At 35.8% G+C, this 884,105-nt stretch overlaps 12 protein-coding genes and 2 long non-coding RNA genes across 25 annotated transcripts; 6 read left to right on the forward strand and 8 right to left on the reverse strand.

Moving 5' to 3' along the window:
* Positions 1 to 10,377: 10,377 nt before the first annotated feature.
* Positions 10,378 to 12,516, reverse strand: LOC117220526 (uncharacterized). Its single transcript, XM_033470550.2, has one exon. The coding sequence runs from the start codon at positions 12,296 to 12,298 to the stop codon at positions 10,952 to 10,954; it is 1,347 nt and encodes a 448-aa protein (XP_033326441.1). The 5' UTR covers positions 12,299 to 12,516; the 3' UTR covers positions 10,378 to 10,951.
* Positions 12,517 to 64,058: 51,542 nt separating this feature from the next.
* Positions 64,059 to 69,507, reverse strand: LOC117220611 (uncharacterized). The gene is made up of 5 exons (XM_076518706.1): positions 69,470 to 69,507; positions 69,340 to 69,391; positions 67,429 to 67,915; positions 66,422 to 66,727; positions 64,059 to 64,918 (listed from the first exon to the last, which is right to left on the reverse strand). The coding sequence occupies exons 3-5, from the start codon at positions 67,912 to 67,914 to the stop codon at positions 64,517 to 64,519; spliced, it is 1,194 nt and encodes a 397-aa protein (XP_076374821.1). The 5' UTR covers position 67,915; positions 69,340 to 69,391; positions 69,470 to 69,507; the 3' UTR covers positions 64,059 to 64,516.
* A 19,891-nt stretch (positions 69,508 to 89,398) lies between these two features.
* Positions 89,399 to 94,370, reverse strand: LOC117220608 (tRNA (cytosine(34)-C(5))-methyltransferase). Of its 4 annotated transcripts, XM_076518712.1 has the most exons (13): positions 93,836 to 94,370; positions 93,339 to 93,573; positions 93,067 to 93,238; positions 92,469 to 92,855; positions 92,323 to 92,401; positions 92,079 to 92,241; positions 91,902 to 92,009; positions 91,650 to 91,837; positions 91,452 to 91,587; positions 90,797 to 91,390; positions 90,165 to 90,529; positions 89,920 to 90,087; positions 89,399 to 89,845 (listed from the first exon to the last, which is right to left on the reverse strand). In XM_076518712.1, the coding sequence occupies exons 3-13, from the start codon at positions 93,085 to 93,087 to the stop codon at positions 89,748 to 89,750; spliced, it is 2,307 nt and encodes a 768-aa protein (XP_076374827.1). In that variant the 5' UTR covers positions 93,088 to 93,238; positions 93,339 to 93,573; positions 93,836 to 94,370; the 3' UTR covers positions 89,399 to 89,747. The 4 variants fall into 4 exon arrangements, with proteins under 4 accessions (XP_076374827.1, XP_076374826.1, XP_076374828.1 ...); XM_076518711.1 differs by lacking the exon at positions 93,339 to 93,573; XM_076518713.1 differs by having other exon boundaries at positions 92,977 to 93,573; positions 93,836 to 94,369.
* A 1,354-nt stretch (positions 94,371 to 95,724) lies between these two features.
* On the forward strand, positions 95,725 to 139,873 carry LOC117220576 (cadherin-88C). 2 transcript variants are annotated; one of them, XM_076518707.1, is made up of 26 exons: positions 95,725 to 96,032; positions 97,370 to 97,672; positions 115,074 to 115,394; positions 117,678 to 117,829; positions 121,256 to 121,636; positions 122,858 to 122,987; positions 123,805 to 124,172; positions 125,216 to 125,354; positions 125,822 to 126,077; positions 126,806 to 127,080; positions 127,716 to 128,041; positions 128,694 to 129,005; positions 130,122 to 130,395; positions 130,602 to 130,902; positions 131,422 to 131,617; positions 131,688 to 131,845; positions 132,741 to 132,922; positions 133,029 to 133,252; positions 133,973 to 134,161; positions 134,875 to 135,168; positions 135,235 to 135,474; positions 135,709 to 135,894; positions 136,051 to 136,187; positions 136,997 to 137,388; positions 138,543 to 138,807; positions 139,373 to 139,873. In XM_076518707.1, exons 3-26 carry the CDS (start codon positions 115,178 to 115,180, stop codon positions 139,485 to 139,487), a joined length of 5,709 nt encoding a protein of 1,902 aa, XP_076374822.1. In that variant the 5' UTR covers positions 95,725 to 96,032; positions 97,370 to 97,672; positions 115,074 to 115,177; the 3' UTR covers positions 139,488 to 139,873. The 2 variants fall into 2 exon arrangements, with proteins under 2 accessions (XP_076374822.1, XP_076374823.1); XM_076518708.1 differs by having other exon boundaries at positions 97,418 to 97,672.
* A 7,999-nt stretch (positions 139,874 to 147,872) lies between these two features.
* Positions 147,873 to 175,846, forward strand: LOC143258904 (cadherin-86C-like). Its single transcript, XM_076519437.1, has 8 exons — positions 147,873 to 148,281; positions 154,389 to 154,594; positions 155,119 to 155,360; positions 156,537 to 156,620; positions 156,699 to 156,824; positions 157,323 to 157,463; positions 158,499 to 158,622; positions 175,539 to 175,846. Exons 2-8 carry the CDS (start codon positions 154,390 to 154,392, stop codon positions 175,844 to 175,846), a joined length of 1,230 nt encoding a protein of 409 aa, XP_076375552.1. The 5' UTR covers positions 147,873 to 148,281; position 154,389.
* Positions 175,644 to 191,801, forward strand: LOC143258807 (uncharacterized). The gene is made up of 10 exons (XM_076518714.1): positions 175,644 to 175,731; positions 176,913 to 177,156; positions 177,507 to 177,665; positions 178,035 to 178,361; positions 178,884 to 179,280; positions 180,230 to 180,452; positions 181,251 to 181,485; positions 182,002 to 182,227; positions 182,778 to 183,117; positions 183,443 to 191,801. The coding sequence occupies exons 2-10, from the start codon at positions 176,923 to 176,925 to the stop codon at positions 190,224 to 190,226; spliced, it is 8,925 nt and encodes a 2,974-aa protein (XP_076374829.1). The 5' UTR covers positions 175,644 to 175,731; positions 176,913 to 176,922; the 3' UTR covers positions 190,227 to 191,801.
* LOC143258808 (uncharacterized) lies at positions 181,756 to 203,386 on the reverse strand. Its single transcript, XR_013032680.1, has 2 exons — positions 203,227 to 203,386; positions 181,756 to 182,212 (listed from the first exon to the last, which is right to left on the reverse strand). It is a non-coding gene; the product is annotated as an uncharacterized LOC143258808 (long non-coding RNA).
* Positions 203,387 to 205,379: 1,993 nt separating this feature from the next.
* Positions 205,380 to 207,846, reverse strand: LOC117220530 (ribosome biogenesis protein WDR12 homolog). Of its 2 annotated transcripts, none has more exons than XM_033470555.2 (9): positions 207,717 to 207,846; positions 207,514 to 207,618; positions 206,826 to 207,393; positions 206,611 to 206,754; positions 206,371 to 206,546; positions 206,241 to 206,293; positions 205,915 to 206,161; positions 205,708 to 205,840; positions 205,380 to 205,625 (listed from the first exon to the last, which is right to left on the reverse strand). In XM_033470555.2, exons 1-9 carry the CDS (start codon positions 207,823 to 207,825, stop codon positions 205,487 to 205,489), a joined length of 1,674 nt encoding a protein of 557 aa, XP_033326446.2. In that variant the 5' UTR covers positions 207,826 to 207,846; the 3' UTR covers positions 205,380 to 205,486. The 2 variants fall into 2 exon arrangements, 1 of the variants encoding a protein (XP_033326446.2); XR_013032681.1 differs by having other exon boundaries at positions 205,427 to 205,625; positions 205,708 to 205,799.
* Positions 207,847 to 208,315: 469 nt separating this feature from the next.
* Positions 208,316 to 647,352, reverse strand: timeout (circadian regulator timeout). Its single transcript, XM_033470632.2, has 28 exons — positions 647,207 to 647,352; positions 646,759 to 646,938; positions 646,499 to 646,652; positions 646,185 to 646,365; positions 645,876 to 646,007; positions 645,716 to 645,811; positions 645,094 to 645,257; positions 641,007 to 641,124; positions 639,096 to 639,355; positions 638,025 to 638,157; positions 637,782 to 637,936; positions 634,021 to 634,154; positions 632,766 to 632,916; positions 632,600 to 632,680; positions 618,688 to 618,785; positions 241,612 to 241,677; positions 241,445 to 241,520; positions 241,022 to 241,220; positions 239,360 to 239,597; positions 234,651 to 234,748; positions 223,357 to 223,456; positions 221,267 to 221,401; positions 214,264 to 214,473; positions 210,947 to 211,231; positions 210,238 to 210,345; positions 209,995 to 210,159; positions 208,768 to 208,890; positions 208,316 to 208,682 (listed from the first exon to the last, which is right to left on the reverse strand). The coding sequence occupies exons 2-28, from the start codon at positions 646,850 to 646,852 to the stop codon at positions 208,459 to 208,461; spliced, it is 3,978 nt and encodes a 1,325-aa protein (XP_033326523.2). The 5' UTR covers positions 646,853 to 646,938; positions 647,207 to 647,352; the 3' UTR covers positions 208,316 to 208,458.
* Positions 352,862 to 357,798, forward strand: LOC117220558 (piggyBac transposable element-derived protein 4). 2 transcript variants are annotated; one of them, XM_033470636.2, is made up of 3 exons: positions 352,862 to 353,420; positions 354,817 to 355,897; positions 356,892 to 357,798. In XM_033470636.2, exons 1-3 carry the CDS (start codon positions 353,091 to 353,093, stop codon positions 357,134 to 357,136), a joined length of 1,656 nt encoding a protein of 551 aa, XP_033326527.2. In that variant the 5' UTR covers positions 352,862 to 353,090; the 3' UTR covers positions 357,137 to 357,798. The 2 variants fall into 2 exon arrangements, with proteins under 2 accessions (XP_033326527.2, XP_076374830.1); XM_076518715.1 differs by having other exon boundaries at positions 354,817 to 355,938; positions 356,892 to 357,133.
* On the forward strand, positions 530,518 to 535,362 carry LOC117220557 (uncharacterized). Its single transcript, XM_033470633.2, has one exon. The coding sequence runs from the start codon at positions 530,832 to 530,834 to the stop codon at positions 533,295 to 533,297; it is 2,466 nt and encodes an 821-aa protein (XP_033326524.2). The 5' UTR covers positions 530,518 to 530,831; the 3' UTR covers positions 533,298 to 535,362.
* Positions 647,353 to 711,488: 64,136 nt separating the features above from the next.
* LOC143258905 (mitochondrial sodium/calcium exchanger protein) lies at positions 711,489 to 733,269 on the reverse strand. Its single transcript, XM_076519438.1, has 9 exons — positions 733,219 to 733,269; positions 731,243 to 731,460; positions 726,893 to 727,245; positions 720,244 to 720,324; positions 717,056 to 717,245; positions 714,510 to 714,871; positions 713,283 to 713,401; positions 713,025 to 713,178; positions 711,489 to 711,859 (listed from the first exon to the last, which is right to left on the reverse strand). The coding sequence occupies exons 1-9, from the start codon at positions 733,267 to 733,269 to the stop codon at positions 711,489 to 711,491; spliced, it is 1,899 nt and encodes a 632-aa protein (XP_076375553.1).
* Positions 733,270 to 735,826: 2,557 nt separating this feature from the next.
* LOC117220614 (UDP-glucosyltransferase 2) lies at positions 735,827 to 817,634 on the reverse strand. 4 transcript variants are annotated; one of them, XM_076518716.1, is made up of 6 exons: positions 817,247 to 817,634; positions 780,421 to 780,574; positions 746,727 to 747,366; positions 743,808 to 744,238; positions 739,411 to 739,630; positions 735,827 to 736,866 (listed from the first exon to the last, which is right to left on the reverse strand). In XM_076518716.1, exons 3-6 carry the CDS (start codon positions 747,347 to 747,349, stop codon positions 736,473 to 736,475), a joined length of 1,668 nt encoding a protein of 555 aa, XP_076374831.1. In that variant the 5' UTR covers positions 747,350 to 747,366; positions 780,421 to 780,574; positions 817,247 to 817,634; the 3' UTR covers positions 735,827 to 736,472. The 4 variants fall into 4 exon arrangements, with proteins under 4 accessions (XP_076374831.1, XP_076374832.1, XP_033326629.2 ...); XM_076518717.1 differs by lacking the exons at positions 780,421 to 780,574; positions 817,247 to 817,634 and adding an exon at positions 768,775 to 769,013; XM_033470738.2 differs by lacking the exons at positions 780,421 to 780,574; positions 817,247 to 817,634 and adding an exon at positions 748,204 to 748,329.
* A 47,971-nt stretch (positions 817,635 to 865,605) lies between these two features.
* Positions 865,606 to 869,672, forward strand: LOC117220573 (uncharacterized). Of its 3 annotated transcripts, none has more exons than XR_013032684.1 (4): positions 865,606 to 865,818; positions 866,107 to 866,179; positions 867,093 to 867,199; positions 867,290 to 869,672. It is a non-coding gene; the product is annotated as an uncharacterized LOC117220573 (long non-coding RNA). The 3 variants fall into 3 exon arrangements; XR_004490302.2 differs by lacking the exons at positions 865,606 to 865,818; positions 866,107 to 866,179 and adding exons at positions 866,567 to 866,760; positions 866,864 to 866,955; XR_004490301.2 differs by lacking the exons at positions 865,606 to 865,818; positions 866,107 to 866,179 and adding an exon at positions 866,573 to 866,760.
* The last annotated feature ends 14,433 nt before the right edge of the window (positions 869,673 to 884,105 follow it).

Raw genomic sequence — 884,105 nt, forward strand, 5'->3', positions numbered from 1 at the left:
AAACTTTATTAATTTACTACACAATAATTAACACACAAAATAGTAGCTGTTTAAAGAACACATAATGATAACATATCACTTGATATGAAGTTTTCGTATGACCATTCCTATTACGTTTCTTTGAGGAACGTTACTCAACTATTTCTTAATCTCTTGCCATATCATTATCTTCACAGTTGCAACGATTAGAACTTTTTCGATTGTAATTATCTAAAAGAAAGAAGAAAACGTTCGTTTATTCAGCGCTTACATTTACTGGAATAATTAAACATTGTAGCCAATAGAATCGAATTTTATTCGGACTTAAGAGAACAGAAGAACATTAACAATTTACGATCAGTCAGACCCGCGAAAGTACGACTTTACCAACCACAGAGAATAATAGTAACATAGTGGAATAAAAATCCCGCAGATATGATGCCCACGTGCTTGCATCATTCCTAACGGAAAGCATAATTTCGGGGGAAGAAGCAAGCAGAATGGGAGGATTTTGATCGCGGAGGACGGATCCCCTTAGATTGAGATGAAGAAACGATCGCAGAGACGTGGCTGGACGAAAAGTGGGCGTCGCATCGAGTAAAGGCGACGCGACTGAAAGCCCGCAAACTGGTTCACTCCAGACGAATAATCGCGAGCTCGTAATTGCTACCAACTATGCGGAGGTGGCGAGAAATATGGCACTGTTGGCGGCCGAGCGTCTTCTTCTCTTTCTCTCTCCTCCGGTAACCCTTCTTCCCCGCTTAAATAAATTAACCGAGTCATCCAGCGACAGCACGTATACGGCTACTTACATAGGTACGCGGCCTTACGTCATGTGCGTGCGCCTGCGTATGAGTGCGTCCGTGTGCGTATCAATGCGTCCGTCGCTTGCCGGTGTTCGCGTGTGCGCGCGTCTTTGCGCGCGTACATGTGCATGGACGATCTACAACGCGTGCAAAGCCTACTCGCTGCTACTCGTGCTATCCTTGAATCTTCCACGAAATTGGCCGCAATCAAAGTGCCACGTCAACATACCCTACGCGCGATTACCGATCGCGACTGTAATATTATAGTTCGAATAACAGAGAGCCGGAGAATTTATCCAAGAACAACGCTGAAGAATGGAAATCGAGTGTCCTACTCGGTGCGACAGGCTTGTGCACATGGCGACGTAGGATCTGAATATCACGCTTTGGAATTGACAATTTCGTTTGAAGCTTGAACGAGGTTGGATGTGAAAATACAGTTTTGATAACGATTTTATATTCCGGAGAAATATGTTGCTCCGTTTTTGATCGCGTATTCGAAGATATCGAAATTTTGCATAATTTTTGTGTAAGTATATCGTGAATTGTGTACCTATGTGCAAAGAACAAAAGAATGTAAACCACGCTCATGATTTTTGAATTGTAGATGTATATAAAATCAGAATAAAAGAATGCATGCTACACTCACTTAAGAATAATTTAGAAAAATGTTATTCCTGTTATTTGATTTAATGTGTGCCATTAATTTATTCTGCTACCATAAGACAACACATAATTAACCATGTATACAACTGATACTATGTATTCAACGTTATCATACGTAATCATTCGACTGCGGATTTTTATGCATTTATGATACAAATAATGAAAATTTGTAAAATATTTATTTTACTCACGATAAAAAGCTTTCTAGTCAACGTAAAACAATTTTCCCTACTTTAGATATTTAAAAAATAATTAATGAATGTGGAAGAACTAAGAATAACTACTAATTTTCTTAAACAATGTCCCGTAAGAATTTAGAAACTAATAGTAAATAAAAGTAAGTAAGTAAGTAAAAAATAATAGTATTATCGAACAACATACATGTAACAATCCTGTATTTGCTTAATAAACCGTCTGGCTTGAAGCGTCGATAAATAAATGAATAAATAAATAGCGGAACTGAGAATTTACATAAAAATGCACTTAGATTTATTGTCAGTCGATTTGATTAAAGTGCGGTTCAGAAATTCGTTTTACTAGACTGATAATTCACCGTCACAATTTACAGTCGTCACAGCCTCGAATTAACGAACAGGTAATTATTTACAACGTGCCACATGAATAATTTCAAACGTTCACTATAATCTCCGTAAAATAGAATCTCCATGAAATAGAAGCTCCATAAAATAGAAGCTCCATAAACTAGAACCTCCATAAAGTAAAATCTCCGGCGAAATAATCCGCCGTAGACTCCTCAGCGACGACACACTTGAGTTTCGCAATTGATCACCACGTTAATACGTTTTATAAATGCACCACGTTTACCATTGTTCCGGAAGAATTCTGTAGAATGAAAGCGAACGTTCGACACGTTCGAACGCGTGTCCCGGAAAGGAAAGGTGCGAACAGCGAAGACAGAAATGTCGGAATGCGCTCAGAATAATAAACCGCAAATCAACCACCATGATACGCTCGGCACGGATCCCCATAGGCCAGAATTTCGCCTGGTACCCACCTCTCCTGCACACCATAAGCGCAGCCACCCTTGCGGTAAGAGGAAACCCTCTGCTCGGTAGCGAAACCAGACTATTCCTTTCTCTCCATAAACGTCCGCGTCCGAGTAGGGGAAGAAACGGAAGAGGGGGGAGATGAAGCTGCATGCAACGGGGCCTGCAACTGCAACGTCTACATGGAGGAGCTCATAGCTATGGTGGAAACGATCGTCCCTTCAGCAAGAATTTCTTACCCAACATTTCTGTTTTAATCGGCAATTTGCGGACGAGAATTCGTGACACTGTTTATTTAAAATTGTGCTTATGGAAAGTGTTAAAAATATAGCAATATTTATACTCTAGGTCGGAATAGTCCCGAGCTCCGTTGTCCGAGAGTTAATACTATTTTTATCGAAGGAGTACAAAGATAGCTTTGAAAACTTTAAAGGTACAAAAACACCTTTGGAAATTTTACTTTAATACTATTTTTATCGAAGGGGACGAAAGACAGCTTGGAAATTAAAAAGTATATTAAATAAGTAAATTATATATAAGATGTAATAAATAAATCGAGAATATTCCAATTTACAATTTACTGTAGATCTATATTTCAAGTATATTTATTTCGTAGTTTGATTCAAATATAAAATCGTAAATGATCAAAGATATCGCTGTTATTAAATAGAAGTACGGACTGCAGGAAATATTGGTGGAATTTTATCAATTGTTTGAACATTTTTCTACAGTTTTCGACAAAGCAGAAATTGTGCGAATTTTATGAAACGGGAATATCAACGGGCGTTTCACAATATTTAAAAAACATATCGAAAAATAATCAACGTTTCTGTTCCTCTACAAAGGTAAAATCGATGGCTCCTGTAAATGAAATGTTCTGAAATGCTTCTGAAATGTTTCAAAAGCAATCCTAAATTATTCTATTTTAGAAATGCGTTCAGTTTGATTCTATTTAACACTAAACGTTTTTCTTCGAAAATACTTGAATAAATTACATTACTGGAGCGGTAGGTTTAGTGGTGCACTATACATCAACATAATACTTTTCCAAACGAAATTTAATGTAATCCTATTGCAGACGAAATTCAATACAATTCTATTGTAATCAAAGCTCGGTATAATTCTATTACACCTAAATTCAATATAATTCTACTGCAACTAAAATTCAATATAATTCTAATTTGATACCGAGTTCTGTATTTTTTTCCAATTCGTTTCATACGGCTCGTTGCCAAATTAGAATTATATTAGATTAATAAAGAAGTCAGAATTGTATCGAATTTTCGTTGAAATAAAATTATATCGAATGCAATTTTGAAATAAAATCGCACTCACATTTCAAATAGCATCGTATTGCAAAAACGTTTCAAATAGAATCACGCAGATTCGTACTGTTAGATATCTTTGAATTAAATATTTCTGCGAAACAGCATTAAATAGATAGAAGTCGTCAAAGTAAATTTTATAAATTGCACAGAAAGTCCGTGTAAACAATGCACAAAGATTTGCGAACAATTTTCGCAGCGAACACGACAATAGACGACGATAAGAAATTTTTTCCGTGAGAAAATTACCGAAAGAGTGACGTCAGAAATGGTCTCAAATGATTTACAAAGGGTTAATATTTGTGTTGACGTTGAATCTCCGAGAGGACAATGGTCGCGACACAAGAACACGACGATTTTAAAGCGTGACCGTTATACATAGATAACGCGGCAATCACGCGGCATTAGTGAAATGGTATTACAAGGGCTCTGAAAGACATCACGGCAACCCTAGTCAGCGACTCTGCGAATAACGCTGACGACATCGACAATAATGTAATAGCGCAAAGTGATTCAGCGAGTTACCGACTACTTACTAAAATGCTAGGAACACTTACGATCTTTACACGTTTCGCAGACCCTGGCCACCGATATCGATAAAACATCGCACTGGCCACCATCATGCTGTTCCTTTAACCTACTGGCCAATACCAAAATCGTCGAGAATTATTTTGAATGATCGCGGCATCGCACAGTGCGACGAGCAGTGACTAAAAGTAGAAAAAAACGTAGTTTTTCAAAGTATTTTCAATATTAATGAATATGTTAATTGTCCTTTAAATATTGAAAGTGGAAATTCATTGTAGATTTTGGCGAATGTTTGTTAAACAGCTGGTATTCTTGGAATATTTGCACATTTTCTTTCATTTTTATAAGTTTTAAGAAAAAACATGCCAGTCCTAGAAGTTGCTGTAAAATATTTTTTAGACAATGAGTAATTTTTTAAAAAAATTTTCACAATTCGAAAGTCCATCGACTTTGAGAAAATTTTTCAGACAAGTACCGAAAAGGACTTCTGGAACTTATATAGCATAGTAATTGGAGGTGTATTAAATTTTGTTATTGAATAAACGTCAGTTTGAACATCACCAAGTTTGTCAAAATGGGAAAAAGAATTAAAACGCTTAGCGTTGCATCACATGCAAACTCTGATACATGTTCTGTTTCAAAGGTATTAAAAGCTTTAAAATTTCAACTGTGTATTTTTTACCTGCCCCACGTGTATCTCATTTTTAGAATAAAAAGCGAATGATTAAATTGACGATCATTGAATCTTTGAAATGGTAATATCCTATGCACAGAATTAATAGTAAATAATGAACAATGATACAAAAATGAAAAAATTCTTCACAACACTGCACTCGAATATTTCTTAACAACATTATCCACCAGTTATCATTTTATAATCTCCGAATGTCTAATTTGCAGTTACAAAGTATTCAATTTTTTAACTGCCAAGTAAATGGTTTGGTGGCACTAACTATTACAATCGGGTATCAACAAATCGACCTTGGTAACATTATCTAATAATTTCGTTTTAGTTTGTTTAGATTTTACGTATCGTTTCTTTCAGCTTCACGAATATAGGACGATTTTTTGATCCTTTGAGCTCAGAGAACTATCTTCAGTCACCTGCTAAAAACATGAACATATTTATTAACAAAGTATTATACATACGAAGCCACACTTTTTTATAAAGAAGATATAATATAATAATATTAAATTTAATATAAAATAAATAGAATTTTAGAAATAAAAATAAAATAATAAAATCTGAGAAAAGATTGTATTGCTACAAATTTTCTGAAACAAAAATTGTTCATTTTGAAAGTAACATGATCATCAGCAGTTTTGTCATGTCACCTGAAAGGGGACATCAGAGTACGAAGAGTCGAAAGGCGAGCAAAGAAAGGCTACTAGAAAAATTGGACGTTGACAGGCTTTCGACAAAATGTTAATTCGGCATGGAAAGTACAGAACGCGCGCGCAATTATAGTTTTGCGAGAGCGTAGCTTTGCGCAAGTTTGGCAAAGCGGCCGAGATGGAATACATCGTTAGTATCTGCGAGGTAAAAAAGGCCAGCAACGAATTCAATTTTCTCGGCATAGCTAGAGAAGAATATTTACCACGCACGGAGAAGTTACACGCACATAGCACCACTTGCCACTTGGAGCAATTGACCACGCAAGTGTTTACCGTCCCCTTCGACTACGTGATGCTATGCAATATTCGTTTAGTTTTGCTTTATGTATCGCTGACAACTGTTATCGGTCCGATGATAACGCGCAGTAGCTGCGGTCTTGACGTATTCGCGCAATTTTCGATTATCGCCGATACTATTGACGCACTTTCGGCACCTGCCGACGACAATTGCATCTTGCACTCGAAATGCGCACTTGGAACACGATATCTGCGACTTTGGAATTATTCGTACGAGGAAATGATTTACTGTAACGACTTTAATCAAAATTGAGACTTCAATGAATACCGGAAAGTTGCAATTTCAAATAAAAGAGAACATTTTCAGGTCTTAAAATTGTTTTGTTTGAACTTTTAAAATTGAATTGTAAAAAGCTGCCACTGCCACAGAGTTGCAACTAAAATTTTAAATAGGAAAGGACATTCGTTGATCTTCCAAGACGTTTATTTAATTGTAAACAAAGAATGTGCAATTTCAAATAGGGAAAAAGACTTACAGATCTCGGAAAGTTTTAAAAATTTTATCTCTTAATGAAGTACCAATGCCACAAAGTTGCAAGTGCAATTTCAAAGAAGAAAAAACGATTATAGATTTTAGACAATACTGAAAATTAAATTGTAAATAAGTATCATTACCACAAAGTGGCAAATAAAATTTCGAATAGGAACGAACATTTGATCTCAGAAATCTTTTACAATCAAATTGTAAAAAATACACCAATGCCACAAAGTTGCACGTATAATTTCAAATAGGGCAGAACACGTGCAGATCTCAGAAGCATTTCAAACTTTTACTTCTGATAAAGTACCGGTGCTACATAGTTGCAAGCGTAATATTAAATAAGAAGGAAAATTTACAGATCTCAGTGTCTGTTGAAAAATTAAATTGTAAAAAAGTACCAGTATCATAAAGTTACACATGCAATTTCAAATAGTAAAAACCCTGTTAGAGTACTCAAACGTCTTTTAAAATTAAATTGCAAACAGAATATCAATGCCACATAATTGCAAGTGCAATTTCAAATAGGAAGATTCAATAGGAATTCCAAAAATGTACCAATTATAAAAAGTTGCAACAGCAAATTCAAATAGTAAAGAAGATTTGAAGATTCCAGAAGTCTTTGAAAATGTAATTATTAAAAATTGATAGTGCCACAAAGTTGCAACCGCAGTTTCAAATTTGAAATATCATATAGTGGTCTCTAAAACCTTTCAAAATTGAACTTCAAAAACATAGCAATATCTACTAAGGTACGTCAGAGTCATCTCAACGAATAAAACGTGGCTTCCTCGACCGAGAGTGGAAACAACGAGGAACAGTTGAAAAAAAAAATAATTACACTCACAGTGCTAGGTTTCCGATTCGCTGCGTTCCGTGGTCCGGCGTTCGAAAGAATATTTTCTGGAGCGCAGCGCGTGTAAGAGGTGTAGTGGCAATTCCGTGTGATTGAAGCGCAGCGTCGATGTTGGTTAAAGATATAAGAATGCAAAACGCGTCTGTCAGTGGAGAGGCTGCGCGGGTCACAATCTCATCTACCGATCCTAATCGGTAGTGGCCTCTCTTTCTCTCTGCCGTGTGCTTCGCTCGGCCCTTCAAACGCTTAAATCCCCCGCTGGACGTACGCGAGCGCACGCTATTATCTTATTTACGCCTCATTGTCTCAATGCATCATACCAATATCGAGCGGCCGCCTCGTACCGAGCAACAACACACACTTTTGTATCTGGCCCACGTGAAACCGCCTCGTCTAGGACTTTCGGCGATACGCCAACTGTGCAAACATTATACACCCCTCGAACGAAATGCCGGACTCTCGATTCGAGGCGGCCAAGATCCGTAGCGGAATCTGATCGAGCTGGACAAATGTGCCAGTTACTGTGCCCATCGAAGTGACCTCCGAAGTTTTCGACAAATTAAATAATGCTTTTTACCTACATCGTGATTCTTAAAATATTTAAATTGTATGCCGATGTTTTTTTTTATAAAATTACAAATATTTTATCATAATTGAAATATACGAAGAACACAAAATATTTACTAAAGTGTACAAAACAGATTTTTACCGAGTTACTGTGCGTTTAAAGCTAGAACTACCAAACCAGTCAAATGATTTTTTTCTTTACAATTTCTGATACCATGAAAATGTTTTCGTTAGAAATTTTTATACGAACTTCTTCATTGGAACACATATTACAATGAAAATCGTAGAAAGTTTAAATAAATCCAATCTTGTTATTGTTCTAAGACAATATTATTCGCGATCAGGGCTCGACAATTACTAATAATTCTCGAGAGAGGCTAGAAAAATGCAGCTAAATATTAATATAAAGACGGACAGAATTTTCGAAATACATATTGAAATACAGTGACGTACGAAAGTGTGTACGCATCGTTTAAACACACAATGACATTAATAAAATCGAATCAAATGATTTGAATTTTCTTTAGATTTCGGACTGACTAGTTTAATTGACAGTGAACAAAAGAATATTTGCGAAGATTATAATTCGTCGGAGTGACGAAACAAAATCAGAAATATTTGAGTAACATTTCGAATGCGTCCCTCGAATAAAGCTTCATTCAACTAATGTTTTGATTAAAATGTTATCTAAATGACGTTCCGAATAAAATGTTATCCAAGTAACGTTTCGAATAAATTCTTCGATTAAACTACAATGCGTTCAACTCCGCGCTCTGCCGAAATTTTTGAGCAAAGCGTTCTTACGGTTAAAGACGAAAGCGACCGCCGAATGATATTCGTCTGGTTTAAAAGACGGAGAGCGAGGTCAGGACGCGCCGATAGTCGGTATTATTCGAGGGATTGGAAAACGGTTGTGTGAAACCAAAGGACGCTGAAACCAGCGAAGGCCGCCGAAAGATGGTTTATGGTTATATTGGAGCAGTAAAGTAATTTCCTATTTCGAAGGGCCCGACCTCGCAGTCGGCCATTATCCATTGACTTCGCCGAGAGAAAACTTTTATTCCAGGCCGTGTTTTGACAGCCGGCGGGTTCTGGCTGTTACTTTTACGATCGCCGTGGACAAGGCTTCGCGCTACGTGTTTCATGAAATTTACTATGTTGTCACCGACTAAATCGAGCTTTCGGGTCATACGATCTGTCTCCGTAAATATTGACGGAGAACGTAAAACCGGAGACTGAGATGCTCTCGCCTCGAATTATCTCGGCAGACGTTCGTCGATCGATCTTCGCGGATGAAGAAAATGGAATGCAAGAGAATGCAGTGAAGTACGAAAATTGAGGGCAGTGGAACGTGAAGATCGTTTTTCGCGATGGAGATATCTGTGAAGATCGAACTTCGATCGATCTTCCATGAAATATATGGATGAAGTCGTATAAAATTATGAACTTGATTCAAACACGTCTCGATTTAAAAATTTAATCAGATAGACTTTGATCGATCTTCGTAGATCAAGAAAAGGGGCCTCGATATTTTTTCAGGGAAATTCTTCGATAAATTCATTGATAGATGTTCTTGAATAAGGGATAGAAACTTGCAGAAACGAAACAGAGGAAATAAGAAATAATGGTTCAAAATTATAGAAATGAGTTGTTCTTCTTTTTATCTCTTGAATAAAGAAAATAAAATGGATAAAATCGCACCAAAAATACTAGAAGACTATATTAAAACAATTCGGAGACAGCAGAGATTTTTAACAAAGTGATCTACTGAAATATTCTTCGGGAAATCTTCTTGAAGGAAAAGGAACTTGGAGAAATCATGCAAGAAAATTCACAAACGATTTTTGAGGTACTCTTTGATCAAAATTCTTTAGCAAAATATTTTGAATGCAAGAAAGTAAGGAGAAACCAGGTGAGAAAATTTGTAAGCAATGAATTGTGTGATACTCTTTGATAGAATTCTCTTGAATGACGAAAAAGTAGAAGAATTTAACCAATAAAATTCAGAAAAAAATTAATTATGAGATATTCTTTGATAGAATTTCTTGAATGAAGGGAAAGCTGAGAGAAATCATATGCAAAAATTCAGAGAAAAATGAACTAAGAAATATGCTTAGATACAATTTTTTGTATGCAAAAGAATGCAGAGAAACGAGTAGGAACCGTGCAAAAATTCGAAAGCCATAAATTACAAGATATTCTTCCGTAGAAATTCTTAAATGAAAAAGAACTGGAAGTAATCATAGAACATACTTAATAAGATTTTAATAAAATTTTCTAAACGCAGAGAAACCAGAAGAAACGATACAAGAATACCCAGCGATGCGAAATCTATCACGAGAAAATTTCTCGAATTAAGAAAAGCCTGAAGAAAAATCGAAAACAAAAAGTTCGCGAAAGTTTGACAGAAAACGATGAAAGGTGTACAGAAAAGGTGGCCGAGGGGATGTTCGCAGAACAAACGACACAGATATTCTATGAAAGATCTGAACATTTATTTGACGGTCGTACACATGTAGCCGCACGCGTTAATTCCACGTCACATTCTCCATATGTGTACATATATACATACGCGACCCATGCTTCTTAGGCTTAACAATCTTTCTTCTATATACAGGAATCGAATAAAAAAAAGCCGACGACGCCGGGCGACGCAGGATCGCCGACCAAAAGAGATCATCTACATGGACAAGACTATTTACAACATTATATTACTCTATCCCGAATTGTCGTGCGACGACGCGCGTAATTTGGTATCCGCTTCGAGCGTAGAAAACACATCAACTGCGCGCGTCGATTTATACATATATAATATTTACAGCACGTAAAATACCACCGGGATTGTGATATACTGCGACTCCTCCCTTCTATTTACTACGATATGTAATGACTAGCAGACATTCTCTCACGCTCTACAAGTTCATAAACCCACTTGTCCAAACGAATCAACCAACAACATTGCTCTCACTCGTCCTCAAACTCCTCCGAACGGCACAGCGAACCGGCTACCAAGCAGATCACTGATCCAGCGTCCACGGCGGCGACGTTCAGCTCTGTCTGCCGGTGAGCACGGTGATGGGTTTCAGAAGCAATTGCGGCGTAGAGTGCTGCATCCTGGGCTGCTGCACGGAGTTGCATATCGAAACCGGTGGCGAATGTGGGGACATTGGCTCGGGGCTGCTACCAGGCGAGGCCCTGGCGGACGTCATCTGACCGAGAACCGACGGCTGATGGTACCTATGCTGCTGGTTGTGAGCGAACACCGTTCCCGTGACCTGATGCTGCTGGTGCGCGGCCAGGGACCTCAGAGTCGAGTAGAAGTCGTAGGGGTTGCCGGAGATAGGGATGCCGGCGGCGATGCTGGCGGCGTAGCCGGGGGATGGATGCAGCAGCCTGTCCATGGCGAAGTGTCCGTGAGCGGGAGGCGCGGCGGCGGCTGGCAGAGGCTGCGGCTTGCATGGGAGGCTGTTGGCGGGGCTGCAGGGGAGGCTACTGGGTAGACTGCTGGGGAGGCTGCTGGGTAGACTGCTAGGAAGGCTGCTGGGGAGGCTGCTGGCGGGGCTGTTGGCGGTGCTGGTGACGGCGCCGGGCAACAAGCTCGCGGGATAACCCGCGGGCGTGGTGTAGGGGCCGGCGGGCGCCGGGTAGCTGGCGGCGCGGTGCAAGTACGGCAGCGTGTACAGGGTTGCTGGCCATGCCGACGGAGCGTAAGGCGTGGGATAGAGGCTTCCCATGACAACGCTCCTTTTGAACGCAGCCAGCCTCGACCTGGAAGCCGCCGTGGTTCTCCTGCGCAACTTGCCCGTGGTGCCTCCGATGAAGACATCCTCGGAGCTGGGGTCCAGCATCCAGTAGTTCCCCTTGCCGGGATCGTCGTAATGTCGCGGCACCTTCACGAAGCACTTGTTCAGCGAGAGATTATGTCGAATCGAGTTCTGCCAGCCCTGCTTGTTGTTCTCGTAGTAAGGGAAATGGCTCATAATAAACTCGTAAATTCCGTTTAGCGTTAGCCGCTTCTCCGGGCTCTGGCGGATCGCCATCATGATCAGCGCGTTATAGCTATACGGCGGCTTCTCGGTCTTCTTCTTCTCGTCGGTCTCCCGGTCCTTCGAGTCCTTCACCTCGGTATTCGCCGCGACCCCGGCGTTTGTCGAGCAATCCAACGGCGGCGTCTCAGTGCCGCCATCACCGGTCACGTCCAAATCACTGGAATCCGAGGTGTCCTCGACGTGGCTCACGTACGGGGACGTTGAACGACTGTCGGCCGGCGCCGGGGTGCCGGCGCAAGCTTCCGGCAAGATGCTGCGGATGCTGAAGCTGCTCTTCAGCGCGGTTCTCGGCGGCGGCGAGGCTGTGACCGTGTGCTGCTCGCAGGAGCCCTCCATATTCACCATCACTTCGATCACTTGGAAGTTTCTGAACAGTCCGCGAAACTTCGGTAATCGATCGGGAGCACTGATCGAACGTTTTCACAGGGGGTGTATGTACAGTTCTGGACACTAAACACTACGAATTCACCGAGATTCTCTCGAAACGTATGCGTTTTAAACCCTAGTTGGACCTTGCGATGTCCCACGAACGACGAGCGAAGTTGCTCTAACGAAGCTCGGACGCGGAGTTAACGTGATCCCCGCCACGGGATCTATATATGGTCGCCGAGGCCACGCCTACTCGGCTACCGGTAGCCTGGGCCGAGGAGGGAGCCGACCAATCGCCAAGCAACCGACTCGCTCTCCAGTGGCTGCGAGCCGGTCCCCCACCACAATGTTTTGCGGCCAATGTTTGACAGTAAACAGTGCAAACAACGCGTGGTTAAGCCGAGGGCAGGGACATCGAAGGTGGCCGATCGGGGACTCGCCGGTAGTGGGGCGCGCAGCCGCAACTATCCCCGGAGAAACTGCGGGCCCGCGTATACAAACAAATCCAAACGTGATTGCTGCGTTTCTACGCCCTCTTACGAATCCGTCTCTCTCTCTCTCTCTCTCTCTCTCTCTCTCTTTCTCTCTCTCTCTCTCGCTTTCTCTGTCTCTTTCTCCGGGTTCGCGTTGTCGTTCCTGAGGAGACGCTCTCTCCGCGGGGACCGATTTGCTCGCTCGCATGTGAACCCGGGGGCTACGAAAGGGGGTAAATGCCCTTTGTTGATGCTCCCGCTGACGGTAGCTGCTGCGCCGCGGCTCTAACCGCTGTTGTTTCGGTGACTTGATCGAACCGTAAAGATTCAGAGGGATCCCGAATTGTTCTAGATTTTACCTGTCTAGCTGCCTTCGGCTCGTTGCGCGATTCCAGTGGCGGCGCACGCTGGAACGGAGCACCTATTTCCTTGGGCATCGTCGGCCATAATTCATTGTCGAAAGTTTCTGTGATAGCTTTGTTAAATCTTTAACACTACAACTACCAAATCAATGCAATTTATTTTATGGATTTATATAAGTTACATCTTTCGGTGGACTCTGGATCTTTGTGCAAAATAAATGTCTCTTAACACAGTCGCAAGAGACAGGTGCCAAACGGAAATTTCTTTCTTCCTTTAATCATTTTAAAAAGCTGGAATTAATAAATTGATGTTCGTAAATTCTTTTTGTCTATTGCTTGAAATTGTACAGACTCATTATTGTCATAAATGCATAAAATCCGCAGTCTATTTAGTCAGTCTCTACCGTGTATTTCTTTTTATTTTTCGCACCTCTTCGAAAGATTTTCTTCGTTATTCTTCTTCTTAAATCGATGGCACAATTGTGAGCAATTATTCAAACAGCGATATTGCAAATATCAATACACGAAGTGCAAAATATTGCAAAATAATAAAATGCATTAAATTTTCTTATTCTCTAATTCATTTCAGTAAAATATCGCTCGCTATACAATTTCCTACAATTCTATTCCATTGTTATTATTTATTCCAGTAGTAATATCGCAAATATCAACTTATTGCAAAATACTATCTCATACATACGGTAGTCAATAAAATACAGAATTCTGCAAAATAATAAAATGCATCAAATATTGATACCCTCTAAATTATTTTACTAAAATATTTTGCTTCGCTATAAAATCTCTCACAGTTTCATTAATTATAAGATACATGTTTGAAAGATTTATACAACAAGTCAGCATTAAGCGACGTTTATTTCTTTGCTATTCATAGGTCGACTCGATATTATACGGTTATAATTTTATGAACACGATTTTGAATTTTGCATCGCATCGTACAATGCAACGTTGACACACACTTTTGTTCACGTATTCTCCCCTGCGAAGCCGCAATCATAACAGAACAAGTTTTGAAGATGCGATTCCTCCTCGTCGAACCTGATTTACAACCACCACCGTAACGAGACTACAATCGAAAAATAATAGACCGATTCTTATTCTAAATTCTAAGCTGAGCCCTTGAACGCGCATGTCGTACACATATCTAAGTGCATACCTAGTTATTTATAAACGCAGTTATGGTATTTGTGTAAACTCAGTTTCATGTAGCGTGCACCGTAAATGCCAGAAATGAATGAATAACCGCTTAAAATCCAGTATGCTCTTGTGTCACAACTGAGATTATTTATATTGTCACTGGATCGTGAATTTCACGCTTTTGTCGTAGATAATAATCTAAACGATGTCGATACCCTATTTTTAACGTATTAGTATCACCACTGTTTTGTAACTTTTTAGTAAAGAATTATTTAGTAACGTAATATAGGTAATTATACATCAAAGAAATTAATTTTTATTTAAACACTTCTTGCGATCAGTCTTCAATAAAGACTTTTTTATTCCGCGATTTTTATTTCATTTAATTATCGAAACTGTAAGGATAGTTTTTTCATTAACTTTTACCGTTCGAAATCCACGCAAAAAACTTTTACATTGCTGGATTAATTATTCAATGACTGAACAAAGGGTAGATTTTCCCTTATCCTTTTCGCTTACAATTCTCGCAGAAAACTTTTTCGTCGCGATTCTAATTATCGAAATATGAGTATAATATAAATATAATATAAATATACAAATGTATATATAACAATAAACTCAAATTTTAATTATCTGACTATCCAGCTGTTTAATGGAGGCTTCGTTAAGGATTAAAATATTTGAGTAGGATAGATTTGCATTTAAATGTGGTTTTCCGAAACAATAGGGTCGTGAACGTAGGTTGTAAAAATGACCAACGGGACGTAGGAAAATGGCGCTTGCGTTTACTTGTAAAATTAAAATGGTCGGGGTTCTAAGTAGTTTTCATGACATTCCCGAAATTAACTTGTAAATTACAGATTTCGTAGGGTCGAGTGGTAATGGTATCCTCGAAACGTTACGACGGCGAAGGGTCGGACTGAGGATGGTGACGGTCGTCGTTTGGTTTATAGCGGCCGGCTTAGTCCGATAAATTTTGCCTACGGCCATTGTTTCCCGCTATTGAGGACAAATAGGATTAAGCGGTTACCGAGCTTTCCGCCACCTGCAAGCACTGCCGGTCCCTCTTCCATCCGTTGTTCCGTTAATATCTGGTATGAACTCTGCTCCCACAAATTAACCGCAATGTGAATACAGAAGAGAACGCCGTTGCAATTCTCAACATCTCGAACCCTAATATTTATTATTAGGGACTGCTTGCAGTAAATGATGGTCATTGTATTTTCGATCCTGGGTCTCTCTATTTCACGTGAAAAGTCAGTAAGTATAGGTATATAATCCCTACACTGCAAATTTTGTGGGTTATATTTACTGCAGAGTATTGAAGACACAAAAAGAATTTACTCTGCATTAAATTTAGCCCATAAAATTTGCAGTGAAGAGATTATATATCTATACTTAGTGACTTTTCATGTGGAATAGAGAGACCCAGGATCGAAAATACGATGGCTATCACTTACTGCAAGCAGTTCCTAATAATAAATATTAGGGTTTGAGATGCTTAGAATTGCAACGGCGTTCTCTTCTGTATTCACATTGCGGTATTTTAAATTCTTTTTGTGTGTCTTCCATAAAGATACTCCAGCGTTACTTTCACTGTATTAACTTCGTTAAAAGAAGAAATAACTTTCTACCTAATTTCTGTTTTATAGAATAGATGAGAACAATTCTTATATAAATAAGTATAAATATACAGGGTTTCCCAAAGTTATGGTGTTTCCGGGAAATGATGGGTTCCTGAGATCATTTGAAGCAACTTTTTCCTTAGCGAAAATATTCTACGAGGCTTCGTTCACGATTTATTAACGAAAAACAGTGACCAATGAGAGGCGAGCTCGATTGGCGAGAGGCGGCCGAGTACCTAGCGCTAGTCGAGCTCGCCTCTCATTGGTCAAGCGTCGTTCGTTAATAACTCGTAAACAAAGCCTCGTAGAACATTTTCGCTAAGGAAAAAATTGCTACAAATGACACCAGGAACCCCTTATTTCACAGAAATACCGTAATTTTTGGACACCCTGTAAATAAATATATTTAAATAATACCGGACTTTGTGTCGAAACTTGGCGACAGAAGTTCCTTCGCTCGTTTTCGTACGAAAAGTAAATAAGTGTAAATAAGTATAAGTAATCACGGACATTTTTATTATTTAACATCATGAATGCGGCGTCGGCCACACATGGATGACATTAACTGTTTAGTGGTTTTCGAAATTCATGTTTGTTATAATATATTGATCAAACTGAATTTTACTGGAATATAGAGAATACAGAAAAGTTGAGATACTATCCACCAGGATAAATATTAACTCTCTAGTTTCAGGTTCATTAATTGAATTACTTTTATTTTGCGGGTATTTTGAAGATTAGTTTTTGATTTTGACAATTAATGTTTTATATAGTCTTTGATTTTGCAATGTGAATTATGTTACAACAATATAAATTCATCCTATTGCATGATACTGTAGTTACTACTACACTGAGAATCTTTTGTATTAGGTGCATTGGAATAACAATTTAAATTTGAATTTAAACAAAAGTTTGAATTAGACTTTGAATTTGAACTTGAGTTTGAGATTCAATTTCAGCTTGAGCTTGGAATTTAATTTGAGCTTGAGATTGAATCTAAATTTGAGTTCCCGAGTTTCGAAATTCGAAGTTGATTTTGAATTTGAATTCGAATTTGAGCTTGAATTTGAATTTGATCTTGAGTTTGAAATTGAGTATGAATTAGAATTTGGTCTTCCGTTCGAGATTGAATGTAAATTCGAATACGAACCTCGCCTTGAATTTGCCTAAATACAAATTCAACCTCTCGTTGAACCAAATACAATCTCAAACACGAATTTGAGAAAGCTTCGAAGAATCATATCGACGACGAAAGGAAACGGCAACCGCGCATTTAATTGACGCATTGCTCGGCGAATAATTAGTGATAAATTAGCGTGTCGCGGAGCGCATGAATGGCGGCGATCCCCAGCACGGCGATCGTTATTGTTTTGTCGTTAGACCGCGACGAGCACCTTAAATTAACATCGCGTTTAAAGCATCAATGTGGTCGCAGACAATCGCTTACGTGGCTCAATTGAATCGTCTGGATGAGATAATAGCCACCTGTGAGTCAAATGCCCAGAGATGCGTTGAACTATAATGGTCGGCGTGTTTGATGTGTACGTGTGTGCGATTTCACGGACGTGGCGGAGCAACACGCACGCTTTCGAGCGGGGTGCTCGTTAGTCCTCGAGAAAAGGTAGCGGCGCGTCCTCTCTTTTCGGGAAAATAGTGTCTCTTAGATCTCATCCGAAAGATGGGAGAGAATCCGGGACCTGAGGAAAACCAGAACACACAAGATGCTTCTCTTTTTCGGAAAATCCGACTCCGCGAGGATTCCATTCCCTCGGGCTAGAACACGATAAATCGTTGAAAAACTGTATCCTGTTGTTCAATGGACTACCTGTTACCGAGGAATTTAAATGATCTTTCTGACAATATGGCGGCAAACAAACAATAGTGACTCCGACACTAAACATCACTCAACGTATTTTAATTGCATAGTAATCGAACTGTGTTGTAATTGCATTTCATAATTCAAATCATTCAATTAACGTAATTACTAATTACTCAGTCTATATTGTAATACGCCACTTTTATTCCCAAAATTCCAACACTGTAACATAATAAAAGCAACACAACAAATTGCGCACGATCTTTGGAACAAAAGATTTTTTAAAAGAATCTCTAAATTTAATTACATCAATTAGAGTGTATCCCAATTGAAGACACAGAAATTTCATAAAGACAATTTCTCCGATGCAAGAAAAATTCAGAATAAAACGCGATCTCAGGAACAGAGGATGTCTTAATTGATTGTTTAAATGAATCTTACTTTAATTGTGTTGTATTTCCATTGAATATCAATTAAATTCTGTCACTTTCTCCGTCGCGCGAAAAATTGAGAACAAGACGCGACCGTGATTTCTTAATTAATTTTTTTAGTGAATCTCACTTTAATTATATTGTATTTAAATTGCATAGTATCTCAATTGCATAATAATTGAATTATGCTGTAATTGCATTAAACAGGAACGAAAACGTCCCACGTTTCACAGAATAAAACCCCACTGTCTCCGTCGCGGGAAAAGTCGAAAAGAAAACGCGGCCGTAGGAACAAAGGATTTGTTTAAACGTTATCTACGGGCAGAATCCGACACTGAGAGGACAGGGCTAGCCGTAACAGGAACTGCCGCATCGAATCGGGGTTTTTCGAGCACTCATTGCATCATTATGGGAAGAGTGCGCCGTGGGTGTGGAGCGTTCTTGTCGCGGGGCACCGGGACCTCGCTTCCAGCCGTGTTCTGGGCCCTGTGGCCCGGGGTCCGGAGCCCCGGCTCCCTTTTTCACGGCTTAGGAAATCGGTTTTCCGGAGCGTTTCTATTATTTCATCCTGTTGTCGCGCAGCCGCCTTTGCCGGGGGACCTCCGGCTCGGCGGTACGCAGGTACCAGGAGTGGACCAACAAACGAGTCTATTTGCTCAACAAAGCGGGGCCCGGCTGCTCGATGCTCTCGCGAGTTACCGGCCTAGCACCCCGACGAATCGACGTCGACGATCCTCCAACACGTGTCGGTCTGTTTCTCTCCGTGTGTCGCGGGAAACCCGCGCGCTCTGATCGATGAAAGTCTCTCTATTGTCGCGCGACGCCTCCCCCTTTACGCAGGGATGCACATCCGAACGCTAACCGCAGTCGTGGCTGCAGTGACAATCCACCGATGGTCGGACGATTGAACAATTTCTTGGAACCCGACGAACGATGTATTGCCTCGATTTTTGAACATTTTAACGGTCCTCGTCACGATTTTATTTGAAATTGAATAGCAAAGAATTATTCGAAATAATCCGATTATTTCGAATATTTTATCGTTTTTATTTCACGGATAATATGAAAAATGAACTTTATTTTGTTTTCTGTTCGAACGAATTGTTTTCGGTTAATTTCTAATTTCAATTATTCGCTCGAATAAAGTAACGAATGATTTCGCTTTGAATTCTTGAATTAACTGGAACCGAAATTAATATATAAGAATTAATAAGTCTACTTGAATTAATTATTTGAAACTATCTGAAAGTTATCGAATTAAATTTATTATGCACTTATTATACTTGGATAAACTCTGATTGTGCTTGAAAGACTTACATTGTTGACGTATTTGATATGAAATATTAGACCTTAGATCTGAGCCTCGCTGTCCGAGTATTAAAGTAATAATTACCTCACGCCATCTCGAATAGAGATATTCACATATGAAACATTTGAGGATGAAAAGTTTCAACGAAGAACATTACCCGTCAAAAGGCAGTGTACTTGAATTGTCTATCGATAACTTCAACTATTCCGTGTCGGTGTGGGTGTACCGATTGTTGAGGAATTCCGGGGAGAGAGCAGGCCCGAGTTTTTGGGACTGCCAGAAAAAAGTCCGGTCTCGTCTTCGAAACTGTGACGAATGCGAATTTTTTCTATGATAATGAAGTAATGAACGTTCTGGGACTACGATTTGATACGCTCGGTCAACCTGTGCCGAACTCCCCGTTCAGCGATGACTTCGAACGAACCTACCCCTGTACAAGACACCAAAATTCTACCAAGCCTATCTTGAAGAAATCTGTTCCGGTCGCAAACATTTCCTTCTTTTTAAATAAATAGTTCATGCATTTCCTTAACAGAAACACCAAAATTGCATCGAACCTTTGGCCACGCGAACCCGTTTGTCTCTTGGCTCATAACATTACATAACCAGGAAAAGCTAGTGAAATGAGAATTTTAGAATTTCGGGTACCCGGAGCGATGGCAAACTCGATCCGAGGATAAGGTACTTGAAATACGGGAACCCGCACACCACTGTACACATTTTTGCAAAAAATCCACTGTCTCGTATCGTTATTTGATTAATGGATATCGATTCTTAAACGTCCATCCCTCTTGAAATTCAAAAGAGTAATGAAATTCAACATAAACTTTAATTAAAACATACAGAGAAAGTTGGACATTTCGAAGATAGCATCTTCCACGCGAAAAGATTGGTTCCTTTCTTCGAGCTATATTCTGAGGACACAGATGAATATTCCTATTTTATTGTTTTTCTAATATAATGGGCATTCATTCGCGATAAAAAGTCATACCTCGCACGAATAATTATCGTACAAAATATATTGAAAAAATAAAATTAAATGCGATGACGAAAATTCTCAACATTCTTTACGTTTTACAAGTATTATCTTTTGAGTGCCAGATAGTCCCAAGTAGTCTCAGATTTTTACAATACACTATTTTTAGCATACTTTACCGTATATAATTGTATAATGATCATTTCTTATGTCATCTTAGTTCCGAAGTTATTATTGTTTAAAGCCGTCCTAAAGCCGTTCTAAAGCCGTGTTTAAAGCATCCGTTGTCATAAAACTCTCTCAACATTGTAACATTTTAACATTTTAACATCCTTTGTAACGAAAATTAGAAGAATAGGCTCGTTTCGTAGGCTCGTAAACTTATATCCACATTGTATCACTGTTTTCCTTAAGATAATTTCATACCTTTCAATAGCTCTCTGTTAGCTTTACAGTTACCCGGAGACATTGCTGCGTTTTTATTCACAACAATATACATATTTACTTATTGCCGTCTATATTTACGACACTTCTGCATTACAGGATATTTCGTTAATGTACACTTTTCCGGTTTATGATAGGATTTCTAACTCGTACCTTGAAATGTACTTGGAATTTACCCTTCGATCAGATTTCACTAATCAGCCAGCGTATAGCTTGCCATTTCTCACCATTACTATACCGTTATTAATACCGCGAAAAAAAATACGTTTATACCGGCATTCAATCTCACTGGAGCTTATATTCTTCTCAACAATACCGGTATTATAGGGGTATATATTTAGGTATGTTTACCGGTATAAAGGTCAAATATAGGTAAAATATATGTATGAAAATACCGGTGCCGACCACAAAAATCGGTATTAAGACCGGTTTAATTAACAACAATTGTATCACATTATATCGGAACAAATGTGCTAGAAGTCGTGTTGAGCGCGTATTGCAATTGTCGCGAAATCGTATCCTAATCTTGCAAATTGCGCTTAAAGCTTTAGGCGGATCTGAAAGTTTTTTCACTAATGCATATTCTTAGCAGCAATTAATTTACGGGATATATTGTGTATAAAACTTATAATATAAACAATATAATAATATAGTCAAGCATATATAATTTATAATATTATAATAATATATGGTATATAATAATATTATCGAACTTATAATCGAAATTATAATATTATATTATATATAATAATATAAATATTATTATTTATATTATATATATTATATGTAACAAATATATATTATAAATAATATATTGATTATATTATATATAATATAATAATATATGGTAATATAATAATAATAACAATAATATAAATATATATATTTTCTCCTGGACATCTCCGACATGTTTTGCTGTATGATTACAATAATTTCTCCCTAATTCGCGCTCAGATTGCGCCTTGCAGCTCTTTCTTATAGTTACCGATTGTCAACAATTACAAAAACGAGACGCAAAGTCCAGTTTTGTGCGCAATCTAAGCGCGAATTACTGTATATCGTAAATGTTTAAATTCTTGTTAACTTGAAATTCCATGGTTGTTAAAAACCACTTATTTAACAACTACAGAGTGTCAAGTTAACAATAACTTAAACATTTACGATTTAATCGTACAGCAAAACATGTCGGAAATGTTCAATTTTGTTACCTTGGCACTCCATAGTTTTCAAAGAATTAATCACTTTATTACTCGCGTGAAACGAATAAGTGAACAATCGCATAACAGGAGAAAATCAAAGCTTTCGTTGGGAAAATACTGATCCAAATTATTCAGGATGATTGTATAATATTTATCGATGTATTTGTAAAATTGATAGAGAAATCACAGAGGTTCTGGTAGAAGATCGACATCTTCGAAATTGCGATGGTCACGAACGAGAAGCGGAGGGTGTTTGTTCGAGTCGTGAGCCGGTCGAAGCCATCGCTGGCAGGACCGCAGAAAGTACGAGAGCGCAGCGAAGGTGGGCGCAAGCAAGGATGCAACTAAATCTATGGTTCGCCACGGGGTGACGACGTCTTCACGATGGGGGTCCGAGCAGCCCGTATAAAGATGTCCCAGCGGCGCGGCGACCCGAAAAACGTACTTTGCCTCTTCCGATACCTCCTTTTGGAAATCCTCGTCCCTTTTTTCACGACTGTCACGTGCCTCTTTCTGCGGCGCGGCACGGCCGTCTTTCGCAGGCACACTCCCATCGTGTCTCAGGCGTCCGATTATGGTCAATGCTCCGTTTTTACAACGAGCTTGCAGTCACTCTCCTGTCACCCTTCGATTCCCACTCCTTTTTAGCGATTAAGCGACTTCAACTTCCACAAGGAAATTATTTTGCAATCGAATATTTTTACATGGTAAGAGAAACAAAAATTCAATACATTGTCTCGTTGCATTATGTTAATCTTAAAGAAACAACGCATTGTTCTCTTACAGGGAAAATGTACCTATTACTCAATGGGTGTGTCCATTACTGTGGAAGTTGTTTCAATTAGGTTGTTCGGAACAATCATGTACGAAAGATATTTCTTTAGTCGATAGTTTAAATCCTTGAACGAAGGATTTTTCGAAATATTGATTTTTTACAACGTGGCAGGCGTTCAATGTGAAAGTTTCGAGTTTTTATGAAAAATAGCTGGTTTCTAGGTTATAAAAACCAAAATGCTGAGCAGAAAAAAAATTCTTCGTTCAAGGACAAGTCTTTGGAAGCAAAAAGGGCTGTAAAAATTTCATCCATGTCGATACAGTAATTTTCTAGATATCCTGACCACCAATATTGAAAATGCATTTCGGAGAAAAACGCGTTTAAAGTTTCAACTTATGTTTACTCTTAAATGTTTATTTTTTGCTCACATGGAATCGTCAATTCCAGGCCCATATTGGTCATCTTCTGCTGAAATACTGGCCTCCAAAACATTTATTTCTTGCTGACTGCAAAGCATTCTACCCTCGTGCGTTGCTTCTTGCGTGCGACGGTCGACAAAGCACAACAATTTTAAATCCAAGTCCATGTGTTCTGTCGGTTTGAAATTTAATTTATTCGTCATACGCTTTACATTTCACGAGTGTTGAGATTGTTGCAAAAACTGTCAGAAAACTGATAATTCTATGTTCCACAGAACTATCTTCCTGCAGTTTAATTTTTTTCGCTGATGTACTGAAACTATTCTCATCACTATTAGTGGTTTTTGGATTAAGAATTCGTTTTCGGCTTTTTTTTCAGTCTAATAAGTTAAATTACATGCTAAACTGAAAATTTCTTAGTCCTCAAACCGTGTATTTGTATGCCTTCACGACAAAGATCGGTAAAAGGAAAGTCGAAATAGGAAACAAATTCAACGAGTCCAAAAATTATGCTGAAGGTTTCACTTTTATTGCACTTCTATTCTTCCTCGCAGAAATCGTTTCACATGGGAAACTTTCTTCTCTAATCGAATGAACCTAAATAGCACCTATTGTTCACCCATAGCGTTCATCAACGAATCATACAACAGTGACATGTGTCTTTGCTCTAAAATATATCGTTGGCGTAAAATTTTACAGCGTTCACTCCGTTCCTTTTATATTACAGGATTTCGAAATCCTGTTGAATTCACAAAGACAATTCGAACGGTGGGGGAAGTCGGATGGTCCGCCGAGTTATTTTGTTCATCTGACTGGGACAGCTCGGGAAAACTGCTGGCTCTATCGCGGTCATCGGTCACACATTTATGGCGGATTTCACTGTGGTTTTGGTGCGGCTGCCGGCAATACCACCCTCTCTCGTAAAGAAGCGAGACTCCGGAACCGAAATTTACGACGTTACTCGTCCGCTCGGAAATGCGAGAAAATGCATAAGCCCATCCTACTCGACGGTCTCGCGGACACTATTGTTTGCAACGACGATGGCCTGAAACAGTTTCTCGAGTTTACCTGTTTTCGGGTAATGGTCCTGCTGGCCGCAGACTGCATCCATCTGTCTAATAACCTTATTCAATTCGACGCGAAAGAAATATTTCGGATGTCTGCGTTCATGTTATTCAATCCTTCGCTCAATGGGATCCGCCATTGTAAAAATGGAACCATCTCCTGCGATGTTCTATTAGCTTGAAATCTAAGGTACTTTCATAAATTTCGAATAGCGTAGAATTGTTTCGGGCACGGGCGATTGGAAGAATTGATTAAATAAAGCGATTTAAGGAATACAAAGAAATAAAGATTTAAGCTTTTCAATTGGGTGACTTGTTCTATTTATTCCACTGTATTTGCAATATTTTAAGTGCCATTCTCGCTGTGAAATTAAAGGTTCATTGTTAATTCTCAGGCGACAGATGCTTTAGAGCTTTCTAGAAAATACCTTGATTCTAGCCAATATTGCTGTTGTACGAATGTTTCAAGAGAAGCTGAGCATTTAATATACGATGTATACTGTATGTTATTATCTAGGCATATATAATTATCTATGTACTGTATGTTTATTATCTAGATCATGAGAAATAGGAGGATATATAAAAGTATAAGGGCAAATAGAAACGAAAGAAGATAAGTAAGGTTAGGATCCAAATAACATAGTGTAATATAGTATAATGTATAGCATAACGTATAGCATAATGTATAGTAAAATGTATAGCATAATATATAGTATAATGTATAGCGCAATTTATAGTACAATGTATAGCATAATATCTAGTATAATGTATAGTATGATTTATGGTATAATGTATAGCATAATGTATAGTATAATGTATAGCATAAAGGTATATTATCATCATTTATTGGATACACATAACTGGAATAAAATCTAAAGGAAATAAGTCTCACTTAATCTCCACAATATTTTACTCAACACATAAATAAATAATTGAAGAAGCAGACATGACCGATGATAACCGAAGAAAAATTTCACATACGATAACTATTTGAAGCTGCAACTAGCAGGTGTAAACGCGGTCTGCGCGAAGAACAAGAAATACAATCAGCAAAAGTGGCTGAAATACATTGGTCCTTGGTCCGACGAAGTTTAGTCTGTGGGCCACACTAGACGCTTAGCCTTGATGAACTCTATTGACAGACAAAGCACTTAAAACGAATCTCGTTGAGGCTATAAAACGATTGATTCTAATGCAGCCAACCGGCTTGACCAAAGAAAGCCAATATTTGCACGCACAAAAGATGGATCATAGAATGTCGTCCGACTAAGTGATTCAATTCGCTCAACGTCCGGCAACATCGTATTTGTCCGTGTTCACTTGCCATTCTTGCGTGTCCCTTTGATTTCAACAATCTGTCGGGTTCATCTGTCGACAGATCGTGCGCGTACGTAACGCGTCCACTTCCGTCGATCAAGCGTAATTAAATTGGTCTACGAACGTATTGAGATTTAAGTAGCGAAACTGCAGATAAGCTGGCCATAGAACTATCCAAGATAGGTTATGTTCTCCATTGAAACTTCTTATCCTCAAATTTTCCACGCGTAAGTATGAAAATTTCAGAAACAAATTTCAGAAATTCTGACTTCGTTCAAAATGCTGTGTGGAGATTCGGATCCATTTGGACCTAGGATAATATTGTTATTCGACGATTTAATTTTTGACATTTCATTTGAATTTTCACAGGTTTCATTGTCCATAGAATCTTAAAAAATACGTTGGAAATAACTCATACATAAAATTTGTAAATATAAACTGAACATGTCCCATGCATACTGATAAGGGATGATCTCTAACCCAGGAATTCAAACAATTCTGAAGCTACATGTACATCATATGTTTTTTGATATGTATTACGCAAAAATTTTTTTTCTTACGTAAATTTACTTTAAGGGGTGGAAATTAACCCCCAAATATTCGACTATTTTTCATTTTATTCTTATAATATAATACAAATTAGAAAAAGGTGTTCAAACAAGAGATACTTCCTTTGTCCAAATCTAATAACAAAGTAAAAAAATATCCCTTATTTGTTTATAATTGTTTTCCCATTCTTTAAACAATTAACAAATCGTATACATGATCGATTTCGACAAAAGAAGTCACTTTTGACACAACCCTGTACAGTTTGCGAATTATAGCAATGAAATAAAAGATAGCCGAATATTTAGGGATTTAATTTGTGCATCCCTTAAGGTAAATTTACGAAAAAAAATTGCGTAATACATACACGCATATCTACAGATGCTCTACATATTGAATTACATTGTAATTGAATTATGCGATTGTATTACAATTGAATTAGCGCGACTCTGCATCTGCATTTACTGATAAAATAGTGAAAAAGAAGAGGAACACTTGTCAGAAGTCCGAAAGTCATAGGAAAGATGGAGCCGCGACTGTGAAAATAATCTCGTGAATGGCTCACTTTCGATCCCAGCCGTCACTTTGATAGTGAAAAGAGGTTGACAAACCTCTGCTGACTCCGGCAGCTTTTTTCGACTCCAACCAGCTTATCCTCGCTGAATGCGTTACAGATTCGTCCCGTAGGCAAGAATCGAAAGGGTTTCGTTTGCACAGGGTTCCCAAGCGCCTCCTCGCGCGTCTCTAAAAACGAGACCGAATATAAAAGTTCTCTAATTCCGTCAAAAGCCTACGCCGCCCCGTGTTTAGGAGAGACGCCGAAGTGACCGGACAACAGACCACCCCCGTGGCATTCAGCAAATTCTTCGTCGCCACCCCCGACTAGCATTATTTTTATAAACCACTCTCGGAGACACCGGCGAACTCCGCTCCACTCGGCCGTACTTAATCCCGATCAGAGCTAGAACCGACTATACTAATCCGGGAGGACCGCCGAATGCATTCACGGTCCTCCGTTTGCCGCCGGAAAGCCGTCACCGTGACCAAATAGCGCTAAACGTGCCTGGATTTTCAGAGAATGTTCACCAACTCGCTATTGAAGTTATGAAAATTCGAGAATTGCCAGAATCATTATAGAGATGCCATGAGAATTGCTAGGTTTTTAATTATGGAAAGCGTCTTGCGACGTTTATATATTTAATAGCGTGCTTAGGGTAGATGTCCCAGTTTCCGGACCCTCTCGAATTAAAAACGCATAGAAAAAGAAAAGTTTTATGCATAAATTGATGATGTTTATTTTGTTATTATGTCTACCTATCAATATGTAAGATTCAGGGAGAGGTATTAATTTATGTATGAAACTTTTCTTTTTTCTATACGATTTTAACCCGGGGGCACGAAAATTGGGACAGGCACGGAAACTGGGACATCTAACCTAGTATTTAAGATGCAGTGTCTTATGGGTATTTGTTTTCAAAAGAAAAATTTGCGAAGTCATAATCGAAATGATAAAAATTCGGAAATCGAAGTTAGCAATGTAAATTATTATATTTTTTATGGTTGACAGTGTTTTCTACGACGTCAACATTCTTATATATTTAGCAACGTTTATCATTTTGAGGATATTCGTTTTTCAAAGAAAACTAGCAAATTCACGATTAAAATTGTATAAATCCAGGAATTATTTTTGTCTTACAACAATCACTATGGTTTTGATAGTGTAGGGAATTTTTAAACTGTATTTTTTTCTAAAGGTATTTTAGAAAATTTCGAAAGTGTGTTGTGGTGAATTTTCTATCTGTATTATAGTGAATTTTCACTGTATTATAGTGTATTATAGCATCAATTGTGTATTATAATAAATTTTTCAAATGTATTTTAATAAATTTGAATTGTGAATTTTCTATCTGAATTATAGTGAATTTTGTAACTGTATCTTAGTAAATTTCCAAACCGTATTTTAATAAATTCCCAAACTATATTAAAGAGAATTTTTATACTGTATTATAGTGAATTTTTACACTGTATTGTAGTGAATTTCCTATCTAACTGTATTTCCTATTCTAACTGTATCTTAATAAATTTCCAAAATGTATTATAGCGAATTTTCTAACTCTATTTTAGTAAATTTTCAAACCGTATTTTAATGAAATCCCAAACTATATTAAAGAGAATTTTCATACTGTATTATGCGTAGTGAATTTTCTAACTGTATTTTTGTAAACTTCCAAACTATGTTGTAACGAATTATTAGACTTTATTATAATGAATTATCAAACTGTATTACAGTAAACTTTCAAAGTTATTCGCGATTCAAAGCAAATTATTGTACCCACGATTTGAATTACAGTAATATATCAAAAATGTGTTCAGCAACTTTGAGAATGATTTTATGCATCCAATATGAAACATGAAACATTTTTCCGAAAAGTACATCTCTCAAAAATTTCACCGAATCATCAGCCGTTGCCAAACATTGGAGATACACTTTCCACCACAGTTGTCAAAGGTATCCGTTACAGTTGGCTATCATAATTTTTGTAGACGTAGATCCGCGATGGATGTCAGCTGATCGGTTTATTTTCGACAGGTTCAGCTTAACTTTGCTTTCGGGGAACCCCGCTCGATTCTGCTTGACTTTTCCGAAAAACACTGCTTGGTCTTGCGGGGTCTGAACCCGTTCGGTGATGGTAGGATCATCTCCATCAGGGGGCTCGTTCTTGGAAATGGTGGAAGATTAGCTGGTTTATGTCATTTCCCTTCTTTATTCTTGAGCCTGGCAGTGCCGTGGCGGCTGGCTTAGGCTCACGAGTCCTGCTCTCGGTGCTTTCCCCGGGTAGATGATCCGTTTGACTTGTCCACTGAAGGATCGAGAAACCGTGGAAACAGTATTTCACGCGGCGATCGAGACTCTAAGCTCGACCTGTCGCGCGAAGGAAGCCTCAACATCCGATAGATTATCCGCTTGACTCTGTGACCTTGAAAAAAGTCTCAGGCACCTTGAAACTTCAGTTTCCATTTTGTTTTATTTCAATTTATTTGTAATCTAAATCTGAAGCAACTTAGTGCTCTTAATTTGACTGGATCATGAGAGACCCTACAAGGTTTTTGTAAAGTTCGATATTATTGAAAATTATAAATATCCAAATTGGATTAAATGTTTCTCATTTTTTCTTAAAATTGCTAATTAACTTTAGCAATTGTAAAATTGATTATTCTAGATATCCTTATTAATTTAACTGGGTCACGAGAGACCCTACGGTGTTCTGGTAAGGTTCAATATTATTGAAAATTACAACGAGCTATGAAAATATCCAAATTACAGTGACCATTTTATTATTTCCTCTAAAATCTGTTAATTAACTTTTACGTAATAACTGATAATTAACTCCTGTGATTGTAAAATTATTTGAATTAGAGGTTCCTGATAATTTTACTGGGTCATGAAGGTCCCTCTCTCCAAGGTCAACTAATAGAAACTTACATCGACCGATAAAAAATATGCAAATTAAATTAATCTACCTATAAAAATAGTAAAATGATCTTGACAATTCGGAAACTGATCTTCCTACATATATAATATGTATGTGTGTTTCATGGGGGAAGACGGAGACGAAACAATCGCGGTCCCCTGAGAAACGAGGTGTAGGGTGGAAAATATATGACACTACAGAAATATTGCGACTGACTTCGACTTTTTGCGCTTAGGACGTGAACATGAATCCGGATCGCGGTGCTCGCGCTATAAGGTTTCGCCTTTCTCTTCTTCGAGGCGTCGATAATTGGCATTCGGTTACATCGATAAAAGTATACCGTGGCACATTTTTCGGGATTTATGGCTATGTACATCGGTGCATTTCTAACTGGTGTCAATATTTATAGCGTGCCATTAATCCTCCCGCGGATCGGCTTCGACTCGACACCGGACACTTTTCCTCAATCCGTAGAGCTTGCTACTGAATTCCCGTGGATCTCCGGGATGAGTCACATAAACTGTTACAAGCTGACATAACCTTCCTTCGATTAATTGGCACGAGAGCCCCCACTTGATTCCCATAAAAAAATTACTGCGAGCATATATTCACGATTTTAGTTTTACTCAGCATTTAAATCAATTTTGGTTTTTTTTTTCAATTGAGAAATAATTAAAGATATCGAAGAACTTCGGAGTTTACTATATTAACGTTTACTCGAAGCAATCGTAGTTTTAGTAAGCAATTTTAATTCAGTGTTTACATCAATATTAGTGTCCATGATCGGAAGAAAATAATAAAAATAACAAAGATCAGTGTGTATCTAATTAACAACTTTAACTCAATGAGCAATTTTAATTCAGCATTCAAATTAATTTTAGTTTAATCGATTGAAAAATAATAAAATTACTGAATGTCATGTTTGGAGTCAGAGGTCATTTCAAGATCACGTCATTATACATGTGTGAATGTATTTTAACTTCAGTTACACGATGCAATAAAAAGAAATATGTATTTATGAGTAAGTGAACATCGATAACCTTGGAAACTCCGGAAAAAAGGGCCTTGAAAGAAAAACTACATTTTGTATTATATTCGTCTCTTAATATCAGTGAAATCTTATGTAAGAAAATTTTTTGTAATATCAGTATTGGATGGAATATTTTTAGATGGACTATTCTGTATAATAATAATAATAAATGAATAAATAAATGAATAAATAAATGAATGAATAAATGAATGAATAAATGAATGAATAAATGAATGAATAAATGAACGAATAAATGAACGAATAAATGAATAAATAAATGAATGAATAAAAATGAATGAATAAAGAAAGAAAGAAGTAAAGAAATAAATAAATGAATGAATGAATGAATAAGTGAATGAATAAATGAATGAATAAAGAAAGAAAGAAATAAAGAAATAAATGAATGAATGAATGAATGAATAAATAAATAAATAAATAATGTTCGTGCTTACATCAACGTGGCCATCGTCCTCCTGGTAGTATAATAACGGCGTAGCGGTGTCAGTTCTACTTAAAAGATGACTTTTGATGGCACAGATCGGTAAAGCGTTTCAGTGTTTGAGCAACGAAATGTCAATCTAATCCTATTAGGGGATTCTTATTAAACGGATTATCTGTTCCATATAATAACGTCGGGGTTTCTTGCCAGCTTAAGTCCAGCGTACTAAAAATTTTGACCTATTCACTCATAATACTCGACCTGGTTCTCGGTATGCGAGCCAGCATTTCGTGCACAGACCGTATACACTCGTTTCCTAATCTTGTTATTGTCGTGGCATTGCTCATCGCGTTGGCTACGATTTTCCAAAATTACTCAGGTCTTTGTGTAATAGGGAGGATGAAATAAACTCAGCATACGTTCTCAATAAACAGAATGCAATAAATAGGGAAACTAATTTTTATAATAATATGTATTTTTGATAATATTATGCCACAAAACTCGCAGGCACTACCTAAACTGAATGAAAAACAATAATTTATATTAAATAAAAAGGTATCCTAATACTTTTTTAGGGAAATGTACGTCTCCATCTACTTCCATTTCTAGATTTTCATTACAGAAGAATCAAATTTTCTTTCGATTTAGAAATAATGATCAACATTCGTATTTGGTGGATCAAAATGTTAAAAATGTTTGATCGAAGTCATGTTATGGGAAGACCCAAGCGTTTAGGATTTAGTATAATAACAAAACTACATATAAATGCCTGGTCTAAAACGTTTAAAAATATAGGAGCGTCTTAAAACCTGCACAGGTACTGTTAACATAATGATCTTAAGGAACAGATTACGCGCATATATAGTTACCAAGGGCTTTCTTCCTTCTGTAGCGTCCTACTGTATCGAATCTGTGTGTAAGGAAATGATCGGATTACAGACAAAGATCCATTGTGCTCCGGATATGGAGAAAAACAGAACTGTATCTTCTGAGACATCATCCGCGCGTTTGTGCACGCGATATCAAATTACGAAACAGCCTGAAGATTACCAGTTGCTACAAAAAGAAAAAAAAGAAGGCCGACTATCTTCTTCGGCAGAGACCACCGATCTGTTTTCACAATAAAAATGCTGCTTACGAACTTCGATACTTTATTAACCTTCTCCCGAATTTGTAAACTGAACTGCGAATCTTTGTGCAGGTAAAATCCTTCTCGATTGATTCAAGATTGTGCAGTAGCTTTCTAGCTTCAGTTTGTTGATTTTTATGGGATATGAACATTTTCTGAATCGATACATGAGTTTGCAGCAGAAAGTTCTTTTCAGTTTCGATTTGCGGATTTATAAGCGACATGAAAAATTTCTGAATTCGGAGAATACTGTGTGATAGTTCTTTTCTTTCAATTCGTGGATTTTTATGGAATATGACAATTTTTTTGAATTAATAGAATGTTGTGTAATAGTTCGTTTCTTTCAATTTGTGGATTTTTATGCAACATGAAAATTGTCTGAATTAGTGGAATCTCGTGTGATAGTTCTTTTCTTTCAATTGATGGATTTTTATGCAACATGAAAATTTTCTAAATGAATAAAATATTCAATAATTCAGAATTTGTAATACCTGCAATCACTTTAATTGGATTTTTTAAAGTAATACGGCAATTTTCTTCGATTCTCTTTTCTCACCTTTTCATTGTTTCATGTTGCATCACTCATGAAAATATTACATTATTCAATTTCTAAATTGCAAAATCTGAAGCTACTCACAGTCTACAAATTTTGAAGTACACTCCGAATTAATAAAACACTGTAAAACATGTATTCGATATTCGACTTCTATAATCTGGAGTTACGCAATTATTGCACAAAGGTCTTCAAATTCTGATGAAATTCGAATGCACGAAAACGTTACTTTAATCAATTTCCAAATTGCAAAACCTAGTGTTCCCCAATTATCCTGCAAAAATCTTCAAACAATGAAGAAATCCGAATAAATCAAAATATTACTTCAATCAAGTTTCAACGTGCGAAATCTGAACTCATCCAGCGTTCGCGCCGCAGTCTTCGATGTTTTGAAGTAAATCCGAATGAATGAAAGTGTTAGAAATTTATAGAACTGTGGAATCGCTGGCTTCCACAGCCGGAAATCAAGGGAGGACTCTGACCGTGTGGCGGCCAGGTAAGTGTCCAGTTACAACGGTTCCGTCGTTCATTCATATAGCATCGCGGCGGTCATTAGGGGGGCGTGCGGCGATAGAGGAAGGCGCTCGCTGACAGAGGCGTGAATACGGGGATGATTGGTTAAAGAGGAAACCTTCGGCACGATTCTCAGCTTCTGAAGTTACCGGGCCCGACCCGCCACAATGACCCACTCTGCGAATACATTGGTGTTACAACTGTACACGTGCATCCTGCTGCGGATACGGCCAAAAAGGGAACGTGGCAGCGCGTCTTTCTCATCTAGAATAGGCCGGATCGCTCTCAATAGCAAACGAATAGCTCTGTGAACGGTAACAGGAATCGCCGAGCAAGATGAAGTCGTTAAAACCGCTGGCTTCGAGACTTTGCCACTGAACACGCGCTGCTAACAGTCATCTTTATACGGAATACGCATCCATCGACAATGACGCTGTCACCGACAATGGGGCCTCTTTGTTGATCTTCTTGTTGGAACTCTTGTATCTTTATTGCACTGTGCTTCGGATCATTCGAAAGTCATCTGGCCACTTTTTACTGCCATTCTCTTCTTCGAAGATGGATAATTTTTGTTTATATCCATTTTATTTTTACAATCTAACAAACATTTTGTAAAATGTATGACATTGTAAAATAATATGGTTCGTGTATAAGAACTTCCACTATGATTAGTACGGAAATATTATTTAATACTATTTAATAGTCTTGCAATTAACGCAGACAATATTGATTTCACTTTGTAAACCCAGTTATAGCGTTCCATCACAAATAACTGATTAACTGAAATACAATTGTCACATATCCATGTGTGAAACTAGTTCATGTAATATTATATATAGACTGCTGATTTTATGCATTTATGGCAAAAATGCATAGCTGACAAATAAGATCAATTTCACAACGTTATTATTATTTTTCAACGCAACAACATTATTGAAGGAAACAATTTGTTTTTGCTTCATTTTTGTTTTTCACAATCGTCCCGGAGAAGCTTTATTTTAATAATTTATATTTTATTTGTTTACATTTTAATAAAGATCCGCAGTCCAATTATACATTTCCGTGCATAAAAGCATATTTTTCAAATGTATTTTGCTAGGAAATCACTGCGAATTACCATGAAATGATGGATAAAACTGAAAATTTGTATAAACAAGGATTCTCATCGTCGGACCAGCTTGCCATTGCGACCGAAGACAACATACGGAGCAGAGTAAAACGCGTAACACACCGGCTACAGCCGTTTCGAGAGTTAATCGGGCAACAGCAACGCTTTACATTCTCTGTTTGTAAACGTGGCCCTGTAATAGAATAATGAATGCCTGAATCAACTAATCTTCCCGTGCGTAATCGACTCATAACATAACTCGGCTTCTAATCTCGTTGAATAAGATCCACGTCCGTCGACTCGTTGCTTCTACGAAATCTGGCTCGACTAACAGTCGGTGACTATCACTTTACCGACTGCGGCCACTTTAGACCAACAACGTGTAAATAAACCATAGACACTGGTTTATTTGATCGGGGCGTGTGCTTACGCGAGCGGTGTTTCTAGTGTTTCCTTGGCCGGTGCTCTGTTCCCTCATTAAGCAACGCTTTCGAATTATTCTAAACCACGCACAAATCGAGTGGCACACGAACTTCGACACTTGTTCATGATTATTTTAAATTTCAACTCCAATTCGCCGAATGTTTCTTAGCTTTTGGCTCTTCCTCGCATCAAATTTGCACGTTCAGCAAACATTTTTGAAATGTTGCGCTCTGTTCCAGATTTACTTGTTCGCGATTTTTCTGTTTACTTCAAACTTATACTTCATTCAAATCAGTACGATTAAAATATAATCATCTGTCTTTTATAATTATTTCTATGTTATATACAAAACTGTCTTTATAACTATTTCTATATTATTCTTAGAGATACTGCATAATTTTCAGATCTTAATTTCTACAATAAAAGATACGATGTTGACACTAAAACTACTCCAAATCAGTCAAAATGACAAGATTAGATGGCAATGTTGTACTTAAAACAAAATTCCAATTTTATACTATAAAATAAAATAACAAAGTTTTTAAAATAAAATGCCAATTTTATATTTTAAGATAAAATGCTAATTATATATTTTAAAATAAAATGTCAATATTTTATGTTAGGATAAAATGCCAATTGTCCGAGGATCGCACAAAAGTCAAGTGGAATGGAAGAATACCAGCCTTTTTGTTCTCAAGTTACAGAAGCGATGATCGAGGACTACCGAAAAGATGTTCCCGCGGATGAAAATGGCGGGAAGGTTTACATTGGTGACTCGCGGTCGGCGGCGGCGCTTCAAAGCAACCGCGTGTTTTGTTAACAACTCCGAAAACAAAGTGTAAACTAACTAGACGTCCATTTACTGTTTACTCAGCACGGTGAAGCCCGCCGCGGGAGATCCGAGTCGTTCCCGATGCAATAACAACAGAGTTCTTGCATCTTTTTATCGCGGAGTCGTGGAACGTTGCAGCCGAACGTCATCGTGTTCCCCTCGCGATGTCTTGGCCTATCGAGTAACAAGCTTCTATTTGTGAGTATGGTGTCGTTTTCGAAAATAACCACAATATCGGACGAAAGTATCGGGCGACGGTATTATATGAACTGAAAGTATAATATAAATAAAATAAAATAAATTATCAGCGAAAAGCGAAACTTGTCTTGTTGCTATTCTTAATGCACTCCAACTTATTTTGACGATTTTCGACGGGAAAAGCTACGTTCTATGACAAAGTATAGTTGCATTTTATCTGGGACTTATTGTTTTTAAGTTACAGATACATAATTACCAATTCATAAAGTTATTCGAAAAATGTATCGTTGTATTTGTTTACAGAATCATTGATATAGCATGTGTGATGGAAGCAGGTCAAATTTTTAAAGCTGACAATGTTTCTTTCAATTCCTTTTCTTCCAATCAAGTAGACTACGCTCGATTCTCATTATTTCTTGATGAAGTACAGCCGTCTCTCAGCTGTACATCTACAGTTATCGATGTACAAAGTAGTACAAAAAATATATCGGTGCATTTGGAACAGTCTACAGAATTATTCTACATAACAATTATTAACTTAGGAGATTTGTTGGTATAAAAATAACATAACATTTTCAAATTATTTCAATGTTATTACTGCTTTGCATTTTTCTTTTCCTTTCTTTGTCATAAATACATAAAATTAAATTTCAATTCATTCCTACAATTTATAAATAACTTTAATTTACCTGTAAATTTTTTATAATTAAATATTTCTTAATACATAAGTAATATATATGTAAATTGAAAATTTAGAAATAAAATTATAGAAATGAATTAAAATTAAATAATGCTTCTATTAAAATTTAAATTTATATATGAATTTATAATAAATTTAAAAATTACATATTAATTTATAATCATATAAAAATGTAAAATCCACATAAACAGTAGGAGAATTGAATTTATTTATACTTTTGTAATGATTTTAAAATTTATATAATAAATAATAATATAACAGAAATCAATTTATGTAATAATATAACAATGTATCAACTTATACAATAGTATAGCAATAAATCAATTTATGTAATAATATAACAATAACTTAATTTATGTAATAATACAACGATAAATCATATTTCGTAGCATAGGTCTAGTAACTCGATGACCCACTGTGTACGCGATAATTAAAATCTGAAAACGGTGGGACCGTGTAACAGATTTACGAGGGAACCTTTAAAAAAAGCCAGGAGAAAAGCTGTCCCGGAAGAGGAGGGCTGGTGCTTGTCAGCCGGCTGAGTGAGGAGACCGGCTCGGTGTGCTTCCAGGAAACAGCTCGAGCAGTTATTGGATCGGATGAATTCTCGCCGCGAGAAAAAAGGGAAATGATCGAGCAGAGCCCGCTACCGCGACGCCGACGATAAACAAACTACGCCGAGGGGGCGACTTCGTCGGATCTTTGAAGCTTCGCCGTTGATTAAATCCAGTAGGCGAGGTCGGCCCAGTCGAATCCGCCGATGTTTCCAGCCGAGGATCACACAATTAGAACGGATTCGATTCCAAGAATAATCGACACCGCCAACATCCGTCGCGAAAATACTTGTGTACGCGGAAATCCAACGATTTCTGAACATTTCTTTGCCGATTGTTCGACTTCGTTGCCAAACACGAAACTCTGGCTGGTGTAAATCGTATCTGGTGCGGTAGGATGGGTCACTGATGATCCAGGAGATAGATCAGATATATATAATCAGTATATAATCTGATTAATGATTAAAGATCATAACTTGTTGGTTATTATAAATAATTTATAACTGGTTAGTTATTATAATTAATTTATAACTCGTTAGTTATTATAACTAATTTATAACTCTTTAGTTATTATTATTATTTAATTCACTAGTTAGTTGTTATAACTAATTTATTACTCGTTAGTTATTATTACTATTTAATTCGCTAGTTATATATATAAATAAATAAATAAATATATATAAATTATTACAAATTAGTTGTAATAAATTAGTCATAATAAATTGTTATAAATTAGTTATAATAAAGTAATCATAAAAAGATTTTTATAAATGGTTTTAATAAGGTAGTTATAATAAATTGGATATTTTTAACTAACAAATTATAAATTAGTTATAATAAATTAGTAAATTATTATTAATTATTCGTTTGCTATTATAACTAATTTATAACTTGATGGTTATTATAACCAATTTATATCTTGTGTGTTAGTTATACTAATTTATAATTCGTTAGTTATTGTAAATAATTTATAACTCATCAGTTATTGTAAATAATTATTGATGAAACGTGGATAAAATGTAACGAAAAAGGATTCATGTATCTTGAAATGTCAAAAAATATGTATGGAAAGTGACGAAAAGTTTCATCAATGGCATACGATCTAAAAAAAATGGCCGAAGTTCGTCTTTATTTTAACGGTTCACTCGAGGCTCGTCCCTTGGGTTGATGAAAGAGATTTTGTTCACACTTCGGAAAATGAAATATCAGGGCGTGAATTGGCCATAAGATCGGCAGCATGCCTACGACTTTTTGGCACGCCATGAAAGAGGATTGTACCGGGTGTTCGGCAACAGAAGAAGAATGCCCAATGCGCAACAAAAGTGGGGCTTCCAGAAGGCAAGTGATTATTTGACTTAATCGGCCATGGTGAGCGTTGAAAATGTAGTCGTGTCCGTTGCGCGTGTTCCGCAGACTATGCTCGAGAGATCCAGACGATTCTGCTCAGCATGATGCTTCGTCCATGCGATCCATGCCCGAAAATTTGTTCCGGAAGAACCTGTCGATGATAAGTTTCAATGGGACTTCCTGAACCTCCGCTGGCGGAACCAATGCACCTCGAATCTTTGCAACTGCGCGACCAACACTTCGACTCACTGTTACAATTGTTTGCCACTGGAAGCGTATCCTTGCTTCATTACAGAGAAGAAGACGATGGAACATGCGTGCACTGCGGACGCCGGGTCGGCTGCGACCCGGAGGTCCTTTTATCGTTGCGACTATTTTCGTGGAGGATTTTCGATCGAAGTTCTCTTTGATGTCTTATTTTCTGCCTGCTGGAAAGTCACTTGAAACCGCTTGTTAATTTTTGGGAGCTTTTCGGATGCAAGAAAATTTGTGTTCAGTTTCACCTGTCAATATAACCGGGTGTGTCGAAATATTTCGTCATAATCGGCAGATTGTCTTTCAACAAGATGACTGTTGGACGAGTTATGAAAAAGGAATTTACTTAACCAGTTAAGTGTGTTTGACGACTATATCCGTCATGGAGATGTGGCAGAATTTTATGTCATCACGATTATATCCGTCATTCGTAAAATTTTGTTACAATTTGATATTTAGATTGTAATTCTGGCGAAAACTAAATTATGATCTAGACAAACTTGTTTCAATTTTTGAATCTCAATTTAGACAACTTTTTTTCATTTTTTAACATTAAACCTATCGCGTCGATCAAAATGACTGGTTGCACATTTTTTATTTAATAATTGTTGAAGTTATAAAAAGCCTTTCATAGAAATGATTGGATAAATTCTTTGATTCAAGTACACGTTATAATAAAAAATGGCAAAATGTTGAAATAAATTTAGTCTTTTCATCGTTATAAAGCTAGACATGCCAGACATGCTCGGTATACCTAAATTTAGACATATTTACCTCAATCTTTAAACCTCAATTTAAACTTTCAATTTGTGAATCTCGATGTAGACGATCCCTTATGCCAAAAATACAGTACGTTTTCTTGAAAAGTGTGAAACTACCATGAATGCCGAAATATTTAACGTGTAACGACAATAAATAAAATTAAAATATAGTAAAACGAATGATTCTCGGCACATTTGCAGCGGCATTCGACGTTGAGGGACAAGGGTTGCGCTTTTATGGTGCACTACCGGTGGAAGGGTCGTGTCCTTGCAACTTTCCGCCTGTTCTCGCAGCAGGACGAGCCGTCAGAGGACGCGCTCTTCGGCTGAAGCGTTTAGGATTGTCATTACGACAGGGCGAGAGACGCTCATATACCCGAAAATTGCGTATAACACGACGCCTGAGGTTGGCCATTCGACTTTGCTCTCTTTGGTCCTGGGCCTTTCGGTTTCTCGGCGCAGCAGGACTCGCGCAGGACGAACGGTTAGGCGTGCGGACAGTGCAGGAACGCCTCTTCCTGCGGACAGCTCGATTATCGCACTTGACATGCGCCTTCGACACCCTTTTCCTCTGATTCTGACCCGATCTGCGACTAAACCAATTCATCGTTAGATTGCACAGCTTCTTGCAGATTACTAGCTTTATAGTTTATTTCCTGAAATATCTGCTGGTACAAAAAGAGTGCCTAGGACATTCTCAATTTTAATCGCGGATGTTCTAAATGCATGAAGACGTACAGTTGATTAGAAAATCTAGGAGAGATTATTTGGTGTTATACCTCGAATACGTTATGATAAATTAATATATTTATGTTGAAAGAAGATTTTTTATCTTTAACGTTATTATTTATCTTACTTTTCATAGGGACAAAGGAAATTATTATTTATTTTATTCAAATATTAATTTCATTTAAGTTAATAAACAGTTTTATATTTATATTATGTTTTCAAAATATATATTTTATCAAGTTCATTAACTAAAATAATGATTTATCTCAGATATAATTTAATACAGGTGAAATGGTATAATATATTAGTGTAAGAAATATATAATTGTAGAGATTATTCTTATTGTGGTATATGGATATTCAATTAATTGCTCTCCTATAATCAAATTAATATAATAAATGAAAGAATTAATATTCAATAAGAACGTTGACTTAATCAATACAATTTTTTTGTTCGCTGTTTTCAAAACACATTGTTCAAGTGAGAAGATTTGAACAGTTTAAAGATACTATTGTACTATGTTCAACTCATCAAGCTTGTTATGACAAGAAACAAATGTCTGCTAAGCTTCTACATCTTGCAGTCGATGCAGGCAATTTTTATTTTGCATAAAGATTCACAGTTTAGTAATTTCATTGACACTATATCAATCATGGTCAAATCATCGTTTTATTATTTTACAACTGAGGGGGTCAAAGTAATAATTGTGTAAGTCGTATTTTCCTTAGTTTAAAAAAACAAGGAGTGTCATTGTTTACTAACGTGTGTATTGTTTACTGATAAAATTTATTATAAAAATAATACATTGTCATTTTAGAATTCGTTTAATCTTTCCACTATTTTAAATTACGACTACTCAATTGCGAATTTTTATGTTTGCAAGTTAATTTTCATTGTGATATATTAACTAATAAACTAGTCAGTCATCAATCATCGATAAATGTCAATTAAATGTTAATTCGTTTCGTATTAATTGAATGGTGTTGTGGTGCGAATGGTAAGAGGTTCTCCGAACGGCTGCAGAGTAATTTGTCTTCGCCATTTTGCACTCGATTATGTTTGTTCAAACGTCTTTAATTATAGTTTTAGTTTCACCGACGATAAACAAGCGAGGTTTCGCGGCAGTCTATTAAAATTGATTCGAACAGCCAATTAAACGAAAATAAATATGTAAACGAAAAGATTGAACCCCGGCACACGTCGCCATTCTATTCGTCGGGGTAGACATGTGTAAACTAATTAGTTTGAGCGAACAGGCTGGTGTATTTATATCGAAATCACGTGTTGCTCAAAGAAGCAACACCCGACGGTCCTTCATCTTTCTAGCCTTTTTGTTTCTTCTTTCTTATTTGATACTCCTCGTGCGAACAAGCATATATTTTTCGAAGTTGATTTGTACGAAATATAATACCATTGATATTTCGATCATGATTATTATGTTACTAAATGTTTTTAAATACTTTTAAATATTTTTCTATACAGAGTTTTTAAACGACAAAAAGTTCCTTTTGGGATTTGATAAGGCTCCTCGGACTTCGGCAATTTTTCTAGACGCGAAATCATTGTTAATTGGAAAATCGTTATATAGATGTCGAAGTATGTAATTTTATCTATATTGTACAAGTTTTATTGAATAATCGATGAAATTGAAGGTTTGATAGAAGTTTTTGTAAACTTCGACCTTTGAAGTAGCTGTGCAAATATATTATAGCAATCTCCTTAGAAGACAAATAATATGATTTAAAGAAATCATTATATACCTTTTCATGTATGTAGTTTTATCTGCGTGTCATGCAAATTTGATTAAGAAATCGATAAAGTTGAGGATTTGACAGAGATTTTTGTAAATTTAGACGACTGAAGCAACTTTGCTACTATAAACTGCGCTACGACAATTTTCTTGGGGCATAATTTTTAATTAGGAAAACCTTATTACAGTACATTGTATGTATACTTCTGTTACAAATTTAACCGAGCATTTAAAATCGTGCAAGTATTGCTGAGAAATTAACAAAATCGGAAATTCGACGGACAATTTAGTCGAACGAGTTACAAAAGCGTCGTATAGGCTCTAATAATAGTCGGAGAGGAATTAGTTGGAAGAGTTAGTAAACGCCGAAGAGGAAAAGTGTATTCGAGCGTTTCTCTCGGAAGGATTAACCTCGTCGGTGTATAATCGGCTCTCGGGAAGTCTATTTGTAAAAACTGCTGTCGAACCGGGCGTCTCGTTTTCCACGCAAGGTGGAAAACGTCGTCCCAGTTACGACTCGCTCGTAGATCTAAGGGATTTGTCGACGTACCGACGAAACGTGAAACACATTTCGGGAGGGTTGATTATATATCGGTTCCGGTTCAGTTTACTTTCAACAATAAGCTCGGCAGAGACAAATTAGTTCTTCTTACTTGCCACGCACGGTAGCTGACGTTCACATGCATATTTTTACAGAAAATTCGGATAATCGAACAGAGAATTAATAAACAAAAATTTTTCCTTCTTTACAGAACTTCCAGCATTCGTTATTTATTTGCTGAACACATTTGTACAGAACAAAAATTGTTTACTCAATAATCGTTTACTGAAATTGTTAATTTCAAGACACGAACTAAAGTATATAATACATTTATTTGTATACAAGTTAAGTAAGTTTTATTTTTTAAAAATCGCTAAAATTGTATTAAATCGCTAATTTATCGAAAATAGAAATTGTAAAAATAAAATTATAAAAATAATTTAAAGTTTCACCACGTTCGACACAAAATTAAATGGCAAATTTATCGACAGTACGAGTTTCATAATAGTAATTTTTCATTAAAAAATAGCTACGCTCATCTTGAGATACAAGTATTATATGTATATGTACTTTTATCTGTATATCTTGCAAGGTGCATTCAAAAAATTGATAAAATTGGATTAAATTGCTGATGTATCGAAAATAGAAGTTAATTATGCGAAGTCGAGCAAGAGGCTCCGAACAAAGTGATTTCTCGAGTTTCTTTCGGCAGAGATGATGGATCATCGAGCGATCTATAGAGAAGGGACACCACGAAGGAAAAAGACGGGCATTGTGAGCGTGATTTGCATGCGAGACTGGCATGAATGCGATATGATTGCCTTTGAATCGAAGAATGTCTCCATCCTGGGAACAATCTCTTGCAACTGGCTGGTTTTTCGGAATATTGTTGTACGTACACGGTGAATCTTTCGTTCCTGATTTTCGAGCCGTTGTCGTCTTCTGTGGGAGAGTTCTACTTCTCCATTCAACTTGCTCTGTGAATCGATTACACAGAGGCTACAACCAACAAAATTTTCCCATAGTAGGTATATCCACGGATCAGTTACTTTAATCTTCATTTGTGTGTTTCCTACTTCAACAGTGAAGCCCACCGAACGGTAACAGGAACTATTACAAAGTAAGCTGTATCTTTTGTTATTTAATTTATTCAATAATTTCAGGGAAATATTCCTAATTTTAATCATAAACTGAATGTAATAATAAATATAATAAAATAATTGTTTGTTGAATCGAAAATCTTTTATAAATATATAATTTATGAAGATTAATGTAGAAGTTGATATTTAAATAAAAAAGTATAAGATGCTTAATTTTTGTTCCTTTTTTATATGAGAATTTAGTACAATTGAGAAAATTATTGAGGAAATTTCTGATAAAATTTATAAAATAAGTAAATTGTTTACATAAATTGTAATATATCCTCTGGCAAATAAAATTAAAATATTAAATATATTAAATAATGAGCATCGAATGTATAATTCAGTATAAATCTTTCTACTGTAATTGCATAATACAAAACTGGAGTTAAAAAACAACGTATTCCTCTTTTTAAATGTGATAATAAGTAACTTACTAAATTGAAAATAATAGATTGAAAACTAATTCTTAATATTAATAAACATTTTTATAATGCAAAGTAGTCACCTTTGGTGGGTGATAGAGTGATACAAGATAAACTAAAAAAAAAAGTGAGACAATTTAAGGTTTAATTAGGATTAATGAAAAATTCATTTACAGGATGCATCGATGTTTGTCAGAAATCTGAATAAATAAATTCTTAATAGTTTTATAAACTAAAGTATCTACTTTTAGTGATCCATACCATGAAATAAAATCAAATGGCATTAGATAATTGAAAGTTCGTTTAAGATTGATTATAATAAATGAAAAATGCATTTATGGATGCATTATATTTATACGATAAAAATTGCCAAAAATCGGAATGAATGGATTCTTGATATTTTTATTTGTTTAATATAAGATAAAGTTAGATCTTAAAATTAATTTCAGGTTCGTTTAAGAATGACACAAAATGTATTTATCGATACATCATGTCCGTAAAATAAAAGTTGTCGAAATCTAAACAAATAGATTCTTGATACTTTTATGATGCAAAAGTAATCGCTTTTGGTGGTTCGTAGCGCGAGCAAGCAATGCGGGACGATGAAACAGGATTTCCAGCTGTGAAAGGAGCGTTCTTAAGAGGAAGCTTCTGAATCGCAGTTTCGAGAAAGCGCCCGATGAGAAGTAACGATTTAGTGGACGTCAGTGTCGCGTGCTCGCATTTCTCGTGGAGGAGAGAGACCACGTGGTGAGCTTACACCCTCGTCGCATAATGTAAGCATCGGTCTCGTTAAGGGGATCAGCTGCAGCGTATTGTCGGTGCTAACAAGCGCTAAATAGAGTGCCGGGTTAGGTGAAATCCTGCGGCGACACTGGATCTCGCAGATACACTGAATTCGTCGACGCACCGACGCAGAATTTAATTAACGAAATTCTTTTTCGTAAACACGGCTTATGGAACAACTGCACATTTATTGACACTAACGAACGAACCAAAATTTATTAAATAATCGGACGATTTTTTAACGTTAATATAGTAAGTAATAATATTCTTGTAAATATTAATATTAATATTAATATTGTAATTATTAAAGTTATTGTAAGTATTATTATTATTATTATAATGATTAATATCATTGCAAGTATTAATAATATCGTAAATATACATTAATCGTATTCGTTACTTTGTATTAATAATTAAATGTATTAATTATCATAAAAAGTTGAATTTTATTTCAATTTAAGGCAAGTATACATATTTAATTTTATGCATTTATTATATATTTTATTTATTTAATTATACTCTCCTCAGTTTATTAAAACGATTAATATAGACTCTAGTCGTTTCAAAAATTTCCTGTTCAACTTTCTGTTTTAAAACTTATTTCAGAAAAAAAAAAGTGATTTTGTACAATAATCGACTAAAGAAATTTTTATTTCACTATTGTCAATAAAAGCTTATTACCCTAATTGTGAACCTCGTAAAATAACCTACGAAAATGCTACTTTGCACAAGGACGCGCTGTGTAGTTTCGACCAATAAAATTTTAAACCCGAAACGTCGCTCGACTTTCATTATCACTGAATTACGAAATTTTTACATTTCTGACGAAAATAACTGCATCAAAAATAAAACTGTAAAGAGGTCAGAAAAATTTGAGAATATTTCTGCGTTAATCACAATTTATTAAAATTATTCGCAAACTTATGCTTCCTACAATTAACTTAAACAATTTTTAATTTGCATAAAAATTCGCAGTCCAGTTATCGCCTATAATTTCGTTCTACTTTCAATGATACCTTATACATTGGTGGATCGGTTGTGAATCGCAGCAGCACGACTCGTTAGCGGAATAATAATATGTATACTAATGCAGTAGCCCTTATTTGTCGGCGACCAGAGAAAAAACGAAAAAGGGAAAAAGGTAAAGAAAGAGCCGCGGGGCGTCTCAAGCGTGTATCACCCTGCAGTGCTACAATATAAAAAGGGGATGGAAAGGAGAGAGTGCTGACAAAGGGAGGGTAGTTGTTAAGTTGTCCGACAGATGCCTCGCCGCGTGAATCCATCATCTAAATACCTAACTTCCCCTCCCCCGTACAGTCGTATTTTCACTCCTACAAATTCGATTTCGCCCTTACACGAATCGACCCTTACTGGCGAGCCGCGTGATACGTACAATTTCACGATAATTGCTCCAAAAGGGAAAACAAAATGTTACTTTGTTAACTTTTCAGACTGGTGCACGTTTCTAGCGTTTTACAAATGTTACTTAACACTAAACCTACTGATATTTTGTATATACCTATGCATTTCTACCGCAGTATATTGGGCAAAATTTTATTCGGATGATGAATAAAAGATGAGGACTAACGAATAAAATGTTATTCGACATTCAATCGATATTCAATCGAATACAAATTTACACAGAGAAACATTTATTCGAATAAAATTTTATTCGACACTGGCGAATAAATATTCAGTCGAATACAAATTTATTTAGAGAAAAATGTATTCGAATAAGGATGCATTCGAGTAAGATTTTATTCGAATAAAAAATTATTCAAGCAGAAATTCATATGAAATAATTTTTCAATTCAATTATTATTGAATTGAGAATAGATCAAAATCGAGATTAGACCACCTAAATCGGCACAAATGGTCGTGCTAACGCGAAAGTAATAGCCAATAGTGGAAGCTCGTGAGTCGCGTTGAAAGCGGCCGGAAAAGCGCATCACCTGGTGCCGTGTATTAAAACATCATTGGCCGGTCGGTGTTAAAAACTGGGCCCAGGATGATCCTGAGCGTTCTGTGTCCCCGATCCCGGGCACGCTTCTTGAAAGAAGTAAAATGGGGAACGAGGAGGCGCGGAGAAGGGCGGGAGACCGGTAAGAATGGACGCGCACGCCCCATTATGCGTTATGCTACTCGGACCAACGCGAATCTCTGTTCGGGGCTTTGAGCGATCTGTAACAAACGGACTTTTACACCATCGTCGCGCCGGTGCGCTGGATGGAACGCAGTTATTTTTTTCACACCTGCCCCGTCCGACAACAATCCTCATCGGCCGACCCGCCGCTAACGAGCCTTTGAGGCAACCGTTTCGTTTCTTCCCCAACACGCTCGGATAAAGTGAATATCATTTTCGGCGAGCCGATCGTACGTGACTTTGCGGACTTACCAGAGGGTTCCTGGTTCGACCTTTTTGTTCCTTTTGGATCTTTTTTTCCCCATTCCAGCGCGCACTTTGTCGCTCGTTTAACTTCCGACTAATTTGCCCGCCCCCGGTGCTCCAATTTTTATTTTGCCGGCCAAGCCGTATGTGCGGACATAATGGATCCGAAAAATGAAATGTACGATGCAGTTTGAATATTTTTCTCGGGGGAATTGAATTTTGTTTTTATTGGCAAGTTGGCACACGCGTCTTGGAGGGTGCGATTTTGGCTGTACTTTGCGAAAGCTCTGTTGGAAAGTTGTGTTTTTCGGTGCACTTTCGCAATTTTTGTAGGGAGTAATTGATTTCTTATAAAACATTGTTATGTACAGCGACTCTACTTTCGTGGGTCACTGTACGTCTCAAAGCATGTATTTACACCTATTTATTCTGTAAATTTCATTGCAAAATTGACAAAATTGTAAATTTGTAGGAATTAGTTTTCTGAAGTAATTTCGTAATACTTGACATTCGTAATACCTTGACATAACCTTAAGGGTGCAGTTTAACAATTTTATTGGAACGTAAATTATTTTTAATTAGAAAATTGTTGTACACGTCCTAAATTACGTATGTTTGTCTGCAAGTCGTATAAGTTTCATTGCAAAATTGATAAAATTGAAGATTTGGTAAACATTTTTTCAAAATCTAATTTCAAGGAGCACCTCTGTAGCTTCAGAGTGCACTTTGACCATTTTTTCAGGGCGTAAATTATTTTTAATGAAGAAATTGTTACATACGTCTTCAACTAAGTACTCAAGTAATCTTGTCTCCATATCGTATAAGTCTCGATAAAATTGAAGATTTCTCAAAGCAAAGAATTTCTTAAAGCTAGTTTCCCGGGTCAGCTTCCAAAAAAGTGTTTTTTTAATTTCGAAATAGTCAGTAGTAAGTATTAACAAATTTTGTGATTCCGACCGAGTTCGGGGAAGAAATTTTAGTGGCAGCCGTGCAGGATTATGTGAGAAACTATAAAATCGAATTTCGTGACACGCACCGAATTTTCGGGGTTTCCGCGAGCATGTCCGTCGTTTTCGAATCTCGGATCAAATTTTACGATCGATTCCCTGCCAGCCGGGAAATAAGTGGAGCGGCGTTGATGTATTGAAACTAGAAGAACGCTTGAAATAACTCGTAAATAACCAAAAAAGTCACGGAAAACACGTCGTAAACGCACGAAGATTAACACATTGTGTGTGCTGTCCCTTAACGACTTCAGTAGCTGTGAACACATTTCGTGTTTTCTTAGTTCTATGGAATAACGTTGCAACGAAAACGATTCTTCAGCAGTGTTTCCATTGCCAACAAATATTTTATCATTCGTTTAGAATATATTGAAACAATTTGATTGATTCACAGTAGAATGAACTGTCAATTGTTTTATAGTTTGTTCCCAAATTGAAAATATATTGTAACTGATTCATAAATTGAAAAGTTTCAAGATTTTGTGGAACTATCAAGTGTGCAAAATATAAAATTTAATTATTTAATTATATGCTTCATTACATTAACAAATGCGTTACTAAATTAATTATTTAAACAACAACGAATAGTTTTAAATTTTATATTGGTCTGAAATATTAGATTTAAATATTATATTAGCATAAATATTGTTACATTTGAAACTAAGTTTCATTTTTTTATGAAGAGATTTGTAAAATTTGATTCAATTAATTTTTATCAAGAGCTTCTTCTTCATCGAATGGCAACAATTTTCTCTTTGCAATCATGTGAAAACAAATTTGAAATTTAATTCACAATTCTGGAATGACAGGTGAGAATTATTGTGCGTTGACGGCTTAATCCAATCCAGTAGAATCTATCATGATTTACAGGTTCTATTAAAAGAGCTTACATCACGTTTTAATTTAAAACCCATAAAAGAGGTATATCACTGGAACCATTAAAAGGAGTCGCAGCCAACTGGAATATAAATGCTCGTTTCACGCTTCTGCCCAGTCAAGAATGTTGTCAAAATTGACCTTTAAAATTCCCATTAAACTGTCTCGAACATTAGAGCGTGGGTGGGCGTAGCGTCGTAAAAGCGATTCGAGAAAATGTATGGGATTTTTAAGGACACTCGAAAGAAATCTAATATAGAAACCCGAGGATAGAGTTACCAGCAGTTACCATCAAGTTTTACTAGATTTTTAATAGAGATTTAATTACAAATTTTAAGTTATAATAAAGTTTTAGCAGAAAATAGAATTTTTATTAGATTCTTAATAGAAATAGAAATATAAATTTCAAGTTATAATATATTTTTAATAGAAACTTGGGTTATAATTAAATCTAAATAGTTGTATGAATTTGTACCCACTTTTCCAGTGGCTGTCCTCAATAATTGGGCCAGCAATAATCTCCCATAAAAATCTAGAATAACTCAGACAGTAAGAAAGAAAACCAAGATAAATATCAATTAGAACAGAAATCACACTGCAGAAATTCGCTACTGAAATGTAATGCAGCACAGTCGTGGTAACTGTCAGCCCCCCACGATAAAGAAAGCTGTGCAAGTAGAGAGAGAGAAGGTGATTTTAATACAAAAATAAGGGGGTACTCGCGAACGTTAACGACTAGGACAAGCACGCACCATTGGTTCGCATCCTCTACTCGTGTCACTTGGCTCGTGTGCCTATTTTAACTGGCGTAAGAGCCGCGTGTCTCTCGTCCATCTTTTTACTGTTTTAACCGCGGGGGACCGGAATATTGTTACGCGGGACACGTGCCCCTTTCTCTACACCAATGTCGTTGCGTGTATCTCTAACCAATTTGCAGCTACGGGGAAACTTTGTCTAGTTACCCCCTTAAAAAACCTCCAGATCGCACTTCGATCCTCCGAGAATTATTTCCAAGTGTCTGTTCGCTGTGTAATCCGTAATCTCCCTCGCGGGCTATTACGGTAATTACTAATCCTTTCGTTTCTTTCAGTAATAATCCGAATTCAGTATCAAGCTCGACAAAATTGTACTAATTGTTAGAGATTGTTTTTAGAGATATTCTCGGCACAATTATTGATGGAAGCCACTGGAAAAATGGGGCAAGTTAAAATGACTATTTAAAATTAATATCATAGTCGTTTATATTAAAAATATATTGTAATTTAAAATTTCTAATGAAGTTTATAATAAAAATGTACTGGGACTTCCATTTCTAGCAAAAGTACATTACAACGTAAAATTTCTGATAAAATAAATAAAATTTCTAACTAAATTTCTGTTAAGAAACTAATAAAACTTAATTTTCTATTAAAAATCTATTATAATTAAAAATCTTATAAATTTCTTATAATCTCTCAGTTTTCTATCAAAAATGTACTAAAATCTAAATTTCTATTAAAAATCTAATAAAGTTCAATTTTCTATTTAAAATCTCATATAATTTGAATTGTCTCATTGAATTCCTTTAAAAAATATATCAAAATCTAAATTTCTATTAAAAATCTATTACAATCAAAAATTTCTAATTATATTATTATTAAAACTGTATTAAAGTTTTAATTTCTACTAAAAATTTACTACTTTGCGAAAAGTGATGATATCGATATGATTGGAAAGTTTCAACGTCATTTTTGACAATTTAGTTAAGTTCACTGACAAGAAAGACAACAACTAAAAGAACAAAGACAACGCTGTATAATAAAATCTTGTGAACAAATTATGAACCAGAAAAGTCTGTGACTCCTGAATGTGAACTCCTCAAAATTTCTTTAAACGTTGCTGATTTAAATATAATAAATAAATAGATGTTAGATTGGTGTCACATATAACATTGAAAATAAAAATGAAAAATATTCTCGATGCCAATACATATTTGCCGAAATCTTCTGAATTCATCTCACTATTCAACCCGCACTAATTATTGTTGTAAAAATTCCTTCACACGTTGCTGATTTAAAAAAAAAAATAAAATAAATACACGTCAGACTAGTGCAACGCGTAACAATGAAAATACGAAAAGAAAAAAGATTTGTGAACCGAATATTTGTCGAAAATCTGCGAAAAAATGTTTGCAGCTGGCTATAATAATCGCGCTCCGTGCTTGTTTCCTCGCTGGAGCATGCATCGAAACAAGAAAAATCTGCATGCGGACCGTTCCTAAGAGCGAGTACATACCATCCGTAAATGTGTTCCGAAAATGAACACACCGTGGCACAGTGGCGGAGGTAAATTTTGTACGTCGATGGACACAGATACATCAAAATAGAGAAGAGAGAGAAACTTTCCCCTGACATTCACGTGTCCGACGTGGACGTCGACGATGTCATTAAACTCCTCGTTACGGGGAGCCGAACCTAAACCAACTCGCGCCGAGTATAACCGAACAACGAGGGTACACGACCCAACACCGACGCTACCAACCTTTAAAACCAGATAGACTCGTCCCCGATGATTGGTTACATTACCGATACGCGCGTCTCTCGTCACGGCGATGCTGTTACAGCAATCGCGGTGAAATTCTCTGTCCTGTCCTTTCCACGACGAAAACAACGCCATGGTAACCGTCTATGGAGGACCTTGCGAATCCGCTGCCTCGTCTTTGTCATTTACTCTGTCATCTACTCCACCATTTTCACCTTATTGGCTCTGCGCAATTATTCTTCTTCTGGTTCGAAATTGATTTGGATTCGTTAGACTCTCATAGTCCATCTTAATTTTAAATACTGCTCTATTTCTTCTCGTTCTGCGAATATTTCTCCTTGTTTCTTTGTCATTTACGCTGCCATTTTCTTTTCCCATCTTCACTTTATTAGCTCCGAGTAATTATTCTTCTTCTGGTTCAAAATTTCTTTTGACAAATTTGACTCTCATAATTAATTTTAAATACTGTTTTATTGGGGCTCATTTTATGAACATTTTTCTTGTCTGTTTATCATTTACGATGTCGTCTTTTTCTCCATTTTCGCTTTATTAGCTCTGAGTAATTATTCTACTCGATCATTTTCACCTTATTAGCTTCGCGCAATTATTCTTTATCTGGCTCGAAATTGATTTGGACATATTAGGCTCTCCTAGTCAAATGTTAATTTTAAATGTTATTTTATTGGTTCTCTCTTTACGAATATTTTTCCGTGTTTCTTCGTCAATTATTCTGTCATCTACTCCTCCATTTTCATTTTATTAGATCTAAGTAATTATTATTTTTCTGTTTCAAACTTGCTTCAAACAGCTTTGATCATCATAGTCAATCTTAATCTGAAATGTTATTTTATTGGTTAGCATTCTGCCAATGTTTCTCTTTGTTATTCACCTTTATCATTTAGTCTGTCATCCTTTTCTCCATTTTCAGCTCTACGTAATTATTTCTCTTCGCGTTCGAAAGTGTCAACAGCGATGAAGGAAACTGTGTATTGCAATCAACACAAAGACATCATTTTCCTTCGAAATTCCAACAAATTGCAGCAATCCAGCAGTTATAATCCAGCAATAACAGAACAAAGTGAAAAAATGTATGAATAAGTGGGGAAGAAAATCGTGTACTGCGATTAAGGCAGAAAAATCAATTTCTTTATAAATTCAATAATCTTTCAGTGATCACTGCAGATTTTTATATTAGTATTACTAATTACTATTAAATAATTTTAATAAATTATAATTAACATATCAACATTTTTAGTTTCTTTTAACTTGTTCATTACCGTGTGTTTCACCTATACATTTTTCCCATAAATGCATAAAAACATTTTCGTTTCATCGAGTTCATAAAAGAGATTTAAAACCTATTTCCCAAACATCTTAATATCTTGCAATTAAGACAGAAAGATTAATTTCCTTGTAAATTCCGTAAACTTTTAGGAATCGCAGATTACTAGAATAATGCGACAATGTGAAAGAATGTGTGAATAAGCGGGGAAGGAAACCGTGTACTCCGATTAAGTCAGAAAAATCAATTTCCCTGTGACAGAGATGAGGTTGCACGGGGAACGGTATGGGGGACAGTGGGCTATCCGATGCTCTCTCTCTCGGAAACCTTGGGAATTGACCGATCCGGATGTCACATTTTGTCTGTGCGGCATGTTCTCACCCTTGTTGTTAGGGTTTCGTGCCCCGTTTGCACTCGATACGGCGCGCAACAGACGCACGTGCGTCAAACGCACATAATTCCCCTCCTTCGTGCGCGCCACCCCGGTTTCTGTCCGATATATTCCCCCATAGCTTTTCTTTACCTCTCTCCTACGTATACAATTCTCCGGCCTCTTTCATCGAATGATTTGTCCCCGCGGCTTCGAAAGCAACTTTGGTTACAACTTCATCCACGTATGATTACTATTCGTCATCCTCGAGCATTGTTCAACGACAATGAAATTAACCATTGCCGAGGGCAATTGCGGTCACGCGCACGCATTATGCTCGATGATAACCAGACCGTCGCCGGATATGCAAATACCGATCTCCGTCGGGCTAATTTACTCGAACCTGAATTATAGAAATACTTGAACACTTTGCCGTGTTTGCATTGCGCTACGTTTTGACCAGGAATACGTTAACTTCTCCCTATTTTCGGAAATCTTCGGAAAGCAAAATCCCGTTGATAAATCAAGTTATTATCATTATTATTGCTATTATTATTACTATTACTATTATTACTATTATTATTATTTCTATTATAATTATTATTGTTATTATCATTATTAAATTTTATGTTTCGTTGATGCGTGTCTGCAACTTGGATAAAAATATTTGAAAAAGTATTGGAAATAGTTAATGAAATACTTTTGTTTCTATGCGATACAATGACGATAGATAGTAACGAATAAGAATTGTAATATACACAATGACTAAATTTAATTAATATAAAATACATTTATGACAGGGAAAAATGTTACAAAATATTAGTAGTTGTAAAGAAAGTTTAAAGGCGCCACATTTAGCCCACATCATAGCTCCATGAACAATATAACGGGTACCGATTGCATATTCCATTAATATGAAATAATAATTAAAGATGTACTGGAAATAATTATTTGAAATAGTATTTCCTGTGTATAAATTTCTATGAATTATTTGAAATTCTGTTTCTTACGATTAATATTTATGAGAGAAAATAAACCTGTAGAAAAAGTGCAAATATACATTATTTTGGAATATAAGATTCTTCTTATATCTCTCTTAATTTATAAATGTAACAAATAATATATATTCATGAAAAACTGCCATCTTCTTCAACTTTTTTAATTGTTTACAGCTCATATCAAGGTGAACCGATTTCGATAAAATATTCAGCATGCATACACAGCATGCATTACCAAAATATGCAAAACGCACTTTTGAAATTTTCGTTATACGTTCATATAAAAAAGTTGTAAAATGGAGTTTTTCATTTGTTTTGTCGTTCCAAATAATAGCAAAATTATATGAAATTATTTTTGTCATTGTCTAATAGACTAGTCCTTCTATCGTTAAAAAAAGCCAAATCATTTGCTCCGGTTTTAAAAACGTTATAACATTTTAATACACTGGTGTTCATAATTATAGACTCAAAGTAACTTCTACATTGTTACTGACATTTAAACGAAAACTTAACAAACTATCGTATTTGTACATATCTATTTTTAATCGTTTCTAATATCGAGGCCACCTACAGTGCTGTGAATAGTCATAACATAAAATAATAACTATAATTATTCACACCACTGTAAGCGTTAACTAAGTTTTGCTGCTCACTGTAGCTACGAAAGGAATCACAATGCAAAGGGTTTAAAAACGAGGTTTGGACCGGTGTTTCCCGTGGAAAAGGAAGTCGCCCGGGACGACCCGGTTTTCCTGGATCGGCGCTTTTGTGAAACAGCTGTTTCTGTCGTCGCCGCGCCTCGTTACCGATCTTTTTTCTCCGTCCTGAAACAAGAAGCTGGCATCAGGACGTCGTTATAACGCGAAGCGTCCACTTTTCCACAGTCCTCTATGGGCTTCACCCTCTTGCCCACCCCTGTATCCCCACCTCTCGCCCCCCACTCGCACCAGTACCGCCACCCCTTGAGCTGCCGCTGTCGTTCGTGGTCCTTGTGTGCTGCAAATAAAGCTCTCCTGGAAACAAACAGGGACAAACTACACTTCCAGTGGACAAATTGACACCCCTAACAGACACGTACGACGACGTCGGCACTGTGACTCGCCTGTTTTCACAATTTCAACATGTTGATCCACTTTTCTCGGTTATTTAAGGACCAAATGGCGCATGGTTTGCGTCGACGTACACACGGACGCTCCGCGTCGGCCAGACTTCGCTGCACGCTGACCAAATACTTGATTGTTTCGCCGGAAATGCGAATTCTGGCGGCGCGGCGATGACATTTTTCTGCAGGATTTTACTTGGTGCAGATTCTGCTGCGAACCATCAATGTAAACTGCGTTTTTGTTTCACTCTCGTTTTGGATCTTTTGGCAATGACATTATAAACCATTTTGCAGTCACCGTTACAAGGTTTATTTACGCGTGTTTCAATAACGTTTAAACAATTTTGGAATCAGAAATAGTTAAAATTGGTGGCTGAAACACAGTTCATAAGGTTTTCAAGACGTACTTTTGAATCCATATTCTCTTCAAGAAAATGTAAAAACTAACCCTTTTAGGACGTTGTCAAGCAATCGGCAGCATAAATGTTAAAAAATACTGGACATTATAGAAAAGGTGACAACACATCAGAAGTGTGTCAAACAATGTTTTTTATACCAATTTATATTTCTAATTGTTTAAATAATTTTTTAAACTCGCTCTACCTTCTATAATAATCTTTATAATAATTATAATGTTTGTACTAATTTTTTATTGTAATTCTAATTCTTTTACAAGATTCTTAATAAATATCTTTTTGCTACCGTTTGAAAAATATTTTTATGAAGATAATCACTCAATAAAAATAAAGAAACGATCGAAGGAAGATGAAATACAAAAGTATGAAGTAATTATTTCAACATGGTGTATCAAAAAAAAGAAAAAAAGATTTAAGAAGTGAATAAGAAACATAGAAAAGTATATTCTAACAATTTCGACTCGAATATGTCAAAATAAAGAAAAGCTCGATGTATAATTAAATAAGAGAACACGAACTGATTATTTCGACTTGCAAGATTCAAAATAATGAAAATATCGAAGTGAGATTAAAAATAAAGTATAAACTAATTATTTCGACTTGCAATATATCAAAATAAAGAAAATCGAATCGAAAGCAGATAAAACATGAAAGAGAAGAAATTCGTTGAAGGCACGTCGGATCGAAGTCTCGTGCTCATGATACTCGTGGGTCACGTCTGATTCAAAAACCGTTCTTCGATACCACCAACCGAGCGTGATACGATATATGTATACTTATAAAGTGATGGTCACGTGGCAGACAGTGATACAATATCAGAACGCGATTTGCCACGTGTCACACGACGTGAGTACTATAACAGCGCTCCCGTTTTGTTATAATTCGCTCACCCTTGTTCATGTCCCTACCGATCATAATCGCATTTGGCTTCTGCCTTTCATAGAAAAATCACGTCCGAGCACACAAATCACGTTACGCCGCTCGTTTCTACGCCGTTCAAACAGCTCGCGGTGGCCAAAAAAAGAAATCGACTCTGCACACGTCGACCATTGTTTATAATTGTCTTCATTATTTTTAGCTTATTTTCACTCTGTCCGTGCGCGATATCGCCACGTTTCGATCCTTGTCGAGCGATCAAATTCTATCAACCGTACGCGAATGCTTTTGCAAATACTGTTCATGCATGTAAAATCATTTACGAAAATCTGTTTTCGTACAGTATAAATAGACTGCGGATTTTCTCCGTTTGCGGCATGCGCAGATTGTTCAAATGCAAGGGAACGTGGAATATTAACAAGATTTAATAGCATCCTTATTATATTTTTACAACGATTAATCTTTTAGTTGACCGAGGAAATTTTTCTTCAATTCTACGTTTTGTAATACAACGTATTTGAACTACAAAAATCTTCTTTTTACAGCTTCTGTGACAGAAGTTAGAATTATAGAATTTTTGGCTTCACTGCGTGTTGGACTGGGACTAGATCCCGTCGTATTTTAAATTTTACTTTAAACTATCTGTTAAGAAATAAATATTCCTTCGAAATGTTTATCAATCGGACACAAAATAATTATAAAATAATACATAATAAACAGCATAATGATAAAAATTGAACCGTTGTAACAAACTGAAAGTGTTAATGTAAAAGTTAACTTAACATTTTGACGACCATTGTCACGTGCACTTGACTTCACGAAAATTTGAATTATAAAAATAGATTCAGCGCTGCTTTTACAAAAATGTGTCATAATTATATTATTGACGAAACTTATTCTATTTATATTATTAATAAAGTTTGTCATATAATTGCACTATTCAAATACTGCATCGTAATTGCACCATTAAAATACATTAAAATCATAATTACACTATTTACACTTCAATTTAATTTTTACGCTGATCCGCTATGATATTTTAATTTTATCAAGATTCGAAAGAGGTAAAGTAATTCATGTCTCGTAACTTTGCTTTGCAATTTTAATTTGATCGATTAAAATACTTTAATTTTATGCAATTTCTGAGATTTACGACGCAACCGTCAGAGGGTCAAAACAGAAGAATAAATAATTCTGAAGTCAAAAGTTTACTAAATAGCTTCTATTTATAAAAGTTCACAGTTAAACGTAAACCCTATTTGAGAAGAATGGCGAGATGTCTTTCGTCCATTGTCTATCAATGGCGCATTCTCTGACCAAACCATATTTTCCTACCGAGAAAGAAAAGGAGAAAGGGAGGGGAGAGAGAGAGAGAGAGAAAGAGAGGAGCAATGGTGGTGCAACTGCACTACCGAGCAATTTGTGCAAGGTCTTCGTGAAAAGTGGTCAAAGGAGCAATGAAAGAGCCAACGACGAAGGAGAAAGCTACGAATAGGCAACTCTACCTTCCCGGCCACACGTAATTGACCCGTAAATCCGTGCGCCATAATTTACTATCCTCTGGGATTCCAGCCTGCAGAAATGTTCGGCACGGATGGCTCGGTTAACTGTCAATGCTACCACGGCCGCAGTTTTCCAAAACATCTTAGAACCGCGGCAATCGCAATACGACCACCAAACATTCGTTTGGGTTGTACTGCGAGTTCAAGTTGTACTGCGGGTCTACCGACGATTCTTATGGCCGCCATAAATTCTTCGGGGATGACTCGGGTTGTCTCATTTGAATGCGGCCAAACAGATGCGTGCGTCGATCTTCCAATTGCGATTTTCAAAGAATTACAGTAACGAACCGGAAGTTCGACATCTGGATGCAGTTTTAAATTGTTAGCTAAAACATGTAATCACCGATGTACGCAATTGAATCGATGTATACAGAGTGTTCCATTCTAATCATTACATGCGACTATTTTCAGAACTATTCGTTATTTCAAGAAAATGTTCATACAGGTAATAAATTAAACTATCTCCCGAAGTAACAGTTTTTCGGCATAAATACATATTTATTTAGACATTTATTTATACATTCTTATTTAGAATTGCAAGGTGCGACGAATCGTGCACAACAAAATTATGTGATTCCATTAAAAACGATAAAGATGACCATCGTGTGTCCTTCAAGCGTACGCTTTCAGACAAACAGAGGCAGTGGATACGCCCCCCTCGAAATAGTAAAAGTTTTGTATGAAACATTTTTTCAAATAACGAATAGTTTTCGAGATAATGATCATGTAGTGATTAAAATGGGACACCTGTATATATTATTTGTTGTACCAAGTTTGTTGCCTTGTGGTGTCGATTATATATATACAAGGATCATAACTGGTATACTAGATATAAAAAAGAGCGTGGTATAACAATTATTATTTTAAATCAAATGGTTTTAGTTATTACCAATACTTATGTGCAGCCAAGATTTTGTTTCCGTTGTTGATATTCATTATCAGTAGAGGAAATTTGTTTGGGTTAGTCATAACTAGACGACAGATTTTATGGTTTTACGATAGAACTGTATACATCATAATGGTAAACTGTAAAGACATTACAAGAATTGAACCCTTGGATGCAAGAATGGCCTGAGTGACAAAAATGAGCCTCGAGGAAAGAGTCTCTAAACATTATGGAGACGAAAATTTATTATACCCAGTGAAGTTGTTTCAAAACTCTTTCGAATATTTAAAACTTCAGTTATTCTCCTTTTCATTTCGTTAGTATAACATGAAATGTATGTATTTTATACGACAATTATTGATTACAGTATCCTCAGGCCTTTCTTGCATAAAATACAAAAATGTATTTATTCTTGTACATTTCTTGTACATTATTCTTTATTGTTCATGATTTTCATATAATATTTGAGAATATGCACATGTTTAATATTAGAAAAATTATAATTTTGTAACAAAAGAATGAAAAAATGAAATGCTTCATCATTCTCAATATCATTTGGTTCATCCACATCAGAATCAAAGTCTACAGATTGTGTATCTCTTGATAAATTGTTCTTAAATTGTTCTCCAAACCAATTTACTTCTTCTTCATTCAAAAAATCGATTGGAATCGATTGGAATCCGCATTGCGAAATCAGTTGGAAATGTGTTGCACCTCGATGAAAACTGAAAATTGTTCATAGTTTGCACTATACAGGTTGTTCCAAAAATGTCTCGTAGTCTGGAAATGGGGGGTTCCTCAGGTCATTTCAAGTAACTTTTTATTAATGAAAAACACTGACCATTGGTCAGTGTCCAGAACAGCTGAATCGTAAAGAAGTAGTCTTGCACCACGGCAACGCTAGACCACACACTTCGCTTAGGACAAGGCGAAAGATACAGCAGCTGGGTTGAGATGTCCCAGCACATCCACCATATTCTCCAGACGTTGTCCCAACAGGTTTTCATTTGTTTCGTTCTTTACAAAATTCGCTAAATGGAAAGAAACTCAATTCTGAAGAGGCTGTTAAAGAGCACTTGGAGCGATCTTTTGCGGGGAAGATGAGGAATTTTATAAAACAGGGACTCATGAATTTGCCCAGAAGATGGGAGACTGTTATGAGAAACAATGGGGAATATGTAATCGAATAAAGATATTTCTTTGTGTACAAAAAATCTCTCCTTATATACGCGTCAAAACCCGCGCGAAGTTATTGGCCAACCAAATGCTAGTGCTCGAATACTTTCGTGAGCCACTGTGTATCAAAAATCACTATTAAATGATCAAGACTGAACGCGACATCGGCGTACGCGCCGCACGAGTATCGCGATACACGTATCGCCGCGTGAAGGCCGAATTGATTTGTCTGGAATCGATTAGGCAGACTCTGTTCCACATTCTAGCATTCGGTGAGGGCCTTTGTGGAAAGATCCCACGACCACCCGAACGAGGCCCGCATCTTGACATCCGCCGGTACACCGTTTAGCAATAATTTACTCGAGGTCGCCACCGAATACCATCGAAAAATTCAGAACGGCGCGGCGCGGCGCGGCTTGCGTGGTCATTGACACCGAAATCGGGCTACAAGAGATCCCACGGGTATATTGTTGTCCAATGACACGTTTGTATTTACACGTCGCGCGCCAAAATTGCATGTCTCGCCGGTGTAAATACGCCCGTATGCACCGCGGGCCCGGAGAATAATATTGATAAGTGGTTCCTCTTTTCTTCTACCGGGACCCGTCCACGTTCCTGCAATACAATTCACGCCGCACGATTTGTATTTCTCGGGTGTCCCGATTGAATTCGATTCGAGATACGAAACAGGTTGACGAAGACCGCGCGACCTTTCGACGAACAAGCAGGGAGCGGTGGTCAGAAGAGCTTTCTCTAGTTGTAGAATTATTGTGAGGTATCTTTCAAATGATTTTTAAATTATTTTCTCATTATTTGTGCCAATTAGCCACCGTTCGTTGCGAAACTGTATGCGAAACGATTTAATTCAGTGGTTGTGCGAAAGTAGCTGCAAGCCAATTTAATTCAATATTTGTGCGAAAATATGTGCAAATTGATTTGAATCAGTGTTTGTGTAAAAATACCAGAAAACTGATTTAACTCAACATTTATGTAAAAATACTTTAAATACCTGCAAATTGATTTAATACAATATTTCTGCAAACGGATTTAGTTTAATATTTGTGCAAAAATATGTGCAACCTGATTTATTTTATATTTGTGTAAAAATATCTATGAACCGATTTATTCAATGTTTGTATAAAAAAGAATCTGCGAACCGATTTAATTCAATATTTGTGCAATTATTTCAGAATTTCGAATAAGTGATTGCTTGAGGAGGAAAATGACTTGTTGAAATTTTTTGCAATGCAATGGTTCGGTGGAAACTTTTTACCTTTTTACTGTGTTAGTAACACAGTGTGGAGTAATTGCACAACAATTCTCAGCTTAAACAAATATCATTTTCGAAAGTTATAAATATTTTAGTAAAGATCCTTTTATTTTAGGCAGTCTCTCTTTTTAATTCATCGTTGAATTGAACTGTTTCTCGAAATTTTCAGAAGGGGTTTTTGTGCAACATAATAATTATTTATTCGCAAGCAATCGAAATTAGATAAACATATATTTTGTTATTCAATAATTTGAATAGGTCAAAAATAGTATAACAATGTTCTTAAATTGGTTTGATCACTTCACAGTTTTGTACTACATCTGTTAATTTTTGCTATAAACGCATAAAATTATTTTAATTTTCGTAAACAAAAAATTCTATCTCCGGATTAATCTAAAAATAACAGCGGCACACTGTGACAAATATTATTTATAATTTGTAATTATTTAGAAGGCCCAAATGCTTTCCAACGACAATGACGTATCGTTGTATTCACATATTAGAAAAATTCTCGATTATTAATAGCGTTTGACGACTCCAGATGAATTTTCTCAGGCCCAAGATCGCCTTTGACGAACCATACAAAGAGTAGGCGTTATTCGAGACCGAGACATTGACGAATTTGTCGTGAAAAATATATTAAACCTGTGTACCTGAAAAATCGTTGGATTAGTTCGTAACCCCCTTCAGAACTTCCAACGATTTATCCTGTCCTTTGGTCCAGGACCATGTCCTTTCATTTCCTGCGTTCCGCTCTGTTATGGAATCTGTAACATGTAAGACAACCATTCTGTTAGAAGTTAATTCTACAAAATAAATCGCTTGAAACTATTTTTGTTTAATGAATTATGGGCACATTTTGTAGACGATTCATAACGTAGCTGGATTCAAGGGGTAATTGTCTGAACGAGGCCAGGTCTCTCGACTTTTAATTGTATACAGTAATTTCTTCTTAATTTACACTCAGATTATGCAAAAGAAAAATAGAAAAAATAAAAAAATAGAAAATTAAGTAACAAAGCGGGACGAGAACTTATGTTACGATCTAATATATTGAAAGCCGCTTACGAATCTGATCGTTATCTAGGACTTTATAAAAGGGGATGATCAGCAAATCGGCCCGAGAACGCTCCAAATTCGCAATAAAGACGCACACTGATACGTACGAAAGGGGACAACCGGCCGAAACTCGGGGTCATCCTCGGAACGCTCGGTTCCCCGCCGGAGATCCCGAGCCCGAGGGGGAGAAAAGAGACGACATCTTCCACGAGCGGATTCGTGACTAATCGCGGTCTGCTACCGGAATTTTCGCTCGCTGACGACCGAGTAATCCCGATGCTTCACGGCCACCGATTTTTTCCATTATCCCTCAGTTTCACCTCGGTCCGTGCCTCTGTTCCGCAGCCGACTTTCTCGAGGCTGGTCGATCCGGCTACCGAATTTTTCGAATTCGCTTTTCTACCGTGATTTACGGATCGTCTCACGGGGGTGCGTGCTCCAGGTCCTCCAGCAGGTCACTGACGAATACAGAGAAAGAGAGGGTGTCGTTAACGGGCGCGTCTCGCAGCGACAGATGAAAAGAGTGAGAAAGCTAGGTCGAGGTGGCTGGAGCAACTCGGGCAACATCTCGAACCGGAACATAGAGTTCCTACCATCTCTCTCCCTCTCTTCCTCTCTCTCTCCCTCTTTTTTTCTCTCTTGTTCCGTTTATCTTACTTCGGGCAAGCTGTCGAGCCGTTTCGTCGTGTTTCTCGTTCGCCAGCGAAGACCCGAAAGGCGCAGGGCAAAGCAGGCCAACGAGGCTTGCCACAACAATTTCTCTGTTCACGATGTAGGTTACCGAGACGACGCTCTTTCAGAGACCTTTTAGCCTAGTGCTTTACTGCCCTACAATAAATCAATTGCTACCGGCAGACCGCCGAATCCGCACGTTCGACCTCGAAGGATCTTTTCGAAAGTTCATCGACTGGGTTAGGTGCCAGTAGTTTTCCTCGACCAGCAGGATGCTGCAGGGTCACGTCGCGAGGCTGACAGGCTCCTGGGGCAGGCACAATGCTCATACGATCCCCTTTTTGTTTCTTCACTGGTCGTTTCTATTTTTTATCTCCGGGAGAGTTGTCCAGATCGGATCATTTAGGCAGTTCGATGGAAAAATGTATTCGGTCGTAACTTCTCATCGTTCCTGACAGCTTCGATGTATAAACAAACGAACGATCACGAAAACGTTTGGGCGGCTGAAAAATACTGGTGTGTTATTTTTCATCTGCTATGGTCGTCAAGAATGCACAATTTGATTTTAGGAAGATTTGATGGATTTCTGGCAAAGGTGAGGGTGCAATCGGAAGAATTTTAACATAATATTGTAGTTCGTTCAGCTGATCGATGAAGGAAATTAATGTCCATTTTACTTCCATTTGTAATAACTGTGATAGAATATATTTCTGTAAAATATGTACCTAAATTATACAAATACTGTGGAAAAAATCTCTTTCGCGATTTAAGCGAAATATTACGGTTAACTATGAACACCGTGCGCTGCCCACAAAATGATAGATCGTTCATTAGAGCAAAGCACGTCAACATTTTTCTTCTAACTTAGCGTATTACATTGATTTTTAACTATGTTTATCATACAAATGATTTTAGCTATTTGTATTAAAAACTTTGATTCCTAACAATTGTGTATTATGAAATTGACTTCTATCTATTTGTGTCACAAAACTGATTTATAACTTCGCGTATCGTGTGATCGATTTCTAACTATTTGCATTACAAAATTGATTTTTATCTGTGTATCCTAAAATTGAATTTTAGCTATACGTCCGATAACGGTTAGTTATTGGAACAAATATGTTCGTTAAGACACTAAGTTCAATCGAAGTAGCCTCTTTCGTCCATCACAGGGATCATTTTCTTCGCCATTTTCACCGCGTTCGGATGTTTGAAAACGTTCATCCTAGTCTCACCGCCGTAAGTCTGTAGCACCAGCGTAAAGTCCTCCGTGTCCTCCTTGTTCGCTATCATGCGCAGTTTAAGCACAAGTCCAGCGAACACTGCGTATGCTCTTCTCTTGTGCATCGACGCTTTTAATTGCTTCAAGCTCGGTGCATTCGTTTTGCAGCCAATTTGCTTCATTGTCTCCTTCAAGGTGTTCAGGTATAGCTCGACAAAGTAATCGTCTTTGTCGTACTTGATCGAGAGCTCCGGGCAAGTGTTTAGGAAATAGATCAAGTCGATGGCTGGGGAGGAATAGCCGGATAGTTGGTAGTCGACCTGAAACAGTATCGTTGTCGGTCAAAAAGTTATGCGATTAACGATCGTCGTTCTCATTTTTTTTATTTTATTTTCTTTGTCGTTGTTTATTAAGTGATTCCTTTTAGATTGAATAAACATTGTCATCTTGTTCGCTCTGTTCACTAAAACAATTACAAAATTTATAACTTTTTGCATGCATTTAGATCCATCTTTCTTCCGGAAAATTAAATTTATGTGTTAACAGAATACTCACGATATGCATTAAATAGTATGTTGAATAAATTGATAAATAAAATTTTTGAAGTATCATAAACATAACCAGTTATATTATTGTTAACGAGGTTAAATAGATCGATCTGATGCGATCTAAATACGGTATTATTTATTGTACAAGTCAATAAAGATTTAATGTAACAGTTTAATTACGTAACTTCGGTTATTCGAATACTTGCGCTTTCTTGATTATCTATATCTGCGACATTTACAGTAAAAGTTGAGATAAAAATTGTTCAAGTGATAAGATATAATTTTATATCTTATCTGTAAATAGTACAAAATATAAAATTGTACCTTGACACTTGAACAATTTTTATTCTGATTTTATATATAGATAGTCGAAAATATAAAATTATATCTTATCGATTGAACAATCTTTATTTTTACTATAAATATCGTAGGTATAGTATAATACAGTAGAACCTCGATTATCCGGTTTAATCGAGAATTCAGATTTGCATAATAAACAGTATTGTATTTAGATCGCATTAAATCGATCTATTTAACCTTTTTTAACAAAAATATAATTGACAAGAGAACCTACCCAAGTATCACACGTCAATTTTAGCGAAGCTTTAGATGAAGGCAGTTATTCAAAAAATAGTCGACAAATATTTGTTTGTATCGGCACTCGTTCACAATGAAGGGGTGAAAACAGCCCCCAAAGTTGGCAGTTGAAATCATATTTGGTCGAATATCTCGCGAACTATTACAGCCAGAAGGGTGGTTGAAATTGCAAAGTTGTGTATTTTTTAACAAGGGATGCAACTGTATAACCCGATTTTCAATACCTTAATTTGTTTAAAAAATATGGTAAAAAATGAAACTGCAAAATATGGATAAAATGGAATTTCGATTGATGCATTTACAGTTAAAAGATGTGTTAACACCTTTTAAAACGAATGACACGAATATTTTTTTTAGACGACAGGACTACCAAACAATTACTAAAATACCTTTCTTTCATTTTGCTATTACTTGGAACGATAAAGAAAATTAGAAATGTAAATTAAAAAAGTTAAGAAACGCGAGCTGTCGTGTTTCTTTTTTCGATGTAAGTAATAGAAAAATTTAAAAAAAAGTATTTAAATCATCGTCTCTAATCTTTCTATGATCCAAAAAAAATCAAATCCTTTTGTCCTATTTTGAAAAAGTTATTGCGTTTTAAAAGCTGTCAGCATATATGAATTTAAATGTTAATTATCCGATTGAAATAATAATTGTAAAGATTAGAGTACAAATTACCATGCGTAGGTCAACAGGTTCGCCTTTCTCATTTTCCTTGAACATAATGTTGTTTATCCAACAGTCGCCGTGATTCACAACGCAAAACTCATCGGGATCGTATTCGTACGCTTCAATGCAATCATTTACAATCGATTCTGCCATTTTGGCGATCTTCGGCGCTGCTTTCACGCATTTCTCATCCGGCCAACTCTTTATTTGCTCGCTTATTCGCAGAAGGCTCACTTCCATTAATCGAAAGAAGGCTTTTATGCACTCCTTTGCCACTATGCCGTTGCCTTTGAACTGTTCCACCAGTTCTGGATTCTAGAAAATTAGAGCACGCTGTTACAACCACGAACTCAACTGTCACATGCATTGGAGCATAGTAGCAAACGGGTTCGGAATCGTAGTTTTTAGTTTTTAACACTTTGCACTTGACTGGTGAACCTGAGGCGCCCTGAATGAAAAATATATTTTACATTATTATTTTATAAAAATATATGTTACAGCATAAAGAAGAGTATGCAAAACTTAAATTTGTATCGCAATATTTTCTTATTTAGAACAATTTAGTATCTTGTTCCCTGAACAATATCTTCGCATCGTTAAAAATGACAGGAACAGTAATTAGCAGCATCTTAATCTGCATAGAAACGATTGACTTTCCTTGAATGAATGTTTGACATTGATCATTAGACTGCAGATGCTATGCAATTACGACAAAAATAACGTAGATTAAAAGCAAACCCATTTGAAGAATTCGAAGCTACTGTTACATTATCTTCAGCTAATTAAAACGATCGTTAAAATCGTGTTATATTTTTCATAAAAATAATCAGCATAGTGATCGTAGACCCAAGAACTGTAATTATCATGACAAAGAATTGATTGGAACTTTACCACGAAACGCTTGCAATAAAATCTACGTTCGATCTTGTACAAATCGTATAGCAAATTTAAGAAAACGATGATTATTTTAGCGCGAAGGTCGTTCGAATAATTAAGAGCAGAAATAAAGTGGAGACCTTTTCATGGATGGCAACCGTGGCTGCGTGATATTTCGCCAGAATTCGCAAAACTAAACAGCAATGTTCGAAAGACAGCCCTTTTTGGCGATCCTGCATTACAAATCGCTGTTCGATTAAATTCTCCATTATCAAGGCCCGAGCGTCCTCACAGTAGTACCATAATCGTGGCCCTATGGGATGATCGATCAGCTGCTTCACTTTTGGAAGAATGTCGCGCAACATCCTCGTTTCCACGAGGATCGTGTTCTGCACATCAACCATTTGTTTCGGAAATTCGTTCGACGGTTCCAATTTGACGATGAAGACCACCGAACCCTCCTTTCCCTCCGGAGTTCTACGGTACTTCACGGTGATTTCCTCAATATCGCTTAGGAAGTTCAATCCCTTTTCGGAGAACGAACGGTCCGTGATGCTCAGTATTTCTACCGGTTCGCATAAGTGATTTTCCACCGCCTTTCGAACGGCATTTTCGGTGGTCCTCATTCTTGAAAAATAAGTCGCGATGAGTTCCACAGGCCAGAGTCAGACATTATTTGAATATTTATCGATGATAATTATCCGAACGAATACCTTTCAGTCGAATATTTTACTCGAATCATTCATTAAACTTCATAAATGATTCGATCTATTTATTCGATTAATTCGAATAGTTCGAAAAATCCTTTACTTGAATAATTAGTAAAATTCTTTATTCGAATAATTCGAAAAGGTAATATGAAAAAGCAATATAAAAAGTATACATATATTATAATAATAAACTGATTTTTATTTTTTCTTTAATATTAATCTAATTATTGCTTAGGTTTTCAATTCACTTACGAAATTTATATATAAAAGTGACATCCTTGTCAATGGGACGTCCCTTTCGTAACTGCTTTTTCAAAAACTTCACTATAATTTTGAATACACACTTATATTGTCTGTCAAAATACTCTTCATTCGAATATCTTTCCCTAGCTTTGTTTAGCTTTCGTGCAGATAAAATACAACATGCAGTAAATAAAATATTTAGAAAGGATGTTCAATAAGGTTAATTGAAAAATCTTGTAATATATATTTACAATTCCATTGTACATTGATTTAAGAAATTGTGTCAACAGTACTCTGTTTTATTACACTGCCCCATTCACGAATATCAATGACCCTTTCAATCCTAATAATTTATGAAATGGGCGATAATAGTACCACGTACCCTTATTACCAGTTGGCCTTCCTAACAGCCAAAATAAAAGAATTTTAGAAAGCCCTTTAGAATTTTTCACGTCGTGTTTGAAACGGAAGTGTCCGTATCATGCAACCTCTCCCCTATACTATTTAGAGCTCGTAGAAATTGTAAAAAGGAAATTACAATTTTTCTTTCTCTTTTGATTTTCGGAATCACCATATTTTGCACGAAATAAATTTACATTACACATCAAACAGCTGAACTTTTTAAGAAAAATATAACCGCGTATGCTCATTTCACGAAATCAAATTTTTGTAGGATATTTAGAATGCTTTACTAATTAATAGATAAATCGAGAAAACATTGTGAGAAATTCGATTGCAATTTAACACTAGATTTACGGGATACTGAAAGCAGCTATTGTATATTAGTTTATAAAAGTAACAATAAGACATTTATTCTGATTTTTAACTTGAGTTACTGCGACATTGAAGAAATATAAATACAATAAAATATATATTTAACATATCGAAGAAATATATTATAATAAAATATATATTCAATGTATTGAACAAATATATTCCTAATATATTGAATAAATAACTCATAAATGTATCTTTGCAATCTGAATGATCGAAAATTAAAAAATTAGTGACCCGCGCGCCGTTTTGACGGGTTTCGTAAATTCTGTGTTGAGGAATTCCTACGGAACATTTCTATAGTAAATCAAAACACGTGCCTACCTGTATTTCGATTTGTCAAACTCCAATTAACTGTACACTGTTATCGTCGAAACTGCAATTCACAGAACAAAGATAATAATATTATTCTCGATTAATGCGACTAACTTGTACACTCTGCAAGGTCTCTTACGACTTTTCCTGGCTCATTCAATGATCACTTATAACTAGAGCTCTGTCGACACTATCAATCTTGAGCGCTGACGTATATATGATGTCAGGCAGGGCTGTATTAAACAGTAGGCATAGAAAGCACGTGCTTGTGGCACCACTGAAATTTTCTGAATTTCAAAATTTTGTACACAGCAGTGGTATTCTTACGATGTTCATAAATTGATCTCCTCGTTTGGAATGTTTTCAAAACCCTTATGCAACGACTATGCAACAATACCATGTAAATAGGAAAAGAAATTTATAATACTAGCTGGAAAGATTCTCGAACCTAAATAAAGTGAAATTGTATAAAAATCAATATTTTTCATTTCATTTGAATTGAATAAAATGCAATTTTACGCGTCTTGACATCGATGCTATAAAACAAAAAATACATATTGTTAATATACGAATGAAATTTAATATTTCAATAAATATACATCTTATTAAATTCAAGGTACATGGTATAGTGAAGCACATAACACGTTATTTACGTTGCAACATTGTTTTATTCAATGGATACGACAAATAAAAAAAAATAATAAAAATAAAGGAAAAAGAAAAAACGTGAAATAAATTTTAAAAATTCAGTACAAAATAGAAAATAAAAAATCATAAGAAAGCAAAATTAATAGTTCCGTTAGCAAAATAGAAATTTGTATTTTATGTTAAGATATTTCACTGCAACACAAGAGTTGCTTTAAAGTGTTGTAGCTTCGGGGGAAAAAATTCCAGCCGAGTTTCCTTTCTCTAAATTAAAGCTGGAGGATCAAACTTCATTCGGCTGCAAACGGCACATCCGAGAAAAATTGTACGAAGTCCGCGTATTTCATCAAATTTGGTAATTTTCAGTATGACAAACATGGCCTCGCACTTAAAGGGTTACAACGGCGAGGGTGCGTCAAATTTAAAATCCAAAAAGACTGTCTTAAAGTAGAGGTTTCAAGCTTTAATTTTTTCTTTAATTAAAAAAGAAAGTCATCATCCTGCGATAAATTTTCGTGGAGTTATCGTCAGTCAGATTTGGCCAATTTTTATCCAATGATAGCTTTACGGTGTAATATTTTTTGAGCGGTGTAGTTTCACGGTGGCGGGGTTATTTCACACTTTGATCGAGACAAACGTGACTGCCTAACTGGGAAGATCAGAAATACCACGAAGAAACCACCGGTCCGATCAAAGGACAGCCACAAATCATCCGAGGACGTGAACATTTTCCGAAAGCAGTGCACGGCGGTCGCAGGGCCCCGTCATATAACTTTTACAGGGGGCCACAAACTGGCTTCCGTGGCTCGACGTCGCCCGGTCGCTTCCTTTTTGTGTTTTTTTTGCTCGGCCGAGCTTTTCGAGCTTCCTCCAAATTTTTGGGAACGTTGGAACGTTTTATGACATATGCGGTAAGCCAAGAATCGTTTCGCCACTCACCGCAGCACCGGACCCTCTACGGTTTTTTTCGGCGGCGAACGAAGGAAATTTGAAAAATCTCCGGGGCCACGACCAATAATAAATCATCTTCGACCGTTCTCGCCGGAACTTTGTTTTTAGTTTTATGACAGACGCTGCTTTATTCCGGCGACCACTGTGATCTAGAATCGTGGTCCGACCTCTGGTTTCACGTCAAAGGAGTTTCACCCTTATTCTTCTTTGTCTCGCGCTTTTTTTTTTATTCTTCTTGACTTTTGTAGACGTTGCATCGCGAACATTGTTCATTCTAGTTTTATGATTGCATGTATTTACAGTGAGAATTATTTTATACATTATGTAAAAGAAGTAGAGTGATGAAGTTATTGTGCGGTGACTATAATTGCGGGCGTTTATGCATTTATGGTACGTGCAGATTTTTAAAATACAGGAAAACGTATATGTTAACAAAGTCGAATAGCATTTTTATTTTTTTTTTGCAATGAGTAATCCTTTAGTTAACGCAACAAACTTTTCCTTAATTCCAATTGTTGTAAAATGAAACTATCGTAGTATGGAGAATGAGAATTTTTATAAAAATCCAATCCGATCTAATTATAAACATGTGAGTGTGATAAATTGGAAGGAATATTTATAAATGATTGATGCTTCTTGTTGCAGATTTCCCAAGGTAATGTAACGGACTTTGAGATGACTCGTTAAATGACTCATCTCTCGTGTTAAGAATATGCATAGATAAAAACACATTACGTGTCGGCATTTATCGATTGACTTGCATGATCCATTGAATTTCAAATGCATAATGTACGTCCCCAAATATCTCATCGGTCGAGGCTGTTGAGTATTACTATAAAAAACTGATGCGAGAAAAATGAACTGATACAGATAAGTGCAATTATATAGAGGATGATAATTAAATTACTTTTAACAGTATTGTTTCTTGTTCATACTAACTATAAATTACTAAATTCAAGGTCATCTGAAGATCACGGTATGGTAGTCGTTGAATTCAGTTTTTCATCAGCAGATGAACGAAGTCAAAGATATTTAATAAAAAATAGGAGGACGTTTTCTGTTAATGTGTATTAATGAAATACAAGGTGTTTCATAGTTCATAAGTCAGGTAGATTCTACGGCTGGAAATAAGGCGAAAATCAAGAATGACAAGATTTCGTGGGAGGCTTCGTTTTCGACAAAATTGAAGCAATATAAAATGCAAGAAAAAGTTAATTTTCACGTAAAAAATCCGCCTTGATAACTCGTGATGTTACAAAAACCATTATATATGTAATTTGGTTTCAAGAATCGAGTACCATTTATAAAATAGCCTTTTTCCAAAGCCACTTCTTCCAGAGTTTTCATGGTCATCGATGTCGATTTCCATAGAAGCGCATATGCGTTTTATTGCATCGTACAGCTGACGCGCGCGCGCGCGTTAAAATACATTCAGACATACATAATAAAACTTGAACTTGAAATAATCTTCAACTTCACACATGACCTTTGTTTCCAAAGATCATTTGAATAGTCAACTCACTATGCGTGCTTGAATGTATTTTAACGTCAGCTACTCGATTCAGTAAAACAAAAGGCAATTATGTGCAAATCAACATCGATGATCTCAAAAACTCCGAAACAATGGCCTTGAAGAGAAAACTGGTTCTTGCATCGTATTCGTCTCTTGACACCAGTCAAATTCCATGCGAAAGATTTTCTGCAACACCAATATGGAAGAAACATAATTTCACGTTTCATGGTTGGAGTCAAAGGTCATTTGAAGGTCAGATAATTGTACATGCCTGAATGTATTTTAACATCAGTTACACGATGCAATGAAGAAAAATATGCACTTATGTGCAAATCGATATAGATGACTTTGAAAACTCCGAAAAAAGTGATCTTGAAAAAAAAGAGCTAGTTTCATCGTATTGGAAGATATATTGGGGTTGCCGGTTCTAAGCGAGACGTCCAGCATAGACGAACGGAAAATTATTCTTAATGTGTCGGTAACTGGAACCCTTACCCCAACTGTAGCTCAAAATCGGGCAACAACATTTTTGTACACAGCAGGCCGGACTGTGTAGCGTCTGCAGGATTGTCGCGGAATTGAAGCCGATCTCAGCCGTAATTGCTGGCAAGTCGGACGACTCAATTTCGGACTTTCTCCTGTGAAACCGGAGAGGTTGTCAGACACGTTGACGTGCGCAGTATGGCAGTGTGGCAGGGTGCACGACGCGGTGTCGCGCGCGCCTCGGAACTACCCCCTGTGGATTGGTGGCACCCCTACCTCGCAAGAGCCGTTTGTTCGGTTCGGTTCGAGTTTACGGCCCTGTTGGGCCACAAAATTTACGGTGCCCTCTTAAAAGCGATCCAAACACGTACCGGTCCATTCGGGAAGCCTAGTTCAGGAGCAGGACAAGCCTCGCCACGCGCTTTGCCTGCGAACCTGGATTCACGCCGATGTCACCCCTCGCCGATCCTGACCAAACACCCCTTCGTCCTTACCTACCCGCCAACTCTGACTTCACCTTTCACTTCCTGCCTGACCGCGCGTCTTTGTTACGCTTTTTAACCCTTCCGAAATGGACATCCATCTTTAGCGCGCAACTTTTCCGACCGGCGGCCTGGCTAAATTGAAACCGGTCGTTCAACCTTTGTCGCACGCCTCCGCAATTTTATGCAATTTTAGAAATTCCGGTTCATTAGGGTACGTTTGGATAATTCAGTTTTGCAGAAATTGATACGGAACAGTGTTGGGCACCGTTCGAATACAATTTTATTCGAACAATATTTCGAATAAATTCTTCGAATAATATTTTGTTCGAATAATATTTCAAATAAAATTGTAATCGTTATTCGTTATTCGGATAAAATATGTCCATCTTTGATTCGGAAGATTTGTTTATGAAAATTATATGATTGTATCTACACTGCGTCATTCAATATCAGAACTATCTGTTAATGAACCCAATCGAAAGCGAACCATGTACAAAACGATTTATTGTACAAATCAATAAAGATGACATCTGGCATTGTAACTAAGGCAATTGACATTTTAACTCTATTATCTGACCATACTTTGCTTAGTCCGGATAATCAAGATTCTACTGCATTGTCACCTGTTTGTCAAAGTACTTATATAAGGTTCGAACCAACCTCGTAGAAGCTCGAGTGTACTTGCAATATATATACTTAATCCCATTTCTAGTTAAAAGAACATTAAATTAATTTTATCTAATAAAAGACATGAATTGACAGACCAGAATATAGAAGAAATAACTGTAACATATTCCAATACAAATTACTGTAAATAATAATAAATACAGTAGTAGTAGTAGTAGTAATAAATAATAGCAAGTAGTGCAGATAATAAAACAATTTCCTTATAATCTTCATATTTATTGCATTTATATTTCATACACCTGAATATATTCACCATTGCATGTATTCAGTCTCATAAGAACATTAAGATTCACATTTTGGAGCAGATGTGCAAACCGAGATATAACTATACTGCGGATTTGATGCATTTACGGCAAAATTGTGTGGCCAAAATATAAAAAATTGTAAAGGCATTAGAAGAAATTAATAACACTGTCACACTGTTTACAAACTGTTATCAACATAATCGAAAGAAACAATTTATTTCTATTTAATCCTTGTTTCTTACAGTCGTCTTGAAAAATTGTTATCTTGCATAAAGATCCGCAGTCTAGACGTAACTGTAAGCACGCGAACAGAAGAGCTGCGAATATAAATAATATAATATAAACATCTCATATATTCGAAGGAGCGGTGTGCGGTAACGGGAGATGCCGCATGTGCAAGCTTCTTGTGTGTAATCAAGTTAAAGATTTCTATAAAACATTGCCGGGATGATCGTGAACGATGCCGGAGCAGGGCGACACGAGCACGGTTACATAAAATAAATGCAGGTACACGCGAACGGGAAGCCCTTCTCGCATCTCTGTAGCCGGACTGCCACAGAGGAAGCCCTTTCGAGAAATCTTTACATATGCATGGACCATCAGCGATGCCATAGAAGATCCTCCATCCCCTACGTCGTACAGCGCAGCCTTTTTTGTCTACACGACGTCATAACACGTAAAGTTAGCCAGAGCACGGAACTCGTTTGCACTGCCATGTCCGACGACAACGACAACTATGCGAAAATACTAAATCTCTTCCGTTGGAACATTAACACCGGGATCTTCATGCAAATTCTCATTTTTATTAATCATTTTACACGTGGCCGAAGAGAGGGCGAGATACGTCGACTGGAACGTTCAATGCGTTTGGGCTACGGATTTTATGTATTTATGAGGAAAACATCGGAGAAATTTAATGCTAGATTTATAGAGTTTGTGATCGACGGACCCGGCCTTTGGAAAACTCTATAAATAATAATTTATATATTTTAATATAATTTTATATAATATATAAAATTATTTTTTATATTTAATATAATTTTAATATAATACGAAACTTTGTGGTCGACGGACCCGACCTTTGGAAAAGTTCCGTATTATATTAAAATTGATCAAAGAAATGCAGCATAGACGTCGGAAGGACTTAACAATTGATTTATGAAATTATCTAAATAGCTCAAGAAAGGACAAGCTACGTCGACTAAAATATTATTTATGATTGGATTGTGGAGAAGAAAAGTTGGAGAAGAAAAGTTTCTAAGAAAAGTTGCTAAAACAATGCAGGATAGTGAATACATCAGAAGAATTGGACGCTGGATTTATGAAATTTTCTAAAATAGCTAAAGAAAGGACAAGTTACGTCAAACTTAGTCAATTTTCCCCACTATGTGCCGACCAAATAAAATCTCGAATACCCCACACGATATAATAAACCGATTTAGGGTAAATGCGTCAATTATTGTGCCCATTGAAATGACGTCCGAAGTTTTCGACAAATTAAATAGCTTTTTTACCTATATTGCACGTTTTAGAACATTTAAGTTATACTATATTAACGTATTTTATGCAAGCATAACTTTTTCATAATTGAAATGTATAAAGAACAGAGATATTGTGCCCTTAAAAAGATGAAAAATTAATTACCGTGTCTTAATTACTGATCCTTTCCTAGTTACCCTGATCTAGTCACTGTGTCATTACTGTGATCAGTTCTAGATAAATAATCGCAAAATGAAAATGTAAAAATTTGAAATATTTCGTACTAAATTATTTTGCATAATTTATTATGTATGTTTCAATATTACGATACTATTCAAAAAAAGGAACGAATACATAAATTTCACGGACCAAGAAAGTAAGGTTAGATATAATGCATTGATGTTTTGCATCAAGAAAGACATGATAACTTATATCTAAGAAGTCAATTACATCAGGTATTATCTTACTGTAATTTAAACGAGTTTTATTATCACAATAGTTTATTAATTTCTTTCGTAAAGCATCATTTCTATATTTCTTTTTCATCTTTACTTGCAACGTGTTTTGAGATCAAGGCAAAAACGTTACAAGCCTTACATAAGAAATTAAAAGAAATAGTATTCGCATTTTACAGATCTTAAGAAGTTGAAGTTTTGATTCGGTTACGAAAATTACAGATCAAATTTTATTGAAAAAATTTCGGTGTATCTGTAAGTTAATAATGTTAATTTTAAATATAAGTAAAATTATTGTAAAGGCACGGTAACCAGAAGTTATACGGCAACACAGTAATTCACACGCTTACCCTATGTGCAAATATTCCGTGAAAAAATATGATATTTTTAGTGGGAAAATGCCGGTAGTCGAAAGGTTAAAGATAAACGGTGGCTCGTGTTTCAAGATTATGAGAGAGATGTTGACGCGATGGCCCGATTGACGAAATATAATATATCCGTAACATCCGGCGGGGAGACCGATAATCCTTCTCGCGAAACTGGTCGGCTACCACGAAACTTTTCAGCCCGTGGCCCTCGGACCCAACTGTTCGTAGGCCAGGGATCCTAGCCGCTACCGAGGCCGAGAAACAGAAATACGACCGTCGACAATAAATTCGAAAGCGGAGGACTTTCACCCTAAAACCCCAGGCCTCGCCAAGTTTTAAGTGATCGACCTCGTGGCCTGCAGTTGTACTGTCCAGGATTTATGGAACCGTGCATTTTCACCGAGATTATGGTGCTTCGTCGTTAGAATATCGGGGAGACCGTAAAATAAAATCGGGGTAGCGACGGACCGCCATTGTCCCATTAACATCGTTTACAAACAATCGTTGTTTCCGGCGGGACTTGCGGAACCGTGACTGGATCACGATCAAAACAGGCCTTGTACCTCATATTTCTCGCAACCTGCCTAATAACCGTCGCCCTAATCGACGTCATAATCGCGAGCTATTCTAGGCTGCAATTGCTGAAAGCAATGGGAAGAACCGACGCGTAATCATTTTTAACTGGGACTTCAAATGGTCGGAATGGAATTCTCTCGAGGTGTCATTGGTACAATCTTCAATTCAGTGATTGATATTGTTAGCGTGATCCTTTTGATACCCTCTGTAATAATTTTGCCGATTTTATCGAAATCGTTTGTTTGCAATGGATTTTTTTAATCTGATTTTGTTGATTTTATGAATTACTTTTTGGCATACTAGTCGTGTGATCTTCATTTTGTATTTAGGATTGGTTAGCTAGAACCTTTTAATACACTGCAGATTAATTTTGTCATTTTTTATGAAGTCTTTTGTTTACAATGCACTTTGTTAATTAATAAGCAAGTGATGTTATTCTTTTAGACACACTAGTTGTGCAGTCTTCACATTTTACTTGTTAGATAGACTCATTTTGTAGACTCTATATTAATTTTGTCAGTTTCTATGAAGTCGTTTGTTTATAAAGCATTTTTTAAATTAATGAGCGAGTTGTGATGTCACAATTTTAATTAAACGACGAATTACGATTATGCTGAGTTTATACATTTCATTCAGGCATATTAGTCATATGATTAATTTTGTCAATTTCGATAAAATTGTCTGTTTACAATGCATTTTTTAAACTAACAAACATTTCATGAAATTGTTTGTCTGCAATACATTTTAGAAGACTAAACTAACAAACTATATAGATCATGCAATTTAAAAATTACTTTTAAGCATGGGATTAAAAGAGAAAATTTCTTGTAGGAAAAGAAAAATTAAAATAGTGTACTTGACCATCTTTATCGTTTGTTTCATATCGCATCAACAAAATTTCGATCAAACTTCTGATTCTTGAATTTACAAATTCATTGATTATTTCGAAATATCAAATTAGAGAAGAAAATCTCTTGTAGCAAAAGTGAAGTTTCTGTTTTTTATTAACAGTTTTTTGTCGCATCATCTAATTTTCGATCAGACTACAGATACTTCAATTAAAAATCATAGATTAATTCTAGATAGCAAACTACAGAAAACAATTCTTTCTGACATAATCAAAATTGAGATACCATAATTTTTCCCTATTTTCATTAATAACTTTTTCTTCTAACATCAAATTTTAGCAAATTGAAGCAGAAAATTTCTTGCGGCATAAGCAAAATTTAGACACTATGATTGTTCATTGTTCGTAGTTTTACACCGCATCGTTAAATTTTGTTAATAAACGAATGAAGCAATGTATGAGGAACAGAACTGTTCGGAGGACGAGTTAACTATACCGTATACAGTATTACGAGTACTATTAGGAAGTTATAGTTGACCGAACGTTTCCAGGAACAGCGGAGCTATGAACGTGTCATCGAAACGACGCAGCACCGTGCGAAACTGTCAATTAGGAATCCGTTGGTCGCTTTCAATATCTGCTGAATCGATCCTTCCGATACCATTCGCGAAATGTCAGACGTAATTGTTACGGAATTGTAACTCGCCTCCACTTACGACAACCGGTATCTTCGAAACAAGCGTATCTTCGTCGTGCAAACAATTTCATTTGCGACTGACTTACTAGTGCTAGACAGAATTATGCATTGATTGCTCGCAGATTAATGTCGGTGTTTTCGTCGAATTCTAAAAATACACTAGGATTTACGCAGAGGAAATCAGTACAACAAATGTACACGACTTGTCATGTTTTGAATTTATTAAAATTGTTACGAAAATGTTAGACCGATGTGAATATCGTTATGTGTTCTCGATATTAATTGTACACTGAATTGGGCCTCATGCTCGTTTTAATGATTATTTGAATAAAAAATTATTTCTTATTTGAAAGTTTAAATGGGAAACGAAAATAATGACTTATTATTTACATAGACCTAAATAAATGATTGAAAATAATGAAATTAAATGATTTCAAATGAGAAAATAATGTCGTTATAAATGCAATTTCAATTGTTACTTACGAATTATCATTTAATTGCTCATTGCTTATTATTTACTCGGGACAATGTATCGAGTACACGTCATAGTCAGAAGATAATAGTCTTTAATCGCTCTAACAATAAGCGGAATCATGTAGTTCGCGAAGAAAGAGGCAAGTTTTTCAATGATAGTGAACGGAAATTAATATTTATTACACGATAAACGAAAAGAAAACTAGAAATTTATAGGAATACTTAATTTCCATTCTCATTGAAGTATAATCCTGAAGACGAAAACTAACAATGTTGTTACATTATTAATTTTCCAAGCGAGTCCAATCTGTAAATAGCTAATCAAGGTCATAGTATTATAATTCCTATTGTTCATATTACCGGAAGGCTGAATCTAAAGACACCACAAGAACATTTATCTCACATGCTAAATAAAAGTATGCGTTCCCTGGCAAAATATGGTCGATGCAAACTATTCCGTTCACCTTGTACAAGACCAGAAGAGATTATGGCAATCCTCTAGCAAGATAGCGATGATATTATTTAACAAACAAGCCGGATGAAGGGCTTACCAGAGTACTGTTACCACTAATCTTTGCAACGACTTTAGCGCGACTGCACGCGAATCTATTCCTTGGTAATTAAGAGATTAAACCCTGTTGCCTGACACTTCTCCACTCCCTCTCCCTTTTCTTCGTGTTTGGCGAGTTCCCTATCTATTACCTTGCTGAAAAATATAGAGACTCGACGGTTGAAACCTTCTGAGGAAGCTCCTCTTTCGTCCACACCAACACCCAGAGCGCAAAAGCTGGTACAACATAGTTTGCAATAACTATTTTATCGTAGCTCGTGTTAATTATTTTCGACATTTTCATTTTGATTTACTCTAATGTAGCAAATTTTCTGCAAAAATATCTTTCTCTCGACAATATACATAGCACTCTTTTATAAATTTTACGAAATGAATTCTGGCCTGGATATTTTAAAAATAGTAGAAATTAATACGCAGAAAACTTGGCAGTCTATGAATCGTTATTAAAATAAAAATTATCTTCTCCAATTGTTGCAAATATGAGTCACACAGAAATCTTTAAGTAACTCGTATAATCATTTCAGTAACTTGAAAATGATACGAAAATGTTAAATTAAGTTCTTTTAATATATTCGTTGTTTTGAATTTCGCCTACTCATTTGTATCATAGATGCATAAAAACCGCAATCTAGTATTAACCGCGAAAATTTTTTGAAATATTGTTTATTCAACAATCCACTTGTTCAGCGGTTAAATCACACTAAAAAAATACTAGAAAATGTCTAGAGTATTAACAAAAATGAATAGTAACTATAAAACATATTTATTATGTTATTAACAGCGAAATATCACGCTGCAATATGTTCGAAAATGTTCAGAATATTAACAAAAAGGTCTAATACATTTCTTCTGGATCTCAGAAACAAAAAATTTCTGTTCGATAAAATAAATTCCATCTTCCACGTCGATATTAAACACATAATACAAAGACGAAATCTGCAGACAAATTCGCGGCCTATAAATCGTTATTAATAGCGAAAACTCTTTGAAGCATTACGGAGATCGTATCACACTAAAATATGTTAAAAAATGTTGAACAAGAAATGAATAAGAAATACTGTTACGTTCCTACTTTAACGATCCGTTATTAACATTTTCCTTTGTAGCAAAACTTATTTAAAGGCGCGCCAGTTGAGCAGAGGTATCGCGCGAAAATGCCAGCCGCGTGCCGGCGTATAATTAATTTTCCGTAAAAGAGAAAAAGTAGAATGGCGTGGGTCGCTTGTTACCGGGACCGGATAATAAGAAATACAGCCGGGGAGCTCTCTGTTGCACGATTGTGCCGCGGATTACGCTACACGAAAGTCGATAATATCATGTTCCATTGTCGCACCGGGTAGCTGGTGTATATATGTATTATAATGTATATATATATATATATATATATATATATATATATATATATATATGTATGTATGTATGTACGTATGTATATCTATATATAAATGTGTGTATATATGTATATCTATATATCTATATATACATGTACATAGATATAACAGTGTAAACGCAGCCAGCCGGGCGCTCTCGTTAAACGTGGCCCGAAGGCTCTAATTAAAATAATAAACGGAAAATTTCTGAGTTTCCTGGGATTTATTGAAAGTGCCGTTCCCAAAGGGCGTATCCGGGCTCACGTACTCGTCGAAACCGCGCGCCCCCGGAACACCCTGCAAAACCGGTAACAACCGTTTCAGTTTGCGCCTCTCTGTATATAAATGTTGCCATATTACATTGTGGAGCCGCCTCGACACAAGAGATCTCTCGACATTCTAATCTCGTTAAAGGAGCGCAATACTCCTCTACCAAGGGGAACCGGAAATATCATGGAAAATGCGCGAATACAGTCGCCAGGAGCCAGCACTATTCAACTATGTCGCACGAAATTGAAAAGTAGATTTTTTTAAACGTACAGCGTAGCGGACATAAATTTAAGACGATGAATTTTAATTTCAGTCGTGTTCTTGTATATTGTAGAATACAGAAATTATAGAAATATTATAATTCCAGCATATTTTATATTTGTTATTCAATTATTATATTATGAACTGTTGGTTTTTGAAGCGATATTGAGGAGATTATTGACTTGTTCGCACGTTGTACTTGTGATCCTATGTTTGAGCACTAGCTATGATGTGTTCTAACACTATTTTTATTGAATGACATGATCAAAATTGCAGTTTGAGTTTTCAGCGTTTCTCAGCATTTTTCAGTTTTACAGCAACGCGTTTTGCTCGATTATGACGATTTAAACAATTTTCATTGGATATTCATGCTTAAATCGATAGAACTTGGTAAGCATTCGAGTTTCCGTCCAAAAAGAGTGATTTTTAGCGCTTTTACAGCGTCTTTCAGTGTTTATTACCGTTCGATGACCACTTTTGATGAAGTTTTGGGGATGTTTTTCATTTTTCTGGCGATTGAAGGTGTTTTGCTTGAATCTACATGTTTAATTCAATGGAACTTGCCAAGAATTAACGTTTTCACTTTTTTGACACGAAAAAAGTATATTTGATACGAAAAGTAACATAATCGTAGAAAATTGGAGAACTTTTAATCATATACCAAAATTCTGATCACTAAAACTTCATTAAATGGAAAAAAAATATATATATACACGTATATTTTTATATGAATAATTTTATATGAAAAATATTTTTATTTTTATTATTTTTGTTGTTAATTTTAATTATTTTTATGTGAAAATAATATATAAAATGTATATTTCAAATAAATATAAAACAATATATGAAATAACATTAAAAATATGTTTTATATAAATACAAAATAATATATATAATAATAATATACATTTTACTTAAAAATTCTAAGTCGCGTTAAAAATTATTACAAATCAACATTCTAAGTAATTATAATGAAATACACAATGAAAAGAGAAAAGTCAAGAGGAAAAAATAGTATCCGCGAATTAAGTGTACCTGGATTATATCGAAATATCACACTATGCGGCCGGATGAAAATAATATTAAGGAGGAAATAAGGCTGTCGTCGAGGGAAAAAGAGAGAGAGACGGCGCGAGAGGGAGTGACGAAAAAGGGATGGAGGGAAGAGGGAGTAACCGCGAAGAGGGGTTGGCGTTTTCATCCGGAAGGAAGGTCGGTTCTGGCGTCTCGTTACAGCGGTTGGTTGCTGAAAGCGTGGATGACGCGGAGGTGGCGTGAGGCGGTAGATGAAAACTCCCGGAGGGTGAAGCGGTCCTGCCGTGTTTTTCGCCGATTGAATCAATTAAAGAGGAAAAACTCCCAGGGTAAAATATTCGAGACGTGTCCTTTCAGTCTTGTGCCGCGGCTACCATACGTGTGTATGTGTGTGCGCGCGCGCGCGCGTGGGTGCCCGCTCGTTCGTACCAATCGAGACGCCCGGCGACGCGATGATGATGGCCGGCTTTCAAAATTGTCGGACTTTGTGGACCCAGGCGAAATTGGTTTTACCTTCGCCCTGCCCCCGGCAGGAAATATTGCAGATAATCCTGCTGCGTGTTGCTAAATTCCTACTAATCGACGGCTCTAGAGATCTCGGAACGGGATTTGCCAAATGCGAGCACTCCGGCAATTTTATTTGACCCAGAACCGTGCATGATTCAGAGAAATTTTGTTGTTTTTAATTCATTGATTTATCGTCGCGCGCGTTTCTGTTGCTGGATGTTTGCTGAATTTCTGGTATGCGAACTAACGCGAGTTTCTCTCGACTAAGGAGGATCTTTGAAAATCGCGTGAAGCAATTAACTCGATACGAGAACTTTGAGAATTTCATTCGATGTGAAATTATTTGTGTTTGGTAAAAATGTTGCGAACATTATTGCTTATTTTTGTAAAATGCCATATGAGAATCTTCATAAAGATACAGTCTATACTGACAGAATCACTGAAATCTGTTTTCGCAGGGATGAAAGAAAAAACGCGTCATATTTCTTTCAAAAATCGAAAAAAATCCACGGATATCCCGAATGCCTTTTTAAAGCTTCTCGACAGTTTTTAAACTGAAAAAACTGTGTTCGAATTTTTACGGAAAAAGGGTTCGTAAACGGACGGTATCGCAGCTTGAAAAATGTTCCGACGAATAGTTTTTCTGGGCCAAAAAACTGTACACCAAGAAAACGTTTGGGCACAGAGTCGGAAAGTCATCTTTTTTGAGTAACGGATTTTTGCCGTTTACAACTGGATCGTCTGTTTTCGAGGAAACACCGGACCTTCTAGCTGTTATTTTCTCGCGTGAATTTTTTCGGCCGAATAATGCACGGACAAAAATTGCCAACCAAAGGGTTCCGTCGTTTTTCTCAGTTCGACTGTGCGCGGAGGGGAAAAAAATAGCGGTAACGTTGTAAATTATTCGCCCGCGGCTTTTTTTAACGGTAACTTTTCTAACGGAAAAAAAACGGTCCCACTAGCGTTGTCACAGTAACGGAAAAACTGTGCGTTTGCGGGGCGTGCACGAGTTTTACGACAGGTTGCCGAAAAAATTCGCGGCAAAAACGATCGGTCGCCTCAAGGCCTTTTTCAGAAGTAAAGGAGAAACGGGGTTTTCGTAAAAATTTAGAGGCTGATCATCGACCGACCGGAGCTTGTTTAAAAAAGTTAAACAATGTCCGAATCAAAATGAATGAAAAGACAATTCCACCGATTTATCAGTTAGTATAGGGTAAATATATCTATTACCACGGATGTATTTCTTCCCAATGAGGTTAAAATACGTAAAAATAAATTTTCTGCCGTCAATGAATTGGAAGACGATTCCATAAAACTATATTCTCGTTCGAGCAAAAAAATTGTCAGTCATTCTTATATTTTTAAGGGTTTGGAAAAACATTCGTGAAAGATAAAAATAGGACCATTTTTCTTCGATTTAGATCACCAAAGAACTGCTGTCGAGATCATTTTACATACTTTATACTGCCTTAAGCTTTTTTTATTTAGGTATCTACTTTGTCACAATAAAAATATTAAAACAACTTTTCTTGTCCTTTTAATGAAAAATAAAAAACGAAGCCCTCAGCATTACATACATTGAAACGAAAGAGAAGCTCGTTACTGTAGCACAAATATCACTAGAACGCAGCATTCTTCAATAAAATGGTCAAACATATTATTATTCCATGATAAATTAGGAGAGATATTGAAATAAATCACGATCGAAGTATGACACCGCAGTAATCAGTACATTTACTTGACTTAGCAGATTTGAATTTGTTTAACTGTTTGATGTTGCGACGTAGAGGAGAATGAGGTAAAAAGAACACTTAACTTTGGAGCGTAATAACTAGATGACGGAAGATCATGCAACATAACATGTAGTCTAATGAGTAGACTGCAGATTTTTATGCAAAATAAAAATTGTCTGCATTCATTATTACATACGAGAGCTAGATATACATTTATTTCTCTTCTTAATCATTTCAACAAGTCCAAAATAATAGAACAATATTATTAAATTCTTGAAATATTTTCACTGTTTTGAGTTTGATCTACTCATTTTATCATAAATGCATAAAATCTACACAATTTATTATATAGTATGTCATAATTAACAATATTAAATTTGGAAAAAAATTAACAAAAAAAGAACAAAAAGAGCATGGAGCAGCAACAGCAATCTTAACACTTTATCTAGGTGACAGCGATTGCATCCATACTTCAATAAATTATTTGCATTCGTATGGTGATATGAATATAAATTTTGCGTTAAAAAGTATTATACAAAGTGTAATTTAAAATAGATAATTATCGAGATATTTCTAAAACAAGTTTTATTTCAAGCGATGTTCAAAGTGCTGTCCATTATTGAATTTATCCAATAAACATAGATAAAAATTCCTAAAAGTTTGAATAAATGTGCGCTTGTTATTTTTATGATTCGATATAAAACGTAGTGCGTCGTAAACCTAGCTTTGAACTACCAAACCATGCAAAATATAAAATTTTGTATAAAAATGCTTCTAATTTATATATATAAATTAATTAGCTATATCAATAAAGTACTGATTTATTTTACATATCGAAGGCATAATTAGACTGTGCGAATCTTCCGACCACTTCATCCATTCACAGATGATTTCGTAGAAAACAGGATAAGCAATTACTAGACAATTTATAAAGAAAGTAAAGGGTACCGTTTATCTTGGTTAACTGATTAGCAATAATGCGTGGTTCGGGAGCAGATTAACCGACACAAGCGCCAGGAAATAATTAGAGAAATTGTAGACGGGGATAATGCGGGGTAAGGCTGTGCGAGGCACAGATGGGGCCAATATTGATAAAATAGCGCGCGGAATATTTTGAAATCGGATATTTTAATTTGTAAATAGAGTATATTATTCCCATTGCGGCGCATTGTGACGCCAGTGTCCGTAGGGTTCAGAGGAACCGCTTTTAATGACCCGGATGCGAATGGTTCCACCTAGCAGTGTCGTATTCAATTCCCTGCCTCTGTATTTTTCGTAATCTCAAGGTAATTCTCCTCCCGATTCTTTGACCCCTTCCTATCCACCCTTAGAAGTCCGTGTCATGTTACCGTACCTTTGAGATCTGGCGCCGATGTCTGCGACTCGCTTTTTTCTCTTTTATTTCCTTCGTTTTCATTCCGGTCTTTTTTTTCAGTTTTTAAATCGTCGAGCGAACGTGAAAACCCTCCGGTAAATTCTACGCAACGATCTGTCCAGGATTTCTATAAATAAAAAGAAAACCTCTATTACGTATTTCATTTTTATCAACATCCATTATGTATCAATTGATATTTTCCATTGCGATGTACTAGAATTTCAATTTTAATTGGTAGCTATCTTGACAACATATCATATTTATTTGCAATATTTATATTTTTCTATTCCCGATTACAGCGTACTATGATGTAGTTGTAAATTATAAATCACATCAAATGTGGAATGATAATTTAGTAATTGATAGTTAGACTGCGGAATTTTATGCAAAATAATCGTTGCCTGCATCTGTTCTAAAAAATGGGGAATAAGTAGAAAGTTGTTTCGTACCTTAATAATTTTAGTACGATAATAATAATATATAGTTGTATATAGTATTCAGACGTCTTACCTGTTTTAAATGTCACCATATTTTAATCATAAATGCATAATATTCGCAGTCTATTGATGATATACTATATTTATTTGCAATTAGTATGTAGCAATTAGGGTGTTATCGGACGAGTAGTACCATCGGGCAGGAGTACGTGATTCTACGTGCGAAAATAAGTCGAAAAAAAGGAATAACATTTTTTTGTTTGAAGCTTCGTTTACAAGAAAATTGAGTTTGAAGATTGTTTAGCCCGCACGTAGCATGATTATGTTCGTTTACACTTTTATATTTCTTGTTCTCTGTAATGTTTACATTCCGTCTTCAGCAGGGCGGCTACCGGCTACTCATATTATTAGTCTATTATATCAGTCGAATTGTAATATCTCTATATATTACTTTCGATCAAGTGAAACGACGAAATGATGTCGCATCGGTCCATCATTCACTGATAAGAAGAGCGAGATTATGTACACTCAGCAAGGTCGACACTTTCAACAGTTCACTTAATGTAGTGTAACTAATAATAAAACTATTATCTACACATTTTCAAACTCGATTTTCTCGTAAACGAAGCTTCAAACAGAAAAATGTTATTCCTTTTTTTTCGACTTATTTTTGCACGTATATGGATAAGTTATTTGGTATAAATGAAATGAAATTGAACTTTTTTTAAATTGTAATATATTTAATATATATACTTGCTTAAAATATGAAGAAATTATATAAAATAAAAATATCAAAAATATAGGATATGTACGTAAAAATAGTATCAAAATATTGTAATTTACGTACGATGGTGCCATCTGTGAGATACTGTTTCGTTACCATTTCCAACGAGTTACTACATTGTCTAGACTTAGTTTAAGTTTGTGCCTATAGTCCATTACCACTTTTACCTCCCACCCTACGTTACCAATGGTTCATAAATTGAAGTTTGTTATACTCAGCAGATTATATTGTATTCTGAATTACCCACACTGATAAAACTACCCTATCGTACAAGAAAAAATCAAAGAATGTTTATGCATGCAAAACATATTTCAAATAAATGGCTATACATTTTCATAAAATATGTTTAAGGCTGTTTTAAATTATATTGTACTTTGGTATAGTTAAATTCTATTCTTTATATGGATCACATAAAGAAAGCCAAAACCCATGAACTTCTTCCAACAAATGCTGATCCACAACATGACTAAAAAGAGAATAATTATAATAAGATTCATTAGATTAGGGCACTGTAAAATAATTAACATCTATATAAAAAAACAAAACCACCCTATTGTAACATGTGTAACCCAGCTCTGATGATCAACCACCTATTACTGGAATGCCGAGGATACTAAAATGAAAGAAGAAAATATAAACTTAACTTCTCATTGAACATTCTAAACTTCTTAATAATTCGCTTTCTTGTAACGATAGCAAAAAAAAAGGATCAGACAAAAGTTGTTTGATTTTGAGGGGCACACAATGTGATGTCAATAGTTTTTTCTAAGTGGAGGCATAGAGGAGATACTCTTCAAGCTTGTGTTTTTAAACGAGATGATATAGTCTTTTAATTTATTTTCTGATAGTGTTTCAAAATGAATACAGTGGGTGTGGTCTCTAAGTGCAGGTCATTAATGCTATACAAGGTCACAAGGTTCATGTATAGAATTGTATTCGTCTTCAAAGGCTTTATCAGAATATAAGTAAACAACTATATCATCCCATTTAAAAAAAGATAAGACTGACCCTTATATATATATTTCCTCTACATCACCATCTACAAAAAAACTATTTTCATCACACTATGTGCCCTATAAAATCAAACAACTTTTGCCTGATCTTTTTTCTTTTGCCATTACAAGTAGGCGAGTTATTTACGTGGCCACTTTTAGATGCGTCACCCTGTATACAGAAACATAATCATTAGTCTAATCAGTTGCTAATGACACAGGCTTGTGATCTATACAGACATTACATTTTACGGATTTTTCTGCCTCAGGTTTCTGAGATCCTACAGACCCCTTTACCATTTCAATATCACACTCAGCGATACCAATGTTCACAAATCTAGGCAAATAGGCAAATATTCTACATATATCAGAGCCTATATGTACATATTTCGTTCCTACTATGGAGGCAATAGAAATAGTATTTATGAAATATGGTACTAGAAATACGACATAATTGAAGATAGTATATAGCAACAGTTTTACACATTATTTTAGACTTAGGATTCTAAAGTGTGTACATTGCATCGAGTGACTCAATTTATATATCCAAGATCACTGTAATACTTCATCAAAATGCTTTAAGAACAAATTCTAATTTCACAACCATTAGCATTCATTTGTGAATGAATGTTTGCTCAATATCCGGCCATATTTATAATAATATTTTATGCTATAAACAATGAGTCAAATAATACCCTAGTGGTCGAAAATGACGAACGGAAGGAAAAGGTATTTGATACTCAAAATAACACGGAATAATATATATAAATTAAAAAATTATTTCATGAAAAATGGATAGTAAACTCGATATTTACCACAAGATCAATGTAACTGTTTGTACCATAGAAGTAATTTATTTTCGTTCTTATTGTAGTGAGTTTAATCATACCATGTTAAACATAACCCGTCTTGACTCTCTTTTTAGACGAGTAGAGCACCATTATACACGAATCAAATAAAATAACAATTTTTACTCTTAAAACATGCTGCCGATATTTATAACCACATTAAAGAAAAAGAAATTTACGTTAAAGAATTGTGTGTTATTCTTTCGATTCGTTTGACAGTTTTCAATTCGTTGTTTCCGAAATATCCTGTATTTCGAATACAAATTTTTAAGTAAGAAAAGTATCATATATAGAATATAGAAGAAGTATTATACATAGAAATTATTTTCCTAATCGGAACTATCTTCATCAATATTTACTTCATCAATCATTTCTGGTTGAATTTCAACTTCTGTTCCTTTGGCGCGATGCTTGTATTTTCTCCTATCTGAAACACACAAAAAAAAAAATTTTTCGAAAAAGAGAAACATTTAGAGTAACACATACTTTATAAATACATACCGAACATTGAACAATCATCTCCCAGCAAACATAAATAATGCTTCACATGATATGCAGGTTTACGAATCTTGGGAGGTATAGTATCCTCGAATCCTATTATATTTAATTTCAATGGATTCTCATAATCAGTCCCCATTTCTTCATAAATTAATATCCTGTTTTCTGATTCTAAATAAAAATGGATTTAATCTTCATATTAAAAATTCCATACACAGTATATATTTTAAGAATGCCAAAATTATTACTGAGAGCTTTTAAATATTCTTCTGTATCTGGATCAAGCGTTACTGTTTCGCCTGCTCTCCTAGCATCCATATTTAGCAATATTGTTACCAAATCTTTCCTATTTATTGGAAATTTTTTGGTATCACTAACATAATTGATAAGAAACTCTAGCCCATTGAACGTAAGTCTATACCGGGGAATGGACTTTTGTTTTTTTTTAAGCATAAATGCTCTCACTCCAATACTTATCAATTTCATCTCATCCTTATTCGAAACAAAAACGTTACGAATTTCGGGTGACATATAGTGAATGCCTCTTTTCCTACCACGCGTATCTCTTACTAATAAATTAGCATCAAATTCGTCAGTTATACCATAGAAATCCCTGAAAAATTGTAACTAATTAATCAGTGAAATTAATAAATAATTTATTACACTTCTTAATAAATAGTAATTTTTAAGAAATAGATTTTTGTCAAATAATACGAATCAATAAAACATTAGGTTTGTACAAGAAGCATTTCTAAACAGTCTAGAGCAACCCAAAATATGAACAATTCATATTCAAAGCACAAAACTCTGTACAAAATGTGTATAGGAAATTGGAAATTCAAGTACATATTGAATGCTGTGTAAAATGTTTACTACTCACTTAATTGATGTCCAGTAGATACCCTCCTGATCATCTTTCAAGAAAACAAATCGATCTTCGCTAAGCTCTTCCTTAGCTCTTTTGAGTTCCATATTCAGATCTGAAGGATCCTGATCATCACTTAATTTTCTTTTCCTACAAACAAATTGGTGATCTTTATCTTCTTCTACCTCTTCATCATCTTCTGCCTCTTCATCCAGATTTAATTCTTCATAATCTGCCTCTTGATCCAGATTTAATTCTTCATAATCTGCCTCTTGATCCAGATTTAATTCTTGACAATCTGCCTCTTCATCCAGTTTTAATTCTTGACAATCTGCCTCTTCATCCAGATTTAATTTTTGATGATCTGCCTCTTCATCCAGATTTAATTTTTGACAATCTGCCTCTTCATCCAGATTTAATTCTTGACAATCTGCCTCTTCATCCAGATTTAATTTTTGATGATCTGCCTCTTCATTCAGATTTAATTCTTCAGAGTTTTCCTTAGCTTCAGACTCATTCTGATTCGATTCCCAAGGTAATGGTTTTACTTTTTCTAAAATGGCCATGAAGAAACCACTCGTATCTTGGTGATGTGGTAATATCCTCATACTAAGCAATTTGGAAAGTAAAAGTAGCATTAATGAGAAAACATCGAATATTTTTTATTTACCATCGCTCAAAATGGAATTTGGCAGCATCCTTTGATTTTGGTGGAAACATGTGTGGTTGCACTTCTGTGGGCAGATCCCGTTCCCATGATAAATAATATTTTAAATCTTTCGATGCCAGAAACCAACGTGACAGACCTATTGGTGAGCAAGTTAGAAATTGTGTGATTTATTCGATGTTTAAGATATATCATATATACCTGGATCACATACTAATCCAGGAACCAAATCCCTGCCATCAACTATACGAACAGAATCTTTAGTCTCAAGGAGAAGTCTATGTAAAACTGCTTCATTTTCAATTGGATTTAATGAGCGAGTGGAATATACCATTCTGCCACCCACTGTTAATAGGACCAAGCCTCTCCTCGCTATCCTATATTGAACTCTGTGGACCCACAGTTTATTTTAAATACAAAATTATATACTGTCCATCAGTAAATGATACTTACTCATGAAGATCGTTACCATCAGCTGGACTCCACGTACGCCACTTAATAAAATTTCCCCTTATTGCACCATCTTCACTGCTGGGTACGTCAGCAAGTATTCTATCAAATCTGTAATAAAATGCATACATTATTTAGATCTATAAACAATTCATGGTTTGTACCACAAATCCTACTAACTTTAAGTCTTCTTTAGCATCATCTGATTTTGCAAGCATTAAATTAGGAAAAATAGAAGCATCGTGATTTGTTATCAAAGTACATGGGCTATTGCGGAACTTCGATTGATCTATAATCCGGTGACAATGACTAATCTTCAAACTATTGGTTACTATAAAACCCTCTGTAAGATGTTTAAAAAAATTAATTTCTATAAAAGAAATAAAAAAATTAAATTTCTCCTAACTAAAAAACTTTCACCTACCTGGCAGACCATTCTCCTCACCTGAATGTAGCATTTCTATAAGCTGAAATGTATTTAATCCAGCACACATATCTAAAACCTATGTTAAATGATTGTAATTTGCATCTGTATAAAAACTACATTGTAGCTACAGAGTATAGTTATACCTTATGTGAAGGTTTCATATCTAATAATAAAGGTGGTATCATGGTAGCCACTTCTTGTCGTATGACGTTTCCACAAAATTCTTCAGTAACTAACAATTTATGTAGCTTTCTCCCAGTCCAATATAACTGCCAAGCTAAGCAATCGGGATAAAATGGCAGACAACGTAATGTCTCTGTTTTTTCTTTGTTTCTACGATTGACATTTAGAATTACATTCAAAAAATCCCTCTGAAGAATCTCAAGTAATTTTTTAGCTTCTATTCTGGATCCATTAATCCTAAAAGATATTGGCAGTTTCCTTTTCATCTTAGTCATAAATAAGTCCCAGTGGTTATCTGGTACAATTCCCTGAGTTTTGTAATATTTTTCAAATGCTGCATTTATGTTCTGTATAAATTATAATAATTTTATGTACTATTATCCAAATTGACTTATAGTGTATATGTATATGTAATTGAAACTAATACGATTGGAATACATTTCCAACAGATCTAAGAAGTATACGCACCATCTTATTTCTCAAATTTGTACCTTTCGTGTATTATTATTTTATAATAAATAAAAGCAGGCGTTGCGTTTATGAATAAGTGTTCCGTACCTGTCTACGTCCTTTCCCCATTTTTAAATGGAATAAATGCCTTTCTAACCAAAAACTTATCAACGAACGCGCGCGTACAGTAAATACCACCGTTGACAGTTCTTAGTTCTTACACTGTCCACCGTGATCTAGCAGAGTGGGAATGCAGAAAGGTGCAGAGGAGTGCTCGTACCTATTGATGGGATCGATATTGAAAATATTTATGATATTCAGTCAATACGATATCAAAGTACTTAATAGCAGATATCGATATATATAGAAATTTTAGATACAATTAGAATCACTTTTCGATATCGAGATTTCTTAAAATGATACCAAAACCAATACTGTATTGAATTGAAGTTTCATTGAAACTTTTCCAAAGTATCGATACTCGTTTGATATTTCACGAATTGACTTTTGTCTGAAGACATTTATGTATAATGGCAACTTCCGTTTCAGTCGAACAAGTTTTTCTAAAGGCCCAAGAATTGATTAGTAAAAGTAGAAATCGTTTAAAAGATAGCACTGTAAATAAAATAATATTTTACGATAAAAAGATTGGAATGGAAAGATGATATACATACACACATGTATACATGTAATATAAATATAAATATGTATATATAATGTTTACAAAACATTCAATTTTTTCTAAGTACTTACAAAGTAAAAGTATTTAAAAATCAGATTTTATTGATTCCTATTATCTTATGTGTTGTATTAGGATTAATACTTTCGTTCTATGTAAATTGATACTTTCATAAAGATATACGAATTTCCAACTTACGTATTTTTGAAGAAAATACAAGAAATCCGACAGACGTGTCCGTTCTTCAATCCGAATCAGTTTCGTAATTTGTCATCGCCGAGTCATGAAATTTGATTTCATTAGATTGAGAAACAAATTACTATTAACTCGTCACATTACGTGTCGTCACTGTAGGATATGTACTAAGAAAAACTAATGGACCAGGAAGAAGTTTTTGAACACATAGAATCGACGATTCTGATTGGTTGAAATTATTGAGTAATTGGAGATATGCGCATTTCTTTTTGCGCATTATTTATGGTGCATTTTTCTGTTGCACGTCGTCCATGTTTAAACAAAAATCATTTGTCCAACAATATGAGACGTTACTTATTTGTAGTACATTAGTTTTCATACTAATGCATACTAATAAACTATTACACTTTAAATGTTAAATGCAAACATTAGTTTAAAATCTTATCAAATCGGTTGATGCATCTTTTAAGGCTAGAGTTTGGTAAAGAGTATTTAGAACTCACTATAGGAATTGCACTTTCTATTGTCACTATTCCACACACATTAGCAAGTCCGATCTATTCAAATAACTCCTAACCGAAGTATAAATGTTTTTGAGAAAGGTTGTATTATGTGTGACTATAATCTTGTAGTAAATGTAAGTATGATTTTGTTCTGAATCATTAATTATTGTTGAAATAATAGATCCTTGTGGTTAATTAAAAATCCTCCAGTGCTATCTTGGTCGACATTCAGATAAATAAATAATCTTACAGCTTTTATTTACTTAAATTTTAGAATTAAATTAATTTATCCTCATTTGTCTTCTTCCACACTTTTTCAATTATTAATGTAACCACTGTCGATAAAACAGCTATACTACAAGATCTAGAGATGCTAAATTGATGCTTTTATTTCATTCCCATTTATTTCTTATTATTCCGTTATTATTCATTTAGTTTTTATTCACTTACGTTTATGCCACTAATATTGCTATAATATCGTTTTATTACAAATTATGAGAAAGCAATTGTCGGCAAGTTTTGTTCGTAGTCGATAACTTCAACAAGTGAGAGAAGAGGGCACGATCGTCAATTTAAGTTCGCGCACATTTCAGTTTTCTTGAAACATTTGCTATGTTATTTAGTTGCAAAGAACTTTTCGTTCCAGGTTTTAATTCAACCTAAAAACTTTGATTTCTGAAAATTTATTTCTATTTCACGAATATAGACCAATTTTTATGAATAGAAGTAATGCCTATTATTGCAAAATATAAACGAGGAACATAGATAACTATCGTTGTTTCATGAAATTTAAATTAATATGTCTACGTAATATTTACTTTAATTTGATGTTTTATTTTCATCAATAAAGTTTTAAACACGACAGCAATTCTCTTCGTGAAAATATCAAACAATTTCACGTGCTCTACAATTCAACTTTATGATTCATTTTACACAATTGAAATTCGAAAGCAGGACATTCAATATCCACTAGGTACCAAAAGTGTGCAATATAAAACAAATTCTCTGCTAACTTTACAATCTGTTCTTGTCAACATGTTACATATATAATTCAACGTTGCTATTGACTATGATACAAATCTTTCCTATCAAGATATCAATTCGAATTAATTCCTCAACTCTATTATTTCATTCTTTTACATTAATTATTTATAGTCGCATCAATCGCTAGCCTAGGTTATTAGCGACTTTCTATCGTTTCACTCGAATTGAAAGTCATTAATTTTTCTATACACACAGCAAGACGAAGAACGTCTATGGTAAAATTGCAAACCAACAGTCCGTCACCTTTTCACAGTTCCGAATTCGCTTGTATCTTCTTCGTAATTTCCAATCGAGAAATTCGTTTTCTGCTAACAACAATGACTCCACTGTCGATGCAGGTCCGTCACCGTCGAACACAGGTGTCCGAGCGCTACGAAGAGGGGAAATCCGCCGGTGCACGCCTCGGGGAACACCATGGGCTGAATTTAACTGCGAACAACCGTACGTTTTGTGGTGTTCTGTGTACGGTTAGTGCTCACGCCGCAGAACGAACACCAGGCACCGATCTCCGCGCGGCTATCTCGGTTTTGCTTGCCTTCAGTTCGCTGTCGTGAGCACACCTGAACAGGTGACTCGCTCCGCCGTTTGATAAACCTCGTAGCCGACACTACTAGCCGGCGGCGCACCGGCTCCAAACGTTTCTATCTCGAACAGTACGTTCTTTTTCGGCTAGATCTATTCGTGACACGATCTCTGAAATTATTCTACATTTTTTTAATTTCCGATACAATCGCAATTTGCTAATAGGGTCAGGTGGTTTTCCAAATTCATGTTGCAAGTGCTCATTCGTTGCGAGAAGTATGAGAGCGTAGTAGTTTCGTTTCTGATTTGGTTCATCTTTTAAATTCTTTAGCGAATTCTTTCGATCTATGATTTATGAAAGCAAATTAATTTTATTTCAGATTTGGATGAATTTTTTGAATTCTTTAGTTAGCGCTTTGCTCCACTGATGTACAGAAGAGCAAAGTTAGGCGTTTCTCCTTTTTTTAAATGTGTGTTTCATGTGCTTGTTCACTGCGAAAAGTATAAGAGCACGTTAATTTTGCTAGATATTTGGGCCAATTTCTTAAATTCTTTGGCTCATGGATTAAATTCATTTGTAGCAAATTCATTGGGAGCGAATTAATTTTGCTCCAGGTTTGGCTGAATCAATTTCAATACTTGAGCACATCATTTAAATCGATATTATATAAAAAGTCGTGTTCTTTTAAATACGTGTTTCGAGTGATTATTTTGTTGTACTGCAAAGGTTCAATATTTTTCATTCTTCAGCTAGTACAAACGAGCGAAGTTAGGTGGTCCTCTAGATTCATGTTTCACGTGCTCATTACTTGTGAAAAACGTAAGAGCAAATTAATTAATTAGCTTGAGATCTGATTGAATTATTCTGATTCTTCCGTTATCGTTCAAAATCATCGATTCGCAAACAGCAATGTCGAGCGATTTTCAACGTTCACGTTTCACGCGTGCATTTGGGCTTCGTAAAACGTACATATGCACGAAACATCATCTTTGATTTTCGAAAGTGTATAGTCAGATGTTTTCTTTTTTAAACTGATCTTTCACATATTCTTCAGTTGTAAAAAGTACAAACACATGCTTTAAATAAAGCAACTCGCTACACGAAAAAAGGAATAATCAATAAAATCATACTGAACAGTAAAAAGCCACGAACGAGCATTTGCGACATTGCTAATCGAATTTGAAGCTCCGTAGAATATAAAACCAAAAGTACTTCGTAAACAAAGTGCGAATAGTGATCAATTACGGCGGGCAAATCGGGATTATCGGTGCGAGCGATGCTCCGTTTAACGCCGGCAGCTCACCTGGTCAGGTGAGCACGGTTCGTGTGCTTCTCGGTTTATCAGTAACGCGCTGACAGTCCGCGCGTCGAAGCCTAATGAAATCCTCGGGTCCCTCGAGCACCGCATCGAGCACCTGACAAATCATTCACACACTCACACACATACGCGCATACCGTCAATTAAAGATCATTCTTCGTTCGAGATCCTACTTTCGGTGCCGGTCGTTTTTCCAGCAAGCCGCCAGTGGAACAATGAAAGATCGTGACTTTCGAACGAAGTGACATGTAACCAGTGAAAGTACGGGGACAATTTGTTACGCAGTGATGTCCGAGAGTAATCCGTTACAGAGACCAAGTAAACTGACAGTATGAGCATCGAAGTGTTCTAATTTCACGGGGGAAAAGGGGGACAGTATATTCCGGTGAACTGGTAACGAAAACGTGACCGTAACGAGGAAGATCGCCGGCTGGGACAGCTTCGTGGAAACCGTGAGTATCAGTCAGTCAGAAGTTTGGCAAGTTTTACGGCTTCTTCAGCGTCGAAAAACTTTCGGGAAGTGGTCGATTTTTCGGAAGTTTAGGGGCTATTTGACAGTGACTAGCAACGCGCGTCTATCATGGGGAACGCGGCTCCGCCAGTTTCTGTTGGTGTTGGATTTCGCGAACTTCCGCGGGAGCAATTAAAAGTTGTCACGCTGCTGGCCCGTGTCGGTGGCGGACGATCGAAATGCAATCTAGCAATCTTTTCGCGAATGCGTTTCTTCGAGTTATATTTGTCTTTCAGAAGTTTTTGTTGATTTGGTTGGAGCAAGCTTGAGCAAATTTATCTATCGTAATTTCTATTTCTATTAGAAATCTATTACAATTTAAATCTCTATTTATAATTGATTACGACCCGAAGCTTTACTAACAATCCATCATAATTTATATTTATATTAAAATTCTGTCATAAATGAAATTTTCATTAAAATTCTATTACAATGAAATCTGTTATTATTCCAGGATAGGTTCTAATATAATTCGACTGGTTTCCATGTGAATTCAATGGTTCCAACACGATACTACAATTCCATTAGTTCTAATATAATTTTAATAATTGTAATACGATTCCATTGATAATTTCAATGACTAAAAGTCGCGTCTCATAGAAAAGCAGAAAACTCCGCAATCATTGCAATCGATAGAAAACAAAGTTTTCCTGATTGATCGTTGTAACTTCCAGATCGATGAAACAGTAATATCACTCGATTAGAGTTGCGTCAATTACAAACAGGATATTACAGATCATACAATACTCTTAGTTAAGGCATTGAATGAAGACGAGAAAATGAATGATTCTATGAAACGATGTTATTGGAGTAACGTTGCTGATTTTTCTATGATTGCAATTGAGCTTTCTAACATTGTTTGTCATTCGACGAAAATTGACGTGGTTCAAAGAACTGAATTACTACGTACCACTACAGTTAATCGACGCCAGAAAAACTTAATTAGATAGAGAAAGCTGTGTCACTTCCTCCTTCTCGAACAAAGCAAAGAAATATTGTTTTGCTTCTGAAATGCATTCGCTCTGATTAGTCAGTGAAGTATACTAAACTACGTGACGTGTAAAAAAATGTAGAAAGTATGTTTTAGAATATTGTTTGAAAAATAAATTCTTGTTTTCTAAATTCTTTGAAATTATTTTCAACGATGTTTAAGAATTTTTTCCCAACAACGTTCGATTAGATAAGTATGAATTTTAATTGAATAATTGCAGTACGTGAAATTGAATTTTAGGTTACTGTTTGAAAAATAAATTTTGATATTCTAAACTCTTTGAAATTATTTTCAATGTCGTTCAACAATCTCGGCTCAGTGATGCTAATTAGATGAAACATTTTTAAATGTTCGTGACTTAAACGCGTCCTTTTACTTCTGAAAACATACATAAGTTATCGTGCATAATCAGTATACCGATGTTGAGGATGCCCACAGCCCGTGTCCTCAATTTTTACGCTGTTCTGCAATTAATAATTAACCACTAATAATCGTGACGCAACCGCGAGTGCAACGTAAGGATATCATCGTAATCACTTTTCGCCTGTGCCACATAACACAATGACATTATGAAATCTCATTTCTCTTTTTCGTTTACGACAGATTATTATGAGGGCACCTACTAATTATCCACGTGAGATTTTTCAGCCGATCCGACATTTTCATCCGACTCGAGAAAAACGAATATCAATTCGAATGCACTGAGACAATGAAAACTTAGCATATTGTCTGAGATACACATGTATTAAATTATCCTTCAATTTTAATTCAATCTTTCAATTTTAATTCGATCGTTGAATTTTAATTCAATCTTTTAATTTTAGATCAATCTTTCAATTTTAATTCAACCTTTTAATTTTAGTTCAATCTTTCAATTTTAACTTATCTCTCCATTTTAATGCAATTTGAATGCAATTCATTAAATTTTAATTCAATCTTCCAATTAAAATTGACAACGCAAATCATTGGTATAGTGTGTATATTTTACACAAATAATTTTTGTAGTTAAAAATATGTTTGCAAAAAACGTGCCATAGATACTAAATTAATTACAGGATAATATTTATAATGAATCCGTAATATAAGGAACGCTAATGTCTAAAATATAAGAAAACGCAACTAATTAATAGCCGTAATTAATAGTTTCATTTCATTTATAGTACATAAAGAATATAATTGTTAACCAATCTAGCAAATATTTCTCTCATTTTAGTACTCATAAAATTGGTAGGAAAATTAACTTTTATGCATCGTTAATTACCGAATGTGAAATTAGTTTAATAAATATTTTTAAGTTCGATGCCATTAGCGACTACGCTATAATTAGACCGAAGTAGTCATTGACTGGAAACGGAAGATGATAGCTTTAATTATAGGCAAAGAGCTATGATTTCGCCATGAAACAACAATCGTTTCGAACTTTGACCAGTGGTTATCTGTTTTTATTGTTGTTTCTGCATGTAAAAGTTATATAGATAGCCGCAAGAATTAACTAAAAAAATATTATTTATGTCGACTTCCAATGCTGTGATCTTTTATTATCGTTCTTTAAAATTAATTTAGCAAATTGCGATTTTCTTATTGGTTGAAATAAGTATGATTATAGAACATTGACTAGTCTTGTAATGAATTGTGAAACGGCCCTGGACATGTTAGTATACGCACAATTGACAGCAAGTAACACGTAGAAGGGTCTTCGGAGGGTGTGTAACACGATAGAGGCTATCGAGATCATGCAATTGATACCTTTGGGAGCATGGATGAATGGACGATACTCGCTCACTTTCAATATGGATCAAGCATTACTATCATTTGCTTATTTCAGTGCCACAATATACCATATCCACACCAGCGTTTGGCATTGTTCGAATTGTTTCTAATAACTATTCATCTAAAATAATTATTCGAATGTATTTTACTTAGTTAAATATTTTATTCGAATAAATTCTTCTTAGTCGAATATTTTATTCGAATGAATTCTTTTTAGTCGAATATTTTATTCGAATAAATAGGTTTTAGGCGAATCTTTTCTTTACTCGAATGACTTCTTTTTAGTCGAACATTTTAGTCGAATAAATTCTTCTTAGTCGAATATTTTATTCGAATGAATTCTTTTTAATCGAATATTTTATTCGAAATTTTTCACTCTATTAACAACGGCGCATTCATAATGCTTATAAATATTCAAAAAGAAAAATTTTTCTCAATTACATTTTGTATAGAAAAACGTGTTTATCGATCCTAGCGATAGTTACTAATTACAGCAATTATGAATTCGTAAAAATCGACAAATTAACAACTACATGAAAATTGTAAATGAAAAGGGTAATGAAACTTCTACATGGAAATTGGCAAGAAATTAAAAAAATGCTACTTATCGCTGTTTAATGATCAAGTAATCTGCTGGATGGTAAAACAAGTTCTTTCAAGTTCTTAATTACTAGCTAACTTAGCTTAAATTACCAAATTACAAATAAAAATTGCCATAATATCAAAGTCATTTGATTCATGAAACCGAAACTAGAAAGTTGAAATGTACCATAGAAAATATTAGCTTAGTTCCTTCGTATTCTAAAAATTCTAATAATATATATATGTGTAATTATATATGTCACCTATTCTGATACTAATTATTTTTCTTCTCTTTTCTTTTCTTTTTATTCTATTTTTATTTTGTCGCACCATTATTTTTAAATCTAACAAAAGTTAATTTTAAGAGATAGAAAGTATTATTTTTCAAACATAAAGGGCAACTTTTAATTTACGTATCATGACTAGAAACATAATACTTGTCACGTAATACTTGTCACAGAAACTTTAATTAATAAAATCTCTATATAGATTACAAAAACAAACCTAAGCGAATTATTTTATACATTGTTTCATTTTATATGAATTCAGTATCTGAATGAAACAACTTCTTGACTTTTGCTATAGTCATCGCAAAACTCATTCGGTAAATTGTATAGTACAAAATATCGGTAAAAATATCGTTAAGGGCACGGTAACTGGCAATAAATATTTTCCATTCGAAGACTGATTCTACGGCGGTAGCAAAAATTTGTGAAGTCAGTTGGTCGTAGTCAGCGCAAATTATTATCACAAAGAACTGCAAGTTCTTGCCGGTGTTGGTAGTGAGCCGTGTAGATACGCTGGTTCGCTTATATGGTAATGTGGAAGGAGTTCGTCACGCAACGATATTCTGTATGGGGTGGGCTGGATGGCAGACGGTTGCATGGGGTGTGTCAATACCCCGTGCGGTGTTATCATTCGGAAGCATGCATGGCAGGTGTAGGAAATGACGTCACGCACCTCGGAGTATCCCCGTTTGAAACACGACCTTACTGTCTATTTTCGTCGGACCACCATGCATAAAAACTTCCTCTGGACTACCCATGTGAAACGTAACAAAGGATATCCTTGCCTTCTGGATTAACGCACGCTGCACAATAATTGCGAGTGCTCCGGTTTTCGCAACGAAAACGAAAATTCCCAAATAATCAGTGTCATTATCATCATTCCACTATTTTATGCCCGATAACTATGAGAATCGCAACTCGATTGCAACTTACAATCCTATTCAATTACATCAAAATCATAAAGCACAGAGTAAGTTATAACGAGCAGAATAGGGATTTTCATACAAAATAAAAATTGCCTGCACTAATTGCACGATGCAGGAAGTGTATACATGTTTATTTAATTTCGTTATCATCTCAATGAGTCGAAAATGGTGCAATAATATTTTTAAACAATTTAAACGTTTTTAATACTCATTCTACAACATTTTACAAAAAGTGGAATTAACTGTTATTTTATATTGTTTTATAACAATGATAAGATTAAATTTATTTAAATATCGTACGATTTTTATTGCAATGAACGCTTAAATAATAATCATTTTCTCATGCGAACGATTTCATAGTACACAGGAACTGTAAAAGAAAAAGAAAAAGTAAACCTTTAATGTCAGAAAAATGTTTGATCTCTTTAAAGAAAAGTTTCGTTCGTCAACTAAAAAATTCCACGTTCTGAACAAAAAATAGAAACGCTATTAAACCTTGTTAATTTATGAATTGTAATTTATATCGTGATTATTGGTATATCGTGATTAGTAAAATTTTAAATCGCAATAATGTATAGAAAATAATGTTGTTGTCGAATATATTCGAACTGCACAATTTGTTCGATTACTTGTTAATTGGAATGTTGAATGGATTTGTGGGACTAGCACGTGGAAAAATGATTCACACCGTCGGAATTCCCAAGTTTCTTTGAAGAACCTTGACGAAATTAGGTCAGTCCTTAGAACTTGACTTATATCGATTAATCAGTTCGATAAACGAAAAGGAAGACTAATTCTTAACATAATTTCGATGCTATAGTCCTCCCTGAGCTGAACTTCAGTGTACTATGAGTCACAGCGATGATATACAATCCTGTCTACTAGTATGTGGACACTCACCACTTTTAACGAATAAGCGATATACAGTGGTCCACAAAAGTGTTCGTAAACATATTAAAACATAATAAATTTTTTAAAATTGGACTAAGTGACTTGAATTTTGTTTAGATTATGGAGGGACTAGTAAACCAGATAATGACCAAAATGTTTTTTTTTAAATTTTGTTAATATTTGTAATGACAAAAAAGAAATAAAAAACTCTCGTTTTTTAAACTCTCGTCTAGTATACTAGTCCCTCTATCGTCTAAAAAAAATTCAGGTCATTTAGTCCAGTTTCAAAAAAGTTATTGCATTGTAAATGGTGTACGAATACTTTTGTGGGCCCCTGTACAATATGAATTAATGATATGAAACTTATGTATGAATCAAGGATTAATAAGGATCAACAAATAAAATGTTATCCGACATTATCGAATAAATGTCTCAATCGAATCAAAATTAAACTAGATCACATTTTATTCGAATCAGATTTTAGTCGAACAAAAATTCGCGTGAAAAAGTTATTTAATTAAAAGATGAGGAATTATTTGAATAAATAAATAGAATAATGCCTTACAAATAATAAATAATTGTGATTCGAATAACATATTCGACTAAAAAAAAAGTCATTCGAATAATTATGCTAGGTAAATACTTGTGTTCAAAACAATTCGAATAATGGCTGGCTCTGGTCTTAGGAAGTCTGAACGAAAGAAAAACGGGTAACTGTAAAGCACGATGCTGCACTATCGCCCCACTTGTTGTGTTACCTTTTTGGGGCAGCCCGAAGACAGAAAACCTTCGGCATGGTCTTCCTTCCTCTGTTTGGTAGTCTTAAAAGTCAAGAGCGTAGCCGACACACTCTGTTGGCAAGAGGAACACCACACGGCATATATTTCCAGGTGTATATACACAGTACCCGAAGTGTCGAACTATCCGAGGGAAGCATCTTCGCACGTGCACCCGAACCTGCTATTATCTCAATCGTCTGTTGCATCGTTTGTAAAAACGTCGATGTTGTCGCGCGTGTCGCGGAAATAATCGTTTGCCGCATCGAATCGGGAAACTGTCTAACCTTGACATAGAATCGCACTCCTGGAAAGTGAACAGTCTTTGTTGCTGCGAATTGAAACAGTCGTTCCCACAAAATTGCTACCTGGTTTCACATTTTCTGGAGTTCATTTCCGAAGAGGAAACTCTTACGACACCGAAATAGCTCACAAAATTACAACTAATTGAATTGTAACGCGTTAAGCCTCTGTAGTTCGAATTGTTTATATAGTTAACAATTTGTGCGATTTGAAACTATTGGACGTCAAAGTGTGGACATAAATCAACAAAAAATTCGAGTTTTTAATAAAAGTGAATTTACTGTGATGTGCGAAGTAAGATCTGAAAAGTTAGATGCAAAATCTTGTTAATATTAAAAGCGAAAGAACAGAAAAGAATAGTTTTGTCACATTGTAGATAAAAGTGAAGTTACATTAAAATAAATGAGTACAAGTGACTTCAAAGTTACACAGAGCTGGGAAAGGTTAATAGACATCTAAAAAAGTAAGAAAATTTAATTCTGTTGCCATTTTGTAAAATATAAATAATGATCGTGATACAAATCAACAACGTGTGGCATCCACATGAAATCTAAACACTGAAATAATCACCCCTTATGACAAGGCGACGTTAATATAAAATGGAAATATTCTCCATCTATAAGTGAAAATCACGTGGTATTATTATGATTATATGTATAATACAATATTTATATGATTGAAAAATAAAAGTACTAATCTTGCTGCAAATGAGCAAAATTCTCACATAAATAATACGATATTCTTATAACTAAATAATAAAGATGTTGATCATGTTGCAAGTAAGCAATTTGTGATATTATTATGACTATAATGCATATAATAAAGTACTCATGTAATGAAATAATTAAAGTACCAGCCATGTTGCAAATGAACAAAATTATAAGCTGTATAATACAGTATTTGCAAAACTAATAAAGAAAAATGTTACAAATAAACAATTTCTAGTATTCACAGTGTTCATATTTAACATGAAAATAGAAATACTGACCATGTTGCAAGTCAATAACTCTTAATATTTACCATATTCAGACAATAAAAAGAAACTGACCATAATACATAATACAAAAGAATAATTATTATACGTAGTGGACAATAATAATAAAAAACTAGTAGAATAATAATTAAAAAAAACTAATAATAATAATAAATAACACAGTATTCCTGCAATAAAAAATAAGAGTACTAACTAACTCTGTCGCAAATTAACAAAATTACAATACAGAAAACACAGTATTCGCGCAATGAAAAAATAAAAGTACCTACTAATCCTGTTGCAAATGGACAAAATTACGATACAGAAAATACAGTATTTATGGACTAAAATAAGCGGAGTACTGACAATGTTGCAAATTAACAAAACTATAATACTGCTATATGGCATACTGCCATATAATACTGCTAATATGGTATCAACAAAATTAAAAAATAATAATACTGATTATGTTACAAATTGTAATACGATTGATAATTTCATTCGGTAATTACGTGAATGCTGTAGATTTGCAACAGAACAAACATTGGGAAAAATATTGTTGGTCTATAAAAGACAATCTGTTAGTTCGCATGTGGTCTCGAGCTCATGGTTGCACGCATGCGTTGCATATATTCTCTACGGTACCTTCGTCGCAATTATCGTTGAACAGTATTTACAGTAAAAAGGTGGTCAAGTGTGAAGCGTTATTTCGAGGAAGATAACTGGTCATCTCGGTCACGACTTCTCCCGCAATCTAGATGCTCCTCAGGAGTGAATTAACGACGTTTCATAATCTTGCCCAACTATCTGGTTTCCGGGCATCGGCCTTGCAGACCACTGACCACGGCCGGATGTTCTTGTCTACAATGAGGGAACGAATGCTGCGCTGGGGAGAAGTCACTGAACGAGGCTTTATCGAATTCGACGAGTTTTCACAATTTGTTGCGAAATTGTAGAGTTCGGGCACCTCTAACCGCAAACTGGAAGTACTACCTTTGCAAAAAATATTCGATCGAAGTCGCGAACATGATCGTTGGGAGAATTATTGTTTTTATGAGGATTAATGTCATTAGAATTATCAGATTTTGATTATGGAGATCCCAGGTGTTTCCCCATGTTTTCTGTTACAATTCGTAAAGTTATAAATTTGATTTCAACGGAAATGTTTGTAATTTTATAATATGTGGTGGGCAATAATAATAAAAAATTAAAAATAACCATGTTACAAATGAACAAAATTGCAATACAGATAACAAAGTATAAAATTAAATAATTAATAAAGACAAAATCGCAATATATATATAACACAATATTGATGCGATAAAAAGAGTGCTAACAATGTTACAAATGAACAAAATTACAATACAGATAACACAGTATTCATGTAATGAAAAAGGGAAAGGACTAACAATATTGCAAACGAAGAAAACTATAATACTGTATAATATCTTTTAGCAAGATCAACACTAAGTGTATAAAACATTATTTATAATTTTAGTGCCCAAAAATATACAGGATAACTTAGACTGAAATTACTTTTGTGTTTGAGAAATAAGTTTGTTAGAATTGTAACATATTTATATTTACAGTGTTTAAAAATATGCATATACAGTGTTAAAAAATTACATTATTGATACTTTCATTGTTTATAAATATACAAGATAGTTTGTCCTGAAAAGATATTCTTATTAAAAAGATGATCACATTTGTTGTTATTGGATCTGTATTAAAAAAAAAACTTGTCAACCAGAATTGCAAAAAAACAGAGTCACACAAATTTTTCTCTTTCTTCAAATTGCATTTACTAATTTGTTACTCGTGAATACATAAAATTCGTAGTTTATTTATTGTCAATATGTGATGCTACGTTTGTTCTGATATCGTAAGATTGTTATAATCACACTGACTAATAAAAAAAGCCCAATAACATTCAATCAAATTTGTTATTTTTTCAAATTTGTTTCGTTTTTTATCCGTCGAGTTAGAACAATCCTCAAAAGTTTATAGAACTTCGGCAATAAATAGTGGACGCTCGGTGTATATAATCTTCGTTTCATCGGTGCCATTCTGTCGGAGCATTCGTCGAAATTGTTACTATTATACATAGGACAAGTGCACACGAGCTAGAACTCAGACTTGCGACGAGGAAATGACATTCCATATGACACCGCATGCAAGGACTATGACGGATTCAAATTACCCATCGAATCAACATCCGAACTTCGCGTGATTTATGTCAGGTCGAGTGTCAAACTACGCTTTGCATCGTGAAATCGCAGAGATTCGCACGAATCGATGCACAGTAGTCCAGAAAGCGATAATTTGTAGCCAAAAGTCAAGATTTTGTCCGAATTTTCAGAGATTTTGTAATTACAAAATCCCCTAATTTTCCTCTAATTAGGAGAAAAGTTCAATTTCAAGATGGCCGGTAACCTAAAATATAATTTATATATCATTTGTATTAATATCACGCAAGATTTTATGACAGATTTTTACTAATCTGCAAAATTGTTTTTCAAAAAAGATTAACCGAGCTTCTTGTACATGCGGTTCACTGAATAAAAAGTCCAATCAAGAATTATTCGAATATATGATTCGTAAATAAATGTTCATAAATAAAGTCATATAGATCATAATTTATAAATAAACAATTATTCGAATAAATCATTCGTGTAACTCTTTATTCATAAATTATTACATATACGACCGTATTTATGAATAATTAGCGACAAATAATGAATTAATCCTTATTCGACCAAAAAGCATTCGTTCGTATAATTATTTTACGTAAATATTTATTTTTGAAATAATTCGAGAATAATGCTCGACTCTGTTTTACGAAACGTTTCATCGAAAAAAGGGCAGCAGATTGTGCTGAGAGAAATTGGACACGACAACGTCGAACAATAAATATTTCATTTTTGACGAGCAACGTGTTTCTTCCTTTTCAATGATTGCGATGCAATTACAGGGGAATCAGTTGCATTCACGGTCCAGTAAGCATAGTAACACGTTCTAGGGAAGTTATTTGCGGTTGCTTCGTTCATACTCGAGGAATAGATCGATCTGTGAATACCCAGATAAAAAATACAATAGCAGTAGTATAAATAATCGCGTCGATCCTGCTAAAGATTAAGTTTCACACGCGCCGAATTGCTGAAGCGCTTCCTTGGCAACTTGGGAAACAGATACGGAATAACCAGGAAGATGTTGATGAGTAGAAATCCTCTCATCTATATTAATAATTACCGTCACAGTTCCATTTATCATCTTATGCGAGAACGTCGTATTCATTTACTAATTGACTTCATAGTTTGTTCGACTTTATGTAACTGTTTCATATTCGAGGCTTATTAAGAAGCGTTTTCTCTGCATCATCGACTAATTGGTATGCCGTAATTGAAGCGCCAATGATCAGACGATAGTTGACGATTATGTATTTATTATTAAAGACACAGAAATACGTTTTCATATTTTCAGGTCATCAACAGGCGTTGTCGCGTCAAATGAAACGAAATGATGTTAATTAATACGAATGCTGTCAACTGACTGTTCTCAATTGCATCAAGTACTTCTTATCATTCTATCAATTAGTCATAATAACAGAAAAAAAGTTCAGTTACCACGCATTGCCGACACAGAGATTGTGAGTCCACAATATTATCGTTCCATTGATTAATACGTATCATTAAAAGATCTGTTTCGTTAGATTCTCACGTTCCCAACAATTATAGTAATACGATTTTACGATCACTAAAAATTAATCACCGTGTGCAGACATGTTTCAGTAATAATAAAAATTTTAATCGAATCGTCTCGATTTACTTTACACGTTATTGTAATTAGAATTATACGATTTTATGAATTCGAAAAATTCATTATTGCATGGAACCACAGTTTGCAAAGACTGAAAGCTTCTTTTCTTAAATTAACTGACCTTTCAGTCTAACTTATATACACGTGTATTAATAATTTATAATGGAGTATTTGCACGATCAATTTCGTTAATGACCATCCCTTTAACAATGCATAAAGTCGTTAAATTCAACGAACATATCTAATAGCGATCTTAATTAATGAAATTTAAGTTATTAAAATCAATATAATTAGCAGTAAAAACAATGTTGATGATATTGTATATATCGTTAAAGAGATCTTCGTAAGTTATTAAACTAAATGTAAACAAATCATTATGATATTGTATTACATAGTAATGTTACAATTCATTATATGGATATTGATTCAAGAAATTAAGCCTACAAAATTCAATTAGAAATACATAATTGAAGGGTTAATGACAGTATGATTCATTAAGGAGAACTTTTCCAAAGAAACTAAACGTAAATAATTAATAAAAAAATTGGTAATCGAAAGATTGCTGACAATGTAATTAACATGTTGTTTCTGAAAAAAACTAAACTTATTAAATTGAATAAAACTAAATAATTGCTAATCAAAATGTTGGCGACAGTATAATTAATGAAAATAACCTCCATTAACGAAATCAATCTTATCAATTCGTTATAAAAATAAATAATCGGTAATCGAAGGGTTAATGACATCATAGATCGTCAAATGGACTCTTGCGTAAGAAATTAAGGTTTCCAAATCAAGCAATAGGAAATAATTAGAGGTCCAAGTGTCGCTGACCCCACGACTCGTTAAAAAGCCCTTCATTAACGAAACTGAGTGCTCGAACGAATCGCTAACGAACACGGCAGTAAAAGGGAGGAGCCTCTCGAACAAATCAGCTGGAGTCGCGCGGAAGATGATACAGAGCTCTCGCGACAGTGAATCAGCATCCCGCGTCGCGAGACCATACTTCGTTTTTCACGCTTGTATTACGGTTTTGTGGTATAACACCGATACCGTGGGAAACGAACTGCGACTTCCGGCGAGCTTTCACTTCGGCTAATTGTCCCTTCCATCGCTCGTGCGCCTCCGACAGTCTTGACATTGAGCGTGGCCGTGCGTCCCGGCACAGAGGAAAGCACCCCTGCCACCTGTTAATCACTTGTCTAATTAAACATAACAGCGACAGACGTAATTCTCTCTCCGGAAAGTCGGTCCCGCTTCTTGAAGCGGTTGATTCCTATTGTAAAAACGAGCCGCCCGACATCGACGTTGCGGCGCTTGTTTTATAACGAGGACATCTTTCTTGACTAACTCACTGTACGGACGGCGCGAGCTTGACGACACCGATGTCGCACGATTGCGCAATTCGCATGATGCTTCTCTCGTTGGATCACGTCGACCGCTAAATTGGAGCGATTACAGACCTTTCATTCCGTCGAGTATGTCGACGACAGATATCGAGCAGTATCATCTCTTGATTTTCATCAATGAAAAAGTCAGTTTTGTAACACATTGTGTGCGAAATGAAATGACGAAATGATCTCCAAAAACAATTTTACTAAAGATTTTTGGTAGTTTCGTGGTATTACGTAATGCTAAATAGATATACATTCGCTTACAAATTTGTTGTATAGTCTATGTGTGAATAAAATCATTTGCCAGTTTTAATTAAATAATTTGTATTAAGTGTACCAGTTTTGATTAAATTGATTGATATCAATTGTACCAATTTTAATTAAATAAATGATATTAATTGTACCAATTTTAATTTAATTAATACATGTAATGTAGCCATTCTATTAAATTAATTTATATAAAGTGTACAAATTTTATTTAAATTAATTAATATTAACCGTACCAATTTTTACGAAACAAAGAAAAGATAAAAATTGCAATGACTATGACAAATCTCAAATTTCTAATTCCTTTTCATTTAGTAACTTCCTTCAATATAGTGCTTTTGTAGCTACTAATAAGGTAGTCCAGTGGTTTACAAATTCATTAGTCAACAGAGCCAAATATCAACAGTACAACGATTGAAATTTCTGTTGAGAGTCAAATTTTTTAAATTTAAACTATATAGGTAGGTATATTGTTATTAACTTAATTAGGATAATCCTAAGCTGGCCTTTGCTAAGAACGTCTTCATTCTGATTGAGGTAGGAAAAGCCAGACTCAAGTGGCCAAAGAGCCGCATATGGCTCGCGAGCCGCGGTTTGCGGAACACTGAATCGCGTTAAACGGTTGGTAATTTCGGTGTTAAGAAATTTAACGAAAGCATATATATTCTTAGGGAGTAGAGAAACAGGAAGGTTCATAAAATTCAAATAACATTATCAGCTGATGTAGAAAATCATAAATTATTCGTCGGCGGCTTTAGCAACTATCATGCGAACGATACGCTGGTTTATCATAAAGGAAAAGATGGTAATCAGCAATTTTATATCTCCGTCCTACCGTAACGTAACAGGAACTGCAATGGAAATTGTGTTTTAAAGCACTCGTCTATCGCGGCTATACCTTCTCTATTGCGCGCATTTAATTTCGTTTCTGTTCAAACGTATTTTATAAGTCTGGCTTGTCACGCTATCACAGTTTTCCGAATAAAATTACACGTATAATAACAAAAGAGAAACGGTTCCATTTCAAATTTCTCGAGCCGAGATTGGTCGTTGCCGTTCGTTCCGAGGAAAACTATCATCGGGTAACCGTTATTGAATCAACAAGTGTTACTTTTCGCATTCAAAGCATCTGAACTTTACGCCACATAGATCGTATTAATTGCACGTTCAAGTACACGAACGACTGAATCGTGCATTAAAAATTCTTCATTTCTCGGGCAAACGAAGCGGCACCATAACGGAATTTTAGAATCGTTATTGTTTCATTAACAGTTCATCGATACTGTGCTATACTTTATTAGGAATATTTTACATAATGACTCCCGTTCACAGTTACTTGCGTTCTAACTACGCACAGTGCTTGCGCCTTCTTACTCTGTAACACTGCACACGAATATTGCGATGCCAACAATTCCTTCTTAATTGTTTATAAGGAAGTTTAAATCTAAGATTAGATTAAATTACTAAATCGAAATTAAATCAAATTAACAAATTGTTCAACCAAAATAAAATTAAATTAATAAATTGTCTAATCGAAATCAAATTAAATTAATAAATTATTTAATCCAATAATCCAATAACGATGATAATATAATCGTAAGAAAAGTTGTGAAATTGTAAAAAAAGAAACGTTTTTAGTACACTTGCTTCTACTCAAACGGACCCCTTTATTGTTGATATGCAAAGTAAGAAGAATTGATTTCGATCTTTTATTTAACACTTTTATGCCGTTAACAGTTTTTGCTACTTAACTAATTTAATTTGAAAACTTGCACAGTACCATTAAATGGTTCTTTCTTCTCAGCATAAAATGAGTAGCATCAGAGGTGATAATAAAACTAGAACGCAGACAGAAGCACCTGTCAAGTGACAGTTTTCACTACATAACTAATTTGATTTGAAAAGTTGCACAGTTTCCCTAAATGGTACTTGCTACCCAAAATAAAATAAATAGAATCACAAAGAAAATATGAAATAAAATGCAGAGGGAAGCAGCCTTGAAAGTCGCATATCCAACTACTCTTCTTGATTTCCAAAATTAGTCATCCTAAATTGGACTTCTTTTCCAAAGTGAAATTAATAATATCGAAAGAGAAAATATCAATTAGAACGTAGACAGCATTTAATTTAACTGTAACTATTAAATAATAACTTAATTTGAAAAATAGTCTCACTAAATGGTACTTGCTTCCCAAAATGAAATAGATAGAATCAAAGAATTGATTTAAAAAATCAATTAAACTGCAAAAAGAGCAGTCATGAAACTAACATATTCCACTGTTCTTTCTAATTTCGAAAATTATTCTCGTTAAACTCGACTTGCTTCCCAGAACAAACCGAATATCATCAAAAGAGAAAATATCAATTAGCAGCGAGGAAGAGTCGCGAGAGCAGAAGCTCGGGACCGGTAATTCCCATTAATTCCCATTAAGCCCGATGACAAGCGCGTGTCTTCCTCGAGGAAGGAAGGAAAGTTATATCGTTTCAAGGTAACCCGAGAAAATCCCATTGAAGCGCTGATGAATTTTCACCGGAGAAATCCGGTCGCGTGCCGCGAGAAAATCCTCGTAAACATTTTTCTTTTCGTAACCGGTTCGCAGGCACTTTCCCCCCCGTATCGTCCGTGGGTTACCATTATGCCCGGGGTTGCAGCTTCTGAAACTTCCCCACGCGTTTTCTCCTGGCAATCAATTACACCGCTGCGAAGACGAGTCTCTCCACTGTTGCACACTCGTACTAATTAATCGCGCGAAGCCGTGTCTCTCGTTGTAGCTTGTGGGTACCGCGAAGACGTTCACGCCGCGGAAAAGAATCGCGGGCCTGCGAATTAATACGTGAAAGTGACAGAAATGGCTCGAGGCCGACGCGTTTCATAGGGCAACTAAACCCTGGAGAACGACAGCGCGCTCGTGACTGAAATGGGATACGGAATACGGCCAGCCACGCTACACCGGGCTAATTGCTTCTAGGATTCTCGTTCGTGGAATACATACATTTATGGGCAATTTGTTCCAGATCCGCAGGCTGGAGCAATGCTTGCGCTCGATGCGACGCAAAAGCGACAGTCGGCTGAACATTCGCTGCCGGCTGTCTTTCAGCGCCAATTCTGAAAATACTTATTCTTTTTGCTATTTTTCGACCATTTTTCTGTGACTTTTGTACCATTGCGTGCCATTCGATACTATAGTGTACCATTTTGTACCGTTTTTGTATGATTTTTGTACAATTTTTGTACAATTTTTGTACTATTGGATACCATTTGGTAATATTTCATGCGATTTTCTTACGACTTTTGTACCAATTTGCAGCATATTTGTACCAGTTTGCATCATCGTGCTATTTATGTAGCATTTTTCCTTAATCGATCATGTCCACTGTTTAAAAAGAACATTTTTTAATAAGACTATCCGATTGTACTTTTACAGTACTTAAGATAAAGAAACATTTTACTGGCTATGTATTAATTAACGGTTCAATGAATTCATTTAACAAATGTTACATTGAAAATTAATTGTTTTTGTACCGTTTCTCCTTAATCGATCATATATTCATAAAGAGAACATTTATTATTGAAATAATGTGATTTTACTTTTGCAGTACCTAAGATAAGAAAACGTTTCGCTCAATGTTAGTTAACGATTGGATAAATTGATTTAATGAAAGTTGTGTACAAAATTGAAATTGACTTAAAGTTGTTATAAAAATAATATTTTCATGAAAATTTGATTCAGTGATCAGATGAAACTTTTAAAACTAAATAAGTACAAATTGTGCGTCATGAAAAATGGCAAACATATAATTACCAAGTTTATGAATGTTCATGGATGGTATAAAAAGTTCCCTAAACCAATATTACCTTATTTTGTTACACTGCACTGCTCAGTACAGCCAATTATGAAACTATGCATTATTATAATAAAAGAGCTGGTCTTTCGAATATTAATTATATAATTCGTTTAGTCTTTTGGTCATTTTGACCTAAATAAAAATGTCTCGTTCACGGCAGTGCTCGCCAATCTTTTTTGTCATAAGTAAACTGCGAATTTTATGCATTTATGACGAAAACCAATAATAGATAAAAAAGAAACGGTAAAAACATTCCAGGCATTTAAAAATACTATTGCATTATTTTCAACTCAACAAAATAATTAAAGAAAGAAAGAAATGTCTATACAGCTTCTGTATCTTATAAATAATGCAGACCGTTTTTATTTTGCCTAAAAATCCGCAGTTCAGTCACGAGTGCATAAAATCCGCGATGTAAGAGCGACTCGAATGATTTTTCTTTCGCACGAAGATTCGCAGCCGATTAATTAATCACGCCGCACAAGCAGGACAAAACTGACACGAGTTTCCTTTGTTTCAGACGACCAAGTTGTTCGTCCCAATTGAACGCGTCTGGGTCCACGGCGTTCGAAATCATTTGAATACGCGGATTCGACGGCGGGAAGTAATCATGACAATTAAAGGATGGTCGCCACCAAGATGACCTTGAGGAAACCGACCACCACATTCACGCGGCTGTTGCGTTCGTACAAGAGGCGCAGATTCAAGCACGAATGGCTCGCGTTCGTATTTATGTGCCTTTTGACTGGTTGTTCGGCCAGGAACAATCCTCCACGGTTTCTCATCGACGGCCAGACGGAAATTATTCTCCGACTAAAGGAAGGCTCTGATACACCTGTCGGTAAGAATATGTGGAAATTCCGTTCCGCTTCGATGCTGCCCGGGGCTCATAGGCATGCGTTTAGGTTGCGCATACCAGCATTGAACCTTAAGGGGTCTAGCTCTGTTACGGCGCTGAAAAAGTCGACGCTGTTCAGGAATCTTTTTACTGGCAGACTGTTACACGCATCGATTCGACACCTTCGCAGTATAACAACAAGCGCTTCAAGAATGTGCAGAATTCTTTTTCCAGTCGAAATGTTCAATCGATGCGTGGTTATGGTAGTCTCATCCCAACGCCTTGAAAAATATTTTCTGTGCTTAACAGGATAATGTCACAAACAAGACGACATACTATAATTTTTTTCAAAGATACTATTCAACTTATTAGATTAATATTGTGCAAATATATTAACGAGTACTCTTGGGGAATACATAGGATTTTTTATGAATTCTTATTCGAATAAAATCTTGTTCGCATGAATTATTATTTCTTATTCGAATAAAGTATCATTCGAATGAATTCTTATTCGAATAAAATCTTATTGGAATGAACTCTTATTCGAATAAGATCTTATTCAATTGAATTCTTATTTGAATAAAATCTTATTCGATTCAATTCTTATTCGAATAAAACCTTATTCGCATGAATTCTTATTTCTTATTCGATTAAAATCTTATTCGACTGAATTCTTATTCGATTAAATTGTTATTTTCTTTATCTCTTATCCGTCATTCGAATAAAATTCTGCCCAACTCTGACTTGAACGATCCAGTGTTTCAACGATCGTGAATGTTGTTACAGTTCCGTAACTTCTTGAATACGTACCCGATCTGTATCGATGTAAATATAGTATGTTTCCGGCAGTTTCACTATTACACAAATTATCGCGCGGAAATGTTGGTTGCTACGAAATATTTAAATACATTCTTCCTTAGTGCGGAGCGTATGTAGATGGTTGCCAGTAATTTCCTATTTGCTTGCCGACATCACTCACCATCTGCAAAATTCAATTAAAGAAGCTTCGCACTAGATCCAGATTAAACCGTGCATCTACTCCGTATCAAAATATTCATGAACGATGCACAGAAGATTTACGTACAACGTAGATCATGAAAACGGATGTGCGCAATGTTTTCATTAAATTCAAAAATCACTTCTCCTGAAACTTTTAGCAATCTTAATATCATCTGGTTAGTCTCCATATAAAATGATTAACAGCCATGCTTCCTCAATAAATCTTCGTTTGAATGATAATGCCATATTAGTTAATGGAGAACTCGAGGAAAGTTCTGAGCACAACGCCATCCTCGATGGAAATTTCGCTTTTGTTTTTACAAGGAGAACCGCCGGTGTTGGAAATCGCTTTTTGAAAAAAGTACGTATATTTCACAGTACAGTAAATTCCCTCTAACTGACGCTCAGCGTGGAAACAAAAATGGACAATTTCGGAAGAGGAGGTGCGATTATTCGAGCCTTGCGTTTTTATAGTTTCTATAATTACCATAAAAATGAGCCGCAAGGCTCGAGTAATGGACTCCTCTTCCCAACTTGTCCATTTTCGTGCACAAGCTGAGGGTCAATTAAAGAGAATTTACTATATGTATGTATCCAGTACAGTAAATGTTCTCAAATTATACAGGGCGTCCCAAAATTATAGTACAAGCGTGAAATGAGGGATTCCTCAGGTGATTTAAAATAACTTTTTCCTTAGCGAAAATTCAATCCGCGGCTTCGTTTACGAGTTATTAACGAAAAACGGTGACCAATGAGAGGCGAGATTAGCTGGCGCGAGGCGGTCGAGCCAACCAGCGATCGAAGCCCGGTTCCGCTCAGTAGCTCGACCGCCTCGCGCCAGCTAATCTCGCGCCTCTCATTGGTCACTGTTTTTCGTTAATAACTCGTAAACGAAGCCGCAGATTGCATTTTCGCTAAGGAAAAAGTTGCTTCAAACGACCTCAGGAACCCTTCATTTCTCATTTGTACAATAATTTTAGGACATCCTGTATGTCCTCCTGCAAACCATGCAACTTTTGTCTGAAACATTTTTTCGTACAACGAATATTTTATGAGTTTTTCGATGTCGTCATATTGCGAGATTCACCCTGTATATGGTCTAAGGTTTTATCAGTGACTCAGTGGTTGTTGTTTCGAATGTCAATTCATTGCAATAATAACATGTTTTATGCTTGCTTACACAATTGTCCCCGGTGTAAGTCATCGTCCGTGTGCATTGAAATTAATTACAGCGTTGATTCGTTGGCGCATCGTGATGGCATTCGTGCCAACTGATTTCTGTTGCAGGCAGTTTAATTTACAGGCTTCGTGGCGTCGATCCTGACGGTGACAGCCTGACGTTCGGTGTTAGAGACCAACCTGGCAGCGACGTGATTCGGGTCGAGAATTTTAACTCAAACGAGGCCAATATTTACCTGAACAAATTACTGGACAGAGAGGTAAGCCATCACGGTGACGATCTGCTCCGTGCCAATGATTCCGCTTGACCACCATGCCAACGACCCTAAGTTGCCAAAGAAGTTCTGAACGCATCCGAAGAACATTAAACAGTAGCTCTGCTGTCACTTACAATATACATTAAAACTTTCCTTTGCACAAAATAAAAATCAAATACATAAGAGCAAATTGAATTGTGTCAATTTAACACGTTTATTACTGGTACACTGCAGATGTTTATGTTAATTTTATATGTCGAAATGTTAAAAATGGGTGCAGATTTTATATAATAAAATATGTATAAAATATATAAAATATAAAATATGTGAAAAATATATATAAAATATAAAAATATATATAAAAAATATATAAAATATATACATAAAATATGTAAAATATAGACAAAATGTATATAACATAACGTACTACAGAATGAATATTTGTCACTATTTGTAATTTGCATTACATATTGCATCACAGTAAGTTTTTTTATATGCTCTTAATTTTTAATTCGTGACAGAGTTTCTATAACAATATATGTTTACATAAAAATCCACAGTCTAGAGATGTAGGAACTACCTAGACATTTATTATTAGTTTTTTAAACAATTTTAGTAAGTTGGCAGTAACGCAACAATATTTATAAATTGTTTAAACGTTTTTGCTATTTTGCTTTTGATGTATTCACTTTCGTCATAAGTGCATAAAATCCGCAGTCTACTTATCTATGTCAGTATCTTCTTTACATTTCGTAAGAGAATGCAGTAAACATTGCATTTAATGAAATGTGCATTACTAAATGTTGCATTTTAGAAAGTGTTTTTTTTCTTTAAACGAGCTACGTAAGGAGCCATATTTTGACATCTTTTTTATTAGCTGAAACGAAAGGCTATCGAAAATGAAGATATAATTTCGTTAACTAGAAATAGATCATTTTGATTAGTGTGATCATAAGAGCAGTAAAAGTAAAATGGCTAAAATGATAATATCATAAAATGAGCTGTTGAAAGCAGAAGTGGTGTAAATCAGAAAAGTTGATTTCCGAATTAAGGATGAATTAAAAGATTTGTAAAATGCAATAATATAAAAAATTGTTACTGCTCTTACGTGTAAACCATTTTCAAATTTTAACTTAAAGTAATAAAAAAAATCAAACAAATTATTAAATCGAATATGATTTAATAATATTAAATCAACTTAGCAAAAGGTTGCCTTACACCATATTACACATATCATAAAAAAAATACATTGATCACAAAAATGAGTAATCACAATCTACAGTAGATTTCTTAGTAATTTAATTAAGTATCAGTTACAACACGTTTGTTTGTAACAAAAGTTCACATTTCTCCAGAAGCGTGAACAATTTACGAAGTAGCAAAACATTAATTACACGAAGAACAGTGCAAGCGAGATTGCGTTGTAACACATCTTCTGTAACACATTTTTGCACGATAGATCATTACTTTCTCTAGGCGATCATGGTATTTTGTTTCTACTACAATATCGAACGGTGTACGGTATACAAATCGTATTTCTGCATACGCGCGCGCGAATCATCTTTATACGGCTTTCCGATTTTTAATCGATCACACTGTATGCAGTTTCTTCCGGCAAGTTGTTCTAAAATTACTCTAAAATGTGCGAGATTTATGAATACTTTTTTTATAAACATTTTAACTTAAATCATAGGAGAAGCATTTTTGTTGCAAAATGTAAAATTACCATTTCCTTGTTACGTTTATACACGTCGTCCGCAACTAAGAGATTAAACCAGATCTCTTGCATTACACGATTTTTCATTTCGTTTCATGGGACGCGCGAAAAATTCTGAATTGCAGTAATCGCGACAGAAAAACAAACGAAACGCGCCGACGCTGTAAACAAAAGTGTGCACAATAATGCGTATCATCGATCGTAATCTAGCCTAAAATGCAAATGCCAGAGCCATTACCTACTTCGAGGCAGAGGAAACAAATAATTCGTACGTTCACTTCTGCGTCGCTGTGTTTTTCTTTCATGACGCACGAGTGATCTTCACTTTTTGCATACCTTTCCACGCATAGTACCCTCGATCGCGGTTTAACAACAGTGTCGAACGCATTAAAGAGAAACTCGGTGACGAGGAGCGCCGGGCAAGAGAAGCGCCGACATAGTGATCTACGAATGATCCGGCCCGGTGTAACTCGTTATTTTGTCGTTATTATCATCCACCTTGTACGTGACTGTTCAAACGCCGGTTAATTTCCTGTTAAAGGATACGACATCTCCTCAAATTGCTACTCTGACGCTCCGTATATCGCGACAATTAGGATGCTTTCAGAAGATCGTCGCATCCGTCCCATTTTACAATGCTATTTTCCATGTAACCCAATTACCCTGATCATCGACGCTCTCGCATCGTGCATTCCTTTTTTTTACGTCGGATGATGATACGGCGAACGTCTCGGCGAACATACGATACGCGATCTTTATTATCAACGTGGATTTTGTGACGTGCAACACGTCCGCTACCAGCGTCGCCGAGGTACATAGTTATATTGGTCGTATTATACACATCGTATGCTCTTATACAATATGACAAAAATATGGTCGAAGAAAAGTTATAAATTCTTTGCACATCATGCCATGTGTTACAATTTTAAATAATTATATTCACAAAGTTCGTTCGATGGTCTTTGCATGAAATACAAAATCGTGGTTGTCACATATGTAGCTGTCTTAATTCAACACACTAAGGCGTTTAAAAAAAAAGGAAAACGTGATTTGGAGATATAGAAATTTTATAGAGAATATTTTAAATGTATAAGGCAAAAGCATCAATCGCCCATATCCCACTGTTCCATTTCTACGTTTTTTGTGTGTATCTGGAGAAATACCGAACTTTCTAATATTTTTGTAACTAGACTGCGGGTCTTGCGAAATAAAAATAATCTTCATCGACTGCAGCAAACACGTGTCAAATAGAAATTTCTTTCTTTTTTTAGATAACTGCATCTCTCGAGTTGAAAATAATACATAGATGTTTTTTTAAATTGCTTTAATATCTCCATTTGAAATTTCACCTACCCATTTTTCTTATAAATGCACAAAATCCGCAGTCTAGTAATTATCATACTCTTCTTGAACATAGCGTCAGACATTTTTTGTTTCCGATATTGTAAAACGTTTTATTGATCTGTGATTGTGACGTACTTTGATGTATTTGTTTAAAATATTGACATGCAAATAACTCACAGTAGGTCATAATTAAAGTATAAAACGAGATTCAACTAAGAATATTATTTTTTTTGGAACTGTTGTTATTGCATAGCAGTTTCTAACATTGTTACAATAATTTCGAATATTGTTGTAACACTTTATAATATTGTTACAACACTTTCGAATATTGTTGCAGCACTTTCTAATATCGTTTGAAAATGTTTCAGGCCAGGGACGAGTACGCATTGGTGCTGACATTGACAGACGGAAGGCTGGGAGAGGGAAACTTCATTACTCAGAGCTTACTGTTGCTCGTGGAAGATGTCAACGACAACGTTCCAATTTTCCGCCCTCATCCAACGTCTCTGACGATTCGGGAGGACTCTGGACCAGGAATTCTGGCCACTGTCGAAGCGACCGACGCTGACTTAGGTGTCCATGGACAGGTGGTTTACTATCTCCAAGAGCTTGATGGTGACAACGACGTGTTCAGCATTGCCACTGTCAATGGGAAGGGCGTCGTGCGACTTGTCGGTCGCTTGGACTACGAGAGGAAGTATTTGTACCAGCTGAGAATCTTAGCTATCGATCGGGCTATTAATGAGAAGGTTAGTTAACCCCTTTTGCTTAGGATTTATTTTCAGAGAAACGTGCGTGTGCACGCAATCGAATTTGGCGCAACTTCAAGCGAGGAGTTGTCACAAAATAAAACTAAAATATTTCTATCTTTATTCTCTTTATTTATATAAACGTGCGTACTATTTCATTTGTAATAGGACAAATTAATAAAGTAATGCTAATACGATTTTGTTCTGCCACTTGTACCGCTAGAATTAAAATGCTGCATTATAGAGAAGTTAAACTAAATGTATAAATCAAGTTTACAAGCTGAAACAAAATGATTGCTAAATAATTATGACTGTGGAAAGATCACAATTGATCTGAAACTGGTAAGGAAAGAGCTTTGACCGTAGTCGGAAGACAATAGACAGTGCGAAACGTGGGAGAATAATTGACTATGAAAATTACCCGCTTCGAGCATACTATTTCCTCTTATCGCAAGTGTCAAGGTATGCTGTTTACATTCTAGTGAAGATAAAACCCCTATAATACTGAAATGAGTGGCCCTTTCGAAGAAGAATCTCTCTTTCTGATATATGTTAAAAATAAAAATAAAAAATACTGCATTGAATTTAATTAGATATTTATCGTAAAAATTACAACATTGAATTTACGTAGATCTTCTGCAATTTTTACATTATATAAAGAATTTCTATAATTTCATGAATCGCAGAATAAAAATTGGTGGTATAATTAGAGTCAATAGACTGCAAATCTATAAGCAAATTAAAAATTGTATTTATTATTTACCACAGTTGCAAGGAACAGGAGCAAAAAAGAAATAATCTATTTTGTCAAATTTATTTATACAATAAATTTCTTACTTCGAATAAATATTAGAATGAAAATGCTAAAATTTCAAATATAAATATGTTATTGTTACTTTCATAAAGCAATATAAAATAGTTGTCTTTAGCGCTCCGTAAACCTATTTTCTGAATAAGCTAAAATTAATGTTAGGCCATTATGCATTTCATATTTAATGATCTAACGCATTGATGTTCCTAAAATCCTTTTATCAATCTACTGCTTTAATTGCATCTACTAATTTTTGCCATAAATACGTAAAATCTGCAGTTTATTTATTGACACTAATCGCGCCTTTTCGCTGTCGGTGATTTTTCAAATAATTTCGAGTAATTTCAAGGCGGTTTCTTTTATAAATGTTTCCCAGTTACACCTGTTGTACTCGATGGTAATTATTCCAGGTAAACACAGGAACAACCGCGATACTCGTTAAGGTTCAAGACGTCGAGGACCAACCACCGGAATTCATAACCATGACGCCTGTTGCTAGGATCAGTGAAAATGCAAGGATAGGAACGTCCGTTCTTCAAGGTCGGTTTACCTCCGTACTGACTTCATTTAAAGCGGCTATAGCAAATGTATTACTTTTAATTTTCTTGTAATCGAAGGACTATTACGTAGAGCGCCTTCCTTATTAGACACTTTCCTGTTTCACATCATCAAGGAAAACCATTATCCACTCTTTTCTTAATTGACATGTTCAATCTTGATGATAGAGTATGAAATACTTCATATATATCTATTACATTGATTAATATATGTGGATGAAGAATGTGGATAAATATGTGTATATGGATGAATATACATATATGGATGAATATATGTGGATGAATAAATATAAATGAATATTTGTGGATGAATATTTGTAGATGAATATATGTTAATGAATATATGTGGATGAACAAATATGAATGAATATTTGTAGATGAACATCTACAATGTAGGTAAGTGGATATATATAAGTGGATAAATGTGGATATTAATGAATTATATGTATAATATATTATGTGTAGATATTAATGAATATACATAGACAAATATATGTGGATATCAATAACTATATGGGATACTAATAAATACATGAAAACAAACTGCACAAGAATATATTTACCTCACAGTTATTACTTATTTGTTGAATCTTATTGTTAGTAATTTCACTTATTAAATGTTTACTCATCGTTCATATTGCTCGTTTCGCATTTAACAAAATTAAAATAAATTGCAAGGCAGATAAACAACAAAACGAGCTCGAAATAATTTATTCATCAAACAAAAAAGAAACGTTCGCCATTTTTTCATGAATTTAATAATCCTCCGCGACAATTCACAAATTATAAATGTTTTGCAGTGCGAGCAGTGGACGGCGACAAAGGCATAAACAACAAAGTGACCTACAGCATCACCAAGGGGCCAAGATACCTATTCGACATTGACGCCACTTCCGGTTTAGTGTTCACCAGGGCGCAGCTCGATAGAGAGGCCGAGGAAAACGCGGAGGGCGCTTTCGTCTTGGAAATTACCGTAAGAGAGGTGTCGAAAATAGTACCCGCGCCATCGGTGTCGACGGAAGTTACCATCATTCTTACGGATGTTAACGACGAGACGCCTAAGTTCCGAAACCCGCGATACCGCGCTGAGATTAATGAAAACGCGCCGTACAATACCCCGGTTAATTTCATCGGAGATGCGATACCGGAAGTCTACGATCATGATCTGGTGAGAAACGGAAGTTATTTTGTATTATAGTCTATTTATAATATGCGTATCTTTGTGCGAATTCATATTTTCATAGAAATTATTTTGAAGTATGTAGAAAGTCGTTTCATAAAATTAGCACGGGAAACTAAATTTTAATTATAAACCGAAAGATTTGTTATGAAAAAAATGCATTCAGCAATGAAAATTTTTATTTTGCATGAACATCTGTCTGATTGTAAATTATATATGCACAAATGATAAAAGTCTAACATAAAAATTATAGATCTTGCATAAGTTATAAATTGAATGTAACACAAGAATTCAAAATCTTGCATAAATTATTAATTTAATATAATATATTTACTATTACATTTACTATATATAATATATTTTACTATATTTAATATTGTAATCATAAATTTTACATAAAATATAAATCAATATAACGTGATAATCATAAATTTTATATTAATTACAAATCAATATAACGTAATAATCGTAAATTTTTGATGGACTGTAAATTTAATATAACCTAATATTTACAAATCTTGTATAAATTATAAATTAATGTAACTAAATAATAATAAATTTTGCATAAATAATAAATTTAATATAACGTAATTACTATAAATTTTACAGAAATTTGTCGAATCATAATCATAAAAAAAATGCAGAATTCTTAGCTAATTGTTGCTGTAACTAGCACTTATTCAATTTACAGATTTTAATTGATGTTTTGATCTAATTATCGATACTTCAAGTGCAGTTATTATTTGCATTGCAAGATCTCTGAATGTGCTTTCTAAATTCTTTTGTTGCACAACATTGTTACATAAATCACTGCATCGTATTATAAATAATTGAACTTAATGACTGTGAAGATTTTGCTATGATTTGTGTTTTGTCGTCACTATTATGTATGTACATACTTTCACTTACAATGTCTACGATAACAGTGATTGAAACATGAATGTAATTTCGCTATGATAAAACATGATGTAGACATCGCAATTACGGCAAGAGTGCTTATAATGTTTCATTTGATATTGTTAATCTTGCAGGGAACGAACGGCACTTTTCGGATATTCGTCGATGGTGATGACGGAATCTTCGACGTTACGCCATCCAGAGGAATTAACGAAGCTCCGTTTCTAATACGTGTTAAGAATTCCAGCAAACTCGATTTCGAGAAGAGATCAGGTATTTTAATTGATTTATCGAGACACGCAATATCCTCGCAAACAATTATCCAATTTATGGAAGCATAACTTGAACACACTAACCGCTGTTTTGGTATTCGCGAGATTTATATGAACTCAAAATAGTTTATTTAATAAGAGAATACCTGAAAATTTAATTTATATTAATTGCACCCAATTTATCGGCGCATAAATGAATTTCTAAAGACAAACAATTTTGCATAAAGGATAGATGAAAGGATTTGTTGTTAACATAACGATCAATCTTGAGAATGAATGTGTGCTTTTTTTCTGTTAAATAATTCTATTATCCAAATATGGGCGATACAATAATCAATGTGTTAAACTGATTTATAAATGGTTCATAAAAATGGTTAAAAATATTATATTTCCCGGAGAAAGAAATTTGTTCGTGATATATGCAAATGTCATGTAATTTTTGATCTCATCTTTTTTTTCACATTTCAGAGGTGAATTTTACATTAATCGCTAAAGAAGTGGTACCGGTGAAACCGAAATACAGTATAGCGCCAGTGACTGTGTTCATAAAAGACCAGAATGATAATTATCCAGAGTTCACTGAGAACATCTACGAAGTGTCGATTCCAGAGAATTGTGCTGTGGGTACTACAGTGGCATGGGTTCAGGCATTGGACGATGACAGCGGCAATTTTGGCACTCGAGGAATTCGATACACGCATTTGGGTGGCAGTATTGCACACGCGTAAGATAAAACATATTAAATATTATAGAACTGGAATTATTTAGAAGGAAAAAGTAATTTCGCTAAGACTCGAGGCTAAATCCTAATATTTATTCAGTAACTTACAATATAAATATTGCGAGATTACAAAACCGCTTTCAAATAATAATTCCAAATTAAATTTGATTAACAATGTTATTTTATTTCATAGTTCTTTTCATGTCTGTGCTCCATTCTGAAACAACATTATTTGAAATATTATTTCAAATAACATGTTATTTTATTTTACAATTATTTCAAACAATTATCACCTTTTCGCTTTAAACAAATTGCTATGACGATTCCATAAAATCAAATTTTTTCGTCGATTACTATTTTTGTGGATAATTTATCTATGAAGAGAGCGTTGCTTTAAACAAGTTCTTCCAAAAATTGCACATAAAATAAAATCTTTCTGTTCATTATTATTGTCAGTACTATTTCTTATAGCCAATTTGACAGAAAGAAATAACGAAATAATTTATTATTTCATATCGCTGTATCTCGAATGAATTGATATTATTTTTATTCTCAAATAACGGTACTGAAAATAACGGGGTCTGAAATCAATTATGTCAAATAGTTATCTTTTATTTTCATTTCAAATAAAATTTGCCACGGTCTAGCTCCCAACTGGTTCATAGAAATGGAGTTCGACCGTAATTTCAAGTGGAACATAGTTTTAATTAATTAATTTCTATTATCGGTAGACTGTCAATGGATCGTCAGACAGGTGTGATCACGGTGACGGAACCAGGTCCGAGTTTCGATCGAGAGTTAATGGCTCGACACTATTTGACCATCGAAGCAAGGGACGATCTTGGAAAGGGAAATCGCAACACAGCGCAGTTAATTGTCAATATCAACGACGTGAACGATAATGCACCTGTATTTTTGCAAAATAAATACGAGGCGGTGCTTTTGGAAAACGAAGGCAACTTTGAGTCACCGTTGGTCGTCGAAGCTTTCGACATCGATTTGAATGGTTCGATTTCATTTATTAATTACTATACTACTCGTAACTATTTTAAAACAATAAGGATATGTTCATTAAAGTATTTGTTACCAATAGAGGTTTCGATCTACAGTGGCGACCATATACTTGAAGGCACCTGGAAAATTGTTAAACTTTTTTAAAACTTGACTAAACGACTTGAATTTTTTGTAGACGTTACACAATGACTATAATAATTCTTTTTAATATTGTTATTACTTAGAATGACGAACAATATTAGAAACTCGTGTTTTTCAACTTATTTATCTGCGTAATAGCAAAACTAAAAAGAAGGTATTGTAATGATCGACAAAAAGTACAAATTAGTCCAGTTTTAAAAACATTATACTATTTTTCAAGTATCCTTAAGTAAGATATGGTCGCCACTGCATGTGGACAATTAGGTTTACGGGATTCGTCAAAATGATGGGTTCCAAAATTTTTAATTTACAAAATTAGGGTTATAAATATACGTTTGTACAGAATTGATTCAATAAATTTTGTCTTCGACTGATGAAAATTGCTAAAAATCTGCATAAATATATTTTTGTTATTTTTATCAAGTGAAATAGGATGGTCGCTTCCAGCATGCTAACTCTGCATAATTTTGTTTCAACACTTTGAAGGTACCAAAAACAGCGAAGTGATTTATGCCCTTGTATCGGGAGAATTTTCACGGAATTTTACGATCGATCCAAAACGTGGCATCATCGTCCCAACATCGCCGCTAGATTATGAGGAATTACCAGTCAATCAAGGACACAAAGCGTCATCGGTGCGGCCATTGAGATTGACAGTGAGGGCGAGGGATGCTGGCACGCCGAGCTTGACTTCGGATGCGCCGTTAATTATTTATTTGAAGGATATTAATGACAACGCGCCTGCTTTTGAGAGGACGATGTACAAGAGAAGCATACCTGAGGATTTGGGCGGAGGCACGAGCGTGGTTCAAGTGTGTATATTTATGTATTTTATTTATTTATTTATTTATGAACGGGTCGAAGAGCCCCTTAATATAACGAAAAACACATGTGTGAGTGTAATAAGTATATGTGAGTATAATATATTATAATATAATTATTATAACATCTTAACAAAGCTTAGTTTAAGCATTTACATCAAATGTGCCTGCCAATTCCTTTTGTAGTTACTATTATCTTTAAAATTGCTAAAACATGTTCATAATGTCGATACGATACATTATTTGCATCCGTGGTAGTGGAAAGGATTAAATGAAAAATGAATAAAATTGAAATCATAGTCATTTAATAATATTATTAATAGTAGTGGTCAGAATATACTGATACCTGTTAATAGGTTTTTATAAAATCTGTACAACTCTTAAATTTTAAATTTAATTAAAAGATTTTTCATGTAATTTTTATTTAAATTTCACGCATGTAATTTTTATTTAAATTTGCAAGCATAAAAGTATTTTAATTAAATATGAATCATTTAATCTTAACTCAAAGTTGAAAAATTCAGCTTTAAATTGAATTATAGAGTTTTGATTCAAAGAAGTATGCAATATTTGTATGAAAGTTTAAGCGAAATATTAAATATGCAATTTTCAATTTATGTACGAATAAAAATATCTGTTACAGGTCAAAGCATGGGACAAGGACCTATCGTCGCCGAACAATAAATTGGTTTATAGAATCCAAAACGGTGCGGGTGATAAATTCGTAATTAGTCCCGAGACAGGCGTGATTAGGGTCGCGCCCGGTTCGAATTTGGATCCTGATCTGACGTCCCCGAAAACAACGAGATACAGCTTAAACGTGCTTGCGATTGACAGCGGCACGGAGATCCAGAGGACAGCCGAGGTGCTCGTTAATATCACAATCGTGGACGTTAATAATAAGCCACCGGTCTTCGTAGATCCCGGCACTGTTACTATTCGAGAAAATACTCAGGCAAGTTTCAAATTATCTCATCCACCCTCGGTATATTCTTTTATAAATTTTTTTGCAAATTACAATTTTTTTGTAATTCATTTCGTGACAATTGGAACGAAGGAAAGATTGGTATTGTTAATTAGTAAAAGAATTTTCTTATAAATGACAATCCCCAAAATAATCAATACACTATTATATAAATAATATCTTTTTCTATAAGAATTTCTTTTTATAAGTAACAATCTTAAAAATAATCAATACATTATTTTACTTGAAATGTTTTGTTGATTTGTGAATGAAATTATTATTGTTACTGAAGAATTTGTTATGATGTCTTCAATTATTAATTTTTTACTTTTCAAAGACTGTTAACTCAACACCAGTAAATAAATCATTAACAAAAAAAATATTATACTTCTTATAATAAATATTGTAGAAATTGTATAATATCTTCAATAAAATTTTATAATAATTTTATAATAATTGTATAATAACTTCATTGGTGAATCAACAAAATGCTTCAAATAACATAATGTATTGATTATTTCTAGGATTGTTACTTACAAAAAAAATTCTTGTAGAAAATAATATTATTTATTTACTAGAATAAGGAGCCAATTTTTTAGTTGTATGTATACAGTACAATTCTTGAATAATTCATTACTAACAATGAGTCTGTACTATGTGAAAACTTAATATCAAGATTTTCTTGTATTTTATTCATTCGTAGATTCTATAAAAATCTGTAGTTTAGTAATTGCTAATTATGAAATAATAATAATAATCCCAAAATTATTGGCACAATCTCACAGTTTTGGCAAAATAGTATCAGCAAATTCTACTTGCAACAATAATATAAAATTATCATATAAACATATGTTTAGAAATATTAAGAAATAATAATAAGAAATTAACAGTAAATAAGAAATTAATAATAAATAATAACAAATTAACAATATGATAGTTTCTCGCTTGATATTTCCTTTTGCTCGTGAATCATGATACCATTTCGCAGAAAATAGCTTGAGACACTGCACAATAAGTGGAATCAAATGGAATTGAATTTTCATCACTGTCATCAGACACCAAATAAAATATAGCAATTGACGTTGAGTGTTTCGTGTCGTTTATTAGGTCGGATCATACGTGCACCGTGTTGTCGCAAACGATCCCGATATCGCGCCGATTTTACGATATCGTATCGATCCGAATTCATCCGAAGCGAGGAACGAAGAGGGGACGCTAATTAAAATCCAAGAATACGATTATCTATCCGCGTTGGAATTAAATTCTCTCGATGGTTTGCTTCGAGTTGTTAAATTGCTGGATAGAGAAAGAGTGGAGACGATCAGGCTGGGTCTTGTAGTTGAGGATCTGGCTGCTGTTAGGGGAGTGCAAACTGCCTTCGGTATAGTATATTTTTATTGTCTACTCACATAGTTATCAATTTTCTTAGCGATTTCAGGAAATTTAAATGTAATAATAAATTTTCCTGATCTATTCGCAGTGAGAATTATTTTTGATGTGCAATATTAAAAATTTGTATTTAGTAAAAATTTGTTTGACAGACAACTCTATAATTTTTGAAATTTGTTTTCCCAATGTGAATTTCAGCAACGTTGAATATAATAATCGAGGACGAAAACGATAACAATCCGAGGTTCCGCCGACCGTTCTATAGAAGATCGGTCACAGAGAACAGTAAAAATGGTGTGAACATTGCTAATATTGTGGCCGACGATGCAGACAAGAATCGCAGCATAACTTATACGTTAGAAAGCCCGCAGGAATTGACGGATTTAGTACATCTTGATTCCGAAACCGGCGAAATGGTCGTCGCGAATAAAATCGATAGAGAACAATATTCCTGGCTCAATCTAACTGTTCGAGCAACCGATTCGGGAATACCGCCAAGGTAAAATTGTGACATGCATATTTTATAGCTCTATATATTTTTATATATTTAAATACAAATGTTCATATGTATTTTATATATTTGAAAATGACATGATTACTTGGAAAACAGCTGTTCACTTAAAATCTTCAGAAAATATACATGCAAATAATATTATTTAACTACGTTAATTTATGTTAATCTTTTCAATGATGGAAATATTTGAAGCAATAATAAACTTCAGAATATAACACTAATTTTATCGATCGTTTGTATTTTTACAAAATTTATTTTATAATGATTATGAAAAAAAGTTGCAAATTCAATTGGGGGGAATGAATTATACTCCGAATATGATTGTCAATTAAAATTTAAAATGTGTCTTTTCATCCCCTTTGAAGTGAAATTTAAATTACCCTTGAAATAAAATTGAGAAAACGTCTTTCGAACACTTTTGTAAAAACAATGTAAAACAAAAATTTGAAACCCTTAACACCTTTGCGAAAAATATGATTAATAGAATGTTCGTAACATTTACAGATCGAGCCTCTCGGAAGTTTATGTTCAGGTGTTGGACGAGAACGATAATAATCCGTACTTCGTGACCGATATTAGTAACTTGACGGTAATGGAGAATGCTAAGATAGGTACCGAGATCGCCGTGATCCAAGCTAACGACCCTGACAGCGGTGATTATGGGAAGATTACTTACCTACTTGATAGAATGTCGTCTCAGGTGAATAATTAGTTCGGAAATGATTAAATTCCTTCGAGAAGAAGGTAATCGATACTGATCTCTTTAATAGGGAACCTTTGCTATTCATCCTGAATATGGCGCACTGACAGTAGTAGATTCTATCGATTGGGAGGCTAAGCAAAGTTATGTCCTTGTAATTGAAGCGTGGGACAATTATCAATTCGGTTACACTGCCGGCGAATCCAGGAATGCTTTTAAGCAGATCCAGTGAGTTGTTGAATTAAGATGTCGCACCTATCGGCGACTATTTAATAATTTCTAAAAATCCATAATTCACAGTAAAAAATTTCTCAATCAATTTTTCAACATAGATAATAATTCTCATCACTTCTTTTGTAATATTATTTAAAACAATTCGTTTGATACAATGTGGTAACTAAAAATGTTCATACTGAATTTGTGTGACAATTTATCATATTTTTGTTATGTTTTTCTTTATTAATGGTAATATTTCTTATATAATATTATAAATTGTTGTAGGTCGAGTAATATAAAGTTTATTTTATTTAGTTTATCTAAATTATCAAGAAAGCAATAGGCGTTTCATATTAATTAATTGCATATGTATACAATGGTGGTTCAGTAAAAATTAGTACTTGAATATCTCTGTAATTTTTGGAAATATTAAGAAACTTTATTAATAGAATTATTTCAGTTTAAAAAGGTTTATAATATAGTGGTAATAATTTTTTCGCAGCTGCAGAAATCTTTTTATATACGTATGTCAATACTTATTTATAGAAAGTGTTAAACTTTATCGACTAATGTATAAAAGAGTATATGATCCTATCTAAAAATCTCTGAAACTTTTCTAAATTTTAAGAAATTATTAGCATCATATTCAGATATCCGTACGCTAATATACTTTTGTTAATAAAATTTTTGTTCGTGTCATCGAAAATAGCGAAAATGTTATATAATATATAATAATAATATATATAATAATATAATATATATAATTATATATATATATATATATGTAATATGTAATATATATAATATTATTATACTTATATTATTTATTATTATATTATTACATACTACAAAGCAAGATTCTGCTTCGTCTGCTGTCAAAAGAATACACAGATTGTCTCTTTTTAAGAGTGACAGTAGCCGATGTCAACGACAATGCTCCGAAAATGGACATTCCATCATCGTGCATCACTATATCGGAGTTCCACGATATGAAAGATTTAATTTTCATCATCAAAGCGAAGGATGCAGACGATCCAACAACGCCAAACGGTCGGGTGAAGATTAGAATCATTTCTGGAAACGAACTAGGTGTGCGCAAACATATTGCAATATTTTTTCCTTCGTAAAGTATCTAACGATTTTATCGTAATAATTGTTAATTCGAGTAAATCTAATTTCTCGTTTTTCGTGTCAGGTTTCTTCATACTGGAGCAGGTAGACTACTGGACGGCAAGCATAAAAGCAGCGCACTCGCTTCGAGGAAAATTTGGCAATTATTCACTGTCACTGGAGGCACGCGATCTTGGCAGTCCCTCCAACAAAGACGCCGCGACTCTGAATATTTGCGTCACCGACTACAATGACAATCCACCGGTGTTTATTAGCCCCCAGCATAACACGACGATCCGTGTACCAGAGGTATAGTTACTCGAAACATCGATTTATCATAAAATTGAGCATTACGGTATTTCATGAATAAATTCATTGGAGTTATTGGTGCAGCAGAGTAAAAAGTATTCGTACACCGAGCTTCAGCTGTTTTTGATAAATCGTCGATATTTGAGTGTTATAATAGCGTAGAAAAGAGTCATGCCATAATAAATCTCCACTTACTTTAAAGCTCGAAGCCCCTACCTTCGCAATTCATCAATCAGCTCTTCCTACCATGTTCTTACAACTCATAGCAAACGGAAAACTGAAGACAGATTTGAGCAAAAAGTGATCGATGGTTAACGATTATAACTCGTTAATTCTTATAACTAATTTATAATAATTCGGCAAAAAGTAATCTGATTAATGATAAACGATTATAATCCCGTTAGTTATTATAACTAATTTATAATAATTTATAACAATTATACATTACTTAATTAATTATGTATTATTATAAATTAGTTATAATAACTAACGAGCTATAATTATTAATTATTTTTAATGCTGAATTTTGACTGAAGACGTAGGTTTACTCGAAAATGTTGCAAATTGAAACGTCTCCAAAATCATCGAAATGTTCTTTTTCACGAGTAAATCGACCACGGATTGAGTATTTAAACAATATATTGTTAATCGATGCGGACAACTTTTATTTTGCATAAAGATCCACATTCGAGTCGTTAACGTAACAATAATTATTTTCAGAATGTGACGATTGGGACACCAATTATTCAAATCGAGGCCAAAGATGCAGACACAGGTCCGAATGGGGATGTTCATTATCGACTTAAACAAGATTTGGCTGGTCATTGGAGGACTTTCGATATTGATGACATAACTGGGGTTGTTTCTCTGAAGCTTCCCTTAGATAGAGAAACTCAAAAATTGTATGAGGTAAGTGCAGTTGTCACAAATTACAATTAGAACTAACTATTTAACATTATTAGAGAAAACAACATAATTCCTCTCTATATAAATCATTTTTTTAAATATGCTCGTAGAAAAGAAAGATGTTTAGCATTGTAATCTATTTATTGGGTGCTCCTTCGATTTTGTAAATGTTGCTAATATCAAATCTTCAATTTTCTAATGTCTCATTTCTATTATATCGCATAAAGAAATATTGCAGTAATATTTTAGTAATATTGTAGCAATAAATATTGTAGCAATATTGTAGTAATATTGTAGTAATAATGTAATAATATTGCACTAATATTGTAGTAATATTTTGGTGATATTATAGTAATATTTTAGTAATATTGTAGCAAAATTGTGCAGTAATATTACAGTAATATTGTAGTAATATTACAGTAATATTGTAGTAATATTGTAGTAATATTGCAGTAATATTGCAATAATATTGCAGCAATATAATATTATTAATAAATAAACATTGTCATATTTTAAAATCTAGACGCAGTGATGTAGTAATATTATAAACAAATAAATATTGTGGTATTTTAAAATTCTGCAGTAGAGATCAATTAATATTGTAATAAGGTAATGACGTAATAATGATTTTTGTCCCCATAGTCTAAACATTAACATAACAAATGAAAACTCGAACGAACGTCCGACGTTATAAAATAATTATCTTTCGTTCGCAGATCAGGATAGAAGCGTTCGATTTAGGCACCCCGACGCCCCTGAGTTCGGATCTAGATCTAATAATCTACGTCCGAAATATCAACGACTACGAGCCACAATTTTTAGTAGACATTTTCAAGACGAACTTCACCGAGCAACAATTCCCTGGCACAGAAACGATCGTGCTACCTCAGACCGTCGACCGTGACGATATCGACGAGCTCGAGGATCCTCCGGCACAAGTTTGCTACTTCATAGTCAGCGGAAACGACGATGGTTTCTTTGTCCTTGACGTGTTCAAACACGAGTTAACCGTAAGTTTCGAATCCGTTCGTCGAACGTGATTCGATTGATGAATATTTAACGAAGAACGATTGCAGACGGCTAAAACGTTGGACAGAGAGCAACAACAGCAACATTTACTGGTTATCAAGGCAACGGAAGACTGCAACACAGTTCCAACAAATGACAGCTTCATCGAGGATGCCACTGATACCACGTTGAAAGTCATTATAGACGTGACTGACGTGAACGACAATCCTCCAAAATTCGTCAGCAAAATATTTACCGGCGGCGTGACCACGGACGCTGATTTTGGTACACAGTTCATGCAAGTCAAGGTGAAACGTCATTAAATTGAAGCGGGAATAATTAGACTATAATGATTAAATAATTTAAATATAACGCTTAGATAATTGAATAGCCAAAATATAATGATTAAATAATACAAATATATTAATTAAATAATTTAAATATAGTAATTAATAAATAAAATATAATAAATAACGAAGTAAAATTAGAAAGCTCGGAATGCAAAGTTCAAATGATTTTAATGTATATTGTATTGTTTAAAGGCGATCGATCTAGATGCTGGAGAAAATGCAGTAATTAGTTACTACCAAGTCGACAAGATTCACATGACGTTGACAGAGGGTCTGGATGACATCGAGATACAGCCTTTCCTCGTTCACAAACACACTGGCGTTGTGAGTCTGAACTTTGATCCACAAAGAGGAATGAAGGGATATTTCGATTTTATGGTAAGTGCGACCCTCAGTTATATATATTTCGAACAATTAAAATTTTAATTATTTATTCGAATCTAGTTATTACTCTCGTGTCTGCAATGTTTTCAACTGTTAAATGAAAGTGTAATCAAAGGACGTGTAACATTAAATATTGTCTTCTTGAAACAGGTCTTAGCTAACGACTCACACGGTCTTCAAGATACAGCCAGAGTGTTCATTTATTTACTAAGAGAAGATCAAAGGGTTCGTTTCGTACTGAGGCAACACCCACCGGAAATCCGGAACAAAATTGACACGTTCAGAGAGTACGTTTTGATAATTGCGCTTTAAATTAGCCAGCAACTGAAACTTCATTTGTCAGTAGTTCGATGAAAAAAGGTGAAAAGACTTGGAGAGAAATTTTGCATCGTAAAACAAGCTTACTCCTTCGTCATAATTTATATTTTTGTCAAGAGGACGTTGCCAGTGAATTAAATAATTCATTTCTTGATTTTAACATCAGAACTACCAAAGCGGTCGAAATGACTAGTTTTTGATGTTTTCTTCTACAGATCCTAATATTTTAGAAATTATTGCTTTGAGAAACGTTTGAATAAACTTCTACATACAACAGAAATCGTACGAAGTTTAAGTAAATCAAATCTTGTCACTGCTATGAAACAATATACATTATATTCAAAATTGACACACTTGTTTAAAAAGAAAATTTGTACTTAAATGTATTGTACGTAGCGTAATTCTTACAATTAGTATAAAACATGTTTTATTTGAGTGCTACCATCCAAACGAAATTAGGAGAAAATGTAAAGTCAAACACAACATAAATAAAATATCGATAATACAAAAATTAAAAATCAAAAGTAGAATTTATGTAGAATCTTCCAAGGGATGTAAAAATATATGAAGTCTTTCAAAACCACAGATGTTAATACGACTATAAACCCTAAATAAAAAAGGGGTTAATAGATCTGGTGTTAAATAGATTTTAATTGAAAATGATTAAATTCAATACTAACTCCAATAACCCAATTGCAATCTCTTAATAATAATTATACAAAATACGTTTGTATAGCTCGAAATGGGCTAAGAAATGAATGAATTTGAAATTGTTTAGGACACTGGGAAACGTGACGGGAGCGATAGTGAACATCGACGAGTATAAAACTCATGAGAACCATGACGGTTCCGTCGACCGTACGAAAACGGACCTCTATTTGCATCTTGTCAATCGCCGTGACAATTCCATCCTGGAGGTGTCCGAGGTTCTCGAGTTGGTCGACAGAAACATTGAAAAGCTCGACGGCCTGTTCAAGGAATTCAATGTTCTCGACACGCAACCAGCCCAGTATCAGCCGATTATACAGTACGAGCAAGCGGGGACGACTTTTTGGCTTTTGACTTTGACCCTGTTTCTAGGCGCACTGCTAATTTTGTGCATAGCTCTGTGCCTTTCACAAAGAGCCTCGTTTCGCCGGCAATTGAAGGCAGCGAACGCGTCGCCTTTCGGTAACTATCAATCCCACTGATCGAACATTTTCTGTACCTACCATGCAATTAGACTGCGGATGTCTCTGCATTTATAGCGAATGCCAGTCGATAACAATGCCAACGAAATTCAACTACCGACATGCACAAATACTGAATTAGTATTCAATATGGGACACTTGGTACAATATTCATTTTTTAAAGCTAATTTAGACAAAATTCAAGTTTGAACACTCGATTAGATTAATATTCTATTTTTAAAATCCAATTTACTCTATATTCTATATATATTTATTAGAAAGACAATATTCAGTTTTATAAGTTCATCAAGCTCGGTATTTCATTTTAAATGCTGATTTTATTCAATATTTAATTTTGAAAACTCAATTCAATTCTAATACAGTGCTTTATTCAACATTCAATTTTGAAAGTGAATTTATTCAATATTCCATGTTTAATGCTTTATTTATTAAATACTCAATATTTAAATCTCAATTTACTCAACCTTGAATTCTAAAAGAGTTCATTATATATTTTTGAAAGCTCAATTTATATATATATTATTGAATATTCAATTTTTCCAGCTTAATAAGCTCAATTTCATTTTACACAAGCTCAATTTTCTATATATAAGACTTTTAAAGTTCAGTTTTCTCAATATTAAATTTTGAAGTCCAATTTATGCAATGTTCAGTTTAAAAAACCCAATTTAGTGAACATTTAGTTTCGAATGCTTAATTTACTCAACATTAAAGCTTTCCAGAATGCATTTACTTAACAATCTACAAGTATACTCTATTTTCTCAGTATTTTATTTCAAAGACTCCGTTTCCTCAACATTCAATATTGAAGTATTAATCATCACAATGTTCAATCTGCAAGATTTAATTATCTCAATATTTATTTCTTGACGATTCCGTTTTGCCAGTATTCAAATTTCAGTCCAAACTGGTACAGCAGTAAAAATTGTTACTTGAAATTAAAAATTATAGAATGAACGTTTCTCAAAATTGTGTCAAATCTGCAATTGAAGAATGTACAAGCGAACCCTTGCATAATTAGCACAATTATTTAATAGTCTTGCACAATCTATAACTTTACTTTTCGAAAGTTGAATACAAAGAAGTACGGAAAGATTTAAATACTAACAAAGTCAAAATACGAATGTTTGGAAGGTACATCGGACGCAGAGTTCATCAGAGGTCCCGGACGAGTACCGAACACTAACAAGCACAGCGTGGAAGGTTCGAACCCAATATGGATGCACGCTTATGAGAACGAATGGTTTAAAAGCGACGAGTCCATTAGTCACACTTCTGAACGGGACTCTCTTGATGAGAATGCACTGAACAACGAAGAGATGATGAACGAAGTGAACACGAACCAAAGAAGCGAAGACAAACCGTATTACATCGAGCCAAGAGTGTCTTCCATTTCGAGGTAATTACACCAAATAATAAATAAACTGTGAAGTTTATTTTATTACAAAACTGACAAGATGCAGTGTAAATTGATCAAATGCAACTGGAAAAAAATAAAATATTGGTGAAAAGGGGTATTATCAGATTATTTTGAAAGTATTATAATTAGACCATGGATCTTTATGCAAATTCTCATTTTCATACAACATTCACAAAAATTGAGGAAAAGTTTCCTTGGTTGAGTAAACAATTACTTACTGCAAAAAGTAAAATAAAATTATATCAGATGTTTTCAATTTATAAGAACAATTAAGAGCCGCAGTCTAATCACAATTACTAAGAAATATATTGATTCATTAAAATATTTTAACGTTCTAATTACGGTATTAATTATATTTTGTATTACATATATCCAAATACGTTTGTTCTGTTTGCGATTAAAGCAGAAAATTTTCATTTTGCATACAGACTCACGACCTTCTCACGAATAAGAATATACAGGGTGTTGCAAAATTAAGTTATTTCCGGAAAATGAGAGAGACTCGTCGTCGTAGTTAATAATAAATCAACGTTTGACCTTCTAGCTTAGAAAGTGTCGCGAATATTCCGAACAACTTCCACCACACTTCGTCGTTGCATCGAGCACACAACACCATTGTCAACCCTCTTGGCAAGAAGATCGAGACAACGGAGCTTTAATTGAACAACGACAGTAATGCTGAACTGACATGATCCTTTCGGCTGTGAAGCCTGCGAGGATACTGTAAATTCCGAAGTGTTCGTGTACATAGTCATACCTCGTACAAAATGGTAGAAATATTTAATATTTATTTTTACGATAATTTTAACTGCGACACCAATAAATGATATTTATTGTCAAGACATTATTACCTGCAAGCTCTACGGAACGCAAAGCAGGCAATTATCTCAACGAATCTAGTTGTTAAAAATACATAAAAACCTGACTTCGTTTAACATGTAAAGGATACACACCGATGATCTCTGCACGTTCACATTCCTTGTTGAAAAGTTTTGTACAAGTTTGTACATTTTCTGAGAAATAAAATTAAGACGATAATAATGAACTCTCCCCATAACAATAACAATAGTTTATGTATAGGTACTGTATAGCTTCAAATTGAATTAAGAAATTATTGGTTATGGTCCAGAGTAATCTGTGACTACTAATAAATATTACAGTGCTTAAGTAATCAATAGATAGCGGATGTTTATGCAAAATACGAATTGTTCGCCTCTGTTGCAGAAAATAGGGGTAACATAAAACTTGCATTCTTTGCTTAACAATTTTAGTAGGTCGAAAGTAATATATTGACATTATTAAATATTTTTAATCTTTCTACTGTTCCACATTAGAAATATTTATTTTTATCGTAAACGCATAAAAAAAAAATCCGCAGTCTAATAATTAGTATCGACTTAATTAGGGAATGCGACATCTACGTAAGAACATAGCAAGCTGATTGAGAAGTTGATAAGGTAGGGAATACACCATACAAGGAATGATACTAAAGTGCAGTATTGTTTACAAGTTACAGATTGTTTATTAAATAAATAAGTCTCTGGGAAGTCTGTCCACAGTAGGTGATATACTTTAGAATTAATCTTGAAATAAAAGACTACGGTTTTCATCCACTCAATATAAATAATAATCATAAAGAAATCTACAACACATCGAATTTTTTATTTCCTCAGTATATGTGTAAAAATATTTAATTTATCATCATTTTGATAATTAGAGTATTAATGACCGAACTGCGATGTCAGTTCGATGACAGTTAAAAATATAATCACCGAAGTGGCTGTAAAAATTTGAAAGTATAAAATGATATTAAAGTACAAAATAAAATTACAATTAACAGTACAAAATTAATTAAGACGCAATTAACTTTTTTTTTATTAGGAGTTCGTTCAATCTGGTTTGTACAGGAAGTTTAGTGCTCCTCGTAGGATCGCTATCAAAAAGAACGATCACTAGGTGGACAACCCATCGAGATAAGATCTCAGCACGAAATGCTACTGAAAGAAGAATCCATTGTTTAAATGTAAATGAGCCGAACGTACAGGTGACCTCAATAGGTTAATCACACATTCAAGCCCCTTTCACCCTCGTAGGATATTGTCGTCGGAGTTTTATGCCAGTTCTCCCCTTAACTATAATTCCGCAATGATTTCCTGTAAAAATCACATAAATTCGGTACTTCTCTCGGGCATAACTAAACTGACTTAACTGCCACAGTACGGAAGCCTTCGGTAAATAGTAGGTCAGCTTCTAAAAATACTGTTATGGTCATGCAAAAGACCATGGAAAATTAATCTAAACTACAGTCGTTTCACTAGCAATTCCTTTATATTCACTTCATAGTTTACATTCTTTAATTTTGAATGTGCATTTAGTTATTAATTTTAAATATATGCATTAATAATAAATTAGTAATTAGTAATTATTGTTAAAATTAATAATAATAACACTAATAATGTTTTAATTTTAAGTATACATTCAGTTTTTGATTTTAATTATGCATTCACTTTTTAATTTTATGTACGCATTCTGTTTTTAATCTTAAATATGCATTCATTTTTTAATTACAGTACAGAAACCTCTACCCCTTTCATTATTCCATTATATACAGGTTTTGCACTAGAAATTCATCCTCTTTTAGGTCATATTTACAATCTTCTTGCACTTTAAATTGATCTTTACGTAGATCATTGACCTTTTTGCAAAACGAAGTAACTCTTTTGCAAACTTTATTAATACTTCTGCAAATTAAATTCACCTTTCTGCAAATAAAATTAACTCCTCCACTGATGAGAATTGGTCGTCTTTTATTACAAATATTCATTACAAATATTTTATTATAGATATTTATTACAGATAATTTTATTACAAATATGTATTACAAATATTTTATTACAAATATTCATGAAATGACATTCAATGTTTAAATTTAATCCGAATGTCGTTATAAATAAGCATGATCTACAAAACGATTAATTTCGAGTGCAGAGCCTGTAAATTCTCAATTAATTTACTGCATGTAACATATCAATTTTTATTGTGACATAGTTTTTCGAACATCTTGCAAGTCATAGAAATTTAAGCAGGGAGTCACTCGTGAAGCATTAAATCTATTGGAATGAAACGAGATGCATAGTATTCTGCAGTGTACGTTATGTGTCCGTAAAAATTAAAAATTGCAACCATATTCATGTATGCATGACGAAAGCCTTATTAATCGGAGTCCATTTTAGGTATCCGCGTTCCACGAGACAGAAAATGAGCGAGTCGGAACAATGATCGAAGCAATACGCACTCTAGGGAGTAGGTTGGGAGGTAAGAAGGCAAGGAAACAGGGCACGTACACTCTTATCGTGTTTCTGAACGTTAGCCTCGCGTGTAACTTTATGCTAATTTCCAGTGGCTATATAAGCAACTGGTCAGTGCTCGAGTCACTCCCTTTGCGCCGCTCCTTCTCAATTCCTCACTGGCCCAGACTGCCTGCAGAATAACCTACTACCGTTTCCAGCAGACCTCAGTAGCGTAGTAACCTTTAATGAACAAAATTCTGCCAATGACTCCTCTCCACACACTTCGTTGAGTCTAGAATTAATGTTCCCACACTTGGAACTGTAATGAAACCTTAGCACCCAACTGTCACGACATTTTTCTAATTTTTGAGAGCTATTTTTTCCGTCGATTTCACTTATGTAATATTTTCTGGTTTTTAATTAATCTGGAAAAATTGAGACAAAATTTTGCATGCTGTATTTTAGCGAAATCGTTCAACAAGAAATTTAGAGTGTTGACAAAAGATCATTCAAGCTATTTTAAACTCCTCCCTACATGTTTTAACTTTGAGGACACTTCTTTAGTAAATGTCCATTAAATAATATTTCGTAGCTTGTAATTGATTTAATAAAATTTGTATCTTACATTTTAGAGAAATAATTTTGTTGAGCAAAAGGTTATTCAAGCTACCTTACCCTCCTCCCTTTATAATTTTGGTGGCACTTTTAAGAGAAAAATTAAGAAATTCAACAAAAGATTATTCACCCTTCTCAATTTTGGTGGCACTCTTCTAGTCATTATTTAATAGAAAAGTATGAATGTAGATCAAATAGTCATTTAAGCTATATGTAAGCTTCACGTAAATATAGCTTCATGTAAGCTATATTTTATGCATTAATTTAGCAAAAGAATTTAGTAGAAAATTAAGCACACTCATCAAGAAGTCATTGAAGCTGCATTGAACCCTACTTCTTAATTTCAGAGATATTTTGTAATGCGACATTTTCTATGTTATATTTTGTCTATAATTTTAACAACTTCTTTGTCAAAAATTTAGTAGATTGATCAAGAAGTTATTTAAACTACTTCAGCTCACCTTTTTAATGATAAAAAAATATTTTCAATCAGCTTACTCCACTGCAATAATATTTTCCACAATTTTATGCAATTCAATTGAAAGAATTGTGAGAACATTTTCTATGTTATATTTTGTCAATAATTTTTAATAGAAAATTAGGAGCTAAATTTTTTTTAAATTTAAAGGAATTACATTAGTTCCTACAAAATCCTTTCTTACTCGCCAATTTCATAATGATTGCACAAGCATAAAATAATTGATGAACAGACTGCGGATCTTTCTGCAAAATAAAAGTGTTCTAGATCGATTGCAATAAGCAGCAATAAAATAAAAATAAATTGTTTCTCACAATAACTCTCTTAACTTGAAAATAGTGTAGCAAATCATTAAATTCTTCTAATGTCTTCACAATTTAATATTTCAATCATTCATTTCGATGCTTAAAATGCATAAAGTCCGCACTCCAGCGATGAACATTTCTGGAGTTCCCCTTCCATAGTAATCGACGAGCACGAGTTGGGTAATGACCGTCGTCGCGAGTATTACAACGGACAGGGTAAGAAGAATGAACTGACACACAGGATCAGAGGGAAATAATCAATTTTCCTTTCCGAATACTCACGTGAGAAATGAAAATTAACCGTTGTTTATGACCAGCGTGCGTGTAGCGTCTGCATTATCTGCCGAATATATGCATCAGGCTCTTAATCCAAACCGCGAAGAATATCCTTGTTTACTGGGGAGTTACAAGCCGGTGATTTTTTTCACGGTAATACGCTCGGCTGCCAGTGATAAATAATCAATAGCCCGTAGGGCTATAGTGTCGCTAGTCCCGATCCTGCAACACGCCCTGCTACTCGTGGCCGATGCATTTATTTTACGCGCGATTTGCATACACGGCCCTTTATGTGTACGTGCCGCAAGCTCGACACGCCATAACAGTTCTACGGGCGTCCTCATTCCGCCGGTATCATTAACTGCAAATTTCTAAAACCGTATCACTTCAAATCTTTCGAATTGTTACACCCGCTATGTACAATGAACACGGTTTTTCGTCGAGAGTCCGGAGTCGAATTTTTCTTGGTCTTCTTTCGGATTTTTTTTATAAGAAATCATAAGGCTATTTTTCTTTGGCCTTTTGCGCATACTTTTAGCAGGACTTGAGGTGAAACATGTGATTTTTCCAATCCAAAATATTCAAAATTGTTGGAGTTGCTCACTTTTGAGCGAGGTCTTTTTTTTGAAATATTTTCTTTCTCGCTGACATGGTTTCAATGATCCTGATCAACTGAAATGAGATCGCATTCCGAAAAGTGTATACACAATTATAAATTTTTAATTCATGTTAACAATGTTAAATAATTGTCTCTTTTTTTCTCCATGAAACGTGGAAGCTATTCACTTCTATGATATGAACTTTTGTAATCATCTGATGCAATTATATTCTATTATATTCTATTTTAAAAATTTATATTTTGTTAAATTATATTATATTTTGTATATTGTACAAAAATTCTGATTCTTCATTCCTGAAACGAAGAATATATAAAAGTACTTAAATTGTCATCATTAAAACGAAGAACACATAAAAGAATTCAAATCGTCATCATTAAAACAAAGAATACATAAGATCAGATTTCTCATCATTGAGACTTGAGAGAGTATTGAGTATTTAATTACTAAACTGTGATTTTTACGTAAAATCAAGATTTTCCGAAAAAAATACAATACCTAGAAATTAAAAATAAATACTCTATTTTAAGAATTTTTGTATACATCAATAATTGTACAAAACAGAAGAATACAACGCTTCGGAACAGTTTGACCAACGATAATTGCACCTAATTAAAAACGCATAGATTTCTGTACAAACCCTCCAGCGTCAAACAGTAATTATACCTGGTCGTTTCTTATGTAACTGTCACGTGTGAAGTTTGACCAACCCTTTTAATCCTGTAGATCTAATCAGATTCGAATCCCGTGATTAGCCGGTCAAAATGGAAAAGAAAGGGGACAATGAAAAAAGGAACACAGAACGTGAGATGTGTATCGTTAAAATTCGTTCACCGTTACGGACAAATCACGCGACCCCTGCTTTGGAGAACCTTTATTAGGGGCTGCGTACGGTCACTAATACCCTGACTTCTCAAGTCCTGACTCATCGACGTTACGGTATTACGTCGATAACTGGCAGATTCTTTGTGCACACATTGCGAAATGTAACCAATTTCTGTAATCGATTCCATTCAATCTACAGTCGTGGACAAATATACACTTATGTACGAAAGTTAAGAAAAATGTTACTCTGATGCATGTTCTTGGGTGTAGTAAACCTTCTTATCTAGGATGAAACATTTTTTTCCAATTTTCTAAGCTTTTATTTTTATTTTATAATTAAGTTTTTTAAATTTGATTTATTTTGTTAAACTTTACCAAATATTTAGAACGCGAGCGTGGTTTACCTCGAATTTTAAGAAAATTATTATTAGATACACAAGAGACTTCATATCACATTCTATACTAATATAATAATAGCTTATACACTAGGTTCGATTTCGTTGCAATTTATTTGTTTGGCTTAGTTTTCTCGCAGTCAAATAATATTACTTAAATACTCAGCAGAAACCTGGGGCTATTTTATTGCTATAATTGGTCTGCACACTTCGTTGATTCTTAACTTTGAGAAATGCGATATTTTTATTTTATACACCATTGAACGGTAGTATATTATAAACCGCAGACGTTTATGCAAATTCCCATTTGCACAGCTAATTTTATGAAAACTAAATCATTAAGTGAAACGTTCCTTAGTTTATTATTATTCACGGTTTCTTATATTGTAGAAAATTGCATGAGCCATGAATGCATAAAGATTCTCTATTATTAGCAAGTGAAATACATTGGTAAAATTAGTAAATTTTGACCTCGACTTAATAAAAGTAGTAAAATTACTTGTCAAAATATTAAATTTGATTATTAGTGTTTCCAATTCAATGCTACCCCTAAACAGATTTAATGTATAAGAATATCGCAACAGTATGCACAAATTCCTGCAGAATCCAGTAATACAATCTTACGTATCACTCGACGTAAATCTCCGCCTTTTTTTTCCCAAAATACCCCGGAGAATTAATTTTGTTTCAAGGTTACATTTTTACGATTAAAACTCACGCATTACAGTAATAAAGCTATACTGATCCAATGAATATGCAACTCTACAGTTTTGCATAAAATCCACTTGAATCATAGGAACAGTCAAGGAGAAAATGCCTAATGGAGGCCGCTGCGTGACGTTTTTAAAAAATGATACTGCTTACTCCGTAATTAACCCCTTGCGCTGCAATAACAAGTCAGACTCGTGATGAAGATTTCATCCATACTCTACTAAATACGAATGTTAACAATTTCTTCTAAATCAAAACATAATCAAATTCATGTGATATCAAAATCTAGGAATGAAAGTAATTGAAAGCATACAATGGTGTGAATAATTATAGATTCAAAGTAACTATTATATTTTTAGCGATATTTATATGTATATTTCTATTTCTTATTATTTCTAATATAGAAATACATAAATATGATGTTTTGTTTAAGTTTTTAATGAATTGTCCCTAAAAAAGTAAATGTTATTTTGAGTCTATAATAACTCACACAACTGTATATGAAACAAAAATTGCCTCGTTCTATTGGGGAAATTATTACGGACAAAGTAATTGTTAAGTGCCAATCAACGTAGCTGTGAAAAAAGAATCGTTGTGCAACGGATTAATAAACTGTGGATTATATGCACTCATGAAAGCAATAGAAGGATTAAAAGAGTTTAAAAATACCTATATAGTATCTTCAACTCATTGAAATTATTTTAGAAGAAAAGAAATATAAACATGCAAGAAAGAAAATTTTATTTTATGTAATTTTCGACCTACTTTCGTAATTGTAATAGCAATGGATAGCTGAGATTTTTCCGATTAAAATGAGTCCAAACACGATGGAAATCAGTCTATGTTTATCGAAGAGCTTATTATTATACAGTGTGTGTCACGTAACATTCACACCTCGAATAACGTTAAATTCGTTGATCTTGAAAACTTGGAAGCCACTCTAGATATAAGAACCTCTACTCATCTTCGAAATCAAGTATTTAACAGTGTTTCATAAAAAGTATAATGTAGTAGCTATTTCAGATGTGCATGTTACGTGAATCACCTTGTAGATTGTATATTAATTAATCCGTGAATAGCTTACACTAATCCGATTTATATCGTGTTTAGACTCATTTTAATCAGAAAAATCTCAGTTATCCATTGATGCTAAAATTACCAAGATAAGACATAATGGAAATATAATAATAAGAAAATAAGTAAGAAATAATGGAAGCGATTCTCCACGATATCGTATAATATATATATATATATTATGTTGTTGGTTTTTAAACGTGTATCTACTTTTGATAAAAGTGCTTTCGAACGGAAATTATGATTTAAGGATTAGATTGGTCTCGCCCCGTCGAGGAGAGGGGCGGAATTGAAGTCTCCGGACGGGGATAAGCGACGTCGCAGGTCGCAGAAAAGGTGGATGCACCTTCGGCAACCTGTGGAGGGGGTGGTTAGTGTGACGCGGCGTGCACGTGACACAAACACGGGGTTGGTGTCAGGGGTTGAACGGTAAACCCCCTCACATGCGCGTTGTTCGCGGCCAAGTGAAGTGTTGCGTTCTTCCACGGCTCTCGAAAATGTCGACCCTCGACTACGGTTAACTTTTCAAGTGGTGTTTATCCTTTCGTCGGCAGTCCCACACAGTGACACGAACCTTCAGCGCCGTGCGTTACACCGACCGGTTAAAAGACAGCGACCGAACATAATGAGAAACAACCGTTGTTCCGATCTTATTGTTTCGATCCCGAGTGTTTTAATAGTCGCCGACGTTTCCTCGGTGAAATTTGGCGAATTTTCGAGGCTGTGGAAATGACTCGTGGAAAGTGTGCATTAGAGCCTTCATGAATCATTCATCCTCGAAGGATGTGCTAAACAGACGATCGATGGATGTCCATGCGAGCATGCTTTGCTTCAAGACTTCACGGTGCTGAATCATTCTGCGATCAGGTAAATCATTTCAGAACATCTTGTAATGTACTGCTTCGCTTTATTCACGACTCACGACTGGCAATTAATGAGCATAGCAATTGAGTTCAAACGTACTCAAATTTCCATTTTTATTTGGTAACAAGCAGAGTGCTGATCTTTCTGCAGATGAAGAACTTTCGACCTCAATGGTATCAAATTAAAGTGAAATAACAATTTATTTCATTTCTTAGTAGGTCCAATGAATCGTAAATAATGTAACACGGTTCTTAAACTATTTTAATCTTTTCACTCTTTTGTGACCTATCTATGCATTGAAAATATTATACAATCTACAATATAAAATCCGCAATCTAGTAATAGGCAAATTGCATTTTTTTATGCAAGCTTCTATTTTTATAGATTATTCTGGTCAGTCATTTCACGCTATTAATTCTCTTTTTATTAATTTACACGTTTTCCTGTTGTTTCTAAATTCGCAGATTTTACAAACGCATAAAGAGCGTGTGCAGAGTATATAAAAGTATATATAAGAGTGTATCAAATATATGTTTCAATGCACACTTCTATCAATGAGTGAAAATCTTATTCTTGCATAGAAAAACAATTAGCAATGCATTCTAAACATGAAAAATATGAAACATTTCCCGTAATAAGATTTTAGTTTGTTGTTCATAATTATTTTGAATTTCGAATTTCGCGAGTTACTGTATTTCCTTTTCTTGCATATTCAATAGATTGAAACTAACGTGACAATATTTTTGTAAACTCATCCAGTGCTTTCGTGCTGTCCCGCACATAATTGCCATCAATGCATAAAATCCGCAGTCTACCTTATCATCTTTAGAAACCGCAATTTCTTCTTGTTCGTTCAATAACCGAGGCGAAAATAAGTCATCTGCGAAACATTGTCGAAAGAAATATTAAGCAAACGTTCACTGTACGTGCAGGTGAAAACGTTCTGAAGACAGCAAAGTGTCTCTAACATCGATGAACAACACCAAATCTCTATCGATCTTCCCGAACACTGTCGCGTGTATTTGAACTTTTCGCATCCTGTCGAATATATGTGCGCCTACAGAATGCATCAAACTAAGTAAGTGCTTCGGTTCACGAGTATCGTGTACGTTAAACCGACGTAACACGCCACCACGACACTACGTTTCTCATTGATGAAGATACTCGATCGTCCCACATTCTCTAATGTGATTAACATTCGAGAGGTTCGCGCGTATCTTTAACAACAAATGTGTATCCAGATTCATTCAGCTCGGCTGTAAATCTCGTTAACAGTTTGATTCGTCGTTCGATTATCAATTTTAATTTGCCGCGCGTGATTCTCGTCGAATTTCAACAGATGAGTCGAACACGAAAATCAATCTTCTGTTTATTATCAACAGACTGCGGGTCTTTATGCAAAATAAAAATGTTCTGTATCAATTATAAGACAAATGAGCCAAGTACAATTTTATTTATTTCTGTATAATAATTATATATATTTTTTTAAACTGAAAATAGTGTATCAACATTCTTAGCTTCTTTTAATCTTCTCGCTGCTTTTAATTATATCTACCCATTTTTGCCATAAATGCATAAAATCTAATTATCAAAATAGGTGTTTATTTACCGCCCGATATGATTCAATCGTTTTGTCTTCACCGACCGGCGTATTGTTTAACCGAATTACAATAATTACTCCCTAACTCGCGCTCAGATTACGCACAAAAAATGGGCAATTTGGGAAGAGGAGATACGATTGTTCGAGCACTTTTATAGTTGCTGACAATCGGTAACTATAAAAACGAGCCGCAACCACCCACACATGGGTGACGCGTCATTGTAACTGTTGAAAGGTGTCCGAATATTACCATTATTCATTGTATAATTTCACACATAATAAAAAGTACCAGTTAAGAATGTTACATTTCGGGTTGTAGAAATTTTTACACAATAATGCAGGTTCGGGTTATCCAGGTATTACCGTACTTTTCTTTTATCGTGCTTGTTCAATCATCGCTGGGTAGGTCTGACGCGGGAGTATTAACCGGGCTTTTATTCCGTTCATAATACATGTAAATATACATATATCGATGGAAACATTTGATAATGCCGGTGCGTGTAAAACGCCACGAGGAAAAGGAATACCAGATCGATCCGTCCAATAGTGGACATTGACCGGCAGTGATACCATTAAACTCTTATGCGCAATCGACGAGTGCAAGTTCGTTTCTGTTCGGCTGCAGGAACCACCGTTTGCATATTAACGGCGATCCTGAAATATTTAAACAGCCGATACACCGGTGCTCGAGAGCAAAGCAAATTCAAGTCTAACTAGTTCTAAATTCTTGATGAACAACTTTTGAGTCCTGTCGGTCGTTACCCTTGCATTAATATTTCCCAGGTAATGCTCCGACGTCTGTCGTGTACAATATTTACCGACCTTTTTAATAATTGTTGCAGTCCGCGCACGAGATTTTTGCTTCGTGATCTCTGTAAAATGGTGATTGACATTTTGTACACTTTGGATAGATTTTCTGTGCTATTATTGCACTCATGGCAAAAAGCGATTCATCAGAATTGCTGACGTGAACTATAACGAAATTATTTGCATTTATATTGAGAGTTAAAAATAATTAACGTCCTTGTGCCTTTTTTAAATGTAGTACGGTCTGTTTGCTCGAATAAAATGAAGCATACGGGGCGAAAAATATTAGAGTAGTTTTGATACTTTAAATAAAGGGATGATAAATTAGGCTGCATAATAAAAATGATCTGCATCATTGTAATATTGATAACTTCAAATTGATGTATCAATATTCTTAGTTTCTTTTGATTTGTTCACTGTTTTAAATTATACCTACACATTTTTGAAAAGTGAATATAAATTTTTAAACAATTTTAATCTTTTTAATATAACAGATGTATAAATGCTTTCTGAGAATACTTTGTGATCATAGTTATTTCTCTTCGTGGCTCAAGAGGTTTGACAGATATTCTATCTACTTGATAAGCATTATTGAAAAAGGAAAAATTTAATATATTGTCAACCTAAATTGCCAATTTATTAAAAGGCTGGTGAACGAACAATCGAATTTTCCATTTAATCCTTTGAAATATTTATCAGCTGTTTCGTAATAGTTATCGATGGCCTACATTTGCGCGAGCTATGCGTGATGTCCTGTATTCCCCATTCGAATATGTTAGCGATGTCATTGGCACGTGGCAGGGGTACGTCTGGGGTAAAACACATAGCTATAGATGGACTCGCTGAAGACAGGTGTATTCACAGATTGTATAGCTCTAGCGCCTGATAGACAGTAAATATTAATTGTAACAAATACATAGACCGCGGATTTTATGCATCGATGACCAAAATTAATAAGTGGAACACAAAACTATGAAGTGATTAGGATTTAAGAATATTTTATCATTATTTCCAACTTATTAAAATTAATAACAGGAGAAGTACATTTTTACTTAATTTACATTTTTTATAAATGACTTGGAGAATTTCTGCTTTTGAAAATTACGCTTCAAAATTATTGTTTTGCATAACGATATCCTAGTTCTTTACAATAACTTCGTTCTCAAATTTAGAAACAATAAATGCCAATTTTCCGTGAATATTTCATGGTCGAAAAAGATACAGTACTTCTTATTTTTCTTACATAATACAAAAATAAAAAATCTATACATAAATGTATATGTAAACAATGCTCCATGTTCCTTGTTCCATTGTTGTATACAATGCCCCATGTTCATTGCCTGTGTACGATATTCCATGTTCCGTTACTCCATAAAATAATCCATGTTCTTATTTCTTATAAAACATTCCACTTTCAATTCTCGTAAACAATAAACCATGTTCCAGTTTTGTATAGAATGTTTCATGTCCGATTCTTGTTTTTATGTTAAACATACCGTGTCTATTATGTTAAACATACTATTCCTTTATACACTGTTTCGTGTTCCATTCTTGTGTACGTTGTTACATGTTCCATTCTTGTATACAATGTTCCACGTGCTGTTCTTCGAAATCTTCACAAAGAATTTATTACAGCGCCGCAATCTGCAAATCCCGATCTCAATCATAAATAAAGGTAACTCGATTACAATCGAGAAGAAAGTAGTTACGCAATAAATCAAGTAGATAAAAGTGAGCTAACGAGTGAGCTATACAGTTGCGCGATGACGAGGTATTTTCTCGTCTATTCTGCTTTCGTTAAATTCATGAAACAAGATCCCATTTCAGATGATCGTGACTCGTTGTGATCAGAAAATCTAACGAAATTTCTGGTTGACCGTTGACTCGGCGAAGACTATTAACCAGAAGCAGTGTTCGCGAACAATGAATGGTCGCGACCTCGTTTCTTGATTGCAAAATCAATATTTGCGATTTTATCCATACTTCGAACCTCTTTGCATAAATTCCCGGCTGGTCACGGTGATTGCGTTACGACATTTCATCGCGACTCCCAGTCGTTTAAAAAATTATCTGCTTACCGACAGCTCCGAAGCAGTACAACGTTTCCGGGAACGTTTCCAGGCGATTAGATGGAACGCCGGTATTTTCGAGTGTTGCGCGAAACTTCACTCGAGAGTATGTACCAATTACGGTGGGGGGCGGATGAATTATGCATCCGGTTGGAACCATCGTGAGCAGATTAAGACTACCGACGACGGAAAAAGTCGATGCGGTATATCGGGAAATGCCTAACGATTTCCGTAAATAATTACTGACCCGATAAGCAGTGGCTGTAAGGCAGTTGAGAGGGTTTGAACTCACTCGTCCATCCCTGCAATATTTACGAAAGAAACAGGGGAAAGTCGTGTAACGAGTTATCGATCATATCGTAGACAAGCATCCGATGCCAGCGTTCGACGATTATCGAGCGAGAAATTGACCGCTGACTTCCTACCAATTTAATTAACACGTACGGCAGTAATAGCTTCATTTCAATGAGGAAATTTAATAGAAAGGAAATTTAAGTTTGCCCGCAAAATTTGATCATTTTTTGCGCACAATGTTCCAGAATTCTGTAGGATATTCAACATTCTATTCTTTTCTAGTAGAATGTTCTATGTGCGAATCTGGTATGCAGTGTTTTATGTATTATAATGCAGATCTTAATAATCCATTCTTGTATATGTACAGTGTTTCATATTATATTCTTGTGTATACAATGTTCTTGTACAATATTCTTGTATAGAATGTTCCATGTTCCATTCTTGTGTGCAATGTTCCATGTACTGTTCTTGTACACAATGTACACGTTCCATTCTTGTATAGAATGCTTCATGTTCCATGTCCATACTTGTATAGAATGCTCTACGTTCCATATTCCATTCCTGTATACAATGCTCTATGGTCCATTCTTGTATACAATGTCTTATATTTTATTTTTGCACGGAATGTTCCACGTACATTTTTTGTACATAATTTCCTATGTTCCATTTTTCTATAAAATATTCCACGTTCCATTCTTGTATAAAATGTCTCAGGTTCTATTCTTGTATACAATGTTTCATGTTCAATTGTTGTATACGATGTCGCATGATCCATTCTTGTATGCTATTTTCCATATTTCATTTTTGTTCACAATATTTCATGTTTCCTTCCCGATGTTCCATGTTTGATTATTATATGTAAAGCTGCATGTTCGATTTTTTTTATGCAATGTCCTGTAGTCAATTCTTGTATACCATGTACCGTATACCTTATACATATATTCATTCATTTTTTATATGTATCTTCACGTCTCATTCTTGCATATAGGGATTCATATTCCAGTTTTCTTTTCTACAAATAATTACTAGATTGTATACGTTCATGTAAAATAAATCTTATCTGTAACAATATCAAATACCAAAAAATAATTCGGGGATGACTTCATCTCATTACAGCATATTTTGCCATAATTGTATGAAATACACAGTCTGATAATTACAAATGTTTTCCTTTTGATTCAATATTGAATAATATATTATTGCACAGTAAATGGTACATCGTAGTAGTACAGTAGATAAGCGTCTTTCTCGTATTTTTACATGTAGTTTGATCTAGAAATTAATTATTGGTAACGAGTGATTGGATGTACTAGATGGGTAACAGTGTCTTCTTCTTGCAGAATGCCCTTTTCAGGAGCATGGTGCAAAGTATGGATTTATTTCGGGTTCGTGTTCGCATGGACAAAAGGGGCTCGTCCCCGTTTCGATACCTCCACGGACATGGGATTAGTTTTAGTGCCAGCAGATGCAGAAGTTGATTCAGTGATTTTTAGGCTACGCGCGACTGACCAGGATGCTGATTTTCCACTTGTCTTTGAAATAACTGGTAATCCTTTCTTAATCAGTAGCAATGTTTACTACTAGCTACTCTAAGCAATGTTTACAATGTTACAAAAAAGTGCCGGTAATCGACCAGTAAACAAACTAGAAAATTAAGCGAAATGTAGATAACTGAGGTACAATTATCCCACGTTGCTACCACTTTAAATTCAAAACATATTTAAACGGATTAAAAACGGACTAAACAATTGAGGAGTACTTTATTTCCATTATTATAATGACAAATAGATTTTGAATTTTGTGTCTTTGTGGTCAAAAATAAAAAAGAATAGGTGAAAAATAGTAATAAATGTGAATGAAAATTAAGAATATCGTCACATTGCTATCGAATGGTTAAAATTGTTAAAAAATGCAATGTATTTCTATTTAATTTCATTCATAGAATGAATACAATTCATAGAATTCATAGAATTCATAGAATTCATAGAATTCACATAGAATATGAAACTGTTTTTCTAAAGAAAAACAGCGCTCGTATCCAAGGTTACAGAATACTATTTGTTTGTCCAGCTACAATCACACCTGTTGTAAGGATCGACAATCTTCCCTGCACCCTGTACAACAAAGTGTGCCAGGCTAATGTGATTCTAACGAAACGACTAGTTCCTGGACGCCTCCACGATTTTGCCGTGAGGGTTAGGGACACGAAGGGTGACTCGAACTCGATGCAAGCCACTATTTCTGTGACGAACGCCACTACCCCACGTGATAAAATATTCCCGCACATACCTTCCCTCATAATGGTGCCCGAGGTAAATTGTTTATCGGCAGAAACAAGGCGATTAACGGGGCTGGGACATTTTACGGCAATTTTAGCACGTTCGCTGCGAAAAAACGAATCACGACTTTTTTTGGGAGAGTTTAATTTACTATTTGTGCCCTTTGCGTCCTGAGTCATGGCATTTTTCATCGCTGCTTTCGTTGTCGATAATTTTGTTATGACCGAATAACGCATGTATTCAAAATAAATAATTAACAAAGTTGTATATTAAATATAATACAAAAGAATTAAGAAAGACATGTGTTAAATACGGAAAATTAAGGAAGACATTATATTAAATACAAACAATTTAACAAAGACATGTATTAAATGCAAACAATTAATAAAGAGATATATTAACCTTTGAATTACGAATAATACATCTCGAAACACTGTAGTGCTTTTTTAATGTAAAAATATTTGTATAGAGTTGTCAAATAAATATTAGAAAATAAAGGAACAATAGAGGAATATAAAAAAGAAAAATTAATGTACATATACATGCAATAAATATACATATTATTGCACATACATTTATTATATTTATTACAATTTTTATGTATAATATTCATATTTGTGCTACTTTTAATAACTTTTATAAATTATTACACCCGGGAATCGTAGACCAAGGATTAAATATTAAAAGCCTTTAACATTCGCCAACAATGCTTTAAACCAAATTCAATTTTTAGAAGATATCAATAAGCTAACTTAGTAATGTTTTTATTTTTGGAAAACTGACAATGAATATTACTATGAGAACATAAAGGGTTAATATTAATAAGAACTCTACCAAACATTCATTATATTTTTCTTTAATTCTTTATAATTACTAGAAACTGTTGCAAAAGCTGTTTAATATTTCTTAAAGATTATAAGTTGCATTTAATAAATTATTTTAACTGAGATACTTTAAAGTTTTTAATCCTTCCACGTACAAAAGTGAAAGAAGCAAATATTAGAAACTATCTCCAACCAAATTATGATTGCTATTTCATTTTCTCTTTCTCTTGCTCGTGTATTAAAACAATTATAATTGGATAATTATAACATAATTAAAAAAATTATGGTAACCAGTGTACCAAGATGAATTAAATTCGTCTTAGAGCTATGATGATAATTGATGCACCATTTTGAATAGTTATTAACAATGTTTTCATTTTTCTAGGACACCAAACCCGGCAAAGAATTGGATTATCTTCTTGCAAGAGCCAATTCGTGGAGCGGAAAACCAGTTTACATCGAACTCTGGGTATATTATAATTATTGGCAACACGATTTTTCTTATTCGCTTCTATGGCCCACAAAAAATTGCAGATTATCTTTACAGCAACCGAAGGAGTTGTTTACTATAAGGCAACGACAAACACCCACGCAGACGCGAGGAGTGATTACTCTGATCGGGGAATTAGATTTCGAAACACAGTCCGTGTACACGCTGACCATGTATGCTACGGTACGAAAAGTTTATACTTTCGGCACAATTACTTTCGTACAACTTTCATATATATTATGTTGGGCTTGTGCAGAAGTTTTAATGGTTTTCATGATATTTCGTAATTATTTCTAAGCTGGTTGGTCACCGCAAATGTAAACTGAGCAAGGAGTTCAATTAATGGCTGCAGATCAAAATCAACCGAAATTTTACAATTAACAAAGTGTTTCGTGTCGGTGGCATTTTCATTTCGAAACAGTCTTTTAGCGAATATTTTAATTAATTGTGGTGAATTAATTTTATGAATGAATGGATGAATTAATTTTATGAATTTTTTAATTGGGAAATAATTGCAATATATTTTTAAACTTCAAACATAAAAATTCAAAACTGTAATTCTAATTGTTATGAAAACAAATATAACTGTCAAATCAAATTAGGTGTATTAATAATAATGTGAAAGGTGTATTAATGCACTGTATTTATTGTACATTATGTCAAGAAAATTCGATTTAATAGGATCCCTATACAGAGCCTGGAAAGGATACCAGAAATATTGCTGGCCTAAATGTGGTTGTTATAGTCACAGATGTACAAGATGTTCCACCAATTTTCACATTAGCGCCACCTCTCACGAGAATTAACAATTCTGTGCAACCTGTAAGTACCTAGAAGCTACTTTATTATTTTTCTATAAATTATTTTCTATTACAAGGTCGACAGTTCAAAGTCTCTTGAAAAAAACAATACAAACAGTCAACTATTTTTATTTAAATAGATTTATATTATGTCGTATTAATTCTATTATATACTAATCGTATAATATGTTCATATAATATAGTAATATTAATAGAATAATATAATTATAATATAATATATTAATGTATTATACAATATAACATATTCTATTCTATTAATTCTGTTGTATTAAATTAATGTATTATATAATTATATAATTATAATACATTACAATATATTATAATATTATTATATTATATTATTATATATATATTATTATATATATATTATTATATATATTATAATATTATTATATTATATAATATATTGTAGTAATATTATATTAATCAGCCTAACCACATTCATCACTCTCACAATTATTATTTTATCTTTTAATCTTAACAATATTATTCTAGTCAATCAATTTTCTAATTTTCACAGCATCTACATCCCAATTGTTCAATATTTTATTACGTGGTTCTTTGAATGAACATTTAATTAATAAAGATATGGAACAAAAGCTAAAATGCGATTTGTTCAATGAGCTATGAACTATTTAACCCTTTCACTGCTGCCTAAAATGAAAAAGTATAGCAGAAGACATTTATTCACTGTTCGTATTATACGAATGTCGTTCAGATCATATTATACTTACATTATATTCATACTACAAATTATATAAAGATCATGGTGGATCAAATTTGTTTATAAATACCACAAATTGAACAAAATAGCTCCCTTTCATGCGCGTACGAACTAACCATTGAAAGGGATAACGTAAAAGGGGAACAATAAGTTCCAAGTCCATGGAAAGCTTTACACGACAAGTTTCTATTAATATTTTTGCATATAATTATAAACAAGTTTCTATTTTATAAAAATTTTCGCATCGGAAAAATATGATGGCATCCGATGCGAGGCTTATCGAGATTGAACATGATCGTGTGTTGATTCTAGGGTGATATAGTGTTACGGGTGCACGCGGAAGACGGGGATAAAGGAGTTCCACGTGAAGTTGTGTACGGTCTCGTGTCGGAGGGCAATCCTTTCACGCTGTTTTTTAACGTTTCGGAAACTAGCGGTAAGAAAGTACATCATCGTTCTTAGAAGCCGTGTCGGAAGAACTAAGGCAATTGTCGCTGCATGACATCGTGTTTCCCTTCTTTTCTGTGTGCATAGAACGCGTCACGGGAATCTTGATTCGATACGTTTCGATCTTTCACCTTGAGTTTGACGAAAAGTGTATACTGAGCCCAGTTGCTTTAGTCCATTCATGTCGTGGAATCTTATTTTAATACGCAGACTGCGGATTTTATGCATTTATGACAAAATTGGGTAGTTGTAATTTTAAACAGTAGAAAAAGATTAAAAGAATTTAAAGATATCAATATATTATTTTTAATCCACTAACGTGACGAGATTGAATAAACTTCTTACTTAGTTTCTATTTCTTGCAGTTTAGCCAGACAATTTTTATTTTGTATAAAAATCCGCAGTCTATTAATAAGTAACATTTAATAGTGTATTCGTGTAGGTACACATATTCAGCTTTAGTTATTATAGTAGTAAATGATAAAAATTAAGCTTTAACTGTTACAGTAGATTCTTGATAAATCTAATTTCAGCTAACAGATAATTATATTCTGCTTATTGGATTTTACTTTGTTAGAGTCACGGTAATATTAATATGGAAAACGTTTTAATGTATACAGGTAGTCCCATAATTATGTTAACACTTGAGAAAGGGTGATTTCTGGGATCATTTAAAGTAACTTTTTCCTTAGCGAAAATGTGTGAGTTATTAACGAAAAACAGTGACCAATGAGAGACGAGCTCAGCTGGCGTAAGGCGGCCCAGCCAACAAGCGCGCGAAGTCCAGTTCCGCTCATTGGCTCGGCCGTCTCAGGAATCACCCCTTTCCGAGTGTTAACATAATTATGGAACACCCTGTATAACATTTAATTAGTGTAATAGACTACATTGTCCGTAATACAATCAAAGAACATTGCAATGGGTGCCCCAGAAGAAACTGATAAATTAATATAATTATATAAATTAAATATCAATTTAAATATAAATTAATATATCAAATAGCAATCTCCTCTATCAATTGAGGTTACATAAAAAAATAAGTTGAAAAAGAACAATAATATTTTTTCATTTAAGGCTCCGTTTTCGTGGAATTTGGATCGAGACTAGATTCTTTAAATTGAATTTTACTTGTTCGTGTAGATTCTATAAATTGAATTTTTGCTATCAGAGAATACAATTCTATAAATCGAATTTCAGATATCAGGCTCGGTTCTATAAATTAAATTTCAGTCATCGGATTCGATTGCATCGATTGAATTTTTCATCTGTCAGGGCAATAATTCTACAAATTGAATTTTAAGAACAATATCTCACTTGTTGGACTTAATACTTCCATCGTCAATGGGACTGTATTCATTGAATGACAGCGCAGTATCTATAAAAATTTCATCGAGCCATCAGTGGCTAGAAACCACAGGGTTTCGCGGAGGCTATAATTACACTTCATAATGCTAGTGTGAGTAAACGAATTAGTCGAATGTAGATAGTCATGGGTATACACTCACAGCGTGGGGTCTCACACATCATGGGGTGACCCGGTTCCCCAGGAATTATCTAGTCAATCACGAACCTTTTAAATTAATTTACCACTTCTTCGATCTTCTTCCCTATTGTTAAAACGTCGGCAGTGATTCACCCAACCTCGCTTCCACTCGCGGCCTAAGTCAATACGAGTGTGAGACAATTACATTTCCAATTTGAACTGAAAATAACTCAACATCATTGCAGCAAAATGCTGATCGCTGGTAAATATTCAACATCGTTTCATGAGATCACGAGTTATGCGAATCGTTCAATTTGGTTATTTATATATTTAAAGTCAATTAATTGCAGCTATTAAATTTTTTCAGTTTCTTTCTTCATAACTCGTGATCTAAAGAAACGATGTTGAATATTTGCCAGCGATCAGCATTTTACTGATATAGTATGTACTTTAAATGTTCAAAAGAAATTGAAAAAATGTAATAGCTGCAATTATATATATATATTTATTATATATATTTATATATTATATTTATATCATTTATACAGGGTGTCCCACAATTATTTTAACAGCCGAAAATGAGGGGTAGCTGAGGTCATTTGAAGTAACTTTTTCCTTTGCGAAAATGCAATCCACGGCTTTGTTTACGAGTTATTAACAAAAAACACTGGCCAATGAGAGGTGACGGTGCGAGAGAGAGGGACCGCGAGAGAGTCCGCAGCACCAGGCTTTGACAGAAGGTCGGGACGGGATCGAGCCGAGTTCGAAGTATTGAACAAGTCACGAAGCGAGAACTTTCCGGATTTTTTTTACTACATAACAGTGATATTTTTAAGAAAAACGCTGTTCACCTTTACTTTAGAACGTCTGAAGAATATTCACTAATTTTCGGACTCGAAATAATATGTAGTTTAACCGTGACAGCCGTTTTAATTTTCTGGTGTGCATGACACCTTATGTGTACCATATGAAATTTTTATGCAAGGTGTACGTAGATCCGACTGAATCGCGTTTTTGAAATGACAATTTTTACGTAGCATATATTTACGACTTATAAACTAACACACACGCTCGCCAGCTAGCTAGCACACACCTACACACTCACTCGTTCGTATATGTCAAGTACTATTGCGGACCAAGTGGATCAAAGAAGTCCCCTGAGGGACCTCCGATCGGAGGAATTACAATTTGTACAATTTTCGAACGAAACATTATTCAGAGCCCCGACTTATAGTATAATTTCACATACTTTTACAATAAATACTTTGTTACAATACAAAGTTTGCAGCTATTTGCTCGGTATCATCCTCGATCCAGAAATTCATTGTAATTCTCAATATTTCCTGAACCGAGGATGATACCGATTGCCCGGGTCTCACCGCGAGGAGGTTGCTGCTTTAGAGACCCGAAAGGGAGTCAGAACGAAGCCGGAATTCGCTATGGCTCCCTTTTTAACAACGACGACTTATAAACTAATACGCTCGCTAGCTAGCTATCACACATTCCCACACACTCACTCGTTCGCATATGTCAAGTACTATCGCGGACCAAAGTGGATCAAAGAAGAAGTCTCTGATCCACGGGGACCGAAATGAATCAGAGCAGAAGGTTCTGATTCTTCGAAACTAAGAAACAAAGGCGTGTCAGTACAGAAGGCACTGACTCGAGGGTGACGCGACGCGTACAATGCTCGCACAAATCAGGAGCCTCGCAGATCACGATGCTCGCCGTTTTCACATGAGGAATAATGATCCAAAGTTGGATCATCCTACAATGAGTCGGATCGCCCTGCGCCCCGCCCCCAAAAGAGAGCTAAGGACGTCTTACATTGCGAATACGCGAAGCGAGAGCCTCCCCAGCAGGATGGTCCGCGTTCGAATCACCATGCCGCATGGTCACTCGTCGAACAACGAGACGTGACCGGACTTACCCAAGAGTTTGCGCAAGCAAGGCCACCACAGCTTTCTGCTGTGGCGGAGTCAAAAACGAGACGCGAAAAAGTAATGCTAAGGCAATACTACTGGACATATGCGAAATTAGCGACTCGGGTACCTCGGGGACGCTACCCCCCGTGCCCCCCACGGGCGCTCCCGTGGGTCGGGGGCCCCTGAGCAATCTTAACCCCTTGCCATACCATTCTCTTTAAATTTTTGATGACTAGAAATTTCCCGGCTGTAATTATTTCTCAGAAGGAGAAGAAAATTTTATTTTATTGTGAGATTACACTTCCTTGAACGAGCAAAAAAGAATAAAAAGAGAGAATTAAATAATGTTCATTCTTAATAAAAATCTTTGTTCAAAGCTAGACCCGTTAAAGTACGGCAAGAAGTTAAGAATCTTAAACTAAGCCACACACACACATATCAACTAACTCGCACGCACTTAATAACTAAGACGAATCCCTCGGCGGATGATAATATCTGTAATGAACCTGAAAAGATTGAATTCTAGTTAGTATGAATACACAAAATAGGAGACAAGTCAAATTAGGAAACCTAAGACCAGCACACGAGTGCCAAGCTAACCCGCACAAGAGTGCCACACTGACCAGCACACGAGTGCCACACTAACCTGCACACGAGTGCAAAGCTAACCAGCACACGAGTGCCACACTGACCAGCACACGAGTGCCACACTAACCAGCACACGAGTGCCACACTAACCAGCACACGAGTGCAAAGCTAACCAGCACACGAGTGCCACACAAACTAGCACACGAGTGCATGTTTTGAGAAAATGAAGGAAACGAAATCTAACAAACTTAAATTAAAAACCCTAACAATCTACAAGCGCCTCGGGTTCCCCGGGGACGCTACCCCCCGTACTCGCTTGCAGGCCCCTCCCGCAAGCGAGCCCCTGAGGACTAAGACTTATCCCTCGGCGGATGAAAATCCCACGACGGATGATAATATCTGTAATAAACCTGAAATGATTGAATTAAAGTTAGTCTCAATTCAAGTCGAAATAGGAAACCTAAGACCAGCACACGAGTGCCATGCTAACCAGCACACGAGTGCCAAGCTAATCCGCACACGAGTGCATGTTTTGAGAGAATGAAGGAAACGAAATTCAGCAAACTTAAATTAAGAATCCTAACAACCTACAAGCGCCTCGGGTACCTCGGGGACGCTACCCCCCGTACTCGCCCACGGGCCCCACCCGCAAGCGAGCCCCTGAGGGACCTCCGATCGGAGGAACACCAATTTCAACACTTATCGAACGAAGCATTATTCAGAGCCCCGACTTATAGTATAAATTCACACACTTTTACAATACATACTTGTTACAATACAAAGTTTGCAGCTATTTGCTCGGTATCATCCTCGATCCAGAAATACATTGCAATTCTCAATATTTCCTGAACCGAGGATGATACCGATTGCCCGGGTCTCACCGCGAGGAGGTTGCTGCTTTAGAGACCCGAAAGGGAGTCAGAACGAAGCCGGAATTCGCTATGGCTCCCTTTCTAACAACGACGACTTATAAACTAATACGCTCGCTAGCTAGCTATCACACATTCCCACACACTCACTCGTTCGCATATGTCAAGTACTATCGCGGACCAAAGTGGATCAAAGAAGAAGTCTCTGATCCACGGGGACCGAAATGAATCAGAGCAGAAGGTTCTGATTCTTCGGAACTAAGAAACAAAGGCGTGTCAGTACAGAAGGCACTGACTCGAGGGTGACGCGACGCGTACAATGCTCGCACAAATCAGGAGCCTCGCAGATCACGATGCTCGCCGTTTTCACATGAGGAATAATGATCCAAAGTTGGATCATCCTACAATGAGTCGGATCGCCCTGCGCCCCGCCCCCAAAAGAGAGCTAAGGACGTCTTACATTGCGAATACGCGAAGCGAGAGCCTCCCCAGCAGGATGGTCCGCGTTCGAATCACCATGCCGCATGGTCACTCGTCGAACAACGAGACGTGTCCGGACTTACCCAAGAGTTTGCGCAAGCAAGGCCACCACAGCTTTCTGCTGTGGCGGAGTCAAAAACGAGACGCGAAAAAGTAATGCTAAGGCAATACTACTGGACATATGCGAAATTAGCGACTCGGGTACCTCGGGGACGCTACCCCCCGTGCCCCCCACGGGCGCTCCCGTGGGTCGGGGGCCTCTGAGCAATCTTAACCCCTTGCCATACCATTCTCTTTAAATTTTTGATGACTAGAAATTTCCCGGCTGTAATTATTTCTCAGAAGGAGAAGAAAATTTTATTTTATTGTGAGATTACACTTCCTTCAACGAGCAAAAAAGAATAAAAAGAGAGAATTAAATAATGTTCATTCTTAATAAAAATCTTTGTTCAAAGCTAGACCCGTTAAAGTACGGCAAGAAGTTAAGAAGCTTAAACTAAGCCACACACACACATATCAACTAACTCGCACGCACTTAATAACTAAGACGAATCCCTCGGCGGATGATAATCCCACGGCGGATGATAATATCTGTAATGAACCTGAAAAGATTGAATTCTAGTTAGTATGAATACACAAAATAGGAGACAAGTCAAATTAGGAAACCTAAGACCAGCACACGAGTGCCAAGCTAACCCGCACAAGAGTGCCACACTGACCAGCACACGAGTACCACACAAACTAGCACACGAGTGCATGTTTTGAGAAAATGAAGGAAACGAAATCTAACAAATTTAAATTAAAAACCCTAACAATCTACAAGCGCCTCGGGTTCCCCGGGGACGCTACCCCCCGTACTCGCTTGCAGGCCCCTCCCGCAAGCGAGCCCCTGAGGGACTAAGACTTATCCCTCGGCGGATGAAAATCCCACGACGGATGATAATATCTGTAATAAACCTGAAATGATTGAATTCAAGTTAGTCTGAATACAAGTCGAAATAGGAAACCTAAGACCAGCACACGAGTGCCATGCTAACCAGCACACGAGTGCCACGCAAACCAGCACACGAGTGCATGTTTTGAGAGAATGAAGGAAACGAAATTCAGCAAACTTAAATTAAGAATCCTAACAACCTACAAGCGCCTCGGGTACCTCGGGGACGCTACCCCCCGTACTCGCCCACGGGCCCCACCCGTAAGCGAGCCCCTGAGGGACCTTCGATCGGAGGAACACCAATTTCAACACTTATCGAACGAAGCATTATTCAGAGCCCCGACTTATAGTATAAATTCACACACTTTTACAATACATACTTGTTACAATACAAAGTTTGCAGCTATTTGCTCGGTATCATCCTCGATCCAGAAATGCATTGCAATTCTCAATATTTCCTGAACCGAGGATGATACCGATTGCCCGGGTCTCACCGCGAGGAGGTTGCTGCTTTAGAGACCCGAAAGGGAGTCAGAACGAAGCCGGAATTCGCTATGGCTCCCTTTCTAACAACGACGACTTATAAACTAATACGCTCGCTAGCTAGCTATCACACATTCCCACACACTCACTCGTTCGCATATGTCAAGTACTATCGCGGACCAAAGTGGATCAAAGAAGAAGTCTCTGATCCACGGGGACCGAAATGAATCAGAGCAGAAGGTTCTGATTCTTCGGAACTAAGAAACAAAGGCGTGTCAGTACAGAAGGCACTGACTCGAGGGTGACGCGACGCGTACAATGCTCGCACAAATCAGGAGCCTCGCAGATCTCGATGCTCGCCGTTTTCACATGAGGAATAATGATCCAAAGTTGGATCATCCTACAATGAGTCGGATCGCCCTGCGCCCCGCCCCCAAAAGAGAGCTAAGGACGTCTTACATTGCGAATACGCGAAGCGAGAGCCTCCCCAGCAGGAGGGTCCGCGTTCGAATCACCATGCCGCATGGTCACTCGTCGAACAACGAGACGTGTCCGGACTTACCCAAGAGTTTGCGCAAGCAAGACCACCACAGCTTTCTGCTGTGGCGGAGTCGAAAACGAGACGAGAAAAAGTAATGCTAAGGCAATACTACTGGACATATGCGAAATTAGCGACTCGGGTATCTCGGGGACGCTACCCCCCGTGCCTCCCACGGACGCTCCCGTGAGTCGGGGGCCACTGAGGGAACTTAACCCCTTGCCATACCATTCTCTTTAAATTTATGATGACTAGAAATTTCTCGATTGTAAGTATTTCTCAGAAGGAGAAAAAAATTTGAGTTTACTGTGAGACTACACTTCTTGAGCAATTAAATATTGTGGTGAAAAGAAGAGAAATTTAGATAAAGTTGTAAGAGCAAAATAATATTCATTCTAAAGAGAAATCTTTATTAAAAGCTGGACCCGTTACAGTACGGCAAGAGGTTAAGAATCTTAAACTAACTCACATACACTTATTAATTAACTCGCACGCACTTAATAACTAAGTCGCACGCACTTATTAGTTAAGACGTATCCCACGACGGATGATAATCCCACGGCGGATGATAATCCCACGGCGGATGATAATCCCACGGCGGATGAAAATCCCACGGCGGATGAAAATCCCACGGCGGATGATAATATCTGTAATAAACCTGAAAAGATTGAATTAAAGTTAGTCTGAATTCAAGTCAAAATAGAAAACCTAAGACCAGCACTGGGGTGCCAAGCTAACCCGCACACGAGTGCAATTTTTGCGAAAATTATGGAAACTAAGACGCATCCCACGACGAATGATAATATCTGTAATGAACCTGAAATAAATGAATTCTAGTTAGGGTGAACACAAAATAGGTGACCAGTCGAATTAGGAAACCTAAGACCAGCACACGAGTGCCAAGCTAACCAGCACGCGAGTGCCAAACTAAACAGCACACGGGTGCATTTTTTGAGAAAATGGACGCAACGAAATCTAAGAAACTTAAATTAAGAACCCTAACAACCTACAAGCGCCTCGGGTACCTCGGGGACGCTACGCCCCGTACTCACTTGCGGGCCCCACCCGCAAGCGAGCCCCTGAGGGACCTCCAATCGGAGGAATACCAATTTCAACAATTTTCGAACGAAACATTATTCAGAGCCCCGACTTATAGTATAATTTCACATACTTTTACAATAAATACTTTGTTACAATACAAAGTTTGCAGCTATTTGCTCGGTATCATCCTCGATCCAGAAATGCATTGCAATTCTCAATATTTCCTGAACCGAGGATGATACCGATTGCCCGGGTCTCACCGCGAGGAGGTTGCTGCTTTAGAGACCCGAAAGGGAGTCAGAACGAAGCCGGAATTCGCTATGGCTCCCTTTCTAACAACGACGACTTATAAACTAATACGCTCGCTAGCTAGCTATCACACATTCCCACACACTCACTCGTTCGCATATGTCAAGTACTATCGCGGACCAAAGTGGATCAAAGAAGAAGTCTCCGATCCACGGGGACCAAAATGAATCAGTGCAGAAGGCAGTGATTCTTTCAAAGTAAGAAACAAGTACGAGTCAGTGCAGAAGGCACTGCTCGAGGGTGACGCGACGCGTACAATGCTCGCACAAGACTGGAGCCTCACAAATCTCGATGTTCGGCGCGATCACATGAGGAGTGACGATCCAAAGTCGGATCCTCCCACACAGTGGGATGCCATTTCTCGCCCTGCGACCTAAAACTAACTTAGGCCGCCTTACCCGTCTGAATCGGCACTAGGAGAGAGCCTACACAGGCAAACCTGTGTGACCATTTCTCTCCCAACACCCCGCCCCTCATAGGAGCTAAGGGCGGATTACTGGCCGAACAGCGACCAGGGAAGAGCATTCACGCCGCATGATCACTCGTCGAACATCGAGAAGTGTTCGTACCTACCCAAGAGATTGCGCAAGCAAGGCCGCCACAGCTTTCTGCTGTGGCGGAGTCAAAGACGAGACGCGAAAAAATAAAGCTAAGGCAATAATACTCGACATATGCGAAATTAGCGAATCGGGTACCTCGGGGACGCTACCCCCCGTGCCCCCCACGGGCGCTCCCGTGGGTCGGGGGCCCCTGAGGAAACTTAACCCCTTGCCGTACCATGCTCTCTAAATTTATGATGACAAGAATTCTCCCAATTGTAATTATTTCTCTGAAGGAGAAGAATATTTCTAATTATTGTGAGACTACGTTTCATTGAACAAGTAAATATTGTATTGAAAAGAAGAGAAATTTAGACGAAATTGGAAGAATAAAATAATGTTCATTCTTAAGATAAATCTTTAGTAAAAGCTAGACCCTTTAAAGTAAGGCAAGAGGTTAAGAATCTTAAACTAAGTCACACACACTTATTAACTAACTCGCACGCACTTATTAACTAAGACGCATCCCTCGGCGGATGATAATCCCACGGTGGATGATAATCTCTCTGTAATGAACCTGAAACCATTGAGTTCAAGTTAGTCTGAATATATAGCGAAATAGGAAACCTAAGACCAGCTCAGGAGTGCCATGTTAACCCACAGACGAATGCAATTTGTGTGAAAATCATTGGAAACGAAATCTAACAAACTTACATTAAAAACACTGCTTGACTAAGACGCAGGCAATTATGAACTAAGACGCGCGCAATTATTAATTAAGTCTCATCTTTCGGCCGATGATCCTCCCTCGCAGATGATAAATCGTCGGCGGATGATAATCTCGGCAGAAGGAGTTCGAAGACTTGGACATAAGTAACGTGTATCGCGATTTTACGCCAACTGCTACGACTTGTAAATTCTCGGATCGAAAAAATGAATTCCTACTGCACGCAGTGGTTTCGCGGGCATTTGCACCACCTGCTCGGTCCTGGTCTAAAAAAGTCCGAAGGTACGAATAAAATATTCTCGCTCCCTGTGATGACGATCGTCCAGTGCTTCGCAAGGATATTGTCTGCGAATATAAGAATTACAATTTAATTTTGGATGTCAGAGAGGAAATCAAAATGAAAGTGGCAAAGAAACGCGGACTCCTTTCTCGCGACGCTAATCCACGAGAATTAGAAGTGGATGTTAATTCGTGCTAATTCGTCTAAATATTAAATCCGATGTTAATTCGTCAGATCCGGAAGCGAAAACACCCGCGAGCTTTGATTTGTTTTCACGCAACTCTAAAGGAAATCGTCGACGATTGCGAGACAATGCTGCGATCCTTGGAACGGCAACTCGCAGTGCGGCATTTATTTCGCGACTCTAACACAACGCGTTGCCAGTTTTCGCAATTCTGACACAACGCATTGGCAATTTTTCGCGACGCTAATACAACGCGTTGTTAATTTCGTCTCGCGACTCTAAGGAAAATCGCGAATGCCTGCACTGCGGAGCGTTGCAACTGCGGCATGGGCTCTGAAAGACGAACGAAGCTACTGCAACGCGATTATTCTCGCAACGCTAACTTCGAAACTAATTCGAAGAAAAAACGCGATAATTCATTTCGCAACGCTAGGATGGAAAAATCGCGACGTGCCCAACCCAGCTGATCGTTGGGACCTCGGTCCATTGTTGCAACTGCGGAATGGGCGCCTGAAAAGACGAACGAAGCTACTGGCAACGCGATTATTTCGACGCTACGCTAATGCATCGAACAGAAATCCGAAAGATTTAACTTTACTTTCTGGAAAGAACGAGTCTGTAGACTTCGAGAAATCTGATAGAATTGCAAAGTTGAAACGCGATTAGTTCGCAACGCTATATTCAAAGCTATTGTGCTTGATAATACAAAGAAAACTCGCGTCTATTTTATTCGCAACGCTATGATTTCTGTTCGAAATTAATTATAGCAACGCGTGAATAATTCGCAACGCTATGGCAAGTCGCGGATGTGCCCATCCGAGTTGTTGTTGGGGCGGCGAGGTCCTTCGTTGCAGCTGCAGCATGGGCGCCTGAAAAGTCGGAAGGTAAACTATTGCAACGCGATTGTATTGTCGCGACGCTAATTCAATGAACAGAGATGCAAAAGCGAGTGGACTTTGATGATCTTCGAAAATTTCAAACTTGAAACGCGAGCGTACTTAGTCGCAACGCTATCTTTGACGCTTCTTGCATGTCGAACCAAATGAAATCGCGAATCTTTCATTCGCGACGCTATACTTTGAATAATTAATTTCGATGCTAATGATAATCGCGATGGTTTTATTCGCGACGCTTATTTTCATCTCTGTTAAAAATGAAGCGAAACAACGCGAGATTATTTCGCAACACTATTGCAAGTCGCGGATGTGCCCATCTGCGCTGATCGTTGGGTTGGCAAAGCCTGCCCGAATACTACTATTGCTATGACAAGAACTACTATTGCTATGACAAGAACTACTATTGCTATTGCAGCGAGTACAGTGACCAATTAACAATACATATACATAATAATATACATGATAATATACACCATAAGTTTTGTCTTACGATAGTATTAACCTGAAAATAAAGAATCTGAAAATAAAGAACCTGAAAATCCTAGCTAAAATGGGGTTATTAGTTTCGAATTATTCGTCAAAATTAATCTGTTTCGATGACTACGCGTGAATTTAATTGCTCGAGAAGTAACGGCAATAGCAATGGCAAAAAAGTAATGGAAGTAACGATGATAGAGGTATTGGCGAGGGTAACGGCAATAGTAATGTCAAAAATTTAATGGAAGTAACAATGACAGAAGTATTGGCAAGGGTAACGGCAATTGAATTCGAACGGAAAACGCAAGTCATTGAAAAGAATACATCCTAACTAAATATACAATAGAATTCGCAACAAGTATGTGGTCACTGTACTCGAAAGAATTGAGAGAACTACTGGTCAAATAAGATCGACTTACATTTCGATGCGATGTTGGTCCTGGAATTTGTAGTAGGAAGAAGTAGAAGAGAGTAGCAGCGTAGAGAGAGTAGCAGCGCAGAGAGAGTAGCAGCGTAGAGAGAGTAGCAGCATAGAGAGAGTAGCAGCGTAGAGAGAGTAGCAGCGTAGAGAGAGTAGCAGCATAGAGAGAGTAGCAGTGTAGAGAGAGTAGCAGTGTAGAGAGAGTAGCAGCATAGAGAGAGTAGCATCATCAAGAAGTGTCCAAGTTTCCATAGCACACGCATTTAAGATTTTAATCGAAAATATTAATTTCGACGATTAATTTTCGACGATCGACATTATTGGAAGAGCTGTCTTGAAACACGTCTGATTCCACCATTAGTCAAGTCCCGACTGATTGAGCTTTGACATTCAGCCGAGCAAGCACGAAGGGTACACCCCCACCCCCCAATGACTTTGACGATCGACATTATTGGAAGAGCTGTCTTGAAACACGTCTGATTCCACCATTAGTCAAGTCCCGACTGATTGAGCTTTGACATTCAGCCGAGCGAGCACGAAGGGTACACCCTCCCCCTCCCCCCCAAATGACTTTGACGATCGACATTATTGGAAGAGCTGTCTTGAAACACGTCTGATTCCACCATTAGTCAAGTCCCGACTGATTGATCTTTGACATTGAGCCGAGCGAGCACGAAGGGTACACCTCCCCCCCTCCCCCCCCCCAATGACTTTGACGATCGATATTATTGGAAGAGCTGTCTTGAAACACGTCTGATTCCACCATTAGTCAAGTCCCGACTGATTGAGCTTTGACATTCAGCCGAGCGAGCACGAAGGGTACTCCCCCCACCCCCCAATGACTTTGACGATCGACATTATTGGAAGAGCTGTCTTGAAACACGTCTGATTCCACCATTAGTCAAGTCCCGACTGATTGAGCTTTGACATTCAGCCGAGCGAGCACGAAGGGTACACCCTCCCCCTCCCCCCCAAATGACTTTGACGATCGACATTATTGGAAGAGCTGTCTTGAAACACGTCTGATTCCACCATTAGTCAAGTCCCGACTGATTGATCTTTGACATTGAGCCGAGCGAGCACGAAGGGTACACCCTCCCCCTCCCCCCCAAATGACTTTGACGATCGACATTATTGGAAGAGCTGTCTTGAAACACGTCTGATTCCACCATTAGTCAAGTCCCGACTGATTGATCTTTGACATTGAGCCGAGCGAGCACGAAGGGTACACCTCCCCCCCTCCCCCCCCCAATGACTTTGACGATCGATATTATTGGAAGAGCTGTCTTGAAACACGTCTGATTCCACCATTAGTCAAGTCCCGACTGATTGAGCTTTGACATTCAGCCGAGCGAGCACGAAGGGTACTCCCCCCACCCCCCAATGACTTTGACGATCGACATTATTGGAAGAGCTGTCTTGAAACACGTCTGATTCCACCATTAGTCAAGTCCCGACTGATTGAGCTTTGACATTCAGCCGAGCGAGCACGAAGGGTACACCCTCCCCCTCCCCCCCAAATGACTTTGACGATCGACATTATTGGAAGAGCTGTCTTGAAACACGTCTGATTCCACCATTAGTCAAGTCCCGACTGATTGATCTTTGACATTGAGCCGAGCGAGCACGAAGGGTACACCCTCCCCCTCCCCCCCAAATGACTTTGACGATCGACATTATTGGAAGAGCTGTCTTGAAACACGTCTGATTCCACCATTAGTCAAGTCCCGACAGATTGATCTTTGACATTCAGCCGAGCGTGCACGAAGGGTACACCCCCCCCCCCCCCAATGACTTTGACGATCGACATTATTGGAAGAGCTGTCTTGAAACACGTCTGATTCCACCATTAGTCAAGTCCCGACTAATTGAGCTTTGACTTTGTGCCGAGCGAGCACGAAGGGTACTAAATGGGTGAGTTTCTTACTGATAATATTTTTCATATCTCTCTAATAAACAAATCCTTTACGTCCCTTATTTATTATTAAATCAGCTTTTATTTATTATTAAATCTTCACTGTACACTTTGCATAAAAATTTCATATGGTACACACGAGGTGTCATGCACACCAGAAAATTAAAACGGCTGTCACGGTTAAACTACATATTATTTCGGGTCCGAAAAATTAGTAAATATTCTTCAGACGATCCAAAGTAAAGGTGAACAGCGTTTTTTTTTTAAATATCACTGTTACGTAGTTAAAAAAAATCCCGAAAGTTCTCACTTCGTGATTTGTTCAATACTTCGAACGCGGCTCGAGTCCGTTCCGACCATCTGTCAAAGCCTCGTGCTGCGGACTCTTTCGCGGACTCTCTCTCTCGCACCGTCACCTCTCATTGGCCAGTGTTTTTCGTTAGTAACTCGTAAACAAAGCCGTGGATTGCATTTTCGCAAAGGAAAAAGTTACTTCAAATGACCTCAGCTACCCCTCATTTTCGGCTGTTAAAATAATTGTGGGACACCCTGTATATAATATTAAAAAATATAAAACAACGTCCCAGAAATGTCGAGACGACTCCAGCATATTCTCGAACGATGTTTTACAAACAACGCTCGCTAATTACGCGTCCCTTAATTAGAGAATAATCTCGCTAATCGAAAACGCGTCTACCAGGTAGCGTTAATTCGGTAATAAAGTTACATTTCGCGGCCGCAATTAGAAAGTTAAGGTCCCCCGGTGAGATCGCGTCTTTTGATTCCGGTCTCGCACGAAATTACAGTGCCCTGTTAATGCCGCGGTACGAATAATACGACTTCGGGTAGACGGTCGGTTTATCTGCCTTATAGCTTCTGGCCCTATTCGTTCCTTTTTACCATTTCTCTCCGGCTACCTACGTTCGCGCGTAGCAAGCGTACGGCACACACCGTGGCGCACGAGGAGGTCGCATGCTTCACGTCACGAAATGATAAGCATCGCGGCTTGAAAAGCAGATACTGACCCCTAAGGACGATCGATACTGCGCCGTGGACTGTCAAGACCTTACCACTGACCACTTCTCCAGGCCTGGCCACTTCCTTGCCTGACTCATTTTCGGTTCCGTGGAAAAATCGGTATCGCCGATCTAAGACCACCGATAAAACGCTACCGTGGCCGCGATCATGCGAAAATAAGCGTAAGGAAGGTTCGCCTGCCGTGCTAACACGGTCTACTCGCTACGTACAGTGTCCTTTTCCAAGGACGCGGAACACTCGCGCCCGTGAAAAACGTTTGCGAATGGCGATTCCGAGATTTGTATTACATGCAAACAAGTACAGAAGACATATATTAAGTACAAAAAATTAATAAAAACATATATTGAATAGAAGGAATTTACAGGGACGTGTATTAAATGGAAACAATTAACAAAAGCATATATGAAATTTCGAGGAATTAACAAGGATGTATATTAAGTAGAAACAATTGACAAAGGCATAGGTTAAATACAAAGATTTAATTAGGGTATACATCAACCCTTTGTACTCGAAGTCATTTTTATTGTAAATCTGAAATAATTTTTCTGACTTATAGTAATTCGATTTTACATAAGAACGTGCATTTTATGCACTTGACTCATACAAGTTGCATTTTTAACAATTTTTTAAATCTATGCTTTGATAATATGAAAATTATCTTGGAACGTGAGATAACGATTTTAGCCTTAAATTTTTGCAAACAAATATAACCTCAGAGTGCTAGAAAGCAAAGGGTTAAATGGAAAATATTAATAAAGATATATATTTAATATAAATAGTTTTCACATTTGCCAGAACATAAATACGTGTAATAATTTAATTTCATTTCATTTATTTGGCATCAACGGGTTAGATGTAGTTTAATTTTTCTACAAAAATTCAACATAATAATGATAATAATAGTAATAGAATAATAATACAAATGAAAATGAAAACAATATAATTACAATATACAAAGCAAACTAAACATCTTAACTTCTGATAACATTGTATAGTTGATTTTTAAATTTATTAAAATCATCAATACATAATCATTAATGTATAAGCGTTAAACAAATTGAGAATTCTATTCAATGGATCACTATAGAGAATTTTGAAGTGAATTAAATTTGAAATAATACTTTAAACTAAATGAAATGTCTAACGTTAAATTCTTTGAGGCTTTATCTACTAATTTTTGCCAGGACTGCGTAGAATTTGCAGTCTACCGATCGTACATAATTTTAAACATTGTAGGAAAAAAGGTTTGACAGAAGCTGTTTTCATTTATTATTTAAAATCATTTTTTTAACTTGCTAAATACATTTATATATTACCGAAGCTAATATTATTATTTATAGTAGAATATTTATAGTAGAATTTGATGTCCATGAACAATGGTAAATATTACATTATTACATAAATTTTTAAGCATCAATAAAGCCCCCAGTAATCAAGAAAACATTTAGTGAAACGGTACTTCAGTAAATGGGTTTTCGCCACAGGATTTGCCGCTTTCGCAGAAACCGATGTCTGGAAAGGTAGCGATTCTAGTTCCTTTCCGTGATGTATTATGCTAAATTCGTAACACCGTCGTGCACAGTTCGCACGTAATACGCAAGAGAGATCATTGACCGGGATGTTTTATTCATAATAAAAGTAATTTAATGGCGCGAGATCCGGAAGAAAATGGACTTATCTTGAAAACGTGCGGCATTCTTTGCAAAATTAATCTGGTCATGCGATACTGGTTACCGCGCGAACGTTCGAATAATCGAAGCTTCTAATTCCATTGCTAGGCGAAATCACGCTTGCCAGACCACTGGAGGAGCTGACGCAGATTACGCACGTCGGTGCGCCCGTAGTCCTCACCGTGGTCGCCGAAGAACTGCGAAGAAGCAGGGACGAGCCACCAGCACAGGCGACAGTTGTCGACGTTGGCTTCCTTCTTGGAGAACCGGGCAACACGCCGCCATATTTCGAAAGTGATAAGTTGGTACCTGAAAATCAAAGCTTGTATTTCGATTCTTGTCGATCGTCTTCTGTGTCGCAACGTATAAATGCATTTTTCGATTCAATTCAATCGAATACGGAAATGCACGGTTAAATTTACACGGATCTGGATGTACCGGATGCCATTTCCTTTCAAGCACTGACTTTAGCGCAGCTCGACAAAATAAATTTTATTTTATTTTATTTTATTTATTCATTATGGTTCAATAAAGAAAATAACATTTTCAGTAGTTGTTTTATGTTTATAATTATATTAATATAATTATATTAAAATGAATCCAAACACGATGTAAATTGGATTAATTCTCAAGCTACTCTTGGAATAAATAATAAATAATACACAGGGTGAGTCACGTAACATGCACATCTGAAGTAGCTTCTAAATTATGATTTTTATGAAATATTGTTAAATATATGATTTCATCATCATGATTTCTAGTGTGGCATCCAAATTATTAAGATCAACTAATTTTAAATTATTTGAGGTTTACCCTGTATAATAATAAGCGTTTTGATAAACCTGGTCCGAATTACATCGTATTTGGACTCATTTTAATCAGAAGAATCTCAGCTATCCTTTAGTGTCACGATTATAAAAGTAAGACGATAATTACTCAGAATAAAATTCTTTCTTGATTGTTTACTTTGTCCAGCCATGGAATCCTATTCATGTACGTCTACCTCCTTTGTTTTCGCTGCAGTAATTCTTTATTCTTATGTACTGATATAAAGCCTCGTAACGCTGAAGGCACTGTTTTCAGAGAAAAGTGGGGTTGGATCATGTAAATTTAACTGTCTAGATTTCGTGTAAATTTAACCGGAGGCCACTGTACGAATTTACAGTTTTTGACAAGTTTAATTTCAAACATTGATTACCAACCTAGAGACCACACAAACTCGATAAAACAAAATCAATTTATTTGGTAAATCAAAGACCGAAAAATTAATATTTACGATACTAATTACTCGCATTTCGCAAAACGCATGCAAAGATGTAAACACTGAATTCGCCAGTTTAAAAATAACTAAAAGACTAAAAAAAAAAAAACAGTCAATATACGAAGTTATAATTCAGAGACAGTCGTATCTTGAAATGAAACATAATTTTGTGCTTGAAGTATAGAAGCAATGTAAATGTCACATTTCTTGTTTTATGGTAGTTATGTTGCTATGATCGATGAGAATCTGGATCCTGGTACTGTGATAAACTTTGGCGAACAATATACGACCAGAGTGAAAGACGAAGATATTGGAAAAGCTGGTGTATTCGCATTGAAGCTGGAGAATAATAATGGCACCTTCGAAATCAATCCAACTGTTGCAGAAAGAACTGCCGATTTTATTGTTATTGTTCGAGATAACACGCTCATTGATTATGAACTGTACAAAGCTCTAACTTTTAAGGTACTTTTCATACATTCTTACCAAATGGCAGCCCTAATGAGTAGTCCTCAACTCTTTTTACTTACTAAATATATATATAGTTATTAGTTACGTAGCAACCGTCATATTGTAAAAATTAAATATCAATATTTATATATGAATAAAAATTTATATATAAAGCTTGAAGGTTTATAATCTATTTTAACTTAAAATTTGTAATGCTTTATATTTATATTGTATTAGTATTAATATTATGCCTAGTAAAAACGAATAAATTGTAAATTTATTTATGAAATTAATTTTCTAATATTATACTAATATTTATGTACTATATATCATAATTATAATTATTATTGTTTTGTCGTACTTAGATTATTGCTCAAGAAGTTGGTCCCGCGACGAATTTATCTGCGTCAGTGCCAGTCACGATACTTTTAAGAGATGTTAATGACAATCCTCCAGTGTTTGATCAGAAAATATACGAGGTAACGCTGTCCGAAAATGTCACCGTGGGGTCTCGCGTAATACAGGTACAATTTATTCTTTGATTGTTAGCTCACGATTTGTGTATTCGAGCTACAATATTTCATACTTAGATACTTCTTTTGTTAAATGAGTTAATACTCATATAACTTTTGTTAATATGAGTTAATACTCATATAACTTTTGTTAAATGAGTTAATACTCATATAACTTTTGTTAAATGAGTTAATACTCATATAACTTTTGTTAATATGAGTTAATGAATTAGTGGCCTAATGAAGCTAATGAGTTAATGAAGTTTTGGGTTAAAGGAATTAATGAGTTACTAAAAATGTAATGTCAACGCCATTCATTTTATAATTTTCAATGCTTCTCTATTTTTTCAAGTTACAAAGTATTAGCATTCCTTGGAACAGGTTCACGCTACAGATATAGACACGGGAACTTATGGTGACATTCGCTATACTGGCATAACCGGTGAAGGTAGCAAAGGCTTTGTCATAGATCCGGGCACAGGATTAATTACAGTCGGCACGGGATCTTACTTGGATCGAGAGGTTGCCGCGAGACTGGAATTATCCGTAGAGGCTCGAGACGCGAATGGCACTGGAAATACTGGAATTGCTCCTCTGATAGTCAATCTGCTGGATGTCAATGATAACCCGCCGATATTCGACAGGAGCATGTACGAGTTTATGCTAAATACGGATTTGACGAACTTCACTTCGCCGGCTTTTGTTAAGGTACATTGTTCTCAATCATAACAAATTATCAAAATAAAGATTGTTTGTATTAATTGTATGAAACAGAAGTTGAGTAAAAATGTATTTCACAATTTTTGAAACTGAGATGTTTATAAATATTCCTAGCTTTATTAATTAATTTTTTCAGAACGTACAGAAAAGATTATTAAAATTGAAATTATAATAATGAAAACAAATATTAAATAAGTCAATTATTTTTTGAGACAATTATCGCGCTTATTTGAATAACACTTATGAACTATAGTTCATAATGTAATAGCAATTCGTTTCGTTGTAAAAAATTGAGTAATTCAGTGACGATTTAAATACACTGGGTCGAAATCAGTCAAGAACTGAAGGATTAATGATTTTTAAACAATTAGGAAAAATGTAACAAGAATACTTAATTCGCAACAACGTCTTCATTGTTAAATATTTCACCACGTCAGTTTTATCTTAAGTAAATAAAATCCGCAGTCGACTAATTATGAGATTGAATAAATAATATTGAAAATGTTGCAGGCTGTTGACGCGGACGCAGAGTCGCCCAACAACATAGTTAGATACGAAATAACTCATGGCAATTACGAGAATAAGTTCTATTTGAACGAAACTAGTGGTGAATTGATTCTTCGATCGCCGATAACGAAGATCAGACGAAAGAAACAAAGCGCCTATGACACGTTCGCTAAGAAAGGTGGTAAGAAGTTAGTGAACAATCAAAATAACCCACCCGGAATTACGCTAACTGACTATTCCGATATGGTCGAAAGCGTGCCGACGGAGAAAAGTCGAAATAAAACTGTTTCAACACTTGTAGACGAAGCGATTGCTATGAAGATGAGGATGAAAATTAGTCGGCGGAAACGTGATCAGATGAATGCATTGTATACTCTCACTGCCAGAGCATATGACTTAGGTACAGTCCCAATGTTCATTAATTAAAAATAGCTATTTCACTACGAGCTGTCATTAAACAATTCTAGATTACTGATGAAACAATACCATTGACAACATTTATGACCATTCCCATTTTTATTCGACAATTTTACAAAACGTACATTAAAAGTTATTGAAACGGAAATTATGATCACGGAAATAAATATTAAATAAATGTATTTTTTTTAATATACTTGAATATACTTATTGGCAACAGTTATTTTATTTAATTTTTTATAACAGCAATTTATTTCATTTAATTCCGAAAATTGAGTAATTAAGCACACAATTTAAATACACTGGATCAAAATGATCCATTCACCGCAATTCGAGGGTCCATTCTATTTAGCTGTACCTATGTTTTCGTTAGTCGTTAATTTTTATGCAAAATAAAAATTGTCAAAGTCAATTGTAACAAGCAAATGTTATACAAATTATACAAATGATATACTAGAATGTTGTCAAAAACATTCTAAAAATAGAAAATGTAACATATTTGATATTATTATAAAATACAGTTTGTAATCAATGTACTTCTTTGATTCAGATTAGTTAATTATACATGCAATTTAATAGAATGTTGTCAAATACATTCTAAAAATAGAAAATATACCATATTTTATATTATTACGAAATATATTTTGTAATCAATACACTTTTCTGATTCAGATTAATTAATCATAAAATAAAAATGTTCTGAAAATATGTTCTAAAAATAGAAAATATACTTCTTTGATTTGGATCAGTTGATCTCCTATAAATCTAGGCGGAGGGAATGAATTTTCATTCAACTCGTAGTGTAAAGTAATACAGACTATTCTAATTTTTGATATTTTAAATTTCGACTTTAAAAGTAATAATTGCAATCGATATTTTATTTTCAAAGTCCAGTGAGACATTTACAAATTGACACTGGTTTAATGTTTCAGGTATCCCCCACCTTTCAAGCGAAACAGAAATTCGCGTCCTCAGCGGAACAGCAATGGAGGCTCGCGTAATGATGTTCGTGGTACCTGGTGAACAGCCAAATTCGACAAAGACTGCCGAGACTTTGTCGACCATCACTGGCGGTCGTGTTACGATATTAGAAATTCGTCCTTTTATTCCACAGAACAATACTGGCAGCACGACTCTACCCGGGGAAGGCAAAAAGTTAGTATAATATTTCATACTACACTGCCTGGAAAAAATATAGCCTACTCTGAAAATTATTTAATTATTTAATTTCTTTACACTGGATAATGTAAAATACATTTTTTGAGTTCATTTTCTTAAAACTGTTTATAGCAAAATCTTTTGATAAAATCAAATTAAATTCTTCCAATTGACTTCATTTTTTATATAAAAAAATAGGAATATTGCATATAATCAAACGGACAGAATGATAGCATGTTTGGTAAAAAAAAAATGGATGATGGAAACAAGTAAAACGATTGTCCATTAATATTTGATACTTTGTAGCACCAGAAATATATTTAATTAGTTCAATTATTTTTCCAGGTAAGGATTAATTTAATTTTAGAATTTTATATGATAGGTTCTTTTTACTATACTCGTTCATAATTATACTCATTCATAACAATCGACTTTTTAAAATTATTGAGATTTACGAATTATCTTACGTTTTGGTCCACTTGAAAAAATGTGCTTAAAAATATCTGATATTCATTATTCAATAAAAATAAATTAGATAATTCCTGATCTATATTTTTGTCAGACAATATATTTCTATGATAATAGTGTGCATATATACACGTAGAGCTTGTACCACGATTTCGGTGACACCCTGTATGTTTCTCAGATTTTATCGATTCGTTTATACATTTCTTCTTTGCACAATTTTCATTGATCATCGGCGTAGCAATAAATACTACACGAATTTGGTAAAAATAAATGGCGAAGAAAATTAATAATTTTTGTGACAAATCAATTTTAATTTTTCTTTTTTAGAAGCATTGTCGTAGCACTCGTCGAGCAAATCGAGCCAGGCACACCGCTGGTGGACGTGGAAAAAATTCGTGAAATTCTAGCAGCTAATGGCGTGGGGATCATTAATGGCACGGACACCGAGACGACGGTGAATACTCCTGACACTAATACACCTGTCAATGGCAACACCCATAGTAATAATGGCCAAACAACCGTCGTTAACAACACCGTTACCAATGTACACAGCGAAGAAGTGGTGAGTATAAATATAAGTATAAAATATATATCAAATCAGGTACAAATTCATATCAAAAGTTATCTATAAAAACGATACTTTTCTCTATTAATTATATCAGTTTCCAACATATTTTGTAAATTTGATCGGATAGAAAATAATAAGATTGACAAAAGAGAATTAGAAGTTCGAAGATTTTTCTGATATAAGAACCTATCAGCAATTCCGTGAAGTCTTCTCCAAAACTGAAATAAAAATCATTATACTGTTGTGAAATTTTATAGGAATTAATAAATAAAAGATTTTGTGTCTTTATTTATGTATTTCATACAATTATCATGAAAATAATAATTTAGTATCGTCGTATATTATTATTAATTTCGCAGTATTTTTATTTTATTAATCATTATCATACTTTAATTTTGATTAATAATTACTATTAATTATTAAATCGTTATTTCACGAATTATTCTATTTTAAATCAATTAATTATTAATTATTTGTCACGATGCATAGTACAAAAGAAATTGTTTTCAGACGGTCTACAAAGCAGAAAACAAGCTCTTGCTATGGCTGTTAATTATTTTGGGCTTGCTCATGCTGTTGGCCATCGCCATCTTGATCACTTGTTGCATTTGCCCCGGCTGTCCGTTTTATATGGCACCAAGGAAAAGACGGGTGCATTCTTCGGAAACTCTAGTTGTCAGATCAGACGGCAGGCCGAAACGTCATCTTCATAGACAACCAGCTGGAACAACAGAAGGTAATTAACAGTAACATATGATCAAAATTATATAATTTTGTAATATTAATTTTTAAATTTAAATATCAGAACAATATATTGTTCTATTATTTTCTATTTTATTTGACCCATATTTTCGGAAATTGTTGTAGACAAATGGTTACGATGCGCAAACATTTGCAATCTAATTGTCATAAAATCTGATACCTATTTGTTCATTATCTATATAGACAAATATTTACTTTCCATAGAAATCTGCAAACAAGTTATAAAACTTGACTCCAATTTTTGGTAATTGTTGCAGACCAATGTTCACGTTGCACAAACATTTGCAACCTAATTGTCATAAAATCTGACACCTATTTTTTCATTATTGATGTAGACAACTGTTTACTTTGCACAAAGATCCGCAATATAATAAGATATCATAAAATTCGATTCCAACTTTTCACAATCGGTGTAGACAAATATCTATTTTGCACAATGTTCCGCAATCTAATAAAATAGAGTGATACCATTAATAGTGTCTAAGGATTGCTTAATACAAAATTTGCCTACCATTAAATTTCAGTATCGTGGAACGGAAGGAAACAAGCATGGAGCGCCGATCCAACGAGACGAAACTGGCAGTTCAACAAAAGAAACGTTAAAAACTGTTCCCTTCCCGGCGACGTTGCTTATATATCCGGTCCACCGAATGACGTTCACTTGAATCACGACGCTCACAGACTAGGGGACGCTGGTTCCTATGATCATTCTAGAAAAATTCGGATGGACGAGCAGGATAGAATGTACATGGAGGAGATGGAAGGACCAAAGCAAAGGGGTTACGACATGCCAGAGATGGATTCTCTGCAACGACACGAAATGGAGAGGGAGTCGGACACACAGCGTCAAGGATACAGGCAAAGGTAAAAAAAGGCATTCAAAGGCATTCAAAAAATTTAAGAATACTGCCATATAATTTTTTACTTATTAGAATTATTAAAACAAGAAGTACATCAATTTTGACATAGACAATTTTTATTTTGCACACGTATATACACTCAACTATCAAACGCAAGTGTTGCATTTTCGCTAAGAAAAAAGTTACACCAAATGACCTCAGGAACCCCCCATTTAGTACGGCAAGGGTTAAGCAAAATTTTATCATCGCAATATACTTGACTAATTATTCAATGTTATGTTACATTTACAATTGGATTACTTTCGGATTCAAGATTAAAATTGATGCAGGTCCGGCCCCCGCTACATGGAACCCCCGATGGGCGAAGAATCAGTAAGGGAACAACATTTCTACCGCGAAGGAAACGCGGAAGTCCTCCGACTGGTGACCAGAGGAGAACTCGACGACTCCGCAACTGGTCATCCCCATCATCGCCACCACGGTCCCACAACACTGATCGTCGACGGGAAAGACATAATCCTGCAGAGATTCATAGAAGATCAAAAAGTCAGGCCGGACCTATCGATGCAAGACGTGGAGGCAGCTCGCATCATGGAGTCCCATCAGCGATCTAAAGAGATATTCCAGCAGCAGCCAGAGATCATCTTGATCCCGGACAGACTGGAACTAGGCCATAGACAGCACATCGAGGAAATAGGACCCACCATTCAGAGACTGGTGATCGATCACGGGGACTACGAGTCGCAGAAGACTGGGAAGGGCTCTCAAATCGGGGAATCCTTGAGGCAGGAGAAGCTGGAGGGCTTGAGCACCGAGGCGATGGGCACTGAGAGGCCTTCGATGCCCAAGGAGCAAGCTAGCAAAACGCAGTACTCTTTCACAGACCTGGAGCTGGCTAGACAGAAAGCACTGCTGGCTCGGTTACTGCTGAAGCGGGACAACCGGCACCTAGATGGCGGGCTACTGGACTCTGCCAGCTACTTGGAGACTCAAAGTCTCCCTGGGCAGGTAGCGATTGCCACTCAGACAGACAGGACAGCAGCAACACAAACGGATCGCCACGTCAGAAGCAGGAGCGACAACGACGAATCGGATGAGGACTCTAGACACCGGAAGAAGCTGAAGTCCAGAAAGAAGTACGGCGACGGAGACTGGAAAAGGACGCGCACCTTGTGGATGAAGTCGCCGATCGATGAGAAGAGCAGTCCTTGCTTCGACAAGCGGCTGAGCATCCTCCAGAAGAAGATGAAGGAGGTGAAGGAGGACAGGAAGACCTCCTTGGAGCCGGACGTGCTGAGAGAGATCTCGGATTCTCTGAACGGCAACGGGACCTCCTACCAACCCGAAGAGGACAAGTCCAAACACCGGAAGTCGGAGCAACCTAGCGTCAGCTACAAAATACTGAACGACACGGAAAACGACTCGTCCTCCTCGATGGAGCTCAGGAAGAAGAAGCAAACTTTCGGCGAGAAAAGCTGCGAAGACCTGAGCGACGACCAGAAGATGAACGGCACCGAATCCTTGTCGTCTCCTGACGTCAAAGTGAAACGGGACAAACGGGCGGAGAAGAGTCCGAAGAAGGAGATGAAGTCGCAGAGCGCGAAGAAGTCGGAGGGCTCGATGAAGCCGAGCTTCAGGATCCTGGAGAAGGAGTTCACCATGCTGACCAAGAAGTTCAGCAAGCTGGGAGAGAAGAAGTTCCAAGAGAGCACCGGCAGTGACAGCACGAGCCAGGAGAAGCCGGAGCCGAAGAAGGAACCGGGGCAGAAAGCCTCGAAGAAGCCTGACGTGGCGAAGCCGAGCGAAACGGCGAAGCCCGAGCAGAAGGTGAAACAGAAGAAGGAGACTGCTATTGCCAAGACCAAGCAGAAGCTGAGGTATCAACAGTCGAACGTTATGAGCACCGGCAGCTCGGAGTTCGACGAGCTTTTCGAGAAGAGCAAGAAGCAGAGCAAGCCTCGGCAGGAAGCTGCGAAGAAGCAAGCCGTTGGCGCGCAGAAAGTGAAGCGTCAAGTGCATGGCAGACTGGAGACCACGAAGCAGGTGGCTGAAGAGGACGTTGAGAAGCGGAAAGAGACGAAGGAGACCTTGAAAGTTGCGAAGGCTACAGTCAGAGCGCCGAAGCTGGCTTCGTTGTCGAAAAAGGATCGCACCGTTGAAGAATCTAGCACGTCGGATCAGATGGATGCTAGGAAGGACAAGCTGAACCTGTCGAGTATGGATAAGAAGAGTAGCTTCGATTCATCAGGGACTAGCAAGTCGATCGTGGAGAAGGTGATTCAGAGGTTCAGCGATGATTTTGTGGATCAGACGAAGGTGGAGAGCACGAAGCAGCAGACTAGTCATCTGGAGAAGGAAGCGAGGGACAGACTTGCTGAGAAAGCTTTTAGTCCTGAGAAGAAGGTGGTAATGAAAAATGGGGCAGTAGTAACGAGACAGTCGACTGAGAAACGGGTAAAGAAGGAGGAAGAGGCAGCTGGGAAAAGGATGACTGAAGATACAGAGAGTTCTCAAGCTCAAGAGGCAAAGAGAGCGTCGAAAATTGCTGATGCGAGTGAGACAAAGCTAAAAGAGACTACCATTGAAGACACGTCTGGTAAAGGCAGAAATGGAGTAGAAGCTGAGAAGTGGACGAAGAAAGAAGAAGACACGGTCGTGAGTAAAATGACAGGGGACTCTGTGATTCTCAAAGATCAGGAATCAATGAAAGAATCCAGGATTGCTGATGTTCACGAAGCGAAAGAGAAACTGAAGGAAGCAGCCATTGCAGCCGAAGTATTTGATAAAGGTATGATGCTGTTGAAAGATGAATCAGTAGAATCGAAACATTCGGTTCAGAAGGACACGAAGGAAGATCACGAGACTGAGGAAAGAATGGTGGGTGACATCGCGACTTTCAAAGATGAGAAATCAATGTCGAAGACTCCTGATCTTCACGAGGCGGAGGAGAAGCTGAAAGAGGCTGCAATTGCAGTTGTGTTTGAGGAAGGTGTGGCGCCGTTTGATGCAGAGTTCCCAGAAAAGCCAAGCGATGGGGAACCTGAAAAGCTAACCGATGTCACGAGCATCGCGGAAGTAAGTAGCAAAGATAGAGTACGAGACGATGAACGGACAAGTGAAGTCAGCGAGAGCAAGGGGATTATAATTCCGGTTGTTACAGATGCGTCGCAAACACACGAAAGCAAGGACGAACCGTCAGAGGAAATGAAGCTGCAAAGTGATGAGAGCACAGTAATGAAGCACGAGGGTGACAGTGATACTGTAGATAAGAGAATTGTTGAAGAAACAGAAGGGGTGGCTGAAGATGTTGGAAAGATTGATGAAGTGTTAGAAGCGTCTAAAGATGAAGAGAAGGTAGATGTAGAAGAAGATACATTGAAGTCAGCGGAACTGGAGATGCAAAGTGATGAGAAATTAGGTTTGGGAACTAAAGAAGATGCTGAAGAGAAGCATGATGCAGAGAAGATGAGAGAGAAGGAACAGATGACGGAAATGCCAACTGTTGGTAAAACTGAGTTGATAGACGCGAGTAAAGGGGTCATGGAAACACACTTTGGATTGTTAGATGACGAAGAGACGAGCGTGAAAGATCATGTAAGTCACGATGCAAAGGAATTTAAAAAAGAGGAATTGATAGAACCTGAAGATGTAGAGAAACATGCAAAAGATATTATAGGTAAAAGCGAAGAAACAGAAAGGAGGGATGAAGTTGAGACTGCAAAAGAGGACTTTAAAATGAAAGATAAAGAAGAAACTTTGGATAAAGAAGAAGAAGAAGGCAAAGAAGAAGTTTCGAAGATTGGAATCGATGACCAATTAACAGTTTCAGACGAAGGGAAAATCTCGGAGGACGAAACGACGGGCCATAAGACAGAGGATCGTCAAGTTGAAAGTGAAAAAGACGCAGCAGAGTCTGCTATTAAAATGGTAGACACTCATTTGACTGATAAAGAAACTGTCTTACCTGATAAGGGAGATGTACCTGATCAGAAGGAGTCTCCCAAAGTTACCGAATCACATGATACCGGTTCGACTGAGAAGGAAACTAAACCTGAAGTTAAAGAAAAGACTGAAGGCGACGAAGAAGAACCTGTTGCACAAGATGAAATCGATGATTACGAGACTACCAAAGAGAAAACAATTTCTCCAAGCAAAGGAGAAGAAACTATTCCTGGTGAGACTAGCAAACATGAAAGTACCGAAGAAGAACGAGCTTTTTTAGAGAAGGCAGCAGCTTCTGATGAAAAGGAAGAAGCTGCTTCAGAAGAGGTCCGGATTGATGAGGTCGGTGAAAAGGAACAGATCATCGCGGATGAGGATAAAGAAAAATACATAAAAGTAGAGAAACCAGATGAAAAACGTGGAGATGAATATGAAACTATTCCTTTAAGGGACAAACCAGAAGTTGATGATGAAGAGAAGGTCAGAGAGGTAAAACCAGCTGCTGATCAAAGTGGTGAAAAAGATGAACATACGGCAGATGTCTCAACAGTTAAATATCAGGAATTGATCAGCGAAGAAAAGAGTGATCTTCCAAAAGGTGCTGATAAAGAGGACGAAGATGCTGCTCTAAAAACGTCCGATGACAAAAGAGCGAGCATAAAACAAGAGGAGGATTCTTCAGAACCTCAACCTGAAGAACAAGTTACCGAAAAATATAGTGTTACAGAAGCACCAATCGCTGTTGAAGAGACTGTGAAAGAAGAAATACCGCAAGGAGAACCACAATTAAAGCATCAGACAAGCAAACCCGAAGGCGTTTTTTTAGAAGTGGTCGAAGCAGTTCACTTGTTAGACCATAAACAAGCGAGTACGAAATTCATCGACCACGAAACAAAATCTATGGCAGCTGAGACACCAGTTCGCACTATCAGTGACACAATGAAAGAAGAAGATGGTACTGCTTCTGGCAGTATAATCGATGGCCACACTGAAGTCCCGTCCACATCGACGGTTGACATCGATAAACCCTTTCATTCGGATGTGCTTAGATCTTTCCAACAGACAGAGGAAGATGACATGAAGAAAGAAGAAAAGAAGGAAACAGACGAGTTCCGTGAACACAGAGATGAAAAAGCTGAAGAAGCAGTTGAGAAGGATTTGAGTGGATCAGATGGGGCAACTACTGAGCCGACTGATTTAAGAAAATCAGAAGAAGATACCAAGGAGAAAGCTTTTACATTGATCGGCGATGTATCAGCAGAGAGAGATGTATCAGACTATGAAAAAGATGCGTTAGATACAAAGCCAGAAAAAGCTAAAGCACTCCAAGAAACCGTGCCTGAAGGACCACCCGAAGAAATATACAGAGAATCCATCGAGAAAAAAGATGAAGAGGAATCTCCAAGTGCAACAAGCAGCGAGTCCCAAACAACTGATCACCAGACAACGTCTGAAGAGGCCAGCAAAGAGAAGTTGCTACTAGAGTCTCCGAAAGATTCTAAGAAGACAACCAAACCCGAAGAGCAGACAGAGCTGGATCGTTTCATCGAGAAGCAAAGTTTCATCGTAGTGGACGAGAGCATCGCGGCATTCTTGGACCAAGAAAGACGAAGACAAGAAACAATGGCTGCTGAAGAACCAGACGAAGAACAGAGAAAAACGGACGAAGAGAAGGATGATACGGCAGAGAGGAAGGGAAGATACGTCGCCGAAGAGTACCCAGAAGTAAGCCTGCCTCTTTTTACCGAAGTAACGCAACAGGACGATTTAGACGACAGTGATTCATCGAGTGATGTTTCCAGGAAGACGACGCTAACCACAAGACCGTATCAGACGCCGAGGCATCGCAGTCGGGAGTCGCTGGAAAGAGAGACCATCCAAGCAATGGAGATCACTGATCGTCAAAGCCTGGACGACGAGGAGGACGCGTTACTGACTATCGAGTTAGTGAGAGACGAGGGTCTTCCAATGTCTCTGATCGGGGCAACGAGGGACGAAGACACCGAGTGCGACGAGGACGCTGCATCTCCCAGTACACAAATGACTGCTAAGCTAGTGGACATGAGGATAGACAAAGAGGAGGCGCAGAAAGGATGCTCGATGTCCGCGTCGGACGAGTCATCTTCCAGCGCAAGAAAGGACAAGTCTCCGATCAAGGAACTGCCACCGGTTCCGAAGAGCGTTAAACCTGGTAGCCCAAAGCCCGAGAGGAAGACGAAAGGAGCAGAGAAGAGAAGGCTTCCAGCCCCGCGAAAAAAGAAGAGTTCTTCCGAAGAGTCCTCCGAGGAGAAAGCTCTGCACTTGCAGGAGCAAATGCTGCAGACTCGCCACCGGCCTCGCAGGAAGTTCGAGAGCGAACAGTCGAAACGTGGTCGGCCAAAGAAGGTGGACGAAGAGCAGCGTCAGAAGCAGCCGGCTGCGAGGCCCAGGGAGAGGAAGGCCAGCGACGAGAAGCACGCGACGCCGTCCAAGGTCCACGAGAAGCACGGTTCCTCGTCCAAGGCCGGCGAGATCGACACGAGCAAGGCGCAGCCGAAGTACATGGCCTGGTACAAGAAGAATCGCGAGGAGATGGAGAAGAGGAGGGCCGAGCTGAAAGCGTCGGACGACGAGAGTCAGCTGCCTAGGTGGCTGAGAAGAAGCATGCGAGTTCAGAGGACGAAAGAGGAGAAGAGGAAGGAGCAAGCCGAGGCGACCTCGTCGCGAGGCAAACGCAGGGTCAAGCCACTGGTGAACGTCGAGTCGGAGCAGCTGAAGGCCATCGTCCGGCAAGGCAGGAGGCTGAGGAAAGCCGAAGGCGGCAAGAACGAGGACCCTCCTGTTCAGATATTCGCGACCTCGCCGCCTGCTGTACCCCCGTCAGATCCCAAGCATCACCTCGTGCAGCATTCCGAGTACAAATACGAGAAACTGCCGGCGCCATTTTATCTTCATCCCCCGCCGGCTCCTCATCCTTCGCCACAACTGTCTCCTGAACACTTCGAAGCTGAACCCGCGCTGGAACATCAACGTGTCGAGGAGGACTTCGACTCTGGGATTGCGATACCACTGCAGGGCGGCGCCAGGTTGAGGCACCAACAGCTTCTAGAGAAGAAGAGCGTTTTTGATATCGCGTACAGCGAGGCTGCGCCTTCGCAGCTTCGGGCTGACAGCACCACTCCTCCTTCTTGAATCCTTGGGCGTTTCGCTGAAGCTGGGACTTCCGATGGAACGTAGAATCACGGTTTCGTTATGGGGATTGATACGGAAGCGGTCATTTTAAGACGTTGAAATTTTTATTTCAGTTGTGGCCATATTACGTATTTATTTAGTTTGCTTCGTTTCAAGATCTACGGTCGCATGTTTCATTTTCTTAATATCAAGCATGAGGCTGCGAAGTTTGAGCGAGACACAGTTCTTACTGATGAGGCTTTCGGATGCAAGCCGTTTCCTTTTGGAAGAGTTATCCCAACGTTTCGCAAGCATTGCAGCTAGCTTCATTAGGAGCAGAGTTCATTTCAGATGATAAATATCGAGTTATAGATTAATAAATAATAATTAAATTAGCATTTAATTAAAGGATATATAATTTGCAAATGATCATAAATTGAAGGATCATTTAAATAATTTCGCAAATAAATTTATTATTTCTTATATGCAGATAGAATGTTATTTTGAATGTTATATTTTATATTAAACTTGATCTGACGATGATCACTTGACGCACAAAACGCAGGGTTGCTGTCTTGAAAGTAGATTTTTGGAATTGTTGAAACCGGTTAGGTGTCACCATAGAATTCTAAATGTAGTATACGGATTTACCGATGACATTAGCGTTTGATTCTCCAATCATTTGCGAGGGAGAAAAGTGTTATGATGTGTACGTGTACTTGGAATTAGCGAAAGCTATGATTCGGCGATATCGTAATTAAATATTACAAATATATCGTATTGCAAACTGCAATATTATCATAACGGAATATTTAAAAGTTCATTTCTTAATCGAACGTATACATAGAGCTATATAACAATAAGAAGCATCGGTATCTTGGGATAAGTTTATTCATCGTACAGGGTGTCTTCGAAATACGGGCTAACAATTGTACATGGAAAAATCATTCGAAAAATGTGGATAACAGTTTTTTGTTCGAGAAAACGTTAATAATTTTTTACAATTGATTTTTGCATGTAGAATCGCCGCTTAATCGATTTTGAAGACACCCCGTACAATTACTGTAGATACCAATAGAAACGTATTTCATTGAAATCGAATAGTAATAGATTATGATTGCAGTTTCATCAAATTATTTCGTCCATAAAAACTGTACACATGTTTAATAGAATCTATTTATATACACTTTGTTCAATTAATTTTGTTACGGATGACGTTGTACGATTTAAGGAAATAGTATAATACTAACAGGCTACTATAGTAATTTATTTCATCGTGTTCCATAGGTCAGGAAATTCGGTTAAAGACGAACTTTACGTGCTGTTACTTTGGGAATACTTTTGTTAATTGTTAACTAGTTTTTCTTACGTGCTAAGAATTAAAATAAGCCATCTTACATGAATTTATGAAAAAATGCGAATCTAGTTAATTTATTCACTGATAAGGGATGACATAGTTTCGAAAACGTTACGACTGCCGTCTGGAAAGGAACGATTAAAAATTATTAATACGACGACCAATTTTTCATTGTGACTGTTAACTCCAGTGCTACGATATTTATAATTATATTGTAAATATATACGTGTAAAATCTGAGACTATACTTCCTTTACCAGATCAACTTTTTCAAACCTTCCTGATATTATTCTTGTCTTTGTTCAATTTACTTTTATATATAAATAAATTATATACTAATATAATAAAATATATAATATTAATATATTATAATAATATAATTATATAATATATATATTATATATGAATTTTCTTGGCAATCTTTATCGTCATTTTCTTTTTTTAACGAATTAATACATATTCATATAATACATATTATGGCACGTGCAAATATTTAAATTGTAAAAAAACATGATTTAACATGATTAACATGATTTCGTTGCATTTTTATCTTCTTTTGACAATGAGTAATCTTTTTCTTGACGAAGGAAACTTTTCTTTCATTCCAATCCTTGTAAAATGATATATGAAAATAAGAATTCTAATAAAAATCCACAATTTATTCATTACAATATTACTGTCATGTTAATAAATGGTATTTTTAATATTTCAAATAATGTTAGCTTATATATATATAAAAGTGATCACAGATGTGCAAATAATTATGAAATAAAATTCCATGTTATTTAAGAGAATATTTCTTATAATGTTATATTAAAAGTGCTCACACACATGGAAATAATTATAAAATACAATAGTATATTATTTAAGTCAATATCCCATATAATGTTATTTCAAAAGTGGTCACTATTATAAAATAAGATAACATGTTATTTCAAATAATATTTCAAATAATATTATTTCAAAAGTGGTCACAGGCATAGAAATAATTATAAAATAAAATACTATGTTATTTCAAATAATATTCCGAATAGTGTCATTTCCCGAGTCTATTACAGAATACCTGTAGAACCGACGCGAAAACGGGTTCCCGTGTCGACCGCTGATTCTCTTCCAGGCTGAGCAATGTAGGCGTATTATACTTTGATCTTTGGTGTATTTACGTGTCACACAGAAGAAACTCAACGATAACTTCTATGACGTGTCACGACGATACGTGACGTTACCGATGCAACTAACCTACCGTAATCAAGACCATAATGGTGCATCAAACATAACCGGAGACTGGTAAATCTTTGGATTGGGAAAACAGGAGTTGCTTGCTGGTTCGCCGACTGCGAATCGCTGACGTGCGAAATGTGCGATAGCAATGGCTGATTCGCGAATCACAATGGCCTCGCGTATACTGATACATTTAATGCTTTTACGAAAATAACGCAGTTTTTTCAGCATACACGAGGATACAAACTGAATATTATAGAAGAATGTAATTGTAATCAATCGTTTCTATTGATATATTACTTAAATAAGTTGAAAATATGTATTGTTCCTTATTTATTAATAATTTTGCAACATTTAATGAGGTATTCTCAGTACGCAAATTGTAAATTATAGAAGAACGTAATTATAGTAAATATCTTTTATTGATATATTAGCTGCAGAACTCAAAAATATATTTTTTTCTTTATTGGCGCTTTTGCAAAATTTAATGCGGATTTTTTAGTATATATGAGGTTGAAAATCTAATATTATAATGGAATATAATTGTGGTAAATTATTTTTAGTAATTTATTAGCTGGAGAATATAAAAGTATGTACTGTTTCTTATTTATTATAAAAATGAATTATCTTAGCTATTAATTTAGACAATTTCAAACTGAAAGATATTTTGAGAGATCGCTACAAATATTATTTTATTTTCATTGGTGAAGAAAAACTTCCAAATGTCTGTTATACAAATAAATTTGTAGATTAGGTTTGCAGTCCATAGAACTATATAAATAATTTATAACAATTTATTGAATACCGAGGTAAATGATAATATTGTAGAATCGCATGAAAAATAAATCGGTATATTAATTTATAATATAATTTGCTTGTAATTGGTTAACGAAAGTTGTCTACCGTATTCTTATTGGACAGAATAAAGAATTGTGGAACTGCAAAAGCATCCGTGCTGCACCTTCTGCGATATAATGAAAATTATAAAATGGTAACTCGCCTCAGCCATTACATGTAACTACAGGGCCGAGACGAGGTACCAATTTTTGTCGATACTCTCCTACTATCGCAGAACCTTATCAACCGGTTATTTTCTGTAAATCGCGTTCGCGAAACTTGCACAACAAACAATTATTCGACACGATATTGAAAACTTTCTGCAAAAGTTTTCATTGATAAAAACATTCGAAACGGAGAACGCAATCCCATCGACAATAAATTTATATAATTCTCTTCGAATTAAATGTGTTAATAAATTGTATTGAGATGAAACAATAAAATTTACAATTTCGCATAATAATCGTTACATGTATATTAAATATTTATAACAATTACGAATTTCCAAGAAAACAATCATTAACTTATGCACGCAGCATATTAATATGCCTGCAGTAATCAACAATGAAATCAAATGAATATTATCGATTTATATTTATAAAATTAATTCAGCAGTCCTTTATAATTATTGCAAAATAAATTATAAACATTCTGTGAAATGTAACGAATGCTGCAATCGCCAATCGCGAGCAAACGTAAGCAACGATGAAACCGAAAGGAACGCTATTCAAGAATTATTATTATTTTATTATTATAACGTAGAATAATATATAAAGACACTCGTGTAACAGAGCTCGAGCATCGTGTTACAATGCCGCGTCCATTTTACAACATTTTTAGTATGTTGCAAATATGCAATAAACAAAATCCGTGGATGTCGGATTTACGACTTGCAGGAATCCACGACGACGATTCGGCAGACGTTCAGACGATCAGCGAGCCAGCCGGCGCCCCATTAAAATGAATAGCTGATGCGATGTATCGGTTTTTAAACAATGGGTAAATGTTAATTGTTGTTAATAAAGAACACACATGTTGCTGATGCAACGGCGAGCAGAGCTGCGGAAGAGGCTGCACCTGTAACACCAGTACACGAAACGCAAACACACCTGGAACCTTTGACCTTTTCATAGACGCTGGGTGCTACCCCTCCCCACGCTGCCACCCCCTTTCCCATTCCCTTTCCCTTCCGCAACGCCCTTTCTCCCGCCCGGCTGCAGTTCGGTGAAAATGTTGCACCGCATGCAACGCTGAACCGTGCAAATCGGATACCACCTCTTGAAGCCGGGAGCATGGGATCCCTTTTGCTACCCTAATGGGACACTTCGAAAAACCGAACGACCTATGCAGAATGATCACCGAAGGGCTTGTATGTCGAACGATTCGGTTTAAGAATGTGCACCGCGAGTGCATTTTTGTTAGTTCGCTGGAACCCAAGGAACCCTGTTAGGAAACTTGTACTTTGTTGGAATGATTTAGAATTAGAGTAATGAGTTGCGAAAAGGGCTTGTTGTAAAAGGGTGGTTTAATATATCGATATTAATAATTATTAAAAGTGAACTTCTTATCTGAATTGTAGATAAATGTTATTTGAAGTGTAAAGCTATTTTATATTACAGAGTTTGGAATTATTATATGTATAAACATTCGATAAATATATACAATATGTATATAAAAATAATATAATATATATAAATATATATATTTATATTGAATATAAATATTCGACTTACATATATAAATATTGAAAATAAATATTCGAGTTATACAAATATTGAATATAAATATTGGAGTTATATAAATATTCGAATTATATAAATATCAAATTATATAAATACTGAATATAAATATTCAAATTATATAAATAGTGAAAATAAGTATTCAAGTTATAAAGACATTGAATAGTAAGAATCTAAATTACTTAAAAATCACATGACCATATATATATATATATAAATAGTAAGTAATATATATAAAGTAAAGTAAAGTAAGTAAAGTAAGTAATATATATATATATATATAATTTTTAAATTTGTACGCACTGTGTGTACTGTTTTTAATGATACCTTTCCTACTTGTATTCTAATATGTAATTTATCTATTATATTGACTGAATAATAGTTTATAATATTGTAATTTAAGCTACGTATTATTATATATATATATGTATATAAGTATAAATAATATAATAATAATAAAATATATAATAATTACAATATAACAAATGTAACTATAAACATGAAACAAAATAATAATATGTAAATTACCATATATTTTATGATACAAATATAAATCATCATTAACAACAACACACAGTACAAATTCCAAAATAATAAATCACAAATCTATACATTCAATAAAATATATAAATTACAGCACGTATTATAACCCAAATATAAAGTATCTTTAAAAACAGTACACAAAAATTTACAATAATATAAAAAGAATTGTTGATACTGACTGGGGCACAGGAAGCTCAGATTCGCTCCTGGTTCACACGAACACACGCTCACACAGAGAAATTAATGCACTGTCGCGAAAGCAAATATAGCTGGCAGTTTTCGCAGTGCAAAATCCGCAGGGATAGAAAGGTTGGCCCGGCGCATCAATAGCCATCAATCATCCCGAAATTTCGGCAACGCGCTGGACAACACGGGCGGCAGGGTACTATCACAAAAGTAGAGTTCTCCGGGACCAGGGTGACGATGGCGAAGGGAGCAAGGGGCCAGGGAGACGGGACCAGGAGGAACCCGTTCGATATCACCGAAAACGCGGGCCAACCGAGTTATGCCTGGATTCCGGCACATGGGCCACGTTGTTGCGGGCATGCTATGCTGTGATGCTCGAACTCGAGGATGTGCGTGAGCCTCACAAGTATGGAAGCAGACATTTGAAATCACATTATCTCAAATAGTATATTACAATTAACAACTCGAAATTAAAATTAACAGATAAGATTGATGTATCGATCATGTAACGTGTTATTTTATTTTATAATTTTATTTCAGAAAAGCAAACATAACGGTTCTCAGCAAAATTTCGACGGAAAGAATTATTAACAGGAACTCGTCTATTGTTCAACTCGTTTAGGAATCACGCATGATTTTAAAAAAATATCGGGTTTTATGGTTTTAATTGTAAATAACAATTATAATATATGGAAATTTTTTTTTTCGTACCAACAACAATTATATTATAGGGAAAATTGTTTTCCTCGCCAGTAATCATTAGTGATGAAGGGAATTTTTTTTCCATACCAATAACTATTACATATTACTGAAGGAAAGTTTCTTTTTTCCTTACTATTAAACATTATTTAAGGAAATTGAATTTCGGTGGCTAATAAAAATGACAAAAAAGAAGAAATATCGCTTAGACAGAAATAATTGTTCAAATGATTTAACTTTGGTCATTTCATAAGGATCATGGAATTAGATGTGTCTTCACCCGACGATGATTTTCAAGATATTAGAGATCCTAAAATGATTAAAGCATATACAGAAATCGAAATCTATAAAGGGAGATCAATTAAAGGCACTTAAGTGTGCTAATAAGAATTAAGAATTTCAAACAACACTCGAGGAATACAGCAGTAAGATAAGTTTCTTGATAGATAAAGAGATAAGCAAGTACGCGTCGATAATGTCAATAAAGAATTGAAGCAATAAATGTAGACTCATCTGCATTGAGTGTCACAGCTGTAGAATAAAGTAAAACCTTGACACTGAAATTAGTAAACCGGTCAAGATGACTGTTTTTTTTTCATTTTTTCTCTTTTACAGTTACTGATATAAAAATATTTTCATAAGAAAATTGTTAAGAATCTTTATCCAAGGAAATTATTAGAGAATGTAAATCGTTATGCGACATATATTATATTATATTATAATTTACCGATTTTTTTCTCATTTTCTTATCTTATCTTTCTTATTGCCATATACATAATTCATTATAGTGCGATGATAACGCATGTCCGTTATTATAGAAAATCTGTTATAATTATATAAACAAGTTTATAAAATGTAAGAAAACGTACATATTACCACGGTTAACACTTCGATTACCGTATCACCCATGGTGATACGTGGGTCGTGGGATGATTTATTCGGGTTTAAAAATTAATTGCTACGCTAATCTGTCATAATTTCTTAACTTTATTAATATTCGCAGAACGTAAGAATATTAAAAGAGTGACTGATGTTACACAGCTCTTCTTTGCAATTTTACTTTGTTTAAATAAGGTACTTTAGTTCTATAACATTTTTTTAATTAGTTACTTTAGAAAAGTTAATAATTGAATAATACGCCCAATATGTATAACATAATCCTTTCTTAGAATAGCTTGTGTAATATTAAACACATTTCTATGTACTTCACATTCCATACAATATTAAAAACATTGATGAAACACAATTTTACGAGCTTCTTCGTATCTACGCAAGTGCATATTTGTCATGAATCGGTACGGGAGAAAGAAAAGAGAAGGTCATTCCACATGAAAAATCCGCATATGCAGACTATACATGTGCAAGAATATGCCAACTGTATGCAATGTACGATTGTCCGTGTGGCATTGTCCTAGCTGCATCAGGCACCACGTGTTCACAGACACACATACAAGCACTCAGTTGTGAGCGGCAGTGCATAAAATCGATGCGGGTAGTGGGAACACGAAAGGGGGGGTTGGCGCGTTAGAGGGGGGAGAAAGAGAGGATGCCATCCGCCTACAACCAAATAAGGAGCCCGCGCTTCCACCAGGAACATATACAGCACAAGGAGCACCGCTTCCACCAACTGGTTTTCCTGAACTCCTGCTACCAAGGCCACGTGTTCTGTCGAGGCGTACTGTCCCGCTGACGGCGACGCGGCCACGCGCGCGCGCGATCAGCCTTCACGCTGATCATGCCAGCCTGCTGCTTGTAAGTTGAGATCAGAATGCACGTGGTCACCCGTCCGGAATCTTGACGTACGGCTAAGTCGACTTATCTGAATTCTGAATGACACAGCTATCCGAACAAGATATCGATAACTTGAGGCTAGTTTTTCTTCCGTATTCACTATGATAATTGCGATGGTTTTCAATTTACGTCGACACCCCCCAAGGTGTTTTAATATCTTTCTTTCTTTCTTTCTTTATTTATTTTTTTCGTTACCAGGTTTGGACTCGTAAAGTTTAGCTTCAAAACTTTGGAGTCATGTCGACGCACAGTCGACAAAATACCGAAAAATGTCATGTTAGAAAATTGATGGAACTTCCTTTTTTTCTTCTTTCGGAATGTTTACTGAGAAGAACTACGCCAGTAGATAATTCAAATGAATTATTATGATGAATGAAATGAATTATTATTATCATCATTAAATAATGACGATACAAGCATAGAGATTAATATTATATTTCTATGCCGCTTATTATTAGTTGACTTTAATGGACCAGAACTAATAATATCAGACAAGATCAGACTTGAAATTTGTATGATATTTGGCAGAGATACTTATTTCACGCATATTTAGTTGCGCGTGCATTAATACATTTTTATTTCATTTCATGTAATCTTTAGAATATCGGTATTAATTTATGGTTCGAGACTATTGCTTTTATTGACATAATGTTTTTCTAAACATATCAAATATGCTTTCAACAAATTGATATCTTTTTGTTAACCTATGATTGTTATTAACGAAATTTATTCGATGAATTCTCTGTTTTGATAGAAAAAACCAATGCCCTAACGTTCTCTGATAACTGTCTCTGATAACAACACTCGACCGGATCAAAGATTGACGTCAATTATTTCCAAGCCATACGTGCTCAGATTTTTCTCTCTGTATTTAGTACAAAAGAAGTCTACTGTTACCAGAAAGTGGTAACATTTTTATACTAACACAGACTTCGCTTTTTTTTATACGAACACAGAGAACTCATTGAATATATTTTGTTAACGAAAATAATGTTTCAATTTATTTATATACTTAAACCTCGATACTTGTGCAACCATAGTTTCGATCCGTATAAATTAATATTGATATTCTAAGAATTATGTTAATTGAAATAAAAATGTATAAATGTACGTGTAACGAAATACGTGCGAATTTAAACATACGTGATATAATTCACGTAATTCACATAACAGTATAACAATGTATTGCGATACCAAATAATCGCAGGATATCTTTTGCCGGTTTTGAGATATGCTAATTTAAAGTTTTTTTTGTGCAAGTAATGAATAAAACGTTGGACATTGATGCAAGAACAAAAATCTACCTTTAGTAAATATAAAAACAGAGTACAATTACCTTCTGGTGTGCATCTTCCATTGTACAGAATTTTAATAAATTCAAAATAAATATTAATCTCGAACAGTAAAACTTAAGATTATTATTGCTTTTTTCGATAGGTATACAAGAAATATTGAAAACTCTTCGAAATGTGCGTAGAATAAAACGTACACTTCGATACTTGTCGTAAGAAACTGACTTTATTTCACGGCACTGCAGGAAGCTCTTTACGGGATGAATCTTCAGCAGCGACTGACTTCGGAATCCTGAAAAGAAAACTGGGATCGCTCGTATCTCTCTGGACTGCTATGGTTAGACCCTACAGTCCGAGCTTCCGAGCCTTGAGACCGAACACTGACACATTGTATACTTTCCTATCTTGGTTTACGAGTTAGTTCTGAGAACATTGATCTGTTTTTGCTCTCGAACAATAAGCCCGTTATGTCGGTTACGTATCGACAATCCAATAAAAACAAATGAAGAGTACATAAAAATTAATGACATTATTATCGTATAATTGTATATTATACATAATATTATATTGCATATTATACATAATTGTACATATAATTGTATATTATACATAACAATAATATTATACATAAGAATTATTCATATACATATTATTGCATAATTCTATTACGCATATAAAACTGATTGATATATGATTATTCATACAATTGCCGTCCTAATAAGCATGTTTCTGGGAAGAAATACAGGGTTCCCCGGAAAGAATCGTCCGATTTGAAAAATTTATATTTTAAAAAATTACACACAGAGAATTATAATTCACACACGAATATAACGGGAAAATGTGTGAGTTTTTGTTTACAAGTGTTCGATTTGACTTCCTTTCGTTACACGTATGATATCATTGCGATATGAAAGTTCTTGCCAAACACGGTGTAATGTATTTCTGGTAATTGTTTGTACAGCATCGCAAATGCGTTTCTTCAGTTCATTTACACTTGCAGGTAAAGGTGGTACAAAGACAAGATCTTTCACAAATCCCCAATGGAAGAAGTCGCATGGGGTTAGGTCGGGTGATCTCGGAGGCCAACTGTGTAGAACCATATTATCGGATGAACCGCGACCAATCCAACGGTTTGGTACATGAGAAAAAAATAATAAAAAGTAAAACTCGCACGTTTTCCCGTTATATTCGTGTTTGAATCGTAATTTTCTGTGTGTAATTTTTTAAAATATAAATTTTTGAAATCGCATGATTCTTTCCGGGGAACCCTGTATATCTCGTATCGCGATGGGACACGCCTAAGTGAATTTCGCCGATGTAGTCCGTGCACTGTCCACGCATGGAACGCGTCAACGGCATTGTAGGCAGAGATTTCCCGGCACCGGTCCCGCCATGTTTCAATTGCCCGACGTGTAAGAGGGGAGTAGACAATAATATACAGTTATGTTTGGTCTTTTTCATAATTCCTGCGGCGATATGATCGCCTGGTGGCAAATCCGCGGCTCGCGGAATCCTTGCGGTGACATTACGCGTCGTTCACGAACGGATCCGCGGTTACCGTCGCCGAAGATGCGTGGAAAAAGGCGAGGACTGGTCTTCGGCCGCGATTATGTTCCGATACACGCGTACGGTATCGTTGACACTCGCCAAGACTCCTCACCTGCCCATCAAAAGACGTAAAGTCATCCACATTGGCCAATCGGGGAGCCGGCTAGCATGTAACGAAAAGAGTAACGTCGACGGGCGCGAGGAGGGCGAAGCGCCACCCGGTCGGCCGCGGTCGAGGCATTATTCTTCGTAGATCATGTTCGCCTGGTAGTTACTTGGCGAAATGTGGACGCCTTTCGGGACTGTTTTTCTTGGCACCAGAAGTGTACCCCGGGTGCGTCCAATTATCTGGAAGGGCATGTCGACGGACAGGAGTAGAAGCTTGCTAGACGATGTACAGGGTGTACCAAGAAAAGTGCGAGGCCTTGGACGAGCTGGTTCCCGAGGTGATTTCAAGCAATTCTTTCCTTTGCGAGAATGTTTTACGCGGCTCCGATAACGAGTTATTAACGAAAAACACTGACCAATCGGAGAGCTCGAATTCTGGCGCTATGGCGTGCTACGCATAGCGGAGTGGTGGATTCGTACCGACCACGAGTCATGTACAAGTTTACGATTAATATGAAATTACTGTATTCGAATAAGTAATAATTATACTAGTAATAACTATACTATTATAATATATTATATTATGTAATTAATGTACACTTTATCGTTAATAACTCCTTAACCACTTAAATGAAACTGACGAGTCGCAAACTCGCCCGCAAACATTTTTTGTATCGAACTTGAATATGACGGGCGACACCTGCTGCATATTTAAATGTTTCAAAATCATCTAAATTCCTTCTAATTGTTAAAAAAACATTATTATGATACATTTATACATTCCTTGTTTTTTTTTCTATCTTTGTGTCATTATAGTTTGTGATGTTGCCTCCTTTTAACCAGTGGCTGGTCATTATTTTGGTAAAAAATTATTTAAATAACGAATCGGATAAAAGATACTTTATCTTCATTCATTGTTCGAACATTCGAATAAGAAAAGAATTTTTATTCGACGAGTGTCGAATAAATAATTTCATTCGACGAGAATTTATCCGATAAGTAAACTTACTTCTTTATTCGAAGTGTCGAACAAAATTTTCGAATAACTTTTGCTACCTCGAATAAACGTATGCTTAGCAATAATAAATAATACAGTGTAAGTAGATGGAGAATCAAGCATTATTGACAATTTTAACTTTTACATTTTTAATACAAATAATATTTTTAATGCGAATAAACTGTAGAGATTATACTGATGAAAATGAGTCCAAACACGACATCATTCGGGCTATCTTCAATAATGCAATGTTTATCATAATATTACGTATCAATAAAAAATGCTCGACTACACTCGAGCTTGGACTCATTTTCCTCGGGAAAAGCTCCACAATTCATTCGTAATTCGCGTTTATTCAAGCTGGCAAAAGTTATTCGAAGATTTGTTCGAAGCCTTCGAATAAAGATGAAGGTATGGATAAATGCGCTTCGAATAAAAAAAGGACCTTTATTCGTCGAACGAAATTATTTATTCGATGCTCGTCGAATAAAAATATTTTGTCTATTCGAACGACCAACGTAATTACGCCTTAATCCAACTCGAAACGGTCCGTCGCTTCCGGTAAAGCGCGGTTCGACGGAGGGCGAGAAGCGCCTCGCCGCCGAATAAAGAGAGACGACACAAAAAGTGATTCGTTCTCATGCTAAATTTTCCGAGCCACCTTACAAAAGGAAAACCATAAAAAATCACAAAGAGCGACTTACCATTCTAACGGTAGATGTACAGCCTGGTCGCAATCCGCAGAACACGCTCACTAACCTAAAACGCAATTGTAGTATCGTTGTTCGCGATTAGAGATGTTCGGTATGCGACTTGAGGTCACTCGGCAGTGATTTGTGGCAGTTTTCGACAGCGATCGCTCTGCCTTTCCGTATCCCCACTCTACTCTATACATATTAGGTCTTAGCCCAATGGGACTGTCGCGCGCTAAACTCAAGTTGCAGGACCGTCTCAAGGATAATTACGAGCCACAGGTCGTATCCGATTTTCATCCCTGATCTTACATTAAAAAATTGTTGTTCACAATAATTTCAATTATGTTAAGAATTTTTTTCTTGATCTCATTGTAACTTAATATAAGATATTTTTCTATTTTTATTTAATATCAGCACTACTTTATTGATCTGTTCTACTACAAATGAAATAATGTCTACACATTCATATAAATATATTAAATGCGAATAGCAATATGTTAGTTTTATTTTGTGATAACTTAAATTGCTTGCACACGCATGTTTCTTTGAAAATAAATTGCAAGGCAAGGGGTTAACAAAGTCGTAGATGACATTTTTGCTAAGGAAAACGTTTCTTCTGTCTCAATTCTGAGACAACCTGAATATATTCTAGAATTCTTATCAATTTTTTAGTGCCAAATAATGGTAACAAATTGTACAGTTAGCATTAGAATGCTTCTGCCACTAGCATGTTCGCGTTCGTATGTATTTTAAAAGCGACTCTTCTAATAATTCATTCAAGCCATACCAAAAATGCTTCACATCTTTTATTCTACATAAATTGAAATAGTAGTATGTGGTTAGAAATTTCTATGCAAATGCAATGAATGTATTCTGTTGCAATCTGGTGCTTGTCGGCAGGAACACGCAGCTATGATCCTACCATAAATTAAGCGAAAGTGAAGTAATGTCAAAACCTTTGGTTTCTTTAAAAAATAAGCTGTCACTAACATGTAAACAGAAAATTGTGTTTTGTTCGCTTATATCATTTTTCACGTATCTACTTCATTTCATAGAAACATATTCCTCTAGAGCCCCGTATACTAAACTATTGGGAGAGAATACTGAAATTTCATATTGATTACTGACTTGTACATAACTCGAGCTCGGCGCGAAGCTAACACTACATCAGGCTCAGCGTACATTCTCCTGTTAGAATTCGTTAATTATATTAGCGTTCTGATTGGCCCGAATTTTTCGTCAATAACTCGTTAACGAAGCCGCTATAAACTTTTTTGCTAAGGGAAAAATTACTTGAAAAGGACTTCGGGGATCATACCTTTCAAGGCCTTACACCTTTTCTGAGACACTCTGTATGAATCGTGGAGGGTCTAGAAGAAATCTACCGTACCTAAACCTCTAGTCGACAAGTTGGTTTTCATTTTTAACCGTTGAAGACATGTTTTAGGGTAAATCACATGTTTTTATTAATCTTTAACTGCGGGCATCCAAATTTGTGACAACAATACAAACACGGAGTCTGTTAAACTCTCACTAAAATATATTGTTTATAATTAATTTTTACATAGAAATTAAATAGAACATGTGTTGCACAATTTTATTGGAAAATACTCCAAAGTTACACACAAAAAACTTACACAGGGAAGGTAACACATTAATAAGCAATAATATTTACAGTAAAGTCTGTCAGACTTTTACTGTAAGACTTTTACACACAGGACGATTACTCCTTATGACAGATGCATTTAGGATTGCAGAAAAGCTATCATAATTAATTTTATCATTCCGAACGCATATAACTAAATTGCGGATTTTATGCATTTATGACAAAAATGGGTAAGAAAAATACAGAGCATTGAAGACACGAGAAGAATTTACGAATATATTGTTATATTAAGATCAGTGCTTCCTGCACTGTGTTGGTGATAGCAATAATATCACAGACGAGATGGCGGTCAGCGTGTAAAACTTCGACAAGTTTAGAAAATGAAAAATAAAAGTCTGTATAAGAAAACTTTAATCTCGTACAAAAATCAGTGACTGTATTTACACGTAACTTTTGGTATTCGCGTTTATTTAAAATACGTCGATGTAACGATGAGCATGAGTAGTCGTTTGTTTTTATCTTATTCTTTTAGCGATTGCACCATACATTCAGTAAATTATATTGTAACAAAATATTAAGCTTTATTTTATTTAAACGATTACATTAAATACATCAAAGTAATAGAAACTTTTATTCCCTCTGATTTGCGTTGTTAATTTGTCGTTAACAATGAACTTGTTTTGATTGAAATATTCTTACGACTTTCTCTTTGCCTCCAAATACCATATATTTTGGATTCAACCAATCGCAGTATGACAATGAGGATTCGTTTCCGAATAGGTCAAATAATGGTGCTTTCGTGCTAGAAAAATCGTTTAAAAATTTTTTAAAACGTTACACATTTTGTTGCACACTTTAATAATGATTTATTTGATTTATCTTACTTTCTGGTGTCCCAAACTTGCATGCTATCACCTGCTGAAATAAATAAATACTCATTCACGGGTGACCACCTAACAGACAGAACTCGTTGCGTCTGAGAAGGAGAAGTGAATAATGTTTTTAAAAGTGTGCCCTCTAAAAGAAATTGCATTCAATTTGTAGAATTTACAATAACTGATAAATAATTTAAATTCAAATTCTGAGCTTACCTGTGTATCTCGGGTCGTACAATCTAATGTGCCTGCCGTACGATGCTGTTATTACAAAGCGGCATAAAGGTGAATAATCTATGTCAAAAAACCTGTCGTGACCAATAAGCTCGTGTTTAATTTCACCTAATTCCGTATCCCATATTATTATCCTGTGGTCACGCGAGCACGTTATAATTTCAGTATCGTCCGACCACACTAAACTGCTGATAATGTCTTCATGACCTTCCATTGTTCTTTTGGGTACCTGTAAAATTACAATAGTAAAAAGTACAACATTCATAGTCTATACTTGCGCTTTTCGCATTTATGCATATTAAATTTACTCTTGTTTCACGTCCCGACGTAGATTCGCCGTCTTCGTTTTCATTTTGACTGGCTAAGAATACCAATACAAGGGTAAATAAGCATACTATGCGCTGCTTAGTCTCTTAGAAGATGTTCGTTTATACTCACATGTAGACCAAAGTTTTACCGTGCGATCCTGTCCTGCTGTAGCCATAATAGTCTTGTTGTAATTAACGCTGACCGTTTCAAGTCCATATTTGTGTCCTCTGCATACAAGTATACACTCCACAGAATTCTCCGTGATATTCCAGGACCATATCCTAGCCGTTTCGTCCACCGACGTACTGAACATTTTTATTATAGATACAAATTATTTTGAAAAGATACATACTACTATTTGTGATTTACCTAACAAAACTAGCAGCGTTTTTAGTCCGCGATATCCACGCTAGAGCCGTTATGAGCGCCGTGTGCAATCCAGGAGTTTTGAAATAATGTGTTCCTTTATATGTCCAAATATGCAATGTATTATCATCACAAGCAGTTACTATCCTATTAAAACCATAATTTTGTATGAATATTATGCAGATTATAGATCTATGTTAATAATTTATAAAAATAACCATTTTTCGCAAACTGCAAAAGCGGATACCCAATCATTATGTACAAGATAGCTGTGAGATTCTGGTTCAACATTCGTTATTTCTTTCGTAGAAACATTTTTATCAACATTTTCAAATTCAATTCCCGTAGGTGGACCAATCCTATCTTTTGCTAGTTCTTGCTCGAGTTCATCAATTTTCTTACATAATATAGTGATCACACGTTCCACATTTGTCTCTGATACAAGACTCAAACTTTTTAGCCGTTTCTTCACCACTGAAGCATATGATTTGACATCTTTTTGAAATTTAGAAATAGGCAAATCATCTAATGTTTTCAATTCCTGTAGTTTCCCTTCTTCTTGGGCTTTAATCATATTTTCTTTGTGTAGGGTAGTATTGCTATGTTTCAATAACTGGCTTCTTCCAGCCACAAGAATTGTACGGCACGCGATGCACTTAGCTTTATAAAAATCTTGATCCACTGGTTGTACCCATGTACCAAGTGCAGCATCACAGAACCATTTACTGTGAAATCTTTGCCTCCTATATGTTTTCTTCAGGGTCGGGTCCATACTGGTAGTATTTCCTATTCATAAAATATTCATTATTCCTTAGATTTTAATATATCAATATAACATCTTCATAAAGATAGAAACGTCCTTTCTTAAATTTAAATCGATGCAAAAGTATTAAGTATATATTTTACCTGATTCGCTACAATTGCCAAAATCTGGATTAGGTGCTTTCTGTTGGAGAGTGCTCGGACCTGGCACTGGAGATGGATCATTCTCCACGGTAGCATAACCGTGATCTGCAAAATATTAATTATTATTTATTTTTGATACTACAATAATGTCTTTATGCATTTCAAAATTAAATGGATATAAAAGTACTAAATACATGGTTTACCTGATTGATTACCTATATCATAAATTATGAAAACGGGATTGTTATTATCTACTATTTGAGCCATTTCAGAACATAATAACGCTAAACAAGTCGTTATGGCACATGGCATTACGTCGTGGTAGTCACATTGCTCTCGGTGGCGTCTCCTGGCGGTGGACTCGCGAGCATCGATAAATTTCGTAGCAACATTATGCTGCAAAAAAATAGTGGACTCTATTTAAATGAAATGGTTAGCTAATTATATACAGTTGAGCTATCTGCCAAAGTGTCCATAAAGATAACTACATTTTATATCGTATTTCTATAGTACGTGTTTTCGTAAATACTATTTCCACCATTTAAATGTTCGTGCCGTATACATTTATCGCCTTCAAATAATATTCAGCACTCGTAGTAGGAATGAAATATATGGGATATTCGCTTCTTGCTAATAACGTGCCTATTTTTCATGAACTGTCGGTAACGCTGAGCACAACACGAAATGGTAAAGGGGCTTTAGAGCTCTTCAAAACAAACAGAAAAGCCCACAAGATGCAATGTTTGTAGGGATCCTAAGTTGGACAGCCTGTACGTTTATCCAAAAAGGAAGTATATCATGATCATTATTAAGAAAAATCTTTTATTCTGCAAAGAAGTACAGTGAAAATAATCACGCAGCACACAAAAACGGAGTAGAAATTATTTAGTTAAGAAAAGAACAGCGTAAAAAATCAGCTTCAGTGGACAACACCGGTGCCTTTCTTTAATCGTCGTCGTCGCTGATAATTGCTCGAGATGATCCCGGTTGATCGCGTTGTTTTTCAGCCGTTTCATCCTCGTCGTCGCTAATTATCAACCTAGCGTGTTTCACCTCGGTGCTCTGAGACGTTAATGGGTCCTCTTCCTCGTCGCTGTCCAACAGACGACGTTTTTTCGTTGTTTCACGCTCATCCTCCGAACTGCTCGACCGATTTCTTTTACCCTCGTCTAACAGAAATGTTCATTTAATGAGCAAGAACTAACTAGTGTCCCTTCTTCTATACTATAGTATACAGTTTCTTTCTCTCTTTACCTCCGACGTTTTCTACGTTGATCTCTGTACCGTGATCCTCCCGCTCGGAATCGGACGAATCGATAAGCAATTTCACGCGGTTTCCACGTTTTCCTTTTCCTTTGGCTGGACTTTCCGTTAATTCTAATGATCAATCAATCCAAATTTATTTCTTAGTGTTCCAACAGTATCATTGTTAACTTTTGACACGTTGACTTTCGCGATGATCGTGATTAAACAGTGTATAAGTCTGTATTCGGAGTAGAAAAACTAATTTTTTCCAATTTTCATGGGTTATTTGGATAAAATCGATTAGAAAAGTTGATTTTGTTAATATTGAAACTACTGAAAACTAAAAGTGACTGATATATGTTGATATATAAGTATCACAAGACTAAATTTATTTTCATTATGTTATATATAGAAATTATATATTATATATTATATAGAAATTTACTCAATCATTTCTTATGAAAAAGATTTCATAATTTGAACAATTCTAAAATAAAAAAGTGTGGAAACGGTTGTTTGCAAAAGTAAAAACATAATGCTGTTAACTGTTGATTATGTTCTGTGATTTAAATGACAATGTGTATGACTCGTTATTATGAAGATTTCGAATATAAAAACGTGAATATTTATTTTTGTTAAATGGAGATAAAATTCGATTCTTCTATTGTCAATGATTGGTAATTATAATTAGCGTAGACATACAGCATAAATTTTCTTTGTCATATTGGAACTTATATTAACGACAAATATTTACTTAATTAACACAACTGTGAAAGAAATTGTAATACAAGGAGTTTATACTTAATAATTGGACTGGGGATCTTTATGCAAAATAAAAATTTAATTCAATTCTGAGAAAAAGGAAACAAATAAAAATTAATTTTTTCTCAATAATTTTCATAAAGTTAACGACGATGCAACAGCACTTTTAAATTCTTCCATCATCTTCTTAGTTCTTTACTGCACCTATTTTACTAATGATAGATGTAGAAAAACTCTCAGTTTATAGATTAGAGTTTAAAAGTGCTGCAATTATAGCTAAAGAATTAATTAAAGAATCGAATTAAATAAATATCATTTTCTCGATTTCTATAACAGTTAATTTTTAATTTTATTAAATAAACTACTGTGATTTTCTTGATTTTTGCAACATATCGACAGTCAACGTGTCAAACGGTTAGTAAACGAGCATCAAGAGGGCGCGAAGCTGTTTTTCTAGAACATTTTGATACCTACCGATCGTCTGGGGGTTAGCTACCCTTTCTTCATCGCGTTCTAGATCCATTTTTCTTCCTGATTTCGTAGGCAACTGGGAGCTTTTCGATGGTTTCGAGACGTTGGTCAATTCGACGTCGGAATCAGAGTCCAGAGAAATAGATGGCACTGCTTCTTCCTCTGGTTCTATCGTAAAACACGCAATAAAACGATTTTGTCAAAGTCTGACAACTGATTTACAGTAATTGGAAACTGGTAACATACCTTTCGAGGCGAAGTATTTTTTAACGGTCTCCAATGCGTCAACGTCGTCCTCGCTTTCACTGTCTTCCACCATTTCCGATCTTATTTTGCGTGGATTTGATGCTGGTTCTGTTCACGCAAATTGAAAAATTAGATGTATGGTATTTGTGTGAGTAATCGTATTCTCATACTGGAATCAGCAGAGAAGTCAAAACGAACCGCTCCAAATTTGTTATTATATGATCACTGAAGCTATAAGGATGCTTTTGCAGAAAATTATTAAGTGATTTAATTAATTTATGCTCATACTGTAACTAGTGTCAGTTTCAATTCTATAATTTTTTTACATTTTAATTGCACTGTTAATCTTCTTTTCTCTGAGCATAATTTTTCGTTTCCGGAAAACGGATGTACAAAAACCGTTTAGACAATTTTAGATAACTTTTTATGAGGTCTGAATTTAAATTCTGTCATTTTTCTGAAACAACTCACAGCCTTTATTATTAAACTTATATAATTCCAGTATTAATCTTGTCTCATTAAACACAATTTTTCATTTCCAACAAAAGAATTTATTACGATGAAAATCATTTTACGAACTGTATTTGTAATAATTTTTAACAGAATTTTGCACATCAATGTTACTCGAAGAATTGCGTTGAGAGAGCAGAAGTTGAGAGGGATCAGAAAATGTATAAGTAAACGGCATCAAGTACAAAAGTGATAATACCTTCGGCAATGAAATTCCCAGCCAATGCGGCATCTAGAAGATCGCAACGCTTTTGCACGGTCGAAGTAAGCATATTAGCCGGTATACGCCAATAAGATTCCTGTTCATCAAACGGAGGTGTGAACCCCATAGCCCGAAGAAGCTTTTGAAAGCTCGGCGAATCCATCGCGGCCGACGAATAATCTGTCAGCGGGACTAAAGGAATACCTTCGGTGCTTTCCTCGTCTCGATCGTCCAGGATATCCTGCAGGGATTCCTTAATCCATTCCAAAGCTTCCTTCATATCTGATTTACGGAAAAATTTGTTATTACATCTTGCCGCGAAAAATTTCATTCAACCGCTCCATATTCACTAAAACTACCCGCAGAATGATGGTCAAAGAAAAAGATATTTTACTCAGCTTACGCAATGAATTATTCATTGCTTTTTGCCTTAAAGAAACTTGCTTGCTTTAAAGTTCTTAAAGATACCCGAAGCTACATAGTAATCGATAGACTGGCTATACTAAAGATTCCAGATCTTAGAAATATTCGGAGAATTTACTTTCGGTTATTTCTTGTTCACGAGTGGAGAATTGAATTCCCTTCTATTATAGTTTCTTTGGAATTGTTTTTACGAATGTTAGTTTGCATGAACAATCGAATGTTTTAGCTTAAATGCTATTTTCTCGAATTTGTGGACAGGTTAATTTTTAAATTGCTGATCGACTGTTAAGAATTTCTTAAAAAATTGTTCAAAAATTAGAATAATCTTGTGCACAATCTATCAAATTATTTAGATTAATATAACGTGACTGGTCTTTCGAAATAAGTATTTAAAAGAAAATTATTGAGCTTCTCTTAGACATAGTTCAGTCAGTAAAAATGAAACAAAATGGAATTGACTTTGAAGAAGAATATCCAATATAGATTTTTAGTATAATTAAGTCTTCTATTTAAGATACAATTAAACTGTGGATCTTTATGCAAAATCACAACTTTCTAAGTTAATTGCGAAATACACAAACGTTTTCTTGGCAATTTTATAAACAGTGTGTGTAATAATTGAACTACTGTTCTTTATGTGCGAAATAAAGATTCTCCGCGCGAATTTCAACGAACAAAATTTGAATAGAAATTAATTGCTTCTCCCTCGATAATTTTAAATGATAATTAGACCGTAGTCTTTTAAATGGAATGAAAATTCTGTTCGCCAATTTTGGGAAAAATGAAACGTTAATAGAAATTCAATTCTTCATATGATAATTTTAAAAGAAGAATACATAATTGCACCAGATCTGCAGAATAAAAATTCACTGCGTCAATTTCAAGAAACAAAACTTCGACAGAGATTCACTCGTTCTCTTAACAACTTTATTCCCGAAGTGCACTTTAATTTCCATGGCCGATAACGACACTATAGAGAGGTAAAACGTGATTATCATTCGCCAATTCTACAAAAGCCAACATGGGACGAGACCCACGGAAAGCTATTACATTCTTAAAATTCACTTTGAAAGTCCGCAGACAAGTGACCAAGAAGAGATTGAATGTTTGATGGTCCGCTCGGTGTTCCATCAACTTTGTCATAAACGCAGGAAATCCGGAATCTGAAATACATTCCGTGAACGAGCCCCCCGTGTTGTGCCCTAGATTCTACCGCGCGGCGAATTTGCTATTCCGCGCGAGCGTGTCAGTTAATACGGGCAAAGGAGTGTAACGTCAGGCTGAAAAAGAAAAATAGGCTGTCCATGACGCGGGCAAACCGCATTTCAAGAACGCTCTGCGAGAACGCGTTCCCTCTTTGACGCGTAACCGAGAGCAAAGGATCTTCCGCCTGATGGGTGACAAGCACATTGGCTTGACACAAAAGGGTGAGCAGATCGTTTTTTAAGGACACGCTTTCGAGGGTCCGTGGGGGATGAACTCCGCATTTGTACCGCAAAGTCTGACGTGCCATTATTTTCTCCGGTTGGTGTACCTTTGATTTCCAAAAATGATATTTTTTCCGGGAACACATTTGTCCTGTTGCGGGAGGGGACCGTGCGGCAAAGGTGTTGCGAATAGATTAGTTCACCGTGGGATCGTCTTTTGGAAATTCATTCACGTTTCAATGTAGCCGATCAAACCACCATTTTTCATTTTTCTGAACGCGAACAATTTGTAAATGTTGTCGAAACGTGTACGGATAAATCGAATAAATGCGACTGCAAAACGTGTTATAGTTTTTGCACACAAAGATTTACAGTAGAAGACCCCTTTAAAGGTACGTAGCGACCAGCAACAAATAAACACACAATAAAGAAGATTTTATTTTCATTGTCGTCTTACCTTTGTAGTTGTAGTATCAATAGATAGTTGAGATTCTTCCGATTAGAATGAGTCCAAACACGATATAAATTGGATTAATTTAAGCTATTCTCCGGTTAATTGATAGGTAATCTAAAGGGTGAGTCACGTAATTTGTACAACTGAAATAACTTCTAAATGATGCTTTTTATGAAATATTGTTAAATACATGATTTCAATGACGAGTGGAGACTCTTATATGTAGAGAGGTTCTTAGCTTTCAAGATTAATTAATGTAAAGTTATTTAAAGTGTGCAAATTACGTATCTCACCCTGTATAATATTAAGCTCTTCGATGAACGTAGTCCGATTGTCATCGTGTTTGGACTCATTTTAATCAGAAGAATCTCAGTTAACCATTGGTGCTATAATTAGAAAAGTAAGACGAAAATGATTGAAAATTATTATTACTCGAATCGTAATCAGAGTTGGGCATTATTCGAATAAAATTTTATTCGAACATGTCGAATCAAGTTTTCTTCGAATAAATTCTTCGACTAAAGTTTTCTTCATATAAATTCTTCGACTAAAGTTTTCTTCGTATAAATTCTTCGACAAAAGTTTTCTTCGAATAAAGTTCTCTTCGAATAAAATTTCTTTCGAACAAAATTTTCTTCGAATAACGTTTCGAATAAAAATTCTTCGGATAAAATTTAATTCGAAATAGCATTTCGAATATATCCTTCGAATAAATGTTTCGAATACAATTTAATTTGAATAATAATAAAATTGTTTACTAGCAATACATCGAATAAATCTTACGAATACAATTTTATTCGTTATTCCAATAAAATATGCCCAACTCAGCCTGTAACTCGCAAGATCGATCATTTCTGGACTCGAAATTCGCGTGCTCGAGTAAATCGAATAACTGGCACACCTCTCCTGTGCAGAATATTCGAAGTTGTTGCCGGGAATCTTCTACCCATAAATCACTGGCGCTGGCCCGGGAAGCCGACAAAAGAAAAGGGCGACACGGTGTTACTCACTTTTTTCGATGACATCCTTCAGGAGTCCAGATAATTGTGCATCCGTGTAGACTATGGCCGGTTCTTTCTTCTTCGTGCTCGTCTTCGTTTTCCTGTTTGCTGGTTTATTGGGAGCCTGGCTGCTGCGTCTCGAGGATTTTCCAGCTTCTTCGTCGCTGCTTTCATTCTCGTCGGAATTACTAGCAGACTGTGTTTCCCACGACGATTTCCCTTTTTACAGAGCACGTGGAAATGGATATAAATTTCGTCGATGCCGCTTCTTTCGATATCATGCGCGCCGAACCGGTGCATTCCGGATTCTAGGAGAACGTTCGCCGGGAATATTTCGATCGCGTGTAATCGTTCATGCAATTATACGAACAGCAGGATTGCACTGAATCTAATCGTCGATCGTTGCGTGATGATGGTCTCAGAAATAATTTCATTGTGACAAAGTGAAGAAACAGTGAATTGTGACGATAAATTATCCAAGTAAAATGAACCAAGTCTTTGAAATTGACCAATACAATCATTGTAGGAGGTTTTTGATTATAATGAAGGTACATACTTTAAAATGCGATATATCGTATTTTACAGGTCAATATACAGGACATTTAGATCATGGTAGAATACCATATATTATTATTATATGTCATTATCTAACATATTATGTACCATAATGTTTTGCCATATGTAATAAATATATATTAATTAAATATATTAATTCTGAGATTAGTATTAACAATTTTATTGTCCTCATATTCATGAGGATAGATTTTAAATATTTTAAACAAGTCTTACAAATTGATAATTGTTGTCGTCACAGAAACTGTTTGATCATAAAGAAGCGATTGCACAATAAACTGTGACGCTTTTTACAGGTGAAATGAAACAATTCTCATGCGAATTGATAATTTTATTCGCCGCAGTGATTCTTTGATTTAAAGAAGTGATGGCACAATACAGTGTGACGTCAAATTTTAGAAGTAAAGCGAAACATGTTTTGTAACTTGATAACTGCAAACGTCACATAAAATCTTTAATTATAAAGAAGTGGTGGTAAAATGAAACGAGTCTTATAAATTAATAATTGTCGTTATCATATAAATTCTTTGATTGGAAAGTGCAGAATAATATGCTTTGCTAAATTATACAGGTAAAAAAATCAAGGTTTGCAAAATATAAATTACGAAGCAGGTCTTGCAAAATATGTGACTTTAAAAATTGCACAGTGCTATAGAGACTCAAACCACCAACTTTATGTTCCATTAACCATTATGGACATTCAGTGCAAAGGTCTAATAAATTATAATAACATAATGCAAGTGTATACATACATATAACGTATATGTATATATACGTATGTATAACGTATATGTATATATACGTATGTATAACGTATATGTATAACGTGTATATATATATAACGTTGTATACAGGATCCCACAAAAGTAACCGAACGGTAGATTATTTGGGAAAGAAAGCATTTTGAGAAAATGTGCTTTAATCCGTAGATTATTGTGGACGCGTAACGGCTTTGAAAATTTGCTTCCGATGTACTATGGACTCTTACAGGCACCAATAAAATTTAATTAATTAATATTAATATTGTTATTATTAATACAATGCTATTGTTATATTATCATATTACCAGATTGTGATATTGTTTTACAATATCAAGGGAATAATGTCTCTTATAACCTCTTTCGTAAAACACGTTTTTCTAAAACATTGTTTCCAAAATTCGGACTTTCTGAGATAATTGACCGTTCTGCGACTTTTAGGGGGTCCTGTATTGTGTGCGGAACAATGCCGCGATATTACAACGCATTGAATGAAAACAAGTCGACGGCGAACAGTTGGGGAAGACGGATAGAAGGAAGGGGAAGAGAAGGACAATGCAACTATAATAAATATGGAATTGGTGGAATACCGTAATAGCGGGGGAGGATCAGTCATATTGGAACCGGGCCCCTGAAAACTACGAGCAGAATTCGAGTCTTCCGATATTAAATAACCAAATTTGTATTCCGTGACGAGCCTGGCCGAGACGGGGCTTTCGTTCGTGCGCACTGTCGAGGTAGAAATGCAAACGTTATTTCAATAGTGTTGTCTATATTCATAACATTCGATGCGCTGCACGGTGCTACGAATCGCCAATCTGACCGGACCAAATTCAAACTGGACGATTTCGCCGTATTTATTAATTGATCGTCTGGCTGCTGCTTCAAATGATAATAGTAGGATTTTAACTACTTTTTCTGTTTCACGAACTCCAATTTATTGCCGCTAAATGCGATCGCACAATAAAATATTGAGACATCTTTTAAACGCTGAACGTACAGAACGCTAAAAGCGACTTGTGAAAAGTGACTTAATCTTATCTTGTAAAAACTGTACGATTTCATTTATTTAGACTTTCTGCAATTTTTATTTTAATACGACGTATGCTCGAATATTAATCATTTTGCATAAAGGCATTTATGTAATTTAAAGGATACTAAAATATAAAATTGAAAACGTTAAAATATAAAATTTGACCAGCGAACAGCATTTGCTGTTCGCTGGTCAAATGACTTCGACATTTTTTTTCGACAATTTTTGAGAAAATGTTTGTGTACATTTTTGAAAATTTGCATCACTTCTTTGAACAGTTTCCAAAGTTTCTGAAGCTGCTACTTCATTTTACTAAATTCTTATGTGTTTGCTACATCGAAAATAGCAGTTACGTTGTCAAATGGTTAATAAAAACGCAAACATACAGTGAAATAAATAAACATTATTGACGTCTGCCGTCGATTATTAGAAATAATATATTATAATTTCTAATATAATAATTATATCAGAAATAAATCGTTTATAGTAAATAAGGATTAAATAAATTATTCTTTGCACCAGAGTGCACTAAAAACTGCTACCTAATTTTCAAAATCACTTTTCCAGCATTAAAATCTATTGTTTAATAAATCGTGCAAAGCGTAATCATTGGAAGATCAAATGAGCTGAATATTATATGCACAAAATGAAAAATAATTACATTAACTGGAAATACTATAAGTTAGAAGTATTGTCTTGCTCGAGGAATTAAACTAAGAGTTAATTCTTGAAGAGGTTACTAACATTAATCTTGAACACATGAACGGCAACAAATCATTTTTATAATTTTGTAAACTGATAAAAATGTCGTACGACGCGTTTATCTCGAATTTCTCGAACGACCCAAGCCATTCAATAACAATCGAATACAATGAAACGCGATAAGAGGGGAACACGACGTTGAGCCCGGAGTGGTGTTTGTTGCCATGATTTTACCTGGCGAATGGGTTATAGCCAAAATAATAATGCAATCTAAAGACAGTTCAGTTGTTGCGCGAACGTTAAGCAGAACGTGCTGACTCTCGTTCGGTCGCAATGGTATGGGTGAAACGGTCCTGAGAAACTCCTGGTTTTTCTCGAACTGTGTATTTGAGGTTTTATCGAAGTGCAAGAGAGTTCGTATTATAGTGATATAATTTTCCTACATTGCGCCACGAAAAGAATCGAATGATAGTATGTAATAGAATCGTCTTTATGTTTCATCTTAAATTCGATTTCAGGATTAGCGAGCACCGAAAGTGATCAGATTCTGTTACTGTCTTGCAAAAATAAAGTCTTGAATTTCTTCTTATTAGGTCGAGTCATAACTTCCGTCTTTTTCTCGTTTTTTTTTTATTTATTTATTCGTATTGTATTTTTATTTTCTTTATTTTGAACCCTTATCCATTTAGTGAAAGCAAAAACTCCTTTGTTCTGGTGATTCTCATAGTGGGTAGATACGAACAATAGATTCTACCTAGCTGCATTGGAAGTTATTTATGACTCGATCGAATATAAACGTGTGAAAACCCGTGTGAAGGTAAAGGAAACGTTTTGAAAAACCGCGTTGAAGTAGAAATTTTGAAAATAGACTTGTGACAGCTGTGTAGAAGTAAACGTATGAACGTATGTGTATAAACAGCGTATAAAAAGTGAATGAAACGGATTGCAAAAGCTGTGCGAAAGTTAGGGGCGCAAAAACTTGCAATATAAAAAGTGACCCAGGCGTACATAAGACTAGCTATTTCGAATCTTGTGCGATCTTTAATGCAATATACATTTGAATAAATAAATTTATTATGTAGACTTATGAAAAGAAAATCGACAAACTTGATAGTTGCAAAAGAATCTCTGAAGCAATTTTTCAAACCATTGGTTCAAAAGTTCTACGCGCTCAAAGTTGATGGATTTCAAAGGTTTTTGACATGTTAGAGCATTTTTGACACAAGTGGCAAAAGCATGAATTTAAAAATCAGTATCCGTTTTGGTTGATCTTTACTTTAAGTGTTACGTCAGAGATAGAACGCGTATAAGAAGACTTTGAACGCGTATAACTTTTGAACTAACGATTTACGCACTTTGGGATTTGAATTTTTGAAGTTTTCTCGACAAAATCTATGGGAATATACAAAAAAGAGCCAGAAATCTCTGGACCCTTAAAATAAAGTTTGACCTAAAACTCTATTAGTACATTATCTACCAACGATGATTTCATAATTTTCGAAAAGTCTACAATTTACAATTAAAAACTGCTTAATAATTGTTTAAAATTAGTTATTGTGCAAAAAAACGATTATATTTTCATCTAGCAACGAAATTATATAATAGAAATAAATAAAATAAATAAATTTAATTAAAGAAACCAGAAATCATTTACTGCAAAATAATAATGAAGCGAGTTAGAGGACTAACAACGAAATGAAAATAGAAATAAAGATAAAGATCGTTTAAGTTAGTTGTAAGAAACATGAGTCAGATAGAAATGTTCCTCCTCTTTTAATAATTCTACTAGGTTGAAAGTAATGCAACGGTATCCTTAAATTCGTTTAATTCCTTTACGATTCGGTATTTCACCTATTCATTTTTGTCATAAATGTACACAGTTCGCAGTCTACTGATCACTAATGTTTCGTACAATTCGATCACGATCCCGAGCAAAATCGTCTGAACAATCGCGACCATGACGGCCCATTAAACCACCGCAAATTGGGTTAACAGAATGAGGTACATATTAACCGTGCCGAATGAACCGAAACACGGCACCAAGAATGGCACCGGTATTTTTCTATTAAATTATCTTTCGGGGCGATCTCGCGGGGATACCCAATTAATTCGACGATTGTGTGTGCTCGATCGTCGGGAGGACAGAGCAGGAAAAAACCCAACCGCCGGTGGGGAGCGCGGGAAACAAAGTCCGTATAACTTGATCTCCAGCGATACAGGCGAAAGGTTTTTTCCTGGATCATAAAGAGGGGTCTACAAGAAGATTCGGTACAAATTGATCTCCCCTTTCATTTCCTTCGCGGCGACGGCCTGCGCGCCACCCCTCTACACACTCTCTCTATCTCTCACTCCATTTCTTTCTCTCTCTCTCTTTCTCTCACTCTCTTGCTATTTAACTCTGCCTCTATTTCTCTGATTCTTTCCCTCCTTGCCCCTTTATTTATCTCTATTCCTCCCTCTCTCGTTCTCCCTTACTTTTTTTCTACCTCCCTTTTTCTCCCTATTTATTTTTCTCCCTATTTATTTCTCTCTCTATTTATGTCTCTCTTTTCTTCTTATTTCTTTCGTCAAATCTCTCTATTTCTTCCTTCCTTTCTTTCTTTATATGTCTCTATCTTTTACTTCATTTATATCTCTCTATTTCTTTCTTCCTTTATATCTGTCTATTTCTTCGCCCCTCTATATCTCTTTCTCTATACGTATACAGCTATTTCTTTATTTCTGTCTTTCCTTCTCTCTTAATTTCTTACTTTCTGTATCATTATTTCTTCTTTATTTCTATCTTTCTTTCTCTCTCAGTTTCATACTCACTGTATCTTCCTGTCTACATATATTTCAGTAGTTTCAATAAATAGGTAGTTCCAAAAAATAGGCGCAGTAAATTCTCCCTAATTGGTCCTCAGCTTGGAAACAAAAATGGACAATTTGGGAAGAGGAGACACGATTATTCGAGCCTGTTCCCAAATTGTCCATTTTTGTTTCCAAGCTGAGGGTCAATTAGGGAGAATTTACTGCAATTTCAAAAAATATATAGTTTCCAAAAAATAGATAGTTTCAAAAAATAGATAGTTCCAAAAAATAGGTAGTTTCAGAAAATGACCCTTTTCCGTATTTTCGGGGCAAATCTCCCAACCGTGCGTCCGTCTCTTTGTCTCTGTCCCTCTATACGCCTGTCGCTACCCTCTGTCTGCGTCTCCTTCGACCGATGCTTTTATCCCCCTCCCGGCCCATGCAGTCGCCGGCAATCGTATTAGCGAAAGACTGATCGAATGGGAATAGTCGCGGAATCTGAGGATAGTAAGAAAGACAGATGCGAATAGAATGGGATGGGATTGGGCAGAACAAGGAGTGCTCTGGAGCCGCTTGAGTCTTGGAGAAAGAGCTGGAAAAATAGAGAGAGAAGGAGAGAGAGAGAGAGAGAGAGAGAGAGAGAAAGAGAGAAAGTGAGAGAGATTGAGAGAGAAAGAGAGAAAGTGAGAGAGATTGAGAGAGCAAGAGATAGGGAAAGAGAAAGAGTGAGAGAGATAGAGAGAGGGAAAGAGAAAGAGAGAGAGAAAGAGAGAGAGAAAGAGAGAGGGAAAGAGAGAGAGAGAGAAAGAGAGAAAGTGAGAGAGATTGAGAGAGAAAGAGAGAAAGTGAGAGAGATTGAGAGAGAAAGAGATAGGGAAAGAGAAAGAGTGAGAGAGATAGAGAGAGGGAAAGAGAAAAAGAGAGAGAAAGAGAGAGAGAAGGAGAGAGGGAAAGAGAGAGAGAGAGAGAGAGAGAGAGGGAAAGAGAGAGAGAGAGAAAGAGAGAGAGAGAGAAAGAGAGAGAGAGAGAAAGGGACAGGAGTAAAGAGAGCCAAACGGCTATAGATCGAGTAGACCAGGGATGGAACAAGAAGGGTGGATGACGGGGTGGTTCGAACAGGGCGGATGAAAGACGGAAAGGGAGAGTGAACGCTTACCGTGGTTGCTTTTTCTGGACCGTTTCTTGCGCAGCTCCTTTCGATCCGCGGCCAATCCTAATTCTAAAAGCTTCTCCTTGATCTTCGGCTTCGACCGCTTTATTATGAGCCCATTGAAGATCATATCCACCGGATCTGTGTTGTACACAACGGAAATCGTATCGGCATTAATTCGACGACGAACGGAACGAAACGTTGATTCAATCCGACCGCGGCGTTCTCCGCGTAATAAGCGGTCGGAATGAAATTAGTGAAAAGGGAATCCATTTTCTGATAAGCGGGCTTGCTCCTGACAACCGATTTCCATCGTCGAACGACTCTATGGAAAATCCGTTGCTTTTCAATTAAACAATTATGCTCGGGAATACGCTTCTCTCAATGCCGTTCTTTGCCTGGCCGATGGATTCTTTTTTGCGGTCCTGTCGGAGCTCGCGACACGTTAAGGGGTCTGTCTTTGTTTCGTGAATTTCGGTGAAATGAAATTGTTGATCTCTGAATTGCCGAGGGAAGGTGGAAGATATTGTTGGCAAACGCGCCTTTTAATTATGCACGAGCTTCTTGTATCAGAGTATGATCAGTTTACGAAAATTCACTTGTTTGTAAAAGAATTTTGTGGTTGTACTAAGAGAAGTAAAATTGTAGATAAAACATAGTGCGCGTACATTTTGGCAAATTATAATGTAGATAAAGTAGCACGTGAATATATGGATAAATGAAACTGTCAGTAAAATAGTGTACGAACATATTGATAAAGTAAATTATAGATCAAATAGTTTACGAGCATTTGGATAAATAAAATTGTAGGTAAAATAGTGTATAATGGATAAAGTAGTGTAGATAAAATAACCTTGACTAAATAAAACTATACATAATATAGTGTACGAACATTGGAGAAATTAGATTATATTACGGATAAAATAATATAGTAATATTTAGATAAATAAAACTGTGAAGAAAATAGTTTCAGCAGTCAAGTGAAAAGACTCTAAATAAAATAGCATGTGAACACTTGGATAAGTGAAACAAAATAAAATACAATAACAACGACAATTATATGTAATACTGTGAAATATATCTTGGAAATTTCTAATTTACAAAACTAGCAACGATTTCAACTAATTTCAGCTAATTTACGTCATTGCAATGACACAATTGAAAGCAATCTTTAAATTACTGATCTTGCGTGTATTTAATGAATTTAAATGTGATATGAGTAGGTGCACTACATATCATCTATGTATATGAAATGAATATTAGGTAAGAAGAAATATTTCTGCTTTGGAGGTTAAACGGTTTACATTAAAAATTTGTATATTATTATCACAGTGCTTAAGAAAAATGCAGATATGAAATGAAAAGTATATAGAAAAATATACAGAAAAGTATATAAAACTATATAGGAAAGTATATAGAAAAGTATACAGAGAAATGAAAACTACATAGAATAAAAATATTAGGTCAAAAGAAATGTCTTCCTTCTGGAATTTAAAAATCTCCAAGAGCAAAGAGTTAATATCGCTGACTTCAATAATATTAACATAGAATTCAAGAAACATTTTGTTGGCAAATGATGTGAAATTCTCAGAGTATGCACATTCGTTTTTACAAATAAACATCAGCAACAGTGAATTTTCGCAAAAATCTGCAGTCTAAGCACGGTTCTGTGGTGTTTACCGAAAGAATGTTTGCCGTTCGCAAAAAGCAACAATCGGCTTAGAGGAGAAATAAAACTTAAGACGGCGTCGCCGCGTCGCGGGGCGAAAATTAGTAGCGTCCTCGAAACTTTTGCGGGGTCAACGGGAAAACAATTTTGCGGAAGACGCGGAAGTCCCCGTACGGAAATGAAGCAAGTTCCTTACAGAACCGCTTGGAAAATCCTATCAGCCGAGGATATTATTCTTCGTGCGAATTATTGGTATAGTCGGCACAGCCAGCCGTTACAGATGTGCCCGGAGCTTAATTAAATCTCGAGAATCGTCGCGGGTGCTAATGAATTCCCGGGTAAGCATTCGTAAAATTCCTCGACCGTTTCAAGGCAGGGTCGAAGTTGTATTGTGGGTGAAAGTTGTTAAAAAAAAAGAAAAAATTACCGTCGTCGTCTTTCCGCAGCTCCCAGAGCTCTGTCAGTTGAGCAACTTCGTCCTCGGACCATTCTTTCGGCAGCCTCTTTTGTATTTCGCTTCGAACCGCCTGCAACAATTTTTGTGATGTTAATTACAACTGTTTTCTTTTCTCGTGGCGTCAATTGTGACTAATTTCTCGTGTTAATTGCGACCAGTTTTCGCGGTGTTCATTATTTTGCTTCGTGGCGTCAACAATTATTTTGTTGTGGTTGTTAACATAATTTAATAACAATTTTTATGGTGTAAAATCGTACAATATTTGTTGTAGCAATTACGGAAAACTGGTCCTCATTTGAACCATTTTCACGTATTTTTATTCCGGAAACGTTTGAAAGTATGCAGTAATTTTAATCTTTCTCGTTCCAAAAAATTGCCGAACGACTTTGAAATGCGTCCACGTAAACCTTGTCAATTCGACTGCAAAAGGTACAACAGTTTCTTTGCAAAAAATTCCCTAACAAAGCTAAAAAAAGAAAAAAAATACGCACTTCACACCAGAATACCCCCTTAAGTGTCCAATTATAAAAGCATCGTGAACGCTACGCTGCGCGAATTCCGTCGCACACCGGAGCGATTCGCGCGCACAAAAAAAAAAGAAGAAAAAATAGAACCATCGAGGTCCTCGCTCACAATTTCGCATGAAAATCCGCAGTCAACCAATTACGTTATATCATGAACATCGAATCACACACGTTCCCGCAACCGTAATTATAAATTCGCAGCAGGGACCGACAACGCGTTGCGAAACGGAAAAGTTTAATGGCTGAGTGAGACCCCGTATCCGGGCGGTCGAAAAATTTTTAATTTCTCGTTATATTATAAATCCGAGCTCGCGCAATTTCTTGTCCCGCGGACTCTCTCCGTGCAGCAATTAATTTCATCCCTATACTTCAGGAGTGCCTGCAGCTGCGTTCCGCACGCATTCAGAAACAACCCCCACGAGAGGGGGTTTTAGAGCGAGCGGGGGGTCTGGTAGCAATTTATTGCGCAAATAAGTCTCCGGGTAGAATGAAAAAAGGCCGAGAGAAAAAAGGATAGAGAACAGTGTAAAATCTAATTCCCGGGGCCTCGTTTCTCCTAATAGAGATAAAAGGGGGAAAAAAATAAGACGCTTGTTTTCCGATGATTACGTTTCACCTCCCCCGAGAGGATTTCGCTCGGTTGTCCTAAATGGCTGTCGCGTAGCGTCGTCGCGCGACTTCGCCGACTAAATGAATGTCAAATGAACACCCCCGGCCCGGTATACTGCCGGCATTCAGTTTAGAGGAATGAAAGGTACCCACGCATGAAATTATTTAAATGAAACGCTTCCGCGACTAAGACCCAGTTTCATGGATTTTCCCCCGGCGAATCGATAATACGCTTCATCCCTTCGCTATCTCTCTCTTTCTCTCGCTCGCACGACCTCTCTCACAATCTCTCCTCACCTCACCCCCTCACTCTCTCCCTCTGTTCTCTGACGTTCATTTGCGTGGCTAAATCTTTAGACGACCGGGGAGAGCAGTTCCATCCCTCTACGGTTCAATAGATTTTACCCAAGCATTGTCAAACTCGACAGACTTAGGGCAGCGGGCGCATTGTTAGAAGTTTGTCCCATTGTTTCTCGAGCTGTGCAAACAGTCGCACGGTGGTCCAGATATATTTTATCCTTTGGGAGACTCTCGGGATTGATTTGAAGAGTGCAACATCCACGGTCTTTATTGCTGATGTATTATAAATAGGAATTGAAGCTTGGAGCACCGACCGACGCGTTGCTTTACGAGAAGAATAAGACTGAACTTATACAGGATGTCCCAAAATTATTGTACAAGCGGGGTGAGTGAGGAGTTCCTGAGGTCATTTGAAGTAACTTTTTCCTTAGCGAAAATGCAAATTTAAAATCCAGGAATATTGCCATAAAGTAAAGGTTTCAAGCTTTGATTTGAAATAAAAGTCATCATCCTATGATGATTTCTCGCGGAGTTATCGTCTGTCAAAGTTGGTCACTTTTTATCCGAAATTTTCTATGCTATAATTTACTTGAGAAGTGTATACTGTAAAAAAATACTAAATGAAATTATAAACGAACCAAAGTATATTCTGTTATATTATTTTTGTCCGCCGTTCGAGCATTGGCGAAGTCACACAGAGACTAAGCTAATAGCTAAATAAATAATAATAAATATTAGCTAAATAATAATAAATAATATATAATAATCCAAAGTATATTCTGTTATATTATTTTTGTCCGCCGTTCGAGCATTGGCGAAGTCACACAGAGACTAAGCTAATAGCTAAATAAATAATAATAAATATTAGCTAAATAATAATAAATAATATATAATAATCCAAAGTATATTCTGTTATATTATTTTTGTCCGCCGTTCGAGCATTGGCAAAGTCACACAGAGACTAAGCTAATAGCTAAATAATAATAAATAATATATAATAATAAATAATATATAATAATAAATATAAAATAATAAATAATAATAAAAATTAGCTAAATAAATAGCTAAATAAATTTCGCTAAGCTAATAACCTTGACATAACCTTGAAATAACCACGTGAATCGTGCTTATCTAGGGCTCGCAATATTTTTGGGACACTCTGTACATCGAACTCGGTTCCAATACCGGTTTCAACGCATGCATTGCGAACGGTGGATAAGTGAACGGGCATATCGGTTCGTTTCAAGTGTCCTGGCAATGAGCGCAGAAAAGATTATTACGAGCGGCAAGGTTGCCAGAGAATTAACGCGGGCGCGCGGCAACCGAGATTTCAACGAGTCTCGTTGCACTGATACTTGTTGTTTCCCTCTTTTCGCGTGTTCGACTAGCTTTTGAATAATCCTCTACGCGACAACTTCCGAAACAAAACCTTTTGAAACAAGTGACTGCCGTTCCATGTATTATGTATCTCACGTATTATGTATTACATAGCGCGAAAGCCGGAATTTCACCGAAAAGTATGAACGCCGTGGAACTTTGACGAACATTTCCACGAAAATCCACGCCGCCGGAATCAGATTGACCATTTGCATGCGCATTAATGCCGCGTCGAATACGTGCGACGATTATCAATCGATTGGAAGACGATGGGAAACAAACGTTCCTATCCGAGTCGGAACGCACTGAGATATACGGATTCATTTCTTCTGCTGAATTCTCATCTCTCCTTTGTGTCCATGCGGTACAGCCAATTTTTATTTTATCATTAACGTAAAGCGTAGCTCGTCGAAATGCGATCAAAGCGAACGCTGAACTCCACCGAAGTCATAATCGAAAAATGAAATGAAAATTCAACGTATTCAACAATCGAATATAACACAGAAAATGTGGGAGACAAAAAAGTGTCCTGTGACATAATTTAAGTACGTACTAGGTGTATTAAATTCTGTAAAAATTATATATTTTCGAACAACAAAATAATTATAAACGACGATATAAATTTAGAAGCCATGTCGATGTGTCCAAAATGAATAAATGGTAAAAAAGATCATAGTAAATAATAAGGTATATATTTAATTGGCTACTAGTGAATAAATCATGCATTATGGGGGTATTTTTCAAAACTGTCTTTGTTCCGCTTTTTGTGCGTCGGAAGAGTGAACCTATTCCACGGAAATAGATATGAAATTTAAAAAATCGGCTCTTTTATTTTCGAACGCCAACCGCGTCGCACAGTACACTTCGGTAAAAATGGTGTCAACCCTTTGCACTCGAGTGACAACTCCGAGACGACGCTAGAAATTGCTCCGCTATTTTCGAAAGTATTTTCACAATATTAACCCTTTGCACTCGAAGCCATTTTAACTACGAATCTAAAATCATTTTTCTGACTTATAGTATTTTCATTTTATATGACGAAGTGCATTTCATGCGTGTGAAATTGAATCTTGTGACTCGTATAACAGTTACGCTTGTAACAATTTTTGAAATCCAAACTTTGATAATATAAAACTTATTTTGGAACGTGATGTAACAATTGTGTGTAATGGTGCCTCAGACTCGAGCCTCGCCACTCGAATACAAAGGGTTAAATCTATCTGTATTCGACGAATTTTGCGAATATTATAATGATTTATGAATGTTTCTTGTTTGCTTATTTACAGTGCTAAATTTGATATTTTTAATCAGTGTATCGAAAGACTTAAAATTCTCTTGACTTGAGATTTATGAATAAGTTTTCTTTAAATTTTATTTGCCAATTTAATATTTTTATTAATATGTAAAAAGGTTTAAAATGTATATGAGTTACGATAATAATGTGAAGATAGGTTTTAATGTATATAATATTTAATTGGAGTCACAACATTGCAATGGATGCTTTGTAATATCAACAAATCCATTGGTGCGGATTGACAATTGGATAATTGGTATTCGCGACGATTTGTAGATATTTAAGTACTTTTTACAAATTTCACAACTGTTTATGAAAAGACATCGTTCTTCCATAAATTTAATAACTATTCGTCAAATAATAGAAGTCTTCCACGAGCAAACGCGTTCAATTTCCTACGCGTCAAATAAAAACGATCGCACCAAATGGAACTACTGTAGGTAGGAAGAAACGTCTTCATTTCGGAATTAAAATAGCCTCGAGTGCGAAGGGTTAACTAATGGAAATAAGAACACGCAGAGAAGTGCAGCGTCCGGTAATAAGGTTCGTCGAAGCGCGAGAGATTTAGAGACGCGCGCGCCGCGAAAACGAATTGTTTCACGCAGCTTAGCAATCCGAATAGTTGTTGAACGTGTTCGAGCCGTTTATTAGGCGATGCATCATGCCGGCGGAACATTCGCTTACGGAATCCCCAAAGGGTAAGAGATTCGGGGTGTAAGAATCCGTCAAGGAATCAATAACACGGGGAACAGCCGAGCTTCGCCCCTCGAATCAGTGGTGTGAGAGCAATCAGCTCCCTTTCCCTGGGCGGCGGGGCGCGGCGCAGCGGGCGCACACCTATGATTAATCGTCAATTTCGAAGTGGGGTAATACCGTTTTAACGGTAGTCAGATATATCGTCGCCTTACCCCATCCATCCCTCTTACTTTCCCTCTATTTCTCTTTGGCGCACGTGCTCGCCGGTACCCCGGTCGCCTTAAAGCAGGTAATGTCTCAAGATTATCGTTACAAGGTGTCCCGCCACGATGTTGTCCGACCGGGTTTTCGACAAACGGAAGGATGCCTCGCTCGGGATAGAGTTAAATTGCCGAGATTCTACCTGGCAACGGAGATAACCGTGCGTACACCGGCGACGTCGACGTTGCTGAACTTCGTCGCACGGGTTTTTCAACCGTAACGTATGGACTTGTCACCAGAGATACAAAGAGAATTGAGGAGTGTTTGTAGGATACGATGTAGCTGCTAAAATTGACAAATTTTGGTTTTGCCATCTTAACTTATTTTATGTGCAAAACTGGCAATACGGTAGTATAGCATTTAAGTACATTTTGCAAATATTATAATGATTTATGAACGTTTTTTGTTTGCTGATTTACAGTGCTAAATTTGATATTTTTAATTAGTGTATCGAAAGACTTAAAATTCTTGACTTGGAATTTATGAATAAGATTTTTTTAAATTTTATTTGTCAATTTAATATTTTTAGTTAATATGTGAAAAGGTTTAAAGTGTATATGAGTTACGATAATAATGTGAAAATGGGTTTTAATGTATATAATATTTAATTGGAGTTACATGATTGGAGTCACAACATTGTAATGGATGCTTTGTAATATTAACAAATTCATTGCTGCGGATTGGCAATTGGATAATTGGTATTCGTGACAATGTTTATGAAAAGATATCGTTCTTTCATAAATTTAATTACTATTTATGGAAAGATATTATACCCTTTATAAAGTTTATAACTATTTATCGGAAGGTATTGTACTTTTCTTAAATTTGATAATATTTTTTAATATTTATAGAAAGATACTGTACTTTTTATATATTTTATTAACTGTTTATAAAAAGATATTAATCTTTTCATAAATCTGTTTATAGGAAGATATTGAACTTTTTATAAATTTTATAATTATTTATAGAAAGATATGAAATTTATGACAAAGTACCATTTATGTACAGTACCTTTTTATAAATAATTATAAATTTTATAAGAAGAACTGCCTTTTTATAAACTGGTATAAAATTTAAGAAAAGTACGATATCTTTTTGTAAATAGTTATAAAATTTGTAAAATGTACAATATTTTTCTACAAATAATTACATCAATTTATGAAAAGTACATTAACTATTTGTAGAAAGATAATGTATTTTTTATAAATCAATACTATTTGTAAAAAGATATTGTGCTTTCCATAAATTTTAAAACTATTTGTAGAAAGATATTGTCTTTTTCATTTTCATAGCTGTTTATAAAAAGATATTGTGCTTTTCATAAGTTTTTTTAACTATTTATAAAAAGCTACTGTACATAAATGGTACGCTACCGTATTCCTGTTAGCACATATATAGAATATTTTCAGAAGGGGAAATAGTATTTTTCAGTTTTGCCTGAAACCGATCCGTCTCCGCGCAGAGAAAACCTTCACCGGCGGAAAAAACGAGGGAAATTATTTGCGGACCGGCGTGCATTTTCACATTCTTAGAACGGTCTCGCTTTGTACAGTTTCGAGGGAACGGTTAAGCTCGCGCGGCGCGTACGGCGCTTTACTTTCACGCTCGATACAAATGTTTAGACGTGTTCCGTAGGGCAAGAGGCAAACAAAGCGATAGCTTCTCAGGCTTGTGAAAAGGACGAGGTACGGGAAGAGAAATAACGCGCTCAAGCGAATAAGCCGCGTCTGGAAACTCGTGAACGGAAATTTTAATATTACCGCCACGATTCCAGGTGAACACCGTCGGGAATGTATCGTTGCGTTTTTGAGACACGTCACACTGTGCGGTCCGTTGTCGAGAAAAACCGAGAAATTCTTCTTCGATTCTTCCACTAATTGTTCAGTGATACGATTAATCGATAAGCAACCTATATATAAATGTAAATATTAATCAATCGAAAAAATCGGCGCACCATTGGTTACAATTAAATATAACTTACAACTTAGTTGCTAGATCATCGACTTATTTGTCGAACGTACATTATTATTTGTTGAGTAATCTTAAAAATCGATAGATCATTAGATATAATTAAATATAATTCACAACTTAGTTACTAAATCATCAGATGATTTCTTCGAGATACACGTTGTTATTTGTTGACTAATCTTAAAAATCGATAGATCATTAGATATAATTAAATATAATTCACAACTTAGTTACTAAATCATCAGATGATTTCTTCGAGATACACGTTGTTATTTGTTGACTAATCTTAAAAATCGATAGATCATTAGATATAATTAAATATAATTCACAACTTAGTTACTAAATCATCAGATGATTTCTTCGAGATACACGTTGTTATTTGTTGACGAATGTTAAAAATCCATACACCATTAGTTTTAATTAAATATTACTCACAACTCAGTTACTTAGTTATTTTTATTTATGGAAACCGAGAAATAAGAAAGTTTAATTTTTTATTGAAATAAAAAACTCGCGCCTGAACCCTCTGTTCCTCTTCCTTTAGCGATTGCTATCCTTCTCTACGTCCGGAATACTATCAAAAAAATGTAGTATCTCTACCATAACTGTCACTCGACTCATCCAAAATGAAGACTTATGAAAGTTATCTTCTACTCTTATCGTACTCTTCTTTATATCACCTATACAAATCTAGATGTTACACTCTTCAAATCAATTTTTGACTGCGAATTATAAGAATAATCATTTCCATTGATCGAAATATTCTGCATTCATTTGGGGCAGAACTACTTTTGCATACGTACCGGATGCCATTTTTTGCACGGTTTTTTCGGGGACGTATCTACCATATGAAAACAGAATTGGATGCTCTCATCTTCGTCGTAAACGCGCATCGATAATCGATATCAACGTTTCTAATCGCAGCAACTATAATCCTAGCAGAATTGAATAAACTCGTCGCCGGCTTGGGAATATTTCACGGGCAACCCACGGAAACGCACACACAGAGCCGATCTTGTCACGGTTCCAATAACTGAGAAATCGAAAGGGCGATGACAGACAATCGCTGCGCACACACGCGTGCAGATGCTTGCGCCTGGAAACCGAGGACGCGCCCGGCTTCCTGTCCAAAATCTTCATACGCTCCTTTGAAAGGAAAACGCAAACAAAGCGATAGCGTTTCACGGGGGTCGGCGGGACGACGGAAAGGAACACTTGACAGGAGAAAATCTTGAGATACTTTCATCCCTTGCGCGAAGCAGGAGCTGTAAAGAGGGACGAAACTCTTGCTGGCACAGCGGAAGTCGTGATCCACGCAAGAGGACAGAGACCTTCTTTCCCTCGAACTGTGTGTAGCTACGGCAAGCACCTCCGAGAAATTGTCTCTCGAGAATTTACAGTTTCTGCAGCAATTCTCCGGCTACGGTTCTCTTTTTTCGCATACGTTCGTCCCGTCACCGACGCCGATCCGAAACCTTATTTTTGGGGGCTGACGCGTCGTCGCACCCTACCGCGTTTCTCGCGCTTCCTTTAAATCATTGATTCCCTCTTGGTTTCGTTGACGGTAGACCAGAACCTACCAGTTCTACGGTGCGCTACGGTATAACGGGTGTAGCGAAAATCGTCACACGAAATACCGGATTTCATGGGATAGTGGAGAGCCGGTTGCTGCGGTGTGACCAATGGCTGTGATTTTGTGGTTTGGTTTCGGAAGTAATTGACTTTAAATTGATCGAATAAGACAGATTACTCTTCTTTTTATTCAAGAATGAACAAAATAGAAGAGTAAAAAATGTTTTTATTTAGGAATAAGCAAAATGAAAGAATAAACAATTCTTTCCTTCAGAAATAAACAGAATGAAAGAATAAAATGTTTGTTTTATTAAAGAATGAACAAAATAAAAGAGTAAATAAATATTTTTCTTCAGAAATAAACAAAATAAGAGAATACAACATTTTTTTGCTGAAAATTAAACAAAATAATAGAGTACAAAAATTTTTCTATTCGATAATAAATAAAATAGAAGAGTAAATAAATTTTGTTATTAAAAGATAAGCATAATACTCTATTTCTGGTTTTGCTAGGAGATTTAAAAATATATGATATGTACATATAAAAAATGTGTAATAAAAAATAAGAAATATAAACATTACTTTGGCTGAATGTATAAAGGTATCTCATCGTCACATTGCATATTGCATCAGCTAATTACGTTGCACATCTACGTATGCACATATTATATCATCCAGTTTTATTGCATACACATGCAAATATTGCACGATCCAATGAAATAGTTAATCCCTGCGTACTATTGACAGTTACAAAAATGAAACTCGATTACTTTCATTTTTCAGATTCTGAGTCGTTACATATTTTGTGCGTGAGACTATTTTACAAATACTCATAAAGATTCGGAATGTTTTTTTTTATGCGTTTTTTATACAGTCCTTATTAACCCCACAAAAACAGGTTTGAGAAAATTACGTGCAAAGTTAGAGGTTGTAAACCTTTAATCCTTAATGATTTTCGAAGTAATAGTTACTATCTATTTGGAATACATTTTTTATACTTTTAGTAGATGACATCAAATTTTTTAAAAAATTTGATGCAGTAGAGCTGCGATGCAGTTACCATTTGCATCTGGTCTTGATCAAATATCTCTTGTTGTAGTCGAGAAAAACGTTTGCAAAGTTGGGGGTTGTAAATCTTCAGTCCTTAATGATTTTCGGAGAAATAGTGAGTATGTATTGAAATACATTGTTTATACGTTTACTAGATGACCTAAAGATTTTTAAAAAATTTGCTACAGTACAGCTGAGATGCAGTTACCAATTGCATTTAGTTTCGTTCTAATATCTTTTGTAACAATCGAGGAAGATAGTTCTAAAGTTAAGGGTTGCAAACTCTCAACCTAATGATTCTGAACGAAATAGTTACTACTTATTTTTTTCAAGTGTAAAAATTTACCTAAAATATTGGTAAAATTTGACGAAGTAGAACAAAGATTTAGTTATCATCTGCATCTGGTTTTGTTCGAATATGTTGTGAAAAAGTCAAGAAAGATGCTCGCAAAGTTAGGGTATTTTGTAATCTCTAAACTGCTGGTATATATATAAACTGGTATTTTCCATTCTTATGCCATCTTTTACTTATTCTGTCTTAAAGGAGTGACCAAAAATCTTGAGAAACAAGACAAAACCTTGACATAACCGCTAAAAATATTAATCTGATGAATCTTCGGTATAGTTTACGTTTAAACAACGTCCGAATTAGAATTTGAGATGAAAATAGAAGAAAATGGCAATATCGTTTCTGGGTTATAAATAATTTATAACAGCTTTGATATAGTATACTTCCAGAAAAACAGGAAAATTTAATAAATACAGTCATATCTCTTGGAAGACTCGAGAATTACACAGTCTCAGGGTATGTCAGCTTCAGACGCCACATAGATCAACTAGGGAATAATGTTGAGCAGATATAGTCGCCATATTTTCGTAGGTCACATTCTTGTGCCTGACTCCGCAATTTCCAGCCATCTTCCGGGCTAATGCAAATAAATATGCTACGAGCCATCACGGTTGGAAACATGCACGCAAAGTGAATCAAATATTAACGGTCCTATCGAATATCTAAATATTAACTACGGGCTCGATTTAGCACGATTAACATTGAACGCGAAGTATTAATAATACAACTTCTGCCAATATTTCATTCCAGTTTTGAAACGTATTTACACATTTATAGATTTTTCTCGTTTGCTCAGAATGATAGAATTTGAAAGGTACAATCGGCACACGTGTTTTGATCTTACAAAGCTTTGACGAATTGAATGCCGGAATTTAATTAATTCGATTTTTCGTGCACGCACGGATATTATTCGCTCGAACCCATCAAACAATAGAGTTTATTATTAAAATTCTTCGCAAATTTATTTTTTCACGTATTTTTCGTTAGCGATAAAAGAATAATAAATAAATATGATTACTAAAATCATCGTATCTAAAAAAAAGTTACTGTTTCTCTGAAATACATCGTCGAATTTTTCATCTTATTAAATTGTCAGATGTTTATGTATGTCTAAATAATTCTTTCAACAATCGTATCCCTGATCTTAATTGAATATTTTCTAGTGAAATTTTAATAACAAATCGAAAGAACTCGTGTTCGAATAAAAATCGAAACGGTGCAAAAGCAAAAGGTACAAAATCAATGTAATGAAAATTGTACTGACCTTGGAGTTCACAATCAAGCACATCTCCTTCAGCTTCTTCATGACACCGTGCCGCGTCCTTTCTTGATTAATATTTTCTAATATCCAATCGACGAGATCTAAACAGACAACAAAACGTCACGAATAGAGTTACATATTTTATTTGTAATAAATAGATCGATCGAGTTTGCTTACGAAATCATTTCAAAGAAACGAAAGGGGTAAGTGTTCGTTGCGATTTCTGAGCGAAACTAGTTTCTCGTTAATTGAAAATGTAACTTGGCATTTCAACGTTTTGTTCCTTCATCAATGTAAATGGGACTCGAATGGATGGTGGCACTGGATTGATAGTGTTTGTACTATTTATAGTCAATCAATATTGCCTGTGAATAGATGCGAAGAAGGGTCGGCTAACTGGATCATCGCTGGGGTACGTGATTCGGTTAGTCGATAAATGAAGACGTTGTTATCAGTAACCTAATATTATCGGTAACTCTCGGCAGCACATAACAATCTAGATGTTAAGCATTTCTCGGTTGCAAATAATAACGAGATCCTTTTAAAGACAGTTAATAAACAAATTAGCGCCGACCTGACTTTGATTAGCAATCGTTACAAGATTAATTGTTAGGCATTCAGGAATTTTATTTTTCGGTTCTAGAGTCGATGCAACGAATAAAAAAAAAAAAATAAAAAACACACTGTTTGTTTATCGTTTATAGTAATCGAGAAAATGAAAGCAAATTAATTAATTCGAGTTCACGTAGAATTGAAGCAACACGGGGGAAACTTTTTAATTGGAGCATATTATCAAAGTATTTATATTCAATTTTAATGGAGTCCCCGATGAAACAAACGAAACGATGTTTTAATTTAATTACGACGGGGGCAAATTTCTTGCCGGTAATTATTTTTCTCTAAACATTTACGGTCGCATCGATTCCCCTGGTCACTAACGACTGTATTTTCTGGACTGCGGCATTTTTCTATTATTAATTATGCTCGCGATTGTAAACATTGCTAATATCGTAAAGTTAAGATGAAATGATCTACGTTGTTGTATCGTCGATTAATCTTCTACATTTATTTAGAAAAATCGGGCACAGAAAAGTTTAAGTATCTTTAGCAAATAATTATCGTAATAATAATTATATCGAGGATTCCTAAAGGAGATTTATGTTCTTCCAGAATGTTCAATTAAAAAGCAATTTTGGCGAAAAAGTCTCCATCGTTTGCTAGAAGATTTGTTCTTTTTACAATAATATGAAATTACTATAAATTTACATTTGCCACAAGTGTAATAATAATTTATACGAATGTAAATAATTGAAATAATTGAATGATGTAAAGATTTCCAGATTTCTTACAGTTATTGGTCAAAAGTCTGAAGGAGAACTGCGAGTTCCACTATCTTTGATTGCATATAGTTCGCATCAACGATAAACAATTTGAATAAAATTTTTAGCGTGCATATAAGTAAACTGAAGATTTTACGAATTTATGACAAAAATGGACAAGTCGAATGTGAAAACGTGTTTAAAGATCATAAAAACACCGTGTCATTATTTTCATCTCACAATCGGTAATATTGTTAACAGACAAGATGATTCTATTAACAATGTTTTTTTTTAACAGACAATTAACAAACAACTGTTAACAGACAATTCTATACGCTGCGTTTGATAGAGACAATTTTTATTTCGCTAGAAAAATCCGCAGTCTACATATAAAAAAGTTCAAGTTATTTGATTTAATTTTGAGAAAATTATTGTCCTGTAAAAAGTGCCCGAATGTCTTAGCGAGTGACTGGATGTCACTTGTTACCTTAACCCGAGAAAGATAACCTACGTCGCAGAGGCGCCTGCGAAGACTGTTGATTTTTGTTAATTTTTCATAGAGGTCTAGTGATTTAAGTTTAAAATTACTTAAAATATAAAAAAATATAATATAAATGCATTTTATTTTTACAATAATGCCAAACCTTTAAAATGACTAGATTAACTTAAATAAATATCCATTGTTAGTATAAAATTGACGCCTTAGAAAAGCATGCGCCTCTGAAGCGTATGGTTATCTTTTACGTACGTTGTCATATGGCTATCTTTCTAGGGTTAAACAGTCTTAAATCATTTCACCATAGCTGCTCAGTAAACTAGCGAAACGGAATTGCGATATTTGGGGACGCGCAACACCAACCATCTCCGGAAGCATTTAAACCTCGCCGTCCACGCTCCAGTGCTCAATAACTTCGAAAATACTACGAATTCCAACTCGAAATTACCCAGAGACCTATATAAAGGGTCAAACTGCAGGACTCCACGAAAGAAAGACGTATCCTTTTCACAAAAAAGAGAAGAAATCGCAATAACACTTTTATTGACTTTCGATAATTTTTTAAATACGAATGCAAAGATATTAAGTGAAGCTGCGCGTTCATTTCGCACAAAATTTACAAATTTGTCTAATATCGACATAATGGCAGTATTCATAAAAATTATCTTATTTAAATAATTACATTTTTTATATTTAAATTCATTAAATGCAATCACCTGTACTAATAATCAAGAACAAAAAAGGTTCCGTAAAGAAACGCAGTTATATAATAAAAATTATTTATTATTTCGGCCACTGTATATATATATGTAGAAGGAAGGTGTTTTCTCTGCGTGAGAGCGACCACAGAGGAATAGCATTAAGAAATAAGTGAGTTATATATGGATCACTGGAATGCGAAGTTGAAGTTGAGATTTTATTTAAAAATATTGCTATGGGAATGCAAGCAGACTGGGCGAAAATATTTCAACTAAGAAATAAGTACAAATATTTGCAAATACTATTTTTTTCTTAACAATGTTACATATGCTTCGTTTGAAATAGTCATTTATTTCTGTATTAAATGAAATACTAGTTGAAATACTTCATTGACTCTACAATCATACAGGGTGGGTGAAAAATCGTGGTACAGGGGATGATTCAATCGGCCAGGAGATGATTCTAAATGGAGAAATAAGTTGAAAAAAACAGTAACATATTTTCATTTAATATTTTCTTTTCGAGATAAATAAGTTTAAAGATTCATCAGGTTTGCATGGCTTGTAGTATGACGAGAAATAGAATTGGCATGTGATGGTCAGATATGCCACTTGATTACTACTCAATAGTATTATTTTTTCAACCTATTTTTTTCTCGAAAACGGAACCTTAAATGAAAAAATGTTATCCGTTTTCTTCGACTTATTTTTGCATGTGAAATCATCCCCTGGCCGGTTGTACGATTTTTCACTTACTTCGTATAATGAGTATTTTAAATATATTGTTTTACAATGTAAACCCGAAATACTCGATTGAAATTAATATTTTCTTTATTGTACGCGAAAAGAAACACTCGAATATTATTTCAAGACAATATTATTGAGATACGTAAATTGTTGAAAGCAAATAAATGTTAAATGTTCCAATTACATTAATTAATAAAGGAAAATTTATGAAAAACCTTATCTTTCAAATCAATACGTGTTTCTACTTTCTCTATATAGGTTTACTTTCTCTCATAAAGGTTAATCGTAAGAAAATATCATTTAAAATAATTAATAGGAACTTCGACACACGAAATAGAATTTCAAATAATTATTTCCGGTAAATCTTAAGAAAATACTACTTCAATTCATAATTTTCTTCACCACAACATACGTAATTATTTTCAACAAATGTACTTACCACTATGACGTCAAATAATTCTTGGAATACTATTTCGTGGAATCAAGTTATTTCATACCATTTCATAAATGATTTCCAATACTTTCCCAAATATTTTTACCCGGGTCAGGAGGCAATCTGTCACACACAGTGAGAAATCGCGAAAAATGCCGGTGTTTCACGTCGAATGGTACAAAGAGTCGCGAATTCTAAAGGTATCGAAAAAGTTGAAAATTGTGGATGATCCTAATTCAACGACAGGGGACCATAAAATTTTTCGAAGACAATACATACCACTCGCTAGTAGATCTCGGTACGTTTAGGGTAAATGTATCAATTACTGTGCCCGTTAAAGTGACGTTCGGAGCTTTCAAATTAAATAGCTTCTTTTTATCCTGCATCGCATTTCTTAAGATACTTCAATTGTATGTTGTACGAATTTTTTCATAAGTGCAATATATAAACAATACAAAAAATTTAAATAAATTCTTCCTTAGAAGACAACACGTGTTAGTCGCTTTAGATCTCGGTAGGTTTAGTGTTAAACAACTAAATATATCTAAGAGGTCAATTGTATTATTGTTCATTTGTAACTTGTTCTAATCTTATCAATATAATAGTTTAAGTTTTTCTATTGTAAAGCTTCGGTTCTGTATTTTTTTCAACTTTATTTGCAACGTGTTTCTCACAAAAGTCGTTCAGCAAGATCAAAACAAGAACACATCAAACCATTATCAGAAATTTAAAAAATTAGTTTTCGGTCATTAAGATTACAGATCAGATTTTATTGGAAGAATTCGATATCTTCAATTTAATAATGTTGTCTCCAAATATAGGGAAAATCATCGACACAGTAACCAGAGAAAGGGGGGGCACAGTAATTGACGCACTCGTCCTAGTGTTAAAGACAGTCGGAAAATGCACGCAGGAGAAGCACGAGTAATCGTTCTCCGGGCAAAGAAAATTATCCGGGATGCTCGTGAGCTGAAGAAGACTCGTAAATCATAGGATTTTGCTGAACACGGGGAACGTACCATGGGAATACTTGTTAGTCTGATGTTCCATAAAGAGCGTGCGTAACTCGTCCTCTTGGGCCTCGGTCCAGAGGCTGCGCGAAACTTTCTTGTTATCCGTTTCCGCGTTGTAACCCTCGACGACCTTCGTAGCGTCGTGAGTGGTCTTCCAGAAGAGCAGCTCCATGTATGCCTTCCGGTTCTTCTGCGCGACTTCGATGAAACGACGGATTATGAAGACGGCGAACTTTTGAAGTTCCTGCAAGGTAGACCGACGGTTTTCAGGGGGTCCAGGGGGGAGGGAGGGGGACCGCCATTAAGCGGACTCCGGAAATGTAAATTCCTTGCTAAAGTAGCCGAAGTTAATAGAAAAACAGAGTACACAGTGCGCGGGAGAAGATCAACATTTCCGGAGTGTTGATAGTGTCTAGACGAACGAACGTGACGGAGGACACTTTATCAAATCATGCCAACCGCTTGCCTTATCATTTATTCGACAGCTACAGCGGTTTCTGTTGCTTTTATGTGTGCGTGAGTGTTGATTTCATTTGTCCCGCAGCGCGGATGAATTTAACGAATGAGAGTCCTTTGGCAGTAAGCGTCGTTACGTAATTTACGGTGCGAATATTAATATTATATCGAGTGTCCTATATAGAGTGTCCAAAAATTATGGTAATTCCGGGAAACGGGGGGTTCCGGAGGTCATTTGAAGTAAATTTTTCCTCAGCGAAAATGCAATCCGCCGCTTCGTTTACAAGTTATTAACGAAACACAGCGAACCAATGAGAGGCGAGATCAACTGACGCGAGGCGGCTGAGCCAATTAAGAGAACTGGGCTTTGCCGCACGTTGGCTCGGGCACATTGTACCAGCCGAGCTCGCCTCTCATTGGTCAGTGTTTTATGTTAATAATTCTAAAACAAGGCCGCGGATTGCATTTTTGTTAAGGAAAAAGTTACTGCAAATGACCTCAGGAATCTCTCTTTTCCTGGAAAGGCCATAATTTTAGGACACTTCATAAAATGATATACAGGGTGGGGTTCATTAGCATGTGGGGTTCATTTCAGAAATATATTCTACACACGAGAACAATAAAAAAAGTTCATACAAACATATCTTCTGTTTGATTTTGTTTTTCAATTATGGCGAGTTTCTTTCTTAATGCGCTGTATTTGCACACAACAACTCGTCTTAACTCGAGAACAATATTAAATAGAACGTATGTTTATATGCATTCTTTTTTATTGTTTCAATAAAACTGGTTGATAAATTACAAATTAAATTATCCGATTGTATTAAAATAGTTGTTAAAATAATTTTAGAAAAATTGTTTTAAAACAATCCTAAATTTTGAAAATACTGTTTTAAAATAACCCTGGATCGCGAAAAAACTGTTTACAAATAATCCGAAATTTAAAAAATCGTTTACAATGAATCCTCGTTAAAAAAAACTGTTTATAAATAAGCATAAATTGAAGAAACTGTTTGAAAATAACCACAAATTAAAAAAGCTGTTTTTAAATAATTGTAAATTGTAAAACTATTTACAGATAACCCGAAATTGGAAAAGAACTGCTGATAAATAACCCTAAATAGAAAAAGCTGTTTAGAAGTAATCCCAAATTGAGAAAAAGGTATTTAAAAATAACTGAAGTAATTAATAAATTGGATCGTGTAATATTACCTTGTGAGCAGGTTGCTTGGATTCGAGAATTCTTTGGAAAACTCTGAACATGGACGCCTGGAACATCATTCCAGGCATTTTGCACTCCCACGCAATCCGATGCAGCATCTTGTTAACGTAATGATTCACTTCATCCGTATTCTTATCGAATTGGCGTAGCAGAATTAGCATCGCTTTGACAATTTTCACGTTTGCAAATCTTGAACATAGAATGATCAAAACATTATAAATTATACTAACAGCAATTACACTAATAGCGGTTATATTCTAACGGAGTTAATTTAATATTGAAGCGGAGTCATGAAATATTATTGAACAATTTATGAGGGAATTCTCGATTATTAAAATTTCGAAATGATCGTTAGATAATAATTGATGATATTAATAAATGAATTATTCAAATAAAATTGGTTGCCGGATTACCTGTGAAGAAACTCAGAGAAATTGAAATTGGATTCAATCCTCGCCACTCTTTCCTGCGCTTCTTCCTCCTCATCTCCTGGAATAATATTTTTTTTTGCACAATGCATTTAACGAATTTCATTCGTGCAGGTGTTACTCTCTGTACGATCTTTTGTTTCATAATTTACCTGCATTGTCATTAAAAGCGTGCTCCGCGTTTTCAGCTTGGCTTTGCGTAACTGGATCGTCTGCGACTGTAACAAACAAGAACAATTGCATTGTTTTCTTTCGTTCTCTGAACACGCTGCTAATAAGTTCAACTTAATAAGAACATGCAAATTCGAAAGCCGTGTAAAAGTGAATCATACGTATTCGAAAAGCTCTGTGAAAATAAATCAGCCGCAGGGTAAAGTTGCCTAATATGATCACTTCTTCTAGTATTTTTACAAATTATTTTTACAAATGTTGCATGGTAATAAGGGATTTCAAAATCAGATTTGTTTTCTGCAAATGGAATGGCTTATTTGTTTTAAGGTAATTAAAAGACGTGTTACAAAAATTGCGCAGAAGTAAATGAGATGGGTGGAAATAAATAAAACGACTTGAAGAAAACCGTATAAAAGGGCATAGAAAGAGTTGAGAAACCATGCAGACACCAGACGTGTACAAGAACAGTGTGTAAATATTGGGCTTTTTCTTTATTAGTGTTATTATATAATAATAGCATAAACTCGTTTATAATAATTTTATCTCACAATAGACGTACGATACCAAAACAAGTAATAATAATAATATCAAACAAAAAAAAGATAATAAATGATAATAATTCGATTTGATGCATTTACGAAAAAATTAGTAGGCGCGATTTAAGGTAAGAGAACAATTTGGGTGACTGAAGAATGTCGATGTACTATTTTCAACTTGTTAAAATTATTAACAATGTATGAAAAAATTATTGGCTAATGTATATTGTTTTAGAACAATGGTAAGTTTGGATTTATTAATGTTACTACGATTTTTATTTTTCAACGCTGTAGATGGCCTCCTTTAGCTGAGACATCCTATACATTCAAAAATAATTCAACAAAATATCATATTTGTATATTTCTAAAAAATGAAAATAATTCTTGAAAATAATTATACAATGGTGTGCGTAAATATAAACTCAAAGTAACTTTTACATTCTTACTGATATCTAAACGGAAACCTAACAAAATATCATATTTCTATATTAGAAATAATATCTAAACAAAAACCTGACAAAATATCATATTTCTATATTTCTATATTTCTATATTACAAATAGGAATAATAATATTTCTATTTTAGAGATAATAGAAAGTAGAAATAATAATGTTCCTACATTAAAAATAACAGAAAATAGAAATAATAATATTCCTGTATTAGAAATGATAGAAAATAGAAATAATAATATTTATATATTATAAATAACAAAAAGTAGAACTAATAATATTCATACATTAAAAATAATAGAAAATAAAAATAATATTTCTATATATTAGAAATGATAGAAAATATAAATAATAATACTTCTAAATATACAAATACGATATTTTGTTAACTTGTCGTTTAGATATCAGTAACAACGTAAACGTTACTTTGAGTCTATAATTATGCACACCACTGTATATCACATAAAATTATTAAACGGGCATTCCACATTTGTCATTTTTCGCATCCTAACTAAATTGTATTCAGTTGTTTGTGTACCCAGTTTTTTAAATCATCATAAACGTGCTCGATTATATTTTAATGGAGATCGACCGCTCGAGTGTCGAGCAAAGCGAAAAAAAGGGCAAACTACAAAATGCATCCGCTGGTAGAACGCGTTTCTAATTCCTCGGCAGTGGACAAAAGGGGCGAGCGCGAAGGGACGCGGACGAAATATCGGAATGCTCGTCACCGTTCCTTCGTCGGTCGAATACGAAAATGCCTGCAAACAATCGGAAGGTTCGTTTCAATGCAGAAAACGAATTCGGGGGAATACAAGCACTCCATTGAAATCCGGTTAGGGAAGAGAATCAATGAATCTCGACTGTCGGTTTGGTGCATCGTCGTGTGCCGCGGCGAAATCGTACGTCGGAGGTCCGGCCGCTCCCGCTCGTTTCGGAATCGGCGACCTCCGAATCGTTCGGCGAAATCCGCAGCGAAAAATCCGGGCCATCGGTAAAAAAGATCGCGGTCGGATTAATTTGCGAGGCTCCGGAAAACGACCGCGGGATCTGCGCGTACACTATCGTCTAGAAATATTTCGACACGGATTTCCAGCACTATGCACTTTACGGACGTTGCAGTATGGGGTAGAAAGCTGCGAAAAATATTTTCTGAATGAAATCGTATAAGGTGAAAGTATCTATTACGGAACGCTTTTCAAGAAATATACGATTGTCATGGATTTTCTTCTTATTAAGCTGTGGAACTCTATTATCATCGATTTAATTACAATTAAAAAGTGTTACTGTTTATATTATTGTTCGACAGATTGACGTTTTTAAATAATATGATGGACGTTGAAATATTCTTTTAATATGAATAAAAAATAACAGGAATAGAATAGTAACGTACGAGCGTGTACCTATTAGGGAACACCGTTTTCGTACCATGTCCTGTGTTCCATGTTCAATATCCCTGTTTTGGGAAGTCCATTTGAAACTACCCGTTCCAAATTGGGGGCGTTTTGAATATAAAACACGGATGCCAACTGTTCCATAAGTCGGGACAATGATATTATTGAAGTACACAATATGGAACAGTATGTTTTTGCGTAAAAACACCCATATTCGAGTGAACATTTTTCTTTATAGCTGATTGTCACAGAACAGTATTTGTGTGAGTGAGTTTATACAATAAAATGTTCAAAAGTATGAGAAAAATTTATACATTCACTTTCGTATGCTCTATCAATTTTTTATTGTATTATTTGTGCTACTGTTTCAAATAGGGGTCAGAAGTGTAAATAAATTACACAAGTGTTACAAATTTTTATTTATAACACATGAATTGAAAGTTATATTTTATTAAAAAAAATTGGTGTTTTTCAATCTCTTCAAGTTAAATTTTGTTTCGTTTAAAAATAATCCAAATGCACAGTAGTCGGTGGAGCACGGTAACTGACGTATCTACCCTATCCGTGTGTTGAATAATCGAATCGCTCATTTGCTGTATTAGCGGCGGAATTTGATGACCAGAATTTTCGAGAAACGAGCTCGATTGTTCCGATTTGTCTATTCCGTTGATTGTATGGTTTTGTTGTAAAAACGAGTAGACAAGACGGAAAATGATAAATAGGTGATCAATTAGCGCCTCCGTTCATCAATCTTTACAATGAATATGAAACTTATATCTTGCTTCACTGTTCGGGTATATAATTATTACACTGCAGATCTTATGCAAGAATTAAATGCTTTCTTGTCTTCTAATTCTACGGATTTATTAGAATTTATAGAAATAAATTATTTCAACAAATTTCGATTATATTCCTATTGTCATTGATTATTTGAAAGGAACTATAGGTGCTTGAAATATTCAATACAGAACGTGAGAACAAAATATAGCACGGGAACCGTTTGATTGGTAACTAAGTTTAATTACCAATCAAGTTTAATACTTAGTAATCGAAGTTTCCTTATTATTACACCATACAGGGTGTCCCAAAAGTTACTCGCTATGCAAGAAATGATCCCAGGAACCCTTCATTTCCTGATTGCGAGTGACTTTTAGGACACCCTGTGGACCTTTATGGAAAATAAAAATTGTCTACAGTCTAATTGTAAGAACCAGAAGCCACTAAGCAATGGGTCTAGTATGTCGAAAGTAATGTATCGATGCTCGTATGCATTATCGATTGCAGCTATGAACTTTTCTCATAAATGCATACTGTCCGCAGTCTATTTGTTATACAGCTTAACGCGTCATTTCTATTATAGAGAACTGTTCTATCTGATTCGAGTCGGGTACAATAGGCATTGTTACGATGGAATGGCTTGATTAGAACATTCGTACGTACGCATAGTCGAATCATATCACGTTACCGTTTTCCATAGTCTCGATTATCTAAGGTTTCGATTGTTCGAAATTCAAATCGATCCGAGGAATACGTCCCGGTTATGTACGGTTTCGATTATTCGGAATTCGGATTGATCCCCGGAATATGTCGGACTTTTACAGCTCCTCGCGGTTATCGAAACGTTTGTACGAACGAAACAGTGATATATTTCTCGAAAAGAATTTCGATCGTAAATTTGTATATAAACCTCCAAAAATCTCAATCTAATCTCAATCTCAAACTTCTTCTGGACAAGTTAGGGATTTTATAGATCTTACTGGGAGGTGTCAAAATTTAAGTTCATTGTTAGAAACTAGACAGTCAAATAACAATATACTCTAGGTCCTAGCAGACAAATAATAATTCGACAAACAGGTTGAATACAAAAATGATAGAATCGTAAAAAGAGAAAATGTATTTTATACCTCCCTTGGTTAATTTTATGATATTTGTAATGATACTTTATATATGTGGTCTTATTAGTCAAGAACACAAATAATAAAATTCATCTTCTAACAAGATTTATAAATACAAATGTAATTATAGAATTCAATAATTAGGAACAGGTGTTTCAAAATCAATTTAACACCGTCAACAGCTAATTTAGAACTGATGCAAATTACGTAATAACTAATTAACAACAATTTAACAACAAATTAACAACCATTTAAAATCTGATACTTAGGCTTTATAATTATATATGATCTTATTAACACGGAATATAATTAATAAAATTATCTTTTGAAGAACATTTATACATTAGAATATGATTGTGAAATATTGTATTATTCCAAATATTCTATATACAAGAACAAATATTCAATGTACGATATAAACGAATTTGGGTAGAATTTAATTCAAGTGGTGCAAACATTTTCGAACGTAATTTCTCTCTGTAACGTACAGTGGCGTGAATAATTATAAAAATCACTCCAGTTGCTCCAATAGCACCTAGTGACAGTTAATTCCTTTGCATGTACAGTTGCGACACCAAAATATGCGACTTTATAGAATTTCACTAAACGTGTCTTAAAAATTAAGAATGAAAACAAAAACATTCGATGACACATAAGTCGACTAAACTTAATACTATTGAAATACAATTTTGCATAATTCAAATACACCCCTAGTACACCTATTTCTATCTTTAATTAGTTCAATTACATAAACACCAGTAATCTTGGTAAATGAGAGGTGTTAATTAAAAGTTAAATAATGAAAAGTGTAATTATTATTTCTGCAACGGAATATAATTTTAATACTAATTAATAAATTAACAGGTTGAATGCCACGGGGGTCACCGGTGACCGGCACTTAACTTGGCGGTGACACCGTGGGGGCCACCGATGACCGGCGCGCCCAAATTGATAGAAACATATATAATTTAAACTTATATGTAACTTATTATGTATATATTATATATAATATTATATAATATATATATAATATATTATATATAAATTATATGATATATATAATATATTATATATAAATTATATGATATATATAATATATTATATATAAATTATATAATATATATAATATATTATATATAAATTATATAATATATATAATATATTATATATAATATTATATAATATATATAGTATATTATATATAAATTATATAATATATATAGTATATTATATATAAATTATATAATATATATAATATATTATATATAAATTATATAACTTATTATAGAATTTAACTTATCTATTATTAACTTATCTAGACAATATTTCAATATTATACGTATCGCATAAAAGAAAATTCATCGTGGCGCCACGCGGACAATTTCTGTAAAACCGGCGTGGCATTGAACGTGTTAATCATTTCCTCGAGTCGTTTCATCACGAAATGTTTTGCAATGCACGTTGCCAATTTCACGTGTGACAACGGTACGAGGAGCCCATGAAGAGTGTCGCAGTCGCCCGATACGTACTTACGGATCGCCAGTGTACGGCGGATCAACGCTCGGCAGCGTTGAATCCGATCGAATTCGATTCCGTAGGTTTCGCGTTACGATGTTTTTTTTCTGCGTAGCTCGCGGACGATCCGACGAGCAGCGAATTAAGCGGCCGTGGAAAGACGATTACATTTTCGACGTGTGTAGACGAGAGAAGAGAGGGGGGCGGGGGTGGCGGAGGGGGGTGCATAGAGTGGCCGATGGCCAGAGAAAAATTGCGGCCGACCGGAACCGACGATTGGATCGTCACAAAGCCTCGTTACGCGGCACATTTTCTAAGGCTTCGGAACGTATCCTTTTTTTTTTTTATTCCGGCCAACCACCGTTTTCAGCCTTTTCAAACTTATGCACGACATTTTTCCCCTATGGCTTTCGAGCGTGGCTGTTAACGCTGCCCGGTCTTGTTAAGGCTGTAGGACACCAATACACTGTTATTACACTCACGAATGTGAAATTTGTCGATCTTGATCGTGAAACAATGTTCGTAATCAGAATGGCGCAGGATTCCAATTTAAATTCTCGAGGAATTCGAATGAAAAAGTTACTCGATTACGTTGTAATTCAATCAGTTTGTAATTCCTAACTCGGATCACCATTCAATTTAATTACAATGTAATTGCGGTTGGTGTGCAATTACAAAATACCGAGTAATTAAATTCTATTAATTACGAATTACCATGTACTTGAGTTAAGATCACGAATTGCGAGGTAATTCAATTAAGATTATGAATTACGATGTACTTGAGTTAAGATTACGAATTGCGAGGTAATTCAATTAAGATTATGAATTACAATGTACTTGAGTTAAGATTACGAATTACGAGGTAATTCAATTAAGATTATGAATGACGAGGTAATTCAATTAAGATTATGAATGACGAGGTAATTCAATTAAGATTATGAATGACGAGGTAATTCAATTAAGATTATGAATGACGAGGTAATTCAATTAAGATTATGAATGACGATGTAACTGAATTAATATTACGAATTATGATTAATTAATTAATATTACGAAATACGATATAATCGAATTAATATTACGAATTACATACTATGTACTTGATGTAAAATTCCAAGAATAGAGAGAAGTTATCATAATATTACAAGTTATAAGAGAAGTAAATACGCAGATGAGTCTAGCAATTAAATAAACGGTACGGTTTAAATTATGTATTCGAATTACAATGTAGTTGAATTACTATGTAGTTGAAACACAGTGTAGTTAAATTGAGAGATTGAATTACAATGCATACAATTGAATTTAGCACAGCTCTGGTTTGTAGGAACCTTGAAAATGAATTTTTATTGCAATCAGTAAACTGAGCTTTGGTTGTAAGTGAACTGAAATTTGATCGAATTATTGCATCCGAATTTATGCTAGTATCGGCATCGATTGATCTTTGATTCAATATTCAGTTTATTTCCGCAAGGTCATTAACAATGGAGTCACCAACGATCATTTATATCGGTGAGTTATAGAATTCATGTTTATCAGTTATTGAATAATATATTGTTATAATAATTTAGATATATAGTTTAGATGTAGATTGGCTACAAAGTATTTAGAAGAATAATTTGAAAATTCTGTGGGACTTGATTGGAAAAGATTGTTAATTTTCTGGAAAGATCGCTTGGATTGGTGACGTAATTTCAGAATGCGATTCAATATATATTTTTTGGTGCTATCAGAGAAACTCCATTGAAACATTGGTGGTGGCGGACTAAATGTCCTTTAAAAAGCAGCTCGGCAAAGTATTTTAAATCATCACATAAAGTTCCGTTTTAAACTACTGTGTTGCCACGGCTAAAGAAAACTTTCCCTGCTGTCCGAGGAATCCAGTTTGCCCAAGTGACGTAGACGGCGATACTATTTCAACCAAAAGTTTTAATTGTTCCTTTCCGCGGTCTCCTGAACTCCGCTGTGAAACTTTCAGATAAAACAGAGCGCGCTGAAATGATCTGACGTTTCTTAAATTTCCAAATTCCACCGTCGCCGAAATACTTCGAATCGGCTGGGGACATTAAACCAACAATCAGCAGGAAACGATTCATCCATTCTCGGATATTAACTTTTTCGATTTAATTATGCTGCTTTTATGAAAATTATAATATCAGCTTTTTTTAAAAAATTTCTATGGAGAAGCAGCTTAAAAAGAAACATTTTTGAAACATGCTTTTACGTTGATAGACATTCGAAGTAAACGAAAATATTAAATAACTGCAAATTTAATTATGCAGTTTTTATAGAAATTATAAAGATCAGTCCTCAAAAAAGTTTCTACGAAGAGGTAGCTTAAATAGAAGCATGCTTTTACGTTAATAAACATTTGAAGTAAACAAAAATCTTAAATACTGCAAATTTAATTATGCAGCTTTTATAGAAATTATAAAGATCAGTCCTCAAAAAAGTTTTTACCAAAAGGTGGCTTAAATAGAAACATTTTTGAAACATGCTTTTACTTTAATGAACATTCAAATTACTAAAAGATTTTTCACTATTACTAAAAGTACGAGACATTTTGTTAGCAACAACATCCATTTGATTTGTCGCAAGAAAGATTAAACAACTTCACAAGTAGTTATTATTTATTTATTTTTAATATTTCCGTTGTTGAGCGGTTAAAGTAAAAAATGATTTTCAGAGATACAGTAAATAATTTTGGAAACGTTGCAAACGAGATAAGCAATACTGCAACGAGATACGATACAACTTTTTAATGCTACATTCATCACAACGTTAACTATGCATAATTACCGTCGCATTTTTAATATTTTACTCACTGGTCTCGTTGCACTCATTAAGTGTTGTTAAAATATACAGTGTTGCTGAAATTTTATTCTTGAAGCACACGATGCTAATTGGATCTTTATTATTACCGTCGTTATTATTACTGTTTTAGCATCCGAAGATAAATTTGCACTGCAGTTGCAGCATGCAGTTCCACATAAAATTTAAGGGAAAAAATCAGCACCTTACTCTAGAAAAATTTAATTAAAATCCCAATTGAGAACAAATGTATAACGCAAACATGTAGAAATGTTATAAACATGAATTTCATAGCCGAGAAAGTTTTATATGAAGTTAATACTTTTAGAATGCAATCAACTATTTTAATTGTTACGATCAATTCCGAAATATTTAATCATATTCCAAACGAGTCGAAATATACGATGTGAATGTAGAAATGTAACAAAAATCAATTTCATAATCGGGAAAGTATCGTATCAAATTAATATCTTTAGAATGTAATTAAATATTTCAATTATTACAATGAATTCCGAAAAATGTAATTAAAATCTCAAATAGGTACACACCTATGATGTGGAATGTAAAAATGTTATAAAAATCAATTTCATAGTTGCGGAAATTTTCCACCAAATTAATACTTTTAGAACACAATTGGTTATTTTGACTCGTGAAATGTATAAATTTCCTAAAAATCGAAATTATAGTCAATCAATTTTAATATTAAATAATTACATTTAGATCACAATTTGCTATATTCATTGTTACAATCAATTACCGTTAATTGTCACTATTACTGAATTAATTAAGTTTTACGATCTTATTTTAGAATCCATTAAATATGTTAACAAATCCAACCGTTTCAAGTCACCATCGAATCATTTTTCCTGTTTATAGTTTTGCAAACATTTTGCAAAATCACAACAAATATGGTCAGCGCAAAGACGCTAACAGATTTGATTTCGCAATCGGGTCAAAAGCATTAATTACGAACAGCATTCATTAGATTACTCGTACAACCGGGAACTTAATGACCGCTCGCCTCTCTCGGATTTCATTTCCGAGAAAGCCCTCCGTTCAAAATTAATGATGTGCATAGAGGAACAAGCTGAAAAATGTATTCGAATCGAACATGTACGGATGGTCGTACGTTAAACGTGATTTCTATTGCCCGAACATTTGCTTCCGCGGATTAGCAGGCTCTGAATTAGCATCGTTTTATCTAGCATTCAGATTTACGCGAATACGAATTATTACGAATTTCGGAATTAATACCTTAAAAAATTGATTGGCTGCGTTTCCAGCGACTCAGCGGGTACGATCCGCGGGATCAAAGTCAAAAATTCATAGTGCCAAATATTAAACCTACCGGGCTTTAAAAGTCTCTCTCACTGACGTGTTATGAAAATGACAAAACTGAATTTATTGAGACCTTTCACCATTTTTATTGAACAATGGCGTGCATAAATTATAGACTTCTATTGTTATTGTTATCTAAACGAAAACTTAACAAACTACCGTATTTATATACTTAGAAATGTTATTATTTCTATTTTCCATTATTTCTAGTATAAAAATATTATTATTTCTATTTTCCATTATTACTAAGATAAAAGTATTATTATTTCTACGTTGTATTGTTTCCAATATAAGAATATTATTATTTCTGTGTGTGTTTTCAATTATTACTAAGATGGAAGTATTATTACTTCTATTTTTTATTATATCTAATATAGAAATATGGAAATATGCTGTTTCCTTAAGTTTTTGTTTAAATATCAGTAACAATGTAAATGTTAATTTGAGTTTATATTTATGGGCATCATGGTATAATTATTTCCAACATTGAAATATACAAAGGTGATGTTTTAGTTTTTTTTTCAAATATACAGGAAGTTTCAATAAAAGGAGGCCATTTTCGGTACGGTGAATAAATATAAACTCAACGTAAATATTAAATTTACATGAAATTGTATAAAAACATTAAATAAATATTAAATTTACAAAGTTATAGGGAGACTATATTTGTATATTAAAGATAAAATTTGGAATTCTTTAAAAATATAAAATTGATAATAAATTCATGACAAGAGGGAGAGAGAGAGAGAGAGAATTAAATTCATACGCAAAATTTATAATAAGAATTACGTTTGTAATAAACTTGTAATAAAAATTGTATATGAATATAGATTATTTAATATGCTCTTTACAGTGTCCTAGATCGAAAATGAATTAATTTAGTAAAAATTAATTTTGTTTCAGAATCCTCTATAGCATTGAACACTGTGCGACTATGCGATCACGAATGGAAAGCATTAAATCGGAAGGGAGTCCTGGTGCTCCAGAAATGGAATAGAAACTTTGCTTAAATTTACATTTTTATCAAATAATTTAAAAATACAAGGATATTCGATATTGCCTTTAGTCAAACACATATGAAGCTGCAGCGTTTCTGAATTTTCGAAGATTTTTGCGCAATCTGAACATCGAAGGTTCATCGTTTATTTAAAATTATTTAATGTGAGAATTGTTAACATTAATAATATTTCAATTTTTCAATCTGCTATATATTTTCGTACGTTTCTAATTTTCTCGTGAACAAATGCAGTTAACATTCTACAAAATGTGTTCGATATTAAACAATAACTGGGTTAAATGTCATTAACACATTTATAAATGTCATAGATGTCATTAAACAATTCCAAATGTTTATGTTACACAATAAATGCATATGAGATTTTTAACAATGCTGTTTTCGATGGTTTTAAACTGTTTAAAAATATCAAGAAACAAAATTAACTTTTATGTCATCCTAGCACATATTTATTTAATTTCCCATAATTGATGCTGCAAGTAATAAATATTATTTAACAACATTTAATCCTTATTTTATCATGAAATATGCTTTTTTTGGATATTATTTGATTTTATTAATATGTATTAATATCATTATAAAACATCCATATATTTTATCAGACACTGTTAATTTTATCTTAATGATATTTATCTGTGAATAATATTATCTGAATGATATTTATTATTTGCTTGCATAATTTTACGAGTTGTCCCGAATGGATGTGAAGAAGTAATTGCATTATTGATATCAATCTTAATTTTAACATTTGTTCCATTAGCAAATTTCAATAAATATTCATCAAATAAATTGTATTCATTAAATCAACGTCCCTATTGAATATTAATTCTATCATTCATCATATTAACATGTCTTGGAGGACAATTCATTGAATTCCGTAATTAGATAAAATTTCACAATGATTTATTTCTTATATTTTATTTTATCGCCTATACTAAATTATACTTGAAATAAATTATCGTTTTAGTCAATGAACTTGATAAAGCATATATTCTGAAAATATAACATAAGCATAAAATTATTTATTAACTCAGATATACAAATAATCAACATATATATAATAAACAAACTTCATTCATACTGTAAAAATATTCGCAGTCTAAGTTAGAAAATTGTGTCACACAAGATAAAAATAAAAATTGCGGAATAAATTTTCTCCGTAGCTCCAAGAATGTTCCACAGTGTTTATAAATATCAGCAGCACATAATGTCCCTAGATTTCTACATATAGTTACTCGATCTAAATTGATGAATGGGGACGTTAAGATCGATGGGAAACTGATAACAGGGTGTCATAGTTTGCAGCGATGGTTGTAAGCGATGGTCAGACAAGCGAGATCGCCATAATAGACAGTGTATGCGATCATACAACGTTTGGATACAACTTTTCCCAAAATTCAACTTCATCGAAATCCAATTTCACAGAATTGCATCAAATTCATCTTCGTGCAATCCCATAAAATTCCTCTTCGTAGAAATCCATAAAATTCGTTTCATTGTATAATTCGATTATACTAATTTAAACATAGTTTCGCTTTTTATTTCGAATGGAATTTTTTCACGTTCAACTTGCGATGACAGTTACGCGCCACTCTCTGTACGAGTATGGCAGCGTATGAATATTTCTGTACGCGGACGTCCACTAGTTTATTTATTTGCTTCTCTGTTTTCGTTTGATCTTACCAGATACGTTCCGCGTATGCAAAACCAACAAAGTATAGCAGATATTTCCCTCCCTTTAAGTAATGCACGGCCCTTGACAAACGTATCTGCGCAATTTGCAAATTTTTAATTAGAATCACACATTTTTTTATAAATTGAATTTGTAAAGAGATGAACATGTTTTGCAGAAGGATGAATTTGAAACGCAGTGTCTGTATTTCACGTCGACGTCCTCGTCTTCAATCCGAGAATTGTAGATGTAATTTGTTAACGTCTAATAGCTCGGTTTTGGGATTCTCTTAAGGGAGCTGTTGTACCATCGGATATAATCCCGGAACGTAATCTTGTCAAGATATAGGAGCGATATAATGTAATTCGTAGATACGAGGAGCCGTAAGACCCTTGAACTGTATCCCGGAATTGTGTATCTATACCGAAGTTTCATGATCGACGATGTTCCGTCAAAGCTTTCAGACATGTTCCAGCCCGGGGTATAGACTCTCTGCATTCAGATTCTATTGCGAGCTGACTAAACTAATAAACATTCGCCTCCCGAACATAGTTTCAAGAATTGTTGACGGTTAACTCGATCAATGTTAATTAACATGGCCTCCCCGACGAGTTTTGTACTGTTTGCTGGATTCTGTGGGTTTGAGTTTCAAGAAGCAGACTCGAAGCAATGCTTCGAATCGATTGAGGCGAACGTAAACATGTAAACTCGACGGTAATATTGACACACTGACTGTCAGCTTAGAAACGTGGAGAAATGAAATTAGAAGAAATGAAAATTCGAAAATCGAAATGTATGTGTGATCTTCCAGTATCGTAGAAGGATTTCCGAGAACCTTCAAGTATCGTAGAAACATCATTGAGTATTATTGAGTATCGTTTGAATATCGTAGAGAAATCATTGACTATCATTGAGTTTGTGGAGTATCATTGAGTATCACAGAAAAATCATTGAGTATCGTTGAATACCATTCGAGTATCATAGATAAACCGTTGAGTATCGTAGAGAAATCATTGACCATTATTGAGTATCATTGAGTTCGTAGAGTATCATTGGGTATCACAGAAAAATCATTGAGTATCGTTGCGTACCATTCGAGTATCATAGATAAACCGTTGAGTATCATAGAGAAATCATTGACCATCATTGAGTATCATTGAGTTCGTAGAGTATCATTGAGTATCATAGAAAAATCATTGAGTATCGTTGCGTACCATTCGAGTATCATAGATAAACCGTTGAGTATCATAGAGAAATAATTGAGTGTCATTGAATATAGTAGAGTATTATAGAGAAATTATTGAGTATCACTAAATGTTGATCGACTATCATACAGAAATCATTGAGTATAATTAAGTATTATAGAAAAATCATCGAGTATCGTTGTGTATCATGGAGTATTGATCGACTATCATACAGAAATCATTGAGTATAATTAAGTATTATAGAAAAATCATCGAGTATCGTTGTGTATCATGGAGTATTGATCGACTATCATACAGAAATCATTGAGTATCATTGACTATTGTACAGTATCATAGCGAAATCATCGAGTATCATTGAAAATCATTGAAATAACGAAGTCATTGTGTACCATTGAATATAGTAGAATATCATTGACTAGCATTGAGTACTATTGAATATCGTGGAGGCATCAACGAGTATCGTAGAAAGATCATTAAGTATCATTGAGTACCATAGAATCATCATTGAATATCATTGAGTATCATAAAGATTAATGATTAAATATTGAATTATTGGATTTCACCGGAAATCTTCACGAATGCGACTAGACGATATAAATGAATGAATATAATAAATAAATAAATATACGGCGAAAGGAAGTTCTATTATTCACTGACTGACTCAATAAACATTACCTCACCTATCCAATTATTTATAAATAGTCATTACTATTACCATAAGCTACTTATAACATGAACAAACACGATCTCCCTGATGAATTCAATACTGCACTGCTATTTTTGGGAATCTTATGAAAGTTGAAGCAGAAAGTACACCAAATCGCCTAACGAAACGACGAAGACATAAAGTACGAGAAATCAGAGAAACGAAGAAGGATTAAAAAACGCGCTCTTCCGGCGACGCAGTATATTTTATTATGCAGCGGGTTACGTGCACGTTGTTCCTATAATACAAGGAATATTGTCGCACAGCGTAGAAGCATTACGTTACCAAAGCTCGGTTCATCTAATGGATTAACCACTTATGTACATGTATGTAGGTAGGTTCTCTCGGATCAACGATTACCAACGGCGCACGGCCAAAGTCTCCCGATAACTCAGGTTATGTCACATTACAGGCTTATCGATCGACTCTAGAATTCTATGGCGACACATAATAGCACACCTGCGTGTGCACAGGTGTGTGGGTATGCTCATACACGTGTACCGGCGATACAAAGGCGATTTGCACGCGATCACACAGTGTCGCTCCTAACGTGTTCATGGTTATAGGGTTTCAACGCTTGATTGGTTTACCTATGTAGACAGCTAATTTTCTTTCGCGTCCGTTTCCGATGCTTCGCGACCTGTCACACGACGATGCAAACTTCCAATGTGGACCGGAGCCGCTTTCTCTTCATTTTTACAAGAAAAAGATTCGCTTGTGTCACGAGTGCTCTGCATTCAATTGTTAGGAAGTTGTCGAAATTCTTTGATATCAGTTTCTGGTGCCGAAAAGGTATTGGTAGTAATAATTGATTAAAATAATTATTGAAAATATAATTTAAGCTAAATACAAAATTGAAACGTAAACACAAATCTTGGGCGCAATATTTTTACTGTGCGCAAATAATGATCTCAATCGTCGCTCACTTCTTATTCTTCATTCGATTACTTATTTAACACATCGACTTCTATTTTTCTCACGTCATTTGATTAATCGGTTATAATAATTTAATGAAAGCAACTTCATGCTTAATACTTTATATTAAATTGTTAAGAAGCTGCACTTTCGAATGCATGAAAGGTAATGAATAATTATTATGAGTTAATATTTAATTATTTAAACGAGTTAACCAGTGTGCAATGAACATATATTTTACGGATTTTGCATTTAAATGGACTTCGGAAGCGTTTTACTTAATGTTCCCAAGTAAATAAAATTGTTGTGACAATACTTCACCTGAAATCATGAGAAAGTCAGCAAAAGTTTTTCGATATGAGTTTCGGAATGCGCAAACGATGATCCTGAAGCGTTTTTGGATCAACAATTTATAATAAACTATATTGTAGGTATTTTACAAGTAATGGGTATTTTCCATTTATAATCGCAAAAATAGTAGTAAAGATTATGTCAAGGTTATTCAGATATTTTACATACGATAATCAGCATATTATATAATAAACTTTACTTTATTAGATAATAAAAGACAAATTCTAATAACAACATTTTATATCAAATCAAAGGAAAGTTTCAAAAATGACAGCGAAGAATTTTTAAGATCCATTTTGAACTATATATATATATATATTTTTTTTTTATCACTTGGCTTATTATTATCACTAATAATCTCCAAATGCTATTTTCAATTTTCCCAAATCAATAAAAAATTCCCATGACAAAAACGGTAATAAAGAATTATTTCATCATATTTTAAACTAAATGAATAACACATAATAAACTAATATTTCAACCACTTGGCAACTAATAGTCTACAAATGGAATTTTCAGTTTTCCCAAATCAATGAAGAATCTCTGTACAGAATGTTTTATATAAAAAAATTGCACATGTAGTAACAAAGAATTATTTTACGATGTCCTAAATAAGTCCGACAGCATATAATAAACTATATTTTAAATGCGCTGTAACTTATGAACCCTGGAGACCACTTTTAATCTCCCCCGGCAATGTTTCGCCAGAAATCACACGAACGGTATCATTTGTAAGCGTGCGGTAACGATCCCAAATTATCGCATGAATTTACAAAGGGAACTCAGCGAGGAGCCATTCCGAAGATTATGTCCCCTTAACGTTCATTTATACACGAGTGAAACGCACGCGAGAATATTTTTCGCAGCTCGCCCCGTGGTCGTTACGGGCTTGTCATGCGCCCGACACGGTCCCGTTGCGTCTTATGTATAAATGGGGGCCATTATGGTGTCGCGAACGGCGCGGCGCACTGTGCGTTCTTTATATGACCGTACAAGACGAAAATCATAACTTCCAAACTAATAAATTCTCAACCTGAACGTGTTAATAATTTTGCAAACAGCACATACGAAGACACATTGATTCGCATAAAATATTATACGATCTCTTAAACAAAATTGTAGCCATTTTTATCTTTTATTGAATCAAAAATTATTATGCAAATATTCATTAACATAATTCAGAGGGATTTGCATGAAAAATTTTATGACTTCATGAAAAGCATTGCAGTCATTTTTATTTTCTATCGAATTTTTCTATCGAACCATTTTCTTTGTTTATTTCTTCGCTATTTGTAACCAAAAACGGTTTTTGTTGTTTATAGTGCTCGTCGATAAGCAAAATTATTTGAAACTCTTCAATATATTCTCTTCAATAACTCTTCAATATAAACTCATAATAATTATTATATATTTTCAATATATAATAAACTCTTCAATATAGTTGCCGTTTCGGTTATACGAGTTAACCATAAATTAACCGGCTCGAGACGGAAGGTTGATTTCTCGACTTTCGTCTATCGGTGCTTTCGTCTATCTGAGCGCTGCGTTCTCGTCCCAGCGAGCTCCTAACAAAATTATGGAACGGCACGTGTTACGCGGAAAAAAAACAGCTGTCACCATCCGACCGTAGCGCATTTGGCACGCGACGCTCTAAATTTCGAGAAAAACCGGTTCTATTGTTTCGCCGGGGAAATGACGAGCGAGGCGCAATTAACACGTGCGCACGGCTTTCGATCCGCTGTAAGTCACGTCAGGGCTCGTGGAACAATTCTGTCATGATTCTAGACGGCCGCGAGACAGGGTCAGCAATCAACGGGATTATGGCTGAATTGTTAAAGCGCGGATGATCGTACACAGGATTGCACGTCAGGACCGTGTCGAGCCCGAAATCTGATGTATTTCATGCTCGTGACACATTATTAAAAATTTCTGGCGCGTTTTGTCAACGTAAATTTTTATTATCATTGTTATTATTCGTAGCCTGAGGATTTACGTAGTTCTGATAAGGCGTGAGTGAAGTATCGAATTTTGAATGTATTAAGAGAATTCGAGGATACTGTGAAAGGAATTTATTTTTATTTTTATTTCATTTCTTAGAAATGATTTCGACTATTTTCTGGACGATGAATAATAAAACATTCAAAATAAAGAAGGAATAGAACATCTAAGATAATGAAATAATAAAACATTTACAATAAAAAAATACTGAAACATTTAAGACATTGAAGTAATAAAATATTTATAATAAAGAGGTAATAAAATAATTGAGACAATGAAATAATAAAATAGTTAGGATAATGAAACAATGAAATATTTAAGATGAAGAAGTAATAAAACATTTATAACAAAGAGGTAGTAAAGCATTTAGAATAATGAAATAATAAAATATTTAGTATAGAAAAGTAATAAAACATTTATAATAAAGAGGTAGTAAAATGTTTAGGATAATGAAATAATAAAACATTTATAAGTAGAAATATTATCAAGTAGAAATCCAAGATGAGCAGATGAAAAAAACATTTAAGATAAAAAAATTTCATACGAGTTGTTCTAGCTTCTACAAATTAGTTTTTGAACATTTATATTTGCTTACAGTGAAAGAATGACTATTGTTGTGTCCGTTCTAATGTGTCTCAAAATTTATAGTGTAGTCAAAATTTTATGTTTGTGCGGATTTTATACAGTTACGGTATTATATTTCGGAGCCATTAAAACTGGGAATAGTAAACTGTTCAAACTAAATTTTATGAGACCTTGAACTGTGAATTAGATCCGATCAAATAATTATATCTTTCATATTTTATTCACGATGCACAGATTACCGGTCTCGCTACATGCATAAAAATTGTTATTACCGTAGCCGGTGTCATTAAATTTTTATTTCAGTGCGCACTTCGCTGCTTGCATTTTCATTATACATATAATTACTATTACATTTTTTAATATTTTGCTCGAGCTGAAAAAAAGTACTCGTAGCATGCATTAAAGCTCTTTAGAAAATGCATACGGTTGCCAAAATTTCGTATTTAGCGTGCACTTTGCTGCTACTATTTTTATTATAATTGGTATTACTTTTTTAATGGCTTGCCGGTAGTAAAAGTATTACTGTTGCATTATGAAACCTTTAATTGCAGTATTGAAATAAATCCACGATAATGGTTAAATAATTTAGGATTCAATTCTGTATTTTCATTTTCGTATTCTTAATATTGTAATTATTATTATTATTATAAATACCACAAACTGTTCCTTTTAATAGCGACGGTGTACACTGTCACTGCAGTAACAGGACAATCTTTTCAGTGAAATATTTATTGTATTTATTCATGGAACGCTTTATTGAATTTGAAATCGCAATGTGCTTTCAAAAGCATTGGAATTTTCTGAACGACCGTGCGCATTAAATAAATGATATTTTAAGATCATTTCGTAAAAAGGTATTTTGTTAGAAATGAATGAATAATATACTATATTAACAAGAAACTATGAATATAGCAAAAGAAAAGTAAAATAAGAACAAAGTAAAATGGCAGTAAATTAAAATGAAACTAAAGTAAATTTAAAGTGAAACAAACTAAAAGAAAAATTGGAATCGAAACAATGTAAAACTAAAATTATGTAAACTCAAAATAGTGTAAAATCAAAGTAATATAAAATCGAAATAAAGTAAAATTTGAAATTCGAATAGAAATAAAGTAGAATAAGCCATTCAAATTAAAATAAAGTAAAATAAGAAATGGTAATAAGAATACAGTATCGTAAAAGTATGGTAAGATCAAAATAAAGTAAATGAAGAAATGAAGAAATGAGAGTAAAAGTAAAATGGGAAATGAAAGTGACATCGATCGTGCATTATGTTTTCGTTGCACTTTACATTTCGATTACACTTTATATCTATGTTCGAGGAGCGTTTCCGCCCCAGTCTTTATGTTCTGACGTTGCCAAACAACCGCAATTAGGACACGAGCAATAAAAGTGATACCGCCGGGGAGAAACCGGGAAATACTAAAATGTATTACGAATAAAGTCCCGTAACGAGGGTTGCAGAATGCGTGCACTATCTGAGAAAGTGAGCTAATTTATACAACGCACGGCGGATGCGCAACACAGCACAATCTGTACCGAGCCCGAGAATTATTGCGCAAATTAAATATACTGCAGCACGGCGTGGTTTACGGTGAAGCACAATTCGCGCGAATCGTTTTTCACGTGCAACTACCGGAACATTATATTATGGTATTTCAAACGGCACGCGTCTCCGTTTAAACTTTACTTTGATGCGCCGCGCAATTATCATTAATTGCGAAAAAATCGTCACACTTTTATCTCATGAGGTCGCGATTAAACGTTGTTTATACGCAAACGAACGTTCGCTTTGCAAATTGCCCAAAGAACTTTTTAACCCGATTAACATTAATTAACATGTGCCCCGTAAATGGATTTCTCCGTTCGCGCCAGTGTCCTTTTCAGTCGAGCATGCAAATGAATTGTAAAAATGCCATTTGAGAAAGGATTTTTAGAGGGAGGATTTGCAGAGGATTTTTAAACTGAGGATGGCATGCATTTGTGACAAAGATGAGTAGGTCGAATGCAACACGGTAAATGCAGGGTGAAAATTTAACGATGCTATTCGATTATTTTCAACTGGTTAGAAATGTCGGAATTGTAGAGTTGCAGTGGAATAATTGTGAGAAAATATTCAGAGAATGTAAAAATAAAATAAATAAAATGAAAATAAATTGCTTCTGTTAATAATTCTGTTAACTCGAAGATAGTGTAACAAAATCATTGAATTCTTCTTATGTTTTCACAATTTTATATTTCAGTTACTACTCATTTTTGTTGTAAATTCATAAAATCCGCAGTTTAATAATGATGAATCGATAAAATGCTAGACTCATGTATAGTCCTCACGCAACAAGAAGGCATTTTTGTGTTCCCCCTCTTACTAGCTGTCCCACTGCCGCAGTTATCGGTCGCTATTGAATGCCATCTATCTGCGGTAGTGGGGGGAGTTAGCAAGAAGGGGAATGTAAACACAAAGGTGCTTTCTTCACGCGTGAGGACTATATGTACATCGACGATACAAACTTCATATTTCGCTGCATTCGAAACTAATCGATTTTATTGGAAAAGTACATATACATATTCAACAAATGTTAATAAAGAAAATGAATTTTGATTTAACTCCTGTTTGTTGCAATCGAGGCAGAGAATTTTTATTTCACATAAATATCCGCTGTCTTAGTTACCATAATTTGATTAATTCCGTTTGAAGGATGCAAGGTTTTTCAGCGGAATGAAATTTTCATTGGCTGAATTTTTAACGTGCGCCAGGATTAAATTATACTGACCTCGGATTAGCGGCAATAGAAATCCTTAAAGGAAGATAATGCGCATTGATAAGGGGAATTTAAAGCATCCTATTTGCATTGTATGTCGGCAGTACGAGAAGTAAGCTGAAAATATGATCGCGAAGTCATTTGGTAAATCCTTCCCTCCTTTAACAGCATTAGTTTTATATAATAAAATGTGCACTATGAGGTTTAATTATTTAATTTTAACGATGATCCATGAGCTATTTTATATTTTCTACGAGATATCATTTTTCTGGAATTAAAGGAATGTTAAAGAGGAAAAAATCGACGAACTTCGTAGACTTGCAACTTTCTGTAAAACAATCTTCTAATGTTCCTGGAGTGCTTATTTTAAAGTACAAAAACTTTACTTTATCATCGAAAAACACTCAATATTTCACGATTTTTCCAGTCGAAGTTACAGCAGTTCAAAAATCAGAAGTTTTTCAATCACAGTTTTGTGTTCCTTTAATTTCGTGGAAAATTGAATATCTGTAACTTCGTGTAAAAAAATCGTACAATGTTCGTCTTGTGCTTGTTTAAAAATTTAAAGTTTCTGCTTTGATATCATAAACGCATTACCTTGTTCGATTCTTTTTACCAAAAGTTACAATTATTGAAATATTATCAAAGTTTTGCCTTACATTATTTTTCAAGAGTATTGAACGTCTGTAACTTCGTGCAAACAAATCATACAATGTTCTTCTTGTGCTCATTCAAAAGAGCCAAGTTTCTAGTTTCACACCCTAAGTATACAATATTTTCATACCTCTTTCTATCCGCAGTTCCATGAGTTTAAAGTCGTCGATTCTTCACGTCACAGTTTACTGTCCCTTTACTTGTCACTAGTATTATGTAAGTTATTATTTATACTGAGTTATTATGTACATTAAGTTGTTATGCGTATCCTATTTGCCAAAGCGATGTTTTATGAAAATACTTCGAAAATGTACGTAATGGTTACACGGTTTCCTTCGTCGCCGCGAAACGTCAATGGCACCGTGGAAATTTAAATTTTAATGCGCGTTCTCCGACATTTCTTTTCATTTTATCGCCGATAAATCTCGACAATGCAATCTGCTCTAATGGCCGCGAAAATATTCAAGAGGATACAGAACAAGCATTCGCCGGAAATTCGACGGCGATTTAAAACTAATACGGAAATGGAAAACGGATTTAAGCGGAACGGTAAATTTCGGAGTTCTGTAACCGACGCAGGCTCAGCCAGATTTTATTCAAAACAGAATTCTTAAAGACACACAAAGCTGGTGGATGAATATTGGCACCTTTTTATTATTTAGTTCACATTGTGTCAGGAATGTATCAGCATCGATTTAATTGTGAACTGTTAGAATATTTTATTTGGCATGCTAATTTGCAGACTAACGGGCTAAGACGTTGTTGGACCTCAAGAGTTTTATGCAAAATAAAAATGTTTCGCATAAATTGTGAGCAACAGGTGTTGAATAAAAACTAATTCCTTCTCTTAACACATTACCCTCCGAATGATTGCTTAAGACATTACATTTCTTGGTCGCTCGTGAAATGTCGGAGAACTAAATATAGACAAAATTTCATTAAAAAAAACTTAATAGCTAAAATATTAATTTTTTGTTTGAAAATTAAAACCCCTCTCTTTTTGTCGATTATGGTTTTTTTAAGTGCGTTTTAAAATACTTTAAAAATTGAAAAGAACGTAAATATATGTTATTTCGATTTTGTATTTCTTTTTTAAATTATAAAAACAATTACCTAGAACATTAGAATATATTCCATTTTTTAAAAAAAGGGCCAGTTTTCTAGTGTATCTAGTACTTTTATATAGAAAGCGACGAGCTGAGTTAATTGCTGCAACAAAGAATATATTATTATATTTAAAAAAATAAAATTGACCTCTATATCTTCTCCTACACATTGACCTAGAAAAATCTTACCGATATCAGATTATTCGACCCCTGAAACCATTCGACTTTCATTTGAACCACTTTTTAGTATGATCAATGGTTCGCAAAATATTTGACTGAATCGATTCAAACGGGTCACCCTGTACATCAATTTGTGACGATCATTTTTGGCATCATTTTAATCCCTGGTCCCAGCTAAAAAATGATTTTGCAACTTTTGTCAAAGGTTTAATACAAGAAAATAAAGAAGGTGGGGGGGAGAGTGGGGGAGAGGGGTTGCGCAATAATACATTATAATTAGCATAGCGGTTGCTCGGGCAGTATCCGATACGAATCTCTGGTTACGCTGGCAATCTTGATCCCCGAAACGGTAAATTAACCAGTATCGTGAGCGCGAACACGAGGGTGGCATTATGCGATTACGTTACTCGGGTAATAAGTGTTGTCTAACGAGTACACGTACTGGCTAGGTAAATAGGCTCGGCAGCGTATAGCCTATCAGAATTTCCATGCCGGGCAAAATAAGAGCCGCGGGACGAGAACGATGGGGGCTGGAAAATAGAAGGGGCTGGGGTGGATAGGGGTGGCGGCGAGCGGTGACTCCGGTTTATCGTCGCAGGGACGAAAACTGGGCGCGACGGCCCGGTGTAATTTGTGAGCAGATAATAACACTAGACTATGGACACAGGTATTGAGAGACAAAGATACAGTGTCGAGAGAAAAAAAAAGAGAGAGAGAGAGAGCAAGAAGCGAGAGTGAAGAAAATAAACGGTGAAAGAGGGTGAGGAAAAGATACAAAGAGGGGGAGAGAGAGAGAACAGAAAGAGAGAGTGAAGAAAAGACACGGTGAAAGAGTGTGAGGAAAAGATACAAAAAGAGAGAGAGAGAGAGAGAGAGAGAGAGAGAGAAGAAAAGACACGGTGAAACAGTGTGAGGAAAAGATACAAAGAGAGAGAGAGAGAGAGGGAGAGAGAGAGAGAGAGAGAACAGAAAGAGAGAGTGAAGAAAAGACACGGTGAAAGGGTGTGAGGAAAAGATACAAAGAGAGAGAGAGAGAGAGAGAGAGAGAGAGAGAGAACAGAAAGAGAGAGTGAAGAAAAGACACGGTGAAAGAGTGTGAGGAAAAGATACAAAGAGAGAGAGAGAGAGAGAGAGAGAGAGAGAACAGAAAGAGAGAGTGAAGAAAAGACACGGTGAAAGAGGGTGAGGAAAAGATACAAAGAGAGAGAGAGAGAGAACAGAAAGAGAGAGTGAAGAAAAGACACGGTGAAAGAGTGTGAGGAAAAGATACAAAGAGAGAGAGAGAGAGAACAGAAAGAGAGAGTGAAGAAAAGACACGGTGAAAGAGTGTGAGGAAAAGATACAAAGAGAGAGAGAGAGAGAGAGAGAGAACAGAAAGAGAGAGTGAAGAAAAGACACGGTGAAAGAGTGTGAGGAAAAGGTAAACAGAAGAAGAGAAGGAGAAAAAGACACACAGAACAAGAGAGAGAAGAAAAGATATACAGGGCGTTACAAAAGTCACTCACAATCGAGAATGAGTGTTTCCTCACAGGTCATTTGAAGTAACTTTTTTCTTAGCGAAAATGCAATCCACGATTTCGTTTACGAGTTAATAACGAAAAACATTGACCAATGAGAGGCGAGCTCAGTTGGCGCGAATCGGCAGAGCCAATGAGCGGAATTAGACTTTGTCCGCTCGTTGGCTGGACCGCGTCAGCCGAGCTCGTTTCTCATTGGTTACTATTTTTTCGTTAATAACTCGTAAACGAAGCCGTGGTTTGCATTTTCAGTTTCTTCTCGTTTTGGTTATAACTAGACTGCGGATTTTATGCATTTATGATACAAATTGGAAGGTGTAACTTGAAACGGTGAGAAGCTTAGAAGAATTTAAGGGTGTTGGTGTATTAAATCGACCATATTGGAATTATTTAAGAAAGAAGGCGATTTCTACACGGTTTTTGTTTTTTAAAATTGATGGAGATCATTTTTAGTTTGCTCCCGAGTCTAATTATAACAGTTATGGTCTGTAAAAAAGGTACACAGTAGATGAGGGAGAGAGAAAAAGGTACAAAGAGAAAGAGGAGAGAAAAGGAAGAGGGATAAAGAGAAAGAAAAATACAGAGAGAGGAAGAGAGCAGAGCAATGAAAGAGAAAGTGCAAGAGAGAGAAAAAGTGAGAGAGCGAGCGGGAGACAATAGAGTGAAAGTGCGAGAGAAAGAGAGAGAGAGAGATAGCGAGAGAAAGAGAGAGAGAGAGAGAGAGAGCGAGAGAAAATAGAGTGAAAGCGAGAGAGAAAGATCAAAGAGAGAGAGGGAGAGACAGAGAGAGAGAGAGAGAGAGAGAGATAGCGAAAGAAAATAGAGTGAAAGCGAGAGAGAAAGATCAAAGAGAGAGAGAGAGAGAGAGAGAGAGAGAGAGAGAGAGAGGTAGAGAACAAAGGGAAAGGGAGAGGAAAATACACAGAGAGTGCACAAAGAGAGAAAAAGAGAGAGGAAGAGGAGAGGAGATTGGCTCGTCCTTTTTATTCGCGCCATGTATTGCATTTAAAGCAGGCAATCTCCGAAATAATTTTTAACGGGCAGCCTAGCCGCATCCCGCGATACCGTGATGAACGCGGTTTCGGCAAGTAACGAGAGGTAAAAAAGGGTGTATCCAGTTCGGCATCCTGGACCAGCCGAAAGAGGTGAGAATGTAACCGCGAGCAATTCCGTTTGCTAAACGGTTCTCTTTTTTGCAGGTTTCCCATTCGTTTTCTTCTTTTTAATTCCTGCTTACGCTTCGATCGGCCGAGGTACACTGGTTTATCGGCGAATGCGGCGAAATATGCGCGTCGATGCAGATATCGGGAGAACTAACATTTAACGCCAAGCCTAGGGTAGTGGAGCCGGTTACTCTGCTTTTGTTTTCTTTTTGGAGCATAATTAACAATACACACTTGTTAAGTACGAAATATTACAATTTTTGCGAACATTTAGAAAACTTCGCAAAAACCTATTTTACCATCGGGAAAAAATTGTTTATAAAGTTGACTTTACAACATTGACATCGAGAGTGGCACTGTTAAACTGCATGTTTAGAAAAGATACGTATATATCCCATTCATGAAGAAATAAACGAATAAAATTACAATAATATATAATAGTTTCTATTTTTTTGGATCTAATCCAGATCTAATATAGATCAGAGTTTTGCTAATTAAATTACATTGTAATTCGATTACATCGTATTTCAATTACAGTGCATTTCAATTACGTTGTAATTCAATTACATTGCAATTTAATTACATAATTGAAGCCATCCGGTTAATTCAACTACTAATTATTCTATAATCACGAGTGTAATTGAAATACAATGTAATTCAATTATAATTCCTTACATAATTCAATGGTAATTCTACACAAATCTGAATATAACATGAATAGAATATAATAGCTTCTTTTTGTCGGACTGGTGCAACGTAAATCTGTGGTGATAAGTCTGGTATATGTCCGAAACGCGAAAGACAATCAAAAACATCCCTTTCAGAATGAATTTTTACAGCACTAAATCTGTCGCTTTAACATCTCTTGCGATTATCTGAAAAACTGAAGATTCTGTTACGTTCATAGGAAAGAAGTTGTTCCGAAAATGCTGACCTTAATAACGCATTTCTAGATCGTTGAAATCGAGAGTGCCTCCCTTGAGCTGCACATTTATCAAGGATAGTTAGCCTAAATAATGCTCGAGGATGCTGCGGAAAATGGAAACCGGTAGAACCGCGCGATACGTTTCCATCCACCGTCGAAGGGTACTAATCCTCATTATTATAATGGTAACGTCGCATCTGGCCGGGCGCAGTTAACCAGCTTATTAACGTAATTAACGCGGAGAGGGCCCTCGAATGGATGGGTTCCGGTGTCGTTCGACGAAGAAAAGAGGCTTCGCTCTCCCCCGGCAATTTGATACGCGCCACAAAGCGGCCAGGAAGATGACATCCTCGGTATAGATCTTCCGCGAGACACGTCCTCGGAGGCCTTTTTTTCAAATCTGCCCTTTGTCTGGCCGCCGAGAGGGTTACCGTTAAAAAAGCTTTGATGTTTTCACTGTCCGACGAACTTTGAATAGAGACGCGGCTCCCGAAAGCTCGTTTGTGCCACGCGATTACGGCTCTGTCGTGACCCCTAACCGGCCACCGCGAATTTTCTTCACGGTGCTGCTCCCCGTCTTTTTAACGCGCTTACGGTCGCGTTAGTCCTGTTGTCACTCGGCTGCAACTGCGACATAATTTAAGGACCGCCGTTAATGCGCTCAAATGCCCGCAATTGTTTCGACTCTGTAATAACTGGACTTGCGAATCTCTTCGTGCAAAGTGAAAGTTATCGGCTATAATAGAAGTTACGTACACAATGATTTCGGTTCTTTAATCATTTGAATGTGTCGTAATTAATGCAACAGTATTTTTAAATTCCTTGGACGAGTGACCGAAAGCATTTGAATCGAAATAATAATTGTTGTGCAACAATTTCTTTTCATATTGATTCTAAGTAAATTGTGGATTTTTATGCGAAATAAAAATTATCAGCAATAGATAATTAATAATAATAAGATATATATATATATATATATATATATATATATATATATAGCTTTTTTGCACTTAATCTACTCATTTTTCTCATGAACGCGCAAAATCCGTAATCTGCTCGTAATTAAAAATGTTCGAATCAAAATAATAATTGTTATGCGACAATGTTTTCATAACGTATCGATTATAATTAAACTGAGGATCTTCTTGCAAAATAAAAATTCTCAACACTAATTACATAAGATTTGAGAGCTGCATAGATTTTGATCTCGTTCTTTGATCATTTTAATCATTCGAATACATTGCAACAGTATTTTTAAATTCTCCAAATGTTTATTGAAATTTTAGAAAAAAGTGTGTTTTGCCAGTGTTTTGTCCAGTAAATTAATGCTTCTATCCTTAAAAAAAACAATTCCAATTGCTTGGTGCAATTTAAAAAAAAATGTATTCCGCTTTAAAAAGTGTCCCAATATTTTTGGGACTGGCCGTGCTTCGGCAAACAAAAATTAGCATTCCGTCGATGCAACAATATCAAACTGTCAAAAATTCGCATGGTCCGTTGTCGATGTTTGCCGGTAAATTGTTAGATGGACGTTTTGGCGAACGTTGCCGTGAAAAATTCATGCAAATGAAAAAATTGGATCACTCGGGCGTCGGCAACCGATTTTGATGAAGTGCCAGATTGAAGTACCGGCGACGAACCATTAAACAAACAAAATAATTTGTTGGTGAATACGTGTGTAGATTAAATTGTAAACCGGCCTCGACATCGACAATGAAAGCCACGTTTTATCAGACTCTTCAAATGGATGAAGTATTTAACTTGTATAATTGAATGCCGAATTTGCAACAATTTGCAAGAATATCGGCGATACGGTTCTCGTGGTAATTGGTGACATTTTATACCTATAATAAATTCGAATAACGCGAGGAATAATGTTTACTTGTGCAATTCATTTCAATTAGTTTTTCGACGCACTCGATCTACATTGACAGGAAAAAATCGTATAAATAATCATCGTTAATGCAACCCTCGATCAAATTAATAATCATTATGTCCTATAATCAATCGCAATAATATGTTTGACAACATTATGGTATCATTTTAGCATTACGGTAATGTAAATATAATTATTGAGTTGTCCCATAAAGTTCGTGTGATTTTAATTTCGATTTCGATTTCCCGCGTAATAATTGTCCAATAGTTATATCATTCGATAGCTCTGGTTTTCTCCTATTATGCGATCGTCTACTTATTCGCCCCGCGTGAATAATAAAGTGATTAATTTTTCGAGAACTATGGAGTGTCCAATTAACAAGAATGAACATTTACGAACTTTCAATAATGATTACAACAATGTAAAAGTCTGTACACTCATTAATTGCTTGTTTAGCAGAAAATATAATAAAATAGCAACATCAAATTATTGACAATTTTTAGGGTGCTCCAAATGGTCTGAAAATAATTTTAATTTCTTGACACGAAGTTTCTGATCGATATTGAAATCAAATTAAAGTAAACATTCAAATCAAACTAAAAATTGTATTGTTGTCTACACAGCCAGTTAATTACAATTAAAGGAGAATCACAACACATTGCATTGCTGTAAAAGTTTGATCCAACATGAAATTCGCAGCAACAAGTTTGACAAATTAAAAATAATGATTTTAAAAAAAGAAATAAATATAGATATAAAAGAACTGAAAAAAACGAGGGTTTTCAATCTTTTTTTTTCCATTCCAAATAATAGCAAAATTAAGAAAAAAAAAGCTTTTCAGCCATCATTAATTCCAGAGCCTGATAATTGCGATAAGAAGCGAATGGCGGCAGCTTTGAAATTACCATAAAATCTCGGCCTGATAATAGATCCGCGGCAGATAAAGCGCGCGCGCGGGATCGTCGATAGACGGGACGAGAGTTTTCAGTTAAAATAACTTCGCTCCGAAATCGATCGATTTCGTAACAATTTCTCGGATCACAAAAGGTTCTGCAGGGTGGCGGGGCTGATCCGTGCGCGATCTTCGGTGAACTGCCGGGTGCCGGATTAAAGCGCGGGCTGATCTTATCCGGCGGCGTGTTAAACCCTCACGTAGCCGCTTCATCGCCGGCGCAGAAGAAGTCGTCGTTATCGAGTTTTCAATGAAACCCATTGTTGGTTAATACCGGGTCGAATCGATTATTCGTCGGCCGTCCCTTTTCGGGAACGGACACGATGAAAGACCGGCAAAACTGCATAGTACACGATTCTCGCATGCGGGTCGGTCTCGTCGGTTTTTCGAACGGATAACCGCTCCGATACTGGGTTACCCACACGTCACGTTTTCTGCGCGCCGCGCTTTTGTTATCGAGCCTCAGAACCTCCGATAAGTTATTCGAATAAAATCTCGAGCGGCGATTATACCGCAAAACCGCGAGCTCTCCCGCGGGGCCCCCTTTTCCGTTTATTTTGCGCCGCGTCGCTTTCAGGTTGTTAACCGCTAACGATCGCACAATGCGTCTCACCTGGCATTACCGCCGCCGTCTTGATTCACGTCATTGTTATTTCACGGAGATTATTATCCTGCCCGGTTCTTCTCTTTCTCCCTGTGTTTCCGACGCGCGCGAATTTATGATGCTCGACGAGGTGTTTACGCTGTTTATACGCGCGGCCTATGATGCTTTTAAACCAGAGAGGATCTTTCGCGTTTCATCGATTTTTCGGTGGGTGATCGTTTAGTACGATTCAATACGTCGAGATTTCATTAACGGAATTACGTGTTCAGAAAATGTATTCTATTCATATTGTTAGCACACGTGGGATCTCTTAATTGATATACAATTCGTATATTCGTTTAAAACGTTTTCCATGTAGCAATTTCTGTGAGAAATTTATACATTAAGGTATTATTTCGGTAATATTTAGGTATTATTTGATACAGTAGCATTCGAACAACCTTCTTTCAATTTTTCTCAATTTTTCAATTTTTCTCAATTCTACATATTTTTTTAAGGTACTTCTCCTCGACACGTTAGTAGTTATTATAGAACTTAACAAGAGATGTATAAAATTAAATTAATTGTTAGAGAATCAAATAAAGAGATGTATAAATTTAAATTAATTGTTAGAGAATCAAATAAAGAGATGTATAAATTTAAATTAATTGTTAGAGAATCAAATAAAGAGATGTATAAATTTAAATTAATTGTTAGAGAATCAAATAAAGAGATGTATAAATTTAAATTAATTGTTAGAGAATCAAATAAAGAGATGTATAAATTTAAATTAATTGTTAGAGAATCAAATAAAGAGATGTATAAATTTAAATTAATTGTTAGAGAATCAAATAAAGAGATGTATAAATTTAAATTAATTGCTAGAGAATCAAATAAAGAGATGTATAAATTTAAATTAATTGTTAGAGAATCAAATAACAATATTAATAGTCGGTATTGCAGTTTTAAACAAAGCTTTAATATTTAACGTAATGAGAATAACATTATTAAGGAGTTTCTCTTGCAATGGCTCTTCTAATCAATGTAACAAATTTTTCTCCAGTTTTAATGCACAAAAAACAATCTATGAAAAAGAAAATTGCATAAAGCTCTAGCGATGTTATTAATTTTCACGTGGACAGAATGTTTCTGAAGAAATTATAAAATATGTGAACAAGTCGATTCTTTTTGCACGTTGGTCATTTGTGAATCCAAAGATCGCTTAAATAGTGTAATCCATCATGTGCCAGGCACGAGGTAATTTTCAAGGTTATCATACTTAAAACCACCCACCTTACACAGTAACACATTCCTCGATATTAAGAACGTTACAGAGCAAATCTTTAACTGACATGCAAAGACGCAATTTTTATTTAGACCTTTGAAGAAATCAAACAACTTCGTTTAACGCGAAATGAACTTTGATGCGGTTTTAATGGATTCAAGATAATCAACGGTCTTTGCACGGAAAACAATTTAATACCTCACCATTGTTCGCGAAAATGTCCGATTACCAAATTTCCCGAAGCCTGTTAAATGCTCTAAGTGAAATTAATACTAATTAGGTCAATTAATAATAATTAGCACGGCATACAAAGCTTATCGAAGTACTACGCGTGCGCCTAATGAAATACCTTTATAATGACTAAATCGTTTAATTGCTTCGGAATGACCGAATTATTCATGAAAAAAGCAGCACCGATTATAAATATAGACCTGTCGTGTTTGAATTAAATGGCCATCGCTGTAACGTTAAGTATATCAATAAATTATAGTCACCAATGTATTAGTAAGTTGTTACCTCACACACGCACGTTATTAGGCTCACACAAGCATACGTAACGACCACACACATAATTCGCGCAGAAGAGTGAAACTAATTTTATGCGAGTCGCTATTACGTTGCACTATAATAACAAAAATTTGCTAATAAAAACACAACTTCAAATTGCAACATTTTCAAAATTTCCTTTAACTCTTTAAATGTTTCATTCACGTATCGTACTAGCAACAGCCATATTGTTTAATTTGTGGTATTTACAGAATGCATAAATTTTTATGCAATACGATTTTTATGCGAAGTAAAAATTTGCCAAGACGATTGTAAGAAACCGAAATTAAATAAAAATTGCTTGTTTCTTTTAATCATTTCGGTAAATGAGAAAAAATAGTGTAACAATATTTTTGAATTATTCCCACGTTTTCACAAATTTATATTTCAACAAAAATGCATAAAATCCAAAGTCTACTGATACAAAATAGAATTTGAAGTAATCTAATGTAAAGAAAACAGGGGTAATATAGTCCGGGTAATATTCGTGTAATACAAATATAACGGTGTGCCAAAATAATATTAATAATAATCTTCTAACAACTAATAATCTTCTACCACACTTTCTCGTTCTAGTCAGCGCATAAAGAGATAAACATCATTGAATAAACTAATCGTTTTACCACGTACAAATCACAACCCTCAAATTCGTAACAAGTTCGAAGTAGTTTCACTCCAGGAAACTCAAACTGCATCAAATTAATTACTTCGTTAATCTTCTTGCTTGATACTGATATGTATATCTAGGACCATTGAAAATTGTGCAACAAACATTTGATCCCAAATCTCTAACCGGAGAATAATATTATCTACCAACATGGTAACCGGTGTATCAGTTTCTCGAAACGAGAAGAAAGTTTGTCCAAACTTTGATAAAGTTGCTCCATTATCAAATGTAAACGTGAACGCGTTGTCCGCTCATGCAACAACCACAAACGATCGATAACATCGAAGCAATCAATTCAATATCAGTTTAACCCTAGAAAGATAACCATATGACAACGTACGTAAAAGATAACCATACGCTTCAGAGGCGCATGCTTTTCTAAGGCGTCAATTTTATACTAACAATGGATATTTATTTAAGTTAATCTAGTCATTTTAAAGGTTTGGCATTATTGTAAAAATAAAATGCATTTATATTATATTTTTTTATATTTTAAGTAATTTTAAACTTAAATCACTAGACCTCTATGAAAAATTAACAAAAATCAACAGTCTTCGCAGGCGCCTCTGCGACGTAGGTTATCTTTCTCGGGTTAAAGACTTACCAGTTAAAATCTATGATATTTAGGCCGCGGATTTTTATGCAAAACAAAAATTGTGTGCACGAGTTGCAAGACTGGAGTTGAATATCTTAATAATTTTAATTAGCTGAAAATAATACAAACTGAGTTCTACTTTACGTTTGTACTTTTAACATGTTTTAAAAAGTTCTTGAAAAGATTAATTCTCAAATTCTTAAATTCTTCGATCCTTTGAAAGCGTTTTTGAATGTATTTTTACATTCTCTTGAACTTTTGAATTCTTGAATTTTAGAATCCTTGAATTCTTGATTCGTCGAATCTTCGGATCCTTGAGTTCTCTTGAACTCTTTAATTCTTGAATTCTAGAATCCTTGAATCCTTGAATCCTTGAATCTTCAAATTGAAATCATCTGCTTTGAAATAATTGAGAAAAGAAACATACAGAATGTCCCATAGCATGTGAGATCCGCAATAAAGAAGTTTATATAAACATATGTCCTCTTTGACTTTGTTTCTGCGTTATGACGAATTTCTCTCTCTCTTCTTTAACCTACTGTATTTGCTCGCATTCACAATAACTCGTCTAAACTCGAAAACAAAATCGAATATAACGTGTGTTTATATGAACTTTTTTTATTTTGTTTATTTTTTTTATTACTTATTAAAGTGGGTCTCATACACTACGGACACCCTGCTGTATGTGTATGTAGCTTTTCTATCTCGCAATAAGTACGAACAATTTTTATTTCCCATCGAAATCCTCAGTCTACTAATCGCTCACAAATAAACATCGAAGTTTGGACAAACAATTCCGTCACTCCATAACACTGAACACTAGATTACCGGAGCGAGTCAATTTGACTCATTTACGATTTTATTGCTATATACATATATATATTTAAGTTTATTTACACTATATATAGTGTATATGTGTATATTTATTATACAGATTATATATTTATTATATTATTATATTATATTATATATATTATACATTTATTATATTATTATATTATATTATATTATATATATATATATATAAGAAATAGTATATACAATATATATAATATAATATAATAATATAATAAATATATAATATATATATAATATGTATTATAAATAGTAATATATAGTAAAATATATATATTTTTTTAATAGAATTATGACCAACATATTGTTTAAAAAATTATTTAAGTTTCTCTATATCAATAAAATCGTAAACGAGTCAAGTTGACTCGCTCCGGCACAATCTAGTGTTAACACGGCAGTCAAAATTTTAATACCGTTTATCCCAAGAGCACATACCGAGCCATACACATCCCAAAAACATAACAATTCGATCTATACATCAATTTTCGGAGCGCTTCTCTGTCAACGCGTTCGACCATCGCCCCCGAAAGGAAAGACAAACCAAAAACCACGCCCCGACGATCCAGGCCGGCGAAATCTCGCAGGACGTTGCCACCCCACCCTCGCATAAACCATAAAACGCGATGATCCCACACCGGCGGACACGGATTTCTCCTCCGCGAGATGACTGGTAGTCTTCCAACGCTTCGAGGAGCCGTCGTGTTTGCGGACGGTTGTTTGACGGTGCATAGGTCAACAAAAAGACATCGGCCGACAAGGCCGACGACCGGTTAAGGGTCGAAAACGCTTTATATCCCGGGGCCGGCTGCATACGAGATAAAGCGGGAAGAAGGAGCGTGATGGGGAGACGGAGAGAGAGAGAGAGAGAGAGAGAGAGAGAGAGAGAGAGAAAGAGGGAGGGAGAGAGAGGGAGAGAGAGAGGGAGAGAGAGAGAGAAAGAGATAGATACATAGAGAGAGAGAGAGAGAGAGAGAGAAATAGAGAGAGAGAGAAAGAAAGAGAGAGAGAGAAAGAGATAGATACATAGAGAGAGAGAGAGAGAGAAAGAAATAGAGAGAGAGAGAAAGAAAGAGAGAGAGAAAGAGATAGATACATAGAGAGAGAGAGAGAAAGAAAGAGAGAGAGAGCGAGAGAGAGAGAGAAAGAGAGCGAGAGAGAGAGAGCGAGAGAGGAGCCGTCGAAGAAAGACCCGAGGTGTTTATGGCCGTTTGACGCTGCTAGTCGACGCGCGCGGCGTGGCGGCGTGGGAGGGCGGCCGTTCGTTTTCCCGCAGGGCTCTCTCCTTCCGAACAATCTGCTCATTCCGCGGCGAGCTACTGGATTCGGTATTCAACGGGCGTCGCGGTCCGGCACTACTATTAGACCGGTAACTACTTATTCAAACCGGATCGCTGGAAACGTCCCCCTTTCTCGGGGCCGGCTGCTTGTCAACGCGGGCACGTCCCGAAGCCCTGGGTCCCCGCTCCCTTTTCACCGAGACCAGATGCGGTACTTCTGCCGGCATCTCGCTATCGACGCCGCCACAGGTATCGGCACCGTTCGCGGATTACACCGGCTCACGGATACAAAGCTGCGTTAAGTAGACGGGGATACCAGCGACCCGCATTAACACACTATGCGCGCGCGGAAGAGGTATTAATAGCTTTTTAAAAAGCATCATTTTTTTTTTTTCATTTCGTTAGATGTTCGAAAGAATCCGTCTGTGAAATCCCAAAAATCCTTGTTGTACAGTGAGGCGCAAAAGTGACCGCGCACCTTTTAACACTTAGCCAACCGAACGGGGAGATCTCCCCGTTTTAAATTCAGTCGACCGACGACCGAATTGATAATTGATGAAAAATTAAAAATGGTTGCTTAATTTGATTAAGATTTGCAAGAGGTACGAATGCTGAAGAAGTAATTGATGGCATATATAGTGAGTTTGCTTCATAATTTTTGTTTAATCGAATGTAATATTTTAATTTTATGAAAATTTTTTAGGTTTCTAGCGCGGTCGTGGAAGCGTTAAAACGGTATAACCTTTTTAAAACTGGTCTAAATGACGACAATTTTTTGTAAATTGTAGAGAAACTAGATCACTGTACACACAATGACTAAAATGCTATTTTTCTAAGTTTATTATTATTTGGAATAATACACTTTTTTTAAACTGAGTCTATAATGAAGATTTAAACAATGCATTTGGTGCTTCTCGGTAACTTATATACATGCTGAAAATTTTATTGAAATCGTTTGATCTTGACGTAAGCTGTGAATGATTAAAAATCACAGTCAAATAACAGCTAAATTAGAAAAAAAGTATTTTAGCCATATTGTACAGTGAACTGGTTCCTTTAACATTTATAAAAAAAGTCGTCATTTGAACCAGTTTGAAAGAAGTTACACCGTTTTAAAAGGTGTGTGGTCACTTTTGCGCCTCACTGTATACTTGTTATCAAAATATTATTGTTTTTTAAAAAGCGGATTTTTTCAAAATTGACTGATTTCCCCCCGTCAGACGTGTGTAAAGCTCGACCTGCGATCCGCAGTAGAGTACACAATTGACTCTCAATAATACATAAACGCTTCTTAAAACAGAATAACTGTTTCAGAAGTGGACGAAATGATTTGTATCTTTCTTTTTCAGATGTTAGAGAGACTTGTTGTCTATGCGAGGCCTAGAAAATCTTTCTCTAAAATTGCTATTTTTTGGAACGAAGAGAAAAGAAACTCGCGTTTTTTTAACTTCAACCCTTCACTGTCACATTAGTTCAAAATTGCTTATATTTTCTTTCGGAAAAGTAAAATTACCAATCAATTGAATATACTTGGAAGTGAGATTATCAAATTCTAACGAAGGAAACGATGTTCGAGAATGTTCGAATTATATTCCCAAATTTGTCGGCCTCGATAGTATCGCTAGTTTTTGAGTGACAGTTGTTTGGAAATTGTGTGACGCGCATGCTCCGCATAGGAAGTGTGACAGTGGAGGGTTAATGATGGAAAATGATTGAGTAGATATTTTTGTTCTAACACTAGAACTGCCGGGCACATAGAATGCAATCGACGTGCATTGTTCCGTAACAATGACGAAATTCCATTTATTCAGACTTCGCGAGACATTTATTACCACGTGTGCTGTAATGGAAAAGTTGGTTCAGAAATTTCGTACGAAAAGATTTCTCTAATTTCGGTAAAATCGTTTATGAAAATATTGGAAACTAGTTACTTCGATCGGTACTTCCAGTGATAAAATTCGTACAACGTATGAATAAAATCAGTGCTTGTTACTTTCGTACGGTCATTATTTTTTCACAAGATTTCGAGTACACCGTTTCTTTCTTAAATGAACCACGTACTTTTTGGTTTGTATTCTCGTAGAGGGTGAAATTACGAATTCAACCACTTGGAAAATGTACCAATGCGTGATGAAACACGAGGATTCGTGAACTTTGATCATCCTATATATCTCATACTCTGAAGTATACAGGGTGTCCCATAATTACGTTAACACTAGGAAAGGGGTGATTCCCCAACCTTTTTGAACTCCTCGTATAGAGGGAGACAGAGTTAGAAATACAAATAGAAATAAAGGGAGAGAGAGAGAGAAAGGGAGAAAGAGAGGAAGAGAAAGAGAAAATGAGAGAGAGAATAAGGGACAGAGAATGAGAGATAAAGAATGAGAGAATAAGAGAGAGAGAGCGAGAATGAGAAAGAGAGAATAAGAGAGAGAGCGAGAATGAGAAAAAGAGAATAAGAGAGAGAGAGCGAGAATGAGAAAGAGAGAATAAGAGAGAGAACGAGAATGAGAAAGAGAGAATAAGAGAGAGAGAGCGAGAATGAGAAAGAGAGAATAAGAGAGAGAGAGAGAGCGAGAATGAGAAAGAGAGAATAAGAGAGAGAGAGCGAGAATGAGAAGGAGAGAATGAGAGCGAGTGAGAGAGTAAAAGAGAGAATGAGAGAGAGGAAGAGAGAATAAGAGAGAGTGCGAGAATGAGAAAAAGAGAATAAGAGAGAGAGAGAGCGAGAATGAGAAAGAGAGAATAAGAGAGAGAACGAGAATGAGAAAGAGAGAATAAGAGAGAGAGAGAGAGAACGAGAATGAGAAAGAGAGAATAAGAGAGAGAGAGAGAGAGCGAGAATGAGAAAGAGAGAATAAGAGAGAGAGAGCGAGAATGAGAAAGAGAGAATGAGAGCGAGTGAGAGAGTAAAAGAGAGAATGAGAGAGAGGAAGAGAGAATAAGAGAGAGTGCGAGAGAGAAAGAGAAAATGAGAGAAAGCACGCGAGAGAGAAAGAGACAATAAGAGCGCGCAAGAGAGAGGGAGAGAGAATAAGAGCGTGCGCGAGAGAGGGAGAGAGAGAGAGAGAGATAGAGAAAGGGATAGGAAGAGGAAGAGAGGGTTCCCTCTATCGTTATCGGCCGGGTAACAATAAGACTAATGCGACTAACGTCACCACTACGGACCTCGGCCACCACGCTAACGACATCATTATGGAACAATCGTTGTCGGTATTGTTAACGGTAAGTTTATTAGCGTGTCGTGAGGACGTTGCGCTTTCCAGTCGATGACGGTGGAATTATACGAGGCGATCGACACCGCAGAACTAGTGATATCCAATCCTGACACGAGCTCGGATAATGGTCCTGGAAATTATGGGGAATTGTTGTGATACGTCGTTGGTATTTATTGGTGATTGCTAAAGTGGGGGTTTTGTTTTTGCAACACTGTAGTACTTTTTGCAGGAATATCACTTGTATTGTCGTGTATTTGTCGTAAATATATATATATATTATAAAATATATATAAATAAATAAATAAATAAATAAATATATATTATTATTATAAATACCAACGACGTATCACAACAATTCCCCATAATTTCCAGGACCATTATCCGAGCTTATATATTGTATTTGTCGTATTAAATACATCGTGTTCTTTTATCAAATATGATAAAAATATTGTCAAAAAGAAGCTGTAAATCCTCTAAATATCATGCTACGTGTTACAACTTTAAATAATTATTAATAGTTAAAAGTAATCCAACGATATTCTTAAATGGTTTGAACATTTCTGCTATTTTGCGTTCGAAGCATTTATCTTTTTTTTCGTAAATACATAAAATCGATAAAATTACTAAATAAAAGTAACGAACGAGTGAATGTCACGCTCGAATTTTAAGCAATTTTCTAGCTACAAACAAATTTAGTATTGCAACAATTGCTTTGATTAGCGTAATGTGACAATTTTTAACGGGGCTTCGGTGTTGTCACGCGAGTCTAAAGATTCATTGCAACAGGACCTCGGTTATCCGAACCAATTAGGGGAACGCGGATATTCCGATAACAGAACAGTTACTTAATTACAGAGCTAGACTATCGCTTCAGTGATTCGTGCAATAAATTACGTTGCATATGGATCGTATTAGAGTGAACCAATTTACATGTGAAATGTATTCGGATAATAGAGAGTTCAGATAACAGAGGCCTGGATAATCGAGAGGTCCGACCGTATTAACCTTTTGCACTCGGATGTCCCCTATTGGGGAACGTAATACGATTTCTGGCAATTATGGCACTTTCAGGACCAAAAATTCCTGTTTGGTAAAACATCTGTGCCGATACAATCTCATGCTGAATCCTATTTAGAGTAATTGTTCCCAACTGTGAATATCATGTTATATTTTATTTGAAGCGATAATTATTAGTTTGTCGAATATGTCTGAAGAATATTTACTAATTTTTCGGACCCGAAATAGTAAGTATTATAATTTAACCGTGACGGCCGTTTTAATTTTCTAGTGTGCATGACAGCTTGTGTGTAACATATGAAATTTTTAAGCAAGGTGTACAGTGAAGATTAACAAAGTACGTAAATGAGATATTTTAATTTAAATAATTCCGTGTCCGAGCACAGTTCAACGAATGAATCGCAAAGCTAATTTACTAAATAATAATCGTGTTAAAGGACGTTTGTTAGAGAAATATGAAGAATATTATCAATAACCTTGACAAAACCTTGACATGACCTTGATGCGACCTTGACATATCAAGGTCATGTCAAGGTTATGTCAAGGTCATGTCAAGGTCATATCAAGGTCATATCAAGGTTATGTCAAGGTCATGTCAAGGTCATATCAAGGTCATGTCAAGGTCATGTCAAGGTGAACATATGAAATTTTTAAGCAAGGTGTACAGTGAAGATTAAAAAGGGATATTTTAATTTAAATAATTCCGTGTCCGAACACGGTTCAACGAATGATTCGCAAAGCTAATTTAATAAATAATAATCGTGTTAAAGGACATAAGGGATATATGTTCGTTAGAGAAATATGAAGAATATTATCAATAAGATACTCACCCATTTGAATTGAAAATATTAATAGAACGTCTTCCATGTCTTGAATATTTACGAAATATTACATTCCATTGTGTAGAGATCGTTTAAGTAGTACAAGCTACCATATGTCAGACACTATGCTATGTACAAGTCAGATATTATCTTCAAACGTTTAAATTTTCAAATTCTTTCTTTCCACAGCAACTCTATGAATTTTTTCAGTGCCAAAATCTTCAACCAACGTGAACTATGGATAATATTGTAATAATAGGTAGTATGAAACAAAATTTTCACCAAGCAGTATGTATATAACATTATTAAATCATGCCAGGATGTGTCTCAACAAACTGTTAAAACTTGAAAGAGCAATGAATTTGTTCAAAAATCATTCTCATTTTAATATAAAAATATAAACAAAAATAATGCGATAAGTAAATAAAAATAAAAAAGGAACTGCAACAATAACTTCCAGAAATAAAACCAAAAACTCATCTATGGTTTCACTCAATACACTAATGTATATTTTGTACGCGATAAATATTATAATATAATTTATATTATCAAAATAATTACATCATCTAAAATAAAAACATAAAAAACAGAATTGTAACAATAACCTCCAGTAACAAAATCAAAAACCTATCGATGGCTTTTTTATTCGCTAATGTATATTTCCTGCGCGATAAATATTATAATAAATTTTATATTATTACAATAAGAATTCTATTTAACGAAAACACAAGAATGAACGACAACGATAACTTCCAGAAACGAGACCGAATCCAAAAGCCCGTCCGACAGTTTCACCCAATGCACTAAAGACCAAGAACAGGCATTTACGATCACCGCGGCGCATCGATGCCGATAGAATCCGAACGATCTCGCCGCGCAACACCGGCCACAAAGTCTAATCTTAACATAGCTCGTTACCCGTAGCGATCATCGTAACGTCTCGGCTCGCGCGTTGGGCTATTATATTATCAGAAACATCTGTGATCGCAGTTATTATTGCCGCGATGAACACACGATGCAACCGGCTACGGCATTCCCGTGGCAATCCTGGCCGCTATCATCAGCTAAGGCCCTCCCAACGGAGCCGAGTGTCCCGGCAGCTACGAGAAACCGTTACTGTCATTGGCTCTACTGGCATTGTCACGGCGACCACACCTGACCCGATCTTTCCCAGGAACGATGCAGAGCTTCGACGTCCTTGTCCTTATGTCCTCGCTCTTCCTTCTCATTCTCTCCCTCTCTCTTCTCTCTTTCTTTCTCTTTCTCTCTCCCCCTCTCTCTTCCAGTCCTTTTTCCTTTCTTTTTTTTCTCTCTCTCTTTTCTCTCTCCCCCTCTCTCTTCCACTCTCCTTTTTTCTTTCTTTTTTCTCTCTCTCTCTTTTCTCTCTTTCTTACTCTTTCCCTCTTCCCCTCTCTCTTCCACTCTCCTTTTTTCTCTCTTTCTCTCTCTCTTTCCTTCCCCTCTCTTTCTCTCTCTTTTCTCTCTCCCCCTCTCTCTTCCACTCCTTTTTCCTTTCTTTTTTCTCTCTCTCTCTCTTTTCTCTCTCCCCCTCTCTCTTCCACTCTCCTTTTTTCTCTCTTTCTCTCTCTCTTTCCTTCCCCTCTCTTTCTCACCCTTTCTCTCTCTCTCTCGCTCTTTACTTCTCTCTCTTTCTGCCTCTCTCTTTTCTCTCTCTCTTTCTCTCCCTCTCTTCCCCCCTCTCTCTTTCTGTCGCCATCTTTTCTCTCCCTTTCTCTATCTCTCTTTCTGTCTCGCTTTCTCTCTCTCTCTTTCTATCTCTCATTTTATCTCTTTTTTTCTCTCTCTCCCTTTCTTTCTCTTCCTATCTCCCTCTTTCTGTTTCTCTCCCTCTCTTTCTTTTTCTCTCTTTTCTCCTCTCCCTCTTTCTCACTCCCTCTTTCTCTTTCTTTCTCTCTCTCTCTCTCTTTCTCGTCATTTCTTCTCCAACTATCGACCGTTGTTTAGCGGCAGTTTTATTGCCCCGGTGGCTCGTCGTCGTCGTCGTCGCAGCCACGGGATGCACGGCGGCGTGCTTCGAGCAATTCCTCGGCCGGAGGAATGGACAACGAGATCGCAAACATGACTTCTCGGCCGCACGTGTCCCCCGTGTACATCGGAACGACCGCGTTATTTCGCCTCGTTCGGCGAACAACCGGTTTCGATCAGAAATCGGCCGCGTCCGGCGTGTGCATTTCCTTCCGAAGCGGTTTGATCGGGACGCGATTCCGACGCAGCCTGCCTTCGTGGCTTGCTTCGAGCGCAAAGACGACCGTCACGGTCTGCCGCGATTGGCAGCTGCGGAATTGGGCCGATTCCTGACACAATGCACGGTGCTTCGTGCAATTGGCAAAAGTCAAAAATTGACGTCGAAGATTTATCGGTTATTATTAATTAGGAAGCAGATACTTAGGCAGAATAAAAATTGTCTACGTCGATTGCAACGAACGGAAGTCGATTAAAAATATATTTCCTCTGTAGTCAAAATTTTCGAAAATGTCACTCCATTACGATTCTTGCAATTCTAATCCACTCACGTATTTCTTGAATTGATAATTTTAACGAATATAAAAGAGAATATAGCAATATTTAAAAATTTTTCTGTTGTATTTATACCTTTTCATTCTATCTAGTCACGTGTTTATATTTACTGATTTGTTTCGTTTTCGACAGTCTACACGTACGAAATACGAAGAAACGATCTTCGATTATATTTTTTACCTTGCAATGTTTAGAGGTGTGGTATGTCCAACGAATTATGTAGCGTTAGGATGTTGCACAGGGGCACTATCGTTCAATATGATAATTGCCTTCGAGGATGGTAGGGAGGAAAATGTCTCGACAAAATTCAGATGACTCTGTGGACCCTTAGGGACTGCGAAAATGTACAACGGAGGCAGTAAAGGTCCTTCCTAAAATACGATACTGTCCAGGTGAGCCGTAACGCGAGCCTAAACGCGTAGCCATAACAATTCCCTTTTATTTTATTACTGCTCTGCAATATGCATTTCTGTATACAATTTCTTAATTCACCTCGTGGCAAACGTCAGTGACGAAAGTGATTCTAATGAATATGTTAGTTTCCTTGAATGCTTCAAACATACGATGCCGCAAATGCATCAAAATGCATCAAAATGCATCAAAAAATATATCTGTCACACTTGCAATCTTGTGTATTATCCTAATAAAATTATATTCACGCGATTGTTGCAAGAATTTATCAGTCTATAATTACTGTAATTTACGAAACATTGTGTTTCTTCCATAAACTTTCCTCAAAATTGTTTAAATAATGATATCTGATAAACAGCAATTGTTAGAATTATAGAAGAAATTTGAATCGAGAGTAAAAAATATTAATGACGATATCCTAAAATTCATCAGAAGTTTTATTGATTTTATATTAAAAGGCATGAATTTTTTTTTTTTATAATAATAAAAAAATTATTAATTATAATAATAAATAAAATCTATAATAATACTTTATCACCAGACTGCGGATTTTATGCACTAATGACAAAAATGACTGAATCAGACACAAAATTGTCAAAACATCAGACGAATTTAAGGGTATTGTTTCATTACTTTCAACTCAATTATAATAATTGTACAATAAAGTAATCTGATTAATGATTGATAATTATAACTCGTTAGTTATTATAACTAATTTATAATAATTTATAATAATTTACAATAACTAATTTATTATAATTTACAAGAACCGATTTATTATAATTTATAACAATTAATTTACAATAATTTATGAGATAACTGATTTATAATAATTTACAGTAACTAATTTGTAATAATTAATAATAATTCATAATAAGTAATTTATAATAATTTGTAATAACTAGTTTACAATAACTAACGAGTTATTAATGTTAATCATTAATCGGATTACTTTTATTACCTAAATATATTTTGATCCAGTGTGCTATTAATCATCACCTAATTACTCAATTTATAGAAATTAAATAAAATAAATTGCTATTATATACTATGTATACACTACATAATAGATCTACAAAAAGAATCTTGAAAATTATATTTTGAAAAATTAATGAATACCATCGAAAATATTTAACATGGTCCATCATTTATCTCCGATGATTTCGAAGCATAGACAGTAACGAAATGATGGGAGAAATATGAAACGAGAAAACGCGGAGGGATAAACAATCGATTAATTAATAGCGACGCATCGGAGGCAATGGGTTCAAGTTTAAATTGAAGTCGAACCAAATTACTAATTCCCCGTCGGAGAGCGGCAACGGGGAGTTCAAATGGGAAAAGTTTTATTAACTTACGAATGTTTTCTAGAAATCGTAAATTTCCCGACCGGTCACTGTCAATGAGCCACGATAACCACCGCTGCACTGGCAGGAAGCGAAAAACTCGCGTAATGCGACGAGTGCTGCATAAGAATTACGATCGCGAAAAGAAGCTCCGCAAAAATTGCTCGTTAAAAGAGATTCAAAATTACATTGTAACATAAATGTACCTACTAGATCTCGACCATATTAGTTCGACAATGTCCCCGATATAATACCCAAAAAACCAAGCTGATAAAAAGACTCCGGCTCCCAACTTTGCAATCCTAACAACAAAAGAAAGAATAATAAGAATGTAACTTATTAATTTAATAAAAAGGAAAGAGAGAGTAATTTATATAGGTGTCTCATGTATCATGTAACTCTAAAAACGATGCAGATAAAAAATTGTAATGACGTCTTCGTACAAACTTCTGAAATATAAAAGATATTGAGATGCGGTTTGAACTGCATAATTTTAAAAAGTTGCAGCTTTTCCATGACCTATTACGTAGTACGATTTATATTTATTGAATTATTTCTCCCTTAATATTTAGAACTCAATCGTTTGGATTAAATCCTAGAAAAAATTCGTATTTCAGACGTTAGTTTACACTTCTCCAGATAATATAAATCGCAAGTTGTAAACATTTAGTTCAACGTAAAATTTGTCTGCAGGTAACGCGACTCATCGTGATCTCTCTATTTGGCACAAAATTGGGGTCAAAATTTGCGGACCCGAAGACGGGCAGAAAATGCATCCGTTTTACGGAGGTTCTTTCGCAGGCGTTTCGCGAGCGTTTCGCGAGAAGTCTTCGAATCGAGTTAGCGGGTAAGAGGACTTTATCTTCCGGCGAGCAGCCCCGCAACAAGATGAATCCCGGCGGCTTTAATATCTCGTATTTCGCCGCGGACTGGAACAATTAGAATCGAATTGTCAGCTGCCACCGAGCAATTATATCGTAATCCCGTTTCACCGCTGAAACTCCCGACGTTGGGATTCTTTCCCGTCGTGAAATTCGAGACACGACCGGCCCATGCCATTAACTCTGCCTCCGAACAGGCTCCTCGAACCCGCGAGTTAAATAGTTTTACTATTTCTACGGTTTCCTGCCTGTGAACAATTCTTTTTATTAACCCGTTCTACCGCAATTTCTTCCACAGTTTACTTGATTAACGCTTGCTCGTCGCTAAATTCCTGCGCAATATACAGCAGACAACAATAGTAATAGGATAACAATTCTTGGATTAATTGATAATGTTTATAATATGAAAAATTAATTTCGCAGAAAATAATATATACTTTGTTACGGAGAAAAACGAAAACGGTGAAAGTTTTATTAGTTAACAATATGTTCGCATGGAAATATGATAATGATTGGTACTAAAAACAAAACTTATATTACAAGAGTAAGCGAGCAAGTTTGTATTTAATTATTTAATAGCCACGATGGTGATGTCGATTATAATAAATTTGTATTATAAATTTAAGGTGTGGCGAATTTTCAATGGGAATTTAAAGATAAATTTTAAATTACGATGGATTTTTCGTATCAGTATCAATCGTAAAGAGTTTTTAATTAAATCATAATGAGTTTTCGATGAAATTGTAAAAGAACATTTCCAATTTTAGTATTTTTCATAGATCTGAATTAATTTTAGATTGGAGAGTATAAAATTAATTGTATATTTCTGTAGAAATTTATGTGTAATGTTTGAAATTATGTAGTGAAGTTTATTACAAAAATTTGGTTTACAGTACATTTTTAACACAACTTTTAATTATAATTCTGTTTTAATGGAAATTTTATATCATTGATTTTAAACGGGGAATTACAATCAATTTATTGTTTTCTTGTTTTCGTTATTCACCGTATATCACGTAGAATTTTCTGTATGTCAACTTTTATTTCAACGTTTCAATATTTATGCAAGATAATAAAACTTGCTTCAGATATCTTCTAATCCATTGATCCTTCGCAATAATTGGCGCATGTCTTCCATGTAGAAAATAACGAGCTGCATCGATTGGTGCAACAAAAAATGTGCGATTCCATTTTCAAACATGAAGTTGGTCTTCGTATCTTCTTTAAACATTGACCTAGAAAAATCTTGCGAGTAAAATCTTATAAGTAAAATCTTACGACTAAAGCTCGACCCTCGCGAAACCTGTTCATTATTTATCAATTGTCTTTTAAAGACAATTTGACATTTAAATGGGTCGCCCTGTCAGAGAATGACAAGTTCTTTTGCCATCTTTACCATCATATAAGCATGTATAAAGGAATTCATTCAATTGTTTACTCAATTAAAAGTCTCCATCCGGTCCAAAGCATAAATAAATCAATAAATGAAACAATATCAATGATTCGAAATTGAAAAATACGAGACCGGTCGTTTTGACCGTTACCGTAGGGTTTAGTGTAAAAGACTGATCAAAAAATCGCGGTAATTCGCGGAGGGTGATGTCTCGAGAGGGCAGATGTGTAGTTTAGGCTCTCGCATGATGGCAGCGGGCTCGAGGGTTCGGGAGAGTTAAGCGAGAGCGATCGTTCTTAACAGCGGTGAGTTTCGGTTACCGCGATCGATTCGCCGTTATTGGCACATAGTTCGTGGTTGTCGGAGTACCTAACGCTGTAATTAGCGCGTGCATCCGGAAGATATTATGGATGGTACCGTATCGGGAGCCGATGATACGCGTTGATCAAGGATTCCACGGTTTATACTTTTAAATGCCCGATATTAACTAGCTCGCGCGCGCGCGCCTCGCGCCGGACCTCCCGCATGTTTTCGACATCTAATTAGGTAATGAATAGGCAATTCCGTTTATAATGCGGCGCGAGAGCGATCACTGTGTCTCGCTGACAGTAATTATCGACGTGAAAATTTATAACGAATTACGCCGGACCTACGGATCGGCACGGTCCGACGCGGCCCGTCGCGGCCCGACGCGCGCCCATTGAAATTTCATGAACCGGCGTATAGCCATAAGTTCAACAAACCCGCTGAATTATTGTGCATTAACGTCGCTGTTTTTCAAACAATACGATACATTCGGGCCGCGGCTGTCGCAAAGTTTCCGATTCCCGGGGCAACGGGGACGTTCGAAGTGTTTCGATTATTTCGGATCGGAGGCTCGCCGAGAGCAATCATCCGTCATTGTGCTCCGATATGAACCGTGGGAACTGGTTCTTGAGGAGAAGGTGATTCCAGTGGAAAAGTTATGGGAACCTGTTTGCGTTCGAACAATTCGCGCGCCGGTTGCATCGGTGGCATCGCTTTTGTCCGGAAAATCAACGTTCCGTTACTTCGAGTGAACATTAAAATGATAAATCACAATCACGTTAAAATGATTTGATCGATTTTGCTGTTTATCGTATATGTATATCAGAATGATATGATAGATTTTATTTGAACGATCACTTCAAAATGATGTTATTAGTTTTGCAATTTGTAGTTACATTATTTGGATAATCATGTCAAAGTAATTATATTAGATTTCTTGTTGACAGTAATTATTAGAACGATGCATTATTTTGATAATCACTTTCAAATAATTTGATCGATTTTGCTATCGACAGTAAATGCTCGAATGGTAAATTTTTTAAATAATCACTTTCACGCGATTTTATTAGCTCTCTGATTTACAGTAAATAATAAAATGATAAATTATTTCAATAATCGCTTTCTCGAACGATTTGATTAGTTTTACGATTTACGGCAAATAATAAAATGATAAATTATTTCAATAATCGCTTTCCAACAATTTGATTGGGTTTGCGATTTAGAAGTAAATATTAAAATAATAAATTGTTTGAATAATCGCTATAAAATCGTTTTACCTATGTTTAGAATAATGCAGTATAATAAGTGCATAGGGCGTGTTTGCTAATATAGCATTCATATTTTAAGCTTGGAGGACTATTAATAATTTCTCTGCGTTCGTTAGGCCTCAAGAATCTCATATAAGCTAAAATTAATTACCTCCTCGTAATTACGAGACGTTATTCCCATAGGAAGCCAGTGCTTTATGAACCCCTTGGAGTTCATTCATAGGTTACCAAGGGATCTATAGATCCGAGGCTGTTGAAAGCCTCTCGGTGATCCTGCACATTTCCTCGAGGACTAACAAAAACGGCACGAACACCGTGACACGAAATATCGTTCGCAGCATAGTAGTCTTCCTCTGTCTACAAGCAATATGAATTTCAGGAAAATTATCATACGCAAAATTTATATTCTGATGTTCTCTAAACTAATAAATTATTTGTTCGTTAAAAATGCAGCACAAGATGAAATCTTCGCAATAATGTACACTGCAATCTATGTTTTTAAATGCATAGGTGTTTTGGCTGGTGCAATTCATCCGGTTTAAAATCGAAGCAATGCAATTATCTGTTTTAATAGCCAAACGCAATTAATGGTTTTGATAGGAGTGCAGTTTTACCAATTACATAAACAACAGCAGCTTTCGTTTTACGATCATGTAATTCGATAATATAAATTGCAATCTATGCAATTCAATAATATAGACTGCAATGTATGCAGTTCAATAATGTGGACTGCAATGTATATAATTTAATAATGTAGACTGCAATGTATGCATTCTAATATATAATACATTAGGGTGTGCAATTTTTCCAATTAAATAATTTAATCAACAGAATCTTTCGTTTTACAATTATGTAATTCAATAATATGAACTGCAATCTATGCAATTCAATAGTATAGACTGTAATGTATGCAATTCAATAATGTGGACTGCAGTGTACATAATTTAATAATGTAGAGTGCAAAGTATGCATTCGAATAGACTTTTGGCTGTGTAATCATTTGCAGTAGGATGAAGACAACATTAGCTTCGTACATGCAATTATGCTATTTAGCCACAATGTATGCAATTCCATAATATGGATTGCAATGTATGCATCTTAATATCCTTTAGGGTGTGCAATTTTTCCAAGTAAATAATTCAAACAACAGCAGCTTTCGTCATGCGACCACTGAAATTTACTAATACAGCGGTAATGTATGCAATTCAATATCCTTTTAGGTGCGTAATTGTTCCAAGTAAATAATTTATTTCGACATGCAACCATGAAATTGAATAATATAGCGGCAATGCATGCAATTCAATAATGTAGTCTGCGATGAATGCAATTCAATAATATGCATAGACAGTAACGTATGTATGTAATTTCATTCTCTAGACTGCAAAATATGTAATTTAATCATGTAAATTGCATAGTATGTAGTTCGACACTGTAAATTGCAAAGTATGCATTCGAATAAAATTTTAAGGTATGGAATTATTTGCAACACGATATATACAACATCAGCCTCTTCCATGCAATGCATGCAATTCAATACTATTTGCAGTATATGCAACTCGATAATATAGACTGCAATTTATCCGTCTGAGCATCAAAATCTGCGAACGATTCTATTTTATCATTTGGAAACCTATAAAATAAAAGCGACTTAATGTAAAATATTTTATTTGCTCCTCAACGTTGCAACATTGCAACATTGCTTCAATTCTATTTAGTCCATTTAAAAAGATTAATTTACCAATACTGATTCAAACATTTCTAAATACATACTGCGAAGCCGATGATTATTATAAAAAGACCGCGATCGAGTATTTTTTTGAACGGGAATCAATTTCATTGATATAATAATCAAACTCGATACCGAGATGATAGATTTCCCGTGCTATCAATGTGAACGTACCGTGCTCGTTTCGCCGGCGTGACACGCAATTAACATTACCGTGCCGGTGCGAATTCAACAGTGCAGAAAATTGAAATAGCTTGGAAGTACACAGCACGCATAGGATCGGACGTTGTCTATTAATTATTTATAGTAATGTGATATTGATCCGTCTGGCTACCTTCCACGGCCACCAACAGACTGACCACCCGTAAACCCCATGCGTATAATTCCACCATCTCTGAAATACGTGTATGAATCGCCGTCATTAGTATCGCTCCGTTACGTCGGGTCATTCGTCGTTAAATTGCACGAACGGATCCAATAGGCGTTGTCGTTTTTTTTTTCGGGGCTTAACAAATATCTCGCTGGCGCGCAACCATAACATTAGGCCGTCCCCATAAAGTCGTATGATTTCTCCAAATGCGCTGAGGCGGCCATCTACTTATCGATCAAATTTTTCATCGTACTGTGGTATTTTCAAGTTTTAAGGGCATTTTCTGATGTAAGAAGTTATTAATTAGAAAATAATATTTCGAATATATATTTGGAAGATTATTATAGTGTTATTATAGTATTATTATCGTATTATCATATTTTATTATCATATTATAGTAGTATCGTATAGTATTATTATAGTATTATTTATTGTTTGAAAAATAATGAATGATTTGCAATGCTTGTGAATAACATCGTTTAAAGATGACACAATAACATGAGAAATAGTATATTAATATGATAAATATTGTATCAATATAACAAATGATACATAAATATGATAAACAACGTATTAATATGACAAATGATATATTAATATGATAAATAATATAATAATATGGAAAATAATATATTAATATGATAAATAATACATAAAATCTGCAGACTAGTTATTATATTATACCAACGCTAATGAAAAATTTGAAAATGAATCTATTATTATATCATTACGAAATATTGCTATACTTGATTTCTTTTTTGACTTAATGCTCTGTTGTATATTATGTCAGAACATTTTGTTGAAATGTCTGAATCAATAAATCATGCAATTAATCGATGCACAATATGTTATATAAGGTGAAAAAGAAATGTTTAAATTTCATTGCAGTCATAACAATTAAACGAAGTAATCAGCCAAAAATTCTTAAATATAACATTCACTAAAAATTTGTAAAAGAATATTAATTTCAAATTATATCGAGCCGTTCGTTCGAGTGCAAAACGTCCTAAAGGCGAAATTAGGGGAATAGTCGAGGTTAATTGTTCTATTTCGGATGAGATCAAAAGGTGGCAGATATATCTATATTATACGTGGTTAGGAACGTATGCCATAGAACGTGATATGATTTATTGTTCTACACGCAGACGTAATGTCTATTTATTAGGTGGCGCCACGTTTAATTGCTCGTTATTATTAAATAAAGATAATTGACGCGGGGCACAACGAAACCGCGGAGTTAAACGGTCGATAATACGCGAAACTGATAGCCGCGGTGCCGCGCGTCGAACTATCCAGAGGGTTTCGAGTTTTTGGTGCAAAACACATTCCGTGCGAACGCATTTCCAAATTCATTAATTTAGTGTCACCAGAGTTATAAACGTTGGCGCGATTCGGACCGTTTCTGAACGGTTTAATGAACTAAATGCGCGACGGTTGTGTGCCGATTCTGTCGAAACTTCGAGGCAGTTCCGAGGCGAACAGTACCAAAACATTAATGAGAAATTCATTAAAACCGTTCGCGCTGTGTACACCGAGCATCGCGCTGGTCTATCAAAGGTTACATTCACGAAAAATTGATTGAAATAACGTGAAATAATCGCTTGAGCAATTATTCTTGAATATTAAGATCTTTCAAGAAGGGCAATATTTATCGTAATTTGTTTACAACGCGACCGAGTATCGTTTTTAACGAATCAATTTTCAACGCAGTGGTGCAGTAAGAAATTTATAGTGCAATACAACAATTTCTTCAATATTTTGTATCATTAATACGATGATTTAGTAGTAAGCAACAACACGTAAAATAAATTAATTAACAATGTCGTATTAATATTTAAAATCTTGTGCACTTTATACAAAAATTGATACTTAGACTGCGGATATTCATGCATAATAAACATATATTTCCTTTCCTCGATATTTTTAATGCATTAACAATGACGTGACAATATTTTAAAATTTTTTTATTGTTTTCACAGTTTCGCATTTCATCTAACCACTTCTGCCGTAAATGCATAAAATCTGCAGTCTTTTAAGATAATGAATTTATTAAATGGAAACATGAAGTCTGATTATAAATGAAACGTTGAATTATAGACAAATGCATTAAGAGATAAGTTGTTCATAAAGCTGCATTCTGATTGCATCTAACCGTATACTGATGCATCCTTTGTTAGTCTCGCTAAAAGAAATATATTATTAGACAATCATTTAATCATCAATAATTCTTCTGAAGATGAGCCAACATAATGTGTATTTTTTTAACATAAAATTCTAATTTTATAATAATTTCACTGAAGGTTAAAAAACATATATTTTTGAAATAGATCGTAGAAAAAAGAAATTTTAACAAATTTATTAATTCAGTTATTGCTAAACGTGTTAAAATAATATATCGTATTTGTTCATCTTCAGTGTAAAATTACTCATTACTAAATTATTATAATTCAATTCGGATTTTATGTATTCATGTCAAAATTAAATAGTTGCAATTAAAAATAGTGAAAAGATTTAAAGAATTTAAAGATGTCATTACTGTTTAATCAGTTATTATTATTCTTAATGAATTAAGATTGCTACAGAAAGAAGAACTTGCTATTTAGTTTCTATTTCTTGCAATTAATACAGACAATTTTTATTTTGCATAAAAATTCAAAGTCTAATTATATATCATATAGAACATATTATACGAAAAATTGTTAGAATACCTGAGCCACAATATTTGGCACAGTCTACAGTATTTGGAGCACATTAATTGGCACAATTACGTCTGCATGATAGATTATCTTTTATCTCGACTAATATCTAAAATTCATTTAAATATTTTTATTCGAAAAAGCTGTTTAATAACTAGAAGAACCTTGAAGTACAAGCTGAATGCTTCGAGAGTTACAATTAAGTCAAAGAAATTGTTTCATTTACCGAAACTTGCGAGAGACTAGTTTAAGGGCGCACAGTAACTGGCACATCCACCCTAGCCTCGCGTCACTCCTGGATCAATGACGCGGCGAAATCGCTGGAAATTAGAGCGAGTGACTTTCGGTAGACTGCGGTCGGAGTTTTATCGCGTTCAAACTATAAGTTGCGTTTTATCGTGGCGTCGCGTTTTGCTTTTATCTGGAATTAAAACGTCGTCCAATGTGTCACAAACCAACGCGGCCGTGCTCAATATCTCTGATCGTCATGACGGTTTTCAACCGTTACCGCGTGATATTCCCAACAAAAATGAACGTCGGCCAAAGCACGTGAAAAAAAACCAAACAAATGACTACAGTAATTTCCTTGGAGTCCATTTCCTGTCCTTTCACTACGTTCCAGAACACTTTTGTTCCTTTTTCGCTTCATTCTATAAACGCTGCCACTTGTCGGTAGATTGCGGATCTACATGCGTCTATGGCGTGTGCAGATCATTCAAATTCAAGAGGACGTAAAACATTAACGAGGTCTACTGGCATATTTACTTTATTTTTACAATTAGTAATCTTCTAATTGAGACGGAGGAAACATGTCTCTAATTCGAATTTTCGTAAAATGATGTATGCGAAATAAAAATTATCTGCATCAATTTGATGATAATTAAATGATAATTACATAGCAAGTTCTGCCTTTGTTTAATCATTTTAATAGATTAACAATAATGCGTTGATATTTTTGAATTCTTTTATTTTAAATTGCAACTGCACAATTTCACGATGTTCTAACAGAGATCTATTAACGCCCTATAGAAAAATTAATTAATTATTAAATTCATTCTGAGAATAAGTTTTTAATATAGCATTGTATCTAACTAACTGTTCTGGTACTGGAACTTTCGGTATATTGTGCAGTATTAAATGTATGAAATTTCTGAATGCCAATAACGCTCCGTGCAATTGAAAGAGAGAGATATTTTGCAATAAATACACCAACGCAATATTCTATTTCAAATCGACCAGGACTTTTCCAACGTATTCAACCATTTCATTTAACATACGCTCCTCGCAATGTTTTTATCAGTATCATTGCCTTACAAAATTGTACAGAAACATCAGGTCAATAAAAATGCTTTATTTTTCCTTAAATTTTCGAATAAATCTTTTACAAACCTATCACTGAATCAGTTTTCTATAATAATTTTACTTTGAAATAGTATCATAATATCAAACAAAAATTCTTTATTTTTCCTTAAATTTTTGAATAAATCTTTTACGAACCTATCACTGAATCAGTTTTCTATAATAATTTTACTTTGAAATAGTGCAGTAATAAAATAAAAATTTTTTATTTTTCTTCCAACTTTTTAGCAGATCTTTTGCAAACCTACGACAGCATCTGTTTTCTATAATAATTTTGCTGATAACATCAAACAAAAATTCCTCGTTCTTCATTCAACTTTCTAATAAATATTTTACTGCACCATTTTTCTACAACAGTTTTGTCTTTAACATTGTGTAGGAAAACGTGGTCACTCGGAACTCTTCATTTTTCTTTCAGAATTTCGACAAATAATTCCTAAATCCACGACAGGCATCATATTCGTGAATATCTTTTCATAAAGCACGCTCCAAAGTAATCTCCATATTTTGTAAAAACAAGAGAATATAAATATTACAAATGATATAAAAAATATCGTAGAAATAACACGAAATAAATTTCGCAAATGTGTCATAAACAATATTGTAGAAAGAGGAAGAAATAAATATCGCAAACGCTATAAAAAATATTGCAGAAAGAAGACCAAATAAATATCGCAAAAGCAATAAAAAAATATTGCAGAAACAAGAAAAAATAAATAAATATCGCAAAACGTTTTTAAAAGTATTGCAAAAACAAGTAATAAATATCTCGAACACTGTAAAAAATATTGTACAGATAAAATAAGATAAGATAAACTATACACAAACGATCCAAAGAATACAGCGTAAATAACGTCAAATAGATTACACGAACGATCCAGAAAAAAATATTCTGAGCAAATAATGTCAAATATATTTGATGAACAGCAAAACAGAGTCCAGCGAGAAATCTGGAATATCCGGCACAACAAAACGGCGAGAATATTTTGCAATAAATAACTGCGTACACAATATTCTATTTGAAGTTCGAACCGTTGTTTCCATGACTCTTCAACAGCATCGAGCAAGCCGCGTTCCTTGCAGTTATTGCGCCGGTTCACAATATAAAATATGAAAAAAAAAATGATAAAATCGAAAACCGTCCACCTATCAGACGAGATACGACGAACAAAAAAAACGGACAGGGCGGAGTCACATGTGACAATTGCTTTCGCGGTGCCGGCCGGCCGCGCGTGCAACGCGCCAAGCTTTATCTATCCGCGGGGAGTTATTTCACTTTTATCTGAAATTAAAACGTCGGTTCGCAATTTTCAGGCGGGTCGCGACATTACGCGCGGTATCTGCGATCTACGCGGCGGTTTTACCCATTAGCGCCGCGTCGCGCCGTTCCCGCGGAGCATAAGCGCGAAACTAGGCAAAAATGGTCCCCGCCGAATGGAAATCCAAATTAAACGCGTCGCGGAGACTCAATTGCGCGGACTAATTACACCGACAACTAATTCCGGCGATACCGCACGCAACAAGTAATTTCGGACACTTTCGTTCCAAGTAATTCTGTTCCGGAATCAATTCGACCTCGTACCAAAGTGTAATCGATTTTACTGCATCGCGTTTATTAATATAATTACAGCCAGACCTGGCCAAGAATAGTTGAAAAAGTAATGGACCACGAAATATATTCATGTTCACGTGAAATGATATTTCAAGATCTATTTATTTATTTATTTTTTAAATCCATTTTATTTATAAAATCTGTCTAATGACGTTTAGTAATATCATTGTATAATAATATAGTTTATGCTTAGGAATTTCCTCTATGGTTAATTATTGAAAATTGGTTATAATAAGTGATTGATTTATAAATTATTATAAATTAGTTACAATAATTGACTGATTTATAATTTATTATAAATTAGTTACGATAGATAACGAGTATATTTATAAATTATTATAAATTACAATAATTTACTGATTTATAATTTATTATAAATTAGTTACAGTAGCTAACGAGTATATTTATAATTTATTATAAATTAGTTACAATAGCTAACGAGTATATTTATAAATTATTATAAATTAGTTACAATAACTAACGATTTATAATCGTTATTCATTAATCAGATTACTTTTTATCCAACTCTGCTTTGGTGCAGCACTAGAAATTGTTACGAAACATTCGAAAATAATTTATACATTATCAACATTGTTCATATTCAAAAAACTGTTAAAAGTACAAATGTTACACGTGTCACAATACGCAATTTCAAATGCATAAAATGCATTAAAGCATATGAAATCTTTACTTGCAAAGAAACATTCATTAAATAATATAAAAATCAGGAACTTCGATTTTTATATATATATTTAAATTTAGTCTATTATTTTTGTTAACTGTGGACACTATAGTTCACCAAAAGACACCATAATACAGAAACGCTGTTTTCGATTTCGAGTTAAAATGGCTTCGAGCACACGCGGAGTTAATTAAAAATTTCACACTTCGGTTACCTTCACAGTCTCATTTTCAACGTCTATTTTCTAAAAATCGGTGGCTCGAATAAGCAACTTCTGTTTCACAATACCAGTTCACTATCGCATAAAGTATTACCTCGCGCTCGTTTCTAGCATACTTTCAGCCGCATTTAGGGCATTCTCGTGCAGCTCGCGATATCCATCGCCAGAGGAGATTGAAATGCAATTTCTATTTAGCACAGCTATTTAATCCAAAGGATTTCCGCGGCGTATTCGCGGGGTATTAGATTGGAGGGAAAATGAATCCGCAACAATGGTCGACGAATTTCGCCTCATCCGGGCCCGTTAGGGTCTATTATGGCCGGCGTTCGTCGCCCGTCGTACGTATTTTCCGGAAGCCTCTTTACGAGTTTTTCGGCGTGTTTACTGCGATACCAACGACACCAGCCCGTGGCCGGCCACGCCGTCGCAGATTAACTTGCCCGCGTTCCCATCATTTTTCTCTATTAGCCGAAGATTTACGAGGCCGTTCGAAACAGCGCCGCAATACGACGTGCAACCGGAACACCGTAATTAGACTTTGCCCCGTAACAGCTGCATTAAAACACTTACGACTCCACGAATTACGCCCGAAAACGGATATCGCTCTGTCTGAATAATTAACCCGCCGCTATTCCGTTTGTCCACGTTTTTGTTCACCCATGGCTGGAGCTGCGGCTGCTAATCTTCGATTTCTTCAAGAATTTATGGCGAAATTGGCTGAGTGCGATTTAAGATGGTGAAAGGATTAAAAGAACTCGAAAATGCCAATGTATTATTTTCAATCCCGACTAAACGAACAATAAGCTTGCTAATCAGTTTTCCATTTCATTCAATTGATGCGGACAATTTTTTATTTCACGTACATATCCGCGGTCTAGTTATAATCAAGATGGAACAAAGTCGTAGCATAATAATTATTTGTTCAATCAAATTCTTTTTAGTTGGACGTATCGATTATAAAGAATTAAACAAAATTGTTGCTTGCCGATAATCACTGGTCATGAGGAAAATTTATTTATTTGTTTTATGCAAAATAAGAATTGTTCCCATTAATTGCATTTATTTCCTTCTCTGGTAATTTTAATAATTTGACGTTTATATGATAATATTTTCAAATCGTTTAAATGATTTTGATATTTTGCCTTTGATTTACACATTTTTGTCATAAATGCATAAAATTGAGCAGGTGTAACATAAAATGGCAAGGGGATTGAATGACGTTCAGAATGCCAAGATACTATTTTCAGCGAATTGGAATTATTGAGGAAAGGAATAGCTTTCTATTTAGTTTGTACTTCTTGCAATTGTTACAGACTTTTTATTTAGAAAGAATCATTTATAAGATGCTGATCACTTATTATATTTATCGACGAGGAAAATTTATTTTCATAGCTCGTGACAGTTATTCATTTATTAATATAATTACTATGTGTTCATATTAATGTACACCGGCATGCTGACCGCTGCCTTTTCTTGTCGACTGCCCCATTTCTATAAAAATGAGCCACGAGGCTCGAAGAATCGCGACTTAGTATTCTCAGATTCTCAGATTCTCAGATTCTCAGATTCTCAGATTCCAATTCCGACCTCCGAACATTTTTCGGAGAAATGACTGTAGCACTGTGTCCGAATATTAACCAATGCAACTATGCGTCGCGAGCTCAATACCGGAACACTCAGTAGCAACAAATAAGTCGCGCATTAATTAGGGTCGGAAACGTCTTATTACCATTCCCAGACGTAGCTGCTAACGCCAGAAATTCGAAGCAGAATATACGCGAAGTTTGTGCTACCAAAAAGAGAGGCTTCCCTCGCAGGGCACCGAGTTCTCCCAGTCGAGCATTGAATTCCGAAGAGGAGGGAGGTACGGTGCCGCGAGTAATTAATGCAATGAAAACCATATTCATAGTTTTTGTCGGTTGCTCTCGAGTCAAGTGAATCGTGTCGCGATAATGTTTCTGCGGCGGCATTATGCGTTACGAAGGTAATTTCATCGGGAGGGCGACACTCGGCCTGACCGGTTTTGGACCGTTTCCAACGGCGGCGGGGGCGGGCCAGCACCGATAATATCGCTTTAGCGACACAAAATGTCCCCATTATCATGCGAAATGAACTTCGGGCCGATTCCAAATGGTATAATAAAGAGCCCGAAGTTTGGCGTGGCTCGTTTTCTTTTTTTTCACCGGTTCACCCTAGAGCGAGCATCTCTTCATCCAGAAGGACGAGCCACCGCGCGCGGAGACCGGACATTTCCGAGGACCCGAACGCGACGAGAGCCAACGATCTCGGCGTCGCTGCCGAGCAGAAAATTGCGGAAAGTGCGCAACTCCGTGGACTATAGGCGACGACATAACCGTACAATTTCGGGGTCAAACGAACATGAACATCGTCGCTGTTGAATAAACTGCCGACCCCTTCGCACACCCTTGACGCCGTCCGCCTCTTTTTCTGCTGACCAAACGGGCATTCGAACTTTTTAATGGAAATACTGCATCGACGATCCGAGGAGGTATGCCGAAAGGCGAACCACTAACTAACGGGTCTTCCAATAAGAGTCGTGGAACTTTAAATGGTCACGACCCCGCCATGTTCTTTATTCTCTTGATCGAGTCACTCTCGTCCTTTATACAGTAATTTCGCCCTAATTCGCGCTCAGATTGCGCACAAGAATGGACGATTTGAGAAGAGGAGATACGATTATACGAGCTTTGCGATTGTAAGTTGAGTTGTTTACCGATTGTCAACAACTATAAAAAACAAGACGCAATGCTCGAATAATCGTATCTCCGCTTTCGAAATTGTTCATTCTTGTGCGCAATCTGAGCGCGAATTAGGGAAGCATCCGATTTAAAATGGCCACTATTCCTGATGTAACGAGAGCAATGTAACAAAGTTGGGTTTAAACTTTCATTTAGATCTTAAATTTTCAGCTTAGTATCAATTAAAAGTGATATCGGTCGAATGGCCACTTCTCACTGCGATACACGATCCAGCTCTTCTTATGGCTTTTTTCCATAAACATGTGCACTGCACGATTGTTCAAACGGAATAGAGAAGCGATAACAAATGGCGGCCATTTCAAATCGGGTACTTTATTATGGCCACCCTTGTAGCAGTGGAATGTTTATTTCAATTGTATTTCAGCAGAGATGGGATCAAGTTCAAACAAACCAAAAATAATTCAAAAATGAACAGAATAAAAAGACAAAAAAATTTGATGTCTTATTCGATAAACATAACGTTACTTATGCCCGAAGAATGTTCGATGACCTTTTAATGTTTTTCCTTAATTTTGTTCTTACTTGGGATGATGATAAACTTTCGTTTTTAAATCTTTTATCTGAGCCTGTAGCAAAAATTTAAGAATTTCCTTTTGCGACTGAATCGACTAGTATAATTAAAAATATATGATTTCATTTGAAAAAATTGACATGTCTTCGACGCGTCCACTTAGAAAAATCGTATGAACCGTTCAAATTTCATTTGAAACATTTTTTAGCATCATCGACGGTTTCGAAGATATTTGACTGGATCGATTTAAACTGATCACTCTGTATAAAGCCACAAAAACTAATATAAAAGGTAGAGCGTATTTCTTCCACGGTACTTTCTGATTTTGGTCGGCACTGCAAGAGTTTTACTGTTTTCTATCATACTGTACTTTAGAACTGCACTCGTAACTCGGCTCGGAAAGCAGCTCGTGCGAATGGATACGAATCTTTTGCATTTGTAAAATGTTGTAAAAGCATCTAATTCTGGCATCTGATATTGTAGAAATATTTTTATACACTTTACTGCGCAAGATCGCGTTTCGTAAGAATCTGTCGAAAAGTATCCGATAAAATCACTCGAACTTGTATTTTTACATAGTTGCTTCAACAGCGTCAAATGGACGTCACGGAACGCCAAAAGCAAAAGCCATTTGCGCGAATCAATAGAGTGAACTGCGGCCTTTACAATGGTCTAACACACGACGTATTCCAATAACAATTTATTTCACAATAGGTGGCAAACATGAAAGCGTTGATAGATTATAAATTGATTTACAGCTGACCGCTATAGTTTCACCATTGTCGCGAAGCCTGTAAAGAAAGGCCGATCAAAAATCGAACAAAATATTATGGTAATATAGTAAACCCATCCGTAGTATATTATCTGCTACACCAGCACCGATTGCAGAAGAAGAACATAATTAGGAATTCATTTGACACGTCTTATTCGATAAATGTAAAATTAATGATGTGCCAAGAACAAACCAAAAATAATTCGAAACTAAACGAAATAAAAAGACAAAAAAATTTGATACGTCGAATAAAGCAAAAATAATTCAAAAATAAATAAATTGAGAAAATACAATAAATTTGATAGACTTATTCGACAAACATGAAGTTAATTTAGCTCGAGAACAAATAAAAAATAATTCAAAAATAAATAAGTTTAAAAAATACAAAAGTCCAATACAACTTATTCGATAAATATAAAGTTAATTTAGCTCGAAAACAAGTCAAAAATAATTCAAAAATAAATAAATTTGATACGTCTTATTCCATCAACGTAAAGTTACTTATGCCCGAAAACAAATGAAAGGCACAGTAATTGATCACCCCACGGTAACCGGCTCTACTAGCTTATCCATTTTCCCTAAAAATATACGCAATCCGGTAATTAAACACATATTATACATAGAGTGTAAATGGTCGATTTCCAAAAAACGATAGCTAACATAGAGTGTTGTAAGCTGGTAAAAGGATACACTGCAGCGATCTCTCGTCGGCCACGACAGACGAGACGGTCTGGCGAAGAAAGCGGCACGTTAAAGACTCGACCATCAATCAAGCTTTAACCGACTAAGTAGGCACGTCCTTGAACTTTGAACGTCTGGTCCCGGTTCCTTGGCACCGAGGAAAGTAGGTGGTCTCCGTCGGCGTTGTTCGCCCGATCGATCGGATACCGTAGAAAACGAGACTTACGGTGTCGCTGGTAATCCTTCGCAAATCCTGACGGCATGATATGTACATGTCTCACGTAGGAGGCGTCCATCTTGATTCGCGCCGCGAATTTTTACGAAAAACCAGATGTCGTAATCCGTAAATACACGACACATCGGTCGTCGCCTGGAATATTTAAGAGAATCCTCGCGGAACGATAATGCCGACGAATGTGTTATACAGGGTGGCTACACTGAGAAACTGAGGGGCTTGGTAAAGCCGCGACTTGTTCATCTTCGATCTGTTTATTGAATAGAGTTTTTAAATAAAATCGATCGGTTCGATTCGCGAATGAAGCGAAATTCGAAGCTTGCATCTATGGAATGAGTCATCGAGTTTTACGCGTCTGTTGTTTATTGATATTTTATTATCGTTAAATCGAATGATCAGTGGACTGCGGATTTTATGCATTCATGATAAAATTGGGTGGTTGCAATTGAAAGTAGAAAAAACGATTAGAAAACGTTTTTAAATGTCAATGTGTTATTTCTATTCTATTAAAATAATGAAAGAAAGAATGAACATATTATTTAGTTTTTACTTCCTGAAACTAATGCAGGCTATCTTTATTTTGCATAAAAAAATCCGCGCAGTAATCTGTTACACAATTTATTATTAAACGTTTGCGTTCTTATTTCTCAATATTGGCGTACAGTTTTTCCACTGCAACTCTACAGTTGTGACACCTTTTTATTTTCTTTCTTTTTATAGGATATAAAGCATCCCTTAGAAATTAACCCTCGAATAGCAGACCATTTTCACAATTGTGTTATTGGCGATGTTTATAACAATTCTGAGCTTTATTCGGCAATTTTTCAAAATACATTTTGTAAGATATTTCTTGCAGACTTATTAGCTTTTCCTTTGTTCCTGAGATATGACAGCAACTTATTTTATTTAACCGTCGAATGTTGAGTATTTAAATTAACGATTTAAATGCTTCGGTCAAAGTTGACCTAGCCACCGCGCCTTGCGAGGGTTAAAACGACTACGAATGATACCCAGCAACGAGTAAAATTCATCTAGTTTTCTATTCCAGTGAAGAATCAATTATTGAAGCTCGGAGAAAATAGCCGATGTCCGACGTTTAGGAAACCTTGCGTTAGGTCATGGAGAATGCTGTAGAAAGAGCCCACGTTTGCGAGCAAGAAAATAGTGGTCTTTTTTGTGATAGTTTTTGCTTTATATCATTCAATAATTCAGTGGTCCCTGTATATAACCCACGGGATTTAGTTCTTCCTATTCACGAAGACATTTCTGCAATTCGGCGGGATATTGAATTTTGATTGTGATCCACGAAGTCAATGCATTTTAAATCGGTAATGGAATATCCATTTCTTCCGGGATTATCTTCGAAATAGTCGAACGTTCTTTCCGCGAAGCGTGTGCTTCTGATGTTTTCAAGCAAAATGTGCAAACTATACTGTCATTTTTTTTTGCTCATGTTTCGATGGTCTCCGAGTTGTCGTTCGTTTAACCCTAGAAAGATAACCATATGACAACGTACGTAAAAGATAACCATACGCTTCAGAGGCGCATGCTATTCTAAGGTCAATTTTATACTAACAATGGATATTTATTTAAGTTAATCTAGTCATTTTAAAGGTTTGGCATTATTGTAAAAATAAAATGCATTTATATTATATTTTTTTATATTTTAAGTAATTTTAAACTTAAATCACTAGACCTCTATGAAAAATTAACAAAAATCAACAGTCTTCGCAGGCGCCTCTGCGACGTAGGTTATCTTTCTCGGGTTAACATTATGAATCTGCAAGATGCGTTTCTCTAAATTTTAAGACGTAAAATTGAATTCGCGAACTCTTTACTGTTTCTTTTATTCGTGTTTTTAACACTTCGGAAACATACAAGATTTTAAAAAACAAAATACACTGAGGACGAGTAATGATTATAAGAAATGCCGAACAAGTCATTCTAACCCCCACCCCCGTGCTAATTCTAGTGGCAATTGACGGCCGGAGTCACGTGTACGTGATTTTGTGAAAATTTGAATTACGTGCAGGTTTTTAAAAAATGTGTCATAATTATATTATTAGCAAAACTTATCCTATTTGTATCATTAATATAGTATATAACATTTCGAGCATTTTCGCTAACGAAAAAGTTACTTCAAATGACCTCAGGAATCACTCACATTTCTGAGTGTTAACATAATTGTGGGACAGCTTGTATAATTAACCACTCGACAACTCTTTAACACTCTCTTAACACTTCCAATGCTCTCGCAGTTCTGATTCTTCTCCCCTCACTCTTTGTGCTCTCATTGGTCAGTGTCTTTCATTACTAAACTTGTAAATAAAGACTCTGATTGCATTTTGGCTAAGGAAATAGTTACATCGAATGACCTCAAGAATCTCAGAAACCCCTCATTTCTCTGACGAAACATAATCTTGGAACACCCTCTATATCATCCGTGTACATATAACGTAAGTTTGGTCCCAGCCTTTCGCGACACCCCGTATAAACGAGGTCCTACCGTATTTCTCAAAAATATTCGAGGTCTCCGAAAAATCCGAAATCCGTAGTTTCTTCGATCGTTCGATGGGGTCGTTGAATTCGCCGTGGCCACCGTGTCCAGCATAATCCCCGGCAAATCCTGGTACTCTATGGTGCAAAAGGGGTCTCTGCGGTGTCGCGGTGAGAGTGAGAGAGAATGCGAGAAAGAGAGAGGAGAGAGGCGAGAGGAGAGAGAGAGAAGTCCGAGAAGGGGTGAAATTGACCGCCGTCGTTGCCACTTGAGGACCAGCCGGCAATTACGAGGTATCCCCATGGCCCATTGCCATTGCCGGTTGGCAGCTTGGATATCACTGGTTGGCCGAACAGTCGGCCGGTTGTCTGCCCCTGGATATACATACCACTCAGCATTGTTCCTGCCGGGAACGCGCATTTACCCGTTTCGTCCTGGCCGTTTCTGCTACACCGGTGTACGGCGCACCGTAGACTCCCGCTTCTCCCCGGCTGTCCTACGTCCAAGTTCTAAATCACGACTATCTCCCGGCTTAACCAACAACAATGTAGACGCCGACGCCGATGCCACGCCGCGCCGGCCAGAGCCGTGCTGCTACCGTCTCCCCTGTCTTTCGTCCTTATTATCGCTCCCGCTTTGTTTCGGCCGCGACGCGACGCCCCGCCGTTCATAAAAGATTCCCCGCCGCAACGCCGCGCCTTCTCGCACAACTTTCTCGAGCATTGAACACCGTGCTACTGCGCAACTTTCTTTCTTTCTTCGACTTTCGCGATCTCGGCTGATACGATTATTCGACCGGCTCGACAAACTCGTTTCTGTCATTGGGAGAACTGCCACGAATGGGGCACTTTGGTTTAGGACGAGATAACGAAATAACCAAACGAGCTACAGGATTCTAGGTCGCGACAGTCGAAAGGTCAGTTCTTTTGCTATGAGAATGCACGGCGTCGATGAAATTCTCCTACGTTTACTTGGTTTGTTCTCGTTTCGAAAGTGCATTTCGCACCAGTCGTCGAGTGATCGTACCGAATGGGACACGGTGTAAATAAAATAATATATTGGTATTAATTTAATATGTTTTGCGGTTTTGTAGAGTTAAGAGCAAAAGTGAACACACTATTAATATATTTAAAAATGAAATACATTTTTATTCGATGTTAGCCTATAGAATACAATGGAAACAAGATAGAATAATTTCTCCCTAATTCGCGTTCAGATTGTGGACAAAAATGGACAATTTCGGAAGAGGAGATACGATTATTCCAGTATCTCATCTTCCCAAATTGTCCATTTTTTTGTTTATGAGTTGAAGGACAATTGGAAAGAATTTACTGTATATAAATTAATATAGTCGATTTTGTTCACCAATAAACAATGGATAGCAGCGTTTATATCGATCACGGAATGGCTAAACGAAATTGTTCAGAGAAAGTTGTTTCTTCTAATGGAACTGTGATAGTTTGTGCGGATCTTTATGCAAAATAAAAATCTTGTCCAGTCATTGTATAAAACAAGAATTAAATAACTATGTATTTTCTTGTTCAACAGTTTTAAACAACTGAAAGTAATGTAAAAAATACCCTTAACTTCTTCTAATTCTTCCCTTATTCTGTATTTTTTTATTATTTTATTTTATAATTTTTGCAACAAATGCATAAAATTCGCAGTCTAATTATGAACAATACGTTGATAACAGAACGATTGGAGAACGTTTGTATAACGAATAGAACGTAGAATTATGGGGTTTAATAATTTCGTGTTTAAATTTAACAGCTTAAAATTAATTTTGTCTGTGATAACAATAAAAATCATTAAATTTATAAAGGAAATTAAGGGCGATAACACCAATTGAATTTAATTGAGTAAATAAGGATTGTTGTATTCAGATAAATGTTCGGATAAGGGAGTCTCCACTGTATCTTGTTAACTTCGCCGCACGTCGAACCTTTCCGAGCAAAGAGATCGGCAAGATCGCGAAACGATATCGCGAAACAATATTGCACGGTGACGGAAATATAAAATTGATGAAAGTACTTAGCGTGGCGTGTCAACGAAACGCGGGCTCGCGAGCTGTTAGCGATTGAAAGGGATTCGTTTCCTAAGAAATACGAGATGGCGAAAGAAAGGGGGCGAAAGGCGAGAAGTTAATTGCAGAAAAATTCATTACGGACGACAAGTCTTTCGTCCAGGAGAGGGGAGACGCGTTTATGAATCGTTCGAACGAGCGGGTTAAATTTCATTAAATCGAATGGTTCGTTACTAGACGCTCGCGCCGCGTCGCGACGCGACACGCGATACTCCTTTTTCATTTTTCCGCCACTTTGCTGTGTCTTACGGGCGTGTTCTAATTCGCGGCACCTTCGGGACATTGCGAGCAGTCACGCTCGCCAATAATAGCGAGCTTCTACCTTTATCCAGGCGCCCCGCAGTGGTCGATTTGACCCGAAAAGGCGGACACAACTACCTTAACCCGAGAAAGATAACCTACGTCGCAGAGGCGCCTGCGAAGACTGTTGATTTTTGTTAATTTTTCATAGAGGTCTAGTGATTTAAGTTTAAAATTACTTAAAATATTAAAAAAATATAATATAAATGCATTTTATTTTTACAATAATGCCAAACCTTTAAAATGACTAGATTAACTTAAATAAATATTCATTGTTAGTATAAAATTGACGCCTTAGAAAAGCATGCGCCTCTGAAGCGTATGGTTATCTTTTACGTACGTTGTCATATGGTTATCTTTCTAGGGTTAAAAGCAGCCCAATCTTTGCCCCTTTGTGCCCGTCGCTTTGTTAATCCTTTGCAGTCGGAGACACTTGAACTCTCGAAATCGAAAATAGGTTTATTAATAATATTTATATATAATACGTATAATATATATAGTTTTTATTTTGTATATAGCTAGACTGCGGGTCTTTATGTAAAATAAAAATTGTCACAAGGTTGATTGCGAGTATCATAAAGTTAGATGAAAATGTGTTTTGTCTTTTAATACTTGAAAATAAATACGTTGAAAATAATGTAGCAATATTCTTAAATGCGTAATAAATAATAATAATAAGTAAGAGAATTTAGAAATATCGATGTATTATTATTATCTTATTGTCAACTTATTAAAGTTATTGAAGAAAGAAAGAACTTGCTGTTTAGTTTATATTTCTTGGGATCGATGGAGACAATTTCTATTTTGCATAAAGATCCGCGATATCGTGGTCACAAAATGAATTCGGAAAATTGTATAATATAAAATATCGGTAAAAATAGTGTTAGTACATTGCGTCTACGGAACTCTACGATATCTTTCCGCCATTCAAAACTCTTCGCGCGAGAGCGTCCCTTATCTGCCGCACTTCCAAAACCTGCTAAGTGAGTTTTCATTTAAGAACCAAGTTCTGGGCAACTGCGAAATCTCTTCGTAGATAGGCTTTCGTGTACGGTATTGTTTGTATTCTCGCAAGTTCTCGCATATTTTTGCAAAAGGAGAGAGTAAAAATTGCGACCGTTTTAAACGATGAAAGTTAAAGTAGTATTCTAGTCTAAAGCGTGGTATTTCAGGTTAACCGCGGGAATTTTTTGCGATGAAACTATACAGTCTTCTAGGTAATGTTTCACGAGAAACCACGAATTTTTACACGGAAATAAGATAAAAATTGAGCTTGGTGTAAACAATGATAATTGAGATAGTGTTCTTGCCTAAAGTGTGGCATTTTAGAACAATTTTGGGATCTTTTTGTAATGAAATTATATAATTTTTTCAACAATGGTTCGACGCGAACCACGAATTTTGTATGTAAAAATAAACTAATAAATGAGCTCGCTGAAAGGAATGAAATTTAAGGTAATATGCTAGTTTGAAGAGTGGTATTTTTTGATAACTTTGACATTTTTTTGATACTGAGCCTGTAACATTTTTTATAGTTGGATTTTCATGTACATTCTCGCATATATTACAATAGTAACCACGAATTTTACGCAAAGATAAGATCAAATTATTTTAGAATAATTTGGGGATTTTTAAAAAAATTCAGGTCGTTTACTCCAGTTTAAAAAAAAAATTATACCGTCTTAAAGGATGTCCACATATATTTGCCCGTGACTGTGCATGCTTGGACTAACCCTCGGATACTATTGACGATGTTTATAACGATCCTAAGCTGTATTCAGTAATTTTTTAAACGATTTTCTTGAAGATATTTATTACAAACTTATCAGTCTTTCTATTGCTCCTAACGTAACACCAATTTATTTGATTTAATTTTTAATAATCGATTAATTAAGAGAACGATTTAAATACTCTGGGTTCAAATTGACACAGCCACCGTCTTGCGAGGGTTAAGAGATTCGTTTAATCATTCCCTACGAAAGAGACCTTGAAGTTTCAACAGCTTTTAAATATAATACGTAAAACCGGATATTTTAATCAATAAAGCCAACGAACAATCTTAGCCATTTTCCAACAGTTCCATTCTCCGAACAAACTGGCTCGCCCTCATAATTCTCGCAACTTTCAAAATCCCCAAAAAATCCTTTCACCTTCATCACCCAAACAAGTCGCATAAATATGAAATCGCCAAAACCGTCGGCGTCTCGATCCCAAGAAAATCTCCCGCGGGAGGTCCATTGTCGATTCGCAGGGGATCCGGGCGTCGCCCTTCGGTTCGCTTTCAACAAATACCCATTAACACCGATTCCCTTTGTCTCGCGACGGTTCTTTCTATCTTTTTTTTTTTCGGCCGCCGACGACCCAGTTCCAAGGGAGTTTCAGACGTTCGATGTAAATTACGACTATCCCAGCGACAATTCCGCCGGTCTATTCGGGAACGCAGCATCGGGCCGAGAGCTTACTATCTTTTTATACGTTTGACCTGGATCCGCGCGTTGAAACCAAAAATTTTCGCCATTTCCTCTGCATTCCATTCGCGGGTGCAGCGGCCCGCCGGTGCCGATTCCGCAACGCGCTCCGGCCCGAGCCACCGATACTTTCGAATATCGCGAACGACGACGCGAATTTTTCCCAGCGGACCGCGCCGAACAGTGGGGCCAGGGGGGCCCCGAAAACCTGGCGGAAACTCGAGATATGGAAATTCAATAATTCACGACTGGTCCCGTCGGTAAGTTACGGTTAAGAACACGCCCGTGTAGAATCGGTAAAATGTAATGATGTTGACAGAGTAAGTTCGGTGTCATCTTGATTCGAACTTGGTTACTATCAGACTGCGGATTTTTGTGCAAAATGAAGATTATTCAAGTTGATTGCAGGCCTGGGAAAAATAGATTTTTGAAATAGTTTGCATCTTCTCGTGTGATACAGAATTTGGCAAATAAACTTTCCTCCATATAATAGTTACATATGGAAATAGCATTTTATATTTATAGAATATAATTTAATATAACAATAATTCATAAAATATTTTATATTTTATATTAATAATAGCAATTATATACTATTTCAATGAAAGTTTATATGCCATTCTGTATTATATGAGAAGATACAAATATTTATAGTCCATTTGATATTTTAAAAATCTACTTTTCCTCAGTCCTGGTTATATTATAAAAATCGTAAGTCTAATGAAAATTGAATGAATCGAGTAATAACTAGACTGCGGATGTTTACGTAAATACATGTTGCAGTTCTAATTCAATACTGAGACGTTTTTTTTTAAATCGTGATTTGGAGGTATTCGAATATTTCATAGCAAATAGTATCTGGAGAATGCAATATTCACATATCTTTAGATGTATGAGGCAAAAGCATTAATCACCATATATCCCACTGTTATACTAAAATTAAAATTATACATTGATATCAAAATATCAATATTTATATAGATTTACGTTTATTATGTTTACTTATATTTATTTTATTTTATTTTTCTCAATATACGTTGGTACAAAATGAGCGTCAATTAAAGAGAATTTACTGCAATCCTACAAAAGGAATCAGTTAAATACAATTAACACCAAACCTACCGAGATTTACAGTGACTAACGTGTGCTGCTTTGTAAGAATAATAACAGTGAATTCATTTAGATTTTTCACCATTTTTACTATAATTTATGCTTGGATAAAGGAATTTATTCAATGGTTTCCTAAGAAACAGTCTTCATAATCTCAACAATCTAAAAATAAAAAAATGTCAGACCGGTCATATCGACCGTCACGGTAGATTTAGTGTTAAATTACATTTTAATTCGAGTCCTGCTTTTATCTATCTTGTTCTGTTTCTCAGGCTTTCTCTCTTTCTCTCTCTCTCTCTCGTCCTCCCTCTTTCTCTCTCTCTCTCTCTCTCTCGTCCTCCCTCTTTCTCTCTCTCTCTCGTCCTTCCTCTTTCTCTCTCTTTCTCTCTCTCTCTGTCGACCTCCTTCTCTCTCTCTCTCTCTCTCGTCCTTCCTCTCTCTCTCTCTCTCTCTCTCTGCCGTCCTCCCTCTCTCTCTCTCTCTCGTCCTTCCTCTTTCTCTCTCTCTCTCTCTCGTCCTTCCTCTCTCTCTCTCTCTCTCTCTCTGCCGTCCTCCCTCTCTCTCTCTCTCTCGTCCTTCCTCTTTCTCTCTTTCTCTCTGTCGTCCTCCTTCTCTCTCTCTCGTCCTTCCTCTCTCTCTCTCTTTCTCTCTCTCTGTCGTCCTCCTCTCTCTCTCGTCCTTCCTCTCTCTCTCTCTCTCTCTCTGTCGTCCTCCTTCTCTCTCTCTCTCTCGTCCTTCCTCTTTCTCTCTTTCTCTCTCTCTGTCGTCCTCCTTCTCTCTCTCTCGTCCTTCCTCTCTCTCTCTCTCTCTCTCTCTCTGTGTGTGTGTCGTCCTCCCTCTCTCTCTCTCTCTCTCTCTCTGTCGTCCTCCCTCTCTCTCTCTCTATGTCGTCCTCCCTCTCACTCTCTCTTTCGTTCTCCCTCTCTCTCTCTCTCTCTCTCTCTCTCTCTCTCTCTCTCTCTATCCCCGTCGTTCGTCGCTCGTTGCTGTACACACCCTCGGCAGAAACGTCGCGATTTTTGCCGGCGAATACCGCGCGAACGTTCCTGTTTACCGGCTCCTCGGTGATTTATGACTGTTTATTCGAACTCGCCGGCACGGCGTGCGGTGGTTTTGCAACGGTTCCGTCGCGGCGCGGCGCGGGGCGGCGCAATCGCAAAGAGGTCGCGGTTGAATAAGCATTTTTTAACACGGCCGACTACAGAATGATCGCCCCTGTTCCGCGAGTGCAAGCCGCGGCACGGCGCGGCGGGGCGCGCCCACTCACGGGAAATATTGCACCCATTTTCTCGGAGCTCATAATGCGAAACTTCTGAATGCACGCGTACGCCACGCGCGCCGGACTGGCAACGATCGTTCGATCCTACGCGGCCGCTTGAAATACGCTTCGCCCGAACGCGACCGCGATTCCCATTCGCGATCCTTTCTCTCGCGAGTACGCTTTTCAATCGCGATGATCAATTCCGCGATCCGATCGAATTCATTTCGCGGAGGATAGCGCTGTTTCTAGGTCTTCGGGGATGGGTTCTAGCTGCGCGGAGTCTGTGGAACTTGCTAACAAGATTCCTTGGATGTCCAATTAGTTTTGGAAAACTAACGATTAGAAGCTATAATAAAGGTAGAACTGCCATGAATGGGGCATTGCCATTATCTTAAAAATTGCGATATTATTATTTTATTATATTATTATATTATTTATTATATTATTTTTTATTATATTATTATATTAGGTTGGCCACAATAGGTTCGTGTGGGTTTTGACAATGTTTATCCTCTTGCAGTCTAGTTCGCAATTAACTTCGCTCCGAATCTTTAATGTGCAACCTCAAGTAATCAGTGAACACTTAATCTGTATTTTCAACTCCAAATTGTTAAGATTGATTTTGATCTTTACAATTAAATATTGTATCGAAGGTGGACGACTTCAAAGAGCGTTTATGTTACATATTGTTGCGAATTACACCATTTCTCTCGCGTCGCGGCATTTTATTTACAATAAAGAATAATAACACAATTCGATACAATAACAGTTCAGATCCTTCAGAAGTAGGATGTTGATCGTTCGACGGTCCGATCTCGACTCTTCGATTGTCCGTTGATAACACACCTCCGTGGCAACCCCTATCTTCTATTATTCTTTAACCCTTTCGCTCCGAACGACGGATATATCCGTCATCCATATGAACACTCGCGGAGCCGAACGCCGGATATATCCGACATCCACATGATCGCCCTCTGGGGACGAACGCCGGATATATCCGACATGCTGGTATTGCGTGAATCTTTTGACGAAACAAACAAACGACAGTCCGAAATAAACGACACACCATTCAAGTTATATTTGTTCTACCTGCATTTCCCATTATTATCGTGTTACATGTCATAAAGGGATAGAAAATCGAAAGTACTAACTTTAGGACTAATTATTATGTATTATGTTTTGTATTATGAATATTATGTTTCATTTTATTGCTGTATATTATATATTATTTCTTCACTTTTTCCATTGTTAATGAAACTTTTTTTACCTATTAAATAACTTTATACCTTATGCAGAAATTATAACTATATTGTTTTAAAGAAAAATCCCTTTTCTTCCCAAATACACTATCCACGCGCAATGCGCACAATTTCGGCGGGTGGTTCCGTTCAGGAGGGGCGCTACGGCGGACTGAACCGCCGTAGCGAAAGGGTTAAGGAGTTGTTCACAACAGGGCATTTTCACGTTACAGCGACTTGATTTGGACAAGTCGCCGTAACAATATTATGCTTCCTTATTATAAAGAAGGGAAAAACGCGACCCGAACGTGCAGAAAACTGTGCGACGTGTATCGGTCGGATACGGTTAAAGAACGTGTACGACAGAAATGGTTTGCAAAGTTTCGTGCTGGAGATTTTTCTCTAAAAGATGCGCCATTTGCTGGTCGACCACAGGAGATGGATGATGATCAACCGAGGAATTTAATTGAGTGTGACGCGCGTTACACAACGCGGGATATTGCTCGGATCCTAAAAATATCAGAGTCAAGTGTAGAAAATCACTTCCGTGAATTTGGCTTCGTCAGCCGACTTGATGTTTGGGTTTCGCACACGTTGACTGAGGCGAATCGCGTAACCCGCGTTTCAATCTGTGATATGCCTGCGAAACGCGAAGAAAGCGTAAATTTAAATCTTCAATTCACCAGTATATAAATTTTTAATTTACTATAAATCTTCAATTTACCAGTATATAAATTTTTAATTTACTATAAATCTTCAATTCACCAGTATATAAATTTTTAATTTACTATAAATCTTCAATTCACCAGTATATAAATTTTTAATTTACTATAAATCTTCAATTTACTAATCATATAAATTTTTAATTTACTATAAATTTTCAATTTACCAGTATATAAATTTTTAATTTACTATAAATCTTCAATTTACTAGGATATACATTTTTAATTTACTATAAATTTTCAATTTACCAGTATATAAATTTTTAATTTACTATAAATTTTTAATTTACTAGGATATAAATTTTTAATTTACTATAAATCTTCAATTTACCATTATATAAATTTTTAATTTACTATAAATCTTCAATTCACTAGGATATAAATTTTTAATTTACTATAAATCTTCAATTCACCAGTATATAAATTTTTAATTTTCTCAAGCGAATGATTACGGCAGATGAAAAGTGGATCGTCTACGATAACGCTGAGCGTAAACGACCGTGGAATCACAGCGATAAATCATCACAAAGGATAGCAAAACCAGACCTTCAGCTGAAAAAAGTTATACCATCAATTCGGTGGGATTCCGAAGGTGTAGCGTTTTATGAATTGCTTCCGAGCAACAGAACTGTTAATTCCGAAGTATACTGCGAGCGGATAGACAAATCACGAAGATCCATTGAGGAAAAGCGGCGGAAGAGAACTGCTGAATCGTGAAGGAGTCGTCTTGCACCATGGCGATGCCAGACCGCGTACTTCGCTTAGGACAAGGCGAAAGATACAGCAGCTGGGCTGGGATGTCCTACCACATCCACCATATTCTCCAGACGTTGCCTCAACAGATTTTCATTTTTGTTTCGTTCTTTACAAAATTCGCTAAATGGAGAGAAACTCAATTCTGAAGAGGCTGTTGAAGAGCACTTGGAGCGATTTTTTGCGGGGAAAGGTGGGGAATTTTATAAAACGGGGATTATGAATTTGTCCAAATGATGGGAGACTGTTATGAAAAACAGTGGAGAATATGTAATTGAATAGAGATACGTCTTTGTATACAAAAAATCTCTTATATATAAGATATATTGTAAAACCTGATGAAAAAAATGCCTTTCAGCGGTTAATAATTTTATATTCAAAAATGATCTCAATGTCTTTACAGATCAGTGTTTTATCTGGTCATTTCTGTTATGAATGCATAAAATCTGTAGTCATATAACATAAAATCACACGTAATTTGAAGCCGTAATTGTTGCATTAATTCGTTGCGTCAAACTGGCGTTGATATGTAATTTAGTACACTATTTTTGCTAATAATTTGCTAAAAATTACTTTGAATCGGTAATTATTCACACTGCTGTATAGATGAACAAGCAATGATGCTGTTAAATTAATATTTATAGTTTCCAGGAATTAATCGAAGGAATCGAAATCGTACAATTATGTTACGAAGCTAGTATTATTTTTATTTTCCAGATATATTTCCCAGATTTGCAAAAAGAGAATATGTTATAACATTTGTAAAAGTGGTAAAACTTGAGTATTTTTTGTAAATGTTATAGAGAGACTAAAAGTCACTGTAAAATGACTAAAATACTTCAATTTCGCTATTACCTGGACTAAAAGAAACGTAAAAAAAGTCCTGTTTCTTCACTTTCTTATCTGAGTCCACAATGAAAATTTAAAAAATACAAAACATCTGCTATTTCTACGAAATTATTTTAACTGTTATTTGAACTAAATTTCAAGTGTTCATAACAACTCAAAAAGTGAGTAGAACATGAGTTTTTTCAGTCATTAGTGAATTATAATTATAATTAGTCAAATATAATTACAGCAAATTAGTCGCTCTAACATTTACAAAAAAATTTAAAACAGTTTAAAAAAAAGTTGAATCGTTTTAAAAGGTGTGTGGACACTTTTGCTCCTCGCTGTGTATTGAATAAATAATTCATAAGTGTATCTTTGCAATCTGAATAATCGTAAATTGAAAAACCGGTCGTTTTTTCGACGTGTTCGGTTAAACCTAATGTTAAACAAATTCTGTCTAATAGTAAAATAAATTTCTGCCGATCTTCCGTATCCGTGGATGCGCAACATTTCATAGATCGTCTCTGCATCATGCGCGCCGTTTAAAGCAGACGGCTGTGCATGCGAATTAGATCCTTAAACGGATCTTGGTCTGATTGTGAGTAATGAGGTAAACATTCCCGGGCGCAGCGATGGAGGATCATTCGCTAGCAGTATCCTGCGAAATCCGATTCGTTTGCTATTGCCGTGGAAGGGGCGTGCATCAAGAATGGCTATAGGATGTGGTACCAGGAATGTCCGGTTTCCATCGGTCACTAATTGACAGCACATATCTTCAGGTAGACAGCACGTACAAGCTGAATTTCAGGCTGGCGCGCATGCAAAGCAAGGCGAGCTATGCAACCGGCCAAAATCCGTACCGCTTGCTACACGGATAATCTTTACGGCAATTAGCGACGTTACAATGCGATTCCAGACAGACAATGTGAACGTCGCGGCTAGATTCGAACGTGACCAACGAAAGTTGTATTCAGTATTTGGCGACGCATGAGTAAATCTTTGTTGAAACGATTATTTAAATAAAACATGATTAGCCATACGGACGTTTAAATTATGGACACAAAAATTACTTATCATGTATATAGATCTGAGTAAATTATTTAAAATAATAGAATTTATTTTTTTTATTTAGAGAAATACAGTTTCAATTGTTATTTATGAGTTATCATTTAATTGCTTATTATATATAATTAATATATATTTAATTATATTTATTTATAATAAATTATATTATATGCGCATGATTTATTTATATTTAATTGCTTATTATTTATTATTTATATTTATTAGTCAGGAAATAACTAGTTGTACTCATTTTTCTCATAAGTGCATATAGAAACTGCAGTTTATAGTAATGATACTTTTACACACAGTAAAAATGACTGATTTAAACATTTTTTTGTATTGTTCTTGACAGTTCCTGATGCTATAAAAATGTTTTTATGAATAAATTTTTGGATACGTTTCTTTATTCAAGTATACATATATTACAACAGAAGTCGTACGAAGTGTAAGTGAATATAAGATTGTCATTGTTATCAAACAGTGTACATTAATTGACGTATATAAAATGATGTATTAAAATGAGAATTTGCATGAAGATGTAAGACATAACTGTTCTTCAGAATGATCACATGTGTTATTGCAGTAAACGAATAATGGCTTAGAAATCAATTATTTTTATTCGTAAAGGAATGTAACCTTTTCTTCGCGAATGAATTATTCTAAAATAAATTGTTCGTGAATAAATCAATCGCGAATAATTTATTCACGAACAAAGTAGTTGTCACTTGTTTAAAATAACAATTGTTCGCAAATAAAATTACTCAATTATTTACTGATTCGAATAACTATCTGAATAAAAAGTTATTCGAACAATGTTCAACCATTCTAATCGAATATTTTCCCTCAGGCTCGGTGCAACAGAGAAGCGTCTGGATTAGGTGTGTCGCATGTTTCTCGAGATTCGGCATTTTCGGAGATGTCTGTAACCGGCCAAGGCGCGCTTGTGATTTACGAGAAGAGGAATGCGTCCCGGACAGATAAAACGGGCTAATATAAATCACGGGAGCTTAAATTGGAGAATTAATTACCTCTGTAGTCGACGTCGTCTAAGCGTGTTACAAGCTTCGCGAAATAAATACTTTTCCGCGAGAAAGGTATGCTCGCCGACCGAAATAGATTGAAGTCGCAATTGTCGCGTCCCGATTGATTCGATTTGCGTCTCGATGCGCTGCTCGCGACGCTCCTCTATTACCAAATCCCTTTAACTCTTGCTCTTTATAATCAATCGGGATGTAATTATTTTCTGCCTCGAGGTTCTCTCGCATTGATCCGCATGAGGCATTATTAGATTACGGAGCGTTCGTCACAAAAATGAGGGACTGCGATTTAAACAGTAAAATTGAAGAGAATTGCATGTTGTTTATAGATTGCTTTGTGTAATACACGAATTTTCTATGTGAAGTAGATTAACGCTAGATTTATCGAAGAAGACAGTAACAAGTCTTTTTATTTATATAATATTATATTTTATTTATTTTTTAGCTTGTTTATTTTATATTTTATTTATTCTGTAGCTTATTTATTTCATATTTTATTTATTTTCTAGCTTATTTATTTTATATTTTATTTATTTCATATTTTATTTATTTTCTAGCTTATTTATTTTATATTTTATTTATTTCATATTTTATTTATTTTCTAGCTTATTTATTTCATATTTTATTTATTTTCTAGCCTATTTATTTTATATTTTATTTATTTTGAAGCTTATTTATTTTATATTTTTCTTCATTTCTAGCTTATTTATTTTACATTTTATTTATTTTCTAGCTTATTTGTTGTACATTTTATTTACTTTGTAGCTCATTTACTTTATATTTTATTTATTCTGTAGCCTATTTGTTCTATATTTTATTTATTACTTTCATTTGTTCATAATTACGTTTTCTAAGGTCAAACACTACAATTAAGGTAATAGGTACATATTAGACACGTTAAGAGAAAGAGAAATAATTTTGGCCGGCTAAATCCAGCGACTATCCCAGAGTGCTGAGAATGAATTATTGATTGTGGTAATCGCAATGCATGTCAACTGCTGGAAGATGTTAATTATGAGATTATTTTATGGACAAATGTAACATGTGAATGAACAATTGATTTTATTGATTGCAACGTATTGTCAACTGTATTGAAACATGTTGTTTCCCATTGTTTATATATTCATAGAGTTTATCGTTATTTGAATTAAATTATTATAAATTCAACAAGTACGACACCTAGCAAAATCGAAGAAAGAATTTCCCTCGAGTTCGTCTAACACAAATCTGACGAGTTCTCTCGGAGCGTCGAATGCAGCGACAACAAGAAATCTAAGTTACGATTGGTTGGCCTCTCAAAGCAACTAACAATAAGTTCGGCCGAGCGAACCGTCGGTTGTCCAATTTAGGAAATTTCGAGGTGTTCCTTTGAGTCGGAGAGACGGCAAAGGTCGGCCGATCGGAGCTGATGCGCCCGGAAAAATGGAATCCTTTCCTGCCGATAACTGGCTCCTTTACGGCGCGGCGGTCCGTCGGATCACGCCGGCCGAAACGGACTCGGCGATCTTCTCGCGTGCTCGTGTTCGGCCGACAGCGTGTGTCTCGCGCAACGTCTGCGGCGATGTCGGAGATCGGAAAGGAACGCGTTCGCAGATTTTCCGCGTTGATCTCTGCGGCCCGGGTGCGCGCCGACTCTCCAACTACTTTCATTTCCCTTTGGGACGGGCCCGTAGGGAAACTCGCTCGCCTGTTATCTCATTTCCGATAGCCGTTCGGTCGAAATTCTTCGAGGAGCGCCGGTTCAAGACGAACGTCTCCGAGCCTGCAGATTTCCCTATCGCGTGGAACGACGCGACCTGATCCATGATAATACCCGGTTTCATTTAATTCTGACGAACGGCTGCGAAAATATCGGGCCGCGACGAATACCGCGATTTTTTCAAATTAGACGGCGAAGTTTTTTCTCGACGCCGGCTGCTTGCGAACCGAAGCTGAATTCGGAGAAGTTAATTTGCCCGGTTAAACTTTGCCGAATGCTTTTGTTCCAGGAATTCTGTGACATTTTCAAGGAAACATAATATATAAGATCGTATTTTAGTCGAATTGAAAATAAGTTTCCTATTTCAAAGTTTTATATATTTCATAGATTATATTTATTCGTGCAGATGTATTATTTAGAAATTGATCATCTTTTTTTTTGTACTGATTATTGCTGAGAACTTTTTGGTTTTTAGTAAGCTACAAGTCCCATTACGGGGACTTACTGAAATAAAGATATAAATGAAATAAGATAAAATGTGAATACAAGAAAAATAATACTTGGTAAAAACAACTGGGTTTTGAGAATTCAATTAATTTCATATTTTTTGGAATGTCATTCTATTAAACATTGAAAGCATTTCGCGATCCATTTTGCCTGGCACTAATGATTTTTATATTTGTCTTAAGAATTATTCCAATTTTTTGTTACTCCAATTAATCAAGCAACTGTATGTAATAAAGCAAGTTAAGTCTGTTCCTCAAAATTAATTTAAAAGTTAGCACTTTACTTCACTTTCAACTTACATCGTTAATTCAGAGACACCCTGTAAAATATAGTATAATATGTGTACACTAAATAAATAATTAATATAGAATACATAATATAATACAACAAATATAAACAATATAATATAATAAATGTACACTAAATAAATAATTAATGTACAGTACATAATATAATACAATAAATATAAACAATATAATATAATGAATGTACGCTAAATAAATAATTAATGTACAGTACATAATAAGATAATATAATAAATGTACACTAAATAAGTAATTAATGTTCAGTATATAATAATATAATATAATGAACACAGAATTTTGGGAAACGAAAATGGAATTCGTAGGAGGATTTATCTCTGCGAAATCTTTCGAATTATATTACTGGCAAAGTGATTAAATATTTCTTGTCGAGCGGTTCGATATCGGGGTATAATAAACGTTCGTGAATTTACGAGCCAACGAGGAAATTATCATGCGACGGCGATGGGTTCTACAAGTGTCGAATCGCTCTGAATTAATTAATTAATTAATTAACGTACGATCGACGAAATCGTGTCCCGCAGAACCGACCATGAAATTCATTCCCCGGCCATGAACGCGTGCGAACTCTTTTCCTGCGATTTGGAAAGATCACTCGATTACGTTTATTATATGGACCGCGTGGGACTACTTGATCGGTGGAATGACTATTCGATCGGCGGAGCCATTCGATTTTATAGGAAGTCATTATAACTATTGCTCCGAGGAGGGTTGACGATCTAATAACGTGAATATATATGTATATTACTGTATGTATAAGGGCCGCGTAAGTTTATTAAAGCATAATCCTATTACGCCCCGAAGATGTTTCCATTTTTCATTCCTAATTGAACCGAGAGAATCGTCCCGATCGGACGTTACAGTCTGATCACGTCTATCGAATTTCAATATACTTCGTGACCAAAAAGTATCGTCACGTTTTTATAGTGATCTCGCACGAAGAAGGTGTGGAGCAACAGAATCTGCACTTCTCGACTTTCGAAAAAATTATGGATATGTAAGCTGTTGCAGCTTCGTGAAAATAAGTCGTACAGCAATAAACTTGTACTTATTTCAAAGATTAAAGACTCTATTTTTATGCTCCGTTATTTATTTTTTTGTTACATTTTTTAAAATGATTCAGCGGGTCTAAAACCGAAGACACGATTCTTCTCGAATGTACATTTTCGACTTTTCAAAAAGTTGTTGATATTTAAGCTGTTGCAATTTTGTAAAAAATGTAGTAGAATAATAAAACTTTGTACTCAATTTGAAGCTTGAAACCTCTATTTTTACACGCAGTAATTCATTTTTTTCTAAGAATTTCTAGCGTAATTTAGCGGACGGAAAACTGAAGACACGTTTTGCCTCGAATTTACATTTTCGATTTTATACAAATTGTTGACAATTAAGCTGTTATAATTTTGTGAAAAATAATCCTATCTTAAAATAATACCTTATCTTCTACCTTATCTTATGTATAAAACTCGCTGTCAGTAAAATTATTTACTTTGTGGTAAACATTTATTCGGTAATATTGTAATAGTCTTTGGGATGATTATATACTGTAATATTAATATGTAAAATAAATCTAGTAAATAACATATAAAATAATACATGTACTCATAGAATATGATACAATCTTCAACTACTTTCTGTCTGCATAAAGCAACAGTGAATGCACATTACATGCTTTTTTGCACCATTATAATGCAATTACTATAATTTCAATTTTTTACCTCCATTTGAAAAATTAACAATTTTAATCGACAATATTATTTACATGACTAATGCATATTGTTTTGTAAAAATGACAAGATCGGATTTGTTTAAACTTCCTACGATTTTTATTACAATATATGCTCGAATGATGAAGTTCTCATAAAAAATTCCGACGAAATCGGTTTTTATAGCATCAGGAATCGTAAAAGAAAAACTCAGAAACCAGTGATTTTGGCCGGATCGGTAATTTTAGTGTAAAGTAAAAGTTATTTCAGAAAATCAAGGACAAAATCGGCTGTACTTGTAAGGAAGTCTATTTTACACCGACGCGATTGCAGAATTCCTTCGAGCAATACCTAATGCGTGACTCAATATCCGCGCGAGCTCGCGTAAATGTAATCCTAAATTTCACGGCCGAATCTAAAAAGCGCAATTCGACACCTGACTTGATATTACCCACCGGGATTTCGTGCCAGCGGATTTCGATATGGAAACCTGTTATATATGCCGCGGATATATGTGTAACGTAGGATTATCGGATGGCTTCAGCGAATCATCAGTAGTATACGCCCAGGTAAATGATCACAGAAAGATATGAAAATCATACCTATGAATTCGCATATTACAGTGGGATGCGCCAACATTCCATAAATAACGGAACGCGCGGAATCGTTGATGTAAAGGCAGCCCGAATCGATAACGTTCGTTAATTGCTTAAATTATGGTGGCATTTTTCGTAAACGAACTTAAATACCTATCCTCGAATCCTTGAAAAATAGTGCAATTTCAATGACTTTTTTAGGTAGCAAAATTATATTTCATTGAAAAATCAAGATTGGTAAGATTAAGTGGTATTCGATAAAAATTTCAGCTAAATATCTCGAAATGGGAACATTGCGGATATTTATGCAAACTAAAAATGTTCTGCATTTATTGCAAAAGCGCAGGTGTCGCTTAGGAATTTTTAATTTTCTTTTTAATAATGTTACATACAGCTGCAAAATTAAAACGTCGCTCATTTTTTACCGGAAGATTGTCGATGTTTGAATAGCTGTAACTTTGTAAAAAGCTACGATAAAATAACAAAGTTTTTTCTTTTAAATTGAAGCTTAAAATCTCTACTTTACGATGCCATATTCTAACTTTTAATATCATGCGTCCCTGCGGCTGTAGTATCACGATAAAGTCGCAATGATTTGACAGCGGATTTTTTCACGAATTCTTATTTTCCTACGGCATTTAACAAAAATTACAATTACAGAAAAGTTCTCCCCGTTAACTGAAAAATTAAAGAAAATACAGATACAATTAGATCATGTTAATTTACGCGCTTTAATGCAATTTAAAAATCTGCATATGCCACAAATACGTAAAACTATTTTATGTAGTAAAAAGCATTTAACAGTAAAGAGTTATGCAGTAAAAGTATTTAAGTAAAACAGTAAAAGCGTTTAAAGAATTTAAAAATGCTGATGTATTATTTCGAACTTAATAAGATAATTTGAGATGCAAAGAAATATCTTTATAACTTTTTTATTTGACAATCAATGTATCAGAACTCTGGAGTTGCAATGAAATAATTGCAGGCCAATATTGAGAAATAATAACAGAAACATTTAATAATAAATTATACAGGGCGTCCCAAAATTATGCTACTTCCGGGAAATAGCAGGTTCCTGAGGTCATTTGAAGTAACTTTTTCCTTAACGAAAATGCAATCTACGGCTTCGTTTACGAGTTATTAACAAAAAACAGTGATCAATGAGAGGCGAGCTCGGCTGCCGAAGCCCAGTTCCATTCAATGGCTCGGCCGCCAAGCGGCAACTGATCTCGCCTCTCATTGGGCACCATTTTTCGTTAATAATTCGTAAACGAAACCGCGAATTGCATTTTCGATAAGGAAAAAGTTACTTCAAATGATCCCAGGAATCCCTCATTTCCTTCATTGATCATAATTTTGTTTTATATAATATAATAATATAATATATAATAATAGTTACGCTATATTTCAGATCATTAAAATGATTAAAAGAAACAATTTATTCTTATTTAATTTCTGTTCCTCACAATCGTCTTGGAAGATTTTTAATTCACATAAAGATCCGCAGAGAGTCTAATAATAACAGATAGATAACAAAAGTCGAACGTATATTTCGTTAGATTCACTTGAAATCGTCCTAATCAATTTTATTTAAAAACTATATTCAACTCTCAACATTTAGATTCGGACAAATTGAATCTGCTTAAAAACTATATTCAACATAATGTAAACAATTTTTAGTTCGCATAAAAATCAGCAGCTCGCTGATAACCTCGTTGTTGCTACGAAAAAATTGCCAATTAGAAAGAAAACATCGTAGGAATCGCCACAAATTAATTAAACATCGATTCGTAAGTGGTGACCGGCAGACAAAACGCGACTAAACCGTTCGAACCGAAGCACTCGACGGAAGTACCCCAGATTCCGGAAGCCGAGTAACCTCGGTAACATGAACATTAGCGAAAATCCCGTCGAAAATCGGATTTAGGTCGTGAATGACCCACGTCAGGACCCGTGCGGCGAGAACAAATAACGACGATTCCATCTTCTCGAGCTCGAGTCAAGCGAGGTTTACCGTGTCAGTAAATGGCTGATGGATAAGACTGCTTAGGCCGCCGTCATACATCAGGAAGACATTTCGTAGCGGGACCTGGATAAGAGGTTCTAGATCAAGGATTTAGACATTGGTCACCTACGCTGCTTTGACAAAGGCGCGTTTTTCGACGCTCCGATTCGCCCCGACACCATTTTCACAAATTCCCTTTAGAAATCTCGGCGAAGTTCGAGCTGTCACGTTGATAAATGGGGATAACGACGATTTTAGAATCATGGTGTAACCTAGGATACTGTTAGAAGGCCGAATTCCATAATTGAGTTTGTTGCAGCACATTTTTCTCGACTCATTTTTAATGATCTTTCGTGTAACTTAATTTCTTCTATCGGATAGTAACATCGTGTAATTGTAGTAACATTGTTTTATTGTAGTACAATTTTTTAATTGTAGTAACATTAGTAAGTAGTAATTTTAGTAACATTGTTTAATTGTAGTAACATAGTGTAATTGTGATAGCACTGTTTAATTTTACAATTATAACAATGTTATTACTAACGTTATTTAATTGTAACAACATAACAATGTTATTGTTTATTTTATTCATTCGCATATTGTTTATTTTTTTTCAAGTACGACGCGTGCTTCAAATACGCTTTTCTTTCACTTTTCGTATGTATTAAATGCTTGAATAATATCATTTTTAATTTGATTAAATTACATAATTTAATTTTTCAATAGGAATGTTTCATATCGACGAACGTTAATAGCGTTTTTCTCTTATTTTTAATATACGGGATCATTTACTATCATTTTGATATCGATAAAATAATAAAATAATATAAAATGTATGTAAAGTAATAAAAAATAAAAAAATAAAAACTGGAATGTAACTATATGCTGCATATCTGGAGAAATAAATGGTGTGAGTGAAATATTATCTGCCATATGAAAATGGCACTGCTGTTATCCTTTTGAAAAAATTATGTTATAACAAAGTAAAAAAATGGTATAAAATAGTATTAACAATGATATTATGAATAAATGTATTGCCTAAGAAAAATATCTTTTAAAAAGTTTTTTTCTTGGAACATTTTTCTGTTTCCTTTGTATTCTAAAAATAATTTTCATGATAAAAGAGTCACAATTTTTGATAAAACAATGATATCACGGATATAACTTATTGCATAAGAAAAATATATTTTAAAAATGTCTTTTTCTGTTTCGGTACATTTATCTGTTTCCCTTGTATTCTAAAAATAATATTTGCGATTTCTGCATAACCAGATAAATCAAGCAAAATAAATCAAATGAAATAAAATGCAACGAGTTTTGAAATAGTAGCAATTTCGAAGATAGAAATAAATTTTTACAATCCGTATCGGACAGGAGTTTTAAAAAAATATGGATGGCAAAAAACTGATGACTTAAACCCGGCCATACCCTTCGTACTATATCATACTTCAATTTCATGGAATTCTGTGACGGTTGTGTCCACAAAATGATTCATTCGATCTGGAATTTCCAGCAGAACCTTACATTCGTATTAAACTGCCACTAAAAATTTCGTAGTAAACCTGAATTCTTTGAAACGCACCAAAAAATAATTTATTCGCATATCTGCGAAATAATTATATTGGGTTTTTTTTCTATTAAAAGATATAATTGTGTAATAATAATATAAAAATTTTTACAATGCTTTATCATGCGCACTAAACACGCAAAACTAGAACGAGCAAGATTATAATTAATGATAACAATTAGCATAGAAACACAGTCATAAATGATTCATTGGTGAAATGGTAAATTGGCAATTAAAGTGGTAAAGTTGATAAAGTGGCCTTTATATTTTCAACAAATTAGCTCTGTCGCGGCTATGAAATATTCGTTTTAAAAGAGAATCATCTTTATCGACGTATTCATAAATCAAAATGAATAACCAAGGGTTAAAGAAGCTCGCAAAAACTTGGCTCGTATCAATTAAAATCTCATCGGGCCGAAACAGCAGTAAAAAGAACAAGCTTGTAGCGATTTTTACGACGGAAACTTTGGCTTCTCGTTTTATCTTACAGCGAGCCGGACGTCCGTACATCAGGGCACTGAACCGAGCAAATTTCGTAGATGAAAAAATGTTTTTACATCCTCGCGCGGCTCTCTGGCAACCCCAGACATTTTTCCGTGGACACACCAATTAATTTAGCTACTTCAATTATGTCTTCCAAATAGAAAAATGTCTTTAAAATCTTTTCTTCTAAATTATTTTTTAAACAATTTCTTCGTACTAAATCGCAAATGAATTTACGCTTTTAAACGTATCGTCGAAAATTCTTTTAAATATGTCTTTGAAAATTTCTTTAAATATATTCTTGAAAATTTCGTCACACACATTTTTGAAAATTTCATCGAATACAATTTTATAAATTTTTTCGAGTACATTTTTGAAAATATCAACAAACATATCTTTAAAAATTTCTTCAACTACACTCTTGAAAAGTTCTTCAAATAAACTTTTAAGAATTTCACAAACATTTAAAATGGTATCACACTATATTATAGTTTCAAAACTGAAAAGTGTGCACATTTCGCTTTATTCATCGAAAACTATTAAATTAGCTTTCCAATGACTAACCAGTATAAAAAAAATAACACGATAATTATCATTTAAACGTTACTTTCAAACTCAGCTGTTACATAATAGTAATTCACATAATGATTCACAAAAATGCGACCACTTTTGTACAATTGTTAAAAAAATTCTCAACCGTGTACCCTAAATTTTTAAATAACTATTAGAGGCCTGCCGGTATCTAAATAGATAACAATAAAATTGCTTAAATTAAAATGAAATTTCAAATTAGCCCCCCCCCCCCTGGTCAAGGGAGTCATCTTAATAGATCGACTTGAATATTTCAACAGTTCATGTAATATTCGTGAAAGGATCGCATCGACGAATATAGTACACGGAGTGGATTCATAAATAATTCGTGGGCCGAAGAGTAACCGTGACGGATGAAATGTTAGGCCGAGCAAAAATGGAACCACGGTTAACAGCTGTGTCGGTTTTGATTTTGCTTCGGCCAGCCGTGATTCAAACGAATCGGTATTAATTGTCACGATTGATCGGCGACGAACCGCAGCAGCCGACACGTCACGCAAACGTAACGAACTATCGATATTCCACAATAGGTAATGGGCTTCGAGGTTATCGTTACTTTTTACACGGTTCTGAGCTGCGACACACGGTTACACGGCCAACCCATTTCCCGCCACCAAATCGATTCCACCTTCCTCCTTTCTGTCCAAATTCTAAAACAATCGGGAACCGTGCTCCCGCTACGCGCTCCGCCACCAGAAATTTTCGAATCACTCCACCAATTGATTGAAACGTAGCTACGCAGGCTGCAAAAAAGATTGCAAATCCCCGGGAACGATGGAAGCAGGATTACAGAATATTTCTCACGCAGGATCGTACAGTTTCGTAAATAATTGCTTGGCTGCGGGACTTTATGGAAAATAAAAATTGTCCATCGTAATAATTGTGATAAACAACAGTTGCATATGAATTGATTCCTGTTATTTACGCTTTTAATCAGTTGAAAATTATCCGAACAGCGTCGCGGAATTTTTTCCCTATATTTGCTGTTGCGAAATCGGTTCGCTTTTGTCGTAAATAATTGTTATTACTGGTCCACGGAATTTTGAGCGAAACAAAATTTCACAGCTTTGTTCGCAGCAAACTCTAGTTTTACAATGATTGATTTTCGTTATTCACGATTTTAATCAGTTGAGATGAATCGAATAGCATTGTTGAATTTGTCTGTTGTATTTGCTATGTTGAGGTCAACTCATTTTTAATCGCTATTATTAGTCTGCAGATTTTTATGGAATACAAAAATCCTCAGCCTCAATTGTAATTTAATAAAATTCTAATTTAATAAAAATTGCTTTCTATTATTTACGTTTCCAATCAGTTGAAAATAATCAAACAGCACGGATGAATTTTTCTTCCGAATTTGCTGCTTCGAAGTCGATTCACTCTCATCAGAAATGCATGAAATAAAAGAATTTAATAATTGTGATTATTAATCTACGGATTTTTATGCATTTATGCTAAAACTGAGTGATTGCAATATAAAACAATAGAAACTTTTGAAGAGTTTAAAAATGTCAGCTGCGTTATGTAATTATTTCACACAGAAGAAACTTGCAGGCGACGCAGACAACGTTTATTTTACATAAAAATCCGCAATCTGGTGATTAAACTGCAAAAAGCCGCACACGTCGGAACAAATTCCAAGACGGCAGAAATTCGTCTCCGTCGGATGGTCCAAAGATAAGCGACCAACCGCAGACGATAAGAACTTTTTAAAGTGATAAGAGAAAATATGCCGTGTTCGCCTTCAAGAGCCTCTCGAAATTGTATGATACAGGAACGAGGCATGTTATTCGCGGAACACAAATAGACGGAATATCTCGGACGGAGAAGTTCAGTTTTCCCGGTGCTAAAGTTTTATGAGAAAGGGATCATCAAAAATAGAAAAGCTGTGAGTGAAAAAGATTACAGGGAAACGTCGCGTCTTTAAACTTTCATGCTGCATCGTCTATTTATCACTGTACCGAAAGAACTTTTCCGAGGCTGCCTTGGGAGTAAATATTTTTCATACACAATGCTCGCCGTGGCTATGCTGCACGACAATTCCTCGAGAGAAATACGTTTCGTCATGAAATGACTGTCATTTAAAGCATAACTCTGGTGGAGGAGAATTATTTGCTTGGTTGATTTAACATTATTAAATTGTATTTAATTTAATGCTTTATTTGGTTGTTTTTTTTTAAATTATTTCGAGCGGAAGTTTGAAGCTGGCTTGCATGAAACAGTTGTAACAATGTTTTATATTAACGCGTTTCACAGAAATCTTAATTCATCCTTCGTTACTCCATAAATTACCTTTCTTTAACTTACATGGACTTGCTCCGTTCCTGCTTTCGACGGCTTAAGTAACTGCACAAGTAGATTTACACTAATTAATGCTCTTAATTTTAATGGCTTTCGATTGTTGAACAAATTTTCGGAAAATATTTGTGAGAATAATTATCCGAATGAATTATTTTAGTCAAATAGTTTCTTCACATAAATTATACTATTTATTTGTCATAAATTATTGTATCTATTTATTCGAATACAGAATTATTAATATTTCATACGAATAATAATTATTCAATATTCGTCATAAATTATTCTCTCTATTTATTCGAATGAAGTATTATATAATTATAATTATTCTATTTATTTGTGTGTTTGAATAAAGAATTATATAATTATAATTATTCTATCTATTTATTTGAATAAATAATTCTTTATTCGAATAATGAATTATACAGTTATAATTATTCGTATAATTCTTTATACGAACAAATTATTTGAATAAAGATTGCAAAATAATTGGAATAATAATGCGAATAAATGTAGTCTGTTTTTAATTTTACATAATTTTATAAAAATATACCTATACGATTAATCAATTCAATCGATATATCAATTCTAATCAAATCTTATTCGGATAAATTTTTATTCGATTTATTCCACACTGATCAATCAAATTTAATTCGTCAGTCTTGTCTCTCGTCCGTCACCCGAACAAAAATGTTGGATGGTGTTGAGATGGCGAAATTAGTCGACACTGCCTATAAATCGAACACTCGCTATTGACTTCGGAAAAATGTCTATCCAGCATAATCTTCGACGATGATGTTGCCGCGTCCTACATTCCCCCGCGTAATGGAGTGTTCTGATAAAATAGAGGCGGCCAGCAATCCCGCAAAAGGATGATAAATAACGAAGGATCTAAAGTTGGTATTTTGCATCGGGCCCCGTTGGCAACCTTCGTAGAAGTGTGCCAATAAATTTTTATTGCTGCTTTACGATGATAACGTTGCGCCGCTACCAGCGCACCGATCCGTTGTCGTATAATGGCGTCATAAATCACATTGCGCGATAACTATGCCGTACTATCGAAGCCAGGCCCCGGGTGTAACTGAGAATCTCCCGTTGATAAATTTCGTCCCCCGAAAACCATTTTCCTAACCTGTTCTTAATCGAAATTCGCGCGGAAAAAAGAAATCCGTCGCCGTAACCAATAATAGCACGGCCGAATGCCCGTTACGAGACATAATTGCTCGCGGAATCACGGGAAAGAAGAAGTAACGAGATCAAAACTTCGTTGCCGATTTTAATCTTTGTTCGCGCACCCCGGAAACTTTGTTTCTTTGAAGTTACCCGACGGACCAAACTTGCTCGCGCAAAAGATGTTTACGTTGCTTTACATAACGCCGCGACCTCCGGCAAAAATTTGCGGAAACCTGGCCGCAAAGCGGGACCGGGTTGGTTTGATTATAAGCCGATGTTCTCCATTGATTTTTTCTCTCTCGTTGTTTAACCAGTTGACATATGAGCCGTTTATTTTGAAAGTGGTATAAGTCACTTTACACTGTAATGAAAAGCGGTGATTTTTTTCATGTTTATACGAAATTATTTATACTGAGAAAAATATCAGTATTCCGAGATAACAAATACAAGTAAATCTTCTCGAAAGTTAGCATCGATATTTTTAAACGTGTTAAAACGCAAACCGTTAAATATATCGACTTAATTAATTAATTGAATTAATAATTAAATATCGACTTAAAAAAAAACTTATGCCACTTTCAAAATAAGCGGCTCATATAGTGAGGAGTTGGGATCGTCATTCATTTCACGTGTCACTGTAGACTTCGACGAGTCTATCTCGCCAAGAGCTGTTTTCGGTGAACGCCGTGCAGTATACAGAGTGTCCCAAAATTATTGCACAAGCGGGAAGTGAGGGGTTCCTGAGATCATTTGAAGTAACTTTTTCCTTGGCGGAAATGCGATCCGCGGTTTCGTTTACGAGTTATTAATGAAAAACAGTGATCAATGAGAGGCGAGCTTGGACCGAGCCAACGAGCGGTCGTTCATTGGCTCGAAAATTCTATAACAGTTCTAGAATTTCTTAAGTTAGTATTAAAATCCTGTCACTACAATGTTTGAAATTATTATTAACATCCTATTACCAGAACTTTCGAAATTATTATTAAAACTTGATTTAATTTAATTTCGAACTATTTGAATCGTTGTTGAAATTTTGTTTCTGAAATGTTTTAAATTATTACTAAATTTCTGGAATTTTAGAAATTACTGTTAACATTCTATTTTCTGCTAATATTCTTATTGATTAATATTTTGTGGTACAGCTGTTCCAAACATTAGCATGAAATCAATGATGCTAGTAATTGCTGTTGTCGACTTTTACGCAAAACAAAAATATTCCGCCTCGTTTGCAGCAAACTTTATTTTAATAAAAATCGATTTTCATTATTCACATTTCTTGTCAATTTCAACGAATTGAACAGCAACGTTGAATTTTTCTTCTGAACTTGCTGTTTCGAAGTCGATTCACTTTTGTCATAAGATCGGTCAGTCTATTAATTATTATTTGATTGCGAATTTTCATGCATAAATTCTCTATCTCGATTGTAGCAAACTGGAGCTCGATAAAAATAGATTTTCATTTTCGACATTTTTCATCAATCGAGACGAATCGTACAGCATTGTTGAATTTTCTTCCCTGAATTTGCTGTCTTAGAATCATAAACAATACGATTGTATTGCATAACATCGGATTCACTAATCACAAGCCTTATTTGTTTATAAATAAAAAAGAAATATAAATCAGTAATAACCTCGTGTAATTACTTGACAGAAAAATGATGCGTTCACTCGCGAGAATAAATACAGTATGATTTATTTTTTTACCTGTCGATAAAGCAAGTTTTCAAGTCGTAATAACATTTGTCGCATTTTGATAAGCAATCGATCACCGTGCGCCATTTTAAGGGGCTGCCAGATAAGCGAAATGGGAGTTGAAGAAAATGTTTAGAAAGCCGAGCCCTGTTCCCAACCCCGTTCACGATTATGGTTACCGCGTTACAGGTTTCCAGCGTAATTAGCAGCTACGGATCACAGCCCTCCCGAGACGGGTTTTCCACGGCTGCTGTTGAAGGAGGAGTCATAGGTAACGCTCGAAGGGGCAAAGGGATACCTGCTCAATTCGAATGTAAAACTTGTAATTAACGGGTGAAATTAGTCGAACCACGGAATGATCAAACTTCGTTGGATCGACTTGGCTACACGTCGGGATAACCGGTTTCCTCCGTTCCTCCGTGAATTATGCAACTCCGATGCAATGGGGCCCGCAAACAACCATTCCTGCACTTATGCAAATTCATCGCACAAACGTGACCGTATTTTAACCATCGAGGTGGATAGTAGTAATTCGTTTTCAAATTTTCATGGCTTCGGTTCCCCGTGTCAAAGTACATCATTACTGCATCAATGAATGAGAAAATTATAGGAATATCGTTATAAGACTTTCTCGATCGAAACATGATGAATTTCAACCGGTTAGCTGTGTTTGACGAGTATACTCGTCATGGAGAAGTATTTAAGCAGTATATAGCAGTACTTTGTCTCATGACGAGTATATTCGTCGTGCGTAAAAAGTAGTGACCATTGGCTGTATTTAAATTGCAATTTCAGTGAAAACAAAAACATATTCTCAAATTCCAAGATGGTTAGAATATTTTTATATAATAAGATTATGTAATATATATTATATAATAATATAATAATAATACATATTATATATTATATAATATATAAAAATATTCTAACCATCTTGGAATTATTATTATTATTATTATTATTAATATTATATTATATAATATATATTATATAATCTTATATTATAAAAATATTCTAACCATCTTGGAATTTGAGAATATGTTATATATATATATATATATATATATATATATTTATAATAAGATTAGAAAAGAATCACGATATTGGTGTTCGCGATGTGCAAAGTGCCATTATGTATCGTTCCTTGCTTTGAATTTTTCGACACTTTTGCGACACTTAGTCTGTGTTTGACGAGTATACTCGTCATCGCTTGATTCTCGCGACACATATAAGTGTGAGCTCTGAAAGGGAGGCGCCACAGCTAACTGGTTAAATATTTGCAATTTGAAATCATCTGTTATTCATAGAGCAGATAGGATATTTTAAGAATAAGGAGGAACAACAACAGTTGAAACAATAGAAGGTCTTTCTAACAATAAGCAGAAGCTTTTAGAAATAGAGGAAACATTTCAAAGCGCAGCTAATAAAAGCGTATGGAAGCTTCGAAATAAAGGCACAAGACCTGTAAAATATCGGCAGAAAATAAGAGCTTTTAAGAAAAGGTAAGACTTTTTGAAAGTAGACACGATGTTCTAGAAACAAGTAGGACCTTTTACATGCGGATAGAATGTTTCGAAACTAGGTGGGCCCGTTTTAAAGTGTTCGCAGAACTTTCTAAAACGGGACAGAACCTTCCGACAACTTATTGGGAGTTTAATTAAATGTGGGAATATCATATAAGATTTTCTCGATGGAAACTTGATGAATTTTGAGCATTATTTTGCAATTTGAAATCATTTGTTATTCGAAGCCAATAACAAAATATGATAAATAAAGTCGTTGAACTGAAAATTCTGTGTTTAGAATTATAATTGATATTGATATTAAAATTTTATATTTTTTACTTACTACTAAAATAGTATTCCAGAATTTCTTAAATTCTTATTCAAATTTGATTTCTCGTATTATTTAAATCGTTATTCAACTTTTATTGCTGACATTTCTTAAATTGTTGTTCGAATTTTATTTCTAAAATGTTTTAAATTATTATGAAAACTCTATTTGTAAAATGTTTTAAATTATTATCAACATTCTGTTTCTAAAATATTGCAAATTGTTATTAAAATTCTATGTTTAAAGTGTTTTAAATTATTATTAAAACTCTATTCCTTAGATTTTATAAAATATCATGAAAATTTTATAATATTTTTAAAATTGTTAAAATAATATGAAGATTTTATAATATTTCTAGAATTTTTGAAATAATATGAAAATCGTATAATATTTCTAGAATGTTTAAAGATATGAAAATTCTATAATAGTTCTACAATTTCTTAAGTTAGTATTAAAATTCTACCACTACAACGTTTGAAATCATTATTAAAATCCTACTGCTAGAACTTTCGAAATTGTTATTAAAACCTGATTTAATTCAATTTCGAAGTATTCAAATTATCGTTAAAATGTTGTCTCTGAAATGTTTTGAATTCCAGAATTTTAGACATTACTGTTAAAATTCTATTTTTAGTTTCTACCGGCGACAGTCTCATATCACTAACATTCTCGCGGAGAAACGCGTGTACCTAACGAATCGCAATAACGCGACAGAATGAAATTGATCGAAATATCTTCGCGGCAAGAAAAGCAATTAAGAGCAAGGGTTCGGTGTTTGCCGAAATCCAGGAGAACGGTGCGCAATGATTAACAGTCGAAGAAAATTGCGGGTAAATTATTTCTCGCGCTGTTGCGTATAGAGCGCGCGGTGGGAGTATCAATTTATCAAATGAAGCAATTAGTACTTGTACATCCGCGTTATCTCGCAAAGTTTGCTCAACTGGATTCCTCAGTACGCGGAAGCCGTTTTTATTACCTTTTGCCCGTGTAACGATAGGAAGTTCCGACATTTTACCGCGGAACTTTCCACGGCTGCTACCTAAGCTACTTCCTCTTTTTTCCTTTTTTTTTTATCGGACAACGGTACGGCGAGTGTTGTAAATATTCAGGTTATCCAATATTAATATTACAAACTCCCTCGTGCAACCGGAACGACAGTCTGCCTGTTATTTAATTTACGCGAGGCCAAACACCGGAGATAAGAAATGATCGTACGTCGAGAACGATTTCATACCTGCTCGAATAACTGTATTCAACGATATTCGCTGCGCTCTCCGCGATATAAAAGATTATTATTATTCATCAAATATTGGTCTTCCTTGACTGAGTGAGTGAAATCGCAATTATAAATTACAGTTACGTTCTACGTTTCATGTAATTTACATTGGAGATTTAACGTTTATTGAAAGATCATCCGTCGAGGAAGACTCGATACTCATCCGCTAAACTTTAACAAAATTTTATTAAAAACCTAACTCTTCGTTACGATGTTTATTGCACAAAGAATAGAATTTATATCAAGTGCTGTCTGTTGTATTTAATTAAACGAAATTTTGAGGTGCGAGCATATGCGATACGAAATTCTAATTACTCGACGAGATAATGTTTATATTGTAGAATTTGATGTTTAATAAAAGATTAGACATCGAGAAAATTTAATGACTTATTCAGCAATCAGATATTTGAAAACGAAGTAGGAAACATTTAATATTTCCTGTCAATATTCATAATAAATTCATCGTGTAGTGTCTTGATTTGTGTAAATATAAGTTTAATGTAGTAGAATTTAATGCATAACAAGAATTTAGTCATAAAGAAAATTTTGAGATATATCCAACACCTAACATTTATAAATAAAATATTCCTCCAAAATTTATCGTATAAAAATTCACAATTAATATGTCGAATACTATTTTTATTTAAGCAGATGTAATTGTAATGGTCGCATGATAATGATACATTGCAGCGACATTTTAGCATAATTTTTGCATGGATTGGTATTGCAACAGTTTCTGAGAAGTAGCAGGAGATTGAAGCAGTTCCCATGGGTGAAGCAAAGTTCCCAGGAGCAGAAAGGTGTAAGCAGGATCTGTCAAGAACAACAAACAGGAATCGGATCATATTGTAAACGTCCAAAATTTCGTATTCGTTGATAATGGTTGGCAGATTATTGGAACGGACGGGGGATGATGGGAACAGCCACAGTTCTCAGAAACTCGTGGAGCACGGTTCAGTACCATGGAATAGACAGCATCGCCCAGGAATATCCAGAAGCAACTGGAGTTTCAAGGATTTGTTTGAAGTTTGCATTTGCTAATTATTGTTTGAAAATCCTCGATGTGTAATCTGGAGCTTCTACAAAAAGTCGCGACTTTTCGAAGCTTGCAGAAATATTTTAAAGGATCGTGGAACATCCTGAAGCATCCAGAAACATTCTGAGACATCGTGAAATATTCAAAGACATCCTGAAACATCCTAAGACATTCTGAAATGTCTTGAAAGATCCTCAAACATTTTGAAAGATTCTCGAATATCTTTAATCATCTTGAAAATTTCTTAAAGATTCTCAAATATCCTGAAACATCTTTGATCATCTTGAAAATTTCTCAAACATTCTCAAATATCCTGAAACATTTTGGAACATCCTGAAATATTCTCGAACATGCTGAAGCATCCTGAAATATTCTAAAACATCCTAGGATATCCTAAAATGTCCTGAAATATGCTGAAAGAACTTCGAACATCCTCAAAAATATTCTTAAACATTCTCAAACATTATGGAACATTCTGAAATACCCTAAAACATTCGAAGATATCTTCAATTGTCCTGAAATATCCTGAAAGATCCTCAAACATTCTCAAATATTCTAGAACATCCTGAAGATTCTCAAACATTCTCAAACATCGTGAAACATTCTCAAACATCCTGAAAAATTCTCAAACATCTTCAAACATTCCGAAACATCACAGAGTAGATAGAATATTATAAAAAAAGATAGGGACCATAACAGTTGAAACAATATCTTGTAATGGTACAGTTATTGTTGCAAAAACTTTGAAACATGTTACAGTGCCCAGGAACAGTTCATTCACTGGACTTTGTAGCATTTTGAAGCTTGTGGAAGTAGCTAGAAATTTCTGCAAGCATACAGAACTTTCTAACAATAAGCAACATTTTAATTCATAAGAAACATTTCAAAACACACGTAATAAAAGTACACAGAAGCTTCGCAATAAAGGCAAGACCAGGCAGAATTTTATAAATAAGAGCTTTTAAGAAAAGGTAAGTCTTTTCGAAAGTAGATACGATGTTCTAGAAACAAGTAGGACCTTTTAAATGCGGACAGAATGTTCCGAAACTAGGTAGGCCTGTTTTAAAGTTTACAGAACTTTCTAAAACGGGACAGGACCTTCTGAGAACTTAATAGGAGTTTCTAAAAGTAGACACGATCTTATAAATAGAAATTTTCAGAAAGCACAAGACCTTTCGAAGGAAAATAGGAATTTTTTAAATTAGATAGGATTTTCTAAATATAGGTTGAATACACTTCAAGAAGCTAGGCCCGTTTTAAAAACAGAAATTTCTAAAATAAGACAGGACCTTCTAAATAACGATTGATTCAAAATATTAATAGATGCTTCTAAAAATTGATTGGAGCTTCTAAAAATCGACATGATCTTATAAATTGCAGTTTCCAAACGCAGAAGGGACTTTGTAAATAGGAGTTTTTGAAAGAAGATCAGAACCTTTCAAAAGTGGACAGGATATTTTTTAAACGAACAATACAATAAATTTTCCCTATCTCTTCTTCAGCTTGGAAAATAAACCGAACAACTTGGGAAGAGGAAATACGATTATTCGACTCTTGCACCTCGTTTTTATAATTGTTGACAATCGGCAAGTATAAAAATGAGCCGCGAATTTACTACACTTTACGAAGTGCTCGGAAACTTTTAAAAGGTGTGACAGGAGTTTCTAAAAATTGATAGGAGAGTTTCTAAATGTAGACCGGACTTCATAAGTGGAACTTTTTTAAAAAAAACGAGATCATCCAAAGTAGATAATCTTATAAATGTACCCCCAGATAGGATATTCTAAAAGAAGATAAAGCTTTTCATAGTGCGCAGACATGTCTAAAAGAAAATTGGATGTTCGAAAAACTGATAGGAGATTCTCCGTGTAGACAGAACTTCATAAATAAGCGTGTCTAAAAAAGAACAAAATCTTCGAAAAGTGGGCAGTACCTTTTAAAATTAGATAGGGTCTTATGAATGTAGATGGAATATGCTAATAAAAGTAGACTCTTTCCAAATTGCACAGAAGCTTTTAAAACGTGACAGTACTTTCGAGAAGTAGCCAAGGTCGAAAATCACATAGGAGCTTTTAAATACTGACGAAGACTCTGCCTAATATTTTAATCATTTTCCTTTTTTTTAATTGACTTAGAGCATTTACAATCAATTCCCTCGTGAAATTGTGAGTAAATTTGTTGACGGTTTACTGCGACACGAGGAATAACTTTTACGGTTACATTAGATCATTGTACATTATAGTATAATATAATAACTTATGTGTGATTATTAAATGATCATTTAAACAAAAAAAAAAAGTCATTTCTAAACTTCTTTTTAACGTATTACAGTCATTATGAAGAATAATCTTCTATAAACCGATTTTATGTTGATATCAACACAGTGCCGACAAGCATTTGTTTCCTATTAATAATATTTTCCATAAAGAACTAGATTATTTATCAAAAACCTAATGGGAGAAATGAACAGTATAATTTGATCTTTTGTCACGCACGTAATTAAATGACATGTTTGCAGCATCTCAAATAAGACATACTCTGCTCACGTTCTCACTATATTGACGTTCCTCTTTAGAGGGTTGATGCATCAGAGAAAACGTTTGCAATGCACGTTTCAACATTCTCTGTTAACACTGCAATCATTTCTTTTGGGAATAATTGCTCAGGAAGAAAATTCTTAATCTGCCTTTTGTGTATCACAATCATTAGGAAGAATAATTATAATCTTTCGTATGAAGATATTTTAGATAGACAAAGTATTAATATCTCAGAGAAACTTCAAGAACTCGCGTCTTCGCATTCTCTTTTAATAATTCAATCATTTCTTTTGGAAATAATTACCCACAAAGAAAATACGTGCCCTTCTTGCAATATATGGTAATAATTAGATAATGTAATGTTTCACAAACGCATTTTAGGTAGACAAAGTATTAATACCTCAGAAAAAACGTTTACAAGACACATTTCAAAACATTCTTTTTTAACAATTTGTTTCTTCTGACGATAATTATTCAAAAAGAAAATATATACAATTCCGGTAATATACATAAACAATCATTACATAAAATAATCTTTCGTAAGTACATTTCCAATAGATAAAGTATTAATACTTCAGAGAAAATATCACCAACACATTTCCACACTCTTCCTTAATACTTTCATCATTTCTTGTCGAATGATGGCACACAAAGAAAATTCGTGATCTCCCTTTAACGTATTACAATTATCAAATAGAATAATAATCTGTAATCACTAGACAGCGGATCTTTGTGCAAAATAAAAATGCTCTTCATCAATTGCAACAAACGATGAGTGAAATAAACGTTGTTGTGTCTTCCGTAAATAATTTCAGACAGTTGAAAATAATACGTAGATGTCCTTAAATTCTTTGAATAGTCTCATTCAAGCGGTACGCTTAAAAATTCATCCATCGCGAAAAGGTACTATTGACGTAACACGACTTCGTTAAATAATTATCAATCGATTCGATAAAATTCCTTGAATCTGACGAAACTGTTGAGGCAGCCAAAGCGTTATTTGCGTCCGAGGAAACGTCAACAATGCACGGCTAAATGCGCGATTTCAACCGAACAGCTGCAGCTAGAACACGATCCGGCCAACATCAACGAGTTTCCATCGGCGTACGATAACGCGGTTTGAAAATATCAATTCCCGAAAAAGATTGCCGCGAAAATGGGCCCCGGATTTTTTCGGGAAATCCCGGGGGAGAAATCGTTCGCGCTGCCAGCGGATCGCCGATCGTTTTATTTCCATTTACAAGTAGCCACTTGTAAATCCCCGCGGAAACTGCCGATAATCTCGTTACTTGTTGAATAATTGCTCTAGGAGCGCGAGGCGTTAATGGCAAATATTACGGCGGCGTCGGCGTCGGCGGCCGGCCGGCGTAATTTTTTCCATGCACGATGGCGATGGAAGGGGCCGGCGTTTTTCAATTCGGCGGCTGCGCGAATTTTAAAATAATCCAGGCAATCATGGCGCATCGACGTATTTCCCAATAAAGTTAAGCCCGGCGCAGGATGGAATTTATTTCGTAGCAATTCGAGCGGGGGCGGGCCACAGCGATTCGGAGCCCGCGAACGGTGCACCCTTTCGACACGCTGCGTCCTGCGTGCACCGATGCAGCTCCGTGACAGCTGTTTCGATATTTGTAATCGCGAGGCGGTAAAGTGCGCGGCCTGCCACCAATTTTTTTTTCAATCCAATTTGTTTACGATATCGTTCTGCGAGACTTTGACTGTTACCCCCTTTTTTCCGTGCCGGTTAACCACTCGCGTTTCCGCCCTCTCTCTCTTTTATTTTTTTACTCTTCAGCCTGAATGACAGAAAATAAAAACACGAAGAACGGTCAAAAGAACGATCGCCACGCGCGCGCGCGCGCTCGTGCGTGTCACCGAACGATTTTTTCGTTACGACGGCCCGGATTTACACGGCGACCAGGCTCTGATTTGTTCAGATAACGGCACTGAATAGTCAGCTTCCGATCCGGCTGCTGTGTTGTTAGTTAACGTCCATTTATACTCAACGACGAGCCGAACGCGAGCCAAGCGAATTGATTGGGTAGTGGAGCCGGTTACTGTGGGATACCGAACCAATTGCTGCGCCTTTGGTTCGTTTTCGGACATAATTGACTTTATATTTATATAATTATCCGATAAAACGTTTTCGATGACATATTCGATAAGACAAATTTCTGTATTGTCACTGTTTTTCGTTAATAACTCATAAACAAACCCGCGGATTGCATTTTTGCTAAGGAATAAGTTACTTCATAAGACCTCAGGAATCACCATTTTCCGCGTGTTGACATAATTATGGGACAGCCTGTATAATTAATCACTCGACACTCTTAACACTCTCACAATACTCTTTTAATACTTTCAATGCTCTCGCAGTTCTGATCGTCCCCCCTCCTCTCTTTGTGCTCTCACTCCTTTTCTCCACTCTTTCACATTGATGCATGATTCACTCTGATTTGCATTCATACAAACCACACCAAATTCTCTAGCATACCGCACAATACATATTTACGTGCATCTACTCTCATCACAAATCCTGACTCTCAAACTCATTCGCACGTCACTCGTAATGTTTCACATTTGTTCACGCTATTTGATTTTGGAAAACCAACTCGATGTATTTCACGGAAAATGATGCTCGCATAAATTACATTATTGGACCAAGTATTATTATTCATTCAAGTATTTTCCGTGAAAGAGTTCCCAAACTTTGCAGAATTGCAAAATAAGGAAATAGTCAATTTAACCGCGGTAGATTTGGCGTTAATTTCGAGCGCAAAATCAGGTACTGTATCAAAAACTATTCTTGACGTTAGGATGCTAGAACATCAGCGCTTTCGTAATAAAACGATGGAACGTATTTCTACGGGAAATCGCATCTTAACAGGCTGAAAGGGTTGTTTTCACCCGGGTAGAAATCAAACGACTGTTTCTACGCGACGCCGCCGTGCGTTCGCATGCACGATCGGACACGCGTGCACATGAATGACATGGAAGTTTGCGCATATGATTATCGCGAGCACATCGATGCCCGGCATGCGTTCCCCGGCCCGTGATATTTCTGCGGAAATTCCGGCTCGATTACCCAGAATTATAGCGGAAATTAACGCGCTCGATGGAGTGATAACGCGTGCGTAATGTTACAATAAACATCGGCCGTCGTGACCCCGGCACGGCCAGTTAGTAATTGCAAATTTCTACCCCGTTATTTCATTAGTTGTTATCGCAGCACGCCGACCCGCCGGGTTAATCGGCGAACGAACGAACCGCCGAAAAATTCCCGCAGTTTTCCGCGCCGCGCTGCCGCCGGTCCCAAAAAGAAACGAAACGTCGACGCGACGCGCAGAGAAATCAAATTTTTATAATTTGCTCGTTCGCGTTCGAACGAAATAAAAGTGTTTGCTGCAGTTTCCGAAGGTAATCAATGGGATTATCGTGATACTGAATATTTGCCTTTGATCAAGGAGATTTCGAAGCAGAAATCGAATTTCAAGGTCTTGCGATGCATCCAGCTGTAATAGTGCAATGAACTAAAGCTGTTTACTGGATTTTACGGTACGATGTCGCCGTTACGCATCAATTGGTGATAATAATATTTTATATATTTATTGTATATGCTATTAAATAGCTACCTTTTGTTTAATTGTGATTTTTGTATATTATTAAATGTACCGTTAGTTTAATTGCTTTAAATAATTTCTCTAAATAATTTCTTTGTTAATTTAATTAATTTCTTCATTCTCTAATTTCTCTTCTTCTCGCCTTCTTGGAGGAAGAAGAAGAAGAATATAATATAGAATAATAATAATAATAATAATAGAATATTTATCGTGTTCCGTTATTTACTCGAATGTTTAAATATCGATGGTACGAGAGAACGGAATTCCGTTCCGACTTGAAAGGACGGAATAACGTTTATACTTGACAGGTTATTGCTCGTCAAAATACGGCGAGGGAGTACATTTTTCGGAGCGAAAGACGTCGCGGAAAAACTCCCCCCGCGGAAACGAACTGACGCGTCCGAGCAATCATTTTGCCAAGTTTATTGGCTCAGATCGTTCGTACAGTGTGCGACAGCCGTGAAAAACAGCGATCGCGATTTACAACGAGGATTCGTCGATCGTGTTGCATTTGCATAGGCCGATGGAAAATATGAAATGACGGCGTACACAGTGGAAAAACCGAGGCTGGCATGCCCTGGGGCGACGGGCCGAGTCGGCAGCGGCGCACGGACACGCAATTAATATGCGCCAAGTGACATGCGAATGCTGTTCGGTATGCGGGACATCAACACCTCTATGATAGTAGGATTGTCGGGCCACTCGTGGCTCAATCTAGTACGCTCTCTCTCTCTCTCCCTCTTTTTCCCTCTCTCTCTCACTCTCTCTCTCTGTCTCCCTCTTTTTCCCTCTCTCACCCTTTCTCTCTCTCTCTCTCTCTCTCTCTCCCTCTTTTTCCCTCTCTCTCTCCCTCTTTTTCCCCCTCTCTCTCCCTCTTTTTCCCTCTCTCTCTCACTCTCTCCCTCTTTTTCCCTCTCTCACCCTTTCTCTCTCTCTCTATCTCCCTCTCTCTCCCTTTCTCTCTCTTCCTCTCTGTCCTGTTCTTTCGTCTCGCGTCCTTTTCTGCAACGCGTCAGTCGAACGCGTGCGACTAATCCCCGAAGGATGCTCCTCCTCTATCTCTCTCTGTCTCTATTTCTCCCTATTTCGCTGCCTCTTTCTATCTCCCTCTATCTTTAGTTCTCTACTTCTCTCGCCCTCTCTCTATCTCCATTTCTGTTCCACGCTGTCTCCAGTCCTCTACTTCTCTCTTTCTCCATTTCCATCTCTCTCTACCTCTTGTTCTCTACTGTGCTCTCTTTCACTACTTTTATCCCTCTCCATCTCTACTTCTCTGCTTCTCTCTGACTATTTTCATCTCTCTTTCTCTCTTTATTTCCATCTCTCTCCCTTTTTCTATCTCCAGTTCTCTTCGTCTCGATCTCTCTTTCTGTCACTCTCTTTCGCTTTAGTTTCCTATTTCCCTCTCTCTTTATTTCCCTCTTTCTCTATTTCTATCTCCCTCTGTCACCAGTTCTCTGCTTCTCTCTCTATTTCTGTCTCTCTCTCTATCTCTAGTTCTCTACTTCTCTCTTTCTCTATCCCTCTTATTCTCTATTTCTCTCTCTCTCTCTCTCTCTCTCTCTCTATTTCTGTCTCTCCCTATCTCTAGTTCTCTACTTCTCTCTTTCTCGTTCCCTCTTATTCTCTATTTCTCTCTATCTCTCTCTCTCTCTCTCTCCAGTTGTCCACTTCTCTCTTTCTCTATCTTTGTCACCCTCTTTCCCCTTCGCCTCTATCTCCATCATTCCGTATCCCCATCTCGCTCTGTCTCCGGTTCTCTTTTCCCCGTCGCTCATCAGTATTCAACGCCTTTAAACTGCTTTTTGACTCGGCCGCCGTGACCTACGGAATTCTATTTCGTAACTCGATTTAGGAATCGCTACTCCGCAAAACGCGTACTGCTGATGCGTTTGAAGGCCGGCCGACGGGAACCCGATCTTTGATTTTTCATAGGATCCAATACGCGATACTCGACGAGCAATATATTTTACGATAATTTGACTTTTACTGTCTGCATCGCGGATAATTTGAATCGATCGGGCCCGGTGTGGATTCAATGGGGAGTTCAGAATTTTTCGCAGGTCGATGGTTGCTGAACGGTAAATGAAATTGTTGGACACTGGAACGAGAAGATAGCGGAAGCATGAGAAATTAGACTATTGATCTTCGCGCAAAATAAACGTTTTGCATAAATAAGCGTCGATTGCAAGGAACGGGAACTTCGTAGACATTGATTTCCGTTCCGAACGAAACTTCTGGCGAGTTAAGAATAATATAATCGCGGTGAACAATTTTTCGGATAGTGTCACTGTTTGGCGTTGGATCGATTCGTTTTTGTCGTAATTGATATCATATTTACAATCTAACGATAATTGTGTTTCTTTCTTGCGATTAGTTGTACGTATATGAGATACGGAATGACGAAGATTGAACGTGAAATATGCAGTCGGTGTACAAAGTATTTGTACACCTTTTAAAACGGAAAAAATTGTTTATACTTGTGCCAAGCGATCTAAATATTTGTCGAACGCTAGAGGGATTAGTTTACTAGACGATAATTAAAACATTGTTTTCAAAAATTCCAATTGGTTGGCATGATAAAAAATTTATTGGTCACTATTTTTCGTTAATAACTCGTAAACAAAGCCGCGGATTGCATTTTCGCTAAGGAAAAAGTTACTTCAAATAATCTCAGGAATCACTCCCTTCCGTGTGTTAACATAATTATGGGACACCCTGTATACTGAGATATTGCTACTAGGAAGGTAGAATTTTATTTCGATTCAAATTTAGATAAACAAAATGTATATCAAGGGACGATCTTTTCAAAATTGATCTGTGTTTGAGGGCAATTCAGTGCCACCAATTACAACCTTCTTGAGTCAAAAAAAATTTCAAATATAATCTCAAACACTTATAAATAAACGAATTTTCAAACGTTACTCAAACACTTATAAATAAACGAATTTCCAAATGTTATTGGAACATTGGAACATTGTAAAATTGACTGCGAAAGGTTTTATAGTTTCTTCGCAAAAGAATCCCAAAGAAAGTTAAACAAAAACGCAGTTTCTGCTAGAATAATTTGTTAAAAATTTATCTCAGTTCGAGACTAGTCAGTGCCACCAATTTTAATCTTCTTTAGCTGAACAAATTTTTAACACTACCTTTAAGCAGCGCCAAAAACAGCTTATTCTGATCTTGAACGAGTATTATTGTCATATTTGCCGCAAGCAACACATACATATATCGAACAAATAATCCATAAACGTATTTTTAGAAACTGTATAAATAGTAAATTAAAAACTTAGTGATCCTAACTCAGTGTTAAATATTATTCAAACACCAATAACTAAACATTGTAAATTTGATCCGCAAAAGGTGTCATAGTTTCTTCGTGAAAAGATCCCAAAGGCAGTGAAACAGAAACGTTGTAAAAAGCGTTGCACAGTGGTATTGAATTATATCCTTTTAATTCGCTTGCTGATAGATCGAGCAAAGCTCCATTTTTCAGAGATAGCGTGCACATGATTCAAAGAATTGCACTACATACGCGAATTTCGTTCTATTCAGCGTTTTGTGATACGGTTTTGGTATTGAAACGGAACGCGGACGACACAGTGGAAGCTTTCTCGTCGCTTACGCTCGTTCTTTTATCCCCAATCTCGTGTACTATAAAATCTCCGGTCCCGATCACAAAAAGACCTTGTGCAAAACATCCGTGTACAATAAATCATGTTAGCTCTTTCCCCCGCGGTTACAATGGCTCCGCTGACTCGGCTATACACAGTGACTCTCAAGTCATTCGATGTTCGTTTCACGTGTATGGACAACGAAGGCACAACATCCCTACCCGCGTGAAATGGAAAAACGAGCACGCTGGGGGACGTCCCTTTTCGCGGGAGAATAATGAAAAATTTCTTTCGGCGTAGAAAAAACTATCGATCGATCCGTTCGTTCAGCTAAAATGATTGCGGAACGATAATGAAGTTCTGTGGAAACGATTCGTTTCGAATTACCAACGTTTGCAGATTTTCTGAACGTGATTTCAAATGATGGAACATTTGCCTTCTCTTTAGGAACGGCTGCGAATTATACATATATGCTTGTGAATTACAAGCACGTGTGGATTGTAAACATTTGTAAATTATATACATGCTCAAATGATAAACATTTGTAAATTAAGCAGTTTTTAATTATGTAAACGTGCAAATGGTAAACAGTTGTGGATTATAAACGTTTGTAAATTACAGACACATGTAAATTGTAAGCAATTATGAATTGTATATGTATATGTGCGAATTGTAAGCAGTTGTGAATTATATACATGCGCAAATGATAAACATTTGTAAATTAAGCAGTTTTGAATCACATAAATATGAAAATGATGAACAGTTGTGAGTTATAAACATTTCTAAATTATAAACACGTGTAAATTATGAGCAGTTGTGAATTGTATAAGCGTGCAATCGATAAATAGTTGTGAATTGTAAACATTTGTAAATTATGAACATGTATAGATTACGAACAATTTGAAATTATAAATAGTTGTGAATTATGAATGTGTGTAGAAATTGTATTTGTATACGCTGCAATTTTTTAAACAATTTCGTCGAAATATTCAGACGATATTTTGTTCAATAAGCCATTTGATTTACACAATTCAAAATAAAGTGATATTTTCACTGACACTTGATGGCGACATTTTATTCGATCGTAATAATTAACAAGCATCGATAATTGTTTCAAAAAAGAGCTACAATTTTATCAAAATATGCAAACAATAGCAATCTGTCCAATGTGCAAATTGATTTATTCAGTCCAAAATAAAATTAAATTTCGACTCAGATTTTCCGGCGATATTTTATTCAATCGTGACAAAAAATGGTCGAAGAATAAAAATTTGTTCAATGCGCCAATAGATTTATTCAGTCCTGAATAAAATTAAACTGCGACTAAAACGTTTTAGCTGCACCGTATTCGGTCGTAATAATCAGTAAGCTTCAACAATTGTTTAGAAAAGTAGGCTACAATTTTACCAAAATATACAGACAACAGGAATCTATTTAATTAGTCGATTAATTTGGTCTGAAATAAGTCAAACTTTGTATGTGACTTTTTGCTGACACGTTACTAAATTGTCAATACTAATTAGTATGTTCCGACAGTTGTTCGCACCTGTGCAAACTTTAAAATGAAATAGCTGATTAATTAAATCACAGAATAATTGTCATAATTGATCGAATTTCCGCTCTCTAAAAATTGTTTCGAATCGTCTGTCCTCTTAATGACAAACAAGTGTCTAACTATTGAAGTAATTTTCAGAAGCTCACGTAAAAATGATATTTAAATCTGTCAACAGAAATTGAATAAATCCCTTGGGTAAATACCACTGCATGGGAACAGCGTTTTAATTGAAATTCGTAATAATTTGAAATTCGTAATCACTATAAAAGTGAAGATATGTTTGCCAACGTATTCAAATATTAAATTATCCTTCCACTTATTAAAATTATTACTTCGTGAAATATAACTCAGGTTAATATCTCCAAAAGATTAAAGCTGGCAAAATCAATGGATTAATTAAGTGTTAACATGTAGAATTACATACTCGCAAGTATTTAATTCTACATGTAATCACTTATATATATTCACAAGTATTTAATCCTGCATGTAATCACTTAATTGATCCATTAATTTTGCCAGCTTTAATCTTTTGGAGACATTAACCTGAATTTTATTATTGCGAGTTTATTGCGAGTTTTCTACGCGAGTGTGTATGTTTGTGCGTTTGACTACGTATATGTGTAAATATGTATATTAAGTAACTATCGTACTAAATTTTAGTTGTCATAACATTATATTATTTTTTAATCGATAAGTATAACTTGTACGAGCTTCGTTTGTAATAGTCATTTATTCCTGTATTAAATGGAATACTAGTTGAAATACTGAATTGATTTTACAAATATATAATAGGTTATATATAACATATACAAATATATATAATATAAAAATATATATTCTAGAATATGAACCTGAAATTCAAATAATTTATTATGCACGAAATGAAATACTTGATACTTATTCTTCAACGCAGCATAAATAACTATTTCATCCCTATGACATAAATTCCGATGAAATAAATCTTGAAATATCATTTCGTACAAACATCATTGCATTAACTATTTCCAATACTTTCCCAAATATTTTAACCCAGATCTGTGTGGCCAACGTTGGTAAAAATTCGGATGCAATAAATTCGATAAAATCGAAGTCGAAGGATCGTGAAACGATAGTGATTTTCGACTGGGGAAAAAAGGACGGCTAGTGGACGGCCAACTAAACAACCGGGACCACACCAGGCCGGGCCTCAATATTACGTTACTCTAATTCACTTAAATGCTCTATTGAGCCGAATATTCTGCGCAGTATGGCGGCTGACAAACCGGGTCATTTATTCCGCAGACCGCGATGGTTCATTCCACGCTATCCCATGGTTCAGTTACTCGCGACCAAATCCAAAACCTCCGCCGCATGTTGCTGCACACGCTACATACTGATGCCGAATGACGATTTGTAATGAACATCCGTGTAAAGACATAAACTGGAAATTCACGCGAAACAAAAACGGGACCCGCGGGCCGCCGTTTGCGGAGAAATTCTGGCAAATGACTCGCCGGCCGGCACCGGACATTGCGAAATAACGTAATCTGATTAAATCGCCGGTCACTATTAAATCGCAAAATTCTCGCCAAGTGTCCTTCGATTGTCCCGCGTTCCTGGCATTACATTCGAACGCGTCGCTGGGAAGTGTTCGTTTGTAACGCGATTCGCTTTTTCAGCGCGGCCGGCAAGCTTTGACGAAATATACAGGGTGTCGCAGCATCGGCGACACCATCGAGAAGGGGATGGTTCTACGTTAAAAAGAAAACAAATAAAAAATAGATCTTTTCATTCGTTACTACGTTATCGAGAAAATCGACTTTAAATTAATAAATTAAATTATATATAAAATTTAAAAATTATATAATATAATATATAAATTATAATATATATATATAATTATATAAATTATATAATAGTTTAAATTAATAAATTTTTCTTGTGCGTTCACGATTTTTTATTTCAACTACACATTTTTGCTATAACTCCATAAAATCCATATGATCGTGTATAACCATAGATCAAAGACTAATACGTATGCATTACGAAAGAAGATATTTATGTAATGTAACAATTTTCCGCATTAGTTGCAGATTTTATGAATTCATGAAAAAAAAAACTGCAAAGATATCAGAAGAATTTGTGAATATATTTGTAGTACAACTTATTCAAATTGTTAATACTAAATCTGGCAAGGCTGATCGAATGACCATTTCATATTTTTCATTTAACAATTATTGAAATAACAAGGATGCTTCAATGGGATAAAATGCAATAAATTCGATGCAATATATTCGAACGTATTTTTCGAACGAAGATCGCACAAAATCTAAATAAATTCGATCACTTTGCAGAGGAAAATCATTCCGTTTACATTTACGCTTTGTAGGTTTAATGTTGATCCCTTGCAGTACCATTATAGATCAGCGTTGTTAAATAAAGAAATACATTTTTATCGAACTTTTGTTTCTTACACTTGACAGAGAAACATTTTATTTTGCACAGAGATCCGCAGACTAGTTACGAGCAATCGAGATACAATAAATTCTCTATATTTTTCTTTCAACTTGTAACCAAAAATGAACAATTTAGGAAGAGGAGATATGATTATTCGAGCCTCGCGGCTCTTGTTTATAGCCGCCGATTGTCAACAATTGAGCCGTTTATTTAGAAAGTGGCATAAGTCACTTTGTTTTTAAGTCGATATAATTAAGGGTTTGCGTTTTAACACGTTTCAAAATATGGATGCTAACTTTCGAGAAGATTTTCTTGTACTTGTTATCTCAGGATACTGATATTTTTCTCAGTATAAATAATTTCGTATAAACATTAAAAAATCACCACTTTTCATCACGGTAAAATGACTCATGCCACTTTCAAAATAAACGGCTCAATTATAAAAACGAGGTGCAAGGCTCGAATCGTATGTATTTCCTCTTCACAAATTGTTCATTTTTGTTTCCAAGCTGAGGGTTAATTCGGGAGATTTTACCGTAAATTGCACGCACGCATAAATATCAGGGGGACAGAATTATAGAATTACAATTTTCGTTTTTTAGTTTTGCAATTTGAAACACCCATTATACATTTGCAAAATCAATAAAGTATTCCGACTAGCATTTCATTTAACGCAGAAATAAATTTCCATTTTAAACGAAGCATACGTAGCACAGCTGGAATGAACAATATTTGCAAATACTTGTATTTATTGTTCGAAATATTTAAGCGACCGAACTAAAGTTTCCCACGTCGACAATCGTTACCGACAATGACAGCGATTTTTCCGTCGCATAAAATCGTTCCTAACGAAAAACATTCTGCTCGAATAAATAATCGTTATCCCAAGCTCGTTTCTCATTTCTGTTGCAACAATTATACCCTGCGATCTTCACGATCAACAATTTTCAAGTCATCGTCTGACACGAATTTTCGCGTTATTTCTCCGGAAACGGATCTCGAGAGCAGAAAATCCCCCCCCAAAAAAAGAAAAAAAATGTCCAGCTCTTCTCGAAAGAGACCAGGGCACGTGTCCGCCCACACCGTCCCTGCTCGGCCGAGGTTAGGTTATCCATCCGTCGGCCATTACATAGTTGGCTGGTCTCACGTTCGCGTGAGTTCAGGTTCGCAGCCGGTCTCACGTGTGCGTCAGTATAGTATCGAGCCCAGAAGCCGGCTAAATCCAATCAATCTCTTCATCCCAGTGCCGTGCGGTCTCCTTCGCAACCGGCTCCGCCGGCATCCACGTCGTCCGACGTAGTTCGCGGAAATCCACGTCTCGTTTAAAACCGCACGACAGCGAATTCGATGCGCGGCAGTGCATCGCGGATGCGGCCGCGATGTCCGGCTCCTCGGATAACTTTTATCTGCTGACGAGCAGCGACGAGGAGGGCTCCTCCGGCAGCGAGAGCGACATCACCTCGAAACGATTCACCAAGTACCGGTTGCCGATCTATAGCGACTCCGAGGAGGACAATAACGATCGTCAGGCCGGCGCCGAGTGGACGGAGATCGATGCGCCGCCGGAAGTGCACTCTTTCCGCGGAGAACCTGGTCCGCGGGGATTAGAGGACGCCGGAAACGTGAAGCAGACGGTGCAGCTGTTCGTCGGGGATGATCTGGTCCAGTCGTTCGTTGACGAGACCAATCGCTACTTCCAGCACGACAAGGTCCCGCGATTAATCATCAGTTTTGGGAATGGCGTGACGCGAAATTTCACGCGGAATCGGGAACAACGCTTTCTCTTTCAAGCAAAAAACTTCTCTTCTTTCTCAACAAACGCTTCTGCTTCGCTGTTGTCGATGAATTCGAACATAGCCGGGTCCAAATCTTTCCATGATTTTAAATTTTTAATAGTAATTTTAATAAGTAATGAATAGTGTGTTAATATTCTTCAATACATTTATTTTTTTCCCATGATTTTAAATTTGCCTTACTCATTTTTAATCATAATGTTAGTAAGTGAAGAATAGGATGTTAATATTCTTCAATACGTTTATTCTCTTTCCATGTTTTAAATTTGTCTTACTCATTTTTAATAATAATCTTAATAAGTAATGGATAGTATGTTAATATTGTTCAATACATTTATTTTTTCCATGATTTTAAATTTGCCTTACTCATTTTTAATAATAATCTTAATAAGTAATGAATAGTATGTTAATATATATATTCTTCAATACGTTTATTCTTTCCATGATTTTAAATTTGCCTTACTCATTTTTAATAATAATCTTAATAAGTAATGAATAGTATGTTAATATTCTTCAACACATTTATTCTTTCCATGATTTTAAATTTGCCTTACTCATTTTTAATAATAATCTTAATAAGTAATGAATAGTATATTAATATTCTTCAATGCAATTATTCTTTCCATGATTTTAAATTTGCCTTACTCATTTTTAATAATAATGTTAGCAAGTAAAGAATAGTATGTTAATATTCATCAATACATTTATTCTTTCCATGATTTTAAATTTGTCTTACACATTTTTAATAACAATCTTAACAAGTTAAAAATAGTTCATTCAATCTTTTCACAATTTTAAATTTCTCTTACACATTCTTAATAATAATTTTGACAATATATATTAATGGATAGATATATTAATATCCTTAACTATTAAATATAAATTAAGTCATCCAATCGATAACTGGTAGAAGTGGTCACTAAATGACTCCATTGTTAATGACCTCTTGGAAATGAACTCAATAATCAATACAAAATGAACTGATGCCAATCGGATCTAAGTAAAAATATTGCAACTAAGAAATACAAATATTTGTGAATTTTTAGCAACAAATGCATAGAATCCCTTAGTCTGACAGTCTTCTTACTATCAACTTCTTATTATAACAATCAAAAAGTCTGTTTCGATTTCGAACAAATGAATAAATTCTCGCACGTAGTTACGATACCATCATCATCGTAATCCTGACACGTGGTAGCAGTGCAATTTGGTCGAACGTCAAAGCTTTAGACGCTGAACATCCGCGCGAGTTCACACCGAAACCGCGCATAATCCGAACCCATAATTCTGAACGGGATGTCTATCACAGCAGAACCTCTTCACCCCGACGACCTCGAAGACCGCGACATGGACCGACGTCACAGTCGCCGAGATGAAGAAGTTCCTGGCACTGATCGTGATCATGGGCCAGGTGGAGAAGGACGACCGCAACGACTACTGGTCGGCCGATCCCCTAATCGCCACCCCCATCTTCTCGCAAACCATGACGAGGAACCGGTTTCGGCAGATCTGGCAGGGTTGGAACTTCGACGGCGACGATATCCCCGAGGAAAACAAATCGATCAGCATCGCGAGCGTCTTGGCGTACTTCATAAGGAAGTTCCAAGGGGTCTACAAGCCTGGCAGAGATCTACGATTGAGCGAGACCGTGATCCCTTGGAGGGGAAAGTTGCCTTTCGGTTCGCATAATTCCGGGAAGAGCGAGAAGCATAGGATCCTGGTGCGCACTGTCTCCGAGGCGCTGACAGGCTACATTTCGAACTTGAAGGTGTACTATGAGCAGGATCAGAAGCTGAACGAGAGTGTTCTGAACATCCTGCAGCCGTACCTAAACCTCTGGCACCACGTCTACGTGGATAACTATTACGACAATATAAGGACCATCGAGAAATTGCTGGAACGCGGGACGAGGGTCTGCGGGATCATCAACCGGAACACCTGCATTCCGGACTGCCTGAAGCATTTTAACCTGCAGAAGTACGAGGCGAGGTTCCGCAGGAAAGGCGACGTGCTGATCCAGGCGTGGAAGCCGAAGCACAAGACCGTCTACGTCATCTCGACGATCCATTCCGCCGATCTGATCGGCACCGGGAAGTCCAGCAAAAGGACCAACGAGGAGATCAAGAAACCAACCTGCGTCGTCGAGTTCAATAAACTGTTGAAGTCCGTGAACAGAGCCGATCAGTATTCGTGCTACTCGATTCTCAGACGATCGAAGCGGTGGCAGAAGAAAGTAGTTCTCTATCTGATCAATTGCGCTCTGTTCAACGCTTTCGTCGTCCACAAACAGAGCTGCAAGAGCGATCTCCACTTTAAGAAGTTCCTGTTGTGCGTCGCTCGCGATTGGATCACCGCCGAGGAAGTCGCCGTGGCTTCCGGGGATCCGCAACCGAGTATGAATTTATTGCTACATTGCACACTGGTCTGGAAAGCGGTAATTCAAATTTCTACAAAACTCGTACGAATATGTTCGCAGAGGAAGAATTTATTCGTACAGGAATTCAGGCGGGAAATAATTTATTTGAATGAAAATGATGGAATGTAATGTGTTTTTCCATAGTTCAGCGACTTATTTCTACCGTGTTTCTTTTTCGAATTATTCGAATAACGAATTATTTGAATAAAGAATTACTCGAATAACGATTTATTCGAATTATTTGAGTAACGGATTATAAGAATTATTTGAATAACGAATTATTCGCACAAAGAATTATTAGAATAACGAATTATTCGAATAATGAATTTTTCGAATAACGAATTATTCGCACAAAGAATTATTCGAATAACGAATTATTCGCACAAAGGATTATTCGAACAATGAATTATTCGAATAACGAATTATTCGCACAAAGAATTATTCGAATAACGAATTATTCGAATAATGAATTTTTCGAATAACGAATTATTCGCACAAAGAATTATTCGAATAACGAATTATTCGCACAAAGGATTATTCGAACAATGAATTATTCGAATAACGAATTATTCGCACAAAGAATTATTCGAATAACGAATTATTCGCACAAAGAATTATTCGAACAATGCATTTTTCGAATAACGAATTATTCGCACAAAGGATTATTCGAACAATGAATTTTTCGAATAACGAATTATTCGCACAAAGAATTATTCGAATAAAGAATCATTCGAACAATGAATTTTTCGAATAAGGAATTATTCGAACAACGAATTATTCGAATAAAGAATCATTCGAATAAATAGACAGATAATTTATGAGGAATAAAATGAATTATTCGTATGAAAACTATTCGATTAGAAGGAATTCATTCGGATAATTAGCTTAGGTAAATCATTCGTTGGACAGACTAATCGATGTAAAAACCTTGTACTTTGCGTAATTAATTAATGGACTGATTTGATGATCAGGTTCGTCGATGCCGAATAAACGAGCTCCGAAGTATGATCCTCCATCGAGGCTGTCCTTGGACATGCGGGAGCACACGATCACCAAAATTGTCGGCAGCGGGAAGATAGAGAACCCTCGGCGGCCGTGCAGAGTGTGCACCGCTGCGAAGAAACGCAGTTCTACCGTGTTCATGTGTTCCACCTGCGGTGTTGCATTGCACGTTGGCAAGTGCTTCGAGAAGTATCACACCTTGGAAAAATATTAGCGCACCGCTTGGCACTTATTAGAGACTTGCTAATTATCCCGTGACATGAGGTGCGAATATTTGCCACAGTACCTCCTTTGTACTCTACTAGTACATACTTCGAACATTGCACTTTGCTTCGCATATGTTTGTATGCGATGGTAAATATTTCTGTACGATAATAAATTGTTATATATACAGTACTATATATTTATATATAATATTATATACATACTTGTATGTAATATTAAATAGTTATATGTAATACCATGTATTTATATATAATATTGGATATTTGTATGTAACATTAAGTATTTATGTACGATATTAAATAGTTATATGTAATACTGTTAATTAACTTGGTAATAGACAATCGTAATATTTGACACGAGAATTTCTGATTGCGCTGCATCACAGAATATTGCAGAGATGTAAGTAGATAAATAGTTATATGTATGTAAGTAATAAATAGTTATATGTATATTTACATATAATATTGCATATTTGTATGTAACATTAAATATTTATGTTATACTATATATTTACATATAGTACCATATGTGTGTATGTATTATTATATAATTATATCTATTGCTATATTTGTATACAGCACTCTATATTTATATCTAATATTATATATTTATATGTAATACCAAATAAATTTTTCAGAAATTGTTTATAGAGCCTGCAGCTGAACAAGAGAACTGATTTCCTGTAGAAATGATTCTATAATAGCACTTTAAGCATAAGGAAACATCATTTACAGCAAATATTCAATTAAACGTCAACGCACTTTTCACTGAAGACGAATTCCGGTAACTCGGGCAACTGGACGACAATGTTAAATGAAACAAAAGGTGCTTGTATAGCAGACAAAACGATCCGCGTGACAGTTGAAGCGTGAACGTGTAAAGTTAGGGTAATAATTCGGAATGCAGAGGATTAGAGAGGATGAAGAAGAAACGCGGGCAATTCGGGCGATTGAAACAAGACGGGCGAGTGTTTCAGCACTCGATACAGAAAACGGAATTCTCGCGCCATTAGCGTAGCAGGTTGAAAGTTAGGGCAATCACGGTAGTCACGAGCGACGAGCAACGCGCGGCATTTCGAGTCCAAACCGATCACGATCGGAACACGCGGGAGGGGCGAGGTTTTATCTTCCCGGAGTTGGATTGTCAAAACGAGTTCGTACTGCTGACTGAACTTTCCACCGGGCCGGAATTGCCACGCAACCACGGAACGTTGTCGCAGCAATTCCGAACGGTCGCCAGTAATGCCGCTGCCCATTCGGCTCGATTACGACGTACGATACTGCCCGGCAAATTGTTCAACCAAAGGGCTCGCCGTACGTTTGATTTCGAATTGTTTAAAAACCACCACCGCCAGCAAGTCCTCTTCGACTGTGTTTGCGTACCCTATCGCGTACCCCAGCGCGAACAATGATGCTTCGAATAGACTTGCACAGAGGAAGCATTTTTATGATTATTATTTTATTGTACGAGTGCTGAATTTTCAGAAGAATTTCATTAATAATTCGTAACAGAGAATTGTTCTTACCGCATTTCACGAGAGGCGAATTTCAATGAGGAATTGTATTAATAATCTACAGTAGATATAATCACTATATGTATAAATTAATGGTATATAATTAATGATATAATAGTGGTATAATATTATAGTATAGTATACTACTATTGTGTACCATTATTGCTATAATAATGTTTATTATAATAAATTATTAATATAATGTTATACCATTAATAATAATGGAATATATAATTATAATGGTATATATAAATTATATTTATCATTATTTTGTATTTTGAATTTTGAAGAATTGAGCAAGGATTGAATTTGAAGGTTCTGAATTTCTGAGAGGATTGATTTTTCTGAGAGAATGATCTTTTTTGTTTCATATTTACCGTTGATTCTACATGAATCGAAATTTAACAATGTTATTGTTAATTTCTGTTTGATAATATTTTTAGTATTTAATATTTAATAATTATATTATATATATTATAATATTTAATATTTATCGTCTTGAGTTAGCAAACATGAAGTAGAACCAGGCAGCCATGATCAGACAAACAAGAGCCAGACGTTAATGAACGTCGTTCAAATTTTGTATTTGCTGAGAATAATCCTCTTTGTATCTTTATAATTCACTTCAAGAAAAATGGTTTGCTGATTACTAGTCTGCAGATTTCCATGCAGAATATATATTGTTAAGATAAGTTACAAGTTGCAAGAATTATGCTTGCTGTATATTTCTGTACTGCATAATTTTAACGAGTTTCCAAATTATCACTACTCTAAACGTTTTTACTGCTTTACAATAAGTTTCCAAATTATCACTACTCTAAACGTTTTTACTGCTTCACAATAACTGATCTTACTCACTTTCACCATAAATGTATATAATATGCATTCTACTTACATCTCTGCAATATTCTGTGATGCAGCGCAATCAGAAATTCTCGTGTCAAATATTACGATTGTCTATTACCAAGTTAATTAACAGACCGTTCCAACATTTGCGTACTTATAAAATATTCAATTGAAACTGTGAATTTCGTGGCACATTCCTTTCGCTTCCAACCACTGTATTACGATTTTTTCACACTAATTCCCGTTTCGTATTGATTTTGGCAAGCGCAAACTTTTTGTTTAAAGTTAGTGATCGATGGGGTTAGCAAACACGGTTTACAGCGACCTGAATGAGTAAACACAGTCGGTGTAAACAGATTAGGTAAATATCGCCAATCTGTTTCTACGCTGCGACCAACGAAAAACCAGTTCTTTGTTATCCCGACCTTTTGTTAAAACTTTTTGACGCAGAGTTCACATGTGTATCTTTGGGAAATATGTTTCACTTAACTGTTACTTGAGTATCGCTTTGAAGTCTGCGACAAGAACGGTATAGATGACGAGGAAACGAAATCACTTATTATTTTCGGAGAGGATTGAATGAAATTTGAACTACATTTATAAAAGAAGTTCGTTGATTTTCTTCCAAATAATGATTTCAAAAGCAGCAATTACATCGTAAAAATTCAAACAAATTGTTCGATCCCGGATGAAATTGTTATCGCTTCTTAACAATCTTTGATAAAATACTAGTATAAATAATAATAATACAAAAAATAATACAAAAATATTGCTAGTAAATGGTTAATATTTTGGTTAATATTTGGTTAATATATATATATTTGATTAATAATATTATTTATTTATAATAAAATTTGATTAATATATATATATATATATATATATATATATATATATATATTTGATTAATATTTGGTTAATATTTTATTTTTTGGTTAATATATATAATTATTAATATATAAATTAATAATTAATATAAATTAATATACATAATTTTTATTTTTTGGGTAATATTTGGTTAATATTTTACATTGACGTAAAATTCAGCCATAAATACCGTAGTTTATTGTTAGCACAGTAAACTCTCTTATTCGACCATATATTTTTGAAACATTCTGGCAATCAAACGTTCCAATACTCAATCACTGTATCAATTAGATACATTATCACCCGGTTGAGAACTTGAATGGGATTTTTCGATAATAAAATGTTTCGGTACCAGGATATTAAAAAAATAAACGTTCATACAAGCACTGCAACAGAATAAAAATCTTATACATTTCTCAAACTGAAATAAACGTAAGATCATGTACATTCTGAGTTTCCCAGTAAAGATCCTTAACAAACAGCTAAATAATATCCTGACAAACGGTTCCACGGTTCAATTTTCCTGCTCGCCGAAGTTTGAAGATGTTTGAACGCACGAAATTGCGACGGGATGCAGCAGATCAGTTTAAGCAATTGTGTAAACAGGCTCTCGCCACTTCTCGAGGAATATTCTCACGGTCCTCCACGTCGTGTTCTTGAGATTGTTTAATAATAAAAAATACGACAGCACGTGCATATACACACCAACACACACGCGCGCGCGCGCTCGCGGGCAAGCAATATGAGCGAGTCATCCCGTGCGTCGCAGTATCCGTTTGTTCGTCTAGAAGCACACGGTTTTGTCCCTCTCCTCATTCCCTATTCATTTCGCCTACTTTCCTTCCTTCTTATTTCCAGCCCCGTCCCGTTGTTTGCGCTGCAGAAACTCGCGAGTACAGGTCGGCCGTGTTTCTACGAGCGCGACATAAATAAATAATTGCGATACGAAGCGTGTCTCGAGCGCGCGGATAGGCGAGCGGGTGTTCTTGGCGCGGACGGTGTCGTTCAGCTTCGAATTTCGTGTTGCGCTTCTAAATATTTCAGGGCGCAGCTGGCGCAACCCACACGCCGGGAACCTTATGGCCAGTCGCCTACCGAAACCGTGTTTAAGCGAGTCCCCTAAGACGAATGCGCGGACACGAGACGGCCCGCGACGGAACCAGCGTTCTAATCCCCGCGACTGCGAATCCGGAAATGCTCGTCTGTTAATTGCATCAACGTTACCGGATGCACGGCGAGTTTTTCACGCTGCGATCGTACGTTCCGTTCGACGAGAGAATCTATGCCGTCCGAAATAGCTCAACTGCGGATTGTTCTGCATTTGTTATCAGACCTGGGTACAAATATTTCGACTGGAAAATAACAATACTTTGCAAATACTTTTTTACTCAACTGTGTCACATATGCTTCGTTGGAAGTAGTAATCTATTTTTGTATTGAATGAAATACTAGTTGAAAAATTCTATTGATTTTATGAATATGTAATAAATATTCAAAATATGTAATAAGTATTTACGATATATGATGAGTATTTTTAAAATATATAATAAGAACTTTAAATATATGTATATAATAAGTACTTTACACGTTTGTGTTTATAATATTATAATATTATTATTTGTGTTAATAATATTAAGGTTTGAGATACGTAATTGAATTACAACGTAGTTGAAATATGATTTAGTTGCATTACAATGTAGTTGTATTACAACTGCAATTGCAATACAATGTATCTGAATGACAATGTAGTTGGATTACAATATAATTGAAATACAATGAAATTGTATCACAGTATACTTGAAATACAATATACTTGAAATACAATGCAATTCAAATACGATGTGTGTGTGTGTGTGGTTTAGAATGTAATTGAAATACAATGTAATTAAATTGCGTCATTGAATTACAATGTAGTTGGATTACAATGTGATTGAACTACAATATAATTGAATTAGCAAAACTCTGCTAGAAACCATGGTAATTAATTAATTTGTCAAAAAATTGAATAAGCAGGTAACGATTTGAATACACTGGATCGAAATGATCCGATGACTGGATTGAAATGGTCATATCGATTTTTTAATGTTAATAAAATATTTCCGACTTCACAAAATCGTAGCTAATGTCGAAAAGATAAATCAACAATCTTACCTTTATGATAAACATAATCCTTAGCACTCAAAAGATTTCTCTGATATACCAACCATCAGCTCGGAATAAATTTAAAAAAAATTAAATCAATAATTTAAGACAAATTAAATCAATAATTTTCAAAACATCAAATCAAAAATTTATAAACAATTAAATCAATAGAAATTATTGTACTGCTGTAAAGTATCCTAGGAATTAATGAGTAAAAGATTTTCTGTTTTTACTTATGTATTTCACATGATTACCTTACAGCATGAAAAACAAAGAATAATTAAGAAGAAATGGAGCTTTGACATGTTCATACAGCGTCGCCGTATCGGTGAACATCCGGGTCCAAAGGGTTAATCGTTGAAATAAGGTCGAAATAATTTCGGACACACAGAGAAGACGGGTTCCCGGGCCACTGTGTGCAACGCAACGAAATGACTAGGTTCCATTGTCACGAACCCAGAACGATTACCCGGTCCGGCGGAACCCGATCGATCCGAAAAGATGAAACTGGCGCACGTTAGTCGGTCCCGAGATAAGAGAATCAGAGCCACGTGGGGATAGAACGAGCGAAGGCGGCAAGAAGCGGCCGAGTGCCTATTACGGTGAAACGAGAATCCTCAAACGTGCTCGGTGCGCAACGAGCATAACACGGTTCACACTCTGAGAATTTTGTGGATTGCCGCGACCGCGGATGTCGACGTTCCGCAAAGCCGAGAGAGAGAGAGAGAGAGAGAGAGAGAGAGAGAGAGAGAGAGAGAAAGAGAGAAAGAGAGAGAGAGAGAGAGAGAGAAAGAGAGAGAGAGAGAAAGAGAGAGAGAGAGAGAGAGAGAGAGAGAGGAGAGCGAGTGAATGAGTGACTGACTGAGTCGTTGAATTTCTTAAGATGCGAGATGCAAAAATCAGTCAGCGTAATTAGACTGTATTATACAATATATTTAATTTAATTACATTGTATTTAAATTACATTGTAATGCAACTACAATGTATTTCAATTACATTGTAACGCAACTACATTGTAATTTACCTACACTGTAATTCAATTATGTATCTCAAACCTTTCAGTCAATTCAATTACTAATTATTACTCAATTACTACTATTCAATTACTAATTATTAATTAATTATTACGAGTGTAAATGACATACAATGGTGATTGAAATTCAATGTAATTGAAATACACTTCTTCAAATTGCTGCCCAGAATTTTGAAGAAGTGTGACGCATTTTTATGTTCTTCAATTAAATGATTTATTTTGTTTGCAAACGATATATTAATTTAATTTATAATTTATTATTTGTAAGAATAACTGTACACCAAATTATTAGGTGAGCAACTAAATAAGTCCTTAAATAAGTATCTTCTATCTAAACTCTCTCCCACTGATATATATTATAAATGATATACTATATACTGTCTGATATAATACATTGTATAATTTTGTTTGTCATTTTATAATTGCATTAGTCACTAATTTCTTTTTAGAAAGCGTAATTTTCATGTATATTTCACTCGTACATAAATCTTCATTTAATGACACATACTTTATTCCCGATATCATGTGAATCGATATTCCAAACATTAATAGATATCGATACTAAAAATATCGATTCATGAGAAAATGCATAATATATTATGCATGCTTTATTACGTTTTGCTCTTATCCAACGTTTACACAAGCTATATTCATAGCAACGAATTGGAGAAATTCTCGGAATGAAAAATGGATTTGAGACTGTTCGAGAAATACCTGATATTTTCGAGCGAGAGCGGAATTCAATGTTGAGACGTGGTAAGGTGTGTGTTGAGGGCACGTCGTAGTTATTTCGAACATTTTCTTTAGTCATTTATAACTCGACAAGTAATGCACGTAGGACACTTGTTGACAGGACATTTTTTAGGTAATTCAGTGCTTAAATTCGGCTTCTCAAATATTGACTTGTATTTCCGCAACAGCCTGCATATCTTTCACAATAATATGGTACAATACGTGAAAGATTATATAAATTGAATTAAAATTATTATTCCCATAACTTCTAATTCTAATTCGAGTGAGTGAGCGAGTGGGATAGAGACAAATAGATAAATAGATAAATAGATAGATAGTGTGAGTGAGAGAGAGAGAGAGAGAGAGAAAGACGAAAAAATAGATAGAGAGAGCGAGCGAGAGAGAGAGAGAGAGAGTGAGAGACGAGAAAATAAATAGAGAGAGCGAGCGAGAGAGAGAGAGACGAGAAGATAGATAGAGAGAGCGAGCGAGAGAGAGAGAGAGAGAGACGAGAGAGAGAGAGACGAGAAAATAAATAGAGAGAGCGAGCGAGAGAGGGAGAGAGAGAGACGAGAAAATAAGTAGAGAGAGCGAGAGAGAGAGAGAGAGAGACGAGAAAATAAATAGAGAGAGCGAGCGAGAGAGAGAGAGAGACGAGAAAATAAATAGAGAGAGCGAGCGAGAGAGAGAGAGAGAGCGCGACAGAGACAGAAAAAGACGAGAAAATAGATAGATATAGGGAGAAAGAGAGTAAGAGAGAGAGGGAGAAAGAGAGAGAGAGAACGGAACGAGAAACGCGAACATTCCTTCATCGTCGCCGAACGTTCGGCATAGTTCACGCACTCGATAATGAGCTTTTAACGGCGGCTTGATCGCTCGCGGACAGCCGGAGGAAAAGTTATCGTAATTAACGGGCGCGTGTGTCTGAGCGCAGTTTAATGAAAAGCAATATCGCTGAAATTCGATAGACTATAAGCCAAAAGGTGGAGTGGATGGGGCTCGGCGATTGGGCAAGTGAGACAGAGAAATACTGGGTGGCGGGGAAATATCGGGTTGTTTCGAACCAGAGGTGTAACTATCGATAAGTATCGATTGCATCGATGCGTTACCAATAGTTCGATGTATCGATGATATTGACGAGATAAACGAAGAGATTGATTGTACATGTAGCTGTATATCAAGATGCAATTTGCATGTTGCAAATTGTAAAGTGTATATTATGAACACAAATGTGTGCACATTTTAATTAAAAGAAAAAAATTCCAAAAACACGTATCCCCGATTTTGTTCCCTACGTTAGTTACATCATTAATTCCATATAATAATAATATATAAAATAATAATATATAAAAATATATATATAATAATAATATATAAAAATAAAAAAAAAAAAATTCCAAATAATAATTTGCATATAAATGAATAAACACACACATAATCAATAAGAAAATTTGAAAAGAATGTGCGTTTTTTAAATATAGCTCAAATAACTTTCTCGGAAATCTTTTCAAGCGACTACATCTGCCGATCAAAAACAAATATTTTTCAACAGACTTTATTATACTAAAATCTTAATAACGCTAGTTTTACGGAATCCATCAAAATGACGGGGACACTAATTTTTGAATTTACGTTTATTCAGATTATAAAGATTCATTTATAAGTTATTTTTTCGATATATGTGTTACTTCCGGCAAAAGGAACAATAACACTCGTTAAATTTCAGAATAAATGTCATGTTGTTACTTTCATAGATTAATGTAAAACAGTTGCTTTTAACGCCCCTTGTTACTGCATTTTATGCATATAGAACTGCGTCTTCCGACTCGTACAACAGTCACACGTTTAACTGTTTTCTAATGTATAAACAAATCCGATAATATATCCGTTTAAGCGTACTATCACTACAATACTTCGTTTAAGCATTAAATGAAATAGTATTTCGTTTAAGCATTAAATGAAATAGTACTTCGTTTAAGCATTAAATGAAATAGTACTTTGTTGAAGTATTAAATGGAATAGTATTTTCAAATTGCATAGTATTTGAAGTATAGTATTTCCAATGTAGTACTTATTCTGGAAATGTGGTATCTCCAGAATATCGTGATCACAAAAATATTCCAATCCCAAGAACCGGACTGGGAAAAATTTGAAATAATTTCATAGAAAATAGTGAACATCGAAATATTTGCATAATACATATATTCTGGAAATAGTATTTCCAGAAAATTTATATCCAGAATAATGACATTCTGGAAATATTATTTCCAGAATATATGTATTATGCAAATATTTCGATGTTCACTATTTTCTATGAAATTATATAAATAGAAATAGTATTTCCAGATTATAGTAATAGTATTTCCAGAATATATGTATTATGCAAATATATTTCGATGTTTACTATTCTCTATGAAATTATATAAATAGAAATAGTATTTCCAGATTATAGTAATAGTATTTCCAGAATATATGTATTATGCAAATATATTTCGATGTTTACTATTCTCTATGAAATTATATAAATAGAAATAGTATTTCCAGATTATAGTAATAGTATTTCCAGAATATATGTATTATGCAAATATATTTCGATGTTCACTATTTTCTATGAAATTATATAAATAGAAATAGTATTTCCAGATTATAGTAATAGTATTTCCAGAATATATGTATTATGCAAATATATTTCGATGTTCACTATTCTCTATGAAATTATATAAATAGAAATAGTATTTCCAGATTATAGTAATAGTATTTCCAGAATATATGTATTATGCAAATATTTCGATGTGTTCACTATTCTCTATGAAATTATATAAATAGAAATAGTATTTCCAGATTATAGTAATAGTATTCCCAGAATATATGTATTATGCAAATATATTTCGATGTTCACTATTTTCTATGAAATTATATAAATAGAAATAGTATTCCCATATTATAGTAATAGTATTTCCAGAATATATGTATTATGCAAATATATTTCGATGTTCACTATTCTCTATGAAATTATTTCAAAATTTCCCCAGTCCGGCTCTTGGGATTGGAATATTTTTGAGACACCCTGTGTAAACAGAGGAAAGCGTGAGGAGGGGATATGACGGCGGTTCTTCTAAGAAGCAAAGCAGGAGAAATATTAATGAAGGGCGGCTACTGAAAGGATTCGTGGAGATGGTTATCAGTTCGCGAGTGCCGCTCGTAATTAATAGAGAGCTTCTGTGATCACGAAGAACCCGGCTGCGCACGGCTTGGAAGGGGTAACGGGCTATTTATACGTATAGAAAAGTTCGTCGGGCGCAACTCGAGTTTCAATCGCGCCACAAACATGCAAATACGCCGACGAAAACGCAAAGCTGTGTGTGCATGTCGCGAGCGGCGGCGGCGGCGACGGGACACGAGGATCGTTAAAGTTTGGTAAACCGCGCGTGATCGATACCCGACGTAAATAAATACGGGTCGTATTACGGAAAATGTTGCACCCCTCCGTCCACCCACCCCCGGCCGCCGCAAGCCGATTTATGAGTGCCGAATTATTTACCGAAAACTTCTTGTTTAGGTCGGTCGGGGCGCGAACCGCGGAATTGTTTTATTCAAGACCCGCTGTTGTCTCGGACTTACCCCCGGATGAGCTTCTTTTCGCGAAGGGTGAGGGTGATTCTTGGTTTGTTATCGCGTGCGAATGATCTGAGATAAGTGGACCGTGGATTTCGTGCGTTTACGGTTAAAAATGAGCAGCTGTAATTTTAACACTTCGATGGCCGTCGCCAACAATCTCGAAAATTGAATAGGATTAAAGTATTTTGTTCAATGAAATTGAAATTGCAAAGTAAAATTACATGACACCGATTACTTCGATGTCGAATTCAACATTTTTACCTCCTGCGAATCTTAATAAAATTAAGAAATTATGACAGATTAGCGATTAGGAATTAAATTTTCAATAATTCTGTCAGTCACATATGGACGATGTGGCAGCCAAAGTGTTAATTGTGTCATTACCATACAGTTTATTAATAGTGCAATTATGATGTTCTTTACCAACAATATAAATAGGATGAATTTGATTAATAATATAATTGTGGTACATTTTTGAAAAAACTGCACTGAATTGATTTTTATATTTAAAATTTTCATGAAGTGTTGAAGAAGAGAGAATGTTATTATAATCATGATTAACAATCGCAGAGTTAACGGAATTTGGTTATTTTTGACGAAAGAATTGAAGTTTTGTCACTCACAGTTTTTCCAATGATTTTGAACGCGATGCTATAATTTTTAACGTTCTTCGGGCGTCTCATGATAGCTCGTTAACCATAAATGTCATCCTTTCATTAGTCACAGTGTCATTGGAAAAACCAAAGTACATCCTTCTTAACAACGCATAGGATTTAAAATTAAATTTCATTATAAGTTTGTATACTTTAATGTTTAGTATAACTTACAATAAAAATGAAATTTATGTACTAAGTTATAATAAAAATTAAAATATACAAACATATAATAAAAATTAGATTTATATACAAACTTAGTATATATAAATTTAGTTTTTACTATATGTTTGTATATAAACTAAATTTATATACTAAGTTTGTACATAAATTTAATTTTTATTACGATTTCAAGCTGAGTGACCAATTCCAGTGCCTTTGGTTTGTTGTCCGGCATAATTAACTTTATATTTATCGAATAAGACATATTCAACTTTTTTTATTAGAAAATAAACGAAATAGAGGTATTAAAAAATTATAAATTAAAAAAGAATAACCAAAATAAAAAGATTGTACATTTAAAACAAAAATAGACAAAAGAAAAGAGAATAAGGAAATTGTAAATTTAAAATAAATAAAATAAGAAAATTTACGATATTTTAATACCACCAGTTTTTTTCTGCATTGTTCCGTTAATAAAAACGATTTGAATCTAATCGTTTTAATAATTTCTAATTGAGCGATGTTCGAATTTCTCTCGCACGTCTGCATTTCACAAAGGAAAACCCATTTCGTTGCGTTTCCGCCGATCCCTCCCCGTTTCCCGAATTCACTTTCATTTCGGCTCTGTCCTATCCTTTTGTAATATCGTTTAATAGATTTAATTGCAACGTGCGCCAATTACCTCGGGATTGTTTGCCGAGATTTCGCAAGCGAATCCGTTCTCTTCTTACAGGATTTCAATAACGACCTAACAATCCGCATTAATGTAAAGAGATGCGATGTCGGCCGTACCTTTCATTATGTATTCTATTTTCACAGAACTTCATCTTACTGCATAATAAACGTGGTTCTCTGCTCCCCCTCGGCGAGACGCGGACTTTTTCACCCTCCACCCCCGCCGCCGGAAAAAAAAGGAGGTGTACACAGGACCCTTTTACGTGGGTGACCTTCGCTAAAAATGAAGCCCTTAATCAGCCTCGCGATGAGGGTCGAGTAACTCCGCGTTTCGTTCCGTCTCGCAAATAACACTCCGCGACACATAGGTTCAGCTTCTAATTTTCAATAGCTGCCCCCACCCCTCTCTCCCTCTGTGTATATTATAAACACGCGCACACGATGCACACAAGCCTCTGCAAACGTATTTTTATCTCCCAAATACTTATATTCGAAATTAATTTCAAATACGAACAAATCAATAATGCAAATTTTGTACTTGCAAGTTATTATTTACTTGAGAAGTCGATTTCGAATTCCAAGAAATTTTTAATATAGAGTTTTCTGCTATGAAATGATTATTTACTTGACAAAACAATTCTAAATTCCAACAAATTTATAATGTAGAGTTTTCTACTTTGACCTCACTGTTACCTTGAGAAATCAATTTTAAATTCTAACGAATTTATAATGCAAAATTTTCTACTTTGAAATAACTATTAACTTCAGAGATCAATTTTAAATTCTAACAAGTTGAAAATGTAAATGTTCTACTCTGAAATGTGACTGTTTACTTGAAAAATCAATTTCAAACTCTGACAAGCTAAAAATGCTAGAAAGTTTTCTACTTTGAAGTTGCTATTTACTTGAGAAATGAATTTCAATTTCTAACAAATTTTTAATACGAAATTTTCTACTTTGAAGTTACTATTAACTTTGAGAAACCAATTTCAAATTCTAAGAACTTAAAACTGCAAGTTTTCTACTTCGAAAAATGACTATTTATTTGAGAAATCAATTTCAAACTCTGACAAGCTAAAAATGCTAGAAAGTTTTCTACTTTGAAGTTGCTATTTACTTGAGAAATGAATTTCAATTTCTAACAAATTTTTAATACGAAATTTTCTACTTTGAAGTTACTATTAACTTTGAGAAACCAATTTCAAATTCTAAGAACTTAAAACTGCAAATTTTCTACTTCGAAAAATGACTATTTATTTGAGAAATACAATTTCAAACTCCAACAAGCTAATAATGCAAAGCTTTCCAATTTGAGGTTACCATTAACTTGAGAAATAAATTTTGAAATTCTAACGGTACCAATTTTTCTACTTCGAAATCCATCACAATTACCGCAGTTAGTTGTGAAATTGTTCTTCGGATAGAAATATTCTGCATACGGCCACTATCCGCCATCCAAGGTTTAAATTGATCCCTCTAACATCTCAGAATAATTTATATCGCTTGGCTCAATAAGAGAAAAATTATTCCGTTTTAAAAAACTTTTAACACACCGACTGTAGGCTCGGGCACCTTCGATCTCCATTAAAAATATGAAACAACTTTCTGGTGAAGAGCGATTCTTCAAAGTGAAACAGTATTCGCAAAATCGCCGGGAACAGAAACTAGTGAGCTGGAAGCAAAAAATTGATTAAACATAATCAAATATCGGCGTTTTCCTCCGCTATGATCCGGTACCTCTATCTTTTCCCGTTCTGACAATAAGTCCCTCCCACGCTTGGCATTCACATCACCGCCAGGCTTTGTGAGATGAAGAAGACACCGTGATCGGGCGCGCGCGCGCGCGGCAGTGGCGAGATTGAAAAATTCTAATAAAAACGATTTCGCCGCGGCGTCTGACTCGAGAACATCGAAATCGATTTCTTCTGCGAGACCGACTACCGAGGGAGAGAAGTCACGAAAGTTTGGTAATGGCAATGTACGATTTTGTTTTCTATTCTCCGTTCGCCGACCTGCGATTTGCATCAAAATCGAAACTCGAGGGAGCCAGATTATTGGCTGGGACCTACATTCTCCGCACTGCCTGTTATCCCGCCAAATTGTATTATATTGTCTAGCGAAACCACTACCTTAGGCAGTGGCAGCGTCCTTTCCCATGTCGATGAATAAAATGCACCATCGATTTCCGTACACAAAGCTGAAGAACTTGGCCCGTTTTTGTCGATACAATTCGTGGAACTTGGTTGAGTATCACGTTTAAATGATACAATCTTCGTCACGCTGTTTATTAACATTGCGAGATGCCACAAACTTTAAACGAAATGAACCACTTGTATCGCTTTTGTCGATGGTAGTTACGATAACTTGGTTAAGCATGACTGTCAGTTATCGCGTATCAGAGTTTGGCATATTTTATTTGAATTACGAATAAAGAATTTATTCGAACATAATTTTGTTCAAAGGATTTAATCGAACGAAATTTTATTCGAACGATTTATTTCAACAAAATTTTATTCAAAATATACAACTTTTGATGTATAAATCGAATAAAATTTGAATCGAAGAATTTATTCGATATATAAGTCGAATACAATTTTGTTCGAAGAATTTATTCGATATATAAGTCGAATACAATTTTAATCGAAGAATTTATTCGATATATAAGTCGAATAAAATTTGAATCGAAGAATTTATTCGATATATAAGTCGAATACAATTTTAATCGAAGAATTTATTCGATATATAAGTCGAATACAATTTTAATCGAAGAATTTATTCGATATATAAGTCGAATACAATTTTAATCGAAGAATTTATTCGATATATAAGTCGAATAAAATTTGAATCGAAGAATTTATTCGATATATAAGTCGAATACAATTTTAATCGAAGAATTTATTCGATATATAAATCGAATACGATTTTAATCGACGAATTTATTCGATATATGAGTGGAATGAAATTTGAATCGAAGAATACGTTCGATACCATAAATTTTACTATTTTGCAGAAACATGAAACTTTTGACCCGTTTTGTCGATGCGGTTGGCGAAACTTGGTCGAGTGTGACGTTCATTTATTGACGCTTAATAAAGTCTTTACCTTGGAATTTGTTATCAAAGCAAGATGTCATAAATTTAACAGGAGGATGAACCTTTTACACAGCTTCTGTCAATGGTAGTTGCGAAACTTGGTCAAGTAGGACTTTTAGCTAACGTTTATTGACGTTTAATGGAGTCAGTACTCTGGGGTTCGTTATCAATGAACGAGAGATGCTGTAAATTACAATATTTCGCCTGAAACCAAACCTCTCGCGTCCGTTTTGTCAATGGTAGTTACGAAACTTAATCGAGTGTGACTTTCAGTTAAACATGTATTAATGGAGTCTTTACCTTGGAATTTGTTATCAATGAAGGGTGCCACAAATTTTAATACTTAGCATAAAGCTAAACCTCTTATCTGTCATTCGTCAGTGATGCAATAAATTCTTTCCAATTGTCTCTCAGCTTGTAAACAAAAATGGACAATTTGAGAAGAGGAGATACGATTATTCGAGCCTCGCGGTTCCATTTTTGTTGACAAGCTCAGGAACAATTGCAAAGAATTTACTGAAGTTACAAAACTTGATCAAGAATTCTAAATTTTTATCTTTATCTAATATAAATATAAATCTTTATCGAAATCTAAAGTTTTAGTTGGCTTGCGTTGACGTTTAATGAGATCAGTATTGTGGAATTCATTAACTATTAATAAAATATATTACAAATTTTAATATTCTTTTATAAATATTGAATATTTTGAAAAGCAGATACTCAAATAAAAAATAAATACTTCTGTTCAGTTAAAGTGAATATCAATTATAGAATTTAATAAATATATTCATTTGCAGTTCTTCTTATGAAACAATGAGAAGTAATAATGAAATTTATTTAGCATTTGTTGATACTTACAGCGAAATCACTATATTGGTTCATTATATTAATAAATAGAAGCAACTTTAATTTTAACATTTTAGAGAAAGTTGAATGCTTATGTATTTTATTATTTATGTGCACAAAGCCTAGAAGTTTAATTATGAATGGATATATATACTGAAAAAAATGACAGAGAAAGTTGTCGAATAAAATGAACAAATACTATACTACACTTCCATAAAGAAAAGCAGTTCTTAGTCGAGACTAACATACTTTTTTGAAGCCAGATCTCATTCGTACACACACCATTGTTATTACATTGCGGTCGCCAAAGTCATCGGCCGATTACATGAGGATTTCAGAAAGGCTATTATGTGATCGATTTATCGTGATCTTTTTTTGACCTGAATTCTATCGCTTTGACAAACGTCCTATTCTCTTCACTTTCTCTTTAGTTTTAGTTTGGTTCCAAAGAATGTAATATAGTAAGCAGAATGCGGATTTTTATGTAAAATAAAAACTGGCTGCACTAACTGCAAGATACAGCTGCTACACATATTCATTTTTCTTATTAATAGTTTGAATAAGTTGATAGAGACATAAGAGTGTTTGTGTGAATTCATTGAATGTCCTTACTATTTCGCGTTTAAACTACTTATTTTTCTCATGAATGCATAAAATCTTACTGTAAAATACACATATTTATTATCAACGAAAGAGTTACGTAGATTGTCTCAGACGTCTCAAAAAATACAACAAAATGTCCGGCACTTATTTATCATTTTCAAGCACAAAATCGATCAAAATATAAATTGAAACAAAATACAAATTTTGAATTAGATTTTGTTACTTATATTAAACACTTCAATAAATTAACAATACTAAAAAAGAACTGAGTTTCTTATTTCATCAGTTTTTAATGTTATATAATTATTCTATAATCAAATGCAAATGAGTTTAATAATATTTTCTGTTTTATATTAACACTAAACATGCCCAGATTTAAAAGTGACTGATATTTGGTATCCTATAAAAATAATGAAATTGAATTTATTTAAAGCTTTTAGAATTTCAATAATATTGTGTGCCTCAACAAAAAATGTATTTAACAATTCGCAATGGAAACAGCTTTATGACTTCAATAACTGTATAATAAGAAATATCAAACCAGTCGTTTAATTAGTTGTGGTACGTTTAGTGTTAATGATTTGAATAAATTACGGACGTTCTAAAAATAATCAAATTCTACCAAAATTACAATTTAATCCCACTTTGAAAAATCTTTGAAGACAGTGTTTCATCGTCCTCGAACTTTATTTTACTGACTGACTTTTGTAGTCATATAAAAACATTTATAAAATAGAATTTTTTTCAGTAATAATTTTAATAACCCACAATCAGACAGAAAAATGTAAAATGTTGCTAAGAATTACATTTTTGACGATCTTTGAAGGCAGTAACCATGCGAAGGAGGTACAGACCAGCGATAAGATTCACAGTCCACTGTTCCAGCACACTCGCCAGCTTTATAACAGTAGTTTTCACATTTGTTATTGCTCGACATTTGCACGCTCACCCGCACCGCACAAATAATTTACAGCGGTTATCTTCCTGACTAATGTCTCGGCTCAGAAGTGATATAACTTAACGTCTCGTACCGCAAACTTCTGTTCCCCTGTATCTTTATGTTTCTTACTTTTGTTCTCGCAGCATGAACTCTATTACTTATTCACTGATTACTTTGGAACCGTAATTCTCATTTTATCGCGACCGGTATAGCAATACCGCTAGATTTTGGTCCGCAACTTTTCCTTCAGGAATTAATCGCAGCGGTGAACTTTTCGAAACGTTCGCGGAATTTGTTTCGCAGCATTCAATGAATTGTTCGGACTTCCTGCTCTGCATTTTTCAAAATTTACGACCACAATGGCCGTAAAAATTGTTCGCCCACTGAATGTTCAACTTTCAACAAATTGACGGTGTTTGAGCTGCTACCGTTTCGTAAAAGTGAATCTCAGAACAATAAACCCGGATTCATTGGAAAGCTTCAACCATCTATTTTTGCTGTGCGACGTTCATTTTGTTCCAAACAGACCTGGAAAAGTTTTATTCGAGATAAAAGTAACTATTCAAAATAATTCATTTCAGACTGTTATTTTTAATAACGTTAATTGAAAATATAGATAAATTCGTTAATAGACAATATAAATTAAACACTTTTCTTTAAGTGAATTGTCAAGAAATCAATTTTCTACGAAATGCCAGCTATCAGAACTCAAGAAAGGATATGAAGCAGAATAATCAATATCTCGAAAGAAGTGAAGTTTTCTTAGGCAAAGTATATGTTATCTCCCGAAGGTTCATCATTAAATATTCATACTAACTAGAATATTTACTTAATTTCACCAGTTTCAGTTGGAAAGGTCCGAACAAGAATTAAATAGTAAATTCACTGTCACCAACTGGACATCATTGATACATTTTTATCCAGATACATTTTTATTCGATACTGTCGAATGCAATTTTATTCGTTAGTCTTTATCTCTTATTCGTCGTTCAAATAGAATTTCGCTCAGTTCTGATAGGTACATAGACGACCTTACGGCCAATAATTATCACTAAAATTGAAGTCTTCGAGCTGAGATTTTTTACTGCAGTTTGTGTACATGACGATGAAGAGAATCGGATATGGATTTTTCAATTCGATTTTTTGTTCACAAAACAAACATTTTTTATTGTCGAACAAATTAGTTGGCAAATTAATTTGCACTTTATTCGAATCAGCGTAAAAGATGCTATGAAAATGCATATTTTCAAAATTTTGTCTGGGAAATGACTGGCAGTTGATTTTTGTGTAAGTGCTTCCCTTAAATTGCTAAAGTTGTTTGCAGTAGCAAAAAACTCCGCCAACGAGGCACAGTAATTGGTTCCTTTAGAATACAACTGTACACAAAATTGGCAGAGGGTTCGGCGATGAAGGGTGCACGAACGATCGATGTCCGCCGAAAGAAGTTCCGGATATAAACGTAACCATAATCATTTCATTAGTTTTTAAAGTTATTTGATGTCGATTATGCTGTAATAAAATGCAAATGATATCGACTGGTATCGAATAACCCTATGAAAATTGTAAGATTGAATTTATTTAAATTTTCCACAATTTTTGTAATATTGTTTGCCTGAACAGGAAACAATTGCAATGGAAAACGGAATCCGTTTCAATAAAACGGAAAACAATTTCCAATGGACTTTAATAATCAATCAATTTCCAATTATTCCATTTTCGAAAATCTTTGAAGACAGCGTTCCATTTTTGAACTTTATTTTAGACTGGCTTTTGTACCTGAATAGAAAACATAAAAAGAAATAGAATTAAAATAGAATTTCCTTTGAATTAATAATTTTAACAAGTAACAAACAGACTGAAAAACGTTGCTAAAAATTATATTCTTGACAATCTCTGAAGGCATTAACCATAACAAACATTATTTTAGACCTACTCTTGCAATCAAATAGGAAAGAAATTTTCTTTCAAATTAATAATTTTAACAAATAACAAACAGACTGAAAAATGTAAAACGTTGCTAAAAATTATATTCTTGACAATGTTTGAAGGCAATAATTATGCGAACATTATTTTCTAATCAAATAGAATTTTCTTTTCCATGAATAATTTCAATCAATTTCAAACAGAGACTGAAAAATATAAAATGTTGCCAAAAAAATGATCTTGACATTCTTTGAACGGAATCTACCAACAGGTCACAGTAACTGGTTCCTCTACCTTGCAACAGTACAGAAGATTGGTAGAGGGTTCGGCGCGGAAGGGTGCACGAAGGATCGATGTCCGCTGAAAGAAGTTCTGAGCATAAACGTAACCATAATCCTAAAGTTGTGCGCGTGTCGACGCAGGCACGTATAGAATGCGTATTAGCGGCATATCTGGAATAATCGATGAGTCGGCATTCCGTATTTAAAGGCATTTCGCGTATTATAAGGAGAGCCTCTATGCATTCCCTCCCTTTCAGGCTCCGGTAGGGCAATCTATTGATAGCAACGGGCCTGTCTGCCGTCCTCATTTCTCTCCTTAAGCCGGTGCCGGTGCCGGCACTGCCGCGTACAACCGAGCATCCTAATCGCTTTATCGTTCCCGTGGAATATAATCGGTTGGCCGAGAGAGGACCGCGCTTCAGGAGGGTGGACGCCCCCGCGATCTTCGCCGCTTCTTACTACCCCTGAGCATCGAAGAATCGGCGCCGGAAGAACCCAGCCGGCGATCCTGTTACCCTCCTAGGTATACGAGCGGAATGCACGGTATTCCAGGCATTTCCGCGTCGGAAAGGTGCAGCGGTCTCTTCGGTTTCATATCGACCGCTGGATACCTGCTCCTTCGGCTCATGCTCCTGCTGCTGATGCTGCTCCCTTGATGCACTTACACCGCCCCGCGAAAAGACAGCACGCACGTGGCAGTCTCATTCTCACTGGTGGGCCAGAAATTGTCCGAATTCTATGAACGATGCCTCCTGACTTCCGGAAGAGCCTAAGATTTTTTCAGGATTTCTTTTTTGTTCGTAATACAACTTGAATGTAAGGTACCCGGGTACCCGAGTACCAGACTTGGGCACATTTTATTAGGATAACGAGTAAAATATTATTCGTAGAATTTATGCGATATATTATTCGGTACAGTATTCGAATTTTATTCGAAGAATTTATTGGATATGATATTATTTTAATATGATTGTATTCGATGTATTACTCGAATAAAATTTAATTCGAAGAATTTTTATTAAATATATTACATTACTCGAATGAAATTTGATTCGAAGTATTTATTCGATATATATAATTCGAACAAAATTTTATTCGAAGAATTTATTCGATATATTACTGGAATAAAATTTTATTCGAAGAATTTATTCGATATATTACTGGAATAAAATGTTATTTCAGGAATTTATTTGATATAGTATTCGAATAAATTGTATTCGATATTATTATAATATAAATATAAAATTATAATCTATTATAATTATTATAATTATAAAATAAAATTTTATTCGGGAAGTTTATTCGAAGGATATATTCGAAATGTTATTCAAACATAAGTTTATTCGAAGAAAAAGTATTCGAAATTTGGAATAACTTTCTGATTCATACATTTATTCAGATCCAATGTTATTCATTATTCAGAAGAGCTCCGGGAGTACAGTCGACCTTTCTGTAACATCAATCGTTCCTTTACTTAACAATTACTACATCTCCGAATGTACATCTGTGGATGTATATATATAGGGTGTTTTCTTAACATTAGTACAGTTTTTTGAGCATGTCTGTTAATCTGACAAAAACATGTTTCCAGCAAAAGTTTATCAGTTTCCTAATACAATTTTATAGAAATCATAAAGGTTTTATACATTTTTGTAGAAATCATATAAGTTTTACACAATTTTATAGAAAACACATAAGTTTTATAGAATTTTTTTGGAGATCATATAAGTTTTATAGAATTTTTTATGGTAATCACAAAGGTTCTATAGAATTTCATAGAGATCATATAAGTCTAATACAATTTTATAGAAATCATATAAATTTCGTGCAATTTTATAGAGATCATATAAGTTTTACATTTAATTTTAACATTTTTATTTAATTTCAAGGCGAACAACGCCCCGCTACACCAGAAAATTAAAGAAACATTATAGCCGAAAAATGTAATAACATTATAACGACTGTAAGAATTGTATAATATTTTGCCGATGCTCATCATAAAGAGTGCAGAACTGTACTTTCACACTTTCGAAGTTGGATCTCTCGAAGTTATAAAACGGGGAGATTTCACATCCTTACTTGCGAAACGAAGCGAGGAACCGAAGTTGGTATCTTTCTTTTGAAAATGTTCAAGTTTGAACGATTCCGCCGAGTTCGAAGAATTTTACTCTACATTCGTTTCAATGTTACCCAGTAAAGAAAAGTCTCTCCTTTACAGTGAGTTCTCGGAAGTTGACCTACGATTTTTTTTTCACGGTTTTATTGTTCTTGCTAAGTATCGAGTGACAATAAAAAACATTCTTGCGAACGTTGCAGTGCGACTGTCTTTAGAACATATCCGATTCTGCGCGTTTAAACTAAGTATTAAGTAATTATTAAACTAATTGCTGTAATTAGACCGTGAATTTTTAAGGAAAATAAAAATAGTTGGAATTAATTGTGAGGAGCATAAGTTAGATGAAAATGTCTTTCCTACTTTAAACATTTACGGTATTATGTTAAATCAGACTCGACATTCACTTTTTTACTAACTATTTTTAACAATCAATCATAAATCGTAATATTAATTTAATTACATCGTAATTCGATATTTTAATTCAAATACATCGTAATTCATCATTTTAATTCGATTACATTGCAATCGTAATTTGAATTCAAACTCATCGCATAATTTGTAATTTTAATTCAATTCCATCGTAATTCGTAATTAACATAACTTAATTACTTAGTATTTCGTGATTGTACTACAATTGCAATTACGAGTCACGTTGTGATTTAATTGAATGAACACCGAATGACGAATTACAATGTAATTTAATTAAAATGAAATTGAGAATCACTTTCTATTTATATTTCCTTGAGTAATTCAATTTTAACTCTGCGCAACTCTGTTCCAAAACGCGAAACTCTGTTCAGGAAAGCATTTTTACGTTTACAAAATTCGAACTGTTGTAATTTCGTAAAAATGAACGATACCGTAGATACAGAATGATTACGAATCTCGTGGCTCGGTGTGATACAATTTGACTATGCAAGTCCTGTTTCATTAAGTAAATTACTTTGTTAGAAACAGCCTAGGCTCTAGATACCAGACTGCGGCTCTGGAATGGATTACCTCTAAACACATATGTATATCTCGACGTATGCTAGAACGAACAGTTACTATAACGAACAGGGTTCTGGAACCAATTAGTTCACTCTAGCATGCTACGATTCAGAGCAGTTACCTGCGTCGGCTCATTCCTGCATATCACGCAGCCCTAGGCAATCTTCTGCCCAAGAAATGTGGAACACCCTATGTAACTCCTTAAATATTGACAAGAAATTTCAAATGTTTATATCTGATTATTAGATCTCGAATTTTACGAGTTTGTAACAAAAATGAGAGTAGCTGTAAATTCAAATAATAGAATATAATTAATAGAATTCATTAAGTATTGTAGTATAGTATTTTTTTATCTGCAGAGTTGGTCAGTAATCAATTATATTGGGATTATTTTTTTCATCGATTGCGGAAAGTAATCATAATCGTAATCATTAACCCTAGAACTCTTACGGGAGGAGGGGAGCTCCCTAACCTCAAAAACCGAAAAATTTAGAATTATATTTATTTCCCGTATGATATTTTCAAATTCCTGTTGCTACACGTTTTGAAAACAGTAAGAACAAGAAAAGCAAAAGACACAGAGACGAAGAAAAAGAAAAGATGCTATCAGTGTGTAATGGAGACAAATAGTAGTACGAATAAAGTATACTAGTTGGTCGAAATCTAAACAGACGTGTTAAAAATGCAACAATCATGTATACAGAAAACATTTGGTAAACAATATATTCTGCAAATCATGTTTAACAACAGAAGAGTTAAGGTCAATAAAAAATTAATATAAATCAATATGAGGGATTCAAATGAAAAATGTCTTCTGTTGAGTCATGAAATGCATGCACATTTCCTGAAAAATATTCAGTATTATTATTAAGAAAATTTTCAATTTATCATGATCAAAAAATATAGTGTGTGCATCCGTCGCGTGCCGCATCACACGCTTGACCGACTTCGTTGATCTTTAGCATCAACGTAGCAATAAATTACATAGACGTAGGACTAGCACAGGGAAATTCATAGCAACCCGAAATTTGGTATTTCCGAGAGAAATTACTGTACAAAGAAAATAGGTTAGGTAAATAAAATTCTTCAGATCTTCCAAGTGAGGTACTAATATAAAGACGTTGTCTCACAAATAAAATATAAAAGTACAGCTTGCCTAATTACCTTCTATTTTAAATTTCCACTAGATCTAGCTACAGTGCAGACACTTCGAGTGGTCTACATACACAGAGCACCGATAAAACGGGCAATTTATAGCCTGGCTAACAATACACAACGGATCGTCAAACAATTAAACACCGCAGTTGCGTTTCCAATTAACTTTCCCCATTAGCTATGGGGAGAAGCAAGCAGTGTCGCCAGACGATAAAAATATCGAAGCAGACGACCCTAGTACGAGCCACCCTCTATTTCGCACAGTACCATGAAACGCGCGTAGCCTATTAAACCGGAAGACTGCCGATACCGTAGCAAATAAATACCTTCCTCGCGGAAATATTAGGTTGTCACATAAGTTCGCGATGCGAACATGTTTATACTTTTTGCTTATCTATGTACACCGGGTGACCGTTCATGAATTGCAAATTCTTCGAAAATGGATTGGAACGCGTTCGTTGTTGTAGATCAGTTCTAATTGTGTGTCATTGTTCTTCAAAAAAGCTTTGATATAACAGATCGACTACTATAACAATCCTTGTTACAGCTTACTTGAAAGTCCTGGATCTTCGAACATTTTTACAGGGCATTCGTTGGTGTACTTTTGTTTTACGTCCTTGTATTTCAAACATTTTTGGAAGGCGTTCGTTGCTATATTTCGTGAGTTTAGCAAAATTTCTTCAGATCTCCAGAAACACCCAAGATGTCCAATTGGTAACAATTGCTAACTCTGACAGAACCGCCTTGTACACTACATTGAACCAGTTATTTCCGTAACATTTGCAATTCCTCCTTAGAATATACCGTACGAAGACATCATCCAGGCTTGATCCCGAATGCCGCCATCTAGGCCAGGTCCCACGGCTCCGGATCACCGTCGCTCCATGGCATTTCCCTGACCGAAGTGTCAGCTGTCGCCAGATTCCCGTAGACGTACGCAACTCCGGCAAGTTTGTCCCGCGCGTCGCGTTACAAATGAAATGATACCTGAAATCGACGTGTTTGCTCCTATCGACGAATCGGCGCGAGGATCTCGTCAGTTCATCGGCAAGTTTCCCGGGGTCTCAGCATTGTCGATAAAGTTATGATTTCGATCCGAGCGGCACCGTCTATTGAAATGTTCCGGATCTTTGAAGCCGGACATGTCCGCGTCCCAGCGAGCTGTTCGCGTTATTGCGATGCCACTTTCATCAGAATCCCCTGCTTTATATTTGATTGCACCGTGGGACGACGGACGAGGATCCTCGTATTTCCCCTGTGACACCGGCCTATCCTCTGTTCCCGACCACTTTTCCAAAATATACCCACGCACTCGGAATTTCACGAAAGTTATCCGGCCGTCAGCCTGTTTACAGAGCAAACTTCATACCGCATCATTCCATTTAGTCCCCTGGACACTGATTCCGCGTACCACTCGGTTGTCTGGAAGTCAGCAGAGGATTCCGGGACACCACACGAACGGTTCGAAAAACTCGATTTTCTTGTCTTTGAGCTTTGTTTTCAAGCGTAGAATGTGTAAAATGTTACGTCGAAGCGATACGGTAGAAGTGCCATTATTTGATCACCCGTTATGTGAGCCTACTATTTTATGAACTTTCTACTGTTTGAACGTGTCACAATTCGTGACAATAAGTGTTTGTAAAATTGTTTTGCATTTTTGGTTAATTTTCCCCTTATTACATCAATATTGGTGGGTAAATGGGTCGAAAGTGCATTCTAATGGTAAAAATTTCGGAAATTACGGAATGTTACAATTTGGCTCAGGAAAAATGCAACATGCAACATGATTTCTATATTTACCTCAATTACGTAATAATAATAATAATAATCTGATCAATCTGTATATAATTATGAAAATTTATGTTTATTTTTCTCATTATTACTAACGTTTACGTTTATATTTATTTTTCTTTTTACCACGAAGATATGAATTTATGTTTGTTTTCATTTCCATTGCTAAGATCTACGTTCATTTTTCTTATATGGACATGATTATCTAATTTTTGATTGCAATTCGGTTCAATAAACATTTTAGTTTGAAACAAACACTGCGTCAGTATATTTAACAAGAACGAAGCAAATTGTACTATCTCGACTGGGAATTGAGCATACTGAAATAACCCATCAGTACATACTCTCTAAAACAGATAAACTATTTTGTAACAACTGTAACACTGAGCTTGCAGTTAAGCAAATCCTAATAGAATGTTCAGCGTACAACAATATCGAAAAAGAAAAAGCGAGAATGCCCAATACCATCAAAGAATGTTTGGACAACTATAAACAAACAGCATAAGTTATGTCGTACTTGGAAGAAACCAAATTGTTTAACGAAATTATATAGTAACTTGCGAAGCCAAGATTAAGAAAATAATGTACAAATTTATATTGCAAAACTGTTGTATATATTATACTACATGTAACTCTATAACTGTTATTCCACAAGCTATGCATTAATTGCTATTAAACAGATACGACATTAAATAATAACAATTAAAATATTGGGTTGGCAACTAAGTAATTGCCGATTTGTTCAATGAAATAAAAATTTTTTTTTACTTGGACTGAAGTTTAATCTGTAATGTATTTTCCATTTTGTTCGATGACCTTTCGCCATCTCTCTGACAACTTGAAAATTCCATGCTCGTAGAAAGTCTGATCCTTTTCGACCAAAAACTGAGTTAAGTGAGATTTTACAGTGTGTCATCATCATTAAAAGTTTTACCACGAAGGGAGTTGTCCAGGGATCGAAATAAGTGGTAATCCGATGGCGCGAGATCAGGGCTATATGGTGGGTGTAACATCAATTTCCAACCAATATCCATCAATTTTTGCCGAGTGGACAAAGACGTGTGCGGCCTAGCATTGTCCTCGTGGAAAATGACACCTTTACGATTGACCAATTCTGGTCGCTTTTCCTTGACCGCTGCATTCAATTTGTCCAGTTGCTAACATTCACGGATCATAAAAAATAACATAATAATATTAATAATAATTTCATAATATAACATTTACGGATATCATAAAAATGGGAGTGAGAGACATCTATAACTGAAATCGGCAATTACTTAGTTGCCAACCCAATATATATTCAACTGAATCGCGATGAAAAAATAAAAGAATCATATTCATACAAGACAAGTAAATCTTCTAAGTAAATCTTAATATTGAAATAAATCTTGGCAATGAAAATAAAAGCATGCATGTGTAAACATAGGTCTAAGCGATAAAAACAAAAACAAATAAAAATCTTCGTGATTACAGCTTGATCAGGCTCATTCAGTTCAAACGCGCTATACAGTTATTGGACTTTCATATACGGGGACGTAAATAGTTTTTGAGAAATCCAATTCCACGACTTTCAGGAAGTTCGTAATATCTCGTTACGCTCACTTTGCTTTCGATAAGTGCCGTAATAAGAACGAATGGGAGCGTGCGCGCAGGTTTATGATACTTGTACACTCCGAAGCCGCGGCCGCATCCTCCGCTTGCACATCGGCAAATTGCCAACGCATTTCCATGTAATCCTAACGTAACGGCCAGAAGATCCCGCGATTCTCGTCGAAGATGGCGAAACAAGGAACCACGACGTCGCACAGTGCGGCGCGGCGCGGGACAAAAATATAAACTCCAAATATTCTCGCATAAGTACATCAGATGTTCCCAAATTATTGTACGCTTATGGAAACATACATGTTATAGAGAATGTCCCAAAAATTATTGTACAAACGAGAAATCAGGGGTTCCTGAGGTTTTGTCCTTAGCGAAAATATAAGCCGCTGCATTCGCATTGCATTAATCATTGAGAATGATTCATTAAATTCCAATCACCTGACAGAAGAACTGAAATATTCCAATCAATTAAAATTTACAAGGAACCAGGAAGCAAAAGACAGACTCACCTTTTGTGCCTAAAAATCCAGAGCCTAATCACGACATCTATTTCACTATTAACACGTTCCGTGCCACGTGTACCATCGATGGTACACGCTTGCATGTTTACTTAGTGAACTGAACAAATTGTTTACAAGAAATTTAGAATCGAAGAATCAATTTCCACCGCAAGAATAGTCGTTGATAAGTTTTTGTTACGTTGTTATGTGTACGAGAATTAATAATTGCACGTAATACATCAAGTTTTAGTAAAATATCAATGTGTGAAGATTCGAGTAAAAAAAGCTCGGCACGGAACGTGTTAACACTGCATTACATGTGGAGAACGATTCAAAACTAAAAAAGCAAGATTAGAATCACCCGGCGCAAAGAACGAAAATTACATGAAATCAGGAAAGAGAAGTTCAGGTCAGTGTCCGTGCATGCGGCGCGTGGTAGAGTAACAACTGGGTACCATCATGAAGACATTAACATACGCTCTCGGCCCGCCCGCACCGGGGATTCGCATGATCCCGGCGTCGGCGTGCTTAAAAAGCTGTTAAAGAAATCCACTCGGTCCGAGAGTAATTACTCGGTCGGCGAATGAAATTGAAGGACCGAAAGTTCCTAAGTTGTCGTCGTGTTCGGCCGGATTGTTTTCAAGAGACACGTTCGCCGTTGCACGCGGCGTTCGGCGCTCATTAGCGTTTCAGTTTAAACGAAGGATCGGCGCGAGGCCCGTGTATGCGGCAACCTATTTTCAGGGAGAATGAGCGCCGCTTTCACGGGCAGGAATTAAGTGAACGCAAAGAAGGAATGTATAGAATAGCCGAGAATCCTCGACAAACGCGACGGGGCACGATTGTTCGATAGTCTTTGCCCGTGGCTCGCTCTCCTTCTCCCGCGCCTCCTTCCGCCGCGTTCTAATTAACACTCTAAAAGTGTTAAAAACCGCGCCGATCTCATCGGGGTACACCGAGCCTCGAAGAGTGCCAATCGAAATGAAAGAGCACGCTGAATGCTGCCGAAGAGGATCACCGTGTCGAGCGTTTCTGCGTGGCTGGTCTGAAAACGTTGGTCGCATCCTTTTCGAACGCGCGTCGCAATTTTTCTGATGCACGAGATTTATGGAACCAACTGAACTAGAATCGTATGGAAATCTTCCCAGGGAAACAGCACGCTGAATGTACGCTTTTTTATAACGTTTCAAGTAACCCAGACCGTGTACCAGGCTCATGGTATCTTTTAATTGCCACGTTATTCGAGTTAATTCGAGTCTTTAGGAATTTTGCTTATTTTTCATTAATACGTTATTGGAATCGTTATTCACTTTGCTCATTTTTCATTAATTTATTATTGGAGTCTTTAGTGACTTTGCTTACTTTTCATCGATACATTATTGGAGTCTTCAGTGACTTTGCCTATTTTTCGATAATATATTATTAGTGTTTATTAACTTTGCTTATTTTTCGTTAATACGTCATTAGAGACTTGATAGACCATACTCACTTGTAATGAATACATTTTTCTTTTCTTTCGGATTTTTATATTAATTAATATATTCTTTCAAATATAGTTCAAAATCATCAGGTTCCTATAGGCAATCTATAATTTCTTTAAATACTTCATTTGTTAACAGAGTGACGAAAACACATTACTTTTTCATTGTCCCCCGAACCGTACTTCTTTTTAAGGTTAAAATATCAGCTTTTATGAGAAATAAAACGAAAAAATAAACAGGTTTAGGGCAAAGCCAATAAAGTATATATTTACCATAACTTCTATTAAAAATTTATTATAAGTAAGTTTATCCTTGTTTAAAACCTATTACAATTGTAACTGCTATTAAAAATTTATTAGAATTAATTTTACCATTATTTAAAACCAATCGTAATCATAACTTCTATTAAAAATATATTACAATTCATTTTACCCTTATTTGAAACCAACTAGAATTATAACTTCTATTAAAGATCTATTACAAATTATATATCTATTAAAAAAATCTATTGCAAATTGTCAAAGAAGTTTATGCATCATTTTAACTGAATTAATAAATCGGAACAAAAGAGGAGTCGTTTATAAAAGAAGTTAGAGAACGAGCTGCTGTTACTTCTATAAAGTAATACGAAATATTTGCTTTGAATACACTAACCCAGTGTTAAATAACGATTTCTGGATGATGATAATAATAAATATGCAACTTAGATGTTGAAAGAAAACAGAAAATAATTTTTATGAAATATGATTAAAATATGTCCTTTAATACTTTCGGTAAAAATAGCGTTAAATAGAAATGATTAAGAGTTGCCGTTTGACACCTTCGGTGGAGATAATGTGAAAGATATTATCGATTTATCGGATTATAGGTAACACATCGACATTTACCGGAAACGGTATCGATGGACACACATCTATATGCATAACTTCGACTTCCGCAGTTCTTGTTGGTTCCATCTCTCGTACAACGGGCGAGATTCGACTATATCTGAATTTTCAAAAAGTTATTAGTTTATAGATGCATGATTGCAGAGTTAATAGTCCATTGATGGGATGAAGTTGAGTCAGTTTCGAACCATTTGCGGCCGGCCTGCATTAGTTCGCCGGGAAATCATTCGGAAATGGAACACGTCCATCAGAACGGTCTTGGAATCGACGATTTCGAACGCTGAAGGTGTTACATTATATATGAAGGTTCAAGTAGATTGAGGTTAAAGTAATTTTATAACATTCTGAACTTCCGTAACCAACGATTACTATATCTCTTTAACCTTGCGGCGATCTTTCGGACATTTTTTACCGAAAGTGAACAAGATACAATTAAATGACAGAAATCAAGCAGCACAGTGAAACATTTCATAACTATGATTTATGATGAAGTCCTTAAAAATAAGCATTCTATTTTATGCTTTATGTTATTAGTATAAAAAATAGTTCACTTTATGTTTTAGATTATCAAAATTAAATATTTATTTTCATACTTGAGCTTTAGGTTATCAAAATTAAATATTTATTTTCATACTTGAGCTTTAGGTTATCAAAATTAAATATTTATTTTCATACTTGAGCTTTAGGTTATCAAAATTAAATATTTTACTGTATGTTTTACATTATCAAAATAAAATATTTTATTTTATGTTTTACATTATCAAAATAAAATATTTATATCATACTTTGGATATGGTCAGTCAAACTAAAATGTTTATTTTATGCTTTAGCTACGATTAGTCAAAATAAAATGTTTATTTCATGCTTTAGCTGTGCGCAATCAAAAAAAATATTTTATTTACTGAAATTTTATCTCCTCTTTGAACCACTACTTTATTTGAATTAAGAATCTATTATTTACAACAGTATTCCAAACATTATCTCTGTAAATATTACCCAGCTCTAACTGTATCTTGCAAATTCCGGCAAAGGAAATTCTAGTCGGCGCATTAAGAGAAGTGCACTCCTGCCGCGCGCGCGAACGTTGTAAATAAAACTCTCGATTCAGTCTCCTATAAGGTGAAATTAGAATGCCAATAAAATTCCGGACGTTTACGACTTGTAATAAACAGGAAACGTTGGTCCCGATTAAATTGCCGGATCTTTCGCCGTGAGCCCGGCGACACGCATATATAAACAAGTTATCGAATATCTAACGTACCGTATCGATTGAATAGAAATGCTGCTACGTCGGTGGCCGTCGCGGAAACTCTCCGAGCCGTTCGTTATCGTCGTTGTCGACCAGCAAAATCTGTTTCGCATCGCTGCCCGCGGAATGCGATACGTGCGGACGCTTCCGATGGCCGTCGTAATTCGCCGACGGAACAGCTCGAATTATTTCCCATAAACCTACTTGACTTCCGGTCGTACCAGAAACTTGGACACACTTCCAGCACTTAAATCGGGAAGTTCGACGAATGAAGAACCGCAGTTTGGAGTTCCCGCCGCTGCTGGTGCAACTCCCCGCTGCTGCCCTATCGTTAAAAAGCAGCGGAACGTATACCGAGCTTATGGAATATGGCATTCAAGCCGTCTATCGGGACTCGTTGAGTCGGAATACGAATTAGTTTCGGGAAGTTCAACATTTCTTCTTGTGCAAATGACGACGGTTATGACGGCTGGTTTTAATGCAACTTATTATGCAACAGGCATCTTTGAGCGCGCGCGATTCATCCGCTTCCAACGGTTTTAGGAAAAGTTAACTGTCGTAGTTTTGTAGAAAATTTTATGCTCTTTCGACTGGTGATAGTCAATTTTCCGAATGTAATTACGATTTCGGCGGTGTTTATGATCTTTAGCGAGGTCCTCGTTGCACGCGTTTGACTGGCGATGCTTCACGACGAATAATTTATGGTCGTAATGGATGCTCGCGCATCCATTTGCAATGCATTTGTAAGAAATTAAATATTCTGGTTTTGTAAGAAATTTCATAATCTTTCGGCTGGTGATAGTCATTTTTCAAATGCAATTAAGATTTTGGAGATATTTATGATTTTTAGCGAGGTCCTCGTTGCATACGCTTGGCTGACGATGCTCGTAATACGAATAATTTATTGACTTCGCGCGCGTGTATTTATCCATTTGCAACGTATTTGTAAGAAATTAAATATTCTGGTTTTGTAAGAAATTTCATAATCTTTCGGCTGGTGATAGTCATTTTTCAATTACAATTAAGATTTTGGAGATATTTATGATTTTTAGCGAGGTCCTCGTTGCATACGTTTGACTGACGATGCTCGTAATACAAATAATTTATTTGCTTCGCGCGCGTGTATTTATCCATTTGCAACGTATTTGTAAGAAATTAAATATTCTGGTTTTGTAAGAAATTTCATAATCTTTCGGCTGGTGATAGTCATTTTTCAAATGCAATTAAGATTTTGGAGATATTTATGATTTTTAGCGAGGTCCTCGTTGCATACGTTTGACTGACGATGCTCGTAATACGAATAATTTATTTGCTTCGCGCGCGTGTATTTATCCATTTGCAACGTATTTGTAAGAAATTAAATATTCTAGTTTTGTAAGAAATTTCACGCTCTTTCAACTGGTAGTAATTTAAATTTTCAATTGTAATTACGGTTTCGGCGATATTCATCATTTTTAATGACGTCCTCGTTGCACACATTCGACCGACGATGCTCGTAACATGAATACTTTATTTGCTTTATGCGCATGGTTTCGTCGAGTTGCAATATTTCTATATCTGCACTGAAATCACAAACTCATTGTTGCCGTCAGGTTTTCCAAGGAAAATGTCATCCGATTGTGTTCGAGGCACAAGCCACGTGCTTGTGCACGATATGTTCCATATTTGCCGACACGCGACGAGTCAATTTCAAATAATAATAGCGTGAAAACTTGCAATTGTGTGCGTGAGATTTGCAGTTGCAAATCAAACTTTAGGCCAAGAAAATTCAACAAAAATTGGAAATAGTAGAATACAACCGGATATCGAGATTCGCATCGACGAGAAACAAAAAGCATAAACATCAACAGATTCCACAACAATTCCTGGAAAACGAAAAAACATGTCCAATTGGACGCGTGCAAACAAAAATAAGACACAAACGTCCGTTGTACATGTAAAAAATATGTTCGTGGAAAATGTTCACCGAACAGTGCCACCGTCTGTAAAAAATGCGGCGCCGTGATAGAATTTCATTTCAATTGGAATAACACAATATCGAAATTACCGAAGTAATGTATAATTTTTTCAATTTCTAGTCTTCTTTCTGAAGAATTTATACCTCCGAAGCGCAAGAAATAAATCTTTTCTAATTATTATTAAGTGAAGGTTACCTTTGCTGAATAACAATTATTACTTGTAATTAACTGGCAAAGCTTATAATTTATTAATTTATTAATTTATTTATTATTTAAATAGCGTTCATTTGACCTATTGACCTAATAGGTGCGCACAAAATGTTGCTAGGTTTACGTTAAAATTTTCGGTCGCACGATGTAACAAATTCTTTTTGTTTCGAACAGCCAAAATGAAAGTCGACCGCAGCCGCATTTGCATTTCGAGCAACCGAACATACCTCCATATTACCTTTCATTTTTACGCTCACAGTGAAATAGCAAAAGTTTTTAATAGATTAGTCTGCATTTTTATCGGCTGATCAGGGATCGCGGAAAACAACGCGACCGGGCGAATCGATTTTTCTCAGCGTTGGACCGGAACGGAATTTCATGCGAGAACACAAACGTCGATATTTAATTGGGCGAAGGGCGTAATGCGAATTTCATTGATCGGTGGTGGAACCAGTTGCCGTCCCGCATCCAGCAAATTGAGAAACTTTGGATGGACCGGTATCTGCCTGTTACGTGGTTGACAGACGGCGTGAATATTTAGCGAACTCCCGAGATTCTATCAAACTTCAATTGATATTTTCAGATCAAGTGTATTTCGGAATGGCTGCGCCCCTCAAATATCTCGGAACTTCTAAACGCGCCACTTGACGTCTGCCACCGAAATCTCGATCATCGCGCGACTCGAAAATCTAACAGGTTGGCTACCTTAATTAGGCATCCCATCGAAAACGTTTACGTTAATTACCTCAACTAATTACATCATTGAAACGTCACTCATTCTCTGCGCAGAGTGATCTGTTCTTCGAGCGCAATTCGGTGGATTTGTAATAACAAATCCAAAATAACCTTGCCTCACGATTTATTTTTAAAGAAATGTGCGTGTGCAGACAATTGAATTTTTTCTGATTTATTTAATATATTTACAGAACAGATTAGTAAGGTAATGTTAATGTTAAATCAAAATTGAAAAATATCCTTTTTGGCTTGAAATAAAATTAAGGAAAAATATTCTTAACATAACTGACATTATTGTGAACAAAATTTACGAACTATTTGAATTCCTTTTTAATGTTATTTATTTTCGAATGAATCTATTAACAGATACCAAATGAACGAATCTAAAACGTAAACCTTCGTAAACCTTCTTAATATAGGATAAAAATCTGTATTGTGTCAACGAAAACATTGATTTTCCTTTCTTTCAATTTTTCACTTTTATTTTATTTTTTGATTTTTTATTTTCTATTTTTTTTTTAGTTATTCAGTTCTTTGTATTTGTCGCATGCACTGAGTAAAACAATATTACAATATAAACAATATGGCGTATATCTATTAATTAGTAAGACGTATATTTTACTCAATGTTAATTTTACCAAATGTTAACGTTATGTTTCTTAACTTTTCTCGGCAAGTGTATAATCAGTATTAACACATTGATTAAACTGCAAATGTCATTATATTTTCAACATATATAATCGTATTGAACAATTTGTTTCAACAAGTTTATGAAGACACGTTAATTTTTTCCATAGATCTTAATGAAACATTAAATTAGTTGGCAAAAATTAGATACAAAAATAATAATATTCGATTCTAAGAATTTTTGTGCCTGAATCTTAATTCCCGTGCATTCATCACGATGAAAATTTATTCGTTTCTAATTTCATAATTTCGTAAAAAGCTTTCCCAGCAGTGCCATAATGTACAATTTTTGAAAATGTGAAATTCGAAATTACACGTTAAACTGTAAAATATGTGAAGAACAAATGTGATTGCTTCTAGTAAGTTCATTTTCGAGAGGAACGTAATTCGTAGATTATGTTTGTTTCCGAACATATCATTTTTTCAAACAAAGTGCTCCAGTGTCTATACATGATTTTGCCATATTAATCTTGGATGGCAAGGAAAATACACGCTTTATTGGATGGTCCGGCAGAACCGTGTCATACGTCGCAAGTACGCTATCAGGCTTCCACGGGCTTGATTTTAACTAATTACCATATGCAATTAGGGTCGTTTATCGAATATGTGGCAATCAGTAATTTTCGAAATGTAATCGTGTCGTTATGGTCAGAGAAAGTGCAACGTATTTGCAATTCCGAGATATGTGAAATGTTACTGACGTTCCCCAATTTGCAATAACACAAACAATAAGCAGAAAATTCTGGTATTTTTGATTTTCAGTATATATTTTGATTTCCAAATAATCATTGTGTGATACCTATTAGTTTATTCTCAATTCTCAATGTTTAACATATTATTGGATATCTTATACACAACATTCTCATTTAATACAAATTTCTCTGTTTAATATCTGTATAAAATAAAAATCCATTACAGTCAATACCATCATAATTCAACTCATAAATTATCGATTAATAAAAAAAATCTAATTCCATTTAAGTTTAGATTGTAAAAAATCTCGTAGACATGTGATAAAAAAAAGAAAACTGACGCGTGCCTAGTTTTTTTAGAGTTCTAGTTTTTTTACTAGCTTTTTAATACGTGGGTGTTTCCAAAGTCATTTCAAGATCATCTTGCTTTTTTTATTTCGGAATCATATGAAACGTAAAAAATGCAGAATATTTGTTTCACAATCTCAACTTAAATGGGACACCCTGTATATGTATGTATATAATATATTCATATTAAATTCATTTTAATAATCGCAGCAATCAGCAGCTAATCTTTTTATTTCTTACAACCTTAGCAACAAAGCAGTAAAATTAGGTATTTTGGACCATGGTCGGTGTTTGTTAATTCTTTTTTAACAAGACCAAGGCAAAAACATGTCAAACCATCGTCAGAAATTTAAGAAATTAGTTTTTCCGCATTTTATAGATTTTAAGAAGTGAAATTTTTCACTCGATCATGAAAATTACAGATCAAATTCAATATCTTTAATTCACTAATATTAGTTTTAAATACAAGTAAAATTATTGCGAGGGCACAGTAACCAGGAAGGGAGCACAGTAGTTTACACGCTCGCCCTTTATTCAAATATTTCAATGAAGAACGAACGATCGTGCGCGTATCGGAACGATATTCGAAAGCGATCCGTGCTGGCGCGTGAACGGTAAAAATACAAAAGCCAAGCAGCTCAACAGAAAATGGTTCCCGAGGGTGACAGGAGCCGAGACGAGGTAGACCCCGGGAGCTTATTTGGAGATCGCGCGCGCGCGCGCGCTCGCGGCGTATGAGCCCGCCTGTTTTTCTTTTGAGACAAAACGAGAGGGAACGGCATGCCAGAACGAAGAAATATGCAGTTATACGAGCGGCCCGGGAGAGGACACTTTATCGGTAGCCGATTTTACATCGGTCAGCCGATATTTTCTTGACAGAAATAGCAAGCTTAAACTGCCTGGGGTGGTACCGGCGGCGGTATGAAAGGCAGAAAGAACTGAAAGGAACAGAACCGAAATATCCTGAGCCGCGGAGACCCGTAACGTGTTTTCGAACGTAGCCGCGTCTGTGCACGTCTGTGCGCATCCCCTTATTTGAGTTTTACGTCGGACGTATCCTTCCCTCTGCTGCGTTTCAATGTGGCCGTGCATTGTTCAGAGGGTGGTTAAGTATTACGCACGGGAACCTATTTATATCCGATGAGAAAGTGGCGTTACGAAAATTCCAAGAGGCATTCTCGTCGAAGACTGTTACGGCAGAGGCGGAGAATTATCCATGGGGCACCATAGTTGGCCGAAATTTTATTCGAAGGACGTATAAAAGATCGAGACTAACGAATACAATTTTATTCGAATCATTATTCGACCGAATGAAAATGTATCTAGATAAAAAGAATAGATTCGACACTAGCGAATAAATATTCAATCGATTAAACATGTATCTAGATAGAAATTTATATAATACAATTTTATTCGACACTATCGAATAAATATTTATCTAGATAAAAATTTATATAATACAATTTTATTCGACACTATCGAATAAACATTTATCTACATAAAAATTTATATAATACAATTTTATTCGACACTATCGAATAAATATTTATCTAGATAAAAATTTATGTAATAGAATTTTATTCGACACTATCGAATAAATATTTATCTAGATAAAAATTTATATAATACAATTTTATTCGACACTATCGAATAAACATTTATCAACATAAAAATTTATGTAATACAATTTTATTCGACACTATCGAATAAATATTTATCTAGATAAAAATTTATATAATACAATTTTATTCGACACTATCGAATAAACATTTATCTACATAAAAATTTATGTAATAGAATTTTATTCGACACTATCGAATAAATATTTATCTAGATAAAAATTGATATAATACAATTTTATTCGACACTATCGAATAAACATTTATCTACATAAAAATTTATGTAATAGAATTTTATTCGACACTATCGAATAAATATTTATCTAGATAAAAATTTATATAATACAATTTTATTCGACACTATCGAATAAACATTTATCTACATAAAAATTTATGTAATAGAATTTTATTCGACACTATCGAATAAATATTTATCTAGATAAAAATTTATATAATACAATTTTATTCGACACTATCGAATAAACATTTATCTACATAAAAATTTATGTAATAGAATTTTATTCGACACTATCGAATAAATATTTATCTAGATAAAAATTTATATAATACAATTTTATTCGACACTATCGAATAAACATTTATCTACATAAAAATTTATGTAATAGAATTTTATTCGACACTATCGAATAAATATTTATCTACATAAAAATTTATATAATACAATTGTATTCGACACTATCGAATAAACATTTATCTACATAAAAATTTATGTAATAGAATTTTATTCGACACTATCGAATAAATATTCATCTAGATAAAAATTTATATAATACAATTGTATTCGACACTATCGAATAAACATTTATCTACATAAAAATTTATGTAATAGAATTTTATTCGACACTATCGAATAAATATTCATCTAGATAAAAATTTATCCCAACAAAATTTTATTCTTTATTATTTTAATTAGAATTTGATTTGAATAAGAATGATAGAATATAAAGTGTTCTTTCATGGTTTGTCGATTTATTTCTTCCATATCACTTTATCGAGTTATTCGAATAAATAGATAGAATAAGTTATGACGAATAAATGAATTATTCGTTGCGTTATCGCCTTCGAAAACTATCGATTGTTTTTCTTACAACATATATTCCGATCAGAGTAGTCAATACAATACATAAATGCGTATGTATGTAAACCGATGATTGATATGTACATGAACATGTAGTAGACTTAGATGTTACACCACACGTGTATACAATGTTGACTCAGGATTATTACATGCATTTACAAACTGAGGATCACGTGCATTCGTGGCAAAAACGTATGGATCATATGGAAGTCGTTAAAACATTGTTGAAGACTTTAAAAATCACCTTTACATTATTTCCAACGAATTAAAATTATTAAGAAAAAAAGATATTTGTGCAGCTTCTTTGTCCTGCAATTACTGCAAATAATTCTGCTCTTTCGCTTACAAGTCTGCATTTCGTACTGCTCCACTGTTCACGAAAAATTATGCAGCTCATTTCCCTTCAGTTTTGCATCCACGATATTTCGCCTGCAAATGCGTATGCACATTTTCGTTTCGACAAACAAATTTCGAAACTGCAGTCAGACATCATTTTGTTTTCAGTGACACTATGCTTCCTGGATCAAAAATAATCATAATCGTACGAAATTAAGTTGAATCGTAGATTTTTCGTGAAACGTTTTATGCAGTTTTGCACTTTATGCAGCAAATGCATACAGATGCACGGAGTCCAGTGTTCCGTTGCATTTCGAGATAAATATACCCTTAAAATAACGGAGCCGGAAAAAAGAAGTTCCGGTGTATCGCAGTTCCAGTGGCGCTCTCCGTAAAATAAGGGATGCACGGGAGCATTCGTAAACAGAAAAATTTCAAATTCCAAACTGCCGAGCTGCGTCCGGGAATAGCTTAACTGGAAACCTATCAGCACCCGGAGTTCCGTAGCAGCGGAACGCTAAAACTTCCGGAACATGTCAAATTCCATTACAAAGTATAAGCTCGTATTATCACCGAGCCGCTAATAACCTTGGCGAGCTGATACGAGCTTAAATAACGAATGAAGGAGGAAGAAAGATAAAACTCGGAGGACGGTCGCTTCGAAGTATGCCGCGAAGGTCGTGAATCTGAAAGACACTTGAAAGGTTATGGCTGGCGGCCTTTATTTATAAAAAGGTTAGGAATTAACTAAGAATTTTATGCATTTATGATGAAATTAAGTACAGTCGTCCAGTAAAATATTCAAAATGGGATAATATTATCTCATATATATATTATTTCTACACTGGAAAACAGAAAATAGCTATAAGATAATATCTGGAAAATAACAGAATAAAACTGTATTCAAACTTGAACAAATAAAAAAGACTGAATTCAATAAATAGAGAATAGTATAAAAATTCCAATAACAGTAATAGTCACACTAATAAATAAACAACAATTTTGTAACTCCTTATTCTAATCGACTAATCCTTTGTTTCAGGTGAGTACCTTTCGTTATTATATATATATATATATATATATATATATATATATATATATATATATATATATATATATATATATATATATCCCATAAATATTCCCATAAATACTTAAAAATGGGGTTATTATGCATTTATGATAAAGTTATTTACAAAATATAGTCACTCAGTGAAATATTTGGACAATTTTTAAAACTTTTGGAAAATTGAATCATGTGACTTGAATTTTGTTGAGATATTAGAGGGACTAGTTTAGTATAGAATGTTGAAACGAATTTTTACAAGAATCACAATTGGATATAATAACGATTAAAATAAAGTGGTAATATTTTTTAAATTTTGTCGCACAGACTAGAACGTAAATTTGAACAATGCGAATTAAATGCATGCTAGAGATATCATCTAGCTCGAACTAGTTTGTTTTATAACCATAAATTTGCAATTGTTTGAAATAACAATAAAAACAAAAAAGTACTGCTTTTTAACTAATTCAACTGAGACTAGATAAAACATTATATTTATAAAATATAAAATATAATTCCAGAATGTATATGTTAATATTTTGAGTTCTCTTCTCATAAAATAGTATATTATGTACGTTTAGATTAGGTCTGCATTAGGTCAGGATTGAAAGAGAGAAAAATAGGTGTTCAGTAAAATTTTATGCTACATTTGATTACTCTGAGGAATATGTTTATCAAAATTAAATAGTCTCTTAAATAAAATGTGTTATTTCAGAAACGTGCAAAATGTCTGAAAATTCGGACTTACGCTAGACCCGAGTCAATTCTATTTTACTGAAAAATGAAAATGAAAATATTTTGTCTGAAATGTGCACAATGTCGACAAATGTACTAGTTTCATTTAATTAGTCTTTATTATAAATAATGACCCGCGGATAAAATCTCCTGGTTGTTACTCAGGAGCATAACGTTGGCAACATATGTCAAAGTCGACCTGATTGGAGCTCGGTCCCCCAAACAAGAGTTTTCTAGGAAGAAATTTGATCGCGGGTCATGTATTACCAGAACGTCGCGCGTCGCACGTATCAGTTGACTCTGCTCGACCTTTCTACGTCCGACGAATAAATAGAAGTGTTAGGTCATCCCGTAAATAACGTGGTTTCATGTGTCGCTTTCGCTAAACCGGGGTGCGATTATTTTACATCTGTGAAATTCTTATTCTTACCGGAGTGCTGCAGGTACGCCTCGTTTCTGATAACAAACGTTCAACGAAAGGTACTCACCTGAAACAAAGGAAAGAGTCGATTAGAATAAGGAGTTACAAAATTGTTGTTTATTTATTAGTGTGACTATTACTGTTATTGGAATTTTTTCACTATTCTCTATTTATTGAATTCAGTCTTTATTTGTTCAAATTTGAATACAGTTTTATTCTGTTATTTTCCAGATATTATCTTATAGCTATTTTCTGTTTTCCAGTGTAGAAATAATATATATATATGTAGAAATAATATAATATATAATAATAAATAACTTTCACTGCATGAAAGTGAAAACACAATGTACATTTTATTGTGATCATTATTACAGTGAATAATGTCTTTTAATAATGTCTCTTCTTCAGTTTTATACTTGTTTCATAAATGCAACAAATTTGCAGTTTTCTCATCAATTTTTTCACAATAAATGAGAGATCTATAGTTTTACTTAATAAAATAGAATCTATAACACAAATCGGGTAACTATCGTAAGTGCATACAATCTATAGTATAGTTATCAGTTTTCTTGTACTACAGGAGAGATTGCATTTTTCTAAATAAAATAGGATCTATTACAAAAATTATATATGTAAAATACATTTATATATAACATGATATATATCAATAAATATATTATTCTAATGTTATATATAAATATATTGTACAAATAAATATATATTGTATATACTATTATATGTATTATATTTAAATGTATATTATATATACTATATTATATGTATTACATTTAAATATATATTATACATACTATTATAGTATTATATTTAAATATATATTATACATACTATTATACGTATTATATTTAAATATATATTTATATATAATATGTAATAGTATATACAATAAATATGAATATCGTCTACTCGTTAATTTCCTTACGGAAGATCACATTCCCTTTAACCAGATAAAATATATCAAAAATTATAAAACCATTAGTGCCCCCTCGTATTACTGCAAGCACTTCCTGCATCGCAAATAGCTGCACCACCGATGGGCATCAAAATTTCGATCAAACAATTTCCGCCAGGGTAATCAATAATTACTCGGTTCCGTAAAATCATACTTCCTCGCGTAAATTCCGCGAGCAAATTACAGTCCGAATGCCTGCGGCGTTTCGTCGAGCACGTGACGCCTCCACGAAGGATCCCGAAACTACATATTACGAACGGCCAAGAACAGAAAAAGAAAAAAAAGAGAATAGAACGAAGGAAAAATGGCCGGAGAATCTCGGCGAGAGTTTCGGCATACGCGAAATTTTCCCGAAAATCTTCCGGAGCAAATTTCAAGTGCTCTCCGGGAAAGTTCTCGGGAGCACGTCGTCTCGGAACTTCAGAACACTGTCGTGTACCAGCGAGTACTCGCGACACTCAGACGCGGGAGTGCAGCGATGCAGCTGCACACGCGTCGGCGGACGGTGCACCGCGCGGCGGTCCGGATTCAAGAATTTATTGACATCTCGGTGGAACTTTCAAACTATACGGGAATTTTCACTGGAGAGCATTAACAAATAATTGCTTGCTTACTACGAATAATCTAGTCCATTGCACACTTGTTCAAGAGCTATTTAACTCAACTAATAAAATATTTTTAATTGATCGTGTAATTGAATGTACATGACAGTAGAATTAACTTGGAACTTAGCGAAAATGCAATCCGCGGCTTTGTTTACGAGTAATTAAAAACACTGACCAATGGGAGGCGAGCTCGTCTATAGCTCTAAGCGGCCGAGCCAATCAGCGGGAGTGGGCTTCAACCACTCGTTGGCGTCAGTCGAGCTCGCCTCTCATTGGTCAGTGTTTTTCGTTAATAACTCGTACATAAAGGCTCGGATTGCATTTTCGCTAAGGAAAAAGTCACTTCAAATGACCTGAGGCATCATCCCTTTAAAGGTGTTAACATAATTATGAGATACCCTGTATACAGGGTATCATGTTACTGGTGGTACAACCGACAAGGTTATGTCAAGATTATATAACCTAGACATACATGCAAAAATAAGTCGAAAAAAGAGAATAACATTTTCTCATTTAAAGCCCCGTGTTCGAGAAAAATTAGGTTAAAAGAATAGAGCGGCGCGTCTGGTCATGACATGCCAATTCTACTTCTCGCCACACTACAAGCCACGCGAATTCGTCGCATCTCTGTACTCAGTTTTCTGGAAAACGAAGTCTTAAATAAGAAAATGTTATTCTTTCTTTTGTACTTGATTTTTTCGACGTAGAATCAGCCCCTGTCCAATCGTACCACCAGTTATACCCTGTCTAACGTAGAAATGTAGAAATGACTTCCAAAACAAACGGCTCAATCACCGCTTGCGAATGCGAACGGGTTGAGCGAACAGCATTCACCAATTTCCGGCCATCGATTTTCAAAGATTCCAGCTCGTTAAGAGAAGGTCCAAAAATCCTCGGATTCGTATCGCAGCAGACCGGTGGGAAACGGGCGCGAGGCATCGCGTCTCGACGAGATCTGCCGGGAAATTTAGCTCTCCGTTTCGGTAGCGGATTGATGGTTTTCATTGTTCAGCGGTGATGAGCGGTTTTCAGTGAGGCGTAGGTAACGCGGCATCGCCGAATGCGCTTCTCGCGTCGTGCACAGGAGCCCTTTGACCATCTTGCATTCAGGATTTCGAAATGGAGGAAGCGGAGCGACGTAATACCGCGATACCGACAACGTTATACGTCGGCCGTGGTCGTTAACGCAAAATAGCGGGCGCATGCATGCATGCATGTACCCTCTGCCTCCCGCGCCCCATCTGCCGCCCCGCGTCACTGCGCCAAGAATTTTAACAGCCGCTTGCTGGTTGAACGTCGGACGCGGAACTCGAAACACGTGTTAGGTATTCGAAATTCGAACCGTGACCAGGAATTCTTCCGGCTCGCCCTTCCGCGCCCGCTCCCTCTCTGTCCATCACGATTTAATAACTTCCCTTCCGAACGCTTCGACAGATTCAGTTTATTTTTCTGTATACATTGTTCGCATGCTTCGAATTTTCTTTCCGACATTTTTGTTTCGCCGCTTCCGTAGGAATTTATATAGCGCGAGACGCTCGAATGGCGAAATGTGTGCACCTCGCTTTAACGAGTTCGGTAATGTCTGGTTAGTGTACTTATAGATTCGTTCTAGCTGGTTATTTTTGTGTACCTGTTGCGTCTACGAGTCCGCTGTTGTGTCTGCTTTACTGCGTGGACGAAGTAAATTGGCCTCGTTTTTATTTCGACGAATAACCGAGATGTTTAGATTTTTACGATTCGGTTTAGCTGGTTTTATTGTTTCGAAAATATTCTTTATTGTCGCGTCCGTACTCTTGGCAAACGATGTTTATATAACGACCGGCGAGGTCGTTTCGGTTTGTTCGAAGGCGTGTGTTAGACTCATTCCAGAAGAAACATCGTGCTTGCGTCAGAGTGCACACATTGCTGGTGGGAAAACTATGCTTCTTGACCGATGTGCATGCGTGAATATTTTTTAAATAGTACTGACGACTGTGTTCTCCTTAATTTTATTTAACAGAACTGACCATAAAAATTATTATGTGTGTAGACGATTTTATTTAGCCACTTTTCGGATTATTTACATCTACAAGCATTATTGTTTCGTCGTAAAAACGCAATATTAACACACGAGATGTATACCTGTATTTTATATACAATGTACATGTATAAATATTTTTTAAATCGTACTAACAACAATTTTCTTTAATTGAATTTATCCCTTGGACGGCGAACCATTGTCACAACTGTATTGTAGACAATATTTATAATAATTCTGAGCTTTGTTGAACAATTTTTCAAAACATATTTTTGAAGATGTTTCTTACAGACTTATTAGGCTTTCTGTTGTTCCTGATGTAACAGCAATGTAGTCTATTTAATTGCCGACAATTATTTAAATTCAACATTTTTATAAAATGTATAATCTAATAAAGAATATCAGAGCATATGTCCTTCTGAACCAGTTAGCTGTTTCTAACGAGAATACTCGTTAAGAAACAGCAACATTTTGTCTTATGATGAGCATACTTGTTGAGAACAGTTGACTGGTTGATACGTAATATTTGCAATTATTGTGCTTTACCAAAAGGAATAATCTCAAACTCTATATCATAAACGTAAACGAAATTAAAAATAATTTATGTTAATCAGGTGATTTATCGGTACACATCAGTCGTTGCTATTGAACAATATAATAACAAGCTTGTAACTATAAATTTTAGATTTCTAGAAATTATGAAATCCTCGTCTGTGAGTAATGTATTAAAATTTGAAAGTGTTGATTTAATGTCTTAAAATCTGAAGGTGTTAAAATAATGCCTTAAAATCTGGATATGTTAAAGTAATGTTTTAAAATCTGAAAGTGTTAAAGTAATGTCTTAAAATCTGAAGGTGTTAAAATAATGCCTTAAAATCTGGATATGTTAAAGTAATGTTTTAAAATCTGAAAGTGTTAAAGTAATGTCTTAAAATATCTGAAGGTGTTAAAATACTATCTTGAAGTCTGAAAGTGTTGAAATAATGTCTTAAAGTCTGAAAGTGTGAAAACAATGTCTTAAAAAATCTGGAACTATTAAAATAACGTCTTAAAATTTGAAGAATCCATTACAGATTGCAGTCCCGAAAAAATATTTGTCATTTGTTAAGATGGAACGAAAGAATATGCCTGATCAACCAGCTGCTATCACGCTTCGGCGGTGGAAACTCGCATGCACGGAGTCGAATAAAAATAGCATCGTTATTCAACGCGTAACAGAGCAGCCTCGCGAGTAAATAATCGTACTGCGAACTTACTGCTATTCACCCGATTTATTACACAATATTGAGTTGACGCAAAGGGAAAACGGCTGGCCCGGATCTAGGCAGCGGGAGCTCGCAGCGAACAAAGATTGAACGAGCGTTCTTGTCACTGTCTAGATACCGTCTTAAACATACTGTTGCAGCGTATTTGAATTATTTGCAGAATGTATGTGCTATCGGACGTCGTGCGCGCGGAGGATGCAACGGGACGGATATCGATTCTCGAAGCACACGCTCGTGCGTTTTTAATCAATTGTGCTAGTTTAAAGAAGTGAAGGATCGCTGAATTGTGAATGGAGAATTGTTGGTGTTCCGAACTCATGGTACATTGTTTATGAAACTGTTACGATGTTCTGTCTGTGCTTATTTCGCATTATTAGATTTGCAGTTAGTTCTTCCAAATGCCTATTCTGTTATGGTGTATAGAAATCGAGGTTGAATTTTTAATGTATTTTAGTGAATTTTAGTAGTCAATTTTTGAACTGTTGTCATTTAGTGGGAAAAAATCTTATGGCAATCTACATGTGCTTGTTTTAAAGAATAAAGTCTCTAGTTTCACACCTTCGTACTTGAAACTAGCTGTTTCACAAACCTCTTGGGTTATACAACGGAAGAAGAGATACAGAGATTGTATTTTTAGTGCATTTTACAACTGAAAAATCGTCAATTTTTAAAATAATGTAACGTTCTTTAAAATAATCTCATGACATTCTACACGTGTTTATTTTAAAGAGCAAAGTCTCTAGTTTTAAACTATTAAACTTGCAATTAGTTTCTTCAAAGATATCTTCTGTAATAAAATAGAAAAACAGGGAAACTGTGAAATGCAGGTTACACTTCTGTTTTTCGAATTTCGTACATAATATTATAGATATCATAAAGGTAATATTATAAAATACGAAGTAATTATTTTAGACAGAAATATAATATAATATAATATTATAGATATCGTAAATGTAATATTATAAAATACGAAGTAATTATTTTAGACAGAAATATAATATAATATAATATTATAGATATCGTAAATGTAATATTATAAAATACGAAGTAATTATTTTAGACAGAAATATATAATATAATATAATATTATAGATATCGTAAATGTAATATTATAAAATACGAAGTAATTATTTTAGACAGAAATATATAATATAATATAATATTATAGATATCGTAAATGTAATATTATAAAATACGAAGTAATTATTTTAGACGGAAATATGTATAATTTAGTTATTAAACTAACCTATTATAATATCGTAATTTTACTAAGACTCGCAAGAGATAAGAAACATCGCTTTGCAATTTCAATTTCGTCGAATAAAATACGTTAATTCCATGACATTTTTTTAGATTTTCGGCGCGGCCGTCAAAGTTTTAACGCGGCGCGGTAATTGAAAATTCTGTTAACAGGCTTCCGGTGGATAAAGCGTTATTATCCATCGTGTATCTTGTGCGGCGTAGTTTTGCGAATCGAAGGTAGCGAGATATGCAAAATTGGCGAGACTCGAGTGATTATGAGCCGCGGCAAATTTCGGCAGGGCAATCAATGCAGCCGTTGTCGTCTTCAGGAAGTCGCGGACGGGCGTGGAGGATCTCCGGTGTGCTCTCGCTCCTGTATACGTGAGCGAATGCATCACGGTTGTACACGTTTGCGCAATCTACATTCGCGACTCCATAAAATAGGATTACAGCCATCCGAGATGGAAAACAACGAGTTTGCTAACGTTATTAGATCTCCCCTCATCCGTGAAGACGGAAGGCGTAGCCAGACAACGGGAACGGAGGTTCGATAAAGAGGGGCATGAAAAATCCTTTTCACACCTCCTCTGCAACGTACTCGCGATTCTAAAGGTACGACGGAAATAGAGCAAAAGAAATATTGTCTTCCTTTAGGGTGAACATTTTTCTCCAAAGACAAATAAAAGCGTTTTTCTCTTTTGAAAACGTTCGGTCGAACAGTCACGGCGGTGCTTTAATTTTCAAAATGTGGACGGGGGAGCTGCAAATTCGATCTATCAAAATTCACGATTAAATGAACTTTCGCTAGATTGATACGTTTCGATTGGATGCGTCCGATCTGAACGATCATTTTGGATTGTCGGGCGTGTACAGATTATACAGAAATACGCTCCTGCACGGAATTTCGTAGCTTCAGTTATTTTATATTTCCAGAAAATATTGCTGTTGGAAATAGAATTCTTTTGGTCACTCTGTAAAGTGATAGTTGATATATAATATAGTATATTTTATATCATATTTATAGTATATTTTATATACACAATATATAATATAAAATATATAATAAAAGCTTGTAATATCTATTTTATATCATTGTTGCTAAATTTATATTTTAATTCAATCTCGAGAGAAAAAATCTCGAGTTTCAGTTTTAAAAAATTTAAAAAGAATTAAAGTTATACATTTTATTCAAATTATAACATATTTTACATTGCATATATTGTATATATTGTATATATCGTATACAAAATATATTATAAATATATTATAATAATTATATTATAAATATATTATAATAATTAATAATTGCTATAGCGTAGATTTTTATCATTTCTCCTTAAATTTGTTGAAACTGAGACGAAAGAGGTTTATGAAAATCTGACGTTTCCCCAGTCGATTTTCCTAAAATTGAACTCAAAAAATAAATTTTTATATAATACATAATAAAAAATTTTATATTATAAATAATTGAAACTATGGTAATGAAGTGGAAAATGGTTGTGCAAACTAAAGCGATTTCAGAGAGATTGATCTACTTTGAATGAGAAGAAACTCGCTGCCTTTGACCATTACCATGAAACTATTTCTTATCCGAGAATAATTAAGTTTTCTGGGAATTTACGGTGCTGCTCTTAAGCATTCATTATTTCCTTAACTTACGTACTTATTTAATCCCGTACACCACGCATAAACGCTGTCGTAAACAGCCAGTAACTTCGGTAAATATCTTCCTAAAAGTTTCGTAATATACTGCAGTCGGCGAGCACTTATGGGGCTTGTAAGAGATTTTCCAAAACCGAGAACTTTAAGATTCTTAAAAAATTGAAAGTCGCTTTGAGTGAAACGTGTTACGAGGACGAATTATTTCTTTAATTTGTGGAAAACATTAGCGACGGAAAGATAATTTTATATAATAAAAATTTTCCCTAATTTGATCTAGATCTAATAATATTTTCTAATTTTATATAAATCATTATCTAGTTTTATCGATATTTAATAGGTTTTTCCTTTTATTTGATACAAAGAATTCCCTAATTTGGTCTAGGTCTAGTAATTTCATTATTTTGTAATAAATATTTTTCTAGTGTCATCTGTAATTTGTTGATCGTATCAAATAGAAATTTTTATTACTTTGATATAGATCTAATAATTTTCTGATTTTATCTAAATCATTTTCTCGCTTTTTCTACGTTTAATAGCTCCCTGATTTTATAAGATAGAAATTTTCTCTAATTTTATCTAGATTTAACAATCTTCTGATTTTGTCTGAATCATTTTTTAGTTTTATCTACATTTAATAGCTTGTTAATTTCACAGAGACGTAATTATTTTCTGATATTATCCAAGTATATTATCTGCTGCTCTCCAGATGTAATCGTTCTCTAATTTTATTTAAATGGATCCATTTCTGAATGTAATTATTTTCAAACTTTATCTAACTGTTCTCTACACGTAAACGTTTTCTAATTTTGTCCGAGTGAAACCCATTTCTAGATTCATCTAAACGTAACTATTTTTTGATATCATTTGAATTTAGTCATTTTCTACTGCATTGTAATGCTAATCATTTTTTAACGTCAATCACATCTAATCGTTTTCTATTTATACCTAAGTGTAATCATTTTCTAGATTTATCTAAACGTAACTAATTTCTGATATCATTTGAATTTAATTATTTTCTATTGCTTTCTAATGTTAATCGTTTTCTTATGTCACTTGAATTTAACCATTTCCTACCGTTTTTTAACGTCGATCATTTTCAAATGTCACCCGAATCCAATCGTTTCTAACTTCTATCCAAATATAATCCTTCTCTAATTTTATCTGAACTTGCTGAACTTCTACTGTTATCTAAATATAATAATTTTCTAATATTTAATCATTTTCTGTTTTACCAAATTATAATCCTTTCCCAACTTTATATAAATCTAACGACCTTCTGCTATTATCTAAATGTAATAATTTTCTAATGTTATCCATCTTTAATCATTTTCTGTTTTATCAAATTATAATCCTTTCCCAATTTTATATAAATTTGACGAGCTTCTGCTATTATCTAAATCTAATAATTTTCTAGTTTCATTTAAATGTCACGATTCTCCAATTTTGTCTAAACCTGACGATCTTTTACTATTATTTAACTGTAATAATTTTCTAAAGTTATCCAAATCTAATCGAAATAATCTAACGACCTACTATTATCCAGATGTAATAATTTTCCAGTAATTATCTAAATCTAATTTTTCAGTTTTATCGAAATATAATCCATTTCTAATTTTATCCAAATATAATAAGATCCTACTGTTCCCTAAATGTAATTATCTTCTGATCTCATTTATATCCAATCATTTCTTACTGTTCTCTAACGATCCTCATTTTCCACTGTCACCCTAATTACTTGTTGTTTCATCAAGTTGCTATAATTTCTTCAATTACGTCTGAATCCAACTATTCTCCGATGTCATTCGAATCGAATCATTTCTCAGTTCCATCCGAATGTAATCATTGTCGGCACCATTTAAACATAATAACTGTTCAACGTCCTCTAAATTTGCCGTCTAACAATTACACGCAAACAGTCCATCCCGCCCACCTCTTCACGATTCGAATTAATGTTCCCGCGTTGCACGGCGAATGATATTGCGCACACTCCTTAATTAAAATGACACTCGAGCGACAAAATGTTCAGAAAACAAGTTCCACCGTCAAAGCTGCGTTTGCCCGAGCAAGCCGAAAATGCGAGGCTGATTGTCAGCGTTACAATTACGCGACGGGATTCCCATTGTCAAAGTGATGTTTACGTGAGAAAACAGGCTGCGAATAAACAGCGTGGCCGATCTCCTGTGTGAGAGCAGAACCGAAATATGGAGCAACGAAACGTAGTTCCAGCGGCAACGGCTAGGGTGATAATCGTGTGGGTCGCGTTCCTCGGCTATCGATCCGCGGAACGTAATCTGTACATCCCCTTGGCTCGAGAGTTAACCCCCTTGATATGTGACAGGCATTTGTTTCTCTTCCAAATACAGGCATAACAGTCTTAGCGCGTCTTTACGAGACGCTATAAATACTCGAGAAATTGTTGTTACGTGTGGAGACGCCGCTCGCCGGAGGCGCCTGGTTTTTCACGCTATTCGGAAATAGTCACGTCCCTGGACGCCGGCAAACAAAAATCCATTTATAGGACTGTCATTGATTTTCCTTGCTCCTTTGACCCCTGCGCTGAACGCCGGGAACAATACTGACATAGGGAACTTGCTTTCCTTGGTAAAGGGAGGATTATGGTACCTATTATTGCGAGTGTACCCATTAGTGTTGAACACGTGACTTTGTTAACATTTGAATGATTAAAAGTCATTCAGCACAGACGTTTTTAAAAAAATGTAGCATAATCATTTTATTAATAAAGTGTGTCATAGTTGCACTATTAAAAAAATTTATAGTAATTGCACTATTAAAAAAGAGTGTCATAATTGTACTATTGAAAAGGTGTATCACAGAATTAGCTCTACTTAAAAAATGTATCACAACCACACTATTACTTTGATAATTATAATTATAAATAAATAAGTTATATAATAAAATTATATTTAATAAATTTAATAAATTATACTCTGTATATTTTTAATACAAATTTTAATCTAACGAGGATTAATTTGTTCATAAATTTTACCTAAGAACATTTTTATTAAGCGAAATTGTCTGGACAATAATACGAAGCGCTTTTGAGAAAAGCGGATTTTTTGGAATTTTTTACTGGGAAAGTTGTTGGAGATCCTCTTTAAACGTGCAGGTTGCTTGAAAGTACTTACATTGTAGTGCTTGGAGCAATTTTTTTGCTGCATAATCTTAAGTGCCCGAGCAACAGATTTTTTTTCTGAAAGTTGTTTTCCTGAGGATGGCGTGTTGAGCATGTGTTTTTGAAGGTGAATCATTTGAAATGAAATATTCAGGTAGAATCCCAAGGTGAAATTAATTGAAAATAATATAGAGACTATGGACGAACCAATTTATAAAATTGGAATCGAAGAAACATGACTTTGCCTAAGCATTTTATAATTCCTGAAATGTTGATTTATGTACGTATGATATCATATGCAAATAGGAATATCAGTATGTATAAAGAAAAAATTAATAACATTAATACCTCATTACAAAATGATACTTCTTCATTGTAATTATGTATTATGATATTTCATTATTTGTGTTTATATCATAAGCCAATGGGAATATCAATGTGCATTGAAACAGAATTATTAATATTTCTATTTAATTTAAAAAGAATATATATTTTTATTCTAATTATTACGATATATTTCATTATTTGTGTTTATATCATAAGCCAATGGGAATATCAATGTGCATTGAAACAGAATTATTAATATTTCTATTTAATTTAAAAAGAATATATTTTTTTATTCTAATTATTACGATATATTTCATTATTTGTGTTTATATCATAAGCCAATGGGAATATCAATGTGCATTGAAACAGAATTATTAATATTTCTATTTAATTTAAAAAGAATATATTTTTTTATTCTAATTATTACGATATATTTCATTATATGTGTTTATATCATAAGCAAGCTGGAAAATCAGTGCATTAAAATAGAATTATTAATATTATTTATTAGTTTATTCGAATGAATCTACAGTTTAAAGTGCAAAAATAGTTATAAATGCATAGAATCTGCAGTCTAGTTACAAGAAATTCTCCTTGCACGTTATTTCCTGTAAAATTGCGGATACGAACAGGCAGAAAGATACGCAGAGTACCAATAAGTATGTAACTGCCTGGTTGAACCAAGAAGTGCCGGTGGCAAAGTTCGCCAACCCTAAAGCGTTTTTAACTAATTGATTCACGCTCACGTTGTCCCCCCTCGTGTTCAAAAAAAAAAAAAAAAAAATGCCGGCACTTTAGACGTCTGCATCATAAGCTCAGCCGTGGAGAAGTTCTGACAAGTAGTGTCTCGAAAGATGCTCATGATTCGGGTGTAGCGATGAGTGGCTTTCAACGGCTTTCCTCCCTAAAGAATCTCAATGGTGGCTGACTTTCTCGAGAGTAACGAAAACGTAAAAGCTCGGCGTACAGTCGGCCAGCAAACTTCCAAATTTATGCTGTCGTTCGGTTAATATATTATTTTATCGTCGCGACTGTCCGATATCCGAAGATTTTTAATTGATCTGCGTAATGGATTTCGCGCGCTTCCGACAATAATTATTGAATGAAGTTTGACACGCGGTGCAAATCAAAGGAATTTAACACATTTTTAGAATTTTAATTTTAAATTATTTTCAAAGATTAGATCGTCGATGAATATTTATGGCTTGTACAAATTTCTAAAATACTAGAAATTAGGTATATCGTTGAAAATTAATATTTTGATTTTACTTTTATCATAAAGAATCTTTCAGTCAGTGAAATAAAATGTTTTGTTATAGTCTTCATAAAATACGAGAAATTAGGAATATCGATGGAAATTAATAATATGTTGATTTTACTTTTATCATAAGAAATCTTTCAGCCAGTGAAATAAAATGTTCGGTAATAGTATTCATAAAATACTAGAAATTAGGTATTTCGATGAAAATTAATAATATTTTGATTTTACTTTTATCATAAGGAATCTATTATAAATAATAGTTTACTGACTACTATAATATTATTATTATCAACATATAATTTAACCAAATGACTGATTAAAATCGTTAAATACTGTACAGACTTTTTTAAATAGGCATATCGGTCCTATAAACATAGACTGTACTTTAAAATAAAATATATTTCCAAAGCAGCGATTACAAAATCCAGAAAAATAATCGTTGCCCGGAAATAACGTTTAGCAAAGATCAGGTGTACGGTCGACAATAAATATTGGAACTTGTTCCGGGACATGCGTGAAAGAGAAGCAGCGTCTACGAGAAGAAATTCGAGAACGCGATCATTTTGGATGGCGCCGGGAAAATAGCTCGCGATATTTCACGTGGGATTCCCTTTTGCGATACCAAGCTGTTCGTTGTAAATTGTCGTAATTGCAACATTACCCGTAATTGCAGTCATATTTCAGATTTTTTTATTGCTTAATTATTTTATGAAGTCGCCGGAATTCAAGAAGGAAATCCTAAAGTATTTGGACCGTCCCAAAATATCCGTGTGCCAGATAACTTACCCGGATCTTCAATCTTTCATGTGCTCGCGAAAGTCTACGTGTACCAATTTTGATGCATGCCACGGAATTGTCAATGTTTTACGCGCGGTTGGCTAACGCTGAGCAGCGTTGTAAAAATAACGAGCGAAGAACAATTGTTTAGGTTATCACAATCAATAATACAAGAATAGAAATTTATTTCGATTTAAGAGACGCGAATAGCATCTACATTTACAAGATATGTAAGTTCGATCATCCACGCACACATACATCTTCATTCATAATGAGGTTTCTAATGAGAAAAAGATTTGAATTATTTTAAATGACGATGGGGTGGCAGATATTTTCATGTAAACAAAAAATTTTTGTCGTTTTAATAATATCTCTTTAAAAGGCGTAAAAAACTATTAAATTTTTATTATAACCACATTTTTACGTCGACTAAAGTTTTCAAGATAAATAGATAAATAGGGAATCACCTGTCTACATATATACATCGGGGATGTTTTCACCCTGGAGAAACGAATTTCTTAAGAAAACAGCTCAAAAATAGCTAAAAATTAGCTCAAAACTTCTTTAAGGTTCCCAACAGCTTGCATATTTAAAAAGAAATTAGTATTTCTTAAAATAATAATTTTTTCATAAAACAAAACAATTTTTGTTTCTTTTATCATCTTTCAACTTACGAGGGATGATTTCTAAAAAATGACAAAAACTCTGAAACTTTGGGAATGTATAGAGCATACGTAGATTAGTATTATGTAATTTTTCTTCTTGCATAAGCTCACTTTAATTGGAGGAGAAATTAACCCCCATATGCTCGACTATTTTTTATTCTATTACCATAATTCGCAAACTGTACAAGATAGACGAAAAGTTTTCGAACAAAAGTTACTCACTTTGTTTAAATCTATCACTTGGTATACGATTTGTCAATTATTTAAACAACTGGAAAAAGTTATAAACAAATAATCGATATTTTTTCATTTTGTCATTAGATGCATGCAATAATCTTGTATTTGCTAAATAAATAAATAAATAAATGATCTCACTAATAAAAAACAGAAGCAGTATATGTAGAACTCGATAAAAAGAAGTCGAATAAAGCCTGATATAAACAAACCATAAGAAACACCATAACTATTTCGCAACTCGCCAAATCGACTCCCACCGAAACCTGCAGATTCTACGCCATTGCAACGAACCTAAGAAAGAAAAATGCGGACCGAAGATTCTACGAGCGTCGGTGCCCGGGGAGAAATAAATGTATGAATGTTCAATGGACTCGGGTCGGACAGCAAACTTTCGCCTCGCTTTCTATGCAGTCTAGAAATGAAGAAGGACACCGGCACACGCGAGCACGTTTAAAAAAAGGAAGATTTACTCGTGAAATCAAGCAGCCATTCTAGCTGCGATCCCCGTACCTGGCTCTACGAAATAAGAAAGTTAGGTAGTCGCGTGGACTACCCCGAAAGGAAGGGAGCGAAGAATACGCTGGCGGACGAAGAAAAGCAAGAGAGGGAGAGAGAGAGAGAGAGACGGACAGAAATAGAGTGAGAGATATACAGGGTGGTCCTCCTAAACGTTTCGATCTAATATCTCCTTCGATAAAGAATAGAAATCGAGAAATAAAATACAAAACTGTGGCACCATTAATAATTAAATTGTTAATTAAAAATTTTTAATTTTGCACTCCGCAATTATATTATTTATAATTTATTAAAATTATTCGAAACAGAAATGAAGTTTCTCTTTCTTGCTATCGATGCATAAAGTGTCTATTTTTCATAAAGATTAATATTGGATAAAGATATATTATTATAATATATTATAAATAAAGATAATATAGTAAAGATTGATATTGAAGTTACAAACATTTTCTTACATGGAATTTGATATCAAGAGGCGAATGCGATGCAAGAAGAAGTGTTCTTTCAAGGTAATTTTTTTCCATGTTTTCAAAGTCGTCGTTGTTAACTTGCATACAGATGTATATCATTTTTTATTGCATCGTGTTGCTGACATTAAAATATAGAATTTTCCTGGTATTATCTTTTGCAGTCGACTGGCGACTGTAAAACATTAAAAATTGTTATACCACGTTCCAAAATGATTTTAATATTTCAATCAATTTCGCCATATATTTTTAAAAGACTGTTGAAAGTGTAATTATCGCACGGGTGAGAAAATTCAATTTCATGTGCATAAAATTCACTGGATTATATAAAATGGAAATATAAGTAAAAAATACTATAGGAAAAACTATTTTGGATTTCGAGTTAAAATGGTTCTTATTGCAAAGGGTTAAGAGGATGCAGAAATTACTTTTTTTGCAAGGTAATTTTTTCGGAGTATTCAAGATGATGAACAGCATATAACCGCATATTTTCTTATTGCATCCTGCAGCACTGCAATTATAAGTTATTGCATTCGTTTCTAATTCTTGGGATGGCGACAGAAAATAATTTCACGCTCCGTTTTCTGGTTTGAAGTGAAAGATCATTTCAACGGCAAGTCATTATACGTGTGTGAATGTATTTTAACGTCAGCTATACGACGCACTAAAAAAATATGCATTTATATAGAAATTAAAATCGATGCCTTTCAAAACTCCGAAAAAAGTTACCCTGAACAAGATCTCCCTTTTGCATCGTATTCATTTCTTAACCTTCCCAGCGCCCAGCAATGGAGTCGTGTGTCCCTGGCCGAAACAAACTAAACCTGTTCGATATAGTTCGGTAAAACAAGTCGTAAAGTCCCGGAAAGTATAATAATTATAATATATAAGTAATTATAATAATTGTAGTCAACGTTGTTTCGCACTAAAAGAGTTAACGTCAGTCAGATTCTATATAACAAAATTGTTTGCAACATCACTATTTCAATAGATATAATTTCAAATTCCGTTTTCCTGTTTGAAGTCAAAGTATTACTTCAATGTCAAGTCATTATACATGTCTGAATGTATTTTAACGTAAGCTGCACGATACAATAAACAAATGCAACTTGACGAGCATGCATCGACGATCACAAAAACTCAGGAAAAAAGTGTTCTTGCAAAAAACTACCCTTGAATTATATTCGTCTCTTAACATCAGTCGAATTCCATGTGGGACAATTTTTTGTGATCAGTATCGAAGGAGTCATTTTGGTGGAAACGTTTAGGTGGACCACCCTGTATACGTCTATAGAAAGACAGAAAGAGAGGAGTGTGCCTAGAGAGAATGATGAAGGAAGATAGAGCTCCATAAAGAGGTAGAGAGAGAAGGAGGGAACGAAGAGATCCGGAGAGAGAGAGAGAGAGAGAGAGAGAGAGAGAGAGGGATGGAGAAAGAGGGTAGGAGATAGACCGAAGAAGGAGCCGGAGAATCGTCGGGGGTGGTTCCAGAGGAGCGGGGCCGGCGCGAGAGGGTGCGGGGAAACGACATTGCACGGGCCAAACTTTTCCCAAAGCAATGAAGACTCGAGACCGGCCCGTAAATCGGGCGATAAATTTGAAAGTTCTGCATTCGCGTGCTCTCGAAAAACCATCGAAATCGACGTTCCATGGACGCAATTCGCGGGGATCGGCCTCCGAGAGGGAGACTGTTCGAGATGGAACGCGGCCGCCGCCGCGCAGTCAACGGAAGTAGGGGGCACAGAGCTAGAGAAGCCTAGAATCAATATAAGAGTCGACAAGCCCTTTCTAACCAAGTATTTACGGCGAGTAAATACTAAGGGCTGCCCTCTCGCGAACCCCCGCCGGTCTTTCATCCCTGCGCCCGTCGATCCGACGAAGGATCGGGACGCTTTCAGATGCAAATCCATCGAGATACCGCGAACCCTGCGATACCCGCCCCCTCCCCCTTCTCCTTCTACCACGCTTCTTATAGATAGACAAAAAATAAGAACTGCTGTCTGGCCCTTTAGTGCGTGGATGGCTCGGGGAAGGCTGCCCGGATGGACCAATACCACAACTTTTAAACCTTCAACCTCTGCCGACCCTGTTCGGTCTGACTGGACATTGAACGTTGCTGTAATAGGTACTTATTTCGCTGGTTCGTTTTATTTGGGGATAATGGTAGGCTAACCTTTTGTGAGCCTAGGTTGGGAGCCCGACTGGACATCGACCTCTGTAGTAATAGGTACTCAATCTCCCATTCAAGATATTTTATCATCGGATCCCTCGTGTACACCACCGTTCATAAGTATGTGGACACTTTTAATGACCAAGTGAAGTGCAGTACGAATGTACGCTGTGAAACGATGTATGCGGGCAAATTCTGCTTCGGATATTTATTTGGGAACATCCAGTGGTGTTAAATTCAGTGATTTGATTGTGTAAGTTTTTCGAGTAATTGAAAGCTTAATAAAGTAACTGTAGGATATCATTCAGGCAGGGAAGTTCGGGAAAAGTATCCAAAATCAGAGGGAAGTATTTATCGAATATTTCTTCATATATTAACGAAAGAATTGGTAAAAAAATTGATTAGTAAAAAAAAATTAGATACGAAAAGAAAATTTAATTTTTTGTTGGTTTTCATTGATGAAGAGTATTAAATACGTTATTTGTAAAATACATTCGCAAAAGCAGTAGAAAGTCAATATAAAAATCATACTCATTAATGATTTCACAAGTTTCTTTAGACAACTATTTTAATTGCAATTAAAGTGTCCACATACTTATGGATAAAGGTGCATGTATCTAATAGTTTACGCAAATTATCGCATCATAATTCTCACTGATATTATGCTAAGATCGGATATGTACAATTATTATTGCAAAAGTCTACAAATATGCCACACAAACAACTAATATTGACACTTATTGTTACTTTATTGAGATATGTTATATTTTTGACCAATGTTACCTAGCCTAACTTTCTGATCCTATGATGAGTCCAACTACAGAATAAAGAATTATGCGAATAATTTATTCGAATACCTCATCCGGATAAAGAATTATGTGAATAATTCATTGAAGTAACTCGTTCGAGTAAAGAATCATATGAATCCTTCATTCGACTAAATAAATAGAACGAATTATGACGAATTATTACATTCGACTGAAAGGAATTCATTCGGATAATGACCATAGATCCGAGAATAAAATAAATAAAATAAAATGGCCAGCTCAGCTTTCGACTACTAAAAATATCGTCATTTTGTATATACAAAACCCATTCAGCTTCCAAGCAAACTAACGTCCATAAAGTCCGCAATATCCGTGCCGTTCGAAAATATTTGAAAATCATCAGCACAGGAAATAATTTTGCAAAACCGATTGCATGTTTCCTGCCAGTTTTGCCATCGGCTCTAGGTGTTAACACTTTATCGTCCGGTCGTGGTTGAGGCTGCCACTCAGTAAGGACTGGCTTAGTCGCGCGCGCATTTGCTCCCAGTACCGGCTAAATTTTCGCTATTCATTGTGTTGTGCTTATTCCTTTAAAAATAATAATAAATAATAATTATTATTATAATTATAATTCACAAGGATATGGGGAGGTCAGCATACAGGAGGTCAGCTACTAACAAAACAGTAAAGAAGCGAAAACCGTCGATAGCTAATAGTCGATTAATAGGCTATCGGTCGATAAGCATTGGCAATCGAAAAGCCGATTAATAGGCTAGCGATCGATAAACATTGGCAATCGAAAAGCCGATAAATAGGCTAGCGATCGATAAAGTGTTAATGCGTTAAAATCGACGTTCCAAGCAGGTCGCGGGAAATCGCCGTATGCATACGGGAGGAGTATTTAACTGGAAATCGAACGCGCGAGAGGAGAACGCGTCAAGTGTCCAAGAAGTGCCGAGTTTTCGTTCTACGTAATATATTTCATGCGATTTCATGCGATTTCATCGGAGAGCCCGGTAGGAACTCTTTCCGTCGTCCGGCGATTTCGTTTCCATATCGGCGCCCCACGAGCATTTCTCAAATGAGTTCCGGGCCATCCGGCGTGTTCGAGCGGAGGCACGGCCGGGATTTGAATAATCCCCTTCCCCTCGGCTTTAAGTGTTTTTCAAGATTAGGCGAATATCGTCTTATAGGCAGAGCGCTGGAAGTCAGGCGGCAATTTATCTTCGTTCGAGTGTCCCGCGTACTCTCGGGGACGAACGGTCCAGAATGAGAAGCTATGTTAATCATTATCCGTTTAACGTTATACTTTTTTCGCGACGGCCGTGCCCCGGACTCGATTCTGACCTGTCCCCGTAACGATTATAAATGGGCTCCTCTTCGATGATCGTCTGTCACTTCAGTTAATTAGCCCGCATTGTTTTCTTTTCGGGGAAGATTAATCGAAAGCTATCGCTGTGCCGATTCGGTCTCAATCGTTGAATACGGGAGCTCCGCCGCCGGTGCTACTTCAGCCAATGAAATGAATTTTAGAGATGAAATGAATTTTAAGTGAGTGAGTAGTGATAAATGGAGACGAGCGTAATAATTTTTAAGATCGAAGATATCTGTTCTTATAGCATTATTCACGGTGAAGCATTTTCCGTGTATGTAGAAATTAATTTTGCAAACAGTATTCACGGGGGAAAACAGTTTTCTGTTTCGATAAAATCATCAGAGCGTGAAATCCGTACTGTTATTTTTCGATACGGCGAGCATGTACAAAATATGCGCAAACAAAATTTCAGAGCAAAAACTCTAATTCTGTGGAAGTTATAACGCGCGCGCGTTTTTCATTTTGTTGTTATAATTTCCAGATATTTGAGTTCATTGTTTTCGGATTTGTTTCGTTTTGCTGAATGAAATAACACCATACGCGATATCATTACGACCATGATTGACTTCGGTAACGATCAATTCATGTTTCGGACTTCAACTTATTACACAAGCGATTATAATTGTGATTAGATCGTCTTTGATGTTATCTCAATCAGAAAAACGGGTCCAATACGATGGCAAAAGTTTTATCATCGAAAAAACAAAAATAATCTGCTGGTCGCTTTAGTGCCTCTTTCCAATCACTATCCTTTTCTGTGGTTGTACACTATGAAAAAATATAGTACCTCTACCGTAACTGGAAATCGGGAGATCAGAAATTATACTCCAGTTATGGAAAGAATACCATAACCACTAGACTGAGGATTTTTTCCATTTATAACAAGATCGAGTAGGTTGAAGTATCAAATACAGTGGAATCTCGATAAATTGAATTTCAAGGGGAGGGAAAATCTTCCAGTTATGGAGGTTTCGACTTATCGAAGTTTCGAGTAAGAGAGCTTCAACGAACTAAAATAAAATTCCATTTTAGATAGATATATAAGATATGTAAAAGGAAAGAGGTTATTTTAATCGCTATCCCTTTCTACGTTCAAAACGCCACGAAGAATGTAACATCTCTACCATAACTGAAACTTGGCAGAGCCAAAGACGCGTCAGTTATCGCAAGAATATCGTACACGCCGGGCACAGTGAAATAAAAATACGGCAGAAATTCGTGCGGCGTTTCGCGTCGGATCGAGGAAAGATTAATTCGCCGGCGGAATGACGAATTTGCGAGCTGTCATCGGCGGCCGTGTGTCGCATTATTAACCTGACGATTTTCAGCGGGGCTCGGCGAGGTCATTTATCAAGCGTCGGATAATTATTTATGAAACGCGGATAAACATAATCTCGTGAGACGTGCTCGATGCAACGGTGCTCCCGGCAAATTTACGGAGTCGAACCGGCGGCGCTGCTCGTTTGTCAGGTTCATTACATTGACGCAAACGGGGTCCACGGCTCGAATGATGCATCGATACCGAGAACAAACCTATTCCCCGGCAATTAACAATAACTGTTGACGCGGACGAGCGCGAAAGTATACGATTCCCGGCGATCTCGAACGCGTTCGAAGTTTGTCATTATCAATGTCTCCGGCGGCCCTGTCAGCCACCACTTTTTCGCAGTTCCGCGCAGCCGGAGTTTCACCTTTACGGAATTTTTGTCAACGCTTCGTCCGCTTTCAGCGGAATTACCGGCGCAAATTTATGGCATTAAGTTCCGCGCGCCGGCGGATTTTTATGAAACAGAATTCCGCCCGGCGAGTAAATAAAAATTACAATCTTTCATTCCCCCTAAAAAAACGCTGGCGGAGCACCGACAGAGCCTGTCCATTCAACCTACAGTTTTTCAAGCCTCGCAGATGCTGCATGCACATGCACCGATGCTGTACTGCCCGTGCACTAACTGTCACTCTGTCCCTCTCTCTCTCTCTCTCTCTCTCTTTCTCTCTCACTCTCTCTCACTCTCTCTGTCCTGTATATCCCGTGTGGAAGTGTCCATTTAAATTTACAGGTACATTCGCGACGGAAGAGTAACCGGTATAATTGAATCAGCCCCCGTTTAGTCAGCGCGAGCTCGTTTGGCTCGTTTAATCTGTCTTCCGGAGCATTTCGAACACGTTCCGCTCGAAAATTTGTTTTTTTTTTTACCTTCGACAATCGGTCAAGAAGAACCCTAAGTCCTACGAACTCTTTACGCAGCGAGAATAAAATATGAGTGGAGGTAATCACAGTAACTGTGGATTTTAGACCCTATTTGGTGTAATTCTTTTTTACGTAAAATGCAACACTTTATCCGAATATTAACTGTTCCATTTAAAACATTGAAGGTGACTTTCATACTTTGATGAAAAAGCGAAATAACATGAAACCGATTAGAATACTGTATACTCCCCTGGAAGCCGTGCAACTTGTATCTGAAACATTTTCTCGTACGACATTTTTGAGTAATTTGATGCCGTCGTGTAACGGGACTCACCCCGTATTTTATGTTCCTGAATATATTCAGCATTAATTTTGCATATATTTTGCATATTTCGACATATAAATTTTGCATAAACACTCGCAGTTTAGTTATAATGCTGCTTTTGGAAAAATTCAGAAACACGCCGATTTTGTTCCGATGTCTTGTGAGGCTGCGAAAAAGTTTCGTGCAGATTCGAAGCACGAAAACGTCAAAACTTCGTTGCAAACACGATTTTATGTGACACTAACGGAACATTTAAAGCGATCGACGCGTGTAGCTTTGCAAGAATGATAATAAACGTTCGAATTTCAAAATATCGCCTTTCACACAACATTCCACACACTTGAAGCGTAAAAAAATAAATAAAATTCGATTTCTTTGGTTCATTAGGACGATGTCTCCCCTTAATTTACAAATATCGAAATTACAATGACACAGTAATGAGGAATTTATACTAAAAAGTTTCACTGCAGATATATTATAACAAAAATTACTTTGACATACAATTCTACACAATTGAAACTCTAATAATATAAAAAAAGTTTTTTTAACAGTTATACTGACGTCGCAGCCTTTACACAAGAACCACCAAACCAATCAAAATGACCGACTTCTGATTTTTCCTTTTACAATCCCTAACACTATAACAATGTTTTTGTCAGAAATTTATATATAAACTCCTTCGTTCAATAACACGGTTTGAAAGTTCTGTAATCGATTTTTTCCTCTGCAGACAATAGATGTTTTTTTTAAAGAAATCATGTATTATCACGCTACCACTCGTAGATAAATATGTTAAAAATCATCATTTATATTTATAGTTATTTAGCATTTAAACAGCTGCTGTAACCCCTGTAATCAGTATGCAATATCAAATTCATAAAGTTAATACGCACAGCAATGCGCATGTTGCTAATAATCCCGAATGATGTTCGATAGCATAAATACAACTTCTTTATTCAAACATATATTGAAATTATATAGCAGATAATAGGAATAAAAATTTGCATTTTTTTCTATTCTTTAGGCCTCCGTAGTTAACGAGACATGCAAAAATCGATAAACGGAAAGTATCGTCACTTTTTTAACTGCAAACTTTTCTCTTTTCTTTCAGTACCTGCTATAAGAAACAATCATATCAATTAAGGAACTTTCACATTTTTTTTTATTTCAGACAAGCGGAATGCCGGGAATCGTGGACACCATGAGACGATCTTTCCTAAAAGCGACTATGTTTGAGAGCACGCTCATATTGTACACAAAAATGTACTACTTGGGGAAAAGAGATACGATTATTCGAGCCGCAAGGTTATCGCAGTGCCACTAATTTCAACTTTCTTTCGTTCCAAAAAATTTCGGAACCTCGTTAAGACACGTACAAATAAACCTGACCAACTTGCCAGCAAAAGATACAATAGTTTCTTAGCAAGACATTCCGTAACAAAGTTAAAAACACAAGCACTTCGCACTAGAATAGCCTCTCGAATAAATCCAATCTTGTCACGGTTGTAAAACAATACACATTAGTCACGTTTAGGAGACCGTAGTTCTGGTGTCGATACCGGTTGGAAAAGTTCACACATCTCCCGGAACGTTCGCTTTCCACAGCTGGGAAGCATCGCTTGCCCCGGGGTTCCCGGCGCCCGTGAAGCAGCCTGTAGATTCCGTTGGTAGCTGGAGGAAGACGCCGCCAAATTACGAAGAGAAACGACGCATAGATTCCCGGGGCCAAGGAGTATCGATATCGACTGTCTGCCATTCGCGCCGGTGGTAAGGGGCAGATAGTGCCATTCCAACGATAAATAAAGAGTCGGGTGGCAAGTAGGGAAGAGCAAAAAAGAGACGCGGTATTGGCACGGCTAGAAGTGAACGATAGACGAGGCAGAAGTCCAGAAGAAAAGAGACCGGGATAGGAGGCCGAAGAGTTGATGAGGATGCGGGCGTCGTGTCGGTTGCCATCGATCCTCGACTGCGAGCTAAATCCTTCCGATTAGAAAGCGAAATCTTCGGCGGCAGGAAACAACCGGGAGAAAGATACGCTGAAAAATCGAAGAAAAATCGAAGAAAAATCGAAGAAAAGTCGAAGGAAAATCGAGGAAAAGTCGAAGGAAAATTGAAGAAACATCGAAGAAAAATTGAAGGAAAATCGGTGAAAAACAATCGCGAGGCCCCGAGGATCAACGCGAATGACAGGCTAATCGGGTTTTAGGAGACTAGGGCTTAGGGCTCAGGGCACCGTGTCGCAATATTTCCGATTAGGAGACGTTATTGAAAGGGATGACGGATTTTACGGCGTTCGATCACGGCCCCGGATCTACGAATTTAGCAGGATTGCTCGGGTAGAACTGCTCCGACGAGGACACGCTGCGCTTCCGGGGATGTAGAATGCCGAAGTTGACAGTCTGCTAACTTTACGACTTGATCGTCCACTGCGCGATCCAGCTCTGCTCCTCGTAAAAGTGCCGGCAACTGGGATCGAAAGTAACAATTTCACTTTGGACTACGATTACGGGAAAGCTGTCACGTTTAGGGTAAGTGCGGCAATTACTCTGATCCCACCCCGATTACTGTGCCGTCGCAATAATTTTACTTACACTGAAAACAGCATTATTAAATGAACTTCTCGCCCTGGGTTGACGTGCTACACGAGTCACTTTTAGTCAGGAACCAGAAAGTAAATAAATAATGAAACTAGCTGGACATACAAAATGATGTCTCCATGCATTGCGTCGAAGTTCATCGTACTGAACAAGATTATTGACAAAGATCTTTTACAGACTGTTAATTTTGTAAATGATTGTGTTAGAGGGGTGACAGCGCATAAATAAATTTCCAGCGCAAGAGGTTAAAGATGAAATTGAATTTTTCAAATGAAATATCATCTGTAATTCTCATAACCGAATTGAAACATCGACTTCTCGAGATCTATAAAATGCGGAAACTAATTTTTTAAATTTATGGTATATTAATAGTCTGACGTGATCTTGTTGAAAGGCTTAAGAAACACGTTGCAAATAGAGACGAAAGAAATAGAAAAATGATGCTTTTCAATGCAGAAAAAAATAAACTATTATATTCGTAAAACTCGATAAAATCATTGAAAAACGATAATATAATCGACTTTTTACATGTGTTTGTTTGTTTAAAGCAATTCATTAACTGGAACAGATTTCGATCTTGTTTCTATTTTACTGTGCACTGCAACTGGATTGAGTTTCCATGTTTCTTTTCGATACGTGCTACATTCGATGCGTCTCTTCATAACCTAAATATACGTTATATACCTTTTCAACATAACCTTACTTTCTTGGTCCGTGAAATGTTTGATTTTCATTCCTTTTTCGAATGGCATCATATTGAAACATAATTTATGCTAAATAATTTAATACAGAATATTTCATGTTTCTACAGTAATTGAAGCACAGTAATCAGGACGGTGTAAATAACATTATAACAAAAATGTAGATGCGAAAATTATATAAAATAAAATTAATATTATGAAAATAGTATTAGTGTACAGAAATTATATAGTAACTTGAGGAACCTAGATTAGGAAGATGATGTTGAAGCCATAGCGTCTATTACAGATAATTTAATGTAAAAACTGTCATATAACATATAACCCTACAATTGTAATGCCACAAATGGTCGGTAATTGCTATTGAGCAGACGCGACATTTGTTTTGTCCGTACGTTCGGTTAGTCGCCTAACGTACATGCGCGACCGAACTATTGTACGCTCGATTCGCGCTTCCTACGGCAAACTAATGACGTGGAAGGGTCTCTAGTAGTCTTAGAGAACTTTATTTTTTGTGTTGCACTCTCTGCGAGCGCTGGTGGAAGAATGCTCTTCCAACGCTGGAAAGTCGTGGAAGAGCACCGTGGATGGGGGTAGATTGTTTATTATTGGTCAAGGCACGAATCACCCCTTGGAGGGGGGTGTCTGCCTTGACCCTTGTTGGGGCCTGAGAGGGTTTCCCCAATGGTGGGACCTTTTTATGGCCCTTGTCTCTGGACGCAACAACATTAAAGAAATAAATTCAAAGAAAAAAACTGCGTTTCCTTAAACGTTGCAAAATCGCAACGACCTCATTTGAATAACGAATTCTCCATAAATCTATGTAATATCGAAGACATTCGATACCGGATTTTCCACCGTAAATATGATAGACGTGATGATGAATTTCCAATTTATGCAATTATCATTCCACCGCGGTAATTGATCAACAGGATGCCACATCGCGTTAATCTGTGGGACAGTTAATTTTGTACGAGCGTTCCGAAATGATGAACGCTGCCACCTAAATTATAAGGAATGAAGTAGCACTAGTGCCCAAGCAGTTCTAGTAATCAACGGGCCGCTTTAAAATCAGGTCAACGAGCCATTATCCAGACGCAGTTTTGTTTGATCCCACGCGAAGGATAAAATTCGGGTATTATGTGGTTGGGGAACACTTTGACCGGGCTGTAATTAGTTTGACACAATTATTCTGCACGCGAGCTCGATTCTGCTTTCGAAACGATATTAACGCCCGGTTCACATTTTTTCAAAGTGATCAAAACACGAAAATACGTTTACACGTGTACAATACAAATTGTTGTGTCTCGATTGCAACAGATAGCATTTTAATAAAAATTTACATTCTTTTTTAATAGGACCGATAGGTAGAAAACAAATTTATAATTGTTGCAATTAATACTAAACCTACCTACCAAAATGACCGATTCCTTATTCCACAATTATTCTGCTTCCATTGTAACAAACAGGATTTTAATAAAATTATAGTATGAATTAATCTTACTTTAATTTAATTAATAGTTTGAAAAAAAATGTACGACTGTTGTAATCAATACTAATTCTACCACGGCCAAAGTGCCCAGTTCCGTGAAAAATGCTTGAATAAATTACAATACAATAATGCTACAATAAATTAAACAATGTTCAATACCAAATTAGAAACTAATAATAAGCAATATCGAACATATGTACATGTAACAATCCTATATTTGATACATAAACCCCTGGTTTAAAGCGATAACAAATAAATAAAATACGAAATCAGTAAATAATTGATCAATATGCGTTTGGAAACTCAATGAATAATGCAGAGTTGCGCGAATATCTTAAAAATAAACGCAGACAATGATACGAAATTCGGTAGCATATACGAAATACGCATATACCAAAAGCTTGTGAATAAAATCAAATTTAGTTGCTTGTGATTTAGGACGATAATTATATGCAGCTGAAGCGATATAAAAAGCTAATGAAATTTCTACGAGTAGCGTATCAATTTCGGCGACGTGACTGTTTCATTTGAAATCAACTCATAAGTAACAATATAAAATCCAATTTTATTTGCAGCGGTTCTAATCGTTCGCCACTGATTTTATCGAAAATCCATACGCGAATAAATATACACACAGCAGAAAGTTAGAGGGCCAATCGAGGATCCCATATTTCGTCCTCGATCAGCCAATTGCTGCGACCGCAATTGATTATTCTAACAGTTTAAATACGTTACAATCACCACGTTATCAACCGACCCATAAGTCACCGGATGCCGAAACCTTCGTCCCGTTTTAGCTTCGGCGAAAATACGCGGAAAGAGTGATCGGGGAAATTTGCACGTTGCGCTGTTAGGTGAACGAACTTCGAAAATAAACATTGGATTCCAAACCATTGTGAATCGGTTCGTGCATATTTCAATAAATTAAAATAATTTCGAGGTTTCAATATATGTGATATTGAAAATATTGGTCAATATCGTTATTTCGTACTGCCGAAATTACATTTCCGGTATTTTATTGGAATGTTGTTATTATTAAATTGAGGACTTCAAGCAATTATGACAAGAATGAGTAGATCGAATTAGGAATACCGGAAATATTTAAAGAATGTAATTCTGTTTAATTTATTGAAATTAAAATAATTTGAGTGAAGTAAAATTAAATAAGTTAACATCGAATTGAGGTAACGGATTTAAAGAAACTAATTTATTATATTCAGTCCATTAGAATTATTAAGAACATTAAAAAATGTATATGTGGCACGTGGTGTATTGAAATGAATCTAAATAATTTTTATTTTGAATAAAAAACCACAAATTTGGACGTTTCAATGGATTGAAAATATTTGTGAATGTTATTATTCCATATTATCGAAATGTTATTATTAAACATTGAACAAAAAAACAAGAATTTCATTCTGTCCAATTCATTCAAATGAAAATAAATTAAAGAAAATAGAATGAAATTAAATACAGAATTTAAATACACATTACTTTATTATATTCGATTTATTAAAATTGTGAAGAAAATAAATTATCAGTCTGTTTATTATATGTTATTTAATATTCATTATTTGTCTGATAATCGAATGTTATTATCACCTTATTTATTATCTATTGTTAATGTTTTATTACGTCGTTTTAATCACCGTTCGCTATACAAATAAGTACTGATCGACCAAAAATGATTTTTCAAGACCTCCTACTTTCAGAGCAACTAATTAAAAATTAAAAAGTAGATTACCAAATCCTCCGTGATACTTTGCAAGGTATACCCAGCAAATTCCTCAACCTAGATTACGAAAAGCTTCGAAGAGCACTTTAGAAAAACTTGCAGGAAGTTGGGAAAAATGAACCACGCCGAATTGCTAATATAACTTTTACAAAGTGAAAAGAGGAAAAAAAATGTCCGCATCGAAATGAAGGGAATTCACATCCAACATCGCGCTTCGATCAAAATGTATATGATCTCGGGTGTAACATCGTAGAAATTGCTACTCTGTACTTACCTAATTTGTTAGCGACAAAGAATTTATTTCAGCATTACTAATTCAAGAACTATGTATGGGACAAGTTTTGAACTTCGAATAGAATCATTTTTTGAGAGAATGATTCGTGGTTGAAAATGAGAAACGTTTAAAAATAAATCGTGAAGTTTGGAAACTATTGTGTATAATCTTGAGATTCGAAGAGACACTTTGTGCTTCGAATATGAAATCATTGAAAAAAGCTATTATAATATACATGGGTACTTTATTTGATGTTTATGAAAATAAAAAAAAATTCGTTTATGAAAATAAAATTATATTACTTTATGCATTTGGTACTTAAAATAAAACTATTCCATTTAATCTATGAAGCTTCTTAAAACAGAACTGCTTTATTTTATGCAGAGGCTCAGTGAAACGAAGTTATTTTATTTTATGCATTGGATACTTCAAATAGAACTAAATTCTAAAAACAGAACTCGCGTATTCGATGCATCAGTATAATCAAACGAAATTATCTTATTTTATGCAAAAGATACTTAAGATAAGACTATTTCATTCGATGCATCATCAGCTTACTAAAACAGAGCTGCTTTATTTTAAGCATTGCTTTATTTCGATGATTATAAAAATACCAAAAAAGAAGAATACTTTATATAATACATTTGCTCGTTCAAATAAAGTTATTTTATCTTACGCGTAAATCACATAAAATAATAATATTTTATGTTGCACAGTATTTTATGTAATACACTAATTCATTCAGATAAAAATATTGTATAAAAATAAACCGAGCCAACGAGCGGAACTGGTCCGTTGGTTCCGTTTATTATTATAAAATATTTGTATCTGAATGAGCTAGCGTATTACGTAAAATATTTGTACTTCACTGATCTACCACGCCAGCCGAGTTCGTTTCTCACTGGCCATTTATTTTCGTTAATAACTCGTAAAAAAGCTGCCGTTTGCATTTACTCTAAGGAAAAAGTTACTTCAAATGATCTGAGGAACCCCTCGTTTCCCGGAAGTAGCATAATTTTGGGACACACCGTATAAGTCAACGAGATCTATAAAACGCGTTTCTTTAATATTCATAGTGAAAAATCCCGAGAGTTTTCTCGTTATCCGAAACAATAGCAAAATGCAAACAAAATTGTCACCGTAAACCGGTGCCTTCAATAATAATAAATAATAATAAATTATTTAATCATAACATTCAGAAAACATCCAAGCGATTTGGCCGAGTTTGAAGAAGGTTATCATTATCAATTATCCGAAACAATAGCAAAATGCAAACAAAATTGTCACCGTAAACCGGTGCCTTCAATAATAATAAATAATAATAAATTATTTAATCATAACATTCAGAAAACATCCAAGCGATTTGGCCGAGTTTGAAGAAGGTTATCATTATCAATTATCCGAAACAATAGCAAAATGCAAACAAAATTGTCACCGTAAACCGGTGCCTTTAATAATAATAAATAATAATAAATTATTTAATCATAACATTCAGAAAACATCCAAGCGATTTGGCCGAGTTTGAAGAAGGTTATCATTATCAATTATCCGAAACAATAGCAAAATGCAAACAAAATTGTCACCGTAAACCGGTGCCTTCAATAATAATAAATAATAATAAATTATTTAATCATAACATTCAGAAAACATCCAAGCGATTTGGCCGAGTTTGAAGAAGGTTATCATTATCAATTATCCGAAACAATAGCAAAATGCAAACAAAATTGTCACCGTAAACCAGTGCCTTCAATAATAATAAATAATAATAAATTATTTAATCATAACATTCAGAAAACATCCAAGCGATTTGGCCGAGTTTGAAGAAGGTTATCACGTTTCAAACGGCGTTTGAATGCTTTCTGCCAGCGGTTGCACCACTCGGTCGCGATGATTATTTAAGTTTCTCGTTGTGTTTCCGGCGTTTGACGCGGCCGCTGTCAGATGAAAGAGGGTACGGGGTCGTCAGAAAGCGTCGCCGGTTGATTTATGACAGTGAACCGACCCCGGCGTCTGTGGGCCGCGGTTGCCGGCCGTTGCCTGTTCTTCCTCATTCTGACACGTCTCTCGATCGAAAAACTTGATGGAATCACCGTGAAACCTGATCGACGTCGCCGAAGAGTTATAATTCAATTCGGGTGGTCGCCGAGCAAAAAGGACGTGTCATCGACGGGAATCGCGGCAGGGTGGATCTAGTTTGAATCTATCCGATCTTATTTCCTTCCGGGCCGATGACCCCGAGCACCGAGCACCGACGCCGCCGCCGTCGCGTGAATTATACGAAAAGAAAAGCACGATTGTCGCTCCTGTCGCCCGTGGACGACCATGCTCCCCATTTATGGCATGCTGCATCCCCGTCGATTTATAACCCCGTAGCACCGGAGCGCCGGACAAGCACCGACTTCTTCGAGGGAAAACGGCCACGGTTAGATAACACACACGCTTATCTGGACGTCCGAATTTAGCGCGAACAATGCAGAGAACAATACGCGAAAGGAACGAAAGGGTTGCGCGGTCTAACGTCTACGTAGCGTGCGGATATCTAGGGCGAATGACTTTTCGAACAGTGGATCCTGCATTTATTATACTGCGGATCTTCGTGGCATACTTAACATTTTGGACAATCGAGGAGCGTTCGTGGAAAACAATGGAAGTGCCAGAATGAAAAAATTAGGCTGCTTCTTCTGAAAATACTTCTCAAAGGTAACTTCGCAATCCAATGATTTAATAAGTAATTCATACAGGATATTTTGTCAAATTTTGAGAGCGAGTATTGACACCGTTTCTAAAATTTAGTGAAACCAAATTCTAAAATTGTTTTGCACAGTTTTGAATTGTTTCCAGTCTCTTTTACTCCTTTCGATCATTTTTAATACTTTGCAATATTTTTTTAATGTTTTTAATACCTCGTTACAGTTCCACGTAGTTTTTCATGATTATTAAGTTGTATTTTTTATTGTTTTCTGTTTCGTTTACATGTTTCTTTTTAATAATTATATAACCTTCACACAATGCAAATAATATTTGTTTTTTAATGTTTTAAATCATTCCCACAGTATTAAAATACCATAAATAAATGGACACGTTTTGAATCCAATAAATAATAGAGATAATATTTTGAATATTCCATTAATCACTTTTACTTGTTCATAATTATTTGTAGATATTCAAAATTATTTTTATTTGTTCATAATTGTTTGTAATTATTTGTCATTATTTTTAGTCGTTTAGAGTTCTTTTCATTACGTTCATAATTATTTTTATTCGTTCACAATTTCTTTTTCCCAGTTAAAACACCATAAATAAGTCGGTAGGTACGTTTACAGGCACGTGAAGTGAAAAAAGTAATTTCGGACGGGAAAATCGGGCAAACACACACCATCGTGTGTCGCATAAAAATCAACGTGAGTAAAATCGTGAGAAAAGGCGCGATAAAGAAATCAGTCGAGAAAATAGTCGCGATCAGTTCTAATCCCCGATATCGATTGCCGTGTTCGCAACCGATGTTTTATCGCCGTCAACAGTGTTGAATGTTTGAAGATTGCATCGAAAGCTGCCGGGAACCAGAACGGCAGACGCTGTAACACAAACTATCTCGAGGAATCGATCTATACTCTGTCGACGAGCAAGTTTACAGACGAAACTACGTCTTGCGCACTATTTACGAGTATCGATAGTCGGGAATTCTCGACGTACGATGCTGCAAAGTGATTCACCCAGGGTCCGGGAACGGCGAGCCACTGTTTCCCCCGATCGAACAACGAAGGTTTCCTAATGAAATTCTGAACTGCAGAGTTATAAAAGCGTTCCGCAGCTTCATCCGATCCCCATCGTCATATGAAATCGCTTCGATCTATTAACTGACACTTTAATGAAAAACCACATCGTTGCTTGGATACCATAAAAATTAATTTATGTGATTTTTGTTCGAAAAAGCAGCGATTTTTCAACATTTCTTTGCACACTTTATTTTGATCTTTTCCATTGAAAATTAGTCATTGCGAAATGATGATTCGATTCGCTAAAAATTAATTTATGTGATTTTTGTTCGAAAAAGCAGCGATTTTTCAACATTTCTTTGTACACTTTATTTTGATCTTTTCCATTGAAAATTAGTCATTGCGAAATGATGATTCGATTCGCTGAAAATTAATTTATGTGATTTTTGTTCGAAAAAGCAGCGATTTTTCAACATTTCTTTGCACACTTTATTTTGATCTTTTCCATTGAAAATTAATCATTGCGAAATGATGATTCGATTCGCTAAAAATTAATTTATGTGATTTTTGTTCGAAAAAGCAGCGATTTTTCAACATTTCTTTGCACACTTTATTTTGATCTTTTCCATTGAAAATTAGTCATTGCGAAATGATGATTCGATTCGCTAAAAATTAATTTATGTGATTTTTGTTCGAAAAAGCAGCGATTTTTCAACATTTCTTTGTGCATTTTATTTTGATCTTGTTCGCTGAAAATGAATCATTACGAAATAATAAGCAAAGGTATTTGATTTTTCACGAGCAGACTTGTGATAGTCTGTTGTGTTTGCTACATCATTTTATAGTACTTTGACTGCATCGTATCACTGCACTTTTATTCCATCATGTTACTGCATCTTCACCGAACATATTGAAAATTTACACGGTTACAAGTAAATATTATAAACTAGTGAACAGAAATATTAACACTGCACCTTTATGGAATAGGTGCAGAATCTTTGCTGCACTAAAATTGGAGTGATTTTTGTTTCAAGAATAACAACAACAGTAAAAGTGCAAGCAGAAACAGATGTACTACATTTTCAATGCACATAAATGTAACAGAAAATTGACACTAAATATTTTATGATCAGACTTATGTCACTCCTCTTTTTTTTATTTCATCATTTTACTGCACTCTTACCGACACATTTTACTGCACTTTTACTGCATTCTTATGTTTCATTTTTACTGGAAACATTGGTATTTTAACATTGCTTTGATTTTCGTTTCGTACATAGCAGTAGCAAGACTGAATAAGTAGCTATACAGTAAGTTTTACGAATTTATATATGAAATTAGTTGATATAGAATTCTATACAATAAAAAATAACAATAAAAAATTAGATTTGTTTCTTTAGTAAATTCATTGAAGTATAACGAATATTTTGATTATTAAAGACATCAGTGAAAGATATCAACGATACAATAACGATATAATTACATTATAACGATATAATTACATTTGCTTTCTCAGTAAATTCATTGCAACATTTGAAAATCGAGTATTTTTATTGTTAAAGAGAAAAAGCAAAGGCAACGAATTAGAGTTTCCTTCTCAGCAAATTCATTGAAATATTTGGAAAACGAATGTTTCGATTATTAAAAACATCAGTGAAAAATAACAGGAACACATATTGAATTACATTTGCTTTCTCAGTAAATTCATTGCAATATTTGAAAACCGAGTATTTTTATTGTTAAAGAGAAAAAGCAAAGGCAACGAATTAGAGTTTCCTTCTTAGCAAATTCATTGGAATATTTGGAAAACGAATGTTTCGATTATTAAAAACATCAGTGAAAAATAACAGCAACATATTGAATTACAGATGCTTTCACAGTAAACTCATTGAGATATTTGAAAAACGAGTATTTTTATTGTTAAAGAGAAAAAGCAAAGGCAACGAATTAGAGTTTCCTTCTCAGCAAATTCATTGAAATATTTGGAAAACGAATGTTTCGATTATTGAAAACATCAGTGAAAAATAACAGCAACATATTGAATTACAGATGCTTTCTCAGTAAACTCATTGAGATATTTGGAAAACGAGTATTTTTATTGTTAAAGAGAAAAAGCAAAGGCAACGAATTAGAGTTTCCTTCTCAGCAAATTCATTGGAATATTTGGAAAACGAATGTTTCGATTATTGAAAACATCAGTGAAAAATAACAGCAACATATTGAATTGCAGATGCTTTCTCAGTAAACTCATTGAGATATTTGGAAAACGAGTATTTTTATTGTTAAAGAGAAAAAGCAAAGGCAACGAATTAGAGTTTCCTTCTCAGCAAATTCATTGGAATATTTGGAAAACGAATGTTTCGATTATTGAAAACATCAGTGAAAAATAACAGCAACATATTGAATTACAGATGCTTTCACAGTAAACTCATTGAGATATTTGGAAAACGAGTGTTTTTATTGTTAAAGAGAAAAAGCAAAGGCAACGAATTAGAGTTTCCTTCTCAGCAAATTCATTGAAATATTTGGAAAACGAATGTTTCGATTATTGAAAACATCAGTGAAAAATAACAGGAACACATATTGAATTACATTTGCTTTCTCAGTAAATTCATTGCAATATTTGAAAATCAAGTATTTTTATTGTTAAAGAGAAAAAGCAAAGGCAACGAATTAGAGTTTCCTTCTCAGCAAATTCATTGGAATATTTGGAAAACGAATGTTTCGATTATTGAAAACATCAGTGAAAAATAACAGCAACATATTGAATTACAGATGCTTTCACAGTAAACTCATTGAGATATTTGGAAAACGAGTGCCGAAAGTGCACCAGCTAAAAGTGCCCTAAACGAGGCGTTACCCAGGGAGGTGTTGAGCCAAGTTAGTAACTGAAGACGACTAAAATATCCTTTGGTAGACGAACAAGAGTAGGTTTTGCAATTAAGTCCCGACCCATGGCCGGTGTCTGAAATATAAACCTTGCTTTAGCGTATACATATTTATGAGCTAAAGCCGAGGCCTGGCTTAGGACTTAATTGAAAAACTGGATGTAATTGTGAGTAATGGTTATGCCGACGTGGCTTTGTTTCGGTAGGCTCATTTTCCACATAGAATTTAATCAAGCCTTTCGACCGAACCTTCCGCGCCGGCAAACATGAAAATGATACGAAATACTAACCACGATTTAATAACGTTACGCGTTTCTGCAACACATTGTGATCGATCCGATGTCAATAATAAAAGCAAAATAAAATGTTTATTCTACGACTTAAATTCTTAGCTCCAAGCTTTTTTTTGCGGCTTCTATTGTACTTTTATTCTGACACATCTTTTTTTACTTTACTTCCGGTTCTTATTTTACTTTACTTCAGACTTTTATTAAACTCTCCTGCAGATTTTGATTATAAACAAAATGAAATTCATACATAAATTTGAAATAAAAATTCAATTTACATATGCATTTGTAATAAAAAATGGAATGCGTATATCCTATAATAAAAATTAAATTTCTATACAAATTTATAAAGCATTATGAAAAAATAAAAAATTTATAAACATGTTTATAGGGAGATTAAATTTGTGTAAGATCTTATAAAAATGATTATTTTATACTTAATTTTATTGTGAATAGAGTTTCATATAATTATTCAAGAATATAAAATTTATATGTAAATTTATAAGATATTTAAATATATAAAATTTACATATAAACTATTAAAATTAAATTTATATAGAAGTTATTGTTCGATTAATCAATTAGTTTGAATGTTCGATAATTCCAGTGCCAAATTATAAAATTTCGGATTTAGCCAATTATTAAGGTTATCTCGAAGTAATTTTCAATTTCTAGAAACGAAACAATATCAAGCTGAATTTTCACGCAACACGTGCGTTAAAGTATGAATTAGAATATGCAACATGTATTCATTGAAACCACCTCGCGGTACATAATTAAATGGTTTCCCGACTATGTTAGCCGAGCCATTAATTTTTAATCTGTACTCTCCCAGTAGTTACTTAATTACTGTTATTTATGAACCATCCAAAGTGCAATTACAGAAGATCAGTAAATTAAATGGGAGCAAGTCCCGGTATACGGCTAAACTAGTTACAGTGATTTACCGATCAACTAATGGTCTGACACTTCTACCGAAACTTTTCCATATAGTTCACGATACCTACATCTGTTTACTACATTTCTGCTCCCAGTGTCAAATTCTAGTTTCTTCTTTTCTTCAATTTTGACCAAATTTTATGCTGGATTTTATAAGAAGGGGAACTGTAATTTCGAATATTTATACTGCGTTTGATTTTGAAAATAGCACAACAGTATTTTTAAATTCTTTAAATAAAATTCAACTATAGTCAGAGTTTTGCAGAATTACAATTGAATTATTCGAGGAATTATATTATTAATTTTAAGTAGTTCAATTACATTATGATTCGATTACATTGCAATTCATAAATCAGAATTCAGATCTCCATTTCAGTAAATTACGATGTAATTCGTAATTCAATAGGAGTACAGTTACAAAGTACTAAGTAATTCAATTATATTAATTGAATTGCGATGTAATTTAATAAAAATTACGAATTAAAAAAATAATAATAAAAAACTATGCGAAGATTTCAAACAGGGGGATATTATTGCTCTCATAAATAATAAATTGCAAATTAAATTAAAATGTTTCATTTGTGTGTGCAGATAATAATTAAATCTTTTATTTAATTAAAAGATCATTTAAGTAAAAATGTAAAAATATGCATCTCATTGTATTTCAATTATATTATATTTCAATTACATTGCATTTTAATGATATTATACTTCAATTGTACTATATTTCAGTTACATTGCATTTCAGTTACACTTGTGATTAAAATAATTAATTAAATTAATTAATAACAAGAGCTCTAACGAAATGAGTGTTTTAATTTTTAATTTCATTTACCAACATCTATTTACAGAAATTTAATCAGTTAGCTGTTTCTGACAATTATACTCGCGACAACAAAAAATATCGCCATTTCTTCGTGATGATTATTCTCGACAAAAACAGCTAACTGTTTAAACCAAGCTAATACCATTCGAATCAGCTCGTAATCAACTTTATTCCTTCTCAATACTTGATGAATACGAATGAATACGAATGATTCGAAAGAAGATTTGTCAACGAGATCGACACGAGATTCGAGATAATCGCTGCTAACCGTCTCAAGGAGACGAGGTCCCCAAGGCTCGCATAAAGCTGATCGAATCGAAGCGGCTCGCCTCGCAAGATCGTCACTTCTTAACAGGCGAGCTCTGCCTTTGAAGTAGCGACGCCTGGCGCGCGGTTATAGATAGGAAAAATTTTCTCGGGAATAAAGGCGCCAAGAGAAAGGGACTATAAAGAGAATCTAAGGGCGCCGGGATTGTTACGGTCGGATCCTATATCGTCCATTGTTACGAAGCGACGTTTCAATACCCAGGTGAACCCTTGATCCCTGTGATACCGTCCTCTAGGCCCTTCCAGGACCCTTCACTGCTCAAGGGGAGTCGCGTCCTACGGGGTTCAGGACAGAAAACGCTTTTCGAGAATGATCTATTTACTTTGGCGTCGTTGCAACTAATTATTAGCTTGCTCTTGGAATCTGCAGCGCGATATTACTGTTAACCGGGTATAACAGAATATTTCGTCATATTACACAGATGCATATTCTTCGGTACAATAAATCTTCTTACTATAAATTTTAATATATAGATAATTGATTCGAAAACGTTAATTTTGTTTTTTCTATAATCCTTTAATTTTTAATTCGCCGATTTTATTTTGTGCTTTTTTATTTATTTCATATTTTTCTTGTGTTTTTGTTTTCTTTTTGTTTGTCGTATACACTAAACAAAATTGCAATATAAACAATGTTTTGTAGGCTTCGTTATAATATGTGCTTTTAATTTAACAAGACGTGTATTTGTTAAAACAGAAAATTTCACTCAAATGTTGACCGTATGTGAAGTTTCTTAACTTTTTCGGTAAACAATTGTCTTTTATTTAAATCACAAGTGTAAATAATCGTTTTTTTATTTACATCAAAAATGTAAATAATCTTCTGTTATTTAAATCACAAGTGCAAATAATTTTCTGTTATTTAAATCACAAGTGTAAATAATCTTCTTTTACTTAGCGTAAATAATTGTCTTTCGTTCTTGAATATTTTGAGACAATGTCAAACCAGAGAATGATTACGACACTATTATTTTTATGTGGTTTAATCTACATAATTGACGTCGTGCAGAGATGAATCAGGGTGGATCCCTCCATGTTTCGTCGTAAACCCTCTCTCTAAACTCGTGGGACTGTTCTGTCTGAAAACTGAGAAACTCCGGCTTTTGAGAGTTGGCATGTGGGTTGTGGGTGTAAGAAGCTAGCCAGTGTATCGCTACTTAAGGCTGGGAATGTTGAGGTTACGAAGTTTACAAGAGAACTCGTGTCCTTTGGAACAGTCTTCCTTTCCGAGCATGGTAACGCCGCATTGAAGAATTCAAAACGATCCTCCAAGTTTTACGCAATAGTGAATTGCAAACGTGTTCACGATATAAAGTGAAACGCTTATTGAATTTAATACTAGATCTGTTAATCGATTAGTTTATGATTCTCGAATTTACAATTATTGAAATTCTAACGATACAATCCTGAGAAATTATTCGATCAAGTTTGGTCGGTCATTTAGATCCAAAACGTTAACGAAATTGTTATAATTTGATTAATTTTATTTCATTATAATTTTGTTATTTTTACGAAGTAATATAAAATGGTTGCATTTAGTGCTCGGTGAAACTAAGGTGATAAAATATACTATATAACCAAATAATTTCATGGAGATTGAAGAAATTTTCATAATTAAGAATTTTTATTTTGTATGATTTGTGTGCAGGGTGTCCCACGTAACTGTCGCCACGATTTTTCGAGCACTTCCTCCCGACAAAAAACTGTTCCCAACAATAGTGAATCAGTTTTTGGTCAACTACAGATTGCAATATTAAAAAGAATGAAATTAATGAAGAGATATGTTTTCGTTGAAAACTGTTTTCTTTCACATTGTAACAATTCGACGTGTGGAACATCTAAAGCAGCATCACTTCATTGATTTCATTTCTTTTTTACGTCAAGGTCATCCGAAACTCATGGTATAACACTTCATTGAATTCGTCTTGACACGAGCTACAATAATATGAAGTAAAATATATACTGTGCAATTTAAAAAAAAAATGAAGGCGATAATGATGTTTTGGAATAAAACATTTTCTCTGGAACTTTTTATATTGTTGACCAAAAGACGATTAACTTCTCTTCGGAGCATTAATTTTTTTGCATAGACGAAATTCTATTTAAATAAAATAGTTATCTCCGAGATTACGTCACTTCGTATTTTATTTAAAAATGTTACTCGATACTTCTTGAGTTTCCTACGGTAATTTAAAAAAACTCTCCGAGCGCAAAGGGTTGATTAATTAAAAGGTACAGCCGATGGTTCGAATCGACCGGTTCAACCGGTGAAATATAGATCACCGGTCTAAAAAAATTCAGTTCACAGAACTCTTGAATGCATTACACAGCTTGAATGAATACTCGAAAACTAATATCCTAACTGTCGACAAAACAAGGGCCAAGCGCGGTTTCTTCATTAATCATTTCCACAGAGTGAACTAATTAAAAGACGATGGTGTAATTTATCTGGCACGTCGACACCTGGTGGTTGGCGTCCTAGTTCTTCTTTTCCAATGGAAATGCGGCATGGATGCTGTTCTCTTTCGGACGAAATGAAACCGTGCTGAATTATTTGTGCGACTTGATTTTTTCTATTTCCTTGCGCGAACGAAAATTTTGGCTGCTTAATTGGAAAGAGAAACGGATGTTCTCTGGAATCTTTTGGATCCAAACCAACGGTTGAAGTAATATTTATCACGTGTAATACATATTTAAACTGTAAGATGAGTTTTGAAATACCAAAGATAGTTCTATTGATAAGGTATCAAAGTTTTAAATGTAAAGAAAGCAACAAATACAAACTGATCATGTGTTGCGCAAATAATCAAACTATTTTCGTGCAACATTAGCTGTTGCGACGGCAACGCCGAAGGTCGAACGTCCCTGGCCATCCCTTGAGCAATTAAGCAATATACCTGCGACAGTAAAAAATGCATCCGAACGAAAGTACCCTTCGACCCGACGAACGGACAACACGTGCGACAGACTCATAAATTCCATATTTGACAAAACGAAAAAATTACAACCCGAACTTTCGAACAGTTTCCCACTCCTCATTTCAAGTTCCTTCCGACACACCCATCTCCAATCAAAAACGCTTCATTTCCTCCATCAAAACCCACCATCCACCAATCAACAAAAAACCGAGGTGACAAGCGGAAGGGCACCTAGAACGTTAGTCAGAACTGTTAGAACTCCCAGAACTCGTAGAACTCTAAGAACGCAGATAGAACGCAAATAACGCATCGCTAACACCATAGCTGTACCGTAATATTATTGAAGTGTACATAAAAGCAACCAGCGACTTCGTTCAACTTAATTCCATTTGGAAACATCGCGTATATACATTAGCAATTAAATACCGAGTCCTGATGACAATAGTCGACGCTTAACACGTTCCGTGCCACGTGTACCATCGATGGTACACGCTTGCATGTTTACTTAGTGAACTGAACAAATTGTTTACAAGAAATTTAGAACCGAAGAATCAATTTCCACCGCAAGAATGGGCGTCGATAAGTTTTTGTTACGTTGTTATGTGTACGAGAATTAATAATTGCACGTAATACATCAAGTTTTAGTAAAATATCAAAGTGTGAAGATTCGAGTAAAAAAAGCTCGGCACGGAACGTGTTAATCGCTATCGATAACTCGCTTTTGTAGTAGTCATTTTTTAAAACTGATATTTTGATCGCCGAAGTGCAAATCTTATGGTGAATTTGAAACAGCTAAACAATTTGAAACTATTTCAGAATTTACTGTGCAAAATGTCAAATGTGAAGCATCAATTAATGTAAAACTGTTTCGAATCACGGTTTACAATTGTAAAGGAAAAGGAAATCCAGATGAAGCAAGGTCGAAAAAATTCTAGCAAACACAGCTCCGCTGCATTCTGCTCTAGCGCGCATAGCTCTCGAAACTGGGGAAGCAGCATTTTTCCAAAGCATCGCGGCAGACGCGAAAGACGTATAGTAAATACTGTCTCGTGATCCCTCGGGCGCACGAACCTCCGTAAATTCGATGCTGCGTGGCTGGTTCCCACGTAATATGGTGCTAGCTGTTTCATGGTGTCTATTTGAGCACGCGAAACGACCGGACCACGGCGATAGAAACACCGTCCGAAGCCAGTGTCGTAAAGGATCGGGTAATTTAATAAATGCCGGCCGGCCACGCGGCTTATCAACCGTTATCAGACCGGGACGTAAAGCTTGTTGAGATCGCGCGTTACTTCCGCGCCGCGAAAGCACGTTGCACAGGTTCTTTCTGACCCATATCGAGTGCGAAGACCTGCCCGGGTCAAGGCCGCTTGGGGAACCATGAATGAACTTTGAAGCGGCTGTTCGCGCCGCTTATCGGAAAACCATGCAGTGTTTGGTGTAATAATATGCGGGCCGCTCGCCGCAGGCGAAAGATCTTTGTCTCGATCTTTTTTCTCTTCTGCATTCTTGCAATTTTCCTGCGCGAAAGAAAGCTTCGTTTATATTTGCATTGCAAAACGGAAGACGCGATCTTAGTCTCCGTTTTGCTAGCACGTGATATTTATGCTGTAAATGCGTCAGTTTATCTCGAGATACAAATTTTATCTTAGATCGAGCATATATTTTTGGAAATGGAATATTTGTTCGAAAGACTGTGCTAATAAAAATAAAATATTCTTAATCGTTGTAACAAATTTTCTTTGAAGGCAGCATTTCAAATAGTATTTTATTTGAGGTATTTTATTCAGCGAATTTGTTGTCAACAAATTGAATAATTTAAAATAATCTAAAACGAAGTACTTCACCTCTGCGTTATGAACGAATATAAAAGATGCACTTTATTACATGCAAATGACTTTGTTTAAAGAGATGATAGATCATGTTTACTATTTATTTTCAAGTTAAGAACCATGGGAAGTAGTTTACCTTCATGTTATTAAAATAAAAACTATTTTGTTTTACGTTCCACGTTATCAAAATAAAATATTTTATGTATTGAAATTTGATATCCTGCTGGAAGTAGTATTTTATTCGAAAACTGAAGACTCTATTATTTCAAATAGTATTCCAAGTGTTTTCTCTATAAATATCACCCAGCTCTGGAAATATCTCATCGCTAGACTGCGGATTTCACGTATTTATGGCAAAACTGAATGGTTCCAATTTAAAATGACAGAGAGTTTAAAATAATTAAAAAGTTTCACCGTATTATTCATGATCTACGCAAAATTATTTCGAAAACGATTAACTTTCTATTTAGTTTCTATTTCTTCCAATCGACGTAGACAATTTTTATTTTCCATAAAAATCCGCTGTCTACAAAATTACAGCCAGTAGTAAAATAATAAAATAATGAAATAATTAAATAATTAAAAAGTTTCACCGTGTGTATTATTCATGATCTACGCAAAATTATTTCGAAAACGATTAACTTTCTATTTAGTTTCTATTTCTTCCAATCGACGTAGACAATTTTTATTTTCCATAAAAATCCGCTGTCTACAAAATTACAGCCAGTAATAAGATAATTAAATAATTAAATAATTAAATAATTAAAAAGTTTCACCGTGTGTATTATTCATGATCTACGCAAAATTATTTCGAAAACGATTAACTTTCTATTTAGTTTCTATTTCTTCCAATCGACGTAGACAATTTTTATTTTCCATAAAAATCCGCTGTCTACAAAATTACAGCCAGTAGTAAAATAATAAAATAATGAAATAATTAAATAATTAAAAAGTTTCACCGTGTGTATTATTCATGATCTACGCAAAATTATTTCGAAAACGATTAACTTTCTATTTAGTTTCTATTTCTTCCAATCGACGTAGACAATTTTTATTTTCCATAAAAATCCGCTGTCTACAAAATTACAGCCAGTAATAAGATAATTAAATAATTAAATAATTAAATAATTAAAAAGTTTCACCGTGTGTATTATTCATGATCTACGCAAAATTATTTCGAAAACGATTAACTTTCTATTTAGTTTCTATTTCTTCCAATCGACGTAGACAATTTTTATTTTCCATAAAAATCCGCTGTCTACAAAATTACAGCCAGTAATAAAATAATAAAATAATTAAATAATTAAATAATTAAAAAGTTTCACCGTGTGTATTATTCATGATCTACGCAAAATTATTTCGAAAACGATTAACTTTCTATTTAGTTTCTATTTCTTCCAATCGACGTAGACAATTTTTATTTTCCATAAAAATCCGCTGTCTACAAAATTACAGCCAGTAATAAAATAATTAAATAATTAAATAATTAAATAATTAAAAAGTTTCACCGTGTGTATTATTCATGATCTACGCAAAATTATTTCGAAAACGATTAACTTTCTATTTAGTTTCTATTTCTTCCAATCGACGTAGACAGTTTTTATTTTCCATAAAAATCCGCTGTCTACAAAATTACAGCCAGTGATGGGTGCAAAATAATGGCCAGTATTGGGCGCACAGTATCGGCGAACGGAAAGGACAATTGCCGGTTTGAGAAATCGCTGCTTGGGTGAGCATTCGAAGCGGTTGAAACGTGTTCGTTTCAACGGCGAGCTTTAATAGGTGCACCGCGCATGCAGAATGCTTTCGCATTCTCCTTGCTGCAATTTCTTTCGGGAAGTTCTTTCGCGGCGCGGCGACTTAGCTCGGGGCGAGGCAGGCCGGGAATATTTGCGCCTTATAGCACGGCGCGGCCGCGCTCGCGCGGGCAACGCGGCATAAATCTCGCGATGAGAAATAATTTAACGTGGCTGCAGAACGATATCACCTGATACACCATCGTAATGCCGCCGCCTCATATATCCCCGACGTTTATACGTCTCGCGAATAAAAAGCAAAAATATTATTCAGCCGGCAGCGACGCCGACGCCGAAGTCGACGCCGGGCACGCCACGCCCCTCGGCACAGACACAGACCGGCTACCTGGCAGAAAACGCATTACCTTTGCAGCTTTACGACTTTCCTGAAAAGCGTCGCGTAACTGTTCCATAAAAGTTACGGGGGGACCGGTTGTCATACACCGTGAAATTGGTGGAGTTTCGGAAAAGGTTGTTGCCGGACGGGTATCGGTCGCTCCTGCGAGGCCACGCGCAATTTGTCCGGCACCCAACGATCAATTTCGGGATGCAATGGACCGTGAACAAAATTACGCCACCTTCGGATGTGCGTCGACCTTAAACGGCGCACAAATCGGGCACCGATCGGCCAGCAATTAACACGTTCGCTAGGCAGCGTCGCACGTGTGCCACGATTTCGCATTAGACGTGTAAAAAACATCGAATGAATTTTCTGGATAGAATTATTTCAAATTGTAACACGTAGCATGATATTTAGAGAATTTATTGCTCCTCTTTGGCGACTATTTTATCATATTTTATAAGATACTAATCATTGTTAATTCGGCGTCAGTGTGGCATAAAAATTTGACGCGAAAAGTAGGCTGCAGATGTGTTGGGCATTTATAATAAAAATGAGGAGACCGAATATAAAACAGTAAAAGCATTTGAAAATTTTCCAAACATTGTGACATTATTTTTAGCTCATTTAAACAATTAAAGAAAGAAACAGTTGTCTAGCGAACTTCTGTGTCTCGTCATTCATGCAGACAACTTTTATTTTGCATAAAAATTGAGATATATATCAATCATTGTCTTTAATTCTGCATTTCTTATCGTTCTACATTTTCTTTAAAGCAGTTTAATCATTTCAAAATTGGCGAAGCATATCAAAAGATTTGTATTCACTAATTTTATTTACAATATTATTTACATTTCTTCTTTCCTAGTAATTTGCTTATTTCGTTTCCCTTTATATGCTAGTAATATACTAACAATGTAAACAACGTAAACAAAATACAATGAAATTAATCTAAAAAAAACTTAACAATTAATAATTAGTATTTACCTTTGGTTCTGTATTTTCTTTTACTTTACATGGATCTCTGTATGATCTCATTTCACATGAATTAAAATTTAGACCCCATGTACGAAATTCGAGGTAGAGAATAAAATAACTAGTTCGCTACGAACGTATCCTATTATAAAATATGATAAAAATGTTGTCAAAGAGAAGCTATAATATCGCAATATAATTTCGGATTTATAATTTTCTTTACATGATTCTCTCTTATTGTTAGTGTATTTTGTAGTGCAAGGTTATATTAAAGTTTTGGTGTGCAATACTGGTATATAGAGTGAAACGAAATAAGCGAGTCGCTAGGAAAAAGAAGAGATGTGAATAATATTGTCAAGACCGAGGTTATAAAAAAGGGCTGAAAAAAAAGATGAAACAAAAATTCACATTCCTACATGTACGTACAGTGAAACCAGTGAATGCAAATCTTTTGACATGCCCCGCCAGTTTTTAAATTATCAAACTGCTTCAAATAAAATGACAATAATAGTAATAATAATAATAATACTGCAAAACGTACATGATTGTACCTTTTGTATAACATTATTGGTAAATATGTTGTTCGAATTAAAAATGTCCATAATGAAATTATTTTTTTAAACATCTTGTTAAAGACAATGATTGGGATATGTACTGCTCCACCACACTAATTTTTATGGAAAATAAAAATGATTTGCATGAATGGTGAGATACAGAAGTTCGATAGACGGCCGTTTTCTTCTTTAATAGAGTTAATCTTGAATTGAGTTAAAAATAATGTAACAGTATTTTGAAATTTCCCAAATGCTATTACTGTTTTATATTCGGTCTTCTCATTTTCATTATTATTTTATCATTATTTTTATTATTATTTTATTAACAATGATCGCATCAAATCAATCGTATCCGCTTATAAAATATGATGAAAATGTCGCCAAAGAGAAGCAATAAATTCTCTAAACATCAGACTACGTGTTACAATTTTAAATAATTACATTCAAAAAATTCATTTGATGTTCTTTACGTGAAATGCAAAATCGTGGTCGTCACGCATGGGCGACACCGCTAGATAACGTGTTAATTGCGTTTGCCACCTTTAACACCTGTACCAACCGAGCCACTCTCGTTCACGTGCTACTTCCGCGATTTTCCCCGAATGGAAAGCGGCGTTCGCGCGTGTGTCCGGCATTATTTGTACCGTCGAAATCCCTCAGAAATGCGGGGCCTGGTCCCGTTCGCCATCGGTAACACTATTTCACAGTGCCGGAAGTCCGTTCCTCCCTCAGGAAAACGGTGTCTCATGTAAAATCTAATTCTGACGCCCTCCGTTCCGTTCGCCCGTCCCCAGACCCTGCTTAAGGGAAACTTTTTAAGTGAAAAGCTCGTGCTCTTTTCTTGCAGCGAGCGCGCCGCGCCTCTCACGTGCGAGCGGACCTGCATTCTCCTTTCACCGGCGATATTTGTTCGGGATTTTTAGAATTACCGAAACGTGCCCCGGTATTCCGTCCACGGGCTTCCCCGGCGAAGTTACCTCGCTAATTTTTGTCTGGGAAAAGTCCCGGCTGCGAGCCCCGGCTCTTCATCGAACCGACCCCGTTCAGAACCGTGCATCGTCCGCACCGCACAGTGAGGTGAAACGACGAAGTTGCGTCGAAATCAAAGAAATTTTGATAGCGAGAAGATAAAGCGATGCTAGTCTCTTACGTGGAAGCTGAAATGTTGTGGATTACGGGAAAAATAGAGAGAATGCGGTATGAACATTTTTTTAACACTAAACCTAACACCGGTTTCACATTTGAATAATCGGTCACGAATGACCGGTTTCATATGTTTTATTTCATAATTTATTTTTATAATTTTATTTATAAATTTCGAACTTTTTTTTTATATTATATATAACTTATATTATAAAGAAGTTACTTTTTTTTCATTATAAAAGTAAATTAAATTGAATGAATTTAAAAATCATGAATTAATTTATACAAAATTATATTTAAATAAATATAAAATGTATGAGTGAATTCACAAGAGTGTGAAAGTTTCATTTTGTATTCTTGTACAATAACGCAGGTATTTAAATAATAGAAAGAAAACCTTTCTTCTAATCAATTTCGAGCAGTGTGTTGGATATACAATTCTTCAAGTAACAGTCCTTTGACTGTCACAATAGGAGAAAAATGGTCTATTTCACATGTTTTACGAAGCTTGTTTGAAGTACTAACATACGAGAAATATGGGAATAATTGAACAATACAATACGTTCTCCCCAATTGTCTTTCAATTTGTAAACAAAAATGGACAATTTGAGAACAGGAGATACGATTATTCGAGCTTTGCGTCTCGTTTCTATTATTTTTGATAATCAGAAACTACAAAAACGAGCCGCAAGGCTTAGACAATCGTATTTCCTCTTCCTAAATTGTCTATTTTTATTCACACAAGCTGAGGGGTAATTGCGGAAAATTTATTTCTATTTCCTGAGTTAGAAAATATCCTTATTGAACTAAATGATATAAATTTTTAAAAATAAATTTGATAAATGACATAAATATGTTCAAGACGGGACATTAACTTCTATGCATTTTAATTCTCATAGAAAAAAAATTCCGCAGCAATCACACTAATCGAACAAATTCTAAACAACATTTAATCTCGTCATTCCTATAAAGCGACACAATGCTCGCCACTTTCAGCGCTCGGTAGGCTCCACGATAACGTATCGTTGCATTAAATTGTCTGGCCAGATTGATCGCGCCGTTTCACATTTTGATTATGCATAGAACCGTGTTCCCTTCCGCCTAAGTTTTCCCGCGTGCGCCGCTTTTCCGCTGGTGTATCGGTTTGTCCATATTTTTCAGCGAACGCATTTCTGTTTACTTGGCGGAACTCATAACGGCCGCATACGCCGCCGCCAATTGCTTTCCTTGTATTCATCTGCATATCGCCGTATTGTCGACATCTGGATTCCGCGAATGTACACGCACCCGGAGTCACAGTGAACTCGTGCACTTTAAATAACTGCCTCTCTCTTGCCGGTACCGGTGGCTGGTTAAATTGGAGCGTGTTCTACCATCCGCGAATATGTATTCGGCTTTCCAAAATTTACCTTGAGCGTATCATCTCCGCGCCAACTTCCCCCCGAGTTTGACGTTTTTAATCGTTGCTCATTGTTCGGATAACTGTTACGTTAATATCGGCGAGATACGCTCGAAACTGATTGCAGCCTGTATATACCGCCGCTTCAAATTAATTTGCATATTTGTTCGATCATCAACGGCGCGGTAGAATACAGTCGTTTTAATGTTTCAGATAGGGCAAGGGTTCCAGTTTCATCATTTCTCGCTCATCCATACATTTTCAGCTGAAATTTACGTAAAAATTCACTTCCCCTGGTGCTTCATGTTATTTAATTCGCTGGTTGCACGACTAAATATTTTCGGAATGTTGAAGGCTTAAATTTGATACGGAATTAATGGAAAATAAAAGTACTATAAGTGTGCCAATTACCGATGCATCGAAAGGCTACTTGTACCAGTTATCGTGACCCAAATATCGATAAGTTCCATGCATTTATAAATTGTTTTTCATCGACTTTCGAATATGTTTATGCCAACTTAACTTTCGGATAATCTATCCAACTGAAATTAAACTATTAAGGTGTATAAATTGTATTGATCATAGTGTATAAGCACTTCTACATTGTCATTCAATTTGTCAAATTTATATGAACTTTCGTAGAAGTAATTACAAATATGGAATTTAATTTGTAAACCGATTTTGATTTATAGAGAGGTGAAGAAGACCTGCAAAGGGGTTAATTTTACTTGGAAAAATTTGAACATCATCTACGAAATGTTCGATTTCCAGTAGAAATGTGAATACGATCCAGAAAAGGGTTCATTTCACGTGCAAACTGGTGTATGTGGTATTCCAAAAAATTAATTTGTCGTGCAAAAAGATGATTTATGGTGTGAAAAAGAATGAATTTGACTCGGAAAAAGTGATTATGACTTGCGAAAGAATGAATTTAATTTGAAGAAACTGAATACGTCTTACAGAAGAATGAATTTGACTTGGAAAAGGTGAATTGGATATGAAAAAAGAATAAAATTGATTCAGAGAGGTGATTTGACCTGCGAAAAAAAGACTGGATCCGATTCAAGAAATACAAATACGACCTGAGAAAGAGTGAAAAATTTGAATAAGTCCTACAAGAAAACGAATTTCATTCAAAAACTGTGCATTCGATCTCCAAAAATCATGATGTTGATATGAAAAAGGCGAAGACAACCTGCGAAAGGACGAATTCGATTCGAGAAACGAATGAATGTGATTCGCGAAACGTGAATACGCCTTGCGAATCTGTCTCGAAAAAGTTGAATATGCCCGGACCCGGATGAGCTTGAGCCGCGAAAACCGACTGGTATCAGCGGTGTAAAACACAGAACAGTATCCAGAACGAACGTGGGAGAGCAGGGTGCACGTAAACAGACTCGCACGGAAGGGATAAACCGATGGCGAAAACCTCGTGGTAGCTGTTAAGCTTCTGATCTCCTTTTCGCCCGACTAAGTGGATACACCTGCGCGAATGGGCTCGTTTCGGATACGGTGGACCTTTTAAGTTAAGCTCTGGCCGGAGTGCCGGATTCATTGTGCCGAGGAGCCGTGGCTGAGACGGCGAGGCGAGGCGCGGCGCGGCGGCGAGAAACTTGGGAGAAGCGCGGCGCGGGGACGCGCGGAACGATGCCGAAGTCGCGCTACACGAAAATCTACTATGTCGACAAAAAGCTGCGCGGCCTTTCCGTAGCCGTGACAGCACAAAGAGCCGGTCGACTGAAAGACCTGAAATATTCAGCAACAAAACACTTTTACCGGGCCACCGCGAGAGAGACCACGGCGCCCGCTCGAACGCTCGAGATGTCGATGCCGATTACCTCGTTTGCCAACCGCGGTGACGTTCCACGCGAGCCCGATTCGCCTTCGCGGCGACGCTTTTTGATTATAGTCTTTTGTCGCAGGGGTTACTGCGACGGTTTATATAAAATAATCCGAGAGTTTTTTTGGTTTTATATAACGAGAACTTTAATATAACTTGTAACAAAAGGCGATGAGGTACAGTGTGTAGAAGGTAAAGGTAAACGAGTGACGGATGATACAGAAATATGGACACGTTGAGAGTCGGAGGAAAACTTGCTAACTGACTTCTCTCGGTCGAGAGGTCCTCGTATTTATTGGTAAGGGAAAGTCCTTGAAATTGGTAAGGGAAAGTCCTCGGGAAGGGCGAAGGCCTTTCCCGAAGATTTTCCGACCGGGGTGATCCGGGACCTATGGTCCGAAGCTGTGTCCCAACGTTTTTATTGTTTTATTGCGAAGTGTACGCCTTGCGTCGGGAAAACCCGAAAAAGGCATATGTACACCCCGCTTTTGAAGGACGTGTCTTTTTATGTCTGGTCCGCCACAGTCTTTCTCCCCCTAACTCGCGACACCGTGGATTAACGATTTTTCACGGTGGAACTTCATGGTTGCGCTTGGACAGAGACTGGGCGATATTTTTAGAGCTGATTGTCTCCGTTCGAATGATTCGGTTTGACGAGGCGAGAGTTTCATGGGAAATGAAGGTGAAGAAGAGATCATTATTGCGAGAAGAACGAACTGGAAATTGTTTTCCGTGCGGTTAATTTTGGATTCAATATGTTTGATGCTGTTTGACGAAATTGTTCATAGCTCGTTTGTTCGTAATTGAAATTGTTGAGTGAAGCTGTTATCGAAGTTTCTGTTGTTTCTAGAGCTGTGCGATGAGAGCTAATGAGTAAAGAAAGATTTAATGGTGTTAAAAAGGTTCCTTGATAGTTGATGTTGGATTCAAGACGTGTTTGATGCTGTTTGGCAAAGTTGCTGAATTGTTCTCTTGCCTGTGATTTAAACTGTTCTGAAACGCTGTTGTTGAATTCGAGATGTGTTTGATGATGTTTATATTGGTTATATTGATTAAATAACGTAACTGAGAAACAGTGTTATTAAACAAGCTATTGCTGAAAACGTGTTGGAAAGCGTAACAGATGTTGATAAATTGTTTTACCACGATTTTGTATATTAAACATGAGCAAATCTTTCCTTAAAATATAATGACATTTCTATTTTCTTGTATTTTAGAGATTTTCCTATGGATAGCAATGCACACGATGTCAAATTGTGTCTTTTCTTCTTTATAATGTGATAGTTTGAATATCTCACCTGAAAATACTTTAGCTTCAGAATTGTAAAAGCAAATTTTGACCCGTAATATTCTTCCAGCTTCGTGGAGGTACAATTTTGACTTTTGTATAAAGTGAATGCCAGATTAGTAAAATCGTATACTGTGCGACAAACGACCCTAACTTCTTCGGAGGAAGCGCGGCTTCCACTGCATCAGATAAGAGCGTCTCTTATCAGAGCATTCGAGTTTTGGGTTGCCGCTGTAGAAACCGTAACACGAGAATAATACGCGAAAGGAATTAGAGTAATTCTGTAGAAACGCACATCGTGTAGCTTATAATAACTTATAATAAAAACAATTAACATTAAACCGCATTTCGAAGCGGATCGTAGCGAAATATCGAAGCGAATCGTAGCCAAATATCGAAGTTTGCCTCTGCATTTTGTCTTTCTTCAAAGATTGTAATTTACAGGTATGATCATTTCCTCTCGCTTTGTTTGCAATCTGTAGCTGAATGCAATAAATTCTCTCTAATCGATCCTCGGCTTGTAAACAAAACTAGAGTCTCGCGGCTCGTTTTTATAGTCGCCCGTTGCCAGCAGATAAACAAACGAGCTGCAAGGCTCGAATAATCGTATCTTCTGTTTCCAAATCGTCCATTTTCCTTTAGAAACCGATGGTCAATTAGGGAGAATTTACTGTAAACCTGCAAGAGCAGGTGATATGCTTAACGATATACTTGATATGCTTGATAAAAAGAAAATTGATCGCATCCACTTCGCTCGTAAATACATAAAATCCGCGGTCTACTAACAACCAACACAATAGTTACGATTCGTATTATTACGAGTATTAGAGTCTAAGACCAGACATACAGGTTTTTAGGACTATTTGATCGACACGCTCGCAGAGACACTATTGCTTTGATCGACACTACGGTCAGCACATAGCCGCCAATGATCGCAATGATCAACGGGAGATAGCACTGGTTGGAGCCTCTGCTGAAATTCTCTCTGGACCGATGTCGAGGCAGTTTGTTGTACCGATGCACGAATGCGCTCACGAAATTTCGAATCATCAAACACACCGCTCGACTAGGGATAGTCAATATCCGGCTATCAGTAAGTATCAAAGTAAATGTGTGCAGCCAGGAGCCTCTGGGATTTTCAATTAAATCCTCCTGGGCTCGCAAGGCTCGATGATCCTTCGTTAGCGCATCGCCGAATCAAGATCGAAAGGAATTATTCCTATTACATGGAAAACATCGTTACTAAAGAGATTCGACGCTTTCACGGTATCATACGGCTCCCGCAGTCAAGGCTCTCCGGTATGAACCGTGTTCTCCGAATTATTATTCCAAAAGTTTCGCGTGCATTGCAGCTAGCTAGCTTCGTCAGAGGATCGAAAGACGCGCGAAATACGTGGAACTTGCTCGTGTTACGGGCTCCATTGCTTATCAAGCGAAACACGCTTTTAATTGTATCGCTGATTAATTAAAAAGTATACAAGGTGATCCACTTAAGAGTGACCCCGTGTTATCTTCTCTAATTTTGAGAAAGAAAAGTATTGTTTACGTGTAATTTGAATGGTATTCCACAGAGGTTGTTTTTTAAGATATTATAACTATTTTATTTATTTAATTTCAAATGTCATAACTAAGTTATTTAAAAGAACAAAATTTATTTCTCACTTATGCATGCAATTTAAGTTGTGTTACTTCTTAATTATCGTTTAATTGCTTATTATTTGCTATTCATCCGGCGCGACACGCGTCAAATAAATAATAATTATCGAATTTATTTGATAAAAAATTCCAATACTAGATGTTGATAAAAGATTCTTCCATTCAACGAAAAAACAAAATCGTTGCAATTTTTTCAACATCACTGTATATTATTCGATTCGTCTTCGTAGTCCCTTTAAAAAATTATTAACGTAACGCGCATAGGTCGAAAATTAATTAGTTTAGAAGTTATGATTATTGCCCCGAACGCCCACAGAATCGCACCACCGTGCGGCGCGGGGTTCGCAAATTTTTTCGGCGTCGATCCGCACACGTTCCGCGCGCATTATACCCAGAATCGCTTTCCCGATGGAAAAAGCCGCCGCGCGTTCGGGAACGGAGAGCGCGCGCCGACTTAATGACCGCGAGCCGAGAAAAAGTGCGGGCCCGCGTGAAGCAAAGCTTATTCTAATTAGCTGTGACCGCAAACGCCGGCAAGAGTTGGCCATAATGAAATTCCACGCTCGTTAATTACAGCGGACCGCAAATCAGTAACGCGATACACCGGAAGTGCGGGCCACTAAAACGCGAGCGGGCAGATCGACGCAGCCGGGGCATTCATTTATCAACCGGATTCCATTGTAGCCTGCCAAGGACAGTTCTCGCGTGCTGTTCTCGAGAGCCGACCGGGTCTGACAGACCACCGCCGCGCCGCGCGGAGCCGTGGAATGACACCACCGAGAGGACGGGGACCGATCCCCTCTAATCATTTTTTTCCACCCGAGTAATTGCCGGCCTGCTGAAAAATGCAGTTGACCAATCGGATCCCCTCGCGTTACCCCGCCGACTCGGGGGATCCGCGATGCGCCGCCGTTTCTCGAATGGCGAGCCGAAATTCAATTCGTCGTACACAATTCGGCGAACAGAAGCGTCCACCGGACATTTACACCGGTGGACAGAATTATAAGACACCTAGGAAATTGTTAGTGTAGCATCTTAACACATTGACGGCAACGCGACGGAGACATCGCAAAATTTCATCGGATTCAAGTATTTTGATCAATTAACACTTTATCGTCCGGTCGTGGTTGAGGCTGCCACTCAGTAAGGACTGGCTTAGTCGAGCGCGCATTTGCTCCCAGTACCGGCTAAATTTTCGCTATTCATTGTGTTGTGCTTATTCCTTTAGAAATAATAATAAATAATAATAATTATTATAATTATAATTCATAAGGATATGGGGAGGTCAGCATACAGGAGGTCAGCTACTAACAAAACAGTAAAGAAGCGAAAACCGTCGATAGCTAAAAGTCGATTAATAGGCTATCGGTCGATAAGCATTGGCAATCGAAAAGCCGATTAATAGGCTAGCGATCGATAAACATTGGCAATCGAAAAGCCGATAAATAGGCTAGCGGTCGATAAAGTGTTAAGTTAAACTTGCAAAGCAAAGTTATATGACATCGATTAGCATTTCAACGTTCTTACCTCTTGCGAGTTTTAACCCTTTGCACTCGAATGGCGACTCTGAGGCGCCACTAGAAATTGGTATACTATTTTTCAAAATCATTCTGAGAGCATCAAACTCGTTTATATATTTAAAAAACTATTAAAATTGCATTGTACTTGCTGCAATAGGCTCAATTTCATATGCATAAATCGCAATAAATTATATAAAATAGAAATACTGTAGATCAGAGATCATGTTTTGGATTTCGAATTCAAACAGCTTCGACTGCAAAGGGTTAATAAAATTGAGAAATTTGTATGGATTAGCATGGAAATTAAATTTTAAATGATTTCGTTACCCGTATGTTTGGGTGTCGCGGCAATCAAAGTGTTCATATAAACTTAAAAAGCAGTAACAGTAACTGGCGTGTATTGCTTCATAGAAGCGAAAAGATCGAATTTATTTAGATTTTGTAAAGTTTTTATCATAAAACTCGCTCCGATAATGTAACTTATTCAAGTATTTTCTATGAAAGAGTCTCTAAAGGTTGTAGAATTGCAAAATAAGAAAACAACAAATTTTGACCGTGGCGAGTCTTACCTCTTGCGAGTTTTAATGAAATTGAGAAATTTTTATGGATTAGCATGGAAATTAAATTTTAAATGATTGGGTAACGCGGCAGTCAAAGTGTTCATATAAACCTAAAAAGCAGTAACAGTAACTGGCGTGTATTGCTTCATAGAAGTGAAAAGATCGAATTTATTTAGATTTTGTAAAGTTTTTATTATAAAACTCGCTCCGATAATGTAATTTATTCAAGTATTTTCTATGAAAGAGTCTCTAAAGGTTGTAGAATTGCGAAATAAGAAAACGACAAATTTTGACCGTGGCAGGCTTTGTGAAATGCATTTCATGTGAAGCAAAATAGTTTATTACTAAGTAATATTTTCATAAATTTTGCAGGAGGTGACCGACTTTTTTCGCCATGGTTAAAAGCGATATGTGGAGTGCATTATGTTTTACGACATTCTTACCGATTATAACCTAACCTGATCTGGTAACGCTTCGAATGTGCACTATTCAGTTTCGAACACCACTATAAAATAAAAATGCCTGCACGTTTTTCCATAAAAGATTAAAAATGTTCTGAAACGTTTGTAGAAAAAAATAAAATAACAAATAGTTTGCAGAGAAAAATAAAATAACAAATAATTTACAGAGAGAAATAAAATAGCAAACAGTCTGTAGAGAAAAATAGAATAGCGAATAGCTTGCTACGTTCCTGTAACTATCTCAAAATCAATATATTCTTGTAGGTCTTGGAGAAATAAACTCGGTGTCGCACAACATGATTCAACATGAAAATAATTTCAGTACCATTCTAAGATGAACAAAAATAAAAATGTCTTCGTGTATTTGCATAGAAAAATGAAGATCTCGTAAAATGTTTACAGAGGAAAATAAAATAACAAATGCTCGTGTACATACCTATGAAAACATAAAATAAAAATACCATTGCACGTCTCCGTAAAAGAGTAAACACGGTGTTCTAACGTAATTCAACATCTCCAAAGAAAAACTGAAGATACGCTGACATATGTTACCACGAGAAAATAAAATCGTAAATGTTCTGACACGATTCTGCGACAAATTCAACAGACAATGTCTCTGTATAGACTCATCGACAAAAATTAGGGAACTTTACATATCGTTGACAATATATTATATTATATATAATATAATATTTAATATGCATAATATATAATATTTTCCTCGTCGCAATACACATTTGTATCTTTTGTTAAAAAGATTTATTAGATCCAGGAACATGAATTTGCGTGACAAGCCTCTTAAAAATAAAGGAATAAGTAAAAAAACAAGAAATATAAAAATAAAACGAAAATAAAAAGTTAAGAAGTTGCAAAAAAATAGAATTAATATTTCCCTTGTCGCAATACACATTTTTATCCTTCATTAAGAAGATTTACTGCACCGAGGAAAATGTATTCGCGTAACGCGTCTCTTAACTTTTGTTGGCAAGTGTCTCCAGAAAAATGAAGATGTCCCAAAACGTTCGCGGAGGAAAATGAAACAGCGAATGCTCCGTTGCTGCGACAATATCGAGTAAAAAAAATATTCCCACGCGCGCTAAAGAATAAAATGGAAGCAAGTGTTTACAAGAAAATATCCCAGCAATACGTCTTAGCATAAAGCGACGATATTGTCGCAGGTGCGACTGCTAAAAAACGCGGCGTCTTATCAGCGATGCAGATAAAAGCCAGACAATTGCGCGGCTTTCATTTGTTACAGAGTCGCCGAGAAGAAGCAGCCCGATGAATCGGGGCTGCAGTGATCGGAGAAAAAAAGTGAGATAATGCTCGCCGCTATACGGGCATTAAGGGCTGGTTATTGCACGAGCGTTTCGAGTCAGCGAGCCGCGTCAGCGGCCCGTAATTTCTGGTGTTATTGGGAATAAAGGTAAAAACGATAACGGGAATATTACCTAAGAGCACGATCTATTAAGCCGGTTCCTCGAGGTGGAATTGGATTCGCGGTCGCGAAGGGCGGTTCCAACCGAAACGATGGCGGGCCGCCGCGCCGTGGCAGGCCCTCCCACGGGGATATAAATTAAATTTGATAAAGGAGGTCAAGGCACCAATTCTTTCCACGGAAATAGAGAAACCTCGCGAAAACAAAGTGTGTGTCTTGCAAGAGACATTCGGGTCGAGCAATTCAGGAAATCGGCACACTTCTTATTTAACGCTAGAACTACCAACGATCGACGTACGCTCATGCACAAAAATATTCTAACACTAGTATAACTTCGACTTGTACGCCATATATTTAAATAAATATTCATTGAAGGGAAAGAATTCTTTATGGTATATTAAAGTAGAGTATATAAACGTCAAAATACAATGAACTTTCGATTTATGACTGTCCATCCCTATAAAGTGGATTCCCTTCGATGTATATTTATTTATTTTATTTATATTTATTTTCCTATTTTATGAGCGAAAATATATTGTAAACTGAATAATAATAATAATAGTAATAATAATAATAATAATAATAATAATAATAATAATAATAATAATTAGAGAAAATTATCATCACTGTCAGTATCAGATGACTCGCTTCTACTTTTGCTGTATCATGATGAATATTCATTTTACATAATAGTCGGTATCAGAACAATTTCTGTCCAATAATTTTGAAGTAATTTTGCAAGAATATTTAAATCGACTCGGCAGGTTTATTGTTAATAAAATATTATAACGTTCGTTATTCTTAATTTAGTGTTAATAAAATATATTATTATTCTAACAATCTGGTGCACGAAACACTACGTTTCCAATTCTATGATCACGATACACTACTTTAAAAATAATTGGCGATCACAATAAAATGTCTTATTCTCAAAATAGTAATTGCAAACGAGACGGACACAGCATTTGAAATAGAATTTTACACAAACGCTTGTAGTGTACTAATTAATTGTCAGGCCCCGCGCAAGCTAGAAATTTTACTTTCAACCAGGACGCAATGTATATAATCCGATGATGCTAAATTAATTTATGTACGCCTATAACAAAAAGTGTAATTAAACATGAAGGTCTGCTTTTGGGTGAAATTAAACCGAACGGTGCACCAGCAGGGCTAATGAAACTTTGTGTACAAGTGCGAGTAACTATTTTTTTTTTCGCAGAGAATTACCCTCGAGAGGGTGAAATTAACCCTCTAAGTTTTCGTTTCTCCTCGTTCTTTTTTTAATATCATTTTTGCAAGGGTGCGTTTTATTACGAACTTCTTGAGCAGGAAATCTATTCCCGTCTTGCGTACAATAATTGTTTGTCAAAGTGGTGCTTTCGTACCTGCGAATTATTAATAATCAACGTTTTACTTTGCCGATAATCTCGAAGAAAGTTACAATTCCTTCGAATTACGTGGATAATTAATAAATACTTTGCAAACAACAGTTCTTATTAATACAATCTTTTCGACGAAATAAAGCCCCTTTCAGTTAAGAATTTAATGTTCTATTTAAAGAGAAAAGAAATCCAATGCAAAAAAGTGTTCATTCTAATATGCGAACATTTCTTCATGCGAATAGTGACGTCTTCCTATTGTTTCGGATACGGGAGGTTCCAGTGTACTTTCTTAATCTTTTTCATAATCTTTAAAGACAATTTTACGAATTCGGTATCATAATTTTAATTTTCGGGAAAAATTTGTCACTTTCTCCTTTTATTTAACAGTTGAAAAGTATATAATCCCTTAACAGCAAAAATTCGCGCACAATCTCGCGAACCTCACGCGTGTTAACTAAACGCTGAATATTCCAAGCGACGTACACTCGTCGAAAATCCTCGGAACGTGGCGAAAAATCGTTTCTCTTTTTTATGGAAACGTCATGTAAAAATAAAGCGCGGCAATATATTGAAACACGTCGATCGTAGATTACAATACAACATTAGAATAACAGCTGGCATTAAAAATAACTGCGATGTATGCTGTTCAAAAAATGCCTTTTTTGCCAATCCTCTGGAAAAAGTATTTTATTTTTTTTATAAACGTCGTTAACACATTGACGGCCGCGCCGAAAGCATCTCAAAATTTCATAGAATTAGAGTATTTTAATCGATTAAATTAAACTTGCAAAGTAAAGTTATATGACATCGATTACTATTTCAACATTCTTACCTCTTGCGAATCTGAACGAAATTAAGAAATTTATATGAATTAGCATAGGGAAACTAAATTTTTAGTCAAAGTGTTAAGATAAGAGCATTTATTAAGCATGACTAAAAGCTATATTAGAATGTAGTTCAACCATTATTAACACGTTAAACGCGTCGCCGATTTTGCTCGGTTTTCCGTTGAGACGGCAGGCCGGCATTATTTTTTAACCTTGATAGTGCCGGTCCCATGCACCGATGCCGTCCAAACGATCGGTTCGCTATCAGTCCCTGGGAACTGACGCCGCCCAAAAAAGTACGCTGTCAGTCCGAGAGCACTGAAACCGCCCAAACGGAAAGTCCACTGTTAGCCTCAGGGGCTGACGCTTCGCTTAACGCGTTAATAAGACCCTTAAATCGTTAAATTGTTAGTTGTTGAGGTAATTAAATAAGTTAATCAAGTCTAATCTTTCTATTTATTTTATTTTGCTTTATTTTTATTTTATTTTAATAACCCAACCGGATAATCCGTTACAACTAAGAAGGAATGTAACTTACACCATTGGAAAAACCAATTAATTGATAGATTATTATAGAAAATTTCTCCTGGTGATAATAATTAATAAATAATAAGAAGAAGAAAAAGAAATGCTTTTTTTCTTTCTTTGTTAACAGTACAATCTTTTTGAAGAAATAAAGTCTCTTTCAGTTAAAAATTTAAGGTTCTGTTCGAATAAATGAAATCCAATGTAAAAAAAGTGTTTATTTTATGAAGCAAAAATTTCTTCATACGAATAATTTTGTCTTCCTATTGTTTCGGATACGGCAGGTTCCACTTTACTTTTTTAAGCTTTTCCATAAGTTTTACAGAAAATTTCGCGAATTCAGTATAAAAGAATTGAAATAATTTTTGTGGTAAAAAGACGGTTGTTCTTAAAAAAGAACTTCCGTCTATTATACGTATAATTTTAACAAATAAATAAGCCTAATAATAAGTAAATAATAAGTTTGTTTAGAAAGTGGCCTAAATTCATTTATTTTAAAATCCAGATATTTAAGAACTTTTCGTTCCAGTAAATAAAAAAATATTGCTGACTGATATAAAATGGTGGTATAATATTTTTGTGTTTCCAAGGTTTATTTCGTTCTAGAGGCATTGCTGAAATGAAATTATATGTAACGTAGAAATGTAAACACTGAAATACCTAGCCCAACTGAGCTTAAATAAAAAATATAAGATATCTCACATATCTCGACAAACATAAAGTAAATTCTGCTTGAAAATAAACAAAGTGGCTCGGTAATTGGCCAGGCCACCGGTTCCGCTCCTGTAATCCACGATCGACGAATTTCCGTACAGCCGAAAAATTGTTCGAAAACCGTGTTACCGCAGAAAACGCCTTTTCGCCGGATTCTATAAATTGTCGAGCAGGGCCGCGCGCCAGTGCCTTGTTAAAAGTTATCAGCCCCCAATCAGCAGTAGAATTAGTAAAACATTGTCCGGTGAACCGGCGTTAATGAACAACAATCACGGCGGACAATATTCCTCATGAGCTCGCCGGAAGCTAATCCATAAAAGGAAAAAGTCAAAAAGGAAGAAAGAAAGAGAGAAAGAAAGAAATGAAGAAAGACAGGAACAGAAGCAGAAAGAACGTCGAAAAATAAAGCAGAAGGAAGGCGAAGGAGAGAGACAGCGGGGAGTCGGAAGATACGCGCGCGCGATGATCCGGCTGAAGTGTACCGAGAGCAGTCTCGGGCGTGGGTTCATTAAAAGCTTCATTGTCCGTTGTAGACACGGCGAAAAAAGGAGGCGGGCACGCGGGACCGTCGGACACGTGTCTGCGTAGGCGTAGTGGCAAAAATGCGGTTGTGTCGGGACCGTGGGACAATGGTAAAGCGATGCACCCGATACTCAGGGGTTGGGAGTTCCGTCGCCCGAAGGTCGGAACAGAGAATAGAAACGAATCGGCGGGTATTGCCGATATCGGGCGCGGGCGTACACGCATTGTCTGGCTGCTCCTGGCTGCTGCGAGCTCGTCCTATTACGCATCTGATGTCAGGACAAAGGCACTAACTGGATAGTGGAAACTCCATGCACACCGAGAGCGTCGACCATCTCCATTTTCTGTTTGGCCAGACGGTGTTCCAGCCAGCGCCATCCGTTTCTCTCTCTCTCTCTCTCTCTCTATTCTCTCTCTCTCGCTCTCGCTCTCGCTCCCGTTCTCCACGCTGGATTATGAAAATATTGCCGGGATATCGGAGAGTCTAGCCCGCGTTTAATCCCTGACGTCTGCCGCTGGATTATCATCGATATCGTTAGAACACCGATATAACGGGATACCCGGGAATTTACGGACTTTATTCGCGAGCTGCTCCACGCTTGCCGACCCTGGGATTTTTGGATCGTCGCTGGCGTGGGAGTCTTTTGGGTTTTTACGCTGTGAGCAATCGCTGTGCCTTCGATCCGTTTTCGGGAGTAATTAACTATATGTTTATAGAACGAGACCTTAAATCTTTTCATTGCATTATTTTGTTTATTTTTTAATTGTTTTTGGTTTGTTTTCGGACATAATTAGCGTTATATTTATCGAACGAGATCTTAAATTTTTGCATTCCATTGTTTGGTTCATTTTTTGATTGTTTTTGGTTTGCTTTCAGGCATAATTAACTTTATATTTGTTTAATAAGATGTCAAATTTTTTCATTCCGTTATTTCACTTCATTTTTTGATTGTTCTTGGTTTGTTTTCGGGCATAATTAACATCATATTTATCTAATAAGGCATATTCAAGTTTTTCATTTTATTACTTTGTTCATTTTTTAATCATTTGTCATTTGTTCTCGGATATAATTAACTTTATATTTATGAAAAACAGGACATAATTACATTTTATTATTCTTTTGCTTTATTTATTTTTGAAAAATGCTATATCGAAAATAATTCTGTTGTATTTTCTATATTTCTTCGTATCCTGATTTTTACAAATGCATACCCTACGGATAATATTTCAAGATATAAATACTTTATATTAAATTTTAACGTGAATTACCTCGTTATTTATTTATTTATATTATTAGCGCATTTATATATATATATATATATATATATATATATATATATATATTTATATCACTAACATATTAACGTTAGGATATCTTCAATTTTATTGATTCAAGCCAAATCCATTAAATCCACCAATGTTACTGACTCCTTTTAAATCGAAATAATATTTTGTTTCCCTGTTATGAATATACTGCGGATTTTTATGCGAAATAAAAATTGGCAGCATTAATTAAGAGTCAAGGTTATGTAAAGATTATCCAGTTTATCCCGTTCTCTCATAAATGCATTAATTCGCAGTCTACTTATCAATATTCCAGCATTAATAATCGAGCCAGACCAACGCGTATTGTTTCATAACAACAACAATAACATTGAATTTACTTAAATTTTGTACGCTTATCATTTTATCATTTATCAGTTTTTCAAATATTTCTCATAGAAATGTTTCCATAATTTCAGTAACCGTAAAAAGAAAAGTGAGGAACCGATCATTTTGACTGTTTTGGTATTTCTACTGATAAGGTCAATGGAGCGATGCAATAAATATGACCCCTCTGAAATTAATAATGAAATGATTAAAAACAAAAACGTTATTGAAGCTACGAAGAAAATAAAATGGTATGGTGTTAATGGAACGCGAAGAATGATCAATTCCAGGGAGGATGGAACGCGCGACGTTTCACTACAGTCGTCTATAGCGTTGAGGTAAGAATAACAGCGCTGACGCGTTGAATGAAGACAGATCAGTAAATCAGCCGTCTGTGTAATATCCTATGTATGTACATATGTCCTTCGTTTCAATCGACATACTCGCGGTTTATGTATGTCAGACGGTTACGCGATACTATATTTTCTCTATACCGTCGCAATTTCTGGTCTGCCGAGTTCCAGTTACGGTAGAGGTACAGTAAATTCTCCCTAATTTTCCCTCTGCTTGTAAACAAAAATGGACAATTTGAGAAGAGAAGATATAAGAGAAGATTATATTTAAAAGATTATTCGAACATTGTACTTCGTTTTTACAATTGTTGACAATCGAAAACTATAAAAATGAGCCGCAAGGCTCAGAATTATCGTATCTCCTCTTTCCAAATTGTCCATTTTTGTTTACAAGTTGAAGGAAAATTGGGCAGAATTTACTGTACTACGTTTCTTGTAGTATTTCGAACGTGGTCGAAAATTCACACGGCAAAAAATTAACAATGTCTTCTGATCGATCTTTCAGAAGTGGAAATTTGGTTTGTTGAACCACTCTTAACGGAAACCACCATAACTCTGGAAGAGTTTTCTCTTCTCTTAAAGTTCGAATTATCGAAATTCCACAATATTTGAGCCGTTTATTTTGAAAGTGACATAAATCACTTTGTTTTTAAGTCGATATATTTAAGGGTTTGCGTTTTAACACGTTTAAAAATATGGATGCTAACTTTCGAGAAGATTTACTTGTATTTGTTATCTCAGGATACTCTGATATATCAGTATAAATAATTTCATATAAACATTAAAAAATCACCACTTTTCATTACGGTAAAGTGACTTCTGCCACTTTCAAAATAAACGGCTCATTTATTACTTCACTTACTCAATCTTGTTATAAGAGCACAAAATCCACAATCCAGTGATTGTAATATTCCATCCATAACTGGCGTAATTTCCGGTCAGCCGAGTTCCAGTTACGGTACAGATTACCAGAAATATGCGTTCACGGCTCAACATAGTACAGTTATTACTGTTGAGGCTTTATTCTTTCACATATTACTTTCAAGGAAACATCTACAGTGGTATAAAATTGTGCCAGTTATGATAGAGATCTTTTTACCAGAGATTCGAGGCTTTCACAGCCCGACATCATACAGTTGCTCAATTCAACGTTTCGTGAGCATTGCAGCTGGCTTCATCAGGGGTCAAATGACACACACCGATACTCACTGTATCTTTTTACCAGTTATAGAAGGAATACTGCCTGTCGAAGCCATCGAGACGAACTCTCCTCTCTCTCTCTATTTCTTCCGCCCGGCACTTCATTAAACGGTTTATTGTTCGCAGAAATGTCCGGAGTAGAAAAGAACGTATTGATAGATACTGCGCACAGGTGGCTCCGGGGCTCGGTTTACGTGAGCAGAAACTCAGGAACGAAACGTGACGTTAATGGATAGCGACGTGTCAGAATGTCTCTGTTTTCCCTGGTTCGGCAAGCCCCGAGTTAAATCACGATCGATGCGTGATTCTCCGTGAAAAATGCGCGGAAGATACGCGGCGCTCGAGATGCACGAATCTCGGAAATGACAGAACTTCTGCTCGGGGAGAATCGTTTTAACGTTGACAATAATAAATCCTTCCTGGTTAACCGGAGGATAAATGGCAGCCAATTTTGCCAGCTTGATCCGCGCAGCTCGATATCGGTTTCTTATCAGCAGCCAAACACTGTACTACGATTGACGCTTGGCGTCAATTCTCTTCAGACGTTTCCGAACACGGTTCTCTTAACAGTCGAACGGCGGATATTTTTGATAAAAGTATACACCTTGGCTTATGTATATTGTAAGTATGATTATTTAATTATAATATAATATATATAATATATATAATAATATAATAAAATATAATAAAATAATAATATAATAAAAAAAATATATAATATACCTTGACCAATGCTTAGATTTATTTAAAATTAGTCTGCGGATCTGTGTGCAAAATGAAAATCGTCAAACAGAAATGTATTTCTTCTTTTCATAATTTTAATCAACTCAAAGTGATGTGGTAACTTTCCGAATATCTTCACTGTTCTGTATTTCGCTTGCGCATTTTTTGCTATAAGTGCATAAAATCCATAGATTATTTTTAATATTTTGATAATTTTCTTCAACATATTTTTTAGGGTTAATTCTGAGGTTGTTTTTTAGAATTAATCATGTATAGCTTAATTAGAGAGAGAGAGAGAGAGAGAGAGAGAGAGAGAGAGAGAGAGAGAGAGAGAGAGAGAGTAGTATTATTACATAATTATTACGTTTACTTGAATTAGATCTAAAATTGTTAGTAGCATACTCGTCAACAGTACATATAGGAGTATTAATTAGTATACGTAGATTATTGTAATTGCTCATGGGTTATTTATCAATTGATGCGTCCCCCCTCTAGACAAGTTAACTTATTTATAGACCCGAGTGGATGTGGGTATTTAAATCAATTGCGAGAAACTAGAAGTTCAAATAATAATATTTATAGTCTGGGTCCAAATGGACCCACCGTTCGAGTGTTAAATGTTAATCTTATTGGAATTCGTAAAAATATGTAACAATTTAAAGTGGTTATTAATAAAATAGAATTTAAGTAAAACCATTGTTTAGGAGGATATCGATGGTTTGGGAACATTTTTACAAAACATAAACAATTGTACGTTTCTCCAAATTGACTTCAATTATTATTAAGGTTCTCAATATATCTTCTTTGTGAAAAGTTCATCATAATGAATCATCATAATCATTTAAATTAATAAGTGTTCCCACAGAATTTTTACGAATCAAATACAAAATAATTGTTAAAATTGAACGTTTATAACATAATTATAATTATTATATATTATACAGAATTATATATAATTATATATTATGTTGACATAAAAGTTGACTTAAAGCAGAAAGATAAATAATTCAGAAGTTTACTAAATAACTGATATTCGTAGAAGTTTACAAATTTAATAATTTAATAATTGTTAAAATTGAACGTTTATAACATAATTATAATTATTATATATTATACAGAATTATATATAATTATATATTATGTTGACATAAAAGTTGACTTCAAGCAGAAAGATAAATAATTCAGAAGTTTACTAAATAACTGATATTCGTAGAAGTTTACAAATTTAAATTACAACCTCGTGAAGAAAAAAAGATCGATACACCTTGAGAAATATTTTCAGTCGTTGTCAATTGGCTATTGTACCGTAGAATTGCGAATAATCGAAATACGAATAGGATCGATAGACGATAAATAATCTGTACAAAATAGAGCTTAATATTTCAGCGGAATATTAGAAGAATGGTTGGAAACTGTCGAGGGCGCACTCGCCGGCAACCCGGATCAAGTCGAACAGCAATTATTCAGTTATTCGAAAGTTTTCAGACAACAATGCCCCTCGGAGATTCTTCGAATAATTCAGCGCTCATCAATCATTGGCCGGCCACCGAAATATTGCATTCGCCAAGGAGAAACGTGCCACTGGACGCTTGAAATATGAACACGGCCCGTGCCTTGTGCTAAACGGTAAACGATAATAACAATTTCGAACGTTCGTATAACAGAGCAATTTACGCAGACACCGGCTCCTGCATTATTCACTCGATCAACAACCTAGTTTCCAGTGCTTTCGGTAAACATATCAGACTAACTCGATAGGCGAACGTATCTATTTACTCGGGCACTGGACATTTTCATCATTATGGAAATGATTATACTTGCGAATTCCAGTCGAAACGCAAATGCAACTACTCGAGTAATATTTGAACACTACTCGACTAATGATACAATATTAACATACAGTTTCATCGTTTTTCCGTAGACTTCTTTTCTAACTAGAACAATCTAATCAAAGATTTATGCGCGTCTCTAATGTTTTATAAATATTTTTCTATTTTTTAACGTTTTCCTTCGTTCTCTTTTTATGTACTTTGTGACGTTTTTTACTTTCTTTGACCAACTTAATTTGTATTGCTGTCCAACTTAATTTGTATCTTTGATTAATTTTATTTGTATCTTTGTTCAACTTAACTAGTATCTTCGTACAACTTAATTTGTAACTTTGTCGAACTTAATTTTTACCACTGTCCAACCTTATTTGTATCTTTGTCCTAATTTATTTGTATCTTTGTCCAACTTAATTTGTTTCTTTGCTCAACTTCATTTGTATCTTAATCATAAGTTTAATTTATAAGCTCGTTCAACTTAATTTGTGCCTTTGTTAAAACTAATGGATTCAGTACCAGTATACAATTAATAATAATAACAATATCAATAATTGTATAAGTGATTCCAGCGTATTGTACAATAATTATTTTACTAACCTTTATAAGCGGTAATATTTTCTTTTGTATCATTTCAATTTTGTCCTTTCAATATTTGTATCATTTCAATATTTCTAGGCGATAAATTTTGTTTATATATATGTATACAGTAAATTCTTTCTAACAAACAAAAATGGACAATTTGTGAAAGAGGAATTGCAATTATTCGGCTCGTTTTTATAGTTGTTGACAATCGGTAACTACATATAACTATAATAATTGCATCTTCTCTTCCCAAATTATCCATTATTGCGTACAAGCTGAGGGTCAATTAGGGAGAATTGACCGTATACTGATCCTTATTCACAAGGAACGCACTGAAAGAATGAGTTAAAGATGCTTACTACGTAGATGCTTCACCGATGGCTCAGACTTTCGAGATTTCCTTTAATAGTTTACTTTATGTCAACGATACTGTTTGAACGGAAGTGATCAAAGGGTTTCGAGGGGACGAAGACGTTCAATGCTTGTAAGGCTTTCGATACTTCCAAGAGCTTTGAGCTTTGAATCAGGTTACATCGCAGGACGTTTGTTCGACCCGTAGACAGGCCAGATTCGATTGTAACATGTACACTGTCCCGCATAATTGCACACTATTGTGCAGATATGAATTATATTATTAGACGATCGTATAATGCCTATAAACACCAAAATATATTTAATATATTTAAAAATATGGAACATATGTACATTTGTTGAAAGGAAAAAGCATGGATTAAAATTGGTACAAAATTGATTTTGCAATGACGCTTAATTTTGTTCACTACAAGTTCATCTCAACTGCTTTTTTGTTAATGTTTGGACTTCTGCGTTGAAATGAACAATGTTTTCAATTGTTACACAGGACAAGTCACGTGGAAGAGAATGTAGAAAGAGACATTGAAGAAACTGACTGCCAAATTACTGTCAAATTAATTGTAGTAAAAACTGTTATTGCTGGAAGAGCAATAATTTTCTTTAACTTTATAATTTTAAATTATGTATATATAATTTTAAACTTTAACAATTTTCATTAATTTATTACGGAGTTTATCAATCTAAGAGACATCGCATACTATCAACACTTTAATAGAATTTATAAATGTTCATTATATATAAATATATGGTAATAAAATAAAGTAATGAAATTTTTGAACGTATCTTACCCAGTGCCGAATTAGTTATGCACAGTAGTGTATAGTCCTCACGCGACAAGAAGGCACCTCTGGGTTTACATTCCCCCTCTTACTAACCGTTTCCGTGCTCCACTGCCGCAGCTAATAAGAGGGGGAATGTAAACACAAAGGTGTCTTCTTGTCGCGTGAGGACTATACACTACTGTGCATAACTAATTCGGCACTTCGGGAAGAGGAGATACGATTTTCATTAATTTTTTAATTTACGATTATTCATATAGTAAAGATACATTTATGAGTTATTTACTCAATTTATATTCGACGTTATCGGACATCAGGGATCGTCTTCACTGCTTCATGTCAATGAAACTAATTGACCAGGAGCCATTACTGGTGATTCGAGTCGACCAGAAATGTTCGACATTATCGAAAGGAACATTTTTGAGGTTCAAGATCTCAGAAATTTGCTTTAATAGTTTATGTGGTATTGATTGAACAGACGTGATCACGGGGGTTGCAGGACGATCAAAGGAAGCATTTCTGATGTCTCACGCTTCAGAGATTTCCTTGGATGCTTCAACGACACCGTTTGACCAGAAGTGATCACTACAGTTTTAAGACGATCAAAATGCTTCGACACAGTCAAAAGAAGCTTTTCTGATATCTCAGACTCCGGAGATATTATTTAATGCTTCTTATCAATGCCACTGCTTGACCAGAATTGTACACCGGACTTTCAACAGTTGAAAGAGAATGAAGAATCTTCGAAACTGAGGAACAATGTTTATCGATCATTTATTAACGGTAAGCCCTTCGCACTTGGAGAATTCAAGTGAACGACACATTTTCGGGAGAAATGTTTCATGCAAAAGTTACTCGATTTCAAAGACGAATAAAATATTGTACGAAACATTTCCCCCGCAAATGTATTGTTTTCGAGATATTTAGACTTGAAGTTTTAAGAATTTACCGTATCTCTTAAAGGAAGCATTTGCGAGCATACATCCGCAGGAAAAATTTGTTCGTTTTTCGGTTCTAAATTCACATATAAAGTTCGTCGGTTCAACCCTGAAACATTCTGTCCATGATATCGATTGAATAGAAGCGATCGTATCTCCTCTTTTCAATTTGTCCAATTTTGTGTACAATTTGAGCATCGATTACGGAGAATTTACTGTATCTTAAATTAAGATATGTAAACTTATCAACAAGTGAAATACAAACATTTTTGTAAAACTGAGTCCCATTACCTTTTAGACACACCTCGTACATTTGTCTCCGATTGTATGCGATATCGATCGAACGGAAACGATCGGAAGAGTTCGAACACATCCATTCTCCTGAACGATCGAAACGATCGAGGTGATTACAGAGCATCGAAGAGTTCGAGTTCTCGGGATGACAGATTATCCGGTGATCGTTCCTGGACATTCGGCGGTGCCGGCGCGCCAGAGGTGATTCGATGCGCACATCGATGAGCCAGGAGCTACGTGAGAAGGTTTTAAGTGGGGCAATATGGTCGCGCGAAGGATGTACCGTGGCGAACGGCGATAGCGTTCACAGAATGAATATGTATGACCAGCCACAAATGAGTCGCGTTATTCGTGTACGACGCCGGGACGGCCAACTAGGGCACAAAATGAATTAATTTCAACTTTGCGCCGGCACTAAAGACAGCCCGGGCCGGGCCGGGCCGAGCGTCGCGGCGAGTTACACGGCTCGCCGGGCCCGTTATTTATGCATACCGCTGCGTTAAGTAGCCCCGGCCGCGCTTTGGGGCCGGTTCACGTGGACGGGTCGCACCCCTTTGACTGAAACCCGTGTGCGTGTGCTTTCAGGGATTTCCAGAGATAGCAGACCCAGACACACCGAGAGGCTGCTCTTCTCGCGGCCAGACGCGGTCTATCCTCTAATCCTCGGCCTCTACCCGGTCTACGGACTTTACGGCTTCGGCGGAGAACGTCGTCGTCGTCGTCGTCGTCGCCGTCGCCGGCGTCGCTTTGAAATTATTATCGGGCTCGGTTTCCGCCAGCCAGCAATGATTTCGAGGAACCATCGGACAAGCCGGTCGGCTGCCGCTTTCAACGCGAACCTTATTTCCGTATCCCAGGCTCGACATTTTCTAAGGAAACGGACGATGAATAAGGAATAAGGAACCGTATCAACCGGCATCCCAACGTTTGAACGCCGCTTTTAAGCGGATCTCGGTACCGTCCTCTTCTCAGCGAAGGCGAATCGGGATCCTTAAACGGCGAGTTCTGTTGCTTCTTACTGCCGCTCGGATTCAGTAATTTTTATTGCGAAATGTTTTTACGTTAATGGCTTTCACGGCTGTCTCTCGTTTTCCTATTTTGCGTTTCGGCCGTTTCGGCGCCTTTACGGACGCGGTTTGAATTTTGTTCCCGCGATTACGAGCGAGGAGTTTTACATCGCGACTCTTTCGCGTTCTATTGGCGAATGTTTAAGCTTCAATTCAGTGTATTTTGTATCGAGAAAGTGTAGAAATGTTGCGAGATAAATGGCATTGAACGATCTCGGTATTTTTACGTACTGGATTTCGAGCGTTGCATTTGGGAACGCTTTGGGATCTTTCTTTGTGGGATCATGGGTAATGACTTTAATATGGCGTATTTTATGTTCTATTGGCGAATGTTTCAGCTTCAATTCAACATATTTTGTATCGAGAAAGTGTAGAAATGTTGCGAGATAAATGGCATTGAACGATCTCGGTATTTTTACGTACTGGATTTCGAGCGTTGCATTTGGGAACGCTTTGGGATCTTTCTTTGTGGGATCATGGGTAATGACTTTAATATGGCGTATTTTATGTTCTATTGGCGAATGTTTCAGCTTCAATTCAACATATTTTGTAGAGAAAAAGTATAGAAATGTTGCGAGATAAATGGCATTGAACGATCTCGGTATTTTTACGTACTGGATTTCGAGCGTTGCATTTGGGAACGCTTTGGGATCTTTCTTTGTGGGATCATGGGTAATGACTTTAATATGGCGTCTTTTATGTTCTATTGGCGAATGTTTCAGCTTCAATTCAACATATTTTGTAGAGAAAAAGTATAGAAATGTTGCGAGATAAATGGCATTGAACGATCTCGGTATTTTTACGTACTGGATTTCGAGCGTTGCATTTGGGAACGCTTTGGGATCTTTCTTTGTGGGATCATGGGTAATGACTTTAATATGGCGTATTTTATGTTCTATTGGCGAATGTTTCAGCTTCAATTCAACATATTTTGTAGAGAAAAAGTATAGAAATGTTGCGAGATAAATGGCATTGAACGATCTCGGTATTTTTACGTACTGGATTTCGAGCGTTGCATTTGGGAACGCTTTGGGATCTTTCTTTGTGGGATCATGGGTAATGACTTTTATATGACGTCTTTTATGTTCTATTGGCGAATGTTTCAGCTTCAATTCAACATATTTTGTAGAGAAAAAGTATAGAAATGTTCCGAGATAAATGATGTTGAACGATCCCGTTCTTCTTCTGTTCTGGATTTCGGACGCTCTGTTTGGAGATGTTTGCGATAAATATGGGATGAATCATATAAAAATAATAAACATTCAGAAATCGTGAATTTTACAATCTATTGTTTAACGTTTGAGCTACAATTCAGTATTTCGTTGATGCATAAAATATGGAAACGATTTAAACGAAATGCTTTCGAAATCGACCGGTTCCATTTTCGATTTTTATCTCCAATTAGAAAGAAAGATTCCGAAATGACTTCATCCATATCTGATCGTTTAATGTTCAAAATTCAATCGAACATTTCCCTTCCGCAAACCTTGTGGAAATGTTTGAATATAAACAGCTGTAACGTCGACTGATCAAATATCAAATATCTTCTTCACATTTTGAACGAATATTTCAATATAATGCAATCGTGAAAATTTTGCACGTTCAAACGATGAGATCTCGGAATGAATTGGACACGTTTGAATCGTCGGTTCTCTATCGCGGTAGCAGAGATTTGGATTTTGTTGATCAAAGGAAAGGGAAAAGATTTTGCCATGCGAGCGAAGCACGAACGTTATTTCAGGAATTAATATGTTCTTGTCTCTGGCTTACATTCAAGTTCACACATAAGCTCCCGAGGATTTGCATAAGGACGATCGCGCTAAGCAGGAATCTTCGTTTGATCCCCGGTGTTTGTGAATTCCATGGCTTTTCCAAGGAATCCCTCCGTTCTAGCAAATAACTGCGCCGCCTTTGAAATTATCTGTACCATATCCGAATCCCCGAAACGTGCTCCGCGTGCCAAGCGAATAAAAATTAACGCTTCGACCAGGATTTCACCATGACGATGTTAAAAAAGAAAAAGTAATTACAAGGATTATGAGGATCGCCAGATTTGATCCGGCTGAGTTTTACGAAAAAAACTGTGCACGATGCGTCAACGATTTAATCGCAACTGATCCGTCATAAATTCAATTCAGAAATTATCACACGTAAAATCAGTGACAATGAACTGATTGCGAATCCACGTAGATTTGAAACGGTAAACGATTTTTCGAAATCGTAAAATGTCGGGTTGTACGGAAGGAATCTCGTTTTTCATTTTGCTAATAAAGAGAATTTTCATTTTTTATTTTGCTAATAAAGAGAAAACTTTTACGTGCATAAGGTTTTAAAGCTATCAGAAAAATCTCAGAAAATTGGAGAACAATACATCATTAAATAATATTTACTCTAAACAGTCTGTTAGAAAAGTAATTTTGTTCTTTCATGAGAAAATGGAAGACAACTTTTTAATGTTTAGAACAAAATATTATTTAATCATATATTGTTCTCTGACTTTTTGACATTTTTCTGATAATTTTGAAATCTTGTACTTGTGCAAAACCTGTTTTTTGCAGTCAAGTGCTTCTTTAACAGCCGTCCAAAACGAAATTTTCTCGGAAAGCGAATGAATTTATTTCATGAACGAGAAAGATTTTTCGAGAAATCTCATAATGCTATCTTTTCTGTGCAAAAAATGCGATATTGTGTCTGATAAAGAGTGCCTCTGAATTTTCGATGTAGTTTGTGTGCGTTTTAAATTTATTTGTGTAAAACACAGTAAAAATGTTAAAATTTCGTCTTCTGCATCTCATTAATTACTGTCCACCCTTCGATTCGGTATTTTTTTCATGCAGCAAATATGAAAATCTTTCAAGATAAACGGCTTCGAAATTGACTTGTTTTTGGTTTTTTTCATCCTGTATTTCAGACGTTGGTTTTGGGCATACTTTTTGGATTTTTCGACAACAAATGAACTGAACGAATTAACAACTGTCGTCTTTCAGATTTCGTTACACAATATTTAAGTTTCGATTCAGCCTACTTTCCATTCCAAACATGGAAATTGTTTAAGATTAGCTACTTTAAAATCAACTGTTTTTGGATATTCTTCTGCAACTACAAATAAATATTTAAAAATATTATATTTTACATTTTGTTACACAATGTTTAAGCATCGATTCGGTATTTTTTCGATTTAAAAAATATGGGAATTGTTCAAGATAAACGACTACGAAATGGGCTTGTCATTTTCCGCGAAAGATTCACACTTCCGTCAGATATCGACGAATCGGCGACCGTTTGATTCCGTGCGGCGAACAAATTAGGAGACACGGTGCATTATAAGGCAAATGTAGCGTAATCAGGCGCAGCACGATTGACTGGCGCTGATCTTATTCGAACAGTCTAATCTAATAATCGTCTATTCAATCCCAGTAATGGCCGTGTTTCCTGGCGCATATGTCGATTGAGTAACTCCGAATATATGTACCGAAAGCAGCGGGAACTGGGTTGGCAGTCGCATAGGTAATAAATGGGTTTCTACCTGTGTAAACTGTCCAACTATCTAACTGTATGAAATTGTTATTACTGCCTAGGGACGCTGCTATACAGTTGATACAGTGGTAATGCCTGAAAGTCAACGACGTCACCCATTAACGAAAATGAGGTTGCGTGTGCGGCATCCTCGTGAAAATGTGACCCCATTTCATTACATCTTTAGTTGACAATGTTAAGTTATTAGATGTTTAGGCTTCAAGAACGATAAAAAGATATCTTTTCACTGAAATCGTATTTATTTTTGTGTTTCATTCAATCGGGACACGTCGTGGCCAGAAATCAAAATCCAGAAAGATGGAATTTTTCGAATCTACTTATTCTGATTGACCTGTAAGACATCTGTACAAAATATTTTAATAGTCTTCAAATTTGAATTATAAAGTTTTTGAGGATGTAGTAATGTAATTTTAATAATGTCCTATTGTTGTTCTATTATTATTGTTATTATTATTATTCTGTTGAATTTTTATAAAAAATTAAAAGTGTATCACGTCCGATGTTAAATTATAAGTAAATAAATAAATTTGAAATTGACGATTTCAAAAAATCAGTTCTTTTCTAATCAAAGCTCAAGAAGCTGTCGCAATTCAATTTATCTGAATCAACAGATACGGACAGCTGAGATTACGCTAACATCCACTTCATTAGCGTACGTCAATTTTTTACAATGCAACAAATAAAAGAGCCATCGATAGCCTCAGTATTCTATTAACAAAGCTTTCGAGGTTATAATAATTTAAAGTTCACGGTTCCAAAAAATCAATTATATCCTAATCAGAAGCAGGAATTTCCTAATCAATTATATTTTCATTAAAAAATGACCTAATTCCATTCCAGTACTTTTGCAGAATATTTGGACGTTTATATTCGAAATTTTTGGAGATGCAGCATCTGAAAATCAAAAACTAGAACGTTTTCCGTTTGCCTGTGGAAACCTAATCGAACGAGACGCGGTGTAAAAAAAAAAGAACCGTTGCCGACCTCAAAAAAAGCTGTAACAAAATGTAATACTGTGCTTCTAAGGTATTAGGTTGTCGGGAAACTTGCCGGCGTTCTCTGCCGCGGAGTATCTATTATCCTTTTTACTCGAGAAATAAAGTCTTCCTCGGCGAGCAGTCTTCCAGAAACGTTCCGAGCGCGCCGTCTACGTAAGTTACATGGCCGCCATTCATTTTTCATGGGGAATAGAATCGGAAGCGGGCAAGTGTGAAGTGTACTTCGATCGCATCATGTTCGATGTTTCGAAAAAAAACGCTGTGTCATCTCGACCGGGATATTTCAGACCCAAAACACACTGCTCGGGTTACTGAACAAAGTGTGAAAATGGAGAACGTGCACGAACGAGTTTTGTTGACGGTTCACACCTAGTTTGCAGACTGAAAAACCTCTGCCTCGGAGACCTTTTTCGATTTCGTTAACACCTATACCTATTTCCATTTCTAGGCATAACAATTTCTGGATATCGCGATACGATCGATTGCGTTTTATGTTCTTTGTGAAACGATTGATTTCGTTCAATTTTTGTTGCAAATGATCGATTTCGTTTCATTTTTGCTTCGTTTTATTTTCATTACAAAATGATCGGTTTCGTTTTATTTTCGTTGCAAAATGATCGGTTTCGTTTGATTTTCGTTGCAAAATGATTGATCTCGTTTTATTTTCATTGTGAAATAATTGATACCATTTTATTTTCTTTCCTAAACGATTGGTATCGTGTTCTCTTCGTTGAAAAATGATTGGTTTCATTTTATTTTCGTTTTAAAATGATCAGTTTCGTTTTATTTTCATTACAAAATGATCAGTTCCGTTTTATTTTCGTTATTAAATGATTGATACTATTTTTTATTTTGGTTGAAAAATGATTGATACTATTTTTTATTTTGGTTGAAAAATGATTGGTATCATTATTTTCATTGAAAAATGATTGGTTTCATTTTATTTTCGTTTTACAATGATTGGTTTCGTTTTATTTTCATTACAAAATGATCGGTTTCGTTTTATATTCGCTGTTAAATGATTGATACTATTTTTTATTTTCGTTGAAAAATGATCGGTATCGTATTATTTTCATTGAAAAATGATTGGTTTCATTTTATTTTCGTTTGAAAATGATTGGTTTCGTTTTATTTTCATCACAAAATAATCGGTTTCCTCCTATTTTCGCTGTTAAATAATTGATATCGTTTTCATGTCGTTGTAAACTGACTATCTACCCGTTATTTCCGTTCTGAAATGATTGATTTCGTTTTACCCTCGTTGCAAAATGCCACTCTTTCGTCTAATACCATTTTTAGCCGCAATGTTGCAAAAATATCCCGTTCCGTTGGTTTTTCCTTCAACGTCGAGGAGATCATGCATCGATAATTAATATAATAATTCATCCAATATAGAGATAAATGCAACTCGAAATAAATAAACAGAAAAGACAATGAAACAGTGAACTCGTTGTTCCAAAGATCAGTGGTTCAGGTCAATGGTTACGAATTTGGTCAATGATGATTTTGGTCTGCGACTATATACATATATGTATTATATCCGAGATAATGCAGAATACGCTGCCGTGCAGGACAACCTTAAAATGGGTCAGCAAATATTAGCATCCGTGTTGAAGATGAGAGAATAATCTACGATATAAAAGTGCGTTACGTCAGAGATATGCTGCAATCTGTCCGTATAAATGTTCGTCGAGAGCGCAAAGGGATTTGATAATGAAATGGGTATTCATTCAATTTTCAAATTAAAAGAACTTCAAGATAAATCCACTTTAATATCACTCCATTGTCGTGTCAACGTTCCATCGCATGTCCAGCAAATAATATATTACTGAAACGGCTGCAATTAAATACAGAGTGTACCGCGATTCTCTGGTCGCTTCTCTTGGCCCGACAAAAGAATGTTCCGAATAAAGGTGAATCAGCTTTCTGCTCCCAGCAACCGTCTTGTTGGAATTTAAAGATTACGTTGAACCTCGTCAGAAAATGTGAGTAACGATCCGACGGCGGTTTCTGATGGTAAAAGTAAGGTCCAATGAAATGAATGCTGCAAACCAAGAGCAACAGCACCAGGCTTTTAGTGAATTTTAGCATTTGTTGTAATGAAACGCACACGAGGACTCGAGAATCGAGGTATGTTTGTTCTTCTGTCTGTTATTCATACTTCGTTTGTTGAACGATCCTCGACATACACGATTCTCCACTTCAGCTGATTAATACAAAATTTTGGTAGGCAGGGTCATATCGTAACAACTCGTCGAATTCGTCTGAACGATATCCAGGAATATTGTTATTTAAAAGTATATCAAGGTGATCTTAATATCTTGTTAAAAGAATATAATAATTTTTTAAAAATTTCTTAAACAGATTTATGGAACACTTTTCTGTGAGACAAACATGAGCGTCCAAAAAAAAATTGCGACAACAGTTAAATGGCACACCGTGTATATTGTTTCATTTTTTGCAAATGGAATTTCAGTTGTTTTTCAATTTAATGTTTAAGGAGTAACAAGGAGTAACAAAATTTCGTCTTTAAATTCTGTGATCATGGAATGACATAATAATTAATGAATCTGTAATAGTGTATGCTTTTGTCCATCATTTATTTATTATCCCTAATTTGAAATAACCTTGAAATTTAATACGTGTCCCAAGATATTGAAATTGTGAAAAAAATAATAAGAAATGCAAAATATGAATTTTAAATCAGTTATTTAACATAATTTTCAAAAATCGATAGATGCCTTAAGATGTATATGTATAATATTTAAACTGTGAAATATTAATCCTAGTTGCTTGTTATAGTGTCCATTTTTATTGTATTATTTATCTCTTGTTTATTGTATAAATATCTGATGTCTCGAATAATTGAGAAAAGTTAGGAATCAAATGATTTTGAAAATATGGAATATTAAGAAGTGTGCAATATTAATTTATGCGTTTGTTACAGTGTTCAATTTTAGTGATCACACATTCTATAATATTAAATATGTGTTCAAACATCTGCTGTTATAAACAATTTTGAAAAATTAGACATCTCAAGATATTAAAATTGTGAAATATTAATTTATTGTATTACATTTATTATGCAATCTGTAATATTAAATATATATTCAAATTGTCTGTAATTTGAAATAATTTCGAAAGATTAGTAGGTGTCTCAAGATATTGAAATTGTTGAATATTAATTTAAGTACTTATAATTGCATAGTTTAAGTGAAATTTGAAATAATGTGAAAAGATGAATAGGTGTCTCAAGATATTGAAATTACAGTAAGAAATATTAACTTAAGTGATTATAATAATGTCCATTATACCATTCTTCTATGTTTATCATAAACTTCGCTTCAAATATCTGCAATTCGAAATAATCTTAAAAGATGAATAATTATCTCGTGTTACCAAAATTAAAATATGGAATATTAATATAAATGTCTGCTACGATACGTATTTTGATTCTGTAGTATATTCCATCGCGTTTCCTTTATTATTTAATATTTTCTAGATAGGATAGAGTCTATCCTCGTTTGTTCGTGCAGCTCGTCTCTGCATTAACAATTCGCTTTAAAAAATTCAACGAAGCACGAATGACTCGGAGGAAATTCCTGATACGATACACAGAGGAACTTTATCAGCTTTCCGTATGCAAACATCGCATAACCATCCATCTTCCCGATACACTTGTATCTATTCTTAAATTTTCATCCTTTCAGTAACCGTGCTTCGTTTTCATTTATTGCATCGAGCACAAACTGCGACCCGGACTATCCACGGATACATTCATCACGGTTTCATTTGGGCAGCCGGAACGTCGTTCATTTGAATTATTAATCTGTCGAGGTTATAAATGAATACGAACCTCGCGCGAAAAACGCCGGTCGTTTTATATCTTTCGAATTGTTTTCCGGTCTTCGCACGATTTTGTTTTCAACTGTTGCAGTTAGCGCTGGAAGTAATTTTGCAAAACGTCGAAATGTTTTTAAAGAGCAATCATTATTTTTATTTATAATATTTCCTCAGGTTTTATCGATATTTTTACAAATGAAATTCATCCTTTTACAAATTCAATTCACTGGTTTGTAATTACTTGCAATATTGTTCGTAATAAATTTGTATCATTTTATGAATAAGTATATCAAATACTTGTTAAATTTCAAGTTGAGTAAAAGAAGACCAATTCTGCAACCATTTTACAAAATGATTAACGAATAGTGTGAAACCTCTGTCACAAAAATAATTGCATAGAATCTCAATGGGGAAAAAGTGGGAAAATTTGTGAATGCAGTTCGAGTCGTTTCAAGTGATTAGAAACACGTAAATCAAAATGAATATTTATTTGACTCGTGCTCGTTGAAATCGAGGACGTTTATTGTCCATAAAAGTTAGCAGTCTAGTTGATATCAATGTACCACTTTTCAACATATTCAAATTAGCAACGATAGAATGCGATTACCATTTCGCCGCAGTATCGACGCAGTGAATTTTTATTTCGAAAGGTGTGCAATGAAATTATTATTGGCCACCAAGTGATCGGTTCGACATCGTTCACATCGCAAATATTCATAGCTCAATTATGTTGAGCGGTTGCAGCCGAGCGTAATTCGCAAGCGAAGCATATTCCGCGACAGCATAGAAGTGCAAAATAAAAATTCGACGAACCCGCGGCACGTCACTTGAAATAAATGGGAATAGTTCAGTCGAAATGCTCAATTTACCGTCGGCCCCGAGACGTGTAACGACAGGCAAGTATTCGACTGCTCCGAAGAGCATCGAAATTTTTAATTAAAAACTGGCTCGCCTCAGCGACGAAATAGGCGGTAGATGCACGCGGTGGTATCACTATCAATTAATTACCGGCGTAACTGAAAAAAGGAAGCGTATGCATCGGACATCGGTGCGTTAGGTGGGGAGAAAAGTAATATATCGTGAACGATGGCTCAAAACTGACAGGAAGAAGGAAAACTGAGTACGTGGAAATTAATGGTTGTCAGAACTTCGTACTCCGTTTCCATGCAGGAAAGAGTGAATAATGAGATCAGGTAGCCATCGGTCTTTTGCGAACATTGTTTACTTCCGCCGGGCTTTATGGTTGTCGTGCTACTGTCTCGAAAAATTATATAATTAATTTCTGCTGGATGAGTTGCGCGACTGAAGCGAATTGTGCATCTTGAAAATGTTTTGATGAATTTTGTTTCGCGCGATGAAAATGTCGGAGGTGTAGGTAGACATGAAAGGAAGATCATTATTTGCTTGTAATTAATCGTAGAAACAAATGAAAGGCGATTACTTTCTTGTAATTACGTATAGAAATAAAATGAGGACAATTACTTTCTTGTAATTACGTGTAGAAATAAAAGGAGGATCATTAGTTACTTGTAATCATTTGTAGAAATAAAAGGGAGATAATTAATCGCTTGAAATTATTTGTAGAAATAAAAGAAACATGATTACTTACTTGTAATTACAAAAATGTTTTGATGAATTTGTTCGTAAGATGATACTGTTACAAGTAATTACTACTAAGTAATTATCTCTTTCTTGTTTTCACCAATATTTCCCATATTTTCATCCCATGAATAAATTGATTAGAACATTTCTTCATTACAAGTAATTACAAATAAGTAATTATCTATATTTAAATATTTACATTGTTGTTTGCCATATAAGTTAACGAATGTGTGAAGTACTTTATTACAATATTAAACAAGTGCAGCTGCTATTCTTGATTGCAAAGTTGCATTTATGAAAAACTGGAGTAGCAGGAAAAAAGATTTTCACGTAGTATTCAACTTTCTCCTCTTGAAACGTGTTTTATCACAAACTGAACACGAAACGCGTTCCAAATTACATAAAAATATTTATGAACCTCAATTCCAAATTTCAAGTTGATTCTAATTTAAAGCAGACACAAAAAAATTTAGATTCGTTTGTCACATAAATGACATCGACATAGAATAAAATATCTAAAATAATGATCCGAAATAGAATATCTAAAATATAATATGTAAAATAATAATCTAAAATATAATATCTTAAATATAATGTTTAAAATATTGATCTAAAATATAATTTCTAAAATATAGATCTGAAATATAATATCTAAAATGTTGATCCGAAATATAATATCTAAAATGATGATCCAAACTATAATATCTAAAATAATGATCCAAAGTATTGATTTTAAATATAATATCTTAAATATTGAACCAAAGTATTGATCTTAAATATAATATCTTAAATATTGAACTAAATGTTGAATCTAAAATGTTGATCCAAAATATAATATCTAAAATAATGATCCAAGATATTGACTTTAAATATAATATCGTAAATATTGATGTAAAATATTGATTTAATATATAATATCTAAGATATTGACCTAAAATATAGAATCCAAAATACTAACTTAAAACATAATATCTACAATTTAACATCATATGTATGAATACTATAGCTGCACGATTTCCTGAAATCGAATGCTGTTACATATTACATTATTTTCTGTACAACACGACGTAGATTGTGATATTCTCCTATACAAGGCGAGGCTGTCAGTTTATGATAATATTTTACGAGAACGTCGGAGAACATTTTTCTTCACGCGTGCAGTATCGAGTGCTAGTGAATGACAACGTCATAGATGTTTCTGAACTTCGCAGTTACTGTGGAAGAGTGTTTTCAAAGCGGATTGACTTGTAATCGTTCAAGAGTAACGATAAAAGATGCAGCACGTATGCGAAATGTTTCATCACAGTATATACTAGAAGAAGAATTTCTTTTACAATAATTACAATAAAGCGATTAAACGAACTTACATTGCTGAAAATCGCTGAAAATAAATGCGATTTACCAATGCAATTTCGAATGGAATTACTAGATGCCGTTTCGAATGCAATGTTTCAATGCAAGTTTGAATGCAATTCGTCAATCTTCAGTCCAAAATAAAACTAATAAAACAATTAGAAACTAGTGTGTCTCGAGTTATCATCTCGCAAGAATTGTTTGAGAAGGGGACCAATTTCCATTTCGTCTCTCCTGCTCCGAAATAATGCAGAAAATGTCGACGATGCATAAGGACGCACAATATACTTCCACGGTAGACGCGTTACGATTTTCCTATCTCACGGTGTCATCGCACAGCGCGACACTATCCTTTCCCTGGAACATTTTGTCCCGTAATCAAGGACGAGTGAGATATTTAAGACGCCGAAGCGCCGCCTGTGTACTAGGAATCGCGAGTAAAGCGATCGCGCAATTCGATACTTGAGATCTCAACGCGTTCAACGCATCGCCGTGTAATTCGGCAAGTCTAATGGAAAATTCATCCGTATTCACTGTGTCTTGGATCGACTGGTTCGAACGTTGAACAACGCGCGTGAGACAGACGGGCCGAGGGGTTGGATTACAATTACGAGTGAACCGCGTGTTACGACGCCTGGTTACAGCATTCCGGACGTGAGCCGGGTTCACTATCTCTGCATTTCCGGGAAGCCACCGATAGACCCTCGGCCTCTCTCGCAATGCATTCCTCGGCGAACGCGCGGCCAAACGTTACGTTTATGTTATAATTCCAGCATCTTCCTCCTGGCCCCCGGCAATACGACCCTGATTCTGAAACTGATTGCATTATTGTGCCGAGCCGTAATGGCAAATAAGCTCCGCGCACAGGAAAATTGGGATCGGAGATACCGGACACTGACTCACATGCCTGTCGAATGAATTCTAATTGCACGACTCATGTAATTGTAATATATTTGTGAATTATAAATAACGATATTAAGTAGCATATTTAAACGGGAAGAGATAAGTCAATGGGATCAATTCAATAATAGGAAAGATAAAATAAAGAGGATCAATTTATTGAATATACTTTTGGAGCAGCATCAAAAATTGAAAATGTATTATGTATCATTTTATACTGATTGTGTTATTCATAGTGTCCATCTTCATTCTGCTGTATTTATATTATATTCTATGATATTAAATGTAATTTAATTCAAATATCTGTAATTTGATATAATGTGGAAAGATGAATACGTGTCTCATGACACCAAAATTGAAATATGGAATATTAATATAAGTGTCTACTACAATGTGCATTTTGATTTATATATTACATAATATATTTAAACGAGAGGGGATAAGTCAATAAGATCAATTTAATAATAAAAAGGCAAAAATTCAAGACAATCAATTTAATGAATATATTTTTGTAGCAGCATCAAAAATTGAAAACATGTTACTTATCATTTTATTATAATCTTTTTAATTTACTATTATAAAATTCGCAGTCTACTAATAGTAAAATATTCGGCTGCTGCAAAAATAATTGCAGTTTTTAATTGACACTGTCGAGATTCTGCATTCATTAAGACACTTTTTTTTGTTCATTCGCCAATAACTTTCTAAGCTGCTACCCTTTTTTCTAACACCCTGTATATTTCAAATCAATAATATAGTACGCAATCAGTTCTATGATGTGCCAATTTCAGAGTAATTCTTGGTAACACCACGCAGAGATTGATTGTAATGAGTTGTAACATGTATTAGTAATTGAATAATGCTATCATTAGCTTACGAATATTATATCGCTTGTCGCCATTACGTTTATTCTATTATTTAGCATTGAATTACACCGTGGAACATGAAGAAGCATTGATAATCGAACGGACAAGATTCGTTTAAAAATGTACATTCATTTCTAATTTGAATCATTTTTAATCGAATGTTAGAAATTCTCAGACAGAATTGAAATCTGTGAAATTATTGAAAAGCAATTGATTTTTTGAGGGAAACCTTTTGTAAATAATAATAATCTATATACAATAATTCAAACAGAAATTGGGGAAACATCCTCAACAATGATTTACAAATTCCTATCTAATTATTAATTTTTATTCAATTGATATTCTGAAATAATATTGATTTGGTCCATAAAAAATATGTTCTGATAAAAATTAATTAATTCCACTAAAATTCGCATAAAAATTAATTTACTTCATTAAAATCCCGATAACGACGAATTTAGTCCATCAAATGAACCACTAAGTTTCAAATGAAATAAAACCATTAAGTTTCGAATAAAGTAAAATAATCTATTAAAAATTCCAAATAAAAAATCAATCCCTCGAGTACCAAATGGAATAAAATGAATCCTTCGAAATTCAAATAGAACAAAACAAATCCTTCGAGTTCCAAATAAAATCGAATAAATCCATCAGGATCCGAATAAAATAAATTCGCATTTACACTTTCAAAGCAACTAACTGTATGTTCCACTTTCAATCGATTTCTTCGAGTGAAATCAACCGAGATGAAATCGTTTGAAGAACATCGCGCATCGCATTTCCAACGGAGTCTGTCCGGCAAAGTGAATTTACGAGGTGATCACGTCAAGAAAATTACGAATTACATTTCCGACCGACTTTTGTCAGGAAAATTATCTCGTTGCCAGTTCGACCGCGAGTCCCACCGCAGCTCGTATGTTCCCGTCTCACGGTCAAATAGTTTCGAGAAATCGTTATGGCGACATCTGCCACGCATACGCGTGCCGCGGACGGCGAATTTGAAATTACAACGCGAACGGTACGTTCGTCGATGCGCAAACATTTATTGGTTAAACCGCATTCGCGTGTTCTTTGACAAAGCGCTATCCGCGGTCGTGTGGAAACTTGTCGACGATCAACTCTGGGTCACGCCGAATAACCCGCGCGTTACCTATTCTACACGCGGCTGCCCGGCGATTTTCCGCAAGTCGCAATTACCCGTAATTGGATATGATTTTCGCGTGTAACTGTCCCGCTATGAGCAATTTCGGTTTCGCTCGGATTGTTGTTTGTTTGCTTCGTAGTCGCCTCGTAGTTTGCTTCGATTCCTGACGCTTTACGCGGCTGCAAGATCCGATCGTGGGCAGACTACTTCCCTCTACCATACTACTGTGATCAAAAAGTAAGGTGAAATTGTCATTTAAAACTCCCGGACATTAGGAAGGCAGGCAATTGTTTTTTTCCTAGGTTGGTAGGACTGTCTATAACAATTGCCAAGCGTCTGTTTGTTAAAAGGTTTAATTATCTCCGAGTTACACGTGTTTTAGTAAACGACCAAAAGTGAATTTTTCGATTTTTACAATGGGTGATTTTGTTGAGCAAGGAACTTGCATCAAATTTGTTTGCGGAACGAATATTCTTGTGCGGACACGTTGAAAATGTTGCGGAAGGCCTTTGGTGATCAAACTATGGCACAAAAAAACGTTTATAAGTGGTACAACGAGTTCAAACAGGGCCGAGAACGCGTTGAAGACGAACCGCGCTCTGGACGACCATCAACGTCTACCGACGAGGGCCACGTCCAAAAAATCGAAGATTTGGTGCTTGAAAATCGTCGATTGACAATAAGAGACCTCGCTGATAGTGTTGGAATATCATTTGGCTCAGCCCAAACCATTTTGAAGGATGTTTTGTGTCTCAAACGCGTCAAGTCTCGATTGGTGCCATGTCATACTGCATTGGTTCTTCGCGACTTTTTTGCCAAAAACTCGACTCATATCGTTCCGCAACCACCGTATTCGCCTGATTTGGCTCCGTGCGACTTCTGGTTATTCAGCAAACTCAAAAAGCCAATGCGGGGACGCCGTTTTGACACGATTGAGGAGATAAAAACCGAATCGAAGAAGGCTATACCGGAAAAAGACTATTCCGACTGTTTCGAGGACTGGAAAAAGCGTCGGAAACAGTGCGTTTTATCGGACGGGGATTACTTTGAAGGGGATGAAATTGATTTGGAAGAATAAATAAAGAATTTACATTTTATAAACAAATTCACCTTACTTTTTGATCACAGTAGTAAGTGGCCGAAAGATCTCTGCCGTAACTGGCTAATTTCTCCTGAGACGATTAAACCTTCCGCACACGAAATATGTTTAAAATGATATATGCCCTCGTAAGAATTACAATTTACGATAAATTCATTTAGACATATTATTAATAAGGTGTGCTTGAATCAAAAAGTTTACTCGATTATTTCCAACGGAAGATCTTTCATTTCAACAATTCTAACAATAATAAAATAAAAGATGAGAGTATTTCGTAAATTCCAAGAATCTTGCAATAAAACTGTGTATTTCGTAAATTTCAACAATTATAAAATAAAAAAATAAGAGTATTCCATAAATTCTAACAATTTCATAATAAAAAATATGAGTATTTCGTAAATTCCAAGAATCTTGCAATAAAAATGTGTATTTCGTAAATGCCAACAATTAAAAAATAAAAGATAAGAGTGTATCACGAATTCCATGAATTTAAAAATAAAAAATAGGAGTATTTCTTAAATTCGAACAATTTGAAAATAAAGTAAGAGCATTCCGTAAAATCCAACGATTTGAAAATAAAAACTGTTGAAAATATGAGGAGCCTTCGTGAGAAATGATTGAATAATATTAATTATTATAAATTCAAGCACGCGTTCGATTCCAAATGGCACGACGCGACGTCTGAATAAAATCAGTCATGTTCATCTTTATGAAGCAACGCACGTCAGACAACTGTGGCGCTCGGTGGATTTGGTGTTAAAAGACAATTAGTAAATTGTTTCTACATGTGTCGAGAGTGTTTCGAAAACCCATTAATTCCCAGTAGCCGAAGTGTTAGCGGAAATTGTAGAACGGTATACTGGAAGGGCGGAGCTGAACTGCCAAGAGCCGCGTATGCTCTTGACGTAACAGTTTCCGTAAACTGTAAGCGCGGAGATAGTGTATTTTCCGGCGGCATGGAAAACTGAGAATACGGTGTACACATTTTATAGACCAGACTGCATGTTCAGGTGCAACGCGATGGGGGTAAGTATTGTTTCGAGGAGTGCATTCGACGTATCATAACGTGGAGGACGCGCAGAAGTGATAGGAGGAAACAAACGAAAAAATACAAGCTCGACATAAAATAGTGAAAATAGAAGATCGTTTTACCGCTGTTTTTATTGATTTTCTATTTTCTCTGTCGCACCGGCGACACCCTTATGGGCTGTTCTCTTCGCGATGCGTTTTCAAGTGAGGAGAGAACTAGAGAATTTATATGTTATATCCAGAGCAAAACCGAACGCAGCGCGACGCGACTATTAACTCCGCGTTCGTGGCAATCTATTTGACAGGCGCACACAAAACATTTTCTGGAAATAAAACATTTCCAGCATTTAATTCCGCCGCGATCGCAGTTCACGCAAATATTTTACTCTCCGTAATTTTTCAATATTTTCATAAACATCCTTCCGGCGTGTTTCAGTTCTTTTTCAATTAGCACCGCAGGGTTTTAAATTTGCCTTTGATTGACGTCGAATGCGTTCATTAACGTGCAATGGTATTGTCTTTTGGTTGAGCTTCCGTTTTTCTTCGTTGACGAATAATTCTGCATTCTGACATGTGCTAAATTTTGCCCAGTACATTGTGCTAATTTTTCACGATGTACGTTATTCCAATTTTAGGAACATTAAACTATGACGTATGCTAATTTTGCTCAGTACTTCGCGTCAATTTTTGATAGTACATCCTGTAAATTTTATGTACGTTAAATTGTGACGTATGTCAATCTTGTTTAATGGAATACGTCAATTTTGTGAAGACGGAAATCTGAGCTTTGCTAATTTGGCTAGTACAATGTGTCAATTTTAAGGGAAATGCTTCCGTTTAGTTTAATGTATCAATTTTAGGAGCATCAAATTCTTTCTATTCAATTACATAGCAATTCAAATACTTTGTATTCAATTACATAGAAATTCAATTACTTTGTATTCAATTACATAGCAATTCAATTACACAGTGGTTCAATTATATTTATTCAATTACATAACAATTCAATTACTTTATAATCATATAGTAATTCAATTACTTTGTATTCAATTACATAATTTAAACCTTCCAGTTAATTAAATCGTTAATTATTTTGTTTACCAGTGTCATTCAAATACAATGTAACTGAATTACCCTACAATTATAATTCCTCGAATAATTCAACTGTAATTCTACACAACTCTGTAGTTTTCAGATTTGTATACTAGAATATATGTCAATTCTATGAACATCAAACTGTGTCGTATGTATGTCAATTTTGATTAGTGTATCATGTGAATTTTATGAACATGAAAATTTGGTGCGCGCCAATTTGATTTACTCAGACAAATTTATGATCATCGAATTCTGACGCGTGTGCTAATCTTTGTCGATTTGTATGCAAAATAAAAATTGTCTCTATCAATAACGTGAAATAGAAATGAAATAGCAGACTCGTTCTTCTTTTAATCGTTTCAGTAAACGAAAAATAAAATACGTTTACATTTTTGAATTCTTTTAATCATTTTACTATTTTAAATTTTTCGATAAATGTTTGCTAATAACAATCTGCAAATTTTAGGATAATCAAGATTTAACGTACGTTATCTTTTGCCTGATAATTGGGTCAATCTCCATGCAAAATAAAAATGATCATCATCAATACTAAAAGAAGCAGCCACGTAGAAATTGTGCCGCGTCTTCAATAATTTTTCGCAGATTCTTTTTCATCTTTCCAATCCCTCCAATTACGTCAAATCCATCTTCATCGTAAACGCATAAAATCCTTAGTCTAGCAACAACAACGTGCGAATTTTACGTGTGTGCATTAAATCTCAACGTGTGCTGGCTTCGATGCTAATTTTTAAATTCGCTCTTATTCCAAGATCCCCAATGAAACCATGAGTCGTTCCGCATTTAACTTGCGTAAAACTCCTGAAGCACTAGTAAAACGGAAGTTCGCTGCAACGCAACGAAACGGACTTGTTTCGGACGCACCGGGGGCCAGCAACGAAGCGAATAAACTTTTATCGCGATTTTTATGGCAGCAGGATGTGGGTAGTTTTTTTTTACACACAGATAAATGATATCTCGTCGGTGCTGTATTAAACGGACAAATTAAAAAAATCGGCCGGAACCGGCATTAAACTAAACAGGTGCCGGCTAGAAAAATCGCGTGACACATCGCGCGGCGTTCAGTCCCGAAAAAAGCGGGATTTTTTATACAGCCGGCGGGGGCGTGCGCGGTGCCGGCGCCACAAATCACGCTCCTGGAACCGCGCTTTGCTCAGTTGCGCGAGAGAAAACGTTCAAGCCTCGGTGGACATTATATTTACATTGTAATCTCCTCTCTCTCTTTTTTTTTCTCGCGTGGGCGGATCCAACTGATGCGTTGCCAACCTCTCGAATTTATTGAAACAATTGTCCCGGAGCCGGGACCCGACCATAACTCTGTCCCGCGGGACAAAAAGTATGTCAGGTACCAGCGGACAAGCTCGGTGTACCAAAAATAATAAATAAATCGATATCGAGCAAGCACACCCGTCCCTCAATTTACGCGGCACCTTTTCACGCGGTAAATTATCACTAGAATGCGGATTTTATTTTGGTTTCTGATAGAAATTGGTTGGTGACATATTCGAAACGATAGGAAAGTGAGAATAGTTTCAGATTACTTATGTATTATTGACACTTTCGCGGACAGTGAACATTTGAATCAGTTGCAAAAATACATAAATATGATGTAATCTCAACAACAGAATCACCAATTGTTTTTGAAAATTCTATATGACTTTTTCTTAAAATATGGAAAATAATTAATCGTGTAAAGCTGTTTTCTTTTTTTCTGGTCTTTTTGTTATACAATTTCGTGTGGTATATCTGCTGTTCAATGATCAAGAGACGAACATCTTAGCAAACAATGACTTGGCGGACGAAGCCCAATGCCGCTCATTGGCTCGGTCACTTTGCGCCAGCCGAGCTCGCCGCTCATTGGTCAATGAGAAATTACTTGAAATAACCTCAGGAACCCTTCACTTTTCTGTAGTAACATAATTTTGGGACACGTTGTACTTTATACATGTGCAACATCATCCAGTAAACGCATCACGATTGTATGCATTTTTATGGAAAAATCTTGAGACATTGCATCTATGAATTTATGTATGTAGTTGCATTGTTCTCGATTTCAATAAAATCGAATCTTAATTGCATTAAAATTACTCGAACGACTTACACAGTTTCTATTTTCCATACGGATCCGCAGTTGAATGATTAACAATCGAACAATGTATAAATGTATAAAATAACGTAAGACAAAATGCCGTACAAAATATTTGATTTGTACAGAATTGAATTTGGAATGAATGAGTCGTTAAAAGCAGAAATAGTCAAAGTGAAGGATGAATGAAAAGTTCTATAAAATGCAATAACTCATAAAATCGTTACAATTCTTGTGTATAATGAAGGACGACTAAAAAGTTCTGCAAAATGCAATAACTTATAATTTTTTACAACTCTTCTATGTAAGCCATTTTCAGCTTCAACTTACAATATTGTTACGAATTACTACACTTCTCCCGCGTCGCGGCATTTTATTTACAATAGAGAACACGAACTATAATACAACTAAATTAAATTATGTTAGAGATCTTTGAATTAGATGGTGTTGATCGCTCGACGGTCCGATCCCGACTCTTCGATTGTCCGTTGATAAAACACCTCCGTGGCAACCCCTCTCTTCTATTTTTCTTTAAGGAGTTGCTCACAACAGGGCAGTTTCACATTACAGCGACTTGATTTGGACAAGTCGCCGTAACAATATTAACACGTTCCGTGCCGAGCTTTTTTTACTCGAATCTTCACACTTTGATATTTTACTAAAACTTGATGTATTACGTGCAATTATTAATTCTCGTACACATAACAACGTAACAAAAACTTATCGACGCCCATTCTTGCGGTGGAAATTGATTCTTCGGTTCTAAATTTCTTGTAAACAATTTGTTCAGTTCACTAAGTAAACATGCAAGCGTGTACCATCGATGGTACACGTGGCACGGAACGTGTTAAAATAAAGAATCGAATAAAACGTCACATCAAACATGATATAACAATATTAAACGAACCTGGCAAAAAATTGACTCACGCCACTTTTACTTCGAACGGCTCAAGACTGCCCAACAAATCAATCGGGAACTGTCACTGGCTGGTCACTTAAGAGGTTCAACTCGATTCTATCAGTTACGCGCCGAGAAAACACAATAAAAAGGAAAATCGATATCAGAAGTTTGAAACGTTGCCGTCTTGAATCACCGTTCCAATCAAGTCGAAAGAGCAAATGATCAACGGGATCGTCCCTCGTCACCGACAGTTTCCGCGAAACTTTTCGGCAGTGTATCCCCCGTTTCGCGTCAGCGAACTTTCACGACCCCTCGGTAAACGCACTAAAAAAGAAGACCGTCGTTACCCCGTTCGTAAACAAGCATGAACGGCAAGTTTACGGCAACGGACTCGTTAACCTAGGCAAAAAAGATCGTCGCCGTGCAGCAGCGGCGGCAGTCGCGGGCATTAGTCACCGGGGCACTCGATGCAGCAGCTCGCGGAAAGGAAGTTCCGGCACCGGTTGGGGGATGCAACCGGCGGCCGATTTTTATTGGCAACCGAGATCTTCGAAAGGTCAGCAATTGTGCGTGGAGAAAGTACGCTTGCGGTGGCAATCGGCCAATAGAAACAAGGTAAAAAAACGGAGATAAACAAAGATAGAGAGAGGGGGAGAGACAGGCCAGAGAAAGCGAGAGAGAGAGAGAGAGAGAGAGAGGAAATAGACAGAGAGAGAGAGAGTGAAAAAGGGGAAAAGTGATAAAAAAGAGAGCGAGAGAGAGAGAGAGAGAGAGAGGGGAAAGGAAATAGAAAGAGAGAGAGTGAGAAAGGGGAAAAGTGATAGAAAAAGAGAGAGAGAGCGAGAGAGAGAGAGAGAAAGAGAAAGGGAAAGATGGTAGAAAGAAAGAGAGAGACAGAGATAGAGAAATAGAGAGAATAGAGAGAATAGAGATAGAGAGATAAGCAAAAGAGAGATAGAGAAATAGAGAGAGAATAGAGAGAATAGAGATAGAGAGATAAGCAAAAGAAAGAGAGATAGAGAAATAAATAAGATTTTATTTATTTATTTATTCATTCAGATACAGGGTGTCCCGGTTTTTCCACAAAACTTTATCGGCATAGTCTACAAGTAAAAGTAAGAAAATAATATTATATGAACGTACATTTTTTTTTAAATGCAAAACACACTTTTCGGGCATACTATCTTTTAACGAAATTCGTTGATATATTTGATTATTGTGTTCTAGAAACAGATTTTTAGCTGCAAGGAATTTTTTTAAACCTTAAAGTGATGTATCGTTATCATTGATATACCCAAGCAGTTTCACTTCGATCGAGTGTAGAACCACCCGTGAATGGACATTGACAAAATGAAAATATTCTCGTTCATTATCAGTAACATAAGGATCTGATACATTCATAACCGTAACGATATTTTCATTCAGCATCAATTTTCTGAATTTGTTTTTAACAAACAGTATTTCATTGTCCTCTCGATTTTGAGGTAAACAACGAAATTTCCATTTTGGATGACACATCGTTGCAATGATGAAATCTTTCGCATCATCGTTCGAATCAAATATATTGCTCTACACATATTTGAATCCGAGCGTAAATAATATTTTCGCGTAATTTAAGCATTAAATATCTCTCTCTCTCTCTCTCTCTCTCTCTCTCTCTCTCTCTCTCTCTCATCACCAAATAGTATTTCATTTGAGCATTAAATGAAATAGTATTTCCAAATAACATTTACTTATGCAAATATTTCAATGTTTAACATTTTATAGGATATTATTGACGATGGCCCTGATATCGACTAAACGACCTAACGACCAAATTAACGTGCTCAGCATGTGAACATTAGAGTTTATGGAAACACACGAAGTAGATAACGGCAATGTGATCGTACGCTGTGTCGACGAGACACGAGTCCGTTATCATTTCGTACTTTCTTCACAACTTTTTAATAGAGCATTTAAAAGATAACGTTCATGTAACAATTTTTTCATATTTTTACTTGTAGAATAAGCTGGTAAAGTTCCGCCAAAAAATAGACTAGGACACCAAATGCATGCTAGACCCTTTATTGTACCGTGAATATTAAATAACGTATAACAATTATACAACAATCATACAAAATTATACAGAACTTGTACCATCACAGGATCATCATAGTTGCAAGATGTTGCATTTAAATTCTGAAAGTGTAAACAAAAAGTCCAGTGATCCCCATCATTTCGTTATCGTAATGAAAATTTTATTCAAACAATTGGATCCGAAAATTCATCAAATTCTGAAAGATATATATTACGCAATTTTTTTTCTTTTTCTTCCGTAAAATCACTTTAAGGGGTAGAGATTATTCCCTAAATATTAGATTATATTTATTTGGCTATTATTAGCTAGGCCTAATTATTCGACTATATCTTGTTGCTATAATTCGCATATTGTACAAGATAGATAAAAAGTCTTCGGACAAAAGTTACTCCTTTCGTCCAAATATATCATATGGTATACGATTTGTTAATTATTTACGCAATTGGAGGAAGATACAAACAAATAATCGATATTTCTCATACTTTTTTATTAGATTTGGAAAGAAGGAGTAACTTTTTTGAGACTGTTATACGTTAGAAACAAAGCAGAATAGAGGGAAAGAGAAAAAGAAAGATAGAGAGAAAAGAGTAGGAACGAAACAAGGAGAAAGAAGATAGACGAAGGGAAACAGAGAGGGTAGGGAGGAGGGAAAGAGAGAAAATGGTGATAGAGAAAAGGGATAGGGAAAGAGTGAGAAGACCCTATAGAATTTAATAAGTTTATTATAGTTAATATTAATATAATGATAAATTATGATATATTTATTTTATTGGAGAGTTCATTCAATATTTTTGGAGAGTGTTCATATCGATGAAAATGTTTGTGACCTCGATGTTGAATTAAGAATTAGATTAAGTGTAGTAGCTCGATTATTAGCTCTGTTCGAGTTTTAATATTTTACATGATTTGAGTTCAGATCGGCGTGTGAGCCAGATCGGCTTCTATCTTTCATATATTTATATAATTTTGTACGAAAGGACTAATTATATTTATTATATTAATGACATTAATATATGGAGAAAGAGCGAGAGAAAGAGAGACATAGAGCTGGAGCAAGAATGCTAGTAAGAGAGTGAAAATAGAGCGGAGTGAGAGGAAAAAATAGAGATAGAAAAAATGAGCGAAAGAAAGCAGAAATAGAAAAAACATGGAGATGAAGAAAAAATTAGAAATAGGGAAAATGTTAGAGATAGAGAAAAAAAGTGGGTGTGAGAGAGAGAGAGAGAGAGAGAAGGAGTGAGAGATAGAGAGAAGGAGTGAGAGAGAGAGAGAAGGAGTGAGAGAGAGAGAAGGAGTGAGAGATAGAGAAAAGGAACGTGTGAGAGAGAAAAGGAGCGAGAGAGGGAGATGCAGAATGAGCGAGGGAGTGAAAATAGAAAAAGAATGGAGATAGAGAGAGAAAGAGTGGGCGTTCTCGCAAGAGGTTGAAAACGAATGAGGGAAGCAAATGAAAAAAGCCGAGACGACGGGAAAGAATGCCCGTTTCCTCCGATCATGACGACGGGAAAAACCGGAGCCGAGGGATGCTTTCCTTTCCGGTTGGAGTTTCGCTCGAGAGGAAAAGCTTCGAGTGTTTCGCTTATTTCAGCCGAGCAACGAGGCAGACGGTAGTCTTCCAACTTTTCAGATTTTACTTTCTCGCCGAATACGCTGGCTCCCTTGCCGGTAACGAGATGTTCTTGCGCTTATCAGGAAAACATTCGGTGTTTCGTTCGATGCGCGAACATGGAAAATTTGTGGCATCAGAGAAACACTATACCGTGATGCCGCATTTCTTTACGCATTTATTACTCGCGCTGGCGATCTCGTATGTAGGTGAGTTTCCCTTTATGTTTATCGGGAAAAGATACAGCGTTTCGTTCGATGTACGAACATTAAAAATTCAGATTCGAAATTGGAAATCTATCGTCGATAGACTGCGGTTCGTTGTGTTCAGTTAAAGTCTGTTAAATGTATTGCTAAGAATAGAATTTGAACAAAAATGAATCGTTTCTTTCAATGATATTAATAAATTGACAATAATGGAAAGGTATTCTTAAATTGTTTGAACGTCTTCATAGTTTTGTATATTTTGCAATTTCTAAAAGCACAGCGAGCAAAAATTTGTAAAAATACAATGTATAAAAATTTATAAAAGTACAGTGAGCAAAAATTTGTAAAAGTACAGTGTGTAAAAATTTGTGAAAAGTACAGTGCGTTGAAATTTGCGAAAAGCCAGCGTGAAGAATGCTGTGAAAATTTATGGAAGTGCAGTGTGCAAATATTTGTGAAAATATAGCGTGTACAAAGTGATAAAAGCCGGCGTGTAAAAATTTGTGAAAAGACGGTCTATCAGTATCTGTGAAAAGGCAATGCGTCAAAATTCGTGAGGACATATCAAAATATTGTTTGCATTATACGTATAAATTAACGAAACACCGATAGAATGTTTTCAAACTGCACCAAACATATTTGAATCGAAGCAAAATGCATTGTGCAAGCACTTTTTCAATCGACTGTGCGCCATGAAAGGAATTCTCGTATAAAACGCGGCCGTTATAATTATTGAAACGACAGCTCAATACATTTCATTATCCAAATCCGCACAGAATAATAGCTGCAGGACTCGATAAAGAAAATTTAATTTTCGATTGCACGAAACGTTATCAACTCTCCGGAGCGAGTCTATCGGTGTTGGTTATATACAAAGTTCGAAGTCCAATTGTAGCATTCTGTAACAATATATATATGCACATATATGTATATATACATATATACAATATGTATACATATACATGTACATATACATATATATATTTCAAGACCAACAGTTTCAGTTTTTAATCAATAGTCCAGAGCCGAACTGCATTTGTTGGAGATCACACAAAGCTGTATTGCGCGAAACCACTCGAATTGGTAGTCGTTCGGCTGAACAGAAGTTTTCAAATGTTCCGCCATGAATTTTGTATACAGTCGGAATTGATACACTAGCTTCTCCGAATATAAGTTCTCGTATAGCATACCATCAACCAAACCGTTCAAAATAGCTGCAGCTAATAAAAACTTCCTCGTCGGAATAAACCACAAGAACTCGCGTTAATTGTGGCCTGCAGAAGATATCGGGTCGTTCCGTTTCTTCGCGAGAAAACCGAACATGATTTTTTAATGTTTGAAGCAAAAAATAGAACAACTTTCTGACATTCTTCTGGTAAGTTTGAAATCTCATGCTCGTAGAAGTCCTGCTATTAATTGACAAAATATTAATGTGAAATGCGTACTTTGCTCTACAATTTTCTTGTAAAATACACGCATTTCATACTGAATGACCTAACACCGAACCAAGTGCTTTCTTGACACACTTACAAAACGTAATTTTCTTCGAAACTTTTATGAAAAACAAAACAACTTTTCAAACGATCTAACGATAGATAATTGTCATAATTAGACCGCGGGTTTTATGCATTTATGAGAAAATGAATAGGATAAAACAAAACTATAAGGACATTAGAATTTATTGAAATTATTTTCTATTCATTACAATCGTTAATAGAAGAAAGCAATTTTCAGCTAATTTATATTTCTTACAATTAGCTTAGACAATTGTTATTTTGCATAAAGACCCGCAGTCTAGTCATAAACGAAGACACTTTTCACTAAAATTTCTGCGTCACCTTTCTAAAACTCTCTCTGCAATATGTTTCATTGTTAACCCTTGAAATTCAGCTCCCTCTATGACATCAATACGTACATTGAAATAGTTGATCTTTCTATTCGAAACGTAACATTGTTCCGTTCCCATCGAGCATATTATTGTAACCGACAAAGCCGAAATTTCGGTTACCGGCGCATTAACCGGCGACCCTTTCTCGAAAATTTCGACTCCGCGCGAACCATTCGTACCGATTTCCAGCACCCTCCACTTTCCACCGATTTCGAAACATTTTCCGCGGCCATCGAAAAATATTCGGCGAAACGGTATCGTGATTTTTTCGCCGTCGACCAAACAACAATTTCGCCCCTACTGTTTTCGCAACAGGGGACAAAAATAACAAAGGGACAGAACACGATGAACAGTCTAAGCGAGAAACGACCGGTATAAGGAGCGCGGACCGCGAGACATTTTTGGGCTATTTTCAGCGAAGCGATCGATCGGTCGAAAACTCGGAAAAATTGGAAACTGAAAAGCGTATCAATTTGCTCCGCTACAATAGATCCCGGCGCGCTCGAGCTTTTCAATCGATTCCTCTTGACCCGGGTATCGTCGAGCCCCGTAAAACTTCATCTTCCCGACATTACGTTAGCTCCGATACTGTCGTGGCCTTCGGACCGAGCGCCGGGGCCCTTAGCAATCCACGTCGGTGCTTCGTTTCGAGAGCTAGAGGAGATAGGTGTTGTTTCTTTGTTATCCTCCTCGTACACGATTTCCTGATTTTAGCGGTAGATTGGTCGAGAGCCATTTCGCGGTTGTTGGGTACTTGATGGATCTTGCGGGACGCGTTCACGGTAATTCTGATCTGTGCAGGTGTGCGTGAGAGAACCACCACCGAGTCGCGGGACGCCCACGACGGGCGGAGCTGTTTCCCAGATTGCGTTCCGTTCGCGCAGAACCGACGCCTGTAATTTTTCCCCGGGAAGTTGCCAGTTACCATGCCACCGCGAAACTTTTATGCCCCATAAAGCCTTTAGCCCCCGTGCATTTTGAACGGTTACACCAATAACCGGCCGATCAACGATACGCTTTTGTTACGCCGCTGCTGGCGATCCGAGCGAACCAACGGATGATCCTTTCGAAATAAAGTTCGCCGTTGTTCCGATTGTTTCGAGTAAATATTCATCTAAGACGATTACGGACGAATTCATTTCGATCGAATATTTCCAGTCGAATGATTCAATATTTGTCGGAAATCATTCTAGCTATTTATTTGAATAATTCATTGTTCGCCATTCGTTATTCTGTGCACTTTTGTTCGAATATAATTCTTTGTTCGAATAATTCCTTATTTGAATAATTCACTGTTCGTTATAGATTATTCTTTTATTCGAATAATTCTGTGCATGAATAATTCTTTATTAGAATAATTCATTATTTATCACATATTATTCGATGTATTTATTCGAATAATTCTTTGCTCCAATAATTCTTTATTCGTCGTAGATTGTTCTATGTATTTATTTGAATAATTCTTTATTCGTCATAAATTGTCGAATAATTCGTTATTCGAATAATTCATTATGCGTGATATATTATTCTATCCATTTATTCGAATTATTCTACCATTTTGTGAATACACGATCAGTTTTTACAATAAATAGTGAACACTTTCCTTCAAAATTAACTATAGTGTAGAATGAGTAAAATGAATGGTAGTTTAAGTCATCATTTTGATGGTACTCAATTTGTTTATAAAATATAGGGCCTGAAATGTGACAACGTTTACTCATATTGGAAAAATCAGTACCAGTAACATTCCAACGAAAATCGATCTGTTTCTCCGGTCGTTCTCTGAGAATTTTATTAAAAATTAATCATGATATAATACAAGTAAAATAACGGATAGTTTAAGTCACCATCTTGATGATCCCGAATTTGTTATTCGAACAAATCGAACCAATTATCTTCCTCAATAAACACTAACGAAACTATCAGCCAGAAGAAAATTACCTGAATCTGCATCGTAAAAACTACAGTAATTTCGAAACAAATGAGTAGATCTAGATTCAAAAAGTCCTGAAAATCTTCCAAATCCATATGAACAAAAAAACATAAAGAAATACAATCTTATTATATTAAATAGTTTCCTTAAAAAAATTCCATAACGTCATCTATTTCCAATCTGTTTCAGCAAAAATGCAACTCAACGAAAAATACTACAACTCTGGAAAAAATAAATACTCCTTTATTACAAAAAATCCTATATATATATTCATTAAACCACATTAACAAATATGTTAAGTTAAAAATTAAGACGTCCAACCGTTCTCTTGGAACGAATTCCAGAACATCCTCAATTCTGAGAAAAATGATCGTTTCCAGTGAACGGTACACAAAGCAGCGAACACAGACTGGAAATCAGTATTGAACGGGAAATAAATAGTCCAGCCGTCATATAAGCTATCATAAAGACACAGATGCGAAGTTCAGGTCGAGCTGCGTGCAGAGGTTTGGTTGCTGGTTAAAGGATATCGTATCGGCAGCGAATACGTATTCTATTTCGAGAAGAAAATAGATTCGCGGCGTATGTGGAACGGAAATGGGGGCGAGCATCCAATATGTAAGTATCCCTCCTACTCGTTACGATTTTCTATCGCATAAACAAAAAAATATTCCCCACCGGTAGCAAATATGCACGCGGCTGGCACGAGGAAATAATGCCGAGCCCTGGGAATTCGATACGAGTCGCATGGCCATATTCAATAGCACGATTCACCCCCGACTTGCGGCGTTCTCAATTCTGCGGATTCCTCCGTCGGTTGCATCAGGATGCAAAACTGCAAAATACCGGAAGCTACAGTATCCGCGGAAGCCCCGGAAAAAGAGGGAAATCGCGGACCGAGCCAAGAAAAAGGGCAAACCGAGCCGCAACCGAAAACTCGGTCTCTTACGTGCATTGCCTCGTTTTTCGAATGGAGATTTTCCACTTTGGACATCTTATTCTAAACTGCAGTCAATAATAATTCAACCAGCCCTAATTTTACTCGTTCTATTTTACAGTCAATTTTGAACAATATTGTTCACAAGGTTTATTGCAAAAACTGATCGATTCTTTACATAGTGGTTTTAATTTAGACTTGTACGAAAATAAGTAGAAGCGATCTGAGGTCTGTATTTTGTGAACAAATTGAGGACCATCAAAATGATGACTTAAACTACCTTTAATTTTACACATTTTATATTGTAGTCAATTCTGAACAAAATTGTTCATGGTCGATTGCGACAACTGATCCGTTTATTCTAAAATGGTTTTAATTCAAATTTGTATGAAAATAGGCAACAATGTGGAAATTCAGTGTCTGTATTTTATAAGCAAATTCCGAACCATCAAAATGATAACTTAAGCTATTCCTAATTATCGATTTGAAATTTGTATCGATGCAGTCTTGTACCAAATATTAAATTATAATATAGATAATTATATGAATTATATAAATTACTTAAATTACACAAATTACACAAATTACAGATATTTTATACAATTTATAAATTTTATAAATTCTATAGATTCTACAAATTCTACAAATTCTATAAATTCCATAAATTCTACAAATTCTATAAATTCTAAAAATTCTATAAATTCTATAATTTAATATTTGATGCAAGATTGCATCGATACCGATCAAGAAAACGAAAATCGTTCCATCCGCGTGCAAAGGTTTAAGTGCATTATTAATTGTCAAGTTTGTATTGTTTACAATTCGTACTAGGACAACAATACGGATTGTAATTCGTCTCTCGAATGCGGAGCTGATTGACTGGATAGTTACGTCCTCAAGTACAACCGACTCGGCGTTAGTCTAATGTGCATCCTCCGGAAATGCAGCTGTGCTTCTAATGATCCACGAATCTGAAGTTCAAAGGGTTGCAGATGCGCTATACGCCGCGATTGTGAACCAACTCGCGCCATGAATTCCGTGAGTTTCAGAATTCCAGCTGCCTAATAGGCTTTGAACAGACTGTCCACACGACGCGAATCGAATCTAATAGGATCTCGTTTATTGCCGTAAACATTTGACTTTAAACAATTAGATCTTGAAAGTCGAAACACTATCTTCACGTTTAGATACAAAAATAAGTCGTCGCAACAGCGATAGAAAAAATTGAAAAAATTCATTGTTTTTTTCATAGTGTAACGTAAGACGAGGATAAAATCTTTTGTTTCAAAATCCGAAAAGATTAAATTTTTATTGGAACTTGTTCTTTTAGTTGAGAGAAAGTACAATTAATTTTGTTGAACTTTTCCTGAAGTAATTTGCTTATGAATCATTTTATTCGTTTATTTTCTTATTGTCATTTGACAAGGTAAACCAATCTGTTTACTCAATGAACAGTTTCTACAATTTTGAGAATAACCACATATAAAAATGTATTAATACAGCTAAGATATCAACAAATGCATTTAAAATGTGTCAAAAAAGTATGGTAATTACTCATCATGAAAGAGAATCCAAAATGATATCAGAAAATACTTCACTTCAGTCGCTCGTATTTTATTATTATTTTCAAATATGTATATTAAAATTGAACAAAAAAAATCTTTAATAAAAATTCAGGGAACATTTTTGTAAATATCGTAAAAATGAAAGTTTCATTTTTAATGGGGAGATACATTTTATAGATGTAGTTTACATTAATATCTTTATACTTGCAACAAACGTTCCTGAAATAATTTAAAAATTCAGAAAATTGTTAACATATCGATATGACACCACCAACGATCGCCTAAAAATTTCTACCATTTTATCTTGTTTAGTGCTCGATGCACTTTGAAGCTAGATCGATCGAACCAATTTATATTTAATCATTAGACTGCTGATTTTATACATTAGCACAAAAATGGAGTATGTGAAATACATAATAGATGAAACATTAGAAACATTTACTGGAATGTTATTTACAACCTATTAAAATTGCTAACACAGAACACTCCTGTTAGCTCCTGTTTTAAGCAATTAACGCAGGTGACTCTGTAAACATTATATTATAATAATTTATATTTACACGAGTATTATATATTTATCCGAGTTTACCGTCATATCACGTTACTATAGCACTACCCAGACCAGTATAGACATAAAGAAAAATAAAATGAGTGATGTAGCTACCCCGAAAAATATATCGTCCGCGTCGCTGCGAAGTTTTTATAAATTCCGGCAGTCTCGTGCAACGCAGTCCGCAACGTTTTTAAAAAAAGGGGTGCACCGTGCGTTATTGATTAAATTTCCGCGGTTAATTACTCCTCTGGCCAAGGCAAAGCAACTGCCATCATCTGGCGGACGCCCTTAGGTACACAGGACATTTCCCTTGAGTGAGACACACAGAGGCATAAACAGCTGCGTCCGTTTGCTTTACGAACTCGCCCCGTTCGTTCGCGGCAGAATAAAATGATGTTTTGTAAGTCCCAGAGGTTTAGTTACAGCGGCCGTTCGTCCGCAAAAGCAATTCCGACTTCCTTGTCATGCGCTGTCATTAAAATAGTTTATTTAAATGTCGACCAATCCTGTCGTGTCGCTAGCGCCGGCCAACTTATTGTTCGAAACGAATTCTTCTTCCGGGCCAACGAATTGACACTCCGGATGGAAACAAACTCGCAGAAAACTTGCAGTTGTGGATTATACGAATTCTTTCGAATAAATATTTATCTAGGATAATTATCCGAATGAATACTTTTTAGGCGAACATTTTATTCGAATAACAATGATTTATTCTTCGTCATAAATTATTGTATCTATTCATTCGAATACAAAACTGGTAATGTCTTATTTGAATAACAATTATTCATTATGTTCGTGAAAAATTATTCTACCCATTTATTCGAATAAAGAATTATGATTGTAATTATTCTATTTATTTACTCAAATAAAGAGTTATATACTTTTAATTAGTCGAATAATGTTTTAATCGAATAAATTATTCGAACAGAGATTGCAAAATTATTCGATTAATAATGCGAATAATTGTTGATTGTTTTTGTTGTTGTGTGACTTTATAAGAAATCTGATATAAATGTACATTTCCATGGAAAACGTAATTTTTCGTTCTCTTCGAATTAATTCCATATTTTATATCATGTGGTCTAACAGTTCTATTATAAAAGTGACTGCACTGAAACTTTGAATTCTGCATCATTTATTTTTGGAAAAATCGATATAATGTAACTACTGTACTTTTCTGATTAATCTCTATTTACTACGTAGGATACTAAAGCAAATTAACATTTGGAAACCATAGACACATGCATAAATTTCTTTATAAATTTCGTACCAATTTTCTGAGCGATGATTCGTATAATAATCGCATATTAGCAATTATAATTGTATACTAATACAATGATTGTATACAATACAAGCGAAAATATCATAAATTTTAATTAATACACACGTTCGCAAACGAGCTCGCTAACAACAAAGGTAAATATTTCGACGAGCTCTGCGAATGATTTATTAATCGACTTTCTCGAAAATCGGAAAGAGTTCGTTTGCACGCGGAATGGGTCGCATTTACGCAGAGAAAATCTGCGATCCAACTCCGAGACAATTATTTGTGGGTATCATCTCTCGCAACACTGTATCCGAGGATCAGTTTAGCGAATGTTGGGTTGGCTGCAGGTGCACCCGCAGGCTTCGTGTTTGCCGGTAAAGGTTCCTAGGAAAGCGACAGGTGCAGCATTTGTACAGGTTTGCGCAGAGATCAGCCGAAATGTACAAAGGTTTGGGGACGTTGGTTACAGGAGTCGTTTGACACTGTTAGATGTTAGATAAAATGAAAAGATGAGGGAAATCTTTTAGTACAAGTGGAACCTCGTTCAGGCGAACTACGATACGTTCTTCTAATCCTGACAGTAATCGGACAAAAATCAGATAGAAATTAGTAAGAATTCAGACCTATTCGTAGTCTAATTTAGAATTAATCCAGAACTAATTCAGAATTAATCCAGAACTAATTCAGAATTAATTCGAAACTAATTCAGAATTAATCCAGAACTAATACAGAATTAATCTAGAACTAATTCAGCAGACTTAATTGAGACCAGAATCGGGCATAGTTCGAATTATTTCCAATAAATATTTGAATGATTTATAATCGAATATAATCGAATATTTTATTCAAATAACAATTATTAATTCTTCGTAACAAATTATTCTATTTGTTCGAATAATTCTTCAGTTTCCAATGGAATAATTATCCATTTTGCATTCGAATAAATTACTCAAATAATAATGCGAATAATTGTTGACCAATTCTTTTTTACGTAATTTTTTTTAAGTAACTACATAATATCCAAATGTAACTAACATGTTCGAAAAAGTTTACTTGTCAAATTCTATATTACATCGGAAGATAGAAATATTTATGATCCATTCGTCTATTTGTTATTCTAAAAATCTATTTTTCCTCGTTCAATATTTCTCCCTTTCATATTTTTCCAAATAAACGGTTTAAATGCGAATGAAGATGTTACATTGTAATATATTGTAATCTCTACTTCGCAAAATAAAGTTTCGATATTTATAATATAATATTTCGTATATAAAATAATATTTCGTTATAATTGTAGATATGTGATATATCGATTGCGCAATCTTTTCGGAAGTTTCAGTTAGAAAATTCGCCTCGATGATTCGACCAGCTGAAAATGACGATCGCTGACGTAATTAAAGGAGCAGTTGAACGCTAGAGAAAAGAGAAGAGAAAAGAGAAAGAAAGAGAGAGAGAGAGAGAGAGAGAGAAAATAAGAAGAGAGAAGAAAGAGAAGTGTGCTTTCCCGAATCAATTTTTACGATCTGGGCATGGCGGTCTCCTCCTCAATAGCCTAACGCAGTATATTTTTGGACAATTGTATTTTTCTAATAATATGGTGTCCGAATATTAATGCGAGCCACTGTACAAGTCTCGCACGTGCTCTCTCATTACAACATGGCAAGCACACACAACGATATGGAATTCACACACAATGACATGGAATGCACACACAACGATATATACCAAACAATTTTCGTCGTCGAGACAAATTAAGAAGAAAGTGTTAAATGACTCGCCCTATATATTAAATTTCTGATAACACGTATTCCATTTTTTTCTGCTATTATCGACACGAGTCAAGATTATGGAAATATGTAAACGAAATAACTCATATATCCGAACGTTAAACTTTCGTGTCGAGCTTGAAAATAAACCAGTGTGGATATAACAGTTGAGCTCCTATTTATCAGGACTGCTCGGTTATCCGAACTGTCTTGTCTCTCGGACTGTTCGGATAAACGAGGTTCTGTAGCCGGCTTTAGTGGGAAATTCGATTCGATGCTCTTCAACGGATAAAAGGAACTCATCGAATTTTGACCCTTTGTGCCTAGCAGGTACTTTGCAGCGCCACTCTTTCGTTAAAATGCTACTGCGACCCTAATGTGCTTAGATTCCCTTTTCCAAAAATTTCGTTTAATTGCATTTTTAACCGTAGACAGTCTCTAGGTAGATATTTCTCTAATCATCAGTCAGAAAATGAAGGAAGTATTTAGAAAATGGACCACATACCTGTTTCGTTTTAACCCTTAATTCGTGCAATGATTTTCAAAAAAATGATTAGGTATACTAGAGTTATTATAGAGCCTTAATGGAAAGTGTAGAAAAATATATTGATCAAGTTCTAGATAAATGCTCCATTGATATGTGATTCTAAGTTAATGTATAAAGCAATAAAACCATGGGAAATGAAACTTTTACTGAAAATAGGTAGATACCATTTAAAATTATATAAATATTAAAAATGTCAATCTATCGTTTTCATTCTATTAACATGATTAAAGAAAAACTGAACTACAGTATTTCAGGCAAGTTATCAAATTTCGCTAGGTATTGATAAAATACACTAACGATAAAAACTAAGAGGTCAAAAACAGTCAATCTATAAATGTTTGTAAGTTTCAGATAAACAATCTTATACTAGTTCTGCTATAGCCACTTTAAAATTTTACTCACTTTCAATTTCCTATATTGTCATTCTTTTCGTGGATATTTTTAAATCAGAAACTGAGTAAGAAGATGAAGGTAGATTTTTCCTCGAGATTTCGACAAATCCGGTACACAATTTATTCAAAGTGCAATAAAACGGCAGCAAAAAATTCTATATCAAATTTTATGGGGTCATAGTAAAGGGGAGACGTCAATCTTCGAGTTTATCGAAGTTTGAGTGGCGGACAAAATTTTTCGAAACCCGTATAGATATTTGAATCTAAAAATCTTCGAGAAAACGAATCACCTCAACTTTTCTGATGTCTCATAAGAAGAAAACGAACCTGAAGATAAAAAAAACAATTTAAAACATTGAAATTTAGAAACCCAGGATATAACGTATGCTCGTGTAGGCCGTTGTTCAATGTTATTAATGAAGCTTTATTTGGGATAAATAAATTTTAGCAAATACCGAAAAATGAAACTTACGTTTCCACGTTTTGTTATAAATAGATTGTGGATTGCATGTATTTATGACAGAAATGTATAGGTGCAATTTAAAATAGTAACAGCATTGAAATAACTGAGTGACATCAATATACCATTCTTAATTTCTTAATGTTATTAAAAAAAGATAGAGCTTCCTAAGCGATCGCAGTTTCTTTCTACAGATGCAGACAATTTTTATTTTGTTCAAAGATCTGCAGTCTAGTCATAAATATTATACATACCAAATTAATCATTCTATAGAATCAAAATTTATGTAAATCAAATTTATACCTTTGCAAATAAAATCCACTCATTTAAATAATAAAATTTTTATAATTATAATTATATATTATATTATAATTTAAATAATAAAATTCATATTCAATCAAAAAATTGAATGATATTTCATTAATTATTATTGCAGCTGTGTAATGAAATTTGTACTATTTTGAAAATAATGGAGCGCTTTCAACTGTCTGCAAATTAAATTAATACTTCCACAGATCAAAATTGGTCGTCTTTTATTCCGTTCTTAAATTCAATACGAATTTATATAGCTGTTTATACAATAATACAATTTTTAGTACAAATAATTTATCTTCATTAATTTTCAATAATGATGTTAGAGATACGATAATCATATGGAAATGTGTTTTAACGTGTACATATAATATTTAATTGGATTAAAATGATACATCGTTAATGATATAAATCGAACAATGCAATGGGTGCTTGAAACGTATGCCGAGCGGAAATCTCGATCCCCATCTCCTTTCTGCAATACTATCAAATTCATTTAGGCAGATTATAGAATTGGATAATTGGTATTCCTGACAAATGCTTTGTAAACTGTCAATCAATTTATAAATCTCACGTGAGGCTCACTACAAGTAATTACAAATAACTGCATTTGATTTGCAAAAAGGTAAATGACTTGTAAAATTTGATCAGGAAAAAAACGGATTGACGAAGATCGAGCGTAAAATAGATCAAGAATAAATTCAATGGATTATTGTTCAGCAACGTGTGCATTATTTATTGACCAAATTTATTGTTAAGATAATTCAGAGTTCTGTTAATTCATTTTTCCTTCTCATTTATTTCACTTGTTTTTTCAACATTTTGGTATGTATAGATTTCATTTAAGGTTAAGTCAAAATTTTCGAAGTTGTGACTGATCAAAATGATTTTTTGGTACCCTAAAGTAACTTACAATTGTAATCACTTACTTCATGTGCAAGTAATTGCTTTTTTCTTTCTGTTAATCTCTAACTTAAGTCATACGATTTTCTTCACAATGATGAAAATGAATTTCACGAAAAGTATAAAACGTGTCAGCCGTATCATAAAAGGAGATTTAAAAAAGAAAAACACCTTAAAAGTCTTTCCTACTAATCATTTAAAAATATGCACACTAACTTCAAATATTTATCACTTCATTATTTTTATGAATTGGATCAAGCCTTTTTGCAGATATATTTCTAAAGACACAGACTTTAAGAAACTACTACACTGCTAAACAATGTGGTTTACGCAGCTATGATTCCAACCCGCACAATTGAATGATGCAATCAATTGAAGGAGTCTCGAAACAGAGAAGAATTGTGCCGCGAGAGAGGGCGGGCAATATTCGCGGAGAATTTCTTGTATTTCATAACGGTTTCCTTTCAAGTCATGGACCCGTGTATTAGCGAGGACATAAAGCATTAATCTTGGCCGCGGAATGAAGATTAAGTAGGATACCACGGTGCTGACTGCAAGACTTCGGTGTACGCATAGCGCCCGGGCGAAATGGGGGCTGTTTCAATGAAGGATACGCGAACGAATCCATTCCCAACGCGGAAAAGACCGACTGGCCCCTTCCCACTTCACTGTTTCGACAACAATGGAGCACCCTGTTTTAGCCGCGAAACAGAGGAATAGACTTCAGATACATCGGCTGATCCCGGAAAAGGATTAAACAATTAAACGAAAAGCGAACGTTCACTGGACCATACATTAATCTTACTAAGGACACCCCTCTAGCAAAATTATCTACCCCGTGGCTTCTGAATTCTACACATTAAAGTCTAAAATGTTGTACATAAAATTTTCTAGAGATTTATAAGGCAGAGCAATATATTTTCTAAGTCATATGTAAAAAATGTTGCATATTATGTATATATATTTTTATAGTTTTATTTTATTATGCTCGTGTGACGACTGTAGAAACAATCTCTCTTTTTTTATACTTCTTGTTTTTATAACAAAGAAATTTTCGATCAGAGATACGTATAAGATTATTAATATTATTACAAGAAAGTTTACTGAAATTGCAATCGTTCAGGATTAAAAGAATACACCTTGTAGGTACGCGTCTGTTGTAATAAATGAGAGAGAGAGAGAGAGAGAGAGAGAGAGAGAGAGAGAGAGAGAGAGAGAGAGAGAGAGAGAGAGAGAGAGAGAGAGAGTAGTGAAAAGAAAATGGGCAAATGAAAATTCTAAGTGATTCTTGAAAAGGCTCTGAAGAAAACCAGATAAAATTTGGAACAGTTAATTAACCTTGATGTGTGAATTCTTTATTATTTTTCACCTTCGTTGTGTACAGAATTTTTATTTGCTTTTATACTAACTAAAAAAGTCCAGATACAATCAATAACAATCAACTAACAACTTTCGATCGTTGAACAATTAAGTCTGCATTAAAAAAAGCTAAATGAACATTCGAACGATTGGATAAGATTATTTGATCACTGAATAATTAAAAATTTTTGACGTACATGGTTTACAGAATCTTTATTTCATCCTTATTAAAGAAAGGCAAATAAAATTTCGAACAATCAGATAAGATTATTTGATTACTAAATAAATAAGTACACTGAACGATCATCGTTCGTAGACGTTTCATTTCATTTCTATCTAAAAAAAGCCAAATAAAATTTCGAACAATCAAATACGATCATCTGATTACTGAATAATTAAGTATTCGTGAAATCCATCGTTCGCTGACTGCTCGTTCTGTCTCCATTAAAGAAACTGGAATTTCGAACAATCAGATAAGATGATTTGAATAGTGAATAATTAAACACTTTTTAAATGCCCTCGATCACAGAATTTTCATTTGGTCTCCGACGAACTAAGAAAATCCCGGAAAATCTGGCTTCAACAACTTTTGAACCGTATAATGCACTTATGAATTATTTAGTATTTTTCACATCCACAGTTCGTGGATTCCTTCAATGGCATCCGCGGATAGCTGCGAAAATAACTATGGTAATTACTTGACTGTTCCTGTCAACCGAGATATTTATTCTTCGAAAACGTATTCTTTGTTCAGAACAGCGTAAAAGAGAATTATTATGAATAGACAAGAGGCAGAGAAGGAAAGTGAGTGAGAAAATGAGAGAGAGAGAGAGAGAAAATGAGAATTTTCTGTATGAAAGAAACAATGTTTATATAAACAAGGGAGCGAAGAGTAAAGTTCAGAGAACCATTACCGTCACCGTCGTGGAACTCGATATTTTGCAGTTTAAGTACGAAGACAATTATTGAAACGACCCAGTTCTATGAAGATCGAGTTCAGTCACAAGATATAAGAAATCCTGTAACAGTGGTTCTTACCTTGGCATGTTCAATGGCAGACCGACGGATTCTAATGAAGCAGGATTCGTCGTCGACGAGATAGTCGAGTTTGTCTCCGTTTACAGAATAACTTACAATCGAAACTTCCGGCTATCGAATTCACGGAAACTGGAACGGACGAAATTTATCGTAATCAAATTTAATCGTGTCCTCGGATCGCCGTTGCAAAGAATCAAATGTTTTTAACCGGTAACGAGCTTTTCAATCTGTCATTCGAGGTTTTGTACCGTTCCTTTTTTGTCGTTACTGGATGCCGGATCGTTATGCAAAATAGACATTTTCGAAGGAAATTAAATAGAAATAAATACAAATATATTGTTCGCTTTAATCATTTCGATACGTTGAAAATAGCATAACAACATTATTAAATTGTTCTAACGTCTTTACGATTTTATATCCGAGCGACGAATTTTTCCCATAATCACGTAAAATCTGCAGTTTAATTAGAATCTTTAAGAAGATTCTTTAGATCGTTGGAGGATTCATCGTAGTCCAAAGATAAACGTCTCATTAAAATCTTACGAACGTTTTTTTCTATGCTGAATGAAAATGCTTCTGGATGAAAATGCTGCAGATGCAGATAATTTGCGGTCCAGTTATTAGGTATCTAGGTAAGCTTCTGCAGCTTTTTACTGGAGAAATTAAGAAGCTTGTGTATTACTTCTCGTCGTGAAGATTTCGAAGTATTGTTTGTATCAAAGGAGAAGAAAAACTAATTGAAAGTTACCATTTAAAATAATTTTCTAAGTTCATTCGCTTTTCCTTATGTATTATTTTACTTTTCCTATAATGTTTATGAAATTAATGTCGTCAAAGCAGGCGAATACAAAAGATTGGTACAAACAGTGTCACATTATGAGTAATAAGAATTGAGAAACAATATTTAGTGGGAAAAAATGAATGAATTAGAACTTTTAATTACAGTTGATTCAAGCTTTCAGATTGTCCGAAGCAATGATTTGAAAGATTGTACATTTTTGTATTCAATGAATAATGATCTGAAAGATCGTAGATTTTTATATTCAATGATTAATGATTTCGAACATTGCAGATTTCTTCATTCTATGATTGATGATTTTAAGCAGTATAGATTTTTGTTTTCAATGATTAATGTTATTAAACATTGTAGATTTTTATATTCAATGATCAATGATTTTGAACATTGCAGATTTTCGTTTACAGTGATTAATGAATTTAAAGATTGTAGATTTTTATTTTCAATGATATATAATATTGAACATCGTAGATTTTTGTAATCGATGAATAATTATTGTATTCGATCTTTAAAGATACAACAAACGTAACAAATTTCAACAATGTATAAACATAATAATGTGTACTGTGAGAAATCAGAGTACAATTTCATAGTACTTTATTTCTTTAGACAGGCATGTTACGCAATCTAAAAATTCTCTAAAAATTTAGAAAATTACATTTACTGACGTAATTTAACAACAAAATTATAAATTATAAATACAACACTTTGCATTGGCAATTCTAGAAACTTTTGAGTTGTTGCTATCATTTTCTATCATACAATTGGTATTGTTTTCAATACATTTGAGGATGATTAACCCTGCGAATGAACACTTTATATTCTACAACTTTCGTTCAAATCAATTATTTTCCGAATGAATTCCAGCAGGAATAAATTCTTATTCGAATAAAAAAAAAAATCTCTTATTCGAATGAATTCTTACTCAAATAAAATTTTATTCGGCCAAATTTTTATCTAGATCAATTCGGTTGAATATTTATTTGATAGCGTCGAACAAAATTTTATTCGTTAAGTCTTTATCTTCCATCCGTCATCCGAATAAAATGTTGCCCAACTCCGTGCTCAATTCGCGATGAAATTTTCATTCATAATCGACCAAATATGAATGTCATTCATTTCGTTCAAATCGATAGAGGATTTAATTCTTCTCTCACAAAAATTCAGAAGCGAAAGCAAATGGACACACGCGGGGCACAAAATATTGTCTCGTTCAATTAGATAGATTGTACCGAATAGAAAAGTGCCAATCAACGTAGAACAGGTCTAATAGATCACAGTTGGAGGAGATCGCTCGACGTCGATAGCGAGATATTAAAGTGTGACGAGGGTTTCTTATTCCCGGTGACTTACGGTGCAAGTTTTCGGTGGCTTGGCACAAGAACATTATCGTCCGAGATCGCGTATTGCCCCGCTCTGCTGCCAGCACGATAGCACTTGACACGAATTTTGAAAGATTGTGCCTCTCTGCCGCATCCCACACTCTCGCCACGTTCCAGTTCAGAATTAAAAGGCTGGATCCGACGGATCATGCGAATACCAACGAACACCCTTAAAACTGTCATCGACGCGTGCATCGCAGTGCCTTCGAAACAAATTGTCAATTTAACCATCTTCCAACGTCGATGTACACCGAGCACTCAACACTTTGAAGCACCGTTCGCTGAGCCCAATTTCTGCTAACGAGAAAGTCCATCCGGAAATTTAGAAAATTTTGATTTTTAGCCGGTTTTTGTTATTGCCATAATTCGATTTTTCACACATCAAGCTGTATTAAACGCTTGCATTACGATTTCTTTCACACGCACGTTGATCAGCACTTCTTCGTCGAAATTAATCATTTCCTTCATAGAACGAGACGATTTTTATTTTTTGTATGATTCCATTTACTTTCGTTCCTTGATTTTGATAACAGAATTATCAAATATTATTATTATATTTATATTATTTACCGTTTACTTTGTACTAAATTAAATATACGTATACATATAATACATTAAATATAGACACGTACATATAATATATTACATATACATGTACATACAACATATTAAATATACGTGTACGCACAATACATATATTAAATATGCATATGCATATAATGTATCATATACATATACAATATTATATACATATACTTATTATATTTAATTCTACTTCGATTTCAGTATGCTTTAAAAATTTGTGCACGTTGTTCAAATAAACTCGTGCATGCAGTTTCATTGCAAAAGGTTTTGCAAAGGGTTTGCAACAGTAAAATTTCGCAAACTAAATTTATAATAAAATTGATTCAATAATCACAAAAAACTGTAAAAAAAAATTAATGAGAACAGATTATGTCTATATTAATGAACAAAGGCTTGAATAAAAATTAGCTACTAATTTTTTGGCCAACTTCCATGTAACGTGAGTTCATTTATCCTGGAAAAAATTACGATCTCTTTTATCTCGTTCCGATGATTATTCGAGGATACAAATAAAAATATTCAGAATATTAACGAGCTTAAGCGGAGAGACGGTTTTTACGTATCCAAGCGAATTGCTCGTGGAACAAGTGCTCGCGAGGAACAGCAGTAAGCTTTTTTTCTACGTAGACTACTTGCAGTTAAATATACTACACCTCGCCAGAGTACATTTTTCCCAAGTCAGAGGAGCGCCGCGCGTCGTTTAAGTATTTCAACGTCGAGTGCCGTCGTTTATCCAGTGGGAGATACTTATGCGAAGCATTAATCGAACGCATTACTGCCTTGAAACGATGCAAACAGGTGTAACTCGAAAATCTTTGATTCAAATGATTCGTGGAGATATTAATCTCTTCTATGTGCACACTCAGAGTTCTTTTTTTTATATTAAACAAGAAGTTAAAATAACTGGTGTTGCATTGCTTGATAAAAATGAGAGAAGCGAATTTATTACAATTTTATACAGTTTTAATTCTTCTATTTTTTTTTTAATTTTTCTAATGAAAAGTACATCTTTTATTTTTATAATATTGATTGAATTAAGAAACCGGTCATTCGATCGAATTTTGAAATGAATTTTGACGTGAATTATAAATTGAATTTTGAAATGAATTATGAATTGAATTATGAATTGAATTTTGAAATGAATTGTAAAATGGATTTACAAACGAATTTTGAAATGACTTTTGAAATGAATTTCCAAATGAACTTTGAAATAAACTACGAAATGATTTGATAAACGAATCATGAAATAATTTGTGAAATGAACGTTGGATTTAATTCTGAAATGAATTTCAAAATGGAATTTCAAATGCATTTCGTAATGGACTTTTCAATGAACTTTGAAACGAATTTTGCAATTAAGAAATTTCTATTTTAACCAAATTACTTTTGTTTCGTCCGAAACCCGGTTTGATTGACGGATTCGTAAAAAATTCTATAAACTGACTGGGGGATCACGTTCGTAGATTCGCGGAGTAGGATGATTTCAATTAACAACCACGGTGTTGTCTGCAAATTGGAATATCCAAACAATGGTCGTGTAATGAAGCATCTGTTCATTTCGGGAGCATAATAACGAGCGAGCAATTGAAAATTAACGATGCGCAGCTGTAACACAGTCGCAAAGCACCGTGGGAATTTCTAAAAGAAGAAACAATGCAAATTATGCGATCTGTGATACGTGAAGTGTCATATCAATAGGCAAATTGCGAGAATAATGCTGGCAACGCCCAACACAAAATTGTACTATTTCTCGAGAAATTATTTGTTCAATATTCATATGTACTCTGGATGTGAAAAAAACATCAAACTAAATTTTGACAATAGACTGGAAATACTAGTGGAAAGCTCTCTAAAATGAAAGCGAATTTTTATAGTTTGTACACATTCTGGAGCTACCTGTAGCTGTAGAATAATTTACCAAAGGTAACTGACGACACCTGTGATATTCCCGTGGACATTCGCTTGACAAATGTCAGACGTTTAAAAATCAATCACTCATATTGAAAAAAACGCTTTATAATACTGTCAAATATTCGTACGACAAAATTTATGACAAGCACATTTCATGAAGAATCGCTGCTAAAAAAGGATACTGTTAGCAAATTTCGTCAAATTAGATTACGGCGTTTAAAAAAATTACTACATTTTTTATTTATTGAGATTAATGTAGAATCTACTTGTTGCAATTTCTATGAAAAGAGTGCAAGTTATTGTAATTATACTGTATATGTTGGACTTTCTTCGTTATTTTTAACATAACTCTTTTATAAAATATAGAATTTAACAAAGAAGTCAAAGACTGCGAATTTCATGCATTTATGACAAAATTGATTAAATGTAACTTCAAATAGTAAAAAGGTGAACAAAATTTGAAAGTGCCAGTGTATTATCATTAATCTATTAAAACAAGTAAACAAACAATGCATTTGCTAGTTAGTTCCTATTTTTTCCAATTGATGCAGGCAACTGTTACTTTACATAAAAATCTGCAGTCGACGAGTATGTTCGTCAATCATGTTCGTGGTTATCTCACACACAGAAGAAAGTAAAAATAAAATTGTTTAGATTTCTTGAACGTATATTTTCAAATAATCTATAATTTAAGACAAACTGAAACACATAGAGCAATAGTAAAGTCAAAATTGTTTGAACTTAGAACATAAATCTCTAAATAGTTTATAGTCTGAAACAAATAAAAGAAGTGCAGCGAAAGTAAAATTAAAATTGTGCAAATTCAGGGCATCAATTTTTAACTGTTTTAGAATTTCGATTAAATCTAAATAAGCAAAGGAACAGCAAAATAAAAATTGTACAAAAACGTGACAAGATTCTATAAATAGAAATAGAAATTTGAACATTTACACTTCGTCGGAATCGCTAACGATACATCTCGTCACTGCTCCAGAAGTACATTCTCGCAGAACCATTTCACCAACACTACCTCGACTCGACAAGATCAACACGTACCGGTTAACGTTCACGGAACAACTGACCTGTTCTTAGATCGTGTTATTTAGGTGACGGCCCATTTTCCAGGTGAAATCATGAGTGTGAACTCCTTCCCTGAACTCACCATTATTGTCGATTTCCCGTACGTATCTTACAAACAATTTGACCCGCATCTTACAATCGAACCAGCGGTAAGAAAGTCCCATAAAATCGAACCACAAAAAAATCCGTTCGATTAACCTCCACTTGATCCCCCTGTATTTCGTACACACGTAAATAGCTCAAACAACAACTTTAATTTAATAAGCATTTATTAATGTTTATGTGCTCTTGGTTTGTGGCTTTTAACTCTCGAAAGAATTATTCGAATAATATTACAATCTCTATTCAAATACAGAATTGTTCAAATAATATTACGATCTTTATTCGAATTAATTATTCGAATAATTTCACAACCTACATTCGAATAATTTATTCGAACAACGAATTGATCGAATAATTTCACAATCTTTATTCGAATAATTTATCCCAATAAAGAATTGTTCGAGTGATCAATTCGAGTAAAGAATTATTCGAACAATTCAATCCGAATAAAAAATTATTCAAATAATTCATTCGACTAAATAGAATATTCGAATAAATGTCCGACTAAACAGTATTCGTTCGTATAATTCTCTTAGCTAAGTATTAATTCGAAACAATTCGAATAATGATGAACTCTGACCCCAACCATGAGAGACCATGACCGAAAGACTCTCGAGAACAGTCGGACAAAATGCAGCCCGCCCGCGATTTGAATTCTCGAGCTGCAGAGAGAGAAAGAAAGAAATAGAGAGAGAGAGAGAGAGAGAGAGAGAGAGAGAGAGAGAGAGGGAGAGAGAGAGAGAGGAGCCCGTGCCCTCATTTCACTGTTTACCCGATTAGAAGCATGGTTGCATCGGCAGTGACCTGTGTCCTAATCGGGGCCCGCGAGATGGGCCAAAGAAACATATTGGTCGATGTCAACAGCTGTGACGCGGCGAGCAAGGAGCGATTCAAGAGGCGAGTTCCCGTTTGCCGTCGACGTCGCAGTTGCCGTCGTCGTCGTTCCCGTTGCCCTGTGCCGTTGGTCCGCAAGAAGGAAAGACGATGAATCCATGTGGCTCTCTTGTTCGGTGTCTTCTCGAATACCGTTTCCCCGTCCCCTCAAGTTTCCCTCGGCGTCTCTGCTCTCTAGCAAGAAGAGACATTTGGTGCAGACCATTACCCCAGTCCCGGGTGCCATCGGCCATCAGCAGCGCGTTAAAGCCGCTGCAATTACAAACTCCGACGGTCTCATCCCCTTTACTTCCACCTCTTGCCTTTCTCTCTCTCTTCTCTCTCACTCTCTTTCTCCGGGTTCCTCTCTTACTTTCTCCCCCCCTCTCTCTCTCTCTCTCTCTCTCTCTCTACCTTGTCCTTATTCTCTCTCTTCTATCTGCGCCTTGATCTCATCCTCTCCCTTCTATCTGTACCTACTTCTCTTTCTCTCTATTTCGTTCTCACTCTCACTCTCTTTTTCTCTCTCGCTCTCTCCTTCTCTCTCTCTCTCTCTCTCTACCTTGTCCTTATTCTCTCTCTTCTATCTGCGCCTTGATCTCATTCTCTCCCTTCTATCTGTACCTACTTCTCTTTCTCTCTATTTCGTTCTCACTCTCACTCTCTCTTTTTCTCTCTCGCTTTCTCCTTCTGTCTTTCTCTCTCTCTCTCTCTCTCTCTCTCTCTCTACCTTGTCCTTATTCTCTCTCTTCTATCTGCGCCTTGATCTCATTCTCTCCCTTCTATCTGTACCTTCTTCTCTTTCTCTCTATTTCGTTCTCACTCTCACTCTCTCTTTTTCTCTCTCGCTTTCTCCTTCTCTCTTTCTCTCTCTCTCTCTCTATTTCGTTCTCACTCTCACTCTCTTTTTCTCTCTCGCTCTCTCTTTCTCTCTCTCTCTCTCTCTCTCTCTCTCTCACTTCTCTGTCTACCTCTGTCGTGTCTCTCTTTCGGTCTACCTTATTCTCTTTCTCCTTCTCATTGTGAATGATTAACAAAAATGAGCAGATGAAATACAAAAAATTGTAGAGTCAACAGACGAATTTCAGAACATCGTTGTATTATTTTTGACTTATTCAAATTAGTAAATGACGGAAGATATACAGTAGAAGTTCAATTATCTGAATTCAAAATAGATAGACAATTTCTTTCGATTTTACATAAATTATTGATACAATAGTATAAAAAGATAGATCGAGGTTTAATCGAGGTCCTTCAACAGTTCATCGTTATTTCTTCGAACAATCGACAATCTAAATAACAAAGATAGAGGAAGATCCAGTTCGGTTAATCGAGGTTCTACTGTATTTATCCTATTTCAATTTCGTAGAAGTAATAAATTAGAATACAGTTCTAACGTAAGAGTAAAAGAATAAATTAAGAAATCTAAGATAAAGAATAAATTAAGAAATAAGATTCTGAATGTCGATAATAATTACTCGTGATCAAAAACTGTTCTCGTTAATTATAATGGTTATTCGTAATCAAAAACTATTTCGATCGTTTATAACGATTATTGGTAACCAAACAAATTTTAGTCGTTTACAACCATTAACTAGTGTTCACGCTCATAAAAGGTCATTTTTTAAATCACTGCATTTTTACAAATTTTTCTTATAATTTAATGACGATTACCTTCTACGCGAATAAAAATTAATTTCCTACCGATGATTGTTTCTTAACAAAATCTTGACGTGACCGTTATTTTTTGGCACTCTGTACATTGTTCTATTTCTGTCTTTAATCTAACTTGTCTTATCTCTTTCTCCATTCTATGTCTCGTCTTTTTTCGTTCTCTTTCTGTATCGTTCTATTTGTGTCTTTCTATGTCTTCCTCTACCATATCTTTCCTCATTCTTCATTCTGTACCTCGTCCTTCTTCGTTCTCTTTTTGTACCTCGTTCTATTTCGGTCTTTCTCTGCCTTATTCTCTCTCTCATTCTTATTCTCTTGTTATCTTTTTCTGTCTGTCTGTCTTTCTCTACCTCGTTTTCTCTTTCTCTTCACTCTGTATCACGTTTTCTTTCATTCTCTCTCTGTACCTTATCCTCTTTCTGTATTCCTATGTCTCTTTCTTTCTATTTTGGCCTCTCTCTTTCTTCATTCTGTACCACGTCTTCTTTCTCTCTCTCTGTATCTTGTTCTATTTTTGCTTCCTCAGTCTTTATCTAACTTGCCCTCTTTCTTTCTTTACTCCGTATTCACGTCATCTTTCGTTCTCTCTCCGTACCTCGTCCTCTCCCGCATTTCTCTGTCTCTCTCTCTACCTTGTCCTCTTCCCGCATTTCTCTGTCTCTCTCTACCTTGTCCTGTCTCTATTTCCATTCTGCACCACGTCCTCTTTCGTTCTCCTTCTTCACCTTGTTCTATTTCTGCGTTTCTCTGTCCTTTATCTACCGTGTCCTTTCTCTCTCCGTCCCTTCTCGCCGAGTGGTTCTCCTCTCCCTCGGATTTCCCGCGTGCTCTCTCGCGGCCAGGTCCTACCTCGTCCACCAGGCATCGGCCACTCTGTCTTTTCCGTCGTCCCGGTTTTCTCCTTCGGTCTTTCCGACACTGTTCCCATTTACATTCGACCGGCACTATCGTAAAAGTAACTTCGTAACCGGCACGGCCGGCAGGATTCCATCCTCTATTTCGGTGAAATTACATGTCGGTTGGCACCGCAAGCCCGAAAGATTTCCCTTATCAACCGGCACTACCCGAAATCCTGTTTCTTTTTCAACCCATGTCTGTTCGTTCGGTAGCTAGCTAGCTAGCTGGCTGGTTCTGCCCCCGCTCGTCCTGTGACCAGGACTTTCCAGTCGCTCACGTTTCCTACACTCCGTGACAAAATTATAAGGCACTGCGGTGAATCGATGGAATCTAAAAGGCTTGGCTTCGGTTCTACTGGATAGTCGGTTTCCGAGGGCAATTTACTTGTAATGATTTTACGATTTCTGACTGTGGTTGCCGCTGTAACGTTCACGTTTTTATCATTTATTGTTAACCAGAATTGCGATTAAACCGTTGCACGACGGTTTCTTCCACAGCTGCTGCGTGACTAGCACCGGATTTGGGTATTATTCCAATTATTTCGAGTAAGTATTTACCTAAGATGATTATTCGAATGAAATATTTTTAACCGAATATTTTATTCGAATAATTCTCTATTTTTTATTTGAATAATTTTTTGTTTTTTATTGAAATAATTCTTCGTTTTTTATTGGAATAATTTTTTGTTTTCTATTCGAATAATTTTTCGCTTTTTATTCGAATAATTCTTATTATTAAATTAAAAATTCTTATTATTAAAATTAGTAACTGTGACCGATTTTTTTTCATTTGATAATAGTGGGTCCCGAATAAAGAGATGGCGAGGTTTGGGACCAATTGGCTGCAAACTTTCAGTTGCATTGATTTATTATTAAATAGTACTGTAATTAAATTAATAACTATGCTTGTTCCGAATGCTTCCTATTTATTCGATAAAAATCGTCAATGATCCACGAAGATTTGAACTTTTCTGAAAAATTGGAGAGGTTAATTAGGTACACAATGCAAGATAATGTTTCACATTTCGTGTTTCCTCTTTCTTCACTTAAAACTGCCAACATACGATTTGGAAACGCGAAAACTGTCGGACATCTGAATATTTCATAATCCAATTGAGAGTTTGTATTAATTTTAAAAGCAGCTCCTATTTGCAATCGACAGCTTGAAATACAAAGTAATCACTGTGTTTAATTAAGAACGCGTATGACACGTGCAGCGAGTCCACCGTCAAAGAGTAATTGCAGCTCATCGTTCCTGATGCAACTGTTGCCTACATTTACCCTATTATAACAGAGAATTTCCCATATCTGTATACTAAGTGTCACTGTTTACACGAAGAAACGTTCTTCGAACCCAGTGTGCTATAATTAATATTTCTAGGAGTTACAAAGCTGTGTGTGCCGATAATAGCAGAACATAGCAGAACATCGAAACAGTCTCTACGAACAGACACACCGAATGGAGAAGCTTTTAGATTGAATGTATTAACACCATTTTTACGAAAGAAGTCGAAGAACAGCTTTCAAAATTCTAATTACTCGTTCTCTTTACCAAAGGGATTAAAAGACACCTCTCAGAATTCTAATCTTAAATTATTTATTAAGTTTCATCACGTTTTCTCATTTGACTTCTCAACTTTTCCTACAACGATTATACAATTAATTACAAAATACGGGTGTAAAATAGTGTTAATGCTAAATGTGCAATGTTAAAAATACGGAAGAAAATTAAGTAATTGTATTATTTAAACGAACGATTCTCTTTGAAATTTTGTTCTGCTGCTAAATTAAACGATTCATTAGAATCAAGTTCGTTAGTTATGTTTTTTATCATTCCAATTAAGGTTTGCTATGATAGCAAAATTTGCAAAGAAAATTAATTTTAGCAAATGCACCAAATTATGTTAACTTCGATACATTGTTGTAGATGATAAACAATAAATTGTTGCATTTTCCTATTATTTTTCTTACAATTGTTCGCATATGCACTTCTAATATTATTTTCAATCATCCACGTTTCAATAAAATTATTTTTTCAGATATTAATATACCTTTTAATATTAATTTATTTTTTAATATTAATTAATTCCTGGAAAAAATTGTCACGTGTTATAACTACGTTATTTCATATAATTATAATTTTCTGTCATCAATGACAGGTCCACGATTGACAACTCTCGCAATCATAACCATCTACCTTAATTTCGCATAAAAATCTGCGGATTTCTACGCAAAATAAAAGTATTCTGCATTAATGCATATGTCAGGAGTCACTCAGAACTTTCGTTCCGTCCTTAACAATTTTTTAAAATAACAAGTGGTACGTCAACATTACTACACGCTTTTAATCATCTTATTTTTCAAATCGCAACAACACTCATTATTTTTTTATTTGGTTCGTCATAAATGCATGAAATCCGCAATCTGGTCGCAGCAAAGAAAACGAAACACATTACTTTTTGCCTGTTAACAAAAATCGGACTGCGTTTAAGTGGCTATCTTCCAGCGGATCACACAGTACACTTTCCCACAGTTTTGTCACGGAGTGTAGCTAGCCGGCTACAAGCTACCAACACCTAGCCACCCCCGAAGGGTACTACGGAACCACGGAACTCTGAACTCGCTGCGACGAAATTGTTAATTTTATACACCCCCGCGTCACCGGCGCGTCGCCCACCTGAAACGGAGTCGCTGCGGGGTTGGATCGCGCGAACGATGGCTCGCCTCCGCGCCGGTTTTTGAGCTGCTGCTGATGAACCCCGGTTAATTGGGTACGACGCGCTGCGATGAATCGTTACTAATTTACTATAATGTCCATGGAAACTCGCGACACCATGGAACGCGTTTAAGAGAATGCCGAATTCCGTGCAACTTCAAATTGTCACTGCCCGCGTTATCGGCGCATAATGCGGAGCGATCGAAGTCGCAACAAACTTCGTTGACGCATCTCAATATTTTATTTTAATATATTAATATTAAATAAATATAATAATATTAATTATTTTTGCGCGAAGGTGCCGCCTTCACGTTGTTGTCATTTATTGGAGCTGCAATAGTTTTTTTATTCACTGACGTTTCTATGCAACGATGCCTTTTGGAAATGATTTGCTAACGTTACTACGAAACAATGCGCCTGGAAAATGATTTGTCGACGTTTATATGCATTGATGTTTTTAAAATTTTATTTACCAATGTTTGTAAAAAATGATAATCTTGGATAATTATTTGCTAACGTCTGTATGCAATGGTGTTCTTGAATAATTATTAGCTAACGTTTCTATGCAACGATGCTCTCGGATAATTATTTGCTAGCGGTTTTACGCAATGATGGTCTTGGAAAATGATTTGTCACCATTTTTATGCAATGATGCTTTTGAAAAATTATTTGCTAACATTTGTATGCAACAATGTTCTTGAATAATTATTTGGCAACATTTTTATGCAACGATGCGCTTGAATATTTATTTGCGAACGTTTTTTCTTTTGCATGGATGGTGGGCTTTGACATTATTGTAATTGTAAAGGATCATTATTGTAATGGATTTGTACTAGATTAATCAATTAAAATTGTCTGCACTTATTGCAAGATACAGGAGCTAATGCAGGGTATTTATTATTTTTCTTGATCATTTTAACGAGTTAGGAATAGTAAGGCAGAATTTTTCAATTTTTTAAACGTTTTTATTATTTTGCATTCGATCCGCTCAGTTTTGCTATAAATACTATAATAAAGTTATTCGTAATATGATCGAATTTCAGAAATTTTGGCCATATTTTTCATCTTTTGTATTTGAACTTTGCATTTCTACTTATTTTTCTTATAAATGTAAAAAATTAGCAGACTAATTATTGTAATGCACATGATGATTATATAACGTATGATTAAAAATTGTCAGTACTTATTGCAAGGTACAAGAGCTATACGGAAATTTATTACTAGATTGCGGATTTGAACGCAAAATAAAAATGGTCTACGTTAACTGTAAATTATTGTTAACTAAACTAACTACGGTAGCTAAAGTACATTAACTAAACTAACTGATATAACCCTGTCACAATCTCGACATAACCAGACATTTCTTTTCTTTTTTAATAATTTTAATTAGTTAAAAAACGTACAATGGTATTTTTAAATTCTTTATAAATCTTTTCTGTTTCACATTTGATCTACTTCTTTTCTTTTCATGCGCGCATAAAAACCGCGGTCCGTCCATTACTTCTTATTTAATTATTTTGACGATGTAGAATTAATATAACAACATTTTTTAAATATTTTAAGTGATTTACTCTTTCCCATTTGATCTACTCATTTTTACTATAAATACATAAAATCGAGAAATCAAAGCAAACTTCTCAAATCGTTAAAGAAATCCTCCAGTAAAACCGTGCTGAAAATCTTCAAAATTTAATAAAACAAGGAACACTTTCACAATTGCTTTTAACTAACATCTACGAACATCTTTTAAATAAAAAAGAATGAAAGAATCGATTTACTTATTGTTAGTGCATATTAGAATTAAAATAAAATTTAAAGACCGATAAATAAATTGTCATCCATATATAAATTACGTCACACAAATTGAAGTAATTTATTTCTTATTTTAAAATAAAAATTAAACAGTTAAGAATAGCACAAAAGTACAGTAACACAAAGATCTATTCTGTGAACTAAGCTGGTAATCACGACACTCGCATGTGGATGCTATGGCAGTCGACGTCTGAAACTTTCGAGTTTAACAATAGTCCTGTGTTCCTAACGAATCCGTGGAATATGGAAATCTAATTCCGCAAAGAAAGATGCGAAGTGCACGAAAGGGTGCAGATTAAAATTCTACTCCGTTTCATCCGAGCATCGAATCAAACGGTATTGAAAGTTGAGCGTCGAACAGTATTGGAAGCCAAGCAGGGGACAGTACAGCATCAGTGATGCATCAAACAGTAGTAAAAGCACATGGAAACATTCGACTGATTGCGAGTTGCATAGTTAAGGAGAATTATGCATGCGTTTTACATCATTTCGCAGTCGCTCCTCTTCGAAACGCGGCCATGAATTCTTTAATTCGGCTCAAAGTTTCCCTCGTTCCAAGTCAAGAACTGTGCAGCATTAAATCGAGAGGGCCGAGTATATGCGACATGTTCTTTTATTTCAATGGCGGGAGGAATTAAAGCAGCACGAACAATGGACAGAGAACAAAGGACAAAGAACCTGTTCCGATCTACAACACAAATTCTGTCTCAGCTTCTTGATTAAATCTACGCAAAAGAACAGATCGCAAGTGTTCGTTTCCTTTGTAGCTTTTATTGAATTTCAAAATTCCGGACAGACGAAAGCGGAGAAACTCGCACAGACCGCACGCTAGGCTGTTTCTTATTTTTCGACTTTCTATCTGTTCTAGTTTTATCCCGTTCACCAAACTTGTGACGCTTCGTGTGAAAATGCTGCGTGAAAAATGTACTTTTTATACTCAAGCTTTTCGCGTCATTTATCAACGTTTACGTGCAACTGCGTTCTTGAACAATTAACATCTGTATGCGATGATGTTCATGGGATATTAATTGTTAATGTTTTTATGCAACGATGGTCTTGGAAAATTATTTGCGAACGTTTGCGTATAGTAACGCGCTCGGAAAATTATTTGCAAACGTTTGCATTCAATGATGCTTTTGGAAAATTAATAGCAAACGTTTATACAGAATGATACTCATGATGAATTATTTGGAAACATTTTTATGCAACGATGATCTTGGACAATTATTTGCAAACGTTTGCATTCAATTATGCTCTTGGAAAATTATTTGCTAACGTTTGTACACAATGATGCTCATGACGAATTATTTGGAAACATTTTTATGCAACGATGATCTTGGACAATTATTTGCAAACGTTTGCATTCAATGATGCTCTTGGAAAATTATTTGCTAACGTTTATACACAATGATGCTCATGACGAATTATTTGGAAACATTTTTATGCAACGACGATCTTGGACAATTATTTGCAAGCGTTCGTATTCAATGATGCTCTTGGAAAATTATTTGCTAACGTTTATGTACAATGATGCTCTTGAATAATTATTTGCAGATGTTAATATGCGATAACGTCATATGCGATAACATCCTTGGAAAATTATTCGCTAACATTTCATGCAAACTATGAGGGTTCATAGTTGGGCATCATCATCGCCATCATTTTAAAATGGACGGTGGCCGACAAAAAAATATGACTATTTTTTCCGAAATCTATCATCGACAGAATTGTATTTTCCAACGAAACATATCGAATATATCTTGTCGAAATCAATGCGCCCAGTTTCGATATAATCCCCTCTCCATATTCTGCATGAATGAAACGTGCGAATTTAGTGTGCATTTTGAAAGTACGACATAAATTTCCACACGATATTTGCACACACCGCCTTCTCACTGGGCGTCACAATTTCAAGGAGTATCGTAACGAAACGTGACTTTGAAAATAAAACTGGCGCTTATGTAAACCGAGCGCAACATTACGCAACAGCTCGGCACTCCACAGTGTTATATTCCGTATCAATGCAGCCGGAACGTTCCCGGCCCCGAATTCCGCATTTCAATCACGACAATTTCCACGAAGCAATTTCAAATTTTCCGCAGCTGCGACTTCTGGCCAAGCGAAATCCGATAAAGTTTCGCAACGATAAATCGGCGGATAGAATTAGCGTGCGTCGAAGTTCGGCGTTTCCCGTCGAAATCAACGGCTCATTTATGGCCGCGGGCCGCGTGATTGACAAGCGCGAGCTTGTTTAAGTTCGGGGTCCCGCGGAGTGTAGCCGGCGTAACGGCCCGCTAACGAAGTCCTCGATCGGGAGAAGATCCGCCCTTTAAGTCTGCCGGATCAAGTATTTAACCGCGGCCGGCGTGCCAACTTGCCGCGGCGATCGTTTCCCCTAATCGAATAGAAATATCGGAGAGTATCGGAGCGGGGCCCTAAGATCACGTCCGATCGTCCGGCAAGTCCGGCAAGTTGCGCCGTAATTCCCGGTAGATTAGGGACGCGGGATCGACTAATTTATGGGGGTCGAGACGCTTGCCTGCCGAAGTGCTGAATATATGTGCATGCACGGACCGGTCACTCCGAAGTCATTTAAACCGGGTCACCGAACGCGTCTTCGAATCGGCTGCAGGAGTTAGGCGAAATGGTGGACTGCCTCTGACGAAAGAGGATCGCCGAGTCTCCAATACAACTCCTCGCGGAAAGCATTCGAACAGTTCTCGAGACCCGACAACTTTTTTCGAAGCAGATTAAATCGCTTGACAAATCACCTGATTAAATCACCGGATTCAATCACCTCAAATGTTAAACGTTTGCATTCAATGATGCTTTTGGCAAATTATTTGTAAACGTTCATACGCAATGATGCTCATGGTAAATTACTTGCAACCATTTTTATGCAACGGTGGTCTTTGGACAATTATTTGCAAACGTTTGTACTCAATTATGCTCTTGGAAAATTATTTGATGACGTTTATATACAATGATGCTCTAGAATAATTATTTGCAAATGTTGATATGCAATAATGACCTTGGAAAATTATTCGCTAACGTTCGATGCAAATGTTCTGTTTATGTGGGCGGGTTGAAAACATCCCTTAACCCTAGAAAGATAACCATATGACAACGTACGTAAAAGATAACCATACGCTTCAGAGGCGCATGCTTTTCTAAGGCGTCAATTTTATACTAACAATGGACATTTATTTAAGTTAATCTAGTCATTTTAAAGGTTTGGCATTATTGTAAAAATAAAATGCATTTATATTATATTTTTTTATATTTTAAGTCATTTTAAACTTAAATCACTAGACCTCTATGAAAAATTAACAAAAATCAGCAGTCTTCGCAGGCGCCTCTGCCACGTAGGTTATCTTTCTCGGGTTAAATCTACTCTTTATGCCCAAATATGTGGGCTGGTTTTATCGTTTTAAAATGGACGAATTTTCGAAATCCACGTTTGACACAATTTTATTTTTCATCGGAACGTATCGAATATTACCGTACAACGAAGAAAATACAGTTACTTAAATGTTGCTAGTAAAAAGCTGCCGCTTTTGTTTAACTTGTTTTATCGGAACCGGGGACGATAATTTAAAAAAATGCGTTCTGTGGATCGCGGTAATTTATATGCACCCGGGAGACCGCGGGGCATAGTGAGCCTTGGCGCAAAGAGAAATTCGTGGAACATTTATTTAGAAAATTAAAATTTATGTGGTATAAAGTTATGTACTAGATTGATTTATCAGCAGGATGATAATTATTAGCGTTAAGTTATAATGATTCTTCGTTCGAATAATTCTTTACTGAAATAAATCATTCGAATAATTCTTCACTGGAAAAAATCATTCGAATAATTCTATGTTCGAAAGAATTATTCGAGCAGAGACTGTAAAATTATTCGAATAATAACGATTTAACGATTAATAATGAAATTTAATAACGAATGATTAACGATTGTTTTAACGTGATTTTATAAGAATGTGTTTGTAAGAATACATTCAGGATCAGTTGAATTTCTGGTACTTACGGAAATATAAAATTGTTAAAAATAACAAGCTTTTCGATGTAACATTTGAAAAACAGTTAATTGTGAAAAGGAAGATACAAGAAATGAATCGATATGCTATAAAAAAAAGCACTATACAATGTTCTATCAATTTTATTCAAATCTATTATTTTCCAGATGAATTCCTGTGTGAATAAATTTTTATTCAAACAAAGTCTTATTTGAAAGAACTCTTATTCGGACAAAGTTTTATCTGGATCAATTCTTGTTCGACTGGATATTTATACAATGTCGAATGAAATTCTATCCGTTAGTTTTTATCTCTTATTCGTCATCCGAATAAAATTTTGCCGTATTCTGGATGCAACTGCATTTCTGCATTATTAGAACTACTCAATACTAATAAAAACGACTAGATTCCGTCAGTTTATAAAAATAATAAGACCACATTTATCCAGACAATGCACAATTTTTATTTCGAAATGCACCCGAATAAATAAATATATTCAGTTATTGCTCACGAAACTGCGAGCTTATCGTTATTCTAATTGCAAATTGGTGTAGTTGAATCATCGAATGATATATGAGAATTGGAGAGGCGATTTGAAAATGTATGATATCGGAAATATTGTTCGCAGAAACATGAGTTATTTTTTTCGTAGTATGATATTTTTTGCACAGTTTAAGGAAAAATTATTATCAATAAAAAGCATTGTTACGATTTGAGTAATGATAAAATAAACGATCTGGAATTTACGATTTTACCGAGTTTGATAGTTCTATTGTCAAACACCTGGCATTAGATGAACACTTCTACATCGAATTTAATAATTTGGAGACTGTATTTGATACTATAGTATCTTTTAAACTATTAAATAATTTTTTCTACAATATCCGACAATTTCTTTACAGTATCAGATAATTTTGCCGATCATCTCTCCATGAAGTTTTAAAGATTGTGTAAAAGTTACCGTCGGGGTGCTATAATTTGATGAACGAAACGAACTGAAAATCATGTGAATAAAAACGAAACGAACGGTCAGAATTTCGGCATTATGCCACAGGGTCCTGAAGATGCGAAATCAATTGGCAGTAAATTTCGGCTTTCATTTCGAGATCTCCATTCAAGCATTCTATTCAAAATAGGAATGTATTAGCACAAGCTACCACAATGGCATCTTAGGCGCACGGATCGGATTGAAGTGGTTCATGTTTGGTTACGTAAGCGAAACACAACCTCGATTCTGTACACACACATACACATACACACATTTGTTTAAAGCGAGATCGGCTGCTACCAAAACAATAAATTGATGAAATCGTCGACAATGTTTGTTCTCGTTGTGTATCGTAGTTTGGTCGATTCCCGCGAAGAATTCGACGAAAACAAAAACATGATCTGTTCTCAACGATTGGGTTTTCCTTCTCCCAGTTATCTCCGGTAACAGAAATACCGTATTATTCCTGAAATAATGAACAGACATAATCGAGTCATGTTTTCGCCCGTTAAAATCGAATATTATTTTATTTCCCCGGAGATATTTGTTAAAGCGGGCTCGTTAATTACTTCCAGTGGGTCAGAGTATTAATAATTAACAGAGTCACTAGCAAGTAAATTGAGGATGTGTTTTGCTCGATGGGAAGAATGTGAAATGAAAATTGATATCTGCGAAAGCAAAACAATTAATTCAATTTAAACTCCCGCAGATTTAATAACAAGCATGCCGGTATACAACATAAATACATGCGTTTCAATATTAGACATACATTTATCTGATATTTTCAGGTTACAGCGGGATGAAAATATAAAAGTGCAATTTAATAAAAAATATCCGTTAATTGATATTCTGTTTCCTGCATGTTGATGTGCGCGTGTTCTATTAACAGATTATGCTCTCCTCGGTCATATTGCATCCGGATGCAATTACAAAAATGCATTTGGTAAAAAATGTGTGTAAAAATGTGATATTTCCTAGGCTACCCTGTCTTTATAATCACGTGTTGTAACAGAAAACGTTGCGTGCAATTAAAAGAGTGCACTTAACAAGAAATATCCATCGTTTGTTAAATAGTTTTCAATTAATTAGTTAGTTTTCAATTTTCATTTAGTTACCCACGACTTTCAATAACGGACGATAAATAATTTATAATCGTAACATATAATAACATCTCTTGACTTGCAACAAACATTTATCAAATAATATAAAAGTCAGCTAATAAATCATTTAAAAATTAAGAAGTCTCATTTCTCATAAAAGCAATAATAGTACGCAATTATGGAACTGCATTTAATTAAAAAAACATCGAATATTTCATAGCCTGATATTCCCGAACGCTGCGGAAAATGTAGCACAAAGGGCCGCAGAAAATCCCATTTTTCATTTCGGATGCACGAGCAAATGCCTTCGCCAATTCCCTCCGAATATTCCCAGCCGAGGGTCCCGTTCAAAAAAGAAGCTCCGGCTCGGCGAGCAGGCTTTCATAAGGCGTTCCCGAAGGCGCCGCGAATTAATTGCATCGAATCGGCCGCCTTAACAAGATAGGCAGCGTGCGTGCCTCTTATCCAGCATCCCGGCCAGCCTTTGTGTAATCCCAGCACGCGGATCGAATTTAAGAAACCCGATGGCAGGAAGTTCGCGATCCGGCCGGTAAACTTCGTTCGGATTAGCGGATATACGTGATGATCGCCGAATATCGAGCCGGGAATACCGGCAGAAACCGATCCGATCGATCCCGAAAAACCTTCGATCACCCCCTAAACTCTCTATCCAGAGATCCGACCGTCACTTGTCACCTGTTCCCCTCCGTGGCCCGCGGAGAACCAGCCGGCAGCAAAAAACGTGGACGTCTATCGCGGCGGCAGTCGCTCGCGGATGGACCAGGGACATCGGGGCCGGCTCGCGTAGCCTTGGCTTCAAGAGCCGGCACGCGAGTCAGGCTTAAGAAAGCCGGGTCGAATCGGACAGACAGTCGGCGAACCGTGCAGTCAGTCAGTCAGCCAGTCGTCGGTGGCAGTAGTTCGTGAAATCGTGGGATACTGGCTGTACGCGTTGCCACGGTCCGTCCTGAGGACGCAAGCGCACTCGCGCCCCTTATCGAGTTCGAGAGCAAAAGCGACGGCTGCCGCGGTGGTGTGCTCCACACCTACGCCGGTTGCATAGGAATGGGCGGCGTGGGGATGCGAGGCGGAGAGAAAGAGAGACGGAGAGAAGCGGATAGAGATAAAGAGAAATAGAGATGGAGAGAGAGAGAGAGAGGGAGGGATGGAGAGGGATAGGTGGAGAAAGAGAAGGCAAGAGACGGAAGGGTGGAGGGTTACAGGCGACGGCTCACAAGCCCCGACTTCGGGGGTTCGTTCGCGAGAGAGACAGGGTTATCCTGGCGAGGAGAGGACAGAGGAGGAGGCGGAGGAGCGGCGGGTGCAGCTACGAGTCGGTCGCCGCAGTGTTTGTCAGTCCTTCGTATGGACATCACGTCTGCCACGGCTGATAGTCTGACCCGCGCTGCTGGTGGTGCTGCTGGTGCTACCGCGGCTGGCATTCGCGTCTAACGCGCAAGTTTTGGCGGCATCAATCGCGAAAGAGGCCGGTAGCAGGACGTGTCTCGCGAATGAACGACCGGACGCTCGCCGGCAGTCACGGGATGCGATCACCGCCGACCGGTACCACCCTCGGAGCGTCGGCGGACCGTTTCAGGAGCGACCGGCGCCGGTTCGAAATGTGAAAAAGATCGTGCGGGAAGCGATGTGGCTTCCGTTGATGCTGCTCGCCTTGATGGCGACCGGCTCCGCGTGCCCGGATCTGTGCGAGTGCCATCACCAGACGTCGGTCACCGAGGACACGGACTTGGTTCTCGTCAAGTGTCGCGGTCGTGTGCCGCCGCTCGGCCAGCTGTCCCCGAAGACGAGCAGCCTGTCGGTCGAAGGCGCGGAGGACTACGAGGTGATCAACTTCTTCGACGAGCTGGAGGCGACCGACCCGCCGGACGATTTCGGCTTGATCGGCAGGCTGAACGAGCTGGACGGGAACGATACCCGGTTTGCGGACAACTCGACCGTCGGCTTGGCTCGCCTCGGCGAGCTGTCGTTCACGAACTGTTCCCTGGTGTTCTTGAACGCGACGTGGCGCGGCTTCGAGCGCATCCGATCGCTGAATCTGTCATGCAACAGCCTGGTCGGGCTGGACGACCTGGCCGCGGTCCGCGCGGTCAACATGACCGGCTTGGCGAGGCTCGACCTGTCCGACAACGCGATCACCGGCCTCGGTGCCGGCGGATTTAGGACGCTTTCGGGATTGGTGAGGTTGAGTTTGAGAAGAAACGCGATCGCCTTAGTGCACCCGGACGCGTTTCAGGGCCTCGACCAACTGGAGTTCTTCGACCTGTCGGACAACCGGCTGGCCAAGCTGCCGGACAACGCGCTCACGCCGCTCTACTCGCTACAGAAGCTGGATCTCAGCGGGAACCAGTTGCAGGTGTTGGGCACCAGGTGGTTCGAGAACTTGAACAGACTGAGGGAGTTGGACGTCTCGCGGAACGGACTGGCGCGGGCTGCCTCGGGTACCTTGCAACCGCTGCCGGGATTGTCTGTGCTGAAGCTGTCCGAGAACCCGCTCAAGGAAAGGGACGTGTCCCTGCTGTTAGGTACCGGCAGACGATTGGAGACCGTCGACGCGTCCCGCACAGGCCTCGCCAGAGTTCCGGCCGCATTAACGAGATCCGTGAGAGCTCTTCGACTGGCCGGCAACAAATTGACCACCATCCGCGGCGGCGATCTAGATAGCTATCCCCTGTTGCGGATATTGGACATCTCTGAGAATCGATTGACGGATATCGAGGACGACGCGCTGGGTCGCTTGGAAGTGCTCGAGGAGCTGGACATTTCTGGCAACGTCCTGGTTCGCGTGCCCCGCAGTCTTCCGAGCAGCTTAACCGATTTAAACCTCCGCCGGAACAGGATCCAAGGTCTGAAGCTGAACGATCTGCAGGGGCTGTGCAATCTGAAAACGCTGACGCTGAACGACAACGACATCGGCGAGATCGAAGTGGGCTCGCTCGGCCAATTACCGGTGCTCGAGGAGCTCGATCTGTCCAATAATCCCATTAAAACGCTGCCAGCTAATACGCTGAGTGGACCGAGCAATCTCGCCAAGCTCCGTATGTCGAGACTATCCTCGCTCCAGCGACGGCAGGAAGAGCAGAGCGACATGGCGTTCCCGGTACCTACGCCCGAAAGGCTCGTGCTGCTCGACGTCTCCCAGAGCCCAGTCCTGGCCAGGCAGCTTCTAGCGGACGACGCCGCGTTGTCCGCCTGCAAGAGCCTGCAGGAGCTGGATCTCTCCGCGACCAACATCACCGGGCTCCGATTCGACCTGCCGTACATGCTGCCGCAGCTCAGAATCCTGCACCTTAGCGGGAACAATTGGAACTGCACCGAGGAGCTCTACTGGATAGCCGAATGGCTGCAGCAGCGCAAACAGCTGAACAAAGACCTGGAGCCCGGCCGATGCGCGACTCCGCAAGAGCGGTCCGGATCGCTGCTCCGTGATCTACCATCGCCGCCAACCCCGGTGCTGGCCGTCGCGACGAGCACGGAAGCTGTCGATCACCCGGCAGAGTCCACCACCGAGTACAAATCGTCGCAGGATGCCTCGAGGCCGCCAATCGCCGGTAACGAGACCCGCTTCTTCGAAGCGCCGACGTTGTTCAGGAACGCGAGCGCCGCGCGGCAGAAGATAATCGAAGTCAATCGGACGTCGGCGGAGATCAAGAATTCCATTACGGACGTCGCCGGGCACGAACCGTCAATTAACGGGATGGACGAGCGGAAGAGCGAGCCTGTCTCCTTCATGCTGACGAAACTGGCCGCGCGGAAGCGGACGGAGGATGAGACGGAAGCCGACGCCAAGCACTCGAAGATCCTGAATAGCAACTTGACGAAAGAGAGCCCGCTGCTCGGCGACGGACTCGACTCGAACGCGGTCCAGGAGGAGTTGAACAGCAGAGCGATTAATCCCGACGCCAGAGTGTCCGAGGCCCTATCGGCTGGTGCTCATCCAGGGATGCTGGTGCTCGCCGGAGCCGTGCTGGGTGCTGCAGCGGCGCTGACCGTGGTGCTGTCGCGAAGAGCCACCTTGCGCCGCAGGGACAGGTATCACCGTCACGAGAACATCGAGGTGCACACGCTCACTCCGACCACGGAGCTTTGGTGACCGGAGTCGGAACACGCTCGACTGTTCGAGAGGGAGCGCAGACAGAACGATCAAGAGAAACCCGTCGAGCGATCCTCGTCGCTGATGAGCTGGCCCGGCTCGCTGCTCGGCGGATGCTTCCGGACGTCGCTCGAGCGAGCCTGAGAAGAGGATCAGATCGAAGGCTCCCGACCGTGGTTTCACGTTCGTCCGCGATCTAGATCATCCCGGAGGGCTAGGGTCAAGGTTCAGTACAAACTCGAAGAGGAGATTGTCCCCGCATTGGACCCGGTCCGTCGGGAGGCAGCGCGAGTCGGCGTCCGAGCTTAGAGCTCGTTCGAGCGCTCGATTACGTTCAGCGGGGAATCGATACGCTTTCAGCGGGGGAGGTTGATTGGACGAGAATATTCGTTCCGAATTAAAATTAAACACGCTCACGCGAGGGGTCTTGATCGATCGTCAAACACACACGTTCCCGACTACTTCGAGGATCCAATCGCTGTCCGCGCCGCGCCGCGTCGCGACGGGAGAAGAGAGAAAGAGAGAGAGAGAAACACCGGCGAGAGGAGAACCGCAGGAGGCAATAATTACCGCTGACAGCTGCGATCGATCTCGGGCTCGATCCGGAGAGTTCAATAGCACATAGTGACAATAATAACTGCAACGTGGCCCGCGCGCGCGTCTTCGATGGTCCGAGGACACACGCGTCGTCCGACTCTCGGCAGGTTCTTCGCGCGGTGCACGCGAGCAGTGCGGGACACGGGCCGGCAAGCGGACAAGAAACTGGAGGGAAACGTGCCGCCGTGAAATTTCGCGGTGGTGAATTGTACGTTTGAATGACAGTGCAGGTGGGGACGGGAGAGAGACCGATTGCTGAAGAACTTTTATCGAACGCCGAGGGACTGAGTGAGAGAAGAGGTGTTCCTCGAGAGTACGCGAGCGTGTGCCGGTGAATGGGGATGCGAGAAAGCGTGCGAGGAACGAGCGAAGAGAGCAAGTAGCCCAGAGTATGTATGTATGTGTGCACCGGTTTCTTCCGCGTCTGCGTGCGTGTGTCTGTTCCATGTATGTTGTGCATGTATAGATGGCAGAGAGAGAGAGAGAGAGAGAGAGAGAAAGTGATAGAGAGGGAGAGGGGGAGAGTAGAAAAGAGAGTGTGCGAGAATGATCGCGAGTTGGAAACCGCTCTCGACGGCGGGCAACACCGAGTGTACAGAAACATAGCTTCCGAACTTAATTCTAGCGACTTGGAGAGTTGCCAAGACTCCTCGACAAACAGAACAAAAAAAAAACACAGAGGATAAGAGCGGGAGAGAGCAGATAAGAAATAACGAAGAGGCTAGACATTATCTTTCTTAAAATAACCAGTGTCAAAGTACTGCTATGATAATAAACCGACGTACAAAGATGCACAAGTCTCTGGATTAATTCTTCTGAACGCCTTCCACGGATTCTGATTTTCTATGGGGACGGGCCGTCGTTCGGGGAACGTTTCTTCCGGCCGAGATTTTATACGGTTCTTGGCGCGATGATTAACGCATTAACACGCTCGCTACCTGCGATATGATAGCAGCCGGTTATTTCGTATTAAATGCAACGTTCTTAGAGCATCCGGCAGAGATGCTGTTGGTAAAGTGATGCTTCCGAGTCCTCGAAATATTATGCCGTGTTAGAATTCGAATGCTAGATCCATCGAAGCTCGTTAAGTGTCGAATATCAAGCCCCAACAATTCCCACACAATATAAAAGTCAATTAATTCGAGAAAACGAAACTATACAGTTGAAGTTCACCATGGTAACCGTTAGTTCTACTCTCTTCTTGCATTTGAACATTTAGTTTCCTCGAATATATCGCTAATAAAAATGGACTTCATGATCCAGTCGAAAATGTCATTGTTATGTAACAAGATCGCACTAATCTTGATTTTGATTTCATTTTCATCTGAATGTTTGACTAGATTTCGAAATCCATTATTACCGTGGCATATTCGTTCCGGTTTTATGTAACAAACTAGTTATCGTTATAACACGATTATAATATCAGGAATTGTAAAGGAAACAATAAAAAAGAAAGCAGTTATTTTCACTGATTTGGTAATTCTATAGCGTTGAACAGCGGCATTAACGGAATAAATTTTATTTTCTTCGCGCGGAATACAAAATCATGATAGTCAGACATGCATGACGCTGGTAGCGAATGTGTTAAGTCCCATTGTTGCGTCAATGCAATTCCCACGCGATTTCTTTTCGGCGATTTTAGATTGTGCAATTTAGCTTTTTCCTGTTGGGATCGTGCACAGAGATTTCAAGGATTTGCTTGGCATTCTTTTCGTTCTTACTATTTCTTCATCCAGTTAGTATCTACAGAATCTCGACGTGACAATCGAATTTTCTTGTCTAGATCGTGCAATTTTTCTTATGCACCTATTTTATACTACTTCGCAGCAGGTCTAGTATTAGTATTCTTGCGTTTCTTTTTTCTTCAAATGCAATTTTTAGATTTCTTTTTTATTTGCATACAATTTTTTGATTTAGTTTCTGTTTACATGAAATCTTTTGGTTTCTTGTTTCTTTTAATTCGATCCTTGCGTTTCTTTTCTCTTTAAACTTTCTTTCAGATTTCTTCCGTTTTTTATATATAATTTTCATCTTTCTTTTCTCTGTAAATGCAATTTCAAATATTCAATGCAATATTTACGTTCCTATATTTCGCATGATCAATGAGTTGATTCGTGGACATCTCTCATGTGAAAAGATATTTAATTTAATTTATATTTCTTAACAATAAATAAATTCATTATCGCTTCCATGCTTACGTTCTTTTAAAGTTTATGAATTTTGATAAGTTCACGTTTCTATTGTACAATCATTTTAAAACAGATACCGAGTTTTGCACATTCAATGGACATTGATTGACTTGAACGCAAGAACAAAACCGATTATGCAGCTTATCCAATACAACGCAACGAAAACAGTCCAGTAAAAATAATACAAACAAATGAAGTACAAATTCTGAGAAAAACCATCAATGTATCTTATATTTTATTCGTTTAATTATTCTCAATTGTTTCTAATTCTGAATACAGGTTTGAATTTAACCATTCGAATCTCGAGAACACAGTCAACATTGAACATTTATAAATATCGTGGAATAAAATTTTAATCAATAAACGAATCAATGTGCACGTAAATTTAACAATCGTATTTATTTATAAACATTCGAACGAACATGTAGACTTCGATGACTGGCAATGCGATCTCATCAGATCCCTAATTATAGGAATAGAGACTTAGTTGTAGGAAAATCGTATCGGCGTTTGCAAAGAAGATGCAGCTGGCTGCATCGTCTCGATTCCCATCGCAGAACGCAAGTCGCAGGTAAGTGAATCATACATATTTGATTAACAAACTTCCGCCAGTATTTCGTCGTCCACGCTGCGGACGGTTTATCGTTTATCAATTGGAATTGCCTGTTGTCAGAAATTCGAGCCAATGCCTGACACGATACAAAAAAAAGCAGTTCGACGTTTTGCTTTTCCGCTCGCATGAATTGCATCATAGTTTATGCCGTTCGGGTGATATTTTATTTTTTTTACCGACGATGTATTCGTTGCAGACGCTACATTGTGTGGTTTGCTGTTTGTCGCTGCACTGCTTCGGGAATAAATTTCTATTTGCAGTTTCGTTGCTATTACACCGACAGCATATAAATTGCTGCAGCTCACTGACATCGACTGCGCTGTCCTGCAAAATGTTTGCGCACTAACGTCCTTGTTCCTGTCGCTCAATCGTTCCACACGAAACGATTGTTTCTATTTGTTCGCTTTATTGTCGTCATTTAATTAGAAAATATATTATGCAGGTGTTTTATGCGACTCTGTTTCCAGGATAGTATTTCATTTCTTTTCGCCAGAGCTGAATATACAGTTCGCATAAATCAATCGTTCTTCTTATGCTGTTAATGTTACCGTAATATATAATAACATTTATTCAAGTCGATTTTTCGTTTAGACAATTAATTTTAATTTAATACAAATTGCTTCGCGCTATATGCCAGCAAATAATTCACGCTACTTGCCAGCGAATGATATATGGCATTTGCCAGCGAATGATTTACGTCAGCTGCCAGCGAATGAATTATACATTACGTGCACGAATTATTGTACGTCGACGTATCCTCGAATTAATATTAACATTGCTAGAAAACAGTTGTATTATTGTAGCGTTAATATGTTATTATAACTAATTGTCCGAAATTGTCGCCTGTCCGAACGTTTATGCAACGGATGCCAAACCGAATAATTACGATACACGTTCGCGTTTGCACAAACGCATTATGATGTAGAATAGTGATTTCGACGCGGGCGTAACTAGCCAATGAGCATCGTAAACAAATGTCCATTCAAGAAGAAACGCGCGCATATGTTCGACGCGGTGTACATTGCGGGTTAAAAATTGCAGCGATCCATCGCATTGTTGGCGAACGTTAACAATTAATTCAGTTTGTCAACAACTTCCATATCTCCGTTTATAAATACGCGCGCAACAACCGCGATTGTTTGCAGGCGAGAAAGTGGAACGATTATTCCGGTGTCGCTTCATTTAGGTGATATTCACGTATAAAACAGCCGTGTCCGACGAATGTATGCGCTCGGCAGCGCATCAGTATGCAATCGATGCCGCAAAAATCGTTGCAGTCAACGGCGACCGCGGATTTTTTTCCGTTTCCGCGACAACGATTCGCCGAACAAACCACCAGCCGCGGTCGAAACGGATTAATCGCGTGCGCCATCAAATAACATTAACGCCGATTGTTGTAAACAATGAAAAACTAATTTATGGAATATATTTTCGCCGGCCGGGATTTCATCCAATAATGCATAAATTACGCGTCGCTGTACGCGCGACCGATTGAAAATTCATTGTTACGTGATCGATGTAAGAATTATTTATGAAGCCAAATTGTTTGCGCAAATCCGCGGAATAAATATCTCGTTTATCAATGGGACAACAAATCCGTGGCGCCGCGACGCGCAACAATCCGCCGTGTTTTCCATCGGCAATGCATTATCGAAGATTGGAATCATTAACCAACGCACGAACGATTACGGTACGCTTTTCCTTTTCTTTTTGTTATCGTTCGTTTCGGAAACGCAGGCTCAAAGGGCAGCTCGCGTGTTTCAGTTTGCCAGGACTTTTTATGCCGATACGCGTCCCGGTATCGCATTATCGCGAAACCGATTACGCTCGGTGCTACGGCTCGGCGACGCGACGATTTCATTAACAAATTTTATTTTCCACCGTGCGTTTTAGCAACTTTCCTTCACCGAATTACCGGCCGGCCGCCGGCTCGTTCGATCCGCGCGCTATATAGACAATTTCCACTGATTTTAAATGTTCGTAAAAATACGGCTCCGAAGATCGTAATTGATAGCATCGATTACTTTCACTTGCTTTTAACGGCGATATGATGCTCGCGCAGGGGACGCGTTAAACATTGACAGAGGATCGCGTGCGCCTCGTTAGCACATTCGAACGGGAACAGTCGAATATTATTGAAAAATACTTGACAAATTTAGGTAACGTTACTGTGTGGTGTAATTGTAACGATTAGCAGTCGTAACTGCAGCTAATGAAATGCCACTCGTCGATGGTTGACACCGATCCACCAAATTCGTATTTACATAATCAAGTAGGACTGTAATTTGTTTGAACGCCTTTGTGATGTCCAAATTTGAATCGCTTTGATGGAAACCCTTTTACATCGAACACTTTTGTTGTATTTACTGAAATTTTACAGTGTAAGTATGACAGAGATGTTTGCATTTTTACAACAGATTTTGATATAATTGTATATAATTAATTTTATACAATTATTTTTTCGGTATCATTTTTTATTTTGTATTTGTAATAGCTAATTTTGATTGTTTACGCTTCGCATTATGTTATTTGATTTTTGATATTAAATTTGATTGATATGTGTTTGAGGACTATTTAAAAAAGATACACGTCATGTATAAATATTGAAATGTTAACGAAAATAACGATGTAATTTATCTTACGAATACATTGTGAATCTTCATGCAAAATAAAAGATTTTATACGTCGACTACAAGAACCCAAAATCAAACGAAAATTCATTTGTTATTATCTTGAATCACTTGAACGGGTTGTAAATAACGCTTTGATTTTTTTTCAATTACTCTAATCTTTCTGTAATTTGAAATTTCGAAGAAATCGTTACAGCAACGTTTCCTTTTGATCATACCAGCCTCAACTGCTATAGTGAACACCTTAATTTTTTTACTCACTCATTTAAGTGACGATATATATATAATAATTGACCAAATTTAAAAATGAACCTTCACATTAATATATTTAGCATAACAAAGTAAATGTTTGAAATGCAAGAACATCGAAAGATTTCTCATTATCGAAGTTGGGCAGAAAACAATTTGATTAATAATTAACTATTATAATCAACATCACGTTGATGACTATTGATTACTATTAGTAGGTTGTATTAGTTAGCTATCAGGATTAATAAATAATTACAATAAACGAAGCAAACGTACATAGTGGCCATGATTAGCTCCATGATCATTAATTATGAAATCATTACATGTCTCATTATAACTATACCTCACAGTTCTCAGTGATCAATAATTACAGACCGCGGATTTTTATTCAACACAAATATTGTCTCCACTATTTGCAAGATACAGGAGCTATATAAACATATTCAATCTTGTTTTTAGTCGTTTGAAATTCTTTAAATATTTGTAATATTTTATACCTGCTCGCTAAATTATTGTCACAAATGCATAAAATCCGCAGCCTACTTGCAATCGTTAATCAATAATCGTATCACGTTAGTGATAATTAGACTGTGAATATTTATACGTTCATAGAGTTTACACATACGGTGAAGACGTGTATATTAATAAATATTTATGACATAAAAAAATGTTCTAGTTGGTAACTTGAAGTTGTTTTCGTGGTACAGATTTTTATGAAATAATTTATGCAAATTGGGGTTTGCATAAATATCCACGATCTCATTACAATCGTTATAGATTTATCACTAGACTGCGCATTTTTATGCAAAATAAAAATTGCATTCACACGTTTTAAACAGCTAAAAGACGTGTGTCGTTATAAATATTAACGACACTGCTGCTTTATTTATACCATAAGCAATCTTCTAGTCGGTAAATTGAAATTGTTCATTATCCTGATTATTATGAAATAATCTAGTTACAATTGTTAGTGATTTTACTGCGGATTCTTATGCAAATTAAGAATTGTTTGCATCCATAGTACAGAACGGAAGTAAAACAAAGATTCACCTCTCCTTTTAACAGTTTCAACAAATTGAAAACAGACTTATAAGATTTTTCAATTTTTCAATTTCATTTTCTACACGGTCTGGATTTAACACGATTTAGAAAAGTAAATTCAATTTTTCCTTCTTACACGATTTCATTCGATTCAATACGGTTAGAAAAGCTATTTGACTTAACTTTTACGGATAATTGTTTCCCTTAACCGTAATTTATTAGATACATTTAGGATAATTAAAATTTATTTAGGAACATAAGAATGTATTTTTCTGCGAACGTAGTGACCTCTGGCAAGCCTGAAAGAAAAGCTAGATTTATAATCTCTCGAACGAGACTTCATCGTATAATTTCCATCGAACGTCACTTTCAGGTAAGTTCGTTCGATCGTACAATTTTAAGAACAATTATTTCCGTTAGTCGTAATTTTGTAGATATATTTAGGGCAGTATTACTTCTCTATGTATTTACACAATGTCTTTTTGTGCACGATGTCTCTTTTTTCACGACGTTTTCTAAAACGTATCTAGCTTGTGAAAACAGAATTGCATGTATTTCGATTACTAATTTTTGCAATAAACGCATGAAATCTCCAGTCTGCCCAGACGAACGTTAATAAACGCGGCACCTTAAATGGGCTCTACCCGCAAAGACATCCCGAGACAAGACACATCGAATTCCATTCCAGCGCAGCCCGTAAATTTCGATTAGCAAGAAATTAAAGGACAAGCGGGTCCGGGCGGAAAAGTTTCATTTTCCCGGGGTCTTAATCTCAGTAATTTGATCCCGGTGCCTTAGGAGTTCCGTCCCGCAACAAATGTTAATCGGGTTATTCGCAGCTCCAGCCGCAAAAGCGATAAGCAGAAAACATGCTTAGCAACTCGCCTCTCGAAGACCCGGTCACCGGCCCCGCCGAAGAATCGGATAACGTCACCGGTGAATATTAAAGGTCGACGGAAGGATGGTACGCGGGATGTTCGAAGGCGTGGGTGGGCGTCTGAACGAGCCCTGTGTTATAAAATCACGGGACTTTGAAGCAGTGTAAATATTACTGGATGAATAATTCGCGGCGAGCGTTTCCCGGTCTCGTAGCCCGCGGCTCTCACTCTCCCGTCTCTCTTTCTCTATCATTTCTCATTTCTCACCCTCTCTCTCTCTCTCTCTCTCTCTCTCTCTCTCTCACTCTCTCTCTCTCTCTCTCTCTCTCTCTCTCTCTCTGTCTCTCGTTCTTCGGGAACATGGTAACGAGACCGCAACAAGGAAAAACGATATTTAGGAGGGCCGGAAAACCGGGGGCGGCTCTGCAGAACGTAACGATCCGCCGGAAAGGCAGAGGAACGGGTTCCTTAAGCCCTTGTTTAAATTTCCTATAGAATAACCCTTCGCGGGGGGAGTGCAACTAGGAAATTTAATCACCGTATAGCAGCTCTTGGTTCACCCCGGGCTACGAAACTAGCAAATTCAGTAACATCTTCCAGAAGTTCGTTATCCCTACCCCCATGGACGGACCGGTTCGACTTCGGCGAGCTACGATCCCGTTCCGCCATCGTGGAAAACGAAATCGCGATTGAGAGGATTGACCCTTGGTCGGTCATTTTGACAGTTCTGTGGACGGGATTGCTGTTTCAATCCGTGCAGGGATGGGGAAATATGAAATAATTTGACGTAAGGTAGGAAACTTTGAAATATTTGCGTGAGTAAATACTATTTCGTTCAATGCTTGAAGGAAATACTATTTGCGAGTAGCATTTCGTTTAATGCTTGAATGAAATACTGGTTGGGAATACTATTTGGATTAATACGGAAACGGAATACTATTTGGGAATATTATTTCATTTAATGTTCGAACGAAATACTATTTGAAAGTATTATTTCATTTAATGGTTAAATAAAATACTATTTGAATGAATACTTAAACGAAATACTATTTGGAAATACCACACACACATTTGAATCAATACTTGAACGGAATACTAATTGGAAATATTATTTTATTCAATGCTTGAACGATACACTATTCGGAAATAATACTTCCATTAATGCTTAAATAGAATGCTATTTGGAAATAATATTTGGAAATACTATCGCAATGAATATTTAAACGGAACTATTTGGAAATACTATTTAAATTAACGTTTGAACGGAATACTATATGGAAATATTATATCATTTCATGCTTGAACACGAAATACTATTTCGAAATATTATTTCACTTGATGCTTAAATAAAATACTATTTGGAAATAATATTTTGATATATTATCTCAATGGATACTTAAGATGTATTTTTGAAACTACTTTCATTGAAATTTGTTCTGATTTAGAATGATCTAGACCTCATTCAAAGTGATGTAGAAGGTCTCCATTGATAATCTTTATCGACGTAAAACAAATCGTTCAAAAAAAGCATGGTTGTTTATTACTATCAATTTAGTTGTAATGTTAGAAAATGATTTTATATATTTGTGTAAAAAGCATCACGCTTTGAAACGGCGAAGAAATGCATACAAGTGACGTGTGTATTGTTCCACACCCTACTTGAATGATGAAACATGTTGCAACGAATGATGTGAAGTGATCAATAAATAAATGGAACGATAAAACATTCTAATTTGATTTCTAATTGGAGCAACTAGCTTTATAAATTATGTATTCTATTTAGTAACCACTTTTGATTTGTCATAAATCATGTATCCTATTTAGTAACCGCTCTTAATTTATCGTAAATTATGTATTCCAGCCACTTTTAATTTATCATAAATTATGTATTCTATTTAATGACCACTTCTAGTTTATCATAAACGATGTATTCTATGTAATAATCACTTTTAATTTATCATAAACAATGTATTCTACTTAATAATCACTTCCAATGTATTACAATGATTATATTCAATTAGATGACTACTTCTAATGTATCATAATTCATTTACTCTATTTAATAATCAATTTTAACGTAACAAATGTTTCTTATACGCGAAAGTCATATGTAATTTAAAATATTCCTTTTAGCATTTTTTTAAAAGAAAGACTCTTCTGCAATTTGAAAGAAAATAATTTTAATCAAGAACTAATTACATAATAATAACAGAAATCCAATTGCGAAATAACTGAAAGACTTTCAGGAAAGTGTAATCTGTCACAGAAACGATCTTCTCAGCCGTTTCTTACAATTTTGCATCCGCAAAATTACTATAACTGGTCCAACTTCTGCACTTTTAAATAAAACCGCCACTTCTAAAAAATCTCCGTCAGTTACTTTTAGGAAAAATTCTCAAAAATCAGCCGTGTCTGCAGACACAGGTACAATTCTTCAACAAAAAATAACGATTGCATTTCTTTATATAAAAATTACATTTTGGAAGGAATTTCTGCAACTTTAGTTTTTAAAACAATCTGCAACAGTCGGGCCGCGCGTGAAGATTCGCAATCTAATAATCGGCAACAGTATCTCCCGCGGAGGATTTATTTGCATTTCTAGGTTGGCGATGGCGATTGCTCGTTTCGCGAATATTGCGGCCGCGGATTGGATTTAGTTGTTCCGGTAGAATACAATGCGTGGCGTTTAGGGGAAGGTTTGACTCGTGTTCTCGAATGCGTCGTTAACGCAGTAATTGGTTAGTCGATCAACTGGTTTTCTAGCTCAGTGTGCTTCGAAATGTTGTTTTATGCGATCTTCGTCGGCGAACGTTTGCTGGATTCAGGATTCTGATTAAGGCAGTCAAAAACTTGATGAAATCCGGTAGCAGCGAAGTTCAAGTAGACCGCGGATTGCAGTCTGGTGAACGGTTTTAGCGATTCATTTCACAGAACCGTTCGTATATTTAATTGGGGAACACAATGCTGAAGTTGGAGGCTAGGGTTTCTGTTGAATTGATCATTAAAGCGATGGATTTTTTTCATCAAATAGGACAAGCTTTGGAAATTATGGAAGATTTTCAGTAGAAATTTCTATCGTAATGGATTTCTAATACAAATACAAATTATAATAGATTTTTAACCAAAATTTTCATTACAGTGAATTTTTAATATAAATTCACGTCTTAGTGAATTTCTTTTATACGAATTTAAATTACTATAGATACCTAATATAAATTTTAACTATAACCGAATTGAAATGATTAAACTTTAAATTTTGATCATAATAAATTTCAATTATAAGAATTTAAATTGTAATAGAGTTTTCAATTAGTAGATAAAAGTATAACAAATTTTTAATCATTCTAATTAAAATAAATTTTTAATACGAGCTTAAGCTACGGAAAATACTTTATATAATCTTTTGAGCAGTAATGGTTCATACCCGAATCTTAACGACACTATTAACGAAACTTGGGTCGTATTTCTACAATAAAAAATTGTTCAAGTTGACAATATATAAAAATTACCTACTGAGAATGGCAATCCCATTTCATTGACATTTTTGTATACCGTGTCTGACCAGTGTTGGGAATAAAAATTTAATTTGTACTGAATTCAAGCTGCAGCAAACAAAAATATAAATTATTCTTGAACTGCTTGAAGTTCTATTTTTTGCACTCAAATCAATAATCTACTTGTAACTGTTCAGTAGTATATAATTAGTAACTTCCCAACAACTTTTGTTATAATTAAATTGAACGAGATTCATGCAACTTCGGATCGATTGACACTCAGGTTGTATTTTTACAATAAAAAAAAATTGTTCAAGTTGATGAATCAACGGACGCTGCTACCAAAAAATCAATAATTAAGCGAGGCACTGTCAGGAAAATTGAGTTCACCGTGCGAGAACATGTAAGAGAGAGATCGAAGTTGGAACAAAGGACAGATCGGTGAGTCGCGAGCGTCAGAGTTTCATGCTATGCTTTCTTTCCGTGTAATGAGCTATTTTCGCGTCGGCGGATCAAACACCGCCCATCAATGAAATTGAAAACAGAGCCCGGCTGAACTAGTTATCCAATTAGCCGACATTTCAATGGCCGGTTCATCTGGTGATATTTCATTAGCCAATTACACGCCGTACGTCAGGAAAAGTAACAAAGAACGAGCGAGCGAGCGAGCGTGCTACGGGGTATCACAGAAAACATATCGAACCCGACAGAGATGACTGAAAGTGATTGGACTCTTTGGGATTTCCGATCGGCAAAGCAAACGCGAAAAATCACATTTTATCAATCGACCGCGGAGCCATTTTTTCGCGAGCCGGGCCACCATCTATAGACAAAGCCCTCGATAACTGTCAGGTTTGCAAGTAATTGACGCTCGCTGGCGGTCTCCGAATCGAAATCAGCCAGAACACAACGGAACAGCCGTATAATTACAGGATATCGGTCGCCATTTGGGAACCACGCGTGTGTAAACCTGTACACGGATTCGTACAGGTAAGCTCGGATCAAAAGTCCTGGTGGAACGAACAGTGATACTAAAACAAATCGAAAACGGGAAATTGAGTTTCATATTAAACTTCGTTCCGAGAAAAATCGTCGTTGCACTTCAGCATCATTTCTGTCCTACGTGATTGTTCTACTCGCAATAACGTCGAGCCGATTGCGTAATTCGAGAAGCAGTGACGCTAAATAAATATTGTTTTTCGAGAAAATGCATCGAATCTAGAGAAATACATAGCTGCGATACGATCGATTGTTTAGAAGGCGATTTGTGGCGCTGTGTCTGACTGATGTTGACCGTTTCTACTTAGACCCAATGCAATCATTGTAATTTTATTTATAATTTAATTCGCGTTCAATTTACGTTGCAATAAAGATATGCAAGTAGCCAAGAAAAAGCACAGTTGCCATTTGAGTACTAACATTTTTTTCACAATGTGTCTGACTATTATCGGATGTTTTTACTGGAACTTAGTGCCATCATTAATACGAGGAATTGCAATTTAATTTAATTCGTATGTAATTTGCATTGCAATAAATATATAAAAATTACCAGAAAAAAATTGCCATTTAGGTAGTAATATATTATAATACTTTTCTTATAAGGTGCCTCATCATCATTGACTATTTCTACTTATACTCGAAATAACCACTGATCCAGAAAATTAAACTCTAATTTAATTAGTGTTTAATTTACATTCCCATGAATATATAAAAATTATGTACTGAGAATGGCAATCCCTGTTTTATTGACATTTTGTTTTACATTATGTCTGGCCAGTGTTCGTCGTTTCTACTTATATCCAATTCAATCATTGCAAAGTAAGCAAAAGCCTAATTTAGTTCGTGTTTAATTTACATTGATGCAGGAAGTAAAAATTTAATTTAATTCGCGTTGAATTTGCACTGCAACTTCAAATCAATTTTTGATAACCATCGAATATTGCAAATCACTTTTCAAAAGGCAGACTGACGAAATAATTCATTATTCAATTTCATTGGTTTTCAATGATCTAAAATTTTTTTAGTTTTCGTAGATTTAGAATTATATTTTTTAAATACTAATTTAGAGGCAAATCAAAATGATAAAAATTAATTGGAATTATAAAAAATGTATCAATTCTTGTTTCCAACTAAGACGCGATTTCTTGCGATCAAAATAAAATAGAAGCACCATTGATTTCTGCAAATATTATTCCATCGAATTTGCATATGGTGTAAAAATATCAAGACCTGCATCATACACAGTTGCACTCGTGCCAATTTTGTTGGAAATTTTTAACGAGTATGATTACATTTCGAACAGCAGCAAGTAGTTATAAATATGCTTAATTGAACAGGAAACTGGTTCATCGTCACTTCGTATTCTCGTCACAGTCCCTTCCTAATGCATTTGCGATCTGGCATTTGTGCGGCGTACCCTTTTTTCTTATTTTTACTCCTAAAATATGCTGCCACAGTTTTGCGGAAAATATCTGCTGTACACCAGCCCGGGGACAGCAGAGAATTTGTCTCGCGATATACACTGGGTCAGAAAAGTATTTATGCGCCCAGTTTTTCGTAATAACTTTCTGTAGAAAAACTGCACACTCGAACAGTTTGAATTTTTCACCGTTGCGTCGTGCGCGAAAACAATATGCCCGTTATCAAAATTTAATGGAACTCGCTTAACGGTAAAATATGCGCGACGAAAGGTAAACCGTTTGCCCCGGCACGTGTTAAGGAAAGCTGTGAAATTTCAAACTATATTAAAAACAATTTCGACGGTAATGAGACATAATCATTTTGCATTCAAAATTGTGAGCTGATATTTCTTTCGTTGAAAATTTCTATGATATTTATTCAAAATTGAGAGAAGGGAAAGTTCCTAATGGTTATTGTAAAATCTTGCGACTTTCTGTCTTTTAAAATTTCATTCTGCATCATTTTTAATTAAATGATCACTCGGTTTCCTGAATTAATAAGTTGTTTTATTCAAAATCCTCATTTTTTTCTATTTATTATTTATTATAGTAAAAATTCCATTAACATTTTAATCATTCATCTCAAAATATCGAAAAATTGATTTAGGATCATCCACTTAATAATCTTCAATTTGCGAAGCACAGTAATTATATTTCTAACAGTAAAAATGACCTGACAATTTCATTACACGAACCGTTTACTTTTTAAGTAAAATTCACTGTTTCAAGAAAAGTTGGAAAAGTGATAAATTAACGTACAGTGCAATCAATTTTCACAAATTAATTATGAGATATTTATACATGTTTACAATCGAATTTTTCCAAGACATTGCAAGAATATTTGTGATCTAACCAGTCGAACTGACTGCGTTAGTTCGATTGGAGTTTCTACGATGGTAGATACGTTTGATTTGTCCTTGAAGGTTGAAACTTTGAATTACAAGTCTTCACTTGAAAGACTGAGTTTCAAGGACTGAGTATCTGGACTCGGTGATCTGAAGTTGGAAAACTACCGACGTTTGGAGACAGTAATTCTCAATATTGACTGTTCGAAAAACTGAGGTATTGTATTACATAATGAGACTGACGTCAAGATTGATTGCTAAAAGACTCAAGTGTAAAGGGACTGATGTCAAGATTAACTGTGTCAAAAGACTGAAAACTAAAGGGGCTGATGTCAAGATTGACTGTCTAAAATTGAAGTCTGAAAAGACTAATTATCGAACACTGAAGTCCAAAAAAAACTGATGCGATCGACTGTCGAATGACAGAAATCTAAAGCAAAATAAAATCTTTTTGTTCATTATTATTTTCAGCATTATTTCTTTTTGCCAATTCGAAATAATGAAATAACGAAATAATGTATTGTATGAAATCGCTTTATCTCAAACAAATCGACGTTACTTTCGTTTTCAAGAATAATATATAATAATATATAATAATCTGAAATAAATTATTTCAAATACTCATTCCTGATTTTCATCTCAAATAAAAATTTACCGAAATCTGTTGTCTACTAAGCCAGTTGCTCCAGCATCTCGAAACGGAATCAAGTAATTTGATCCAAGTCTCAAAACATGTCATTCCGTTCTAAAGCGTGTGAATACTTTCGCGTGCCTGTGTACGTCACAGACCGCGAACAATACATTACAGGAATTTCATAATTGTCAGAGCGCGGCCGGTGCAATGTTTCCCGGCTCCTGTGCGCGACTTCTCACCATTCCCGGTATTCAATAAATCTGTTCCATGCGATATATCCGAAATTGAATTTCCGTAAAAGCCCGTGGAACGGTTCCCGATAAGCCCGCGTGTTAGATTCCCCGATTATAGGGCGAAGCCAAATAAAAAGAGGTGGCCTGCCTCTCCTCGAGGTTTCTGAAACTGCTCGGAAAGCGACTCCGCCGCGACGAAGGCGGTTTGCGGACATTGGAGATGAGATGAAGAGGATCTAACCTCTCCGTCACTGTGTAAACCTAGTTCACCCCGGGTTTTGGTGTCCGTGGTAGCAGCACCGTCTCACTTCAACAGGGTATCATGGAAACCGTCCCCGCGATCAATGTCACCGTTCTCGTCGTCGTCGACGCTTCGCGCCTTACGTTTCAAGCGGGTCCACCTCCTCCTCTGGCAGCAATGGCCAGCGGTGTTTCACCGGTGTAGGGGAAAGTGTCAACACGGCCGATTCTCACGGCACTTTCGGGTAATTGATCGAGATTACGCGGGACACGTGATCAGATTAACTCCGACACCCCACGCAGGGGGTATCAGACTTCTACTCTGCTTTAAACCCTCATAATTCTAGAGGTAACGGACACCCGGGTCGAAACTAACAATACGACTTTGGAATGCCATTCAAATGATTAGATTTGCAACAAACCAACTTGGTTGGTGGTTTCTGCTTATGTTCAATTTAAGCAGACCGAAGAGAATAAAAGTAGAACTTAAGATCATATATATATAATAATTATATAATAATATATAATTATTATATATTATTATTAATAATATATATATATATAATATATTATATTATATTATATATACTATTATATATAAATATATTATATATATATAAATTATATATATATTAATTATATATTATTATAATTATATATATATTAATTATATTATATTATAATTATATATATATATTAATAATAATTATTTAATAATTATATATATATATATATAGATATATAGATATTATAAAAGATCAATTTATATTGCAGTATAAAAATGTACCATCAAAGAATAAAATCATCATTTTAGTAGAATTTGTTGTACGATATCTGACCACTGTCGACTGTTTCTACTTATGTTCGATTTAACTATGTATAGTGAAGAAAATAAACAAATAATATAATTCACGTTCAATTGTACATTGCAATACAAAAATCACCATCAAAGAATAACATCATCATTTTAGTAGAATATGTTGTACGATATCTGACCACTGTCGACTGTTTCTACTTATGTTCGATTTAACTATGTATAGTAAAGAAAATAAACAAATAATATAATTCACGTTCAATTGTACATTGCAATACAAAAATCACCATCACAGAATACATTCATCATTTGAGTAGTATTTTTTGTACGATGTCCGACCACTTGCGACTGTTTCTACTTATATTCGATGTTACCATTGGCGGAGAAAGTAAAAGTCTAATTTAATTAATGATCAATTTAGACTGCAATATAAAAATCGCCATCAAAGGATAAAATCGTCATTTTAGTAGCATTCTTCATGCGGCGTCCGACCAATGTCGACTGTTTCTACTTACGTTCAGAACATCTGTGCGCAAAATATAAGCGTAATTTAATTCGTACTAACTTCAAAATGCAATAAATGTACAAAAATTGCCAACAAAAAATATTATTGTTATTTGATTAGCATGTCTTTATACAGTGTTCAACCATTGTTTTTTCCACTTATACTAAATTTTAGCCATTGGTTCAGTTCTTGAACGATGTCTGTAAGATTGAAATAATCGAAATTTTTTGCGATCTTCTTCCAATTTTTATGTATCATCCACTCAACTGTCAACTCAAATGCAGAAAATTCGTCAGCTAACCGATCTTTTCTGGCAAAAATTCAACAGTCACTTGTCTCTCGCATTTAATATTAACATAATTTTTCGTCGCATCCGTGCGTAGCATAAAACGTCGAGCCCGAAACATTTTTCCGAATAACGAACGATTCGGGAGATAATCACGCGGGTTCATTAAAACGGGAGACCCTCCGCACGGACGTCTACGTACACAATCAAACAGTGAGCATCGAAATCCATCCTGAAATAGGCGGCCGGGCAAGAGCACGAAGACATAATGCACTGTCCTTGCAAATAGGGACGTTTAAATAAAGGCCGCGAGCGCGGCACGTTTAAATAATTGCGTCATGAGTAATTAGCAGCGAAAAAACGTGAAAGCTAACAAATCGTTGGCTGGCCAGACGAACGGAAAAAGAGGAGGATAAAGCACCGTTGTAGTTAAGTGTTCATTAAACCTATACATATGTGCTCCGGTCCGCGTTGAAAAAAGGAATCAGTGGAAACGAGCCGCACGGACTGAACGTTATAATCCTTATCCATTTCTCTCAGCTGCTAAGCACAAGTGGCAAATAAGCTTCATACACATACATCGAATAATACTGTTGTCTACTGATGAAATTCTTCTCCCACTGACAGGGGCTGGGAATCATGTACCGCGTGTCCACATAATCCTGAGACCATAAATGTCGATTGTCGCGAAACAAACGAGTCACTGACGCAAACGAAACAGATTCTCTCTTCATACTTTCAAATGCTGAACTATTCGTTTCCTACATCGATAGTCTAACTTATTTCACTATTGTTATCTCATTATTATTTGTCGTTCGCGATTTGATCCATCGTTTCACGAACGTGTTTCTAGTATCTCGCTTCGCACATTGGATTTTATTGAGAGATTTTATTCAGAATTTTATTCAGGGATTTATACAGGGTATCATGTAACTGACAGGGGCTGATGCTATGTCTAAAAATTAATCTAGGAAAAATAATAACATTTTTTTTCATTTAAGGCACTGTTTCCGAGAAAACTGAGTGAAAGGATGAATCTAGCTCGGGTGGCCGTAGTATGACGAGAAGTAGAATCGGCATGTTATGGTCAGACGCGCCGCTTGATTCCTATTCGACAGTATTATTTCTTCAATCTAGTTTTTTTTCGAAAACAGAGTCTCAAATGAAGAAAGTTGATTGTTATATATAATAAATATATATGTTAAATAAGTCGAAAATATATATAATATAACAATATATATATATATATATATATATATATATATATATATATATATATAATAATAATATAACAATATATATATATATATATTTTCGACTTATTTTTTGACGAAGAAGCAACACCTGTCCGATTGTACCACAAGTTAATAAGTATTCCCAAGTAGTACGAATAATTATAGACTCGAAGTAACTAACACATCATTAGTGGTATTTAAACAAAAATTTAACAAAACATCATATTTATAATTATATAATTTATATTTTCATTTATTCCATTCATTCATATTTATATTTATATATAATTTATAATTCTATATTAGAAGTAATGGAAAATAGAAATTTATAAATATGACGATTTGTCAAATTCTAGTTTTGATATCAGTAACAATGTAACAGTTACTTTGAGTCTATAATTATGCACGCTATTGTACATGATACCCTGTATATTAGTTTCATTGAGAATTTTATACTGTTCTTCAATCGGACAACGCCTGGAGTATTGTTCCGCAATATGATCTCCAAACTACATGATCTCACGCTGCAAGCTAGAATGCGTGCAACACCAATTTCTGAGATTAACTTCGCGTAAACTTCACTGCCCCATATCGCCGTTTGATCCCGATTACACAATGATACAATCTCGTCACAACTTGCTACCTCTTGAGCATCGTAGCGCTATGTATGAATCATTGTTTGTCCAGGAATCTTATTCCAGTTCAGCTCGAACAGTTCCCGGGTTGTCCTAAGACGTCATTCTTCATCAAGACAAAAGTTTCATGGACATAACCATGGGCAGTTCAATTGCTCGAATAGGATTATCATTTACAGGAAATAAATTGCGCGGATCACCGAACTTTGTACACTTTCAGAATTGAAATGTAACGCTTCGAAACTATTACGATATAAAGTGACAACGTTTTCACACATCGCAGCTAAATCGTGTGCAAAACACGGCGGGCAGAGCAGAGTTGGAAAACATTTCATTCGAATGACGGATAAAAGATAAAGACTAACGAGAGAATGAAATTGTATTCGATACTGTCCAGTAAATATTCAATCGAATAACAAAATTTATCGAGATAAAAATTTATCCTGAATTCAATTATCTTCCAATAAGGATTTATTCCTGCAACAATTCGTACGGAAAATAATTGGTTTGAATTAAAATGATAGAATAGAAAGTGTTTTTTATATTAATAGAATAATTTATAACGAATAATGAATCATTCATATAAATGAATTGAATAATTTCTCACGGATAAAGAATTATTCGAACTACGAATTATTCGAATAAATAGGTAGAATAATTTATGATGAATAACGAATTACTTGAATAATGAAATATTCGAATAACGAATTATTCGAATAAATAGATTGAATAATTTCTGACGAATAAAGAATCATTCGAACCACGAATTATTCAAATAAATAGGTAGAATAATTTATGATGAATAACGAATTACTTGAATAATGAAATATTCGAATAACGAATTATTCGAATAAATAGATCGAATAATTTCTGACGAATAAAGAATCATTCGAACCACGAATTATTCAAATAAATAGAAAGAATAATTTATGATGAATAATGAATTATTTGAATAATGAAATATTCGAATAACGAATTATTCGAATAAATAGATTGAATAATTTCTGACGAGTAAAGAATCATTCGAACCACGAATTATTCAAATAAATAGAAAGAATAATTTGTGACGAATAAAATATTCGTCTAAAAGGAATTCATTCGTGATAATTATATTTGACAATTATTTATTCGAAACAAAATCCAAATAATGCACAACTCTGCGATAGGGAAACAAGCGTAAAATTCTTTCTTCGTGGAAATGAAAGGTACAAAAACTCCTGACAGTGAGCACCGTTCGCTCTCCGCGCGCGCGGCTCTTTTCCATAAATCTGATTGACGGGTCCCGGTGACGCCGGCCACTGAAAAACAATTAGCCACGCTAATTACCGGTGTTATTTATACGGATATAAATTATAAACGCGAGACTGTTTTAATAATCGGCTTCGTGAGCGTAACGAAAGTCCGTGGAACCCGTGGGCCGCACTAATTATCTTCTTAACAGACAGAAATCGAGTGTCCTAATCGTGGAACTGATGTATGCTCAAGGAAGACACAGTGTGATACGTCCATTAATATTTCAAGCATACCTCGACCGTAATTAGTCACACGACAGTTTACTCTTTACCCGGCTTTTGAACGGGAGCACGAGTGTGTCCCGTGCTACCATAAACGAGACTCCGTTAATGTTGTCAATTCGCAGTTTATTGCGGTGTTTGAATTACATTTAGAAACTAGTTTCTGAGTTTCGGTTGATGAATTTTGACCGGATAACGCAACTGTTGCAAGAGAAATGTCAAAAGTTATTGGACAAGAATTAATTCCATTCATTAAGTGAAACCGATCATTTAAACCGACTTCGTAGATTCAGTATTAAAAGTTGATCACTATATTTTTGCTGCATTGCACATATATTTATGTACGATTTATTATAAATAACTCCATCGATCAGACATTAATCGAACGACACGATGACGAGTATTTTGCACACGAAAGGGAATAAGTATTAATTAAAATATACTCAAATGTGTTGAAAAGATCGCTGAACTGTATAATTAATAACATAGCTTCGATTTTGAAAATAAATAAAATATAAATAGGATATTTGTGATGTACATGTCTTCGAAGATATGGGAAGAACAACGTCGCGAGAATTTAGAGCAACAAGTTTTCGAAATGCGTGTCCCCGTCCGAGGTAGTGTACCAGAATCAGCTCGCAAATTCCTTTACAACAGCCTGGAGCACGTACCCTGGCATGCTTAGAACTCGCAGCTTTATAACGATCGAGAGAATTCTTTTCTACCTGGCCGAAGTGTGTTTACTGTGTTTCGAATACGTTTGCATTCACAAACGTTCCACCTACCACTTTCATGTTTTATTAGCCAATTCAAACCACGAGCTCTTGCAAAAGAACCTCTGTTATTCGAATTGATCAAAGGCGAACGAGTGTTCGAAAAATAAAATGATTTTCGCAATGGTACAGTGTAAGAATAAAAAGATTCTACATGTTGTTACTGACGATCAATATGTATATGTGCACAAGGTGTTTTATAATTTATGGTACAAATTATGGGCCAGGTAAATTCTATGGCTGGAGATAAGACGAAAATCAGGAATAAAGAAATTGCGTGGGAAGCTCCGTTTTCGAGCAAATCAAATTTAAATATCAGTCGAGTATACGTGTCATTAATTAAGATAGATATGTGTCATTGCAATCAACGAATAATGACTTAGAAATCAATTATTTTCATTCGTAGAGACAGATAACATTTCATTCGTGGATGAATTATTCGTAAATGAATTATTTGCGAATAATATGTTTGTAAAATGAAAATAATTGTATATAATTGATTTCTAAGCCATTATGCAACTATTCGGGAATGATTTATTTACGAATAAGGAAATTCGTAAATAAAATTATCCGCGAATAATGTATAGCAACTTATTCGTGAATAAAATTATGCCATTATCGATTCATTCGAATAATTATCAAAATAAAGAGTTATTCGAATAATGGCCAGCTCTGGTCATAATTAAACTACAGATTTTACGCATTCATGGCAAAAATGAGTAAAACGAATCAAAAACAGTGAAAACACATTTCAAGAATTTTGAAGAATTTTGAAGCACTGCTGCACTATGTTCGATCGATTCGAATGGTGAAGACACGAAACATATGTCTATGTATCTACTGCATTCAGCAATGTGCACACGACTTTCATATTATGTGAATATCAGCAGTCCAGTCATAACTACCACAAAAATCACCGAAAGTGGGCAACTTATCCTCTTACGATCACGATTCTCGAAACTCTGAAAGGATCCTCCGCGACGCGAAGCTCAAAGGCCACCCATTACCTTCATCCATGGAAAAATATCAGAGCACGCAGCTAACCCGGGAAAAGCACGGGAACGAAGTGCAACGTATGGCTGACACGTCTCGCGGTTAGATTTGAATAGCAGTCGCAGGTCGAAGTGAAAATGTTTTTCGAGTACCCTCGTCATGATCGGCGTGGCAAACGTTGACGGGCCTGGCTAACGATGAAATAATAAGGGTCGAATGGAATCGCGCGACTCGCCTCGTATATCAATCAGCCGCGTGAAGACGGTCAACCGTATTTTCCGTGTGTATTTCGCGAATCTGCGACGCGACGCCGCAATAATTGAAACCGATGGCACCGTGAAATTTTCTGCGCGCTCATGACGTGCCGGATTTTTGCTCTCTTATCGCGGGACTCCGGAAATCGATTCAGATTAGATGGGAACGTCAACACCAGAGAAAGAGAGCGAGAGGAAAAGAGATCAAGAGAAGATGTTACGTTCTAGCCCCTTCACTCTCTTCGCATAACTTAATAATTATTAGCTTTATCAGCGGTGTTATTATTACCTTTCTTAGTCTTATTGTTACTAATTTTCTTAGTATTTCTTAGTCTTCTTGTTACTAATTTTATTAGTATTTCTTAGTCTTATTGTTACTAATTTTATTAGTATTTCTTAGTCTTATTGTTACTAATTTTATTAGTATTTCTTAGTCTTATTGTTACTAATTTTATTAGTATTTCTTAGTCTTATTGTTACTAATTTTATTAGTATTTCTTGGTCTTATTTTTATTAGTCTTATTATTACTAGCCTTGTTATTAGTCTTATTGTTACTATTATTGATAATTATTGTTATCACCATTTTTCTAGAGTTTAAATTAAGCACATAATTAAAAATTCTTGAATACAAAAGTTATATATAGTTTTAAGGGGTTGATGCGATGCTGTATCCACTTTTTTGTACATAGTGTAGTTTTCGCAATTATAAAAATATAAGCCTATATTGATCATAAACCTAATTCATAACGAGCAGGTTTTTTGAAAAGTAGATTTTTGAAATGGTCAATAGACTATAAACATTTTTATCTTTTCATGTGATACAAAATTTGGCAAATAACATTTTTTTTAAACAGTATTTGCATATGAAAATAGCATTTCAAATATATATTTTAATAGTTGCCCACAGAAATACCATTTTGAAACAAGCATTTCATTAAAAATTGAAGCATAAAAAAAGGATATTTCATCAAATACTAACAATAATAAATAGTTGTAGTAAAGGTTATAGATTAATGTCAATAACAAATAGTTGTAGTAAAGGTTATAGATTAATGTCAATAACAAATAGTTGTAATAAATGTTCCAGGTTCATGTTAATAATAAATAGTTGTAGTAAATGTTCTAGGTTCACGTTAATAATAAATAGTTGCAGTAAAGGTTGTATATTAATGTTAATAATAGTGTTTAGAGTATAATGGTATTTCGAGAAACAATCAGTACCCAGATAACTGATTCCAAAATGATTCTGAGAATAATAGCGCGCGGCCCAGCTTAGCAATAGGTTAAAAACGATGCTTGCGAATGCAGCTCGGATACTATGCACCCGTGTAATCCGTGCACCTCAGCGCATTGTGTAGACGTTGGGGCATTTGCGACGAGCACGAATACCGGGGCGGAATAAAATACGAAATTAAATTATCATCGCCTCTTTGACCCTTCTCCGGTATTTATTGTCGCGGAAGCAGCTCGCGCGAGCTCTCTGCGGCCATTGTGCGGTAAGGGTGCACAGGAATTTTTTCGGAAATTGTTGGTGCATCGTTCTATTTTAGTAGAATTTTTCGTGTAGTTCGGTATGGCCTGCTGTAACGTGCAAGTCGAGTTTCGTACTACACGATGATCGTTGCAGTAAAGGTTCTGAGTTAATGTTAACAACAAATAGTTGTAGCGAAGGTTGTAGGTTAATGTTAATAATAAATGGTTATAGTAAATGTTCCAGGTTAATGTTAATAATTGTAGTAAAGGTTCTAGGTAAATGTTAATAATTTTATATTTCAATGCTGGGTTTTTTTTTTTTTGTTAAGTAAAAATGAGCGAGACTTACTCGGAGTTTGCTCAAAAATTGAATTTAAAGAAAATTTCAAATACCCTTTTTATTACAAGATATATTGTTATGCTTTAAATAACACAACACAACGATTTCAAATCTTTAGTTAGAATCGAAAAATTGGCAGATCTCAAAATGATAATAGGTATCATAATGTATGCTTTAAACAAAATATATTATATATATTATATATTATATATATATTTATGCAACTATGTGAAAAAAACGATTAAATCAATTTTCTTTTAAGAAATCGTTTATAACAATGAATCTTCAACTACTTCAGTTACGAAGAAAATCAGTATACTGTGATATCACGAATAGATTGTGTATCTTTATGCCAAATTAAGAAGATTACATTAGCCTGAAATTACCTGCATCATTTAATACACTTAAAAGCCTAAGTGTCGTGATTATTGCTCTTTAATTTTTTATGACATCCTGACAGACTGGTAAATATATACAACACATTTACTATAGTTTATATGTATATTCCCTATGTATATAATATATTTTAAATGGAATTTAACAGATATCCTCAGAGGTTTCTGGGTTTGCAGGAAATATTATCGAACGTTATAAATACTCAAGTTTAAAAGTAGACTTCCCGGGTCAGAGAATTTCTCAATAAATTATTGCGGATAGAATTAGTGCACTTTATTCTGTTCAATAGATGTCTACACCTCAGTTATGAATAGACTGCTGATTTTTAGGTAAAATAAATATTGTTTGCATGTATTAAAAAAAAAATAGAAACTCTATCTTTAATTATTTCAATAGATTAAAAATAATACATTCACATTTTATCATCCTACTAATCTTTTTCAAATTGTAAGTCACCGATTGTGCCATAAAAGTGTAAAATTTTCAGTTCAATGATGGAGTATGAAAGTCGTTAACAAATTAGGTAAACTTTTACCCAATCAATTAATACTGCAATTAATATTGTTCACACAATATCGGGAACAGAGGACAACTCAAATTTGCGAACAGGTAATTGTAAACATGTTCAATAATCATTGTAAATGAATATCATTCTCATTATCTTGTTATTTGTACAATTGACGGTCGATTATTTTGTATTGTTTGAACATCATTCGAATTTTAATGCAGTTGGCAATAATTGCTTTTGCCCCAAGCTATCATATTACACGCTTTATCAATATAATAATTATCCATAGTGAGAATAATTCTGTCAACAGACACTCAATTTGTTTGGCCTAACAATTATTTCCAAGTGTGTATAAGATACTAATTAAAATAAAATCGAGGCGCGTTACACAATCGACACAATATTTAAAGAATCAAAACACAAATACAGGAAGCACTTTCAAAGAGAAGGGACCAAGTGTCAGAAAGTATAATATATCAATTTTTTAATGTCACACTTTCGATTATTCTATTGTTCCATTTCAATGAAACATATTCTTCGAGTCCCAATGTATTTTGATCAATTAATATTACTTAGCAAGCAAATAAAAAATGTATGAATATGAGAAAATTGTCAGTAAGTCTCAAAAAATATCTAAATACAAGAAAATTGTGTCTCCTCGATTACAAAATAAATATATCTAGATAAAAGAAAATTGTCTTTCAGATTTTTAAAAAATATCTAAAAACAAGAAAATCAAAGATATCTCATTGCAAATAAAATTGTCTTTTAAATTTCAGAAAAATACCGAAATAGAAAAAAATGGTTTTTGTACTCGAAAGCAGTATCTAAATATAAGAGAACTGTCTCGTAGTAGGTCTCGCAGAGAATATCTAAATATGACGAAATTGTCTTCCAGGTTTCAGAAATCGCAGGAAGATTTAATTGCGAGAAGCGTGGTCGTCAGCGCGGCCGCTACAAATTAGTATGAACGAGAATAGCCGTGGTAAGGTTACATTTATCGAACTGCGAGCGGCGGCGGAATTACGAACGGGAAATCTCATTATTGCATTAGTATCAGCGTGCAACAAAAAGACGAAAGTAACAACAAGACACGAAACAAGTTACCAGCCATTTCTGCGATTCCGCAGATACCAACGATTTAAATGGCGGCGCGTGTGCAACGGTGATTCCGCTGACCGCAGATTTACTACCACGCGAACTACATTTCCGTCTGGCTGACTATTCAAAACCGTCTATGTGATTTCCAAAAAATGCTTTCGTTCTCTTGTCCACCGCGCGCAGATTTCCTATCACCGCGGTCTATGAATTTTTCTGCTCGGTTTAACCGGGAGTGAAACATAGAATTATTCGCAGAAATTTTAACGGGAAACCGCCGCGACCATGCCAACTCAATTTGTATTTAATATCATGCGACGGATTGCCTTAACGTTTCTAACAATCGAAACGATTGCATACTGTCTTTGTTTTAGATTTTTTACAGCTCCATTGATGACATCATTGTACAATAAAATGATCGTCTATTGTCTTCGTGTCAAATTTTTTACAGTGTCGTTGAACGTGCACTTGTACAACAGAACTGTGTATTGTTTTTGTTTCAAATTTTAGACAATGCTATTAAACGTACACTTGTATGAAAGGATTGTGTACCGTCTTTGTTTTAGATTTTTTACAGTTTCATCGAACGTATAATTGTATATTACAGCATCGCATATAGTCGTTGTTTCATTAAACAACTAATTATAGGATAAAATAATATTGTCTTTGCTTAATATTTTTGATGGTTCCATTAAACGTATAGTTATACTAAATATGTAATCGTATATTATCTTTGCTTTAGATGATTAACAGTTCCATTCGATGTAAAATTATATAAAGGGATTGTATAGTGTCTTTGGCGTTGTTTTAAATTGTTGACAACTCTATTCAATACGAAATTAAATAAATGGATTGTACGTTGTCTTTGCCTTTATTTTACATTTTTGATAGTTTCAGATCATTATCTATCTCTTTTTATTAGAAACGTTTTCTTGAAATTGTTTTTATTAAAAAAAGTGTATTAACTTTACCAGACGTTATTGACTCCTGAAAATTTTCCAAAGAAACGACTTTGTTCAAGAGACTACAATCGTTAATGTATATTCGTATTACGAGTTCACGTTACTTCCATTACAATTTTAATGTCATGGAATGTTATCATTAAAGGACCAAAAGGAAATAATCAGATACAATTAAGGAATAAAATCATGGATTTTCATAATACAGTATTATCATTAAAGAATTCTTTATTCTGAATCCACAATATTATTCTTTAATTCCGTTTGATCACTTCCTCTCGTTATCTTAGTATAATAATATTATCCGTTCAAGAATTTATTTCGCAATAATTACGTAAACAATATATTCGTTATTATGCGTGTGCATGGTATTTTTACTCGCTATTTTCTCTTGGTTTCAACGGAAATCTCGTCGCAACGACTACGGTGGTGCTGCGAGAAATGCAAATCAGTTGAAACTGTTGCAAGAAAAAGTCAATAAATAATGAGCGTGCGAGCCTGTCGGAGATACGCATATTTTCACTTTCGAGCATCGGATGCGATTTCCTTGGTTTGCTTTTTTTTTCTCCCCCACGGAAAGTGCATCTCCTGTTAAATCGTAGAGAACCACCAAAAATACGAACGACCAATCGATTTATTCGCTCGTATATTTCAGGATTACGAAAGTCCGAGGTCGAAATCTCCGGGAATATTTACGAGCCAACGTACGATACATCAAGTGATAAAGCCAAACGAATCAATCTCTTTTAATATCGAGCGCAATCCTCGGCCGCAAATATAGATTGCGGTCGGATGAATCACGACAATTTAGATGCAAACCGTGCGTTCCTGGCTAACTTGGAAAAAATGGAGACCGTTAGCGTAACCAAAGGCTAGAGAAATATTTTTCGGCTGTCGCGAACAAGCGAGCACAGCTGACTGTGCTTATCGATCGATTTTCAATGAATTTATAGCGCCTCTATTTATATTTAACGACTGCAGATCGTTCGCGCAATTATTTTACACGCGGAATTTTCAAATACAGAGACATCAGTAACGATTTTGTTTCATTTTTAGCGCGAAAGATCTTCAACTTTATTCCGCGTTTTTCACATTAATGTTTCATACGACTTTTTAAAATTTATTTACATTTAATGATTGCAGATTTTTGCATTTATCTTGCACGTGGAATTTTCAACTACAGGAAAATTAATAGCGATTTTATTGTATTTTTAGTGCAAACCATCTTCAATTTGTAAATTTTATACAATGATGTAGGAATGAATATTTAAGTGGAATATCTCTAAAAACAAGCAAATTGTCTTTTAGCATTCAAAAAAATGTATCTAAAAATACAAAAATTGTCTTTTAGGTTTCAGAAAGATACCTAAATGTAAAAAAATTGTCTTTTACGTAGGATAGTAGGAATTTGCATACGTATTCACAGTTTAATAATTACACATTGGTGAAGAATATTACAAGTAAACTGTAGATTTCAATAAAAAGTAAAAATTGTCATCATCAATTGCAATAAAACGTGACAAATACACACTTAATTCGACACCCGTCAATTATTTAAATTTAACTTAAATTGAAATTTAACCAGTGTTCGAAATTTCACCTAATAATCTTTATCGCAATTGATCAAGTTATTTTGCAATTTTCGCAAATATTTCATAAAACTCATTGAAATACATTCATATGTATTTCCAGAGCCCGTGTAGTCTGTTTATAAATTTTGCGATCAACATTGAAATTTACTTCGTTCCTTAACTGTATCTAGAATTTCGTTAGCTGCTCGAACAGAATTATACTAATTAATCCATATTACCTGAAAGTTGAAAATATATTTAAAAATTTCCTTACACTTCGTTAACTTGATATTCGACTGCACGTAGTCTCCTTAACATTGACTAATGAACATAATCCTACAAATTAATCCACATTATTCACATAAATTTACACATATTCAAAAACTTTCTCGAATTTCCGAATGGTAGAATGGATCTTCCGATTGCGCGACTGAAATTAACATTTGTCTTGTTCGAATCTTTAAAATTTAGTAACAAAAATTATGTACAATCCGAACGAATCTGTAGAATTTATTTCATTTGCAAGATAGTGATTGCATTATAGGCGATTTTAATATGAAACTGAATTGCAGATAAAATAAATCAAAGATCTAAAAGCAAACAAAGCTCTCAAATATATTTATTGACGAAACTCTTTCGTATATATACTCTTTCCAGTATATTCGATAATAAGTATTTGATTCAGCAAGGCATTCATTGGCAAACGTACAGATTGCTCCACATTATGTTCAATAATTGACGATATTTTAAAACTCGCTGATATTTCGAAAGCCTGGAACGTATCTCTCAATTCCGCGATGGAAACTATAAACAGCTTCGATAATTCAGCTGCGAGTTTTACACATTTATAGCATTTAACAAAATCTCCGATTCATGCCAAATTAAATCGTAACCGAGATCTGCAAGCTACCAATTAATTTTAATTAATGACAACCTGTAACTATTCAGAGATGAAATAAGCGATGAATAATTATAGACTTTTAACTTTTACATTTTTCTGTGATATTTAAACAGAAACTAAACAAAACACCGTATTTGTATTATTTATATTACCGTTATTATATTACAATTAATAGAAAATGGAATGTTAATAAAAGTTATTGAGAGTTTATAATTATTCGTAGCACTCTCCCTGGCCGCCTTTAACTGAAACACCCTAAACAGAAATCCAAATATACGTACTATTGTAGTAATATAAAATGAAATTGTTATATGCTATTTTCCGCTTTTTGTATAGAAACCGACTACTGAGCAACGTTCCTCGGTCTGTTCACCGATTTCATCGCATTAACACGTTCCGTGCCGAGCTTTTTTTACTCGAATCTTCACACTTTGATATTTTACTAAAACTTGATGTATTACGTGCAATTATTAATTCTCGTACACGTAACAACGTAACAAAAACTTATCAACGCCCATTCTTGCGGTGGAAATTGATTCTTCGGTTCTAAATTTCTTGTAAACAATTTGTTCAGTTCACTAAGTAAACATGCAAGCGTGTACCATGGATGGTACACGTGGCACGGAACGTGTTAAACGACACCGATTGAAGCACAGTTCTCCAGTGCCACTAGTCAGACCTGTTACGCGAACATCATGCGGCCCACGCACAATCGTCGAGCGAAAGATTACGTTGAATGCGTTCCCGGTTCGTTCAAAAACTCGGCGCGCTTTCTCTCCCCTATTCCGCTGCAGAAATTTCTCCCGGGACCTCGCCGCGTAATTATATACCGTTCGTCTTAAATATACGCGCACAAAGGATCGCGTTTTTCGAGCCGGCAGCTGCCGGAATGTTTCTTTCACGAGCACACGTCCCGTAATTTCATCTTTCTGATTTTTCCAATTCCGCCTCCCATGCATTTCTTATTATTCCGCCGCGGTTGAACAGTGCTTTCCCTTCTTCGCCGATGCTGTCTGTCAGCTCCCCGGACATCGTTTGCCATGAAGTTTAATATTCGACCGACCGATGTTTCACGGAGATTAACGTGTCGCTTATGAATCGCCGGGGATAATCGTGCCGAGACCCGTGGAATCTGGACCGAGCAATTACATGTCCGGATTCTTCATAAATTATGTTAATTTGTCCTGAGTTACACTGCTTTCGTTTTTTATCGTGCTCCATTGATCTCTGCTTTGGGCTTTCAATCGTTCGCGTAATATTTTGCATTTACTCGATAATTCATGGGTTCCGTTAGGTAGTTAATTATGGAGATTTCTTCTCACATGCACGGTTAAGTTATTGGAGATTATGAAACTGCGGATCCACGTGCAAAACAAGTAATTTTTAACTCAGTTGTAAGAAACAAAAGTCAGTTAAAAATATGTTTCATATTTTAATAGTTTTAATGAACCGGAAAGAAGATTACGAAGTTCTTAAACTTTTAATATGTATTTAATCAACTGCTTTGTTCTTTTTTTTATGTAGTTATTTTTATCATAAATCCACGAAATCCGTAATCTATTGATGGCATTCAGGTTGTATTTTTTTAACTGAAAGTTGCAAACGTTTAGTTTGATTGCATACATAACAGAAGATTATTGAATGAATGACTATTAATTAAGTCATTGATAAATGACACAGTTCTCCGAAAAAAATATTATTAGTACTTTAAAAAGTCTATATGGGGAAGGGATTAATAGCTTGAATATTGATCTAGTAATACATTATTTCGGATGGCTTTTACAATTCATTTTGTGCTATTCATTTGAAAGCCGAGTGAAACATAATTTTTTACTGAATCGAAGTGAAAACTGTAGCTGTGTGAAGTATCAAAAAAGTTTCCATTATGAACATTTTACAAAGGTTTCTATTATGCACCTTCACTTGAATGAGTCTACTTGAAGCAGAAAAAACTTTCAAACTTCTATTGTCTGCAGATGGTCAATACAGAAAAGTGCTAGCATTGTCTAAAAAATATTTCAACGCATTCCCAAGTATGAAATATTATTAAAATATACAGGGTGGTCATTTGAAAACTTTAAAATCAAATATCTGTAAAATAACATATTTTTAGAAAAAATGTAAAATACAAAAAATAAATTGCAACTCGAGTCAATCTGAATTTTTCTAACATTAATGCAGTAATATCTCCTTAATTATTATTTCTCCCTACGATTATTCTAGCCTTACGGTTCAAGCCTTACGTCAACAACCATAAAAACGAGACACAACACTCAAATAATCGTATCTCCTCTTCGCAAATTGTCTATTTTTGTGCGCAATCTGAGCGCGAATTAGGGAGACATTTTTCGTACGATCGAGAACGTATTGTCAGGATTAGTAAATAGTTACCAGCGTTCCGCGGTGGTTCGAAATCAGTGCAGCTAAATGTTACGAGCACGTTGCAGCAGACAGGCAGAGCAAAACGTTCCGCGAGGATGCGCCGACAAGGTGCGATGATAATTTAAAGAATGCAAACTGGATGCAAACGAGAGGTAACGCGCGTACGAGGAAGCCCACTTGATTCCAGATCTGCACGTTTATTACCGGGCCGATAGGGGCCATGGAGTTTCAATTATTACCATAACGTTCGAGCCAAGAAAGTTCGGCATGGCCGTATAACCATGAAACGGTTCGCCGATACAAGTGTCCGAGATTACTCGAACGACTTTCATCCCGCCGAAACTGGATTTGCATTCGGGAAAAATCTCTCATTTATTCGGCCGGTGAAACCGGCGGAGGAAAGATCATGCAAATTACGGCCGAGAAAAAGTACAAGAAACCCGGCTGAAATAAAGTTGATGAAACGAAATTTCGTTAATTAAAATTTTCCCTCGGGCGGGAACCGCCGCTTATACCGTCTGCCGACAGTGAAACCATTCTCCCGCCGACTTATATCTTCCCTATCGAGTTTCCAATTTATTCTTTTAAGACGTATGCATGCTCGATCCCGGACTGGAATCTGATTACGCTGGAAACGGGACGAGGCATTAGCCGACTCCGGATCTTTATGCATTTATGGGGGATCTTTAAAAGGCTGTGAAATGCGAAATCGATCGAGCGCAGCGTGATATCTCGATAAACTAGGACCACTTACTTCTCAATAACCATTAGAATGATGATTTATAATCATTTTTAACATAACTTAGTAATTTTCACTAAAATATACACATATGTATAAATATGTATTTTACAAAAATATAAAATAACGTATAATAATAATATTGATAATAATAATATATATTTTACGTACAATTATTAAGTCATATATATATAATAGGGTCATTTACTTCTAAATAACCATTATTTTTTTCTTTCTTCATTGTACATTTGAGTGTTAGATTGTTAATTTAAGAAAGTTACTTAGAATGCTAATTTATAACCATTTATGTGTATATAAATTTCAAATTCATTATAAATGTGTATATAAATTTCACATTCATTTTAAATTTATATATATATATATATATATATATATAATAATCTTTTTGGATATATACACAAATTTAAAATGAAATTCAAATATGAATGAATATAAAATTATATAAAATATTTATGTATTAGATTCATATATACATTTATAGAACAATTAAACTAATATATAAATTTAAAATGAATTTGAAATTTATATACACATTTATAATGAACTTGAAATTTATATACACATTTATAATGAATTTGAAATTTATATACACATTTATAATGAATTTGAAATTTATATACACATTTATAATGAATTTGAAATTTAGGTACAGAGTTACAATAAATTTCAAATTTATATACAGATTTATAATGAATTTCAAATTTATATACAAGTTCGCATATAAATATCAATATATTTATAGAACATTGAAGAGGTTTTTAAAAAATACGGAAAAGTATCTTACTGACTTTTTGTATGCCACTCCATTAATATTAAATTTGTGTTTTATGTTTCTACACATTGCATCAAACTTCGAATTGAAATTGCAACAGCAAATTGGTATACTCAGGAAACGCAGTGGAGAGTTTTGCAAAACTGCATTGTTCAAGTAATATTTCGCGACACAAGACTTTCTAGGTCTTACAGTTCGAATCTATGAGTTTAGTTCTATGTATGGATCGAACGCCATGCAACGCTTTGCGTTTCCCTCGATGCGGAGACGCGAAATTTTACGCTGATTTTTGTTGGCCGCTGAGACAGCGCCCGTAAAACCTCCATAAAATCCCGGTGATTTATTTAATGAAACAAAGACTGCAACGACGGATTTATGGCCGCGATCGCTAGACCACGGATCTTTTACATTAATCGCGAATTTTTTCATGCCGGAGGACGGTGGTGAATTGGCCAGAATTAATGACACTTTTGGATTAGTTGTGTTCGGTTGACTTTTGAGAGCGAAATTCATTCATTGAACTTGGGAATGAACAATTTAGCTACGATTTATAATAGCTATTTCATTTGCAAATTTCTTAAATTACGAGGAGATATTTTTGTTATCAATTGTAGCTCTTTTTAACGAGAAGACGTTTTCGAATGGTAAAACTAATGCGTCCATTTTGAGCGAAATATAGATTGAAATATCAGAGATTTATAATAGTTATTACAGCTTCGAAATTGGTAAATTGCAAAAAGATATTTGTAATATTAATTACTCCATTTTTATCGCAAGGAATTTGTTGAGTCATAAAATTGATTGTCGCTTTTCCAGTGAAATATAAATTGAAATATTGAAGATTTAGAATTGCTTTTTCAGTGAAATATAAATTGAAATATTGAAGATTTATAATAATTGTCACGGCTTAGAAATGAGTAAACTGCAAGAATTTGTATTATCAATCATTCCATCTTTATAGTAAGAATTTTTTGGATGACAAAATAAATTCCTTTTTAGTGAGACAGCAATTAAGATATCGATCCTATAATAATTATTACTGTATTCTCGGGCGTTTATAAAACGGGAATATCAGACATTCATAAAACAGACATTGAAATACAATGTTATATTATTCATTTATTGCAACTGCTTGTTCTTGCAGAATGATATCACATCGTATAATTATTCACCGTTGTTAATTAACTCTCGTTTTGTTCCACGGCAATTGCAAATGAGAAATGAAACGCTCATCAAACTTATATTGACGTGCAAATTGGTATTCTTCGTTTCAACATGTCTCGAATTATTTCTACTCAATGAATCCACGATGCCGAGCAACAATCATCTAAAAACTTATGTCACTACATAAAAGATTAAAACGTACGAGACGTTCTGCAAAATATTAATGATTTCTTCACGCTATTTTCATATAGTCTTTCTCCGAAACCTTTTGCACTCTTACTTACACGAACAAACGAGTGAGAAATAATCACAAATAAGTATAAATAAATAAATAATAAATAAATAGATTATTTTGATTAGTACGATTCTCAAAAACAGATACATGTATATGCCAGTACACGTGTACACGTATATCAAAATTCGTGTATTTCAAAACATGCGTACACGTGTACACGGAATTTTCTGAACATTGATTTTGGAACCAAAAATTCTGAAATAATTCTGTACTTTGTGCCGCGTGAGATAGACGATTCATGAATTTTCTCAGAATTTTTCGTTGACTACAACATCATCCGTGAATCCGATTTCACGCCGTAACTACCCTTGCGATGGGGGTAACGACGTAAAAATTGACCGAGAGGGTCCTCGATCGATGGCCTATCGAATGATCGAAACAAAGGCGTATTCGATTCTTATCCGGCTACGTGCTTTGTTCGAAACGTAACAACTGAAAAATATAACTTTGACTACGACAAACGAGTTTCCGGGCCGCTGTGCGTCGCTACGATACTGCTAGGCGAAAATTACTACGATCCGGGGGAATCGTACTACAGACACAAAAGAAAGGGCCGCCCTTAAATTCTGCATGCGTCGCAGTCGCAGTCGCAGCCAGTTACATTCATTCAATCGCAGCCACTCGGCAAACTCCCCGAATTTGAATAATTAATCATGCGAGACAATGAGCGTCAAGAAATCCCGAGGAGCCTCTGAAATAACAACGGACTTGTCGTTTGAGGAGCCGGCAAATATTAATGCCGCTTATTATTCCGTGCAAAGAGTACGTCCTTTGTTTGCCACGCACTTTGCGCCGGGGCTTAAAGGGAAAGCGAAAGTGTTTCATAATCGGACAATGCTGAAACAGTGGACGATCCGGGGCCCCTCGACGCCGAACGTCGCGAACTCGCGATTGTGTGATTAACCCTGCATTAAATAATTTACGATTAATTAACCGCGTGCATCGACGCCGGTCGAGGGATCTTCTGTAAGGTCCGATCCGAGTGTAACGATCGACTCAGCCCGGCGTTCTGTATTATTCATCGGCAATTGTTTTCATCGCGTATCGTGTTTAATTAAATGGACGTAAAATACTGAACAATTCTAGCTGTATCGACGGATTTCGTCAGTGATCTACGCTCGACGCAAGCAATTAAATGATGCGATGCTTACTGAGTAAAGAAAATAAATAAATAGTGAGATATAATGGAAATAGGGACACACATGAAATATAGTAAATTATGAATAAAATATTTTTGGTTATATATGGAGTTTATCTTATTCTTTATATGAAGTTATTCTACGAATACAATTTTATCATTGTGTGGTTGGATAAGAATTAGGCCGCAGATTTTATGTAACTAAAATAAAATAATGCAAATAAAATATTGAACAAGATTAAGAGTGGCATTGTATTGTCATCAACTTCTTAATATTTTTAAAGAAAAAAATATATCGCAATTTAAATTTATATTAAAAAATCTATTACAATTAAAGCTTCTATTAATAATCTGCTTTTTGTTGCGCCAATTACAAGACATTGTAACCAAATAAATATTTTTAAAGAAAGAAGTATTTATTTGATTACAATGTCGAGTAATTGGTGCAGCAAAAGAAAACAGATTTTTAACAGAAATTTTATTGTAATACATGTGTTTCAATATAAATTAAAATTCTAATAGATTTTTAATGGAAACTTTAGTTACAATAGAATAGGTGAATAATAAAAAAATAGAACAAAAATCCCTGATGTAAAAATAGGAACAATCTCCCAGAATGTAAAATTTTCTGCCGAATATTGCCATTATGTGACCTCAATTTAATTGTCGCATAGCGCCGAAATAAAAGATAAAAATGAATGCCTGACGAAAATAAGAACAATCGACCGAAACGGTGATCATTGTTGGTTGGAAACAGTTTTACAGAGTGGCGTGCAAGTAATTGGCAAACAGATTTTTCTCAGCTCATAAAGCGGGCATTCATAGCGGAGCCGTTCATAGCGGAGCCGTTCATAGCCCGTTCGAATGGCGTTTCGCGCGGCCGACTGCAGAAGTTAAGTAGCCATAATTGAGCACCGTGGCGACAATTACGCTCGAACTGTCCCGAAACGGTTGTACAATAAAATAGACATAAAATTTCAGCCACGCCGACGCGCCGCCGCCGGCCGTTCCGAACGCTGGAAAGAGCGCCACCGAAGATTCGCGGCCACCCATCTCTCTCGCCGTAAATCTCATTGATGCCGCCACCGTTCCAGCCTCTATTCTCGTCGCCTTTTACCTCCGCGCTGCCCGCCGGATTTATTAATAAATCTCCCATCGCAGTTTACAAAGACAGTCGACGAATAAAAAATGATCGGACCGGAACGCCGGATGAAAAGCGACGGTGACTGAGTGTTCTGTGTTAAGCTATATAACAACGAGTCCGACTCTTAATAAAGATTTCATTCGTTCGATTATATCTACCAAATATGGACGTTGTTCATTTATTCTGGACTCCAACAAAATTCATTTCTTCCGTTATCAAAATTTAGATTATCAAGATTTTAAATTGTAATAGACTTTTAATAAAAATCTCCATTTATTAATTTCAAAAAGGGATAAAATTAATTATGTCAGTTTTTTATATAAAATTGAATAGTAACAGATTTTTATATAAAATTTAATTGTAGTAGATTTTTATAGCATCGACTGAAAAGTATTCACTGCATTTTAACACATGAAAAATGTAATACTTCTCTCTTGGTCTTGCATCTTGATAGATAAACGTAACGAAAAAATATAAATCATCAATTTATGTATAAAACTTTTCTTTTTAAATACGTTTTTAATCTGGAAGCACATTAATTGAGACGTGTACCCTAATTATCAAGATCTAGGCGTGAAATCAAATGTAGACATGGAAGAAACGAAAATCGTCCGGTTCAATTACGGAAATTATTAATCATAAAAAAGAGCTAATTAACGTAACTATGAAAGAAACCGTAGGAGTTAAAGCGTAAATGCGCATTCGAAATCCATGTAACTCTCGTATACGAATACGTTGCTCTGCAGCAGTGTGGTAAAACACTGTTATTGGTTTCCCACGCCATGAAACACGACGAAACGTGAATTGTAATAAAATTTTATGAAGTTCTTAGCCCGCGTTCAGCTTCATAAAACCGCGAGCGGGGAAAATGGGCTTCCCTCTTTGACACGGTTGTTCGAAACATTGTCCACCGGACGGAAACTCGCATGGACGTAATGCGTTTTCATACTATACATAGAACGTTCCATTCTGACGATTGCTATGGACTTTGACAATTGGACCGCGAAATGCCGTTTGTGAAAAGATACGGATGAATGATTTGTCAGATTATGATTAATTATACGTTCTATCGTGCACCGGACGAATTCCTCTCAAAGTCGTCAGATAATCATAGTCGTAGTATTCTTATTATGTGTGCACTCTTCACTGATCGAATTTATTGTCGAGATAATTTCGAGTTAAGTTAATTTATACTAGTTCATTTCTACTGTACTAATTTATTTGTCTGTTTGAGATTTCAGCATTTAAAGATTACATTTTAAACGTAACTTATTTTAACGTAAATAAGATGAAGATGCCTCAACCGATGCAATACAAAATATATGATTCCATTTTTTAAAAAACTTAATTTACCTTGTCGACAGTGGCATAATTTCCTAACAACATTGAGATTAACATACCTCCTATATTAATGATTTTTTAACAGAAATAGGTTAATACCTTTTTGTAAAGAACATCGAGATGCATCAACAAATGCATATACGTCCACCTACACAAGAAACCTACAAGAAAGCTAGTATCATCAAAATGTTCCCCAATTGAAATCATTTAATTTCACCTGAAACATTTTTCGCTATGCTTAATAATAACAATGTAACTCTAGTTGGCAATATATGTCGACTCACAGTGTATAAAAACAAAATCGTGATTCTAACAAGTTAAAAGAATTAAAATTCTGCTAATTTTAAAACGTGCTGCCTTTTTGTCCCAGAGTGTAGTTAGGAGTTTCAACAACGTCACCTCGCAACTGTCTTGCTTGACCAGTGCTCTTGCCACGGTCTTTCAGAATTTAGAGAACTGCTAAAGAACGAAGAATGCCCGTAAAAATTGAGAGATACGAGATGAAATCTTGTCAAGAAGAATTTTCCGCAACGGGTGCTAACGGAAAGCCGCGGAGAGTCTCATCCGAGACTTCGTAACTCTCTCACGTCCCTGTTTTAAGCCATCTTCGTGGCGAACGGTCTTTACGATTTCCCGAACCGTGGATCAGATTAAAGTAAAGCCCCCTGCAACAGTTTTGCCGCGCTCTCCGTGCGTCCCTCTGTTTCCGGCGGCCGCCCCTGTTTCCCTTCCTTTCCATTATACAACTTTTCAAGTAGCGCACTTTTACCAGCATCGAGGATTAGATCGGCGGAGACATTACGCCTTTAAAGCGGTTTCGTCAATTTTCGCTGCGACCGCGAGACCCCATTTAAATCACTCGAATGCCAGACGGTGCATGTCGCACCGGGTGAAATTCGTGCTAAAATGAAAATTAAAGACAGTGAATAATACTTTCTCGGACGAAGAAAAAGAACAATTATACTTATTGCATGCCTGTAATTGCTCGAATTTGATTTGGCTCGACTCAAAAGAGAATGATTGCGAGAGTAAATATTCAAAGTATAAAATGTATTCTGTGAGTATTAAATTATACTTTTCTATTACAGATATTAATAGGTTTTATTGTAGTATAATAATTAGAAATTATATTTTATTTAATGTTGAATTATTTAATAGTTAAATACTTAATAATATATAAATTATTTAGTAATTAAGTATTTAAATTATATATATATATAATTTAATATATTTATAATATAATATATTTATAATAATAAATTTAATTAATAAAAATTAAATTATTAATTAATTTAATTAATAATTTATATTTATAATAATAAATTATATATAATAATTATATAATATTTTATTTATAATAGTTAAATACTTAATAATATATAAATTATTTAGTAATTAAGTATTTAATAATATATAAATTATTTAGTAATTAAGTATTTAATAATATATAAATTATTTAGTAATTTATATATTAACATATAGTAACAAATTACTAATTATATTAAAATATAATTTGCCCAATTAACCCGAATTTGCCCGTTCGCAAATCACGGGTCAATTAAAAGCAACCTATCAGCGACGAAGAAATTTCGAAGTATTCCCGATTCGAACTCCATGCACGTCTCGAGTGTCAGCAGGAGAACAAAGTGTGACCGGGAGCCTGACATAATTTGCTTAGGAAACGCGTTTTAACAGAAAGAAGGTTCGTTGCGCTGAGGAACTGCTGCATTTCATTTGCCGGGTTTAGCCGGCCGCGATTCCGTTCTCTTTGGAAATATCAAATTTCTGCTGAAAGCAATCTATTTCCACCGGTTGAAACAACGAGTAAAGGTAGGTAGAATCGCCGGAGATCCTCTCGACAGTTTCGCAGAATATAATTTACATACCAATAAACAGCGGCCGCTCGAAATCTGAATCGAAATTATTGCGAGCGGGATCGCGATTCGACGAATTCTTTCAATCGAAGTCAAGAAGTCGAGGAAGCAGCCGGGTCTCGTCTTTTGTTTCTTCTTCGGGTCAAACCCCTGCATTTGAATTGAAAAGGAACGGGAACTACCTTTGAAGCGGTCGCTCGAAAGCCGAGCGAAACGAACGGTTACCATTTCTGTTTGATATTTACCCAACTATCGATCGACAAGAACACGTCGCCAAACTTACAACCATTAAATTGCAAACTAACTCTTTTACATGGCCTAAATACTGCATCATTCACAGAAACAATCCTTAAATAGAAATTATATTTTCAAACGGATTTCTAAGCTTCTTTATCCCGAAATTACCCCGCTTCTAATTACTTTATTCATAATATAATATAACCTCTTCATTATCGACGTGAAAAGTAGAAACAATTGATTTTGATTTTTCATTTAATTCTTTTATGTCCATAATAACGCAACGAACGTTAGTTAATAGTGCTTACTTAAGTTTCAATAGGTGTAATAGTCACGTGTTAACCACTTTGTCGTACCATTATCTTTATACACTCACACTATTACAATCGAGATTACTGCGCACTCGCAATAAAACAATACAATGTAATTTTGATTGCTTTTGTTGGCTGAAGTATGCTATCGCATAATCGATGCGAAGTATGTTATCGTATAACCAATGTAATCAATGTATCGTTAATTGCACGTTGTTATTCGTTCCATTATCTTCGTTACAAATCGTTCATCATTATACCGCGTGTTTTATATCTACAGTTGCCTTAAATTTGTATATGTATTTATATTTACTATATTTATTATATGTATTTATATGTATTTATATTTACAGTTGCCTTAAATCACATTAAATATATTTATCGTACTGCACGAATTCTTTAAAAAAAAGGCATTACGTAATTTAAACATCGATAAATATTACGTATCAAAATCTAATTAAAAAGTTTAAATAGTTTCGGACCATATTTCACAAAGTCGTATCAAAAATTGCATTCAAAGCCAGAATATCACCTCGATCGTTGGGAAAGTTATCTGAAGCCAATTAACTTTCGAATATCGAACAAATTGGAGAAGTTTAATATATCGTCCTCAAACATCATTCGAACTGAGGAGTTTGAAGTATTGCTCTGGATATTGAGGATTTCGATACAAATTAATATTACATAAAAGTTTCTGCCTTGCAGAAGGATCTCGGAAACCATGATCTGGTAAAGTCACTCCCCTTAGAAAGCTTAAGTTTATCCGATATACGGATCACTCAATTATATACTCCGATGGATTGGCAACACAGACAGGAGATGGTTATGATAGAGTTCTGACCCCCGGAGGAAATATAGTCATAAAACTACTGGTCTTCATTTCGATCGCGTCTTGTAACGTATACGCAATATTGGAAGGAAGAAAATTGCACAGAAGTATCTAGAAGTGCATCATTTCTTCAGACTCCGTAGAAGGTACTAATTTTCATAGCCTAATCATAAAACAAATAATTGAATAGTATCATGATAGGATTGATGACGTATCATTAGCCATGAGCAGAAATTTCGGGGAAGGAAGTTTGATGATATGGGAATCTTGTCAGGAGCAGTTTATAAAAATAATAAACAATACAGTAACGTTAAAGAGCTCGAAGGCGAAAATGGAATAAAATTGATATTGCAATATTGCAAAAGTTAGTTTGCAACGCAAAGAATAGGATATTTGATGTATTTGGTCATAAACATGGAAATATTAAATATTAGTATCACAATATTTTTGTTTTTTTTATAACGTTTTAGTTGACTGTCCATGTGCAAATTTTACTGTATAATTATGCGTTTTTATTATTTTATATTGGTTATACAAAAAATAAAGGAATCCCCTCATATATTTAACAGACTTTTAATTTTTTAACAGAATACTTATTTTTAGACTATATTTACTTTTTATACTTATTAATATTAGTGTCCCTATACAAATTTCGTCCACTGTAACTATGTAACTTCTGTATTATGTAACTGGTACAAACAATTTTTCCCCTAAAATTCTTCTTCTAACGTTCCCAAATTTACAGTCTCCTAGAACAGTTCTTTTAATTAGCTATAGTTCGCGTCTAAGTTAGGTTTGAGTTGGATCTAAGTTAGGACAGCTTTTTAAATACATTGAAAGTTATAAGTACAGATGAGATCTGAGTTAAGTTTAATTTTCGTCTAGATTAGATTTGAGTTAAATCTGGGTTAGAACAGTTCTTCAAATACCTCGAACGTTATAAGTACAGGTTAGATATGAGTTGTGTCTAATTTTGGCCCAGATTAGGTTCATAGATTTTCGCGAATATCTCGGAAGCTAAAGCAGAGCGACAACTTTGGCAAGGGAAAAAGTTATTAAAAGTTAAAATGTCAACCCAAAAAATCAAAGCGGTGATCTTCTTTGCAACGAACGATCGTGCACATCAAGTAAATTATTCTTATTTCATGCGTCGTAAAGCGCATTAGAAAATTCGTCAAAAATATCAAAGCTAAATAACTGTGAGTTCTGGTGCTCTCGGGACTGCTTTGCGGTTGAAAAGCCAAGATCAATTCCAAGCTGACGTTTGCAACCGTGCCAGGAGACGCCAGAAGCGGGCACGCAGTTTTCCTGTATTTACAGGAAGTCCTCCTTTGTCGAGGAGGGCCCGACTGTTTACTGCAAACACCTATGGGAGGCGGGCGACATCAAAGGTAACGCAGATAATTGGGTCAAGCGATACCGGAGCCGCGCCAGGCGACAGGTGAAGATTGCTGGATTACATAGGCGGGACCACTGGCAAATGTAATCACGAACGTGGGATCAGGTGATATAAGTTCACCGTACACGATCTCCGTACACCGTGCGGCACTCGTGCGACGCGGTTCTTAACGTCGGCACACACGCCTGGATCCACCTGGATTTAGCTAAGGTGTAAAGCAATTACGGTGGATGCTGGAAACTGTGGAGGAAAAATTCGATTTCGATCTGCGCCGGGATATTTTTTAATATCGACTGTAAACACGAGCGTCGGGGTTCCTGATGAATGATCTTTAACGTAATCATTCATTTAATGTCAATGCAATTCATTTAACCCGAGAAAGATAACCTACGTCGCAGAGGCGCCTGCGAAAGACTGTTGATTTTTGTTAATTTTTCATAGAGGTCTAGTGATTTAAGTTTAAAATTACTTAAAATATAAAAAAATATAATATAAATGCATTTTATTTTTACAATAATGCCAAACCTTTAAAATGACTAGATTAACTTAAATAAATATCCATTGTTAGTATAAAATTGACGCCTTAGAAAAGCATGCGCCTCTGAAGCGTATGGTTATCTTTTACGTACGTTGTCATATGGTTATCTTTCTAGGGTTAATGGCGTTGTCGTGCGTTTTGTGTGCAGCTTTGAATTTCAAGCTGTTATTAAAATTATTGGAAGAAGAAATACGTTCTTAGTGATTATTGAAATTATTTGGAAGAGGTAATACATTTCTAGAAATTATTGAAATGAATGAAACAAGAAATACATTCTTGGGAATGATTGAAATTGATAGAAGAAGAAATAGATTTTCAAAAGTTATTGAAATTGGTAGAAGAAGAAACAGATTTTTAGAAATTATTGAAATCAATAGGAGAAGAAATACAATTTTAGAAATTACTAAAATTAACAGGAAAAGAGATTGATGCTGACTATTTTATTTTCCATAAACATCTGCAATCTACTGATTAAGTTTGGTTTACTGAAATACGTCGCAATGAAAATTAATTTCCAAATCGAATATGATATAATATGATACAATATGATACAATATGACACAATCAAATATGAGATCGTGTAATATAATAAAATATCATATAATATGTTACAATATGCAATATCACATAATAATTGATTTACTATTATCATATTATCTAATTATAGATGATTTTGTATTAAATTATATTATAGCATTATTATTCTTGATGCAGTTGATGTAATTTGTAATAACAAATTTGTATAACATAAACACGATTAAAAAAGGTAAATACTTATTTCGTGGATATAGAAATTATATTTAGAAGTTATTCGGAAGATGAGACACGGCCATAAAGTGATAGTTGATTTAAAAATCACTACTAATGGCACTACGATCGCGGATTTAATGCTTCGAATGTTCCAAATTTGATTTGCATAGGAAACTCTATATTGAACGAAGTAAAACTTTGTTATTGGTGAAGACTGTGCGCATCCGAAATCTTGGTGTCTTAATTTTATCAAACTTTTATGGGACAAGTTTGGACCGTAAAAACTATGGTTAGTATAAGTTAAAGGGGAACGTCGGACACGCTGCAAAAATTGCCCGATGAAATGCTAATAATAACCTCGACGAAATTGCACCGATTAACGTCGATGATGTTTAATGAGATCATCGGAACAAAAATTACATTCTTTAATGAATTATAAATCGAAGTATTATTCATATCATAATACACATCGTGTCGGACGAAGTCCATTATTGAGGCAGAAATACGTTATTATTGATACAACTGATCAAATGAAACTGATTCGAATGAAATGAACGATGTTTATGTGAAAATGGTATCGAAGAGAATTTTGTTTCCTACGTTGAAGATTTCATTACAGTGAAAATGATACTTTATTATATTACAGAATTATATTCTATCGTATAATGATCTTCGGAATTGTAAAGAATTAAAATACGTGTTTACAGAACTTTAATTTCCTCATTAAGGATTTCAATACAACGAAATGACAATATTTTATTCGATTTTATGATGATCCTTGGACTTCTAATATTTCAATATATAGAAACTTATAATATAATATAAGAAACTTGTAATATATAGTATATTTAAATTTCCGCAAACTCTATAGATTTAAAGAAGCTAGAGTTAAAGGAAATTGTGTTTCCATTGTTAGAAATATTTAACAGAAGAATATTTTAAACGATTATATAATAATTCTTAGACTTCAAGATATTTTACGGTTTTCGCAACTCACGAATGCACGAAGGTTCGCAGTCCAATCATGATCACTTTTTGCACTTTCGGAAATTTCGTGGCCCAGCGAATATTCCCTAGTACAAGCACGAAATTATTATTCCCGACAATTCCGCGTCTTCTCTGACGAACCGGCTCCCCCATTCAGTAAGCAGGGATTATTTAACCAAATCTAGCCGAAACGAGTCTCTTCTCCTTCGCCCGTTCGCTATCCTTGACTCCTAACAGACTCCCTAAGCTCGCTCGTTCAATCTTAAGCGGCCGTCGCCAATCCTTCTTATCGCTCCCTCCCGAAACCGCAGTGACATTTTTTACAGCACCATTCCCCCCCTTTTTCTTTTAATTTACATACTATTTCGCCCTACTCTCGGATTTCGAGTAACATTCAACGAAAGACGTAATCAGCAGCTTCGATAAGCAGTATCGCTTTCATAGTGAATCAAAGGTAAAATCACTCTTACTGGTTAGAAATAAATCCCGACCATTATTTTCACTTTACGAATTTAATATGTAGATTGTGGATTACTGTGCACGATAAACATTGTCTTCATCAATTAGGAGACATAGGAACCAAACACAAGCTTTTTTCTTTTATAAGCTCAGGTTTTTATATTTTATATTTATATTTATTTATTTACATTTATATTTTATTGTTCAGGTTTCTATATTACAGGAAAACTATATCAAGTTTCTATATTTTTTCAGTTTTATAAACTCAGATTAATGTATCAACGTCCTCAGTTTCTATTAATCTTCACACTGTCTTAAATTGTATCCAATCATTTTTGCCATAAATGCATAAAATCTACAGGCTTGGTAGTAAGTAGATCCTGGATTCTTGTACGAAATAAAAATTGTCTGTATCGATTGCAGGAAACAAAAAGTATAAATAAAAATGTATTTCTTTTTATAATTATTTTAATACATTGAAAATGGTATAATTATACTCTGAAATTTTTCCGATATCTCCACTGTTGACTTTATGTTCATTTTACGGATTTAATATGTAGTTTGTGGAGTTTCATGCGGAATAAAAATATTCTGCATCAATTGTAGAAAACAGTAGTTAAATAAAAATGTACTTCTTCTGATAATTTTATTAGACTGAAGGTAGTGTACCGATGTTCTGATATTGTTCTAATGTTTTTACTACTATTTCGTGTTTTATTTAGTTGCTCGTGGCATAAATGCATAAAATCCGCAGACTAATAATAATTATTTTAATTATGTACGCTTCAGCATGAACATCAAACAATTTTCGTAAATAAATCGTTCTGTGCCACATTCATAAATGTGTCTCATAGATACTGATATTCATAATTACGTTCGTACATCATAGAATGAGTTTAAGACCATATAATATCAGTTTACCCAATTACTTCTTCCATCTGTGAACATCAATGATATTTTCATTAATGAATCACTTTGAAATTGAGGCGGTAATGCACACATTTTTAAAGATAACAAAACATGTATATGATCAAACATTGACATTATTACACTATTTGTTTAATACCGAAGTAATGATGCACAACCTGCAAATTTACTACTACTTTCACATCAAATGCATTTGCATTTATAAATGCACATCCTTATGCATTTATAGTTTTCGCATGCTTTCAAAAACAATAAAACAGGTATTATACAGTCGTTTAGCTGAGTACAGTCGAACAAGAAATTGTATGGCCTCATTTTAAAAAAAATCACGTAGACCTTAAAATATCCTCCATCATTGCATGAATGAGAATATTGTTAATACTGCGTAAGATAGCGTTTTATACTGAACCGCTTTTGTGTATTTTTTTCGTAGGTTCAACCCATTCCGAGATATTTCACTGTGCTCGGTTAGACGAAGAACACCCTGTATATCTAAACATTGAAAACTTTACAATTTTCTCTTGTTGATAAATTGAATTTGACGCTAACCGAGTTTTTGAAAAAAAAATAATCAACAGAAACAAGAAATTCGTGTAATATCGATTCAACGATGAAATCATTATGCGGAAATGTATCGTTTTCATTTTCAACTTAGAGATTCTGCGGTAGATCCAGATTACGTCAAATTAGGTCAAATTAGGTCCCTTCGTGTACACCGTGAAACCTGTTCGGATATAATATTGGTCGAAAGATTTGATTTTTCAGGAAATATTTTACGTCCAATATAAGTAACCGCTGATGTTAATTTATGGGTTGAGTAACGACTTTCTGATCCTGGATACTTGCCATAACGTGGCTTGGCTTAGTAGCTTGGGGGTGGTTTTACTGCCTCGAATAAATTTCCGCAAAGGACGCGATCTGATCCATAAAGTAAGAAATCTCTGATAGGCTTTCGTTTTCTTTTCCTTGCCACGTTTCATTGGTCGGTATAATACTTTTATCACTTTGATTAAATGCACGCGATATCGGCGGAAACGCCTCGGGAATTCTTCGGGCATTCTTTTTATCGTTTTTTCCAGAACCGGACGTTTCGAGTAGATCCGCAGTGAGAAATACCTTTGTCCTTTTGTTCGCGAAAAAAGGATACTGTGGCGGAAACAGTGTATGCATTTTATAGTTCATTCCGTTTTATAGTAAACTGCACTTCGCACTACATTGCAACTTATAATTATTTGCATTGTATAACGAGATGCATCATATTGTATAATGTAATGCATTGTACAATATATTGCACTGTATAATGTAATGCATTGTGTAATATATTGCACTGTATAATGTAATGCATTGTACATATCATGTATTGCATTCTATAATGCAATGCATTATATGATGTATTGTATTGTTTAATGTATTGCATTATATAATGCAACGCATTGTATAATGTAATCCATTGCATAATATATTGCACTGCATAATCTAATGCATTGTACAATATATAATGCATAATGTATTACATTGTATAATGCAATGCATTATATAATGTATTGTATTGTTTAATGTCTTGCATTATATAATGCAACGCATTGTATAATATAATCCATTGCATAATATATTGCACTGCATAATCTAATGCATTGTACAATATCTAATGCATAATGTATTACATTGTATAATGCAATGCAGTGTATAATGTATTGCATTATAATGGCAAATCAATCATTATAAAGGCACAATTATGAGAAATTTAACTCACGAGAAAATAATATCGGATTTAACGAAACAACAATGTTTTATTATCAGTTATTCATTCAGGATTGAAGAAGTTATTGGACAGTGAGGCAGAATCGTCGAAAAGAATGGGTATTATAAAATTGATAAGAGTGACAGTAATACCATGGTGAAATGATTTTGCTTTGCATAAAACTGAAAATACAGTAATGTTTCATTTTTCCAAACTTTTCGACAGGGCTGGACACGTTTCGCATGGAATCAAATAAAATCATAACAGCCTGGAATCGTGAATTCTGTAGAGTAATTTATTGTTTTCATTTGATCGTGCGAAGCTCAAATCAATCGTTCGTAAATAATTTCTTATTTATGTTTAACCGTCAAATAAAATAACGAATATTTTAACCGTGATTCCGATTGATGAGGCAGATTATTTTAATTTGCTACAGTCGAGCAAATAATCGGGACAAAAATTTTATTGGTGTACAAAAAAAAACAGGTTCGAGAAAAATCAACGGTAACAACAAGAGATCTCTTAAAAAATATAGTCCATATAAATTCATGATAAAAATAAAATTCATATAAATTCATGATAAAGATGGAATACATACTTTATGATGAAAATGAAATTCGTATGAATTTATGATAAAAATGGAATTCGTATAAATCTATGATAGCAATGATATTCATTCACTTGGAACACTTAGAGCTTAAACACAAGAATTTAAGCACCATATAAATATCAAATCGCTGATAACCAATTTAAATTTCGTCATGTTTCATTAAGCTCTAGAGAAGAGTACACAAAAGAATGTATTGAAAATATTTGCTGAATAAATGATTTGAAACATGCTTAATCGTATTTTTGCCTGAATGGTCCGCCGTTCGAGTTCTGAAAGAAACGAGCTTCGATTGTCAGAGGAAAATAGAACGGGAAACAGCTGATTTCCCGTGACCCCCTAAAAATCCGGGAGCATTTCAGTCTGCGAGAGGCGGCTAAATTGAGTTCCTATGAAATTTCAATACAAGGCCAGTGATTTGAATATCCGACGCTTGATACCTTTCCGATGACGACACAAATTTCTGAGCATGAAAATACTCCGCGCTGATGGAGTGCCCGGCTGCACATGTTTAAGGCGATCGAGCGCAGTAACACACGGTGCAGTTAATATGAATTTGATTATACGTGTCTCGTAAACTTCCGCGGAACAGGCAAATAAAGCGATCGAATGGAAACGCGGAACGGTGTTGCGCGAAATTAATAAGGAAAATTGACAGCGCATTAAAGTTGGTTAAAACGAGAGTAGTTCACCGGCGATCGATGGCTGTCGTATTATTCGATGTTGCAACCAGCATCGATATCATTTTTCGCCGGTACGCAGAGGACGAGTCCGTGGTTCCCGGCGAAATCGATAATTAACTGATTCCAGCGGACAATAATAATTTGCGAATAAAATACTTTTTCATCGAGCATCGTTCCCAAGAGAAATTCAATTTGGAAATTGATCGGATGCGCGGGAACTATTGCATCATACCGGCATATCGGCCGATTTATTTCGCGTCCAGCGAAATTCGATCCCGCTTTTTCTACAATTAGAAACTTTGTGGCCGCTGTTGTTGTGCGCGTCCCTTTGTGTTCCGAAATTTGTTCAGGAAATATTATTTCGCGATATAATAATGGCTTTTACAAGCGAACTTTTTGCCGGAATTTCACCAAAGCCGGTTTTTACGTTCGGCTTTTGCGCGTCGAAGGATATCACTGCAATACTGAACATTTTGTACTTGATAATTTGTTATTCCTTTATGGAATATGTGATGAGAGATATTTGAATTTTTATAATGATTTTATAGATTTCGCGATGCTTGTGTGCTGATTCAGCAAGATTCAGATTTTCGTACGCCACTATGAATTAACGCTGTCGAACGCGATTCCATGAGCAAACACGATTTTATGAGGATTAATGGATGTTTTCAGACAATGTGAAATAATAAGAGCAAACTTCGTAATAGAAAGATATGCGAACTGAGATTAAAAGTATTTCAATATGTTGAGAATGAGAATGACTGTATGAGACAACTTTTCGAATATTTCTGCTGTACGGTGCTTTATCTACACACTTTTGTATGCAATTTTTATTAATGGATAATGGAAAAAGTTAATCCTTCGAGAACATCAATATAAAATGATAACAAGAAACTTTAGTAAATGAACGTATGAACTAAAATCAATCGATTATACATGACACAACTGTATATTCGTCAATTCTAATGTTTCTATTGTGCAGTATTTTATCTAGTTATTTTCATGCACAGCTTTTATTAATCACAATGCTTCACTTTTAAACTGTGTTTAACAGAAGAGTATACCCAGGACGTTAATATAAAATAATGATAATAAACTTCAATAAAAGAGAAAACATATAAACTCTAAAATTGACAAGGCTTTGATAGGTTGAGAATGACACAAATGTTTCCACTGTGTGGAAAATAATATGTGATTCACATAATCATTTTTATACACAGATTTTATCAATCATATGCACGGTTTTTAAACTATATTGATATATTAATAATGTAACTAGAATAAATCTTGTTAATGATATAATTACGATACATTTGTTAAAAACCTGTGCTGAATCGACTTTGTTAATTCAATTTTTTGCGAAGTCACGTGTACCTGTCTACGGTCGTCAAACAGTTAAAAAGCCATTATCAAAAATCTTCTGGTTTCTATGAATTTACAAAAATTCATGCAATTTGAAACATATCAATAACTTCGAAATTTAAATGCTACGGCACTAAGATCCTGAATAAAGAAATGGAAATTATATTTAATTCTAGTTACTATGAACTTCTGAAAATCGATCCAATTTAATGTTGCCTTTTAACACTGTGTTCCATCACAAAGTCGTTCGACAAACTTTCGAGGTCTTTTGAGAGGTTACCAGAGTTCGGAGAACAGACGAAAATCTTAAAATATCAAAAACGGAAGAATGACCTTCCGGCCAAAAATTACCGAGCACTGTGCAACGGCAAGAATCCGCGAACAATGCCGTAAACTAAAACAAGTTCGCCGTGGGGTAATAAAAAAAATGGGTTTGTCGGGCACACGGCGACGTTCCCCGGAGATGTCATTAACCTGCGTAAATGTCTTTCGAAAGTGACGTTAGTGGCGCATCGTGCACGGGAGCCGTGCATTATCTCTCTGCAACGTAATTTCGTTTCAATGTAGATCATCGAGGACGCTACCCACGCCACTCAGCCGACCTATCTCTAGCCTCACCCTTTGCTTTTATTACGAGACGGTGGGATCGTGATAAAAAAGTGAAGAGCTATTTCGTTCTCGTATCAAGGGAGCTTCCTGGTTCGGCCTCGCCTCGGTTTCCGGTGGCCCTCTGCCTCCGCGGGCACACATTTAAATTTATCTCACGTCGTTTCGCGAGAACCTAATTGTGTCGTCAAGAAGTCATTAAGGCTTGCTTGTCACTTGTACCGCCTTTGAGCAGCGCCGGCTGCAACGGCAACCCTAGCTTAAACAATGCCTGGCCCTGATCTACGCCCACGCACGCGGGTCGCAGCTGGATTGTTAACTAACAAACGTCGGCTGTCTGATATTAACTCATCCTTCTTCTAATTGGGTTAGGAACCAGCGCAGAGCGGGGCGTCATTCAAATTGTTCCGAATAAATATTTATCTAACGTAATCAGCCGAATGAATTCCTCTTTTAGTCGAATATTTTATTCGAATAATTCGTTATTTGTCATATTCGTTTTGGTATCAACGTATTACAAAAATAGACCTTCGGATAAGAGAGCAATGTAAATGACACTATTTCAAATGTTATTTAAAATAACACGTTATTTTCTATTTCGTAATTACTTGCATGTCTGTGATCACGTTTGAAGTAACATTATTAGAAATATTGTATAAAATAATATGTTATTTGATTTCATAATTAATGAAATAATTATTCGAGATAATTGTGAAATGTATCCATCGGCTTTTTATTCAGTTCATTAAATTTGATGAACCTCGTGATTCAAATGTTTGCTAACCGATGCAGAAACATTCTATTCTAAGAGAGAAACTATAGATTTTAGATCGATAAAGTCCATATTAAAACGAAATTAGCAATCGGTCAAAACAGTTAGGCTAAAAGTAGTTTCAACGGTGTTTCATCGAAGCCCACTGATCCCCTTGTTTAACTCGATTTTTCAACCACCGAATTTCGTTCAGTTCCTCGGAATTGACAACTTCTCATTGGAACACACAAAACGTTTTCCGCAAGATATGTCAAATTTCAGTTCAAATAACTTTCGAAAGAGTCTCTGCGAAAGTATTAAAGTTCTAAAGGGGTCTACACGAATGCCAGGCGAAGGGTGGAATTCGACTGGCTGTTACCATGATAATGTTGTCAAACTTGTAGACTATATTTTCGAGATTCCTGATAGAGGGTGTGCACGATCTCGATGACTTTGCAAAATATTTTTACCCCGAATAGCGGAGTTCATTAGAATTGAGATATCTCAGGATGATGTAGCTTCATCCTGTTATGTAGAGCAAAAGGGTTGTTTTATCAGATAAGGGTGATGTACAGGGCTCTGTGAAGAACCCAAGCTTTGAAACAATATTTTAGAGCCTGTGGAAATTTTAGAGCCTGTGGAAATTGTACAGCATGTAGAAATTTTAGAACCTATAAAATTTTAGAACTAGCAATAAAAATATATACGATAGCAATTAACGAAAGATATACATGTATATTTTTTTACGTTCTTTTGTGATACGACAAATGATAATAAAATTCTATTTGGTACAATTCTGTACCATTTACATTTCTGTACCACGATACATTTCTAACAAGTTCTTACTTTTTAAGAGTGCATTTTTAACACATAATAGCTTGGGACCAATAATAATGTCATAAATAAGAATTTCAAAAACAAGAGATAATTTTATATTCTTCTGTAATAAAAATTAAATATTTTCATCTTGCACACTTACAATGCAATTTTTCATAAGTTCTTACTTTTTCAAGATGAATTTTTAATACAACTAATTTTAGGATTAACGATTTTAGCAAAAAAGTACTTGTAAATTTTTTCGTGATTCTAAAATTCTATATTTCCATCTTGTATACTTTCATCACCATTTTCCACTAGTTCTTACTTTTTTTATTTTTTTTTATTTAGCAACAAATGTACATGTATATATTTAAATTCTTTGATTGTGAATTCTGTGATTGTAAAATTCAATATTTTCATTTTGCACACTTCCTTTTTTATCATAAATTTTTTGTCATTGATATTTAGAAATTCTTCCTTTTCGAGAGTTAATTTTTAACACTTCTAAATCGTAATATCTCGATCTATCTTATCTAACCAACCCCTTCTACGTTTTTTATTTAAAATTTGAAAAAAAACAACTAAAACGTAACAGCATTCAGTGTGCAACTGTACTACAGAAAAAGTCGATCCAATCTTCACGAAACTGCTGAAAATTTCTCGTCTTTGTTCTATCTGCCATTTTCTATTTCCATGGGACCAATTTTCTATTATTCCTGGCACCGAATTAGCTTCAGAAAACCGATATTGTCCGAGCTGCACAAAATAACAGAGAGTTTTAACGACAATAGGCACCGCGGGTGTGCTCATGCAGGGCCAAACAGTCGTAAACTGGGCTTGTCGGATACCCGCGCATCACGTGCAAATGAATTTCTCATTTATTATTCAGCAGTCGATGTCCAGGAATCCCAGAACAATACGTGCGAACTTCTAACGGGGAGCTTCGTCCCGATCATACTGCTTCCTACACTTCGAAACGCGAACAGTACCGGCACCACAGAGGAACGCATACATAACCGGCGGACAGGACATGACCATCCTTTAAACAGTCGACGCCTAGGCACATAAATCACTCGTCACGTGTTGCAAGTAAGTGTCCAGTTCATTCATACGTCGCGTCGTGTATACCTCTGACGAGCTCCGCGATATCAAATTGTCGTTAGCAAGGGGGGCCCCAACCTAATCCATCCTCATCGACGGTGTGTCGCGACACTGAATCAACTTTTATCTTCATTTTTTCCTCTGACGTTCTATGCTATTTTAATGGAGACTGCCATATACACACATACATAGAATGCCAACGTATAAGCTAATTTTTGCATGTAACGAACGATAAGAAATTTGCAAGAAATTAGAAATGATACTTGAAATAATACAACTTAAAATATTTACTTGAAATAATATAAATTAATATATTTACTTGAAGCGATACAAATTAGTATATTTACTTGAAATAGTAAAAATTGATAAATTTACTTGAAATAATAAAAATTGATAAATTTACTTGAAATAATATTTGAGATAATTAAAATTAAATTATTTGAAATGATACAAATAAATAAATATATTATCTTCGTATTGCTCCTATAATTTGTAATAAAAAAAATATACAATTTCTTATATAATATACATTTCTCAAGTTATCGTTTAAATATCATTAAAAATGTAAAAATTACTTTTAATTGTTCACACTACTGCAACCGTGTTTCAGGGAATTATACAATTTAGATCGATTAACATTGTCTTACTTATTGATTTTGCTGGCACTGCGTTCATCATTAATGTTCAATCTGTAATTTATAATTATTCAAACTTTCAAACTTATAACTGGATATACACAATGGAAATGACTAATGAGCACAGCATCCTCGAAAACATACTTCGGCAAAATTAACAACTGAAACTTTCAATCGATCTAAATCAATTGCATGAACTCCGAGAAACATGAAACACAGTATGTGTGTGGAGTACACGTTAAGTAATCATAGCAGGTGTAATAATTGGAAATAACCAGAACAGGTGCAACTGTTGAAAACAACCATACAGGCGCTAGTATCGGAAATTAGCAAATAACTAGGAACTTCGAAGTTCCATAATTCAGCGTGCGTTGCAATTATCATTTGTTACGATTTGCTAACGAAACCAACGTTCCTATGGTTCACAGTTTGAAGACACCCGATGAGAAACGAGAACATTGGTGTACAGCGGGGGTTCATTTGTCTGAATCTGTCGGAGAAAGATGGTGGTTCAAATAACAGGTTTGTCCAGGTAATAGAGACTTACCGATACTTTTGCGATGGAACTGCGAGTTATGCTGGTGAATCTGGATGTATGGCGAACTGGATACTGGCAATTCGATTCATTTCGTTCAAGACTATGAAAAATTTTTCTCGCGAATATACTGGTGTACCTAATCAACTACATCATCAGCCATAAGTATCTAGATGTGTAGCATATCGGAACAAATAGTATATTTAGTAACAATTTGAAAACAATGTAACAAGTTAAAAATAATGTAATAAGCATAGCAGGTTGAAAATAATGTAACAAGTTGAATATAATATAACAGGTTGAAATTAATGTAGCAGGTTGAAAACAATGTAACAAGTTGAAAATAATGTAACAAGTTGAATATAATATAACAGGTTGAAAATAATGTAACAAATTGAGAGCAATGTAATAAGCATAGCAGGTTGAAAATAATGTAACAAGTTGAATTTAATATAACAGGTTGAAATTCGTGTAGCAGATTGAAAACAGTGTAACAGGTTGAAAATAATGTAACAAATTGAGAGCAATGTAATAAGCATAGCAGGTTGAAAATAATGTAACAAGTTGAATATAATAGAACAGGTTGAAATTCATGTAGCAGGTTGAAAACAATGTAACAAGTTGAAAATAATGTAACAAATTGAGAACAATGTAACAAGTTGAAAATAATGCAATATTAGCTCTTGCATTATTCAATCACTGCAACAAATGTCTAATTTACACGAAGATCCACAGTTTAACTATTAATCACGAGTGAAAAAAGGCTGGCATGGATTTTGCAACCGGGGAATGGCTAATTTAACTGAAAATCGTTTAACAAGTAACAAGCGCGGGATCGTATCGAAGATTGAATTTGTAAATGTAAAATAAGGGATGGCCGCACATTAGTAGGTAACTGCTTGCAGCTCGGTTACGTTCGCATTTGTAATTTCGCCGCCAGCGCTATTTTGTAGTTCATTGACCGTGGAATGTCCAAATCACACGCCCTAAATGTCCAAATCGACACGGTCGTTGCGGTTTTGGCAGGGTTCCGAAATGAACTACATACAAAGTTTAATTCGCTACAAGGAGTGCCGGCGCAACATTGGCGAATCATTTTAGTCTCTACTGGGACGTACGTGTTTCGGTACACGATCGATAAGTTTCGAACACTGTAATTACCCCACTTTCATACAGCTCATATTCTTTTTCACCGAGTTAATTAGCTTATTACGATTCTATTGTAGTTTCAATCTCGTTCGTGTTCCTGCAGATTATTTGATACAACATTTTATACATTTATCTTGTTTCAACATTGATTTATTAGTAAATAGAATACGTTGTTGATAAATCAAGTTATATATATCTAGTAGGAGGCAGACATATTTTATTCCAATAAAGATTAAAATTCGATTCGAAGAATTTATTCGATATATTATTCGAATAAAATTTAATTCGAAAAATTTATTTGATATATTATTCGAATAAAATTTGATTCGTAGAATTTAATCGATATATTATTCGAATATTTGATTTGAAGAACTTATGCAATATATTATTCGGATGCAATTTTATTTGAATCATTTCGAACAATATTTTATTCATTATGAGCGGAAAAAAATTAATTATTTCATATGTCACTATTATTCTTTTGGAAATCCCTATTCATAAATCCTGTAACATTAAAGGCACTTCTCTCAGCAACTACAAAAGATATCCGAATGAACTAAAATTTAAATAATAAATAAATATTTGCTGAATTTTTTCAATTTCTTGCAAAATTTTAGATTATTCATTAAGGGTAGAAAAAACTAATTTATTTCATATTCGGCTATTGCTTTGAAAATCTCTATTTACAACCCTTAACTTTAGAAACGTTTTTCTCGGTTACTAAAAAAGATATCAGACTGAAATAAAATTTAAATAATGGATACATATTTACTCTATACCGATCAATTTTCTCAGAATTTTAGTCCCTCATTAAAACATCGAAAAAAAAAGATTCATTTCTCAAGGATGCACATGCATCCGTAAAAGCAATGAAAAATATCGCGTCAACGGAGCATAATTTAAAAAATGACGAAATCGTTACGAACCCTCACATAATTCCACGATAATTTCATAGTCATCAGTCATCGAGCCATAGCGGTCATCGGACCAAAACCAAGCCGGGGCGAGAATCAATCGCGTTTTCTCGTCGCAAATAACTGCAGCCTTTTCGAGGCATGCATTCGTTATGTGCAATTTCCTTGCATCCAGGCGCCTATAATATTCAACGGTTCGCCGGATATACTTTAATAACCGGTTAACCGGCATCCGGTGTAAAATATTCAGCCGCAGTTACCCGTAAACTTGAGGATGGATCGCGGCTAAAAATATTTCCCGGATCCTACTCGGCTGCAGCCATCTTTCTTTCAATACGGTCTTCGAGTAGAGCAGCGCAGAGCAGAGCAGAGCCCGGGTACTTTGATCACCGACGATCCTATCCACCGAAACTCCGCGTGAAACTTTCGGTGGAAAATTGAATTCGAATTGATGCCGCGGCGAATTGAATACGCCCTCGGTTATTTATTTCGCGCGAGACTTCCGCGCGCGGATGAAGGAACGTCTCTAGGATAGAGAGTCGAAGAGAGAGAGAGAGAGAGAGAGAGAGAGAGAGAGAAAGAAGAAACGAGAGAGAAGAAGAAGAAGAGAGCGAGAGAGGATTTCATTCTTCGCAGCCGACGACTCGATAACCAATTACCCGGCCTTATGGTCCCGAGAACGCTAACGTTTTATTGCGGCCCCGGGACGCGTCGCTTTATTTATGCAAATTACCGGCGGGCTTTCTCGGAGCCAATGAACTGCAAAATACGACTGGCAATTCGGTTACATTTCCTCGTTACCATCCCACTTTCGGCGCACTTGCGTTTCACGATTTCCCTTTCGTCTGCACAGGTTGCTCCCGCAACAGTGATGCAACACGGATGATTCCCTGAAGAAAGATTTCAGAGAGATTCCGGAAGGAATTTAGGGTGCGTTTATGTCAACACTCGTATAGCGAGGCACGAGTCTATCTTAATCCTAAGGATAAAAATCGTTATTTAACACTAGAACGACCCTTTTTATTTTTAACGTTAGTAACATTGCGAGGTTGCGTTGCAATATATATTTTTTAATTTGTTTGCAATCGTATAAATAAAGACTAAAATATTGAAGTTATATATTATTTAACTTATAACATGTAATATATTGTATATAGGTTATGTAATAAACTATAATGAACGTATAAAAAAATATAAAACATTTGGATTATACATATATTAACTATAGGATACATGATAATATATAACAAACGTGTAAGTAAATACTAAAATATTGAGATTATATATTATGTATAGCTCACATTATAATTTGTAACAAACGTGTAAGTAAAAAAATACTAGAATACTGAGGTTATATAATTATATAACCTATTATTATAAAAATTGAAAAAAAACCACTGAAAATATGTGTGTCATAAATCAGAATGTATTATTTATTTAATTTATTATCAACAAATAAAATTATTTCATTTTACTAAATCATAGTGCAATATTTATTTTGGTAGTCTAAAGCAAATATAGTACTTTTCCTCTGCATTGTAAACGTACATAAAAGATGCACTTTGTTACATGCGAATAGCTGTACTTAAAAAAACAAGAAATTTCATTTCCAAACATGATTTCACATGTTATCTTGTTTCACGTTATGTTAATCATTTTTCACAAATTATTTTCAGACCAAGATCTATGGGAAAGATTATTTTATTTTCTGTTTTATGTTATTAAAATAAAAACTATTCTATTTTACGTTTAAGATTATCAAAATAAAATACTTATTTTCATGATTTGATCTTAGATTGCCAAAATAAATTATTCCATTTTTAGTTGAGCATTAGTTTAGTATTATCAAAATAAAATATTTATTCCATGCTCTTTAGCTGTGGATTATCAAAATAAAATATATTATCTACTGAAATTTTACGTCCTACTTGACGTTCTATTTGACTTGAATTATGAAGAATCTATTATTTAAAGTAGTATTTTAAATATTTTCTCTATAAATATTATCCAGAGGTCTATTCGTAACTACATTTTACGTTCGCTTGTCTCGAAACGCAGTCCATTATAGCTTGTTCAAACGTGTCAATAATTTACTAAGATCATGGTTTCTGAACGCCATTATATACAAAGTATTCGGCAGACCGATTAAGGGTTTACAAAAGATTACTTGCGTCAACGTGGCTGGCATCCAGCAATACAATATCAAGCGTTCATTTCGGAGTCGTCTGTCTGGTCATGATAGGTTTCATTTCATACAATGTCAACTTCCACGAGGATTCATCTTCTGCTCGCTTGTATCACTACTGCCGGAACACGGTGTATTTGCCCCGCCGAGAACCGATCCCCATGCAAATTTTCTCTATATGCCTCGAAGATGAGATTTCGAGAGGGAATAACGTTTGACGAGGTGTTGCAACGCTGACGATGCACCGCCGCCGCGTTCATTAACTCCTGCGCTGGCAACCGGAGCTCCAGTGTTTCGCATTTCGGCCAGCACTTTTTACTTTGATACCGTCGATTGTCCTACCGTGCATCGAAAAAATGTTCGCGCACTTACAAGCTAGGCCAGGCCACCGGGAAACACGAAAAGCGTTGAAACCGTGCGTATGGGAAAAGGCGATCTTCCATGATACAAATACTAATTTTTGTTGGTGCCATAAGTTGGACTAAAAATAGTGGAATCATGTCTGAAAGTTATAGAATTTCCTCGAAGCATTCGAGATAAAAACTTAAACAGAAATTGCGTTATTTTATTCCAATTGTTTCGACACAGTTTTTCTTTAAATAAAACCAAGATCTTTAAATAAATTAGACTGACTTGAAAATTATAGATTTTTTTTAAACGATTTGTTACACACAATACAATATAGATATTAAAAGAACTAAAAAATATTGCGAGATTGTTTGATTGAAATTGTTCAGAGACGAATTCAATTTCTGTATATACAAACCTAATTTCTATTAGTACCAGAAGTTGGACTAAAAATACTGGAATCATACCTTAAAAGTTATAGAATTTACTCGAAGCGTTTGAAATAAAAACTTAAACAGAAATTGGGTTCTTTTACTCTAATTGAAAATTTTTTTAAATGAAATCACGATCCTTGAATAGTTTTAGACTGACTTGAAAGTTATGGATTTTTAAAAACGATTTCTTACGCAGTTAATAAATCGTGAATTCGCACAAATGTCACGTGACTCCATCCGCTACGTCACGGATGAGCAGTACAGCAGAGTAAGAGGTAGAGGGCAGCATAGTCAACGCAACGCGACCAATCACGAACGTGAGAGCATCCCTGGCAACCCTGCTGCCCTCTCCCCTACTCTCTTAAACCGCTGATCCATGACGTCACTGACAGTGTCATGTGACATTCGAGGGACGCGTGGCAACGACGAAACCACGCCACGGAGAAGATTTTCGCTGAGGAAAAAGTTGCTCGAAATCGCCTCAGGGGTCGCTCCTTACACGGCTCGCAATTTTGGGTCACCCTGTACAGCACACGGACCCATCGTTTCTGTTTTTCCTCCGCGTTTCCCGAACTCTGCCGGCACTTTTCTTTTCTTCCGGGCGGGGTATAGGGATGGCTAAGATAATAATGCATTTGCGAGCGCCCGTAGAAATTGAATAACAGTCATGCTTGAATAATACAGGTATGTAAATGGAGGCTGCGAGGTGGCGTGACGCGGCGCAGACGGGATCATTTATATTGTATCCGAGCCCGTCGTCTTTTCTCCTATCTCCGTCGACGAGCGTTTTCGAGCGGACCGGCCCCGATCCTGTTTTTCTTCGCGATTCTCCGTCCGTTCGTCCACTCTGGCCCGCCCCCGCATTGTCTCGATCCGCGTCTTCGGATCCACGTCGACCTTATCTTGTCCGACGATGCTCCGTTCGCGTTCGGCCCTTTCGTCAAGTGTTTCCTCTCGAATGGTTGTCGCAGGTGTCCTCCCTCCGCTTCTTCGTTTTGTCTCGTCAGCGTGCTTGTTCCCGACGATGCTCCTTGTTCTCTTGTAATTAGGATGCGCGAGTACTCCTCCAAGATTTCTGCATTGTTATTTATTTATTGAATATCGAATGACGTAACCAGTGCCCACTGTGTTGGCACAGCATCCGCGAGCATGCTAAAATCAGTGTCTGATTTATCGATTAGCAGCCACGTTATGATCTTTATAGATTCTGCATCAACAAACGGTGACAATTCGATCTTTAAGCGGAATAAAAATGATCAGAGTCAATTGTGAAAGATATAAATTAGATGAAAACATCTTTTCTCTGTTAGCAATCGTATGAAGTTGAAAATAACGTAAGAATGTCATTGAATTCATCTACTGTCGTTTTAATTTTGTTTTATTTGATTGTTTTATTTTGATTTATTTGATCTGTTCATTTTTGTCATGGATGCATGAAATCCGAATTTCAGTGGTAAATGCATTTTTACATTAATTATTGTACTCTTATGCACTACCCTTTCTCGACACTTTTCATCAGTTAATGCTTATTGATAGAAAGCGAATATGATTCTGTTTATAAAACTCTAAAACTCTAAACTAAAACTCTTTCTCTGTCTCTCTCTCTTCTCCTAAGCTAAAACTCTCCGAAGATCCTAAATTGAGGATTTTATGCACTTTTGCGTTGCGATTTCAATTAGAGAATTGAAATCTTTCAGTTAAGTCAGTTGCTAATTATTTTAAACTAAACTAGAAATCAATTATGACTTAAATTTTATTCCTAAATTTCTGTTCACAATCTATTATAAATTAAATTTTTTAATTAAATTTGTATTCACAATCTATTAAATTTCAAACTAAATTTCTATTAGAGATCTATTATAACGTAAAATTTCTAATTGAATTTCTATTAAAAATCTATGAGAACTGTAACTTACATTTACATATGAAAAATTTATTATAATTGTCATCACCCGTACTTAAGGGCTTGCAACATTTTCGGGACACCCAGTGTGCACATATCGCGGAAGCGTTTGACCTTGGAAAGATTTCTATTATTTGCACGAGCGCCCCTCCGGTTTTCCGCCTTTTCCTCTCGACTTGCCGGGATTCCGCGCGGATCTACGATTCCGGGCTGCACAGTTGCGCCCGTGAAATACATTTTAATACGCCGAGAAATTCCACGGGCCTGGATTTTGCGAGCGGTCTTATCGGGACGAGGAGACGTTAATTTGTTGGTTTATGGTGAAACGCCGCTAACGAAAACGAGCGGTCGGTTCGGAGACCTGCACTCTTTATGCAAATGCGAGTACTCCGGTTCTTCGGTGGAGAATTTTTGGTTTTGAGTAACGGGAAGCTTCGGCGAAGGGTTCTGACGATTTTCAGAAAAATGCGCAGCTAAGAGGGAGCATGAATGGGGCTCTGATTATGGCCGAAGGCGGTGCTTGGGCTGCGCTAGTGGAAATGTCCTTAGTCTTGCTTGGATATGTAAATTATTAGTTATGCTGCTGCTGGAAGAGGAGAAAAGTAATTGTGGCTTTTTATTGACATTTTTATGAGAATTATTCAACTCCAATTTTATTGTACACTGTCTTTGGTTTATTGTTTTGGTAAAATTGATAATTAATCAATAAATTACAGTTTACACGATTTTATTTATTTATTTCTTCATGATTTAATCCAGGTGGTTTATTTACCAACTACAGGATTGTTACATGTATATGTATTTAATATTACTCATTATTATTATTATTAGTTTCTAAATTTATAGATGGAGAAATATACTAGAAAAATGTAAGTTTGATTTCCTGCTATGACTTTTGAAGGAATTATTGAGCTCGGATTATGCTAATTGCATTTTCAGCGTATTTTTGTTTGTTATTTTGGCCTGATTTGATTTTAGCGTGTTTGACCGTTCAAATAATAAGCAAGTTATTATTTCGGCTTATGTTCCTACATATGAAATGTAACTCTGATTTTGTTCCACCATTTTTGTAAGAAGTGTTTAAATCGTACTTCATTTTATTGCATTTTTAGAGGATCATATTATTTGCATGATTAGTGAACGAATTAGACTATGGATTTTATGCATTTACGAGCAAAATAAGCAGAAATATACATATATTGATACGTTAAAAGAATATTGAAATAGTTTCGGATTACGAGCAATTTATTAATATCATTGGGAAGAAAGAACTTATTTTTATCCAATATCTAAATTAAATTAACAAATTTTCAGTCTACATAAAGATCCGCAGTCTTGTTACTACTTATACTTCTGCGATCGTTACTGCTGCAAAAACATAATTATGGTTAAAATATATGGCCTAAACATATTATTTAGATTTTGAAAACGATTCATATTACGTAGAAGCACGGTACACAAGTTAATGATGATATACAGTCGGTGTAAAAAGTATTCGTACATCTTTTAAAACCGAATAACTTTTTCACAATTCGGCCAAGCGATCTAAACTTTTGGGGGATGTTAGAGAGATTGGTTCACTGGATCACGCCCAACAAATTGTTTCCAAAAATTGCAATTGGTTGACAAGATAGAGAATATTATACAAATCATGTTTCGTCAACCTTTTTATCTCAGCCTACCTTCTCTCGGCGATCAAGCGACAACAAGCGTAAAAATTGCTTTGCAGTTCTAGAATGACGCATAACGATAACAATAGAATATTTCAGCATTAAGGGGTTAATTCTCATTCGAGTCCACGGATCTGGCCGAGTCCCATCAGCAAATCCCAGTGCAACGTGTACAATAGCTTTTTATCGCGTCTCGTTCGAATAATCACCGACGACGTACAGAGAGAACGATCGCCTCCCCCGCAGCAGATAATACTTCAAGTTCCTTCCAGGGCTTTTCAAATCGATATTAACCGTTGTTCCGCGAGCACGGGGGTCGCCGTGGGGCCAATTGTACCGTTAATGTTTCTCTTCCAGACACTTAGGCCGCCGGTGTGGGTGGCGTAACAACTGTTCCGATAACGATCTATACCATTAACCTTTCCCGCGATTTTTTATCGTTCGTTACACCCCCGCGTTTCCCCTCGCGGAAGGCTTTTCTTGCCGCATTTTCACGCTTCAAGCGTAAACCCCTCGCTTCGCGGCGCTCAGTGGCGCGTTTCACCAAAAAGTTGGTCGAAGTACAATTTTCGAAGTATTCAGGGTGGGTCATTACGTATTGACATCGAGATATCCGTAATTATTCTTATGCGTAACGAAGAATGTTTCGAATGAAATGAAATAAGTCCGGGTACATTCTGTTGATACTAATTTTCTCGTATGTGGACACGTAGAGGACGTACGACGGTTATTAATGTTTTTTCTTAGATAGATTCATATATTTTTTATTGCATCAATTGACGCATCTTGGTATTCTTTACAAGAAAGTATTAATCTATTTATGTTAAAAGATTATCAGTTTGAGAGATATGTTAATTTTAATGTTGTTCGAAAATCATGACACTGGGCGGCATTGTGAATTCAATGTGTTAACTATTTACATTGCACGTCATTTTTTGGATCGATAACACTTGCGATAATTAAAACTATGTAACTCTAAATATAACTCTTAATATACATAACTATATTATGTACAACAATAATATAAATTTATATTATTAATATTATAACTATTTCAACCGTAAATATAATTCTGTTCGATGCTTAGCATGTTCAGTACCGAAAATCAACTCTTAAAATTTCTACAAAATCAAAGTAATTTAACCCTCGTACGCCGAACGCAGGGTCAATTTGACCCGTTAGCGCTGAGACGGTTTGATATGCGTTAGTATATCAGTAAAGTGTAATCAATTTATTTGTAAGAAGCGTATAAAAAATACACTTATTTCTAGATTGCGGATCTTTATGGAAAATAAAAAGTTCGTTGAGCAATTGTTTAAAACAAGAACTGAATAACAATGTATTTCTTCGTTTAATAGTTTTAATGGATCGAAGCATATGTATATTATAATACTCATAAAAATTCTTCTAATGTGTTTTTTATTCTGTATTTCTCTTATAAACTTTTCCAATAAATGCGTGAAATTAACAGTCTACTTATTTCACGTATTAAATGTACGGAAAACTAAAAGGCAATAAAGCATGTGCTCTTTAAAATGCGTTTTCATATACAGTTCCTTCCCGACACTAGTTGGCAATAAAAACTACTTTATTACGGGCCAAAATGACCCTGCATTCGTTTCTCGCGACCACTGAAAGCCATTCGTCTTCAGAGGGTAACCAATGGAGCTAAACCTAGAAAGTTTAAACTTATCGTGGCGAACGTTATGTTGACACTTCCGCAACCGAAACGTCTCGGCTAACATCGTGGTAACACGCGCGAAGAATCTCGCGACAAGCCGACACGGTTTCTCTCATCCCCGCTGTCGTTCAGAGCCTTTCGAGGGCAAATCGGCCACTTAAAAACAGGAAAAACCATGGGGTGGAGGGCTGGAAACACTGTGTTGAATGGTTCTCGTCGCTATCTGAACCTATTATGAGCTATACAAATGGTATGCCGGCTGATGCGGGGCCGGAGGGCCACGAGAGCACTTCAACCCCCGCCCCTAAACTGCAACGCGGCGTTTCAGTAAGCGCACACCCCTGTTCTGCCCCCCACCCCCGTCGGCCGGTTAATGAAGTTATGATTGAAGGTTAAATTCCATGAAATTGCCTTGGTTAATAGCCACGCCGGCACGGCCATGAATGCAAATCAGTGTTAAAAATTCGGCGGGACTGTCGCCGTCGGTTTATCCCTAAATAACGATTTTTTTTCGGCCGAGCCTACGGCAACGAACCCCGCTGCGTTTAAATCAGGGGAATTTGGAATCGCGGACGCTGCCCCGCGATAATTAACGGCGGCGTCACGCGATTTCGGCCGCACGGATTGCGGCGGACGCGATTTTCAATTAACGCGGACCTCGGCTATCCGAACACACTGTGTTTTGAGTTTCGCGCGCGAGAGAGGGTGGTTTGCGAAGCTTTTCGTTTTGTAGATAACGCGTGCTGGTTGCGCTGATGTTCGTGAAGATACCGTTGTGGAAACATCGCCAGGAAATGTGATTTTGAATGAGAGAATTGTTAGAAGAAGAATTTTAATGGATTCTCAGTTTCTGTTGGTGAGAGGCTGTTGTCGGCCATTTTGAAAAATGTTGCTGCTAGTAAAATTACTATAAAATGTCCAGTATATGTGAACTTAGGTGAGATACCCGTTTATACGAAAAGCTTGTTCAAAACTTCAATTCAGATTTGAATTATAATAGATTTTTAATAGAAGTTTGAATTTTAGTAGACTTTTAATAGAAATTTTTAATAGTAATAGACATTGTTAATAGTAATAGATTTCAAATGGAAATTTTAGATTACAATAGATTTTAAATAGAGATTTCGATTGTAGTTTATTTTAAATGGGGATAAAATTATTTACAAGAGATTTTTAATCCAAATTTAGATCATAATAGATTTTTAATTCATCTTCTTCAGAACAAAATTCCTGAAACAGAATTTTCTATTAATTCGCTTAAGAAAGTTATTCTCCAGCCATTTTGAAAAATACTGCTGTTCGAAAATTACTATGAATTAAAGACGATTTTTTTTTTAATATTAAAGGAACTGGTTTACCGTGCAATGACCTAAACACTTCTTTTTCATTTCATTATCTAGAATGAAAGAAATAAAATAAAAAACATCTCGTCACGGAGATCTGCAAAATACATTCTATAAATTTTAATTCCAAGTTCAGATAAAAAAAATTAAGAAACGAGAGACTTTCTTTCGTTATTCCGAGTACTAACACAATGAAACAAGTGTATTTTAGTCATCATACAAATAGCCTCTTCAATATGAAAAACAGTGATTCAGTCAAATTTGAGAGTAGTTGAAAGTGTTTCAAAGTTTTAGTTTAAAAGGTGTTCGAATACTTGCTTGCCAGGATTGGTGGAACGGACGCCGTGAAGAAGGTAAATGGTGCGGCGAAGAACACAGCCCGAAGACGGTATGTCCGAAGAGAACTGTGGCCATTCGAAACGGTCTTGGCGCTGATGCCGGTGTCGTTGCCAGAGTCGTCTACCGTTCGAGGATTAATCAGAGGAAGGCGGACGTGGAACGGTGATTCTAGGTAAATTGGTGCAAGTGTCGTGGTCTAGGTGAGCGGGAGCAGCGCCAGCGTGATGCAGAGATGTAGACATACGGTAGCGATCATCCGGCCGAATGGAGGATGTAAATTTCCGTCTGTGTTCCACTCGAACCACCTCAAACCGACTATTCCGATCCGGTCATTGTTCCTTGAACGGCGCGCGCCAGATAGGCAAACAGGACGCGGCACCAAAAGTGCCGTCGCCTCCCATTGTGTAATGCTCGGCACGGTGCCGGTCGCCGACCGGCTGATTATTTTTCCCGAACACGGTTCGCCGGCTGTGAATGATAGCTTATAATTTATTGAAAATGCGACAGCTCGTCGATATCGATCCGTCGAGTGGAAAACGAAATAAAACGACTACATCGGACCAGCGTCATAAATAAACCGAAACAACCTCGGGCTAATAAATAATAGCTGACGCGCGTGGATGACATTACCAGATGAAGAACAATTTTTCTCGGATTACGCCGACGCCGGATTTCCGCATTCACCGTGGGAACGAGCGGATCGCGGATTGTGTGGCAACATCAAAGGAATTTAAGAATATCATAGGAGCTTTGCAACTTGTTCAAACGAATTATGCATTTATAACGGGAATGAGTATTTGTAATGCCAAAACGAATATTTAATACTGTCAATATATCATTTTCGACGTACGAAAATTATTGTGGGAAGAATGCAACTTTTAAGTTACTCCTGCTTCTTGCAGCAGACAACTTTTATTTTCCATAAAGATCCGCTGTTTAATTATTGCTGAAAATTACCCTAACTAATTACCCGAGCGTAGAACCTCGTCGGTTTCTCATTTTTTTCAGTGGATTTGTTCCTTGGCGTCAAATTGACACGATGATAGAAAATCAGTACTATGGAAAGGTTAATAGTTACACAAAGGAATTTCCAGTAGGTTTAAATACCAGTATTTGAGAAGAAGGGAAGAATTGATTTTATGAAAGAAAGAAAAGAAAGAAAGAAAAATAATTTTTAAAGAACGGATTTTATGCTTTTATGACAAAAATAAACAAGTCTAATAGACATTAGAAGACATTAAAAGAATTTGATACATTATTCTCAACTTGTTATTAAAACACGGAAGATATTTTCATCTAACTTACGTGTCTTACAATTTTTATTTTGCATATAGATCTACAGTCAGATAGTAACAACAGAATTGCATTTATTCAGATTTCGTACAATGTTTTAATACGTCCGCTCTGCAGTTAAAAGGTTCGGTCAGAAATGCCTCACAAAAATATTTCCATAATTACAAAACCAGAAACAATTAAATTGGTTAAAAATAAAATATCTGAAACCGTCTGAAATTGTTTCTGTGTACATAGCATTGAAGAAAATTGTGGATGGATTTTTGAATACGAAAATACTTTTCACGAAAAGATAAGCTGTTTTAATAAAACAATGGTAGTTGGAAAATTAATTTTTAAATGATTCGACATGTATTATATAACAGATAAACTGTTTTAATAAAATAATGGAAGTTCGATGATTCGACATATAATTTGAAAATTTTATCTGAAAATTTCCTTGGTTTTTCAACTAAATGCATCCGCTTAAACCAACGTTGGTAATACCGAATCTGAAAAACGAAATGCAGTTCGGGAATATATGCTGAATTCCATATGCATAAAATGAGAAAGATCGTGTAGAATGAAAATATCCCGAGTCAGAAGCGACGTTTGGGTTTGGGAAGCTCAAATAGATTCGACTTCAAAGGGTTCAAAACAGTGGAGGAAATTTGGATTTGGCTCTTGTTCCTGGCTAGTTATGCAGAAAATACCTATCGTGTACGAATTGAAATACCGTTTGTGTAGAATTGAAAACGAATTTTTGTATTAGTATATTTATTATACCAAGTTAGAATCTGCAGGGATCTCGCTTGATCGTTGAGCTTGTTGGGTTGAGTTTTCATTGTTTAAATTTCATTCACTCATTTTTGTAACAAATACAAGAAAATCCGTAGTTTATACAGGATGTAAGTAGACTGAGACTAATATGTATTTATGACGAAAATGAGTAAGTGACATTTAAAACAGTCGAATTTTTGGTACTAGAACTCTAGCAGACCAGTAAAAATTAGTCATATTTTTAGTAATCTTCTTTTATACATTTCTATAATGAACTACAATCTTCTCTATTCAAGTATACAATTATAATAAAAATCGTACGAAGTTTGAATAAATCCAATCTTGTCATTGTTCTAAAACAGTATATGTTAATCGCGTTTAGGGCTCAGTAGTTTTAATATTAAATAATTATAAGTTACCAACATACCATTTTCAACGTGTGTTACACTTTTTATTATTTCCAAAATAATTACTTATTATAATTTCCCAAAATAGTATTTATTATTATTTCCAAGATAATAATAAATTATTATTCTTCATAAAAGATTAATAAATTATCATTACATTATTTCCAAAATAATAATAAATGTTCGTTTCCAAAATGACTGTTTTGATGACTGATGACAAAATGACTTTAAAAAAATAAAGTCTCTACGTGAGCTGTCTTTCTTCCACCAGCTGCAGAACATTTTTATTTTGCGTAAGTAAAGTGCTACGTTAGGAACGAAGTGAAACGATGATCGAGTGTCCTCGTCCGCGGTGCTCCAAATAACGTTCCAGTGGTTTCGCGGATTGTTTATTAAAAGGATGAAACGTTTGGATTTCAGTTATCGGACGTTCATATTTTCTAAGCAATTCATGGAAACTCGGGTACGGCTTTATATTTCATGAAAGCACTCTGGGAACCACTTTTCCACCTCACTAACGTACCACAGTGATCTCGTTTCTTCGGAGTACCATACTTTCATGCAACCGGAAATGCTCTTTCGGGTTATGATTCTCGAGACGATTGTGCGCCGAGAACGGCAGCAATACTAATCGGAAGACGAAATGCTTTCTACTTAAGTGGAAAAGAAATCCTATCGAGGACACGCGTATATGCTCGATAGAAATAACGAAATGATCATTTAGCTTTGATTGGAGTGAACGATGGGGGTTGTGCCAGAGTTTTATTTACCGTCGTTTTGGCTCCGTATATTTATCGAGAGCCACTGCAATATCAGAAACAATCGAAGCGATTGTAATACCACACACGAATTAGAAAACAAATATTTTTTAAAAAAGTTGTAGACTTTTTAATTGAAGCTGTTGTAAGCTTAAGACTATTTTAGATTATTGTATACCTCAGTCTCTTTTATATAGACTTTTATATTGTTTCGGACTTTTTAGACTGTTTCAGACTTTTTATACTGTTGTGGACTTTTTAGACTATTTCAGACTTATTAAATTGTCGTGGACTTCTTCGACCATTTCAGACTTTAAATTAATTACAATTACTGAAATTACAGTGACTATTGAATGCAATACTATTGTTGATATTAAAGTTGATATGGCGATAATCAGGCACGTACGTATATTATTCATGTATGAGAGAAATAAACAGATCCAATACAGAAAAATGAAAACAGTTGAAAATTTTAGAGATACTATTATATTATTTTTAAGCTACTAAATTTATTAACAGAGAAAATATATTTTTATTCGTCGCATGTTTATTGCAATTAGGGTATTTACAATTACACTATTTCTGAAATTAGACTGTAAAATAAAGATCTGTTGCCCTTAAACACAGTTAAGAATAAACAGACATTCTTAGACAGTTCTAGGCTTTTTAGTTCGTTTTGTCTATTTTAGAATCATTATATTGTTTCAGACTTTTTAGATTGCTGTACATTTTCTAGACTGTTGTAGAATTCACACTGCTTTGCACCATTAGAAACTTGAGCCTGTTTTGCACAGTTAAGACACTTTTAGATTGTTGCAAACCTTAGACTGTTTCAAGCTTTCTAAGTTGTTTTACACTTTAGCCTGTTTTAGGCTTTTCAGACTGTTTCAAATTTCTCGTATTATTCTAGACTTTTTAGACTGTTTCACACCGTTTTACATTTCAAACCGTTTCCGATTTCTTACTCTCTTTTAAGCGTTTTTAGACATTCTAAACCGTTCTAGACTGTTTAAGAATTAGCTGTTGACGAATTAACGTTCATCATTCGGCTTCTCCATATCACAAAAGCGAAGAAACTGGAGCTCGGTGTAAAACGTCGTGTTCTATTGGAGGTTTCCAGGTGCAGCAGCACCGCGTCGCCAGGAACTGGCGACTCGAAGACCGCGCGCGGCGTTATTCCAAACACGTAGACATCCTATTCGGAAACGCTGACCAAAGGTGATTCCGATGGGAGAAGAACCCGACAGAAGACGACACAGGTAAACAAACTTATTTCGGTCGTGGAACGTCACCGGATTCGTCTGCATGCCGAGCAAATCCGAATCAAAGAGCAATATATCGCGCGTCCGTCAAGCTGACAGAAGCAGAGCCGGGAACAGATAGAGAATGTACAGAAACGCAGGGAGGACGATCGCGGGAAATATCTTCCCAGAAGACACTAAGTTATGGGCCATAAAACCCGGCAAGAATGAAAACAGGATGAATAGCAATGGCGGGCATATGGCAGGGATCGTTTCTAACGGGGCACGATGTAAATTCTACCTCGCCGCGCCTGCCCGAGACTCTAGGATCGGTCTTCATTCATCAAACCTTCGACCTCCCGCTCGAGAAAAACTGATGGGTCTTCTATTCTGACGCATCCATCAAGTATTCAGACCAACAAGTTAGGATCGCATGGGAGAGGCAGAAAAATTGGACTGCAGTATGCCGCATGCTCTTTTCTTGTAACACTATACTTCGCGTCACGATGCAGTCGATGAAACGCGTCCTGTGGACTGCCATCTCTGCTGTCTAGAAAAGATGTCCATGGCAATTTGCATTTTTACAATTTAAATAGAAGGAGGCGTGGCAAGTCTAACAAATACATATTTTCATTTTATACGTACATTTTGGAAACTGGTTTTCATTCGTTTCAAATTATTGTACAAGTGGGAAATGAGGGTAATTCCTGAGGTAATTTGAAGTAACTTTTTCCTTGGCAAAAATGCAATCCGCAGCTTCATTCGTTATATACTTTAATTTCAAGAATTGTGTTTTATTCATTTGACACTTTAATATCAGAAATAGTGTTTAATTCATTTGATAGCTCGATATAAACAATAGTGCTTAATACAGTTTATGCTTCAACTTCGACAATAATATTGCATTCACTATATGTATACATCAAGTTGCATCATAACAATAGGGAAACGACAAGTTTTCTTGCAGCTAAAACAAACAATGGGTGAATTTCTATACGAGAAACTTTCGAAAATTACGTTCTGACTATCCGATCCTTTGATATATGATTGTCTACCTCGATTGCAATAAACATGTGACGAATAAAAATATATCTTCTCTGTTATATAATAAATTTAGTAACTTGAAAATATAATATAATAGTATCCTTAAAATTTTCGACTGTTTCCATTTTTCTGTAAAAAAATTTTTTTTTCTGTTTCTATCTTTCTTTACATGTAAATTAGTTCAGTCTAAACCGATCGATAAACAATATAATTTATTCTACGAGTCAGTAAAGTCTTGCATTTTTATTAGGGAACCTATTCTATTATCGAAACATTCATCTTAACTTTCGGATAACCGAGGATGTTCCATAATTTGTAATGATGTAAACGATCCAAGTACAACATAATTAATTGTACAAATCAATGAAGTGCACTATACCTAATTAACTGTTCTAGTATACTTTCAGTTTCTCCTTTATTACGAAGCAGCATTTTTTCCTGTATTTTCCAGTAGATCGCAAAAAAAATACGTATTTTAATTTTTAAACTTATATCTACCCATAATAAAAATGTTTGTAGTCGAAAATTATATGATTCAACCAAAAAATGGGTCTCATATTAGACACCTCGCCCTGCTTTGTTATCCGTATAAAAAATTCAAAAGGCTAAGACCCCGATCAAATAACCGAGAAAGTTCCGAAGTATAATCGTGAACAACTTGGTACACGCTGCACAAACAGCGACAAATTTCCGCGGGAAACCACGAACACCGTGGCCAGTGTCTTCGTAGAAAAATACCGAAGCACCGACTAATTTTTCTCCGCGTAAGCTGGTCGTTTATCTCCGCGAGAAACTGGGGGAAAAAAAGGCGAACCAGCAAGTCTATATATTTCGAAATATACTCCGATTTTTGCAGGCCGTTTTATCAACGCGGAGCAGACGCTCCATTACGCGGAAATGCATCGACCAGCACGTGCGTGTTGCGAAATAAAAGCAGCCACGTGCGACACGCAAGGATCCTATTGCTGGAACAGCGAAACAAGTCGAAACGTGCGGGCGCCGCACAAAAATTAGCTGATTCCGTTGGCATACGGGGCGAGAGCACGGAGCAGTTTCCGATTCGGATACACGATCGTTGGTTTAAACGCAGCCTGTTGCTATTTCTCAACCTGCTCCGTACACCGGATCCATTTTTCTAGTTTTTCAGCGAGCCGTGTCGGGCACAGAAGCTCCTCAACCTAGCGGATGCTCATAAAATGTTGGCTGCTTCGATAGCAGACGATTAATAGGCTCTCTAACGCTAGATTTACGGATCTTACGAATATTACTTGTAAGTTGTTATACAGGCTGGGTCACCACACATTACTATCTAGGTTTACGTCATTATTTTTAGGCGTAGCGAAAAAATGCTCAGATGAAATTAATTTTTTTCGAGAGCAGTACATTCTGGTGATACCAGTTCTCTTGTATGTGGACGTATAGAGGATATATGAAGGTCATTAAAGTTTTTTAAAAATGGAATCGCATATTTTTTATTGCATCAGTTGATGCTACTTGATATTCTTTATAAAAAAAGTATTGATCTATTTATGTTAAAAAATCATTAATCTAGGAGATGTGTTAATTTTAATGTCGTCGTCGCAAGTGTTATCGATGCTGAAAGTGTCGCGTAATGTAAATAGTTATCACATTAAGTTCATAACACATAATACTGTCGAAAGTGTCATGATTTTCTAATAACACTAATGTGCAAAAGAACAGAATGTAATTTTGACTCAGAAAAACGAAAAATTCATACTTAACAGAAATCATAAGTAATGTACTTATTTTGTAATTATATTTAATAATAGAATTATTTTATAATTTTATTTAATAGAATTATTTTATAATTGCATTTAATAATAGAATTATACGTAGTATATGTATATTATACACTAATTATTTATATTTTATTCAGTCATTAATACATAAAAGTTATAGACTGGTCATTATTTGTCATTAAAACAGGTAACATGATGTTTAAAGAACTTACGGTTTTTCTCGACGATAAAACAAATATGGCTTTTTTAGTCAACGAACGTACTAACGCAGTTTCAGGTGTACTGTTATTTTTCGTAACTTTTTTAACTTGGCTACGGTATGTAAGAGGAATTATGTATTACTTCCCTCGTTTCATCATGCTGGTTCATTAAAAGAGTAAATTAAATTTCTCTACTTATAGCAAGCCTTTTAACGTGGTTCCATATTGCCAACCTCTGTTTCATTCAATTTTCCATTAATATTTTTACAGCATTAGGGTGAACAATGAAATAAACATAAAGTCGTGAGTGTCTGCGATTCAATTATAGTAAATAAATGTACCTACATAATATGATGGTCCAGATAGTTACAAAAATATTTTTCTAGGAATTGAGAAAGTGTAACAGTAAATAATTGAAATTCAGTGAATAATTGGAATTCAGTAAATAATTGGAATTCAGTAAATAATTGGAATTCACTGAATAATTGAAATTCAGAAAATAATTGAAAATTGAATAGAAAGCAGTAGAAATGAGACTTGGAAGTGATCTTTTATTCATGTTTTCTGCCGTGCACACTCGAGCAAATAAGAAGACTATTTGATTATAAAAATTAAGTTATGCGTATCCATCATTTGATTACTATACCACGGATCTTCATGAAAAATAAAAATTTCCTACATTTATTGCAAGTGACAAAAGCCACTTCGAAAATGATTTCTTCGTTCAATAATTTGAATGACTTATAAGAAATGTATCAATGTTTCTTAATTCTATTAATCGAATTGCATCAAATGCATCAAATCCGTGATCTGTTAATAACAGCGAACACATCGTGCGTCGAATCTGGTGTCCTAAAATTGTATAAAAACGTTTTTCGTAGCAACCGTGAAACTGTTTGAACGATACAAAAAAATTGACTGAAAAGCCGTATAAAGAAACTGAAAAACGGGTTTCGATTCTCGTTTCGCGAGATATACACACGAAAGCGAACAACAACAAGACCAAGAAGACCGGTGGTGTTCTTCATCAACATAATGACACCCGGACTCCGTAAGTGGTTCGCGTGAGTCTTCGTGCTCTGCACGTGAAGATCGTCACCGCGCGTGACAATACATAACGCTCGGCGTCTTTTAATAACGAAAGTGGTATACTAGCGTATCAGGTAAAGTCATAAAAACATAACGCCGGGAATATGTAAAGAAAGTAATATTCTCCTGTTCCAGTTTCGGTTGAAGACGAACATCCTTTCGAGACGGCGAATTTCTTTTACTACTTGATTACGGGTGAACTTCTTTTATACGAAGTTTACGTGACCGAACACATAAAACATGGACGTCGACGCGGCCGTTCGCGGCCGTTTATTGGAGACAGAAAGTTATCAAAAAATTAATGCTTTATCGGCGGAACCCAATTTTGTGGGGAGTTTAATGTTGCGCTTTTCTATTCGCCGGAACTTCTTTCGTACCAAGTTTTTTACAACTCGCGGTAACCGGCAATCTTGCGTATTTAAAAGAAGGAAAGAATAAACGTGTACCGCAGATATCGTTCTGATATATTATAGTTTGTTCGGTTATGTTGGCAGAGTACATATACTGTAGTATTTGCAAGATATTTACTACATCGATAGAGTGGATTTCTATGCGAAATATGCAAGGACGATTGTAAGAAACGGGAACCAAGCGTTAAAAATAACCAACGCGTGTTGCTTTATAACGATGAGAAGATTGTATTCATTTAGATCTTTTGCCATTTTAATTATAACATATGCTTGAATGAAGGAATTGATTCATTTATTTTCTATGAAGGAACAGCTATAAAATTTCAGTAATTTTAATACAAGACTTGTGAAAGTTTAGTGTTCAGCAAAAAAAGATTGTCTCTTTCAATAATATTCATAAGTTGAAAATAATGTAAAAATATTATTCAATTTTTCTTATATCTTCACGATTTCGAATTGAATAGGTCAAACACAAAACTACGAGGACATTAGAGTTTATTACAATTATAAATAGAAGAAAGACATGTTCGTCTAATTTATACTTTCTGCGATTAATGTGGACAATTCTTATTTTGCATAGAGATCCACAATCTAGTTGTGACATTGTACAAACAGCGACTTGAAAAAATGTCCTACGGTCATTAATATTCTAAATTTCAAAATTAAATTGCAGTAGAAGATATGAAAAAGCATAGTATAATTCTTACGATTCGAATGCACTTTGATGCACTTTCGGTATTCGAACGAAGTTCCAGCGCGAATCATTCAATTTTCTTAATCTCTTGACAGCTGTCAAAGAATGACAGCCTGTTCGACAGCGAGAAACATCCACTAAATTTGAAACGACAACGCACAATAAGAAAAAAAAGAATAATCAGAGAAGATGTCTAACATGAAAGCGTATTGGTGACCGTTTTTCATGTAATAATCAGTTTCGCTGGTAACGCACCGGCAGCTCGGTGACACTCTGTGTATTAATCTATGCACATGACGTGTCGGTCGAAAATATTCGACGCCTGCAGCACCGGCGTACAAGCAAGCCGTACAATTAACGTCAATCAATCTGGGACGACGATATACGTCGCACTCGTAACATAAAACGCATACATTCGTCGACGAGTGATGTATACAGAACCATTACCAATGTAACGTGAACAGATGAAACGAATGCTCCGGGCACATTTTTAATAGCGCCTCATTATTCCGACCAGCAAACACGTTTTAAATTATTAACGTCGAGCAAAAATCGGAAATTCCATTTATTTTTGACACACACTGTTTTATGTAGCCGGTATGTCGATAGGTATCATATGAATCAATATTTTCTGACTCGCCGAATCAAATTCAGATATTCCTCATTGGCACTGAAAGATTCATTTAGTGAATGTAATTACACTGCGGAGTTTTACGTCGGATAAAAACTGCCTGTATTAATTGCAATACGCAAGAACTGATCAATTAGAATTTGAAGCGAAATTAAAAATATCGTCTAAGTTGTATTTGCATTTACTCGGCCAAAAAAAGGCAAATTGCAATTAGAAATAAAAAATAGAAATATTGTCAGAAATCGTAAATTAAATTTTGTTAGTATGCAATGAGTTGAAAACAGGTAAATTGGAATTTGAAATGAAAAATGAAAACATGGGCAGAAGATATTAATTAAATTGTATTGTAGCATATAATGAGTTGGAAACAGTTAAAATAAAATTTGATATAAAGAATGGATATGTTGCCCGAGATTATTAACAAAACTGTGTCAGCATCTAATGAGACGAAAATGGATAGAACAGTATTTGAAATAACAAATGAAGGTATCGTTAAAAAAGTTTTGAATATAATCTCTCAGTTCTTGTCAACAACGCATAAAATCACCAGTTTAATCGACTATTATTCCTCTCTTTATATTTTATGTAACATTTTGTTCCAACTGCGCTGCAGCATAACATTTCTCATGTTGAAACCAGATTCGTATATTAAAATTTTCTCGCTGCAAATTATTTCGTTCAAGAGGGATTACGAATAAAATATTGGAACGACTTTTCGCAAGCTGTACAAAGCAACGATTATCATATGTGAACGAAAAATCGAAACGCCGGAAACAAAAGATGTCCTCAATTTGTTCAGTGGAATCTAGGTCAACTTTGATATTGTTCTAACTGTTCTGTATGTATTCACACCAATGCAAAAAAGATCAGACACGTCGAACGATTATAGCTTTTAGTGCGAGAAAAATTTTGAAAAATGCTCCAACGAAAATTAAGTAACTTACATTTGATTATTTAAAATCTCTGGCGTACTACAATGATGTGCGTTATTTATACGTTAGCGAATATTAATGCATAATATTTACGGCGCGGCATCCCGGAACATTCAATTTAATAAAATATTTAATAAAGATGAACAGGGCTTTTATTTTATTTGAAATACGATATGTCAATAACCTTATATCCAGATCCAATATTTTATACGATATCCGATAAGCTTGGAACTTTTCCGTGCTTCTCTCCAAATAGGTGATCAGTATTAAATTATTCGAGGAAGGAGAATCTGATACTTTATGATTTTTGGAAAAGAACATTAATCAACGTTGAATACCTTATTTGAAATGACTACTTTGATAATCGATTTCCGATAAACGCATTCAGGATGTTTACAGAATTCTGTTTACAGAATTATAGAATTACAGAATTATAAAATTACAGAATTATAAAATTACAGAATTATGGAATTACAGATTTATAGAATCACAGAATCACAGAATTACAGAATTATAGAATTAGTGATGACCAAGAGTTAATTAAATAATCCTATAATCTCTGAAACCTAGTGTTTTGTGTCTAAATTTTACATCGTACAAAATATTTAACTTGAGATGTCATTCATAAAAGAACTACATAATAAATGAACATACAAATCACGTGATATTATAATTTCCATTCTAACAGCAACAACATATGCGTATTCAGATCTGCTATTTTCAAAGTTGGGTCAAGCGATTTGGAACACAGAATTTTTGCGAGGAGATGCAGCCACGGCAGAGTCCAGCGCAAAAATCTGCATAATTTCCGAAATCCAGGTGTCAGCACTAGTACTCCCATTAGAGAAGACACCGCTAATCTCGACGTGGCCGCGTTTATAGTTATTAAACGAAACGCGGTAGGAACAAAAGGGGGAAGTGAACAGCTGCAACACGCCATTGAAACGTTCAGAACGGGGCGGCGGCGTGGCTATTGTTAAGCCGTTAATAAACATAGATAAATATATACCGGGAGAGCCGGAACGTCATGGAAATCTCGACGCTGCGCGTACCGTAGTTATTCATACATAAATTAGAAGCGCGAAATGAATACCGACGTAGTGTTTAATTAAATTTGTGCTATGATGTACGTGCCAGTTATTACAAACCGCTCCCGCGGGGATTCCCCTTCCCGGGATTACGTGTTTATAACTTTTTCCTCTCGTTAGGTCTCCTTTCTCTGTTTCACTCTCTTTTTTACTCAGTCGTTTACTCTCTTTGTTACACCTTTACTCTCACTCTCCTCCGCTCTTTTACCCTCACCCCTCTGGCTCTTCCACTCTCACTCTCTCTCTCTCTCTCTCTCTCTCTCTCTCTCTCTCACTCTATCTCTTTATCTGTTTCCTTCTATTACTCTCGATTCCTATTTCTTTAGCTCTTTTACAGTCTCAACCCTCGCTGTCACTATTTTATACTTACTACCCTTCGCTCTTTTACTCTTTATTTCTCTCGTTCTTCCTATTTCTTGCTCGTTTAATCATCATTTCTCTCTCTCTCTCTCTCTCTTTCTCTCTCTCTCTCTCTCCCTCGCTCTTTTACTCTTTATTTCTCTCGTTCTTCCTATTTCTCGCTCGTTTACTCATCATTTCTCTCTCTCTCTCTCTCTCTCTCTCTCTCTCTCCTTCGTTCTATTATTCTTTCTTTCTCATTACTCTATTTCTCTCTTTCTTTCCTCCTTTCATATCCTCACTGTTTTTCTCACTTTCTTTTAGTCTCTATATGTTTACGTAAAAATAAATTATTTCTTTTAATAATTTTAATGAGTTGAACATAGTGTAACAATATTACTAAATTCTTCTATGTTCACAGGATTGTGTAAATCCATACATAAAATCCGCGGTCTAATAATTATAGCAAAGTAAAGAATACCAAATAGCAAAGTCTCGAATAAATTTTTGCAATTTTTTGTCATAGAAAAGAATTTTTGCAGTTTAATGTACTTTGCGTATTCAAAGATTCTTTCCTTCTTTTACTTCCTCACTCTCTATTCATTTCTTTTCGTCTTTATGTGTGCTCATTTACTCTCTCTCTCTCTCTCTCTCTCTCTCTCTCTCTCTCTCTCTCTCTCTCTCTCTCTCTCTCTTTCTCTCCTCTCGGCAGGAGCATCTGGCGACGTGCTAATTTATTTTTGCGGAAATTTAAGCAAACGGGCCAGCGACGTATACGAATGGCGGATGGTATATATCCGTTTAAACGCGCGTCGTTACATATTTAATTACGCGCGAGTTTGTCGCCTGGATAAACCGTCCACGATAATTCATCGTGCCGATTCCACGTGAACCTCCTCTACGAAATATTCACAAGGAGACGCACTTTGCCGCGCTAGCCGAATGAAAAAATTCTGGCGACCAGAAAACGACGGTCTACGGGCAGAGAAATTATTCAACGCCGAGGAAGATGGCGACAGATCACTGTGCCTCGAAAATCGAAATTTTGCCGAGACTTTCGGAGCGCGTCTTCTTCCTAAATGAAGAACCCCCTTTTCCTTCGTGGAGAAGCTGATTTTTCTGCAGAGCTTTGCAGTTTTGTTCTTCAAATATTACACTGGATTCGAACTAAAGATTTTCCAGAGTAATTGTAATTTTAGAATCTCCATTGTAATTCCAATTTTAGATTTTCCGTTCTAATTCTAATCTTACATTTTCCATTGTAATTCTAGTTTTCAATTTTCCATAGTAATTCCAATTTAAAATTTTCCTTAACTAATTCTTCAGATTTTCCATAGCAACTCTAATGTTAGACTTTCCATAGTAATCCTAATTTTTTATTTTCCATGACAATTCTTCAGCTTTTCTATAGTAATTATTTCGATTCTCTATAGTATTTCGAAGCAATGCATCGTTGAAAAGCATGTGGTTCGGTAGTTTGAGTTGCAACTTCAAAATTTAAACGCTTCTTTTTTGAAACAATGTTTATCTTGGTGATTAATGAAATTACTGCACAAATCAACTAAAACGACGATTTTAGTATCATTAAGTAGCTTAAATATCCGTCTAAAGTAGCTTAAATATCCGATCACAAATATTTGTTCATTTATTCGCAAGCGAAGACATTTTTCCCTTAAATCGGTGAAAAAATCGAGAAGCCAGGCCACTGTGGCCAGGAAATCGGAATTTTAACAAGAATGACGGGATATCTTTCCCTGAAATGAAGAGCTTCTGTTTCTTGGCAGAAAAGTTGATTTTTTGCATCGCCTTGCAGTTTTATTTAAAAATATCTCTGAAAAATCTAAAGCTAGTATTTGTCATATTTTTGATGTTATCGATCATTTAAAAGCATGTGAATTGAGATTTTGAGTTGCAACTTATTGGAATTGCAACATATAAAAATTTAAAGGCTTCTTTTTTAAAGAACGTTTTTACATTGATGATTTATGCGATTTATGTAATCTTACGATTAGTTCCATACATATGTCTCTGAAAAATATAAAATATATCTTCAAAGATGTTGATCACTAAATCACATGTAGCTCAAGATTTCGAGTTGCAATTAAAAAATTTAGATACTATACGACAATTAAAATGTCATTAAAGTAGATAAAACACAAAAATCTTCCTTCATTCATTCCTAAGAAAATCTTTCCCTCAAATTGAACTCTAAATAATTAGAGTTATGTATGTTAGAGTTATATATATATATGTTATATGAATAATTATGTTTCGCATAATTATTCTATTTATTTTTTTCTTCAATTTTTGTTTCATATTCAAGACATTACGTTCCACCATTTCTACCTTTGCAACCTAGCGGAGATGTACCAGCTTTATCGAAGGAACAAATAAAAATGCAGAAACATTGCACAAGTTGAAAAAGCGTACTCATTTGCATCCTCTGAGTTGAAACAAATGGTTGCAACTAGCCTGCGGATTCATCAAGATAATTACGAAATAAAAACTTCCTGCATCAATTCGAAGAGACGACAGTGGAATAAACATTTATTTCATCTCTCAGAAGAATGTTTACGTGTTGTCAAATTACTCTGGAACTTCTACTGTGTTATATTTCATTACACTTTTGCTAGAAGTCCAAATATAATACTTGCAAACTTATAACAGTGACGTTCATTTGAAATACTTACAGTGAGTAACGATAATTCGGACATTATTCAAAACGTGTGTGTAATGACTTTTTTTAATATTCGATCAATTGGTTTGAATTGTTTTTTAAATATTAGACTGACTAGTTGATTAAGCAACGATTTACAAAAATTTATGCTAGAAATGTAGTTGGTTGTAATTACAAAACGAATTATTTTTTCAATTGATTTTAGATCGAAAACTTAAAGGATGCATTTTATAGATCTCAGCAACTACGTTATGAGGTACATTATTATTTGTTGACAATGTAGATTTTATGCATTTATTCCAAATTCGACTAGCTGCAAGCGCAAACAAAGAAGATAGTAAAAAAGTTTCAGAATGTTCTCACATTTGCCTGAGTTTATGAACTCTTGCTTCTCAGAATTAATTTAGAAAATGTTCATTTTGCACAAAATATTATTTTATCTAGTCACGAGCAACAAAAAGTTGAACGAACATCATAACTTTATTTTTGTTGTCATTCAAACCGATTGCAGTTTTTGCACCAATCTTCTTGCCACTCATTGTCTACTAACCTAATCAGTCTAACATCTAAAAAAATGATTTCAAAAAAGTTATTGCGTTTTAACCTATGGACGGCGGAGTCCGGTCTGTTTTGACCTAGAATATAAATACCATTATTCGTCTATCTAGTTTTCCACAATTAATTACAATTTTCATACGTTTCACTCAAATCTTAAAAAAAAACTACCTTATGTAGAAGGTATAGGTTAAAAATTATGATAAAAAAATGTATTAAATAAATATAAAATAAAATATAAATAAATCAAAGTATAGTCATTGTCAGTTACATCACTGTCTAAAAGAACCGCCGTTCAAGCGTTAAATGGTGACCGAATGTGATCTGCATTCACGTTATAATAAATTCGAAATAAAGGTCGGGCAGGTCGCCCGCAGCGATTATTCGCCGGAAGAAGCTTCGATTCGAGAGTTACAGTGGACACGGTAGATTCGATTAAACGGCGGCGGGTAACTCGATCTTCGAACTAATACGCCGGCCGGGCCAGTTAATCACAAAACGGCCGCGTATTAAATTAGCCGGCTTATTACTTTCGGGTCTCCCGCGCAACAAGGGAGATTCTACTTAATAATCGCGCGTCGCCGAAAGTAGCGTGCGGGAGTTTCTCACGGGGCTGTGTGTACAGTGAATATAATTTTCTCGATAAATCCAAGTTGCACCGGCAATCCCCCATGGGCCATGGTACGGGGCCGGGCAAAAAGTAGTAACCACCGGCGCTATCAAAGTAGCAAGTTTTAACTTTATCTCAAGCTCTGCCTACCGGAGATTGCGAATATATGTCGTCTCGTTCCCCAGAATCTCGTTAACGCGATATTTTCCGGGATTTCATTTAAACGATCTTCGAGGCAGCCAGGCGTTAGCCGGGGATTACGGATCCATTTTGTTTAACCGATCCTGGAACCGTGCGTGGCAGCGAAGAATTCGCCGGAACACAATGCGCCCTAGAATTGTTTCGGATTGCGGGCCGCAGATACGTTTCACACTCGCGAAATAATTATTCACACTGGTAACAAAACGTTGCCGAATATTAAAAAGTACTCACCGCCTAAATCAGCAAAGAAGATCTCTCGCAGCGACAGGAACTCCTCCTCGGGTGTGATGCCCGCTCGGCCGAAGCAATCGTTCTCGGGCCAGACGTCCCTGAAAAGTCAGTTTTGTTAGTCGAATCGGGATTGTTGTCAAATTTGATCGTTTAACAAGTATACATCAACCTCCTAAAGTATTAGGATTTAATCGATTTAGTGTAAATTGTGATTTATCATTCAATTTAGGCAATGGTTGAACACAATCGTATTGTGTTCTGTTAATCATTGCAATGTGTTCGAAATAACGTGGGTTTTTATGCAAAATAATAATTGCGTGCGAGGATTGAAAGCTGCGCAACGATGTTGTAACATTGTTCTATTCATTTCACCGTTTTGTATTCGACACATTCATTTTTGTGGTGAATGCATGAAGTCCACAATTTAATAAACACATTTGTGAATTTTACAAATTCACTATGAACTAAAAAATTGATCTTCCTCCACACCTATCTCACTTCATTTCCTCCTAAACTAGAAAGTAATTCCAGATTAGAAATAAATAAAACTCCAACCTAGAAATAACTTCAAACTAGAAAATTAACTTCGGACTAGAAAATCAACACCAGATTATAAATAACTCCAAACCACGAACAACTCCAAATTAGAAAAGTGCATCCAAACTAGAAATAACTCGAGACCAGAAAAATAACTTGAAACTAAAAAATAATCCCAAACTAGAAACATCTTAATAACACTATACCAAAAAGATAACTCCAAACTAGAAAAATAACTCCAAACTAGAAGCAATTCCAGGGTAGAAGAATAACACCAGACTAGACAAATAACTTTAAACTAAAAAACTAATTGTTGCGACGGCAACACCGAAGGTCGAACGTCCCTGGCCATCCCTTGAGCAATTAAGCAATATACCTGCGACAGTAAAAAATGCATCCGAACGAAAATACCCTTCGACCCGACGAACGGACAACACGACTCATAAATTCCATATTTCACAAAACGGAAAAATTACAACCCGAACTTTCGAACAGTTTCCCACTCCTCATTTCAAGTTCCTTCCGACACACCCATCTCCAATCAAAAACGCTTCATTTCCTCCACCAAAACCCACCATCCACCAATCAACAAAAAAACCGAGGTGACAAGCGGAAGGGCACCTAGAACGTTAGTCAGAACTGTTAGAACTCCCAGAACTCGTAGAACTCTAAGAACGCAGATAGAACGCAAATAACGCATCGCTAAGACCATAGCTGTACTGTAATATTATTAAAGTGTACATAAAAGCAACCAGCGACTTCGTTCAACTTAATTCCATTTGGAAACAACGCGCATATACACTAATTCTAGACTTGAAAAATAACTCTACACTAGAATAATGAGTTCGGATCAGGAGTAACTTGAAACTAGAAAAGTAACTCCAGGCTAGAAATAACTCCAGAAGAGAAAAACGTCTCCAAACTCGAGCCGACACATAAATTAAAGATAACAATTGCGAGTGGGTGTCCCATAGCAAGTCCGACCGGATTGGCCAGAACAGATGAAAGAAATTAACATAGCCGTTCCCCAAATTGCAGAAATTAAGGTTTACATTAGATTTGCATTAGAAGCGGCAATGAGGATCCCGCGGGACTGACATCGGAAATAAATTCGATGAAATTCAAGTGGATTGAGAAGCAGCTGTACCCTCGGCTTCTATCTTCTCGCGCAGCTTCCATCCATTCCCTTCTCCGGTTACCCGCGAGGGCGAGTCTTCTTCTTGGGGGTGTTCTGCCGTTGGATGTTCTGGAACAGCCCGTTGACGATCACAGCAGCCGGGCCAACGTGGATGGAAGAATGGAGGGGTTCAACACTTGACGCAAGCAGCCGGATGTTGGTGTAGATCGTGGCGAGACTCTCGTCCCCAAGGGAGCCTTCTAGGAGACCCATTCAGATTGCCACTCGGACTTCTCTCTTTTCCGTCGCCGCCTCGCCCGTTCCCTGGATCTCTCGCCGTCCTTCTGCCTTATTACAGATGTATACGCCGCTCAAGACAACGAAACGCGTCATTAACCTGTATCGTCGCTCTAATCCTGTTCCGCTGTACGTGACCCACTTTTCTCGGCGCAATTTCAACAGAGACTCTCCGCTGTCTTAAATTGATGAATATTGTCAATCTCTGGTGTCTCGGATGCTTGCCATTAATTACTTCAGCCTGCATCTCTTCCAGCAATTTGTTAAGCTACGGTTTCCTTTTGTAGGCGCCGGCCTGGAGACGTTCTTTGTAAGGGAAGTTCTTGTTATCGCAGATTTTACAGAATACGGTCTTCGTGCAACAATCTCTTCGATGATTTTTAGCGAGCGTTGGTTGGCAATTTTTATTCGTTCATACTGATGAATTATTATTAGATTGTGATTTTTTGTTGTTGTAAGATTGTAATTTAAGGATATTGCAATTAAATGAGAATGTATTACTTTTCATTAAGGTCCACGGCGAATGAAAATACGGTTTCTTTGTGCTAAAAATTTCCTCTCATTATTCCTCCCATTCTATTAATATTATCTTAATGCGATGTAACAATATCTCAGATGATTTTAGTAAACGTTGACGGTAATGGCAATTACAGCGAATTGTACAGAATATGCGAGTAGATCGCGAATTTTATGCATTAATTTATTGCAAACTATTAACCTGTGGAGACAATTTAAGGAAACTAGAATTAAATAAAGATATATTACTTTTTCTCAAAAATCGTGGTAAATGAAAATTAAGCGAACAGTTCCAATTGGTAGGGTACGGTTTTCTTTTGTTGACCCATCCTGAGGACATTCTTTGTCGGGAAAAATCTCATTATAACGTAGACTTCTTTGATCATGATTATGATGTAATAATTTCTTAAGTGGTTTTAATCAACGCTGATAGCGATAGTAATTTAAATTTCTGGACTTTTGATGAATTACGTGACTGTGAACGTTGTGCAATAATTTTAGGCAAAATCAGGATTTCCTAAAGTAATTTAAAGAAACAGGAATCACGTAAAAATATATTTCTTTTCTAAAGTACTGCAGCGAATAAAAAAGAAGATAACAATAATAACAAAATCATCCTAATAACAATAATCTTCCCATGTGAAACACAAGTAAGTGAAATAAGAAATAAACCATTAGAAAAATTGAAGGAAGCTGTAATTTCATTTTTTAATTCATTATATCGAGTATATTAAAAGATAAATGGTTATTAAGTGTAAGATTAAGGTCGCAAGGAGAAGGTAAATTAATTTTACAAGACCAATAGTAGATCGTTGTCAGTTGTTTCCTGACATGTCGGAATCGTTCTTGAATCGCTGAGTTCCGAATGAATAGCAGGATTTGCATATTGCTCATGCATATTTAAATTTCATTCATTACGATACTAATTAAATTTTAATTGCTTATGATCCGCAGATAGGAGTTCTTTCATGCGTTTGTTTTTTTTCTCACGACATGCTGCAGCTAATTATTGATGCACAGTCTTTTAAATCGCACTCAATTAATACGAGCGGGATAAACGAATTGAATAAATAAATATAATATATTTAGAATTATTTTCTAATTGTGTCAATCCTCTGAGGTGAATTTTCAAACATTTGAAATAGGAAAAAAATTTTGTATAAGGCTACTAAAATATCTCCAGATAAAATTCGAATGTTCAAAAAAAGTTGCAGTAGTTTGATGTTTGCAATTATATTAATATTTAAAAATATTTCGACTATAAAGCCTCGCATAGAAAATAAATATTATATTAATTCGGTTTCTTCAGTCACATGTTGAGGGCCTAGAAAAGTCTCAGGAAAAGCAGACTGTAGTACAGATTATTTTTAAAAAACGCTGACATTATATTATTACCATCTAATAACTTTATACAAATCAATACAACAACTCCAAAAGCAATGAATCTACAAGATAAATTAAGAGTAAAATTTAAACAACAATCATGTTTGTACTTTTTTATATTTAAAAACAATATTCGTCATTTTATTAAATATTGAACCAAGGGAATATTACTTTACACATTTCATTATTTTTCTTTAAAAATTCAACACTTTTCACGTACGCTAATCTTCAAGAAAAACTCAGCAGAACGTTTAAACAACAATTCCATGTGAATCTATTGGTATATTTAAATCACGTCTATTATTTTATCAAAAAACGATGTACTTTAAATCAGTAAAATGCTTATAATTTTATAGAAAATAATATGTGCAACCTCAAAAGCGACGAATCAACGATGATAAACAAAAATTTTCTTCCATATTCCATGAAAACCAGGAACCTCGACTCAAGAAATAGTATATTTCCGCTCGCATTGGAAATCACGGCGCGGATCGCGAAAATTGTAAAGTATTTACCGCGTCGAAGAGAGCAGTTCGATCACGTATGGTTGTCATAGTAAATTATATTCGGCGTGAGGAACACAGAGATATCGATTGGTCGAGCGGAGCGTTGTCCTTCCGTAAAAACCTTTTGCAATTTCATAAGGTCCGGAAAGAACCGGGCTCGTTTCGCGAAACTTTTATTCCCTGTGAGAATCCAAAAGCGTCAAGGAAAGGCGAAAGTCGATGTACGTGACCAGAGGACAAAGGTAAAATCACGCCTCCGCCGTTGCCGTAGCACTCATGAAAAAGAGTGTAGTTAATGGCGGAGGATTCCTAACACTGTGCTAGATGGCAGGGCTAGCTTTCCAGGAAGTCGGCCGTCTGCCTTGAATTTTCATTAAAAAACTGCTGCACGTAGAAATATTCTGAAAGGTAGAAATCTTCAAAGAGACCGTCAGCACGGAGAAACGTGATTGAACACGAAGACGACGTTACCTACATACAGAGGATCTTCGGCTGCCAGATGAACTGATGAACTTGGATCTTCGTACAGTCGAACCCGATTTTCTCTATTTAACGCTGCCACCGACACCTGGTGCATCGATACAGGTGATCAAATTATGAATAGAAATGATGAATAGAAAAAATTATAACACGAAACTAGTTCGATGAACACGCAATGTTCTATCGCTCTACGAATTCAATGATAATCATAAGAAGACGGCACAATGCCAGATTTTATTCGAACCGATTTTATGCGAACTTTTTCTGACGAATATTGAGCGAAAAAAGTTGATATCTGTTCGGTGCTCAAGACTCATTATTAACAAAGGTATTTAATATTTTTATTTTTTGTCACACTTGCAATTTTTGGATGATTTCGTCAGAAAATGCAGTTGAAATTCTGCAAACGTGTTGTGAATTTTCAAACAAGATGCAATTTCAAATACACACCCACTGATACACCATCAATTATCATCGTCGGTTTTTAAAGCAATAATGCAATATTCTTGACACGGAAGGAAATTAATATTGAATAGAGCTGTCTTTTATCATGTAAACCAGGTTTGTTTCCCAGCTGCTTCAAGGAGAGATAAGTGTCCATGCAATAAAGTAACATTTTTATAAGATGTTTGTACTGTCGAATATATTTATGACTTTTCGGTTTTCATGGTGCTTACCATCCTTGAAAAGTATCCTCATAAGTGATATGTAAATGAATAATAAACAGCATCGAAAAGACTTATTGTTATTATTTTCAACACAGAAAGAAGCAAAGCAGTTTCTTAAAGTACGTTACTTTGGAAGCATGTTTGCAAAAGGGTTTACTCTAATTCATAAAACTAACGAAGAATTCGAAGTCAGTTTCCATCAAAATACATGTTTGTTTCAAAAGAACTAATAAGAAAGACTCTGAACATGTTTCTTTTAACAGTTTCTTTTATGCTATGACTGACACGATTGTACTCTTTATTAAAGCTTAAAAATGTTCTGAAAAAAATCAGAATTCTTGTAATACCTCCTGATAAAAACGTAAAATATCATATTAAAGGAACATATTTTAATTTTTCCATATTTTCTATACTTTGATTTGCCAATACTTTCAGCTCTTTCTACAACTAAAATGCGACACATAGAGGGTTTTCTCTAAAAACTATTCTTTTGTCATTGAACTAATATAAGAAATAAAAAACTTTGTTATGTTTTTAAACTAATGTGGTCTTAGTTAGATATAAAGATAGAAATAAATCAAATTTCGTTAATAGTTTACTTACATTGTTTTCGACAAAGACTTCTCAATTACGCACACCAATATGTATTAATTACATATCTATATGATTAAAACGGCAGTAGTTTTACGTAATACATGAAAAATGTGCAATGACAGGCTGTAACAGACTCGGAATAATTTGCAATGTTACTATTTACTCCGGTGCCCCCTGGGATTTACGAATGCAAGGTCTGGATTACCACGAAAAATATAATAAAAGACGATTCGGGGGAGGAAATCCGTATACACATCGTTTTCCAGGTCGCAGGTCAGGAAAGTCTATCTGCCGAAGTTTCGCGCAAAAGTGCGAAATGCCCAAGTCGAAGGAAGAATCCAATAAGCGGATGGCAGAAGGGCGAAGACGCGGACGAAGAGAGTGAAGGGTAATGGGAGGGTACGCGGTGTCCTGTCCCCGGGCAAGAAGAAGAAGTGGCTCGTGCGGAGGCCGCTGCCGGTGGCTCTCTGAATAGAAATCCAGCACCATACAATCCCCATTATCCCTCGATTTGAAGTCCCGCGACAATGGAATCTCTCAGACGCGCCACAACCAACCTCGCTCTCCCTATCCCGACCCTCGAACTAGCTCTTTTGCCAGACACGGAACGAATAATTTCGACGCGTCGATTCTCGCCCTTGACATTCGTAAGACAGCCGGAACTGACTGAGTTCAACGTTTAGACGAGACTTAGGGTAGCGAGGCCAGTTATTGTGCGTTAACCAATTATTGTGCCTTCGGTTTTTACCTTCGAGCATAAATAACTCCATATTTAACTCCACATTATTACAATTGTGAATAATAAAAATTTATATGTTGGACTTGTGTAACGAGATTATGTTCGTGAAATTCGAAGTGAATCGAATAGTATTCGTTGAAGTTACAGAACGTTCGTTGCAACGATGCGCTTACTTAAACAAAAAATGTCATGGAAATGTACTTGATCTTTCAACACTGAAAATTAAAACATTGTAATATTAAATATTACAACGCTGTATCTCATTAAAAATGAAAACACTATAATATTGAATATTAAAACTCTGTAATATTAAATACTGAAACACTGTAACATTGAAAACTGAAACAAAGCAACATCAAAAATTAAAACACTCTATCATTAAAAAGTAAAACACTGTAATATTAAATATTAAAACGCTGTGTGATTAAAAATTAAAATACTAATATTACATATAGAAACACTGTAGCATTAAAAATTAAAATAAAGCAACATTAAAAATGTACACGTTGCGCTCACATTTCCGAAGCAATGTTGTAACTCGTACACAAGTATCAAGATTGTGTGCAAGAAATTTAAAATGAACTCAACAATATTTGTAGAAATTACATAACGTCAAGTGCAAAATCATAAAAGGATGTTCGAACGATCGCTGTTAAAACGATATAAAATTACATATCAGCGTTAATTTTGAAAAATATCGTAGTCAGTAAAATATTCGTGTACTCAGATGATTTCTAATGACTAATTTACATTTACTTTTAATTAACAGAATAGATGTTGCGCTGCATCGTCGTCGGCGCGGGTAACGGCGATTTTTCAAGCAGGAACAGGACACTCTTGATCAAGAGCGGCGCTTCTCGTTTAACTCAAAAAAGGGAGCTAGGGTTCTTCTCCTTAATTATCCTGTGACTTTGAGTTATCCAAGCCCGGGCCTTAGTCGAAGTCAGCAGGGTTTGCTCGTGGCGCGGATGCAGACAGTATAAGTAGAAAATTAGAGGGTTTGAGTCGGTATCCAAGCGATGGGAGTATTTGCTAAGCAAACGAAACGCGATCACCAGAGGATTCCTCGGTCCTGCCTCCGGTTCTCAAGGGCAGCTTGCGCATCAAACATGCACAGCCCACGTCGGATACCACGGGAAAGGATCTATTAGATCGTCCCATACATTCGTGTCCTTTACTGTCCCCATTTTCTTTAAATAAGAAAACTCTATCGATTATTACTGTATCATGCTTCGATCCTACTTTATTTTAATATTTCTCCAATTTATCGTGAAATGGTCATAAGTTCGTGCATTTCGTTGAAGAATGACGTGTTCTCGATAACAATAAAAACCTGTGCCCCTCAAAATCTAATACCATATAAGAAAATATTGAAAAATCAAATCGATTACAATTTGTACGTATTACTGCGGACGAAAAAAAGCCGTACACCAATTACTGCGTACGAAAATTTTCAAGAAATAAAGAGAAATACTCGTTAACAATGGAGCTAATAAAGATAAATACTTTTTTATTATTTTTGAAAAAGAAAACGACAAATCGACCTACGAAACTACGAAACGTCTCCACCGATAAAAAAGATAAATGGTCTACATAATGTACTCCTTTAAACCATGCAACTTTTGTATACGAAATTTTTTCGTACAACGCATATTTTGGAAGTTATAGAGATTGCGTGGACCACCCTGTATATATATATATCAATTTTCTTCTAGCCACGATCTGATCGTATCAAAACGGTATTCAGTGGCTTGGCTATGAAAAGATGAACATCAATACGCATGAAAAGAACGACGTTGCTACGTTACAGCCGCAATATTCGTAAACGGAACTTACTTTCTGGATACCCCTCGTGTATTCATGGTATTAAAATGTTTATCGCGATATTACGAACATTATACCGCGTGCACGCGTGTTATTAATATCCTCGACTTTGAGCCTATACAAGGCGCAGTCAACAATCCGGCTCCTTTCATCCTGTTATATGCACAAGGTCGGCAAGAAGCAGATGCTCCCATTGTGTACCGGCCACGACGAAGCTTACCCCCCATGAAATGGACGCCGGAATATTACGAACAATCTCCTAAAGTACCCCGTGGAAGCACTCTGATGAGGACGGTAGTCTAAAGAAAAATCTGTAAGAGGAGCAGTACAACCCCCCCTGGAGCTTTACAAGGAAAGACCGACCGGGATGAAACTGGTTTTTGCCACTGTCATTCCGTCCCGGCACTTTTGAAACCCGTGCCAACATTAACACGAGGTCGTTAGTCCTCGCGGCAGCTTATTCCAAGGATTAAGATGTTTAGCCGAGATCTCTGTTTCAGCTAATTCGACGAACGTCTTGCCGATTTGAATGCGCGACGAAAAGGCGGCACGAAGTAGAAGAAAAGTATGCGAACATCTTCTGAAACGCAACGACTTTTTCCAAAATTTAAATGACGAAAGTTCCAAAGTTTAAACGACGAAGATGAAGAAGCAGTTCAATTCTTGATCTAGTGTTCAGTAATCAGCCATGTTCAAATTTAGAAAAAGTATCTTCATCATTGTAGAGTGGACTGTTAAAAAAAATTGTGGAGTAAACTGATACCTCTAATATATTAAACAAATTTTAATGGACTAAATGACTTGAATTTGTTGGTGATGTTGGATGATGGTTTCGTGTCATATTATGATCCTTGAATTTTCGACTGGTTTCACTTTCGATCAAGTTCTAAACTATGCATATAACGTTTTCTTGTAAATAGCTGGTTTGCAATTTCGACAAACCACTTCAGCGCCCACCGTATTTAAGCTATCAAGAGCACCGAGTTAAATTTAAGAAGACACAAAAGAATGTCGCGGCTCACGAAATACCATTGAACGAACAGGAAGATCTGCATAGCGATCGAGAACAGGACACTTCTGCGGTTGACATTCCGCCAGGAGGTTCACTTTTAACATGCAATTCGACGCGCCGGACTCTGCTATAATCGGCCCGGCCACGGGCAAAGTAAATCGTTTGATAGCGAAGTGAGTACAAAGAAATTGTTTTCACGTCGGCGGACTCATCTCCAAAGAGCACCTACCCTGCGAAGCCATTGAAGTGACGATTAAGGCTACCAGCTAGAAGGATCGATGAGGCAGAATGGAGAAACAACTTGGAGGGACTAGACTCGTGGGTATATTTAACGGCGAGACACTTCAAAGAGGATAGAGTCCGCTGACGAAGAGATAGAGACAGAGAGAGAGAGAGATAGAGACAGAGAGAGAGCAAGAGAGGGATAAACAGAAAAAGATGGACAGACAGCTGGAGCGAGACAGGGAGAGACGAAGAGGAATTCCAGGACTCGCAGATGAATTAACGCGTATAGGCACGTTACAAGAAGCTACGCCTTTCGGTTTTAATGTAATGCAAACACCGGCAGAGCAAACACGCGTGGCTGTTGGTGAATTAATTGGCTCGAGGCCCCGCAGAAAATAAGCGTTTAGGCGAGTGGTGAACGCGTCGCGGCGGCGCGGGCCCGCGAAAACCGGTGGCCTTGAATGACTGGATGCAAACAGAGCGCGACTGTTGGTCAATTAATTGGCCCGTGGTTCCGTAGGAAATTAGGGTTTAGGCGAGTGCCGAGCCCGGCGTAGACCCGCGAAAATCGGTGGCCTTGAACGACGGGGCGCAAACGGCCCGCCGAAATGAGCGACATTAACCGCGCTAACGAGAGCTTTCACTTCTGAGCGTTGAACCCGCGGCGTGTCGGAAACGTCGCCGTTAATATTTCAGCCGAAGTCGGCGCGCGACTGCTCGGCTACGCTGTCCTTATCGATCGGCCGGATTCATTCAGCTGCATGAATGAAGCCGGGACAGTGGCATGCGAATCAGTCGGCATGGAACGATTTTAGATTGTCTGGGTGACGCGTGAGTCGTTCACGCGGTTTTCGAACAGCGAAAATGTGCTGTTGTCTCGAGGTTTCGTTATGTCGCTTTTTACGAATTTCGTTATTTTCTGTCGGTTACCGCTGAAAAGCATGCGATGTTAATTGGGGAAAATGAATGTTCTCCGATTCAGAAATGTATCATTAATTTGTGCACCCTAGGGTGCTTGTTACTCGTGTAACGTTAGCGTGCACGGCACTGTGCATGCTGCTGATAATCCCCCAATAGGGGTTTTATAGCTTAATAAAAATAAAATATTCTCGATGTTGTGTTCCATTTGGAGCTGATTCGGTTGAAGCGATAGGAACAATCGAAAACAATATGCTCGAAAATACTGCTCAATGTTAATCAAATCTTTCAACCTTTTAACTGTTTTGCATCATTATACGAGTTTTATTCAATACTAAACAAAGCACTGAATTCCTTCTATGCATTCTTCATGTAAACATTTTCAATAGTTTTCTGGGCTTGATCGCTTGAAGCAAGCTCAATTTTAGTACTGTATAATTATACTGAATTCTTCTAATATTTTTATATTTTTACATTGTATGACAGATTGTAACATCACTTAAATATAACATTGAATTCCTGATCACTTGTAACGAGCTCAATTTTGGTGTTGCATAATTTTACTGAATTCTTTACATTGCTTCATTTTGTATGGTGTCTGCGTTTAGAACAAGTAACACATTTTGCAATTTCGTTTTTTCTTCAATATGTTTAGTGTAGTGATAGTAATATATGAGCACTTTCCAATTCTTTGAATGTGTCGTGTATTACAATTTGCAATTACTTATTTTTGTCATAAATGCATAAAATACACAGTATACTAATTACTCAATACTATACGAAGAAATGAATACCTCCTTTATTTTCTTCGTTTGTACACTTCCTTTGCTGTAATCAGCTAAGTTGATTGCAACAAGTACAATTTTTATACTGCATAATTTTAGTTAATTCTTTTAATTTTGCATAATTTTATCTTTCCTTTTCATTCTTATAATGGATTTTCTTCATTTGAACACTGTCTTTGCTTTTTTCTTAGCTCAATCGCCTGTAACAAGTTCAATTTTCATTTTCCTTCTCTAAAAGCTTATAAGTCGTACTCAAAGTTAAATGAAAGTGTAGATAAAAACTCTCTGTAATTTCTCATCAAATAATCCGAAAGTTAGCTTAGAACACTGAAAAACAATGCAAATTCGCGAAATTGCAGAAACAAATAACTTGATTTATTATAAATCGAATTCTGTCAACGGTAATAATTTCAATATGCAGATTACTTTGATTCGATCGGAGGGACTGTCAATATCGGTGTAAAGGAAGGAGATTGAAATCGACAGCTGAAGGTTAAAATTCGATTTCGCGTAAAAGTGAAAGGAGAATTGTCGCCTCTATTGATTTGAAATGAAATTTCTACGTTCCCTCTGTGACACGTCGCGCTATTGAACGGATTTCTTATAACTTTTTACTAGCAGCTAGAGAGGACGCAAAGTTTCCTGGCACGCGGTAGATACCGAGCAACAATGCATTGGCTGTCTGCTTACTTTCAAGTACCATTGAAATATGTTGCATTGTTTGGGGAAACAATGCTTTCACAAACCGTCCATCTAGTACAGCATTTACTCTCTCTCAACTGCGCACCTTTATTGTCGTTTAAGCGTGCACAACTCGACCGCGAAAGAGACAAGGGTCAGCACGCGAATGAAGAAAACGAAGACAATGTCGTTTCACGGTTTCGAATCAAAAGTAATAAGCCAAGAACGAATTAAGCACCAGTTACTCAATTATTATGCGTCTGTAAATACGGAGCAGTGCAAGAGCTTATTGTTTGTAATGAGAACGAGGACAGATAACATTAAAATACGCTTAAGAAAGGAAATCTTCAAAAGCATAAATGACTTTCTTAATGGAAATAAATTTTCAATTCACTATAGTATATTAAACACTGAAGAATTCGAAATGCAAATACTTTTACATTGAATACTGAAACGTTCTTGAAAATTTTTCTAATTGTAGATACCACATTATTTTGAACACAAAACTGACATACCCAATAGAACTAATCTAATAAACTGAATTGTGTTTTCATATTAAATTTTGCTAAAACGTTTTTGAAAATTCCCTTGTTATAGATGTTACGTTACATGTTATGAACATTGGTACCTGATATATCTAATACAAATAATCTTAATACATTTATGTAATTAGAAATCTTTTCATACTTGCTGAAATATTTTTGAAAATTTTCGTTGTTTCTTTCCATTACTACATTATTTTGAACACTGAAATCTGATAGCATGCCTAGTACAGATAATCTAATACATACAATTGAATGTACGATATATAAACATTTTATAAACTAATTTTGGCAACCTGAATTTCAGAAAAATCATCAACCACAGCATGTTAATTAGAAGTCGCTCAATCTGGTTGACTTCAAAAATTCTTGCTTCGCTTTTAAATAAATGTCCACATGTGTGGAATGCTGTGGTAGAAGGATGTTTTGAAGTTAAAAAAATTACAAACTTGTAACTCTGAAAATCACTGCCTGTTACCCGAAGCAAATGTTAATTTCAAGCTTTAATATATCGTTCCTGTAATTACGTAGATCTTTGCCAGTCTTCCACTCGTTTCATTTGGAATTTCCACAGATTTTATTCTACATAAAATTATCTAAAATTCATATAAAATTCATTTTATCTTCTTCAGCAAAAAGAAAGTGCAGTCTTTGACAGACAATCGTTTCCCATTTTCGAAAATGATTGAAGAACATGTTTCTTTCTTAAATTCGTTACAAAAGCGTTCATTTTTCATACTAAAAACGAAATCTTTCTAAACACTAAGAACCTATTTCATATTCTGCGAGCAAAACAAATAAACATTTCACTGGAACAATTTATGAAAGACACTAGATTATTAAAGCAAACGCGACTTCGCAAAAGACAACAAAGGCAGCTCTCGCGTGACAACTGACATATCAAACGAGTCGAAGCACAAAGGCGAGTGCTAGTCGTTAGCTGTGCTTCCTACGGGAGTCTCGTTCGGCTTAGAACGAATTTCCAATCAAAACACAGTCGTTGTTAGCGACAACGCTGGAAGAATTTCAGATAACAAGCAGCTCAAAAGAAATGATTTTCAAAAAGCCGAAAGAACCAAATATCTCACCTCGCAGAACGAATAAGGCCGATAGCTTGCTCGAGGAACTTGGTGCGCAACAGCTTCTGAATTTTCTTCATAGCATCCACTCTGCAAATAGAATAAGAACGAGATGAAGTATAGAAAATCAATGTAGCAAAAGTTTCATTCGCTGAGAGTAAGTATTCGAAATTACTTTTGATCCTCGATAGGAACGTCCAACGTTGCGTCAAATGGCACAACTTCCGGTATCGTCCCTTCCCGCATTACCACGGACAACTGGGGACTAATCTCGTCCCAGCGTTCCTCCATGCTGCGAGGTGCAGGCTGCTCCTTTTGCACGGGTTCTGTTAGGGTTCGACGTGAACAAATTATTCGAATGTCTAGAACTAAAGTTCATTGAATTAGGACCACCAAAAATTGTCAACTTTTTCAATACTTTGAATGAAATTGCAGAGCATAAGGAAACTTTAATAAGGTGCTTATCGCGAACTAATGCTATACATAAAAAATATGCGAAATACATGTTAATAACGTGTGTGATCGTATTCTTGCATTATTTTGGCTTGCTGTGTATACATTGTTCTATCATATATCTTCTCTGTTTTGGCAAATATCTAGAATCTTTTCTTTCCAATCAGCTATTATAGTATTTGAAGATGACTATACAAGTGTTTTAAGTATATTTGAAATATTTCCTATCGGATTCAGGTCGAGTAAATTGCCTGGTCAAAAATATAAATACACGCTGTGTTCGCTATCGTTCCCATCCCAGAGTACCTCTACCCTTCTGCAATATTACAATTAATTTTAATAACAAAAATTTCTTTTATTTTATTTTAATGTTAATTAGAAAAATTTCTTTTATTTTATTTTAATGTTAATTAGAAAAATTTATTTTATTTTATTTTAATGTTAATTAGAAAAATTTATTTTATTTTATTTTAATTACAAAAATTTATTTTATTGTGTTTTACTTCTATAATAAAATTCATATTAAAAATTTACCTATCAGATTGATGAGTGATAATGAAATATAAAGTAAATGCTGTCCATATGGCTATTTTACTTTTAATAAAAATTTAGGCAAACAAAGACAATGTGCAATTTATAGCACGGGATTATAGTCAGAAAACTGAATATTTGCAGCTGGTCCTGATTCAATGGCACAGAATTGTAGATTCCTTAGGATTGAACAGTACATTTTATGATTTTGGATGAGGAATTCCACGTGAAAAATTCGCGAACCATGTAACTATAGTTGTTTTGATCGAGAAAGCTACCTTCCACTTGAATTCCAATATATTGCATTATATAAGGTTATTTAATAATAATAATAATAATAATAATAATATTATATTCGATTTCTATAGTGAAGCGGTAGCAGTCAAAACAAACACTCATCGCGAACGTACCAAATGTTTTAAAAACAGAAAGCAACTGACTCTTACTTTTTTTGCCGGAGCTTTTGTAACGTTTACGCTTCGTCTCCTGCACTCTTATGCCGCGACTGCTCTTCCCACAGTAATTGCTCAGCATTTTTAAGAAGATGTGCGTTGTTGTGACGAGGTCTATCAAATATTGACTGTAGAAACAAAGAATGTTTTGTTGAAACACGCTCAGCGTGCTCTTTAAGTAAGGTTCATTTTGAAGTACAGAAGAACCGCGATTATCCCAACTAATGAGAGACATATGAGTGTTCGGATAATAGAACAGTTATAGAATCAAATTATAGCATTTATTTATTATAGAATTTATCTATATAGTATTATAGAATTATAGAATTTATCTATTATAGAATTAAAATGCTAGATTCAATCTAAAGCTAATTTTGTGTAATAGTGTATGTATTATTTTACTAGACATATATAATGTGTTTCAATAATAAAGAATTCAAGTATTGGAAGTTTAGATAATCAAGGTTCCACTGCAATAAAAAAAAAAATAACAGAAGGTGAAAGAATTTTCTTGGATGCAAAATTTGTAAATATTTTTATCCTCAGTCGTGAGGATACCTTAAAGGGAAATTACTTTGGAAGGAATTGGTACGTTTTATTTATTTACACATACTAATGTTATACTAAGAATAAGGCCAGAAACAGCTTCTTGCAATGTTAAGTAAGTACTTTGTGAATGTCTAAATTAGAATTCATTCATTAAATATTTCTAAATGGAATACAGAAGTCAGAACCATATCTTGCAACATTATTTTAAAAACTGCAAAGAATAAGGAAAAGTCATCTAAAACCCCAATAATCAAGACTTTGTATTTTATCTTTCAAATTCACTGAAGAATGAAAAATGAGATTTCCTAAAATATTTTTTGACGAAATGCATAAGTCAAAATCATCTTCTACAATAGTATTTTACAAACTGCAGAAAATTAGGATGGAGCACATACAAAAGCCGGATCATCAAAACTTTGTATTTTGACTTTCAAATTGACAAAAAAAATGAAAAACATTTTCAAATAGAACGAAGAGTCATAATTATCATCTGCCTACAGCATTATCCTACAAACTGCAGGAAATGATGAAAAGTGAAATCCTAGTAGCTCTACTTCACTTTTCAGAACTGCGAAAGAAAATTCCAATTGCTCGTGGAATAATTCCACTCAAAGACTGCGTCTTGTCAGAAAGCAGCGAGAATAGAATGCGTATCACCTGGAAAGACGGACAGGACAAAAATCCATGAACCGTTCCGCAGACAGGCTGACAATGAGAAGTTTGTAAGATTCAGGAACGTCAGCCAGGATCCCGGACAATACTTGTCACTGAATTAATACAGTTCTGCCGTGCGTAGAGTTTCAAAGTGGTAACATTACCAACGAAGTTTAGCGCTGCCGTCAAGTCTTGTTTTCATCACTGTCACCGGGATGTCACAGTAGCGACGATATCGCGGTAAGGCGCGCATCGGCCTTACATTTCCGCAGTGGAAATCCTTGGAAAACCCGTCAAACTCACGGAAACTTGAACGCCCGTCGCCTTTTCCCATTTCGCCAGCCGGAAGGTCGATAAAAGTTGTTTATTCCACCAAGAAGCGCAAAAGAAGAAGAAGAAGAAGAAGCAGACAATGGCGTGGGGGAGAACGCGCCAGAGGTGGAGCAAGAGCATTAAAGAACCAAGGAAGTCTGGTGCCGGCGAGTAGCTCCCTCGCTGTTCGACCCGATTGATTCGAAACTGAATCAATCTGTCTGCCTAGATAAAACCTTTTGCCGGCGCTCCCTTTTTTTTTCTTTTTCATTTCCATCCGAGCGATAAACAGATGTCCGAAAACTGCGCCGATATGGAGCCATCAATCATGCAACGCTACAATCGGGTCCGTCTCTCCTGTTTACCCTAGGATCGCGCGCAGAAATAATTAAAAGTTTTGTTTCGATCGATACAAACGATTAAAATTTAATCGTCGGCAAAGCGACGATTGATTGATGGAAGCGATTTACGATCGTTCAATGCAGAAAATCAATCATCGAAAATCCCATATTTTAACAATTCCTGTGTGGAAAAATTACAGAGACGAAATTCTGCATAGGCAGATGATTACGACGATTTTTGCAGTAAAATAAGAAACGAGAAATGTTAATGATAATTTTTTAAGAACGTAATAAATAATACAAATATTTGAACACGAAGAACGATTAAATTGATTACATATCAATTAAGAAAATATTATATCTGTCATTTTCAAACTTCCAAACAAAATGAAACAATAAAGGCTTAATTGCGATAACTGTTGCAAGAATTAGTCACCAAGGTTTTCGAACACCCTATTAATCTGTTACCACCTTGGAAACCGCTCTAGAAAGAGCTGATGGAAGATATTAATCGCTTTTGCCGATGCGCAATGCAGCGTACAATTTTAATTACTCTAAGTTGCATCTTTGATTAATGACAAGTTGCGCTAATGCACGCGCCGGAATGACGCCCGCGAAGTTCCTGAATAACTTGGCTTTTTAATCAGAGAATCGACTCCTATTAATTAGTAGGTCGTTCGAACACTAATGGTGATTAAAGAACTTCTACAACGAAACTTTTGCATACTCGCTGAGATGCGACAATGCATTCAAGCTGTTTTTCGCCTTATCTTATTGTTCTTATGTAATTGCTGCTAAAATTGCATTGGGATCTTTCACATTCAATCAACTCCGTTTCCTAAAATCAGTAATTAAAATAAGATATATATAGTTTTAACGAAAATTGCTACTGGCTATTGTGTGATTAAACACTCCAAAGATATACGTTTCCTTCAATGCAGTTTATCATGCGTTTAAAATGTTGCTTTCAACGAAACTTATCATGCATTTAAATTTATATTTCTTTCAACGCAATTTATCGTGCATTTAAATATATGTTTCATTTAGTGAAATTTATCATGCGTATAAATATAATTGTGCATCACGATATGAATTTAAAAATTAAATTTTATACAAACGATTGTAATTTTAATTTTAATTTAATATGCACATTAAATAATAGATAATATAATAGACTAATTGTGACATCAAATAAAACGTAGAATTTCAATGAGAACAATTGCAATTATAATTTGTAATACTAGTATGAAATAACGACTGTACAAATAACGCATTAATTAGCTCAGAACAATAGTGATGCATTCAATACATGTATATGCATTTCGTTATAAATTGAAAGTCGGAACTGCAATGAAAACAGTTACAATTATAATTTGTCCTAAACTATACATGAAACACTACAAAGCAGTGAGCATTCAAATAGTGCATTAATTAGCTCAGAACAATAGTTATGTAATGAATAGATCTATCTATGTATTCTGATATGAATTTAAAAGTGAAATTTCAATCAAAGCAGAGGTACTATTAATTTATAAGTAACATAAAACAATGTTATGTTCTTACTGTTTATAATAATAGTAATCGTCCAAATAATGCGTTATTTAGAATAGTGGTGCATTTAATACACTTGTACATTACATTGCGAGTACAAAGATAGAATTTTACGCACGCAGTTACAGCTGTAATTTGTGCTGAGAAATATCCGTGAAACAATACAAAAGCAGTGAGTTTTTGAAGAGTGCGGATTGTAAAATTTCTTTCGTGCCTGCACTCGGAGTTTAATGATTTTCCGGAGGTTAAATCATTCGAACTGTACAATGCAATTTTAGCGAGCAGCATGTGTGTCAAGCATGCTCGGATACTTAAAAATTGTGCTTCCTTTCATTCCTGTATACGAACCGTGACATTTTAAGCTCGTCGAAACACAGAAGCTGCGAAAGAATCGTTTCCCGATATTCCGGAACATAAAATACATTACTCTTAATGACTTTGCTGGATTCTCTAACACCACGGTCCACGCTTTGATCCATTGCTATTAAGGTGTGCAGAAGTTCCTAAAACGAGGGAAGTAAAAAAAAAAACGTATTTCCTTTCACGAATCCGCGTCAAAGCGGACGCGCGCCCGTTGATCTTGTTTCTCACCTGATATGCCTTTAATCCCAAATGTAATCTACGAGACCAAACCCGTATCTTCTTTTTATCAACCACCATATTCTCGTAATACTGCTCCATTTGTCTTTGCACGAAATGAAATATCTCCGTCGATATTGTCTCGCTACGAAGAAATATATCGACGTCACAGAAAATCAGTTCACGAAATGTTCAGTGAAAACTCTACTGCATGAGTGATATGTAACAATGAAAACTTGACTTGTACAGGCTCACGCATATTTACTTTAATCACAAATGATGCAGACGCTACTATAATATCAAAATGGTAGATCGATTGACTTTATCTATTTTTAGTACGACACAAAATTATGATATTGAAAAGCTCAATATGTTGTTTTCAATTCTGTTTGCTATTTCTTCAAAATATTAACTAAAAATCGTGAATGTACAGGTAAGTCAACTAATATTTTTACCTGTAACATATCTATGAAAATAAAAACATTAAACCAGTACCTTTAAAAAAACGACAGAAATACTGGAAAATGTAACCTCAAGGAAAAAATCTCTAAATCTTCTCTTTAATATTTTCACATTCTACATTATATTCATCATTAAAAAGAATGATGAATATGAAAATGTTAAAGAGCTCACATTAACTCCCTGCCGTACTTTGACGAGTCCGACTCGTCATGAAAAATTCTAGTAATAACTTATTGAATACAGATGTTATTCTGTCCTTTAAAATTCGAATAAAATTTTAATATCTTGTCATCACTATTTAAGCATTCAAGTAAATTTGTGCACACAATAAGCACCAATTTTCTTTTTCTTCTAAGAAATTATTGATAATTGACAAGCGCTTTTATTTCTTGGTCGCAACCGTTGATTTTCATCTGTGTCCCATATAAATACATTTTGTTCTTCCACGCAGAATTAGAATTGAATTCTACGGATAGTTAAAAAATGGTGTCGGACAGGGACGTAAGGAGATCGACGATGCATAAAACGAGTTCGGAAACTACCCTCCCACCCTCCTGCAGAAGCTATTCAGCGACGATATGCCTCCTTCCATCAGCGAGCAGAAAAGTTGTGCCGACTTACCTCACATATTTCACCTCGAACTTGTAATGGCGATTGAACTCCATGAAGAAACGCAACGACCAAAGATAGCAGCCCGTTTCCGACTGTTCGGCTGGATTTCCTATGATGCATGATCTGGCGTATCTCATTACGGGATTGTAAGCCGCGTTCAAAAATTCCACGCAGAACTCCTTCAGGAACAATCTGACGCTCAAAATGGAGGTGCGTTCGCCTCTTGGATCGGTCATGGGACGTTTGTTTTTTGGTCTTGCCAGTATTTTCTGAGATGCAATTAAATCAAAGTATAAACGGTAGAAATATACTAAATTGTAGATACAGTGAAAAATTCCTTGTAATCAAATGAATCAAACTCAGTTATCCCCGTAACAAAGTATTCTATCCATTCGAATAATTCTGCATTTTTTATTCGAACAAATTATATGAACAGAAATAGTACAATTATTCGGATAATAATGCCAATAATTGTTAATGACTTCTTTTGCACCCGAAAAAAGTTCATTTAGTTATGCATTAATCTATCAAATCTTATTCGAATAACAGATAATTTCTTATTAAAATAAATTTGTATTCGAATATAAACTTATTCGAATAAATTGTTATCTAGATCAAGTATTCGATTCAAGTATATAATGTCGGATAAAATTTTGCACAACTCTGGGTAGAACATCAAACAGAGAGATAAAATCAAAGAAGTAAGCAACTTTAATAAATTAGTAGTAACTTTGTTACTATTAAACTGTGGTGCTTGTAAGGAAATGAAAATAGAGATATTATAATATCGATATAGATATTATTATAAGTGGAATTCTCTGTAGACAATTATATATTATTCTAAAACACATTTAAAAAGCCAATACAATATTAAACAAGTGAAACTAACGAACATTAATTAGCAAATTGCACAGTAACACAATCTTCTATCATTAAGTATCAAGTTCACTTATGAAACAGATTAGAACTTCTACAAGAATGAGAATTGGTGTCCCTATGAAAATAAATTACATCTATAAACAATTTCGTACAATTCCAAAGTACATACAAGAAAGAACTAAGAGGATTTCACGGAAACAATTCTCCAGCATTGGACATCAGTTCACTTGTAAAACAGATTGACCCACTTTTCCCCAAAAAGAAGAGGAACCCTGCTAACCGCAACCATGATTAATGCCATAAATTAAGGATTGTGAAGAGGACTTCCATTTCCATGTCGAGTTTGTCAAGGAATATGAGTCACGACCGCAGTGTTCCGTCGTCATAGTACTCGTAAAAGCCCCTTGTAACGGAGTCGGATAAATATCCAGCATATTACAACGCTGCCATAAAAGGGGGCCGGTCATACTTTTTATGTGACGATTCCATAAGAAGGCAGAAGAGGAAACAAAAAGGCTTTTGCGGGGAAGGGAGAGATAGTTCGAGGCGGGCGGAATTTCATAAAAGATATGACGGTAGTCAGTAATCACTTCAATTCGGCTAGCCGACAGGCATGTGACCTACTGGATTTATGACAGTTCATAATGAAACGAGCTATGTGGTAGCTAGGAAAAGTTTCTCTCTGCTGAAATGCGGATGTTCCGCGGAGAGGACGGGTAATAACAGTATAAGGGAGAAAAGGATCTCTTCTGGCGGAGCACAGGAGCCAGAAGAAAAGGAGGAGGAACGGAAGAGTGGTGACCCAGTTTTAAATGCTTCAGCGCCATTAAGCAAGGAGCCAGTTCTAATTACGCGAGAATAGCCCTAATTAACAGCCGTATTTTCATTCAAATCCAGCCAGCCTCGTTTCCACTCACTCATTAACGAGGACTACCGCTCGGAAACCAAAGATTAATTGAATGGATCGTTTTCTCGCCCGACACTTCGTTTCCTTCGATCATACTCAGCACACAGCCAGACCGAACACGAAGAACTTTTTACCTTCTCCTTGCCGAAACTTAAGTCCTGTATCTTCTGGTAGGGTTTGTGACACAATAGCGGATTCTCGCCGATCGCCTTCATGTTCTGGACCACGTAGGTGCCGCAGAAATGAGAATGCCTAAAAAATGATCAATCGATTATCTGGATTCCACAGAAATATGGAATGTTCATATTTGATTCAACAGCGTTTAATATTATACAAGGTGCCAACAATCCAGGTAAATATCTCAATCAATGGTATCATTTGAATGGTAATAATGAACTTTTTTTAGAAAGAATATTCTTATGCCACGATCATTCATGTTCTTTTCTTTGCATAAATACTGATACATACAGTTTATATTAGAACAATCAACCTTTAAATGAATATCAAACTACGCTATATTCTTATTATCCTTGTATAAAATTTTGATGCTTACAAATGACTTATACTTCGTTTCCAGTAAATTATAAATACAATATGTTTTACGTCATCGGGACTTAAGAGACTATTGAAGTGACTGCATTTAGGTGAACCATTCAGTACAACTGTTTGCGTATTCACAAAAAAATACCTAAAAATGGAGAAGATACATTTGCAAAAAGTAATTTCCCATCTCGTAATTCTCTCTCGAAGATTTGCTTGCAAGTGATGGTCTCGCGGGATGAAGTTCAGCTTCGAGATGGAAAGATCAAGCTCGCAATTCCGGCGTATACAATCTACGTATATGAATCAGCATGCATAAGAATGCGCTAGCTAGTAATTGAAAAAAAGAACTGATCATTCAAATCCAATTTCATCCATGACTTCTGAAAATCCAATCAGCGGGATAGAAGGAGGATGTCACTAGCAGACAGTTTACTAAACGGCGGGAGCGTATTTTCTTCCTTCGCAGTTCTCTGCGCGGGCTTCCGATGCCTTCTTCGTATTATTTTTAAACAGCTGACGCAATTACTCGAGCTAGATCCGATCGATGATAATTTTCAGGATAGAGGAGCAACGTAACGAAGACAAATTCATTACGGAAATTCGTGAACTATTAAATTAGAAAGGAGATTTTGTGAAAAACAAAGTGCAGCTTGCACAATAAATTTAAAAGATCTATATTCGTTAATAACAATACTATTTTTTAAATGGGTGTCTCGATAGAAAATCTTAACGTGTACTGTTCTCTATGGTTATTAAAGACTTCAACATTTCAAAAATTGTATTAATTAGAAAAATATTTTCTAAAACAAAGATACACTGCTTAAAACAAAGAATTATGTGTTCAGAAGATTTTAGAAATTTAAGGATTGTTGCCTTTGTTTCATTTTAATGCAAATGATTTTTATTTAGATTTATCTTTAAAGCAGCTACATTGTAAGGTGAACGGTATTCAGAAAAACTTCTTGCCTACCACAATATTTAACTCTTTGAACTATGTGAAATACTGCACTATCATCCTTCCACAAATGTCACTTCACTAATTCAGCTCAGGTACACAGTTAAAGACTGCATAATTCAAACAGTTAAAACGGATTACAGAACTACCGTACTTGCAATTGCCTTGCAACACAGTAGCGAAAACCGGTGTGTAATAAATTTTACTACAATTACAAGGAACCCTGTAGCATTGCAAGCTTAAAATGCTTAAGTTTGGTTCGTCCCACTATACAATGGGCCCTCCCAAACAGTGTAGTTTTCACGCGAGAAATATATGTTTAGTTGTTACAACTCTTAAAATAATTAATACCAGAAGCACCAAACCATCCAAAATGACTTTCTTTCCCAGTTACTGAAATTGAAGATATGATTCTATGAGCAATTCTTTGACAAACTCTTTTATTCAAGCGTATATTATAATTATACTGTGCTTCTTTGTGCAAATTCTCATTTCTATACTTCATTTTACCAAAATTAAAATTAAAGTAAAGTTTCCTTCAACTAAAAGATTACTCATTGTAAAAACAACAAATAAAAATGTACTTAGACTTTATCAATTTATATGTTTTGCTGCAATTTAAAAATCTGTACATGCCATAAATGCATGAAGATCAAAAGTCTAGTTATAATGGAAATTCTTCAAAATTTGTGTAAATTCAATCTTGTCGTTGTGATGAAGTAATATACATTATTCGCGTTTAGGGCTCAGTAATTCTAGTGTTAAACCTCCAATAGTACCTTGGGATCTTTCCTGATCAAGCAAGATTTTTTTTACACTTTTCAATAATATTTATAAATATGAATTTTTTTAAATATGTATCTTAATGTATGTATACGTAACATAATTTTAGGACTGTTTTTCGCTAAGGAAAAAGATATTTCAAATGACCTCAGGAATCACCCCTTTCCGTGTGTTAACATAATTTTATGGGACACCCTGTACATAGTCATAAGTACAATGTTCCCATATGGAACCAGCATACTTACAATTGACAATTTCGCTAGGTTTTTTAAACCAGAGAACATTTGGAATTAAGTTCCAATTCAATCACTGCATAACAATAAAATACAACGTAGAATTAAATCAACATTGCACTTTTCATTTGAAATCTATCATGATCCCAATATACAAAAGACACGATATCAGTGGTAAATATCAAGCTCCTTATGACGCGGTAGGAAAATCGCAGATCAACGATTGCAAGCATCGAGAAAGAACTCCGAGACGTCCGACACGACGAACGATTCCCATTAGAATTTAGTATAAATATCTGGCCTCTCATCTTTAAAACATTGCAGTTAAAATCTCGGATTGGTCCGTGCCCGGGCAGTCGTTTTCCAATCGAGTTGTTTATCGACTGGTTCGCGAGGCGAGGCGCAAAAAGCTCGATCTTTTTAGTGCTTTTGATCCTCTTTCGAGGCGCAAAAAGCTTTCCGCTGGAAGTGCTATAGCCGGGGCACGTAACAAAAAGATTCGAATAATGCATGGCAGAAGAATGAAACACGCGTTCTTCGGTACAAGTGGGTGAAAGCCTTTCCCTCTTTATCCAGCTCCGGTGTGTGGACTTACTTAAAATCCGGGTCACATTCATTACGCATCTAATGCCCGCCTCTTCTACCGCCACCCGCATACATTATTGTTAGTTCCCGTAAGGATACGCCTAGCGTTGTATCACCATTTGTTTCACCTTTTGCGAGCCACGCACTCACATTTACATTCCCGCATTAAAATGGAAATTACTTGTTGACCCGGTGTAAATGTGCCCGCGTTTCTATGATATACATATCAAAAGAAATGTATGTGCATACTGCACACATATTCGGGTAATTGATACCGTGATAACGAACAAATGTGATCGTGCGATTTATTGGAGAAATTGTAAATCTGCGGTTATCGGGTTGCATCGTGTGAAATTTTTGTGTTTTTAGGTCAAATTAAAATGGGATCTTGAGGATATGAAATGAAACGATTCGAATAAAATCAGTATTTCCAGAAAGTGAAATATGTATAATGATCAAAATTAATTTATTTGTTAGTCTATCTGCTTAATCAAAGTGTGCACTGCGATTGCCATATTTTTGAATCAATGTACAAGAATATATTTCGAGAAAAACATAGTAAGTACAGTAAAAAAATCTTTATTTACTTCATCTTTGTTTCTTTAATTATTTTTATTTAAATGCGTATCATTATCGTGACTTTTCTTTAGTAAGATACTACATCATTATCAAAATCAACGTTTCCTTATTTAATCTACACATGTTCTTCATAAATAGATAAATAATTAGTTTAAAAAACAAAATTACATCATTGTAGTATTTGAGAAGTACAGTGTAACATGTTACTGCATGATTGAATTTATTTTATTTTTATAGTTTAAGTACGTGATTTTCGATCATTTTAAAAAATACAAAATAATTTAAGTTTCTTATGAAAGAACGAAATTTCTTTCGAAATTTTCTCAGATCTGTGAATTTGGAATTTAATACTAATACAACTTTCATTGAAATACCTTCATTTTAACCTATTAAAATGTTGAAAAATGTATGTAAATACTTTCATTAAATACGTAAAATGCGGAAACTATTTTTAATATACTAAAATAACTGGCAAAACTTTCGGAAGAAATGTGTAAGGAAGAGGAACGCGCAAGAATGTATTACAAGGAAGCTCAAACTCACCTAGCAGCAGCAAATTTTCTTATTTTCTGCATTTTTTCGTGCTTTTCCTTCTGCCGAGCGGCTAAAAGCACCGCTTCATCTTTTTCTTTCTCGGTGGTGCTACGTTGCAAACCGGAAGTTGCTAACTGAGTGGCACTTTGATCGCCGAGCATTAATGAAACGATCTAATAATATTTGCAACAATGTATGTACAAACATCGATAATATCGACGTAATTAATTAAAGATTAGAAACAACTGGATTTTAAATATTTCTAATACACTCCCAATTGTACAAGCTATGAACTAATTCTTCATTATAGTTAAAATAAACAATATTGGCTTAATAAATTTCCTTATTAAAAATTGTCTGGAAATAATCTTTAATATTAAATAGGTCGCCTATATAAAAAATTGTCTGGGAATAATTTTTAATACTAATAAATCAATATCAAAAATTGTTGCAGAGTAGTTTCTAATGATTATTAGATTGCCCAAATAAAAAATTGTACAAAAATAATCTTTAACTCAATAGACTGCCTGCATCAAAAATTATCTGAGGGTGCAACTTATCTTAAAGGGTGCAAGTATTAAAATGTAATGATCTAGAATCATTGAGAAATGAATTTTTAATGACCACATACCTCAAGTATTTGTAAATGGTACTTCTGTTCGCTGAGATTACTAGCAACAAACAATAGTAAATCGACAAGACCAGAAGCATTAAGAGCAAACAACACCTGAAGAAATATGCAAGGATAATTTTCAAATATAAATAACGGAGCATTGTATTTAATGCTGTACCTCATCGTGGATAGTGGCATCATTATCAACACGCTTTTCATTTTCATCGGGAGGAATTTGTAAGACATTTCTGATAAAAATAAGGATTCTTTCGATCATCATTTCTTTTTCCTCCCCTCTTTCTGAACTATCCTATAGCGATTGAAAATAAATAAATGAATCTGTTCTAGATTCAGAGAACATATGTGTTAATAATTCTGAAAGTGATCTAACTGTAAACTAACTTATATTGTTTAGTGAATTCATAATTCTTAGATCATTTTCATAATCATTAGCACACATGCGAGTTTACATATATTGTAAACTTACAATTTTCAGAATGTTACTCAAGCGATTGCTTAATGTTGTCCATATGCAATCCTCAGTTAATGCTGTTTTATACTGTTGTGTGAAAGAAACAAGTTTCTGATATATGCTGCGTTGCGTTTTTTCTGTAGGTATTTCTTCATTATAAATTAAGAAGACTGGACTGGTCAAATTTATAATCAACCTAATTAAATGAATACATAGTTACTATGATTGTGTTAAAATAAGAACACAGTGATTTTTTGCAACTTGAAATAAGTAAAATATAATAAATAGAAATATAATTTCCACTGGCTGTACTGTAAATAATTACTTGCCTCAACAATACATCCCACAAATCAGTCTTATCGCTATGGCAAATGAAAATTTTCATAAGATCTGTTTGAAGCAACTTTGTCTGACCCAGAAACTGACGCACGACATGGTCATCGTCATCCCTTCTCAAATATTTAATTAAATCTTTTATAACATCTACAATTAAAATAATAAACTTAATAAAGAAATATTAACTATTATTCTAAATTAATTAACGTCCTCTGGAAATAATCTTAAATCATACAATAATTAACAGCCTCACCTAAACAATGCTTATCTAAATGATACTTCCGTCCATCATAATAACCAAGTGCATTGCAAGTTGCAGTGAGCTCGGTAGAAATATAATCCGACATTGCGCTTTGTTTATATAATAACCAAGAATACAATTTCCTTTACTAATATGTAACAATCATTGCCACAATGAATTTCTATGTATCTCCTGTAAAACCAAGTATATAACAACATTTATTATATCATCATTATACTATTTCCACGTGATATGATTTTCTAAACTTATATCATTTTATAAATATATAAACCCTACTTAAGAACTATACACTAAATGTGTCGTGTTAATGTTAATCTTTCCACACCTTTTTCACAAAATACACACGTGTATGCATCGAATTTCGTACCGGCATGTGGAAGAATTGAGGTTAGAATGATTTAAACCGAAAATTTATAACAACATGAACAGCAGTACTTACAGTTGCAGCGGAACGATGACTCAATATCTTAACAAAATAACAATATTCTCACTTAACGAACACAATACTTTTCACAAATTTTAATAGAACTGAGCACAGCACACAAACGTCAAACGCAACAGGTGACGGAAAAGCGCGCGAAATAGTTCTACATCCCTACATGCGCTTTTGAAATCGCCCGACAGAGTGCTATCGATTTGTAACAAGAAATCGAGAGCCAAATAACCGTATTCAATTAATGCAGTTTCCTGGAAGGTATGGCATATAATTTCATTAATATTTAATATTTGGACTGATTGAAATGTGTTTAAAAGTGCTTCCATGTATCGAGAAGGTTTAATTTAATAGTATAATAACCTCCAAAATTCAAAAGTAAGGGGTAATGTAATTTTCTCTTACTAACATTAAATTATAATATAAATGTTTCCTCTATCTATACTGATCGATGTTTAGCATTTTGAAGCGTCTCATTAGTCAGGATATAAAAATTAATTTCACGTTTCACAGAATCGAATGTAATTCTATTTTTTAAAAGAGTACTATACAGCTTCACGATGGTTTAATAACGAGCGAAATCGATTCTTAACCAACTTTAAGCAATCAAGTAGCAATCCTACCTTCCGCAATTACTACCATTTCATCAAACCGCGAATTTATTCAAATTTAATTATTTCCTTCGTCCAGTTTTGTCGAGCCATGCGAAACGATCATAATCACTTTTTATCGCTAACTGGCATAAATTTGATTAGTACGATTCTGCCCACTTAGTACAATCTAATGAAAATATACTGTTGATTCAATATGCACTGTTTTCTCCACGTATAGAAAGTACAAAGTCAAATATTGTCGAAACATTGTTGTTCTCACAGTAACTTTGTTTGAAAATTTTGTTTCCAAAATTTGCAAATATTCTATCGATGTATCACTGCGTACAGTTTTCCTGAAATTAATTTGTCAATTTTTCACTTCGTTGTTATCCAAAAATATGTAACAATGTCTATGTCAACATATTTTAATTTTCATTAAAATTTTAATTTATACCATGGACCTAAAAATTGAACCAAGCTCAAGTGGCTATAACTTCAACAAAAATGATAGTATCGATATTATTAAAACATCATTTGAAAGCGTGCAATCTCTACTTTCAGATGCCTATTGAAAATTTGATTTATGCTTATTTTTGATAAAATTGAAGCGGTATAAATAGCACCTTGATAGGTCTTCAAATCTGTTTTATTGTACTATGCGAGTAAACAAAAGTTGCTATATACAGGGGACTAAATGTTTTATATATTTTTATATTATTTTTTTTTATATTATTTTATATATTTTATATATTTTTTATATATTTTATTTGCATATAATATCTATGTTGGTTAATTGTTGTACGATTTTCTTTTGCCGAGTTATTCATCTTCGAAACAAAAATGATCCGTATAAATTCGGTCGCTTCTAAAAAATCCGAAGGAATTATCGTACAAAATATTAAAAACAATACAATAGCAATTTTAAAAATATATTTTCTGTTTCCTCTAGTTAATATTTCGATGTATCGGGTTCTTTTATGAAATATTCTGCAAAATGGCGCAATTCCATTACGATCATAATCTCATTTTAAAGCGGATATTCATCGAAATGACACCTTACTTATTTTAGGTAGTGCACTTTGAGTCAAGATATGTCACGTTTATTGCCATCTCTGATCCTTTTACCTCATTTCTCTTATACAAATAATTTTATATTAATAAATTGAATGATCAGTTTGGGGCACAGAAATGGCACAAATTCTAAGACGATGTTAAGCTCGTTTCCAATTTTATTGGAACGATACCTTAACTATATTATAAGGTGCATATTTAGTCTCTCTTTTTTATTGTCCTCCTTCATTCTTTTATTTAATTCCCCTTTTACGGATAATTTCACATTGAGAAATTGAGTGATCGATTTGGGACAAAAAAACATTTATTCTTCTATCTTATTTCATCTCATTTCTCAAAAATAGAATGATCATTTTGAAGGAAAAAGTGGCACGAATTGTACTTCGACTTTTTGTCTCCGTTTATTCTTTTATCTGATTCCTCTTTCTTGAATAATTTAACATTGACAAACAGAATGATCACCTTGGGAAATGAATAATTTATTCCTAATCAATTCAGGGGGTTGTTGAACTTACCAATTCTAAATTTGCCTGGTTCTTTCCGTCTCGTAGACAGGGGTCCCATGTATTTTTCGTTTCGACTTGATTGGATGACTAGAGTGACCTTCTTGAGGGGTTCGGAACAGCCTGTACCCTAAGAAATATGACAATAGGGTGGCAAACTGCTAAAACCTTCGTAATACGAGAACCGTCAAGTTCATAAATCTAGGTGATAAATGTTTCGATACACGGGGTGGGACAGTAATTTTGTCCACCTGGAATATTTCCCTTGCTCTCACGTATAAAAAGACATATATCACAAGTATATAGTCGCCGTCTTTCGTTAAATAATAAAGATGTAAGCCTTGCGCTTGTTACACCAATCCTTTTGGATATAACTGAGAATAAATTGTAGGAAATTTTATGTCATACGAAAATTCGATCTTCAATATACAATGTAACACGTAACATCAATAATTTCTATGAAGTTCGACTTTCAGTTTGAAAATTGCGGATACTATATTAGGTGCTGGAAAAAGTAATTTTCGTTCGTTTGCACTTCAAACGAACTGCTACCTTTTGCGAGGAGCTTGTTTTGCGAAAGCAATTACATCGTCTGACAGCTTATTTTTCACTTTTTAGTCGGGCATTCCAATTAAATAATTTTCATCCGATATTTTAGAATAAATTAAATATGAATTGCGAAAAAGTGTAGTGCGAAAAGAGTTACTGTTCATCTGATATCTGTTGAAATAAATGAATTTTTAATATATTTAAGAATTATTTTACTAATACAAACGAGTAAAAGCAGTGACTTCTATTATCAGTTTATAATAATTAGTGGCGACAGCATTAGGGACAATGTTCTTTTGTTCAGTCCATATTATTATCGTCAGAAATTGGCGCGGCGTTACGTGTCGTGCACGCATAATTGCCACAGTATACCCAGCATACATAAACTTAATCTATCCCTCCGCCTTGAAATCTGTCTTGTTTGATTGAAATCTTGTAATTTTTGCATATTGCTGGCATGTACTTATTTATCGTCGGTGTTGTTTGTGATGCATATACATAGCATTGTGTTAATTTATATGTATAATACATATATACAATTACCTACGTCTTGTCTTTATAATTTATTAATTATTCAGTATGACTGACAGTTTATTTAATTACGAACTGGACAGTTCGCCATAATTAGCGATTAACGCATAATATTTACATAAAAAAACTCTTGAATAAAAGTGATCGTAAGCATTATTAGAATGATTCTTAAGTTAAACAACTTCTGAAATAATTAACTAGAGCTACACGATGAGCTTACGGTGGTAGTAATTGGGACATCCATACCCTAGTTACACGAAAAATCGATTCCACTGTGATCCGAAGTAGATACATCGGATCTCCGATCGGCTCCATAGGCCTTCTCTATTTTCCACATGGAAGAAAGCCATGGTTGACATGAAAGGGACGCCAGGGGTCCATTATTTTACTATAATACCGAGAGTTGCGCTCCACGTCGCGCAATCTGTGTGGTGGATATTGTCCATGAAGGGGGAAAATAAAGCCATAAATCCAATTTCGTTGGCAGACTAGACGAAAAAGAGCGGCGGCGGGACGGTTGACCGAAGTCTCCGCGGTAGGAATACACAAGAGAAAATAAAAACAGGGAACGTGAAGTTTGCACACAGGATTCGCTGGAACAAAGACGGATGAACTATTAGAAAGATTGAACCGAGGGGGGAGACCGCTTCTATTCTGCAAGGTTGAACGGCGTGGCGCTGGGAAAGGGTTGTGCTCGAGTGGCTGCTGGGACAAACATGCACGCTGACTAATCAATATCACCGGTCCTATCCGGGTCAATAGGTTATCGGCCATTTATTACTGAATCTTCATCACCACTCTTGTCTGTCCATTTCGTTACTTTGCCTGTCCATCTTTTCCCTTTACAGCCACCCTTTGTTCCAGAGCAGCTCGAACACAGCTGTCGATCATGCTAACTCGCGTCCACCGTTCTGATGCCACGCGAATCTGAGCGAATCGCCTGTGTTTTTGTGCAAAACAAAAATTGTTTGTCAGCTGCGAGAGGTTATATAGGAATCGAATAGACATTTATGCGAAATATCAAAGAGAGCAAATTCAAGCTACACTGGTTTTGCATTAAAAATTAAATCTTTTGCAGAGCATAATCAAAATTAATTCTCAAAATTCATCCTTGAAATTAATACTCAAGATTAATTCTTAAAATAAATTCTTCGTATTCCAAATTAATCGTTTTGTAAATCATATATAACTTTTTGCAAATAAAATTAATACTTTCGTAAATCAAAATTGGTCGCCTGTTATTCAATTTTTAAATTCGGTGTGAATTTGCATATTTATTTATAAAGTAATACGAAGTTTATTATAAATCGTTAAACTTCATTAATTTTCCATCATTTTAGTGAACATTAAGAGGGTTGATCTTGTTTCTAGCTCAATCTAGCTCGACCAAGTAAATTATATTTTAAATGAAAAATATCGATCATTTTGCATAATTTGAAAAGAATAAAAGTGCAACTAATTTGAAACAGTGTACAGTTCTTCACTTTCACTGACTTGTATAAATGTTACTAGAATCACAAAATCGCATTAATTTTCCCATAAATACAATTTTCATTTACGATAACACTATGATGTTATTCATATCGTTTTTAAGTGAACTACATTCTGACGCGAATTGTAATTAAATATGCGTCTAATTAACGTTTCGAGTGGCATTTAAATGTAAGTTTCGGCCCCCTTAAGTTTAACGCCGGAGCAACTGGCGCAACAACGTCATTAACTAGCTATTCGTTCGTGTTAGAGATTCCTTGGCACTATTTGCAGCAGTTACTGTGTCCTAGCGAGCATTTCAACGTTAAATGGCCAATCTCGTTGATTCACGTGATATTCTTTTCAGAGAAATTTCCGGGGGGTTTCGTCGTAGAATCAAAGTGCCGGTAACTTTCGACTCTATCTTGTAGAACGAAAGGATAGTTCCAGAAAATCTGTTACGACTACAAATTCTTTGGCGTGTAGACAAACTTTGGTGCTTTTGAACCCTGTATTTGTCTTTTTTATTATCGGGCCCGGACACTCGCGAGTGTATTTTCCCTCCATCCGATTTCCTCGTAATAGTGTTTCTCGACTTCGAACTGTTGTCCTTATAATACCTTGGAAGAACTGGATTCCACTTCGTATAACATGTTGCACGAATAGATACAATGAACCGCATTAATATTCGGACACCTTTTTAAAACAGAATAACTTTTTTAATAATGGACGGAATTAATTGAATATTTTTTGAAATTTTAGTTCGACCAGTTTGTTTGAGAATGAGCAAACAAAATTATTTCCTTTCAATCAAACAAAAGTCATCGTACGTTCCAGGATTCATATTTACAACACATATATGCTTAAGAAATTACGCAAAAAAGAAACGATCAACAGTTATTGGTATTATTATTCGAATAATGTTCTACAATTTCTATTGGAGTAATTTATTCGAGGAACAATAAAATAAAAAATATATATATGAAGAATTATTACAGTAAAGAATGAAGAATTATTCAAATGAAAAATGAATTATTAGAATGAAGAAGGAAGAATTCTTAGAACAAAAAATGAAGAATTATTAGAATAAACAGGGTAATTTGAATAAATTTGAATAATCTGTTACGATTAATGAATAGAATATTATTATAATTAATAGAATATTCACCTATGATTTCGTTCGAATAATTCTTTTGGATGAAAATTTATTCAAAACAATTCTAATAATACCCAACTCTGATTTATACCCTACGTAGATCTGCATACAAAATCTTCGACCACGTCAATCTCTTTCAGAAACGTGCTTTATTATTTAGATTATAACAAATTAATATAATTAAATGCACGGAAACTATTGAGCTGAAAGACTGAATTAAGACAGACAGGACCACTCTGTACGGTCTGGTAATCTTCATCAGAGGCACGTTACATCGAACAGTCACAGCGAAATAGCTAAAAGCCGGCGAACTCGGCTCGCAGACATAAACACGAATAACGGAAGTTTTAATTAAAGATTCAATTACAATAGGTGGTAGAAGGAAGTTGGAAACATTAGGAAGTTGTGACGATACCTGCCGGTACAGAAGGCGGCTGGCTGCAGACTCGTTCGAACGTAATCATCCCTCATCTAAGCTTAGCATTAAACCAAGGCAGCGTCGCCTAACCCCATATTTGAACTCTGGAGACGTACTCCAGGCTACTTTGTAGTTCGCCGGTGGAAAACTGTGTAAGACTGTCTGCTCCCCGCGAACTTGCCAGTTAAATGTCGTGTGTATAATCTATTCGTTAACTAGTTAATTTCGTTAAGTTCCCGGCGAGTTCCGCCGCGCGTAAACATAACTGTCTAGCGAGCGAACGAGCGAGTCGGAAACGGTGAATTTAGTCAAGCCGAAATAAAGCGATTGTATTCAGCCCCGTGAACTATAGCGGCGCAAACTCTTCCCGATTTCGTCGGGACGAAGGAATCAGAACGGCTATTACGCGGGAATTCATTACACCGGATTGTTAATTATACGCGCGCAACTTCTGTAATACGGGGTCCAACTATTTTGCAGTGACCGCCGCGGCGCGCGACGGCTCAAAGTCCGCGTATTAATTACGCCGTGCTGGTTCTGATTAAACAGTGTAATGCGCGGCAACTCTGAACACTGAATCACGCCGTTCCGATCGAAAAAGTTGGTTTCAAGCAACATCCTGTAGGCTAGGTGCACCGGTTATGGCCACGTTGAGAACTTTAGGGAGCCATGAATGGGGCATTTTATTTAGGACAACGTAACAAAAAATCTATAATTCTAGATATGTATAATTCTAGTTTGAATTATTCGAAAGATCAATTCTTTTACTATAAAAATGCATAGTGTCAATGATTTACTGCTACAAGTGCCTTTTGACCAAGGCCAGGGGAAATAGATTTTTTAAATAGTGGATAGATTATAAATATTTTTATTTTCTCATGTAATACAGAATGTGGCAAATAAAATTTTTTTTTGAAATTTTAGTTACGCATATTACTCAGTCAAGTATATTGAAGTGCCATTTCAATTTTGCATCTATTATTTTCTAAATTTATTTCGTCAGTACACAGCTCTCCATTATTTTCTCTCGATTGTTTTTGTTTGTTTTTGCTGACTCGAAATCGAAAGTTTTAGATGTTTGAAGGACTAGTTTGGTAGACAATGTTTAACAAGATTTTTACAAGTAACTTATTGAAATGACAAAAGTTTATCAAGGTTTCAGGTGTTGTTACTAGTTTTGTTATAAGCTAGACTTTCTTCGGGTCGATAACGAAAATTTGAACAATTTGTTTTGTATGTTTTAATAATCTTTAAGTATACTAAAAATGTCATCGAAATTGATTAGCAACTTCGTCCAGTTTTAAACAAATTGTTTCATCTTAAAAAGTGTCCACATACTTTCTCTCGACCCCGACTGTATTGATTTTCCATCAAGTGAATTGTTAAAAAATCACGGTTAGAGTTACTTAATTTGCTTTAGTACACTCGAAAGTCACCTTAAAAATTTCTGTTTGAATATTAAAATAACTTTGTTAATAAGTAAATTTTATTTGTTCCATTGTTGGTAATCCATTCTGTTAAGATTATTCGCTAGTGAGTCAGCAGACAATTCAGGGAACACATACCAGCCTAATTTCTCGTCGACGCTTTCAATTACTAATGAGACTTTCAATTACGGGGATTTATACCTGCGAAATCGGCTTAAGAACGTCTGCATCGAGATATCGATTGTTTGCTGACAGGGGATTTTAACTGTTCCCAGTGAACCTCCCTCTCTCCCCTATCTAGTGTTGAGTTTTCTTGATTCGCATGGTAATGAGAAAACAGTGTTAACAACTGAGCAACGCCTCTTCCCGATCTCTTATCCGTGCCATTGTGCTGCTTATCGAATCACAGTGGAGATTATTGTACAATAGGGTAGAAAAGCATTGTTAAAACTTCATGCCAATGATTATTCAACAGGGAGAATTGCAGCGGGCAAGCCGACACAAAGTAATATTTAATTTTATTATCTCATTGTCAATTAATTATTTTTCACTTGCGGACTTTAATTAGCATACGTTTCTCGTATTAATTTCACGTAATTTTCACTAATACTGAATAAGTCATTCGTGACGCATATCATTTCATTAATTGTGGACAACATGAGTAATCTCAATTTTAAAAAAGGAATTAATTTTAAAAAGATATTTGAATTGTAATAGTAATTAGAAATTTATTTAACGTTGTTGAGGATTCTTGTTATCAATCAAGAACATTTGTTTAACGTCGCGTCCATCTGATAGTAATTAAATCTTTATGGAAAATAAAAATGTTCTGGAACAATTATATAAAACAGGATTTGCATAAAAATGTATTTCTTTTAATAGTAGTTTCAATAAATTGCAAATTATATTAGAATGATCTTAATTTCTTGTGTTGTCATCACTGTCCTTTATTTCATTCACATATTTTTGTCATAAATGCACAAAATATGCAGTCTAGTGATTATGTATTAGTTCTTATTAAATTAAACTAAGATACATACAGTGGATTCGATCATGACTTTGTAAATTATGAATAATACTTTAAGTTTGTTTTTAGAATATGATTATGCGAGAACTATTACATTTAGAACAAAAACTCTTTTACCAGGATGAGTGGCTTCCTAATTTTCCTCATATTTTTAGTACGAACACATTCCTCAATTTACAAAATTGAGTTTATTAATTTATTTTATTAATTTTTTGTTTATTACATATTTATTTTATTTATTTATTCCTACTCTTGACCTTTTAACTCTTTACAGTCCTATGTCAAGTATGGCTCGACATTGACCTTTCCATTAAAAGCTACATATAATATTATATTGATTAACGTTACACGATATCTAAAAACAATTGTAAAATTCACAACTGTTCTAAATGGGTTGTAAAGCCACGTATAGGAACATGACTGAATTTTATGTACTGTTATAGTAAATTCTGAAATAAAAGTTAAGAATTGCTTTGGACCAGAAAGGATTACCTTTGTCACCAAGTAATAAACTTGGAAAAATGAGAGAATGGTGAGCGTGAATCTGTTAACAATGCCCTACCATATAAATCGAATGCCTAATGCAATTTATTATCTGAGTCCTGTGTTATTGACTTATCACTTCGTCGCAGCATACTAGCAGCGTTGAACGAGGCGACTGATTTTCAATGGTCCAAGTTTAGAACTACTCAAAAGACGTTCGCTTAGGAGGTTCAACATTAAACCTGCATTCAAATTTCATCAGTCATGCGGTTATATTTCAGTCTTACGTCTGTGCAGCTGAAACCTCGCTAAACGAGAAAGCCATCTTCATTTCATTAATGTCTGAATCAATTATGAGCTAAGGAACTCGACGGAGGATGCGTCATGTGTTGGAGATTGTTAATGTGTGAGAAAAGCGTGGGCCAAAAATAGGCTCGCGCTATGGTACTCTGATATCACTCGGTAGTCGTTTGTTAAGTGAACAAAAATTGTCTTTGGTTATCAATTGGTCGGTTTGAAACTGTGACAATATATTTAGGTAGAATATAATACGCTTGAATAATTTCTGCATGTTTGGAAAATTAATAGGAAACATTGAACTTACTGTGACAATTTTTGAAAATTTTCTTTTCTTTAAGGAAAAATTAAAAATTTTCTTTTCTTTAAAGAAAATTGTTGAATTTTCTTTTTAACGTTAGGTATAGATAATTGCAATAAATTGTTCATAGAAAATATCAAACTTTTAGTTGGTTGACATAGTAATTTGAAAACTTCACTATGAAATACTAAATAATATAATATAATATAATATAATATAATATAATATAATATAATATAATATAATATAATATAATATAATATAATATAATATAATATAATATAATATAATATAATATAATATAATATAATATAATATAATATAATATAATATAATATAATATAATATAATATAATATAATATAATAAATAAAATATTTGTATTATAGTAGATACATAAAACACCGTAACAAAGTAAAACCAAAAGCATAACCGTTTCAGAGATCTTCAAAAAAGATAAAACAATCAATATGAACTCTATATTACTTAGCTAGTCTTCCTAGAAAAATAAATTCACTGCTTAAAAATATTTCATAAAAATCATGCACTTAATATTCAACTTTTCACATTTATTATTGTCATTCAAAAATAATTATCTAAAATTGCAAAACTCGTGAAAATTGCAACAGTCACACCAGAAAATAGATTCCCAAAGTTACTCTGCAATTTTTCCAAGGTTTCAAACTTATTTGGCATAGCTCCATCGGTTTCGATCTCTTCGATATTATCGCCTTAAAAATGTCAGCCAAATTTCCACGGATCCAATAGCGGACACAAGCAGAGACACAGTAAACATAACTGCTCCCCCTCCGTGCGATTATGTTACGGTCCTTTGATCCAGTTCAACGATTCAACGATTTACGTCTTCGCCAAAGTAAGCATTTCGTTCAGCAAATCTGAAGTGGATACAGGCTTTACACCGCGTGGATTTATTCTTTTGTAGGTCAAATTCACCTTTTTTTTTCAAATCAAATCCGTCCTGTTTCAAGTCATGCTCGACTTTTCTAAATGGAATTCATTCTTCTGCAGGTTATACTGAACTCCTTCAAACGCCATATTCACTTTTCTTATTAGATCAAACTCATATTTTTGTAAGTTATACTCGAATATATCATAATTCGTAATTAATATAATTAAATTACTTAATACTTTGTAATTGTACTCCTATTGAATTACGAATTACATTGTAATTTAATATTATATATATATTATAATATAAGTAATTCAATTACATTATAATTGGTAATTTAATTATAATATATATATTTATATATATATATATATAAATTAATATATATAATTATATATATATATATAATATATATTATAATTAAATTACCAATTATAATGTAATTGAATTACTTTGTAGCTATTGAGTAATTTACAATAATTGTAATTCTGCAGAACTCTGACTAGGTTCCTTTGAAATCGCTTGTTTCCGAAAAAGACCGAGCCAAACAATTTGAAACAATTGACGATTGTCCCGGGTCCGACCGAATCAATCACCTTCGGATTCGAACGTGTCAGGAACGAGTGGATACCAAGATGCTTCGCAATAGGATACTGTAATTCCATTGCTTGCGCAGACAATGCCATTGTCCCGATACGGATATGTGTGCACAAACAGAACATTATCTTCGCGCAGATTGGTTTGACGTACACGTTTCGCGCCCGAATACGCTTCTAAATGTTTGCTCGCTATTCTTGCGAGTCTCCGGGAGTTTCGTGCCGTGGCAAATAATCAACTTGATTTTACGCAATGCCGTTTGCTCGGTGCCAGACGATGTTTGATAGAAGTATAGCAGCTTCTTCGAGGATCCATAAATCCATGTTCATTTATTAAACAAACAGTGTGAGCCAAGCTCTGGTTGCAAAGCAGAGCGATGAAAGTTGTGTTGCCAAAATGATTCTCTTTCATGGAATTAAAAGAGATGCTCTGATCTCCGTGTCCCATATTTAAACACACATATTAATATCGAATTCTTACTTCTCGTACATCATTCGTGATCATTCAATAAACCGATTCCGTTACACCATTTGCGTTACATCATTCGATCATTCGATGACTCTTGCTTCTCCCACATTATTTGATTATTTCATTATAATAAGAGTTATAATAAAAACAACTTCACAGGAAATGCATTATGATAGTTCTTTTTAAATTGTTACAATAAAACTGAAGTTCATGGACACTATAGTAATTTTTGATCTTTTAACTTTTTAATGATGGTTGTTATAATGATCATTGATTCTTCAATTTTGCTTTAGTTTCGGAATGATAGATATCAGAACTGCTTCCATTTCATATTTAAATTTTTCTTTAGCTTCGTAATGATAGATACGACAGTTATTGTTATAACTTAATATAGTATAATTTAATTTCTACATAACTTAAAAAAGTATTATTCAAGGTGTTTTCTGAAATTTAATGCAGTATCTAAAGTTGCATTAAACGAAATAAAATGTTTTAATACAACTGATTTATTCTGTGCTGTAAAATTGATGAAAGTATTGAATAGGAGAAGAATTTTACAATTTTTATTTGAATAACATACTTGTATAAAGAATTATTCGAATGATTTATTCGAATAGAAAATTATTCGTATAATGAATTATTCGAATGATTTCCTCGAATAAAGAATTATTTGAATGGTTTATTCGAACAAAGAATTATTTGAATGATTTATTCGAACAAAGAATTTATTCGTATAATAGAATAATTTATGATGTACAATTTATGATGAATAACGAATGATCGTTGTTCGAATAAAATATTCGACAATTATCTTAGATAAATATTTATTCGAAACATTTCGAATAATGCGCCACTCAGACCTACAGACGTAGTTCCAAAAACGTGCGACCATGAATACCGGCAGAAGCTTCCGTTTTATTTTTGATGGTTGTATAGAAGGTTCCCTAAAATGCAATTTGCAGAGTTATCGGTTCAATAAAAGCATTCCGATAGGAGTACAAGCAGAATAAACCGTCAAACAGCCTTCATGATTCGTTTCTTGGCACGGAATCGCCGTCGATAGGGAGCTTGTTTGAAATAAAAATTGTTCGATCTACTTTCCAAGGAAATAAACGTCGCCGGAGTACGGTGTCTCTCCGCTGCGTAAATGTTATCGATCTGCCGTACCTCGAAGCCACCCTCAAGGAGGCACTACATCGCGATGGGCCGGGATGTAAGAACATTTTTTTATAGCCTCGGCAAATGAGGCGTTGCATTTACACGGCACGGTGGCTCGATTATAAAATACGCTTCTTTGAAGTCACCCTGCGCCCCCATGAAAGTATAATGCACAGAAATATACCGTGGCTGGATAGGCTTGCGTTCCAGTTTTACAGGGACACGTCATCGTCACGGCTTATTGAGCTCTAAACGAGAGTGAAAGTTCTAATCTTCTGTCGTGTCGCGCTAATCAGCTTTCGAATCACTTGCTTTCCATCCGACCAAAAAATTGATTAAACACCAGCAGGAAACGTACACCGTCGAGTGGAAAATTGAAACTGGCGAGCCACACCAAGTTCATCATAGGGTGGAGGAGCCAATTACTGTGCCCTGTTAGCAGCTTTCAGGAGTTTTCGCTACTAAACACAACTTTGGCAATTTAAATGATATTACAGTTTTGTGATTCGACTACGTTGTAATTCGATTACAATGTAATTCAACTACATAGTAATTCAATTATATACGAATTCAACTGTGATGTAATTCAATTACATAGTGATTCAACTGCGTTTTAATTCAATTATATCAAAATTCGTAATTAATGTAATTTAATTACTTAATGTCTCGTAATTGAAGGTCTCAATGGACAAAAAGCACATGCCACTTGTATACCAATTTCGTTTTCCTGTTGCCTTATTACAATTTTTATGTAGTCTTTAATTCATTCCATAATTGCCATATCAATCGCTTGTCATTGGACGACATTAAAACTCGGTGACGTTAGCAACATTCAACATTCGATAAAAAAACATAATATCATTTACCACTTATTTTATATACCGTTCAAAATAAGTACCGTTTAAAATTATAAAATCGTAATTACGAATTGAATTGTAACTTAATTGAACGCAGATCTGAATTACGAATTACAATGTGACTGAATCACATTGCACTTCAATTACTCCGTAACTATAACTCGTCGAGTAATTCAATCGTAATTCTGCGCGACTCCGGACGTCCTAATAGTTTCGACTCGTCCAATTTCCGTTCAGCGAGCAGACATTCCCGGTAAAAGAGCACACGTCCGAACGAATAATGCTGTAGAAAGGCGAGCAAAGGTCCTGCCCCGCGAACGTAATTTTGTATTCAGGCTTTGCCGTATCAGCATACACGGCCGTGATAGATGCTTCATAAAATATCGGAGCATTTTTCGATCTGAAAGTGCGGCACGCTGGTATATTCCTGTCGTAGCAGAAAGATCGTCTGCCGTTTGGTCGCGGTGAATCGATATCTAATATTCGGAATGAAGCTGAATCCGCGGAGATGATGGCACGTATTACAATAATGGCGGCGAACCCGACATAGCCAGGCTGTAACTCGATAGTGTCGGGGCTTGGTAAGTGTCCGGCAATGAGGGCTATTGCCGGAACACAAATGCGATGGACTGTGAAATTGTTAGTTAGTTTCTAACAACGACGAGCACGGTCGCAGGTGCTGCAATCCCAACTTAAACGTACTTAGACGAGCGCGACAGCCAGCCTTGAGGAATTGGATGGCTCCGCGTAGGACTGATTAAATCCGGCCGTGGAAAAAGTGTCGGACTTCCTTTCAATCTAGGATGTCTAGATGATACGCTGTGGTCCAATTAACCCTCGTCTCCGTTCCTGGCGTCAATTTGACACTATTTTCAAGTTTCGGCGTACAGTAGAACCTCGTTTATGCGAACATTCGGGATACCGGGTGCAAAGCGATTCCGATAACCAGAGAGATTTGCATAATAGATGTCCGCTCGCATTCACATCACCTTTTCTTTAGTTCAGATAATGAAGGTTCCTATGTTCAGTTAATCGAGGTTCATTGCTATTCGTATCTTTAATATAATTCGATTTAATATAATAAGGTAAGCGTATCAATTACTGTGCTCATGAAGGCGACGTCCGGAATTTTCAACAAGTTGGATAGCTTCTCTTACCGATATCGCACTTCCTAAAACATTTCGATTATATGTTGATGTCTTTTATATAAGTATGCAAATTTTCATATGTGAGATATGTAAAGACTACGAAATATTTAACAAAATTCATTATTCTGCTTAAGTCTTTTACAAGGGCCGAGAGTAATATCGATATTGTATTGTCTCGTTTCGAAAACCTAAGACGATGTCAAGATAAGAAATTAAAAGTATTTTCGATACGACATCGAGGCTATCTAAATCAAGAATATAAATAAGACAAGATAATATACTCGATATCTTGAAAGAATCTTGATGTTGTTAAATGTAAATATGTGCATGTTAAATGTAAATACGACACACTGTACTTATCTTATAGAATTTAGATAATTTGAATTTTTTTAAAATTATTATTTATTTTAAGAATATAGTTCTATTTATAAAATAATGATTTGCGGAAATTATAAAAAGATCGCCAGTAGATAATGTGTCAAAAGTTACATTCAATTAGTGAAGAACGATTTCACAATTTTCAACAAGTACTAGAAAGTTTTCGACCACTCAGATCGATATAAAATTTTACGAAAAATTACTACGTTTTAGGACGTTAAAATATTATTTCGCGCACTTAAAACCGGTCGCAAATAACATTTTAGAAAACCTAAGACGCACGGTCCAAAAACACATACGCGTGAAGAAATTACCGTTTGTTCCATGCTCGTACGATTCCACAGCGTTCGCGTTCGCAGACGCGACATCGCCCCTAAAAACAAGCGCTAACCTAATCGCTGGCTCGTTCACGTTTTAAACCGCCAGACATTCGTTTCCCGGGGAAATAGTAGTTTCTGTCGCGTCGGCGGCAGCATCGAGGTTTAGCATAATTCCGCGGAAAGTTTAATGCCGGCGAAATTAGGTTTAATCCGGTGCCGAAGTTGCGCGTCGGGACCGCCGTAAAAGACACGTCTCACTTGAGGACGTTAGGTTGCTCGCGGACAATAAAATGCACCGGTTATCCGCCGGTTTACAAGCCGATGCAATCGCTCGGGGCTGTTCCCGCAACATCATGGGGGATAGTCGCGGACTTAGCCGTGGCCCCATGGCGAGGCTCTTGCCCGCATGCAAATTCCCGCATTATTCGCGATTATGCGCGCACGCAGGCCCGTTTCGGCTTTCTGCGGGTTCCTTTTTCTTGTTATTCCGAGCGACGCCTCCGAAGACGGGGAGCGGATCGATTCTGTTCGAGGAAACTTCTCGGGTCGTAAGCCACGCGTTGTCCAAACCCCACCGATTTCACTAGGCCGTGGTAAAAATTTGTACCACGGTCCCCGGGGAATCCGAGCGTGGTGGTTATTTGCGGTGATCCACCCTGGCCCGCCCCCTTAACTCCCTAGAATCGATCTCTCTGGGATGACAATAGCATCTTCGTTTTCTTCATAGAACACGACGATCGCAGAAATGCGAGATGTAGGACGAAGGAGCCAATTACTGTGGTTTTCGTTCCTTTTTGTCAGAACTATGGAGTCGCAATGGAGTAATCGTGGATCAATATTGAGAAATAAGAAGACAATATTTAACGATAAATTATTAAAACATTATTAAACGACGCGAGGGTTGCATTTGAAATCAACGATAACGACAGACAGACAGACAAACGACAAATATACCTCCATGACGCATTCAAGGATACAAATTAGGATTCATTCATATATCAACTAAATCGATTTTATCTGATAACTATATCCTACTCAACATACTGATCCGGGCAAATTGATTTCACTTAAAAACTATATTTAACAATTTTCAAGCATAATTAACTTTCTATTTATTTAATTGGACTTATTCAATTTTTTATTTCAACTGTGTATTTTATTTATTTGTCAAAGTTATAAATGTAAGAGACAAAATTACTTAAAATACTACAAAAACAATTGAAAATTTTGATAGGGTAGAGGAGCCAAGTACTGCGCCTTTCGTTCATTTTCAAGCATAATTAACTTTATATTTATCGAATTAGACCTACTCAATTTTATAAAATATTATTTATTTTCAATAAAATTGTACATGTAAGAGACGGAAGTTCTTGAAATACCACGAAAACTATTTCAATTTTTTGATAGGGTAGTGGAGCCAATCAATTTTATTTCCCATAATATATATATATACATATATATTTATTTTTTATTTATAATATATATATATATATATATATATATTTTTAAAGAGAAGAAATGTAAATATGAAATTTTATTACACCAGTTATTTTCAATGTGAACATTTAAATGATATATTATGACATTATATATATATAATTAAATAATTAAATAATAAAATAACTGGTGTAATAAAATTTCATATTTACATTTCTTCTCTTTAAAAATATGACAGAGATGATTTGAGAATTGTGGTTGTATAGGTCTACCCGCAGTAACAGGGCACAGTAATTGGCTCCTCTACCCTGTTGGGCTTATATCAGCCATCTGGTTTACCCGGATTCGCAGGATGTGGACGTTATGGCCTAATTTTGATTGATGTTTACTAGCTGTTTATTTTCTGTTGTTAGTGTGTTGTTGTTGCGAAATGGACTGCGGGTTTTGTACGGTTTCTACTAACATTGTTATGACGTATATTGCGATTGGGAGGTTGTATGCGGTTTGACCCTTATTCCAGAATACCACATGCTCGGTAATAAATTAACCCTTTGTAGTCGGATGTTCCCCGAGAGAGGATTTAATATGTACAGAGGAACTCCATTTATACGCACTTCGTTTATATAAACAAGAGTTTTTGCAGTATCTCTTTCAGTGAACTTTAGCTCTTATTATCTAAACAACCGCCGGTGGTTCATGTAACTGGAGTGGACAACCTGGTTATGTAAAGTTACCCGTGTGCCTTTAGGTGTATACAGGGTGTCATGTAACTCGTGCTACAACCAGATACGCGCTGATTCGACGTGAAAAAATAAGTCGAAAATATGGAATAAATTCTTTCTATCCAAGTCTCCGTTTTTGAGAAAACTTAGGTTGAAAAAATAATATCACTGGTATTTAAACAAAATATGGAGAAAATCAAACATGTACAGTATAATTACAGTGGCTTGCGCATTTTTTTAAACAGATTGCAACAGGTAACCGGTTAAATTACATTTATATTGTACAAAGTTAATAGGAACATGAGTAGAGTATGTTACAAGTTGTCATTGATTTCTGCGGAATTTGCACACCTTCAATGTTCCATTTTTCATGCAGAAATTCGCTATCTGAATGTGCACGAATTTGATAAAGTTTCAAATATCGCACAACAAACGGATACGGCCCGTTACATAGGAAATCGTGAATCGATTGCGGTATACTCTGCTCCAGTGATGGCGATCATTTCGAAAATTCATTGCTTTAAATTTCCATGACGCTATTTCACCGCACTTCGTCGAATGAATGTAGATCAGAAATTCCATTCGAACACAAAGTTTTAAAGCTCGATATTTCCATTGCAACAATCCTCCAACAATATTTTATAAAATAGAAGCGAGAGAGAAAAATGATGAAAGCCAACGAAAGACGAACTAAGCTAGAAACATCCATCCGACACACTTTCGAATAATATAAACGCAAAAGGAACTGCAATTCGATTGTTGCTGTCGTAAAAAATCTGTCGATAATAACGTTTCATTATTTTCTTATAATATTATTCAAATGTAAATAGAAAAAACACTAGGTTCACGCAGAATATTTCGACGCAGGTATAACAATTCGAATCGCCTACGAACAGTAGTTCGACAATTCTCTTTTAAATAATCGAACGAAGTTGCTGCGTTCTATAAATCCAAATAATTTGTTTCATTATTGATCGAACTGTTGCGCTGGCACAATTTTTTTCAACGATGCCTTTGAACAATTTTCTCGGCGGTGCTTTTCAACAGTATTTTCAACAATGGTTTTGTACAAAGGACTGTCAGAAAATCAGCGGCAGATGAGTTGTTAATTGAATTTTATCGGAACAATGTAACGACGGTATAATACTGGTCGGTTGAACGTTATTCGCGTGAACGTACCGCGATGAATTATTAAGAACAAACGGGTTTTATAATTTATTTGATGGGTTTGAGACGGTTATTTCTGCCTGAGCGATCTGTAGTCACGATTAATCGCTGCTGGTCGAAATATTTCATAGCTTGTATCTCGGTGGCGGTTTCCCGGTTTTCCGAAGGAACAAGTAAGTGCACGTTCCCCTCGAGGAGGAAGATGTTTCACGCTTCATTTGCTCGTACGAAACACTTTTGTAAAGAATGAACGATCGTTGCGGTTCACGGTGCTTGCAAATTCGCTCGAGCAGAAACACGAGATACTGCATGAGCATTTCATACCAAACGTAAAATTTTATAAATTTCACTCTGCTGGAACATAAAAATATTTTCGTCTCTATTTAGAACGCGAAACGGCCGAATATCTCCGCGCCTTGTTCCATTTATCACATGGAAAAACTCGAACAATTATCGCAGAGGCTAATTAGAAACGTGAGACAATAATAATAAAATCAGCTTTTTCAAAATAGTTTTTTCTACCGGTCGCGTTTACATTTATTCCCCTGTCTCTGCACTTTATATTACTATTAATCGCTGACGAATAAAATTTTAATTAAAATTTTTCATTGCAGTTAAATTCAGTCTACGTGTCTATATTTAAAGGATTTATATTTGTTTCGTTGCGTGCAAATTTAAAATGGTCGCATTTGCAATTACCACTTGATTTATCGATTAATTGCACGGAAAATTAATATAATTAATTTTCCGTGCAATTAATTTCTACGTCATCGAATATCACTTTGAAAAAAGTACTTATCTTATCATAAACTGATTTGTCCATGTTTAATTAATAATGCTGGATTCGATTGTTTACTACGTTCATGTGCAATTCAGTTCTATTTCACTGTGCGTAATTTTGAAATTAGGGTATCTGTAAATATTCATTGACTTATTCGCGTTTAATTTGATTCGATTACTCTCATTTAGCTGTGATTCATTAGATTCGATTATTTACTAATTTTCTGTGCAATTATCTCACTGAATGTCATTTTAAAACAAGTTCATTTGTAATCATCAACTAATTCGATCACGTTTAATTTTATTCAATTATTTACTAATCAATTACTCTGATTTGCCTTTAATTCGCTGGATTCGATTAAATTGCTGGAATCAAATGAAATCAATTTGAAACAATTTATTATCACCAATAACTAATTTATTTTTGTTTAATGTGATTCAATTACTTACAAATCACTTGCTCTCAAAGTACGTTTTACTTTATTGCTAATAACTAAACGAGACATATTATAAATAATTTTCTATATTAAAAACAATAGAAAATCGAAATATACAAATACGATATTTTATAAAGTTTTTTTTCTTCAAATATACAGGGTGACTCATCTAAAGAAGACCATCTACAGTGCTGCGAATAATTATAAACGTTTACGTTTTTATTGATACTTAAACAAACACCAAGAAAACTATATTTCTATATTTCATTTCTCCATTATTTCTAATATAGAAATATACAAATATGGTATTTCGTCAAGTTTTTCCTTAAATATCACTAAAACTGTAAAAGTTACTTCGAGTCTACGATTATTCACACCATCGTGTACCTCTGTAGTTAACACGTTCCGTGCCGAGCTTTTTTTACTCGAATCTTCACACTTTGATATTTTACTAAAACTTGATGTATTACGTGCAATTATTAATTCTCGTACACATAACAACGTAACAAAAACTTATCAACGCCCATTCTTGCGGTGGAAATTGATTCTTCGGTTCTAAATTTCTTGTAAACAATTTGTTCAGTTCACTAAGTAAACATGCAAGCGTGTACCATCGATGGTACACGTGGCACGGAACGTGTTAATACGCGCTATTATATGTTCCAGCTGTTTCAATTTCGGAATCTACACGAGAACAATTTGGAAAATTGGCCCTCATTTTTCGGCCACCGATTGTACCACGCAGCGGTTCGTGGCGTCACGATCGATGCTCGTAATTGTTACAAGAAGGACGACGGAATAATTGTACAATGGAAGACGTGTGAAATCGTAACGCGGCACGTGTTGACATGACATACTTGTCGTTCCGTTCACGTAACAAGAGATCGTCCGGCTATTAACGGCTATACGCGCGCAATGCACGCCAGTGATGGACACTGATTCAATATGAGATTGACGTGGATCGAATGATTCAATGACAGTAAACCTGCCTCCCGAAATTCTATGTCGGTGACGCTTGTTCGGTAGTAGGGTATGAAAATTGAATTAAAAGCTAGCAACGGCCGGGAATAGGAGCGGCGCTGTCCGCCGATTGCATCGACCAATAAGTTCCCGTGAAATTATTATTATTACCGCGATCGGTTTTTAAATACCAGAATCAGCAAACAATGCTCCACTGCCACGAGGCAAGCCCGGATAATCATCTGTTACTCGTTATCACGTCGACGCTGTGGAAAATCATTTCGATTTATCGCGCGCTGCAAAAATATTCTGGCCACGCTGTAATTTATAGAGAGAGCATGCATCTTCATTCGATATTCAATTATTGAGTATCGCTAATTGTGATGTAGTTAAATACGATGCGAGGATTTTATGGATTGAAACATTATTGATTTTCGGCAGAGAGTTCGCAACAGTTTAAAGAGAACACAGACGAAATACAAGATTATGTATTTGTTCTGTTGTTCCAGCTGTTTTGTATCAACATAGTACAAAGTCGAATGAAAATATTAGCAATACGGCTAAAATATTTTCCAGTAGAAATATTAATACATTAAAAATTAAAAAAAATTTTCTCACGAGCAAGATATTTGTCCACAGAAATATCAGTACACTAAAAATTGTGAAATGTATTCATATAATTACAATATTTCCCAATAAAAATGTCACGTATACCAAACATTTTAAAAAGTGTTAGTGAAACTAAAATATTTCCAGTAGAAATATCAATTAAACATTATAAATAACGTTAATATAATTTATGTTTTTTTCCAATAATAGCGTCAATGTATCAAAAATTTTAAATAGTTTTAATGTACCTAAAATATTTTGCCAAAGACATACCAATATACCAAAAATTGTCAAAAGTATTAATACAGTTACAGCATTTTTTAATAACGGCGTCAGTGGTCTACAAATTTCAAGACGTTTCAATATAATAAAAATTTTTATCAATAGAAATATCAGTGTGCTAAAAATTGTAGAAAGTGTTAATATAATTAAAATATTTTCCAATATTGCCGCGAATACAACAAACGCATATAATACATTGAACTTCACGCTAAGCATGTTGTAACAATTGGCTACGCGGAACAGGCAGAATACGTGTGCATGCGTGAAAGAATCAATATCCACCCAGTGCTGGGTCTCGTATTCCGCAACGTGTCTATTGACATTAGTGATAAACGTAACGTGGAAAGCTTTGAACGAATTCGGTGAATCTCGTGGGAGTTCATGCCAGTTAGACAGGCAATTTTCCCAGTCCTTTGCGCCACATTCGTGTTTCAGGAGCGTTGTGAAAAGAAATGTGTTTTGGCAGAATTTCAGAGATTCCCGTTGCAGCTGCGGCCGGCCCTCGCACTTTATTATAATTTGAATCACGAAGAAAATTCCTCGTCTCTTAAATGTACTGTTTTCGTCAATATTTCTTTACCACTCGAACGACCCGAATTTTAAATTACAATATTCGAATTGCTTCGGTAAACTTTTCGGGGAAACCTTTTCCACCGTGACACGGGTCTGTGAACAATTATTTATTATACCGACTGCTGAAATATTTCCTTCTGTTGTGGAGGCGCGAAAAATATTCTGCACGCGATATCAATTTCTGTGCCAAGATTATTCTTTTTGTCTATTTTGTGAAATAGATTGATTGGTCAATTTGCGTCAGAACTTTTTCAGTTATTGCAGACATTGAAATAAATTGATGAATATACGTCAGGACGTTTTTAATTATTGGAAAGATTGAATGGAATTTATGAATTTACCTCAAAATATTTTGTGTTATCAGGGACATTTAAATAAATTGTTACTTTGTAATATTTTTTACTTGCTGGAGACGCGTCAATAAATTGAGCAATCAATTTTTTGAATGAACGCTTAACTACGCTGAATTTTCACTATTCCGTTATTTCACTATGATTATCTTTCTATAAAAATAGAAATTGAACATCGAATCATGTGCGACAAATCGGACGCAAAATATTTTTTTTATTGTACCCAAAGGAAATACTTGAGTGTCCACTTGTGTGTGAAGCATTTTCTACACAATTTAAAATATTATTTCGTTCGGTTATTTTTGAAACTTGTTGGAGTTTCATGGAAGTTACCGTAGAAAAATTGAATGGTATCGAAAAATCTGTTCGTCCATTGCTTCACTTTTTCCATGAATGCAGTGATGAATCTAAAAAATGCAACCACACTTTTCCAAAAATGAAACTGCACCTCTCACACGACATATAAATTTCAAACACAGACAATTCGAGGGATTTTAGACCGTGTTGTGCTTGTGTTACAAGCTTCAGAATTATTCAAACAGTATTTTTGAAAATAATATAAAAATTGATCCTTGTATAATAATAATAATAATAATAATAATAATAATAATAATAATAATAATAATAATAATAATAATAATAATAATAATAATAATAATATAATATAAATGTGCTATAAAGATAAATATAAAACAACAATAATACTTGTTATTTTATTGTTACCATTTCGTAAAAACAAATGAAGAAATATTTAAAAAGTATCTATTTGAATTTATTATTTATTTACTTCGTTATTCCTCAAATAACGATAATAAATAAATTATAATAATTCATTATTATTCCACATTATTGAATTTTATTTTACATAAAATCTGTATAATGAAATTGTAACACATTGCATAATTAAATTCTTTTTATTATTTGAAACTATTTTATTTGCTGATTGCAAATATTGCCATAATTATACTAGTTCATACTGCATCAATCTTAATTGCAATTTCTAATGCATTTGCCCTTGTATGCACCTATAAGTGCAGTCTCTCGTACCTTCAACCAGCCTTCGCATTACCACGTCATGCACGATGTTATTGTAGAAGTGCGAATGACAAAATTGGTTCGCCTTAGTCCCAAGGGAACATTGCAGATTTTATCGAAAACTAATGCGTTTGCACAGCTATTGTTATCGTCTGTAACATAACCTCTAAACTCCGACAACGCATAGAGAACGTATACTATTGTTCGATTACCAATATTGTGCATTTGCGGTGCTCGAATATGCGCGAAATGGAATACGATATATTTAATTCAAATCGAATCATTCCTGGCATTCGCCATTATCTGATGGTAAACCGGAAAAAATGAGTCACGACTCTGTTCAAATTAAAAATTATGCGATTATATTTATCTCGAGTAATGCAATCAATTTCAGGATTTGAAAAAATTTCTTGTCAGATTGAATAATTTTTGAATAATCTCTAGAAAATTATATATAATATAATTTGCAACTTTTTTTTTCTGTCATCATCGACAAAATATTTTAATTGAATCATTAGTAAAATAAGAATCCATTGATACAGAATGAAAAGTAATGCATAAATTTAGTAAATCTCATTATTGATTTCGTAATTATTTAATGTAATATGCAATTCGCAGCATCCGGAAATTTACACTAACAACCTATACTGATATTTGTATCATTTGTCTCCCTCATTCGTTGTTTGGATGTCATTGCATGATCATTTGGATCATATGTGTTTCTATGATTGTATCTTATATTATTAAAATTTAATCGTTGTATAAAAATACAAGGAAAATAATTTATTTGAATAAAAATGATAGAATATAAAGTATTTTTTCATAGCTTATCGGTTTATATTTCTTTCATGTTACTTTCTCGAATTATTGGAGTAACAAATTATTCGAATTATTCCAATAAAAAATTATCCTAATAAAGAATTATTTGAATAAAAAATCATGCGAATAGAGAATTATTCGATTAAATAGATAGAATAATTTATAACGAATAATGAATTATTCGAATAAAATATTCGACTGAATGTAATTATATATAATAATTATTTATATATGTTTATATGTATTATATATATATATATATATATATATATATATATATATATATATATATTCATATATATTATTATAATAATTATCTTAGATAAATATTTATTCGAAATAATCCGAATAATGCCTAACTCTGCAGCCAGAGTTGTTGTCATATTCACGGTGGCAGGATGATTGACGGTAATTAATCAGAAAATTCTGGGTAGTCTTCGACAATTTCTCTCGGCTGCCTAGAAACTAATCTGCATTCAAACATCGCCATTAATACAATTCCCTCGGCGTTGTGTGACGCTGACATATGTATGTTTTCTGTTTGCATACCTCAGTTATATGCATTATTGCTTTACGTCCCATTATTTCGGTTTCCACCCGTTTCGTGTAGTTACATATCCGCATACATACCCAAGTATGTGTCTTAGAACTGGCGCATAAGTACCGGTAGACAACAAGCGTACGAGGATGCATACACGTGCACGTCAGAGCTAGACCAAGGATAATTAATTATTCGGATTTGCATGTATCAGTCGTCCTTTCTGCTGAAAGAGTCACCGGTCTAATTGAAAATAACTTTCCACTTTATGCGAGTTTCGTTTAATTGTCACTGACATTGTCAACGCATTAGTCACCAGCGATCTTTTAATGGCTTTTGACATACACATGAGACGTACATATCTCGATGAATGGGTTTAATAACTAGATCGCGCGGATCTTCGCGCCAAATAAAAATTGTATTAGAGTTACACTCGTCACGGAAAGTATGCTAACAGCTTTACAAACGGAATAACTTTTTTAAGGTTGGTCCAAATGACTTGAATCTTTCTTAGACGACAGAGAGACTAGTTTCCTAGATAACAATTGTGATATTTTTCTTTTTATTTTACTATTACTTGCAATGACAAAAAAAATTAAGAAAACGTAGCTTGTTATGTCATGGGGAATCCTGAGACCATCTCAGGAGGAAATTACTTTCGCTTTTATCTCCTTCTCCAGAAAGCTCTGATGTTGGTGAGCCCGCAGATCAGACCGTGTTCTGTTCACAGGAGGTCAAAGATACTGGAAAGAGAAATGTACCACAAAAGAGGAACAGTATCTTCCTGCAGGGGTGACCTTTAATCATATTGGGCCAGCTATACCTTTATTGAGAAGATATATCCAAGAAAATCGGTTTCCCCTCTTCAAAGCAGGAAATTATCTTTGTAGACGTCGCAGGGGAGAAACGAAACGAATTTCTTTATCTGGTTAGGGAGTTTAATGAGATATTGTAGGGGGCAGTTGCTAATAGACGTATTTTCCAACATCGAAAATCATTGTAGCCTGGAGATTGAAAATAGTTCATTAATTTCCGTTTTCGAATGGAAACAATGATTTTCATTTGGACAATTGGAGTCTTTGTTTTAAACAGTGTTTAATAGCATCTGACTTAATTGCGAGCGGAATTATGTCTTCAATTTTTATCTTCTAAAGTATAGTTCCATAAATATTCGAAGTTTGATATTGAGAGCCAAGAACTTTTTTGCTTTGAAAAAGAAAAGATACGAAACTGATTTTTAGGTAGTACGATTCTGTTGGCTCTCCCAAACTGAATGGTGTGTATTTTTATAAGATTATAAAAATATTTAAGCGTACTGAAGAAATATATAAATATATATCGAGATTTAATTTCTAAAATAATTAGGAAAATCTTGAGAAAATCGATTCGCTAAAAGCATTAGGCTGTCTATAAAAATTCTACGAACATGCTTAAATATCCAGAATGTTACAAAAATATACAACGTTGATTTTGGGACCATTTAAGCAGCTTTTATGGTTCAAGAAGAAAAAATGCTAAAATTGGAAAGTCAACTTAACATTTAGTTGCTGAAAAATTGGACATGTTGTAACAACACATCCCTCTTTAAAAATTGTTGACTCAAACTGTTGCAATGTCTTCGAAAAATGTATTTGTGACAATAACACGTGTAGAAATGTTTTCTTTTTATTTATTAAGCTATGACACCCTTTACAATATTCAATTAAGTTTCAATGAAATGACTGTTTTATTTTTTAATTGTACTACTAACATTTATTTAGTTACTTATCTTAACCAATTAGCTGCTTTTGCGTAAAACAAAATATTGTCATTTCTTCACGACAAGTATTATACACGTTAAAAAAAGTGGCTTAAGTTGAAAATTCGACATCTTCTTCAACTACGACATTCAGATTCCCGTCGAGTCGATAAGAATTGCTGAGAATCGTCTATCGATTATCGAAAAGCAAAATCGGTATCAAACGGAAGACAGAGCATACGCAATAAGCTTGTACAACCGATCTTAGATGATGCAATTAATTTAATCGATGCGCAAGATCTGAAGCTTCGACCTCGAACGTTCGAATATGACGACGTTAATCGTGATTTGATGATTTACATAGGTGAAAGTACATGCACGCGTACCTTCTCGTACCTGAAGGACTAAGTTATCGGGATCGAAAGACATTAGCGAAGGGAGTCTGGGACAGACATCCGACAGGGGACATTAGATAGCGGGGTAGCATCGAAATATATGTCACCCTCCCCACAGCTCGCCCGCCTAGACGATCTTTAATCATGGCTCGTCAAGAGCATATCTGTCAAGCTATAGCACCCCTCTTTACGGGTAGATCATTTTTCCCCAAGACCAAATGATGACCAGGGTAATCCGTTGCTTGACAACGAATGATTGATAGAATCGGCGGAAACGTCTTCGAACCCATTATCTTTTCATCGGTGTTCTTCCTGCTTCAAGTTGAATATTTTTAATCGTTCACTGTGTAGAAAGTTTTGCCAGTTGATTGTAAGAGACATGTAAGGTTCAATAAAACATATTTGCCAACGATTGTTTTACGATCAATGTATTTAACATTGTATACAGTGTGTTGTGCATAAAAATATATTCTAAAATTATTCTAAAAAGTAATTGTATTGTCTACATTGCTCATATTGTTCAATTAATAATTTTTATTATTATTATTAACTTTTTCGCATAACAAACAAAATATAATATCGTAAGTATTACCTAAATATAATATTTGTACACGTATACAACTATATTAAACTTTCTTCAATTCTTAATCTATTAGCTCTATGAACTTTCAAAGTATTAAATATTTAACACTATTAACTTTACAAACATTTTAAGTATTTGATTATTAATATTATATTGTACGTAATACTACTTTATGCTAGGTTTCATGTATTTATAAATTCTCAATTGAAGCCTTTTATTGAAAATGATTGCCGTCGGCAGTCCTTTAAAGATTTTTGATATTGTTTTTCTGCCGCAAACGCTGGGTTTCGAGAACATAATAGAGAACAGCACAATAAAATCAAAGCGCTCTACTCATTAATGCCAAGTTTAAGCAAATTCCGACGATTTCCAAGCTAACTTGTAGAGAAATTGTGTATATGCATGTAATATGCAGAATATGCAACTTCTATGCGAAATATGCAAGCAATATGCAAAGTATGCAGAATACGCTAGAGAAGAAAAACATACTTTCTATAATGCTCTTAAATAGTTTTATTTGTTCGGTTCATTTTTCCGAAACATGCATTTGCATGAACTTCAACAGTCTAGCGATTAACGACAGTAACGAGCAGACGAAATCTGCAACAGCAAAGAAACGTATTACCCTTCGGCTGCACTATTCTGCAAACGGTGCACAGCAGAAAGATCCGCACCATGGTCATTATGGAACGATTCGACCGCCGTGGATCCCATTATTTGTAGCTGTAGGCGTAGCACAGTAGGCCCTGATTTCGTATTAGCGGATATTTCCGTTGAAAATCGTGAATGTGGCGGAGGTGGTTCCGGGCGCGTGTAGTAGGAGGCAGATGAATCGAGTCGTTTCGGCAAATATTGATTTCCAGTGATTTATCGGAGGCATAGGTTACCCGCCGTCGGCGCCCGTTGCCATCATCGGCGCCGCATCAACGGCAGAATAATTCCGGTATAATTAACCAGCTCGGCTAATAGCGACTGTTAATTAGTAGGTGGATACCTGGCGCAACCGTTGTCCGCGTGAGATATGATCGAGAATAGGAGAACCGGAGACACGTGCGTGCAAGCTTCGAGACGACCGGGCCTAGACATCAGATACAGCTATTTAATGCCGTTGCGAAGCTGCGTGCACAGAAATGGTATCCGCGACTAATGGAGCACGACTAAATCCTGTGATACATTAATCGCTAAAGCAACCAAAGTAGCAAAGCTTTTGTCTTCTCAAGCAGAGTTTTGCTAATTCAACTGTGCATATTGCAATTCAACTGATTGTGATTGAATCACAATGCAAATTAACTGAATTGCAACTCGATTAGATTGCAATTAAATACATTGAATTTCAATTACACTGCAATTCTAGTATATTGTTATTCAATTACGTTGCAATTCTAGTACATTGTTGTTCAATTACATTGCCATTCAACTACATTGTAATTCAATTATACTATAATTCAACTACATTGTAATTCAATTATACTGCAATTCAACTGCATTGTAATTCAATTATACTGCAATTCAACTACATTGTAATTCAATTCAACTGCACACACACACAATTCAACTACATTGTAATTCAATTACAGTACAATTCAAATACATTGTAGTTCAATTACATTGCTATTCAACTACATTGTAATTCAATTGTATTGTAATTCAACTATATTGCATTCAATTACATTGCCATTCAACTACATTGTAATTGAATTACATTGAAATTCCACTAATTCAATTAGTTAATACAAACAAACTTTTCTATCGAATTCGTTGTCTAAAAATTTTCTATAAAATTGATCGATCGATTGAACTGTTGTTAGGATTGATCAATACACTAAACATACGATCATACCAATTATCATTAATTCCTGTATTTTCTATTAGAATGTTCCACGTTTCAATCTCCTCACATTTTCCATCGAATACGTTGTCTAAAAATTTTCAATAAAATTGAACGTCCGATTGAATCTCCACTTATCGTCGAATGAAACAATGCTCAATCATTCCCTATTCATCTGTCCGCATAATTAGCATGCTTGAACGGGTAATATCTGAATGACTCGTACGTTGAACAACTAAGAAAGTGGCTATTCATATAGAAACTCCTTTCTGCCGTCGCTATAGATTTTCCTTTCACGCACACACGTCGCGTCGCGTCGCGTCGCGTCGACCGTAAAATGAGTTGCAAGGCGAAATATTTGGAATAATACAAGATCTCTAGATACGCCTTTTATTCCGTTGTCCATCTTCCGTTTTAGATGCTCTCATACGGTTTTTGTCCTCTATAAAACCTTTATCGCATTCCCCGTATGAAAGATTCTGTTCGATTCCTTCTCGGAAACAAGTCTCTTTTTCTTCCAGAGATAAACCTATAAAACCGTTGTAAAAACGAACGAGAAATTGTGTTCCCTGAAACGAATACTTCGAGCCTTGATACGCAAAGACATTGATATTTGTATCTGAAACGAGAGCAGAGCTCGGATGGTACGCTTAATAATTAAATCACGGATTTATTTCACGGAATCTCATAATTTTACGGATCAATCGTCTGCTGGAATAATAAATAAGCAGACTGTGCTTCGTGCAAAGTAAAGCTTGCAAGAAACAAGAGCCGAATAGAAATTCCATTTCCTCTTCAATCATTTTAATAAGATGCCAAAAATGCGACCGTGTGCTTCACAGTTCTTTTAATCTCTTCACCGATTTAAATTTCATATAGGAATAAAGAACGTAATCTTCAACATCGAATATTAAAAATCCAAATGCTTCCATTTGGCGATGCAATGCAAAGAAATAAATACAGTCGGTGTGAAAATTATTCCTACATCTTTTAATAATCTTTTCATAATTAACACGTTCCGTGCCACGTGTACCATCGATGGTACACGCTTGCATGTTTACTTAGTGAACTGAACAAATTGTTTACAAGAAATTTAGAACCGAAGAATCAATTTCCACCGCAAGAATGGGCGTCGATAAGTTTTTGTTACGTTGTTATGTGTACGAGAATTAATAATTGCACGTAATACATCAAGTTTTAGTAAAATATCAAAGTGTGAAGATTCGAGTAAAAAAAGCTCGGCACGGAACGTGTTAATGGCTAAAACAATGGCTAGAAACACCGTTTGAAAAATCGAATCGCAGTTGGTTGGGTTGGCAAACGAAATAAAAAGATGTTTTTTTTTTAAATTTGCTAGCTGAAACTGTTGTGAACATTTATAAAATGCGTTTTGTATATCTTGGTATAATACTGAAGACTTCATTGAAAACGGCTGACGTTGTTACGAGTATGCTGCGAATTTCTATGCAAAATCAAAATTGTCTGGATCAATTACGAAATACAAGAGCTGGTTTTCATAAAAACCACTTGTTTGCAATATCATTATTCTAAATACTATTCTGCGAAATATTACTGTTTCATGAAATATTATCTTCTCATGTTTTAATGAAATTATTATTTCAGAATAGTATTTCTATGTGCAGCTATTAAAATATATATATTTGAAAAGCTATTTCCATATGTAACTACTATTTCAAAGAAAAATTTATTCTCCAAACTCTGTATCACATAAGAAGACAAAAACATTTATAGTCTATTTACTATTTCTAAAATCTGTTTTTCTCGAATCCTGATAGTAATGCATTGAAAAGCTCCAATTCTCTTGATCCTCTTACAAATTTCAGTTCTGTCATAAATGCATAGAATTCGTCGTACAATAATTACTGCTTAAAGGAACGGTTTCGACGATCAATACTTTTTATTCGACAAACCACAGCGAACAAAACCGTTTAAACAATGAATGCCATTTAACGGATCAAACGTACGGATCATTTCAAGGAACAATAATTTCACAAAGCTCGCGTAACAGGGCAAGGGAATGGCCACGATTCCGGGGAAAGGTCCTGTGAATGTCGTCCATTCATCTCGTTACGGTTCCCGCGGTGCGTGCGTTATTAATTAACGTCGTCGTCGTTTGCGCCTGTTTTCTAAGCGTCGCGCCGCGCCACGCCGCGTCGACGCGTTATAGGCGATTCTTAATTTCTGCGAACGGAAGCTAATTAAAAAATTCATCAGTCGGCCCTTTTGTTGCGTTTCTTGGCGCGCACCCCTGGCCAACGGTTATTTCGTTCCTTTCTTCGTATTCCGCGCGACGCCTTTTCCTCCTGCCACGGCCCCCATGGCCCATGGTCCCTATGGTGCGGCGTTACGCAGGAAACGCCACCGGCGAACAAGACGTCAGGAGCCAAGCACAATCGTCGGCGTTAACAAGTCACACGTCAGCCCCAGGGAATTTATTCGTTTCGCGCCTCCACAGATATACAATTTAATTAAAAACGGCACGTCGAGCGGAAACGATATTCACGGCCCTCGGCGCTGCTGTTTGCCGCAATAGGGTAAATGCACCTATTACTGCGGGTGTACGCTTTACTTCGGCATTTTTTCCCAATGAGAACTACCGTGAAGAGGAAATTATCATTATCTGAAAAATTGTGGATCTTTCTGTAATAAAATTGTACTTGTCTTGTAACTATATTATGTATAACTAGTCGCAACTAATTTGTAGCCGCTAATAGTTAATACGTAACGTTTATGATAATTGTACTTATTACTGCGGGTGTACTGTTTACTGTGGTATTTCTTCTCAATGAGATTAAAAAGCATAAAAAAAAAAATATATAAATTATTTGTCTTGAATTTTGTATTGGAGAAATATCGCGAATGGGACATTACCATTATCTCAAAAATAGTGGATCTCTCTATAATAAAATTAGACTTGTTTTGTAAAATATAGTTCTATATTATGTATACAGGATGTCCCAAAATTGTGGTACTTTCAGGAAATGAGGGATTCCTGAGGTCATTCGAAGTAACTTTTTCGTTAGCGAATATGCAATTCGCGGCTTTGTTTAACCAAGTCGCGAATTGCATTTGTGCTAAGGAAAAAGTTACTTCAAATGACCTTAGGAACCCCTCATTTCCCGAAAGTAATTAAAACAATTAACTGTTTTTACTCTTGAGCCTTTATTCATTGCATTCGATTAATATCGCATTGGGTAGTCTGCTTTTTTCACAGTAATTGAACAAATTAAATTTTTAATGTTGCTACCAAGTATCACGGTGATTAAGTTTTGCTCTTTACAATTTAAAGTAATAGTCATTGTAACATATTTTGGAAATTATAATTTTGCAAATCTATAATCTAAATTTTATGAAGACGAATAAATGAAAAACTTCTTTAGCTGATTGAAATATATCTTAAGGTGAAACTAAAGCAAAAATATTATTAATTTTTATTAATAGACATGATTTTACATTAAACATTTGTACATGCCCCACAAGCATGAATTTTTCCTTTATTTTAGTCTTCATAAAATAAAATCTAAAAATGCAGATTTGAATATCCGCAATCTATTGATAGCGTTTTCAGATTGAACAACGACGTAAAATCGATATACAAAACAACAACTCTTCGTGGATTTTTAACAATAAACTGCTAAATATATTCGAAGCAATCTCGAGATCGCACACAATATATGAATTCAGTACGCTTTATCAAATAGACTGGCATCTGTGACATTTCACAGACCCGCTGAGTCCGAGCTGAAATCTAAGAAGAATATTTCCGTGATGTCAATAAATTCATTATTAACTGCAGGCGAATCTTTTCTTCAGTGCTGAAAGAGTATCTACTGTTTCAATAGGAATAGCCGTGCTTTCAACTTTGAGATAGTACCGGTGACTTTCTTGAAATTCAAATGTCATTCGAAGTGCAGCGCAAATAGTCGGAGAACGTAGAAAATCGGTCATCCCTAAGTCAATTGTATTAAAGATTCATGAAGAATTAAGACTTGTCATCGCTGCTCGATGGCTACCCGATTAGTATAGAATTTTTTGCATTATTTCCATCTGAACAAGATACTTTTATTCTGTCAAAAGCGCTCGGTAATTGATCGTTTTTATTTTGTGTGGCTTCGAAAATTTTTTTAAACATTTCTGTTAATTTTATTCAATTTGTTCAAATGCTCGTTTATTTAAAGATGCATAGGAATACTGAAGAGATAATGTTAAAGCATTTTAACCAGTGATCATCCTAATTCTGTTTTTTGTTTAATCCTTTTCCTATTAATGCAGTATTTTTTAAATAAGACAAGAACAGAACAATTTCATTTTTAATATATTTTATTATAGTATTGTTTATTAAAATATTCTAGATACGATCTAATTAACTGGAAAGTTGTAATCAATTCATAGATAATTTTTTTCTTTGTTACATCAATTTTCAAAAACTATGTTTTGATTACTTGAAAATATTTGGCAGAAAATTTCAAAATGCTTGATAGGAAGTTTTAAAATACTCGACAAGCAATTTGTCCTCTTTTGTTATATTCTTAAAAATATTTGTCTACTTATTTCAAAATACTTGGTAGGCAAGAATACGTCGCGAGAGACTTCAACATACTTGACAGAAAATTCGAAAATAATTGGTATAAACGATTTCTTTAGTTAATTTTGATTTTAAAAATCTTCGTCCGTGCGGTGCAGCGAATTTTAAGCGACCGTGGCCGAAAATTGCGATGTACTACAATGAATCCGACAGTCCTATCGAAAATCATTGACAGGATTGGAAGATCTAATTAGCTTTAGTACACCGAAATATCTACAGCCCCGTGACATCCTAGGGAAATTCGATTAGGACCGGTTCAATTCCGCGCCGCTTCCTGCGCGTTCTATAATCTTGTTCGCCTTAAAATCGAGGGGAATAGAAGTCGCGATGTCCAATATCGTAGGCCGATCGTAAAAGTTAGCGAGTTTGATAGCAGTCAGCTTTTGCAAAGCTCCTTCCAATTCGATCCCCGTCGCTTTTACGACAACGCATTCGCAAATGCTGCTTCAATTCCGAGCGTCACAGCAGGATCGTGTCGTCACAAACCTGCAGACGTTTCACCCTTTTATGAATATCGTTCATTACATTAATTGCGCCTGAACGGTCTACCTAATTTACCGAATTCCTCTAATACCTTCCTTTCCAAGTACAGCACGAACCCTTTTAATTACTGCCGGCTGCACTGCGAAATTCTGCGCGTTCTTTCATTAGGCTGCAGATTTTATGCATTTTCAATCGAAATGAAGAAAATACAAAATTTCAAAAATCTCAGAAGAATTTGCTCATTTCTGTGAGCAACAACGTTTAAACAACTCCTGTTAGCCACAAGTTTTAGATAACACCCGTGAGCAATAATTTTTTGGACAACTTCTATCAGCAATCATTTTTAGATAACTAATGAGCAATAATTTTTAGATAACTTGTGTGAGCCATAATTTTTAGACAAATTCTATCAGCAATCATTTTTAGATAACTTCTACCAGTCAAGATATTTAAATAACTTCCACAAGCAAAAATTTCAATGATACTCTGTTAAATTTTTTATTAAATGTAAAAGTTTCTTCGAGTCTGTAATTATTCCTGTTATTAAAAGTGCATAAAATCAGTAACTTAATAATTAGCGAAATCGTGTTTCGACTTTTCGATTTTGTCTCTTTCTCGCGGACTTTCACTTTGCTGCCCCGGCTACTGAATGTCAGCGGCAATTAATATAACCCGGTCGTTTGGCCGCAACTGTCGACTCTCGGCGGCGTATCGACTTTTCTCGTTTATGTCCCATGAAGCTACAAAACTCCTGCTCCGTGGCAGTGAAAATTCCATTTCCCAACAGAAAACACGATCGACGCCCGACTACCTTTGGCCCCTTAGCTGACGTTGCAACGTCGCCTAGGCGCGCCCATCGGTGAATTGCATCGAGCACCGAGGGCTACCGCGTTAAATCGAATTCTTTGGTGTTTTGACGGCGCAAAGGAAACAACGTGTAACTAGAATTATTCTGCAACGTTCGCGGGATTTTGCCAATTTGCGCCGGGTTTTGTTTTGACGCGTTTTAGACACTCTAGTTCGATATGGATGGCGATGGCTCGATCGCGACGTTGCAACTATTGTGTGAGTGACAATAGACACCGCTGGTTTTACTTAGATTTATATACGGTTTTTCGTATAGATGAACGTGATTTCATGTGGACAGTTGAACATGAGGGATTATCAATACGATACGTTAGAAACTCGATTATCTGGATTTCGAAATTGAAGTTTTTCTCAGAATTTAGAATCGGTCGCTTTGACTATGCTATTTCTAGTTTTGTCTTTGTAGCTCGCTTAACAACAAGATATCTTGCAACAGTAGCGATAATAGCAATAATAATATCAACAATATGGCAAAATATCTTGCTTTGTTGCTTCTCTTGGGTAATGGAAAAGTTAGACACCGTAATTTTCTACTATTATTCCGCATGTGAGAATAAATTCAATTTTTCAATAAATTGAGAATTTGTTGTTATTTCGCATCTAGAAATTCATGTAATTAATTTAGGACTAAGATGTTTAGATACTAGCTTAGGCAAAGCAATAATAATCTCTGCTTACATATTTGCTAATTTAAATAATCTCAGATGCTGCGACATAGTCTGCAACATTATAGCAACTTTATTCTGCAAAATTACGATGTAATTGAATTAAAATTACGAATTACAGGTTAAATCGCTGTGTAATTATAATTCAATTTAATTAAATTGTGTAATTGGATTAAAATGTAATTGAATTAGCACAAGTCTGGTCTTGCTGCATCTTTATACACTGAATTACATCACATTGAAATCAATTTTCTTGAAATAACATATATCTGTATATACTTTCTTATACGAACGTTTTAACTACCACGTCAGTAATACGTGATTAATGGACTAAACGAATAATTAATTTCGAAGTATGGAACATGATTCTTCGATTTTCTGAGCTTTCGTTTCCTAAATGTTTTAATAACCGAATTAAAAATGAATTTTCTCGGTGTGAAATTAAAACCGGATTCGAAAAAGTTAAGGGAAGCCTAAGGAGCCAGAAGTTTCGTTGTCAGCAATTATTAGTACATTATTCTGTCGCATTCTTAGGGAGAAATAAAAAGCTCGACGAGAAAGATGTTACTTTCCTTGTTTCTTACGACGACGTTATTAAGCGTCCAATACTTGGGAGTCGACGTCCGATGCCAGAACTAAGTAAACCGTATTGGCTCACGGCACCGATATTACTTTCGGTGAACTTCCGTCATTAATTCGGTGAACTTTAAAAGAAACCATGAAAGCAATATCTGTCTTGAAACGGAGCGTGTGAGATCCTGTGTGCAACAGATTCCCGTAAACCATCCTATCGAACTTCCGAACAGTTGTTAAAGTAACCCTCGTCCGAAAGAAAAAGCTTGTCTTACACAGAGCTCTCTCGACACGCGATAAATAATTCGACTTTCGGAACTTCGTTTATTTATCTCGATTTTATTTATCTCCGGTTTATCTCGGTTTATATATCTCCAGTTAATACATTGCAGAACGACACACACACACATTGTGTGAATAATAATTCGGTACACTAAAACTGTTTTATCAACCACCTGCATTATGATTTCAAAAAGATTCTGGCACGAAAAAGAAACGCCATGTACATTGTGTGCCAAACTTTAGTTTAACGTTTGGATATTAACAATACACGAGTAGGATTTTGTACCGATTTAAAAGAAGTGGATCAAATTCATATTTAGTTGATAACATTTATATTTCTATTGAAGATAAAATAATGAATTAAATTTTTTTCGAAGCTGATTTTTCAATAATTTGCAAGTATTGAGACTATTTATAATAGCCTTAATATAATAGTATAATAGTACAATCCTAGTACAATATAACGTTACACTTATTCCTAAAATTGTCCATTACACTCAACATTTCTTGAAATATGGCAACACACAGAAGTTTGTACACATACGTGCGAATAAAATCACAGATATAGAGCGTATTTATCGCATAAACGTATTTCAAACTTGATAAATATAATGTAATGTAACATAACGTAGCATAACGTAATATAATATAAGTATAATATAAATATAATATAATATAATATAATATAATATAATATAATATAATATAATATAATATAATATAATATAATATAATATAATATAATATAATATAATATAATATAATATAATATAATATAATATAATATAATATAATATAATATAATATAATATAATATAATATAATATAATATAATATAATATAATATAATATAATATAATATAATATAATATAATATAATATAATATAATATAATATAATATAATATAATATAATATAATATAATATAATATAATATAATAAAATATAATATAATATAATATAATATAATATAATATAATATAAATCAACAGAATTCATATGAACGAGCAGCATCTCTGAGCAACCAGAAATCGCACGGCCAGTGAAGCAGAAACAAAATTAGTGGATTATCTGGCAGCATCCGCGCGTGAAACGGGACAGAAAGTGGCGAGGTAGCATCTCGAGTACGGGGGACTAGTTTTATCGATACATTTCGAAACAGCGTTTCACGAAACTCGCGCTCGGCAACGCTTTGAAACAAGTATGCCAATATGATGCAGGGGAACACTGTCGCGCTACACTTTTTTCCCATTCACACTCGAACTTTCCAATCCCGATCCCGGTTGCACTCTCCGCCCACGCTCCTCTTTTTCTTCTAGGACGCACGAAGTTTGATACTCCGTCGCAGCTAGATAGAATACGTATCCCGATCCCGCACATGAGATATTACTATCGTATCATTTGCACCGGCGAAAATGAGAAACACCGCGACAATGACGAATCGAGCACTTACAAACGATTTCAATCGGATAGTTCCTGATGCTGTCTAGCTTTTTCGGTTCACGGATCGAATGATTTATGCGGCAAACGTACTCAAGTGACGATCACGTTCTCGCGGAATTCATAGACAAGAAACGCAACATAAGCGCAAAGACGTAAACTTGTAGTTCTACATGTAGCAGAAGCTGTCTAGAAATTATTGTTCATAGAAGATGGCGGAAAATTATTGCTCATAAAAGCCATCTAAAAATTATTGCTCATAAAAGCTGTCTAAAAATTATTGCTCATGGAAGTCGCCTATAAATTATTGTTTATAGGAGCAATTTAGAAATTATTGCGTATAAGAGCTAGCTGAAAGTGAGCACTCATCATAATTACCTAGAAAATATCGTGCACAGAAGCTATTTGTAAAGTATCGTTCATAGAAACTAGCTAGAAATTATTGTTCATAGTAGCTAGCTACAAATTATTGCTTATAAGAGCAGTGTAAAATTTACTGCTCATGGAATCTAGCTGTAAATTGTTACTTCGAGAAGCTGTCTTGTAATTATTGCTCATAGATGTTGTCTATAAATTATTTAGAAATCATTGTTCATAGAATATAACCCTTCAATAACCCTTCACAACGACTCACAAGGATTTTTGTAATTTTAATTTTTGTAAATAATAATATAATTTTGTAATAATTAATTTTTGTAATCATTCGTTCACTTGATTCATTGATTTCATACATCTATTTCATTCGTTCATTTCATTCGTTCATTTCATTCGTTCATTTAACTTTTTCATTTCGTTCGTTCATTTATTTCTTTTATCGCCATAAATATTCGCAGTTAAGGAAGCACTAATTAGAAGAAGGAAGCGTTAGCGGAATTTGTTCCAGTGAAAATGAGAAACAGCGCAGCGATGACAAATCGTGCTCTTACGGACGATTTCGATCAGATAGGCCCCGATACCGTGCCCCGGTATTTTCGGTTTATGGACGAAATGATTTACGCGGGCAACGTGCGCGGCGACCATGCTCTCCCGCGGAATTCATAGCTCTGTCGTTACAAGCAACTTCCGTGGTAATACGCTGCCATCCAACTCAAGGTAAATAGAATGAACGTTGTCCAAACGTTACTCGAAACTTCCATGGTAATCCTTGATCTAGGTAATCCTTTTCTGGGTAAATGAATTCCGAAAGATTTTACAGCTACTTTTTGAGCGGAAATTGCGGCCGAGTGTGGAAACAGTTCAATCTACAAGGTTGTTGGAAAGCACTGACTTGTAATGGGTCAACATTCTACGTATTTTTCTATGCTGCGATTGGTAGGAAACTAGATGAATTTCGGAATCCTATGATCATCAGTTGTTATAATGTTTCAGATTTCATGTTCTTTTTATGATATATCGATGCAAATTCAATGCATTTGTATAGTATGTTCAATCTTTTAATACTTAATTTCGTTTCTTTTATGCATTTGCTGTATTATACTGAATGCTTGATATTTGATGAGAGTATGTTCTTGTAATAACTATAAATAAAATAGATAATAGTAAGGACAGAAACTTAATTGTTACAGTATTGCAAATTTTGTGCATTTAAACTACCGTGAATTTTTTAAATATTTAATTTCGTATTTTCTTAAACATTTGCTGTATTTTGCAGAATTTTTATTATTTGATGAGAATATATTAAATATTATTATATATATTAAATATAATATTATATATATTATATATATTATATATATTATATATATTATATATATTATATATATTATATATATTATATATATTAAAAGTATATATATATATATATATATATATATATATATATATATATATAGATAACAGCGAGGATCATATCTTATTTGTTAAAATGTTGCAGCTAAAATATACTATAACAAAGATCAATTGAAATTCTCTAAAATGTATAATTTTATAAATTTCGAGCAAACCTCACACTAGTGAGGACACTAGTTTATTGTATTTGCCTGTTATCCTTGTTTTAAGCTGTCTACTCAAGTTCGAGAATTTTAACCGCATTCCGTAGCAAGACGATGCAATTACCCATAAAATTAAAGAACAACTGTGACGCAATAGATGCCCGCACCTTATCAGTACCCACGAAAGGAAGCAACAAACCCTGCTAAACATCACACAACAATCGAAACCGTCCGATTAAAACTTATCAGAGCCATTCGGATTAATTCGGAATACATAATTCGTAAACAAATGCCGCGGATGCGATTGAAATCGCGAACGGTATCGCGTGTCGCGGCCGAAAAGCGGGGAACAATTTGCGATTGAAATTCGCGTAGAAAAATCATTCGCGAAGGAAACACGACCGGAAGGACCGAGCGCGGCCTCGAAAAGCAGAAATAATTTGGCCAGCGTCGAAACGTAAGTTCCGTTTTAATTTGAATCAGCGACCGCCCGCTGTTCCGCGCAGTCGTTCACCGTCGAAGATAAACAAAACGTCATTAACGTTTTCACATTATATTTCCATCAGCCCGGACAAGTGCACGCGTGTGTCGCCGGCCCGAGAGCACACGTGCACTAAAGAGTCGACAGAATGTCGATCGTACCGTCGCGCGAACGAAATTAAATCAGATTTCGTTGGAACGCTGCTGAATTATAAAACAACGAGCGGCGCAATGGAAAGAGCCATTATTAATACGGAAAATGTGTTCACACGCGGCCGGAGTTCCGCGAGGAACGTTTTCGGCACGGTGGCGATCGCTTAAACGGGCCGGAACGCGTGATTAAGTTCCGCGATGTTTGCCGCGCGCGTTTCTCGAACGCGTTTCGCACGTGCGATTGACGCGCTTGCGAACGACAGCGCGCGAGAATGAATTTCCACTCGCTGTGTTTTTGCCCGTTCACTTGTCGGAGCGACGTTAAGGCCCGATATTTCTGTTAATTATGAGGGCGCAGAAAAACTAAACTGAAAAAGTACCGACTGGCTCGTTGACTGACTGACTCCTCGACTGACTGGGGTCTCTTATTTATATTACGTCCCCCAAAAAGGCCACGCCTGTTTTGGGGGACTCGCTGTCTTCTTTTACCCCCGTTTAGTTTGGCGGGGGAGACAGCCATCGATGAACCCTCGCTGTAGGGGCGCGCTGGCCGTTCGGCCAGGTAGCGGTACGCGGCCGGCGGCTTTCTCCGCGACCAGGCATGCAGTACATCTGGCAGTGATAAAAAATAAAGAGACAAAGGAATTTTCGGTTCTTGCAAACGTCAAGGACGTTTTCTCTCCGTCGACCCCTTGACATCTGCAAGCGGACAGTTTTATGGTTATTACGGTCGCCGACCGTGTGCCGCTACAATTAAAATAATTGTTGCGACGGCAACACCGAAGGTCGAACATCCCTGGCCATCCCTTGAGCAATTAAGCAATATACCTGCGACAGTAAAAAATGCATCCGAACGAAAATACCCTTCGACCCGACGAACGGACAACACGTGCGACAGACTCATAAATTCCATATTTCACAAAACGGAAAAATTACAACCCGAACTTTCGAACAGTTTCCCACTCCTCGTTTCAAGTTCCTTCCGACACACCCATCTCCAATCAAAAACGCTTCATTTCCTCCACCAAAACCCACCATCCACCAATCAACAAAAAAACCGAGGTGACAAGCGGAAGGGCACCTAGAACGTTAGTCAGAACTGTTAGAACTCCCAGAACTCGTAGAACTCTAAGAACGCAGATAGAACGCAAATAACGCATCGCTAAGACCATAGCTGTACTGTAATATTATTAAAGTGTACGTAAAGGCAACCAGCGACTTCGTTCAACTTAATTCCATTTGGAAATAACGCGCATATACAATAATCTTGGCTATATCGACGCACTGTGGGGCAGAAAGAGGCTCGAGAAAAAAGTAGATTTTTGAAACGGTAAATAGACTATAAATATTTCTATCTTCTCATGTAATATAGGATTTGTCAAATAACCTGTTTTTTGGAACAGTGGAAATAGCATCTCAAATATATATTTTAATAGTTGCTCACAGAAGTACAGTTCTGACACGAGTGTTTCATTCAAATATAAGAAAACAATCATCGAATAATAATATTTCACGAAATAGTATTTAGGATAATGAAACAAAAATCGCGGTCAGTTTCTTTTGTTTCCAAATTAATAGCGAAGGATCAGACTACATTACATGGCAAGCGGCATGCCTGAAAACAATTTTACTAGGTCTGTGCATCTCGTCGAACTTGACAATTTTCAATTCGGCAAACATGGCCCCGCATGGCCTCACATTTAAAGGATTCCAGTGGCGACGATGCATCGTACTGAAAATTTAGAAACATTATCTTAAAGTACAAGTTTCAAGCTGTCGTTTGGAAAAAAAGCGATCATTCTACGATGATTTTTCGCGGAGTTATCGTTGGTCAAATTTGGCGAATTTTTATCCAAAATTTGTCTATGCTATATTTTTGTTGCTAGCAGTGTATAGACAAAGCCGACTCAAAAGTATCAAGCGGAATAATAAATTAAAAGCATTAAACAATCGAGCCAGTAAACGAAAGAGTATGCAGCAAATGAAAAAGAAACACCGAAGAGCGCGTGTTTAAATAATCATTAGAATAAAAGCTTCCACGATAACGCGTCCCCGGCGTTTCTAATGGACGACGTAATCCTCGTTTTAATAAAAACGGGAATAATGGCACGTGTAGCGCGCATATTGTCCGCGTGCATCGCACTTCCGGTGCAGCGGGCCCGATCGGAAACACGTTGCGCCGGAAGCAGGAAGGCAGGAACGTACGCATGCGTTTTCTTTTATCGGCAGCGCACGTGTAGGGAAAAGTCGAAGAAAGAGGCAATGTGCATAAGCATTTCCGAGTTTTCCATGTGAATACGTTGAATGACCGTTAGAATAGAGGGCAATATCGGAGCTCGCTGACGTCGCGGGCCGAAAGGCTCTTCTCTCTCTATCCCTCCCTCTCTCTCTCTCTCCCTTTCTCACTCACTCTCTCTCCGTCTTTCTCTCCCTTTTGCTCTCATTCTCTCGCTATCTGCCTTCCTCAGCCTCTGCCACCCACTTCTCATCCGCTTCCCTTCCTCGTGACGCCAGACTTACCCTCATACTCTGCAGGCTTGTTAATGTTCAATATCTTCGATCCTCGCTCTTCTCCTAGAATGTACAGGGTGGGGCTCCCGAAACAAGCCGTTCGAATAACTTTCCTGCTTCTTAAGAGACCCTGGGAAAACTGATTTCTACGATCTTTCACCCGATCGAGTGCTGTACGACTTCATCCGAAAAGTCTCCTTGAACTTAACCCTTTAACCGCGACACAGTGGTCCGGGAATGCGCTTTCTCTGGCTTAAATTATTTCAGAGTTCTTGGAAGGTTTAAGGTTATAGCATCAGAGTATATATATACCATATCATCGCCACTGTAATCCTTTAAATGTGAGGCCATGCGGGGCCATGTTTGCCGAATTGAAAATTGTCAAGTTCGACGAGATGCACAGACCTAGTAAAATTGTTTTCAGACATGCCGCTTGCCATGTAATGTAGTCTGATCCTTTGCTATATATATATATATATATGTCAAGGTATATGTATGTGTACTACCGAAAGGTCCTGTCCGATGATGTCATTTCAAGTTTCAATATGTATGCGCATGTTCATTCGAGACGTATATTTATCATAAATGGTATTTACGAATTACTATTGCTCTGGCGAGAGATCATAAGTTGCGGTGAAAATTATATTGTACAATAAATACTATTAAAGGTATGAAAACTTTGTTATTTTCTTTCGCATCGCGCACAGACAGGACTTTATGGTAGAGACCTAATATGTATATTGTTCGTTCTTTATCTGTTGTTTACTCTTTCGTTTACTGAGGTACTAAAGCGTTCCCCAGATTCGATTGTTTAATATTTTTAATTCATTGCTCGAGTTGGTTTTTCTGGGTTGGCTTCGGATATGCATTTTTGTAGCCGTTTTAGAATTCCGTTTAGGCTAACTTGTAACTGTTCCGATGTGGATCCTTTTACCTACATTTTTGGAAGTTGTGACGTAATAGTGCACATCTATATCTTTAGAAATGATTTACTGCAGAAGCTTCTTCAATCTTCTAAAGAATTTATATTTTCTCAGATGAGCACAATTGTTCTTCGTTTAATTTAATTGTCCGTGTCTAGACTGTGGATCTTTATGCATTTATGGTATTTATGGAAGTTACTCGTTACCCTCTGATTCGGTATTTTATACATATATAGGGCGTTTATTTTACCCTGCACAGTGAAATATCTTTGTTATTTTGGCTCATATAAAAAACATGTTGTTTAATTCGAAGCTAAGAATATTGTATAATTTTTTCTTTCAAGTTAATTTTTCTTAAATATTGAAGGTCGTCGTTATTTTTAGCACATTAATCTTTGTTCTTCTAGGTAAAAGTTAACCTCTATTTTTCTAAGTTCTAGGAAAACACTATATCCTATTACAACAACAATGTAAAAACATGAAATATTCCGCATTAAAATATTTAGCATAGTTTATTATGCTTGTTTTAATACATACAATATTATTCAAAAAAGGAAAGAAATTCACGTGTAGCGTATAGCCCTCACGCAACGAGAAGGCATCTTTGTGTTTACATTCCCCCTCTTACTAGCTGCCCCACTGCCGCAGCTGGTAAGAGGGGGAATGTAAACACAAAGGTGCCTCTTTGTCGCGTGAGGACTATATGTGCACACATTTCATGGACCATGAAATAAGATTAGATATCACACGTGGTTTGGCATAAGAGGGTTCAGTAATCAACGAACGCATCTCAAAAGACATGAAAACTTAATCCAGTCACAGTGCACAGTAATAGTAACAAGACGTAAAATTGTTTCAGTTACCGAATTACTTTAAATAAAAAAACTATATCCACGAAGTTGATTATTATTTCTCTGTAATTTAAACGATTTTTGTGAATACAATAGTTTATTGTTTTATTTTAGAAAGCACGTTTTTGTATGTTTTTCATCTTTATCTGCAACGTGTGTCTTAAGTTTCTTAACAAGATCAATGCAGAAACACGTCAAACCATTTAAAAAAAATTAGTTTCCGCATAATATATACCTTAAGAAGTTAAAATTTTGACTCATTTATGAAAAATATACATGAAATTTCGTTTAAAAATTCAATATCTTTAATTTAACACTAGATTTACGGAGCACAAACAACAGCTGCTTTATATTAGTTTATAAAAGTAACAATAAGACATTTATTCTGATTTTCAGCAGGTATTATCGTAACATTTGCCGTAAGTAAAATAACTCGTAAATGTATCTTTACGATATGAATAATCGTAAATTAAAGAATTAGTGACCCGTCATTTTTACGGGTTCCGTAAATCTAGTGTTAATAACGTGATTTTTAAATATAAGTAAAATTACCGTGAGGACACATCAACCAAGGGGGGGAGGGTAGTATGGAGGGGGTGTAACTGACACATTTACCTTACAAGGTTGAAAATGTGTCCGACATTAGGCAACATAACCTTATGCCAAGCGTGTAGCCAGAAAGGCGAACGTGATCCGTGACAAGAGGGTGACGCGAAGGAATAATAAAGCGCCCGAATCCAGCGGGAAGATAGGGAGAAATGAAGGGTGCCATTGCTATTGCGTTTTTTCCTGTTCGAGCGGAAGATACGTGTCAGCCTTATCGGCGGTTTGAATAAATTCCGAGGAGCACTCTCCTCAGAAGTTATTGCGTTTCAACGGAAAAGCACGGCGAACTCGTAAATGGAACAGAAACGCGGGGGCCGACAGCATGTTGGCTGCTGGTAGATAAGGGTTCCCAGTGGCGAGATGACACGTCCGCGATATCGTTTGTTTATTCCTCGTCTTTTTAATAACAAGCTCGCGATAACAAACTTGTTTTCTCAGGTACATCGTCCTGTCTCCTCCGTCGACGAAATAGTTCGCCCGGTTTTACAACGGTTTTCGACAAATTCCTCTGTCGCGAATTTTTACCGTGCTCCGAGGGTTCTTGCGAAAAATGGCACGAGTACGGCGTGTTGCTGAATTGTATGATATTCCGTGAATTAATTCGTTGACGTTTACCGCTGCAATAGTTCGCGACGAATGTATTGTATTAAATTTACTGCTATGAAACTTGTGATATCGTAATTCTCGTAATACAAAAAGCTAATTTGTGGCGTTCGTGAAAAATCTGATCCACCATGATATTCACGTGATTTACGATATCAGTACAATACGATTTTTAATAATAACAATAAATTGAAACAAATATAATTCTTGAATTTTTCCAACACTTCCGATAATTCATCTTTTGTGATAAATACATGAAATCTGCAATTACAGAACACCTAATGTAAGGAACAAATTTTTATTCAATTTTAGATCTTTTGCAAACTGTTTTCATTTTCAAATCAAGTAAGTTTAACAAATTTTCCAATAACATCGATTAAAAAAACCATTGCTCACTATGAAAAATAAAATTTGGGAAACAATGCTTGATAATTTCATATTACAGACGCAATTCTAATCTTTACATAAAATAAAAATTATCTACGTTAATGCTAGAAATTAGGAGTGATATAAACAAATATTTGTTTCGTATCGTAATAGTAACAACAAATTGAAACAAATACAATTCTTACATTACAAAAAAGAATAAAAAATTAAATCTACAATTTAACGTAATAAACGAATTTTCACTCGATTTCAATTGTTGCGTATTTTCTTTATTTTCAAAATTATGTCGTTTCGACAAAGTTTCCGATAAAATAAAAATTGTCAGAGGTGAAACAAAAATTTGTTTCGACTTTGAATAACTGCGACAACTTGATACAAAATATCATTTTTCAAATTCCACGCTGGTTTGAACAGCGTTTCGAAAGTATCGGCGCGATAAAAAAAAAGTAACGCTGGTATAAGATTCCTTGCGTTGGCCCGCTCACTGGCCGTTCTATTCTGCACGAAATAAACGGCAGGAATAAAAAGAGATTTTGGCTGGCACGACCGAAAAACGGGGATTTTTCTATGGAGTTCGCCGCACGGGCAACAGTCCAGTATTTGCTTTTCAGTGTTCGGTACAACGAAGCTATCGATTCGCGTCGGATCTCACGTGGCTTTTGGTCGCTCGCGAAATTGCCAATTCAAGCGGTTAGGAAAATATGCGTCTCCATAGTGTTAGACTCTGGTGTAACGTGCCGGGAATTACATTCGATACCGTACATAATCAAGTTAAATTCGTCGCGACCGATTGATTTACACGCGAGCGTCGCACCAACGATGCTATCTCTCTCTCTCTCTCTCTCTCTCTCTCTCTCTTTCTCTCTCTTTCTCGCTTCCTCTCTTGCTTTCTCTCTCTCTCTCTCTCTCTCTCTCTCTCTCTCTCTCTTTCTCGCTTCCTCTCTTGCTTTCTCTCTCTCTTGCTTTCTCTCTCTCTCTCTTTCTCTCTTTCTCTCTCTTTCTCTCTCTTTCTCTCTCTCTCTCTCTCTCTCTCTCTCTTTCTCGCTTTCTCTCTTGCTTTCTCTCTCTCTCTCTTTCTCGCTTTCTCTCTTGCTTTCTCTCTCTTTCTCTCTCTTTCTCTTTCTCGCTTTCTCTCTTGCTTTCTCTCTCTTTCTCTCTCTTTCTCTTTCTCGCTTTCTCTCTTGCTTTCTCTCTCTTTCTCTCTCTTTCTCTCTCTTTCTCTCTCTTTCTCTCTCTTTCTCTCTCGCTTTCTCTCTCTCTCTCTCTCTCTCTCTCACTCTCTGGTTTACAATTAATTACAGCTAATTAACTGCCACTTTATGAACTATCGGAATAAAATTACGCTAGTTCTAGTTTCTCTGTCCGCGCAATGTTCGCGTAGTCAGCAACAGCGTATTGCGGTTGCGCGTTACATCGCGGGAACTATTGCTTTCCATTAGTTATTATTGAACCGGAAATTGTTGGCAAATTGTCTGATGCGGTTCGAACAATTTTCAATAATAATTGGAAGCTGATTTGCAAGACCTCGATGCATTAGTGATGGTTAATCTGCGAATCTCTGTGCGAAACAGACATTTTCTGAATGCATAGTGAGGAACAACAGTTAAATAAACGTGTATATCTCGCAAACCATAACTGTTATAATCAATATGAAAAATGTTGTCGAATAAAAATTATTATTTTAACTTCTATTATTATTATTATTATTATTATTATTATTATTATTATTATTATTATTATTATTTTAGCTTCTAGCTCTACGATTCTAGCACCGATTGCACATAATTAGACTGCGGATTTTATGCATTGATGACAAAAATGACTAGGTCAAATACGAAACTGCAGACTTTAGAGGAATTTGGGAATAATTTTATATCGTATACAACTGTTTTAAATTATTAAGACAGAGAAGACATTTTCATCAAGATTGAATAAATTGAAATGCAAACAAACGTATAAATAAACAAGATATAACAGTATTCATCAACTTTCTTTTATAACGATCACTGTAAAAAGAAAATGATAAACTTCTTTTTAGTTCTAGTTTTTGGAACAATTGCGTACGAAAATAAAAATTTGTATAAATATCCGCAGTCTTAACCTTGGACAATTTTTATTTTAGTCGAGTTATAAGTCGACTGCGGATCTTTGTATAAAATAAAAATTGTCTACATTGGTGCTTTCTTTAAGTATTTTATCGAGTTGAAACTAACGCAACAGTATTTTGCAATTCTTTAAGTGTTTCTACTCCTTCATATTTAATATACTAATTTTTATTATAAATTTATAAAATCCCCGGTTTAGTTATGAAGTTTCTGTTCTATTGATTTTGGTATATGATTTTTGAATTATATGTACGCACGCGTATTTCTTATTATTTATTCGGTATTGAGTGGCAGCTCAACGAATCGATTTATCTCGGAATTGAACAGGAATTATTAATGTATTAATACTACTATTAATATCTGCAGTGTTCTGGAAATGTGTTTATTGATACGCGCAAATGTGTCCAATTTAATTTTGTAGACAAAATAGATATTCGGAAGAAAATATTACATCAAGCAGATTTCATAGTTGTGAACTCCGTACTGATTAATGTGTAATAATCAGGTTACATAGACGCGTTATGAAGGGAGCAATGAAATTACATCGAATAAATTGCAACTTGTATAGAAAGAATTTCGTGGATCAACGTACGTCGATTAATATAACACTGTGTAATTAATTCATAGAATACTAATGGTAAGCTACAAAATACGTTTGAATTAAACTAACAAACCGGTAATAAATATTAATACATTAATATTAATTATAGTTAGACTGCGGATATTTATACAAATTTTTATTTTCGTATGTAATTGTTCCAAAAACTAGAACTAAAAAGAAGATTATCATTTTCTTTTTACAATAATCATTGTATAAGAATTTATGCGTTCTTTTGCATTTGAAAAGACTGGACACGTCATCTACGGTCTAATTCTAACATTTGCAATAATTATGATTCTGAAAAATGTGCAAGTTTTTTATTTGGCATGAGAGGCACATCCATCTTTAAACATTTTAGGCTAACGTTTAAAATTAATAATATATATGTATTATATATTAAATTAATAATATATATATTATATATAATATTATATATAATAATTAATTTACGTACTATTTATGATTGCAAAAATCGTACTCACCTATTTGATACTAACTGCGTATACGAATTCAGCTCGTTTCAGGCTGAAGAAACCGTGTCATTCTTGAAAAATTCAGACCATGGAGCAGCCTTCAGGGTTTTTTGAAATTTTTATTTCTTTCAGCAGCAGGAAATAAAGTGCGGCTATCATTTAAAATGCTGAGTAGAAGGGGAGCAGAGACTGTCGGGAGCATACACATGGGGATCGTGTGTTCTGTGAATGTAATAGATTATAGTAATAATTTATTGCAATAAATTCTTAGTAATACAAAGAAGGAAATATTATCTTGGACGCAAAAGATGTCGTTCTTCAGGCAGCATTCATGACCGGAATAAAGAAATATTATAGAAATTTTCGAAAGTGCGTTAACGTGCTCCAAAAGTTCCTTTCGGTCAATCGACTCGTTTTTAATTAGGAAATTAATTTTTATTCAAAATGGTCTTGCCAGCCTAATTCAAATATTTATTATATTATTTACACAATAATATATGATATTGGTAAGAATCATTCCTCATAAAAAATTGTTCATGTGCAGCATTTTGGTCATTTTTAAATAATTTTCTAAATTTAATCATTTTCTAAAGTTTATTTAGAGATATTTAAAAATGACCAAAATTCTGCACATAAACAATTTTTTATGAGGAATGATTCTTACCAATATCATATATTATTGTGTAAATAATATAATATATATATATATATATATATCTGTTGTATACATTTCATAATTCTATTAGAAACCAACATATGTTTTCACAAAAATTATTTAAGTTTTTCTACGTATATATAGTAATAAAATCGTAAATGAGTCAAATTGACTCGCCCCGCAATCTAGTGTTAAAAAACACCTGTGCTTTATACGTTTGTATCTGTTACAAATTCCCAAAATCTTATAATTAAACAGTCAAATAATTATTAGGATGCTCGAAAAACCATTTCGATGTATACAGGACTCGAAAAACATTTGATTCACTATTTTGCCAATAAAAAGCAGGACCTGAAGCATAGGATTTCAAAACCTGGAAGATAGCAAAAAATTATAGTGCAAAGTGCTGAATTAACCCCTTGCTATAGTTTAAAAAGACATACTCGTGGTGGAGATTTCTATCAATAAGCTGTTGGCTACAAATGTTATTCTCTTCAAATTCTATTCTCTTGTCGCCAATATTTAAACATTCGAGTCGATATAAATACACAATAAATAAAAAGTTTCTTTTCCTTCGATGAAATGATTGCGATCGAAAAGGTTCTAATCATTGTAATCGTAAAGAAAACGGTTTAACAAGAGCTTAAACCTGCTCTAACTGTTAAAAACTCGTCCACCATTTTCTATTGAAAACCGAAATCATTTTCAGAAGAGACTGATAAAACTGAGAGAAGTGGATGCTCGAACCGAGTATCCCAACAATCGCGTAGAAGATTGCCTAGCACGACTGAAGTTCTACCTCTTTCGAACAAAGATTCGTCAAGATCCCAGAAGAATGCATAGAAATTACGGAAAGACGACGGGGCCGTTGAAAGCGGCGCAGTTTTTTCGGTGGAAATTAATTTCAACAAAGGGGTCGCCTCACACGCGAGTTACCTCCAAGGAAAATTACGGTCTGCGAAGCTTGTCGAGACGGTTGCAAAGAAGAGCAACTTGAAAATCCACCGGTAACGAAAACTTTTCTCGCGGGCGGTCATCTACGTTCATTGTTCCAGCCGCGTTCTGGCAGCTCGAAAGAATGCTTGCGGGTGACGGGGCGGTGGCTTGAAATTAAACATTTGGCCGGGGACAATGAACGGCTCTCTTGGCACACGCGTCCGGAACAATGGCTTGGCAATACTTGCGCCAGTCGAGAACTAAATGGCCCGGCCGAGCGCAAGGTGGAAGTTCGATGTTAATGTTACCTTTCATATTTCTGGCAACAAGAGGCTGTTTCACGCGCCACTTTCGCACGTGTCAACGACCGTGTTCACCCTCGCTTTTCACCTCAATCTCTTTCCACCGAAGCGAAGCCCCGCGTATCAAGATGCCTAACTACGCGAAACGCTGGCCTCAAAGCGTACCTGCGGAACATTTCGGGCTTACGCTGTGTCACACTGTCAGACGTTACCTTTTATTAGGGTGAGTAATGGCGGCTTTCGTTTACGAGGAGAACCGCCGCAGTCAGAGGTCGCTCTTTGGAAAAAGAGTACAGTAAATTCTCCCTAATTCGCGCTCAGATTGCGCACAAAAGTTGAGAATTTGGGAGGAGGAGATACGATTATTCGAGCCTTGCGGCTCGTTTTTATAGTTGTTGACAATCGGTAACTATAAAAACGAGCCGTAAGGCTCGAATAATCGTATCTCCTCCTCCCAAATTCTCAATTTTTGTGCGCAATCTGAGCGCGAATTAGGGAGAATTTACTGTACTCTTTTTCCAAAGAGCGACCTCTGACTGCGGCGACCTCAGATTGCACACAAAAGTTGAGAATTTGGGACGAGAAGATACGATTATTCGAGCCTTGCGGCTCGTTTTTATAGTTGTTGACAATCGGTAACTATAAAAACGAGCCGTAAGGCTCGAATAATCGTATCTTCTCGTCCCAAATTCTCAACTTTTGTGTGCAATCTGAGCACGAATTAAACAGTTGCATGTATGATCAGAATCATAACAGCTGCATGTATGATCCTTACGTAGAACGAATCTGTGAACCCTCCCAAATGCAATGATATACAGATCCAATGAGTGAGTCAACGTTTTTTGTTAATAACTCGTGAACGGTGCCTCGGAGAAAATTTTCGTAAAGGAAGAAGTTGCTTCAAATGGCTTCAGGAATCCCTCATTTCCCGGAAGTGCCATAATTTCGCGATTTTGGGATTTTGGAAAGGAAGAGTCTACAGAATCGTTCTACGTAGAAATCGTTTCCACGATATTGACGGTCAAAGCAGAAAAGATTTTCAAATTTGAACTATCACCAAAAAATTCGGTTTTCGATAGTGGATTGCGAAATTGGTGTCTTCTTATGTGACAGATTGAATTTTTATTTCCGTGTAAAAATACTCTCGCGCGCATAGATCGTATCGCGCGATAGTTTATTTAGCCGGAATAGCTTCAATTCTTAATCTGATTGACGCGCCGCAGCCGAGATCCCGTCGCACGGATCGCGCGAGAGTTTTAAATAATTTCGATTTTAATTGCGAATAAAGCACGACGGACGAGCGGACGTTTCAAACGGATTGCGATGAGGTAGATAAAAGTTGGACGGATTTGTTTTGAAGGTTGGACCGCGGGGGCGGGAGAGGTACACGCAGTGCGAGAGTCCCGGTCCTATCAAAACGTAGAATGAAGGGTGTTTGGCGTGGAGAGCTAATGGATCTGGTGGCGCGATGTTATCGCAGGAACTAAGATTGAATGAACGACAAACACGAGAGGGGTGGGGTCTTGACCGATAAGGGTCAAAGTGCGAAACTCCAAATCCGGCGGGATCTGTCGGTAAAACTGTTTGCGAAGGAAAGCGAGATAACGATAACACCGTCCGTGAATATTCATGATTAAACGAATGCTAATTACGGACATTTGATGTTTGCTAGCCCGAGCAATATTTAATTAAACGATATATTTCACGCGTGAGCATCGTAAAACAAACGTTACGGTTTAATTAAAGCTGCCATCCAGCTGTGTCGGGCCCAGCCTTCCCGATCATCCGCAGGAATTGTTATCCCGTCGTGCGTAACCTTTCTATGCAAAATTTTGCTGACTTTTTTTTATTATCCTTTATTTAATTTTACTTATTATTTGCATAATATTAAGTCTTTGAACTCGGATGACCTCTCTGTGGGGTCACAGTGAAACTGTCGATGATTACGATACTTTCAAAATGAACAATTTCTAGCTCAAAAAATCTCTACTAATTTTTTTCGAATTTTATTTAAATAGTCTAATTATTTCCAACGATCTATCATTTTATATTTTCCTTGAAGCTAATAATTATGGTATCTTTTGGTTTTATTATGGCTCTTTTTATGGTGAACTTTTGTTTCTTAATACCTGTATTAATTTGTTTTCAAAATTTATTTGAATAATCTATTTCCAATGGTTCATCATTTCTTATTTTCCTTGAAGATGATTATTAGAGTATTTTCAAAAATAATTAATTTGAGCTTCTCAAAATTTGCCTGAAAATCAACACGACCTTTTATCAAATTATTTCTAATGTTTTACCATTAGTTAATGGTACTTTTAAAATTTAACTTTTTTTTATTTCTAAATATCGACTATACGGCTTATAGAAGAATGATTAAAGAAAGAAAATCATTTTCAAATGACTTTTGTTTCCTGCAACACATACAGAACATTTTTCTTTCGCACAAAGATTTGCGACCTAGTTATAAAAATTTTTTATTCAAGGATTTCAATATACCATAAAGATTGGAGCAATATAAACACGATCAATCTTATTTCTTGCAACAAATGGAGTTTCTTATTTTACACAAAGATCTAATTAACACAGTATTTTCATGCGAATTGTATGTAATATTTGCATGAAAATTATATGTAATATTTGTAAGCTATTTATATTATAATAATTATAATAATATTTGGTGTCTTATTTTTACACGGAAATAATTATATTATAATAATATAATAATTTTATAATAATAGTATTTGTCTGGTTTCATAATTTTTAGAAAGTTGTCTATCATACACGCTATTGTTACGCATAAATATCGCAGCAGAATCAAAAATTTTGTAATCCTTCACTTATCAGTTTATAATTGAGACCTCGGAAATAAATATCGTCTTCTAGCATTAACGAGGAAATTTCACTTTCCGTGCTGGTGCACCTGTTTCTCGGCTCCCTTTTTGCTCCGAATTTTATATGAAAACAACGGAGAGAGGACGTACAACAACGGTGACTTCACCTCAACCATGATTCGTGGATATTCGCCATTGTGCTTTTCAGTCAAACTATACCGTCTACGTGGCATGTTCGTCAGCTCGCCGTGAACGAAAAACACTGCACAGGTACTGATATTTCCAAAATATGTTTTTAATATTCTAAAAACGAATATAAGCTCACTTTTGATAATTAGTTCAGGTCTACTGCAGATTATTTTTTCCAAATATTCTGAATTAATATTAGCCATGTCATACTTGATTTTTTATTACACAAGAAGTTTTCTGTCAATTTCGTTAACTGCTACTTGTTGTTGCATAATTATTGGCTAGCTTTCGTATGAGAAACCTTTTTATTAATTTGTCAGAAATATATAAAAAAAGTCGTGGTGATTTAATTTATTAATTATTATATATTAATAATTATTAATTATTTATTTAACTCTCCTATGTGTTCATAGCAACTTACAATAATGGTATTCTTTGTAAACTGTACTGTAAAATAATATAATAATGTACTTATAAATAATATATAATAGTATAATAATATAATAATATAATAATTAATACGAAGAAATCAAAAGAAAAGAAAAATGTATAAATTAAAAATAAGCAAAATTCGGGTCACACAGACTCTGCTGAAGAAATACGTGCATAGCTTTGTAAATTGCACTGTAAAACAATGTTTTCACGCTTGCCGTATGCAAAGATATAATAATTAACATGAAGAAATAAAAAGCAATTAGAAATGCATAAATTAAAAATAAGCAAAATCAGTAAATTCAATAATGTGGTAATTAAAGATTTAATTAAATGACTTCAATTTTTTCGAAAATGCGTTTTCGTAAATAGTTATATGACGCTATCACAGGCGATCTGTTTCGACTTCTGAGAACAGACGAGTTTTGTACTTATCATGAAATGTGCGAAGAATATGAACATATCGAATAGACGAACTGTTCTCCGAAGTTCGACTTCCAGTTCTCTGTATGTGTCACTTCCTTGTGATCCAAGTTCCGTATTCCGTTGAACCGATAAGGCACATCATTGTCCGAAAAGCGAGGCGCTCGAGCGAGAATTAATTAACGCGTGACGCGTGTATAGGTTTCGGTGCACCGTAGGCGTCTCACGAGTCACTGAACAATACCGCCATAAACCGCGAACACCCATGAGGATATCCTTGGTGATTGACACGACCGGATCTTCAGAATCCTTTAATTAGGGTCAAGTAACAGTAAAATAATCAATTCTGAGTAAAATAACTGCAGAAGAAAATTGTAAACTATGTCTTCATCCGTCTTAATCCTTCGCTATAAATTGAACATTTATTTCTGTCATCTGTTCAACTGCATACTCAGAAATATTAATTTTTCTGACGGCTAGCATTCGATTAAACAGCGCTTAGATGAATGTAACGCAGCTACTGTGTTTCTGTGCGCGGATGGATTGATTTTATTATTTACAGCGTGCGAGCGTGAATTATTGTTACTAGTTAACGTGTGTGAGTGAGAATCATTTTTATCAGTTCAATTCTTGAGTACGTGATAATTATTTATTTGTTCATTTATTTCAATATTTTAACTAACTTATGGGAAGAATCCTTTGTGTTACAAAATTAGAATAAAATTCGATAATAAAGTTCGATAAAAACAGGGGGGATGAGTGTGGAGGTATCTTTCGTTAATTGAGTTCTTGAATACGTGATTGTTATTTATTTATTTCAATATTTTAACAGAAAAAATCCGTTGTGTTACAAAGTTATGATAGAATTATTATTAAAATTGTTTGATAAAAACAAGGACAAAATGAGAGGCGATCACAATTGTTACACACGTGTGTTTTTATTTAAATATTATTATTTTTATTCAAATATTATATTTAATGAATTAGTAATATATTATTATTAACAATTTACATTTACATGACTCGTCAAGTTGCATGCATTATAGCGTATTTCCTAATTGATCTAATTTATTTTTCTCAGAATAACAACATTTTGTACCGAAGAATTAAATATAAGATTTAAATGAAGGGAAACGCGTCGGTGTCAACGAAAATTTGTTGAATAATAAATGAGCGATGATTGAACATTTTAAGTTGTAGAAAGTATAGAAATAAAATATCAAATTCACAGCAACCGGCAGACGTGACTTTCCCTTTTTTGGTCGTAGATCTCGTGTCGCGAACATAAATGGGAAATCAATAGCCCTCATGGAACATTCAAAGAGTTCACCGTGAACACGAGCCAAGTGTTAACCTTTTCAAGATGACAGCGGTACTTTCTTAACCCTTCGAGTCCCTCGACATCACGAAGTTTACTTGATCTAAAAGCCACCGTTTGAAACTTTCAATCAGATAATTTTCTTTCTTTCGCATGTGTATACACTTTTCAGTGAATTTATCGCGATGGCACATTCTGTTGTTAAATGTAGTTGTCATGTAATAAATGTAACATATTACAATAGAATATGTTATAAAATATTATTGTTCGTCGAATAGTATAACTTCGGTCTAAGAAATTCTTTCGTCACAACTTGCAATTAAATACAATTCTAAACAAAAAGATGGTATTCTTAAGAAACAATTTCTAAGACTCTGCTCTTTCCAAACTGATTTTATATTTGCTTCTACATAGTTATGCAGTTACTAAAATATACAATTTTGCTAAAATTTTGCTTTGCTGATAACTCACACATGCTTAGACTGACAAATTTTGCTTTCTCAATAGCACAATCATAGTGATTGTTCTGAACAAAAATATATTTTACCACTATGCTAAGTCCCATAAATAAATGTTAACCCTCTGCACATAAATGTTGACATAACAAAACTGCTGATAATCGTTGTACTTTTCAAATTTAAAACTTTCATGTCACAAAATTTTTATCAATACTATCTTACATTTAATCAAGTAGACTTTATTTAACATCGTTTTTAGACAGAGTAATTATTTCCAACGTTATATTATTTTATATTATATTTGAAGCGCTGCTCACTAATTGCTTTAATTAACCCCTAACTGCCGACACCGAGTATGGCAGACTCTATTGTAAATATTATTGCTTGTTGTTTCTACAATAAGTTGATTCTGAAGTTATTATTTCGAGTACGTTCTCCTCTCATTATCATCCCCAACATATGCAACAGAGTTGGGTAAAAAGTAATCTGATTAATGATCAACGATTATAATTCGTTAGTTATTACAACTAATTTATAATAATTTATAATAACTAACTATTTATAAAACAGTCGTAACTGTTAATCATTAACACAATTGACTGTGAAGTCTATTTTGAAGAAATCTGTTCTAGACGTCAACACTTCTTTTTTTTTATATAAATAAGTAATAATAAGTAAAAACTAATAGTAAATAAAAGATAATAATAAATAAAAATTAATAATAAGTAAAAAATAATAAGAAGAAAAAAATAATAAGTAAAAAATGATATGGAGTATAAAATAATAAGAAGCACAAAATAATTAATAAATTTTATGTTAATCAAGTTACCCTTTGCCCAACTTGGGTGTTGCAATACACGTTGCATTTAATTCCTACGTAAAAATTAATATCATATACATTTTATAAACAATACATTTTAGTTAGTAGTTATCACATATTCGAGTGTCCGCAGTTAAGAATTAATTTCCGAATTGCTGATACGCGATGATAGAAAATTCTGCGACACCAAAGGTTTAAAATTGTAAAATGGGACAATGCTGAACGAATCTCGTCTGAACGAATCCTCTCGCTATCTTTAGAAGCCAGTCATTTGTAGAATCACAGCATGACGTGCACGGGGGTGAATCCGGTAAGGAAAGAGGCCCGTTACGGGAAGTGCCATGGGGTAGAAGGTTACCACCGGAAAACCGCAGGGGAAGCAGGCCTAAGGGTTCGCCCATCGGGCAGCCCGGTAATTAACACGACGCGTCTGCAGGTTTACGACGCGACAATCGTTACCTATTGTGAACGGAAATCAGATTGCTCTAGGGCAACATGTTTACCAAAAACGTGCATCACTTGTGGTTTAGTTCAAAAATTGTATTTTTAGTCTTTAACTGGTACGATGTTTACGATAAGAATAACTGGTGTATTGGTATCCTGATTTTTTTATTAAGCTCATCAAATCTCAGTTAAGGTTTACTACTACTATATTTATTGTATAATTAATAAACAGTACCAAAGGTGCGAAAATGTACAATTGATAAGCATTGCAAAATGTGCGAGAATGTGCAATCAGTAAGCATTAGAAAATTTGCAAAATTGTGCAATTGATAAGCATTAAAAGGTGTATAAAAATGTACAATTCGTAAGAATTAGAAAATCTGTATAAATGTCAATATAAAGTGTGCAAAAAGAATAGTTTATCTAATTTTAATTAAAACCGTCCATTTTATTTTATTCTTGGTTACTGTATCAAAAATTATATAAAAACAAAAAAAATTAAACTTTTGGGAACAATCATAACCCCAAGCATGCAAGTTAAGGGTTGAAAACGAGAGACTTGTATGGTAACTGAGAAAAAATGCATTTAATATATGGTATATTAAATATTTGCTTATAATGAGTTTAGAATGCAATAAACAATAGTAGAAAATAAAGCTGGATACGTAAATATAGTATCTAATGCTATAATATAGTAATAATAACATAGTAATACTAATATAGTATCAGAAAAAGGTTTATTTAACGGATAATGTTAAATAATACATTAAAGTAATTTATAATCAAATAATAATATAAAATGAAACTTGATACTTAAATGCAATTATATCGAATAACTCGTGAATGTGGATGAAATACAATTCTGTTACTGCATTTTATTACTGCAATATTAATTTGTAACAGGATGGACTAAAAATAGAGAAAAGGTGTCCAATATAAAACGACACTTTTGATTTTTCGATCTAAATAATCATGATTCTTAGGAAAAACGAATTTGTGTGTCTTGATTGATAATTGAAGGATAATATTTAGAAAAAAAATTAATGAAATACAATATTGGAATTGTATGCCATCCAGGTGCATAATTTATTCGATGGGTTACATTTAGTTATATAAATTTACTACCTGCTATTGTCTATTATATTCTAAAATACCTTCAACCTATTATTTAATATATTATCCATTAAGTAAATTTTTCTTTGGAACTCATATATAGTTATGCCACATCCCAGCAATAAATAAACTGACAAATATTTATGTATCTAGATTTATTTTTTCTTCTTTTGAAATCATCTCAATCTATCATTTAACACAGTACCCATTAAATAAATTTTTGTTGAAAAAGCGTACATGGTTATTCAACTTCCCAGAAATAAATGAATTGACGACAGCTTAAGCATCGAGCTTTATTTTCTGCTATTTCTTCTTGTATTTCAGAATCACTTTAATCTATTGTTTCATACATTAACCACTAAATAAATGCTATTTTAGAAAGCGTACACAAAAAGCTAACCAAGAATAAATGAATTTTCGAAAGCAGGTCACCAGTTTCTAGATGAAAGCTGACAATTTTCTAAAAATTAGACTCGATCAATTGGGCTGCCGAGTGGCTGAATTGGTAAATAGGATTCGCGCACGGTGCCGATACGCGCAAATATTTCGCGACGGCGATGTTCTTGGTAATGACGGAAATGAAATGGTTAACGACGGAACAATAGGTGCCTGGTTGAACCTATCCGCAATGACGTTATGGTTAATTATCTGCTGGTAGGCAAGCCTGACACCGACTCGAGCACGGTGACGTGCCGTTAATTTTGCAGGTAATTAGTGGAACAGAGGCGTTCGACTGCTTGCGCCGGCAGAAACGAATGCAAAAGTGCGCGCGCGAAATGTGCTGATTGCATTACCAGAAAGACGAATAGCCGTTTCGGTGAATGGGCTCGTTAACTTGCGTACTTACAAATTGGCCGTCATTTCGGTTGCCAGTTCCATCCGCCCTCCCCCTGCTTCTCTGCAACGCTGCAGCCGTTTTTTTCTTCGGCTAACGACGAAAATCCGCCGAAGATAGATAAGACGACCAGAGATTAGACGCTAATGCCTCGGCTAATCTTCGCGTTAGCCATGCTTCGTTAAGCTTCGCACCTGAGAAAGGAAAACGTCTTGTTAGTGAATCACGTTGGAAACGTCGAGACGGTTCGATTCGAAATTTTTTCATTGACTCGCTTCGCTGACGATTCGTTACGAACCGTTTAGTATGTTTGCAAAAAGTAGGAGAGAGAACAATTCGTTGAATAAATTTCGGTCTCCGATAGAAGAAGAGGATTAGTTTGTTCTAAGTAGCCTGAGTCGGTTTACGCATATGTAGGTAGATTGCAGATGTTTATGAAAATTGTGATTGTTATCGATTATTATATGAAATCTATTCTGACTGTGATAGTCGTACTGACTGTGCTACAACTGTATAAATACAAATGATGTCGTTTTCAAATTTTGACAAACTTGTAATTTTTTTGTTTTGTTTGCTTTTTAAAATTAAATTGGTAAAATTAAAAGAATAAATTGGATTGGTAAAATTAAAAGGATTCAGGGAAAATTATTTTTCCTGCGTCCAATTAGACGAAATCATTAAACTTTCAGTTTACAACCTGAAATTCAAATTCGTTTGATCCTCCAGCCTTCATTTGTGTTACTGCTAATTTCATTAATTTAACCAAATTTCCACCGAAGGGATCATAATATAGCTTTAACCATTTTTATTTCGAATTACTTCACCAAAAAGATCGAAAGACGCTGTTTAAAATTTGAACGTAACACTATTTTTACCAAAAAGATCGAAGGATGCTTTTGAAAATTTCTCTGTAAAATTATTTTCAGGAGAGGGTTTGAAGGATAGATTTCAAAATTTAAATTATAAATAATTTTTTTCAGAAAGATCAGAAGATTTTCAACAAAAGGGTCAAAAGACAACTTTAAACATTTTAATTCAACACTATTTTAACCAAAGGGATTAAAAGATACGTTTTAACATCCTTAACTGAATAATATTTTCATCAAAGGTTTTAAGAAACCCCGTTGACAATTTTAATTTAAAATTATCTTTATTAAAATGATCGAACAGTATTAAAAATTTTATTTCTACTATATTTTTACCGAAGCAGTGAAAACATTTCTTATAAAACATTTCTTTCCAAATTTGTCTTATGCGATCTAAACATTAATTTGGTGAAAACAGGTATTTAGAAACATCGATAAAAGTGGTGTTAATGCCAGAAGCTTCTCATACTATATTTTCGTTAGTCACGTTTCATGTATCCGACATAGTCATGTTGTTTCAGTTAGAAGTCGAAACATCTCAACTTGCTCACAGGGAGATATCGAAAGAGGAATATAATCTTGTCGAACTCCTTCTTCGCGTTCTCCGATAATGCTAGCATGTACATATACTGTTCTCGAATGTATGTATCTGCGACGAAACGCCTCTCTGTTTCATAAGAATTGAATGTCGACCTTGTTGTTACGTTGTTGTCTCATTTCTAGGCATCGTTTGCTAGAGAAAAATCCATTTCCTTCTCCCAGCTGTTTTTTTTTCTCGTCCACCTATAAAACTCAATTTTGCCAGGGTTATAAACAAGTAGATTTTATATATATATAAATTTTTATGTTGTCATGTTTCGAGACAATGTTTCCTTCTTCTGAACATTAATTTTGCGAACAATTAATACGAATTTGAAAATCTTCATGTAATTTTAAATTAGTTACGTATCATTTTTTCTTCGAAAGAGTTCAGTTTCGATTGAAAATAGATAACCACATGATCGATTTTAATGCATTCATAACGTCATACAATTTTTTACTTGCACACATTATTTTTGCAAATGTGTAAAACGAAGTTAAAAATTTGTACTTCATTTTAAATTACATATTATTAGACTCTTTTCTTTCAAAATTATCTTTCAAAGGCCACCAGACTTTTGATTTTAATTCATTTACACATTCACGATATTTCTCACTTCGACACATTATTTTTGCAAATGATTAAAATGAATTTAACGATCTTTATATTGGTTTGAAAAGTTGAATAGTAAAATAGCATCGAATATCGAGATTCACAGAGGCAACAAACAAAAAGTTATGATAGGAACCAATATACTACAATTTCTGAAAAAGCGGCAAATATTTCAAATTGGATATTGCAAACAATATAAAACCACAAACGTGCGTTATACATGTAAAAAATATGTTCCAGGAAAATATCCACTGGAGAGAGCCACCATTTGTAAAAATTGCGGCGTATGATAAATTTTATTTTAATCCGAATAACAATATGTAAATTATTGAAGAAAAATGTAATTTTAATGTAAAATTATTTTATTACGTACAGTTTATTTAAAAACCGATCATTTTACCGCTGTCGGTAGAAGTAGGTACAGTCGGTGTACAAAATATTCGTACACATTTTAAAAAGGGCTACTAGATAGTTACTCAAAAATTTAAAAAACAAAGATGTGTTGTCTTTTCAACTTTTTTATCTGAGCCTACAACAAAAATTTAAACAATGCATTTCGTAGATTTCGGTAACTTGCATACACGCTGAAGGTTCAATTGAAATCGATTGACATTGTTTTGACGCTGTTAACATTTACAGTTAGAAGTAATTTTTACACGTTTCAGTGGCTGTATCTTGACGATGCGTTAACCGATTTCGATAAAATTGCCAATATGCATATTAAATTTTCGTTACAGGCTCCGATAAGAAGGTTCAGAAAACATAATTTTTAAATTTTTAGCTAAAATTCCTAAAAGAAAAGAACAAATTCCTAAATGATTCCTGTTTTGTTTGCAATAAGTGCAGGAAACTTTTACAAAGCTTAAAAATTCGCGACCTGATCGTTGTACAATATTATTGTCCGTCCAATACAACAATTTAGTGTTTATTATAATCACAAGCTTTGTTATACTTCTACATTTTAAACGTTGGCACGTGTACGTGTGCAAAACGCTCGATATTCCAGCGACAAGATTAGTCGATATTATCATCGGGCCGATGATCAGTGCCGAGAGGATGGATTAATCGGAACTCGCTTAAGAACTGAATCATTATGAACGCGAAATACAACGAGTAGAGAAGGTAGCCGTAGGATTTTCGAGCCACGGAACCAGTGACGTTCAGGTAAATAATAGTCGTCAGTAACGAGCAGAGCAGGAAAACGAAGCAACCTGGCGCCATGTCGCTCATTCTCATACGCGTTCGGTGATTGGGATGCTTCGCCGCGTCGATGCCATAAGTTAGCCCTAATCCCAAAAGTGTATTAAACATCGGGCCACCGAAACAAGCCGCGTATCCCATCCGCGGGTATCCCTGTTTAGCTATGGCGATGTTTGATATCATATCTGTAAGCAGATTTCACCGCGTATTAATTACTAGTTAACGACCGAATGGTGTGTTATTTAGACAATCGCTGCTATAGTCGGGTCATTATACGCATAATGTGTCTCTCGAAATATTACATCAATTCACCAGCGATGAATACGCGAATCGAGCGACAATCGTGTCGAACGAGCGATGGAAATAGTAATTAATTTAATAATCTTAGAACTCGGAGAGCGAATAGTAATAATTGATAATGATAATTAGTAATAATGACGAATTAACCCTCTCGATAAACCAATCCGATAAACCACGTCACGACACGTTCGACACTAACTTTAAGTGCGAAATCACATAATTACTGGTTTTGCACGTTTAATTTGCTATCGTTCGAATAAGAATTTCATATTTGTCCAATATCAACTTTTTGATTTTAATGCAGCAGAGTTGGGCAAAATTTTATTCGGTATCGTCGAGTAAAAATTTATCTAGGTAGTTTATCTGGATCTAACAGTTTATCCGATTTTATTCGAATAAAAAGTTATTTGTTATTTGAATAAGAATTTGTTTCGACAGGAATTAAATCGGAAAATAATCGATTTGAATAAAAATGATGAAATGTTGTGTTTTCCATAGTTCATCGATGGCTTTTTGCTATGATAATTTTACAATTAACTCTTTTCTCAGCTGCTTAAATTGAAAACAGCTTTTAACTTAATTTAACAGCTTTAAATTTAAAGCATTTGAATAATATATTGGTATCTTCTACTGTTATATTACAAAAATGAGATAAACCTATATAATTATTTCGGCCACTGATTATTTAATAAGTCGATTATATCATTGTTTTCCTGTAATTTAGACGAGTTTTATAAATATAACAGCTTATTCGTTTGTTTTTTGGAAAGCATCCTTTTCGTATTTCTTTCATTTTCATTTGCAAAGGTGTTTCTCAAGTTCTTTTAACAAGATCAAAGCATAAACGCGTAAAACCATTATGAACAAATCAAGAGAATAAATTTCCGCATTTTATAGGGTCTTGAGAAGTTAAAGCTTCGGTTCGGTTATAAAAATTACAAATCAGATATCATTAAAAAAATTCAATATATCGAATTTACTAATGTCGTTTCTAAATATAAGTAAAATTATGGCAAGAGCACAGTAATCGACAGAATCGCTTCTACTCACCTCCGACGCTGTTACCCCACGCGAGGAACGTGATACCAAGCATGGCGTCCGATATACTGAAAGCGTATCCCACGCATTGGAGGACCGACATCACTTCGCAGGCCAGCAAATAGACGGTCAGCATGGCGGCCAAGAATCCAAAAAACGCGAAAGCCTGGAATTAATTGGTCGGTGGTCGTTAGGATCGCACGCGGTTACGCGAGGGCCGCCGGTTTTCAAAAAGGTCAATGGGAATCGCTGGGAAGGCAAAGTGCTCACATTATGATACTTCGGTACACGGTCCTCGTCGGTTATAAGAAATACAATTACGCCAGTTACCGTGCCGGCGAGTAGGAATATCGGCACAATTGGAATGGGGCCAATATGGCCGTGCCAGACTGCAAAAGAAGGGTGAAAATGAGACGACGGTTAAATTGACTAATCGGATCGTTTCGGCGCTGTGTTTGCCCTCTATAATGGCGCCGGAGAGATCGTCTAAAATTCGTATTTTTTGCAAGCGGCAAGCTTGCGCAACGCGATATCAATGAATAGTCCGCGACAGATTTCGACGAGTGCTGTTAATGACATTTTATTCTGCTGTTTTCAGATGACCGATTTTTCAAACGTTTCGAGAGAACATGCGGAAACAATTTGGAAATGATAACGTACGGTGCAATTACTTGATATAAATAGTTCTTATTGCTGTTCATAATATTGTAATTCGTATTGTTACAATTGTTTACTTGTATTGCGTACAAAGCGATAGAAAATTGTTATTAAATTTCTTTATTTAAAAGTTATGTATGATTATTTTAATACTCAATACGAGGAACTAAAGTGAACAATTTTATTGTGCAGGTTTATATCCTACGGTTATTAGTGAATGATGTTTGCAAATAAAGATAAATTATACAATCGAATATTATTCAGTAACATTTACATTCATAGTCCAATCATCATAGTCCAATCAAATTGATTTAACCCTAAATTAAATTAAATTAAATTATAGTACAGCTCAGAATGAAATTGAATGAATAAAACGTATCAAGTTAAATTATATTAATTTAATAGCGAAAGGGAATCGGTATGAAACAAATACAAATAAAGGACACATATTATGTGTTCAAAAAAACGATCCGCATAATGTATCAAATTTTATTTTAATTAAACGAACGTTAGCTTTAAATTAAGTTAATGCAGCTCGATATTCGATGAAATTAATATACAGCTTGAAATTAAATTAATATCAAAGAAATATGAAAGAGAAGAGGTTCAAAGTGATGTATCTTTCTTTATGCAGCAATTCCACTAAATGAAAAGCGGTACGTTCGAATAATTTATTGCGAGTAAAACGCCGGTAATTTGTAAATTAAATTGGAGAAAAAAGAACGCGGTCGCTCGTATTTCATCGGCGCCTGAAAATCTGTCTGGGAGAGCTTGAGCTTTTATTAGTGGCGGCGATTTATAACAGCAGTCGTAGAAGTCGCAACAATTAATACGACTAACCGTTTAACAGAAACAATGCGAACGTCGGTGTCACACACAGCTGGAAGCAATTTAGCAGCTTGGACCAGCCTTTCTTTGCGGCAGTCGTGTTCACAAGTGGGATAAATAATTGTAGCACGAACATTGCAGGTGCGCGGATAATTAAAATGAATTTGAAGATCCGGTTCGCGTTTACCCAATCCTCCTCGCCTATTGGAGTAATATCGAACAGAAATTCTTTGAACAGTCCTTCCGGTCTGCCAATCTCATCTAAACTTGGTGGTTCTTCTATCATTAGGGATTTACGTCGCAGCTCGTCCCTTTTCCGCTCTGTAGCTAGTGCTACATCTGATGAAAAATTGTAGTTAATATTAATTCTAGTTTAAAATTATTAGCTAAGTCTCATAAAGAATTGCAATTAGTTATAGCTCTAGTTGAAAATGATTAGTTACATCTGACAAAGACTTGCAGTTAATAGTAACTCTAGTTGTGTGAAAATTATTAATTACACCTGATAGAGAATTTCAATTAATAGTTACATTAGTTTAAAATCATTGGCTACATCTGATAAAAAAATGGGAGATTATAGTAACTCTAGTTAAAAATTATTATCATGTTACCTCTGATAAGGAATTGCAATTGATAGTAATTCCAGTTTAAAACAATTAGCTACATCTGATAAAGAATTGGTTCTAAGAAGTTAACAATTTCAAACGTTAATCTCTAAGAACTATGTTTAGAAATATGTGAAACATACATATACATAGCTATGATGAAATCATTCACACTGGCTCATCCACACGCTGTTTTCAATTGTTGAACAAGGAATATACAAATCGTTTATCTTTCCATTACAAGAGATTGCCACCCCCTTCCCATGGAACTCGTCAACTTAAGAAAATGAACGATCTATAATAAAGACAGTCCACGAACTTCTCTATGAAGTTTTATTAAGAAAAGTTAGCCTTTTGAAGATCACAGTACGTGATTGAAGAGGCGAGTGTAAAATTCATGGGACTGAGAAGTTCGACTTTTTGATGATTTTTCATGGATAGTTTATTATGTTGCCTCAAAAATTGTTTATCTCCCTGGCGTAAGTGTTTACCATTCAGTTCCCGAGGGACTAGTTAACTTCAGAAAATAAAAAACCTCCAATAAAGCGTGTCCACGAACTTTCCTTAGTGGTGCCATCAAGAAAAGTTCGCGACTTCAATAATCCAGTATGTCGTGGACGAGACCAGTGCAAAATATTCGTAAAAATTCGTTCGGTTTTTTAATGAATTTGTTTGTAACTCAGTATAGTGGCGGCTGTATTCAATATTTAGTATAACATTTTCAAAATCGGACTAAGCGACTTAAATGACTCGTAAAAACGTGAGCTTTTTATATTTTTTCTGTCATTCCAAGTAATTACAAAATTTAAAAAAATGTAGTCATTGTCTAATAGGCTAGTCCTTCTGTCATGCAAAAAAAAATTCAGGCCATTTAGTCCAGTTTTAAAAATGTTATATTCTTCAAGTGTCCTTAAGTATGTGACCGCTATTGTATGTAATCTCAGAAATTGTTCATCTCTCAAGCATAAATACACATTTATGCCATACCATTCAGAACATCGCAACCTTCATAAGGAACTAGTTAACTTAAGAAAATGAAAGACCTCCAAATGATGATAGCCCACGAACTTCCCTGGGAGGTGTCATCTAGAAACTTAGCATCATCTTTAAAATTCTAGCATAAGATTGAAGAGTGCAAGATTCATGGGAACAAGACATTCGGCTCTTCAATGAATTTTAGGTGATCATTCGAGGAAAAAAATACAACCTTTGAAATTCTTAACCTCTGTATTATAAGTGTTTACCACATCCTTGAGAAAGAACTACTTAACTGAAAAAAGTAACGGACCTCTAATGCAGAGAGTCTGCAAACTTCCTTAAAAAGTACTATCAAGAGAGTTAGGGATCAATCCTGGAAACATGATCAGTAACTAAGTACGTCTCCTCAAGAACTGTCAGCCTCTGCTTCATAAGTGTTTACCATCTCCTTTCCAAAGGACCAGTTTACTTAAGAAATGAATGAAGAATGAAGGACCTCTAATGAAGAGAGAGAGAGAGAGAGAGAGAGTCCACAAACTTCCCAAGGAAGTAACGTCAACGAAAATAAAGGACCCATCATGGAAACATAATTGGTAGCTAAGTATGTATCCTCAAAAGCTATCAGCTATTCGTAAGTGTCTACGATTCGCTTCCCAAAGGACCGGTTAGCTAATGAAAGTGAAGGACCTCTAACGAAGATGTTCCGCAAACGTCTCCAGGAAGTATCGTCAACACAAGTTGGGTATCAATCGTGGAAGCATGATCGTTAGTCAAGTATGTATGCTGGAAAATTCTGACCTCTGCGTCGTAAGTGTTTAACATCCCCTTCCCAACGGACCAGTTCACTCAATAAAATGAAGGGCCTCTAATGAAGATACTCCGCGAACTTCCCTAAGAAGTATCATCAAGAAAAGTTAGCCTCTCGAAGATCCCAGTACGCGGTTGAAGAGGGGCGAGTGCAAGATTCATGGGAACGAGATGTTCGGCTCTAATTTAATGAATTTTTCGTGGGGCAGGTGATCAATCGTGTGAACAGGATTCGTACCTAGCTTAGCCCGTAGGCCATATGCGCGTGGCCTCAGGGGAATTCTGGGAATCGTGGCCACGTCCTCGTTCGCCAAGTAAGCGCGCAGGACGTCTGCATCCGATACACTTGGGATCCTGTCTGGAAAAAGTACGTAAGGAAGTGTTCGAGGGCAAGGATCGATAGCTGCAGCGGCGCGGGCAACTCTTTTGTCCTTAGCCCCGGTCGCCTCTCGAAAATACTTTTACTCTTTTCCGCGAGCGGGACGCCTAATGATTGACTTCTCTTGCATACTAACCATGGAAAATGAAAGAAAAAAAAACGAGAGAGGAGACGAGGAGGCGGAAGAAGAGAGAGAGAGAGAGAACGGAAAAGAAAACAAGCAAGCTGAAAAGGGCTGGAACAGGGAAAACCCCGGCGCGTTCTGCATGTCAAACAGACGCTCGAAGCATTCGAACGTAAGTACTTTACTCTTTGTCGTTTTATCGACACAAAGAGGGAGTGCTTCTGCTCCTAATGAACTGCAGTTACGGATGCTTTCGGCTAAGCGGGACGCTACGTTCCCCACATTCGTATCGCTCTACAATGAAGTCGTAAATGCAGCTGCGAACGCAAACCCGAAGTCAATGTCACGAGTTTACTTAATGTCCGCGCCGCTGACATTTCGTGAATAGATAAACGCTGCTCCACGATTGCTGCATCCTTGCCGCAGTCAAATTTCCGCGGCGCATCAACGGAAATATGACAGGAATCGTTTGTGTAACAGTGACTAACAATTCATGAATATTAATTGTGGGTAGAATACACGGTGACTAATGACTAGAAATTGTGCGTTGTTGGCATGACTGATGATTACTGAAGTCATTAGTGGAGGGCGGATTTTATGCATCTGTAACAAAAATGGGCGGATGAAACACGAAACGCTGTTGCTGTTACAAACATTTCGTGATTCGATTGAATTATTTATGACCCGTTAAAGTTATTCGAAACGCAAGGAAAATTTATGCAGTTCCTGTTTCTTGCAATGGATGCATTATATTTTTAATTTACATGAAGATCCGCGATTTAGTCATTAGTCATTAATAGACTGCGGATGTTATTTATTTATAGCAAAATGTGTAGTTTCAATTGAAAATAGTGGAGAGATTAAAAAATTCAAAAATTTCATCGTACAATTTTCAATCTAATAAAATTATTAAAGAAAGAAAAATCTTTCTATTTAGTTTCTATTCAATTGACGTAGACTATTTTTATTTTACATAAAAATCCACAGTCTGTTAATCAGTAATTTGTAATAATTGCGAAATAAATGATTTATTTGGTGGTTATTGAAATTAATAGTGCACACCATAATATGAAATTTCCAGTGTAATCACTTTAAGTAATCATGAAATGATTAATAATTACTGAGTTAATTACGACCACTGGTTACATTTTCGTTGACTATTTAAAAAGTTAATTGTTAATTATGATTACTGAATTATTTAGCAATCGTAATCATTTATCGTAAACGTGATTTATAATCGTGGTTATAATCGTTAATCATTAATTATAAACATTGTCATCATCGTTTATATAAAACAGAAATTAGATAAAAATGTGTTTCTCCTTTTAACAATGTCAACATAGTAAAGGTAGTGCTGCAGTATTTTTAAATTCATTTTCTGCACTTATTCTGCTGCGTTTCATTTATCCATCTTTGTTATAGATGCATAAAATTATCAGTCCAGTTATAATCGTTCATCATTAATTATGAAAATGATTTCTCATTAGTTGTAATGCGTAATCATTAATAATAAATACGACTTCGCGTTAGTTGTAATGTTCAATCATTAATCATGAATACGATTTCGCGTTAGTTGTTATCATTAATTATTAATTAGATTTCTCTTTGCCCAACTCTACCTCGTGCATTGCATGAACATTTTGCACACGGCAATTAAACAGGAGCAAGCGATTACTATTGTTATTAGACTGCAAAACCTTATGCATAATAGAAATTACATTTGTCATCTTGGGAAAACAGAAATGAAATATAATTATGTTTCTTCGTTTAAGAATATTAATAATTTGAAAACTATATTCTCAAATTTTTCGTACGTATTCACAGATTTGTACATCATCTAGTCATGCATGTCATAAATGCATAAAATCTGCAGCCTAATTATTGCTTGTGTTTATCCATAACCTGTATCTAATACTTGGGTTTCAATATATAATTATAGAAATTATATATCAAAAAGTAAATGTTTTCTCCTATTTCATAAACTGCCACAAATGCATAAAGATCACGAATCTGTGGATCTTCATGCAATCTCTCATTCCCAAGGATTATTTCTTAAAAACTCGATTCAAAAAGAAATTCTTCTCTCTTACTAATCAGAAGTTTCATCAGAAACACAGAGAAAATAATATACAAACAAATGCTTTCTTTTACTTCATAAACTGCCATAAAAATGCATAAATATCTCGGATCTGTGGATCTTCATGCAATTTCTCATTTCCAAGGATCATTTCTTAAAAACTCAACTCGGAAAGGATTCCGTTTTACTAATTAGAGAAGTTTCGTCATGGGAAGAGATAAGATAATAAAAAAGGTGAATTTTCTTTCTCCTGCTTCGTGGAATGCCATGAATTGCATAAAAGATCTTCGATCGTATATCCGAATTTGAAAAATTCGGGCTTCGCTTTCACGAGAATGATCATTAAGCCTGTTGTTACTAATGCTGATTGATATCTCCGTATCGATCGGTTAATCAATCGCGCAACTAATCCGACGAAGAAGTGCATTGAGTCGATTTATCGTTCAATTTATACGGCGTAACTCTCGCCAAACGATACAGACTTTCTAATTAAAGCATAACTATCCGCGTTGCTGTTACTGTTCGGAATTTCTATCCAATTTCATACTCTCATTTCCAGGAATAATATTACATCGCGGCCGCGTTAAAGCCCCGCAATTAAATTAGGCGGGGGGCAAAGTTATTCTTTCAAATGAATTTCCCGAGGAAATCGGTATAAAGCATTTTTATCGTGCGGAAACGCGGAAAGCCTTCCTTCCGGTTAAGATTTCGACCGCGCCATTGGTTCTGACGCTGACCCTCCTCTACCGACGAAAACCGTGAAAAAGAAAACCCACTTCTCAGCTGTTCCTCTCTGGTCTCGCATATCTGCATCACCACCACCACCGCTATGAAGATTACGTAGCATAACAGGAAACCTGCAACAGAAAACCGAATCTGTATTTCGCTTTTATGTTCCCCTTGTGCTCGGTGTTTTCGTAACATCGTATCATTCAATCAATCATGAACAAACTAATTGCATTAGTTTATATTCACTTTCTAATTGTATTCGCGCACATTGCACGAATCAAAGATAAATAAACGTTCAGAGCAATCTTTGTAATTTATTATTGATGTGCAAGAAGCGTCATGTGTCACGATCGATCGTAAACAAACATTCATAGCGATCATGACAATTTATAATTTACGTGTAATAAACATTATCTATATCAATCCATCGTGAACAAACGTTTATATTAATCTGTGTTATTTATAATTTTCAGTTTGCTTTATAATTGTATTTGTTCATTTTATTCTTTTCCATCTTTAAGAAACATGATATACTTTGATCGATCATGAACACAAAAATTCATAACTATTTTTACAATTTATAAGTTTTAATATATGTTTTAATTATATGAGCGTGCATTGTTCTCTGAGTTCTATGTTTCAGATGAATACTTTCTTACTGTATTTGCGAATCTTCAAGATGCATGAAATGCTTGATGATCAATCATAAACAAACATTTATATTAATGTTTGCAATTTATGATTTTTAGTATATTTTTAGTTTCTAATTATACGTGTGTGCATTGCACTCTGATTTCAATAAGAAACATCAAGTATTTCAATGAACTATAAACAAACATTTGTATCAATTCTTGTAATTTGTAATCTACGGTTTACATTTCTATCAATTTTTACAATTTATGATTTTTGGTTCACTTTCCAATTATTTTTATACATATTGTTTAATGAGTCGAATACCTGAAAAAACATGATTTTCATCAATGATGACGAAACGTTTATGTACAATACACTTTTGCTGACACTGCATTAATATATTTAAGTATTATTTTTACATATTATTCTACAAATTATATTAAATACTTCAAACGTCAAATATACTGATATAAACTTTCTTAATTTAGGAATTATGCCATACTTGTTGTATGGCTAAATTGTATTTATATATGCGCCATATTGATACATTTATTTCACATATAAATTGCACAAAATGATGCTCGCTTTCATTATTCCCATCGCGATCAATATCGAAAAACGATGTAAATCTCAATTACTCCTGAATAAATATTTATATAAATTATTTTACTTCATGGTTTATACTTGTAATTATTAATGCAATATATATTCATCTTTATATTGACTCAATCTATATTGTAATTTTCAGTTATGTTTATATTCATAAATGATACTCGTACATTTATGAAGCTAACCATTTAACGTTGCACGAAACTTAATACGCAGAAATGTCGAATAAAATGTATGCCTTGCTACTAGACCGCCTTATTATAATTCTTATGAAAAAAAATTCTCTTCCCAGATTGCAACAAATACGAGTTAAATAAAAATTGATCTTCATCTTTAACACTTTTAATGAGTTGAAAATAGTGCTGAGGGAGAAAATATAAATATAATGATAGAGGATAAAATAATGGGAGAATATTTTTGTAAAGGAAAAAATTGCTTCGGATGACCTCAGGACTCTCTAATTTCTCGGAAACTCCATAATTTTTGGTCACCCTGCATATTTCCAATGTGTCAGAATTTTTGAGGGGTTGGGGATCATCCCTTGCGAGTTCTATTTTGATCAAAAACGTCCGGCGTTCGAGCGCCGAGCGAGAATCGCAGTAAACTACGTGCGATCGAAGTAGTCTCATTAATTGAGCGGCTTGTACCTTCAGCACCGGAGCTGTCAACGACTCGCATAAATCGCATTCTAAAGTCCATAACGGTGAAAAACGATTCATCAGCCGCGTATCGCCCTAACAATTTCACTCGATCCCGCGTTCCTTTGCTTCCACTTAGCGCGCAAGTCGCGGCACGTTTAATTGACCGCGGCTTCCCAAATGGATTTTAATTGTTTCGCTGGGCGGCTTTAATTGTTATCCCTCTATCGAAATTTTCTTTTATCGATCCCGCGCTCGGCTAAACTGGCTGGGGCTTTCCCGGAAGCTTTCCACGGCCAGGAATTTCGACGGCTGGTCACGGCAGATTGCGAGGACACCGACGCAACGGCAGAAAGATCGCGGCTTCGTTTAATTAAATTCGGCCCGGAGTTATTGTTATTGCCGAATTAAACCGCCCGCTTATGGTTCCTCACGGGCGAAACTTTTCATTTTCGTCATGCACGACATATTCGATTGCCGGGCATTATCCGTCCACCTGCGAGCGTTTTTCGAGTAATTTCGTGCCGAATGCGGGACCTCATTTCCGCCGTGCTATTCCGATGAAATGAATTTCATTTAAAGTCCGCCGGTATAATGTTTCAAAAGGTTTGTATCTATCTTTGAAGTTGTGCTGCCGCGTTTGAAATCCTGCGGCCAGGAAAAACTGCACGCGGATATGAATGCTTTGACAAGTCGCTGCCGCGTTGAAAAGGTGAATGTCGTTTTAGCGGGATTATCGTGCTTATCTTGGATTTCGAGAGCGGAGAAATTAGTGGAGTCTGTATGATGACGGGGTACGATTATGTGTTCAGATTATGTTGGAGACCAATACAGTCTTACATACGCTCGTACGACAGGGAGAAACCGAAATGTGTACGAACGTTAAAAGTAGATTCACTTCTTAATCTGTCGTCTGTGGATTTTATGCATTTATTAATTATAACGAAGCAAACGAATTATAAAACGATGAACAGTTGATCATTTTTAAATTAAAAATTACAATGTTATTCTCTGAATCACCACAAACCATTCTGAATTTCTATTATTTATCAAATACAGATTTTTTGCATTTTTTTAATACAATTCAGATAAAATGATGATATACCGTGCAAAAATTCATTGTTCGAAATATGGATACAAGAGGTATCTTAAATAAAGTCTATTTAATCGAGCATACAATAAAAAATATAATAAAAGTGGTGAAAGGTTTTAATAAATTACCTTGTCGAAAAAATAACCTTGTCATTGTTATAAAGCAACGCACGTCAATCATTTTTAAAATTGGATGAGATTAATGTTGCACTAGCTATGGTTATTTATATACTTTTTTATTGGTACGATTCTGCAGAATGTGATGGTGCACTTTACGTTATTATTGTGACAATGAGGCGGTCAATTTCGATCAATTTGTTTTACGTGACAAGCTATCGACAAGCCTCGATTTCTACTGCGATTAGGTATCGAACACCAAATGGGAAACTTCTACTCTAGTCAGATCCTCGGGGACCTATGCATCCTGGGCTTTTAATCCTTGGACACCCGGATGCGCCATTAGGATGTGGGCCAAAATTACCGGCAGTGCACACTTCGGCCCTAAAATTCAAACACTTTTCTCTATTCGGATGAAACGAAATTTTTTAAATAATATTTCCCGCGGAGTAGTCTAGGAAAGAAAACAATTTTTCATTATTCGTTATAAATTATTCTAGCTAATTCTTCGAATATAATTCTTTATTTGGATAAATTTATATTCGATTGCATATTTATTCGATAGTGTTGAATAAAATTTTATTCGTTAGTATTAATCCTGATTAAAAATATTCGATCTAAGAAATATATTTCTGGTAACATAATATAATAAATAAAATTACATAATCTTATATTTCGAATATTTCTCTGCAATAAGAATCGATATTCAATCGTTTGCAACAACGTGTCAGACTCGTTATTAAGATTTCGAAGATAATTTATTTGATATAGATGCTATGCATTTCCTCTAGATCAAAATAAAATTCGAATCATTTATTAAAACTATTTAAACATTAAAGCAAAAATTTGGCATGCAATAGATATAAATTTTCTGTCTCATCTATGAACTTATTACAAAGAAGTGCCAATCAACGTGGCTGTGAAAGAAATCGTACAAAGGACCAAATAGCAAGAAACAAATAATTTATAATAATATTTTAATCTAAAACCAACAAGTACAACTCCTTGAATTAATTAAAATTGCGATAAATTCTCGGTCTTATCAAGTAAGTTCTCAGTCTTAAGTAACAAAAAGAAATGATCTCGAAATGAGATTTAGAGCACCTTCTAAAGCCAAGAAAGTGATGTAAGCAATTATATTACAGCATAGAGTATGAAGAATAATTAACAATAAGTCAGTAATAAAATTGATCAAAAGGCAAAAATTTCTGGCAGAAACTTCATTCCTGTCTCCATGTTGAGATTAACCGACTACCGTGCAAGCGTTTACGTGCCTTTGCCTCTGAACTGTACGTCGTACAGAGGTAAAGTGCCGACAAGAGTCCTGACAAGAGTGTTTTTCCAAACAGAGATTTCGTTGAGGAAAACTAAATTTTCTTTGCAAGTTCTCCTCGGGCCACTTCGCTGCAAGAGAGCTACACCTTCTAATTTCAGGGACCTTTTCAAAGACCGGAGCCTTCACATCTGCCGCGCGCGAGGGTTTATGATACACGCCAATTGCTACTAAGGACGCGGGACGAACTCGGAACTCTCTTTTTCGGAATTAGGATTTCCACACACACAGTTCCCCTGACAATAAATAAGGGAAAATTAACTAAACGAGACTGCGAAATACTGCACTGGTGAACATTCAATTTAGAATTGAAATTACAGTGGAAATTACGAGTCCGGAAACGTTTTCTGCGCGAAACTCGAATTTGGCGGGTATTTAAATGTTTAACAACCATATAAATTTCTTCCGACTGTTAAAAAAGAAATTATCACCGAAATTTGCCAATTTTGTTGCTTTTCTTTTCTATCTAAAATTGTCTTATTATAATTATAATGATTTATTAGGAGATAAACAATATTAAAAAGGAATTTAAATAGTTTGCAAATTTTATTGATAATAATTTCAATTATGTCATGACTTTTGTTGTTAATTCCATTGCAACTAAGGATATTTTCCAATTTTCATTTAATATTAGCATTACTTTGTTAATCTGTTCTGTTATCACTTTTATATAAATATATTCAATAAAAACAGAAATATTTTAATTTCGTTTCGTGACAATTCCTTTAAATTTTTTTAAATTCCATTAAATTGCAAAGGGTTAATAGGATTTTTAATGATTGAGCTGTGCAAAGTGAGCCATTTAATTCTTTCACATTAATTTTTCTCGTAAACTACATGATTTATAAAAAAAATATTTCGAAAAAGTTGTTCGATATAAAGAGGAGCATATAGAGGAGCCAATAAGCAAGAAAAATGGATGTTTTTATTTCAATAGATGTTAATTTCAACAAATAAATACACACGTTGTGCCGATGATTTTCCATCAAATTTGTGAATGAAATTATTAACGTTCGCGAATAATTTTTTAAGAAGTTTTCAACAGTTAATTTTCAATTTTAAAATGATTTGATTTTTTTTATTGCCAGTGGATAAATTCTTAACAAGAACTAACAATTTCTATAAAATCCCATCTGAAATGTGCACTTTCTAAATTCCAGATATTTCAGTTCGATCTTCGACTCATTTTCTTTCGTGAGAAGCTTTAAACCTGACTTTTCATATTTTTCTGTGGAGTTGAAAAATGTTTTTATGTTTGCTGTAATGAGATCTTGCAAAGAGAAACTCTCTCTCCCTCTCTCTCTCTCTCTCTCTCTCTCTCTCCCTCTCTGTCTTACAACATCGTAAAAGTTGATTTGCAATTTTTTACCGTGATTTCATCGTATTTTAAATAAGGAGAATGCTATTGGTATTCAGATAAATTAGAAGAAAGATCGGTTCTTTCCTTAGAAATGGAAGAGTTTGTACGTTGAAACGTTTGAAATTTTTGCTCCCGAAGAATGTTACCTGAAATAATGTTTCAAATAATGTTATGTCAAAAGTACTTATCAGCATACGATGTTATCTGAAACAGTATCTCAAATAATGTTACATCAAAATTCATTGCAGGCATGGAAATAATTATGAAATAAAATTATATGTTCTGTGTTACATATATTGTATGTGAAATTAACAGTGTTTCAAGTAATGTTACATCAGAAAGTGATAGGAGTCATCGAAATAATTACGAAATAATATAACATGTTATCTAAAATATTATGTCAAATAATGTTATGTTTAAAAAAGTTACAGGCATAAGATGTTATGTGAAACAGTATTTTTGCTAATATTATTTGAAAAGTGACAGCAGAGGCATGGAAATAATTACAAAATAAAATAACTTGTAATAATAGTATTTCAAGTAATGTTGTCTGAAAAGTGATTGCAGTCATGGAAGTACACTAATTTCTCCCTAATTCGCGCTCAGATTGCGCACTAAAATGGACAATTTGGGAAGAAGAGATACGATTATTTGAGCCTTGCGTCTTGTCAACGACTATAAAAACGTGCCGCGAGGCTTGAATAATCGTATCTCCTCTTCCCAAATTGTCTATTTTCGCGCGCAATCTGAGCGTGAATTAGGGAAAAATTACTGTAATTACGAAGCAAAACAGCATGTTATATTTCAAACAGTGTCGTTAGAAATGTGACGAGGTCTGACTGTGGCACCGTATGATTTTGTGCTTGGCTGCAAATGCCGGACCATAAGAGAACGTCTAGCTATAGTGCACGTACTTATTGCTTCCCAGAGCTGGATGGTCTCGTCCCGGACGACGTAGCTGATCCAGCACACGGCCAGCATGTAAAAACAGGCATCCCTCATGAGTGGCTTCAAGTTGACCCGAAATGGCTTGACGACTGCGATGGAACCGGCGATCATGGCCGTGACGAAGACACCAGCGCCGATTAGTTCCGTGAACATTATGATCCCTTCGTCGCTGCCGGATACGATGGACGTAAAGATGTCAGGAGCACCGTTGCCGAATGCTAGTATCGTCACCCCGGCTATATTCTCGGACAATTGCAGGATCTCAGCTATCACCGCTAGCGACGGGCAGAAGCTGCGTTCACAGAAAGAATAGATATAACTATATCTATTATATACTATTAGTAAATATATATAGTAATATATATATTTACTATTTATATATTTTTTTTTTATATAGTAATAAATATATTTAGTAAATATATATAGTAATATATATATTTACTATTTATATTTTTTTTTTTATATAGTAATAAATATATTTAGTAAATATATATTAGTAAATATATATATATATATATATAGATATAACTATATCTATATATATAATAGATATGTATATAATATATATATAATAGATGTAGTTATATCTATTCTTTCTGCCGGGGTATATATATATATTTGGCGGCAGTTCGTATGTGGAAGTGGAAAAGGAGTGGGGAGACGTTTCGTCCGGGGACGTCAATAGAGGACTCATCGGTAAGGCTATCCTAGCGGGCCCTTGCCTTAGACGTAAGGGTAGGACGAAGTCTCGGTGTATATATACGGATCGAGGCGGATCGGCTACTAGCGGGAAGAGGAGCCCTCTACTGGCGGGTCTGGAGGTAGCCGCCACATATATATATATACTAGATATTATTATATACTATACTATATATAGATATATCTTCACGCATTTCTGGTGTGCGCAGATTTTTCAATAGGCAAAAATATGTTCGGTTCAACTCAAGGGAAAGCGTTCAGGCGAAGATCAACAGTGCTAGTAATTTTTCAGATGAAATTCTGAAAATATGCATTTCGATAGCATCTTTTACACTGATTCGAATTATGTGCAGATTAGTTAGCCAATCGATGTTTTTTAAGATAAACAAATAGGGTCTTAACGCAACCAAAGTTTTTAGGGTTGTTCGGCAACCGGTACCCAATCTGTCTTATCACTAATAATTATAATTGTTTATATCAATATTGAGTCACATCTACTTTTCCACCGAAATAGGAAAATTGAACAGTATAGGAAGAGACAGATTTGGTTAATAGTGAACATGTCATTTTAGTGAGAATAGTAAACTCGTTCAATTGTACTATAGTTCTAGCCAATGTGAGAAACGAATTAAATTGTTACTAATATGTTGGCATTCGGATGACCTTATGCAATTTTTGCAACAATTTTTTTAGACATCGTATAGTGAGCTAAACTAATTTTTAAATAGTTATTCCGTCATAAAAGGTGGACGACTAATTTTAGTCAATGACTTTATATCTTATATAGTATACAGAGTGCCCAAAAAATATCTCGCAATCCGGAAATGGGGGCTTCCTGAGGTCATTTGAAGTAACTTTTTCCTTAGCACAAATGCAATCCGCGGTTTTGTTTGCGAGTTATTAAAGAAAAACAGTGACCAATAAGAGACGAGTTCGGCTGGCGCGAAGGCGGACGAAGCCCAGTTCCGCTCATTGGCTCGACCGTCTCACGCCAGTTGATCTCGCCTCTCATTGGTCATTGACTTTCATTAATAACTCGTAAACTAATCATTTTCGCTGAGAAAAAAGTTATTTCAAATAACCTCAGGTACACCCCATTTCCGGATTAGGAGACATTTTTGGGACACCTTGTATAGTTTATTTATAGATAGATAATATCACCAAACAATTACTTAAAAATCGAACAACAATCCCTCGATTTTCATACACCGCAGACTGCAATATGCAGCGATTCCGACATCAACAATTTGACGGTCAAAGAATGCTCCATTAATTTTGCAGAGAGGCGTATTCGTACCTTTTCGATCATGCTGACAATAGTAGTCCGGCAATAATAAGAATATTATTACCGGTAACAGGTGCTTACGTCCCGGTAAAATTATGTGAACTGTCAGAGGCGGTGCAACCGTGGTATTATTATCGCCAACATGCTCGACTTTTATTAGGGTAGGCGGCGTCTATCTACCGCGTTGCGGGAAACGTTTCTTTTTAATGACGGACATAAAACTCCTTCGGCCGTCTGGATTAAAGTTGAATCGGTCCCAGCGTGAGGATACGCCGATTCTCACGCACAGGATGAACCATCATTCACCCTTTACCGAACACAATTCTGCAGTAAAAGACTTTACGCGACGTGTCTCTGGTACCACTAGCCTTTTTTTTATGGGGGATCATAGACATCTGATTCTTGCAATGGCCGTATTATTAACAAGCACTATCCGGTTCTCCTTACTTTTTCTTCGCAGTCGGATAAAACGCGAATCTAAACACTAAATCTACCGTCAACGGTTTTATGTGCTCTGTGTTACATTGTTAAGATGATAAAGATCTTTTCCTGTGAGGCGATGGAATTTTCGTATAGCAGAATAGGTAGTTTACGCTAGTGCAATCCTTATGCAACACTATTTCTTGTGAAAGCTAATAAAGATTTAATATAATAGCTCTAGGAAATTGGCAGGGATATAATCCAGTAGCTCTAGAAAATTACGAATGATTTAATTTAGTAGCTTTAGAAAATTAGTAGTGATTTAATCCTGTAGCTTTAGAAAATTAGTTGGGATTTAATCTCGTAGCTCTAGAAAATTAGTAGTGATTTAATCCAGTAGCTCTAAAAATTTAGTAGTGATTTAATTCAGTAGCTCTAGAAAATTAGTAGTGATTTAATTCAGTAGTTCTAGAAAATTAGTAGTGATTTAATATAGTGGCTTTAGAAAATTTATAAGGATTTAATCCAGTGGCTCTGGAAAATTAGTAGGAATTTAAGCTAGTAACTCTAGAAAAGTAGTACAATCTTTAGAATACTAATAAGTAGACTGCTAATTACAAGACATGCTATATAGATATTTATTTCGTTTCTTGACCATTTTAATAAGTTGAAAAGTAGTCAACACTATTTTTAAATGTCTCAAATCTGTTTACTGTTTTGTTATTTGTTCAACTCGTTTTTGTTACAAATGCATAAAATCAATAGTCTACTAATAAGTATTTAATCTATTATTTCTGGAAAACTAGCAAGGATTTACTCTGGTATCTCCAGAGAACTAGTAAGGATTTCATCTAGCATCTCTAGGAAACTAATAAGGAATTGATCTAGTGTCTCTAGGAAACTAGCACGAATTTAACTTATTATCTCTTCAAAATTAGTAAGAATTTAATCCAGTATATCTAAGAAACGATTACGGATTTTGAGGAAATTGAAACAAAATTAGTAAGGATTTAATGCAGTATGTTTAAAAAATTAGCAATTATTTAATCTTGTCTAATCTCGACGTTCTGTTATTCAGACGTTCTATTGTATTATAATTGTATCGTATTATAATTGTAGTATAATTATATTGTATCATAATTATATTATGATCGTATTATAGTTGTATTAAAATCGAAATCCCGCAAAATCCAAATAAATTCGAACCTCTGATTTCTATGACGCAGCATGTGTTATGCATAAAATTTCATAATCATGCAACGAATCTAGAAACTTTTTGAAGCGCTCTTTTCATTATGAAATAGTAGGCGTTAAATTTGTACGAAAAAAAAAAACAGAAAATCCCAAAAATAACGATGCCACGCGGAGGTGCGAATTCACGGTTTTATCCGGCGTTTTTAAAGCATTCGCTTCATTAAACAATAGTGTATACTAAATTTTTACAAAAACCAGAAAATCCCCAAAGTAACGATTTCACCTGGAGGTGCGAATTTACGGTTTTGCACCACGGCATCGGGTTAGTTTATACAAACCAGTGGCACGGAAAATGAAATTCTTGTGGTTTCCAATTTCTTGAAACTTTTGTCTAGAGATACAGATTTTAGTGAATTCTCTATTGTCTGTTTTAAATATAACGATTATAGACTGTGGCCTGTGTGCGTTCGTTATAAAAACAGATAGATGAAATATAAATTATTAGAAACATTAGAGCATTTTGTTGTTTCCAATTAAGAATGCCAACTGAACTAGATCAACAAAATCTTTGGGTACAGTTTGAGGTAAATGTGTCAGCATCTGCTTTAGACAATTAAATTGAAGATAGTTGCATTTTGCAAACTTTTCACCAAATGCACGCAATTGCTTCGCCAACTGAATATTTTGGATAGTGATTCACGATCTACTAATGACTTACAAGTTGTCTGCTGTCGTTCCTAGTATCAGGAACATGTACAGTAGCCATAGTATCATGAGGATCAATCCAAAAGCGAACAGAGCCATGTTCTCAGAACTGAAGTGGCAAAAGAGGATCGTAGTGTACTGAAACACTGAATCCGTGGTGCAATCATGGGTGTTTCGCACCCATTGACAGCGATCTGCAGCAGGTATCTGCCAAACGTAAGAGCAATCATCCTGCGACAACACACAATCAAAATTAATGACAATTTTTGTTACAATTATCTCAGCTATATTCATTAGAATTAATGGAAAAACTTACCGTTTTATTATTACCAAATTTCGTAATTTAGTAATAATAATTACAAGACTGCGGATTTTTATGCAAAATTGTCTGCACCAATTGTAAGATATAATTCATTGACATTGATTTACTACAATATTATTTCCAAATTCCTTAAATGTTTTTACTCCGTTGCATTGGATGCACTTATTTCGTTCATATATACACAGAAACCGCAGGCTAATTATTACTATACCGCATTGTAGTTAATTGCGAATATTACAAACGTATAACTATACGACTTCATAATTGTGAAGACATGAAAACAGTTTAATAATATTGTTACACTATTTGCAACTTATCGAAATTATTAGAAGAAACAATTCATTTCTATTTCATTTCTGTCGTTTACAATCGTCTTGGAGAACTTTTATTTTGCTTGAAGACCCGCAATCTGGTTGTAACGTCGACGCTAGGTTAACAACAATCAGACGTTGCAAATCAGAATGAAGTAACATTTTGTGTAAATAGTAGTATTTTATAAATGAACGGTACCTCGCGTATCGGTAGATGTCCATGTCTCATAAAATACTTTGACAGTCCTGCACGCATGTAACCTCTGTCTGATCTATCACGATTTAATTAATAATTAAATTGATAACCCAAGCCACGCAGAATTGAGATCAACGCATCTATTGTTTCATTACCGAACGTCAACAGAGATATTTGTCGCCGATACGATATTCAACGCAGAGAACTTCGGACAGTTTCGGGACACTTGCTCAAAATCGATGTTTTTTAACAGTCTATAATTTGTGAATCAAATCTTCGTAATATATCTTTCAATAGCAATAGAAATTGTACTAACAAGTCACCTAATTTCATTTCTTTTGATGTTGTTATTTAAAAGATTCGGATATAAAGTTAACAAAATTAGACTTTTTAGTACTATTTTTGTATTAATTATGAAATAAGTTTTTGTTTAAACTTTTTATTTAAAGCTGTAATTATAATGATAATATAAATGTTATTGTTACATCTTACATAATATCTTATATCTTATTATATCTTACATTGTAAAACCGAGATTTATAGCTACGAATGATACAAGTACCTTTCGATTTGCAACATAGTTTACTAAAATTTGGTGGCAAGAATTTTTTAAAAGTCTCACAGCCAGTATCATAGATTTTCCAATTTCTATTTGCTGAAATTTCGATATTCTAAAATCTCCAATATTGCCAGTCAAAGTGATTAATAGCCGGCCTGCTGGTCAAATTTAAGAATTAACTAATTAGACCGAAACGAGCAGCTGGATTTCTAATTTCTTTACCCAAAGCTATCAAAGAGCTCCGAAACTTTTTGTCAAATATTTTCCCCGATTTAAACAGCTCGCACGAGAAAATAATCGACGCGTAGTTCTCGATCGAGAACGCCGGGAGAACATGACTCCGGGGTGTTGAAGTTTTCCACGTTGTACTATTAATTGTAGTTGTACGCTTAGGGTATGCTCTCAGCCCAACCCCGCTGGTTAAAGTCTCCAGACTGCGACAACCTCGGCTGTCATAATACCTGCGGCTACCTGGCAGGACGTGGACTCGGTTCTCGTTTCGCTCTTGAACATTTAACAACGATATTTTCTGGTCTGCAAAGTTTCGAGAGTTTCACGGAGAAGCATGGCTTCTACAATCGAATTGCACCGGCATGTGTACCTCTGTCGATTCCAAGCCATGCTCGACTAACAACGGAGACAACAATGCCATTGATAGGCACCGATTACTCTTCCAAAGCGAAATGACAATATTTTTATATATACTACTATATTTATACTTCTCACTTCAATGATAGTCTTCTATGTCGATATTCAAAAATTCAATTGAATCAGAGTCGTTTCTCTTCTGACATTTAAAATAAAATTTAATAAGAGAATTCTGACATTCAAATATAAATTTAAATAAAAGTCCTTCAGTATGAAATTGAAAAATAAATTTTAGTATGCTTTCTATTCTGACATTTTAGAATAAATCTGAGTCTTCTATTAAGAGAGTCATCTATTATGGCATTGAAACATAAATTCATGTAATAGTCCTTTATTATGATACATAAATGTAAATTTTAATAAGAACCTTTTATTGTAACATTTTAATTGTAAATGTGAATAAGACTCTTTTATTCTGACATTTTAGTATAAATCTGTTTCGAAGTCTTCTATCTTTATATTGAAATATAAATATAAAAATAAGAGTCTTTTATTATGATATTGAAATTTTAATAAGAATTTGTCGTTCTAGCATTTTAATATGAATCTGAACACGACTGTTCTCTAGTCTGACATTTAAATACAAACGTAAATGAATGTTTCTTATTATGACATATAGATATTTAATAAGAATTTTCAATTTTTATATATAAATATAAATTGTAATAAAAGTCTTTTATTATGACAATTATGTATAAATTTGAATGAGAAATTTCTATTCTTTACACAAAAACGGCGCGGTACATAAACGATTATTCGATAATGCTACAAGACGTAACGGATTAGTTGATAACAACGCACAAAAGACGATAAATCAATTTTACGTTATAATATTCGACATAAACGAAAGATTTCAATAGAGACATTTAAATATAAATTTCAATGAATGCTTGTTATCCTGACATTTAAGAGTACAAATTTTAATATGCGTCCTTTATTCAGGTATTCAGGCACCAATTTATATGAAGGTCTTCTATTGTGCCATTTAAATATTATTTTGAATAAGAGTCTTTTAGTATGACATTCAAGTATCCATTCCAATGAAAGTCTTCTCTTGAGACATTTAAATATATCTTTGAATAAGGATCTTTTATAATCACATTACATTGTCAATTTCAATGAATTTCTTCTATCGTGATATTGAACTACATATTTAAATAAGAATATATACTCTGACGTTCAAACATAAATTTTTAAAGAATCGTTCAATTCTGATATTTACTGTACTTAATTAATTAGTGATAAATAGATTGCGGATTTTATATACTTATGACAAAAATAAATAGGTCGAATTTAAAACAGTAGACAGATTGAACGAATTCAATAGTGTCATTATATCATTTTCAAGTTTCTAAAATTGTTAAAGAAAGAAAGACCTTTTTACCTGTGACAAGCGGTTGTTGCAATTCACGAATACAATTTTCATTTCGCATAAAGATCCGCAGTCTGACAATGAAACTTTTTCATTGTTCAATGTCATTTGAAACTGTTCCAACCAAGCAGTTCCTCGATACTGGAAAATTCTTCAGGCGGCTCTCGGCCCTCTTGAATCTTGTTAATTGTCAATTGGGAATTTTCTCGTATTCGGTGTCTGGCTGCAGGAGATACACGGAGAAAAATCCGGTTAGGCAGTCGGCGGCACAATAGTGCTGGCCGCTATTGTATCTTTCAGCCATATTTTTGGTACACCCTGTATTGTATTGCATTCGAAGTCGCAAAGGGAGACGCGATTTGTCCCCTAATTTATAACCACGCTTTTATTCCCCGAATGAGAGACGCGGCCGGCTTTTCCGGCTTCCTGTTTTTGCTACTCCGTGCCTGTGCATTCATAATAAAGCGCGAGTGATATAACGTCGGAATATGCAAAAGCTTCTTTCCCCTCCATGTAAGGCGACCTTTATAACTAATAAAACGGCGCTTCTCCATTTTTGTTGGCACGAATCCCGAACCTGGATTTCTCAACCAGCGCGCGGTGCTCGAAGAAACGAAGTCTAAATAACGGACTGTTGCGTAAACTCTTGCGCAATACTATGTCAAGCATGATCGTTTGTAATGTACACACGTGTTTTATGGCATTTGCGTTCAGATTATTTGCACTCTGATTGCTCACCGAAAGCAGGAACGTATTTGTTCGCGATGTGATTTGAATAAATTATGAAATGATGGAACGTTGCGAGCAATTACATTATTTGATTTGATGAAAGATTGTATTCGCTTAGATTTTCTGAAACAAAAATTCTTTATTCTGAAAGTATCAAGATTATCAGCTTTAAAGGAAATATGAAGTGGTAGTATTTGATTGAATTTTGAGAAAAGATGAATACAAATGTTGTGAAATATGAACTGATAATTTTGCAAGTACCATAATTGTCAGCTTTGAAATAGATATAAAAGGATAAACGTTGGAAATAATTAGACCGTTTCAGTTTGACAAGATACTGTGTTGATATTATTGTTCGATTTTATTGAACAAGAAATTGTCGATATTGAAAGTGCCATAATTATCAGCTGTATAGAAAATATGAACTGGTAGAACGTTGGAAATAATAAGACTGTTTAAATAAAACTTGATAAAAGAGTGTATTGATACAAATTTTATGAAGCAAAAATTTATAAAAGTTCGTATTGACACAGATTTTATGAAACAAAAATGTATAAAAGTCTATATTAATACAGATTTCATGAGATAAAAATTCTTAATGTCACAAGAACTATAGTAATCTCGAATTGGTTATTTTCGTTCAGATGTTCGTTCGCTTCATTGATTATAACAATGAAACGTAGTACAAAATATTAACGACGTTAAATTAACGAAATGTTGACCTACAAATCGCCTCTCAGGACATAGTTATATAATAATAACGATCTAATAAAATTATACAATAGTAATAAAGCTAATAACATAAGCCATTTGTGAAACTTAAGTTGTCAGTAATTTACTAAATTCACGCGATGATAGTATAAAATGATTGCAAATTATAATAGTTCTCAGCGACGTCTCGCAGTCTTCGTTTGAGTATAGAGAATCTCGCTATAAATGTATAAAGTGTACTATGCTAAATATAGATGACACACACCCAAGTCCAAGTTACGCAAACTTGAATTTGACAGTATTAAATTATTCCTCACGGCAAACTGGTGAAAATGATCAGTAAACAAAATGAACATCGTCGTACAATTAAAATATAGTTTTTAACAAATTCGCAATTACTTTTTCAACTTTTCTCTTGCTACCCTAGCATTCGCACGATCGTTTACAGATACGTACAAGTTTTTAGATAATTCGTAAACGATCCTAACTAGTTTTACTATCACAGTTGCTGCACATAAAATAATATAAATGCCATACATCAAGAACTGTTGGAAACATGTCGTCCTTATTACAGCCCGAACAGCTGTCAGAACCGCAACTGTTGCGCACGCTATAATAAAATTAACATCGAGCAGTAGATACTGGTACCACGATAGGTTGGACGCCTCTGTTTTCAAGGAATCAGCTCCGTGGCGTGTTAGATACTCTATCCAGTAGACACCTTCGTCTACAGGTGGCATTGGACGATCTTTGAACTGCAGGGATAGTTTCTTTGCTACATCTGCATAGCTGTCAACAGAACGAACAACAATATTTGCAACAACAAATTTCTAGAAATGAAGTAAATACTGAACAGTCGTGTAGCATCAGCCAAAATTATTTCTACTGTTAATTGAAACTCAAACGGCGAAGCATTCTGACAAACTGTTAAAAGTGACTATGCGTCGGATAAGTTATAATTTTATTAATGAATTTTGTTTAACATGTTTATTGAGGTACTCCAATTAGACACGATAGATTTTCTATTCTTACGGAAATGTAGATAAAAATGCATCCGAATTGAACTTTAGTCGAATAACGATTCATTCGAATAAAATGTTATTCAAATAAGAATTTATTTGCAAAGAAATCCACACGGAAAGAATTGATTTGAATAAATGTGTGATAGAATACGAAGTGTTCTTTCATAGTTTATCGATTTATTTCTTCCATTTCACTTTGTCGAATTATTCGAATAAGCAATTTTTCGAATTATTCGAATAAAGAACTTTCCTAATTATTTTAATTTCTCGAATTATTCGAATAAAGAATCGTATGAGAAAAGAATTATTCGAATAAAGAATCATCTGAAAAAAGAATTATTCGAATAAAGAATTATTTTCGAATAAAGAATTATTCAAATGAAGAATCATTTGAAGAAAGAATTAATCGAATAAAGAATCATTCGACTAAAGAATTATTCGAGCAAAGAATCATTTGAAGAAAGAATTATTCGAATAAAGAATCAATTGAAGAAAGAATTATTCGAATAAAGAATCATCTGAAAAAAGAATTATTCGAATAAAGAATCATTTGAAGAAAGAATTATTCGAATAAACAGATAGAATGATTAATAACGACTAATGAATGAGACGAATAAAATATTCGTCTAAAAGAAATTCATTCGATTAATTATCTTAGATAAATATTTATTCGAAACAATCCGAATAATGCCCAACTCTCCCCGGTACAACGTATTTCTGGATGATAAAGAATTCAGATGCCAGAGGTTCGAATAACGGAAGCTCAGCTTTAGTAGTTCCGGAATGACTTTTCGTCCAAACCGGTAAGATACGTGAACACGGGGAGCATCGAGCTAATGGAATCTATTCAAAACTTATAGTTAGTTCAACGCAGTGCGATTAAACTAACCAAGCAAGTGCCTGCAGTTCGAAGCAGTCTACATACAGGCCGGGCTACATGTAACACGTGTCGTAATTTCATTACATACTCCGGCCAGAGTTTCAAGGTACACAGGGCGCGCGGATATTTTTGATGAACTTAATCGATCATGCGGATGTACGAGGCAAATTCTAATTAAACGTCGTTGCCGTGATAACGGAACTAACAAACTCAATCGCGGCATCTTACAATTACTGTATTTTGCGCTCGCGTGGGTGTTCTACGCTTGATGCGTTGCTAAACTGTGGATCCCGTTGCAAAATAATCGTTGTCTACGTTATTTGGTACGAATAGAAACTAAAGAAAAATTTTGTGCATTAATTGCAACAAACGGAAGGTGAATAAAAATGATTTCAGTTAATTGCAACAAATAGGAGCTAAATAAAAATTATTTTCATTGACTCCAACGAACAGCAGTTAAATGTAAATAATCTGCAATTAAATAGAGATTGTCTGCATTAATTGCAACGAATAGCGGGCTAAATAGAAATTACCTTTATTAGCTGCAACGGGCAGAAGTTAAATCAAAATTATGTGAATTAATTGCAATAAACAGGAGTCAATTAAAAACTGTCTGCATTGATTGCAGACTAAATAAGAAATTATCTGCATGAATTTCAACAAACAGGTGCTAAATAAAACTTGTCTGTATTAATTGCACGAAGTAAGGGTATAATACAAATAGTCTGAATTAATTGCCACGAACAAGAGCTAAATAGAAATTGTTTAAATTACTTGCAAGAAACAGGAGCTCAATAAAAATTGTTTGTATTAATTGCAATGAACAGGAGCTAAATAAAAATTGCCTCCATTAATTGCAAAATTCGTTAGTTTTTTAATCCTTTCATAGTTCGAAATTTCCCTTACTGACACAAAAATATTGTACGTCAATTGCAAGAAACAGAAAAGTTGCAGGAACATTTATTTTCTCTGTCAACAACTTTTACATTTAATCTAGAATTCTTTCGACGTTTTCACTGTTCCGCATTTCGCTTATTCATCTCTCGCACGAATGCATAAAATCCGCAGTGCGATAATTCCTCCACTCGATACATGCATTTTCTAACACGTCTGTGTATTAAACGAATCAGAATAAAACGTTCCGAATAATAATAGTTCTTTTACTTTCTATACTTGAACATACGCCCATCAACTGATTCGCTTACAACAGAGCCGCGATGCGCACTCCGACGCATTTTATGAGTTATTGAACACAGCCTGCTGGGAATAATCGAACACCACTGATCACGAAATATAATAATGGATTATTCATCGGTACGAATGATTATTTTTGCAACTGCACGATGCTTTTACCGTTCATTCAATTATTATTAGCCGAAGCCCATGAAATTTGCAATACGAGTGGAAGGCACGGAGCTTCTAATTACATACCTCTCGTTCAGGAGCAGCTCGTTCAGAGCGGCCAATACCGCTTCGTATGAGAGTTCACCGTAATTCAGCTGCAAACCCAGACCTTTTTTCACGAAGTAGGCCATGTTCAAGTGCTGGTCGCCGAATAAGGGCATCCCAAGAATTGGAACTCCGCAATAAACCGCCTCTTGGGACCCAAGCAGTCCAGAGTGTGTGATAAACAGCCGCACGTTCGGGTGACCTACGGATTGCCAGGTAATAAGTTTATGTGACTCCGAACATTTTCCTGACAGCGGTCGTGACTCACGAATCCTTCGAAAATCTCGTCTTTTAAATTTTTATTAGACTTTCAACTATCGGTCGTTTCATACGTTTAAGCCACGAAAACAAAGTTTTGTTGCTTTCGAACAATCGTCGATCTTCGAACAGCTGTAACTCTGTTAAAAGCTATCAAAAAATTAAGAGCTTTTTTTAAATTAAAGCTTGAAATATCTACTTTGCAATATCATAATCTAACTTTTAATTTCATGCATTCCCATATCATGCATATCCTAAATCTGAGAGCACGTTCGTGATACCGAAAAAGTAATACAATGACCGACTTCCTCTTCACGATGGCTCCTCAAAATTTAATGCACGATTTCTTTTGACTGTTTCATGCAACAAAAATGTGGAACAAGTTTGATCGGCATAGCTCCCATGGCGAACCACATTTGAAGCTTAAGAAATGGAGTAAAAAAAAAATCGTACGACAAATTTTGAGGTACTTACGTTAAGAGGAAATTTTATACTTTAAATCTGTGAAGATGCAGTTTGAAAGAAAAATTTTCCGAAAATTCTACAGATGTTTGAATTTGTAGCATTTCTGCAGAAAAACTGGTCTCCAGTTTTCCACCCGTTACATTTTTCAAATTAATGTAACGAGAAAATAAACAATGGATCACGAAAGTAGACGTTTCGTGCTTTAAAATGAGTCAAAGATCATTGTAGTCCAATTATTTCTCACAAAACTACAACAGTTCAAATATCAACAATTTTACAAAAATTGTAAAAATGTCTAAATACTTTCAAGAATAATTAATAAGAGCGAAACAATAATAATTAAAAACTATTTTCTATTCTCTTAGTTGATTTCACGTTTGTTTCCAGAATGTTCCATCTGATATTAGAATATAAGGATACTTCTACCTTATTTACGTTACCCAAAACTTTAATCCTTTAACGAGCAAAGTTTGACTGTTCTTAATTTCTTGAAAGACTCCGAATGAAATACGTCAATCAAGAAGGTTACTTTATGCTACTACATTACAAAGTTATTAAATTTCTCCAATTAATTGAACGCGTCTGCATTACAGAAATAACAACTGGGGTAATATTATATTAGGACGAAGTAAATTCGAACTGGCTTCGATGCGAAATAAAAACTCTCGAACGGTGGCTTTCACGTTTTACATCATAATACCTTTGTGAGAATAATACGATTGAATACTGTGGTATCGGATTATCAAGCTTAGTTAAGGCTGTCCTACTTTCCAAGAATATATTAATAATCACGGACTACAATTATGTGTTCCTGGACGATATATATATTCGTATCGCATAATGAGTTTCAGCGTTTCAAACGTTCGCTAACAAAGAAAAACGACTTCTATGAATAATTCACGACTTCGTACAGAATTTGTATGTTTTACGCGGTGATAAATAATTCTACACGAAATTTCATTACAATTACGTGCTACCGGAAGATGTATTCATATCGCGTAAGAAATTTCAACGCTTAAAAGGTCTCGCAACGAAGAGAAAACGAATTCTGTAAATATTTAGCGTCCCGAAATTGTTGAATATTTTCGCTGGTTTTACAGGAAATTTGATCGTTCAATTATCCGGATAGTTTGTGTGCGCAACGTGAATTATAATAAGACGAGAATTATCCGCGAATTAGGGGTGGGCAAGATTCGGGTTAGTTTGAGTTAAATCTTGGAGTAACTCCAAATTTGCTCGTGCGTTACCTGCACGTGTCATTTCGTATGCTGTTAGCAGCCTGATCACTTTACATGCAAATGATCGCAATCGAAGTAACTGATTTGAGACGACATCGAGCTCCAAGGCATCCGAGGTTAATTACTTCCTTTAAGGCGGAACACCATCTTAACGGTCCAAAAAAATCGATTTCTATTTTTTCTTTATTTTCTAAATGCTCCAATTACTGTGCTCCCATCCCGAATGCTAAGCTTCAATTACCGTGCATAATAAAAATTTAATACTTTACATACTTTCATAAATTTTTCTATAAAAGTATGGTTAAAAAAAAAGGATAATATACTTTGATCTTCTTTATTAGATTAAATATTTTATGAAACTGTTGTATTTCAACAAAATTTGAAGAAAATCAAACATGGATAGTATAATTACAAGACTACGGATTTTATGCATTTGCGACAAGAATGAACAGATCAAATACAAAATTGTAAAGACAGAAGAATTTAAGGATATTATTATAGTATTTTAAACTTATTACAATCATTAAAAAGAGGAAGACATTTTCAACCAAGTTATGTTCGTTACGATTAACGTATATAATTTTTATTTTGCATAAAAATCCGCAGTATAGTAGTCGCAGTAACTTAACCACTTTTCAAAGAGATTGCAACAGCAAACTGGTGACTGATCAAGAGATCATTGTATTTTCGTTTCGAATCGAATTTATACCTTTCGACTGTCTCGTGGAACAGTTGGCAGTAACGTGTTCCGTTCGGAGCCCAATAAAATGATAAAACAAAATCGTACATCAATTTTTATGGGGTCGTTAGAAACAGGAGAATTTATTTTTTAAGACCACCGTGATGTCGTTCCTGAGCAAAGTTTATTGAACTTCCTGAAGATGTTTATAGTTAAAAAATTGTTAAGCAATTTAAGCTGCGGGTACCAATGATAATAACATTTTAAATTAAAATAACTGAGATGAGTTAATTGTGGAGCTTATGCCCTTTAAAATAAGCCTAGGTACATTGCCCTACGGATATTTATAATGAACTTATAGTATTTCGAATTTTGATTTCGCCTAATATTTTGGAAGTCGTTTATTCTGACGGCACGCTTTCGATTCAAAATGCCATAGAAGTGGAACAAAAAGTCGTTGAGCAATGTTTTTGCACTCGTTCGGAAGAGGAGACTTCATTTTTTGACTCTGATGGCAGTTTCACTCACGGAAAAATTTTTTAGAACTTCTCAGTGGTATACGAGTCTCAAAAAATGCCATAAAGGGCCATTTGTATTCTGCCTGCGGATACCAACGACATAAGAATTAGAAATAAAAATGGCCCAAATATGTCAAAAGCAGAGATTATGCTCTTTAAAATAAGCTCATGTACATCGTCCGATGATCTTTTGGAACGAAGTTATAGTATATTGAAATTTAATCAATTTTCGTCTAATATTTAGATTTGCAGAAATCGAATACTTCTGATCCTCCCAAAACATTGTCTATTCAAAGTGCCATAACATTCGAAGAAAAAATCGTAGGGCAACGTTTGAGGGCTCGTTTGAAAGAGAAAACTTCGCTCTAAAAAATTGCAATAATTGCATTCGCAGGAAGACTGTCTCAAACTTCTCAGTGGCAGGTGAATTTCGGAAAGTGCCAAAAATGGACCACTTTACTTACCTCGAGAGTACCGGCAACACAAAAATTATAAATAAATAATAGCTCAGAAGAGCTAAAAGCAGAGATTATGCTGTTTGAAATGAGCCCTAGTACGTTGTTCTACGATCTGTTTTGACCAAGTTGTAATTTATTGAAATTCAATCAATTTTCGTTTAGCATTTAGACTTGCAGAAGTCGAGTACTTTGTTCATTCAAAGTGTCATAAAAGTGTAACAAAAAATCATAGGACAGCGCACGTGGGCTCGTTCGAAAGAGAAGACTTTTCTCTAAAAATCAATAATAAATACATTTGCGGAAAAAATTTCTCGAACTTCTCAGAGTTATGCGAATTTTAAAAAATGCCAGAAAGGACCATTTTTCCTAAATCTGCGATTACGAAGAAGACAAAAATTCAAGCTGAAAACACCTACACCGTGTTGAAAGCAGACATTACGCCCTCCCCAATGAGCCGAAGAACACCGTTCTCCAATTCCATTTGACGAAGTTACACCGGCCTGAATTTCGAAAACGTCCCTAAAGTAACTTCGCTTATAGGTTCTCAGCCCCTTTAGGGTTCATAACGCCGCTTCCCCGATGCGGCGGCGTTCGTTGTCGTAACTCGAGAAACCGGCATAAAACTTTCAGAACAACAGATCGTGCCGCGGGTCCGGAATGCAACGGTTCTCCGTTGATTTCGTAATCGCCGTTGGATAATGCCCGCTGGATAGTTGCGTGAGCTGCGGTAAAAGTGGAAAAAGAAACGGCAGGGTGCACGTACAGAGTATGGAGAGTTGGGGCGCCCATTCGATGCACTTAACGTTCCTGGGCAGCTTCGGCATTTTCTCTTTGCTGCATTTCCAGAGTATTTGCTGCGGTAGTTGTTCGAATGCTTTGTAAAAGGCGGCGACCGCTTGCTCCGACATCGTGGACGAGTTCAGTTGCGACCCGAGGCTAAAGTAAATAACGCCATCTCTGCCATGGGAGTCCAGGTAATCCTTGAGGTCTTTTGGCAACGGGGGTGGTCCCTCCGGAGGAATGTGAATACCACCGAGCTCCTTGAACGCGTAAGTCTGGGCTCGGGGCGTGCTGACAGCCGGATGACTGTTCGCCAGGACCAAGGACACTCGTGATCGCAAGGTATCGAAGTCCGGCAGGTCTTTGCCGAGGTACTTCTTTGCTATTTCGTACGCGGGAACGTCGGAGTTATATCTGAAACAGAGTCATCGAGCGGTCTGTCACACACTGGGGTAGTTCGTCGATTAAAACGGTCGAAATTATTTCTACGATTTGTTCGATTAACCCCTTAACGTGCACGCTCGAGTCAACTCGAGCGCGCTGAACTGGCCAAACTGTGCACACTCGAGATAATTCGAGCGGCGTTGTACTTTATGTTGCTATAATTTTTCACACTCGAATGCAATCGAGAATTGAAAATAACAATGTGAAAGCGAAAAGAAACAATCGTTTTATTGATATTTATCATTTATATGGGATTGTAAGCTGTAACACTTACTTATTCAAGTATAAAATATATCCTTTCTCTACTTATCACTTACGACTTATCGCTTCCTTGTGAGCCGCTTTCCGACAGCGTATTCATATTCAGATTCTGATTCGCTCATTTTTCAATATATATTTTACTAAAATATAATGTAAAATAAAATATAATAATAATAATAATAATAATAATAACAACAATAATAATAATAATAGTAATATTCTGAAAATTAGAAATCATACCAATTGTATAAATATCCATTATTTTTGTATTTTTGTCATTTTCTTGCCAAGACAACGTTCTAAATTGTGTTTTTTTACATTAAAAAAAATTGTTTTTTTTTGGCCGGCCTTTTTCAAAGAAACTGTGCATTAACGGGTTAAAAGCAAGATTTTATAAGGATCTATGGCAAAATTTACACAATTTAGTGGCAAGAAATGCAATGCGAATTCTAATGCAATTTTTTAACGGTTTAAACATTCTCAACGCTTCCACGACCGCGTTGGAAACCTCAAAAATTTTCATAAAATTAAAATATTTCATTCGATTAAATAAAAATTATGAAGCAAACTTATATGGCATCGATTACTTCTTCAGCATTCGCACCTCTTGCAAATCTTAATAGAATTATGCAATCATTTTTAATTTTTCATTAATCATCCATTCGGTCGTCAATCGACTGAATTTAAAACGGGGAGATCTCCCCGTTCGGTTGGCTAAGTGTTAATACAACGATGGTCTGGAGAACTAAAAGGTAAAATATCGTAAAACTGATTATAGAGCACTATATGCCTCCCTCTAAACCATGTAACTTCTAACTGAAACATTTTCTTTATTTGATGTCGTTATGTTGCGAGACCCATCCTGTATTTGTCAGTTTTTTAAGAGTAAACAAATCTGACAGTGAATTATGTATTAAAAATGGCTTAATGTCGCAAGACGTTTGGCTTTGTAGTATGACTCGTTGCTTTAGAGTTACCATACGCGTTATGATAAGGTCCGTAAGGTGTATACGCTTATGATAAGACAATCCAGGAACGCCATTGTGATTTATATCGGTGTTCTTACCTGTACATTGCGAAAGATCTAATGGAAGTGCAGTGACTTGTGGAATGTATCTGTGTTCTTAGTTTACTTATTTCTTATTTACTGTTAGTTTTCGATGTGCTAAGACAAGAGTTTACTGTAAATAGTGTAATTTCCAAGTACGATGATAATAATGATAGCAGTTCGTGTACTTCGAATAAATTATTTCCAATATTTCCTCACAAACTTATTGTACTTTCTAAGGTAAAATTAATACATTTAATCTGGATATCGAGAACTTAAGTTTCGTGATATCAAGTAGATAATGGAAATAATATACTTACGTATTAGAAAAATACTATGTGGAATAACGCTTGATGTTTCTGAGCTAGCTATTCATCTTTTCCAATGTTATTTTCCAATTAATTGTAATTGACGAACGAATTTAATCAAAACAGGCCATAACAAAAAATAAAAGAATAAATACAATAAAATCAAATATTGTATGTGTGAAAGTGATGTCTAAATACGTTATCGAACTTCTCAGGTAGAAAATATTTATTTAACTCAATCATCGAAAAATCATCATTGCAAAATAGTTCGTTTCCAGTATTAATTTCCAATCACTAAATCAGTATCATTTAAAGCAGTGTACAATTTTGTCACAAACTTTTAAGCAATGCAATGCAACGTATTACAATGAAATGTAATATAGCATAATGCAGTGTAATATAATGTAACGTAATTAATGTAATGTCGTTAATAGCTCCAAAGCAGATTCGACACTTAATGAGTACAGTAAATTCTACCTAATCGACGCTCAGATTGTACAAAAAAAAAATGAACAATTTGGGAAGAGGAGATACGATTATTTGAGCCTTGCGGTTCGTTTTTGTAGTTACCGATTGTCAATGATTATAAAAACGAGCCGCAAGGCTCGATTAATCTTTCGAGGCTCGAAAATTCTCTTCGAAAATTGTCCATTTTTGTTTCCAAGCTGAGCGTCAATTAGGGAGAACTTACTGTAATTCTAAAACAGATCTCATCAGAAACGAATCAATCAACTGAGATTAACAAGAAAAGAACAGCCGAAAGATTTTCATTCCACGTACTATCAACGTTCATCCTACACTTCAACCTTGAACCGCCCAAAAACGAAAGAAGGAGCATCACCTGTAATGGATCTTGGAATAAACGTAGTGCCACAGGTTGTCCATCCTCTGGAAGAGATTCATCCGATCAGACAGATCGCTGAAGAAATTCGGAATATAACTGGGATTGTCAGGGTTCCCGATCATGTCGTTGGCCCAAGGTAGAGTGACGCTGCTGATCATGGCAACGGTGACAGGTATGCCCAAGACGTGGCCGATGCCTAAGAAACAATCACTGGCGAACATCTCGACGATGAACACGTCGAACTTCTCCTTGGACTTGAGGATGCTCTGAATTTTAGGATGCTGGAACGTCGGCTCGCAAATGACCAGGCCGCAGAATTGAATAAATAATTTGACGTCGTACACCGTTGACTTTCTGTCGCCAAATCTGTCGAAGGACAGCGTGTTTGTCCCGTCTGGCATGATAGAGCCGATGTCCACGTCGGTGAAGTTCGGCAGGGGCACTTTCTGCGGAAAATAAGAGACGGCGACGACCTCGTGGCCCTTTCTCGCCAAACCCTTCAGCAACGGCTCGTATACGTTATAGTGACTCTTCGCTGGGAACGGGAACACTCCCAATATCCGAGCACCATTGCCACCCACGATCATGCAGACGAGCGTCAAGGCGAAGAGAATATTCATCTTGGGATGGTTCACTCCTAGAGAAACAGACGAGCAAAATTTTCAGGCAAATGTTCGAGGCTTGAAATTGTTTAACACTGGAACCAGCGATCATTAACGTATACCTACAGGGGTCGAAGTCACTTGTTTTTCAAATTAACCAAATTGTTTGAATTCTGTATTTTTTGAGATATTTAGCGGAATTTTCCAGTTTATTTCATAGTTAATTTTGTTTAATGTAAAAGAACAATAGCAATACCATTCGCGAATCCCCACTTAAAATACTGAAAGGGGTGCGTAAGCTTGTCTTTTTTTTCCTCAAATTACGTGTCATGAGATTTTTTGCAGTCTCAACTTACGTGAAACACCCTGTATACTATTGTCTTATCTTTGCTTTATTGTAATTATTACACTGCGGATTTCATACATTTGTAGCAAAAATAAGTAGATCGAATTCAAAGAATGTTAAGAATAAAGAATGTTATCGTTAATTTATTGTAACTATTGTACAAAATAGTGAACACATTTAAAGAATTTAGAAATATCGTTGCATGAATTTTAACATGTTAAAATGATCAAGAAACTAAGTAAATATCAACTTAGCTCCTTCATCTCGTAATTAGTGCAATTTTTATTTTGCATACAGGTCCGCAGGTCACTAGAAATTGCAAACGTTGTTTTAACTTCAAGAAATGAAATCAAATATCAAGACATCACATTCTTGTCAAAAGAGAAGTACGAAATCATTGAACAGAAATGTTTAAAAATTATAGCTCAACATTTTCAGTACGAACAAATGATTTCTAATGTATTATTGTAATATATGTAATATCTAATATTTATTAATATCAATTACAAAACAGATTACTTGTTACTTGTAATAATATTTTATCCGCCACTGGAGCGAAGTCTACTGTATGAACGAAACAGAACTTATATCAAACTGTTGCTATGACACTTGCGCGAAGAAAACTGAACGATGATAGCGACACGACTGATACGTCTATCTTGTGATTGTTGACTACACATGGTAATATGTAGCATCCAATAAGAAGGTAGCTTAATGAGAGCGACAAAAATCTGGGAAAATTGATTCCGGGAAGAAAGATGAATCATCAGATGTTTGGTTACAATTCAAAAACTCTGCACACTATGACTCAAAAAAAATCAACGATCTGTTATTTAGAACAATGTATACAATAGGTTTGATAAGACTTCGGAGATAATAACATTCTATCAAATCATATTTTGCTTCAGTAAATGTTAACTTTTCAGATTTGCTTCAGAATGTTTGCTAAATTATCGTTAATTTTCGCAATACTGGCTGTTCGATATTTATAATATTAGAATATTATTTATGATATTTATAACGTTAATTTTTTAATATTAATGTTAATATATTATAGTACAATAATATTATAATATTGTGATATTAATATAGTATCAACACTAATAAATTGTAATATTAATATATTAAAATAATAACATTAATATTCTAATATTAATAGTAACAGTTATTAGTATTTTAGCTATTAAATAGTAGCTATTAATGTATTACAATATTAATATATTAATACTATACTAATATATTCTTTCTATTTTCAAGTAATGGTGACAATAATGGTGACAATAAATATGAAATGCATAGAATTCATAGTAAACTCATAAAGTAAAGTATGTTACATATATAGTTATATAAAGTATGTTATATAACTATATAGTATATATGTTATAAAATATATATATATATATATATATGTTATAAAGTATGTTATATGAAGTATGTTACATTTATAGTATCTTCACCAACTATTTAAATACAATTTATAATCTCATATACACTTGTCTATGTCATGGCAGTTATCGCGCAAAGCAAGTAGCTCTCTGCGATTTACGTAAGAGATGATGAAATGGAATCCGGTTAATAAAAACTGACGACAACGTTCTTAAAAATAATCAACGAAGCTTATCGAATTATTTCATGCTCGCGGTACTGATTAATTGCCTCGCTTTATAGGAGAACTTCGGAACGCGAGTTACGTGCCCTCAGTATTTTTTCGCGCGCGAGATTAAAGTGGTGCATTATTAAGAAATGCACGGGGAATAGGAGAGCGCTATAGCACCGGTAAGGTTAAAAGCAAAGGAATGTAAGGAACCGTCCGGTGGAAAAGAATTCGGGAAAGAATTTTCGTACCGAATCCAGTTAGAGAGCTCTTTCTCTCTCTCTCCCTCTCTCTCTCTCTCTCTCTCTCTCTCTCTCTCTCTCTCTCTCTCTCTCTCTTTATCGCTGACTTCCTCTCTGTCCCTCTCGATACTATAATAGATTACATTTTCGATTCCACTTGAAGATTATTGCCGACAAAATCTAATTGCACCTTTATCTCTTTATCGTACTTCAATAAAATTCATAAAGTCGTCTAACGAGTTCTCTTAGCTGTAGCTCGATGATTTGATGAAATTTTTTGCTGGATCTGTTGCACTCTGTCATTCACACTGTACGATATTAAATGTGTAATGTAATATTCGTTCAAATCTACTTTGTAGTATAAAATGTTACTGCGTGTTGTATGATTAAATATACTGTACATTGTATGATTAAATACATTGTACATTATATGATTAAATATAATGCACATTATATAATTAAATATGGAATACGATACCGAATAAAATATGCGTATACAATATATACAGTAATATTTTATATCTTATAGCACGTTTTAATAAATATCAGTTATTTTATATCCCACAATGTAAACAATAATTATTCAATTGAATCTTTGAACCTATTATTTATTACATTTTATTATTGCACATAACAAGTATTTTCACATTGTATTATATATTTTACATTGTATAACATAAGTAATATTTTATTACACATAATGTGAAATACTGAATACTGCAGTTGCTGAAATGAAAGATAAAAACGAAATAAATTCTGCGCTGAATATGCAGGAGATATTGATTACAATTCCATCTGCCATAAAAAAAGCATAATCATAATCACAGGCGCTTGAAAAATACGAGGAGTCGTTACCAGCTCCCAATTAACATTCGATCTGATAGCATGTGAATCACTCAACACGCTTTCGATCTGTATACTGTTACGAATCAGCAATTCAGATCGCGCGTACCAATTCAATTTTCACTTTACAAAGATGAATTTCTACCGTGTTCTAGCAATTATGAAACACGAATAATTGTTCATATTTTTCGAAATCGTTTATAAGTTATATTGACAATATCGTTTCATACCGAACAGAAAGGGTATTTACAAACATGATCTACTTTCGATGAATGGATGATTTAAATGAATCCTGTTTTACTCACCAAGTATTAATGTTACAGTAAAATCTTGTGTCATTGTCATAGAATAATATACATTAGACGTGTTTAGCGGACTGTGATTCTAGTGTTAAAGTACATACAACATGGACTCTTATTCGAGGTTTCCATTCAATTATTCATGAAAGCCAGAGTATATATATATTGTGAATATTATTTAAAATATATATATATATATATATATTTTAAATAATATTCACATTGAATTATAATACATTTATAATTCACATTGAAATTAGATACCACAAAATGACAGGTTTCTGGTTTTTAGTTTACAATTTCTGATGCCAAAATGAATACAAATAAAATAAAATAGAAAAAATAAATAAAATAGAAATGATACCAAGTTTAAGTAAATCCAGTCTTGTCGTTGTTATAAAACAATAGAAATAAAATAAAGGTACCAGCCTTCATTGTGCTTTTAAAAATTGATTGTATGTTCATGTCGACCTATATATATATAGGTCGACATGAACATACAATCAATATATATATAGTATATATATATATATATATATATATATATATATATATATATATATATATATATATATATATACAATATATAGTATATATATATATATATACAATCAATTTTTAAAAGCACAATGAAGGCTGGTACCTTTATTTTATTTCTATAGTTTTATAACAACGACAAGACTGGATTTACTTAAACTTGGTATCATTTCTATTTTATTTATTTTTTCTATTTTATTTTATTTGTATTCACTTTGGCATCAGAAATTGTAAACTAAAATCCAGAAACCTGTCATTTTGTGGTATCCAATTTCAATGTGAATTATAAATGTATATAATACTATTTTGTATTATTTTTAACCATTTCAGCCACTTTAATTCTAAATGCAAAAGAGATTTTTCAACTCACAGTATTTTCCTTTTTTGCGACTTAGTGCACTTTATGCGTATGAAAATGAATCTTGTGGTTAATGCAACAGTTAGCCTGCTGTGGCCAGATACATCCTGCCGCTTATACTTTGAACATGATTTAGTATCAGAAAAAGCGTCTAAAAAACACAGACCCTATTGCTTATGCAATCAAACCTGTAGCTGTACAAAAGATCCTGAGTCTAACTATTTTAGCACTAGCTTAGCACACGAAATTGAATCTTGCAGTTCATACAAAAATGACATTGTCAACAGCTTTTTAAACAAAGACCTCGATAACGTAAAACACTGCTCGAGTCTCGAGGGTCAATGCTCCATGAAAATTCTGGAAAAAATGTTTACCAGATTCGAGAAACTGAAAATGATCTTCCGACGATGCAGCGTCGCGACGCCCACTATTAAACAGTTGACAGTAATTTTTATCTAATTCGCGCTACGATTGCGCACAAAAATGGACAATTTAGGAAGAGGAGACACGATTATACGAGCCTTGCGGCTCGTTTTTATAGTTGCCGATTCTCAACAACTATAAAAACGAGGCGCAAGCCTCGAATTTTGTGTGTAATCTGGGCGCGAATTAGGGAGAAATTACTGTAATTTCGCAACACAAGCAATTCCGGGAGACTCGAACGTCGACGATTCTACGATCGACGATCGGCGAGTAAACTACGACAAACTCGTCGGAAAGCTGGCAGAAAGCGGATCGCAGATATGGGAATCAGAATTGAAAGACATAATTTTCATTACCGGAGCCATAAGTTACGCGACGGTAGTGTGCGGAATGTGTTTCTGCAGCCGGATCGAGGCTAAATGAGAGCCACATTAACGGCCTCGAACTTCGTAAACCGATATAACTTGCGTTCCGCGTTCCCGGGCAAACGAATTTCATTCTCGGGATCCACGGCTTTGTCTGCGCGTCCGACTTCGGAATCACTTCGTTCCGAACTAACGTACAGAAATTCTGGGGTACCGTCGGAGGATTTCGTTCGAGTATCTCGTCCGTCCCGAACGGACCCGTTTAAACAGCGAGAAAAACCGCCGCGGAAACTCCCCTCGAAAATGTTTCGAATTTATTCGAAAGAGCGTGCAGGCAGCGCTTTTTCCGCGCACGGACACCGGATCGAAAGCCGCGTCTACGTGTCCGAGCTTGAGAATACCGTGACCCAGAAAACCGACGCGAAATTCCGGATAATGCATTGCATAAATTTTAAGAACACGGTAGAATCCAGTCGCTTGAAAGTCATATTTACTCCGTGTACATTTTCCACCAACGTTTTATCATTGCTTGGAATCCGTTCTTGTAATACCGGGCGCGCAATAGCATCTGTCACCTAAATCCGACTTTATACGGGAATCTTAATCGCGAACACGAAGTTTGAAACGTTAATGTCGCCCGCGCGTCACGTGACGGCTCGAGCTCTCCGTGCATTTTGCCGAAGTAAAAGTGAGCAGCGTGCCCGTTTCTCGGAGTCCGATTCATTTTACACGATGTTTTAAATAGACGGCTCTCTTGCGCGGCAAGCGTAATCGGTTATAAAATCGACTGAAATAGATTCTTATCGTACCTGGAATCGCTTGTGAAATCTTTAGCGGCGTTTTCTGTAATAGCGCCAACTTCGAGAGGAAAGATTATTTGATTAGAGTGACAAAGTGGCTAGTGATAGGGTCTGCGAGATTAAACAGCGATGAACTTTTACGGCTTAATCGAGTGTCAACGGAAGATTTGTAACTTCTCGGAGTACTTCGTGCAATGAACACAGTACATTTCTCCCGGAAATGCCAAATAGCGGATTGCTGTGAATTTCTTTGTGCTAGTGCTACGCTTATGTAATTAATTACTACGTCGATGCTAAGGGTCGACGAAGTCGGTCGAGCGTGTGGTGCGGCGCGCCATCATGCCTTCGAATCGTATCATGTAGCCTCTGAATTGACTTCGAATCATGTCATGTGACCTCCGAATCGTGTCATGTGACCTCAGAATTGCCTTCGAATCGGGTCAAGTGGCCTCCGAATTGCCTTCGAATCGTGACATGTTACCTCAGAATTACCTTTGAATCGTGGCATGTGACCTCCGAATTGCCTTCGAATCATAACATGTGACCCCAGAATTGCCTTCGAATCGTGGCATGTGAGCTCAAAATTGCTTTCGAATCGTGTCATGCGGCCTTCGAATTTCCTTCAAATCATGGCATGTGACTTCCGAGTTGCCTTCGAATCGTGACATGTTACCTCAGAATTGCCTTCGAATCGTGTCATGTGACCCCAGAATTGTCTTCGAATCGTGTCATGTGTGCCCAGAATTGCCTTCGAATCGTGACATGTTATCACAAAATTGCCTTCCAATTGTGTCATGTGGCCTCCGAATTGTCTTCGAATCGTGACAAAAAATTTGAAATGAAAAGGTTAAGCCATCATTTTTATTCTAGCATTACTATGTACTCATATTAATGTATACCGGCATTCTGATCGTTGCATTTTTTTGCCGACTCTCCCGAGTTTCTATAAAAACGAGCCCGGAGGCTCGAAAAAATCATATCTTAGCGCGACTTAGTATTTTCAAATCTGCGTATCTCGATTTCGGCTCCAAACATTTCTCGGAGAAATTACTGTATTTCGTATTTGCCTAAGTACGTTGGATGAACGTGTTGCAAATGTCATTTTACATTGTAAATCTGAGCCGTGTAATAACATCCATCATACCATTTGAGACATTTAACGAGTTACAACCGTCGTCGGCCTCCCCTACGCGTCAATCGTTGGTGGTTTCAGTTGTAAAAAATTTGTTCCTGTTTTTAAAAAAAAGTTACCCCGTTTTAAAAGGTGAGGGCAGACTTTTCCAACGAGGTGTAGACTGTCATTAAGGAAAATGTAAAATTCAATGACTCTACGAGCGACTGCTCAGCCTCGTCATTGCAAACAGCATGGCGGTAGCGGCGAGGAGATTCGCGCCGCAACAGAGAGACGCGGCGATTTCGCATAACCGTATCAGAAGATCGTGCATAAAACCGTATGCAAATATATAATGTGATTTCACGACCCACTTCCTTCCGCGGTTGTGCCTTAAATCGGCCTGCGAAATGAAATGGAGCCGGACTGGTAATTGCTCCCTCTTATTCCACGCTTTAATTAGTCGTCGACGATATCGCGAAAGTTTTCTGCAACGGTTGGCGCGAGCAGCGCCCGGTCAGACAAGGAGCACAACATTCTTCTTACAAGCTAGAACTTGAAATTCAGATAAGAAAAGCTTCTCCACCGTCATCTTCGCTGCTCGCCGCTCCTTCTGCCCTACCTTTCGTCCTTTTTACCACTCCGAGTCGCCCACGCCCGCCCCGTGTCCTCGTAACAGCGTCGCGTTGCTCTTTCGTCATTGTTCCAAGCATGCTGTACTCGTTTCACGTCTTCTCTTCCCCGTGTCGGAGTGCCATTCGTGACCTTACATTTCCGAATGGAACGTTCCTTAACACTCTCGGCGGCGAGTACGGACCTCCGAGGCAGTTTTGAACTGATTAAATGGGACAGAAGATACTGCTTGTTCGAGCCGCTGATTAATTAGTGTTGTTGCCCGTTCGGGGCAAGGCTTGGACAGTCGAATTTAATCAAACTGTCATCGTTCTCTTTAGCTCATTCTGCGGCTGCAACGAAGAACGCCGCGAGTCGCGTGTTTTTACTTCCGAGATATCGTCGCCCAAAGTTCTCTTCACTAGTAATAATAATGATAATAATAACAATATTAACTCGATCAACGGGACAATGCCCTGAGTTATGATGTTCTTTAACCTCGTTGGTAAAGATAGTGTTGAATAGAAATGATTAAAAAGTGTCTTTTGACACCTTCGGTGGAAACAGTGTTAAGGCACTAAAGGGACAAAATTCGTGACTAATTAATAGAGACTGCAGATTTTGTTCGATTTATAATGATGTAAACTAAGTAAAAACAAACTACAAATACTTAATTAACAGATATCAACATCACTCCTCGTACATTCAAAACGCAATTACCAAAGTCAATAATTCTCTCTGAATTTTCTGTTACATTCACTAATCGATATTTAAACCAAGTTTACAATTCACGATAAAACAATTTGGCAAACACTTCATGTTTTCATGAGAAAAATGAGTATTTGCAATTTGACACAATAAAAAAAATTAAAAGCATTGAACGGTATCGATTTATTAACATTACCCGCGATCTATTATAGTTGTTAAAAAAGAAATACAAATTCTATGTGACTACTGTATTTTGAAATAGGTTTCATTTGAAATAGGTTCACGTATTGCAAGTCAGACATAAACAACGAATTACAATGTGTTCTCTCTGTTTCAATTTATAAATTGTCTGTTGCTTGGAAATGTTCGCACACACTTTTAAGTGCACTCGTAGCTATCAACTTGGTCATTCGAGTTAATGGTGTTCACACACTCGCGGGGATTGTAAAGTAACGTGAAAACGCTGCTTCACTATCTTCATTCTACCACCGGCGATGAAACATAATGCGCTAATTAATTACCGCTGCAACAACTCCTGCATACTCGTATGTTCCACAGAGTTGCCGAACACGCGTGCCGAACATTATCTCTACGCATTCGGGCCGAGAGGCCAAAGGAATTTGATGAGTTACGGAGAATAAGTTCACCGGTTAGCAACATTAATTACCGATGCGCTATTATAGCTGCCCAGTTCGACACCGCGGAACCAATTTCTGTAGAAAACGCCGATTTGCTAATTGCACGTATCGATCACGGGAAACGTAATCGTGTAACGATGTATTAGTACAATTTTTACTAATCTTGTGACACGTTTTATTCGTACAATTTTACTAATTTTGTGTCACGTTTTATTCGTAGAATTTTTACTAATTTTGTATCACATTATTTACACAGACCTTTTTGCAATCTCGTGTCATGTTCCATTTATATTCCTTTTAGAAATCTACATAGTGTAACATTGTGTTCATACAACTTGTAGTAATCTGCATGGTGTAACGTTGTATTCATACGTCTTTTAATAATGTAGTTTTTTAATAGTGAAACGTTGCATTCATATAATTTGTAACAATCTGCTTAGTGTAACGTTGTATTCATACATCTAGTAATCTAAACAATAACAAGTTATATTCATACGCCTTTTAGTAATGTTGTACTTGTTATTTGCTCTTAGTTTATTTCTTACTTATGGAAATATATTTCTTCATTTATCTACTAACGCAACGATGAGTCTCAAAGAAGGTGGATAACAAAGAAAAAAATGTATAATTTAATAATAAATAAAAAGGAAACAACTACGTAACAGAAACGATACATGTAGTAATCGAATTTATGAATGATAAGTGTGTACGTAACAAATGATTAAGATTCATAAGTATACGGGTGATTGAAAGCAAAGTGTATTTTCTTAACCCGAAGTCCGAAAATACAAGGATTATTAATACTAACGCAACGACGTAGTATAATTCGTTATAACAATTCGGCACCGCAGAAGCAGTTCCAATTTCTTCGCCTATAATCGAGCATGTTCATGATGACTGCTAGAATGCAAAGCCACAACATCAGATTTCGGATCGGTCTTTGACTGAGGGATTTCGGGTCTGGGTTAGGTTGCTCCTGGCTTTTCCCAAATTAGGGGCGTTCGCTGCATACCCGCATCGCATAGCTGCGCGTTCCATGCATGAACCTTCAGCGAAAGACTTGTAAAATTCAAGAAGCTTTCCAGGAAAGCCGTATTACTGTTCCCGTGCTTCTGCCTTCGAGTAACGTTCCATGAAACGGAAAACTTTGTTTAATACTGGAGTGATTTTGCGAATCGGTGCTCATCTTTCGATTGAGCATAAATTCCAAACTACGTATACCACATGTGATAGTATTGATCTGCTTAGGCTCGATACATCCTGTCGCTTATGTTTTAAATACAATTTAGTATCAAAACTGAAGGTGTCCAAAAAAATACGAAAGCTGCCTATTAAAGAATTAGCATAATCACAGGTTGATAGATAAATCCTGTTGCTCATGTTTTCAACACAGTTTATCATCATGAAAACTTATGGCATTCAAAAAGTACTTAAAAGTGTTTGGTATGAAAACTCAAGATGTTCAAAAAATATTGAGGCTGTTTCTTATTTTGTACACTAACAAAAGCTCCACAATTTGAATTGCTTACTTATTTATTTTTTCATAGCTGTTTGAAGTTTCTAATGTTTCACCTATAAATATCAATTTTAGCTTTCACTTTTGTCAAAGACGTGAAAACGCTCCTGTGTGATAACAATGGTATAAGGTGACATAACAATTTTGCAAACCCTTGAAAGGGCTGATGCAATTTCATTTATAAATGCTCTTTGGCCACTTGATAATTCTGAACGCATACACTAAAATCAAAGTCAACAGAAATCTCAGCGATTGCATATCTATCATTTTTAATGCATTCCGACCACTTCATAGTTCTTAATATGTACACAATAAAATAAAAATCAATAGAAATCTCGCTGAATGCATTTCTGTCATCTTAAAATGCATTCGACCAATTAACGGTTCTAGTATCCAAATGTTAAGCATATGCGTATATACATTTTCCAGAGATAATAGCACTTGCAGGCACAATAACACATAATTTCGAACAACATCGACCTATTCGAACCGAAGAGACGAAAATTAAAAATCGAATGATCGCGATTTTGCTATTCAGCGTCGCTTCCCACGACTTTCTCAGAGAAAACTTCCCTAAAACGACAAGACCCGTAGAACCGTTCTTCGCCGGGAAGTTCAGAAATGTTGCAAAATGTAGAACAACGTGGAGCGCCAATAAGAAGCACAAACTTTTCGAAAAGTAATAATTGAGCAAACAGAGTTCGCGACTCGGGATACGCACGGAATAAAAGTTCCCACCGGTTTTGCCGGCAAAAGAGAGCTCTCGGGGTTCAGAGGGGAAACAATGATTCATTTGAATCCGAGCGAAAGTATAGCGTTTCCTGTCTTTTGTGTTTACGGCCGTAAACATCCCGCGGCGGGGAATGATAACTTCGCCGTTATTTTATTTGCGGCAACAAGAAACAAATCTTTCGTTTCCGTCTGCTTATGTAAAACAGCCAGTTACAAAGGAAATGTTTACCCTGCTCATTATGGAGAAAGAGGCTACCTCGGCCGGGCCAGCGAACCCGCGGTAACAGTAAACTGTCTTTCCAAAAAGTTAACCTGCGTTAGAAACAAGTGAACCGCCCGTGCGCCGAGCCGTGCAAACGTAAAGAGCGAATTTACTTCTTGGCTTGTATAACGAATGACTGCCGAGGAAAAACTTTTTCAGCTCGTAACACTATAAACACTGCGGGTCCACGGTCTCTTTGCCGCCGGAGAAAACGTATAAATTCATACCGGGCTCGCGCCTTCGTCGGATGGTAGAGAAAAAAACGGCGAATATGGAATAATCACCAAATATGGGGGACACAAGAACAACGATAACAGCAACAACAGCAACAATAGCAGCAGCAGCAACCACAACAACAATTACAGCAATGGCAACAGCAACAGCAATAGCTGCAACAATAGCAACAGCAATAGCTGCAACAATAGCAACAGCAACAGCAATAGCTGCAACAATATCAACTGCAACCGCAATAGCTGCAACAATAGCAACAGCAGCAACAACAACAATTACAGCAATGGCAACAGCAACAGCAATAGTTGCAACAATAGCAACAGCAACAGCAATAGCTGCAACAATAGCAACAGCAACAGCAATAGCTGCAACAATAGCAACAGCAACAGCAATAGCTGCAACAATAGCAACAGCAGCAAGAACGGCAACAACAGCAAGAACAGCGTCAACAGCAACAACAGCAAGAACAGCGCCAACAGCAACAACAGCAAGAACAGCGCCAACAGCAACAGTAGCATGAACAGCAACAGCTGCAACTGCGGCAATAGCAATAGCAATAACAACGGCTACAGCAACAACAACAACAACAATTAAATCGCTATACAAAGGACAAATAACGACATTTAGACAATACTATTCCACTCTAGAACCGACAGCAAACTACATAGTAATAGACAAAATAGACAAAAAAACACACCGTTTAACCTGGCCATAGATATTCCCACTGAAAACTACAACCAACACACATAACTCTCCGATAGCTGGACTGTAAAAGCATTCCACGGTAAACACATAAACTTAGTACAAGACATGGAAATAGACAAACAGGCTACATACCAACGACTGACTCAAACAAGGATTTATTTTCCCAGAAACGGAAGGATTTGCAATAGCCGTACAAGAGCAGGTTATCAACGCAAGAAACTACAGGGAATACATAACAAAAGACGATATTATAACAGACATATGCAGAAAATGCGACACGCACACAGAATGAATAGAGCATATTATAGCAATGCTGGTAAATCCTGTACATAGCATTGACAAATAAACACGAACTTACGAACAGTACGCAACCATACTATAAACATACTCCCCCTAAGATAATAGAAAGCAACGCACATAAAATATGCTGGGACAGTCCCATATTATTACAGCCAATAGACCACGTGTCGCATTTGTAGACAAAATAAACAGAATCACGTATACCATTGACACGACAATACCCGGTGACCACCCCCAACATAAAAACAAAGTACGCAGAGAAAAGAGAAAAAGACACTTCACTAACACGGGAAATAAAAAGAATATTGAACCAGAAAGAAGTGATAATGGTACCATTTGTGATATCGGCAACAGGCGTCACTCAAGAATCATTTATACAGAATTTCGTCGTTTTTAAGATTTCGTATAGCGAAGGCACCCATCGGAATTTGTTCCTTTTCTGTCTTTCTCAATTGTAAAACTATGCTGTTTACGTTATCAAACGTTTTAATAATGACGTCATGCTGTTGTTAAAACTAGAATGCAGGTTTTATGCATTTAGAACGAAAATGGTTGTTTGAACATTACCTCTTATTTAGCTTACTCTGAAGTAAATGGAAGTTTGTTTGCACTCATAATCTTGATACATGCGCCATGCTGCTGTTGCAACTACACTGCAAGTTTTATGCATTTATGATGAAAATGGTTATTCAAACATTATTATATCATATTTGGCCTGTTCTAAAATAATTATGCATTTATTTGCACTTACAATCTTGATACTTGCATTATAGAGCAAATGCAACGAGACTGCAGATTTTATGCATTTGTGATGAGAATGGTTATTCAAATATTATCTCATTTGGTTTGTTCTAAAATAATTATGCATTCATTTGCACTTATAATCTTGATACTTGCATTACAGTGCAATTGCAACTACACTGCAAATGATGATTCAAATATTATCTTATTTGGCTTGTTCTAAAATAATTATGCATTTATTTGCACTCATAATCTTAATGCATGCGTCATGCTGCAGTTACAATTAGTCTCATTTGGCTTGTTTTGAAATAATTATGCATTTATTTGCACTTATAATCTTGATCGTTGCATTATATAGTACAGTTGCAACTAGACTGCCGATTTGATGCATTTATGACTAGACTGTGGTCCTTTATGCAATATAAAAATCATGTATATCATTCGTCAGATACAGGAGCTACGTAGGCATTTGGTTCACTCGTTAAGAATTTTAATTAGCAGGATACAATGCAATAGTACTTCGGAATTCTTCGAATGATTTCACTGTTTTGCATTTTTGTTGTACTTACTTTCACTTTATTTTATGTGGTTAATCCTCGAATAACTGTCCGTTTATTTGCAGGTATAAATGATTTCTCTTCTGAGCCATTTATAGACAAATAGAAATAGTATTTGAACGAGTTTTTATGGAGTTTTTGAAATTTTTCAGCGCGGAAAAAGCCGAGAGCAGCGTAATTGAAAACACTTCTTTTGACACCGCAGCTAGGCTATTTGTAGTATGTGGAGCTCGCGTTCAACGACGCTCGAAGATTGTCTCGATGGAATGTGCTCGCTCGATTGAGTATACTGTGTGCAGAGAGCATCTCCCATAGCGCGAATACTAACGTTTAAAACGAGCTTGCGAAAATCGCCTGTCGCGTAATTTCATCGATCTATGTTCCTGCCTTTTTCCAATAACGACGAAGCGTATATGTATTTACTCGTATTTGAACTATACAAATTCCGTTTTTAAAGCAAAAATAACAAATGAGTTGTGCTTGTTTCAACTAAATAAAGAGGAGACAAAAGTGTTTCGTTTTCGTGGTTCGGTGGTTCCGTCAATTTTAAACTAGGGGTTGAAAGCAGGTTACGATATCGGTTTAGATTTTTGATTTTTGTTTTAAAAAATCGAAAAAGCCTCATAACTGTTATGAGTAGGCTGCGGATATTTATGCAGAATCAAAATTGTCTACATCATTTGCAAGAAATAGAAACTGAAAAAGGACTTCATTCTGTTTTAAATAATTTCATTAGATTGAAAATAATACAATGACATTTTTAAAGTCTTTTAATCTTCTTACTATTTTAAATTAAAATTTGTGTAAGAAAAAAATGTCTCTATTATCGAAAAAGTTAGTTGACCGAATAATTTACACATAATTCGAATCAGCGTAAAAAATGCTATCAAAATGCATACTTTCAAAATTTTATTCGAAAAATTACTGATTGCTGATTTTCGCCTGAATGCCCTCCCTTAAAATAGGAAGCATAGTTCATAGTACAAAATAGTGCGCAGACTGATTTTTTTATTCAATCGACCAGGGTTGGACAAAATTTAAATTGATTTGCTATAAAATATTTGCATCGGTAAATACTATTTGAAAATATCATTTCATTGAATGTTTAAATTACGGGGAAATACTATTTACTATTTACATTCGGATTCCAATATAGAGTAATGTATTTGATTCGAATGACGATGCGGGAGATTACATCATTGCAACGGTATGTCACCCAAAATGGAAATTTCGTCGTTTATCACGAAATCAGGAAGACTATAAAACACCGTTCACCGCAATCAATAATTCAAAGTTTTAAGAAATAGCCTACAATTAAAAATTGATTTCTAGAATATAATCGCGAAATTTCTGAAAGATATCAACGAAATTCATTAAAAAATAGTACGTTCGAAAAGTCTGTTTTATTTAAAGCAATCCACGTGATCAGAAAAACATACATTTTATTGATATTCCGTGCTCGCAGCCGACATTGTTGCGAAAGTGTCGAGCACGGCAGAACATTTTCTTTTTTGATCCACCGCGATTTTGAGGTGCGTCAGTAATTGAGCTTCACAAACGAGTCCACGGTTTAATTGCTGTTCCGTTACACGGAAATTAACCGAGATCCTGTCACAATGAGATGAAGCGACAACTCGAAACTGGCTTTCATTAAAGTTAATACAGCTTGCAGCGTCGCCTCGTTTAGGTATGAACCACGAGACGATTCCCAGGGAAAACGTTCGGACCGACTTGTGCTCGAACAAAGCAATTAGAGCACGTTAACACCCGCGCGCCCATTTTCCTGCATTCCTTCCACGAAACCATCGCGGCCCGAAGACTTTCCCCGATCATAGTTGCTGAAACTATACAACTGATTCCCTTTGTTCCCTTTTCATTTGCAACAAGAGGCCTGTCTGCGGATTGTTCCAAGCTCCCGGAAAGTTTGCCTGATAGCTTTACCGCTCGAACTTTTCTTTTTGTTCACGGCGAGCCCGCAGTAATTAATAGCCACGGTAATCGAACGGCACGCGAAAAGCGAAAGACAAAGAGTTCTTCTTCGAACGGCGTTTTCTTTCCCTTTTTTTAATTAACAACGCGGTCTGCGCGGATTCCGTTCGCCGCGGATCGATACAGTTCGAATCCGATCGTAATAAGTAGATTATTTGTAAGCAGATTAGTCATAGCTGGCATCGGATGAAAGACATTCGAGTGAAGCAAGATCATCAACAATAATTAGCGGACTACAAAGCAGACAACAAAAATGCTCAGTTTTGTTAAAGAAAAAAAGTTAGATGAACTGTGAAATAAATGTGGATGTTAAGTAATTGACAGTAAGATAAATAGATAGATTGGCAGACCGTGAACCGTTATGAGAATTCTCATTTTTGCAAGTCATTTTACAAAAATTAAAAATATGAAATAAATGTGGAGGATAATAATAGGCAATAAGATAAATAAATAGATTATCAGACTGTGGATTTTTATGGAAATCGTCGTTTTCATAGGTCATTTTACAAAAATTAAATAAACTAAGAAATAAATATAGAGGATGAATAATAAACAATGAGATAAAAAATAGATCGATAGACTATGAATGCTTAAAGAAATCCTCGTTTTCGTAAGTCATTTTACAAAAATTAGATAAACTCTGAAGTAAATGTAGAGGATGAATAATGATAAAAAAATGAATTGGTGAATCCTCATTTTTCATGCTACAATTTCTCCAACGAAAAAGGCCGTGATTTGTGTCCAAAGAACGGTGAATTAATCTTTTTTAAAGAATAAACCCGATATCGATTGAATATCGACCATTGGTCGAAACGTCCCTAATTCATCTATCGACAAACGATGCTCGGGCCGCTCCAAGAGCTTTACCAGTTCTAACGAATGCGTGCGTGATTGTAAGGTCACATTTCAACACACTACATAAAAAGAACTGTGTCAAGATAAATGAAGTATATCGTTTGTTGCGAAGTAACGATAAAATCTCGCCGCGGAATGAAGAGAAAGGAAGGGTTCTGTGTTACTGGGAAGACGCCCTGAATGCTTGCATGTACCAATTTTGGTTTGCGAAGTTTCACGACGGTAATTTCTCCATTAAAGGCGACCTACATTCTCGGAGAGCTAATACGATCAATGACCATCAAATCAAGACCTCTGACTATGTATAATACTCGGAATCGTACGACTCCGGATACGATATGCGTGTTAAAATTGAGTGACCGAGATCACGACGACAAATTCAGTTACGTCGATCTCGAACGAAATTTACTGCATAATATTTTTATCTGTGGCCCGGGGCTTGAAAGCGTTGATATCCGGGTTCCATTTGGAACCAGAGCTTCAAAATTGTCATTTGAATGTACGGATTACAATTTCTTTCTTATCAGCTGCATTGATTAGCAGATTTTTAGCAGCTCTATTAATGTAGAATTTTAATTAAATTTATGTTAGTATTTATATAATTATTACAGACTTTCTATAATATTTTTAATTAATCTTAAGTAGGAGAGAAATTAATTATATGTTTCCAGAAAAATTTATTTCTGATGAATTTTAAATATAAATTTGAGTTATAATAAATTTTGAATATAAATGTAGGTTAATTTGCATTATAAATTCAAATTATAGTGACTTTTTAATAGAAATTTAATTATAAATTTTAAATTATAATAGATTCTTATTACATATTTAAATTACAACAAATGTTGGATTAAATTTTCATCAAAAGTTTTAAATTATAATATTTGTAATACATTTAAATTAATTGTAAATTATCATATCATAAAATTAATAATAATAACTGTGAAGAAGGAAAAGTAACTGCGACGCTAGTCATGAATATTATGCAAATCAGCAATATAATGAACTGATATTCCAGAAGTCAATGTCTGAGTCCGATCAAAGGGTCGAAGAAAGAAGCAGAAGATAATAGAGAAGATCACTGAATTTCTTTCTCAGAAATAAGGAAACTTCTTGTCTCTACGAAGACTTGTAATTTTCATCTAATAATAGTAGAGACACTGCCTTTGAACATCTTAATTAACAAACTGCGACTCGATTCAGCGATGAACCGATGCAATGAAATGTAATCTCTTCTCTGAAAGATCGGTAGTGTTAAGCTGCGTGTTCCTTTTTACTTTAGCCTGACCTATAAGTTAGGCTGATCGATCTTCTTATAATAGGATCACCGTATCTTCCATAATATGGGGCTGCTTGACGGTAGATGGATCTTGCTGACGGCAAGAAACAGAGATAACAGTACGCCACTAGTGCCGCCTACCCTTAATGAAACAATAGCAAGATCACTTCCGTCGTCTCGAACAGCCTGACCGGATTATCTGGAAAACCCTTAATTTAAATGTTAATGTTCCAGTTAAAATACCTGACTTCTAAAATCCGGCCCATTTCGATTATAAAAATGTATGAAACTCGCATTGTTAACGCGTCGACTGTTGAAACTATCAAAGCGGTTTCATTTACGAGGCTGAATTCACAGAATACAGCCATATCACGATAAAACCATCCTTTCGTCAATGGCAGATCGCGTAAACGCTTTTCCAGAGTAGAAATGTTTCTGTGAGAAATTTTTAGTTAAACTCCTCTAATCAAACGTACAGCGTGAATCATTTAAGCTCGATAAACATTAATTTCTGAACCCTTGCAACTTGATAGTTTTTCTGTATTTTCTGTATTTAGTAGTCTTTCGATTCATATGATTAATTAATTAATAGGAAGAAATTAATTGTTGCCTTATAATTTTTGCCCTATAATTGTCCTTATACCAAACATTTTTCTATGCAACTTGTAGTTTAGAAGAAAAATTAAGATGAAAGAGTTAAATCACTCACCCTGTATAATATCATAGAAACAGGTGGTTTTAATCAATCTAATCTTGCCATTATTACCGATATAGAAGTACTTAGAATAATTTGTAATTTCTTTAAACAACGCCCATTAAGAATTTAGAAACTAATAATAGTAATAATGAGTAGACTGCGGATATTTATGCAAAATAAAAATGTTCTGTATCGAGTCAAGTATAATTTTAATACTTCCTTTATAATAATTTGAATAATTTGTAATTAGCACACCAACATTATTCGTTTCAATTAATCTTTTCACCCACCCATTTTTGCAACGCATTAAATTCGCGATCCAATAATAAATAATCTCGAGCACATATACATGTAACAATCCTGAATTTGTTAAATAAGCTTTAAAGCATTAGCAACTAAATAAATAAATAAATAAAACGGTACGCATTACTCTCGTTTAAAGCTCGGTAATTACAGTCTCACAGTTTCAGTGTCAAGTATTCGAATACCTTGGCTACTGCATTAACCCTTTGCACTCGAAGCTATTTCAACTGTAAATCTAGAATAATTTTTCTGGCTTATAGTATTTTTATTTTATACGACAAAATGCTTAACAATGATTTAAATCTAAATTTTGTTAATATGAAAATGATCTTAGAACGTGACATAGCAAATTTTAATGGTGCCTCAGAGTCACCACTCGAGTGCAAAGGGTTCAAAATCGAGATCGTAAGTTGCAAATACCTTTTCGTAGACATTTATCGCTCCGCAGAGAGCCTAACGTGCTCACACGCGACCACCTTCTGTCCGTGAGCGTATTCCAATCGAAACGATTCCACACGGCACACGTGGCCAGCAATCAGGCAGATCCCAGGACAAAGCCCCGTCGGCAGTCCGTTATCGAGTGACTCAATCCGGGAAAAATCACGAATGAGGCGGGCTCTCTATTAACCGAACCGGAGCTCATGGGATGTACGAGGATACGCGGCAAATTAACCGGGAAACCTGAATACATAGCGGCGGACCAGGAGAGGCCGGTCGCGTGGATGGCGTGGCCATGCAAGACTATTTGCGATGAAACGCGAGTCATGGGCAAGGCTCGTTAGAGTTTCATCGGCCGCTCGTTACACGCCGTCACGGAGAATTGCGAAAGGGCTCCCGAGGAAAAGGTCCTCGCTCCCTTTTCGTTTTTCCACCCTTTTCGTTTTTCCTCCCTTTTCGCGGGCAACAACGCGTCGCGTCGCGCAGAGCCGAGCCAAGCGATTGCAGGACCCAGCTCTCACGTAAATACACGCAGGATAGACGTGCCGATTCCTGCACTTTTAAGCCAATTTTTGCTCTGCCGAAACTGTGATTAAATAGTCGAATCTTCATTTAATGCACTGAAAATATGTTTCGATTTTTCAGCCAACCCGGTTTTTAAGAATATTTTTGGGGTGACAAAAGTTAGTATTTTTAATGAAATAAAAAGAGGCGTTTTTGACCCCCCAGTGTACTTTCGGAGGCTCTGTACATAATTCTGTGCCTCGTATTACTGTGTTCGTCTATACCTCTGTGCCTCATATTTCTGTCCATATTTCTCTGCTTAACCATACTTCCAATGTCCTTATTTCTATCTTAGAAGTACCTTCTGAAATTACAGTGCTTCTTTCAATAACGTTGCCGAACTGTATTTTTTCTCATAATATTAGTTTCACAAAGTGAGGTTAGGTACTACTACTCTAATACAAGAGGGCACTGAACCATTACATTCTAAAATCTGTCCATATTTCTGGATTTACTAAAAAAATATAAAAATATGCACGATTAATGTTCCTTTTGTCGTTGCTAAACTGCAGACTTTCATTCGTCGATTTAATAATTCTCGAACTCTATTAAATATTCCAACTGTATTGAAAATAATAGTAAATGCATTCTGAGTGCATTCCCATAATTCATCTTCTGTTTCTATCGTATTTTTATAAACCAACGCTTACATAAATTTTGAACGCTTATATCTTTTCAATAAAACATGTCCCAACCCAAGCTTGTACGAACATTTTTCGTCTACTTGATTTCAGTAACACACAGTATAAGTTTGTACCAAACCATCCTGGACACCCGGTATATACGATACTGCTAATTAAAACATTTAGGCTCCAACAAAAATAAAATACACAAATTTCTACAAGAACATTGTTGGAAGAAAAACATATGTTTAAAATGCAGCGGACATTTGTTGACCCTCCCTTAAGCATCCCAGTGTTAATATTAATACTTAACACTTTATATTATATTAATTATACTATATTAATACTCAATACTTATTAATATATATAATAATAATTAATACTTATAATACTGCTAATTAAAACATTTAGGTTCCAACAAAAATAAAATATACAAATTTCTACAAGAACATTGTTAGAAGAAAAACATATGTTTAAAATGCAGCGGACATTTGTTGACCCTCCATTAAGCATCCCAGTGTTAATATTAATACTTAACACTTTATATTATATTAATTATACTATATTAATACTTAATACTTATTAATATATATAATAATAATTAATACTTATTATATTAATACTTAACACTTAATATCGTGCATATTTTACATATTTTGAATATTTTGCATACTTCTGGGCATAATATCATACGCACTTGGCATGTTATAGCGCATAAACGTCAGCAGTTTATTAATTCCATAATTTGCAGATAAAGTAAGGTTTCAAGCATTACCGATTTTTGTGTCTCTTTTCAAAAGAATCGACTGCTGTGCGCCGTGTGTAGGGAACACCGTGGGTCCGGAAGCGTCCAATCCGTCCATTTCCAACCGGTCCGGTTTCATCCCTCTCGAGTATCCTGCGTCGCTCATTACCACCAGTCCGGAGCAAAGGCTGTCCTGGTGTCCCCACTTCTGGCCACGACGGATCCTTCCGCCCCAAGGGACACCGAAAAATCCACGTACAGACGAGGACCAGAACGCGGCCAGGCAACCTTGATTCCGCGCGTATGCGACCGCAACGCGGGCACGGGCACCGTACAATGCATCGCGGCAAGAATTTCCGCTGCGCGCCCAGAATGTCCTTCCTAATTACTGTTCGCGCCGGGAATCTTGGGAATGTATTAGTATCCTTTGTCCGTATCGCCGAGTACGACAGAGTCAATTAGCGGTAATGAGTGATATCAGGACGCTGCGCGCACGAACGCGCCGAGCTCTTATTGTCCGTGATCTAGGTAACACTGCGATCATCCCACGTAAAAACCCGTAATCAATGGTGTGTTTGCATTTATGACAGCGAGATTCTGATTGGTCGTAGGAGAAGTTCGTACGGTGGCGCGAATAATTACAGACTCAAAGTAACTTTTACGCTATTAATGATAATTAAATAAGAATTTAACAAGACGCCATATTTGTATGTATATATTTCCTTATATATTTTTTCCTTGTATATTTCCTTTATATATTTTATTGGTTTTTGTTTAAATATTTATTATTGTTTAAATTTTGAGTTTATAATTAATAACAGCACCGTAGATGGACTCCTTTAGTTGAGACATCCTGTACATTTAAAAAGAAGACTCAACAAAATATCGTATTTGTATATTTACACATATTAGTTATGTTATATTTGTATTGTATTTGTTATTAATTATATTTGTATATATTAGAAAGAATAGGAAATAGAAATATACAAATACGATATTTTGTTAAATTTCCGTTTAGATAGCAATAACAATGTAAAAGTTACTTTGAGTCTATAATTATGCACACCACTGTACTTCAAATGACTGACATTTTTTGAAACTCGTCTGAAGTCAGGTTTTTAAGAGTGGTCATTTGGTCAATTCGAATTGTCTGTAAATTATTTTGCCAACTAATCATTTTTGTAATAAAAAATTTTTTTGTGAAAAAATCAAATTACTCAATTTTCTTAAATATTTTCTTCATTTTATTGTTTTAATTTTAATGGATACAACTTCAATCCGATATTTATTCGATAGTGCCTACACACGAGTGACAGATAATTAACGTGTTAAAGAAAACGAATTTTCATATTTTATAGACGATGATTGACTGTTCAATTAAAATTATATCAAAGAGCCTCACGAACGACACTCTTCGAAATAAACAGTTTCGAATTGTGGATATAACTTTAACATTCTCTTTTATGCAGCGAATATTTATAAAAATACGATTTCTTTTATTCGCCACTTTCATGAACAATTCCCTAGCGGATAAATATTATCAGTGATCAAAACCGAAAATTCCACGCCGATAACTCTTATGAATAGTTATAATAAAAAAATAACAAAATCAATAAATAATGAAATCAATAATGATTACAGGCAACGAACTGAATTTTCGGTTAATTGTAATTGTTATCTGAGAATATATTTTTTAGGATGCTTCATGTGTACCAGTAATATGTTTAATTTACTGGTCTAAAATTTTACGAACATTTAATATGTGATTGAATTAACAAAGAGATTCTTTTTGTTAAAATGATGAAAATGTGATTGCCAAAGATCAATAAATTAAGTAACATTATCCTGTATTACAAATCCGTTTGAAATTTAAGCTGTCGACTTTTTCAGAATACAAAGAGAACACAAAGTTATTATAAATATTTTAATAATTTAAAAGAATTTTAGTTCTTTCATTTGTGGCCAAAGTATGCTATTTATTTAATTAAACAATGGCATGACACGTAAATTACATTATTACATGTGAAAAAGAAATATATGTGACCGAATAATGTTAACATTAAAAAGTTTTCAAATAACTGTTATTTGCAGAACCTGGATAAAATTGAATTACGATATTTCCATGAGAGCCAAGAAAATTGCAGTATATCTTACGACACTCCTCGTTATAATTTCCATAATTGCAAAACGGAACAGTCATTGCTAGATAAGCTGGCAGTCTAATAAGGGCGTTACTTTTCCGTTTATTTACCGAAAGAGATCCGGATTAAATTTCTAGAGGCTGTCCTTTGCGAGAGATCTCCAAATATTGTGCTCGTTATGCGAATCTTGTTAATTAGGTAAAGTCGTTTAACGCCGTCGGTCCGTCGAAAAGTAAATCGAATAAACGAAAGTTCAAATTATCAAGGCAAATTGGAATCTCGTCGACTTAAAGAGTCGTAGGCCGTGCTCGAAGTTCTCGTCGGAATTTTTAATTGGCTTGATATATATTTTTTCAAACGGGGAGGCACGAATTTTCTCGAGCGACTTCAAAGCGAATTTCTCCTTTTTTTCTTTCTTGGATCCCCTGACACGTTCTAATTACAGGGGCGGCCAATAAGTTTTATTCCATAACAGACTGCAACGGAGCATTCGTTCCACGTGCAATTACTAATCGGGGAGGAGAGGCTCAATTAAACTGAACACCTGCTCCTTGAAGGGACGCAGACGTAACTCCGTTGGTTATATTGCTGATTCTAAAGTGCAGAATGAATGACTACTTCGTTGAATATTTTTCAGTGAATTCTTTCCGGCTCCATACGATCTATTCGTCAACGAATTATCAGTTGGCAGCTGGTGTTAATTAGAAATTTATCTTCGCTCCTATCGCACGATTTGTAGGAAACTGATAATCTTTATGCTTTAATTTACTTTTTACAGAATTTATCGTGTTTATTTATGGTTTCGTGTAATGATCGCTGATCGTCAATTTTAAAGATTGAATTTTATTTAGAACAACTTTAAAAGAAAATATTATTTCAATCACATCCCTGATGTGTTTAAAATAATCACATGGAGCAATGGACTTATTCAAATATTATCAGAAATAATTACAAGCCAATATCATACTTGAATCTTATATTTAAAATGTCAGTATTGTTCGAATCTCATTTGAAATAATTTCGAACTAAAATTTCATTTCGATCCAATTTAAAATAACGTCAAACAGCAATGGCCCTCTTTAATATCGGTTCAAACAAAAATCTCATTCAAATGTAATTTAAAATAATGTCAAACAACAATGGCCTCCTTTAACATAGTTGCGAACAAAAATCTCATTTAAATCCAATTTAAAGTAATGTCAAACGAAAACATGATTTTTCAATACCATTTATAATACTGTCAAACAACAGCGATTCTATTTAAGATAATAGCAAATAAAAATCTTATCTGCGTCAAACTAAAAATGTCTCCAAATAAAATTTGAATTAGAAATTATCTCATAAAATAATCTTACTCGAATTTTACTTTGTATCACTTTAAAAAACGATCTTACTTGAATTTCGTACCAAATGATTTAAAAAAAACAATCTTACTTGAATGTCACATTAGAGAATTTCGGAAAACTATCTTAAAGTGCAATTTCATTTCAAATAATTTAATAAAATAATCGTATTTGAATATCACATCAGATAATTTAAAAAAATCGATCTCACAGTCCAATTTCATTTGCAATCATTTCAGGAAAGACTCTTACTTGAACTTCACTTCAAACAATCTCAAACGAGAATCTTCAATGAACTTTATAATGAGTTTTCCTAAAAGATCATTGAATATAAAATTGAATAACTGTTTCGTTCTCTAAATTGCCTTTTTATTCCCATTCGATTCTTGCTTCTAAAAAAAGTATATAGTTTATATAATCCGTTGTTTCAACAAATAACCAAAAACGAAACGAAGTAAGAGTATACTGTCCAGCACATGTGCAAAGAATTATGTCGAGAAATTGATGCAGTTAATGAATTAAAAATCGTGCCAAAACGTTTTGACAAGAAATCAGAGCATGAGTTCCATACAAAATTCTGCTGAAAATATCGGTAAAAATGTTTCGAAATTCCGTCAGGATTGATTTGACATTATTTAGCGAACGAGATGTCTGCACGTATGACTGGCAACGCGACGAATCTTTAATCGACGCGCAGGATAATCGGACTGTCGAATCGCGTCGCCATAGTTCGCTGGTCGGAATGCAAATAATGTATCCACCCCCCCCCCCCTCGCGATCTTTCATTCACAAATTTCATTCAATTTGGCCGATGTCAGAGTTTGCTTCTATTGTTGTCGTCCTCGGAAGTCGTTTAGTATGCTAATTTCGTAATTTGTTTCCTATTGTGCAGCGGCGTATGATGTTGCATCGGTCGATCGATCTCTCGTCAGATGCAGCTGCGTGAAATTACCGGGCTCCCGGCAGACACTACGAATCGCCTAACACAATATTCGTGAATTTGCATCGATATTCCTTTTATTTGATCGAAGTCGCCGGTTTCTTTCATCCGCCCGATACTGGCCGGATTAATCTACCTCGGCACTCCACTGTTCTTCTTTTTTCTTTAATGAGTCGTGCAACTATATGCCTGTCGAGCACGATTGTCTTCTGGATCATACAGAATTATGAGAATTGAGTGCCGCGCGCCTTCAATATTAAATCGGGCACAAGGCATTTCCATTTTCGCCTGAATTTCTTTTATCTTTTATTTGCCGTCTGCATCGTAATTTGTAACATCGTAGTTTGACTCTTCGAAAATATTTGTGTAAAATACTTAGTTAGAATTCATTAATATTCACGATTTTTCCAAAGCTATCAGGTCGATATTGTAGTGATCAATTACTATCCCTAATATTTAAGGTTACGTCAAAAGAATTCATTTTTGTCAACATTATTTGCCGAACGTTTTGCACAACTAATGATGTTATTTGCTACAAAAATACAAAAATTGAAGTACAATAAAAACCGGAAAGGGAAGTACACTTTGAAAATGATCGTTTCGAAGTTTGAGTCGTGCTACCCGCATTTAATTGTAAGAACAATGATAGAATCAGTTTTGCAGTCGCGCGAAACAGAAAATTCGTCGACGATAGAGACTGTCCGTAGAAAGGAGTTAATTAATTTTCGCAGTCTCGTAGACGCTGCTTTACAGCCGTTTAAAGTTAACGAACACCTTGTTCCAATTACCTTCGTTTTATCATGGTTCCGGTACTATAAAGATATCACTGTAGCGACCATTATGTTCTATGTCTCATATTCTCCTCTATTTTCCCTGGACGATCGACCCATTTCGAATAATCGCGAACATAATTCACCAGAATGGATCGTATTGTTCACCAACATGCACTATAATCTCAGCTGTTCCCTCTTCTTTAATCTTCAATTTCAGTTTTCAACAATTAAACACCTCTCGTTGGATTGACAGCCATTTAAAAATGAAAGATTAACGAGTAAAGGCTGTTCGAGATTTTCACTATCTTCTAGAATTTATTTTCAGTGACGTTCATTAACATTCAAAAACTTTTTAGAACAGAATAACACGTTCGAAACTGAAACGCGTGATTTGATCGTAAATCAGTCGTCACGAGAAATTTCGAAGTATTTTCTTCATGTTTTTAACCAAATACAATTTTATTGCACATTATTTTATGTGACGTTTCGCAGACAAATCTTCCTAATTGTTTGAAAAATATCTGAGTCATCCTATCCAGTTTTAAAAAAGTTATTGTCTTTCAAAGAATGATGCACACATGCGATTCAGTAATCGATAACTATACCGTAGATCGTTATGCGAAATAAAACATTTCTAAAACGATTCCAAGTAACAGAAATTAAATGAAAATAAATCATTTGCTTCATTAATGTTAATAAATTGACAGCAGTGTGACGATATTATGAAATTCATCTTGCGGTTCCATCATTTTATATATCAGCCCCTCATTTTTGCCATAAATGCATAAGATCCGCAGTCTATTCGTTACCGCCGCATACGAAATAAAAATTGTCAATGAAATGGGGTGTCTTATCGTTTCGTCCCCGACTGTACGGGGCGACATAACACACCAGGCAAATAGAAAGCTTCGCCGAAGGAGACCGAAAATATTCTATTTATATATAATCGAGCTTCGAAATTGAATCCTTAGGTCGGAAAGGTTTCGAGTAATGGGCTGTCGTAAAGCGAAAGAAAGTCCGAGGGTAAAATCGAATCAAAGGGGGCCGATCTCGTCGCCATTACGGAGCTCGGTGAGTTGCGAAAGTTTCGGCCGGGACTTCGGAGCGATTTTCGGGATTGTTTTCAGGAACAGTCAAAAGTGTCGGGCGGGAGGGTCCGGGAGCGGAGGAGAAAAAGAAGGAACGATTCCGTGCTAGCTGGCTAACGTCTAGTAAATCCGGGCTAATTGTCTCGGGCAACGATATCATCTCCCTTGTATTCGCAACCCCCCTCGGCTTCTGAACTTTCGTCTTTCCACCCCCTCCCCCCCAGCGTTTCAATCCAGCCCCGAAAGGTCCCGGAATCTCTTCTCCGCCGACAGAACGCAACTTTCCTACTGACAATCTCTGAATCGTCTGCACGCTCCCATTTATTAAACCGTGTCTGAACGGCTTCCGCTTCCAAGTTCACGCTCATTTCGCGCGTTTAATGATTCCGCTTACGGATGCCGAACCCGAAATGCTAAACTTTCTTCCTTTATGCCTCGCATCACTGACGAACTCTTATCCCCGGTCTCGGGCAACTATTCGCGCGAGTCCACGTTTTTTGGCGCTGCCTTTTCAATGACACTGTTATCGAGTCTGAACCGACGCACAGCGGATTATTTCGTCGAGCTAGCTAGTCAAAGGACAGGCAACATTATCGATTGTTTGAAAACGTTCTGAATGAAATTTCCCAAAAGTTAGTTCGAAAATTTCCAGAAATAATATGAAAAATGTAAGAAATATTAGTGTTTTTTTTTTTTAATAATGCACACAACTTGTATAAGAGAAACGAATTCTTATTTACAATAATTTCTACGAAACATAATGTGAACGAACGTGCATTGAATATTACTTTTTCCTTAGAAAGAATTTAGTAGCAGATCTGTAATACATATTGTATCTCAGTTTCGTGTTTTGTGAGAATGTTATTACAATCCTGAATGAGTGTTTGACACCTCTTTCTGCAACGTCGTTCACAACAACTGTCTTCTCAAGTTTTTCAATTCCGCTTTTGTAACCAGGATCATCCTTTCATGTTGAAGGGTCTTTGGCGAGGAAATCGGTGCTGATGGAAAATCTCGCGAAGAAAGTTCTTGTACCAGGAGTTACAAAAGACAAAAACTCGATGTTCGTAAAGGAAGGAAAATCATTTTGGTATAGAATGTATCTCTTCAGTTGATTTCTGTTTTCTTTCTCTTCTTCAACTTTGTCTGCTTCGAGCATAACTTGAGCCAGGTTTGCTTTAACGGATTTTTGAACATTGTCATCAAACTAGTATAGAGTCACAGTTTTGGGAACTAAGTGCCAGGGATGGTTGGAACATTTGAACATTTTTTTTTTTTTTTACTGATTTCTGGATCAATATCCTCATAACTTGTCAATTAACGCACGACGAGGAAATCATGATAAGGTGCTTTAATTGCTTCTGATGACAGAAACCAGGCTCGATCGTATACTCGAGCAAGAAAAACACTTATACTTCCTAAAAAGTTATCTTATACTTCCCTAGAAGATAACTGAAATTGATTTTGAAGCAGGTATATCTTGGATGCATAAATTGCCTTTGTCATCCACCTAGCATGACCTACAATTCCTAGTATACAAAACGAGATCCCGTTCTTCGGAATGCCGCCAAGAAAGATAATTGTTAACTCCAACAATTCTCGATAATCATCTCGTTGTTGTTTCTGCGAAGAAACAACAAGTTTGTTCAAGAAGTTCAAGAATGGAAAGAGCGTACATCATCAGGCACTTCATTGCTATCAATTATGCAGTAGAATTTATTAATGATCCCTTACGGGTTTCATGTTACATCCGTTTCTTACAATTAATGCTTAAAATTAAAATTAAAATTACCGCTTAACCCTATCACTTACATCGAACTCTTAAATACTTCTGCTCTCTCTTTCTCTAATTCTACCTCTGCTTCTTATCTTCTGATCTAAATGTTGCACTGCCGTGAGCAGAGTCTCAGCAAAGTCTCATTTTTTTTGCAACTATTTAATGAAAAAGATAATATATTTTTTAGATACGTGCCCTCATTTCGATAAATCTGACGCAATTATATGTTGGCAATTATGACAAAAGGCAAAAAAAAGCTGAACAAATATAAAAGCAGTCACTGTACAATGTCAATATAAAATCGCTAATTTAAATATATTTCTTGATATTTTAAAAATCGGTTTCGCAATCGAAAACTCTGAGAAAATTCTCGAATGTGTATCTAAGGGGAAAGAAGCCGCATGATATTTGCATAACTTTCTGTTGAATAGAATAGAAGAAATCGAGCTAGAACCGTAAATCGCGTTCAACCCTGTAACCACCCCAACAGCAGAGATACCCAGCTGTCGCATGGGGGAAAAAGTTATCTTCGAAGAACCTATCGATTGGTGTGTACCAAGTTCAGTTTGACTTGGCGGCACTTTTGCCAGGCTCGTTCGGCTGGACCCTGTACGAGCAGTTTTATAATTACGAGGCGCAGCGAATTTTCGCGATTTATATTCGCGTAAAACAAATCCGCGTGGACCGGAACTCCGCGTAAATTGCGAAACAGCTGTACCTAATTTAGATGCAACCGTTCTTGCCAGAAACAGCGGCTCGTTGGAAGAAGGTGCTAAACTAACGAAGACCTCGGCTGGTCCGCATAGCAGCGGCAATCGGCGAAGCACGGCGTGAAATACCCGAAAAACAGCGCACTGGATTGGGAACAAAGAGAGTTCAGAAAGCAGAGCAACGGTGCAACAATACACGGAGTGTCGGTTCTGTTGCGGGACCGGTCCCGCAATTTTTCGGAGACGTGACCGAAATTCATCGGCGATATCTCGTTAATTTCCCGGCGGATCCCTATTGAAAGGAGACGCGCGTGGCTGTGTAGCATAGAGCGCGTGGGCGATAGACACCAGCTATCTCTGTAATGTCCGCGTGTATCTGGACGGTTGTTTGGCCGTGCACCCTTCGATGGACAGGAAAAACAAGGGACAACGGCAATTTCGAATTGGTCGCTCGTCTGGTCGCCGGCTGCGAAGTCAGCATGGGGGATCGAGCTCATCGTGGCTCGCGCCTATCGCAACGAAACAATCGGGGGCCAGGGGTAAACGATCAATCGTGAAACAATACGCGGCCCGCTGCCGGGCTTTCCGCGGCCTGGAAACTGCTTTTATCAGCCATTCGACATTTCGCAACGGAGATTTATCTCGGCGAGGCATTGCTGCAATTTGGGCTTTTTTAGCGGCCGCTCTATCTCGCGTTTTTTTTTTTAACATCTCCCCTCCCGCCACCATCTCCAACAGGGACTAAATTGTCGCCATTGCAGGCGCCCGATATGCTGTATGACGGTACGCGGCACGCACAATGAAAAAGAAAGAAACATGCCAATTGCAGCGACCATGGTCGTCGCCGACGCTACGGCTTGCGAGCTTCATTCGCTGAAACGCGAAATTGATTCAATGCGTTGAGCCCATCCGACACCGCACACCTCCTCATACAGGGTGCTCCGGTTAGAATTTACGCTTGATTGGGTTAGAGTCGTAGTCACGTTTTCGAGAATTTTGACTTATATTGTCAATACATCGATTCCCAAGCCTATTTTGAAGAAATCTGCAATAATAAATAAGTAATAAATGATATGATTATAAGTAAAGATGTCCCACAATATTTGAGTTATATTCTTAAATTTTTAGGTCCCAATAGTATTGCTTGTTTTTGGTGACAGTTGTTCGAAAATTGAGTGACTCACGTGCTTCGCACGGGAAGTGTGACAGCGGAGAGTAAATTAGAGGCATAATTTAGAAGTTATTTAATATAATATATATATTATAATATAATATAATAAATATTATTATAATATAATATAATATAATAAAATATGTATATTCAACTGCTAATTCTTACCGGACCACCCCGTATACCTGCGCGTATCTGCACGAGCGTCGCACGCGCCGCGTTTACGCGATCAGCAACATTTTTACGCGCGCGTACCTCTACGGACCTCTCTCGCTGTTTGCTTCCTTGTTTATTCTTTTGACGCGCCAGCCACAGAATTTTGCTGCAAAAAATGCATATGATTCCAAACAAAAAGCTACCAATTATTACACTTCCCACACGCGACGGATTTGCCTTCGATCCCGCCGACGCGATTTCGGCTCGTTTCACGGGCCTCTGTTTAATTTGCGCTAATTTTTGGCGCTATTTGCTCATGGGCTTTACGCTCGCCTCGATATTGGACAGTATGAAATGCCCGATTTCGAAGCGACGATTTTTGAAATGAAATTTTTCCTAGCTTCGAACGCGGTGCCGATGTCGCTCTCCGAACGAATTTTTATTTTGCACATTGCAGTTTGAATATTGCTAGAATTGATTAGGCATTGTAGACAATTATTATCGTACAGTGTGAACATTCTTGGCATATGACAGCTTGTTCAGCTTAATCTGAATGATTCGTTTGATGTTGATTATTCTGTTTGGAACGAAAAAATCGATTTTACGAGATTCAAGAGTACAGACAAATTTTGACTTTGAACATTGAATTTGAATATTGTTCGAATCGTTTCGTTGATTAAGTATCCTGATAAATTAGCGTTGTACAAGTTTCGCCATTTTTCGAAGTGACAGTTCGTTTGAATTAGTGTAAAACGTTTGTCATGTATTAATTGTTCTGTTTGGAACTGAAGAATCAATTTTACGATGTTCAAAAATGCAGTCAAATTTTCATTTCGGAAATTGGAATCATAATATTGCTGAAATCGTTTCATTGCGATTAAAATCTAATATGTGTTGAGTTTATTACATTTAGAGAAAACGCACTTCTGAACGTATACTCGCTTTGCGCTCATCTTGCACTAAACATATACGAAAAACACGTTAAAAACACATGCGAAACACATACACGCAAGGTGCAAATTTGACCGCGCAACCTCCTCTTCGCGTACCATGGGTTACTGTAATGCCGGCGGCACATTTATCATTTAAAGTGCTGTAACTTTGCGAGAAAAAATTGTAGCAACTTAATTCGGCCCTGAAATTAAAGGGGAGAGTCCGAATTTTGCGACGCTGCGAACGGCATGCTCGAAAAAAGTTTTTTCAAGTCCATAGGGAGCGTTAAATATTGCACGATTCCGGTATCACGGACGTGCCCCCAGATTTAAGATATCATAGTAATTGAGATGCATGATATTAAAAATTAGAACACGCTATCGTAAAGTAGAGATTTCATGCTGTAATTTAAGAAAAAGAAGTCATATTTTTACGATAACTTTTAACTGAGTTACAGCTGTTCAAATATCGACAATTTTTCGGCCAAATATTAGCGACGCTTTAATTTTTCTATAGAATGTATTTGTGTTTTATAATATTAATGTGTATTATTATTATTGTTATTATTATTATTATTAGGTTATTACGACTGTCGAAACAATTATTTCAGCGTTTTCTTCGGAACAAAATATGGTATTACGTACGTATCTTGATAAGCTTCGTTATCCCAGTGTTAGAAATGCCAAGAAATCCAGAAACGAAATAGTCAAAGTAGAAACGCTCACAAGTGTTAGCAGCTGCTTTGAACAGGTTCAGAAACAATGAGCCGGTTGGATTCCAATCAGTGAAATCGGGCAGCTGGAACATAAAACATTTCGTTATTTTGCTGCCGGCGGATGAAGCGCAAAGTTTCAGTTCTGCATGAACAATCGCATACAATCGCACACAATTCGCTCCACTTTCGTTTCTCTATAGCCGGTAAATAAACTTTCCTGGTTCGCCTATTCAATTTGAGGGATACGTAACGTAGAGTTCCTGCGAAACCTTTGAAACTTGTTTTACAACCCGGCCAGAAAATACCCGCGCCGTGTTTTGCGTGGCCACGATTCAACTTCGATAGTGAAGTTCGCCGATCTTTGCTAATAAACTCGTCCCGGTTACGCAACCCACTTTTTCTTCGTGCTACCGAAGTTTCCGCATGCTTTTTACAAGACCTAACGCGCGACCGTAAGATCTCCCTTCCTGTACAACTTTCTTTCGAAGGAGATATCGGATAGCAACAAATTACGGATAGTAACAATGCAAGATGAATGTAGTGATTGGAGACCGGTGATTAGTAGATTGCGGATCGTTATGCAAAATAAAAATGTTTCGAGTAAACTCTATTAAATGTAAGTTGAATAGAAATGCATTTCTCTCGTTAATGATTCTAATAAATTGAGAAGAATGTAGAAAGATTTTTGAATTGTTCAAATATCTATACAGTTTCATATACTTTTTCTGGTAATTTTTCTCCTAATAATTAATTTCTCATTAATAATTGGGTCAACTGGAATAATTTGAATAAACCGAGTAATGTTTTCCAAACATTTCTTTCTTACAAGAGAACAAACGGTGTTTTTGAACGTAGGATATGTCATATTAAAAAAAATATTATAATAAAATAGTAATTTTTTTATTACATTAGTAATATTTTAATAACAAGTAGGATATTTAATAACTCGTTTAAGGATATAGAATTGAGATATATTTTCATCTTGTATTCGATAAAATTGAAAAATTAATATGTTTATTAACTAGTACATAAAAAAAGGCACAATGCTGCGGTTTTTGAACACTTGTCTTTGAATTTGATACTATCATCCGATATATGACAATTTCACGAAATTTATAAGCGAAAAGTACATGACGTTACGTATTTATTGCACGAATATAACGATAAATATTTTTTGCATTTCGTACAGTTATACACCGAATTAGAAATTTATTATTATTAATTTATTATTAACATATTGTTATTATGTTGCTTTTAATTGATTATTAACGTAATGTTATCATGTCGTTTTTCATTTATTATTAACGTAATGTTAGTATGTTGTTTTTAATTTATTATTAACATAATATTACTATGTTATCTTTTTTTCATTATTTGCATAACGTTAGTAGCTGATGTATTTTATCATGTAACGGATGTACGCAATGTAATCGATGTATTATCGATTGTACTTTGAAATTCGTTCGGTCGCCCAATGAAGTATTAACATATTTGGCCTCAACTGCTAGCTATAATGATTTCATTTGGTTTCGCGAGAACACATGTACTTGGAAACATAATAACGCTGTTATTTAGAATAGAATTGCACCAAAAATGCACAGGATGAAAAATTTACGAAGAAATTAATAAATGTTCATATATACATTGGTATATACCTTTTCACTTTAATACAAATTCTCCTCGGTAATTACAGATTCAAATAAATCACTCTCACTGTTCATCGAGCTCATTTATTTCTGATGAACTCTGAAAGACAGAAAATAAATTTCGAAAAGCCTAAAATAAAAAGGGAGAACAAACGTAAGTTAGAAACACTTAAACAAACCACGTACCATTTTTTACAATCCGCATTTATTTGGTTCCAATTTCAACTTCGCAAAAGTCTCTCTAAAATCTCGACCGAAAATGCACGAGATTTCCGGGTCTATCGACACCAAAGGAAACAAGCTCCGCCGACTGTAGCGAAGCACCGTATTTCGCGAAATATTTCGAGGGAAATTAATCACAAAATTCACAGACCAGCTCGGCACAAATAGCGCGCTAATTTCAAAAGATTACGGCGGAGGGAAAATTGCGTGCTTCCAGAAAACGTCACGATACTGGAGCGAGGGTGGCCGAGGGTGGCCGAGGGTGTCTGGTTTCGCACGGTCGATTAACGAAATTAATGATTAAATTTTACTTAAATTCCGGCGGTATTAAACCGGCTCCCCTCGTTATTTCACGTCGGTAGCTCGGCATTAAAGATAACGACGGGAATGGTTAACGTAAGCAGTGGTATTGCGAGCGAGCGCCGGGATAAATGACGTCGCGTAGGGTTACGCGGAATTATGTTCGTTCTACGAATTAATTTTTTCTTTTTTTTTTCCCTCGGTGTCGACGGAGCGGGCGTTCGCACGCGAAATTATTAATTCGATAAAGATCGCTTAACGGCCGGCCGGGCGGCGCGGGTTCGCCCGTCCACCGGCCAAATTAATTAGACTAATTAAAAGAAAATTAAAAGTGCCTCGGCCGAGCAAGGCCGAAGGAAGATTGGCAAAGTCGTAAGGGGGTTGTAAAACTGACGTCAATTTAAATGCTGTTGTCAGTTGGCGGAAGAGTTCCTCTCGAAACGATCCTGGTACCGTACACCATGCCAATGCGAACTAATTTTAAGAACTTCCCCTTCAGGACCGGCCGGGGACAAGGAGCGAGAAGCAACTCCGCCGGAAAGGAAACTTTCCTCGGTATTCCCCCTTCTTTTCTACGAACAATACTAATTGAATTCAATTGCGGCCGGCCGAACGGCCCATGTGAAACGCGACCCTAACTGCGCCGGACCCGCGAGATCGGTAATCCTCGGCGACACGGGTGCCACCGATTCCATGAATAGCAAATTTCGATGACACGTTATCGTTACCGCGCGCGAGACGTTCGCTCTGCTGAATTCAATTCGCGACAAACGAGTTGTCCTGTCGCAAGCATCGTTAACCCTTGCACGGAAATTGGGTCAGACAGACCCAAAATGCTGTTGGACAGAAGAACAGAAGGAACATCGAGAGCATTTAACGTTACCGATATATTATTCACGATCCACGCAAATTATTAACAGAAGAAACCATTTTCTGTTTAATTTCTGTTTCTTGCAGCTCATGCAGACAATTTTTACTTTTATTCTTATTTTTCTGCAGTCCAGTAATTACATCTATTTGTACTTGCTTTACGAGAGACAGCTTGCTTGCGAGATTGCTTGCTAGAGATTTCGGTTTTATAATTACACGTGTCCACAGAGTAGTTTAAATATAACCGTAAAAATTTTGTCATAGGACCATACGCGACGGAAATATTCAAGCTGGACAGTGTTTTTTGCTCCACGTTATGCATATCTTTATTAAATGATGTATTTTATAAAAGTGTTATATTTGAGCAAATTATGAACAAACTCAAATATACACAGTATAGCTGCAGTAACTTTACACACTGTTTAAAAGGGTTACGACAGCAAGCTGGTAAAATGAAAACGAGTGAGAAACACAGTCGCGCCAACTCTGGAAACAGAAAATCTCCGTAGGACACGTAACTGTGTATTATCGATCTCGCCGAAAAAAATGTACCGGAGCCGTCTTCGGCAGTCGTGAAAAATAATTCTGGCCAGGTGGTTGTCAGCTGGAGCCGTCGCCGTCTAGTCCGTGCACTGCTGCGTTTTCCATTCGCGTGGGCGTTAGGTGTCCGGTCCAACGGCGGGACCTATATAATGAAATTGGCCGGACGAGAAACCAACAACGGGGTGTCCCTTTGATTTCAGGGCTGAACGAGGGAGAAGCGTCGGGATGAAAGGAACCCTCAGATAACTCGTCGGTCGAGGGTAAATTCCGTGGTGGAGAGGGTGCCGAGGGTGACGGGCGAACGGCGCAGCGGCGACGGCGGCGGCGGCGAAACGGGTACGAAAGAAAGAGAGTTTTCGGTCCGCTCGGCATTCTCTCGCGGCTCTACGCGTGCCCACTCGAGATAACTCTTGTTAAGCAAGCATTAATGACGCTGAATCCGGTCGAGCGCCGCTGGAGAGATGCCGATAACCACGTAGGAGACTTCCGCTTCGTCGAAGATGCTGCCGGGAGCTCGTGCCAGCCGTTGCTGACTGTAGACGTTTTCAAAACGTCGCCCTAAATCCCGTCCTCCCGAGCAATAAATCCCGTTCACTCGGAAGCCGAACCGTCTCGATATAATCTTTGGGAATTTCCGAGCAGCAGCCGCGCTTTCTCGCCTCCGTTCAGCGCGGTGCCGCGAGAGTTTCAGACGAAGTTAAGGCCCTCGTTATTAAGGACCTCTCGGCCCGGCGCGGCGCGACTCAGCGTCGCACAGCGGGGCAAGAGCCACCCAAAAGCGGTAAAAAAACATTTGCTGACTGAAATTATATGCAGGGTGTTGAAAAAAGTGAATGGAGACTCTAATATTAAACCTACTATCGCCGGTCAAGTGACTGGTCTCATATTTTTTCATTTCAAATCGTTGAGATTATGAAGATTCTTTTCGAAGAAACGATTCAATCAACTTCTTTATTGAAGCATGCGTTGTAAACGAAATGACAATAGGTTTAAATGAACACAGTTTTTTCGGTAGGTTTAAGGTTACTTACTAAAATATTTCTGTTATACGTTTCGCATACTTACTCTCGTTACAAATGCATGAAATCCGCAGTCTGGTTATTAGAAATGCAGGGACAGGAACATAATAAATTATTATATGAAAGCTGAACCGGTTGCGAGAAAGAAATCAAATTTTGTCGAACGTTAACACGCGGAGCAAAGTATTGCGGAATGAAAGAAACAGCAATTCCATCCTTTCGCAGCAGAGATTCACCCTCGTTTAGAGAATTACCGGGACCCTTCGGTTGGCACTTCCCCGGACGACCGTCCTAAAATCAAAGGAACATCCCCGCTCACACGGTATCATGGTCAATTTCATTAGGTCTGTCCTGTGCGAATGACCAGACACCTCTAAATTTTCCATCAATTTCCCCCTAACCACTCTGGAAGTAGTACGAATGTTCTGTGGCAAATCGGAATTTGGTTTTCCTCGATGATTGCAGTTAGCTAGCACTTGAGATTAGAAGCTTAATTCGTGTTTAGATTGCGCACAAAAATGGACAATTTGGGAAGAGGAGATACGATTATACGAATCTTGTGTCTTGTTTTTATAGTTGCCGATAGCCAACAATTATAAAAATGAGATGCAAGGCTCGAATAATTGTATCTCCTCTTCCCAAATTGCCCATTTGTATGCGCAATCTGAGCGCGAATTAGAGAGAAATTACTGTATTCCTTGAAAAATTCACTGAAACTCTTTGTCGACTTATAACTACACTGCAGATGTTTATGCTAAATAAAAATTGTCTGCATGAATTATAAGGCACAGAAGTTACACAGAGATTTCTTTCTGTCTTTAAATATTTTACTAAGTTGTAAATAAAAATAATGTTCAATTCTTTAGAAATTTTCAATGTTTTGTACTTGTTTTACTCAGTTTACAAATAATTAAATAACGTGTGTGTGTATACTTAATTATTTTGTACTGTGGTTGAATATTTATTGTAAACTTTAGTTTGCTTTATACATGCTTAATATACTGTAATTAATTATAATATGTGCTACTCAGATAGTATACTGAATAAAATACATAGATGTTATACTAAATAATTATAGTATAAATTAATATTTAGTTAATTTATACATTGCACTAGTGTCTGCGACATTATATTGTAAAGAAAATATTATTATGTTATATCATTTCACATGTACTGTATAGATTATTCTTTTATAATAATTTTTAAATAGTTAATCTAATTAAATAATAATTATGGATGGTCACTAATGTGATACATTATTGAAAAGAATATGATCATATTAAACTATATCGTTTAAGGGAAGCTTTAGATGAAGACTTCAGAAGAATTTAAGAATATTGTTATACTATTTTCAATTTCTTAAAATAATCAGAGGGAAAGATGTATTTGTATTTAATTCTTGCTGCTTACAATTAATACGGACAATTTGTATTTTTATTCTCATATGCTTAAATTATGAAGATAATATAGTTACTCTATTAAAATTGTCAAATTGAAGCAACGATGTTGTTTCAACGAAATGTTTCTAAAATAGATTGTTATTCTACTTTTCAGACTAGAGAATAAATTCTCACTCTTACGTACGATTAAAAGATCGATGCCAGCTGAAATATTGGAAAAGTGTCAAAGGCTACCGAGCTCCTGAAAAGTTACTCTTAAATAGCCATAAAAATTTAATAACATCAATTACGTTTTAGAACAGGAGCCGATTCCGATATCATGAATATTAAAAGAGCATAGCTTTGGGCTATTATAGAGCTGTCGAAGTTTAAAACATCTTTTTATCGGTTCAATAAAAGTGAACATAATCTATCGCGCAGAGACAATGAGAACTTATGTATCCAATCTGACACATTCTACAGAGTATTCAAAATTGAAAGGCAATTAGCTACTATTATACCTGCATAAGGGAAGTTTTAATTTCTGAGGAAATAAAAACGTCGATTTCACTCCTTTTAAACCTTCTGTTTTATTGTTCAAGCATTTATCAATGATGCCACAAGACATTGATTCTAAATATGCAAGAAGTAGGTAATATCGATGAGAATAAGTCTGCACAAGTTGAACCTAAGATTAGGCTTGGAAAAGAGTATTATTATACGGATTTTAAATTCATTTCGAATTTTTAAATTTATGTTTTGAAATGAAGAGGACATTAAACGAAAAAATTAAGAATGCCAACATATTATTTCCAGTCAATTAAAATTATCGGAGAAAGGAATAACTTTGTAGTGAGCTTCTACTTCTTGCAATTCATGCAAAATAATTTTATTTCACGCAAAGATCTACAGTCTAATTATTATGCCATCATTGTTTCCGATTTTATAGGTTTGTACACTATCGAATGCTGCATAAATAGCTACACGAAGCGATGTCTGACCACATACAGTCTTTTATCACTAATTGATCTCTTAATTAGATGTCAGGACAACACATTCACTGCCACGTTGGACATAAATGTGTACGAATGATAACTCATGCATTGAAATCGTACACTTTTTTAATTATTAAAAATAATAACTAAATATATGACCGGATCTTATCAAGCATCATTTATTTACGTAAATCAAGATAAAACTTCTGCAAAAGCAGAAAATCTACACAAATTGGAATAATTAATTGTTACCCGATATTTATTCTAAGGATATTGTATTAGAATTTTGTAAATTCAGAATTAAATATTTATAGAATCGATAAAATTATATTAACACGAATTCGTTATATTTCTGTAAAAAATTGTGATTAATCATCGCGTCAATTAATCAGTGAGCAGCAGAGCCTAAACAACAGCTCGGTTGTTCGACAGTGTCCGTGCTAACGTCCCTCTCGTTTTTCGTGATTGCGCAAGTTGCCGGCCTGTTTCCACTGACATAAGCGCAGTTATAATTCCACTTCCCCGTTAATGAAAGAACAACAGAATAGTTTCGTGGATTCTTGGCTCGTTAGCGAGCAACAGCGAATTCTGGGAACTTGCATGCAATTTAGATTTTACACGGCTGAGTTGAACCTAGGGTTAAGATCAACATGCCGCAGAGCGCCGCGAAAGTTCGCGTTCTCCAAACATCAGTTGGATGCTGCCTGAGGATTGCTTTCGATAAGCAAGAATTATTACTGCCGTATTATGTAATGCACAATGCAACAGACCTCTCAATGCACACCTCCCTTTATTGGTCCCCTTCGACTCTGTTCACTCGAGAATTTATTGTACCTTCCACGATTTCGAATTCAATTATCGTTATTAAACACCTCGCGATAGGATTTCTTATGCACAGATACCTTGATTCGCGCTTCTATGGATCTAATGACTTCCTATACACGAGAGAAAATTCATATTTATTGTATGCTAATATATGCCAATATTGTATGCCTTCGACGGTTAAATATTGACAATAGAAAAATAAAATTTGGTTTCGATTTAAAATTTAAAGGTTTATTTTCGATTTTTTAATAGTTTATTTATTTTAATTTATTTTAATTTATTTATTTTATTTATTTTAATAAGGACTAACGAATAAAATTTTATTAATTTTCTTTTTAATTTTAATTGATTTTAATTTATTTATTTTATTTATTTTAATAAGGACTAACGAATAAAATTTTATTCGCGCAGGAATTCATACGGGAAATAATTGATTTAAATAAAACTGGTAGAATATGTGTTTTTCATAGTTTATCGATGTATTTCTTCTATGTTACTTTTTCGAATTATTCGAATAATTTTTAGAATAATTTATGATGAATAATGAATTATTCGAGTAAAATATTCGACTAAACGGAATTCTTCCAGATAATTATCTCGGATAAATATTTATTCGAAGTAATCTGAATAATGTCCAACTCTGGTTCACTATATACATCGCTTTTACTTTCGTCCATTATTGTTGCAGTTCTGTAGCAGAATGACGAAGAAATACGCAAAGAATAATAATTGTGGAAAGATATTTTGCACTGATCGCAGAAACTACGTTATAAAAATGTTTCTATTCAGATAAACTTTTTTATTCAAGCATACATTATAATAGGAATCGTACGATGTTTAAATGAATCCAACTGTGTGTCGTTGTTATAAAACAATATACATTAGTTGTGTTTAGGGCTCGTTAGTTCTATTGTTAACATACAGAATTATAATGCGAAGAATTCCTAATGATTCATCGTCCTCAACTATATCTTCATATTCTTTCACGAATTTTATTTTTCGGTAATTTTACCACAACGTACTGTACGAAATTCTTCGTTTTACATGAATTACTGAATCAACTACAGTATTGAAATTATTCAAAAATAATTTATTTGAATTTCACACGGAACAACGTGAAATAATAAATTGGTTGAAACAATTAATTGTTTGAGGTCGTTATTCTTCATTCCGTGCCAAATAAAATCTACCCGGGCGTGGAGCAAAAACAGCTTTTAAATGTACCATTTGTAATTGTCATTTAATTGTAATAATTCAAACGTATTCATACTTTATTCCGTATATTTCCGAACTTTAGTGCAATTGCATGACAATAGCCTGGAACAGTTACGAGAACAAAAGAGCTGGATTGGATATTCAGTTTAACACACATTTATTTAACAGATGATACTGCATTGCTAACTGCATCATAATCAGCCATACGACGCGTGCACACACATACACACAGTAACGAGGAGTTTAATTGACTTCAGTCATAGTTACGTAATGACCAACGACTTCAGAAAAATAGTAGTTGTCGGCTCTGTATATATATATAGTGTTATTTTTAAACAAGCTCTAAAAAGAATTTTTGTTACTAGGTAAAAAAAAACACCCTTTCTTATTTATAATTTTCTTTTGGAACACGACATTGATGCTCTTAAGATAATCCACAAATTTTGAATTAACATTAACATTAAAATTTAGCATGGTATTATACTACTTGTACCAACATTGTATTATACCACATTGTGTTTGTACAAACATTTTGTTTCTCTTATCTTATATATTACATTTCACATATTATCAACTTCTAACCATTAAATAAGAAATCACATCTCTACATCAATGAATTATAGAATATATCTATAGTTGTATCTTCATTGAATAAAAAAAGCCTTACTCGAATAAAAAAATAATATTAAGTTGGTTTAAGTTGATGAATGTATTGAATGATCGAATAGTGAATGAGAAGCAAGGTTAAGATTATTAATGTGTGTCCAAATTGTGTGTCGAAATATTGCTTGTGCAATTCGTGTTACTCTTCTAATTTCGTACTTAATAAATTGATGTAACATATTATCCACATGCTCTGTATTTAATAGAAATGTGTAATTATACTTAACAGAAACAATGGTTAATCAAATGACTTTGTTATTGTGAGAATCCTTGAAGTTAATATTCAACATATAAAACTAACCGTGCCAAGGTTTAGAAGTGACTAGTACGAACCGTCTTATAAAAATTATAAGATTAAACTTATTGCGATTTTTCTCAATTATAATAATATTACATGCCGGAACAAAGAAATACATACTACAATTTCCAATGAAAACAGCTACATGATTTAAATAAATATTAAATAAAATCTATGATAAAAGTTGTATGATCTTGTAAATTGAATAATAAAGATTTCGTTGCAGCGAAACAATTGTTTGCATTTAATCAAGATTAAAGTTCCTTAGCCCTTGGTCTCTGTCTCTGTGTATATGGGAGCTTCTGCACGTGTTTGTGTATGAGTGTGTGATGAACTTTGACACAAGTGCTGACGAATCTATTGACAGAGGTGAGCACGTGAGTGATCTAGAGATTCGCTAATAGAGGATGACTGACTTGTGTCTGCAAGTTTGCTCTTTCTGTACACGCCTTGTGGGTCGAAGGAAGTTACCGTGTTTGTACATTTTGGTTTGATTGAATGACCGTTTGGGTCGCGTTTCTTCGGGACAAGGGTGCCACGCTCTGACAATGAGGGAAAGGAAAACAAGGTGGCAAACGTCTCAGACCTACATTATACATAGAGTTCACTCGGCAATACTGAATAGCTTTATTACAAGCGAAGCGGACCGTTCAAAGTTTTAGAGGAAAATTCCGCAGATTCTGATAAATTCACGTTTTTTACATTCTTATTCTCGCGACTATCCAGAAGTCGAAAATGCAAAATCGTAACATCATGACATCTAGAAAATGCGTGCTAAGATTCATAAAAATAGTTTCTGTGGTTATCATCAGAAACGATGATAAATTATTATAAACGATGGTAATTATTATCGTAAACTACGATATGATATAGTGTGTCAAGTAAAAATTAACAGTTGAATATATTTGTTATTTTGTATGATATGGAGTAACTAATTAAGTTAAACTGTCATGTGAACTAATTATTTTTCAACATACATAGATCGATAATGTTTTATACAAAAATGTCGAACTGCAACAATTAATATATAAAAACATATATGACAAAAATTTAGGAATAATTTTTATTATTACTTTACCTTACTTAGATTTCAGTATAAAGAGGTCTGCAATATGGTATCAATAATATTAAGGATAATTTCATTTTTTTTTTTTATATATTAGTTGATGCAGCTTGACATTTTTGTATAACACATGAATGATCTACGTATATCCAGAAATTATTAATTTCAGAAATATTGTAACTTTATTAACTGAAATACTTCTATTAATTGAGTTTCTTCGTACATCTAAAAAAAAAAATAATAGAGATATTCAGTTTTATGTAAATTATTAAATGAATTAGTATTCACAAAATGTTGGAAACCTCAGTTTTCCTCAGAAAACCAACTTTTCAAAATATTAGAAGAACTTTCCTCAATGAACTTCATCCAAAACTTAAAGATATAAAAATTTGTACCGATTTTTCGGAATTACCATTTCGATGACCGCGTGACCTGCGTGTGTGCGACGGAAATATTTCCTCAGATTTGAAAATTAATTTCCACTCCTGGTCTATTATAATTTCCTAATTTTATTAAAATTCGCAAAACGTAAGAACGTTGAAAAATAAATTGATCTGATTGACTGCATCCTGCAGTTTCACTTCTCGATTTTAACATAATTAAACGAAAACTTCATTCGTATGAAATTTTTCATATTGTTGGCGCTGCAGTCAAAATGTTGACGCATTTGTAAGCAATTTCGGACGTTGGATGCATGCAATTAAACTGTTTGCAACATCGGAAATTCTCACCACTTTTACAAAATTCCATGTTCTCCTTTTATTCAAGAATTTCTACCAATAACTGAACTGTACGCTTGCAGATGGTTTATTCAATTTCCAAAACCATCGCGAGAACATTTAAAAATGGTGAAATTAGTGCGTCATTATGCGTAGCTCCGCGAGCTTGCGTAAATTGTTCACGTGATAACGGGGCCAAAAACAGATTGTAAGTGTTCGCATAAATTATTTTTCGAAACGTAGGTTAACGAGAAGGTAACTGGATTTTCGATATTCCGGCAGCTCCGCGGGGCTACGCGCATTGTTACAATGCATTATTACATTTATAGTTAACGTACGCTTTGTGTGTGCAATTGGCAATTGTGAGGGAGCGGCGCCGATACAGCGAACGGGAACAAATTGCTCTGACGCGAGTTCGGATATTAATGCACGATACAGCACACAGCTATTTTACGGGCCCGTGAAAGCGCGCGATAGTGATGGCGGAACGAGGGCAGGGCAAAGCTGGGGCTTCGAACCGAAAAACCCGTTTTTCTACGGAAAAATTGATTGTATTAAAATATAAGTATCACGGTGCACAACCGCAACGGTATTCGACGATCGGATACGTATCATCGTTTATTAAAAACTCTATGGAGCTCGTTTATTGTTTTCATGGGAAAATAAATTCGGCGCTCGGCCCGCGTCAACGTTCAACCGGACTACATTTATACAAATAAATGGAACATGCCACTGATCTTTTACGTGAAAAATCAAACGGTGTAAATATCTGTTACACGGCCTGCCGAACGGCAAATGTTTCGTTCTTTTATTTTCACCGCGTTTCAGAAAGACGATATCGCCAGCAAAAACACGTATAATTAACCGCGGAATAGCGTGCTGCGGTCGGAAGTGACTTCGATATTGTACTTCCATTTTGTTCCGTTGCAAAAGTTTCATTAAACATGTTCGTATTATTTCATAAACAGAGTAAAATACGATGAAGGTAGAATCGATGGTTCATCCGAAAGCCGTTTAACACATTTTGTAGCATTTTTTATTCTGTCCCCTTTTTTATTTATGCACTTATTTTATATACATTTATTTCGATATATTCTTCCAACGTATTTACAGGATTATATTTCGTTTAATCATTTTTGACATAAATACAAAAAATCTGCAACCTAACCATCGCCTCGATACACCAGTTATTTTTATGAAGATCAGATTGTGCCAGTTAAGAGTCAAATTGTTTCATTGTTAATCATTCGTTACTAATAAACTTATTGAAAAAGAAAACAGATAAGTATGTTAGTCATGAATGTCTTGCAAACTTTATTCAATATGAAATTATTTTGAACAGAATAATTTTACTACATAAAGAAATATTATAAATTTAGTATTGGAAAAATGAGAATGTGAATGGTTCGGTCTGTAATCTTTTTTATTTGTCTCCAATTCAGAATTGACTAATTTACAATTTATATATAAATGACTTATTTATAATATTGATGTATTAATTTGTTAATATTAATACAAGTATATTAATAAATATATTAGTATTAATATATATAAGTATATCAATGTAATAATATTAGTATTAATATATATAAGTATATCAATGTAATAATATTATGAATAATTGTAGTTGAAGTCATTAATATTATAATATACTAATATTATTTATAATATTATAATATATATAATATTTATATATAATATATATATATATAATATTTATAATATTATAAATAGATAGTAATAATATTATAAATAAATATATATATACATGTTTCGAAGATAAATCGTGCAAAAAAAGCATCATAAATCTCAACAATGCCATGCAAAATGGGACCAGTGGTACTTTCTTTTAAAGGAACCAGGTTATGTTTTTTTCCCTGTATTTGAAACCGTGTCTCTTATTGAAGTGAGAAAGCTGGAGGAGATTGGTTTTGTGGAGCTTGTGGGAAAAGCCACAATGAAGACGTAGAGAGAAAGAATGGTGCAGAATGGATTGAGTGTAGCTTTTGTAGCTTTAGGTACCATTGTTCGTGCCACGATGTTTAAAATGGAATTACCTTCGCGTGCAACGGATGTGTCGGTGGTTCCAACGGCGAATAATTCGGGAACTCACTTTATTATCTGTTCAAACAGATAATTGACACACCCTTACACTTCTTATCAAAATCTTGAAAATGTTTCACACTCGAACGGTCCACTTTCCTGGTAAAAATGTCGCTCATCATTTATAATTTTATCTATTCATTTTTTTCAATACGTTGTTTAAGATACGTTATCTAGATAAGTAAATTTAATTTAATGCATCATGTGAAAACTTTAATTTATTGTTAGAAACTAGATAATAAAATAATAATGTTTATATTCTGTATTTAAATGGAGAAGTTTGTAAATTATGTGTGCATTTACTGTGATGTATACGACGCTGCACCATCATTTCACACATTTTTTACTCGGTTAAATTGCAAATTCAGTGAAATCTAAAATATATTCGTTTTGAACATGTTTCGAACATTTGGAGGCCAAGACGACATAAAACGAACCAATAAAACAAGTGAAAAGAATTATTTTGAAAAAATTGTATGTAGCGTTTCCTTATTTCTATATTTTATACGAGTACGAATTTTTTTATAAGCGAAATATTTAACAGAAAATGTTTAACTTAATCCAATGACAGTGCACAGTAATAGAAACAAGACGTAACTATGTTTCAGTTACTGAGTTACTTTAAATAAACAAATATATCCAAGAGATCGATGATGATATTACTTTTTTATAATTCGAATGAGTCTCTTATGAATATAATAATTTATTCTTTTATTTTGGGAAGCATCATTCTTCTATTTTCTTCATCTTTATTTGCAACGGGTTTCTTAAGTCTCTTAACAAGATTAAGGCAAAAACACATCAAATAATTATCAGAAATAGGAATTTCGTAACAAGTTTAGGACTGAAAAATTAATTTCCACCAAAAGAATGGGTCATAGTAAGTTCGTTTCATTGTTTCGTTGTTATATATTCGATAATTAATAATTACATATAATATGTCAATTTTTAGTAGAGATATCAAATGGTCAGCGTGAACAGTTGTGTGAAAACTAGTTAGGCACGGAACGTGTTAATCTAATAATGTTGTTTCGAAGTATAATTAAAGTTATTGTGAAGCGGAGCACAGCAAAGATAGAAACAGAATAATGTCGCGTCACGTGAAACCATCTGTTAAAAACAGATCGGTGTCGCGTCACACGATTCCATGCGATTTCACGTGACGTAAAACTGATCCGTTCCTAATAGATCTGAAATAATAGAAATACGCTGGCTCGCACTGTTCGAACATCGCATGATTTCACGTGATGTGACATCAGTATATTTTTATCTGAATCGATACACTTACCCTGAATCGATAATTAATAGCTTCAGAAGTTACGAGTGTCGTTCCGGATGCCATGAACGCGACACGCCCGCTTTGCACGATTAGGTACACAGTTCAAGCGCAACAAGGACGGAATAAGTGGACGAACAATGGCTCTGTTTTAGGGATGGAAAGGAAGCCGAGGTGTCACCGGCTGATCAGGAGTGTGATTAGCAGAAAACGAGGGTGTTTCCGGAGGCCTGTTCAGGTTCGATTCGAGGAGTTAGCCGCAATTACGAGCCGGCCGGATGTAGTTATTAGAACGACATCGCCAGTTATTAGGAGCAGTCTTGTAATCAAGCCACTCGATGACAAGGGACACGGATTAGCGGCATCGAATTGAATCAGCGGCCGCGGATTTAATTAAAGGATGCCGGGATGCGTGTACTCCCGCTCGTGCATCCGTCGACCGATTTGCATGAACAAGCCGCGCAGTATTTGGTAGAGAGCGAGCGGTAGATGGCAACGACTTAAGTCGCGCCCGCTCGAACCAGCTACGCCGATTAACTTTCCACACGGCGAACTTTCCGGGACAGTGTGCACGGTGCGAAGATCCCTTGGTTCCCCCTGGATACGCGAGCGAAGATTGCTATTTCAGCCCGGTGATTATCGTACGAGCGGTGTTACTTTGCTTTTTGGAACGCGGACTGGCCAAATAAAGGGCTGCGACGAAGACTCGAACAAAGAGGTCCGTGCTGAAGAATCGGAACCGCGTGTGGGCCGTGGATCGATTTGAAATCAAATCGGTTTCAGAGAAGAATATGTTAATTATGTGTCCGTGATTTTGATAATAGTATAAGTTATATGAGGTAAATGTCCCAGTTTCCGCGCTGCCAGCTTAAAGACGTGTAGAAAAAGAAAATGAATAAATGCCGTTTTAATTCAAAATGGTGAAATGTTTCAAAGATTCCTGTTAAGAATGAAATAATATATTTCCGAAGAATTATTATTAAAAGAATTTGATTCTCAGTAATTATTAGATTGCCAATTTTTATAGGCAAATAAAAATTGTCCACAACAATTGCAAGAAGTAGAGACTCGATAAAAAATTCTTTCTTTTTTAAACAATTTTAATAGATCATAAATAATAATACAGTGACGTTTTCAAATATCTTTTAATCTTTCTACTATTTGAAATTGCGAGTATGTAGTTATTTTGCCATGAACGCATCAAATCCGCAGTATCGTTGTCATTGGAAGGATTTAACTCTTAGTTATTATTAAAAGGATTTAACTGGAAGTACTTCAAACATTCAGCTGTAGTATAATATCCGGAGAACAGCCAACTTCAAATTGCTAAATTATTTGAATGTTTCGCAAAACAAATACAACGCATTCAATAAATTATTTCAACGACTCGGGCAGGACAATGAAACAGATGTATACAGGGTGTCCGTCCGTAAATGTCTATGCAAATATCTCGTAATTGGTTGCAGGTACGAGAAAGTTTAATAGGAGAAATTTACACAGCTTTAACTCCATTACAAGGTGCACGTGAATTATTTCGCCTTTGCTTGTGACCTTTCTGGGTTACGAAGGTCAACCTAGTTTTCTTAAATGGATACATATATATATATATATATATAATTTTGTTCGTATATTCAGTTGGTACAACTCATTTGGAGTTTAAATGATATTTTGTTAAAAACTGCTTTTATGCATCGTTTAACAAATAATCGGCAACTTGAGTATTAAAATAATAATTTGTATTCTATGTTCGAAGTGTCATCGCATTGTTTGTTTACTTTTTTAAATTCTTTAACACACGAACTGCGGTTACGAGGTCATTTTGACCTAGTGTATTTAATTGGTCTAATACTAATTAGTCAATTTTCGGCAATAAAATAAAATAAATGAACGTTACACTAGGAACAAGAAAAACACTAATAGGTTTACATGAAGTACCTTGAAAAATATGTTTGGAAAAATTGACGAATGAAGAGTTGCGAATCGCCTTAAACATCGTCAATCGTATAGTTCTGAAAATGGTTCGCCGTCCGAAAATTAACGTTTCAAACTTACATTACTTCAAAGATATACGACACAAATTATTTGATATACAGGGTGTCCCAAAAATGTCCCGCAATCCGAAAATATGGGATTCCTGAGGTCATTTCAAGTAACTTTTTCCTTAGCGAAAATACAATCCGCGGCATTGTTTACAAGTTATTAACGAAAAACAATGACCAATAAGAGGAGAGATCAGCTAGCACGAGACGGCCGAGCCAATGAGCGGAACTGGACTTCGTGCGCTCGTTGGCTGGGTCGCCTCGCGACAGTTGAGCTCGCCTCTTATTGGTCAGTGTTTTTCATTAATAACTCGTAAACAAAGCCGCGGATTGCATTTTCGGTAAGGAAACAGTTACTTCAAATAATCTCAGGCATCCACGAGACATTTACTTGGACATTTATGAACGGACACCCTGTCTCTCGAAGGTACAGTAAATTCTCCCAAATTGTCTCTCAGCTTGTACACGAAAATGGACAATTTAGGAAGAGGAGGTACGATTATTCCTCACGTTATCGACATGTAAAATTGATTCTCTAACTCTGGAATCGATTGTACCTATTGTTCTCTTCCAAATTCAAACCTAGTCAGCTAACTCGAGCTTACAAAAGCGTGGAACTTCGCAGGTTCCCTGCGGTTTTCTAACAACCGATACAGACATCTGAATGCAACACCGAGATAAACACTCGGGAGCAACGATCCGCACCGTGCACCCGCACATCCTGGAACAATGTAAATCGATTCCGCAGCGCACCTGTATAATATGATGGTAATTGCGTTGTTTTGATAATACAGAAGTCTATTCCGGCCGGCTGATCCGGTTTTATCAGACGCGAGTGAGTCCACCGTGAGATTATCGCGGAGAACCTGGGGCGAGAGGGGGGCAGGAGGAATGATAGAGTTTCATATTCAAGTGTCGGACTAATGAATTCGCGAGGAATTAATTCGTAGACCCGTGACGCAATTTTACATGTTGCGAGAGCGCGGTATAATTAATGCGACGGAACACCGAGGCGGTATTAATACGGCCGTCGTGCATGTGTAATCTCAAACGAGACCAAACTCCACGGTCGTAATGATTATTAGAGCAGAAACGGACGGATTCCCGTGGATCCTGAACACATTTCTCGTGAATCCCTAGAAAAAATAAATTATCGGGCTCGGACGTCGGTCAACTATACCGGCAGGCTGTTGCAATTTGCTTGACTACTCGGCCAGTTGCTATTTAGCCGGAATAACAGACCACGTTGGTCTTCTGAATGTCTGAGTGCCGTTTGCCGTGTGCAAGTCGCGTTCTGCGTTTGCGCGATGGATTACATATTAAAAGGAAATTGCGAATTTTGTCTTGGAATGAAGTGAGCAGCGGTATTCAATACGGGTCTAATTAAGTCGAAAAAGATTGTTCGACTGCACAGCTTTGTGAAGTACGTACATTTGAATTTAGACATTAAAAGTAAATTGGGAATTTTGGTCTATAATATAATTAGTCCTAATTTTCTTTCTGTGTCTAAGTGAGTAGAATCGGATTATTCGATTGGACAGTTTTATCTAGTGTTAAATTATATGGTATTTCCAAATAATATTTCATTGAAGTATTAAATCATATAGTATTTCGAAATAGTATTTCATTTAAGTATTAAATTAAATAGTGTTTTCAAATAGTATTTCATTGAAGCTTTAAGTGAAATCGCATTTTCAGATCGTATTTCGTTTAAGAGTTCAATGAAACAGTATTTACAAATAATATTTCATTTAAGCATTAAATAAAACAGGATTTACAAATACTATTTCATTTAATGAAGTATTAAATTTAATAGTGCTTTCAAATAGTATTTCATTGAAGTATTAAATTAAATAGTGTTTTCAAATAGTATTGCATTTAGGTATTAAATGAGAAACAGTATTTCCAAATAGTATCTCATTTAAGCATTAAATAAAACAGAGTATTTACAAATAGTATTTCATTTAGTAAAGTATTAAATTAAATAGTGCTTTCAAATAGTATTTCATTGAAGCATTAAATTAAATAGTGTTTCCAAATAGTATTGCATTTAGGTATTAAATGAAACAGTGTTTCCAAATAGTATCTCATTTAAGCATTCAACAAAACAGTACTACCAAACAGTATTTCATTTGCGTATTAAAGGAGATAGTATTTCCAAATAATATTTCGTTCAAGCATTAAATGAGAAACAGTATTTCCAAATAATATTTACTTCTACAAATATTTCAATGTTCACTGTTTTATATCAAATTATTTCAAACTTTCCCCAGCTCTGACTCTAACTAATCAACCCAGCACGGACAGCAAAATAAATCAAATAGCAATGTTTCACTTCCGAAACGGATGCGGGATAGCCGAGGTAAGGTTCGTCCGCAGGTCACAACAATTTTCGAATCAGCAATTAAACGATTCCCGCGAACGTATCCGAGCGGGCCGGCGCGGCAGGAAGTTTTCCGAGAGCGTATTAATTAAACGCTTCCTTGGAGAGATCGGGGTCGGCGAACGGTTCCGAAAGGAAGAATAGGAGCACGTATCTGTAACAAGAATTCCGCGAACGTCGGTTCCCAATCGAACTTCCGCCCTTGGAAAACGGAGATAAGCCGTAGATGACCGGAACGTTTAGTGGAATTCGTTCGTGCCGATCGATGGTTTCCATCGTCGCCGTTGCGGTGGGGTATAAACTCCTGTGACCCTCGCTACGTGACTCGAATTAACGATCACAATTAACGCAATAGGTATGTAGCGACGCTCTGGGTCCCGTCGTAGGTCCCGGCCGCAAATCATTCGAGCTGTCGTTCACTGTTATCCGAGCAAAAAGCGGAAGTACTCACTCAACCGGCCGGCATTGGATGGCCGCGTCAATTTTTCATGGACCTGTCGCGTCCGATTGGATAATCGACATCAAGCAATCTCTACAAATTTCTGAACCGTGCACCGTGCACACGTGCCAAGGAAACTATTCGGTGTTCCTGTTTCTCGACAAGCGTAGTTGGCCGGGACTTTGTTTTTCCGTTCGACATCTAACAGTGAAGACACGACAGGTTCTGTACTCGCGTGGTCAATCTAAGGCAGCACTAAACATTTTCATATTTCTTTATATTTAGAAATCTGCTGAGAGTGCAATTGTTAGAGTGAGTCACAATTGAGTCACAATTTCATGAGGATAAATTGCAAATCTTTTTATAAATCATATTCATCTTCTTGTAGTCTAAACTAATCGTTTTGCAGATCATATTCACTATTTTTGCAAATCACATTAACTCTTTAACTCTTTCCTGAAATTATACAGGTTTTTGCCGTCCGAAATCCTTTCGTCGGTCTTGTATATCTTTTTGCAAATAAAGTTCACTTTTTTCCAAATGAAATTCATTTTTTTACAAATAAAATTCACTTAATTGTAACACAATTACTTGTAATAAAGTTTACATTAAATTTAAAAATCTGTCGTCTGTAGTTAAAATGTCTTATACTTTAAAATATTTTACCTTTCAAACAAAGCTAGAATATTTTATATTACAATTTATAATAAATTTATTATAATTTATATATAAATTTAATCTTCGTATAAATTTACTATAATTCATAAATAAATTTAATCTTCCTATACATTTATTACAATTTATAAATAAATTTAATCTTCCTATAAAGTTATACTAATTCATAAATAAATTTAATCTTCTTATAAATTTATTTACAAATTTTATATTTTTGTACATACTTCATAGAGTTCAACAAGTAATTATTCGTTTTCATTATTCGTACTCGTTTTCACTTACCTCAAAATGATTTTATTAATTTAAAGCTTCAATTTTTTGATGATCAGAGATGTTAGCACAATTAATCTACGGAAGACAGCGTACACACCGTAATCACAATGCAGCTGTGTTTACTTGCCAACTAATCTCGTTGGAAACAAGCTATAAATCCTCCCTTCGACAAAATTATTCCCAATATAAGCTCCCTCCTGAGCATTACTTAGAATACCTTCGAGCTTATCCGGGAGTCACGGCAATTCCATCCACGAAAAAATGCACAATCTCAATTTAGCCGTTTCCGAGCGAAACGCGGCAACTATGCCTGTCCCGCGGGCGAAATGAAAAATGCGGTAATCAGAGTTAATAATTTCCCGAGCGTGGTGGCAAAGTTAAAAAGAAGCAATTCCCGTCCGGGACACTTAATTATCAGTCCCGGCCAAGGTAAAGGAACGTTAAGGGCGAAAATCACGGTTCGCGATTCCGGCTCGAGTTGTCAGATGTCTGCGCGCTGCTGCCTTTCCAGCCGGCGGACCGGAAAAATGTTCTTTTAATTAGGAATCTTACGCCGGGCTGCCTGGACGGGGGATGAGGCGCGGCCATTCACGACGATCAATCACAGGATTGACTGTTTCGAGCGTGATTCGCGGTGATTCTGGGCACATTTTATTTAAAATCGGATAACTAATAATTATTTGAAATAATCCGATCGTGTCAAACACTTTATTATTTTTAGTTCGCAGATAATATAGAAAGGTAACTTTATTTTCTTTTCAAGTCAAATCAGTTATTTCCAAATAAAATTTATCTGAATAATAGTTTACTTCAATTACTCGCGCTCATAAAAAGAAAATAACAAATAATTTGACGTAAGAATTATTGAAATTACTAGAACTTCTTGACTTAATTCGAACTGAAAATGATAAAAATTAATAAGAATTTTTGAATTAATTGAAGCTGAAATTAATAAGAATTAGTAAGAATTACTGAATGAATTGTTTAAAATTAACTTAAAAATTATTGAATTCAATTAAATATACTTAACTTTTAATTACATACAGATAAACTTTAATTATTCTTGGAACGGTATTTTCATAATTCAACTGTATTTGCATTGCACGTACAAACTTACATTGTTGGCGTAGTTGACGTGACAGATGTAGAGAGTATTTGACACAATATTTAAACAAATATTCGATCAAATGACAAATGAAGAAGGAAATAATTTTACTTGAAATCCAAAGAACGAAATATCATTTGAAAAATTAGTCGACCGCTCACAGAAACTATGCGTGTAGCCAAATAAGATAATATATTAATTTAACGATTATTTTCAATATATATATATATATATATATATATATATATATATATATATATATATATAACTTATTTTGTATAAGTCCGAGTCTGGCGTATGAAATGGAAGTAGCGGCATGGCAGCAAGAGAAAAGAGAGAGGAAAGGAAGAAAAAAAAAGAATAAGAGAGAGAGAAATTCTGACGGCGGCCGATGTTTTTCATTAATTGGCCCGGCTGCCGGTCGTTTGCGGACCGAAAGACAAAGTTAAACAGCACAGCCTGGGCAAGAAATTGAGAGGCTTCTGTAATCAGACTCGTTATCGGGTAAGGCTTCGCGTACAAGCGTCTACCTACGACGAGCAAGCGTTGCTTCTTGCCTGTGAAATTAGTTCCACGTCCATTTAGTAATCACCTGCCGTTTCCTTTGATTAGCCGAAACTTTTAACGCCCCACCCATGTCTCCGTCGCGATCTTCATCTCGCACGCCGTCGCTTTGCCAGCGCGAGCGAAGCCTGACACCCACCCCTATAGTTCTCTCGACTTTAATGGACAATTTACTTGCGCGCCTTCACGCCGCGGAGTTTAGAAGAGGCCCATTACTACTGGGACAACCCTCCGTCAGCTGACGTCTCGCCCCTCTAATCGGTGTGTAAATATTGTATCGGAAACACCGTGACTCGAATCGGAAATTTCCTTGGCTATTCACGAATATCGATCCTATCGAAGCTACCCCTCGGTTCTGATTTGAAATTTCTACTCAAAATTTTGTATAAACGTCTACTACCAAAATTTAAGTTTCTATAAACATATATTATAATTTATGTTTATAAGAAAAGTTTATTCTAATTAAATTAGATATTACAAACGTATTACGGGTGACATCACTCCAATTAAAAGTCAATTAGTTTAAATTTCTACTGAAAATCTGTTACAATTTAAATCTCTATTTACATTTCTGTAAAAATTTATTATAATTTAAATTGGCTATAAAGATCTATTGTCACTCAAATTTATAATAAAAATCCACTATAATTAAATTTTTTACTAGAATTTTCTATACAGATTTATTTCAGTTTAAATTTAAAATAAGAATCCATCATAATTGTATCTTCTATTTAAATTTTCATAAGAGATTTCAAAAGAACAGTCTTCGAGCAGTTGAATGTCTTAAAATAAATTCTAAAATTCCGTTTTTTTTTTAGCGTGCACGTTGGTTATTTTTAATTTATGTTTATTAGGGTATATACTAAAGTGTAAGCGTTGTTATGTCTGTGTTAGTCTGAATTATGTATAAAATGTAGTTTTCCTCTGTTTCCTGAGAAATTTTTTTTGAACCTATGTATAAAATGAAATCAAAACATCTACTCGTCTAATAATAAGTTTTCTAAATGATCGCTTTGTTAAAATATATCGCTCATTTCGAAAGATTCGGTGAACTGAAAGTCACGTAAGACTGCTGCTTCAGTTTCTAATTTCCTTACGTCGCAACAACTTTCGAACAAAAATAGGACAGGAACTGCCAGCTTATCGAGCTACGCTTTGATCATGTAAAATTCAAAAACTAATCTGAGGTAGGATCGTTCATAAACACAATGCCGTAACTTACTCCGCAAACTAAGTAATTTTCTTTGCTCTGATAACACAGGAAAATCTGAAGCAAGTAATTATAATTTTCTCAGAAATGGCAAAATGTAAGAAGCAACCGCAACAACGTTTATGAAAACAATGTGATGCGCTTAAACCGAAAAATATGGTACAACAAAAGAATGAATGAAACCTGATGCAACGTCAATTTATTTTCAATTTATTGGAAATCTGAATAAAGGATGGAAAATTAATTGGCTGGCGTGACAATAGAAGTGACAACAGTCACTTTTAATTCTCTGAAAATATGGTGAAATAAAAGAACAGATGAAACCTAATGCAATGTCAACGTATTTTCAATCAATGTAAATTTAGCAATTTCAAAAATGTTTACTGTCGTGACAACAGCATTTAATACGATCAATTATAATTCTTTAAAAATATGATAAAATAAAAGAACAGATGGAACCGCATATACAGGGTGTCCCACAATTATTTTAACAGCCGAAAATGAGGGGTAGCTGAGGTCATTTGAAGTAACTTTTTCCTTTGCGAAAATGCAATCCGCGGCTTTGTTTACGAGTTATTAACGAAAAACACTGGCCAATGAGAGGTGACGGTGCGAGAGAGAGAGTCCGCGAGAGAGTACGCAGCACGAGGCTTTGACAGATGGTCGGGACGGACTCGAGCCACGTTCGAAGTATTGAACAAATCACGAAGCGAGAACTTTCCGGATTTTTTTTTTACTACGTGACAGTGATATTTTGAAGAAAAACGCTGTTCACCTTTACTTTAGAATGTCTGAAGAATATTTACTAATTTTTCGGACCCGAAATAATAAGTAATTTAACCGTGACGGCCGTTTTAATTTTCTAGTGTGCATGACACCTCGTGTGTAACATATGAAATTTTTAAGCAAGGTGTACAGTGAAGATTAACAAAGTACGTTAATGATATTTTACGTTAATGGTATTTTATTTAAATAATTCCGTGTCCGAACATAGTTCAACGAATGATTCGCAAAGCTAATTTAATAAATAATAATCGTGTTAAAGGACGTAAGGGATATGTTTGTTAGAGAAATATGAAGAATATTATCAACAAGAAACTCACCCATTTAGTTGTAAAATCCACTTCATGCACGGAAATGTGTGCAGGAGGATAGTGCATTGACCTCGTAAAATGTATGATGAACTGCACAGCTGATCTGTATCCGACGACGACGAACAGAAGGATATCTCCAGGCAGGCAATTTCAACGTTTACTTTCACTGCATTATCACTAAACACTGATCACTTATCAATAATATTTATGGACCAACTTTCCTGGGTTAATATGTATAGCTCTGAAAAGAGCCGATTTTTTTATGCGACGCGTTCGAAGGTCTCACTGTTAACGACACGTATGTACCGCGTTGTCGAGATGAACTGCAGAAGACTGGCACGATGGCCGACTGTGTTTCGTTCTCCTACGAGCGAATTTCAACTGTTTTCCATCGAACGCGAACATTGTCAGCCATCGTGCTAGTCTTCCGCAGTTTATCCCGTCAACGCGGTATGTGTTCTTAACGATATGAACTTCGAACGCGTCGCATAAAACAATCGGCTCTTTTCAGGGCCATACATATTAACCCAGGAAAGTTGGTCCACAAATATTATTGATAAGTGATCAGTGTTTAGTGATAATGCAGTGAAAGTAAACGTTGAAATTGCCTGCCTGGAGATATCCTTCTGTTCGTCGCCGTCGGATACAGATCAGCTGTGCAGTTCATCATACATTGTACGAGGTCAATGCACTATCCTCCTGCACACATTTCCGTGCATGAAGTGGATTTTACAACTAAATGGGTGAGTTTCTTGTTGATAATATTCTTCATATTTCTCTAACAAACATATCCCTTACGTCCTTTAACACGATTATTATTTATTAAATTAGCTTTGCGAATCATTCGTTGAACTATGTTCGGACACGGAATTATTTAAATAAAATACCATTAACGTAAAATATCATTAACGTACTTTGTTAATCTTCACTGTACACCTTGCTTAAAAATTTCATATGTTACACACGAGGTGTCATGCACACTAGAAAATTAAAACGGCCGTCACGGTTAAATTACTTATTATTTCGGGTCCGAAAAATTAGTAAATATTCTTCAGACATTCTAAAGTAAAGGTGAACAGCGTTTTTCTTCAAAATATCACTGTCACGTAGTAAAAAAAAAATCCGGAAAGTTCTCGCTTCGTGATTTGTTCAATACTTCGAACGTGGCTCGAGTCCGTCCCGACCATCTGTCAAAGCCTCGTGCTGCGTACTCTCTCGCGGACTCTCTCTCTCGCACCGTCACCTCTCATTGGCCAGTGTTTTTCGTTAATAACTCGTAAACAAAGCCGCGGATTGCATTTTCGCAAAGGAAAAAGTTACTTCAAATGACCTCAGCTACCCCTCATTTTCGGCTGTTAAAATAATTGTGGGACACCCTGTATAATGTCGATTTATTGCCAATTTACTGGAAACATGGGCGGAGGAAAGAAAATTTATTCAAGTATTAGTTGTTTCGAAAATATTTCCTGACGTGACGACAAAATTTAATGCGCTCGGCAGTTCTCCAAAAAGTCATAAAATAGTGATTCAGATAAAACTTAACGCAATTTCTTAATTTATCTTCAACTTACCGAAAGCTTGAATGAAAGAAAGAGCAAAGATTCGGCTCAAGAATCATAGAGCACGAACTTCAGCTAATGTAACATAATCTATTCGTCTAATCTTCATTACAATAAGACCCCAACAGGTGATCTGTGGGGTTCATTCTCTCTCTCTCTCTCTCTCTCTCTCTCTCTCTCTCTCTTACACGCAGCGAACCAAGAAGACGGAGGCTCCGCTTGTAATCCGTAATAAAGAATAAAAAAGCGTAAGTATCTTAGTGGCCTTCATTAAATTTCATGAGGAAATTAACCTAGTTCGTTAAGAAGTTCCAGAAAAGTCTCAATCACCGTAGACAAATTATACAAAGAGGACAAGTTTTCAGTCACGGTAGACTTCCTTAAACTGACGTCCCCGAATTAAAGAACAATTTCGATCTTTCTTCTTTCGTTCTTTAAGAACAGCTTTCGCAGAAAGGGTGACAAAACGCAAGAAAAGAAGAATCCTATTCAGCGATCCCACCGGACGATAAATTTCGCTAGAAAATCGTTTTCCGACGTGGGCAACCGGCCCGAGACCCTAACAATTTTCTAACATTTTCCTTCGTACATCTTCTGAACGGCTGATTTAAATGCGTCGCAGTCGCATAATAGCCTGAAGATTTTTATTCTGCAATTTATCCCGAACGAAATTCTAATCTCCAGCCTGATATCGAGCGGCGAGCGCGCACCAAAGATCTTTTAAGCTTCACCTAATTGGATATTCCGACCGTTTTAATGCCACCGAAGGATTTTACTTTCTTTCCGCCTTTTCTTTCCCTATCTCGGGAGCGGCCGACTGCGAGCCCGGAATGCCAATTTTGCGTGCCGGCGACTTATCTGCACTTTAATTTAACTCGATAATTGCGCGGCCACATTGTTGTTAACTTCCCATTAAAGCCAGCCCAGCTAACCTGCTGCCTCATTGTCGGCCACCGCTTTGATTCGACAGCGCAAAAGTCTCCGGCCACGGATTCTTCGTTTTGCCGTTAGCGAAAATGTTATTAACTCTCAGCCGTCCCTCATTTCTACAGGTTAAGCTGTTCTTTGAGAGCGAATTGACGCGATGATGATAAAAAGATTAGTAAGATGAAACGATATATAATTAACTTCGCGAATTACGAGAGATTATTCATATTATTTAAAACTGATAAAACGATCTATACAAATTTTGCACTCGAAATGAATACTTTCGGTGATCGTATTCACTTTGTTTCAAAGCAAATCCATTGTCTTCTCATTCCTTTTCAAAATCAAATTCATCCCTTTTTAAAATTAAATTCATCCATTTTTAAAATAACACTTACTTTCTTAAAAATCAAATTCATCCTTCATAAAAATTACATTCATTTATAGCCCACATATGTAATTAACTACTGGTAAAAATTTCCTTTACTATAAGCATATTTGAGAGCGAGAAGGAGGGGGAAGAGACAACCCAATGAATATCAGCTACTAGTAATTTCTACATTAAAATTTTGAACTGATGCGTTTTTGTAGCATTTTTTACGACAAATTCAAACGCGTAGAAATGAACTTTGTAAATACATTTTTCACGTAAGAACAAAATTTCTTTCTTCGAGAAGATCATCGGAGCACTCTTATTTTTTCAACGTCAAGAATTGGTCCCTTCACAGTAACCGGCTCCACTACCCTAGTGCGCCGTTAATACCGGCGCAGAAAGTCTTCCTGCTTAAATCCTATCACAAACGGATTTGTCTTTGAGAGCGGTCCGCTGCGCTGGATTAATAGCGAAGTTGGTAGCGACCGGCTGATAGCAGGCCCGGAACCGACGAAGAAGAGACGCATGTTTTGTCGGGGAACTTATACGCGTCCCTGGCTTTTGATCAAGCCGAACAACAAGTGCCCATGGTGGATCCCTCCTTAACAAGTGGCTCGGACATTTAATCCCCGGTCTCTTTAAAAGCGTTAAATAAAGAAGCACGTTTCGGGCTTGCGCTCTTTGTCTCCGCGGTGCCATTCCGGCTCCATTATGTGCCTAGTTGCGCGCCCCATTCCCATCTGTACAATCACACTAGAACTCTGTTTCTTGACACCGGCTCCCTTTTCTCTTTTTCCCGGTTTAGCTCTCGTCCTTTCCGCCGGTTCTCGTCCATTCCAGTTTCTCAGCCAGCGGGACACTGGCAAACGGGCGCATACACCATGAACTTCGGACACCTAGCGCCGCGGCGCGACGCGACGCCACGCCACGCCACGTCTCCTTTCTTCTTTTCTGTTTCTTTTTTCTCTCCGTTTTCTTTCTCCCGGCTCCTCGTCTTATTGCAAATGACTTTTAAATGGCCTTTAATACTCCGTTACGTCTGAAAGCGGGTTACGAGCCGGCGCTAGTTACCCGGCCACGGTATAACCATATCTTCGAGTCTTTATAAAAGCTCCTCGCGAAATCGTCCTAATTACCGGTTCACGGAAAAAACATTTTACAGTGCATCCGAACGGCATCGTTCCGGCTAATGGTCGGACGTCTTTCGCTAGTTGTTGCTTCCGCGATCTTCGAATAAACAAGTAAACTGGTTAACATCTACGGCTGAGATGTGATTAGGGGGTTGCGAGGGTTCTTCGGGGTTTGGTCACAAGGACTACTTGAAATGTGTGTCACAGGTTTTTGAAGTAAATGTTTACGTAGCTTTTGGATACTTTTTTTGACACAAATTTGCATTGACAGTGTTAAATACGTTTTGAAGGAAGCAATTAGAAGGAACGGTTTTATCAAAGTGTTATAAAAATATAAACTGTTATAACATTTTTCTTTCTTTAAACTCTAGTATGAAAGCTTAAACTGTAGTATGAAGGAATTAATATATGTCAACAAACTTTGTTTGACGACTTCTTCAGGTTCAAGATACATAAAGATTTTCGTCTACATAGAATTGCACATGATTTTTGGACATTTACTTTGCACCAATATGCAACAGCAGTCTTAAGTATGATGTGAAAATAGTAATTAGAAGAAACATAAAATTAACATCATCGTCTAACATTGGTTTATGATTGAATATATCTTCAGGGTCTGGATCGTAAATTAAAAAAATTAGTGACCCATCATTTTGACGGGATCCGTAAATCTAGCGTTAAATATAATATATAATTGAAATAACGTCTATCCTGTTTTAATAATTTTCTGTCGTACCATTCTACCAGCTGCAAAGAAGATTAGTATTTCTCGGTAATAAGTATTCTTTCTCTTCAACAATAGTCCGCGAATCTAGCAATAAGTGAGCAGGAACTAATTTGCACATTTTTGCCGTGGAACTTCGTTCTTAATTCCATTGTAAATGCTTGCATTTTTCACTGCACAGCGCACACTAAAGAATACCTACGAGTTCGGAACAATACTAATTCATTCACCGCATTTTGATAAAGCGCAGCGTTAATGTTTCCTGCAGCTGCAGCGGCATTATAACCGCCATTTTAACCGTAAAGAAAAATACAGGAAAATTACGTTGATTTATACAGACATAAACTCCGAATACATATATAAGATGAACATAAAACCTGAGCGGATGGCTGTGCAACGAAATGAAAATTGAAAACATAACGAGTCCCGAGATACAAATTGTTCAACGACTTATTCGCAACATATGAAACCAATTAAAAGTGACGTCCGGAGTATTTGACAAATTATATAAAAAAAAATAGTTTTATTTAACTGTATCGCACTTCTTAGAACATTTCAATTATGTGTTCATGTCTTTCATACGAGTGCGAATTTTTTCATAAGTGATTATTATAGAAACAAGATGTAAACAAACAAGACGTAAATTTGTTTCAATTACTGAATTACTTTAAATGAAGAGATATACCTAAGAAGTCGATTGTATATTGTTTTCCCGCAATTTCGTCGAGTTTTATGAAGTTTTGATTCGGCAATGAAAATTGCAGATCAAATGTTATGTAAAAAAAACTCATTATCTTTAATTTAATAATGTTGTTCTTAAATGTAAGTAAAATTATTGTGAGGACACAGTAACTAGGAGGAAGCACGCTCACCCTACTCAACAATGATTATTTATAAGATTGATCCAATAATCTCCGATCCTGGCGCTAAAATAACTGGCGCGAGATTGCCCGAAAATTTGACGCTTCGTTTCGCCAGAGAATTACGATAATTAAGGTTTCAGTAAATTATTTTGCGCGGAGTAAATTGCAGCCCGCAGAAATTATTACCGCATTACATTGCGCGCTTGGCTTATTTATTAATGTAAGCTCTTCCAGACTCCCCTAAAACGCGAAATACGAATTATACCTGTTTCGTTGCATCCTCGGAATCCTTTTGCATTGTTAGGTCAGAATGGGAAAACGTTACGCGTGAATGTGCCGTCTGTCTGCGGTCTTCAAACAGAGACAATCATTGAGGCTGATTCGTACATAATCGTGATTCCATCTGAGTCTAGTTTGTTTCGACAGTGTTTTGATGATTGAGTGTCCTCGTTAAACAATGTATCGAGTAGGTGATTTGAAGATATTGCTCCGAGATGCACGGGAAAGCAGAGAAAACACAGTTTGTTTAAAAAATTCGTTTAGTACAGTTCATTTAGTACAATTTGTTTAGTACAATTCATTTAGTACAATTCATTCGGTACAGTTAATTACGAACACTTGCTGAACGATGCACCGAATAAGTAACTGAAAAATGTTGTAGAAAGTTGTGTTTTTGAAGATATACAGTACAAATTAAACGAACTATACGCATCTGTATAAATAGGAAACTAACAAAAGAAAACAAAGTTTCAAGAACGAATTTAGACGAATTTAGTCCTACGTGAACATTGGAATAAATACTCTACTTCTACCATCACACTAACAAATCTATGGTATTTAAACGATAAGCTATTTCACAGAAGATTATCATAGTGATTCGAACAATGAAAAATAAATATGTCACTAATTTATGAAAATCAAATGAGAAGCACATAAAAAATTGATAGTTGATCATGGCTCGAGATACTTTGTGATAAAGTTAGGAATAAAACAAATTTTCAACGATTATTTTCATCATAGTTTAATTTCATCGATGTGCTATTTCACATTGGAATGAATCCTCTATTTCTATCGCAACACTAACATACCTATTCTAATCAAATAGTAAGCTATTTTACACGACATTGCCGTAGTGGCACCAACACTGTAGAACGAGTACGTTATCAATTTATGAAAATAAAACGTAAGGTACACGGAATTGATGGTTCAGCGTGGCGCAAGACATTTTCTGATAGAATTGGCTCCCTTAACATCGACATTACTTTTTCATGAAGCTACCCGGATTATCTTTCCTAAAATATGGCAGCCCTATATCCAACCTGCGGATATGTTTCGCAGATGGAGGAGATTTTGAAGCCTCGTTCGCACGGGAAGACGGATACTGTAGTGACGTGAGCGAGATCCTGAGGGTCAGAGTTCATGTATTAGGACGGTATACTTTCGACGACACATCTTGGCCCCCTACTAGAATGTTCAAACCAGCAGAGATATCGGGGAGACCGAACGACCGGAGAAAAAAGAGAACGAGATAGTTCGGTATAAATCAATAACAGGGATTGGCTACCGTGATTCAGGACCTAAATGTCTGTCTGCTCATTTCTCTTGCTAGTTTCGTATCGCTGGCTCCAGAATTTTTCAAAAATTCTTCTTCCTTCGGGACGCGTATGCTTTATACGCTTATGCACACTAACGTTGTTCGAAAATGGAACTATGATAAAGTATTTGCACCTCCGACATCTATTTCGTTCAATTTCCTGGTTAGAAATTATAACAGATACGAAATCCATATATTCGATGATCCATAATGTTGTACAATGATCAGATTGCGGATTTTCATACGAAATAAAAGCTGTCTGCATTTATTTCAGGAAACGGGAATCATTCAGGAATATCTTTTTTCCTTTTATGATTTACACTAGATGAAAATAACACATTGTCTGCAATTAGTTTCGTTCATTGTTCGTCGTTCATCTTCTAGTTCATTGTTTATCTTTCAGTTCAGATAATGCTTAACTCAATTTTTTCATAAATGCACAAAATCAGCAATTTAGTAATGATAGTAATGTAATAATTAATTTAGCATTTGGTATTAACTGTAGAATATTAACATGATACAATATTTTGTATATCATAAGTTGATCGCGAAAATCGCAGCATTTCACGAATTTCCACCAAAAACAGTTTAACTTTATATCTTTCAGTGACTGTAGCTTGACTATGCATCAACCAATTTCAATAAAAACTTCAGCGTGCATATAACTTTCCGATATCTACGAAATGCATTTCTTAAATTTTCGTTACAGCTTCAGATAAAAAAGTTGAAAAACACGAGTTTTTTATTTCTTTTTTCATTCCAAGTAATAGCAAAATTTTAAAAAAGTATTATAGTCATTGTCCGCTAGATTGATCCCTCTATCATTTAAAAAAGAAATTCAAGTTGTTCAGTCCAGTATTAAAAAAGTAATACCGTTTTTCAAGTGCCCCTATTTATCCCTATTTATATTTATATGTTCGCCACTGTATATTCTCATTACAATAATACCATTAAATTCTTGCAATCTTTAGACCACTGTATATGTGATTCATACATTTTTTTATAAAACTGCATAAATATCCGCAGTCTAATGATAACAATCATCACGCTTGCTTCACATAATCAACAACAGACGTAAGTAACAACAAATCGCGATACTAACCGAAAATCTCGTCGCACCGCCTATCACGATCCTCTGCCCAAAAAAGTTACCCAATCCTTCAGAGACAAACCACCTTCAAGAAGCATAAACACAAGCAATTGAACCAGAATCGCGATACAATGGCTTCCGCGGCGGAGGCAGCTAACAAGAAGCAAATAGGAAATGGCGCATCAATAAAAAGACCAGCAAATACGTTCGTATCAAGAAGGCGCAAGAAACCTGTCGGCCCGGCCCGACCCGGCCCGGGCCTCAGCGGTTCTAAAAGATTGTAATTGGTCGACGGAGAGCCGCCGTGTCGCAGGAAAGGTGTCCGCGTCACGGAAGATGCTTAAGAACGTTGTCGCGAATAATGTCTCGCGCCTTTTGCCTCGTTTCTCGTCTCCTCGGCTATTTCTTTGCTCCCCGGAGGACGCGACTGATAACGCAACGGGCGTGCGAAGCCATCAGCGACGCGGCGTACGTCGTCTGCAGTGGAAAAACTGATTTATTGCTTCGCAGCGTCCCGACGCCCAGATCACGGCGTCGCGTCGCGCGAAAGAAGTAAAATAACTCGACCTACACGACCTGGGCCGCACGTGAGAACTTGGTGACATTACCTCGGGATGCGTAACAATCGGATTTACGGGCGAACTTTTTCCGAAATAGCGCCACGCCCGACGGAGAACCGGATGGAGAGCTGGATGGAGGCCGGATAGGGACCGGATGAGGAACCGGATGACGGGGCTCGAGAATCCGATGTTCCAATAATGCGCGACAATTGAACTTCTATAATCCGCGCGGCTTCGGCGGCGAATTTTTCAATTTCGTCTGCCCATGAATATGTAGATGGTTTACTGCCTCTTTTTATCCCGCCTACTCGCCTCCGACACCACAGAGATCATTCTGTCGAGAAGTTTTTGTTCGGAATGCCTGCTGCTGCACCGATATACAAAATGTTTCGGGATTCTGACACGTGTACGTACCTCGTTTTTAACGCGATTATTGCTGGCACGCTCTGGTTTGTGCGAGAGGAAGTAGAATATGTGGCGATTCAGTGGCTGATCTTTGGGGATCTAAGGTGAATGTCCTAGTGCTTGAACTTGGCCAGTGATTAGACACCGAGTTACATTTTCGTCAACATGGTGTTCGGTATACAATTTAAAAAATGATATTCTTCTATATTTCATCAAATTTATAAATGAAAAATCCACAACGTTAAATATTTATTGTATTAATATAGTATATACTATATAGTATTCATATTAATATAGTATATATAGTATATGAATTATAGTATACATATATAGTATATATAGTATATGAATTATAGTATACATATATAGTATATATAGTATATATATATATTAATATAATATATTGCATTAATATAACGGTGAGTATTCATTGCATTTCATATAGTTATACAGCGAATTCGAAACTTGTTAAATATTTACCTTACAAGAACATAATCCCAATTTCTTCATAGCTTTTATTTAATCTTACAGAAAATGTTAAACGTAAAAAGTAAAAGTCCTTGTTATACGAATCAATTGTAAACATTTTGCCATTACATTGTGTAGTTTGTTCACGTTTTAGTTTAATCAAATAATTGTAACTGAACAGCAAATGTACGAGCAGTACCACAATCATACACATATTATATATACTAACATGGGACATGTACTTAATAAACGTATCAAGTAGTATTAAACGTAGTAATAAATATAGTAATAAACGTAGTAAAAAAACATAGTAATAAACGAAGGAATCAGTGACGAGATGAAATTAACGATGTATCGACGAGAAAAGATAACAAACTTTGCATTCATTACTATGCGGATCCTTATGTATGAGCTAATTTACATGAACATATCTTTCTTCCATCAATAATTGCAATAACCTATTTAAAAAGTGGCAAAGGAAGAACAAATGTGTAAATAATGTTACAGCTCCAGTATTCAAGATGTTGTGCACAAATCATTATTTCGTAAATTGATGCAATATTGTGCGACAGTCGATTAATCAAATGTTATGACCGACAAAAGTGGCCCGACATAACAATAAATAAATATTTACGTACAATTCACGTACACCATTTGTACTTCGCACAAAAGCCCGCGATCATTTATAACCAACGTGTCCCACAAAGTGTTATCGAATGTCCGTATGCTGGATGGTGTCGTTTGTTTCCTGTTAATGAAATTACAAAGAGCAGAACGCAAGATCAACGTTGCGAAACCGGCTGTTTGTTTTTTATAAATGCCGTCGGCGAGCAAATTGTTTATGCAAGCAGTGATTCGAACCCCGGGCATATAAGTTTCTTTACGAACGAATCCGTGGGCGCGGATATTTTATGAAACCAATTAACCCAATTAATGGAGAGAGAACAGTCGATTTAACTGTGCAGTTTAATTTTCATTCGGTCGTGAGGGATCAACTCTGTAATGAGATGCGAGGCCGTTGTTAGAAAAAGGGAATGTGAGTCAATAATTGGGAATGGAGGGGGACGGTTTATGCAAATTGATGCGTGTACGCAGATATTCGTAATATACTATTCTACTGTACGGTAGGCTGCATCTGCAAGCATTATTAATCGTTAATGAATACTAATGATTGTAGATATTAAATTAGCGGGATATATAATGATTCTATTATGTTATTATTAGACCGCGGATCTTTATGCAAAGTGAAATTTTTCAACCAAACAAATACAAACAAACCAAAGCAACATAAAGATTTGTTTTCCCTCGTTAATAAATCTAATTAGTGGATGTTTATGTGATGTTATGTTATTAATGCGGATGTTTATGGAAATGCATATGTTTATAGAAAAGAGATAAATATATAGGATAATTGGCAGAAATTTGTTTTATCATTAGAAGATTCCAAAAATATAATTTCTTTATTGCATAGTTTGCAAATTGCATAATTTTTGCACATATCTGTCTCATTTCTGCATCTATGTATACAGGGTGTCCCACAATTATTTTAACAGCCGAAAATGAGGGGTAGCTGAGGTCATTTGAAGTAACTTTTTCCTTTGCGAAAATGCAATCCACGGCTTTGTTTACGAGTTATTAACAAAAAACACTGGCCAATGAGAGGTGACGGTGCGAGAGAGAGGGTCCGCGAGAGAGTCCGCAGCACCAGGCTTTGACAGAAGGTCGGAACGGACTCGAGCCGAGTTCGAAGTATTGAACAAGTCACGAAGCGAGAACTTTCCGGATTTTTTTTACTACATAACAGTGATATTTTTAAGAAAAACGCTGTTCACCTTTACTTTAGAACGTCTGAAGAATATTCACTAATTTTCGGACTCGAAATAATATGTAGTTTAACCGTGACAGCCGTTTTAATTTTCTGATGTGCATGACACCTTATGTGTACCATATGAAATTTTTATGCAAGGTGTACAGTGAAGATTAACAAAGTTCGTAAATGATATTTTAATTTAAATAATTCCGTGTACGAACAGAATTCAACGAATGATTCGCAAAGCTGATTTAATAATAAATAATCGCGTTAAGGTACGTAAAGGATTTGTTTTTTAGAGAAATATGAAAAATATTATCGATAAGAAACTCACCCATTTAGTTGAGGATGCATTTGCTGACTCGTACGTACTGACCTCGTACAACGAACAGCTGATCCCAGGTCAACCTACACACTCACTCGTTCGTATATGTCAAGTACTATTGCGGACCAAGTGGATCAAAGAAGTCCCCTGAGGGACCTCCGATCGGAGGAATTACAATTTGTACAATTTTCGAACGAAACATTATTCAGAGCCCCGACTTATAGTATAATTTCACATACTTTTACAATAAATACTTTGTTACAATACAAAGTTTGCAGCTATTTGCTCGGTATCATCCTCGATCCAGAAATTCATTGTAATTCTCAATATTTCCTGAACCGAGGATGATACCGATTGCCCGGGTCTCACCGCGAGGAGGTTGCTGCTTTAGAGACCCGAAAGGAAGTCAGAACGAAGCTGGCATTCGCTATGGCTCCCTTTCTAACAACGACGACTTATAAACTAACACACACGCTCGCCAGCTAGCTAGCACACACCTACACACTCACTCGTTCGCATATGTTAAGTACTATTGCGGACCAAGTGGATCAAAGAAGAAGTCTCTGATACACGGGGACCGAAATGAATCAGAGCAGAAGGTTCTGATTCTTCGAAACTAAGAAACAAAGGCGTGTCAGTACAGAAGGCACTGACTCGAGGGTGACGCGACGCGTACAATGCTCGCACAAATCAGGAGCCTCGCAGATCTCGATGCTCGCCGTTTTCACATGAGGAATAATGATCCAAAGTTGGATCATCCTACAATGAGTCGGATCGCCCTGCGCCCCGCCCCCAAAAGAGAGCTAAGGACGTCTTACATTGCGAATACGCGAAGCGACAGCCTCCCCAGCAGGAGGGTCCGCGTTCGAATCACCATGCCGCATGGTCACTCGTCGAACAACGAGACGTGTCCGGACTTACCCAAGAGTTTGCGCAAGCAAGGCCACCACAGCTTTCTGCTGTGGCGGAGTCAAAAACGAGACGCGAACAAGTAATGCTAAGGCAATACTACTGGACATATGCGAAATTAGCGACTCGGGTACCTCGGGGACGCTACCCCCCGTGCCCCCCACGGGCGCATTGCGGGCCCCACCCGCAAGCGAGCCCCTGAGGGACCTCCGATCGGAGGAACGCCAATTTCAACAATTTACGAACGAAACATTATTTCGAGCCCTAACTTGAAGTATAAATCCACATACTTTTACAATGCACACTATTTTACAATATAAAATTTGCAGCTATTTGCTCGGTATCATCCTCGACTCAGAAATTCATTGCAATTCGTAAGAATTTTTGAACCGAGGATGATACCGATTGCCCGGGTCTCACCGCGAGGAGGTTGCTGCTTTAGAGACCCGAAAGGGAGCCAGAACGAAGCCGGAATTCGCTATGGCTCCCTTTCTTACAACGACGACTTATAAACTAACACACACGCTCGCCTGCTAGCTAGCACACGCCCACACTCACTCACACATTCGCATATGTCAAGTACTATTGCGGACCAAGTGGATCAAAGAAGAAGTCTCCGATCCACGGAGACCAAAATGAATCAGTACAGATGGCAGTGATTCTTTAAAAGTGAGAAACAAGTGCGAGTCAGGACAGAAGGCACGGACTCGAGGGTGACGCGACGCGTACAATGCTCGCACAAGTCTGGAGCCTCGCACATCACGATGACCGGCGCGATCACATGAGGAATGATGATGCAAAGTTGGATCATCCCACAATGGGTCGGATTTCTCGCCCTGCGCCCCGCCCCCAAGAGAGAGCTAAGGACGGCTTACATAGCGTATGTGCAAAGCGAGAGCCTCCCCAGAAGGAGGGTCCGCGTTCGAATCACCACGCCGCATGGTCACTCGTCGAACATCGAGATGTGTCCGGACTTACCCAGGAGTATGCGCAAGCAAGGCCACCACAGCTATCTGCAGTGGCGGAATCAAAAACGAGATGCGAAAATGTAAAGCTAAGGCAATACTACTGGACATATGCGAAATTAGCGACTCGGGTACCTCGGGGACGCTACCCCCCGTACTCGCTTGCAGACCCCTCCTGCAAGCGAGCCCCTGAGGGACCACACTTTTACAATACACACCATTTTACAGTATAAAGTTTGCAGCTATTTGCTCGGTATAATCCACGATTGCAAAGACATTGCCATTGGCAACATTTTCTAGGTCGATAATGATACCGATTGCCCGGATCTCACCGCGAGGAGGTTGCTGCTTTAGAGACCCGAAAGGGAGTCAGAGCGAAGTCGGAATTCGCTATGGCTCCCTTTCTTACAACGACGACTTATAAACTAACACACACGCTCGCCTGCTAGCTAGCACACGCCCACACTCACTCACACATTCGCATATGTCAAGTACTATTGCGGACCAAGTGGATCAAAGAAGAAGTCTCCGATCCACGGAGACCAAAATGAATCAGTACAGATGGCAGTGATTCTTTAAAAGTGAGAAACAAGTGCGAGTCAGGACAGAAGGCACGGACTCGAGGGTGACGCGACGCGTACAATGCTCGCACAAGTCTGGAGCCTCGCACATCACGATGACCGGCGCGATCACATGAGGAATGATGATGCAAAGTTGGATCATCCCACAATGGGTCGGATTTCTCGCCCTGCGCCCCGCCCCCAAGAGAGAGCTAAGGACGGCTTACATAGCGTATGTGCAAAGCGAGAGCCTCCCCAGAAGGAGGGTCCGCGTTCGAATCACCACGCCGCATGGTCACTCGTCGAACATCGAGATGTGTCCGGACTTACCCAGGAGTATGCGCAAGCAAGGCCACCACAGTTATCTGCAGTGGCGGAATCAAAAACGAGATGCGAAAATGTAAAGCTAAGGCAATACTACTGGACATATGCGAAATTAGCGACTCGGGTACCTCGGGGACGCTACCCCCCGTACTCGCTTGCAGACCCCTCCTGCAAGCGAGCCCCTGAGGGACCACACTTTTACAATACACACCATTTTACAGTATAAAGTTTGCAGCTATTTGCTCGGTATAATCCACGATTGCAAAGACATTGCCATTGGCAACATTTTCTAGGTCGATAATGATACCGATTGCCCGGATCTCACCGCGAGGAGGTTGCTGCTTTAGAGACCCGAAAGGGAGTCAGAGCGAAGTCGGAATTCGCTATGGCTCCCTTTCTTACAACGACGACTTATAAACTAACACACACGCTCGCCTGCTAGCTAGCACACGCCCACACTCACTCACACATTCGCATATGTCAAGTACTATTGCGGACCAAGTGGATCAAAGAAGAAGTCTCCGATCCACGGAGACCAAAATGAATCAGTACAGATGGCAGTGATTCTTTAAAAGTGAGAAACAAGTGCGAGTCAGGACAGAAGGCACGGACTCGAGGGTGACGCGACGCGTACAATGCTCGCACAAGTCTGGAGCCTCGCACATCACGATGACCGGCGCGATCACATGAGGAATGATGATGCAAAGTTGGATCATCCCACAATGGGTCGGATTTCTCGCCCTGCGCCCCGCCCCCAAGAGAGAGCTAAGGACGGCTTACATAGCGTATGTGCAAAGCGAGAGCCTCCCCAGAAGGAGGGTCCGCGTTCGAATCACCACGCCGCATGGTCACTCGTCGAACATCGAGATGTGTCCGGACTTACCCAGGAGTATGCGCAAGCAAGGCCACCACAGTTATCTGCAGTGGCGGAATCAAAAACGAGATGCGAAAATGTAAAGCTAAGGCAATACTACTGGACATATGCGAAATTAGCGACTCGGGTACCTCGGGGACGCTACCCCCCGTACTCGCTTGCAGACCCCTCCTGCAAGCGAGCCCCTGAGGGACCACACTTTTACAATACACACCATTTTACAGTATAAAGTTTGCAGCTATTTGCTCGGTATAATCCCCGATTGAAAAAACATTGCCATTGGCAACATTTTCTAGGTCGATAATGATACCGATTGCCCGGATCTCACCGCGAGGAGGTTGCTGCTTTAGAGACCCGAAAGGGAGTCAGAGCGAAGTCGGAATTCGCTATGGCTCCCTTTCTTACAACGACGACTTATAAACTAACACACACGCTCGCCTGCTAGCTAGCACACGCCCACACTCACTCACACATTCGCATATGTCAAGTACTATTGCGGACCAAGTGGATCAAAGAAGAAGTCTCCGATCCACGGAGACCAAAATGAATCAGTACAGATGGCAGTGATTCTTTAAAAGTGAGAAACAAGTGCGAGTCAGGACAGAAGGCACGGACTCGAGGGTGACGCGACGCGTACAATGCTCGCACAAGTCTGGAGCCTCGCACATCACGATGACCGGCGCGATCACATGAGGAATGATGATGCAAAGTTGGATCATCCCACAATGGGTCGGATTTCTCGCCCTGCGCCCCGCCCCCAAGAGAGAGCTAAGGACGGCTTACATAGCGTATGTGCAAAGCGAGAGCCTCCCCAGAAGGAGGGTCCGCGTTCGAATCACCACGCCGCATGGTCACTCGTCGAACATCGAGATGTGTCCGGACTTACCCAGGAGTATGCGCAAGCAAGGCCACCACAGTTATCTGCAGTGGCGGAATCAAAAACGAGATGCGAAAATGTAAAGCTAAGGCAATACTACTGGACATATGCGAAATTAGCGACTCGGGTACCTCGGGGACGCTACCCCCCGTACTCGCTTGCAGACCCCTCCTGCAAGCGAGCCCCTGAGGGACCACACTTTTACAATACACACCATTTTACAGTATAAAGTTTGCAGCTATTTGCTCGGTATAATCCACGATTGCAAAGACATTGCCATTGGCAACATTTTCTAGGTCGATAATGATACCGATTGCCCGGATCTCACCGCGAGGAGGTTGCTGCTTTAGAGACCCGAAAGGGAGTCAGAGCGAAGTCGGAATTCGCTATGGCTCCCTTTCTTACAACGACGACTTATAAACTAACACACACGCTCGCCTGCTAGCTAGCACACGCCCACACTCACTCACACATTCGCATATGTCAAGTACTATTGCGGACCAAGTGGATCAAAGAAGAAGTCTCCGATCCACGGAGACCAAAATGAATCAGTACAGATGGCAGTGATTCTTTAAAAGTGAGAAACAAGTGCGAGTCAGGACAGAAGGCACGGACTCGAGGGTGACGCGACGCGTACAATGCTCGCACAAGTCTGGAGCCTCGCACATCACGATGACCGGCGCGATCACATGAGGAATGATGATGCAAAGTTGGATCATCCCACAATGGGTCGGATTTCTCGCCCTGCGCCCCGCCCCCAAGAGAGAGCTAAGGACGGCTTACATAGCGTATGTGCAAAGCGAGAGCCTCCCCAGAAGGAGGGTCCGCGTTCGAATCACCACGCCGCATGGTCACTCGTCGAACATCGAGATGTGTCCGGACTTACCCAAGAGTATGCGCAAGCAAGGCCACCACAGCTATCTGCAGTGGCGGAGTCAAAAACGAGATGCGAAAATGTAAATCTAAGGCAATACTACTGGACATATGCGAAATTAGCGACTCGGGTACCTCGGGAACGCTACCCCCCGTACTCGCTTGCAGACCCCTCCTGCAAGCGAGCCCCTGAGGGACCACACTTTTACAATACACACCATTTTACAGTATAAATTTTGCAGCTATTTGCTCGGTATAATCCCCGATTGAAAAAACATTGCCATTGGCAACATTTTCTAGGTCGATAATGATACCGATTGCCCGGATCTCACCGCGAGGAGGTTGCTGCTTTAGAGACCCGAAAGGGAGTCAGAGCGAAGTCGGAATTCGCTATGGCTCCCTTTCTTACAACGACGACTTATAAACTAACACACACGCTCGCCTGCTAGCTAGCACACGCCCACACTCACTCACACATTCGCATATGTCAAGTACTATTGCGGACCAAGTGGATCAAAGAAGAAGTCTCCGATCCACGGAGACCAAAATGAATCAGTACAGATGGCAGTGATTCTTTAAAAGTGAGAAACAAGTGCGAGTCAGGACAGAAGGCACGGACTCGAGGGTGACGCGACGCGTACAATGCTCGCACAAGTCTGGAGCCTCGCACATCACGATGACCGGCGCGATCACATGAGGAATGATGATGCAAAGTTGGATCATCCCACAATGGGTCGGATTTCTCGCCCTGCGCCCCGCCCCCAAGAGAGAGCTAAGGACGGCTTACATAGCGTATGTGCAAAGCGAGAGCCTCCCCAGAAGGAGGGTCCGCGTTCGAATCACCACGCCGCATGGTCACTCGTCGAACATCGAGATGTGTCCGGACTTACCCAGGAGTATGCGCAAGCAAGGCCACCACAGCTATCTGCAGTGGCGGAATCAAAAACGAGATGCGAAAATGTAAAGCTAAGGCAATACTACTGGACATATGCGAAATTAGCGACTCGGGTACCTCGGGGACGCTACCCCCCGTACTCGCTTGCAGACCCCTCCTGCAAGCGAGCCCCTGAGGGACCACACTTTTACAATACACACCATTTTACAGTATAAAGTTTGCAGCTATTTGCTCGGTATAATCCACGATTGCAAAGACATTGCCATTGGCAACATTTTCTAGGTCGATAATGATACCGATTGCCCGGATCTCACCGCGAGGAGGTTGCTGCTTTAGAGACCCGAAAGGGAGTCAGAGCGAAGTCGGAATTCGCTATGGCTCCCTTTCTTACAACGACGACTTATAAACTAACACACACGCTCGCCTGCTAGCTAGCACACGCCCACACTCACTCACACATTCGCATATGTCAAGTACTATTGCGGACCAAGTGGATCAAAGAAGAAGTCTCCGATCCACGGAGACCAAAATGAATCAGTACAGATGGCAGTGATTCTTTAAAAGTGAGAAACAAGTGCGAGTCAGGACAGAAGGCACGGACTCGAGGGTGACGCGACGCGTACAATGCTCGCACAAGTCTGGAGCCTCGCACATCACGATGACCGGCGCGATCACATGAGGAATGATGATGCAAAGTTGGATCATCCCACAATGGGTCGGATTTCTCGCCCTGCGCCCCGCCCCCAAGAGAGAGCTAAGGACGGCTTACATAGCGTATGTGCAAAGCGAGAGCCTCCCCAGAAGGAGGGTCCGCGTTCGAATCACCACGCCGCATGGTCACTCGTCGAACATCGAGATGTGTCCGGACTTACCCAGGAGTATGCGCAAGCAAGGCCACCACAGTTATCTGCAGTGGCGGAATCAAAAACGAGATGCGAAAATGTAAAGCTAAGGCAATACTACTGGACATATGCGAAATTAGCGACTCGGGTACCTCGGGGACGCTACCCCCCGTACTCGCTTGCAGACCCCTCCTGCAAGCGAGCCCCTGAGGGACCACACTTTTACAATACACACCATTTTACAGTATAAAGTTTGCAGCTATTTGCTCGGTATAATCCACGATTGCAAAGACATTGCCATTGGCAACATTTTCTAGGTCGATAATGATACCGATTGCCCGGATCTCACCGCGAGGAGGTTGCTGCTTTAGAGACCCGAAAGGGAGTCAGAGCGAAGTCGGAATTCGCTATGGCTCCCTTTCTTACAACGACGACTTATAAACTAACACACACGCTCGCCTGCTAGCTAGCACACGCCCACACTCACTCACACATTCGCATATGTCAAGTACTATTGCGGACCAAGTGGATCAAAGAAGAAGTCTCCGATCCACGGAGACCAAAATGAATCAGTACAGATGGCAGTGATTCTTTAAAAGTGAGAAACAAGTGCGAGTCAGGACAGAAGGCACGGACTCGAGGGTGACGCGACGCGTACAATGCTCGCACAAGTCTGGAGCCTCGCACATCACGATGACCGGCGCGATCACATGAGGAATGATGATGCAAAGTTGGATCATCCCACAATGGGTCGGATTTCTCGCCCTGCGCCCCGCCCCCAAGAGAGAGCTAAGGACGGCTTACATAGCGTATGTGCAAAGCGAGAGCCTCCCCAGAAGGAGGGTCCGCGTTCGAATCACCACGCCGCATGGTCACTCGTCGAACATCGAGATGTGTCCGGACTTACCCAGGAGTATGCGCAAGCAAGGCCACCACAGTTATCTGCAGTGGCGGAATCAAAAACGAGATGCGAAAATGTAAAGCTAAGGCAATACTACTGGACATATGCGAAATTAGCGACTCGGGTACCTCGGGGACGCTACCCCCCGTACTCGCTTGCAGACCCCTCCTGCAAGCGAGCCCCTGAGGGACCACACTTTTACAATACACACCATTTTACAGTATAAAGTTTGCAGCTATTTGCTCGGTATAATCCACGATTGCAAAGACATTGCCATTGGCAACATTTTCTAGGTCGATAATGATACCGATTGCCCGGATCTCACCGCGAGGAGGTTGCTGCTTTAGAGACCCGAAAGGGAGTCAGAGCGAAGTCGGAATTCGCTATGGCTCCCTTTCTTACAACGACGACTTATAAACTAACACACACGCTCGCCTGCTAGCTAGCACACGCCCACACTCACTCACACATTCGCATATGTCAAGTACTATTGCGGACCAAGTGGATCAAAGAAGAAGTCTCCGATCCACGGAGACCAAAATGAATCAGTACAGATGGCAGTGATTCTTTAAAAGTGAGAAACAAGTGCGAGTCAGGACAGAAGGCACGGACTCGAGGGTGACGCGACGCGTACAATGCTCGCACAAGTCTGGAGCCTCGCACATCACGATGACCGGCGCGATCACATGAGGAATGATGATGCAAAGTTGGATCATCCCACAATGGGTCGGATTTCTCGCCCTGCGCCCCGCCCCCAAGAGAGAGCTAAGGACGGCTTACATAGCGTATGTGCAAAGCGAGAGCCTCCCCAGAAGGAGGGTCCGCGTTCGAATCACCACGCCGCATGGTCACTCGTCGAACATCGAGATGTGTCCGGACTTACCCAGGAGTATGCGCAAGCAAGGCCACCACAGTTATCTGCAGTGGCGGAATCAAAAACGAGATGCGAAAATGTAAAGCTAAGGCAATACTACTGGACATATGCGAAATTAGCGACTCGGGTACCTCGGGGACGCTACCCCCCGTACTCGCTTGCAGACCCCTCCTGCAAGCGAGCCCCTGAGGGACCACACTTTTACAATACACACCATTTTACAGTATAAAGTTTGCAGCTATTTGCTCGGTATAATCCACGATTGCAAAGACATTGCCATTGGCAACATTTTCTAGGTCGATAATGATACCGATTGCCCGGATCTCACCGCGAGGAGGTTGCTGCTTTAGAGACCCGAAAGGGAGTCAGAGCGAAGTCGGAATTCGCTATGGCTCCCTTTCTTACAACGACGACTTATAAACTAACACACACGCTCGCCTGCTAGCTAGCACACGCCCACACTCACTCACACATTCGCATATGTCAAGTACTATTGCGGACCAAGTGGATCAAAGAAGAAGTCTCCGATCCACGGAGACCAAAATGAATCAGTACAGATGGCAGTGATTCTTTAAAAGTGAGAAACAAGTGCGAGTCAGGACAGAAGGCACGGACTCGAGGGTGACGCGACGCGTACAATGCTCGCACAAGTCTGGAGCCTCGCACATCACGATGACCGGCGCGATCACATGAGGAATGATGATGCAAAGTTGGATCATCCCACAATGGGTCGGATTTCTCGCCCTGCGCCCCGCCCCCAAGAGAGAGCTAAGGACGGCTTACATAGCGTATGTGCAAAGCGAGAGCCTCCCCAGAAGGAGGGTCCGCGTTCGAATCACCACGCCGCATGGTCACTCGTCGAACATCGAGATGTGTCCGGACTTACCCAAGAGTATGCGCAAGCAAGGCCACCACAGCTATCTGCAGTGGCGGAGTCAAAAACGAGATGCGAAAATGTAAATCTAAGGCAATACTACTGGACATATGCGAAATTAGCGACTCGGGTACCTCGGGAACGCTACCCCCCGTACTCGCTTGCAGACCCCTCCTGCAAGCGAGCCCCTGAGGGACCACACTTTTACAATACACACCATTTTACAGTATAAATTTTGCAGCTATTTGCTCGGTATAATCCCCGATTGAAAAAACATTGCCATTGGCAACATTTTCTAGGTCGATAATGATACCGATTGCCCGGATCTCACCGCGAGGAGGTTGCTGCTTTAGAGACCCGAAAGGGAGTCAGAGCGAAGTCGGAATTCGCTATGGCTCCCTTTCTTACAACGACGACTTATAAACTGACACACACGCTCGCCTGCTAGCTAGCACACGCCCACACTCACTCACACATTCGCATATGTCAAGTACTATTGCGGACCAAGTGGATCAAAGAAGAAGTCTCCGATCCACGGAGACCAAAATGAATCAGTACAGATGGCAGTGATTCTTTAAAAGTGAGAAACAAGTGCGAGTCAGGACAGAAGGCACGGACTCGAGGGTGACGCGACGCGTACAATGCTCGCACAAGTCTGGAGCCTCGCACATCACGATGACCGGCGCGATCACATGAGGAATGATGATGCAAAGTTGGATCATCCCACAATGGGTCGGATTTCTCGCCCTGCGCCCCGCCCCCAAGAGAGAGCTAAGGACGGCTTACATAGCGTATGTGCAAAGCGAGAGCCTCCCCAGAAGGAGGGTCCGCGTTCGAATCACCACGCCGCATGGTCACTCGTCGAACATCGAGATGTGTCCGGACTTACCCAAGAGTATGCGCAAGCAAGGCCACCACAGCTATCTGCAGTGGCGGAGTCAAAAACGAGATGCGAAAATGTAAATCTAAGGCAATACTACTGGACATATGCGAAATTAGCGACTCGGGTACCTCGGGAACGCTACCCCCCGTACTCGCTTGCAGACCCCTCCTGCAAGCGAGCCCCTGAGGGACCACACTTTTACAATACACACCATTTTACAGTATAAATTTTGCAGCTATTTGCTCGGTATAATCCCCGATTGAAAAAACATTGCCATTGGCAACATTTTCTAGGTCGATAATGATACCGATTGCCCGGATCTCACCGCGAGGAGGTTGCTGCTTTAGAGACCCGAAAGGGAGCCAGAACGAAGTCGGAATTCGCTATGGCTTCCTTTCTTACAACAACGACTTATAAACTAACGCTACCCTCCGTACTCGCCCACGGGCCCCACCCATGAGCGAGCCCCTGAGGGACCTCCGATGGGAGGAATACCAATTTCATCAATTTTTGAACGAAATCTTGTTTCGAAAGCCGACTTAAAATATAAATCGGCAACACCACAAAAGTGCAATTTTTCAGAAAATGGAAAAATCGTAATCTAACAAATTTAAGTTAAGAACGCTAACGTACCCCCCACGTGAGGAGATTGACTCCGAATATGAGAATTACAATTTGATTTTGTATGCCAGAGAGAAAATCAAAGTGAAAGTGACAAAGAAATGATGCAGCGATCCTTGGAACGGCTACTCGCAGTGCGGCATTTATTTCGCGACTCTAACATAACGCGTTGGCAATTTTCGCAACTCTAACACAAAGAATTGGCAATTTCTTGCGACGCTAACACAACGCGTTGTTAATTTCGTCTCGCAACTCTAAGGAAAATCGCGAATGCCTGCACTGCGGAGGGTTGCAGCTGCAGCATGGGCTCTGAAAGACGAACGAAGCTATTGCAACGCGATTATGTCGTCGCGACGCTAATTCAATGAACAGAGATGCAATAGCGAATGGACTTTAATGATCTTCGAAATCTTCTAACTTAAAACGCGATCGTATTTATTCGCAACGCTATCTTTAACGCTTCTTGCATATCGAACCTAATGAAATCGCGATTATTTCATTCGCGACGATATACTTTGAATAATCAATTTCAATGCTAATGATAATCGCAATGGTTTTATTCGCTACGCTAATTTTGATCTCTGTTGAAAATGAAGCGAAACAATGCGAGATTCTTTCGCAACGCTATTGCAAGTCGCGGATGTGCCCATCTGCGCTGATCGTTGGGGCGGAAAAGCCAGCCCAAATACTACTACTACTACTACTATTACTACTGCAGCAAGTACAGTGACCAGTTAACAATACATATACATAATAATATACATGATAATATACACAATAATTTTTGTCTTACAATAGTATTAACCTGAAAATAAAGAATCTGAAAATAAAGGACCTGACAATCGTAGCTAAAATGGGGTTATTAGTTTCAAATTATTCTTCAAAATCAATTTGTTTCGACGAATGCGTGCGAATTTAATTACTCGATAATTAAATTCAAACGGGTAACGCAAATCATCGAAAAGAAAACATCCTAACTACATATGCGATAGAATTCGCAATAAGTATGTGGTCACTGTACTCGAAAAATTGAGGAAACTACTGGTAAAATAAGAGCATGCGACTTACATTTCGATGCGATGTTGGGTCTGGAATTTGTAGTAGGAAGAAGTAAATGGAAGTAGGAGCGGAGTAGCAATAGCAGCAGCAAAGACAGCAGTAGGAGAGAGGAACACACATCTCAGACTTTAATCCAAAATATTAATTTCCATTTGGACAGGATTTGGAAATTATTGGAAACCACCTGGAAATTCGCGTTGATATTAGAGATACGATTTTGCCAAACAACTGTTAATAATAATTTTACCGAATGTTAAATAAATTTAGATTCGAATTAAATAGAAAATTAATTAACTTCGATTATAGAAGGAAGCAGAGCGAATTTCTATTAACACTAAACTTTCCGAACAATAAAATTGATTGTGCACTGCCTGACACGAGTGAAAAAATCCAATTTACTTAGATTTTGTACATTTTCTGTTATATTCTGTTATAGTAGTCGTTCCAACAATTAATTAAGTAATTTAACGCAATAATTTTCCTTGAAAATTATATTATATCTTAATTCTTAACAATTTAATTTATAATATCACTTTTGCAGGAGCTTTCCTGATATGCAACTGATTTTTCCACTAAACGAGTAACGACTAATCGAGCAATGACTTTGAGTCGAGCGAGCAAACAAAGGACAAACGGATTTAACAAAAGACAAAGAAATTTAACCTTGCCTTTGACGATCAACGGCGATCGATAATTTCGATAATTTCCAATTATTTAATATTCGCGATAATTAATTTTGTAATAATGCTATCCGGTGCCCGAAAAATTATTTCATCGCTTAAATTGTTTATGAAAAGAACCAACGAGACTTGCACAAATCGGTCGGTGAGATAATAAATTTTTATTTTCCTTTAAAATTATATTACATTTTAATTCTTAACAATTTAATTTATTGTAATTACACTTTTAGAAGAGCTTTCCTGAAACGTGATTAATTTCACGCATTAATTTTCCTTTACAATTATATTACATCTTAATTCTTAACAATTTAATTCATTATAACTTTACGCACTAAGTTTCCTTTAAACTTATATTATATCTTAATTCCTAATAATATAATATATTATAACTTCACGCGCTAATTTTCCTTTAAAATTATATTATATCTTAATTCTTAACAAAGAATTCTTATTGCAAATGGTATTATTAAATAATCCCGTGGCTATTTCGTTGTAACATTTAGTAGCGGAAGTAATTAATAACGTCGATCATACGAAGTAATTTTTAAAGCACGAATTTATCGAAGAATCGTTACATCAAAAATATTCTATCGATGCATTTATTATTTCTAGCTGTTTTAATAATAATTTAGAGATAGTAGGTTTTGGAAACTACTCTATTTTTTAAGCCGTGTTCATTATATTATAATCCCCTATCGTTATTCGTATCCTAAACCATAATCGTGATTGTATAATCGTAAATTGCCTTACGACGTTCGTCGCGTTCTGTTGTGTTCTGTCGCGTTCCCTACGAGTGCGTCCTTTCGAATTTATGGGTTTCGTTCAACTAGTGCCCGACGTCAGCCGATCGTCCTAGCCTGCGCACGATGCCAGCCAATGTGGCTGGCATGACGTCGCGCATGACGTCAGCCGAGCGTTCAGCAGCCGCCGGTGAAAGCCGATCATCCTAGCCAGCGGCCGACGCCAGCCGATCGCAATTCGCAATGTTTAGATCGCGACACTCACGTACGCACGCACACGTACATCGTGTGGGGTAAACGCCCGGGAGCTGCGAAACCGATCGACTACGTAATTTCGAAGGTCGCTCCGAAAGCGATTCTAACACAACGCGTTGGCAATTTCTCGCCACGCTAACACAACGCGTTGTTTATCTCGTCTTGCAACTCTATAGAAAATCGCGAATGCCTGAGCACTACGTTTCCTTTATAAAATTATATTACATCTCAATTCTTAAAAATTTAATTTATTATAATTTTATGCACTAAGTTTCCTTTAAACTTATATAATATCTTAATTCTTAACAAAGGATTCTTATTGCAAATGGTATTATTAAATAATCCTGTGGCTATTTCGTTGTAACATTTAGTAGCGGAAGTAATTAATAACGTCGAACATACGAAGTAATTTTTAAAGCACGAATTTATCGAAGAATCGTTACATCAAAAATATTCTCTCGACGCATTTATTATTTCTAGCTGTTTTAATAATAATTTAGAGATAGTAGGTTTTGGAAACTACTCTATTTTTTAAGCCGTGTTCATTATATTATAATCCCCTATCGTTATTCGTATCTGAAACCGTAATCGTGATTGTATAATCGTAAATTGCCTTACGACGTACGTCACGTTCTGTCGTGTTCTGTCGCGTTCCCTGCGAGTGCGTCCTTTCGAATTGGTGGGTTTCGTTCAACTAGTGCCCGACGTCCGCCGATCGTGCTAGCAGCCCCCGACGCCAGCCGATCGTCTCAGCCTGCGCACAATGCCAGCCAATGAGGCTGGCATGACGTCAGCGCATGACGTCGCCGACCGTTCAGCAGCCGCCGGCGACAGCCGATCGTCCTAGCCAGCGGCCGACGCCAGCCGATCGTCTTAACATCATCGCAATTCGTAATGTTTAGATCGCGACACTCACGTACGCACGCACACGTACATCGAAAGCGATTCTAACACAACGCGTTGGCAATTTCTCGCCACGCTAACACAGCGCATTGGCAATTTCTCGCCACGCTAACACAACGCGTTGTTAATTTTATCCCGCAACTCTAAAGAAAATCGCGAATGCCTGAGCACTAAGTTTCCTTTATAATTATATTACATCTTAATTCTTAAAAATTTAATTTACTATAATCACAATATTGGAAGAGCTTACTTGAAATACGACTGATTTCCCCACTAGTCAAGTTCCGATTAATTGAGCAACGACTTTGAGCCGAGCGAGCACGTAGAGTACCCCCACCACCGACTTTGCTGATCGACGATCGCGCGATCGACCACGATCGATAACATCGATAACTTCGATTATTTCCAATGGTTTAATATTTGCGGTAATTTATTTTGCAATAATGCTATCCGGTGCCCGGAAAATTATTTCATCACTTAAATTGTTCGTGAAAAGTACCAACGAGGTTTAATTAACATGAGAACAATGGTTGCACAAATCGGTCGATGAGTTATTAAAGTTTTATTTTCCTTTAAAATTATATTACATTTTAATTTTTAACAATTTAATTTATTATAATTTCACGCAGTAAGATTTCTTTGAAATTATATTATATCTTAATTCTTAACAATCTAATTTATTATAATAACACTTTTAGAAGAGCTTCCCTGAAACGCGATTAATTTCACGTACTAAGTTTCCTTTAAAATTATATTACATCTTAATTCTTAACAATTTTATTTATTATAATTTCACGCACTAATTTTCCTTTAAAATTATATTATATCTTAATTCTTAACAATTTAATTTATTATAATAGCACTTTTGGAAGAGCTTTCTTGAAACACGACTGATTCCCACATTAGACAAGTTCCGACTAATTAGGCAATGACTTTGAGACAAGCGAGCACGAGATATACCCCCACCTCTGACTTTGACGATCGACGACCGCACGATCAACGGCGATCGATAATTTCGACAATTTCGATTATTTCCATTTATTTAATATTCGCGATAATTTATTTTGCAATAATGCTATCCGGTGCCCGAGAAATTATTTCATCGCTTAGTTTGTTCATGAAAAGTACCAACGAGGTTCAATTAACAAGAGGCTTGCACAAATCAATCGAAAAGTTATTATATCAAATTGCTTTCGTTAATTTATTTATTATTTCTCTCTTCTTAATATTTGCAATAATTCTGCTTGTTAGAAGTATGTTTAAGAAGCACGCTGGCTATTTTGCCATTTAATTTGCTCGCGAAGATAATTGATAGAGTCAGGAATATGAAGTAATTTCTCGAGCACGAGTGTTTCGTGAAATTGTTGCAGTTGACGAGTTTCGTTAACAAATTAATTGCTTTTCGATGTTTAATATTAACGACAATTCTTCTTGCTAATGTTATTATTAAGTAATCCCGTGGCTATTTCGTCGTATCATTTTGTGACGGAACACACAACGCGTTGGCAATTCTTGCGACGCTAACACAACCGTTGGTCATTTCGTCTCGCAACTCTAAGGAAAATCGCGAACCCCATGCAGCATGGCGTTTAAAAAACGAACGTAGCTACTGCAACGCGATTTTCTCGCAATGCTAACTTTGAAATTAAATCGAAGACAAGCCGCGATATTCAGTTTTCGAAACGCTATAATGCAAATCGGAGCTGATTGTTGACCATAGTTGCAGCTGCAACATGGACGTCTGACAAGTCTAATGAAGCTATTGCAACGCGATTCATTCGTCGCAACGCTAATTTAACGAACAGAAATCCTAAAGATTACTTCAATTTCCAAAAAGAACAAATCTGCAAATTTTGAAAGACCTAAGAAAATTGGCAAATGAAACCGCGAACAATTTGCAAGGTTATCTTTAGTCTCCTTAGCCTTCTCTTATAACTACTCGACACTGCAATTCAAATAAGAATTGCGACTATTTCGCTCGCAAAGCTAATTTCAATTTCTGTTCATAATTAACTATAGCAATGCGTGATCAATTCGCAAAACTATAGCAAAATGCGGATATGTCCATCCGAACTGTTGCAGCATGGGCGCCTGAAAAGTCGGAAGGTATACTATTGCAACGCGATTGTGTTGTCGTAACGCTAATTCAATGAACAGAGATGTAAAAGTGACTGGACTTTAATGATCTTCAAAATTTTCTAACTTGAAACGCGATCGTACTTATTCGCACTATCTTTGACGCTTCTTGCATATCGAACCAAATCGCGATTATTTCATTCGCGACGATATACTTTGAATAATTAATTTCAATGCTAATGATAATCGCGATGGCTTTATTCGCTACGTTAATTTTGATCTCTGTTGAAAATGAAGCGAAACAACGCAAGATTATTTTGCAACGCTATTGCAAGTCGCGGATGTGCCCATCTGCGTTGATCGTTGGGGCGGCAAAGTCTGCCCAAATACTACTACTACTACTATTAATACTGCAGCGAGTACAGTGGCCAGTTAACAATACATATACATAATAATATACATGATAATATACACCATAAGTTTTATCTTACGATAGTATTAACCTGAAAATAAAGAATCTGAAAATAAAGAACCTGAAAATCCTAGTTAAAATGGGGTTATTAGTTTCGAATTATTCTTCAAAATTAATCTGTTTCGATGACTACGCGTGAATTTAATTGCTCGAGAAGTAACGGCAATAGCAATGGCAAAAAAGTAATGGAAGTAACGATGATAGAGGTATTGGCGAGGGTAACGGCAATAGTAATGTCAAAAATTTAATGGAAGTAACAATGACAGAAGTATTGGCAAGGGTAACGGCAATTGAATTCGAACGGAAAACGCAAGTCATTGAAAAGAATACATCCTAACTAAATATACAATAGAATTCGCAACAAGTATGTGGTCACTGTACTCGAAAAAATTGAGAGAACTACTGGTCAAATAAGATCGACTTACATTTCGATGCGATGTTGGTCCTGGAATTTGTAGTAGGAAGAAGTAGAAGAGAGTAGCAGCGTAGAGAGAGTAGCATCATCAAGAAGTGTCCAAGATTCCATAGCACACGCATTTAAGATTTTAATCGAAAATATTAATTTCCATTCGCGGAAAAGATTTAGAAATTATCGGAAACCATTTGGAAATTCGCGTTGAAATTAGAGATACGATTTTGACAAATAACTATTAATAATTTTACCGAATGTTAAGTAAATTTAGATTCGAATTAGATAGAAAATTAATTAACATTGATTTTAGAAGGAAGCAGAACGAATTTCGATTAACAATAAACTTTCCGAAAAATAAAATTTATTGTGCACTGCCTGACACGTGTGAAAATATCCAATTTACTTCGATTCTGTACACTTTCTGTTATATTCTATTATAGTAGTTGTTCCAACAATTAATTAAGTAATTTAACGCAATAACGTTCCTTGAAAATTATATTATATCTTTATTCTTAACAATTTAATTTATAATAATATCACTTTTGCAAGAGCTTTCCTCAAATGCAACTGATTCTTCCACTAAACGAGTAACGACTAATCGAGCAATGACATTGAGCCGAGCGAGCACGAAGGGTACACCCCCCACCCCAATGACTTTGACGATCGACATTATGGGAAGAGCTGTCTTGAAACACGTCTGATTCCACCATTAGTCAAGTCCCGACTGATTGAGCTTCGACATTCAGCCGAGCGAGCACGAAGGGTACACCCCCCACCCCAATGACTTTGACGATCGACATTATTGGAAGAGCTGTCTTGAAACACGTCTGATTCCACCATTAGTCAAGTCCCGACTGATTGAGCTTCGACATACAGCCGAGCGAGCACGAAGGGTACACCCCCCCCCCGCCCCCAAATGACTTTGACGATCGACATTATGGGAAGAGCTGTCTTGAAACACGTCTGATTCCACCATTAGTCAAGTCCCGACTGATTGAGCTTCGACATTCAGCCGAGCGTGCACGAAGGGTACACCCCCCACCCCAATGACTTTGACGATCGACATTATTGGAAGAGCTGTCTTGAAACACGTCTGATTCCACCATTAGTCAAGTCCCGACTGATTGAGCTTTGACATCCAGCCGAGCGAGCACGAAGGGTACACCCCCGACCCCCCCCCCAAATGACTTTGACGATCGACATTATTGGAAGAGCTGTCTTGAAACACGTCTGATTTCACCATTAGTCAAGTCCCAACTGATTGAGCTTTGACATTCGGCCGAGCGAGCACGAAGGGTACACCCCCCCCCCCCCCGCCCCAATGACTTTGACGATCGACATTATTGGAAGAGCTGTCTTGAAACACGTCTGATTCCACCATTAGTCAAGTCCCGACTGATTGAGCTTTGACATTCGGCCGAGCGAGCACGAAGGGTACACCCCCCCCCCCCCGCCCCAATGACTTTGACGATCGACATTATTGGAAGAGCTGTCTTGAAACACGTCTGATTCCACCATTAGTCAAGTCCCGACTGATTGAGCTTTGACATTCGGCCGAGCGAGCACGAAGGGTACACCCCCCCCCCCCAATGACTTTGACGATCGACATTATTGGAAGAGCTGTCTTGAAACACGTCTGATTCCACCATTAGTCAAGTCCCGACTGATTGAGCTTCGACATTCAGCCGAGCGAGCACGAAGGGTACACCCCCCACCCCAATGACTTTGACGATCGACATTATTGGAAGAGCTGTCTTGAAACACGTCTGATTCCACCATTAGTCAAGTCCCGACTGATTGAGCTTTGACATCCAGCCGAGCGAGCACGAAGGGTACACCCCCGACCCCCCCCCCCCAAATGACTTTGACGATCGACATTATTGGAAGAGCTGTCTTGAAACACGTCTGATTTCACCATTAGTCAAGTCCCGACTGATTGAGCTTTGACATTCGGCCGAGCGAGCACGAAGGGTACACCCCCCCCCCCCCCGCCCCAATGACTTTGACGATCGACATTATTGGAAGAGCTGTCTTGAAACACGTCTGATTCCACCATTAGTCAAGTCCCGACTGATTGAGCTTTGACATTCGGCCGAGCGAGCACGAAGGGTACACCCCCCCCCCCCCCAATGACTTTGACGATCGACATTATTGGAAGAGCTGTCTTGAAACACGTCTGATTCCACCATTAGTCAAGTCCCGACTAATTGAGCTTTGACTTTGAGCCGAGCGAGCACGAAGGGTACACCCCCCCCACCCCCCAATAACATTGACGATCGACGATCGCGCGATCGACGGCGGTGACAGTGCAGTGTAAGTGAACTTCGCAAATAACCATACCAGAGGTTCCGCCGACAGTATCCCTCGAATGTTGCGGTCATTGACCTGGGATCAGCTGTTCGTTGTACGAGGTCAGTACGTACGAGTCAGCAAATGCAACCTCAACTAAATGGGTGAGTTTCTTATCGATAATATTTTTCATATTTTTCTAAAAAACAAATCCTTTACGTACCTTAACGCGATTATTTATTATTAAATCAGCTTTGCGAATCATTCGTTGAATTCTGTTCGTACACGGAATTATTTAAATTAAAATATCATTTACGAACTTTGTTAATCTTCACTGTACACCTTGCATAAAAATTTCATATGGTACACATAAGGTGTCATGCACACCAGAAAATTAAAACGGCTGTCACGGTTAAACTACATATTATTTCGGGTCCGAAAAATTAGTAAATATTCTTCAGACGTTCTAAAGTAAAGGAGAACAGCGTTTTTCTTAAAAATATCACTGTTATGTAGTAAAAAAAATCCGGAAAGTTCTCGTCTTGTGACTTGTTCAATACTTCGAACGCGGTTCGAGTCCGTCCCGACCTTCTGTCAAAGCGTCGTGCTGCGGACTCTCTCGCGGACCCTCTCCCTCGCACCGTCACCTCTCATTGGCCAGTGTTTTTCGTTAATAACTCGTAAACAAAGCCCCAGATTGCATTTTCGCAGAGGAAAAAGTTACTTCAAATGACTTCAGCTACCCCTCATTTTCGGCTGTTAAAATAATTGTGGGACACCCTGTATACTAATAAGTTAAAAATGCACTGCTTTGCATAAAATCTGCAGTCTAGTTATTATCCAAGATGAAATAAAAATACTTCATAAATAATTTAAATATATATTACTAAACTGCGGATTTTATGCAGCTACCGAAAGAATGAGTAGGTGAAACACAAAGCAGTGCAGAGATTAAATGACTTTCAGAATACTGTGGATTGTATGCATTTATGAGAAAAATGAGTAGATGAAATGCAAAACATAAATATACATTTAAAAAGAATTTGAAGATATTATTTCATTATTCTGAACTAACAATAAGACAAATAATTCGCTAGCTAATTTAGCTTCGTAATATACTATTCTACGCAACGGTAGATTGCATCTGCAAATATTATTAATTGTTGACGAATAGTAATGATTATAAATGTTAAATTGGCAAGCTGGGTGCGCGGTAATTCTATTCTGTTATTATAGTTCTAGACCTACGGTCCATTCCATAAATATTTCAAAGGGAGGCATGGACATTATAAATAACTAAGGAACTTATTACTGGACTGCGGATTTCACGCATTTACGAGGAAAACGAGTAGATCAAATACAAAACAGTGAAAATATTTAAAGAATTTGAAAATAGTGACGCATTATTTCCAACGGAATAAAATAATTCAATACATTCTATAACTTACAATTGATGCAAACAATTTTTATTTTGCATAAAAATTTGGAGTCCAATTATTTCTAGTTCATAGCATAAAATAGTATAATATTATAATATATAACAGATATGTAAAATAATGATAGTATAATATAAAAATACTAATGAAAATTATATCTGTTTAATGACAAAACATTTTTATTTTGTGAAGTTTTAGCTAATAAAAAAAACTTATCCACGACATTATAAGACCTTTTCTCGAAGCCGTTCGGTTCTAGTAATATACGATACCTTTTATTATATTCTACTATGATGCAGTAGAATATCCCAGCGGAACCTTAATTATATGAATGCTGCGCCAAGAATATCTTGTACTTCCCGACTTATTTAATTACTACTTCCAACGAACGCAAATGGAAATTCTCCAACAATCTCCACATTACTTATTACTCAAGGAAATTATCGAGAAATATATTCCACATAAAAGAAAAGAAAGACGCAATATTTGATTATAACTATTGTAGCATCAGTATGAACTATAAATTGTTCTAACAAACTTCTGAAAAATAGTTTTAATTCTTTATGTTCGCCACACATTTTCATAATTATATATATCGTCAATCTAACAACTCCAAAAGTTCCATAAAGTTAAGATAATTAATTAATTATGTAATCAAAATAGAGAAGTCGAGATGTATCTAATTTTTGGACTGTTAATCTAACAGTAACAAATGTTCCATGAAATTAAAGTAATCTCTTCAATGAAATTAAAATTCAAAACAAGATGCTTCTTTGACCGTCAATCAAAGAAACCAAAAGTTCCATAAGATTAGGATAATTTACTGAATGTAATCAAAATTGAATATCAAAATGCACTTCACTATCAATTGTCCTTCTATTAAGTCGTTAAATTTGAATATATACTCTGTAATTTTACGATTGTAAATGAAAGAATATGTATTGAAAGTGACGGGAGGCTTGATCGATGTTTAACGTTCTAAAAAATAACGGTTTACTCGAGGCTCCTCCCTTAAAAGGCGAACAACCGAACCCATGGAACCGTTAAGATAATTGAAATAGTCAGAAGTGGTCGAGGAAAGAAGACGATTAAGAGCAACAATCGGCAAGATTTCCGCCATTAATACGGAAGACGCCGAGGGACAACATAAAATCCTCATCCCCGATCTGAACGCAGGACAAGATTGCTTCCATTACGCAGGATGGAGGGAGGATAAAGGTGAATCGACTGCCGAATGAATGAACACGCCGATCCTGTCGCGCAAGAATAGGACAATCTCGATGGCGGAGCAATCTTGATAAAGCAAAAGCTGCTTCGCGTGTTTCTGTCGAATAGAAGAACGCTGCCGTTGTGGAAGGGCGGGGTTGGGGCGACGGGGAATGGTTGCTCTAAGGATTCCAGAATCCGAGGATGCGAACAGAGATAGAAATACAAATGTTGTTTCTGCGTCTACGTGCCTTTTCAAATCCGCTGCTTCGAGCATATCCGAGTTTCTTACCTGGCCACTGTTACGAAATGAAACGTCGCGAGCACGGAACGCCGCGCCGCGCCGCAAGATTTTGCGTATCTACCCTTCACAAAACGGGGAATTTAATTTATTTTTCCAGGTAAGCACATGGATACCTGGCTTTCACGGATTCCGACTAAATCTGTGCAAAAAGAACGAACCCGGGTCTCAAAGGACCGGCTCACGCAAAAATCAAATACGTAGTAGAAACGAGATCCCATTTTTAAACGGCGTTTCGTCTGCAATTTCGCCGGCAGCTTCATCTGCAGCTTCAACCTGCGGTTTCAAGTTGCAGTTCATCCACAGTTTTTATACAGATCGACTATCTTTCTGAGGCATTTTAGCGCTTCCAGTGCGAATGGCGACATTGCGACGACGCACAGTGATGCGATCTTATGGGCGTTCGGGACAATAATCATAACTTCTAAACTAATTAATTTTCGACCCAAGTACATTAATAATTTTTGAAAGGGAATACAAAGATGAATCGATATGTACATAAATAGTATACAGTTATATTAAAAAAATTGTAACGATTTTGTTTTTTTTTTGTTGAATAGACAAGTCTTTTATCAACATTTAGTATTGCAATTTTTTAGGAACTGTGTACTGACTAATCTTTACTTGAAACATTTTTTATTAAGAATTACTAGGTGTCAGGTAACACACATTATTATTGTTCAGGTAACACACAAATTATTGTTCGTGCTTCGTTTCAAATGTCCAATTGTAACAGCAAGTATTTCGATGTTTAAATTTACGATGTTTAAATTTTTAATTTTCAATTTTCGATGTTTGTTTGATTTGTTGCAATCATTCGCATCCGTGTAAGTCTCCTGTTACTTCCTTTTATGCATGTATATGTCCAAGTACTTGCTTTACAAAGATCGTCCCCTATCGGGGCGGAGCTTACACGACATGGCTCATACTTTATCGACAGCTTCTCAATCAGAAAATCACAATCTTGTCGAGCATGTGTAACGGAACCCTAAGGAGGCGTGGAAAAAATGTGGTATCCATCAATGAAGAAGCTTTTTTCTATTAGGGGGAATAAAAACTGTGTGAGCTGAATTCGTTAAAGTGAAAGTAAGTTTCAGAGTTTCTTGATTCATCTTTATTCATCTTTTTTTACAACAATGACTTCAAGTTAAACAGAAGCTTCAAAAGAAAAGCTTTAAACTTTAAAAGAATTTAAGAATATTTTAATATTATGTATAACTTATTATAATGATTAAACAAAAAATGATATTTTTAGCGGATTTATGTTCCTTACAATTAATTTAGACAATTTTGATTTTGCGTAAAGATCCACGGTCTATTGATCGACAAGTTGTCAGTTTTGGTATTTCTTGATTGCTCAACAAGTTGCGTCTATGGAAATTAGTATCTCTTTAAGGATCTGCAATAAAACCTACATTCTCTATTTTACTTCCGATTATTATTAAAAATCTTTTAACAATATTATAATTTAACTTTGTGTTTGTCATTTCAAGATTTTAATGTTATTATGTATCATATTAATTGCGACAACCTCTGATCATCCATTTGACCTAGAAATTAAGATCATGACCAATAATATTATCTTTTAATTTTACAAACTTAATATTGAGAACAATTATTTTATTTTATTTTTCTAATATATTAACTTTATTATATCAAAAATGGCGAGATGTTGCACGAAAAAACTCATAAATTTTCTTGAATCAATCAAATAGAATATGAAGAATGGATAATGTAGAAAACCGAAAATATTCATGTCAATTCTCAATATATGTATTAAATATATTCTTGGGTAGTCGCGTATTACACTTACATCACTTTGTGCACTTACATTACCTGCTTTGACATCCTTTGTCCTTTGAGCAGCGGCCATAGTTCATGTTATTAAAGCTCTACTTTAGCCACTGTAACGTAATCACAAATTTCATCAAAATGAAATTCCGTTCATTCCTAAAAATATGCGATCACTAAAAATTAATAACTGTGCAATAATTTGTATTATTGTTAGTTACTTGTAAGAGGATTTGATCATTTTTTCTCCAGCAAACATTTACTTGTTGCAGATTAGAAACGCGTAAATTCAATACACTTCGAAATTCGACATAGCGGTACAAAAATTAATTAAAACTAGATCTCCGAGAAATATTTGAATTTTTGTGCGCATACTATGTGCAGGTATTATCAACTATACCTGACATCGATCTAATATTTTTAGGATTGGAGAAATCAATACTAAAGCTGTTATCTAAGATGTATATAGAAAAGTAAGCAAACCTCGTACAACGAGGATAAACCGAGTAAGTTCTATTTAACGCATTTTTTGAAACGAACTATAGTTCAGGAGGTAATTGAGTTCAAATGGGACAACTCGTATAATAAAATACACAATATACAAAATATAATATATCGTATGATTCAAACTCTATAATACTTTTTCCTTCTCGTCCCTGTTACCTATTTTATACGCTTTTAATTGTTTGTGCTATACAATGGTTATTATCACATACTTTTCGATTTCTTTCTCATTCTTTTATTCAGAAAAATAGATTCTTTATTCCTTTTTGTTATGTTTCTGCAGGCTTCGACCTCATGGTGTTCTCGCGGTTGCCAAAGCACAATGTGCAAACCAAAAAAAGTTTACTCTCCCTAGAAATCCAGAAACGTTCCCTCCCGAAGTAATGACCACAAACGAAAATTCGAATGAAGATCTCGGTCTACACATTACCGAGCAGCCAAGCCGATTCCCGAATAATTCAGTGAGTGACTGTAAAGTGCCGCTGCGGCAACCAGCGCGCAGCGACGCCAGAAGAAAATTCATGTTTGAGCAACTCCTTATGGAAAGCGAGGAAAGTCGCTCCGGGGAAGGAGCGTAATTAAAATGCCGATAAAAGCCACGCTTTATTTTGTTCCCTTTCTCTCGATTCGACGAAATGCGATTTATCTGGAACTTTGCTGAAAGTGCTCGACCCCCCCTCTCTCTCTCTCTCTCTCTGACTCATCCACACACACACACACACACACACACACACACGCTCTCTCTCTCACTTTCTCTCACGCTCAAACTCTCACTCTTTCTCTCTTTCAATCTTTCATTGTCACTCCCTCCCTCTTTCTTTCTTTTGCACTTCTACTCTCTCTCTTTCTCTCTCTATCGCTCTCTTTCTCACTATTTTACTGTCTCTTTTTCTCTCTTTTTGCCTCTCTCTATGTCTCACTCTCGCTCTCTTCTTCGCTATTTTACTATTTCTTTCTCTCTCTTCTTGTCTATTTCTGTTTCTCTCTCTCTCTTTCTCACTCTTTTACCGTCTCTTCCTCTCTCTCTCTTTTTGTCTCTGTCACTTTCTGCATCTCTTTCCCTCTCTTTCCATCTCCCTCTGTTTCTCTATCTCCCTTTCTTCTTCGCTCCTTCACCGCCTCCTTCTGTTTCTTTCTCTCTCTCCTTTTCGTCTCTCTCTCCCGTTTCCCTCGCTCTCTGTCCATCGGCTCACACCAACGACGTTCCCTCACAGAAAACCAGCACCACCGTGGACGTATTGGTGAATAGTGACGGCGGAGGTTTCTACGTAGTATGCACTACGGAAAGTCCTTAAATAATCCGCTTACCTTGCGATTGTTGCCAAATCGGGTAGGGACGACGGGATGAAGCGGAACGAGGGCGGATCGGGCAGAGACCACCGGCTCTCGTTCCAATGGAAATCCAAAGTTTGTATAATTGCCGCTGCAAAAGAAAATACGATGAGCTACGTAGCAAGGACCCGCCGGAAGGCAAGTTAATTAGACCGGTTAAAGATTATATTCCGCGGGATGTCTGCTCGTCCAGAATTATCCGCGATTAGAAGGCTCCGCGGAGTTGCTATCGATACTGCGGCGGAAACGAACAGCAGATGCTGTCTGATAATCTTCGTACTCCAATTAGACATACAGTTGGCGTCGAAAGTATTCGTATTTCTTTTTAAATGCAATAACTTCTTTAAAACTGGACGAAACGACTTGCATTATCTTTTTTCAGATGTCAAAGATCGACTAGACAATGTCTAAAATATTGGTATCGTATATTACGATTAGTTGCAGCGACGAAAGAAGAGGAAAACACACTTGAAATGTTATAACAGAATTAGAGTGTTAATGTTAACTAGAAACATAAAAAGCAATAATTCAGAAGTTAACAGTTTACAGCTAAATTACAATTAAATTACAGTTGAATTACAGTTGAATTATTGTTAAATTACAGTTAAATTACAGTTGAATTACAGTTCACTTACAGTTCACTTACAGTTTAATTACAGTTCAATTACAGTTCAATTGCAGTTAAAACTGTAGTCAAATTACACTTAAATTACAGTTCAATTACAGTTCAATTTCAATTAAATTACAGTTTAGTTACAGTTAAAATAGAGTTAAATTCAAGCCCCCGATGAAGGAAATATATTCTTGAAAATGTTACCGATTTAAAAATCATTAAATACGTTGAAAAATTTTTTTTCTTGACAGGTCTTCGCATAGATTTAAAAATTGAAATCTCCCCTTTACAACGAGCCCCGAAACTTTACCGTACAATTTTTTTTAGTCACTTTATTGAACTTCGAACGAAACGTGTACTTTACAGTTATACAAGATGAATGAGGGTTTTGATTGACCGAACTTGTTGCCCGTTTCTGTTCCGTAAAACGACTGAAAAAAATCGTACACCAAGTTTTGAGGGATCGTTGCAAAGGGGAAGCTACAATCTTTAAATCTGTGATAGATGTAACCGCGATCAAAATTTTCCAAAGTTTCTACGGTCGCTTCAATCACTAGTAATTTTTTAAAAAATCACGCTTTCAGTCTCCTACCCACTACATCGAGCAAAAATATTTTAGAAAACGATGACGAATGGTAGAAAAAAGTAGGGACTTCAAGCTTTAAAACGAACAAACGTTTATTATTATACGATTGTTTTTCACAAAATTACATCATTTCGAAATATCGATTGATTTTTCTGGGGTAAAGGATATTTTCTACTATATCAACGAAAACATTAATTTTATCTTTTTATAATCTTTTCATTTTCGATTTTTATTTTATTTTCTACTTTTTGTAACATTGGTAATTTTATAAAAATTTCTATTATTTTCTTTTCATTTATCGTATTTTCTAAATTATTATTGCAATGTAAACAATGTATCATATGCTCCACTATGATATATATTTTCCATTTAATAATATCACACTCAAATGTTAACGATATGTAAAGTTTCTTAACTTTACGTTTTCAATAACTGCAAAAACAGCTAGAAATAAATTTTTTCAGGTACGTTAAATAAGCATCGTTAGCTCCGCGCAGAACATCAATTACCAATGGGAACGCGAATTTCGAACTTTATTCTGCGGAATGATTTTTTCCATTGCTTGTACGAGTACAATGTTTAGTAAATTTACACGCTGATCGATATAGCTCTGCTACGATTTGAGTGTTCAAAAATGAATGGTCAATATTTCGCGATGATCTCGATAGAAGGTTCATATGCGAATTTCGCTGTGCCGTGAACAATTAATCGTTTCGTGTTTTTAATAACAGAAATTGGAAAAATTGAATACGGCTGTATGTTGCATACAATGGTGCGTATACGTGCGACGTTGGATAATGAATTGACAATGTCAGTGTGCCTGGCCATTGTTATCATTATGCTACGCGGTTGTAGCGTGGACGGTTCACGATGTTACACGATTGTAACTTTCGGTTCCCGTTTATACGCAATGAAAATAATCTACGCTATCTACAGTAGCGGTCATAAAAAGACGATGAATTTTGATATCAGTTATCATTTACATTGTAAAACTGCTAAAGTTAAAGTAAATATTGCTTATAATAACTAGATACAGAATGATTGAAAATTGAAAGAGTGATTTTGAATATACAGGATGTCCCAGATTTTTCAGGCAAACCGTATCAGCATATTCTACTCGAGAGAATAAGAAAAAAATATTATATGAACATAGACTCAAAAATACTTTACTAAAAAATTTCTTAAAAATATGACTGGAATTTCTTTTATATATTTTTGATAGATGTCGATGCTGTATTTTCAAAAAAGAACATTTCGAAATAGTGCCAACATATGTACATTGGTAAATATTCCCAACCAGTCCGTTCTTATTTCGTATTTTTCTTCTAATTTTTTAATGAAGAATTTTTGTTAATTTTTGAATGTTTATATGCCATTTTTTTTCTTATTTTCGCTCGTAGGATATGCTAACACTGTATTGGCCGAAAAAACTTGGAGCACCCTGTATGTATGAAACAGAACGAATAGAAACAGATTTAAGTACGCACTTTAAGAAATATTAATTAGTGAGGATAGAAACTAGCACAGTGCTGAATAAAATATTGTTTTCCATACTAAATGTGGATTTCAAAAATTTACAATTTCCAGTAAAAGATATCTTAATAAGTTATTCTGGTAACCATCACTGATTTCGTTCAAAATTATATCATTGAACTAGTTTTTGTCAATTGATTGAAATCATTCCAGCTATACACAATTCTTTATTCTCCATTCGAATAAATTATCCGAACAGAGATTTTAAAATTATTCGAATAACAATGCGAACAATCATTGATTGATTTTTACTTTTACCTAATTTTGCAAGAATATATCCATTGCGAATACATTTCACAATGCCCATATATTCGGAATCGGCTCAATTTTCGCCAATCAGCTGATCATATTACATGCATATTTACTTCTTGATATTCTTACAACGACGACAATTTCCGATGCTACGTTCGAAGAACGGCGAACTCTAAAAATTAACAGGGAATAAATTAATCAATAAATTATTAAACAAACACTATATTCTATCGTTTACATTCAAATCGATTATATTCTAAATGAATTCTCGTACGACTAAATACTTATCCGATTAACGATTAATTCCTCCTTACTCGAATAAAATCTTAATCGAGAATACATTTTCTGATTCGGATCAATAGTTAGCTAGATAAATTCTTATTCGGCTAAACTGTTATCCAGATATATTCTGATTCGATTGGATACCAATGCGATGGCGTGGAATAAAATTTGACTCGTTAGTCTCGATCTCCTGTCCGAGTAAAATGTTGTTCAACTCTGCTCGAAAGTACGGCGTAGAACTGGCGTTACTGCTTGAAAGTGGATTGACGTGCCCTGAACGACCACGAAATTGAATTTCGATCTGACGTCTGTTGTTTCGCGACTGCTATTTCTTATCCGCAGATATTAATAGGGGAAGGACACGGCAGACAGCCGGGCAATTATGGTTCATTCAACATTTGTCACGTGCCACGATGCGTGGCATGATTTATGACGATCTTCAGCCGCGTCCCGTTTCGGTTACATCTCGGCAATATGTCGGTATCAATGGTGTGCCGGTTGCGCGAAAGCGATGACAACGTTTAGGCGGAGAAGACAAATCGCGTCACGCGAGAACAATGATCGTAATTATAGCGATCGCTGTATCATGCTCGTAAATGTGACGCAACTGGTACGCATGCCAAACAATAGCGAACGCATTTACGTTGATGTCTTTATCCATTGTCGTCGATAACTAACATTTTCTACCGTTCAATAAGCTCGAACGCAAACAGAGGCGGAAACGCAAAGCTGTTTCGTGTGTATCGAGTTTTTATTAACCCGAGAAAGATAACCTACGTCGCAGAGGCGCCTGCGAAGACTGTTGATTTTTGTTAATTTTTCATAGAGGTCTAGTGATTTAAGTTTAAAATTACTTAAAATATAAAAAAATATAATATAAATGCATTTTATTTTTACAATAATGCCAAACCTTTAAAATGACTAGATTAACTTAAATAAATATCCATTGTTAGTATAAAATTGACGCCTTAGAAAAGCATGCGCCTCTGAAGCGTATGGTTATCTTTTACGTACGTTGTCATATGGTTATCTTTCTAGGGTTAAAAGGGGTGTGATTATATAAATGGAACATCATTATAATATTACAAACTTCATTGTAATTGTAACATCATTATAATAATATTATTATAAACTTTATTATGATGCTTTAATGCCTACGCGAGACCAAAACGAACACGGACGTATAATCAATAATAACAAATGGTTCTCTGTTATATAGTGTTTCCGTTATACTCTGTAATATAAATTTTAATTATGATCTAGAATACAAGTCTTTATGTTAATTGTAAGCCGTGTGCTCGCCAATGACCTCGAGGTTAATGCGGCGACGATAAAATGAATAAATTTATAATAATGAAAGCATAATTCGTTTGCTGCACATTATTGAACACACGAAACAAAAAAATGTGTTTCAACCGTAATCATGTAAGTACTGCGGATTTGGTGCATTCATCTGAGTAGATGAAACGCCTAAGTGTAAACACATTAGAAAAATTTGCTATCTTCTCTTCATTTTACGAAAATTACTAAAAGAAACAATTTATTTTTGTTCCTCACTATTTAATTTAGTACTGTAAATAAATTAATTTTTATTTAGAATGACACACCTTTATAGTCACGCCTTTATATTTTCAACAGATTGTCCCATATGTCGAAAAGCTTGTTGATAAAAATCATTTTCAAACGAAATCGGGAATTCGGTTATTGGCATAAGGATTGAAAGATTACGCGAAGTTTGTTCGACGAATTATGCTCCAGAGTAATTCGATAAAGTAAATTCTGTAACAAGGATAATCTTCTTATGTTCGGTTTCCGAACAAACATTCATTTAGGATATATTACTGTATTAATCTGCTGTTTACGTTGTTGGTAAGTCCTCGAAAATTCTGGCATGCACTTCGCCGTAATTTCTACAGAATATTCGGTATTTAATAAAGTTCGCGTAACGACTTTTATGCACCAGTAACCGTTAGAAGTTCAAACATGGAAATTAACGATCAGAAATTTTCGGAGAAGCGATTTTTCCATCGAACCGATCTAGTATTTCGCGTTTCTACACTACGGATCTCTTTATGCATTTCTTTTCGTCCTACTTATTTTAAGAAATCTCTCATGAGATTTATTACAACGTATTACATTACAGAATATTACAGAGTGCAGCGAATAGCGAATTTGTGACACGAACGAGCCGATTCAATGACGGAAAACTTAAAATTAAAAGCACTATTGTACCGTTTGATACTCATAAAAAATTATTCGGTAGTAAAATAAGCTTCCATAGAGCTCCTGTATCTCGCGATTAATACAGATAATGTTTATTCTGCATAAAAGTTCGTAGTCTACACGTTATTATTCATACACTTAACGTGGAAAATAATTCCGTTATTCATAAAGGCAAAAAAACAACGGCACTCGTCGTCAGAAAATATTAATACATTGGATACGAGACACAGTATAGTAAGTTTTTCATATATTATATGTTGGAAAGCGTATCTCTATTTACATATTTCATAAAACAATGTCTTCCGAGGAGAAGATTTTGTGGGAACACTTTATTGTGAGGGGTTAAAATTCTCACAACGAGGGACTTTTTGATGTCTCGGTTATGATTCCAAGATTTCTATAATTTTTTATCTATGCCATCGAAATAGTCTAAATAAGAGAAGCAGAATCTAACCAAGTTCTTTTAAATCATTTTAATTGATTAATAATAGTACAGCGATTATCATAGTGATTATTTATCGCTGTATTATCATTAATCAATTAAAATGATTAAAGAAAGAACTTCGTTAAATTCAGCTTTTCTTATTTAGACTATTTCGATGGCATGGATAAAAAATTATAGAAATCTTGAAATCATAACACTGAGATATATCATAAGAGCTTTCTGTATTATGAATAAAAAGAACACCACCATGACTGCATTGATAAATAATTTGAAGAAAAACGAACTACTGGTTGCCCTGTTGTCATTTGTTGAAGGTCTCATCCGGTTCGTACATATTTATGCGTATGTACGATGCACAGAGAATATTATTACGCGATTCCGGCACACGATGTCATGAATATGAAGTATTATGAAAATGAACGCAAAACATTACCGTTACAGGAGATTATGAGCGAGTCTTTGAAAAGGATGCACCTCTTAAAAACGGCAAGCAACGTTCTCTGCAGTAAGAGAACTGTACTATTAAATCGTCTTCTAACTACTGAATTTTTCATAATTAAATTAAACATATCGCTGTTATAAAATATATTTTGGAACAGATGCTTAAAATAACAGTTATTTGATACAGCGATCTGTCGAAGCTATTAATTACGAAATGTAAAAAAATTCTTGCAGAAACCACATGACTAAAGGATTTTAATTTTTGGTTACAAGTAGCAATTACAAATAATCGAAAATTTAACAAAATAAAAATTGTCTGAATCAATTGTAAGGAACAGGGGTTGAATAAAAATCTATTATATATATATATATTTATATATATATTATTTATATATATATATATATATATATATATAATATAAAAAAAAATATAATAAAATAAATAATATATATATTATATTATTTTTTTTTATATTATATATATATATATATAAGTAAATTTTCCCTAATTGACGCTCAGATTGTGCACAAAAGTGGACAATTTGGGAGGAGGAAATACGATTATACGAGCCTTGCGGTCCGTTTTTACAATTACCGATTGTTAACGAGCCATAAGGCCCAAATAATCGTATCTCCTCTTTCCAAATTGTCCAATTTTGTGTACAATCTGAGCGTCAATTAGAGAGAATTTACTATACCTAGTTTTACAATTGTAAGAATGGTCCGACGTCCATGGATTAATCAAAGTTTCGCTTGATTGAATCAAACCTCATACCAACAATTTATTAAATTCTAGAAGGAGAAGCGATCTCTCGGACAATAGCGTGGGCCATATTCGGGACTCGCTGTTAATGCGCACTGTTTCATCGAATTTATATCGTTGAATATTTCATAAGGCAATTTCGTCGAATATGCTTTCCGCGATCTAGGGAGTCACATGCTCGTGCCGAAGTAATTTTTTAACTGTTCCAAACATTTTCCATTTGCGTGCCGCGAGTTATTCAATATTCCGTTAGCCGTGCATGATAAATGCATTTCCCAGGGAAATGACCCGTTTGCAGAACGTGTTCGGGACCAGTGAAATGCCGAATACGCTGCCTAACTTTATCGCTTAAATCGTTTCCTTTATTTTCGATGTTTCAATAGCACCTTTTTCCAGACTTACCCGCTCGCTAAACGCTGCTCTATGGAAATAAAATCGAAAATCGTTAACGCTCGACAAAAGCAAATACATAACGAGAGGAAAGCGTATCGCTTTATATCTACGAAAAATCTAGACGAAATCTATTTCAAATAGTACGCTGAAAATAATCGTTCGAAATAACGTCAACTGATATTTCATAAACAATATATTTCCATTAATCTTACGTTCTTCATCTGGTTGATTAATGGTAAATTGAGATACAGATTATTTGTAGAAATGTCGTTTATTTCTTTATTGAATATTTTTATAACGTTCAGAAGAAGCACGAATAAATATACAGAAAGAATCGTAGTGAATGTCCAGTAGTTCTATTTGAAAATAAAAATAATATTCGATTCATTTGAAACAATAGCAATTTCAAATAATAAGTTATTTCGTTATTTTTTATTTCAAAGTAATATGCAACGAGAAGATTTTAGTTTAAGCTAAGATTTTAGTTTGAGCAAAGCTCTTTCCTTAAAAAGTTCATACTTAAGAGATTTTAATATATATTATATTAAAATAAACCAGACTTAGAGCTGAGATAATTAGATCGTATAATCTCCGAGAAATAATTCTATCAATATTTCAGAAAATAACACAAATAACTATCTAAAATAATTACTTCAAATAATTCTGAAATAAAATAACATGTCACGTAAAATAATATTTCGAACATTGTTATTTCGAAAGCGATCACAGGCATGGTAATAATTATGAAACGAATTAACACGTTATTTGAAATTTATTATTTGATGTTTCAAATAATGTCATTTCAAATGTGCTCAGACCTGACGACCGTGACTAACGTAATTACAATCGTTCTAAACGCGTACAACAGTGAGTGACATCGCGTACAGAGAGTAGGTACACGAATAATAAATGATTGTTTTGAGGACACTGTGATGCCGTGATTTTGTACGAATTGGGTTGTAAAGGCGATTATGCCGTGCGACGTTATTCAACGGAGCGTTACGCATCAATTTAATGAAATAAACCTGATTATCCCGATTATAAATCGCTTACATCTCGCAGCAGAGCAATGCCTATTAAATGCTATCCCGGTGGAAGTGAAAACTAATCAGCAAGCTCTGAACTTTTATGTTGATTAAAAATTATCTGCACTGATTGCAGAAACGCAAATTGCTAAACGCAAACGGGAGATCATTTCGTGTTTTACACTTTTTAGTAAGTTGGTAATAACTCGGCGACGCGCTTCTATAAATTATTTTGATGTTTCAATTTTGTTCCACAAAATTTTGGTCCACTTTTGTGCACAATGTGAGCGCCAGTTAGAGAGAATTTATTGTAGTTCATTTACTTCATCAGGCTTCATTTATATATTCCTTGAAGCTTTAAGCCAGACGGTTTATTTAGCAAATACAAGACTTAGTATAACTTCCTCGAAGAATGTGCAGTGTCATAAATATTTACATACAATCAGCCAGTGTTCATAATTTAGCAAGAATATTATGGGACAAAAATCTGTTATATTAAATATAACTATTATGGGATTAAATAACTATTATTAATAATATAAATATTATGGGATTCAAATATCTGTTCAATCATTTTCTATGGAAGCGTCTTCATAGTTACAGCAGTATTTAACCCTAGAAAGATAACCATATGACAACGTACGTAAAAGATAACCATACGCTTCAGAGGCGCATGCTTTTCTAAGGCGTCAATTTTATACTAACAATGGATATTTATTTAAGTTAATCTAGTCATTTTAAAGGTTTGGCATTATTGTAAAAATAAAATGCATTTATATTATATTTTTTTATATTTTAAGTAATTTTAAACTTAAATCACTAGACCTCTATGAAAAATTAACAAAAATCAACAGTCTTCGCAGGCGCCTCTGCGACGTAGGTTATCTTTCTCGGGTTAACTAAAAAATGTAAAACCAGCCAATTTGCAATAAGTTGAACACAATGTAACAGCATCCTTAACATCTTCTAATGCCTTCGCAATTTAATAACTTAACCTACTCATTTTCGCCATAAACTCACGGTCTCATAGAAAACGTCACCATCGCCCCATTTTTCCCACGAATCGCACAATTTGATTTTCCTCGACGATAACAATGATATTGATCACAGCGGCCGCAGCTCGAACAAACAGTCCAAGCATAATATTTTTCAAACGAGAACCAAACCGCAACGAGCGCATCTCAAAACTGCATTGTTCCGCGAGATAGTAAATTGCCGACGCGAAAAATTGATCGCGATGATCGTAAACAGAAACATCACGCGCTCATGAAGTTCGAAAATGTCGCAATCAATTGATCGGTGGGGGAGCCGGTGCTATGGCGTGCCGGGGCGAATGAGATTTTCGATTAATGAGTCCCGCAGAATTCCGTCGGCCGGTGGCATGATCGCGGCCGATACGTTTTCAAAGGGTCCGGGCTGTTTCAAAGCTTTCGACTTACGCAACGCCGACGTAATATATTTTCGAATAAACTCCGGCACACCGACGCGTCGGTGCAACGACGCGTCGACACACAGACGCGTCGACACGTCGGTGCATCGGTGCAAGATCGCAACGGTGTGTCGACACACCGACACATCGACGCACCAACGCATCGACACATCGGTGCATCGACACATCGACGCATTGACACATAGGTGCATCAACACATCGGTGCATTAACACATCGGTGCATCGACACACCGACGCATCGACACAGCAACGCTTCGACACAGCGGTGCATCGGTGCATCGGTGCAACGGTGAATCGACACATCGACACATCGGTGCATCGACACACCGACGCATCGACACAGCAACGCTTCGACACAGCGGTGCATCGGTGCATCGGTGCAACGGTGAATCGACACATCGACACATCGATGCATCGACACACCGACGCATCGACACATGGGTGCATCGACACACCGACGTATCGACACACCGACGCATCGACACAACGATGCATCAACTCACCGACTCACAGACACATCAATGGATCGGTGCAACACGGTGCAACGATGCGTCAGTGTGTATACGTGCGTGGCGCAGACGCTCGCCAAATACGATCAGCACTCCATCGTCGAATCAAACCGTGTAGAAAAATAATTAAATGCGATCACTTTCAGACGTCGATTCCGAGCGGACTCTTCGCCGGCAGGATATTTCATCTCGTCGCGAATCGCTGGAATATCGACGACGCTGCGGAATGCACGAATATCTGTCTTTTCATTTCCGTCGAATTGATTGCATGATACGGACCGGCCACGGCCATTTGCGAGTCTGCCTGATTAATTGTACATGCAAAGCACGCAGACGAATTTTATTCGGCGATCTCGGTGATTAGAAAAAAACGCGAGCTCTTCGTTCGGAGGCTGCCGGATTTTATCAGCCCGGCACGGTAAATACCGTCCGAAATTTTCGAACGTTCGCACGCGAAACGTGAAACTCTTACAGCTAGATTAAATATTGATTATTAATTCCGAGTTTTCCGGTGTTCGGGCATTCGCGTTGACTTACGGCAGTATTTGAGTACAAACCCTGGCAAAAACTTTCCGATCAGACTGGTTTGTACGGTTGAAAATATTAATTGTTCAAAAGGGAAGAATACTATTATTTGTAGTCGAAAGCTATTGCGAATTAAGGGGGGCTTAGTATCAAGTGAATAAAAGAAAACGGAATTATGTCGACGGGACATAAGCGAAGAAACAAAGTGTTGTGGGAAGAGAAGCTTCCGATTCGAAGAAATAGTGGAAAATAAGTTTCCGATTGGATGAAATAGTGAAATGAAAGTTTCCAATTATGTTTCGAATAAATGTCAGTGAATGAATATTTCCGGCATTATGAAAATAAGTAACGTTTACACGGCAAGATTTTTCGCATCAAGATCTACAGGGCATTTTTATTATACACCTACAGAGACGTCTTGCAGATGCCATTTTGTTTTTCCTTATAATTTGTTACAGATTTTCGTTTGTTAAATTTGCAGTTGTCTTAAAGACTAATCATGCGTTCAAGATAGGTGTTGCGTCTTGAAATCGATTTTAAACTTGAATATAGATTTCAAAATGCATCCATTAAAATTGTGATTTTGTTTGTACGATTATGTACGATTATGATTTTGTTAAAAGCAATTTTAACAAAAAACATAGCGTGAGCGTCGATTTCGAAAAATTTTCTTTGGATATATGTATATGTTTACCTAAAAATTTCACAAAGAAGCATTTCTATAATCTCAGAAATTGCAGGAAACTATTTTCACTGATTTGGTAGTTCCAGTGTTAAGAAAATTTTGAAGTACAGATTATTACTTAAAAAATCCTATTATCGATAAATCGACAGGGAAACAAAAATAATGTTACATAATTAAAATGTACTGTCGAATAATTCAAGTAATTAAGAGGACGAAATTTTTCATTTTGTTTTACAGAGTCGCAGTCTATCAACAAAAATTGTGAATCATTTTAGTAGTAATACTGGAACTAGAGCCTAATGTATATTGTTTTATAACGATGACAAGATTGGATTTATTTAATCTCTCTGTTAATATCTGCCTGAACAAAGAAACTTCTCGAAAAGTTGCACACAGAAATATTGTTCCGATATCGGCAACGAAGAGCATCGAAAGGAACTAAAAGGAAAAATCAGAAACTATTCATTTCGGCACGTTTGGTACTTTAAATATTAGCAAACGTGCAGGTAGTGTTCAATCACTGAACAAGTTACTCTACGATTGAATTAGCCTTCCAACCGTCGACGAGTTTTTGATTTTTCTCTATGAAATCGCGGGCTGGTTTTATTTGTCACGCGGATGATTTTAAAATGTTTAAAAATTAAGAATTAAAAATTTAGTTTTCTTCTGCCAAATTTCACGAAATATTAAGAACCCAGATATCACGTTGCTCGCGATTGAAGGATTACAGATAACATCAAGCTCCGAACAATATTCTTCGAAACGAATAAACAACGGTATTCGAATGAAACGTGAAATGGCTCCATGAGTGTCCATCGTTGCGTATCAATCAATATAATTGTTTGCCCTAAGCAAATAAAAGCTGCATTGGGGTAGCCGGCGAAGACGCAGACGAAAAGATGCACGAACACTTTCGCGGCCGTTGAGCGAATTCAACTTTCCGGGCAGGCTTCGTCTTTGAGTGGTGGCGAACTGTTCCCTTTCATACAAGCTTTTAGCTTATACTGCTTGAATGAACGGAACGCAGACCGTACTATACCGGGCTCCGCTTTTAATTTGGAAAATTCCGCTCGAGAGCATTCAAATCGTGATCGGGCAAACACGAAAGAAAATTCGCTCTTTGACGGTTTGTCCCCCTCTATATTAGAATCGATATCTCCTCTGCGCGCGTATTTTCGATTCGCGGCCCACGATTGTCGCATCACGGCTCCTGTCTCTTTACCGACAATTACTTCGTCGGCAACAATTTCATCAAATTAGCGCTTCGGTTTACTTAATAGAGCTTTAACGGTAACGGAAACATCAACAATTAAATTATTTATTTAATAGAATGTGTACATTATGTGCTGGTCTGAGTTAGGTCCGGGTTAAGCCCGAGTTGGAATTACACGAAATTAGGATATTGTCGGTGAGGTGATGATCGAATATCTGAATGTGTCGGTGAGTAAAAATTGTCGATGTATATCGACATAATATAATAGTATAGTTAGAATTCCTATTAAAAATCTATTTCAATTTAGATTTCTATTTAAAATCAGTTGTAACTTAAAATTCTACTAAAAATCCATTACGATTGAACTGGAAATCCATTATAATTAAAATTTCAACTGGAAATCCATTGTAATTAAAATTTCTGCCAAAAATCCATTATGATTGAACTTTCTAGCAATGATAAAAATTTCTATTAAAAATCTGTTATAACTTTAAAGATCTATTATAACTTAAACTTCCACTGAAAATCTACTAGGATTTATTATTTTATTATTTTAATAATGCTCCTCCAGAATCGCTCATCTTTTAATGGAATTCGATTACAAAAACAGCACCGTTACAAACAAGCCAAAGAAAGAAAATTATTCTCGGCTTCCACCGCCATTCTGATCGATGCTTTATAGCATTTATCGCAACACCGACATAAACGTACCCTTGTCAGGGGAATGAAAACTGCAACGATAAAATTAGCCATTACAAGGAGCACGCGTTCTACAGGTGTGTCCTCCTTCTGCTGCATTTCGAAGTTATTGATCTCAACTTTTCGTGGTTGAACGCGCGTATCGCTTCGACGGGCGCATTAAAATTTCAGAATGATATTGTCAACCGTGACGTTTCATAGCTGTAAGTACTTGATATGGTTTAAGGCTGGGCTATCACGAGACACCGCTCGATTGCGAACCCTCCTTGAAACAGTAGCACAAATAATGCGATAAAAGCTAGATGGAGCATATGCAAGTGGATGTAAAAATTCTACCAGTATTTTTATCATTGTTGATCGTGTTTCGTAAGTCTTTTAAGAAGATCAAAAAATTAAAAAGAAATTAAAAAGATCGTTTCCGTATCTTATAGGTCTTAAGAAGTTGATGTATCGACTCCGTGATGAAAAATACAGATCAAATTTTATTTAACAGATTCAATATCATCAATCTAACGCTAGATTTACGGAGCACAAAAAACAGCTGTTCCATATCATTTCATAAAAGTAACAATAACACATTTATTCCGATTTTTAACAAGCGTTATTGTAACATTTACCGTAAGTAACATATAAATTGAACGAATAACTCATAAACGTATCTTTACGATATGAATAATCGTAAATCAAAAATTTAGTAACCTGTCATTTTGACGGGTTCCGTAAATCTAGTGTTAATAATGTTGTTTTGAAATGGAAGTAAAATTACAGAGCATGATCACCGGCGGGGGACACAGTAATTGACACGTTCACCCTAGGTCCGCTTACCCTAGGTACTCTTACCTAATTAAGTTGAGACTCGTAAAACGTGTCAAATAGCGCGAATTCGAAGACACAAACGACACAAACTGATACCACAGCCGGGACAAAGGGTTGGCCTCCGAAAGTAAGCAAACAACGCTCGGCTGTCGTCGCTCGGCTGATTTCATAAGCCGATCACTCGCGGAAGTTGGCCCATGCCGGATCGCCTAACCGCAGGAGTCCGTCGAACGGATCATGCCGGTATGATTATCGAATTATGCGAGGCTGGCCGCGCGTGGCCACGTTTGTCGAACCATGGGGCTACATAACCAATATTTAACGCCTATTAGTGCCAAAGAGAATTTATCTTACGGCGCCGCAGGGGGTTGCAACTCGTCCAAGTTGGGCGGTCAGAAGAGAGGGGGCGGGGGGCACAAGGGGTGGAGGTGGCCCCGAGACCATGGCCTAGGGTTAACCGTGCGGGGGCGTGATCGGGGTTTAACGCATACAAGCCGGCACGCGCGGAAATTACGCGACAGCGGGTATCTGCTATTGATTTACCGGTAGCAGGTGCACGCGGACCGAATGAATCCTCGTCGGCCATATTATTAGGACGGATGCCTGCGCGGCTTGTCACGCGCGTCTTCATTCTAATCGCGACCGGTTCGACCGTTTTAATCTATCGGGCGCGGCGCGTCGCGACGAAAAATCTCCGCAAAACCGGCAACGGATTAACGGACGATATGCGCGCCGAATTTTTAGAATGAAATATTTTGTCGGTTTTTTCGTTTAGAGGTTTAAAGCGGATTAGCTGATTCCGAATAAAGCTGCTTTGAATACCATTTTTGTTTCCCCACTGCCATGCTGCGACGAGCGCGACACGGGAAAATCTCGCGCGGCCGAACAGCGATACGGAACGCGGTAATTTTTGGCCGAAATTAAATTGTTTCTATAATAATAATAGTAATAATAAGGAGCGAAAAGGATGAAGGAAGGAAGGAGAGAAAAAAAGGAGATACAACGTGAAAGAAATGGAAAAGTAAAAATAATAATGATAGTGATAATTGATATAAGTTACGTGGAAATAAAACAGAAAACAAGAAACAATAATTCATAATAGCGATAATACAAATAATGGTAGAAATAGTAATAAAAACAATAATAATAACGATGATAATAATAAATGATAATAATATTGTTATCACATTGTTTTCATTTCCATTTCTCATTATTGTTGATCTTATTATTGTTATTGTATTATTACTACTAGTATTATTTTTTATTATTATTATTATTATTATTATTATTATTATTATTATTATTATTATCATTATTTACAATCTTTGTATATGATTAAAAGGATATTTAACCCGTTTATGCTAAATAAATAAATAAAATCCCTAATCAGATGTAGAGAGACAAAAATCCGCGTATAGCGACAATAGAATATCGATTAAAAGATGAAAAACAATTGCTAAAAAAAGAAGAATGCAATGTGTTTTAAAAGATCGTATTCCTATGGATTAGTTACACCGCGACGCGGTTTGTTAAAATTGTTTTTTTTTTACGGTTCAATGGTTTGATTGTTGCAGGTGTTATTTGGGAATTCTCTCAATTTTGCGAGTTTCTATCGACGTCGATTGACAATATACATTTTTATATTAACGCAACTCCTACCTAATTCCATCTACTCGAATTTGCCATAAATGCATTAAATCCTCAGTCTAGCGATTAATTATATTTCAGAAATGCGACAAAGATACTGCAAAGTGAACGAATAGCAAATTCGCGATATCGGTTAAAGATTAGGTTGCTGTCCTGTGAAAACTGTAGTGTGGGTGGGTCTCGTGGGAGTATCTTTTGAAGGGTGATACGCGCGGGAGGTTCTTTCCCGAAGACATTCGTGGGTTTTCCCGATAAACAACTATAGCTATACGGGTGATCACGAATTTTCCACCTGGAGTTCTCGATCCACAACCGCAAAATGGACTCTTGAAATTTCCAGGATCCAGACTGAACCTTTACCTTCTTAAATATTTTTCTCTCTTGTTACACAAGACATTGAAAGTAACTAGAAAGATAGTAGTAATTCTTCTATTATTTTTCTATTTTCAAATAATTTAACTTCATGATCATTCTTCTCCGTTACTATGCAAGACATTGAGATGAACCAAAAAGCAAATAGTAGGTATATATTTCTTCCTCTTTGTCTATTTTTTTATAAAATTTTAAATCACTCATTAATGTCGTAAAAAAACATTGTTTTAATGTCCGGCACCTACTTCTTGCACAATCATAATTTACAACCCTTTAACTTCATGACGAATTTTCTCTATTACTATGCAAGATATTGAGATAAACCAAGAAGCAAGTAGTAAGCATACATTTCTTGTACTACATTCATTTTCCACGAAATTTCAAGTCACCAGTTAAGTCTCGAAAAATACGTCTGGCAACGAATCCTCCAAAAATTATAATTGACGATAACAATAATGATATATATATACATGATATATACATATATACGAAATAATAATTACCGGACAAGTATCTAAAAACACATAATCGGCAATCCAGTCAACAAAACGCTCCACCCATTGTTAAATAAATCTCCGCGAGGCAGGGTCCAGTGGCGGAACCGTTGTAAATATAACCCTAACGCGAAACGATATATAACAAGTTTGCCGAGGCTCCACCCTCGTTCTCGTCAATTTATCATTCGTAGGTACCAGCCTCGATGCTGTCTTAGCCATTTTAAAAAGCGTCGGGGACAACCCCTCATCGAACCCTCGCCCTCGAAGCGGTACAACTTTTCTGGTAAACAGCCCTCCGGGCTCTTGCCCGTTCGTGTCCGACTAATGCCGAAGGCATCCCCGTCGACTGTTCTCGTTACCACTCTCGATGCATAAATTGGAAGAGGTGCGGGCAAAGAAAAGCAGCCGAGAAGATAGGGACAAGCCAGCCAGCCTTTTCTGGCCAGACATTCATTAGGTAACTTGTAGAGACGCGACCCCGCCGCGGTGTACTCTTTCCAGATACCCTCGACCCTACGCTTATGAAGTAATTTCACTTTCTCCGAGCGCGAAAGTTCTGCAGCTGATAATAAACTTATGTCAAAGTCTTTGGTCGTCGCCGTCGTTCAGACAGCGAACATCGGCGAGGAATCGTCCGTCGACCGGCGAGATGTAACGAGTGCTGATTTTGATCATGATACATCAGTGAGGGAGAACTACCATAAAGGGGACATACATTGAGTGGGGCATTACTATTATCTCAAAAATTATCAATCTTTTTATAATAAAATTACACTCGTTTTCTAACTATATTATACATATCTAATAAAATTACACTTGTTTTGTAACATATTATACATATCTAATGAAATTACACTTGTTTTGTAACTATATTACATATATCTAATCACACGTAATTTGAAGCCGTATATATATATATATATATATACATATATATATTGGAAGGATTATTTCTTGTCATGAAATACTAAAATATGATATTAACCAAAAATGCAAAGAAAGATTTATGTAATTTAAGATATTATATGTACTTACAATCAATATGAAAACAGTACTTATAATATCAATACCAAGATCACTTTATTTTGTTATTCTGTTCCATTAATGAATATGCCTGTCCCATTCGACAATTCATGAATCGAACAAAATGCAGTTGCTAACAAAATTGAAAACAAAACAGACTCATTGGCACTGTGCATTCTTATAGTAAAAAAGAGTAATTCTTTCGAATATTTCAAAGTATAATTAGATAGGTTGTTTAGCTTTTTTGATATATCATCCTAAGCAAAAGTTTCTCCCCTATCTGTTACAGATATCTTCGATTGCCATTTAAGAGGAAAACCTCTTCGTTTCGGAGAAGAATGACGATTTTGTTTTAGAATCTCGTGGATATATTAAGTCTTTGGAAATGTCTATGTAAAATCTAACGTTTGATTTCGTAATACTTTCGAACTAATTGAATAGTGAAACACACATTACTTCATTGCTCACTATTATATTTAGACGCAGATAGCACACGGCGTATTAAAGACGTACATTTTACGATCATTTTACGTTCGAACGTCTTACGATCTAAAACGTTAAACCGTCGTCCTGAACCAGATATCGTTTCAACGTCTAAGATTTACGCGTTCGACGGTGGTATCTAAATGATCCGGATCACACTCCGTCGGGTACTATACTCATTTTCTCTTTTCTAATTACTTCATTTCTCTGTTTCCATTTATGCAATCGTCGCAGCGATATTTCCGAAACATTCTAAATGTATTTCAAAAATATTTTATTAATTCATTTCCGTCTTCGAGACGTTGCCTAGAGCTTTCCATGGTTTCTAGTACGACAAGAAATAGAATTGGTATGCGATGTCCAGACGCGCCACTTGATACTTATATAATAGTATTATTTTCTCAACCTATCTTTTCTCGAATACGGAGCCTAAACCCCTTGACATACCATTTTCTTCGAAGTTACTGCGATTAGAAATTTTTCGATTGCAATAATTTCTTAGAAGAGAAAGAAAATTGATGATTCTTGTGTGCCTACATTTTTTCGAGTGCTTAAATATTGATGACAAGAGATTAGAATTTTATTTCAATTTTAAAGGACAGAATATAACATCTATGCTCAATAAGCTATTACTAGAAATTTTCGTGACTCGTCAAAGTACGGCAAGGAGTTAAATGAAAAAATATTGTCTTTCTCTCGACTTACTTTTTTGCATATAATAATATAATAATATCATATATATATAATAATATATGTAATAATATTATATATATATAATAATATATGTAATAATATTATATATATAATAAATAATATAATAATATTATATATATAATAAATAATATAATAATATTATATATATATAATAAATAATATAATAATATTATATATATAATAAATAATATAATAATATTATATATATAATAAATAATATAATAATATTATTTTGCATTTCATCATCATGGTGGGGATCGCAGAGCAGTGGCGGAAGAATTCGTGTGCGGTTCGCGAGCCTCAAATTGCCTCGACCTGTCCTTTTAAAAATCGCAATACACAGTTAAGGGGTTGAACATTGTTTGATATGCAGCGTGGGGGGAGGGGGGCACAAACGAGTTTTGTTTCGTGCAAATAGAGCAGGTATAAAAAGATCAGAGCTGAAAGCCCGAATAGAGGCGATACGAGGCGCGAGTGAACCGATGGCGCCGCTAATCGTATTGTTCGAATTCACGCGTTCCATGGCGCGGCACACGCAAACTCACGATCTCGGCACGACACTATTACGAGTTTCGCGATCGTGACACGCCAGTATGTACTACCGATCCGCTCATTACGTTTCATTTGTCCGGGTCCGTGAACGCCATTTATGCTGGCCAGGCATCATTAACCCTTTTAGCGACGGATGAGCTACCTATCGATCGTCCCAACCGTACTCGTACCAATGCTCCGTGCTCCACACGATAATTCGAACGTACTTGAACGCTGCAGAATCTATAGCATAGATCATCGATCGACCGGAACTTCCTTTGAACGGTTTCGTTGGTGTCGACCACGAAATATTCGGTCGGTTCGCTAAATTTTAGTGATCAGGAACGGGAAACTTAGTCAGCGGTGTAATTCGTTACGACAGCAGGTATCTGCAGTTAACAGCTTGATCGTTTATGTACAGTTCTGATCAGTGTTATTGGATCGCAAACGTATTTTCTTTCATCGCGATGATGGCAGACTATCGGTAGACCGAAACTACTTTTCAGTGTAGTTACCGAAACAAAATTTGACAGTAACGAGTAGCCTTCGGATCTTCGTGCAAAATAAAAACTTTTCAACACGATCGCGAGAAACGGAAATGAAATAAAAATTGATTTCTTCTTGTATTTTGTATTGCATATATCTTACTGAATCCAGCATCGACTAACTACTGTTTATTGCAATTGTTGTAGAATTTTTATTCGTGTAGAAAATTGAATAGTAATCAGCGAACAAAATCACTCCAGAATGAATTTTTGGATAAGATCACAAAAAGTGATGATCCATTATGCGTTGATGCAAATTAAATGCAAATCCATTGACTCGCCAATTGCCACGCGGGTTACATATGAGTCACACTAATGCTTGACTAAGTTGAGAAATATTTTAGTAGGAATTTTCAAATGCAAAAGTGTTTAGATAACATTCACTACGATCAATTTTAACTTTCCAGATTTGGTTTCATTTTTGAGGATCTGTTGGGACTGATGATATGCATTCGATATACTAACATTTCCATAGAAATGTAGAGAAGAAACGACATTATTCAATCAATTCGAACATGAAATAAGACTCGATCAAAATCGCTGGAAAAAATCAATTGAGAAATCAACGATTTTATGCATATCGTTGCGCATGTTTCTCGTTAACAATCAGTGGAACCAAGTGCTACGTAAACACGCATTTCGAATAGCGCATAAAACTGACAGAAAGAACAATTACATGTTCGTTTCAACTGTATATCGTTGTTTATTCAAACTCTCTGTTCCAGCAATGTTTGTTAACGATTTCTGCAATAATCCTTTGGACAAATTTTGACCAGCATTTTGAAAACGGTACCTGGTTCCTTCATTTTTACCGTGCAATTTCAGCACTTTATTTATACAAAATGTTGTATGATAATTTGTACTTTAGAGTTACACAATTGTAACTAATATAGCATAATTTAATATTGTATTGTTAAATTATTTTCTCAGAATTGCAATTACTAGAACATAACAATATAATATGTAGAATAATAAGAATACAGTAAGTACATAATAGAGACATTTGAGGTGAACAAAATTATAAGAATATTGTACATATGTATATTAATTAACTTATATAGTTGGAACGTGTGGTCTTATTTCTATATAAATGTGCATGCATACATAAGACACAATATTTGTGTAGTAGTTAGTAGTATCTTATACCTAATGTTTTCTTTAGTTTGTTAGAGTTTATAATTCTATATTATTTTTTAGCAAAAAATCAGTTGTAACCTCAATTGCTCTAATGTTTGGTTCTTGAGAAAATAGTTAAATTTTATATGAAGGACTCAACCTATGCTGTTTTTTTTTTTTAAATTGTGGAACAATAAAGAAGAACATGCACTGCCATCTAGTGCGAAATACGCAAGCTGCTACCACAGAGTCGGTATGCAACTCGCACTCGATTCTAATTCGTACTAAACTGAAGCATAGAATCATAGCATTCAGATAAATGTTCATAGCATAAATGAAATATAAGAACGAATCTAACGTTTCATGTATTTTCGTCGTTATCAATTCAGTGTTATCCGAAACGGTACCAACAGTGAATTCGGTACCATTTGCTACAGTAAATTGAAATCACGCAGATACCACAGATTTACAGGTTAGTTTCAGCTGGCTAACGAGAATAAAGAATTTTGTAGAATTCATTTTTACTTGATTACGATACTTCATATAATTTCGAGATATATTCAATTCAATTAAATGTTTGAACGGGTAGAAAATAATAATTATGGAATATAATAGTAGTTCATATGTACATTGCGAAATTGCAAACTCAAAAATGAAATTTAAGTGATTAGATATTTCATATCTGAAAGGTATGATCAATTATATTGCTTACAATCATTTATGTCAATCTGAACGAAATCATCGATCTATTTGTTTGCAGAAAAATGCTATCCTGTTTGAAGTTAGGTTAACACAGAAATTGTTTCCGGCACGTGGAGTACAAGTTTGTATAGGTGAGAAAGTTTATAAACTTACTGCGACTTGATCAACAATGAAATAATAACAATAAGAAAAAAAAAGAATTACTTAGAGATGTCAAAGCGAAAGGTTATCATGTTTTATGCAGAGTCAGGTACTTACAATGCATTCCCGTTTGTTTGAACCGATGTTTCTTCTCTCTTGAAATCACTATACCTGATCAAATATATCGGCACCACTTATTAGGCTAGTTGAATGTATCTCGAACTTTAAACTGTTGTTAAACACTGGAAACAAACAGCTAAGGTCATATATTGTTGGATAAATGATTTTAAATTAAATATGGCGGATGCGCAGTAATGAGCACGCAATAGAAGATGCGCAATAACAACTACGCAGGCTCTCCGCCATAACGTCGACCAATCAGAATCTCCGTTCGTTCACTTCGAACACTTCGCAATCATTCTTCCTTTGTAACTTGTAGTCATTAAACGTGTTATTGGTCGGTGTATGATAATTTGTACGGTAATTAAAGCAAGTTTTGTGCCAAACGATGTCAGAATCCAGTATACGAGCTGATTAGTGTAAATAGTGAATTTAAAAAATTTTTTTGGAGGTACGTAGGTTATACTTTCACTTTATTGTTCTGTGGCGGGATCCGTTCTGTTATGTTCTTTGAAGTATGCCAGAACGCTATGAAATTAAGAAAATTGTTTCAGAAACGTAAGAGTTTCTCTGAAAACTATCCCGATTATTGTATCCATGGAAAACCATTATACATCACAGTCGATCACGAGTTTTAGTGTGGATTGTTAGTAATTTTTATCTAATTCAGTTTCTCTTAGATCAATGTTTATAATATTAGAATTTATAGTGTTTAATTATAGCATCGGTGTTTAATTTATAATTATAGTATAGAAATTCTTACAAATTATTTTTGTTTACTAGGTTCGAAAGAAGGAACAGGAATTAAGAATAAATCTACTAGGAGGCAACACACTTAAGAGGCCCGGTTGCCGCACACTATGACGACCCACACATAGAAGTAAAGCCATGTACTTATTTTAATCCATTAAAATTATTAAAAAATATTGTATTTATCTCCTGCTTCATACAATTGATTTGAAATTTTTTTTAAATATCAGGTAGGACATTAATATGCAAGTCAGTAGGACTCAGAGATATACTCCAATTGATTATTAAATTTGACCATCAAGTCTGCCTATTCAATAAACAGTGATTAGTGGATGGTCAGTCTTTATCTACTTATGGTAAGTTCGGATTTGTAAGATAGAAGTACAGATTTAGGATCCATGCAGATATTGCATGCAATGATACTCTAAATGATGCCTTTTAATATTCTCTTGTTTGTTTTAAAATCTAATGTTTAAAGAAAAATAGCTAACAGAACTCGGAATACGAAAAAACTTTTTCGGCAAATATTTCGAAAAATGACGTCATGAAATTATCTTCGTTGCACTATATGTGCAACGAAGTTTCGAAAGCTCCAGATTTAAACGAGTCGTTTGAATATACGCGTTGTTTGAATTTTTGTCTTCGAAATCATAAAACGTGTGGCATAATACGAACGAGTTATACGGAATACTCGATTCTCACTAAGAAGCATAGATTTCTGAAATATCGTCTGCGACACAGAAATCGACAGACAGGAACCAAATACTAAAATCTATTCTCAGATGTCAAGACGTGTATTAGTTAGCCACCTTGTAGCTTTTATTTTATTTCCATGGATTTTAACAATATCAAGAAATGAACTGTATATTTCTATTAATTACACAGTAAATAAATATAGGTGGTAGAAAGGTGTGAGCAACCTAAAATAAAGAGAAATTTATACTTGCATACAAAGATTTAGGGGATATTTTAATAATGCTAAATAACATTTCAACTATTTGTTTAATACATTATTATTATTATTGCTCAGACCTTTTATAAAATATAATTTAATGATATTTCTTATGCCTTCGTGTTTCACGAGTGTTCAAATGCTCTACATATTAAAAAAAAAATAATACATTTATTACATTCTAAAAAATGGTACTTTTAAGACTCCAAAAGTCTAGTGAAATAAAAGTACCAAGTTCCTTATTGTTTCATACGCTGTAAATATTTTAAAAAAGTTGTACATTTACAACATTTTTAAAAAATGATGCTTTAAGACTCAAAAATCCAGTAAAATAAAATTGCCTAGTTCTTTATTATATCATATACTCCACATATTAAAAAAAAACAGTATGTACATTTTAAAAAAATGATGCTTTCAGGCTGAAAAAGCCAAAAGCTGTTAATAATATAATATTGTCAAGTTCCTTATCATTCCATATGCTCTAGATATTTTAAGTAAATGACGTTAGTTACATCTTAAAAAATGGTACTTTTGGGCCATTCAAGTCAATAGAAAAGTTTCAAGTTCCCTATTGCTCGTCGTGTTTCGAATATTCGAAATAAATTACGCTTTAAATAACTGCTATTAGAAAAAGATGTTACGACGTGCGGTGAACCGGCCAAAATGGCCGCAGTGTAATCCGTCGATGCGTTGCGAATTCAAAATTGCCGGCAAAAGGGGAAAGAATCTAACCGCTTGAAATCGGGTAGCGGCTGCGGAACGAGGATTCAGCTTTCAGGATGAATACTCGTACACGTTCCGTTCGAGAAGGATGGGTACACAGGAAATCCATTGTGAACATGATGCAAATAAAAATCACGTACAGTTACCTCATCTCACGAGCACGTAAAAGGGTACGAAAGGTCAGCCCTCTTGGAATTCGCATGCGCGTAGTTTTTGACCGTGGTAGCCTCTTACAGTAACATCACGTAACGTGCTTGGAACAAGTCCTACGAGAAGAGAGACCTGTCTTCCTTAAATAAAATCGGCTCGCTATCTTCGGGCTATACGTATCTGTAACCGCGCAGCCCGATCCTCTGAGTCATCAGGAATGTAATCTATTAATGAGCAATCGAAGCCGTCCGGGGCACAGCCGATCCTGTAATTTAGTCTACTCTCTGTTTGACCTTTAGCAGATCCAACGATTTTGCTAATCGCGATTAGAAACTGGTAGAAACTGGTGTTTCTTAAAAATAGATACACACGGACATAACCTATAATTTAAGATCATGAAATGTTATCGATCGTGTTATTTTTATCTTTATCAGTATTGTAGGATGTTCATAACTGTTTCTTGTAATTATTCAAGAGTGAAGGCATGAGGCGATGAACGGTGATATTAGTCTATTTCGTTTTTTGGAGTAGCCAATCTTCAAGTCGAAGTAACAGATCAGCTATGATTAATTCCTTAGAGGCGCTGGAATCTTTTGATAAATGGTAATTCTATTAAAATAAGTGTGCAAACAGAAAGTGGTTACGTATTGTTGCATGTATATAACTATTCTATAAAATTATTAAAGAATGAAGGGCAATGTCAAATGTTTATAATATGCCCAAAGAGTATTGTACTTCGTATTTGTAACACACATCAAGTCAATGAAGTAGTGTCTATAAGAAATAAATTATTACTTCCATGTAGAAACTACTATCTTTTAAGTTGTAGTACTTTTTGTACAGGATGCGTGTAAGAAGAAAGTTATTATGCACAGCTATGTAATCTTGTAATTTAATGCAAGAAATTTTTATTTCCCCTGGAATTGTAGGATGTACACATGATAATAAGTAGACTGTGAATTTTATGATTTTGCTGCAGTAATATGTTAATAAAATGCAAAATATATCTATAGCTTACATTTCATTGAACTTCTGCTTCTTGTAACGAATGCAGATCATTTTTATTTCACATAAACAACCGCAGTATTTTATTATTAGATCACATTTATTATTAGTACACTTATTATTAGATCACAGATATTTATGCAAAATGAAAATTGTTTATCTCAATTACAACATGTTAAAACGAAATAGAACTTAATTTCTTCTCTTCATATGCTTAATCGACTGAAAATATTGTCGTATCTTCAAATTCTTCGATTGTCTTCAATATTTTATGTTTCTCCTACTGTTTTTTTTTATCGCAAATGCTTCAAATCCACAGACTAACAATAAATCTAAGAATTCATTTATTAATATTCTCAAAATCGAAAAAATTCAATTTTAATATGCAAATACATATTTCTATTTTCTTTATTTCTGATATAGAAATATATAAATATATATTCTTGTTTTCCATTATTTCTAATACAGAAATATACAAATATATATTTCTGTTTTCTATTATTTTTCTAATACAGAAATATACAAATTTATTTTTATATTTTCTATTATATTTTTTATTACATATTTTCTGTATTCCTATGTTATTTCTAATATAGAAATATATATATACAAATATGTATTTGTATTTTCTATTATTTTCAACACAGAAATATGCAAATACGATATTTCGTTAACTTTTTCTTTAACTATTTCTAAAATTGTAAAAATCACATTCACAGTCTATAATTATTCATACTAGAGTTTCTCGTATTTGCAACAATTTTTTGCTACCTTGTACATTTTTCCTATAAAATGTGCACTATGTTCGATTATAAGCTACGTCCTTCCGGTTACGGCTCTCGGCGAACGAGGATTTTCTTATGCACTCGATTGCTTTTTGTTCGCGCCAGGATCGTCGGAAACGATGGAATTACGTAATTAGCTAGAGTATGGTCCTGCTAGCACTTTTTCCTAACGAGGAGCATTACACTTCAACTGATTCCTACGGATTCGAAATTTTTGTACGGTGAAAATTCAAAGGAAGCGAGCCGGGATTAATGAAGTAATCTCGAGCAGGAATCGTAGCGTTAACGACGCGTCCTAGATGCGCTATGCTAATCGCATATGTATCGAAGGATGTTCTGTTCAACATCATCCGATTCGCCACGGTAATCCAGAGACTGCAACGAGGTCCCAGCGATCGTGAAATCCAACTCGTAAACCTTGGCAACTCTTACACGGAATGCCAGGGATAAGAAAGTATCCGAGAAATTCAATGATATTCACCTAGAGAAGAAACTTGTTTCCGTGGGCGGAATATGAATGAAATGTCAAGGATGGTCCAGGGGAGAAAGATCTTCAAAGTCTTTCCCCATCCCGCCTAGGATCTCATTCCAACGAAATTCAAGGAATTGACAGGCTATTGTGTACCTGGGGAATATTATAATTCAACGGCCGCGGAGGCTCAACAAATTGGAATTCGACATTGTTCGGATTCCAATCACTAAGCTGCGGACTTCATGCGTTTTTGATCGAAATAGATGAATGGAGAATAAGATTGAGAAGAGATCAAAAAGGTTTGATGATATAGTTACATTGTTTTCGACGCCTTGAAATCATTTGAAAGAACTTCGTCGAACTTATCATTTTTACGATGGACTAACGACTAGACTGTGGACTTTATGCATTTTTGATAAAAATGGATGGATGGAAAATAAGATTGTTTGAATGGATTTGATGATATAGTTACATTGTTTTCGACGTATTGAGATTAGTGAAAGAAGAAATACATTTTCATAGAACTTTTTATTTCTTAAAATCGACAATGGTTCATTTTTATTTTCTATAAAGATCCGCAGTCTACTAATATCGCTTCCATAAAAACCATCGTACTGGTTAAGGATTAAATTTCGCCATAGAACCCGCATTATAACTTCGACGCAAAAACGAAATGGCAGATGGTTCGGAAAAGAGGCCACGAATGCAACAAACCTAAACCTAGAAACGAAAATCCAATACCGAAGCCGCCATTGTCCCAGCAACCGCAAAGTCAACTTATCACACAATTCCTCTCTTATCGCCGTCTTCCGTCCCATCGAAAATTCAGTCGCCCGTTACGCCCGCGATTCATTCCTCGCGGAGCGCCTCCAATTAGTTGTCCCCGTGCCGTAACCATAATTCCTGCCTCATATTCTCCATTTATCCAGTTTCGTGAGCTTTCGTACTCCGTGTGTGCCCTGCGCCCGGTCGAACGAACAAAACCAAAAGGCCGAAAACAAAATGAAAGATGAACGTTACCAAACAGAGCCCGTTGGTACACCAGAAGGGGTAGCAGGTCGGATGAAGGGAAAAAGGCTAAAAAGGGCGAAAAAAGCGAAAAAAGCCGAAAAAGAGGGACAGAGACAGAGAAGGGAAAGAGAACAATAAGGAAAAAAAGAAGAACGACGCCGAACGTCCTTTCTTCCAATGCATAAGCGTGCCTTGGTACAGGTATTAACCTCTCGGTGGGCTCTCTCTCTCTTTCTCTCTATCATCCTCTCTCGCATTTTCTCTCTGTCATTCTTTCTCTTTCTGTCTTCCTCTCATTTTCTCTCATTTTCTCTCATTTGTTCTCTATCTTTATTTCTCTTTCTGTCTTTCTCTCATCTTCTCTCCTTCTTTCCTTCTCCCTCTATCTTCCTTTATTTCTCTCTCCCCCTTTCTCTCACTCATTTTGTCTCTCTCTCTCTCTCTCTCTCTTTCTCTCCTTACTCTTTCTCCTTGTCTCTTTGTCTTTTTCCTTCACTATTTCTCTTTCCCTCTCCCTTTTTCTCCTTGTCTTTTCGCCTCTTTCCTTCGCTCCTCTCTTTGTCTCTTCATTTCTCTCTCTCTCTCCCTCACTCTTTCGTTCGGTTTCTCGGGTCTTTCTCCAGCACACGCGTGCACTCCGGCTATAGTCATCGGATTCTCTTTTAGGCACCGTGTTAAGACTGCCAGATGAAAGTATATAACCGGTTCGCAGCTGCAGCCAGACTGGAGACTGGGCATCGCCCGGCAACCAACACCACACACCATGACACATCTTCAGGTACACATGATGGCGCCAGGGGCGGATTCACCTTTTCAGTTACACACCGACCGAAAGCGCGCCTTCGAAACTTTAATCCCATCGACCTCTCGCCGATGAATCGGTTGAACCACGCAGAGATATGGGATCGTTTACGATGATATGCGACCCCCTTCGTCGAATCTTTTCCAGCACGGTTTATGCGAGCGGCTCCTTAGCGCTCTTGTTGGTCCGTTTACGGACAAATAGCCGAGCTTCGGGATAAATAAAACGCACCTTTTTAATTCGTACCGTTATACGAACAAGCTGCGTGACCGTCTCGCCGAGCACTGCTCCCATGCCGGAACGTTTAACCGATAGCATTTGTACTTTTGAAATTGCCTTCCGAGGGCTGTGGTTGCTGCCAGTGATGGAAACGCGGCACCTTGGATTTTGGATCGTTTCTTTCGGTTTGTATGGTCAGTAACCGCGGCAGGATTGTGCAGGATTAAAATTGAATGAGTATTTGATGAACTGTAAGTATAAAGGAATATTCAATTATTCAATAATACAATAATTTAATTAAAATGTAATTCGGTGTTACAAATTGAAATATGATTACGAATTATGTGCAATTCCGAGTTACGAGGAGCTAAAGGTGAAAAAAATAAAATTGAGAAGAAACCACATCAATCATTTGTCATGGAATTTGTGTTATTTTGTAAATAAGAGAAACATTCGGATAACATTGAATGATGAAACCAAGGAAACGATGGAACAAGAATAGATATGAAAGATAATTTATTCACACAGTTCTTTCAGTAATTCTGTTACATTGTATCTCAGTTACATTGTATTTCAATCACATTGTATCTTAATCACATTGCATTTTTAATACACAATTACTCTGCAATTCAATTACACTCATGATTAGAGTAATTAGCTATTAAATTAATTTAAACGTTTGAATTGTGAAATGCAAAATAGTGATAATTATAAATTAATAAATGACATACAATCTAATTAAATTACATAATTCAGTTACAATATACTTCAATTAGCATGGTTATAACATTAGCTATGGTTATAACAGTAATGGAAACACAACACCTTAATTTTTGGATCATTTCTTTAAATGAGAAAGTAATACTTTGGTTTTTGGGTAATTTTTAGAGTTGGAAGAGTTGGTGGTTGTTTTGGGGTAAGTTCTTTCGGATCAATGTGAAAATCGAGTGCTGAGGAATAGGTGATACTCGCTTTGTTTTATGCATACTGGTATTGTAGCTATTGTCTCAGAATAATATTCTACAATAATGTTCTTTACGATAGTAAAAACATTTAGTTGTTGATTTACTTTTATGTAGAGTGATTTGAGTCGGTTTGATACAGTCTTAAAGATTCCAATCTGGAAATATTATAACGAGATTGTAAACTTTTATGTAAAAATTGTTTGCATTCGTTAGAAGATGTAGAAGGTGCATAAATATTTCTTACCTTGATGATGTCAACGAGTTCGCAGTAATGCAAACAGTATATTTTAAATTTTGTAAATGTTTTGCTTCTGTGCATCTACTCATTTTTGCCATAAATGCATCAAATCAGCAAATTATTACTAATTTCTAGTCTGCCAAATAATATGTCTTTGCAGAAAATGTAAAAATTTTATTCAAACAGTCTATTTATTTCCAACGATATATCATTTCATATTTTCTTTATTCGCCTGCAAAGGGTTGATAATTCGAAGCAGTTTAGAGTAATGCAACAATATTTTTTAATTCTTCGGTGGAAAGTTCAATGTGAATTGTACTGAGTGATAGATTTTTAGAGAAAGTATTGCCAATTACCGTAAATAAAATAGAAAATTATTAGCCCTTTGCAGTCGAAACCATTTTAACTCGAAATTGAAAATAGTTTTTCTGACCTATTAAAATGCTGCATATAATCGTGTATATTTCATAAAAGTATCTAGAGAACCATGCTCACATATTTTCTCCGGAAGGTAAACATAAAGCGGTCAGTTTGGTTTTATTAATTTTACGAAGTAAGCAGAAACGTAAGAAATACGATCATCAACCACTAATTTTGTTGGTCGAAACGCGATAGGACGAAACGCGGACGCAGATTTTACGATCCTGATATAATAAACCTCAAAGGACAGGGACCGTTTAAAAAATTATCATTTCTCGGTATGATTGGCTAATATTACAGGCTTCGAGTTGATGCGACTTTATGATAACATTACGAAACCGAAAGTTATTTCGTTTGGTCCCGTCTGTTTTATTATCGGCGGATTTTATTACACTTTCTCTTTCCGTTCTTTTCGAAAGAGTACGGCCTAACTGCTTAATCTTGCGAAGCTATTCGTAGAAAGATTCTCTGAATCTCTGATCCACGCGATGCCAATGAATCGAGTTAGGAGAAATCAGGAATTTGGTTGATGAATGCCATTGTGTCGTTTTCTAGTGGCACGAATTTAAAGTTCCACATAACATCGTTTTTCTAAAACTAGTATTATACACAACTAACTTGGCTCAAATTAGTTTTGAAGAAATCAATTTACAGAGGATTATTTTTCTATGAATATCAAATAGTGGATGGAGAATTTTTGACATAGTTTTTGCGAAGAAAGTTAAGAGCATAATATAAAGGTAAACAAAGACATTGTTGCTGTATTGTTCTGATTAGTTAAGAGAAGGACTAAGAATAATTTTTAGTTACCTTAGACAATGTTCAACAATTTAGAAACTAACAATATGTAACATTCGAACATATATGTACATGTAACATTCTTGTATTTGCCACATAAACCATTTGGTTTATAAATAAATGAATAAATAAATGATGAATACCGTGGTCTGGTTTTTACAGCGCCATAAAAGATGAGCATCAGCGTTGTGAAATGATATAACTTTCACAGAGTTCTTTATCATTCACAGAGATCTTTTATATTAAAAGTTTCCTTCAGACTGTTATTTAAGATTTCATTTCACTGGAAATCGGAGCTAGTAAACTAAAATTGTAGACATTCGTTGAACATCTCCTATTTACATTCCTTCTAATATTTCAGATTAAATCCTCCGCACGAAATTATATTTCTTTTGATTTTATTTAAAACAGTAAAAACATATTAACTTCTTAGTCGTGTAAAATATTTTCCAAGACCAAAGTACATAGATCATTGCGATGCACAATCGGAACTGTGTGCAATTTCATTGAGCCAAGATGTTTTGAAGATACTCCAAAATGTCTGAAATTGATGAATTCGTTTCACCAAAGTTTTCATTGAAATATCAAGAGACTGTACTTACTCAGACAAAATAAATTAGTGTGTTTCGATGACCAGTATAAATGATCAAAAAATAGAGGATCGAAGATCCATTCCAGTTTATATTTCCAATAGCAGGAAGATCAAACATTTCTTCCATTTTCTACTTTGTACAGTAATGCATCTCATCCTTTCGTAAATTAGTTCTAATAAAATTGAGAGTCATTAAAACAGTATTATATCGACACCATCCTGTAAAATTATAGAAGAACTGATCGTTTTTAAATTATTTTAATTCGACTATGACTCCCAAATATTCACTGGAAATGCAACTGTTTGCCATATTTTCTACTTTCTAGACTAGTGTATTTCATTCGTTTCAGAAACTAGTGATATTAAAGCAGCAGTCAAAGAAAATAATACAATACTGTTCACTTATCAAACACCATTTTGTTATCTGTTATGGAAGAATCAGGAATCCTGAAGTTATGTCAACACTCGTGACTCACAAATATTATCTAAAAATGCAACCACAAAGTCGTAACATCTATCAACTATTTACCTTCTTTTCTACTTTACAAACTATTCCATTTCGTTCGTTTCATAAAGTAGCTACATCAAAATAGCAATCAAAGGAAATAACACAATATCAACGCCATGCTATTAACTTATAAAATAACCAAGTTCTGTTAAATCGAACAGCTTTGATTCCCGAATATTAACTGAAAATGCAATCACGAAATTGCAACATTTATCAGCTATTTGTTTTACTCTCTACTTTGCAGACTAGTATATTACATTCGTTTCATAAACTAGATACATTAAACTGCCAGCCAAGCAATATAAAATAACATCAACTATTCACAACGAATACTATAAATTATATAATACTATAAACGTTAAGTAGTAACTGTGGAATAACTAAGAATTCATTCGCCACAAAGCATCGCAACATCTCAGTCTCTCAAGAACAGTGGAAAGTGGCACGCAAGAACGGGGTTAGAAAGAGCAGAGGGAGGGAGAGAGAAAGAAAGAGAGAAAGAGAGGGCGGAAGAGAAAGAAGGAGAACTAAATTACTATTATTTAAAAGAGCTGCTAATTAGCGATGCCCTCGGGGCGAATGCTAACTGATCGATTATTCGCGGCCACCAAAGGGGTGGCAGAGTTGCGGTGAGCATGCAGAGAGAAAGAGAGAGAGAGAGAGAGAGAGAGAGAGAGAGAGAGAAATAAAGATCAAGAAGAAAAGACAAAAGCGAAAAAGATTCGCCGAAGGACTCGGGGAGAGAGTCCATCAGCTGGACTTCACGGACGCACTCGTTGCGATAAACATGTACAACGTTGTAAGCGATGAAGGACACGAGAATGCACGGTGGTTATCATCGACACATTAACATGCTCGCTTACGGAGATAATGATGCGCGGTGGTTCTCGGCTGCTTACGTTTAATGGCCGACGTCGGCCGAACGAGCTTGATCCACAATGAACAGCCGGAATGCGGAGACCAGCGTGAACGTTATATCAACATTCGAGGGAGAGAAGGGCCGAATAATCATTTTTCCTCTGGAAACAATGAAATTTTACCGACCCCATGGAAATTCATGGAAATTTCAGGACACTTATATGAGAAACCGGGATTTTCCCGAGTGAAGAACTCGAGAGATCGTGAAACTCGTTGCTCTTCGATGTTGGAGAACTTCGTCGATCTGTAGCAGAGTAACTTTAATATTAACCGGAGAATTTATACTTTCTTTCGTCATAATATTGTTTATAAAAGAACAAAAACGTGGATATAATCTGAAGACATAATAATTGAATAAATTTTATTTGCTTAGCTAAAGAAATAATTCTAAATGAAACAATGTCTGATTTTAACGTTACTTTAATATTTGAAGACACTCAAAAATATAAATGAATATTTTTACACAAGAAGTGTTCTTCTTGAAATTAAGAAGTGATTTTTGTAGCTTGTTGCTTATTTATTAACTTTTTTCAAACGTTGAGGAATATTGCAGATTACAACTCAATATTATACATAAGCAGATATAAATATAAATGAGCAGGTTACCCTACAAAAATCGCTTCTAAATTACAAGAAGAAAAACTTACTAAATTACAAAAAAAAAATATTTCTTTACATTATTAATATAAGTTATGAAATAACCAAATTATAAATAATATAATAAATATAATATAACATAATATAATAAATAATCCATACAATCACGTAAGTTATGTGAATTAATTTTGTACTATTGTTAGCTAGATACAGTGCCTGAATTTATATAGTGCCCAAACAAAATTATAATGGAACGAAGTGACAATTTTGTGATATCCGAATAATAAAGTTAATCACCGTATGTGGACTGGCAACAAGCTTAATGCGATTTTATTACTGTTTATTTAACCGCGGAACATTATGCAAATTTATACGTCCGTCGATCATTTACCGAGCCTGAAATTCTGCAAGATGTTACTTCTTCTAGTAATAGTTTTCGTACAACATTGTGCACGTGTGCGGAATTTTGAAGCATGGTTTGAAGGATGTTGTAGCTGTTGCCGTGGTCAGGCTGCTGATAGTTTTTCCTTTGCACAGGCTCCGGGAGAAATTTGAATATTATATCATGTGGTACGGTCTGATTCTCCGACACACAAATTCATTATTCATTACCTTGGAAATCATGCGAATTCTTATTCTCTGAGGTTGGTCGTGGAAGTCGGAATGATGGAGAAGTGTTTTGCATTAAGTTACAGAAGTTTGTGAAGAATTGAAGAGAATTTGTAAAAGAAGTTGCCAATTTTGGTATGAATGACTTTATGAATTTAGAAACGATAAGTATTACAAATTTAGAGATTAGTGACCTTGTAAATTCACAAATGAATGACTTTACAAATGTATAAATGAATGTCCATGAAAATTCGGGTATACCACAAATTCACAGAAATTTGCGTTCTACACAGCGTCCTCTCTTCAATTCTTGAAGGATTTCGAATTCGCAAATGAAAGTTGCATAATAGATGGAATTTCGAAGGATGTAAGTTGCATAACAGAGTGCACGGATAAATGCTGCTGCTTTACTAAACTACGGAAAAGTGGTTCAGGTGTCAGATAACCCTGAAACAAATTTATTTATCTTTGTAGAGTTCGCGTTTTCATTTTTCGAACTACTGCTACTTCAATATGAATCATGTATGGATTATTAAATAGTGCTAATGCATCAGTCGATGAATATTGTAAAGGCTGCTGCGATGATGGTATTGTTGGAGTTAGGGGTGAAAGGTCGTCTTCAATCGCGTTAAAATTTCGTAAATTTCTGTAGGTAGTTGACAGTTGCTGGGGATCTTCAATTGAACGGTAGTAGATGTGCCATTGCTTCGATTGGGAGATTCAATTTTAACGTAAGAGGGTTTGAGTTTATATAACGCAGTCGATTTTGTAAATTAAAGTAGCAAATATCAATCCTGAATTTAATAGTAGTAGATGTTCCATTGCTTTGAATAGAAAATTGAGTACCAATGTGAAAGAATTTAAGTGTATGTAATGCAGTCGATTTTGTAAATTAAAGTAGCAAATAACAATCCTGAATTTAATAGTAGTAGATGTTCCATTGCTTTGAATAGAAAATTGAGTACCAATGTGAAAGAATTTAAGTCTATGTAATGCAGTCGATTTTGTAAATTAAAGTAGCAAATATCAATCCTGAATTTAATAGTAGTAGATGTTCCATTGCTTTGAATAGAAAATTGAGTACCAATGTGAAAGAATTTAAGTCTATGTAATGCAGTCGATTTTGTAAATTAAAGTAGCAAATATCAATCCTGAATTTAATAGTAGTAGATGTGCCATTGCTTTGAATAGAAAATTGAGTACCAATGTGAAAGAATTTGAGTCTATGTAATGCAGTCGATTTTGTAAATTTGGACAGACAAAATTCAATCATGAATTTAATAGTAGTAGATGTTCCGCTGCTTCGATTAGAAAATTCATTATCAGTGTGGAAACATTTGAATCTATCTAATGCAGCCGACTTCGCAAATTCAGATAGAAAAAATTTGATTATTTGGTTTCGTTAATAAATTGTAGAAAAATATGCATTGTTCTAGACTTTTCTAGGTATAATTGAAAAATTGGAAATAAGAAGATTATACTTAAGCTACGTACACGTTACAATGAATTGATTTGAGACAAACTTTTTATTACCATTTTCGTGAATATGATCATGTTTTCGAAATTGATTTGATCTATTTGTTCGTATTAACTAACAATAAGGCCAAGGTCATAAAAATCAAAATTTCATGAGATTATAACCTTCTTTACAGTTGTCGAGCATAAAATTGTGCATTTCAACGTATTTTCCTTATGTTTGCTAAACCAAAATATGAATGATCATTGGACAGTGTTCGAAGAGGTTCGTATTAATTTATAAAAGTAATAATAAGACATTTCTTCTGATTTTCAACGAACGTTATTGTAATATTTCCCGCGATGTATTGAATAAATAACTCGTAAATGTATCGTTACAATCTGAATAATCGTAAATCCAAAAATTAATGGCTCGTTATTTTCACGGGTTCCGTAAATCAAGTGTTAAACCTTTGCTAAAAGTAATATCCAAAAAATATCAAAAGATGTCTTTCGACAACTTCGGTAGAAATAGTATTAAAATATACCGGCTACACGCAAAAGCATTTGCACAAACAGCACGGACCGTATTGTATTAAGCGTTCATTCACTGGCCAAATCATCCGAGATCCTAATATTCGAAAAGCGACGTGTCTGGAGCTCCTTAGCCTGATCAATTCGAGAACGTCCCCAAAATCGCCTAAATTCTCGTCCTCGCAACGCAGGACCGTTTTGCGAGGACTGCGTTTAGGGCACCGAGCGCGCACTGCCACACACATACACAAACAGCCACACATATCCACACATGCACACACTGTCAACTCGCACAGGCATGGAGAGAGTATGCGAAAGAAAAGTTGGAAGAGGTGAGGAGGCAGAGTGTCGCCCAGGTGCCCGACCAGCCTTTGCCGAACTCTTCTCCACCTCCTCGATCTGAGCTCGGTCTCCTCTCTCTCTCTCTCTCTCTCTCTCTCTCTCTCTCTTCTCCCATTCTCTCCCATTCTCCGGCATTCTCTGGCATTCTCTCTCTCCAGGGCACGCTCCTGCGGCTGTTTCTTGCTGGCCGGCTCGGTGCCCTCTCAGTCCGTCTTTCTCTCTCCCGCGAGCCTCTTCCTAACCTCCGGGACGACGACGAAGACGACGAGGACGACGACGAGGACGACGAGGACGACGACGAGGACGACGACGACGACGACGACGGGTCCCTCGTCCTTTCCTCTTATCCGTGCCATTGGTCATTAGCGATTGCCGTCCACCGTATCATCAGGTCCCGGCAGTAATGGGACCTCTTACGATCGTGCGGGGCCCAGTGTTCGGTCGCGCGTCATCCGAGGCTCCCCCTGCTCTCGTCCTGCCTTGGTCCTGCCCTCGGCCTGCCCTCGGACCTCCTCCGTCGGCCCGGTGTCACGTGATTTAGCGGATTATGCCGGATCGTCCTCGACCTACCGTTTGTCGGATCCGCGCGGCTGATAACCCGAGGTTCACCGGTCCGAGCCCGGAGAGCCAGTTCGGCTCGTGCCCGGCCCTTGGTGTCCTGTTCTCGGGAGAGGCACGCCGCGCCGAACGGAACCTTCTTCTCTCTCTCGATCGGATCCATCCGATCCATTCGATCCGGTGCCGCGAGTTTTTCTGGCCCGGCCGTTTGTTGGTGACTCGACAGTGTCCCGTGAGTGATCAGGTAGCGAGCACGCGAGACGCGGCTGCCAGTGCTTCTTGCCGAGCCCTTGGTGTCCGGCTCCACGATGCCAGCTCGGCCGCTGGCTTTCTTCTGCTGATTTCTTTCGTGCAAGTGGATCCGAGTGCGACACACACACACACACACACAGTGCCTTGGTGATATCGGTCGAATAGATCGCCGTGGAATAGATCGGATCGGCGTGGTTCTTTTCTCTTTGTTTTCAAAATCGATTCATCACGCGTCCGGTCGAGCCGGTCGCGCGCGTTGTCCTTGCTTCGTTCGGCCGGTCGTTTCATTTGCATAAACGTCTCGAGGGCTCTCCCGGTTCGTCTAGCTTGTTAACACGGTCAGAGAACAACGCGGTGCTGCGCGCGGACCAGTTTTTCTCGTTAACGAAATCGCCGCGGATCCCTCGGCTAATTGATTGAATCGTCGATGCCGCGATACAGGGGACACCTGTCCGGTCGCGGTGGCTGCTCCGTCTCGGCGTCGATCCGCCGATATCGTTCGCCTCTCGAACGCCTCGCTGACAGTGCATAAATTTCCGCCGCGTGCTGTTTTATCGCGGAACCTTGAGCACGCTCTAAGACGATCCGGCACGCGAAATCCTGGATCCCGGGCTATTCCACGGAGTCCGGTGGGTAACCCGTCGCGGACACGTATTTCTTCGGCACGCTCGGCTGCTATCTCTAGCTTGATAATGAACTCCTCCGACGGATGACATTCCAGTCGCACGTGTCACGGTGATTTAACGACGGCTGACCCAGAAAGGAGATAGCTCTCCGAGAGCCGACTGCTCGGTACAGACGTGATGATCAACGCTCGACCTTGGGCCCGCGAACAATTCAACGAGTTCGAAAGTATTCCCCCGGTTTCCATCGTTCTGCTGTCGCTCGAAAGTGCTCGACCTTAAATCGGCGGTGTTCGATCGACGCATCGATTTGGAAAATAATATTTGATTCCGGCGAGGAACCTCGTCGGTTTTATGGTGTTGCACGGGATCCTGGATTGAATAGTAGGATTTATTGTTGGTGAATATCAGTGATCCTGTAATTTTTGGTGTTTCGTTGCCAGTGTTGATGCTCGCTCCAGCGATCACTTTGTTTAATATTCAATCAGCGCTCGGTAGATCGATCTTCTTTATTGCCACGGTTTCTGGGCTTATGTGTTGTCGAAACAGATTAATGTGTCAATTATCAGTGGGTGTTAATAGTTAATCTTCGAGTCACTTTATTTAATATACAATTAGTGTTCGATCGATCTTCTTTATTAGTATTGTTTCTAGACGTATATATGTTATCTTGGGCATTAATATGTTAATTAACAGTAGATATTAATAGTCGATTTACTAATCCCTTCATTTCTACGGTTTCTTCGGTTATGTGTTATCTTAGAGATTAATATGTTATAATTATCAGTGGGCATTAATATATTTAATCTATCAGTCAGTTTATTTAATTTTGGGTTTATCTTAGAGATTAATGTATTCGCTATCGGTGGGTGTTAATATTTAATCTATCAGTCACTTTCTTTGATATTCGATCAAGATTTATCAACGTGTATGTAATCGATAATATTCAGTCTATCGGTCACTTCCTTCAATATGAAATTAATATTCGATCGATCAATCTTCTTTCTTTCTATAGACTCGTTACGTATACGTATATATCACTTTGTGTATTAATATATTAATTATCGGTGATTGTTAGTATAATGTTGCTGCATTATACATCACGCATGTATTTTGTAGGAGACGGTTGTTGGTACTGAATCAATGAATCAGTTTTGCTCATAATTACACATAATTTTATACTTCAGTTCGTATATAATCATATTATTGAAATTATTAGTTTTCGAATTTAAATGAAAGACGAATTTGATTACAATTTCTACATTCATGCCTTTATTAATGATTATTAGCATGTAATCGATAAATCACTTTTAAGTACGATCACTGTACTCGTATATCGATATTAATTTTGCCTTTCAACTTTATACTTTCTGCTTTCAAATATAATTTTTACGTTTCTACAGAAATCATTAGCGTTTGTCACTGTTGAATTTATAAACATTAAAATTTAGTTTTTCTAGTAGTACAGTATTTTGATATTGTACCATTTTAAGTATATATTACTATATATTATGTGCT

This window comes from Megalopta genalis, chromosome 2 (assembly GCF_051020955.1).
Source record: "Megalopta genalis isolate 19385.01 chromosome 2, iyMegGena1_principal, whole genome shotgun sequence".
Taxonomy (NCBI): Eukaryota; Metazoa; Arthropoda; class Insecta; order Hymenoptera; family Halictidae; genus Megalopta; species Megalopta genalis.

What these genes read in the sequence shown, in the direction of transcription:
- LOC117220611 (XM_076518706.1), bottom strand. Translation starts at nt 67,914, where the DNA reads ATGAGGACCACCGAAAATGCCGTTCGAAAGGCGGTGGAAAATCACTTA. An exon ending in CGGTTGCCATCCATGAAAAG is followed by an intron (nt 66,728 to 67,428) that starts GTCTCCACTTTA and finishes CTAATTTTCTAG; the next exon opens with AATCCAGAACTGGTGGAACA. An exon ending in AACCTGTTGACCTACGCATG is followed by an intron (nt 64,919 to 66,421) that starts GTAATTTGTACT and finishes ATACTGTTTCAG; the next exon opens with GTCGACTACCAACTATCCGG.
- LOC117220608 (XM_076518711.1), bottom strand. Translation starts at nt 93,087, where the DNA reads ATGGGGAAAGGACGTAGACAG. An exon ending in GATGGTAACGATCTTCATGA is followed by an intron (nt 91,838 to 91,901) that starts GTAAGTATCATT and finishes GTGGGTCCACAG; the next exon opens with AGTTCAATATAGGATAGCGA. An exon ending in TGGATTAGTATGTGATCCAG is followed by an intron (nt 91,588 to 91,649) that starts GTATATATGATA and finishes GCTCACCAATAG; the next exon opens with GTCTGTCACGTTGGTTTCTG.
- timeout (XM_033470632.2), bottom strand. Translation starts at nt 646,852, where the DNA reads ATGTCGGATTATATTTCTACCGAGCTCACTGCAACTTGCAATGCACTT. An exon ending in TGAGTAACATTCTGAAAATT is followed by an intron (nt 646,008 to 646,184) that starts GTAAGTTTACAA and finishes CAATCGCTATAG; the next exon opens with GATAGTTCAGAAAGAGGGGA. An exon ending in GCTGCGGAAAGACGACGACG is followed by an intron (nt 221,402 to 223,356) that starts GTAATTTTTTCT and finishes TGTACAACACAG; the next exon opens with ATCCGGTGGATATGATCTTC.
- LOC143258807 (XM_076518714.1), top strand. Translation starts at nt 176,923, where the DNA reads ATGATCGATGAGAATCTGGATCCTGGTACTGTGATAAACTTTGGCGAA. An exon ending in ACAAAGCTCTAACTTTTAAG is followed by an intron (nt 177,157 to 177,506) that starts GTACTTTTCATA and finishes TGTCGTACTTAG; the next exon opens with ATTATTGCTCAAGAAGTTGG. An exon ending in TGGGGTCTCGCGTAATACAG is followed by an intron (nt 177,666 to 178,034) that starts GTACAATTTATT and finishes TCCTTGGAACAG; the next exon opens with GTTCACGCTACAGATATAGA.
- LOC117220530 (XM_033470555.2), bottom strand. Translation starts at nt 207,825, where the DNA reads ATGCCATGTGCCATAACGACTTGTTTAGCGTTATTATGTTCTGAAATG. An exon ending in GGTAAAACTTTGGTCTACAT is followed by an intron (nt 206,294 to 206,370) that starts GTGAGTATAAAC and finishes TGGTATTCTTAG; the next exon opens with CCAGTCAAAATGAAAACGAA. An exon ending in CAAGTTTGGGACACCAGAAA is followed by an intron (nt 205,626 to 205,707) that starts GTAAGATAAATC and finishes CGATTTTTCTAG; the next exon opens with CACGAAAGCACCATTATTTG.
- LOC117220614 (XM_076518717.1), bottom strand. Translation starts at nt 768,910, where the DNA reads ATGAGCGACGCAGGATACTCGAGAGGGATGAAACCGGACCGGTTGGAA. An exon ending in TATTCCAAGATCCATTACAG is followed by an intron (nt 744,239 to 746,726) that starts GTGATGCTCCTT and finishes ACTCTGTTTCAG; the next exon opens with ATATAACTCCGACGTTCCCG. An exon ending in GAGCTGCTCCTGAACGAGAG is followed by an intron (nt 736,867 to 739,410) that starts GTATGTAATTAG and finishes TTCTGTTGACAG; the next exon opens with CTATGCAGATGTAGCAAAGA.
- LOC117220526 (XM_033470550.2), bottom strand. Translation starts at nt 12,298, where the DNA reads ATGGTGAATATGGAGGGCTCCTGCGAGCAGCACACGGTCACAGCCTCG.
- LOC117220558 (XM_033470636.2), top strand. Translation starts at nt 353,091, where the DNA reads ATGTCCGGCTCCTCGGATAACTTTTATCTGCTGACGAGCAGCGACGAG. An exon ending in GCTACTTCCAGCACGACAAG is followed by an intron (nt 353,421 to 354,816) that starts GTCCCGCGATTA and finishes CTATCACAGCAG; the next exon opens with AACCTCTTCACCCCGACGAC. An exon ending in TTCCGGGGATCCGCAACCGA is followed by an intron (nt 355,898 to 356,891) that starts GTATGAATTTAT and finishes TTTGATGATCAG; the next exon opens with GTTCGTCGATGCCGAATAAA.
- LOC143258904 (XM_076519437.1), top strand. Translation starts at nt 154,390, where the DNA reads ATGCCCTTTTCAGGAGCATGGTGCAAAGTATGGATTTATTTCGGGTTC. An exon ending in CAGTTTACATCGAACTCTGG is followed by an intron (nt 156,621 to 156,698) that starts GTATATTATAAT and finishes TTATCTTTACAG; the next exon opens with CAACCGAAGGAGTTGTTTAC. An exon ending in CGCTGACCATGTATGCTACG is followed by an intron (nt 156,825 to 157,322) that starts GTACGAAAAGTT and finishes TCGATTTAATAG; the next exon opens with GATCCCTATACAGAGCCTGG.
- LOC117220557 (XM_033470633.2), top strand. Translation starts at nt 530,832, where the DNA reads ATGTGGCTTCCGTTGATGCTGCTCGCCTTGATGGCGACCGGCTCCGCG.
- LOC117220576 (XM_076518707.1), top strand. Translation starts at nt 115,178, where the DNA reads ATGGTCGCCACCAAGATGACCTTGAGGAAACCGACCACCACATTCACG. An exon ending in GGGAGTGCAAACTGCCTTCG is followed by an intron (nt 130,396 to 130,601) that starts GTATAGTATATT and finishes TGTGAATTTCAG; the next exon opens with CAACGTTGAATATAATAATC. An exon ending in AGAGTGTCTTCCATTTCGAG is followed by an intron (nt 138,808 to 139,372) that starts GTAATTACACCA and finishes TTGACCTTCTAG; the next exon opens with CTTAGAAAGTGTCGCGAATA.
- LOC143258905 (XM_076519438.1), bottom strand. Translation starts at nt 733,269, where the DNA reads ATGGCATTGTTGTCTCCGTTGTTAGTCGAGCATGGCTTGGAATCGACA. An exon ending in CCAGCTCTGGGAAGCAATAA is followed by an intron (nt 720,325 to 726,892) that starts GTACGTGCACTA and finishes TTTCTGTTGCAG; the next exon opens with GTTTCCTGTTATGCTACGTA. An exon ending in CAGAGAGGAACAGCTGAGAA is followed by an intron (nt 717,246 to 720,243) that starts GTGGGTTTTCTT and finishes TACTTTTTCCAG; the next exon opens with ACAGGATCCCAAGTGTATCG.